The sequence below is a fragment of the Eubalaena glacialis genome, chromosome 7, assembly GCF_028564815.1.
Source record: "Eubalaena glacialis isolate mEubGla1 chromosome 7, mEubGla1.1.hap2.+ XY, whole genome shotgun sequence".
Lineage (NCBI taxonomy): Eukaryota > Metazoa > Chordata > Mammalia > Artiodactyla > Balaenidae > Eubalaena > Eubalaena glacialis.
Genome location: NC_083722.1, coordinates 106639385 through 107792817, shown reverse-complemented (window position 1 = coordinate 107792817; position 1153433 = coordinate 106639385). Strand labels below are relative to the sequence as shown.

Below are 1153433 nucleotides of genomic sequence, written 5' to 3'. Positions count from 1 at the left end.
ATCAGATGGGCTGAAATTGCCCTTAAGGCCCACCTGGTTACAGGAGAGGAAGAAAGGCATGATTGGCATTTGTGTAGCCGCTCTCCGAGGAGTCCTGGCCAAGCGGGTTTGGAGCTTACACTGCTGTTGTCTTTTTGAGACGGTGGAGATATCTTGTGATCCTCTCACATGCCAACCACTGTTAGAAACAGACTTTAGGTGAATGAGTTAATCTAACTCTTAACCTCCTCAGAAAGATAGTATTGTTCTCATCGATGAGAAAACCGAGACACAGAAAAGCTAAGGGACTTATAATCAAAGTCAATTAGCTAACAATTAGCAAAGCAAGCATTTAAACTCAGAACTCCTTCTGCTGCCCAACACTGACTCTTCCATTTCTTCCCAGCCTCTGGGAAATGTTGCCATGAGCTCCGCCCTCCCTGGGGGCCCCTGGAAATGAAAGCCATTCACTTATCTCACCAAGGACACTGTCCCGAAAGGCCTCCCCATCAGACACCTGGGACTAAGCCTCATTTGCTTCGATTACTAACTTCCTTCCTGACCTTGGCAAGCTCCTTAAGTTATCTGGGTTTTCTCATCTGTAAAATGAGAGGATAGAACCAGATGAAACTTCCAGCTGAAAAATTCAGTGACTGAATTCTGTGCGCTCACCCCATTCCCTGCAGCTGGCAGGCCTCCCGATCCTGTGGGCTGCTCACAGCTCCCCACTGGGTGCCACCTTCTCTGACCGCCCAGCTAGAAGGATGCTCCACTCCAACCACATGTACGGCTGCTGTCCACTTTACACTTACTTGGCTTATCTTTTCCATTTTAACTTCCATATCTTATCTGAATTCCTCAAATATTTTTGCTTATTTCTTTAACTCTTATGTAGTACTCCAATGTATGAATAAACCAATTTATGTTTTAATTCCTCCACGAGAGACAGTGATTGTTTCCATTTTTCACTAACAATGCTGTGACTAACATTCTTTTAGTTGCCTCCTTGAGTACTTGTGCAAGAGATTCTCCAGAATGAATGTCTAGAAATGGAATTGCTGAGTCATAGGGTTTGTGTATTAGGTACTGCCAAATTGTCCACTGAAGTGCCAGTACCGACAAACGTTCCCACTTGCAATGTGTACGAGTTCTGTTTCTCACATCCTCACCAATCCTATCAAGCTTCACATCTTTCCAAACTAGCATTTTGACTGCATTTGCCTTATGACACTCAGCACTTTCTACTTTATATCTGTTTATATGCTACCTCCCCTACTGGCTGTAAACTTTGTGAGGGCAGAATCCTTGCTTAATTCATTTTTATATTCGTCCCACAGAATTTATTGAGCTTAGTAAGTACACAGTAAAGAGTTATGAACAGATAAATGATAAGCAAACTGAATTCATTTTGACCCAAGGAGATGGGGATTCCATGATGGCAGGGATAAAGTGTCTATCTCTATTCAGCTGGGGTGAGGATGTGGGTAGGGAATCCCCATCAGCTGCAGTGATGGTTGCACAGTGGTCAGAACTGGCTGACAGACCAAAGGTTTCAAGATCTATAGAGGACCCTCTCCAACCTTTGGAGATCCCGGCTTTAGAAAATTTTTTATCATGGTATTCATCAGCTATTTATTGATTGTTGGGAGTAGCAAATTTCCCAGTCTCTGGGGCCATCTTTTTATATACCAAGAGTGATGTTTCTGAATGGAACTCCCCCATCTCTGGCTCCACCCCATTACTAAGGGTTGGATAGAATCCATGTGTCCTTTGGACTAGGAAGCTGCATGACCTATGGTAAATGCCTCCCCCTTTTGACACCCCAGCAGTTCCAGGCTGACTCATTTTCTAAATAAGCCACTTGTGGCTTTTGGTCTGACATCACATGTGGAAGAATGAGTAATTTTTCAAGAACCAGAGTTATATTCGATCAGAATAAGATACATTGTGTATGTTACTCATGTTTCTAGGACAAGGGGTCAACACTGGTAACAAGTACCCTAACCTTCTCCCACCCCTCCTTTCCCTGGGGCCAAGGGATAGAGAAAAGGCGAAGGAGAGGTGGTATGGATGTGAAGAATTTTTGTGTACATCTCTAATTTTGTGTACATCTCTAATTTTGTTATCACATTATGTATTTATGTATTTTGTTATCACATTATGTACAATTTAAATAAAATTGTCTTGTTGCCTCTGCTAGATTAAAAAAAAGTAATATAGCAAAGTAGGCAAGGCCATGGGGCTCCACTGCTTGGGTTCAAATCCCAGCTCCACCACATACCAGTTGGGTGACCTTGGGCAAGTTATTGACTCTTGATTTGCTTCCATTTCCTCATTTGTAAAATAATAATAAAATAATAATAGTGCCTATAATGTAGGGTTGTTGCGAGGAATAAATGAACTGATATATATGGATCACTTAGGATTGTGCCTGGAACTTAGTATGCACTATGGAAATATTAGTAAATATTTCCTTGAATCCATCACAATGTTTATGCTCATGTTAAATGCTCAATAAATGCTTTTTGATGAAATGAATTCATCTTATTAAAACATATTTGGAACTGGGAGATAGAAGTGACTACAAGTGGTAGACTCTTGGTTGGAAATGGAAGGAACCATAAAGATCAATTCCCTTGAGCACAGGTATTACCTGTCTGCCCCGCTTTTGTTTTGTTAGTTGTTTGTTCCCTAGTTATGTGCACTGTGGTGGGATAAGGGCTGCCCCCACCAGGTGTCACTCAATGGAGGTTCTACTTGCTGTTTTTTAAGTGCAGGAAGAAGGCACAAGTCTACATCCTCAAACCCTGGAAGCATGGGCTGAGTTAGAAAGGAGACCCTGGCACCAGAGAACTTCATTCTCTGACTTCTCAGCACCTACTGCTTGTGAGGAGTTAGCAAGACAGCAGCATTAGGATGGGTGTTATTTTGCTGAGTTGTTAGTAGGATGGGAACACGTGTAGGAAATTATTTAGATAAGATGTTAATATCAATGCAGACGTGGTATGCATTCTCACAGCATTTGTGGTTTTTTTGGAACATACTCCTGAGTACCGAGAGTCACGAAGAAGCCATGGTGAAATCCCTCGAAACCCGCCCTCTATCACAGACTTCTTCAGGATGCCGGGGGAGTGGCGGACCCCATTCGTGAGAGCAGGCCCATCCTGCCTCATTGGCACCTCCGTGTGGGTTTTAGGTGAGGAGACTGATGGGCCAGACAAGTACCTCCAACTGGGCCACTACAGAAGCAAGGATGCTATGCTTATTCGAAAGGCTCCACATTCAGTACAACTGGTAGAACTGCTGAGTTACCAGGGCGGTGTCAGGAAGCGCAGCCTGGGGAGCATCTAAAGGACAGCCGTATTCTCAACCACTTGCAAAGACACACACACCGACACAAACAGCTTCACCCTCCTGGGTTTTTCCCTTCCCTATACTCACACGCACACACACGCGCATGCCTCACGTACACTCTCTCAGTCAAAAGGGTGGCCTAGGGGAGACCTCATGGCTGAATCAAATGCTGGTTAATGCTGCTGCTTTTATTACACCAAAGGTCTTAACATTTATTTGGAGAGGAACACAAAACTTGGCATACTGGCATGCATTCTCTACAGCACAGTTTCCGAGGAGCTCAAGATCACTGCGCCCCACACAGGAGAACGGCGCCGGAGGTGGCAGGGGGACTGTAGGTCCTTGATCTCTCCGGTCAGCAGACTACAGGTGCTTCACTACCACGGCAATCGAGGAATCATGTGTGCTGGGCAGGTGTGTTTTCAACAGCTAAACAGGTGTGACAAGGGATCCAGGTGTGGGTGAGTCCCTAACACTTAGAGCCGAGAGTTATTTTGGGGTAAGTATATTCTCCCCAAACAGGTAGCACTGACTACAGGGGGGCATGCTTAGCACTGCATCTGAGCTCGGTTAAGCAACCACGTGTCCTCAGTAAAGGGAATCCTGGTTTCAAAGAAAGAATAAGACATGATGGCGCTATCACAATAAGGCCACTAAAGTCACAGCGAACGAGGATCTCAGAGGAAGCTCTCACGACTACAGGAAAGCAGCTCTATCCTCTCTGACGTCAGGTGCCCCTCACCGGGTAGGCGGCTGCTCTGAGACCTTCACCTGGTCCTTTCTGAGCTGCACCACAGCACTGAGCACAACAGAGCAGAGGAGGGGGCCACACACGTCAACGTCACGGGACATCACCACCAAGTGTGGCTGACTGTTGTTGGCAAATGTCTTGGATGCCTTTCCCGGTTGGGCCGGGTGCCCCTGTGTGTCTGGAGAGCTAATCTGAAAAGAGGCTGGCAAAGGACTTCCTCAAGCTCCGGATGGTCTCTGCCTTGGCTTCATCCTCATTGGCTGAAGACCGGAAGAAGGAGGACTCAGAGGAGCTGAAGGCATTTGTCAGGGACTGCGACTTGCTTGAAGATAAAAACCAGAGAGAACGTGAGAGGGTGGTGTTCCCAGTGAGGCAGGGAAGGACGGTGACACGAGGATACACGACCGGAACGCCCACTCCCACCCCAGGGAGACCGGGTGACAGAGGAGAAAGCCAGCGTGGGGCATGCTAGCGGCCCCCGGGAGGTCCCTTCACCTGCAGTGCTGCTCAAACAGGAAAGGGTGGAGGCAGCGTGGGAGAGAGGGAGAAGGGGGAAAGAGAGAAGAGAAGGAAGGAGAAGGGAAAGAGGAAGAAGGGGTGGCTCAAGGCTCTTTCTTTTACTTAATGCTAAAGGGCCCACAGGCTAAATTTCAGAGCCCCAACTTGGCGAGAACTAATCCAGGAATCTCACACCCTTCCCCTTGGATGAAATGTAGCAACCAGGGGCCGGTGGACTCTTGTGCTCTCTTTCTCACCAACTGTCCAGTAGTGGAGCCAGCATCGGAAGACCTGGGTCAAAGTCTTGGTCCCGCCTCTCACTCACTCTTGACCTTAGGAAGCCACGTGCCTCTCTGAGACTCGGTTTCTTGTTTGGTTTCTTAATTGTGTTATGTAGCTGTCTGGTAAAATGATCTCTAGGCCTTTTCAGCTCTTTCTTTTTTGCTTTTTTCTCTGATTCCAAAAGAACCTTTTGTCTTGGCACGAACTCTAACAACTCTATTTACCGTCCTTACAATGGGCGTAATCGCCCTGGCAGCCTTCCTCAGAGGAGCCTAATGTGAGGTCTGTGAGTTTCAGGGTGTCCAGGGGCAACAGAGATACACATCAGGCCTACACAAGGTTACTGGGTAGTTTTCTAATGAAAAACCCCAAACTGCACACATTTTAGGGACCAATTTTTCCCTTGAGACACTAGTGAGTCAGAGAGAAAAACCGTGAAGGCAAGAAGGTGGAGGGGAGGCCAGGCCCAACACTGCAGGAGAGGACACGTGGTCTGGCGTCTCCATGGCCGTCTTCTCTCCTTCTTGACTTCTGCTTGTCTCCTTCCTGCTGGTTGCTGGCTCCAGAACTCCTCTCCCGGTATCTCAGCGCTCCCCCCCCTCCCCTGCACTCGGACACAGCCCCAGAAACTCCCTTCTGCAGGGGCATGAGCCTGTCTCTTCTCCCGCAGTGGCTGAACAGGTGCCCTGCCTTTCACTGGGCCTGGGATGAGCCCCAACATGCTGGCCTCTGGGAGCGGGGACTCCTCGGCATGCACAGGCCGAGGGCACAGGTACAAGCCTCCCGCTTGTCATCAGAGGCTGGCTCGATTCAACAGCTTCAGCCCAAAGGCAGTGACAGCCCACAGATCTGTCCTCAGACTGGGGCCAGAGTTGGCTCAAGAGAAGGTAGGCGAGATTAAAAAGTCAGCTGCAGAAAACGACTCGGTTGAGGGGAGGTTGTGAGGCAGGCGAGACATGAAATGTACCCTTGGCCAGAGCTGCGGAGCAAGGCCGGGGGACGGCCCGCCCATCATACAGGACTGGAAGACCCAGAGAAGGTGGTCATCCGGACCACCCGAGCCCTCATCCTGGCTCTGCCGCTAACTAGCAGAAGGGCTTTGACAAAATCAGATCTCTCTCAGCAGTGTTTTCTCATCTGTGCAGTGAATAGAGATGATCTCTGAGTGGCTCATTTGAGCCCCAAACTCCACAGCTCCCTGTTCTCTGTCCCTGAGAGTTTCATCTCTTTACTGAGATGCACTCACGGAACGCTTCCAATCCCCCAGGCTGCGGCTGTCCGTGCTGACAGTCATGACAGAGGTCTGTGGTTGGGGACCTTGAAGAGAGCCGTCTCTGGTTCTGGGGGAGGGTGGAGCTGAGCACCCAGGTGCTGTCCCTACCAAGTGCAGCTATACTGTTTCCTAGGGGCCCTCAGTTCTGTCCTCTGAAGCAGGATAGTGTGACAGGGGTCTCTAGGGTTACTGTTGGGAATGAGGGAACCCAAGAGGATGGAGTTCCTCAGGGTCTCTATATGGGCCTCTCCTCTGATGACCACACCAGAAACCAATCTCCTTCTGACAAAGTTGAAGGTAAAAAGTTGAAATGGATTTAACTACTTCCCCCTTTTCCTTCTGGGCAGCCTTGCTGATTGGCACACCCTAAACTGTGAGTCAGAGGCAGAAAAGAGAATTAAATTTTTTTTTTTTTTTTTTTTTTTAAGAAAGAGAAAGACACATATACACATAGAGAAAAGGAATGGAAAAAAGAGTGGGAGAGAGGATTAAAAAAAAAAAACAACGCAAACCCTAAGCTCATACAAGAATGGGAGGGGGGTAGTAACTGCCTTACTGCCACTCCCCAGGAAGAAAGGGGAGGGTTTGAGCTTCTAGCTAGACCTTAAGACTTTCACTTCCCTCTTTCTTGCCCTCCCCAATCAACCCAACCATGCCCCCCACAAAAAAACCCACCAAAACCCAAACCCCCAAAAAACCCCACAAAAATATCTTTAGGAGGAGGTCTGATTGAAGGTGCTTCCTAGCAGCTCTGGAGCCCAAGGCCTGAGAGGAGGGGCAGGAAGAGGGGAGGGGAAGGCGCTGCTGAGTTGTCTCTTACTTGAGCTGTGGGTGAGGCTGGGGCTTCTGTGGTGGAGCAGCCGGGGGTGGCTGGACCTCTGCCAGGGAGCTGCTGCTGGAGGGTGCATCTCCGTGGGTGGTGGGGCCGCCCGGCCGCTGAGGAGCCGAGAAGGAGGAAGAGGAGGAGGAGGAGGAAGAAGAGGAAGGTGGCAGTGATGGTCCAGGGGGGAGCCGGCGTGGACGCAGCACCTTGCCTGGGGGTTGCATTCCTTGGGGTTGCCCAGGGCCCCCTAGGTTCAGTACAAGAAAAACTTCATAATTTAACCATATCAGAGGGTTTCCTTATTAGAATCTACGTCTCAAAGGGTGTGGTTATTTAATTACCAAAGGATAAGCTCTATGACAAGAAGCCACCCGAGGCTCTGAAGGGCTCCAGAGCGGGTCCCTGGTTACCCTCAGACATTGCCACTACGTGCTCCTCCTCAGACTCACAGCGACTCAGTCACAACAGAGGTCGGAGCACGGGGGAGAAACCATGGGATGAGCGGCCCCCATCAGAGGTGAGCTCTCTTACGGAAGGCCCCCAGACCACAGGGACCACCCCTCTCCCCCCGAGGTTCCTCAGGTACAGGCCAACCTGGCCCACGGTGTACTAGGAGGTCTCAAGTTCCACACGGCAGACACGGTGCAGGGCAGTGGAAAGAGCCCTGGTCTGGGGGTCAGAAAACCCAAGACATAGTCTATCAACAACTCCCTGAGCAAGTCAGCAGACTTCTCTGGACCTCGGTGTTTACAACCATAAAACTGTTAAAAATTAAGACCTAGTCTTAGTTATCTTTCAAGATAGTAGTGTTTCAAAGATGACCATGGACAAGAAAGTTCTTCAAAAAGTATTCTGTGCCTTATGATCATCGATGATCACTGACTTACATTGTTTTTCTGGAGTTGGCCTTAGTCTGTCCCGCTCCACGCCTGCATGTCTGATTGCCGTACCCCCAGCAGGGCTTCCTTTCAGCATTAACTCATGCCCATGACTAGGACCTTTCATGTCCAGTTGCCTCTTAGTACCATCCTCAGGGGCTCCAGTCCCTCCCAGGTGTATGTGGTGAAAGTCTCTAGAAATCCAAGTCCCATTCTCTCCCTGGAGATGTTGTGAGCACCATTTGGCAAAGAAGAGGCCCCCCCCAAAAGGACCAGGATCCCCTTCTCCCAGCATGAGACAGAAAACCATCTGGTGACCTGGAGATCTCATTTCTCAGTCTCAATCCCAGAGTCCACGTTCACGTGCCCACTGGGAGGAGTGGGCTTACAGAAACTCAACGACAGCTAAGAGTTGTACTGTAGCTTAGTTTTCTAGAAACGCCAGGACACCTGTACCCTCTGGAGAGGCAGAACTGTATGTCTATACCATAGTACATCCATGATTGTAAGCCAGTTTCCCCTCTACACGGCATGGACTCCACTTTATCATCAATGACCAATTAATACCAGGGTGAGTTACACATAAATAAGGAAATAAGTAAATTAATGGAATTTTGTATGTTGAAGAAGTTCTAAGTTCAAATCAGATAACTAGTGAAGATGATAGATTAGCAGAGCATTTCATATTAACCAGTTTTTGCCTTTTCCAAAGTTTGACATCATTTGTATCTGCATTTTCTTGTAAAGTACTGCAGGTTGATAGCTCAGCTTCTTGTACCAGAAACCTGAGTGCTTTCCCAACTGTACAGAGATGCTTGAATAGCCAGAAACTTTACAACTTAACACTGAAGACAGATATAACTTTTCTTTTATTGCACATTAAGCTGTACAAGAGTCACAAAAGAGAGGTACTTCAATCACACTTCCAGCATTGGCTGAGGTTCTCCCAGCTGGATTGGTACAAGAAAAGGCGACAACATCAGAAAAGAAATGGGTACAAAACACCTGAACGGCAATCCTATACTGTGACACGGATGCCCCAGGCCACAGAGTTGTTCTTAGCATGCTGCCTGAGGGCACAGGACAGTCAGGGTGTGCTGTCTGCTTGTGTTTGGCACTGGGAGGGAGCCCTAGTCCCCTTCTCCCTCACCTGACAGACCGTGACTGACACCACCCTGGAGCCTGACTAAATTCAAACGGCAACTTCGTATTTGTGGCTCACAAATGTCACATGAAAAGCACCTGAATGTTCACACTGATCACATGCAAAGAAGCAACACCACCGTCAGCTCACCGCTTGGACAAAAATAAATTAAAAAAATAAAATGTATTCCTCCATTCTGGGAAATGTTTCTTTATTCCTTTCTATCATTTCATCAGATTGGGAGGTATTTAAGGACCTGATTCTTATGCAACCCACCTGGAAGTGCTTAACTGCATATATATGTATATATTTACAACAGATCGACTACCATCGGCATCTACATCGTCTAAGGGAGGAATCGCGGACAAGAACATTCACACTCAGTGCATTTCCCTGTAGCTCAGAATTTGCCAGCAATCAAGACAGAAACCAGGGCACGTGCCCCTTGACACAGAAATCATGTAACACACCACCAACACCAGTTATTCCTCAAACCTGGCAATCCACAAAGGTGACAGGTCAGTACAGAAGTGAGAGGGAATGCAAAAGTAGAGCTGGAAGCACTTCTTCTAAGAGGCAAACTGCTGGCGTGAACTCCCACAGCCCATGGTGCTAGAGGAGGCCACTTGGTGCCCGATCCTGGCCTGGCCAGGACATGGCAAGATGAGGCACTGACCCGAGGCCTGGTCTGGTAACTGCCTCATCCCTGCCCAGGAGCTGCATGTCGGAGGAAAGAGGACAAACGGGTGAGGGCTCTTTAAGAGCCACCGCTGTGGAACCACAGCCCCAAACACACAAGCTAAAATCTGAGACAGTCCCTCTCAGGAAAGATAAAGCTCTTCATTCTCTGGACTCTGGAGGGCTTTTGGAACAGCTGACAACTAAAGCAGGTGCCCACCTCAGAGTTCTGGAGGCAGTGTACCCACTCGAGGGAAACGGGACAGTTTCGATTCGCTCCCGTGTCGTGATGCCTCAGGAGAGGCCAAGAGAAGAATGGTTGAATCCTTCCCAGACTTTCAGTAGCTCCCTGCATTCTATGTCCCAAATTGCTAAAGAATCATCTCTGTACACTGTAAGCTTTGAGGAAAACGAAGCAGCCTCAGTTCCACAGAAGCGCACAGATGGCCAATTCAGAAACGGCAAAGTAGAAACAACTTAGAGGGACTAAGATGAACACAGGGAAAGTACTCACAAGTTCACTTTGATATTGCACATCAGCGGCCCCATTTTTTTTTTTTTTTGTCTAATCTCATAGCTAATTAGTTAATAATAAAACGAAGGGTACACTGGAATGTCAAATACAGAACACATTGCTGGAAATAGCTTATTCTTTATATTTCATGTCATCACTAAAAACACAAGAGCTCTACAGGCACGGCCAGCCTATTCACATAAACTCAAATGCACCAAATTTTAGCAAATGGAGAAAAAGATGGATGCCTTCAGATTCAACGGATGAAGCTATGAAAATTAGACCTCGAAAATCTCTTAAACTTCTATCTATTTACCCTACTCATGCAGAAAGGAAGCAAAAAGCACAGTTCATTGAAGATCCCAAGCACACTCATGGAGGTAAGCAGGGGGTGGGGGGCGGTTTATCTGAGTCTGGGGGGAGAAGGAGGGGAGTTGGGTTTTATTTTTGTGGTCTTTGTTTCTCCCCTGTCCACCCCCCCCAGTCCTATTTCACCCCACATTATGTAATTAAAATATACTATCAAACCACCCAGAAGCTAGTCACACTGAACTTGGGAGAGGCACAATTCTTTTGTACACTGTTGACAAACAGCCCTGGAGTCACAAGGTATACAGAGAAACATAAGTGAGCGTTACAAGCACGAACAGGAACAGGTAAACAACCAGACAGAGGCGCTGACACTGCATAGGAAAAACACAGTCCAGTCAGCCTTGAAAAAACGCAGAAATGGCACCAATGGGAGGGTCTGTTGCTCCCCTCCCCGCTTTCCTTTCTTTCCTTGTTTGTTTTTGGCTTAAAATTTCTGCTTTGAAAAATTAACTACCAATCGCTTTAAGAAGCTTGGACTTGTTTTGGCCCTACTGCAATGCCATTACAGTCGAGAATATACTGTAAACAACCTTGGGGGGCTGGCCGCTGAGGTGGGGTCTTGCTCGAGTCCGGATCCTTAAGTGTTCCACTCTGGAAGACAAAAATGCAAAAGAGATAAAAACAAAACTCCAAGCAGATTCCAAAGAGAAACCCTGTGGCTCTGTGGCATGGCTGTAGAGGGATCCGGTGGGATCCAGCAGGATCTGGCCCAGGGGCTTCTGCTGTTCCGGAAACGCCTTAAAGGGATTCTCAGCCTCTGGGTCATTGCCGGGGCCGAAGTGTACGCAGTCTGGGGCTCAGAACCACTCTGACAGGAGTGTCTGACACCTCCTTACCCTCTTTTCATTTCACTCCCTTGTAGACACTCTTTCTAGAAGCTTTGAGACTTCCAACAGCATCTGGTTTCTTCTCTGGGGGCTGCCCGAGGTCCAGCTCCCCTGGTACTCACAGACCCAGCTTCCTGAGGAAGGATCAACACCTAACTCCCAAGAGAGTGGCTGGAGTGCCAGCGGGGGCTGCACTAGGTGACTAGCCTAGACTTGGCTCACTTCTCCTGTGGAGTTAACTCTGGGGTGGGATCAGCTCTGGGGCTGACTCAGGGGTCAGAGCCACTCTTTGCGCTGGGCTGGAACTCCCACAGGGAGGGACTTGAAGGAGGGGGCAGTCTTTTGTTTCCCAGGACCCTCCTTAACCAGAGGGAAGGAGTAAGATGTTAATGTTTGTAAAAGTGCTCAAGGCCAAGCTGTTTTTCCCTCTCAAACAGCATAATTGCATTTTACCCGACAACATGGCTCTACTCCCAGGCTTCCTCTCCTCCCAGCTGTGATTCTGATTATGCCCCGACAGGATCAAAGATGCACGTGACTTCAGTTTGTCTAACATTTGTACCAAAGGCAGTGAGCATTTGGAGCTTGAATTTGGCAAGGGGGAAACGCTCTATGAAGCCTGGGGGCTGCCGAGTGTGCAGATGGTGATGTCAAAGAGGGAGATTCGGAGGCAAGGCTGTGAGAGGCTCAGCGTGTCTTCAGCACACCCCACTTCCTCTTTCACTGCTCCTCTCCCTTGTGACAGGCCCCCCAGCCCTACTCCGACATTAAAACTGTTCCCCATTCCCATGGGCCTCCCATCTGGCCTTCAGGCCCTTTTTCAGCTCCACTACCGGGAGAGCAGAAGTGCTACCCTCTCCAGTATTATGGTCTGTTAATGACAGCACTGCCTAAAATTGTTCTACCAAGAGGATTTCAGATAGGAGGAGGCAGGGGGCCTTTGAAATGTCCTTGGTGCCACTGCATCAGAGGGTGCCCATTCTGCCTACAATCCCGACCTCTCACAGATCACAGCAAGAACACCCACACTTCCTTTCCTTTCTTCCAAGGACTTTCATGGGATCCACGAGGTGGGTCTGAACCCCAGCAATGAAACACTCACACCCAATCAGCCAGCTAGAGCCCACACCATCCAGTAAGCAATCAAGACCCATCAGTTTTTCCTTCTTGGCATCTAAGATTCACGATCTCTTCTTGACCAGCTCTGGTCAGGCCTGTATCATTTCCTGTTTAGACTATTAGAATAGTCTCTCAAATCTTTAGTCTCTTCTCCAATCGATGTTCAGGATACCTATTATCCTCTTAAACCCCTTCTCTAACTGTATCAGTTTACTGCTCTAAATAATTTATAGCTAACACTATATAGTGCTGGGTAACATGATGGACAACTTTATGCAGTATTTCCCTTAAACCTCACAACAGCTCTACGAGGTATCAACATCCCTAATTTTTAGATAAGGAAACTGAGGGCCAACTAAGGCAGGTAATTTGCCCAGGGTCATACAGAGGCAACTGGCATGTGAGCCCAGGCAGTTTGACCTTCTCTTCCCGTTGCCCACAGGATGACGTCCACATTCTTCAGGCTGACACCAGAAACTTGCTTCAGCATGGCTGGACTGGCCCTTCTAGCCTCTCCCCCTCATGTTCTAAACTTACCTGACCCTTTACTGTTTATTCTCTAGTCTAGGCCACTCCAATGTTTATGCTAAGTACCCTCCAGAAATACCTTTTCTCCTTTTCTACCAATCCAACCCAACATATCCTGGAGGTCTAAGTCAAATTCTACCTCATCCATGAAATCTCTCCTCTAATTGCCCCTTTCAATTCTGATCTCCTCTCTGAAATCCTATAATAGCACTTAATAGACTGTCTTGTTATCCTGAAGACTGGGATGATGCTTCTAGGGAGGCTGCCAGATCCTTGAGGGCATGGGCTATGAGTCTTCATCTTCTCATGAATTCCTAACAATTACAGTGCCCATTTTTTTCCAAAGGAAAGTTGGGATATATGGTCTGATATGGTAACTATTTATTAAAAAGGTAAAAATACTTAAAATTGGGAGTATTTTGGAAAAATTTAAGACTATCGCCATTTTACCAATGTCATCAAGCACAGGACTGAGCACATAAGAGGTCCTTAATAAATGCTTATTAGATAAATGACCATGCAACAACAGTGAAGTCCAAAACGGAGTAGAGTATAAATAAGTCTTTTATGAGAAAGACGTTGTTAAACCATAGATGTTAAACCACACTGTATTTGATATCAACTCTGATTAGCAGCTCTGAAAATGCTCAGGTTAGCGAATTAAACATGAGGCCTGCTACATGTGCCTGCATATTAGGTGCAGAAGGGAAAGTCAAAACAAGTCTCGAAGAAGCAGAAATTGTTTCCTTTTCTTACATCAAGCCTGAGTAATCCAGTCACGGTAGGGATACTTTAGTCCCAAGAGTTCTTTCCCATTGTGAGCTCTTCTTTCTCTTGGCCTGGCTGCCAACTGGAAGAGAAGTCTGCAGGATGGTGTTTGGTAATGGGCGCACAGGATACCAGGGCTGCCTTTTTACCCAAGCTGGGTGTCAACCCCACCCAACACACACACACACACACACACACACACACACACACACACACACACTGCTGTTGGGTCTCCAATAGTAAGTCTTTAAGATTGGGCAGCAGAGTGACTGAGGAATTTGGGCTTTGTGGTTAGGAAGACGGTGGGTTAAATCTAAATCTCCCACTTACTAGCTTTGTGACATCGGGCAAGTCATTTTCCCCCCTGCACCTGCCTTTCTTCAAATGGTTTCTATGATATAAAGTGAGGTTGCCTATTTATCTACCTACCTACCTACCTACCTATCTATCGAGACATCTATTGAGATATCTATAAGTACCTGTTCCCGGCAGGTGCTGCAAAAGATACGACAGATGATGGTAATGGTGATGCTGACGGGGCCTTTTCCTCTGAAGCTTTGTTGCTTCTGAGGTCTCACTCTCATAATGGAATACCCCCTTATACAGTTTGTGGAGCCACTAGGGGCACTTGCCAGTCCCCTCCCCCAGGGCCTCACCTTGTACCACTGACAGCTGCCAATGATTCACCTCAGACATGGATCAAGAGCAGCTTAAGATGCTCTTCTCCCAGAGAATTGTTATTTTCAGAGACGGTTATGGAAGACCACAGGGCACAAGGGCAGAAGAAGGGCCAGTGGGCAAAAGCTCCAAAAGGTAGACTTTCACTTACAGGAAGAACTTCCTATAGTAAAAACAGTGGGAGAGGCTGTCTTGGGAGATGGGTATGCTCGTGCAGAGGCTAGAGAATTGCCTGACAAAAATACAGTAGGGAATGTACCTTTATTGAATATGAGATAGATTAGATGAACACTACAGTTTATCTTCCAACTCTGAGAACCTATGAGTCCAGGAAAAACTTTAAAAATCCCACAGATTAAGCGCTGATGGGGAAACTCACAGCATGAGCTGATAGGGGTAGTCATACTATGAAGCCTGGTCCTGGCTCTCCTCAGCCTCAGAAATATACAAACGAGACACCCAAGGATGAACCGAGCCCAAAAGTTCCCTTCCAAAAGCTTCAGGGGAAGAGCTCCCAGAAACTTCCTTTGCACTGGAGCCTGGGAATGTGCCTTGGCCACCCTTGTCTGGCGCCTAGGGAGCTTCTCCTGCTCCCGCCCCCTGGAGCTTGTGGACTGAAGACTTCCCAGGGGTTATGGGAGCCAGGAGAGTCCCCCAGGACTGTCCCTTGCCAGGCTGAGACTCTCTGGCCCTGCCTACAAGCCTTCTGTCTGCTGGGGCTGGGGGCCTATTCCCTATGGGGTTTGGCTACCATGGAATCTGTCTCCAGTCACCAAGAGCTGCCTGGGATGCCGCATTCCACAGAAGTCTGGCCACTCTGGCGTCACTGCCAAAGTCTGGCCTGTAGCCAGCCCACAGCAGGAACTCAGGGCCAGATTGAGCTGCAGCATTTCCCTCAGGAAGCTGAGTTGACTCAAACAGGTAAGAATGTGAGGTCCAATGCTTGTGCCCAGCTGCACACAAAAAAGGAGAATAAATGGCCTTAGAGCAGCATAAGGAAAACCCCCAAACAACCCTGGGCTTAGAGAAAGACGACAGGCTCAGAGGGTGTCAGCTTGTAATGCTGCTGCCAAAAATGTGATGCAGCTGGAGGTGCATCAGTGCCCCAGCGAGGGGAGGTCACAGGTCCGCTGCTCTTGTGGCTGAGAAGCCTCACAAGAGAGCACTGTGATCACCAGTGCTGGGTACCTTTTTTAAGGTGGACACCAGTGGAATAAAACGGGTACATGGAGCAGACAGGATGGTGAGAAGTGTGAAATGGCATCTTTCCTCATGGGACTTTGGGCAAGTTACTTAATCTCTGAGTCTCAGTTTCCCAAATGAGCCAAGTCTAAGGATTAAATGCGGTAACTGGGGAAGCCTCCAGGATTGAATAGATGATCAAAGTTAGTCAAATGTAAATTTGATCACGGTCAAGGGCTGGTGTGGGTAGTAGTGAGCCTCCTGGCATTAGTGTTTAAGCAGGGCCTGGACAAACTGTCAGAGATGCTGTGGATGGGCTCGTGCAGTCGCAGGCAGGCGACTTCTACAGGCTCTTCTGGCTCTGGGCTTCCATTAAGTCCTTCCTACATTTTTCGGTTCTTTAGGTGTCTGAGGTATGAGACAAGCCCTCCTTAGCTGTGGAGTCTGGAGCCCAGCAAGAACCCCCGGAGGTGTCCTGCAGGCACAGGCTTTCAGGAGAGTGTGCTGGGGCTCCCCATCCAAGCCGACCGGGCTCGGGTCCCGCTGTGCTGAGGCCACTGGCCTTAGTGACCAGGGAAGCCAGGGAGAGGAGAGCAGGAGAGAGCTGGTGAAGCACGGGTGCCTCCAGGTTGGGAGGTTCAGCACGGAGCTGTATGAGGAGGAGGGCGAGGGTTCCCCCCCACGCAGCACAAGGGCCAGCTCTCTCCATTCTTACCATCCGTATGCTCTGGTGGAGCATCAAAAGGGCACAGTGCAGGTTGCTGCAGAGCGTTCTTGGAACTGGGGACCAGAAGATCCAGCTCTCCTGCTTATAAGCTGTGTGACCTTGGACAAATCATTGACACTCTCTTTGCTGATATGTAAAACAGAGTCAGAAATACCAGCTCAAACCGTCTCACGTAAAGGTTGTGAGGCTCAAAATAATGGCTGTGCTTTGTAAGTCATGAAGTGCCAGGTAAAGTAATGATATGAGCATCATTACTATTATTGAATAATAATAAATATCAATCCAAAGGAATGACGCTTTAATGGTAGGATTTCATGCATCAGTGGAGAAGATATTGTTGGGTGGTTTCCTGTCACCTGGTGCACAGTAGTTTAGGGTGGGTGGGGTAGGGTGTGGACTCTGGGCTAAGCTATGCCATGCCCTCTGTATATCACTGACTTGTTCCAGCGAGGTCCCTGAAGATGCAGAAAAGTCACTTCAAAAGCAGTAAATGTCAGCTCTTGAGCTGACTGGAAAGGAAATCACGGGTCTGGGCGAGAAACCAAGTCCACGGTTGAGGGTTTGGGGGTTTTGCCAAAGACACCTTTAATTTGCCATCCTGTGGCTTTCAGCAGACAAGCTGGGAGAGAGGAGCTCCTATCTGAGGTCCCAGCAGGCTGGAAAGCTGAGGAAGGAAAGACATTGACTCAACTCTTGAGAGTTGCTGGCCTGAGTCCAGCTGCCCCACCATAGAGGAAAGCCTGTGCTTGCTCAGCATATCTGAGACAGGAAATTGAGAAAGGGTCTCAGGGTCTGGCCCCAGGAAAGAGGCCAGGCCAAGCGCCTCGCCGGACACGCCACAGAGCTATTCTGATCAGCTCCCCAGGCCCCACTCCCCCGGTCCAGGACCCCAGGGGGAATGAGGCAGCGGGAAGGAATGTGGTCGGGAGGCTGTAGGTTCAGCCAGAGCAAAGGGGACAGCATGTTTTCAGGCACCTTGGGACCTTTCTGGGATCACTCCTGCAGTCCCCAGTGCCCGACTGCCTTCTTCTGAAAGGGCATAAAAGGCACCCAAGGATGAGCTCCTCCTCCTTTTGTGAGGGGAATTTGCTGCTCCAAGGGCAGAGCTCATCGGATTGAAGCCCTCCCATAATCAGTGATTTCCTAACGACACAAGAAATGTCCTGTGGGGCAGTCCATGAGACCTGTGGGGACCCAGAGGGCCAGGTCACCCGAGGTCAGAATGTCAGCTACAAGTGATTAAAGATGTCCCTTAAAAGTTATGACAGCCCCAAAATAGTCAGTTTCCCTGAATAGTCTGCTTAAGGGACCTGGTCACTACTGACTTTATCTGAACCTGCCTCAAATCTCACATTTTCAGCTTATACTCACAGGGGAACAAATTCCCTAAAGCAGTCCAGCTGTGGGAAGCAGGAAGGCCTTTCTTTGAAATTTACTTCTTCTAAACTGAATGAAGCCCTCTTATAGTCCCGTGTTTGGGATCTGAGTTGTGTTTCCTCCTTAACTGCGTGGCCCTTTAGACTCCATTGAAACCCCTTCTCAATCTTGGTCTCCTTGTACTCAAGAGACTTCATCTTTATGAGCCCTTTGTAGCTAGAAAGACCTGGCTCGAAAGGTTTCTGAGTATCTCTTTAGACCAGAGAGCCAGTGAAAAAGGACTTGCATAATGCCCCGGCAGAGGCCAGAGGTTATCAGGCCTCAGTCCTTCAATTCGGAACACTCATCACTGCCTTTCCCAGTTCTGTGGCTAGCACACGGCCTGGATCACAGCATCTTAGATCTGGAAGGAGATTTTTAAAAGTTGCCTGTTCCAACAGCCCTAGGCCCCAGCCCAGCCTTTCACAATGTGCCTGACAAGTGGCTTGGAAATCAGCAGTGACGTGGCAGCCACATATCGCTTTCCCGAGCAGCCATTTCCTCTCTCAGCATCAGAGACTTTACTCACGTCTTCCAGTAGGTTTGCCTTTGGCACCAGTTCTGCCCCATGACAGCTGTTGGAGAGCTGAAGATACTGAGTCGTGCGCTCCTTGAGACTACGGCTGCTTCACGGCAGTCCATTGAACTTTTACTCATAGAACAGACCTGCCAAATGCCCCAACCTCTAGGTCTCCCTCCTCCGAGCACCGTCCAGTTAGAGTTCGTCCTTGTTACGCTGTGACCCTCAGACTGGAAGCAACATGGGAGGTGCGCTCTGATCCGCTCAAGATCGGGGAGGAGCCTCATCTTCCTCCTGGACACAGTATGTGTATTAATGTCTCCAAAGGCTGAATCTTAGAATCACTCCTCATGGGTCTAACCCATAGCCAAATAGAAAGCCCATGGTGTCCGAAATCCCTTCATTAGCAATTCAGCCCTTTGGCTCTGGAAGATTTTACAGGAAAATAAAAAGGGAACCATGTAATGGGAAATGAAAACAGACTAGCCACATGAAGAAGAGCCCTAGGACACCACCTCTGCAGGCATGACCTGAAAGCTCTGTCCACCTGCAGTTCTCTCCCTGGTTCCCGGGAGTCTCAGGAGTAGCACCTCTCCAGAGCCCCAGGATGTAAGGCCCAGCTCAGATCCCAGACGACAGAGCGCAGGATCAGTGAGTGTGATGGAGAGGGGAGAGCAGGCCTACAGGGAGGTTCTGTAGGTAAATAGCCTAGAGGCTTTGGCCACCACTGGCCACCAGGTGTCACTGCCACCTTGAGAACAGTATCCTAAGGCACTCCAGAGTAGAGGGTCCTTTGCCGTGGCCAACTCTCAGGGCAGCCCTAAAGCCGGCAGGCCAGCCAGGCTGAGGCCAAGCTGTCATCAGCCAGATAAGGCTTTGCCACTCACCCCCTCCCTGCTCTCAGAGACTTAGCGCCTCTTACACCCTCAGAACTGGGCACAGCAGGTGGCCTGGGCCCAGCCCCATGACTTTGCTCTCTGTTTTCTATAATTAAGCCACTTTGGTCTAGGCGGTTGGCTGACAACAAGGTAAGGGAGGCCCTCTGCTCACCTCCCCTGTCCCTAACCTCCTTTAGGCTCTCTTTTAGAGTCAAAGAAATGAAAGCTTTAATGGGGGAGCTGTAGGCAAGGATAGAGAGGGAGAAAGAGAGAAAGGTAGACAAATGGCTAGTCATAAGTCTGTCCTGGTCTTGACCTAGAATACTGGGCAAGACGCAGCATCTAGGGCTTGTGACTCAGGCCAGAAGCTCTCACAGCCTGAGCTGCCAGAGCCACAGAAGACAGAGGCCAGCAAGAGGGGCCTGACTGTGAGGAGTGGAACGTGAGTTAGTGCCAGCACCTGAGGGCTCAGTTCGCCATTCAAAGTCCTGGCTGGGACCTAGGTACCGGGCTTTGGTTTACATCTCTTCCATTTGCACTCTACTAAAATTGTTCATAGAATCCCGACACCAACTCCAATATGCTGCTAGGGCTGTTAAAGACACTTATTCCAACTGGGAACTCGTCCAACAAATATGTATTGCAATGGCAAATCAAGAGAGGGGTAGGTGGGAGTGGTTTATCACTGTTGTTTATATAGAATTGCTGTCACATGGTGATACTAAAAAGCAGACAGATTAGTTTTGTTATTGTTGTTCGACTTTTCTACCCACGATTGACTGTACCTGGGCAGACCATGCCCCCACCCTTCCTTAGTGTACCCAGGGTACATCCAGTGGCTGCCAGGGGCTGGCTACTCTGCCAGACCTGAGGGACACAGCAGTGAACAAGCCCTACTCTTGAGGCGCCGACATTCTAGTGGAAGAGACAAAGAAACACAGATGAGAATGATCGTGGCTGATAGCAACCGATGTGCAGAAAATTAAAGAAGGGAGGGGTGGTAGCCAGTGACTAGGCGGCAACTTTGGATTGGAGGGTTTAGGAAATATGTTATACAATCATGAAAGAGCCAGCCATGCAAAAATACGGGAAGAGCACTTCAGAGAGAGGACACAGCTAATGCAAAGGCCTTACCAGCATGGCAAGGGCACAGTGAGCTAGGACGGTATGAGGGCACTGCATTTATCACTGTGGCCCTAAGTTTATTAACTAATTTTAAGCACATACTTTGGGGTAGGCCTGTGCTAGTCAGTGAAAACACAGACAAATAAGGCTTGAAAGTATTTGAGAGACATTTGCTAAATTAATTTAATTATGTATGTAGTAAAGAATTTGGCCTTGCCCAAAGAGAGATCTGGCCTTTACTCACAACCCCCTCCCCCCTTGGAAAGTAGCCTCTAAACTCTTGGAATTTCCTGAGTGACAGGAGTGTCTCTGTTATTCAAGGTGGGGGCCCCTCAGCCCACCTGATGGTGCATGATAATGAGGTGACTCATGGTGGGCCCCTCAGGCCCCTTGGTATTAGACTGACCTCCAGGGAGGGGAAAGTTGGAGACTGAGTTCAAGGAGGTGATCAATCAATCAAGCAAGCCTACAAGATGAAACCCCAACAAAAACTCTGAACACCTGAAATTCAGGTGAGCTTCCCTGGTTGGCAACACTCCATGTGCCTTATCACATATGGATGCCAGAGGATAATGCATCCTAAGGACAAAAGAAGCTTTGTGTTTGGAACCCTCCCAGACTCTGCCTTATGCATCCTTCTTTCACTTATTTTTGACCTGTATCCTTTCCCATAATACACCTGTGAGTATAATAGCTTTCAAGAAGTTCTGTGAGTTCTTCCAGAGAATTATTGAACCCGAGGGTGGTTTGGGGAACTATCTGAACTTCCTGCTTCTGTCAGGAGTGAGGGTAGTCTTGTGGAGGACTTAAGGGCCTTTAGGCTTTGCAGCTGGGCTGACTCCAGGTTTCATGTGACCTTAGAATTGAAAGGGATCTAAAGATCATCTAATCCAATTCCATTTTATAGGTGAGGAAACAGGTCTAGAGATGGGAACTGACTTACCCACGGTCACGTGATGTCACGGCAGAGTGGGACTAGCCCCTGAGTGTCTTGACTCCCAGCGTGGTATGCTTTCCATAGTTTTACAGTTTCTGTTGTAACTTCAAATGTGAAGCTCAGCAGAGAAAAACTCACCCTGAAGCCACACTGGCTTTGCTACAAGGAAGTTTTGCAGGTGTGCCTATATTTAGGGAAGCTCATTCCCTACCAGGTTTCCTGCCTTGACTCTGACATATTTCTCTTTAAAATATTTGAGCTGAAATATTTAATGTTCACAAAGTTAGGGGGTTATATGAAAGAAGAATCAATGCTTTCATTGGGTGAAAACACTTTTTTTGGTAAATTCTTTCTTTGTTATTGAACTTCTATCATTTTCATATTATCTAAATTTTATTGTTAGAAGAGATCTTAGAGATTTTTTTTGTTCAACCCTTCATTATACACGCAAAGATGCTGGGGCAGAGAAACAGAAAGAAATCTACCAAGGTGACCTGGTGAGTCAGTGGCAAGGACAGGCTGAACTCAGGTCTCCTGACTCTCAGCGTAGCCTTCATTCAAGTCAGGATGATTTCCCTTTAGGAGGCCAAGACAGTGTTGCACACATTTATAAAAGTACTTAAGCAACCCTCACAGAATCCCAGAGAAGCCCATTTTTGTTTATCTTGCCTGGGCAGCATCAGGCTCTCTTACTCTGTCATAAATTCTTTAAGCAGCTACCAGATATTCTCTGTATTTCTCAGTGGGTAAGGGGGGAAGGGGGCTCTTGTCACTTTTCCTCTAGAGCAGGAAAGAACATCAATCTGCCAATCCCATCACTGAGACAGTGTGGACTAAAAGGCAAGACTAGAACTCAAACACCTTGATTCCATCAGATTTACAAAATCATAAAATCTACTGCGGGCCTCATATTATTTTAACCGGGAAAATCTTTTTATCGCCTCTAGTTAAGTACAATATTTAAATAATGGGCTTGTATCTCTAACAAGCAACTAAGGTGTGTTCTCCTAATTACCCTACCTAATTATCTAGTGACTACATTCCTGAAGCACAGGAACAGATTCTTGCACTTGGTCAGAGGCTCCCAGAGCGTGAGCCACCTACAGAAGGTGTGAAACAAACACAAGAGCTAACCTATGGTAACATCCCGCCACATGGGGCCACTCTCAACTTGGATACCCAAAGACAGCACAGATGTTTCTATGTTTCTATGCTATGATTCTGTGATGTTCAAATGATGAGAAGATAAATGTGGGCTAATTTGCTTCTATACTAAATAATCCAGACTATTTTATCTTGTTTTTTTTTTTTTTTTTTTTTTTGCCTTCTCCCCCTCCTTTTCTTCTTTCTTACTGAAAGATTTCAAGAATCCAATTACTTGGCTTCTGATTGCAGTATAATCCCAGCACTGATCTTTAGAAAAGGGAGTGATGATCTCAAAGCCTAAGGCTGTAGGGAACCCACACCCAGAGGCTGCTTACGTAACAACACAGGTAGCCTTTACTGAGCATTTACCACGTGCTATGCCATGTGTTAGGTTCTTTACTTCATCTGATCCTTGTAACAGCCCTAGAAAATAAGGGCTGTTGTTTAGATCTCTCCTGAGCCACAGATACGGTCATCGTTCAAGGTCACAAAGCCAGTAAATGGAGGGTCCAGGATTCAAATTTGGATAGTTCCTGCTTCAAAGCCCACATTCTGAATCACTATTCTATTCCACCTCCCTAACTGAAGTAGGATCTCGAAAGCAAGATTGCTGAGAGATTTTCATTATAAGGGATAAAACCTGAGCCCTGGAAAGGGTAGTAACTTCCCCCCAGAGTCACACAGCTGTTTAGGGGAAGAGCTAGCCTAGGACTCAGTTCTTGGATTCATTGTCCCAAGTTCTTACTACTCCATTATACGGTGGAGAGAAGAGTTTGGCGACATTTTTGAAAAATGAGCTACCTCCTAGATGACTGTCTTTAGCCCACTATAGTGCCACAGGGCCTGAGGTTTCACAAAAACCTCAGTGTGGATTTCCCACTAGACCTGCAGCTGGAATACTGTCACTGTGAATGTGACTGCCCGGAGTCACCCACCACAGTCAACTGGAGAAAGCTGCCTCGTCTCCCTTAGGAAGGAAAGCAAAACTCGAATATGAGTTTTACCTTGTCACTCCCGCTCAGAATGAGGGACCTGACTCTCCCCTCTCTCCAGACTAGGAGATTTCTCAGAATCACCCTTCTTTCTCTACAAATGCGGCAGACCTCTCAGGCAGTGAACAGCTAATGAGAGATCTGATCCAGCCCTTCCTCAGATACCTCCCAGTTTAAAAGTCCCAGGGGAAACAGGTTCTGGTTCCCTGGAGTCTTCAAGTTCAGAGGGAAGGGATCCAGTACTCCATCTCTGGACAGTTCTATAGCTGATCCTACAGCTTGCTAATGAGAAGGTTTCTATAAGGGGTGGTAGAAGATAATCAGGTGTCCAAAGGGGAGGGAAGGGAAAGACAGGGAGAAGGAAAAGACTACATAGAGCCAATGCAGGCCTGTAGGTATCTGACCTCTGCTCCATCCTAGAGCCACCAGTCTAGAGCAGTGGGCTTGGCAATGGTTCTTGGCTCTCCTCTGTCTCTTCCCTGCTTACCTGTGGCTGTTGAGTGGTTAAGGGTCTCTGAGGAGACAGGATAGGGGTCCTGGACAGCAGCTGGTTCATCTTGCTGATGGCCAGGTCGGTGATGAGCTGCCTGTCCTCCACTTGGTGTTCCCCCATCAGCGGCATACTACAGTCCATGACCTGGTGGAGGAAGTGGCCCAGATTAGGAAAGGGCCTGGAAACATCCAAGGCCTGGTACAGTCTTTCAGAATGAGCAGGACTTAAGCCAGCAGAGAGAGGTTGGGGTGAAGTTGGTGCTTTTGTCTTCGGCTGGAAGCGTGTTCCTTTGCATATATTGGCCTTTATCCCCTTCTCCTGCAAGCCTTTGCCTTGGGCCTCCCCCAGACTTCACCCATGCCAGGGCTCAGTGAGACTTCAGTCTGGTGGCTGAAGGTGGTGGGGAGAAAGAGAGAGCAAGGAGAGAGGATGCCTTCTCTTTTCACCACCAATCCAATTTTTCCCGTACCTCAAGGTCCAGATCAATATTTTCCTCCTTTAGGGAGTGTCTGCTTGCCCAGGATCGTAGACTCTGTAGTCCAACTCTCTCATTCATGGATAAGAAAACTGAGGCCCACCGAGAGGCGGAAGGTATGACCATCCAGAAGTTACATGCCAAGCAGACCATGGAGTAGATGCCGAAGCCCACTTTGGGCTCCTGACATGAATCCTCTGCAAATACCACCAATTCTTGGCAAGGAGCCTCTCCTGCTCCTGGGAAGACTGGACGGGAATGTGTGTGAAAGACCATATGGCCACTGACTCTCCCTTTAATACAGGAAAAGAGTCAGCAAAATTGTGCCAGAGGCTCAGGCTGAGTCAAGTGTCTCCAGGCTCCGAGGAGGGCTAAGGAGAACCTCCTGCACCCGGGAGACCTGCGTTCTAGTCCAGGCTGAGACACCGATTCACTGCGTAGCCTTGGGCACGTGTTCATGGCATTAGGCCTCAGTTGCCTCACTGGCAAAATGAGCAGACTGGACCAAATGATTCCCAAGACCAGCTCCCTGAGACCAAGAATGGCAAAACCACTAAAGTCTTCCCAGAGGAGTGGCAGGCTAGGACCCAGGAACCCAAGTCTGGCATCTCTTACCAATGGTGTGGGCCAGCCTAGCTGGTTAGAAATAACATCTCCCACTGGCAGGTGTGTTTTTGCTATGCATACCCCCTGGCTGTGTCATCTGGAAACCTTCCCAGGGCTCAGGAGACTCTAACATAAATGCAGTCCGTGCTGCCCATGTAGGTCTCAAGCCAAAAGCCTGGCCTCCAGCCTGGGGGGTTGTCTCGTACTGAGATACTGTGTGGGCCAGACTCACCTCAAAAATGTAGTCTTTCCCATCTTTGCCATGTACAGCTTTGACAGCACAGATGTCCAGGCCACCAAACATCTCAGAGCAGGTGTCTACCCACAGCTTGTACCTGGAGGGGAGGGGAAGGTGTCCCGAGGCTGGGGCATTAGTCCCATGCTCTCCTTGCTGTCTCTACCTCTCCCAGCCCCCGCCCCATCCCTCCCGCCCTCCACCACCATCAAATACACTGCCTTGTCTACAGGGCCCTCCTGCTTTGCTTTCCAGATCCTACCTGCCTTCCCAAGCTCAGAGCAGGTCTCACCTACTCCAGGTGGCCTTCCTTGGCCATGCCAGCCCACAGTAACTCCTCCTTTCCTGGACCTTCTATGGCATGTCCAGTCTTTATCTCCACAATTCAGCACACAACCCATTCCTGCCTGATCTTGTTAACTGGGTGCTTGGGCCTTTGTGTTCCATCTGTCCGGCCTGATCAGAGGCTCCCTTTGGGCAGGGCTCATTTCTTACACCTCCTCATCTACGGAGGCCTCCCCTTACTTACCTGTCTGACATGGCGATCTGTTCCAGCATTGCAGAGCCAGTGTTTGTCTTCCAGTTCCCTGAGATCGACGTCCTCCTACAACAAGGTCCCGCCAGGACAGGACAGACAGTGAGCCGGGCCAGCAAGAGGAGGGCTCACCGCCACTTTCCCCACCTGCTTCTCCCGCAAATAGCCGGGGGCCTGTCTGCTGAGCCTAGAGCCTGGCTGCCTCTGCCAACCCCCGCCTGCAATGCTCTCCTCCTTTCTACACGAGTCCCACCCAGACTGCTCTGGCTCCACGGAGCCCTCACTGATCCTTTCAACCAGATGAGCACTTGCTCTCTTTAGAACACCTAGAGGACTTTGCCTGCACCTCACTTAAAATCCTGCGTCTACTTTTTACTTTAGTTATTTGAGCTTAGTCTTCTGTCCACAAGTCTATTAATCACTTGAGGGTATATATTTTGTCTTGTATTCCCAGCAGCCTACCCACTTGGTATCTGGGCTGAGTTGGTATGTACAAACTGAATTCTATTGATCCTGGAAATACCCTCAGGGTTCCTGTGACTATCTCCCCATGGCTTCCTTACTAGCTCACTTATTCATTCAGTAGTTAATTTTGAGGGTCTACAGTATCAGCAGCATGACTCTGGACAAGTCAGTTAACCTCTTCAGGCTTAGGCTGCCTCATCCATCACATGAAGCTGATGGAATCAAGTCCCCAACCCCTTCTCTTCCGTGCCCTCTGCGCCCTCCCTCCAAGAGCATGTGTTAGAGTCAACTAGTCTTGGACTAAATAGGAGGCAGGTAACCTGGTTTCTGGTTCTGGATTTGCTCTTGACTGGCTGGATGACCTTGGGTGAATCACTTCACCTCTCTGCGCCTCCCTTATCCCTATGTAAACACAGGGTTGTCATGAGGACCAACTGATACAGTTTTAAATAAACTGTAAAATACCAAAAATATGGCTTTTAAATTATTAGTCTTCGCTCAGACACAGTCAAGAGGAAGGGGATGGCCTAGGAGACAGAAAAGCCCTGCTCAACTACTGACAGAGCCCTTTACCTGCTGTCCTTATCACTCACTATGACTGAAGACTGGATGATGTGCTTCTCTGCTCAGCAGTTCTCAGGAGTATTCTCTCAGAGATCTGATTTCAGACACTGAGAAGCCGAGACACATGGCTGGTACTTCAGAGCCCGAGCCAGCCCAGTGAGCCGACCAATATGGTAGAAACAACCTCTCACATTTGTATAGTACTGACTACATTCCAAGGTTCTTCCTTCCCAAATCCCTCGCCAGAGCCTCACTGCAACCGCCCTGTTGTGAGTAGGCTGCGATTCTTGCCCCCATTTTACAGACAAGGAGATTAAGACGCAGAAAGGTTAGATGACTTGTCCAGGATTGTATATCTAATAAGTAGATACAAGATAAAAACTCAGGACTCTTGGTTCCTTCATTGTGCTGTGCTTTTCCCTACACCCCACTACCTAGTTCAGAAAAGACAAACAACTGACAGCTGAGTGGCTTGCAAAATATGAATAGAAACACAAAGACAGATCATAGTAAAAATAATGCTGTCTTCCTAACACTGGTGGTTCACAGGTGTGTTCCTGTGGTGAGGCTGGACTCCTCAAGGACAGGGGCAGAGAGTCCCTCACTTCCATGTCCCCAGCACAAGGCCACAGTACATAATAGGGTCTCAGAAACTTTGAGTAATAATAATGTCCCTTATACTTTACACCTTTCTCTAACAACGGGATGCAGGGCACAGATCCACGTGGGAGCAGAGGGGAAACTGAGAAGCCCTTTAGGGAGGCTCACAGGTCATCCGACCTCCACAGAGGGACCCACATTATTGCCTACTGACAGCGGAGCAGGAGCAGCGCATTCTTCCCACTAACCGTGGCTGTCTCTAGGTCTCTAGGTCTCTAGGGTGAGGGCTGGGGGAGAAGGGAAGAATCTCAAACCTTATCTTGACTATTGCCAAAAGTTTGGGGAAGAGGAGCTGAGAGGGCCTAAACATTCCCCCAAATAACTGACGGTCCCTTGCAAATAAAAAAGTAAGTAAATGGTCATCATCAAAAAATCTACAAACAATAAATGCTGGAGAGGGTGTGGAGAAAAGGGAACCCTCTTGCACTGTTGGTGGGAATGTAAATTGATACAGCCACTATGGAGAACAGTATGGAGGTTCTTTAAAAAACTAAAAATAGAACTACCAGACGACCCAGCAATCCCACTACTGGGCATATACCCTGAGAAAACCATCATTCAAAGAGTCATGTACCACAATGTTCATGGCAGCACTATTTACAATAGCCAGGTCATGGAAGCAACCTAAATGTCCATCGACAGATGAATGGATAAAGAAGATGTGGCACATATACATAATGGAATATTACTCAGTCATAAAAAGAAACGAAATTGAGTTATTTGTAGTGAGGTGGATGGACCTACAGTCTGTCATACAGAGTGAAGTAAGTCAGAACGAGAAAAACAAATACTGTACGCTAACATATATATGGAATCTAAAAAAAAAAAAAAAGGTTCTGAAGAACCTAGGGGCAGGACAGGAATAAAGATGCAGACATAGAGAAGGACTTGAGGACACGGGGAGGGGGAAGGGTAAGCTGGGACGAAGTGAGAGAGTGGCATGGACTTATATATACTACCAAATGTAAAATAGATAGCTAGTGGGACGCAGCCACATAGCACAGGGAGATCAGCTCAGTGCTTTGTGACCACCTAGAGAGGTGGGATAGGGAGGTGGGGGAGGGAGATGCAAGAGGGAAGAGATATGGGGATATATGTATATGTATAGCTGATTCACTTTGTTATAAAGCAGAAACTAGCACACCATTGTAAAGCAATTATACTTCAATAAAGATGTTAAAAAAAAAAAGGTAAGTAAATGTTTTCTAAAGCTGCTCCAGTCACCCACCCCTCATCAATGGTTGGGGATTCTTTTTTTTTAAATGTTGATTCTGGCCATTTAAATTTATTTATTTATTTATTTACTTTAAAATTATTTATTTATTTATTTGGCTGCGTCAGGTCTTAGTGCGTCAGGCACGAGGGATCTTTGTTGCAGCATGCGGCATCTTTCTTTGCAGCACGTGGGCTTCTCTCCTGCTGTGGCGTGCGGGCTCAGTAGTTGTGGCGCGTGGGCTTAGTTGCCCCGCGGCATGTGGGATCTTAGTTCCCTGACCAGGGATCAAACCCGTGTCCCCCCCTGCATTGGAAGGCACATTTTTAACCACTGGACCACCAGGGAAGTCCCCTATGTTTTTTGGCTGCGCCTTGCGGCATGCAGGATCTTAGTTCCCTCACCAAGGATTGAGCCTGTGCCCCGTGCAGTGGAAGCACGGAGTCTTAACCACTGGACTGCCAGGGAAGTCCCTGACTCTCTTATCTTATGCTTCATTTAAATTGTTTTCAGAAACCCCAACCTTTAAAAATGTGGTGTCTCTTTTTAAGGATGAAGACGTTCTTGCTCCACTGTCATAACTGTTTTGAGTTTATTTAGGGGATTTTAAAATTAAAGGATAGGATACCTGCTTTCCTAGGTGCCGAAGTCATCAATTTTTCTGCTTCTTTTAGCTAGTTTTTATAATGGTCTTTTAAATTATCCTGTCTTACATTGTGCATAATTTTAAAGCAACCCTAAATTCCTTTCTGAAGCAGAAAGGCTTTAAATAAAAAATTATAACTGTATGCTAACGCATATATATGGAATCTAAAAAAAAAAAAAAAATGGTACTGATGAACCTAGTTGCAGGGCAGGAATAAAGAGGCAGACATAGAGAATGGACTTGAGGACATGGGGTGGGAGGGCGAAGCAAGACATATACACTACCGAATGTAAAATAGTTGGCTGGTGGGAAGCAGCAGCATAGCACAGGGAGATCAGCTCGGTGCTTTGCGATGACCTAGAGGGGTGGGATAGGGAGGGTGGGAGGGAGGCTCAAGAGGAGGAGGATATGGGGAAGTGTATGCATATGACTGATTCGCTTTGTTGTGCAACAGAAACTAACACAGTATTGTGAAGCAATTATACTCCAATAAAGATTTACTAAAAAAAAAAATTATAAACTTAAAAAAAGTAGGAATCGGGTGAATAAAGGTAAAAAAGATTCTGTGCTTCAGTTCTTCACAAGGGCTCTTCCCTGCATACTTATTGGGGGCCTACTACACACTTGCTACTGTACAAGGAAGCAGGGCCACAGAGATGACTCCGGTTCCGCCCAGAGAGCTCAGAGGAGCGTGGTACAAATACCCAACGTGTGAAAAGCGCTCAACTAGAGGTGTGCGAAGGGCTACAAGAAGGGAGTGCAGGGAAGGGACTCCTAACTAACTCCAGGGGTGGGGAGTATACACACTAAAAGGAAAGATGAGGGAAGAAAAATGAAAGTAGATGGTGAGAGAGGGAAGCTGCTCAACCCTGACGTCTGCTCAAGTCCTGAGTGGCAAAGATCAAATTCATATATTGTAATGTTCTCTCTTTGTAAAGAAAAACACTACCTTAACATTTTTTACAGTGTGAAGTTAATATTTCCAAAATTGGACTTGTAAGCCATTTTTATTCTTATGTATTTTATGGAAGATCAAGTAGTCTTGAAATCTTTTCTTTTTCTAAATTCTATTGGAGGAAACCTTTACCTTTCCATTCTGGCAAATGGACACAGTTACATGGAGAAGTCATCTATTCTCATAACCACTAGGCTTTTAATGTTCTGTAGTGTTTGCAGGGCTATATCGTTACGTCAGGCGTTTTTAACTTTTTCTGTGCTCTGGCTGCCGCCTAGTGAAGCCTATGGATTCCTTTCAATGTGTAAAATATGTAAGATGTGTGAATGTAAAATAAACTACACAGGACAACAAAGGAACTCAATTATTTAAAAGAATTTACCAGAAGAGTTATCAAAAATAATAAACAAATCTCAGATTAGTAAAAAATATGTTTCTTCGTAAATAACAAATATATTCACAGGTGTGAATGCAGTGGCAAGTCTAACTACCATGATTCTTAAATACTGATAAAAGTAACTGGTATTTAGAGAGATCTATCACAGGTGTATGTGAAACAAAAACCTCTGTGATGACCATTAGTGACAAATCACACGTGCTACTGCTGATACTCCAGTCTGCTCATAACTGAGGAGAATGTCAGATTCCACTTAGAGGCTAAAATGAAAATAAATACTCATTTTATTTCTCATCTTAGTTCAGGAACCCCTCCTCTGCCTTGAAAGGAAGCCAGGCTAAGACTCCCTTGACATGAATGGCGCCCTCTCTCTGTTCTCTGCCTTGTGGGCCAGAGGAGGCTAAACTGAGAGGTGGCTACTACCTGGAGGCCGAGAGTCTCCCCAGAGCTGAGGAGACAGCGAAGAGCATCTGTGGGGACCCCACCCCAACTCACATGTAAGCCTTGTAGTTGTTGCCTATCTTCTGGACCCGGATGTCATACTTGGCGTCAATGAAAGGCTCTGCTGTGGCGTAAGTCTGGGTGAGGGCCACCACGCTGGCAATGTCCTGGAAATCGTAGTGGTTTTCCACTTTGACCTAATGTTGGAGGAAGGCAGAGAGGGAGAAAGGGACACATACACACACACACACACACACACACACACACACACACACACTGAGAGTCACAAGAGCCCTGAGCCCCCAAACCCATCAAGATGTTTCCATCCAGATGCAGACCTGAGTGCCACATCTCCCTAGGAAGTCCCTACTCTTGAGCTTCCCTTCCCAGGGCTCAGGAGCCACATTTGCTGCAAAGAACACAGGGACCAGTCAGGTGGCCTGCACTCTGCTTGCTGCAAGAGAACCGTTTGGGTAACACTCATGGCTTCAGAGGGGCCAAATGGTCTTCTCCTTGAAAAGAAGTCATCAGCAACAGAGGCAGAAGAACAGTCCACAACCAGGCTCTCTGAAAAGTGCCCTTCTTGGCCTCAACCCCAGAGCGCAGCAGCCCCAGCCTTACCTTGCCCATGCCCGAGTGAGCATGGCCGATCTTCACCACCACAGGGAACGTGGGCAGAGTCAGCTGAAAGCAGAGGAGAAAGGAATGAATTAGTCAGAGTGTACGTGTGGAATCTTACAAATATTTTTCTTGGGAACACCCTTGGAAGGGGTCTTTAAAGAACTAGTGCAACCTACTTGCCTCACAAATTAAAAAACTGAGGCCCATAGGGTGACAGTGACTTGCTTAAGGTCACAGCATATTAGTAGCAGAACTATAAGGACCCTGCTCTCCGACTTGGTACTCTCTACATCTTTAAAACTTATCGCTTCATCCTTCATGTGTCCAGCTTTCCTGTACTGAACCTGGCTTTTCTCCCCTCTTTCACACTCTCTTCCTTGCTCACCAACACCCCAAACTCACCACCAAACACAGCTTAGTATGCGAAGGCCCATTTCTGCCCAGCTTGGGGTTTGGAAGAGAGCTGACATAAGAATTCAACATGTTTATCACTCAAAAGAGATCCTTAAGAGAGTAAACATTACCTTGAGGTAGCCGTATTTTAACAGAAGAACTATGAAAACTTAAAAGAAGAAGAACTACCCTCCAAAGGCAGGATCTCAAGCTGTTACAAAATGGCGATGGAAGAAATAACACGGTGGAGGGGAAAGAGCGCTGGACCAGACGTCAGGAGACTGGCATCCCAGTCTCTCTGCAAGTCCCTTTACCTCCCTGAGCCTCAGCCTTCACGTCTGCCGAGTGAAGAGCCTGGACTGGATGCTTTCGAGATCCTGTGCAATAACACATCAGACTCTATCTTGGTCGGGTGTTGCATGAAGAACCAACCTGGACACCAGATCTCATCCTTCTCAGTAAGGCTCAGCTCTCTTTCAGTTTCCTTCTTTTCAAACATCACCACCACATCAAGATGAAAACATGTCTTTCAAAGGAAATAATGTTGACTCTGAAGAAAAGTCAGATTCCCATGGGAATCCTGAGTGTGACCAGATACTGGGAGTACCTGACCTGAGGATTTCAGTATTCCTGGCTGAGGCCAGTTGAGACTGGGGCAAAATCATGTAGTTCAATCCTACTTTACGGAGAAGGAAGTGAGGCCCAGAGAGGCAAAGGTTGCCAAGCTACCTAGTGACAGAATCAGTACCCAGCCTGCTACCTTCTGGTGGAACACTGTGTGGAAACATCCTACGACAATAATCCCATGGGTTTCTTTCTGTTCGGAGGCTCGGAGCACTATGCCCTCTGTCAAACAGTGGACAGGACTCCAGTCCCTGGCCCCAAGTGCCTTGCTTCTTTGTTTTCTAAGCTGCTCCACCGTCTATAACAAGATGTAGTCTCTCAGCTGAGTAGGGGCCTGAGATAGGAACCAGGGTGGCCTAGGGTCTGGAGAGAGCTTTGAGAACCCAGGTTTGCCCTAAGTGATGGGCTACCCCGTGCTTTGAGCCCCCAGCAAGAGCACGGTCCTCAGCCATCTGCAGAGTCTGAGCTCTGGGCACGGGAAAGCGTTTCTAAAGCACTGGCTGCTTTCTCGGACATCTCTCCCCACCCCCCAGCCGACAGAGCCAAGACACACACACACCCCAACTTTCTCTGTCCTATTCCATTACTGTTTGCTGTTGCTTTGGAGCCTCATAAATAGGGCATTGAAAACACTTCCTGCAGCTGAAAGAAGACGCCCTGAGTAGCTCGTCTCATTCCCAGCGTGCAGCTCAGCAAGAGATCCGTCCTTCTCTGTCACTGTCTCTTTTGCCTGTTGTAATTCCATCTGCCTCTCTCTGACTCCGCCTGTCTCTTCCTGTTTGTGCCTCTCTACACTCTTGTCCTTTCTGCCTGAATCACAGTCGTTTGGTCTCTGTGTCCCGGTGCATTTGTCTTTGTTGCCCTGTCTTTCGGTCCTTACACCATCCCCTTTCCCAGCCCTCCCTCTACTTCCAGAAGGCTCAGGCAAGGAAATAGAGGCTAGGAGACTCTCCTGGCTTCCCTCTTCATCTTGCTGAGCCTGCCACTGAGCCCGCCGGCCAGGAGGGCCGCTGGTCCCGCAGCCGCGGGTGGCCTACAGCCAAAGGAGGGCGGAGCCCATCGGGGCGGGACTGGCCCTAGGTCCACCTCATAAAGCCAGGGGCGAGGGGCGCGACGAGTTCTGGACAAGCCCTGGAAGGGCTGCTTGGTTCGACAGTCCCCAGAGGCTGAGTCAGGGCGCTGCCGTGACATGCCGCGGAGCCCCCGGACCGCGCCGAGCTGGGCGCTGCTGCTGCGGTTGCTGGCGCTGCTTCGGCCGCCGGGGCTGGGCGAGGCGTGCAGCTGCGCCCCCGCGCACCCCCAGCAGCACGTCTGCCACTCGGCGCTAGGTGAGTCCGGGGGAGCCCTCGAGGTCCACGGCAGGGGGTGGCTGTGTGGGGTCGAGGCGGGGCCCAGCGGCAGACCTGGAGTCTGGAGGGAAGGGGAGGAGCTCCAATCCCGCACCAGTTGCCTCCTGCTGGGGCCCCATGGGTCGGGCAGGGCCGGCGCCACAGCCACCTTGCAAGCGCGGCGACCCGCAGACTTGCGAGGGAACAGACTGCGTAAAGGGCCTCCGCAGCGACCCCCTCTCCCCTGCCTACTGCAGTTACGGGGGGGGGGGTGTCACTGAACAACAAGTCTCCGGAACTCTCGGGGGATTATTCTGATCTACTGGATGGGGGGAGGGAAAGCCAGGGGCCAGGGAGTTGCGCTTTCATTATAAACATCCGTGGGTGTCCAAGCTTATAACTGAGGTTGTCACCACGCCCTGACCTCAACACACACCTTTTGCCCTTTCTCTCCCTCTGCCTGGAATGCCCTTCCTTGAAACCCTTAAATTCCTGGCAAACTCCTATTCATACTTCAAGATCTTACTCAGGTGTCTCCTCTTCTCTGAAGGCTTCCTGACTCCTTGGTGCTACCACAGCACCTCTGTGCTCCTACCATGCTGTGCTGTTGGTCTTTCTAAGGGTGTTCTCCACCACACCAAGAGTTCTGCAGGGTGCGGACCCTGTCTGAATCATGTCTGTGGGTCTAGTATCCAGCGTTAGGCCAGGCACAGAGGAGGAACTCATAAACAGGTTTTGATTAATACCCAAGTGGCAAGAGATGAACTACCTCTGTGCAGGGTCAGGACATTTATTAATTCACTAAACATTTACCAATATCAACTCGGTCAGTCTCTCTCTGAGGCCTTGGGCTACAGCAGTAGATGACCACACACCAACTGCCCTCAAGTGGCTCCTCCTTCCTCCTCTACCTGCCGCACACCTCCACCCCACTGCACCCTGGGCTGTGGAGAAGCAGACTCCCCAAACCAGCAGGTAAAGTGCAGGACCCAACAGGCCCGAGGGTTTTGGAACTTCCAGTAACTGCAGAGGAGTTTCCCTCACATGCAGCATTCTCCCCATAACCCACCAAGACCTAAACCCAGAATTCCCTGCAGAATTCTCCAGGGGCGCCACATCATCCAGATCCCAGATGGACTGCTCCCACGTGTTGCTGCAAATTCCCTCTTTTCTCTTCCTATGCAGCGATCCGGGCCAAAATCTCCAGTGAGAAGGTAGTTCCTGCCAGTGCAAACCCTGCTGACACTCAAAAAATGATCCGGTATGAAATCAAACAGATAAAGGTACATGGGGACAGGCCAGGGCGTTTACCCCCTTGGGCTGTTAGGAGGAGTGGGGTCCGTGATCTGGGAGGGGTGGGGCTGGTAGGTGAGGCGGCCTGGCTCAGCGGTGTTGGGGTACAGATGCTCAAGTGCAGGGGATGACATGTAGGCAACAGGCCCACAGGAGCCAAGGGACAGTGCAGGACAGGCCCTCAGCGCTTGTGCATAGGGCTGCTAGAGGCACCTCCCTTCTCACTGGAATCAACCAAGGTTTAGATTGCTTTAGAGACGAAAGACCCAGTTGGGCCATCTGTGTGCAACAAATCCTGAACTAGACTTTTGCTTAATTTTTTTAGATTAAGAAAAAGTTTTTCCTGTTAAGATATAAAGTACACTCACTGACCCAGTACTGCTCTTTTGTAAATGCTTTCAGATATTCAAAGGGTTTGAGAAAGTCAACAATATTCAGTATATCTATACACCTTTTGATTCCTCCCTCTGTGGGGTGAAACTAGAAGCTAACAGCCAGAAGCAGTATCTACTGACTGGTAAGTTAAAGACCAGCAAGCGGCCCTAAGAGTCTCTGCCCTAAGGAAGGCAGTCAAGGAGGAGCCAGGGCTGACCCTGGGTAGTGAGCTGAGCCAGGTGGCATTTTCTTGGGCATAAGACAGAGCTGTGTTACGAAGAGGCAGCCTAGGTCGGGAGGAGCCTTGGTAACGTCCCTTTCAGTGCAAGAGTCCTCGCTGCCACTGCCTCGCTAGTTCACAGGTTGCTCTCCCAGCCTAGGGCAACTGGTTCCATTTCCAAACAGCTTTAATTGGTATAAGATTTTTGCTATCTTGAGCCAAATTCTGCCATTCTGCAACTCTCCCTTATGGGTTCAGCTCTGCCCTCTATTCTATGATGACCCTTCAGAGGGCTGAGGATGACAGATACATGCACTCTAGCTCCAGGTCTACTGGCTGTGGTTCCCAGACCCCTTCCTGCCCTGGCCACCTTCAATGGGATATAGCCTGTTCCTGTCCCTCCCCAGCACAGGACCCCAAACTGGACACCACACTGCAGGGGAGGTCTTAGTTACACAGAGTAAAGGAGGATTGTGTGTTTGCAAACTCCCCCTGCAATACACAGATAATAGTCACTGTAGCCTACAATTGTATTAGCTTTAGACAGCCACGACAGGTCACACTCTTGGCTCGTGGCTGACTCACATCCGAGGCCCTATTCTGGGGGTGCGGTAAAGCACAGGCCCTAACAGGAGTCTTGACTCTAACGTGATTCTGTCTCCGTGAACTTGGGCCCAGGCAGATCCCTCATACTGAACTGGTTGGGATAGAACAGTTAAAGAACCTCACAAGAATATAATCCATAAGTGAATGAATGCAACACTGAATTATTTTGCAGTTCAGGGAAAGGTATTTGTGTGGTTGTAAACAGTTAGGGAAGCTTCATTGTGTAAGAGGGATCTGAATTGGCCCTAAAGGATGAAAAATATTTAGAAAGAAGGCCAGGAAAAGAAAAACATAGCAGGTGGGGAGGACAGGAGGAGGAATTCCACTATCTGTCCATCCCCTTAGCAATGAATGACCACCTACTCACTGCCTGGCCTGGGGCAGGAGAGTGGAGACTCAGTAACAAGTCGCAGTCCTCAAAGAGCTCACAGTTCAAACTTCTGAGAAGTCACAGGCATTGGAGGCCACACTGGTAGGGGCCCCCAGCTCTGAGCATGTGCTGATCGGGACGCCTCTGGATGGGAGAGGGAGAGGCAGAGGCAGGGCATGCCCCTGAGCCCTCCAGGTCCCAGGACTAGCCAACGAGGCCACCTCCTTCCGGAGCACCTGCCCTCTGCCTGCCTAGCCCTCTCTTAGGTACGGTGGTGCATCAGGGGAAGCAGGAAATGTGCTGGCTGCCCTCACAGAGGTCAAGTCTAAACGAAGGTGGGGTTAGGTGACGAAGCACAGGCGCACTGAAAAGTCATCAGTGGCGCCTGCAGGAGAAGGCACAAGCTCTTCTGCCTAATACTGAATGCCCTCTGTGACCTCTCCAGCCTTGCCTCCTGCCATTTCAGTGACCGTTCCCAGCCCCTCGCTTCCCCTAGAGCTGAATGAAACTACTTGTGGTTGCAGTAGGTATACTGCTGAGCTACGCCCCTCTGTCCCAACATCCAGAAGTTCTTCCCCACTTGTCTGGCAGGTAAACTCCTACCCATCCCTTCAAGGCCCAACGCAAGCATCATCTGCTCTTAGACACCCTTCTTGCCCCCAGCCCTTCCACAGACAGAGATAGTTGTTCTTTCCTTTGTTCTTATACTGCATCTTGTATATAATCACACAACAGTGTCATTTTTGCCTACTTATCTGTCTTCCTTACTAGTTTTTAAGCTCCTTGGGGGCAGAGATCCTGTCATATTTATTTCTGTATTCCTGGTACCAGGTCATAGTAGTTGCTCTGTCAGTAAATGACTGAGCGACTGAAGTTCTAAGAGAGGTGTGGGCTAGCGGGGTCAGGGATGGCTTTGCGGACGAGATAGTACTAAAAAGGGTCTTTGGAGATAGGAAAGAGTTTGATAAGTAAAGAAGGGGAAGGGGAAAGACTCACCAAGATAGGTATCACTGGGGCAGGAGACTGGCCTGTGTAGATACTGGGAAGGGTTGGAAAGGGTTGAAAAGGAAGAAAGACCTACTATCTATTGAACATCTTCTGTGGGCCCACAACTGTGCTGGGAACTTCACAGACATTCTCTCATTTAATCCTGCCAATCACCTCATTATTCTCGTCTTTCAGCTGAGAAGTTACGTGACTTTCTTAAGGTCACACACTAGTAAATGATAGAAAAGAAGGGGGTTCCAGCAAGATTCTGACTTAAAGCCCACATCCCTCTGTCTACACCATGCTAACGTAAAGGCCTTCACCCCACAATTCTCCCTCATACAAACATCATCTGGTAACAGCTTTGATATAAAGACAATAGAGGTATTTCTGGTTCCTTCATTGAGCCCCATGTCACCACTGCCACCAAAAGATATTGAAGAGGCTGTGATTTGGGGCTCCTTCAAGAATCCGGGCTCCTGGAGCTCCATGAGCCGATTCCTCATGCTAGGCTCTCCTCCATCTCCCCTTGAAGGTCAGATCCTCAGTGATGGGAAAGTCTTCATCCATCTGTGCAACTACATCGAGCCCTGGGAGAACCTGTCCTTTTTGCAGAGAGAAAGTCTGAATCACCACTACCATCTGAACTGTGGCTGCCAAGTAAGGAATGTCCATTTCCAAGGTCTTTTGGGGGTAGGGGAAGGGTCTTGAGCCGTGCAGCCTCACCTTTCATGTATTCCTTCCTTCATGCATGCATGATCTATTCACTTGCTGTACTATACTTGAGATCTGCGATGGACCAGGCATCGTATGAAGCTGGGGATGGGAAAGCGAGATGGCCCATAGTCCCTGATCTCAGAGTACTTAACATTTTAGCTGGGAAGGCAGCCATCATATTAGGCAGACTGGGATAACACACTACCATTTAAAGAGAGTCTACTCTTTTTGCCAGGACCTGTAATGGTTAATTTATTTAAAATATTTAATTTACTCTTTAAAACAAATTTTTGAAGACTTAAGATTTCCATATTAAGGTGAAGAAATTAATGCTATGGGAAGTGAAGTGACTTGCTTAAGGTCAGTGGTAGAGTAAGGACCTTCAGGTCTTTCTGACTCCAGAGATGCCATTAGGGAGGCAATACTATATATATATATGCAGAGCACAGGGGGAAGGAGAACTAAGGGAGAAATTTGGAGACTAGGAAAGGCTTCATAAGGGAGGGGGCGTTTGAGTTAGGCTGTAGGAGAACATGTAGGAGTCTGAAAGGCAATAATGGAAAAAGGACATCCTACTCACTTTGATGTTGTGTGGCTATGGCTCTAGATCACCACCTGCTATACGGTGCCCTGTACCATCTCGGCTCCCAACGAGTGCCTCTGGACAGACTGGCTATTGGAACGGAAGCTCTATGGGCACCAGGCCCGGCATTATGTCTGCGTGAAGCATGTTGATGGCACCTGCAGCTGGTACCAGGGACGCCTGCCCCTCAGGAAGGAGTTTGTTGATATCATCCAGCCCTAGGAGGGACCACCACATACCTTCAAGAATCCTGAAAACCAAGTCATTTTCCTTCCCTCAGAGCTCTGGCTGTCACCACCTGCCTCATCGCTGCCAGACAATGGGAAATAACAAGTGGATGGTCTGGCCAGCATTAGGGCAGGGATGGGGCATATTACAGCTTGTGTCCAAGACCCCAGTCCAGAACCTGTCAAGGGCTAGGGAAAGTAGCATGACTTTTCTCTCCTGTCCTCAACCCTTCATCCCTGACTCCCAAACCCTTTTAGCTGAGCTGGTATTTGTTATTGATTCTGGCTTAGTTTCTTTTCCAAAGCTAGGACTATTCCTTTTTCTCCCCAGATAAATGTGCTTTCTTTTTGTCTTAACTGATCTGACAGGGGAGAGATGGTGACTATTATACATATGAGATGGTGTGGTGGCCTTGTGATGTACAAGAACAGAAGGTGGGTTGACAGTATCATAAACAGGCTGATTTGGAGAAATGAAAAGAACAACATCCTTTGGCTGTGTATCCTCTACTCCTCCTGTCTCAACTCATTCTGATCCTCTGATACACTCTCATCTGTTTGGGGGAGTGACTTGGGGGGCACGGAATCATCCAGTGTGAAGCCTACAGTGGCCTAACCTCCCTCCATGTGCTGTAATCCCCTCTTATCTTGCTAATTGGGCCAGAGGGCCTGGCCCAATTAGCAAGATAAGAACAGACTTGGGTATTGTCTCTCTAGGTTAACTATACTTAATGCCCTCAACTGACGTCCAAAAGGCTTCTCCTCTGTCTCTTTTAGCAAGTCCTTCTCTACTAGATTACTAATGTTTTCATTCCTACTTCAAAACTTTTTTTTAAGCTAAAAAAAGCCTTTCTCTTATAGAGTTGAAATTCCCACTTAGCTTTTGACACCTCAGAGAGATCTTAGGGGTCCTCTCTTGAAGGCAAATATCAGGATAGAGGACGGGAGAAAAGTAACACAAGGGCCCTTGGAGCAAAAGGATGGTAGATGAGGAATACACTTTGCACATGTTGCAGTTTTTTTCAGTGGTCAGCCTGCTAGATGCTACAGCAGGAAAAAGCCAGCTTTGAGAGCCCCTTCAGTCTTCAGCTCAGTCCCCTCTTGGACTCCCTGAAATTGCCAAGCACGGACCCCTAGGGTTCCTCAGCCTCTAGAAGGCTTCCTGAGTTGTCCTAAAAGGGAAAGCCCTGATGAGGGTCTCAAGGATTTATTAAACACAAGGGCTTAAGGTTCCAGGGCCTCTCCTGGGGAAGCTCTGACAAAAATGAAGAAGGCAGTTCTTTTCGAGGCCCAGGGCTGTTATTCATCTTCCGTGCGTATGCCAGGACCAGCCTCCTCATTCACAGAAATGGTGCAAATGGAGATTCCTTCTGGAGGTCTCTGTCCCAGAGTACCAGACTTGGAAAGCTATGGCAGAGAGAGTCTCCACTGGTGGGTTAAGGAGGACCACCAACTGACCATGCAGGCCTGGGGCAGAGTACGTGGGGCCAGAGAAGAAGAAGGGGGTTAAGCCCCAGGTCACCATGAGGGAAAAACATTAGTAACAGCCTCTGTACCAACCATCCATCCCATTTTTCTGCTCCTTCTGCCACCCTAGGATGGCCTCAGAGAAGGCACAGTGCAACCCTAGTCTTACTGAAACTTGGAGGAAGCCAAGGGAATGGAAGGGTCTGATGAATAATAACAGGAACAACACCTTACATCTGAAGAGCACTTCACACTCTTCACAGACTATTACGTAAAGAATCTCACTTAAATTATGCAAGTACCATATTAAATGCCCTGGCCAGGAATAATTATGCCCACTTGCCTTTCGCATTGGGAGACTGACATGCAGTGAGGGAATGCAACCGTCCCTGACTTGTGGTGGGGCTGGGCTAGGACCCCAAGCAGCTGGATCTTCTGATTGTTGATCCATGGGTTTGTTGCTCGATAAAATGCCCTTGTTTCTGTTCTTTCCTATGCTGTCTCCAGGTTTTGGAGACAAGGGGCTGTCAGCTAAAACCCAGCCACCCTGGCTTCACAAAGCAGGTCTGCAGTTCAACCTCAACAGAGTCTCTGGGGTTGGGAGGCTAAGGCCCTCTTCAGAGCCCCATAGTCACCATGTGGCTAAGCTCAGAGTGCGAACAGCAGAAAGACTGAAGCCCGCACTCAGTCACCTACCATTTCTTTGTGGTTGGGGTAGTATGTCTGCTCAATGAGTGGGAACTTTTCTCCTCCCAGTGTCTTGTAGACGGCCACCAGCTGGGCAAACTGCAAAAGAGAAGCAAAGGTTTCGGTTTACCTAAACAGCTCTGGAACAGACAGACAAAATGTCAATCCAACAAATATTTGTCTGTCAATCAAACATTTATTGAGTATTTGCTCACTGAGGGCTTTGTGCAAAGCGCTCTGAGGATATAAAAGAGGTGTCCCATTCCTATTCTCCAGGAACGTATGCTTTAGTTGGGGAAGGGAGAGAGTGAGCTAACATTCATTCAGTGCCTACTCAATTTTAATGATATTTCATTTAATCCTCATATCAAATTGATGAACTAGGTTCTTTATCATCTTCATTTTACATATGAAGCTCAGGGAGGGTAGGAAACTTGCCTAAAGTCACAGAGCTGCAAAGAGCTTGTAAAGCTGGGATTGAAATTTGGGTCTCTAACTCTAAACACCTTCGTCTCTAGAGATCGCAAGTGATGAAGCTGGATAGCTAACATGGGGCCCAGTCTCGGAAGTTCAAATGCCAAGCAAAGGAATGGTAGCTTTTTCCTGTAGGGAGAATGGAGTCATGGAATGCAGGAGAGACAGACCCAGTCTTCTAGGACTTACTACTCATCTACGAACTGAACTCACTGGACCTTCACCTATGAGAAGCCAGAACAGCTCCATGGGGAAGAGATGAAGTACAGATACTTAAGTGTCAGGGTTTGCCTTTGGCAAACATGTAGCACCCCTTGGTGCCCCCGACCCCCCACACTTTATAAGTGAAGAAACTGAGGCCCAGAGAGGTCACTTGCCCAAGGTCACACAGTAGTTGAGCCAGATTCATAGCCAGGCTCCTTTATTCCTAACCCATAACTCTCCCTACTCCTTGACATAGCAGCCTTTCAGGCTCTAAAGAGATAATGCTCTTCCCACAGGAAGCTTTCCAGTTCCGCCCACTCACACACAAGCTCCCCACATCCACCCCAGTGTGCTGACAGCAGGGGTAATCCAGCTTCTTCTCTCTAGTGCTACTGGGTTCACGCTCTAAGCCACTGATATCTGGAACTGCTAGTAGGAAAAGTTGCCAGATCAAATCTACCTTCTATTTATTAGAGAAAGGAAAGCTAGAACATTTTTCAAAAGCTCGGGTCCTGTTTTTGATCAGGGATGTTAGCGCATGAGTCAGTGCGGGGAGACGATAAAAGCCGGAACTGGGTTGTTAGACAACTACAGTCTTCTGATTCTTCTTGTTCTGCTCGAACTTGCTAGGTGTCCTTAGGCAAGTGATTTCTCCTCTCCAGGCCTCCTTTTCTTCATATATAAAAAGAGAGAACTGAATTTGATCAGTTCCTCAAACTTTTTACCACAAAAGAACATCTTTTTATTACATTTCCTCCCAAACTCCACGATCAAACTGTTGTTTAAGTGATCATCTGCTGTGGTCCTTTTGTGAGTAGAGATAGAATCTGTTATTCTTGAAATGCTGAAAAACATTGGAATTTCTGGGTCACTTCCCTTAGTGACACGCAGTTGGTGACTCTAGATCTCTAAGGCCTCCTCCAGGGCTGCAAGTATGATTGATGGACTCTCAAGGCCCAAAGATTTTATTATTGTCAGAGACTTGAGAGAGTCTCTAGGCCAGACATCTCATTTTACAAATGAGGAGACTGAGGCTACAGAAGCAAAGGAAAGCGCAGGCTCCCACATCATGCCTGGACTTGGGGCTGCACTGGGACAGCGCCCAGATCTCCTCCTGCCCAGTGCATTCTCCACTGTACCCTGCTGTCCTCGCCATTCTCTGGTTCTTCAACCTTCTCTGACTGTCAAGACCATCCCTCAGGCCTTTCCTGCCTTCTCTGATTCTCTCCACCACCTCATCTGACCTTTAAGTCCTGCCTGCCCACCTTGGCCTGGCTGGACTCCTGCTCTGTGTCTGGATACCTGCCTGAGCTCCCAAGGCTCTCCAGCCTCCCCGGAGAGCTGATACCAGCCCTGCCTCACAACCTCTGTCCTGCTGCAGCCCACGCCCTGGCATGGCACCAAGGCATGTGGGGCCCTATCTTCCCAGCACGTGGGATTGTTAAACAGACACCACACCGATGCCAAGAAGGCCCACGGCAGGTTCTCAGAGTCCCAGCACAGCCAAGACTAAAATGGCAGCCAGTTCCCGGGCACTAGCTGGGTCTCTGGGAGCTCATGCTACCCTCCTCCACCTCCTGCAGTCCCTTCTGCTCAAAGTACTGGGCTTGGCATCTAACCCCTGCCTCCTTGGAAACTTAGACTCAGTCACAAGCACACAGTCACCAAGTAAACAAAAGGAATATCTGATAAGGGTTATTTCCACTATGCCTAGACAAAAGAATGGATTTGGGAGCTGGGGGTGGTATTGGCAATGAATAGGAAGATAATGTTCAATATAACCACTTATCCAGTGTATCAGGAAAGACTTCTTGGATGAAATGGGATTTCAAGATCAGTCTGAATTTAATATGTTATCCTTATCCCTCCCGGAAATAAAATGCTTTCATTCAACTCATGTGCATCTGTCTCTAAAAACACCCAGAGTGACAGGATTTTCAGATAAATTTGCAGCAATATGGGATGGTGGCATTCTTGCACTCTCTGGAATGCTACTTTCATTGGTAGGTCTACTTCTGCTTCCAAAATCCCAGCGTGCCTGCCCTGATCAATTTATGAGATAGTGGATATGCTCAGAGACACTGTGATAGAGACAAGGTAGAGCCTTTCCCAATCCAGCTGAGGCCTCTCCTCACACCAAGAGCAGCCACAATAAAGAAATTTAGAAAATACGCACCAAAGTCATCATCTCAGAGGGACCCTTCCCTCACAGTCACCAAATTTGTTCATTCCCATTAACAGACAGAGAACGATATATAAAATGCCATCAGTGTGGCAGCTGCTTAGTGAAAACGAAGGGAGAACTTGGTGTCTTGCCAGGGAGCCCCGCTGTTCTCATGTGATGCCAACGGCAATGTGCTGGATTCTGAACAGGTGAGAATGTGAACCCTTACCAGATCCCAAATCCCAGGAGGGGCAAAGCCCCAGGCACAGGCTTTCTGATCTGCCCCTCTCTGGCCTCTGGCACAGTTTTGGAACATAAAGCAGGGAATTAGTTTCTTTCAGATCCCCAGTACTAGGGGACTGTAACACCAGGCTGGCAAGCTGGTGGAAGGTACTATGATTATTCCTAGTTTACAGACAAAGAAACCAGAGCACAGAGAGGTTTAGTCAGAAGGCTGATTAGTGAGGGTGCCCAGAAAAAAGCTGATAATAGCAGAATCGCCCTGTGTGGCTATGAGGGAGCCAAATTCTAACAGGTATTGAAGGGGTGAGGGCGGAAAGGGCTAGGACATGAATGTAGTAGGAAAGGTCATGTGACTAAGGGGAAACCCGGTGAAGGCCTCATATGTGCTCTTCTGTGATTAGCAACTCATTCAAATCACACAATTCCTGTAGCCTGTTTCTGCACAACTTCAGGACTCCAGATCCTCAGGCCAGACAGAGGGAAAGGCTGAACAAGTGGCAACTACAGCAGCTCCCAGATCTTTCTACTCCTTGCTCATTGGTCTTTCTCTCACACTGTCAGGTCTCCCTAGCTTCCAATGGAACAGGAAAAACTGAGTTCAGGTGTAAAAGTAGAGGTGATGGATACATTTAGTTAAAAAACACCCCCTCCAGCTCCCTGAGTCTGGGAGCTTGGGGTCTGGGAACTTCACAATCAGCCACCAGTGCCATGACCCTTGGCAAGCCAGTATGTGAGACCTGAAATGATTTTTGAAAAACAAGAAGAGGAGGATGTGATTAGGGGCAGGTGTTTCCTTCCAAGAGGACCAGCCTGGAGCAGCAAAGTTATAGGAACTGGATCCCCCAGCTGTCAGAGGGGAGGCCAGAGAAGCCCAGGACCATCACAGGCCACTTTCCCTCCTAGCGTCACTCTTCTCTCTGCTCAAACGTTTCTACTGCCTCCAAGACTTCCAGACTAGCCAAGGAGGAGAACACCAGACCAGCTTCTTCCTCACATGATAACCCAATTTATGCGAGAGAGAGTGTCATCTAGAGAAATCCTTGCCCTGAAACTTTGGTAAGTTACTTAATCCTTTCTGGGTCTCATTTCTCTGTAATAAGTGATAATAATGATAATAACTTCCTTGTAAGGTTATTGTGAGGATTAAATGAAGTTAATGTAGGAAAATCTCAGATGATGGCATCACATAGTAAGTGGTTTTATACTCTTTACCTTCCTTCTTTAATTTTCACATCTCTACGTGAAGGGGTGAGAGCTGATGATCTCTAAGGGCAGTTCCAGCACATATAAGTGTCTGATTGATATATGTGTGGATGAATCTCATTTTAAGGTTGTTCAAACACTTGGTAGGACTCTGACACGAACATCCCTCTGAGATGGACCATCCCCTTGGTCCCCACTGGCCTCAGGCCTTTCCAATGGTTAGACCTTTCACAGACAAGAAACTGGTATTTTTATTGCTGTATCCTATGGCTAAGGGCAGAGCCTGCAGACCTGTAAGGGCGTCTTCACAGAATCTTTGGTGTGACTTCGCTGTGAGGCCAAAGGTCCACTCTGCAGCAAAGGCGGCCCAGCCCGTGATGACAAAGTCCTACTGTGAGAGCCTACCCTACCCTGTGTCCCAGCTGAAGCTCCTCCCACATCTTCTCAGCTGGCAGCTACTGCACCTGGATCACCAGTGGTCCTCCTAGGGACTGGGAGATAAGAGGACCAGGGTCCTACCCTTTTACCTGGCGGAAGGGTAACTCACTCACCACCCACGGCTTGTCACAGAAGTTGTAAATGGATTCCAGGGAGTTGATGCTGGGGAGGCCTGCATACTGCATGCCAATGATCAGGTGGCGGAAGTCCTCATTCTCTGCCATGCCAAACGCATGCTGCCGGATGAGCACAAAGTCTGGTCGAAAGGACCTGGTAAGAACGTAGAAGTCTGCCATCAACCAGAACCTCAGGTCATACATCCTCTTGTCTCCCATCTCCAAAGACCAAGACAGGGAAGGAGTCTTAGGGGTTACCTGAGCCAAGCCCCTCATTTTATCATTACTATTCTTTTATGGACTAGGAAATGAGGTATTATGTTTGGCACTTCTCAAAGGAGATTTGAACAGATTTCTGAAATTCTCTTATTCCTCTGGGTTAAGCATTGTCTTTTTCTAAGGTGCAAAAGCCCTCAGGAGGGAAGAAACACTTTAGACCCTCACACGTTAGGTCAACAAGAATTTTCCTTGTCCCTATGGGGCACGACAAGAGCTGAAGCTCCTGTGGCTCCAGAGTTGGTACCCCAAGGGGGTCCCAGCAGACTCCGAAGACAACACACTTGGCTGACTTCACTGCCCTGCCGTGTAGATCCCTGATCTCAGCGTCCTGCTCTGACTCTTTAAAGCTGCTCCTTAAAATAGGCAGTGCCGGGCTTCCCTGGTGGCGCAGTGGTTGAGAATCTGCCTGCCAATGCAGGGGACACGGGTTCGCGCCCTGGTCTGGGAAGATCCCACATGCCGCGGAGCAACTAGGCCCGTGAGCCACAACTACTGAGCCTGCGCGTCTGGAGCCTGCGCTCCACAACAAGAGAGGCTGTGATAGTGAGAGGCCCGCGCACTGCGATGAAGAGTGGCCCCCGCTTGCCGCAACTGGAGAAAGCCCTCGCACAGAAACGAAGACCCAACACAGCCATAAATAAATTAATTAATTAAAAAAAAAAAAAATAGGCAGTGCCCTCATCAGGTCCCCTGGTGAGCAAGGGTCCAGGCTGGCTGAGGACAGATACCAGACGTCCCCATGTTACTCTTCCAAAGCGGATGCTAGGGAGGGGTGCAAATATTTTTTGCAGAACTGAGGTTGAGCAACTGGCTACAGGAAGCACTGAGAGTACAGAGTGTTCCCATGCATGGGAAGGCTCCTTGCGTTTCACCTCTAGCCAGCAGAGCTGCCAGCCCCAGCTGCTCCACAGGACCAGGGCCCCCATCTTCATGCCCTGATTCCAGAGGAACCCCACCTTCCTGGAGAGTCAGTTCTGTGGCAGCATCTGCTCTCAAGGCTCTAGGCCTTGGCCATTTCACACATGTGTAATGACCTACCCGGTTCTCTTCCCAGGCACCCAACCAATCCCCACCTACAGCTCCAGCCCCACCTGGGCTCAGAGATCAGTCTTTTAAAGTGGGGGTGGAAGGACCTCTCCTCAGTCACTCAGGGGAGCTAGCATCAAGTCAGGTGGCATGTGCTCTGACCTCCTTGTGCCCTAGTTCTGGGAAACTGGCTCCGGCTGTATGCCTGAGACCAAACCTTATATCCCAGTTACACGCACTGAGCTCTAGGCTTGCGGTCAGCTCCTGAGTCCCCACACTGCAACTGGAAGGGCCTGCCTTATTTTTGCCAGATCCCTCCCAGCACCCTGACAATGGGCCTCCCTGTCACCACCCGCTTGTGTCATGCATCCCTGTGATTCATTCCATTTGCAGTTGGAGGAACCCACCATTCTCTCTAGAAGGAGCTTCCTGAGCTCACCCCCACGTGGACAGACGTCTCTTTTTCTGTCCTCCTCAGTCTCCAGGATGGATGAGCTCACATTTCCTGACTTGAGGCTCCAGACACCTGAGCTCTGCCTTCCCTGTCATGGACCCAGGTCCTGTTGGACACTGGTGGCCTCAGTGTCAGGGTAGCGTAGACTGAGTTAGGGAAAAGGGTGAAGTGAACACTCTTCCTGGAGCAATACCCTGATGTCTGAAAACCTGAAGCCACACTGAGCCCCAGGGAAGAAGAACACTGTGGGAACCTTTCTCCCTCATCTGGAATCCTCATCACTTCCCGCACAGAACTGTTGTGTTACAATTGATGATGTCTATAAGTCACCCAGCACCCCACCTGGCATGTAAGTGCTTTGTAATTGCAAATTTTCTTCCACCCACAATGTCCCTTCCCACCCCAGGCTTTCCTATCAGACTTATGAGTTCCCAGGAATTTGGAATACAGAAAGAACACAGGGCTGGGAGTTAAGAGAATTCACATAGAACACAGGGCTCTGCTACCAACTTACTGAGGGAATCTAAGCAAATCAATGTAAAAAAGGAGGCTGAACCAGAGCAGAGGTTTCCAAACTTTTTTTAAAAAGCAATGGAACCCTGTTTTCCAGGGGAAATATATTCAGAGATAAAAGCCCAGAGCTGCACTGGCTGAGGTAGGGCCGGAGTCTTGGAACACCTCTTACAGTTACCGCTCAGAGAGCTCTGAGCCCATAGAGCTTTCTCTACTATTGGACTACGACCTCCCTAAAGGCAGGAGCTGGCTTCCTCTGCCTTCCTCTACCACTGCCGCACAGCACACATCATCAACTTCTGTACACTATACATAGCAATGCTATCCCACTGCAGGCCAGAGATGGTAACTGTGGTGACAGTGACAGTGACCCAGAGGACAGAAAGGACCTTACCGGACAACCTTTGTGCCATTCCGGAGCACCTGCATATCCACAGCATAGGTCCCATCTGCATGGGCCACCAGGTTGAGCTCTGAAAATTCTGCCTGGAAAATAACAGGAGGAGATTAAGAGCGTAGATTTCATGCTATGTGTTTTTTACCATGATAAAAAATGAATAAATAAAAATAACAGTAGGGGAATAAGCCCACAGTCCTGATTCTGCGAGGCCCTCCGCATAGCAGCAACAGCATCCCTTCCACCAAACATTTATTTACCGTTTGCAAAGCATTTTCCCAAACTGATCTCATCTAACTCTCACAGCTACTCTACGAGGCAGGAGGGGCAGAGATAATTATCCTTATTTACCAAAGGAGCAGTTAAGTGACTTTTCTGGACAAACAAAACTTATTGTTGGCAGAGACAGGAGCAAAACTCAGGCTTCAGACTCCCCACCCAGCATCCTTTGTGCTGCCTCTACAGAGCGGGAATGCAAACTGGGGCAAACATGCCCTTTATCAATTTCAACATAAATGCATTAAGTTTTAGTTTAGGCAACTGGGTTTTTAGTTCTGCTCCGGCCCAACTAGCTGCATAAGATGTTCAGGCAAGTTACTTGTTCTCTCTGGGTGGACAGTTTCTCCCATCTATAAAATGGGAATAATTTTTTTATCAACCTTGCCTATCTAATAAGTTATTTTAAGAACTGAATGCAACAATGGATAGGAAAGGTACTCTGTAAATCACAGCACACCATGTAAGGAATGATGAGTAACTTCTATCATTACATAGAAAATACATGCATTGTTTAAACTGGACATCCCCCTATCCACTCGAATAGACCTAATCTCTATTTATCATGAAGCAAAGGGTACAGGAAGATAAAAAATGAGTCTTTCAGGACTTCACTGCATTAAGACCAGGAGGTGTTCTTTTCTAAGTTCTCTTTGAAGTGTAGCCTCAGGCGCAGAGGAGGCACCACTGGAGGCCACACACCTGAATGGCAGATGTGTGCCTACCCAGCAAGACCATGCCACCAGCAATATGTAGGTGTGGCCATGTCCTAGGAAGACATTCCTCTAAAGTGTTCCTCAGCCTGAGAACCCTGCACCCCCAGAGGGCCCCAAGAGCCATGCTGCTTGCCTCTCTACGGACACCAGAGCCATGAAGAGAAGTCAGCGAAGTTGAAAGATGCAGCCTTCAGGACCATGTCTCATAGAGAGAAAAGTCCTGGAAAGGGCTGGGGGAGGAGATGGAGAGCCTAGAAGCTAGTGATGGACACTGATCTCCACTTGGCAGAACTAAATGGTTCATTCTGGAATGTCAAGAGGAGCCAACAATGATGCAGATGCAACCCTGGGCTCCAGGCTGGTTACCTGTTCCACTTTGATATCATAATCTCCAAGGACTTTTTTGCCCCGAAAGCACTTGGCCCTGGAAAAAAGGGGAAAAAAACCCACACAAATTAGTTCTGTACAGGTGTTTGCGGTCAGAAATTCACTCTCACAAAGACGAGGACCATGGCAGACAGAATCCCAAAACGAGAGTCAAGAGACCTGGGTCAGGGTTAGACCCTAAGTCTGCTATTGGATCACCATGAGACAGCCTCAGGCAAACCACGGCCTCCCCTCTATAAAATAAACCGAAAGGCGTTTCACTCTCAGGCATTGTGATTTTTTTTTTTTAAATTGGGGAATGTGCAGCCGTTCCTTTTTTTTTTTTTAAACTTTTTGGGTTTTATTTATTTATTTATTTATTTATGGCTGTGTTGGGTCTTCGTTTCTGTGCGAGGGCTTTCTCTAGTTGCGGCAAGTGGGGGACGCTCTTCTTCGCGGTGCGCGGGCCTCTCATTATCGCGGCCTCTCTTGTTGCGGAGCACCGGCTCCAGACGCGCAGGCTCAGTAATTGTGGCTCACGGGCCTAGTTGCTCCGCGGCATGTGGGATCTTCCCAGACCAGGGCTCGAACCCGTGTCCCCTGCATTGGCAGGCGGATTCTCAACCACTGCGCCACCAGGGAAGCCCAGGCATTGTGATTTTATGATAACATCCTTGGTCTTTCCGCTACAAAAGGAGTCTAGAAGTAGCAATTTCCCTAATGTTACTCCTGGTAAAGACTAGGTCAATTTTATACATCCCTATAGTTTCCTTATCTTCCCCCATCTTGCGTTTCACTCTGATTTTCTAGTTGGTTTCCACCCTTGGAATTTTAGTTTCTACGGAAACTGTTATTATTTTACCTCTTCATACCCATACTTCCAAAAAGGATTTGAGACAATAATTTAAAAAGCAAATATATCCAACAAAACAAGGATTAAAGGACAATCAATGAATGAAGGAGAGTTAATTATACCAGAAAAAAAGCAGGAGGCAGGGGGAGAGGCTGAGGAAAGCTTCTATAATTGAACACAAAACCTATCCTGTGTTTCTGAGCAGTCAAGAGAATGAGTCAAGCCTAGATACACTGTACTTATTATCTTCCCGTTTTGTCAGGGAGCTGGAGGAACCTCACATTACAGCTGCTGGTAAGGGGACTGTTTATGCTTATATTTATAGCCATTGCTACTTTGCTCTTCACCTCCCCTTCCTCTCATAAGAGTTTCTTATCTGCCTTTATAGGCTGCTTCTCTACTTGTAAAAAGGACCTGTCCACATGCTACCTAGGTTGGGCTTGCTTTCCCAGTGCTTGACATTTCAAATTAGTATGTTTCACTGGAGGTTTTCTAAAAGTCCCTCTCCAAAACAAAGGGATAAACTAACATTTATTGGGCATCATGTTCTAGGAACTATGTGCTAGTTGCTTTCAAGAACGTCTCATTTAGTCCTCATAACAACTTATGAGATAGGGAGAAAGGCATTCATTTTCGAGATGAGGAAACCAAGACTCAGGGGATGAAAATGGAACATTCAAGGTCATACGGCAAGTTAGTGACAGAACCAATATTCACACCCAAGTCTGAGTCCAGAGTCTTTGGCGCTGCACAGTACGGTCTCCCTCTGCTCATTCATTCTCGCCATCCTCATTCCCACCATTACAAAAACGGACTTGTCATGTATGCTGCGTTGCATGTGTCTTTTCCCATTTTCTTTCTTCTGTGCAAAAGGGACTTGATGTTGTGAGCACTAGTTCCACTACAAATACTTCCTACACCAGTTCCTGTGAACTACCCAGGACGAGGCCAGGCTATTTCCTTTCTGATCTGGTTCTGGAACAGTCTGTTCTAGGAAGTTGTCATTTGTCCTATCCAAGTCCCTGGCTCCCCTCAAATTGCTCCTCAGAGGCATTCAGCCATCCTGGAGCTGGATCACTGAAGTCCATCCCCCTACCTCTGCCCCAGTTCCTTACTAAGCTTCATCAGCTTGCTTCCAGAGCCCTGTTCAACACACAGCTCAGCAAGCCCCTTGGGCAAGGGGCCTGTAGCACATCCCATCCCTTTTAGGGTTCCATCTTATTCATGGGTTTAAATAATAGTCTATGCATGGCACTATCACTGCTCTGCAGATCTTGAGGACTCCGTAGGTCTTCGTCCACGACTATAAACAGAAGGAACTGGAGTAAATGATCCAAGAGGTTCCTTCCCTGTGTTGGTGAGGTGTGCCTACCTTGTTACCAGCAATGCTTTTCTGATGCTTCCTCCCATCTTCCTGTCTCAAAATAGCTCTCCTTCTGTGAGGTAAGTCTCAGAGGCATTAACAATAACCTCTCATTCTGTATGATGCCTTGCGTTTTCAAAGCACATTCTTACCTTATTTGTTCCTTACAACTCTGTGAAGCAGCCAGGACAGACAGTGCTGTCCATTTAACCAATGGGGAAAGAAACCCAGAGCAGCTAAACAATATGCTCAAATCACAGAGAAGTTCATAGGAGTTAAGCTTAGAACTAAGAGTTTATGTCTAGGTACTTAGATGCTGCCAAGGTTTTTAATTCACTCATTTATTTTGTGGGTTTTGAACACTGATATTGAAGGATAAATATAGATTCTGTCTGCATTTATCTGTCACTTTCTGCACCTGCCCATTGACCAAGTTGGCTAATGATACTGTTTTCAGGCCTTCTGCCCACCCCCAACTCTCTAATTATCTTAATGCCTTTTCCTTAAGGTAATCTGTCCTCTTGGAAATCTTAGTTTGTGTTTCCTGGCTCTGGGTGACGGACCTCTCTTGGCTGAGCCACAGTCTTATAGAAAAGGAGCCAAGATGGCAGGTGATGGAGCACAGAGTCTTCTTCTGGAGAATGAGAACATTCTCCCAGGTATTTTCATGAAAAATTTTGTAACTTACAAGCAAGTGACAGAATTACTTCCTGATCCTAAAAGAGCACTGTTAGGAAGCAGTGTGCTAGAATTCAGAGGGGTTCTGGATCACAGGGCTCTGGAATCACAGTCTGCATGGGAATCCTAGCTGTATACTTTTTTGGTTGTGTGACCGCAGGCAAGTGGCTTAAAAAAAAAAGTATGTCACATGGTTAAACCAATAAATCTAACTATCTTCAAAAGAATAAGATGGATAAGATGAAAAATACATTTTTCCTTTCCCATTTCTCTTTCATCACACACACTCCCCATTATCAGCTGCAAGCATATCCTTCCAGTGTGGGGAAATTGTGTGCATATATCTGCATACATACATGTTTCAAACATACGTATGGCATCATGCTATATAAACTCTTCTTTTTTGAACCTTAATTTTTTATTGCACTTAAAAATATACCAGCCCTTTGGGTAGGGTAGACATTTTAAAATATTAATTCTTCCCAATCCATGAACACGGGATATCTTTCCATTTACTACTTTATAATAACTTTGTATAGAATATAACCTATAAAAATATTGAATTACTATGTTATGTGCATGAAACTAATATTGTAAGTCAGCTCCACTGCAATTAAAAAAATACATCTTAGTGATATGCTTTCAGCACATACTGATAGACCTCTTTCTTTGTAATAGTTGCATGAAATTCCATTTGAAGGTCATACAGTAATTTAACCAATATTTACTGGTGATATGGAGGTTCCTTAAAAAACTAAAAATAGAACTACCATACGACCCAGCAATCCCACTACTGGGCATATACCCTGAGAAAACCATAATTCAAAAAGAGTCATGTACCACAATGTTCACTACAGCTCTATTTACAATAGCCAGGACATGGAAGCAACCTAAGTGTTCATCAACAGATGAATGGATAAAGAAGATGTGGCACATATATACAATGGAATATTACTCAGCCATAAAAAGAAACAAAATTGAGCTATTTGTAGTGAGGTGGATGGACCTAGAGTCTGTCATACAGAGTGAAGTAAGTCAGAAAGAGAAAAAGAAATACCATATGCTAACACATATATATGGACTCTAAAAAACAAACAAAAAAAGGTCATGAAGAACCTAGGGGCAAGACGGGAATAAAGACGCAGACCTACTAGAGAATGGACTTGAGAATACAGGGAGGGGGAAGGGTAAGCTGGGACGAAGTGAGAGAGTAGCAGGACATATATACACTACCAAATGTAAAATAGATAGCTAGTGGGAAGCAGCCGCATAGCACAGGGAGATCAGCTCGGTGCTTTGTGACCACCTAGAGGGGTGGGATAGGGAGGGTGGGAGGGAGGGAGCTGCAAGAGGGAAGAGATATGGGGATATATGTATTTGTATAACTGATTCACTTTGTTCTAAAGCAGAAACTAACACACCATTGTAAAGCAGTTATACTCCAATAAAGATGTTAAAAAACAAACAAACAAAAAAAGGATAGGGACTTCCCCGGTGGTCCAGTGGTAAAGAATCCACCTTCCAATGCAGGGGACACGGGATCGACCCTGGCCGGGGAACTAAGATCCCACATGCCACGGGGCAACTGAGCCCGGGCACCTGAACTAGAGAGCCTGCGTGCCGCAAACTACAGAGCCCACGCCCCCTGGAGCCTGCACGCCATAACTAGAGAGAAGCCCAAGTACCACAATGAAGAGCCCGCACGCTGCAACAAAAGATCCTGCACTCCTCAACAAAGATCGCGTGTGCCGCAGCTAAGACCCGACACAGCCATAAATAAATAATAAATAAATAAATCTTAAAAAAAAAAAATTTACTGGTGAGCGTTTAGATTTCCAGTGTTTGGATTGTTTTTGCTATTACAAACAGAGCTACAATGGCTTACATTTAAGAATATATTCATAAGATAAATTATTTTTTCCAGCTTTATTATGTTATAATTGACAAACAAAATTGTAATATTTTAAGTGTACACCATGATGATTTCATACATGTATACTTTGTGAAATGGGATAAGCACAGATTAATTACCACACCCATCACCTCACATTACTAACTTGTGTGTGTGTGTGTGTGTGTTGTGTGCGTGTGTGTGGCGAGAACACTTCAGATCTACTCTCTTATTAGCAAATTTCAAGTATACAATACAGTATCATCCACTACAGTCACCACATTGTACATTAGAAGGATAAATAATTTATTGCAGAATTGCTGGTGTAAGGAATAGAGTTTTTACTGATATCAGCACACTGCCCCCCCACCCAAGAAAAAGATTATTATATCACTCTCCCCAGTGTTTGAAAGTTTGGGAAAGTTACTTCACCTCCCTTAGTTACCCCCCCACAGTCCCTTGCTTAAGCTGGGCACAGAGAAGGTGCTCAGTAAGGACTTTCCGACTGCCAGTCTTGTCAAATCAATCCAAATTCACCCCCTGGTGCTCAGTCTAAACAGAAACCAAGATGTACATCCTTGAAGCACAGACTAAAAATATCCATGGTGCGTGTGTTGTCAATTTCCCCCTATTGTAACATTTTCTTAACAAGCCTACCAGCTGAGGATCTTTGTGAGTTTAATGGCTTGCCCAGGCAATGAACCACCTCCCCTTACTGCTAAAATGAGTAGAGGCTTCTAGGTTTAACTCTTCTTACTCAAGGCACAGAACACCCTCAGGAATTCCCATCCTCCTGCAAACTAGGGCTCATGAGGCTGAGGAGACATCATCAGAGACTTCTCTGCTAAGGCTGCCTCAAAACTTGGCCCAACCTTGCTAAGCCCAGCTTAAATACTCCCTCTTTATGCATGGGGAAATGGAGAAAGGTCTAGAATTAGGAGCCAGGGGAGCTGAGTTCAGGCCTAGTTCTACCACTTCTCACCTGTGTGACTTTGGGCAAGTAACAGCCTCTCTGAGCCTCAGTTTCGTCATGTATAAAATAGGGCTAATAATGATTTTAATAATAATAGCTAACATTCACTACATACTAACCACTATCTTAAGTATTCTATGTATCTTACCTCATTTAATAATACCTGACTCACAGGTTGCTGTGAAGACTTAATGAAGCCAGATAAGAATAAATGACATGAAAGTGTTTTGGAAACTCTTAAATATTATGCAAATATAAAGTACTATTAGCAAAATGCAACAAACATTCATGTACCAGGTATTATTGCTGTTTTACTATGACCAGAGCCAACATGCCTTCTTCCTCTTCTGAACTTGCATCCCATTTATTGTCTACTAATGATATTTGGCTTATAGCATCATCATCTGATACCACCTTTCAAACTCAGTTGTCTAATAATCTGTGATACCCCTCCCCCATACCAGCCTCAGATCACTGGATTATGTAACAATACTTCAGAGCAAGGAGTATCCATATGAGCCCTGGATTTTCCATCATTTTGGATTTTAAATATTGATTATGTCCTATTGTCATATTACATGCTCTGAGCTAAGGCTTGTACAAATATAATCAACATATCTATAAATTTCCAACTACTTCCCTAAACTGTGTACTTATTCACAATCAGGGCTTGCTTATTGACTGGAGATGTTAGGAGTGATGGTGCTGGCTGGACAGATGTAGAAAACCAGAGGAGGCCACCCTCAAGACTGAGTGGACTGAGTGTGTCTCTGCAGGCCCAGCCGTCTTCTCCTTTCTTCTTGCAGGTGCACGTCCCAGGGTGTCATGTTCTTTCTTTTCTCTTCTTCCCCACATGAAAATCTGTTCTCAATCTCCATCCACACCGGAACTAAAGGACCTCAATCAGCCTAGAGTGTAAATCCTCCCTGGGTGCCTGAGGCTCGCACAGGGATCAAAACCTCAAGCTAGAAGATGAAAGCACTAACAATGCACCTAGTAAACTCCTAGCACTGGTTAGAGAGAAATGTCCAGACAAGGTGCTTAGTTTCTGGGTCTTATTGTCTATAACTCAGGCCCTATTCTTTTGGTCAAGCATCTCAAGGCATCAAGAAATTAGAAAATAAACTAGAAATAGTAGAGGAATCTATTCCCTACCCTACACTCAAAGGGTAAATCAGGCCTGCCGGTCTTGGAGAGAGTTTGTGAGCGCCTGCCGCCACCCCCTGGCAGGATGTGTACTGCAGACACGCCGTAGTCCTAGCTCACTCACCCACTGAGCTGACTCCACTGGCTCAGTGACAGCCCTCCAGGTGCTTATTTGCTGCTCTGACAAACCATGCCTGAAAATTCACTATTTCTCCTAAAAAGTGTGTGTCCACATACCCCAAGCTAGATAGTTGGCTTTTTGCCATCTGTAGAAAGAAAGGATGTGATTTATCAATAAATTCAGCAACAATTTCCTGAACACCCAGTGGTAGGTGCTGGAAATGTAAAAATGCATTAGTAGGTGCCAAGTAGAGAAAGCACAGTCTAGAAAGGGAGACCAATATGCATGTCGGTAATTGCTAAGGACCCTTTCAACTCTTAAGATTTATAGCTAATATTCACATTCCCACCTTTCAATCTTTTCCTTTAAAAAAAGAATTTAATGCACACGACTAAAACAACAGCAACAAAAGTTTCATCTAGCTCAGAAAGATGTACAGTGAAAATTAAGTTTCCTCTACCTTCATGAAACACAGGTTAGTGGTGGGCAGAAGCATAAATAAAAGGTCATAATACAGGGTATAAGCTGTAGCAGGGGTGTGGACAAGGCACTGTGGGAACCCAAAGGAGGGAGTTCTCTGCCTGGAGGAGTCTGGGAAGGCTCCAGGGACGCAGCTGAGTCTTAAAGAATGAGGAGGAATTTGCCACACAAGAAGCAGAGAGCAGAATTGAAAGGCACAGAGGCTGCCTGAGCACAGAGCGCTGCAGCGGCCCAGCTGACTGGGGGAAGGGCACGCAGGCTGAGCAGCAAGAGCCGAGGCTCCTGAGAAAGGGAAGCGATGGACTGTCAACTTCAAACGTCAGGCTGAGTAGTTGGGACGTTATGGCTAGCTTCCAAAAGATTTTTTTAAAACTTTGTATTATGAAAAATTCTATCCTCAGTAATCAACATTTTGCCAGTCTTTTTCATTTATCACCCTCACTGTTGTTGTTAGGACTATTGTTTGATTGTTTTAAAGCAAATCCCAGATATCACGTTATTTCTCGTGTAGAATTTTAAGTAATATCTCTAACTGGTAATGCCTTAAAATTTTTCTTTACTGTGGCAAAATATATAGAACAAAATTTTCCATTTTAACCATTTTCAAGTGTACAATTCAGTGGCATTTAGTGCATTCACAATGTTGTGCAACCAACATCGCTACTTCCAAAACTTTTTCATCATCCAAAACAGAAACTCTGCGGCCATTAGGCAGTAACTGCCCATTCCCCACCACGTCCACCCCCCAGTCCCTGGTAACCTCTAATTTACTTTCTATTTATGGATTTGCCTATCCCAGGGTAATGACTTTTTAATAATAATTATTATTTAATAATTAATAATAATTTAAAACATCTTTACTGAGTCTATCTTCAAGTTTTCCCAACTGTCTCCCAAAACACTGTCAAAGATTTTAAGCAAAGAGGTGACATGATCAGATGTGCCTAAGATCTGATAGGCCACGTTGTCTGGGACACAGAAGAGATGGCAGGGAGCCAACCAGGGCTTGAGATCATTTGGGAAGCTGGTGCAGTAATTAGACTTCAGGACTTGCTGTATTCCTGGTACATGGCAAAGCAATAGCTACTGTACAACACTCATCAGGCAACTCAATTGATCATTTGATTGATTAGGGCTAGGAATTTAGAAGCTAGCTGGGAAACGACAGTGATAGAAAGTGGTATAGGACAGACACCTCATATAGATGTTCTGGAACAAAGCCATAAATGAGACGTAAAATAGGCAGGCCTTACATTGGTAAAGGGGTCCTTAACTCAAATTTGGATTTGTAATCTAATTCATAAACCATAAAACTTTCTTTTAGGGCTTCTCTGGTGGCGCAGTGGTTGAGAGTATGCCTGCCAATGCAGGGGACACGGGTTCGAGCCCTGGTCTGGGAAGATCCCACATGCCGCGGAGCAACTAGGCCCGTGAGCCACAATTACTGAGCCTGCGCATCTGGAGCCTGTGCTCCGCAACAAGAGAGGCCGCGATAGTGAGAGGCCCGCGCACCGCGATGAAGAGCGGCCCCCGCTTGCTGCAACTAGAAAAAGCCCTTGCACAGAAACGAAGACCCAACACAGCCATAAATAAATAAATAAAATTAAAACAAAACAAAAACAAAACTTTCTTTTAGTACATGGAGAAATGCTTGTTATAGATAACTGGTTTAGGAATAAGATACAAATAGGAAGAAGTGAACAGTTTTCTGGATAAAGGCAACGTTCTGTGGCTGGTCCTTGATGTTATTCATTCAGTGATTAAGTAGTTAAATCAACTTCTCTGCTACTTCTTAGATAGAAAGCAAGCTGCATGGCGTCTTAGTTAACATTCATATAAATGATCTGGAAAAGAGTGCATGGGGAAATTGCCAAGTTTGCAGATGGCATTCGGCACTTCCAGGGATTAAAATGCCAAGTTGATTAGATATAAAGTGAAAGAAGATGTGGACGTGGGCAGAAAAGTGGCAGAGGAGTTTTAATGTGACTAAGTGTAAGAAAACATATTCAATGGGAAATGACTTTACCAGGGGATCATGAGTGTTCAACTACAATCCAAAAAAGAACCTGAAATAACAGAAAATTGTTTCCTTGAGACATTAGTCCTGTGAGATGTAACAGAAAAACACAAAAAGACTGGGAGAGTGAAAGGTGAAAAATAATGTTGATTATCATCAGAAAGTTTATTGGAAACTCAACATAAAGGGTTTCTTACACTCTGAACTCATCTTGCACAAGTCATAGTACTTTCATATTTGTGATACAGCATTATCACGTCCACGTGTCTAAACACAAATGACATGATGGAAGTAGAAATGGCCCAGAGAAAAACAGAACAAAATAAAAAGGCTCTGATTTTAGGAGAGGCTGATATAATGAGTCTCCTTCAGTCTGTAAAGGTAAAGATCCAAAGGGGACAGAAGGGTGTAAAGGAGGGAAAGAGAACTTGAGAGACTACATACTACACACATTATTCATCCCAGGTAACCAAATTAATCTCACAATATTTCATGCCTTACAGGAACGTCATTTCAATGTTACTGGTTTTATAGGAAAAGGAAGCTCAGATAAATTAAGTGACTTGCTTAAAAGTAGCAGTGAGTAGGTGGCAGAGCTAGTAAAATTAAATTTCAGCACTTCTGATGATCAAGTTTAGAAATCGTATATTTTAGATGGGAACTGTGCTCTACTCATTTTTGCAGCCTCAATGCCTGTCTTACTCTTCAACACACAGTAGATGCTAAGAAAATGTTTATGGAGTTATTAAAATGAATACAGCTAGACATTTGGAGGTTAATATCAGAGAGAGTAACCATGCTCAATCTGATAGAGTCCTGGGCTTGTAGATCTCTGAGGATACCTACTTGGTCCTCCTCTGGAGTTTATAAAATTCCCTCAAGTGATCTGCAGAAGGGCTTCAACAGACTTAGATGGCAGATGAGACCCCTTAAGAAAAACAGCAATCTCAAAGTTCTGAAAATGACTAATTTCTGAGTAAACACACCAGCTGTGACTTCAGTTGGGAACAGCAAATCACTTTTTCTGAGCAGATTTTCTGAAGATCTCTATTTTGGGGAATAATTAAATGATGCAGTATCACAAGATAACAAGATTATCAAACACAGAAAAAAAAAAAAGAATCCTGTAACTCAGGAGAACACATGATGGGAAGATTAGATGCATTTGTCTGTAATTATAGTGGAGCTACAGAACAGAATGCTTTGGAGTCATGGGACAGATTCACTTTCCATGACTGGCTTATAAAATTAAATCAGGCTGATTTGATATTAGAGTAAAGTAGGTCAGTACTAAAGTTTGCTTTGGAGAAATATCAAGCAAGTATAATTTTTGAAAGATATGGATTTCTTTTATACCAGAAAAACAGGGATCCTAGCATTGACAAATGTCCAGGTTTAATTCCAGTGTCAGGTCACAAATCATACCCATAATCACCACTACCATCAAAGCCATCCATCTCTAGATATACAGAAATGTCCTCTATGATCTGACTCCATCGTTCTATTCTAATCTCTCACTGTTTCCCTCCTGCAAGACTGCTGCAGAGTCTGTGTGAATTAGAAAAAGGCATTCCTCCAGGTGGACACTCCTACACCAGGGTTCCTGGCTTGGCAAGCAGAGTGTGGGTCTGCGTTTCACCCCGACTTGTCTCCTCAGTCAAATGCCCTTGTGCGGTGAACAACCTGAACAAGCATACGCAGGCACCCTGTCCTACTACCATTCAGACACTGAATGGTACTACTAGGTCAAACTGCCATTCAGACACTGTTTCCCAACTATCTCTTGTCAAACTACTGCTTCTGTGTATTGGTCCATTTAGAAATCACCCTTTTCTATGGAAACAACCTAAATGACCATTGACGAACAAATGGATAAAGAAAATGTGATATATACATACGATGGAATATTGTTCAGCCATAAAAAAAAGGGAAATACTGCCATTTGTAGCAACACGGATCAACCTGGAGGACATTATGCTAAGTGAAATAAGTCAGACACAGAATGATAAATACTGCTTGACCTCATATGTGGAATCTAAAATAGTCAAACTCAGAAGCAGAGAATAGAATGGTAGTTGTCAGGGGCTGGAGGAGGGGGAAATGAAGAGATGTTGAGCAAAGAATCCAAAGTTTCAGTCATGCAAGATGAATGAGTTTTGGAGATCTGATGTATATGGCATGATAGTTAACAATACTGTATGGTAAACTTGAAATGTGCTGAGTTCTCACAGAATGAGAAGGAGAAGAAGAAGAGGAAGGAGGGGAGGAGGAGGAAGAAGAGGAAGGGGAAGAGGGAGGGGGAGGGGAAAAGGGAGGGGAAGGGGAAGGGGAAAGAGAAGGGGAAGGAGAAGAAGAAGGAAAAGCAGAAGGAGAAGAATAAGGTAATCTCAAAGGCTTTGTTTTTCTTATTACATTTGCTTGTGTGGTAAATCACACTGATTGATATTCAAATGTTACATGAAACGTGAGTTCCTGGGATGAACTCCACTGGGCCATGATGCATGATCCTTTTTATATATCATGGGATCCAATTTGCTAAAATGCTGTTAAGAACTGTTGCAACTATGTTTATTGGGGATTTTGGTTTGTGGTTTTCTATTCTTATGGTGTCTTTGGTTTGGTGTCAAAAGTAATAATTTTGGCTTCACGGAAGGAGTTGGTAAGTAAGAAATTTTGTGGAACTTGTATTATCTCTACTATAAATGTTTGAGAGAGTTCATCTGTGAAGCGATCATAGGTTTTCTACTTTGGGTCCAGGAATTAATCTTACTTTATCATAAAATGTGCTTTCTAATACTTAATTAGATTCTATTAGTTAATATGTGACAAAGAATGAATGCATCAGATTTTTAAGTGCACTGGGACAGATATTGTTTTCTTATTGCTCTTATCCAAATTAATGTCAAGGTTATTCTAGCCTCAAGAAAATTGGATGGAGAGTCATCCATTTTCTTTTCTGGTACAAATTTTATGAATTATTTTAGCATGTATCCTCAAGCTTATTAAAGTAACATTTAAAAAAGAAATCACCTCTCTCCTCATTTTTAAAGGTCCCAAACAAGTTCTGCCTCCCTTTTGAAATCTTCCCTGTCCTCCCCTCTGTGGTGGTTTCTCCTTCCTCTGAAAGCTTAGTCTGAAATCTATTCACTTGTCATTTTAAATAGACTCAGCTTAGTATCATCTGCTGATTTTCTTTATTTGTGCCTCTTCCTCCCTACCATATCAACCTCTGAGGTTGCACACTGTCTTATACTTCCTTCCGAGTCCCCCACTACTCACCCTCACGCTCACCACTGCCTTATACAGAGCACACCTGGGATAGTTCATTTTATGTGTAAACTTGAGAGGGCCACAGGTGTCCAGATATTTGCCTAAACATTATTCTGGGTGTGTCTGTGAAGGTGTTTCTGGATGAGATTAACATTTGAATCAGGACTGAGTAAAGCAGATTGCCCTCCCCAATGTGAGCGGGCCTCATCCAATCCACCGGAAGGCCTGACTAGAACAAAAAGGTAGAGTAAGGGAGAATTTACTCTCTCTGTCTGTCTTTGAACTGAGACATCAGTCTTCTGCCTTTAGTCTCAGACTGAAAGATATAGCATTCCTGGTCCTCAGGCCTTCAGAATTGGACTGGAACTATACCTTCGGCTCTCTTGGGTCTCCAGTTTGCCAACAGATCTTAGGACTTCTCAGCCTCTATAAATGCGTGAGCCAATTCCTCATGATAAATCTCTTTCTCTCTCTTTCTATATATATCTATAATCTTATCTCTCTCTCTTGCTCTCTCTCTATATATCTATATAAATAGATATATACAGAAAGAATATATATAATCTATTATCTATTATCTACATGTTATCTATGTGTTATCTATATATAGATAATAGATGGATGGATATAGATATAGAGCTCCTCGACTGCTATAACAAAATACCACAGACTGGATGCTTAAACAGCAGACATTTATTTCTAACAGTTCTAGAGGCTGACCAGTCCAGATCAAGGTGCTGGCCTGGTAAGACTCTTCCTGGCTTGCGGACTGCCACCTTCTTGCTGTGTTCTCACATGGTCGAGAGAGAGAAAGAGCTCTGGTCTCTCTTCCTCTTCTTATAAGAACACTAATTCCATCACTCGGTCACTACCCTCATGACCTCATCTAAACCTAATTACCTCCCAAAGGCCCCACCTCCAAATACCATCACACTGGGAGTTAGAGTTTCAACGTATGAATTGGTAGGGGGGCGGGGGATGGAGACACACAAACATTCACCCCATAACAGCACCATTAATAAAGACCTATTGCTTGATTCCTGGCAGTGGACACCCACTCAACCTGGGACTTGAGGGAATGAGGAACCACAATACATAAAAGAGTATCACAAGAATACACAATAGTATATGTTCCGCAAATGCCAAAAACAAATAGCCATTTACCTCCTTTCAGGTGGGATATACACTCCCTGAATCAAAAGGAAGAAAGAGAACCTTCCCCACCATGTCACATAGAAACGAGTCAGTTATTCAAGCCAACTCAGAAACTTTGCATTTTAATCAATTGCTGAGTGGCATGGCACAGTGGAAAGAACATGGATTTTAGGGTCAGACTAACCTGGGTTTAAATCTTAGGTCACCAACTTACTACTTAAACTTGGGCTCTTTACCTCTCTGTATTTTCATCTGTAAGATAAGGATAATACCCATTTCTAAAGTTTGTTAGATTCAAATGATGCTGCCTTTACCATACTCCTCAAACATGCTAAACTCACCATCTCTTCTGGGCTTTTGCACTTGCTGTCAGATACTTCCTTCCCCTGGATCTTTGCATGTCCCGCTCCTTCTCACTAATTGAGTCTCAGCTCAAACATTACTTCCTCAGTTTTTTTCTGACTACCTGAGCTAGGTAGTCCCCACCCCTCCCAATCATTCTCTTTATATAATCTTCATAGATATCATCTTTATTTCAAAATTACCTTGACTATTTATTATTCATTTCCCCAACCAAAATGTAAGTTCTCTGAGAGGAGAGACCTTGCTGTTGTGATAACTGCTGTGTCAATCCCGTGTCCAGCTCTATTATAATGCCTGGTACATATTAGGTGCCCAATAATATTTGTTGAAAGAATTAATGAGTATATAAATGTGTATCTAGCACAGCACCCATTCACACATTTCAGATTCTTTTCTTCCCCCTTTTTATGTAAAAATCACTGGGTTAAACAATGTGCCTGTGTGAGTCCTTTGAAATGGAGAGCACTTCAACAAAATGAATTCACTGAATGCTGATCAGGCATTTATAAATGTAGATGGAAATACGGTCATTTACTTCCATGTGCAATGAGACTATCCTCCGTCTTAATGTTCTATTTTAGGTACAAATCAACATACCAGTTATTGAAGTGTTTATAGATTTTACTCTCATATGAGACGTTAATAACATAATATTCCCTCAGCCTTCTGAGAGAGAAGATTTTGCTTAGAGGTCTTTTATTTATAAGGAAACAGAGGCCCAGAGAGAGGAAACACTTGATAGTTCAAGGTCAAACACCTAGTCAGAGGCAGGTGCATTCTACCATGCTGCCTCCTTACAGCAAGAACTGCAAGTCTTCCAAAAATCGAAGAACAGTGGAATTCAAAGACAGAGATCCCTAAATGATATTATAGGATGTGGAAATTGAGGATTTGATTTCCATTTGGAGTGCTTGTGAGATCAAGTATGATAAAGTAGATAAACAGCTAAGCATTACAGAAGCATAAGAAATTTTTTATTTTTATTACTTGGCTGATGCATTGATTCTGTTTGTGATACTGCATCACCAGGGCACGGTTCATACAGCAAATTGCTGGAAGGAAATAAGAAAAGAGCTCTCCCCTCATTCTGCTCTCATTAGCAAAGGAGACTTGACCGTCTTTTCCCAGTCCAAGTGCAAACTGCCATGACTGGTATCATCAGCCTACTCACCACCATGGCTGGGCAGAAACATCCTTGTACTTCAAGGCAACAACACTCTGGATTTCCAAATCCAAACCCAAGTGGCACATTCCATTCTACAATTTTCCAACTGGCACCAATTCAGAGGGAGATATTATTCACCAGAATAGGCACTAACAACTGAATTTTGGCAGGTTGGGAGACGAACACATGCCACAGGCTCCCAGATACACCCAAGTTTAGCAACATGGTACCAAATGTGTTCCGAATGGGAAAATGGACCTTAGATGCTATACTCTCATTTTTATAGGTGAAAAAACTGAGGCTTAAGGGGAAAAGTGGCCCAAGGTCATGAGGTGGTAACCCTCATCTCTTCTCAACAGTGCTCTTTTCGTTACACCAAGTTGAGCTCACAGTGGATCTGGATTGAAGCTCATGCCTTAGAATCGAAGCACAAAGATATATGGTACTGACCTGGCTCTATTCTCCTCAGTGAATTTGCCTATCCTCTCAACCACCTCTAATGAGCCACTGAGGATACATGGTCCTCACATTCAACAAGCCCAAAGAATAATTTTAAAAACCAACCCAAACTGATTTGCCTGAAAACCTGGTTAATTTTATCCTTAGTGTCTCCATATATTCCTTTGAAATAGAGTTTACTATCCAGTGTTTTTATAACGAAATATATTCTATCAACCTTTAAAAATATTCTCATCATTTATTCACTCAACAAAGATTCATTAGAGTAGGTACCTACTATTTTTCCAGCAGCATGCAAAGCACTGGGTGGAGGGTAGGAGAAGGAAAGACTATAGCCCTCACCCAGCTCTGCCACAAAGAATAAAAACAGTGTTAACAGAAGTACAGGAGATTATTTATCCCAGAGTTCAGGTATCAAAATTGTATCAACTACAGTAAAATTGATAACAGCTAATATTTATTAAGTACTTAGTAAGCACTAGTTACTGTGTTGACTTTAAACACCTTATTCAATTAATCCTCACATCAGTCATACAAGCCAGTTAGCATTATCTCCTAATCTTACAGATAAGATAACTAAGGCACAGAGAGACTAACTAACTTGTTCAAGGTCATACAACTACTGAGTGGTGGATTCAGGATTTGAGACCATGCAAACTGACTCCAGAGCAGATCTTATTCATCACTTCACACTACTTCTGAAATACGGAATTAGTCAAAAAATTTTAAAAGGGGATTCATATTTTAATACTCACACAGGACAGTAAAGACAACCAATACCTTTAGATACAGTTTGGTAGATTTCTCACTAATAATCAACCACTATAAATATTAATCCTCTTCTTTTCTCCCATAGTGGCTTTCAGAAGAAAAATCTTTTCTTCATCAGGCTCCTAAATAACTCTCCAACTTTTGAAATTAAAGTTTTCAGTTTCTTTTTAATTAAGACATACAGACTTTTTAAATTTCTTTATTTCTTTTATCACACCTTACATGATAAAACATCTCTTCACAATTCCTTGTGCTCTGTGGGGATTTGTTGTTTGATGGACATAGAGATTCAGTTTTGCAAGATGAAAAGAGTTCTGGAGATTGGCTGCACAACAATGTGAACGTACTTAACACTACTGAACATTAAAAATGGTTAAGATGGTAAATTTTACGTTATGTGTGTTTTACCACAATTAAAAATTTCTTGTGCTCTTTTAGAGTTAGAACATGTAAACTTCAAAGATACTGTTAACTTAGAACAGATAAGGTCCCAGACATTCTACATATATGATTTTCTGTTTGTGTTACAGTACAGAGAAAGGGGTGATAAATTTTGATTATAGGGTAAATAATAGAAATTTTGTGTAGCTTAGTAATTCATCTGAATTGCATTTTCTTCATATGCAATTGATAAAATTTAACCACATGGTTTCTTTCTTTTTTAAATTGAAGTATAGTTGATTTACAATGTTATATTAGTTTCAGGTGTACAACATAGTGATTCAATATTTTTATAGGTTATACTCTATTTAAAGTTGTAAGATATTGGTTATATTCCCTGTGCTGTACATTACACCTTTGTATCTTATTTATTTTACACCTAGTAGTTTGTACCTTTTAATCCCCTTCCCCTACCTTGCCCCTCCCTTAACCACATGGTTTCTAAAGGCATTTTTGGGTTCTGACAGCCTGGGAGTTAAAGACTTAGTAGGATTTCAATATGTGATGTGGAAAGGACACTTCAGGAAGAAAAGTGGCTTAAACAGAAGTATTGCAGCATGAAAGTATAATTCACAAAGCCCTGCTAAGTGGTGGTGCAGTTATGGTATAACATAGGATATGCATATGGCAGAGGGGGAGTGAGGATAAGGTTGAAAGGTAGGATGGAGCCAGTTCCTTGCTTCCTGGTTTGCCAATAACCAGGAGAGGGGCCTCTGAAGACCTGTGAAGCTAATAATTTGGAATCTTGGGAATGATGAAACAGAAACCTTAACAAGTACTCTCTCGAAGACAGATTTCTACTTGAATGTTGTTTATTTCCCAGGTTCTTGATTTTGTACTTTGGGGATTTTTTTCTAAGATAAAGCTGAAATCCTGAGGCCAAAAGTAGCTTCCCCCTTTGTGTCAACAATTCTGATATGTGGTGATGTTCATTTGAATGGCTTAGAGACTTAATAGTCTGTCTCTCTAACATTCAAGTGTAGGAAACTTAAAACTAGGTCATCAAATCCCAACTCCCATCCCAATGCAAGAATCTACACTATAATGTTCATAACAAGGGGTCATCAGAAAAATTACTATTTTTCAGGTTTTTCTGTTTTTTGTTTTTTTCATTTTCAGACAGCTGATGGGACAAAATTTGTTTGACGGCTTTGTTACACATTTTATTTCTATCCTTGGTGTGGTTACCATTAACTTTTTTTTTTAAACATGCACACTTTACTTACCAAGTATAAATTTAATCAGTAGCTCTACTGTCCTCCCAAGTTTTAGTATGTTTTAAGACTGATCACTCCTCTTTTCTCTTTACTCCCTTGCCATGTCACATATTACTGCCCAGTATCTTAATTTCACCTTGTTTTTATACTCCCTAAATTAATCATTATTTTTGTTGTTATTCTGTAAAGTCAAGTTTTTTCTGTTTTTGTTTGTTTTAGATTTACTCACATGTTTACCAATTTCTCTAGTCTCTATTGCTTTTTTCATGTCACTACTTCCTTTTGGATTCAATTTCCTGCTTCTTGAAGAATATCTGTTTTTAGCAGTCCTTTCAGAAATGATCTCTGAGATGTAAATTTGACGCCTCTATCTGTCTAAAATTGTCTCTATTTGACCCTCACTCTTGAATAAAGGTTTACCTAGGTGGAAGATTCTAGATTGGGTGCGATTTCTTTTTTTCTCTCAGCTTTTGAGGGCATTATTCTTTTGTTTATTTTTCCACTGTTCTTGGTTTAATTGTGATTTCTTGTAGGGTATCTCTTTTATCTTTGGATGCTCTTAAGACCTACTTTTTTTTTTTAATTGTGTAATTTTAATTAATTAATTAATTTATTTATTTATTCATGTAATATCTTTATTGGAGTATAATTGCTTTACAATGTTGTGTTAGTTTCTGCTGTATAACAAAGTGAATCAGCTATATGTATACATATATCCCCATATCCCCCTCTCTTGAGCCTCCCTCCCACCCCTCTAGGTTGTCACAAAGTATCAAGCTGATCTCCCTGTGCTATGCAGCAGCTTCCCACTAGCCATCCATTTTACATTTGGTAGTGTATATATGTTAAGACCTACTTTTAATCTTTGCTGCTATGCAGTTTCACTACAGTATGTCTAGAAGTGGCCTTCTTTTAATTTATCCTTTGGAACTCAGTGTGCTTCCTAATTGAGGTCTTTCATCAATTTTGGAAAAATTTCAACCATTATTACCTCTGAGTATTGTCTTTTTTCCATTCTTTCTATTCTCTCCTTCTAGAACTATTATTAAACATGTATTGAGGATAGTATTCTCATTCTATCCTCCATGTCTCTTAATTTTGCTTTCACAGTTTTCTTTTGTCTCCTTGAGAGGCATCATGGATCATTTCTGCCTTATCTTCCAGTTCACCCGTTTTTCTCTTCAGCAGTGTCTGATCTCCTGTTTAAACAGCCCATTATGTTTTTTCATTTTGATGACTATGTTTTTTTATTTCTGAAAACTCTATTTGTCATATCTACCTTGTGTTATTCATGGTATCCAGTTCTAAACTCATGTTTTTAGCTCTTTATTTGTTCTTAATCATTTAAATATATTAATTTTACAGATTTTAAAAATCATCTCATAGTTTTAGATCTTTTATCATCTTAAGAGGGTTTTGTGGTTTCTTCTGTGAGGCACCTCGGGTGGGTATCACTGGCTGGGTATACTTTTTATGTTAATTAATCAGCTTGCAGGACCTCAGACCACACAGGGAGTAGAAATCTAAACTCCGAACCCACCTGAAGATAGACCTATCATTTTGAATTCTGAGAGAGAGACTTTTTTCTTTCCAGAGACTAGGCTGAGAAAGACAACTTTCTTGTGTCCATGTATTAATAAGAAGATTTTTTTTTCTAACTACCATGTTACTGAAAGTCCCATCTCACTTGTGGGTTTCAGCTTTAATGCCTGTCTTGTGAAGACTCAAGTCTTCATTTTCTCTTCCTGTGTGGGTATTTAAATCCAAGTCCCAAGATTACCAAGACAGATACCCCAAGAGGCCTGGTACAACATCATCTTACAGACTTACTACTCAGTCTGTCTTTATTTCCAGCCTCTGGAGAGTCCCCTACTTTCTTGCAAGTTCAGTTATGCATTAGAATGTTGTTACTTTTTATTCAGAGCTGTTAGGAGTTTAGTGGTGGAAGATTTTTAGGTTATTGAGTCCAAATTACTGCTGGAAAAAGAAGTAAGATTGTTCTCTTTTTCTGAGCTTCAGATAAGAAGCTCAAAAGCATACTTCAATTCAGCAAACATTTACTGGTCACTTATTGTGATGATTAAATTTTTACGTGTCAACTTGGCTAGGCTATGGTGCCCTGCTGTTTGGTTAAACACTACTTTAGGAGTCAGGTACAAATAGATAAAATATAGCATGTAAGTACCCAGATACAGATAGGTGTATTCTATTATGTGACTAGCCTGACTTAGCTTGGAGGCATCAGGGAAGTCATCTTGGAAGAAGTGATGCCTGAGCCCATCCTAAATTTAAATCGGACTTAGCTAGGCAAAGTGAAATAAAAATTAAAGCAGGGATTCTGGGCAACCGGACAGCATTAGCAAAGGTAAGGAAGTGAGAAATAACATGGTGCAAAGTTGCGGTATATAAAATATGAGGCAGGGAATGATGGGAGACGGGGCTAAAAAGTTATAACACTGCAACAGAGGGAGAGAGAATAAGCATGGAAGTTCTTGAAAAAGGCTTCTTGAAGTGGTGTTTAAGCTTAATCTGGAGAAATGAGTAATATTTTAATAGGTGAAGATGAGGAGGAAGGGTAGAAAACATAGTACTCTGGGAGAAAACGCAGGATGCGTGGAGGGGACTCTGGGAAATAAGAATACAGAGGTAGATTATGGCCAGACTACAGAGAGCTTTGAATGACTGATGACTCCCAGAGTAGACGCTTAGATGTGTTCCCTCAAGTAGTGGCTAGAGGCCTGTGAAAAACAGAAGCTGATCAGGAAATTGCGGTTATAAATACCCACCACCTCCAAGGGCTTGGAAGACCCTGAAAGACACACCTGGCCATGGCATTCAGCTGCCTCTGAAAGACACAGCCAGACTAGCCAAGGGACAGGAAACATCTGTGCCACCCTGACCTGTCTGAATCTGCTCTCTCCCCTAACCTTGGCACTATAAAAACTGGGAACAGAACAAAGGCTAAGGCAAGCCCCAGCCTGGGTTCTAGAGAAAAACAATAACAAGAGGAGGGCCAACCTGATTTACTAGCAGAGAAGAAGAGGTGGACCCTGTCAGGTCTCATCAAGGAGAATATAATAAAAGACCCATTGTTACTGTTTTCTCCGCTTGTGAAATGAGTCTCTAAACAGTAAATTGCGGCTGAACGAGCGCTGACCTGGAAAGGAAACCCGGGTGCTAGTCCAGATCCTGTCACTAGCTTGCTGTGTGGATTAGGCAAGTTGTTTTACTTCTCTGGGTCTCTGTTTCTCCATTTGTATTGTGAGGGAGTTGAACCAGACTAGTGGAGTTATGTGGACCCCAGACTGTCTCTGGGAACCCTAACCCCAGTTCAACTAAAGCAGATGCACTTTAACCAGTTTTATATATAATGAGTTCTGCCTAAAGCTTTGTTTGAAAAAGAAAATTCAACTACTTAACAAAATATAAGACCCTTGGATTTGAATCTTTAAGACCCTTTCTGACTTCAGTGGTCTATGAATTTGTGGTTTCATGATAAGCTGTTGTTAGGGAGCTCCCACCTTAACATCAATTGGGGCTGAGGTTGCATAAGAAACTCATGGTGAAGGGAAGGTTCAGACAGAGGGCACAAAGGCAGATAAGAAGGCGAGAAGGAGAGGAAATGAACTGGGGAGCAACACCAGGAATCAAGAAGTAGGCAGTTAAAGGGCCAAGCCTAAGAGATAGCAAAGGCTTTCCTGGCAGGTAAAATCAGGTAACCTGAAAAGTGAATAAAGATAGGGCTTCTGGAAAGAACTGGAATATGGTCTAAAATTTAAAATTTGTTTTCCTGCAAATAATAAAAACCACAAACAACAAGCGTTGCCTATAGGTGCCGCAGCATATGGTTCTGTAACAAAAACTATTGTTAGAGAGAAAACTCACTGTTGAGGTGGAAGAGAAAGCTGGTGAGGTATCCAGGAAAAGCTCATTTATTTGTTCAGTTATTTAAAATTTATCAAATTTCTGCTATGGGCCAGAACTGTGCTAGGTTGCTGGGATTACAGAAATGAATAAATCACTATCTTTTTCCTCAAGGAGTACAAAATTTAAAAGAGACAGACAAACAAGTAAAATGAGATGGGAAGCTTGGTTCAAAATAGCTGAAAGTTCACAGAATAGGAAAGGCACAGTTCAAGGAACACTAGCTGATTTCAAATAATAGCTAGAAGGGAACGTATTTTCTTACCTGAACAAAGAAGGATACCTGGCACTTAGAAAAGAAGCTTGTTTCTTGAGGGACCAAGGAAGGGAAGAATACACAGATCCATTAAAAGGAAATAATGAGGACAGGAATGAAGGTGAGGAAGCCAGAACTGAATGCTGGGAAGAATGGGGATTGTGGAAGTCTGCACTGTCCAATAGAGCAGTTATCAACCACATGCAGCTACTGGGCACCTGAAATGTGGCTAGGGCAAACCGAGATGTGCTGTGAGGAAAAATACACATCCAGGTTTAAAGATTTAATATGAAAAAGAATGTTAATATCTCTTTAATGATTTGTTTTATATTGATCACATGCTGAAATGAGAATATTTTGGTCTTATTGTATTAAATAAAATATATTATTAATTTCAACTGTTTCCTTTTATTTATTTATTTTTTACAGTGGTTGCCAGAAAATTTAAAATTTCACATAAGGCTCACATTTGCAATTTGCATTGTATTTCTACTGTATAGTGCTGTGTTAAACCTTTGCCATGCCCAGCGAGTAAGGTGACAGTGTATCCCTTTGACCAATATCTTTAGGAGAAAATATGGACCCCTAAACTTCCTCACACTCTAACAAAACACACTTTACATGGTGCCAACAGCATACGGGCTACTTAAAAGTCTTGCAGTGGACAAGGTCTATGAAGGAGGGAGAAAAATGAAAAAAATTGTATTTTGTGCTTAAATAATGGAGGGCTGTTTCATAGCAAGCATGTGAGACTTTCAGCAAGGTTTTTCATGTCTACACCTGTCTCCTCTACTGTAAAATTAGATAAGATCACTTTCCACCTGCGTTTGTATTTTAATTTGTGTTTTCCGAAGTTTCTCATACAATATCTCACTTGATCCTTACTACAACCTTGAGATTTAGACAGGGTAAAGTTCATTCTCTCCACTTTATAGATGAGTAAACTAAGGCACAAAAAGGTTCATTTGCTCATGCACATAAAACTGAGCCTTTGAACTTGGGTCTTCTAACTGTAAGGTCACGGCTCCCTCTACTACTTCACGCTACCTCTCACTGCACAAACTTCACTTGTCTGACACTTGCTGCTCTTGCTATCTACTTAGCTCTTCCTGTGTATGTCCCATCTCCTTAACCAGATTAAGTTATTTGAATGCAATATCCATGCCATATTCATCTCTGAAGCTACCATATCATCTAATATGCATCAGCAGTAGGAACTCAGAAATAAGACTAAGTAAAATGTGGCACAAAGGGCCAAGATAGGAAGATCTGCGAACCCCTATTTTCCAACTCACTTCAGGGAGGCTGACTCCTGCCTCTGGGGAAGATGCCACTGACTTCTGGACAGGAAGTTCTATCATTTTACAGAAGGGCAAAAGGCAGAAAACATAGAAAAATAGGAGAGGACTTAAAGCTGGACAACTCTAACTACAACCTCAAGGCAGAACTTTTAGCAAGTTATATTACAGCTTCCGGCACTATCCACTCATACCATCCAGAGTGCTGTTGATTCCAGTTCCTGGTGTTATTTGGGAGGGTGGGCTGGGATACAGTCTCTGTCTTCCAGGGCCTTTATAAACAATGAATGATGAGATCTTATATGAGCCAGCACTGAATGGTACAAAATCCAGAGCAGTATATATTTAGGAATTTCCAGCAATTCTTTGTAGATTTTGAGACCAGATTTAAACAAAATAGGATATTCCTTTTCCTAAAGCTTGTACCTTGGTAAGATATAATTTAGAGACTAAATCCATCTTTCTCAACACTGAATCCAAAGCACCTAGCAAAGTTGTCACTCAAAAAATATATGCTGAATGACTGAGTAGTCATTACTGAAAGAATCTGCTTTGTAGTTTTCTCTACGAATAAAAACTGGGTCCATTGACCCTGTATTTGGAAGCTTGTGAGCAAGGAGAAATCATGGTGATGGTACATTTTAAGTGAGTCCTTTTACACATCCATGAAGGTGGGGAAAGGGGCATGTGGTTGTAACTAACTGCACTGATTTCATTAACTCCCATGTGATACATTTATTCTATAGAAAATTCTTGGGCGACATTGAAACTGCAACGACTTTTGCATCCCCTTGAGGTTAAACTCCAATCAAGAATGCCCTAGACTCTGGAGTTTACAGTAACATTTCTAATCAACAAGAGAGAGCCCTTTCTAAAATGTCAGGAACTCCTCTGAGAATCTTTACTGCAGAGGACAGCTGTTATTTAATGCCTCCTCCCCTCTTTCTCCACAAAAGCTGTAAAGCTCACTCTGGATCATAAGGTCCCACAAGATCTAGAAAAGGGTTAGAAGGATGGTAAGTACTAAAGTCAAACCTAAGGTAGTGGATATCCTGGCTATGAAGAGAACATGGCTCTGTAGCAACAATTCCTTTGCCACCAGATCACCAAACCAATCACCAAACCAGGGTCAGGCCACAGCCACTATTCTTTCAAGTCATCTTTCTCTCCCTCTGCATTCCCAGATACCTTTTCCCTTTTTCCTCTCCCAACTGTGTCCCCACTCTCTTCCCCTCTTCTCCCAACCTTTCTCTGACCACACTCCCCCTTTCCATGCTGGCAATCAGAAACACAGCATCCTCACAAAAATCCCTAGTTTCAAGCCCAGAAATCTGATTAAGGAGGAGTTTTTCATTTACTTTTCCTAGTAGTTCAGGAAGATCCACAATAGTTGCTGTCTGGGGGCTACGGGTTCGTTATTGCTGGTCTCTGATTTACACGGGCCACCTCTCCAAAAAGTGCTGACATGTAGCTCCACAAATCAGCTAATAAGCTCAGTCTATCTTTTCTAGGCTATCATTAACCCTCTGATTCTGACTCAATAATTCATATAGGGTCATTTAGACACTCCTGTCTCAGAAATTTGTAGCTAAAAGGACAGGCAGTCCTCTCAAAGTGAAGTAACAATCTCAATTCAATCAATTCTTTAAAAATATCTATTTTATGCTAGTAGATATTGTACTAGGAGATGGGCATATACAGATGAGCAAGTCCAGACCCTCCCCTGAGGAAGCCAACAATTACTCAATTCATCAAAAGCTCACAGAATTCTTAGTATGTACTATTTACTGTATTATGTGCCAGGGAAAAAAGAGTGGTATCCTGGGGAGCAAAATAATACTCCCCAAACATAATCTCTCACCTTAATGTAAAATTAGGGAGGCAAACATCAAAGACTCTCAAGCCAGAAGCCCTCAGGATTAAAGCTCCCATGTAAACTGGAACTTCAGGTGCTTTTGCACATCTTTCCCCAGGAACTGGTTAAGAAGGATCATAGACCAGTTATTAAAAATGCAGAATTAAAGAGGTCTTTAACACTGGGGATTCCTGAACCCTGGAAGGTTTCATCTGACATATGGCATAAAAATTCATGTTTTTCACAGCTGATTTTCTTGGAGTGCTTTTTGTAGGTAAAGGAGAAAAAGCCTAAGGATATGAAGTTTGAGACTGCTCCTATGCTGCCACTGAGAATTCACTATAGGCTTTCGTCCCTCATAAGTTGGTTTTACTTCCAGGGCTAGGTTCTAAAGGAGGTAGCTGTCCATACAGCAGGATTTAAGGGGTGAGATATGCCCTTGCTTTCTGAAACTTCAACACACATTCCTTTAGGTCCCAAAGAGCAGCAGTACAATAAACTGGAATCAGGCACTCCTGGATGCAAATTCTGGCTCTGCCATATATCAGTTGTTTGACCTTGTACCAGTTATTTACCTGAGTCTAATCTAGAACACAAGTCTTCTGCCTACTAATCGACTGTTCTTTCTGCAAAAAATGACTTTGTTCAGATGAAAATTAGAAATTTCCTTGGAATGGTAAAGCGAGATCTTTTCAGGGCAATTAGACTTTTCTCCAACAGAAATAAATTCAATAATTAGGGATAAAATTGGAGACTGAAGGGCAAGTTTCTTTTTGTTTGTTTATTTGTTTCATAGCTTTACTGTGTAGCTTAAAATTTTTTTAAATAACTGTATTTTATTTTTTTTGAATTTTTGAATTTTATTTTATTCATTTTTTATACAGCAGGTTCTTATTAGTTATCCATTTTATACATATTAGTGTATACACGTCAAGCCCAATCTCCCAATTCATCCCACCCCTCCCCCACCCCCCTCCACTTTCCCCCCTTGGTGTCCATACGTTTGTTCTCTACATCTGTGTCTCTATTTCTGCCCTGCAAACCGGTTCCTCCGTACCATTTTTCTGGTTCCACATATATGCGGTAGTATACGATATTTGTTTTTCTCTTTCTCACTTACTTCACTCTGTATGACAGTCTCTAGATCCATCCACATCTCTACAAATGACCCAATTTCATTCCTTTTTATGGCTGAGTAATATTCCATTGTATATATGTACCACATCTTCTTTGTCCATTCGTCTGTTGATGGGCATTTAGGTTGCTTCCATGACCTGACTATTGTAAATAGTGCTGCAATGAACACTGGGGTGCATGTGTCTTTTTGAATTATGGTTTTCTCTGGGTATATGCCCAGTAGTGGGATTGCTGGGTCATATGGTAATTCTACTTTTAGTTTTTTAAGTAACCTCCATACTGTTCTCCATAGTGGCTGTATCAATTTACATTCCCACCAACAGTGCAAGAGGGTTCCCTTTTCTCCACACCCTCTCCAGCATTTGTTGTTTGTACATTTTCTGATGATGCCCATTCTAACTGGTGTGAGGTAATACCTCATCGTAGTTTTCATTTGCACTTCTCTAATAATTAGTGATGTTGAGCAGCTTTTCATGTGTTTCTTGGCCATCTGTATGTCTTCTTTGGAGAAATGTCTATTTAGGTCTTCTGCCCATTTTTTGATTGGGTTGTTTGTTTTTTTTAATACTGAGCTGTATGAGCTGTTTATATATTTTGGAGATTAATCCTTTGTCTGTTGATTCATTTGCAAATATTTTCTCCCATTCTGAGGGTTGTCTTTCTGTCCTGTTTGTAGTTTCCTTTGCTTTGCAAAAGCTTTTAAGTTTCACTAGCTCCCATTTGTTTATTTTTGTTTTTATTTCCATTACTCTAGGAGATGGATCAAAAAGGATCTTGCTGTTATTTATGTCAAAGAGTGTTCTTCCTATGCTTTCTTCTAAGAGTTTTACAGCGTCCGGTCTTACATTTAGTTCTCGAATCCATTTCGAGTTTATTTTTGTGTATGGTGTTAGGGAGTGTTCTAATTTCATTCTTTTACATGTAGCTGTCCAGTTTGCCCAGCACCACTTACTGAAGAGACTGCCTTTTCTCCATTGTATATCCCTGCCTCCTTTGTCATTGATTAGCTGACCATAGGTTTGTGGGTTTATCTCTGGGCTTTCTATCCTGTTCCATTGATCTATATTTCTATTTTTGTGCCAGTACCATATTGTCATTACTGTAGCTTTGTAGTATAGTCTGAAGTCAGGGAGTCTGATTCCTCCAGCTCCGTTTTTTTCCCTCAAGACTGCTTTGGCTATTCAGGGTCTTTTGTGTCTCCATACAAATTTTAAGATTTTTTGTTTTAGTTCTGTAAAAAATGCCACTGGCAATTTGACTGGGATTGCATTGAATCTGTAGATTGCTTCGGGTAGTATAGTCATTTTCACAATTTGATTCTTCCAATCCAAGAACATGGTATATCTCTCCATCTGTTTACATCATCTTTGATTTCTTTCATCAGTGTCTTATAGTTTTCTGAGTGCAGGTCTTTTACCTCCTTAGGTAGGTTTATTTCTAGGTATTTTATTCTTTTTGTTGCAATGGTGAATGGGATTGTTTCCTTAGTTTCTCTTTCTGATCTTTCGTTGTTAGTGTATAGGAATGCAAGAGATTTCTGTGCATTAATTCTGTATCCTGCAACTTTACCAAATTCATTGATTAGCTCTAGTAGTTTTCTGGTGGCATCTTTAGGATTCTCTATGTGTAGTATCATGTCATCTGCAAACAGTGACAGTTCTACTTCTTCTTTTACAATTTGTATTCTTTTTATTTCTTTTTCTCCTCTGATTGTCATGGCTAGGACTTGCAAAACTATGTTGAATAATAGTGGCGAGAGTGGACATCCTTGTCTTATTCCTGACGTTGGAGGAAATGCTTTCAGTTTTTCACTACTGAGAATGATGTTTGCTGTGGGTTTGTCGTGTATGGCCTTTATTATTTTGAGGTAGGTTCCCTCTATGCCCACTTTCTGGAGAGTTTTTATCATAAATGGGTGTTGAATTATGTCAAAACCATATGATCATCTATTGAGATGATCATATGGTTTTTATTCTTCAATTTGTTAATATGGTGTATCACATAGACTGATTTGTGTATATTGAAGAATCCTTGCATCCCTGGGATATATCCCACTTGATCATGGTGTATGATCCTTTTAATGTGTTGTTGGATTCTGTTTGCTAGTATTTTGTTGAGGATTTTTGCATCTATATTCATCAGTGATATTGGTCTGTAATTTTCTTTTTTTGTAGTATCTTTGTCTGCTTTTGGTATCAGGGTGATAGTGGCCTTGTAGAATGAGTTTGGGAGTGTTCCTTCCTCTGCAATTTGTTGGAAGAGTTTGAGAAGAATGGGTGTTAGCTCTTCCCTAAATGTTTGATAGAATTCACCTGCGAAGCCATCTCGTCCTGGACTTTTGTTTGTTGGAAGATTTTTAATCACAGTTTCATTACTTGTGATTGGTCTGTTCATATTTTCTATTTCTTCCTGGTTCAGTCTTGGAAGGTTGTACTTTTCTAAGAATTTGTCCATTTCTTCCAGGTTGTCCATTTTATTGGCATAGAGTTGCTTGTAGTAGTCTCTTAGGATGCTTTGAATTTCTATGGTGTCTGTTGTAACTTCTCCTTTTTCAGTTCTAATTTTATTGATATGAGTCCTCTCCCTCTTTTTCTTGATGAGTCTGGTTAAAGGTTTATCAATTTTGTTTATCTTCTCAAAGAACCAGCTTTTAGCTTTATTGATCTTTGCTATTGTTTTCTTTGTTTTTATTTCATTTATTTCTGCTCTGATCTTTATGATTTCTTTCCTTCTACTAACTTTGGGTTTTGTTTATTCTTCTTTCTCTAGTTCCTTTAGGTGTAAGGTTAGATGGTTTATTTGAGATTTTTCTTGTTTCTTGAGGTAGGCTTGTATAGCTATAAACTTCCCTCTTAGAACTGCTTTTGCTGCATCCCACAGGTTTTGGATCATCGTGTTTTTCTTGTAATTTGTCCATAGGTATTTTTTGATTTCCTCTTTGATTTCTTCAGTGATCTCTTGGTTATTTAATAGCATATTGTTTAGCCTCCATGTGTTTGTGTTTTTTACATTTTTTTCCCTGTAATTGATTTCTAATCTCATAGAGTTGTAGTCGGAAAAGATGCTTGATATGATTTCAATTTTCTTAAATTTACCAAGGCTTGATTTGTGACCCAAGTTGTGATCTATCCTGGAGAATGTTCTTTCTGTGTGCACTTGAGAAGAAAGTGTAATCTGCTGTTTTTGGATGGAATGTCCTATAAATATCAATTAAAACTATCTGGTCTATTGTGTCATTTAAAGCTTGTGTTTCCTTATTAATTTTCTGTCTGGATGATCTGTCCATTGGTGTAAGTGAGGTGTTAAAGTCCCCCACTATTATTGTGTTACTGTCGATTTCCTCTTTTATAGCTGTTAGCAGTTGCCTTATGTACTGAGGTGCTCCTATGTTGGGTGCATATAATTTATAATTGTTATATCTTCTTCTTGGATTGATCCCTTGATCATTATGTAGTGTCCTTCCTTGTCTCTTGTAACATTCTTTATTTTAAAGTCTATTTTATCTGATATGAGTATTGCTACTCCAGGTTTCTTTTGATTTCCATTTGCATGGAATATTTTCCATCCCCTCACTTTCAGACTGTATGTGTCCCTAGGTCTGAAGCGGGTCTCTTGTAGACAGCATATATATGGGTCTTGTTTTTGTGTCCATTCAGCGAGCCTGTGTCTCTTGGTTGGAGCATTTAATCCATTCATATTTAAGGTAATTATCAATATGTATGTTCCTATTACCATTTTCTTATTTATTTATTTATTTATGGCTGTGTTGGGTCTTCGTTTCTGTGCAAGGGCTTTCTCTAGTTGCGGCAAGTGGGGGCCACTCTTCATCGCGGTGCGCGGGTCTCTCATTATCGCGGCCTCTCTTGTTGCGGAGCACAGGCTCCAGACGCGCAGGCTCTGTAATTGTGGCTCACGGGTCTAGTTGCTCCGCGGCATGTGGGATCTTCCCAGACCAGGGCTTGAACCCGTGTCCCCTGCATTGGCAGGCAGATTCTCAACCACTGCGCCACCAGGGAAGCCCTATTACCATTTTCTTAATTGTTATGGATTTGTTTTTGTAGGTCCTTTTCTTCTCTTGTGTTTCCCACTTAGAGAAGTTCCTTTAGCATTTGTTGTAGAGCTGGTTTGGTGGTGCTGAATTCTCTTAGCTTTTGCTTGTCTGTAAAGCTTTTGATTTCTCCATTGAATCTGAATGAGATCCTTGCCGGGTAGAGTAATCTTGGTTGTAGGTTCTTCCCTTTCATCACTTTAAATATATCGTGCCGCTCCCTTCTGGCTTGTAGAGTTTCTGCTGAGAAATCAGCTGTTAACCTTATGGGAGGGAGTTCCCTTGTATGTTATTTGTCGTTTTTCCCTTGTTGCTTTCAATAATTTTTCTTTGTCTTTAATTTTTGTCAATTTGATTGCTATGTGTCTCGGCACGTTTCTCCTTGGGTTTATCCTGCCTGGGACTCTCTGTGCTTCCTGCACTTGGGTGGCTATTTCCTTTCCCATGTTAGGGAAGTTTTTGACTATAATCTCTTCAAATATTTTCTCAGGTCCTTTCTCTCTCTCTTCTCCTTCTGGGACCCCTATAATGTGAATGTTGTTGTGTTTAATGTTGTCCCAGAGGTCTCTTAGGCTGTCTTCATTTCTTTTCATTCTTTTTTCTTTATTCTGTTCCGCAGCAGTGAATTCCACCATTCTGTCTTCCAGGTCACTTATCCGTTCTTCTGCCTCAGTTATTCTGCTATTGATTCCTTCCACTGTATTTTTCATTTCAGTTATTGTATTGTTCATCTCTGTTTATTTGTTCTTTAATTGTTCTAGGTGCTTGTTCTTTAATTCTTCTAGGTCTTTGTTAATCATTTCTTGCAACTTCTCGATCTTTGCCTCCATCTTTTTCTGAGGTCCTGGATCATCTTCACTATCATTATTCTGAATTCTTTTTCTGGAAGCTTGCCTATCTCCACTTCATTTAGTTGTTTTTCTGGGGTTTTATCTTGTTCCTTCATCTGGTACAAAGTCCTCTGCCTTTTCATTTTGTCTGTCTTTTTGTGAATGTGGTTTTCCTTCCACAGGCTGCAGAATTGTAGTTCTTGCTTCTGCTGTCTGCCCTCTGGAAGGGCAAGTTTCTTGGGGGCATATGTAGAGGAGAGACTCTGGGTGACAACATAGAAGGAGTCACAGGCTGACACAGGAGTTAGGGTTAATAGAAAGTTGTTTTGCTAGCTTGGAGCCTGGTGAGTGAATTCCTGCTACATTCATCTTACCTTTCATTTGCCTTTATCTCATTATGTCCATCTTATGAAGCTGAAGAGAAGGTGGGTAGGAAAGGGGGCTCAAAGAGGAACTAATAGATTTCCAATTTGGTTTCCTTCCTTACCTAAACTTTTTATTGTGAAGAATTTCAAACATACAGCAAAATTGAGAGTTGAAAGAATTTTACAGAGAACATACCACCTAGACTCTACCATTAACATTATACCATACTTGCTTTATGACATATCTGCCTAGCTGTCTATATCTCTGCCTGTCCATTAACCCATCTTATTTTTTTGATCAGTGTCAAAGTAAATTCAAACATCTGTACACTTCCTCCTAAATACTTCAGCATGCATATCATTAACTAAGTTTAATACTTGATTCTTTTCTTTCTTTTGGTATAAAATTTACACACAATGAAATGCCTAAGTATTAAGTGCATTTGCTGAGTTTTTATAAGAACACACGTTTCTGTAACCCAAACCCCTATAAACATATAGAATATTACTGTCACCTCAGAAAACCTCTTCATATCCTCTTCCTGTCAGTTCCCATCCCAACACTCCTGGAGGCTATCAGTGATATGATTTTTTCCATAATAGATTAGTTTGTCTCTTCTAGAACTTCATATAAATGAAATAAGATAGTAAGCCTTCTTTTTACTCAGCATAATCTTTTAAAGATTATTTGTGTTGCTCTATGCATCAATAATGTTTTCCTTTTTGTTGCTGAGTAATATTCCAGTATATGAATATAAGAGTTCGTTTGTTTAGTCTCCTTAAATGGGGTGTTTCCAGTTTGGAGTTTTATGAATAAAGATGCTATGAACATTCTTGTATGAGTCTTTTTTGTGAACATACATTGGTTTCATTTTTTGTTTTACTGCATACTGACCCTAACCACAGAATTGTCAAGGTCATAAGAAAGGCCTCTCAAGTTCATAAGAAAACTACTGTGTCCCAAAAGTTCTAACGACTACAGGAAAAATATGAAGGAATTAGAGTTCAATCAAAAGAGTGTTGGATCTCTAGGGAGAAGACCTCAGCTCTAATTAAGTTTATGTGAGCCTTCAATAAACCATTAAACTTGCTGAGAGCCTCAGTGTCCTTATCTGTAAAATGAGATATTATTTTGAGCCACCTTGTTATTAAAAGAATAATGAACCACCTTGTTATTAAAAGAAAAATGAGCCACTTTGTTACTGAAAGAATAAAATTAGATGTAAAAGCACTTTGCAAATTTCTTTTGTAAAAACAAAAGAAATATGTTACACTGTTTCTCATACAGGGATAATATATACTCCCAGTGAAGTGAAATCATATAATGCAATGGGTAATATTTTTTTAAAAGCAGGGAGGGAAGTAATTCACAGATGATATGATCTTATATTTAAGAAACTTTAAAGAATCCACCAAAAAATTAGACATAATAAATGAATTCAGCAAAGTCAAAGAATATAAGATAAACACACAAGGTCAGTTGTATTTCTATACACTAGCAATGAACAATCTGAAAAGGAAATTAAGGAAAGTCCATTTATAAAACCATCAAGAAAAATAAAATACTTAGGAATGAATTTAACCAAGGAGGTGCATGATTTGTACCTCTTAAAACTACAAAACATTGCTAAAAGAAATTAAAGATGACCTAAATAAATGGAAAGACATAATATTAAGATGGCGATACTCTCCTAAGTGTTCTACAGATTCAACACAATCCCTACTGAAAACCTAACGGCCTTTTGTCAGAAATGCAAAAGCTGATCCAAATAGTCAGATGGAATTTCAAGGTACCGCAAATAGCTAAAACAATATTGCAAAAGAAGAACAAAATTGGAGGACTCACACTCCAACTTACTACAAAGTCACAGTAATCAAGATAGTGTGGTACTGACATAAGGACAGACATACATATCAACGCAGTAAAATGGATAGTCCAGAAATAAACCCAAACATTTATGGCTAATTGATTTTAGACAATGGTGCCAAGACTAGTCAATGGGGGAAAGAATAGCCTTTTCAATAAATGGTGCTGAGACAGCTGGATATCCACATGTAAAAGAGTAAAGTTGGACCTTTACTTCACACTGTATACAAAATTGACCCAAAATGGATCATAGCCTTAAGTGTAAGATATAAAACTATAAAACTGTTAAAAGAAAACATAGGGATAAATATTCATGATGTTGGATTAGGCAATATTTTTTAAGATATGTACCAAAAGCATAAGTAACCAAAGAAAAAATAAATTTGACTTCATGAAGAACTTTTGTGCATCAAAGGACACCATCAAGGAAGTGAAAAGACAACCCATGGAATGAAAGAGAATATTTGCAAACATATACCTGCTAAGGGTCTAGTACCAGATTATATAAAGAACTTTTACAACAAAACAACAGAAAGACAACCCATTCTTTTAAATGGGCAAAGGACTTGAATAGACATTTCTCCAAAGAACACGTATAAATGGCCAACAAGCATATGAAAAGATGTTCGACATCATTAGTCATTAGAGGAATGCAAATCAAAACCACAATGAACTATTTCTTCATACCCACTAGGATGGCTGTAATAAAAAAAGACAGACAATAACAAGTGTTGGCAATCATGTGGAGAAATGGAAACTCTCATATATTGCTGATGGGAAGGTAAAATGGTGCTGCCACTTTGGAAAACAGTTTGGCAGTTCCTCACAAAATTAAACATAGAGTTACCATATGACTCAGTAATTCCACTCCTTGGTATACACCCAAAAGAACTGAAAACAGGTGTTCAAAAAAATCTTTTACATGAATGTTCATAGCAACACTATTTCCCATAGGAAGAAGATGGAAACAGCTCCAAAGTTCATCAACCAATGAATGAATAAACAAAATGTGGTATACCCATACAATGGAATATTATTCAGCCATTAAAAGGAATGAAGTACTGATACATACTACAACACAAATGAACCTTGAAAACATGCTAAGTGAAAGAAATCAGACACAAAAGACCACACTGGAGGATTTCATTTATATTAAATACACAGAATAAGCAAATCCATAGAAACAGAAAGCAGATTAATGGTTGTCAGGGTTAGGAAATGGGGAAATGGAGAGCAAATGCTCAGTGGGTACAGGGTTTCCTTTTGGGGTGGTGAAAATGTTCTGGAGTTAGATGGTGGCAATGATTGCACAACACTGTGAATGTCAAGGATTCTCTGATTCTTCAACAGGGAACAGTACTCAATATCCTCAGCGATGAATGGCTCAACGCAGTGAACTGATGGGTAAAGAGTTCCAGATTTCCCTTCCTTAAAAAAAAAAAGCCCACTAACTAGGACCATTTGGTAGGCTGGTAGAGTGGGCAATATATTGACACCAAAAGCAAATTCAAAGCTTTTGAGTCAGAATTCCCATTTAAGATAAAGAAGAGGAAGATCTAAAAAGGAAGACGGCCTAAAAGATGAAGACCCCTTTCTCTGAGCTATTCTACAGGACTGCTTAGGAATTGCCAGTTCTTTAAAAGTTCATTTAGGGTTGTCTAAGGACCTGAAGGGGATCTGTATGGGACGATGATGATAACAACAATGGCAACTAACACTGACTGAGCATCATAATGTACCAGGTACCATGCTAAGTATATACACACCACGACTTACTAGGTAAGTGTTATAAATATTGCCATTTTAAAAAGGAAAAAACCAGAAGTTTCATCAAATTAACTTGCCTTAGCTTACTCAGCTAGTAAATGATAGGAGCCAGGATTCAAATTCATAACTGAATTTCTCCCAGGCTTGAGTCCTTAATCTATATACTCTGTGGCCTCTTACAGAAAGCCCAGATAGGCAGAGTTCCCTCCTCTCACCTCTCATCCTACATTTACCTCAAACCCTTGAGGGGAGTTATCTGTAGAGTTGGGTCTTATTCTCTTCCCTACAGAGAAAAGAGCTGGTATCAGGGAAAAAAAATCAAGAAGTTTGGCAGTGGGGAAGGAAGGAAAGGAGAGATGAAAAGATAACTAACTGACCACTTAGCAAATGTCAGGTACTTATGTATTTCCTTTTATCAATACATTAAAGCAAAAATATCTTTACTGGTTTTCTGATACCACATAATTATCATAAAAAGTTCAAATAAAAAAGAGAAAGTAAAAAAATTTCTCAATCTCATTTCCCAAAGGCAAACTCGAATTGCTGTGATGAACATAATACAACATAACATAATATAATAAACACTTGTACTTTGATTTACGCAATCTTCATAATCCTGAAGATAGGTAGCATTGTCTTCATTTTAGAGATCAGATAACAAGCCTAGAGAGATTAAATACCTTATCCAAGACGACATAGCTCAAAATCAGGAAGTGTGGTGACTTCAAAGTCCAGGTCCTTTTCACTGCTGTGCCTCTGGTAGCTGTATCTTCTGTGCCTGTTTCCTGCCTTACACTTCTCCAAGTCCCCAGACCTCCAATCGTGTTCCAGTACTGCCTCCACTCTATTCCATTTCCTATAAAATACTCCCTTAATTTCTGATAATGGCACTTTCTGACAAGACAAAGCAAGGACAAAAAATCTTCAGCATGTATAAGAAATAGGTATTTAGGGATGGAATTACAGGCTACAAGCAGGAGCAACCTGCAAACCTCATTGAGTCTTTATGGCTTTTTTCAATTGAACAGCCCAATATTCAGAATAGGTATTTGAGTTTTCTCCATATAAACTCTTCCCCCCCCCCCTTTCCATCTATTTCCTCCCTCTTTCTCTTTTAAGTAGATGGTCAGGAAAAGCTCTGGGAGAATTGGCTCCTAAATGGATTGTATCTTAAAAAACACCCAATCAAACAAACAAAAAACTAAAAAAAAAAAACCCCACTAATGTATGAAGAATGCAAGTCCCCACTTGTGACATGCATTCCTATAGTGCAGACGTTAGAAAAGAACATGGCTGGAGCCTGATAACTTAGTAAGAGTTTTTTTTTTTTTTTTTAATAAATTTATTAATTTATTTATTTTTGGCTGCGTTGGGTCCTCGTTGCTGCGCACGGGCCCCCTCCAGCTGCGGCGAGTGGGGGCCACTCTTCGTTGCGGTGCGCAGGCCTCTCACTGCAGTGGCCTCTACTGCCGTGGAGCATGGGCTCTAGGCACGTGGGCCTCAGTAGTTGTGGCACGCGGGCTCAGTAGTTGTGGTGCATGGGCCCAGCTGCTCTGCGGCATGTGGGATCTTCCCAGACCAGGGCTCGAACCCGTGTCCCCTGCATTGGCAGGCGGACTCCCAACCACCGCACCACCAGGGAAGTCCCATTAGTAAGAGTTTTTACTCCTGAAGGGAGCAGGGAAGATAAGAAGCCTTTACTTAAAACAGGGACTCTGCACACAAAAAGAATGGAACTAGAGTTGAAAAGAGCTATTTCATGACATTCTTTAAAAAAAAAAAAACAAAAAACTCCAGTGTATTCTTTAAGTCAAAGCCCTCTTCTCACTCCTACCCCCAAACTGAAGCCCAGTCAATGTTAAAGTTATGGTCATCTTTAGCAAAAAAGGTCTTATGGCTCACAGTTGCTAGGTGAGCTTATCAGTTTGCTAAGAACTGCATTATAGTAAGAAAAGCACAGAAGTGGGAGACAAGACATCTGAATAGTTTTCATCCAAGCTTTGCCACCAACTCACTATCCTAGGTAAGTCTCTTCAACCCTCCAGAGCCTCAGATTCTCCAGCTGTAATATGGTAGTTCAACCAAATGACGTCTAAAGCTACTTGTAATAAAAGTACTCTATAATGCTCCTTAGAGTTGGTCTTAGTTTCTTAGATTATAAAAAATCAGCCTTTCCCAAACTGTTTTCTATGAAATTTATTGGGTGTTCAGTGGCAGGGCTTCTGTAGTCAAATGATTTTAGGAAATGTTGGGTTAAAATCCATCCTGCACTGAAAAGTCAGAGATGATGAATAAGTCATATTGTTCCTCCTTACATGGTACTCTTTGAAATACAGTATTGTATTCCAGAAGCCTCCACATGAGTCATCTCAAATAGGAATGACCTCTCTGGATGACCATTAGCAACCGAGCTAAGCAGAAAATTACATTACCCAGTCTGATTACAGTGACATCATTACACAGACAAGCTCTCTGATGGGATAAGTATCCACTAATTTATTTTTTGAACAGATTATCAATAAGGGCTGAGCAAATGTCATTAAATTGCAACAATAATACCCATCACTCAAAACTACAGGTTAAAAAGCTACTCAAGCAGGAAGGAAAACATTAACATTAGATAGTCCCAGGGTAATAGACTTTCAATTCCAAAGATAAACTTGTCCTGGAACCTACTGTTGGCATCCATCTGGATGCCAGGAGGAAATGGTTAATCCCCCTGATACCTAACTTCAAGTATTTCTTTCTGCACTTGGAATACTTCTGCTGGGTATCTGGAATCAAAATGTATAAGGCACAGGGCTTCCCTGGTGGCACAGTGGTTAAGAATCCACCTGCCAATGCAGGGGACACGGGTTCGAGCCCTGGTCCAGGAAGATCCCACATGCCATGGAGCAGCTAAGCCGGGGTGCCACAACTACTGAGCCTGCGAGCCACAACTACTGAAGCCCACGTGCCTAGAGCCTGTGCTCTGCAACAAGAGAAGCCACCGCAATGAGAAGCCCGTGCACCGCAACGAAGAGTAGCCCCCACTCACCAAAACTAGAGAAAGCCTGCCTGCAGCAACGAAGACCCAAGGCAGCCAAAATAAATTAATTAATTAAAAAAAAAAGGATAAAGCACAGAGTTATGTGAAATAGTATGTTTGAAAAATATAGAAGATATTTATGTGAAAAAGCAGTTTGCAAAATTTTGCTTTTAAAGCACCAATTAAAAAATAACTAGGAGACTCTATCATTTTATTAAAACTACAAAAAAACTACAAACTGAACTACACATGATTTTAGAAAAATATACCATACTACATAATAATCAGAATAGTGTTCATAGCCCTGAATTATACAATTAGTTATTCATTCTTTCACTAATTCACCTAAATATTTGCTAAAACTATAGTATAAATCATACACTATGTCAGACACTAGGGATTTAAACATGAATAAGATTATGCGTCTCATACACAACCTCTAACATTAATTTTTAGTCACTGATGATGTAAATATCAGCATTTACTAAGTGTTATTATGTGCAAGGACTCCTAAGAGTCTTGAGGACTCTCAGGACCTAGTAAATGAGATAAAATATACATACAAATGCGGTAGGCATAATTCTAAGATGGCCCCATTCCCGCCCTAATCCCAGGATTGTTGAATACGATGGATTTTATTCCCATGAACAGCTGACTTTAACAGAGGGAGTTTATTCAGGTGGGCCTAACCTAATCACACGAGCTCTTTAAAAGCACAGTTTTCTCCAGCTGGTGGCAGTAGAAGAAGTCAGAGGTTTGACGCACAATTAAGATTTGATGTGCCACTGCTGGGTTGAAGATTGAGAAGGCCACATGTTAAGGAATGCAAGTGGACACTAGGAGCTGAGAGTGGCCCGTGGCTGACAGCTAGCAAGGAAACAGGGATCTCTCAGTCCTATAACTGCAAGGAAATGAATTCTGCCAACAAGAGTGAGACTGGAAGCAGATTTCTCTAGACGAGAACTCAGCCCAGCCGACGCCTTGATTTTGACTTTATAATACTCTATGCAGAGAATCTAGCTACCCTGTCAGACTACAGAACTGTGAGCTAATAAATGGATGTTGTTACGCAGCAACAGAAAACTAACACAACAAATTATTACCATAGGAATTGTATGAGTTCAGAGTGTCTGCTAAGGTGGCAAGGTAGGTCTGGAATAATACATAGCTTCCCTTCAAGCTAGGCTAGAAAAGCTTCCCTGTACTATAACAGAGTCCATGTGTTCTCCAAAAATCTTGAGAGAAAATTTTCAAGTGTCGCTATATGAATTCTACAGCTAAAGGACTTTGAGAATATTATGGATTGTTTCATTAGGAGGCTTCTGATGCTTTCCTTCTTCATGGAGCACCAGATTTGCCTTAGAGCAAGGCTGTTTTCTCATAACTCAGGTTTTCTTTCCTCTCCTGGGCTACCTAGGACCAAACCCCCTGGAAAGCATGGATCTTCTTTCTCCCTCTTTCCCTTCTATTTTCTCATTCAAACACTTTTTAGATGACCACTTCATGCCAAACACTGTGCATAGATAAAAGACTGCAGTGACTCAGAGGAGGTGGAGGTTACTTCTGGCTATAAGGGGGTGGGGTATATTGGAAAGGCCAAAAATTACTTTACCAGGCTTTTGCATACGCAAAGAAGTCGAAATTTAGGAGTCAAGAATGCTGAAAGAAGGGTTCTGCCCCAGAATTCCAAAATCTCTATTCCTCTCATTCTAGTGACTGGATGCAAAGCCCTTGCCTAACACTGCAGCTGCTGCATGAGTTGGCATTCTCCTAATTTAAACCTGATGAACAGATGAAATCAGATTGCTCATACAATTCAATTTTGTTGTCAAAGACACAAGCAGTTCCCTCTCAATTCATGGCAGGGCTTGAAAATTTAAAATATAGATGAGTTTCACAGGGATGATCAAGGCTTCAGAAACAGTGATTACATGTATTGTGCTCACTTAGTGCTAGCAATGCTCAAAATAAATCAAAGATTTAGAAGGAAAATCTTTTGAAGCCCATCTTATCTATAATACACCTATCTGTACCACCAATCTCTTCCTTCTTAGTTATTTTAAGTTTTGTTTTGTTTTGAAAACTGTTTCATACGTGCTTAAGAAGGATGTACAGTGACCCTGGAACCATGTGGGGGGTTACGGGCACCAATCCTTCCACTCCCCAGCTCAGCGGAAACTGCGAGTAACAGTCAGCCCTCCTAACCGAATCCGAGGTTCCACATCTGAGGATTCAAACAACCACGGTAGTACTTGTGTAGTACTGTAGTAAGTACTTATCAAAAAAAATCTGTGTGTAAGTGGACCTGCACAGTTCAAACTCGTGTTGTTCAAGGGTCAAATATATATTCTCTAACTGTTGGGTGCAGGATCTGTATATGTGCCTATTAGATCATGCAAATATGTTGTTCAAGTGTTCTATATCTTTACTGCTTTTTTGATGCTTGACCTTCAAATAATTAAGAAAGATGTATTAAAACCTCTTAGCAAATATACTGCATTATACATTTCTCCCTGTGGTCCTATCAATTTTGCTTTATATATTTTGAGGTCATTTTAGTATTATTAAATCTTCTTAGTTGAACCTTTTTGCCTTAAAATATGTTTTATCTGATATTAATATGGATACACTAACATTCTTTTTTTTTTTTTTACTTTCTAAACAGTTTTATTGAGGTACTATTGCTCCCCTAACATTCTTTTGTTTTTGTTTTTGTTTTGATAGTAGCCCTCTAATGGATGTGAGGTGATACCTCATTGCAGTTTTTAACAAAAAATTTTTTTTTAATTTAAAAAAAATTAAAAAAATTTTTTTATTTCCCCTAGCATTCTTATTTTTAGTGTTTGTCTGGTATATCTTTTTGATATTTTTATTTTCGTGACCTTATGTTTTGGGTGTTTCTTGTAAAAAGGATATAGTTGAATTATCTTAAAATCCTATTTGATAAACTCTCTCTTTTAACTGGTTAATTTTGGCCACTGACATTTATTGGAATTACTGTTACGTTTCAACTCAACTGTGTTTTTTATTTGCCTTGTACGTCTTTTTTTCTCTTTTCCTGCCTCCTTCTTTCTTAATTTGTTAATTTTCTGAGTCAAGTTTTCTGAGTCCTGTACTGATTTGGAAGTTATATACATGCTAATTCTTTTTTTAGTGATTATTCTTGAAATTATATTGTTGACTTTAAGTACATTTGAAGTTAATTGATATCATAATCTCCATCCCAACAATTCATGGATGTTGGAAGAGTGCTTCTCAATCTTTAGTGTACATATGAATCATTTGGGGAGTGTTAAAATGCAGATTCCAATTAAGTGTGAGGTAAGCCTTGCATTCTGCATTTCTAAGCTCCCAAGTGATGCAATACCACGGAGAAACACAACCTTAGAATACTTCAATTATCCCCCTTTAGTCTGACATGCTATTGTTGTCTGGGATTTTGTCTTTTTTTTTTTTTAATATTTATTTATTTATTTGTTTGCGCTGGGTCTTGGTTGCGGCAAGTGGGCTCCTTAGTTGTGGCTTGCTGGCTCCTTAGTTGTGGCATGTGAACTCTTAGTTGTGGCATGCATGTGGGATCTAGTTCCCTGAGCAAGGATCAAACCCAGGCCCCCTGCATTGGGAGCGTGGAGTCTTAACCACTGTGCCACCAGGGAAGTCCCTTTAATTGTCTTTTTAAAATTCCATAATTATACATTATTTTTTTACAATGTTCATTTAGACTTACAGAGAAAAGTTTATTCATTTCTTTGCTCACCTCTCTTTCTTACATCTCAGACTTTCCTTCTGGGATTTTTGCTTTCTTTATTCCTGAAGTTCCTTAAACAAAGCTCTGCTAGATGGTTCACTCTCATTCTTGAAAGACAGACTACCTGAGTTTGGATCCCTGTTCTGTTAGTTACTAATTGTAGACTTAAGGAAATTGACCTCACTTTTCTGGTTCTCAGTTTCCTCATCTGTAAAATGAGGATAATAATAGCATTTACTTCAGAGACTTGTCGTGAGGAGTCAATGAATTAATATAAAGCTCTTACAACTGTATTTCACACATTGTAAATTCTAAATAAGTATTAGTCATTATTGGTACATAATTCTAAATTGTCAGTTATATTCTCTCATCACTTTGGTAATACCATTTCAGTTCTTCTGGCTCTTATTATCACTTTTCAGAAGTCTATTATCTGTATCAACTAGGATAGGCTAGGTTTTGCTTCAGTAATAAACAATCCCCCAAGCTCTGTGGCTTAACACAACAAAAGTTTATTTCGTGCTCACACTACGTTTTCTACACAAGTTACAGAAGGTCCTGTCCCTCACAGTCACCCAGGGACTCAGACTTTTAAAGGTTCTGTCTTGGCACATGCTTCTGTAATAGCTTAGACAGGAAAAATGGAAGTGCTGACTCACATACAGGTCCTTCAGGGAGTGACATCATTTTTATTCATATTTCATTCATCAAAGAAAGTCACATGCTACACTTAACTTCAAGGAATAGAGAACTGCAATCCTACTATATGGCCCAAAGAAAGAAATGAAGTATTTGTAAAGACGCTGCTGCCTACAAGTCTAACTGTAGTTCTTTTATCACTTAAATTCTGGTTGTTTCAAAGATATTCTCTTTTTCTTTAGTATTCTACTTTCACTACAATGTGTATAGGTGTAAGATTTTGGGTTTTTTGTTTGTTTGTTTTTTAGTATTTAAAAAAAATCCTGTTTTGTGATTCCTCTGCAGATTTTTTTATCAGCTCAAATTCTTACTATTATCTTTTTGGATAATGCCTCTCTTTTATCTCTTCATGTCTGGGACATCAATTTAGATGTATTTTAGATCTTTAATGCTATTTATTCTCCATATCACATAGCTTCTCTTTCATATTTTCCATCTCCTTGTCTGTGTCCTTTATTTTAGGCAATTTCTTTAGATCAACATTCTAAATCATTAATTTTCTTCACAGCTGTATTTAATCTGCTATTCAATCCAATCCATTTTTTTTTCCACTGACGGTTTGTCTTTTCTGTTTAACTCTCACACTGCATTATTTAACTTTTCAAATCACTATTGCATGTCTCAGTTGAGTTCAGCATGTGATTACTAAGAGTCTACTATGGGCCAGACTGACATCTGCTCTCTCCCTACCACTCTTGTGAAGTATCTAAAACACAAACACAGAACCTTGAAGCCTTATTATTTTGCTTTTTACAAAAATTTTATATTGGAGTATATTTGATTTACAATGTCGTGTTAGTTTCAGGTGTACAGCAAATTGATTTAGTTATACATATACATATATCTATTCTTTTTCAGATTCTTTTCCAATATAGATTATTAGAGTATTGAGTAGAGTTCCCTGTGCTATACAGTAGGTCCTTGTTGATTATCTATTTTATATATAGTAGTGTGTATATGTTAATCGCAACCTCCTTCCCTCCCCTTTGGTAACCCTAAGTTTGTTTTCTAAGTCTGTGAGTCTGTTTCTGTTTTGTAAATAAGTTCACTTGTATCATTTTTTTAGATTCCACATAGGAGTGATATCATATGGTATTTGTCTTTCTCTGTCTGACTTATTTCACTTAGTATGATAATCTCTAGATCCACCCATGTTGCTGCAAATGGCATTATTTCATTCTTTTTTATGGCTGAGTAATATTCCATTCTATGTATGTACCACACCTTCTTTATCCATTCATCTGTCAATGGATCAATCCAATATATTGAGTTTATTTTCAATGATAAGAATTTTTATTTCTAAAAGTTCTATTTGGATTTTTTTCCAAATCTTTCTGGTCATTTCTTATTATACTTCCTTAAACATGTCTTTCATAAAGATTTTACTTTCTTTACTTGAAAGTTCTAATATCTGAAATCCTTGGGAGTCTGAATTGGATGTTTTTTATTTATGATTGTCTCACTCATGGTGCCTTGCTTCCTCGTATGTTTAGTAATCTTTGATTGTGAGCTCATATTTGGTTGAACTTAATCTGTGGAAATCCTGAAAACCTAAATTAAGGATGTTTTCCTCCAAAAGAGGCTTTACATTTATAGCTTTCAGGAGTTGGGGAGGAGGAGGGGAGTGTGTGACCAATCTTACCATTTTAGTTTCCTTTGAGATACTATCTTAATGTGAGTCAGCAGTAAAGTTTCAGGGTCAGCATCCACCTTTCAGAGGACAGAAGGTTTAGTCTGTGCATCCCAGTGTTGATATTAGCATTCTTGCCAAGGGTAATCCAACTTTCAGGTTCATTTATTGCTTGCACTCAAATTTAGCTTGCATTCACTTTTAAAATTTTTCTTTCAATTTTTAAAAATTATTTTTTAATTGACATAACACTGATTTATAACGTTATATGTTTCATGTGTATAGCATTATATTTCTATTTCTGTATACCTACTACATGCTCACCATCAAAAATTTATTTTCCATCTTGTCACCATACAGTTGCTCCTCTTTACCCATTATGCCTTTCCCCCTACCCTTCCACTATGGTAACCACTACTCTGTTCTCTGTATCTATGTGTTTTTGTCGGTTTGTTCATTTGTTTGTTTTATTAGTTTTTTATATTCGATATGTGAGTGAAATCATGCAGTTTTTGTCTTTCTCCATTCAACTTTTTTCACTTAGCATAATACTTTAAGGTCCATCCATGTTGTCACAAATGGCAAGATTTCATCGTTCTTATGGCTGAATAGTATTCAACTGTGTGTGTGTGTGTGTGCATGTGTGTGTGACATCTTTGTCATCTGTCAATGGGCACTTAGATTGTTTTCATATCTTGGATATCATGAATAATGCCACTGATGAACATGTGGGTGCAGATATCTTTTTGGATTAGTGTTTTCATAGTCTTTGCATGAATACCCAGAAGTGGGATAGCTGGATCATATGGTAGTCAGATTCTTAATTTTTTGAGGAATCTCCACATTGTCTTCCATTGTAGCTGCACTGATTTACATTCCCACCAACAGCGTATGAGGGTTCCTTTTTTTCCACATCCTTACCAACACTTGTTATTTATTGCCGTTTTTGATAATAGCCATTCTGACAGGTGGGAGGTGATATCTCATTGTTGTTTTGATTTGCACTTTCCTAATAATTAGTGATATTTTATGTCTTTTCATGTGCCTGTTGGTGATCTGTATATCGTCTTTGGAAAAATGTCTATTCAGCTCTTCTACCCATTTTAAAATTGGTTGTTTTTGTTGTTGAGTTGTAAGAATTCTTTATATTTTTGAGGTATTAATCTCTTATCAGATATATCATCTGCAAATATCTTCTCCAGTTTCATAGGCTATCTTTTTTTTTTTTTTTTTTCATAGGCTATCTTTTATTGATGGTTTTCTTTGCTGTGCAGAAGCTTTTCAGTTTGACATAATCCCATTTGTTTATTTTTGCTTTTGTTTCCCTTGCCTGAGGAGACATATCTAGAAAGATATAGCTAAGACTAATGTCAAAGAGCATACTGCCTATGTTTTCTTTTATGAGTTTTATGGTTTCAGGTCTTATATTCAAGTCTTTGATCCATTTTGAGCTAACTCGTGTATGGTGTGAGACAGTGGTCTTGTTTTTTTGTTTCTTTTTTATTTTTATTTTTTTGCATGTGACTGTCCAGTTTTCCCAATGCCATTTATTGAAGAGCCTATACTTTCTTGATTGTCTGTTCTTTGCTCCTTTGTAGTAAATTATTTGCCCATAGACGCATGAGTTTATTTCTGGGCTCTCAATTCTGTTCCATTGATATGTATCTGTTTCTGCTGGTACCATGCTGTTTTGATTACTATGGCTTTGTAGTATAGTTTGAAATCAGGGAGTATAATACCTCCAGCTTTGTTATTTTTTTTTCTCAGGACTGCTTTGGATATTCAGGGTCTTTGTGGTTCCATATAAATTTTAGAATTTTTTGTTCTATTTCTGTGAAAATGTCTTTGGGATTCTGATAGGGATTGCATTGAATCTGTAGATTGCTTTAGGTAATAAGGACATTTTGACAATGTTAACTCTTTCAATCCATGAGCATGGAATATCTTTACATTTATTGGTGTCTTCTTCAATATTTTTGAACAATGTCTTATAGTTTTCAGTGTAATGGTCTTTCACTTCCTTGATAAATTTATTCCTAGGTATTTCATTCTTTTCATTGCAGTTGTAAGTAGGATTGATTTCTTAATTTTTCTTTCTGCTAGCTCACTGTTAACATATAGGAATGTAACAGATTTCTGTATATTGATTTTGTATCCATCAACATTATTCATTTATTATTTCTAATAGTTTTTTTGGTAGAATCTTGAGGGTTTTCTATATATAAAATCATGTCATCCGCAAATAGTGACAATTTTACCTCTTCCTTTCCAACTTGGATTCCTTTCCTTTCTTTTTGTTGCACAATTACTCTGTCTAGGGCTTCCTATGTTGAACAGGAGTAGTGAGAGTGAACATCCTTGTCTTGTTCCTGATCTTAGAGGGATAGCTTTCAATATTTCACCATTGAGTATGATGTTTGCTGTGGGTTTGTCATACATGGCTTTTATTATGTTGAGGTACATCCCTTCTATACTCACTTTATGAGAGTTTTTATCATAAATGGGTGTTGAATCTTGTCAAATTCTTTTTCTGCATCTACTGACATGATCAATAACAAGATGAAAGTTTTTATCCTTCATCTTGTTAATGTGGGGTATCACGTTGATTGATTTGCAGATGTTGAATCATTCTTTTTTTTTTTTTTAATTAATTTATTTATTTATTGGCTGTGTTGGGTCTTCGTTTCCGTGTGAGGGCTTTCTCTAGTTGCGGCAAGCAGGGGCCACTCTTCATCGCGGTGCGCGGGCCTCTCACTATCGCGGCCTCTCTTGTTGCGGAGCACAGGCTCCAGACGCGCAGGCTCAGTAGTTGTGGCTCACGGGCCCAGTTGCTCCGCGGCATGTGGGATCTTCCCAGACCAGGGCTCGAACCCGTGTCGCCTGCATTGGCAGGCAGGCTCTCAACCACTGCGCCACCAGGGAAGCCCTTGAATCATTCTTGTGTCCATGGAATAAATCCCACTTACCCATGGTGTATGATCTTTTGGATGTTTTGTTGAATTCAGTTTGCTAATATTTTGTTAAGCATTTTTATATCTATGTTCATCAGAGATACTGGCCTGTAATTTTCTTATTTGTGTTGACTTTGTCTGGTTTTGGTATCAGGGTGATGTTTGCCTCATGAAATGAGTTAGGAATTGTTCCATTCTCTTTAATTTTTTGGAATAGTTTGAGAAGGCTAGGTATTAAATATTCTTTGAATGTTTGGTAGAATTCACCTGGGAAGCAGTCTGGTCCTGGACTTTTGTTTTTTGGGGAGTTTTTTTTTTTTTTTTTAATTTATTTTTGGCTGTGTTGGGTCTCTGTTGCTGCACACAGGCTTTCTCTAGTTGCAGCAAGCGGGGGCTACTCTTTGCTGTGGTGCGTGGGTTTCTCATTGTGGTGGCAATTCTCATTGCCGAACAGGGGCTCTAGGCGCACGGGCTTCAGTAGTTGCGGCACACAGGCTCAGTCGTTGTAGCTCACGGGCTTAGTTGTGGCTCGTGAGCTTAGTTGCTCTGCGGCATGTGGAATCTTGCTGGACCAGGGATTGAACCCGTGTCCCCTGCATTGGCAGGCGGATTCTTTTTTTTTTTTTAATTTTTATTTATTTATTTATTTATGGCTGTGTTGGGTCTTCGTTTCTGTGTGAGGGCTTTTTCTCTAGCTGCGGCGAGTGGGGGCCACTCTTCATCGCAGTGCGCGGGCCTCTCACTATCGCGGGCGGCCTCTCTTGTTGCGGAGCACAGGCTCCAGATGCGCAGGCTCAGTAGGTGTGGCTCACGGGCCCAGTTGCTCCGCGGCATGTGGGATCTTCCCGGTCCATGGCTCGAACCCGTGTCCCCTGCATTGGCAGGCAGATTCTCAACCACTGCGCCACCAGGGAAGCCCGGCAGGCAGATTCTTAACCACTGCGCCACCAGGGAAGTCCTTTTGGAAGCTTTTTGATTACTGTTTCAATCTCTGTGCTAGTGATTGGTCTTTTCGGATTTTCTATTCCTTCCTGATTGGGTCTTGGAAGGTTGTATGATTCTAAAAATTTGTTCATTTCTTGTAGGTTGTCCAATTTGTTGGTGTATAGCTGTTCATAATATTCTCCTATAATCCTTTCTATTTCTGTGGTATATGTTGTTATTTCTTCTCTTTCATTTCTGATTTTTCTTTTTTTTCTTAGTGAATAGCCGTTGGTCTTATATTCAGGTCTTTTTTTTTCCTGAATCTTTTTTTTTTTTTTTTTTTTTTTTGGCTGCGTTGGGTCTTCGTTGTTGGGCATGGGCTTTCTCTAGTTGCAGCGAGCAGGAGCTACTCTTTGTTGCAGTGCACAGGCTTCTCACTGTGGTGGCTTCTCTTGTTGCGGAGCACGGGCTCTAGGTGTGTGGGCTTCAGTAGTTGTGGCATGTGGGCTCATTAGTTGTGGCTCGCAGGCTCTAGAGCGCAGGCTCAGTAGTTGTGGCACACAAGCTTAGTTGCTCCATGGCATGTGGGATCTTCCCAGACTAGGGATTGAACCTGTGTCCTCTGCATTGGCAGACGGATTCTTAACCACTGCACCACCAGGGAAGTCCCTTATATTCAGGTCTTATATTCAAGTCTTTTATCCATTTTGAGTTAATTGTTGTGTATGGTGTGAGACAGTGGTCTTGTTTGTTTGATCGTTTCTTTTTTCTTGGCGAATCTTGCCAGTGGTTTGTCAGTTTTGTTGATCTTTTCAAAGAACCAGATTTTAGTTTCATTGATCTTTTCTACTGTCTTCTTAATCTCTATTTCATTTATTTCTGCTCTGATCTTTATTATTTCCTTCCTTCTACAATTTGGTCTTTGTTCTTTCATTTCTAGTCCCTTTAGGTGTAAGATTAGATTTATTTGTTTATTTGAGATTTTTCTAGTTTCTTAAGGTGGATCTGTATTGCTATAAACTGCCCTCTTAGTACCGTTTCTTCTGTATCCCATAGATTTTGCTATGTCATATTTTCATTTGTCTTCAGGTAATTTTTAAACTTCTCCTTTGATTTCTTTGTTGACCCAGGAATTATTCATTGGCATGTTTTTCAGTCTCCACAGATTTGTGATTTTTCCAGTTTTCTTCTTGTGGTTGATTTCTAATTTCATTCCACAGCTCTTTTTCTTTTTCCCAATTCAGTTTGCACTCACTTTATTTTTCCTTTAAAAAAAAAATTCATGGAGGGATATGAAGAAGGGGAGTTTAGAGACTTCCATTATGTTTTTGAGGGCCTAGCAATGATTAAAAATGATATTTTAACTGTAGATTATCAAGGACCTAGTTATATAATGGGAAGAATCTTTAAAATCTCCTGTAACATGCTGGCAGTTATTACAGTAAAAAGTCTTCCACATCCCCCACCACTGTCCCATCTATCTGGGTCCCATCCCCAAAGGCAGCAAATGTTTTCAGCTTCTTTGCCTCTTTCCAGAGATATTCTATGCTTATGTAAGTAATTGAATTTATAATTTTTCCTCTTTTTATGCAAATGGTAACAGACTGTATATACTCTTTGTACTTCATCTCTTTTTAAATTTAAAAAGATATCTTAGAAATTGTTCCATATCAGTACATAAAGAGCTTCTTCATCTTCTTTATGGCTTCATTTTATCCCATTTTATGGGCCACCTAAAATCTCACCTGTTCCCTCAATGCTCTTTACTCCATCAGAACAATGTCCTCATAAGACTTTTCATCTACTTGTTGGTCATGTGTTTATGTGCTTTAGAGAAACGTCTATTCAAATCCTTTGAACATTTTTTTCATTGCGTTGACTTTTCATTTTCGAATTTTAAGAGTTCTTTTCATATTCTATTTATTAGATGCTTATCAGATAAATAATTTGTAAATATTTTCTCCCATTCGGTGGGTTGTCTTTTCACTTTATTGATAGGGTCCTATCAATATAGGACAAACACAAACATGTGTTGTGAAGCACAAACATTTTTAATCTTGATGAAAGTTTATCAAATTTTTTCCTTTATTGCTTGTGCTTTTGGCATTGTATCTTAAAAAACAAAAAAAAGACTGTCTAATCCAAGGTCACAAAGACTAACATGTATAGTTTCTTCTAAGAGTCTTATAGTTTTTAGCTTTTATACTTGAGTCCCTGACCATTTTGAGTTAGTTTTTCATATAGTGTGAGGCAGAGGTCCAATCTAGTTCTTTTGCATGTGGATATTTAGTTGTGCTAGCATCATTTATTGACCATACTCTTCTTTCCCCCATTGAATTGTCTTTGCATCCTTGTTGAAAATCAACTGACCATAGATGTATGGATTTAGTTTCTGGACAGTCAATTCTATTTCATTGATCCATATGTCTGTCTAATGTCAGTTCCACACTGTTTTGATCTCAGTAGCTTTGTAATCAAGCTTTGAAGCAACTTTTGAAATCAGGAATTGTGATACCTCCAACTGTCCTTTTTAAAATTGTTTTGGCTATTCTGGGTCCCTCAAATTTCCATATGATATTAAAATCAGCTTCTTAATTCCTTTAAAAAAGTCAGATGGAATTTGGATATGGATTGCATTGAATCCAAAGACTGATATGAAGAGTAATGCCATCTTAACAATGTCTTCCAATCCATGAGCATGTAATGAATTTCCATTTATTTAGATCTTTAATTTCTTTCAACAGTGTTTTGTAGTTTTCAGTGTTCAAGTCTTGCACTTTTGTTAAATTTATTCCGGAGTATTTTATCACTTTTGATGCTGTTATAAATGAAATCGTTCTCTAAATTTCATTTTCAGATTATTCATTGCTAGCATATAAAAACACAACTGAATTTTTCCTTTCCAACCTGGATGCCTTTTCTTTCTTTTTCTTGCCTAACTGCCCCAGCTAGAAATTCCAGTAAAAAGTTGAGTAGAAAATGGTGAGAGTGGACATCCTTACTGTGTTCCTGATCTTAGGAGGAAAGCTTTCATTCTTTCACCATTAGTATGAGGTTAGCTGCGTTTTTTTTTTTTTTTAATAGATTCCCTTTATCAGGTTGTAGAAATTCCCTTTGATTCCTACATTGTTGAGTGTTTTTATCTTGAAAAGGTGTCGGATTTTGTCAAATGCTTTTTCTGTGTCTACTGAGATAATCATGTGGGGGTTTTTCTTTTATTCTATTAATATGATATATTACATTGGCTGACTTTTTTCAATGTTGAACCAACCTTACATTCCTGGGATATATCCCGTTTGGTCATGATGTATAATCCTTTTTATACAGTGCTAAATTCAATTTGCTATTATTTTGCTGAGGATGTTTGTGTGTATATATACATTCATTAGGAATATTGGTCTGTAGTTTTCTTTTCTTGTAATGTGTTATCTGGGTTTGGTATCAGGGTAATATTGGCCTCCTGAATTGAGTTAGAAAATGTTCCCTTCTCATATTTTTTGAAAGAGTTTGTGAAGAATCAGTGTTAATTCTTTTTTAAATGTCTGCTAGAAATCACCAGTGAAGCTATCTGGTCCTGGCTTTACTTTGTTGGATTTGAAATTATTATTGTTAATTCAATCTCTAATTTTACGGGTCTCTTTAGATATTTTATTTCTTCTTGAGTCAGTTTCAGCACTCTGTCTTTCCCAGAATTTGTCCATTTCTAACTAGGTTATCTATTATATTGGCATATAATTCCCCCATAACCCTTTTTATTTCTCTCAGATCAACAGTAAGGTCCCCTTTTTCATTCTTGATTTTAGTCATGAGTCTTCTATCTTTTGTTTTCCTTGGTCAGTCTAGCTAAAGATTTGTCAATTTTATTGATCTTTCTGAAGAACCAACTTGTGGTTTCAATAATTTTTCTCTATCGTTTTTCTATTCTCTATTTCATTTCTTTCCACTCTAATCTTCATTTTCTTCCTTCTGTTTGCTTTGGATTTAGTTTGCTCTTCTTTTCTAGTTTTTTAAAGTCAGACGTTAGGTTACTGATTTAAAATCATCCTTTTTAAATATAGGTGTGCATAGCCATAAATTTCCCTCTAAGCACTGTTTTAACTACACCCCATAAATTCTGGTACACTGTGTTTTTGTTTTCATTAATCTTAAAGTAATTTCTAATTTCCGTTGTGATTTCTGCTTTAACTCATTGGTTATTTTAAAACGTGTTGTTTAATTTCCACATATTTGTGAATTTCTTAGATTTCCTTCTGTTATTGATTTCTAATTTCATTTCACTGCAGTTGAAGAACATGTTGAAAATCATACATGTCTGATTTAAATCTTTAAAATTTACCGAGACTTGCTTTATGAACTAACTTATGGTCTATCTTCATTAATGGTTAACGTGCATTTGAGAAAAATGGACATTCAGCTATCCTTGGGCAAAGTGTTCTACAGGTTTGTTAGGTCTAGCTGGCTTCTGGAATCATTCAAGTCCTGTGTTTCCTTATTGATCTGTTCAGATGATATATTCATTTTTTTAAACATCTTTATTAGAGTATAATTGCTTTACAATGGTGTGTTAGTTTCTGCTTTATAACGATATATTCATTTTTGAAAGTGAAGTACTGAAGTCCTCAAGTATTACTGTTGACTTGTCAATTTCTCCCTTCAATTCTGTCTGTTTCATTTTTTTTTTCAGGCTCTGTATATGTAGGTGCATATATATTTATAATTACATTTTATTGACAGAAAAACCTTTAATCTATATATAATGTCGTTCTTTGTCTTACTAGAGATCTAGTAACAATTTTTGTCTAAAGTCTATTTCATCTATTAGTATAGCCACTCCAGCTCTCGTTTGGTTACTATTTGCATGGTATGTATTTTTCATGGTTTTAACTTTTAACCTATATGTGACTTTGAATCTAAAGTCTATCTCTTGTAGACCGCGTATAGTTGAATCACGGTTTTTTTTTTAATTCATTCTGAAATTATCTGCCTCTTGATTGGAGTGTTTAATCTATTAATGCTTAATGCAATTACTGTTAAAATAGGATTTGCATCTGCCATTTTCTTACTTGTTTTCTCTATACCTTATGTATTTTTTGTCCCTTTATTCCTTCATTATTATCTTCTTTTATGCAAAATACGTACTGTCTACTGTACCATTTTAACACCCTTGTCATTTCTTTTACTTAAAAAAAAATATTTTCTTAGTCATTGCCCAGGGGTTTACAATTAACATCTTAATTTGTAAATCTTGTTTGGATTAATATCAACTTAATTGCAATAGTATATAGAAACTTTGCTCCTATATAGCTCCATTCTCTTCCCCCAATCCTTTGTGCTATTATCATACAAAGTATATCTTTATACATTATATGCTCATCAACACAAATTTATAAGTATTGCTAGCAATAAATTCTGTCATTTTTGTTTATCTGGGAATACCTTATTTTCTCCATTTTTGAAGAATAATGTTGGATATTGAGTTCTTGATTCACATTCTTTCTTTTAATATTTTGAATGTGTCATCCCACTGCCTTCTGACCTTCATCATTTCTGATGAAAAATAAGCTGTTAATCTTTTTAATGACCCCTTATAAACTGATGAGTCACTTCTCTTTTGCCACTTTCAAGATTGTCTTTGGGTTTGGCTTTCAACAATTGGATTATGATGTGTCAAGGTGTAGATCTCTTTTAAGAGTTCACCCCACTTGGAATTTTTTGAGCTTCTTGAATGTATAAATTCACGTATTTCTTCAAATTTGAGAAGTTTTCTGGCTTTATTTCTTCAAACATTCTTTCTGTTCCTTTTTCTCTCACCTTTAAGAATGCCCATTATGTTTACGTTGGTACACTTGTTGATGCTCCACAAGACTCTGAGGCTCTGTTCATTTTTCTTCTTTCTTTTTTATTTCTGTTCCCCAGACTGTATAACTTCAACTGACCAATCTTCAAGTTCAGTTCCCTAGACTGTATACTTTCAATTGACCAATCTTCAAGTTCACTGATTTATGCTTGCTTAAATCTGCCATTGAACCTCTCTAGTGAATTTTTCATTTCAGTTACTGTACTTTTAAGCTGCAGAATTTCTTTATATGTGTATACACACACACATGGCGTGCACACACATTTTCTATCTTTTTATTATTCCCTATTTGGGGAGACATCATCCTCATATTTTCCTTTAATTCTTTATACATAATTAGCTTTAGTTATTTAACCATATTTAGGGCTTCCCTGATGGCGCAGTGGTTAAGAATCTGCCTGCCAATGCAGGGGACACGGGTTCAAGCCCTGGTCCGGGAAGATCCCACATGCCGTGTGCACCACAACTACTGAGGCTGCGTGCCACAACTACTGAAGCCCGTGCACCTAGAGCCCATGCTCCACAACAAGAGAAGCCACTGCAATGAGAAGCCCGCACCCTGCAATGAAGAGTAGCCCCGACTTGCTGCAACCAGAGAAGAGCCTGTGCGCAGCAATGAAGACCCAACACAGCCAAAAATAAATAGATAAATAAAACAAAAGTTAATTAAAAAAATATTTAAAATAGCTGACTAAAGTGTTTGTCTGTTAAATGTCCCACAACTGGGGTTCTTCAGGGATAGTTTCTATTGAGTGCTTTTTTTCTCCCCCTGTGTATGGCCCATACTTTTCTGCTTATTTGCATGTCTTGCAAGTTTTTTTTGAAAAGCAGACATTTTAAATAATATAATGTGGCAACTCTAGAAATCAGAATCTCTCATGTCTCCAGGGTTAGTTGTTGTTGCTGCTGCTGTTTTTTTCTGTTTGTTTGTTTAGTGATTTTGATGAACAATATCTGTACTCTTTGTTTTGTGTGGCCAGTGAAGTCACTGCTTGGTTAGCTTAGTGGTCTCCTAATGATTGGAGATTTCCTTAAATGCCTGGAACCAATAAGACTCCTAGTCTTTGCTGAGGGTCTGTGTGTTTTGGGGAAGGACTTCAAAACTCAGCCAGTCCGTTTACAACTCTGATCTAGCCTATACATCCTGTTTGTACTAAGCCTCATGTCAGCTAGAGGTGAGAGATTAGGGCCTTCTCAGGTATTTCTGGTACATGCACGCAGCCCTGCATATGTGCATGGCCTTCTAGATTCCCAGAAATGTGTCAGAGCTTTTCAAAGTCCTTTATGGACATCTCATTCCCGAACTTTCCCTTTTAAGTTTGTTTCACCTCAAGCAGCCATGATGTTAAACTGCCACTGATTGCTTTTAACAAATGCCCCCAGGGAGAAGGCTTTTCTCACTGGGCAATTTTCCAATCAGGCAAGCCTTGCAAGTGAAGTCTTACAGGGAACCATAAGACAAGTCAAATAATGACAATTCTCTGGGAATGGGGCTTTGAAGGAACTCCATCCTCATTCTGCCCATCCAGTGGCTGACAGTCTGCTGGTTTTAATGGTGATTGTAGGCTACTGGTTTTTAAGGCTACTGTGGAGCTGGAGAGTGAGGATTGGAATAGGGCAAGTTAGAACACCACAAGCCTTTCTGTTCTTATTGAGATTTAGCCATTTCTTAAATGCTCTCTGGATCGCTGCAAGCCTTTAGTTAATTTCCATAGTTTTGACAAAGTTGATTCTGACAATTTTTGCCACTACTCTCACTGCTTTTATGGAGAGGATTGTCAGAGGTCTTCACTCCATCATTCTCACTGAGGCAACTCTTAACTTCCTTCCTGACTTGGGCACTTCTTCTTAACTTGACCCACTCTTCAACTTTCTTTATTCCTGTTTCGTCAGAGTCTCCATCTTCTGGTGCACAATTTCTCTCCTCTTGGATCTAGAGTCACTGTGCATTTTTATGAGACATTTCCAAGTCATTCTCTGATGTATTCTTACACCTATGGGCATTTTCTCTTCCTAAATACCCTCTTCCTGTTACGGCAAACTCAGATTCATTCTTTATGATCTAGTTCAAATATCAACTCCTCTGTTAGGTCCTCCTCACTCGACTTAGCCATGAACCAAATCATTCATTCCTGCCCCTTCTCCTATAGCCCTCTTTACATGCATCTATTATAGCTAATGTTTAATGTATCCTATCTCCATAACTAGACTGCAAATCTTTTAGAACAGATACTATACCTTATTCATCTTTGTACACTTCAAATCTAATACAGAGAAGGTATGGAGAAAATATTTTTTGAACTGATTCTCAGTAAAGAAGTCATCACTCCACTGGTAGTAAGAACCAACTTCATCAAAGGCACTGAGCCCTCAGACCTAAGCAGAAGCTGATGATCACAACTGAATTTTATAACACAAATCCAATAGCAGAAGTCTTATAATTAACAGAATAAACAGAAAAGCCGTGTACTTTCTTTTTATTTAACTTTGAGAAAATGTCACTTGGAATCAGATTAGTGAGAATGTCCTTCTGGTGCTCTGGACTGGTTCTCTGGACACCTGGTTTCTCTTCCAAGCCACCCCCTGACCTGCTGTAGGATTCTGAAGGAGCCAAAAAGAATCTGCCCTTTAATGTGAAAGTGATTAATTTCATCTTTAACTCGTACATGCTCAATCATATTCATATTTTTAAGGGTTCTCTTTCCCTGCTGTATGGAGAAAGCATTACAAGCAGACAAGTAGGAAGTAGGAAGAGTAGATAGGAGGCTACTTCAAAAGTCTAGTTGAAAACTGATAGTGACCTGGACCAAAGTGAAATGAAGTGACATGAGAAATTCTGGAGACAGAACATATTTGATCTGGTGTTAGATTAGATGTCAAGAATGAGGGAGAAAGAGTCAAAGCTCATACCAAAGTTTTAGCTTGAATGATTAGATGGTGGTATTATTTATTAAGATGGGAAAAAAAGTGTTGAGGAAGAGACAGGTTTCAAGGGGAAAATATTTAAGGGCTCTGTTTTGGACACGAATATAAGACATGTAAGTGGAGATGCCATGCAGATAATTGAAACTCAAAGGACAGGTCTTACCGGAGATAAAAATTTGGAAGTTATAAGATCAAGATAGTATAAAATCTACAGCATTGGTTGAGATAACCTAAGAAAATAATTTACAGAGCCTAAGGAATGCCAACATTTAGGCATCAGGTAGAGTGGGAATAACTAGGAAAGGTACTCCAAGAGAACAGCCACTGGGGTAGGGTAAAGAAAGAGGGAATGGCCAGCTGTGCTGAATGCTGTTGACAGGGCAAGTGCAATGAGGAGAGCGAAATGCCCACTAAATTTGTCCAGTTAGGAGCGCTGGTCCTTATAAAAGAGTCATTTTAGTGCAGTTGAAGGGGATGGTGCAGAAGCCAGACTGTACTGAGTTGAAGAGTAAATGGAAGGTGAGAAAGAGAAGACATCATGTACAGACAAATTGCTTGAAATGTTTTTTCCCCTTGGCTGCAGTGACACTGTACTTTCCTGATTCTCCAACCTATCTGGCTGCCTTTTTTTCAGTCATCTTTGCTGGTTTATCCTCTACTTACCTTTAAATGTTGAAGTTGTTCAGAATTTAGGTCATCTAATTCTGTTCTCTCTCTTCCACCTAAGGGCTTCAGTTATCACATGTATGCTAGTAACTCCCAGATTCTATACTGTATCTTTGTCTAGAACTCTCCTCTGAGCTCCAGAATTGCATATTCAATTGCCTATTCAAGATCTCAAAATTAAACTCAATATTCCCCTTCCACACCCGTTTTTCTTCCAGTGTGCCAGATTCTCTGTAAATTATATCATTATCTTCTCAGTACTTCAAGATAGACACCTGGGAGTCATGCTTCATTTTTTTCTCTCACTGTGTACCACACTAATCCAATAGGAAGTCCTGTTCATTCTACCTCCAAATATGTCTCCTTTATAGACTGTCTACAGGCCAAACATCCAAAGGCTCTTTATTACATTATCTTTCTCCTTAAGGTTCACAAATACCCAGTAGGGTAGGTATCATCCCCATCTTGAAACTGAAGCTCAGAAAGGTTAAGTAACTTACTGTGATAACACAAAAAGTAAATGGCAGAGAAGAGTGATTTAATACTAAATACTCTGACTCCACACTACCTCTGACTCCTACTACTCAACCTCTCTGAGGCCAAGTCTCTTCAGGAGTAAAATGGACCTAATATTTCCAATCTTTAGGCTATTATAAAAATTTTTAAATAAACTATAAGGTACATATACCTAGTACTGGGTATCACTTCAATAAATGTTAAGTTCCTTTATAGTCTTTTACTCCTTCCTCTATACTTTTTTTTCCCCTGGGGCCAATTCAGCAATGTTAGGATTACAGAGATGAACAAAGATTGCTCCTGATTTCAAGAAGCAAATAATTTAAGGAGACAAAATGAACACGAATAAAACAATGAGATAATAATATAAGACAGTAGATAACTAATCATTACATTGCATTGTAGAGGCTTCTTATAAAATTTCAGAGAAAGGAGAAAGGGCAGTTGGGGGAAGGGGACGGGAGTGGGCTTTTGGAAAGGTCTATTAGAACAGTTAGGATATATAGTAAGGATATCAGCAAAGAGGGGCAGGACACTCAGAAAAAAAAGATACTGATGTGGAAATGAGAACAATACGCTCAGGGTCAATGATGAGAGCAAACGGATTTCAGCAAAAGGTACTTATTTTTCCCCACATCGAAGTATTTTTACTACCAAGTTTCCTTGAAATGATTTAAGTTCCCAACGGAACAAAGGAAAATTTGAGCCTATTATTAAGACCAAATGTCCTGGCAGGCAGAGCCATCATTAAACTGTCTACCCGCCTTCCCAGGGAATAGGAACAAGCCCTAGACTCTAACCCACATGAGATAAAAATAACTCACATGCTGGGGTATGCTTTGAGAATAAAATCACACTGTCAAAATGTGTCTAATGAAGTCAATCACCTTTTCCTAGCTTTCATCTCTCAATTGACACCAACAAACATCACCATTCCTATGTCCAAAGTATCCTTGGATAAAAACCCACAGAGACCACCAATACTAATATACCCGCTACATCTGGGGTTTGGATTAAGAAGCTTTAATTCTCCAGAGCCTGTTCAATAAACCAATTTGGCTTCTATGACAATGAAATGTGATACATAATTTGTTCCACCATTCAGCAGAGCTTCTGGACAATGGCATCATAGAACGTTAGAGCTGGAAAGAAACTTAAAGATTACTTTGGTCTTATTTTACTAATGAAGACACAGAGGCTCAAAGGGGATAAGTGATAAGTTCAAGGTCAAAGGGACCCTGAAGGACAGAAGGTCATCAGGATGGCCAACAGACCTTGGAGAAGGAGAGTCACATAGGGCCCCTGGTGAGAATAGTAATGAAAATGGGGGAAAAGTAAAAATGTAGAGCTACTCGCAGAGCTCCAGTGGTTCTTTGGTACTGATGAAGAAACGTAAAAGATTATTCTGAAGTCACCTCAGATTCTGGCCCAACAATCCCTTTCCCTAACTCCCCATAAGCTGCTGCCTTATATTTGATGGTCAAGCCCTCTGTTCCAGTAATCAGCAAGCAGACATGCTGAGTCATGGGCAAAATATAGAGGCTAGACCACTGTTAAATTCCCACTAAATCCTGATGTTTCATTATTCTGACAGAAGTAAATACATAGCATAAATAATACCCATAATCCAATTTAAGTTTTTAAAAAATCCCCCCAAATTAAGTACAAAATAAGAGCCCTGTGACAAATCAAAAGGCATGGCTCCAAGTCCTAGTTCTTCTGCTTACATAGGAAGTGATCTCAGATAAGTCACCTTCCCTGTGTAGGGTCTCACTTATAAAATAAAGATGAGATCAGCTGAGCTGTGAGGATCACAAAACAGACCTTGAATATGAAAGCTCTTTGAAAGGAATAAAGTATTTCCTCAATAAGAAGACAGAAGCAAGGAAAAAAACATTTAAGTATTTAAATGCCAAGCGCTAAGTGCTAAGTGCTATGCTGGGTACTTACACATATCTTACTTAATTTTCACAACAACCTTAAAGGGTGGGTAGGGATCATCTCTGAATAAAGCCATGTAAGTTCACAGAAGTTAGATATCTTGCCAAGGCCTCATAACATATAAATAGAACTCAAGTTTCTTTGCTTTTGGTTTTTGCATAGAGATAGATTATTTTTTTAAATCCAAAACCCAGTCCTTGTCCTGTTACATCATGCTGCCTCTCAAAAATACTGTAACCATCATACCTCCTCTCCATACCCACCCAGTTGAAATAATCAAACTTGCCCATACATATCACAGTAAAAAGTTTGGGAAACATTAACATTAAAAGTTATCACTCAGCCTAAACTGTCAAAATATTTCTGAAAGAAGATTAGGGCAAAGTTGTCATCTCCTTCTCCTAGTCCCATGCTCCTTAAATTGGAATAATGTGTCCAAAGTACATATCTCCACAGAATGTGCATAGAGATTCTTCCCGCAGTACCAATTTTACGCAATGATTTTTGGGCAGAAAGGTGGTTATTTTTTAAAATCCTACTTTGTTTGAGTATATACTGGTAATAAATTCAATATAAAAATATAAACTTAAATGAAAGTCCTCGTCAATGTCTCCTCTGAAGATAAACTACTAAAGACAGTTTAATGTTTATCGTTATTCCAAACTTAACCTTTCTATCTACCAAGATTATGAGGGGAAGAGACAGAGGAAATAAGTTTTTAATTTTCTTTTCCCTAAAAATAATTTAAAACACAATGTTGATATTTAAAAATATATATATATATTATGGAATAGATTTTTAAAATTTTACTTGACCTTGTCTAAATATAACATTTAAAATATATATCTATCACTCAACTTGAAGTAAACTGTTTAGTGCTATACTGTTCCCCTCTCCCACAAAACCTTGAGGTTCATCTTCCTCTGTCATTTGGGATATCGGTGGAGGAAAAGTTAGAAAAGCACTACCTGGCCAGTCGGTCAGGGGTGCAATCAGATACAGCACCTTGACTTCAACTAGGCCAAAGTACAATTGTAAGTAAAGCTCCACTTTCAGGCTCTTGGCCAGGAACATCCTGCTATCCCTGCTGTCACCCCACATGACCTTCTGTCCAGAGGCTTCCAGCTCTAGTCCCTTATTTCTGAGTTGCTAAGTTGCAGTTAATAAAACTTGAAACATAGTCCAACTATCTTATTTTACAGCTGAAGATCCTGAGGCACAGAGAAGTAAACTCAGTAGCTCAAGGACTTATTGATAAGTATGTGGCAGAGCCAGGACTTAAGTCCTCAGACTCTCAATTCAATATTCGTTCTGCCCCATTGTGTCATCTTTCTGAGTCCTCTAACTCACATGAACTCACTGTTTGTATTTAACGCTTCCATGTGACCTTGGGTATGTCCTGTTTCAGTTACGTGGTCATAAAGTCTACCCCAAACCTGGCAAGTGCTGCCTAGCTATTCAGAGACAAGCTAGAGTTTCCTCATGGTCCTTTATAAATAACAACACATTTGCAGTAAAATGGCTTAAGCTTTCTGAAGGCCACAGCCAGAGACTTCCTTTCTTCATCAGTTCTGGGTAAAGATCTCTTAAGGAGCTGTTGATTTTATAACCCATAAGGACCAAGGGGCCCGTCAAAAGGACAAAAAAAAGTTCGGGATTACATTCGCTAGTGTCAAAGATACGTGTCCCCTGGAGGCCAAGTCTAGGCAGAAGTTTTCTTTAAATGCAGTTAGTCTATTTCCTGGTAATCACAGCCTAGAGTGCTTTCAGGCTACCTAGTGCTTATTAAATTCCCTAATCTAACTACCTCACACTATAGATAAGAAAACTAAACACCAGAAGTGACTGCCCAGAATTACAGAACTTGTCAGGAACCAAGGCAAGATCCAGGACTCTTGAATCCAGCCCAGGATTTCCTCCTGTCCCCCACTGATCTTCATGTCACAAGCAACTGCTAGGACACCTTGTCTACCTTTCTACACCCTCTACCACTCTCCAACTATTTCCCCCTAATTCCCCTGGACACCTCATGCCCTTAGGCTCCCTATAGGCTGCAGCTGTGTTGTAACACAATTCACCCAGGATTGCTCTAAAATCTGTGATCCCTTCTAGATTCTCATCTGATTCACTGTCCAGGAGGAAAGAATCTGATTAATTTGCATATGGATTTAATGGATTACACTTCCCAGAGGCATCTGCAGAGTACAAGAGAATAGCAATTAACAAAAAGAGAATAAAACTCTTTAAACTTTTGAAAGGCCCTTCACAAAATAATGGAGTAGTCTGAATGACGTCAACAGACATAATTAAGAAAATTAGAAATGAGAAGATATTATAGGGAAGCAGCATTCACCTTAACATTATAGATAATATTCAAAGTGACCCAGGGGGGAATTCCGTGGCGGCCCAGTGGTTAGGACTCTGCGCTTTCACTACCAAGGCCCCGGGTTCAGTCCCTGGTGGGGGAACTAAGATCCCACAAGACTCGCAGCACGATCAAAAAAACAAAACAAAAACAAATAAACAAAACCCCCAAACAAACAAAAAACCAAGGTGACCCAACGGATTATCTCAAGGGGCAGAAATAAACTCCTGATCAAGGAATAGTTTTAATTAAAACCTGATGATTACCTAGTAGGGATGCCATAAATAGGATTTCTGAATTACATCAGTGAGGAGAGACATCTCTGGACAAAGGACGATCCCAGTGTTCTCCTTTGCCCCACTCCAACCCATGAAAAACATTACACAGCCTCTACGGATTTCTTGCTCCCTAGCTTTGGTCATTTTCTACTTGGTTGAGTATTGGCAACACATGGGGGTAAAATTCAGATGTTGTAGTAATTCTGCTATGTAGATGGAGGGGTTAGGTTTTCCTCACCCCCAATGGGCTCCTGTTTCCAGACAGATTAAAACTAGCAGATGGCTGGGCTCTGCACCATCCTAACCAGAGACCACTGGTGGAACAGATGATGAATGGTCATCTTCACTGGGAGCAGCAGCCCACCTATAGGCTCTTTATGCTCAGGGAGAGTCACGACAGTTCACAGAAACAGAAGTTATAGGGACATAAAGAGTTCCAGAAAAATACAGCACTTCTAGTATTTTCTGAGTGTTTTCCTAAACCTGAAGACTTTCCAAATCTAAGGGGGAATTGTTGGGGGAAAAAAATAAACATTTCTATTGTCCTTAGCTCTCCCCTTGAATTTTCCCATTCTTCAACGCCCCAGTTCCACCAACCTGGGGTAAGATGCTAAACTCAAACTTTAGTCTGCAAGATTTGTTAGCACCAATGGCACAGGTGGTGAGACTCTTAGTCACAAAGATTCTAGGTGAAAAATGGAGATGTGTCCAAAAGACATAATTAAGAACAGGAATGGTTATACGTAAGTAGATATTTAACTCAATATCATCAAGGACTTTGTAACCATCAAAGTAATCCAACAGACTCCCTCAAGGTGGCAGAGATATGAGACCTAGGCAGAACCTTCGAGATCAAAAACTTCAAGCCCTTTCTAAACAGATAAGAAAAATTAGGGAGACAAGTCAAGTGTAAGTCAAGCACTAAGTCAGTCAAAATTCAGGTCTTCTGATTTCTAATCCAGTGCCATTCTCAAGTGTAATAAGGGACTAACACATGGAACGAAGAACCTACAAAATAACATATATTATGGGACTATAAAAGTCCCAGAATTGTAGAGCAGCAATGGATATATCTCCTACAAAATGTCTCATGGAGGTTTCTATCCAATTTATTTGTAAATACCTTTCATTAACAAGTTAATATTTATCTCCTAAGTTAGCTTATTTCACCTTCTGACAGCACTTTTTAAAAGTCTTCCTAATACCATACAGAAAAGAGTTAACATAGCAGGTCTGAGACTGCTATACTGAGAAATGCCTGCTTGCAAGGTTGGCCCTTGGCTGGCATCTAGGAACCTGGATATCAGGAGAATATCAACATTCTCAGAATTCATAAGAATGGATCACTGTGCCTAAACTGTTAGTACAAACAATGTGGTTTACGCTGAACACCTGCTTTCCTTCTAGGGGCCTAGGATTATGTATGTGCTAAGCAGAGGGTGCCCATGTGACCAGGCCCAGTAAAACCTTTGGGCACTGAATCTCTAACGAGCTCTCTTGGAAGACAACATTTCACACTTGGCACAACGTGTGCTGTAGGAATTAAGTATATCCTGGGTGACTCCACCAAGGAGGACTCTGGGAAGCTTGCACATACTTTCCTCCAGTCTTCATCTGTGCACCTTCTCCCTTAGCTGATAACTGCTTTGTATCCTTTTGCTATAATAAATCTTCTCTGTGAGTATGACTATACGCTGAGGCCTGGGAATCTTCCCTCCTAGCAAATCACCATACCTGGGGGTGGTCTTGGGGACACCTGACACATAGATGGAGCGTAATTCTCCCTTCCTTAGTTTCTGCCCATTGGTTCTTCAGTTCTACACCTTAGAACAAATGCTAAAGTTAATGACAAACCAGGAAGCATATAAAGAAAGAAGAGCATGAGCTATAGGAAAGCTCGCTAGAGGAAATAATACTTGTGTCGGGCCTTGAAGAAAGAGTGGCATACAGATAGGTGGAAAATAAATTACAAATCAATCCATTTAGACAGTCAGGCAAGCACTCTGACATAGTATAAGGCTGGGGATTGGTGGGGGAGGGGCATATTTGGTGGCAGAAGGATGGTTGAGATGGCTACTGAAAAAAATACATCTCAGATTCTCACCCTCTAATTTTTGAGCACTGTTAGAAATCATCAATTCAATTGCAGAACATTTCCTAACCCAGAAATGTACAGAACATATTCTTTGGGTCTATTACAAAGGACGGATCACTACTAAATTTTCTTCTCAAGTATTCTTTCAGTACATTTGCGATTTGCATCAGTAACAAAGGTGAATTAAGGGAAGAAGCTAAAAGCTCAAATGTCTAAAATGAACAATTTGATAATGTGCACTAAAATAAGGAATGCTAAAAAAGCAAATCATCTTTCAGTTACATTTTTATTGTAGAAATGCAAAATACCTGGAACAATAGCTCATTCCTTCAGAAACCAACAGAAGGTTATATTACATATTCCATTTTCCTTTCAAGTAGTTCTTTTTGTGATTTGATATTATGGACATACTTATGGCATTGCATTAGAAAAGACAATTGTGTGTGCTTAAATAAAAGGCAGCTTTTCACTTGTTTATTCAATGAGCATTCATCAAGCATTTACATGCCAAGTACTACCAGGCTAACAGTACAGATTAACCTTTGACTAAACTTCATTGTTTGTTGTCTAAAAATGCTCTAAAATCCAGATATGATAAATCCTCTCATCAGTGAAAATACACTAACAGGTGATGCTATTTACTTTCTTCATACTATTTACAATTTAATTCTTTCCTCTACACTATCGGTCTTCAAGTTCTTACAGTTGAACAATTTTCTTCCACCACAGTTAGGACAGCAAAAACCCTAAAACACCTTATTCCAATTTTGTTTGAAATCTGTAGCCAGGTTTGGAGGTTATTCTTTCATGAATTTTCCTGGGAGTGAATTCATCTCTCCCTGGGCTATAAGGATGATGCCAGTTTGTTTCCAGAGCAGTGTAAAGGGAGGTTCGAGGACTTTGTAATGACACAGATATAGGTTCAAAATACAGCTCTACTACTAAGGAACCATGTGATACTAGACAAGTTACTAAACCTTTCTTAGCCTTGGCAGGAAATAATACTTACCCAATAGGATTGTTGTGAGGATTAATCAATACAGGTAAAACACTTGGCAGAGTGCCTGGCACCTAGTAATCACTATTAGCAATATTCCCTTGAAATTATTTTTTTCTTCAGTCTCACTCCTCATGGTGATCATGTTATCAGACTAAAAAATTGGTACACATGGTCTGATTTTAAAAAAATATTATTTCTAGGTTCAAAAAGCAACCTGAGAAATGTATTTTACATGCCCAAACACTGGATTTTGCCTAACATTTTCAGGGCTCATAAGATAAGGAGACTATTTGAAATCAGTACTGAGAAAATTCGAGAGCTATGGTAACACAGGTACTTATCAACTCACACTGGGATTACTTAATTTGCCTCCTTATGAGCCTGTTTTTTCTCACCGTGGAAGGCAGCATAGCATAATGAGAAAAGCATGAACTTCAGAATGTCAGACACGTATTCTAGTCCTGGCTCTACCTAGTTATGTGACTTGAGCTTGTTACTACTTTAGTGGCTGTCTATAGCTGAGAAGGTGAGCGGTGACAGGATGGCTGCTAATGGGTACAGAGTTTCTTTTAGGGGTAATGAAAATATTCTAAAATTGATTATGGTGATGGCTGCACAACTCTGTGGACATACTAGAAGCCACTGAAATGTACAGTTTAAATAGGGAGTTTTTTTAAAGAGAAAAAAAAAATAGTATCACTGAAAAAAAAAAAGGAAGGTTAGAAGAAAAGTTGAGGAAATCTTCCTAAAAATACATTAAAAAAAACCTCAGAGATGGAAACGAGAAGAGAAAAAAATTAAGAAATTAGCTGATTGGTTCAGAAGGTTCAACATCCAAATAACAGTAGTTCCAGAGAGACCAGAAAAATATGGGTTGGAAATGAACAATGAAATAATTCAAGAAAATGTCACAGAATCAAAGGACTTGTTTTCCAGATTGAAAGGGCTCCAGAGAGCCCAGCACAACGAATGAAGATAGATTCTCACATGAAGGTTCAGCATTATACATTTCAGAAGAGCAAGCCGAAGAGAAAATTCTTAAAAACTTTCAGGGAAGAAGGTGGGAACAGATCACATACAAAAGATCAGGAATCAAAGTGACTTTGAACTTTCCAGGAACAATACTGGAATCCAGAAAATAACTGAGCAATGCCTTCAACATTCTAAGGGAAAATGACTTCCAATCTAAAATTCTAAAGCCAGCTAACTATCAATTAAGTACAAGGGTAGTATAAAGATATTTTCAGACATGAAAAGTGGAAATTTAAATGTTTCTATAAAGAGAGAGAGAGAGAGATCAAGTACATGCCAAAAAAGCTTATTACACTTCAGTTCATTCAAACTTTAATTTAAAAAATTTAGGGGAGACCTTCAAGATGGCAGAGGACTAAGACATGGGGATCGCCTTCCTCCCCATAAATACATAAAAAATACATCTACATGTGGAACAACTCCTACAGAACACCTATTGAATGCTGGCAGAAGACCTCAGACTTCCCAAAAGGCAAGAAAATCCCCACGTACCTGGGTAGGGCAAAAGAAAAAAGAAAAAACAGAGACAAAAGAATAGGGACGGGACCCGCACCTCTGGGAGGGAGCTGTGAAGGAGGAAAGGTTTCCACACACTAGGGAGACCCTTCACTGGCAGAGACGGGAGGTGGGTTGGGGGAAGCCTCGGAGCCACAGAGGATAGCGCAGCAACAGGGGTGCAGAGGGCAAAGCAGAGAGATTTCCCCACAGAGGATCAGTGCAGACCAGCACTTACCAACCTGAGAGGCTTGTCTGCTCACCTGCCAGGGCGGGTGGGGGCTGGGAGCTGAGGCTCAGGCTTCAGAGGTCAGACCCCAGGGAGAAGACTGGGGTTGGCTGTGTGAAGACAGCCTGAAGGGGGCTAGTGCGCCACAGCTAGCCGGGAGGGAGTCCAGGAAAAAGTCTGGACCTGCCAGAGAGGCAAGAGACCTTTGTTTCGGGGTGCACGAGGAGAGGGGATTCCTTCCCAGTGTGCCCACAGAAGGCACAGCACTGCCTAAACGAGCTTCAGAGACGGGTGCAAGCCGCAGCTATCAGCTCAGACCCCAGAGACAGGCATGAACCGCTAACTCTGCGGCCACTGCCACCAAGAATCCTGTGTGCAAGCACAGGTCACTATCCACAACCCCAGGGGAGCCTGTGCAGCCCGCCACTGCCAGGGTCCCATGATCCAGGGCCAACTTCCCCGGGAGGACACACGGCGTGCCTCAGGCTGGTGCAACGTCACGCCAGCCTCTGCCACCACAGGTTCCCCCCACGTTCCAATTATGACTACTGTACCCCTCCCTCCCCCCAGCCTGAGTGAGCAACAGAGCTCTAATCAGCTGCTGCTTTAACCCCCTCCTGTCTGGGCGGGTAACAGACTCCTGAGGGTGGCCTACACGCAGAGACGGGGCCAAAACCAAAGCTGAACCCCAGGAGCTGTGCGAACAAAGAAGAGAAAGGGAAATTTCTCTGTGCAGCCTCAGGAGCAGCAGATTAAATCCCCACAATCAACTTGATAAACTCTGCATTCAAAGAATACCTGAATAGACAACGAATATTCCCAAAATTGAGGCAGTGGACTTTGGGAGCAACTACGGACTTGCGGTTTGCTTTCTGTGTCTAATTTTTTTCTGGTTTTATGTTTATCTTAGTTTAGTATTTAGTGTTTATTATCATTGGTGGATTTGTTTATTGGTTTGGTTGCTCTCTTCCGTTTTATTATATATATATATATTTTTCTCCTTTTCTCGTTTTTCTTTTTTTTTTTAATCAGTCATAAATTTTATACACATCAGTGTATACATGTCAATCCCAATCACCCAATTCAGCACACCACCATCCCCACCCCACCGCGGTTTTCCCCCCTTGGTGTCCATACATTTGTTCTCTACATCTGTGTCTCAACTTCTGCCCTGCAAACCGGTTCCTCTGTACCATTTTTCTAGGTTCCACATACATGCGTTAATATATATTTGTTTTTCTCTCTCTGACTTACCTCACTCTGTATGACAGTCTCTAGATCCATCCACGTCTCAACAAATGACTCAATTTCGTTCCTTTTTATGGCTGAGTAATGTTCCATTGTATATATGTACCACAACTTCTTTATCCATTCGTCTGTCGATGGGCATTTAGGTTGCTTCCATGACCTGGCTATTGTAAATAGTGCTGCAATGAACAATGGGGTGCATGTGTCTTTTTTTTTTAAAATTTTTTTTACAGTAATATTTTTATTTATTTATTTTTATATTTATTTTTGGCTGTGTTGGGTCTTTGTTTCTGTGCGAGGGCTTTCTCTAGTTGCGGCAAGCAGGGGCCACTCTTCATCGCGGTGTGCGGGCCTCTTCACTATTGCGGCCTCTCTTGTTGCGGAGCACAGCCTCCAGACGCGCAGGCTCAGTAGTTGTGGCTCACGGGCCTAGCTGCTCCACGGCATGTGGGATCTTCCCAGCCCAGGGCTCGAACCCGTGTCCCCTGCATTAGCAGGCAGATTCTCAACCACTGCACCACCAGGGAAGCCCGCATGTGTCTTTTTGATTATGGTTTTCTCTGGGTATGTGCCCAGTAGTGGGATTGCTGGATCATATGGTAATTCTATTTTTAGTTTTTTAAGGAACCTCCATATTGTTCTACATAGTGGCTGTATCAATTTACATTCTCACCAACAGTGCAAGAGGGTTCCCTTTTCTCCACACCCTCTCCAGCATTTGTTGTTTGTAGATTTTCTGATGATGCCCATTCTAACTGGTGTGAGGTGATACCTCATTGTAGTTTTGATTTGCATTTCTCTAATAATTAGTGATGTTGAGCAGCTTTTCATGTGCTTCTTGGCCGTCTGTATGTCTTCTTTGGAGAAATGTCTATTTAGGTCTTCTGCCCATTTTTGGATTCGGTTGTTTGTTTCTTTAATATTGAGCTGAATGAGTTGTTTATATATTTTGGAGATTAATCCTTTGTCCGTTGATTTGTTTGCAAATATTTTCTCCCATTCTGAGGGTTGTCTTTTTGTCTTGTTTATGGTTTCCTTTGCTGTGCAAAAGCTTTGAAGTTTCATTAGGTCCCATTTGTTTATTTTTGTTTTTATTTCCATTTCTCTAGGAGGTGGGTCAAAAAGGATCTTGCTGTGATGTATGTCATAGAGTGTTCTGCCTATGTTTTCCTCTAAGAGTTCTATAGTGTCCGGTCTTACATTTAGGTCTCGAATCCATTTTGAGTTTCTTTTTGTGTATGGTGTTAGGGAGTGTTCTAATTTCATTCTTTTACATGTAGCTGTCCAGTTTTCCCAGCACCACTTACTGAAGAGACTGTCTTTTCTCCATTGTATATCTTTGCCTCCTTTGTCATAGATTAGTTGACCATAGGTGCGTGGGTTTATCTCTGGGCTTTCTATCTTGTTCCATTGATCTATGTTTCTGTTTTTGTGCCAGTACCATATTGTCTTGATTACTGTAGCTTTGTAGTATAGTCTGAAGTCAGGGAGTCTGATTCCTCCAGCTCCGTTTTTTTCCCCTCAAGACTGCTTTGGCTATTCGGGGTCTTTTGTGTCTCCATACAAATTTTAAGATGATTTGTTCTAGTTCCGAAAAAATGCCACTGGTACTTTGAAAGGGATTGCATTGAATCTGTAGATTGCTTTGGGTAGTATAGTCATTTTCACAATATTGATTCTTCCAATCCAAGAACATGGTATATCTATCCAACTGTTGGTATCATCTTTAATTTCTTTCATCAGTGTCTTATAGTTTTCTGAATACAGGTCTTTTGTCTCCCTAGGTAGGTTTATTCCTAGGTATTTTATTCTTTTTGTTGCAATGGTAAATGGGAGTGTTTCCATAATTTCTCTTTCAGATTTTTCATCATTAGTGTATAGGAATGCAAGAGATTTCTATGCATTAATTTTGTATCCTGCAACTTTACCAAATTCATTGATTAGCTCTAGTAGTCTTCTGGTGGCAATTTTATGATTCTCTATGTATAGTATCATGTCATCTGCAAACAGTGACAGTTTTACTTCTTCTTTTCCAATTTGTATTCTTTTTATTTCTTTTTCTTCTCTGATTGCCGTGGCTAGGTCTTCCAAAACTATGTTGAATAATAGTGGTGAGAGTGGACATCCTTGTCTCGTTCCTGATCTTAGAGGAAATGCTTTCAGTTTTTCACCGTTGAGAATGATGTTTGCTGTGGGTTTGTCGTATATGGCCTTGATTATGTTGAGGTAGGTTCCCCCTATGCCCAATTTCTGGAGAGTTTTCATCATATATGGGTGTTGAATTTTGTTTAAAGCTTTTTCTGCATCTACTGAGATGATCATATGGTTTTTATTCTTCAATTTGTTATTATGGTGTATCACATTGATTGATTTGTGTATATTGAAGAATCCTTGCATCCCTGGGATAAATCCCACTTGATCATGGTGTATGATCCTTTTAATGTGTTGTTGGATTCTGTTTGCTAGTATTTTGTTGAGGATTTTTACATCTATATTCATCAGTGATATTGGTCTGTAATTTTCTTTTTTTGTAGTATCTTTGTCTGGTTTTGGTATCAGGGTGATGGTGGACTCATAGAATGAGTTTGGGAGTGTTCCTTCCTCTGCAATTTTTTGGAAGAGTTTGAGAAGGATGGATGTTAGCTCTTTTCTAAATGTTTGATAGAATTCACCTGCGAAGCCATCTCTTCCTGGACTTTTGTTTGTTGGAAGATTTTTAATCACAGTTTCAATTTCATTACTTGTGATTGGTCTGTTCATATTTTCTGTTTCTTCCTGGGTGAGTCTTGGAAGGTTATACCTTTCTAAGAATTTGTCCATTTCTTCCAGGTTGTCCATTTTATTGGCATAGAGTTGCTTGTAGTAGTCTCTTAGGATGCTTTGTATTTCTGCAGTGTCTGTTGTAACTTCTCCTTTTTCATTTCTACTTTTATTGATTTGAGTCCTCTCCCTCTTTTTCTTGATGAGTCTGGCTAATGGCTTATCAATTTTGTTTATCTTCTCAAAGAACCAGCTTTTAGTTTTATTGATCTTTGCTATTGTTTTCTTTATTTCTATTTCATTTATTTCTGCTCTGATCTTTATGATTTCTTTCCTTCTGCTAACTTTGGGTTTTGCTTGTTCTTCTTTCTCTAGTTCCTTTAGGTGTAAGGTTAGATTGTTTACTTGAGATTTTTCTTGTTTCTTAAGGTAGGCTTGTATAGCTATAAACTTCCCTCTTAGAACTGCTTTTGCTGCATCCCATAGGTTTTGGATCGTCGTGTTTTCATTGTCATTTGTCTCTAGGTATTTTTTGATTTCCTCTTTGATTTCTTCAGTGATCTCTTGGTTATTTAGTAACGTATTGTTTAGTCTCCATGTGTTTGTGCTTTTCACGTTTTTTTCCCTGTAATTCCTTTCTAATCTCATAGCGTTGTGGTCAGAAAAGATGCTTGATATGATTTCAATTTTCTTAAATTTACTGAGGCTTGATTTGTGACCCAAGATGTGATCTATCCTGTTCCGTGTGCACTTGAGAAGAAAGTGTAATCTGCTGTTTTTGGATGGAATGTCCTATAAATATCAATTAAATCTATTTGGTCTATTGTGTCATTTAAAGCTTCTGTTTCCTTATTTATTTTCATTTTGGATGATCTGTCCATTGGTGTAAGTGAGGTGTTAAAGTCCCCCACTATTATTGTGTTACTGTTGATTTCCTCTTTTAGAGCTGTTAGCAGTTGCCTTATGTACTGAGGTGCTCCTATGTTGGGTGCATATATATTTATAATTGTTATATCTTCTTCTTGGATTGATCCCTTGATCATTATGTAGAGTCCTTCCTTGTCTCTTGTAACATTCTTTATTTTAAAGTCTATTTTATCTGATATGCGTATAGCTACTCCAGCTTTCTTTTGATTTCCATTTGCATGGAATATCTTTTTCCATCCCCTCACTTTCAGTCTGTATGTGTCCCTAGGTCTGAAGTGGGTCTCTTGTAGACAGCATATATATGGGTCTTGTTTTTGTATCCATTCAGCAAGCCTGTGTCTTTTGGTTGGAGCACTTAATCCATTCACGTTTAAGGTAATTATTGATATGTATGTTCCTACGACCATTTTCTTAATTGTTTTGGGTTTGTTTTTGTAGGTCCTTTTCTTCTGTTGTGTTTCCCACTTAGAGAAGTTCCTTTAGCATTTGTTGTAGAGGTGGTTTGGTGGTGCTGAATTCTCTTAGCTTTTGCTTGTCTGTAAAGCTTTTGATTTCTCCATCAAATCTAAATGAGATCCTTGCCGGGTAGAGTAATCTTGGTTGTAGGTTCTTCCCTTTCATCACTTTAAGTATATCATGCCACTCCCTTCTGGCTTGTAGAGTTTCTGCTGAGAAATCAGCTGTTAACCTTATGGGAGGGAGTTCCCTTGTATGTTATTTGTCGTTTCTCCCTTATTGCTTTCAATAATTTTTCTTTGTCTTTAATTTTTGTCAATTTGATTGCTATGTGTCTCGGCGCGTTTCTCCTTGGGTTTATCCTGCCTGGGACTCTCTGTGCTTCCTGCACTTGGGTGGCTATTTCCTTTCCCATGTTAGGGAAGTTTTTGACTATAATCTCTTCAAATATTTTCTCAGGTCCTTTCTCTCTCTCTTCTCCTTCTGGGACCCCTATAATGTGAATGTTGTTGTGTTTAATGTTGTCCCAGAGGTCTCTTAGGCTGTCTTCATTTCTTTTCATTCTTTTTCCTTTATTCTGTTCCGCAGCAGTGAATTCCACCATTCTGTCTTCCAGGTCACTTATCCGTTCTTCTGCCTCAGTTATTCTGCTATGGATTCCTTCTAGTGTAGTTTTCATTTCAGTTATTGTATTGTTCATCTCTGTTTGTTTGTTCTTTAATTCTTCTAGGTCTTTGTTAAACATTTCTTGCATCTTCTCGATCTTTGCCTCCATTCTTATTCCGAGGTCCTGGATCATCTTCACTATCATTATTCTGAATTCTTTTTCTGGAAGGTTTCCTATCTCCACTTCATTTAGTTGTTTTTCTGGGGTTTTATCTTGTTCCTTTATCTGGTACATAGCCCTCTGCCTTTTCATCTTGTCTATCTTTCTGTGAATGTGGTTTTTGTTCCACAGGCTGCAGGACTGTAGTTTTTCTTGCTTCTGCTGTCTGCCCTCTGGTGGTTGAGGTTATCTAAGAGGCTTGATGGGAGGCTCTGGTGGTGGGTAGAGCTGACTGTTGCTGTGGTGGTCAGAGCTCAGTAAAACTTTAATCCACTTGACTGTTGATGGGCGGGGCTGGCTGGGTTCCCTCCCTGTTGGTTGTTTTGCCTGAGGCAACCCAACACTGGAGCCTACCTGGGCTCTTTGGTGGGGCTAATGACAGACCCTGGGAGGGCTCACACCAAGGAGTACTTCCCAGAACTTCTGCTGCCAGTGTCCTTGTCCCCACAGTGAAACAGAGTCACCCCCCGCCTCTGCAGGAGACCTTCCAACACTAGCAGGTAGGTCTGGTTCAGTCTCCCCCGGGGTCACTGCTCCTTCCTCTGGGTCCCGATGTGCACACAATTTTGTGTGCGTCCTCCAAGAGTGGGGTCTCTGTTTCCCCCAGTCCTGTCGAAGTCCTGCAATCAATTCCCACTAGGCTTCAAAGTCTGATTCTCTATTAATTCCTCCTCCCGTTGCCGGACCACCAGGTTGGGAAGCCTGACGTAGGGCTCAGAACCTTCACTCCAGTGGGTGGACTTCTGTAGTACAAGTGTTCGCCAGTCTGTGAGTCACCCACCCAGCAGTTATGGGATTTGATTTTACTCTGATTGCGCCCCTCCTACCGTCTCATTGTGGCTTCTCCTTTGTCTTTGGATGTGGGGTATCTTTTTTGGTGAGTTCCAGTGTCTTCCTGTCGATGACTGTCCAGCAGCTAGTTGTGATTCTGGTGTTCTCACAAATGGGAGTGCGAGCACGTCCTTCTACTCCGCCATCTTGGTTCCTCCTCCACTCCTTTTTTCTTTTTGTGAGTGTGTATGTGTATGCTTCTTTGTGTGATTTTGTCTGTATAGGTTTGCTTTTACCATTTGTCCTAGGGTTCTGTCTGTTCATTTTTTTGTTTTTGTTTTTGTTTCTTCTTTCTCCCTTTTCTTCTGAGCCGTGTGGCTGGCAGGGTCTTGGTGCTCCGGCCGGGTGTCAGGTTGAGCCTCCAAGGTGGGAGGGCCGAGTCCAGGACATTGGACCACCAGAAACCTCCTGGCCCTATGTAATATCAATCAGTGAGGGCGCTCCTGGAGATCTTCGTCTCAACACTAAGACCCAGCTCCACCCAATGGCCAGCAAGCTCCAGTGCTGGACGCCCCATGCCAAACAACTAGCAAGACAGGAACACACCACCACCAATTAGCAGAGAGGCTGCCTAAAGTAATACTAACTTCACAGACACTCCAAAACACACCACCGGACGTGGCCCTGCCCACCAGAAGGACAAGATACAGCCCCACCCAGCAGAACATAGGCACCATTCCCCTCCACCAGGAATCCTACACAAGCTACTGAACCAACCTGACCCACTGGGGGAAGACACCAAAAATAACAGGAACTACGAACCTGCAGCCTGAGAAAAGGAGACCGCAAACACAGTAAGTTAAATAAAATGAGAAAACAGGGAAATATGCAGCAGATGAAAGAGCAAGGTAAAAACCCGCCAGACCAAACAAATGAAGAGGAAACAGGCAGTCTACCTGAAAAAGAATTCAGAGTAATGATAGTAAAGATGATCCAAACTCTTGGAAATAGAATGGAGAAAATACAAGAAACATTTAACAAGGACCGAGAAGAACTAAAGAACAAACAAACAGGGCTTCCCTGGTGGCACAGTGGTTGAGAATCTGCCTGCCAATGCAGGGGACACGGGTTCAAGCCCTGGTCTGGGAAGATCCCACATGCCGTGGAGCAACTAGGCCCGTGAGCCACAATTACTGAGCCTGCGCATCTGGAGCCTGTGCTCCACAACAAGAGAGGCCGCGATAGTGAGAGGTCCACGCACCGCGATGAAGAGTGGCCCCTGCTTGCCGCAACTAGAGAAAGCCCTCGCACAGAAACGAAGATCCAACACAAGCCATAAAATAAATAAAAATTTAAAAAAAAGAACAAACAAACAATGATGAACAACACAATAAATGAAATTAAAAATATGCTAGAAGGAATCAATAGCAGAATAACTGAGGCAGAAGAACGGATAAGTGACCTGGAAGATAAAACCGGGGAAATAACTGCCACAGAGCAGAATAAAGAAAAAAGAATGAAAAGAATTGAGGACAGTCTCAGAGACCTCTGGGACAACATTAAATGTACCAACATTCAAATTACAGGGGTCTCAGAAGAAGAAGACAAAAAGAAAGGGTCTGAGAAAATATTTGAAGAGATTATAGTTGAAAACTTCCCTAACATGAGAAAGTAAAGAGTCATCCAAGTCCAGGAAGCCCAGAGAGTCCCATACAGGATAAATCCAAGAAGAAACACACCAAGACAGATATTAATCAAACTATCAAAAATTAAATTCAAAGAAAAAATATTAAAAACAGCAAGGGAGGAGCAACAAATAATATACAAGGGAAACCCCATGAAGTTAACAGCTGAACTTTCAGCAGAAACTCTGCAAGCCAGAAGGGAGTGGCATGATATATTTAAAGTGATGAAAGGGAGAAACCTACAACCAAGATTACTCTACCCAGCAAGGATCTCGTTCAGATTTGATGGAGAAATTAAAACATTTACAGACAAGCAAAAGTTAAGAGATTTCAGCACCACCAAAACCAGCTTTACAACAAATGCTAAAGGAACTTCTCTAGGCAGGAAACACAAGAGAAGGAAAAGACCTACAACAACAAATCCGAAACAATTCAGAAAATGGTAATAGGAACATACATATCAATAATTACCTTAAATGTAAATGGATTAAATGCTCCAACCAAAAGACACAGACGGGCTGAATGGATACAAAAACAAGACCCATATATATGCTGTCTACAAGAGACCCACTTCAGATCTAGGGACACATACAGACTGAAAGTGAGGGGATGGAAAAAGATAGTCCATGCAAATGGAAATAAAAAGAAAGCTGGAGTACCAATTCTCATATCAGACAAAATAGACTTTAAAATAAAGACTATTACAGGAGACAAAGAAGGACACTACATAATGATCAAGGGATCAATCCAAGAAGAAGATGTAACAACTGTAAATATTTGTTCACACAACATAGGAGCACCTCAATACATAAGGCAACTGCTAACAGCCATAAAAGGGGAACTTGACAGTAACACAATAATAGTAGGGGACTTTAACACCCCATTTTCACCAATGGATAGATCATCCAAAATGAAAATAAATAAGGAAACACAAGCTTTAAGAGACACATTAGACCACATAGACTTAATTGATATTTATAGGACACTCCAACCAAAAACAACAGAATACACTTTCTTCTCAGGTGCTCATGGAACATTCTCCAGGACAGATCATATCTTGGTTCACAAATCAAGACTCAGTAAATTCAAGAAAGTTGAAACTGTATCAAGTATCTTTTCCAACCACAACGTTATGAGATTAGATATCAATTACAGGAAAATAACTGTAAAAAATACAAACACGTGGAGGCTAAACAATACACTACTTAATAAGCAAGAGATCAGTGAAGAAATCAAAGAGGAAATCAAAAAATATCTAGAAACAAATGACAATGATAACACGACGACCCAAAACCTATGGGATGCAGCAAAAGCAGTTCTAAGAGGGAAGTTTATAGCAATACAATCTTACCTCAAGAAACAAGAAACATCTCAAATAAACAACCTAACCTTACACCTAAAGCAATTAGAGAAAGAAGAACAAAGAAACTCCAAAATAAGCAGAAGGAAAGAAATCATAAAGATCAGATCAGAAATAAATGAAAAAGAAATGAAGAAACAATAGCAAAGATCAATAAAACTAAAAGCTGGTTGTTTGAGAAGATAAACAAAATTGATAAACCGTTAGCCAGACTCATCACGAAAAAAAGGGAGAAGATTCAAATCAAGAGAATTAGAAATGAAAAAGGAGAAGTAACAACTGACACTGCAGAAATACAAACGATCATGAGAGATGACTACAAGCAACTATATGCCAATAATATGGACAACCTGGAAGAAATGGACAAATTCTTAGAAAAGTACAACCTTCCAAGACTGAACCAGGAAGAAATAGAAAATATGAACAGACCAATCACAAGCACTGAAATGGAAATTGTGATTAAAAAATCTTCCAACAAACAAAAGCCCAGGACCAGATGGCTTCACAAGTGAATTCTATCAAACATTTAGAGAAGAGCTAACACCTTTCCTTCTCAAACTCTTCCAAAATATAGCAGAGGAAGGAACACTCCCAAACTCATTCTATGAGGCCAACCTCATCCTGATACCAAAACCAGACAAAGATGCTACAAAAAAAGAAAATTACAGACCAATATCACTGATGAATATCGATGCAAAAATCCCCAACAAAATACTAGCAAACAGAATCCAACAACACATTAAAAGGATCATACACCATGATCGAATGGGGTTTATCCCAGGAATGCAAGGATTCTTCAATATACGTGAATCAATCAATGTGATACACCATATTAACAATTTGAAGGATAAAAACCGTTTGATAATCTCAAGAGATGCAGAAAAAGCTTTTGACAAAATTCAACACCCATTTATGATAAAAACTCTCCAGAAAGTGGGCATAGAGGGAACCTACCTCAACATAATAAAGGCCATATATGACAAACCCACAGCCAACATTGTTCTCAATGGTGAAAAACCAAAACCATTTCCACTAAGATCAGGAACAAGACAAGGTTGTCCACTCTCATCATTCTTATTCAACATAGTCCTGGAAGTTTTAGTCATAGCAATCAGACGAAAAAGAAATAAAAGGAATCCAAATCGGAAAAGAAGAAGTAAAACTGTCACTGTTGGTAGATGACATGATACTATACATAGAGAATCCTAAAGATGCTACCAGAAGACTACTACAGCTAATCAATGAATTTGGTAAAGTAGCAGGATACAAAAATTAATGCACAGAAATCTCTTGCATTGCTATACACTAATGATGAAAAATCTGAAAGAGAAATTAAGGAAACATTCCCATTTACCACTGCAAGAAAAAGAATAAAATACCTAGGAATAAACCTACCTAGGGAGACAAAAGACCTGTATGCAGAAAACTATAAGACACTGATGAAAGAAATTAAAGATGATACAAACAGATGGAGAGATATACCATGTTCTTGGATTGGTAGACTCAACATTGCGAAAATGACTATACTATCCAAAGCAGTCTACAGATTCAATGCAATCTCTACCATCAAACTACCAATGGCATTTTTCACAGAACTAGAACAAAAAATTTCAAAATTTGTATGGAAACACAAAAGACCCCAAATAGCCAAAGCAATCTTGAGAAAGAAAAACAGAGCCGGAGGAATCAGGCTCCCTGACTTCAGACTATACTACAAATCTACAGTAATCAAGACAGTATGGTACTGGCACAAAAACAGAAATATAGATCAATGGAACACGATAGAAAGCCCAGAGATAAACCCATGCACATATGGTCACCTTATCTTTGATAAAGGAGGCAAGAATATACAATGGAGAAAAGACAGTTTCTTCAGTAAGTGGTGCTGGGAAAGCTGGACAGCTACATGTAAAAGAATGAAATTAGAACACTCCCTAACACCATACACAAAAAGAAACTCAAAATGGATTAAAGACCTAAATGTAAGACCAGACACTATAAAACTCTTAGAGGAAAACATAGGCAGAACACTCTATGACATAAATCACAGCAAGATCCTTTTTGACCCACCTCCTAGAGAAATGGAAATAAAAACAAAAATAAACAAATGGGACCTAATGAAACTTCAAAGCTTTTGCACAGCAAAGGAAACCCTAAACAAGATGAAAAGACAACCCTCAGAATGGGAGAAAATATTTGCAAATGAAGCAACTGACAAAGGATTAATCTCCAAAATATACAAGCAACTCATGCAGCTCAATATCAAAAAAACAAACAACCCAATCCAGAAATGGGCTGAAGGCCTAAACAGACATTTTTCCAAAGAAGATATACAGATTGCCAACAAACACATGAAAGGATGCTCAACATCACTAATCATTAGAGAAATGCAAATCAGAACCACAATGAGGTATCACCTCACACCGGTCAGAATGGCCATCATCAAAAATCTACAAACAATAAATGCTGGAGAGGGTGTGGAGAAAAGGGAACCCACCTGCACTGTTGGTGGGAATGTAAATTAATACAGCCACGATGGAGAACAGTATGGAGGTTCCTTAAAAAACTAAAAATAGAACTACTATATGACCCAGCAATCCCACTAATGGGCATATACCCAGAGAAAACCATAATTCAAAAAGACACATGTACCACAGTGTTCACTGCAGCACTTTTTACTATAGCCAGGACATGGAATCAACCTAAGTGTCCATCGACAGATGAATGGATAAAGAAGATGTGGCATATATGTACAATGGAATATTACTCAGCCATAAAAAGAAACGAAATTGAGTTATTTGTAGTGAGGTGGATGGACCTAGAGTCTGTCATACAGGGTGAAGTAAGTCAGAAAGAGAAAAACAAATACCGTATGCTAACAAATATATACGGAATCTTAAAAAAAGAAAAAAAAAGGTTCTTATGAACGTAGGGGCAGGACATGAATAAAGATGCAGACATAGAGAATGGACTTGGGGACACGGGGAGGGGGAAGGGTAAGCTGGGATGAAGTGAGAGAGTAGCACGGACATATATACACTACCAAATGTAAAACAGATAGCTAGTGGGAGGCAGCTGCATAGCACAGGGAGATCAGCTCAGTGCTTTGTGACCACCTAGAGGGGTGGGATAGGGAGGGTGGGAGGGAGGCGCAAGAGGGAGGGGATACGGGGATATATGTACACATATAGCTGATTCACTTTGTTATACAGCAGAAACTAATACATTATAAAGCAATTATACTCCAATAAAGATGTTAAAAAAATTTCTTTAAATAAAATAAAATCGTGATATTGTTAAATTCTAAAAAAAAATATTTATAGAATGCTTGAAAGGTGAAGACATGAAGAGAGAATAAGTTCAAGGATTTTCTTCTAGGAAAGGAACAAGGAAATTGGGTGGTAGCTATATGGAGTATGGGAGTCAAGGAAGTTTTTGTTTGTTTGTTTGTTTTAAGATAAGTTGAGTCTAGAGCCTTTATATACTGATGGAAATGATTCAGTAGAGAGGAAGAAACTGATGCTACTTGGAATGCCCCTTCCATCAGCTCTATGAGGTCTCTTTTATAGCAGCATAAAGCTTCCAGAGGAGCTAAGTAGATACCCTCTAAATCTTTGACAATCCTCTGAATATATCAGCACCAACTGCAATCAGATCCTTAGGCTGGACCTGTGTGACTTCATATAAACCTTCCTGTGTACAGCTGCAAAGGCCCTGAAGTGAATCTATCTGGGAGGTAATACTGCTCATAGTGCCTAAAGCACTAGAGGCAATCATTACAAATTATCTGGGAGAAAATCTTGATTCTCTCAGTGCTCTGGGCTCAAGCTATGAATGTGACTGTGATTCTTGAAACTTTTATCACCCATCAGGAGCTCCAAGCAAAGCCTATCATCCTCAACCAAATACTTAAGCCATACAAGCCCTGGAATGTTAGCTCTGCAAAGGACTGCAAGAATCATCTTGTCCAACTCCTCAGTGTGAAGATGAAGAATCTAAAGACCTGAGAGGTATAGTGATTTTCCTAAGGTTAAAAAAAAATTCTGTGTAAAATGATTTGGGACCAATAATGTTGGGATTAGATTTAAAAAACAACTTTATTGTTTCAAAAATAAAAATCAGAGGCAGAGCCAGAACCAGAACTTAGAACTCTTAAGTTCGATTCTCTTACATGTCCTCCTATCTGCCTTTCATCAATGATAACACCTTCGTATACTTGCTATCTCCTCCCTAAATGCCTGACAATCCTATATTACTACATCAATGTATACTACAGAGGTTACAGTAACTCAGCTGATAAATGGGCCAAACAGAACATCAATGATATTGGCACAAGTGCAGCCACTTACTTGCCAAGGCCCTACAGAAGGCCCCAGGATATGTGCAAACAGTTTACAATGCCTGCAGCATAGAAAAGTCTGCACTCTTTAGTGTTATGTGAAATAAATGTACCTTCTCATCTTTTACTAAGAATGAGTGTGATATCAACTTGAAAATATAAATAACGATGACTCCACACACAGAAACAGTGCCTGGAAAAATGTTTAATTAAAAAAAAATTATTAATATCCTAACAGGTATTCAGCCCTGTGTAAAATGCTCTGCAAGATATAAGAGACGAAAGACAATTTCTGCCGTCAGAGACTTTCACAAAGTGGGATGAGACTGACATACATGATTATTTTATATCAGGAAATGACCTTAGAAATCGTATAAGACAGTTCTTTCATATTGCAAGTGGGGAAATGGAAGCTAGGAAATGAAAATGACTAGTTAATGTCCCAGATCACATGAGAACCCAAGTCTACTGACTTTCTAATTACTGTTCTTATCATACCAGCTATAACCACACACCCACAAGTAATTTTAATGTTTAAATCCTTTTACAAAGGATTTAAGAGTGCTTCCTAACATACATACAATAGAGAAGAATAAAAAATAAATTATTGATGGTGTTAAGCAAGGAAAATTGCAGCAGCAGAAAATAATGAAGCCAGGAGGAAGAACAGTTCAGATGCATGCCCTAAGATCCTACATACAGTTGCGAGTGATGGACAATAAACTTGGCACTCTGTTTCTGTAAAATAAAGCAATGAGCAAAAACCAATGACTTGTAGCATCATTAAATGAAAACAAATTTGTTAGTTGGGAGTAGCCTAACTAAACCTCACAATAAGAACTAAAAGGAACTTCTCCCACAGATTCTCACAAAAAGGAAACATGTCACATATATGATATGTGATATCCCAAATAATCAATAATTATAATATATATTCTGACAGACTCTTATGTAAGGACCAAAGTAGTGATGTCAATTATAGTTAGAGCAACTCAACAAAGAGACATAATACGGACTAGAGAGAAACAGAGGTTTCATAGAAGACATGGTCTTGGAGGATGGAAAGAATTTCACAAGGAAAGGTAAGATCAGAGTCAAAACAATAAAGGAACAACATTCCCTTTTTTATCAATGAACGCGACTTGAGTTAAATCTTGACATAGGTTTGTTCTGTTTCTCTTCCCTTGCTAAAATTTGCATCCGTCCTTTCTCCCCTGGGGAGACATGAAACAGAATTTCACAAAACTGGTGAAGAGGTTCTGGAACAGAATGTAGTGCTTCTGAACCTAACTACCATGTTACTCTGATGTCAGGGCTCCAGCTTATTTATTTCCGCATCCTACATGCTACAAACATTCTGATATAAGTATACAAATGTTGTTAGGGAGGAGAGAGGGAAATATTTGGGCTGGAAAACTCAGTAGTTACGCAAATAAGATACCCAGTTTGCATAAGAATCAGCCAGATTTTCTACCAATGCCTCCAAGAGTTTTGGTGAACATATTCAATCTATCCTTTGCAGTGTGATTAGATTTTTCTCTCTGAATTTTTTTTTTTTTTCTAAAACAACTGACTCCAACTCTTCCTGTTTTCATAAGTGAGAATTTGTTTTCACTTCTGATGTTGAAACAGCTGCTTTCCTTTTTTAAAACTAACTTTATTTTTTAGGACAATTTTAGATTGAGAGTTCTCACAACCCCCAATCCCAGTTTCCCTATTAACATCTTACATTAGTATGATATACTTGTTATAATTAATAAATCACTTTTATTCATTATTATTAACTAAAGTACAAACTTTATTCAGACTTCTCTAGTTTATTCCTTAGTTTATTGAGATATAATTCACATACCGTAAAATTCCCCCTTTTAAAATGTACAATTCAGAGAGTTCCAGTGTACTCAAAGGTTGTGCAAACATCACCAACTATCTAAGTCTAGACAGTTGGCTGTAATCCAGTTATTATATCAGAGCCCTGTTAATGTGGTGGTAAGATGTGGGGAGAAGGAAGCATTCTATAGTCCTATGACTGTATCTCAGTCTTTTAGTGGGCTTGTGTCTCTGGGCTGTGACCTTCACAAGTATTTCTCAGCTTCTTTCCCCTCTCCTCACTTAGGTGAGACAGTAAGACTCGAGGGGCTGGAGTCAGAGAAATGCCCTGTCCCAGGTGGAATAAGGCTCTGGAAAAGTCTTTTCCCCTGGAGAGCAGAACTTTGTTATGGAGAAGGCTCTAGGTATATTTCATAATGGTTACTCTTCTCCTCTTCTTGCTAGAATCAAGATGGGGTCTTTCTTGGTGCTTCATACTTTAATGTATGCTTTTAAGCGTATTTCTTGGCACTTGGGTTCTCACTGGCGCACAGTGAGAACCTGGTGAGGTTCCTGGATGTAAAACCCATGAAAATGTGGGACAGCTCTAAGACTGTGGCCCCTGAAGTTTCTCACTGTCAAGCTAGCCCACACTCAAGCCTCCAGCAATTACCATCTAAGTGTTCCTACCGGTTCGTGACTCCAGCAGCTCCTGCTCCGAGTAAGTGGATCTCAGCTGTGACTTTCTGGATCCACCTGTCTCTCCATATTTTGGGGCAGCAATTTCAGTTCTCTGATAAGAAAACTTACTTATTACTGACTTCTTACTGTCCAAGAAAAGTTAGCAATTTTTATTTTGCTCAGCTGTTTCTTGTGTAAGGATGGGAATGTTGACTTCTAAGCTCTTTGTATGCGGGAACCAACACCTGCTGCTTGCATTTTCATCCATACGGTTTAATCAATTGCTCTCTTGAGGAATCACCTGGGCAACATGATACTTGAGATGCATGTAACCAGGTAGGTAGATTTATATAATATATACCTCAGCGGTGAGACCCAGCTCTTGGCCAAATACTAAGGCTCCCTCATCCAAATTGACAGTGATGTGGGGCTCAAGTGCTACCATTAGAGGATTGTTTTATAAGATAAGAAAGTACTTGGAACCAGCGTGGAACTGAAACGAGAAGGGCCTCTCAGGACATGGGGGGGTGGGGTGGGGGATGATAAAGGTGAATGCTCTTTTCAGAAGCCATTCTCAGCACCTTATGACACTCCAACAGAACCTTTTAAATAGGTCAGGGAAAGTAAAATTATCAAACAGATTTCCAGCATTCATGCTCCTTTCTGGGTTTTTCTCTGCCCATGCCTCTCTTCCTGTTTCAGCACTGTCCTTGTATTTCCTTCCCCAATACTTTTATCTTCACTTATTCACTGGGTCCACTTTTACAGGCTAGAGCTTAATTGTTATCAGAAGGGCTGATACTAGAATAAGTGGAAATAATAGAGGCAAATTGTCCATCATTGCAAGGAACAGTTTGCTTCAGAAGAGAGTTTCCTGCCACTGGCAGACTTAAACAGAAAGGGAACAACTGCTTGTCAGGAAAAGAAGTAAATTACATTATCTTAAGCCACACAAACATACAAAGGTTAATAATGACTGGAATAACTGACACTCGTTCTGGAAAAAGAAATTCTGAGTCTTGATTCCTTTTTTAGTCTATATATACACACAGCATAACAATATTTTAATTTAATGTCTTTGATAATGCAGCTGGGAATCATTCAGAAATCATATACTATCATTAAAGAGATCATTAATTTGTTGGAAAGAAAATGTATTTATGCTGTCAAGATCTCCAACTTACGTCACAAATCTATTGTTTCAAAAACATGCAAATGGTCTACCAAATCAACCTCCAGATGGTCTATTAATATCTACGTCATTAAAGACATTATGGATAAGAAATAAATGCAGAAACTGAAAAAAGGATGAGGATCAAATTCTAGACATGTGCGCTTGTTTAAAAATGCAGAGATTCTGATTCAGAAGGGCTGGAGTGGGACCTATGGAGTATGCTTTCAAAGTAATAAGCATCCTAGATTTTTTTTTTTTATTTTGGCTGCATTGGGTCTTTGTTGCTGTGCACGGGCTTTCTCTAGTTGCGGCGAGCAGGGGCTACTCTCTGTTGTGGTGCGCGGGCTTCTCATTGCGGTGGCTTCTCTTGTTGTGGAGCACGGGCTCTAGGCACACGGGCTTCAGTAGCTGTGGCACGTGGGCTCAGTAGTTGTGGCACACAGGCTCTAGAGCACAGTTTCAGTAGTTGTGGCGCACAGGCTTAGTTGCTCTGCAGCATGTGGGCTCTTCCCGGACCAGGGCTTGAACCCGTGTCCCCTGCATTGGCAGGTGGATTCTTAACCACTGTGCCACCAGGGAAGCCCACCCTACGTGTTTTTGATGTAGGTAGTCAGACTACCACAGTTTGAGAAACCATGCTCTGAAATGATCAAAACTAACAATATATTTATATAATTATTTTTAGTTTTAAATTTTAACACGCTTTTAAAATTAAAAAACCAACTCAATTTACATGCTTATTTTAAGTATTTTCATAAAATCTTACCTAACTGTCTTATAGTAACAATAAAGGCATGCCAAGGGAATGGAAAAGCAGAACAACAGAGAGAGTAGAAGAGATCAGTTCCCTGTAAACTAAGAGTACAAATAAAGTTATCAACAGATAAAATGCTAAGAGAAATAAATCTAAGTCAAAATTAAATATAAATTAAATATAAAACAAACCTTCTAAAATCAAGCTGCAGCCAGAAAAATAACAGTTTGAATCCTGGTCAATCTACAGGCAAGTCTAATCCAAGTTTATACAGTGTTCAGGGCTAAAATCAACACAAAATATTAAAAATAAAATCTCTCCTGATACATATATTTCTATATGTTTAAGACTGTTCTGGTACTGTTCAGCTACTGGACTAAATTTGAAACTCATTCCAAATTTCAAATATCTTTTTTTTCATGTTTCACTAGAAAATTCCCCTAAAAACAGGAGATTTAAAGGTATCACTGTATGATACTTATGTTATCTTCTTAGAACTATCTTTTTTTTTTTCTGTTAGAATGAATAATATAACTGGTCTTTCTGTATCATAGATCAGTTGGAGAAAGAGAATTTAACATACATGTTTCCATAAAATTTTTCATATACATGAAACACAACTTTTCAGAAGGGTGACTAATTTAAGGATAGATACTGTAGACACTGAATTTAGAGAGAAATCAGTGTACCACCCACACTTCTGCTTGCCAATATCAGTCAATGAGAAAAGTAGAAGTAATATGTACTTTGGAACCAGGTCAAGTTTGGGCTTTAATTTCTACTCTGCTACTCACTACCATGAGTAAGTTATTTAACCTCTATAACACTCGGTAAAACAGGGATAGTCGGTTTTGAATATTAAGATATTATCTGTGAGGACTTCCCTGGTGGCGCAGTGGTTGGGATTCCGTCTGCCAGTGCAGGGGACGCGGGTTCGAGCCCTGGTCCAGGGGGATGCCACATGCCGCGAAGCAACTAGGCCTGTGCGCCACGGCTGCTGAGCCTGCGCTCTGGAGCCCGCGAGCCACAACTACTGAAGCCTGCGTGCCTGGAGCCTGTGCCACGCAGCAAGGAGAGGCCACCGCAGCGAGAGGCCCGCGCGCCGCCACGAAGAGTAGCCCCCCCTCGCCGCAACTGGAGAGAGCCCATGCGCAGCAACGAAGGCCCAACGCAGCCAATAAATAAATAAATAAATAAATTTATTAAAAAAAAAAAAAAGATATTATCTGTGAAACGCCCTAGCACAGAGCTCAGCATAGAGTAGTAAAAAAAAAAAAAAAAAAAAAATTTTTTTATAAAGCTCCCTTCTTTTCTCCTCTGTGCCCACTAATCCTCTTGTTCATTAGCTCAGACCACAGAAAACATTCTTTTCTTTAAACTTCATATTGTAAAATAAAACAAAGGCACAGAAAGTCACACCAAAAAATGTATTGCTTAATGAGTTTAATGAGTTGTTATAAGGTAAACACTCATGTATTCACCATCCAGGTTAAGAAACAGAATTTTGCCTGCTATCCCAGCAGCTCCCGCAGTCCCCTGTCCCAAACTTAGACTCCTCCCTTCCCCTAAAAGTAATCTCTATCCTGACTTTTATAATGATCGCTCCATTATGTTTGCACCCAAGTATACATTCTTAGACACTATAGTTTACAGTTGCCCATTTGAAAAAACAAAAACAAAAACAAAAACTTTGTGTCTTCTAAATCCCTTTTAATCCACAGGTTTCCCCCTTCATCTGTTTTTTTTCCCCCTTATAGCTGCTATGTTGAAGAACTTGGAGCACTGGACATACAGGCAGAATTTTCCGAGAGGAAGATAAACATGTTCCTTGGGCCTCTGTGTTCCCTGCAAATTGGCAGCTGGATCCAGAGGCTTGATCAGACTCATGTTAGGTCCCTTTATGTTCTTTTATCAGGAGCTCATAATGTCTGCAGTCTCTCTTTTTGTGATGTTAACAGCTGTTGGTGGTCAATGCCTAGATACATTAATTCACTAGGAGTTGCAAAATAGAAATATTCTAATTGTCTTTTTTTTTTTTTTGCAAAAACTTACTTGTTTCTAGGTGCCAGCAACCAATAAATAAAAAATGAAATTCAAAGAATAATGCCATTTACAATAGCATCAAAAGAACCACCAAACACCCAGGGATAAAGGCAACGAAATATGTGAAAGGCTTCCACACTGAAAAACCACATAATGAAATTTAGAGAAGTTAGAGAAGCAACAAATAAATGGTGGGATACATCACATTTATGAACTAGAAGATTCATAATTGCAAAGATGTCATTTCTCCCAAAATTGGTCCACAGAGCCAACACAATCACAAAATCCCAGAAGGTCTTTTCTGTGTGTATGGGAATCCATGCTTTTTTCTGTATTTCTTTTTTCCTTTCAGTTTATTCTTTTCATTTTCTAACACATAAAATGGACAGCGCATTCACTTTAACGTTTTCTTACCTAATTTACGTATTTAAGATTTAAATTTTCTTCAAAACTCTACCTTTGCTTTATCCCTCAAATATTGCTATGTAATGTTTTCACTGTCATTCAGTTCTAGGTATTTTAAATTTGTGTTACTTATTTAGCAGTATGCTTTTAAAAAATTTTTTATTTTATATTGGACTATAGTTGATTAACAATGTTGTGTTAGTTTCAGGTGTACAGCAAAGTGACTCAGCTATATGTATACATGTATCTATTCCTTTTCTTTTTAAAATTTTTTAATTATTAAAAAACTTTTTATTTTATATTGGAGTATAGTTGATTAACAACGTTGTGTTAGTTTCAGGTGTACAGCGAAGTGATTCAGCTATAGATATACATCTATCTATTCTTTTTCTTTTTTTAATTTTTAAATTATTTTTAAAATTTTTATTTTATATTGGAGTATAGTTGATTAACAATGTTGTGTTAGTTTCAGGTATACAGCAAAGTGATTCGATTATACATATACATGTATCTATTCTTTTTCAAAGTCTTTTCCCATTTAGGTTATTACAGAATACTGAGCGGAGTACCCTGTGCTCTACAGTAGGCTAACAGTATGCTTTTAAATTTTCAAAATACACGGGGAATTTAAAAAATTTATCTTTTTGTATTAACTTCTAATTTCATTGTACTGTAGTCAAAGATCATTCTTTATAATTTCTATTTTTGAAATCTGTTAATGTGTTCTCTAGGACTTGTTCATATTAATTTTTATAAATGTTCCATGTAAATATATCCTTAATTTGTTTGATATAAAAATCTATATGATCTAAAGTTCAAGCATCAAGCTTTTTATTTTTTAATTCTGCCTTCTTAACCTATCAATATTAAACTTCTCAAAGTAATACAAGATGGCAGAAGACAGAGCAATAATTTTCTAAATTTTGGGGAAAAATTACTATTTTCAATCTAGAATTCTGTATTCTAGTAAACTGTAAACCAAATGTATGAGTAGAATAACATTTTTGAACATGCAATTCTCAGAAGATTCATCTCTTAGGCACTCTTTCTTAAATACCTCCTGGAAGATGTGTTCCTGTAGAATGAGGGAATAAAAGTAAAGCAAAAAAGAAAAAAGTGGGATCCATGAAACAGTAGCTACTCCCCAGGAGAGCAGTTAAAAAAAAAAATCCCAAGATGCAATAGGCCTAGGTAGCAAATAGTACAGATTGAAACAGAATAGAGGGTTCTGGGAGGGAGATCTCCAGACAGGGGATGGGAGAGGAGAGTATCAGTAGATTTTTCAGATACTGTTAGCAACTGATTGTATTAGACACATATCTGAGGCCAACTAGCTACATTCCCTGAGTCTCTGACTCATCCCACAACTTCCAGATTCAGACAAGGTGTCACACTACAGAAGGTAGGATCTTGCTTCCCTCTAAACTGCCAAAGACACATCTGATGATGCAACCAGGAAAGGGGAGGTTATTCGTCATGTGGAAAATTATAACCAATGGGAAACAGAAAACAGAGGGAAGTCAATAGACAAAATCTCTTTCCCTCTTTCTAACAGACTATTCTAACAATTTTCAGTACAGCCCATATGGAAATGTCCTGAGTGGGTGAGTAGGTGAACCTGTCAAATGACCAGCTGTTATCTCTTTACGGCTTGTTGTTAAGCAGTAGCCAGTGCAGTAATGCATCACCTTGCATTTGCTTCCCATTCTTGCTGCCTCATTTCCCCTTACCCTCACTCTTGCTGCCCTGGGATTGCACCTCTCAGTCAGCATTTAATGCTCGCCTCAAGCTCTGTTTACTAGAGAACATGGACCAAGTTACACGTGTAACTTGATGAATTCTGATGAAACAGTACGAAAATTTAAAACTTAGATTTATAAAATTTATTCAAGGAAAAAACATCAGAATACTGTTAACTCTAGAAAAAAAGGTGTACGGGAAGTATTACAATCAGAGTACAATATATCATCTAGCTCTGCAGAAAACAATATTTACGTAATTATAATAATGTAAACACTGATCACTGATATAAGTACAAATTGTGGAATAATTAAATTTGATGGATGAAGAGTAGACGGGGAGTGTGAGAGCTAAGTTTACCTCTACCAGGTAATGAGAAAAAACTATCACTCATCAGAATCCTATTCCCAGCTCTAAGGTACTTTAATGTGTGATCTTGTACAAATTGTCTAATTTACATTGGTCTCGGTCTCTTCATTTATCAAATGGGAATAACATCTGCCAGGCCTTTTGCAGCACAACTATTGTAAAAGTAAAATGAAACAATGTGTATGGAAGATGTTGAGAAACAGAAAGGTCATCTTTCAGAAGAGGCACGGGAACTAGCAGCAAGTTCAAAGCAGCATTTTGGGGTCAAAGGAAGAGAAGAGGGATATGAGTCCAAATTCCATAACCTACCACTTCTTTGAAGGCTAAACTGCAGGGGCAAAGCTAAGAATTCCAAGAATGCTATGATCCTTTGCATTAAAAAAAATTCCCTTAGAAGTAGAAAGACATGACCAGGCCTGGCTCCTATGGGTAATCTAGATTAAAACAATCTCCTAGCTTGTTTTCTGGCCTCTAATCTCTCTTCCCACTAATCTCTCTAGCTAGCTTCACATTCCCAACCTAACTCTTTACCATCTTATCCACGGATCAGGGACCTATAATGGCTCCAGATCCCTCAATTTAGGTTCTATCTTCTCTTCATAAAATTGTATTCGTTTCTTTGGTCCACTCTGATTTTTCTTGCCCTCTTCTAACAGTTCAACTTAATTTTTTTTCTTGAACGTATAACCAACAATTAACTCTTAACACTTGATTAAGTTCTACACTGTCTTTACAAATCTTGACTCCCTCAGACACTCCCACATGAGTTCTGGAGAACAGCAAACATGTCTTTTACTTCTCTTAAGTGCTAAGGACAGTTCTAATCGGTGGTAGGTATAAAAAACCAAAAATGAATGGAATAGAAGTTACTTAATCTCTTTAAGATTCTATTTCTCTTCTCTAAAATGTGGATAACACTTTACAGAGATGTTTAAAAATGATATATGTGAAAGACTAGCACAATGTCTAGCATGTATCTAGCACTCACAAATGTCTGCTAAATCTAAATACTAAAATGTGTATAATATCTATCTTATATGATTGGTGGGAGGATTAAATAAGGATGTGTCAACAATTTTAAAACCGAAACACCTGTCAAAGGCAAAGAATTATCGTCATTAAAAAGAACAACATAAAGAAACAGAATGGAAGAGGAAACTAGCAGAAAGCCAGCCCAGAAGCAGTAACCCACATGGGAAATATATAGTGGATTTAATAAGATTTCTGGCCTCCAAAAACCTTCTCTCTTGGAGAAGCTGAATGAATACCTGAGAAAGTTTTTGCCTGAAGAAGTGAGATCCTAACACATAAGGCCAGATGCTGTTCCAGAGTGTGCTTCAAAGGATGTTCTCTGCAATTGATCCATTTAAGGTAGATTCCCTCTGGTCCAGAGAAGATCTCTGGTAAAGCATTTCCAAGTGGGCTAATGCAAGAACAAGCCTCAATGTACAGTTTCAGAGCTCTGAGACATACTTAATGTTGAAGAATAGCTCAGAACTAAAAGTAATCCATAAAATAAAGGAGGCAGACCAAAGGTAAGACCCTTCAGCTCTGCCATTTGGGTATTTACTTGTACTAAGAAAACTTACTGGGGCTGCAGCAGTGTGAAGAACAGACCACCACCACCCAAAACTAGAAGCCCAGCAGCAGCTCTGGAGAAGAAATTATCAGAGCTTGTGCCTCTTGCAGAGATGTAGAACAATGTAGCAACTCATCTCTCAGCACAATACCCTCTGCTTATGTTCCAATTAAAAAAAAAATTATCCACTAAAAGCCACCAAGAGAATCTAAAGAAACTGACACTATATATCCCTTTGCCTCAGTCCTATGAGGCCATCTTAAATCCCTGTCCATCCAGAAAACTATAATTTTTTGCTAAAAATATTGTGTAGGATTTATTACTTCTTTTATTCTTATAATCTGAACTGCTTTCATTAAGAAGACACTTAAAGACAGGTAGATCCATCATCACACACGAAGCACTGGTCTGTCACTCAAAAGACTTGGATTCTTGTCCAGTCTTTTCTAATGACTTGCTGTGCTCTCTTTGACAAGGCACTCATCCTTTTGCTATTCTCGTTCTGGGTCTCTGTTTTCTCTATATTTAAAATGAAGAAGTTAGATGAGGTGACCCCACAGATCTTTCCAAGTCTACAAACCTACAAAATCAGTCCAAACTGGAGCCATCATTGTCAAGGAATCTACACTAAATGAAGGGAATAACTTCAGGATCTGCTAACATTCTAAGATTCTTGCAGAGAATTATAATCATTGACAGCCTAAGGACTGGTTTGTTGCTTGGATCTCCCGCCCGCTTGGAGCTCTCCAGGGTACTGATTCCATCTCTGGCGGGTATCTGCTCTCCCAATCCTCTGGATACAAGCATGTTTCCAAATCCATCAACCACCCAGGCAGAGGTGTGGCACAAACATATGCGCTGCCCAATGGATATATAAATAAACAAAAGAGAAGAATTTCGTAACAGAAAATATCACAGGACACAAAACAAAATTAGTTCCAAACCATGGTTTTCATTCAACACGTTCTAGCCACTTTACAGGAAGTACTGTACCATTTCCTATACATCACCCAAGCCGTCTATAGCACTCTGGTACTAGACTTGAACCCAGATCTCTCAAGCTTCAATCTAATGTTCTTCTCACAATTCCTCTCTGCTTCTCTTTTGAGCCCCAATGTTAAATTTCCCAAAGTTATGCTAAACCAGTAAGAATTCAGACTGTCTTACATACCATACACCTAGCACAATGTCCTGACATACCCTAAGTCTTCAATAAGTTTTTGTTAAATGAATGATAAAGATGGGGCCATGAACATTTCTAAATTTCAAGTGCCTCCAGTCTCATCTGCATATTCACAAACCCTGACAATACCTTCTTATATAGAACTCAAAAAGATGGACACACAAGCTCCCAGAGCTTAAGTCTGCATGTAATTGCAAAATTAGCAAACCAGCTGACTTAATGACCAAAAGTAGACACTACTATGTTGATTGCTGCAATTCTAGTATAGTGATTATGAACAGGGGTATGGAATTGGACAACCTTGGATTTGAACCCCAGCTATCACTTGGAAGCTGCATGACTTGGGCATATCACTTACCTAAGCCTTACTTATTTGTAAAATAGGGGAAATATAGTTTATACCCTCATAAGACTGCTGAAAGGATTAAATGAAATACTGTATTAAAACACTAAGTAGGCACTTCCTTAGACTGTCCTATTTACTGTGTAACTGGCACAATGCCTGGCACACAATTAATGCTCAATAAATGTTAGCTATCATCATCATCTTTATAATAAATCACCAGATTTATAACTAAAATGAAGACTTTTCATTATATGTGAAAAACAGTCTCAAAACAATGCAAAAAAATTGTAGTTAAAAAATAATGAAAAAAAATAATGAAATCTCATACTATCCTCATGGGAAAGTAAAAACAATGCAAATATTGATTGCCTCATTTTAAAAAGGCACAGAGAGGCTAAATCTTTCACTTGGGATCACAGAAAATGCTCAATCCCCTAGAGGCAAATAATGGGCATTTTGCCTGTAAGTCAGAAGCAAAAGGCTGCAATACACAAAGTGTGTAAACTGTATGTAATCCGGTACCTAGGAAACTAAAGTATTCTTATACCAAGAGTTACTTGCTAATTTATTGAACCTCCTTAAATCTGAATGCCTTACCGCAAAAAGCATGTTAATAGCTCTCTTCAAATTAAAGAGAACATTCACATGCTGCCTCCTTAATACCCTACAACAATCAAATGAGAAAGGCATCAGAACTTACCCTCCTATTTTACAAATGAAAGCAATCTATGTCTTCACAAATCCTCCAAATGATTCTGATGCAGACTAAAGTTTGAGAACCACTACCTCAGTCCATTGCTCCTTTCCTATCTTCTTCTGCCTCTTGATTCCATGACCTAGTATTTCAATAACCTATATTTCCTTTGCCTTTCATCCTTTCTACTTGGTAAAACCTCAAAAACCCCTGATAAGCTCAATTACACACCTTCTCCAAATATGTCCCCAAGTTGCTGAGGAATGCCAAAACACACAACAGTGCAGAAAGGCACCTCAACAAGGCCTTTGACTGTCGATAAATCATGTGTTTGTATGGTCAAAAGACAACGGTGATTTCAAATCTTATTCATTCCCTTCAAGTAGCACCCCTTCCTTCTTCCTTCTCAGTAGATAACCTAGCCTCCTACTTAACAAAGAAAATAGAATCCACCAGATGGATACATCCTCAACTTCCCACCATTCAATCTACACAACTTTCTGTATCTTCCCTCCATCCCTCTGTATATTCTCCTCTATCCCTTCTGTTAAAATAATAAGTCAGGTGGCCCTCCTCTAATCTAAGACCAAAACCACCTGTTAGCTGGACCTCATTTCCCCTTTCTCTTAAAGGAAACTCACATTTATAAATTACTCTTCTCTCCCATCCAAGTACTAACCAGGCCCAACCCTGCTGAGCTTCCAAGATCGGACAAGATCGGGCAGGGCGCCTTCATGGTGGAACTATATTCAATATCTTGTTATAACCTATATTGGAAAATAATCTGAAAAAGAATATATATATGTATAACAATCACTTTGCTGTACACCTAAAACTAACACAACATTGTATATCAACTATACTTCAATTAAAAAAAAAAAAGGTCTGGGCAAAAAAAAAAAATTACTCTTCTCTCTCCATATTATTTACCTTTTCCTTAGGTTAATTATGCCACATAATTGGTACCTTAGTATTTACACATGCAGTCATGAAAAAAAGAATAAGGTAGTTCTTTCTGTCCTCATAGTCACGGAATACAATATGCTTTCCTGAAGTTCAAACCCATATACCTAACTGCCCATAGTCATCCCCTACTTGGACGTCTCATAGGCACTTGAAACACAGTCAAAAATATGTCTAAAATAACACTCATCTTCTCACTCTAAAATCTGTTTCTTCAGGCTCCTCCAGTGTTCCTCATCTCAGTAAATGGCCCCGGATCTACTCAGGTGCCCAATCAAAAACCTATCAGACATACTTTGCTACCTCCCTCTCCTTCATCTCACATCCAATTAATCATCAAGACCTGATAATCTTATCTAGCAAGTATTTCTTATATCATTCCACCTCCTTCCATCTCCACTGCCACTGTCTTTGTCCAAGCCACCATCATCTCTCACCTGGGCTTCTCAAAGCATTTTAGTGGTTTCCCAGCATCCACATTTCCCCTCCTCCAATCCAGTCCCCACTAGATAGCAGCTAGGACAGTCATTTCAAAAGGAACATCTATCATGGCTCTCCTCTGTGAAAACTCTTATAGCATCCCATTTCTATTAGAATCAAGTGCAAAAGCCTTAACAAAGCCTATAAGCCTCTGCATGATCTAGCCTCTGCTTACTCCAGTTTCATTTCACACCACCTTCCCCCTCCCTGCATTCCAGTCACACAGGGATGTGTTTCTTCAAACTAACTAGGCTCTTTCCCTTTCCCAGATGTTTTTTCCCCTCAGAACATTTTCCTCATTATTTCCCTAGCCAACTCCCATTCACCCTTCAAGTCTCAATTTAAATGTAACATCCTCAGTGAAAAATTTTCCAACTCCTCAGATTCAGTCAAGCCAATTTTAATCCCCCTTGTCCCAATTTACCAGATTTATTCATTCAATAAATATTTATTAAGCACCTAAACTGTATCAGTTGCTGTGCTAGGTGTAGAGACTATAATTGTGACGAATACTGATAGTCTCTCTCCTGATTAAATTTGTATACTAGTGGAAAATATAATCATTAAACAAATAATTATTTAATTACAACTGCAATAAATACTACTGAGGAGAAGTACAAGGGTGCTTTGAGAATGAATGTCTGGTAAATAGGGGAAGGAATTCAAATCCAGATCTTTTGAGTCCAAATTCTATGCTTTTTTCCTGCTACGCTATGCTATAAATAGAAGCTTCATTTTTATTTCTAAGCAAACTGATTTTAACTTTTTTCTTAACTCCAACAGATTCAAAGTTTATATCGTTCTGGGAGGCAGCTCTGAGCTCCCCTCCACTCAACATGGCAGTACTAACTCCACAGGGCCCACAAATCAGTTCCCTAGGAACACTGTTCTGGAGACTATAGTTGGGTGGGGAGTAAATAACACACAAAAAATGTTACAATACAGTGCAGGGCTCTGTGCAGAGGACTATGGGAACACAAAGATGGAAAGACTAATGTTGTTTGGGCAATAACATAAGTGAAAGTACTCTGTAAAATGTAAAACATTACTCAAATGATTGTTATTAGTGGTGGTGGTCTCCCTAAGTAATGTAATCCTCCAAGGACAAAAAAAAAAACCCACCCACCCAAATAGAAAAATAGCATAGCCACTTAACCCAGGAAAAAAACGTGAAATATATTTCTCCTCATTCATTCTTAGCATCTCATTTTAAATCACTTAAAATACAAAACTCTTATTTGCAGTAAAGGGAAAATTAATTTATGCATTTTGCTTTTTATTTACTCTCTTTTATTGCATCAGAAAAATCTTAAAATGCTGAAAGTCCTAATTTATTATAATCATATCTCAGTCATTAAGCAGTCACTGAAGTTAAAATTAAAAAGAAAAAACACTAAAATACTAAATGTAGTAAACTCCCTCTAAATTTCATTTTTAGCACAGATTTTGTTACACCACAAGTACCGCCCCCTGGTAGTGGTACAGTGGAATGACACTGGGTGGAAAGGGGACTGTGACTCTAGGTTACGAGGAGCCCAGGCTGGGAGCCCCCAGACCACATAACCTTTAAGGCATACAATTACAGATTTTTAATTATTCTGGCTCTGCCACTTCTTAGCTGCATGACCTGGGGGTACATTTCTTAACCTGTTAATCTTCAATCTCCTCACTCATAAAATAGGAATGATATATACACCTGAAACATTGTAAATCAACTATACTTCAATTTTAAAAAATAGGAATGATAATTGTACCTATTTTATAGGGTAACTGTGAGAATTAGTCACAGATGGTCCCCAAATTATGATGGTTTGACAATTTTCTGATTTTACGATGGTGCAAGAACAATACACATTCAGTAGAAACCATACATCGAATTCTGAATTTTGATCTTTTCCCAGGCTAGCGACAGGTAGGATGCTCTCCCACGATGCTGGGCAGCAGTAATGAGCCACAGCTCCCAAAACCAGCCAGCGACAGGAACACGAGAGTAAACAAATGATGCACTTACAACCATTCTGTATCTACAGACCATTCTGTTTTTCACTTTCAGTACAGTATTCAATTACATGAGATATTCAACACTTTATTATAAAATAGGCTTTGTGTGAGATGATTTTGCTCAACTGTAGGCTAATGTAAGTGTTCTAAGGACATTTATGGCAGGCTAGGCTGTGATGTTTAGTAGGTTAGGTGTATTAAATGCATTTTCAGCTTACAATATTTTCAACTTACCATAAGTTTATCGAGATGTAACCCCATCATAAGTCGAGGAAGATCTTTAATATATGTAAAGAAATTAGCACAGTGGATAGCACACAACTAGTACTCAATAAACATTTGCTCTATTATTCTTACTCTTTCAGCTCTAAAGTCCCATGAATTCCATACTCCTAATGCCATAAAGTACAATAAAATATAGAAAACTTGTTTATAGGTATTGTTCTTATTCCCCAATAGCAGAAATATCTGTAGTTCATGACAAGAACCACAACCAGGTAGACTTATAGTTAAAAGGGATGCCAAATGCTCATCTAGAAACCTCAGTGCCTCCAAATATTTCCGTAAAACTAGATGATCATGACTCAAGATAAAGAGAGTCCTCCTATTTTGAGGGGCTCTAACGTTTCACCAAATGTCTTCATTAGACTCCAAATATCTCATACCAATTCGCCTAGTTCTCTCCTCTGAAAGAATGGAAAACCATTGCTCAGAATTGTTTCGACAGAACAAGATAATTATAGACAGTTACTAAGTTTTCAGTCATATTTCTGGAACACTTTACTTTCCCACAAAGATCTTATTTCAAATCTTTCAGTACCCTAATTATTCATGTAGTGGGAAAGACAGAATGAAATACAATATTCCACCAGGAATGTGAACAAGTTTCACTTACAGAAGAATTCTCATTGTTTTTTGCCTTTGCTCACATCATTCATGTTCATGCCTTACCTCTCTTCTCATCTGAATCCTACCTATCCTCTATAGTCAAAATTATACTTCTCTTCTGACCCTCTGATTTCATTCCACCATTTGACTTTGTGAGTTGAACAAGACAGCTATCAGCATCAGCACCCTAAAAGAGGAAACTAAAACTCAGAGGCTAAAATATGTGGTCAAGTTTACAGACATAAGTGACAATGCTATCATTTTATAAATCCACTGAAATATCAGTAGTCAGATTTAACAACAGGGAAACACAACTTAGTAGCACCAAGAACATCCAGACCACCAACCTGGGTTATTCCAATGGAAAAAAATCTAGTTTATTTCAAACAGGTATCAACATAGAAGTAAATCTACCTCTTAATGAGCCCAGTGTACTCATTTTAAAGATACTAAAATAAAGGCTCAGAAAAGCTTGTTTGTTTTTTAATAAATTTATTTATTTATTTATTTTTGGCTGTGTTGGGTCTTCGTTGCTGCGTGTGGGCTTTCTCTAGTTGCGGCGAGCGGCGGCTACTCTTCGTTGTGGTGTGCGGGCTTCTCACTGCGGTGGCTTCTCCTATTGTGGAGCACAGGCTCTAGGCGCGCGGGCTTCAGTAGTTGTGTCATGTAGGCTTCAGTAGTTGTGGCTCCTGGGCTCTAGAGCACAGGCTCAGTAGTTGCGGCGCACAGGCGTAGTTGCTCCGTGGCATGTGGGATCTTCCCGGACCAGGGCTCGAACCCGTGTCCCTTGCATTGGCAGGCGGATTCTTAACCACTGCACCACCAGGGAAGTCCTGAAAAGCTTGTTTAAAGTCACCTTTTCAGGTGACTTGCAAAAGTAAACTAGGCAAAAATAAAATTACTAATTCACATATATGAAAAGTCCAGGTTTTGAGTTCAACAGATTTTAGGAGTTTAGAGGATCTGGTTGCTTTTCATCTCTGTTTGGCTTCATTCCCAGGCAGAACTTCTCCTGAGGACCCCAGTCTTACATCTTCCCAGGTTCATACCCAATATAAAAAGAATACATACTTTCTCTAAAAAAAATTGATCAAAAGTCAGTCATAGATCCAAATTGAGATTGCTGCTCATTCCTAAATCAATCTCCATGATCAGAAAAATATAATACTCTAATTAGCAAGGCATGAATCACATGTCCATCCTTGAAGCCAGGGATGAAGTGGGCTCTGCCCAAAGCATAAGACCTGAGTTCTAGGGAGAAGATGGCTCTCCAGAGGAAAATCTGGGCATTGGTATTAAAAGAAGGGGAAATGGACACTGGAAGGCAAAAACAATAGAAGTCCACTATAATCATATAACTAATTACACTCATATCTGGGACCAGAACTTGCACTGTGACCCCCACGTCAGTGTTCTTTCTCTCATGCTACGTTACTCCCCTAGAGGAAGAAACTATAAAAGAGGATCTCGGGTTCCCTGGTGGCTCAGTGGTTGAGAATCTGCCTGCTAATGCAGGGGACACGGGTTCGAGCCCTGGTCTGGGAAGATCCCACATGCCACGGAGCAACTAGGCCCGTGAGCCACAACTACTGAGCCTGCGCGTCTGGAGCCTGTGCTCCGCAACAAGAGAGGCCGCGATAGTGAGAGGCCCGCGCACCGCGATGAAGAGTGGCCCCCGCTTGCCACAACTAGAGAAAGCCCTCACACAGAAACGAAGACCCAACACAGCCAAAAATAAATAAATAATTAATTAATTAAAAAAAAAAAAAAGAGGCTCTCAACCACCTCTAAGCCTTGAATTATCTGAAGCTTAAAATGTTGTGCTTTGCTTCTTAAAAGCTATTTTCATGAAAAGACAGCTTCACAAAACTCTCCAGGAAATAAGTCTGCTCCATATGGAGAGTTTCAGCATCAGTTTTCAAGATGATCTTGGCCTTATGATCTACTTCACATCTATACCTGGCAGGACCAGCCATCTAAAATAGAGGGTAACCTATAAGGTTGAATATTAGGGGAATCAAAAGGCTCCCAACCCAGACCTCTACATCAATACTTGTTAATATTTTTAAAAATTCTACCACCAAATTCAACTGGATTTGGAAGGCCTATCAGGCTACCAGTTTTCCTAGAAAAATACAGACATCCTAGGAAGTAAAACACCATTAATTTACTCACTCAACCAACATTTAATGAATGTGAAGCAAAAAACTAGGCATTTTGGGTATTAGAATGGGCAAGAAAAACCCTTCTTTTAGAGAAATTTGTAGTTTGGGAGGCAGGCATCTAACATGATTATAACATTGTGAAAATGTTATGATAGACCTCTTATAAACTTATTTAGAATACAGCATAGCAACACTTCAGAACAGAATTAAATGAGAGTCAGCGGACAACAAGGCCCAAAGAGGGTATGAGGTACACAAGGATAATAACGTCACTGAAAAGGAAGATAGGAAGAAACCAAAGATGAACTTTGCCTTCCAAAAGTTGGCACTGGAACCTGAAAACTGGAGAAGAGGGAGAAGAGGAAAACAGAAATCCAACTAACAATTAATTAGCAGATGTTATGAGTAAGGATTCCCAGTAGGTAATACGGAAGATATAAAAATGAACAAGACAAGATCCTCATCCTCAAGAAGCTGACAATGCACCTGGGAGAGTAAGACATAGGCAGAAATCACATAATAAAATATAGACTATGATAAGCATAGTAAAATTCAGTAGATAAACTGTTATGGAGTTTCAGATGAAAGAGAGAGAGAAAGACAGAGAGAGAGAGACAATTATTAGGTAAAGAGGAATCTAGGAAAGTTTCATGAAGGCTGAGTGAATATGTAGGTAAAGATGTTGGGGGAGAGAGGCTAAAAGTCAGGCCCAGAAAAAAGGTCATATGAGACTTCCAGCCCTCTTTTGACTAATCCACCATTCACATCTTTAACTAATCTAGTAGGGACAGACCATCACAATTCAGTGCCCAGTCACTGTGAGGACCACAAAGTAAGTTCCTCAGGCAACCAACAGAAGAAGAAAGTATTGATATATAGCTGAAAACAGAATGATAGAATACTTTTGAAACATGAGTTTTCTATTTTACCTTTCTGAATCTTATTTTTCTGATCATAAAATATGGATAAATAACCCCTACCTACATAAAGCTGTTGAGAGATAAAGTAAAATAACATATTATAGTACCTAGAACAAGGCTGGTATATAAGAGACTTTTGGTAATCATTTTTTCTTCCCTTCTGTATTAGTTTCCTAAGGCTGCTGTAACAAATCAGCACAAACATCATTGCTTAAAACAGTCAAAATTTATTCTCTCACAGGTTTGGAGGCTAGAAATCTGAAATCAAGGTGTTGGCAGGGCTATGTTCCCTCTGAAAGCTGCAGGGGACCATTGGTTCCTTGCTCCTTCCAGCTTCTAGTGGCTATCAGCAATCCTTGCTGTTCCCTGGCGTGTAGCTACCTAGCTCCAATCTCTGCCTCTAACTTCACAAGGCCTTTACGTCCCTGTTCCTCTCTGTGTCCTCTCTTCTCCTTATAAGGACACCAGTCATTGAATTTAGAGCCCACCCTAAATCTAGGATGATTTCATCTCAAAATCCTTAACTAATCACTTCTGCAAAGACCTTATTTCCAAAAAAGGTCACATTCTGAGGTGATGGATAGATATGAGGGACACTATTCAACCCACTACACCTTCCTTCTTCAGATCCATTTGAGTCTGAAACATTCATAACATCTTTTATAACTGTCTAGTTCACAGGAAGACAGTACTTTTTCATTGCACTCCCAGCATATTTCCATGGTATTGAATAACAATGTCTACAAATCCCTTAAAGAAAACTGGGATTTTAAGAAAACCTGAGGTAAGTCGGCATTTTCAACAGAACTAAAAACTTGGACTCCAGTTCTGTCTACCAGTTAGCAACTGTGAGACCTTGGACAAATTATATCAAGTCTTTTTTTTTTTTTTTTTTTTTTTAGTAGTAAGTTATTTTTATTCCTTTTAGTTCACCTTCTTACCCTCTAAAAGTAATACATAAAGAATTTATGAAAATAAAAAAGCTGAAAATAAATCACCTGTAATCCCTAAACAAAGCTTATTTTAACAGTCTTTTAATGTATTTTTCTTATTTTTTTTCTAAGTATGATTGTATTTTTACCAATGCAATAATACTAAATGTGTGATTTTTTTGTTTGTTTGTTTTTTGTTTTTGTTTTTTCAGAGTATAATTGCTTTACAGTGCTGTGTTAGTTTCTGCTGTACAATGAAGTGAATCAGCTATATGTATACATATCTCCCCTCCCTCCTGGACCTCCCTCCCCACCCCCATCCCACCCATCTAGGTTGTCACAGAGCACCGAGCTGAGCTTCATCTCTTTAAGAGTCAATTTCTTCATCTTTAAATGGGACTATCACAAAATTTCTGGAAGAATTAAGTGAGATAATAAATGTAAAAGCATTTGTAAACCCTAAAATAATATACAAACACTAGTTATTACTTACAAAACTTTCAGTGTTTAATAATTTAACAAAATGTACTGACATGTGCCCAGCGCCACCTTAAATACCATGGGGAAGAGGAGGAAACATGGTCCATAACTTCAAAGGGCTCATAGTCCAACACTAACATACAAATAACCATTATGAAACAATTTATCACTACATTATTTAGAAATTACTATATATGGTTGATAGAGCACAGAAGACGGTGATCGATGCTAGCTTGAAGGAAGAAGAAATAGAGCTAAGACTTACAGGACAGGTAGGTAGGTTTTAGCTAGAGAAGAAGGCCAGATATAACACATTTCAAAGCCAGACAGCATGCCTAGACTTGATGCAGAGCGGCAGCTACTGGAGCTACCTGAATGGAGAGTGCCATGATGAAAGTAGGCTTTCAGGGAAAAAAGCCTGGCAGCATTTGTAGTCTAAATTGGCAGGGGAGAGACTAAAGGCAAGAACACCAACTAAAAGGCTGTGGCCCTAATCCAGCACATGTTCATCTTCACTGGTTGCTAAAATCCTGACTGGCAGCAAGATCTGTCATTTCCGGAAAGCTGTTTACATCTTAGGCAATAATTCTAAGTCTTTCCCAGGGTTTTTTCCTATGCTGACCTCACTAAACCAATCATGGACTATATAGAAGCTTCCAATTCACATTTCTCATCATCTCCAGGCAGAAAAGAAGCTTGGAGAACACACAGGCAATCCAATTCAATGTAAAAATCCTCCCTAAAGCAACATGGATTGAGGGAGTCATCCACCGGGAGTTAACAGCCTCTGCTTAAACACTTCAATCTAAGAAATGTCCATTCCACCAAAGCCACTGTCCCTGCAAACAACAGAGGTCAGATATCAATACTCAGCTCCTTGCCCAAACACTTGGTCTGCCTGAGTCCTGGGCAGCTCTTCGTCCAGGAAGGTTAGAGTTTGCCACTGCTAGAGTCGAAGGAGAAATAACATGATCCTGCAGCTTCTGACAGAGATTCAAGCCATCCCCAGTAGTGGCTGCCTGCAGGGAGGCAGGTCTGAGTCAGTCTGTCAGGCTATGAAATCCTCACTCCATCTGCTCTGAGGGAGCTGTCTGCCAAGTTTGGTGCCTGGACACATGAGCTCCCACTCCCACACCTACCACTTTCTCCCCTGAGAAACAGAAACAAAATCTGTTTCAAAGCTTCATTTTCTTCTCCTCTTCCCAAAGCTTAGCTCTAGGAAATTACCTTTTACTTATAAGTCATGGAAGCGAAGAGAGAAACATATATTCCCCTAATAACTCTAAATGGGCAAGATCACTATAACACGACATATATTAAGCAAAGGCTGCCTGGCATTAGTTCCTTGCTGGGACTTGATTCTCTTCCTTTATTCTTCCACCTGTTTTTCTTTCATCTCCCCCTTTTTTGAAGAAATATTGGATATATTTTGAAATGTGATATACAGAGAAGTTATAAAGCCTACTAATAAAAAGAACACTCATGGATCTACCTCTCATTTTAAGAAATAGAACCTACCAATACCATTAAAGCTCTCTACCATACCCTCCTGCCTCACCTTGGCTTCCATCAGAAGTAATCACTATGCAGAATTTTGTGTTAACCATTTTTCTCTCATATTCATCAGAACTAGATTAATTTGCTAATACGAAGACCTCCTACCGCCAACTTTTCCACTCTAAAGTCTACTTTCACTGCCTTTTCTGTCTGCAACTACACACTTGCCAGGCAATCTCTCATCAAATTCCAATCATCTTTGGAAGCTGAATCCCCATGAAATACTAATTCATGGTAATCCAGCTGTTGAACACCCAGGGAATCTCTGCTCCCCAAACACGGGCACAAATCTCCCAAATCATCAACTGGTGTCCCAAATCGGCATACTTTATACTTAATCATTCCATACTTTATTATTATTAACCAAGTATACAATAAGGATTCCAGGCTCCCCCAACACCAATGCCCACCTGGTAAATGTGGGCATTGCTAGAGGCCCAGAACATCACTGTACAGCTTACATGTCATCCACACTACAACACTAACTAGTTACGGGCAGGAAAACTGTCTTCTTTAACCCTGAGGCTTAAAGATGGTTTTCATTTAAGGGTTAAGGCCTGATCCTATCTGATATCAAAAAAGGGTGGCCATACAACCAAGAAAAACTTGTATTTCTTTCTATGCCCAGCCCTTCACCTTATATAAGATCTCTAGCCTATGATTATACCCACGATGGGTCCAGTTCTGTTATTACATACATAAAACTAGCTTTATAACTTATAACACACCTTCAAAAAACCCGCTGCTTTATCTGGCTATTTGGCTCTGCCTTACTTCTTTTCCTTGCAGTATCAATCCCTATTTAAGAGAAGATAAGTGCTAAACCAAAACAAAAATTTTTTTTGCCTCTTTGTTTTCTCATCTGCAAGACAGGGACACCACTACCTAGAAGTTTAAATAAGAGCGCATACGTAAGGCCTTTAGCATGGTAGCAGCACGCAGCAGTTGGTAAAATGTGAGGCACCTTCTATTTCTCTCTGTATAATGTCAGATCTACTAAAAACACTTTGCAAAAAGCTCCAGCTACAAACAGTATGCTAACAAACCAAATCTAGCAATATATAAAAAGAATTATATATAGCCAATATTTTATAATAATTATAAATGGAATACAGCTTTAAAAATTGTGAATCACTTTGTTGTATATCTGAAATTTACATAATATTGTACATCAACTAGACCTCAATTAAAAAAAAAACACCTCAGGGGGAAAAAAGGATTATATGTGATGACTAAGTGAGATTCATGCCAGCAACGCAAGTTTGGTTCAACACATAAATATCAATATAATACACAATATTAATAAAGGACAAAAACCACATGATCATAGACACAGACAAAGCATTTAACAAAACCCAATACATTTTCATCATAAAAAACTCTCAGCAACCTAGGAATCAAAAGGAAATTCCTCAACTTGATAAAAGGCATCTATGAAAAAAACCACAGTTAACATTATACTAATGGTGAAAGACTGAAAGTTTTCCCCCAAAGACCAGGAATAAGACAAAGATGTCTGCTCTCTCCACTTTTACTTAGCATTGTACTAGAGATTTTAGCCAGGACAATTAGGCAAGAAAAAGAAATAAAATGCTTCCAGACTGGAAAGGAAGAGGTAAAACTACTGCTATCTGTAGATGACATGATCTTGTATATAAAAAATTCTAAGGAATACACATATACACACACATTCTATTAGAGCTAATAAACGAGTTCGGCAAGGTTGCACAATACACAGTCAATATAAAAAATCAGTTGTGTTTCCATATACTAGTAATGACTAATTAAAAAATTAAGAAAACAACTCCATTTATAACAGCATCAAAAAGAATAAAATTATTGGTAACAAATGTTTAAAAGGAAGACTACTGAAAACTACAAAACATTATTGAAAGAAACTAAAGAAGATCAAAACAAATGGAAAGACAGCAGTGTTCATGGACTGGAAGACTTCATAGATGCCAATATTCTTCAAATTAATCTGCAGATTCAATGCAATCCCTATCAAAATCCCCATTGCCTTTTTAAAAGAAATTAACAGGGAATTCCCTGGCGGCGCAGTGGTTAGGACTCAGCGCTTTCACTGCCAGGGCCCAGGTTCAATCCTTGGTCAGGGAACTAAGCTCCCACAAGCCACATGGCACAGCCAAAAAAAATAAAAATAAAAATAAATAAAAGAAATTGACAAACTGACCCTAAAATCCATAAGAAAATTCAATGAACCAAGAATAGCCAAAAATCTTAGAAAAGAACAAAAAGAACAAAGTTGGAGGACTCATGCTTTCCAATTTCAAAGCTTACTACAAAGCTACAGTAATGAAGACTGTGGTAGTGGTATAAGGATAGACAGTAGATCACTGGAATCCATCTCATCAACAGAATAGAACTGAAAATCCAAAAATGAATCCAAAATTCTATAATGAGTTGATTTTTCAACACGGGTGCCAAAACAATTCAATGGGGAGAGAAGAGCCTTTTCAATGAATGTGCCGGGAAATATAGATATCCACATGTATAAGAATGAAGTGGGACTCCTACCTTATATCATAAAATTTATACTTATAAAAATTAATGCAGAATGGATCAAAGACCTAACTGTAAGAGATAAAACTATAAAACTCTTAGAAGAAAACAGGTGACTTTGAATTAGGCAATGATTTCCTAGACATAAACCAAAAGCACAAGCAACAGAAAAAATAGATAAACTGGACTTTATCAAAATTTTAAAATTTTGCTTGTGCTTCAAAAAACACTATCAAAAGTAAAAAGATAACCCACTAAGTGGGAGAAAATATTTGCAAATCATATTCTGGTAAGGTACTTGTAACTAGAACATATAAAGAAAACTCTTACAACTCACCAACAAAAAACTCAAACCAACCCAATTAACCCAATTAAAAATAAGAAAGTATTTCAATAGGCATTTCTCCATATAAGATATACAAATAGTCAATAATCACATGAAAAGATGCTCAGCATCATTAATCATTAGGGAAATGCAAATAAATAACATAATGAGATACCACTTTATACACACTAAGATGGCTAGAATAATAATTTTTTAAAGTACAATAACAATGTTGTCGAGGATGTGGGGAAAAAAAATGGAACCATCACGGGACGTCCCTGGTGGCGCAGTGGTTAAGAATCCGCCTGCCAATGCAGGGGACACGGGTTTGAGCCCTGGTCCAGGAAGACCCCACATGCCGCGGAGCAACTAAATCCGTGCGCCGCAGCTACTGAGCCTGCGCTCTAGAGCCCGCGAGCCACAACTACTGAAGCCCACACGCCTAGAGCCCATGCTGCAACAAGAGAAGCCACGGCAATGAGACGCCAGCGCACTGCAATAAGACACCTGCGCACCACAATGAAGAGTAGCCCCCACCTCACCGCAACTAGAGAAAGCCTGCGTGCAGCAACAAAGACCCAACGCAGCCATAAATAAATAAATAAATAAATAAATTTATTTTTAAGAAAAAAGTGGAACCATCATACATTACTGGTGGGAATGTAAAATGGCACAGCAAAAAATAAATAAATAAATAAAAATAAAAAATAAAATGGCACAGCAGCTTTGGAAAACTGTTTGGCAGTCCCTCAAAAAGTTAAACATAGAGTTACTCCTATTCCACTCCTGGGTATATACATAAGAAAACTGAAGGGGGAAGGGTAAGATGTGACAAAGAGAGAGAGTGGCATGGACATATATACACTACCAAACGTAAAATAGATAGCTAGTGGGAAGCAACTGCATAGCACAGGGAGATCAGCTCTGTGCTTTGTGACCACCTAGAGGTGTGGGATAGGGAGGGCGGGAGGGAGGGAGATGCAAGAGGGAAGAGATATGGGAACATATGTATATGTATAACTGATTCACTCTGTTCTAAAGCAGAAACTAACACACCATTGTAAAGCAATTATACTCCAATAAAGATGTTAAAAAAAAAAAAAGAAAACTGAAAACATGTTCACATAACAACTTGTACACAAATGTTCATAGCAGCATTATTCATAATAGCACAGAAGTGGAAAAAACCCAAATATCCATCAACTGATGAATGGATAAATAAAATACGGTACATCCATACAATGGAATATTACAAAAAGGAATAGAGGAATAAAATTCCATAAAAAAGAACTAAGTACTACTAAGTGCTATTTACTTAGTTCTTTCTTATGTCCATGCTACAATGCGGATAAACCTTGAAAACATTATGTTAAGAGAAAGAAGCTGGACGCAGAAGAAGAAAAAGTCACATGTTATATAATTCCATTTATATTCAATGTCTAGAATAGGCAAATCCATAGAGACAAAAAGTAGATAATCAGTTGCCTGGGGCTGGGGGAAGGGGGTTTGGGGAATGACTGCTAATGGGTATGGGGTTTCTTTTTGGAGTGATGAAGACAGTATGGAATTAGATAGTGGTGACGGTTATGCAATCTCATAAGCATACTAAAACCAATGAATTGTACACTTCAGAAAGGTGAATTTTATGGCATGCAAATTATACCTCAGTGTTTAAAAAAAGCCCCAGCTACGTATCATATCACTCTCTTGCTTCCTACTCTGCCTCACACCTGGATATTATCTAAACTTACCACTGGCCACAGCATAATGTGTTTCATTCCCAAAGTGAGGAAAGTACTAGAATTGCTTTAACTCTTTACACTCTATACTTTATAAGGCTACTCTTCTGATTAGCCTTTAGTGTTGATTCTCCAAAGCCTCTTTTCTGGCTCTAATGCCTAAAGGCCCCCCACCTATAATTTTTCCATCGAGCTACAAAATTGCTATGACTCTATTAGCAGAATTATTCTGCTTTCAGAGTCATGAAATGGACAAAACATGAGTTTTGAATTCAGACAAAGATTCAAATCCTCACTTACCACTTTCCAGCTATATGCAACTTTGGGGAAGTTACTTAACTATCTTTTCATATGTAAAATGGTGATAACAGCTCTTTTAAGGTGTAAGGAGTCAATGAGGTAATGTATGTGAAGTGCCTGCTCATAGTAACTTTTCAGTCAATGTCAGCTCACTCCTTCTCGCTATTTTGTAAAATGGATGAAGCTGACATTGGCCCCAACTGGGCAGACACTGTGCCCCAATCTGAAACCTGTCCTCAACCAGGATAGGACTCATGGGATATAGGGACATCTCAAGGGCACAAACGAGAAAAAGAGAGCAAATGGGTGAGACACCCTTCATACATGTTTAACTGGGAACCTGATTCCTAACCTAATGCAATTCATAGGCTCATTATTATCAGGCTCTGAGGCTCTCTAGGCAGGGAGACGAGTGTTTGACAGGAGAATGAAAAGCCACGCTGCTCCAATTACCACGAATGTAATACATTACAAATAAACATACGTTTCCAGGGACAGAATGAGGAGATCCATTATGGAGAAGAGCTGGGAAGTCGGAGCCACAAGCCTGACTCTAATTTTTCACACAGGAGGTAAAATTACAATCTTCCACTTCCACCCCTGATGATGAGTTTAAATGGAAAGGACACCACTGAGTTTATCACAGTGTGGAAAGTCACTGCCCAGCAGCAGAGCCTCCCCCACCCCCTACCCTTTCGTTTTACACAAGTATTACACATATATATCCAGCACTCTGAGCCAATTAAGAAGAAGAAATTAATGTAGACCCAGGCCACCAAGGTTCCCTCTATTCAAAGTCACTTCTGAGTATGTGAGCATCACCGCTGCCATAGCTCCTATGCAGAAACACTGCTGTGTGGATCAGGGATCCTGAGTCTAAAGGAGCCCCAAATGAATGAAGCAGGGCTAATTCAAATGATACTTACACTTCTTCATTAGCCCTCAAATGTTCAAGTCCCTTTACAAAGAGGCCTTGTCGCCTAGCTTTCCTCCTTCTTTCCCTTTCCATCATATACAATATCTATACCAAGAACACAATATTTCCAAAATAGCAATGTTTTTTCATGTCTTCCTGCCTTATTTCTCTACCTGAAATGCCTTATCTCCCCAATCTCCTAATCCACCTAGTGAAACTCTACTCTTCCTTTAAGTCCAGCTTAGATGCCTCCTCTTTGGTGAATCCTTCCCCAACCTCCTACCCTAGGCAAAATTCATTATACCCCCTCCATTCCCTCACAGTGGTCAGAGGAAAGCATGACCACAGAGGAAAGAGGAAACCTTGTATACATATTTTTAAAAAATGTAAAGGGTGAAAATTTTGCTCGTTTCAGTTTTGTCACTCATAATCTTTCATAAGGTTTTCACAAAGTGATACACTGACCTAGTAGATATCACCTAGTCTACTGTATTTCAAGCATGTACTTGTCCTATAATCTTTCACTTTAAAATCTCAGGAGGAAGCTCAATACATACACAACAAATAAAACCAGAGCTGCTCTGTTTATAATAATATACAGAGGATTCAAAGTATCTTCTGCTTGAGTTTTCCCACAGTAAACCTTAAGGACGGCCCACGTAACCACTAACCCCAGTCCAATGCCCTCTTTCTACAAATTAGAAAACCCGTGGCTTCCCTGGTGGTGCAGTGGTTAAGAATCCACCTGCCAATGCAGGGGACATGGGTTCGAGCCCTGGTCTGGGAAGATCCCACATGTCGAGGAGCAAGTAAGCCCATGCGCCACAACTACTGAGCCTGCGCTCTAGAGCCCACGGGCCACAACTACTGAAGCCCGCGCGCCTAGAGCCCGTGCTCCGCAACAAGAGAAGCCACTTCAATGAGAAGCCCCCACTTGTCGCAACCAGAGAAAGCCCGCACACAGCAACGTAGACCCAACGCAGCCAAAAATATAAAATAAATTTTAAAAATAAATAAATAATAGAGGAAAAAAAACCTTGACAAATTGACAAATTAAAAAAAAAAAAAAAAAAGCAAAAAATACCCCAGGTCAAGAGCAGGTAGATGTGATATTCAAAAGCATACAATTTAGTATTAGGGTCAGGACCTAGGTCTCCTGCCTTCTAGCTCTTTCTATGATATGTCATTCCTGTCTTCCTAGTCTTGAGGGGGAAAAAAGCTACAGGAAGAAAGCTGGTAAGAGAGAGAAATAAGAGGCTTGGCTAGGGTTAAAAATTCCATGGGCGCTTCTTCCGTCATCCTGCCAGCTGGAGCAGAGGGTGCGCCAGTATAATATCTACCTTGAGACAGTCTTAATGATCGGCTTCTAAGTGATTCAGTGGGGAAGCAGAGAGGGCACAAGGCGGGGGAGGTGCCTGGTTGGGAGGCTGCTGTTTACAGGGTCAGCTAAGTACTAAGTCTCAGAAGGGGACTACCTATATGATGGGACTTCAGGGTCCCCAAGAAGAGCCTCCTCTATCCACCAAAAAACCGAAAACACCTCACTGACAAACTGCAGTTTTATGTGATGTCATTGTTTGGATTCAAGCAGATCTAGATTGGATTCTAGACAGCAAATATGAGCTGCCGAACCTGTGAGTCTCAGTTTTCTGGCCTGTAAAATCAATATGATAACACTGATCACACAGTTTACATGAGTATTATCTTGATTAAATGAGACAATGTTAAGTAAAAGCACCTAGGCAGTATCTGGTATGTGTCAGGCCTTCAATAACCAGTACAGTCGGCCCTCTGTATCTGAGATTCTGCATCTGCAGATTCAACCAACGGGGGATCAAAAATATTTTGGAAAAAAATTCCAGAAATTTTCAAAAAGCAAAACTTGAATTTGCCATGCAGCAGCTATTTACATAGCATTTATATTGTGCTAGGTATTATACGTAATCTAGAGATGATTTAAGGTATACAGAAGGATGTGCATAGGTGATATGTAAATACTTCACCTTTTTATACAAGGGAGTTGAGCATCCATGGATTTTGCTGGGGGGGGGCCTGGAACCAATCCCCTGTGGATACAGAGGGAAGAATGTAGTTCCTTTCTTCCTTTATGCTAGATATAGCCCTCTCTGTTCAAGTTTCTTATAACATAAAAGCCTTTGACATTTAAAATACTACAATACTGAGTTATTATGGACTGAATCTTTTTGTCCCTTGCCAAAATCCATATGTTGAAGCCCTAATCCTTAATGTGATGGTATTTGGAGGTGGGGAGTTTGGGAGGTAATCAGATTTAGATAAGCTGTAAGGATGGAGCCCCTATGATGGAATTGGTGCCCTCATAAGGAGTTGAAGAGACCAGAGCTCTTTCTCTCTCTGCCATGTGAGGATAAAGAAAGACGGCATCTACAAGCCAGGGAGAGGACTTTCAACAGAACTTGATCATGCTGGCATCCTGATCTGGGAGTTTTAGCCTCCAGAACTGTTAGAAATAAGTAACTGTTCATTAAGCCACCCAGCCTATGGTATTTATTATAGCAGCCCAACCTAACTAAGACACAAGTATTGGTGAGGAACTCTTAAACTCTGCTAACAGCAGTGAAAGCTGGTAAACTCTGTAAAACTCTATAAAGTATTTGGTAGTATCTACTAAAGCTGAACTTGCATATGCCCTATAACCCAGCAGATTCTACTCCTGGGTAGGAAACAAGAGCTTATATTCACCGGAAGACATGTAAAGGAACTGTTCATAGCAGCATTATTCATAGTTGTTCCCAAACTGGGAACAACTTAAGCATCCATCAACAGCAGAATGCATAAATAAATTGTGATATATTCATACAATGAAATACAAATGAGCACTGAAAAAGAATGAACTAATGCTCCGTACCAGAAAACAGAAAAATCTCATAAACATGATGTCAAACAAAAGAAGCCAGACACAAAAGAGTTTGTACTGCATGATTCTATTTATAGAAAGCTCAAAACCAGGCAAAATTAACATATATTGAAGGAAGCCAAAATAGTGGTTACCTGTTGAGGAAGGAGAAGTAATGACCGAAGGGGGTTATAAGCTTAGCAGGTGCTGGATATGTTGTATATCTTGACTTGGGTCATACTTTATACTTTGTAAAAACTCATTGAACTATTAGTATTTGTGCACTTTTATACTTCAACTTTTAAAAAGTTTACAGGGAAAACAAACCTCTGGGAGATATAACAGACTGAAGGTCATAAGGTCCCAGAGCTCCTCCAGCCTGGGACTATACTCTCTGACATCCTTGTATCCACTCCTTCTTTTCCACGGCCATGGTCCTATTAGAAGCCTCCAGTCTCTCATAGATGGAAAACCAAAACATGCCTCTAAATTGGTCTCCAGCCCTGCACAAGTTCTTCCTCCTCCCCATTTTCTACAGTGTCCCCAGATAAACCTTACCTTACGGCATTGATCAAATCACTCCCCTGTTCCAAAACCTTCACTATTCCCCACTGACTACCTCTGAGTTTTGCATTTAAGGTTGTCCTTATTGGATCCTAATCTACTATTCCAGGATCAGCTCATGATTCCTCCATATCTTAACCCACTGCCTCAATCAAATCACTTACTGCCTCTGAACACGGCCCATGCTTTTGCCATGTTCATGTTGTTTTTACTCTTCTTTTTGCTGTGCTTCATTCTCTAGGAAAAGGACTTGGGCAGAAAGAAACTAATCATTTGGTAAAGTGATAAAAAGCTTAACAAAGTCTATTCAGTCCCTAAAGCTACCCAACCACATCCTCCATCCTTCCTCACTATTTCCTTGGGGGGAAAATAATACTTTAGAAACTTCTATTTCATCTTCAAATGATAAAGATTGACTGCAAAATATGAAGACTAAATCTAGCTCCTGGCAAAAAATAAAAGTAACTTTATCCCTCTGCTCCTTGGTTACCTACATGATGGTGATGATAACAATGATTTTTTTATTCACATAGCACTTTAGAGTTTACAAAGCACTTTTATAACCTACCTTATTTAAATAAAGTCTCACAACAACCCTGGAAAGTATGCATTCTCATCCACATTTACACATAAGGACACCAAAGCTCAGGTGACCACTAAGATTACATTCCTGTTCTCATATTCCTGGGATTCTCTGCAATAGATGAGGTTTATTCTTGGCAACTTCCTACTACTCTTCTGAGCATCTCTCTCACCCCCTCTCCACTCCTCCATCACCAGGTATCTATTTTTTATTCCACCCCTATAGAGTATTGCTCTCGTATTGTGGTTATAATCTCCGATATGTTGCCTGAGACCACCACGGCATTGATGGTATTTATAAATCCTAGAAGTATTTATAAATTCCAGGAGGTATCCTTTACAGGTATTTATAAATTCCTAGAGGCCTCCAAGATTAGAAAGTCATTGAGAACCAAAGAATGAATTTTAAATGGTGAAGATGTGAGAATGATATTTAGAGAAGGAGACTGTCCCAAGAAAGTCATATTCCTTCAACAATTTTTTGAGGCCTATTATTGGCCAGGCTGCTAAATGCTGAGTCAAAGAGTAAAACATGGCCCTTGCCCTGAAGGAACTCACAGCCCAGTACAGACCCCACAGGTGTCAGTCCTACACAGAGTACTGACTCTAGCTCAAAGAATCTGACCCTTGACGCCACAATCACAGAAGTTTTTTGTCAAATTAGAGCAAATCCCCAAGAAGACATTCTACGCACTGTTATCCATTCCTCTTCATTGACAATGAATATCCCATTCAAAATCAAACTGTCAAGTTAGCAAATCAACCAGTAAAATGCCAAAAAACCAGAGCAATCATTTCACATAATATATTTATAAACAAACATTAGGGAAAACATTCAACTCATCTGTACTTGTACAAATACATGGTAAAATAGCCAAATACTGCTTTTATACCTATTATATTAACACTTAAAAAGATAATATTGTATGCTGAAAAGTGAAGTGAATATAGTTGATGGACTGCAAACTGAAAAAACCTTTTATAGGAAGCAATATAGCAGTACCTATCAAAAGCTACATATATCATCATAATTTTTTTTTTAAGCAACCCTCAGAAAGGCATAGCCCCAGTGTCCCAAAGGCATTCGAAGTGTCAGTGATCAATGTGTCCTGCAATTCTAATTAATTCTGGAAACTAACTGCGTTCTTCACTGAGGTTTGAGCCAAGAGATCCAACGCTAAGAGTTGTATTATCATAATCTTTGATCAAATAGTTCATTTCCTGAAAACTGAGAACGCCTATGGTATTACTACGTAATAATGTTGAAAAATTGGAAGTCAACAGTTCTCTAATAGAAACATAATTGAATAAATCATGGTACAACAGTTATTAAAATACCTAATAATTATTAAGACTATATGATAATATGTAAACATTATTTACAAGTAGAAAAAACAAAATATGAAATTATAGCTAGACAACAATCACAATTATGTAAAAATATGCCTGCCTTTGGACAAATATTGGAAGAGAACATAAAAATGTGACAGCAGCTGCTCTACTGCTATGGTGAAATTGAGACAAACATGTTCTATTTAAAACTTCGTTTAATCATGTTGATATAACAATAAATCATCCTTCATTACACAGCTTGTTTAATTGACTATCTTCCCAAATAAACCATAAGCTTTGTGAAGACAGGACAACGTCTCTTGTGTTCAGCATTATAGCACTAGTTCCCATGGAATACTTCATGAAAGAATTAATGAGATAAATGGGAAACCTCAAAATAATCCCCAAGAAGGAGAAAGGAAGTAGACCAGTAAAAACAAACAAAAGGTGGGAATTCCCTGGCAGTCCAGTGGTTAGGACTTTGCGCTTTCACTGCCGAGGGCCCGGGGTTCCATCCCTGGTCGGGGAACTAAGATCCCACATGCGCGAGGCCAAAAAAACCAAAAACAAAACAAAACAAAAGGCTGATCTCTATGCCTGTTTTTAAGCTCTAACTATGGGAAAAACCAAATCAACTCATCGAAGAATCTCTGGGAAGTCTTTCTTCCCTCAAGGCCACCGCCCAGACCTTTGCTCTTGAAGGGTCTGGAGAAAGGCACAGGGTTCTGCTAAGTAGACACAGCAGCAGGGTGCTTCCACGATATTCAGGGAACATGTGGAGTCAGAAGGGACAGGAGCTTCAGATTCTTTCTCTACCCCAAACTCACTGCCCTTTGACTCCCAGAATCTTGCAAATAACTATAGCTAGAATTAACGGGAAGAGGGAGGGGGCTGTAGCGAGAGGGACCGGCTATGTGGGAAAAAAAAAAAGGGCAGAAAAAAATTGATCGGCGGGGAACAGTCTTTTTAGTAGGAACTTAAGTCTGATGCCACCCTGAGCTCTGGCTAAGAAATAAACTTCCAGGTACAAAAGGAAAATAAGAAGCTTTAAAGGAATTGAGCTCTGGAGTGAAAATCCCCTCTCCTGACAACTTAAAATCAGTCTGAAATACACCAGAGGCACCAGAAGGACTCTAAGTCATCAGAGTATTATAAGCATTAACAAAAAACACATAGGGAAAGGAGACAATCTTTAAGTTATTTTTCAACCAACCTACGCAGCACCTGTCACAGACCACACAGGCACTTTCCAGCTTAAGCAATTTCTTATCTGTTCTTGGTGCTTTGAGGCAAAGGGATCATAATTGATTAATGCAGAGCTCAGAAAGTTTAGCTGCACAGAGAAAAGGGGCACTGAGTAAGGAGAAAAGGGTACAGAGAAAGAAGAATCTAGATTTTACATACAGCTCTACCTATTTCATGTTGTAACTCTAAGCAAACCACACTCTCTTTGAGCCTTGGTTTCCTAATCAAAACAGGCAACTATACCAACTTACCTCATAAGGTTAAGGTGACAATTAAATGAGATGACACATGCAAGTCAAAGTATATAATAAATTATAAAGTTTTACTTAAACATGTGACCTAATTACAGAATCACATATGCTACAGTTTCCTTCCAGGATGAAAGTTCAGTTCAGTGCATTTTTCAACCTGATCTGACTGTATAAGTCATCTGGTGGCTACAGGAAAATCAATCTCATCCCTCTTTGCCAAGTTTTTTCTTTTAAAGAGTAGACTTTTCATGTGGGTGCGGGGCAATAAAGAATGATTCTCTTTTTCCCCCAATCTTAACGCTAAAACTGCACTATTCATTACTTAGGGTCAGAGAAGATTTTTTATTTTCCAGCTTCTTCTATGAAAATGCAAAAACTTGTGAAAAGGGATTGCCAACAGCCATTAACAACTCACACTGAGCAAAGATTAACTCAGCCTGCTGAAAACAAAAAGCTAGGAAATAAGGATGCCAACAACAATTTGGCCAATTCCCAGGAACCTCTGGATTTCAAGAAGGTTCCAACCACCAACCACCAAAATTTCCCCCCAATTCCCATATTGCAGCATCTAAAAATCTCTCAGACTATTTCTTACACTGAAAAACAAGACCTCATGTCCCAATTTTGTTTTAGAAAATATGTTCACCTCTGGAATGGGTCCCAGGTCACAGGAGTCCATGGACACAAAGTGAAAGGCATCAGTGCGGGGAGAAGACACAGAAAAGTGAAAAAACAAAATTCACCATTTCCACAGTTCTGACTAGAATCAGCAGCCCTGATACTAGGGAAAAACCTATTTTCTCCCCTAAATTTTTACTCCTAATTAACTAGAAAAACTGCCCATGACAATACTTAAGAGGAAATTAAGTGGGGAATTCTTCCTCATATCTACACTCAGTCCCACCTGTTGCTACAGTTTCAGTCCATATATATTTAAATCTGTTGTGTATGTTACAGTTTGCAATCTGACCTCACAACAATCCTATGAAGAAAGTAGGGCAGCTTTTATTACTCCAATTTTAAGGATGAGGAAACTGAGATTCAGAGAAGAATAGAAGCTTGCTATGGCTGAATTAAACCCAGACCTTCTGACTCCCAATCTCCTATGCTGTCCAAAACACCACGATGTTTCTTGAGGTCTTTTGGCTCCAGTCTTGCCAGAGAAGATAAATACCAGTCCCATCCTTCCTGTGACCACCTTCCATGGCTCTGTTCACTGGCTTTTTGTGTCAAATCTAGCAGTTTCTGCAAGAGAATCCCAAGGTAGCACTAAAGGGAAATCATTAAGCTAAACACCCATGGAAAACAAAGTTTAATAAATGGCTGGAAGAGCTAATATTATTGTTCACTTAATACAAGCTTCCAACTAAATTAGCTCACCATCTAGCTCTATGGCACCTGCAACTCAGTCTAGGAAGCCCATAGGAAAATACAGAAGATCCAAAGGCAGAGACCTGGGTGGGAGTCCTGACTCTGTCACTTCCTGACTATGTGACCTTGGGTAACCTCCCCATCTTAATTCCTTCATATGTAAATGAAAATAACATTAATTACTGCCCCACAAATACTGTCGTATGGAGGATTAAATGAGACAATGGATGTGACACTGCTCAAAGTATAAAGTTTCTATAAACAAGCCATCTCAAAAACATCTTCCCCCAAGACTGTTTCAAAACATTAGTAATCAGTGTTTTCTAAACTATGTGCAACAAACTACTCCAACCAAGATGAAGGAATATTCATTTAGGCTTGTCCTATTTTTCAAAATTACTTTTAGTGTCATAGAAACCTGTCTACAAATGACTTTACTTGACTTGAAGGCTCCTATAAAGACTCATATGGTAAGCTGTTGCCTCAAAGTTGCTATGAAAATCTGCTTGTCATGGTGGAACTTTTATTGAACATTTCCCAGGTCCCAGTCACATTAGGCATTTTGAGAGGTTATGTCAATTGATTCTCATAAGAATGAGAAATACTTTATCTCCTCTTTATAGATGAAGAAACTGAAGTTCACAAAGAACAAGAAATTGCTCGAGGTAAAACAGGTGTCCATGTCACTGAGGAAAAGAAACACCAAGGTGCTTAGTGCCAAGGAGAAATTTGGAACACTGTTACCTAGTGATTATAGAGCATGGTGGATAAGCGCGTGGTCTCGGAGCTGCACTACCTGGATTCAAATCCTGAATTCACTATGCGTTTCCTCATTTGCAAAATTAGGTTAACAACAGTAATCTATTTCATAACTTAGTAAATCAGTTAATACATCTACTTGGAACACCTACCTATCACATTGTATACTCGACACATTAGATATTATTGCCATCATTTCTCCCACCCCGCTTATCCAAACCTCGCTCCCTCTTTTCCCTGCCCTGAAACCTGTGTGCTGACTAGCCTAAAGCTCCCTTACACACATTTTACTCACTGTTGTTTATGATTTTGCTCTTTCTCTTCCTTTTAACTGAAATGCCTCTCTCCTTCCTCACCAATCTAAATCTCCCTCAGCCTTGAAAGCCTAGCTCAGACCTAGCCCCTTCTGTGAAATATTTTCTGACTTCACCACCAGCCCACAGGGATTTCTTCCTTCTCTGAACAACTCTTTATACTGTCAAACTATCTAACCTTTAGAATTTCTAAAGTGGTTTCTAAAGGACTCTGAAGATAAATGATTTAGCTCAAATCCCTAATTTTTGAAATAGAAAAAGAGGCTTAAAGAGTTAAACTGCCTATGGTGACACAAAAAGTTACACGGCAGAGTAGAGGCTTGACCCAGATGTTTTAAATGTTTGCGATGCTCTTTCCACTAGACAATGCTAATTTTGCCTGCCTTGAGATTCCCTACAAGTTCTCAAAAGTGAAAGCATGTATTATATAATTGTCTGATTCCAAGTATTTCACTTACTTTGTAGCCTTCATGGAAACTAACACACTGGAGTTAGTAGCTCTTTGCTAACTGATTAGAGATCAATCTTTCACTGCTGCCCTTTTGCCCCGCAGTTAAAATGTTAGTAAACATAGGACTCTATAGAACTTAAATTCTCATCATCAGCAGTTGCCCCACAGTTAAAATGTTAGTAAACATAGGACTCTATAGAACTTAAATTCTCATCATCAGCTATTCCTCAGGGGGTAATAGGGACTGCAGAGGGAATTATATCCATATGTGTCCCTGAGTCACATCACAGGGTCTGACAAGAACAACAAAAAACTCATTCTATATCACTGAAACCTGGAAGTGTAAAAGAAAACAGTCTTCAGCTGTGCTACTATTAATATTAGGGCCCTCTAAGGATTCAAGTCCACAATAGAGAAAGGGGACTTCAATTTCCCCCCCGCAAAGCCCAAGCCTCTTTTTGTAGGATTAAATCGGGCTAAAGTTACTGCATAAAGTTGTTAGACCCCTTGAGCGGAGAAATAGACGAGAGGTATATATCCTGGAAAGGGATTAAAGCTGTGCTTGGGAGGAATGGAATGGAAGAATGGTCCTAGATAGAAAGAAAAAAGAAAGAACAGACTCTAAAATCTGAGAAAGGCTCCAGTAAACAAAGACATCTTAGTGCCTAGGCTGAGAGAGGGGAAGAAGCAGAGAGCACAATAGCTGTTCTCCAGAAAGGAAGGAAGTGCAAGCGTGGGGTGTTCATGCACATCAGAAAAGGGCAAGCTGGAGAGCTTAATAGCTATTTAATATTTGGAAAGCGACTACTTTTATGAGTCTGTTTTTTCATCATTTGAAGATAAAATGAGACATTGGGTATGAATATGTTGTGCAAACTGTACAACACAGTGCACGTGGCAGGGATCAGGAAATAAATGCTGTTAGCCAACACTTCAACATATGTATACAAAAGTTCTTAGAGCTATCAGGGAGAGAGGAATTCAACCACAAGTCCACAATTCCCATTACTGAGTAGGAAACATACACAGTGGGTATTACAGGATTAGCCCCTTTTTTTCAGGATACCACATGGTAGCAACACTGTAAGAAAGGGGTACTGATTGGAGAGTACTCGAAGATGAGCTTTTCATCCAAGGACATGTTTAGCCATGTACTGACCTATGCCTCCCCTTCCAAAGATTTACAAGCATTACCACATAGAATAAATCATAGAGCTAAAGCTTTTGAAAGAAAATGGCACAAAAACTGTAACATGGAAATAATGTAGTGCTGTAAAGGATCTTAGAGAATGTTTCAATCCTCTCATTTGACAGAGTTTAGAAAATCAAACTCCAAAGAGGCAAAGTGGTTTATCAAAGAATACACAGTGGCACATTTTTAATGGTACAAACATTTCTAAACGCAACATCTTCATTCCTCTCTGCTCCCACAGCATCCTATGCATGCTAATTACCATACTGTACTAAAATCCTATTTAAATGTCTGTCCTCTCCCCTGCTGGACTGGAAGATCCCAGGGGACAAGGCCTATGCCCAACTTAACCTTATATCCCCAGCACCTGGCTTGTGTTTAGATGCTCCACTGCACTGAACATATCCCAGTTAAAACTGTTTTGTAAATTTGAGGGGAAGGTAGGCAATTCTGGAAAACTTGCTAATTAGGCCTCCATTACATTTTGCTTAGCAAGATATTGAAAAGGCTAATATTACCATAGACCTGAACTTGGGTACAGAAAGACAGTAAGCAATCTTAGGCAGACAGGGACACTAAGGTAAAAATGGGTCCCTGAAAGCAAGGTCATCATAGTAGCGCAGTCCTACTAACTTTATTATATATTGTTGGAGTTTGATGACTAGGTCTCTAATTAAGAGTCTCCTTCAACCATTTTACAATGACCTTTGTTGAAACAACAATAACACAAATAAGACAGTGAAACCGCTAGTGGGGATATAGTGCAATATGCTCATGTGGTTCTTTTTTAAGCACTTACAACTCCACAGTGACTCTTTAAAAGCAGCAGACACAAACAGAATTTTTGAGGAGAAAAAAGGTTAAATTTAAAGAATCTACTCATAGAGTAACTTAAGAGTCAGAAGATGCGAATTCTGGTTTCCATTCTCTCACTAACTTCTTATTTGACCTTGGGCAAATCGTTCCATTTCTCTGGGCTTAGAAGAAAGACTGAAGTTCCAGATCCTAGTTCTGAGTAAATCTGAACAAGCCACTTTGCTTCTTCAGAACAAGATTTCCCCCATTTATGGGACTTCCCAGCTGGTGCAGTCGTTAAGAATCCACCTGCCAATGCAGGGGACACGGGTTCGAGCCCTGGTCCTGGAAGATCCCACATGCCACGGAGCAACTAAGCCCCTGCACCACAACTACTGAGCCTGTGTGCCACAACTACTGAAGCCCGCACACCTAGAGCCTGTGCTCCACAACAAGAGAAGCCACCGCAATGAGAAGTCTGCGCACCGAAACGAAGAGTAGCCCCCGCTCGCCGCAACTAGAGAAAGCCTGCACGCAGCAACGAAGAGCCAACGCAGTCAAAAAAATAAATAAATTTATTTTAAAAATTTCCCCCATTTGTAAAGTAACCCGGGTTATCTTCCAGCTCTAATAACCTAGAATTCTAAGCTATAAGCTACTGTTGCTATGAACAATGAAATTCAATGTATAATCAGTATGTTTGTGTTAGAAACAGGACATGTAGATAAAATATTTGGCAGAGAGAAGCCTCAAACCTCACTGGAGCTTTCCCCCCAAGTTTCAATTCAAATATTTTTCTAGAACTACACACAAGCACTGGTCCAGACTTCTGTACTTCCCCAGTGCACTTTCCTTATACCATCCACTGTCTGGACTGAGCCAACCTATCTCTTTTGATTTAAATTCTTCAAGGCTCAGTTCAAATCTCACTACTTCCATGAAGCATTCCCTTCCCATTCTAGCCCACATCCATCTCTCCCTCTTTTAAACGTCTACAGTACAATACACTGTTGTGGTAGGGATTAAATGATATTTGTAAAGAACTCGGTACCACATGTGACATATAGCAGTTGCTCAAAAAGTGATAGTACTTGGTGTTGTTGCCACATCTCTAGCACTAATCACATACCCTTTAGTTCAGTGCATCTTAAATTTAACGTGCTTGTGAATCACCTGGAGATCTTATTCAAATGCAAAGTGTGATTCAGTAGGCGTCAGGTGGGACCCGATAATCTGCAGTTCAAAAAGCTCCTGGTTGATGCCTATTCTGCTGATGCAAGGACCATAGTTCAAATACAAGGGGAAGTTTTTAGTAAACTTTTTTTTTTAATGTATTTATCTTGTCTATCCAGCCAGATGGAAAGATCTTAGAAGAGAGATACTATGTCTCATTTTTCTTAGCATATATACTCTATACAGAGGTGTTCAATAAACATCTGTGGACTTATCAAATCTGCAGTCTCTAGATACTCTAGATAATCTCTAGAATGCCTGTTATACTGATTTTCAAATTCAAACATTGAGACATTCGAGGTTGAAAAAGCCTACTTGGTCACTGGAATTGGAATCACTGGAACAGAGGCAGGGGAGAATCTGAGAGAAAACTTACCTCATAACCAGTGAGAAGGTAAAACACAGAAAAAACAACATATACAAATGGATGCTTGTTCCTTGTTTAAGCACAAAGATCGTTAAAATGCAATCTTAACTGCACTTCTAATTTAGGTACGAACCTTGAAAGAAGACATGCATTTTCAGGCATACATATATATATATATATATTTTAAAACTAGTAATAATTAACTAAAAAGGTATATAATGAGCTTGATATCACGTTTTAGTGGAACAGAAATATTTTTCAGTGATCCGTTAATGTACAATTAACCTAAAGAGCTCAGGCAACCAATGAAAACACATTTCAAGCAAAAGAAAGAGAGAAACACCCTCCGATTTTCCCATCAACCTGGCCAGTGATAAGATCCCCAGATTCCATTGCCCACAGTTACACTACAGAAATTCAAAAGAATCTGCTGTGTATCAAGGCTGCTCTGAGAGGCTGCCTATTTTAAGCCCTCCTTTAAATCTCCAATTATTTAAATAGTTGTTAAAACCCTCCGAATTTTAGCATTCCATAATTCAAATGGGACCAATATTCTTAAATTTTACTGGGAGGCTATACTCTGACTTCCTATTCAAGTACCAGGAAAATAATATCGGGCATGTATGACACCTGCTCACAGAATACTATCTAGGTAGCTTAAACTGTGAGACAAATCTATTAAAATCAGTCTTTAGAGCAAAAAGCACCTTTTAAAGTCACTGAGCTTGTCATAAACAGGCATCTGCGCCTTAATTCATAGAGACCTTTCAATAAAACCACTCACCAATATTTAACTGAGATATTTTTAACAAATACAGACACCTTAAAAGAAGACAGACTCTGCAAAATTCTGAGAACTGCCATTAAGCACAGAAACACAGAAGCACAGAACTGCTGTCAAGCACTAGACTCAAACTGGGTTTATGAGTTTTAATAAATCAATGTTATCACTTTAGAGAAAATCAGAAAACAGTTGGGAGTCAGCCTACAGGAAAGTGGCTTCTATTTCTTCCATCAGAAGTCTAGTCTCCTGGGCAAGGCAAGTTCTGTGGTTCATGCCAGGCAGGCAGTCTTCCTCGAGAATAATACTATCCAAGGAGAGTTTCAAATCCCAAGACACTGAAGCAGTTATAAACACATACCCATACAAATGAGTGTCTCCCTACCTGCGGGTACCTAACTAGTAATTACACCCAAAACAAACGCCTTCAACAGGAAAGGAGATCAGGACCAGGTATAGGAGGGTCAGATTCTTCCATAAAAAATGAAGCACCAATTTCATTCTCATTTTTCCTCTCCTTTTCCTGGTCTTTCTTCAAGACTCATCCTTTGTGAAGCTTTCTCCAATAACTCTGACCCTCACTCTCAATAACTCTAATCACTCCATTTATTGAAAGCCTGAAACACCAGTCTCAACTAATTATTCTAGATTCCTTTTTGTTAACTGTTTCATGTTTTCATTTTGTCTCCCAAATTTGAGTGAGTTCTCTGTAAGGCCTGTACACTGCCTAGCCCCTAGAGGGGGCCAATTATTAATATTGCTAATAATATAATAATAATAATGAGGCAATATAACATAAGAGAGTGGCAAAAGTGGAGTCAAATAGGCCTAAGTTCAAATTCTGGTTCTACCATTTGACTGTGAACACGTTACTTATTTTCTCTAAGCCTCAGTTTGGTGGTGAAAATTCAACAAGATATATATTAGTGCACCTAGTACAGGGTTTGGCATATAACAGATGCTCAATAAAGCTTAGCTACCTTCACTTCCCACTTAATAAGCACTTGTTGATTTGAACTGAGTTAGAGTAATTCTCCTAGGGGACTGCCAATGGCATCATCATATACTCTCTTACTTTCCCCATTACACTCTTGCGTGTGCCTGTGTCATTTCCTTACAAAGGTCCCTTCAGGTTTTCTACTCTGCTGTCCTAAGAAAAAGCCAACTACACAAGTCAGCAGGAGGGCATCTCCACATCCACATCTCACTTTTATCACAGCCACGCCAGCACTCTCTCCGTCCGGGTCTCCCAGTGAGAAAATGATAGAGAGAGAAAACCAGGGAAGCAGCCAGAAGAGGAAATGGAGATAAATAGCTCTGTGGTCCCTCTGTGCCTCCCTCTTGGGAGGAAAGACTTAGGTCTAGTCTCCAACCTTAACTCTTGTGAAGAAAGGAAAAAAAAAAAAATACCCTTGCCATGTTCCAGAACAAAAAGCAACCCCTTTTCCTCACCTCTTCACTTCTTCAAGCCCTTCACCAGTCAATTCCACTATCACCTCCCACCCTAACCATCCCCTGGGTCAACTTCCTCCTCCACAAAACAAAGCCTCTTTTAACTAATTTGTCTTAAATAGACCTCATTCATGCTTTTATCGACTAGAGGTCACATATTCCCTCAGCCTTCACCATTCCAAGTTGGAATATCCCTTAAAAAAAAAAAAGAAGAATTTTTTAAGTTTCCCATCTTCTGCATTAAGGCACATCTCTTTTTATTTGTGTCCCTTTAATGATCCAGAATATTTAATGATGCAGAATACCTCGGTCATCATCCTTCCAGCTGGAAAAAGCCACCATCACTTCCACCCCAAAACACATACTCCCCCCCTAAAAAAATTTTTTTTTAATCCACAAATTGGGGATTTGGGAAAATACAAGAATATTTGGGGCTGCAGAAAATACAAGAATTGTATTATTCTTAAACGAGTTCACCACGCTGCACGGGAACAAGTCCATGTACACCTGGGCTCCCACACCTGTGATCTGATCAACTTTGATGTCAGTACTGACACCAGCCTTAATCGGACCAGGTGAAAAAATACCCCCTCGCCCTCTCCCTTCCCCGCCCCCAAATACCCATTTCCATTCCTGATTCGCCCTGGGGCCCATAAAGCAGAACCTTTCTTATTGGCCTTAATGTCCCTCGGGGGATCTGGGACCCTTTTCACCTCAGCTTTGATGTATCGAGGCAGAAAAGTCTGTTCCCTCCACCCCTCCCTCAAAAAAGAAAAAAAAAAAAGACTATTTCTTAAGACTCTTCCCTGTTGGATAGTAGCTCCAGAATTTATGTGTTGGGGGATTTGAGTCAACTGAGGGGCTATTTTACCGCAGGCTTCACCTTTCCAGGCTGACCAGTGCCTCCCCCCGCCCTCGACACACACACGCTCGCTGGACCCCCTCTCCTCGCGGCGGGACCCCAGACCCTCCTTTTCGTTGCTCTGACACCTCCCTGGGAGCCGGAGCATCCTCGGAGCGGCCCCGAGCCCCGGGCGGCGGCGGCCGGGTACCTACCAGTCGGTGTGCGGCTCGTCGACGACCAGCAGCACCTTGGCCTTCCTGGTGGCGGCGGGCGCGGGCGCGGGCGCGGGCGCGTCCACCAGCCCGGCCGAGGCTGCCGTTTGCTTCACCGCCTGGGAGAGCGAGCTGAAGAAGCTGCTGCCCACCGACGGCGCCGGGGTCGGCTGCGGCGCGGGATGCGGCGCGGGCGCCGGGGCGGGCGGCGGCCTCCGCTCGGGGCCCGGCGAGGCGACCGGGGGCGCAGACGAGGCCGAGGCCGCGCCCGGGCCGGGGGGCGGCGGCTGCTGGGGCTCCGGCCGCTGCAGGTCAGTCATGTAGCCATTGGGCAGGTTGGCGATGAAGCTGCTGTCGGACAGCCGGCGCCGCAGGAAGTTCATCATCTGGCTTGAGGGGCTGAGGGCGCGCGGGGCGGTGGAGCCGGGAGGCGCTGAGGGCGAGACGGAAGCGGCGGCGGGGGCTGAGGCGGCTGAGGCGGCTGAGGCGGCTGAGGCGGCTGAGGCGGCTGAGGCGGCTGAGGCGGCTGAGGCGGCTGAGGCGGCTGAGGCTTGGTGCGCGGCGCGCGAGCCAAGCAGACAGCCGCGGCCAACTGGGCCGGGCGGGCGGGGAGGTGCGAGGCTCAGCGCCAGGGAGAGGGCGGAGCCGGGGGCGGGGCCACGGGTTGTCCCGCCCCGCGCCGCAGAGCCGGCGCCGCCCCAGACTCGCAACCGGTGCCGCCCCAGACTCGCAGCCGGTGCCGCTGGCTGTGAGCAGCGGGCCTGCGGGGGCTGGGGACTCGCGGTATAGGGAGGACCAGGCCTCCTGCGACCTGAGCGTGGCTCTCTGGGGAGGGCGTGGAAGCTAGTCCTGCTCCCCAAGAATAGGGACAAGGGAGCCCAGAGCCCCTACCACCTTTTTGATTGGGGGAGAAAAGAACCGTGTCCCACCCGAGATGGAGGAGAGGGAAACTGTCCCCACTCCCTTTGGAGGAAAGAAAGGTGTCAACCTCCCCACCCTGAGGTGTGAAAGAAGCCATTCCCCTCGCGCGCGCGGACATGCACACACACACACACACACACACACACACCCTATGGTGAGATAAAAAAGAACTATCCCTTCCTCAGTGCTGGGAGAGAAAGACATCCCCCTACCCTAAGGTGGCAAGACAAGACCTAGTGGGGAAGCGAAGGGTCATCTCCTCTACTTTGGGGAGAAAGGGGGTGGGAGACAGACCCTCTCCACCTGCCTTGGAAGGATGTGTGGGATGCACTTTCAGCACCTGCACCTTAGGGATGGCTCACCTCAGAGCACCTACTCCTCTCCCCCATCTCTTGCACAAGAGAGAGGAAACATGTGTAAGTCTGGAGATCCCCCCCTGCAGGACCCCTGAGTGGAATATCTAAGGCTCCCCCACCCCTTCTGCGTCCTTGCTTACAGGCATTGGTGCATCCTACGTAGTATCAAGAAGGTCACGTCTTCAAGATCTTTCTGTTTGTTTTTTCCAGTTCATTCATTGGCCAGATCTGCCTCGACCTCCATGAAGGCTTTCTGATTACCACCTTCCCATGGGCACTCCCTGAATCTTGTATGCCCCCTGAACTTTTGTTTTCACCTCTCAGGAGATATACTTTTAATCCCTATGTTGAATTGGAGCAGGACGCAGCAGATATACTTTACATTCAGACCACTCTGCGTGATATGTGACCTTGGGCAAATCAGCCCTCTGAGCCTCTTTTCCTGAGCTAGTAAAAGGAGATAACACTTTTCAAAGTTGTTACACAGAGTAAGTGAGATCATGTATGTAAAGCACCTGACACACAGTAGGTATTCTAGTAGTGGTGGCAAGATTCTTATTCGTATTGGAACTAGTTCTCAGTAAGTATTTATTGGGCTGAATGGAATCAATGAGCAGCTTGTCACTAATGTTGGCAGGCAGTTCTTGCTGCCTACATCCCAGCTGGCACTCAGCTTGGGAGCTGGAGATATACAGTCCAGCCCTGAGCCAGAGACCCAGTGATGTCCGAGAGGTCTTCGGTCAACTATAGTAATGCAGTGGTCCTCCCAACTCCCATGTCCCAGGCATGGTTAGAGCTGGATAGACTGACATGAATGGAAAGTATCCCCTGTTTGCGAGTTCACCGTCTATGTGGGCTAGAGGGGGAGAGTAGGGAGGACAGACAAAGAAACAATCACCACAATAAGATGGGCGAGGTGTTTTAGGAGCACCAGAGAGCGAGGGATTCATTCTGCCTGTGAGGCTTAGGGATGGCTTCTCAGAAGACGTGATATTTGAGATGGGTCTTGAGGCACCTGAAAGGGTTTACAAGCAGAGAAGAGGGAAAGCACTCAGACAGAGAAGGCCTGCAGGAATGTTCCTTGATGACTCCTCCAGGAAGCCTCCCCTCAATCCTCCAAGGTGGGCTGTTTCAACGCCTGTGCTTGGTTTCATCATAGCCCCTGAAGAAGTGATAATAAAATATTCTGGTGACTAGAATATAAGCTTTTCAAGGATGGGGTTGTGTCTCAGTCATCTTTGGACCCCAACACCAAGCACAGTGCCTGATACATAGCAAGGACTCTGCTGTTTGAGAATCCAGCTCTACTCTTACCCAACTCAGTTCTTGTGTCTATTGGAGAATAAAACTGATGTCACTAATAATTTAAGTAAATAAACTCAGTTTAATGTATTAAACTGAGTATTTTTTAGAAAATGAGAGGAATCTTTTCCAAAGGCATGAATCTCTACTGATGAGATTTCAGACACTGTATCACTTTAAGTTTTTTGAATGAGTGGGTTGTCTTTTTTTATATATATATTTCACTAATTCCCCCTAACCATTAAGCTTGTAGTGCACGTATAATATTTAAAAATCAACCAATTAACAAACATGTTTTGAGTACCTAATACACACAAGGCATCATGCTAGGCACTGGAGGGTAAAGGAGATTCAAGGATGAAGAAAATCCAAGTTCTGCCCATAAGAAGACAACTCAGAAACATGTGAACACATAATTAGCAATAGCAGAGCGTCTGTGTGTGACCAGAAAGTGGAGCAGGCAGTGAGGGTTAAAGGAGCCAGAGGAAGAAGAGATCTCTGGGGTAGGAGGAGATTTCACAGGAGCGGTAGAGCCCAGGCCATGTAAAATGGGTGGAATTCAGATAACCAGGACAGCGTAGGGGAGACAGTCAAGATGGAGGAGATGGTAAGAGCAAAGTCAGGGAAGTTGGACTGGATAAGTCATAAGAATGTATAGATCTACTCCTTGAAGGCAAAGACCTTCCCTGTATTATCACTATACTCCTTAAGCCTTAGAATAGCACCTGGCATGTAGAATGCACTCAAATATTTGTAAGAGGGGCTCCGAGAGGCTGTACTTGTGTGTGTGTTTATTTTGTTGGTGTCTATCCAGCTATATTTTTAGACGGCAAGCACCTCACAGTGAGGAATTCTGTCTGCTGCTTCTCGCAGAATGATCTGCAAAGCCTGATGTAACATTCAACACACAGAAAGTATCCCAGTCTTGGGTGCTAGATCAGAACGTTCCCAGAGAACTGCTTACCTATAGATTCCTTCACTGATACAATGGAGGCCCACAAAACCATTAAAAATATTTATCAAATATTCCACTAATTTATAAGTATTTTCTGGTAGGTTTTAATAAGAATATTACTCTTATGGAAGAACAGAATATTTTCTTATGATTGGGCATGGGTGGTTATTAATCAGTTGAATATAATCAGAAGATTTTCATTAGTTGGCACAAATGTAAATCACATCCGATTAAAACAATATCCTCCGTGTTCCACTGAGTCCTTGCCAATAAGTGTCTTTAGCGTGCAAAGACACTGTATTATAAATGGGCTTGGGTTTTTAATAAGCTGTAATGAAAATCTTTCCCGTATCCTTACCTGTGGATCTAGGTTCCAGATGCAGGGAGAATATAGCCCTCTTCATCTATCTTATATCCTGCCTTTTCTCTGGAATTGAAGCGGGAGCAGGATTGGGAAATGCTATAAAATATAAAATTCTGGTGCAGTTAGGGCCTTTTCTACCTATCTCCCTCTGAGACCAACCAGCCGTTCCCCATCTCCAGGTAGAAGGCGTTTCTCCCAGAACAATCAGTGAAGAAGGGGGGACGGGGGATCTCTCCCATCTTTTTTTTTTTTTTAACATCTTTATTGGAGTATAATTGCTTTACAATGGTGTCTTAGTTTCTGCTGTATAACAAAATGAATCAGCTATACATATACATATATCCCCATATCCCCTCCCTCTCACATCTCCCTCCCACCCTCCCTATCCCACCCCTCTAGGTGGTCGCAAAGCACCGAGCTGATCTCCCTGTGCTAATCATTCAGTGACTGACTAAGCCCTGACTGACTATTCTGATTCTGACTATCAGAATCTTGGAAGTCTCTTCCAGTTCTGGAAGCCTGGGACTCTTTGAGGTCCTTCCTTGTGTAATCTTTATCCTCCCACTGAATTGTAAACACAAGTAAACATCTGGCGACTGCAGATGAAAGAATCCTGCTAAACTCAGGAACCAATTTAAATGCTTTACCGCCCCTCTGATTTCTCTCTTCCCCTTGAGCAACAGTGCGGCAGAGAAAGCTCACAGGGAGCCAGGCTGGGTACAGGTTGGAGGAGCAATTGAAGTGCTTTCTGCAGGCAGAGCTCAAAAACAGAGCTTAAAGGGAAACCTCGGCACACTGTCTTGGTTCCTCCCAAACAAGGAAGTTTGCTGGAACATGCCACCCTTGGCCCTTGCTCATGCCTCAGGATCAGGGACCCCATTCAGACCCAGCTGCCTTAAAAAGAAGTAGAAAGAGTTTGGGATTGAGGAACTGTGGGTTCTCGTCCTGGCTCCATCACTCATTGGCTTTGCAGATTTTCAACAAGTTGCTCGGCTCCCTGGGCCTCTTATGTAAACCGGGAGGATTAGATCTTCCTCGGGCCTCTCATGAGATAATATGAGAACACTTTGAAGGTGACAAAGCTTTACTGGAAGAGGCATCATTATTGCTCCCATACTATCTTGTTACCTGCCGTTTGGAGAACCCAGATGAATTGAGGGTTTGCCATCTCTATTCAGGTGGGCCTTGGTGACCATCAGCCCTGGGGATGCCCTCCTCCTCCACCTCTGCACAGAAGACGGCTACGTCCCGAACTTTGAATTCTCCGAATGTGGCACATCAGCTGGGCCACTTTGCTATACTTACGAATCACACAAATATAAGTTCAACTCCTAAATCTGCCTAGTGGTAACTGCGTCACTCTGAACAAGTCGCACGTTCAGCCTCAGTTTCCTGATCTGTAAAAGAATGGCGATAATTATCATAACGACCTGGAAGGACTATTTCAAGGGCTAAATAAGATCAAGTATATGAGTGTATTTTATCAGCCATAAAGCACTGTGCAAATGTTAGCTATTAATATTTCTGATGCCAGGGGAATCACAGAACTTGCCAGTAGCACAACTAAATAAAAAAAGGACTCTCCTCATACATACGTATCCCCACGTTACACACCCAAGAGAATTCATAGAAGGCACGTGGTCGACCTCTGCCGCTACTCCCAGGCTTAGTCATACCTGCCCAAAATAAATGCAACAACCACTTCAACTATTGGCTTCTACCTTTCTGGATAACCTTGAGAAGGCACTTCACTTCTGTCTCCAGGCTTCCATTTCCTGTCCTGGAAGATGAGGGAGAGGGAGCTAAGCTGGGCGATCCTCAAGGTCTGGTGTTGTGGGATTCTCTGGGTGGGGCCCCTCAGGGAGAAATAAGCACCTGACGTCACCAGGCTGAGCCAGGGAACACAGGGGAAAACACTGAACTCTGGCAGATGGCTTTAGGAAGAGAGAGAAGAGAGAAAACACTGAACTCTGGGCGCCCAGAAGAAACACAGGTGGCATGAATTCTAATTCCAATACCCCTGACTTAAGGGAGTCAGAGATGGTCCCCTTGCCAAGTCTCCATTTCTCTGACACTATTGGGGACATCATAATAACTACAACTGATTAGTTGCTGACCAGATGCCAGAAACTGCCCACGTGTCATCTCATTTAATCTCCCACAAGGGAGGTGTTAAATATCCCCCTTTTACCAATGAAGCAATTAGACTTCAGAGAGGGTACACCAACTAACATGAGATCTTCGAACTAAAAAGTTACAGAGCTAGAAGTCAGGTCTCGTTGTCTGCAAAGCCCATGAAATTCTGCATTAGGGTATACTGACAGCCCCTTTAGAAAGGTGCCATCCATCAGCAGCTTGCCTAATAAACACATTTATTGGAAGCCATGGAAAATATAATATGCCCCCTGGACCCTCCTCAGCTTCCCTGCCATCTCCCTTTGCCCAGATTCCTTCAGACACAGGAGGCTTGGAATCCTGTATAAACATTCCTGCCCCAGCAACAAGCTAGCCTCAAGCAAGAAGAATCTAGCTGATGAGACACTCCTCCCCCCATGCACCCCACTCCTACTCCCACCAAGCTTGGACCACAGCTCCCCACAGAGCAGCTCTGGCCTCTTGTGGGATGCTGGTGTATTGGCTGTTGCCATGGTGATAGAGGAACATTTCTGTCATGCACGCAGGAGCAGCACAGAGTGGGTTTCCCTGCCTGGAAAGCTCAGAGGATTCATCAGAGGTTGCTTTTTAGCAGCATTTGCACACCACTTCCCAGATAAGTAAAAGAGCATCCCTTCCACTTAGCATTTAATCCCACCGCAGGGAAGGAGCTGAGCTTTCTGTACCAAGTCAGTGCAGAAGGCAACCCCTTCCTTCTACCTCTGGTACAGTTCCTCTTCAGGGAGGTGCCTTCCAGGTGGTAGGAAGAGATATTTACAAGATGCCAGTAAATGAGCTGTTTACAGAAACAGTGGGCAGCCCTTGACTCCCCATCCTGCTCGACCACTCCCAGACTGTGGATCAATTAGATCTTTAGTGTCAGACCCATGCAGGTTTATCCTCTGCCTCAGCCACCTATTAGCAAGGCAGCCTCATGCAATTTCTTTAATGAGACTCAGTTTATTTATCTGTAAAGTGGGGTTAATCATTCTTTGCAGAGTCATTGAAGAATATCGAGATCATGTAAAAATACTGCCCAGTACAGTGTCTGGCACATGGTAAGTGCATATTCATGACAGCAGTTATTTTTTAAAAAGAAATGTAATGAAACTTATGTTCTGATTTGGAGACAGACTAATATTTGAATCCCTGGCTCACCACTTAATAGCTCAAGAGCTATGTAATATTCTGCAGTCAATTTTTTTTTGAGTCTCCCATTTCCTGAGGAGGTCAGGATGAGATTCATAGACTCAGACTCTATGTGAAGATTTTATTTAGCAGGTATGGTTATAATATCTCTGCTGAGAACCTGAGGATCTGGGCTAAAAAGAAAAAGACATCTTCTCTTTTGGTGAAATGGCATGAGGCATTGATGGCATTACTCCTTAACGTAAATATCCATACACTGAGAAGAACCTTTCCCACCTCCAACACGTTGTATGAGTTCCTGCATGGCTGTCCCCCAGGGAAAGGTTCCTCGGTGGCAGGGCCAGCTTGGAGCAGATGGCCCCATTTCTTCTTCTTCTCTTGAAAACAGCCAGCTCCAGGGACTGGAGAAAAAGAGAGTCATAGTTCAAGGTCAAACACTTGACTGTCGTTTTAATGAGTGTGATTCAGCCTGAAAGTCCATCAGTACTCTCTCTCCATCCCCTCCCCTTCACGCTGCACATCTGCAGGACTCTGCCAGCACTAGAGGCCCTCTCGAGGGCTGAAGACACCTGGCTGGCTTGCCTGTCTCCTGTTCCTGATCAGGAGTGGGTCAGTATTCCTATTTCTTGGTTGTTATCTTCTCCCTACACTGCCACTGTCAAGAGAATGTCTTTTCTCATCTCCAAAAGACCATCTGGTCCATTTGAAGCAGACTAGCAGTAGGCTCTCTGACAGCACCCTCATTTCTTGGAAGATGGAAGGCATCCCCCATCCAATTATCTAAAAGTCCCCTTGCCTGGTGATTCAGCCAACCCCTCCAACAAGAGCCAGCCCTGGGTGTCCTAAAGTCACCTTGAACAGATTGATTGTAATTCAATGCTTCACACGTTCCTTTGAATTCTTACAGCAACTCTGCAAGGTGGGAATCACATGCTCATTTAAACAAATGAGGAAACAGAGGCTCAGAGAGGGGAAGGGACTTCCCCAAGGTCATACAGCCTGTCACAGAAGAGCTGAGATGCAAACTCTAATTTCCAGCTCTAGGAGGAAGTGTTGAACACTCACTTGCCACTTGCTTTTCTTACAAGCCATAGTGAGTGCTTTGGAAAGTGCTAGAGTTTAGAGAGCGTGGCAGCCGAGGGTTCCAGAAAATCAGCCCCCGTGTCATCCCTAGTGTGCTCCCAAGCCTTTGCTCAAGCTTTTCTCTCTGCTTGGGATACCCTTCCCCATGCCTTGTAGAGTGGCATGGTGGAACAACCACAGGCTTTGCAATAGACAGAGCTCTTTTTGAATCCTGTCTGTACCACTTGCAGCTTTATGATCTCAGACAATTTATCCAATCTCTCTGAGGTTTTCTTCCTCTGTAAAGCAGGGCTGTCTACCTCATAGTATTGTCATGAGGATTCTCGCAGAAAGGGCCTGCCTAGCATGGTACCTGGCAGTTAGCAGGTGCTAGTGACTATAACCAGCCCTTCCCAATGAGCTCAGGCACCACCATCTCTGTGAAGCCCTCCCTGACTGCAACTCCTGTCTCCATGCCCTAACATTCATTCATTTTTTTCTTCTTTCTTCATTCAACAAATATTTGAAATACATAAATAACTCAATCATAGTACTCAGCACACCATACTGTAATTATTGGGTCATCATGCTCTGTTTCCCTCATTAGACTGGGATCTTTCTGAGGGCAAGGATTTCAACTGAGTCATTTCTGAATCCTGAATGCCTAGGCCAGGGCCTGGCAGGAGAAAGGAAGGGGAAAAGAAAGAAAAAGGAAAGAATAAAAGGAAAGACAGAAGGAAAAGGAAACAAGGCACAGGACTGCTTATGACAACCTGCTCCCCCAAAACGCCTCGTCTCTGTATCCAGGCAGACAGGAAAGGCACCTGGTCCCCCCGCAGCCTCCTCTGAGAACGCCTCCCGATTCCTCCATTGACAGGAGCCAACAACTAGATGAGAATATCAAGGACCGCCGGAGTAGGAGGCTTCCAATGAGCCTCGCATTGAGAGTGGAGCCGGTGGGAAGGCGCAGCTGCAGAAAGGAAAATTCCGTCTGTGCCGCCGCTGGGGACAGACTGCCATCCCAGGCCTGGTAACGGCGCGTGCGGGCCCGAGCCCCGCGCCCCGCGCCCCGCGCCACGCCCACCTCCGGCCCCGGCAGCTGCAGCCCTGGCGCCCGCTCAGCCCGGCGGGCGGGGGAGGCATCTACCGTCTCAGCCGGAAGGCTGGAGGCTCGCCCGTGTCGGCTGGCGCGAGTGGAGTGTGCTGAGCCCCAGAGCGGGAGCTGGGAGCCCCAACCCTTGGGCAAAAGCATCAGGGAGGGGAGAGGAGAGGAGCGGAGAGGAAGCTCTTCTTCCTCCCTGCTCCCCAGACAGTCTCCCTGCCCACCACCAGATGGGCAGGGGGGACTTCTAAAAAATTCCATTCTAATCCCACCCCCCTTTCTCCGCAAAGGGTCAAGCCACTTGGTATCCGTGATTCTCCACACCACCTGACTAGCTCATCTCCTGGTCTTCCTTGAATGGCTCTGCAGCCATATTCAACTTCTTTCTGGTCCCCAAACAAGGCATGCTCTGTCATACCTCTGGGCCTTTCTGATGCTGTTTCCTCTTCCAGGAATGCACTCTGCCCATGCTTCGCTGTGTGGGGTCAGTTTCCCAGAGGCAGACCCTGAGACTAGGATTTGAGCACAAATAGTTTGCTTAAGAGGTGACCTAGGAAGCACCATTGGGGACATGGACGAGCGGGACCAGGAAGGGAAGGAAGCCAGGAAAATGTGCATTAGGGAGCAAGTTATCCCTTTGAGCAGCTGGGGCCCAATCCCACGGAGCAACGCTGGTAGATAGTGTAGAACACATCTCAGAGCTGTCCCACTCAATGGGTGAGAAACTAGGGCATTTATCCACCAAATTCCATTCCAGATTGGTTGAGTACTGCTCCTGGGAGCCTTAACTACCACCACCACCCCTCCCCCATGCCCTGGCATCCTGCCCTGTGCAAGAGCCAGGCCCATCCCACCAACAGTGCTAGCTCTCAAGTAGAGCCTTACAGGGCACTAGTACCGTCTGCTACTCTTGCCAAACTAGCTAACTACTCCTTGTCTTTTAAGGCCTAGCTCAAAAGCCAATACCTCTAATCCCAAATAAATTCCACGGCCCCCTCCTCTGCATTCCCATGGCATGTTGAACACAAGTCTATTGAATATTTGTCCTTATTCATTATAGTGATTTTCTGCCTATCTTCCCCACTGGATGGCAGGCTCCTCTAGGGCAGGATTTGTGACTTTATTCATTTCTTTGTCCTCAACTCCCAGCACAAGATGGCACATAGATAATAGGTGCTCATTAAATATTAGTGATGGTCAAGAATGCTAACGAATATTGATGAGTTCCAATACCAGCACAAGATTCAGTTTCTCCGGGAGGACGCCTGACACCCTATCACCTTTTGTGATTTGAGAAAAAAATAGAGTCTCATCTTAAAAAGTATAATAACTGAATGCTGCCTCAGTTTCCTCAAGTTGATCAACTGTCAGGACACCAAAGATAAGTCTATCCAAAGAGTCTCAGACTGAAGCAACATAAGCTTTACTTTGCCATCTTCTGCCCTGGTGTAGACGGACACCTCACAGAGGATAAAAAGGCATTGGATTCATACAGATTTGTAGTTGTTTATGACATGCATAACATCATCAACCTATTTTAGTATACATGGCACCCATCCTAGAGGCACTTAGCTGTATGGATACAGCATTCCTCCTGCCAGAACCCTCAGACTCCATCTTTATCCCAAGGGGCCTGGGTCTTGCCTGCAGGCTGATGGCAGGAACTGGAACCCAAGTCAAGTCAGATGTGAAGTTTCCCAAGACAACTTGAGGCAATACTGCCAGAGTGGAGTACTGTTGTCAGTTATTCCAACAATGTTGGAATATTGTTGGAAGTATTGTTGTTACAATTGTTGCCAAAACAATATCCAGTTAGGAAATATGAGGGAAGGGAAAAAATATTTATAATAGCAATAAAAAAGATACATTATCCATCAGTAAACCTAACAAGATGTATGCAAATTCTATTTGAAAAAAAATTAACATTACTGAGGGACATCAAAGAACACTTAAAAAATGAAATGTATATCTTTTTCTTGGGTAGGAAGACTCAACTCCTAAAGATGTCATTTCTCCCTAAATTAATCTGTAAATCTAATGCAATTCCAATAGAAAAAATACCAACAGATTTTAGGGTGGCAGGGGTGGGGAGGGAACTAGACAAATAGATTCTGAAATTCACATGGAAAAATAAACAATCAGGAATAGCTAGGTGAATTCTGAAAAGGAAGAGCAGAAAGAGAGGGACTGACTCTCCCAGATATTAAAACATGGTATTAAGCTGCAGTAATTTAAACAGTGTGGTACTTGGGCATGGAGAGACAAATAGATCAGTAATATAAAGCTCAGAAATAAACCTAAATATGTCGAGAGATCTAGTATAGAATAAATGTGGCATTTCAAATCAGTGAGGAACAAGATTATTCAATAAATATTGTTGGAATGACTGGTTTGCTATTATGGGAAAAACTTAAATTGGATCCATATCTCACTCATAACAGCAAAAAATTTACAGCAAAAACCTGTAACAGTAATAGAAGAAAAAGTAGGGAACTTTGTTTTATAAACTTGGGGTAATTAATAGCTGTCTAAGAATGACATACCCCACTCATAAAATATAAAAATTGACAAATTCGACTGCCATAATGTTTCTCCATAGAAAAAACCTTTGCATTTTCAAAAGGGAAAAGACAAACTGGGAAAAATATTGGCAATTCATACCACAGGCATAGGACTAATTCCCTTAATATATTAAAAGCTTCTATGTATCAATAAGGAAAAAAAATCCAATAATTCTATAGCAAAATAGATAATAGACATGAAAGAAAGAAAATACAAATGACTTCTAAACTTCATCATAATAAGAGACTGGGTAACAGGGAAATACCTGGATGCTCTTCTGTATCTCTAAATTTTGTACCATTTGGCTATATTACCCAGTTTTGTTTTTTTTTTTAAAGCATCCAAGCTCAAAAAAAAAAAAAAAAAAAGAAAAGAACAAACAAAAATTATTTTAAAATAATAATAAGATTCTGGGTACTAGCTGAAAGGACCACTGTGGACATCAAAGTCATACGTGGGAAAACAAGTAATAAAGTTGATAACTGAGGACTTTAAAATTAGAAGCAAGGGTGGGGGAGTATAGTGGGATGATCAATCACACAAGCTTTGGTGTTCAAGTTCCAGATCTGTTTTGTCCTAGCTGTGTGACTTTGGCAATTAACTTCATTCTATGACCATCAATTTTCTCATCTGTGAAATGGGAACAATCGTAGATTTTCTGAGGTTCAAAGAGGATATGCACAAAATTGCTTAGGGCAATGTCTGATATACAGTAAATGCATGAAGGGCACCTTGCGTGTGCTAGAAGAGAGTGGGTGTCACAGCTTAGTGCCTGAGCGGGATAGGTACAGAGTCCTAGATCTCTGACTCCCTCAACTTGTCCCCTGTCAGGCTATGTCTGTACTCAGCTGACAGTCACAAAGTCACCTCCTTTTATCTCAGAAGATCCATGAGAAACAAATACCCCGTATCCTCTTCTGTAGTTATTTCCTTTATTTCCCAAAGCCTCTGATACCCAAGAATTACAGATTTCTGTTGACATACACAGGGCTCTCCGGCCCTGAGTTCTCCTGGAAAATTCCATTAAGGCTCCAGATGTACTAATCTATAATTGTGGCTCAATTCAGCTCGTGGTAAGATTTCAATGTGTGCATTTTGCACTGTGCCTCAGCCATTCCACCCTGGGACTTTTCAATAAGACCATCCCACGCACTCATCATATTCCTGCCAGACCTTAAAAGCAAGGTATAAATGGTGGCTGGTACGTCAGGCAATCCCACAATGCCAGTCGATCCCTACTGCTATCTGATCCCAACCCTCCCCAATCGATCTGCCTCCCAGATCTGAACCCCTGGCTCCATTTCCGGATTTCGGTCCCTGCCTCTGGCCCCTTCTAGATTTTTGTATCTTGTGCCTCCCCTGGCATTTAGACCTCTGGGCTCCTAAACTGTTTATTATTTGCATAGCCATTATAGTAGTTAAGGACTGTACCTTTGTTCCCCCATTAAGGGGAATCCAGATACAGCTGGCAGAATTGGGAAGAAGATACAAGTTTGCCTCTAATTCCTTCCTACTCCTATTTCAGGGACCTTGGCCCAGACTTAATGATGCTATTCTCTTCTGGGCACTTTCCATAAAGCTTCTCTTTGAGTTGACTCATCAGTACCCTTACGACACCAGCCAATAAGGTTTAAGAATGATTCTTCCCAACCCCTTTTGCCATGGACTTTCCAAAGAGTTCTGAAAACCTGCAATGCCTCCAAGACCCTGTGGAAATTTTTTTTTTTTTTTTTTTTTTATGGTTGTGTTGGGTCTTCGTTTCTGTGCGAGGGCTTTCTCTAGTTGTGGCAAGTGGGGGCCACACTTCATCGCGGTGCGCGGGCCTCTCACTATCGCGGCCTCTCTTGTTGCGGAGCACAGGCTCCAGACGCGCAGGCTCAGTAATTGTGGCTCACGGGCCTAGTTGTTCCGCGGCATGTGAGATCCTCCCAGACCAGGGCTCGAACCCGTGTGCCCTGCATTGGCAGGCAGATTCTCAACCACTGCGCCACCAGGGAAGCCCGAAATTTTTTATTGTATTATCATCTGGCATCCTCTTCCCCAACCTTTTCTTGGGAAATTTCCCCCCATAATCCATCCACATGGCTGCCGTGTTTTCACATGACTCACTCTCTTGACTATAGTTAATTGGTTTACCTGACTCAGGCCAAGCCAATTGGTCTTTCTCTGGGAGATTAAAAAAAATAAATAAACTGGATTAAAGAATAATAACTAGTCTTTATGGTGGTAGAAACTCTAAGGTGAAATGCAAGACTTACCCAAACTCTTTTTATTACTTATGTCAGTTCAAGTCTTCTGAAAAGCATGTACCAAGTGGGAGTCGACATAGAAGAGATTTCTTAGGGAAACACCTGTGAAGGATAAAGGGGAGCAAGCAGGAGTAGGAGAGGGAGAGCCTGGACTGCAATGCAGGTCTGACACCTGCGAAAGGAGAGAGAGAAGGAAAGAGGACTGATTAGGAAAGTCTCAGACTACAGCACAGTTCTAAGAAAGTTTGGGCCAGGCCTATGGGGAGTCACCAAGCCAACATTGCCCAGTAGAGGAACGGACCAGCATTAGACACCCACCTGCTCAGTTACTGCCTGGAAACTGTCTGGGGGAAATGTGGCCTCAGCAAAATGCTATTGTGGGTCCAGAGGTACACAGCAAGGCCTCTCAGTCACCCCTGCTCCCCATGGCAGGCTCTCTTGAAGGCGTCTGTTCCTCCAGTCCTCCGAGGGGCAGACACTAGAATAGGATTAAATGTTCAAGGAGTTTATTAGGCAAGTCATCTCTGAGAGAATAGGGGAAAGGAGCCAGGGAAGGCTGGGAGGATCATCAGACTGCCTTGCAAGTCTGACTCCAGGGGAAGGACAGAGGAAGGTAGCATCCTAGACCGCCATGCAGTCCAGGGAAGATGTGCTAAGCTGTAGGAAAGTCCTCAAGCCCATATCAGTCATCAAAGGATTCTGGTTTTCCAGGAATGGGCCTGCCTTAGTATCCCTAACATACTCTCTCCCTGGCTTGGAGCAGCTCATGAAAAGGTCTGTCACTGCTTCCCAAGCTGAGTCACATCCTAAGGTAACTGTGTTAAGAAGGATTTCACCGTGGGATTAATTGGGGGAAATTCCTAAACATTAACATCTTTTACTAGGTTCCTCAGAGTCACCCTCTTCCCAATCTGTGTCATCGGTGAAAAAGCACTCATTATCTCTGCTTTAAAACCTGAAGTTCTCTTTCAATGTGTTCTTTAAAGTTATGCTCTGATAAGCTCGGATCTATAACTGAAAGCTCTCTGGCTGGAAAAAAAAAATTTGGTAACAACTTCCCAGCTAGCTGTCAGAAAATGTGGTAATTGGAGAAAAAATGAGTTTGAGGCATCGGTGCAATCACACCATTACGTAAACTGTTTCTTTCTCCTTCTGCTTCACCCAGAGGTGAGAAAGGACCCTTCCAGGAAAAGGACCTTGGCAGAGATTTCTGTGGTCAAACAAGAATTTGAAGAAGGAGAACTGAGGCTGCTCCACTAATGATCACAAGCAGGAGAGGGATATGAACCAGAGAAGCCACTGGGGATTGAGAAGTCTCTAGAAGGATGTTTAATGTCAACCTTCTTTGAAGCCCATCCAGCATGGAGAAGCTGTAGGAGGATATAATGCTAGGAGAGATTCAGAGTGTTGCAAAAACACGTCTATGCCACAGCCAAATCAGTTCTCAGTTCTGACCCTTCCTCACTTGCCCCACCTGACAGCAACTCTTAAAAGTAAAGCCGGGTGGGAGTAGGGGTGAGGCAACTTGCTCAGGGTCACAAGAACAAGGAAGCGTCCGATTCCGGCCCTTTGTAGCTAAGCTCCACATCTGCGTTGGATCTGTAAGTGATCTTAGTGAGAGAAATCAGGTCTGCTCAGTGTCATCTTTATCCCCATTCAAAACAAAAATTTCTCATGAACCCCGCGTGTCCCCTTTCATCTAAATCAGTTCTTCAGCAAAGTGCTTAGATTTGTCATCCAGATCCTCAGAGCTGCACCACCCCGACCGCCTTTTTTTCATGTTTTTCCTTATTTCTCTTTCGCTTGCCCCAAGACTCACGGCAGTCTGCTCCTATTCTCTCTCCTGGTTCCTTCTCTCCAATTAAAATCTGCTCTCAGGAAAGGATGCACACATCCACATCGGAATGCTTGAGCAACTGCATTTTAACAAAAATATGAGAATGGCTTAAGTGAGAGGAATTAATACTTCATGGTAGAACCTCAGATACCATCTAATGGGGAGAGGAATCATATCTTGGGGAAAACAAAGTCTTCCCAGGGCTCTTAAAGTCACACCAATAGGGAACCACCTATCCATTATAAACAGATCAATTTCACCAACTTTATAGATTTGGGTCCATTTTATTAAAAGGTAGTTGGTACATTAGAAACCACACTGGACCAGGAATCATCCGAACTTTGCTTTCCTCATATGTAAGCACTGGAGGTTGTATCTTACAACCTCTGCTTGACATGCTAGAATTCAGTGGTGGATTTTTAAGGATCATGGCTCTGTAAATAGTCAGACCTAGATTAGGGTGTCATGTCTGTCACTTACCATCTGGGAGAACTTGGCAAGTCACTAAACCTCGCTAAGCCTTATTTTCCCCATCTATATAATGGGAATTAAAAGTACCTACCTCAGAGTATTGCGAAGAATTCAACAAATCGTGTGATACATGAGAGGGCTCAATAAATATTAGTTATTATAATCATTGCCTCTCCTTAAAGGGTGATCAACTCTTCCTCAGTCAGCAGTCTGTCACTTGATATTGGATATTCTTTCAATAAAGCTTGAGGATGAACTTTCCTTTAGTTTTAGTGAATTCTCTAACCTAACTTCAGAGAGAAATTTATGTCCAAAACAACTGGAAGTCTATGGAGAAGAAGGAAAATAGTTCCTTTCTTAAACAAATGGAGCTCTAATATTCTAATTTTTCACCCTAGCATTTATGTCACTCAAATTAATTGGGTTCAGTATTGAAAGAAGCACATTATCCTCCTTATATTTCCATAATCAGCTGCCTGGAAAGTATTATTAAAGAGAAATCAGTATGTCACACCTGGTCAGCATTATAACATGATTAGTTCTTTAATTAACAAGGGGGCAGGAAAATATCACATTTTATTAAGTCTTCTTGGGAATAAAGTTGGATTCTAGCAGCTCAAACTGCAATAATTCAGCACGGCCCACACCCAAGAAACTATTCAACAGAAAAGTATACATATATTTTATTCATCAAAATTTAAAACATTTAAAATACCTCCTTACTTACCTGAGCTCCTTACACTATCATTGATTTCTTTTCCATCTCTTCCCTTTAAGGCACAAGTAAATGCAGTTTCTTTATAAGAAATAAAGATCAGCAAAAAGAAAAGAAAATCCCCCAATCCAGCCATGCCTGAAGCCAGTGTTATTCCTCGAGCCAATGGATTTCATTTAAGTCAGCTAGAGGCCCATCTCTTATCACTGACTTCCTAGACTGACACAGGCAAGAAGCATAGCTGGGGAATCCAGGAAGTCATTCTCTTTCTCACTTTCTCTTTCTCCAAAGGCCCATTCATCTGTGTTTCTTTCCCTGTGTCTGCCTCATTCTTTTCTGCCTTTGTGTGTATATGACCATTAAGGACCACCCCCTCTCTCCCTAGTTTACATGTCTTCATTTTGAGTGACCAACGGAGACTATCAAGCATCCAAATCCAATCCCCAAATTTCTGGGAGAGAGAATCTGAGTCACCCAGCTGGGATCAGCTGTCCAATCCTGATCCAGACAGCTAAGGCTTAGGGGACTTTGGCAATTTACATAACTTTCTGGGACCTCAGTTTCTTCATCAGTAAAATGAGGATAATAGTAGTACCTCCTTGTAAGTTTACTGGGGGGACTAAATGAGATCACACTTGAAGTTCTAAGCATAGTACCTGGTGTGTAATAAATGTAAGCCATGAAAATGCTGTTTCATCGGTAATGATGCTGCTGCTCTGTCCTTGGTCTCCTTAGATACTGCCTGAAGTCGTGGTGGTGCTGAGGCTGCCGGGGGTGATGGAGATCTCAGCTGTGGATATGAGAAGGATTTGAGGCAGGAAGCCAGACAGGCGATTACAGTGGTACAGCATTCCACCCAGGAGGCAGCCTCTGAGTATGCTGAGTGAGAGAGAATTCTTGAAATTCGGCCAAAACTCTCCTCTCTCCAGCCTAGAGAAGCTCATTGAAATAAGCTCTTCTCCCCAAACTGATGCTGCTGCCTTTTGAGAAATTCTCAATCAGCTCAGCCCTATCACCTGGTTTTCCCTTGGGCTTGTCTACACTAACAAGCAGATTAAAGAATTCACACAGACTCGCAACGGTAGCGTTTGAAGCACTATCTCATTGAATCCTCACAACAACCCCCGAGGTAGGTATCACTGTCATTCCTTTCTCATAAATGAGAACACAGAGGCTCAAAGGGGTTTCGTAGCGTGGCCATACCATAAGTGTACAATTCAGTGGGTTTTAGTATATTCACAAAATCGTGCAACCATCACTACTGTCTAATTCCAGAACATTTTTATCATCTGTAAACCCTTTTCTGATCCTTTCTCTCCAGACAGTAGTTTTGGGTGATGGGTGGGCTTTAGTTCCTCGTTTTGCTTTGCCCCTGTAGCTAGGGTGACCCCCCTCATCCTGATTTGTCTGGGACCTTGCTAGCTTAATACTGAAAGCCCCACATCCCAGGAACCCCCTTAATTCTGGGTGTTCACCTTACCTGTAGGATACATTGTCAATGTCATGCCTGTAACCCTTACCACTGGGTGTGTACCAGCTGCCTTTCCACTGCCAGTTCCTGCATCTCTTTGTCTAATGGCTTTCTCCAAAGCCTTGGAAGTCTGCTCTGCTCACAACAGCAGGACGGAATTAAACCCTGCCGTACAAGAGTGGCCCTGATGGCAACTGGAATATCAGTACCCCAGCTCTGTCACCTCTTGGGTGGCGCACCTCAGAAGGTGAGAGTTTTACACTTGCTCCCATAGTTTCCCCAGCAAGATCAGCTCCGTTCACCCACAACGGTAGCTGGCTGGATAACGTGCCCTTTATTGACTGCCTCCCCTTGTTTGTTTCACTTCTCCATTCTTTTTTTTTTTTTTTTTGATATATTTATTTATGTATTTATTTATTTTATTTTTGGCTGCATTGGGTCTTCGCCGCTGTGCGCGGGCTTTCTCTAGTTGCAGCGAGTGGGGGCTACTCTTCGTTGCGGTGCGCAGGCTTCTCATTGCGGTGGCTTCTCTTGCTGCAGAGCACAGGCTCTAGGCATGTGGGCTTCAGTAGTTGTGGCTCGCAGGCTCAGTAGTTGTGGTGCATGGGCTTAGTTGCTCCACGGCACGTAAGATCCTCCTGGACCAGGGCTCGAACCCGTGTCCCCTGCATTGGCAGGCGGATTCTTAACCACTGCGCCACCAGGGAAGCCCACATTTCTCCATTCTTGAATCTTTATCTCAGGGTCTGCTTGTGGTCAAATCCAAACTAAGACAGCTCCCCTCCCCAAATCTTTGAAATAGACAACTAACGCTTTCTCAAACATACATAAAATGTTATGCCAGTGGAAATTCCAGTCCCTTCTGCTAACCAGATTTGCTGCCCATAAAGCACCCCCCCCCAATATAGGAATTCTGGAACTGCCGCCACTTTGCGGGACAGATCTTGATAACCCCCGCCCTGCAATACACACAATCCCTTACCTGGAGCTCAGCCCACCTTCAGCCTTTAAATTCCTCCTTGGGGACCAGGGAAGGCCTGCTCCAAAGCAGGAAACTTTCTAGTCATTGTTGGCCTGGGCTCCATCCAATGGCACAGAAGCAGATCAACATTTTTTATTCCTATTTGTTTTCAATGTCAGGTCCTCTTGGCAGGCAAGATCATGCCCCTGCCTATCGGTCATGAGGGCTGTCTGAACCTTTTGAGAAAAATGGATCACAAACTAACTGCAGTGTAAGTGCAGAGCAGAGGAAAGCAGAATTACAAATGCAGGAAGCTAGAGCAAAGAGACCCCAGGGATCAATGGGATCTGACAGGAGCCACAAGGAAAGGACCCTCTCCCAAGCCCACCACCCAAGGTCTGTTCCCACAAACCTACCTGACCTGTGTGTGAGATCCCACTGTTAGAAAGTTGTGCCAGATGGTATTTTCCACAGACAGCTACACCAGTACATGTCCATCCCACATGTTCTTCTTATAATGTGACATTGACATTCCTGCATGGAGAAGTGGGTGGACCTTCGGTACTGCCTCAGCCAGTGGGATGAGGCAGAAGTGACACTGCACGAACTCCAAGACTAGATCATAAAAGGCAATGAGTTCTGTCTGACTCTCTTTTGGGTTACGTGCCCCGGGAACTCAGTTACCGTGTTGAGAGGAAGTTCAGGCCACATGGAGAGGCCATGAGAGGGTGTTCCAGCTAACAGCCGGCCCCAGCCACCAGACGTGTGAGTGAATGAGTCTTCCTTCTGCCCTCAGCCTTTGAGTCCTGCAGCAGAGGACCAAGACATCGTGGAACAGTCAAGACTTCACCTTTCTGCCCTGGCTGGGTTCCTGACTCACAGAGCTTATGAGAGATGATAAATGATTATTGTTGCATCAAGCCACCAAGTCTTAGGGTAATTTTTTATATAGCAATAGATTACAAATATAGGAATGAACCCTCAGTTGCAGTAGAGAGCAATCTCTCTAAGTGCAGGCACACCCAGACGGAGAAACATCTGGCCCTAGGCATAGTCATTCACACTTCAGTATGAATCACCCATACTCGGCACCACCATCCCAACGAGAAAAGAGACAGAATTAAAAGTCTTAGGAAATGAGAGAGAGGACCTGGGAAACTGAAGAGGCAGAAATGGATATGGGGTATTTTGTAGAAAGAGATCTGGACTTAAAGCCAGACAGGACTGTGTTCTAGTCCTAATCACGCCCCTTCCTGACAGAATTTCCTCTGAGGTACGGAACAGGCTCTGCCACTTTTTAGCTATGTGACTTGGGCACAGCCTCAGCTTTCTCATTTGTAAATCATTCACAGCAATACCTACCTGTCTCTCAAGATTGCTGGGAAAAGCAACTAAGACAGTTGTTATGGAGACAACTTGTTTATGTAATTGAGAAAGTTGCAGGATGTGGTGGACCAAGCAGGACTCAGCAGATCTGGGCTCTAGTCCAGGCTTTGCCAGTAACCAACCCACTCTGCAAGCCTTGGCAAACTCACTCCCCTCTGCACTGTAGTCCCCACAAAGCTCATGCCAATGTAATACTCACCTGTAGACCCAAGCACCCCTGGTGCAAGAAAGCCTACAGCCATCAGTGCCAGCAGAAGGTTGCAGAGTCTCAGTCACCAGTCCAGGTAACAAGGAAAGGTCAAGGTTAAATCAAGGTCAAAGCAGGGTCAATCTAGCAGAGTGAGAAGCCAGTTACAAATAGGGTTAAAGGGGTCCAAGGTGAGTCCCATTGTCTAAATATACCTTTCCAGCTCTGAGAATGAGATGCAACCAGGGACGAAGCTGATAACTAGTCATAGGACCATCCATTGCCAGTATAAAATATTATTTAGGAGCTTAAACTCTGGAGCCAGCACACCTGAGTTCCAAATTCCAGCTTTACTGTCGATTAACTATAGCGATCGTGGGCATGTTATTAACCATTCTATGCCTCGGTTTCATCCACTGTAAAATGGAGGTGATAATTACTTACAGCACCCTGTTGATGGGGTTATTGAGAAGATTACATGGACACGTGCAGTAAGAGTTCTTTCACACCTGGGAAGCTGGCCCTCAGTGAGGCAATTCTGGCTCATGTTTCCTAAACTGAAGAAAATGGTTATAGGGCTATCTTAGGAGGTAAATTCACAGGTCCTTCAACATAAGATAACACGTCCCCCTCCACTCCCACTAAAATCACTTCTCAGTGCTCTCTTGATCCTTCTGACTATACCAAAGAGAAAGTGTCAGCTCGGTGCTAGTAAATCTTAACACCTCTCTGGCTCCTACTAATTTGCTAATCCCCCTCCAACAAAGTAAAGTGCAGGGCCTGTAGCTCAGAGCCTTCCCAGGCAACAGCGTCTAGCTACAATTTAATAATATTTGCTTCTGTCATATTTATTTTTACAGTTACTTTCTTTTTACTTGAGTGATTCTGGTTTTACACTTATAGTCATGATTTAAAGTTCTCTTTTAAAGTAAACGTATTTTTTAAGTAAGTCTTTTTTGATATTAAACATTATGGTATACATGGTTCTTCGATATGGAAAATAATCATGAAGGTGGGAAACATGATATCAGGCTGCACAGGCAGACATGGCATCTGCAGGGAGCTACATGGATCTACTGACAGCTAAAGTACATGTCCTAGTCCTAAGTTGCGTCCCCAGAGATCCCGGTTTTGTTTCCAGGACCCCAGAGACTCACGCTGCTCTCCAGTCCTTCCAAATGCTGCCAGAATGTAAATTGGTACAAACTCTGGATAATTTGGCAAGTATATCCTCTATACATCAGCAAATCCGTTTCCAGGAATTTAATAAAATAACCAGAGATATGACCAAAGATACATGGTTGCGAATATTTGTGGCCACATTATCTATGACAGGGAAAAATTGGAAATCATCTAAAAGGCCAACAATAGGGGACCGGCTTTGCAAATTACAGTATTTTCACAAAATGGACTGATCTAAAAATAGTAATATGACAAACACTCTGCACAAGGTAGATGTTATTATTATTAACTCCACTTTACAGATGGAAAAACTCAAGCACAGAGAGGTTAATTATCTTGCCCAAGGTCACAGAGCTAGTAAGTGGTAGAGCTGACATTCGAACACAGGCCACCTAGATCCAGAGTCCATGTTCTTAACCGCTAGGTTGTAGTCCTGTCATTGAGGCTGACATTGTAGACGAACATTTATTGCCATGGGAAATTGTTCCCTCAATGTATCGGTAAGTGAAAAACAGGTGGGAAAAAAACAATCTGGAACATACACCATATGTCAAAAGAGGTTATTTCTGGTTGGTGGAATTATTTTATTTTTGTTGTTTGGTTTGTTTGTTTTTTTAATTTATTTATTTTATTTATTTATGTTTGGCTGTGTTGGGTGTTCATTGCTGCATGCGGGCTTTCTCTAGTTGCGGCGAGTGGAGGCTACTCTTCGTTTCGGCGCACGGGCTTATTGCGGTGGCTACTCTTGTTGCAGAGCACGGGCTCTAGGCATGTGGGCTCCAGTAGTTGTGGCTCACGGGCTCTAGAGCGCAGGCTCAGTAGTTGTGGCGCACGGGCTTAGTTGCTCGGCGGCTTGTGGGATCTTCCAGGACCAGGGATTGAACCCGTGTCCCCTGCATTGGCAGGTGGATTCTTAACCACTGCGCCACCAGGGAAGTCTGTTTGGTTTGTTTTTATATGTGTTTTCCAGGTTTTCTGTTCCGAATGCCTATTACCTTCATAATAGAAATGAAACATGAAAATATGACTTTTCTCCTCAGTTCTCCCATTCCTTTCTGCTTCTAAAGACGAGACAATTGGTTCTTCATGATGACAATAAAAATGACAGTGATGATAACAATAGCCAACATTTAACTTTCTTTTAGTATGCTAAAGGAATGACAAGCACAATTTCATTTAACTCATCACTGCCACTTCCTGTGTACGGCCTCCCAGTCTGTGCACTGCACAACTCCAGGGAGTACCACTCATATATCATCTACATTATGGACTGAGCTGTGAATGGTGCTTCTGGGAGCCATGCGACAAGGCCACACTGTCAACAACCCTCAGGGGTAGATACTCTGATAATCTCCATCTGATACAAGAAGAAATTGAGGCACAAAAAAACGCTAATTAACTTGCCCCACATCACCCAGCTAGTGAGTGGAACCGGTATTGAAACTCAGGCAGTCTGGCTTCAGGATCTGGTCTCTTTTTCTTTTTGGCTATGAGGCTTGTGGGATCTTAGTTCCCCGACCAGGGATCGAACCTGGGCCCTAGGCAGTGAAAGCGTGGAGTCCCAACTACTGGACCGCCAGGGAATTCCCTGGTCTCTTATTTTTAATCGCAGAGGGGAGATAGGGCATGACAAAGAAGGTACAGTAAAATCTGGACATCTAGACAAAGATTACAGATCCAACAGGACATTGTGGCAACATGAAGAGAGCACTGGTGTGAGAGGGAGGACATTGACATTCTGTCCCTTGCTCTGTCCCCACCTAGCTAGTGACCTTAGCAACTTAGCAAAGTTCTTTTTTTTTTTTTTTTTTTCTTGCTCTGGGCTCAGCTTCCCCATGTGTAAACTGAAGGAATTAGATCTTTAAGATCTCTTGCAGCTCTGAATGTCTGCAATTACAGATGGCATCCCAATATGGGCCCAGAGCTGTGGCCTCCCACTCAGCACAGCCATTCTCCCACCTGCTCAGGGAAGCATCTCTCAAGCTGACCTACTTTGTGTATGGGGGAGAGAAGGGCAGAGAGGAGGCCTAAGGCAGGGGCGAAAAACCAAAGGTTTGCCCTCCTGAGCAGCCAGGCTCCTCTCCAGCTGCTAATGATTCAGTCAGGGCCCCCTCAGAGGCTTCTGGGGCCTCTCTCCCTGCTCCGCAGAAGGCAGCAGGCTTAAAATATCTGACAGGGTGGCAAAGCTGTTTTAATGCATTGCTTTTAGTTTTTAGTCATGCTGGTGATTCACCAGGGTATTTCTCTGACTTTCCAAACATGCTTTGTTAAAGTCATTCTTGCAGGATCTTTAGAATGTTTTATTAAACAAAAAACCAAGGTGCAGAACAGTGTGTATAAGGTGAGAAGAATTATTTAGATATACAGTTGTGTCTGTTTGTGAAGGGAGAAAGAATGAATAACTCTGGGAGGAAACAAGAGAGATTGGTAACCATTCACCTCCCAGGAGGGAAACCAGGTGGGTTGGGGGAGGGGCGGAGGTAGGAGGGAGACTTTATGCCTTTTGCACGTGCATGTATTATTACCTAGACAATTTCCCATCTCAACAGTGTTTAGTTCTGACTTCTCTTCTTCAAAGATATTCCTGGCTGTATTAGTTTGCTAGGCTGCCATAACAAAGTACAATAGACTGGGTGCCTTAAACAATGGAAATGTATTTTCTGATAATTCTAGAGGCTGGAAGTGCAAGATCAAGGTGTCTGAAGGGTTGGTTTCTCCCGAAGCCTCTCCACTTGGCTTGTAGATGGCTGTCTTCTCCCTTTGTCCTCTCCCTTTGTCCTCACCTGGTCTTCCCTCTGTGTATGTCTGGATCCTAATCTCGTCTTATAAGGACACCAGTCATGTTGGATTAGGGCCCACCCATACAACCTGATTTTAATTTAATTACCTCTTCAAAGATCGTATCTCCAAATACAGTCAGTTTCTGAGGGCTGTGAGTCAGGACTTCAACACATGAATTTTGGAGGCTGCAACTCAGCCCATAACCCTGCCCTACACCAATGAACTCACCCCTTCAGACCAGTGGCCTCTGAGGAACAAGTACAGGTTCTTATATTCATTCAACTTTAATTGAGCATCTCTTGAGAGGGAAGCAATGTTTTAGGGTTGGAGGTGATATCCAATTGAGTTAGATTTGATTCTGGCCAGAAATAAATAGGAAAATGAGAAAGTGCAAGACTAAAAATCAGAAGACCTGATCATCCAATCCCAGCTCCCCCTCTTATGAGCTGAGTTAGTCTGGACACGGCTTTTAGCCACCATTTTTATCATCAAGGGCAGGTTGTAATACATACCTCAAAGGGTTGGGGAGAGGATTAAAGGAGAAAAGACAGGTAAAATACCTTGTCTATAGTACTTGTTCCAGGTACAGTGCTTGTTCACCTCAGCTCCTCCCTGGGTTGGGGCTCAGGGAGCAGGGTCCACACCCTTTCATCCTTATGGCCCTGGAGTGTAGCAGTGAACAGCGGGGCACTGGCTGGGCAGCTTTGCCGGAGCAGTAGCCCAGATGGATATGTGAGGCCACGTGAATATACCCCAGAGGGACTTTCAGAAATATCATAGAGGCTGCCTTTAAAAGCAGTTTTTCAAAATGAAAAAATTTGAGTATTAATGTTAATACGACCTCCTTGGGAATCACAGGCTGATGAAGCCCAGGAAGATTTGAGCTATATTTGGAACTTCTGTCTTTCATGCCACACAGATCTCCCCAGGATAACAGGAAGCACATAAGATTTGTAGTGGACATTTGCTATTTTGATCTGCCAAGCACAGATCCTTCTTCTTCTGGTAACAGAATTCCACTGTTCTTTTGGGGAACCACCCTCCAACATTCCCAGCCCATGTGGTTTAGACCAGCAAACCACATCTCCAGCTCCAGGAATGAGCACATGACTCAGGCCTGCCATTGAGAGTTCTACGCTCTCTGGTTAACCGTGGCTGACTCGGCAACTAACACATGACCCCAACTGGGCAAATCAGCAATTCCTGGGAGTTTGACAGGCTCTGTCAGGAAAGAAGTGCTCTTTTCACCAGGGTTGCTAAACTAAAACTTCTAATGACCATTTTGCCACCACCTGGGGAAAGCCTGCCTGAGATCCTGGCGACATTGTTTGAGCTCCTGGATTTAGCCTTGCCGGAAGCCAGCACAACCCTGGACCTCATGTTGATGTGAGCCAATAAACTTTCCTCATTTCTTAAATCAGTTTGACTCGGGGTTCTGTCACTTATCAACCAAAAAAATGGCACGTACAGGATTAGTTCTTGGTAACTTCTTTCCATGTGTAACTTTGATCCTTTCTTTGCGGGCTTAGAACTATTCATTACTAGAAATCAATTCATCAAACAAACTCCCTCTGGAGTTTACAGACACCTTTCACAAATCCAGGGGTATGTGTGAAAAGAGATATTGGAGATGGGGAGGAGATAAAATGAGAGCTGACTGGTAACTACACCTGCCAGGTGGATCCAGATGCTGACTCTGGCCCAGCCTGCACACTTGGCTACAAGGTGGCTGATTCTGTGCTCTGGGCCAGCTGCGTGCTGAAGCTGGCTTGTACCCGCTAACAAGAGGATTTGTTAAATAACTGGGAATTTTGCAGCTGGTTTTAAACCACTGGTAGTTTGAAATTGGCCATGGTGAGAGTATTTATACCATGGATATCACCAAACACTAAAAATCAAGTTAATTTTTTCTCCTTGGAGAGTTTGTTTATCAGCAAACCACAGGCTTTGGCCTTGATTCAACAGGTCTGAAAATGGCCCATAAGAATGAGGGCTAAACAGCAAAGATAACCAAAATTTATATTCCACTTCACAGCACTTTCTCACCCAAAACCTCATGTTGCCCCTCTAGCAATGCTGTAAAGTAGAAATTATTATTCACATCCTACAAGTAAGGAATCCAAGACCTGGAGAAATGTCTTCCTTGTGGTCAGATGGCAGAGCTAAGAAATAAACTCAGGTCTTTGGACCCCATGCCTAAAGTTGTTTCCCTGACATCCCAGTAGGAGGTGACTGAAGCATCAAAACAGGGTCTAAACAAGTAATTTTGTCACTGGGTATGGAAAGGCTGTTTCCGGAAAAAAAGAGCTTTTTAACAATGTATTTCTGAACAGAGGTGGCCAATTAGCAAGGCAGTTGCCCGGAGATTAGCAATAATACTACATATTCAATCTTCTAAGAAAACACAGCATCACTTCTAATAAATTATATAGCTCACATTTGTACAGAATATTTGGTTGGTTTATAAAACCCTTTCAAGTATGTTGCCTCTGTAGATCAACTCCTTTAAAATATTCAGAAACTTAGGCCCTGCGTGGCATACTGATTAACCTAAAACTAACCATCAACACTCTTCTCCCTTAACTGCCTCCATTAAAACATCTGGAAAAAAGGAATATTTACTTTTTCAGCCTCCCTTAGAGACCTACAGACATGTGATCTAGTTCTGGCTATTGAGACTTAAGCAAAAGTCGGCTTTCCTGATAAAAAGTATTGCCTTTGCCCCTCTTCATCCTGTCTCAAACAAGGACATGATAATGGTACTGCAGCAGCCATTTTGTAACCATGAGGTGACAAGACAAAAAGCCAAGCAGAGCAGAGCAGAAATAGAGCAAAAGTATGGGTCCTTGATGGCATTATTGAGTCCGCACCAGGCTGCTTCCTCTGAATCTTTTATAATGGGAGAAAAACAAACCATTGTCATTTGACTATTCTGTTACCTACAGTGGAAACATTCCTAATATAACTAGAAATTCTACTTCTAGGAATTTATCATAAAGATCATCTATAATAGAGGAAAACTGGAGTCTCAGTGTGCAACAATAGGAAGTTGATGAAATATAACGCAGGGTGGCTATATAATGTATACTATTCAGGTATTGAAAATTATATTGCAGGCAAGAGATTCTTAAACTTGTGTTCTTAAAGAAGTACCCCTAAATACATACAGACATTAAATACATACAGACATTTTGTGTGGATGCATATATGCATTTTTCTAGGTACATAATTATTTTCAGATTCTCAAAGCTTTCAAAAAAAAAGTTTAAGTATCATTATTTCAAATTAATATTTATAGACATGGAAAAATGTTCACAATATATTGGGGGGACAGAAATTGACAAAACAGCATGTTCAATATTCTTCCATATTGGAAAAAATTACATATATATTATAAATGCATGTATGCATGGTGGTGAGCTGAAATTTACAGAATACATACTTGTGAGCCCCCCCCAAAAAAACCCACAAACTTTATTTCTGTAAACTTAGCTTAGCCTACTATCCCACATTCTTGCTGATTACAGAAGACTTAATCTTGCAATTCAAAGTAACTCAGACACTTCCTGATTTAAGATGGTCAGTTCAAGATCCTTCCCATTTCTTCCTCCTCCCCTGCTTCTCTAGTTCTTCCATGGACAGATGCATTGTCCTGGAATCCAGAGGAGTGGCATCTGGTCCTATGTTACCCTCTGTTCTTCCCTTGGCCTCTGCAGTTCATCTTTTCTGGTCCCCATCATGAAGCTCTGGCATCTGCTACTAATGTCTGTGGTCTTGTCCTGACTATTAGTTGAGAAATCTATGCAGTCCTGATCTACCTGGTCCCAATTTATTCTCAGCCCGTTTAGTACCCTTCACAGGGGTCCATGGGGACCGTTCTTAGATGCTTTCCCACATCTGAAATGATGCCCTCAGCCTCACCACCCCCACCCAAGCAATGGCTGCTTTGCCCCTCAAGGTACCAGGTTTGACATGGACTTTAATGGACTTACATCCTGGGAAGAGAGACTCAAGTGCCTCCTGTTTGCCGGTTCTCACTAAACTTATTTAGGATTCCTAAGGCCCACTCCCAGTCTCAGGTGTGGGGCAGAGCTCTGAGCCCCTTCTCAGAACCGAGGTAATGTGTCAGCTCTGATCTCATCCTTCCAATGTTCCCTTTTCTCTCCAGATATTCCAACTCTTATCTCTTTCTTCAGACCTGCATTCTTCTTCACTCTGGGGTTTATCTTCCAAACACGGTGCTCTGAGGCTCCCAGGTTTGCTCTTTTATATACAAAGCCAGGCTATTGCAAATCCGAAGATAAACTTTTTGTTTTCCCTCAAAATCCTGGCTCTTGTGAAGCAAAAGTACTCTCTGGCTTCCAAACTTTTGTCCCTGCTGTAAGTTTTCAAGTCACCCTAGGGGTAGCCAAGAATTGGGCTTTTCGTTTTTGTAACTCTTCATTGTCCCTCATGGGTAGCGCCTGAAAAATGCCCAGATGGTGGGTGTAGAACACAAGGTACAAGGTAGCATGTGTTAGGAGGAAACATCTGAATGTCTCAAATTATTTTCCTGCTGCCTATGCATCGGAAAAGATCTGAAAAGATGCAAACTGAGATATCATCATTTATGATCCCTGGATGATGAGAGTATATTAATGTAATAGTTATGATGGAAGTTACAGAAAACCCAACTAACAGTGGCTTAAAATAACAAGGGTTTATTCTTCTCACAAGATAAGAAGTCTGGAGGTGGGCATCTGCTGGCATTGGCTCGGCAGCCCAACACTGTCAGGGCCAGCATCTGTAGTGTTCCCTCGGCCTTTCTGCATGGTCTCAAGATGGTTGCAACACCACACGTTACATCCCACATTCAAAAGGGAGAAGGGATGGCACGAGCCCCATCTGTTCCTCTGAGCCAGAAAAGCCAAAGCCTTACACTTTCATCTCATTGGCCAGAAATGGGTCACATGGCCACCCCAGCTGCAAGGGAAGCTGGGAAGACCCCAGGGACCGGTTGGCATGGGTTTAGCCAGCTGATGGTGCCTACCACAAGGGATGGCTACAGTCTTTTTTCTTCTTGCTTCTCTGTGTCTCCTAATTTTTCCACTATTGACAAATATTACATTTATAATAAGTGCAATATTTATTTATTTATTATTATTTTTTAAAAGAATGAGAATTTTTTTAATTTTTATTTTATTTTTGGCTGTGCTGGGTCTTCGTTGCTGCACATGGGCTTTCTCTAGTTGCGGCGGATGGGGGCTACTCTTCGCTGCGGTGCGCGGGCTTCTCATTGCGGTGGCTTCTTGTCACAGAGCACGGGCTCTAGGCATGCAGGCTCAGTAGTTGTGGCTTGTGGGCTTAGTTGCTCTGCGGTGTGCGGGATCTTCCTGGACCAGGTATCGAACCGAACCTGTGTCTCCTGCATTGGCAGGTGGATTCTTAACCACTGCGTCACCAGGGAAGTCCCAGTAAGTGCAATATTTAATTAAACAAATAGACAACGCTTAGAAACCAACTACATTGCCTCATTTGATCCTCCCAACACCTTGCCCTGGATAATCTTACCCTTGTTTCAGGAAAAAGTGAAGATCAGAAGTAAAATGACTTCCAAGGTCACACAGCAAATGATTGATAACACTGAAGAGAGAAAGCAGGTATCCAGACTCCAAATCCTCTGATTTTTCTCTACACCAACTTGCTGCTAAAGATCAGGAAGCTTATAAGTGAAACTTCACAGTTACAGTTACGCTGAGAGAGAGGCGAGTAGAGATTAGTGAAGCACAGCACAAAAGGCCTATTCCCCACGTTTCAAGCAATGTCCCGTAAGGCCCCTCCTGACCGTCCGAGCCTCTCCACCTCCTCCTGCCTCCTCTGTCCTCAGCCCTCCCTCCTCACACTCTCCGCCCAGCCTTTCCCACCTGCCACCCCCAGTAGAGTGTCACCCAGTGGAAGTGTGCCAGCTGTGCCTTCAGGTACTCCTGAGTCTGAGTCCCCGTTCCACCAATTAACTACCCAACTTGAGCAAGTTGCTTAACTCTCCGGGTCCCCAATTCTTCATCTGCTAAATGAAATAGTATTACTTGTCTCATAGGACTGATTTGTTAATTTTACGTAACAACATAAGTGAAAGCTTCTTGGGTGGTATCAGATGCTTAGTACATGCTCAATTAATGCCAACATTAGTAATTATTGTCATAATATGGAAGCTCAACAACATTTGAAATCTCAGCCTATAATCCTGCATTATTATGAACTAGGGCAAGCATATGCCAGAGCAGAAGGTCATCAACTGTGCTGTCTGTCAACAGAGCAGTCACTTGTACGTGTCACTTAGGATTAAAGCAAGTGGATTTAGGAGCCGACTTTGAGGACCCACTCAGTTTGCTGAGTGGAGGAATTCTTAGTAGCACATAGTTTTGAGCAGAGATGGTTGAAATCATGGCTCTCACACTTATCAGCTGTGACCTGGGTCAAGTGACCTACAGTCTCTGTGCCACAGTTTGCTCATTTAGAAAGTGGGGATAATAATAGTATTTACCTTTAAGGGTTGTTGTGAGGATTCAAGGAGTTAAAATATGTAAAGCACCTAGAAGAGTGCCTGACATATCAGATCAAATGTGTTACATAACTCTACTATTAATGCTATTATTATATCATATTGAACACCTGCTATGAGCCCAAGGTCATGAGCTAATAATAAGTGAAGACAGGATTTAACCTCAGCACTCTCTGAGCCTAAATCAGCACTTCTAACCCCTAACCAGCCTTCATCCATCATCTCTAATTTCCTCCCCTCCCCCATTGCTTCCCCTTCCCTTCACAATCCAACCCTTCCCTTGTGTTCCTAGGATACACGTCCTTGTCTCCTCTTTATCCATTCTTGCCACCTTTTATCTCTACTTCTCCTTCTCCACCTCTTTCCCCCTGTGACAAGCCTGGAGCTGAGGACAGACTATAACACCAGCTATATCAGAGACCTAACTCCACTGCCTTAAACACATTTTTATTTTCTCTTCTCTTTCTCTTACATAAAAGAAGTCTGGAAATGGGTAGTTCAGGGCAGTTGTGATAGCTCAGTCATCAAGCCGTGTTGCTTATCTAATGGCTTCCATCATCAAAATCACCTCATGGTGACAAGAGTGATGCTGCATTTCTAGCCATCACATCTATACTCCAAGTAGTAGGAAGGGGTAAGATTATAAGAGGTAACCTTGTTGACTCAGCACAGTCAACATCCTGGAAAGAGCTTTCCTTGAAGTCCCACTTAAGTACTGTCATCTGGCCATTCTTATCTTCAGGGGAGACTGAGAAATACAGTTTTTCATGTGGGCACATTGTTACTCCCAACAGAGTCCTGTTATCAAGGAAAAGAAGGAAAATTGTAACTGGGTAAGTAGCTAGCTCTCACTGATATCCTATCTTCAGAAAGAAAAGGAGACTGGATGTTGGGTAGGCAGTTAACCATCTCTACTGCTCCATCCTTAGAATTCCTTCCAAGGAGAGTACTGTGCGTGGTTGGGAAGGATTCTCTGATGAACCACTTAGACACATGATAAGACACCCAAGAAGCATGGTCCAATAATTATGGGTCCCTAACTCATCTTTTAGGAAGGAGGTTCAGATTAATTCTGGCCTTTGTTCTGCTGAATGGAGATGTGAGTTTGAATCAAGAGCTGTTTTGCTTGGACAACAGAGAGACTAAATACTGCCAAGAGGACTCATTTGTTTTCATTCTTAACACACAACAACATTCAGCCTCTTCTCTAAATATCTTTTTAGCAAATATTTGAAGAATAATGGTTTGAAGGGATACCAAATTATTAGCCTGCCTGGGATAGACATTACTTGTGCTCACCAGGTTCTGGTTTTCCTTTTCCTCTTTCTGAGTGCACAGGGAGACTACACTCTTGCAACTATACAGGGCCATGTGGCTAGTTCTGGCCGGCAGGCTTCAGCAGAGGTGACATATGTCACTTCCAGGGCTAAGCACCCAAGACCTGATGTGAGTTCTCTTCGTTTCTCTCGCCCCACACCCTGGTCAATGCAGAGGTCTTGGGTTGAGATGGTGGAGCCACAAAACTGAAGCAGCCTAGGGCACGTGGAGGACGCTGCCCTAGGGGTTGGAGGGGGATCTCAGTGAACTTTGACCAACCAAGAAACAAATTTTTCATAATAGCTGAAAAGTATAACTGTTTCTTTCTGTGTAAGATGTAGACACTCATTCAGAGCGTGCACAAAACAGCTAGTATCGTGTCACATAATAGTTGCCCTCGATGTATGACAATAACAAAAAGAGCTTTATTTTCTCATTTAATCCTGACGATAATCCCTTGAGGATTAGAACTCAGTGTTTCCCTTGAGACTTCCCTGGTGGTCCAGTGGTTAAGAGTCCGCCTTCCAATACAGGGGACGCGGTTCGATCCCTGGTTGGGGAACTAAGATCCCACATGCTGCGGAGCGACTAAGCCCGGGCGCCTCAACTAGAGTGAAGCTCACATGCCATGATGAAGAGCCTGCGTGCCACAATTAAGACCCGACGCAGCCAAAAATAAATTAAAAAAAGAAAAACAACTCAGTGTTTCCCAAACGTGCCTGGCTATAAGAATCACCAGGAGGGAACATGGTATAATTATAGATTCACAAACTCTCTCCCTGGACATTCTGATCCAGTGGGACTGAGGTAAGGCCTAATGATTCTGTATTTTCATCAGGTGTTCCGAGGACTCTTGTGAGCAGGGTAAGTTCGAGAAACACAGTGGGTGTTACTATTACTTTACTGATAAGAAAAACGAGTTTTGGATGAGTGCATCTCCTGAGCATTTTAATGGGCAGGAGAATCACCCGGGGATTCTGATTCAGTAGGCCTGGGTTGGGGCCTGGGGTCCGGGAGTGCTAGCAAGTTCCCAGGGGATGTCCGCACCGCAGCCTGAGGACCACACCGAGCGGAAGGGCGAGCCTGGAGGGTGAGCTCACTGGTCCTCAGGCAGCTGATCTTTGGTGTCAACTAAAAATGCTGATGCCCGAGTCCTGCCCCCACAGATTCTGATGTAATTAGTAGGGGTGTGGCCTGGACATTGGAATTTTTAAAACCTCCCCAGATGATTCTACTCTACAGCAAAGTTTGAGAACCACCGGTTTAGGTAAGTCATATAGTTTGAGTTCACAGAGCTAATAAATGGCCAAGCCATTTTTTTTTCTTTTTTTAAAATTGAAGTATTGTTAATTTACAATGTTGTGTTAATTTCTGCTATACAGCAAAGTGATTCAGTTATACATATATGCATTCTTTTTTATATTCTTTTCCATTATGGTTTATCACAGGATATTGAATATAGTTCCTTGTGCTCTACAGCAGGACCTTGTTGTTTATCCATCCTATATATACTAGTTTGTATCTGCTAATCCCATCCTATATATGCTAGTTTGTATCCCAGTACTTCCGTCCCCCACCCCCCTCCCCCTTGGCAACCACAGGTCTGTTCTCTACGTCTATGAGTCTGTTTCTGTTTCGTAGATAAGTTCGTCTGTGTCCTATTTTAGATTCCGCATATAAGTGATGTCATATGATATCCATCCATGTTGCTGCAAATGCAAGCTAAGTATCTTGTGAGAAGAGTATACAAAATGGTAACTGATATTATTACTAATATTATTATTATGGGGGGGACCCTAGAAATATGGCACAAAAAGGTAGCATAAGGCTGGGGTCAGAATCTGTAATTGGCCAGCACCAAGTGGGCCAGGCCAGCGGTGCGAGCAGCCTACAGTCTAGGCACGAGCTCCCTGCCTTGACTCTCCCAGCTGCAGGCAGACGAACGTGGGCGTGGGCCACCCCCTCTCTTGCTGGCAACCCTCCAAATGGCATGAGCAGCTGCTGAGGCCTGAGCTCACCTCACACCCACACTGACAGCTTTTTGAAGATGGAGACAAAAGCCAGGCTGCCCTGGCCCCGAAATGAGAGGCACGATCCATCAGCCTTGAGAAAAGAGCAGCAGCCCCTAACTCAATTTCTTACCAATTATCCCAGCAAAACGTCTCCAAGGGACAGATGTCCATGGCCTGATTAACTAGAACGCCAGACCACCGGAGACAGACAAATATTCCAACCACAAAATTCATTTGGAAGACTCAAATAGAGAAGGGATGTCAAAAGAGACTGACTGTAATTTCAGAGGCCGTGAGTGGTACCACTTGACATGAATAATAACAGATAAAAGCTACCATTTATTGAGGGCCCGCCATGCGCCAGACTCTAGGCGAGGTACTCTCCACGCATTATCTCATTTAATCCTCACCACCACGCTATCAAATAGGTACTCTTGGACCCTCTGAATAGGCAAGGAGATTCAAGTTCACAAGCCCCAAGTTCACACAGCTAGTAAGTGACAGAGCTGTAGTTTGAAGGTTTAAACCCCACCCTCGCTCTTACCCACTTTATATTTTCCTTCTCACTGTGCAGCTGGGCCTCATAGATCACTGTCTACTTTGGCCTTTAAACAAAGAAAGAAATATTCTTTCTCTGACTCTGCATCGTAATAATTATTCACCTCCACTAAGCCGTGGCTACACGGAGCCCAGCTGTTCCTCGTACCCATATCCATATCCATCTCTCCAGGTGCCTGCTCTCCAGCGAGGAAAGGGACTGGCTCTGCGATTCTGCAGGGCCCCAAAGGAGGGACGAATATACTCGGCTTTGCAGGGGGCCAGTAACAGAGCGAGTGAGGTTGTTCTGATTCCTTGTCTTTAGTTTTTCATCAGAGCTTTCTGCTGTTTTAATTTGCCCCAGGGATCTGGAAAGACAAGCCCTCTGTTCTAAAGGCTTCATGCAGAAACAACTACAGGTGTGGTCATTTAATTTCCTGTCTTTAAAAAAAAAAAAGGATCCAGTGACATTTTGAACCAGCTGGCAGAATTTTGTTCTGAAGAGCAGGATCGTTGCTAGTTCTTATTTTATCCTCTCCACCGCAGGGCATACCATGGTCCTCTGTCCTCTACCAAGGTGATTCCGGGATACAGCGTTATCTACTCCCCTATCTGATCTCTGAAGCCTGAAAACCCTTTCACTGGGGGACAAAAGCTTTTCTTCCATTAGAGACCAGGGTGACAGGCAGATGGCCAGGAGAAAGGCAAGGTAAGGGCTTTCCAGCCTATCTGCAAGCAAAGACCTAGTATCACCAGGAATCAGGCCCTTTGGCAACTCACAACCAGGAATGCCTTGGGAGGGCAACTGTAGGCAAAAAGCTGGGAGCAGTCTTCAATCGTAAGCTTTTAGCTAGCTGACAAATTAGTGAACAAAGAATCTGAATTCTTTTCTTCTTTTTCTTTTTTTTTTTTTTAACTTGCACGCTAATGAGGAAACCTCTTCCTTCAAAGTTCAGAGCTAGCTAACAAGCTAGGGAATAAATGGACTCCATGGTGGATTTCAAGCTCTTTTGTTGGCTCGGATTCAACTTGGTTTGGAAACTATTTAGCTAGCAAGCATGCAAGCAAATAATTTGAGGGACCATCTTGATTTTTTATCATTTTGGCTACAAAACCCAAACACAGATGCTTCACCAGTTCTTTCCCTAGCTATCAGCAGGCTTGGGTTCCACTATCATTATTATTGGAATAAAGTACCCAGTATTGATAGAGGACTTACCATTTGCCAGAGACGGTTTTGAAGGGTTTATAGGTCTTAACTGATTTGCCTCTTTTCATTCCAATTTACACGTGAAGAAACTGAGACACAGACACTGGTATCTTCTCCAAGGACACAGACAATAAAAGGCCAGCCAGTCTGATTTCTGAGCCCACACTCTTTAATATTTTAAATTGTGAACATTTTATAGAAGGATAACAGAGATCAAGAAACAGAATATGATCAGACCCAAGTGACTTCCTGCTCAGTTCCAATCCCTTCCTGCCACCCCAAGGTAACTACTATCCTGATTTAATACCATGAATCACTTTGCCCGTTTTGAACTTTATATAAATCTAAGTATACAATATGTAACTTTTCATGTTTATCTTCTTTTATTCCTCATAGTTGTGAGATTCACAATTGCCTCTCTATCCCATTCTGTCAGTCTGTCTGTCCTCGGGTCAATACCACACTGTCCTAATTACTATAGTTTTTCGGTGCATCTTCACATCTGATAGTAACAAAAAGCTATAATAATTAAGACAGCTTTATTCTTCTTCAAAATTGTTTTGGCTATTCTTAGCTCTTTGCCAAGCTTGTCAATCTCCACCAAAATACTTGTTGGGATTTTTTTTTTTTTTTGTCGTTGGGATTGCATTAAAATTATGAATAAATGTGGTGAGAATTGTCATCTTCACAATAGAGAGTCTTTTGAATGAAATATCCCTTCATTTTTTTTAAGATGTTCTTTTTCTCAGTAATGTTTTGTAGGATTTAAGGTATTATACATCTTTCATTCAATTTATTCCTAGGTATTTGATGTCTTTTATGTCATTATATATAGATTTAAAATTTTTTTCCTTTTTGATTTGTTTGTTGCTAGCATTTAGAAATAAAATGATTTTTGTACATTGAGCTTGTATCCAGTGACCTTGCTAAATTCACTTATTAATTTAATCATTTTGTGTAGATTCTTTAGAATTTTTCACATACACAATTATAATATCTACAAATGATCACATTTTTGCTGCTTCCTTTCCAATAACTATGGCTCTTATTAATCTTTCTTCCTTCAGAGCTCATCACCTAAGTACTATGCTAGAACCCCAATCGCCATGCAGAACAACAGAGCTCTCTGTAGAACCTGCTTTCCTCTCAAGTTAAACATTCCTGGGAACCCACAGCAGGTATTCTTTTCTTGGGTTCACTTATCAAGTTAGGAATGCTTTGTGCCCCAAAGGACAGAAAACCTGACCTTTGTGGCATAAGCAAATAGGAGAGTGTTTTGTTTTCTTTTGTTTTGCCTGAACCATTTCTGGAGAGTCTAAATAAATGGCTGCTGCAGCTCCAGCCATCAAATCACATTCCCGGCAGGAAGTAAAGGGAAAGGGACCAGGGTGCCTCGTGTTTATATCCTGAATACTTTCTCAGAAGTATCCAGAGTGGATTGCCCCTTAGGGTGCATTGACCAGAACTAGGGCACATGGTCATTCCTTAACTTCAAGGGAACCTGGGAAGGTGGGGTATGGACTTATTAGAATCCATCATCTGGGCCAGATTCACTGCCTCTTTGAACAAGATGTTAGTTCAGCTGGCAAAGAGGAAATGGTTTTGGATAGACAACTAGCCACGTCCACTACAACTTGAATAGACTCACCTCCACCGTAACAGGCTTCCACCTGCCCTCTCTCCCTATCTCCCCTCTTCTGCACGGCACCATCTCCTCCCACAACTGAAGCCTCTAGGTGGTCAAGCTGCCCTGTGTGTAGCAGCCAAGTGGAGCGAATGTTTCTCGCCTCCTTTCCCGCTACCCTCTGTTTGAATTGTCACAGAGTAGTGCTGATCATGCTCAAAACGTTATAGAATTGTGAGTAAAACAGATTGCTTACAATCCTCTCCTTTGCAAGGACCTCGACACAGGTGTCTGGGGCTGAGCCAAAGCCAAGTGGGACCCACCATGCATGCACATGGCCCCATGTGAAGATCGGAATTTGCTGGCCAGCCAAGCTCCTTATGCTAGGCACTCTCTCCCCTTAGGATGAGCTCTTTCCCAGGAGGCACTGGCCTTCAAGTGAGCCAGGATTCTGATCTGAATCCCCTCTCAGGCTTGAGCTGGAACCCGGGCTACTCACATAAGTAAGCTAAAAACTAGGAAACCCTTTTGGCTTTGGAGCACTTTTGAGCGTGGATGACAAAGCAGTTTTGCATTTTTTTTAGCAAGCTGGCGAGTCAAAAAACCTGGGTCTGGACCCAATCCTGGTAGTAATTGGCAAATTAGTCTCAGGCAATTGCAAGCCCCTCTCTGGGCCTCGGTGCCCCCCTGAAAACATAAGAGAGCTAGCTGGACCAAACGGCCTCTCACATTCGACCCACCTCAGCTCTTCAAGCCCACCCGATGAGAATGTGCTAGGGCAGCAGTCCCCAGCTGGTCCCTGGTGCCGGTCCCTGGCACCAGGGACCAGTTTCATGGAAGACAATTTTTCCACGGGGTAGGGGGGAAGGTTCAGGTGGTAATACGAGCGATGGGGAGTGATGGGGAGTGATGGGGAGTGGCAGGTGAAGCTTTGCTCACTGGCCCGCCACTCACTTCCTGCTGAGCGGCCAGGTTCCTAAGAAGCCTGCGGGTTAGGGACCCCTGTGCTAGGGGAATGCCCCGTGAGCCCTCAGTATTTGTCCCTCAGTGTTTTTTGGCTTAGACCACGAGTACCCTAAGAGGATTTCAATACCATCCCACATTAAAGATGGGGAAACTGTGCGGCTCAAAGGTGAGGCAAACTGTCAAGATGGCACAGTTAGTAAGCAGTGATCAGGGTTTGAACCCAGATCTATCTGACTCCCTTCCAGGCTCCGGATCACAACAGGTGGCCTCTACGATACTGGTCCCACACCGCCTGAGAATGGAGCCACTGTGCAAAGCCTCGGCTGCAGGGAAGATTCTCTTGCTCCTGGGTGAGTTGAAAGAGCTCCCAGGTGAGGGGCAGGGCTGTCATCTGCCCACCCATCCTTCCTGTGCATCAGCTGCCTTCATGATTACAATTCTCCGCTAAGCCTTCGGCTTTTCTCTGCTTTCCCCTACCATAGGCTTCTTATTTCATGATTTCCATATAAATGATTTCCTGGGAATTGTCATGCCCTACAGTGCTCAGCTGCTACAGAAATCAGATTGCCCAAATCTAGTTAGGTTGAACAGAGGAGGTAAACGTACCCTTAGCTCTAAGGATGCAGAACTGAGCCAGCAGGCAGCCTCCGCACGTGCACCATGTCATTCGCCCTCCATACATGCATCCCTGGACCAGCCACGCAGGTGGGCTGCAAAGACCCTCGCATGTGTGCATGCTCTTCCCAGAGTCTCCACAGCAGCCCGTATGAACTCCAACAATTCCACCTTGAAAAGTTTTTGTGAGAACTTATGTCGTATTTGTTGAGCTGCCTCAGTTTTCCCCCAAGCAATCAACCTTTGGGAGGACAAAAGGCAAAAAAGCAAATGGGAGTATTTGGTTTCTGGATCATTCTCTGAGGCAAAGGCAGCCAAGACTGCAAACTTCTGAACTCTCCACCAGCTGCTTACCACTACAGGTTCCTGAGGGATGGCTGTGGAAATCTCAGCAGTACCCGCTCCTCGTTACCTTCTTGTCTCCTATTCTAATAAGCGTGGAACAGAAAGGACCCCTTTTCCCCCTTTTTGCCTAAAGCTCTCAGCAAGTGCTTCTTTCTCAAAGTCTCCTTGGTGAAGGACCACTTCCTCCAATCTGTCATGGACAGATAATTTTATAAAATACAATAAAAGTGAACTACTAGGAAAAAAGTAAGGAAAAAACATGCAAATAAAAGCCTAAATGTTTTATTATTAGATTCAATAAATTCAATAGATTTGATAAAATTACTGTGCCAAATTGCTACAAATTTTTTTTGAACACTTACTCTCAATTTCAGTTCTTACCTTGTTGCAGACCAGTTTCAGATCAGCCCTGGTCCGGGAACTGTGATTGAATAGCACTCGTCAGACCACTGAGGGGTAAATAGGTGGCACAAGTGCCCTCAGTCTCCTATCCCACAACTACAGCAGACACTGCTAACTGATCACAACATTCATTCTTGAATGCAATCCCAGACTCCTTCTCTTTCACCTACTCCCAAAATCAGACTGAGTGTGCAAAAGGAAAACTATTTGCTATCCCTGGTTCTCTTTTTCCAGCCCCACGTTCTGATCCTGGATCATGTGACTCTGTGCAGAGCTGCTGTCCTGAGTCATCCACTCCACCCCTCTTTGCCACTCTCTCCACCATGGATAGGTCTTCCAAGGGGCCAGAGTTTGCCTGCAGAGGAGACAGCCTAGCACTGGATTCACTGGAAAGGAGAGAGAGAAGTGCAATCCTGAAATTTCAAGGAAAGAAAAATCTAAGGATGTTTTCCCTGCAACCAGTGCTTTTAATGATCTCTTTACACCCCCCCTAACAGTATGTACTAATCACATGCTTTGAATCTAGAGATGCCATCTGTGGAGCACCTGCAATGGATCAGACCTTATTTTAGGTGGTTATTTTTGCTGTCTCAATTCAAAACACCCGTATGAAATAGCCATTATTTTATCCCCATTTTAACAGAGGATGAAACTCAGAGAGAGAGTGACTGCTCAAAGTCACGGAGCTGTGAGTGATAGAGCTTGGAGTCAAAGGAGGTCTGTCTCACTCCAAGGTCTGTGTTTTGATTCACTTTACCTTCTCATCTCCATCCAGACCCAGTTTTGGAGTCGGGGAAGACGAGCTGGAGTTCCCTCTAGAGGTGACACTATGCAATCCACCGTCTTCTCCAGAAGCTACCACCAGGCAGGAGAGGCAGCACTTCCCCTCCCCACCCCTAGGCGGCAGTGGAGGGCAGACCAAGGCGCAGCCCCAAACCCAGCGTTTTATCTTAAAGACCATATATGAACGTGTATTGAGGAACTGCAGTGTCCACTCTCACAGTCCATGGGCGTTGCTAAGGCGGTTAATTGGACATTGTTCATTTGCTTCTCTGGATCCTGGAATCTTGACATTTTAAGGTGGGAGGCTACAGAATGTCCACCCAAAAAAAAACTGATGGAATGAGTCAGTATGTAAAATAGATAGCTAGTGGGAGATCAGCTCGGTGCTTTGTGACCACCTAGAGGGGTGGGATAGGGAGGGTGGGAGGGAGACGCAAGAGGGAGGGGATATGGGGATATATGTATACGTATAGCTGATTCACTTTGTTACACAGCAGAAACTAACACACCATTGTAAAGCAATTATACTCCAATAAATATGTTAAAAAAAAAAAAGCATTGGCTGGAGAATTCACCCATCTGGCCTCCTAGACAACTGCGGAAGTAAATAAAACCAAATAAGAAAATGGGGATAACAACTGCTACTATTTATTGAGCTCCATATGCTGAGCTCCGTGATAAGCGTGTATGTATTCCAAAATACATATATTCCAAAACTTCAAACAACATTCCTTTGCCATTTCTTCATGAAGGGAAAATTTTCATACTTTGGGAGAGTGATTTTTCACCAGACTCTAAAGTCATTTGATATAGATACAGTTGATTTAGGTGGGTGATGGAACCAAATAACGGCTTTTTTTGGATCCAAAATGAAATGATGACTATAGAGTAATATAATCAATTTCCTGTGGGTCTCAGAAACTAGCTCTTAAGACTGCTAGAGACGGGGCTCTGGAAGATTTTGAGTAGTGGCAGCCTTCCAAAAAAATATTTGTAGTCAAGGTGACTTCTTTTTCCCTTTTCAAAAAAAGCAACGTTTATTTGTTTTCTGAATCGCAAAGGCCATTTATCTTTACTGTAGAAAGTAGAAAATAGAAAAGATTAAAAACAAAAACATAAATTATTTGTAATGTCCTGTTATTGTTTTGTTGTTTCCAATTTTGTTGCTATTAAAATTATGATGCAGTAATATTCTCCTATTCATCTACTTTTTGCACATCTCTGATTATTTCCTTCATACAAATTTTTAGACGTAGAATCTCTGGATCAAAGAGTATGTATATTTTTGAAACTTTCAAAATTCATTGCCAAGTTGGTAAGTGAAAATGTTATCTTACTTTAAGATGAATGTTTTAATTATTAATAAGATGGAATTTTTAATAGGTTTATTTGTATTTGTTCTTTTATGTGTTGCCCATTTATAACTTTGGCTTATTTTCATATTGAAGTATTTAGCTTTTTCTTTTTTCTTTTTTGTAAGGAATGCTTATCCGGTGAGGAGCCAACCCTTTGTGTCTCTTGTTGCTTTCCCTAATTTGTCACTTGCTTTTCAATCTTTAATGATTTTTTAGCATCCTGGTTTTTACTTTCATGTAGTCAAATACATATTGATAGATCTTTTTCTATGTGTTATCTGTCTTTGCTAGTATACTTTAAAAGCCTTTTCCTAAATGGAGGTAAATATTCATTAAGGAGATTGCTTTGCAGGGAACAATATGGTTTTGGATGTATAAACACCGGTATATTGTTTTTAAAGTCTTGGTGCTTTATAGTCACACTTCTTAATGTATTCATTCAATCATGTTTTTCAACCAACATCAGATGAATACCTCTATTTTCCAGGCTCTATGCCTATAGTTGGGTCATATATTTTCACAGATCATGAAAATATTTTCACGGATCACCTGACCTCACTCTACTTTGGCTGAAGCCAAACTCGGCAACCCATGAGGCACAGGAAGAAAAAAGCAGGGTCGCTCTCCTCAGTCTCCTGTCCTTGACCTCAGTATGTCCCTTAGACTCAGTGCTTCTTGGAGTTCTAGTCTAGGTCTTCTTTTCCTCTCACTCCTTACAAGGTCCCTGGATGATCACCTCCAATGACTGTGGGGTCACCCTCCTGAACATCAGGATATATGTTACCTTCATCAACACCCGTGGGTCCCACAGGCACCTCAAACTCAACTCATCATCTTACCCACAATCCTCACTCGCCTGTTCAGCTCAGTAATGGCCCCACTGTCTACTCAAAGTTCAAGCCAGCAACCTGGGCTCACCCTTCATTCCTAGCCTCTCTATTGCCTCTGTTTTCTAACCAATCACCAAATCCTGACAATTCTACCTCCTGTCATATTTCATCTCCACCCCCTTCTTTCCAAACCCACTACCATGACCTTACGCTGGGCCCTCTCATCTTGCACCTGCATGATGTCCAAGCCTCCTAACTATACTCCATGCTTCCCGTCTGGTCCCCTTGCAGCCCACCTTCCACATGGCAACCAGAATGATTATTCTAAAGAGCAGCTCCGACCATATCACATCCCTCCTTCAATTGGTTCTCCCTGGCCTCAGGATAAAGTCCATGCTCCTTAGCTGGCCCTACAAAACCCCCTGTGATGTGGCCCCTGCCTGACCTCTCTAAACGCATCTGCCGTATTCCTTGCCCTCCGCCCTTCCTCATTCCGACTACGTAAACTACTCACAGATCCCTGAATGTACCAAACTTTTTGTTGCCTCTAGCGCTCTTCACATGCTGTTCCCTCTGCTTGGACCTTTTCCTCCCGCATCTTCACCTGGCTAACTCCCATTTTTCCACAGGGCTCAGTTTAGATATCACTTTCTCTGAGAAGCCTTATGTGAAATCCACCTCCGTGTCCAATGACTTACATACCCCTCCTCTCTGCTCCCACAGTCTCCCTCTCTACTTACCTTAAATACAGTACCACAGTGGCCTGTTTACTGGTTTGCCTTCCTCTCTAGACTGTGGCATAGCTGCATGGGTTACACATTGCACAACTCACAAGAGACAATGATGTAGGGAGCGGCCCCTGAAGTTATGCAGCATCTGGCAGTCCTACCTGTGACCCCTTGAGGAGGACTCTTTCTGTTCACTCTGGTATAACACATGTGCTCGGAAAATAATTGTTGAATTGATGGATGGAGAGATGGATGATGAATGGGTTGATGGACGGATAGGTAGATACAGAGCTTCCTCCTTGGTCTCCATGTCTGCTGGCCAATGAAAGTCCACATCTTTATCCTTGTCGTCTCCCATCTGCTCTGCTCACCTCTAACCAATTCACCTTCTCACCTAGCTTCCAAGCAAAACCTTCTTTATGGGGTTTAGTCCTTATATTGCTTAAAATCAAGACTCATTGCTCTTTAGTTGCCACCCCAACTCCTGAGTCTCCTGAAGGTTTAATCAGGAGTGACTGATGACCTAGGGTTATGTGGGTTTTTGTCTTTGACATTATGAAAATTAACTAGCCTGTCTGCTGTGTTTCCCAAGGCATAGAAGATTTAAAGAGAAAACAACTCAAATGCCCCTTCCTCCCCCACCCCTTTTCCCACTGTTTAAAGAGAAATTTCCTTTGGAAAATTACAGAGTTGTTTTTTTTTCCTGCATCCTAAGGAAGGAAAAAAAAACTTTATGAGAATCATAACCAAAGGACTGTGCCTAGGAAATATGTGAAGATATACTATGCAGATACGCCAACTGAAATAAGCCAGACTCAAAAGGCCAAATATTATATAATTCCATTTATATGACATTCTTGCGATGGCAAAACTGTAAGTTCAGAAAACAGATTAGTAGATGCCAGGAGTTAAGGGGCTGGGGAATTTGGGGGCGGGGGGGGGATAGAACTGTTCCATATCTTGATTGTGTTGGTGATTATACAACTGTATACATTTGTCAAAACTTGCAGAACTGTACACTAGACAGGATGAACTTTACTGTAAGTAAATTATACTTCAAGTTTTAAAAATGGAAAAGATTGTAACATCCAGAGACCATTAACAACCATGTAAATGTGAAGAATGCAGAAGGCAATGTATGGTAAATTCAGTTCTGTTCATTTCTATTTAGTTTCTACCTCTGGAAATCCACTGAGAACGTCATTTTTTCTCACCCTTTACTCCCCCCCTTTTCTCAAACAAAAACAGACTTAGGTTTGAAACTCACTTTGCTACTTCCCAGTACATGAATCCTGGACAAATCACTCAACCTCACTGAGTCTCGTTTTGGGGTTTCCTTATCTTTAGACCAGGAAAAATCATATCCATCTTTGAGAGGGCTTCTGTGAGTGCAAAAAAAAAGATGATGTAAATTCAGGCAGGTACAGTGTCCTGGGATAACCTGTAGGATAGGTAAAGTGCCATTCCATCCATCCATCCACCCATTCATCCATCCATCCATCCATCCTCTACTGATCACTTAGGGATTAAGGAGAAAAAGGACCAGTGAATTCACTTTGTTAAGGGTCTACTGGTACTGTAGACCAAACACTTTCATTTAAAATTTCTCATTTAATCCTCCCAGTCTCATGATGAAACTCAGATTCAGAATATCAGGCTGCATCCCCAGGAAAAGGAGTCAAAAGGATGCAAATTTTTCTGAGTCCACCCACTCCTTCCCCAGCTGTCAGAAATTCTGTTTTTCAAATGTCATCTCCTTTGCCCCTCACAACAACCCTACAGGGCACCCAATCTCATCCCATCTTATAGCTGTGGAAACTGAGGCGCTATCCCTTGCCCAAGAACACATGAGGCTAGTGAGTGACTTTCTTCTACAGCTCCAGTCCAGCTCTTGTCACTGCTAACTGATCCTGGTCATGTTGCCAAGCATGGCAGCCACCCTCTTTTGCCAGGCGAACACCTGGGCTGTGTGTGATGCAGTGCACGGTCAGGGCACATAGGAGGAGAGGCTATCACTGCCCTGAGGGGTGGGAGACACTTGGGAGTTAAAACCACCCTGACAGGTAAAGAGTCTTCATAGTATGTGGGCTTTTCCATTATTCAGAGTGTGACCCTGTACCTATTACTTCCACCTTTGAATCCCCATGGCCTCCTCTGTTAAATGAGATTATATCATGCATACCTGTCAGAGTGTGACGGGGATTTAATGAGATACGTATGTGAAATCACCTGGCATGGAGATGGTCCATAGTAGATGCTCAATAAAATGTAGCATTTCTCTCCCTTCCTTTTCACAGTCCCTGCCCTCCCAAAGCTCAATCCACCTGTGAGCAAGTAGTGATGGTATTTATGGCTCGTTTATGTGCAATGGTGGAGGGGAACTCAAATCAGCAGCACCTGTTAATATGATTAGACTGGAATGGAATCATCTTAGCTCCTGCCCCCATTCAGGTCACAGGCTTGGAAGCAGAAATCTAAGGAGACAAGTTGATGGGGTTACACATGGATGTTGGGCATTCAGATCAAGGCCTCTACCCTCCATGTGAGAAGGATCAGGAGTGTCCTTCCTTAGATGTGGAAAGGGGAGTAGTTGCCGTAGTTACCATGTGCCCTGGACAACGCAGCTGGATGGGACCCAGCCAAGTCTTGGGGCCCAGGTGGGCATTACTCCTGCAGGACCCTGCTGGGTGCTGTTGAAGGAGGTCTTCACTCCTCACCAGCAAGACAGCAGAGCCCTTAAAACAGAGGCTGGGAAGCCCTAGGGCTCCTGCTGGCAGCTGAGGGCCAGCATTCACGCAGGTAGAAGCTGGATGGTGGGCAGAGCCTGGCTCAGCGCCTCTCCATGGGGTCCTTTCAGGCCCACACCCACAGACTCCCCACCTCCTCATGCCCTGTCTGTCTCTCTCCTCTCTAGCACAGAGAGTCATTCTGTAGTTCTGAGGACAGGAGGCCTTGGTCAAGAGGCCTTAAATTTTTCTCTCAAATGTATTGAATATGCCCTGAGTTGTTTTCATTCTCTTGAAAGTCTAGGCTTTGGGGACTCAAAACCCAGGAGCTCAAAACGCTCTTTCCTCTGCCAACATATCCCCTCCCTGGGATAATCTGTCCCAGAATAATCTAACCCGCCCCTCAAAGTGATTAGCAGTAAATGCATCACCAGGAAATTTGTTGCAGGTACAAGTTCTGGGGCCTCACCCCTGACGTACAAGTGGGAATCTTGGGGGGGGGGAGGGTACCGCTCAGTAATCTGCTGGAGCATCCCTCTAGGCTTTGCTGACACAAGATACAGTTTGAAAAGTATTGCTTAGCTGATGGCTCAGTGCCGAGGTGAAGTGGGTTGGGAAGGGGTCGAGGAGGAAATAAAAATACTAAGAGGAACCAAAGCAGTTATTATTTTAAATATGTTCTCCTCTTATAATAATGGCTAATAATTGTATTTGTAACGACTAAGGCACTTGACTGCTTACCGTGTACCAAGCACTAAAGCAAGCGCCTGACCTGCGTTGCTCACAACATCCTTGTGAGGTAGGCATGCTCGTAATTCCCATTTTCCAGATAAGGAAACTGAGGCTTAGAGAGACGATTAGGAGTTTGCCTTTGGTTATACAGGAAGTAGTGGGGTCAACATTGGGATCTTGTGTGTGTGGGTGAACAAAATGAATGAAGGAGATCGAAAGGTACAAACTTCCAGATATAAGATGAGTAAGTCCTAGAGCTGTAATGTACAGCATGGTGACTAGAGTTCATAATACTGGTGACTAGAGTTCACAATACTGTGTATTATATTTGAAAGCTGCTAAGAGAGTAGATCTTAATGGTCCTCATCACAAGGAACAAAACCGTGTAACTTTGTGTGGTGATGGATGTCAACTAAACTTATTCGGGTAATCATTTTGCAATACATACATATATGAAATGATTATGTCATACACCTAAAACTAATGTAATGTTATATATCAATTAGATTGCAATAAAAAAGATGAGGATCATGTAAATATTCAAGAGCTCCATTTGAGCCCTAACTTAAAAATATCAGATTACAAAACAGTCACTAGTATGGAAAGTAGCATTACAGATGACTTTTATTTTCTTCTTTCTAATTTTCTATATTTTCCACATCTCTCCATGAACATGTGTTGCTTCTTAATCAGAAAAAGCGTTGCTCTTTAAAAACAAAAAAAACCAATTTGTACACTATGGTCCTTTATTGGTAAAAGAAAACCCATAAGACATATAATTATATATAAATGCACATATATATTTACATAAATAGATATACTGATAGTTATTTATTCATAAAAGACTAGAAGGCTCGCATAAAATGTCAGCAGTGATTATCTCTGTGTGGTAGGCATCTAAATGATTGTAATTTTCTTCTATTTGCTGCTCAGTATTCTTGTATAATAAACATAAATTACTTTTGTAATTGGAAAGAAAAATATCTTAAAAAGTCAAAAGGCTTTTTTTCTTTTTTTTTTTTTTGGCGCGTTGGGTCTTCATTGCTGCCCGTGGGCTTTTTCTAGCTGCAGTGAGTGGGGGGCTACTCTTCATTGCTTTGCACGGGCTTCTCATTGCGGTGGCTTCTCTTGCTGTAGAGCACTGGCTCTAGGCGCGTGGGCTTCAGTAGTTGTGGCACGTGGGCTCAGTAGTTGTGGCTCACAGGCTCTAGAGCGCAGGCTCAGTAGTTGTGGCGCACAGGCTTAGTTGCTCCGCGGCATGTGGGATCTTCCCGGACCAGGGCTTGAACCCGTGTCCCCTGCATTAGCAGGCGGATTCTTAACCACAGTGCCACCAGGGAAGCCCTACTCTCTGGTTTTATGACCTTGGCTTTTTTAGATTCCACACACAAGTGATATCATACAGTATTTGTCTTTCTCTGTTTGACTTATCTCACTTAGCGTAATGTCCTCAAAGTCCATCTGTGTCGTTGCAAATGGCAGGATTTTCCTTTTTCCATTGTGTGTAATATATATAAACAGCATCATCTTTATCCATTCATCTGTTGACAGGCACTTGAGCTGTTTTCATATCTTGGCTATTGTGAATAAAGCTGCAATAAACATGGCAGTGCATCTGTATCTTCAATATCCTGTTTTAATTTTCTTTGGTGTATATCCAGAAGTGGAACGGCTGGATCCTTACTAGCAGATCTTGTTTCTGTCCAGGGGATTTACTTCTCCCCCAGGGAACGGGGAAGCTGATACCACCCTCAGCTCTAGGAGACCATGTAGAAGATGAGACAATCCACCTTGCCGGTGATTGGCTCAGGTACCCAGGCTCAAGCCAATCAGTGCATGCTGTTCTCTCATCAACTGTTATTGGTCCAGGGGTGGGCATGTGACCCAGTCAGGCTGAAAGGAATAAGGAGGGTGGAGAGAGTTTTGATCTGTCCCACCAGAGGTGGAGTGAGGAAGCATGCTGGTCCAGTTGATACCAGCAACCATCTTGAAACCAAGAAGCCAAGCTAGAGGAGGCTAGAACCTAGAGAAGAGAAAAATGGAACGAGAGCCCTGTTCTGTACCTGAAGCCTACTTAACCCCTGAATTTATTTTAAGCTACTTTGTATCCAGACCTGTTACGTGTAGAGAAAGAAGCCAGATGGATACACCTCTCAAAGCATAAGGGTGGGAGCAGAAATTGTTTGTTTGCTAATCCTGTGGCCATCCTCTTACCTCAAGGGTTCTACAGATAAAGAAATGGAGTTACACTTAATAAATGCAGTTTGTGATAGAAGTTATTTCAAGTTTCCACAGGGTGTGGCTGTAGTACATTATAAATTTTAATTTTTACATTTTATATTTTGTATTTTATAGTACATTTTAATTCTAATTTTTTTTTTTTTGCTGTTTTAAGACCCAGGGTCCAGCCAGTGCTTGGCACACACACACACTCATAAAATATGTGTTGAATGCATACATCACAAGAAACTCATAAAAATGGGTCCTTAGTGGTGAGAGGGTTGGGAAGTTATTTAACCATTGTAAACACAGAAACATTGTATGCTTTAGGTTAAATAAGACAGTGTACCTAAAATGCCTAGCACAGGATCTGGCACCTAGTAAATAAATGAGAACTGACATTAAGATTATTGGAGTCAACTAAGCCAGTCCATCTTGAAGGTTCCTTTTAAATTTAATTATGTTGTTGTTCTAGGACATATAGTATAGTGACTAAGAATGTAGCCTTCATTCATAATTTTCTAAAACCAGAAACAATCTAATCCAAATTCCATCAGCAGGGGAATGGATAAACAAATTGTGGTATAGCCATATAACAGGATACTACTCAGCAATAAAAAGGAACAAGATACTCATACATACACAACATGAATGAATCTCAAAAGTATTAATGTTAAGTGAAAGAAGCAAGAGACAAAAAACTACATTCCATGTGATTCTGTTTTTTAGCATTATGTAACATTCTCAAAAAGACAAAACTATAGAGACAGAAACCATATCAGTCATTGCCAAGAGCTGGGGATACGAGTAGGAAATTAACTAGAAAGGAGCATGGTGGAGCTTTTTGGAGTGATGGAAATATTCTATATATTATTTGCAGTGGTGGTTAAACAATCATATATTTATCACAACTCACTGAACAGTACACCCAAAAAAAGTGACTTTTACTATAATTGTATCATACCTCAATAAATCTGGCTTTAAAAAAAAGTAACATGCAGACTGTTTGTATAGATTGAATTCACACAGACTTGGTTTCAAATCCTGGCTTCCTCACTTTCTGTGTAACTTCAAAGATGTTTCCTTAATCTCTTGGGGCCTAAGTTCACCACCTAAATAATATCAGAGGAGATTTTGTTCTGGGTAAGATGGAGTAGACACATTCTACCCTCTCTCACCCACTGAATACAGCTGTAAAACTTAGGCATGATGCTTGGCACAGATATTTGAGGTCTCTGAAAAGTAAATACTAGCAGTCAAATTAGGAAAGAAGACTAGAATTCGAAGTACCACTACACTGAAATATAACTTTTTTTTTTAACTCCAATATCTCCCAGCCTGGTCTCAGTATAGCCTCAGCCTGCAAGTGGACATCCACGTGGACAGAGAGAAGTCCTCTAGTTATGGTTCTGGGTGCAGGATAAGGGTGTCCTGGTGTTCAGAGAAAGTGAGGGAAATCTCCTGGGGGTTTTAACTTCCTTTTTTTTTTTTCTTTTTCTCAGCTCCTGTGTATTCATCCCCAAGCAATTGCATGGCAGTGGCAGTGATGTCATTGGCAAAAGGGACTCACAGGTGCCTAAAATTCTGAGAGGGGAAAATTCCTCTCTGATTATAGCAGAAGTGGTCCCAAAGAGGTGGGGCAAACTTGTTTATTTTTCTTTCTTGATCCCAGATATGGGCAGTAGAACAGGATAAATAAATCCCCAGCTTTCTGACTAAGGGCCAGAAAATATTTAAAGTGTTAAAAGAAAGAAACTACAAAAGAAAACTGAATAAACAGAGAGACTGACATAGCATGTTAATGGATCAGAAGCTCCAACATAATAAAGAAGTCAATTCTTCCCATAATGTTCTATGGATTTAACATAATCCCAGTAAAAATCCCACTGGGATTTTTGAAGAAAAAAAAAAAAAGACAAGCTGATTCTAAAATATAGGGAAAGGCAAAGGAACTAGACTACAAACCAATTTTGAAAAAGAAGAATAAAATTGAAGAAAACACACCATCCAATTTTTTAAATTATTATTTAATTTATTTTATTTTATTTTTTTGGCCATGCTGCGCAGCATTCAGGATCTTAGTTCCCCGACCAGGGATCAAACCCATGCCCCCTGAAGTGAAAGCACCTCCAGCGAAGTCCCCAGTTTTAAAATATTGTAAATCTCCATTAATCAAGACAACTTTTTAGTGGTACTAGAGAAGGAACAGACATATAGATCAATGGAACAAAAAAGAGTGTCCAGAAATACACATAAAATATAACCAATTGATTTTTCACAAAAGTGCAAAGGCAACTCAGTGGAGAAATGACAATCTTTTCAACAATCGGTGCTGGGTAAATTATATATCCATCTTTTTCAGATTCTTTTTCATTATAGGTTATTACAAGATATTGAATGTAGCTCCCTGCACTATACAGTAGGTTCTTGTTGTTTATCTATCTTATATATAGCAGTGTGTATCTTTTAATCCCAAATCCCTAATTTATCCCTCCCCCTTTCCCCTTTGGTAACCATTAAGTTTGTTTTCTGTGTCAGTGAGTCTATTTCTGTTTTGTAAATAAGTTCATTTGTATCATTTTTTAAGATTTCACATATAAGCGATATCCTATGGTATTTGTATTTCTCTTTCTGACTTATTTCACTTAGTGTGATAATCTCTAGGTCCATCCATGTTGCTGCACATGGCATTATTTCATTATTTTTTATGGCTGAGTAGTATTCCATTGTGTATATATACCACATCTTCTTTATTCATTCATCTGTCAGTGGACATTTAGGTTGCTTCCATGTCTTGACTACACAGTGCATATTAATATATTAATGCTCTGAGAAATCCCACAGCAAAGAAATCTATTTACCTCTACTTAATCTGATTTCCCAAACTTAGGTGACTATGGAATTTTTTTTCAAATAACTCCAAATAATAATTCAATGAAACCCACTTTGAGACATGCTGCTCTACACCAAATCCAGATTGCAGACTTTGCTGGCTAGAGATAGACTAGGTATATAGTAATGAATTCTTTCTTCTCTAACTGGGTTCTTTGCCAATTCAATTTCTCCCAAAATTCAGGGCCAGTTTTACAAAGAGATAAAGTAGACAGTTGCTGACTTGCTTGAAATTCAGGGACAGTATATGATGATGATGATGATAATAATAATAATGACAAATGCATACATAGTAGTCACTACATGTCAAGTATTTTTCTAAGCACTTTATGTATGTTAACGAGTTTAGTCATTGTGACAACCCAGTGAAGTAAGCACGACTATTATCCCCATTTTATACATGTGAAAACTGAGGCACAGAGCTACTTGCCCAAGGTCACACAGATAATATGTGGCTGAGCTAGGATTCAAACCAGGCAGTCTGGATCCAGGGTCCATACTCTTGACCACTATATTATACTACCTCTCAGATGAGACACCTGTTCTGTCCCCTGAAATTCTACTATTATTCATTCATTTCTTTAGTACTCTAAGAGTGTGATCTTCCAGAACTTCATTGGAAAACACAGTGCCAAGAAGCTTTCCCAGAAACCTTGAAGAGCTGTCTTACCACAGGTATGGTACAGACCATCTCTGTATTTTACTGTAATTGGTTTGTATACATGTCTATGACGTTCTCAATTGCAGAAATTTTGTTTCAGGCACTGTGCTAGGTACTAAAGGATAGAAATATGAATAAGATATGGCCCCTGACCTCGGAGAGTCCCCAAGCCTTTTATAACTCTTCTTGATGGACACATTTCGTATTTAAGACCAGGGCTGGAGAGCTATAAGCAAAGAGTTACGTGTGGGCATGGAGGACAGAACAGTTACTTCTGATTAGAAGGGGGTGATATTTGAACTGAGGGTAAAGGAAGAGGAAGATTTCAATGGGAGAATGAATGAATGAATGAATCCCTTGGGAAAATAAACGGTTTGTGTTATTTTTATGATACAAGAGGAAAAGAATTAGATTTGGCACTGTATTGGGACTTCAAGCAAATGACTTCATTTTTCTACACTTCAATTTATCCACCTGTAAAATTGGACTAGTAACCACTAATTTCCCAGGATTGTTTTAAGAATTAAATAAAACCATGTCTGGAAAAGTTCTTTGTGTGAAATGCTAAGTGCCATAAAGATATTAGGTATACTTATGCTTCTTAATCCCTCTTGTACATTGTCTCTTCAGAATCCAATACGACGGAGAGCATTTTCTGAGAGCTTGCTCTGTGGCAGGCACTTTCTGGATACTATTTCATTGGCTGTCCCAACGATGCTAAAAGGTAGGTATTATTCGTATGCCCATCCTACAAATGAGGAAAAGAAGGCACAGAGATCTTCAGCTGTCTTACTCAAGGTCACACAGCTATTAACTCCTGGGGCCCTGATTCAAACTCAGGTGGTCTCTCAGCGCCCCGATGAGAGACTAAAAATGTATTAAAGATGCTCTCAATCTGGCCCAGTTTTGACACGTCCATCAGCTGAGAATGGACAGATGTGGCAGGTGACCCACCTCTGATGAGACAGATCCAGACCTTTCTCCTTTACGTCCATCAGCAGGTCAACTGAAAATATGGTTAATTGTAAGGATCACAGAACCTGAAGTTTCTTTTCCCAAACACTTTATGCCTTTTACTTAAACACTGATTAGAAGAAAAACTAAGGCATAAAAGTTTTAGAGATTTCACAGGGTTTTTTAGAAAATGGAATAGGTGAACATTCTCCTGGTGAAACCTAGCCTGACAAGGTCATTTTTAAGGAGCACAAAGCCAACAGTGGGATAAATCAGAAAAATGAGATCCAACATGCAGTCAAATCAAGTGGCATTTATCTATATTTTAAAATGGCTCTCTAATGTTTTTATTTCATTGGTATGAGAGTTCCAATAGAACCCTAAAGCGATTATATAGAACACTAGAGCTTTTTAATAGCTTCTAAGTTAGCAAGCCACGGTAATTTAAAAGGAAGTGGATGAGCTGCTAGGAGCAGGGAGAATTCTGATGAAGAATACAAATGTGTTCTTGCTACATTGCTTCTGCCTCTTTCTGGGGAGAGGCGAAATGCACACAAGAACGTGATGGAACTTTCCAGTTGGTGCTTTTGCATTATCAGGAAAGAAAGTGTTTATGAAAATGAAAATTACTGATAACTACGTGTGAAAGCCTGCAAGGGAAAAAAACGGAGAAACGTTGCAGAATCTTTATTTATATCCAGGGCTGAACTCCATTGGTGGGAGTGAAAATTGGTACAGTTTTTTGGAGGGGACTTTAGCAATGTCCTGACACTTTGACCCATCAAGTCCCCTTCTAGGAATCTCCTTTTTAGCAATACTTGCATATATTCCAAAGCTCTATGTAAAAGGATGTTCACTGTAGCATTGTTTGCATGTACAAAGAAATGGCACTAATCTATATCCATCAACATGAAAATGTTTAAACAAATGATGGCATATCCATATTTTAGAAAATTTTGCTAATAAATGGAATGAGATAGATCTATATATTCTGATATGGAAGGGTGTCCCTGATATTTTAAATGAAAAAAAGCAAATTGCAAAAGAGTATCTATCATATGCTTCCATTTTAAAATGTTTTTAATGTTCATATATTCATAGAAAAATATGTGGAGGAATATGTACCAAAGATTACCAGTGGCGATCTCTGGGGGATGGTATCCATATTTTTGTAATGTTTACTTTTTTTTTTTTTTAAAGTTTGCTGTTCTTCTTTTATTTATTTATTTATTTATTTATTTATTTATTTATATTTATGGTTGTGTTGGGTCTTCGTTTCTGTGCGAGGGCTTTCTCTAATTGTGGCTAGTGGGGGCCACTCTTCATCGCGGTGTGCGGGCCTCTCACTATCGCGGCCTTTCTCGTTGCGGAGCACAGGCTCCAGACGCGCAGGCTCAGTAGTTGTGGCTCACGGGCCGAGTTGCTCCGCGGCATGTGGGATCTTCCCAGACCAGGGCTCGAACCCGTGTCCCCTGCATTGGCAGGCAGATTCTCAATCACTGCGCCACCAGGGAAGCCCCGAATGTTTACCTTTTTAGGAGTATGGATTACTTTTGCAAAGAGAGGGGAAAAAAAAAAAAGCTGAATTATTTCCTCAAGGGAAGAAAGAAAAAAAAAGAAAAGAAATATGCCGGCAGAGATTTATTCACTACCTTTAGGTGAAAGGTTTCAGTGTAATTCCACGGTGAGTGCATCTCAGATTCTGGCCATCGGGGCAAGGGTAGTGTTTAGTCAGAATGAACCAAAATGCCTGTGTTCCCAGAGGGAGACTGAGCCGCACTGTGTCTCCCTTCTGCCGTCCTCTTTCTGGCCTTTCTGGCAGCTGCTCCTCAACCTTGGTTGATGGAGTAAAACCAGCTGGTTTCCCATGCCCTTCCCTTGCCTCACAAGCTGCCCACTTTAGAAGGCTCTGAAACAAGGTGGTAAAGAGCTCGGCCTTTGGAGCTCAGGAGCCCTGTGTTCAAACCCTGACTTCGCCACACTCCTAACTGTGGGATTGGGGAAATCTGCTTCTCCTCTTAGGTGGTCTGTTTCCTCTTGTGAAAAATGATAGTCTAAGAGAACCTGCCTCAGGGGTCTTTGGAATGAAAAGAATAGATAAGTATAGAGAATGCTTGGAATAGAAAATAAACAATTGTCACTTATTATTATTGTCCTATCGATCGATCTTTCCTTGGTAGAATCTCCCATCTGTCTTCTGCTTGATAATCTCCTACCCATCCTTTAAGGCCTGGCTCAAATGCCATCACTGCAAAATCTCCTCTGGTCTCTCCCTGCACATCCAGAACTGATTGACGCTCCCTCATCATAGGTCCTGCAGGGCACTGGGTGCCCAGCTTCACCACCGCACGTTATATTCTGGGTTTGCTTGTCTGTCTCCTCCATAGACCCTGAGTGCCTGCGAAGCAGCATTCCTAGTCATCTTGATCCTCAGCACTTACCTCAGAGTTTGAATTCCAATAATCATTTTTCAAATTGAATTAATCCCATCCCTGCCTCTATCACCCCAGGCCAGGCAACTTAATTCACAATGAAACTATGGTAACAGCTTCCTAACTGGTCTCCGTGCCTCTCTTTCCCCACTCTGATCCAGGCTAACATTTGAGCCTGACAGGTCCCTGCTCAAAACCCTTCAAGGACCGAGTGGAATTGTAGGACATGGAGCCAGATTCTTCATTCCAGTTTTGCCACAGGCTGATGTGATCCCAAGTACATTGCTTTCTCTAACGCTTAGCTGCTTCATCTGTAAAATGAAGGCAATCACTTCCTCCCACAAGGCAGTAGAGGGAACTCAATGAAAAATGCATGTGAGTGCATCACTGTTACCCAAATTTATCTATTACTACTTCTGTTATTGTTGACAGGACGTGATCATTAGGGAAGAAGGGAAGAGTATCTGAAAAGTCTCTGTCTGGGGACTCAGACTACATCCTGAATGGCCCTGTGACCTGGAGCAAGTTTCTCTAGTTATACACAAAGAGGTGAGCTCTTCACCTGGGGTCCCGTTTCCACCAGAAACTGCGTTTAAGGTGCCCTTTTGTGAGCCCAGTCCCCCAAACGAAGGGGCAAATACTCCTCCCCATCCTTAAAATTAAATACAAATATCAGAGAACCTTGGTGCAGGCTTTTTGTTATTGTTGTTGTTGTTTTTGTTTTTACCATTTATGGAACACTTTCATACCCATTATCGGATTTGAAAAGGGCTTTAATGGGAAGAAGACACAGCAAACTCTTAACAGTAATAATCTCTGGATGGTGGGATTGGGGGTGATTTTAATCTTATTTGTGTTTTCCTAAACCTTCAAAATCTTCTGCAGTTTTGGAGCTGCACAGAGACATGGTTACACACGTTGCGAATGCAGTAAATGCCACTGAATTGTAAAGCGTACAATTTTAGGTTATATGAATTTCACCTCATCAAAAAGATCGTCTGCAATACTACACGCATGATTTCCTAGTCACTTATTAAAATGGGGTTTGAGGCGAGAACAAAAAAGAATTTTTAAGGTTCAAAAGCAGTTCAATCAGCTGTTACTTTCCCCCACTCATGTCCAGGTCACCGTCCCAGGCTGCCAGCCTGAAGTGCGCTCCTCCGACCACCAGGGGTCTCTGCGAAGGCCTCGCGTCCCCGCTCGCGCGCGAGCGCCTGCTCTTACTCTTGCGCCTTCGGAGCACGTGTGCGTGTAGGAGGCGTGGCCCGGGGTGGGCGCTGGACCAGCCCGACCGACGCCCACCCGGTTCCCTGCCGGGTGCCTACTGGCCTCGTGTCTGACTGGTCTGCAGCCCCGAGTCCTTGCCGGCTCCTCCACTCCCCGCCCCCGGCTCCAGCCTTCTCCCGTCTGGGCCGGTCCCCGGCTTCCATATCCCACCCTGAGCGGGTACTCGTTCCCCGCCTGCTGTCCTCCAAGGGTCCCTGTCTGAGCCCCGGCCCCATGGCTCTGCAGGCTTTGCAGAGCTCGGGGGTGGCCTTTCGCAAGATCCTGTCTCACTTCCCCGAGGAGCTGAGCCTGGCTTTCGCGTACGGCTCGGGGGTGTACCGCCAGGCGGGGCCCAGCTCAGACCAGAAGGTGAGCCCGGGCCGGCCCCACGCCGGGAATGTTCTCACGAGTTCCCTTTGCCTTCGGTTCCTCCAGAGCCCTAGAGCTGCCTGTCTGCTCTGCGCACTCCACGTATCAACTGGCAAAGTACAAACCGTACAAAAGTGCTCCTAGTAGAACGACAGCGTGAGCTGAGTTCTGAAGATACGTAGGAGTCAGCGTAGGTCTAGAGCGGGAGGTGCAATCATGCGGAGGGAAGAGCTGATGCGGGGACAAGATGGAAGAAAGGAAAAGAAATATTTGCCAGGAGCTAGTTCAGTGTTCCCACCCTTGGCTGAACATTGGAGTTTTCTGAGAAGCTTAAAAAAATACTGATATCTGGCTTCCAACTGCGGAGATAGAGATTTAATTGGTCTGAGATGAGTCTGGGCTTCAGGAATTTTTAAAACTTCCCAGGTGATTCTACTACGCAGCCACGCTTGAGAATCACGTCTCTGGCTGTAGGAGAAAATACAGAATGATTCTCCTGACTTCGGGAAGCTGACGGACTGATTGTAGGGTCAGGGCATGTGTAGTGACGTTAACTAACAGCAGAAGTTAGTGATGACCAGTATATTTGCCCCTGCTCAGGACATTTAACAAGTCTGTTTAGGGCTAGGCATTGTTCTCTTCGGAGTTGGCTGAGCACAACAGTAGTGAGGGTACAGTTTTCCTTGTGATTGCAGTTTTTTTTTTTTTTCTTCTGCAAATGGAAAAAAAACTTTGCTTCCAAGGTGGCGACAAGATTCAAGACATAGCAGACAAGTGGCAGGCAGATATTTTTCATTTAAATGAGGCTTTTAATTGACTTTGATACAGCTTTTGAGCTCTTGCTGAATTAATGTAAAAGGAGCAGGAGTCTAGATAGAGATGTTTTCTGTCTGTGCAACTCGTGTTCTGGACTGGGTTTCTTTAATAAATGAAGGAAGTGATAGTGTGCAGTTTGCAGTAGGGCCTCGTGGATTTGGACACCTGGCTGTAATCTGTCTTTCAGTTAACCTTCGTCTGTTCACTTCCTGGTGAGGCCGTCTGTACTGTTGCTTGGATTTCCTGTTTCCCACCTATACTAGTATTTAAGTAATAGTTTTCCTTAAATTGACAGCATATGAGAAATTACAGATCTGGGGCATATAGTTTGGGCAACCTAATTGTAGTTTGCAATAGGCTAGTTATTTTCTTGTAACATACATTAATATAAATTTTTAAAAAACATGTCCACCCCAAACCTTAAGTATCACCACTGATTTGTGGATCACACTGTGGGAAACTCAGAACAGGCCTTGGCCTCCTGATTCTATAGCCGCTTCTTCATTTTCCTGTGTAGATTTTCCTTTGAGCAGGCCTGGAATTCCCTCCAAGAAAAGGTCCTTCTTTTTCCCTCACCCTCATTCCCTACAAGTTAACAAGTAAACTCCAGCACCTAAGTCTCTCCCAGATGAGCCCCTGCCCTCAGTGCCTTAGTGGCAGTTAGCCTCGTGTGGTGTTCCATCTTTTAGTCTCTCCTCCTCCCTTTCTACTGCAAGAACATTTCTTAGCGTGGCAACCAGCCTCCCTCTCTGGTCCCATCTCCTGCCATTCCCCTGCCTGCGTCCCATTCCAGTCCTACCGGCTCTCATCTCCACAAGAGTGTTTTCCTCTAACAGTACTCCCTCCCTTCCTCAGGCCTCCTAGTACTTCACCAAGGCCACTTAACTCTTGCACATTCTTTTAAGACTCAGACTTATCAGAGTCTGGAAGAATATGAACCTGTAGGAAAATTCCTCCTTCTTCTCTGACCCCATTCTGAGTGAAATTAGTGCATTTTGTGTTCTCCTACCAAGTCCTTTTGCTAGCAACCTGTCTATTCTCCCCAGTAGACTTTGAGGTCTTTACCTCTATCCCAGGACCTATCAGAGCTCATCGTAGGTGCTCAGTGAGTGGTTGGCGAATGGGTGAGAGATAAAATAACATTTCCCTTTACATAACGCTTTATAGAGCTTGTCCATATGGTGTTATTTGATCTAGGAGAAAAGTAGAGCACGTTTAACTAGATTTAGATGAAAGACAGTGTAGCATAGTGGTCCAGCACAGAATTTGGAACCAGATTATGTCTGTCACTCATTAGCCATGTGTCCTTGGGCCTTTCCTATGAAAATGGGATAATGACAGTACCTACCTTGTAGGATTGTTTTGAGGCTAAAAAGAGTTACTATATGTATAATATATAAAGTGTTTAAAAGAGGTCTGGAACATCACTTCAATAAGTGTTACTGTTATTATGTGCGTTGACAAAAACGAAGCTCAGATTGGTTCCAGAGACTTGCTTAAGTTTCTGATGACAACCCTGGGTCTGCTGTTAATCACAGCAGCATAGAGTCTTAGAGCTTTCCACTCTGCCTAGGTGCCTTTCTAGGAATTAAAACTAAAATTATTCTCTTTTCTTCCCCTCCCAGAATGCCATGCTGGACTTCGTGTTCACTGTCGATGACCCTGTTGCATGGCATTCAAAAAACCTGAAGAAAAATTGGAACCATTACTCTTTCCTAAAAGTTTTGGGGCCCAGGTTTATCACCACTGTCCAGAATAACTACGGCGCCGGGGTTTACTACAACCCATTGATCATGTGTGATGGGAGGGTAAGTGACTGCGGGCCTTTGTCTTACTTGGGTGGTTATTAACCTTTGTTAATAGAATTCCAGCTAAATAAATGTGTTCTTACAGTTAGGAAATGTTCACACTTTTGCTGGATGAAGGTGGTGAATGTGACTGTTTTTATTTTTTGCCTTTGGCCAAATTTTTTTCTGGTTCTCAAATTTTAGTGTGCATCAAAATCACCTGGAGTGCCTTTAGGACACACAGATGGCTGGGTCCCACCCCCAGAGTTCCTGATTCAGTAGGTCTGGGGGAGGGTTTGAGGATTTGCATTTTTTAAAAACTGAGCGGTAATTGTCATATAACATTGTAGTAGTTTTAGGTGTGCAACATAATGATTTGATGTTTATATATATATAGTGAGATGATCACCACAATAAGTCTGGGTCACATCCATCACCACATGTATTTACAATTGTTTTTTTTCTTCTGGTGATGAGAACTTTTAAGGTTTACTCTCTTAGCAACAAAGATTTGCATTTCTAACAAGCTTTCAAGTGTTGCTGATGCTACTGCCCTGAAACAAACTTTGAGAACCACTGGTTTGGGCAGTGGGAGGAATAGGCAGGCCCACTGTGGATCAGGGTGGAAATTAATCTTATCTACATACAGAGGGGCAGACACTCCCAGAAAGAAGTTGGAAGTGAAGAGGGTATCATAGGAAAGGGTTTCATAGGTAGATGGGAGCATGTGGTGCCTCTTGTTGCCATCGGGTGGGTGGAATTTGATGAGGGGTATTGGAGAGCAGGTGAGAACCCGGATCCCAGCAGAAGGTTGTGTGACAGCAGGAACCCTGCCCAGCCGTCTTTCATATGGAGGGCCCAGGCTCTAAAAGGGCTTCCAGGAACTAGGCAGGACCCCAGTCTGAGAGGACCAATGGGGAACTGAGTCAGACGCCTCCTAGAGGTCAGCTGGGCTGAGGATGACTTGCTGTGCCAGCTTTGCTCCCTGCTGCTGATGGCTTAGAGCAGTCATCCTTTGATGTGCAGACGAGTCACCTGAGGCTCTTTTTGAAATGCAGATTCTGATTCAGTTGGTCTGGACTGGAGCCTGATATTCTGCATCTGGTGATGCTGGTGCTACTGGTCAATGGACCACACTTTGAAGGGCAGGAGGTTGGAGTACTGACTTGAGAAGGGTTTTGAAGACCTATCTGAACGTGGCAGGAATGAGTGCTGTGATTGATTGGTGACATCTTTGGGCCATACATTTACTTTTCTGGTTAAGGTCCCATCCGACACCACCTGTGGTTTGCAGCTGAGGAAACCAAGGTTCAGAGGGAGGAAATGACCTCCCTAAGGTCTTGCAGCTAGTTAGTGACAGGCCCTGTGATGTTCCCATTACCTCTCAGCTGTTACGCGCCTGCAGCAAGAAGGGCTGTCTGCAATACTACGGCCAGAGTGGAGGGAAGAAGGTTATTCAGCCCAACCTTGCACATCCACTGTAGTCCTGCCAGACGCGTAGCTTTGTTCTTTCTCCGTATTAATATTATGCTGAGCCGACCTCTAATTAGTAGTTTCAAATCATATTACAAGCTCCAGTAACCCAATGTTTGGGCATAATTATGTGCCAAAGGGACTGTACTTTTTAATTGAAATTCTTTAGCTACTTTTTAGATATTTGCAGCCTGAGAAGGCTGTTTGGGTACTGAAGTTCAGTGAAGTGAGTCTGAAGATATTTGTTGAAGCAAATGGGATTTCATAACCTGGAACAACTGCATTCAGGGTTTGTGGGAATTACTACTGAAATGAGCTTGACCATAATTCCATGTGTTCAGCACTGATAAAGAGGTTTTATTTTTGAATGTTGCTTTGTGATTATAAAAGTGTTTGAAATAGTCTATAGTGAAAGAGAAATTCACCATGTAAAGGATGTCAGTGAAAACGTTAAAGAAAATTTCTTGTGCTTTGTAATGAAACAAACATTGGAAGCCCAGACTGAAATTCAGGGACCTAGTTTAACTCTGCTATCTGTGGTGCCATCTTGGGCACATCATTTATTCTCTCTGAGCTTCAGGTTTCTTATTTCTCAAATGAGAAACGTGAACTATATTATCACTTCTCGAAGTGTCTGTGGTGAAGGACCAGTTTTTTTATTTCCAGTCCACTGAGGACCAGTACCAGACAGCCTCTAAGAGCCACTCTGACTCTAACGTCACAAGAGCCTGAGTTAAAACAGTGGTCACTTCACCTCGAATACCTGAGGAAACACACAGTCTTGGAAACTAATCCTTTGCAAAAGATTTTGTGGAGATGTGTATTTTTACAAGGTAGGCAGTTTGAGTGGCTTTGGAAATCAAGCTTCTGCTCTGGTCAGAAATTTATTTTATTTCTTTATGTTTTGTACTTGCATAAGGATCAGTGTGGTATTTTGCTATTTTTCATGCCCATTTCTTTTCTTTTCCAGCTTATCAAATATGGCATCATTAGCACTAGTGTTTTGATTGAAGATCTCCTCAACTGGAATAACTTATACATTGCTGGACGACTCCAAAAACCGGTGAGTGAGTGTTTTATTAGGGATGCCTCTCCTCTCTGAACCTCACCTTCCTTTGATCTTTGTGATTGCGATGACATAGAAATGAGTTTCACACTCCTTTCCCTCCCTACAGAATTTGTTGCCAAACAGTATCCAGGTATTACCCACCCTGCTCCCTCCCTCCCTCCCTCTCAAGATTCTCCAGTTGTCTGAATGGATCAGGTTCAGGGTCAGTCTGTTTGGCCGGGGAGGATGGCAGAAGAGGTGTCCAGTGCCTTGGTGGAGCCTCTGTCAGCCTCCCCAGATCGCCGCCTCTTCTGGAATGCAAGGGCCATGGGGCACTGTTTGTCCAGTGATTTGTCCCAACAGTGCCTGGGACGATGCCTGGCATGTAGTACGCATTCAGCAAATATTTGTTGAATAAATGAATGAGACAGGTCATCATTCTGAGGCGAGTGGACTCTGATCCCCTTTATTCTCCACCTCAGGCCCTACCCTCGTTTGGGGCGTTGCTGGAGGAGGCTGTAGGGGCAGGCTGCTCCTCTGGCTTTACTAGAAATGGAAACAAACAGAAAACAGGAAAAAAGTCGAGTGGACTTGAACTTTTGACTCGCATTCGCAAATATCAGGTTTCTTCTTTTTTGCAGTTGTAGAGTCTGTTTTCTGAGAAGGGGTATTTTGTAGTTTAAGAACTATTTGAGGATTTCCCTGGTGGTCCAGTGGTAAAGAATTCGCTTTCCAATGAAGGGGACTCAGGTTCGATCCCTGATCGGGGAACTAAGATCCCACATGCCGCAGGGCAACTAAGCCCGCGTGCCACAACTATTGAGCTCGCGCGCCTCAACAAGAGAGCCCGCGTGCTGCAAACTACAGAGTCCACACGCTCTGGACCCCGCGCTCCCCAACTAGAGAGAGAAAACCCGCATGCCACAACTAGAGAGAAGCCTGCACGCTGCAATGAAAGATCCTGCATGCCGCAGTGAGGATCCCACGTGCCACAACTAAGACCCAGTGCAGCCAAAAAAATTAAAAAAATAAAATTAAAAAAAAAAAACTATTCGCAGTTGTCACAGTTGCTAATCTCCCAGCAAGGAAGAATTTTCTCTGTGCTGTCAGAGGGTCTTAGGTCCCAAAGAGCGTTCAGGAATTATTCCCAAATGCCTCTCATGGGTGACTATGCTGCTCCTTTTTTGTCAGCTGTGGCAAGAAATTAGAGAAAGTTACACAGTCCTAGCTTACTTGGTTGTGTCATAAAATCTATTGATGTATGTGGGAGGTTCAGATTCTCTTGCCTTGTATCTGGGCTTAAAGTTTAACAGTGTAGGTCATTAAGACATACAGAAGCATTTGATCAGGGTGATAGTTACATGGGTACATCCATGTGTAAAAATTTGTCAAGCCGTGCTGATTAGATTTGTTTGCTTTACTGTACAGTATATAATTTTTACTTCAGTAAAAACACGTTTTAAGTCTGGAAACAATAGGCTTACTGATTTAATTTCATATTTATGTAGATGAATTTCTCATTTCTAGACTGGGTAACTAGTAAGCCTCATAATTAAGCAAATAAATGTAATTGGAAATTTGTAAATATTCCTTTTCTTTCCAAGTTTCTTTTTAAATATACAAAATATGTAGTTTGATGGGAAGATTAATGAACGTGGAATTAGAAGCCTTGGGCCTTATTCATTCCTGCTACTTATTAGCTGTTTATGTGATCTTAGGCAAGTTGTTTTACCTTTCTGAACCTCAGGTAGTTTCTCTGTAGAATGGGAGTAGCAATCCTTGCCCTGCCTACTTCACAAAGGTGTTGAAAATTGGAAGCAGAATGATAATGCTGGAAAGGACACAGGTGTTTTAGAATCAGACAGATCTGGGGTTTGGGTCCCAGCTCTGACACTCCCCAGCTGTGTGACCCTGCACCAGTGACTTAATCTCCCTGGGCCTTGTGACACCCTCACCTGGGGACAAGGCCAGTGACACCGACCTCAAAAGGTGTTTGAGAAATGCCTAGATCTAAAATGTCTGGCATCTAGTAGACACTCAGGAAACAATCTTTCTCTTCTCTCTGTCCTCGCCTGCCTCAGAGTTATTTTGAGATAAAATGAGATATTGAATGTGAAAATGTTATATTATTCTCTGTACTATGTTTTGTGCTTGGAATAGTTCAAGTTTTTTTAGAAATAGGCTGTAGAAAACTATAATGCCATGAAATCTCAGAATGTAAGCACTGGAAATGACTTCACATTTCATCTAAATGTCATGTATCCTAAAAAAATAAAAACATCAATTCAAGGCAAGTAGTGACAGCTGCACTCAGATCATACAAAACTGCATTTCTCAGCTAACTTGGAGAAGAAAATGTCTCAGACTTATTAAGAAGCTTCTAGCACAAGAAAATTAAACAATCTTAAAAACCGTTTGAGGTGTTGAACATGACACTATTTTTAAAAATCAAAAATCATAAATGGGTGAATTAACTCTTCCACCCACACCTGCCTCCAGTTTCCCTTTCCCGCAGAAATCACTGTTAACTGGAGAATTCTTAGGATAACTATCTTTAAACTAACTATTTTTACCTCTAGGTGGCAGCAAATATTAATCAAACTCGATGAAACAAATCCGATGAAAAGAAAGGGTTGGTAGCATTTTGGACAAAAATAATGGGTGACTATCTTAAGAAAGAATTGTGAGAATGAGTGCATTTTTTGTTTTTATGTGTTTTAAAACGAGTTACATTAAATTATATTGTCTAAAGCTCTAAAATTATCTTCCATATTGCAAATAGAGTAGAATTTCTCAGTCACTAGCAATTTAAGTCTTTAAAAGGAATATGCAGAGGATATATGGGGACTCTCTGTACTTTCCATTTGGTTTTGCTGTGAACCTTAACCTGCTCTAAAACATAAAGTTTACTATCAAAAAAATATATAAAGGAGTACTTTGATTAAAAAGATGGACATTTCTGGAAAAAGTTGAGTGCAAATTAAATTTCTATCATACTTTACCATTACCTTACCTCATAATTGAGGAGATAACCCATTGTTACTTCTAGTGCAGCTTTAAGTTTGAGTTATTTACCAAGCAGTTTTCCAAGTCAAGAAACATGAAAAGTATTTAATAGAGCCTTGTTGTGGCCAATCTTTTTTTAAGTCAGAAGAAGTCTAAAGTAGTATTTTCACTTCTCTAATTTATTTAATGTAAGTTGGATTTTTGTATTTCATGTTGTTTTGTATTTCATGTATAGATAATATGGCTTGAATTTTTAAAGCATTCACATTGGCAAACAATGGTATTTTGCCACTTTGTTAAGAGGATTTTAATTTATTTTAATGTATTCATTCCAATATATTTTCTCTTTTACTTGCTAGTCATATAGCTTTTTATAACAGGTTTACTGAGATATAATCACATACCATATAATTCAGTGCTTTAAAGTGTACAATTCAGTGGTTGTTAGTATATTCACAGTTTGCAAGCATCACCATATTGTAACTTTGTTGATTTACTTTTTTGTAGATAGTAAAATCCCAGTGGTATAAAAGGTCCCTGAATGGGACTTGGAAAGCCTGGCTTACTAGTCTTGGCTCTGCCCGGCTGAGAGCAAATCTTTGGACTTCTAGCCTTGGAAATGAAAAGATTAAGCCATTCATTTACTTATTCAAAAGACAACTAAGTTTTTTTCTCTGTGCATGCCAAAAGAATTTTTTTAAAAAACCACCACATTGCTAACCTCAAGAGCCCATAGTCCAACAGGTAGATGATAAGGTTTTTTTTAATCCAGCTCAAATGTTCACTGTTTCTTTTTTTGGTCCTCAAGCAAAAATTAGCCTTTCTGTTCATTTGGAATGGAAAACTACTTCGGGAAGTGCCATTTGGTTAATGGTCGAGTATTTGAACACGAGGTAGGACTGTGTTCTTTGTGACTATAACTTCACTCTTTGCAATTCAAGCTCTGTCTCCATGTGACTATTATAGAGGAGACCACATGTGACTTTCTCTTTTTTTCTATCTTGAAAGGTACTCACAAATCTCTCAAGTTGGGCTTTTGAAAGTCCCTTCAAGTGTTGCCCCTTCCTCTCTCCAGTAAAGATTTTCCCCTTGGCAGTAGTGCTAATGCTATATCTGTGGTTCAGTTCGGGGCATTCCCAGTAAGATACAAACAGCTATTCACAAATCTGAGGACTTTCTTTTTTTCCCAGGCCTCTCTGGCAGTGTGCCAAGAGTTCACTGGCTTTTCACTCTGAACAACAAATAACAGTGCTTCTGAGACAAGTTCCTAGTTCACCTTACACTGGAGAACCAGATCAGCACAGTAGCAGAGTCTTCTGAATTGACGTTTTTCCTTTGAGTAAGGATGCTTTTATTTTCACTCTCTTAACCTTAAGCAGCAAACAGACTGCCTTTTTTTTTTTTTTTTTTTTTTAACAACCTTACATAGACACTTTCTTGGAGAACGAGGGTATTTCATTGAAAAGGAATATTTCCCCAAACTTACTCTTTCCTTTGCATCTTTTTTAGTATCTCAAAATAACTTCTATTTTCATTGAGTTTCTGTAAAAAGATCCCCCCCTACACACACACACACACACACACACACACAAAAGAGGGTGAAGAATTATTGAGCAGGACCTGGTGAATGAGGATGAAGAATAGGAATTTGGAAGTAAACAGGCTTCACAGGCTCACTTCACAAATCCTGGGTCCTGGTACGGTGTGCCACTGTTCCTCGTGGGGAGATCTTTTAACCCTCTGGGCCTCAGTTTCCCCGTTAATGAGATGAGGAAGTTGCCCTCCTAGATCCTTGATTCTGTATGGAGTATAAGGCTTGGGAACGTTATTCACGGAATAGACATAGGAATTATTATAGGACCTTAAATTTTGTTTTAATCATCTTTCAAGATTAAAAGTTAACAATAACAGAATGCATGAGGATAACTCAAAATATTTAGAGCTGGATTTGCCAAGTACAAGGGTGTTACCCTGATTTTTGCCATCAACTCATTATGCAACCTTGGGCAGATCATGCTTCTGGACTGCTCCTTGCTTTGACTATCTGCAGATGTTCGCAGTAGTACTGAACTCACCCAAGTGCTGCAAGGCTTAATTCAGGGCCATTAAGTCCTTGTAATTAAGAGGGAGGAGGCGGTAGTATGGAATTAAGTGGCTTACCTATGCCATGAGAGGTTAGTACATTATAAATATTCCCTTAAAAAAAAGTAGGGACAGAAGGTAAAAGACAGATTTTAGGTTCTTAAGCCGGATTTATAAAATGGGTACGTTTTCTAATATTGCTTTTCACAATTAATAAAAAAAATTAGAGAAGAAACTATACTTGGGGATATACATCATTCCTGTCTTTCCTTGCTATCTAATAAAATTTTAGTTTGGAGTTTCTCATACTGTATGTGTCTTTTATGTGCCATCTGAATTTTGTCAGAAATTATCTATATTTGATAAGTAAAAGGCAATTTAAGCCCTACTTTCTAGAACACGAGAAAAATGTGACAGCACTAAATGATTTAGAGATGGTGATTACATTTCAGATACATGGGTGTCCTTATTAGGGATTTCTAGACCCTTTGCTTGTTGAGAAAATCAATCAGAAGCAACATGATAGTTTAAGATTATGTCAGGAGTGCAAATTGGCACAATCGCTACAAAGAGCGATTTGGCAATTCTAGTTCAAAGTAAATATACACCTTAGAGCAGTGGTTCTCAAAATGTGGACCCTGAACCAGCAGCATCAACATTACCTGGGAACCTGTTAGAAATGTACATTTTCAGGCCTCATCCAGGCCTACTGAGTCAGAAACACTGGAGGATGGGCCTAATAATATGTGGTTTTTTTTTTTTTTTTTGGCTGCGTTGGGTCTTTGTTGCTGCGCACGGGCTTTCTCTAGTTGCGGTGCACGGGCCTCTCATTGCGGTGGCTTCTCGTTTTGGAGCACGGGCTCTAGGCGCGCAGGCTTCAGTAGTTGCGGCACGTGGGCTCTGGAGCGCAGGCTCAGTATTTGTGGCACACAGGCTTAGTTGCTCCGTGGCATGTGGGATCTTCCCGGACCAGGGATCAAACCCATGTCCCTTGCATTGGCAGGCAGATTCTTAACTACTGCGCCACCAGGGAAGTCCCATAATATGTGTTTTAACAAGCCCTGCAGGAAATTCTGATGCTTACTAAAGGTGAGAACCCCTGGCTCAGAGAAACACTTGCCTTGTGCACCAAGAAACACACAAGGAATCTCACTTCAGCTGAGGCTTCAGATGAAACATCTCATTTAATCTTCCCAGCAACCTTATAAGCATTCCTTACAAGGAATGATGCCCATAGTCACAGAGCTTGTAAGAGATGGAGCTAGGACTTGAACACATTCTCTTACCTGCAGTGCAGTCTTTAAAACCAATCAGAACACACTGGAGCAATTTGTATCTTGATGGATTGGGAGAAGTCAAAGACAGCAGATTCTACTGTAGCTAATTTTCTTTCCCTTTTCCTTAGTCACATTCAAAATCAGTTCAAAATAGAGCATGACCTGCTTAGGTTATGTATGGTTAAGAACAGAGGTGAGTTCTAAATAAAGAAGTAAAATGCCTTTGTCCACCATAAAATTAAGTGAAGAACAATGAGGTTAAAAAATAAAAAAATACTAAATTTCCCAAAGGTCATTTATTCCATTTTGTGCTGACTTCTTTTTCAAAACTCACGTTGAGTTTCCTCATTTAAGAACAATATTTGTTTTTCTTTCCTATGTCACGAGTTCTCTGATTTGGACTTAAAACAGGAGACTCCAGAATTGCTTATTAGAATAATAATTATTTCATGTCAACTGGCCTAATACTCAAAGATCTTCAGGGCTAAGTGTTTAGGACAGTTTCAGTGTGTGTATAAACACATAGATGGGGCAGTACTCCGCTTCTGGAATTTTTCTTCTGAATGTTCTGCTTTTTCCAGGTGAAAATCGTAGCAATGAATGAGAATGTCACTCTCAGGTCAGCCCTGGATAAAAATCTGAAGAGTGCTGTGACCGCTGCTTTCCTCATGCTCCCCGAAAGCTTTTCTGAGGAAGACCTGTTTATAGAGATTGCAAGACTCTCATATTCAGGTCAGTAGGCTTCATGCCCGTACTTTCTACAGGAAGGAGATTCGCTGTTGGAAGAGTGTGCAGGCCAGACACCCCGCCCCTCGCCCTGCCCTGGAGCTGCAGCAGCCGAGGCTTGAATCCCACCACCTCTTTGAAGGTCGCTGCAGGAGTTCTTTGATTTGCCTCCTTGCCCCCAGGGTCTCTTCCTTTCCACATCTCTACATAGGGTAACCTTTTTGTTGTTGTTATTGTTCAGTTTTATTTTGAAACAATTTCAAAGGTACAGAGAAGTTTCCATAATGATCCAGAAAACTGCCACATGCCCTTTCCCCAGAAATGTTTCGCCACACTTGTTTTATCATTCTGTATCCGTGGTTTTCAGAAGCTAGTGAGCAGCAGAGTCCTCTGGAGGGCTTGTTAGAACAGACAAGACAGCTGATCTGGGAGGTCTGGGATGCGGCCCAAGAATCTGTATTTCTAGCAAGTTCCTGGTGATGCTGATGTCCCTCCAGGGATCCCACTTTGAGAACCACTGCTCCCTCTGTATGTGTAAATACGCCATATTATATATTCTTTTCTGAACTATTAGAGAGTAGGTCACAGATATCACGTCCCCTTTAGGCCAGATACTTCAGTACGTGTTTCCTAAGAACAAGGACATTCTCTTACATAACCACAGTACAGTCACCAAATTCAGGAAATTTAACATCAATACAGTACTTCCGTCAAATTGATGATCCTTATTCCAAAGGTTGTCAGTTGTCCCAATAATGTCCTTTATACTATTTTTTTCCTTCAAGTACATGATCCAGTCAAGGATCATATATTGTACTTAGATGCCATGTCTCTTTTATCTTTTAATTTGTAATGTTTCCTCAGCCTTTCTTTGTCTTGCATGACATTCACATATTTGAAGTCTACAGACCAGTGATGTTGGTGCCCTGACAAGCAGCGTTTTCTCCTTTCTAAGCGAACTCTGGGGAGACATTTGAAGGTGAGGCAAATACGCTGCTTCTTACCAAACTTGCCCTCCTAGTGTGAGTTTCCACTGATGGTCCTTGCTTGAGCCAGTCTTCACTATGATGGGCACAAAGTGGAGACTTGCCCACTCCGTCTTTCCTCACATTAAGGAGAGCTTGTCCTCCTTCCCCATTCATCTCTTTATTTATCTCAATATTAACTTCCTTTCCCCTTAAACCAGTTGTGCTCCTCAGAGATGTCAGGGCGCAGGGGAGGCTGAGAGGGCGGAGCCCGACCCCTCACCGCACCCCACTGATCTTTTTAATGTGTTAAGGGTCCGTGTAAAACTCCATTTACAAAAAAGTAGCCTGCTACTTAAAAAATAGTTTGAAAACCACTATCTTAGATAAATATCCTCTTTCCCAGCTTTTAAGTATGAGTCAAAGAACTGTATACCCAAAAAATTGCAAAGGCAGTTGACTTATTTTCTGAATCCCTGTACAGATAAGATTTCATGGAAACGCAATGCTGAAAGAGACCTGAAAGGTCTTGTTCTTCAGTCTTTTTCCCAAAATGTGTGTGCTGTGACCACAGCTGTCATTGCATCACGGCCGAGAAAGGAGGTGACATAACCTTGGTCTTGGTTGCTTCCGGCTTCTCATGGCAAAGGCAGGGGAGCAAGCGTGGCGTGGCTGCCTCCAGGATGAACATGTGGGGAGGGCCTCTGGTTACCTCCCTCCCCACGCTCCCCTGTGAGACAAGGGGGACCAGAAGCCTTTTGTCGACTTTGTGGGAGAAGATGCAGAGCCGTTCTCTGCTCTGCCCACGTTGTCAAGATCAGCATAGTGTTAGGTGGATTCCAGTTCTCTGTAAATTCAGAACACTGACTAAAGACGTTTGTCGAATCTTGTAACTGCTCCCACCTATTTGCAGACCTTAAGTCAGCATTCAAGCTGCTCTCAGTCTTGAGCTGAGTGTTGCTCTGCCTCCTGGAAGGACTGTGTCTTATGCTCCTGGTTTCTCCTGTTGTTCAGTAAACACTTGCTGATTCATAGCAGTATCATTCTCTGTTTCGCTTCTTCTATAATATTTATTAAGGGCTGCTGTATAGAGACGCTGTTCTAGACACAGATAAGGAGGTCAAAGTAGGTAGCTAGATAGTAGGTAGGTGGATGGATCATTTATTCCTTTATTCCATTACTGAATCCTCGTACTACAGCCCTGTTTGTTCAACAAATGTGTGTTGTGTTGTGTGTCTTCCCTGTGGCACACACTGTGCTAGGCCTGGGTGCACGCTAGCAAGCGTGATGCGAGTGAAACTCCTCGTGGAGTTTCGGGTCTTTTAGGGAGAGGCAGACAGTAAAGAAGCAATAAGGCAGTTTCAGATCGCGCTAAGTGCCATGAAGAGAAGAAAATATATCAGGCTCAGGGTAAGGCTGTCTCACAGTGGGTAGTCCGGGAAGGCACTCTGAGGTGGTGACATGGAGCGTAGGTGGAAATAGTGACAAGGAGCCGGCCCTGGGCTGTTGGGGGAAGAGCTGGCAGAGGAAGCGGGCTGCTCCCCACAGCCGGGTCTCGCGCCTCACTGTGTCTGACTGCAGCCCCTCAGCCTCCGGTCACTTCCATTTCTCATCTCGCCGCCTCCTGTTATTTGTAATTGCTTAACCCAGATTTGGATCTGAGAATTTGGCCGAGTAGCCTACATTACTCATTTCAAAGAGGTTGGCTTCTTTTTCCCGCAAAACTTAGGACACAGTACTTGGCAAATCCTCTCCAGAGGGACTGATTCCAACACTGTGTAGTCCCTACCTTATGAATGAGACGTTTTCCAAAAAGTCTTCTGTAAGCCAGTTGTTTAGACTGGGGATATATTTTCCCATTGAAACAACATTGTATAGGATGGTTGTTCCTAAGCCAGGACACAGTATAATTAATGCTTACCTAGCCCATAATATGATGGAACTATACTAGGAGAGTGCAGATGGGGAAGGATCTAGGCCCTGCAGGCAGGTGTCCTTCATAGGTATGAGAGTTGCCCCAGGTGATGTGTTGAAAGGCAAGCTTTTCTACCTGCCTTTCTTAGGCTTCTGAGAACCCAGTATCCTTGAATTGATCAGATTCTATCCCTTGGGCAAACTACCTAAACCTCCCAAGCCCTCAGAATATTCCAGACTTCAAATTACCCACCAATCTATTTTAATTTCCAACTTAGACATTTATTTTCCACCTGGTTCCAGTTGAGAGAGAGAATATGTTGTCCCTAACCTGTGAAATTCAACATTTCTCCCAGGCGGGGTCGGGAGGGACACAGAGAAAACAGTGTCTCCGTGTTATTGGACACGTTCCTGCCAGTAATTACTGGCAGAGGCAAGATCTGTCAGTATTGCTAGTAGTAATAATAACCCCTATATTTTATGCAGTATTTAAGGATCACTTTAACTGCCCTGGGGTCAGTATTTATGGCATTATTGTTATAAATGATGGTGAGAAAGGAGTAGGTGGATGATGAGAGCCTGCAAAATTGGGGAGGAGAAAGCTTTCTCATCCTTCAGTTATTCTTAGAAGTCAGCATTTAAGTATCAGAAAAGGAAAACCAAATGAACTTTAAAGGGCCACCTTGAATATTCTTATGGAAGTACAAACTATTAAAATGACTAATTTTAGGTAATGATCCTGGTTTAACATTTATCAAGTGAATCAGCGTCCCATAACTTATGAAGAACTAAAGCTACAGTTTCTGCTGTAAAGAACTGCACATTAATAAACATATACAGTCATGGTGAGTCAATGGTAGATTTAAAAAACAGCCCATGTGGAAAAGGCAGGGGAGTGTGAAAAGCATGGCTTGTTTAGGGAAGAAGGAGCAGATTGACGTGACTCAGGTCCATGGCTTATGGCAGGAGAAAGTCTCATTTTTTATTGTGTACCAGGAATGACTCTCAGTACTTTTGATCTAATAACTGGCTTAATCCTCACCACAACCCTTTGACTGGGTGCTCTATTATTGTCGCCATTTAATAGGTGAGAAAACCAAGGCCCAAATCTGTCTCAGGTCAGTTGTCTGGTAGATTAGTAGGTGGTGGAGCTGGAATCTTAGCGCACACTCTTAACCATTTAAATTCACTGCCTCTCTGGTATTTTGGAGAAGAGGTTAGGCCGGGGTTGGGCAGGGCATTGAATACAAAGTGAAGAGGTGGGAATTTGACAAGCAATACACAACTAAGAGCCACAGAAGTTTTCAAGCATTGAAAGTTGGTCCAAGATTTGTTGTTGTGGAAAGATGATTTTGCCAGCAGTGTGCAGGAGGGAAAGAGACTAAAAACAGGAAAGTTTTTTCATTCAGCATATAATTAGGGGAGTCTTCTCTGCCCGGCGCCCTTGTAAGCTCTGGGGATGAAGGAAATAAACAAGGCAGGCACAGTCCCTGCCCTCGTGGGGCTTTCTTTGTAGTTAAAAAAACAGACAGCAAACACGTGGCAGCACAGAATAGGGGAGGAAGGAGAACGTTACTTTAGTGTAACCAGGGAAGGCCTCTCCCAAGGTGACGCTGGAACTGAGCACCAGCCTCTGAGGACCCGTGAGCAGAGCCCGGGTGAGAGCTGACCAGGCAGAGAGGAGTCTGTGGGGAGGATAGTTAGGACCGAGTCTGTGTCGGTTGCCCTGTATCCTTGGCCTCCGGAACTCTGCCGTGGCTCATGGCAGGCATCTGTGCATGTGTGTTGGGTGGATGGACAGAGCCCAGCCAAGTCTGGATGGTGATGAGGGCTCGAACTAGGGCAGTGCCTCAGAGATGTGAACAGTTTCACGTGAAAATAATCAAGGTCAAACCATTAACTGCTTCAATTAAGTATTCTATTGATATTTAGTACTTTGCTTTTTTTTTTTTTTTTCCTAAATCATAATATTACTTCATGGAAGGGAGCCTTAGTAAAGTGTTAAAAACCCAGTCAGACTCCTGGGTTCACATCGTAGCTGTAACCTTAATTAACTTTCTGCCTCCTTGTGACTCAGTTTCTTTAAAAAAAAAAAAAAGAAGTTCTCTCTAAAAAAGTTCTCTCTAAAAAAGGTTTTTATAGGGATTAAATTAAATCATACATGTAAAGTGCTTAGCCCAGTGCCTGGCACATAGTAAATGCTCAGTAAATGTTAGCCCTTATTATTCTGGATACATGTTTGCTTGTATTAACACAGCCACTTAGAAAGGGCAAGACTACAGTCAGACCTGAGTTTGAACACCAGCCTTGTGGAGGTGCTGGAACCTTTCTGAGCCTGTTTTCTTCTTTGTAAAACAGAAATAACTATCTCATAAAAAGGTTTTCAATGAGATAATATTTATAAAAGCCCCCAGCTTCATACCTCATTGATGGTTGGGGCTCAGAAAATGACTGCTATTATTATTTATTACTATTATTGTGTACTATTGCTGGCTATAGAGGTTTTCCTCAGGCTGAGACACCTTTATTTGCTCCATCATTCAGTGATTGGTGGGCGCTCAGCCTGCCTCCGTCCATCATTGTTTTATTAATGACACTGCTGCGAATCACTTTGGCCAAATTACTTTGGTATGGAAGGGGGCAGAGTTGGAAGTTGTCTAACTTCCTTGGACACATTCTCCAAATTGGAATTATGTTGTCAGTTATAATAATCATAAAACTTGTTACATGTTGACAAATAATGCCTGTTTAAGTGAGCAGAGTACTTAAATCAGGTGGATTCACTTGGCCCTTTACAGTCCTTAAGAAACAAAAAACACCTTCAAGCACTGTCAGTAAGAGAGATAATGGGTTTGTTTCGATGCCAGATTGTCTGAACGCAGTCTCAGCTACTTCTAGGAATAAGACAAAGCAGTGAGGAAGTGCCAGTTGAGTGATTCTTGGAGAAAAAAATTAGAAATGGGTGCCCGAACTCTAAAGTGTGAGTAAACATCCCCATTTCTGGATCCTGGTCAAAGCCAGTAAAGAAACATTTTCTCTGGGGTGAGAGTGTTAAGATTTATTCCATGACAGTCACACCATCTGTGACCTTGCAAGCAGTGTCACTGAATGACTTGCATGTTAGGGATTGACTCTTTCAATAATTTGGAAGCATATTTCTCCAGGCTTGGCAAGCTTGAGCTTTTGCTGAAGCCTCACTTGGAACTCTTTTTACTCAGTCACTTGCTAATTTCTGAGCATGCAACACTCCTGAAGGGATATTAATCACCAGTCATATCTAATGTTTCTGGATTACTTACTGTGTGTCAGGTATTGTTGTAAGTGCTTTGTATGTATTAAGTAATTTAATCCTGGAAACTTGGAAACTAACAACTACTGCTGCTTCCATTTTACATTCGAGGACACCGAAACCCAGAGAAGTAAGTAGCTTGTCCTGGGTCATGTAGCTTCTAGTCCTGAGCTTGGATTAGGACACAGGCACTCTGGTTCTAGAACCCTTGCTCTTAGCCCTTCACTGTTCTACAAAGTGTCTGTGAGGCATGTGTCATTCCTGGTTTACACCTGGGACACTCTTCCCCCAGGGCCCCTTGTGTCTCGCTCCCCGTTTCCGGTCAGCTTTTTCAGCTTGTGTTTTCTTCGGTGCGCTTTCCATCATCTGAAGTACTGTTCATTTGTTGGGATTCTTGCCTCTGGTCCTTGTTCTACCACTAGGATGCTGAGGGCAGACGTTCTTGCCTGCTTTGCTCACTGTCCTCCAGGGCTTACAGTGGTACCTGATGTGTACTAGGTGCTCAGTAAACACTTGATGAATGAATGCGTGGATGGTTGTGACATTGGTTCCTTCCTGAACCAGTATCGTAAATCTGATTCCTCCCCGTCCCTCCCTGCACCTCTCCGTTATGTGTTCTCTAAAGGAAGAGAAAATTTTATTTATTGATTGATTGATTGATTGATTGATTGATTTTAAATAAATTTGTTTATTTATTTATTATTGGCTGCGTTGGGTCTTCGTCGTTGGGTCTTCGTTGCTGCGTGCAGGCTTTCTCTAGTTGCGGTGAGCGGGGGCTACTCTTCATTGCGGTGCGCGGGCTTCTCATTGCGGTGGCTTCTCTTGTTGTGGAGCACAGGCTCTAGGTGCGTGGGCTTCACTAGCTGTGGCACGCAGGCTTCAGTAGTTGTGGCTCACAGGCTGTAGAGTGCAGGCTCAATAGTTGTGACGCATGGGCTTAGTTGCTCCGTGGCACGTGGGATCTTCCCGGACCAGGGCTCGAACCCAAGAGAAATGAAAACATATATCCAGACAAAAAGTCATACACAAATGGTCATAGCAGCATTATTCATAAAAAATGGCCAAAAAGTAAAAACAACCCAAATACCCATCAACTGAGAGATGGATAAATAAAATGTGGTACATCCATCCAGTGGAATATTATTTAGTCATAAACAGGAATAAGTACTGATAAGTGCTACAACATGATGAACTTTGAAAACATTATGCTAATCATAAGAGACCATATGTTGTGCAATTCCACTTATATAAAATGTCCAGGATAGGCAAATCTATAGAGACAGAAAGCAGATTAGTCTTTGCCTGGGGCTGGGGGTGGATGGGTGGAGGGAGAGTGACTGTTAATGGTACAGGGTTTCTTTTAGGGAGGCTGAAATGGTCTAAAATTAGATGGTTGCATAGCCCTGTAAATATACTAAAAAGCATGGAATTATGTACTTGACATAGATGAATTGTATGGTATGTAAATTACATCTCAAAAAAAAAAAAAAAACTGTTTAAAGTGAGTATTACGTTGCCATGTCGACTTCCAGTTTGGTCTCCTATTCCTGAACACTTTCACGTTGGGAGTCCTGCGTTGTAACCTGCACTGAAATGCTCTGTTTTCATGTCACTTGCCGCCTGGGCAGAGCCTGTATCTTTGTATCCCCAGAGTCCAGCACGGCTCCTGGCACTTAGAAACCACCCAGATATTTATTGAACTGAGATGACAGCAGTAATGCAGTTAGTCTAAGAGGGGAAAGTTACCCAGTCAGTATCTTAAAAACTCAGGGCTTCCTGCACCCTCTATCCTTGCCCTTCCTGTATACACGTCGTCACAACAATATCTGCTTCACTATTTACAAAGCATTTTCTAATACCTTAATCATTTGAACCTAAAAGCAATTTTGTGAGGTTAGTATGACTATTACAGACATTTTGCAGAGAAGGAAACTGATTCAGAAAGGTTAAGTAACTCAACCGCAGCCACCCTGGGACATGGCCAGACTTGAGAGCCGGGGCCTTTCCACTCACATCCCTACCTTTGTAATACCGTCCCTGACCGCTGCGGACATGCTGGAATCATAGAGCAGGCCAGCTACAGATGGGTTACAAGCCTCTGAGTTTGTCTTATTTCACATCAAGGAGAGGTTACCCTTTTGGTTACCCATTGAATTAGACTGGCAGTTCTCTGGCTTGAGCAGTTAAGAGTTAAACCCACCAGTAGAGGCATAAAATAAAAGTCAGCAGTCAGTTTTTCTCAATCCCTGTATTTTGTTGTAAACATATATCTGCAGGTAAGAAAAATTGATTCTTATGATCAGATGCTGGTTCATGCTGTGCTCACGATTTTATTCATTTTGTTCTGAAGCAGCGGGGAATAAGCCCATTTGCTTGCTGTTCCCCATGACTGAGCCGGTTCTGCTGCACAGCAGTTGGAGAAATTCAATTCAGCAGACATTAATTGATGTGCCTTCATGTGCCAGGCAGCGCGTGAGGAGCTGGGGGTTCAGGGACGAATAAGCTTCAGTCCTCGTTCTCAGAAAGTCCATAGTATTTTCCAGCTCCTTTCATCATGGCATGCAGTTGTTCTTTGGGGAGGATTTGGATTTGTATACCCATACATTTTGGTAACGTACAGTCCCTCTCTCAGAAAGTTACTATCTAAAATATAAGAACTTTTTGTTTGTGGAATGTACAGGGGAGAAGAAATGGCACAAATATTTAGAACTCAACAGTGATGCAATTTGATCTTTCACTTCTGAGCCAGCCTGTGAGATTCAGAGTTTGATGACATTTCATCCCTTCAGAGATTAATAGAAAACATTTATAGGCTCTGAATAAAAGCGTAAGGATTTACACAATTGAAAGTTAACCCAGCTGCCTCTCCATTCACATTTGCTGAGACATCATGTCTGTGCATCTGTGAATTTATTTTAAAATGCTAGAAGTAGTGTGCCAACATTACAGAAGTGAGGGAAATGGAGGGAAATTACAAAGTGAAGTAAAGCTAGTACCTAAGACATCACTGCCCTGATACTAAGAGGTGGCTGGGCCTTGGGCAAGCTGTCTTTGCAACTCCATCTCCTCATCATTGAAATTGAGAATAATAAGTACCTTCTTTTTAAAAAAAATTTATTTATTTATTTATTTTCGGCTGTGTTGGGTCTTCATTGCTGTGCACAGGCTTTCTCTGGTTGCGGCGAGCGGGGGCTACTCTTCATTGCGGTGCACAGATTTCTCATCGCTGTGGCTTCTCTCGTTGCGGAGCACGGGCTCTAGGCGTGTGGGCTTCAGTAGTTGCGGCACGCGGGCTCAGTAGTTGTGGCTCACGGGCTTAGCTGCTCTGAGGCATGTGGGATCTTCCCGGACCAGGGCTTGAATACGTGTCCCCGGCTCTGATAGGCAGATTCTTAACCACTGTGCCACCAGGGAAGTCCCAATCAGTACCTTCTTTACGAGGCTTTGCCAGCCCTGAGCGAGACAGCCAGTGTGAAGCACAGGCCATTAAAAAGCCCACAATAAATGTGTATCTTATTAGAGCAAACATAACCATTTTAAAATAGTCCTTTTGTCTTCTTTTTCCTGTTTTTCTACAGTTGTTTCCTTCTTGTACTTTTGTATCCTGGTTTTTTGGCTGCACATTATTACATGGTCATTTTCCATCTCACAGTGTGTTGTTCCTGTAATTTTTAGTGGTTGCACCCTGCTCCGTGGTAGGTGTGGGTGCACCGTTCCCCTGTCTTGGGGCATTTGGTTGCTGCCAGGATTTCAGTGTTATAAATAGTGCTTCAGTGAACAGTTGTGTGTGTGGAATGTATTCAGTTGCTTCTTGGGAAACCTCAGGCGGGTTCCATCATCCCTGTGTCTCTGTTGCCTTCGTGCTAGATCGGGATAGGGCAGCATCCACCTGAGAGGACAGGTGCGTGGACAAATGAGGTAATATGACAAAGCAGATGCTCAGTGAACTTTGCCTCCTAACCTCTGTTTGGGTTTGTTGCTTGGGGCTTCCTCTCCAGAGATGAGGTTTCATCATTCACCGCTTCCAGAAGTATGTTAGCAGTTTATAAAGTCAAAAGCATTATGTGAAAGAACCAATTTCTCTACACCCTCACTAGCAGTCGTCCCAGGGTTTAACTATGTAACTCTCTTCCCTTTAAAATAATAGTGAAAAAACAGTCTCGTCTGTATTTGAGCAGCTTGTTAGGACAGGACTCACTTGAGCTCACTGCCCTAACCAGTCCCGACCTCATCTCACAAAGGTCGGGTTCCAGAGGCTGTTTGTAAGGCTTTTTCCAAAGCTTATAGTCCTCACATGCATTTACCAAATTGTAGTGTAAGTTGGTCCTTTGAAGCTTAAAAATCCAGTGTATTTTATTCCTTACTGAAGTACATACTTACTATTGGATGTCTTTTTATTTTTCCAAACAGACCAGTAGTTTGCTCCAGAAGATCTGCTGTGGCTGGTCATAATTTTGATGATTCCCTTCCCTGCTCCCAAGAAAAGAAATCGGTGAGGGTAACCACATGTCCTGGTTTGCCCAGTTTATACTTGTCCTGATGACTTTGCATTTCCCACTTCACCCTCAAAAGTGACCTAGTTTGGATGATAAGTTACATTCTCACCCTCCCCCCAGGGGATTCCTCAGCAGCTGAGGTATCTGCCTGCTCTTTCCACCTCACTCCTCCCCCAGACGACTTTCTATCTGCCCAGCAAAGGCTTCCGCCACATGGCTTTCTCCAAGCTTCCCCAGAGCGTCCTCACGTGTGCCCAGCCTCTTCTGAGTTAACATTAGCCCAATAGGCGTTCACACAAGTTTTCCCATTTCCTCACTCTTTTGCCCCCATATCTTGCTGATGGTCGCCAGTGGCATGGGCAGGGTAGGGCACTTTAAGTTTGCTTCAAAAGTTGCTCTTTGTCCTTTGGAATTAGTATTTTGCAGCTCAGTTCATCCCACAGGCAAATGTAAGGTTCCTCATTTCTCACCATTTGCAATTTTTTTTAACTTTAAACTGAGGGTAGTCTTTTTTTTTTTAAACTAAATTTCATACTTTTTTCCCAGATGCTTTGGCATCATATAGAGGCAGCCTTTGGTGCTTTATTTTTTAATTGAAGTATAATTGACTTACAATATTATATTAGTTTCAGTGTACAACACAGTGATTTTATATTTTTATAAATTACAAAATGATCACCATGATAAGTCTAGTTATCATCTGTCACCATACATAGTTATTACAACGTTACTGACTATATTCCCTATGCTGTATATTACATCCCTGTGATATTTCTTTTATAACTGGAAGTTTATACTTCTTAATCTCTCTCACCTATCTCACTCATCTCTCTACCTCCATCCCGTTTGACAACCATACGTTTGTTCTCTGTATCTGTGAGTCTGTTTCAGTTTTGTTGTTTGTTTTGTTTTTTAGTTTCCACATGTAAGTGAAATCATACAGTATTTGTCTTTCTCTGACTTATTTTGCTTAGCATAATACCCTATAGGTCAATCCATGTTGTCGCAAATGGCAAGATTTCATTCTTTTTTTATGGCTAATATTCCATCGTGTGTGTGTGTGTGTATGTGTGTATGTGTATATATATATATATCCCATCTTCTTTATCCATCCATCCATCAGTGGGCACTTAGGTTGCTTCCATATCTTGGCAGTTGTAAATAATTTTGCAGTGAACATAGAAGTGCATATATCTTTTCAAATTAGTGTTTTGTTTTCTTTGGGAAAATACCCAGAAGTGGGATTCCTGGATCATACAGTAGTTCTATTTTAAATTTTTTGAGGAACCTTCATACTGTTTTCTGTAGTGGCTGTACTAATTTACATTCCTGAATGAGGGTTCCCTTTTTTCCACATCCTTGTCAACAGTTGTTACTTGTAGTCTTTTTGATGATAGCCATTCTGACAGGTGTAAGGTGGTATCTCATTGTGGCTTTATTTTGCATTTGCCTAATGATTAGTGATTTGAGCATCTTTTCATGTGTCTATTGGCCATGTGTATAAAACTTCTTTGGAAAAATGTCTATTCAGATCTGCTGCCCATTTTTTAATCAGCTTGTTTGGGTTTTTTTGTTGTTGAGTTGTATAAGTTGCATATATCATTTGCAAGTATCTTCTCCCATTAAGTAGACTGCTATTTTGTTGATAGTTTCCTTCGCTGTGCAAAAGCTTTTTAGTTCGATGTAGTCCCATTTGTTTATTTTTGCTTTTATGTCCCTTGCCTGAGGACACAAAGCCCCCCAAAATATTGCTAAGACTGATATTAAAGCTCATACTGACAGAGTTTTATGGTTTCAGGTCTTACTTTTAAGTCTTTAATCCATTTTGAGTTTATTTTTGTATGTGGTGTGAGAAAGAAGTCCAGTTTCATTCTTTTGCATGTAGCTATCCAGTTTTCCAATACCATTTATTGAAGAGTCTGTCTTTTCCCCATGGAATATTCTTGCCTTCTTTGTCATAGATTAATTGAACGTATAAGTGTGGGTCTATTTCTGCACTCTCTGTTCTGTTCCTTTGAGCTATGTGTCTGTTTTTGTGCCAGTGCCATACTGTTTTAATTTCTGTAGCTTTGTAGTGTAATTGGAAATCAGGGAGCATGATACCTCCAGCTTTGTTCTTCTTTCTCAAGATTGCTTTGGCTTTTTGGGGTCTTTTGTGTTTCCATATAAATTTTAGAATTATTCATTCTAGTTCTGTGAAAAATGCCACTGGTACTTTGATAGGGATTGCACTGAATCTGCAGGTTGCCTTGGGTAGTATGGTCATTTTAACAATATTAACTCTTCCAATTCATGAGCATGGTATATCTTTCCGTTTGTTTGTGTAGTCTTCAGTTTATTTCATCAATGTCTTATAGTTTTCTGAGTACAAGTCCTTTACCTCCTTGGTTAGATTTATTCCTAGGTATTTTATTCTTTTTGATGGAAGTGTAAATGGGATTGTTTTCTTAATTTATCTTTCTGATATTTCATTGTTAGTATATAGAAATGCAACAGATTTCTGTATATTAATTTTGTATCCTTCAACTTTAGTCAATTCATTTGTTCTAATAGTTTTTTTTGGTGGCATCTTTAGGATTTTCTATGTGTAGTATCATGTCATCTGCAAACACTGACCGTTTTACTTCTTCCTTTCCAATTTGGATTCCCTTTACCTCTTTTTCTTGTCTGATTGCTGTGGCTAGGACTTCCAATGCCAGGTTGAATCAAAGTGGCGACTGTGGGCATCCTTGTCTTATTCCTGATCTTAGAGGAAATGCTTTCAGCTTTTCACCATTGAGTATGATGTTGGCTGTATGTTTATCATATATGTCCTTTATTATGTTGAGTGTGTTTCCTCTATACCTACTTTGTTGAGAGTTTTGATCATAAATGGATGTTGAATTTTGTCAAAAACTTTTTCTGCATCAATTGAGATGATCATATGATTTTTATTTTTCAATTTGTTAATCTGGTATATCACATTGATTAATTTGCAGATATTGAACCATTGTTGCATCCCTAGGATAAATCCCACTTGATCATGGTGTGTGATCCTTTTAGTATATTGTTAAATTCGATTTGGTGATATTTTGTTGAGGAGTTTTACATCTAAGTTTATCATTGATATTGGCCTGTGTTTTTCTTTTCTTTTCTTTTCTTTTTTTTTTTGTGGCATGTTTGTCTGGTTTTGGTATCAGGGTGATGCTGCCTGCTTGTTTGGTTTGGCATCAGGGTGATGCTGGATGTTTCCCAATCTTGGAGGAGTGGCCTTATGTAGGAGATGTCCTATGGGTACCAGCAGCACTCTCCCTTCTGGTCACCAGGACTATATAGGGGTGCCCCCTGTATGGGCCACATGGGCCCTTCTCTTGTGGTGGGGCTGACTTCTTTGGGCATGCTCATAGGCAGGGCTGGTCCCTGCCAGTTAGCTGCCAGGCCCTGCCTATGTGGTGGCCACTGGCCTGCTGGTGGTTGGGGCTTGTCCAAGGGTGATTGGATGTAGGGCCTGGGGCTGGTTCTGACCCAGTAGTGAGCAGGCCTGGTGCTAATAGGCTAGAGGGAGGACTCCAAGATGGCACTTGCCAGCACCAGTGTCCTCATGGTAGAATGAGCTCCTCAGAATGGCCGCCATCAGCGTCTGTGTCCCCAGGAGTCCCAGTTGCCTCTTGGCTTCTCTAGAAGATCAGCAAGTTCACCACTTGCAATTTTTTAAATTATATCTGCTTTAAAGTTTATCTTAAATGTAAACCTTGCCCTTATCAAATGTAATAAGGTTATTTATATTCATAAAGCGCCTCAAAAGCCCTCATGCAAACAGCAAGCAGGGCCAAGCTGAGTAAGCAGTACCAAGGACACAGCTATGGTGAGGCACACAACCCCCATCTCTATGATTGGTCACAGGCAGAGTTTTGTTCACAAGATGAAAGTTTATAAATACAGAAGCTTCTGCATTGGAAAAACAAACACATATTAACCTCTCAGTGGTGACTACCTTTTGTACTTAGGTAACTATATTTTAACTGGCTAAAGGGCTTTGTGATTTGAGAGGCTCTCTTTTCCCCCAAACATGTGCCTGCGTTTCTGGGGTACTGTGTTCACGGTTTTAAGGTGGAAAAGCAAGTGTTTTGAATGAGAGATCCTGCCAGGTTGAACTAGTGCAGTGTCAGCTGGGGGACTGTAGTTCACAGGTCAGAATGTGAATTCGCAGTGGAAAATTCGTTTTTCTGTTTGTTTTAACCAGGTGACTTTCGGATGGTGGTCGGAGAGGATAAGGCAAAAGTGTTGAATATTGTGAAGCCCAACATAGCCCACTTTCGTGAGCTCTATGGCAGCATTCTACAGGAGAATCCCCAAGTGGTGTATAAAATCCAGCAAGGCAGCCTGGAGGTAAACTATCTGTGGGAAATCCTGTGGATTTATGTTCTTCCATATATTTGAAATAAGGCTAAAAGGTACACAAATGACTAGTAAGTGACTAGTAATAAGAGGCTGCCTTTGGAGAAGGGGACCAAGGGCTGACATGAGGCAGGGGGTGGGGACTGGTCTTCACCGTGTGTGTCTTTTTTGCCATTTGAAGTTCTTACTATGTATGTTAATTATTAATCAAAAATGAGTGAAAATAAACTCTGAAATTACCTTCTTTCCATCCCCAAGCCCATCTGCCTCCCCAGAGGTAGCCTTATTAACAGTTTGGCATGTTTTCTTCCAGATCTTGTTGCATGTACTTTTGTATGTATTTGTACATATACACATGTGTGAAGCAGTTTGATCTTTTTTGTTTGGTTTTATTTTACATAAATGTATTCATACCGGTTATTCTGAAGCTTGTTTTTTCCCCACTTGTTATATGTATCATGTCTTGGAACTTTTCTTTTGATACATCAAACAAAACTTTCTTTCAAGGCATTCTTCAAAATATTAAATTTTTTGAAAAGAAAAAGAGCCTTTCCTTTGAGAAAAGTAATTTGCATTTAAGATTTTTTAAACTATAGAATTCATAGTTTTTTATCTTTAAGATAAGGGACACTATTTTACTTTTTTAATGCTCTTCCTCTTCCACATAATAGGGGCAATTAATATTATGTTGAATGACAAATTAATGGCATTTCTAGAACTGAAAGGGAACTTTAAAAAAGTAGGAATTATTTTAAATGTAATATTGGAGAATAACATGAATGCCCAGAATACCCACCACTCAGGTTAACAGATTTTGCCATGTTTGCTTTAGATTGAGGTTTTTTGTTTTTAATTTTTACTTTTCTCAAAGTAATGCATGCATATTGTTTAAAAACCAAGTGGCACCCCAAGGTTTGTAACAAAAAGCAGCAGTTCCCCGCTGTACACTTTCCTACTTGTCTGTGCTACTTCCCAGAGCAACTGCTTTCGTCTCCTTCACTGATTCTTACGTTTACCTCCATATTTCTAAGTAATACGATTTGATTGTTATTCTTGATTTTTTTCAATCTGTACTTTATTTTTGTCATCTTTCTATGGAAAATGAGGATTTTTTACTCTCTTATGCACCGCAATCAACACACATACATTCTCTCTCTTTCTCTCTCTCCTCCTCCCCCCCCACCGCTCCACCGCTTATGCTCCATGTATAGTTATTACATAATTTTGGGTTAGGGTAATAGTGGATATTTACTTTATTATGACAACTGACTTTCTTCATTGCTAAGGTATACTACTATGAAATTTCCTTTCCTGTACAACTTTGTTTTTCTTGGAGTTAATCACTGTCTCATTTTTTTCACTTGCTTAGTTTCTACGTACCTGGAACTAATTCACCCTCAAATTCTGCTACAAATCTGTAAAACATCTCCCCCTGTAGACAGACACATTAGGTGTGTTCTCTGTTTCTTGCTTTTCTTGGGGACGTTCTTCCTGGAGCCCTGTGTCCCCTGTTCCTTTCGGGGCTGGTTGCATTCTAGGCTTGATGCACAGCTCTTCTCCTGAAACTTTCTTTCATTAATACCAGAGAATTTCTTCCCCTCTCCTTTGCTAGTTTTTGGTTTTCTGGATCTTTTCCTCTTTCACGGTTTACACTTTAATTTTGATGAAGTATACCTTTTAGTACTTCCTAACATAGGTTGTGAAGGAGGTAAATTTTTTGAGACCATGTACATCTGAAAATTGTACCCTCACACTGATTGATAGTTTGAGCTAGATATCAAATTCTAGGCTGGAAGTAATTTTCCCTCAGAAGTTTTAAGTCATAGCTTCATTTATTCTAGCTTCTAGTGTTGCATTCAAAAGTCCAACACTAGAGACTGTCATACAGAGTGAAGTAAGTCAGAAAGAGAAAACCAAATATCGTATATTAACGCATGTATGTGGAACCTAGAAAAATGGTACAGATGAACCGGTTTGTAGGGCAGAAGTTGAGACACAGATGTAGAGAACAAACGTATGGACACCAAAGGGGGAAAATCGCGGTGGGATGGGGATGGTGGTGTGCTGAATTGGGCGATTGGGATTGACATGTATACACTGATGTGTATAAAATTGATGACTAATAAGGACCTGCAGTATAAAAAAACAAACAAACAAACAAACAACTAATACTAAACTTTCTTTGGGTTATTTGTATGGAAATATGTTAATATAAATGTTTCAGACATTACATGAAATTTCTAAAAATCTTATCTGTTCTGGTATAATGTTATAAGTCATAATTCTACTTATTACTTTAAAATGTATATCTCAGAAATAACTAAATTTCCTTGTCAATTGCATTATTATGAACGTTCATCAGATCTGTAACCGTGGTCATTTTTAAGTCTCTTGTCATTTACAGACAGTTCTGGGTGTACTCTGATGCTTTTGCAAATATGTTCCTATAAAAGGGTTTCATCTTCAAGGAATTCATGGAAAAGACTCTGACAAGTACAGGTTTCTGGTAACTGACTATACTGCTGAACTGAATGAATAAGCATTTTCAGAGCTCTAATGGAAAACTGATGAATTCATAAAAGTGCTAACAAAAGATCAAGATTGAAAAAAGAAGTTAATTACATGGGACTGAGTGAACTGATGAGGATGATTATAATTTTTGTGACTTTCTGTTTGAATTAAAAAAAAAAAAAGCCCAACACTATTCGTATTCCCTATCCTTTGGATGTGACCTTTTTTATCTCTCTGACAGTATTTAGGATCTTTTCCTTTTTTCCAGTATTCTTAAATTTCATGATGATTTGCCTTTGTCTTTGTGTATATGTTTTTCATTTATTTTTTAATTATTATTATTTTTTTGGCTGCACCACACAGCTTATGGGATCTTAGTTCCCCAACCAGGGATCAAACCCTTGCCCCCTGCAGTGGAAGCGTGGAGTCCTAACTGCTGGAATGCCAGGGAATTCACATGTTTTTCATTTATTACTCTGGCATTTCATGAGCCTCTTTTGGAAATTCACGAGCTTCAATTCTAGGAAATTTTCTTTTATCATTTCTGTAATGAAATTTTCTTTTATCATTTCTTCATATCCATTTTCTTAGTTTGTTCTTTCTAGAATTCCTGTTAGTTGGTTGTTGGACCTCCTTGTTCGATTGTTTCTTTCCCTCATTCCTGTTTCTTCGGGTTTTTGTTCTGTTTTCCAGAAGAATTTTTTGAATCGATCTTCTAACACTTCTGTTGAATTTTTAATTTCCTCCGAATGTTCTTTTTTATAGCATCCTGTTCTTGCTGTATGAATGCATTATCTTTCCTCATCTCTTTAATGATCCTTATTATAATTTTTGAAGTTTTTTCTTGCTCTCTATATTGTCTCTGTTTGTCTTAGTTCCTTTTTTTCTATGGATTCACTCTCATCTGGTGTGTTAGAAGCTTTTCTCAAATGTTTGCACATCCTTTGTGGCCTGTTTTTTAAAGAGCAAGGCAGTTTAAAACATGCAGACTGGGAGTTCTTTGTGATGGATAGAGCTTGTCAGCTGGTGAGCTTCACTGTAGGATTTGGGACAAGGATCTGGCTGTTTCATTGGAGGACCCCAACTTTCAGTATCTGTAGAATTTCTCCAGAGAGACATCATCTACTCTCTGGTTAGAGGATAGGGAAAGATAATGTGCCTAGCTGCCAACTTTTAGAAACTGAGCAAGGGAAAAGAGCTGGGAATTTCCTTTAACTGTGAAAATAAACTTCCAAATCCCTCAGTATGGCCTCTGAAAGCCTGGATGATCTAGGTTCTAACTGGCTTCTTATTGTGGGGAAATGCACAAGAATAAGATTAGTGAGCTGAGCTTCAGTTCCCAGATCTGCATCTAATCTTAAAGCTGCCACTGATACCCATCTTCTCCCTCCTCTGCTGCCCATTCCAAATTCCCCTCACCCTTTCTAGCATTTTGGCTGGTCTAGGTGAGGTGGCTCAGACCCTCATCCCTGAGGAGTCTGAGACCCTGGTCACCATGCCCATCTTGGACTGTAGCTACTACACTTTCCATTTACCATCAAAGTTGGGCAAGAGGTAGTAAGAGATGTGTACCAGCAGCCCTACCTCCTGATGGTCAGGTTTAATTATTTCTGCCAGTATGGTGATTCATTTCTTTGTCTTCTGGACTTCTTGTCTGCCTGGGATTCTAAAGTGATTGGACGGCAGTTATAGCTTTAAGTTTTTTATTTTTTTAATTAGTTATCCATTTTATACATATTAGTGTATATATGTCAATCCCAATGTCCCAATTCATCACACCACCATCACCCCCCTGTGACTTTCCCCCCTTGGTATCCATACTTTTGTTCTCTACATCTCTGTCTCTATTTCTGCCCTGCAAACCGGTTCATCTGTGCCATTTTTCTAGGTTCCATATATATGCGTTAATATACGATATTTGTTTTTCTCTTTCTGACTTACTTTACTCTGTATGACAGTCTCTAGGTCCATCTACGTCTCTACAAATGACCCAATTTCGTTCCTTTTTATGGCTGAGTAATATTCCATTGTATATATGTACCACATCTTCTTTATCCATTCGTCTGTTGATGGGCATTTAGGTTGCTTCCATGACCTGGCTATTGTAAATAGTGCTGTAGTGAACGTTGAGGTGCATGTGTCTTTTTGAATTACGGTTTTCTCTGGGTATATGCCCAGTAGTGGGATTGCTGGTTCATATGGTAATTTTATTTTTAGTTTTTTAAGGAACCTCCATACTGTTTTCCGTAGTGGCTGTATCAATTTACATTCCCACCAACAGTACAAGAGGGTTCCCTTTTCTCCACACCCTCTCCAGCATTTGTTGTTTGTAGATTTTCTGATGATGCCCATTCTAACTGGTGTGAGGTGATACCTCATCGTAGTTTTGATTTGCATTTCTCTAATAATTAGTGATGTTGAGCAGCTTTTCATGTGTTTCTTGGCCATCTGTATGTCTTCTTTGGAGAAATGTCTATTTAGGTCTTCTACCCATTTTTTATTGGGTTGTTTGTTTTTTTAATATTGAGCTGCATGAGCTGTTTATGTATTTTGGAGATTAATGCTTTGTCCGTTGATTCGTTTGCAAATATTTTCTCCCATTCTGAGGGTTGTCTTTTTGTCTTGTTTATGTTTTCTTTGCTGTGCAAAAGCTTTGAAGTTTAATTAGGTCCCATTTGTTTATTTTTGGTTTTATTTCCATTACTCTAGGAGGTGGGTCAAAAAAGATCTTGCACTGATTTATGTCAAACAGTGTTCTTCCTATGTTTTCCTCTAAGAGTTTTATAGTGTCCGGTCTTACATTTAGGTCTCGAAACCATTTTGAGTTTATTTTTGTGTATGGTGTTAGGGAGTGTTCTAATTTCATTCTTTTACATGGAGCTGTCCAGTTTTCCCAGCACCACTTATTGAAGAGACTGTCTTTTCTCCATTGTATATCCTTGCCTCCTTTGTCATAGATTAGTTGACCATAGGTGCGTGGGTTTATCTCTGGGCTTTCTATCTTGTTCCATTGATCTATATTTCTGTTTTTGTGCCAGTACCATATTGCCTTGATTACTGTAGCTTTGTCATATATAATCTGAAGTCAGGGAGTCTGATTCCTCCAGCTCCGTTTTTTTCCCTCAAGACTGCTTTGGCTCTTCGGGATCTTCTGTGTCTCCATAGGAATTTTAAGATTTTTTTGTTCTAGTTCTGTAAAAAATGCCATTGGTAATTTGATAGGGATTACATTAAATCTGTAGATTGCTTTGGGTACTATAGTCATTTTCACAATATTGATTCTTCCAATCCAAGAACATGGTATATCTATCCAACTGTTTGTATCATCATTAATTTCTTTCATCAGTGTCTTATAGTTTTCTGCATACAGGTCTTTTGTCTCCCTAGGTAGGTTTATTCCTAGGTATTTTATTCTTTTTGTTGCAATGGTAAATGGGAGTGTTTCCTTAATTTCTCTTTCAGATTGTTCATCATTAGTGTATAGAAATGCAAGAGATTTCTGTGCATTAATTTTGTATCCTGCAACTTTACCAACTTCACTGATTAGCTCTAGTAGTTTCCTGGTGGCATCTTTAGGATTCTCTATGTGTAGTATCATGTCATCTGCAAACAGTGACAGTTTTACTTCTTCTTTTCCAATTTGTATTCCTTTTATTTCTTTTTCTTTTCTGATCGCCGTGGCTAGGACTTCCAAAACTATGGTGAATAAGAGTGGCGAGAGTGGATATCCTTGTCTTGTTCCTGATCTTAGAGCAAATGCTTTCAGTTTTTCACCATTGAGAATGATGTTTGCTGTGGGTTTGTCGTATATGGCCTTTATTATGTTGAGGTAGGTTCCCTCTGTGCCCAGTTTCTGGAGGGTTTTTATCATAAATGAGTGTTGAATTTTCTCAGAAGCTTTTTCTGCATCTATTGAGATGATCATATAGTTTTTATTCTTCAATTTGTTAATATGGTGTATCACATTGATTGATTTGCGTATATTGAAGAATACTTGCATCCCTGGGATAAATCCCACTTGATCATGGTGTATGATCCTTTTAATGTGTTGTTGGATTCTGTTAGCTAGTATTTTGTTGAGGATTTTTGCATCTCTGTTCATCAGTGATATTGGCCTGTAGTTTTCTTTCTTTGTGACATCTTTATCTGGTTTTGGTATCAGGGTGATGGTGGCCTCGTAAAATGAGTTTGGGAGTGTTCCTCCCTCTGCTATATTTTGGAAGAGTTTGAGAAGGATAGGTGTTAGCTCTTCTCTAAATGTTTGATAGAATTCGCCTGTGAAGCCATCTGGTCCTGGGTTTTTTTTGTTGGAAGATTTTTAATCACAGTTTCAATTTCAGTGCTTGTGATTGGTCTGTTCATATTTTCTATTTCTTCCTGGTTCAGTCTCAGCAGGTTGTGCATTTCTAAGGATTTGTCCATTTCTTCCAGGTTGTCCATTTTATTGGCATAGAGTTGCTTGTAGTAATCTCTCATGATCCTTTGTATTTCTGCAGTGTCAGTGGTTACTTCTCCTTTTTCATTTCTAATTCTATTGATTTGAGTCTTCTCTCTTTTTTTCTTGATGAGTCTGGCTAATGGTTTATCAATTTTGTTTATCTTCTCAGAGAACCAGCTTTTAGTTTTATTGATCTTTGCTATCGTTTCCTTCATTTCTTTTTCATTTATTTCTGATCTGATCTTTATGATTTCTTCCCTTCTGCTAACTTTGGGGTTTTTTTGTTCTTCTTTCTCTAATTGCTTTAGGTGCAAGGTTAGGTTGTTTATTTGAGATGTTTCCTGTTTCTTAAGGTAGGATTGTATTGCTATAAACTTCCCTCTTAGAACTGCTTTTGCTGCATCCCATAGGTTTTGGGTTGTCGTGTCTCCATTGTCATTTGTTTCTAGGTATTTTTTGATTTCCTCTTTGATTTCTTCAGTGATCACTTGGTTATTAGGTAGTGTATTGTTTAGCCTCCATGTGTTTGTGTTTTTTACGTTTTTTTCCCTGTAATTGATTTCTAATCTCATAGTGTTGTGATCAGAAAACATGCTTGATATGATTTCAAATTTCTTAAATTTACTGAGGCTTGATTTGTGACCCAAGATGTGATCTATCCTGGAGAATGTTCCATGTGCACTTGAGAAGGAAGTGTAATCTGCTGTTTTTGGATGGAGTGTCCTATAAGTATCAATTAAATCTATCTGGTCTATTGTGTCATTTAAAGCTTGTGTTTCCTTATTAATTTTCTGTTTGGATGATCTGTCCATTGGTGTAAGTGAGGTGTTAAAGTCCCCCACTATTATTGTGTTACTGTCGATTTCCTCTTTTATAGCTGTTAGCAGTTGCCTTATGTTGAGGTGCTCTTATGTTGGGTGCATATATGTTTATAGTTGTTATATTCTCCTCTTGGATTGATCCCTTGATCATTATTTAATGTCCTTCCTTGTGTCTTGTAACAGTCTTTATTTTAACATCTAGTTTATCTGATACAAGTATTGCTACTCCAGCTTTCTTTTGATTTCCATTTGCATGGATGTCTTTTTCCATCCCCTCACTTTCAGTCTGTATGTGTCCCTAGGTCTGAAGTGGGTCTCTTGTAGACAGCATATATATAGGTCTTGTTTTTGTATCCCTTCAGCGAGCCTGTGTCTTTTGGTTGGACCATTTAATCCATTCACGTTTAAGGTAGTTATCGATATGTATGTTCCTGTTACCATTTTCTTAATTGTTTTGGGTTTGTTTTTGTAGGTCCTTTTCTTCTCTTGTGTTTCCACTTAGAGAAGTTCCTTTAGCATTTGTTGTAGAGCTGGTTTGGTGGTGTTGAATTCTCTTAGCTTTTGCTTGTCTGTAAACCTTTTGATTTCTCCGTCGAACCTGAATGAGATCCTTGTTGGGTAGAGTAATCTTGGTTGTAGGTTCTTCCCTTTCATCACTTTAAATATATCATGCCACTCCCTCTGGCTTGTAGAGTTTCTGCTGAGAAATCAGCTGTTAACCTTAGAGTTCCCTTGTATGTTATTTGTCATTTTTCCCTTATTGATTTCAGTAATTTTTCTTTGTCTTTAATTTTTGTCAGTTTGATTACTATGTGTCTTGGTGTGTTTCTCCTTGGGTTTATCCTGCCTGGGACTCTCTGCGCTTCCTGGACTTGGATGGCTATTTCCTTTCCCATGTTAGGGAAGTTTTTGACTATAATCTCTTAAAATATTTTCTCAGGTCTTTTCTCTCTCTCTTCTCCTTCTGGGACCCCTATAATGCAAATGTTGTTGCGTTTAATGTTGTCCCAGAGATCTCTTAGGCTGTCTCCAGTTCTTTTCATTCTTTTCTCTTTATTCTGTTCTGCGGCAGTGAACTCCACCATTCTGTCTTCCAGGTCACTTATCCATTCTTCTGCCTCAGTTATTCTGCTATTGATTCCTTCTATTGTATTTTTCATTTCAATTATTGTATTGTTCATTTCTGTTTGTTTGTTCTTTAATTCTTTTAGGTGTTTGCCCTTTAATTCTTCTAGGTCTTTGTTAAACATTTCTTGCGTCTTCTCGATCTTTGCCTTCATTCTTTTTCTGAGGTCCTGGATCATCTTCACTATCGTTATTCTGAATTCTTTTTCTGGAAGGTTTCCTATCTCCACTTCATTTAGTTGTTTTTCTGGGGTTTTATCTTGTTGCTTCATCTGGTACATAGCCCTCTGCCTTTTCATCTTGTCTATCTTTTTGTGAATGTGGTTTTTGTTCTACAGGCTGCAGGAATGTAGTTCTTGTTGCTTCTGCTGTCTGCCCTCTCATAGCTTTAAGTTTAATAGGATGCTTACTTTGTCCTCTGGGAGAAGCATTTCTTCTTTGGAAACTAGGATCTCTAGACCCACAGTCCTAAAGTTGTGGAGATGGGAAGCACAGATTGCCCAGGTGGTCCCTGGGAATGACAGTAAGCAAGGCTGTTTCTCCTTTTACCCTGTGGTTCCCAGACTCATGTAGTCTAGCAGTTGGGAACATAGTACTCTATAATGGCCATTAATTTAGGGCATATACTGTGCCCCACTGTCACAGGGTATCATCTCTAAGCTATTGCTCAGCTCTTCTTCAAAGCTCTTTCATTGGGTTTTTCAACAGTGACACTATTGACATTTTAGGCTGAATAATTCTTTGCTCTGGGGGCCAAAAAAGTCCCCTTTTTGAGAACTACTGCTCTCCCAGGCTGGCAGCTCTGGCTCACTGTGTGGTAGGAACAGTGGAGCCGTGATCCTGTGCCCATCCTGCACCACTGCACCTCCTTTGCTCTAACGTGGGTCCCATAATTATGTTGCATGGTACAGCCATGCCAGTGAATCATACGTTCTGTGAGCCCTGTACAGTGGTATTGGCTGAGTCCTGTGGGCAGGAAAGGCAAGCCCATGCTCAGAATATGAGTCACTTCCAGGCAAGATGAGTTGCTGCCCGTTCCCGGGTGGAAGGGATCCAGTGTAGTCAACTTATCACCAAGTGGCTGGTTAGTCTCAGGAGATGGTCGTGTTATGAGGATCTCAGTGTTGGCCTCTGTTGCTGTCAGGATAGACTTTCAACCGCAGCAGTGGCTCAGTCAGACTTGGTGAGTAGAAGCCCCTGATGTTGGATCTAGGCAGAGCCTCTATCCCCACCGCCCACTACTCCTGCTACAAGCTGTTATGCCATCACTGAGATGACAGAGCCTGTTGAATCAACTGGCTAAATTGTTCTTTTGGTTGTTGTTGCTTCTTCTGTGTTGGATGCTCTCTGAAGGAAGCATTAACGTACAGTACAAAGATCTTCATACTTTGTGTCCCCTCCCATAGGTCCATCCACATGCCTCTTCCCCCAAATCCTGTCTTCCACCTTCTAATCTTTTTCCTTTTAGGTCCCTAACCAACCAATGAACCATTGTCCACTCTTTGAGTCTTTATATAGTCTTATCTTGGGCCACTTTTTCCATATAAAGTGGGTAACCAGGTGTGCCACCTGCAGCTTACTCATTGGGACGATAGCCCCTCATCAGTGTCTTCCAGGGCTATCCCTGGGTGCGGCTGTAGTGTATCATTCTCACCCCGTACATACTACAAGCCAAATCATCCATGAAGCAAGCTCAGCCTTTATCCTCCTCCAAAAGCCTTCTTGTAGCCATGTGCATGAGCCAGTGGAGAAGTAGAGCATTATGTGCTGGTGCAACAGTGGAAATTATGGGGGTCTGGGTGTCCTGTTTGTGCAGCTGACTTGTGCCCTCTGGCCTTGCTCATGTCCAGTGCTGGTGTATCTCTTACATCCTACAGTGGATTTCTCTTGAGCTTCCTGACCTTATGACTTGGTGAATCTGGCAGATCCCAGTTCATAACCGGCAGTTCTTGATACATGGTCATTTGATGTTCCATGGTTAGAAGCTCCATCTCTGCCAGGGTGTAGCATCTAGGAGCTGATTTCAAATGGTGTGTGGTTCTTCACTACAGATGGCATGGCCTTGCTCCAGAACCCTAGCAGTCTACATTGTGATCTCCTACTGGGAGCCCACCATAACTTCCCACGGCTTCTCTGTACACTGAGGATACCTTTAGTACCATAGTTTACAGGGAGGTATGGCCCACGTGGTGGAGGGCTGCTTACCCTGCTGCCTGTATCTGTTGCAGAGCTCGTTTTTGCTCTGGCCCCTCACAGACCTGGCATCCTTTTATATCACTGGGTAAATGGCTCTGAGCATTATTCCCAAGTGTGGAATATGCTGCCTCTAGAACCTGAAGAGGCCTATCAGGCAGTGTGCTCCTTTCTGAGTGGTGAGAGGTACGAGATGCCTTAAGTTGATCTTTACTTTGGAGAGGATGTCCCAGAGTGCTCCAGACCACTTGACCCCTAAAAACCTCCCTGATGTGGTGGGCTCCTCAAAATTCATGAGGTTTATCTTTTACCCTCTGGGGTGCATGTATCTACCAAGACCTCCAGTGTACTTGCCCTTTAGTGCTCACCAGGTGACAGTAGCAACATGTCATTGATGTAGTGGACCAGTGAGATTATACAGAATATCCAAATAGTCTGGTTTTCTTTGAATATCTTATGACAGAGGGTGGGGGAGTTCACGTAGCCCTGAGGCAGGTCACAAGGTGTACTCTTGTCTGTCCTGTGCGAATGTGAGCTGCTTCTGATCCTGCTTCCTCTATGGATGGCAGAGAGTGCATTCACCAGGCCTGTGGCCCCGTCCAGGTACCTGAGGTTCTCTTGATACGCTTCAGCAGACTTACCACATCTGGCACAGCCGATACAACGGGGCTTCTAGTTGGTTGAGTTTGTGGTGGTCTGCTACAATCTGCCAGAATCCATTTGGATTTTGTGAAGACCAGACTCAATGGAGATATGATGGGACCGTCAGCTCTAGTATTAGTCAGGGTTCTCCAGAGAAACAGGACCAATAGGATATATAGAGAAAGATTTATTTTAGGGAATTAACTCGCAGAGTTGTGAGGGTTGGCAAGTTTGAAATTTGCAGGGCAAGCCAGCAGGCCGGAGACCCAGGGAAGAGCGTGTTGGACTCTTGAGTCCGAGGGCAAGCTGGAGGCAGACTTCCGTCTTCCTCAGGAAACTTTAGTCTTTTTTCACAAGGCCTTCAACTGACTGGATGAGGCCCATCCATATTAACGGGGGTCATCTGCTGCTCAGAGTCTACTGACTTAAAAAGATACCTTTACAGTAACATCTGGACTAAAGTTTAACCAAGCAACTGGGCCCTATAGCCTAGCCAAGTTGACATACAAAATTAAACATCACACCCCTGCATCCTTCAGGTCTGTAGGTGGCATTAATCTCTGCCATTCCTCCTGTGATGTGGTTTTGTTTTTTCATTACTCTTTTGGCCAGGGGGTGAGAATGGCAGCTTCAGAGCCTTCCACTTGGCCTTCTACGCTGTGATAGCTCCAAAATGCTGTCTGAGAATGTGCTTTCTAGTGTAGGATCAGGATTGGGGAGATTAGAAACAAAGACTTCATCTGATCCTGTGATGGCACTGTGGAGCTCGATGGCCCTTCCTAGCTCTCCCCACTTGGGGCAAAGAGGCCAGGCCTTTGTACGCCTGCATTTTCCAGTCTTTGGATACAGGCAGCTCCCTTTGCCTGAGGACAGTTCTGGGAGGGACTCTGAGAGAGGGAGTCAGCCAACTTTCCCAGCAGCTAGCAGAATGAGTACCTTGCCCCCAAAGCCAGGATCTGGTCGGTACAACACAGCATCCACTATCATATGACCATATCTGCTTTTTTAAAACATCAGCCTTATTGAGATATAATTTACATAGCATAAAATTCAGTGGTTTTTAGTCTATTTACAGAGTTGTGCAACCATCACCACAATCTAGTTTTACAACATTTTCATCACTCCAAAAAGAAACCCCACTCCCAGTAGCAGTACCTAGCTTCCCCTCCCGCCAGGCAGCCACTAATCTACTTTCTGACTCCGTGGATTTGCCTATTCTAGACACTTCCTGTAAATGGAATCATAGAACATGTGGTCTTTTCCATGTCTGCTTTTAAAATGCAATTTGACTCATAATTTAACTGAGTGCTTTCACTTTTGTGTTTTAATGAGAATTAAAGAGTAAGGATAATTAGAATTTTGCAATTTATTTGAACATGTCACCTAATATTTTGTCTTTAAACACATGCTTTCAAACAAAAACTCCAGTGCATTCTTTTCCTCAAGAGAAAGCAGTGGCAAATACTGTTTTCTAATTCCTCATATTACTCAGCCATTTTGGCATCTCTAAAATTCCTGGAAGTTTCATAGGTAAAGCCTTGAAATATAAGATCCTAGTGACCTAATCTCAATACTTGGCCCCAAAATATGAGTCTATAAATGTCATTTCTAGCATATTTTACAGAAATATTCACATTTTTTTGTCATTTATCTAGCCAAAGCTAAGTAGAGGTTGAATCCTGTGAATTTCGGACCATCTCAATGATAAATATGAAATATTTAGGTTAAAAAAACCTTCAGCTTATTGGAGCCACTAAATAATAGCATTTTCTTCTTTTTTGCATAGATTTTATAGATAAAACTAGAAAATCTAGACATTGGCATATACTCAGTAAATATTTGTTGAATGAAAAGAATGGTAGAATGAATGAATTCTAATTATTAAGAAAGTTGGTCATATCTGGAAAATCCAAATCTAAAATTTAATACATTCATTTATCTAATTTTTTTTCTTACTGTTCTCTTAAAGTTAAAACCTAAACACTTGTTAAAAGAATACAAGACAGATTCTTACTGGGAGAATAATGTGATGAGCTGCCGAGGGCAGTGGTACTGGTTTTCACCTTGGCAGGCAGTAGATGTTTACATGATTTTGGAAAAATTTAGTTCCATGATGTAAAATATATTAGACTAGGAGTTAGGGAAGCTGGGTGTGGGCTTAGCTCTATGGTTAACTTTTGATTCACAGGTTTCCAAGTAAAGTCTAATGCATAGTTTTATATATGTTTTATTTCTGTATTTTTCTTTAAATTTGATGTATTTTAGAATACACTGGGAACAGAAACCATTGGTATAACTTACTGCTATTTAAGAAATAATGACAACTAAGCTTTATTGGTGCAGTTATTCATCCTCTTATTCAACCGATGTTTTTTGAGTACCTACTATGTGCCAGGGGATTAAAAGTGAATAAAGATTAGTCTCTGTCATCAGTTTATTCCTACAGTTTATGAAATACAGCATGGTACATAAAAGGCCCTACAGACAGGAGACACAAATTTAGATCCCACTCTCTGATTGGCTGCATGTTACTGGCTATGTTACTTTGTGCCCCTGTGTTTAAAATGAGTACTTGGGGAACTTCCCTGGTGGCGCAGAGGTTAAGAATCCGCCTGCCAATGCAGGGGACATGGGTTCAAGCCCCGGTCTGGGAAGATCCCACATGCCGTGGAGCATCTAAGCCCGGGCGCCACAACTACTGAGCCTGTGCTCTAGACCCCGTGAGCCACAACTGCAGAGCCCACATGTCACAACTACTGAAGCCCGGGCGCCTAGAGCCCGTGCTCCACAACAAGAGAAGCCACCGCAATGAGAAGTCCGCACACCACAACAAAGAGTAGCCTCCGCTCGCCACAACTAGAGAGCTCCCGCGCGCAGCAACGAAGACCCAATGCAGCCAAAAATAAATAAATAAATAAGTAAAATTTAAATAAATAAATAAAAGAAAATGAGTACTTGGATGTGCCGTTGTGTCAATGAATTTTAGCTGAAGCTTTACTTTCTTTAACTACTGGATTTAGAACAAATAGAAATTTTAAAACTGAGAGTCAAAAATTGATTATTGAAAGAAATTTCTATTAAGTACAAATAGAATATCATAGGAAAAGAATTAACTTGTTCGAAGGAACTTAGAATCCTTAACACCTAGGCATTCAGTTTCAGAAAGGAGAAAGTCTCCTTAGCACGCTGCCTAGTCTACTAGGTGTGAGTTCACATATGTTTGTGTGGTTTTAAGGAGAAGCCATGTGCTTTGAATATTTATAGAATTCAGAGCACTTTCCATAGACATCATCTTTTTTTTTTCCTTAGATCGATAAAAGCCCAGAAGGACAGTTCACTCAGCTAATGACATTGCCCAAAACCTTACAGCAACAAATAAATCATATTATGGACCCTCCTGGAAAAAACAGAGATGTGGAAGAAACTTTATTACAAGTGGCTCACGACCCCGACTGTGGAGACGTGGTGCGTCTAGGTACGTGCATGAATCTGACGGGGAGGAAGTGTTGGCCGGAGGGGGTCGGGGGGAGCAAACTTTGTGGCTGAGACGAGTTCTCTATTCTTTCTTGCCTAGTGAGATGGAGAGAGAGATTTCCTCTCAGAATAAGAAAGCACTAACAGTCTGGGGGTTTTCCCAGCCTAAATTCTTGTTTGTTTGAAGTAGGGTGCTGAAAAGTACTTCTATTTTCAGATTCCTGGGTCCTAAATCACTGACAGAGAGGGAAACAATGATTCTTTTGGTCCCAAGGGCATAACTTTTAGAAGTTATTTCAAAGACATGTGTTTGTTCTTCATGGTGGTCTGAGGAGGATGGAGACTGGTGACATTTTTAATGCTTTTATAACATCAAGAACACCACTCTCCTCGGCCGACGCCCCCTCCGTGTGGCTCCTGTGCACACAGTAGGTCTGCTCCAACACAGCCCCTGTTCCTCACGTCATCCCCAATGTGGACCAAAAATCTGAGCCTGATCTTCAGAGACTTGCTGCCTTTTGAGGTGTTATAGGTAATTTACAAGGTCAGTCAGTAAGTAAGGAAATCATGAAATTGAAAATGATGCCCTCCCTCAGATGAGCACACCATTTACCGTTGAGTAGGTATTTGCTGAGCTTCCCCAGGGAGCAGCCCGGCCACCTGGCAGGATGCGAGTCACAGTGACGGTGTCGCGTGAAGAGACCTGCCCAGCGGGCAGAGCGGAGCGTGTGCCTAGGGTGCCGGGTACCTCTTCTGAAGATACATGTGGAGGCGTGTCTTTTCTGGTCGTGGTGTGAGTTCTTCTGCCTTTCTGAGGGCCTGAAGGATTGTCCCACTGTCCTCACCGAGGAGTCCTCTGAGTGATTTCAGAATAAGTTTTCCTCCTAGGCAGAAACGTTTGGTGTTTTCTTCCCCAATCTTTTCACATCTTGGAATTGAGAACCAGCAGACTTAAGCGGATTTTAAAGTGAAAAAAATGACCTTCGAGCGTCACCTAACCCACTGGTTGTAAGATGAGGCGTCCCAGGCCCAGAGTGGGGCGGTCATTTGCTTGTGTTCACACAGCTGGTCAGCGACACAGCTGGTCGTTGACACAGCTGGCAGCTCGTCTCCTGGACCTCGATCCTGATACTCTTTTCACTGTCACTCTGACACCAGAGATAGATTTGCTGGTTTTATTGGATAGCTGGAAAGAATATTTAGTTTCAAGTTTTAAAAGTGTTAGGATGACTCACATCTGGCTTTTTTGGCATCGTTATTGTTTTTTTCTCACAGGGCTCTCAGCAATCGTGAGACCTTCCAGTATGAGACAGAGCACCAAAGGCATTTTCACTGCTGGTAAGAATTGTTAAAAATCCACACTTAACATACCTGCTGGATTGAGCAGCCTCAGTGCTCCTGGTTAAAATGTAAAGCTTTATCTGTATCCTGCAAGTACTTGTGAAATGCTGAATTTTGATGGTCATAACCTAGGACACGGCAGTAACGTATAGACAGGCAGACAGTGCTGTAATCTGGAGTCTGAGGTGCTGCTGGGAGGATTTGCTGCCCCTCTGTGTTTTCCCACTTCCTCCTTATGTGCAGGTTTCCCCTTGCGTTTTTATATCTATGGGAGTTACACATGATATTGTTGCAAAAACAGCAGTACCTTGCCCTCCCCCTGCCCAATGTTCCTCTCCAGAGACAACCACTGCTGACTCTCCTGGTGGGTTATTTTTGTTTTCACTGCTGTTTCTCTGGATAATGAGCTTATATTGCTGCTTCTCTCCTTTTAATTTTAGGCATCATCTGTGGACTTCTCACTCTAGTAGATTAGAATTCAACTGCCCCCCCCATCGCACGCGCACACACACACACACACCCGCACCCATCCCTCCGTGTTCCAAATATGGTTGTGCCGTAGCTTTAGCGAAGCCAATCTTGAGTTTCCATTGTCTGACTGTATTACTGTGATTCATAGCTGAGCCACGTGATACACTTTTCCTTGCCTGCACAGCTTTCTTTTCCCACAGAGGCTGTCGTCACCTGTCTCATGTGAGGAACCCTGTTTCCTGTATCTGGTGTCTTTGATTTTTGTGGCGCACAGCCTCATTTTGGTGAAGCACACCATCCAGGAACCTCGTGGGAAAGGGTGCAGGGGAGGCAGATTTGGAGCCCATGTGTGGCCAAGTGTATCTTTAGTCCACCCTCACGCCTGACTGAGACTTAGGCTGGAGATGATTAGAAATAGTTGTCCTTTAGAATTTTGATACCATTGCTCCAATTATCTTCTCACTTCTAGGATTGCTGTCGAAATCCAAAGCCGTTCTGATTCTTTGTGTATGTTCTTTCTGGAAGCCTTTTAGGCCTTCTTTTAACCCCAGGGCTCTGAAGTTTCTCAGTGGTGTGTTTCGATGTGAGTCTGTTTTTATCTGTTACACTGAATTCTCATTGCCCTTCAGTTTGGAAACTTAGAGTATAAGAATATAGGAAAAATGTATTGTATTCGTTCTTCCCATCTGTTTTCTCTCTTCTCTTTCTGGAACTCCTTTTATTCAAACATTGGACCTCCTAGACTGGTCCTTTGGTTTTCTTTCTTTTGTGTCCTTTTTTTGATCTCTTTGTCCTTGTGCTTTGCTTTCTCCACTTTAGTTTCCATTGAGTTGTTTTATTTTTGTTATTTTAATTTCTAGGAGCTCTTTTCCTTTTTCGTTCTCTGAATATTCCTTTTTTTTTTTTTAATTTAAAACATCCTGTTCTTGTGTTATGGGCTTAAACATTTGAACATATCTTTGGATATTGCCAAGTTGCCAAAGTGGTTTATCATTTTATCATCCCACTAGGAGTAAACGAAAGTTCTTGTTTCTCCCCATTCTTTCTAACACTTGGTATTGTCTGATGACGGACTTTTCCAGTTCAGTCTCTCTTTATACAGCTGTCTGCTGAGCATCCCTTATGTGCTCGCCACGCAGGATACAGGATGAACCCTGTACCATCCTGCCTTCAGGGGCTTCATCATCTAGAAGGGGAGACAGACACATAAATAGAAGTTTGCAGCACTAGGGATAAATGGCATAGAGGGAACCTGAAGAAGGGAGTGGTCTTTCAGCCTGGTTCTGATGCCTGGGTTGAGATTGCCAGGGAGCTGCACGATCACACCTCTTAACACCTCGCTCCGGCTGCCTGGGGATACAGCCAAGTGTTGCCCTCCTGAATCTTTGGAAAGATTCAGCCCGTCAACAAAGGTTTAGTAGCACGTGTGCCAAATCTACTCAGCTAAAGATTGTCCTACCACTCAGGGGTGCATAGCTTTGCATTTCCAATTAAGATATTTATTTAATCTGTTTTCTTGCTGATTTATCCTGGCAAGGCTGAAGATGAGGTGCTTTTGTTTGCTTGGGTGGCTCAGGCTATTAATCTGTGTTCTGCATGATTGCAGCTCCCTTACCATAATCCTCCTTGGGTGAGGCTGGATGCTTTGGCTTTTTTAATTTTTGGCTTCCTGCTATAAGCAACTACTAGATTTATTGATTTTTTTTTAGTTGTGATAATGGTGGTGTTATGGGGTTAAAAAATCATTTTCTTGTAGAAATACATACTAAAATATTTACAGATGAAATGACAGGATGTCTAAGAATTGCTTCAAAAGAAAACATGTTGGAGGGAAGTGGATAAGGGGGGGATGACTCAAGATTGGCTGTGAGTTGATACATTCTTGACGCTGGTGAAGATACATGGGAACATATTCTGCTGTTCTTTTATAAGCTTGAATTCATCTCTAATAAAAGGTTTTTAAAAATCCACCCTCATCATCTCTCTTTTTTTTTTTTTTTTTTTTTAATCTATTTTTGGCTGCATTGGGTCTTCGTTGCTGCATGTGGGCTTTCTCTAGTTGCAGCGAGCAGGGGCTACTCTTCATTGCGGTGCACGGGCTTCTCAATGCGGTGGCTTCTCCTGTTGCGGAGCACGGGCTCTAGGTGTGCGGGCTTCAGTAGTTCTGGCACGTGGGCTCAGTAGTTGTGGTGCATGGGCTTAGTTGCTCTGCGGCATGTGGGATCTTCCTGGACCAGGGCTCAAACCCATGTCCCCTGCATTGGCAGGCGGATTCTTAACCACTGCGCCACCAGGGAAGTTCCATCCACCCTCATCATCTCTTGACACGTCAACCTGAAATGGATCTTTGGTCCTCTTTCCTCTTGTTCTTCCTGGTTGCCAGCAGAGGGCAGTGGGTATCATCTCATGGAACCCTCAGCCCAGATTTCCTTGTGGCGGTGGAGTGCCCAGTGCTGCCTCGTCTGAGTGCTCACTGCTTTTCTCCCTTCCCCTCTAAAGATGCCTCATTGGATTGTGGAACCAGAGTGACAGAATGTCTGCAGCCTGCTCTGAGGTTGCAGGAATTGTGGAAGGTGATACGCATTCCTTCAGATTCGCTGGGTTTGCTTACCCTGTGCTCTGGCTTCTCTGGTTTATGGTGGTTGAGGGCTATGATGAAGGTGGCCCAGGCCAAGGGCAGGGGTTTGTGAGCCTCAGAGATTAGGGTTCGAACTCCAGCTTAACTACTGTGACTTGGGTAAGTTACCTAATTTTTCTTAGTTTTAATTTCAGAGGGATAATTATGCCTGCCTCACTGGGTTGTGAAAATTATATCTTAAGACATATAAGAGCACCAGCGCTGTGCCTGGTCTTTCCTCTTTGGTATCATTACCTAAAAGCTTCCTGACGTCTCTTTAGAACATGCCTCCTTGCATTTTCCTATTCAACTAGCAGTAGCCCCGTCACTAGGTCTCCAGCTGGAGTAAACTAGCAACCGTAGGCCCTGAGTGGCTGGTTTACTCTTTCTCTGTCCTCTGACTTCACAGCAAGCTTCAGAACCTCTCTCCTCCTGTGCGCTGCTCCTTAGAAGTCCTCTGGATGTGGTCACAATTGCTGTTGTTGTGCCTGGCTTGTGCTGGGTGCATCTTCCTGAAATCTCCCAAGTTCTGCCTCTGGTCAGGTTTTCAGCCAGCTGATGTATCACCTGCAGGGTGAGAAAACCCCAGGTTATTTGGTTGCACTTTTCCTCCTTTGTAGCCCTTATCATTCCTCCCCTCTGCAACCAGCCACTCGTAGTGGGGGTAAAAAGGAGGGGTCTCCTTAGCTAGTGAATAACTTTTATATTCAAATATTGTTAAATTCAGAGAGAGCGAAGCTAAGATTGTGATAAGAAGGCCTTGGCTGAAGGTCGTAGTTCATGTCTTCGCTCTGTAACCTTGGTATGTTAACAGCCCTTCTTCCTTGAAGTGGAGGGGATACTAATACCCAACTCGTGGCATGTTGTGAGAGTGTCCAGTATGTACCCAGTACCTAGTAGGTGCTTTATAAACTTGAGTGACTCTAGATCTAAGTATCAGTCTCTTCCTGGAAGAGACGGAAGCCAGGCTCTGTGTCAGCCCGAAGGGTTGCCCTTTCTAATGAACTGTGCTGGGTGACACGGCAGGTGTCCTCATGTGGTCTGACGCTCTGTCTGCGTTAGTTCCCCGCAATTCCCCTACCATCAGGTATACCCATGTTCCAAGGTGAGTACAGAACTACTTCCAAAACCAAACACTGTTTTCCCTTTAGCCTGGGAGTTGGTTATTGGGAAGATAATACTGACTGCTTAGACTGTGCTGTTAATGGAGCAGCCCGGTTTTTATCAGGGTCTCGGGGCAGCAGCTGCAGCCAGGCAGCTCGGGAGAGCAGGAGACCATTCAGCCTCCTGGTCCTTGCCTGCGCCGCCCTGCAGGGCAGCCGCACACGGCGTCACGGCTCAGCCCGGCCAAGCAAACATCATGTTCGGATCAGCCACAGCCGTTTATGTGTCTAACCTGAATGAGTAGAGAGGAGTGGAACTATTTGCATCTTTGGGGAACGGCGGGGGGGAGCTTGGGGAGAAATGGGTCAGGGGCTTAGCAGTTAGACTGAGAAGCAAGCAGGAGCCAGACAGGGGAAGGCCTGTAAAAGCCTGAAGGGGAATCCAGAGTTTCACTGAGGGGAGAGGGAAGCCGCTGAAGGATTGTCGCAAGACTGCTGTAGCGAGAGGATAGAGAGCAGCTTGGAGGGAGATGACGCAGTTGCTTGGGAAACTGATCCGCTACGGCTGCAGCCTACCAGGCGAGGAGGCCTGGCCGCCCTGACTCAGGGTTTTGCAGGAGAGGCAGAGGAGAGATGCAGGCAGTACTTGGAAGGCGCATCCCCAGGTCTTGGTGATGGGAGGGATTCGGGCAGTGAAGCAGAGAGGAGCCAGAGAAGCTCCCAGGTTTCTGGCTTGGGGAGCGGAGACGGAGGTGCCCTTCCTGGAGGTGAGGGAACGTGGGGGAGGATGACAAGTTTAATCTTTGAAATCTTGCTTTATTTTTCCCCACCTGACTTTCTGGTCAATCAGAATTAACTTTGGGGTCAAATACCTATTTACCTTTGTAGCTTCAAAAGATTCAACTTTAACAAGACAGGTTTAGTCTTCTTTCTAAAAAGATTCCGGCATGCCTCGGTTGGTCCTTACCAGCCCTTTCTTGAAAGTGATAGAATGGATCATTGATTATCCTCTGCTTCTCATCTCTTATAACTGAAACATTTTATCCCCATTTTTTGGTACCTACATGTTTTAATAAGAAGAACACATGATAATAAAGATTTTTCTGGTGATGTATTTATCATTTAAACCTGAAAGTTTTAAAAGTAAGACTGCCTCAGAAGAGATTTTCTTTGTAGATGTAGCTAACTGTGGTTGGAAATTTATTGGAAGAATGTTTGGGGCTCGCTGATTTTCTCTCCTAAAAATCTGAAATATAGGATTGTGGGAAGGTAGAGACCTCTCACAACCTGGTCTCATCTCTGCCTCACATTGTTTCCTGGAGAATTTTGTCTGTCACTGGACCTATCAGTTTAAGGTCACGCAGGGAATTCATAGTCTTACATATGTAGTGATTTTGCTGTAGGTAACATGAAACATGCTAGAAATCAACAGAAGAAAAACCTTAGGAGCCATATATTAGAGTAGATTTCCATTTGCTTCCAAAACAAAATCCTGACTTTGGATACTAATCAGTGTTCATAACGACCAGCTTTAGGTATATAAGGATCTGCCTAAACAGGGTGTCACTAAGGAGATGTTTGCACCTTTATCCACCGGGGAAGGAGCAAAGTCAACAATGATGGTTCTTAGAGTACAGTTTCTCTCTTAGCAGGCTGTCTTCCTTCAAGACGCATTCTAAATGCAGACTTCCTAAATCACCATCCTCTTCTTTAGAAAGGAAGCAGAAACCGAACAAAAGCTCAGTGTCAGCCAAGTAGAAGTCTGTGGATTATAAACTCTGTGAGGGCAGAGACCAGGACTGTTGTTCATACCGGTGCCCCCAACAACTAGCTCCATGTCCCGTATGTGTTGGTGCCCGAGAAATGCCTGTTCAGTGTATTTCAGTGACTGAATAAATGGAAGATTCTGAATTTTCTGGTAGTAGGGAAAGTCTCCATATATACAGAAAAGTACACAAATCATAAATTTGGTGAATTTTCACAAAGTGAACAGACTCGTGAACCCAGTGCCCAGATGAAGAACTAGAATAGGGCCAGTTCCCCCAGAACCCCACTGTGCCCCGTCCAGTCACTGCTCCTCTGAGAGTACCTACTGTCCTGACCTCTAATGCCATGCTTCTGTTTTGCCCATTTTTGAACTTTATGTAAATACATGCTCTCTCATGTCTTTCACTCCTTGTAACAGCAGTGAGGTTCCTCGTGGTGTTGGGAGTGGTCCATTTATTCTCATTGCAACTCATCCATCGTCTGACTAGAGCACGGTTCATCCATTCTACTGTTGATGATTTCCCGGGTTGTTTCCAGTTTGGGGCTATTTCAAAGAGTCCTGCTGTGCATGTTTTGGTACCTGTCTTCGAGTGAGCGTAGGTATGCATTTCTGTTAGGTTTTTAGTTACGGGTGGAATTACTGTATCATAAAGTGTGTGAATGTCCAGCTGTGGTAGATACTACCTAATAAGTGTCTAGGTTACACTCCAAGCAGCAGAGTTCCTGCTGCAGTACCTCCGTGACCAGTGCTTGATAGTAGGTCTTTTTCTTTTTAGGCTCTCTGGTAGGTGAGTAGACGTATCATATTGGAGTTTTAACTTACACTTTCCTGATGACCAATAAAGTTGAGCATTTGTTCACATGCTTACATGGATATCCTCTTTTGTGAAGTGCCTATTCTACTTTTGCTCATTTTTCTTTTGAATTGTCTGCCTTTTTTTTTTTTTTTTTTTTACACTGAAATCTCTGTATAGTGTGGATACGGGTGCTTCGTTGGACAAGTGGAATGCAGAAGTCCCCCACTCTGGGGCTTGTCGTCTCACTCTCTCAATGGTGTCTTTTGATGAAAAGTTCTTAATCTTACTTAGTCCAGTTTATCAGTTTTGTCCTGTAAGGTTAGCAGCTTTTTGTGTCCTGTTTAGGAAATATTGCCTACTCCAAGTTCGTGAAGTTTAGTCCTCCACCTTTGTTGCAACTAGAATATTAAGGCAGGATCCTTCCTTCTAATCTCTTGGTTCTTAACCTTTTGAAAATCCTGGCGCCCAGTGAGACTCTGACTAATACTCTGGGCCCTCTGCACGGACGTGCACACGTGCGCACACTCAGCAAACCTCCCTGCAGCTTCAGGGAGTTCTCAGACTGAGGCCTGTCTGTGGGCCCCTCGTTGGAGAACCCGTAACCTAGTCCAGCCTGTCAGCTTGCAGATGAGGAAGTCGATGCCCAGAGACGGGGAGTCTCCCTGTCCCCAGTGGGGACTAACATCCCGCTCTCCTGACTCCCATTCCAGTGCCCTTCCCAGATCAGTCCCCTGCTGCAGCCATCCTGAGAATGTGTCTCTGGCAGAGCTGTCGAAGGGAGAGACTTTTTAATTAAGGGAGGTTTCTATCCACTAGCAGCAAAAAATGGCTCCACGATGCCGCTCGTGGACTGTGGTGTATTTACCTTAAATGTTAAGCTCCCCGGAGTCTGTGAGGAAGGTTTGTGAAGCTGAGCTGGGACTCATGATGGTCGATGCCTCTTCCTCTCGCTGTGACTCAGTGCCCTGGGGTTGCCGCGTTGAGCCTTACTGTGTGCAGCTACCTTGGTGTCTTGATCGGTTCTGCCTGGAATTTTAAAAAGCACCTTACGTAATAAGATTCCAGTCCCAGTGCTCGAGTGGGTGAGGTTTACCAGAGTGGTTGCTCCAGGGAGAAAATTAAAAGGGGTGGAGGCAGGAAAAGGAGCTCTGAGTTTCTTGACGAGTCTCGGTTTGCAGGAGTCAGTCAGTGGACAAGCGAGGCCACAGCTTCTAGAAGCATTCACCAATGACTTTATCGGTACCCTGCCTTTTTACCTGCCGCTGCCTGCAGTGGCCTCGTAAAAGGTCCTAAGTGCATGAGGCGGCCTACAGGTAACATGATCAGGTATTTTTGAGAGCGCTACGCGCCAGTGCTCAGAGCCTCCGGAACCGGTCCTGTTATGCCTCGTGAGTGGTGCCCACACTACATGTCACACCTGCAGCGCAGACCACGGTCTGGATCCCAGGGTGAAAAAGACTGTTCAGATCTTTGGGCCACACCCTGAAACACAGACTGAATGATCTCATCCTCAACACAAAGGAGGTCAAGCCCGTAACACCGTCTGCAAATAGGATCCTGTGAGATCTGACAGACAGCAGCACCCCGCTTAGTCCATGCCGTCGGACTTCTTTCCCGTAAACCCCCCGAGAGCCTCTCCTCTGGTTTCATCAGGCACTTGTGACTCAGTAGATGGGGTGCTGGAAGGGCAGGTGTCTGAACAAGGTGCATCTGTTCCGTCACTGCAGGTGTTTACTGAGCACCTGCTGTGTGCCGGGTGCTGCACTAGGTGATGGGGAACCCGGGATGAATAGGACAAGGTCCCTGTCCTCAAGGAGCTCCCGGGGTAGGCGGAGGGACAGGAGAGCACTGTGCAGTGTGGTGAGTGCTGAGCTGGGCATCAGCACAGGCGCCGTGGGACCAGGAGGAGCAGTGTCTGAATCGGCCGGGGAGCCCGGTGCTTCCAGAGGAAAAATCTGAACGGGATCTCGGCGTCTACCAGGCAGGGCGTGATGGGAACGCCCTTCACCGCGGGCAGACCGGCGTCACACGCAGGGACATGGCAGCAGTGCGCTGGGGGTGGTTGGGAGGCATCGGGGGCTAGAAAGGGGGCCAAGGACGCTCACTTACATACGGCGTCTTGTCTTTGCCTTCCTTTCTCCTCCTTTTTCAAAGAGCTGCTAAATTCAAAGGTTGCAGCATGCTCCTATCTGAAAGGACTCCCTTACCGCAGAAGCTTGGGTGCCTTTGGCATCCGTATCACTGCTTCAGCAGATGCGGAAATCAGTCTTTTCCCTCCCGTTGATCACGATGGCCCCCAGGGTCTCCTGGACCCTGTCAGGCCCCCAGGGTCTCCTGGACCCCCAGTCAGCCCATTGCTGTTCTACTCCAAAGATGAGTCTGATCCAAATACCACAGGACCTCCACTGAGCATCCACTCAGTAAGCCTCTGTTCTTACTCTCTCTTCTTTTCTTTTTTAGGCCTGAAGAAATCAGTGATGTATAGTTCTCTAAAACTGCATAAAATGTGGAAAGGATGGCTGAGAAAAACATCCTGATTTTGCTTGCTTTTATCTATGTTATGTGTAGCTGAATAAAATGATCCTTTTTGGCAGAACAGCGTCTGTTACTCTGACCTATTTGGTTGAATTTGAAGACATCTTGGTGTGCATGATACTGTACTGGATTTTGGAAATGTATGCGTCAGACATTTATCCGGGGGGAACCAATACCTTTGAGGACTCAGCATGAGAAGAGTCCTCTTTACACACAGCACCACCTGGGCCCTGCTTTCCTGAGAGCTTCGGCTGTGGTCTGTTTGGCACACGAGGGTCGGAGGTCTAAGAGGTGGTGCGTGCGCTGTGGACCGGCAGCCCCGTGCTACGGCAGGAGGTTTGGCTCTGTCTGCCTCGGCTCCATCCGCTCACTCGGTTTTCTCCAGTCAGCATCTTCCTGGATCTGGGTGCTTAACATTTCTCCTTGTTCTCCATGAGGGTGTGTGGCGGTGACTCAAGTGAGGAACCTGCAACAGACCGGTGCAGAGCTTTCCCATGTAACAGGAGTGTTTGGGGAGCAGGAAATGACAAAGCACTCATTAGCTCAAAGAACTGGGAAGTCAGAGGTTGGTGGGCTTCAGAGTTGGTTTGATCCAGGGGGTTAACAGACCAATTTCCCTCCTTTCTCCATCCTTTGCCACGTTGACATCACACTAAGGCCTGCTCTCCTCTTAACTCTGAGACCCCTGACAACAGCCTCAAGGGCTGTGTGCACCCCCATCTGCATCTGGGGAGACAGAGGGAGTTCCTTTCAGAAGCCCTCTTAGAAAAGCAAGGGAACTCCAGCAGTTCCCAGCAAGCCTCTGTCTGGATTCCTGGGCCCTAATGGGTAACTTGCCCATCCCTGTACCAGGAATGGCCAGGGGAAACCAGGCCAAGGAGCTTGGACCTGAGCCTGCCTCCCCTCCAGCTCATGGGCTGCAGGAGGAGCCAACAGACGGATGGAAATGGGGGGATGGGGGGGAGGCAGCGTCTGTTCCCTTGCCCGGCGCATCATCTCTTCAGTCCAAGCTCAGGTTTTGTCTTTCTTTTCTCAGACTGTCTCCACCTCACCCTGTTTCCATTGCCCAGTGCTCTAGTGCAGACCCTTAGGTTCTTTTGAAAATTTGAACAATAGTTTTCTACCAATTTTTTCTACCTTTGGGTTCAGCTCATTCCAACCCAAAAGAGCTCAGACTTAAGATATGACCAAAGTGGGTTGAATCTTCACTCCACTGCTGACTAGCTGTGTGACTTTGGGCAAGTTACTTAGTGTCTCTGAACAGTTTTACCATCTCTGAAAAGGGAATAACACTACAGACCTCCTTGGGCTGTAGTGAAGGTCCTGCAAGCCAAGTGTCCTATGTACTAGGACACTGCCTGGTAGCATTCAGTAAATGTCACTTCTGTCATTACTTTCTATTATTGTTTTTGTTACTGTTTTCTTCTGCAAGTGTTTTTGTTTTGTTGGGTCAGGTTCTTCCTCAAGAAGCTAAAATGATTCCGCACTGCTTATGGGATAAAATAAGTATTTCTCATCAGCCTTGGTCAGTTCGGGCTGCCATAACAGATACCACACATTGGTTGGCTTATAAACAGCAGAAATTGATATTTCACAGTTCTGGGGCCTGGAAGTCTGAGACCAGGGTTGCTGATATGGCCGGTTTCTGGCGAGAGCTTCTTCCTAGTTGCAGAGGCCTGTTTTCCCAGTGTCTCCTCTCACAGTGGAGCCAGCAGACCAAAAGCAAGGTCTCATGTTTCTTCTTATAAGGATAATAATCCCATTCATGAGGGTTTCACCCTCATGACCATGTTACCTGCCAAAGGCCCCACCTCTGAGCATCATCACATTGGGGGTGGGGGCGGTGAGAGAATTCTGAGGGGACACAAACATTCAATCCATAACAAGGCTATTCAAGACCTATAAGCTGCAAAATTGGTTCAAGATGGTGGAGTAGAAGAACGTGTGCTCACTCCCTCTCGCGAGAGCACCGGAATCACAACTAACTGCTGAACAGTCATCTACAGGAAGACACTGGAACTCACCAAAAAAGATACCCCACATCCAAAGACAAAGGAGAACCGCAGTGAGACGGTAGGAGGGGCGCAATCACAATAAAATCAAATCCCATAACCGCTGGGTGGTGACTCACAAACTGGAGAACACTTAAACCACAGAAGTCCACCCACTGGAGTGAAGGTTCTGAGCCCCACATCAGGCTTCCCAACTTGGGGGTCCGGCAACGGGAGGAGGAATTCCTAGAGAATCAGACTTTGAAGGCTAGCGGGATTTGATTGCAGGACTTCGACAGGACTGGGGGAAACAGAGACTCCCCTCTTGGAGGGCACACACAAAGTAGTGTGTGCATCGGGACCGAGGGGAAGGAGCAGTGACACCATAGGAGTCTGAACCAACCTACCAGCTAGTGTTGGAGGGTCTCCTGCAGAGGCAGGGGGTGGCTGTGTCTCACCGTGGGGACAAGGACACTGGCAGCAGAAGCTCTGGGAAGTACTCCTTGGCATGAGCCCTCCCGGACTCGAGTCTGCCATTAGCCCCACCAAAAAGCCTGTAGCCTCCAGTGCTGAGTCACCTCAGGCCAAACAACCAACAGGGAGGGAATGCAGCCCCACCCATCAGCAGACAAGTGGATTAAAGTTTTACTAAGCTCTGGCCACCACCAGTCCCTCCCATCAGGAAGCTTGCACAAGCCTCTTAGATAGCCTCATCCACCAGAGGGCAGACCACAAAAGCAAGAAGAACTAGAATCCTGCAGCCTGTGAATGAAAACCACATTCACAGAGAGACAGACAAAATGAAAAGGCGGAGGACTATGTACCAGATGAAGGAACAAGATAAAACCCCAGAAAAACAACTAAATGAAGTGGAGAGAGGAAACCTTCCAGAAAAAGAATTCAGAATAATGATAGTGAAGACGATCCAGGACCTCGGAAAAAGAATGGAGGCAAAGATTGAGAAGATGCAAGAAATGTTTAACAAAGACCTGGAAGAATTACAGAACAAACACCTAGAAGAATTAAAGAACAAACAAACAGAGATAAACAATACAATAACTGAAATGAAAAATACACTAGAAGGGATCAATAGCAGAATAACTGAGGCAGAAGAACGGATAAGTGACTTGGAAGACAGAATGGTGGAATTCACTGCCATGGAACAGTATAAAGAAAAAAGAATGAAAAGAAATGAAGACAGCCTAAGAGACCTCGGGGACAGCATTGAACGCACCAACATTCTCGTTATTGGGGTCCCAGAAGGAGAAGAGAGAGAGAAAGGACCTGAGAAAATATTTGAAGAGATTATAGTCGAAAACTTCCCTAACATGGGAAAGGAAATAGCCACCCAAGTCCAGGAAATGCAGAGAGTCCCAGGCAGGATAAACCCAAGGAGAAACACACCAAGACACATAGTAATCAAACTGACAAAGAAAAATTATTAAAAGCAACAAGGGAAAAATGACAGATAACATACATGGGAACTCCCATAAGGTTAACAGCTGATTTCTCAGCAGAAACTCTACAAGCCAGAAGGGAGTGGCATGATATATTTAAAGTGATGAAAGGGAAGAACTTACAACCAAGATTACTCTAGCCGGCAAGGATCTCATTCAGATTTGACGGAAAAATCAAAAGCTTTACAGATAAGCAAAAGCTAAGAGAATTCAGCACCACCAAACCAGCTCTACAACAAATGCTAAAGGAAGCTCTCTAAGTGGGAAACACAAGAGAAGAAAAGGACCTACACAAACAAACTCAAAACAATTAGAAAATGGTAATAAGAACATACATATCAATAATTACCTTAAACGTGAATGGATTAAATGCTCCAACTAAAAGACACAGACTCACCGAATGGATACAAAAACAAGACCCATATATATGCTGTCTACAAGAGACCCACTTCACACCTAGGGACACATACAGACTGAAAGTGAGGGGATGGAAAAAGATATTCCATGCAAATGGAAATCAAAAGAAAGCTGGAGTAGCAATACTCCTGTCAGATAGAATAGATGTTAAAATAAACAATGTTACAAAAGACAAGGAAGGGCACTACATAATTATCAAGGGATCGATCCAAGAAGAAGATATAACAATTATAAATATATATGCACCCAACATAGGAGCACCTCAATACATAAGGCAACTGCTAACAGCTATAAAAGAGGAAATCAACAGTAACACAATAATAGTGGGGGACTTTAACACCTCACTTACACCAATGGACAGGTCATCCAGACAGAAAATAAATAAGGAAACACAAGCTTTAAATGACACAATAGACCAAATAGATTTAATTGATATTTATAGGACATTCCATCCAAAAACAGCAGATTACACTTCTCAAGTGCACACGGAACATTCTCCAGGATAGATCACATCTTGGGTCACAAATTAAGCCTCAGTAAATTTAAGGAAATTGAAATCATATCAGGCATCTTTTCTGACCACAATGCTATGAGATTAGAAATAAATTACAGGGGAAAAAAATGTAAAAAACACAAATACATGGAGGCTAAACAGTACGCTACTAAATAACCAAGAGATCACTGAAGAAATCAAAGAGGAAATCAAAAAATACCTCAAGACAAATGACAACGAAAATATGATGATCCAAAACCTGTGGGATGCAGCAAAAGCAGTCCTAAGAGGGAAGTTTATAGCATTACAGTGCTACCTCAAGAAAAAGAAAAATCTCAAATAAACAATCTAACCTTACACCTAAAGGAACTAGAGAAAGAAGAACAAACAAAACCCGAAGTTAGTAGACGGAAAGAAATCATAAAGATCAGAGCAGAAATAAATGAAATAGAAACGAAGAAAAAAACAGCAAATATCAATAAAACTAAAAGCTGGTTCTTTGAGAAGATATACAAAATTGATAAACCTTTAGCCAGACTCATCAAGAAAAAGAGAGGACTGAAATCAATAAAATTAGAAATGAAAAAGGAGACGTTACAATGGACACCGCAGAAATAGGAAGCATCCTAAGATTCTACTACAAGCAACTCTATGCAAACAAAATGGACAACCTGGAAGAAATGGACAAATTCTTAGAAAGGTATAACCTTGCAAGACTGAACCAGGAAGAAATAGAAAATATGAACAGACCAATCACAAGTAATGAAATTGAAACTGTGATTAAAAATCTTCCAAGAAACAAAAGTCCAGGACCAGATGGCTTCACAGGTGAATTCCATCAAACATTTAGAGAAGGGCTAACTAACACCCATCCTTCTCAAACTCTTCCAACAAATTGCAGAGGAAGGAACACTCCCAAACTCATTCTACAAGGCCACCATCACCCTGATACCAAAACCAGACAAAGATACTACGAAAAAAGAAAATTACAGACCAATATTACTGATGAATATAGATGCAAAAATCCTCAACAAAATACTAGCAAACAGAATCCAACAACACATTAAAAGGGTCATACACCATGATCAAGTGGGATTTATCCCAGGGATGCAAGGATTCTTCAATATACGCAAATCAATAAGTGTGATACACCATATTAACAAACTGAAGAATAAAAACCATATGATCATCCCAATAGATGCGGAAAAAGCTCTTGAGAAAATTCAACACCCATTTATGATAAAAACTCTCCAGAAAGTGAGCACAGAGGGAACCTACCTCAACATAATAAAGGCCATATATGACAAACCCACAGCAAACATCATTCTGAATGGTGAAAAACTGAAAGCATTTCCTCTAAGATCAGGAACAAGAGAAGGATGTCTCTCACCACTCTTATTCAACATAGTTTTGGAAGTCCTAGCCATGGCAATCAGAGAAGAAAAAGAAATAAAAGGAATACAAATTGGAAAAGAAGAAGTAAAACTGTCACTGTTTGCAGATGACATGATACTATACATACAGAATCCTAAAGATGCCACCAGAAAACTAATAGAGCTAATCAGTGAATTTGGTAAAGTTTCAGGGTACAAAATTAATGCACAGAAATGTCTTGCATTCCTAGGGACTTTCCTGGTGGCGCAGTGGTTAAGAATCTGCCTGCCAATGCAGGGGACATGGGTTCGATCCCTGGTCTGTGAAGATCCCACATGCCACGGAGCAACTAAGCCCGTGTGCCACAACTACTGAGCCTGCGCTCTAGAGCCCGCGAGCCACAACTACTGAGCCCACGTGCCTAGAGCCCATGCTCTGCAACAAGAGAAGCCACCGCAATGAGAAGCACGCGCACCACAACAAAGAGTAGCCCCCACTCGCCACGACTAGAGAAAGACCGCGCACAGCAACGAAGACCCAACACAGCCAAAACTAAATAAATAAATGTATTTAAAATAAATAAATAAATAAAATAAATCTCTTGCATTCCTATACACTAACAATGAAAGATCAGAAAGAGAAATTAAGGAAACAATCCCATTCACCATTGCAACAAAAAGAATAAAATATCCAGGAATAAACCTACCTAAGGAGGTAAAAGACCTGTACTCAGAAAACTGTAAGACACTTATGAAAGAAATCAAAGATGGCACAAACAGATGGAGAGATATACCATGTTCTTGGATTGGAAGAATCAATATTGTGAAAATGACTATACTCCCCAAAGCAATCTACAGATTCAGTGCAATCCCTATCAAATTACCAATGGCATTTTTTACAGAACTAGAACAAAAAATCTTAAAATTTGTATGCAGACACAAAAGACCCCGAATAGCCAAAGCAGTCTTGAGGGAAAAAAATGAAGCTGGAGGAATCAGACTCCCTGACTTCAGACTACACTACAAAGCTACGGTAATCAAGACAATATGGTACTGGCACAAAAACAGAAATATAGATCAATGGAACAGGATAGAAAGCCCAGAGATGAACCCACACACCTATGGTCAACTAATCTATGACAAAGGAGGCAAGGATATACAATGGAGAAAAGACAGTCTCTTCAATAAGTGGTGCTGGGAAAACTGGACAGCTACATGTAAAAGAATGAAATTAGAACACTCCCTAACACCATACACAAAAATAAACTCAAAGTGGATTAAAGACCTAAATGTAAGACCGGACACTGTAAAACTCTTAGAGGAAAGCATAGGAAGAGCCCTGTTTGACATAAATCACAGCGAGATCTTTTTTGACCCACCTCCTAGAGTAATGGAAATAAAAACAAAAATAAACAAATGGGACCTAATGAAACTTAAAAGCTTCTGCACAGCAAAGGAAACTATAAACCAGACAAAAAGACAACCCTCAGAATGGGAGAAGATATTTGCAAATGAATCAACAGACAAAGGATTAATCTCCAAAATATATAAACAGCTCATGCAACTCAATATTAAAAAAAAAAACCCCAATTAAAAAATGGTCAGATGACCTAAATAGACATTTCTCCAAAGAAGACATACAGATGGCCAAGAGGCACATGAAAACTGCTCAACATCACTAATTATTAGAGAAATGCAAATCAAAACTACGAGGTATCACCTCACACCAGTTAGGATGGCCGTCATCAGAAAATCTACAAACAACAAATGCTGGAGAGGGTGTGGAGAAAAGGGAACCCTCTTGCACTGTTGGTGGGAATGTAAATTGATATAACCACTATGGAGAACAGTATGGAGCTTCCTTAAAAAACTAAAAATAAAATTACTATATGACCCAGCAATCCCACTACTGGGCATATACCCGGAGAAGACCATAAGTCAAAAAGACACATGCACCCCAATGTTCATTGCAGCACTATTTACAATAGCCAGGTCATGGAAGCAACCTAAATACCCATCAACAGACGAATGGATAAAGAAGATGTGGTACATATATACAGTGGAATATTACCATCCATAAAAAGGAATGAAATTGGATCATTTGTAGAGATGTGGCTGGACCTAGAGACTGTCATACAGAGTGAAGTAAGTCAGAAATAGAAAAACAAATATCGTATATTAACGCATATATGTGGAATCTAGAAAAATGACACAGATGAACTGGTTCACAAGGCAGTAATAGAGGTACAGATGTAGAGAACAAACGTATGGACACTAAGGGGGGAAAGCAGGGGTGGGGGCCTGGGGGGGGGTGGGATGAATTGGGAGCTTGGGATTGACATATATACAGTAATATGTATAAAATAGATAACTAATAAGAACCTCCTGTATTAAAAAATAATAAAATAAAAAAAATTTTTAAAGCCCTATAAGCTGGCTTTATTTTAACTTTAACTTGTTCCCCCTGTATCTAATATAGCCTTTTATGTCCCCAACTAGTTTAGACAGTAAATACTCAGAAGAGCACAGAATATCAGGGTCATTTTCCAGTGTGGGAATACCTGAGGCCCTAAGAGAGAAAATGACAGCTGAGGGTCAGAATGCACATGAGCATCGTGGCTGAGGCTTGACGCAGGCCTGCAGACTCCCTGGTCTGGTGCCTTTTCCTACACACCCCATAGCTTTCATAATTGATGAATGCTTGAGTCTTTGTGTTCCACTTCTCCTAGATGTATTCTTATCTTCCTTATCCTCAATGCATTTTGAAGTATAGATATCTAAGTTGGGAGTCGTCAAACAGGTATATAAGGCTGAGGGCTGAGACTTCCCCTGAGGAAAAAGGAATTCTATGGCAGGAAGTAGCTCTTCTCGAACTCCAGAAGACCCAAAAAAATAAATGTACTTGAGAGTCAGACTTCCTTCCAGCCATGTTCTTGGGCAGGTTATTTAACCTTTCTGCGCTTCAGTTTCTGTGCTGTGAGGTAGGTACACTCATACCTCTCTGGCAGGGCTGGTATTAGAATTAAATGAGGAAACATATGTTCAGCACCTAGCATGGTTCTTGGCACATGATAATAGTTCATGTTTCTACAAGTCACTCTACTATTCAATTCAGATGGTGAGTTTGGATAGCTAGGGATAGCCCGCATATATCCGTCAGGAAAAGAGAAACAGTCCTGGGTATATCAAACAGAGGGGATTTTATCAAGGGAATTAGTTACAAAAGGGAGAAGGAGGAAGGGATGACTACCAAGGATCAGGAAGCGGCTAACATCCCAGGGCTGCAATCTCCAAGCTGACCTGCTTGCTGTGATCCAGAGATGCTGCCTGTGGTGGTTTCAAAATATGTTTGCAAATTCTTTGGCCGTCTTCCCATCAGTAGGTGTACTCTTAATTCTCCTTCCCTGAATATGGGCTGGCCTCAGTGACTCGTTTCTAACAGATAGAATGCAGCGGATGAGATACCCTGACTTACAAGATGAGGTCCTAAAATGTGGCACACTTTCCCCTTGGCTCTCAGGACACTCGCTCTTAGAGCCCAGCCGCCATGTTGTGAGGAAGCCCAAGCCACACGGAGAGGATGTATAACTGCTCTGGCCGACAGCACCAGCCGCCAGACAAGTGAGTGAGTGACCGCGACCAAGCGTGAGACCCCAAGCCGGGACCACCAGTCAAACTCCCAGAACTCTGAGGGGGAATCACAAAATGATTATTGTTAAAAGTTACTAAGTTTGGGGGAGGCTTGTTATGCAGCATTAGATAATTGGCCCAATGCCCCTGCCACTCGGGAGCTGCTAAAGCGGTCCCACCACTGCCCAGAGGCCACAGGGGACCACGAATGTTGGAGGCAAACCCGGGAACTTCGCTCTTCCCTCACCCTCCGACCTCCTGCCACCGTCTCCAACTGGCAAAACCTGATAGAAAGTCACCAGGTAAGAAAGCCTGAGAAAGGTAGTTTACATTCCAGAGTGGAGTGTAAAGAATAGGCGTGTGTCTGGGTCCTACCAGATAAAAACTGCCACGTCCACTCCAGTGACAGGGCATCCGTGCACACCATTTAATCCATATGTGACCTTCCCACGGTAACAGCAGCACCCCCAGCTCCACCGACACCAGGCACTATCCTTGGTACAAAAGAAAATGCTCTTGCTTTCTGGCGGAAAAGAACATTATATCCGTCTCTGGGTGATGCTAATTCCTCTTGCAATCACAGTGTCACCTGACTGTCGTGTAACCTAGAAACTAACCTGTGAAGTTCACCACCGCTTCTTACAGAAAATAATAGAGGAGAATAAAGGGGGTTAAAAATACATACGAGCCGGTCAGTGAGTGAGTGTGTGTACTACACATTATCAAGCAAGGAAGAAAACACACCCACCTCATTTTCCTGAACTGGTCAGGGTGTCACAGCAGACACGTCCAGCATCTTTCATCACCCGTTCCGTGTTTCTACTGTCCTACTGGGGTGACCCAATCTTCCTTCCTGCAGGACCTGCATCCTTAGTGGTCCTGTCTTTATTGGGTCGTTCTAGTCTTTTATTAACTTTCACTGTTGAACATGGTTCCAAGTTTTGTATGTTAAGTAGTGAGAATTTGATAATGCTTACTGTGCTAAGGACTGTTTCTTGCATTAACTCATTTACCCTCACGGCAACCCTATAAGGTCGGTACTATTACTATCCTACAAGTGAGGAAACTGAGGCTCAGAGAGGTTAAATAATTTACCCAAAGTCACACAGCTAGTTAAGCGGTAGAGCCAAGATCCACACACACGTTTGAATAGTCTGAATCCAGTCTCAGTGCCCGTAACCACTGTGCTTATCCACAGCTGGGCACACAGAAGGTACACGGTCAACGGTAGCTGTTATCATTCATGTTGCTTCCATTTGACTAATACTTGACTTTTGGGGAAGCTTTTACTCTCTGCCCTATAAAAATGACTAGTTGACTAAATAAAGCCTAAATAAAGAAATCTCCCTGATATCTGGCTAGAATTTCTTGAAACACTCTTTGAGAATTCACAACTATCTAATGCAAAGCCTGATTCCCAAAGCAGCGTCCCCTGGAATTGAGTCATGGCTTCTGGTCATAACATGTCTCTTTCTCAGCCGGGCAACCTCGGAAAAAGTTTGGGACTTGGTGACCCAAGACTCATGAGCAAATCCCAGGTGAGCTCTGCCCCAGACCAGCCGGGAGACATTGGGCCTACCTGAGGGAGGCGATGGCTGAGCTTGCTCATGTGGTTGCAAGAGGAGCAGTCTTTGGGGGATGGGAGAAAAAATGGCAAGGGCACAAGTACAAGGCAGTGCGGCACTGGAGGGCTGCCTCTGCACACTGCGTGTGCCCACACGATCCCCAGGCGAGCGTCGGGAGAGCCGCATGCTGAGAGGCCTTCTATACTCTGTCACGTGAGCAGAACTCCTTACAGGTAAGAGGTAGTCTGTCGTTCCTAAGGTGTCTCCATGGCCACAGTCCTGGGTTGTGGCTCCAGCTGAATCATGGATTCCTGCTCCACTGAGGTACTGTGTGGCCCTGTGTCTCCCCCCTGAGCCCTGCCCTCCAGGACCCCCGGAGCTGGTGGTCCCCTAACTACCAGAACACCCTCAGTGAACAGAAAGAAGCAGGAGTGTGAATTTGATCAGACTCACTGTATCTGACTAAGAGAAGATGCTCGTCGACCCAGGCACTCTGTCTGGTCCTGACCAAAAAGTTCCCGAGCTCATCTAACCCACAGAAATGCCCACTGCCAACCTGTGCTGAGGAGCAAGTGGGTCCAGTGGCACAGGTACCAGTGAGTGTGCAAGTCCTTTAAATTAATGGAGGATGGAACGGAACAGGGAAATGACCCAACATTTACCAAAGGCCTGTGAACACCAGGGGTCATACATAAACCGCTTCCTTTAATCCTTACCCTGCTTCAACAGTATCCATATGATTCCTGCTTTTTTTTACAACCAAGGAAACTCAGGATTAAAGAGGTTCCATAGCGGGCCCACCACCCCACAGCTAGTACGTGGCAAGGCTGGGGTTTGCATTCGGGTCTGTCTGACTCAGAAGTCCACTTGCTGTTCAGCATCACACCCCACTTTGGGCCTTGCCTGCAAGAGGTGGGTAATTCTCTCCAAGTTCATCCAGATGATCTCTCCTGTGATTATTTTCAGGCATCACTAGCCATGGGACTAAAGTCGTCTGGTTTAGTTTCTCCTACAGTATTTCTATTTCTTCTGAGACCAAGTGGAATGATAAAAACATTCCTTCCTAGAATGAGCTCCTTCTGGAGAGATGATGCATGAAATGTCAGACTCGCTGGGGAGCCTAGAGACCGTTTACCCTCCCTCACTGTCCAGGTGGGATGAGGAGGTCCCAGACAGGTTGCAGCTTCCAAGGCCACATGTATTTGTTGACAGCCTGGACTAAGACCTGCAGCTTTTACATCCCACTTAATCCCCCTTTCACTGCAGCCTGCTCTTCTACCCACCCAGCAGGTAGGTCAATTATAACAGCACCTGGGGTTTCAGTAGCTTTTAGGAGATCAAGAAGAACAAAATCTCTAGGCTCATATTCTTTTCAAAAATTACAGGACACCCCACCTAAATGTAACTCTTCACTCTAACTTGAGTTTCATTATCCTCAACCCGTTCCTATATGACTGACGAACTATAATGTTTGGGCTACAGATAAAAGAAAGTCTTTCCCTGGAATTCCACGTTACCATGGGTTACATGGAAGTATTATACATCAGGGACTGTAGCAGGTGGAAAAGCAGGGAAAGGCTAAAGGCTCTCAAGAGAATTGAATTCAACTGGTAGTAATTCAATGTTGCTTAGCGATGTGGGGCTGGGGGGAGATGGGATCCCGCCCTCCGTAAGATTAGCAAGTAGGGAGGACAGAGTTCATCCTCATATCATAATACAAGATGAGAAGGGATCAATGCCATGAAGAGAAGTTCATGGATTAATTGACTTAGTACTTAACAAATGTTTAATAAATGCTAACATGTCAACCCAACTCTAAGGATCTTACAGTGCAGAAAAGTAGTCAGGTCAGTAAATTGTGAATTATGTTTGTCTGATAAATGCTGAATTATAGGGGTCACTATAGGCTGCTATGAAGATACATAAAAGTAAAGGCAAGTATTGTTTGAGTCCTCCCAGTGTGTCAGGCGCTATTCTCAGCATTCTCTCTGTATTTATTCATTTAATCCTCCCCACAGCCTTATGTAATAGGGACTCTTATTATCCCCTATTTTATGCCTGAGGAAATGGAGGCCCAGGGAAGCTATACCCTGCACACTGTTTCACAGCTCGTAGATGACAGCCAGGATTCAAAAGTGGGGCGTCGGGTTCCAGAGCCCTCCCTTTTAGCCTCTTAGCTAAACCATCTTCCCATCACTTAGTGATCGCCTAGTCTGAAGGAAGGAGCAAGTGATGCCCAGCCTATTACTTTAAGAACAAGTACGATTTACCCAGAAGAGGAGGAACAGTATCGCACACATGGGGATAAAAGCCCTGAGTGAAGTCATCACCGTGCATTTAGGGAACTAAAGTTAGCTCTAGAGCAATAAAATGTCAGGCTGATACCGTACAGAAGTGAGGCTGGAGAGATGACTGAAGCCAGATCATGAAAGGTCTTACAAGGCCTGTTAGTGTATTAATCATTATCCCCAGAGCAATGAAGAGCCAGCAGGGATTTTGAGCTGGAGAGTGGAAAACGATTTTCATTTTATGGAAATGATTATGGCCTCAGCATGGAGAATGGATCTGAAGGGACAGGACTCCGATCGTCCAGTGGAGAGACAATGGTGGTCTAGGGCACAGACACCAAGAACGGACCCAGAGAGACAACTTCAGCTGATGTTTAGGAAGCAGACTCAGTACAGCTTGATGGTTGAATATGGAGAAGGTGGTGTCAAGGTTCTGGCTGGGGCAACCAGGAGAATGGGGTGCTGTTTCCCAAGTCGGGGGTTCAGGAGGAGGAGCAGATTTTGGGGTGGCATGAGGACGGTGATAAATTCAGGTCCTGGCATGCTGAGTTCGGAAGGAATACCAGGAGAACAAGGCATCAAGTCATACAGGGGATAGTGAGGAAGTGTTCAATTGTATTCCTGTTCCCATGAATGATCAGTGTTTCCTCCTTGGAGTGCCTGCCCTGTGGGAGGATTAATTTTCTTCCCCCATAGACATCAGATTTAGCCTTATGACTTGTTTTGGCCAATGAAGTGAGAATGGAAGAGACACATGTCACTTCTGGACAGAAAAGGAGTCAGCCCAGAGTCTATCCTGTCTTGTTTCCCCCTACCATAGGACTGGCAGTGTTCCAGGGAGAGGCAACGCCAACAGTCTGGGTCACAGAGTGAAGACAACGTGGAGCAGAGCCACAGCTGACCCACGATGCACTCTTAGCATGAGTGGAAAACAAACATTTGGGGTTGTAGCCTCTGAGATTTGGGAAATACTTGTTACTGCAATATAACCTAGCCTATCCTGACTGACAAAGTGGGAAAGGTCACATTCAATTGGGAGGGTCAAGAAAGCTGAACCCTTACCTCACACCATACCAAAATTAACTCAAATGGATCAAAGCCTAAGTGTAACAGCTAAAAACATATAACTCTTAGAAGAAAACATGAGTAAATCATAACCTTGAATTAGGCAACGGTTTCTTAGACATAACACCAAAAGCACAAGCAACAAAAGAAAAAAATATACTCGACATCATCAAAATTTTAAACTTTTGTGCTTCAACGGACACCATCAAGAAAGTGAAAAGACAACCCACAGAATGGGAGAAAATATTTGCAAATCATATATTGGAGAAGGTCCTTGTACCTAGGATATATAAAGAACTATTTAATTCAATAATAAGAAGACAACCATATTTTAAAATGGGCAAAGGATCTGAATAGACATTTTTCCAAAGAAGATAAACAGCCAATAAGCACATGAAAAGATGCTCGACATCATTAGTCATCAGGAAAATGCAAATCAAACCACAATGAGCCTCCACTTTACACCCACTAGGGTGGCCCAAATCAAAAAAACAGAAAATGGCAAGCATTGGTGAAGATGTGGAGAATCAGAACCCTCAGCCACTGCTTGTGGGAATTGAGGGTGCAGCTGCTGTGGAAAACCATCTGGCACTTCCTCAAATGGTTAAACAGTTACCACATCATCCAACAACCCCACTTTAAGCTACGCACCCAAGAGAAATGAAAACAGATGCCCAAACAAAAACGTGTATGTAAATACTCACAGCACCGTGATCCACAATAGCCAAGAAGTGGAAACATCCCAGTGTCCATCATGATGAGTGGATAAAGAAAATGTGGTATATCCCTTACAATGGAATATTATTCAGCAATAGGAAAGAATGAAGTGCTGACACATGCTGCAATGTGGATGCACCTTGAGCACATTATGCTCGGGGAAGAAGCCACACACAAAAGACCCCATATTGTATGACTCAGTGTCTATTGAATACCCAGAATAGACAAATGTATAGAGAAAGTAGGTGAGTGGTTACCTGAGGCCGGAGGTGGGTCATCGAGGGGGCTTGGGAATGACAGCTAAGAGATGAGGGGTTTCTTTTTGGGTTATTGAAAATGTTCTAAAACTGATCGTGGTTATGGTTGCACAACTCTGTGAATACACTAAAAACCATTGAATTGTACTTAAGTTCAGTGGTTTAAGTGCATTAAACAGTGAATTGTATGGTATGTGAATTATATCTCAATAAAGCTTTCAAAGATAAACAGAAGAAAGGTCTTATGGAGAAGTCCCTTGAGATGGCCTCAGAGGAATGGTGGGAGTTAAGGAGTTGACAGGAAACAGCAAGTAGGGCTTTAATTTTTTTGCCTGAGAATTTAGAGTTTAGTTTTAGGGTCTCACACCAGGGCTGCCTCTCATCTCTAAGCCAAGCTAGACTTTAGGACGCAGGGACAACCCAGAGGAGGTCCTACTCCGTTTGGCTGCCCTCCAGTGCAATGCCGAGAAATGCCTGGGTACATTGCTTCCAGCCCTCTGCTGGACAGTAGGACTCCTCAGCCTGCCCCAGAGCCGGTGGTGCTCTCAGAAGAGCTGCTGGGACCTTCGACTTGAGTGTCTACACGCCTCACATGTGAGGCAGCAGTGCCGAAACGGGGGGCCCATCGTGACGTCCGATGACATCCAGTCTTACCACAGTCGCATACTGAGTGGCAAGTTTCTCTATGTCTTATAGAAATTGGAGAAGCAAGTACGATTCCTGAGACTGGAGGGACTTCTAAGAGGGAATTTGCAGTGATGACGTATTTTCCTCGTTTGCTGCAGAGATGGAGCTAATCATCCTGCAAGAGGCCCACAGACCTCCATGTCCTTGGGCAACTATGGCAGACAAAAGTCTCAGTCTGTTGATAGAGTCGTTTCCCTCGAGAAGGACGATGTAGCACTGAGGATGTAAGTCCTAGGCGGGTTCCCCGGGAAACAGACTCTGAGAAGGGGATCGGCCTGCAGGAGGTTTATCAGGGAGTGGAGGAGGAACAGCCCCTGGAAGAAAGCGAGGGCAGCGAGGGCAGGCAGAGGGAGAAGCTGGGCTGGGATGCAGCTTCGATAGCGGCCTCCGCTGGTCCTCCAGGGAAGCTCGGGCCGTGTGGCCTTGCGGAGTACTCCCAGATTGGAGCATGGCAGCCGGGTCTGTGTTCCAAGGCAACAACGCTTTTCGGAACAGTTTCTTTCCTTTTCAGTTGTCTGGAACAACTCTCTTCCAGATCTTTTCAGCTATAACACCTCAGAGCCCCTGTAATATAGAACAAACATTCAAATATTGGCTGTTTATATGTTAACACTTTTTTTAGCCGTTTTCTCCAAAGATCTCACAGACCTTTGCAGTCCAGCATGGTGGCCACTAGACACGTGGCCATAGAGCCCTTGACATATGACCGCTCCAAAGTGAGATGTGATGTGAGTGTAGAATTTATGCCAGATTTCGAAGACTTAGCATGAAAAAAAGAATGTAGGATGGCTCATGAATAATTTTTAATATTGATTGTATATTGAGATGATAATATTTTGGATACCTTGGCTAAATATATCATTAATGCTAGTATTAATACTAATTTCACCTGTTCCTTTTTACTTTTTTAAGATTTTTTTTTTTATATGGACCATTTTAAAAGTCTTTATTGAATTTGTTACAATATTGCTTCTGTTTTCTGTTTTGGTTTTTTGGCCATGAGGCATGTGGGATCTTAGCTCCCCGACCAGGGATTGAACCCACACCCCCTACATTGGAAGGTGAAGTCTTAACCACTGGACCGCCAGGGAAGTCCCTACTTTTTTTGTTTTAATGTGCCACTGAACAGTTTAAAATTGTGGCCCCCACGATGTCTCTCCTGGGCAGTGCTCCCCTGGACCTTTTCAGACAGTCTGTACCTTGGTTTCTTTCTGAAGTGCGATGAAGACTGTTCTCTCTTCATGGGATGCCCGGTAAGAACTCTATTCATTTCTTCTAGTCACCCATGCCTTGCCCATGGAAGCTCTCACAAAAGTTTGTTGAGGAAAATGATGAAGCAGGAACATCCCACTTTGTTTGACTTCCCTCTTTTAGATGTTCCTGTGCCATTTTATCAGCTTCATCACGGATGGGAAAGAAGAAAGATTGTGGGTGTGTCGAGGGTGTGTAAAAGAAAGAGTGGCTTATTAGGACATCGTGATGTCATTCACAGAAAGCAGATTATACAAACACAATGGCCACTCTTTGTGCAGAGTCTTAACAGCTATATACATGTCTCTGAATCCTTTTTCACGGGCATTATCTAACTTAAGCCTCATAACAGTGCTGTGAGACATATATTTTTATTATTCTCATTTTGCAGGTGAGGGAACTCATCTCTCCACACTCTGGTTTATATTACCTGCCTGGCCCTGTGGGATCTGAGGTTTTGACACCCTGTTCCTTGGCCAATTACATATTTTTATATTGAAAACTTAATTGAAACCAGATGAGTAAGGTTCCAATGTATGCTTTAGTCCAAAAACCTTGATTGAAAATTTTAATCAAATGCATTTACCTTGTGATTTAAATATTTATTTAGACTTGATTCCATCCCTGGTATAGGAGATTCCATTTCAGTTTTTCTTTTGTAACTATACTCTAGTTGTTTAACATAACCTTATTATGCATCCTTCATAACTCAAAGATAATTTTAAGGTTTCCTTTTTGGGAGGACCAGATGCTGAAAGCAGTTTGTTTTTCAAATTTTGGAGCTCTTCCAGAATCCGATGCTAATCGAAGCACATAACTGTGAATTCACTGGGAGGTGACCTATTTCCAAAGTCAGCAGGTCAGGGAGGGGCTTGGGTAATATTTTCGTTATTTTTATTAAGAGTACAGCCACAGCCACCACAAATGTAGAGCTGTCAGTGGTTTTATTTAACTAGAACAACAAACATATGTTTCCCAGATATCTTTATTCAAGACAAAAGAAGCAGATTTTCTTCCAACAAAAGAATGAAAGTTTTAGAAATGTTTAACTCATTTATAAATGTAAAATACATTTATTTTTAAAATATGCAATAAGCATATTTATGATGTTTCTATCAGAATATTTTTATGCTTTATTTTTATATATATTTTTATGTTTCCATCAGGTTTGCGTGTGAACCTTAAACTACATGATTATTTTACATGATAACGTACGTACATACGATTATGTAGCGAACACTTCTCAGTTTCTCTTTCCTTTTTACTCACAGAACAGAAGAGAAAGCGTTTCTACTTTCCAATTCCCAAATGATATTTCCACATAGTATTAACTTATCTAAAGGAAATACATATTCCTTCTATGCTTATTGCTGTTAGAAGCTTAATTATCGACTCAGAAAGTGCGTGGTTTAACGGGAAAGGTGTGACCTCTGGGGGTCGTTAGACTGGGGTTCAAATCCCAACCCTGCTGCTTGTCAGCTGAGAGGCCCCAGGAGGTCATTCATCCTCTAAGAAGTTGGGTTTCCTCATCTGGAAAATGGGGATAATGCCTACTTTGCAAGGGTTGGCATGAAGCTCAAATTAAATGACTGTGGTAGTATTTTATCCATTGTAAAGCTGATGTATAATATCCTCTCTGATGACCTGCGGTGATGAGGAGGCAGAGTAGTATAATGGACAGAGCTCAGAACCTGAAGATGGAGGGGAAGGAAGGCAACATTGCTGCTGCTCTCCTCCCCTTCACGTAAATTGTATCATTTTCCTACAATAACCCTGCCAGGTGGATGTTAATATTCCCATTTTGCACTCTGTTCTTCTCACTATACCTCTTAGATTTAAGTTCAAGTTTCCATTATACCAATTACTATGTAGCCTTGGGGACAACATTTATTCTAAGTCTCAGGGTTTGTTTTTTTTTAATTAATTGATTGCTTAATTAATTAATTAATTTGGCTGTGTCGGGACTTAGTTGCTGCATGCGGGATATTTAGTTGTGGCATTCGGATTCTTAGTTGCGGCATGCGGACTCTTAGTTGTGGCATGCGGGATCTAGTTCCCCTACCAAGGATCGAACCCGGGCCCCCTGCCTTGGGAGTGCGGAGTCCTACCCACTGGACCACCAGGGAAGTCCCATCAGGGTTTTTTTTTTTAATCTGTAAAACTGTAGTGATATTAATCCTGACATCACATAGTAGCACCGCAACTGCTTTTTTAGAGATGCCCAAACCCTTTTTAGAGCTAGATTAACTATAAATACAAAAGTAAAAGTTCAAATGCTTACCTTTAGGATCCAGTGGGATAATATGCATCATAACACCTCGCTTTCAGTAGGAGTTCAGTAAAAGTCTGGATCTGTACTAAGATTCCTGCACCAGCACACTGGCTTGACTTTATTTTAAGACTTCTCAGCACACACGTCTCTTAAAATTTGTAGCAGTTTACATAGTGGAGATGGGACTGCAGAACGATTAGACCCTGGCCACCTTCCTGAAACAGCAATGCTGTCCTGAGAAACATAGTTGAAGGGTGAGTTGTGCACGTAGGTGTCAGAAATCGCCAGGACAGCAGCAGGGAATGTGACCCTGGGGGGGGCTGGTGAGCAGGGCTCCAAGGCCTGCAGCGAATGTCAGAGGTCAGCAAGAGGAAAAGTGTTCTGGCTCGTGGCCTGAGCCTCAAAGGGAGAGAGGTGAGGTCCGAGGGCAGCTGTGGGAGTCAGGAGATCGCGGGCTTCAGCCCCTGGGCCTGTGGCGTGTGGTCCCTTCATGGCAAGTGCCCCCCTTCTGTCCGTGGTCCCATTAGTCCATCTGTGCTAACCCCGCCAGCTAGTCAACAGCCACCCTGGATCTCAGTGACTGCTCTTGTTGGCAGGGTGGAGGGCCTGCCTGTGTCAGTCTGCTTTGATAGAGAACTTTCCAGGTGCACATTTAAAGGGAAAGGACATCTTCTGACTCCCAGGGAAGAGAAGCAGACACCTCGCAGGGCTGGGTTTTCTAAGGTGCTGAGAGAGCTCTCCCTCACTCTGTTCGTCCAGGAAGTTTTCCTGCCCGTAAATTGCACCTTCATGGAGTCAGAACCAGGGTGTTCAAACCTGTTTTCGGTCGCAGAGCACCTGGAAGTCAGCTTCCTTTGCAGAAGATGATGAAACACCTGCATTTCTATGTCTCATACGAACCATGATTTAGCTGAGAATATGTTGATGTACTTAGCATCTAGTTGGGTCAGAAATGTTCTGCTTGATTAAACTTGCACACTGATGTGCCTCAAGCAGACTGGTTCATGAAGGAGACAAGCTGCTGAGGCTCCAGACGGGTTTCCTCAGGATCCAGTTTCCAAGAGTCTCCAGTATATTCATTTCATTTCCAGTATTCATTTTCCAAGAGGTTTGGGTGTTCTGCTACTATTTGATAATAGTCATCAAAGAAAAATACTGGGAGAAAAACTTAAAATTGACCAAGTACTAGTCATTAGCTTTTTTTTTTTTTTTTTTAGCAAATCAAAAAGGAAAAAAATAATTATATTTGGGGGACTTTGCAGTCAGAAAGACCTGGGTTCAAATTAAGAGTATTAGCTGTGGGACGGTGGACAGGTTAGTCAATCTCTTGGAACCTGCTTCCTCTTCTAAAATGGAGACGATACCTACTTGGCAGGATTATTCTCAAGATTAGCATTAGTGTCTGTAAAGCCCCCGGCACAGCACCTGCCCCATAGTAAGAAGCTTAATAAACACCAGGCATTGTTAATACTATTGGTGTGGGAACACCTCATTTTGCCCCTGGAACACCAGTGTTCCATAAGCCTGAGATGGAAAAGGCCTGGAGATGATTGGATTGTATCCCGCATCCCACAGGGGAGGCAACAGAGACTCAGAGAGGAGCCCAAAAATCACACAGCAAGTTTGCAGCACATCAGGGGTAGAATCCCAACCTCAACGGCTTCCCTGCCACGTTGTGCTGTTCCCTTCTGCAAACCCAGAGCCTTTCTAAAATGCCCCACACACTGTCCCTTGAGGCCACCGGCTGTTTTGCCTGCGTTCTCTTCTCCTCTGGTCGCCACCTGCCAAGGGCAGAGGATGTGCAGTGACTCCCCAGGTGAGCCCGGCCCCAGCCCCTGTTGTGTTAAAGAAAACAGTCCTCTCCCAGCTAGGCTGACACATTCGTGCTTCTCGCCATGTTCATTGCTGCCGCTGTGGCTTTGCTCTGTTGGAGAATTTGTCAAGGAAGCTGCCTGCCCCAGCACCAGGGCACAGCTGGAGATGCTGCAGGCATGGCTGCTGGAGCAGGGAAAGCCCCAGGGGCTCAGCCGGCCTGGGCTGCCCGCCTCGGGGCTGCAGAGAGCAGGTTTGGGCAGGGAGAGGGGGACTGGGAGTGGAGGGGGACCTGTCGGCACTTGCCTGCAAGTCTCCAGGGAGAGAGAGAGTGAGACACCTGGGACGAGGGAGGCAGAAGCAACACAAAGGAACCCAGGTACACCTTAGGGACCATGCAGAGAGATCACTATCTTGAACACTATCTTTATTATTTAAAACAGGAACCCAATGCTTTAAAATGTGTTGGTTGGTGGCTTCCCACCACCACCACCCCCCGCCCCGTTCCTTTTTTAGGTTCACGGCTCAGCAGCCACGCCTGGCCCACCAGTCACCTTCCTGAACTTCTATTATGTCACCAGCAGCCAATCAGAGAGGCTGGTGAGTGTGCGATTCCAGTGTTACTGCCTAGGTTGACTTAATCCCGGCCAAGAGCAAAGAAGCTTGACAGTTTTCATCAGCAGGCCGAGCCTTTTAAACGGATTTTTGAAAAGCCTGCGTATTTTTTTAGGGCCACTTACAAATTTTCTCTGTGTCTCCACCCCAGGCTTATGGATGAGCCCTCCACACACCGAGATAGAAAGCCGGCTTGCAAAGCCTGCAGCAGACACGGAAATAAACAGGCACCTGCTTCCAACTATGCAGCTCCCGGCTCTGGTCCAGGACCACCTGTGCGTCCCACCTCTGGGTTCCAGGGGTGCCCTGAACAAATTCTTCTCTAAATTACCTGGAATCAAGCCTTCCTGTCCCAGACAAAGTTATGCTTCGCCAGGACTTTCTACCTTGTTATCCAGGCTCCTTCTTCCCGGACTGTGGTTCCTTGGCAGGATGGTCCCTGATTTAGGCTCCATATCTCCCATGTGGCTAACACAGGGGCCGGCAGAGAAATCCAGTGGCCTGAAGGAATGGTGTGCTTTGGCAGAGCCTCGGAGTTCTGCCTTGCCTCGTACCAAATGCTGGCTGAGGGTTGGATGGGGCTGGGAGGCAGAGTTCCACTCACCAGCCCAGCCCATGTTGAGAACCTGACTCTAATGGCACTCTGAAGGTAGCATCTGCCTCAACTAAAACTTCCCTTGTGGAAAAACAAAAAATAACATGCAAAGGAATCCCCATAACGTTATCAGCTGATTTTTCAGTGGAAACTCTGCAGGCCAGAAGGGAGTGGCAGGATACACTTAAAGTGATGAAAGACAAAAACCTACAACCAAGATTACTCTACCCAGCAAGGATCTCATTCAGATTCGATGGAGAAGTCAAAAGCTTTTCAGACAAACAAAAGCTGAGAGAATTCAGCACCACCAAACCAGCTTTACAACAAATGCTAAAGAAACTTCTCTAAGTGGGAAACGTGAGAGAAGAAAAAGACCCACAAAAACAACCCCAAAACAATTAAGAAAATGGTAATAGGAACATACATATCGATAATAACCTTGAATGTAAATGGATGAAATGCCCCAACCAAAAGACACAGACTGGCTGAATGGATACAAAAACAAGACCCATATATATGCTGTCTACAAGAGACCCACTTCAGACCTAGGGACACATACAGACTGAAAGTGAAGGGATGGAAAAAGATATTCCATGCAAGTGGAAATCAAAAGAAAGCTGGAGTAGCAATACTCATATCAGGTAAAATAGACTTTAAAATAAAGACTGTTACAAGAGATAAGGAGGGACACTACATAATGATCAAAGGATCAATCCAAGAAGAAGATATAACAATTATAAATAAGCACCCAACATAGGAGCACCTCAATACATAAGGCAAATGCTAACAGCCATGAAAGGAGAAATCGACAGTAACGCAATAATAGTAGGCGACTTTAACACCCCACTTACACCAATGGACAGATCATCCAAACAGAAAATAAGTAAGGAAACACAAGCTTTACATGACACAATAGACCAGGTAGATCTAATTAATATTTATAGAACATCCCACCCAAAAGTGACAGAATACACTTTCTTCTCAAGTGCACATGGAACATTCTCCAGGATAGATCACATCTTGGGTCACAATCAAGCCTTGGAAAATTTAAGAAAATTGAAATCGTATCAAGCATCTTTTCTGACCACAATGCTATGAGATTGGAAATCAATTACAGGAAAAAACTGTAAAAAACACAAATACCTGGAGGCTAAACAGTGCGCTACTAAATAACCAAGAGATCACTGAAGAAATCAACGAAGAAATAAAAGAATACATAGAAACAAATGACAACGAATACACGAAGACCCAAAACCTATGGGATGCAGCAAAAGCAGTTCCAAGAGGGAAGTTTATAGCAATTCAATCTCACCTCAAGAAACAAGAAAAATCTCAATCTAACCCTACACTTAAAACAGGTAGAGAAAGAAGAACAAAGAAAACCCGAAGTCAGTAGAAGGAAAGAAATCAAAGATCAGAGCAGAAATAAATGAAATAGAAATGAAGGAAACAATAGCAAAGATCAATCAAACTAAAAGCTGGTTCTTTGAGAAGATAAACCAAATTGATAAACCCTTAGCCAGACTCATCAAGAAAAAAAGGGAGAGGATGCAAATCAATAAAATTAGAAATGAAGAAGGAGAAATCACATCTGACACTGCAGAAATCCAAAGGATTAGAAGAGACTACTACAAACAACTATATGCCAATAAAATGGACAACCACGAAGAAATGGACAAATTCTTGGAAAGGCACAATTTTCCAAGACCGAACCAGGAAGAATTAGAAAATATAAACAGACCTATCACAGGTAATGAAATTGAAACTGTAACTAAAAATCTTCCAACAAACAAAAGTCCAGGACCAGATGGCTTCACAGGCAAATTCTATCAAACATTTAGAGAAGAGCTAACACCCATCCTTCTCAAACTCTTCCAAAGAATTGCAGAGGGAGAAACACTCCCAAATTCATTCTATGAAGCCACCATCACCCTGATACCAAAACCAGAAAAAGATATCACACACACAAAAAAAATTATAGATCAATATCACTGATGAACATAGATGCAAAAATGCTGAACAAAATACTAGCAAACAGAATCCAACAGCACATTAAAAGGATCGTACACGATGATCAAGTGGGATTTATCCCAGGGATGCAAGGATTCTTCAATATACGCAAATCAATCAATGAGATACACCACATTAACAAATTAAGGAATAAAAACCATATGATCATCTCAATAGATGCAGAAAAACTTTTGACAAAATTCAACACCCATTTATGATAAAAACTCTCCAGAAAATGGGCATAGAGGGAACGTACCTCAACATATAAAGGCCATATATGACAAACCCACAGCAAGCATCATACTCAATGGTGAAAAACTGAAAGCATTTCCACTAGGATCAGGAACAAGACAAGGATGTCCTCTCTCACCACTCTTATTCAACATAGTTTTGGAAGTCTGAGCCACGGCAATCAGAGAAGAAAAAGAAATAAAAGGAATACAAATTGGAAAAGAAGAAGTAAAATTGTCACTGTTTGCCGATGACATGATACTATACAAAGAGGATCCTAAAACTGCCACCAGAAAACTACTAGAACTAATCAATGAATTTGGTAAGATTACAGGATACAAAATTAATGCACAGAAATCTCTGGCATTCCTATACACCAACAACGAAAAATCAGAGAAATGAAGGAAACACTCCCATTTACTATTGCAACAAAAAGAATAAAATACCTAGGAATAAACCTGCCTAAGGAGGCGAAAGACTTGTACTCAGAAAACTATAAAATACTGATGAAAGAAATCAAAGATGACATAAACAGTTGGAGATATATACCATGTTCTTGGATTGGAAGAATCAATATTGTGAAAATGACTATACTACCCAAAGCAATCTACAGATTCACTGCAATTCCTATCAAACTACCAATGGCATTCTTCACAGAATTAGAAAAAAAATCTTACAATTCGTATGGAAACACAAAAGACCCGAATAGCCAAAGCAATCTTGAGAAAGAAAAATGGAGTTGGAGGAATCAGGCTCCCCGACTTCAAACTATACCACAAAGCTACAGTAATCAAGACAGTATGGTACTGGCACAAAAACAGAAATATAGATCAGTGGTACAGGATAGAATGCCCAGAGATAAACCCACGCATCTATGGTCAACTAATTTATGACAAAGGAGGTAAGGATATACAATGGAGAAAAGACAGTCTGTTCAATAAGTGGTGCTGGGAAAACTGGACAGCTACATGTAAAAGAATGAAAGTAGAACACCTAACACCATAACCAAAAATAAACTCCAAATGGATTAAAGACTTAAATGTAAGACCAGACACTATAAAACCTTTAGAGGAAAACATAGGAAGAACACTGTTTGACATAAACCACAGCAAGATCTTTTTTGACCCACCTCCTAGGTAACAGAAATAAAAACAAAAATAAACAAATGGGACTTAATTAAACGTAAAAGCTTTTGCACAGCAAAGGAAACCATCAACGAGACAAAAAGACAACACTCAGAATTGGATAAAATATTTGCAAATGAAACAACAGACAAAGGATTAATCTCCAAAATATACAAACAGCTCATGGAGCTCAATATCAAAAAAAACAAACAATCCTGTTAAAAAATGGGTGGAAGACCTAAATAGACATTTCACCAAGGAAGACATATAGATGGCCAAGAGGAACATGAAAAGATGCTCAACATCAGTAATTATTAGAGAAATTGACATCAAAACTACAGTGAGGTGTCACCTCATGCCAGTCAGAATGGCCATTATCAAAAAAGCTAGAAACAATAAATGCTGGAAAGGGTGTGGTGAAAAGGGAACCCTCCTACACTGTTGGTGGGAATGTAAATTGATACAACCACTATGGAAAACAGTATGGAGGTTCCTTAAAAAACTAAAACTAGAACTACCATATGACCCAGCAATCCCACTACTGGGCATATACCCTGAAAAAAACCATAATTCAAAAAGAGACATGCACCCCAATGTTCATTGCAACAGTATTTACAATAGCCAGAACAAGGAACCAACCTAAATGTCCATCGACAGATGAATGGATAAAGAAGATGTGACACATATATACAATGGAATATTACTCAGCCATAAAAAGAAACGAAATTGAGTTATTTGTAGTGAGGTGGATGGACTTAGAGACTGTCATACCTAGTGAAGTAAGTCATAAAGAGAAAAACAAATACCGTATGCTAATGCATATATATGGAATCTAAAAAAAAAAAAAATGGTACTGATGAACCTAGTTAGAGGGCAGGAATAAAGAGGTAGACGTAGAGAGTGGACTTGAGGATATAGGGTGGGAGAGCAAAGCTGGGGCGAAGTGAGAGTAGCATCGACACATATACACTACCGAATGTAAAATAATTGGCTGGTGGGAAGCAGCAGAATAGTACAGAGAGATCAGCTCTGTGCTTTGCAATGACCTAGAAGGGTGGGATAGGGAGGATGGGAGGGAGGCTCAAGAGGGAGGGGATTTGGGGACATGTGTATGCATATGCTGATTCTCTTTGTTGTGCAACAGAAACTAACACAGTATTGTGAGCAATTATACTCCAATAAAGATCTATTAAAACAAAAACAAAAACTTCCCTAGTTTGGTTTTGATTTTCACCACCAATAAGAGAACTTCTGGATAGTCAGGGGCCTACTTGCTTTCATTCTTCCCTTGGCCTAATCTAGCAGTCAGTAAACCATGCAAATAGACTCTGCCTTGTTTTGTAAATGAGCTGTATTCGGACACAGCCAGGCTTATACATGTAAGTATTGTCTATGGCTGCTTTCACGCTACAATAGTGGAGCTGAGAAGCTGGGATGAAGATCATATTTTGTCAAGGCCAAAAATGTTTACTATTTGACCCTTTAGAGAGTTTGCCAACCTCTTAAATCATCTACCTGGCTGCCCCACACTGATCACTTAAGCCTCAGATTCAATCACACCATTCTTCTGCTTTAAAAAAATCTCCAAATTTACACTGTGTAGACAGAAGCTCCTTTGTGCGGCTCTACACAGCCCGGCCCTCACTCCCTTCCATCTCGACTTTGCACCCTCCGCCTCTGCTCATGATCAGCCCTGATGTCATGCCTTTGTCCAGCCTAGAACACCCTTCCGCTTTCTCCATCTGCCAAGCCTCTAGACATCCTTTAACACCAAATTCAAATGTCATCTCCCCTATGCACCCTTCCTAGATGCTTAGCAGAATTAATTGCTCCCTGCTCTGTGCTCCCATGCCTCTTTGGACAGACGACCGCCATTGTCTTGACCATATGGGATGGCAGTGGTGTCTTTCTGTGCTTGTCTCCCCCACTAGCCAGTGAGCTACTAGAGATCAGGGATCTTGTCTCATTGGCTTTCTGCCCCTGCCAGGGACGAAGATGAATCATCTGGATGATATGTTAAGTCAGAAGCAGACCTTTATAAAAGTGCCAGGAACCTGACTGCAACATCTTATCCATGCCACCTCTCATGATTGACGGTAGGGTTTTTTCTTATCTCTGTACCTCCTGGTAGCTGGAATATCATAGGTGCTCAGAAAATGTCTTAATAGTGAGTGCGTAAATACATATATATTTTTTCTTCTATTCCAACATCAAAATGCAGTAAACACATTGTTACATTCCTTTTATCATCAAGTACCTTCAGGACTTTTAAAAGTAGTCTATCTCCACCCAAAGATATACAAATGGCCAATAAGCACATTAAAAGATGCTCGGTATTATTAATCATTAAGAAAATGCAAATCAAAACTACAATGAGATACTTCACACCCACTAGGATGGCCATAATCAAAAAGACAAATAAGCGTTGGTGAGAATGTGGAGTAATTAGAAGCCTCGTACACTGCTGGTGGGAGTGAAACATGGTACAGATGCTGTAGAAAACAGTCTGGCAGTTCCGTCGAGTTACCAAATGACCCAGTAAATGTGCCTCCACACAAAAACACACACAACAGTATTCACAGCAGCATTATTCATAATAGCAAAGAAGTAGAAATGACATAAATGTCCATCGACTGATAAATGGATAAATAAAATTTGTATCCCATGCAATGAAATATTATTCAGCCTTAAAAAGGAATGAAATTCTAATATGTTCTATGAGATGGATGACCCTTGAAACATTAAGCTAAGTGAAAGAAGCCAATCACAAAAGGCCACATAGCATATGATTGCATTTATATGAAATGTCCAGAATAGGCAAATCCACAGAGACAGAAAGTTGATTAGTGGTAGCCTAGGTTTAGTGGGGATGCAGGTGGGGGAAGAGATGAGCAGTAACTGCTAATGGGCCGGGAATTTCTTTTTGGGTTGATAAAAATGTTCTGGAATCAGATAGTGGTGATAGTTGTACCAGTTTGTGAATATACTAAAATAATTGAACTATACACTTTAAATGGGCTTATTTCATGGCAATGGATTATAACTGCATTGTGAGTTATAATCCATTATATAACTGGATTATATAACGTGTGTGTGTGTGTGTGTTTTAAGTACTCTACATTGAATAGAGCTAAAATTGGTGAATTCTATCAATTCAATATCCAAATTGTACTATAATTTTTTTCATTGTACTATAGTTGATGTACAATATTATATAATTTCAAGTGTACAATACAGTGATTCACAATTTTAAAGGTTATGCTCCATTTATAGTTATTATAAAATATTGGCTGTATTCCCTCTATTGTACAATATATCATTGTAGCTAATTTTATTTTATTTTTATCTTTTGGCCATGCCGCATAACATGTAGGATCGTAGTTCCCCGACCAGGGATCGAACCTGCGCCCCCTGCAGTGGGAGCGTGGAGTCCTAACCAGTGGACCGCCAGGGAAGTCCTTAATTTTATACATAGTAGTTTGTACCTCTGAATCCCCTACACCCATGTTGCCCCTCCCTACTTCCCTCTCCTCACTAGTAACCGCTAATTTGTTCTCTATATCTGTGAGTCTGTTTCTTTTTTATTATATTCATTTGTATTTTTTAGATTAAGGGATATCATACAGTATTTGTCTTTCTCTGTCTGACTTATTTCACTTAGCATAATACCCACCAAGTCCATCCATGCTCTTGCAAGTGGCAAGATTTCATTCTTTCTTATGGCTGAGTAATATTCCATTGCGTGTGTGTGTGTGTGTGTGTGTGTGTGTGTGTGTATGTATCACATCTTCTTTATGCATTCATCTGTTGATGGACACTTAGGTTGCTTCCATATCTTGGCAATTGTAAATAATGCTGCAGTGAACATTGGGGTGCATGTATCCTTTTGAACCAAGTTTTTCTTCGGATATATGCCCAGGAGTGGGATTGCTGGGTCATATGGTAGCTCTATTTTCCGTTTTCAGGTACATGTATCTTTTCCATTTAGCGTTTTTGTTTCCTTCAGATATATACCCAGGAGTGGAATTACTGGGTAGTTCTATTTTTAGTTTTCTGAGTAACGTTCATACCGTCTCCACAGTGACTGCACTGATTTACTGTCCCTCCAATAGTGTATGAGGGTTCCCTTTTCTCCACATCCTGATCAACATTTGTTGTTTGTGTTCTTTTTGATGATAACTATTCTGGCTGATGTGTGGTGATCTCTCACTGTGGTTTGGATTTGCATTTTCCTGGTGATTAGTGATGTTGAGCATCTTTTTATGTGTCTGTTGGCCATGTGCATCTCCTCTTTGGAAAAATGTCTATGCAGATCTTCTGCCCATTTTTTAATCAGGTTGTTTGTTTTTTTGATGTTGAGTTGTATGAGCTGTGTATATGTTTTGGATGTTAACCCCTTATCAGTCATATCATTTGCAAATATTTTCTCCCATTCTGTAGAGTGTCTTTTCATTTTGTGGATGGTTTCCTTTGCTGTACAAAGGCTTTTAAGTTTAATTAGGTACCATTTGCTTATTTTTGCTTTTGTTTCCTTTGCTTTAGGAGACGGATCCAAAAAAAATATTGCTATGATTTATGTCAAAGAGTGTTCTGCCTGTGTTTTCCTTTAGGAGTTTTATGGTTTCTGGTCTTACTTTTCGGTCTTTGATCCATTTTGAGTTTATTTTTGTATATGGTGTTAGAGCATGTTCTAATTTCATTCTTTTATATGTAGCTGTCCAGTTTTTCCAGCATCACTTACTGAAGAGATTGTCTTTTCTCCATTGAATATTCTTGCCTCCTTTGTCATAGATTAATTGATCATATGTGTGTGGGTTTATTTATGGGTTTCTTATCCTGTTCTATTGATCTATATGTCTGTTTCTGTGCCAGTGCCATACTGTTTTGATCACTGTAGCTTTGTAATGTAGTCTGAAGTCAGGGAGCGTGATTCCTCCAGCTATGTTGTTCTTTCTCAAGATTGTTTTGGCTATTCAAGGTCTTTTGAAATCGAGACTCAAAGAAGTTAAGAAACATATCCAAAGCCACAGAGCTACAAGAGGTAAAGACAGGATTCCAAACCAGGTCACCTCTGGGTTTCAGATTCTCATGAAACCCCACATTAAATATTAAGTATGTATGATACACACACACACACACACACACACACACACACATGCACGCACGCACACACACAGAAGTATATGAGCTGAGTTGAGTTACAGCTGACTGTTTGATGTAGGATCATAGTTTGTAGACATGTAAACATTTGTCAATGATTTTGTGGTTTTCTTTTCACCTTTTGGAGTCAATAAACATTTTTGGTGCATCCAACATTTGGTCAGCTCTTGAAAAATTCATAGTGTCAATGAACTGGGCCTGTGGTTTCCAAAAGCAAAAGATGCCACCAAATAGCAACATCATTTAAAGAACAGGGACATGCTGCTCCTGGAAAAATTCTTATTTTGGGAGGAAAGGAACAAGAAAGAGATTGAGTATGTTTTTAAATCATATTTTGTATTTTTAGATCACTGTAAATTCCATGCAGTTGTAATAAATAAAAGCGAGAGATCCATGTGCCTTTTATCCAGTTTCTCCCAGTGGTAACACCTTGCAAAACTATAGTACAAACTAGAACAAATAATTTTAAAATGCAATCATACGCTATGTGGCCTTTTGTGATTGGCTTCTTTCACTTAGCTTAATGATTTCATTATCTGTGTAAAGAAAATTGCAGTATCTGCTCCATAGAGGTGTTGTGAAAGTTAAAATTACATGAATAACTAATTCATGTAAAAGGCTCAGTAGATTACGTGCCCCATAGTAAGGAAGTTAGTATGATGATGATGTTACACAGGACAGTGATTTACTCACTGTTGACCCTGATGGATATTTGTAGGTCACTGGGGCTGATGATAAAAGCCCTGAGCCCAGGAGGTCCTTGGGTCCACTTGACAATGGCTTTGTACTTAAGCAGAGCCAGAGTGACGGCTTCTATTGTCAGCTCTGCTGGAGGAACAGTTGAAGCAGGAGAACAATGACCTGGTTATAGTGGAGGCTCCAGCTAACATTATTTTAAATGAAAGCTACAAAAACAGTGTGGAAAACCCACAGGAGGGGTAGAGCCAGCTAAGGTTTGCATCCTGAGGTCAGCTGGTAGTTGATTGAGTCACAAAGCATTTCATACAAATCATGATCTGACAATGACTGTATTTTCCTTGCTAAAACACAGGATACCTATTTTTTTAAAGTTATTTTTAAAAATCTGTGTGATTTGTGGTGTCTGACCTATGAAAAGGCTTGCATAGAACTTAAATCAAATGTGGTTATACATTTACTCAGTCATCTTTATTAAAAAAGTAAGATTATGTGCCTTGGGACCTCCTTGCCAAGCCTGAGCTTTAAGGTTGTGTCACCTTTGGGATCACTGTCTGGGACAGCTCTGAAAACATGTGTCAGGGGCTGGCACCTCACTGAACACTGAGGATGCAGAACAGCAACTCTGGCACTCACAGTACCATACGTATAAAATGTAAAAGGCAAACAATGATAAAGCAAAACAAAACAATACAAAATACAAAAAGAGATCTTTAACAAATAAAAATCAGTGATTCTGTGAATGTTTTATCCTATTAGTCAAAGATAATGTTGAAACAAAAATGATTATGAAGGTCATATTCATGTTTCTGGCACTTGAAAAGTATTGTTTTAGAAAAACAATAGAACAGTAGAAATGCACTGATATAGTAGGCAATACAAAGATTAGATATGAAAAGATCTGGGTTGTGTTACAGGTTCTGCCACTTACCTACTGTGCAACTTTAGCCAAGTCACTTAACCTCTCTGAGCTTCATTTTCCTCATCGGTAAAAAATGAACAATACCCACCTCACTGGTTTGGTGTGAAACTAAGTAAGAGAAATTGAACCTTATTCAAATATAAGCAACATTATGGGAAGTTATAGCAAATGTTCTCAGTTGTGGGTTGTTCACAGATAACCAGGACCACAGAATTGTATTATTTCTAAATGTGTTTGTTTTTCAGGTTTTAGGCCAAAATTAGAGTGTGAAGTAAAAATTCCAGGGCAATAGAAGGAGACCACTGCATGAAACTAATTTATAAAATTTTCCTGTTTTGTTTTTCAAGAGATTTAGGACCTTCAGTTGATAAAAGAAAAATTTGTGTCTCCTCTGGGAGGCCAAATGCTCATCAACTAATAGTGAGTGTCTGAAGTGCTGGGTAAGGAGGGGTCATGCATCAAGGTCTGGGCAATAAGAGAGAGTCTGACTGATTGTAATGTTTGCTCTGCGCACGGGAAGGGCAGGATAGGTAAGAATTAGGTGTTCACTGACCTTGCATTTCTAAGGAGAGGGATACAGTGTTAGCTTAGGGAAGAAAAAACAAAGGAGGATTATGATAAATCTACAAGATAGCAATGGGAGTCTAACATTAAGTCACTCAACAAACATCAACTGAGCACCTGTTTTGTGCCAGTTGTTTATTCCTCAGTGTTCTAGACAAGAGGACTTGGAGTCAGTAGACTGAAGTTCAAATCCTGGCTCTGCTACTTGACCTATGGCTTTGGGCGAGCTGCGGAGTCAGCCGTGTAAACGCTTTTAATACCAGGTAGCTAGCGGGCTAACAGAAGTGTGTGCAGAGGACCTGGGAGGCTTCTGCTTGAGGTGGTGTCATCAGGTCATGCTTTGAGGCTTTCCGCTGCTCCAAATATATGAAATGACAGAAAAAGTATGAAAAGAGAGAGAAAAAACATAGCCACATTAAAAGACATAATAAATATCTCTGTGGAACATAAATGGAACACAGCGAGTGATAAATGGGCCAGCAGGACTCTGGGTGGGAAAGCGGGCAGAGGTGACCAGGAATCGGCCTTTTGTGTAGTGACAGGAGAGGCAGGGGCACCAAGCAAGGGGAAGGGCCGGGCTCAAGCTCCCTGGGGAAGGGTGTCCTCTTTGTTCATGCACGTGTACACACACACGTGCACACACACATACACCCAGGAAGGGAGGCTAAGAAATCCGCAGCTCTCTGGACGTGTGGCTTGTGACGGTATGCTCCCTGGGAGACGGAGAGGCCAAGACCTGGGCAGCCTTTCCAGTGACTTGTGCTTGGATTGGCATTTCCCCTGTGTGGGTGGAGAGCCCAATATGGACACCCAAGGCACCAACATGACACTTGATTCTGGACTAGGAGCCCGAGGGGCTGGATGGAGGCCACCAGAAACCTGGACAGGGAAGAAGGAAGGAGAAAAGCAGAGAGACCGGGCGGGGGGGGCGGGGGTCAGGAGGGGAAATGCGGCCTTAGAATGAGCATGCAAACCAGAATCCCAAAGTCTATAAGGAAAATCAATGCTAAGACAAAGAGCCAAAGAAAATATATTTCTTTACTTCGGAAAGCTTCCTGGGAGGGCAGCAACTCGCCCATCCAGAATGACTGCAGTTGTGTGTTATGGAAATATTATTAGGTCCATCAACTTGTGGGTTTTCTACTGAGGAATGTTTTCTTAAACCTGATTTATAGAATTTGGTTTTAGTCTAGCTACTTAACCCTGGAGAGAGGAAGAGCTGGGCTGCGGTGGTGGGAGTGAACATTTATTGAGTCACACACTGCCCTTGTTTTCCATACACTTCTCCTTAATCTCCACACCAACTCGGGAAGTTGAGTGTTTTGATCCCCGTGTTACAAACTGAGGCTCCAAAAGGTTAAAGGACTTCAAATTTTCCCTGGAGCCCAGGAGGTGGTGAGGCGGGAATTTGAACCCATGTCTGCCTGTTCCAATGCTCTTTCCACTTCAAAATGCTGTGTCACATTTTTATTTGTATTTCTGGTGCGTAGCACAGTGTTTGGCACATGAAAGATGCCTAATAAGTGTTGGCCCAAAGAATGGAAGCCCCGTTGATCAACCCATAGGTTCCTAAATGGGCAATCAGTCCTTCCCCTGAATAGTACAGACAGGAGCTGATTAATACCAAGCACATGGACTTCCCTGGTGGCTCAGTGGTTAAGAATCCGCCTGCCAATGCAGGGGACACGGGTTTGAGCCCTGGTCCGGGAAGATCCCACATGCTGCAGAGCAACTAAGCCCGTGCACCACAACTACTGAGCCTGCGCTCTAGAGCCCGCAAGCCACAACTACTGAGCCCGTGAGTCACAACTACTGAAGCCCACGCGCCTAGAGCCCGTGCTCTGTGACAAGAGAAGCCACCGCAATGAGAAGCCCGTGCACCGCAACGAAGAGTAGCCCCCGCTCGCCACAACTAGAGAAAGACCGCGCGCAGCAACGAAGACCCAACGCAGCCAAAAATAAAATTAATTAATTAATAAATAATAAAATTTTTTAAAAAATAGATAATACCAAGCACAGGCTGGTGAATCCCTGATGGATATCTTTTATGAGAAAGATGAAAAGTAGTTGCTGTTCCATCATTACACTCTGTAATCTCACCAAATCTTGCTAATCCTCACTCTTAAATCTCTCTCAAACCATTCACTCCTCTCCACGCCCACCACCTCCATCCCAGCCCGAGACACCCCGGTTTCCCGCCTCCACGGTCGCAGTGGCCTCTCACCTGCCTGCCCTCTTCTCCCTTCCATCCATCCCACACTGCCGAGACGGTGGGATGCTTAAAACCCTTGAATGTCTTCATCACCCTTAAAAAATGAAAAGCCCTGAAACTGTTCATGCCTTAACCTGGCCTACGGAGTCCTGTACAATCTGCTGTGACCCGGTGTCCTCTTCGCCTTACAGCGCCCTCCCTCTGGCTCTCTACCCTTCAGGCAACTGAAATTGTCTCCGTTCCTTGGACGTGCTGTCTCCTGCCTTCGTACATGCTGTTCTTCCCTTATTTTACCTGCCTCGCTCCTAGTCTACCCCCAGCCTCAGTTAGACATCGACTCTGCAGGGGAGCATCCTCTGTCCTCCCAAGACTAAGTTGGGACCTGTGTTGTGGACGCCCAGGGCTCTCCGTTCACCTCCTTTAAAAACTCCTAATACAACTCTGTTTCTTAAATGTCCCCCTTCCCACCTTGACTCAGTTCCTAGCCCACGGGGAATGTCCCATCCTTATTCACCATCATCTCCTGAGCACCTTTTCGGTGAATGGGCATGAAACTCTCCATGAATACATGTTTGTCTGCATGGATGATTTTCACACCGCACTGAAGAAGTGGTGACACGCCAAGTGATTGAAGGGAAGTGACACAGAATTGCTGCTAAATCGCAGAATCAGAGCAAAGATTAAACAACCCTGTGATTTACTTCTGAGTGACTTTTAGCTGGGGAGCTACTGATGGTCTGAAGAATAAGTTTAAAAGCATTGTCATTTTGCTCTCTGCAGCTGGCGGTTAATCAAGCCCCAGTGGGGCCCGATTCCCACGAGGGGAATAAACAAGGTGACATCATGGTGACACACTCCCGAGGGACTGTGCAAGTTGTCCGCGCTGTTTGCTGGTTGCAAGAGTCTGTGCTTGCTCTCTTGGGCTGCTCATCATCTTTGTATGGCTTCTGACTCTGTAGGTCTCCAGGGGTGGGTGACAAACTTCATCTCCTGGTTCCTTTGCCCTCCTTGTGACCCTCAGGATCTAGCCCGCCCTTCTGTGGTGGTGGCCTCCACTGCACATGCAGAGTTCCAGGAAAACAGTGCCTCTGTACACAGGCTTTCAAACCCTGAGCACACTCAGTATTGCCCCTCCCCTGAATTTCAGCATAACAGCTAACATCAAGGTGTGTAAATCTTACCCACTTATTCCCTCTCTCATTTGATTGTGAGTCTTATGCTCCTTGAAGAAAAAAGATAAACTGAAGAGTGTGGTGTTCCGCATGTTATATCTACAAATAGATTCTGCTCACGGTCTGGACAAGTCATCTCATCTCCTATGCTTCAGTTCTTCTCTGAAAAACTGGATGCGAATAGTTCATAGGGTGTTTGCAGAAGTTAATTAAATTAATACATGTTCAGAGTTACAACAATTCCCAGGAAGTAGGTAATCACTAAGTGCTATTTCTATTACTATTATTGTTATATTGTAATTTTCATGAGAGGAAATGTGGTCTATTTATAAGGATATGGGCTTTGGAATCCAGAAGACTGGCTTTCTATCTTGACTCTCTCAATTACTGGCTGTGTGACTTCAGGGAAGTTATTTAACTTAGAGCCTCAACTTGGTCAGAGTAGGATAGAGATTAATGCTACTGACCCCCAACAGTCATTGTGAATATTAACTGAGAGACTGTCTAGAAAACACCTGGTGAAGGTCAGACACAGAGTGGACACCTAGTAAGTGATAGCTCCTGCATGTTACTCTGCATGGAAAATACATCATTTCCAATACATAATAAATGAAAATTGCACACATGCTAACCTGTAAAGGGAGGTCAAGGAAGAAGGGAAAGGCAGTGCTCTGAGACACTGCAGGTAGCATCCCACAGACTAGCTGTTCGGTGACTCTAGAATTAGGACCAACATTTACTGAGTGCCCCGAGGGCAAGAAAGAGAGCTAACATTTATTGAGCACCTACTATGTGCCAGGCACTTTAAATAAGTGCATTTGAGCCTCAGAAAGACCCACAAGGAAGGGTTTGTCTAGTTTCCTGGTAATAAGACAGACAAAATGCTTGCTAAGGTCTCACACTGAGTAAACAGTGTAGCTGGAGCTCTAATCCGGGACTGTGTGATGCGCAAACATGGCTTTCCTCCCCCTTACGTAATACTCAGACACGGAATGGCAGTTGTAAGGATGAGCAGAGCGTAGCCAGGAGATGGGCAGGGGTGAAGTCGTTGCAGGTATGAGAACAGCGCACAGGAGAAGCAAGAGCCGCAGAGGCTCACAGGAGGGTCCGAGTCCTTTCCAGGAAGGTAACAGAGGAGGTGGGAGAGGTGTATGGGAGGAGGGCGGCCGCGGAGCATCCTGCGCGGCGGCGACCCCTTCACAGTGAGAGGAGGGCACAGGATCCAGCAGCTGTAGTGCTGGCCAGCGAGGGCACATCGGTCACAGGGCCACGCGAAGTGGTCCTTCTCTTCAGGTTCAAGCTGAATGTTCCCACCTGACGGTACCTAGAGCGCTCAGGGGCCTCCCATGCTCGTCCTGTCCAGATGCCTTTTCCCATCTCCTTGACCCGCCTGTGTCCTCAAAACCTAGATAGCGACCCTCTTTGCATATCTCAAGTCTCTGTGTTGTTATGCTGGGTCTCTCCCTCTACCCTGAATCCCATCCTCAAGGCTTCCTTTTCTTATCCTGGCTTAGGCATCTGCCAAGGTCAAGAAGAACAGGGCTGGGGGGTGGGGGGAGGGAGAAAAAGTAGATCCCACCACCACACTGGGAGGAATTCTGACTTTTCCAGGTTCATCCCCGGCAGACTTACACTTTAGCAAGTGCAGAGTGAAGAGCGTAGTTGAGGGGACAGGACTGGGGGAGGCGGACGATGCGGGGCGACTGCAGCTGCCCAGGGAGAGCTGTGGCCCTCTGGCTTAGGACTGTCATTAGGCAGGATAGTGAGGGAAAGAGAGATCTGAGACATATTTACGAGGTTAGAATAAATCGGTAATTGGCTGTGGAGGTGAGAGAGAGGGAGGAACTCAGGAGGACCCTTTGGTTTCTAGGCGGTTGTCTGGGTAGCACGGAGCGTTGTTACCTGCTGGGGATACGGGGGTGGAGCCGATTGAAGGGGAGGCTACCAAAGACCTTGCACAAGTTTGAGGGGCCTCTGGGCTGGATGGGGGGGTCCAGCTGCATCTGATACATGAGCACGAGACCCAGGAGAGGTCTTGATGGCCAACTGAGAGCAATCAAGATCCCCCCACCTCCCTGGGTAGAATGAGAAAAACAAGGGGCAGGGAGAGAAGCTGGGAGAACAGCAAAGCTTAAGGGGCAGGTGGAGAGAAAGCAGCTCTCAGAAAACCCAGAGATGCACAAGAATACGGGGAGTATATGAGGCTTCCCACTGCTTTGAGAGTAAGTCTGAACTCCTTACTGCTGCCCACAGGGCCCTGCCTCCTTCATCTCCTGCCTCCTGCCCCTCCTGCCTGGATACACACCCGACCTTCCTCTTTCCTCCGGCGCACCAAGCTCATTCCTGTCTTGGGTCTGTCCTTCTGACCTTCCCCACCTTCCAGGGCAGCCATTTATTAAACCACTTTATTGAGGTATGATTGACATGCAAAAAAGCTGTGCGGATTTAATGTACACAACTCAGTGGGTTTGGGGATAAGTATACACCTGTGAAACCATCCCCCATCAAGGCTATAAACATATCCATCACCTCCCCATTATTATCATTGGGTTCCTCCGCCCCCCTTAATTAGTAGTATTTTGTGTGTGTGTGTGTGTGTGTGTGTGTGTGTGGTAAGCACACTGCACATAAGATCTATCCTCTCAGCAAATTTTAGGTATACAATATGATACTGTTAGCTCCAGGCACTATGCTGTATAACAGATCACCGGAAATTATTTATCCTGCCTAACTGCAGTCTGTACCCTTTGATCATCACCTCATTTTCTCCCTCACCACCCCCTGGTAACCACCACTCTACTCTTTCCTTCCATGAGTTTGACTATTTCAGATTCCTCATGTCACTGGAATCCTACATTATTTGTCTTTGTCTGGCTTATTTCACTTAGCATAGTGTCCTCTAGGTTCATGCATCTTGGCACAAAAGGCAGGATTTCCTTCTTTTTTTAAGGCTGAACAGTATTCCATTGTATATATGTGCATGTATCCATTCATCCATCGATGGACCCTTAGTTTGCTTCCATGCCTTGGCCGCTGTGAATCATGCAGGGCAGACACTCTCGACCATCCTGTCTCAGGTAGCTCTTTTTATTCCTACTCACTTCATCCTGAGTTACTTCCTTTCTAGCTCGTAGCACCATTTGAAATCTCTGGAACCGAAGTAATTATTTGTGTCTTTTCCCATCCCGCATTAAGACATAGGCTCCATAAAGACGTGAGCTTGTCTGCCTTGTTCGTCTCCAGATGCTCGGCACCTACCTGAGTGCCTGGCACCTAGTGCACACTCAGTACATACCTGCAGAGAGAATGAATGGACCGGGAGGGGTGAGGTCACAGCAGCCTAGGGCAGTGGTTCTCCATCAGGGCTGCTTGCATCAAAGTCACCCATGAGGTTTTGTAAACGTGCAGATGTCTGTCCCCTGCCCCAACCTCATACCCATGAAATCTGAATCCCCTGGGCATGGGTAATGTAAAATTCTCCACTTTGATGTACTCTGCTGACAGCCAGGTCGGGGAACCTGTGGAGTAGAGAATTTCAAGGATCAACAGTGCCAAATGCAGCAGGGAGTTTCATGGATCTAAGAACTGAACAATGTCCAGACTTGACATGTTTTAGGGTTAAGCCAGTCAGTTCAAAGTATGGAGGAAGCTACTCAGGAGGGAATGTACCCCCATCTTCTCCTACCACCCATGTGGTTTAGAGGGTCTGACCCCCTCCTCCTCCAGAGCAGGCACTTACTGGTCACAGCGATGGGCTTGCCTTCTGCAGTGTACAGCTCAGGGCTGGACACAGCCAAAGACTTCCAAGAGGATGCTTGCTCGGGCTCCTGAGTAAGTCTCTTTTGGAAACTCCTGGAAAAGACTCTTCCTCTTCACACTATGCTAAGGTGTGAAGAGGAAGAGTCTTTTCCAGGAGTTTCCAGGTGTGAGAGTGTGCGACCTGGACCTGCAGTAGCCATTTCACTGCCACAGAAGCACAGAAGCTTGGAGCCTGCAGATAAACTAGGTCCCCCGGGAAGGGAGAGTTGAGGGAGGGAGAAACCGGGCCCTGTCTGGAGCCCATCCCCTCCGAAGCTTCAGTTCCACGACTCAGTACACGAGAGGGAGCCTGACCGAGCCAACCAGGCTGTCAGCCTGCACGTGTGCTGAGTTGACAGTGAACCAGGCCTTTGTTGTTTTTGTTGTTGTTGTTTTATAAATTTATTTATTTTATTTATTTTTGGCTGCGTTGGGTCTTCGTTGCTGCGCGCGGGCTTTTCTCTAGTTGCGGCGAGCGGGGGCTACTCTTTGTTGCGGTGTGCAGGCTTCTTATTGCGGTGGCTTCTCTTGTTGCAGAGCATGGGCTGTAGGCACGTGGGCTTCAGTAGTTGTGGCTCGAGGGCTCTAGAGCACAGGCTCAGTAGTTGTGGCTCAGGGGCTTAGTTGCTCCGCGGCATGTGGGATCTTCCTGGACCAGGGCTCGAACCTGTGTCCCCTGCGTTGGCAGGCGGATTCTTAACCACTTCGCCACCAGGGAAGCCCAACCAGGCCTTTGTTGATGCGCAGACCCTTCAACAGACTTTCCTGAAGCAGGATAGGAATCTAAGCCATGGGCTTCAGTCAGCAGAGTGACATGAGCAATCACAACACCCATCACAATCTGTCCATATTTTTAGAGGGTTAGAACCTGGGTCTAAAGGGTTGGAAGCCTAACATAGCCTGATTCTGGGAGGTAGATCTTTTACATCCGATACAGAGAAAGCTATTTAGAAATAGACACTCTGTGAAGACTTTTATCTTGTGGTCACACAGCAACGCCAAGATGTTCCAAGATCCAGGACAGCCTCAGTAGTCTTCACAACCAAAGTCAAGTCTTGCCATCTTTAGAAACCAACATGGGAACAAGCAGAACCAACAGGTCTCAAGCTACTGTGGGTGTGAATGAACATTCCCTTTTGCTTCATGGCCCGAAAGCTGTACATCTGTTTTGGATTGTACATTGTGTCTGTGCTTTGATCCACAGTAACTTCTCATGTTATGGAATTGATTTGCATTGAACACCACTGTAAGTAAAAAGAAATACGTGTCTGAAAAAGAAAGCAACCGGCCAGCAGACCTGACCAACAGTAGTAACAGTGGACTGTTTGTCCTATGTAGGTTGGAGTTGCACAGAATTCAGGGGCTCTCCTGGGGACCCTCATCATTGTAAAGCAAAGGAAATGGGCTTTGGTGGCAGGACCCACAGCATATGACCATAGGATTCCAGTTTCGGGGTTTGTGGTCAAAAGAGTATGGACTTTGGAGACAGATTTAAGTTCAAGCCCTAGTTCCACCACAAGTAAGTTATTTAACAACCGGAAACATGAGTGCAGTCAAATCTACTTCTTGGGTATTGAGGATCAAATGGTAATAGATATCATTTGAAGGTGCCTTGCAGGCCCCCTCTGGGCTCTCAGACTTTTCATGGTAACAAAATAGTGGCCACAGTTTCAAATGTCAGGCTCTCCACCATACCATCCAGATGACCCCTCTGGATCCTCTTCTCCCCCTTCAAAGAGAAAACTCTGGAAAGTGTCAGTTTTTGCTCCTTTTCTTTCTCTATCGTTTTACTGCTGCATTATAAGAGTACCCAAAACATTTATAACATTAATGTGAGACATTCTAATTACTTTGAGGCTGAAAAGTGAGATCTAATGTTTGAAACATAGATACTGAGTACACTTTCTCATCTGCGTCCTCCTAACATTCTTTCAACTTTATCGACGTATAATTTAGATCTGTTTTAGGTGCACGCCTCAAGGACTTTTGACAAATGTATGCACATATGTAACCACCAATAAAGTATAAATGATTTCTACCACTCCAGAAAGTTCCGTCATGCCTCTTTGCAGTCAATCCCTCCTCAGCCCTATCGCAGGCAACCACTGACTGCATCTCCATCACCATAGATTAGATGTGTCTTTTCTAGAATTTCATAGAGATGAAATCACACATGTAGTCCTTTGTATCTGGTTTCTTTTTTTCACCATAATGTTTTTGAGATTCATCCCTGCTGTTGCATGTATCAGTAGGTTATTCCTTTTATTGCTAAGAAGTAATCCATTGTGTCAATTTATCTCAATTTGTTTATCTTTTTACCTATTGAGGGGCATTTAATTTTTACTATTAAAAAGTTTTAATAGTTTTTTGCAGTTTTTCACTATTATAAGTAAAGCTGCTCTGACGTTTGTGTGCAAGTCTTTTTGTAACATTTCATTTCTCTTGGGTATCTATCTAGCAGTAGAATCGCAGAGTCATGTGATAAGTATATGTTTAAATTTTTAAATGTTTATAAAATGTGCCCAACAGTGTATGAGAGTTCCAGTTGCTTCACAGTCTTTGCCAGCACTTGATACTCTTTTAGCCATTCTAGTGGAAATGAAGTGGTAACATTGTGGTTTGTTACTAACCTTTTAAAAAATTTGTGGAAAAATACATATAGCGTAAAGTTTACCATCTTAACCATTTTTAAGTGTACAGTTCAGTGACATTAAGTACATTCACATTATTGTGCAACTGTCACCACCATCCATCTCTAGAACTCTTTTCGTCTTGCAAAACTGAAACTCTGCCCCCATTAAATACTATCCCCTCATTCCCCCTCCCCCCAGCCCTTGGCAATCACCAGTTTACTTTCTATCTTTATGAATTTGACTAGTACTCTAGGTACCTCGTATAGTGGGATTGTACAGTGTTTGTCCTTTTGTGACTGACTTATTTCACTTCGCATAATGTCCTCAAGGTCTCTCCATGTTGTAGCATGTGTCAGAATTGCCTTCCTTTCAATTCTTTAGGGTAAATATCCAAAAGTGGGATTGCAGGATCATATGATAGTTATATTTTAAAATTTTGAGTAATCACCATACTGTTTTCCATAGAGGCTGCACCATTTTACATTCCCAGTGTCAGTGTACAAGGGTTCCAATTTCTCCACATCGTCACCAACACTTGTTTTCTGTCTTCTGGGTTTTTTTTTCTTCTTCTTCTTTTTTTAAAAAACAGCTATCCTAATGGGTGTGAGGTGTAGCTCGCTGTGATTTTGATTTACATTTCCTCAATGATTAGTAGTGTTGAGCATCTTTTCATGTGCCTATTCACCACTTGTATGTCCTCTTTGGAGAAATATCTATTCAAGTCCTTGACCAATTTTCTTTTTTTATAAATTTATTTATTTTTTTTTATCTTTGGCTGCGTTGGGTCTTCATTGCTGCACGCGGGCTTTCTCTAGTTGCGGTGAGCGGAGGCTACTCTTTGTCACGGTGCGCGGGCTTCTCATTGCGGTGGCTTCTCTTGTTGCGGAGCACGGGCTCTAGGCGTGCAGGCTTCAGTAGTTGTGGCACGCGGGCTCTAGAGCACAGGCTCAGTAGTTGTGGCGCATGGGCTTAGTTGCTCTGCAGCGTGTGTGATCTTCCCGGACTGGGGCTCGAACCCGTGTCCCCTGAATTGGCAGGCGGATTCTTAACCACTGTGCCACCAGGGAAGTTCCCCTTGACTAGTTTTTAAAATTGGGATGTTGGTTTTCTGTTGTGGTCGCCACTGACTTTTCAACTGTCCTTCTCTTAGTGGTGTTATTCCATTTTATAGATGAGGAAACTTTAGTTCAGAGTGGGAAAGTGACCATAATAGTACTAGTCACAGGCATTGTTCTTATCACATCAAAGATAAAGATGAGCAATCATTTGAATAATCATTTGAAGATTGATTGAACATATACTAAGGGCAATAGAAGTGTGACACAGGCTGGAGATACCGGTTTACAGTTCCTGGAGGGAGACAGATAAGTAAACAGGCAATGTTAGTACAGTATGACAAGCGCCGTAATAGGGGAAGTACGTGCCGCTCTGAATATTTGGGAACCTGGAGGGAGTTTAGTAGAGCTGGAGCACTAAGTTTAGGAGTGGCTAGCAGTGAGGCTAGGGAGGGGGATTGGTTACAGCTCTTAATTGCAAATAACAGAATCCACTCAAGCTTATTTAAGCCAAAAATAAATTTGTAAAAGAATATTAGAAATTTGCAAGAGGCCCAGAGGGTGGGGCTTGGAGGCTACAGGACCAGAAACAATGCCCAAACCACCCCACGGGACTTTCAGCAAAGACCCCACTGCCACAGCCCAGCTGGTACAGTCACTGAAGCTCACCAGCTGCAGTGACGTGAACACCCAGCCCCACCAGTGCTGCCCCCAAAGCCGGTTGCCTCTGCTGTCATCCTCGTCTTAACATGATTCCCTGGAGTGCCTGCTTCCTCGCACTGCTCACTTGTGAACAAAACCTTGCATGGCTGTGTCTGGTGGACAGAACTTGCTCCCCAGATGCAAGTTGGGAAAATGAGTTTTTCTGGCTGTGTCTTCAGTGCGCAGGACTCTAAAGGAGGGAATTCCCCAGTCACAGAAAGGGTTCACAAACAGTGGGCAGGTTCACACAAACACTTGTACAGGAACGTTCACAGCAACTTTGTTGTAGCAGCCAATAACTGGAGAGAGTCCAGATGTCCTTCAACATGTGAATGGTTAAACAAACTCTGGTCCGTCCACACCGTGGAGTATTCCTCAGCAGTAAAAGGAATGGGCTGTTAATACACACAGCAGCTTGGATGGCTCTCCAGGGAATCATGCTGAGTGAAAGAAGCCAGTCCCCAAGGGTTGCATGCTGTGTGTGATGGAAGTATGACAAATAGGCTGCAAAGCTGCAAATCCAGCCTTGAGGCAATCAGGGAAGGCTCCACCAAGAAAGAGATCTTTTGAAGAAATGCTCCTAGAGGGAACTGCACTGCAGGTACCAAGGCCTAAAAGGGCCGGTCAAGTTTAAGACAGAGAGGAAAGTCTAATGGTGTTGGAGCATAAGAGTGTTTTAGGAGTGTTAGAAGAAAAGGCTAGAAAAATGGGCTGGGACCAGAACAGGAAGAGCCTTGAATGCCATGCTAAGTCTGGACTTGTTTCTATAAAGCAGCAATTCTCAGACCATAGCATGCTTCAGGATCATCCGGGGGGCTTGTTAAAATGCAGATTGCTGGGCCCCACTGCCAGAGTTTCTGACCGAGTCTGTCTGGGATGGGGCCTGAGAATTTGTGTTTGTCCCTGCTGATGAGGGGACCCCATTTGGAGAACCACAGGTGTAACGAATAGGAGATAGACAGAAGTTTTCAAGCAGGGGAATAATGAGATCAGTTTTTTTAGAAAGGTCTTCAATGGAATTAACCTGGGAACTGAGTGACTTCCTGCAGTGTAAATCCCTCAGATGATCCACACAGATGGTATTAAAAGCAACGGGCTAGGTGTTGAGAAAATTCGGGTTCCAGTTCTGTCTCTGTGACTAGCTGGCTGTCTGAACTGGGGCAAATATGTTAACCAATTTGAATGTCAATTAGGATGCCAATAACAATAATTACTACCATTTATTGAATAGTTATGTAATCATCTTGTGAAATACAGCTGTTCTAAGAGATAGGTATTATTGTTCTGTTTTACAGGTGAGAAAATTAAGACTCAAAGGAGTTAACTTGCCCAGGATTCCAAGACTATTAAAGGGTGGGGTTAGGATTCAAAACTAGGATTTTTTTTAAACTCTCAAAGCTTGTGCTCCTAACTACTTTGTCATGATTTCTGAAACTGAGGTTTACAAATGCAGTCTTAGGAAGTTATGAGTTTTCTATGAGGATTTTTAAACTCTAGTATTTTTTATGTTAATCTTTAAAAATTTGATATAAGCAAATACTGGGTCATCTGGATGACCTCTCTAGCTGGTTTCAGGCCCTGCATTTGCATATGTGTTTACAGTGGCATTTAAGCGGAGTAGAATCATTGTAATTGTCCCAGCCAAAGCCAAAGGAACATCAGTGGTCCTCAGTAGTGAATGATGTGCCCATGCAAAATAAAGAGCCAAGGACCCCAAGACAAGCTGGATGAATGAAGCGTTCATGGTGGTTTGAATGGAGAAAAGGCAGGAGAGTTAAGTCGCCAAGGGGCCCACGGCAGTAAGAAAATACAAACACATGAGCCCAGAGGTGAGTTCCATATTCACGCTGCTAACATATTTAGTTTCACAGAACAACATCATCTGTCGTATTAAGTTAATGCTGTTAATTTCAACATTGCTGATTTAGTGGCATTGCCTATATTTCGCTTGCAAATACGTTTGTGTTTTATAATTGCTTAAAAGCTACAAGCCAGGGAATTCCCTGGCGGTCCAGTCGTTAGGACTTAGCACTTTCACTGCCGAGGGTCCGGGTTCAACCCCTGATCAGGGAACTAAGATCCCACAAGCTGCACAGTGTGGCCAAAAAAAAAACCCAAAAAACTACAAGCCTTTTAAAAAGGTACAAATCCTAAGAGTTCTCATCACAAGGAGGAAGTTTTTTTTTTCCTGTTTCTTTAACGTTGTATCTGTATGAGACGACGGATGTTCAACATGTACTGTGGTCATCATTTCATGATGTATGTCACTCAAATCTGTGCTGTACACCTTGAACTTATACATATAGGTCAATGATATCTCAGTGAGACTGGAAGAAAAAAAAGCTGCAAGCCTCTAAGGGACTTACATTGAGTTTTATGGTGTCCATATTCGAGTGACATGAGAACAAAAACAATATAAGTGAACTCTGGGAGTCCAGGGGAATTTTTATTCATGAATGGGGGTCTGCAGATGACTTAAGACTAGGCCAGGGTTCTGGGTTATAGTCAACAGAAAAGGTCTCTGGTTAATATAAGCAGAAAGAGAGGTTATAAGATGGGTATTGGGTGGCCAAAGAATAGATGGGAGGCTAGAGATTCAGACTCAGAATGTGGTCAGGAGCTCGGGAAGGGAAGAAGCCCTGGCTGTCCCGGCACTGCGTCCACCACTTCAGCCCGGGCACTGGTGTCCCAGGACTCTTGACACGGCTGCCACCACCAAGCCTTCAAATCACTGTCTCAAGAATGAAGAACCCTGGCAGGAACATCCAGTTGGCTGAGCCTCGCTCATTCCCCTACCTCCTGGCTGCCAGGGAGGGACCACGTGGCCCCCTTTGGTTTCTGTAGACCCAGCCAATGGAGAGTTTCCCCCAAATAGGATAAACCTCTAGACGCTGGGGAGCCAAAACCCAGTCCAGTATACACACTCCACTGTGGATCCGAGAAAACGGGCCCAGTTCTAGGGATGTCAGCGTTAAATAAGACAACCTCAGGAGCATCCGCTAGAAAGCCCTGCCCACATGTTTGCAGTTACTGCCGGCAGCGGCAGTGTCCTGCCAGGTCCCACCAAGATCAAGAGCACAGATAAAACGCCCAGCCTCCACCGTGGCTATTTTGGTTTCACGGCCTCACTGCAGTGGGCAGATCAGGAGGGAAACATGCACAGTAATTGAACAGAGAAAACAGAAAATTTTTTTCTTCCTGGAAAAAAATTTTTTTCATTTAAATCAGCTTCTTCTGATGTTTATAAAAACAAGCCAACAAAAGGCCTCTAGCTCAGATTTTGGAGCTGAAATTCAGAAAACATAGTATTTATCATCTCAGCACTTTTCTGTTCCCATCCTTCTGGGCTGATCACACAACTGGTTTTGCTGGGAGCAGGAGCGCTGGGGGGTGTTTGTCCGGGTCTCTGATGGCGCTGGCTTCAAACACTCCCCTGCAGCGCTTCACATGTGGCTGCAATTAACTGTGCAGCAAACCTACTGCAGGAGGAGAGATTGTGTGTCTTATACTTCGCAGTAGGAAACTGTGACCCTTTCTCATTTTGGTCGCAAATCCTCCACTTTGAAGGTGTTTCATTTGGGGAACTGCACAGGAAGTCCTTGATTGTGTGTTACTTTTTTTGCAAAGATTTCTGCACCCGGAAATAGTGTTTTTCTCCCTCCTTCTCCAGTTACATGAAGGTGTTGGGGGGGGGGAAAACCTGTTTTGGCTACTGCATGACCTGCCTCCTGCCCACCTCTCTGACCTCATCGCTACCAGTCTTCCCCTCCCACCCATCTCCAGCTACACTGGCCTCCTGGCTGGTTTCAAAACATGCCAGGCCCTCTTCTGCCTCTGGGTCTTTGCACCTGCTTGGTCTTTGCTTTGGCACATCCTCCCCCCTTAGAGACACACGATTTGCTCCCTCAACTTCCTTCCAGTTTCTACTCATGTATTTCTTACTATAGAAGTCCTCCCGCTTCTAGTATTTTCTTACTCACCCTGCCCTGTTTCTCTTCAGTGTACCTGACGCCCTATACTTACTTCTTTATTTGTTTATTATCTATCTTCTCCTACTAGAATCAATCTTCATGAGGCAGAGGCTATGTCTTCTTCCTTGCTAATCACTAGTGGTCAGCACATAATAGACACTCAATAAAGTGTTGGATGAGTGAATGCATGTAATAGTAAAAGCCAGCATTTCATGCGTAGTGGAATTATAGACATTATCTCTAGGGAGGAGTGAATTTATGCTGATGTAGTTAGTGCATTGAGGATCAAGGGCAATGGGGGACCTGTACCAGGATCAGAAGCCACCGGGAAAAGGGGAAATGCAATATTTAAATCTTCACTCTTGACACCTCCTTTGCAGTCCTGGCTCATATACCCAACTGCCTTTCCAACAGTCCCTTTTGGATATCTCAGAGGCAGCTCACACTACATACGTCCAAAGTGGAAGTCTTAATTCCTCCTGCTCCCAGTATAAATCTCCTCCTTCCCGAAGTTCCCATTTCACTTAATGCCCACCTTTCACCTTGCTCATGCCAAAGCCAAGGAGTCATCTTGGGTACCTTGCTTTCCTCCGACCCCTACGTGCAATCCACCAAAAAGTCTGCCAACTCTGCCATGACAGAAATGGCCAGATGGACGCAAATCTGTGTCCCCTTTCCACAGTGTAGGACCATTGATGGGAAGTAGTTGCCCAAACAGGGACTACATTTCCTAGCTCCTGTCATTTGGGTGAGGTCACGTGACTAGCTCTCATCAAGAGATATAAGTGGAACCATCTGTGCCACAGCAGGCCCACGTGTCCTTCTCCATCTATCCGCTGGATGAAGAGGATCCTCAAAGGATTCTGGGGCCCCAGGGGTTGGCAGAGTCACAAGATGAGAATCCTGGGTCCCCGAGTCACCACTTGGAGGAGAGCCACTTGCTCTTCTAGAACTGCTCACTGTTTGGACTTTATGTCAAAAACCACCAAGTTTTGGGGGTCATTCGGTTCAGGAGCTGGCGTTACCTTAACTAGTACATCTATCTCCAAACTATACCTCAGATCTGTCCACTTGTCTTCATTAGTCTCTTATTTTATTTGGAACCTCCATCCTCTCTCATGAGAAAGATTGCAGAAGTCCCCTAACTTATCTCCTTCCTCTATCCCTGCCGGCTATAGACTGAATGCTTATGCCCTCTCCGCCAGTTCATATGCGGAGACCTACTCCCCAGTGTGATGGCATCTGGAGGTAGGGCCTTAGGGAGGTGATCAGGTCATGAGAGCGGAGCCTTCATTAATGGGATTAGTGCTCTTATATGAGACTCCAGATAGCTCCCCTGCCCCTTCTGCCATGTGAGGGTACACCAAAAAGATGCCCATCTAAGAACAGAGAAGCCAGGCCTCGCCAGACACCAAATATGCCAGTGCCTTGACCTTGGACTTGCCAGGCTCCAGAACTGTGAGAAATAAACGTTTGTCATTTAAGCCACCCGGTCTATGGTATTTGTGTTATAGCAGCCCGGAAGGACTAAGACCACCCCCCCACCCCCGATAGTCTATTCTCTACACAGCCATCAGAGAGACCTTTTAAGAACCCAAATCATGTCACCCCCTCAAATAGCTTCCCTTTGCATGTAGAATAAAGTCTGAACTCCTTCCCATAGCCAGTCCACTGCCCCAGCTTTATCTCAAACCTTTCTTCTCCCCCGTTTATTATGGTCCAGCCACCCTGGCCTTCACTCAGTTCTTCAAACACAGCAGACTTGCTCCTGCCCCAGAGCCTTTGCACTTGCTATTCCTTCTGCTTGGAAATCTTTCCCCCAGATCGTGGCATGACTGGTTCCTTGTCATCATTCAGGTCTCAACTCAAACGCTACCTCCTCATAGGAGTCCTCCTTGATCACACTGTCAGATTGATGCCACTCTGCTGCCACAACGGGTCATTCTCTATTTCATTCCCTGTTTTATTTTCTTCATTGATCTTATCACTATTTTAAATGATCTCTTTTAAGTTAACTTACATGACTTAAACCATGTTTCCTGGCTAATCATGTCTCTCCCACGTCCTCCCCAGCACCCCTCCATTAGAGCATTAGCTCCGCGGGAGCAGGACCTTGTCTGAGCTATTGGCAGTTGAATCTTCAATATCTAGAACAGTAAGACAGAAGGTGCTCTAGATCGAAGGAAGAAACGGAGGGAAGGAGGGAAAAAGCGGGGCGGGGGGGCGTGGAAGGGAGAGAGGAAGAATTGCCCTAATCAGATCAAGGACCCTCACAGCACAACCCCAGAGTCCACACAAAGTTGCTGGAGAGGAGGAGTGAGCTGGGGAGAGGCAGAGGGAAGGCGGCTGGGCAGCCCTTCTGAAGCAGCCTCCAAGGTACAGAAACGGCATCACCTACCACCCCAAGCCATCAGCTTCCTATTCTTTGGGAAGCTCTCTCCCCCTTTGGAAGGAAAAAAAAAACCACATACCTTTGCCCTTCTTTTTTCTCTCTGTACAGAAACCGTATCTATTTTGGACCCAAACCCACTTTCCCCGCTGCCAGTAAGCACTGGAAAGGTTATAGTTCCTCCTTGTCTGTGTGATTCAGAAGGATATGAAGCTGTAACTGTAGTATAAAGAAGACGTGGTTTGTCCAAGGTAACTAGTTATTTATCAATATATCTCAAATTCTTCAAAAAGTTTTGTACATTGTGGTGCCCTAAATACTAACACAGTCTACTTACTGGGTATTCCAGGGCTGCATGCAGTGGGGTCACATTGGACTTTGAAATGGGACCCACTTTTATTGATTATGTGACTGTTCCAATGTATACAAACACTTTTTTAAAAAATACAAGCTAATACAAATTCATCAGTCTAAGCAAGGTTGACCTGGATTTTAAAGCTGTCCTAAGTAATCAACTGTAGGGTCAATCAGACGAATGATGAAGTGGAAGAAAAAGAAGCCATTAAAGAATTTTAATACTTTTTAAAGTACTTAATAATTTTAAAAACCCTGCCTTTTTTGTCACTTAGGGCTTTTGCTTTTTCTTTTTTTTTTCCAGTTTTACTGAGATGTAATTAACATACAGCACTGAATAAGTTTCAGGTGTACAGCAGAAGGACTTGACTTACGTATATTGTGAAACGATTTCCACAAGTTTAGTTAACATCCATCATCTCAAATAGATTTTTAAAAAGGAAAAAAAATGTGTTTTTTTGACTCAGGATGAGAAGTCTTAGGATTTACTCTCCTGACAGCTTTCAAATACACTATACAGCAGTGTTAATTATATGGATCACGCTGTGTGCGTTACATCCCTAGTACTCATGTACCTTATAACTGGAAGTCTGTACCTTTTGACCACCTTCACCCCATTCCCCCTCCCCCCCCACCTCTGGTAACCACACATCTGATCTCTTTTTTATGAGTTTGGTTTCTTTCTTTTCTTTTCTTTTTTTTTTAAGATTCCACATATAAGGGAGATCATACAATATTTGTCTTTCTCTCTCTGTATCTGTCTGTCAGTATTCGTCTTATAAACACCTTTCTAAGTGGGAATCATCCCTGTTATATAGTTGAGAAAATGAAAGTTTGAGCAGGGTCCACGTTTGTGCCCAGTGTCATGCAGCTAGAAAATGGTGGAACCAAGGTTTGAACTCTGGTCTGTCTGATGCTGAAGTCTCAGCCATTCTCATGGGCCAAGGGCTTCTCCATCCTTTGACAAACAATGTCAGAAGTGATGTTAAGACCCTACTAAATTCCATTTCCACATGGTAGCCCACGGGGAATGGGAAACCAGGAGGAGATACTTCCCTTCAGAATTGAAGTGTCGGTCTAGGAGTGTAGATTCAGTGATTTATTTAGGGATTATCAAAGGGGTCTTTTCTGGGTGAACTGAGTGATATTGTTGAAAGATTATCGAATGAGGAGTCAGGGCAGGTGGTTTGAATCCTGGTTTGGCACTGCTCAAGTAGTTGCACTAAGGCACATGTTCTACCTGCTCCGAGCCCCCATTTCCTCATCCGCCGAATGGGGTCATCAGTGCTCCCTCACAGGATCACACTGCATTAAATAAGAATGCACAGCACAGCACAGTGCCTTGCACGTGGTCGGCACCCAATATGCTGATCTCCTTCCTTCCCCTGTTTACTTTCTTCTTGCCTGTGTACAGCTCATGCTTGTAAGAGTTGATGCCAAAGAAGCAATTGGAGCCAAGAGAGACATGGCAATCTTGGTTTGAAGAATTTCTCTCTGAGGTGATGTCCTCTGAGTGCGTCCACCCTCAGAAGAAAAACCCTTGCTTATTTTTGGTGAAGTTCCCCAGCTCAAACCATTGTCCATCTGAGAGGTAGGTAGTTAACTGTGGCCAAACTCTAGCCGGCCTTGAATCCAGCATCTGCAACATTCTTTTCTACGGAAAATGGCTCTTCTTATCTCCCGCCCCAGCCCACCGAAGTCTGTGTCTAAGAAAGACAACAAGAATAGATTGCCAGGCGCAATCATCCTTACAGTATTCGAAGGAAAATTCCTTGTGCGAGGACAAAGCCAATCTTTGGACCAGTGTTAAACATCACTTAGAGATCCGAGGTCTGAGCAATTGTTCTGGCCATAAATCTGGTCTTGCTTAAGGGGACTCATTCAGATCCACGCTGTGAAAAGAGCTGACATTCAGAAAAAAGCTCACCACTGACTCCTTGACGGGTTTCAGATGGTACGTTCCCCTGGAACACAGCCCTCGAGCAAGGCTCTCCATGGAATTCGGCATGGGGCTCGAGGCTCAGGTTACTACCACTCCAGCGGCCCCACCATGGGATTCCATCCAGGTGTGTGGGGGGTAAAATCCCTGTTGGGTCATGGTGGAGGTGAGGCTCACTTCTGCGCTCTGAGACAGAAAAGAAGAAAGGGGACTGAGTGCTTATTGCCTGTCTGGCACTGTTAGAGGCCTTCATATACATCTGCCTAGAAATTTTGCAAATGTTTTAACCATTCACAGCTCTGTTATTTACCACGTTGTGATCCTGTGACCATATCTCTGAAATCTGGGCACTAGAGGACTTGGCAAGCAGCTCTGGCTTTGAATTCTGACTGCCCACCCAGGAATGATAGCTCAATGAGGGCAATGTGTTCACTGCTGTAGCCAGCCTCCTTGCACGTAGGAGGGCCTCCATACTTATTTGTTAAGTTGAATTACCCTGGGCCTGCTTACTTAGCCTCTCTAAAGCTTCTGTTTCCTCAACAATAAAAGTAGGAAAAATAAAACCTAGATCATAGGATTTTAAAATTATGCTTTAAATTGTGAGGTTGTTGTAGATTCATATGCGATTGTCAGAAATAATACAGAGAGATCCCATACATCCTTTACCCCACCAGTAACATCTTGCAAAACGATAGCACTATATCACAACCAGGATGTTGACATTGATCAATCCATTGATCTTGTAGGATTTCCCCTCTAGGACTTTTATGTGGATTAATTGCAATTATGCAGGCATAATGTTTAGCAAAGTGCACGAGTACTGTAAACATTTAACAAAGGCAGCTAATATCCTTCTAGGAGACAATATGATGTAGACCACTGCTGCTCAAAACATAATGTGAATATGAATCATCTGGGGGGCTTGTTGAAGTGCAGATTCTAATTCAGTAGGCCTGAGTGGGCCTGAGAGTATGCATTACTAGCAAGTTCCCAGGGGGTGTCTGCTGTGGCTGACAGGCTAAACACGTGGACTCCAGAATCAGACTGCCAGGGTTCAATTCTAATTGTGCCCTTATTATCTTTAAGACCTCGGACAAGTTATTTAACCTCTCAATGCTTCAGTTTCTTTATTTGCTTCATAGGGGTATTTACAGTCCCTACCTCACAGGGCTGTTGTGAGGCTTAATTGTCTTAAAGCACTTAGTGCCTGGGCCGTAGTAAGTGCTCATTAAGTGTTAGGTATCATTATTATTTTAGATTATTTCTTATTCTGTACTCTCTCACTGAAATAAGACCATTTGGGTTTTTCCACTAGTTACTTTGGCCCCCAGAAAAGTAGAAATTCACCTGTTCTCTATGAGAAAAGAGAGAAGTTATTGCTAGAAGGTATTTGTAGAGCTCTTCTAGATCAAAAATGGCAAACATCTGATTCACCAGTTCCTATTCCCCACGCACAGCAGACATTACTAATCAATCCTGACATTCTTTTTTCATTGAACCTCAACAATAGCTTCAGAGGCCTTCTTAAGGGATGGCTCCAGGCACAGCTGGTGCTCAAGATGAAACCTGTGTGCCGAAAGTGATCTGGTCTAAGCTCCTCCCAGAAGTGGAGGCTTAGCCCCAGGGCTGCAAACGGACGTCCAAGGCTCACACTGTTACCTGGAGACTGAGTGTGAACTAGAACCCACATCTGTGCTCTCTGCGGAACGAGTTGGAGTGAAGAAAGCAAGAAAGGAAGACCAGGAGAGATTCACAAGAGCACGTTAGAAGCAAAGGGATACAGGTAGAGAAAGACTTTCTTCATAGACAGGTTAGTGCATCTAGAAGAACAATAAGAGTCCCTGGGCACTGCGACCATTTCAGATTGGCAGCCATTGGGGTTTCCCTTATGACCCCCATGGAGTATGACATGGGAGGACACCCTGAAAAATGAACTACTTATCGGGAATGTGGTGTGGAAAAGAAAACTGTCTTTACACTACTAACTGGGGGGGGGGGCCTTAAAAAATCGAAAGGAGCAAATGGAAAGGCAAAGACCTTATTCTCACTTAATTGAACTCCTGAGGGCTTTTCCATGTGTGTGAGTTATATCTGTCTTGATGGGGCAGCCGTGCGCTCCACCCTGTAATTCTGACTCTCCCCGCTCTCAGTTTTCATCACTGGACCGCGCTTGACTTCACAGACCATCGTGGACCCAGGACTTCAAGGTAGATCAGATTGTGGCCATTTTTGTGGATTGGTAGAAAGACAAGAATCAGATCTTCTCTTTGAGCAGTTTGAATGATGAAGGTATGAAAGGAGTGAGTTACTGGTGGGGGCAAAAGCCAAAAGGGGGAGTAGGGGCAGTAATAAGGGAGCCAAAGTGATGAGGAGGCTCCTTGGTAGGTAAATGAGGAAGAATTGAACTGCGAGGAGGCACAGGGAAATGGAGAGGGAGTCTGGGTAACGACTTTGTGGCCTGTGGGGGTGGCAGAACCGTGGTTCCCAGAGCAGCCTTTTCCTGCACTTTCTTCTCCTTTTAATTAATATGGAAAATTTCAAATCTATGCAAGATTAGACAGAACAGGGACTTCCCTGGCGGTCCAGGCTTCCACTGCAGGGGGCGCGGGTTCCATCCCCGGTGCGTCGGTCGGGGAACTAGGATCATGCATGCTGCCGGGCTTAAAAAAAAAGAAAAGAGTAGACAGAATAGTATAACCCCCGGCCCCCATACCCATCCCTCCGCTTCAACCATGATCGACTCAGGGCCCATCTTGTTTCTTCTCTATCTCCACTCACTCACCTTCTTGATTATTTTTATTTATTTTAAATAAACTTTTGGTGCACTTATAAAATCCTTGCTTTGAAACACATTCTTATCAGTGGTCCATGCACAGCCTGCCTTATTATTATTATCTTTTTTAGTTACTTACTTAGTTATTTTGCTTGTTTGTTTTTCAATTTAGAAGTTTGCCCAATTTTTTCTTTTACCTCCTTAAATATATTTTTTATTATGGTAAAATATACATAACATAAAATTTACTATTTTAACCATTTTAAGTGTGTAGTTCAGTGGCATTCACACTGTTGTGCAACTATCACTTAAGTAGTTAATTTTAATAGTGAACCCGTGAACCCATCAACCAAAAACTAAGACTTTGACAATGACCTACATCTAACCAATGGCTCCCTCCCATCCATCCCGTGCAGTTCCCCTCCCCAGGTAACCATCATTCTGAATTCTCTCATCATCCTTCCCTTACTTCTTTTTTACATAGTTTTATTGCAGGTGCATGTACTACCACAATTATTTTTCATGCTATTTGTAACATTACAAATAGGATATTATGCTGTGAGTAACCTTTGGGGACTTGCTTTTTTCACTCACTATTGTCAAGATTCCTCTCTATTGCTGCAGGCCTCTGTGTAAGTCACTCGTTTAGGCTGCTGTCTACATTCCCTTGTGTGGACAGTCTGTGTCTGACACATTCCACCTCCAGCGCACTTCTGTCTTGACAGCATACCTTCCTTTTCTTACGGTAGCTTGAGCGTGTCTCTCGTCTGCTTGATCAAGACATTCAGACTGAAACCACCCTGGTTAGATGTGGCCAGGGAGAAGTCATACTAATGCTGATGTAAGGGAAGCAGCGAGATTAATCCTTGGAAAGGTTGAAGACTGGTCACATCCATGAGAAAAGGCCCTCTGTCCCCATGATTTATCTGCAGAGTAAGGCTCACTCTAAGCAGTGATGGAAATTAAAGAGGCAGCTTTAGGACCTCCACCCTGACCCAAAATGGAAATCATTTTGCTGTACACAAATGGCAGAGCTGTCATACAGATCAAATGAGATAATGATATGTGGGGACACTTTGTAAACCCCAGAGCCGTTTTATAAATGTGCAGTTGCATGGTGATTGTTATCATTACTCATTTGCATTATCTGGACAAGTCATTTTCCTGTCCCTCCATGATTACGGTGGCTGTCTGTTTATACGGTGCCCCAGCAAGACTGGGTTTAAGGGAGGTAGAGAGAAGGGGAGAGAGGTGAATGTTCACCAGATATTCTGTCTGGTCTTTAGTCCCTGCAATGGCTCTTCAAGTTAAGAACTGTCTCTGTTTTACAGATGAGAAAACTGGGCTTGATAACATGCCCAAAGTTATAACTTTGGGCATGTTATAACTTCATAACTGACAGAGGTGGGGTTTGATTCAAATTCAGGTTTGTTCAAATCCAAAGCCCTTCCTCTATTGTCACACTTCCCGAAATCTGCCCCAGCAGTCCTCACCCTTTCCTCATTCCACGTCCTAATCTGGCAGGATGAAACCTCCTCTCTATGATCTTTCTCAGGATTTTTTTCCCCTAGTCTGAGACTATTGATGAACTAAAATGGAGTCTAAGTTAAAATCTCTTTGGGAAGACTGGGAGCCTTCCCGAGCTTTAATCTGTGCACTTTAATCTGGGAACCAGGAAAGCAGGCGTGGTTATGCTTGGGTCAACTTGTCACCTGGGTCATCCTATCTCCATTGGCCCTGTGTGGACAGCAGGAGAGTGTATTTCACAGGGGGCCGCAAGACCGTGGCTCGGGTTCAGGCAATGCCTCTCCGCGGTTTAGGTAAACCTAATCTCGCTGTAAAATGGAACTATCTATACCTGTCCTGCTCCCCAACCCGGGGCTAAGATCAAATGATATAACAGGCTGTGACCCGATATAATTGGATGAGGTAATAGATAGGAAAACAGTTTGAAAACTGCAAAGCATTTCCCCCCAGCATTAATGTAAGCCGGTATTTGTTTCTGTTATCCTTCCATCTCAGCAGAGCCATCTCCCAGGGAAAGCCCTATAGCAGGAGCCCCTAATAATGACTGAGGTTTGAGAACAGCCAGAAGGCAAGCAACATGAAGCCATTTCAAGCAAACCAGAGGAAGTCCAGTCCCTGACTATTTATTTTATGAAGTTAGCGGCTGGATACGTTAAGCAAATGTTTTCTTAATTGTGGCAGTATGGGAGAACAATGGGGCAAGGGCTGCCGGGGACCGGGGAGAATCAGGCCTCCACCTCTCCTACCCACACCCCGAAATCTCCAGAGAATGACAGGAAAAAATTAAAGACAGGGCTTTTCTTTTCGTGGTCACATGTCTACGCTGCTGCTGTAATAAGAACCTGCACCGATTAGAAATGTTTCGCCCCCTCCTCTCCGCCCCTTCCCGGGCACGTTCCGGAGCAGACCGGGCTATGGACTCCGGGAGTGTGCCAGACACAGCAAACACCGGTGTGTGAGCGGCTGGAGGGGGCTCTTTCCACCCCGAACTCTCTGCCTTCCTCCTCGGTTCCCTCCCTTCCACACTGACTTCATTTACTAGGACTTCCTCCTCCGGGCGAGGGAGGGGGAGGAAAGACGCTGCCGTGCGCCTGTGGGGTGTGTGTGGAGTACGGGGTGTAAAATGCTGTAATGAGAGGCAGCCGAGCGGCGTCTGAGAGCCCTGGACTGCAGCAGCCGTTCTGATCGCGGTGGCACCTGAGCGCTCACCTCCCCAAGCAAGTGCGACCTGTCCCTTCAGGTGCGTGTGTGGTCGCCGGCCTGTCGGGCAGAGCGGCTGGGGGTGTGCGGGTCACGAGAGGGCGAACCAGTGCCCCAGGTCGGCGGCCCGTGGAGCGTGGAGCCCGGGAAGCGGGAAGCGCTGGCGTGCGCGGCGCTCCGGCAGCTGAGCGGGCGTGGACGCCGACCCCCGGGCGCCTTCCCTGGGTAGCTGGGCGAGCCGGTCTGCGCGATAGGCGGGGACGCGTGCGGGTCTGGAGCCGAGGGCGGCGGAGGTGCCGCAGGTCCGGCGCGAATGCGCCGGCACTTGGCCGGCTGCCTGGCGGTTTAGGGGCAGGGAGGTTAAGGGACAGCGGGTAAGGGATCGGGTCGACTGTGGTCGTCGTGGTCACGTGTGCTGTGTCCACCGGATGCGAGAGCCTACTGTGTGCGTGCGGGGGGGGGGCGGGGAGGCATGCTGGCCCGCAGCTGCGAGCCCCTGGGCGCGCACGAGAGGTTCGTTTATGTTCGTGCGTGTGCACCAAAGCTGTGTTCCCGCTGCCTGGGCCTCTGGGGTCCGGTCCGGTGTCTGTCAGAGGCTGGTACACACCGCGTGCGCCGGGTCCACGCGCTCCCCCGGGTCGAGCGCAGCCCGGGCCCCCTACGGACGTTGGCCGCCCGAACGCGTCTGCATCCGTTGGGTGGGTGCGAGCTGCCGCCAGGCGCGGGGCGGGTGGGGGAGGGGAAATGAGCCTCCCCCGAGCGCGCGAGGCCCCGCCCCCGCCTCCCCGCTGGCTCACCTGGGCCCGGCCCCCACCTGCTGGGCCGGAGGGGCGGGCCAGGGGGCGTGGCCCGGCGGTGCACGGCGGAGCCCGGGAGAGGGCGGGCGGCGCCTCATTCCAGGGATTCCTCGCGCTCCCGCGCTCGCGTCCGCCGCGGAGCCGGCTCGGCGCGCGCCGCCCGTGTGTGCGTGTGGGTGTGCGGAGCGGCGGGGGTCGGTGCGGGCGCGAGGGCGCCTGCGCGTCGGCGCGCCCCCGGAGTGTGCCCGGTCCCGCGCGCCCCGTTGTCCCGCCCCTGTCCCCAGCGGGGCCGGCCGGCCCGAGGCGGGCGCGCCCAGAGCCGCCCGGCGGTGAGTGCGGGAGAAGGGGGCAGGGCGAGGGCTGGCTTGCGGGGAGCTCAGGGGTGGACTGGCTCGGAGCGGGACGGGGGCGTCCTCCTGGAAGGACCGACGAGGCGGCTTGTTCTTGCGGCGCAACTTGAGGCTCCTGGTGGGAACCGAAGCGCCAGGACTCCCGGAGGGAGAGGTCTAGCGTCTGGAGTGGAAGCTGTCCTGGGAGTCGGCGGCGAGGGGCCGGGCGGGGGGGCCCGCGGCCTGTAGCCCCTTGGTCGTGGCCAGCGGCAAAGAACGGCTGTGGTGCGGGACCGCGGGACATGGCAGAGGATGGGCAGCTGGGATCGGCTCTTTCCACTCTGTATACTTCCTGCCCCCTTTCCAAAACAAAACGGCACACTCTTCGTGCAGTGAGTGCAGGCCTCGCCGCAAAGCAAAGGTCTTGTCCTTTTTTGTTTTGCTTAAAGTCTCCTTTAATTCATCGCACTAGACCTTTAAATCTCTTAGGTTAGGATGACAGCACTGTTGGGGCCGCTGGTCTTTATGCGCTTTAGTTGGCATGTGTTCGTCTGTTCAAGCCAGCTGACTTAAAAAAATCGGTTTCACTTTGATCATTGGTGCTGTGTGTTTGCTAGTCGTTATTTCCTTCTCTGCGGTTAATAAGAACCAGCAGCCTGGGGGGCGGGGGTGGAGGCGGCTCTTCTAGTTTTTACCAGCGGTTGGTTGCCCCCTCTATTTGAAAGGTACTGTCTCCTGTAGAGTTTTATCTTTCTTTTACGAACCCAAGCCTACCTTGACGAAAGTGAAGGCTCTCATTTGTTTCCTCTGAACTTTCGAAGACAGAGGCAACACATGTTAATTTTCCTATTAGTATTTGAAGGTCAGTTTTGCGTTCCATTTTAGCATACCAAACTTTTAACTCTTTGCACTAGCCTCCCAGTCCGCAGACTTGCAATGTTCATTGTTTCCTGCTTGCAGCTGATGAAGTCTGCGCATGGGCGTGAGGGGAGTAGCGTGGGTCGTTTAAAGAGCGCTTAGGGGTCAGCGCCTCAAGGCTGTACTGGGGGCGCGATCTTGGAACAAGTTATTTATCATCTATCTCTAAATCTCAGTGCTCTCATTTAAATAATGGGTTTAGGAATACTCAGAAGTTTGTTGTCTTGTACTCAAGACAGTTTTGTGTGTGTGTGTGTGTGTGTGTGTGTGTTTTCTGTGTGTTTCCTGATGCATCTGGCTGAAAAGTCATCTCCGTCCTGTTAGAAATGAGGTAAACCCCTCAATTTGTTGTTTGACTTTGGCAACATTTTAATCCCAGGCTAATTTCCCCCGCCACGGTTTTTTCACACTTCTGGGCAGCCTGCCTTTGCTTTCCATTTGGAAGGGAATGCAAACTAATTTTTATGTTGACCAAAACACAATACAATTAAGAAGATAATTCTGCTATAAATAACCATGAACTACATTCCAAAACTGTGAATGTTGTAGTAAAAACAGCTCTGGCTTATTTCTGGAGACACGAGTTCAAGTCCTATCCCTGTCACCTACTAAGTTTGTGACCAGAAAAAGTTACTTCTAGTTAACATGTGTGCTTTTATTTTCCTCTGTAAGAGGGTGATAAAATCTGTTCTGATACATCACAGAGTTAATTACAGGGAATAGTGTGCTTTGAAAAGTATTTTGTGTTATGTTATTTATAAAAGTCTTTGAAGACTTGAAAGAGCTTCATAAAACACGGTTGTCACCACTTTTCCCACCGATTTAGAACTATGACTTTACCTTAAGATTTTAACACTTCTTACAAAACGATAATTATGAGATGAAAACTTTCCCTTTCAAATGGTCTGTTTGACAAGAGTTCTGCAGTGTGAAATTCCTTTTAACTCCTTAGGGAGTCAGCCTTGTCATCAACCTCTGGTGGTTGCCCAAACAAATCCAAAGGAAGATTTTACTTTGTGTTTCTTCCAGGTGTCTCTCCTGGATAGTTTTGTTGTGCAACTTTTAGTTTGCCTTAATAAAATAATAAGTCATATAACCATACTCCAAGTTGCTTTGCAACTTTGAGTATGACTTAATAAAATAATGAGTTGTCATAAGTTTAGGAGGTAATAGTCAAATACATTGGGAAAATTGTAATATAACTAAAATGATGACACTATGTGGCAATTTTAACATATCAAGTTGTCTCTTCATTGCTTGTGTTAGACAAGCTGTTGCAGTTATGGGAACCTGGTGAAAGGGTTTTTTTTTTTTTTTTTTGGTTAAGAAGTTTCTGTAAGGTATGTTGACTGAGGCTCGTTTGTGATTCTTTTAGGGAGCCTCTCTGAAGTTAATCGAGTTTATATGTGGGAGCTTAAGAGAAGAGAAAAGGGGATAATATCAATCAGTCTCTAGCCATTTAGGATCTGTCCACATTAAAACAACAAACAAAAAACCCAACAACTTAGAAATCAGACTGCCAGATCTTGATAGTATAAACTGCCAAGGTAGGGAAGGAAGGAGTGTATGCATGAAGTGCTGAAATCTGAAAAATTCTTTCAACCTGGGCTACACCGTAGTAGCTTTTTTGCAAAAGAAGAAACCCTTGTAGAATGTGCTTTCAGTATCTCAGGCCTCAGGTCTTATAACCAGATACGTCAATCCTCATTGTTCGTGGATTCCTGTATTTGTGAATTTGTCTCCTCACTAAAATTTATTTGTATCTCCAAATCAGTACTTGGGGCAGTTTCTTCCTAGGCACAGTGGTTCAGTACTCACTAATTTAGAGGTCTCAGAGGCTTTATAGAATATAATGACTGCGAATGATGAGAATTTACCATATTTAATGATGCCGATAATGAAAGAGCTTCCTAGTGATGCAACGTGTCATGGGTTAGAAGACTTTTCTAGGCTACTGATAGGCTGGGAGTTGAGATTTTGGTACAGTGGGGAGCTCGACCTGGGTATTATGGGAAGTTTGCCAACTTGGGCTGTGATGCAGGTCCCTGTCTGTCATTCTTGGGTGTAACAGGTCCCCAAGAGGACCTGGTACCTCAGTACTTCTGAATAGGAGATTCTAAGTATCCAAGTAAAATAAATGGCAAGAACAAGCATATCCAGAGTAAACTAGAAATGCCAGAGAGTTTCTTTTATTTCCTATGAGGTGCTGTAGAAGGCCGAGGTATTGAAAATGAAGAGACAGGTTCACAGTAGCCTAAATATGAGAAAGAAAAGGACAGTTCATTGTTTGTTTGACAACCGTGTTGAAAAATCGTGGCAATTGGTAGTCTGCTCAAAAAGTCCAGATTTGAATTTTATTTTTCCTCTTTGGACAGAGTGGTGGTGTCATTGTGGGCCCACATACAGGCACTTTCCAGGGGGCACTTCAGGGAGATGGATGAACTTCAGCCAGCAGTAAGAATTTTACACCAGCGTTGGGCAGCCTCACATAAAGGACATGAAATACGCTATAACCTGAGTTTGGTTTTGCAGCTTTAAGTCTATACAGGTGACCCTGACAGGCACACGATTGCTTTCATACAGTCCGTGTGTTTGCACAGCTGACACTGATGCCAAACTGTGTTATAGTAATTAAGGATTTTACTTATTGTGTGGTAGCACCGTTGGGCAGCTTCTGTTGCCAGGGTCATCAAGATGACTAAATATCACATCCCTGCAGTCCCCACCTTGGGGAGGGGGTTGCTGAGGAGGCCCATAGAGCCTTGGGCCATTTTAGCCTCAGAAAACCTAAGGTGGTTGAGTTGAGCATTTGTGCAAGGATTTCATCCAGACTGGTACTCGTTTTTCAGCCCAGCTAACTCTGTGTCGATGTGATGGGAGGTGGAGATGAGCAGGAGACAGAGCTAAGTTGATGGCAGGCACCTGAGGTTACCTTGTTCCTGATACCTGATGTGTCCCACCGGTGGGGAAAGAGATGGATGGCTGCCTAGCCTATAGACCTGCCCTATTGAGGTTTCACGGGAGGGGGGAGGGGCGTTAAACCCTTACAGGAAGGGTACACACCTTGTACTAACTTACTGAATTCTTTAGTTTTCTAGGACGGGGCTGGGGGGGTGGGGGAGGAATTGCCAACACAGCTGGCTCTCATCCTGGGACTTATGCTTGAGGTTGACAAGCACCTGAAAGAAGCCTAACAAGGGGTTTTACACAGATATATTTTTAATTCTCTGGAAATAAGCATAGAACATGTAGATGTGTTGTTCAGATTTCAGACATTTGGCCTTCAAATGAATTTTCAGAAATGATTATGTGTAGAAATAAGGAATTGGATATAAGGGGAAGTCAGGCATAGTCCTTCTGACCTTGTACCTGGTAGGATGCTTCAAATTACAGCAAGACAGGTCTATAATTCATGTCTGGCACATGCCTCGATAAGGAAAGCTAGACAAGCAAAGGGTCCAGACCATTGAAGGAGTATTTTGAATAAGGACTGGTTTCTATTTAGGAGTGTGCCATACAATTTAAGGTTGTGAGAAATACAAACAACACGGTGAAAGTTTTCTAATACCATTCATTGAACCTTCGGAGTTATCCCCTGGAGTGTAATAGCAGGTTGTCTTGAACATGACTAAGTAGGAACCATCCTTCCTGAATACTGAACCGGCTCTTGGAGCTTCAAGTCCTCAGGGCTGATGTTAATTCCTGTGTGGCCGGGGCCCCGGGGATCCTATGGCGTTGCTGCCAGTGTTGTCTGCCCCAGTCTCACCAACCGACTTGGTGTGAGAATCTTCTTACCTGCCTTGGTTACTGTTCCTGTGACTCTGTGCCGCGCTCTTTTCAAAGAAAGTGAAACATGTCCTGGTTTTTGTGTTCCTAGGAGAGGAGGGCTTGTCTTCCTTTGCTTTCTTTAGAAATTATCAGATTATTGCTTCATATATATCTCAAGGTATAGGGGAAAGAGCACAGGGCTAGAAGTCTAGCTGGAAGGTATTCTTTATTTTTGGGGTTTTTTTTTAGATAAGCTAAAAAATTGCTTTTCTCCAAAAGGTCTGTATGAAAATCAGCTGAAAAATAGTTAAAATAGCGTTGGATGGTGAGTCAGGCGACTTGGATTCTAGAGTTAGCTTCTTCAGGAAGTCACTTATATTCTTGGCACCTTGCTTTTTCATCTGTAGAAAAATATAATAATCCTATCTGTGAGGATCAGTAAGCTAATGTATGTGAGTGTGTTACTAAAAGTATAGGCCGCGCAGCTGTAAGGTGGCAGAATGTGAATGTATTTCCCACTTGAGTTGATTGGGCATTGTCAGTTACGTTGTATCATTTAATCCACATGCCAAGCTTGTGACCTTGTGAAGTAGGCAACGTTGTTACCATTTTCTTTAGGTGTGAACTTGTGCCCAGAGGGGTTAAATGGGCCCCACAATTGGTGTTAGGCATTTAGAGCAAAGTCTAGAGCATCATCGGCTTTCCGCGATGATTGATTGAATGAGTTCAACGTATTAAATTGGGGCTCAGACTTAGGTTTTCTTTTTTTTTTTTTTTTTTTTTTTTTTAAATTTTACACTTTATTTATTTATTTTTGGCTGTGTTGGGTCTTCGTTTCCGTGCGTGGGCCCTCTCTAGTTGCGGCGAGTGGGGGCCACTCTTCATCGCGGTGCGCGGGCCTCTCACTATCGCGGCCTCTCTTGTTGCGGAGCACAGGCTCCAGATGCGCAGGCTCAGTAGCTGTGGCTCACGGGCCCAGCCGCTCCGCGGCATGTGGGATCCTCCCAGACCAGGGCTCGAACCGGTGTCCCCTGCATTGGCAGGCAGACTCTCAACCACTGCGCCACCAGGGAAGCCCAGACTTAGGTTTTCTGATGCTAAAGTCCCGGCTCTGCTGATTTAACAGATGGTAAAGTGTGAGAAGAAAAAAGGGTTACACCAGTGAGAGAGGTTTTGAGCAAGAAGAACAGAGGGATGACCTGAGAATTGGATGGATGTTAACAGAGACAATCTGTGTGTGTTGCCAGAAGTTAGTGGGGCATCAGTTGGACACGCTATGGAGAAGAAACAGCCAGGAGGTTAATTCACGTCTACTTGATGTGCCTGAAGCTATGCTTGCGCGTGGCCACCAGAATCTGGTGACGATTCGGTATGAAATTTCATTTCAGTTAACCTCATTGAGACTCACAGCTGGCCACATCGACCACAGAGTGATCCGCATTTGGTGTAAGTTGCTCAGGGCAGGGGGTTCATGTTTTCTTTTCTGCAAAGTCTCTATGTAGTGTTTGCCAGACATAGGAGATACCCAGTGAAAGCCTCTGAATTCTTGATGGCCCCAAGGGCCACACACCCCCTGCCATAGTGAGATACTTCATACTGTAGGCTTGTCCTACAGTTATATTTCTTAGCTGAGGCCAAGTTAGATTAGCTCAGGAAGTGGTCCTGATAGAGTGATGGGACAGGGCCAGCAGGAATTAGGGATACTGAAGAGTATGCATCTGGGAGTTGGACGTGCCATCAGGATCCCAGGATAGTGATATCTTCCTATTTCAGGTTTTTGGTCAAGTGACAGTGTGGCAGGGACATCAGGAGGTTTGAATGGGCCTCTCCCAACCTCCACTGGTTTCCACCTCTGGCCAAGACTCGCACTCTTTCCTAAATTACACTGTAGTTGGGCCAGTGTTACTGGAGGAGCTGTGCAGTGAGCCAAGCTTGGTGCTGTAGTTTTCACCTTGGAAATCTCCTTGGAACACTTCTATGACGTATCTTGAAATTCTGTTCCCTTGCCTGAAAAAAACAAAACAAGACTAATACACCCCATAATTCTATTCCCAAGATAGGAGTTCATGTCCTCTTGTTGATCAGGAAAAAAAAAAAAAAAAAAAAGACGGTCCTTTGTGGAAGTCCAGAATAATGGTGTTCAAATTTAGAGCTGAGCTTTTCATTAGCACCGAATATCCCTAAAATATAGTAGCTTTATCACTGATACCTGTTATTCCCTAATTCTCACTCTTAAGCTATTTGGAAGAATGTATTATCGGGGATAAGGGAGCTTCAGGAAAGGAATATGGGCTGGCAGAGAAAATACCGACCATTGCCTGGGGAAAAAAAAAAAACCCAAAAAACAAAATATGTGTTCTCTTCACCATGAGTTATGTTCAGAATTGACAGCAACCACGAAAAAAAGATGAATGGATAGACCAGAAACGGGTTGCAGTGCAGTAGAACCCTTACAGATGAACTTGATGTCTTTTTCCAGAAGCACATTCCTCTCCCTTTTATGGGGTTATTATGTTCCAGGTGTCAGCGTTTTAAGTGATTATGTTTTTGGTGATCACGATATTGTAAAAACTATCACGCTGACGGGAACACATCACTGGCTTGTACTTAGATTGATTTTCCAGATGCCGTGTAATCTTTTGCAAAAGCTCATAGATGATTTATGGTTCATAAAGGATATAAAATAAACCAGACATGTCGCTCCCCTGTTTAAAACCACTCAGACCATTCAAGGACTTTTCACTGACTAAAGAATAAGATCTCAGCTTTGTCACACCCTGCAGAGAACGCGTGATCCGGCCCGTGCCCACTTCCCCGCCTCGCCCAGTCCTCTTGCTGTGGTCATGGGAGCCCCCCCGCGTCCACAGGGCCAGCTTGGTCTCCCTCCTACGTCCCCCTTTACAAGCCCAGTTCCTCTCATCCTTTAGGTCTCTCATCTCAGAGGAATCTTCTCTGTCTCAAGTAGTGGCCAGTGCCCTTTTTCTAGTATGTTTACCAGCATTTGCAATTTATTTAATATGTTTGCCTTTGTTTTGACACATAATTATTATTATTATTATTTTTTATAAATTTATTTGTTTTATTTATTTTTGGCTGTGTCGGGTCTTTGTTGCTGTGCATGGATTTTCTCTAGTTGCGGCGAGCGGGGGCTACTCTTCGTTGCAGTATGCGGGCTTCTCATTGTGGTGGCTTCTCTTGTTGCGGAGCACGGCTCTAGGTGCGCGGGCTTCAGTAGTTGTGGCACGTGGGCTCAGTAGTCGTGGCTCATGGGCTCTAGAGCGCAGGCTCAGTAGTTGTGGCACACAACTATGTTGTGGCTTAGTTGCTCCTCTGCATGTGGGATCTTCCCGGACCAGGGAGCGAACCTGTGTCCCCTGCATTGGCAGGCGGATGCCTAACCACTGCGCCACCAGGGAAGTCCCAGACACATAATTATTTTAATACATATAAAGCCCATTCACTTCTGACACCCTATGAGGGAGGTAATATCAACATCCCCATTTTACACATGAGCAAGCAGACACACAGACAAAGTCAGTTCCCAGGTCACACAGGTAGGAAGTGGCTATGCTCATTCAAGCTCACACGGTTAGTGTCCAGAGACCCCCCCCTCTTAAACCACCGTGATGCTCATTTCCCTCTCAGCAGACTGTGGCCCTCCATCAAATACTATGACTGTAGTTTTTTCCCCGATGTTACTCACACGTCTCACATGTTTTATTGGGTTTCTTGGACTGCGGATATTGTACAAGATGTAAAATTCAGAAGTGTTTTTTTTTTTTTCTTTTTTCTTTTTTACTGTTATCTTCCACCTTTATTTGCTTAGGCCTTTTGTGGCTAAGTAATGCCTGATCCCTGGTCCTCCTCTCCCACCTGTATCACTGTACCCACTCTTGTGGTCCTTATCTCACACCTGGTTCCTACAGAAGCCTCCTAGCTGATCCGCGTGACTCCTGACTTCATCCCTGCAGGTCAAACCATCCTCCCCACACCTGCTAAACTAAAACATCCTTGACATCACCTCCCCAGCCTGCTCCGGGACTCACCACTGCCCGTTGCCTACTACAGTAAGTGGACGCCAGTCCGGCCAGCCTTGCGCTGTCCCCTGAGTTCACCCACATCGTGCTCCCCGCACTTAGCAGCTGCAACGGTCCTCGATCCTGCCTGGGCGGGTCTCAGTCTCCCTCCCGGGCTCTCATACCTGCCGCTGTGCCTTCCCTCAGGCTGTGGACCCAACAGGACTGTACATGTAAGGGTCAGACAGGGTACTTGCACCCAGGAAATATTCAGACCGTGTGATCCAGGTGAGTAGGAGAGGTCAGAGAGTAGAGACTGCCCAGGGGAGAGGAATGGGGAGGAAACCTTTGAAGTGGCTTTTTAAAACACACACACACACACACCAAACTGAGAAAAAATGCATGTTCATGAGGTGAACACTTCAGCTGACACTGATCTCTCTTTTATAGCACACTACTCGTTTCAGTGTTAAATTATATTTTGTCTTTTACTATGCTCTTAGATTTGTCTATTGTTGTCCCATTCCATATACTTTAGGTTCACGAACAAGGTCGTAATTCCTGAAAAGCAGGGATCATGTCTTCTATTCCTCTGTGACCTCTCCCGAATACTTTGCTGAACTCAATAATTGTGTAATAAAAATTGGTCGCATTAATAAGGTTGCAGCAGATGGCAGGTGCCTTATAGATGAACCTTAAACACCTAATCTCTTATCTACCTACTTTGAACCTAAGTTGCTTGGAGTGAGTGAACTTAAATAATCTTCCACATGCTAGAATTCTGGGTCTACTTTTGTGTCATTTGGTATTTTTATGCTTTGATATTTTGCTTCTATGCACATACTTTGCATAAGAGGCACATGTTAACATGTATCTTTTTGGGTTTAGAATTTTGAAAGCATTGTCCTTCAACTTAATGAGGCAATTAATTTAAGGAATTGTGAGTCTAAATACTGCTAAAACAGGCATTTACTTAAAATAAAAGACTTTAAAGTCAGGGACTTCCCTGGTGGCACAGTGGTAAAGAATCCGCCTGCCAATGCAGGGGACACGGGTTCAAGCCCTGGTCTGGGAAGATCCCACATGCCACGGAGCAAGTAAGCCTGTGTGCCACAACTACTGAGCCTGTGTTCGAGAGCCCGCGAGCCGCAACTACTGAGCCCATGTGCCGCAACTAGTGAGCCCATGTGCCGCAACTACTGAAGCCCATGTGCTGTAGGGCCCGCGTGCCGTAACTACTGAAGCTCGCATGCCTAGAGCCCATGCTCCACACAAGAGAAGCCACCGCGATGAGAAGCCCAAGCACCGCATCGAAGAGTAGCCCCGGCTCGCCACAACTAGAGAAAGCCCGTGCGCAGCCAAAAAAAAAGACTTTAAACTCAAATCTTGCCTGAATAGGAAACTGGCTTGTGTGACGAGAATGTAACTGAGTTCTTGTGAGTTCAGCAAACCTTTTCCTGTCAGTCTGTCCCAAACTTTTCTTTTCTTTGCCTTTGAACAAGTTCCCAAATCCTTACTCTCAGGAGGTGATCTTTTCTATCTTACAAGGAAGACAAGGATCGTGAATGTCGTTCATTTTTCTCTCCTATGCCTCTGATTTTACTCACCTCCTCCTTGTCTCTGAAAAAGAAGAAATTTACTGTTTGCTTTACAACCTCACTGTCCTCCCTGTCACTCAGCGTCCTCTTGGACTCTCCTCTGACACCTTGAGACCTCCCAAGCTCCATCACTTCTGTCTGTGTTTTCTCTTATCCCCGCTGCCCCCGACACACGCCCCTCATTACTTCCTGCCTGCTGTATCCCTGTGTCTTTCAGGTTGTCCCCTGCCTTTGGCTTGCTATATCTGTAGGCTGCGACTACAGGGCCCTACCAGGATAACTTCCCTGGAACACATCAATGGCCAAGTTATTGCTCGGCTCAGAGATTTCAGTGGCTCCTTAATGCGGACAAAATCCAGCCCAAATCCCGTTCAGGCCCTCGGTCCTCCCATGCTGTGGCGCCGGTCCAAGTTTCCATCCTTGTCACTTCCTGTCCCCACATTACTTGTCTTCTGGCTGATTTGGGCAGCTTGTTCTTGAATGGATTCTGCTTCTGTTCTTCCCTTCTGTGCTTTTACCTTTATTCTTCAGAGGCTCAGCTCGTCTTCTGTTTTCTCCACAGAGCCTTTCAGAATTCATTGATATTTCTATAGGATTTTGTTTATAGCACTGTTTTGGCACTTAGCACCTTTTGCCTTAATCCATGATTTCCAAGTGTCCCCTAAGAGGTGTTTCAGGTTAAAAGAAAGGCCAGTGAAGTTTGAGAGACTTCAGGTATATAGAGCTGCCCTCCCTACTGCCTCTGCCCCTGCAGAAGGCACAGCAGCCTATCAAAAGCACAGGAAGGAAAAGAAACTGCTTTATTTGGTTTATTCCAGTGTTTTCCCAACTTATTTATCATAGAAAAAATTTTTTCTTACAAAATATTAACATCCAGTGCAACACTTGGGGAAAACACTGCCTTAAACTAGATTTCTTGCAGGCATGTCTACTGTATAAATTGAAAGCTCTTTGAAGGCAACTGTTGGGCTCTGTTTATTTTTCCTGCCTTAGTACATAGTAGATAATGTTTGTTGAATGAAATCACATTGCAAGATCAAGAGCTGATGTTTCTTTGGAGGCCTGAGGTATGAATATTGTAAAGTAAAGCTGGTCTGCTATGTCTTGTAACTGGCACATGCATAGTAGGTACTCAGTAAAGGCTGAAGAATGCTGGGTAAATGCTGAGCATCTCTAAAGGGTGCACTTAAAGTATTTTCTCTCAGTTGTTGAACTAATAGGGTGTGTCTCTTTTCCTAATAACTGTGTGTGCGTGCATGCATGTGTGCGTGTATATATTTAAATAATCCAAAAAAGGAAAACTGGGTAAAAGTAGCCTGATTCTCTAGGTTTTCCACCATCTTTAACTCTTTTTCAGTGTTTGCTTTTATAGGTGTGCTGTAATTTAAGAAAACAGAATTAAAAATAAAAATCCAGGTTTTAAAACAAAAAAAAACGTTGGTGTTAGGTGGTGGTGATAGCTATAAAACATGACATTTAGAAATAAAGATTCCTATTGGACTTAAAATACCATTTAACTCACCAATGGAATTCACACACTTTTCATGAGTACATTGCCTATTTTAAGCTACACAGTTTTGCAGAGTCTCAGCTAAGGAGGCAAAAGAACAGAATGGTTCAATCTTAGTAATTTTTGTTAAAACTAATAAACCAGCAACAACGACGACTACCACCACAATCTCAGACCGGTATAATGCTGTGTTCATAGAGTAGCCTTTGTTCTGAGAACTGTTTTTTACTGGGTATGTCTGGACATGCATGTTGTTACGTACGCACATAAACATTTATAAGCACGAATAACATGGGCATGAATATTCACAGTATCCCTTCTTTTAGTTCTGACTTGAGCTGCTTCCTGGAATTGGCAAGGTTTGGCTGAGTAGACAGAATGGAATTTAACCCCTTTCTCTATCTGTTCCTGAACCACGTCCATTGGATCACATCACAGGCTGGGAAGACTTTCATCTTCAGCATTGTGATTTGCATTTGGTGGAGGCGTCATTCTAATGGTTAACTGCCAGAATTCTAAAAAAGTCTTTGGAATTCCATTTAAATTCATTTTTTCTCTCTTTTTTTCCTTCTGGGCTCCAACCAGGAATGGAGACGCCATTGGATGTCTTGTCAAGGGCAGCATCCCTGGTACATGCTGATGATGAGAAACGTAAGTCAGGAATCCATTTTAAGTGTTTTTTTTCACCTATACCCCCTTGTCTCCTGGAGTATAATAAAATCACGTGTTTTTCCACATGGTTTTGTGGCTATGTGCTGTTAATTTTGGTTGTTTTCTTCAGAGATAACAGCTTGGCATCCTTATTTTTGTTTTCGAGTGCCAGAACATGTAAGTCTTCTGTTATCTTTGGATGCTAGGGCTTGAGCTGTTAACTCAGGAAGTTCTTTTCCTCCGCAGCTTACTCTAGTGGGATCTGGAGTGGAGATACTCCTTACGTGTCTCTGGAAGTTTAGATAAATAGGTGTTTGTTGATAGACTAATTGACCAGCAGAGGACTAGAGATGCGAAGAATCATCCAAGATCATTCATGTCATTGGAAGTGTGCATATAATGGGAAGTAGTCGTGCAAATTCCATTTGCATTGCTAAAAGAGAACAAATACTGGGGGGAGAGCGCGCGCTAATGTGGTGGGGAAGGGGCACAAGAAGAGAGAACACCGACATTGGAAGGTCATTTGCCACTGTGTGAAAGTGATTTTCCTGCTCGTCCTAAGGTGTATTTGTTTTTAAATGTTACTGTTCACAGTTGATATTTGCAAGAATGACTGTTTTCTGTGGAAGCAAGGTTGAGTGTTCTTTTGTAAGCACTAAAATGCTACTGACAGAAGATTTGGTGAGATTGAGCTTTTATACATGGTAAGTTCTTGAAGATGAGCAACTTTCCAGTTTAGTTCTTAATAAATTGGCAGCTGAAGTGCCTGTTCCTTAAGATGTAAGGTCTGCCTTTCTACTAGCTGGTAGGACTTCTATTTGTCTAAGGCTCAGTTTCCTCATTAGTAACCCCGAAATAATAGTTGCTACTTACAAAACATATGTGAAGATTAACTGGACTTTGTGTGTACAGTACTTACCTTAACTGTCAACTGGGGCGACTGCCTTGCCCTGTTCTCTCTAGGCACCTTGTTGGCCCTCTGGTAGGACTTTCTCCAGTCCTTTATGTCATCCCTGTGCCTGCGGCTTCCTCCCTTCCCCCACTACCACCACTCACACAAGATCATCTTTAGACGAGTGACTGAATGAAATAGCCATTGAAGTTTTTTTTTTTTTTTTCCCAACCTCTTTTGCAATTTACATTTATTTAGCTTTTGATTGTTGGGAGGTATAATTATCCTTTCCTAAGGAAACTGAAGCTCAGGGATGTGAAGTGTCATTCCCAGGGACATTGAGCTCGGGAGAGGCAGCTCAGGTTGTAGGCTTTTATTGAAACAACAAGAAACTCCTTTATGCCTCTAAGATTGCAATAAGCGTTACTGACTTGAGTAGCTAGTTACAGATTTCGTTAAACATTAATATAGCTAATTTAGAAGTTTTTTATGTAAGACAGTATTTTGAATTTCTCTGTTTTATAATGCCCACATTTAGTTAGGATCAGTAAAACAAAATCGTGTTTGTATAAATGAAAAATAAGTAATGACCTCAGGGTAGCTTTTTGTGTCCTGAGTGAAGAGAGTAAAAGTTTCTTCTCTTTTTCTGCTGCCTTCTCAGGTTCTCTCCTGGAGCCCAGCTTCAGGATCAGTCTGCTCAGGTTGGAAGCCTGAATAGTTACCAATTCAGTGAGCAGTGATTGAAGGCTTATGGAAAAAGGGGTCTTTCTCGGGGGCAAGTGGCAGTCCTGCCTTCATGGAGCTTATGAACTGATTTATGCATTGACTCTTGTGGCTGTAAAATGTATGTCAGGAGCCTGGGTGTACTTGTGACATAGATGCAGGGCCTCCGTGGAGCCTACAGTTTGAGAGAGCTGCTTTTCATAGAAACAGAACGATACTGCCAAGGGAGAGAGGAATTCTTACTTTCCTCCTGCGTTGAACACAGTATTAGCGTTTTACAGAGGAAGGATATATACATATGTAAGGTCAAAGTGATCACAGGGTAGACTTTATTCTGAACTCCAATTCATTTAGGAATGGGCATGCTTCTGGAATCCCTCTATAATGGTTTCAGCATCTCAGGATCATTTTTTGCATTTAAAGAAAAGTAAAAAAAAAAAAAAAAAGCCCAAAGATGTCTGTAATCATTAACACGGAGGCGACATTTTTGAGAAACTGTTTCACTGTGGTGCTCTGTGTACCACCCAAAGAACAGAACCCAAGAACCAGGGATTCACCATATTTTCTATTACCTAACAATGTAAGAATGTGAAAATTCAGGCAGTTTATAGACAAAGTTGAACATTAAGTTCACAGCCTTTCGGTAGATTTTTCAGACCTACTTGTGCTTGTTCAGCCTGATTCAGCTTTCTCTGCCCTAGATTAATTCTATTTTAGCTTTTGTTGAAAATTGCTCTTATACTTCACGTTCTCCTCAACTTTAAAAAAGTCTTGTGTATGTAATCTGATTCGGGTGTCTTATTACAAACAGAAAAATGTTCTACGACTTGAGATCAGTTTTCCAACTTGTGTTGGTGACCTAAATGGTTCTCTTTCCTTTTGCTCCTGGAGAACCAGTAACTTAGGCATTTTTGAAGATGCTATTGTTTTAGCATTTGGAGGAGAACAGTGTCTGTTAGGAACTGAGTATTTAATACCTGATAGCCTTAAGGCTTCATGATGTCTACCAGCAAAGAATCAAAGAAATATCTCAATAGTACGCCGCAGAGCTGAAGTCAATAGTGAAATGGTGGTTTTGTAGTAACACAATAGCCACTTATCTGGATGGCCTAGAAGGAATACACTTACTTAAAATAATCATTCCACTGCTCATGAGACATTGATTTAATCAGCATCCCAGGTAATCCTGGAAGGTACTTAATGAAAATACAACATGAGATGGCCGATTTTCCATGTGCTTGAGGAATCTCTCCTTTCGGGGATCATTAATACTGGTGCTGGGAAGACCTTAACCTTTGTCCAAGTCTATTTTTTAGGAGTCAAAATTGAACAGAATTTGTGGACAGGACACGTAGGCACCTATGTTTATAACGTCACCTGGGTGTGTCTTTAACGTGATACTGCACTTCATCATGATATGTACAGAATGTTTTCTTTTTGGTAATTTTGTTCTTATATCTTCTAAGTTCTTGTATCTGCTGACTTCCTTACTTAGGCTGAAATAGTCTTAAGAAACACGTAGCTTTGTTTTTGAGGATTTTGGTGGAGGGGGTAGTGCTTTTGATCTGGTCTAACGATTATATGTGTGATCAGAACAAGCTGGGTAAGGTCGGCGTGAGTGACACAGAGCAGCAGGGGGAGAAGGCGGCTTTTGCAGTGTTGCTGTTGCATCTGCTGCTAGAAATTCACGAACTCCTTGTTTGGTGAAGGTCACTGAATGTTGAGTAACTGATGAAGCGTAAATTAACCATCATTCTCCAGGGAAAGCATTCCTAGGAGCATAAGCTCTAGTTAGTATGGGGGCCAGTGCCTCAGATGTGTGGAACATTTTCATGTGTATAGGTTGTGTTCTGTTTTGCCTTAAAAAGGGAAAAAAGAAACCTATACGCTTCATTATAACATAAAGGTGAGTTGCGCTCACATACTGTCTTCTCAGATGGACTTCTGTCCTCCTAGATCACCATCACTTCGTGCCAGCCTCTTCGTCAATCAGGTCACTGTGTGTATAGGTTACGGTGCTTTAGCCGGTGCTTTCCTGTGACCAGGGCTGCTCCTGATTTTTTTTTCCCATTCTCTCCTTCCCTCTTATCCTCTTGCCTTTCCTCTCAGCACCTGACACAGTGGCTTTCAAACATTTTGGCCACGGCCCAGAGTAAAAAAGCATTTACCTTGTGACCCTTGTACTCATATTGACGTAATTGATACAAAAGCTTCATGAAACAATTCCTACCCTGGCTTTGTACAGTGTAGCTTGATTTGCCTGTATTTCTTTGCGTTTTACTTTGTCCAAATAAAGGTTGGGTCATGACTTATTAAGTTGACTTTAGGATCCACAAATGAATTGGGACCTGCAGGTGAAAAAAACATGATTTGGTTTATGTATCTCTTTCATTGGGTAAACTTGCTTCTGGTTCCTGCATGTATGTACTGGGGAGATTTGACTAACCCGTGGGGCATGAAGGTACAGTGAGCCAGGGTATTCAGATGAGCTGGAATCCATCGGTGGCTGGACAGGGGTGACGTCCTCACATTGTTCCCGGGCGAGAGCACTGGAGGACTCGGCGTACCCACTGGGAGCAAACAGGACTGCCCCGTTAGAGGCAGTTCCTCTCTGTCCTAAGCCTGTATTGTTCCTGATTTTTAGAGTCAGTGCTCAAGAAAATGGTCACTCCCCTTTGGTTAAACCTACTTAGGTCCCTCTTGCTTCCAAAAGGGTGTTCCATTGAGACTGCCTAACGGACACTGATGGAGAGCCTACCGATCGGATCCTTTGCAGCCTAATTTGATGGCTCCAATCACTGCATTTATGATTTTTATCCTTTATATCCTAACACCTGTAGAGAGACCATGTATCCAAGACGGGGGCTCACCGTGGCAGTGATTCCCGGAGAGAGGAGGAAGGAGTATTTGTAAGCATTTTGCAAACACCTACCCAGGTGATTCTGATGTTCGGTCCCTTCCCCTAGATGTGAGTTACTGAGTCACTGGTCTAATAATACTCCTTCGGGAGTTCTGGATCTGCATCTTTAAGAAGGAGGGACTAGATCTTCTAGGTATGAGACGCTGAAATTCTTTGGCTATCATAACCCTTTAACCAGGTTGTTTATAGTTTGTTCCATTTCCTTCTCTCTCTCTCTCTCTCTCAATATATATATATATGTATAATATATATGTATGTATGTAGTGTATGTGTATGTATACACATATATGTGGATTATTTTTACTGAAACATTTGAGAGTAAATGGGAGATATCATGCCTCTTTACTCCTAAATACTTAAGTATGTATTTCCTACGAATAAGAACGTTCTGTTGCATAACCACAGTTCGGTTATCTTTATTACAGTGTTACTTAAAAATGTATAAGTAGAACACTGGGCATAAAATGTTTATGCTTACAGTTCTTTTACAGCTGCATAGCCAGGATATGAACTTATCATTTAAATGTAGCCCGTAAAAGTTAGCCATAATCCAATAGATGATGATCTGCTACGGCTGAATTCTGTCCCCTTGGCGTATGGTGCCCCTCCTGCCGCGCTGCGCTTGATTCTTTTAACGCCACCGTGCCTGTACTGCCATGTGTCCTTTGACACAGTTTCCCCACCATTTTTATCTATGCAAACTCTTGTAAAATATTTCATTGCATGCGTTATGGTGACATAAACTGGTTTTCTTTTAGTGCAGATACCTCAATCTCATACTAGGTCTGTTTCTGTATTTTTCTCATTAGACCAGGAAAAAAAAATGCAAACACAGTCACCAAAATCATGTGCCAACACTTGGTTATATTTATAGTAGGTGTCTGATACAGGACATACGTTAGATTTTTTAAAAAAAGATTCTCAGTGGAATAACAGCACAAGTGAAAACTCCTTCCAGATCCCGCAGCATTTGCCTGTGGACCTCAGTTTAAGGGTTACTGTGTTATCTCATTCAGTTCTCACAACGACCCTACTCAGGAGGCACTATAATTAGTCCCATTTTATGACCAAGGAAACAGAGATGTACAGCACTGAAATAATTTGCCTAAGGATGCTTAGCTGGTCATGGCGTTGCTGAGGTTTGAACTCGGCAGCCTGACTCTGAAGCCTAAGCCCTCATTCATCTGCTCTGTGCGTCCTCAGGTGGGAGGCCATTGAAGACATGGTTGCAGATTAAAAACAAGCAAAACTGTATATGCCCCCTCCACTTATAAGTCAGCAAGGAGGTTTTCATTTGGAAAAGTTTCCCAACCAGTGAAGCAGAATTTCCTAGGTATGAAGTAGCTGTCATTAGCCACATGTGGAGGACGGGTGTTAGCACGTATGCAGGGGCTGCCCGGACTGTCCTCACGCATGCCGGTGGCTCAGCTGCCTGCCGCCCCAGAACTTCTCTTTACCCTGAGCTTTCTTTTCCTGTAAGTACCTCAGTGGACACAAGGAGAGGCTCTCGGCTCTGATGACACGGGCTGCTTACAGAGTAACAAGATCCCTCATTGCCAAAGTGCCCAGGCAGAGATGAGATGACAACTGTTCAGAGGCATTGAGGAAGGGAATAGGCATTGGGTGAGTGGCTGGGCTTGAGGACCTAAGGTTCTGTGGGTCGGTGTTAGACCCCAGACCTGTTCACGGCAAGGGTTCTGCACTATTCTGCTTCGTATTCCACACGTGGACCGTTTGGTGCATATGATCAGCCTTTAATCAACATCTGTAGGTAATAAAGTAACTGCTGGAGTGAAAGCCTCATCTCTAAGGAATTAATTTATTGAACGCTAGCAAAAATGACCCACTCTAATTATCACTGTTACTACTAATAACATACAAATTCAAAGGAGTACTGATTCCCTCTTGATAATACTTCATAGTTTGCAAAACATTTTCATTTGATTCTTATAACAAGAACCTTTGCAGTAGGCTGAGTGGGAGGTGTCAGAGAAAAAATGAAGCTTTAAGACTTTGGATGCCTAAGTCAAGATTAAAGTTTAAAAAAAAAACTTGAGGTGCTTCCCCCACCTGCCCCAGTATCTTGATGTGCCATCACGTGCTACGATCATCAGAATAGCAATTAATAACTGAGTGTCAGCTGTTGCTGGGTAGTGCAGAGTCCTCCAGGCGAGGAACTCACAGGTCCTGGGGAGCTGTCTTCTTCTCTGGCTTCATGTTCCCAAGCCTCCTTTTGATTTTCAAAATAAGGAGACTGAATTTACTGCCTTTTCTAAAGGTTGGAGTCACTAATAATTTGTTTTCTGCATTCAGTTATTTACCTTTCATGAACAATGGTATTGAAAAGATCATTGCCCAGTAGTCCATTTTACTTTAAAAAGCTTCAGAAAACATAATGCGGGATAGTATTATGTGCTTATTTAAGACACTCTCTAGGTGTGGTCAGATGCTTTAATCACCGTTTGCTTCCCAGGGTAGGCACCTGGCATCTAATCAGAAGGGCTACCCCCCAGAGACAGCTACTACAAATGTCTCTGCTATTTTTGTAGTTTTATATCAGATCAAATTAGCATATTAAATGTTAGAAATGGATCTCACTGGTGAAAATAATGGCTTGTTAATTAGCATAATGGATGTTGGAACTAGATTCTTCCACTGAATAGCTCTTTAGACACTTGAGGATGGTTTATTATTTCCTTTAAATGAATATTTTTCAGTCTTTAGAAATCCCTGCTTTCCTTTAATACACATAAAAATGTTTTGAACTGTTTTAACGTCATTCGCAATTCAATTAAAAATATCAGAGTCAAAAATCCTTGGCTGATAAATCCACGCACATACGGTCACCTTATTTTTGATAAAGGAGGAAAGAATATACAATGGAGAAAAGACAGCCTTTTCAATAAGTGGTGCTGGGAAAACTGGACAGCTACATGTAAAAGAATGAAATTAGAACACTCCCTAACACCATACACAAAAAGAAACTCAAAATGGATTAAAGATCTAAATGTAAGGCCAGACACTATAAAACTCTTAGAGGAAAACATAGGCAGAACACTCTATGACATACATCACAGCAAGATCCTTTTTGACCCACCTCCTAGAGAAATGGAAATAAAAACAAAAATAAACAAATGGGACCTAATGAAACTTAAAAGCTTTTGCCCAGCAAAGGAAACCATAAACAAGATGAAAAGGCAACCCTCAGAATGGGAGAAAATATTTGCAAATGAAGCAACTGACCAAGGATTAATCTCCAGAATTTACAAGCAGCTCATGCAGCTCAATATCAAAAATAAACAACCCAATCCAAAAATGGGCAGAAGACCTAAATAGACATTTCTCCAAAGAAGATATACAGATTGCCAACAAACACATGAAAGGATGCTCAACATCACGAATCATTAGAGAAATGCAAATCAAAACTACAATGAGGTATCACCTCACACCAGTCAGAATGGCCATCATCAAAAAATCTACAAACAATAAATGCTGGAGAGGGTATAGAGAAAAGGGAACCCTCTTGCTCTGTTGGTGGGAATGTAAATTGATACAGCCACTATGGAGAACAGTATGGAGGTTCCGTAAAAAACTAAAAATACAACTACCGTATGACCCAGCAATCCCACTACTGGGCCTATGCCCTGAGAAAACCATAATTCAAAAAGAGTCATGTACCACAATGTTCATTGCAGCTCTATTTACAGTAGCCAGGACATGGAAGCAACTTAAGTGTCCATCGACTGATGAATGGATAAAGAAGATGTGGCACATATATACAATGGAATATTACTCAGCCATAAAAAGAAACAAAACTGAGTTATTTGTAGTGAGGTGGATGGACCTAGAGTCTGTCCTACAGAGTGAAGTAAGTGAGAAAGAGAAAAACAAATACCGTATGCTAACACATATATATGGAATCTAAAAAAAAAAAAAAAAAGGTTATGAAGAACCTAGGGGCAGGACAAGAATAAAGACGCAGATGTAGAGAATGGACTTGAGGACACGGGGAGGGGGAAGGGTAAGCCGGGACCAAGTGAGAGAGTGGCATGGATATATATACACTACCAAACGTAAAATAGATAGCTAGTGGGAAGCAGCCGCATAGCACAGGGAGATCAGCTCGGTGCTTTGTGACCACCTAGAGGGGTGGGATAGGGAGGGTGGGAGGGAGACGCAAGAGGGAGGGGATATGGGGATATATGTATACGTATAGTTGATTCACTTTGTTATAAAGCAAACTAACACACCACTGTAAAGCAATTATACTCCAATAAAGATGTTAAAAAAAAAAAAGAAAAGAATCTTTGGCTGAAGTACTTACCTTTTTTCATTTGATACATACCTTTCTCCACGTTCCTCCCTCCCCATCCTCTCCTCCCCTCCCTGCGTCTTGAGAAAATCCTTGCCCTCCCTAATCAGTATCTTGTCCAGACACCCCCAGCACAAGGACTGTTCTTTGTTGGATGTCTTCCAAACCATCATTTGAAGTCGCTGTCTTCACCCACCCTGGCTCATCAGTCTCCCTCCTGTAAGATGGAACGTTCACACCTGAACAGTGATTTGTGTGTGTGGTCTGGGTACAGTGAACTGAGGACCACCACCAACCTTGTCTTAGTCATGAGTCCTTGGGGGTGAAGGGACAGAGGGAGCCGGGTGGGTTGGTGACAGGTGCCTGAAGCGGCCAAGTGTGAGACTGCAGGGTGCAGGGACTCCTGGAGAACAGAAACTCTTCCTCCTTTTCAGGGGGCGGCCCCCACCCAGCTCCAGCCACTGCTGTGCCAGAGCTGGCTCACGGGAGCCGCTTGTGCGGGTCTCCTCCCAACCTCGAATCACGTTGGGAGCTTGAAATCAGCCCTGGTGGGAGTATTTACACCAGATCCTGGCTTTTTTGTTTTCCCTCCTTACAGAGCCAGTTGTTACCACTGGCTCCAGCTGACTACTTTTACATGTGAATGTGGAGCTCTGATTGTTCAAGACATGATGAAGGCTGGATTTTTATATAAAATTTCTAGATACTTAAAGTTCCATGTGAGGCCAACAGTAGTTCCTTTGCCAAGATGGAATCTATAAGTATCTATCTAGTATGTGCTTTCTAGTCTAGTCCCAATACTTCTATTAATACAACCTAAAAGAACAGATTTTTAAAAAAATCTCAGAAATAACTAATTTTCTTGTCAACTGCATTATTATGAACTTTCATCAAATCTTTAACCGTGGTCATTTTTAAGTCTTTTGTCATTTACAGACAGTTCTGGGTGTACTCTGATGCTTTTGCAAATATGTTCCTATAAAAGGGTTTCATCTTCCAGAAATTCATGGAAAAGAGTCTGACGAGTATAGGTTTCTGGTAACTGACTGTACTGCTGAACTGAATGAATAAGCATTTTCAGAACACTAATGAAAAACTGACGAACTCATAAAAGTGCTAACAAAAGATCAAGATGAAAAAAAAAAATTAATTACATGGGACTGAGTGAACTGATGAGGATGAGTATAATTCTTGTGACTTTGTTTGAATTAAAAAAAAAAAAATCCCACAAGGACTCAGAGGCAAAGAATATACAAATCAGTTTTCACTGCAAAGTAAAGGAGCTGTTACAGTGGAGGATTACTGGACTGAATGTCAATATTATGACATAGTATGAGTGTGTTTCATGTTTGGTAATTGCAATCATTGTTGCTTTTGTTGTGGTCATCCATGTACAATGCTTGGTGTCAGTCTATTTATCTCTTGTAAAAATAAAATACAGTGTGTGTGTGTGAAAAAAACAAAAAGCAACTTCCATCAGCTTCTCTCCCCTCCCCCTTTGTAGTTGTGAATTCCTATAGCAATTCTTTAAGAGCTGGAAAAGGTGATATTTAATATTGAAACATCGCCAAGTATCTATCATGATCTCAGTGTGGACATGAATCTGGGTATGTGTGTATTTCTCCTTCCATTCAGATTGTTTATTTTTAAAAGACAAAAGGCCACATCTTTTCTTCATCTTCTTTTGTTTTCTTAAAGATTTATGTTACACAGTTATGAAATGCTTGTTGACTTGGCATTGTATGTGGATATAATTTGTAGAAGCAATACGTGTGGGATTTACACTTTTAGAGAAATCAAATTCAGTTTGAAAAATCAAACTGTTACTTTCTCAGTGGCTTTTTGATTTATTGTAACTGCTTTTTATTGGATCAAACTCTTGATTCCTTGTAAATGAAATGAGTACAACTTCTTTCCATTTGAGATCGGGGGAAGTTACCATTTCTTTCTCTAGGACTGCCTTTTTCCTCAGAGTTTACATACATGTGTTTTTTTCTCCCTCTGAAAAATACTGCTTAAAAGTCCCTTCTCTCATGGAACTTACCTCGTTTAACTGGGCTGTAGTCACTTCTTAAATGAACTTAGGCAAGGCAGAAATCCGTTTTGTTCACCGGTAAGCAGGGGTTGAGAAGAATGATTTTTTTCAGTTCCCCAGCAAAGTGCTAGCTTAGGGTGCTTTGAATAAAACACTTTAAATTACAAAGGAATGTTTCATTTAGGAATTCAGGAGGACATACTGGATGTTTGGAGTAAAATGACAGCCTGAACACATGCATCAGGCTCCCCTCTTAACAAAAATCCTTTAAAATAAGAAAGTACACTATACATTAAAAAAAAAAAAAAAAACCTGTAACACTGCGGAAAAGTAGCAAGGGTGCCTACCTTCGTTAGACTAAAAGTTATAAAGAATTCCTGGAAAACTGAAAACAGATGGGATTAGATTGACAAAAGAAAACAAAAACAAAAGTAAAAAATCATAACCCCAAACACAGGTGCAAAGCTGAATTAAAAGCAGAACTTACAGTGGCTAACACCTGCCAATGGGAAGGGGCCCTGGAGCAAAATTCAGGAAATTAAAGTATTCCATTTATAACAGTGATCCCCTGGCTAAGAACTGACTGTGTTCACAAAAAGTCAACATCCTGTTTGGGAGGGTTCCTCAAGTGGGTTTAGGGACCTGAGAGAGAAGCAGAGTAGAGTTTAAGATCACCATGGGCACCCACAGCAAAAAGGGTGCTGGGGAAGGAAGTCTGAGCCTTCTAATAGGCAGTATCTACTAAAATCCTTCACACTAGAGGCAAGACTTTCTTATTTTGGCGGGTCTGTGTACTTGTCTCCCAACCTGCCTGCTGCTTGTTCCTCACTCCTATACCCTAAGGCAAAGCCCATCATCAGGCGCATCCTGTACTCTTTACGTAGAGCCCTACAGTTGCGCCTCCCCAAGGAGAGACCTCGTACTAGAGAGGAAACAGGCATTAGTTGCCCTTGTGGATCAACCCAGTCTTTTATTCTTAAGTATGAATGAATATCAAGGGATCATCAGACATTTGAGGAAAACAAATAGGATGAAAGAAAAGAACCTGAGTCAGAAGACTCTGGGGAATATAGGAGAAGTAAAAACATGATAGATCTTCAGAGAGATTTGACAGTATGAATATATTAAATAAAAGTACCCTGCTATGAAGAAAAAGATCATTTAGAACAACAAAGTTTATGGAGATTAAAGCTATGATTATTGAATTTAAAAGATTAAGGAAGATCAGCTTGAGAATTGAATGGATATGACTGAAGACAAAATTAGGGGTTTGGAAGATAGGCAACAAAATGTTGCAGAATTTTACAGAGATATTAGGATCTTATACATCTGCCAGATTGAAGTTCTGGTGGGATGAGGCCAAAGCAGTACTGAGAAGAGGATGCATTTATTAGGAAAATAGGAAATAAGTGAGTCAAATGGACAACCAAAACAGTAACAAGAACAATAATAATAACAAAAGTAGAAAGAAAAATTTATATCTGCTTTTATCTTTATAAATGAAAATAAACCAGCAAACCCAAACAGTAAAACCCCAAACTGTGTTTTTTTAAGTATAGTTTATTTACAATGTTGTGTCAGTTTCAAAGGTATGTACTGCAAGTGATTCAGTTATATACTGAATATGTTTGTTATTATTAGAAAACTAGCCATCCTTTAAAAGAAACAGCCTTGTAGAGGTTTATGTATTTCAGAAACATTTAGAGAAGTCAAACTAATAAGACCAGTGAACAATAAAATTCAAAAAATGTAAAGAGTCTGTAAGCTCCTGGGCTCTGTGATAAAGAGCCCAACTAAAGAAATTTGATCTAGACGGTTCTAATATAATTCTTCCTCTGGTGAAAGCAGTGAGGGGATTTACAGGATTTCATTCATTCAAAAAATATTATTGAGGGCCAAGTTTGTGTAGAGAACCATGCTAGATTTGAACAGAACACATTAAAATGTGTAAGACTCAACATTTGCTTGAAAGCTAGCAAGGGATAGATGTTAATAAACAATTGTGTTAGTTTTCACTTGCTACTGTGACAATCACTGCAAACTTAGCAGCTCAGAATCCCACCTGTTTATTTTATTGTTCCCTTGATCTTAATTTGGTTTCTCTAAATCTTCCTGAATTAAGCAATTTTTGTTTTGACTGTAGTACTGTAGGTCTACTTTTCCTTATTATTTTCCTTCTCTCTGAGCTTTCAGAAGAATTTCAGAGATAAATCACAAGAAGCTACTTTACCTTTGTGTGAATAGACCATTAAAAAAATCTTTCTGTATTAAATTTTAAACTTTTTTTCCTCTAAAAATGGGTCAGTCTGGTTACCAAGGAGGTGGCCTTTTAGATAATTCAGTGTGAGGGCAGGCCCTGCTTGCCTTTGTCCACATCACTTTTTTGTGTGTTGTGTAAATATACACTTCATGAGCAAAAGGAAAGCCTTGTTAATATTTGTATCATAACTGAGCATATGCTCCATCAGCAGCATTTTAACCAAACAGAGTAAATTATTCCTGAGACTTGTTGAAAACCCAGCTGCACTAATTGTAGAAGACTAGATGTTATTCAAGAGTATTTTTCAAGAGTAATGAATTAAAATATAAAATAATTGTTAATTGTCCTTGAAGTATATGCATAGAGCATATTTAGAGAGTGAGTCAAATTTTGTTTTCTTCTATGGGTTTGGTTATTTTTCATGGTATTGAACCTGAATTTCAGTTGAGATGTATGGAAGTCTCATTATTTGATATTCCCATTTCATGTGTGGCGCAGATAATTTTATAAATTAATGTCCTAGTAATAATAGCATGAAGGAATAGCATGGTGAAAGGTTATCAGTTAGAAGATAACCAATGAGTAAAGGAATTGTTTACATCTTGGAGGAGAGGGAAGGGTTTAAAAACGTTTAGTTTTACATTTAACTTGAATATTACTGGTAAAGTTTGGCTGTCAAACCTCAAAACCATAGTGTCCTAGGTGAGGATTCTCAACCCCCTAAATTTTGCCTGTGGAGATTGGGATGGGATATTTCTATAATAAGAATGAAACTTGGTTTTTCTTTTATTAGATTTGTTTGTAAATATAATGATATTTATGTGCTGTGATGTTTTCAAGCGAGACCAGTGAGCTACTAAATATTTTACAGCACAGTGTTGTGAAGTGCCAGCATTTGGTTTTGGCATTTGACGTATGTTATCCTACTGAAATAATTGATACACAAAAATTTTACGTAATGCTTTGTAATAGATGCCATGCTGCTGGTTGTGTGCCCCCTGGCAGCTCTCAGCCAATGGGAGCCTCCCTCCCAAGGTCATGTAGGCAGTGACCGGTGGGTAAGGGGTGTAAAGGTCCAGCCAGCCCTCTTGCCCTGACTCCGAAGGTCGCTGTGGCCCTTGTGAGTGCATTGAAGGCCAACTTCTCCCTCTCTGACTTCTTCCCTTCCCCCACAGGGATGATCCTGAGAGAACCCCCCAGCAAACTTCCTGCACACTCTCTCCTCTCAGTCTGCTTTCTGGGGAACTCACCTTGCAGCAGACCTCTACTTCCCTTTGAAGACTTCTGTGCAAACAGATGCTAATTTAGGACCATAGGACTTTTCTGTATAGATAGGACTTTGATTATATCCTCTTGTTCTTATATCCTCTAATGCAGAGATACCCTAGCAATGTTCCTGATGTTTGCCTCTCTATCCTCTGCTTGGATGTAAGAGTTTATTACTTCACTGCATTGTCAGTTGTTAAACACTTTGAGGAGCTAGGGCAGTTTTATTATTGAGTGGAAATCTACATTGCTATAACTTTCACTCCTTGGACATATTTCTACTCCCAGCTACTTAGAGCATTTAATCCTTGGAATTGTTCGTTTCCATTCTTGCAATATTTGAAGAAAATTATCACATTCCCTTTTAAGTTTTCTTTCTAATCCTGAGATGCCTCGTTTCTCACTTATTTAGTATATGATGTGCTTCCTTTCTTTTTTCCCCCAGCTTTATGGAGGTGTGATTGACAAAAGTTGTATCGGGACTTCCCTGGCAGTCCAGCGGTTAAGACTCCACACTTCCAATGCAGGGGGCGTGGGTTTGATCCCTGGTCAGGGAACTAAGATCCCACATGCTGCGCGGCCAGAAAAGTTTTTTTTAAAAGTTGTTTATTTACTTGAGGTGTACAGCATCATGGTTTGATATACGTATACATTGTGAAATGATGACCACGATCAAGTTAATTAACACATCCATCACCTCACATTGTTCCAGTTTTGTTTTTTTTTTTTTTTTGGTGGAGTGAACACTCAAGATCTACTGTTAGCAAATTTCAAGTATATAATACAGTATTATTAACTTTAGTCACCATGTTGTGCATTAGATCCTCAGAACTTATTCATCTTTGTAACTGAAATTTGTACCCTTTGACCAACATTTCCCCATTCCCTAACCCCCAACCCCTGGCATCTCCTTTTCTGTTTTTTGTTTCTGTGTGTTCAACTTTTTAATTTTTATTTTCTATTATTTACTTATTTATTTTTCTTCTGGTTTTATTGAGATATAATTGACATGTAGCACTGTGTAAGTTTAAGGTGTACAGCATGAGGATTTGACTCACATACATCACGAAATGATGATCACATAGGTTTCGTAAACATCCATCACCTCATGTAGATACAAAAGGAAAGAAGAAAAATTTTTTTTCCTTGTGATGAGAACTCTTAGGATCTAGTCTTTTAACAACTTGCATACATAACATGCAGCAGTGTTAATTATATTCCTCATGTTGTACATTACATCCCTAGTACTTATTTGTCTTATAATTGGAAGTTTGTACCTTTTGACCAGCTTCATCCAATTCCTCTGACCCCGACCCCACCCCCGCCTCTGGTAATCACAAATCCACTCTCTTTTTCTGTGAGTTTATTTATTTGTTTTTGAAGTATAATTGACCTATAACACCGTGTTAGTTCCTGGTTCACAACATAGTGGTTTGATATTTCTATACATTACAAAATGATCACCACGATAAGTCTAGTTACCATCTGTCACCGTACAAAGATAGCACATTTTTATTGACTCTGCTCCCCTCACTGTACACTTCATACCTGTTTCTCATTCATTTTGTAATTGAAAGTTTGTACCTCTTTTTTTTTGATTGAGATATAGTTGATGTATAATATTATATAAGGTTCAGGTGTACAACATAATGATTCACAATTTTTTAAGGTTATATTCCATTTTTAATTATTATAAAATATTGACTATATTCCCTGCATTGTACAATATATCCTTAAAGCTTATTTATTTTATACATAGTTTGTGCCTCTTAATCTCCCTCACCTATTTCTCTCATTCCCTACCCCACCCTCGCCGGCAATCACCTGTTTGTTCTCTGTATCTATGACTCTGTTTCTCTTTTGTTATGTCTATTCATTTGTTCTGTTTTTCAGATTCCACATGTAAGTGAGATCATATGGTATTTGTCTTTCCCTGTCTGGCTTATTTCAGTTAGCATAAGGTCCTCCAGCTTCATCATGTTGTTGCAAATGGCAGGATTTCCTTCTTTCTTGTGGCTGAATAATATTCATATATATATTTATATAAATATATAATATCTCATTTTCTTACATTAATATATATTCATATATTCTCACTATATTTCTCACAGTAATATCTACAAATATAATGTATACTAATATATAAATGTCCTACATTTTTCACATTGATATCATATATATTATATATATACACATATGTATATCACATTTTCTTTATCCATGCATCTGTTTAGCGACACTGAGGTTGCTTCCGTATCTTGGCTATTGTGGATAATGCTGCATTGAACATGGCAGTGTAGCTATCTCTTTGAGATACTGATTTCATTTCCTTTGGGTATATACCCAGCAGCGGAATTGCTGGATCATATGGTACTTCTATTTTTAATTTTGGGGGGAACTTGCATACTGTTTTCCATAGTAGCTGCACCAATTTACATTCCTATCAACGGTGCGCAAGTGTTCCGTTTTCTCCACACCCTTGCCAACACTTGTTATCTCACCTTTTTGATAATAGTCATCCTAACAGGTGACATCTCTTTGTGGTTTTGATTTGCGTTTCCCTGATGATACAAAGGTGTAGTTGAGCACCTTTTTATATACCTGTTGACCATTCATATGTCTTCTTTGGAAAAATGTCTATTCACCTCCTTTGCCCATTTTAAAATTTTGTTGTTGGTGGTGGTGGTTTTTTTTTTTTTTTGCTGTTGACAGTATTGAGTATCATAATACTAAATATTAACCCCTTTATATAAAGGGAATTATATAATATTAACCCCCGATATTTACTCATAATATTAACCCCTTATCAGATACATAGTTTGACATTTTTTTTCTGTTCCATGGGTTGCCTTTTTATTTTGTTGATTGTTTCCTTTGTTCTGCAGAAGCTTTTTAGTTTGATGTAGACTCAGTTGTTTATTTTTGCTTTTGTTGTGTGTCCTTTCCATGTCATATCCAAAAAAATCATTGCCAAGACCACCGTCAAGGAGCTTATCCTTTATGTTTTCTTCTAGGAATTTTATGGTTTCAGGTCTTAATTTAAGTCTTTAAACCATTTGGAGTTGATTTTTGTATATGGTATAAGGGTCCAGTTTCATTCTTTTGAATGTGGATATCCAGTTTTCCCAGCATTGTTATTGAAGAGACTATCCCTTCCGCATTGTGTATTCTTGGCACTCTTGTAATAGATTAGTTGAACTGTATTTGCATGGGTTTATTTCTGGGTTCTCGATTCTGTTCCACTGGTCCTTGTGTCTGTTTTTATGCCAATACTATACTGTCTTTATTATTCTAGTTTTGTAATATAGTTTGAAATGAGGAAGTGTGATGCCTCCAACTTTGTTCTTCTTTCTCAAGATTGCTTTGGCTCTTCAGGGTTCCATATAAATTTTAGGCTTGTTTGTTTTATTTCTGTGAAAAATGCCAATGGAATTTTAATAGAGATTGCTTTGAATCTATGGATTGCTCTGGATAGTATGGACATTTTAATAATGTTAATTCTTCCAATCTATGAATATGAGACATCTTTCCATTTATTTGTGTTGTCAATTTCTTTTATCCATTTCTTACAGTGTTCAGTGTACAGATCTTTTACCTCCCTGGTTAAATTTCTAAACCCCTTATCATTCTTAATTATATTCCAGCTTGTCTTTATTTTAAAATGTGGTTCAGACCAGGCCTTGTCATGGTATTACATTTTCCATATATACTGTTACCCCATTTGAGAACCTTTGCACAACCTGCTGTCTCTGCTTGAAATACTCTCCTCCCCCATCTGAGTTGCTGACTCCTCCTTCACGGTCAGCCTTCACCTTGAACGTCCCCAGGGCCGCAGTTTGACTTTTATGAGCCTGAGGCACGTTTGCTCTTGTAGGCGCCTGCCTTCATCAAAAATGTTTTAAAAATTATATTTTACAACTGCTTTGGTATAAAGATGAATATATTGATATTATACATTAAAACATACTCTTCAACCTAATGGTTCATTTTTTCCTTCTGATTTTGAAAACAATTAAACCGTTCTCATGGGCGACCCCTGCTCTGCCACATGATGCTACGGTGCATAACGTATTTACCTCTGTAACCTCAGTGTGTAGAGCAGAGCCAAGCTCATGAATGAATGAAGAAAGATACCCTGGGCTCCAAGTAAAGAATTCTCTGACCAGAGTACATGAGAATTGTATATTTTTAAAATGTTTCAACCCGTATTAAGTTTTTATTATCTACCTAATACCTGCTCATCGTGCAAAGTCTGATAAATTCAGAAAAGTAGGAAGAAAAAACTCATAATCCCACCATCCAGAACATCACGTGTCTTCTGCTTTGTTTCTTCTCATCAGTTTTCTGTGCCTCCTTTCTTGTTTCATACAGTCACTGTTAGTTGCTGGGTGCACTCTTTAATATCCCTTTCCACTTAACATAATGTAAGCATTTTTTAACGTGAGGAAATGTTCCCAAATACTTTAACGGCTGTATAATATGCCATCCAGTGCATGGGCCAAAACAGATGCTCCTTTATTGTTGGAGTTTAAAGTTATTTCTAATTTTTCCCTTTTATACATAATACTGCAGTGAATGTCATTTATTCAGGCAGCTTCTTCTTCCCTTTCCCCCCTTTTTAGGGTTATTTCTTGATGGTGAGTTCCCAGACATGAATTACTGGGTCCAAGAATGCATGTATGCTGTTATCGCTACTTCTATCCTGGCTGTCCTGGGGTCTTTTCTTTTTCTTGTTTTCTTTCTTTCTTTCTTTCTTTTTTTTTTTTTTTGACTTTTCCCTGGCTCCTATCTTTATCACATAGAGCTGAATTTTCAGTTAAATGAGTTTTTAATGGGTGGAATTAATACTTTGCTATTTATAGTTTATTGTTTCACACGTTTTAGCTTATTATTTCCAAGTAGGTATATAATTTTGAAGGTAGGATTTTATATTCTCAATTTTTCATTGTGTCCAGCACAGTATAGAATTCATAGTGGGTACTTAGTTTTGGTTGATTGGTTGAGAAAAAGAGAATTTTAGAAGGGGACCTAATGCTGGGGAAAGATGACACAGTTTTATTGCTGTCAGATCAGATTGTCAGTTCTAGACATATGAATTTGTAATTTATTCTAGTAATAATAATAATAGTAATAATCAACTCCATGGGAATGGATCATCTCTGAAGGAGAGAAAACCACAGCAGATGAGAACAAGGCAGGGGACCGAGCCCTGGGGAGGGGAGGAGGGCTGCTGCCCTCTACTGAATACCTGCTGTAATGGTGTGAGCATTTCCACGTTTAATTCCCACCCATCCATCCATTCATCCAACAAATACGTATTGAAAGCTTATGAAGTGTCCGATGTCGTGAAAAGTAGTGAGATGGAGAGTATTGTCTCCGCCTGGCAAAGATTGAGAGAGACGGGGTGAGAAGCCAGACTTGACTGATTCCACAGTGCATATCCTTTCCACTGGGCTGTTTCAGTGTAGGTGGAGATTATTAAATTGACTATTTGGAGTTCACCATGCAAGTTTTATTTAGAATTTTGTTAAGGAGCTTGTACAAGTGCTTCGGATGAGAAAAAAAAAATTGGCTAAATGGTATCCACCAAATCTGTGGCATCTTCCCACTATCCCCCCGCTGCCCTTCTGGGATTAGTCTTAGAATATTACCGGAACCACGTTTTGGTCTAGTCTGCCTTGCATCAGGCTTGTCACCATGTCAGTCTGCCGTCTCCCCAAGGCGTCTTGATCTTTTGTGTCGTACTTTAAGCAAAATAAAATTTTAATTTTAAGTTGAATATTATTTTTCTTAGTAGGTATAAATTTGGTAGTGTTTTGGGATATTTGATTATCATACTGCTGTAGAAAATAGCACATGGTTGTCATAGTAGGGAATACTTAAAAATAAGATGGCATTTCTTAGAAACATCCCTTTGCTGTGATTTTTTTTTTTAATGAATATACTTAAAATTTTTTGTCATGAAAAATTTCCAACATAAACAAGTAGGGAAAGCATGATAATGGACTCTCTTATTCCCTTCGACCCGATCAGGATGCGATGTTGAGGATCAAAGCTAAACAAAAGCCGGTTTAAAAGGAAAGGAGAGTTGCCAGCGGGAACAGAATTCCTGCTGAAAGATAGTTAGTGCTTAGATCAGAATTAATACTATGTATCTTTGGAGTGAAAAATGCCATGATATTAAGGATTTAGCTATGGGTCTGAGCCATTTATTTGATGTGAATCTTTAAGGAGCCTCTATTCTTGAGAACTACCATCTGAGAAGAGTGGCTTTCATTGAAGCAAGCCCATAGAATTGTTGATTTAAATTGTAAACAATATGGCTTCAACGTTAAGCGAAATTTAAAAGAATGACTGCCTGTGTATTCTCTCCTTTGTGTTCACATATATTCTACTCATTATAGCACTAAAAAAATTTGCAGTCTACTTTTTTTTTTTTTGGATTCTCACAAATCATATGCATAGTCACTGATGGGAGTACAGATGAGCAGACTGTTCATACTTATTAATTCAGTAGTTCTGCTTCTAGGAATTTATCCTAAGAAAATAATCGGAGGCTTACACAGTGATGCTTATGGTGGTATCACATGATATAGAAAACAACCTAAATATTTAACAATAAAACTATACATGCGGTATGACACTAATTCTGCCAGAAATGTGTCTCAGGTAGGTAAAAACTTGTGTCAATTTTAGCTGTAGTTCTCTTTTGATCCATAATATTGGAGATGCAGTAAGCCCCTTGTATCTGGAAACTCATTCCTGGGGAAATTTCTTACATAATTTCATTGGTAATTCTTCTTATCTCTGTTTTTTTTTTTTTCTTCTTTTCTCCTTCTGGCAGTTTTATTTTTCAGATGTTGGGCTTCCTGGAGTGGTCTTCTCATTTTTCCACCCCGTTCTCCCTTTTTTCCTTCTTAACTTTTTATTTTACTTTCTGGAAGACGTTTCTCAACTTTATTTTCCAATTCTTCTATTATTTTTAAAACTTCTGCTATCATGTTTTTAGTTGCTAGAGCTCTTTTGAAAAATCACACCCTCTTTCAGGGCTGCTATATCTCTGAGGCAATTGATAGAGTATTTTTAAAAGTTTTCCTTCTTCTTGCATAGTCTTCGTGTCCTTGGGACGCTTTTGGGGTTTGATTTGGCCTCTATCTTCCATGTTAGTGGCTTTCGTAAAATAAATACCTGCATGTCTACTCATGGTTAAGGTCAGAGAAGAAATCACAGAGTTGAATAAAAGGTGAGGGGTGGCGACTTGTACTCTGAGCCCCACTGTAGAGGGACCTCTGGGGGCCACCTGTCTGTTAGGAGAACCTGCAGTCTCAGTATAGTGGGTCTTTCATCTTGGGCTGGTCACGTCTCAGAGCTTCCCAGAGTTTAGAAGTCTGGCTGCTGGCATTCTGGAAGCAGGGGGGGATGTGTAATCAGCCTGCCAAGTGAACTTGGCTAGGTGCTCAGCTAGCACAAAACTGTGTCGTTTTATACCCGACCCCTTGTTCGCTATTCCTTTACTCTGCATTTTTAAAGACAGCTTTATTGAGATACTTAGATTGATGTACCATACAATCGACCAATTTAAAGTGTACAGTTCGATGGTGTTAGAATGTTCCCAGGGTAGTATATTTGTAGCTTTGTGTAAATATGCTTTTTTCTTTTTTTAAGTTGAAACATATTTGACATATAACATTGTGTAAATTTAAACTATACAACACGTTTAATACATTTATATATTGTGATATGATGGCCATTGTAGTGACGGCACCTCTATCACATCACATAAATACCATTTCTTTTTTCGTGATGGGAATAATTAAGATCTAGACTCTTAGCAATATTGTATTATGATACAGTATTGTCTGTATTCACCATACTGTGCATTAGATCTCTAGGACTTACTATCTGCTCGTTGCAGGTTTGCACCCCGAAACACCATCTCTCCTATCCCCCCATCCCAACCCCTGGTAACCACTATTTTACTTTCTGTTTTTATGAGTTTGCCTTTTTTAGATTCCACAAGTAAGCGAATCCTGCATTTCTTTTTAGAGCACTTATTTCTTCCTGATGTTATCTTATGTACTTGTGCACTGTCTGTGTCCCTCACTGGAATGCTAGCTCCTCAAGGGCTGGGACTTTGTTCACTGCCAAGCCCCGGCATCTAGAACAGCACCTGGTCTGTGGAGGCTCTCAACAGTGTATGTTATCGCGTGGAGTTCTGCTTGGAAGGCTTGTATGGGCTTCCTTCCCTTTCCAAACCCCTCTGTACTCTCAGCTTTTGTCAATGATTGCGAGACTGCTTGTTGAAGTAGAAAAACATTGAACTAATGATGGTGTTTTGGACTAAATATGTTTCAGAGACCTGTTTCACTTCTTGCTCTGGCAATAACTGTGTTATTTATTTAATCTTTTTTGTATTCCCTTTTTCTTAATGGGACTAATACCTGCTCTGCCTGCTTCCCATGAGTTGATCTTGTGAAAGTGCTTTAAAAAAGTATACAGTGCTGTTGTAACTCAGGGCATTTAAAAATTAGGAACAAATTTGTTGACTAATTTTCAAGCCCTTAACTTTGGAAAGTTGGCCATTGTTACCATTGTCTATTACCATTGTTAATGGTAATAGAATAGCCTTGAAGGCAATTAGAACAAGTAATGTACAAGCTGAGTTCATGAATAATAGCGGAGTCTCTTTGGGGATTAGGGCAGGTGATGGAGGGAATATTGTGATAATACAATATTAGGAAGGTGATAATACAATATGGGTAGAGAATATGATGTTTATGTTCTGGGTATTAAAAAAAAACTCTTAAGTGGCCAAATTTGTGTAGTTAACTTAGTGACAGCTGGCTAAGGAGACAGTGCCGCGTTGCTCCTGAGAGCCAGCCGCAGTGCTGTTTGTTTTCAACCTGAGGTTAATTCACGTGAACTTGAAAATGTGCACTTTTTTTTTCTTTTTTTAAAATGGGATATAGGTAAATGGGATTCCAAGATTCCTTCTTTCCAAACTAATAATTATTATTTGGAATTGAACTCCCTGTTGAGTGACACTTACTAATACATATTGGTCAGTAAGCAGGAACCGGGAGCCTAAAGGCAGGTGTTGGTCCTCAGCTTGGTTTTTTCAGGCCTGGGAGATGGAGGGGTCGGTTGCTAATGCTTGAAACTGGTCATTCTTCTCCATCCCAACCTTTTCCTGTCCCCGCCCAGGGCTTTTCTCTTTCCCTTGGCTGAACCTCAACTCATGGCTTATTATCTGTCATTGATCCACACAGAGCTCAGCTCTGATTAATCTATTTATCACACTTCATCCTCATTTTCCATCCATTCCCCATAAACAGCCATCCTAGTTTGCTCAGTGTGTGCGTCCATGTGCTGCAACTTTCTTCTCTTTTTTCCCTTTTCTCTTTTGAGTCATTAACTCAACAAATATGTGTTGAGCATCCGTCGTGTGCTTGGCACTCTTTTGGGTACCGGGACCCAGCAGCAAACACCCCCAAACCCTGTCCTCGTGGAGTTACATGGACTGTCTTCCATCTGGGATGCCTCTTTTAATTGCCTCCAGTGTAAAGTAAAAGTATGTAATGAAACAATCCATGAATATCCTGGCTAAAGTTTATTGGTCTTTGTTCATATTTTAAAAAGTTAATTGCATGTGATAAGTTTTTCTGAAAAATTAAGCTTTAATTCTTTGACTTATGAATGATCCTTTGTTGACTTTTTTTGTCCTGCTTGGGTCAATGGTACTCAATAAAGAAGGATTTCTCTACTCTGGGTAAAATGCTATCACACAGCATTGTCAAAACCTCCATCCTGATCAGTCAGCAGAATCAACTTTGAGGCAAGAGCCTCCACCAGCAAAAAATTTATGATTTGCTGAAGGCTCTGATGATGCTTAGTACTTTTAGCAATAAAGTATTTTTAATTGAGGTATGTACACTGATTTTTCAGGCATAATGCTATTACACACTTAGTACACTACAATATAGTGTAAATATAACTTTTATGTGCACTGGGACGCCAAAAAAATTGTGTGACTCACTTTATCGCAACATTCCATTTATTGTGGCGGTCTGTAACCAAACCTTCATTATCTCCAAGGCATGCCTGTACTATTCTTTCTGTGCATTATTTATTTGCATTTATCAATACTATTATTAAGAATCTTCAAGATTGTTGGCATAATTAAGATTGGTCTACAATTTTGTCATTGTTTGCTGTCGTTCACTTAACTATTTTTCAACATTTAGAATTGATATTATGTTTGCCACACAAAATGAATAAGAAACTGTTACTTTTTGTAAATCATTCAGGAATAATAAAACAGTTTTCATGTTAAATAAAGCCTGGTAGAATAGATGAGAGAGTACTTGCTGTTGTAAATTCAGTTCTAGGAGCAGTGGCCTGAGAATTCACCATGATGTTTGCCCTTTCTTTTCCCATTAAGATAAAGCGCTTTGCATTCTCTTTTTATTCCTTTTATAGAATTTTTTATCGGTAACTTCTTAAATAAATGTTTATAAATAGAGAGCTTTTATTTCTCATAATTGGCTGTCTCTGCAGGTCTGTAGATTATTAGAAAGTGCACAAATGAAGATGCTAGGGGACTTGGTTTCCATAGCAGTGTGGCTTTGAACCTGTTTGCTTCTCTGTGGTCTCACCGGTAGAAGGAAGGGGCTGCAGGAGGCTGTTTGCAAGGGTCTTGCTCTGCTAAGAAATTTAGCACAGCCTCAGCAAGGGAGCGATGATAGAGGTCAGGATGCAGATGACACTTCCTTGCAAAAGTTTGACAGGTGATGTTTGTACAAACTTTGACTTGGAAATCCACAGCTGTGCTGGAAAATTCATGGGGAAATATGAAAAATTTGCCAGGATATTGAATGAGAATGAAGATGTTTTTAAAAATAAGAAAATAACAGGACAGTAAAATTTACAACAGGAAGAAAAAAACACTAAGTAGAAGCATATGTTTTCTTCTTGAGCTATTTTATTTTTTTTTTGAAATCCCCCCCCCCTCTCTCTCTCTTTTTTTTTTTTTTGGCTGTGCTGTGTCTTCACTGTTGCACGCGGGCTTTCTCTAGTTGCGGTGAGCGGGGGCTACTCTTCGTTGCGGTGCGCGGGCTTCTCATTGCGGTGGCTTCTCTGCTGCGGAGCATGGGCTCTAGGTGCGCGGGCTTCAGTAGTTGTGGCCTGAGGGCTCAGTAGTTGTGACTCAAGGGCTCTAGAGCGCAGGCTCAGTAGTTGTGGCGCACGGGCTTAGTTGCTCCGCGGCATGTGGGATCTTCCCGGACCAGGGCTCGAACCCGTGTCCCCAGCATTGGCAGGTGGATTCTTAACCACTGCGCCACCAGGGAAGTCCCTTCTTGAGCTATTTTAATGCTGAGAATACAGTTTTAGAAAATCAAGTTACTGCCTGGATGCCTGAAAGATCTTTGCATCCTAAATTCCTTTGAAGTTGACCTTCTAACTTAAATTCTAGTTTTGTAGCATTTTTGCTCAGCAAAGAGGACCTTTCCATGGGGGGGGGGATGACGATTTGAAGCAATTACAAACTTTGAGAATGTACAAAAGTTCTTGTTGGTTTCCTGATTCCATAACTCTGCTGCATGATACTGTGTGCCACTAGGAATCTTAAAGAATTTAGAGCAATAGGGAGAAGTTGGTAAAAAGGTTCCAGCTTTCAGCTATAAGATGAATAAGGTCTGAACATCTGATGTGAAGCGTGGTGACTGTAGTTGATAACTCTGTATTGTGTAATCGAAATTTGCTATGAGAGTAGAACTTAAATGTCCTCATTAAAAAAAAAAAGATATGTGAGGTGATGGATGTGTTAATTAGCTGCATGGGGAGGATCCTTTCACCATGTACATGTATATCAAATCACCACTGTGTACACTTTAAATATCTTACAATTTTATATGTCAGTTATACCTCAGTAAAGTTGAAATAGAAATAAATAAATGAAAGAATTTAGAAAACTTGCCAGGGAAGAAATCTTTCTCTGCTTTGCAGGAGATAAGCAAATGGCAAAAGGGGTTTCATATACGTGGCAAAAAAGAACAGGGATTTGGCAATTTTGCGACACAGTTTAATGCCATGGTAGAGCAGGAAGTGAAAATTGAAAGAAGGATGAAGTTAATAAAAAAAAATAATAGGGACTTCCCTGGTGGTCCAGTGGTTAAGACTCCATGTTCCCAATGCAGGGGGCCCAGGTTCAATCCTTGGTCAGGGAACTAGATCACACATGCATGCTGCAACTAAGACCCGGCGTAGCCAAATAAATAAATAAATATTTTTTAAAAAGTTTAAAAAAAGTAATCGGATTGGTGAGTATCAAGAACTTTGCCAGAATTTTAGGCAAATATCCTATTCTTTTTTAAAAAAATGCTAGGCATTTTGCAAACCTATTTTTAAGAGGCATGTGGCTGGGATCCTGGGCTCTGAGCCAGGGTCTGGCTGCGTAGAATTTTCCCAGTTGAAGTTTAAAAAAAAAAAAAAATGAATTTTTAGATTACATATTTTCAGAATGCATCTGTTTAGGAAGCTTGTTACTGTGTAGAATATATTCTCTATCTCTTTGCACCTCCAGCGTGGTCCGTGGTGTCACCTGGGAGCTTATTAGAAACGCAGCATCACGGCCTTCATAGCAGGGCTACTGATGGAGAGACTGCATCATGACCACTTCCCTGAGTGAGTCCTGTGCACGCTCAAATTTGAGAAGCACAGCTTTACACCAGGGTAAAATGTTCTCTTTACTTCCACATTTTCTTTCTTTTTGGGGGGAGCAGGAGAGGAAACTCAACCGTTTTTTTTTCCCCAGCATGAGGTATAATTGGCCAAAATGTATATATTTAAAGTGTACAGCGTGATGATTTGATATCTGTATACTTTGTGAAATGATGAGCACAATTAAGTTAATTAATACATCCATCACCTCACTTAGTTACCACTTAAATTTTTTTTTTTTTACATATTCTTATTGACCTGGCAAAATGGTATTGCAATGGTTTTCTTAAAAAAAAAAGTTTGATATGTTCATGTGAATGTCTCATTACTTCATAGAAACACTATTTGTGCTTGAGGCCAGATTGTAATCTTAAGGACAGGGGCTCTTGCCACGATTATTATCTCTCCTCCGCACAGAGCAGGGGCTCATTAATATCCATGACGGTCTCTCCGTCAGGGGGCTCCAGGGACAGTAAGTTTTATTTATATTTATTTTTGTCTAAAAAAGAAAGTGAGCTTTACTAATATGAAATATAGATATTGATGACATTACTTATATGTACTTTTTAAATGAATATACATATTTGGGGTATGAATGTTGGACATTTTTAATGATGGGTCACTTGATGAAATCAAATCCAGGTACTAACCATGAGTCTGCATCCTGAAAGGGACCATGGGATTCAGGTAAATTAACATGTTCTCTGTTAACAGAGTTGAGGATATTTGAAAATGATAGCATTTTAAATGGGAAGGAACCCAGGCTTTCCTTATTTTCATATAAAGAAACTGAGACCCAAACAGTAGAAGTACTTTCCTAAGGCTATAATACTGGGGACTAGGACAGAAGTTTCCCAGCCTATACTTCAGTTTTCTTTCCATTGTTCCTTTGGCTCCTGAATGTCTCCGAGGGAACCTAGGGGTTACGTGCCGGTGCCTCAGATGCCAAGTTGTGGACGGAAGGAGGAAGGGCGATAGGAGGGGTGTCAGGTAGCCTTTCGCTAATCTGAACACTTCTACTTTATCTGTTTTAGAAACAGGCTCTCGCTTTTGCACATAGTTCATTCCTGAAAAGTCGTCTTAACAGACTTACCTGCTGGAAGAGGGATTCTGTTTTCCTATTTAGTTTTAAAGATGCATGCCAGAATTGATATATTCAAAAGAATGTTATTCTAAACATTACTCTAGAATAAAAAATATTACAGTGATACTGTCACTGTTTAAGACATTTTTTGAGTTGCCTTGGGAAAGAGTTTATAAAATGCACCAAAATAATCGATTTTATTAATATGTGAGCTCTGTTTTGTAATTGCAATTGTATTACCTGTCTTAGCCACCCCTTTCATTCACACCACTTATATATATGTATAGTTATATTTGATTAAAGAAAATTTTACACCACTTATATTTAAAAGATTAGGTATTTCTTAAAATTGTAATTGTGCCTTCAAAGGACATTTTCCATCAGTTAAATGAATGCCATTAAAAAGGAAAGTCATAGTAAGGATTTCCAAAGCATTTTGAACAAAGAAAATTCTGTCTCTGATTTGCTTTTTAGAAAATATTGAATTAAATGCCTGTTTATTCCAAGCCATGTACTAGGTGCCATGGCTACAAAGATGAATCATATTTGGTCCTGCCCTTGAGGTGCACACTGCCCTGTGAAGGAGAAAGAGATGTTTAAATACAAATCACAATTTAGGGATGACGCCCTTGCTGTGTTGGAGGATAATTGGAAGCCCAGAGAAAGGAGGGATTGTTTCAGCCTGATTGGTATTGAGTCAAGGACAGGGCGTGGGGTTGGTGGAAGCGACTTTTTTAATGACCAAGTGGGGAAGAAATTCTAGGTAGCGGAAACCGCGTGAACCTGGCATGAAGTCGATACAATGCATGGGTGTGTTTGGAGAAGGCTGGGTAAGGTCGTCTGACTAGAACACGCAGGTGATGGGGTTGATGGGAATTGAGTCCTGAGAGCAGATCCCCCCACTGGAAGGTAAGCTGTGTGGGAGCAGGGACCTCGGTTGCCTCCTTGCTACCTGCCAACGTGCCTGGTGTGTAGCAGCGCGTCAACATGTGTCTATTGATTTAATAGGAAGGTTGTTGCAATTAAATTATGAAGATACTTCACTTTTTGCTAAGGTGTTTGGACTTTATCCTGTGGCCATTGAAGGTTTTTTATGAGGCATATGACATGTTGAGGTGTGTTTTCAAAATGTAACTCAGCCAGCGGGATAGATGGGGTAGAATTGTCCTTCTCCAGTGTTTACGTAAAGAGCGGGTCTGGTGCAGCGGGTCTGGGGAGGGCCCATTAATTTGCATTCCTGACAAGTTGCCAGGTGGTGCTGATCCTGCTGGTAGCCTCACTTTTAGTAGCAAGGGGAGAACGGATGGGATCGTTGCAGTAAGGAAGTTTCCAGGAGCCACAGTGAGCACGATCCATTTAGAAATAGTGGTTACTCTAAAAGACTGTCTTTGGGATTTAGAAGAGGAGAGTGCAGCTGTTTTGATGTTTAAAATTCTGTCTGCCTTCAAAATACTACTCTTGAGTTTGGTTTGTTTGTCTGTCTGTCTGTCTATATGTGGAAGAAATGGATTGTTTCCTGTGGCTTAAAGATAGGAAGTTGAGGCTCTCACGAAATGTGTCAGGAAGGTTCCCTAGTTGTAAGGAACCTTTGCTAATTGCAGAATGAAGAAAACACAACCAAAGTGATAACGATATTTAGAGAGTTCTAAAGGAAGTGACTTTAAGAAAGTTTTTTGAGTTGGCTTTGATGTTTGGTCACTTTCCATTGTCTTCCATACATTTGTTTGTGATACAACGAATTAAATATTTGTGGCCCTTCTATGTGCAAAGTCTGTATACCGGTACTAGGCAGAAGTTACAGAAAGTGAATCAGTAGGTCCTGAATGATTGTATAGTGTAGCAGGGAATATAAAGCAATCAGATTAATGAAAAACTGTGTGTGTGTGTGTGTACACGTTATATAGATATATAAATAGATCTGTCACTTTTTACTTTTATGTCAGGTCAAAAGTAACATGAACCATAAAAAGAAGACAGATAACATGTTATGTAAATTCAGAGGAAAGATAAGGAACGATTATCCGGAGACTCACTGATCTCATTTTGCTCCTTGTTAGTCATTGAATGAAGCCCAAGATGTGGTGCCTGTCACTCAAAATCTCACTCCCCTGGCTTTAGCCAAAGAGAACAGTGAGGATTAGATGCCCAGTTTAGGACTTTGTGAATTTGAGAGGCTGCAGGGTACTAAGACATGTCAGGGATGCAGCGTGAAGTAGGAAACTGTGGCCCAAAGAGAGTCAGGCTAGAGATGCACAATTTGTGTGCCCTCCACTTTGAAGGGGTTGTTGCGCGAAGTGATTACAATTGCTGAGTGAAAAGACTGTGGAGACAGGAAGAAACAGACGAGGATAGATCTTTGGAAGAGATCAGCTTCGGGTGTGTCAAGTGAGGAAGTGGGATCAGGGAAGGACTCGGGAAGGCACGGGTACCGCAGGAGAGCATCGCAGAGGCTGCGAGGGGAATTTCATCAAGGAGGGGGTTAGCAGTCTTTACTTCACAGAGAGGTTAAGAAGACAGAATTAAAGAATATGTTGTTAGTGATTTATGAGAATAAACACATTTCTCGTAAGTGTATATGAATCTCTACAAACAATGGAGTGGGAATAAGTAGAAGTATAGTAGCTTAACGTTTTGTAAGTGACTAGTATTGCAGTGAATTTCTTTTGTAGGTTTGGTGTTATGGAGCCTTAGAAACTGTAGGTTTATAGTCCCCTGTTGATGACCTTTTATAGCTTGCGGGGTCTCCTTGGCTCTGGATTCCAAACCTGTTTTCAGTGTGAGTAGTAGTCATACCCAAATATATGTTTTTGAAAATCTTATATGGAAGCCAAAAAGCTTGGAGTCACTCTTGACTCTGTTTCTCTCACAAACTGTCTGCCAGCAAATTCTGTTGGGCCTGCCTTCTGATAAATTCCACATCTGACCTCATTCCACTGCCACTGTTGCTGCCAGCCTAGTCTGCAGACACTCAGATCTTTTTTTTTTAACTGAGCTGTAGTCGATGTACAACATTATGTAAGTTACAGGTGTACAACATAGTGATTCACACTTTTTAAAGGTCATAGTCCATTTGTAGTTATTATAAATATTGGCTGTATTCCCTGTGTTGTACAATATATCCCTGTAGCATATTTTATACCTAATTGTTTGTACCTCTTATTCCCCTACCCCTATTTCACCCCTCCCCCTTCCCACTGGTAACCACTAGTTTATTCTCTGTATCTGTGAGTCTGCTTCTTTTTGGTTATATTCACTAGAGTGTTGTATTTTTTTAGATTGCACATATAAGTGATATTATACAGTATTTGTCTTTCTCTTTCTGGCTTATTTCACTTAGCATTATACCCTCCAGGTCCATCCATGTTGTTGCAAATGGCAACATTTCATTCTTTTTCATGGCCGAGTAGTATTCCTCTGTGTGTGTGTGTGTGTCTCACAGCTTCTTTATCCATTTGTCTATTGATGGATACTTAGGTTGCTTCCATATTCTGGCAATTGTAAATAATGCTGCTGTGAACATTGGGGTACATGTATCTTTTTGAATTAGTTTTTATTTTTTGTTTTTTTTCCAGATAAATACCCAGGAGTGGAATTGCTGGGTCATGTGGTAGTTCTGTGTTTAGTTTTTTGAGAAACACTCATTTCTTTTTTTTTTTTTTTTAAATATTTATTTATTTATTTATTTGGCTGCACTAGGTCTTAGTTGTGGCACAAGGGATCTTTGTTGGTGCATGCGGGATCTTCGTTGTGGCATGAGAACTCTTAGTTGCAGCATGTGGGATCTAGGTCCCTGACCAGGGATTGAACCCAGGCCCCCTGCCTTGGGAGCACGGAGTCTTAGCCACTGGCCCACCAGGGAAGTCCTGAGAGACACTCATTTCTTGCTTGGATTATTGCAGAAACTTCCCAGCTGCTGTCACTACTTCTAACCTTTCTCCCTTTCAGCCTATTCTTAACTAGAATAGTGATCCTTTAAAAATGTAAATCAGACGACATTGGGCTCGTTCAGGGTGGTATGGCCATAGACTAAAAATGTAAATCTGATTATGTCACTCCTCTGTTCAAAAACCTTCCAGTGGCTTTCCATCTCATGCAGAGATAAGAGCTGATGTTCTTATATAACCTCTAAGCTAAGCTGACCTCCTTACGGTTCCTGGAAAGCTTGCCCCCTCTCCTGCCTCAGGGCCTTTGCACCTGCTGGTCCCTCAGATATCCTCCTGGACTGCGTCCTCCCTTCCTTCACTCAGATGCACCTTCTCAGAACAGCCTTTCTTGTCCCCTGCCTCCCCCCGGCCATAATCTGTGACTTGACTGCACTTTTATACTTTATTTATCTTGTTTCTCTCTCACTTCATTACAACGTATGATCCATGAGAGCAGGGATTTTTTTACGAGTTTGAGGAATGTCCTTCATATTTTATTTTTTTAATTATTCTTTTCATTGAAGTATAGTTGATTTACAATATTGCGTTAGTTTCAGGTGTATAGCATAGTGATTCATTTTATTTTGGTTTGTTTTTGCAGGTTATATTCCATTGTAGGTTAGTACAAGACATTGGGTATAGCTCCCTGTGCTATACAGTAACTCCTCGTTGCTTATCTGTTTTGTGTATAGTAGTTTGTATCTGTTAATCCCATACTCCTAATTTGTTCCTCCATCCCTTCCTCTCCCCTTAGGTAACCATAAGTTTGTTTTCTATGTCTGTGAGTCTGTTTCTCTTTTGAATATAGATTCATTTGTATTATTTTTTAGATTTCACATACAAGTGATATCATATAGTGTTTGTCTTTCTCTGTCTGACTTATTTCACTAAGCATAATATTCTCCAGGTACATCCATGTTGCTGCAGATGACATCATTTCATTCTTTTTGGTGGCTAATATTCCATTGTATATATGTACCACATCTTAAGCCAGTCGTCTGTTGATAGGCACTTGAGGTGCTTCCGTGTCCTGGCTGTTGTCAATAGTGAGAGCAGGGATTTCCGTCCTGTTTTGTTCACTGTAGAATCTCCAGTGCCTGGGACAGTGCCTGGCCCGTGGTAGGCAATCAGTGACACGTGCGGACTGCGGGAATGCCATCTCTTCCTCCCCTCACTGCTGGTGCCTGGGTGGGTTGGGTGGGCGGGATGTGCATGGGCAGGACGGGGCTGCTTTCCTGGGGCAGCATCCTCAGTTCCTCCCTCCTCTGCAGCTGCTCAGCCAGCGCTTCCTGCCCGCATAGAAGTTACTCATCCTCCAGGCTGCAGGCTGGCAGCGTGCTGTAAATTGGCTTTGGCAAAGTTATAGGTGCATGACGGCATGTTGGGATTTGAATATGGTGGAATTTTAGAGTAGATGAGGACATTCAGATCTCTTTCATTTTGGTAAGCAGTGTTTGGAACTTTATTTTGGAATTAATCATATGTATTAACAAAGGTAAGGGGAGACATTCAAGAAAACCTCCACTAGTCGCCACAAAGGGCCTGCATCCTGAAAGAAATGCAGGAAGAGGCTGCCCGGCTTTGAGGATAACAGAATGGGAACGTACTTTGGCTAATTGGGGCTGTGACTATTTTGTTGTTTGGGGTCAGTTTTGTCTTCTGAGCGAGAATTCTATGGATTGCGGGGATCTGCGGCTGTATAGATTGAACATAGAAGAAGCACACTTTGGAAAAATCTCAAGGATTGGTGTTTATTCTCTTCCACTTATTTCTGGTGAGACCTGTGTTGTTTTTGAGGAAATTGCTCCTGTCATAACCCTTGACAAACCTGTCTCTATCTCCTAAGTCTAGACCAGTGTCTCTTTTATGTGGGAAGCGTTTGACCTCTGGGCATATCAGAAACCCCTGCAGGAGTTTTTACCAACGACACTGTGTGCATGTGTATATGTGTGTGTGTGTGTGTGTGTGTGTGTGTGTGCGTATACATGTATGTCTTCAGAGATTTTAATACAATACACTTCTGTATCTTCTAGGTAAGAGACAAATGACAGAAAAGAAACCAATATTAGGGATTTAAAAATATGATTACAAGTTTATTGTCATTTGCTTCTTGCTCATTCACTGAAAATTAGAAGATATATAAAAAACAATCACAGAAACCACCTGAAGTCCTCCCTCCTGCTCACAAGATAACTTGCTATTAGTTTTGGTGTGCAGGCTTCAAACATTTTCCCATACAAGTATATAATATATTACAAAAATAGAATAATATCTAATGTAATGATATTTATATGTTGTTAGCTAGATATACAATTATATACACTGTTTATGAAACAAAAATGGAATCATACGTATATAAACAAAACTGGAGTTACACCATAGATATTGCCTGCTTTTTTCACTTATAATTATTGTGAACATTTTTCCATATCACTAAATATAGATCTACATTATCATTTTAAATGACTACATTATATAGATGTATTCATTAGTTTGTAAGTTCAGGTCATTTTCAGTTTTTTTTCAATTATAACAATGCTATTATGAATATTTTTGTGTATAGACATTTCTGTGTTTATTATATATGTGTTTTTTAATGGCAGTTTGCTAGATATCTGATAGGTATAATCGTTTTTCTTTAAATAAAATACTAAGACATGTGGTCACACACTTTTTTTCTCTGATTTGTGAAGATGTTACCTAAGTATTAACAATAAGATAGAGAAATCTAGTTATATTTAGCTGTACTTTAAAAGAATTGTGAATATTGGAAAAAAATACATGAAGTTGGAATTGTCGTAGAAAATTGGGAGAGATGGTTACTAGTTATTAGTATGTGTTGGCTTAAGCCCATTACCTGCTTTATATGCAGCCCTGGGCTAAGGTAATTGATCTTCCTAGTGATGACCTGCTTCAAGCATTCCAGTACGTCAAAGGGAGGCCGAGTTATCTTGTATAGTTATGGTTCTACAGGTGCTTTGATCTGAGTGTTTATTAAAGTATTTGTTCTGTAATTGTCTTACAAGTAATTGAAAATTAATTATTTACACTTGGTAACTTTCAGTTAGCCAGAGCATTTACTTAATACTCTTGTTTCTCCCAAACTTCAAATAAATAGGAGTTTACTGAAATTTCTTCTTATATTAAAACTACACAGTATAGTTAAGTCTGTATATGTCTGTGTTATTGAGTTTAGATGTTTAGGTAATTTAAATTGACAAGAAGTTAAAATGTTTATCTTGATGAGATAACACTAATTTTTAAGGAATCTATTTCTAAACATTACACCATAGATTTACTTGGCAAAATTCCACAAGCAAACAGAATTTCAATTATGAGGTAACTTACTCTCTGGATTCTGATGCATATGAGTTCTCTGTTCAGACAGGTCCTACCAGTTCTGATTTTTCTCAAACACACTTTAAAAACTTACCTAGTAAATAATATCAGTGCCATGTGGGTTTTTTGTTTGTTTTGATTTTGCTTTGTTTTGGTTTATTTCAGTTGCTCCTGGGAGCAAGGGGCAAAGGAATCTAAAGGAGAGAATTAAGAGGATGTAATAAAAAACTAAAGAATCACTAGTAAAGAAGGATCAGATCACAGGAAGCAATAATCCCATTCTACCAGCCAGTTCTCTTCTGAAATATTGTGTTCAGTTGTGCACTATTTTTTTTTCCTTTGCTTTTTTTTTTTTTTAAAAGCTTAGTGGTATTTTTATGGAGGAATTTTTTTTAAAATTAATTAATTTATTTATTTTGGCTGTGTTGGGTCTTCGTTTCTGTGCAAGGGCTTTCTCTAGTTGCGGCGAGTGGGGGCCACTCTTCATCGCCGTGCGCGGGCCTCACTGTCGCGGCCTCTCTTGTTGCGAAGCACAGGCTCCAGACGCGCAGGCTCAGTAGTCGTGGCTCACGGGCCTAGTTGCTCCGTGGCATGTGGGACCTTCCCAGACCAGGGCTCGAACCCGTGTCCCCTGCATTGGCAGGCAGATTCTCACCCACTGCGCCACCAGGGAAGCCCTGTGCACTATTTTTAAAAGAATGTCAGTAACAATCTAAACTCACATGAAGAAGGAAATTAAATGGAATGATGTAGGGTTAAGGCTGTGAAATCCTTTTTCTTCTCCAGAATTGAGAGAAGAGCCAGCTGCTAAATGACAGTTATCCTCATTTTAGGTGAAGGATTAGGCTTATCAGTGTTGCTCCAGTGGACCCCACTAGGATCTGTGGGCAGAAATTCTAGGAGTTGATTTTAGTTCCCTGAAAATAAGAACTGTCTAACATGAAGAGCGGTCCAGCAATGAAATAACAGGCTCCCAGGTGAGAGAGTGAGCCCAGAGCTGGAGCTGAAAGGGACCACCATCCACAGGTCTTCTGTACAGTGATTTTTTTTTTTTTTTAATTCAAACAACCGAGCTGATTTTGATAAGATCAGAAAAGCGATAGCACACTTAATGTTACACGTTGATGGGGAAATTCAGATTCTAAACATATAAAGAGAAATATAATCTCCCTAGACAAACAAATAAGTAGACCATCGTATTTAAAGTAGAATCTCATAAGATTGCTTTGTTCAAGTCAGGCAGTCTCAATTTTATGATGACAGATATCAAATAAGTATAAATCAGTAAACCATCTTCACTTCAGCCTGGCTTACCCTTAGTGTCCTCAAGATAGCTGACTTGTAAATACTCTTCCACTTCTATCCTTTTCTATAAAACAAGATATAATGGCTAGCCAAGTGTTTTGTATAATTTTTTAATCAAAAGGATTTTATTTGATATCGTCAGAGAAGATATAAGGAAAGACATAGTAATATCAAAAGAAAAAGAATGATGAAACCATAATAATTCACATCTGCCTTTTGTACAATGATTTCTTGAACTCTGGTGAGGAGGTGAAATTTAGACAGCCCATAGGTCCCTTCTAATTCTGAAATGTTAGGATTTTATACATTGGCTAGTGAAATGCCCAAACCAAATGCTTAGTCATAAAAGTCTATTTCCTGTCATTTAGTTAAAAAAATTTAAATGCTTTTCTATTGAAACTTCTGATGGCTCTGCAGCTGCTTTCTGCAATGACACAATTACTTACTTGAGCCTGGGTTGTGTCCTAGTGCTATAAACATTCTTCTCCAATCCAAAAATTTCTTTTTTAAAAAAAAATTTTAATACCTTTATTAAGGTACCTGAGGATGTACATTTACAAAAGAGAATATCTCAGTGTAAGAATTCTATCATTGCATTAATTTAAGTAACAATGAAAATTCACAGTTAATTTCTAAGAAGTTGATGATGTAAAGATAGTGCTGACTGAAAAGCTGAATATATAAAGATAATTTCTGTAATTTATTCAAATGGTATATTCACCTAAAGGCATAAAGACGTATTTACTAGGTGATTCATCACAGCAATGTGTATAGAAACAAAAAATATTATAGTGAATAATATTCCTCAATATGTATCAATGGTGCTTTTAAATTTTGGAAAGAACAATTAACATGAAATCTACTCTCTTAGCAGATTTTTAAATGCACGCTATAGTATTATTAACTATAGGTACAGTGTTGAACAGCAGATCTCTAGAACTTGCTCACTTTGGGTAGCTCAGACTTTATACCTTCAGACAGCAACTTCCGATCTCCCCCGGCCCCTGGCAACCACCATTCTACTCTGGGTTTCCATGAGTTTGCCTGTTTTAGAGTCCTCATCTCAGTGGAATTGTGCAGTTTTTGTCCTGTGACTGGCTGACTTCACTGAGCATAATGTCCTCCAGGTTCAGCCGTGGTGTTGCATATGGCAGGATTTCCTGCTTTTAAAAGGCTGAATGGTATTCCATTTGCAGGTATGTACCACATTTTCTTATTGTGCAAAGAAATAGAAGGGAACCGTCTAGGATGAAAACTGGAAACCATTTATGCATTAACATGATGGTATTCTGGGTGAATTTTTACTTTTTGTATATCAAGTTGCTAATTATACAGTGTTTCAAAAGTTATATATATAGTATATAATGTATTTTATAGTTACTCTAGGATTAAGGATTTAAGGATTATTAAGGATTCCCCCCACCCCACCCCACCCCACCAAGGCAAATATGAAGTTGGGTAGTACAGGTTCCTAAGTGTAGGACTTTTGAACTATTCAGGAAGTTTGAAACAGCATGATTAGATTGCTGTGTGCTCGGGTGTCATGGGTAACCTGTTACCAGATAGTCTCAGTTACTCGCTTCCAGGTCTCCAGCTCTGGTCCCAGATTCTCTTAGCTGCCATTGATGCCAGCTCCAAGGTTAAAGTAGACACAGAGCTGTAGACTTAAAAAGGACACTTTTGGTCCAGTTCCTTTATTTAGTCAATGAGAGTGCTGAGCTTCGGAAAGAGGAGGTGACTGCCTAGGAGCGCAGACTTGAGCCTAGAAGCCAGGTCTGCAGACTCCTCACTGAGTGCTCCGTATTACCTCACTGTGCAGAAGTGGTAAATTGGACTCTGGCTGCCTTCCTTCTAGGGGATGGCCTATGTCCAACTACTATTCTTTTTGGAGCTGTTTGGGTGGAATTTACACCTAAAATGAAATGGAAAAAGAAATGGCAAATGTATTCTCTTACATTACAGTTCAGCATTGAGACATTAAATCCATCATTTTGCTGGTCTCAGAAATAATGTGTAAAGAAATAGTGTGTAATATTAGAACTGTCCAAATTCTTTATCATATGCAACAACAGAATTCCTTTTATCAAGTTCTGCTAACTTAATTTTGAAACCTGAGGAGAGAGGTGGGAGAATACAGCTAGAGAGGAGGGCAGGGGCCAGATCAGAAGAGACCATGAAGGCCTTGGAAGAAGTTTGGGTTTTTATTCTAAACACAGTAGGAAGCCACAGGAAGGTCTCAGTCAGAGAAGGAGCACATTTAATTCTTTAAAGATTTCAGCTTCTCACTAAAGGACTCATAAATGGAGGGGGCGGAGTCAAGATGGGGTACTAGGAGGATGCGGAATTCGCGTCTCCTCACAACTAGGGCACCTACCAGGCACCGGCGGGGACCATGGACACCTAAGGGGACGGGAGGAACCCCAGCGACCGGTTGTTTCAATTATAGTTTTATTTTTCCTTATATATTTTTTATCTTTCTAATTTTATTTTGTTTTTTATTCTTTGATATTGTACTGCTCCATTTTTTATTTCTTTCTTCCCCCCCCCTTTTTTTTTTTAAACCGTGCCACGAACCTTGCGGGATCTTGGTTCCCAGGCCGGAGGTCGGGCCTGAGCTCCTGTGGTGGGAGCTCCGAGTCCAAACCACCGGACTAACAGAGAACCTCAGACCCCAGGGAATATCCGTTGGAGTGAGGCCTCCCGGAGGTCCTCATCTTGGCACCAAGACCCAGCTCTACCCAACTGCTTGCAGACTCCAGTGCTGGACGTCTCAGGCCAAACAACCAGTAAAGGCAGGAATACAGCGCCACCCATCAGAAAATAATTTTGAAACCTGAGAATTGAGTTGGATGAATTGGTTGTGATTTTCACTTCATTTTTCTTTTGCTTCTTTCTCTCCCAACTTGTTTTGTATCCTGGACTGATCTTTAAACATTGTTTTTACCGTATTACTCCCTCCCTTTCCTGAAAACGAACCCATGGGACTCTTCACTGCTGTGCGTTACTGCACAAAGTCGAATTTGATTTCTCTCTGATTTATTGCTGGTCCTCAACCTCTGGCTGACTTTATCTTTTCAGTTATATCTTCTATTACTTTCCTCTCCCCCAAGCCCTTTGCTTCAGTAAACTCATGACTCGTGTCATTTTGATTGCCTGAACACCTTTTCTTCTGCTCTTTTGCTTACCCAACCTTTACTTGTCCCCTCTTTAAAACCTCCTAAGTACTCTGAGTGACCCCTAATAACCTTTCCTTCTGTATTTCTTAAAAAAAAAAACTTTACCAGTTTTTGTTATAAAATGTGCTTTTAAAAAGAGATTCAGCAAAGAGAAAAACAAATACTGTATGCTAACACATATATGTGGAATCTAAAAAAAAAAAAAGGTTCTGATGAACCTAGGGGCAGGACAGGAATAAAGACACAGACATAGAGAATGGACTTGAGGACACGGGGAGGGGTAAGGGTAAGCTGGGACGAAGTAAGAGAGTAGCACTGACATATATACACTACCAGATGTAAAATAGATAGCTAGTGGGAAGCAGCTGCATGGCACAGGGAGATCAGCTCAGAGCTTTTCGACCACCTAGAGGGGTGGGATAGGGAGGGTGGGAGGGAGACGCAATAGGGAGTAGATGTGGGGATCTACGTATGCATATAGCTGATTCACTTTGTTATACAGCAGGAACTAACACAACACTGTAAAGCAATTATACTCCAATAAAGATGTTAAAAAAAAAAAAAAGAGATTCAGGCAGTGAAGAAAATCCCTCCTATCTCAAGTTCCTAGTTCTTCTGAGGTAACCACTGTTAAGTTTCCTTTGTAGCCTTCTCATGTTTTTTGCTCATGGTCACAAAATGGCTGCCTTATCTCTAGGCATCACATTTGCATTAAGACAGTAAGTCAGGGAAGGGAGAAAAAAATGGTGTCATGACCCATATCTGAATTTTTTTTTTTTAAAGCAAGAGCTTTCCCAGAAGCCCAAAGCAGACTTCTGTTTATGTCTCACTGGCCAGGTCTGTGTTACATGGCTATTCCTGGCTATAAGAAACTCTGGTATACAGAGTATGTATTTAGTTTTCTCAGTCCCTCCAGTGGAGGTAATAAGGAAGAGAAGGGAGTTGGGAGTGTATTTTGAATGAGCCACCAGATTGTGTCTACCACACATAAAATGTTAATTTTATATTGGATTTTGATAAGTTAATTTTACAACAAGTCATTTTGCTATATTCTCTTATTGTTTTGAATAACTTTTCAGCTGTTTCTCTTTTGTCTTTGTGGTATGTTATTTTAAAAATATGAAAAACTTTCCTTTTTCTATTTTAGTAGTATTAAAAATCTCTTATATGAAGAAGCTTACGATGTAGATAATGGAAAACTCAATCAAAATGAGTTTAAAGACAAAAGGAATTTATTAATTCACATAGCGGGACAGTGTGAAGGTAGGGTGGGCTTCAGGTGCAGTTTGATTCAAAGGATCCTGGTGTTTTCAGGTTCTGGCTTAATTTCTCTGTGATTTTCTTGGTATGTGGCTTTGTCCTTGGCTGACCTCCTTTGTAGTAGCAGAATGGTTGCACCCTGTTCACCAGAGAAGAATGTCTCTTCTGATAGCTCTCCTAGGCTTCTTTCCAGAAAGTCTACAGAAAACATGGACAAGGTGTCTGTTCATCCTTGAACCAATCCCGGTGATTTCCTGAAGCCTGCCTGTCCTTCATAGACTGAATTGAGTTTTCATCAATGTCTCTGTTTCTTTTATTGTTTTTAACGTGGTATCCATTTCTATTGTAGCCTAATTCTTCTTTTCTATTTCTTCCCTGAACTTTGCTAGCTCTCTTCATTTCCCCTTGTTGTGTTACTGTTTCCTCTTTGAGCTCTTACTTCGAAGAGGTTACGCCTTTTTTTTTTAATCTCATAGAGAAATGTTGGTTCATAAAATTCAAATTCTTTGCAGCATGATTTCTCTGGCGTGTTTTCTTTAAGTGGTTGTTATTTGTAACTGTCCTTTCTTTCTTTTATCTTGCACATTACTTGCATCATTCAGTGATGGTTCCTTTCTCGTTATTTCTCAGTTTTAAATGGGATTGTTCTTTCCTTTCTCGTTATTTCTCAGTTTTAAATGAGATTGTTCTTTCCGGGGTAGCAATTTGCTGCATGATGTGTTTGGGAGTGCAGGGGCTACAGGCAGCTGCCTCAGAGTACTTGCTTAGCAGCGCTCCATCCTGAGGGTCCTTCTCTCCAGTATGGCAGGAATTTTGGCTGTGAAATCAGTGTGCTCAGGTCCTTCTCACTTAGTGTCTGAAGAGAAACAAGCAGGGTATATGTGTCCATTTTTGGGAAGACTGTAGTGTGTGATCATCTTGCTGTTTGGTGCCATGGCTGCCCTGAGGAAGTGAAGTGTGCGGTGGTCTGGTCGCCCTTTGGTGTTCTGCGTTTTCCTTGATTTGTGGGAGCAAAGCTGAAATGCAAGTTCAGTTAACATAATGCTTAAAAGTCTTCTCTTACGATCCCACAGTTACTTAAGTTTTAATTCTGAGAACTAAATTCAAATGGTTTTCCACTGGCATTTCATATACCCAAGTCCCCAAAGAAATATATATATATTTTAAACCTGTAACATTAATCAAACAAAAAATCCTAGTGGGATAGAGATGTGCTGACGAGTGCCAGGTAAAACTCAGATTTCGAAATTGGCATATTTCACAACTTGAAGAACAAAGGAAAGTATTTGCATAGTAAATAGAAATTCAGTAGAAGGAGGAGAATTTGGCAATTATGGTGTGTCTGCTAGTATTAGCACTGTGCTGAGTGTTTCAGACTAAGCAGAGGACCCCAGGAAGCTCTCTTGGTCTATAGGGGAGGTAAAGCCATTTGAGACCAGAGCAGGCTGTGTTTAGTGCCCTGCTAAGAGTGCTGGCATCCAAGGAGAGGATCTGCCTTTTGGGGGTGCCACCATCATCCCCATTTTCCGAAGATGGAGAACTAGACCAGAGAGGTTAAGTTATATGCCTCAACTCACAGAGCTAGTTCGTAGCAGAACCAAGATTGGAACCTACTTCTGACTAACTCCTGGCCTCCAGGACTACACATTTCAAATATTTCTATCATTTAAGTTACCTTTGTCCACAGTAATCAAAATTCACTTCATATGCCTCTGGAATAATTGATCAGTTATATCAAATATTTACTTTTGTTTGTGTCTAACGAAGTACTCAACCCCGCTTTGGAATTCTGTTCTTTTAAGGGCCCAGACAAATGCCACTTTCTTCATGAAGCTCACCCCTAAGTCCCTTCAGAAAATAGGGTTTCTCCCTCCTCTGCCTTCTGTTTTTGTTTGTGGTTCCTGTGGTCTGTCGTCAATTATGAGCTCTTCAGGGACAGGGACCGTGTTGGCTTCATCTTTGGACCCCATCCTGTTCTAGGCCAGTGAAGTGGTACCTGGGTTAACATGGCACCCTGTCCGTACTGTTTATTGGGTGTCTTGCAGGCCATATGTCTAGAGTTCTGAAGACAAGTGCATACTTCTTGGAGGCATGAAAATTGTATCTGTGTTGGGTTTAAATTCTAGATTTTTACCTCTCTCCTGACCCTGGACAGGATAAATTTGTATCTGAGGCTTGGCGATAAGAGGTACATATGGGGAGCATCGCTAGATGCCTCTGCCTCTGGGGCTCAGCATCACTCTTTTAGTAGTAGTAATAATAATAAACTCTGGGTGGTACATTTTGTGTAGTGCCTTCTATCAACAGCCAAATAGCAAACTTTCTGGGTCTTCAAAATATTTCCACATTCATGTACTAAGTGTACACTGTAGGCATTTAAACATTTTATAAGTGCCTATGGGGCAAGTTACTCAGATGCTCTTTTCATTCAGTGCGTTTACGAGTGAAAATTGAGGGCATGATTTTTCTCTTTCATGAAGAATAGCGGGCCACGTGCCAGATGAATAAGAGGAAAGGTCCAGAAAGAGTTCATGTATTCTTTTTCCTCTGTGGTCTTCCCAGTTTATTAAAACTGGCAGCCGATTCTTTCATTAATCATGACATTAAGACAGCAAACACACTGCGGTGCTCTGTCAGAAGATTCGCTTCGGTAAGAGGAAGAAGGGGACTTCCCTGGTGGTCCAGTGGTAAAGAATCCACCTTCCAATGCAGGGGACAGGGGTTCGATCCCTGGTTGGGGAACTAGGATCCCACATGCCGCAGGGCAACTGAGCCTGCCCACCACAACTACTGAGCTTGCGCACCTCAACGAGAGAGCCTGTGAGCCACAACTACAGAGCCCACGCACCCTGGAACCCGTGAGCCACAACTAGAGAGAGAAACCCACACGTCACAACTAGAGAGAAGCCCACATGCCGCAACGAAACATCCTGCATGCCGCAACTAAGACCCAGCGCAACCAAAAATAAATAAAATAAACAAATAAATAAAAAATACATCTTAAAAAAAAAAAAAGAAGAAGGAGGCTTCTGTTTTGCGTGTCAGCCCTCCAGAGGAAAACGTGCCAGTTACCTTTCCTTGGTGGTTGCAGGTCAAACTAGAAGTGGTTCACAATGAGGTATCACCTCACACTGGGCAGAATGGGCATCATCAAAAAATCTACAAACGGTAAATGCTGGAGAGCGTGTGGAGAAAAGGGAACCCTCTTGCACTGTTGGTGGGAATGTAAATTGATACAGTCACTACGGAGAACAGTATGGAGGTTCCTTAAAAAATTAAAAATAGAACTACCATACGACCCAGCAATCCCACTACTGGGCATATACCCTGAGAAAACCATAATTCAAAAAGATAGGTACTTCCCTGGTGGTGCAGTGGTTAAGAATCCACCTGCCAATGCTGGGGACACAGGTTTGATCCCTGGTCCGGGAAGATCCCACATGCCGCGGAGCAACTAAGCCCGAGTGCCACAACTACTGAGCCTGCGCTCTATAGCCCGTGCTCTGCAACAAGAGAAGCCACCGCAATGAGAAGCTCACGCACCACAACTAAGAGTAGCCCCTGCTGGCTGCAACTAGAGAATGCCTGCGTGCAGAAATGAAGACCCAATGCAGCCAAAAATAAATAAATAAATAAATAAAAATAAATAATAATTTTTTTTAAAAAAAAAGATTCATGTACCACAATGTTCATTGCAGCACTATTTACAATAGCCAGCACATGGAAGCAACCTAAATGTCCATCAACAGATGAATGGATAAAGAAGATGTGGCACATATATACAGTGGAATATTTCTCAGCCATAAAAAGGAACGAAATTGAGTTATTTGTAGTGAGGTGTATGGACCTAGAGTCTGTCATACAGAGTGAAGTAAGTCAGAAAGAGAAAAACAAATACTGTATGCTAACGCATATATATGGAATCTAACAAAACAGTACTGATGAACCTAGTGACAGGGCAGGAATAAAGACGCAGACGTAGAGAATGGACTTGAGGACCCAGGGGAAGGGGAAGCTGGGATGGAGTGAGAGAGTAGCTCTGACACATATACACTACCAAATGTAAAATGATGGCTAGTGGGAAGCTGCTGCATAGCACAGGGAGATCAGCTCGATGCTTTTTGACGACCTAGAGGGGTGGGATAGGGAGGGTGGGAGGGAGGCTCAAGAGGGAGGGCATATGAAGATATATGTATACGTATAGCTGATTCACTTTGTTGTACAGCAGAAACTAAGACAACATTGTAAAGCAACTATACTCCAATAAAGATGTGAAAAAAACAAAAAAACCCCCCAAAAAACTAGAAGTGGTTCAGCGTGTGCTCCAAGCCGTTTGTACCTTTAGCACGTCTGCAAATAAAGTAAGGCCATTTGGTTGTTGCTTTGGGGAGTAGACACCACTAAGTGTGCAGGTGCAGTGCGGTTCTTTCTCGTGTTTCCCTCTCTCTTTTTAAAACTGGTTTTACTGGGGAAATGGGGAAGAGAGAGCAGGAAGAAGCATTTACTTAGATGCAGTGTAAATTGACATTACTGCAACGAGGGTCATAATTTTCTTCTTGGCAGCTCGTAGCACAGGGCTCTTAGCACAGATATCCTGTCGCGGTGATCCTTGAATAACCAGACTGTCACAGAACACCGATAGGCATTCAGAAGTGATAGGATTATACCTGACACTTGAATGGGTGAAGTGGTTAGGCTCCTTAACCCTCTCGTAACTAGCCTCACCTAGAACTAGAGACAACTGGTAATTTTAGTTTTTCTCATTCTTTTTTTGGAGAGAAAAGCCAGATTTCTTCTAGGTAGCCTCAGTGTTCTCCCCAAAGAAATGTAAAACGGGCACTTGGAGGCCTCTCACAGTTACTGTTGCTGAAAATGACCTAAACAATATTCTTCATGTCTATTGTGATAAAAAATATCTCTCTCTAGTTCTCTCTGTCTCTTTTTTGCCCTGGAGGGACAGCTCTAATTCACTCTTCACATCCCTTCAGTAACAAAAACCAAAGAGAAACTCATTAGCTCATCCAGAAACAACCATCTCTAAATAATAATCACCATCATTTATTATATAAAATATGAAACTATTGAGATTGCAAATGAAAGTGGCAGCCCGCAGTTGGATGGGGGTGAGGGGCGAAAGGGAAGAGAGGAATTGTCCAGAACCTGAGAATTTTAGGGCTGATTCTGATACGATAGAGGAGGAGGAGAGAAGAGTGTGTCTATGAAGTGGGGTGGACGGGAGAGGGGAGGCGAGCCCTGGGGGGGGGGTGTGGTAAACGTGGTGCATCTTGTGTTCCACCAGCAGAGTAACTCGTGTCGAGTACTAGACCCTGTTTTTAATGCCGTCTTCAGGATGTGCTTTTGTTTCATTTAAGTGATGGATGAGTAGTTCATGTGATTTTTGAATATTTGACAGCTTGTAGGGTAAGAATGCTAAATTTAACTGAGCATGCATTATGATCGTATTTTTAAAGTTTAAAAAAAAAAAAAAAAAGGTGTGTGCTGATACCTTCACAGGTCCTCTGCGGGCTTGAATTACTGAAATGCCTCGGGACTGCTGGCCTCTCTTTTCAGAAAGCCACGTACTATGGCCTCATTAAGCTGAAGAAAAGGGCTACTACGACCTTTGTTCCCGCTTCTTTTTTATGGATGTTGTTTCTGTTTGAGGTTCTTGGGGTGGGGCAGGGTGGGGCGGTCTCCTTGTCTGAACAGGCCCCGCTTCTCCTCGTGGGATACAGAGAAAGCCTCATCTTAAGGAAGAATGGTGGCCGTCGTTCCCTACGTTTGTGCGCACTTTATGGTTATGGACCGCTGTGATAGCCGGGTCTGTGCTGGGCAGGGGAGGTTCGATCTACCCCTTTTGCAGATGAGGAAACTGAGGTCGGGAGGTAGATTTCCTTGATCACCATCCCTTGGTCGTGGGTCCGAGCAGGATAGGACCCTGGTGGTTCTGACTCTCGGTCTGGTGCTCTCTTGTGCTGGGAAACCAGCGTGAGGTGCTGAGAGCTCAGGAAATTGGGGTTCCTGACCCCCTCAGCTTCTAGCTTCTTTCTCCTCCTTTGGGGGAGGGGAGCCACTGCTGGCTGCACCTGTAGGTGGCCATGGTCACCTGCAGCCCTTTCCTGCTCGGGTTAGTCCCAGGCCCTCCTCTCTCCTTCCCTAGGGTCTGACTCCCTCCCCAGGGCTGTGGTTCCTGTTACTGGGGCCACAGTTGTTGGTAGTTGGCGCTTCCCTGGGAGGCTGGGATGTCGCCCATCTGCTAAGCCTACTTGGAAACCTTGTTCCGCAGAGCCCCCCAGCTGTCCACGCGCTCTCTGCCCTACTCCCCTAGACTCCATCCAGAACTCGGGGCGTCCCATCCTTCCTGGCTTTCCTCCAGGCCCAGCTTAGGTTCTAGAGTCCTTCCTTCTCATTTTTTCTTTCAACAAATCTTCATTCATCACCTACCAGGTGCCAGGCATTGTGTTAGGTGCTGGGGAAGCAGTGGTACGGGAGCTGGGGGGAGGTGGGCATTAATCAGAGGCGCACATGTGCCACTAAGTCCTCTGATGGGAGGTTCCTGGTGCCGCGAGTCACTAAACACTCACCACCACCAGCCGTTACTAGACACGCGCTGGCGACCCTGCTCTGCTCCTCCAGTGAGCGCTCTGTCTCCTTCCCAGGACCCCTCACACCACGAATCCCTACCCACGTGGGGATAAGCAGGAATCCTGGCGCATACATTTCTGGTGTTAGTACAGTTGAGTATTGATAGTTTATAAAACCCTAGTCCTATTCTGGCTACAGAGCATTGGTAGTTAAAAGAGAGGCTGAGAATGTAAAGCATTCCCTTCCGTGTAAAGCAAGATTGGAGCTGTGCGAATTCGAAGGAGGGGATCACTTCCTCGTGGGGAGGAAGTTGAGCTGTTTCTTAGGTTGGCGTATGTCACCCCCTGGTACTGCCCATGGGTAGCTCACTGGGATGCCCTTGAGCTCTGGAAGGGGTGGAAGGGCTGGAAGGCAGGGGGTACGAAATTCAGTTCAGAATCCCCAGTGCAGTGGTCTGATACTCAGGGGTGGGGAGTGTGTCAGAATTACCTGGGGAGCTGTTTCCAAACTGGTCTGAGTATAGTCATTTCCTGGGTATAAATTCAAAATATGTCTTTCCGGGCCTCCCCGGGCCCCACCCCAGCTTTGCTCAGTCAACTGCCAGGTCTGGGGCCTGGCATCCATGGCCTGGCATCTGTGGCTTTCAAGGCTTCCTGGGTGATTCTAATGCACAGCCAGGGTTGTAAACCTCTCTTCCAATGAATGGATTTCTGGTGAGCCTATGATTGCAATGTCCTCACTAACAGAAGCGTCAGTAAATAACACCCAGAGGATGATGACAAGGCCATGCTGGCAAATCCATCCTTGGAAAAATTGAATTGTTTGTGTTGTGAAAAGAATTTGATGGTATTGACCTTTATTTGATTTAATCGAACATCTTCAACCAAAACATCTAATTCTGTTTTATGTTACTAAAATATAGTTGACTTGGTGAAAAAAATAAAATAAAATCTGAACCATCTGCTTGCTTTTTGAAGACCCTTTCTTCCCTCTTTGGTGTTTTTAGGTCAGTAATTAATCCAGGAAACTTTAAATGTCTACTTCTGTAGGCACTGGGGCATATACAAAGAAAAGTAAGGCACAGATCTAACTTTAAAGAGATCACAGTGTGGTGAAGAATATGAATTTGTTGAAAAAGTTTAGGGTACAGTTCTTACAGGTGCATGTTAACATTGCAAATGATCCCGTTTTCATACCTGGTTTTTATTCAGCTGCTTTTTGCAAATCTAGAGTGAAACTCGCCCCTTGCAAGATAAGTCATTGTAGACTTTAAAAACTCTTCTTATTTTTGGTTAAAAGTAAGACCCTGGGTGGAGTGGAAAATCACAGCTTCAGATCCCAGTTCTACACTGTTTGTGTGAGTTTGGACAAGCTTCTCAGCCTGATATGTTTCCTCATCTATAAAATGGTGAGAGTACCTCCCAGCATTGTTGTGAGGATTTAACAAGAAACAAGATACCTGAGAGAACCTAGCGCTCTGCCATGTGCCACGCCCAGCACGTAGTAAGTATCCTTTGTCTTTCTGTTCCTTCAGCTTGAGGAAATTGAAGACAGTAGGAAATTGATCTCTTGAGCTGTACCAGCCATTGATTACATTGATTACATGACTAAGGGGGATGATTCTAACAAACAGTCCGCTTAGATCATAGTTTCTTGGCAGCAGCATTACTGCCGTTTTGGTCCCGAAAATTCTTCGCTCAGGGAGGCTGTCCTGTGCATTGTAGTGTCTTTGGCAGCATCCCTGGCCTCCATCCACTAGATGCCCGTGGTACTGCCAAGTTGTGACAACCAGACATTGCCAAAGGTCCCCTGGGTTGAGGGAAGCAAAATGGTTCTGTTTGAGAGCCAGTGGATTAGACCCTTACCCCCCTGTTCTGTGTGGTGAATCCTATCCCTCTGCCTCTTATGAGCATTTAAATGTTTTTACTCTCGGTCAGAGAAGTGTGAAGTAAAACCACAGCGAGGCTGCTCTGTACCTACCCATGTAGTAGGAATGAAAAGATGAAAAAGTGCTGGCAAGGGCATGCAGCAACCTAAAATCCCATACACGGCTGGCAGGAGTATAATTGGTACAAATACTTTGGAAAACTATTTGAGTATCTACTCAAGCTGAATGTATGCAGCAGAAATGCAGTCCGTGCTCACCAAAGACAGAGACTAGAATATTTGTAGCAGCACTATTTATAATATCCTCCAGATAGAAACTACCTAAATGTCCATCAACTGTAGAATGAAGTGTGGTCCATTACAGCCATGAAAAGGAATGATTTTCACCTTCACTTAAAAATAAGGATAACATTCATAAACAATGTTGAATGCAAGAATCCAGTCACATAAAGCTACATATCATATGATTCTATTTGTATTAAGTGGTCAAACTAATCTAATGCTCTTAAAAGTTAGGATAGTAGTTACCTCATGAGGGTAGTTACTGGAAGGGGGCACAGGTTGGGAGGAAGCATTAAAATTCTCTCTATTAAAAAACAGGTGTGTTGTCTGTTTTCTAGACTGGATCCTAGTTGGTGGAAAGGGTGATTCTGGAGGTAGAAAAATGGTGCCTAATGAATGAAATACTGTGAAGGCAAATTGAACTGCTAGGTGAAGATTGAATCAGAAATTGGGACTGTCAGTAACATTGACCTTCAGATGTTAAATATTTAGGACTTTTCCTCCATTGGACTTCTCCTGTTTTTACCATGGCAGTAAGTGCTAGCCAACCTGGCAAGAATACGTCTGTGGATAATTATAATTGGTGAGAATGTGAATATCAGAATAATATTTTATTTATGAAGGTTCTTTGAATGGGATTTACTGAATTAAATTGTCTGCAATAATGAAAACCACTAAAATAATCATTTTTGTTAATAAGGAAACATTTGTTTCAAGCATATAAGGGACTAGTTTAAAACTTGTAAGTTACAGTGTTTTGCAAGAGATTTCTCCTTTCTTGGGAATGCAAATTAATTATATTCCCTTCCCCAGTACTGATTTATTCTGATTTATTTAAAACATCAATCCTAGTCTGAACTTTTAAATGCTATTTTTATCTTAAATTCATGTTAGTAAAGCAGATTTCCTATTCACTCATTTGATATCAAGTGAATTGGTTTTGTTAGGATTTTTTTAATTTTTGCAAAGTTTAATGAGAATGGAACTGTTTGTTAAAAGATATTCGCTGTGACTTTTTTTGTTGTTGTTGTTTGTTTATTTATTTATGGCTCTGTTGGGTCTTTGTTTCTGTGCGAGGGCTTTCTCTAGTTGCGGCAAGTGTTGCGGCAAGTGGAGGCCACTCTTCATCGCGGTGCGCGGGCTTCTCATTATCGCGGCTTCTCTCGTCGCGGAGCACAGGCTCCAGACGCGCAGGCTCAGTAATTGTGGCTCACGGGCCTAGTTGCTCCGCGGCATGTGGAATCTTACCAGACCCGGTGTCCCCTGCATTGGCAGGCAGATTCTCAACCACTGCGCCACCAGGGAATTCCCTTCACTGTGACTTTTTAAGTTAAATAAGAGGCTTACTGTGTTTGAACTCAGGTGAGAAATTAGTTTGCTTTCCCGAAGTTGTCTTTGCAATTTAAAATTCACCCTTAGAGGGTGCTGTTGTATTGAAAGTTTAAATCTTTGCTTTGAAGAACCATTTTAAGTTTTTTAAAAAGTACATATATTTGTGTTAAAATCCCATTATATTACAGTACATAATCTAGTCATACTTAATAGAAGTTGAGAGTGTTTTAGCTTAGAAATGTTACTATTTTATAAACAATAAAAGTCAAGATATACAGCTTAATGGCATTTGCTTTTGTGAAAAATTTGACAAACTACTGTCTATTTTTCATCGTCATTTCAGTGTGAGAAACTCCAAGTTAGAGAAATAAGCAATGTTTTGTGATATATTTAGGAATTGTTTCCTTGAGAGAAAATGTAAAAAACACAGAGAACTTAATAGATATTCAGGTTTACATCCTTGATACTTGAGGCATTTGAAAATTGTTTTGTTTTGTTGTCTTCTTTAATTCAACAGCTACACTGTTGAAGACCTACTGTGTGCAAAACAGTTTTTATAATCAGGTAGGGGAGAGATACAGAAATCATCTCGTAGTCTGCCTTGCTTTAGAATTAAGTGCAGTGTAAACCTAAAATACAGTGGACTCGTAAAGAGATTAATCCTAGCTAATGGGGTTCTTGTGAAAGGTGGGATTTTAGCTGAGCTTTTGAAGAGCCACAGAACTTTGCATTCTAAACAATATTTAAAAGAAAAAGTTTCGTTCCTTAAGTCTTCTTTCTTACCACTCAGTGCTAAGTTTGTTTTCACTTAAACCCTCTTCTATGCTTTCCTTCTCTTACAACCTTGTCTTAGTAATTAAGATAATATAAAAAAGTGAGAGTGCCTTGACCAATGAAGTATTTAACAAACATTATCATCACCATTGTTACTGTTGCTGTTCATATTATACTGAAGAATGTGCCCGTAGATTGCAGTGGGGTCTAGAGATACTCTTAAACATGGCACTTTTGCACATCCAACTTTTTGGTTAGTTGATAATGTAGATCAAGTTACAGTCAGACTTAACTTTCTTCCTTTGGTAGGGTTTTTGATTATTAGTCACATATCAGGTTAAAGTGATTTGGAAAAATAAATGTGCGGTAAGGAGAAAAATAAACTTAAAAATGAAAGCATTAGTTAAATATATTGGTTACTTAGCATCCTGGAAAGAAGAGGGCAATTGAATCCATTGCGGGGGGACCAAGTAGCCCTGTAGGGTTATTTACATTTCCTGGTGTCTGTGAAAAAATAATTGTTAGACTTAACATTAAAATATTCCTTGCTTGGCAAGTGTGCTAATGAAAGCATTTTATTTTATTTCTTTATTTAAATTTTATTTATTTATGTATTTATTTGTGGCTGCGTTGGGTCTTTGTTGCCGCATGCGGGCTTTCTCTAGTTGTGGCGAGCAGGGGCTACTCTTCGTTGCGGTGCGTGGGCTTCTCATTGCGGTGGCTTCTCTTGTTGCAGAGCACGGACTCTAGGCGTGTGGGCTTCAGTAGTTGTGGCACAGGGGCTCAGTAGTTGTGGCGCACGGGCTTAGTTGCTCCGCAGCATGTTGGATCTTCCCGGACCAGGGCTCAAACCCGTGTCCCCTGCGTTGGCAGTTGGATTCTTAACCACTGCACCACCAGGGAAGTCCCAGCATTTCATCTTTTAATAAGTGTCTCGAGAGTGATTTTGATCATTTGGCTTTTATGAAGCAGCTCACAGTTTTGCTGATTCTATTCTAAACTGGTAGTCAACTCTCTAGCAAGTAGAACCATTTAACCTAGTAATTAGCCTGGGCTTCCTACTGTCATGATTTTGCCATCATTATTTCACAAAGATGTTGAGACGCTGCCATAATGAACATTTATGGAGCCCTTATTTTATACTGTGGGGAGCTTTATACCAAGAACTGAAGCTTAGTTTTCCTTTTCTCCAAAGCTTATGGTCTAGTTCGGGGTATTGTTACTAATACATGAAATAATTAGTAAATAATAGAAGACAAAAGCATATGCATACATGTCTACATTCTCTGAAAGTTTAAAGTACAGGGAGTTTCTCCTTGTAGACTGTTTTCCTTAGCCCCCAGTTTTACTGAGATATAATTGACATACACCGCCATATTGTAGACTGTTCTTTAGGACAGATACCTCATTATAAACATCTTTAAATCTTACAGAGTTCTAAATAAATTTTTGGAATTTTTAAATCTATAGCTGTTAAATCTAAATGAAAAGGACATATCACGGTGTTCAAAAATTAGATATAAATGATCCATTGCTTATGTCTCACCAGGGCACATTTTCTCGTATGTCCCTGCTTTTTAAAAAGTGAGGACCTTCCTTCACCCTCACATTGATTATATAAGTAATATAGTCTTTGCAGGTAAATTAGAAACACAGGAAAATGTAAAAAATGCCCACCCCTCCAAGATAGGTACTGGTAACATTTTGGTATGCTTTCCAATCATTTATCTATTTTTATTTATTTTTTTCCTTTTTTTTTCTTGTTTTTTTTTTAAAAATTAATTTTTATTGGAGTATAGTTGCTTTACAATGCTGTGCTAGTTTCTGCTGTACAGCAAAGTGAATCAACTATAGCTATACATATATCCCCTCTTTTTTGGATTTCCTTCCCATTTAGGTCACCACAGAGCATTGAGTAGAGTTCCCTGTGCTGTACAGTAGGTTCTCATCAGTAATCTATTTTATATACACAGTGGTGTATATATGTCAATCCCAATCTCCCAATTCATCCCACCCTCCCCTTCCCCCTGGGTATCCATATGTCCGTTCTCTAAGTCTGTGTCTCTATTTCTGCTTTGCAGATAAGTTCATCTGTGTCATTTTTCTAGATTCCACATATAAGAGGTATTACACGATATTTGTTTTTCTCTTTCTGACTTACTTCACTCTGTATGACAGTCTCTAGGTCCATCCACGTCTCTGCAAATTGCACAGTTTCGTTCCTTTTTATGGCTGAGTAATATTCCATTGTATGTATGTACCGCATCTTCTTTATCCATTCTTCTATTGATGGACATTTAGGTTGCTTCCATGTCCTGTCTACTGTAAATGGTGCTGCAGTGAACATTGGGGTGCATGTATCTTTCTGAATTATTGTTTTCTCTAGTACAGTCTTTTAAATACATGTGTGTGTATATTTTTTTCTGCATATGTGTGTATACTTATAAATACATAAGCAAAATTGGTGTTTAGTGTACATACTATTTTTATATTTTTTATTTGCTTGTTTTCATTTAACATATGTAGTTCCATTAGCATATGTTTTGAGTATATCATTTTCTCCTGTCATTGTATTTTTTAGAAGGAATTATAATGGTTGCATACTATTCTGTCATTGATATACCACAGTTTTCATGCATTCCTTATTTTTGGACTTTTAGGTTTTCAAATTTTCATTATTATAAATAGAAGCATGATAAGCATCTTTATGTAATTCTTTGACCAAATCTTATTATTTTCTTAAGACAGAGTTCTAGAACTAGAGTCCAGAGCAAGGAAAGGATGTGAACATTTTCAACACTACAGACAGCTTGATGCATATGTTGACTACTTTGTAGAAAAGCATTGACTGCTTACACTTTTACTAGCAGTGACACAAATTCCAATGGCAGCTCACCTCACCAGCATTAAATAAGATTGAAATGCTTTCTCTTTTTGTTAATTTGGCAGGTAGAGAATCACTTAATTTTTTTTAATTTGTATTTTTTCTATTTTTAATGAGGTTGAATAGGCTTGTTTTTAAGAAAAAAATTTAAAGTGTATTTATTTTATCTTTTATTTGTTTATATTTTTGGCCGTGCTGCGTGGCTTGCGGGATCTTCCCTGCGACCAGGGCTCGAACTTGTGCCCCCTGCAGTGGAAGCGTGGAGTCTTAACCACTGAACTGCCAGGGAAGTCCCTCGAATAGGCTTTTTAAAACTGTATTGGCCATTTGTTTCTCATGTTCTTTGCTCATTTAAAAATAATTTAGATTAAGTTTTTTCTTATTTTCTATTTTTTAATGTTTATATACCAAGAACATTCATCCTTCATCCACCATAGTATATGTCACAAATATATTCTTCCATTTTGTGTTTTGCCTCTCTACTTGGTTTTGGTGTTTTCAGATGTACGAAACTTAAAATTTGTATATTCAGTCAAATTCTACAGTAGTTTCCTCTGTGACTTCTTTCTTTGATTTAATTCTTTTTCAGGCTTAGAAAGTGTTTCCCTATTCCAAATTAGATAGTCTGAACATTTTCTTACAGGTTTTAAAGTTTTTACTATATGACAGTATCTGTTTTCTTATTCTCTTCCAGTTCCACCCCAAAAATGTTCTTTGCTTTATGTTTTATTTATTTATTTTATTTTATTGAAGTAGAGTTGATTTACAATGTTGTGTTAGTTTCAGGTGTACAGCAAAGTGATTCAGTTATATGTGTACATATATATATATGTATATATATGATTCTTCTTCAGGTTCTTTCCCATATAGGTTATTACAAAATATCAAGTATAGTTTCCTATGCTATACAGTAGCTTTATGTTTTAAACATCTGGTAGATCAAATTTCTTCATCCAAAAAAACCCAACTTTCTTCCTGATTTTTTTTTTTTTTTTTTTTTGGTGGATAAAATTTAGAACCATCCTTCCAGTTTCCTTAAGAAGAATCCTGTTGGTAGTTTAATTATGACAATGTTAGTCTGTGAATGAACTTGAGAAGCACTGACATTTTCCAGTGCTTGGATTTTTTCAGTGGACATGTTGACCATAATCTGAAGCCTGATCAGAATCTAGATGAGTTTTCCTCAGATGTGAGGACTTGTGTCCCCAGAAGATGCTGACAGAATCCAGTTGGAGAAACATTGAGTTAGATAATCTGGTATGTGCTGGGAGTAGGGAGGGGGAGATGGAGAGTCTACCTTTGAGGTGTTTTCATCTTAGAGATTTTATTCAACAGGAATTTATTGATGGCCTACCGTTTGCCAGGCTCCTGCCAGACCAACCCTGCAGAGGTACAGAAGGCATAGCCCTTGCTCCTAAAGCCTAGACGTGCCTAGGATGGAAGCATGTCTGTGGGCAAATGATGGCACAGGCCTGGGAGTGAGGACTCAGAAGGACGGGGGTCCCACAGAACAAAGGAGACGTGTGCCAAGTCCTGAGGGAAGAATGGGTGTTTGCTGGGAGAGAGGCTGGAAGAGTCTTGCACAAAGAGGGAACGTGTGCACTGAGACGTGAAATAATTTGGTTTTCGAGAGTAACTGTAGGTAGTTCACTGCTTGAAGCGGAAGGTGGACGGTGTGGGGAGCTGTGATGGGATAGGTCCAGCCGCAGGGACTGGCTGCCCTGTGGAGTCAGCGGGTGTGGCCGCCACCCTTCAGGGCGGGGCTTCTCAGACTGTCTGCCTGGAAGATTTACAGGACCTAAGATGACTCTGTCAAATTGCTATCAAAGTTTCTACCTGTTCACTCTCCTCGTCTGTAGCTCTCTCTAAGTAGGACCGCAGTAGCGTCCAGATCAGTGGGAAACACGCAGTGAGGGCTGGGGATTTTATTTTCCCACAGCTCATTGCAAACACAGGACAAGGTGTACCTGTGGGCCTGTGTCCACATGGATGGTTGCCTCTTGGAGACTGAAAACTACACTGTAAGTGACACTGAGTCATTAAAGGGAAGTTACTAAATATTTTACTCATATCGTTACCACTGGATTGTTTGGATCTGGTTAAATCACTGTACTTTAAAAAGAAAACTTTCCTTCTCAAAATAAGTTGTGTAAAATGAAGTATCTGAAGGCAGGTGATTTTTTTCCCTCTGAGATAAAAGCAGTGGTTCTCAATCTTGGGCGCATGTTAGAATCGCCTGGGACTCTTTAAAATCGATCCCAACACTGGGCCCCACCCCTTCAGATTATTTTGGGGTGCACCCACAGCCTCAGGATCTTTAAAAACTCCACACTGATTCCAAGGTGCAGCCAGCTTTCTCCCGTATGGGGTGTGCTAATGACTCATAACGTTTTCTGATTGAGAACTTACGTCAAAGAATGTAACACAGTAATTGTTCTCCACAACCAACTGGGTGATTGAATTTGAACCAAAACTATCAGTTGAACTTGAATCTGTATCTAAAGATATTAAGATTAAGTACAATAATATATATTAGATGCTGTAAGAGTTTTCTTCTGACCCTCCCCGTCAAGTACCATCAAGTATTTTAATTACAAGTGATGGTGTACATACCTTTCAGTATATCTTATTCAGATTCTAGAATATGTAATCTAGCATTAATAAATAGCCTTGTAAATTAAAGCTTGTGAAATCTCGATTTTTCTGTTGCCTACTTCACCCGCTGCTATGCCAGTTACTACTATTGCAGCAGGGACGGCAGCAGTATTATTGGGTGTTGTATTTATCTCCAAATAAGATTCAATTAGAACAATTTGTCATGAACATGCCTGTTACCCAAAGTGCAACTGCTAATCTTTTAACATATAAGCCCTTGAAATTATTTATCCAGTTCTTATTTTAGAGTATTACAATGTCAGGTCTTGGTCTACAGTATAGCACACCCCTTGGTATTTTCTAAATCTCCAAATAGCATACAATAGTGTTAGTATAGAAACACCTCCTGTGGTGAATTACTAGTCTATTCATGGTGCCAAAAGCTAGCTGCCATCTCCAAAGAGAAAACTATTTTTTCCCCTTTATTTTGCTGGCGTGTTCTTCATGTGCTGAAGATTCTGAACTTTCAGTGATTTACTGATTCAGTAAATAGCTTTTGGGCACCACTTGTGCTGGATATTGGAGATGTGAAGTTTAAGGCCCAAGTCCTTACAATAAAGCATGACGTGGCAGCATGCTACTCTGTTAGCCTCTAATACACAGATGGAACAGCTTTCCTATGTGCAAAATGAAAATAATTTTATCCCTCCCACCCATCGTGTCAGGTAGGCTTTGTGTTTGGGATATGTAGTCTTACTTCCTTAAACTCTCTCTCTTTCTCTTTCTCTCTTCCTGTTTCTCCTTATCTTTCTCTCTCCCTCTTCCCCTCCTTATTTTTTAGAAGGTTATAAGGGAATAAAACACTCTAAAAGTAGTTCTACCAACTATTTTGGGAGCCATATACCATTATTTAATCCCTCTGAGCCCCAGTTTCCGCTGCTGTAAAAAGGTGATACCATCCCTGCCCTGTTTATGTGAGTTGTTATGAGAATTATGAGAGAAGTTATATGTAACATGACATCGAAATTTTAAATATACAGTTAAAGTGTAAATGGACCTTGTAAAACGACTTTTAAAAGAGAAGGAAGGAAAGAAAAGAAAAGAAATATGTGGTATATGTACCACAGTAAAGCACTTTGGGTTTCTGAAACCCAAAAGTGAAGCTACACCAGAGTTAAATTCCATGGAAGTTTGCTTCCATGATGGATTTTTGACTTTGTACTCAGCTCCTGAAAAAGCGACTTCCTGGGTTTTCTCTTCCCTCCTCCGGTTTTGCAGCGGCAGGGCTGCTTCCTGTCAAGAGCCGCTCTGCCCCGGCCCCTCCTGCAGACTCTCCACCTCCTCCTCCTCTTTCTTTCAAACACTTAGTACATTTAGAGCCTGATCTTGTGCAGAAAACATCCCTGACATGTGAAGAGCCCCGGGGATTCAGTGAGCATGCTCCGCGCTCCCTCCCGCTGGGAAGAGGAAGCTCGTCCACATACGAGTCATTCCAGGCATAGTCGGCGTGTCAGCGCAGTGAACTCGCAGCGGGCTGTGAGCGGCGCGAGCGCGGCTTTGTCCTAGGAAATGGGCTTCGGGTTTTCCTTCCTTGCTCCTTTCTTACGTAGAAGAAAGACCCGTAAAGACTTCTGAAACGATTTTTAAATGCTCGATTGAGGATCCAGGACGTATACCGTCTGCCCACGAACCCTTGAAGGGTTTTTTGCAAGTTCGATTTTGTGTGCGTCTTTTTTTTTTTTTTTTTTTTTTTACTTTTACTTTGTTTTGATCCGAGGCCGGGCCTCCGTCTTTGTGAAGTTTAAGAGAAGAGCCAGGAGCTGCTCAGCACTAGTTGATTTTGGAAACGTACTTTTTCGGGGCGAAAGCAAAGAGCTGGTTTTCTGTGCTAGCCCAATAAATGCTATTTATGAAGATGGACCTGTTGAACTACCAGTACTTGGACAAGATGAACAGCAATATCGGGATTCTGTGCTATGAAGGTAGATGTTCCCTTCTAGAAACTGCTACCCTATTGCTTTGGTCAAGGCCACTCCTCCTTTCCGGTTCTGATTGCCTTCTGTGCATTTTGTTCTCTTTCTTGAGACTTTAGGGTGCTTTGAAAGGCAAGCGGTTCTTAGGTACTGTTTTCAGTACAAAGTTTGTTGTTTGTATCTTAGCCTTCAGGGGTTACAGTGGAGAGAGCTGGGGGCGGGGGCAGGGAGGTGGTAAAATATACATTGTTAAAAGTTTGCTTTATGCTTGCAACATACTAACTCCTCACATTTTAAACTCTTAAATTGTATTTCTTTTTTGATTTCTCTTGGTGTTTTCTTTAGAGGAGGAACTTCTGGACCCAAGTAAAAAGTTAAACATGCAGGGTTTTGTCTCGCACTCTTTTTTTTTTTTTTTGCTTTGATACTTATTTTAAACATACACTGTCTACATACAGTATTCCTGTTGTAGTCTAACAGCCAGCAAGAGCTTTGGATTTTCATGTAGAGGGGAACAGAAAGTTACAGTGCGTTTTTGTGTTCAAGAGCGATTGTCCCAAACAAGAATTTTTCTATTCAGTTTGGGGGCCTGGAAGGGCACCCATGTCACAGAGCACAGACTGGCTCTTTGTCTGATTTCCCATTTCCTGTACAGCTCTGGGAGAGTTCTGACATTGAAGGATGTTCCCTCCACACTCCTGTCCCTTGTGGAAGTGATTGCACAACCCACCAACCAGAAAGCTAAATTAAAAAAAAAAAAAAAGAGCTCTGAAATCTTATCATTTATTACCTCCTACTAAACCATGAGGTATTTCCCCACTGCTCTGTAGTATTTCAAGCTGTCTCTGTAGGTAGTAAAAAGAGAAAAGGGAATTTCTTAATCCAACATTATCTACGTGCAATTTGAAAAAGTGGTAATGGTCTGAGTCTGAGTAGCCGGAGACACATCTCGGGGGGAATTCAGCTTGGCAGGGGAAGTGTTTTTTGTTGTAACCACATACAAATCAAGGAGACGTCTCCCTTCTGATTCAGCCGGAGAAGTTTCCATGTCTCTGCCTATAGTGAACTGAACATTGTTCTAGAAAAAGAAAACATGGAAGAAACTTGGGAGGGTGAGCCGATCCACTTGTATTTTTCGTGTAAAAACTTTAGCCCTGTTGCCCAAGCAGTCGAAAACTTACCCTTTCCCTTTCAAGGAAAAAATCTCATTCTTATTGTTTTTTATTTAACTTTGTGGATAAGAATCTCATATTTAAAGTAGTCTTTCTTTTTTTTTTTTTTAAATCCTACTTGTTCCAGGAATGGGAATTTTGGTGAATTGCTTTCTTTGAATCTGCTGCTTTAGGTATCATCCTGCTTCTAAAGTCACTCATTTAAAAGGCAGACTTTTTTTTTTTTTTTTTACATCTTTATTGGAGTATAATTGCTGTACAATGTTGTGTTAGTTTCTGCTGTACAACAAAGTGAACCAGCTATATGTATCCATATACTCCTATATCCCCTGCCTCTCGAGCCTCCCTCCACCCTCCCTATCCCACCCCTCTAAGTGTCATAAAGCACCGAACTGATCTCCCTGTGCTGTGCAGCTGCTTCCCACTAGCTATCTATTTTACATTTGGTAGTGTGTATATGTCCATGCCACTCTCTCACTTCATCCCAGCTTCCCCTTCCCGCCCCCCCTGTGTCCTCAAGTCCGTTTTAGAGTGGTCTAAGCAGCAAGCCACCAGGCGTATTTCCTGTGAAATTAACACTGCAGTTAGTTTAAAAGAATTTTTTTTCAGTGAACAAGAAACTGAAAACTTTTAAGGCACTTTCTGTTGGATTGTCTTTGTCATTGAGTAATAAGATATTTTCAAAATAAAACAAAGCATAATAATCAGCCTGAGAGAGGAATATAGGGATTATTAGGAAATTGATACCACATTAATTTTTTATGTCTGCAGGTGGTGAGGAAAAGCTTACGGAAAGCTTGTCCAGGTTGATCTGTTGTTTAGTAGGTACCATACACGAGAGTGGTCTTCTAGGCTCCCTCCTTAATTGGGAGGAAGAAACTTTGATTCTGAAAGTTGAGTAGATGTGTGGGATGATGTGCTGTAGTCTGTTTGGTTTAAACATCTGCTGCTATTTTCCTTACTATGAAAGTTAACATTATTTTAACACCAAAATAAATACACTGGAAATGAAGAAAAGCACAGCAAAATCTGAGTGGTGTTTATAGTGGGTTGTTTATGTCCTAGTGGTTTTCTCAGTGTAAACATTGCACACATCTGCTCTGAACTCAAAAGGGTGTTTAGAAGATAGGCATAAATCTTAGATGGGATTTTTTTTGGGGGGGGGGTAAGAAAAGTTGGAATAGTTATTGTTCCTTTTAAGTCCAACACTTTGAGAATATTCGTATTAAATCTATCAGCTCACCAGCATTCCAGGGAAGTTATTTGGAAAATGGAATGTACAGTTGGTGGGCAGTGTTTGATTTCACTTATGGCCCAGGCATGTTTCACGTCTCTTAAAAATAAGGGACAAAATAATTGTCTGAATTTTTAGTTTTAAGAAGGTAAGATGTTGACGGTTAATTATTCTCTAGGTTAGTTGTACTGTTTTCCTTATTTGTACTAGAGCTCTACTCCACAAAATAAACCATGTGTCTGCACCATCTTTCCTCAACCTCTCTAGCAACTTATACACAAATAGGTCTTTTTTAGCCAATTATCTCATAGCATACAAGGTCTTCCTAAAACCCCACATTTAAGGTAGACTCCAGATGGCTTAGATATGGACTCTCTGCTTGGTGTCTGCTCCTGACTTTCACCATAGAAATCCACAAGCATAATTGAAAAGAGAATTAAGGGAAAAAATGAACCACAAATAGATTTGGGGTGGGGACCTGTTGGGATAGGAGAAGATGATTGGCAAAGGGCAGGAAGAATCTACATTTGGCTAACTTATGGAAACTAATTACCTTCATTGGTGATAAGCCAATTAGCAGAACTCTGCTTGGGTATTAATGTGTCTTTTCAAAAATCTCTGGTTTATTACTGAAATTCTCAACAGTTAGCCAGTTCATCATTCATCACCCTTCCTACTGTATGTTCAAATTATACCCACTTGAATCCCAGTTTTGCCTCTATCTCCTTGAAAAGGAGCCTTCATTTTTTCCCCTCTGAACTCCTGAGAATGCGCCACTAGTAGACCGAAAGCCTCATGAAGGCGGGGCTTTGTCTTGGTCGCTGTATCCCTGAGTCCTGGCACAGTGCCTGGTGTGGCTCTCAGGAAGTGGTGGACTCAGAAATCAATGAAATCTCTCTGTCGGCAGCTGTGGTCGCTACTGTATAATTTAGCACTTAATTTTATACTGTCTCATGTTCTCTAATTATCTAATTATTGCAGAGCTATCCAGGGCCTTAGATATAGCTAATACATTTGCCTTGTTTTTGCCAAGAAAACTGAGACCTAGAGAGGTAAATTGTCTGTCCAAGTTTATTCAGAAAGTTTGTAACAGAATTGAATTGAGGAACAAAATGGTCTCAATTAGTCTGTGATTCTTCTATACCATACCACCTCTCCAAAATTATTTGATGTCTTGCCTCCTTAATTAATCATCACCTCCTTGATGTTAGGGGCCATGCTGTGTCCCGGGGACCTTCACAGCCCGCAGCACAGGGACAGCATCTTGGATCACGATGCACAGTTGAGTCTGACCTGAATTCTTATTTGCTCTGAAACCAGTTGCTGGTCTAGGTTCCCAAACTGTTGTGATAATCAGGTAAGATGGTAATCAGGGCTCTAGGCGAGGAGCATCGTCGGAATTCGCTTTCCTTGCTCCTCTGGCATGTAGCTTTACTTAACTTTGTTCTGACTGCAGGGGAGGAGGCCCTGTGTAGATGCCAGTCACAGAGAGTTTCCTCAAGGGACCAGGGAGCTGGTTCGACCATGGACTTTTCTCAAGATGGCTGATGGTTCTATTTACATAATTACTTAGTGCTGAAAACTTAGGTCCTAATAAATGTACTCATGGTTGGCTGTGGCTTTAAGCTGCTGTTAGTGATACTTTAATTATGGGTTAAGAGCCATTAAGGTGTAATTTGGTAGAAGAATTCTCCCCTTTTAATTTAATGGTATGATTTATATTGGGAGAAAGGAAGAATAGATTATATCTTCAGATCATCTGAAAGCTTAAGAGAAGAGTGTTATAAGTTCCTGGACTTTTAGAGCTGTTCATTGTTTCAGAACTTAATTATCACTTGTTTCATCACAGGCTACATATAAATTAATTTTCTGGAATTGAAAGGAAAATGTACACAACAAGGGTGGTTGAGTCGAGTGAGACCCTGCTAGGGATGTGAGCAAGGCCCATGCCCGGCTGACGGATTTCTTTTGTTTTCTGCCAGTTTAACCAGCAGCAGTTTAATGGAGTCCTGGTTTCATTGTTCTTTGTCTAATGAGCTCAGAGGCATCAGGAAACTTAGGAGTGTCGGTACTAGTGAGTTGAAAAGGGCACAGAGCAGAGCCGTTTTGTACTGGCTGTATTCTGTCCCCAGCCCCGAGCACCAAGTGACCAGCTCTTCACCCAGGGGTGAGGTAGAATATCTGCAGCTGTTTTGCTGTGGAAATTCATTTTACTGTAGCTTTTAATTTGTAGGAGAGGGTCGGGAGTGAGGGGGGAGGGGGGAAGGAGAGATGGAGAGAGAGGGGGAGGGGGTGAGAGGAGGAGAGGTTGGGAGGAGCTTGGTTAATAAAACAAGCCCAGGTGAACCCAAGAGCTCTCCTGCGAGGACCTGGCCAGTTTGTATTCCTTCTATCTACAGTTTGGGAGGGAAGGTGTGATTATCCCCTCCTTCCTTCCGGCTCCCCTCCCTTGTTTCTCTACCCTTTTCTGGAAGGATTATTTTACTTGGCTGTTTCTTGGAACCTACACCAGCTTTGTTTTGGAAGGCGGATTTCTCTTCCTTCCTTCCTCCTTACTTCCCTATCGTCCGCAGGGCCTTCAATTCCTAGGGTGTTTGGATTCGTCGCTGTGAAGGAAGAGTATTTTAAAAACACACCGTAAGATATGAAGAAATTCCCCCTCTGCATGTGAGAAGATTCAATACCTCTCCTTAATAGTTTGGTTCTGCTTTATTGTGAGGATGTTGCAGAAAACTGGGTTTTGTCGTGAAGAAATTGGATCCAGATTTAGCACTTCTGCATGTACACAAAGGTATAAAATCAGTCTTACCAGGGATTGTTTCTGACTGTATCTGTTTTATCTCTCTGTATCTGCACATTTATTCCGTGACTGTTTATATTTAGTGGTATCTATGTATATACTGGGCTCCTTGGAGCTGAGCTCCAGCCTTGCTCAGCAGTGTCAGTTTGTCTTACAAAATAGCCCCTCTCCCTTTTATTTTTTAATGAACTCATATATCAGCGCCCCCCCCCCCCCGCCCCGCCCCGGGCCCAAAAAAAACTTCAACCACTTTATTTTAAAAGCAGAGTCCGAAATTTTTATTTTCTCTCTTTTGCTTTCTTTCTCTCTGCCTTCCTGAATGTTACATGTTCTACTAAGTTCTAAGGGATTATTGCCAGTTTGCTTTCTTATCTTGCCTTTTCTGCGTTCTCTTTCTTAGAATTCTGTAGATTGTTTTAATTTCATGGTATTGTATACAGGATATGTTTTAATCCTAACAATGTGAATCACTGCTAGTTGAAAGAATGTTTATTTATGCTAAATAAAATAGAAAATCCATTCTGAAAGTTGTCTTTAATTTGTGGCTATTTATATGATCTTTTCTGAACTCTTAACATTTCACCCATCTGTTTGCAAAGAAGTCTGTAAACATAACAAACTGAAAAATATTTAGTAAGTGATTGGAGAAGACTCAGTACTGTGCTTTTGTAACCCAGTATCCATTCTCTTAAACATGTATGGAATGCCTCTGCTCTGCTAAGGAATGTGTTAGGTCTTGGGTTGATCTTTCTCTGTCTGTGTGTGTCTGTCTCTCTCTGTGTGTCTCTTAACATTTTTTATTATGAAACATATCATATAGACATAAAAGTACATAAAACATATGTGTAATTTATAGTTAAAAAATAATCAACCTTGTAATCATCACCAGGTGAGGAAGTATTCAATCGCCTCCTTCAAGTATTCTCTCCCAGTCAGAATTCCTCCCGACCCCAAGAGGGCGTCGCAGTTGTAACTTGCTTTTCTTTATACGTTTACTACCTATGTGTGCCATTCTAGACAACTTAGCTTAATTTTGTCTGGTGGGTTTTTTTTGTATTTTTGTGGGTTTTTTTAGCCCTATATAATTGGAATTATCCTGTAAGTCTTCTCTGTGTCTTGTTTATGAGATCTTTTAAAATAGTGGCCATGTCCTAAGAGGTTGTCTTCTCCATATGAAGCCTTCTTCTCGGGTTGGGGGCGGGGCCAGGGGCGGCTTCACCCTGGAACTTTCGCAGATGTCCCAGCTTCCCTTTTCACTCACTGGCTGCTCCCCTGTTAACAGACGTGGTGTTGCTTTGGTCTGAACTTTTTTTTCAGTCAGTATTTTGGTCACAGTCTTCACCACTGTTAAAGCCCACCAGCATCCATTTGTAATGGAAAATTGTGTGTTAGAAAAATTCTGCCCAGCACAGATGTAGAGAACAAACGTATGGACACCAAGTGGGGAAAGTGGCGGGGGGGTGAGGGGGTGGGATGAATTGGGAGATTGGGATTGACATGTATACACTGATGTGTATAAAATGGATAACTAATAACAACCTGCTGTATAAGAAAATAAATAAAATAAAATTCAAAAACAAAAATTCTGCCCAGTTTCGGAGAGCGCAGAACTGGGGGTGGGTGGGGGGACACTTCTGGAGATACATAGGTTAATTAGGGTCTGAACAGAAACTTTAGTTGTGCATTAATGAGCAATTTGCTTAAAGGCTGAGACTTGTTACAAGTCAACTTCGTCTCAGCGCCAGGTTTCTTTGGAGGGTAATCCAGGGACTTTTAGATATACAGAAAAAGCTTAAGTTGTTTGTTCCAGTACTCAAACAATACTCTACACTGTATAGAGGTGGCTGCTGGAGAGCAACAAAGAGCTGAAACAATAGTCGGCCTTATGCACCATCTAAAATGATGAATGAAGGATCATCCGTATGTATCGCTCTTGGTGTTTATTTTATATCTGTTTTGCATGAAAAGAGTTGCCTGTTGATTCTTCTCGGCTCATGATTAGATTTTAATAGAGTGAATTCCCGAATTTAATGGTGTGATGCAGATGCTTTCTGCCGGGCAGTTTCGCACAGTGTTCACACTCGCTCACCTTCTGCTGGACAGAGCCTGTGCCGTTTCCCTGTTAACAGTGAGGGAGTGATGAGCGCAGATTTCTGCATGTTTTCCCCCCTTTGAAAACGAACACATCTTCCATGATGTGGCAGCCCTATTAAAGTGACAAGGGATTAATTTAAAATTTTATTTCATTGTCGGCAGCTTCCTCCTGTACCCATTTTCTCCCTTTCTTACTGTGCGTGTCCTTTTAAACTATTGTTTTTTTGATGAGCAACTGATAATCTATTGGCTGACCCCACAGAGAACCCGTGTTTTATTTCCTTGCTGAAAAGCTCTGACCTCTTTGCCAGTGCTTAAAATCACCCAGGAGAGTGATTTGGGTAGCTTTTTAAAGAAATGTGTAATAGCAGCTATAGTACCAGGCTTGAAGTTCTATTGAGTGGAGGGTAAAAGGGATGGAAAATAGTAGTCATTCTCGGTGTGAAACCTATGTAAAGTTTTGTAACATGGCCCCACTGAATTCCCAATTGGGAACAATTACCACCAATTTCTGGAGATGATGATGGAGCCCTTTTTCTGTTAGAGGCTTTATTTCAATAAAGAGAGGGAAGCAGTAGAGTGAAGTAGAATTCCAGGACTAACAGCAGACATCAAATATTGCTCTTAGTGTCCAATAATAAATATAACACATAAAAAATATATATAATGTATATATATATATAAATATATTTTTACATATTCTATATATATAAATATATAAAATACACACACATACACACGTGTACACCATACATCGTTTTATATTTTGTTCGACAGAGAGAGAGAATGAGAGAGAGCCTTCTTGTAGAGTTGGAAGGATCCTTATATACCATTTAAGGAGAGAATAGTGGAACCACCACATCTCCGTGGCTTTCCTGCCTGCGGGCTGTTCAGAATCTGACTCCATCCTTCTCTCCTTTCCCCTCGGCTCAGTGAAAGGCTGGTTCTTCCATTTATGCTCACAGGTCCCTACCCTCTGGCCTCAGGGACTTAGCAGTGATTGGTTTCTTTTCTGATTTCCTTTCTTCCTCTTTTGGGTCTTTCTCTTCATCATCTGCTTACTACGCACAAGTCTCTCCCAACTTTAAAACAAAAACGAACCCATCCCTAAACCTTGTGTTCCCTTTTTACCTATTAGATCTCTTTTCCTTGCCATCCAGGTTATCGGAAGAAGGTCAGTGTTCTCTGTTTACCTTCTGTCCATTCGCTCCTCATTCCACTGTGATCTGATTTCTGTTCCCACGACTCCGTTGAAATTGCTTTGGACAAGGTCACTAAATGATACCCTCGTGGCACGTTCAGTGGACACTTTTTAGTCCTTAGTTGAGTCTCTGCCTGTGGTGCTGACTCCTTCCAAATTCTTAAAATTCTTACATCCCTTGGCTCAAAGGCTTATCGGATCCCCACTCCATCGTGAACGAGGTGCTGTGTGCAGCATCAACAGGGGCTTTATGTGCTCCTGGGGGTGGGTAGGAGGGTATATAAGAGGGAGGCAGGCTGATAAACATTTGTTCTTAGCTTGAGAATAGATTGGAAGGAAAGAGGAGAAATAGGAGAGGACATGACTGTGCAGTGCTTTGGGCAAGAGGTGGTGGAAACCCAAGTCACGGCGGTGGTAGTGAAGAAGGAGAAGGGGGTAGATCTTAGAGATGTTTGGAGAGAAGACGGAAGGGCGTGGTTCTGGATGGGAGCAGGGGAAGAGGCGGATGACGGAGAGGGCAGTGAGGCTGCTTCCCCAGCTTCCGGCTTGTCCGCGTGGAGGGACGGTGCTGCCATTTGCAGAGATGGGAAACACGGGGAGAAGACTGGGTTCTGTGGTGAGATTGTGAGTTTCATGAGTTTAGTTTCGGGTATGTTGAGTTTGAAGGATCTTTGAAATTTCAAAGGAGAGATAAGTATTAGAAAGTTGAGTATATGGGTCTGGAGCTCAGAGAAGTGGCCGCTGCCGGAGATAGTAATTTGGGATAGAGAATAAGAATGGTCACCTAGGAACAAAGACTAGAATAAGAAGTTGAAGAGGTCCTAGGAGCTCTTCTCTTAGTCAGGTCTCCATGGGTTTTCTTCATTATCACTAAAATAACCGCATCACTGACCCCACCTCTCATCACGTTCCCTCTGGGCCTTGGTCTGTAACATCACGGGAGTGTCATTCCTCATGTACCCCTCCAGCCTCATCCTCCGCTACTCCATCGCCCACGTCATGTCTCCCATCGCTCCTTCACCCGCACCTGTGGTCCAGACACACCGGACTCCTTCCTTCCAGTGAGCCGTGGCCTCTTCCTGAAATTCCACCTGTTCTTTCTCATGACTCCTGTTAGCCTCTCCCTCACGGGCAGAGGCTTCTTCTGGAAAGTGACCCTCTTCACCCCTACCTTCTTGGCAGGGTTAGGTGTTGTGTTTGTGTTTGCATGGCGTGCCACGTGTGCTTCTATCAGAGCATTTGTACTCACCTGTCTGCCTTGTTGTAAGCTCTGGGAGGGGCAGGCCTTTGTCTTTCGTCTCTTTCTTCTTAGCATCAAGCACCATGGTGTCTGCTTATGGGTGAATCCACTCCACTGTCTTTTCATTAAAGATAAAGAGACATTGGAATTGTGTGATTAGCCCAGGGATGCTCAGTTAGTTGAGAACACAAGGGAGTTTGTTAATTCTTAGAATGTTCTTAGAAGGGGGACAGAGAGCCAGGAAAAGGAGGTGTGTGAAGGTTGGGGGGGGCACTCTTTAAGGCTCAGTGTCTGTAGAGAAACATTTTGAAGTGGGCTGGTTGCTTAGAAATAACTGCCCCTACTCATCTGTTTTTTTTTTTTTTTTTTGAATAGAAGGGGGACAGCCCACTGGGGAGACACATCAATCTCATCATTTTATTTTTATATTTATTTATTTATTTATTTGTTTTTGGCTGTGTTGGGTCTCTGTTGCTGTGCACAGGCTTTCTCTAGTTGCAATGAGCGGGGGCTACTCTTTGTTGCTGTGCGCGGGCTTCTCATTGCTGCGGTGCGCGGGCTTCTCATTGCGGTGGCTTCTCTTGTTGTGGAGCACGGGCTCTAGGTGCGCGGGCTTCAGTAGTTGTGGCGTGTGGGCTCAGTAGTTGTGGCACATGGGCTCAGTAGTTGTGGCGCACGGGCTTAGTTGCTCTGCGGCATGTGGGATCTTCCCGAACCAGGGCTCGAACCCGTGTCCCCTGCATTGGCAGGTGGATTCTTAACCACTGCGCCACCAGGGAAGCCCCTCATCTTGTTTTCTAATCACTTGCCTTTAGTCTATGAAGTGAACTGATCATTTATGGGAAAATATTAAATACCTGTTACATGCCAGGCACTGTTGTATGTGCTGGGGATGTAGATGTCAACAAAATAGACAGCAGGATCCCTGAGTTTTTGGAGCTTAACAGCAAAGATGGGAGGCAAACAATGAAGATGTAAATAAAGAAAGAAGGTAATTACAGATTATGAAAAGTGTTATTATTACAGGTTGCTGTCTCTTAGCTGACTTACTGTTTACAGTAGTTTTATCCATTCTCAGAAAGTGACTGCTTTCATTTCCAAGCTTTGAGTGGATGATTTCCCTTATTGTCTTGTGAAGGACTTAAACGTATGTTGAGGAAACTTGAAAAAAGTTTCCTTTGGAATCTTAGAAGTGTGGAGTCTCCTACCTGGTTTATTCATCATGATCAGAGTCAGACTGCCTTGCTCCATCGTACCTGTCTGTTATATTGGGAACTAGTGTTTATTGCAGTCTTATCAACTTAAAAAAACCCAAGATAGTCAAATGGTTCATTTGGGTCCTAATAGGAATAAAATATATATTTAGAATTTACAAATTCAGTGAATTAAGAAAAAAAAAAAAGCCCAGGAAATCAACGGATTAGTTGTATGTTCTTTTTAAACTACTCTAGTCAGACCTTAAAAGATATTGCCCTGTCTGGGATAGATCCTACAGCAACCCAAAGGAATTTTTTATTGTGAGCTCTTATTTCGTGATAACAGAGTATTTGCTGAGGGCTAGACAAAAAGTCAATCTTGGACTTAATGTGGATAATAGACTGGAGTGTCCCACCTGTTTGGTTTTCTTTGTTCTTTCGTTTGCATTGAGACATAATTAATTACGGTGAAATAATCAGGGCATGGGTTCATGAATTTTCCCCCAGTGTTTTTACGTTTTGTAACCACTACCCAGATCAAGACATAGCACGTTTTCCTCACAGAAAGTTCCTTCATGCCTCCTTGCTAGGCAGTCCCCATCCCCCAGCGGTACTGTGACCACTGATGTGACTCAGTCGTCATAAATCAGCGTTGCTTGCTCTTGGGCTTCATGTCAGTAGAATTATTTGATTCCCACTTCTTGTGCTCGGCATAATATTTCTGAGATTGGTCCACGTTGTTGCCCAGATCAGTAGTTTGTTCTTTTGGATTGCCCTGCTATAGTCCGTCATACGAGTATATCACAGTTTGCTTCTCTGTTCTCAGGTTGATGGACATTTGTCTTGTTTCCAGGTTTTAACCATTATGAATAAAGATGCTCTAAACAGTTGTTTTACTGTGGTAAAAGTATACCATAACATTTGTTATTTTAGCCGTTTTTAGGGTGCAGGTCAGTGGTATTCAGTCTATTCACTTTGTGGTACAGCCTCCGAACATTTTTATGCAAGCCTTTTTGTGGACATATGTGCTCCTTTCTCTTGGATAAATACTCATGGGTGGAATTGCTGGGTCATTGGGTAAGCTGAACTTTTTTTAGAAACTGCTTAACTGTTTTCCAAAGTGGTTGTACCATCTGACACTCCCACCAGCAGCACCTAAGGGCTCCGGGAACTCTGTGTCCTCACCAGTACGTGGTGTCGCCGGTCTTAAATTTTAGCCCTGCTGGGGGTTTATCGTTGGGCAATGTCCAGGTGTTTTTCACTGTTAACTTATAATCCATTACTTATTGGAATACCTACTGTGACACTGCTGATTGGTATGATGTGCCAAAATACATAGTCTCTGCTTTGGATGAGTTGATGGCCTCAGTTAGAGGCTGGAATATGTATGTTTGTTGTCTAATTGCAGGCCAGAGGTAGTGATTTTGGTATTGTTCAAAGGAGGGGTTGTTTTTCCAAGTGGGTAAATCCAAAGCCATGGAAACCAGCAGGCAGCCAGATTGAGAGATGTGAACAAACACCAACGTGGCACAGAGGACTCTTTTTTTGGGAACCCTTTCCTGTAGTATAGTGTTGCTTTGCTTTAGTTTATGTTGGGTAATGATTCATCCACCCACTGGCCTGTTAAAAGAAAGCTCAGGGATTAAGCTCTCTCAGCTCCAGTTTGATTTATCTCCTGGTTTGCCTACCATTCCCTCTTTAGGTTCTTGTAATCTGTGCCCGCCCCCCCCGCCCCCCCCGCCCCCCCCCCCGCCACCTTTAGAATGCCCTCCACGCTCCTTTCCAGCAACATGAATTCTATAGATCCTTCAGCCTCCATTTATAAAACTTTACCTGAAACTTTTTATAGGCAGGAATAGCACTGTAACCTGTTAAATTCTCAATTCCTGGCAAGATGCCTTGTTGTCTTTCAATGTGTGATGATGTTTATATCCTGTTCTTTTGAGCTTCCGTAGAGTTTACAGTCTGTATTATTCATTTAGCAGTTATATCACCTTGTATTTTGTTATCTTTAATGTAAATACAGCGTGACATTGAAAGCAAACAAATGTAACAGCTCCCATCCAAAGAAGTAAGGTGCTGAAGCTTGTCTTCAAAATAGTTACCCTGGAAAATTACACGCTTAACGCTGTGATGATCTCATTCCCAGAACACTGCTGGTGATTTAGAAGTTGCCTTCATGGTCTGAGGTACATTCTTTTGAATATTTTAAACAGTTACCGGTAATTAAATGTATACATTAGTTACTTGTAGAGGACTTACTCTCTGCCAGGCTCAGTTTTGTGTAAGTGTGCCTATGACATGATGAGCTGGGTTTTCCTGTCATTCCAAAGCCAGTTCCACAAGTGGAGTTTGAAAATATATTTTAATCAGTGACAGTTTTCTTTGGAATAAGTAGGTTCAAGTCATTCCAGAATGACTGCCTTGAAAATGACAACACTCATTTGCATGCTTACCAATAATTTTTAAAATTCAGTTTTATTGGTGTGTGTGTGTGTGTGTGTGTGTACACATACGCAAGGCAAGGAGTCTACTATCTTTTGTGTATCCCGCTGCTAGTAAGTAGCACATCTTGTTGTGACGTGGCAGACACTAAGTGAATGCATGGTGATTTGAGATCACAGAGCCCTTATTGTAGAGGGCTGAGATAATTTGGCTGTTACGCGAGGTAGACTGACAATCTCTGGCTTTATCTGTGTACTCTTCAGCTTTGCTCACTCATTTGTATGTTTGTGAAGTTCTCGCAACATGTTCTTCAGCTCACTTTATGGAAGATTTGAATGCTGCCTAGTTTGCCTGTGAGGGATTTTCTGTAGAATGACTCCCCCATTCCCATCGCTGATGGGGGATAATCACAGCTTATAGTGGCCACAATGGTGTCTAGAGTGCAGTTCAGGGAGTAGTTGGTGCACCTTAAAATACTTATTGCTGCCTTTAAAGGTTTTGAAATCTTCAGCTGTGCTAGGTCTTATGTGTCATGAGAAAAAAAAAAAAAAAAAAATCAAGTTCCTGCCCTTCCCAGGGCTTATCTTTTAAGTAACAAGAGGAGAGTGAGAGAAACTCTGGTGACATGAGTGACACTGAGACACATATATGCCCACACAGGGACTCATGTTGTTTTGATTTTGTGGTGTGTATGTGTTTGTATGTGTGTTTTGCACAGTTTATTTCTTTGGGTTTAGAAACTTTCCCTTTTGTGTTTGATTCATCTCACTTTGGTTACATTGCAGCCGTGATGGTTGATGGACTAATTCTACTAATGCACAGGGTTTATCTTGAGAATCTTGGAAAGATAAGGAGCCACCATATTTACTGTCTTCCATGTTGGCTCTGTTTCTGCTATAGCTTTTTAAAGATGATAGGTTTTTTCCTTTAATCTAGTGTTTTTTAACAGCTTTACTGAGATATAATTTGCATATCATAAAATTCTCCCATTTAAAGTGTACAGCCCAGTGGTTTTTTTGTATATTCGCAGAATTGTGCAACCATCACCATGATCTAAGATTAGAACATTTTCATCAGTGTCAAAAGAAATCTTGTTCCCATTGGCAGTCCCTCGCCATTCCTTCTCTTCCTCCCAGGCCCTGGTAACCACTAGTTTACTTTCTGTCTCTATAGAGCTGCATATTCTGGATATTTCATATAAATGGAATCATATAATATATGGTTTTTTGTGACTGGCTTCTTGCACTTAGCATAATGAAAGGCTCACTCATGCTGTAGCAGGTGTCACTACTTCATTCTTTTCTATGGGTGAATAATAGTCCCTTGTATGGATAGATCACATTTTATTTATCCAAAAGTTAATGTTTTTTAAGAAGCAGTAATAGCTCCTGGATAAAGGTTAGGCTGAGCAGTTATACAGACTATGATGTCTTCTTCAGCCCTGAAAAGCAGAAGAAAAATAAACCATTTTGTTTGCTGATCTGCACTTGAACCCCAGCAAAATGTCATGGTCACAATCCTATGGTATAACCCCCTGGAGCAGTAGCATGGTTTATTTTCAGTATCTGAGTGATAATTTCTGCTCACAGGTAGACTGACAGTCTCTGCCTTTGTGTTTATTCAGTTTTGGTCACTCACTTATACATTGCACAGATGGCTCTAGAGGAAGATGGCAGATTCCTTGCTGTCAAGTAATTTGCACTTTAGATGTGATTTATATACACACATCTCAGTGTGTGTGCGTGTGTGTGTGTGTGTGTGTTTATGTATGGCAGTGAAATTGGAGTTTCTATGTTAGACCTCTAATTTTACATGGATGTCTATCGATAGATATGTATGTATATTTAGAACATTTCTATTATATATAAAGTTAAAAAAATATATATCTGTACATATGTACCCAGATAGATAGATAGATAGATAGGTAGGTAGAAGGAAGGTCTTTGGCATTTCAAAGACTTCAGAACCAAAATGTCATTCAGCCTAAACCGTAATGGATTATCAACTAAGTGTTCTGTAGTTTTGTTCTCAGTTATCGTGGGGTTAGATAAGATAGACTGCTGAATGCTAGCAGTCCTACCTAGGAGGCCCACTCATAGGATAAAAGAAATGTGCTACTGACATTCACACGTTAAGTCCTGCGTGCTGTGTTTAATGATGTCACCTGGTTACTCAATTTATTTGTGCTTTTTAATAAACTTCATATATCTAGACATTTGCAGGTTTCTTTAAAAGAAAAACAACCACCTTGTAATCAGATCTCTGCAAGATGACTTCTAGTATAAGTGTTTCCCTCGGTACAGATTCTCTTTGAATTTTTTTTTTTTTTTTTTTTTTTTATTATTTTTATTTATTTATTTTTGGCTGCATTGGGTCTTCGTTGCTGCGCATGGGCTTTCTCTAGTTGCGGTGAGCGGGGGCTACTCTTTGTTGCGGTGCGCGGGCTTCTCATTGCGGTGGCTTCTCTTGTTGCGGAGCACGGGCTCTAGGTGCGCGGGCTTCAGTAGTTGTAGCACGTGGGCTCAGTAGTTGTGGCGCACGGGCTTAGTTGCTCCGTGGCATGTGGGATCTTCCCGGACCAGGGCTCGAACCCATGTCCCCTGCATTGGCAGGCGGATTCTTAACCACTGCGCCACCAGGGAAGTCCCTCTCTTTGAATTTTTGTTAAAAAGCTTTCACATATTTAAAATATCTAAAAAGGTTCTATACTTTGTATCTCTGACATTCACGGAAACATCACCTCTTGTTAAAGCCTTCCATAAATGTTGCAGTCTTTGTGATTATTCCCTTTTAGAGTGTTCTAATATGAGTCCAACTGGTATAAAAAAGATTTCTGAATGCTCAGGATACTGACAGGACTTTCTCACTCATGTGAGCTTTTTGGATGTCTAAATGATGGCTACCCTGACAGATATTTCCTGACATTCATTTTACTTACAGGATTTCTCTCGCGTGGTTTCTATGTTGTACAATGAAGTATGACTTCTGGGAAAAAAAGAAAGAAATGTGTGGCCACAGGTCAGGAGCCGTCCCTCTGTCATGAAGTAGCGTTGGAAAAGCAATCTGGGGCAAAAGAAAGAGCCTCTGGCACTTCTGAATTTTGGGAGACAGAAACCTTTAGAAGTTAGCATGAGATTCTTTGTAAATTATTTTATTTCTTATTTTATGAATATCCCCAGCATGAAATGAGATGTCTTAAAAGGCAGATCTAGCAAAGGGCGTTTTGATCTCCTCCTCTGACGCCACTTACCCCGGGGCTGTTCTTAACTCAGTCCGCAGCTTGCCCGGGAGTGATCACCATGGCCTTGAGTTAATCCTGGGGAGCCAGCTGGGCGCACGCTGGCACTGTCCTGCTCAGCGAGTTGAGACTAGTGTCTGCAGTTAGAGTACAAGTTCCTCTGCTTCCCTGCCCCTCTCAGTTTGTTAGGCTTGGAGAAATTTACAAATCAGTAGCCGTGGACTCCGTCTGCAAAGCTTTTATCGACCATCTCACGGTCCTAATTGAAAGCTTTTGGGGGAATGAGTTGTTTTATTATGTAAAAGACATGTAGGAACTATATGGCAGTAAATGCATTACAGGGAATATAGGGTGGCAGATGGTGAACCCATGTTCCTTATGGGGAAATTGAGGTATTGGTGAGGGTCCCCTCGCTAAGGTTCTGACCTCTAAAGAGTTGAACATTTAAAATAATTAGGTAGAGAAGTATCAATACATCATTGTTTGAAAACAGGGTCTCCTAAATGTGGTTTTTAGGTATTTGACCTGTTACCGTTGGCTGGAGGAACCAGGATGGCCTAAGTCTTGCTCTCTGTACCCCTGGTTCTTCGGGCATTTCCTGATCAGATGCTTGAGCCTTGAGATACTCAGTCATCAGTTCTCCTTTCCACCAACCACATCACTGTACAAACACCCCTTAGGCAGTTGGAAATGTTTGATCAGAAAATTGATCGATGATAGTATTGATCAGTTTTGAAAGTGGAAGAGGCACAAGAGAAGATACCCACTAGTGTGCGTGGGAACATCTGGGGGGCATGCTTAATGACAGATTTTGAGGGTCCCTGGACCCATTGGGACTGGGTTCGGGCCTAGGAATATGCATTTTAAACAAGCATCTCAGGGGATTCTGATATAGGTGGTCCGGGGACCACACTTTGAAAAACATTGTACAAAGTGGTGAGTAGGAGCAGCTGAATGAGAGACAATAAGGAAAATTCCCCCAATTGATGAACGTAAACTGAGAACCACTTTTGCTTTAAGTAGGAGCTTGGTGTAGATCATGATCAGACTTAACCAAAAGTTAATTTACTCCCAAATTTTCAGGAATACATTTGTCACATGAAGTCAGTTTCACCTGATAAATATTCAGCATCAGCATCTTACAGAAAACCCCGAGAGAAACAATGTAATTCCTCCTTAGTATACAACACCTATTTTTATTTTTGGCTGCGTTGGGTCTTCGTTGCTGCGCGCGGGCTTTTCTCTGGTTGCGGTGAGCGGGGGCTACTCTTCGTTGCGGTGCATGGGCTTCTCACTGCGGTGGCTTCTCTTTTTGTGGAGCATGGGCTCTAGGCGCACGGACTTCAGTAGTTGCGGCACGTGGGCTCAGTAGTTGTGGCTCGTGGGCTCTAGAGCGCAGGCTCAGTAGTTGTGGCGCATGGGCTTAGTTGCTCCGCGGCATGTGGGATCTTCCTGGACCACAGATCGAACCCGTGTCCCCTGCATTGGCAGGTGGATTCTTAACCACTGCGCCACCAGGGAAGTCCCTACAACACCTATTTTAAACTTTTTACTAAAATAAGATCGTTTGCTGCTTCTGCTTCATAGATCCTTCCTCTTATTCCTCCCAAGCAAGTCCCCGGTGCCTTGACAGTGTCCCGGTAGACGATCTGTGGTCTCAGTGGGGTACCCTGATAATGTGTGGGTGAATGTGGAAGCAAGGATTTGGATGTGAATGGGTTGGCATCCCTTTCTCCATCTCGGTTTATCACCTCTGGGCTTTCAGCCACCTTTGGGATTCATAATAGGTCTAACGTGAGAATCTTCAGTGAATGTCCATCCGCCTTTGGCAAGAGAGGTTGGAGCATTAGCCATTTAAGTTATTTGCCGAAATACCGAGTGCTTATGTTAATTGGGTCATCAAAGACTGAACATCCCTGAATGAGTATAAGAAAGAAAATGCAAGTCTTTCAGGCCTCAGTTCTCAAGGCAACAGATGGAAACCTCTCAATTACATGAGCTCACATCTGTCCCTCTGATTTGACTGGGTTTGTGCCACAATGTGCTATGGAATTAGTGATTCTGTAATCCCTGGAAAGCACGGTTGAAGTGAGATTGACAAAGAGCTAGACCCTCAAGGTTAATGGCACAGGGAGAACAAGAAGCCTGGAGAACGAATAGCGAAATACAAATGTCAGTGGTTGCAAACTGCTCATCCATGTAATTTGCTGGAAGTTAGTATAGTCTAGTAGACCCCAAATTAAAATGTTTCAGTATTGCTTTGTTTCTTCATTAGTCTAATTCCCATTGACCTTATGTCAAGGCTAAAACAATTTAGAAGCACGCTAGCATGGGAACAGTTTTAATGACTATTGTCAGCATGGTTTTAAAGAAAATAGGTTGGCAAAACACATGTAGGTTCTTAAATCTATTAATAGTGTGAAATTTTATTTCTTTGTTTTGTTAAACCATTAAAATAAGGCTTTGGGAGATGGATTGAATTTCTGAAATGCCAGAATGTCCATGGTGAATATCACTGTTATTTATTATTTAGGAGTTTGCTACCCAGGTGTATGCAGTGGGTATTTAGCAATGGATGGGGCCTCATTCTGCATAGGCCGGCCTATCAAGAAACGGGATGGCAAGATAGTGGCTTTTAGGAGAGCATTTGTAATAAAATTTGCATACCTTATAAAAGAGGTAAGAGTATGGATCAGATTTTTGTTCCTATGCCTGAAGGACATAGATAAGGGGAAAAATAGATTTGAATAAAAAGGCAGAATTGGAGGACATTTTTACAAATCAAATATCTGATAGGGGACTTGTGTGTAGAAGATATTAAAAAAGTCTGACACCTCAACTTTAAGAAGATATACAGATGGCCAATAGGCACGTGAAAAGATGTTCAACGTCATTAGTCATTAGGAAATTGCAAATCAAGACTACAGTGAGATACAACGTCATACGCACTAAAATGGCTAAAATAAAAAAGACAATGACGTGTTGGTGAGGATCTGGAGAAGCTGGACCCCTCCTGTGTTACTGGTAGGAATTTAAAATGGTGCAAGCCCCTTTGGAAAGCAGTTTGGCATTTTTCTCAAAATGTTAAACACAGAGTTGCCATTAGACCCAGCAGTTCCATTCCTAGGTGTATAGCCAAGAGAACTGAAAACATAGCCTCACAAAAATCTGTCCACGAACATCCATAGCAGCATTATTTACAATAGTCAAAAAGTAGAATCAATCCAAATGCCCATCACCTGATAAATGGATAACTAGAATGTGGTATGTCTCATATGATGGAATATTATTTGGCAGTAAAAACGAATGTATTGACATATATCATGGATGAACCTTGAAAACACTATGCTAAGTAAAAGAAGTCTGACACACCAGACTACACGTGTGATTCTGTTTCTATGAAATATGTCCTGAATAGGCAGATCTATAGAGATAGAAAGTAGGTGCATGGTTGCCAGAGAGTAGGGGTCGGGGACAGCGTGGGGAGTGGCTGCTAAGGGGTATGAGTTTCTTTCTGGGGGGATGAAATATTCTGCCCTCAGACTGTGGTGATTGTTGTACGACCCTATGAATACACTAAAACACATTGAATCGGGCACTTTATTTAATTAATTAATTTTTTTAAAAAAAAGATTTATTGATTTATTGATTGATTGATTGCTATGTTGGGTCTTCGTTTCTGTGCGAGGGCTTTCTCTAGTTGCGGCAAGCGGGGGCCACTCTTCATCGCGGTGCGCGGGCCTTTCACTGTTGCGGCCTCTCGTTGCGGAGCACAAGCTCCAGACGCGCAGGCTCAGTAGTTGTGGCTCACGGGCCTAGTTGCTCCGCGGCATGTGGGATCTTCCCAGACCAGGGCTCGAACCCGTGTCCCCTGCATTAGCAGGCAGATTCTCAACCACTGCGCCACCAGGGAAGCCCAATTAATTTATTTTTAAACGTCTTTATTGGAGTATAATTGCTTTACAACGGTGTGTTAGTTTCTGCTTTATAACAAAGTGAATCAGTTATACATATACATATGTCCCCACATCTCTTCCCTCTTGCGTCTCCCTCCCACCCGAATCAGGCACTTTAAATGGGTGAATTTTATGGTATATGAATTGTATTTCAGTAAAGCTCTTGTAAAATTTGGAGATTTGAAGTGGAGAATATTGTTTGTTACTGTTACTCCGTTCATTTGATTCTTAGCAAAGTTCTACATGTGTGCATTTGCTCACATGAAAATATTTTGTGAAGTACCGTTGGCTTGATTATGAGCCTCACTGATGGCACCTGTAGTCCGTGCAGAGCTAGGCTTTGTTTCTGGTGCTAAGGGACCTTCCCTGCCGAACACGATACAGCTCTTCTCAAGGAGCTGACAGTCAAGTATCGTGCTTTCTTTATAATCACTACTAGCTATCTTATAAAGAAACAAATCAGCGCCATGCATGTTGTAAATTAAGATGATAATCTTTACAGAGAATAAATTGTGTGTTTGTCAGGGTCGGGTGTTTGGAGGCTGGGGGTGAGGAGAGGAGGGGATGGAATTCCAGGGGAAGCACTTGACAAGGACAGGTGTGCAGATGGCCACGTGTCCATGTGAGTGTGCTGCTTTCCGGCTCGAGCCTAGCCGTTTGCTCTGCGTGGCCTGCGGGATGAAGTCCACACTCTTTCCTGAGTGTGGCCAGTGAAACTGGCCGCTCCGGAACTTCCATGCAGGGCCGCTTCTGTGGGGGCAGTCTGACTGGAAGCGGGCGGAGGGAGGGCTCACGGACCTGATTGGCGCCCGCCTGCATAGCAAACTAAGTTTTTACTCACAGTCATTGATTTGAGGGGGCCTTGGAGACGCTAAAACCTTTGGATGGCCCAAGCCCAAGCTGTCCCCCCTACACCACTGTCTGTGGGGCTTTCTTTTCTCTGCCTTGTCGTCTCCTGTGCTTTCACCCGGCCCTGTGCGCTCCAGCAGCTCAGGGGTGCCATGCTGTTTCCCACCACCCTGTGCCCACCGGCAAACTCCTACTCATCCTTCAACACCCAGCTGGAGTGCACTCGGATCCACTAAGCCTCTCCAAAGGCCTGTGACGTTGGCCAAGTTGCCAAGCCACTTTTTGCTTCCATTTTCTCTTCTGAAAGATAAGACTAATAATAGTACCTACTCCATAGGTAATTAGGAAGATGAAATGAAATTCGTCCACATAAAGCTGTTGGAATACCTCTTGGCCCCAAGGCAATGCTCCTGAATGTTTACCCATCCTCCTGATTATTCATTTCAGGCAGAGGGGGTGGCAGCCTCCCTCCTCTGCTTCCTGGGCACTAACATGCAAGTCCTTTACTAAAAATAAATTACAGAGGAAAACCTGTAAATTCCCTGAAAAGTCTGCAGTATGGCCACAGCTGTACAGATAAGGCTGTTCCCTGTGTTAAAGGGGTTGGGTGGTGGGGTTCACAGTCACCTGTTTTAATAGTCACTCCAGGGAGTCTGTCTGAGGAAGGAGATTCGATTAAGTGACTTAAGGGCCCCTGAGAATGTAAGACCTTTCCTGCCCACAGGAGTTTCTGTCTGCCCAGGTGCCTGGTGTGGGTAGAGGGAGCGGTTGGGGTGAGCTGAGGGGGACTGTGGTGGAGCCAGAAATGGACCTGGTGTCCCTGCTCTTCCTCCACAGCCCATCGTGGCTCTAGACCAGCTCTGCTCCCACCCGAGGTCCTCGAGCAAGTCTGGGGGGCCCTCTGCCTCAACGCACTAAGGATCCTTCATTAAACTCCTGGGGAAACCAGACTTCCTGCTACGGCCAGGATCTCTCAAAATTAAGATTTATTTCAGGACACATCTCAGGGGCATAAGGAAAAACTGTTTAAATATAATTGTACACGGCTTTAGACGTGCCAACTTCTTCAGCAGTCCTTGAACCTTGTTACATTTAAAACTTTTCATCTTTGCAAGTGCGGACCTGATGTACGTCACTTGATGTTTTGGGGTTACCTACGCCCCTGTACATGCAGGAGGAAAACATTTGAATTTGTGTTCGTTGTTGTGGTTCTCCTGTGCATAACTGATCCCAGGTATCTGGCCCTCGGGAGGCCACCTCGTGTCCCTCGCAGCCGCCTGCCCTCGGGGCCCAGCCTCTCGCTGTTTGCGCACCTGAGCTCAGCTGCCCCTTTGAAGTGGAGGGCAGGCCTTTCATCTGCCTTCATTTTCACTTAACGACAGCCCAGCCTTTGATCCGCTCCATTTTCCTCTTTCTTTTGCTTCTTAATGAGTCACTTGGAGGTGAGGAGAGACCTGAAGTATGGGCCCCCAAAGGCCACAACTTTTTAAGCACAATGGTTGTTTGACCTTCATATCTTAAGCAAATATGCCCCAGGGAGTCAGCCCTCCTTGGCCTCCCATTGATAAAATCCGCTCAGGGGGATAATGTAAACTTAAAAGGAGAGGTCGGGGTGGGGAGGGGAGCGAGAAGTAGAAGGAAAATGTCAACAGCACACGCCCCCAACATTTGAAGTTGTTTCATTTGGGGGACTTCCACGCCTTCACACTGAGCAGCAAGTGGGCGTTTCGGGTTTTGGAAACATTAAATTCTACGTGCCGGTGACATATTTGTTTTCAGATGAACTTTTAGGACTTTTTAGATTAGTATCTAACAGTCTCTTTTCTTGGAACTTGGTGAAGATACAACAAGTTCTCCTTGGTTGGATATAATTTTTATAAGCATCTTATAATATTTCATAAGGAAATCAAAGATTTCCAATTAATACGAAAACCTAGGGGACAGATCTGCAGTAGTCCCTTCGAAAGCAGCTCTCACATTCCCATATTCTTTGGTTGTGCTGCACACCATGGCTATGCATTTTTCTTAATATGAAATAAAAATATGTTTCGACATTAAATAGTCTTTTCTATATATGAAATTAGCTGTGTGCCTCTCCAGTAAATCTCCAGTAAGTGTTTTAGTGCTGTCTCAAGCTGGTCAGTATACTTTTAGACTTCAGTTTCAATGGTCTCTTCGTTTTCAGTTGGGGAATGCGAACATCTTTTAATAATAGCTTATGCAAACTACAACTATTGAAATAAGTTTGTACGTAAAAGGACTCCAAAATATACTGGGTACTGTGAAAAAACCAACGTAACTGTATGTTAGCTTGGCATCAATTTATGAATGATGGCATGTGATAATTTTTTTAGGATTGGTTTATTTTAACGTAGGGTAAGTTTCATATGAGTCTGTTTTAAATTACCATTACAAATTTTTCTTTTATAAATATGCATTATTATTTGAGGTGTTTGATAGTTGTTCTTCACAACTCAGTTGTTACCCAGAAAATATCTATTGAATGAATGTCAGTTAATCATGGGTAATCGGAAGCTGTTAGCACAATCCCTGCCACTAAAACACTGGACGTCAATATTATTTTACTTCAAGAAAATTTGGTATACTGATTTTTTTCCTCCAACAATAAAAATAATCTTATTAGAATATTAAAAGTGTCCACTGACAGTGGATGTAGAAGGTTAATTAAACTTTGTTAGATCAACCTGTGGAACTTAACATATGGAGTTATACTGCTAACTCAATCTTTATTTTCCCTCTTATATGTTGATAAGTCAGAAAAAATGTAGCTCTCTGGCTTTTTCAATTCATTTTAGTTTCTCAGCTTATAAAGAAGCAAAGATCAGCGTGAGTGTAGGGGGAGTGATTAGGAAGAAGATGGGGGTGGCCTGTTTTGAAAGGATCAGGTGAAGGTACAGGCTGAAACACTGTCCAGTTCTCTGATCGTCCCTTAAAATGTCCCTTGGACCGGCCTCTTCTTCCCCCTCATGGGTATGAACATTGGTGCCCTGCCCCACATGCATTGCTGCCCTGTCCCCTGGCTCAGGTGTGTCCATCCGAGCAATTCAGCATCATCAGACCACCCTTCTCTGAAGCTCTTCTTCAGCTGTGTCGGCACTCACAGTAGCTCCGTTCCGTTGTCTGCCATCAGGTCTGAACTCTGCCTGTGCTCAGAGCCCTTTATTATCTGACCCATCGACCTATTTAGCCTTAACTCTTAACCAACAGAAGAAACGAGCCCTTTGTTCCACTTATATTGATCTCACACACACGTGAGGATGCCGTCCCTGCTTTCTGCCTTTATGTGTGTAGCTGTCCCCACCTGGAATGCCCATTCCCACCATTTCCAAGTGTCCAAATCCTACCTGTTTTTCCAATTCCACTCCTGGCTAGATTATTAGAGCTAGAATTGGTATCTTCCTCATCTAAAATGTTCATAGCTTCTGTATTTTTCTTTTTACATGTAATGAGTTTATTTCTATCTTGAAATTAATAGTTGAAAACTTTCTCCATTTTAACTCTTCATATGGTGATTATTGATAGAAATTACGTAAGCAAAAGTTCTTTGTGGTCCTCGGTAATTTTTTTTTGGTAACAGCTTTATTGAGATATGATTCGTATACCATACAGTTCACCCACGTAAAGAGCATCTCTTTTGTTTTGGCATTTACGTTCTTCCTTATGATTATTTGTCACCATGACTTAACACTCCTACTAGAACTGTGGTTCGTGAGGCGAAGACCAGATCTCAGACATTCTTGTGTTCCCCTTAATGCTGGGCATAGTGCTACAAACATACCAGGCACTGAAATGCCTTTGAATGATCCACGTTTCCTCTCTTCTTCTGCCAGTTCTAAATTCCATACCTTCTTTGGGTGGGGACTAGATTCAGCAATTAGCAGCTAGCCTTTAACATAAGGGCTGTTATGTCAATTTCCAGGGCGATTCGGCAGGGATGCTCATTTCACTTAACTATCATTTGGGGATGAGGACTATCTCAAGAAGAGAACTTGGGTGGCAGCTTTCAGAGCAAAGGATAATGCACTAGGGTTTGCCCCTCGAACTTGCCAGGTGATGGGGAGACGGAAGAGTGTTTGCAGCCTGAGTGAACAGCATGAGCGGTGTAGCCTGGGAGGAGTTAGTTTGACGGGAAAGAGGGGGGTGAGGCCAGAGGGATGGGCTGTGGAGGTCTCCACCACCAGGCTGAGAACTGTTAGACTTTATTTCAGCAATCGAATCCATCAGGGACTTTAAACTCTCATGGTGGAAGGCTGGGTGACCATGTTGAAGGACTTTCTGCCAAGGTGTGAGGTGATGTGAGAGGGATAATTGAGAGGATGAAGTTAGTGCCAATAGCTTTTATTTGCCCGAACTGTACAGGCTCCTAACACAGCATTATGTTTATTGAATGCCTAGTGTATTTCAGGAAGTGCATAAGCCAGTCCCTGATCGTGTCAGGTGTTTTCTTATATTTTTCTTTCACTGTCTTTTATGTAAAAATACTGTGTGTCCCATGTCAGACCTGTGCTGATCTGTAATCAGTGGGAGGGGGGGTGCCATGTTTTTTTTATCCAGCTTAACTCTAGTCTCTTGCAGAACAAATAAAAGGTGCTTAATAAATGAGCAAGAGATTGAGAGGGAGTGACAAGATGCTCACCCCCATATTACTATGAAAGGGAAAAGATAACTTTTTTAGGATAGAGAAATTCTGTGGGCGTCACTGTAACCAAGTACTCAAGTTTAGTGGCACCTGCAGTGGGACACAGTGGCATCAGGTGCCTTTGATGTGATGCCACGTGCTGTGCACATCACCTCTCGTATTCTTGCCGAAAATGTTCACCTCGAATCGAATCATGAGGAAATGATCAGATCACCAAAAATTGTAGGGCAGTTAATTGGTCTGGATTATTTAAATACACCAATGTCACGGAAGAGGAAGAAAGATAGAAAAAGTTCCTTTAGGAAATTAAAGAGATGCAGCTATGCAGCTGCTTCCCACTAGCTATCTGTTTTAAATTTGGTAGTGTATATATGTCAGTGCTACTCTCTCACTTTGTCCCAGCTTACCCTTCCCCCTCCCCATGTCCTCAAGTCCATTCTCTACGTCTGCGTCTTTATTCCTGTCCTGCCCCTAGTTTCATCAGAACCATTTTTTAAAAATTCCATATATATATATGTGTTAGCATATGCTGTTTATTTGTCTCTTTCTGACTTACTTCACTCTGTATGACAGACTCTAGGTCCATCCACCTCACTACAAATAACTCAATTTCATTTCTTTTTATGGCTGAGTAATATTCCATTGTATATATCTGCCACATCTTCTTTATCCATTCATCTGTCGATGGACACTTAGGTTGCTTCCATGTACTGGCTATTGTAAATAGAGCTGCAATGAACATTGTGGTACATGTCTCTTTTTGAATTATGGCTTTCTCAGGGTATATGCCCAGTAGTGGGATTGCTGGGTCATACAGTAGCATGCTTTGTGACCACCTAGAGGGATGGGATAGGGAGGGTGGGAGGGAGACGCAAGAGGGAGGGGATATGGTGGTATATGTATACATATAGTTGATTCACTTTGTTATACAGCAGAAACTAACACAACATTGTAAAGCAATTATACTCCAGTAAAGGTGTTTAAAAAAAAAAAAAAAGAAACTGATGAAAGAAATTAAAGACGATACAAACAGATGGGGGATATACCATGTTCTTGGATTGGAAGAATCAACATTGTGAAAATGACTATACTGCCCAAAGCAATCTACAGATTCAATGTAATCCCTATCAAACTACCACTGGCATTTTTCACAGAACTAGAACAAAAAATTTCAGTTTGTGTGGAAACACAAAAGACCCTGAATAGCCGAAGCAATCTTGAAGAAAAAAAACGAACTGGAGGAATCAGGCTCCCTGACTTCAGACTATACTACAAAGCTACAGTAATCAAGACAATATGGTACTGGCACAAAAACAGGAATGTAGATCAATGGAGCAAGATAGAAAACCCAGAGATAGACCCATGCACATATGGTCACCTTATCTTTGATGAAGGAGGCAAGAATATAGAATATACAATGGAGAAAAGACAGCCTCTTCAATAAGTGGTGCTGGGAAAACTGGATAGCTACATGTAAAGGAATGAAATTAGAACACTCACTAACACCATACACAAAAAGAAACTGAAAATGGATTAAAGATCTAAATGTAAGGCCAGACACTATAAAACTCTTAGAGGAAAACATAGGCAGAACACTCTATGACATACATCACAGCAAGATCCTTTTTGACCCACCTCCTAGAGAAATGGAAATAAAAACAGAAATAAACAAATGGGACCTAATGAAACTTAAAAGATTTGCAGAGCAAAGGAAACCATAAACAAGATGAAAAGACAGCCCTCAGAATGGGAGAAAATATTTGCAAACGAAGCAACTGACAAAGGATTAATGTCCAAAATATATAAGCAACTCATGCAACTCAGTACCAAAAAAACAAACAACCCAATCCAAATATGGGCAGAAGACCTAAATAGACATTTCTCCAAAGAAGACACACAGATGGCTAAGAAGCACATGCAAAGCTGCTCAACATCACTAATTATTAGAGAAATGCAAATCAAAACCACAATGAGGTATCACCTCACACCAGTCAGAATGGCCATCATCAAAAAATCTACAAACAATAAATGCTGGAGAGGGTGTGGAGAAATGGGAACCCTCTTGCACTGTTGGTGGGAATGTAAATTGATTCAGCCACTATGGAGAACAGTATGGAGGTTCTGTAAAAAACTAAAAATAGAACTACCATATGACCCAGCAATCCCACTACTGGGCATAAACCCTGAGAAAACCATACTTCAAAAAGAGACATGTACCACAATGTTCATTGCAACACTATTTACAGTAATCAGGACATGGAAGCAACGTAAGTGTCCATCAACAGATGAATGGATAAAGAAGATGTGGCACATATATACAATGGAATATTACTCAGCCATAAAGAGGAACGAAATTGAGTTATTTGTAGTGAGGTGGATGGACCTAGAGTCTGTCATACAGAGTGAAGTAAGTCAGAAAGAGAAAAAGAAATACCGTATGCTAACGCATATATGTGGAATCTAAAAAAAGTTCTGATGGACCTAGGGACAGGACAGGAATAAAGACGCAGACGTAGAGAATGGACTTAAGGTCATGGGGAGGGGGAAGGGTAAGCTGGGATGAAGTGAGATAGTGGCATTGGGATATATACACTACCAAATGTAAAATAGATAGCTAGTGGGAAGCAGCTGCATAGCACAGGGAGGCCAGCTTTGTGCTTTGCGACCACCTAGAGGGGTGGGATAGGGAGGGTGGGAGGGAGACGCAAGAGGGAGGGGATATGGGGATATACGTATGCATATAGCTGATCCACTTTATTATGCAGCAGAAAGTAACACAACATTGTAAAGCAATTACACTCCAATAAAGATGTTTTTAAAAAAATATTCCACAAATGAAAAAAAAATAAAGAGATGCAGTGACTTCATCGACCAGTGTGTGATTCTTGATTGGATCCTGGATTCTCTCCACTACCTCCCCCCAAAAGAGGTAGTTCAGTTGAGGAAATTTGAACTTGGATTGGATGTTAGATAATGATGATATATCAACTTTAACTTTCTTGGGTGTGATGATGGTTCTGTGTCTGTGAAGGAGAGTGCCTTCACTAGTAGAAGACACTTGAAGTATTTGGGGTATGATATGATGCCTGCAAGGTACCTTAAAAATTATAGCAATTATAGTTTAAAAGGTGCATGTGTGTAGACAGACGAAATGAATCAAGGGGAAGGGAATGGGATGTTCACTTATTAAACTTTTTGGTAGCTTTAAAATTATTTTAAGAATTGGAAAAAATAAACTTATGTACTTGGGCACTTGGCTCTTTGAGTGATAAGGCTGACAAAATCCTACTTTAACTGGCTCGTTTTACCAGTCTTCACGGGGATTAGGCCCTTGGATCACGTGTGTGCCTGAGTGCCCAGTGCTGCTTTCACTCTCAGTATTGTGGAGTCTTTGAACTTTGTGTCCTATTTTAATCCTTGGAAAAATCACTCTGGCTTCTGAAACCAGCCCACTGAGCAGCAATAAGTAATACAGTGGGTTCCTGCCTCTCTGTGGGTTGGCAGAATGGCTTTCTGAGATGTCGGACTTAGGATGTTTGTCACGTCCCAGCGACCTGCCGGCTTCCACGCTGGACGGGGTTTGGGGCTGATGTGAGATTCCATGTTTGGGGTAGGCTGGCCCATCTGTGGCCTTCAGGAGTTCATATGCCAGTTTATGTATGAATTCTGAGTTGGTTCCTGGGAGCCTCATCTTATTCCTCCAGGTTTGGACTAGAATATATTGCAGAGAACAAGACTGCCTCTCTGTCTCTTGAGAGACAGCAGCAAACACGATGGTGTGGCTCAAAAATCTGTAGTTTGGGAGCTGGAGCCGGGCAGACTCCAGCCGGTGGTGTCAGAAGAGGTGCTTTTGGGCGACAGGCTGCCTTGAGATTGCATGTTGAAAGTGGAGATGACTGAATTGGTCAGGAGGAATTCTAGTGGGGGGAAAGGTGTCTGGAAACAAGCGAACGAGGGGAGCCTGTGTGTGTGGGGGGAAGGGGAGCTTGTGGGGGGAGGGGCACTAGAGCACCTGGCACTGTGCCAAGTGTCCCGTTTAACCCTTAAGATAGATCTGGGCCTCCATGTGGGTTCATGTGGTCCTTTTCACACACGTGGCAACAGTCACAGGCAGTCAGGTAGCTGCCCCGAGATCTCCCACCGGCTCTTGGTGGAGCAGGTTTGGAAGGTCACTGACCTGTGCTCCCGGCACTGTGTCTGATTTTCGACTAGTTGGTGGAAACTGTGCATGTGCTAACCTCTCGTGAACAGTGGGAGCGACCCTGGAGAAGTTCCTTTGCCCCCATCATTTCATCCTCTGGATGGGAGTCGTATCAAACGATGGAACTGAACAGATGGTATAGTAACAGATGGCCCGTGCAGGGCTGGGAACTTCCTGGAAGTTTTCACTGGTTCTCACAAAAAAAGCTCTCAAGGTAGATGAAGAAATAGAGGCTCAAGAGAGACGAAGAGACTTTGCCAAGATCACACCTTTGATCCCAAAGCCCACCACGTCTCTCTGCACTGGGCCAGCGTGGTCGGGGACACAGAAACGAGTCACTGGGCCACACTCTGACCACATGCAGGTGGGATAAAGAGGAGCGGGACCCAGGCAAGCTCGAGAGTAGCCAGGGTGTGAGAAGTCCATTCTAGAGGGTCAGTGTGATGGGAGGTCAGAGGAAGGAAAGTTTAGTTTTCCGATCTCTCCTTCCACTCCCCAAACTCTCTCTCTTTTTCCTCCTTCAGTGGTCAGTGACTGATTCTTAGGTTCAACCTTCCCAGGGCCCCCGGCCCCAGTCATACCCTCTAGAATTCCCTTAAATTTAAGAATGTTTTGACAGTGCCGATACTAGCCTGTTACCTTAGATGTTTAACCTGTTGCATGCCAAAGGGCTGGAAGAGGGAGTTGCTTAGGGTATTTTTACCCACTTATACAATACATTGAAGAGGTGGTACCTTCCCCAGGTGGCTCTCCTCTTGAAGAGGTTAGGACAGCCTCTTTCTTGCTTCACGTCATTCAGCGATTCCTTCTGTAAGCTCTACTCGAAAGAAAGTCGAGTCCCCAGCAGAGTGCCTGATTCCCATACCACCTGCAGACACTTTGCTTTCATAATTCTCCTCTTTTTTATTAACAGAAACATGTTACAAAAGTAGATTTGCTAGTAAACATAGTGAAGAATTTCTGTCAGGCTTAGAGAGTCTTTTCCATTAAGGAGGGTTCTGTGCACTGGGCATCCAAGGTACTTGAACTGCTCTTATCTCCTTGGGGTTCACAGGTCATATGTCAGTGCTGGGGCCTCAGACAGGGACATGTGAGGGCGTGTGACTCACTGTACTGATGTTCTAATATCCAGACAGACACCATACAGTAAAAGTAGGGCTTGTACTTTGAGGCTCAGCTTCTCTGATTTACTCTGAACCCTCTGCAGCTCCCATCAGAGCCACAGTCTGGGGTTCGAGGACCAAGAACAGAAGCCGGTGTGGTTACTAGGTCTGGCTCAGGAAACCAAGGAAGCGAACGGGTGTTCAATCCTATTAAATCCCAGTTATGATTTATGAAGCCAAAACCCAACCTAACACTGAGATCTGTGGCTCTTCAGCCTGATTATCTCACTGTTAGGTACCTGAAATTTTCTTTAAGCTGAAATGATATATATGTGGTATATATGTTTAGATGATATAGATAGTAAGATTAATTTGAGTTCTCTTTGTGATAATTTCACCCAGGTTAGTATTACATAATCTATGAAGATACAGTTCAGGTATAAAGTGAACTCAGTAGGGTAAATGAGATTGCACGGATTTTTTTTTAAACCCTGAGCACAACACAGTTATTCTAAATGATGTAGAACTTGCTAATTCAATGAATAGCAACATATGGATGCGAATATAACAACTTTTAATTTACTTTAAAATATTTTCAGTTAGTGCTTTTTGATATCAGATTAACCTTTCTGTTCACCTTATTAAAATATCTTAGTGTGTATTTAGAATGGATATTGGGAATTATAGACATCTTACCGTTTCTTTGGGATTATCTTTTTACCCTTTCTCCTCTTGCCCCTGGAGAATTACAGGTGTTTAAAACCATTAGGAACTGTCTACACTGTCCACCCCTGGCGCACCGGCAGCTTCGGCACTGCCTGGGAGCAGCCTGGGTGAGACCCCTGCCTGGTCTCCTGGACCCTCCCCTTCACCTGTGCTTTCCAGAGGGAGCCCTGGTCTCTCCTGTGCGTTTGTTCTCACCGAGACACAGCCTGAGTCTCTCTGCACTTTTCCTGGTACTGAGCCAGGAGTCCCCTTGCTTTCTGTGCCTGCCCATTGGTCTCCTCCCTTCCTGGGCAGGTTCTAATCTGGAAGTGGCCTCCAGGTGTTAAATTGCTTCCATTTCTCCACTTACATGAGGTACCTAGAATAGTCAAACTCATAGAGTCAGAAAGTACATTGGTAGATGCCTGGGGCCGGGGGTTGGGGACGGGGAATGGGGAGTTAGTGTTTAATGGGGACAGAGTTTCAGTTTAGGAAGGTGAAAAATTCAGGAGATGGATGATGGTGAGAGCTGCACAACAATGTGAATGCACTTAGTGCCACTGAACTCTACAGTTAAATAAGGTTAAAATAGTATGTTTTATATTATGTGACTTTTACCACAATAAAAAAGCATAAAAAAAAAATTGCTTCCATCTCGACCAGTCCCACTAGATAAGGTCAGTCAGGATAGACCAAGCGGTGGAAGCTGTTTGGTCCCAAAGTGAAGAGCTTTATCCTTTGTGTCAGACCCAAGTTTCAGCCCTGTCCCTGCCTTCCCTGCTTCCGCCCTTTCTTCCCTCCTTATGTTAGTTAGCTGGGGCTGTGGGATCAAAGTACCCCAGACTGGGGGCTTACACAGCAGGCATCTATTCTCACAGTTTTGGAGGCTGGACTTTGAGATCAAGGTGTCGGCGGGGTTGGTTTCTCCTGAGGCCCCTCCTCTTGGCTCATAGACATCGGTCTTCATGTTTCCATGGTCTTTCCTCTGTGTGTGTACTTGTCTGTGTCCTAATCTCCTCTTATAAGGACACCGGTCCTATTGGATTGGGGCCCACCCATAGGACCCTATCTCTACATACAGTCACATTCTGAGTACTGGGGTTAGGATTGCAACATATGAATTTGGGGGACACAGTTCAGCCCATAAGTCCCCCTTCCCGCCCTCACCCTGCATCCCTCCTCGTCCTCTCCCTTGCCTTCCACTCTCTTTCCTACTTCCTCCCTTCAAGTGTCTTCTTCCCACTACTTTTCCTTAACCTGTAAAGCATCCTGCACAGCTAGAAAGATATGAAAGCTGGGAAATCGAAATGCCAGGTTTCTCCTTCCAGCCCTTCTATTAATCAGTTTTGTGACTTGAGCTATTCACCCATTATTATTATTATTTTTAATATTTATTTATTTTGCTGTGTTGGGTCTTAGTTGTGGCACTCAGGCTCTTTGTTGCCCCACGGCACGTGGGATCTTAGTTCCCCGACCAGGGGTCAAATTGGCATCCTCTGCGTTGCAAGATGGATTCTTACCCACTGGACCACCAGGGAAGTCCCTTCACCCATTCTTGAAACACTAATTTCCTTGGTTGCAGGATGAGAGTTATTCTTCCTCTCTTCCCTTATAGGACTATAGTCAGGAAAACCCAGAAAACCAGCTCGGGTTTTAAATGCTTTTAAAATAAAATATGCTGATATAAGATAGAAGAAAGCTCTGACAAAGTGTAATGTCTACAAGATTATCTGGAGTACTTGAAATTCTAATTAAAACAGTGTGTGTTTCAACTCCACAAGTTTTACTGTGGTGTTGTTATCCTTAATTATATTATTAGCAGTCAGTCATACAGGTTGTGGTTTTGTTTTTTTTTTTTTTCTCTCTCAACAATCTCATTGTTGCTCTAAAGAAAAGGTGAGAGCTGCTCAAACCAAGCTCAGTTCGGGGGTCTGGCATAGCCTCCCCTGAGCCCCTGACCCTGGCTGACTGGACAAGAGTGACCTTTAGTTGAGGTTTGGCCTCCAGATGTACGATCGGGCTGCGGGTTTAGAGCCGTGAGTCTAGGGTGACAGTGGGGAGGGCACTTGGTGGGGCACCCCGAGCGGAGGTGGGAGGGGGCTCCGTCACTGAGTTGTAGAGTCCGTGAAATCCTTGTGCCGCTGGCAGACGCTACGTCACATCTTTTATCTCTGCTGGCTCTCCTGGGTTTCATCGTATTGCCTAACAGCCTTCCTTTTTAGAAAAAAGAAAAAAGTCAAGAATAGCCACAAGTTGGACTGTTTGAAAGAGGTTGACTTCTCTGTCTTCTCCCCAGCTGCTGGTCCGTGAGACAAAGAAGTATTCTTTGAAAGAAAATGAATAGGCCCCGGCTGCCGGGGCTTGTGAGATGGGAGATGGGTGGTGAAATGTAGAGTGCGTTTGTTTTATCAGGTGCTCCCCTGCCAGCAGGGTGATGTCAGTCTGTCGCCGTGGGCTGTGGTCAGACAAGAGATGGATCCCATTGCTGGGCAGCTGGCTTGGGGGACTGAGCCGTGGTTTTACTTATTTGGTTTAGGTTTAGAAACAATAAAAGGGGTGAGGAGGAGAGTAGAACATAAAATCTTGGACACAGCAGAGATTTAAATTGTGGCAGAAAACTCTCCGTTGGGCAAGGCATAGAGATTTTTGTGAAAAATCCTTAGAAGTTATAGCAAGAGACCCCTTAGTATAGCTGTCCCTTCCCCTTTCCCATAAACACAGACATTGTCATTTCAGCCTTGTGCTGTCTAACCTCTATAAAATGACAATAAATGCCCTTATTTTGATTAATTTCCCCCGAGTCGTGCCCACCTCAAGTGCAGCCACAAATCCCTGTCTGGCCTTTGGCCCACAGAGCTGGTGGAGGCGTTGTGACGGGGGTTGAGCCGGGTGCTGACACTGCCCCTGGTTTGTCCCGGGGTCCGTCCGTCCCTCTGAAACCGGATCAGTTGTCTCCTCTCCGTGGTGAAGGTCTTAGTCTCCGCCGTTCAGCTCAGTAAAAGTCAAGTCTGAGCTTTGTGGACCACATTGCATTTATCTCAGGCTTCAGTTGACTAAGGACAACTTTCTCGTAGCATTGGAATAAGTAAATGAAGCCGGGACACTGGGACTGAGAAGGGTGCTTGGTTTTTAACTAAATCTCCTTCAGTTATGAGGGGAACTGTTAGTCAGGAGTTCTTAGTTGAACCAGCTTTTGCTCCCACCATGTCAAGGGTGTCCTGTAAAAGTTCACTATTTCTCTATCAACCACCTTTGGAAGATGTACCTTATGGAGAATGTAGATTTGAGAAGCAAAGGTAGGCCTTCAAGATGAGCTAATGGAACCACTGAATTTACAAATGAAGAAATCAAGGCTGAAGAGACAGGTGCTGTTTTGAAGGCCCTCCAGTCAGGTTCTGTATTGGGTCCAGTCTAAGATGAACCACTGTGTCATGTCCGCCAAAGAAAAACAGTCCTATCAAAATATGCCACTTGATGGTAGACAAACTTCAGTTTTAGCTGTATTATAATGTAGGAAATAAGGAGTCTTAGAAGCTTTTAAATATGGCAAGAATGGGATTCTGAAACGAGGCTGCAGATTCCTGGGTCTCGTCCCTCTGCCTTGGTCTCTCTTCTCCTACTCCACTTCTGACTTTGAAAGCAGGATTTTCCTTCTAATATTTCAGCAGAATCATTATATAGCACATCATAAAGCTAAGTGGTTTTCTTTTTCTCTCTTTTAAACTTTTTAAAATTGAAATTAATATATGCTGATTCTTGTGAAATCTTGGGCCCAGATCCTTGCTCATCTTCAAAATTGGGAGAAACATTTAAGGAATATTTTTGATCCATATACTAGAACAGCTACCATGACTAAAAACAGCAATTAAGTAAATTTTTTGTATCCATTAGGCATTGTTCTTCAGCATCACATACCCGGATAAGATTATCTTCTGTTTAAAAGGCCGAATACATTTTAAAAGTTGAGCTTCTTTAGTTATAATTGTAACTTAAAAAAAAAAAGTTAAATTGACAATTGTAGCTAAGCCAACTCGAGAAACTTAAAATACTGGGTTCCTCAGCTCAAACTCCCTCCTCTTGTTTGTTCTTGACAAAGAAAGATCATTTCTCCTTTTTCAATTACCAAACCATTGTGAGATTTAGAATACACATGAGCACAAAAGAAAGAAGTCTTTTATACACCAAGATAAGTTCCTTTTGGTGTGTATTTTTTTTCCTTCCCTGCTTGTGGTCAAGGTCTGTATAAGTTTCATCATTTGTTTTTCTGACAGCACTTTGCACAGCCTTCGGCATGTAATAGACACTCAAACACAATCTGATTAAAAGCTGAGCTGGAGCTTAATAGGACTCTGATGAATCCAAGTGCCTACATAACCTCAAGCACTTATGCTTTGATTTGTTTTAACTTGATAAATATTTAGAAAATTATCTGACTGACAGAGAGATATAGGTATAATAACAAAAGGTTTATTTTTATTTCAGGGAAAATTAATGGCTGCTTGTTCTTATTTAACAGTTAATTGTGGAAAAACCTGAGAGAGAAAAGGATCTCGTAATAGTGGGATCTTCTTTCATCTACTTATAAATACAGCTTTATTGAAATATAATTCACATTACCGTGCAATTCACCCATTTAAAGTATACAATTCAGTGGATTTTAGTGTATTCATAGAGCTATGCAACCTTCACCACAATAAATTTTAGAGCATTTTCTTATCACCCCCAAGAGAAACCCTACCCCCAGTAGCAGCCATGTCTCACCCCTCACTTCTCCCAGCCCCCAGCAACCACTAATCTACTTTCTGTCTCTATGCATTTGCCTTTCCTGGACGTTCCATAAAATGGAACCCGATGGCATGTGGGCTTTTGTGTTGGCTTCTTTCACTCAGCATACTGTTTTCTAGGTTCATCCATGTCGTAGCATGAACCAGTACTTCATTCCTTCTTGTAGCTGAATAACATTCCATCGTATGGATATACCACATTTTTTATATCTGTTCATTGTTGATGGATATTTGGGTTTGGGGCTATAATGAATAATGCTGCTATGAACATTCATGTATAAGTTTTGTGTGAGTATATGTTTTCATTTCTTTTGGATATATACCTGGGAGAGTAGTTGCTGGGTCTGTGTTTCCTTAAATAGATCTTTAAAAATTCCTTATTCTATGTTATCTTTGATCTTTAACATACCTCAAAACTCTATAACCTGGGCACCCCTTGCCTCATTTACTCATTGTCAGTGTATACTAACCATCTGCTGCATGGAATATATTGTGCTCTGTGTTCTAAGGATAGAAAATGAATAAAATGTCCCTTACTTCAAGGGGCACAGAACAAAGTGGGAAGGGAAGGGCCATAGTGATACATTTCTGTGGGTATTCAGGAAAAGAGATGACTTTCAGATTGAGGAATCAAGGAAGGCAACCTGACGGAGGTAGCATTTTAAGTGGCCTTTGCAGGATGTGTAGGATTCAACACAAGAAGATTAGGGGAAGAACCTGAGTAAAGACCTTTAGTTCTCTGTGGAATGGTGACTAGTCTAGTTTAACTTTTAGGGCTGAAATTTTCAGAGCTTAGAAAGAGGAATACTAGGAACACAGATCGGAAACATAGCTGGGACCAGATGTTGACTTTGAATGCTGAAGCAGTCTGGATAGTGTTTTATCAGTAACTGGCAAGCTCCTGGCTGTTTGGGTAAGGATGGGGTGATGTGCTCACAACGGAGCCTTGGAAGGCTGTGTCTACAGAAGGTGTAGGATGAATTGGGGGTGGGGTGATTGAAGGCAGCACTGCTGTGTTTCTCTCTTGGAAACTGACACATGCATTGAAGACAAGAAGGAACTCCTGGGAAAATTATTTAATCTTGTGGTTTCCAAATTTATTTGGCCATGGATTCACTTTTTTTTTTTTTACATATAAGATCTGAGGTACGTACTTTGGGTTTTGATGTCTTAGTTCAGTATTTCACAAGTAATAATTTCATAGTAAATGTTGGTTGGTTGGTTGGTTACTTAATTGATTACAGGATTGTGGACCATAGAATTGGGTCTGAAGGAATATGAGATATTAGCTAGTCCATCCCCTGGTTGGATAGAGGCCCGGAGGGGGGAAGTGCGTGCCCATATTTGCCTGTTTCTAAATAAAGGGAGGGTATCCCACAGGTGCCTTGACTCCCAGATCAAATGTACTCCTCGGGCTTCTCTGGTGGCGCAGTGGTTAAGAATCTGCCTGCCAATGCAGGGGACACGGGTTCGAGCCCTGGTCCGGGAAGATCCCACATGCCGCAGGGCAACTAAGCCTGTGCGCCACAACTACTGAGCCTGCGCTCTAGAGCCCGTGAGCCACAGCTACTGAAGCCCGCGCGCCTAGAGCCCGTGCTCCGCAACAAGAGAAGCCACCGCAATGAGAAGCCCGCGCACCACAACAAAGAGTAGCCCCCGCTCGCCGCAACTAGAGAAAAGCCCACGTGCAGCAACAAAGACTCAATGCGGCCAAAAATAAATTAAAATAAATAATTTTTAAAAATGTACTCCTCAGTTTTACTAAAATAATTTTAACCTTGTTTTGCTACGTACACACTGACAACAGCAAATCCTGCTCTACGATACCCCAGAGGGCCAGGGCCCTCTCCAGGGGGGCCCAGAGATGAATGAAGGCGTGTAACTGAGCAGACCTGCCTGCCCTTCTAACTGTGGCTCTTTTCCTTGTGCCCCTGGTTCCTTTGTGCTGAGCCATGTGTGGGGCTTGCACAGTGTTTAGGAGGAGGTGTTAGCCTGATAGGCAGAGGGCATGGTTCTTGCTACCGTTAACCTGTTCATGTGTGACCCTGAGTAGGTGACTCCATCTGTCACACCAGGGAATCCAGCACTCACGGCATGCATGTCCCCATCATCTCTAGAGGAGCCCTCCCTCCCCCCCCAGGGGAGGAGGACCACCTGTGGTTCCTTCGTGGGTCCTTTACCCGCCAGGTTACCAATCTCCAGTGTTTTCAAAGGATTCCTGTGGACTTTCTCTGCCAGACACCAGCAATTCAGTCTTAAGATAAGCAATGCCTCCATTTGATGAACTTAAATGCAAACAAGCCCAAGAACTTGTACGAGGATGGAAATTGGGGAGTGAAGCAGGAACGTTATCCTTTCCCCAAGAGGTTTGCTCTTCATGTAACAGTGATTGCTTGTGTAATCAGTGACTCTTCCTTTTTTGGGGTGATTCGACTCCGTTGATGTGGTGGCAATTTTCCATGGCAACTGTCATTGCCACACATCTGGCATCTGATGAAATGGCTCCCAAAGCCCAGGGATCCACACAGAGTTCTCCTCATCCCACTGATCCTGCCAAGGATGTGGAGAAACACTGGGTGGGGGGTGCGCTGGCGCTGTGCCTCGTGGATGAGGCTTGATTTGCAGTTGTTGGGTTTCTCAGGGTATCACCAGGGCTCCTCCAGAAGTTAACCGGCTTACTGATGCTCTGTGGAGAAGGAGAGAATGAGAAGGAGGGGCAGATTTAGAAAGGATATTTTCTAATTTATTAAGGTACAAATATTAGCACTGCTGTTTGTTTGTTTGTTTATTTAAACCAAAAATGACTTAATAGGAAGTAGAGGTCAACCAAAATCCTACTGAGTTTCTGAGTGTAGCAGGCCAGCATAGGGCTTGTTTTTTAGGTGTTTCATTTAAAATGGAAAGTTCCAGTTTGCTTTGGGGCCAGAATCCTTAAAAGAAATCCTGACTGGAGGTGTATTATGGGTGACTGTATATTTGCTAGTTTATATCTTGCTGACTAAATTGGCAAAATTTTTATTTTTCCTGGTAAACATTAAGAAGGCATTTTTCCCTCCTTTCCCTAACAAAATCGTATTTGTCGTAAGTGTGTGAAGCAAACTGCTGTTAAAACTGTCCACGCATTCTGTGACGATATGAAAATTAGTGGTGGCAAACAAAGATTTCCTTTCTTAGGTACCACAGGCCTCAGATGAAGTCGACTTTATCCTAATGTGACTCTCAAATTGTGACCAAGTGGAAACAAAATTGGTCAGGCCTTAGAGGCCAATATGGAAAGCACAACAAACAGGTTATTATTTGTGAAAATTTTAGGTACTCACCCCCCCCATGACTTAGAAAGCTTGATGTTTTTTTCTCTTAAAGTAACTATTACTCTTGCTTATAAATTTTAGAAAGTATATAACCATTCTTGTAATGAAAGGTTATGCTTATTTTAATTCATAACAAGGCACAAAGTTATCTCTTCGCACAAAGCCTTTCTAAAACGGGAATGAAAAACAGCAAGATGTCGAATCAGATCAAAATGTGAACTCTGATGTGTCTGACTTTGAAAATATTTTGAGAACAGCACATGTGCATTAAGCTGGTGACAAATTATCCACAGAAACTTAGTGCTGATAATAATCATATTTTTAACATGCCATTTTTAGTGTATCGTAAGAAAAAAATATGTATTTCCCATTAAACAATGTATTTTTGTTTGTTTTAACGTTGGGGGCAAACATGTGAACTATTAACCCATAAATTTTCCTCATTCTTAAAAAAAATAACATACCAAAGACATAATAAAAGTGTAACACGCAAGAAAAGTGAGTTAAATGGTTTAATGAACCCACGGTTAGGTCATCATACTGTTACAGGTATGCAGTTGAATACCCACAAATCAAAAGACCTCTGTTGTTTTCAGTTAACTTTTGAGATGGTTTATGGTTGATACTCCGTCTGTCCCCAGTTACTTTATTGCAACTTTTTATTTTAAACTCTCCGCTAAAAAGTTATTGAAGAAATGGTATGTGACATGATGGAGGTGTTAGCTCTGGTGGTAACGTTTTGCAATATATAAGTGTATCAAATCAACACGTTGTTTACCTTAAACTGACACAATGATATATGTCAGTGATATCTCAATAACGCTGGGGGAGAAAAGAGCAACTGTGCTGGGAAACCATGTTTATGTAGAAGGGCTCACGCTTGGCAGCTGCCTGGGGCCCGGGCGCGTTTTGAGAATGGCAGCCCGTCCCGTTGCCAGAAACTTTCCCCCGGGAGTCGTTTTGCGAGGGGCCGGGGTGGGGGCGTGTCTCCTGCTTGGTGACACGTGTCTCTCTCTCTCTCTGCTCAGGTGAAGCTGCTCTCAGGGGGGAGCCCCGGCTGCAGACCCTGCCCGTGGCCTCGGCCCTCACTAGTCACCGCACGGGGCCCCCGCCCATCAGTCCCAGCAAGAGGAAGTTCACCGTGGAGCCCGGCGACGACGAGCTGGACTGTGAAAGTGACCATGCTTCCAAGATGAGTCGCATCTTCGCCCCCCACCTGTAAGTGCCCCACCCCCCCCCCCCCGAAGCGGGTCCTGGGCCACGGTCCTCTTGCCACTCTGTGCCGCTGACTCGGAAGGGGAGAGATGCCCGCTACTCCCCCGCCAGGAGCGGGCATTAAACCGGTGTTAATAACGCCAGGAGAGGTGACCTCTCATCTCCTTCCGACGCACGTGTGCGGCCATTCGAGTGTGTTCCCCAGAGGAGCTACCTTTCCCCAGAGCGGCTTGGGGACGTTGTCTGGAAGCCTTGGCTTCTCTCGGCTGGTCACTGCCGGCTGCTTGCGCGGGGGACCGGTCCCCACCGAGTGTCCTTAGGGGCCGGGGCAGTGGCCGAAGGGGCGAGCGCCGGGCCACCGCCGCGAAATGTTGGCACAGGAGCCCCAGTTGTGCACCCTGAGAGGTAGGTGTGCAGCCGCAGCTGTGTGTCCCACGGTGGGGAGGGTGCTTTTCGTGCTGGGGATGCGGGGCTGCTCCGCACGCCTGAGGGAGCTTCGTCCCGCGCGCAGAGGAGCGGTGCCTGGGCGGCGGCCCTGCTCTTCCATCGCCGCCCGCGCCTGCGGCCTCCGCGCGAGTTGCTTCAGCTCCTGCGCCTCAGTGTCCTCCCTTGTTGAGATGAAAGTTCCGTGACCCGATGCGGCATCACCACGTTTGTATTTGGAAACCGGCGCGCTGTATCTGGGCTCCCTCGTTGTGTTTCTCACACGCACGCCTCGCGGAGGGAGCGGATGCTTCTTCGGAGGTTTGGCGGACTCGGAGACCCCCAGGCAGCCGCGCGGGGAGGCTGGCCTGGCGGTTGGCCGGCCGGTGGGTAGTCTGGGCTCTTGGCAGAGGGCGGAGGCCGCTCTGACGGCCGTAAGGAGCAGCGCTGTCTGTCTGGGTAAAAGGCCCTGCTCCTTTCTCCTCCCCACACGTGAGTTACTGTGTAGTGATTACTCAGGATGCTCGGCCATCCCCAGTTCTTCCGACGATGCTGCCGTTTCTGGCAGGAACGTGGAGCTCCTAGTCCAGGCTCCTCGCTGGAGGCGGGGACCTAGGGGGCCGGGCGCGCCAGCAGCCCTCGGCATTGCCGGCATTCCAGCGCGCTGGCCTGTGTGTGTAGTCATAAGACGTACTGACAGCGGTATTTATCTCTCCTCAGTAAATCACTGTAGTGTTAGTCAGAGGCTGAGCCTGCAGTCTGGAGCCCTGGAATTTGCTACGATCAGGAATCCAGCAACAAGGCTCTGCAAAACAATGACCTCTCGCAAAGAGGGAGAGGCTCATAATTTAGATCCTGGGCGTCCAACTGTTTGGAGTTCATTCTTTTGTTACTAGGAATCTCTTCCTCTCTCCAAACCCAAATAAGAGACATTTGGTCCTTTTTTTTTTTTTTCTTTTCTCTCTCTCTCTCTTTTTTTTTTTTAAATGAAGAAAGGGGGAGGTGGCTCTGAGATAGTAGGTTTTGTGATCAAACATGCCTTAGTTTAAATCCCAATTCTGCCACTTACCATCTTTGTGGCCTTGGACAATCACTTAATTTATCTGGGCCCGATATCCTTCTCTGTAAAATGGCAATGCTGACAGTTCATGTATAGAGCTATTGTGAGCAGTAGAGTGGAAATATGCAAGGAGTTGGGCACAGTACAATACTCAGTTGATGATAGTTACTGCTTTTATTGTTAATGAGTCCATTATTCAGATACTGGTATTGATAGGGAATAAGAGCACTGTTACAGTGAATGTAATGTTCGAAAGTCATAATGTCTGTCTTCACATCCCAGCTTCCTTATCTTTCAATGGGAGTAATAGTGGTTCCTTCCTCAAAGGGTGATGGTAAGTGCTTAGTGCAGATAATAAGCAGAGCTTTCGTCATTATTAGTATTATTAGAATGTCAAAGCATTTAGAGAATGATTTTGTAACTCCTTGGGTGGTTACAAATGTGACCTCGTTGCACAGATCTGTGATGACACTGTAAATAATTTAAAGTGTAAGTAATAGAAATAGAATTGCAGAGTTCACGTGCAACTCACAATGGATGTCATCATGCACAGGTTTAGAAAAACAGAAACGGCAGCACCCCCTGGGTCAACTCCCTGGACTCAGAGAGGAAAGGTGGGCAGTGTCATTTGTTCGCCACAGGTTGATTCCTCATCTCAGTAACGTTACTGATGTTTCCACGTGTGTTTTCTGAGTGCTGAATGACCAGTTTCACAGGCAGGTTTAAAAGATGCTGCACCTCTTACTTCTTCATGGGTTAGGGTACTTAAGTGCATTGTTTGATTTGATGAAATGTTTCCTATTTGCACTATAGTGTGTCCCCTCCTTTTTATTTAAGATATCCAAGAAACTTTCTATACTGAATTACAGATACATGTGAAGAGGGTCTCAGAGATGCATGCTTTGGCTGCATTTCACTATAAGCATCATATTGAGGTATTTTCCAGTAGAGAGATAGAGAGATTGAGCCAGGGTAGGAAGAAGCTACAGAGTATGACTAACTTTCATTTGATTTGATTCGGGGAGGAGGGGGAGAGAGAAGAGGTTTGCCTAGTGATTTCTCCAGAACTTGGAAATTGAGGATTCCTGGGTCATTTGAACTCTTTATTTTCTTATTGAAAGGGTGAACCTGAGAAATTTTTTTGTTTTGTTCCCTAAGTGTTAAGAACATGAATGTCTTATTTGGGAGTTGAAAAGTACTCTATCTGCCATAGAAATAAAGTAGATTAAGGTATGAGGCAAGGGGTTGAGTGGGATTCGTCTTGTGGAAATGTCAGTAAGTAATTTTTTCTACGACCTTGGTATTCAAGTGTGATCTGGTGAGGAAGAGCTCTCCCTTCCCCCTGTCTATCATCCATATGGACTCAGGGATTACTGTTTTATTTGGTTAGTTGAGCTGTCCCTGATGTGGCAGATAAGAGCCCCTTCAACTGACTCATGTGTCCTTCTTACATGCCTTCCCCCCCCCCACCCCTTTTTTGAACACTTTCTGATTGTCTGGCAGACCAGATGTTCATCTTGTAACTTACCTGCTTCAGCCATGGAATCGGCCATTTCTCCTGGGGACCCTAATTCCTTTCAGTGGGGAGTAGTATTTAGAAGCCAAGATCTGGGTGCTAAGTGTAACTGTGGTGTCATTGCCTTGAGTTGTCTAATACAGTAGACACAGTTGCATGTGGCAGATCACACTTAACATTAAATAAAGTTTAAAAAATCAGTTCCTGGGCTTCCCTGGTGGTGCAGTGGTTAAGAATCTGCCTGCCAATGCAGGGGACACGGGTTCGAGCCCTGGTCTGGGAAGATCCCACATGCCGCGGAGCAACAAAGCCCGTGAGCCACAACTACTGAGCCTGCGCGTCTGGAGCCTGTGCTCCGCAACGGGAGAGGCCACGACAGTGACAGGCCCGCGCACCGCGATGAAGAGTGGCCCCCGCTCGCCACAGTTGGAGAAAGCCCTCGCACAGAAACGAAGACCCAACACAGCCAAAAATAAATAAATAAATAAATTAATTATTAAAAAAAAAAAAAAAATCAGTTCCTCAGTTGCAGTAGCCACATTTCCAGCTCAGTAGCCACATGTGGCTAGTGGCTAGCACGTTGGACAGAACACACATAGAACCTTTCTACCATCACAGAAAGTTCTGTTGAACAGTATGGTTTCTAGACTCTGTGGAAAGAGCCAGGGAATCATGAGTTCATTTTAATACTCCAGTTGTAATCCAACCCCACGGAGTTCTTCCTCACCCTCCCCTATTCCATATTTGTATCTCTCTGATTCCAACAACTTCAACCCATTTACTTAGTGTTCAGTCCTACAGTACACTTAAAAGAGTTTCAGAATTGCTATGCCTGTACCACTCTGAAAAACAAACCTGCTAAAAAGAGTTCAAGATTTGTTGGTGTTTTTTTTCCCCTGGTGCTGAGGGTATAATAGTAGCCTCTTTTGAAGTACCAACTTCAAAAGTTACCTCCCCTCCCCACTTCAGTGTTGTGTTAATTACAATCTGTAATTAATTTCTGTTGGCACTCAGTCGGAGATTTTTTCCCCATCCTTGTTGATTTCATTTTTTGAATATGTAAACTATTAACATGCTTCTAAAAGTCAAGACTGTGTAATCATATTGCCGTGTAAGTAAGTGAAGTCATTATGCTGTACACCTTAAACTTACACAGTGCTAGCTGTCAATTATTTCTTAATGAGACCGAAAGAAAAGAAAAAAGTCAAAACTATATTTAAAAGTACTAGAGGAGTATCATTCCCTTCCCTGTTTCCTTCACTGCTCTTGTTCCCTACCCCTGAAGGCAATTACCCTTCTTGTGTGTCTTTCTGATAAAGTAAGCAGATACATGAATATTTTCTCATTCCCTTTCTTTCTTACACACAAGGTGCCATACTTTGTATACTCACTTGAGCTCAGGTGTTTTCAGTCAACCATGTATTGTGGAAATCGCTTCATGCCAGTTTCTCATCCTTGTTTGCAACTGCCTAGTACTCCATTGCATGCATGTGCCATGGTGGGTTCAGCTAATCCCCTTTGTTTGGACATTTAGATAATATTTTATAATAATAATGCTGCAATGGATAATCTTGTGCATTTGTAATATCTTGTGTATTTGTAATACAATTTAAAACTCTTGAAGGCTAACAATTGATGCAGTATGACAACATGCTAAATTCATACTGGTTTTGAGACTACTTGGCTGGTAGAACCCGGTGAGAGTTCTGTGCTGAAGAGTACAGTCTACGATGGCTTTCAGTTTTCACCTCTGTGTGTGAGTGATGGATATGTAGCTGAAGTGTTCACTCAGTTACCTGTGCGAGGAAGGGAATGTATATTGAGTGCTTACTCTATACTGGCCCTATGCCAGACACTTTAGGTGTGTTATCTCATTTAACCCTTACAATAAGTGTGTCCCTTTAAGATGGGGTGTGTGTGTGTGTGTGTGTGTGTGTGTATTACAGAAGCAGAAATTGAGAGCATAACGTGTCCAAAGTGATGGAGCTGGATTAACCCTGCTGTGTGTGACACCGAAACCAATCATCACGTGATTATGTCACAGCTGTATCTCACCTGAGACAGGATGACCTGCATCTTAAAGATGGACATCACATATTTAGGGTGACATTTGACCATTCTAGTGTCTGGCACATGGCAGGTGCTAAATAATTTCTGTGTTGAATTGAAAATTAGCCCCACTATCCAGAGAATGTGCTATTCGAGCTCATTTCCCAGTTGGAAGCGGCATCCTCTTTTTGATCAGTGCTATATAAATGTGCAAAATAGCTGCCCCTGGCCTCAGAACAGGGCAAAACCCATAAGCTCACACTGAGATCAAAGCCACGGTCCCTGGCCTTGTGCTGTAACGGCTACGCTCGCCCCAGACAGCGTTAACAGTCCAAGCTGGAAGAGGCAGGGCCTGGCGAAAGAAAACACGACCCCTCTCGCTGGTGCTGCCCCTTTGAAATCCTTTCCTGGTGTGAAATATGTCCCCTGATGTTGTCTTTGCTTCTGTGGCCATGCCTTTGAAGTTTTTCTGATGGAGCCGATTCTGGTGTATCCTTGAGTATGTTCTCCAGGCTCGGGTCCTCTGTTCCCTTTGCTCCTCCCCTTTCTCTTCTTCCTTCTTCTTTCTCCTTTGCTTTCTTCTTCCCTTAACCTCCTATTCTTATTCTTTTTTTTTTCTCCCTTGGTCTCAGTCACTTCCCTCGTGACCCCATAAGAGTGAACAGAAAAAGAGGGAAAAACAGACTCAAAACTAGTAATTCTTGCAGCTTGACAGAAGGTTGGAGGAAGCCTTTGAAATTACGTTCTGGGCGTGTAATAGAAACTCGGTTTAAAAAAAAACAAAACCTTATTGATTACTGACTAAAATGGACATTTTTTTCCCCCAGAGGGATTGATTGTGTAGATGGTACCTCAGGGGTTCAGGAGTATCTAGTGTGTAAGGTATATGCATAATCGTTGGCTACATCATCATGCTCCGTTTGGTGATTCTCCATTTCTTGTATCTCTTTAGTACCTTTAGTAGGGATGTGTATGAACATGCTTTATCAGGGGACTGTTAGTCCACAGACTTCATGAAAGTAGAGGAAGCAATTCCTCATTTCAATTTAAAACCAGACCCAGAGGGAATGTAAATTGGTGCAGCCACTATGGAAAACAGTATGGAGGTTCCTTTAAAAACTAAAGCTAGAGCTAGCATATGATGCAGCAATCCCACTCCTGGGCATATATCCAGAAAAGATGAAATCTCTAATTCGAAAAGACACATGCACCCCTATGTTCATAGCAGCACTATTTACAATAGCCAAGACATGGAAGCAACCTAAGTGTCCATCGACAGATGAATGGATAAAGAAGATGTGCTACATATATACCATTGAATATTACTCAGCCATAAAAAAGAATGAAATATTGCCATTGGCAGCAACATGGATGGACCTAGAGACTATCATACTAAGTGAAGTAAGTCGGACAGAGAAAGACAGATATTATATGATATCACTTACATGTGGAATCTAAAAATAATACAAATGAACTTATTTATAAAACAGAAACAGACTCACAGACATAGAAAACAAACTTATGATTACCAAAGGGGAAAGGTGTGGGGAGAGGGATAAAGTAGGAGTACAGGATTAACAGATACACAGTACTGTATACAAAATAGATAGACAACAAGGATTTACTGTATAGCCCAGGGAACTATATTCAATATCTTGTAATAACCTATAATGGAAAAGAATCTGAAAAAGATTATTTATATATGTGTGTGTATATATATAGTTATATATATATATATATATAAAACCTAGTCGCCTTGTTGTACACCTGAAACTAACACAATATTGTAAATCAGCTATAGTTTAAATAAAAAAAAAACCCAACTAGACCCAGAGGAAATTGAAAAGTTGGGGTTATTTTAGTACCTTGACCTATCAGCAGCTGAGACTTTAAAAAGTAAACAGTAATGTGTTTTTATTAGGTAAACAGTAATACGTATTTATAGGCAGAGCATGTTATTGCTGTGTCCATGTCTACATAAGCCTTAGAGGGGGTCAAAATTTTCCTCACTGAGAATGGTGATAGATCAGGATTCCCAGCATCCAGAGAATCAAGAGAGCCTTTGTATCAGGGCTTATTCATGACCGTGACTGTCTGTTGAGCCTGATTGTATACCAGGCACTGTGCTGAATGTTTCATGGGCGTGATCTCCTTGCGTCTCTCAACCCTGTGATGTGGATGCTATGATTATCCCTCTTTTGCAGGTGGTAAAACTGAGGCTCAGAGAGGTTTGTAACTTGCTCAAGGTCACAGAGCTAGCTAGTTGGTAACGGAGCCAGGAATCAAAACCCAGGCTGGCTGTTCCTGGAGCCAGCGCTGTTAGGAACCATGTTACATTGATATTGAAGAGCGCATGCATCCAGCTGCTGTGAATTGTTTGATACAGGAGCTTAACGCCTTGTGGTTTTGGATGATCTGCTGTGTGACCATTCTCCACACAACGGAATGACGCTTTGGAGATGACGGGTGGAGAGTGGTCGTTGGAGCACGCGGTGACGGGATGCAGGGGCGTTAAGTGTGGAAGGGCTCTGAGAGCGCTAGGCAGGTCCATCCGCCCTGCACGGCGAGGCTTCCCTGCAGGGATGATGGGAGGAAGAGCAGCTGTTGAGCTTCCCCTGAAGAGGCTGAAAGGGCATCTCTGTGCAGGTGAGAGCCCCACGTGAACAGAGGAGGGTTGCCTTCGTGCTTAGGAAAGTGCTTTTGAAATTGTGTTCTGGGGACTTCCCTGGTGGTCCAGTGGTAAAGAATCCGCCTTCCAATGCAGGCGACGCGGGTTCGATCCCTGGTCGGGGAATTAGGTTCCCACATGCCGTGGGGTGGCTAGGCTCGTGCGCCACAACTGTTGAGCTCGCGTGCCTCAGTGAGAGAGCCCGCGTGCCGCAACTACAGAGCCCACGCACCCTGGAGCCTGCGCGCCACAACTAGGGAGAGAAAAAACCTGCATGCCACCACTAGAGAGAAGCCCGCGTGCCGCAACGAAAGATCCCGCATGCCTCAACGAAGATCCCGCGTGCTGCAACTAAGACCCAAGGCAGCCAAAAAAAAAAAAAAAAAAAAAGAAATTGTGTTCTGGTTTAAAATCTCTGACCCAATTTTAAGTTAGTGGCACAGGCCAATAGTAACATTAGTCTAAAGACACAGACTGGGGCATTTTAAAATTTGCTTTAAATATATGAAGGCATCCCCCCCCCCCCTACAGATTTCATAAATCAAGGACTTTTGAAATAGAATCCCTCAGACTATGTGCTTTCTCTCTTTTTCTCCCACATCCTTTTTGGCATCGTCTGAACTTGGGAAGTTTTAGCCCCGAAATTCTCTCCTCTTCTGCGCTTTCACACACAATCGTGTAAGTCTTCCCACAAGCGTTCTGGGATTTAAGAGGATATTTTATAGCCTTAATTTTAGTTATCCTAAATAACTAACTCAGAAACTGAGATATTGTTAATTTTTTTTTTTTAATCCCCCCAACGTACAGCAAGTATGTGTATTTATTTTGAAAAGTAAATGAGAAGGGAGCCTGGGTCTTTAATGAGCGCTTCTGTGGGGACGTAGAGTGTCAGAAGGGCTTCGTGTGAGGCTGACTTTGCCCTGCACTGGAGCTAGGGCTGTGGGTCAGCCCTAACGGGGGTGGAAATGAAGCTGGTTTTTACAGCCACTCCGTGTGACATTAAAGGCGCATCTGTGTGTTGCATGTGAGTGTTTTGCTAATGAAGTGTGGTACCTTTAAATAAAGGTCACGGGCCTGACCTCTGTTGTGTGGGTTTCTTGTTTGTCAGGCTAGAGGCATTTTCTCATTTTCACAGTTCAGCCGAAAACAAAGACCTCCTTATCCGAGCAGGGCGCTATGCTCTTAAGAGCTGACATCAGCCTTTTCCCAGCAGGCATCATTTCTGCCTTAAGAGTCTTTGCAGAGAGCTCGGAAGGCAGAGAACCGTCCTGCTACTGGCGTTGTTCTGGCCAAATGACACACGGGGTGAAGAAATGCCAAGCGTGCCAACAGTCAAGGCAGCAGAATAAAGGACCGTCATCGCGTGTCTGTTCTCATCTGCTCTGGGGACCTCTGGGCTCTTCCGTATCACAGAGCTTATAGAAGTGGGACGAGAACCTTGAAAAAGGGGGACTTCTTTACTAGAGAGGCATTAAAGAACCTTTTGGGATCCATCAGAGAACTTTCATTAGCATTTGTAAAGACACTTTTTAAGACGACACACTAAGATGGAAAAAAAGAAAAAGAGTGTTTTTAGGTTGATGGATTAAGTCAAAGGCATTTGTTCAGAAGTTGAGGAAACAACACAACATAGGGTTTGGCCGGTTCCCCCTCCTGCCCTGATTCTCCAGGTGCCTCAGCCCTTTTTAGAGCGCTGTCTCCATGAAGGTGCATCTGTGCCGGGGACACAAACGGCAGCTATATTTACACACAGAGGATTAGTCTTGTTGCTTTGTGACCACACAGACCTCTTCGTGTTGCAGTATGGAGCCAGCCTGTTCTGAGAGCATATCAGGTGCTGTCACTTTAGTAGATCTGACTGAGGACCAGAAGGAGGACTGCTCAGAAGTGTGCTTCGTGTGAGTGTCAGTGGTTCTTTGATTTTCCTCTCGGGTCTTGCTTGTAAACCCACCGTCTCCTGTGCTACCAGCGGCTGGCACACGGTGAGGTGGCATCCAAGTCCCGCGTGCTATGTTTGGTGTAATTTTTGTTTCATGACTGCCAGTACTTTGGTCCCTTATCTTCTTTGCTAAATCTTTGGGTACACACACACACACACACACACACACACACTCATGCAGCACACATACTCTCTTCCTCTCTCCCTCTCTCTCCCTTTCCCTCTCCCTCCGTCTCTCTCTCTCTCTCTCTCTCTCTTTCTCTCTCTCTCGAAATTTCTCCACAGATTGTCTCCAAAGCATAATTAAAGAGCTCAGTGTTGCAGTAAGGGTTTGGGTCTGGCAGGAGCTAGAAACCTTGGCAAACAAGGGATCTGGATTCTGGATCCGAGCCTCCATGGCCCCAGCAGAGGCCCCGTGCACCGCAGACTAGAGGGGGATGGATTTCGCTACCGTGCTCTCCTCTGATTTCTCTGCCTCCTGCCTTGCTTTCCTTGAAGAGACCTAAGAATACAACTAACAGATCCACAGAGAAACCGGATCAGGGTCAAGTGGAAGCAACAAACCAACTCCTAGTTGGTCAGGTCGCTTTAGAAGCACGTCTGAGGCTGAACCCTCTTTGCTCCCCCAAACCTGTCCCTGTCGTTGAACCCGTCGAGGGAGGGTCGTGGGCTTTTCTAACTCATCGGAAGTCGTTTCCTTGTGACCACCAAGGTGACCCCTCAGGGGTGCAGGGCACTGCTGCCCGTCGAGTGCCTCAGGGCCCTCTTACCTCAAGATGCTCGAAGGACAGAGAGTGTTCCCCGGCCAGAGTTTGGGAAGCACCCAACCCGATCTCCTGAGTCTGCCTGTGTGGTTGGCGCCGGTCAGGCTCTGAGAGTCTGAGGTACAGAGACGTGGTTTAGCTCAGGGTTTCTCAAACGTAACTCGCCAGGGGATCCTCGGTTCCTTTCTCACGAGCCCTGTTAGCAATATTCCGGGGGGCATACTTGCCTAACAAAATGAGCATTTTATTTGGTTTCAAAATTCTATTATGAATGTGCAGACTCCCAAGGCTCTGGTGCCGTACAGCCTAGGTATGTGATGACAGGATTGTGTGATCCCTTGATTTGGGGCTGTAGGGTGCCAGGTTTCATGCTCAGGGCTTTCAGCGAAGTTCAGTGAGGCCAGAGAGGTTGAGGAAGCCCGGGGCCCCATTCTCCCTTGACCGTGTGCCCCTCACCTTCCTTCCTTACCCACCTCCTTCCCTCCGAGCTGTTTCTAGGGAGTGGGTTGTCTCCACTTCCGTATCCATTCCTCAGTCCAGTGCCGTGATCCGGACCATTAGCGTTAATGAAACTTCTCTCCCTCCCTCACTGGTGCCCTGCCGATCGCCAGATGCAGGGGGAACCTGATCCAGGTTATCTTATTTGACTTCCTGTTCCATGGAAGCCTCTTCTCCCTTGGTTTCCTTGGCCCCTTTCTTGCTTTCATTGGTTCCCCTCCTAGTTCTCTGGCTCCTCCATTCAGGATCTCTCAAAGGCTCATCATTAATCCATCCTCCAGGGCTCCGTCCTTCTCACTGCACAGACCCTGGAAAGAAGTCACACGCCAGCTCATGGCTTGAATTACCACTAGAGGTGGAGGGTTCCTAGATCTTTATGTCCGGCTGAGGCCAAACCTCCACACCCACAGAGCCGTCTGCCTTCCGGATAGTGTATGTGCCCCTCAGGCTCAGAGCTGCTCCACTGGACGTGACTTTATAGGCTCTTTCTCCTCCAGCACTTGCCCAGGTCTGTCCCCCATCTTCATGGCAGGGCAGCCGTCCATCTTTCCACTTGCCCTGAAGTCACCTCTCTCTTCTTCGATCTGGTCTCCCATGTGTACTCTATCTCTGCCCCCTGTTAAAACAGTCTGCTGAATCTTTTCCACGAAGCTCCTGGCCTCGGCCATGGCTTAGACCCCCATTCCCATGGCAGTGCCCTCCCTACTGGTCTTGGCACTTTAGTGCAGAAGAAGGTTTCTGAAGTCTTCCTCTCTGCTTGGAATTCTCCCACGGCTCCCAGTCAGCTCCAGGGAACCGTGAGCAGACCCCCACCTGCAGGAGCTTCTGTGCTGCCTGCTGAGGTGCCCCCCACTGCTGTCGGCTTCATCACTTTTCTTGCCTCCTTCTCTTGGCAAAGGGCGGTTCCTTCTGCTTCAAGGCAAACAGTTCTATGCATAGAATGATCACACTTTGCTGTCCCTTATTGTGTCTGTCCCACCGGGGCACCCAGCATAGTGCCCTATGCCTTCTAGGTGCTAAGTAAATGTTTCCATGAAAAATGTGCCACTCTGAGGGCACTGTCAATGCTCTTCCCTTTGGAAAGGATGGTAAGAATTGCTTTCTTTTTTTAAAAAAAAATTTTTATTTATTTATTTATTTATGGCTGTGACGGGGCTTAGTTGCCCCACGGCATGTGGGATCTTAGTTCCCCGACCAGGGATCGAACCCGCGTCTCCTGCATTTGAAGGCGGACTCCTAACCACTGGACCACCAGGGAAATCCCAAGAATTGCTTTCAAATATGCAATAAGCCCTGAGTGGCACCGCTTCCTATACGTCTGTTTTTTCTGTGTAGGCCTGATGTTTCATTCAGGGAACCCCTGGAACAGAGAATCGCACCGCCACCACTTGTCCTGCCTTTCTCCCCGGACCCCTGTTCCCCCCAAACAGAAACAGGCAAATCCCTAGTCCCTGGGCACATGCACGCTTAATAATGTGAATCACTGGCTCTGCCTGAGATGCTGGCTTTGGGTCAAATGCTCTTATCCCAGTGCTGACCCTGAGTAATAAGCCTTCAGAGTTTACTGTATGAATGAATTTTCCCCCGCTCCCCCCTCTGTTTATATTTCTTCCTGTGCGTCTTGCTCTGATCCCAGTGTGAGCATCAGGTAAGGTGTATAGAAATGAGAAATCCAGTTCAGGTGGGTGCACCTCACAGGTCAGAGGGATGGCCAGACACTTGTGGGTGTAAAGAATAGTTCTGTCCACGCTAGAAAAGCCAACAGATCTCTGCTCGGGTGTTTATTACTTCTGGAGTTTTTCAAATCTACCTAAAAAGTTCTCAAAGCCAAAGCGTTTTTCAGCCGTCTCATAATAGAGCTGTGGTGTGTATTTTATTTGTGTGCGACCACTTTGGGTGCTAGCTCTAGGGCAAGTTATGTCAAGTGACCGCAGTGCAGAGGCTCCGTGTTCTAACCGTGTAACACGGGTACATGGTGCTGATGCCCTGTGGCTCTGTGATCGGCATGTATTTCTTGAGAGCCTCCGTGGAGGGCACGGCAACGTTCGCTGATGGGCAATGGCTCTGGCTCATTTTTGACAGTAAGATAAAATCCAGGTTATGTAGGGTGACCTTCAGGCACTTTGGTGACCTGTCCTAAACTCCCTTTCCCAGAATTATTCTCAGTAGATGGCCCTCTTGGACTATCAATTGTCAAAAGCCTCCTTTACCATGATTATGTTAAAAAGAAGTTATCTGAATCCCCGCCATTATACGCCTTTGAGCAAGCTCCACATGGTGTGAGAAGCGATTCTCCCCCAACTTACGGTGGGCAGTCTGGGTCGTTCACCTGCTTTGGAACTTCCATTCTGAGGCTAATATTTGAAACCAGCATTTTCACTGCCCGGGGCATCTTCATGTGTGCGGTGTGGCCCTCGCCATCTCCCAGGTTCCTCTTCACACCCCCTGTGTCAGGGTTCCCAGCCTCCCTGGTTGCCTGTACTTTAAATCTTTCTAAACGTGCCACCAAATTTGGTGAGCGTCTGACCTGCCATCCTCCCCAACATTTCATTTGGGGAAAAGTTCAGATCTACAGAAACATTAAACAACTGGTACCACGAGCACCCACATATCGTTCACTAGCTTCACTAGTTGTGAATATTCTGCCACATTTGCTTTCTCTTTTGTACGTGTCGTAGACAGTGATGCGATCTAACATAGTACCTGTGTTCACATTCGAGAATGCCCTCTATGGATGTTTTCCTTTACATTCAGGGTGCAGTTAGGAGCCACACATTGCATTTTGTTGTTGTGCCTCCCAGTGATCTTTGATCTAGGAGAGCTTTCCCCATGCTGCCGGGTGGATGGTGGTGGCGTTGGGGGACGAGGGAGGCGGGGTCCCAGGCTGGGGCGGCCCTGATGTCACTCCTTGGGAAAGTCGCCCTTTGGAACCAGCCAGACCGACAGCAGGGGCCTGTCCACACTGGGAGGGATGACGTTGTACGTGATAAATAAAGCACGTATTCAGGATGTGCGTGTGGTTGTTACGTGGGGGGAAGGGTGAGTTCAGAAATGGACAAGGCAGAGGGAGAGAAGTCAAGTTGAAGGAGGAGATGAAGCGATTGGAACAGGATGTGGCTGAGCTGTAAGGAACAGATGTAAATGTCCCTGCCTGCTCCGAGATAACTCATCAGCTTTTCATATATTTTTATCGCTGCCCCAAAGGCTCATTTCTGTTTCTAGCCAACAATCCCAGTGGTTTTACTTACAAAAAAAAAAAAAAAAAGCAACAACCCAGCACCTTCCCTCATTCGTGGCAAAGGTGGGGCGTTGCCCTACTCTCCTCCTCCCTAAACCTGCAAAACTCTAATAGACCGCTTTCCTGTGAGACCCCCGGTTTCTTAGATATAATTGATTCGAAGCTCAGGTGAAGTCTCTTAACTGTGAAAACTGGTAGCATTTGGGGGAGTGGAGGGAGGGTTCTTCTAATTTTCAGTAGCGAATTTGATGTCTAATAAAACCGACCTAAGAATTTCTGAGACTCGATGTTAACTCCTTGCGGGTGCCATGATGGAGACCTAGACAGTGGCTGTGGGGTTTCTCACCCGAACTGGGAGCGCCTGGTGGGCTGGGTGGGTGGCAGGGTCTCCCAGGCGGGCATCTTGCCCCGGTGTGGGGCTGGGGGCAGGGGGTGCCTTCCTCCTCCTGTTGCCCAGATCCCGGGACGCCTTATTTTTTACTTTTTGAGCATTGGTTGTTTGACTCTTGTTTCATTTCCAAGAAATGTAGCAGAGTATCCTTCCAGTAAATTCCCCCACTTGGCCTAAGCTAGCAGGCCTTGTTTTATGTTGCTTGTGACCAAAAGAACTTGTTAACAAATACAGATACTGGGGCTGTTTACAATGTTTCACTATTATTTGTGATACTTCTGGGGCTGTCTCTGTACATCCATTCTTGTTCACATCTCGCATTCCCCCTGTTTCTAGAAGTGGAATTTCTGGGTCGGAAGGTGCCCAGTTCTGCTTCTGTGCATCCTGTCAGCTCGTCTCTAGTAGGTTAGCTGACTGACATTCCACTGGCAACTCTATACATGTGCCTGTCACCCACAGCATCACAAAGGTGACTGTTAATGTGTATTTAATTTTTGCAGGTTTCATAGGAGAATCATTGTGGTAACTTGTCTTTTTTTTTTTTTTCTTTCTGCTACTAGGAAACTTGAATGGTCTTTTCATATTTTCATTGACGATTTGGATTTCTTCTTTTGTGACTGTTTCTATCTTCTTTTTAAAAAAATTTAGGGCATTCATCTTCTTTCTATTGCTGTGTTATAACTCTGCTTATTAAGGACCCTCCATCAGATGAGTTAGGAAAATAACCACTTGCCTAATTTGTTATTTGCTTTTCAACTTTACTGTGTTTTTGAAATACAGATTCTTTAAAATTTGGAAGTGGTCGAATCATTAAACCTTTTCTTTAATGGAAAAGGCTTCTAAAGTGTACTAGAAGGGAGCAAAATGTGCTGCCTAGTACCTTGGGACACACGCCTAGGCTGTGTGTGTTGACGGTGGGATAATTGTATGTGCTTAATACATGTTAGTTGTGCAATGAAGAGATGTATATTGTGTGTACGTTGCTTCATTCCTTCACTTACCCAGCACTTCCTGGGTGCCTGCTTCTCTGGTGGCATTCGGTGGGGGGGATGAGGGTGGGCGTGGAGGAGCCCTCCCGGGCCTGAGGAAGTTTTGGGGGCGGCGATGTGCAGGGCAGAGCCCCAGGAACGGGGGCCCTGCCACCCCCCACCCCTGCCAGCGTTTCTGGATTGTCTGCTTATTCTCCCCTCCCCCTTCGAGGACATTTTCCACAGTTGCACTGAGCATCCTGAGTGGGCAGAGGGCTTTTGGTGTTTGTTTTAATGGTCTCTTGTTGGGTACCATCAGCAAGCTCTGAAATCAAACGTTTCAATTCTGGTTTTATTTAACCATTTTACCAGATGTTTCCTGTGGTTTGATAGATGTACCATTTACTTGAAAGTTACACTCCTGAGAGTTTGAATGTTATGGACACCGTTGCTATAGACAATGATTCGGTCAGGGCAGGATCTGGGAGACAACTTTCGCATCATTTTGGGGTTGAAGATGTGTTTTTCCCCAGAACAGTAATGCCATCTTCATCATCAGCTTTTATCTTCTCTGTTACCGTTCTGATCTCTAGTTTATAAGAGACTGTAACCGGTTGCTCGGAATTTATTGCCCTAAACACCACTGTGCCGCCGCGGGTAGTACTTTCTGAAAGCAGCTGGACCCGGGTACATCTAGGTTTTGTCTGTAAAACTCACCTGGGTCGAAAAGAACTCAGGTAGCGGGCAGGCGAAAGTTCGAATTGGCCAGAAATGGGACTGAGGCTGTCTCCTGAGGGCTCCCTGATGCTGGGCGGGGTGAGAAAGCTGCAGACGTGGCATCTTTTGCACCCACCCCAGGCCTGCGGAGACAGACCCGGGACCGCGGTGGCACCTTTACCGTCCCCGGCTCTCTGCGGCCTGAGCCCCCGCAGAGCGGAGCCTCTCAGCCAGGCTTCTGCCGGCGGGAGGAAAGCAGAAGGAAGTCGCTCCCGACCAGGCACGAGGGAACCTGGGGCATTTCGACCCTCCTGCCGTGGGGGGGGTGGGGGAGGGGGACCGTGCGGGGTGGCGCTGCTCCTCGCCCCCCCACCCCCAGCAGCCCGCCGCCGGCCTCTCTGGGTTCTGCTGGGCCTCGATTTAGAGAGTTTTATAAAAGCCTGATGTTCTGGCAGACGGGGAGACAAAGAAAGAGGAAATGGCATGCTGTCCTCCTGACAGCGGATCTCTTTTCTCACGGACTGGGACCGTAACGATGCGTGTCGCCTTCTGGCAGGAAAGCCTCTGTGAACGAACCTCGGCCCGGCCCGGCCCCCGAGCCTGGCCCTCGCGCGCGGGCGGCGGCCCTCACCTTGCCGCCTCCCCCGGCCGGGGACTTTTATTCTGACGAGCCTCCCGCCCAACCAGTTTTGCGCCTGGACCGCCTGCCAAGTTTGGGAGGCCCAAGGCTTTCTTGTGGGAGGACGCTGGGCTGTCTTCATGCTCTTTGGCAATGATTAAAGTGAGGTTAGTACCAAAAACTCTTTCATTTTATTCCCTTATCCTTGCTTTTGCAAACCAGATGGCAACCCTGTATTTTCAGCTGTAATTAATTTAAACTCTGCGGCAGCAAGGCTGGGAGAGGCGGCACTGCCTGTGCTCAGAAGGGCAGCAGTGACTTTCCTGCTCATCTCTCTCCCCTCACCAGGCGGCCCCTTGTCCCAATCAGATCCCCGTCGTATCCGGTTTCTTCTGCGAGGGGCCTGGAGAGAGAGGGCTCTTAAAGGGGCCGCAGCCCCGCCGCTGTGAGCCGAGGGGTTAACGCACATGGGTAATTGTTGCCTTAATGGGGTGGAAGCAGCCAGGTTCCAGGTGACCGCTGACCTGCTGTTGCCGGGCCCGGGCCATCACTTGACCGACTGCAGACAATGATGCATAGTTGGTGAGGCTGCAGCTTCGGGGAGGACAGGGTGCTTTTTCTTCCCACTCAGTTCAGCCGCCAGGATCGCCTCCAGAAGGGGGTACGTTTTATGTTTAACATTTATTCTTAAAGAAAATGACAAGGCAAATAAAAGCACTTGGGCACAATTGAAGTCTGGAGGTTCCGACCTCAGCTGTGTGACCACTGCCCTCCGTGGAGAGGGTGCTGGAGGCCCTCCTCTGTGAGTTGCTTTAAGGCATGGGACCCACTGGAGAGGAGGCCCCTCCACAGGCCTCAGGACATGGGGCTCTTGTCCCGTCTCTCGGGAACTTGCCACGTAACTCGGCAGCAGCGAGCAGCCTCGTCCCTCCTGGCCCTGAAAGGAAGCTGAGGTTCAGATGCAGACCGAGAGGTCGCCGGCCCGGGAGCCGGTGTCCAGGCGCCCTCACCTGTCCGCACGGCAGGCCATTTGAGGGCCACACTTGCGGGGCAGCGAGGAGGGGCTGCAGATTGAGGCAGATCTGTTAACAATGACATGTGTGCGGGACACTCTGTAGAACTGTACGCTGATGTCACACAAATGGTAGCTATTACTGTTCTTAACACTAGCCATCCTTAGATGGCTTGAAGTCATTTTCAGAGGCCCATAGTGAGAAATGAGAACCGCAAATGTGTAGCTTGTGAGTCTCCAAATGCTCCCTGGCGCTGACCACACCCCTGACTGCAGTCCCCGAGTGTGTGCCTGGAGCTGCAGGGTTGGGTGAGCTGGTGATGGATGGGGTTTGTTTATTTACCTTTTTACGTCAAATGCTTACATTATTCTTCAGCATTTCGCTCATGAACCACTTGGACTGTGTTTACAGAGACTTGAGTTTGTGTTGTTGTTGTGAGCCAGACCTATCCTTTCGGAAACCTATCATTTTTCTTGAGTAGAGAGGGACATTTACTACCAATGATTTGTCAAAACGCCTAAGGACTGAGAATTAAACACAGAATTACTATGTGATCCAGCAAGTCCACACGTGGGTGTAGACCCACAAGAAGTGAAGGCAGGGACCTGAAACCGGTATCTGTACACCTGCCCGTGTTCACAGAAGCATGATTCATGGCAGCTGGAAGGTGGGAGCAACCCAGTGCCCGTCAAGGAATTAATAGATCCATACCATGGATTATTATTCAGCCTTAAAAAAGGAACGTGCGGTTCTGGCACCTGCCACCGCATGGATGAACCTTGAAGACATTATGCAGAGTGAAATGTGCCAGTCACAAAAGCACAAAGAGCGTGTGATTCTTCCTGAATGAGTGTCACATTCGTAGAAGCGGTGAAGAGAATGTGGTTGCCAGGTGATGAGGGAGGGAGAACGGGGAGTTCGTATTTAATGGGTACAGGGTTTCACTTCGGAAAGATGAAAAATTTCTCGTTATGATATGGGTGGTGGAGATGGTTGCACAACAGTGTGAATGTGTTTAATGCCACTGAACTGTATATTTTCAAATGACTAAAATGGTAAATTTTATGTGTATTTTGCCACAGTTTTTAAAAAAGATTTAAAAACCTTCCAAAGACTAATGATTAACTTTTGGTTCAATTGAATAAACAATAACGAATCTATTATGTGTTCAGCCTTCGTATTCCGTGCTCGGCTGGGATGAACAGTGTGTCAAGAGGGGGTAAGAACTTGAAGGACAGACGTTCAGCTCTCAGGATGTGACATTTGGGGCCTCATGGTGGGGAGTGGCAATGTGAGGACTCTGGGGCGTGGTCATTTTAATTTAAAGGGTGGTTGGGAGTCACCATTGCCATTTGGTGTGGGAGGTGCTTGTGAAAAGGAAAGGGGTGTGTCACTTGAGGTATTTGGGGATGGCAGTCCTGGATTCTCCAAAGACATTTTTAGAATCATCCACTCAGGAGTTTGCGGGGGAGATGCTATTTCAGTGTTGAACAGTCATGAGGTTCCCCTGGGTTCCTTTTCCAGGTCCCAGGTTTGGGATTAAATATGATTTTAATAGCCAGATGTTAGTGACGTTACAGTAAAACTAAGCAGACACTATAGGGAAAGTCAGTTCTGAATCCTCTGAAGAGTTTGAAAATAAGAATATTTGTCAAGAAATGCATTTTTGTAACTTGGAAAATGAAGTAAGCCATCAGTATTGGTTTTTTTAGCTCCCTTGGGAACTTTGCTTCAAGAATAGAGATTGGTTGGTAATTTGCCTATCAGTTGCCAATACATTAGTAGCCTTTCTAAGCACCGGAGAGTCCTCGAAATAAATTAAAGAAATTCAGATCATGTTCTTATCCTGTAATCTAAGTAAAGAGAAACAATGGCTTAGCTAACCTTTTCCTCTAGTTTTCGAAAAGATGGAGTTCAGCCCAGACCACACGGATGCTGAGGGAGGGAATTAATGCAATACATAATGTGCTCTCAGATGGAAGGTCCTGAAGGCCCTTTAATAATGATAATTTTATTATTAATAATCATAATAACTAATAATTTAATAGTAACAGTAGTAACTATTTTAAAGAATATTTGGTAGATGCCTCAGTATCTTCTATTAAATGAATATTTAATTACTTTATATACTCAATACTTAAATTCTCAAACTTTTTAATATAGTTTTGTAGTAATTTAATTCAGTAAGTAATTTAATTTTGCCTGCAAAGTTTCTGATGTCAGTCAGGGTAGGTGGGTGGTTTTAAAAGAAAAACTTGCTTTCTAATTTTTGTTCAGTGTAGAATGAATATGTTGAATTAGAGCTTATCCTCTATTGTCAAGAAGTCCACGGCTCCAAAATATACAAACAGCTCATGCAGCTCTGTATCAAAAAAAACAAACAACCCAATCAAAAAATGGGCAGAAGATCTAAATAGACATTTCTCCAAAGAAGACATACAGATAGATGGCCAAAAAGCACATGAAAAGATGCTCAACATCACTAATATCAGAGAAATGTAAATCAAAACTACAATGAGGTATCACCTTGCATCATTCAGAATGGCCATCATCAAAAAGTCTAAAACCGAATGCTGGAGAGGGTGTGGAGAAAAGGGAACCCTCCTACACTGTTGGTGGGAATGTAATCTGGTAACAGCCACTGTGGAAAACAATATGGAGATTCCTTAAAAAACTAAAAATAGAACTACCATATGATCCAGCAATCCCACTCCTGGGCATGTATCTGGAGAAAACCATAATTCAAAAAGACACATACACCCCAACGTTGATTGCAGCACTGTTTACAATTGCCAAGATATGGAAGCAACCAAAATATCCTTCGACGGATGAATGGATAAAGGAGATGTGGTACATATATACAATGGAATATTACTCAGCCATAAAAAAAGAACAAAATAATGCCATCTGCAGCAACATGGATGGACCTAGAGATGATCATACTAAGTGAAGTAAGTCAGAGAAAGACAAATACATGATATCACTCATATGTGGAATCTAATTTTTAAAAAATTGGTACCAATTAACTTACTTACAAAACAGAAACAGACTTACAGATATCGAAAACTAACTTATGGTTACCAAAGGGGGAACATGGGTAAGGGGGAGGGATAAATCAGGAGCTTAGGATGAACACAGACACACTAATATATATGAGATAGATAACCAACAAGGACCTACTGTACAGCACAGGGAATGCTACTCAGTATTCTGTGATAACCTATATATATGTTTAACTGAATCACTTTGCTGTATACCTGCAACTAACACAACATTATAAATCAACTATACTGCAATAAAATTAAAATTAAAAAAATAAAGAAGTCCACAGAATAATTTGGAACTGGTTACCGCCACCATTGGGGCTGGACGCTGGGAAGGTACTTGCATTCAGGTGTAGGAACGCGACTATGTGGGTATGTGAAGGGCAGGAGGGAATTGCAGCAAACCAAATAGCACAGGGAGGAAATGTGCTGCTCTGTCTTTGGCAGGCATTCGCATGTGATGCAGACGTGTGCAGTAACTCATTTATCTCTCTCTTTAGCCAATACAGGGTCACAAGTATAGCTGAATTAAATTAAAAAAAAAAAAAAAAAGAGTAGGAGGATTTTAGGAGACTACACATTACTATGGGACCAGGCTGCTGGCAGAACTGTTGTGTCTTGGGTCGTGCTGTTCCGGGTGGAGTCCTAGTTGACTACAGGTCTCAGAATCATCCTGATTTTGATATTCTATTCTGTTGACCTTGTTTCTTATTAGACCTTCTGCACTGACTTTTGGTTTAAAATGTGCTACGTAAATTGAAGAGAGTTATCTTTTCTTGTGCGCTCTGTTCTTTAGATGTCCTCTGGAGTATTATACCTAGTTCTGGGTACCACACTTAAAGATGGATGTTACTTTGGAGAGTGCGTGGAGGTGGGTGACAGGATGGTAAGGTGTTAGGATGATATTAGGGTCATTGGGAGGGATTCTTGTTGGGTGAAGAGAATTCTAGGCATGGCAGGGCTGACACAGAAGCAGTTTTCCAGTAGCTGGAAGAAGAAATAGACTTCGTTGAATTTTTCCAAAGAGTAGACCGTCAATCAAAGAATCGTACTGGAACGTCGATAGTAGGGGAGGGCCTTTCATCGAACCCTTCCAGGAGTTGAGTGAATTGCGTGGAAGGGGAGTAAGCCAGCGCCCTACCCTGGGGGTGTGTGAGAAGCAGCCGCAGGGCGTCATGTGAGGACGCCGATGTTCGCAGCCCCCTCTGGGGTTCACAGACGACCCAGCACGAAGCTCTCTTCCTGTGAGTAGGACAAAGCATCCACTCTCTTCACTAAACAGTGTGTAATGGCTTCCAGCGATTTGTCACAGAATGTGGAGTAAAAGCTAAGAGTGAGCCTTCGGGAGAATTTGAATGGAATCAGAAAGCGGGCCTGGTCCCCACCCAGAAGAAGGGAGCGGAAATGACACTGGAGGTGTTTGCAGACCACTCCTTCCTGGTGGCCTTGCGGGGGCTGGGATTGGTTCTCCAGTGACCCTTGGGCCAGATGCCGCCCTGAAGCTTCATAGGTTCCTGTCTTATTCAGACCAGTTGGTGCTGCTTTTTGGTCGGTTCATTCATGAGTCAGATACTGTGTGTCCGGCACTGTTCTCCACGCTGACTCGTGGGGGCTTCGGAGCAGGGCGCTGGGCAGGAGGTCCGTGGGTCTCAATGCAGGCATGTCTGGAAGGGCCACCGTGTCTCCGCTGTGAGTCCCGGGCTGGTGGATGGCTTGGAAGGCGAGTGCACCTGCCTTTCTCCTGCCTGAGCAGTTGGCTCCACGCTCCACATTTCCAGCATAAGGAAGGCTTTGTCAGGGGATCTTAGATTCGGGCTGAGGGCTGTGTGTGGGTGCGGGGAGCTGCCGCCTTGACCCCAGCAAAGCTGCTGCAGACACCATCCATTTAAAAGCCGCTCTGGGACTTCCCTGGTGGCGCAGTGGTTAAGAATCCGCCTGCCAATGCAGGGGACGTGGGTTTGAGTCCTGGTCCGGGAAGATCCCACATGTCGCGGAGCAGCTAAGCCTGTGCGCCACAACTACTGAGCCTGTGCTCTAGAGCCCGCGAGCCACAACTACTGAGCCTGAGCGCCACAACTACTGAAGCCCGTGCGCCTAGAGCCCGTGCTCCGCAACAAGAGAAGCCACCGCAGTGGGAAGCCCACGCACCACAACGAAGAGTAGCCCCCGCTCGCCGCAACTAGAGAAAGCCCGCGCGCAGCAACGAAGACCCAACGCAGCCCAAAAAAATTAAAATATAAATAAATAAATAAATTTATTTTAAAAAAAAACCCACTCTGGACCGTCTCTGTGGGCAGATCCCTCAGCGGCACCCCTTTCTCCCTCACCCAGCCGTCCCAAGTGGTTGGATAGCCAAGCAGAGCAGTGCTGCAGTGATACCTCTGCTGCTGTGCGGCGGGACAGACGAGCTGCCCCAGGTTTGTGTGCGTTGCAGACACTGTAGCTGTTGTGCAGAAGGAGAGACATGATGTTTCTATCCCTTCTCTGGTGCAAGGACTTCGATGCCAAAAACAGGAGAGTGGTTGTATTTTTTTTTTATATCATTCATCGAGAGGATACATAATGACAAAAATGACTTACACGTTTAGTAGCAGTAGGAATTTTAAATTAATTTGTATTTTATTAGTCTCAGCAACATCTCCATTCATTTGCAATGAGTGAGTGTACACGTGTGGCCCACGTGATCCGTTGAGTCCATAAGCAGAGCTCAGGCTGCACGTGGTCCCGTGCTGCTTCCGCCGCCCGCGGGTGGATGCCCGCCGCTCTCATGGCAGCCGTGGCCCACCCAGGTTGGGGGAGGAGGGGCGGGGGGCTTTCCCCGTCGCCTTCTCAGGGTTGACCTCTTTTCTAAAACTTCGGTTTCTCCTCTTGTCTCAGCTAATGGTGGAAAACATGCACAGACTGTCCTAGTCGAAGAAAACTAGTCCCTTATTTTCATAGAGTTGAGCTGTTGGGAGAGGGGCTCCGGGTGGTGGTCCGACATCACGGGTCTCGCCCTCTCTGGGCAGCAGGTTGGGGAGCCCTGACTCCCCAAGCAAAGCAGGCCCGAGTGCTGGCCCTGTTCTCGGGGCCGGAGCGCAGCATCTGGCTGCCTGGCCTCGGGGCCCACTGCAAGGAGAAGGGAAAGCAGAGGCCGAGCAGATGACCAGGGAGGAAACTGAAACACGAGGGGAAGCGGGCCCAGCACCGGCAGCCGCTGAGCCAGCTGAGGAGCCTCAGCACAGGACAGACGGGCCTGCAGCGGGGCATCACATCCCGAAATAACGTTTATAATAAAGATCCCAAGGCACCAAGAAAGAAAAGAAGTCAATTGTAGGATGTTTCAGACGGGTTTCTAACTACAACAGTTTTAAAATATCTTGTGTCTTAAGGCTTATGTGTCGGTTATTTAGAAGCTTTACGGAAGTGGCCGCCGTGGGCCCAGGTGACGGCTGTCGGGTGTCCTGGGCGCCCTGGGTCCCCACGCGGGTCTGTGCAGTGACTGTGCCCGAGGGGAGAGAGACCCACCGTCTGGGGGACAGAGCAGGGCAGGAGGAGTCACAAAGCGCCCACTGGAGGCCAGGGCGGCCACGGCGTCTCGGGGCCGGACACTGTGGGGCCGTCAGCGGTGCTCTCTCAGTGCCGCTCGGTCCTGAGGGCGGCGATTGGAGACCCTTGACTCAGCTACAGAGACAGGGTCCAGTGAGGACGGCCGAAGCCTTCCTCAGACACGCCTGTCCTCTCCCCTACCCAGAGCTGGTCATCCTCCCTCCAGCACCGAACAGCGGGCAGCAATTGAGGCAGGAGGGGGAGGGCTGGCCTGATGGGAGCCCCCGTCCCGCCCCCGCCAGCCTGTGCCCTGGGCGTGCCTCTTCTCGGCTCTGTCTCCCTCCTCCTGCCCTGGGAGGGTGCAGGCACCCCCGAGGCTGGCGCGGGCATTGGGGAGAGAAGGCGGGCGTCGAACGCAGCTGGCCCGGGCCTTGGGGTTGGTTATCGACGGGCCCATCCGTGCAGGACTGAGGAGAAGGTGTGCTGGTTCGTTCTCTCTCTGTCTGCAGTGGTCCTGAGCTGCACGGCTAGGAGGATGGCGTGGCTGATGAGGGTCTGCGGTCCTGTACATCGGGGCGGGCGGATGCCTTTTCCTGGCTTCCTGAATTGCACTTGGAGGAGCAGTCGGGGGGCAGCTGGCCCTCCAGCTTCTCACCGGCAGGCCTGGCCTCACCCACTTTGTCACCTCTCAGTGCTGATTAAATGTCCTCGTGATGACAGGCATGTGTGACAAGGACACCTCAGGTCCGGTGGATCTTAGGGGCCTCTGAAAATGTCCAGAGCAAGCTTCAAAAAAATTCGGGGGCGGGTGGAGGAAGAGATTAATTACAGATAAAGCAGAAAAAACATGGATGTGGAGAATATCTAAAGAAGTAAAAGCATTGAGGGTAAAAGCCATGGAAACTGTATTAGTTTCTGGGGCTGCCATGACCAAGTGCCACAGACTGGGTGGCTTCAACAAGAGAAATGTATTTCCTCCCGGTTATGGAGGCTGAAGTCTGAGATGGAGCTGAGGGCAGGGTTGCCCCTTCCGAGCGCTGTGAGGACGGCTTGTCCCAGGCCTCTCTCTCAGCTTCCGGTGGCCTCGGGCATTCCTTGGCTTATAGATTGCATTCTCCCTACGTCTTCACATCTCTCGTCATCTTTTCTTGGTGCATGTCTGTCACTTTGTCCAATTTCCCCTTTTTAGAAGGACACCAGTCATTGGCTGAGGGCCCACCTTAATGCCCTCATCTTAACGTGATTCTCTGCGAAGACCTTGTTTCCAAATAAAAGCACAGGTACTGGGGTTGGGTCTTCAGCATCCTTTGGGGGCAGGGGACACAATGCAACCCATAACTGATAAAAGGTAATTGAAAGAAGAAAGTGGAATGGCTAACAAATGTATGAAGAGGCCCTCATTTGCGCTGGTGCGCTGGTGCCAGACGTGACCGAGGACGCAGTGGTGGCAGGAGTGCAGTGGACGCCGGGTCCTAAAGGGCTCCGGCAGCACCTGCTGGCCCTGAAGGCGGGGCGCCCTGCAGCCAGAAGCCTTCCCTCCGAAGATGCACCTGCGCGGCACCCAGGCGCAGGAATGTAAACACCGTGGGATTGTTGATAACTAGGAAAACCCGACACGGCCAAACGCCTGTCGGGCAGCAGTGGATCAACAAATTGGTGGATTCCTGTGAAGGAATCCTGTATGGCAGGTGACGAACATGAATGAACCGGATCTCTAGGCCAGAAACACGTGAGGGGAAAAGGCCCGGCTGTTAAGTACATACAGTGATGGGAATGTAAAATGTGCTGCTCTGATTTACAGATACGTTCACAGGTGGTCAGAGGACAAAGGCTCGGATGGGAAGAATCTCCAAATACAGGCCAGCGGGTGTATCTAGGGATGAAGAAGGGGCAGGGGCCTGGGGGGCGTGAAGGAGGACCATGCTCTGCGGCTTTAATCCTTAAAGAGGGAAGGAAAGATCTGAAGCAAATAGGATGGCGAGGTTTCATCTGTCAGTTCTGGGTGGTGGGTACATGGGTCTTTGTAGTTTTCTTTGCATCCCACTCTCGAGAAGGAAAGGTGAAAAGGAGAGGCTTTGGAGCCAAATATAAATAGAACCCTTGTACTGTGCTAGTTTTGCAACCTTAGACAAGTTACTTAACTGCTCTGAATCTCAGTGTACACATCTATACGATAGAGATGCTGATGCTTACTTTGCAGCATTGTGGTGGATTTAATAAGGTGATAATGATAACTACCGTCAGTAAATGGTAGTTGATGACAATAAAGGTAATCCAAGTAAGCAGTTTACTCGGAGGGATTCGCCAGCTCGTAATGCTCTCTCTTCCTGGGCAGGTCTTTCTGAGGGCAGCGATGCAATGGATGTGCTTCTCCCTGGCACTGCAGGCCACACATATCATGGGGCAGAGCCAGTGAGGAGTGTATTGCTTAGTTCCAGGTAGTGGGTTTTGAAATGTGAACTAGCAGAAAGGGGGGTGCTACCTTTGTGAGAGTTAGTGGGGGGGGGTGGCGTGTCACTCGGGTGGAAAGATGGGGCAGGGATGTAATCAGCCAACTGCATGGCCCTCCATGCTCAGGTCGGGTTCCCTTGAACCTTGGATGTGGTAGGGCTGTGGCTTTTTTCTTGATTATTAAGTGACATTAAGTGGTGGCAGGTGTCATATACGACACAGTCTTCCCCCCAGTCAAAGGCAGAGACAGGTGCCCCCCTGTCACTGCCAAGCAGGACGTGCTGGGCACTGCAGCAGACAGACCCTGGTCCCTCTGTGTCTTCGGGATGCTCTGAATGCCAGTATTTCTCAGCTTTTTCCGGCCCATGACACACAGCTCACCATTTTGTACCAGGAGGGCACCTCTGCCTCGCCTCCCACCCCCTCGCCATGCCAACGCCTTCCCTCCACACCACACACCCTGGCGGCACTGTCTTGCCCCGCCGCTTCCCGTCTGAAATTGGTACCTTGGAGTGACGACACTGAACCAGGATGTCCTGGACACACCCACGCGCCCTCCCGCCTGGTTGGAAAGCAGTGAATTCTCCTGCTCACAAGGAGAAAGAGGGAGTGATGCGTGAGATTTGGATGACCTGGAGGACATTTAGATGCGGGGGGAGGGGAAACAAAAGATGGGGAAGGTAGTGAAAGGGAGAAACTATTTCACAGCTATTTATGGCTGATGTTTAAATGCTCCCTAAATTCTGCATTTTTCAGAAAAAAAGTCTTTCCTGCTGGGAATTTCCTCTGAAATTGCCTTAATTCCCTTTCGTTCACCGCAGATCCTAACTGTACTCACACATGATATGTGTACTTTAATAGCTCACTTAGGGGCTTCCCTGGTGGCACAGTGGTAAAGAATCCGCCTGCCAATGCAGGAGACACGGGTTTGATCCCTAGTCCCAGAAGATCCCACATGCCGCGGAGCAACTAAGCCTGTGCGCCACAACTACTGAGCCTGCGCTGTAGAGCCTGCGTGCCACAACTACTGAGCCCGCCTGCCACAACTACTGAAGCCTGTGCGCCTAGAGCCCATGCTCTGCAACAAGAGAAGCCCGCGCGCCGCAATGAAGAGTAGCCCCCGCTCACCGGAACTAGAGGAAACCCGCGCACAGCGACAAAGACCCAATGCAGCCAAAAATTAAATAAATTAATTAAAAAAAAAATAGTTCACTTAGTGAATGGTGGTTAAAACACCGTGCCTTGCACTGGGGAGCGCGCAGAGCGTGTGGGGTAGGGGGCCTTGCAGGGCTGTCCCCTCACGCACGCGCAGGCCCCCACCATGCCCTCTGGCGCTGCGGTTTGGGGAGTCAGGGAGGGCCTCCTGGAAGCTGGGGATGGAGGGGTGGGTGATGCAGGGGCCTGCGGTGAGGATGGTAAGCGTTTATCGTCCTCACCTCGGGCCTCTTTTCTGTGAGACAGGGACGGGGCCATCTACTTGATCCACGTCACAGACCCCGCAACTCAGCAAGTAATGGCGGGGGAGAGATATTTTCTGGTTTTAATTTTTTTTAATTATTATTATTTTTAATTGTAGTGTATACAGTATACCATTTTAGCCATTTTTAAGTGTACAGTTCAATGGCATTAAGTATCTTCTCTCAGGAAGCTTTCTAAACTTAAAGATGCTTTAACAACTTTATTGTGATTCGTGTTGGGCCGTGAGGGTGAAGGTTTGTTACCATCCTGTAGGTTCCCAGTGGGCGGACGCTTGTGTGAGGGATGCAGAGGAGAGGGAAGGTGGGTGAGTCGGAGTCGGGGCTCGGTCTTTGCCGTGACCCTCATGGGCCCTGCTCCCTCCTTCCTTGAACCTCCATATACACCTCACCCTCGTGCACAGTGGGTGTTGCCACAGACCTTCAGTCCACTCCTGCCGGGGGTGTTCTGCATCCCATTGGCCGGGACACCCTGTCACCTCAGGGATGTTCCTGTATTATGGGAGCCTGGGCCCGCGTAGGGGACACGGGGGCCGGGCTGGGCCGAGGGGCCTACAGCATGGGGACCTCCGGAGCCCCAGAATATTTCCTCCAAAGCACTAAGTAAAATGCCTCATCCCCAGATCCCTCCCCTGTGCTAAGAATTCAGACTCCCTTTGGTTTAGTTAATTGCTGTCAGGAGGTAAGGAATTTAGTTGAGGCCCGAGATTGTCAAGTTGTCAAGTTGAGGCCCGAGGGTTTCCTTCAACTCTGAGCCCTGCTTGGTTGAAGGGCGGGAAAACCTCACGTTGATGAGTGTGCAAGTGGATGCACTTTCCTCAGTTTCAGTGCCTGTAGTTGAGTCTACTTTTGCCCGGACACGGGCGACATTGCTGGCTTCTCGCCTCGGGGCAGAGCGGCAGCACGTGGCACCCATTTCCCGGACACCTTTTTGCTTTTGAGCCCCTTCCCGTTTTCTCTGTGGAAACGCCCTCCCCAGGGTGAGGATGGGTCCTGGGAGGGGCCGTGGACCCCAAGCCTCCTGTCATCGGCTGGTCCTCCGCGTCCGGCCCCCCGCGCGAGCCCTCTGGACTCTTTCCCGAGCAAACGTCGTCTTTAACGAGAACGGAGGCGCCGCGGGGCTCGCAGGCAGGAAGCGTGTGGTTTGGGTCCGGGAGCACATGACGCCCCGGGAAGCAGCGGAGCCCGGGGTATGAGTCACTGGGGGAAGGAAAACAACGTCTGTCTTCAAGCTCCGGGAACCGGGAAAATAAGCTGGAAATCTGAGTAATGTATAATTTTACTAAAATTAACCAGCGAGGTCTTCAGATGGTTTCTGGGTGTTTCATTGTCTTTTCCGGTCCTTGATGCCTGCTGCGTCCTGCCTGCAGGGGCCCATTCTCCTGTTCGCTCCCCGCGGGTTGACCTGGGACAGTCCCCTCCGCTCCTCGGGCCCCCGGCTGCGCTGTGCAGTGTCGCAGCGCTGCGTGGTGCCGGGTGTGAGCACCGGCGCCGCCCGGGCGACTCCCAGCCTTCTGCCCGCTCCCCCGGTGCTGCGGTTGTCACGGGGGAGCTTGTCGCCCCTGCCCGTGGTCGTGAGCCCGTGAGAAGGGCTGAGTCTTCCTCTCTGTTAACCGTCAGAAAATAGGGGCTCAGTTAACATTGGTTGAATATCGTGGGGCCTCAACTGGACGGAGGCACGTTCCGAGTGACGTGTCCAGCCCCTGAGTTTGCAGAGTTCGTGAAGTGACCTCTAGAAACCTCATTTTGGGGGGGAGGTTCCCTGACACAATGACAAACCTCACTGTGTCAGGGAAGCAGTTCACATAGCTCATCAAACACTGAATTTTATTCAAATTTAGATGGAACCCTGATGCTGGAGATGACTGTGTGTGACAACGTAGTCTTTTCAGACACTGGTCACCTGTATATTCAGTAATAAATACCCGTTCAGGGAAAAGCCAGCTCATCTTGGGTTTGAGGGGCCTGAAGCCCGTCGAGCCAGATGTCCCCGCTCTGTGACGTTCTGCAGGGACGGTCGGCGTTTGCGGTCACGACCGCGCAGCCCTTCACCACAAAGGCCTGTAATGTCATCTGAATCATCACAGGAAGATGAAATTACGGACAGGCTGGTTTCAGAATTAAGTGCTTTTTTCCTTTTCTTTTTCTATTTTTGGTATTGTAATTCTCTGAGAATCGCCAGGATCCGTGTGGTGTGTGTGGGACATCTCATCTAGACTGTGACCAGAACATACTTCCGCGATTGTCTTCATGGGCTGGAAGTTTATTCTCTGATTGCTTCTAAGTCATTTTGTATAGTCGACCAGAGAATAGTGCGGGGCCGGGGGGACACACCCACAAATTACATGCTGTGCCTTAATGCGGGTCGTTGCCCTGTAGTTGATGAACTGAGCTTACAGCTGATTTGGTTCCACTAATGTCCATTGATCCCTCCACTGTCACAGAAGTCATTGCCACATTTTTAGTTAAAATACTTGCTCCTTTGTTATGAAAAAAAGACTGCTCTGGCAGCAGAGAGCACTGCGGATTTAAGGGCTGAGACCTGAGGCACAAAGAACCCCTGGGCGGGGGTGAGACCTGGGCCTCGAGTTCCTGGGCTTCTACCGCGAGGCCCACCGCTACCGTGCGGAGTCATTCTCCTCGTTCTCAAGGAGACGCAGCGTGTGACGTTGCCCCTAGACGAGATCCATCAGGTTGCAGGCAGGGCCTGTGCTACCGCCTCATCTGGGTCCCACTCGGCACCTGCCCGTGGTTGGACTTTCCTACGGCAGGGCCCTCCCGCTGGCGCGCCAGGCTCTCCACGCTCCACACCAGCCTGATCACCACACCGTGAGCCAAACACTACGGCTCGCGGGCCAGTAGCCTCGGCCAGTGACGAGACTGCACTGGGTCTCGGTCCCCTCGTCTGGGGCGGGGGTGTTTACAGCCTCCCCTTCTCAGTGCTGTTGGGAAGGCTGAATGAGCTGAGGCCAGTGGAGCCTTAGAATAGGACCCGGCAGGTAGGAGGCATTGGGTTACTTTGGCATCATCACCACCTTCATGCTTCTGAAGGCAGATCCTGGTCAAACCAAGCCAGCCTGGAGCACACAGGTGAGATCTCTGGGTTCCGAGCGAGTGGAGTTTGTTGGAGAAGTGCTCAGCCAGACTGCCGAGCGGGGGGCTGCCGTCTCGTCTGGATGGAGCTATGGAGCTGACTCTGGACCCTGGGAAGGTGCTTCTCCTCAGCACCCACCTGGGTTAGCATCCTGGCCCCTCAGTTACCGGTAGGCTATTTGATCAGAGCCTCAGACGGTGGGGTGATGATTGTGAAATATTTACCCACACCAAAGTGAGGGATGAAATGATCAGTGTGAGTGTCTCAGCACGGTTGCCAGCCCCCTTGCCTCCCAGAAGCTGCCAGGTTTTCCTGTCTGAGAGCTCACTCCTCTTTTTCAGGAACAAGACGGCCAACGGGGACTGCCGGAAAGACCCCCGGGAACGGAGCCGCAGCCCCATTGAGCGAGCCGTGGCCCCCACTATGAGCCTGCACGGCAGCCACCTGTACACGTCCCTCCCCAGCCTCAGCATGGAGCAGCCCCTTGCACTGACCAAGAACAGCCTGGACGCCGGCAGGCCGGCCGGCCTCTCTCCCACCCTGACCCCGGTGGAGCGGCAGCAGGTACGCCCTTGTCCAGCAGGGCTCGGCCGGTGGCCGGCAGTGGGTCCGGGGGCTTGGGGGACGGAGGGCGGCGTGGAAGGAGGGCGGTGAGAGACGTGGGGAGTAACCCCACCCTCGGTTCTATACTGAGGGTGGTTTTAATTCTGACCTGGGCCTGCCTAGGCCTCGCCCCTTGGGACTAATGGCCTCAGACGAGACTTAATGTCTTTGGGGCTTAGTTTCTTTGCACGAGGCGGGGTTGGTCTAGACTAGCTGGTTTCTAGCAGTCTTCCTTGGCAGCCGTGTTTAGGGATCAATGTAATAATCCTAATAGGAATCCTACGTTAACCCGTTACAAGGCCACACGGATGGAGTTCAATGCCAGGTTGCTTTGCTTTGGGCTGGAATCCTATAAAGTCAGTGGTCACAGTGGCTATTAGCTCCTGCTGGTCAGAAACCTGTGATTGGCAGACAAGGATTTTTTTTTTTTTTTTTAAGGAAATTAAGTTGTTACTTAATAAACACAGGTTGCTTGGTAGGAAAAAAGACTTTAAAAAATGGGGTTCCTGGGGGAAGAGCTAATAAAAGGAGGCATTAGCCTTGAGGTTCAGAAACACTGCATGAACCCATGGCTTTCCTCTCTGAACCTTGGGGGCCTGTGACCCAGTAGGTCGTCACTCAGTGTTTGCTTGAGACTCTGGGACGCAGACAGCGAGCAGAGGAGGTGCTGGGGCAGCTGCTGTGTCCCCTGCCCGCTCCTGGTTCTGACCCAGTCTGTGGCCCCTGCTTGGCAGGGGCCCCGGGCGTCGGGTGAGGTTGCGCTGGTGCCTGTGGTTCCCAGTGAGGCTGAGGAGCCGTTGCGCTTCCTACCTTGGAGCCCAAAATCACAACCCTGTCTGTTTCCTTCGTTCTTTTAACAAAACTGCGTGGACACTTGCTTTGTGTAGGGAGTGTGTTAGAAACTGGTCAAGCTGGATGCGGGCGCTCACAGTTTGAGTCTGGAGGAGACAGGGAGTCAAATAACTGAACTCTTAATGTATCAATTGGTGAGAACCAGGGTGAGTTATCACGTAGTGAACACTCCCCAGTGCTGCTGCGCCCCGGCGCTGGGAGGCCCTGGAGCTACAGGAAGGAAGGGAGTTATACTGGGAGGGCCCGGGGCGTCTCCCGGACCCAGGGTCATGGGTACAGCCAGGCTCAGGAAGCAAGGGCCGGCTCTTGCCTGGGCGAGCAGATAGGAGGCAGGACCCTCCTTCCTCCCCTGGCCCCGTGCCTGTCTCTGCATCCTTTTCTCTCTCTGCTTCTGGATCACATGGCCAGCTCGGCGTGGCCGTCCCCCAGCTCCTGAGCTCAACTTGAATCTCCTCCTGAGTCGGCCTCGGTAGTTGAGCCGCAGCCTGAGGCAGATCTCCAGCCTAGCCACGGGGTGAGGTCACTTATGAACATGGCTGCACAGCCCCATCTCGAGGGTGGAGGGCACGTCACTACAAGAGGGCTGGCGGGGAGATCACGGGCTCGGGGGTTGAAATAGACCCTTCAAAAGGTGGGCTGCACACTGCAGGCTGTCCTTCAGGTGCGGCATGACCAGCACCTGCAGGGCGGGACTCCTGGACGTGACCACGGGCCAGGCCCCCACACCCATCTCAGGCGATGCTCCACGCCCCTCAGGTACGAGTCTTCCTGTTTCATACTTAAAGAAATGGAAGCTTAGAGGGCTGAAGGTCCTGCCTGCTGACTAGAGCTGGTTCACCCAGGTCCACCCGGCCTCAAAGCCATGTTCTCTCCTCTCTGCCATTGTCGTCCACACGGGGGGGTGTCACACCGACTCTCTTGGTGGCTCTGTCCCATTGCTCATGTGTGGAATTAATAAAGCCCCAGATTCTTTGTTCACGTGCTGCTGCTAAGCTGCATCTTACCCCATCCTGGATGTGTGGAATTTCTTGTTAGACCCAAGCACATCCCCGCTCACCTGTGTGGGTACGGATCTTCATCACAGACGTGTTCTTATCATTCCTGTTCACTTCCCATCACAGGAAGGTTTGATGTGCAGACTTCACAGTGGCTACTGATCAGACTGTTTACGGGAAAGGCCGGGGGTGGACAAGGCCCGATTCCCTTGTTGACACTGCCTTTGGGGTGACCCTTCAGCCAGCTCCTGCTAGCTGTCTCGTTGTCCGGGTTTTCAGGAGTTAAGTTTCCTGGCTGGAACCTAAGGGAGCTCAGTTGGTTCACAGATGTTTTCTGTCCGGGTCTGGGGATCCAGACACTCGCTGGTCCCTGCTCTGAAGTGTGTGTGGTCGAGGAGACAGGTGCCTCTGGAAGGGCTGGTTTACCGGCTGAATGTGGGGCGGGCAGGGGGCGGGTCATGCTTCACAGAGATGATATTTGAACGGGGTTTTAAAGGACGAGTGGAGTTTGCCAGGCAGACTGTGCGGTGGTTTCGGGGAAGGAGGGCGAGTGTGGGCAGGCGCATGGGGTGAGGGTGCTTTGTGTGTAATTCAGGCACTTGGATAGATTCCTGTGTTTCTGTCTCTATCATGACTTGCATGGTCGTAACAGAAACCGACTTGAGCTGGCTTGGCTTGAGAAAAACCAGGAGTATATTAGAAGGGTCCTGGGATGGCCCAGAGAAGCCGGTGGGGGTGGGGGGCGGATCCGAGGATACGCTCTGAGAAGGGCAGGGCCAGGCGCTCTCAGGACCGTGACGGTAGGAGCCGTGGTCCCTTTACAGCCCTCTGCCATCTACACGCTGGTCTCCCGACTCGGCGATGGTCTCATTTCAGATCCGAGAGTCGGGACAGGCCAGCTCCCAACAGCCGAGCCTCTGTGCCACGTCCCTCACCGATCCACACTGCCACTGCCTCACACTGAGGGTCACTGCTCAGAGAACGGAGAGCTTGGGAGGGGGCCGAGCGCACACCCCCAAGACTCTCGTTCACGGTGGGTTCGGGTCGTTGAGCGGTGTGGCCCGCAACGTGAAGCAGGAGGCGGCGCCTGGGCTTGACTGGATCTGCCGTTGGGCCGGCAGGGCTCCAGGAGGGGCTCCCGCAGAGCGTGGGTACTGGTGAGGCCCCGTGCCGAGGCACCACTCCAACGCCGAGGCCGCTGGCACTTGGTTTTCCAGGCGGGACTGGTGCCCGGCCGGGGGCTGAGGGGCGCCGGGGTGGCCGCCCGGCTGGCCTCGGAGCTGGGCGCAGATATGAGGATGGGGTCGCAGTTGGGGCGGGGGAGCCGAACCGCTGCTGCCGCCTGTGTGCTCGCACTGACGCCAGCCCCCTCCTCCCGCAGAACCGGCCCTCGGTGATCACGTGCGCCTCCGCCAGCGCCCGGAACTGCAACCTCTCCCACTGCCCCATCGCGCACAGCGGCTGCGCGGCCGGCCCGGCCAGCTACCGGAGGGCCCCGAGCTGTAAGTGCCCCGCTCAGACCACTGCAGGGGACTGAGGGCTCCTTCCGTGTCCTCTTGGTCCCAGGAGTGGCTGGCCTCTGGGCCCATTTCTGATAGAGGTCGACACCCCGTTCTTTGAGCCCCGGTGCAGCGGCCTTGTGCTTGGCTTGGGGGGGGGGGGGCGGGGGAGCAGCACGTTGGCCCCGCCCTCCAGGCCCCCCTCTAGCGGGGCCCGCCGGCTGCCGCACGGGGCGTCTGAACGCGTCCACGGCCCGGCGGAGCAGGCGTGCCGCCCCATGGCAGGCTCAGAGAGGTGACCCGCGCGGGGGGCCCCCCGGTGTCCCCGGGTCCCAGCCCTGACCGCTGTCCTCCCCCTGCCCCACAGCCGCCACCACCTGCGACCCCGTGGTGGAGGAGCATTTCCGCAGGAGCCTGGGCAAGAACTACAAGGAGCCCGAGCCGGCGCCCAACTCCGTGTCCATCACGGGCTCCGTGGACGACCACTTCGCCAAAGCCCTGGGCGACACGTGGCTCCAGATCAAGGCGGCTAAGGACGGCGCGTCGAGCAGCCCCGAGTCGGCCTCTCGCAGGGGCCAGCCCGCCAGCCCCTCTGCCCACATGGTCAGCCACAGCCACTCCCCGTCTGTGGCCTCCTGAAGGGAGCACCGCCTTCCAACGCCACGTCCATCTGCATGGTTTGCCTGAGCTTCGAACAGTCAGTGCTTAAAAAAATGGAAAAATGAAAAAAAAAAATCGTGGGGGTGGGGGGAGGGAGGGATGGTTTATTCGCAAAAACATCGTCGGGATTTTTGTTCTGTTTTGTACTTGCTTGGTATCCGTACCCGGGGCCCTCAGACGTGATAGCAGCACCTGCGCGTGGAACCTCTGTCCGCTGTCGCCCCCCAGTCCCTGCCTTGGTTACCAAAGAAGCCTCAATGCAGGTCAGCTGCCAGACAGGGCCTGGACTCCACGGCTTGTGCTTTCTCAGTCACAGGCCAGGCCACTGGTGACCCCAGACACTTTGTGCTTTTTCATTTGCTTCTCGAGACCGGGGCGTGTGCGGCTCAGCTTCCAGCCCACGTGTGTGTGTGCGCTTGTGTGTGTGCGTCTACTTGAAGAGAACAGAACTGTCGTGTCTGATTTGCACTATGGGAGGAGGACTCAAGTTGCCTGCCTGACAACTTTGTGCGAGATGATAGTACTCTGAGGGCAAACTGCTGAAAAACGGAGGGTTTAAGGATGACATTTCTGACCATGGGTGTGTTTTTTTGTTGTTGTATTAATTAATTTAGACAAAACTGCTTTGGAAGGGGAAGTCTCATGCAGGTTTATAGGTCTTTCTCTGTCTAGATTTTCAGGTGCTTGCAACTGGACTGCAGACTCTACCAATCACGGGCATTTTACCTTTTCTAAACACTGCAGTTTGTTAGACTAGAGCTGAAGTTGGAGGATTCTGTAGTGCTTTAAACGTGATGCATGTTTTAATGGATAAAAATAGCTGGTTTCTATTAATTGTACAGACAGTAAACAAAAAGCTTAATACTTACTAGCTTCTTTTCAGAATTCGTTTATTTTTGTCAGTTACAGTCCTAGATATACTTACTGCTGGTACAGTTGTACTCTAAGATTTGTGTTTGATATTCACGTTACTCCCAAGTAGCGTGGGGCCAGTCGGTCCCTGGCAGGCCCTGGACACGGGCGGGCGAGTGGCTGGTCAGCAGCAGAGTCGGATGCTGGAGTTGCGGCTGCAGGCTGACAGCATCAGTTATTTTTTGCATCCCTGTCTGCTTAACTCGCTCCCAGGGGAGTTGGGACTCGTGTCTTCCAACTTCCCTCGATGCAGAAACTGCTCCCTTTGAACTCTTGGCTGAACAGCAGATTCCTGACAATCTGTGAGATGGTGTTTTGTATGCTTCCTCGTACGCTGGGGCCAAGGCAGTATACATTCCTCTGACTTTATACAGTTATTACTGCATTTATTATCGTTTGCTATAGTAATAGCTACTAACTAGAAATTAGGTGAAGAAGCAAGCATGACAGACCCAGCTGTGGATGTTCGACAGCTGCTCTTCTTTCTGGTAAACGTTTCTATGCCCCTGCCCCTCCCCTGTGCTACTACTACCCTCCAGCCTTGCCCACCACAGGGCTTCAGCAGTCACCTAGCCAGGTGACTTGGGCATGACCACCTCACCTGCGAGGCACCGTGGACTCACTGGAGCTCTCGAGGCTGGTTGTCAGTATGAGAAAAGTACAGGTTTGCTGGTTGGCATTGGGTGAACAGGCAGGAGGATGGGCTCTTGTGGCCACAGGGTGGCTGTAGTTATTTGAAAAGGCGGGAGGAAAGCCTCCCCTTTTGGCCCCCGCACACGTTTCCCTCCCACTTAACTGGGCTTCCAGGCTTCTGCATTCAGGCCCCTATATTTTCTGTAGGAAAAATCGTTGAGAACACTTTTTTTATATAGGTAACTTTAAGACCATCATTACGCTGTGCGTAAAGAATGTACAGAGAAATTTGTAGGTATTTTTTGAAGAACAATTAATTTGTTAATGATATGTAGCTATTTAATTTTTCCCTTTCCTATTGTAATCATTCATATTTTTTTGTTGTTTGGAAAAAAAAGTTGATCTTTTTTTTTTGTCGTAGATTTGTCTGTAAAAGTGCAGGAACACAGTTATTCTATGAGAACACTGCATCTGCCTTAATAGCCACTAGTTTGTTATTGCTACAGGCTACTGAGCGTCGCCCCAGGAAAACAACCCCACTGCCGGCGGCTCTGTGCAGACTGGGCTCCTCACACGCCCGCGTCCACCAGCGAGGCCATCGCTTTGGGAGGGACGGTGGCACTGAGGGCCAGGTCCCTGGTGCGCTGACCTATCTGGGATAGGCAGCACCTGGGAGGGGCCTCGGGCAGGAAACCAAACGGTCACCAGGAAGGGACACTCCCAGGCCTCAGGAGGCACAGAGAGGTTCTTCACAGAGCCACGCCAGCTGCAGTGCGTTCTGACCATTCTCTCCATGTTTGTAAATCTGTAATATACCATTCTCTGTGGCCTGTTTTTCCTGGAAGAAGAAGAAAAAAAAAGGTTTGGCAGGCCATCTTTTTTTTGTACTTAAAAGTAGCCTTAAGAACAATAATAAAGTGCTCTTAAACCACAGACTGTATGTGTGATCCTTGGGTCCTGCAGTGACAGAGCCAGGCTGGGCGGGGCCTTTGCTTGAAGCCCCGGAGAGGGTGGGGCAGGCTCAGCAGCCCTGCCCTGATGTACAGTGGCCTCCGATTTAAGCCCCGCACAGGCTGGAAAGCTGTAATTTTAACTCTCTAGGAGAAACATCATTTAAAACCTAACTTACTTACAGAAATCCAACTCTGGTACGACTCAGACTCAATTCTGACTTTGGGCCCAAGACAAAAGATGACACCACAGAAATAAGAGTGTGGAAAGGGCCCCTCTGCTGGGTTCCATGCCCAGCTCTGAGGCTGGCACGGACGTGCTCACCCAGGAGGAGGAGGAAAATCAGCCTGAGGGGCCCACAGCAGAGCCCTCCCACCACCCCGATGGGCACCTGGCCACAGGCTGAGGCAGACACACCACGGGCTCCACCCCACACGGCGTTGGGGCTTCCAGGCCACCACCAGGGAGGAGCCTGGGGCGGGAGGCGCAGCCGCCCCTGCTTGCGGCAGGAGGGCAGGCTCTCACGTGGGGTCTGAAGCCTTCTCTGGGCCTCGGGCGTCCTGTACAGAGGCAGGAGGGGCCCCACGCAGGCAGCTTCGAGGATCTGTCCCTGGGCCCTGCCACCAGCCCGAAGCAGCAGACACTTGTGTCCTCCCCTGAGCCCACGGCTGAGGACAGGCCCGCAGGTGGAGGAGCTGTCTGGGCAACACACTCCGTCCTCAGCGGGGGTCTGGGTTCATTGGGACAAGTGTGGTCCCTTCTGTCCCGCACGTGTCTCAGCTCTCCTGCCTCCCACGCCTGCAGGCCAGGCTGACAGCGCTGACGAGGACCCCAGCCCTCACACGTGCCCAGGGCCGCTCTGGGGGCTTTGTGGCGCTGCCCCCGCGATGGCTGCTGGAAGGAGCTGACTTCTCACTTGCCTACCTGCTCTGTGTTGGGCCAACTCCTCCCTGTCCTCATTCCACCCCATGGGGGTCATGGCCAGGAGAATCCCGGGAGCCTGACTACCAAACACCCGTGACAACAAGAAGAAAGAACTGCTCGTGGAGGGAACCAAGTCCCAGATCACTGGCAAGGCCGAAGCCAAGGTTATTATTTAGCTGAGAACTGGTGGGACCATGAATCATAAGAAACGGAGACGCTCCCGGGCAGTCGAGGGAGGGCCCCAGTCCTTAAGGTATGGAGATGAGGGGACCACAAAGGTTGGAGGGGCCCGGGGCCCAGAATCACCGGTCCTGGGGGTGGCGTCCTGCTCCGGAGACTGAGAGCCCCTCGGCGGGCCGGCAGCCAGGGTGGGGGGCGTGTCAGACGGTCTCGTCGTCGCTCATGTCCCAGATCTGCGTGGAGAACGGGAGACGTTCAGAGCGTTCATTCACCCGGCGCCGCCCATGATGCTGTCTCAAAGCCGTGCAGCTGTGGCAACAGCAAAAGGAACACGGCTGCCACCTGCAGTGCCTCACAGCCCCCTTGTCCCCAAGGGACTGACCCCCCATTTCATGTATAATGAAACCACGTCTCAGAGCCCTGCGGTCACTTGCCCAAGGCCTCCTGGTGAGTGAGCCCCCGGTGGCCGAGCCGGGGGAGCTGGGATGTGGACCGGCCTTGCGGACCCTCCCACTGCCGCAGCGTCCCTGCCCCGCCCAGTCCCCCGCTCACTCCCATTTCTGTGGCGCTGGCCACTGCCGCCCCTCCAGAGTAAGCCCTCTGGCCACCACCGGCCCTGAGGAATGAGAGGAATTGGGGGGGCCCTGCCCGTTGGCCCCCACAGGCCCGGCTTTGTCTCTGCACCCTCGGCGTGAACCCCCGGGAGAAGGCCCAAGGCCAGCATGGAGCCCCCAGGCGCTCCTCGCACCCTGGGCGCCTGGTCCCTGAACTTACGCCTACAGACTTTCAAAATTCCTAGAATTGGTTGCAAAAGGCCACCCTAATGCTGGCAGAGCCGAGGAAAGGAACATCGTGTTTACGTGAGGCTGGCCCAGAGAGATGGGGAGTCCCGGCCAAGGTAAATATCAACACCAGCTTGGCTTTCAGTGTCGGGGATGTGGAAAATAAATACAGAGAAGGAAATTTCCTCTCTCCTGAGGACCAACCGCCTGGGGCCGAGGGCTGGCGGTGGGTGTGCCTCTCACACACACCCTCACTTTTACATGCACCCTGCTGTCCAAGGACAGTGGGATGAGACCACCAAGGTCCAGACGCCCGAAGCAGCGGGGATGGTGTGGAGGGACTGGGGCTGGGGCCCAGCAGCCTGAGGGTGGCCTGGCGGGCCTGTCCCCTCGGGTGGGATGGGGGCTGGTGGTAGAGGAGTGGTTGCCTTTCCGACGAAGGCTGCATCTGACGCTCCTCCAGTTCTAACCATCTGAGTGGGGGAAGGAGCCACCAGAGGGCTCGCTGACACAATTCATTTATTTTTTCACTCTCTCATTCAATAAACACACGCTTATGGAGCCCGTCCCTGTGCCGCGGGCTGTGCCGACCTGGTGCAGATGCTCCCTCCTTCACTCCTCACAACAGCCTGTGAGGAGGTGTAGATGGAAACAGGCTCAGAAAAGGGGAGTCAACTAGCCCAGGATCACACAGCCAGTAAGGTACAGAGCTGGGAACACAGGTGAGAGGGAAAGGGTTATGTGAGTAAAGAGGCTGCCTGGGCTTCAGGGCTGGGGCAGGCTGCTTGGAGGAGGGGGCCAGGCCAAGACGAGGGGGGTAAGCCCGGCGGGCCACGGCCCTCTCCGTCCTCCCGCCCAGCCTCTGGGGAGGGGGGCCGCCAGCCAGGGCCGGGCAGTCAGTGAGCAACGCCCTCCTGCAAGTGGGTAGCCAGGGCTGTTCACAGGACCCTGGGGGGCCAGGCCCTGGGAAGGGCTTTAATGGGAAAGCAGGAGCCTCAGTCCATTCTGTCATCCATCTTACTGGCTCTCAGCTCTGGGGAAGAATCCTCAGCACCCGGCCCTACCTCTGCACACAGCAGGGCGGGCAGAGAGCTGGCTTGAGCGTGGGCAGCGGGGAGGGATCCTGGCTCTTCCCCTTGTTCCTGGCACTGCCCAGGCTGCGTAGGGGATCAAGTAAGGCACCCAAAGGGCTGATTATGACGGGACTCTGCAAAAGGGGGGGTTGGGGGGAGGCAATGGATTTTACAGAACTGCTCAGGGATTTTCCAGAACACGATCTCTGGGCCGGAGATGGGGTTTCTCTGCTAGGGCAGCCAGTCCTTTTGCCATTGGCTGGGCTCAGGAGGGCAGCAGCAGTCTTAATTGTAAACCTCCAGAAACTTCAGCCTCAACAAATACTGTATGATATCACTTAACGTGTAGAATCTAAAAAAGCCAAACTCATAGAACCAGAGAGTAGATGGATGGTTGCCAGGCCCTGGAGGGGATGGGGAGATGGTCACAGGGTACAAGCTTTCAGTTATAAGTAGCATAAATTCTGAGGATCTAGTGTATAGCCTACTGACTACAGTTTATAGTACTGTATACTTTTAAAATTTGCTAAGAGGGTAGATCTTAAGTGTTCTTACCACAAATAAAAAAAGGGTTGTGAGGTGAAGGATGTGTTAATTAACTTGACTGTGGTCATCATTTCAAAAGTATAGGCATATTAAATGATCACACTGTATACCTTTAAAAAATCACAGGTACAACCTAAATATATACAGTTTTCATTTGTTAGCCATTCCTCAATAAAGTTGGGGGCAGGGGAGAAACTTAAGCCTCAGCTCCTCTTAGACTGTGGACTCCCAGGTTAGTCTGTTCCCTGCTAGGCCCTCAGCCTTCCGCCCACCACCTGGGGAAGACGAGGCCATGTCCTCTTAATGAATAAAGGTTGTAATAAACTGGCAAAGATTTTAAAAATGTTAACACTCAGGGCTGGCAAGGGTATGGTGAAACACTTCCAGGAGGAGTATAAATTGGTACCGTATTTTTTTAAAAGAAGAGATTTGGCAATATGTAACCCAAAGCTTTAAAAATGTTCGTACCCTAAGGAAGAGATAAATGATCTTTTTTGCAGATGATATGCAAGTATACCTAGAAAACCCAAGAAAATAAATGCTAAGATGAATACAGACAATAACGAGTATTCAGTAAGATAGCAAGATATGAAATTAATGACACAAAATTATAGCCTTCCTGTATACAAACAACATGCAGTTAGAAAACATAATGAAAGAGAAGAACCCATTGTAAGAGCAATGAAAAAGATAAATTACTAGGGAATAAACCTAACATGAAATGTACAACATCTTTAAGGAGAAAATCCTTCAAAACAGTCCTGTAACAGTCCTCACAAGCATTGTATGAAAAGTAAACTGGGATAAATGGGGATATACCCTGTGTTTTTTGCACGGGACAATTCAACATCAGTAAAGATGTCAACTTTCCCAAGTAAACATATAAATTTAACACAATCTCAGTTTTTAAAAAATCAAGTATCTTTCCTGGAGCTAGACAAGCTGGTTTTAAAGTTTATGTGGAAAAGGAAGTAAGCAAGACTATCTAAGAAAACCTTTGAGTATGAAAAGAGCAGTGAGGCAGTTCCCCTACTCTGTGTTTAAACATGTCATAAAGCCTGTAATTTAGAGGATTGTGTCAGCAGGAGCACAGATGGGCCAGTGGAACCAAATGAGTCCAGAAACAGAACAGAATAGAATGTCCAAATACACATGGAAATTTAGTATTTTAATAATAAAGGTCTGAGGAATGCGATCTCAAATCATTAGAAAAATATGAGCTTTTAAATAAACGACATAGGGACAACTGGAGAGTCATTTTCAAAAAGATAAAATTGATTCCATGCCTCACTGTATATCAGAATCAACGCCAAATGGAGCAGAGATGTAAGTGTAAAAAAATGAAACCATTCAAATACTGGACGCAAACATGGGTGAATTTCTTTATAACTTGGGAGTGGGAAGCCAATGATCCAAAATCTATAAACAATAAAAACAGATACAGTGGATGATGTAAAGACACACGTGAGGAATTTTGCATGGAAAAAACACTGTAAGCAACGTTGAAAGGACAAATGACACACTGGGTGAAAACATCACAACACACCATGAAGGGCTCATCCCCCTAACATATAATAGCTCTTAAAATCAAGAAGAAAAAGACTAATAAACTGATTAAAAAACAAAACAAAACAAAACAGGCCAAAGACACGGGCAGTTTACAGAAAAAGATAAGCAAATAGCTTTTATACATAAGAAAAAGTGTTCAACCTTACTTAAAAGAAAAGAAATGCTAAAATTTCTTAGGACACAAAATTCAAAATTTCTGGTCTCTGAAAGACACCACTATGAAAATGAAAAGGCAAACGACAGACTAGGAGAAAATATCCACACTGTACATAAAGAGGACTCACATCCAGAATATACAAAGAACTCTTCCAGCTCAATAATAGAGACAAATAACCTGATTTTTTTAAAGTGAGCAAAAGGTTTGAACAGATATTTCACAGAAGAGGAAATACAATGCTAATAAGAACCTGAAAAGATGCTCAGCATCCTTAGTCTTCAGGGAAATGCAAATCCAAACCACAAAGAGATGGCCAAAGAGCACATGAAAAGATGCTCAATATCACTATTATAGAAATGCAAATCAAAACTACAATGACATACCACCTCACACTGGTCAGAATGGCCATCATCAAAAAATCTACAAACAGGGCTTCCCTGGTGGCGTGGTGGTTAAGAATCCGCCTGCCAATGCAGGGGAGACGGGTTCAAGCCCTGGCCCGGGAAGATCCCACATGCCGCGGAGCAACTAAGCCCATGCGCCACAACTACTGAGCCTGCGCTCTAGAGCCTGCGCACCACAACTACTGAAGCCCACGAGCTTAGAGTCCATGCTCCACAACGAGAAGCCACCGCAATAAGAAACCCGCGCACCGCAAGGACTAGTAGACCCCGCTCGCCGCAACTAGAGAAAGCCTGCGCACAGCAATGAAGACCCAACACAGCCATAAATAAATAAATAAATAAATAAATAAATAAATAAATAAATAAAATTTAAATCTACAAACAATAAATGCTGGAGAGGGCGTGGAGAAAAGGGAACCCTCCTACACTGTTGGTAGGAATGTAAATTGGTAGCGCCACTAAGGAGAAGAGTACGGAGATTCCTTAGAAAACTAAATATAGAACTACCATATCATCCAGCAATCTCACTCCTGGGCATATATCCGTAGAAAAGCATAATTCGAAAAGATACATGCACCCCAATGTTCATTGCAGCACTGTTTACAGGAGCCAAGACATGGAAGCAACCAACATGTCCATCAACAGAGGAGTGGATAAAGATGTGGTACATATATACAATGGAATATTACTCAGCCATAGAAAAGAACGAAATAATGCCATCTGCAGCAACATGGATGGACCTAGAGATTGTCATACTGAGTGAAATCAGTCAGACAGAGAAAAATAAATATATCACTTATATGTGGAATCTAAAAAAAAGGGTACAAATGAACTTATTTACAAAACAGATGTAGAGTCACGGATGTAGAAAACAAACTTATGGTTACCAGAGGATGGGGGGGAGGGATAAATTGGGAGACTGGGATTGACATATACACACTACTATATATAAAACAGATAACTAATAAGGACCTACTGTATAACACAGGGAACTCTACTCAATACTCTGTAATGACCTATATGGGAAAAGAATCTAAAAAAGATTGGATATATGTATAGCTGATTCACTTTGCTGTATACCTGAAACTAACACAACATTGTAAATCAACTATACTGCAATAAAAATTTTAAATTTTAAAAAATAAACAAACCACAAAGAGACAGCATACCTTACCTTCTAGAATGGCCAAAATGAAAAATTGTGGCTGGCAACACCAAAGGTGTGCGAGAATGTGGAGCAGCAGGAACGCACCGGCTGCTGCTAGTGGGAATGGAAATGGCACAGCCCGAGGAGAAAGGCCTGGCGACTCACAGAGTCCACACACACATCACGTGCGCCCCAGCGACTCCACTCCCATTTACCCCAAGGAATGCAAACACGGGTCTGCAAAAAGACTGTGCAAGAATGCTCATGGCAGCTTTAGTCCTAATAGGCACGGACTAGGCTCAATCCGAATGTCCATCAACAGGCGAACAGTGACACCCATCCAGTGGACACTGCTCCCCATCAAAGGAACCAGCCACCAAGGCACACAGCAGTGTGTACACATCTCAGAATCTCTATGCTGAGTCACGGGAGTCTGACACAAGTCTACATAAATCCATTTATATGAAATTCTGGAAAGGGCAAGACTAACCTATGGTGACAGAAAGTAGATCACTTGCCACACTCACCAAACTATACACTTTACATGCGTGTGTTTTATTATATGTAAATTGTACTTTAATAAAGTTGACATTTTTTAAAAAGCTACACAGAACATTTTTCACCTCTCAGATTGGCAAAACCCCAATACAAGTGCTGTGGGAAATACAAGTGCTTGGGAAAACAGCACTCTCCTGTAACACTGCTAGGACAGAAGTGGTATGACCCACAGATGAAAATGTGGCAATATCCAACAGAACTGTTTAGGTCTCAACTCTTGACCCAACAAGCTCACTCTTCATAAAATCTGCAAAAATAAACAGGAATGATAAGCCAGAAATTAAAGTAAATGGCTACCTATGGAGTGGGTGGAATGGGCGTGAGGCTACTCTGAGCATACCTTTTCACTTTAGAATCAAGTAACTGTTTTGTGTATTTGAAAAACTAAAAAAAAAAAATAACCAAAAGCACAGCAACAAAACCAAAATAGATAAATTGGGATTAATCAAAATAAAAAATTTTTGTGCATCGAAGGACACTATAAAGAAAGGGGAAAGACAACTCAGAGTGAGAGAAACATATCTGATAAGGAACCTGTATCTAGACCATTGACAACTCAATAATAAAAAGACAACCCAGCTTTTTAAAATGGGCAAAGGAGCTGAATAGACATTTCTTAAAAAAGACAGATAACTGGTTGAGAAGCACATAAAAGACACTTGATCATCATTAGGCATCAGGAGAATGCAAATCAAAACCACAAAGAGATAACACTTTGCACCCATTAGGATGGCTTTAATCAAAAAGTCAGATAGTAACAAGTGTTGGTGAAGATTTGGAGAAACTGGAACCCTCATACGTTGCTACTGGAAGTGTAAAATGGTGCAGCCACTTTGGAAAGCAGTCTGGCAGTTCATCAAACAGTTAAACATAGAGTTGCCAAATGGCCCAGAAATTCCACTCCTGGGTGTATACCCAAGAGAAATGAAAACCCACGTCCACATAAAAACTTGTACACGAATGTTCGTAGCACTATTTGTAACAGTCAAAAAGTGGAAACAACCCAATTGCCCACCAAGCCATGAATGGAAAATGTGGTCTCTCCCTACAGTGGAATATTATTTGGCCAAACACCTGCCTACACTCCGTCTTCTCAAGAGCCTGAGGGCGCTGGGGTGACTGTCCCCTTTTACCAAGTAGGCAACTCAAGTGCAGAGGAAGTTATGTAACCTGTCAAGGAGGCCAAGCTAGTAAGGGGTAGAGCAGAGGCTTCTTCCACTTTATCTCACCATTTCCTTACTGTTGAGCATAATTCCTTCCAAAAAACAGTGAAGGGCAGAAGCTGACATTCTGTTAGCCTGGCACCCAGTGAGTGGCCCCATGGCCAACGCACACACAGTACCCACAGCTAACCCAGGGCAGTAAAGGCCAGGGCAGCTGGCGCTGGCTCCCAGGGTCCCTCACCTCTGTCCTCCAACACTGTTCAGAAGGCGGAGCCTAAGCTCCTGCCCCTTGGCTCGGCCTTTGGGCCCCCCGAGGAGAGGACTGGCGGTAGCCTGTGCTGGCTGGGGGGCCTGGGCAGTCTCTGACCCGGGCCCCTCATCCTCTCCCCCAGCCCCTGCCCTGCAGCAGTGACAGGGCACCCAGAGGAGGCGCTGCAGCCCTCAGGCCAGTGTAGGTGTGTAGTTGGCGGGGCTGGGGCCACCACTGTGCATGCGGGGAAGGGGAGCCTTCCAACCGCTGGGGCCCGTCACACGGGGTCAGGGAGCACGAGCGCTGGACCACACACACCCAGAGGGCCTCAAGGTTTCCCTTTCCACTCTCCCAACGAGACGGACGCATTTCAGAGGAGCCATTTGTCTTTCAATTGCGAACTTGTGTCCCATTTCTGGAGCACACTGCCTGGAGCCTGCCATGGACTAAGGTTTTTCTTTTACAAACACTGTAATTATCCCGTAAATGGCACGGTTATATTTGTGTGTGTGTGTTAAAAGTGTTCATTTGTTAAATGTAAACATTTAAAATGTACCACCGTTTTTGAAACCTAATCTTAGCATCTCTTTATTTTTAAGATAAAAATTAAAATATCCAATCTCTCCGGGCCTCTGAGCAGCCCTGCTCCCCGTACCTCCTCAGTGGGACCCTCACAGGTGCGATTCGTTCTACTGGGAAGGACTGAGAACAGAGGGGTCTGGGGGTGGCATATGCTGGGGACCAGGTGAGGACACTGGATTGGGCTTCCCCGGCAGACTTCCCAGCCAGGGCTCCGTCCACTTGGGGGGAAGCATGAAGGTCCTCATGTTTCCAAGTGGGTAACACTATAGCCATCCATTCATTCACTCACGTATGTTCACTCATTCAGAAACATTTACTGGGTAGTGTGGCATTAGGCGAGAGGAGGGGGGGGGTTCCTCCATTCCCTGCCTTTCCAGGGGGTCAGTACTTTCCTTCAACTTATGGGAAACAACGGCGGGCCGGGGTCTGGTGGTCAGTGAGCCCTGACTGAGCACTTCCAGGGGACCGTTGGGACCAGAGGAGGAAGGGGACAGGAGGCACCCAGAAAAAGGCTCCAAACAGGTTCAGCCAGAGAGACACATGCCCACAGGAGGGCTGGGCCAGGCAGGGCTGCTTGGGACAGAGGACCCAATCATGGCCGAGGCCCAGGGAGAGAGCAGGGCTTGCCGGGCTCCCCCGGCCAGTGGACTGTGGGCCTGTGCTTGGTCCCCAACATTCTAGGTCAGAGTCATGGACAAGGAAGGTAGGGGAGGAGGTGACCTGGCAGGAGTAGGGAAGAGTGGGGAGGAATAGAGGGCAGGCTGCAGGCCAGGCTCCAGGTAATACTCCTCCCTGACCCTGGGCATCCCCACAGGCCTCCACTTTGTCCCCCTGGGTGGAGACACTGGGCTGGGATCCCAAGGAGGAAGGCAGGGCTGCTTCCAGGGTCACTCTTCCACCCTAGGTGCCCACCAGAGAACAGGGCCTCCTGTCCACAGGCATCATTGGCCCCTGGGGGCTCTTTCGGGTCTCCACAGACCCTCTGGTGCTGTCTACACAGGAAGAGCGCAATCCGTGCTCGTTTCCGGGCCACTGGGCTCCACACCTCTCCAAGCTCACCTCCCACGACCCTCCCTCCAGCTCACCAGATTCTAGCGGCCCCAGCTCTCGAGCTCTTCCCGTCCTCTGGGCAAGGGAGACCCCTCCCCTCGCTTATGCGCTGCCGGGCTGGCTCCCGCTCCGGGCGTCTTCCCTAATCACTCATCTCAGACAAACAGCCTGTTCGGTTCCTCCCGACTCCTCCCGTCATTCGTCACCGCGTTTTGGTTTGTACATCTGCCCGACTCCCCAGAGGACAGCGAGCCGCCTGAGGGTGGGCCCCCAGCCCTGGTGCAGAGCCTGGCCCGATATGTGGCTTTTGAATGAACAGTGATTCAGAACCATCTGCCCTGGGTGCGATTCCACAGTGGAAAAAAGAAAGGGGAATTCTGGGTGTGAACATAATATCCAAGAATCAAGCAGTAAAGAAGGGGTCCCTCAGTCCACCTGCTTGCTGGGGATCCTGGCAGGTCAAGCCTTTGGCCTCCATGCCCACAGAACGATGGGGCAGGGCTGTGGGCATCTCCTGCCGGGCAGGCGGGCCGTAGAGCCAACTTTCCAGGGAGGCCTTGACTCCAGACCACTGACGCCCTATTCTCCTCCCTGGGCCCCGCCCCACATCGAGCCACACACCAGGCTCCGGGAGTGCAGAGTGGTGGGCAGTTCTTGCTTCTGGACTCCCAGAAGCCTGGGGGCGGGACTGGTGCTGGCTGGTGACTATGCTGTGTGTGCAGCAGCCGTGGGGCTGTCCAATGGCGCCTCTCGGGCTAACCTGTCTGCCCCAGGGCTGTTCGTGTCACATCTGGGGAGGGTAGCAGGAGGGGCCCCTGGGTAAGGGCCCGGGTTCTGAGCCCACTCCCAGATTTCCACCTGGAGCTCTGGTCACACCACGGGAATAACCCTGCCCTTTCACCATAAGTCCAGAATCTAAGAGCACAGAGCACACGCCCCAGCGTCCATGGAGGCACCATGTGATCTGAGAGCTTCAAGACCCTTCTGCCCCTCAGACAAGGGTGACTGAAGGGGACTGCCTAGGCTGCCTGGTGTGAGCAGATGACAGCTGTCAGGGACAAACAAGAGGGAAGAGAGAGGGTACAGCATCTGTGCAAGGAAGCCGGGGCAGATGATGAGGGCTCCCAGGGGACGGCACCCACGCCCGCAGGGGACTTCCAGGGGCCCTTGCTGTCTGTCGCCGGCTGTCACGGCCCCTTGCTCACACTCCAGCCACCTGCCTTTCATACTCCTTAAGTGGAGATGAAGCAATCCCCCCATGTGCCATCCTCAGGGGTCCGCAGGCCCCTCTGATGCACCACCACTTTGGTGCCTCCCTTTTGAAAGACACTCACCTGCCACTCCATCCTTGTGTCCCAAACACTCTCGACCTCCTCTAGCCTGGACTCTGCTGGACGCCAGATCTGGGAGAGGAATTAAGGCCCAGCTCCTCTTCTTGGGGAACCCCAGCCCCAAACTCAGCCTTCCAGATACCAGGCAGTGGAAGGCTAGTGGAGGGGAGGGGGATGGAGACACAGCTAGAACTTGTGTGGCAGCATGGAGCTCTAGAGGCTTCTGGTGGAGAACTCACCAGCCTTTCCCATTCCCCCCGGCGGCCCCCCACCGGCGCTAAATCAGGGGCCCTGCGTGCACTGCCTCACGGTTCCAGGAACAAGGTTAAGGTTTCACTAGAAAGAAACTGTGGTGGCCAAGGGAGCTGACAGGATGCAAATAATGATTTATAGCAAGTACACTGGGCAGCCGATGGGGAGGGAGGAAAGGCGAAAGGCAATGCTTTCTGGGGGCTGCAGCAGTGGCAGGAGTGGGGTCTGTCCCCCTCCGTGTGGCTGCAGCCCCCGCAGCTGATCAGAGGCACACGGAGGGAGCAGGCAGGGCCCGTGCACACAGGCGGCCTGCACGCCACCTTCAGGGCCTCTGCCCCCATCCTCCCTGCTCCTCCCACCCACAGAGATGCTCTGGGCTCCGAGTGACAAGAGGAGATGATTTGAAGAAGATAGCCTCATGCCTCAGAACCTGGATCCAGAGAAAAAGGCCAACACGCCAGGCCGGCACTCAGGAATGCTGGGCGGCGCCTGGCCAGTCCTCACTTCACTGCTCCAGGCACCAAGAACTCAGCTGACATGGGATACAGGGATAGGATGCCCTGGAGGGGGTGCCAGGGGGCCATCACCTTAAAGGAGGCACAGGAGGGAAGCCGAGGAAAAGAGGCTGCTGCGAGCAGCGACCAGACTGGAGATGCAGACCTCAGGTGACACCACTCGGTGACAGTGCACCCAGGCTTGTTTCCACCTTCTGGGGCTCCTTGGGCCTCAAAGCTAGGGCAGAGGGACATGGGCGGCAGGGGGAGAAGGTATAGCCCATGGGGGGCAGGGGGCTCAAGCTGCCCCCTGGGCAAGAGAAACTGGTGGCCTCCCCACACCATGGGGGGAACTGGGTGGGAGAGCGTGGCCAGGCACCGGAGGGAGTACTTAGGCAGGCGTTAAACATGTTTTCAAGCAAGTTTTAATGATGTGAGAAAATGATCAGAAATCTCTGAAAAGAGAAAATAAAACTGTATGCTCAGTCTGACCCCACTGACATACATGCTTGGTGAAAAAAAAGTGCTAGGAGTAAAAAGCAAATCAGAACAATAGCCTCTGAGTGGTGGAGTCATGGGTGTGAGTTTTGTTCTTTATTTTCGAATTTTTTTTATAATGCTCACTTATGACTTCCATGATCAGAAAAAAAGGTTGTGTAAAGAGGGGGTAATCCTGACACTCCCCAGGGAGTGTGGAGGTGAGGGTGTGGCTCTGTGCACAGGGACTCAGTGCCTGTTGGTTTCCTGTGTTTTTCCCTCCCAGGAAGTGCTGAGAAGCAAAATAAGAAACCTCCCGCTAACGGGGGGGGGGGGGCGTGGGGGGAGGTGGGGGGTGGGGGGGTGGGGGGGAGCGGGGGGGGGGAATGCTGCCATTTAACCGTGGACCCCCAGTGAGATTTAAGTGGAAGACCCCAGCCGGAATTCCCAGCCCTCAGTGCAGGCTGCCCCCCACCTCCCCCTGTGATTAGTCTGGAAAACGGGGCTCAGGGCCCTGCTATAATATTTAGCCCCCTCCCTCCAGGCATGTCCTTAAATGAGGACCAACATTTAAGAGCTCTAAGGAGGGTTTACGGCCGGCCGAAAGACGGAGGTGTGACTGAACTCTGCTGTGGGGAGGGCCAAGGACGGGTAGCAGCGGGTTTGGACTCTCAACCCCTCATCTCTAAGGCTCTCAAACAGCAGCAGCAGCAGCGACTGACAACAGGGTGTGGATTCTCCACTCAGACTGGGGAGTAGCGGGATTCACTTTGGAGGCGACATGAGGCGTGAAGGAAGGGGACGTGCGGGAGAAGGGTGGCCAGGCCCCAGGCCTGCTTGCTTTCTTCCTGGCTTCAAAACACATTTTTCAAATTAGGTGGTAAGAATACAGGGCAATTTCTGTGGCACCAACATACTTTCTTTCAAGATATGATTTATACGTTTGGCCCACATTTTAAATGAAATGGTTATTGAGATAAATGGCCGTGCTGGAGGCTGCAAAATGTTTTCCATTATGTAGTTCTTCTTTTCAGTTCCTTAGAAAACTTTCTGATAAGGGCCCCATAAAAAGGCAGACACTTTGGCATTTTTGTTCTCTACCTCAAAGCGCTTTTGGGGTCAATACTGGAGAGGGGGAGATGGAAGGGAGGAAAGCGGGAGAGCTCAGAGCTCCAGCGTGAAGTGAATGCAGCATCTAAACAGACTCAGACCAGACTTGACTTGGTACCAAGAGAGAACTTTGAGACTTTAAATATGCAAATGCAGGTGCCCTGGGCTATCCGTAGAGGGCCAAGATTCAACCCCCGCAGGCTTTCTCCTGAGGGCCCAGCCTCTGGGCCTGACCACCAGAGACCTCGAGATGAGGCAGAAGCTGTCCCCTGGACTTTGTACCAAGCTACAGGAACCCGAGAGTGCAGTACTGACATAAGGGTGGAAAAAATAGAGAGTGAGAAACAGACCCACACATATATGGGTCGAATGACTTTCAACAAAGGTGCCGAGGTAACCTAAGGGGAAAGGAGAGTTGTTTCAGCACACGGTGCTTGAACGATTAGATATCCACATGGAGAAAAATGAACCTTGACCTTTATCTCAAATCATACGTAGAAATTAATTTGAAATGAATCATGGACATATATGTAAAAGCAAAAAGCATAAAACTACTTATAGAGAAGAACATTAAAAAAATTAATGAGACTTAGAGGTAGGCAAAGAATTCTTAGAATACCAAAAGTATGGACCATAAAATAAAAAATTAATAAACTGGATTTCATCAAAATTCAACGCTTTTTGAAAGACAACATTAAGAAAATGAAAAGGCAAGCCAAAGATATTGAGAAAACACATGCAATGCATATATCTGACAAAGGACCTATGTCCAGAAAATATAAAGAACTCTTACAATTCAATAAGAAGATAAATAACCGATTGGGAACATGGGCAAAAGATCTGAAAGAAATGTCACAAAAGAAGATATACGGACAGCAAATAAGTACATGAAAAGATGTTCAACATCCACTATCATTAGAATACTGAAATAAAAACCATATACCCACTCAAATGGCCAAAATTAAAAAGACTGCCAGCTCTAAGTGTTGGCCAAGATGCAGAACAACCAGAACTCTCATACACTGCTGATGGGAAGAGATGGTACAGACACTTTGATAAACAGTTCGACAGCTTCTTAAAAATTGAATATACACTTATATGATAACCCAGCAATTCCAGTCCTAGGTAATCACTCAGAGAAATGGAAACAAATGTCCACATGAAGACTTGTTTAACAAGCACACGTTGGAGCTTTATTTTCAATAGTCCCAAACTGGAAACAAATACTCATCAACAGATGAGTGAATAAACAATTATGATATAAAATGGGATACTATTCAGCAATATGGAAGGACAAACTACTGACCCATGCAACAAAATGGATAAATCTCAAAAATTTACTGAACAAAAGAAGCCAGACAAAAGAGTATTCAATATACGATTCCAAAGAACAATCCTAAAATTTGTATGGAACCACAGAAGGCCCCAAATAGCCAAAGCAATCTTGAGAAAGAAGAACAAAGTTGGAGTCCTCATACTTCCTGATTTCAAACTATAGTACAAACTACAGTAATCAAACCAGTATGGTACTGGCATAAAAACAGACACACAGACCAACGGAACAGAATAGAGAGCTATTATTTGACAAGGGAGCCAAGAACACTCTATGGGAAAAGGAGAGTCTCTTCAATAAATGGTGTTAGGAAAACTGGATAACCACATGCAGAAAAATGAGATTGGATCCCTATCTTAACACTGCTCACAAAAATTAACTCAAAACGGATTAAAAACTTAAACATAAGATCTGATACTAAAAACCTGACATGGAAGAAGCTCCTTGACATTGGTCTTGGCAATGATTCTTTTTATATGACACCAAAAGCGCAAGCAACAAAAGCAAAATTCAACAAGTGGGACTACATCAAACTAAAAAGTTTCTGCCCAGCTAAAAAACCATACAATAAAAAGGCAATCTACAGAATGGAAGAAAATATTTGCAAATCATATATGAGATAAGGGGTTAATATCCAAAATATATAAAGAATTCATACAACTCAGTAACCACCACCACCACAACAAAACCAAACAATAAACCAAACAATCTGATTAAAAAATGGGCAGAGGAACTAAACAGACATTTGTCCAAAGACATCCAGATGGCCAACAGGTACATGAAAAGATGCTTAACATCACTAATCATCAGGAAAATGCAAATCAAAACCACAATGAGATATCACCTCACACCTGTTAGAATGGCTATCATCAAAAAGACAACAAGTAACAAATGTTGGCAAGGATGTGGAAAAAAAGAGAACCCTTGTGCACTGTTGATGGGAATGCAAATTGGTTCAGTCACTATGGAAAACAGTATAGTGGTTCCTCAAAAAATTTAAGAGAACTACTTTATGATCCAGCAATTCCACTCCTGGGTATCTATCCAAAGGAAATGAAAACAGGATATCAAAAAGATACATGCACTCCTGTGTTTACTGCAGCATTATTCACAATAGCCAAGATATGAAAACAACGTGTCTGTCAACTGATGAACATGTAAAGAAGATATACTGTATATATACTATTCAGCCAGGAGAAAGAAGGAAATATTGCCATCTTCAACAACAAGGATGAACCTTGAGGGCATTATGCTAAGTGAGATAAGACACACAGACAAAGACAAATACCGGATGATATCAGATATGTGGAATCTAAAAAAGCCGAACTTGTTAAAACAGAGAATGGAATGATGGTTACCAGAGGCCGAGGGGCTGGAGAATTGGAGAGATGTTGTTTAAGGGTACAAACTTGGAACTAGTAGATAAATAAGTCCTGAAGAGCTAGCTCACAGCATAGTGATTATACAAAATGATACTGTATCATAAACTTCAAAGCTGCTAAGAGAATAGGTCATAATTGGTCTCAACACAAAGAAATGATAATTATGGGACATGATGGGGGGCGGTTAGCTAACACTGACATTGCAAAAATAAACGTATCAAATCAACAGGCTGTATACCTTAAACTTACACAATGTTTTATGTCAATTACATCTCAATAAAAATAAATTTAAAAAATAAAAATAAAACAAAAAATATGTTGCATTTATATGAAACCCTAGAAAATACAGATGGAATCTGTAATGGCAGAAAACAGACCCTTGATTGCCTGGGGCTGGGTGGTGGAGGATCTGAGTGTGAAGGGCCCCAAGGAAATCTTTACCTTTTGGGGTGACAGACATTGTCCATATTTTAATTGTGGCAGTAGTTACACAGGTGTGTAAGTTTGTCAAAAATCATAGAAAGGTACACTTTTACATATATTTTACTGTATGTAAATTACACCTCAATAAATGTGATTTTTAAAAATTCAGCAAAAAAAAAGCTAAAAGGTGTGTGTGTGGGTTCACAGAATATAAATACATATTTATAATAATTGCCAAAATATATAATAAGAGGAATACTGTGACTTTTCCAAAATGGGCAAGAAGGCAGGGGGTGGGCAGTCCCCAAGTGGGGTCCCCTCCCACCCTTTCAGCACGCAGACTGTTTCCCAACCGCTTTACTCCGAGTGTAATTTTCCAACCACTTTGAGCGGAATAGAATCATTACGGTCTAGCATCCTTGCTTCCTCAGCTAGATGGCAGGCCTTCTCTTACCCTGGGTAGGATTTCCCCTTTAGTCACCAATCAACACCCCATGGTTTAGCCGAGGGGTAACAAGCTCTGCCTCTGAAGCCAGACTTCTCGGACTGCATCCCTGCTCTGCCACTTACTAGCTGGGTGACCTTGGGCTATTTACCTGATCTCTCTCTGTTCCTCTGTTTTCTCATCTGAAAAACGAAGACAAAAACAGCATCTCCCTCATAAGGTTGTTGTGACAAAGGATTTAAAGTGCTCAGAATAGTACCCGACATTGGGTACACAGTAGTTGCTGTTATTTGTTTGAAATTATTGAGAACACAACTTAACAATCTGGGAGAAAAAAAAAAAATCCCTGTTGACATCATGAACATTTTTTGGTAAGCTCTTTTAAGTTGTGGGTAACTGATCTCATAGAAGAGCCTAATTAAAGCTTTTCATGCTGAAAATACCACAAACCTGTTTCCTCCTGTCTGTGATGTCATTCCTTCACCTGCTCAGTCACAAGAATTATCCAGGGCCAATTCTGTGTCATATTCAAATATGACCCTCTTTAATCTCTACCACACCATGGTGTCTTTACAGATAAAAAGCTGATGGCTCAGAGGGCAGATGACTCAGCCAGGGTCACACAGCTAGACAACAGCAGAGCCAAGATTCAAACCCAGGTCTCTCTGCTTCCATGCCCCATGCTCTCTCGCCACTGTGGCTTCTGGCAATAAGTCACTGTGAGGCTCCTAGGGAGTATCTTGCCGGCAGAACTATCCTCTGAAGGGTAACTGTATGACAGAGTCTGTGCTCGCCTCAGAAAGGCCTTCTTGGGACTTCCCTGGTGGCACGGTGGTTAAGAATCCGCCTGCCAATGCAGGGGACATGGGTTTGAGCCCTGGTCCGGGAAGATCCCACATGCTGCAGAGCAACTAAGCCCGTGTGCAACAACTACTGAGCCTGTGTTCTAGAGCCCACGAGCCACAACTCCTGAGCCCACGTGCTGCAACTACTGAAGCCCGTGCCTAGAGCCCGTGCTCTGCAACAAGAGAAGCCACCGCAGTGAGAAGCCCACACGCCGCCAACAGAGTTGCCCCTGCTCGCCGCAACTAGAGAAAGCCCGTGCGCAGCAACGAAGACCCAATGCAGCCAAAAATTAAAAAAAAAAAAAAGAAAGAAAGAAAGAAAGAAAAGAAAGGCCTTCCTGAAGTAGCTAACAGGTCACGCAGAGAGGGCAGGATCACTGGGCCTGTCCTCTGGGCTCTCAGCTATCACTCATCCCAACAGAGCCCCCACGCTCTGTATGACACCGGGGCTAGATATGCCACAGACCTTCTGTCAGGTTCCCGTGATGCTCCGCATGGTCAGTCTACCCTGGGCTCCAGGTTCCTCCTAGTGGGGTGGATAATAGAGGCCATCTGAGGTCACACACACCCTTCCCAGGCCGCTGCTCTGCTACGGCTACAGCTCGGCTCGGCGGCGTTGGGTAGGAAGGGAGCGAGGTGCTCCCAAGTTCAGATCTGGGCTCTCCCATTGAACTGCTCTGTGATCTCAGGCGAGGTTACTTAATCTGTCTGAGACTTAGTTTCCACCACCACCCTCACAAAGGTTGTCACGGGTAAATAAAATATGAACGGAAAGCACTCACCCAGAACCTGGCATCAGGCAGGCCCCTAAGAAATGTTAAATGAATCTGAGTCCAACTGCGCTGAGGCCACAGGAACACAAACCCTCTTGGCTACTGGCTGAGGACTTCATAATGGACACTTGTTTTACATAACATCTCCCTCATTGCTACATTCAGACCCTTGAGGGAGAACGGTGCCTGAGACTGAGAGATCAGGAAGAAAAATGATACTCTTTATGGAGTATCCATCCAGCCAGACACTCATCCATTCAACAAACAGGGAACACCCACTGCATCCCAGGCCCGATGCTAGGCTCTGGGTGTGCAGCAGTGATCGGGACAGATACGGCCCCCACTACGCTCAGGAGGCCTCTGATTGTGTGAAGCTCACATTCTAGTGGAGGCGACAAGAGACTAACACACAACCAGAACTAAGAAAATAGCTCCAAAACATCTAAGTGCCATGAAGGAGAGTATACACGGAGTGTGAGATGAAGTAACAGAGGAGCACTTGCTTTAGACAGGGATTTTCTGTAAGGCCTCTTGGAGGCAACATTTAAGCTGAGATCCGAAAATGGGCAGGAGCCAGCCCATCAAAGAGCAGAGGGAGGGTTGCTCTTGGTGGAGGGACCGGCAGGCGCAGAGATCTGAAGGCAGGAACGGGCACGTGTGCTCCAGCGACTGACGGCAGAGGATGTGGCTGGGGTGGGAAAGCTCAGGGCAGAGGGTCTGCGACGAGAGGGTCCATGGTGAGGAGTCCGGGTTTATTCTAAGCCACTGAACTTAAGCAGGAAGCAACACGATCACTGACGGTGCCAGGAGAAACAGAGAGCAGTGTGCATATCTGAAGTCTATCTTGGAGGGAGAACCAGCAGGCTGAGCATAAATAGCTAGAATCAGAATCCTTAAATGTCAGAGCTGGAAATCATCTTACACACGTCAGGTCCCCCTGCCCACTGTTACAGAAGGGGAAACCGAGGCCCAGAGAGGGGACACGGCCTAAGCAAGGTCATAGGCGGAGCTGGGCGTGGAACCCTAGACACCAGGGTGGTCCTCGGCTGCCCTGTCCCGGGTCAGAGCCACAGGCTCGGTCCACGCCCGCGGAAGGAGAGGTGAGAGGGGCCGCTCTCCCCGGAGGCCCCCCACCGGGTGCGCTCACACAAACGTTTACTCTGAAAACAAGGGCAGTGACCTCCGCGGAACACAGACATCCTCCCTAGGTGCGTGTGAAACTCTGCACCTCTCTTGCGAAATGGAGGCTTTGGCTTTCTTCCTCTGCAGTCCTGGTGAAGGTCCTGGGAAGGCACAGACCCATGCTGAAGTGCAGGCTCCGTGGCCAGGACAAAACTCCAAGCGTCAGTGGTGATGGTCACTTTGCTGGAGCAGGGTGCGGGCAGGGTGGGGCCCGCGCCCGGCCCTGCTGTCTGCAGGCCACCGGCTGCACATTTCCCAGAGGGTTTATGAGAAGCTGGCTGTGCTCACTAATGGCAGTCCATCAAGGCATTCCTCTTGCTACCTACCTTGTCTCTAATGAGCTACTTCCCAGCTCACCAGAAGGCCCTCAGTTCCCCTCCAGTCCTGCTCACCTGGGTCCTGGGGACAGTCCTTCCAAACTCCCACTACCCAGGCACCAGCCCTGAGAGGCCCAGAGAAGCCAGGGCCTGGCTGACCTGCTCAGTGGAGGGGGTCTCATTCCCAGCCGGCCAGTCTGGGCGGCAGGCTTGAGGGGGGGTTTGGGGGCTCTGCCCCTCCCACATGGAACCGCTTTTTCTCTGCTGAGGGTGACAAGCTTCGGGCTCATTTTTTGGTGGGATCAGCAGAAATTCTTTACAAGGGACAGGTGCGTTTCACCCTGAGAGCAAGGGTACGAGGCTAGCGGAAGCCCTGGTCCCGGGGGTTCCGAGGTGCTCTGAAGGCCCTGGGAAGGCAGGCTCGAGAACGGCCGCACGGCTCTCCCAGAGACAGAACGAACTGTGCCTCATTCCGGGCTCCCCCACGTCTGTGTCAAGGACCCTGTGAATCTGAAAACTGAGAGGGCCGAGCCCTCCTCACAGGAAGCCTGCGTGCCTCAAATGCCAAATCCACCTGCAGAGCTGGGTCCTCCCGCTGGGCGTACGGCTGCCCCCTCAGTCCGCGGGCCTGAGAGCCCCTATCAGGGCGGCTGTTCCATCACCACCTCCCACAGCCTGTCCAGCTCTGCGAGGGGCCGATGCAGGACAGTCTTAGGGTGACAGAAGTTGGGACTCCACCTTAGGGACCTGGGAGCTGTGCTAGGTGCCTCTGGGGACAGAATGACGACTAAGATGGGAGGGCCCCCTCCCCCTCCCCCTCCCCCTCCCCCTCCCCCTCCCCTCGGCAGTCTTCAGTCTGGCCAGGAGGGTAAGGCACAGCAGGCAGGGTGTCTGACAGACGGCCCAGGGGAGCGGCCTGAGCGGAGGGGGCAAACAGCCGGGCACTCCGCTAAGGCTCTGCACAGGATGGTCTGGATCTAAGCCCTGAAGGATGGAACATTCCAGAAGGAATGCCAGCCTGGCCTCGAGGGAGGCCCCCATGTAAGGAATCCCAGGAAGAAATCAATCGGCCCTTTTACAGAAGCCTTCCTGGAAGAGGTGATTCAGAAGCAAATGGGGGCGTGAACTGGACGCGCAGCCAGGGCGACACCAGGCAGCCAAGGCGCTGGGGCGAGGAGCGCAGGCCAGGAATGAGGCTCCTGCAGGGAGGGCAGGGAGGGCTTCCGGGATGGGGGCTCGAGGCCGGGAGAAGCCTCCGGGCTGCTGGTTGGCTAAGGCCCACTGAGCTGGGCCGCCCTTCTGCAGGTGGGAGGTTCTTAGGTGGTCCCGAGGTGGCCAGGTACGTGACGGCAGGCAGTGACTTGGGCTCTGTCTCCAGGTGGCCAGCAGGCCCGGCAGACGGAGCCGGGAGAGAGCAGCTGCCCGCTGCGGGTTAAAGGACTACTGCTTCAGAGAGGCAGGCGATGGGCCACTGGACACCCCGGGTCATCTGGGGCTCCACCACACGGCCTGCTAACAAACAGTGCGGCAACCTCAGTGTCCAGTCCCTGCCGGGTGGCACGTACCACCAGCATGAAGGACAGCCGTTCAGGAAGGGCGCTGCCACCTTCCCAACTGCTGGGCTCTGGGGAGACGCCTTCTCCTCGGTGAGAATGTCTAACCCTGGGGGCAACACAGGGCCTGGCTGTGAGCAGAAGACGTGGGGACAGGCGGTGTGGGCCTCTGTTCCAAGACAAACAGCGTGCCGAGGCGACACGGACCATGCCTTTCTTTACCTTGGCAACGTCCTGCCCACACCTAAGTATAGACGCCTGTGCAGAACGCATCTGCCTGCTGCCGCAGCATCGGCACGGCCCGACCCAGAGCAGAAAGGCTCAGCGCTAAGACTCTAGAAGCTTTTCACTGTGGGTCGCTGGAATCTCAAGTTCCTTTCTTGTTTGGCTTGACCATCCTCAGAGGCAGGTGAAACTGACAGCCCGCCTGGCCGAGGGGCACAGCCACGCCAATGGGCTGGAGAAGCCCGGAGGCCCACGGCCCCAGCTCGAGGCTTTCCTCTGGTCAGTACTTTTCCAGCCCAGACAACTCAGAAGTGCCGCAATTCTTGACCTCTCCTTTGTGGCTACACATTTCTGATGGTGAGAAATCTGGGCCTCGAGATGCGCTCCAGGTTTTTTCTAATTGGCCATAACTTGAAAGAGTTTAAATGTTTAAGGGTGAAAAAGAAACAACGGTTCATTCTCTTAATAGTTTTTAAAAACCCACTTCATAAACCGTTCAGAGTTTTCCGCTTCAAGCCTCTTTCATTTTTCTCTTTTCTCTCTCTTGGTCTGATGATAAACAGCAGGCACTACGTTCAGAAATTTTGGTTAACAGAGAAGCAAGAACTGTGGCTACAGAAAAATAACATCTTCTAAGAATCAGCTCCATGTATTCCCTCCCATCTCTTCTCTCTTCTCAGAAAGTAGTTTGTAGTGATAGTTTTCAGTCATCTCAGAAAAGTTTCTGCCTCAGTGTGTTTATGTAATGGCTATTTTTTACAGAATGGGGATTTTTCTCAGTGGTCCCAAACCATCAGGAGAAGAAGGTAAATCCAAGTTCATTCTGGGAACAACCTCAAACCCAAGCAGAACAACAACAGAAAGCAAGCTGTGTATGGGCCTAACGTCTTTAAAATCACACTTAAAATCACTTTATCTTGCTTAATAAATTACTGCAAGCTGGACTGGGAAAAAAATCGCTCCAGAGGAGGTTTACAATATAAATAACCGCTAAGAGATCATTTTCTTTGTTTTTCTTGGCAAGGGTCTTGCTGGGTCTAAATGAACACGCAGAGCCATGCTGAGAGGCGCTGGGGATGAGGGCAGGGGGCTAAACAGCTCAGCCCGGGCCAGCCCAGACCAACCTGCCCCGCAGGCGGCACCGCGCGGAGTCTGTGGGGGGGTCGGGGTGGGGGCGATTCCAGGTCCGGGACTCCAGGTGAAAAGCCCACTCTCTGCTCTGCCTCCAGGCTGTGCCTGTCTTGGGCCCCTTCTTCCAGTCCTCCCCCAGCCTGGGGCCTGCTCCCCTCCCCACCCCTCTGGGAAAGCCTCCAGGTGGGCATCCAGGTACCAAGCCAGGTGTGCGAGGCAACGCCGACACCGGGGGCCGGGGGCCAGTGTGCAGGCAAAGCAACGGACTCAGGGCTCCTCCAAAGCCCTTTCACTCCGTTAACAAAGTAGATACATCTTCCTGCCTGCTGACTGCCTGTCAGGCACTGTTGGTAAACATGCCATATGTTATCTAGATGGTTCCTCACCCCATGGGGAGATTATCATTAACCTTGGGAGAGAAGCCTGTTCTTAACTACCAGCTCACATCCCTCCTTGTACCTCCCACTCGTCCTTCCAGACTAGCCCTCTCTTTCGGGGCCCAGCACACCGCACTTCTGGTTTCTTCGTTGCAGATGATGCGCTCCTTTAAGACCAGTGTCTGTGGCGTCTCACACAGCGCTCAGCATCAGCAAATCATAAACCAGGCATAAATCAACAAGCAGGCTCAATAAATGCCTGTTGAATGAGGGAATAAAAGAACAAGCCTATTCTTAGCACCAGATCAGCTATGTGAATTCTCTTACCATTTTGAATCTCAAGCACCTGGAGGGCAGGGACCAGATGCCCCCTGCAGTCTCTGCATCCCTCACAGAGCCTAGCTTAGTGATGGATTGGTCAGTGTGTTGGTATAAAATGCAATCTTTTCGTTTCACTTTTTTTTTTTTTGGCCGCACCGCACAGCTTGTGGGATCTTAGTTCTCTGACCAGGGATTGAACCTGGGCCCTCAGCAGTGGAAGCAGTAAGTTCTAATTACTGCACTGCCAGGGAATTCCCCGTTTCACTAAGTCTTAAGTGATCACTTTCTAAAGTGATGATTCTGGGGAAGATTAAATAAATTTGATGATTAAATTAAATGATGCCAACAAAGTATATGTGTGTTTGGCACACAGTAAGCACTGGATAAATGTAAGCTGCTGTTATTATTATTACTAGACCATTTTTAACCATTTAATAAACTTCAAAATGCTTTGTTGTCAGGGTGGAGCTTACTGAAAGCCAATGCATGGGCTTGAGGACGTTTACAAATGAATGAGCACTCCTGGTGGCATCCAGCAAAGGACCTGGGCGAGGAGGTGGGGAGTCCTGTGAGGAATGGCTTTGCCTCCCCAGGCGGGCTGCACCCAGCTGCTCACCTCAGGCTGAGAGGAATCGCCAAGCGTCAAGCGAGAGTAAGGCCACTCCTGCTGCAAGCTCCCCCGGCCTCTCAGGCTGATGCGACAGGAGTCCCAGCTCCCCGCCCTCACGCTCCTCCTGGCCCCTCACCCTGCTCCACTGGCTGGGCCCCTCGCACAGCCTCCCGCTCCCAGGGGGCCGGGATGACTAGGTTCTCCACGCGCTGCAACCTACTAGCTGAGAGCACTGCCCTGCCCTGCCCTGCGGTGAGGGGGCTCTCACCTGGGACCACGGGAGGAAGGCACTCCTCATTTTCAAGAGTAAAACAAACGTGAAGGGTTACTATTCATTACTCAGAAGAACCAGAGAGACAAAGATCACGGCTAGACGGGGTCACAGATGGAGGTGGTGATCAGGAGGGCGACGATCTATCTCAGGGGTGGGGGGCACATTTCATGAGGAGGTCCAGGTTGGGTGCCAGTGGGAAGAATTTGCATTCTTCTTACATTTCCGTTTACAACTAAAGCAAACCTTTACTTCACAGTTCAGCATCCAAGTTTCTCAGAAAACCATGAAAGGAGGGACGGAAGTGACTCCTGGGCCAAGATGCAGCTCAGGTCATTATGACTCTTTAAATTCAAAAGTTTATCTTAGTGAATGGATAAAAAGATGTGGCACATATATACAATGGAATATTACTCAGCCATAAAAAAGAAACGAAATTGAGTTATTTGTAGTGATGGACCTAGAGTCTGTCATACAGAGTGAAGTAAGTCAGAAAGAGAAAAACAAATAGCATATGGTAACACAAATATATGGAATCTAAAAAAAAAAAAAACGTTCTGATGAACCTAAGGGCAGGACAGGAATAAAGACACAGACGTAGAAAATGGACTTGAGGACACGGGGAGGGGGAAGGGTAAGCCGGGATGAAGTGAGAGAGTGGCATGGACATATATACACTACCAAATGTAGAACAGATAGCTAGTGGGAAGCAGCTGCATAGCACAGGGAGATCAGCTCGGTGCTTTGTGACCACCTAGAGGGGTGGGATAGGGAGGGTGGGAGGGAGACGCAAGAGGGAGGGGATATGGGGATATACGTATGCATATAGCTGATTCACTTTGTTATACAGCAGAAACTAACACAACACTGTAAAGCAATGATACTCCAATAAAGATGTTAAAAAAGAAAAAGTTTATCTTAGGATGTTCAACACATTGACTGGCAACCCGTTCAGCAGAAGGAAGCCTGTGGACGCACAGCCAGGACTTTTCCTGCTGAGAACGTGCCGTTTGCTCACTCGCCCTGTGAGCGGCTCTGACAAATCAATGAATTGTTCACAGCAGACAGAGTGTGTTTCGTCATGTCTGCAGACGTGGGAAGGATATTACAGCACACCTGTGGCAGCTCTTTCCGCGCGGGTCATCCAGGCCTCAGGCCTGCCTCTGCCCCACTCCCTCCAGCCAGGGCCAGAGGGTCCCCCACAGGCCAGCACCTCCCAATGAAAAAGAAGTAAGCATGAGGGAAGTCTGCAGAGGGGGATGGTGAAGGACAGTCACTGCAAGGGAAGAAAATGAGAGAGACCCAGCCTGTGGCTGACTGACCAGCACAGAGCTGCCCCGGCCCCAGCACCCTCCGGTGGAAACACACCCGCACCCAGGCCGGCTCTCCATTCCTTGTCCTTCCTTCCATCCCTCTTCAGGTGCCTTCTTATCCAGCTACACTGGCGGGTCACCACTGTCACCTGGCTGTACCATTCCCTGTTATCAACCGTGCTTGCGATGCAGTATTTCGCTTACCTGAAATGCCCCCCAGGCCCACCTTTGAAATGCCTATCCATTTTGCAGACTCCCTTCCTCCCTACCTCCCTTATCCCCACCAACAGTCTGATGGGTTATGTGGTTGTGAGTCTGACAACATTTTACATATGCCTCCTCTGCTACTGTGTCCTCGAAGTGTGAGTTTATTCTTGTAATGTTGTCTTTAAGTCTCCATGTGTGCTTTGTATTGTCTCCCCTACCGGACTGGATGCTGGGCCATGGTGTCAGAGATGAGCTTTTTTTGCTGTGGTCTCACGGTCTCTGACGGTGGCCGCCACACAGGAAGTGCACATCCGTCCGACTTACTGGATATTAGTGCTAATAAATGGCCGACTGTAAGCTTTCTGAAGGCAGGACAGATGATGGGTGTTTTTTGTAAGGTATGTGCCATTATAACTCGATATACCTGGACATATTAACAGGGCCTGATACTTGCTGACTTAATAACAGCAGCTCAAGAAATATTTGTTGAACGAAGTCAACATTCTCATGGGCTGAAAACAAGAATCAGTACAGAAAACCTTGCCTTGTGAAATGATTACCTTTCAAACTAAAAAGTAAGCAGGACCTTGCTTCACTAATGTGTTTGTTTTCTTTGCCATGCATATTCCCATGGTCCCCCGAATGAGAAGACAACAGAAAGCCCACAGCTGAAGCAGAAATTATTGCGTGGGTGATCTTCAACCAACAGGCAAAGTAGGAAAGATTTCATGATTCAAACCAAAAGGCAGGGAAAGAGGAGTTACCCCAAATCAGTTCACCGATGCATTTCTGTGTAGATAAGGGTGATAAATCCTAAAGCAGGAAGGTAGTATACTGCTTCCTACGCAGGTAAAGTCCTTTGTAGGATAGAAGTTTCTCAAACTTTGATATGTTCGCTTCCTGAGTAAACTCTGTGGGGTGTACATGGTAACAATCATGCTCGTGAACACAAATCCCAGTGTTCCTTCCCACACAATCCTAACACACCCGGCTGAATGTTGTAAGGCACTGGTGTAACATGAAAAGTAGTCCGGTGTCACTAATATCCTGGGAGTTAGTTCTTAGGAATGCAAATTCTTAACTACAGGAAATAGTCACTCTGGGACAAAGGGAAGAGAATATTATCTCAGAAATGCAAAGATGGTTCAACATTTTTTCTAAAAATCTAGTAATTTAATATACCACACTACTACTTTTTACAGAAGGACAAAAAAATAAACATCTCAATAGACGCAGGAAGTGTTTCTAACATTGAGTCATAATTTTAATAAAACTGCAAATCTAAAACCAAAAGGAGCTTCCTTAACCTAATAAAACCTATGGTGAGTATCACGATAAATGGTAAAACTTTAGAAGCATTCTCAGTAAAGTTAGGAACAATTCAAGGAATCTGCTATTAGGGCTTTAATTCAACATTATTTTGGCAGCCTTAGCCAAAGGGGAAAAAAAAACCAAGAAAAAGAAATGAGGTATACAAATTGGAAGAGAAGAGCCCAAACTATTTCTACTTGCAAAAGATACGATGATCTACATAGAAAATCTGAAAGAATTCTCAAACTATTAAAACTAATAAGAAAGGTCAACAATGTTGTTAGATATACAATCAACATACAAAAATCAATTTTGCTGTACACCAATAATAATTAGCAATGTGAAAAAATGTAATAGAAAGAGTCAGGGACGTTATTAACAATCCTATTGTTTATAAGGATTATTATTGTTTAGCAACTTAAAATATAGTCAAAACTCTACCATGGCAGGGGTTCCTGAGTGCAGGTTATGGTCCAAGAATCTCATACTCTGCCCGTGAATCTAGGAAACAGAGCAGCAGTAATCACGTTTGTATCAGCATAGTGCTTTACAGTATACTGAGTGTGATACTGTGATATAACAAGAAATACATTGAGTGAAAGAAGGAAGAGTTGAGTGACCGTTAATAGGTACGGGATTTCTTTTGGGGGTGATAAAAATATTCCAAAATTGATTGTGGTAATGGTTGCACAACTCTGTGAAAATACTAAAAACCACTGCATTGTACACCGTAAGTGGGTAAGTTGTATGGTATGTGAATTATATTTTAATAAAGCTGTTATTAAAAAACAACAAACAACAAAAAATAAAACAAAAAAAAATTTCTCTAGGCAAACACATCTTAGAACTGACAGTAAAATGTCACCTACTTAATACCTTTTTCCTAAAGGTATACAGTCTTTTTTTCTTTTCTGCTTTAACCACACAACAATCTGGAAATATTGTTAGCTCCCTTTGGGCTTTATTTTACAGTTGGAGAAAGTGAAACACACAGCCCAGGTTGGCCTGGAAAAACCCCATGAAGAAAGGGAAACTTGGGTTGACTCTTGCTTGCTCTAGAAAGTGAGGAATCTAAAGAAGGAAATAGTATTGGAGGATAAAAGTTGACAGCTTTATTAAAGAAGGAAAAAAGTGAATGAGATGGTTAGGCTGCAAACTCCCCGAAGGCAAGAATTCTCTTTCATCTGTGGCCACAGTACCTAGTCAGAGTCTAGCCTAAAGAAAGGTTCAGTAAATATTTGTTTAATGCATAAATGAACAAGTGGGTGAATAAACAAACAAATAAGAAATGTATTTTTTGGTCTTTGTCCTTGGCTCCTGGCCAAGCTCTTAAAACCTTCATAATTTCCTAAGTGATACAGGCACTAGGAGCATCTTTTGTTCTAATATTTGGTCCTTGACCCAGGTTCCTGACACAGAGCTCCTAAATCCCTCGGAATTTCCTGGGCGACAGGAGTACCTTTTGTCCTAATGAGGTGACTCTTGGTATTTTCCTGGATGGCTTCAGGATGGGGGCTGGTCCCCAGAAAGACCATGCCAGGATTATAAGCTGGTAACTTTCAGCCTCGCCCCCATCCTCTGGGGAAGGGAGAGGGGCTGGAGATTGAGTTAATAACTGATCATGTCTACAAGATGAAGCCTCCATAAAAGTCCCTAAAGTACGGGGTTTGGAAATCTTTGAGTTGGTGAACACCTGGGAGGTGTTGAGAGGGTGGGAGAGGGCATGAGGCTCCGTGCCCCGTCCCCCATACCTTGCTCTACGCGTCTCTTCCACTTTGTTGTTCTTGAGTTGCATCCTTGTATCCTGAGTTCTGAGAGCCATTCTAGCAAATTATGAACCTGAGGAGGGGGTCGTGGGAACTCTTGATTTGTAGCCAAGTCGGACAGAAGTCGTGGGTCACCTGAGGAGAGAGTCTTGTTGGAGGGGGAGAGTCTTGCAGGCCTGAGCCCTTAACCTGTGGCATCTGATGCTACCTCCAGGTAGATGGTGTCAGAATGGAATTGAATTGTAGGACACCCAGCTGGTGTCTGCAGAGAATTAGAGAATTTCTTGGTGTGGGAAAAAGACCTACACATTTGGAATACCAAAGTTTTCTGTCAGTAGGGAGAAACGGAATTTTTCCTTTCCCTGGGTCTAGTCAGCTATCACAATAGCACTTCTGATCTTTGAAATAGTCTTGTGAGAGAGGCAGAATCTCTATTTTATACACAAAGTACACTACAAAATTTCTCAGTACCTGGTCATCTGATTAAAAAAATGACTATACCTAGAAATTCATACCAGCTGAATAAAAGGTGCCCAATCCATCAACAACCAAGTAAGTATCTATCGAATACAAGGACAGGGAGTAAAAAAACCCACCAGTGATTTACTGTGACCCTCTATGAGTAAGTCAGTCACTCAGGCTGGAGAGGAGAGCAGTCTGTCTCCTCCTCAGGAAATAACTCACGTGAGATTTGAGCAGACAGAGGGATAAATGCCCCTACAAATTCCACCCCAATCCTGAAGCAGCGAGGGGAAACGCAGAATATATGGAGTTTGTTTCTGTGTTGTCGTTTGAAGTATCTGCTCACTGACAGAGAGTCATGTTCTTAATGATCTGCAAAGTACAGACCCTCACCTGGAAGATGACAGGATAATGGGGGGTCTGCTATAGACTCAGAATGCACGGTATTTATTAGGAGCATTAAAAATAGACCGTACATTCTTTATTAGAATTCTTCGGCTTTTCTGAGAGACATGGAGCAGCTGCCACTTTACGCGGTGCTTTTCTACTTTGTAACCCGCCACAGTTGCAGGGAACCCCTGCACCCCCGTTCGCAGCGCTCCGGCTCGGGTTTCCCTGTGGTGACAGCAGCAGAACAGGCTACGCTGCCCATGGCTGGAAGGAAATGCCTTCCTTCATTTTACGTGCTTCAAATTCAGCTTAACTGAGCCACGGTTCACCCAGGGGAGCCAGTTAACTGGGTTAGTCAGTGAACCTGGGGGAGCCTGCCAGGTAGGCAATCAGAGGAGGGGCACACAGGACAGTGGAGAGATTTGGGGTTCCTTTTGATGGAGACATTCACGTGAGAAAAAGAGAGAATGTTTCCAACTGCTTTTGAACTGAGACTTTTAAAAATTGTTTTGTCTGTTTTGGCCTGGGGCTGCAAACTCGAAATGATAAAAGCAGTTCTTTCAACTTGACGTTAAGTCACGGAGTTCCCACAGCCAGTGTCCACACGCGGCGGCTGCCTGGGGCCACACCCGGCAAGTGGAAACACAAGACTGTGTCCCACCACTGCCCGCTCTCTCCGTCCGTGGCCATGGGTTTGGCTGATTTTCCCTCTTCTTTTCTAGTTTTTCCATGTTAGCTGGATTTAGCAACTGTTGTTTTAGCTGTAATCGGAGATCAAGTGTGGTTCAATCATCCTAACATCACAAGGTGCAGTTTTGTTTCCAGAGCTGACGTTTTAAACCCTTTGTTACTTGCTCAGTGCCAATATCACCAGAGCACTTCCTTTAGAGTATGTGAAAGGAAATCAGTACCAGGGTGATGCTGTAAATCAGGTTTCACCGAAACCCCCGCCCTCCCAAAGGCAAATCAACGTTTAGGGCTCCCCGAGGAACAGCGGGGTGGATTTCCCGATGACTCGAAATCAAGCACCGGAGCCCTCACCTCTGCCTAAACGTGGACTGGGAACGGGTCACACATATGGTAAAAATTAAAAAGCATCCTCCCCCTTCCTCTCTCTAGGCCTAGAGATAGGCTAAATGGATATGCCTCATATGAGATGGGTCACCAGGATAGAGGGTAAAATAATCTTCCGGTAAGAATTTTCTGAAGATCATCTTAACAGAAGTGAACACCCACCATCACGCACTCCAAAAATGAGCAGGGAAAGATGCTGATTTTATTTTATAGGTCAAACATGTACAAAACCACCATCACAGGGCTTCCCTCGTGAAACAGTGGTTAAGAATCCACTTGCCAATGCAGGGGACATGGGTTCGAGCCCTGGTCTGGGAAGATCCCACATGCCACGGAGCAACTAAGCCCATGCGCCACAACTACTGAGCCTGCGTTCTAGGGCCCGCGAGCCACAACTACTGAGCCCGTGTGCCACAACTACTGAAGCCCGTGTGCCTAGAGCCCGTGCTCCACAACAAGAGAAGCCACTGCAACGAGAAGCCTGCGCACCGCAACAAAGAGTAGCTCCCGCTCGCCGCAGCTAGAGAAAGCCCGTGCAGCAATGAAGACCCAACGTGGACAAAAATAAATAAAATAAAAAAACAAAACAAACCAAACAAACTACCATCACAACTTTTGGTTGATCCTTACAACTTAGGGATGCTCTCGGGAAGAACTTGAGTTGGGTGTTACAAACACCAAGGAAGCATTTCCTATATGACACAAAATTGCTGGCAACATTTACAAGGTGCTTCACAAAGTGTGGCCACACAATTTCATTAACCCCTCTGAAGAACCCTAAATGTGTGTCCATTTTACAGGTGAGGAAACAAAGCTGAGAGAGGAAAAGCGAGTGGCTAGAGGCCACAGGGCTGGTAGGTGGCTGACTGGGACTGGATCTCTGCTCTATGTGACTGTAGATCCAGAGATGTCTATTAATTTGTGAAAAGGCGCCTTCAAACACCAAATCAAAACAGTGCGGGGATTCACAGCCTGCCTACGTCTCCCAGCAGCCCCGCCACGATGCGGCCACGCTTAAGTGCAGGCACGTCAGGCTTGGTGTGGAGGATACACAGTGGGCGTTCAACAGGCTAGTGTGAATATTGTGCCTTGTTTGAATCCATTGTTCACAGTCACAGGGAACTGCCCAGTAAACACTGTTAAAATTGGCTGCAGCATTTTGATATAAAAGAGCACTAGAGTCTAGTCTCAATTCCATGAAGAATGATGTCTGTCACCTTGGGGCATGACTGCTTCTGTCCCCAGCCATCCCAGCCCCGTGCAGCCACTCAGGAGGCCTTGCCCACCCCCTGCTGACTCCCTTGGCCAGGTGGAGCTGTGGACTCCGCTGTGACGCTCATGGGTTTTTCTGATTGATTAGTAAGTCCCGAGCTTATTCAGGAATTCCCCAGGGTCTCCTAGCACAGAATCATCTTCCACATTTCTGTAAAACCACCTCTAGTTAGGAAAAAGGAGTGAGGGCACAAAAGGGGAAGGTGGGAAGTTCCCAAAAGACATGACTCCTGGCTTCCAGATGTCAGGGCTCCCTGATGCTACACCAAGGACATGTGCTGTCTCCACTGGCTGAACCCTCCACAGGGAAGTTCCCACACAGAGGAGACCCAGATGGAAGCAGGCGAACAGGCTGGGGAGGCACGAAAATCTTCTCCCCCCAAGAACCACCTTATACTGCTGGGTTAAGGGTTTGCATTCTGGGGAGAGACAGATCTAAATGGAACCCTAGCTTGGCCACTTACTAGCTGATGACCCGGGGGCAAGTCAGGCAAGCTCTTTGTCCCTCGGTGTCGCTTTCTATAAAACGAGGATAACGACGGTAGCCCCTTGTGGGTTAGCGGTGACACCAGTGACATAAAGAGTTAGCACAACACCAGGAGGCACTCAGACGGTCACCGACTTTGTCACTGTTGGTACAGCCGCCATCTAGAGCCACTAGATGCCTGGAAAATTGCCCACAAAGCTTCCTGGGACGAGCATCAAAGTTCATCCCATGGCAGGCCCTGGGGGCATTAGAAAGAGACCATTTGGGTGCCAAGTCGGGCATCTGAGGGTCTTGAACGCCCCCCACTCAGCGTGCTCCCTCCCGCTCCCCTGCCACCAGTGTGCCTTCCCCGCCCAGAGCCCAGACTGTCTGCCCGTCCCACCCCAACGCTCGGCTGACGAGTTACCACTCCGCCGCCGCTCCTCTCAGCCAGCCTTTCCCAGGCTGGGCCCAGCCCCCGTGGGATTTCTGTTAGCACTGTCAGCCTGTGGCCTGCACAGCCAGCGCTCTCATGCACCTAGCTGTTTCCTGTGCCGCAGGCCCTCCCGACTCGTTATCAGCAACGGCAACCAAGCTCTGCTGAGTGCTCTACAGATCTCACATGCGCTACGCCTGCCATCCCATGATCGGCTATCCCCCCAACACCTCTGTTAGGCAAGCATTTCTACCATCATCCCCATGTGACAGAAGAGGCCGCCATGCGGCTGTCCACTCGACTCTCCTCCCTCTCCCATCCCCGGTGTGGCCTGGAGCAACAGTTCCCTCCCCTGATGCGAACAAGGCAGCCACAAGTGCTAGAAAATGCTCACCTGCCTGCAGAAGTTGACCCCCGAGGACTCACAACTGTGCCTAATTCTTGGGGGTGGGGTGGGGTGGGGTGGGAGACGCAGGGAAGACGGGAGGCAGAGGAGGGGGAGGGCTCCCACTAAATGCTGTTTAAGGACTTTTTAAACACACTGTTGGTCGCTGACATGCCGAGGCCCAGATCCACAGGGTGATTTCCGTGACTGAGCTTGCCAGGTCCACGTCACCTCTGCTGCGAGGGAAGTGGGCGACGTCAGAGATGCAGAGGCTGCGAGCTGAGGTTCCGCTTCCGCTTGTTATTTGTTTTGGAGCCATTTCCTCCTCTGCTAGCTCCTCCAGGGCAGGGGTAGGACGCGGCCACCTCAGTCTGATTCCCCCAGCCTGTCTGGTCCGGAGCCTGGCACAGAAGCCACTGTTAGTAGCCATAAAGACTACCGCTGAGCAGGCATTTACTGCCCAGATATAAATCAAAACTCTTATAGGGATTACCTCTCTTTAACCCTTAAAATGTCCTCACGAGGGAGGTGGATGCATCATCTCCACTTGTTCGTTCAATGAACGAACGCTAGGAAGACAGTGGCATTTCAGGCATGCTGGTTCTCTACTGGAGCATTGCTGGAGGAGGGATTCTAACCAGGGTCCCCTAATCACGGTAGAGCAGCACGCTGAGTGGTGGGGTCTGCCCAAAGTGGGTTCAAGTCCCAGCTCTGCCCCCTTTCAGCTGTGTGATCCTGGGTAAGTTTACTGAATTTCGCTGAGCCTCAGCTTCCTGATCTCACAGCATTCTTATGAAAATCAGATGAATTTATGTGCAGAAGTCTCAAGCACAGAGCTGCCATTTAGGCATCTGGCAGGCTCCCTCCTTCCCTTACTCACTGCAAGACCAGCACAGCCTCAAGCTGTATGAATGTGGCCCCCAAACTATTTCCCTTTTAAAATGCCCCCCAAAAGTGTCATTATCTGAAAGTGGGGATGGGAAGGAGAAAGTGAAGATAATTGTGTTGAAACAAAAAATGTTTCAGGTAGTAGGAAAACTCCTCTCACCGACTGACTTCAGTGGTGACAACAGACAGTACTGTGAGCATGAGTGTAAGACAGCTCATCCCCAGACCTCCGTCTGCTCTGAGAAAGGGAGCTGGGGGCGACTGCTTCTCAAGTCAATTCCAAGAGTAGCATCAGAACAGAATCTGAGTAAGATTCACTATCCAGACATATTCCGCCAAGGAAGCACAGGGTCTGAAATAATCACCTGCACCTATATATTTCTTCACTAATAAAATGGAGATTATAATTGTATCCGGGTTCCTTATATGACACAAGATAGCTGTTAGCTTTGCATTGTATTAGTATCAGGAAATTCATTGCTGAAAATGTGGAACTTTATTGCCTTCCTCCCTTCCTTCCTCTCTCCTTGCCTTGTAAACTCAGAGCTTCAGAGGCTACAGTATTTTCAAATAATAACACTTTACTGGTCAGGGGATTTATACTCCGGGAAATCTGGCAAGTTGGAGTTTCAAGATTAAAATTTTGGATTAAAAAATGTTTGAAGCTCAGTAAGGGATAGCAATGTACTCTGTGCGCTTATTCACATGAGTCTTTTTTTTTAAATCTTGGTGAAAATTTTTATTAGGCTAGAATTTCAGAGCTGGAAGGGAACTCTTGAGATCAACAGGTCTTCCTTCATTTACCAGATGAGAAAACGGGGGTCAAGAGAGATTAAGATTGTTTCTATTGTTTGCCTTACTGTTTAAATTCAATATTTTAAGAAATAATTGTTAGAATTCAACAAAAGGTATTCTCTTTTAACCACCTGCATTGGCTCTGAGGCTCACGTCAAGTTTCTCTCCACACTTCAGCAAGCCCCCGACTGTCAGTTTGGGTACAGGCCACTTTAGGACTGCAAAGGCTGTCAAATGTTTATTCTGGAATCTAACAATTCCCAGATGTCCATCTATATTCCAGGTTCTGGCTGAAGTCTGATGTGTCAAAGAGAAGAGTGCTAACAACAGAACAGTGATTTGCAGCAAGACTGTGCCTTCCGTGGGTCTTAATACAAATTCTCTGTGCTGGCGTTCAGCTCCGTCACAGCACAGCTCTAACCAACCTCGCTAGCTTTAGTCCCTCACCTTCCTCTCCCAGATGCTCATCCTCCTCTTTGTGCCACCCCCACCAACTATCTGAGCAAGACCCAGAACCCAGGCAGGTCCCACCACCTCACCACCCACCCACCCGGTCCTTGGGGCCTGGAGATTCTACCCTCTCACTTCCTCCACTTCCCTCCGGCCTGCTCTTAGCCAAGCCACTGTCCCTCTTGGGCCAGTGCATCATCTCCAGTCTGTCCTGCACTCCGGGGCCATCGTTCTGAAGCAGCGATCTGATCATGTCGCCCTGCTCAAAACCCTCCAGTCCCCACAGCTCTCCACGTGAAGTCCCCACGTCCTTGTGTAGCCGACCAAGCCCTGCGTGGCTCAGCCGTCCGGCCTCAGCCTCCCCGCCCAGGCTCCTAGCTCTGCTGAGCCATCTGAGTCACATACGGTTTGTCCTCCTTTCTCTCACCTAGTCTAGGCCTTTCCACGTGCAGTTTCTGTGGCGTAGAATGGTCTTCTTGCTTTCTTTCTGTTTGCCGCTCTTTCTAGTCACATCTTAGATGTGTCTCTTCCTCTAGAATTCGCTGGGAGCCCCCAAGGCCAGTCAGTTTCCTCCTTTGACTTCTTCTAGGAACAGAGGAAGAATCCATAGTTCCTCCGCTCCCTCTGCACTGTCTCTGTCTCCCCAGCTGGACAGACGTCCTTAAGGACAGGGATGGAGTCTTTTTTTCCTCCACTGCCCTAAAAATCCTCTGTGCTCTGCCAACTTATTTATCCTCTCTCTCCCCTGGCCCTTGGCAACCAATGAGCTTTTAATGCCTCCATAGTTTTGCCTCTTCCAGAGTGTAATATCATTGGAATCATACAGTGCATAGCCTTTTCAGACTGGCTTCTTTCACTCAGTAACATGCACTTAAGTTTTCCTTCATGGCTTGATAGCTCATTCCTTTCTAACACTGAATAATATTCCATTATCTGGATGTATCACAGTTTGCTTACCCATTCACCTATTGAAGGACATCTTGGTGCCTCCAAGTTCTGGCAATTATGAATAAAGTTGCTATAAATACCTGTGTGCAGGCTTTTGTATGGACATAAGTTTTCAGTTCATGTGGGGAGACACCAAGGAGTGTGATTGCTGGATGGATGGTAAGAGCTTGTTAGTTTTGTAAGAAGCCACCAAACTGTCTTCCAAACTGGCTGCACCGTTTTGCATTCCCACCAGCGATGAATGTTCCTGTTATTCCACATCCTTGCCAACATTTGGTGTTGTCAGTGTTTTGGATTTGGGCCATTCTAATGGGTGTGTGATAGTATCTCATTATTGCTATAAGTTACAATTCTCCGATGACAGATGATGCAGAACATCTTTTCATGTGCTTATCTGCCATCTGTATATCTTACTTGGTGAGGCAACATGAGCTGTCCCAAGACACGCCCCTGCTCCCGTGCCTCTATTCTGACCACTCTCCACTCTAAATCACACTGCACAGGCCACCCAGCCGTCAGGACAGGTGAGGTTTCCCACAGCCAGCAGTGCTCCACACTGGCTTCAACACCCCCCAACATTCTTTTGTTCAACCTCTCTCGTGGCAGAGACCGTACTTAACTACGCAAGACAGTTGACTACCTGATCTCGCGTGAAGCTGTAAGCTCTTTGAGGGGAAGGATCCATCTTTCACACTTTAAAGAAATAATTATTTTTAAAACTTACATATGGTAAAAACCCCGATTTTCTGGTGAATAACTCTATGAGCTTTAACACACACGTGTCTATGTAACCACCGCCACCACAACCTTGCTCACTTTCACTTCCCTCCTACAACTATTCAGTTAAGACACTGAAGAAAATTGCACCGTGTCTCACCTAAGACATGAACACTCTACAAAGTGGCAAGTTTTATCATGTGCCTTTTCTTGAATTAAGATTAAAATGCAAATTCTATCAAGTCCTCTCAGGAACATTGACCAGAGACACTTGACTGTTTCTCTCACTGGGAATATCCTTCTCTCCTCACAATTCTACCCATATACGCCAGCGCCAGATCAAACGCTCTTTCCTGGGGGCTTCCCCAGAGCCTGTATCCATCTCTCCCCTCTCGGAATTCTCCGTTGATGCACCTTGTCCTTACTGCCGAATATACACACACTGATGAGTCACAGGGCCTGTTCCGTCTTTTCTGTAGGATGGGGGCTCTGTGTCTGACTCTCCGTGTGGCTGGCCACGAGCTCTGCCAGGAGCTTGATGAACTCACACCTGCCCCAAGGCTCTTAAAAGCAGAGTGGTTCTAAATGCCCTACTCGGTCCATTGCCCATCCCCCGCCCCGGGCACAGAAATGCAGTGGCACTTTCTGAGCCTTAGTCATTCTGACAGCTCGCGGCTTACACAAGAGCCATCGTTGCGTTGGCTGAGGTACAGTCAGTGCACTGGGAGGTGCAGTGTGGGCAACGAGCGGGCAGCGTCTCCTGGAACAAGCAGCCACGTCTCAAGCCTCCCTCTCCCAGTGGGAAAATCACCGAGTTCCTTCTGCTGAAGGGATTAAGGGCTGAGCACAAGAAACTGCTTGTTGATCTGAAAATGGAAGGTAAAATAGGTATCCCAAGGAAAAGAACTATAAATGCCCACCTTGAAAGTTAATTATGCTTCTCTTACCAATCCTGAAATGGGGAGGGGAAAATTCTACTTAATAGCTGAAAGCATGGGCCGTAAAGTCAATTGGCCAGACTCAAATTTTGATTCTATCACTTTCCCGAGGTATGGGATCCTGACCAATAACTTCATCTTTTCGAACCTCACTTTCCTTTCTATAAAACGGGCATACTGGGAATTCCCTGGTGTCGCAATGGATAAGACTCCACACTACCAATGCAGGGGACCCAGGTTTGATCCCTGGTCAGGGAACTAGATCCCACTTGCTTGCTGTTACTAACAGTTTGCATGCCGCAACTAAGGAGCCCGCCTGCCGCAACTAAGGAGCCCATGTGCTGCAACTAAGGAGCCTGCCTTACTAACACCCAGCACAACCAAATAAAAAAACCAAAACAACAACAAGAAAAACCCGGCATACTAATACTTTTAAAAAATAGTTGTCAAGATTAAATTAAATGAGATGGATCCCGTGAAGCGCTAAACACAGTACTTGGGACACAATAGATACTTACAAAACAGTAGCTACTATATTTATTCTTGCTGTTGTTATGCTCTCTACCTTTCATAAGGCATTTCAAGCATTAATACATTATTTCATTTGATCTTCATAGTTATTCTGAGATGGAACATTAATCCTATGCCAAGGCAGAACCAAAGCTCAGAGCATCATTGGTGACCTGGTTTTGTGGTCCCTCTGGCCAGACCACAGCACCAGACTCTGAGCTTCTGGTGGAACTCAGAAATCGAAAACAGTCTCTCTACTTCCAGCACTTGGCCCAGGAAGGGAGAAGGGGTCCAACACTCAGGGCTGGCTGGCGGGTAGAAGGGTGGGAGAGCTCCAAGAGGCAAGCCAGTTGTAAAGTTAAGAAGACACTCAAGGCCACTGGGTGGGTGAAGCCACAGATGCTGGTAAATTATGCAAGGGAGCTAAGACTCCAAATGGCATTTTGCCAACCAATTTAACATTTACACTTTAAGCTATCAATTCTACCCCCAAGCCTGGAAGTTTGACTGCCAAGAACAGCATGGTCAGAAACACAAGGTGAAAAAGAGAGCAGAATCAATTTTTGTTTCATGTTGAGAATGTGCTGTTTTCAGCATGAAAACCTGGGAAAAGGATACAAAGAACGGCAAGCTTCTCCCAGCTGACAGCGCACTTACTGTGGTGGATGTGGGCAGGGGGGAGGCCCCCATAGGAGGGAAGAGAGCTTTGGAGGCCCAGTGGGGCAAAGATGTCCTCTGGGAAGGCCTGACCAGGCACCACTGCCTCTGCATCACTTGGGGTGGGCATGCAAGGCTGGGCACAGGGAGGCTGAGGTAGGGAAAAAGTAGGGGACCTCAAGGGAGGCAGTTTGGTTCATTAGCAGTAACTCTACTTAGGATCTTTTTAAAAAACTTGGGGCAGGGGCAAACCTGCAAAGACAAACAAGAGGTAATAGTGTAAAATATATGTTCAGATATGAAGTAGGGAATTGTTCTGCTTTAGAGCCGGTGGATATCTATTTCGGACAAGGCATCCAGTCCCAGAGATCCTGTGGCCTGATGGGCGGGGCAGGTGCCATTCTTGGACCGGATAAAAGAAAGATGATCCTGAAAGGGGGTGAAGGTATTCAATTTCAGGCAACTCTGTGTCAGGCACGTACCTTCCTTCTGATTTCTGCACACACCAGCTGGCTGGGGGAGGGGAAAGATAGGCAGGAAGAATGAAGAGAGGATCTCCCCAGCCGTGGAGGAAAACAGGGGAAGCCAGAGGGAGGAAGTCATTCTGGGTTCAAAGAAATCAACTTAGAAAGCTTCCTTTATAAAAATAGCCATTGGCAAATCCTAGTCTATTTATATCACCTGTCCAAGATCACTATCATGATCCTGGGCTGAATCACAAGACCCAGTAAATAATCCTTACAAGTATGGGGTGCTGGCTGCCTGATTTATGGGAAGATATTTGAAACACCACGGGAGCAACTAAGTCAGGGAAAATTTGAGCGCTGGCACCAAAAGGTACACTTGCAAGTGGATCTCACTTTACATAAATAGATAGGTTCCTGAAAAGTTGGCTCTAAAATGAATTCAATTAACGGAGTCATATTTTCCTAGTGAATCACATTTTAAAACCAGAGATGGATTAGGGTAGGGGTGGCCGAACAAACACAACAAAACAATGATGACCCTAAGACTAAATAAAAACCACCCTTCATTCACCAAACTTTAAAATGGCACTTACTTAAAAGGCCATTATAAATACTCATAAAATACGAACGATTTGTCAGCAAACATACGCCTAGCGCCTGTGACACACAAGAGTTTGCACCAGGCTTTGTGAGGGCTCCGAAGGCTCCAGTGCCTGCCTCTTGGGAGCTCACAATCTGGGACTTTAAAAAAAATGACACTAAACAGTCATGTTCCATCAGAAAAACATCCCCCTGGATGGAGACGAGCGGTGTGCAAGGGGTCGGCTGGCCCTTTAAGTGCTATCTGGCCTTGGAACAGCTCTGCCTCCTTCCTGACAGGAGAAGCCAGACCAAGCTGGCCTCGAAATATGCCTTTTCAAACCCTCCGTTTATAAGTTAAAAGCTGCTGGCCATGTGGTACTGCGTCATAGCTGCTATTTATTTAACTAACTTGAAAAAAAAGAAAAGGAAAAAAAACCATATCTGGGCACTTTATAAATAAGAAGTGTTAAGGTACTTAAAGCTCTCTGAGAAGTTAAAGGCCGTACAACCCAAGGGGCTGTTATTTTAAACTTTAAAGGGCATTTGCTCAGGGATCTGTTTGTTTGGAAAAGGCCTGCCTCCTTCTACTTTACGTTCTCTTGCACACAGAATACTGGTCATTGGTGACAGGAACAGACACCTAAATTTGTTATTAGTTCCATAAGTGCAGATCAGGGCATACTGAGTTTAAACAAGGGATGACACAATTCTGGCACTGATAAAAATGGTATCTCTGTGCTGATGACAATGTTGCCAGCAACTACAGGCATGTGCACAGAATTGGGGGACATTAGCTCAAAATGTGCTATATCCCTTAGACACTGCATGCCCCAGGAACTGGTACCACACTGGGGGCCTGTCAACAGCTAGTAAAAGTGAAACTTTTCCTGGCATTTTTGACTTAGCCCTGAACGTGTACGAAATAAGCAGTGCAGTTTTTGAAAAATACTTTCTGTTTCATAATTATGAACAAAGCTATGGCAGAGACTGCTGGTTATCCTAATATCCATTCTTTCCTTCTTCCTTTAACTGACAGAATTCCTCCCAGTTTTTTACTAGCAAGAGACAGGGCTGCCCTGGAGACTACATTTCCCAGCCTGCCTTACACTACTGATGGTCATGTGACTAACTGTCGGCCAATGGGAGGCAAGCAACGTTCAGGTCATGCCCTTTAAAAGGGAAATCATTTGCCCTCAACTTCCTCTCTTTTCCCCTTTCCAGAGTGTGGACTTGGCATTGCCAAGCCAGCTTTGACAACACCCAGCAGGGTTTCTTAATCCTGAAGTCCACAGACTGCAAAGGGGTCCATAAATAGAATTGCTGGCCTATAAACTTGGATGGGGAAAAAAGCTATACAACTTTATTTTCACTAACTTCTATTTGAAATTTAGCATTTCCTTCAGTTATCAGGTAGGAAAAAAAATATAGTATATTAGCAGTATCCAAGACTCTGTCAGCAACAGACATTTACAGATATTCTCATACCACATGATACTTGTTATGGATTATCTTGAAATATTATATGAACTCATCAGTATTTTTAAATTTTTTAAAATAAATTTATTTATTTATTATTGGCTACATTGGGTCTTCGTTGCTGCATACAGGCTTTCTCTAGTTGCGGCGAGCGGGGGCTACTCTTCATTGCAGTGTGCGGGTTTCTCACTGCTGTGGCTTCTCTTCTTGCGGAGCACGGGCTCTAGGCCCGTGGGCTTCAGTAGTTGTGGCTCACGGGCTCAGTAGTTGTGGCTCGCGGGCTCTAGAGTGCAGGCTCAGTAGTTGTGGCGCACGGGCTTAGTTGCTCCACGGCATGTGGGATCTTCCTGGACCAGGGCTGGAACCCGTGTCCCCTGCATTGGCAGGCGGATTCTTAATCACTGCAGCACCAGGGAAGTCCACTCATCAATATTTTGAAATTATAGTAGTCATTATACTTGCCCCTAGATCATTATTTGATGTATTAATAAAGCATATATTACTATATTATGAGCTTGTTTCATTTTTTTATTACTTTGACAACTGTATTTCAACATAATTACTTTCCTTTGTAATTCTATGTATTTTATCTTACACATTTAAAAATATTACTCAAAAAAAAATATTACTCTGTGAAGTGGTCTGTAGGCTTTGTCACACTGCCAAAGGGATCCATCACACACACAAAAAATATTATGAAGCCTTACCTAGGGAGTGGCAGAGCAGTAATATTTAAGGAACTCAGGTCCATGGATGACCTTGTACAGCAGAGCCACCCTTCAAGTTCTGGACCACTCCTCTAGAGCAGGGCTGCCCAACAGAACTTTCTGTGATGACAGAAATGTTCTATATGTGCCTTTCAATACAACGGCCTCAGTCAAGTGGCTACTGAGCATTTGAAATGAGGCCACTACAATGTGCCCTTCGATACCTCAGCTGGTAGAGCGGAGGACTGCAGAGGTGAAATGAGGCCAGTACAACTGAGGAGCTAAATTTTAAATTTTATTTAATTTTAATCCATTTAAATGCAAACAGCCACATGTACCTAGGGGCTACCATGCGGGATAACACAGCTCTAGACTGTTATATGAGAGAGAAGCACATTTCTGTCTGCTTTGAACTGCCATATTTTGGGGTCTCTCTGTTACAGTACTTTAACTTATACCTTAACTAATACAGAAGCTTACTTGGAGTCAATAATAATAAACATACTAGGGATAGAAGGCACATTTGTAGATACAACAGGTAAAGAAACTCATTAACTGAAACCAAGATTTAGAACAGGAAACTTCTATTTACAAAGCATGCCCATGCACATTATTTTACCTGCTACCTCTAATCACCCTGTGCTTATTATTGCACCTGTCTTACTCTCAAAGAGGTTAGGCAACTTTGTTGAAGTTACAAAGATGGTAGAGCCAGAAGTCAACTCCAGATCTTACCACCACACCTTGTGCTTTCTAGCACTTCAAATGCCTCTGGATGGCGGTCGGCAGTCAGCAGTCAGCAGTGACCCAGCAGCTGCAAAAGACCTACAGCCAGCACTTAGCCACCCCACCCCTCTCCTAGATGTCCATTTGCCTCTAGGGCACACACAGCTGCCAAGTCCTTTTTCTGGCCCTGTGGGCTGTGGGATGCTGCAGGCATCTGAATTTCCCAAATTCCTGGCAAAGTGCCCATTTCCCTTGGAGTCTATTGTCTTACAAGGACTTCTGAGTGCTGGGAATGGTGGCTAAAACACTCTTTCTCAAGTCCAGGTAAGGACTTGGAAATGACACGGCCTTTTCAGCAAACCTTAACTGCAAGTCATTTCAATGACAGCTCATTTTCCTCCCTTTGAAATTAGTTCAAAGAACACTATTATTTTAGAACAACAACCAAACATAGTAATACGCTATAATTTTATCAGTTAACAAAAGGGCCATGTCTTAAATTCTGAACAACCTAGACACCAAAAGGAGAAAAGCCAATACTGAGGTGTGACTACACCCCACATCTCAAGCTTCCATGTGGAGGCCAGGCAACAGCCACCCTGCTTGCTGCCAGTCTCGGTTCTATCTGCTAGCACACCCCTCTGTTCCCTAGGCCCATAGAACTCCTACTTATCCTTCAAAAACCCAGTCTGTCCATTCTTGTTATCACTTCTTCCATTTTGTTTTGTTCTTTTAAAAAAGTTTTCATTTGATTCTAAGTTGTATATGAGCAAAGTTTAAAAAGCCAAATAATTCCAAGACTTGTTATGAAAAATAGCAGACCTCCACCTTCTACTCCCCATGGTGAGTTACCTGATGCTATTCAAGTATTTACCTCTACGTTAAAACAATATGTCTATAATATTGTGACATAAGAAATATATATTTGGTCACTCCAATGACTGAAATATATTTCTCATACATATTTGGTCTTCATCCATGGTTCTTGGCTCACAGCTCCCAAAAACCTTGGAATTTCGTCAGTGATAAGAGCAATGGGAGCATCTTTTCTTATAATATTTGGTCTCTTGTCCTCAGTTCCTGAAAACTCTTCAGAACCATAAAGGTGAAATGGGTGTCAAGTCCCTTTCCACCATAACTGGGTTCATGTTTTGTTTTGTTTTAATTTATTTTTTGGCCACGCTGCGCAGCCTGGGAGATCTTAGCTCCCCCACCGGGGATTGGACCCAGGCCACCCAAGGAGGGGGTTGTGGGAACCTCTGATGTAGAGCCAATCAGTCAGAAGTACACGTAACAACCTGGACTTGTGATTGGCATCTGAAGCAGGGGGCAGTCTTACGGGACTGAACCCTTAACCTGTGTAAAAACAGTGTCAGAATTGAGTTGAATTGTAGGACACCCAGCTGGAGATGGAGAATTGCTTAGTGTGGGGAAACCATCACCCCACATTGGAATTGGGTACAAAATCTTTAATGTCTGTATTGTTACTTCTTGACTTCTTGTTGTTGTTTTTTTTTCAGGTTTAAGCATTATATGTCTATTTCTCTTTTTGGAAAAGGAGGATTTAGCTCTCTTCCACTGTTAAGCACACCCTTACCCCTGTGATCACAAATTCTTACCTTCCTATCCTCTCATTCTTACAACATAATTACAATTCCGATTAGATCAATGTCTAATCACTATATCTAGGTGAACTGTGTAATATGCTAGGATTACTTTTTTTCCCCTTCTACAACATTGCTTTCTCTGGAGTTAACAATTGCCTTTTTTTGTTTGTTTTACTTCGTTCCTAAGTACTTTTCCATAATTTAATCCTAAACTTTCTGCAACTATCTATATCTCCTAACTATATGCTCAGACACATTAGGTATTCAAGCAATTTCATTTCCTTAACAAAATCTGTGCTAGAGACTTACGGCCTGATCCAATCTGTTCTAGTTGCCCTTAGTGCTTCAGGCACAGCTGTAATCCTGAGCTTTCCCTTCACCATTATTCTGAGGATTCCTTTGACTCTCTCCTGTGTACCATTCCCCACTTCCTACATTCCATGTCTTCCTCTTCCTTGGTTTACTCTTTCGTTTTTCTGGAGTTCATCCTTCAGTGGTTGCCTCAGAAAGGGTGAACAGAAGGTAAATTTTTTGAGATCTTACGTAGTTGAAAATATCTTTACCTTCACACTCAATTAACAGTTTGGCTGGATATAGAATTGTAGATTAGAAATAATTTTCCTTCATGGTTTTGAAAGCACTGTTCCATTGACCTCTGGTTTCCAATGTAGTTACTGAGAAGGAAAAAACTATTCAGATTTTTAAAATTCTTTATATATGACCTTTTCTTTCTTTAAACTGTAGGTATTTTTTGATCCCACTGTTCGGAAATTTCACTGTGATGGGCCTTGGTGTTAGCCTATTGTTATTCTCTGTTCTGGGCAGTCAGTAGACTCTTCCAATCTAGAAACTGTATTTCTCAATTTTCAGAAATTTTATTTAATTCATTCTTTATTTTTTCTGGTCTGTTTCCTCTTTCTTTCTGGAACCTATATTATTTGGATGTTGGCACTCCTAGCCTGACCCACTAATTTGCTTATCTTTTCTCCCTTATCTTCCATTTCTTTGTCCTTTTGTTTTAATTTCTAGAAGATATTCTGAATTTCATTGTCAAATTCTTCTATTGAATTTTAAACTTATATTTTTAATTTCTGAGAGCTCTTTTTAATTATCTGAATATCCATTTTTATAGCCTTTTACTCTTGTTTCATGAATATAATATCTCTTTTATCTCACTGAGGACCTAAATGATGGTGGAATTTTTAGGAATCCATGAAATTTTCATCTCCTGGCATAATCTATTTCCTTCAAATTTAGTTTAGTCTCTGTCTTTCACCTCAGATGTCAAGTAATACTTGGTTTCTGCTTCTATTCAAGAAGGTACTTGATTTTAAGTCCCCCATGGACCTCACTGTGGGGCCGTCTGGCTGAGCTGTCATGTCAGAGCTCCTGATGTTTTCTCTTTAGTGTTGGTCAGATTCCCAGGAGGAGGATCATCCACTCTCCCATCTGGAAGGTATTTAAGCTGGAGGACCTGTGTAGTGGGAGCCCAAGATGAGAAGAAGGACTGACCTCTCTGTATTTGATATGTAAACATTCATTTAATCCCATGTTTTCAGTGATACATCCTATTTTCAACTTTGGCTGATGTGTCCTAGTCTAGAAACCCTGTTTTACTCTGACCAGAAAGTAAAATTTCAGTTTCTTAACCAAAGTTGTGCAAAGCTAGGGTGGGGATCTAATTGCTTCTTATGACAGACTTTCAACTAACCCTCCTGTTTTAAGTCTCATATTTACTTCCCATCTTCAGATGTATCTACTGTCCCCAATTCCCAAGTCTTCAGGTGGTTCTGAGGAAAATATTGGCTTTCCCTACTGGCTGGCTTAGAATTTAACCTTCTTGTTGTCCATTTGTCTTGGTCAGTTCAGGCTGCCATAGCAAAGATACTATAGATTCGGTGGCTTAACCAACAAACTTTTATTTCTCATAGACCTGGAGGCTGAGAAATCCAAGATCAAGGTACCAGCAGATTTGGTGTCTGGTGATGGCCTACTTCCTAGTTTACTGATGGCCCTCTTCTCACTTTGTCCTCACAAGGTAGAAGGGAGCCCTCTAGGGTCTCTTTTAGAAGGGACTAATCCCATCCATGAAAGCCCCACCCTCATGACCTAATCGCCTCCCAAAGGCCCCACCTCCAAATACTATCACACTGGGGACTGGGTTACAACATATCAATTCTGGGAGGACATTCAGTCTATAGCACCACCTTTCCAGATTCCAAATTTTTTGTTGTTATTTGCTCTCCCATTCTTACTCTCTTTGAAGGTTTTAAAAAATATTCTCTTTACTGTGATTTTAGGACATTATAGGAGAAATAATAAATAAATAAATATGCTTAATCAACTTTTTTTGAGTATTCACATGGTTCAAGTTTCAGAAGGAAAAAAAGCATATATAATTATGTCTCCCTCCCATCCTTAATGACCAGCCACCCAAGATCCCTCTCAGGAAGAAAACAATGTTATTGATTTCTGGTGTCCTTCCAGCCTACCTTTATCATTTTAGATCCTACTCTATATTATCAGCCTATTTGTATCATTTTAGACTTTGCTTTATTACTAAAATACTTTTCACAATGCACTAAGAACTTCTTGAGGAAATAGATAAAAGAAACCTAGCTCCTTGGGGAGGATTAGAACAATTATAAAGTTTATCTTTATAGTTCCTTCCACTTTACGTACCTTTTCCCACATTTTATGGCCCTTTTCACTGCCTCAGACACTAAGAAGTGACCACAAAAGCTTCTCCCCACCTATTATTAAACTAGCTCCGCAAGAAAGGATCTGATAAACTGTTCTCATGTGAACGACTAATACAGCCTACTCTGTCAATCTTCCCCAAAGTGGCTGAACTTTCAGAGGAGATAAAACTTAAGGCCAAAGGAATCAAACTCTAGCAGCTGCCATTTCGAGAGCTGCCCAAGACAACAGGTCAGTTTTGCCAAGACGTGCTGTTACTAGGACTATGCTCACCAGGAAAATTAGGTCAAGCCAGAGTGGACTCTCAACACTAGACAATTTCAAACCAAGCAAACACCAAAGAAGCTATCTCTTAATGTAATGAGCAACAAAGCTGAATAGGCCAATTTAAACCTTCATACATTATAAAAAATAATCATTTTCCATCTAAATGATAATGGGAAACATTACTGAATAACAAAATTACCATGAAGTAAATTTAAATCAAAATAAAAATAATCCACAAATTATGCCTTTTAAAATGAGTATACAGAAATGTACCTGAAACCAAGATAGCAAAATGCTGACTTCCAGCTCTGACTATAATAAAGTAGATGGTATCAGACTTACTTTCTTGCCATAAACAATAATAAAAACAACAAATACATAAAATAACTGTTACCAGGCTCAGAGAGCAACCAATACAGGAACTCAAGCAGAGAGCAATGGTTTTGATAGAGGGACAAGGCAAAAATCAAAGTTTGATGCTGCTGAGGCAGCTGGGATTTGGGGAGCAGGTAGCAGGGATGGGTAAAACTTAGAAAGGGAATCCGGAAACCTACATGGAAATTGCCCTTGGATCCCTGGCTAACTCTTGGGCTGCAGAGTGAAGAGTGAGACTCCTAAAAGTTTGGAAGAAAGCTGGGACGCTGAAGCTGAGACAGAGTGAAAATGCCAGATGTTAAACGTACTGGAGAGATGTTGGATTTTGGCCCGAGTCAGAGTGGAAGACATAGGTGAATACACCAAACATTTATTTAGAACTCAGAAAGACCTCCTCCAACATTATCAACCATACTTAGGATTTAAGGGGAACACTAAAATAGATCTTCCCTAAGAAGCCCAAAGCAGACCTTAGCAGAACCAAAGTGAACTTCTAGTAACTTAGCTGACTGAACAAATTTAAACACCCTAGAATACTATAACATAATGTAGGGCAAATCTATCATTCACAGTGTATGGCGCATAATAAAACATTATTAAATATAGCCCCCTGCAAAAAAATTATAAAAAATGACCCAATTATCAAGAGATAAAATGGTGACTAGAAACAGATCAGAGGTAATCCAGATAATAGATTTAGCAGACAAGGAGTTCAAAATAACATAATTAATATATTAAAAAAAGATAGAAAAGCAGGATGAAAAGACAGAATATTTGAACTTAAAATTTACCCAAAAAAAAATCCAAAAAAACTTTCCAGAACTTCCAAAGACAATAACTGAAATTAAGAACTCATTGGCTGCATTAACAGTGGACTGGATACAGCAGTAGACAGGATTAGTGAGCCAGTAGATAACTCAATATTAAATATCGAAAATAAAGCACAGAGAAAAAGAAAACCAGAATTACAATTACAACTAAAAGAAAAACCTATACTCTGAAAACTATAAGACACTGATGAACGAAACTGAAGATATCACAAATAAATGGAAAGAAACACCATGCTCATGGATTGGAAGAATTAATATTGTAAAAATGACCATACTACCTACAGAAATCTACAGATTCAATGTAGCCCCTATCAAAATACCCATGGCATTCTTCACAGAACTAGCACAAATAATCCAAAAATTTGTATGGAACTACAAAAGACCCCAAATAGCTAAAGCAATCTTGAGAAAGAAGAACAAAGCTGGAAGTTTCACATGCCCTGACTTCAAACTATACTACAAAGCTACAGTAACCAAAACAGTATGGTACTGGCATGAAAACAGACACAAAGATCAATGGAACAGAATAAAGAGCCCAGAAATAAACCCACACACATACAGTCAATTAATCTACAACAAAGGAGGCAAGAATAGACAATGGGGAAAGGAATGTTTCTTCAATAAATGGTGCTGGGAAAACTGAACAGGTACACGAAAAAGAATAAAACTACGCCATTTGCTTATACCACACCAAAAATAAAGTCAAAATGGATTAAAGATTTAAATGTAAAACCTGAAACGATAAAACTCCTAGAAGAAAACAGGCAGTATGCTCTTTGACACTGGTCTTAGCAATATATTTCTGAATCTATCTCCTCAGGCAAGGGAAACAGAATAAAAAATAAAGAAATAGGACCACATAAAATTAAAAAGCTTTTTCACAGCAAAAGAAACCATCAACAAAACAAAAAGGTAACCTACTGAATGGGAGAAAATATTTGCAAATCAGATGTCCGATAAGGGGTTAATAACCAAAATATATAAATAACTCATACAACACAATAAAAAGAACACAAATTACCTGATTAAAAAATGGGAAGAGGACCTGAATAGACCATTTTCCAAAGAAGACATACAGTTGGCCAACAGGCACATGAAAAGATTCTCAGTATCACTAATCATCAGGGAAATGCAAATCAAAACCACAATGAGGTATCATCTCATGCCAGTTAGGATGGCTATCAAAAAGACAAGAAATAACAAGTGTTGGTGAGAAAGTAGAGAAGAGGAAACCCTTGTGCACTGTTACTGGGAATGTAAATTGATAGAGCCACTATGGAAAACCGTATGGAGGTTCCTCAAAAAATTAAAAATAGAACTACCATCCAATCCAGAAATCCCACTTCTGGATATTTATCCAAAGGAAACAAAAACACTAATTTACAAAAATATATGTAATCCCTATGTTCACTGCAGCATTAATTAAAACAGCCAAGATATGGAAGCAACCTAAGTGTCCATCAACAGATGAATGGATAAAGAAGATGTGGTATGTATGTATGTGTTTGTGTATACATACATACACACACACACACACACACACACAATGGAGTATTTCTCAGGGATAAAAAAGAATGAAATCTTGCCATTTGTGACAACATGGATGGACTTAGAGGATATTAGGCTAAGTGAAACAAGTCAGAAAGGATGACAAATACTGTATGTTTTGACTTATATGTGGAATCTGAAAAAAATAAAATAAAACCAAAACAGACTCATAGATATAGAGAACAACCTAGTGGTTGCCAGAAGTGAGGGGGTGGGAAGACAGAAAAAAATAAGTGAAGGGAATTAAGAGGTACAAACTATCAGTTATAAAATAAATAAGTCATGAGGATGTAAAGTACAGCACAGGGAAAATAGTCAATAATATTGTAATAACTTTGTGTGGTGTGCAATCGCTATGTTGTATACCTGAAATTAATATAATATTGTAAGTCAGCTACACTTCAATTAGAAAACTGTTTATATATTTTTGAATTCTATAATATTCATTGTATGTTATAATCTGTTTAAAAGAAAAGAAAAATATCTCTGTCTATTCATTATTGTCTTTCAAGCAAATAGCTACTTATGCTGTAATATGGAATTATACACTCTTCAAAGCCAGAAGAATATGAAACTGATCAAAATGCAACAGTGATAATAAATTCAATTAGTGACATCTACTTTTCATTGGATAACACATGAAATAACAAATTAAGTGATACAAAAAATGAATTATGTTTTGCTAAGAATTTTTCAAATTGACTTGTATTAATACTGTACTGATATAATATCGTAATGGTTTCTGAACATATTATATTTGAATAAGCCACAATAAAATGTCAATGATTAAAAAAAGAAAGTAATACAGATTTGAGACATGGTCAAATGATCTAACATGCATGTAATTAGACTCCTATACAGGAAAAAGAGAGAATGGGAAAGAAACCAAATTTGAAAAAATAATGGCAAATAATATTCCAAGCCTGAGGAAACATATCTACCCCACAGATTCAAGCTCAGTGATTCTCAGGCAAGATAAATATAAAGAGAACCAAACCCAGGTACACTACTTAATGATAAAAAGTAAAGATAAAGTCTTAAAAGTAGCCAATGGAAAAAAAAGACATTGCCTTTTGGGAAACAATAATACAAAAAAATATTGATTTCTTAAGAGAAATGACATAAGGCAAAAGATTTGAAAAGTTCTGAAAGAAAAAAAAGTCAGCCAAAAATTCTATAACCAAGGAGAATAACCTTTAAAAAGGAATGCAAAGTAAAGACGCTCTCAGAAAAACAAAAACTGAGAGTATTCATCATTTCTTGCAGAGAACTGCTCTACAAGTAATACTACAGGATATTTAATATGACGAATGTTATAGGCTGTTTTTCAGGTTCAAAGGCAAGTGATCTGATATGGAAGTATACAGTCATAAAAAGGAATCAACAGCTCTAAAATGGTAAATATATGGATAAATATAAAGATTAATGACTATTAAAAGCAACAATGATAATAAAGTCTTGTGGTGTTTGTTACTTATGTAGAAATAAAGTATATGGCAATTATAGCCAAAAAAATGGTAAAAAGTAAAGAGAATGCACTACTTTAAGTTTCTTGCATTGTTTAAAAAATGGTAAGGTAAGTTGTAAAAGATTAATTTGGAAATTTCTACAGTAACCACTAATAGACTGATATATAAAGGTATAACAAAAATGTTAGTAGAAAAGATAAAATAGAATTAAAAAATTCTTGACTAGTTAAAATACAGCCAGAGAAAAAGGAATAAAGGAAGAAAATACAAAATGAAAAAATGTAAAAGAAACGACAAGAAAATTAAACCTAACTATACCAGTAATTACATTAAATGTAAATGGAATAAACAATCTCATGAAAAGACAAAGGCTGGAGGGCTTGCCTGGTGGCGCAGTGGTTGAGAGTCTACCTGCCAATGCGGGGGACACGGGTTCGAGCCCTGGTCTGGGAGGATCCCACATGCCGCAGAGCAACTAGGCCCGTGAGCCACAATTACTGAGCCTGCGCGTCTGGAGCCTGTGCTCCGCAACAAGAGAGGCTGCGATAATGAGAGGCCCGCGCACTGCGATGAAGAGTGGCCCCCACTTGCCGCAACTAGAGAAAGCCCTCGCACAGAAATGAAGACCCAACACAGCCATAAATAAATAAATAAATAAATAAATAAATAAACAAACAAACCCAAAAGTTAAAAAAAAAAAAAAAAGGACAAAGGCTGGTTGGTTTAAAAAAAACATACAACTGCAACTAAAAAAAAACCCCAGCAGCTGGCAGTTTACAAGAAATACAGCCAAATGTTTTTTACAAGCAATACACTTTAAATACAAAGGTTGAAAGTAAATGATTTATATCATGCAAATAATAACAAAAGTTTTGTCATATTAATATTAGATAAATAGATGTTAAAGTAAGAAATATTATGACAGGTAATGAGACATTTCACAATGATAAAAGGGTCAATGCAACAGAAAGATATCACTACCTGGAACATGTATGCATCAAATAATATAGCTTTAAAAGAAAGAAGACAATGTTGAGAAGAAAAAACAAGGTATAGACAAATCTACAGTCATAGCTGGAGATTTTAACACACCTCTCTAACTGACAGAATAAGAACACAAAAAACTTCTAACAAAAGAAGCTAGAAAAAGAATTATATTTAAAAAAAAATAGAAGGAAGATAATAATAAACATAAGAGCAGAAATCAATGAAAGAGAAAACAGAAATAACAGAAAATCAAGAAAGCCCAAAATAGGTTATTCTAAAAGATTAATAATTCAACAAAGTTGCAGGACACAAAATCAACACTCAAAAACCAGTTGCATTTCTATACACTAACAATGAATAATCCAAAAGAAAATTAAGAAAACAACTTCATGTAAAATATCATCAAATGGCAGAGTAGAAGGATGTGCTCTCACTCCCTCTTGCGAGAGCACTGGAATCAAAACTAAGTGCTGAACAATCATAGACAGGAAGACACTGGAACTCACCAAAAAAGATACCCCACATCCAAAGACAAAGGAGAAGCCACAATGAGACTATAGGAGGGGTGCAATCACAATAAAATCAAATCCCGTAACTGCTGGGTGGGTGACTCACAAACTGGAGAACACTTATACCACAGAAGTCCACTCACTGCAGTGAAGGTTCTGAGCCCCACGTCAGGCTTCCCAACCTGGGGTTCCAGCAATGGGAGGAGGAATTCCTAGAGAATCAGACTTTGAAGGCTAGTGGGATTTGATTGCAGGACTTTGACAGGACTGGGGGAAACAGAGACTCGACTCTTGGAGGGCACACACAAAGTAGTGTGCGCATGGGGACCCAGGGGAAGGAGCAGTGACCCCATAGGAGACTGAACCAGACCTACCTGCTAGTGTTGGAGGGTCTCCTGCAGAGGTGGGGGGTAGCTGTGTCTCACTATGAGGACAAGGACACTGGCAGCAGAAATTCTGGGAAGTACTCCTTGGCATGAGCCCTCCCAGAGTCTGCCATTAGGCCCACCAAAGAGCAGGTAGGCTCCAGTGTTGGGTTGCCTCAGGCCAAACAACCAACAGGGAGGGAACCCAGCCTCACCCATTAGCAGACAAGCGGATTAAAGTTGTACTGAGCTCTGCCCACCAGAACAACACCCAGCTCTACCCCCCACCAGTCCCTCCCATCAGGAAGCTTGCACAAGCATCTTAGACAGCCTCATCCACCAGAAGGCAGACAGCAGAAGCAAGAAGAACTAGAATCCTGCAGCCTATGGAACAAAAACCACATTCACAGAAAGATAGACAAGATGAAAAGGCAGAGGACTTTGTACCAGATGAAGGAGCAAGATAAAACCCCAGAAAAACAACTAAATGAAGTGGAGATAGGCAACCTTCCAGAAAAAGAATTCAGAATAATGATAGTGAAGATGATCCAGGACCTCGGAAAAAGAATGGAGGCAAAGATTGAGAAGATGCAAGAAATGTTTAACAAAGACCTAGAAGAATTGAAGAACAAACAGAGATGAACAATACAATAACTGAAATTAAAAATCCACTAGAAGGAATCAATAGCAGAATCACTGAGGCAGAAAAACGGATAAGTGACCTGGAAGACAGAATGGTGGAATTCACTGCTGTGGAACAGAATAAAGAAAAAAGAATGAAAAGAAATGAAGACAGCCTAAGAGACCTCTGGGACATTAAAGGCAACAACACTCACATTATAGAGGTCCCAGAAGGAGAAGAGAGAGAGAAAGGACCCGAGAAAATATTTGAAGAGATTATAGTTGAAAACTTCCCTAACATGGGAAAGGAAGTAGCCACTCAAGTCCAGGAAGTGCGGAGAGTCCCATACAGGATAAACCCAAGGAGAAACACGCCGAGACACATAGTAATCAAACTGGCAAAAATAAAAGACAAAGAAAAATTATTGAAAGCAGCAAGGGAAAAACGACAAATAACATACAAGGGAACTCCCGTAAGGTTAACAGCTGATTTCTCAGCAGAAATTCTACAAGCCAGAAGGGAGTGGCATGACATATTTAAAGTGATGAAAGGGAAGAACCTGCAACCACGATTACGCTACCCGGCAAGGATCTCATTCAAATTCGATGGAGAAATCAAAAGCTTTACAGACAAGCAAAAGCTAAGAGAACTCAGCACCACCAAACCAGCTCTACAACAAATACTAAAGGAACTTCTCAAAGTGGGAAACACAAGAGAAGAAAAGGACCTACAAAAACAAACCCAAAACGATTAAGAAAATGGTCATAGGAACATACATATCGATAATTACCTTAAACGTGAATGGAATAAATGCTTCAACCAAAAGACACAGGCTCGCTGAATGGATACAAAAACAAGACCCATATATATGCTGTCTACAAGAGACCCACTTCAGACCTAGGGACACATACAGACTGAAAGTGAGGGGATGGAAAAAGATATTCCATGCAAATGGAAATCAAAAGACAGCTGGAGTAGCAATACTCATATCAGACAAAATAGACTTTAAAATAATGAATGTTACAAGAGACAAGGAAGGACACTGCATAATGATGAAGGGATCGATCCAAAAAGAAGATATAACAATTATAAATATATACGCACCCAACACAGGAGCACCTCGATACATAAGGCAACTGCTAACAGCTAAAAAAGAGGAAATCGACAGTAACACAATAATAGTGGGGGACTTTAACACCTCACTTACACCAATGGACAGATCATCCAAACAGAAAATTAATAAGGAAACACAAACTTTAAATGACATAATAGACCAGATAGATTTAATTGATATTTATAGGACATTTCATCCCAAAACGGCAGATTACACTTTCTTCTCAAGTGTGCACGGAACATTCTCCAGGATAGATCACATCTTGGGTCACAAATCAAGCCTCAGTAGATTTAAGAAAACTGAAATCATATCAAGCAACTTTTCTGACCACAACACTATGAGATTAGAAATCAATTACAGGGAAAAAAACATAAAAAACACAAACACATGGAGGCTAAACAATACATTATTAAATAACCAAGAGATCACTGAAGAAATCAAAGAGGAAATCAAAAAATACCTAGAGACAAATGACAATGAAAACACAACGATCCAAAACCTATGGGATGCAGCAAAAGCAGTTCAAAGAGGGAAGTTTATAGCAATAACAACCCTACCCCAAGAAACAAGAAGAATCTCAAATAAATAATCTAACCTTACACCTAAAGGAACTAGAGAAAGAAGAACAAACAAAACCCACAGTTAGCAGAAGGAAAGAAATCATAAGGATCAGAGCAGAAATAAATGAAATAAAAACAAAGAAAATAATAGCAAAGATCAATAAAACTAAAAGCTGGTTCTTTGAAAAGATAAACAAAATTGGTAAGCCTTCAGCCAGACTCATCAAGAAAAAGAGGGAGAGGACTCAAATCGATAAAATTAGCAATGAAAAAGGAGAAGTTACAACAGACACCAAAGAAATACAAAGCATCCTAAGAGACTACTACAAGCAACTTTACGCCAATAAAATGGACAACCTGGAAGAAATGGACAAATTCTGAGAAAGGTATAACCGTCCAAGACTGAACCAGAAAGAAATAGAAAATATGAACAGACCAATCACAAGTTATGAAATTGAAACTGTGATTAAAAATCTTCCAACAAACAAAAGTCCAGGACCAGATGGCTTCACAGGCGAATTCTATCATTTAGAGAAGAGCTAACACCCATCCTTCTCAAACTCTTCCAAAAAATTGCAGAGGAAGGAACACTCCCAAACTCATTCTATGAGGCCACCATCACCCTGATACCAAAACCAGACAAAGACACTACAAAAAAAGAAAATTACAGACCAATATCACTGATGAATATAGATGCAAAAATCCTCAACAAAATACTAGCAAACAGAATCCAACAACACATTAAAAGGATCATACACCATGAGCAAGTAGGATTTATCCCAGGGATGCAAGGATTCTTCAATATGTGCAAATCAATCAATGTGATACACCATATTAACAAACTGAAGAATAAAAACCATATGATCATGTAAATAGATGCGGAAAAAGCTCTTGACAAAATTCAACACCCATTTATGATAAAAACTCTCCAGAAAGTGGGCATAGAGGGAATCTACCTCAACATAATAAAGGCCATATACGACAAACCCACAACAAACATCATTCTCAATGGTGAAAAACTGAAAGCATTTCCTCTAAGATCAGGAACAAGACAAGGATGTCCACTCTCATCACTATTATTCAACGTAGTTTTGGAAGTCTAGCCACGGCAATCAGAGAAGAAAAAGAAATAAAAGGAATACACATTGGAAAAGAAGAAGTAAAACTGTCACTGTTTGCGGATGACATGATACTATACATACAGAGTCCTAAAGATGCCACCAGAAGACTACTAGAGCTAACCTATGAATTTGGTAAAGTTTCAGGATACAAAATTAATGCACAGAAATCTCTTACATTCCTATACACTAATGATGAAAAATCTGAAAGAGAAATTAAGGAAACAGTCCCATTTACCATTGCAACAAAAAGAATAAAATACCTGGGAATAAACCTACCTAGGGAGACAAAAGACCTGTATGCAGAAAACTATAAGACACTGATGAAAGAAATTAAAGATGATACCAACAAATGGAGAGGTATACCATGTTCTTGGATTGGAGGAATCAATATTGTGAAAATGACTATACTACCCAAAGCAATCTACAGATTCAGTGCAACCCCTATCAAATTACCAATGGCATTTTTTTACAGAAGTAGAACAAAAAAACCTTAAAATTTGTACGGAGACAGAAAAGACCCCGAATAGCCAAAGCCATCTTGAGGGAAAAAAACGGAGCTGGAGGAATCAGACTCCCTGACTTCAGTCTATACTACAAAGCTACAGTAATCAAGACAATACGGTACTGGCACAAAAACAGAAATATAGATCAATGAAACAGCATAGAAAGCCCAGAGATAAATCCACGCACCTATGGTCAACTAATCTATGACAAAGGAGGCAAGGATATGCAATGGAGAAAAGACAGTCTCTTCAATAAGTGGTGCTGGGAAAACTGGACAGCTCCATGTAAAAGAATGAAATTAGAACACTCCCTAACACCATACACAAAAATAAACTCAAAATGGATTAGAGACCTAAATGTAAGACCGGACACTATAAAACTCTTAGAGGAAAACATAGGAAGAACACTCTTTGACATCAATCACAGCAAGGTCTTTTTTGATCCACATCCTAGAGTAACTGAAATAAAAACAAAAAGAAACAAATGGGACCTAAGGAAACTTAAAAGCTTTTGCACAGCAAAGGAAACCATAAACAAGACGAAAAGACAACCCTCAGAATGGGAGAAAATATTTGCAAACGAATCAACGGACAAAGGCTTAATCTCCAAAATATATAAACAGCTCATGCAACTCAATATTAAAAAAACAAACAACCCAATCCAAAAATGGGCAGAAGACCTAAATAGACATTTCTCCAAAAAAGACATATAGATGGCCAGGAAGCACATGAAAAGCTGCTCAACATCACTAATTATTAGAGAAATGCAAATGAATACTACAATGAGGTATCACCTCACACCAGCTAGAATGGGCATCATCAGACAATCTACAAACAACAAATGCTGGAGAGGGTGTGGAGAAAAGGGAACCCTCTTGCACTGTTGGTGGGAATGTAAATGGATACAACCACTATGGAGAACAGTATGGAGGTTCCTTAAAAAACTAAAAATAGAATTACCATAGGACCCAGCAATCCCACTACTGGGCATATACCCAGAGGAAACCATAATTCATAAAGACACATGCACCCCAATGTTCAGTGCAGCACTATTTACAATAGCCAGGTCATGGAAGCAACCTAAATGCCCATCGACAGACGAATGGATAAAGAAGATGTGGTACATATACACAGTGGAATATTACCAGCCATAAAAAGGAACGAAATTGGGTCATTTGTAGAGACGTGGATGAATCTAGAGACTGTCACACAGAGTGAAGTAAGTCAGGAAGAGAAAATTTCGTATATTAACGCACATGTGTGGAACCTAGAAAAATGGTACTGATGAACCGGTTTGCAGGGCAGAAATTGAGACGGAGATGTAGAGAACAAACATATGGACACCAAGGGGGAAAAGCAGTGGCGGGGGGTGGTGGTGGTGGTGGGATGAACTGGGAGATTGGGATTGACATATATACACTAATATGTATAAAATGGATAACTAATAAGAACCTGCTGTATAAAAAAATAAAGGCATTTCCATAGGGGGAAAAAAATATCATCAAAAAGAATAAAACACTTAGGAATAAATTTAATCAAGGAAGTGAAAGACTTGTACACTGAAAAGCTACAAAATGTTGTTGAAAGAAATTAAAGACACAAAATTCATCAAACTGTATACTTAAATGAATTTTAGTATATGCAAATTATACCTCAGTAAAGCTATTTCTTAAAAGGTATAAAAACGGGAAAAGTAGTAAATTAGTCTTTATTCACAGATGACAAACTGCATACACTGAAAATCCCCCCAAAATGGACAAATAATTGGAATATATAAGTGAATTTGGCAAAGATCATTGGCTACTAAGTCAACATGCAAAAATTCATTGTACTTCTATATTCTGGCAACAAACAACGGGAAGATGAATTTTTAAAAGTGCTATTTATAAAAGCATCTTTTCTGTTGTAATAGTAGCAGTTCCCATTTAATGAGCATGTATCATCTTGCCAGGTACTGACAAAATCCTTTACATACATGGCTTTCTTTACTGAACCTCCAAACAACTCTGAGAGGTGGGCATTATTAACTTCATTTTACAGATGAGTAGATGGAGCCTTAGAGGTGTGGGACTTGCCCAAGATTACACAGCTCCTAAGCATCAGTCAGGCCTGGGGTTCAGGTTTATATGATTGACAAAGCCCGCACTCCTTCTGCTTACTTGGGTATACACATATGACAAGGGGACAGATGTGAAGATGGGAGACTTACTAAAGGGATTTCTTCAAGGCTACCTTCTCTCTACTTCCCCTGGCCATATCTGTAGTGTAGCACTTACCACAACTTACTGCTTCCCAGACTCTCTCCCCCACTGGATTGAGAAATGCCTGTACCCCAAATAACTGGCACAATACCTGATACATAGTTGGGACTCAATAAAAAGCTGAATAAATGGATTCAGCAACAATCCTTTTTTATTTTTTGACAATCCATGTGTTTAAATTTTTGATATTTTCCTGAGTGGCTGTACCATTTCACAATCTACAAGTAACGCCTGAGGGTTCCAATTACGGTACATCTCACTAGCAATTGCTACTGTCTGTCTTTTAGTTTAGCCATCCTAATGGGTGTGAAGTGGTATCTCACTATAGTTTTGATTTGCATTTCCCTAACCACTAATGACGTTGGGTATCTTTTCAGGTACTTACTGGCCATTTGTGTATCTTCTCTGAAAAAAGTATATTCAAATCCTTACTTATTTTTATTTTTATTTTTTGTTGTTGTTGATAAGTTCTAAGATTTATATATTATGGATTTGGGCCCTTATCAGACAAATAAATGATTTACAAGTATTTTTTCCCATGCTGTGGGTTGTCTTTTCACTTTCTTGATAGTGTCCTTCAAAGAACAAAGGTTTTAATTTTGATAAAGTCCAATTGATCTTTGTCTTTTGTTTCTTGTACTTTGGTGCCATATCTAGAAATCATGGCCTAATACAAGGTCATGAAGATTTACACCTATGTTTTCTTCTAAGAGTTTTATAGTTTTAGCTCTTACATTAGGTTTATGATCCATTTTACATTAATTTTTGTATATGGTATGAAGTAGGGGTCTAACTCTCATTCTTTTGCATGGGGATATCCAATTGTCCAAGTATCATTTGTTGAAAAGACCATTCTTTATCCATTGAATTGTCTTACACTTCTGTCAAAAATCAGTTGATCACAAATGTATGTGTTTATTTCTGGACTCTCAATTCTAATCCATTGATCTACATGTTTATCAGTAGTACCACACTATGTTGGTTACTATTGCTTTGTAATAAGTTTTGAAATGAGGAAGTGTGAGACCTCCAACTTTGTTTTAGTCACTCTGAATCCTTGCATTTCTACATGATTTTTAAAATCAGGTGTCAATTTCTGTAAAAAAGGCAGCTGGGATTCTAATAGGGAATGTATTGAATTTGTAGATCAATTTAGGGTGTATTGCCACCTTACTAATGTTAATTATTCCAATCCATGAACATGAGGTGCCTTCCATTTATTTATGTCTTAAGTTCTTTCAATAATGTTTTGTAGTTTTCAGTACACAAACCTTATACTACTTTTGTTAAATTTATTCATGACAATTCCATTCTTTTTGATGCTATCGCATATGGAATTTCTTTTTAGATTTCATTTTTAGATTGTTCATTGCAAGTGTATAGAAAGAGAATTGATTTTTGTATATTTGCCCTGTATTCTGCAACTTTGCTGAACTTGTTTATTAATTCTAATACTTCTTTTGTGGATTCCTTAGGCTACTGTAAATATAAGATCATGAATAGAGATAGTTTTACTTTTCCTTTCCAATGTGGATACCTTTTGTTTCTTTTTCTTGCCTGACTGCCCTGGGCCTATGTCCTTTGGACATGTCCTGTTAGTTTTAAGAGTTTAATTTACGTATTTTGGCATAGAAAGATATCACTCCAGGGCTTCCCTGGTGGCGCAGTGGTTGGGAATCTGCCTGCCAATGCAGGGGACACGGGTTAGAGCCCTGGTCTGGAAAGATCCCACATGCCGCGGAGCAACTAATCCCGTGAGCCACAACTGCTGAGCCTGCGCGTCTGGAGCCTGTGCTCCGCAACGGGAGAGGCCGCAACAGTGAGAGGCCCGCGCACCACGATGAAGAGTGGTCCCTGCTTGCCGCAACTGGAGAAAGCCCTCACACAGAAACGAAGACCCAACACAGCCAAAAATAAATAAATAAATAAAAATTAAAAATATATATATATATATATCACTCCAGATCTAGAAACAGTCATTTCTCTAGGAGCTCTGCTGTCTAGAGATTCTGAAGATGTATTATCTTCTCTGGCAATTACATCTCTACAATGGAGAGGCAACACTGGCACTTAAGATCATCCAACTTGCTCTGATCCATAATCAGCAAGTTACTTGATTATAACTTGGCTTTCCACGTAGAATGTGCCAACCAAGGGATTCTGATGAAAAGACTATCACAGTTCTGTTTTTCTGTAGTAAGTTCACATGGGTCAGCTCTGGGTACTCTGCAAAAACCAGGTTTCTGGGCCTTCATAATTGAGAGTCAGACCTTGACACATGGAGATGGAACCAAGCTGAGCAGTCAGCTGGCAGCCTGAGAAACCTCTATCTCATCACATCTATAACACAACTGTAGTCTTCAAGGACAGGGCAGCATTCTGAAGCAGGCACACCTAAGGGTGTCTTGTCATGTTCTTTCTGTCCCACTTTCATCGTTAAATGCCAGTTAAAGCATAATCCCTCTTCAGAGTTCACTAGCTTTTTATATTAGCTCCTTAGCCAAAAGATAAGGCCAAGTATACCACCATCTGTTTCGTGAATCCTTTAGAAGCTTTCTTGCTCCTAAACCAATGTGGGTCAGATTGAGAACTGAATCATATGACTCATGGAAGTAGTTTACAGAAATTCGGGAAGCAGTTCCTCTTTTTGGAGAAGTAAAGGTGAGTGGTATCCAGAAAGACATGCCCAAGGGGAGAGGCCTAAAGTGCTGTCAGCAGAGTCTGTAGGACATTAGGTCTGGAAGGGATCCCGGAGCAACAGACAAACCCTGTTTTAAGATGGAAGGGACCGCAGGGTAGAAAGGTCGAGTGGCTTGTACAAGGTCTCACAGTCAATAGGCACAGCACGGACACTAAACGCTGGCTCCCTGGGTCGGAATGCGGAGGACTTCTCTTGTTTCCTGACTTCAGCACGTGCAGAAACCAACACACAAAAAGTTAAGACATACGGGATGGCTGTTTAATATTTTTAATTGACGCTCATTTCTTTCATATGCCTCGAACTCTTGTCCTTATTTAGATGTCTTGGCAACTATTTCCACATTATACTCCATTTTGTTTTCCCTTATTTTCATAGCCTTGAGTACTGATACAAATATTGCTGCTATTTACCTTTCATCTGACCCCAGTTTGACAAAATGAGTAGAAACAGAAAAGGAATAAGTAAGCAAAGCTGCCCTCTGTCTATCAATCTGCATTTTGCTTACCCCTGACAGAGTAGCTGCCTTCAAATTCACCCTTTCCTTTGTTTTTTTTCTATTGCTGTGCCTCTTCCTGTCTCCTGATCAGGCTTCCCGCTCTCCCTTTGCAATTAGTGCCTTTCCCGGCTGCCAAAGGCATTTTTCAACAGTCCCTACCACGCCTCTCATGAGTCCCCCCCATCTTCAGGATAAATTCCATTCAAGATGCTCCTCAGCCTAGCCTCAACCCGCCTACCTTCCTATTTTTCAAGTTCATCTCTCTGCATCATCCCTACATGCACCCTGTGCTCCAGTTACCTGAAAAAGGCAAATCTGTGCCTTTGAACCTGCTGTTCTCATGTTCATCTGCTCTGTTAAAATCCTGCTATGGCCCCTCTTCTGTGAAGTCTTCCCCATCCCCCAAACTAGAATCATTCCCTCTTTGACACTCTATATCTCTCCTTTATATGTGTCCAGTGGTCTTTGTATTATTTCTTGGGTTACAGTTATAAATGTATATATGTGCAGCCTTTAGCACCAAAACACAGTCTCACTGAAGGCAGGCTGTAACCCCTATTTTCAGCATGATACTGGGATAAAGTGACTGCCCTAGTATTTGGGGTCAACGAGGTTAAGCCTTTTCCAACACAGAAGGAAGAAATACAAACATCATCCAACCTGCCATGAATTCAGGCGCCTGGAAGGGATGATAGAGATGGAAGTCAAACGGCAAAACCGGCAGGCCAGGACCGCACCACAGTGGCGTCCACGTTCACAGTGGTTACTCTGCTGAAAGGCCACTTCCTCTCATGGGGTGGGCCCACTTTCTAGAGGGCTATGACCAGAGTCTACTGAGATGTAGTCAGGGACGGACGTGACTTACCTCCTCAGCTGTGCAGAGAATAGCCTGCCTGAGTCCAGCTGGGGTGGTAAATCAATGGACGGCCCCTGTCACTAGGAACTTCTCCAACAGAACCTCTTCTTCCCCCCAAGAAATGTCAAGTTCTCTAGGTCTGAGGTAAAGTCCTGAGTTTATTTTCAAGGAAAAAAGAACAAAAACAAAAACAAACTCCCAGGTGACTTTAACGTACCACTCTCTAAGTTAAAACCCCTGAGGTAAACCAACATGCCACCTCTCAGACAAACTCCCACCTTTATGACTCATGAGTTTCTGGAGTAGAAAGAGACCTAACCCATTCATTCGGGGTGTTGATCAATGAAGGATACAGTGATAGTGAGAAAAGGCTCAAACCCTTTGTCGGGGCATGATTTTTATCCAAAGCTTGGAAACAAACTCGATGTTTTTCAACAGGAGAATGGATGGCTTTTCAAACTAGTATACACGCGGTACAAGTGGCTGAACTGGAGCTACATGCAGCAACATGGAGACGTTTCAAAAAATACACTCTTGAATGAAAAAACGTTCAGTCGTGGAAGGATATGTACAACCTGACACCATCTATCGACATATAAAATTTTAAAATATGGAAAACAAGGTGATACATTGTCTAAGGAGACAGCACACATGCGGTCAGAGTATGAAGCCAGCACAGATGGGCCATGGTGGTGGGGCTTCCACTCAGTATCTCCCTTCACTCTGTGGCTCAGCGGTAGTATGCAGGCTTTCAGGATCTTCCCTAAGTCCTTTTGCACGTCTGAAGTATTCCATAACAAAGACAGTGGTTGAGAAAAAGCTCTCAAGTGTTTTATGTAAAAATCTCCAGCGTTAGGTATTTTAATGCACTGAGGGCAAAGGACAAAATCCCCCACGAATTTATCAGTCTTTTCCTGGTAGGAGGTGAATCGGGTTCCTGGCCAGGCCTTGCATGGGCAAAACTCAGTTTTCATGAACCTTGCCTCCCTTCTCATCCCCCCTCCCTCCCTGCCTCCTCAGCTGTACGCCTCACTCCGCCCTTTTCTTCCGGAAGCAAACAAGCACATCAGCTGCAGCACCAACTGTCCAGGGTCAACCTGTCTAAGGTCTGTAGGAGGTCTCGGAGCCCGGACTCCCTGAGGGCTTCTCAGGCGCTGCAGTATCATGGAAGCACCGGACATGGCTCAGGGGACATGTGGGTACTAGCTGTGTCACTCAGCCAAGTCAGTGGACCTCTCCTGACCTAGGTGTCTTCATCTGTAAAGCAACCGGTTCGGACCCCTCAGGATAGTCCCTTCCAGCTCTGAAATCGCTGGCACCACAAGCCACATCCAAAAGACGTGGTTCTCTCCACAGCGGAACCTCAAGGATCAGTGCCTCTCGCCCTGAATTCTAACTCTGACACTGGGGAGTCTCCTTGGTGTCAGGGTAAACAAGTTATTTATTAAGAGTATTCTGCAGAAACGCTCTCCCACATGCCTGAGTCACAGTGAAAACAGGAAGACCACACCTTTTTCTTCTAAGGACCGTCCCATGTGCCCACCACCTTCCACCAGCTGTAAAAATGCCTTCATGAAAACCCCACAGGGCCAAGGCCAGGGGGCTGCTCCTTGTGGGTAGGGGCGGGAAGCACACAGGCTGCTCAGAGCAGCAGAGCCCTGACTCCAAAGACAAACCATCTGCCTTGAGGGAAGGCATTTCCTAAGTAGTTCTCAGCAGCCCCAGCCCCCAAGCATTCTTCATTTATGGCACAACAGTGAAACTGAGCACAGGACATAGAGTTATATATTTCTTTTAAATGTGTTATTAGCTTTTTTTTTTTTTTAAGACAGAAAATGTAACCACATAGTACAAGGTTCAAAAGCTAAGTCTCCTTCCACTCCTTTTCCCCAGCAGCAACCACTGTTCTCAATTTCTAGTATATCCTTTAGAGACAGTTCATGCATGTACAAGCCTGTGAACACACAACCACACACGTATACATACACGTGATTTTAAAAGCATACTATGTATGTTCTATACCTTGGTTTTTTTGTAATATTTGTTCTTTCGCTTTTGAAAAGTTTCAAACTTAGAGAAAACTTGAGTGATCACCTCTATACTATTTACCTAAATATACTGATTAATATTTTCCCACATTTTTCTCTTAATATATGTTTATTTTTCCCCCCTGAACCTCTGAAAAGTATACAGTACCGCAGGTGTCATGACACTCATCTTCTGAATACATCAGGAGATCACCTCTAAGAATAAGGGCATCCTCCTGTGCACCCACAACAACATGATCACACCTATGAAAATTAACATTAATTCAATAACATCGCCTAACACAGAGTTTGTATTCAAACGGTCCCAACTGTCTCAAAAATGAAACTTGCTTTTTAAAATTAGAACTCGATCCTGGAGATTTTCCCGTACCATTCAAATAGAGACTCCTCAATATTTTTGATAACTAAATAATAATAAAGACTAACATCTATTAAGTGCTTACTGTGTGTCAGGCACTTTTAAAAGATTTTTCTTGTGCCATCCCTGGGTTAATTTTCTTGTTCTTTTTATAACCTTGTAAGTTTAGTGCATAATTTCTTTCTTTGCATAATTTCTTTCTTTACATAATTTCTTTTATTTTCATTCATTTTTGTTATTCATATAAGACCTAATGTTGATGAATTTTCCTAAGCTGTATTAGCTGTATCAAAAAAGTATTTATGTGTAGAATTTTCACATTATTTTCTAGAGAGTCTACAGTTTTGATTTTGGTTTCCTTACTCACCCAAGGGGAGTTTTTAAATTTTCCAGTGATGTTTTGTTTTAAATTTTTTAAATTTGTATTTTTCAGTTATATTACACAGTGATCAGATACGGTTTTTGTGCTATTTCTACTTTTTTGGTATGTACTGTCGTTTTCTCAGTGTCCTACTATATGGTCAATTTCTGTGACAACTGAAAAGAAGAAAGTTTTTCAATTAATCTACCTTATTAATTAAGGGGAACAGCAGTTTTACGTCTCTACCTCTTTCCTCCACACCAAATTCATGTTAAAAGTCAAATATTTTTATATTTTTGGCATGGGGGTTTAGGACATTTCACCCTCACCACTGTCATGCAATTGTGCTCATATTGGTCTTATATGACATGTCACTGTCAATGAATTAAAGAAGCTTAGCAATGAAAGGGAATTTAAAAGGCATCTAAGCTAACCTCCACTCAGGAATTTCCTTCACAGCATCCTCAAAAGATGTTCAAGTGGATTTAACTTGAATTATTACCATGCCAGAGAACTCAGCACATTGCTGAAGTTGTGGTATGTGTGGCCTCTATCAGGCACTCAAGGATTAAGATTGTATTAACTGGCTACCACCATGAGGACTGCATTACCCAACGCACTTTGGGGACACACAAGAGAAGGATGATATTACATGTGTGCTCTAGAGCTGTGGTCCCCAAACTGTGTGCCTTCAGGCACTGCAGTGAATTTCCACCATGAGGTATTTAAGATATTTGAAACATGATATACAACATCTGTCAGGCCCCACACAAACTACTAGATCAAAGTAGTTTACAGCTTCCACATTAGTTTGTGCTACGATCATTCTGATGATCTCATATCTTTGCAAAATTAGGGTTTTGGCAGTCATTTTATAAAAGCAAGTATTATGTGAAAATCAACACAGAACAGCAAAGGAGTTTGGCAGTGTCCCATCTGATTCCAAGGTTTGGGAAGCTGTGCAGTGCCCAACACGAGCAAACATCCTATTAGTAAACAACTGGTTATTTCAGAATAAAATGAAATTTTCTTTCGATTTATGTGCAGTATTTTTTCGAGTAGTTACTCAATTGTTAGGACATAGCTGCTTGTTAAGTTGTTTGGTCCTAACTACTTAATGAATGGAACTGTTATGTTTTTCTTTTGGCCTAGGGATTCCATGAAGTAACTCCTGAGACTCCAAGAGCACCGTGAACCGAGAGAGCTGGAGAACTCTGGCGGCTCACACCTGAGTTTCAGAGACCAGAAGTCACGCCAGTGATGTCATCAGGATGTGAACAGGTAGCCTTACACATTCACTGAAACAGCAGACATTTCAGGAGTTAGATTGGAGGGAGCGCAGCTTAGGACAGAGTCTCACAGGTGGGACTGGCCTGCCTGCTGAGAAGTGGGAATGGCTGAACACAGACAAGAGAAGGGCCTTTACAAGACCAAAGAGGGCTGGGAATGAATATGGCCTGTTCTGGTGACAGTGAAGACACTGGTCTGGCCGGGGGCCTTGGAAGAGCAGCTGAGGACACGGTGGGGTGGCGTTTGGTCACAGGAACGATGCAGTAGAAACCAGTGTTTTAGGAAGATTAATCCTAGTGGGGGTAGTAGATGGACCGGAGGGATGAGAAGGTAGGACATTCTATCACCTGAAACAGCAATTCTCCTGCATAGTCCAAGCCTGATATAATCCAGAGCAGGTGGTGGTCCCTTCCTTCAACGCAGCATGACACAGGGGACCACACTGCAGAGCTCCCCAAACTGTAGTTCTTGACTGCAAGAATTGCATTCCTTGATTGTGTGCTTAGAAAATTGCTGTTTAAGGATTCTCTCTAACTGGGGCACGCTGGAATCAACTGTTTAGAAATTCTGCTTGGAGACCATAGCCTTCCTTTTAGGAAAGCAGGTAAAATGAGGGACTAAATATGGAATAGAGAAAAAAATACTGGATAGAGACTTGGAGTTGAATCTCGATTTGACCACAAAGAGTGGGCCGAGGCCCTGGCTTCTTTATTCTTAAAATGAGGGCTCTATGATTTGAGATGCAAAGAAATACTAAATTGGCAAAGAGGGCTCCGATCCACCTGATGGCTGAGGTTCAATTTCTTTGTGTACTGATAAGGAGAGCCAAAATTGTGGTTTTAATATTTCATTTAGATTTGCATGAAGCATTTATACCAACAAAGGACTCTATATTATTGAAATATCATAACCTGGGCTCCTGTAAACTATTATTACTGTAATAGCAGTGAATCTATACAACAGACAGGAATATTGGCAGAGACTTGTGGGGAACGAGTATCAGCCTCATGTACCAAAGTTGCCCCACGATGATGACTCACAGACATTTAAAATAAAAATTAAGCCACTGATCTGCTTTGTATCTTGAGGGAACAAACATGATCTGTACAACCTACGTTAAGACAGGGTAGGAATGTCCAGCTATGGCGGGGTGAAGACGGTGGAAACTCAGCGGGGGCAGAAAAACTCAGAACTTGAAATAATTATGAACACAAGAAATAAAGGCTGCGTCAGAAAGGACATGAGGAAAGTCCTATGGAGTTCTGTTTCATTCAAGGAGTAACTTTATTTTTCCTTTCTAGCTTCAGGAGGAATGGCACTGTGCCTTAGAGAATTTGCCCATAAAGCACTCCTGATTCTTTACTCAAACTGCATATAAGGTCAAATGAGACGGTATTTGGGACCCCCTACGGTGATAGGATTCTTAAATGTCAGGACTTGGTGATGAGTCACAGAAGCGGCCTCTGGCTTTTTCAATAGCCACCTGAATTCCAGTCTCTTTGATAGCCCTGACGTGACTTTTTAGAGTCACTGGTCTAGTGGCGGCACGAAGCCCCAGCCTCAGCAGCCCCCAGAGAAGACCAGGGTAAACATGGCCACAGTCAGCCTTTGCTGCAGTAGGGAGGCCGTGGTTGCTTTACAGAGGAGGAGGAGGGGGAACAGAAAACATTCTCTCATCCTTGGGAAACTTGCAAAATGACTTCCCTCCAGGAGTTTGTGCAAGGAAACTCTCTACCTCCTGCCCCTGCTCCCAGGTCAGTGAACCCATTCATGGATTAGGAAGTGACCCGCAAGCACCAGTGTGAGGAGAGGGGCGCGGCGGGGGAAACGCTCGGAGAGAATGCTGTATCCTGTTTAACTTGGCCTTGCCAACGCCAAACCCTTTCTCTGTGAATGTTTCTTTAGTTAAAGAGCGATAACATCCTCCTTCCAGTGGCCTCTGCTCTCACAAAACGGGCTATTCTCCATTCTCGTGAAAACACTCACCATCACTCAGCCGCTCCTACAGCCACCGCCAGACAGGGAGGAGGCCCTGACTGACTCGCATCTCAGGGCCGCCTTGTGCAAGTCGCTGGAAGCACACGTGCGATGCACACACACCAGGTCAGACTGACAGGCAGCCTGGGTCCTTACGGTGCAACGTCCACTACATGCACTTTGCATCTCGCTGTTGCCCGTTCAGTGAAGGGGAAATGATGGGTGAATGGGGGAAGTAAAACTAAACTAGATAAAGTGTGCTGGTGGCCTGAACTAAGAAAGAGTTCTCGAGAGCCATGCTTATGAACAAGGGCAAAACTGACACTCGGTACCCGCGGCTGCTGGAAGGACAGCAGAGAGTTTAGAGAGTTAGCGTTAGTAGAAACCCCAGACCCCCCATGTGACTGCAGGTGGAAAAGGACGCCCAGTTCCTCGTGTCCTAAGAAGGCGCCTTTCTCCCAGAGTCTTTAGGAACTTGCCTGCGGTTTGGTCTGGGCACCTTACTCTCTATCGACCAACACAAAAGGGAGCTGACATCACCAAGGCTGTGGGATCACGGTCTCTGCCACCTGTCTCCCTGCATGAGACCACGTGAGAGCACGGGGGGTCCAAGGACTTCAGTGCCTGTCTCCCCACAGGATTATGCACCTTACCTCACCCCCAGTAAAAACCCCGAGCAGCGCACGATGGCCTGCAGCAGCAAACCCGTCTGCATCTCCAGCCTGGGCCTTCTCTGCCGCCCCACCTTATCAATCCGAACTTCTCTCTCATCATCTCCCACCCCTCACCGCACCCCCATGCATGTCTATCTCCGAGCCTTCAATCACCCTGTGCTCCTTAATTCTGTCCACATGTCAAGATACAAGACAATCCCTGCCCCCTTCCAGCCCAGGGCCGGCGTACCAGAGCCTGGCTTGCGCGCTACCGTGGAAGAGCAGGTGTGGATGAGGGCTTGCAGAGCATCTGTTCCACACCTCCACGGAGGGCACGCACTGCCCCCACAGTCCCTCTGGCGAGCGGCTGCCGGTGCTCTACGACTGGCGTGCGGGATGTCCTCCACACCCGCAGGGCCACGAGCCCACCTCCTCCATTCTGCCCGACAACTTCAAGGGCGGGTAACAGAACCACAGAGTCTTCTCTGGGAGCGCCCCCTACTCCCTGCTCGGCCCCTGGGGCACAAGCCGCACTTGCCCCGCAGGTGGGACAGCCATCTGGTATCTGAGGATGGGACAGGGCACCCCTCTGGCTTCCTCTTCCTCCACCTAACTGCTCATTCTTTTATCTGAGGATGTTCCTGGTAACATGGTTCCCGATCCCGGTCCTCCACATCCCTCGCTTCTGCAGGTGTGGTGATCTGAAGTCAACCCGCCAGGTGTGGGTTCTGGCCACTCGGTTCCTAGAGACGGAGCTTCACGGCGCAGAAGCGATCTGTGACGCCCCTTCACACTGCTTCACTCGTACTGTGCTCACGAGTGTTGAAAACCTCTTTTCACTGGTTCTGTTTATTGCATCTCCCCCATCCTATGCTCATGGAAACTTTTTTTAAAAAAAGACGTAAGGACTTACACGTCTGTCTGTTGTACTTCAACTTTTTAGGTTCGGCCTCATGTCTGTCATGATATCTTTAGATCCTGATTTTAGTGTTCTTTCCTGGCTTAGCATCACCCATGAATTTGGTAGATGTACCAATTCTGTCCTAATCTAAATCATGGATAAAAATGCTGAAAAAGACAGTTTTTGAGGACTGAACCTTTTTGGCATATCACCTTCCCTTTAGGTTGTGAACTGTGCTTTGTGCAATACTGTGCATATAATAAATGATTAAATATAACTGCTGAATTACACCAAATTCTACTCCACATCAAAGAATATTATAAGTATAATATATTTTTATGGTAATGATGGAATCAATCTTGATTCTTTCTTGCTGGTTTCATCTTCTCTTTCTCTCTCTAAGCCTCCCTCTCTCTTTAGCCCTCAGAACTCTGGGAACACGATGTAGCCTGCAAAGCCCAAGGAATAAACATTATGTCAATAACATGTTCCTTCAATCCTTTTGTAGAGTCTATCCTGATTGGCTGCAAAGTCAGTCTGTAGAAAACCCACTGCATTAAAGCAGATAACATCTGTGAATCCTCTGATTTCCTGTTTGGCTCCAGTGTCAATATAATAATAGCTTCTTGTAGATATTTTTACTGTAGGATAAACAGACTAAGCTCCACTTTTAAATACAAGGATTTGAGTGTGGCAGTACACGCCGAAATGGGGGCTTCTGCGTGCCTCCTGTAAAATAATCTTCCCATCGTATTCCTCAAGATGGTCAGCAGTAACATGTTAAAAGGGGAGTGTAACGTCGCTAGCGCTCTTCACATGCATTTCCCATCCCCAAGAAAACGCAAAACGTAAGCAGGGGAAAGAAAAACCCTCCTCTGACAGAAAATGGAAAGCAGGCATCTATGCACATTGGGAGCTCAGTGGATACTGGATGATTCTAAGAACCATACCCTTATTTAGCTTAGAAAACACTCTACTGTGAGGTTTGAGCACCAGGAAAACAGGACTAAGGTCCCGGGGGCCTGCTTCTCTTCTCTTCCACATTCTGGGATTAAGCATGACTGACCAGAAAGGAGGAAGATGGGTGCTGGATGGGGGGGGAAGAGGGTGTACTGGAACATGTGGGGGAGGAGAGGGCAGGAGAAGCATTCCTAAAATGATCACTACTTTCTTTTTGGTCACAATAGGCAATGATTAATCTTGAATTCTTAAATGATATTAAGTAGGAAGGTGAGTAGGACTTAGGGGTGGGCATAGGTGGAAAAAAGTTGAGAACCCAAACTAAGGTGATTAGTCAGATTAGTGATCCTTGGGGGACTGAGTGCAGAGGGTTCAAGGGAAGCTCTGGAGTAACTAGAAACGTTCTGAATCTCAACTTGGATGGTATTTACACAAGTGTATAGCTAATAAAAATTCATTGAGGTGTACACCTAAGATTTATACATAATTGAGATTTAATTGTATATAAATTATAGAATCCTCAATAAAAAGGTTAAAAAAAATAATAGAAGGATTGAGAAGCACTGGCTTAGTAGCCTGGCACTAGCTGTCCCCTTTAACTCATGGAAGGGTGTTTACAAGATGGAAAAGGATATTATCAACTTGGGAGGCTGGTAAATTGTACCACCAATCAAAGTCATCTTCCAACAAACTGAATAGTAGCTCTTGGTGAGGCCTGATGCAAGGCCAGACTGTCCCCTGGGGCTGGGAGGAGCAGTGTGGATCCACAAGGAAGGAAGGGTGACAGTCGCCAGACATAGCTTTTCACACCTTGGGGACGAGGGGCCCACTGGGGCCAAGCTACCTGCCACAAAGACAGGTCTGAGCTAACCGTATCTTTCTTTGCTGCTGGCTTTAGACTGAGGGACAAAGAAGTCAAATCAAAGGGTACCAAGGGGAAGAGATTCTAATCCCAGGGAAAGGTGGTGGGTCTGGTGGGAAGCGAGACAGTGAGGCCTTGGGTCCTAAGAGAGCAGGAGGCCCAGACGTCAGACACTGAGCACCACTGTGTTTCCACAGCTGTCGCTGGTGCCGGGCCGGGGGCTGAGGGGTGGGCCGCTTCCCCTCTCACACAGCATCAATATATTCATAGCATGAACTTCCCAGCCCAGTGCAAAGGCAGGCAGTGTGGAAGCACAGTCTAGAGAGTGACCAGAGAGGGGACTTGGTACCAGGAGAGGGAGAAAGGATTTCAGGAGGTGGTCGCGTGTTCCACACGTGCAGGAGGAAGGGCTCTCTGGAGCCTGGCTCAGACATCCATTGAGTTACGGCCCTTGGACTGTCACGAAAGTCTCACAAATGTTTGTATGTTTGGCCTGACAACCCTACAAGGTGGGCATCTTCACTGCCATTTTGTGGATAAAGACATGGCAGTCCACGAAGATGAGATGATTGACCCTGTCATACTACTGGCCGAAGGCAGAAGCAGGAACCAGGGCCTGCAGGCCAGGGTTTTCTCCACTTTAGCAAGCCTCAAAACAGGGTCTGAATCTCTGTTCTCCAGGCTCAACGAAGCTCCAGTCATTTTTGGGCACTGCGGTATGGACATGGAAGTCTGAGGCCTAACTCAGGAGTTCAGTTCATTAGTTGAGACTCTGTTTTTACTTCTGTTGTAGAGGATAATTATTTGTTAATTACGATCTTATAAAGTATTCTGATAATAGGAGATATCAGTGGAATCATGACCTCAGAACTTGCTATGTGAAATACAAGAAATGTGGAATTCTAGGTTTTTGTGGGTGAATCACACACACATATTTTGATATAGAATATATGAGAAGCTTATAACTTATAGCAAATAATTAATCTTGACTAAAAGAAAAATGCAAGAACCCTAATTTTTTTATAATGGTAAACTATATGTAACAAAATCTATCATTTCGGCCATTTTCAAGTGCACAGTTCAGTGGTAAGTATACTCTGACACTGCTGTGCAACCATCACCACTATCCGTCTCCAGAACTTTTTCATCATCCCAAACTGACACTCTGCCCCCTTTAAACGCGAACTCCCGTTGTCTGTTCTCAAGCAGTGGCTTCCACAGCACTTCGCCCGGAGCACGTGCTTAGGGAATGCTTGTTGAAGGAGAGTGAGATTTACAGGCGTACAAGAAGACCAACTATCATATGAATAAAAGAGATTAAAGGGAATATATTTTTCCATAACTAAAGACTAACAGCATCGTAGCCAAGAAGCATTAAGGGTAATTTACAACTTGTTTACACTTCTGGCATCAACTCTAATCATCTACTGTGACCAAGACCTCCTGCTCTCTTTAGATGCACCAGCAGGTGACGGGGACGTCTAATGATGGGGGTGGGAGAGAAGAGACACCTGGCCAGCCGGCACTCGGGGCTAGTTGTTGAACTGTCACCTAGTGGACAGGGACACGGTTCTCTCCTAGGCAAGCCTCCTTTGACAGATTTGTGTGACTTGGCAGTGACCCTGTGATGGAAATTCACCGAGAAGCCTAGATTTCAAGTGCTGGTGAGCAGAGCTTTCAGAGGTCTTCTGTACAGAAGCAGCTAGTGAGGAGGCAAGGCTTCCCAATCCCCTTTGGGTGAAGTTAGAGAAGCAAAGAAACACGGATTGCAAGGCTTCTTACTGACTCTGGCACTGCAGAAGCATGGAAAGCCTGAACACATGGCCCCTTCACTTCCGAATCTCCTAATCTGGTAAAGGCACACGGCCCTAACTGAAAAGGGTTGGAGGTAGACGATTTGTTGGAGGGAGGTTAGCTAGGTTTTCAAAAACTGACCAAGGGACCAGGCAGGCACACATACAGCAAATGGCCACTGTGCCACTGGTTGGCCTCCCTTGACTTTCTTTGGCTGAAGAATAATTAAAGAAACAAATTTTACTGGAAAAAAAATTATCCATTTGGATCTGTGGTGCTCTCTGTGGTCTGTGACTCATCTGACAATTGCTCTTCAACAGCTTTTCCTTTGCTTCCTGGAGAACACGCCTTACCCGATGCTTCATACTCAAAACCCTAGGCTGGGAAGGTGATTCTGAGCTGGCGGACTTGGACTGGTTCAGAGATGCTCTGTTCCAAGAGACGGGACTGATAAATATCTGGGCTTTGGAAGTAACTTTATGATGTTTGGATTTTGTGCTGGCACCAGCCTCTGGGTTTTAAGCACTTTGCTGTCATATGGTGTGCAGCCTTTCCAAGAAAAACTCTATAAAATGAAAATACTTTATTGCCACGGCCTTTGACTTCTTGAGAGTCACACAAATACTGTAATCTCTTGCAACATTTAATTTAATTTAATCTCGGTTCACCTAAATAAAAAAATTAGTTCTGAATCTGCCCATTTCACTTCTTAAAAAGCACCAGTCTTCTCTATGTTTCACTGTTTTGTTTGCTATGTGCCAAACTGTTATTTCACATATGTGAAAAGAAAATTGGCATCAAGTCCACATGAACTAAACTACTGGCAAAGGCGATGCTGGAGCTTGCCATTGAGAAGATTAGATTCCCAAGAAACTCCTCTAGCAGCATCCAATATCCACAAACTGAAAAGTGTGCGTGTAAATACACACATACTCATTCAACTGAAAGAAGCTGCCTCCCCGCCTCCGAGTTCAGGTAGTATCCTATCAGTGGTTTAATTTACCCTGAGCTTCAATATCGCAGTTGTACAAATAAATACATTTAAAAAATGTGCATTGATTAATAAGATAAATAGGAAATAGAGAATTTATTTTTATTCAAGTGTGAGTTTGCCCATTTCAGTCATCTTTCTTATTTGCTTAATTAACAGGATGATTCACACTTTCCCCGTAAATAAGATCAGGTTAGGGTGGGGGGTGAGGGTAGGAGGGACACTTTTCTTTTGAATTTTCAATTAATGTTTTCCTTTACTTTAAAGGCTTTTTTCTCTTTAAGTCTGCTACTTTGCAGACTGCTTTGCCTTTGCACTCACAGATTCAAATATGGAGCTAAACCAGGAGGGAAATGGAAAATTTTATTATCCAGAACTGTGGTAAATAAATGGTTGAATACTTCAAGGTAGTTGAAAACTGTGCTCCCTGGAACCCTGGATCCTGAGTTGCTCGTGGTAATGCAGCCGTGGTGGCCATGCCACCAGAGCAGGCATCTTTTATTTGTGCCTGTCCCATCTCTTCAGCGCCCTGCCCTTAGATCACACTATTAAGGGGTCTCTGGTGCGCAAGAATGACTACAAGTAAGGTTAGGCAATCATTTGAAACTCAGACAGACACTTTTTCAACTCAGTCTCACAAAGGTGGAATATGTCTAAAAGAAACATGGAGATCCACACTTTGGGGAAACATGTAGAGAATGTTGTTTAAGTTTGGATCCTTCAGATTTTCACATTCGTTTTCTTTTTTAAAAAATATTTATTTATTTTTGGCTGCATTAGGTCTTTGTTGCTGTGTGCGGGCTTTCTCTAGTTGCGGCGAGCGGGGGCTGCTCTTTGTTGCAGTGCGCGGGCTTCTCATTGCGGTGGCTTCTCTTGTTGCAGAGCACAGGCTCTTGGCACATGGGCTTCAGTAGTTGTGGCACACGTGCTAAGCAGTTGTGGCTCGCGGGCTCTAGAGTACAGGCTCACTATTTGTGGTGCGTGGGCTTAGTTGCTCTGTGGCATGTGGGATCTTCCCGGACCAGGGCTCAAACCCGTGTCCCCTACATTGGCAGGCAGATTCTTAACCACTGCGCCACCACGGAAGTCCCTCATTTTCTCAAATAATCGTTGGTTTTCTTAGTCATTGGGGTACCACCTATAGGAACATATCAATGTCTCTGACAGGATTGTCAACCACAGGACTTTATCTTCTCTACCTTACACCCAGGGTAACATGTGATCCAAGCTTGGCCCATCACATGGTGCCATTTCCTTGGCAACAGTAATTAGCCCAGGGGGTGGGTGTATGACCCACGTAGAACCAATCAGAGTCCTTCCCTGAGACTTATTTATGAACGATGGAAGACACAGTGTTGCTTTCCACTGGAGTTGTTCAGCTAAGAAGGTGGGAATCTGGGGCGACTAAGGGCCATGGTTCCTGACACGGAGAGAAGCTGGAGGCCCATCCTCAGAATGAGGCCAAGCACAGGCAGGCTCAGCTGAGAAATGGACAGAAAGTCTCAGAGGAACTGAATCCTAGTTCCTAACCCTGAGGCCTGGTTCCTGCAGCTCTTCCTTTAATCCTATAAGCAGTTCCAGTAACATTCCAGCTACATAAGCTGGGAAAGTTCCTCTTTGTTAAGGTTGGTTAGGATTAGGTCTTTGATACTTACAACTAAAAGAGTTCTGAATAATGCAGGGGCCCTTCTTAACCTGGGAATCACACTGTTACTAAGTTCTTCAGTGATTAATGGCTTCCCAGCTGTCTGTTAATGAAAGCCACTTATCTTTTATACCAACTTTTTGTTAGCGGCATCTCATGTCAATGTATATGTCAAGAAAGAAATGCTGAAACTTTAAATTAGAGTGGGAAAAAATGCTTGTGTTAAAAAAAAAAAAGAATTATATTAATATACTTCTGCACATTTAGCATTTCTCAGCACATGGGGAAACATTCATTACTGAGTATATTTACTGATTCAGGAGTTTGTAGCACAAAAATTCTAATCCACATCTTATTTTATCACCATTGTTCATCTACCTTGTGAAACAAAAGAGGCCGAGAACCACACTGGGGAAGAATAAAAGAGAAGCTTCCATTCACAGGAGTGCTTGATTCTTCCTGTCCATATGTTTAGGTTCTGCTTCTTCCCCTCCAGTACTGAACACCATAGAGATGCTGGCAGGTACTAACATGCTCCCTTTTAATTATACCACCAAATTGCTGCAATAACTGATTGCCAGTTAAATAATTATAATCAAGTGGCCATTGTGCATAACAATCATTTAATGACTGCCATCCCAAAACACTATAATAAAGAGAGCTTTAATGAAGAAATCTGGAAAGGGGCCAGGGTTTTATGGCGGATTGCTTAAAGGGAAAGACAGCCATAATCTGTATTTAAGATTAAAAGAAGCCTTTAATCCAGATGCTCGACATTAAACAAGGGAGTGGAGTCATGTTTTGATCAAAAGTTACTGCATGCATAAAAGAAGTAATGTAAATGTTCTTTTAGGAATTAAAAAAAAAAGCCTCCAGTAAATTATATAAAGGAAGTGTTCTTAACCATTTGCTTTGGAAAAAAATGAAAAGGAAGAACATATGATTTTCATTTTGGACAAGAATACTTAGCTAAAATAAAATAAAAGGGAACAGGATTTTATTTGATTTGTATAGTATCACTGAAAACAAGGGAGCTGCCATTCAAGCTACCTTGTACCAGTAATCATTCTCCTACTGACTCTATTTTTTACCCTCACTTTCCTAGGCCAGGCCTGACTCTTTGGGAGGTGTAATTACATTCTCACACAAAGTCCTAACTGAAATGGTTTTGATGATCTCAGCTCTAGCAAACAGTAGTTCTCATCTGAGGGGAAAAAAACAAAACAAAACAAAAATCTCACCACATAAAACTCAGATCAACTGGCAGCTACTGCCACTGCTGATGCATGGAATATTTGGCTAACAAATTAAGACTGCAATTCCTAGAATTGCAGCCATTTTCTACAAACTGCTATGTAGCCTGGCCAATGATAAACACCAGAGCCTCCAGATTTTGCTAGAGTGATTGCTGGGAGAAAACTAAAAGCAACATAAGTCCTCTCAAGGAAGAATAAGAGGGAAAAAGCAAAACCAAACCAAAATAGTTCCTAGAGATATAAATAGATATAGACCAGATTTGGGCTCCAACAGCTTTCCTAATACCCCAGCATAAAGGAACAGGACCTGACCCTAGTTAGGTGCCCACAGAACACCCCAGCCCTTAGGAAATCCTGATGATGGCTTGGGGCTATGTAAAGACCCTGAGAGTCTGAGGGAAACAAACCACACCTGGCATCATTCTTGTCCCAAGGTGAACATTCAGAATGGAAGAAAACGGCTCTGGAGCTCTTGAGGTGCCCCAGCCTGTCCGGGTTCTGGGGATTGTGTGACAGAGACAGATGAACCAGGGTTAGGAAAATGTCCCCACCGGCCTGCCTGTCTGGGGTAGAGGACACAGGTCAGGACAGATTTCCTAAGACCATTTCAGCTTAAAATTGACCTAGAAGAAGGTGTAGGATTTCAATTATGACATCAGAACTTTTCCTGATATTCTAAGTTAAGGGTATTAACAAATTCTCCTTCAAGAAGTCCCCGATTTTGAACCCTCTTACACTGTTGGTGGGAATGTAAGTTGATGCAGCCACTATGGAAAACAGTATGGAGATTCCTCAAAAAACTAAAAATAGAGTTGCCATATGACCCAGCAATCGCATTCCTGGGCACATATCTGGACAAAACTATAATTCAAAAAGACACATGCACCCCAACGTTCACTGCAGCACTATTTATAATAACCAAGACATGGAAACAACCTAAATGTCCATCGACAGATAAATGGATAACGATGATGTGGTACATAGATACAATGGAATACTACTCAGCCATAAAAAAGAACAAAATGATGCCATTTGCAGCAACATGGATGGATCTAGAGATTATCATACTAAGTGAAATAAGTCAGAAAGAGAAAGACAAATACCATATGATATCACGTATACATGGAATCTAAAATATGACACAAATAAACTTATCTATGAAAGAGACTCACAGACAGAGAACAGACTTGTAGTTGCCAAGGGGGAGGGGTGGTGTGGAAGGGATGGAGTGGGAGGATGGGGTGAGCAGATGCAAACTATTATATATAAAATGGATAAACAACAAGGTCCTACTGTATAGCACAGGGAACTATAGTCAATATCCTGTGATAAACCACAATGGAAAAGAATATGAAAAAGAATGTATATATACATATAACTGAATCACTTTGCTGTAGAGCAGAAAGTAACACCACACTGTAAATTAACTATACTTCAATTAAAAAAATAAATAAATAAAATTGAAGAGAAAGAAGTCCCCGATTTTCAGTCTGCGTTAGAGGTGCTCCCTCAGCCGCCCGGCTCCTCCCCCAGATGCTCACAGGTCTGGCCGCCTCCTCTACATTCAGGTCTCAGTTCGGAAGCCGCCTTCTCACAGGGACCGCCACCAACCCACCAGTCTAAGTTGTCTAACTCCTGACCTCTATTCTCTCCACTTCCCTCCCCACCCCAATTCATTCTAACCCAATACCCTGTTTTGTTTTCATCTTTGTGCTCACCACTAGCTGAAGGTTTCTTTTTCCGTTTGTTTGTGGAACTAGGATGTAAGCTCCTGCAAAACATGGAGCCTTGTGTGCCTTGACTACCACTGTATCCCCAGAGCTTGGAAGGGGCCCAGCACTTAAATGAACATGCTGTCTCCTCCACAGCCTTGCACACAGGCTACCACTTCCCAGGCACTCAGCCAGCTGCAGCTGAACTGAACTGCACTGAATTCAACCAAGGGGCAGATAACTAGGGCACAGATAAAAATCTAGCTTTGGCCACTGTCTTGCCGTATCAGATGTATAATGAAGGGCTCATAACTGGGACCTGTGCTTATCAAGGAGTTCACAGGACCGAAAAGGCAGTGGACATGAGGGTGAACATATGTAAAGATATTTAGGGCTCACCAATATTTCTGGGTTCAAAAGAAGTGCGAGGAGACACAAATGTCTAAATTCACAGCACAAAACAGCTGATTAGCACACTGTGAAACCGGGGCCAAGGTTACATTTAAAACAAAGTCTTGATTTAAATTTATATATATACGCCAGTCAGGTTCAGATAGAAGGAGAGTGGGAACTGGAGGCAGAATTCACCATTTTCTGAACTTGAATGGCACCATAAACTACACTGTATCACACAGCACTTAGCAATGATCCTATCTTAAATTTACTCTCATTGTTTCAAATGCGTTAGTCTTATTCCTTCCACTTCAGGTAAGAAATTGGATCTTATATTTTTCCAGTATGTTAGCACTCCTAGCCTAATTTGTGGAGAATTAACTTTGAAGGTTACCAGACTCAGAACTGAATTCCAAGGTCTTCTACCAGTTCTAAGACATTTGGCAAATTATTTATCCTCTCTTAACCTTAATTTCCACATCTTTTAAATAGTGATAATGATACCCATCCCACAAAGGGTTGCTATGAGAAATAAATGGGATTATTTGCAAAAAAGAAGTCCTACTGATGTACTTAACAGAAAGTAGGTACTCAAAAAATTAAAATTTCCATTTGGGTAGATGGTAGGAGCTCAAAATACACTAAATAGGTGGCAACCAAATTGGGGTGGAAAGCATGCCAGGAAACAAGTATATGAAGAGTGGCAGGAAAAAAAACAAGTTATCAATTGGAAGACACAAAACATGGCCCAAACTGCTATGGTGTTTTGTTATTATTCCCCACATAAGCAGGATCTGCAAATATTCGTATTTTATGGCTTGATCACAGTGACATGTGGCAGTCAGAGCTGAGTATCAATCAGAAAGTCACTGAATATGAGAAATCATTGGTTAACGGCCGAAAGAAAGTAATAGGAAAGTATGTTCCTGAGAACAGTATTTACTTTATTTATTTATTTAATTTATTATTATCATTATTATTATTATTTTTGCTGTGCCGCAGCTTGTGGGATCTTAGCTCCCTGACCAGGATTTGAACCCAGGGCCATGGCAGTAAAAGTGCCAAGTCCTCACCACTGGACTGCCAAGGGAACTCCCAAACAGTACTTACTTTAAATCTATATAGTATCAGAGAACTCATGGCAGGATTCCAATTTAAAAAACACTGGGATTCCTTGATCTTATCAAGAAACGCAAGTCATCATGAAAAACTCTTGTGTTCACATCACTCCATTTGGCATTCCAAGGCTCCGACACAAACACTGGAGCTGCTGGACCCATCACAAAGTCTAGGGTGAAAAGTCAGTCAAAGAAAGCAGTAAACTGGCTATTTTTAATAATCCTGGGGGACAGATATTTACAAAAAAAAAGAAGACAAGGCCACCTGCTTGGGGTCCATCATACCATTTAGCTCTTGGAAATAAAAGAAATATTAGCAACAAAAAAAAAAGGAAAAGTAACCGGAGTGGACAGCTATCACTCTGCCTACTCGGACTGCGGCAACTTTATCCCTGTGAAAATCATACCAGTTTTCTAATTTCTTACCGATTTCTCCCTGACCCTCAGGGCATGTGATTTAGGTGGGTCATTCACCCCATGTACCACTGGTGATGGGAACATATCCCAGATCTGACCAGGGAGAGTTACCCCCGGCCCCACCACTGTGACTGAGCCATCAGTGACCAGTAAAGCAGGACATGAGCCAGCGCCACTGGGAACAAGGCTCCCTTTCCATGGGAGTCGCTAAGCCCGGGGCTCCCAGTGCCAACTTGCTCTCATGAGGAGACAGCCTGCCTCAGAACAAAGCAATGCAGGAAACAGCCAGGCAAAGGAAAGAGGGCAGAAAGGTCACTATTGACATTTTTTGAAAACTTGGATCTAGTAGTGCCTAAGGCTAGAACTATCTATGAATTTTTCAGTTACTTGAACAAATAAATCCCCATGTTTGCTTAAATCTCTTTGAATTAGTGTCTAACTTTCAACCAAGAGAGTGTGACTGATACAGGAAGTAATCTTGTAGAGTTTAATCCTAAAGGACTTATCTAAAAAGGCAGCCTGTGAAGCACTTTTCTGAGTACTCTTAAAAAAAAGTTAGAGTAGAACATGTGAGATGCTGGGGAACCACCAGCATTTCTTTCTTTTTTTTTTTTTTTAATTTATTTTTAAAATTTATTTATTTTTGGCTGCGTTGGGTCTTTGTTGCTGCGCGTGGGCTTTCTCTAGTTGCGGCGAGCGGGGGCTACTCTTAGTTAAGGTGCGTGGGCTTCTCATTGCAGTGGCTTCTTGTTGCGGAGCATGGCCTCTAGGTGCGCTGGCTTCAGTAGTTGTGGCTCGCAGGCTCAGTAGCTGTGGCGCACAGGTTTAGCTGCTCCACGGCATGTGGGATCTTCCCGGACCAGGGCTCGAACCCCTGTCCCCTGCATTGGCAGGCGGATTCTTAACCACTACACCACCAGGGAAGTCCCCACCAGCATTTCTTGAGCCAACAATTCCATTTAACCAAATACAAATGGAATATAAATGAGACAAGTGCACTGTGAGGTCACCGTGGACAGAAGGAGAACTTCTATTCACTACGTCCCTGATCCTTCATCTTCACCTCCCATCAAACACATTCACTCATTGTTTCAAAAATGTTCTGAGTAAGCACCAAATATGTGTCAGGTATTATGCTAGGTACTGAGGATAGAGAGATGATTAAGACATAGTTCTCATTCTCAGGAAGCTAATGAATAATTATGATCCAGGGTGACAAATGTGAGAAGGGACCCTTCAGAAAGGATGAGTATGCGTTTGCCGGGTGGGGAAAACAAGAGCAAAGGGGCGGTGGGAAGCATGGGAGGTCCAGGGCGGGAGGTAGGCTGGAGCCGGGCTGTAAGGGCGTCTGCGACTGCCCTGTGAGGGGCTGACCTGATCCTGAAGCCAAACTGAGCCTCTGCAAGTCCCTGAGTAACTGTGTGTGCCACCAAAGGCCTGATAACCTTTGTGGAGGGTGGACTGGAGGGGACAGAGACTGAAGGCAGGTCTTACTGGGGCCCGTGGTCATCAATGGGAAACGGCCATGGCGACTCTGGTGGAGAAAAGCCAGACTGGAGTAGAAGGCAAGAGTCTACAATCCTAACTCACAAAGCACTGAAAACCAATCCCATGCCGATGACTTGAGAAGAACTCTGGTCCAGGGGGTTATCTGCATCTTAAAGGACAAAGACCGAGTCAGAGTAATATGGGGAGAGGGTAATAAATGCCTGTGCCTTCTCAGACTCTGGGTCTCAGCTCCTCCATCCTAAGTTCTCTCCCCACCCTAAATCCCATCCACCCACAGAGCTCCACTTCAGGGAACGCCACTGCTCCATATCTGCTGGTAGCTTGTTGGGTGCCCCCTTGCCACGGATCCTACACTTGTATTTTAGACCTGATCATTCACGACATTTCTCCGAACCACAGCTTCCTCATCTTGAAAATGGGAAGACTGTCATTTATCTCAGGATAAGGATCAAAATAGGAAAAATTCCATAGAGCGCTCTACACAGAACCTGGCATGTGATAAACACCCTGTACACAGAAGCTGCCACACGCCTGCAGAAGATGAAGTCGGCTGCACTACACACTACGAAGACTCAAAGACATCCTCACGCCAAGCCGCGGCTTCTCACTTGCCAGGGATTTCCAGATCATACAGTTAACAGAATGTCGCTCTAAGAACAAGGCAGAAGCCCTTTCGTGGTAGTTAAAGTACGTGGACTAACACAAGTGCACAACCTCTGAAGTCCCCTTAGAACTCCGCTCAGGCTGCTGTGAATGGGGCCGGAGAAGAGGGGTGTCGGTGCTCCTGGAGGTGGAAACGCAGCTCTCAGCCAGCACTTCCATGGGCGAGACGGTCAAATGTATCACGGTTCCTCGTCCAAGAGTGTGGGAACGGCCAAGGAGTGTTTTGTGACTGAAGGGAGAAACTCCAGACTAACAGATAGGCTTGTTGGTGGTGTAGCTCTGTCTTATCCTTGAAGCTGAATCCAGAGATACCTTGTTCATAGAATCTCCTACTACCTTCTTCAACTGGGCCCTCTGCCCACAAGTCAGGACTTGGTTTCCAATGCGCCTGACTTCATCGTTCGTGCAAACAGCCAACTCAGTAAGACATGAGCGAGCCATAATGCAAAAGCCCAACAAGATTGGGCAGCTGTGCACCGCTTCTGCATTTCCATCCTCAACCCACCCACATAGAGCTTTGAGTGCCAGGGGGCAAAGCTGCAGAGTTTGCAAACACTATAAAAATATATTAGGTCCACTTAAGGCAGGGGTTCCAAACCTATTTTAGACCAAAGATATCTCTTGAGAATTTAATGACACAAATCCTTCCCCCATAAAACACACACATGCGACCTTTTGTATACAACCCCTGGGGGTTCAGGAACCATCCCCACCCCACCCCCTAAGCCCATCTTAGCCCAGCAGGAATTTAGAAGAACCAGTTCATAGGTCTTGAAAGAATGAGGTAGGAGAGTCAAGAGTTCCTCTTCTCGGGCCTCAGTTTTCTCCATGACACAGTTCGTTGCCGTGAATGCCACCTCTTCATAGGGAGAGGGCTAATGAATGATGTGACACTCAGAGCCCAAACATTTATCTGTCTGCAGTGCCTACCTCTGAGTGACTGTGGAAAACCTTGGAATCTTAGTGGTTTCCAAGGTGCTGAGTAGATAAATGTCAAACTGGATGCTCTGGGGGGTCTGGGGTGGAGAGCGGGGCAAGTGTGGTCCAGGCCCTGGAGAAAGATGCCAGGTTCCCCAGGAAGCGGCAGGGAAGCCTGTTCTCCCCTCAGCTCCCCTCTGTCCTTCCACTCTCATTCCTCACTTATGCAGAGGCTGCAGATTCCTCGGGTGATCTGTACCAAATCCAGATGGTTAAAAATAATTCGCTAAATACCTTCCTAGATAAATTGAAATCCAAGACCTTTTTGAGTCCTGTCCAGCCATCCCTCAAAGGGCGAGCCGGGCGGAAAGTCATGTTTTTTTCTAGCTGAATCCCTGAGTCAGACTCCTGCCTGTCAATCTTCTGATGTCACAAGTCAAACTGTGCCATCCAAGGCTGAGTAAGCACCTTCAGGAAATAGAAACTTGACTGTAAGAACACAGGTATTTCCAAACAGAAAACAACTCTGCCCGGTTTCTAACTCAGCTACTGTATATAAATTTAGCCATGACACTGGGAGGGGAACTTTTTAAAAACAGAAGTCAAAGGCGAAAAGAATAAATAGCAGTAATGTACCACTCACTATCTTTGGCAAGACATATAAAATGGTAAACAAGACATTATAAAGTCTTTGCCCTTATGGGGACTGTATCTGAGTGAGGGCTGGAGTGGGAGACAGAAAATAAACAGAAATTTCAGATAGTGATAAATGTCATTTAGAAAATAAAACAGCGTAAAGGGATAAAGAATGCTTGAGGAACTATTTTTATATACAAATAAAAATACACAGATGAGGAAATGGGGATAACAGAAGTTAGGTAAATTGTTCAAGGTTTCATAGCTAGTAAGTAGTGAATTTAAACTCAGGTCTTTCTGATTCCTCAGTTGTTCGTAACTACTACCCTATGCTATCTCTGTAGCATCCAGAGAAACCAAAGAATCTGCAGAATAGATAAGGTGAGAGACCACCTTTATTTTTTAAAAGTCCCTCCTTTTGGGACATTAGCAAAATTCTGAGATCTGTGAACTCATATGAGTGTGCTACAGGTACCATTTTGATGATAATGCAACTAACATTTGAGTTTCTATACATGATATTTAACATACTTTAAACCTTAGAGCCACCCTCTGAGATGGGAATTACCATTCCTATATTTCATAAAAGGACACAAAGGCTCAGAGAGTGTAACCTGTTGAAAAATCATAGAGCTTGTAAGTGTGGAAGCTGCAATCCAGGCCTCATGCCTCCGAGTACATTGCTTTTTCCATTACACCATGCTGCCTTCCAGAAGACTCCCCAGGGAGCTACATTTTTCTCCCACTGGGAGACAGGGCAGTAACTATCTTGGCAGTGCAGACAGAAAGGAGTGACTGTTCTGCGTCTCCGCCGAGCAAGTATTCATGCCCTTTGCAATATGACTTGGACACAACACCCAACCGAGCTCTAGGAGCTAAGCATTCTAAAATTTGCTGAAGAATTTTTTCACCTTCTCCGTATGGGGTCCAAAATTAAAAGGGGAAAAGCACATTTATGTCTCATTCAGAATTCAAAAAGTAATAAATCCTTCAAGGCCCTGGCAAGTTTCTCTAATCCACTGTAATCATGTTTCCTTGTATAACAAGTCTTGTGATGTCTGAAGCAGCGTCTCACTATAGTAACGGCAGCCTAAATGTTGGAGTTCTTCTCCTCAGGCCTGGGGGATTATTCCATTTTCCACATTAGGAATAAGCCGCAGACTTTAGGTTCTAAAACGGAGCCAGAAATGCTGACTAGAATCCAGATGCCCTAAATGTAATTAGAACTAAATTTTACTGCCTTCTGTGAAAGACACAAATGAAAAGAATGTAGCAACTTCTAGAATACGGGTCCAGAAAGCAAAGCTATGAATAGAGCCAACACGGGTTCTTATGCACTTAGAGGCTCCTTAAAACTACCTGGAGACTTTCCAAATCTCCCCTGCTTCATATCCTTGGCTTTCTAACTTTTACAAAAGCCAAACATACTAGGGATGGAGGATGTACTACAGACTCATCCTAATAAACCATGTTTTCATGGAGGTAGCCTTTTACTTTTTTTTTTTTTAACTTATTTTTTATTTTTTAAAACTTTTTGTTGGAGTATAGTTGATTTACAATGTTGTGTTAGTTTCTGCTGTACAGCAAAGTGAATCAGAGGTAGGCTTTTACATTAAAAAAATTATTTAGGTTTTCAGAAACTGATTTGATAAAAAATGATTTATCTCTATGGTCAGACAATTACCTCTCTCTGTTATTAAAAGAAATACATTTGGGACTTCCCTGGTGGTCCAGTGGTTGAGAATCCACCTTCCAGTGCAAGGGACGGGGTTCAATCCCTGGTCCCGGAAGATCCCACATGCCACGGAGCAACTAAGCCTGAGTGCCACAACTTCTGAAGCCCGCGCGCCTAGACCCCGTGAGCCACAACAAGAGAAGCCACTGCAACGAGAAGCCCGTGCACCACGACAAAGAGCGGTCCCCGCTCGCCACAACTAGAGAAAGCCCGCGCGCAGCAACAAAGACCCAACGTAGCCATAAATAACTAAATAAATAAGTTAATTAATTAATTTTAAAAAAGAAATACATTTATTAAATTCTTTAACGGAAATGACACCCTCTTATTATACCATTTAACATGAGCAGTGTGAAACAGTATAAATATATATGTCTCACTTCAAATTGCGATTGTTAATTATAATGATGATGATGATGACAGGTGTCCCATTTTTGAGTGCCTACTATGTGCCAGGAACTGTGTTAAGTGCTGTAAATACATCATCTTATTTAATGGTCAGAATTCCCCAACAAAGTTGTTATTATTTCCTTTTTACAGTAAAGGGGCTATGTCTCAGGAAGATTCCACCTCTTGCCCAGGGTTACAAAACTAGTTAGTGGTGAGCTAGAATGTGTATATAGGGGATCAGACTGCAGAACCTATTCTGGAATGAAAGGTAAAAGCCCTTTCCCCACTGCGGAAGAGCCATTGCTTCTAGCTACTGTCATCGAATCTTCCTGAACTAAACTTGATTTTCATAGAAATAACTTTCTTTTTGCATTTTTTCACTTGGGGGATATTTACTTAAATGGTATAATTACAACAGTAAGTCCATCTGGCATTCCCAGGTCTGGCAAGAAACACGAATGACTCTTGGAAAGCGTATGCCTCAACTGGTGGGAGCAGAAATGTGCAGGTGTCCTAGAAACCAGCCTGCTGGCTGGGAGCATCCAGCCTCCCATGGGCACCAGATCCTGCTGTAACAAGGGAGTGCAGAGTTAATCAATCGGGAGGGTCAATGAAGGGAAAGCTGGTTAGGGAAGCTTTATTGAATATGTTTTATTTTTCAAAAGCATATTATGCCTCTTGCTACTCAAATCACTTAATCATCCCTCTCCTGAGGGACTCAGGTTTGCACCAGACACCTTTAGCTCTGTTTGCCCAGCACCTCCTGTCTCCTGGTAACGGCAAATACCTTCTACTAATGGGAACTGCTCCTTCCCCTCATGCCAACCATGTTCCTTTACAGACCCTGCCTCTCTGGCCCAACTTGACTGACCCCAAAATAAGCAAGAGACGCGAGCTGGGCCCTGAGTTTTGAATCTGGGTCGTGGGCCAGTCCACGTCAGGTGAATGAAGCCATGAATTAGGAGGAGCTGCCAGCAGCCATGCTTCCTGCCTTGTGGAAGAAGCCTCTCTCCAGGGGAGAACACCTGTTCCTCCTAAACTGCAGCTTTTCCCAAGGTTTACTTGATCTACCTTTCTTTTAATTGTGTTCAATGCTCCATTATTTCCATTTGCCTCTGATAATTCAAGTTGGGTGTGTGTCACTTGAAACCAACAGCGTTCTGAATAATTTAGAAATGGTACCAGCAATGGAGAGTTGAAGGCGACCAAGTCTAAATGCAGAAAAGGATGAGAAATACTCCACACAGGGTGGAAAAATTTACCCACAATTGCTGTTACAAGGTGGTAAAACAATTGGTTTAACAAGGCTGAAGGTTTAGGGGACTTAGGGAAGCATCCAATTATTGCAGACACTGTCTATTTCTTGCAACATTACAAAAGGGGCAGAAAGAGATGCTTCAGTGCAAGCTGGCCCATCCGGAAGCTGTTATATACCAGCTGAACTGGTATATAACACCTTAAAAGGAGGCCTCTTCTGCTTTTGGTCAACAATCTGAGTCCTTTTGAAGTGCAAAGTCTGAATTTTCTGCTGCAAACTGAAGTCAGTGGTTGTTAGGGAGATGGCAAGAGTCTCATAAATGGGCGGGGGACAGGGAGCCAGGAGGGCCCTTAGCAATGGCAAAGGGAAGGCCCTAGTCTCAGATGCAGACTGAGGGCAGGGGGACCTTCCAGGGCCCCAGCAGATGTCTTAAAGTGAGTTCCCAGAAGGATGAGCAGAGACTCTTACACCGTTCCTGGAGGCATTTCTAGTTAGAAAAGGAAACCATGAGGGCTGAGTAGGTTTAACACCTGGACCCCTCGAGTTATTTGGAGCTGTCCCTTGGATTCAGATTCCACATCTTAGAACATGAGCACCAGATGAGATGATTTCCAAAGTGTCCCCTTGGTAGAAATGTTTTGTTTCTTGGTGATTAAATATAGTATAAAGCTTTATTATTTTCTTAAAACCACTGAGGAGAATTCTCCTCATTCTAAGCATTAAATTGAAGAGCAAATGTGGGGTAAGAGATATTAAATGCTTTCTTGTGAGTCTTTGTTCAATTCACTGTGGGATCTCAGACCACAGGTTTGATTTCCTCACCTGCAGACGGGGATTTTGGATGCCTGTCTTCACAAGGCAGGGAGAAGGGAAAAGTGAAAGCCTTTGACTTCTCTTCAAAAAATATTCTGTGGAAATCCTACACAGGATTAGGGCAAAGCTCTCTCTGAAATCAAAGGTTAGCTCCAAAATGACTTTATTTGGGGTTTTTCGGCCCCAGTGACGCCATTTCTGACCCCAATCACTGCCCCCTGTGGTTCTCACGTGTCTGGAGAGAACGTATTTCCTAACGGACACAGAACAGGCCTTGGTGGAAACACCAGGGCTGGCTCATCTCTGGCATTTCTGACTTTCCCTTTTAGCATCCGACTCCACCTGCCCGGGACTGACTCCCTAGATCCCTGGCTTCATCTTCCCTGAAGACTTTACTTATAGCCAAACTTGAAAAATACTGACTAATCATGATAAATTCCTTTCATCCTCTCTTCCTGGGTGTGTAACTGCATCAAGACCCAAAGAGACAGCTTACTAATGGTGGCGCTGTATGTACTGTGAATATGACAGTTGCCAAAAAAATTGGGGACGCTGGTCATGCCAGGTGGCTATCAAAACATCCTCCCTCACTGGCTCCATACACAGGGACTGAACCAGGGTTTGGACTCACTGGCACCATCTCTGTGATGCCTGTCTGCCCTTATTACAGCACTTTATAAGAATAATTATTACCTCACTGTATGGAAATGATTTGTTAAAATTTATGTTTGTAGCTAGAATAATATTTTTGGAGAGACTTTGACTTATTCATCTTTCTATTGTTTGTCTTATACAAAGAGAGAATTCATTAGATTTTTGTAGAATGAATTAATGAATTATGTGAAGTCATTCAGGGTAGAGGGAAGCCCTGATCTTGAACTAGACCATGGCTGGCAAAGACACGCACTCGTGCTTGCCCATGGCAGATGTTACTGCTAAGCCATGAACCTCTCTCATCACGTCTGAACCAGGCCTGAGACCCCTTCTCAACACGGTTTCCCAGGCAGCAACTTTCCCTGAATGAGCTGGCTGATTAGCACCTGTGATGTATATAAATGAACGATACCCGAGGACAAGAGGGTGGGCGGCTGATGTATGATGCAGCCACACCAACAGTGAGATGTGTGAAAGAATGCTTAGATAGAGCTTACACTGTTCCTTTAAAATTCAGCATGCCACCTTAAAGCAATGCAAAAAGAACTGCTTAACTCAGTGAGCAAACAACTGATCCACTCAGTTTGGTAGCACTGCAGCTGCCTCATTTTTAACTAGTAATTGCTGCTTTAAGTGAGACATTCTGTCCTGCAATGGCTCGGAGCCGGGGAGCTGAGCTGTATAACTGGTGGTAAGTTAAATCTCTGCGTGATTTCAGACATGTGAGAGGGAGCATGGTGCAGTGGTTAAGACCACAAGCCTCAGAGCTCCTAACTCACAGAGCTGTTGTAAGGATTTGATATATTAATGTTGATGAAGTGCTTAGAACAGTGTCTAGCACATAAGCACTAAAAAAGTAAGCATCAGCTACTATTATTATGTGTGGCCTGGTTAAAGTCTACTACACAACTAGTAAAATAGCCATTATTGATTAAATAAGGCTTGGCCTATGTTGTCACTCTTGTTTGCAATTCAATGTTTCATTATTAACTGATGGCTCTTGCCTTGGTAACAGGCTATTAGAACAGGCCTGGCAGGCTGACGAATTTTGCCTGCATTTTCTTTTCTTCCCCCAAAGCCAATCATCCTGGCTGTTACCAGACAACTAAAACTAGGTAGCCCAGAAGCCATGGAGTTACACTTCACATTCAACTTTGGAAGCTTTCCTTAGTTTAAGTTTCCTAAAATAATGACTTTAAAAACACAAAACTGGGCTTCCCTGGTGGCACAGTAGTTAAGAATCCGCCTACCAATGCAGGGGACACGGGTCCGAGCCCTGGTCCAGGAAGATCCCACATGGTGCGGAGGAACTAAGCCCGTGCGCCACAACTACTGAGCCTGCGCTCTAGAGCCCGTGCTCCACAACGAGAAGCCACCGCAATGAGAAGCCTACGTACCGCAATGAAGAGTAGCCCCCGCTCGCCGCACCAAAGACCCAACGCAGCCAAAAATAAAATAAATAGAATAAAATAAATAAATAAATAAAAACAACACAAAACTTCGCCCTTGTCCTTTTAGTCTTATTCTAAAGGTTTTTAGATTTAATTATGTCTATGGTTTTGACTGTAACTATCTTAAATCTTTTTTTGGAATCAGGCAGAATGTACATAAATATTAAAACATAGTTGTCAGATTCTTGATGCTGAATGTCAGCCAAGACATGTGTTTGACGTGATACATTATGTTTTCATACATTACATGTACCACAATCATCTTGGAATATAGGGCAAATCTCATGGAACATTCTGCAGAGATAACAAAAAAGGCTTTCATTATGTTGATTTTCTACTGCTGTGGTCATCATTAAAAATGTCACTCTCCTACCTTATCCCAGGATCACTGCTCCTTGGACAGAAAGTGAATCTCGAATCAGAGAAGCTATCAGCTAGGCTGAAGGCAGATTATATAGTTGAAACCAGTTCCCTTTTTCATCCTCCATCCTGATTCACAGAATCAAAGAGCTCATTGACTTCAACTGTCTCATTTTATAGAGGACGCTGAGACCCAGAGAGGAGAAGTGACTATCTTAAGGTCACACAGTAGGTTAATGGTTGAGCTGTAAGTAAAACCCAAAACTGACTTCCAGGCCTGTGTTCTAAGATGCCAAGATTCTTCTCTAGACCACTGAAATAGAAAATGAAGAAATTTACTTAGAGTAGCCAGTTTAAGTTGAAATTCTTCAAATATATTACCTTGTTGTAGCAAAACAGAGGGCTTTTTTGAAAACATCAAGGCAATAGCTCCAAAAAAATCAAAGTTCTCTGGGAAACACTCTGTTGCAAAAATTCATTTACTGTTATGGCCTTTAGTGTGTGTCATTTACTTAGAATCATGCGCCCATTCTAAAACTAGGAAATCAAGTCACTCATTCAACCAATGTATACTTAATGGTTAATTACTACATACAGGCAATGTGCTGGGTCCTGAGGATATGCTATTAAGACACTGTCATTGTCTTCACAGAGCTCAAGGTCTAGGACAAATATTCAACACAATATGCCATCCTTAGTATCTTAGGCGTCATGACAAGAGACTGTCTTTCCTCGCTTATATGACCATGTTTCTTGCTGACCCTGAAACTGGCCTCAAAAATCCTTCCCAACACAACCCTCTAAGTGGCCGAGAGCAACTGATAAGAGGGGCATGAAATGAAATCTACCCATCACCCCTGAACTAGTATAGTTATTACTCCATGCCTATTAAACGCTACACAATGTGAAGTTCTTATTGTATCTACTAGAATGCTGATTTCCCCACATTCAGAAGAGAAATATGTAAATCCTTTCATTCATTTGGCCTTGATTAAACTGGGAAGAACAATTCTTTTAGGTACTGGGAGAACCCTTGATAACAGCTCATGAAAGACCAATTATACCCCAACAAGAGACCCCAGTTCTCTCTCACTTGAAATTTCCCTTTCATCCTGGGAAGCACAGCCCTCTATCTCCTGTCCGTCATCACCCACAGCTGCCATCTGCTGCTGGAGAATCAAACAGAGGTGCTACACCACTCACTTCAAAGCAGCTGCTTATCATGCCCAGTGATTTACCAACTGAGAAAAGAACCGGTTACTGACAATGCTGCTGAGTACAGTTCTTCCCGCCAGCAAGAGTTTGGAAAAAAAAAATACTTCTGATCTCACCTCAAGGTGGACCCAAAGACAGCTGCAGGGCCTCCATTTTATAAACCTGGCATCATTCCTCTCCTTTGTTTAAGCTGTATTCTTAGGGTCTGATCAAGGGAGAAAAAGCAGGAAGACGTCTTTTCCTCCTAATGGCTTTTACTGTGTCTTTAAACATTTTAATTATTGGTGATGAATGAGCAATGACCCTGTGAAGCCCTGCCGGTAGAGGTCCACTAATGCCCCACAGCTGACCTGTCTCCACAGCACAGAGCACTGCACAGTGTCGTCCGGAAGGAGACACGGTGGAAGCTGACCCTCCTTCGTGCTCCCAAAGTACATCCCCCTCAGGACGCTCAGACCTGCGGGAGCTGTACACTAATTACCTGCATTTGCAGATCGGTCCCCCTCCACTACCTAGGCCTTGGACAGGCCAGACACTTTTAGAAAAGAGAGCAGATGCAGCACAACAGAAAAAGGTGACAAAAATCAGGGTTAAACAAGGAAGAGAACTTTACAAGTCTCTACCTCTTTGCATTACATTTTCACATCCAAATAGTGGTTGTGTTTCTTGTTGAGCAGACGTGGTGGTGGGTACTGGATGGAGTAAAAAGAAAAGTGGGCTTTTTTTTCCTACTCCCAAGGGTTTAGATCTCCTAAGGAAGCCAAGATGTAGTAGTGAAAAACTAAGTACCATGGGATTTAAACATTGGAATATTTGATGTTGCCAAAAGAATGGTACAAAACACAGTTACCATATGACTCAGCAATTCCACTCCTCAGTATATACCCAAAAGAACAGAAAACGTATATTTACACAACTTGTGCACCAATGTTCATAGCATCATTGTTCATAATAGCCAAAAAGCAGAAACCATCCAAATGCCCAATGACTAATGAATGGATCAACAAAATGTGGTATAGCTATACAATGGAATGTTACTTGGCCTTAATAAGGAATGAAGTACTCATTCATGCTACAACATGGATGAACCTTAAAAATACTGTGCTAAGTAGAAGCAGTCAGTCACCAAAGATCACATATTATAGGATTTCATTTATATGAAATGTCCAGAATAGGCGAATCTACAGAGACAGAAAGTAGATTAGTCATTGCTTAGGGCCTGGGGAGAGAGGTAGGGCTTGGAGAATGAGGGCTGAATGTTTCTTTCTGGGGTGATGAAAATGTTCTAAACAGATGATAGTGATGGCTGCTACCCTGTGAATACACTAAAAACAAAAACAAAAACACATTGACTTGTACATTTAAAAAGGGTGAACTGTAGGATATGTGAATTATATCTCAATAAAACTGTTACCAAAAAACGAGTAGCACAGACCATGATGTTAAGGCTTAAAGGAGGCATCAGAATTTCTGGCTTGGATGGTTTGAAAGACCATCATAACAACAGGTATCTGAGCCAAGTTTTGAGGAGAAATTAGTACCTGGAGGCGGGGGAGATGGGTAGGGACTCAGTGTGAGTCAAAGGACAGAGATGCTCTGGGACTGTGAGTAACCAGCGTGCTTAGGATGAGAGCCTTCAGTGGGGAACGGAGGGGACAAGGCTGAAAATGCAGTCTGGCCAGCGTGGGCTAAACCTGAGACGCTGATGATGCCCCTGGCGAGGGCAGAATCTCTCACGCTGACAGCCTCACGGTCAGCTTCTCTCAGGGCTGTTAGGAGAACTAGACGCCCCTGGAGGAGGGCACTGTGGGGAGGCTTTCGTCCTCTCCAGAATGAGCACATCACAGGTCTGAGTATGCTTCAGACACCCTGCAGTGAAGGAGGGGGACAGCAGAGGGCCGGATGTGGGACACAACAGAGCAGAAGAGGAGCGCTAGGATGCCCAGGAGCACCTGCCAGAGACAGATTCCTCTGCTCTCACCGTTTCAGAATCGTCGTCATCATGAGAGAAAAGGAACAAGCTCTCCGAGAAATTTTAGGACTTTACTACTTGAGTGAAGGTCCAATGACTTAAAATTAAACCAATGACTTATTTCTTGAAAAGGCTCCAAAAATCAACACGGCATTCTATTCTACATATCTTCCGTTTCCAGGCCCAGTAAATGCTAGTTCCTCTTGCATGAAAGAACATGTAAGCGAACCACACTTTGTACAATGTGTGGCTCTATGTAGTAACTTTTTTCATTAAACTACTTCGTCAGAATTTATATGTAAATAACTATACATGGGAAAAATAAAGCTGGCCTTTTATAAATGAGTCTTTTCACTAAGTCAGACTACCATTCTGTATGTGATGCTTTCTATGGTTATAATTTGAAAGCAAACAACTGCAAAAAATGTAGCTTCTTGGAGGCATGTTCTGAGTCCTGCACATGTTTGTATTTTCTGCAGTAGCGCTGTCTTCCAGAACTTTCTGCAATGATGGAAATGTTCTATATCTGTATTGTCCAATACGGTGGCCACCAGCCACCTGTGGCTATTGAGCGCTTGAGATGTGGGTGGTGTGACTTAGAAACTGAAGTTTTTTAAAAATTATTTTTCACCAATTTAAATGTACAGTTAAAGAGCCACATGTGGCTAGCGGCTGCCGTATCGGACAGTGCAGCCCTATAAGATCCAGAACAAGACTTTGTTCCTCATAAGTGTTCAATAAATAGCTGTTCAACTGAATGAGAATTTATACAATAAACACATACTGGACTTCCTCTACATGCCAGGCACTCTGCTAGATGCTGGGGCTCAGTGAATGAGTTAGAACTCCTGGTTGCAAGAGGTAGGAAACTCAACTGAGCTTTACTCAAGCCAAAAGGGGACTTGGCTCACAGGTCGAGAAAGACCAGGACAATGGTGCCTTCAGGGTAGCTTGGTTCAGGGCTTAGAGGATAAGGCCATGACTGTCCTCACCCTCTCCCTCCTCAGCTAGACTCAGCTCTCTTCCATGCATAGTGTCCGTGCGCACACTGTCTCTCCACTCATAAGCGCTAGAAGGCCGCGCCAGGCCAGACCTCACAGTGGCAAAGCCCCGAGTCCTATCCCAGCCTCCTAGCCAAAGTCTCATTGGATCCCACTGGCTATGACTGGGTAATCATTATGACCAGGGAAATAAGATGTGTTGAATGTCTTGGGCCGCAATTACATGCTCCAACCCTGAGCCAAGGGTGGAGCCAACTGCACCAGAAAAGCACATGGGATGAGAGCAAGGTCCAGGATGGTCTCTTAGAGTAAAATCAAGGTAATCATTAGGGAAGAGGAAATTTTGCTAGGCAGCAGAAACAACATATATCCATTCTAGTCTCTACTTTAAAGAGCTCAGTGTCTCTCTAGGGAAATTTTAAATAAGAATGCTGGTTGGTCAGATCTGCTGGCCAGATAGTGAAGAAAATACTAAGAAGGAAAAGCTAAATTTGGCAAGATCCAGGCTGAAATGTTAGTAACATTTATTGACCCAGAATTTCCTCTGATGTTGTCTACTTTTTCATAGATAATTCTTATAAAACCTTGTGGCAAAGGTTACATCTATGAAATCTAGAAACCTTTAGGAGGGAGCCGTCAGTGGGAGGGGGCCCACTGTCTGCAGCCTGCCTCAGCTTCAGAGTCTGGACGTCTCCCTTTGTACTCCCCTGTCAGCCGGCAGGCACACTGAGGGGGTGCTCAGACCTTAGAAGCCCTGACATGTGCGGATGCAGGCAGAGCAGACGCAGCACAGCCCACCCAGGGAAGGGACACACAATCGCCAATTCACACAATGCAATGTGAACTGTCTATTTTCATAAGGGCTACTCCAAGAGAGATTATTTGTGGGCAGGATGACTCATGAGAGAGCCAAATGAATTCGCCCCACATAGAAGACAAAGAGCTTGGAACATCGCTGAGATGAGAAAAATTAGCCAAAACAGCTGCAGCACTTTAGGGTCTTTTAAATAGCCTCCTTCTGCCTACTTCTCCACCCATTTCTAGCTGTTCTCTCTCACTCATTAAACAGTGACTGAGGTCTTGCTTTTGTTGGCTCAAAGGGCCAGCAGAGGCTGGGAAATACTCTTTTTAGCAAGCATATCTTTTTATCCCTCTGAGCTTTCTGGTATTATCTTTTGTGAAGATGATTCTGGATTATTCTGAGAATTACTCAGAAACTTCTTGGTTTCTTTCTAGGTGGAAAAAAAGTTAATAAAGGTTGTGGACAGGACTTTCCACACTTCAAGGACATTCAGTGCTCAGGCCACATGGCAAGAAGGCCCACGACTCCGTCCGTTCTCTTCTCCTGGGAATTGAGAGAACCCTCAGCCTGCTCAACATCAAACTGACCACCCCTCCTTTAACTGTACAACGAACCTTCCAATTTGAGTGCGGCTCTCTTTTAGACTATCTACAGAGCTGTAGATAGTCATGCTTGGTAAGAATTGAGAGTTGTAAAACAAAAAAAAAAACAAAAAAGAATGAAGAGTTGTTTGTTTTCAATATCCTTTCTGGGTTTTAAGAGGTTGCTCAGTTCAGCAGTAAGTGGACCTGCCCCCTGCTGGACTGGCACTGGAGCCCAGGGGATCAGACGCTCCTGGCAGACAAGAACTGGTTCTCCCTCGGGTTGGCAACTGGCACACAGGAGATGCTTAGTAAATGCTGGTGAATTGTGGAATATTGTTGGTAACTTGGAGATGTTACTGTGCATAAAAAATACTAAAGAGAATGGGTCTGAACACTAATATCTGCAGTATTTGTGTTCTAGAAAAATGTTCATCTCTTCTACTTGACTCTATAAACCTCAGTCCCCCAGTCCTAACAAATTTTCAACCCTAAGGTGACTCAACTTTTAAAATGGTCCTTATTATGGATCTCAAGCCTATGTAACTAGTTAACTGATTATGTACACATAAGCTAGTTAACTGGTTCTCTATTCCTCAAGGGTTAACACCCCAGGACTCCAGTAGATCAGATTAGCATGAATGAATCTGCTTTTCAAAATGCCCCTTGTCTTATCCCTATCATATCATTTGCTTGATGTCTAGTGGGACTTCTTATGGGTTTCACCTTCTCATTCATTTTATTTATGTCAAAAAAATTATTGCAGCATTGGCGGTAATAACATAACATCAGAAACAATCTAAACATCCATCAATAAATGGAAAAATAACATAAAGTAACATATATACAACAGAATATGATATTACAGTTAAAAAAGATTTTTATAAAAGATAAAAGCATTAAATCTATATTTAGCAACATGGACAGATCTTTAAAGCATCAGGTTGAATGAAAAATGCAAGTTGCAAAATACTGTTATAGTTTATGCAACTTATGTATTGTTTTTAAACACCTGAAAAATAATACAATTTATTCAATATAAAAATATGAAAGCGAGGACATGTACTAGTAATAGTGGTTTCCTCTGGGGAGGGTGAGGGATGTCAAGGGGGGTTTCACCTGTAATATTTTATTTCTTTTACTTAGAAGAAAAAGTTGAAGCAAATAATACAAATGTCAGTACTGCATGGTAGGAACATGAGTGTTTGCCATATTGTTTGTACTTTATTTTTTTTTAATTAATAGACTATTAATTTAGAGAAGTTTTAGATTTACAAAAAATTGAGCAGAAATTAGAGTTCCAATTAGAGAAATTAGTTTTCTCTCCTCGACCCTCAGTTTCCTAAGTAACATCTTGCATTAGGGCAGTATATTTGTTACAACTGATGAAACCATCGTGATACGTTATTATTGTTAACTAAAGTCCATAATTTACATTAGGGTTCACTCTTTGGGTTTTACAGTTCTCTGGGTGTTGACATGTACCCATCGTTACCATGTCACACAGGATATGCCGCAGAAACTTCCTTAGCTCCACCTATTCATCCCTTCCTTCCTCCTCCTGAGCCCCTGGCAACCACTGATCTTTTTACTATTTCTGTAGTTTTGCCTTTTCCAGAATGTCATATAATTGGAATTATACAATATGCAGCCTTCTCAGACTGAATCCTTTCTCTTAGCAGTATGCATTTAAATTTCCTCCCTATCTTTTTGTCATTTGATAGTTCATCTCTTTTTACTGCCGAATAATATCCCATTGTATGAATGCAACACTGCTTTTTTTTTTTTTTTTTTTAAATCCATTCACCTATTGAAGGACACCTTGGTTGCTTCCAGTTTGGAAGATTATATTATACAACTCCCCTAAGCACTCATGTGCAGATTTTTGTGCGGACATTAGTTCCCAGCTCATTTGAGTAAATACCTAGGAACACAATCCTGAATCATATAGTAAGAGTATGACTAGTTTTGTAAGAAAGGTGCCCAACTGTCTTCCAAAATGGTTGTACTATTTTACATTCCCACCAGCAAGAAATTCTCATTCATTTTAAAATTAAATTTACTGAGATATAATTCACATGCTATATAATTCACAGACCATACAGTTCACCCATTTAAAGTGTAAAATTTTGTGGTTTAGGTATATTCACAGAAGTGTGCAACCATCATCACTATCCAATTCCAGGACATTTGCATCATCCTCCAAAGAAACCCATTAGTAGTCACTCCCGATTTTTCCCTAACTCTCCCTCCACCTCTAAGCCCCACCCCACCACCTCCTGGCAACCACTAATCTACTTTATGTCACTATAGATTTGCTTACCGTGGATATTTCATTTAAATGGAATCTCATTCATTAAAAAAAAATAATTATTGTGTTTTCTGTGGCATGCCAGCTCTCATGCCAGATACCGGAATCACAGACTGGAGTAAAATCTAGTGTCTGCCTTCTAGTTGCTCACGGTCCAATAATAAACATTTGCTGAGTACAGACCTCCCAGACTTTTCTCTTGGGCATGAAAGCCACACACACATTAGCTGGCGGAGGCCCTTTGTACCAGTGGGACGCTCAGGCCGAGAGGCCCATCATTTCCCTTTGGTTTCAGCTCTATTGGGTAGATGCTACCCAGTGCTCCATCTCGTGTGCTGATCAGGCCTACAGATGTTTATCTTTAGTCCTACTCATCAAGTACCTGTACTTGACCTGTCCTCTTCAAAAGACACCCTTCTTGGTAATGATTCAGAAGTTTTAGTCTGTTTTTAAATGCACCCAGTTTGTCATCTTCTTTCCATTAAGATCAAAGGAACCATTTGTCCTAGGGTGCTGTCTGCCCGTTTTTTGGGGTTTTTTTTACTTTAAAAAAATTTTTTTTCTTAATAATTATTTTTTATTTTAATAACTTTATTTCATTTTAACTTACTTTATTTTATTTTATTTTATCCTTTCTTTCTTTCTTTCTATTTTTTCTCCCTTTTATTCTGAGCCGTGTGGATGAAAGGCTCTTGATGCTCCAGCCAGGAGTCAGTGCTGTGCCTCTGAGGTGGGAGAGCCAACTCTTCAGGACACTGGTCCACAAGAGACCTCCCAGCTCCACGTAATATCAAACGGCGAAAATCTCTCAGAGATCTGCATCTCAACACCAAGACGCAGCTTCGCTCAATGACCAGCAAGCTACAGTGCTGGACACCCTATGCCAAACAACTAGCAAGACAGGAACACAGCCCCATCCATTAACAGAGAGGCTGCCTAAAATCATAATAAGGCCACAGACACCCCAAAACACACCACCAGACGTGGACCTGCCCACCAAAAAGACAAGATCCAGCCTCATCCACCAGAACACAGGCACTAGTCCCCTCCACCAGGAAGCCTACACAACCCACTGAACCAACCTTAGCCACTGGGGACAGACACCAAAAACAACGGGAACTACGAACCTGCAGCCTGCGAAAAGGAGACCCCAAACACAGTAAGATAAGCAAAATGAGAAGACAGAAAAACACACAGCAGATGAAGGAGCAAGGTAAAAACCCACCAGACCTAACAAATGAAGAGGAAATAGGCAGTCTACCTGAAAAAGAATTCAGAATAATGATAGTAAAGATGATCCAAAATCTTGGAAATAGAATGGAGAAAATGCAAGAAACATTTAACAAGGACCTAGAAGAACTAAAGAGGAAACAAGCAATGATGAACAACAATAAATGAAATTAAAAATACTCTACAAGGGATCAACAGCAGAATAACTGAGGCAGAAGAACGGATAAGTAACCTGGAAGATAAAATAGTGGAAATAACTATTGCAGAGCAGAATAAAGAAAAAAGAATGAAAAGAACTGAGGACAGTCTCAGAGACCTCTGGGACAACATTAAACGCACCAACATTCGAATTATAGGGGTCCCAGAAGAAGAAGAGAAAAAGAAAGGGACTGGGAAAATATTTGAAGAGATTATAGTTGAAAACTTCCCTAATATGGGAAAGGAAATAGTTAATCAAGTCCATGAAGCACAGAGAGTCCCATACAGGATAAATCCAAGGAGAAACACGCCAAGACACATATTAATCAAACTATCAAAAATTAAATACAAAGAAAACATATTAAAAGCAGCAAGGGAAAAACAACAAATAACACACAAGGGAATCCCCATCAGGTTACCAGCTGATCTTTCAGCAGAAACTCTGCAAGCCAGAAGGGAGTGGCAGGATATACTTAAAGTGATGAAGGAGAAAAACCTACAACCAAGGTTACTCTACCCAGCAAGGATCTCATTCAGATTTGATGGAAAAATTAAAACCTTTACAGACAAGCAAAAGCTGAGAGAGTTCAGTACCACCAAACCAGCTTTACAACAAATGCTAAAGGAACTTCTCTAGGCAAGAAACATAAGAGAAGGAAAAGACCTACAATAGGGGCTTCCCTGGTGGCGCAGTGGTTGAGAATCCGCCTGCCAATGCAGGGGACACGGGTTCGAGCCCTGGTCTGGGAAGATCCCATATGCCGCGGAGCAGCTAGGCCCGTGCGCCACAGTTGCTGAGCCTGCGCATCTGGAGCCCGTGCTCCGCAACAAGAGAGGCCGCGATAGTGAGAGGCCCGCGCACCGCGATGAAGAGTGGCCCCTGCTCGCCGCAACTAGAGAAAGCCCTCGCACAGAAACGAAGACCCAGCACAGCCTAAATAAATAAATAAATATTTAAAAAAAAAAAAAAAAAAAAAAAAAAAAAAAAAAAAGACCTACAATAACAAACCCAAAACAATTAAGAAAATGGTAATAGGAACATACATATCGATAATTACCTTAAATGTAAATGGTTTAAATGCTCCCACCAAAAGACACAGACTGGCTGAATGGATACAAAAACAAGACCCATATATATGCTGTCTACAAGAGACCCACTTCAGACCCAGGGACACATACAGACTGAAAGTGAGGGGATGGAAAAAGATATTCCATGCAAATGGAAATCAAAAGAAAGCTGGAGTAGCAATTCTCATATCAGACAAAATAGACTTTAAAACAAAGACTATTACAAGAGACAAAGAAGGACACTACATAATGATCAAGGGATCGATCCAAGAAGAAGATATAACAATTGTAAATATTTATGCACCCAACATAGGAGCACCTCAATACATAAGGCAAATACTAACAGCCATAAAAGGGGAAATCGACAGTAACACAATCATAGTAGGGGACTTTAACACTTCACTTTCACCAATGGACAGATCATCCAAAATGAAAATAAATAAGGAAACACAAGCTTTAAATGATACATTAAACAAGATGGACTTAATTGATATTTATAGGACACTCCATCCAAAAACAGCAGATTACACTTCCTTCTCAAGTGCACATGGAACATTCTCCAGGATAGATCACATCTTGGGTCACAAATCAAGCCTCAGTAAATTTAAGAAATTTGAAATCATATCAAGCATGTTTTCTGACCACAACGCTATGAGATTAGAAATCAATTACAGGGAAAAAAACGTAAAAAACACAAACACATGGAGGCTAAACAATACACTACTTAATAACCAAGTGATCACTGAAGAAATCAAAGAGGAAATCAAAAAATACCTAGAAACAAATGACAATGGAGACACGACAACCCAAAACCTATGGGATGCAGCAAAAGCACTTCTAAGAGGGAAGTTTATAGCAATACAATCCTACCTTAAGAAACAAGAAACATCTCAAATAAACAACCTAACCTTGCACCTAAAGCAATTAGAGAAAGAAGAAAAAAAAACCCCAAAGTTAGCAGAAGGAAAGAAATCATAAAGGTCAGATCAGAAATAAATGAAAAAGAAATGAAGGAAACGATAGCAAAGATCAATAAAACTAAAAGCTGGTTCTCTGAGAAGATAAGCAAAGTTGATAAACCATTAGCCAGACTCATCAAGAAAAAAAGAGAGAAGACTCAAATCAATAGAATTAGAAATGAAAAAGGAGAAGTAACAACTGACACTGCAGAAATACAAACGATCATGAGAGATTACTACAAGCAACTCTATGCCAATAAAATGGACAACCTGGAAGAAATGGACAAATTCTTAGAAATGCACAACCTGCCGAGACTGAACCAGGAAGAAATAGAAAATATGAACAGACCAATCACAAGCACTGAAATTGAAACTGTGATCAAAAATCTTCCAACAAAAAAAACCCAGGACCAGATGGCTTCACAGGCGAGTTCTATCAAACATTTAGAGAAGAGCTAACACCTATCCTTCTCAAACTCTTCCAAAATATAGCAGAGGGAGGAACACTCCCAAACTCATTCTACGAGGCCACCATCACCCTGATACCAAAACCAGATAAAGATGTCACAAAGAAAGAAAACTACAGGCCAATATCACTGATGAACACAGATGCAAAAATCCTCAACAAAATACTAGCTAACAGAATCCAACAGCACATTAAAAGGATCATACACCATGATCAAGTGGGGTTTATTTCAGGAATGCAAGGATTCTTCAATATACGCAAATCAATCAACGTGATACACCATATTAACAAATTGAAGGAGAAAAACCATATGATCATCTCAATAGATGCAGAGAAAGCTTTCGACAAAATTCAACACCCATTTATGATAAAAACCCTGCAGAAAGTAGGCATAGCGGGAACTTTCCTCAACATAATAAAGGCCATATATGACAAACCCACAGCCAACATCGTCCTCAATGGTGAAAAATTGAAACCATTTCCACTAAGCTCAGGAACAAGACAAGGTTGCCCACTCTCACCACTATTATTCAACATAGTTTTGGAAGTTTTAGCCACAGCAATCTGAGAAGAAAAAGAAATAAAAGGAATCCAAATCAGAAAAGAAGTAAATCTGTCACTGTTTGCAGATGACATGATACTCTACATAGAGAACCCTAAAGATGCTACCAGAAAACTACTAGAGCTAATCAATGAATTTGGTAAAGTAGCAGGATACAAAATTAATGCACAGAAATCTCTGGCATTCCTATACACTAATGATGAAAAATCTGAAAGTGAAATTAAGAAAACACTCCCATTTACCACTGCAACAAAAAGAATAAAATATCTAGGAATAAACCTACCTAAGGAGGGAAAAGACCTGTATGCAGAAAATTATGACACTGATGAAAGAAATTAAAGATGACACAAATAGATGGAGAGATATACCATGTTCTTGGATTGGAAGAATCAACATTGTGAAAATGACTCTACTACCCAAAGCAATCTACAGATTCAATGCAATCCCTATCAAACTACCACTGGCATTTTTCACAGAACTAGAACAAAAAATTTCACAATTTGTATGGAAACACAAAAGACCCTGAATAGCCAAAGCAATCTTGAGAACGAAAAATGGAGCTGGAGGAATCAGGCTCCCTGACTTCAGACTATACTACAAAGCTACAGTAATCAAGACAGTATGGTACTGGCACAAAAACAGAAATATAGATCAATGGAACAGGACAGAAAGCCCAGAGATAAACCCATGCACATATGATCACTTTATCTTTGATAAAGGAGGCAAGAATATACAGTGGAGAAAAGACAGCCTCTTCAATAAGTGGTGCTGGCAAAACTGGACAGGTACATGTAAAAGTATGAAATTAGAACACTCCCTAACACCATACACAAAAATAAACTCAAAATGGATTAAAGACCTAAATGTAAGGCCAGACACTATAAAACTCTTAGAGGAAAACATAGGCAGAACACTCTATGACATAAATCACAGCAAGATCCTTTTTGACCCACCTCCTAGAGAAATGGAAATAAAAACACAAATAAACAAATGGGACCTAATGAAACTTAAAAGCTTTTGCACAGCAAAGGAAACCATAAACAAGACCAAACGACAACCCTCAGAATGGGAGAAAATATTTGCAAATGAAGCAACTGACAAAGGATTAATCTCCAAGATTTACAAGCAGCTCATGCAGCTCAATAACAAAAAAACAAACAACCCAATCCAAAAATGGGCAGAAGACCTAAACAGACATTTCTCCAAAGAAGATATACAGATTGCCAACAAACACATGAAAGAATGCTCAACATCATTAATCATTAGAGAAATGCAAATCAAAACTACAATGAGATATCATCTCACACCAGTCAGAACGGCCATCATCAAAAAATCTAGAAACAATAAATGCTGGGGAGGGTGTGGAGAAAAGGGAACACTCTTGCACTGTTGGTGGGAATGTAAATTGATACAGCCACTATGGAGAACAGTATGGAGGTTCCTTAAAAAACTAAAAATAGAACTACCATACGACCCAGCAATCCCACTACTGGGCATATACCCTGAGAAAATCATAATTCAAAAAGAGTCATGTACCACAATGTTCATTGCAGCTCTATTCACAATAGCCAGGACATGGAAGCAACCTAAGTGTCCATCATCGGATGAATGGATAAAGAAGATGTGGCACATATATACAATGGAATATTACTCAGCCATAAAAAGAAACGAAATTGAGTTATTTGTAGTGAGGTGGATGGACCTAGAGTCTGTCATACAGAGTGAAGTCAGTCAGAAAGAGAAAAACAAACAGCATATGCTAACACATATATATGGAATCTAAGAAAAAATAAAGGTCATGAAGAACCTAGGGGTAAGACGGGAATAAAGACACAGACCCACTAGAGAATGGACTTGAGGATATGGGGAGGGGGAAGGTAAGCTGTGACAAAGTGAGAGAGTGGCATGGACATATATACATTACCAAACGTAAAATAGATAGCTAGTGGGAAGCAGCCACATAGCACAGGGAGATCAGCTCGGTGCTTTGTGACCACCTAGAGGGGTGGGATAGGGAGGGTGGGAGGGAGGGAGCCGCAAGAGGGAAGAGACATGGGAACATATGTGTATGTATAACTGATTCACTGTGTTATAAAGCAGAAACTAACACACCATTGTAAAGCAATTATACTCCAAAAAGATGTTAAAGAAAAAAAAAAAAAGATCAAAGGAACGTTTCTCCCGGGTTTCCAACAAGGTATTTGTGATGTTCCCCTGCGATAATGACTATACTTAGCACATATGAGGAGGTATACTGAGGTCTCTCTGAAGATCTTGAAAATAAGGCTAGCTTTAGAGAATGGAATTAGCAGAACTGACACGCACTGAAGGACACTGGCCATGTGTGGAAGTTAGTCATCTGAAGAGACTATAGAAAAGCAGTTGGGGAGATGGGGAATTTCCAAAGTGACAAAGGAGTGATCTCAGAAGACATATTTTAACTAAGAAATCTAAAATCTACATAACTCTAGAAGATTGTTCATAGATGGTATCAGGTTTCACGTGGAGTTTGAAAAGGGAGCCCAGAATTTCTGCAACAATTTGTTAATGTCTCTACCTTTATCCAGAAATTAGCAAGATGATCTCACTGGAAAGCAAATCCCTTCAGTTCTTCAGGTATCACAGTTCCATGAGGTGATCATGAAGCCTTCCAACTACCAACTGTCTCCCCATGTATGTATGGGGAGTGGCAGGCAGAACAAATTTAACAAGCTAGTTTATACATCAATCTCTTATGAGTTTGGCTATTGGGAGTTAGCTCTCATGCTCTGGCAAAATTGAGTTTCTGACCCAAAGGGGTAGGATCCATACACCATGATGGTCTACCGAAGCACAAATCTGGAGAACAGATGTTTGGGGAATGTGAAAACCATGGCCAAACATATAAAGGCCTGCCATGTAGAAGAGGAATTTAACTAACTCTAGGCAGGTCCAACAAACAGAGATACTGCAAGGTAGTAGTTAAAAACACAGGCTCTGGAGCCAAACTACTTGGCTCCAACACTTACTAGCTACATAAACTTGGGCAACTTAGCCTCCAGGCACCTCAATTTCCTCATCTGTGAAATAAAATGGTTGTGAAGACTAAACGAGATAACCCAAATAAATGCTTAGTATGACATCTGGAACACAGAAAGTTCTCAGAAGTTAGCCAACACACCATCATTATCCAAAGGAGGAACAGACCACCCTTTGAGATGGGGAGCCCCCCAGAGCTCAGCTGGGATTTTGTCAGCTGAGGGCCAAATGTTGAATTTACTTCAACTCCAGGACTTCCAATTAGCTCCATGCCCCTACAACACTTACACACAATTCAAAACAAAAAAGTGGTCTCAGTAGTTGATGTGTTTTCATGTAAAACTTTTTTTTTTTTTTTTGCTGTTCAACCAATGTATACTTTTCTGATTACTTATGTGCAAAGCACCTGTTAGTCGATGAGAATGGGAAAGGTGGTCCTTTCCTTCAAGAAGCCGAACATCTAACTGAGAAAAGCAGATTAGAGAACCAGACAGTGATGCAAACGTGTGCTGGATTTAGGCCAACCATCCATTCGGTGCTTGCCTTTTTATTAGAGTGGCATAACCAAGAGAAGGGTCAGGGAAACCTCTATATCTAGAATCACTCTATTCTAAGGAACATGAGAAGCTTGTTAGTAAACTAAACTGAAATCAGTCACATTCCCTCTCCCTCCCTCTCTCAATCTCTCCTTTCCATTCCCGTCAAGGTACAACAAAGTGGCATGATGGCTCTGGGACCTTTCAGTCTCAGATTCTCAGGCCGTGTTGGACACCCCACGGCAGCAGTTGGTGAAGGCAGACAAGCAGCTTCCATGCTGCAAGTCCATGGGACACTAAAGGCTGTCCATTATTTACTTGTAACTACTGCTCTAATGCCCCTCTTCCTCTCATCTGTAAGTTCAATGGGAGAAGGAAAGTGGGCTTTCCTCATGTGGCACAGGAGGCTCTCAAATATTCATTGACTGAAGCAGGTTCATCCTGTGGCTTTTACAGTTAGCACGTGTAGGAAAAACCCCTGATCCTCGTTCTCTTAAAGCAACCTCCCCGCCCCCCACCCCCAGTGACACTTTCTTTTTGTGACATTCGAACCACAGTTCCAGACTTCTTTTAGGTTCCATGGGATCTGGTTGCTGCATTTTAAGTATATTACTCTCCTTTAAAATATCAGCTAGGGGAGAGAGGCCCCTGGGGTCTGCCTTGCACTTTGTGGACAAGCATCCAGGGCCAGGGACACCAGGAAACTACTCACAGTGGGACAGCTGCCAGTTAACTGATTGCTCTGTTGCCTCAAGAAATTCATAGCACCTTCGGGCAAGGGAACGGCAGTGTGGTGTTTATTGAAATCTACATCTGGTAGCAATTTGTCCAACAGCAACCAGCTTTCCCTCCTCCTTCTCTTGAGTCAAATAATCCACAGGGGCCCATAATACTCCACAACTGTTCATCTGTGCAAGACCTGTATTGTGTCGTTTATGTTCCTAATTACAGATCTGGGTTTATCAACAAGTTTCAGCATGGTAAGTAATTTTTTAGACTGCAGTGGAGACTGAAGGCACATGTCCTGAGGCAGTGACACGTACGGACCATCACCATCTGGGCTGAAAGACGAAGTCTCATGCTGGCCTCTGGGCCCACACTTGGTCGGCACAGACGGCCAGAGCACTCCCCATCCCCACCCTATGAGGTATGGCCTCACAACGGTGTGTGGAAGCTTGCAATAGCTGAGCCTTAACCTACAATGAGAGATCTGTACGCTGTAGAGAAAGGGAGAAGCCCTACACTCCATTCTCGGAGAAAATTCTTTCCTCCTTTGGAGCGGGGGGTGGTGGTGAGGGAGACTGAGCAGGGAGTCTGCTAAAGGACTCAATGAGTGAAGAGTTCTTTTATGGAACCTGTGGTTAGGTGAGAAGATGGCATAAATCTAGAAAGCAGAGTAACTCAAGCTTGGGGGGCAAATCTGGTGACTGGAATTTCCATATTTACAATAAAGTCTTCAGAGAAAAGCAGAAGTGTTTAGGAGGGATGAGAACAGACACAGGAATAGAATTAAGACTAGGGTGGACTTAGAATGGACTTTTGTACATACGCCCAACACCCATCCACCCACACCAGCCCCTTCTCTGGGGGGGCGGACTGTGCCCCTCTTACCCTAACGGTGTGGTTCTAATGACCGCCCCTGCCTGTGACCCAAGGTGGCCAATCACGGCAGCCCATGCCTGCCGGCTGCAAGTGGTCCAGAGAAGGCATGTGACTAGGGCTTGGTCAATCACAGTCTGGGTCTGGGGTTTTCCTTTTAGAGCCACTGGGGAAGATGCTCTCAAAGGAAAAATGAGATTTTGGAACTTCCTGAGGCCATGGTTTTTGCTAAATGGGAGGGGAAAAAAAAACAAAACCGGTTTGCAATCAGAGAGAATGAAGCCAACAGAGAACAGAGATGAGCAGTAACTACAACGGTGGTTGCAACACAATAAAGCCCCAATCTAGAATCCTTGGGGCCAGGGTTCCATGGCCTGGTTACAAATTCCTCGTTTATGTTAAAGCCAGTTTGAGCTTTTGGTTTCTGCCACCATAACCAGGGTCTGGATGGCTACAGAAGACTTTTCATTGAAAACGATTGCTATCCCACAGCAATTCACTGTCTTTGTAATGGGGAACTCAATGCTTTTGTTCTGCAACAAGATATAAATATTTCTAGTTTATCACTTACTTTTTAAATCAGATAGCTAAATAAACGTAAGTGGGGGCAAGCTCTTAATTTCCCTTTACAATGTAGGAAAAAAGGCCAGGAAGAAAGAAGTTCTCTCTTACCTGCCCTTTTCCCATTGGTATGTCTGGAGATGGAAACATGAATGAGTATAAACCTCATTCCCACAGAGTTTATTAAAAGCCAGTCTATTCTTAAAAACTGTTCAGAAGTAAGAAATAACAGTGATGCTGGTTTCCTAGGCCCTGGGATGGATGGTACAGTGCAAGAAACCATGCTACCCAAGGACACGGCTGTAAGGAAACAGACAAAAAAGCAAAACTGCTTTCTTAAAACTGCTCAGCGTTGATGTAGTGGTACTCTCTACAAAGCAGAGCACATCCATGTCTCTCCTCATCCACCTCCCTCTCTGCTCCCGGGCTTGTGAGTGTACTGTAAGCCTCAAGATGTAAACACTGAGCATAGCTATGTTTAACTAGTCAAGTTAGCAAATCAATTCACTTCTCTGAGCCTTGACCACCACATCCACAAAATGGGGTCAGAGCCACCTCATAAGATTGTTTCGAGCGTCAAGCCACCTCATAAGATTGTTTTGAGCGTCAAAAGGCTAGGTACCAAAGTGCCATGAAAATGTCGGCTGATGTAATCAATGGCGGTTGCTATGCTTCTTGTGGTACTTTCTGTCAGAGATCCAGGCTGCACCCTGGGTCATGGGCCATTCTGGAATGGCTTCTCTCATTCTCCTTTCCTGCACTCGGAGTCCCATCTGTGAGGCCCAGCTCAAAATCCACCTCTTGCCCAGAGCCCTCTCTCTGTATCTGATGCCCTGAAATCCTGCAGGTCTTGCTGTGCCACGTGCTCAGCTCCTGTGCATGCCTAGCGCCCCGCAGTCATCCTGCACACACACCGCAGGCTACCCACTATCAGTCTCGTGAAGGCCTGGCTTGTACCTCTTTGAATCCCCACCCGACCATGAAATTGGAAAGGGGCCAATAAATATTTGTTGACCAACAGAAGCCATGATTAAATATGAACAATATTTTAAAAAACATACACCTTAGAATATTTCATATTCCCTTCCCTCCCTGCTCTCCCACAGCTAAGTGAGAAGCAAGACGGATCAAAACTAAGATTTCAGAACCAAGAATCAATTTAATTTTACAGTATCAAAACATGGAAATTCCCCAAATTCAACACATAGCAGCTGTTATGTTTGCAAGTGAGAAGGGTCAGCTGTAAAAATACAGCCCCTAGAATCATGGTCACAGGGCAGACTGCAAGAACACCTCCCCAGGACCCTCCACTGCAGACGCATCAGGAAGTCGCGCAGGCGCGCCCTGGGCCAGCAGCTCTCTACTTCCTAATCCCCACTTTCTCTTTCACAGACTGAAAAACCCCTCCTACCCAACAAAATGCACTATTTCATCTTTTTTTTTTTTTTTTTTTAATAATTCAAAGTCACACATAACTGCCAAGCAGAGCTTCGGAATGGGTCAAGCTGTTCAGTATTCTATTCTACTCAGAGATGACAGAATTCAGGGGGCAGGGATGGTGGTGCGGCAACAACTTGATGGTTTAGCTGGTCAATGTAATCTCATGGTTTAAATGTTTTATTTCTGTTTGGCTTTTCCAAACATCAAAAATAAGCTCCACAGTCCCATTCCTACCTCCTCAAAGCCTCAAGCACTGGAGGGTGGATTGGCTATCAGGGCTGCTTCAATCAGACCAGGATGCTCAGGTAATACCTAGAGATAACCTCACCTGGAAGAGGCCTGCCGGGGGCAGCAGGACGGCTGGGGCACCTGCCTAACAGAAGAACTGTGTCTCCTCATGTAGAGATGAGGGCACCAAGAGAGCTTAACAGATGTGCTCAAGTTTATATACCAAGTGACTGATGCTTAATTATTCTTTAAAAACTATTTATGTATAAAGTTACAAACTCAAGGAGAAAGCAAACAGTGGCTTAAAGGGTGCCTTTAAAATCCTGTGGACTATTGGGAAATTTTGAATATGTGCTGGATTTTGGGTGGTGGTATGGAATTATCATTCACTGTTCTGTGACGATAACAGCATTCTACTTACACAGAAGAGTGTCTGTATGACTAGCAGATTCATGATAAAAACTTAGGGGGGAGGTGTCACTGTATATGGAACTTGCTTTCAAATGGTTCAGGAAAAGAGAAATTGTGTGAATATGTATGTGGTGTGTGTGTGGAAAGAGAGCGCAAGAGAGAAACTAGGTGTGGCAAGACGCTAATAGAGGAATCCAAGGGGAAGGTATTGCGGTACTCATTTTACTTTTCTTTAAACTTTTCTGTATGTTTGAGAATTTTCAAAATAAAAAGTCTTGGGAAAAAATAAAATCCTGTGGTAAAGAGGGAAGTTAAAAACATTCAGAGCCAGGTTGGGATGTGGATCTGTCAAACACGTGCTTCAACTCACAACAACAGAGCGCTCTCCCCTTCCTCTCACCCCTCCATGAGGGGCTGACATTTTGACTATCTTCTCCCAGAAAGCCCACAAGGGAGGCACTTGGCCAGTGGGCCCCTTTAGCATCCCACCCCCAACAGAGTATTTACTGGCTATCCGTGTTGCAGGAAAGGGTTAAATGAGGTGCACAGAGACTAAGGCTTTGAAAACTAAGACGCAATAAGAACATGAGAAATCACTGTTGCATCTACACCAAGTTCATTCCTACAAACAGCGAGCACACTGTCACCAAGAGAAAATCACCACTACCACCAGGAGCTGGACAGAGAAAGGAGAGGAGGCAGAAGCCCAGAGAGCCCCAACTATGTGCCTTGGGGCTGTGCGCTTGCTTTCTTTTCTTTTTAAAACATCTTTATGGAGAAGTAATTCACATTACCACACAATTCACCCATTAAAGTGTATAATTCATTGGTTTTAGTACATTCACAGTGTGCAACCATTATCACAACCCAAGATTAGAACACTTCATCACCTCAGAAAGAAACCCTTACCCATAAGTGGTCACTCCTCATTTTCCCCCGAAGTCCCCACGCCCACTCCTCGGCAACCACTAATCTGCTCTCTGACTCTACGGATTTTTAAATTCTGGACGTTTCATATAAATGAAATACTATAATATGTGGCCTTCTGTGACTGGCTTCCTTCACTTAGCATAATTTCAACCTTCATCTGCGTTGTAGCTGTCTTTCCTTTTTATTACCAAATAAAATTCCATTATGATTCCAAATGTAATATCCACATTATATTGATCCATTTACCAGTTGGTGGGCCTCTGGGTTGTCTCTACCTTTTAGTTATTATGATAAATAATGCTGTTATAAACATTTGCATACAAGTTTCTGTGTGAACATATGTTTTCATTTCTCTTGCTTACATACCTAGAAGTGGAAGAGCACAACCATATGGTAACCCTATTTAACTTTGTGAGGAACTGCCAGACTGTCTTCCAAAGTGACTGTGCCGTTTTACATTTCTACTAACAGTGTGTGAGGGTTCCAATTTCTCCACATTTCACCAACACTTATTACTGTCATCTTTTTGATTATAGCCATCTTAGTGGGTGTGCAGTGGTATCTCACAGTGGTTTTGATCTGCATTTCTCTGATGGCTAATGATGCTGAGCATCTTTTCATGGACTTACTGGACATCTGTACATCTTTGAAGAAACAGCTATTTATTTTTTTAAATAATATACATATATTTATTTATTTTGGCTGCGTTGGGTCTTCATTGCTGCACACGGGCTTCCTCTAGTTGCAGCGAGCAGGGGCTGTTCTTCGTTGTGGTGCATGGGCTTCTCATTGCGGTGGCTTCTCTTGTTGCGGAGCAGGGGCTCTAGGCGCATAGGGTTCAGTAGTTGTGGCACGTGGGCTCAAGAGTTGTGGCTCATGGCTCTAGAGCACAGGCTCAGTAGTTGTGGCGCACGGGCTTAGCTGCTCCGCGGCATGTGGGATCTTCCCGGACCAGGGCTCGAACCCGTGTCCCCTGCACTGGCAGGCAGATTCTTAACCACTGTGCCACCAGGCAAGTCCCAAGAAACGGCTATTTAAATCCATTGCCCATTTTTAAATTGAGCTACATGTCTTTTTATTATTGAGTTGTAAGAGTTGCCTATATATTCTGGATACCGGTTCCTCATCAGATAAATGAATTGCAAAAAACTTTTTTCTCTAATTCTGTAGGCTGTCTTCACTTTCTTGATAGCATCCTTTGAAGCACAAAGTTTTAAATTTTGATGGAGCCCAATTAATGTCTTTTTTGTTAGGTGCTTTCTTATTTAATGCTCACAGTAACTGTGAGGAGTAGAAATTACTGATCCCATTCTACAAATAAAGAAAATGAAGCTCAATGAAGTAAATGACCCAAGGTCTCACATAGGGCCGCTGCACATGGTTCTGCCCTGCACAACCCGTAAGGGTGAACAGAGCAGTCCTGGTCATCTGTTGGAGCTGGGCTATGAACTCAGGCCTCTGACCAAGCCAGGGTTCAGGCGCTCATACACTCTATGAATGTTATGGTGTAATATGGCCGATTTTTAGACAAGCTCCTCACATATTATACACTTAACATTCTAAGGATGCTGCCATTACTTAAAACTACAGGATTCTGGAGTCTGTCTTTGGAAGCTGTATGAAAAGGTAGTGAGTGGCATGTTTTATAAACATATTTAATTAAAGTGAGGGGAGACCTGAGTTTATGAAGAAGCCAAAAGTCCTCAGTACCGAAGTCTGGAGAATAAGTTATTTGGCCAGATTGCACCATTTTGGATTTATATACTGCTACACAAACCAACCAATACCAAGTATGAGAAGTGATTAAAAGGTTCAAAGTACAGGTAGATCTAAGTCTCAGAAGAATGCAACCAGAACTGTTTCTAGCAATGACAGCCAGATGAAAGATACTAGAGAATATTTGTATAATGTATAAAAAGGAATCAGTCTGATGCATTTGAAAACATTTTGATATAAAAATTGGCCATCTTTTTACTTCTTGGTCATACCAGGTATACTGAATCAAAATCACTGAATTACTACAGCTAAAAAGGATTTCACATTGGGTTCAATCTTACTTTAATTTGGTAAACTGATGCACAAAATGTTCTCATGACTCAAGTACTCGTGAGAACACTAGCAGAAGAGGGACTAAAATGTAAGGAGGATGCAGTTCCCATGTTCTATTTCTTAATATTAGCTGTTAGAACTCAGCATTTATGGTTCTTCCCCTCTCTCTCCCACAGACCTCCAAGTGGACTGTACCATCCAAGATTCCTCTTCTAAAGGGTGGGGAACTCTGCCCAGGCTTCACTGTCCATCCTCCAACTGGATCTTTCCCTAATACCAACTTATCTAAACATCTCAAATCCATGTAGATAGCTGTGACAGCAAATAGAAGTGACTCATTTTATAAAGTGAGTTCTGAAGGGATACTGCCAAGCCTTATTTCAAAAACCAGGCTCTAGTTTCCAATGTAAGAATTAAATGGCTTTCTGCCTGCTGTTTCTGCCTTTCCCCCCTCACTTAAGGAAAGAAAGCCAAAGCTGTGTCTTGAGGGATTGCTCCATAAGGAAAAATCAAGGCAGGATACAGTCTCAGGATGGGCCAGTGCAGGTTGGAAGTGGGCTAGCGGAAGGCTTGGGAAAAGAGAAGTGGATTCACGAGCAGGCTAGGTCAGTCCCCAGAGTGACTTCTCTCCATTGGAAACAGGTTTAAGTGCTGACATGGGGGTTTCCCACAGCTTCTACTGGCCTCCAAAGGCATATTTGTCATCGGAGGCTCTTGATGAAGCTGTACATAAATATCTGACTGTTGTTAAATACAAAACAAAACAAAACAAAACAAAAATATTCCACGGGAACCAAATCAAAACCAGCTGTAAGGGGGAGAGGCCAAAAACTCAGTGTAAGTGCAAAAGTCCCAGCAGAAACACTTGTTAATTGTGCTATTTACTTTGCTAAATAGTAAATTGTCATGCCAATGAAGTCATATCACATGACTATAATGTTTTTCATATGACTTTCCTGCTATGAGAGAAATGGGCATTTTATTTTCTAGAATTCTGAATTCTGTAGTGGATGAGTCAAAATCTGAGTTTTAATTCAAAAATCAACCCATCGGCCCAGCCCTGTTCATTTCTAGTCTGTTTATGATTTTACATCCTATGTTATAGCTGGTGTGCTAAACTTACTTTACAAATGATCATTCATTAATCCCCAATTCTGCAGAAAGCAAGTTCTGCTTAGCAAAAATGCAATTCTTTTGAAAGAATGCTGTAACTGCAATCCTAAAAACATAACAGTATGATACAGCATCAGTCAAGGGGAGAAAACATAGCCTAAAATTAATCTTGGAATCATGAAACTTGCAAACTTTCAAGAATGAGAATGAAATATTTCAGGAAAGCTGGGTCATGGAATTTTGGAATTTGAGTATCTCAAGGATATACCAATATAGCTTATTTCATTGACTCTTATAATCAGTGTTTTCTCTCTAGTTAGATAGAATTTGAAAATTATTTGGGGTTTCCCACAGCACAATGTTGAACTCACAGTTGGAACTAAATCAGTACATGTGAACTGATACTTGATGAAAAATAACCCTAAGAAGATAAGTCACAGCACATTTTATGAAAAGATGGCTAAGTCATTCACATGTTTGGTTTAGACTAAGCCTTTCTTCAACAAATTCAGCAATTTAAACAGTATTTGGTGAGCACTTCAACAGCTTCGTGACTTGGATATCTTGTGTTTCATCAACTTTAAGGCCATTTCCTTTGGTTCCAACTGGGATAAACAGCCATCTAGGAGCCATATGGACCTGGGGTCAATCTCCAAATATCCAAACCCATTCTCAATAAGGGTCTTGAAAGGAAAGGTCAGAACTCCATGCAAAATTCCCTACTCAGACAGCAACATTTTAAGAGGGTAAAAAGCTGAGTGGGGCCTTTTAATACCTCATGGGCAGATGCACCTACAATTTGGCAGCTAGATGGGCTACAAAGAACACGAATCTCTGTCCAATACCCTTTCCTTATGAAATGTTAGCATTACCAAAAACATTTCTGATGTGGGTATTTAAAATTTTTTAATCTACAGCTCGAGATAAAATTAATATACCACACACAATTCTCATTTAACTATTCTTCTTGCATCCTAGCTCTATAGCTTCTTCTCATTGCGCTAAATGAAACAGAATAATTTTATCTGCAAAATCAATCTACCAGTTCTGTTCTTTTTCTCCAAACTCTATCTCCATCCTATCTCTAATACCATCTAGTCATTTTCACTCATTTATTCCACTACCTCACAATCATCACACCCCAAGACAAACTTACCTTTGTGAGTTTGGCGCCCCCCTCCACCCCACTGCCAGTCCCCACTCTGCACCTTGCTCCTTGACCCCTCCTCCCACAGAAACCAACCTGGCAATTTGTTTGTTAATCTCAACAGCACTATCATTAAACTAGTAACCTGGACTAAAATAATGGCAATCATTTTTGTATACTTGATGATGGAAGGGAGATGGGTGCAAAAAACTGGGTTGCACTGGTCAATCTCACTAAATCTGGATGATTCTGTCTTGAATATCTCTCTCAATCTATTCTCTCTGTGCCCCTTTCTATGAAAATAAAGGGATTTGTAGTCTCTAGCGGGATCACCTTTGTATTCATCCTTCATAAAGGGGATATATTTAGGGAGATAGACCACAGGTGTTAAGGGATAGGAAAAAGTTTAATAGCATCAAAACATTTTTTTTCTTTAAACTGAGAAGAATTACCTTGCTACAATATGGATGAACCTAGAAAACATCATGCTAAGTTACAGACATCAGACACAAAGGCCATGCATTGTTTGGTTTCATTTATGTGACATGTCCAGAATAGGCAAATCCATCGAGACAGAAGGGAGATGAGTGGTTATCAGGATTGGAAGGAGCAGGTAGGAATAAGGAGTGACAGCTCAGTGGGTACAGAGTTCCTTTTTGTGGGCATGAGAATGTACTAAACTTAGGAATAACAGTAGCATAACAACTCTGTGAATGCACTGAAAACCACTGGATTGTATACTCTTAAAGGGTAAATTTCATGGTATGTGAATTATAGGTCAATAAAACTGTTACTAAAAAGTACATTATCTGATTTCAGGTAACTCCAACTAAATGCTCACAACCTGAGTAACACACTAAAGACTCCTGGCCTCTGAGTCCTTTATCCCTAGGATGCCCTGGCCCTCCTCTCCTGTCCGACTCCTTCCGTACACTTTCCCTGCCCAAATCCAACTCTTATTTTTAGAGAGCGCCTACTCATCCTTTAAAACTAAATGGAATATTTGGTCCCTGGGAAGTTTTCCTTGACATCCCTACTCCCCCAGGGAGTAACTTCCCCACAGTAAAGTAACTTCCACTGCTCCCTCAGCACCTAATATATAAATGACTAAAACATTTCTGGTGACACTAGAGTTCACTATTTACGTCTCTGCTTCGCACACTAGACTGTGAGCTCATTTCATTAACTTCTGTATTCAGTCACTAGCATAGTGCCTTGCTACCAAGTTTTCAAAAGATGTTCAGTAAAGGTTTTTTTTTTTTAAGCTAGTATTTGTACAAATACATATTTTGTAAACAATGTATCAAATGATACTGTCACATATCTTTTGCAATTCCAGTGTTGATGGGTGAAAACAGTTAGCCCAAGATGAGAATTAATTGGGCATTCCTGATTGCATTGCTAAAATAAGTTGGGACCTTTCTATATGGGACGCAGAAGTTTGTATTTTTATTACTGAACATCTGTAAATGCACTGGGAATCAACTATGCAAATCAAAACACTACCTTTACACAGTGTATATGTGTATATTTTTTGATATTCATATTTATTTACACACACACATTTTTCACAGTAAAGTAAAATAGGCAAGACAATGATTTTTGTTGCTCTGAGGTCTGCTGGTGAGAATTATCTGTTAAAAACACAGTCCTATTTAGAGCTTTTTAAGAAAAAGAATAATCCTTTCCTAAGACAGGAGTTGCAAATTCCAATACCAATAAGGGTCATCAACTGAAGAACATCTTTTTTTTTTAACATCTTTATTGGAGTGTAATTGCTTTACAATGGTGTGTTAATTTCTGCTTTATAACAAAGTGAATCAGCTATACGTATACATATATCCCCATATCCCCTCCCTCTTGCGTCTGCCTCCCACCCTCCCTATCCCACCCCTCTAGGTGGTCGCAAAGCACAGAGCTGACCTCTCTGTGCTATGCGGCTGCTTCTCACTAGCTATCTATTTTATATTTGGTAGTGTATATATGTCCATGTCACTCCTCACTTTGTCCCAGCTTACCCTTCCCCCTCCCCATATCCTCAAGTCCATTCTCTAGTAGGTCTGCGTCTTTATTCCTGTCCTGCCCCTAGGTTCTTCATAACCTTTTTTTTTAATTCCTTATGTATGTGTTAGCATACGGTATTTCTTTTTCTCTTTCTGACTTACTTCACTCTGTATGACAGACTCTAGGTCCATCCACCTCACTACAAATAACTCAATTTCATTTCTTTTATGGCTGAGTAATATTCCATTGTATATATGTGCCACATCTTCTTTATCCATTCACCTGTTGATGGACACTTAAGTTGCTTCCATGTCCTGGCTATTGTAAATAGAGCTGCAGTGAACACTGAGGTACATGACTCTTTTTGAATTATGGTTTTCTCAGGGTATATGCCCAGTAGTGGGATTGCCGGGTCGTGTGGTAGTTCTATTTTTAGTTTTTTAACGAACCTCCATACTGTGAAGAACATCTTCTAAACAGAGCATCCTCACCTAAAGAATACCTTTGGGCAAGAAACTAACAGCAGTGTTTGTCTCCAGGAAGAGAACTGGGTGTTAAGGGACAGGTGCAGAAGGAAGGTTTCCTTTCCACACAGAATATTTTTATGCCTTTAAAACTTTGTATCAAGTGCATTATTTATCTATAAAATTTTCTTCTTGGCTCCAGCTAACATCACTATTAAGGAATGCAGGCCTGGGGTTGCCAGATCTGATTTTTCAAAGAAGCTGGAAATGGGAACATTCATATTTTTAGGTAAAACGCATAATTTTTAAATGTTGGCTTTATTCAGAATTTAACACATAGGGTAGGCCAAACAAAACACACCTGTAAGCCATATCTGGCTCATAGGCCAACCAGTTTACCATCTCTAATCTAAAATGTGATGTGTAACTTATGATTCCAAAACTATAAATGTAATTTAACAGAGGAGAACTTCAGAAAGAAAGCTAAGGCTTGTGGATGACATCACACCCCCTTCCGCCCTACCACCTAGCTGCTACTGCTCTCAAGCTTCCCCTTCTCCTTCTGGGTCTTCGAAAAGACTACAAATGTTTGACCAACCAAAACGCAAAACAAGCCAGGTTTAATGAAGGAATCTGCCCATTATCCTAGCATCTGCTCTGTTTTTAAAGAGTGAAGCGTGGGATCAATTTCAAGTTGCAATTCTTCTAGGCAGTTAAAGAGAAGTATGTGAATTATTTCTAGCTGGGTGGAAAAATTCTCCCAGCCAACTAGTCAAATGACTGCGTGGTTGAAAAGACCCGTAAGTTATTTTTCCCTTGCCATCAGCGCTGCTCAAAAGAAAAAATGGCAGCCATGATCAACATGATACTCTGAACCGTGTCTGGGAAGCCAATCACAGCTCTGAGGAAAATCTCAACGTCTCTTAAAGTCCTGTAGAGATGCCATTCATCTCCTGAAAATGAAGCTAAGACACCCTATGTGGGTCTAACTATTGGTCATAAGTGGAAGATTGCATCTGCTGAATGCCCAGAGGACACCAAAGCAGGTCAAAGAAGAATCAGTTTCAGCTCTAAGTCTAGCACTACAAGAGCACTATCATGATTCTCTGGGGTGGCTGAAACTCTTACTCCGGTCTGCTGAAAGCTTCACAAGATTTCATTCTGCTATTTCTACATGGTTTTCCTATACTCAGTGCTAGTTCCAGTCTTCCAAACACCAGCCTTTTCACCACCAGCTAGCGCAGTATCGGGCTTGACCATCACTCACTGACCACTGGGGCTTCCCCCAATGTTGAGCATACAAAACCTCAGGCAGAAATCAATGAACTATGTTACTCAACATCTGTTACTCAACAGAGGAACTATGTTACTCTCAACATCAGTTACTATGGGACTGATGGTAACTTTGCAAGTGTTCCATTCCGATAGGATACAGGCACTCAAGGTTTTCCTTATGCAGCTTGCGGAAACGCTATGACACGCCACATTTTTCCTAAGAGCTTCTTTACCTAGGCTACTGGGTGGGGGTGGGGTGGGGTCGGGGGTGGAGGTGGGTAGGGAATGGCGGGGGGAGATGTTGGTTTAATCTCATTCATCCATTTTGAGGAACTGTCTGTTTGGCCAAGTGACCCAACGGTGCCACACATACACAGCATACCTTTTTCTAAGAACAGTGAGCATTTGGAAAAGCAAAATGATAATCTATTTTGTAATCCCAGTCTTAAAAAACACACACACACACACACACACACAAAATGGTAGCAACCCAGGAAATTACGATTTGCAAAATATTCTAAATGACAAGCAAAACAAAACTCTCTTAGGTTGTAATTGAGGAAGCCATTTCGTGGTGAGGTTCAGTGGCCTACAAAGATGGGTTCAGTTGTGAAATCAAAGACATGGCCAGAGTCCAATGTCTTCCCTGACTTGCATTTTGATGTATGGACATCACAGCCAACTCTCCAAGGGCCACAGGCATGCTGTTCTTCAGTAAGGACCAGAGGTGCTTGGAAATCAATAACCTGTACTTCCTTTATCAGCAATTTTGTACATTTGGAACCTACCACACAATAACCTGCACACTGCATCATCCAGCAACTGCAGAAAGTTCATTTTCTGATAACCAGCAGACTTACTTAGCGATTTTGTTCTAAGGAAAAAATTGTAATGAACTGCTTCCTTCCTTTTCCATAAATCCGATTATCAAACAGGTTTGAAACACATCAGTCTTCTGAACAAAATGCTTGTTTTAGTCTTACCTCAGCAGCCTGGGTCTCTTGATGCAGCAACGTAAGACCAGTCAAATCCTCTAAGAAGGAATGTGAAGAATTAAACACCTTCACCAGGAAATTAAATCCTTCTCGTTCATACTGATCAAGAACCTGTAAGATAATTATACATATAGATGTATTTAAGGGGGCTGTAGACTTTAAATGCATATTAAGAGAGTTTCACTTCTAATAATCACTTGTCAAAAATGGAACTAAAGCTAGAATTAAAAATTAAATATGGGAAAAATCAACATGGTAGGCAAAAAACTGTGAGGGCTTAGGATTTATTATTTTCTCTTTCTTAGAAAGAATGACAATATCATCTTCCAATTTAGATGATGGTATTTCTCAAACAAAGTAAGTTACATGCAAATTCACTAAAACTTCTAGAAGAGTTGAGGTTGCTGATTCTAAAGTTCACTTTTTAGGAGAAAAATAATAGTCAAGAGGAGAGTCAAGAAAAAAATTTTTTAAGGATAAAGGGAAAGGGGGGGGGACAAAAGGGTGGGAAATGTGGCCTACCAGCTAGTCAAATGCATTTAAAAAATTTTTTTAAATGTAAAAATGAATTTCACCAGGCATATCACAAAAGAAGTTGCCCAAATAGTCAATAAACATATGAAAAGTTGCTCAACATTACAAGTTATCAGGGAAATGACAACTAAAACCACAATGAACTACTACTTCATACCTACCAGAATGGCTAAAATGAAAAAGACAGAAAATACCAAGTACTGGCAAGGATGTGGAACAACCAGTATTCTCATGGGAAGGCAAAATGAGATAACTGCTTTAGAGGTTTAACATGTATATGCCCTGTGATCATGAAATTCTACTCCTAGATATATACATCCAACAAAAAATATGTACATATGTGCATCAGAAGACCTGAACAAAAGTATCCATGGCAGCACTATTCATGATAGCCTCAAACTAGGAACTACTCAAGTGTCCATCAACAGTAGAATGAATTAACAAACTGTGGTTTATTCATGCAATGGAATAACATACAGAAATAAAAACAAACAGACAACTACATGCAACAATATACATAATTCTCACAAACATAATGTTAAACAATAGAAGGGAGAAGCAGTATGTGCTACAGGATTACAATTACATAAAGTTTTTTTAAAAAAATGAATCTGTGGTGTAAAAGTCAGGAGAGTGGTTATCCATTGAAGGACTGTAATTGGAATGGTGCACAGGAGAGGTCCTGAGATGTTGGTAATATTTGTTCCTTTTATCTGGGTGCTGGTTACAAAGGTATACTTTGTGAAAAACTATCAAGCATGTTTTCATATACATGTTGTCCTTCAACAAAAAGATCAAAAGATAGGAGACCACTAGTCTTCTGAGAACAATGTAAGAACATATGACTACTTAAAAGCAAACCACAAAAAAAAAAAATGACTATCACGTTTAGAAATTCAACGATCATAAGAACTGTGAACTGCAGAAAGCAAACACTGAACCATAATGCCTTGGAAATTCTCTCAAAACTCAGAATAAATAAAGAGATGAAAGTTTCAAAAAGATAGCAGACATTGAAGATAAATCTAAGAAATCAACACATGAACAGAAAGGTTGGAGAAGCAATAACCCACGATATAGAAAAAAGAATTAGAAAATTTTTTTCTCCATTCAGAAATGAAAATGTATAAGCCCTTCAATCCAGCAATTCCACTTCAAAGACTTTTCAAAGACTTTTTGTTGTTGTTGAGGGTTGGGGAATTGTGATTCCCTTTTTTTCAATATTCTTCAATATTCAATTATCTTTTAGTTTACATAGTGAACATTTTAAAGAAAGCCTGATGATGAGAATGTTGACTTTTAAGCAGCATGCCCACACCATTCCTGCTTTTACCCTGCTTGCATGGGCACAAAGACTGATGTGTAAGGACACTCACTGCAACACCGTTTGCAGCAACAAAAGATTAAGAATAACTACCCTTTTAAAGGGGACTGATTAACTAAATTGTGGTATATTTACAATCAAGGACATAATCAGGATCCATTAAAAGAATGAGGCAGTTCTATTTTTAGTTTTTTAAGGAACCTCCATACTATTCTCCATAGTGGTTGTATCAATTTACATTCCCACCAACAGTGTAGGAGGGTTCCCTTTTCACCACACCCTTTCCAGCATTTACTGTTTCTAGATTTTTTGATGATGGCCATTCTGACCGGTGTGAGGTGATACCTCATTGTAGTGCTAACACATACATACAGAATCTAAAAAAAAAAAAAAAATGGTACTGATGAACCTAGTGGCAGGGCAGGAATAAAGACAAAGACGTAGAGAATGGACTTGAGGACACGGTGGCGGTGGCGGGGGGCAGGAAGCTGGGGCGAAGTGACAGCAGCATCAACATATATACACTACCGAATGTAAAATAGTTAGCTAGCGGGAAGCAGCAGCATAGCACAGGCAGATCAGCTAGGTGCTTTGTGACCACAGGTGGGAGGGAGATGCAAGAGGGAGGAGATACGGGGATATATGTATGCATATGGCTGATTCACCTTCTGTACAACAGAAACTAACACAGTATTGTGAAGTAATTATACTCCAATAAAGATTAAAAAAAAAAAAAGAATGAGGTAGTTCTATAGTACTAACATAAACTGATTTCCAAGACAGAGATATATTAAAAAGCAATGTCCAGACCATGTGTCTAGTATTAATATTTTTAAAATAAAGGTGGAGGAGGAGAGAGGAAGAAAGGGCAATGCACATACGCATAGGCTTGTTTTTGCATATAATATCTCTGGAAGAATACACACACACACACACACACACACACACACACACACACACACACACACCACCCTGACATCAAGTAGTTGCCTCTGTACATTCTTCTACACTACTTGAATTTTTAAAACCATGTGCACATATTACTTAGTCAAATAATATTAAAATCTCAATTTAATTTTTATTTTTTCGTCAGTGCTGGAGAAAGTTCTCAGAAGAAGAGGAAGAAGACCTCTAAAGTCCTAATGAAGAAGTTGGAGCTAGAAACGAGGGTGGCTCTGCCCCGGGCACAGAAGTGTGTAGGTAGGGACCAGCAAAGCAGCTGAAGTGTTAAGTTAGGAGAGTAGGGAACTGGGGGCCGAGGAACTCTAGGGTCTGAACAGCAGGCAGCAAGGTCATCTGCTGCCAGAAAAGGGGATGGGGTGGGACATGGAGCTTGAGGGGGGTGATGACAGTCTGGGGCAGCTGGGTGGGGAATGTGAGAAGGGCAGCTGATCAGCAGCGCATGAAGAGTGCTAAACAATCTAAAGCCCCTGCTCAGGACAGAAAATATAAGTTTGGGGAGAAAGGTAGTTAAGGACCGATCTAATAAGCTTGAGGACTGGCCAGAAAGGGTCAAAGAATTTGAGGGGCTAGTGAGTAGCGATGAAGGGACCTGAGGCTGGTGAGGAAAGACCTGCAGGCTGGAGGGACAAAGAGACAGAACCGTGGAGAGCTGGAGGAGCAGGGGATGACTGTTATGCCCCAAGGCATTAACAAAGTACAGTCTTTGGCTGATTAGCCACAGTAAATTAATTTGACAATCCAATGCCTGGATAAAAAGGCACTTAATAATTGAATTCCTCAGTAATTATGGGAGTCCTTACAAACCAGAATGTTATCTCAGGAAAAATGTGCATAGAAAGTAAGTGATCGTTTTTGAAATGCTAAATGCTGTGTGTTTAGTGAACTTACTTTTTTCTTTTTTAAGAGGCATGATATTAATATTGCTGTTTTTATTTTTTATTTTTTTAAATTTATTTTTTAATTGACATATAGTTCATTTACGATGTGTTAGTTTCAGGTATTCAGCAAAGTGATTCAGATACATATATTTATATATATATATATATATTCTTTTTTAGATTCTTTCCCCATACAGGTTATTACAGAATATTGAGTATAATTCCCTGTGCTATAGAGTTGGTCCTTGTTGGTTATCTATTTTATATATAGTAGTACGTATATGTTGATGTCAAACTCCTAATTTATCCCTCCTCTCTTTTCCCCCTTGGTAACTATATGTTAGTTTTCTCTGCCTGTGGGTCTATTTCCATTTTGTAAGTAAGTTCATTTGTATTTTTTTTTAGACCCCACATAAGTGATATCATATGGTATTTGTCTTTCTGTCTTAATTCATTTAGTATGATAATCCTAGGTCAATCCAGTGATCACTTATTCCTGGGTGAACTACTAAACTAATTAAACAGCTACTTTGTGCTAGGTTTCCAGTAAGGTTAAAAAAAGAAGACGACATGGGAGTGAAAAACGGGCAAAAACTTTGAAAAAAAATTTGGAGTAACTCCAGAGATGGCACTTTGTCAGACCTTAATTATTCTCTGAGATTTCAAGCCTACGTTTCCACAGCTAATTTTGTAGAGCTACAAACCTGGACAGTGAAAAAACTAACAGCAAGGGCAGAATGAGTGAAGGCCTCCCCCATAATCAGGATGTACAGCAAGTTTAAGGCTGAAACATTATTAATAGCTCTGGCTTGAAAAATATGTGGAAAAACTTAATCCCCTAGGGGCATATTTAATCATGCAAGAGTTTTCCAGTATTCCCTTTATGCGCAGGGAAGTTAATCTGTGTTACAAGTATAAGCAGCTTATAAAACGTAGGAGTTTTTTTTCCTCTACAAACATCTTAACCTTCTTAAAGGGGAAAAATGTGTTTTAAATTATCAAAAAAAAAAAAAAAAGATACTACCACAATGAATTTGAGCACTGCAACAACCTGTCATAAAACATATAACACCTCTTAAGTAAATTATATAATATGTGGTCTTGTACACATTACATTTTGGAAGGTTGTAAGTATTCTAAAGGTACTTTGCTAAGTAGAGAAATAATAATGACTCTTTCAGTATAAAGATACAGATCCTTTCCTAATGGACACAATTTTCCTTACTTAACTATTCTGTAAGGCTAGGTTCTTTATTCATGATGTACATGAGCACATATCCCTGGACAAAGATGGTAGAATCTCTTCTTAAAACATGATTTTAGGAATATCACTTCTCTTGCTGAGACTCTTCGGTGGCTACTAGATCAAAACTATACTCTCCAGCTAGGCATTTAAGTCCCTCCAGAATCCTCCAATTGTTGGATGGCTCTCTGTAGAATGCCTTTCATAGAGTCTAAGATCTCCTGACTACACCAAGCAATGACTTTCAGTTCATGAGAAGCAGAATAGATTCACAGTTTGCAACTCTTGTCTGTTATTCTTAAACAAGGACATGAGGAACTGTGTGCCCTACCTAAAAAAAAAGCTAATATATTTTCAAAAGGGGATGGGAACACGCAGTGTCTGCAAAACTCTTATTTAAAGTCTTTGTTGTTTAGAAATTGTACTTATTTGCTCTTGATGATTTAAAAATATACATGGGTCATGATTTCTAAAAAAAACAGGAAAAGTTTGCCCAATATCCCAGATAGGGTAATAAAAGAGTATGGCTAGAAGCCACCAGGACCCTTAGTTCCCATCCTATGAGAATCCATGAAAGAAGAGTCAAAACACTCCCTTCCGAGGGACAGTCACCCAGTCGTCTGCAGAGACTTTACTTCAAGCTGAGGGCAAAACTCTGTTTTCCAGTCCTTTTGCTGAGGGAGCCATGCCAGGGTAGAGAAGCCCCCACGTTGGATAATGAGCTGGAAGCACTGCTAGTAACACCAGAAAGCCCCTTGATCAGTTTCTGTCTCTTGGTGCCCTGGGATTTCTCCCATCATCATAAAAAAGAATCAAAGAAGAGGAAAAAAGCCCTGATTTCAGCAGCCCTTACAACACGACTGTTCCACCTTCACTACTCCCAGCTCCTCCCTGGGACCATCACCTTGGGAAAGCTTCAGCTCCCTTCTCATTACCTCTTGGTGCTGGCCTACCTAGAATGATCTCTTGTCTTTCCTATCAGATGAGGTCTTGCACTTCAAAGTTCAGCTCAACTATCAACTGCAAGAAGTCTTCCTTGATTAATTCCACTCCCGATGATCTTTTTTCCCTTTTGTATTCTCTGACCCCACTCTCCATGGCACACTGAGTTGCCAAAGGGATTGAAAGAAATACTCTGCCTCACTGTCCCTGGTAATCAGCAGTTGATGGCATTTTCAAATATCAACCAGATGTTCAGTAACTTTGTTCCTATTTCTATATACGTCAGTGATATAAAGCAGATAATGGATGAGAAAACGGCTTCATATGGAAACATGTAGCTATCATCCTAACTAAACCAGCTGCTATTAACTTACTCTATTTAGACACAGGTAGGATTTATAAGGCCAGATTTTAAAAAAGGAGGGCAGCTCTGAGTTCAAGATATTTAATAGCAGGGGCAATACAGGGGTGAAGTGGGAGGTACAAAGTATTGGGTGTAAGACAGGTTACAAGGATGTATTGTACAACACGGGGAATATAGCCAATATTTTGCAATAACTGTAAATGGAGTGTAACCTTTAAGAATTGTATAAAAATTTTTAAAAAGTGAGTCTGAAAAGATATAAATGAGATTTTTAAGGTTAATTAGTTCTTCTTTCCTATAAATTGATCTAATTTCATAATAAAAATAAAAATAAAAGCAAAGTTAAAGAAACATATAATAGCATGTCAAAAAGTATAGCATTAATCAGGATAATTATTGGCACGTCAAAAATATAAAACAGATAATTCTCTTGTCCTTTCCCTAAAGTCACTGTATAGTGTACATTTTTCTTAGGCATCCAAATGTAAAATGGGCACAATGGTAATTTAAAGGATACAGGAGATTTTAAATCAAAACACTGAATAGCTTTCAAATTGAGATAACTGACAATGGTATGAAAGTTCCAACACTTTAGTATTTTAACTAAACTTCTTATGGTGCAACATACAACTGTACTAAAAGAAGCCAAATAATATTACATCTTAGTACCTTCACGTACCAAAATCACAAATTCACTGAGGTCAACTGAGTAGAAGGAAAGAAACTGAAAACTGGGAGTCAAAATGCAATGGGCAGTAATTTGGCAACACTAGGCAAAACACTTCATCTTTCTGAGTCTGCTCATTTCTACAATGGGGATCCAACTCCATGCCTATCTCCCCACTTAGATTAAAAAAAAGATTATGACTTCAATCACTGACAAAGAATGGTTTACAAAGAGCAACAGAAATGCTATTCATTTATTACCATTTTTTGCATTTATTACTCAGAATACAATTATTATCACTAAATAGGGCTTGACAAGTACAGAAAAGATGACACATAGTGACGTCAGTGAAAATAGTGGAGTAAGGACCTTTGAAAATGCTCTCTTCCATAAAAGAAAAGAGAATACTAACAAAATCTGAGGAGTAATTAAGAAAAGCAGCTGATTCACAGTAAAAACTATAAGGTTTGTGGTATTTTAACTTGCCCCATTTCCATCCCTTTTCCCCTTCTAGCTTGACTGTAGCCTTGAAAACCAACACACTACCACAGTGAAAACCAGCCTGGCAGCCACTGGAGGAGGCAATTTGGAGTTCCGAAGGAGCTCTGACCCCACATTCAGAAAACTGTCACCTGTTTGGAAGGAAGACCCTACTTGCTTGTTGTCTTTATTCGACCAAACTCAGAACTCACCCTGTGTGAAAGCCTTTTTCCTGGGACCAGTTGTTGAAAAGTATCAGGAGCAACTGTTTAACACTGTGATCTCCTGAGATGGTAAATAACAGTTGAAGCAACAATAAGCTGACTAAAAAGCTTAAAAGGAAAATCTGGGGGAATTCCATAATCTTAGGAATCTAGAAGACTATGCACAGGCACAGAGCTGGGAGCATGCTCAAAGTCATGCACATGCTCAAGAAAGATCTGAGAAGGCCTTAAGCTCTCACCTCCAGCTGATCGTGAGGATGTGTGCAAGTAGGACATGAAGGGTAAGGCAGAGTTCTTAACTGCCCATCTGAGCACAAAAGGCATGCCCCAATATGCACACAGAGCCCCCCAGCAAACACTGGGGGACTTACTGGTTCCAGGCATTTAAGAAAATCTCTATCCAATCATTAGATGACCACTAAGCTAACTGAGCAGAAACTTGATGGCCACACAGGACAAAGAATACAAACTTAATGAAATTAGTTTAGAGAAGTCACTAAATCAAAAACAACAGGAGCAGCAAGGAATGACAGTAAACCACAGAGAAGGGGGAGAATCTGATTCCCAGAATTGTGGCATTATATTATTGAAAATGTCCAGTTCTCAATAAAAAATTACAAAGAAACAAGAAAGTATGTCCCTCACAAAACAAAAACAAAATCAGTCTATAAAAACTATCCCCGAGGAACCTACTAGACAAAGACTTTAAAACAGTTATTTTAAGTATGTTCAAAGAACTAAAAAAACCATGTACAAGTAACTAAAAGAAAGTATGAGAAAATACCTCACTAAAATACAGAATACCAATAGAGAAATTATAAAAAAGAACCCAAGAGACATTCTGGAGTTAAAAAGTACAACTGAAAAATTCATGAGAGACACTCAACAGTAGATTTGGGCAAGTTGAAGAAAGAATCATTGAACATGAAGATAGGTCAATTGAGGCTATCCAGTCTGAGGAACAGAAAGAAAAAAGAATGAAAAAAAATGAATACAGCCTCAAATATCCATCCATACCAACATATGCATAATGGGAGTTTCAGAAGACAGGAGAGACAGAAAAGGGCAGAAAGAATACTTGAGGAAATAATGGGAGAAAACGTCCCAAATTTGATGAAAAACATTAATCTATACATCCAAGAAGCTCAACTCCAAGTAGAATAAACTCAACGAGATCCATACCTACATACCACATAACCAAACTGTAAAAAGACAAAGGGAGACTCTTGTAAACACAAGAAAGAGCCTATCATGTAAAAGGAATCATTAACAGCCAATTGCTCATCAGAAACCACAGGGGTCAAAAGTAGTGTAATTAAATACTCAAAGTGCTGAAAGAAAAAGAAACTCTCAACCAAGGATTCCATGTCCAGCAAAACTAACCTTCAAAAATGAAGGAGAAATTAACACATTCCAAGATAAACAGAAAACAAAGAATTCATCACTAGCAAACCTGCCCTGTCAGAAACACTAAAGGAAGTCCTTCAGGCTGAAATGAAAGGATACTAGACAGTAACTCAAATCCACATTTAGAAAAGAACACAGGTAAAGGTAACTGTATAGATAAATATAAAAGACTAAATATATTTCTGTTGTAATTTTTTTTCTCCTATGTGATTTAAAATACAAATGCATAAAGCAATAATTATAAATCTGTGTTGTCAAAAATTTCACAATTTGTATGGAAACACGAAAGACCCCGAATAGCCAAAGCAATCTTGAGAACAAAAACTGGAGCTGGAGGAATCAGGCTCCCTGACTTCAGACTATATTACAAACCTACAGTAATCAAGACAGTTTGGTACCGGCACAAAAAGAGAAATATAGATCAATGGAACAGGACAGAAAGCCCAGAGATAAACCCACGCACATATGGTCACCTTATCTTTGATAAAGGAGGCAAGCATATACAGTGGAGAAAAGACAGCCTCTTCAATAAGTGGTGCTGGGAAAATTAGACAGGTACATGTAAAAGTATGAAATTAGAACACTCCCTAACACCATACACAAAAATAAACTCAAAATAGATTAAAGACCTAAGTGTAAGGCCAGACACTATCAAACTCTTAGAGGAAAACATAGGCAGAACACTCTATGACATAAATCACAGCAAGATCCTTTTTGACCCAGCTCCTAGAGAAATGGAAATAAAAACAAAAATAAACAAATGGGACCTAATGAAACTTAAAAGCTTTTGCACAGCAAAGGAAACCATAAACAAGACCAAAAGACAACCCTCAGAATGGGAGAAAATATTTGCAAATGAAGCAACTGACAAAGGATTAATCTCCAAGATTTACAAGCAGCTCATGCAGCTCAATAACAAAAAAACAAACAATCCAATCCAAAAATGGGGAGAAGACCTAAATAGACATTTCTCCAAAGAAGATATACAGATTGCCAACAGACACATGAAAGAATGCTCAACATCATTAATCATTAGAGAAATGCAAATCAAAACTACAATGAGGTATCATCTCACACCGGTCAGAATGGCCATCATCAAAAAATCTAGAAACAATAAATGCTGGAGAGGGTGTGGAGAAAAGGGAACACTCTTGCACTGTTGGTGGGAATGTAAATTGATACAGCCACTATGGAGAACAGTATGGAGCTTCCTTAAAAAACTACAAATAGAATTACCATATGACCCAGCAATCCCACTACTGGGCATATACCCTGAGAAAACCATAATTCAAAAAGAGTCATGTACCAAAATGTTCATTGCAGCTCTATTTACAATAGCCAGGACATGGAAGCAACCTAAGTGTCCACCATCAGATGAATGGATAAAGAAGATGTGGCACATATATACAATGGAATATTACTCAGCCATAAAAAGAAATGAAATGGAGGTATTTGTAATGAGGTGGATGGAGTTAGAGTCTGTCATACAGAGTGAAGTAAGTCAGAAAGAGAAAAACAAATATAGTATGCTAACACATATATATGGAATCTAAGGAAAAAAAAAAAAAGGTCATGAAGAACCTAGTGGCAAGACGGGAATAAAGACACAGACCTACTAGAGAATGGACTTGAGGATATGGGGAGGGGGAGGGGTGAGATGTGACAGGGTGAGAGAGTGTCATGGACATATATACACTACCAAATGTAAAATAGATAGCTAGTGGGAAGCAGCCGCATAGCACAGGGAGATCAGCTCGGTGCTTTGTGACCACGTAGAGGGGTGGGATAGGGAGGGTGTGAGGGAGGGAGATGCAAGAGGGAAGAGATATGGGAACATATGTATATGTATAACTGATTCACTTTGTTATAAAGCAACACACCATTGTAAAGCAGTTATACTTCAATAAAGATGTTTAAAAAAAAATCTGTGTTGTCATATAATGTATAAAGATGTAATTTGGAAGGAAATTACACAAAGGAAGGAAAGAGAAACAGATGTATACAGCAGCAAAGTTTTTGTACACTAATGAAATTAAGTTGATGTTAAACCAAATTACACTGTTATAAATTAAGATGTTAACTGTGATTCCCAGGGCAGCCACTGAGAAATTAACTAAAAAAATAAAAGAAAATACAAGGGAATTAAAATGGTATATTAGAAAATATCTATTTAACACAAAAGAAGGTGGTAATTGAGAAATACAGAAAGAAAAAAGACATGAGACACATAGAAAACAAATAGCAACATTGCAAATGTAAATTTTACCAGTAATTACATTAAATGTAAATGAATTAGACTCCAACTAAAAGGTAGACACAGCAAAATGCATTAAAAAAGTGTGATCCAACCGTATGCTGTCTACTTGAGATTCATTTTGGATTCAAAGACACAAATAAGTTGAAAGTAAAAGAAGAGAAAAAGATATTCCATGCACTTTCAATTATGCAAGATGAGTAAGCTCTAGAGATCTAATGTATGGCACGGTGATAGACAGTTAACAATACTATATTGTATAATTGAGATGTGTTAATAGGATAGATCTTAAATTAAACTTCTCAACACACACACATACGTAATGGTGACTACTGGTGCTGGAGGTGATGGATATGTTGATTAGCTTGACTGTGGTGATTATTTCACTATATATATACATATATATATCAAAACATTAATTTGTATACCTTAAATATATATAATTTTTATATATCAATGATATCTCAATGAAGTCTTTTTTTCTTTTTTTGGCCGAGCAGCACGGCTTGCAGGATCGTAGTTCCCCAGCCAGGGATGGAACCCAGCCCCAGCAGTGAAAGCACCAAGTCCTAACTACTGGACCGCCAGGGAAGTCCCTAAAGTTGCTTTTTAAAAAAAGATATTCCATGCAAATAGGAGCCAAAAGAGAGCTGGAGAGACTATACTAATATCAGACAAAATACACTTCAACATTGTTAAGAGACAAAGAAGGACATTATCTAATGATAAAAGGGTCAGTCTATCAAAAATGTATAATTATAATCATACATGTACCTATCAGCCTCAAAACACATGAAGCAAAAACTGACAGAACTGAAGGGAAAAATATAAGTAAACAATAATAGTTGGAGACGTCAATACTGCATGTTCAATAACGGATATAACAACAAGACAGAAGATCAGCAAGGAAACAGAAGACTTGAACAAAACTATATATGAACTAGATCTAACAGAAATCTATAGAACACTATATCCAGTGATAGCAGAACACATTTTCTCCTCAAATGCACATGAAGCATTCTTCAGGATACACCACGTGTTAGACCATAAAAAAATGAAGTCATACATTATATGTTCTCTAACTACAATGGAATGAAAATAGATATCAGTAACAGAAAGAAATCTGGGAAACTCACAAATATGTGGATATTAAAAAACACACTCCTAAAAGCAGTGAATCAAAGAAAAAATCAAGGGAAATTAGAAAACACTTTGAGATGAAAAAAATAAACACAACATACCAAAATGTATGAGATGCAATGAACGCACTGCTTAGAGAGCAATTTATAACTATAAATGTCTATAATAAAGAACAATTTTAGGTACTTCCCTCATGGCACAGTGGTTAAGAATCCACCTGCAAATGCAGGGGACACAGGTTTGAGCCCTGGTCCAGCAAGGTCCCACATGCTGCGGAGCAACTAAGCCCACGCGCCACAACTACTGACCCTGCACCCTAGAGGCTGAGAGACACAACTACTGAGCCCATGCGCTAGAGCCCGTGAGCCACAACTACTGAAGCCCGCATGCCTAGAGCCCATACTCCACAACAAGAGAAGCCACAGCAATGAGAAGCCTGAGCACCGCAACGAAGAGTAGCCCCCGCTCACCGCAACTAGGCAGCCAAAAATATATAAATAATTTTTTAAAATCTCTAAAAAAAAAAAAAAAAGAACAATTTTAAATCAACAACTTAACCTTTCACGCTAACAACAAAACAAAGCAAAAAGCAAACTAAATACAAAGCAAGCAGAAGGAAGAAAATATAAAGAATTGAGCATAAATAAAATGCTGGTTTCTTGAAAATATCAACAAAATTGACAAATCTTTATCTAGACTGACCAAAAATAAAAGAAGACTCAAATCACTAATATCAAGAGTGACAGAGGGGACAATACTATCAATCTTAGAGAAATAAAACTGATTATAATACCATAAACGACCATATGCCAATAAACTAGAAAACCCAGATGAAATGGACACACTTCTAGAAAGACACAAAGTATTGAAACTGACTTAAAAAGAAATAGAGGGACTTCCCTGGTGGCACAGTGGTTAAGAATCCACCTGCCAATGCAGGGGACATGGGTTCGAGCCCTGGTTGGGGAAGATCCCACATGCTGCAGAGCAGCTAAGCCCGGGCGCCACAACTACTGAGCCTGTGCTCTAGAGCCCCTGAGCCACAACTACTGAAGCCTGGGCGCCTAGAGCCCATGCTCCGCAACAAGAAAAGCCACCGCAATGAGAAGCCCGCACACCGCAACAAAGAGTAGCCCCTGCTCGCCACAACTAGAGAAAGCCCGTGCGCAGCAACGAAGACCCAAAGCAGCCAAAAATAAATTTAAAAAATTTTTTAAAAATTTTAGAAAAAGGAAAGAAATAGAAAATCTGAATAGACTTATGAAAAGTAAAAAGAGCGAATGAGCAATCATAAAACTTCCCACAAAAAAAAAAAAAAAAAAACAACTAGGATCAAGTGGCTTTGTTGGTGAATTCTACTAGACATTTAAAGAAGAATTAACCAAACTTTCACAAACTCCCAAAAAACAAAAAAGGAGGAAACATGTCTTAACTAACTCTCTGAGGCCAGTAGTATCCTGATACTAGAACCAGAAAAGACATCACAGAGAAATGTCCCTTATGAATATAAATGCAAAAATCTTCAGTACAGTATTAGCAAACTGAATCCAGCAACATATAAAAAGAATTATACACCATGAGAAAGTGGGATTTATCCCTGGAAAGCAAGGTTAGTTCAATATATGAAAATAAATCAATGTAATGCACCATATTAATAGAATAAAGAGGGCTTCCCTGGTGGCGCAGTGGTTGAGAATCTGCCTGCCAATGCAGGGGACACGGGTTCGAGCCCTGGTCTGGGAAGATCCCACATGCCGCGGAGCAACTGGGCCCGTGAGCCACAACTGCTGAGCCTGCGCGTCTGGAGCTTGTGCTCCACAACAAGAGATGCCGCGACGGTGAGAGGCCCGCGCACCGCGATGAAGAGTGGCCCCCGCTCGCCGCAACTAGAGAAAGCCCTCACACAGAAACAAAGACCCAACACAGCCAAAAATAAATTAATTAATTAATTAATTTAAAAAAATTAAAATAAAAAGAATAAAGAACAAAAACCACATGATCGTCTCAAAAGAGACAGAAAAAGCATTCAACAAATTCCAACACCTTTTCATGGCAATAAACACTCAAAAAGCTAGAAACAGAAGAGAATTTCCTCAACCTGTTGAAGAGCATCAATAATCATCAACATTATACTTAATGGTGAAAGACTCAAAGTTTTCCTACTAATATCAGGAACAAGACAAGGATGTCTACTTTCACCACTGCTATTCAACGTTGTATTGGAGGTTTGACTCTGGGTAACAGGCAAGAAAAAGAAATAAAAGGCATCTATCTAGATTGAACCTGGGGAATTCCCTGGCGGTCCAGTGGTTACGACTCAGCACTTTCACTGCCATGACCCATGTTCAATCCCTGGTTGGGGAACTAAGATCTCACAAGCCACACACAGCACAGCCAAAAAAAAACAATCTGGATTCTAAAGGGAGAAGTAAAACTATCTCTATTTGCAGATGACATGATCTTGTATATAGAAAAGCCAAAGGAAACCACACACACAAAACCCCTTAGAACAAAATAAGTACAGCTGGGTTGCAGGATACAAGAGCCATATACAAAAATCAATTGTATTTCTACACACTAGCAATGAACAATTCAAAGAAGAAATTAAGGGCTTCCCTGGTGGCACAGTGGTTGAGAATCTGCCTGCCAATGCAGGGAACACGGGTTCGAGCCCTGGTCTGGGAAGATCCCACATGCTGTAGAGCAACTAGGCCCGTGAGCCACAACTACTGAGCCTGCGCATCTGGAGCCTGTGCTCCACAACAAGAGAGGCCGTGATAGTGAGAGGCCTGCGCACCGCGATGAAGAGTGGCCCCTGCTTGCCGCAACTAGAGAAAGCCCTCGCACAGAAACGAAGACCCAACACAGCCAAAAAAAAAATTAATTAATTAAAAAAAAACTTAAAAAAAAAAAGAAATTAAGAAAACAACTCCACTTTCAATAGCATCAAAAAACAATAAAATATCTAAGAATAACTTTAACAAAATAATTGTAATACATGTACACTTAAAACTACAAAACTCCATTGAAAAAAATTAAAGAACAAAATAAATACAAACACATCCCAAGTTCAATGGATTGCAAAACTTAATACTAGTAAAATGGTAACACTGCCCAAACTGGTCTACTATTCAATGCAATCCCAGCTGCCTTATAGTAGGGATGGTGGATACTGACAAACTGATCCTCAAATTCATATGGAAATGTAAGGGACCTAGAATAGCCAAAATAATCTTGAAAAAGAACAAAGTTGGAGATCTCACACTTCATGATTTCGAAACTTACTAGAAAGATACAATAATCAGAACTACGTGGCATTAGCATAAGGACAGACATACAGATCAATGGAATAGAACTGAGAGTCCAAAAATAAACCCTTACTTTTTTTTTTTTTTTTTAACAAGAGTGACAAGATAATTTAATGCAGGAAAGAATAGTCTCTTTAACAAATAGTGCTGAAACAACTGAGTATCTACATGCAGAAGAATGAGGTTGGACCCATACCATAGACCATTATACAAAAATTAACTGATAATGGATTATAGATCTAAACATAAGAGCTAAAACAATTACACTCTTAAAGAAATCATAGTAAATCTTTAGGACCTTGGGTGGGACAAAGTTTCTTAGCTATGATAACAAAACCATAGACAACCAAAGGAAACAAAAATTAAGACTTCATCAAAATTAAAAACTACTGTGCCTCAAAGGATACGTTAACAAAGTGAAAAGACAAGCTACCTGAGAAAATATTTATAAATTATGTACCTGACAAGAGTTCAGTATCCAGAATAGATCAAAACCCCTTACAACTTATCAATAAAAAGACAAACAACTCAATTTAAAAATAGGCAAAGGAATTTAATAGACACTTCTCAAAAAAAAAAAAAAAGCTATACAAATAGCCAACAAGCACATGAAAAGATGCTCAACATCATTTGTCTTTAGGGAAATGCAAATCAAAACCACTATGAGATACCACTTCATACTCAGTAGGATAGTTATAATAAAAAGGAGACAATAATAAGTGTCGATGAGGAAGAGGAGTATCGAAACCCTCCTACACTGCTGATGGGAATTTAAAATGGTACAGGTTGTGGAAAACAGTTTTGGCAGTTTCACAAAATGTTAAGCATAGAGTTCCCATGTGACCCAATAATTATACTCCTAGGTACATAGCCAGAACAATTGAGAACATGTGTTCACACAAAAACTTGTACACAAATGTTTATAGCAGCATTATCCATAGTAGCCAAAAAATTCATAATAGTCAAATATCCATCAATTGTTGAATGGATAAACATATGGTATATCTGTACAATGGAGTATTATTCACCCATGAAAAGAATGAAGTGCTGACACATGCTACAACATAAACAAACCTTGAAAGCATTATGCTAAGTGAAAGAAGCCATTCACAAAAGACCATGTTATAATTTCCTTTATACGAAATGTCCAGAATAGGAAAATCCATAGAGATAGAATGTCCCTGCCAAGGTCTAGGGGAAGGCTGTGAATGGGGATACAGTTTTGTTTTGGGGGTGAAATTATTCTGGAATTAGATAGCATCATGGCTACACAAACTCGTGAATATACTAAAAAAACCAATGAATTTTACACTTTAAAATGGTGAATTTTATGGTATATGAATTTTACCTTAACTTAAAAAAAGAAAGACATACAATCAGCTGTTAGTATGAGGATTCAACGTAGGGTGTCTATAAAGCAGCCTGAGTAATTAAAAACACTATTTGGATGGCTGCAGGGAGGGAGGGTCAGAGAGATGAACTTAACCCTGCCCCCATCAATCTGTGGACTGCTAGGGAATGCTTACTCAACAATGTGTCATTTCCAATGAGAGTTTTTTGGAGCTAAATAAGCACCAAGTCTAGTTTATCATTTTAAAAGAGTAACAATACTTCTGAATATTCTTGGGAAAATAAAGAAATACATATGGTGATGAGAAAGGGCGAGAAGAAAGAGTAAGTTCTCTTGAGGAGGTTTCATAACCTTCAAGTTTTGGTTAGTAGAAGAGGATCAAAGAACTAGTGGAGATCCTTTGTAGAAAATCTAACCTGCACCCTCCGCCCCCGACAAAAAAAAAAAAAGGAAAAAAAAGAAAATATGCCAAGAGCAACTTTATCCAAATCTATAAAAATAACTCTATTTAATTCTCAAAATAAGATTTTCTCAAATAATCTGACATTACAAAATTGAACTGATTAAAAAATTGAGTTGGTTAATGAACAGGATATTATAATGACCAAAATATTTACAAAAGGATGCTCTGACCAATTAATCTACTCTTCTAAAACTTATTGTAGGTCATAAATTTGAGGAGGGCTTATTTTAAATACTGATAGAAATCGACAAGAAGGCAAATTGGAAAAATGCAAAAGAAGCCACTCCAAGAATAATTACAGCCCAAATCACTCAATACATTTATTCAAATATTTACAAAGAGCCTGCTCTAGGTTACAGCTTTCTTCTGGAAATTCAGTGTTTCTGTATAAGGGGTACCATCTTTTTTTCCCCAGTGTTTATTGGGGTAAAATGTATATAACATAAATTTACCATCTTAACCATTTTTAAGTATACAGTTTAGTATTAAGTACCTTCACACTGTTGTGCAGTCATCACCACCATCCATCTCCAGAACTCTTTTCATCTTGCAAAACTGAAATTCTACACTCATTAAACTCCCATTTCCCCCTACCCCCACTCACCAGGCAACCACCACTCTACTTTATGAGTCGGACTACTACTCTAAGTACCTTATTTAAGTGGAGTCATACAATATTTGTCTTTTTGTGACTGAGTTATTTCACTTAGCCTAATGTCCTCAAGTTTTATCCATGTTGTAGCATGTCAGAATTTCCTTCCTTTTTAAGGCTGAATAATATTGTTGTATGTATAGACCACATTTTGTTTATCCATTCATCTGTTGATGGACACTTGGTTTGCTTCCATGTTTTAGCTATAGTGAGTAATGCTGCTATGAACAGGGGTGTTCAGGGGTGCCATCTCTTGTCAAGGAGATGGCCAAACATCCACTGTAACACACAGTGCAAGCAGAACTATTTCTGCATTTGTGATATTTATTGTTAGGTCTCAGGTTTGCTTATACACTAACGTTTTGTTGGTTTGTTTTTACTTTTTATTTTCTTTGCTATTTCATTAACACTCTCACGAATTTCTAAAATCAAGTCAGGGAAAAGGAACCAGGCTACCTTACATACTTAAGTATTAATTAACAGTAACATATTAAAGGAAGATTTTTTCCCCAATTAAATGCAAGTAACTCACAGGTGGAAAAAAATATTTAAAAATACCTAAGTTAAAAGTTTACATTAGGTACAAGTTGTATTTCCTAAATGACTTCTTTTTATCCTTCATTATCTAAACAGAAGGAATCAGACAAGAAGTATCCCTTCTTAACATTTTCATCTAAACACAAACAAGCTGAAATGCCTACCATTAAAAAAACAAAAACCAAAAAACTCTCTTACTTCCTTCCCCATAATGCCCTTAACAATAAAAAAATACCCTTGAAAAATACCTCTCTACTTAAGCATATGAGTAGCGGACAAGAAAGGCAGAAAGAGGATATAATTGCATCTATTGTCATACAAATCTCACTTTAAAATGGAATTTTTAGGGATGCAACTTTTCTTAGTCATCTTTTTAAATGACTCTAACATCCTGGAGATATTCTTTGAAGGATCATTTGGAGGATTCCAAGACTTAAAAAAAAAAAAAAAATACACTTGAGGGACTTCCCTGGTGGCACAGTGGTTAAGAATCCACCTGCCAATGCAGGGGACATGGGTTTGATCCATGGTCTGGGAAGATCCCACATGCCGCGGAGCGGCTAAGCCCGTGTGCCACAGCTACCGAGCCTGCGCTCTAGAGCCCATGAGCCACAACTACTGAGCCAGCGTGCCACAACTACTGAAGCGCGCATGCCTAGAGCCCATGCTCCGCAACAAGAGAAGCCACCGCAGTGAGAAGCCCGCGCACCGCAACGAAGAGTATCCCCCCGCTCGCCGCAACTAGAGAAAGCCCACGCACAGCAACGAAGACCCAACGCAGCCAAAAATAAATAAATAAAATATAAATAAATTTATAAAAAAAATAAATGGGTGAATTGTATGGTATGTAAATATCCAAAAAAAAAAGCTGTAATAAAAGTTAATTTAAAAAAATACACTTGCAACCTTAATATAACAAAGTAAAACTTTCTAAATTCATTCTTCAAAATAAGTCACAAAGCACAAAAACTACAGAGCAGTGATTCTCAAACTGGAGCACGCATCAGAATCCCCGGGAGAGCTTGTTAAAACAGAGATGGGTTCCACCCCCAGAGTCTGTGATTAATTAGGTCTAGGGTGGGATCTAAGAATTTGCATTGCTAGTGAGTTCTCAGATGACACAGATGCCGTGGGTCCGTTTGAAAACACCTGCTGTATCCAAACAGGAGCACATTCTCTTGAGACTCAACCCATGAAGAAGCATGTACGTTCCCTTTAAATTAACGTTAAAAACTCATTTTTAGCTATTCCTCCTAAAAGAAATTACTTTGTGTGATATTACTGTTTATTTAGCAGTTTTAGTCAATCCCTTTAATAAATTCTTTATGATAAAAAATTTTTAGTACCCCTGCAGAGAGAGCCAGGTCTCATAAAGAAACTTATTACCCCAAGTGAGTCTTGTAATGTGTGAATTTTGGTTCAGCGAATTTCTTTTAATTTGGGGGCTGATAATTATACTAGCACATATTTGGCAAGCAAGCTCCATTGAGAAAAATTAGGTACTTGATTATATTGAATTATTTTATACCTTATTCTCTATCTCTATCTGCATGGCCCTTGAGGTTACTGCCATAAACTAACAGCCACTGGATGGAAATAGCCCAGACACAGACTTGGTTTGATACATGGAATACTTGGGGGAGGGGGAAGTTATGCTTGATCCAACACTTAAAAGTCAGGTGCTTTCACATTAAAATTCAGATTTCCACGTACCCTTAAAATTAAAAAAAAATGAAAATCAGAAAATCTGGCAACGTCATTCCCAATTTTGCACATAAATAATCAGCCAGAGTTGGGCCACAGCTGCCCTTCATAGAGAATTCGCGCTCTAGCTGGCCACAGTCCCCATTCATTTCCTGTTGTCTTCAACCTAGTCCTCGCCACTCTGTTTATCGGCCTAGCCTCTGTAGGCATGTGTATTTGAGTGCTGGGCCTAAGAGGAAACAGTAGTCTCAATTTCAAAAAGTAGATATAAACTGGCTTAAATTCAGTGTGGTGTAGGTAGTTCCTTTGGACACCGTCTCTTATGGCCTAAGGTTGTTGAGTTGTGTGATCTACCAGTAGGCCACCTCTGCTCTCTGGAAATTCTTATATTAGAAACTTTCAGGCGAATGACCATTCTCTGAAAAGCAGTGTTATCAGGTTGAGACCCTTTGTATGTGGCAAAAAGAACAGTGTAAATGATGGCTGTGCCTGCAAAAACCTGCATGCAGAATGCCTATTTATTATTTTAACCTTTTTTCTTGTGAAATAACACAGAAAAATAAAATGGAATACATAGCTTAAAATAGTGTAGAGTACTCTACAGTAAACCTCTACCACCCAGTCAAGAACATCAGCACATCAGAAGTCCCTACAAAGCCACCTCCCAATCACGACACCCTACCTGCCTTTCTGAGGTAAACACTGACTTGTATAATTTTTCCACCTAAACCTGCTTCCCCAACAATATCACTTAATTCTGCCTGTTTCTAAAAGCCAAGTTTATAAATTTTGTCTCTTGTAAATGAATTTAAAATTTCAATTCTGTTTTTAAGAGACATGTTAATGTGCCTTCTTTTTCCTCTCGATCAGCCTCACCAGAGATTTATCAACTTTATAGGTCCTTCCAAAGAGCCAACTCCTAGCTTTGTTGATCTTCTTTCTGCTCTTGTCTTTAGTCTTTACCTTCTTTACCTTCTTGTTGTCTTGTCTTTACCTTCTACTTGTTTTTTATTGTGCTGCTTTTTTGACTTCTTGAGATAATATTTGCTAGTTACTTTGGGGTCTTTTTTCTTTTAAGGCTATATATTTTTCTATTAAGTACTGTTTATCTATATGCTATAAATTTCATATGAAATATTTTTATCATTTATTTAAAATACTTCTTAATTTCCATTGTAACTTCTTTAACTCATTAGTTATTTAGGGTTATATATTTCAGTTTCCAAACATATGGAGATAATATTCTATTTATCTATTACTGATTTCCAGCATAATTACACTGGAATCAGAGTACATATTAGGTATAATATCAATCTTTGAAATTTGTTGAGGATTAACAATCCAGTCTATCATAAATTCTTGTAAGATATTATGTGCCTGCTTAAAAAGAATATGTACTTCAGTTTGGTGTAGTGTGTTCACTAGAATATGTTTATAAATCATGTTGATCAAATTTTCAATAACCTTTACAGATTTTTTTCATATGCTTCTATCATCAGTTATTGAGAAAGATCTGTTAAAATTTTCCACTGTGATTACATATTGTCTATTTCTCCTATAGTTCTGTAAAATTTTGCTTTATATATTTTGCAGCCATGTTATTAGGTACATACAAATATAGAATTCTATCTTCCTGGTGAATTAAAACTGATCATTGAAAAGTAATAGTAATACATAGTGATGCTTTTTGGCTTGAAGTTTATTTTGTCTGCTACTAACATAGCTACACCAGCTTTCTTGTGATTAGCGTTTATATTGTACACATTTTTACATCTTTTTATCTCCAATCATTCTGTATCCATAGATTTAAGATATACTGCTGGTATAATGCATAAAACTGACAAAATCTAGTCTGAAAAATCTCTGTCTTTCAACCACAATAGTTAACCAATTTATGTTTAATGTAATTACTGATGTATGAGTTTAAGTCTATCACCTCTTCTTGTGTTTTACATATTTCACTTGTTCTGTGTTCCTTTTTTCTTCCTTTAAATTGCTTTCTCATTAGGGTGTTCCCTTTGTTAGAAGTTCTAAAATTTTTCTATTTGTTTAATGTTTACTATATTACAACATATATCCTTGATTTATCAAGGTGAAAAGTTAATTGACACCTTTACTCTCCTCCAAAACAATGCACAAATCTTAGAACAGACTAATTCCACTTACCGCCTCCCAACTTTTATGCTATGTTTGCCCTGTATTTTAAATCTCTCTGTATTATAAAAAATCCACCACTGTATTATCTTACACAGTCAATGTTCACTTTGAGTTACCCACATATTTACCACTTTGTTTTCATTTTTTTCTACACTTTTGACCTCCCATTTGGATTACTTTTCTCCTACTTGAAGAATACCCATTAGGGATTCCTTTTGTGCAAACAACTGGTGGTAGACTCTGTTTTGTTTATATAAAATACCTTTAACCTTCACTTTTACCTCTTTCTTTTCATTCTTGAACACTATTTTTTGCTGGGTCTAAAATTTGGGGCTGGCAGTTCTTTCTTTCAGCACACTGAAAACATTATTCCACTGCCCTTTGCTTTATACTCTGTGACAGAAAAGTCAACTGTCAGTCTGACCATCACTCTTCTAAAGTTAACGACATTTCCCCCACTCACTGCTTTAAGGTTTCTCTTTGTATTCTGTTTGCAGAAGTTTCACTGTGATGAGTCTAGGTGTGGATTTCATTTTGTTTATACTGTTTGGGCTTTGTGGGGCTTCTTGGATCTTAAGTTTGAGGTCATTCATCTGTTCCAAAATGTTTAGCAATGATCCTTCCAATATTGCACTCTTTTTCTCCTCCCGTTTCTAAGACTCCAACTACATGATAGGCCTCACTCTATCTTCTCTTACCTTCTCTTTTACATATTTCACTTTTTCCCCCTCTCTCTGTGCTTCACTTTGAATAGTTTCTTCTCACCAATTCTTCAGTTCACTATTTGCTTTTCAGCTGTGTCCAACTGCCTATAAACTTGTTCATTTTGTTCTTACATTTTCAGTTCTGGAATTTGTTTCTTAATCTGCAAAGCCACAATTTAGAGTTTTCAGTCCTTGCTGAAAATAAAATTTGGTTTTTATTTCCTTTAATACTGTAAGCATAGTATTTTATACTGTGCATCTGATAAGTCCAATATCTAGAATCTCTGTGAGTCTATTTCTGTTGTCTGTTGCTTTTGCTGGTTCTCACATATGGTGTCTTCTCTTTTTGTGTGCCTGGTTATCTATAATTGTGGCCAGATGCTGTAACTGGATATTTATTTGTAGAAATCATTTGAGAATAGAATCATTACACCTTTCTCTGAGAATATTTCATTGCTTTTACCTGTTACCTATGGACATTAGCTAAATGGAATCATCTTATTCCAAGTAAGCCTTATGGTTTCTGGGCCACTCAGATAATGTGAAACTCAGCTGCAGCCAATGTGAGAGTTGGTTTACTACTAGTTCACCCTTATTCCTAGACACATCTCTTCAGGGAGTCCCAATCCAAAGTAAGGAATAGTTCAAACCAGGTTTCCCAGGTTTCAAAGACTCAGACTACAATTTTTATCTCCCTAACTTTGAAAGGACACCAAAGGTGAGCTCAGACTTTCAACTTCCTTTTCCTGGTCAGCAGATGACCACAAGACAAAAGTGATGCCAGTGCTAGGCTCACTCCTCTGTGTTTACATTCTCTCCCAAATCTTAACTCATCTCCTCACAATTTATTAGTTCTTAAATGTTTAAGATTAAACAAATTTTTATCTAGCTTCTTTAAGTGACTTCAGTAAGAGAGCTGTTTGAATTACATGACTTACCACTAGCTAAAGTAGAAACCTCCCAGCATTCTGTTATATAACGTTGGTACACGGCCTTAGCTTGACAACACCTACCTCAAGGTGAAAAGTAAAAAGTCCTATGATATTCTTTGAAGAATAGTGACAGTTCTTCTTGGTAGCAACTTACCCCTATAGTGCAGAGCAACTATAAAGGATGAGATTTCAAGTTATAGTTCCCTTCCATCAACAGATGAATGGATAAAGAAGATGTGGTATGTGTCTGTGTATACAATGGAATATTACTCAGCCATAAAAAAAAATGAAATCATGCCATTTTTAGCAACATGGTTGGACCTAGAGATTATCATACTAAGTAAAGTCAGACAAAGAAAGACAAATATCATATGATATCACTTATATGTGGAATCTAAAAAATAGTACAAATGAACTTATTTACAAAACAGACTCACAGATATAGAAAACAAACATCATTACCAAAGGGGAAGCAGGGAGGGATAAATTGGGAGTAGGGGATTAACAGATGCACAGTACCATATGTAAAATAGATAAACAACAAGGATTTACTATATAGCCCAGGGAACTATATTCAATATCTTATAATAACCTATAATAGAAATGGTCCTATAATAGAAATACATACACCTGAACCTAACACAATATTATAAATCAACTATACTTTTAAAAACAAAGTTATAGTTCCTGTAATTTATTCACTCTATGACCCTGGACAAAGATTTGTCTGCAAAATTGGGTAGGGAAATAATACTTCCACACTTACCAGAATATCAAGTGAAGGAACACAAAAGAACTTGAAAAAGCCTATAAAACCAACTAAAATTATAATTCTCTTCCCTCCTTTCTCTGCTCCATGGGTGAACCACTCATCCACGGCTCTGGGTAATTTATCATGGCAGGCTAGTGCTCAACTGGTAACTCAGGTCACTCATCACTGGCTGGCAACATTACACAAGACACAGTATTCCAGGAGCCAATCAAGAGCTACCTATTACTATACTATCTATGTTTTTAAATACTTCAGTATACATAGTGTGCTCACAGATGATGTACACACACACTCTTAACCACTAGGGGTAGGTAGGCAGTATTTCAGGTACCTTAATAAAAAAAAATGCATACTCCAGGTGTGGTTGGTTCACATTTGAAAGACTAGAAGTCCAACCTTCAGAGTCAGGCTATCTTAAGTGTATCAACTACAGCTATCTAAATCTATATTAGAGGGTTCCCTAATGAGAAAAGGAGGGTAGAAATAATTTTTCTGATTAAACTAATAGTGTTCAATATATATATGGGTTTGCTGGAACGATTGTACAGGGGCACTGAACCTTGTGTGTACATGTGGGTTGTAAGAATCTGGCAAAGCAGGCAACCTAACACTCTTTTCAGTGGCCCTCTGGGCCTAGGGCTCTGGTCCTGGGTCTGGACACTTAACAGAGAATTCCATCACCTGATCCAATGGAAAGGTTAGATATATCCTGTAATGAGAATATGTCTGCACCTGTCTCTACTGAACTTCTGATGCGGGCTACACAGCCAAAGCAAAAAGGTTGGGGCTTTTGTCTGTAAGAGCAGGCTGAATGACTAACTTTTGTGCCTGCTTGTTAATAAATATTCATATGTGTGGCAAAATGTGGTCTGAGTCTTGATTTTATTGTTGCAGACCACATGGTAGCGTAACAACCTCTAATTATTGGAAGCTACCGATCTCTACCAAAAAGATTTGGACTGTCGGGAGCAGTGAGACTGGCTCAGTTCAGTTTGCAACAATTGTGGTGCATCCAATTTCCCAGATGAATACTGTTGGGACAGAACCTCACAGCAGGAACATCACGCTGATCGAGCTGATGTACTAACTTGCCAGCCTGGACCCTCTAAGAGAAAGGCTGTTTCTCTTCAGTGGGAAAACCACAGGAAGCCACGAAGACAGCCTCGGGGTGTGGGTTTTGCTGGGAGCCTGCCAAAAATACCATCATTCTGTTTCTTGGCCCCTAGAATGCAATGATACCCAAGCTTTTTCGTTTTCTTTTTTTTTGCCTCCAATGATTTCCCCCAAACCACCTGGACTCAGTACTCTACACAAAATGATGTCACTTAAACAGTATCTGTATTCAAAGGAATATATTAGAGGCAACTATCCTACTTGCTGAAGTAAAGGCAAAACAGAAGCATTTGTACTTTCAAAACAGCACTTGTCTTGGATTCTTAACAGCTGTACGTCCCTACACTCCAAATGTTTTAAAAAATTTAAGCTAAAAATTTACCAAAATGGGAAAGTGAACTATGTTTGCCATAAACAGTTTTTTGAGGAAAACCTTGGAAACTTTCACCATCCACCCTGCATCTGGGCGGTGGGGCACTAGACGTTGCTCTAGCCCACACAATGTTCCTGATGGTACAGTCTGAAGATACAACCCTCGGAAACACATTCCTCTTGGTATCAGGATTCCCCTTTAAAAAGACAAGTCCCCCAAGGGTAGTCAACCAACTGTTTCACCAAGGAGCTTAATCAATCTGTTCTTGAAACTGCTAAAAATGTGAAGTGGCTGAGTAATATTCCATTGTATATATGTGCCACATCTTCTTTATCCATTCATCTGTCGATGGACACTTAGGTTGCTTCCATGTCCTGGCTATTGTAAATAGAGCTGCAATGAACATTGGGGTACATGACTCTTTTTGAATTATGGTTTTCTCAGGGTATACGCCCAGTAGTGGGATTGCTGGGTCATATGGTAGCATGATCTGTGACCACCTAGAGGGGTGGGATAGGGAGGGTGACTCAAGAGGGAGGGGATATGGGGATATATGTATATATATAGCCGATTCACTCTGTTATACAGCAGAAACTAACACAACATTGTAAAGCGATTATACTCCAATAAAGATGTAAAAAATAAAAAAAATAAAAAATCTAAAGTGGGATCTTCCTCCAACCCCAAATGAGCACACTGGAATTCTCTGAGTGTGAATTAATCCCACCACCTCATTGTCCGAGAGGTGTTTAATACGGCAGGTAAGTGAAGTGGGAGTTGGGAATCCTGGACTCTCATGCAATTTCTCTGAATCTAGTGATCTCTCTACCTGACAGACTGGTAAGCCCCCTTGCTAGCGCCTTCACAGGAAGCTTGAAAGAGAGATTGGGAAAACACCCATCAAGTGATGCCAAAGGAAGGCAGAAAGGCCGCAGCCAAGGCAGCTGATCCTCTCTGCTCGTGTTGCACTGGCCCACTCACGGTACAGCTCCAGCAAGAGGCGGCAAGATGAATGAGGCTGGAGACAGGCCTGTGAGCAGCAGTGTGGGGCAGGGACCAGAACAACCACACGAACAGGCAGCAGCCTGGTGCTGTCACAGAAATGCCATCCACACTCTCACGTCCTGGCCTCAAAGAGCACAGAGAAACTCAGAATTCAGAGGGAACACAGGCAAGAAGTCTTTACCCTAGGTTCACGTCAGCTCCTCTCAAGTTATAGGCCCAACACTGGCCACAGATTACCTGCACAGATCTTCAGGAAATAAGAGGATTCACCCCTGCCCAGAGCGCACACTCCTGGGAACATTAAATCTCACTTCATTTTGGTTAATAATTAAACCCCTAGATTAACAGCTTACTTGAAAAGGAAAGAAAAAGACAAAGAATCTAATAGCCTGCACATTTAATATTTGCTGACCTCTTGAGGCCATGCCCCTTTTAAAAGAATTGCTCATCCTTTTTTATTCCCCTCCTTTTTTGTCAACTTCTAAAGATGGCAAGTTTTTTATGGCTGTAAATTACAAAATGAGTGCATTTATAAAGGACACGGGAATGGCACCGGACCTCTGCTCGTACAAAGGAGCGATCGAAAACATTTACAGAGTGCCGCGCCCATGACACTCGGCATACCGGCTCTTGTTTAATCTTCACCGCCACCAAAAAAGAATTTTTAACTATTTTCTACCTGAGGAAACTGAAGCTCAGGAACTTCAAGAAACTTGTCATAGGTCACGTAGTTAGTAGGTGGCATCGTCTCAAAAGCCAGTGCTCATTTCTAGCGTACAAACCATGTCCAAGTGTCCTGTTACCTTTCTGTCAGCTTGTAGTCAAAGGCTGGTATACGTGGAGTTCCCTGGTACTGGGGCTCTCACTTGTTCAGACCTGCAAGCCATTTGAAGCCTCTGCAGTTCTTTAAAAAATTTTTAAACTTTTTCTTGCAAATGGCTCGTTCCCTTTATTCAACACACAGCTTCAAATTACTCTTGGCCTTTTCCAAAAAAATCAAACCCACTCTCAAAGGTCAAGAATTCACCACTGCTGAGGCTACTAAGAGGAAAATATTGTGAGATCTGAAGCAATTTCCCAAGAAGAACTTGTCAACTGTTTTGAGCTACCACAGCAGAACTGAAACAAGTACAATGCCCCGCCAACCACACCCCGCCCCCAGGGGTCACTGAAAGGGCCCATTTCTTGGGACTTGCAGTCCTTTTGCAGAGAGCATGATATTGTGATGCAGGACTCATTTTTCAGGTATTAAGTGCCCACTGGAACATTCTCAATAATAGGAAGCAGTGAGTGATTAGGCAAAGAAAAGCAGATGTTGTGAAATAAAACTCTTACTCCTCCAGTAGGGCCAAGTGCTGCGTATGTGTTTTTGCTTTCTTACTTATGCATGTTATTCTACCAGGAAGTCATTTTGCTCTCAATTATTATTATTATTTTTAAATCCACTTGCATTGTGACTGAAGTCAAGTTTGTCAGGTCAGACTGAACTAACAGAAAATCTAGATATGGGTACAGTAGCAATCCCACGGACGGTTTCTAGTCAGGCTTTCTTCTTTAAGAAAGAGAGACGTGGAGCTCACGTTCCATGCTGGGGATGTGTGACGGGTTTTAATGCAACAGAGAAACATTGCCACTTCCTTCAATCCCACTTTTGTTATCATCTCCCTTTAGGGTACTTCGTGAAAAAGTTGACATAAAAGGAAAGGGAAATGTGAAGTTCAACTGAGAACTGGGAAAAACCCAAGTTTTCTCTCCCGCCTTTACAAACAACACAAAAATATACTTTTGCACAGATTTCTGTTCCAAGTTGGAGTGCTGATAAAGGTCTTAAAAATATCCAAATGCTTCAGTAACTCGAGTCAACTGCCAAGACACCTAGGCTGTCTGGAGTTCTGACTGTGGGCCTTGTGACCATTCAGCACACCCTTCAAAACAGTCCTCGTGGGGATGGGCAATCACCCCAGTGATGCCGCCGTTCCTTACAACTCTGTTAGATGTACACTTGCTTAGTGTCAAGATAGTTCTTCTAATTTACAAGATTTGCTATGCCTGTTCTCCCACTGACTGTTCACCTTTGGCACGCTTGCAGCCCTGTCAGGACCACAGAGCAGCTATTTTCCCAGTTTTAGTCTGATAGTTATAAATTTAAGATATCTATCTTTGGTGTGTGCTTTAGCCAGCCCTTAGATACTCCAGAAAACAGAAATATGTAGTCTTTTCTTCCTTGTTAAGAAAAAAAGTTTAATAAAACTTTTATGCTGGAAGAATTACTTAAAACCAGGGAAGGCCGGATACTTTAGAATTTATCACTATCACCACATAAGATGTTATATAAACAAGTTATAACAACAGTAACTTTGGGAATAGGATGTTCTCAAACAGTTCTTTCAATCTTCTATGGCAAGAAAGGCTGTAGTGATAAGTACTTTTAGAAATACCTGGACAGGATATTGGAAGACCTTTTAGAAAAAATAAAATGGACTTTTAAAAATCCTGCAGGAGAGCAACCAAAACCCTGCAAAAAGCTCACTGCCAGAATGCGTCCTTTCATAAAATGTTAAGTCATCTCTGATGAATCCCAAAGGCTCCTTATTTTAATATACTTTGGAAATGATCTTCCTACACAATAACAAATCATCGAAAGCATCAACTAAAGCAAATGAGATAGTAAAAGCTGGAAAGAAGCTCAGCTGAACAAATATTCAGAGCACTGAAATGTAACATTCAATTATAGCTACCACGTATGGCTTCATGATAAATCATGCCTCTGCACGAGTAGGCAAAGAGCGTCTGCTACCAAGCCTTAGCTTCCTACCCGACTGAGTTCCTGGAGGGCACAGCCTATCTTCCCATTCTTCCTGTTGTGCTGTTCATTTATTCATCTACAAAAACACTCACTAATTTTTCTCACCATTCAAAACATATTTAACCAGTTCCTACCTTTTGCTAGGAACTAATTACCCCTTCTAAGCTTAGGAACATTACTTGGGTCAAGATGTTTAAATAAGTTGATGTGTTTGAGGTATATAATCGTGTAGTATAATTTTCCTATATTGTCCAGAAGGATATCATCAGAAACTTCAGAGAATGTCTTACTGACCTCTGTATCATCCAAAAATATATCATGAAACAGAAGCTCCAATGTTTGTTGAATTGCTATGACAATAGTCATTAAAATAAACAACCAAACATGTATTTACATGAGTTTAAGTACTCAATTTAAACAGTTAAATATATATATATTATATGCAACCTGTGTATGTATAAGCATGTACATCCATAAAATGTTTCCCAATTCAAGCTGATGGCACCCTTATTTCAAAAAACCAGCAGTTACTACCATGTTTTTCCCTCCCTACCTTACAAAGGTACTAAGGGTGGAGGGAGGAGGGAAGAAGACAAATGTATTACATAAATAAGAAGAAAAGAAGGAACATGAACAGATGACAGCTGGGGCTCTTTGCCCATCAGGAGTCAAATCAATGCACCACTAGAGAAAGGACAAATAACCCTTAGAACTCGGAGCAGCTTCGCTGTCTCTCCCCTCCCCCACCTGGATGCTGCTTGGCCTAAAGAAACAAAGTAGCTGATCAAGAGACTACAACAATGTCAGAGTCACCTAACAAAACCCAGTGGTAGATCAGCACAGGCATCTCCCTTTACTACAGTTGAGGAAAATGAGTCCCCAAAGAGAGAGGGCTACTTTCCCAAGCCACACAGAGAGGTCACGGTGGGGCTGTGGCTGGGTGCACCCACATCCCCCAGGGTCTTGTCTGCGAGAGCGTGGGAATGGTACCAAAGAAAAACTCAGAGCAAGGATGCCTTCCTAGGATCCACAGGCATGTTTCAGGGACTTCACGAAGCCAATGAAATTGTCTGCAAAACTGTGTGGCTTCCGTTTTTCAGGGGAGCAGGTTTACTGCTTTTATCAGTCTGAACGAGGTCCATGACTCAAAAAATTTAAGAACCACTATGTCAAGGGTTGGGCTTGGGGGAAAGGCTAAAAGCGAATGAGATTAATTCCAAACTAAAAGGAACTCAGATTTTCAATAACCTGAAGACTATGCTTGGGCCAGGCAGCCAGTGGAACCATCTAAGGAGAACACAGCCCTAAATTTTCTGGTCTGGATGTTAGAGATCCTCTAAGGAAAAAAAAAAAATGTGTTTGGACAGGCGAGGCATGTCTTTGTGACCTCAGGTGACACAGAAAGGAGTAAGCAGCACAAACTTTAACGACCGATTAGGTGGTCTCAGGTTAGAACTAGCAAGATTGGGTTCTCTGGAATCACAGAAAAGGTTTTGGCAGTAATAGTCATCATGAACCATGATGGAAGGTTTCTGCAGCCTTTCAAAGCCAAGGCAGACTTGACTTTCAATCAGGCCTTTCACTGTACCTGCTTGTGAACAGTGACCCCAGAAAGGGTGCCACACACCCCGGAAGACCTAATGCAATCACAGGGGTCTTTGTTTTCCTCTTATTTCTGATGTCAACATCAGTCCCAGGAGTGGGCAAAGGCCTTGGTACTTGGTCACAGGGAACTGGATACACATCAGCCATTGCAATTTCCCTGGGAAACAGAAAATATTTTCCCCACTCTATGGATGAGGAAATTGAAGCAAAGGGAGAAACGTCCAAGGTTTTTCAAGGAGGTGAAGAGCCAAGAGCTCTGAGGTTAGGGCTTGTAGCTAAATACTCCACACTGGCTCTGGCTGGATATTCCATCTCCTTTTGGGAACCAAGCAGTTCTGGATGTTGGTGGAACTCTAGTTGCTAAGGACAAGATGTGAGATACAGTTTACACCACACAACTATCCATATGGAATCCATCGCACATTAAAGCAGGAGACTTGAGGCCTCACTAGGTAAATGAGATAGAAAAAGGGAACCCAGGGGTTACTCATCATTTTCCAAATCGGAGATTTATGTCCCTTTTGGAAAGAAGAAGGAACACCTGGCTGCAGCCCAGTTTTGAATAATATTTGCCACTGAGAAGCTGTATGCAAAAATTCCTGGCACAACTTTGGAGAGCTCTTCCGATGGGGCTCTGGCCAGTCCTTGTAAATGATTGAGATTTAAAACCCTATCAAATCAGAGAAGCAGAGAGTATGCTTGATGCAGCACCATAAATCCCTCTCTCTAAAGCTAATTTCAAACTTACAATAGCAATGTTCAGAGAGAAAAATTATCTGCACATACCCATAAAAGATAGGTTTTTTTTTTTTAAGCCAAGAAGGGTAGACATCAATGCCTAACAATGATCTGCGTGGCTGGAATACAGTCGATTACTTCCTTAAATATATTTTCTGATTTTTCTGCAACGAAAATGCACTGCTTGGGGAATAAAGAATTAAATAAAAGTAAGTAAAGGAAATATAAAAGCTAGCAACTTCAAGTGTCAATAGACAGTCAGAGCTTATCTCATCCGACTGACTCATTTAACAAAAGAAAGGGAGGTGGGCAGAGGGGGGAGCGCCTTGCTGTGGTCCCTCAGCTGGCCAGCAAGGGATGGAGAGCCAGGACCTGGAAATCCCCCGCCTGCCTTCCTGTCCTCTGCGCCCCGCCCCCCGCCCCCCCCCCCCCAACGGGCTGCAGCTGCTGGATTCCTTAGGCTAGGAAACCCCTAAGCCTGATGCGAGGTGAGAAACAGCCTCAAGTGCTAGGCGAAGTACAGCCAGATTCCAACTCAAGAAGAGCTGAAATGAAAATGGCACTCACCAAGACGAGAGGACAATCTGAAGGGAACTAGGTGTCCCAGGCTCTGTCACAACTACACAGAACAACTTCATAAATGTGCCATGTTTTCTTGCCTCTGGCTGTCACACATGTGATCCCCCCACGCCTGGAATACCTTCCTCTTGTCCTCTCTCCCATGTATTTCTACAAATTCCTACTCATTCTTTAACATCAACTTAGAAGTCCCTTGCAAGACCTTCCCTGGTCTTCCCCATTTACAAAGCTAATTGGTACCAGGACACCGTAAGAAGAGGATATACCTTGACTGTAGAGCATATAACAATGTTAGGGAGATCAGCATTGGTTTATAGGTCTCCCTCACTCTCTTGATAGTGTTCTTTGAAGGAGTGGCTATTTTAATCACCTCCATATCTCTGGTACACGGCAGGGACTCAAATGTCAGTTGAATAAACGTATGTCTGCTAACAGACATACAGTAAGAGTTTAACCTCTCCTTCCAAATCTATCATTTGTCTTACTCTCCTCAACGGTGCATCTGCATAACTTTTAGGTAATAGGTTGCTTTGGGATAGAGGTTTTTCTTTAAAGAAAGTTTAAATACTTGAGTTTAATTTTTGGCATTTCATGCTTCTCTTTTCTTAACAAAGAGAAGAGAAATGAGAGAAGAAAGGTAGGATTATATAATATCAAAAGATAAACGGACAGGCTGACTACGACAAAGGCAAAAAGAAAGCACAGTTTACCATATGATGATACCAGCTGACATATATCCTACACCACCCTCTCCCTATCACTCCAAGACACACATACACAGGTGCACATAAAAAGCTAATAACAAGTCACTCTGGGAAGTTTAGTCATAACCTATCAACAGAAGACCCCATCGTATAGTAAACACCAGAATGAGTATATTATTAGGGTTGCTAATGGCTAATTAAAATCTGAAGATCAGGTTTCTGGGCACATCTTGCTACATCTGTGCACTAGGCAGTCCCAGATGGTATGAAAACCAAGTTTGGGGCCTGCTTCTTCATAATAGGCTGTTCCTGCAATATTGTCAAGGTTGTGACAGAATTGTGCAACAAGAGCAACAATCCTCTGCCTGCAGTCTCCTCAGGCACAGCCCTGCTCCTGACTCTGCACATCTGCGAGAAGTTTCCAGTCAACTTCTGGGTCCCAGGAACAAGGCTACTGTTACATAAAACACCAGAAGGGGCCTAGTTTTACTCCTTCTAGGGAAAGAGAACGGTCACAATACTCAACATACTGGTCCCCTCCCCCAAGACTGACTGGGAAGGGGTACGAGGGAACTTTCTGAGGTAATGGAAACATTCTATGTCTTGATTGAAATGTAGGTTACATGGGTGTATGTGTTTGTCAAAATTATAGTATTGTCCTCTTAAGATTCACGCATTTCACTGTATATAAATTTTGCCTAGAAAAAAAAGAACCATGCACAATGATCAAACTCTAGGTAACAGGTTTACTATCTGCAGTAGTGTGGACTAGCAACTTTGGAACTACTTTCTGTGTATTCTAGGCTTGAGCAAGTAAGTGAATATATGCAGGATACTGGGAGCCAGGTTTCTCACTGTTGGGCAAGGTAGTTACAAATATGGAAAGGGGAAAGTTAACATTACCAAAGGGGATAAAATACATCATGTGCCTCCTGACATGAGGCTACATCATCATTTCTTTGGTATTCCTGCCAAAAATTCATAACCTAAATCTAATCATAAGGAAACATTAGACAAATCCAAATCGAGGGAAATTCTACAAAATAACTGGCAAAATGTCAAAGTGGTGAAGTTAAGAAAGACAAAGAAAGGCTAAGGAACTTTTCCGTATTGAGGGAAGCCAAAGAGACATGACAACTAAATGCCCGATCCTGAACTGGATTCTTGTCTGGAGAAAAAACTTATAAAGAACATTCCTGGTACAAATAACAACATCTGAAATATAGACCGTGTATTAGATAACAGTATTACACAAACATTAAACTGCCTGTATTTGATAAGTGCATTGTGCTTAGGTAAGATAAGAACCTTTTTCTTAGGAAACATATGTTGAAGTATTTAGCTATAAACAATCACAATGTCTCCAATTCACTCTCAAAGTTTCAAGAAAAACAGGAGAGGCAGGGAGGGAGAAGAACACATACACACAAATGGGGAAAAATGTAAACACCTGGGGGATCTGGGTAAAGGAGTTCCTTGTACTATTCCTGCAACTTGTAAGTTTAAAATTATAGCAAAATAGAAAGGTACCCCTCCAAATACCCTAACTTCCCCCAAATTACTTAGGTGAAAATCTAAAAACAACAAATTAACTCAATGTATTATAAGAAATTCTTTCAAGAATATCGGTTTCAAATTTATACTTTTCCCTTTGGTAGCAATTCCACAAAACTATTTGGCTCTGAATTCCTTTTTAAAACTAAAAAAGGACTCATATACCTTCAAATAGGGTTTTTTGAAATTCTAGTGACAGATACTATCATTTTGGAAAGTCTTACAAGGCAATAAATAGAAATTGGAATGAAAGCGACTCCTCACCACCCTCCTCCCTCCAGATTCTTCAATATTTTTTCTGGAAGATGGAACAATTCACCTGGCTGTATGCCAAGCTAAAATCAAATAGGATAAGGAACAATTTGCGTGTTGATGATTTAGCCTTCCCTGCCACAGAAGCAGAGAACTGTACTCTTCCCCACCTCAGGCCTTATAAAAGGTCTATATTTTATTTATATAAATAAGGTAATGAAGGCATTTTTACTCAGCATAGTTTATTCTACCTCCCCAATCTTTCTGTACTTGTGCTTAAATCAAGACACAAGTATGGCCTTAGTGCTAGGGGGAAAAAAAAGCAAAAAATACTGAAAACTACCAAAGGAAAAAATTACTTCATGGATGTCAAAGGAGAAATTTTTAAAAGTCATTTTTAGCCTCAAAGAATTTTTTTGAAACAATAACAACTATGATATGACTCAGTATAAAAAATATTATGCTAAGTATGCATTAAGAAAAATTCACATGCACAGAGATGAAAATGTAATTGGATTTGTCATTTCAAAGTATTAATGCTGGGTTTGCAGATAATAGAGAATGACATTCTCCTAAGCGAATAAATAAGTTAGCCAAGTAAGTAAATGCTGTGTTTCTACTGTAAGGAAATACATGCACCAATGAAGCAACCTTTTCAGCACAAAAGAAATTTAATACCCAGACCACATGAAAAGTGATTGCTATGGGAATAGCACAGCTGTTAAAATCCAAGTCAGTTCGTATTAAATCGTCCAGCATGTTTATGTAAAGCAGGACTCTCAGAATGACCACCAAGGGGAAATAATTTTGCTAACAAAAAAGTAATACCTATAATTAATTTAATGCTTACAATAAGTGTGAAAGAAAAATGCAAAGCTATTCTCTTTCAAAGAACATAAGGGACCTCAGCTAGCTGGTATGCTTGTGATCCTTTTGTAAACAGTATCTCAAGGGCTAATTTAATTAGAAATAGAACAAGAAAAAAATGAGTGTTTGCATTTCACTTAGAGAACCCAATTATCGTTATTTCATTGACTAACCAGATTTACATAAAGCCACAGAAAAACCTCTGGCACCGGTGCCAAACAATTTCAACATGAAAATTAATACTGCCAAGTTATTTTGAGACCAATTAGCTTAGCCATTCAAAGAAAAAAAATGTGCTCCACTGAAGAGCACATAATCCTAAAACCTGCATTTCTGAAGACAGAAGTGCACACAGACGTCCTTGAGGCCTTGACTGGAGCAGATATAAGATGCCTTAAAGAACCTACAGAAAAAAGGAGCTCACGGATAACTATTAACAAACAGCTTTAAATCTCAACATAGATACTTGGGATGCATAACGATAGAACAGGAGCTTAGTTTACTTTTGAAGAAAAGAGAGAAAGAAAGAGTTACTCTAAGTTTTTGAGCACTTAAAATTAACCAAATTTATCAACATTGTCTGTCAAATCTGAGTTAACTTTTTTTTTTGGCTGTGCCGCATGGCATGTGGGATCTTAGTTTCCTGACCAGGGATTGAACCCGTGCCCCCTGCATTGGTAACTCGGAGTCTTAACCACTGAACCACCAGGGAAGCCCCCTGAGTTAACTTTTTAGAGAGACTGGTCAGGATTGTGCTTCTCATAAGACAAGACCCAGGTAAAGTTTTCAAAGAAAGCTTGTCATCTCAGAGTGGAGAGACTATCCCTAGAATTCAATCCCTTTCAGAGTGCCAGATGTAGGCTACACAGCAAAGTTCCAAATTATAACTGAGAGGCCAGAGTTTGGGATTAATGACCCCAACGCTATTTTGCATAACACTTGAACATGAAAGTCTTATCAAGAATCATGAGTTTTAAAAGCCCAGGTTAAATCACTGGGCATTAGAAGGCTTAAAGAGGTATCTAAAAGGAAATCAGCTATAACACACAGTGTACATGTAAAAATAACTCAGACTATCTCAAAGCCTATTAAAAAATGAGATGCCATCACTGTAGTTTTGAGATACATCAGCCGTTTCCCATTACAATGGAGGACATACCAGCTCTATTTTTAGAGCCTCTGGAAAGATCAAAGCTGAATGGGCCCTTTTATTGGCTCCCCATCCAGGGCCCTAATCTCTGTTTACTCTTTCTTTGTCATTATGTAGATCTCCGAAAGACACACCACCAGGACCGCCTGCTACCCCTCCTCCTCAGAGTAACACTTAAAAATTGCTCTATGACGGCTGGTACAAGCGAGGAGCCCTCTGGGGAGGAACAAAGACGAGCAAAGTTCAAATTCGAGTCAAAATTACCATCGTGATGCAAGTACTGATACAGAACTACAGTAATCTAATTCAGTCTCTCTCTCTACACTATAAACCACACTTTCGCAGCCTGGTTTCTCTGTGAGAATGAAAACAGATAAATGAAAACACAATCCTTTCTGGTTTGGTTTTTTAGGCCCTCCCCTCCCCCACAGGAAGCCCTCAGTTGGTTTCAGTGCCTCTGGCTAGTAAGGCTGAAGAGCTCATTTTAAACAACAAGTCCCATGAGTGTAGAACGACTTACTTTGGAAGAACAAGCTGTACATTTGTCAAATGCCAGGCTGACAGGAAGGACATTATCAAATCGCGACAGAAATCCTCGTATCTAAAAACAAACACAACAATGCACATCAAGCCCAGAATGACACACCTGTGAAGTACGTGTGTCGCTTCTGACAAGAAGTGGGGAACAACTAATAGGGTGCTCTTGGTACAGATTAACAAAAATGAAGTTCAATGTGGATATTTTCCCTCGTACTATATAATCAGTTTGAGGAAGAACTATATTAGGTCCTTTATTCCGTTAAGAACTGGTCTACAAGCTTTGCACATATTTGAGACCTAAACACAAATTGACTCCAAAATATAAAAAGAAAGCTGTAAAATCTGAAGTATTGTTTTCATAAATGTCTTCAAATATATAACCAGTCAACTAGTTTATTATTGACAATTCTCATGTATGTTACAGTGAATATAGGACAAGTGTGCATTTTTAGGATGTGGTATTGGGTGGGGCCTCACTAGGTAAGAAGGGCTGGGGACTATAGAAGGCAGAAATGGTCCTACATATAGATCCAGTTACTTGCCTGAGTTGGAACAGATAGGGATAAAATGCAGCGCATTACCAAGTTTATGGGGAAACAGCGCCACCTTGAGCACCTCAGTTATAATTTCTGAATTACAACTCATTTCCATTTACGGGGTATCAGTTATAACCAGGTTTTGCAAACTATGATTTAAGTAATTCAGACACTACACTTCCAGAACTACACTGACACCACAAGGGGACTTTAAACTGTTGCATATATCATTTAAACATTATTACTAAAAATATGTATGGTGAAATCTCTAAAGTCTCCATAGGACTCAACATTTATAATAAGCCAAACACCACCAATCTTCTCATGAGTTAATTTATTTGATCTTGACAACTACCCCACTGATGAAACTCCGGCTGGGAAGGGTGAAGCATCTTGGCTCAGGTAAACAGAAAGTGGCAACGTTAAGATTCAGAAGCGGGCCCCTGATGCCAAACCTGGCCAGGCCCTGGCCTGGGCTCCCTCTCTCCTTCCTTTCCCTTCCCTTCCTCTCAGGACAGCACAGCTTTTGTCTTCAATGTGAGGGCTCACCGCACATTTAACAGCCTCACTTGAATACAGCAAAAGAACCAAACCCCCCACCTACTCTCCCCCCAAGTCCTTGTTGCCTTTAGCCACCCTACCAACACTCCCCCAAAACAAAACCAGGGAAACCTGGCAGACTCTTTAAAGAGACAGGCTTCCTTCTGAGTGTGGGTAACTCCACCTTTAAACCCACACTGCAACTAGTCTAGTTACATTGGCATACTTATTGCTGGAAGATCTAACCTTAAAGGAAACGCCTAGAGCAATCTTTTAAATGTCGTTATCTATATGTTATGAGATTTCAATGTAATCCAAGATCAAAAGAGTGTTTGGAAGAAATGATAAGCTAGATAGTTGGGATAAGTTAGCTGGCCTCACGGTGAACCTCTGAAAATGTGACAATATTTAGTTCTCTGTATCTCAGGAAGGTGGTGACCATTTCCTAATACAGTGCTTGAGGCACAAGCAGGGTCCTAAGTTTGCTCTCCAGGTCACCAAAACAAGAGACGGCAAACCAGCAGAAAAGACTATAACGGCAGGTCACAAATGGATATGTTGAGATCCTCATGAGATGTGGAAGTTACAGGCCCAAAGAATTTTCATAGTGAGTCTCCTTCTATCTCAATGGCTTTAATATTAAATTTACCTAGAAAAATATTTATCATATGTAGCATACTTTCCATTAAAATGTTCACTGATATGGCCTACAGGTTAATGTCTCCATATAGGCTTCATGAAAAGGTCTCCTGATTCTCTTTTCTCTCATACAGGTAATAAACTTTCTTTGTGTTGTGCAAAGAAATACTGGTATTTTTCTCTGCTAAACTGTTTCACGATCGGAGGTGCGGAGTTAAAGGCAAAGGGAAGGGAGACAGTAGACCCAGTTAGGAGCAGAAAGGAAGGGAGAAAAAGGAGAGGAAGGAAGGAAGGAAAGAGAAAATATAAACCAAAAACACAGGTGGTGAGCAACAGAAAGGAGCCGAAGTGAATGGGGTGGCCAAGCAGGGGCACCCACACCATTGTTTAGCACCCCAGACAGCTCTTTACCAGGAAACTGACTCATTTTCCCAGGAAATGAAGTAGAATAACATCTGTGTGTGAGGCCTTTCAAATTCCCCAAGTTGGTATCAGAAGGCTCAGAACTCCACCAAACTAATTCCACTTTTAGGAAATTTAAAAGAGGAAGGCCTGTTCTCACACACCAACTGCGACAGACTCCTAACAGGCACCTCCACAGGTGAGCTCTCTCCCTCCCACTGAATCCAACACTCTGCTATGGATTAATTTTCCTAAGACACAGCTCTGAGGTGTGTCACTTTTTATCAGCTTCCTAGAGCTGACCAAAATAGCAGCGAATTCCTCATGCTGGCACTCAAGGTCCCCCCTCATCTGGGCCCATTTTGCCTCTCTGATCTTTTCACAGGCTTCATACAACTACTAAGCTCAAGTACAATGTCCCTCCCAAAGACATCCTTGCGTTACTGACTTTGTCTCATGCCGAATTCTGCGACTCAGAGCTCTTCCTTTTGCAACCAGCTATATAACCAAATCTACATCTTCCATAACAGTCACTCAAGCTCAAACACACCTCTTTCATAAATACTCAATCCACCCACCACTTGACTTAGAGATAACGCCTTCATTATGTGAAATCCTTCTTTTTGGTATTTATCACCAAAATAACTTATGTAATAGTTATTTCTTTAAAAAATAACAGGTTTACTGAGATAAAATTCATGTACCATAAACTTATTTTAGAGTATACAATTCAGTGGCTTTTAGTATATTCATGGAATTTTGTAAACATCACCAATATCTAATTTCAGAACATTTTCATCACCCCCAAAAGAAACTCAGAACCTCTAAGAAATTAGTCCCCATTCTCCACTTTTCCCAGACCCTGGCAACTACTAATCTACTTTCTGTTTCTATTGATTTGCCTTATTTACTATAAATGGAATCATACATGACTGGCTTCACTTACCATATTGTATCATGTGTCTGTATTTCATTCCTTTTTATTGCTAAATACTATTCAATTATATGGATACACCATATTTTGTTTATTCATAAGTTGAATAACTTTTGGGTATATACATAGAGTGGAATTAATGGATCTCATGGTAACTATATGTTTAACATTTTGAGGACCAAAGTAACTGCACCATAATACTTTCCTGCCAGCAACATACAAGGGTTCCAATTTCTCCACCTTCTTGTCTCTTTGAGGTAGCCATCCTAATGAATGTGAAGTGGTAGCTCACTGTGGTTTTGATTTGCATTTCTCTAGTGACTAATAGTGTTGAGCATTTTTTCATGTGCTTCTTGACCATTCATACTATCTCTCTTCAGAGAAATGTAGATTCAAATTCTTGGCCAAATTTTAAATTGGGTTTTCTTTTTATTGTTGAATGTTAAGAGTTCTTTATATATTCTGGATAGGAGTTTCTTTCAGATATGATTTTGCAAATATTTTCTCCCATTCTGTGGGGTGTCTTTTCACTTTCTTGATGGGTGTCCTTTGAAGCACAGAACTTTACCTTCTTGATGTCGTATTTATTTTTCCTTTGGTTGCTTGGCCTTTTGGTATCACAGATAACAAACCAATTCTCACGCAAGGTTAAGAAGAGTTGGTATGTTTTCTTATTTAATAGTTTTAGCTCTTACATTTAGGTCTGCGATCCATTTTGAGGTGATTTTTTTTATATGGTGTGACATAAGGGTCCAAATTCACTGTTTGGTATGTGGAAATCCAGTTGTTCCAATACTTTGTTGAAAAGGCTCTTCTCCCCCCATTTTAATCGGCAAGAAATGACCGTAAATGTCAGGGTTCATTTCTGGACTCTCAATTCTATTCTGTTGATCTATATGTCTACCTTTATGACAGTACTACACTGTCTTGATTATAGTAGCTTTGTAGTAAGTTTGGCAACTGGGAAGTATGAGTCTTCCAACTTTGTTCTTCTTTTTCAAGATTATTTTAACTATTCTGGGTCCTTTGCCTTACCAAATGAGTTTTAGAATCAGCTTGTGTAATATAATTACTTAAAAAATTATTTTTAAATCTCTCTTGCTTTTAGAGGGCAAGATATAGGTTGAACTATTTGCATCTGTCCATAGCACAGTGATTTGCTCATAACAAATACTAATTATTATGAAATGACTGGATGAGAAAAACACAAACATCCCAAAGCCAACTAAATTATTCATACCTGAAGTATTCAGAGAAAACACATCCCAAATAAACCACAAGAAAAACTCCATCTTACCACCATCCACATCTTCCAGGCAATATGAAGCCCTTCCCCATCAACAACTCTTTAAATCCCCTGTATTACAAATGCACTGAGCTTCCACAATATGCTCTGTATTCCCTAAAATCTTACAAGAGATGCATAAAATTTGAAGAGCAGAAGTTGCTACTTAAAATTTCAGCACCTTCCTTAGACATGCATAGAAATCCCAGAGCAAATCTAAAATCCAGGCACCTGATGCAAAATCCTAATAAATATATTCTACCGATTAAGAGAGGCCAGGCACCAATTCACAATCAAAGAAGTTATAAGGATTTGTCCCCTGCTTGGGTGGAGAAAAATTCACCTTCACCTTCCTACTTAGAAGTGTGCGAAGTATATGAAGCAATATGCTCATCTGGTGTTTTTCGAAGCCTGCCTGATCAGAAGAATCCCCTGGAACTTGACTGAAAAGATCTGAAGTAAGGCCAGAGCATCTGCATGTTTAACAAGAGCCCAGGTGATTCAGAGCCTTTGGAAGAAGATGCTTTCAGTTACCAACCTCATTTACCCCTTCCCGTGGTTTAATCTATACACTCAGCATCACCTGTTGGATGTCAGAAAGCAGATGGAAACACTTAGCAAGCCTCTCCCTCCTTTCCACGTTTTTTATGCATAGCACCACCACACCCGGCTAATTTAGCCACATCTAAATTAACATCTAAATGACAAGATTTTATAAAGTGATTTCTCCATCCACTCTAAGGCCTCTTGACACTGCTCAAGGTACAGTCTTCCAACTTTAGGGACTACACACAGCTTACTTTAAACCCTTATTTGATTACTAATATTTGCTGTCAATCCTTCCTTACAGGAGGGTAAGTATTAAACGGCTATTTTTAAAAAATTTAATTCGACGTATTATAAAAATAATAAGCATGACAGAAAACAAAAGAGCAAACAAAAAAATAACCCGTACTCCCACAGCATATTTACTCCTGTTTTCCTATTTTTTAAAATATATTTAAATACTTAACTTCCTTTTAAACAGCCTCCCAAATACTACTGGCTTCTCAATTTCTCCCCTCCCTAGAGGGGGAAAAACTGCCAATTCCACAAACACACGCGCCTCTACTAGAGGGGCCAAACTTTGCCTGCCTCGCTGCATATTTTATTTTCTAAATTACATTGATGAAGTATTTTTTTTCCTCTTAATGCTGAAAAGAATAAAGAAGATATTAAAATGGCCTGCATGAAAATCCAATCAGTGGTTGCCTGGGGCTGAGGGTGGGGATATTACCATAGAAAAGGCAAAGTCAGTTTTGGGGGTGGATGGAAATGCTCTGGACCTCGTTTGCGGTGGTGGTGGTCATATGCAAGTGTACACACTCGTCTAAGCTCATTAAAATGCACGTTTAAACGGGTACATTTGACTGTACATAAGTTATGCCTCAAAAAAGGTGACTAAAAAAAGTTCATAACCTCATTAACATTTTCCAAACAATACAGAAAGGTACAAAATGAAAGTATAAATTCCCTATTGCCCCCAATCCCTCTGCCTCAAAAAAAACAAAAAAACAAAAAAAGCCCCTCCAGCATCAGTTTCCAATGTAGCCTTCCAGGGAAAGAAAAAGTGTTTTATGAATAGACCAGCTCTACAACATGCGTCTCTTTGCTACCCCCTGAATATTTAAAAAACCCCCCTGGGAAGCTGGGAGAAGGACAATTACCTGCGGTTTCCTGGCTCCCTTCCCTCTCTTCACCCCAGGCCCCACAAAGGGCAGAAGGAGCTTGAGTTGAATCCCCGTCTTCAAATACCAGCGAGGCCCCTGGTCGTACTTGCGCTTGGCTAACGAGGCCTCACGCCCGCTCACCGGAAGGAGTAAAGATGAGCGCAGAGATGACGCAAAAAGCCTCAGAGCAGGGCCTATATAGGCTCCCGGCCTCCCCCCTCCCGCGGGGCGGTTCCCAGGCGGACAGTGGGCGGTCCCGGCCGGATTCATTAGGCGCACCTGTGCGCATCTAATTAGCGTCCAAAGGTTGGAAGGCAGGAACACCTGTTTGGGGGGGTGTGCTAGGGGCTAGGAGTCCAGGGCCCTTTTGGAAAGAGAACTAGGGCCGGTGGGAGCACAAAACTCAAAAGCCATGATCAACGAGCAGGATTTGGTCTGTGTTAACTTGACGAGTTATGTACTTTGTCCCATAGGATGCCATCAAGAAACCATCTTTATAGAATGAAGTCGTTGTTCTCAAACACCTAACGTCCCTGGAGGTTGTCATTCAGTGGATCTGGAACAGGGCTGGGAAATGTGCATTCTGGAACGGCTCCCGAGGTGATTCTGATGCACCATCCCTGGATTAGGCTGTCTTCCACTTAAAGGCTCAAGGACTCCAATTCAATGCCCAGATCCTCTGATATCTCCTCCGGTCTATTCTCTGTACAGCAGCCAAACCTGATCACGGCACAGCTCCGCTTACGACTTTTCAACGGCTCTCCGCTGCCCCTGGGTTTAAGATGGCCTGTGAGGTCCTGCCTCTCCTCCTCTTCCACTGTGCTCTCCCAATTCTCTACGTTACAGGGACACTGGTCGCCTTTCAGATTCTCAAACTCACCCATCTTCTCCGCCTCTCCTGTGCCTCCCCTAAAGTGCTTACCCCTCTCCCTTCTCCCTCCATAGAAACAACTGCTCCCTCCTAACCTTGGAAGCTGTGCAGGAGGGCAAGTCCTGGCATCCTGTGGAAATGGTGGCCTAGGGGACTGAGCAGAGGACCAACATCTGCTACGTGCCATCCCTGTGTCTGGCTCTCTGGAGTGTTTTCGCATACTCATCTCATGTTGGCCTCACTACCATCCTGTGACTTTCCCCTGTATTCTAGATAAAGAAATCGAGGCTCAGGGAAGTGGCTTGGCTCGCCCAAGATTCCACAACTACCAAGTGGTAAAGCTAGGCATCTGAGTTCTGTTCCTTCTCTCCAAAGTCTAGGGGAAAAGGCTGAAAATCAAGGAGAAGGTAAAAAGAAAGAAAGGAAGAAAGAAAGAGAAAACCAGAGGAATTAAAAAACAAATAAACACCCCCTCAAAACCAAAAACTCAATATCAAGATGGCTGCCATCAGGGTCTGAGTGGATTAAATTATCTTCAGTCATTTATGCCCAGTCAGCTACAAAATAAATAGATCAGGAATAGAAAGGGGTCTCTTCCATTCTGGGCAGCCCCGCATGGTGTTTACACCTAAGCTGAGTGAAAGCGGCTTGAGCCCCAAGCCCACCTTGAGGCGGGAGATAGATGGGCTCCAGGTTAGACATTTACAACTGGCCTTCTGTTAACATTTCATGGGGCAGGAAAAAATGGGCTTCAGGCCGGACACTTACAACTAGCCTCCTGTTTGCATTTCCTGAGACAGGAGATAGGCGGGCTTCAGGTTAGACATTTAAAATCAGCCTCTTGTTTGCTCTCCGAAATGGAAGCAATGACAGAGACAGGGTAAAAAGCCAAGCTTTGTCTCTTGTGGATGCCTTAAGATAACAGTCATGGCAAAAACGAAGAGGGGCAAAACCTTGTTTGAGTAAAGGATCAAGGGATCTCTGCTTTGCCCCTCCTTGGGGCAAGGGAGACACTACACATGTGTAGAAAGGCTCCTTGGGGGTCAAAAGTCGGGACAACTCCAGGCCACGGTGACTCTTGCTTCTCCCAGATGCCTTCACGTCGGGGTCCATCTTGGCTGTGGGGTGCGTGTGCACCTAAGGGGAGGGTCCGGAGACAAATTAGCCAGGGGGGGACATTGCAAGATGACTGGCCAGAAGGGAGACAAAAACCTGGACAACTGCCCCCTTCTAAAGGATTTAAACTTCCTAAAGGCGCTACTCTCTCTCTGAGTTCTCCCGTGCGTCTTTCCGCACGTACTTTGCTTTTCCAATAAACTTTCTACTTTTCTCTTTACTTTCTGCCTCCTTGCCTGAATTCTTTCTTGACAAGGCAGGCAAGAACTGCGGGTTTAGGCCCTAGCCGCTGGCCTCTGTGGTCTAGCAGTGAGGACTCCGGGTCCGGGGACTAAGATATTGCTTCCAGCTACTGCTCACTGCTGCTTGCTGCAAGTTGCCGCTTACTGCTGCGTGCGTCCAAAATCCACCTCCCCTGGATGGGAAGTGAAGATCCAATGCCCAGAAATAAACAGCCATTCTGAGAAGGCACAGTTGCAGCCACAGCAGAAACCTGCTGCTTTGACTTCACACCGGTTTCCAGCAGGCCTGGCAGTATTTCTAGAGCTTGGAGTTTGCATAAATAAGAGCTAACTCCAAACTCCGCATTGCTCTTGGATGTTGAAGAGAGTCTTAACCAAATTCAACGCCAAAATAAAGTTCAGCAATTGCAAAACCTCAGGCGCACCACAGAGGTCTTTGTTTCAGACAACAGCTTCAGCTACCATCACTGACCCACCTCTCACTGTCAAACAGGGGCCACCAAGGGGCAGAAGAAGCAAGCTGGAAATGAGCCAGCACCATCCTTAGAAAAATAGTGCAGGATGGAACTAATCCTTCCAACCCTTCCCTGCACACTCACTGCTTCCAGAGTTTTACGAGACTCCTTGTAACTTTCTTTTTAGGAAGCTAGATAGGCGCCCACTTTACCATTTTAATTAAAAGTGAAAGAGAAAGATAAAAACAACATTTACAAATGTCCCTTATGTGCCCAGAACTGTGCTAATGTAATTTAATCTATAATGTAATTTAATCTGCACATGAATCCCAGTTGTTTAGTAATTATGCCCGTTTTAGTAATTTAAAATATGAAGTTCAGAAAGGATCAGTAACCTGCCCAAGGTCACAGAGTGACAAGTGGAAAGAACTGCCTTGAACCCTTTTGTCAAATGGATGAAAATGAAATTAAGAGGCAAAGCTGGGATTCTAATCGGATCTGTATGATCACAGAGCCTTCTGGTTCCCTCCCACGCGGGCCTCCCAAACAGGACAGCCCCATCGGGTGAGCAAAACTCGTGGGGCACAAGTGACATCCTTCAACTGATAAAATTATGCCCAAGTCCTCTTGGGCCAAGAGATGCTGCCTGAGATGCTCTGGAACTCTGGCACTGTGTGTAATTTATCCCCCACTTTGTGTGCCACGAGAGGGGAATGCCCCTCTCTTCTTCTAGGGCCTCGCACGCAGGGAAGCCCACACCTTGTCGGATCTTGTACCCAAATCCCTCCTGTATTCAGGGGCCTCCCCATTGGAATGAGACTTCACCACATCTGAGTGGCTTGGGGTACATCCACCACCTTAGAAACTCCAAAGGCAAGTGGAACCAAACGCTCGTGCTGCGTGCCGGCCACCGAACTTCTCTGAACCTAACGGCGCTTTGGCACAGCGTCAGCTTAGTGCTTATCTTCTTAACCTCCTTCCTCAGCAGTCAGTCCGTCCACACCCCTAGAGGCACACTGAGATCAGCATTTCGGAGCACGGTAAAGAGACCTTACTGAAAGCGAATGGCCTGAGGATTTGTGGGGCACAGCCTGTGCAGACAGGCCAAATCAAGAGCAGGCCGAGCCTTGGCTAGAGACCACAGCTCTAGCTCAGCTTTCGTCTCACTGGGAGATTTCCCAGGCTGGTCCCTGCCCAGGTCCTGTCCTAGTTTGGGCTTTGTTCTACTCTTCTGAAAGTAACTAAAACAAAGAACTTGAAAGCCCAAGAGAACTATGGGGTTGGCAAGTCCAAATCCCTAGAAGGGGCGTACCCATCCAGGGTCTTCATTCAGTAGTACTTGAGGACCAAGAGTCCATTTGCCCAAAGACAAAAAACGTGAACTGCCTGGTCCATGGTGGGATCAAAGCAGGACTGCTATATTCATGACCGTGGTTTTCAGACAACTACTGAATTGCCACGATGCTTTCCGTTCTCTGAGGGATGTCCAGTCAAATGATCAGCAGCTACATCGGCTGTTAATTTCTGTCACATTTCTGTCTCACCAGCCTGCACACCAACTTCCTGGAGACATCAGGAGTGGCCTCTACATTTGATAACTCCTGAACTGTGCCTCCCACCACAGAACCAGAAAAAGGGGTCTGGCCTCACCGAACAGTCACCACCCCAGGAGCCAGGAAAAGACAACCCCACCACCTTTTTTTTTTTTTTAAATAAAAGATCCCACTTGCTGGGAAGCAGAGGGAATAATAGTATGCGCTAAGATCTACAGTGAAAAAGTTCTCTCTACCAAAGAAGCCAGACTCCAAAGACCATGTATTATATTATTTCATTTACAGAAAGTTCAAAATTAGACAAAAGTCTCCCAAGGTGTTCGGAGCCAAGAGCTGTGTATCTCTGTGTGGGAAGGAGGCAGTGATAATTGAGGAAGCATGGGGGGATGTCGGAGTACTTGATAACACTTCATTTTGATCTGTGTGCTGGGTACATGAGTGGTGTTCATTTTGTGAGAATCCAAGTTGTATACTTAATGATTTGTGTGATTGTGTATATTTTATATATAGATAAAAATGACAAATTAAAAAACCATTCCCTTTATAGACAGAAAGTGGCTTATACTCATTGCTGCCTGCTTGCAGAATCTCATCCACACAGTGGGCCAGAGACTTTTTAAAAAGAACAAACCCATAAGCCTATTTTCTCACCTTCAAATGGTTTTTTCACGGTTTTCAAATGCAATAAGAGGTTGTTTCAGGCTGAATATCACTGAATTTCAGGGACTAATCAAGCCTTTTTCTGCACTTGGCCAATCTCTGGATAAGCCAAATTCTGCCTGTGGTCCCACGGAGAGATGGACTAAGTAATCCTCAGGCCTCCCAGGTCTGACACCGGGGAGAGCTGAGACGTGGAGAGCATGGGCGAAGTTAAGCAACTTTCCCCAGATTACACAATGAGTTGCTGGTGGGGGGCCTTGTGATTCTCGGTCCAAGGACTATCACTTTTCTACTACATCTCATTCCACAGGGGCCAATTAATAAACACTGTCCTTTGGGGAACAGAGAAAAACCGAGCCCAGGGAACGTCACTGGCTATTCTCTGTATACAAAGCACACAAAGGGGTTTACCGAGTTCCTCTCCAACAGGAAGTCATTTGTCTCAGAGAGCCAGGAAAAGGAGGGGGTAAGTGCTGAGTCTGCATTGCAACACAGCCCAGTGTTTTTGTGGAAACGGTGGTCCCCTAATCAAAACACAGTTGCATAAATGGACTCACTGCACTTCAAAAAGAAAAAAAAAAGAAGAAATTTAAAGCCTTATAAAATAGGAACCACACAACCCTGACTAATTTTAAAGCTCTTTCTCTGCTGTCTTTTTTAGAAAGTAGCTAAAAATAAAGGCTTGAAACTTGAAATAATGTAAGCAAGTAATCACACACACACACGCACACACACACGCACGCACTGGGCTTTTCCCATATATGGCTGCATTATTCTTCAGACTTTGAAAAGGCCAAATGAAGAGATGGCCAACAACCAAAATAATCCTTCAGACATTTGAAAACGAGGAGAAAGAACTAGAAGAGTGGGTGAATGGCAAACAATTGCAAGGCTCCATGGGGGTAAATAACACTGAGAGGGATTAGTTGCCATAGTACTTTAAAAACATGGGCACATGCATTCTGACACCGGACCCCTTCTATAAAGAAACTGTTTTGCCCTCTGGCCTCAGCACTGAGAAAACTACAGCTGCGGTAATTTAACATGAAGGACTTAAAGAAGGAAACCAGTGCAGGGGCATGACTGAAAATTTAATTAAGGCCGTTCTCAGCATGAAATCTGTAAAGGAGATGAGGGCACATCTCAAGGTCAGAAGAAAGGGAAGGAGACATGTGAAAAGGGACGAGGGTGCGGATTCAAATAAGCGCGTCCACAGCAGAGGCTGGCTCTGGAGGACAGCTTCCTCATGATGGGGGCTTACTACAGGGCCTAGTGGGTCCTACTTGAAGTGTTTCTGCAGAAAAGATTAACCCATTCATGTCAAATAAATGCCATCTTGAGTGAGGCAGGCTGGAAAAGTCACATTTGCATGGTGGTGTGTGCTTTACCAAGCCTCGTCATAGACAATTCTGGACACAAGGTAAAGCATCTGCTTTTACTGATACAGAAACTGAGGCCCAGGGAGGTAAGTGACCTAACACAAATCCATGACAGGTGACGTAGTGCAAGTGGCCCAGAGCAGCGATTCAAAGCAAACTCTCCCAAAATGCAGGCCGGGGCTATTTGCACTCACAAAACCTCAGACGCAACCCTGGTCAGAGTGCCGAGTTTAGGTATGGATTTCGGCATATCCACTACCTCTGTGACCGTGGACAAGTAATTTCCCCTCTTCTGATTCAGACCCTCAACCAGAAAATGACAGGGCAGGTGTGCGGAGGCAGAGAGAGAGACGAACGCGACCTGCGTGAGTTACCCTGCTCTCTGCACGCGTCTGTGAGTCTGTCCTCACAAGCCCCCAGATGGGACTGTCGGGTGCTCTCACTGCTCCCCTAACTAGACAGCCTTCCTGCTACAGACTGAGATACGCACACAGAACCCAGAGAAATGATTTCCGAAAAGTAAGACCAGAAAACCTCCAAAAGCATAGTGACAAAAACTGGTGAAGCGGCAACACGAATTTAACATTTTCATTCCACTGCTTTTTTTCTCTCTCACTCTCTATGGGTGGACCTTCCCTATGATGCTTCAGATTCTTTTTCTGAAAAGACACCCCACTGTCTGGTGACACTGTGTACTTCTAATGGCCTTCCCATGCATGCCCAGAAAGGCTTCTATTATTTGGCTTCTATTATTTATTATTTCTTAATTATTATTAAGGAGTCAGTAATAATAAACAACAGCAACCAAACTAGCAGCACCATTTACTGAGGGCTGTGACGTACCAGGCACTGTCGCTGAGCCCTTTCTATATAATATCTCTCATCTCTACTGCTACCAGCTGAGGTCGGTATTCTTGCCTCCATTTTCTAGATAAGAAAACTAAGGCTCAGATAAGTTTAATGACTTGGCCAAGGAAGGCCATCTTAATAACTGCAGGGCTAGGATTTAAGCCACTGTCTGGTTGGTTCCAAAGCCCATTCTCTCTTGTTCTACTCCATCACTAGGCCCCTAGTCAACATGCTAAATGCTAAATCAAGACTCTGGGTAATGCTGCTTGTTCAGGATTTCATCTCGTCACCATCCTGCAGAATGGGATCTCCTCCAGGTGCTCATAAGGAACTCCCACTGAAATTCCAGGGAAGCTGGACGGTAGAGAGGGTGGAGAAGAGGCGGGCTGGGATGACCCCAAATACTTTCCCACTGCACCACTGGGATCGGGTCCAGAATTGTGGTTTCACTCCCAGTCACTAACCTGGTGGGGCACGAGCCCGAGAGAGGTTGGAGGCTCATTCATGCGGTCGTCACTGCTGCTGGCAATGGCGTAGCCCCTGAGAAAAGGAAACCATTAGAGCTGCTCATTTCATAAAAATCTATGTTTAATTCCTGTGAGGACGATCTGGAGGAGGTCCACATAAGATTTATAAGGATAACCGAAACGCCCCTTGCTAGGCAGCATAAGCTGGGGAAAAAAACCCTAATTTCCCTGGGAGGAAGGCAGAAGAATAGTTTAAAAAAAAAAAAAAGCTTGTGTTTTAGAGTCAGAAAGACCAGAGCTTATGAGCACAGGCAAGTTGCTTAATTTCTCTGTGCTTCAGGTCCATCAACTATAAAATAGGAATAAGACAGTTGTGAGAAATGAATTAGGAATAAGTTAGATAAATTGCCAAGTGCAACGTCTGGCTAATGTTAATTCCCTTACTTTGAAACAGTCTTGTAAAACACCGCAGCACATTGTTGAATTGAATTGAAATTTTGAAACAGAAAACATTCCAACCTTAACTTGTTGAGGTGATGTAAATGCTACCACGATGGAGGAAGGAGAAAGAAAAGCGAGGGACTAATTGGGCAGAACGAATACTCCCTCCCGAATAACAGTCTGATGTTTACTTATGTTACAGAAGAGACGTGACACAGACCCTGCTCTTAGCCTATGACCAAGGCAAATGTGGAAGACAGAGTGGTCAGTGTCAAGGACTCAGAGCCAGCTCTGAAAGATTTTAACCCAAATGCTTCCTGTCAGGGCGCCACAATAAACACAGGTGCCAGGGGGATGACAAAGATGAGAGGAAGACAAAAAAAGCTGCTTATTTTCATTTAGCTCTGAAGCATCTATACTGTTACGTATGCTACCAACATTGTACAGAGGCTGTCTTTTCAACTTCAGAGAAGAACTCTGAGTTATACAGTAAATAGAATATTCATGTTGATTTCTGAGAACTGGAAAAACAAATCTTTCAAAAATTCAATTCTTTCCTGCCTGTATTACAAACAGCATAGCAGAGTGATTAAAAACAGAGTTTGGAGCCGAACTGGGCTGTGCTTAATCCCAGCTTTACTACTTATCAGCTACGTGAATTTCAGCAACTTAGTTATCTTTGCTACGCCTCAATTTCCCCATCAAAAATGGGACAGATAAGAGTTCTTTCCTAATCTGTTTGCTATGAGGATTAAATGAATTACTATTTGTAAAGTGCTTAGAATAATGCCTAGCACTATGTAAGGGTTGAAAATAAGATAAATCACAATGTGTTTGTCACACAGTCAGGTGTAAATACCTGTTTGGCTCCACTCTGCCTTCACTATATCACACTCGACAGCACGGTCTCCAGCGGATATTGAGAGAGTCTTAAGTTGTTTATTAAGTTTTCTTTTGCTTCTCTCTTTTCTTCATTTTCTTTCCTTTCCTTTTCTCTTCTTTTCCTTCCTTCTTTCTTTTTCTAAATTACTGACTCTACTTTTTAAAATTAATTTAATTTTTGTCTCACTTTTATTTATTATAAGATGAATTACTTCTGTTGTTTATAAGTCATAAAGTAGGATCTTCTCCTTGCTTGGAGAAGAGAGGGTGTCTAGACCACAATTGTGCTAATTTTTATATCTGTAATATAACATATATACAATGCGTTACACATAGAGACTACCGAAAGGCCCAAGGTCAAGCTGAGACAAAACACACCAGCCTACTCCTTGTCTTCCTCTCACATGCAAGCCTAACCCTATGAGTGCTTAATAAATTAAAAAATATTTTTATAACTGGTGTGGCATTGGTGGACTAAGTGGTCAGGACCAGTCCCCCCATTGAGAACAAACGGGAAAGCTAGACAAAGTATACGAACCTCTGTTTGAAAGCATCAGAGAGCTACCACAGTAGGGGAGAATTACAGAGCTAAGGTTTATAAGAGGAGGGAAGCCCACAGAGGTAAACCAGGCATTTGCAAGGGGAGTTTTCCCCCATAAATGATTGTCAATGTCCAAAAAGCAGTGGCCACAAGATCAGAAGCTGAACAGTGATACCCACTGACTCATGAGGCTGATGGGAAAATCCAGAGTTGAGGTCTGCCAATAAGGAGGAACCATGGAAAATATCCCAGGCTTTGGGTTGGGATCGTACAGGGGTGCATCCTCAGACTAACGGTGAACCGGAAATAGATAAGCCCTAATTGGATAAAATGTTCTAGGATGGTAGTCCCCTTGGCCTAGCAGTTTGCCAGAAAGAAATGTAAATCACATCTCTGTAATTTTTCAAATATAATGTCCAGTACTCAATCAAATATAGCCAAGAAGATACAAGGAATTGAGGAAATTTAAATATTGATTGGATATGTGGTAATATTAGAGAATTGTCTTTTATTTGTATTTATATGTAAAAATAGTAAAGATACATACTAAAAAGATATATTTTTATGAATGAAAAGCTATGTCTTGGATTTGCTTTAAAATAAGTCAGTGGAAGGAGAAAAACTGTGGACAGTACTACAGATAAATGATGACTGGTAATTGTTGAAGCTGGATGGTGCATACAAGGTGGTTTCTACATATATACACAAATTGTGTGTGTGTGTGTGTGAAAGAAGATATCTATATCTATATATCTATATCTATCTATATATATATCTTTTCATATATGTTTGAAATGTCCATAATGAAAAGGTTTTGTTTTTTTAAAAAAAAACCAAAACCAGGTATATGAGGAGACAATACATAACCAAAAGCCAATAAAAACAATAGACAATAGGAACAGGCTCAAAGGAGATCCCATTAGGGATCTGGAACTGATAAGGAACTGATAAGGACTTAAAAGAAAAACATGATCAAATGTGTTCAAAGAATGAAAAAGACCAAAATCACAATTTTAGCAGAGAAGAGGGAATGTATAAAATAAGATCAGATGGAAACTCTAAGAGTGAAACATATAATTATGAAATTTAAAACTCAATGGATGGTTTAAAACATAGACACAGAAGAAGGAAGAATTAGTAAACTGGAAGATAAGCCAAAACCAAATAGCCAGACTGAAGTAAGGAAAGACAAAATTATGGAAAGTACAGAAAAGAGCATAGGCTGATTCTAACATGCAACTGGGGACTCAAAAGGAAAGAATCAAGAAAGGGGCAGAAGCAATGTTTTAGGAGATAATGGCTGAAAATTGTCCACAGTGGGTGAAAAACATCAAGCCGTGGATTCAAGGGGCACTAAAAAGCACAATCAGAATAAATACAGAAATAGGTATACAATAATAAATAACAGAATTAGGTATGTATTCCCAACTTCTGAAAACCAAAAACAATGAGAAAATCTTAAAAGCAACTGAGGGTAGGGGAAGAGGGAGAAAAACAAATTGTATCAAAGGAGTAGCAAGGAGATACACACCTTGCTCCTCAACCAGGATAAGGGCAGCTAGAGACCACAGGAGTAAACTCTCAACTTGCTAAAGGGAAATTACCACCAGTCTGGAATTCTGTATGCAGCAAAAATAGCTTTCAAGCATAAAGATAAAACAAAGACATTTTTGGACAAACAAAAACTGAAATATCTTTGTCACTAGCATTTCTAAAGGCAATAATAAAGGGTATTCTTCAGGCAGAAGGAAAATGCCCTTGGATGGAAGCTCAAGGTCACAGAAAGAAATGAAAAGTAACAAAAAGGAAAGTATTAGCAAAATGAAATGAATACCAACTATATAACAATAATAATATCTTCTAGGGTTTAAAATACATACAGAATTTTTTTAAATGAATGTGCAGACAGTACTGGGCGCCTGCCCAATCTATTCTCCACTTCTATCTCATCACAGTTTCATTGAGAGAGGCAACATGCCCAGCCAAAGGACTACATTTGTCCGTCTTCCTTGCAGTTACGAGTGCAAGGTCATGTGATATAGGAGTTTTAGAATCAATAAGTAAGTCTTCCCGGAGAGCCTTTTAAAAGGGGGCAGGCTCAGCTGAGCACAACTTTCATCCTTTGGTCATTCCTTTCCTCTTAAGTGTAACACAGAAGCAACACTGTTGGCAGAGCAGTCATCTTGTGACTACAGGTGACAAGCATAAGGAAGGGAGCTAAGAGTGGCTGAGTGAATGTTAAGCAAACAGTCCCTGATGGCGTATCGGAGCCTTTGTACCAGCCCTGGAAGCTGCCTCTGAGCTTCTTGCCGCATGAGAAAAATCAAGCTGTACCCTTTTGGCTAAGTCACTTTAGATGGATCTGTTACATACAGCTAAATGCAATTTCTATCATATGTGATTCACGTATTGCCTTACAAATGCTCAGGGCTAAGGAGATCAAAACATATTAAGAGAATAAATGCATGAAGGTCCTAAGGCCACTACCAAAATTTTTATCCTTCCTTATTATCAATTACCAATTAACTCTAGGAGAGTTCAGTTCCAGAAGGATGCAGAGATACAGCTCCAAAGATCACAATGACAAGTTCTCCAGGCCAAAGAATCAGACTGGTTTTTTTAAAATCTTATTTTTTTGAGGATGGAAAGAGCAATAGAATTCTCAGAAAATTCAGACTGAGAAAAGGCCAAGGGAGATACAAAAGCTTTCTTTGTTTAAACACCCATCTCTAAAAGGCAAACTCACCCTTCTGGATGCTGCAAAACGGAAACCATCAATTCCACCGCCAGGGCTCCTGCAATCATGGCCAGTCCTGGACGACTCACAGTGCACTGCTGGTCCAAGGTCCGGTCTCTGGTTGACTACAGAGAAACAGTCACTGACGTGAATGCAAAGTTCTGTTCCGCCCAATGCCAGCTGAGTGAAGCATCAGACTCCTCCACAATAAAGCTCTATCACATACCAGACGCTCACTGTCGGCAAAGATCAGTCAGCCTCACATGATACCATTTCTTGCAAGTACCAAGAAAAACAAAATATACAAGTTAGGTAACTAAATAAGGTAATACGCTAAAAAGGATTAGCAGTTATAAACAAATTAAAGATGGGGGGCCTAGCTGCCTCATACATGGAGTGGCATCATGTACTCTTTTAACTGACTCAACTCTACTGTGCTTGTGAGTTCAGAGCCAGAGGCACAGAGAGGAAGAACATTTGAACAGAGCAAATGGTCCTGCTCTGCCACCGTGACTGCGCTAACCCTTGGAGTGCCCGGGAGACGGGAGCACTGATCTGCTGTCCCCGCCATCCTCTGTTTCCATGTGCCCCTCACAGTGGAGGCATCTTGTCACCCTGAGAGTGATCTCAGGGCTTAAGAACAAGTATTTTTGCTACAATGTGGCTCCAAACACAAGCCTTCGCTAGTTCAACCTAAGAAATTCTAATTTTCCAACTCTGGGCAAATTTAAGGGGTTGTTAGGGATAACTTTGACTCTGAAATTTTTGCCTTATGAACAGATGTAACTTTACTGCAGCTGATCCTTAATCCTACTTGTTGGTAAAAACGAAATAACAGGGTCAGCTGTATATTATAACCCATGATGGAGATAAAGCCACCCTTCTTCACATAAGAGGATATTTTTTTCTTTATACTGGGAAGACACAAAAGAGGTGTAAATTAGTAAGGAACAAGTTTTACTAGAAGGTGAAAATGGAGGGGAGGGTACAGACAACACCTCTGCTTTGTTTTACTAGAAGTGATCGCCTTTTCTGATGAAAAACCATTCCTGCTCACCCTGCTTCCATGGCAGCGTTGTTAAGAACACAGAACCTTACGTTGGAACAGTGTAGTGCTTGCTGCTCAGAGCACTTCCATGTTTGAACCACCGTGCACTGTTAATAGTCAGGGAAAGTATTCGTCCCTCCCCTACTGGGGTTGGCAGATAAAATACAAGATGCCCGGTTAAATTTGAACTTTAAATAAACAACAAATAATCTTTTAGTATAAACAGATCTCGAATATTGCATGGGACATACTTATACTAAAATATTATTCGCGATTTACCTGAAATTCAGAGTTAACTGGAAATCCTGTATTTTGACATGCTGAGTCTGACAACCTTCTGGGCCTCAGTCCCATCCCGCAGAAGCACAGGGAGCCTAACAGACTTATTTGGAATTATCCCGTGAGGCAGTGTCCAAGCCTGGACTGTAGTCTGGGTCTTCAGACTCCTCATTTAACGCCCTCTTCACTAAGATACACACAGGATACAGCGCTAAGCGCTGCCAGGAACCAATCTAGCCTGCAGTTTCCTTGCTGAGCTTTCCATAAAAATGGTTTGTTGCTGCGTTTACATTGGTGAACAGGGAAGAGCTGTACACAGTTGATGATGTCAAACAAGGCTCATAGAGGGATAAGGCCATGCCCCACCCCCCCAAATGGAGAATTTTTCTCTTTGTTAAAAGACAATATCTAAATAGTCGTAAAGGAAAGAATTGGGTCTCTCCACTCTAGTGGGCAAGACGGTTGTAGGAAATATTTGGAATAACAAAGAAATCCACTTACATCTCCCGGGGCCACCACATCATTGCAGAAATAGCAGCCAAGTTTGTAGCCAGGGATGTTGGCAAAAAGTGATGGGCCCAGGAGGTCGGCAGGTGCCACAGGGTGGCTGGGACACAAGTCCCCGGCTCCCTGCTGCTTAGGCTTCTTCAGGCCATGTCTCATGACAACAAATGTGTCAAATCCCAAGGCAGCATTGATGACCAGCTGTGAGTTTCAAGGAATAAAATGCTAGAGTTAAGAGACACATATTTTAAGCCATGGTTAACTTCATATTTGGTCCACTTAAAAAATTTGTTTTACAAGTGTTTGCAATAAATGTTTGCATATGACTATAATTAGATTCTAGAAGCTAATGTTGGTAAAAGTTACCCAAGACTGAGGGCTTATTAAGTGCAAAAGACTTAACAAGTGATTAACATAAATTATCTCATTTGGTTTCATTAAAAATTCCCAGCAAATATTTCCTATTTACAGATGAGGATACTGAAAGTCAGAGAGGTTACTTCTATAACTTGCCCAAGGTCGCTTAGCTGGTAAAAGGTAGGTGTATAAAACTGTCTCGATAGTTCTCAAACCCATTCTTTCCAGCATTATGCTGTCCTCTGTCATTTCTACAGAGATTTTTTTTCATAATAGCTTTATTGAGATATAATTCACATACCATATAATTCACCCTCCACATAGGATTTTTTTTTGAATATTTTCTTTCTTTCTTTTTTTTTATTAATTAATTAATTTATTTATTTTTGGCTGCATTGGGTCCTGGTTGCTGCGTGCAGGTTTTCTCCAGTTGCGGCGAGCGGGGGCCACTCCTTGCTGCGGTGCGCGGGCCTCTCATTGCGGTGGCCTCCCCCGTTGCGGAGCATGGGCTCCAGGCGTGCGGGCTTCAGTAGTTGTGGCTCACGGGCCTAGTTGCTCCGCGGCATGTGGGATCTTCCCGGACCGGGGCACGAACCCGTGTCCCCTGCATTGGCAAGCAGATTTTCAACCGCTGCGCCACCAGGGAAGCCCAAAACTGTCTCGATAGTTCTCAAACCCATTCTTTCCAGCATTATGCTGTCCTCTGTCATTTCTACAGAGATTTTTTTTCATAATAGCTTTATTGAGATATAATTCACATACCATATAATTCACCCTCCACATAGGATTTTTTTTTGAATATTTTCTTTCTTTCTTTTTTTTTATTAATTAATTAATTTATTTATTTTTGGCTGCATTGGGTCCTGGTTGCTGCGTGCAGGTTTTCTCCAGTTGCGGCGAGCGGGGGCCACTCCTTGCTGCGGTGCGCGGGCCTCTCATTGCGGTGGCCTCCCCCGTTGCGGAGCATGGGCTCCAGGCGTGCGGGCTTCAGTAGTTGTGGCTCGTGGGCTCTAGAGCGCAGGCTCAGTAGTTGTGGCACACGGGCTTCGTTGCTCCGTGGCATGTGGGATCCTCCCAGACCAGGGCACGAACCCGTGTCCCCTGCATTGGCAGGCGGATTCCCAACCACTGGGCCACCAGGGAAGCCCTCCACATAGGTGTTTGAGGACAATTTTTTTCATTTATACTGTAAGAACTTCTCTTAGTTGTAATTTAACTTATTCTCCCAAATTTATGGTTAGACAGAAAGCTGGAAAAAATCAAGGAAAACCATACCAGAAAAGAAAACAAAAATCACTCACGATCTCACAGCTCAATTACTATTAATAGTTTGAGGTATTTCCCTGTTATTTTCTCTCTTTCTCTCCCATTCCCTTCCTCCCTTTCTCCCTTCTTCTTGCCATCCTTTGATAAACGTAGATATCTTTACATATATAAACATAGTTGATAAAAAATATATACAATATTGTATCTTGCTTATTTAACATAATGTGGTATTTTCCGTGTTATTAAAATTCTTTGAAGACATAACCGTGAACGGCTGCATACTATTCCGTCACACATATGTACCATGATTTATGGGGTTGACCAAAAGGTTCGTTCCGTTTTTTCCTTAAGATGGCTCTAGGAGCACTTAGTTGTCTTTAACGTCATTCGAAACAATTTTGTTAGATTGTATGTGACAGCTGTCATATCAGCATGCGTTTAAAAATAGACTTATCAAAATTGGTGAATTTTTGTGTAGCCATTTTAATATTGAAGATGGAAGAAAAAAGCAACATTTTCAGCATATTATGCTTTGTCATTTCAAGAAAGGTAAAAACGCAACCGAAACGCAAAAAAAAAGATCTATGCAGGGTATGGAGAAGGTGCTGTGACTGATCAAATGTGTCAAAAGTGGTTTGAGAAGTTTTGTGCTGGAGATTTCTTGCTGGACGATGCTCCACGGTCAGGTAAACCAGTTGAAGTTGATAGCGATCAAATTGAGACATTAATTGAGAACAGTCAATGTTATACCACGTGGGAGATAGCCAACATACTCAAAATATCCAAATCAAGTGTTGAAAGTCATTTGCACCAGCTTGGTTATGTGAATCGCTCTGATGTTTGGGTTCCACGTAAGTTAAGCGAAAAAAACCTTCTTGACCGTATTTCCGCATGTGATTCTCTACTCAAACGTAATGAAAACGTTCCGTTTTTAAAACAAATTGTGACAGGCGATGAAAAGTGGATACTGTACAATAATGTGGAACGGAAGAGATCGTGGGCAAGCAAAATGAACCACCACCAACCACACCAAGGGCCGGTCTTCATCCAAAGAAGGTGATGTTGTGTATATGGTGGGATTGGAAGGGAGTCCTCTATTATGAGCTCCTTCTGGAAAACCAAACAATTAATTCCAACAAGTACTGCTCCCAGTTAGACCAACTGAAAGCAGCACTCAACAAAAAGCATCTGGAATTAGTCAACAGAAAACGCATAATCTTCCATCAGGATAACTCAAGACTGCATGTTTCTTTGATGACCAGGTAAAAACGGTTACAGCTTGGCTGGGAAGTTCTGATTCATCTGCCACATTCACCAGACATTGACCTTCGGATTTCCATTTATTTAGGTCTTTACAAAATTCTCTTAATGGAAAATTTCAATTCCGTGGAAGACTATAAAAGGCACCTGGAACAGTTCTTTGCTCAAAAAGATAAAAAGTTTTGGGAAGATGGAATTATGAAGTTGCCTGAAAAATGGCAAAAGGTAGTGGAACAAAAGGGTGAATACGTTGTTCAATAAAGTTCTTGGTGAAAATGAAAAATGTGTCTTTTATTTTTACTTAAAACTGAAGGCACTTTTTGGCCAACCCAGTGTTTAACCCTTCAGTTCTTTTGGCCCTTGAAGCTGTCACTGACCCAACAGTAGTGAATGAGGCAAAATCTTTGCCCTCTTGGAGCTTACATTCTATTGTAAGTAGAGTGTCCCTTCCAGTAAAGGACCTCACAGGGTGGTTATGAAAATTAAACAGTAAAGGGTAACAATTATGCTGGATGATGGTGCATAAGGCAGAGACAGTCTCTGGAGGAAGCCCTCTTGTACCAGGTCACTAGGCCACACAAAGCACCCTCTGCTCTGGAGGGGGCAGATTGGGTACACTTCCCCCTGGGGAGATGATGCATTAAGTCACCACCAGAGGACCCACACTCTACCTTTCTCTTGCTCGCGGCGATGACGGTGGGCAGCCATCGGCTCTCCCGGGTGTCCATCAGCAGGAACACGACATCATGGCCTTCGACGAGCTGCTCCAGCCGCTCTACGTCCCGGCGGGCCTGGTCCAGGGTGACGTTGGAGAAGTTCACTGGGTGTCCCGGCATGGGGATGCTCATGTTGAACCCTCTGGCGTTCTGGGGACACACCAGAGAGAGGGGGGTCTGAAGCAAAAGGACAGGCGGGATCTCAGAGCCCGCATCTCCCGGTCGCCGCAAGCGTGCACGCACGGTCGCTTACAGCCTGAAGTTTCTCCGTCATGACCACTCTGCCTTAGCCTTCTGCTGCCTGTGCCCCCAACCCTCTTCACCTCTTCAACCTAGACCACCCTTTCCTGTCACCCAGGGTCCCTGAAGCTGGACAGAGCAGCAAACAGAGACACACGGATCCTAGTTCCAAAGTGGGTGGGGGGCACTTCCCATGTGAGAAAAGGTGAACACTGGAGAAAACTGTGTACCTTTGGCTCTTTCCTACAATCTGAGGCCAAGAAACTTCATCAAAATGCCCTCTGCCTGCCTAAGTCCCTCCATCCAGCCAGGCTGTCTCTCCCCACTTGTTCCCAAGCTGCCCTCCCCTCCACTTCCTTCTGGTAGAATACCTCCAAATGGGATGTTAGAACGAAAATAATTTAATAAATTCATTTAAGATTAGAATGACTACTAGTCTTGCCTTAATCTTCTTACGGGTATATGCACTAAAAACAAACAAAACCCTCAAAACCAAAAAACTCTACTTGCTGACTTGAACTAGAAAACTGACTTAGGAGTGTATAGATATTTGTTTGGGGGGTGGGTGACAGCTATGTGTGGTAGTGAAGCTTCATTTCCTGTCCAAAAGCAGAAGCTGCCCAGCAACCTGGGTTCTCTTTGAGTGTGGGGACTCAGGATTTCTCATGGGGGCTTTAGAACAGCTCTATAATTTACCTTTTGTCCCCTGCTGACTCCACAATGTCTTGGCAGATGAATTGTGAGTCACAAAGGAGTGCCAATGGGCTAAAAAGTATCTGCATGCAATAAATTGGGACAAACACTTCTTTCTGAGACCACAGTCTTTCACTACATATTGTTCAGTGTCTGAAGAGTCACTTTATATAGTCTACCCAGGTGCAGAAATTTTAGGTGCATAATGGTAGGAGAGCTAGTCTATCAGTTACTCTTCAGGGTTGGAAGCAGATGTCCAGAGCTGGGTTTTAAAACCCCTAGTGTGGCTCCACAATCCTACATTTTATTGCCTTACCTTTGGGGGAAAAAAATGGTGACTTCAAATAGTTATTTGATTTATTAAAGTCAGGTTTTTTCCTATTCAATTAATTCAACCCCAGGATTAGGCATGGTATTTGTAGCCGAGCAGTTCTTTTCATGTCTTCTTCACTTAGGACTAGCCTTCTGTCCATGGCCTGGTGTAAGGAGGGTGATGAGTAAGTATTTGTTGAATGAAAATATCAACAATATTGATTGTTGAACACTAAGTTGAACATACAAAGAAAATTACATAAGCCTGGCTAACCAATAAGTGAAACAGTTTCACAAGTACTTTTCACGAATTTGATGAACTACACTAGTACTTAGATGCATTCTGTGTTATCTATTATTACTTATAAGGCATGAAGGATAAAAGTATAAGAGACCTGGCTCTCAGTGGTAAGGAATGCATAATCCAATAGGTAAGATGGAGTAACATGATGTAAGTGCTGAGGAAGAGGCTTGATCCTGGTAGGCTGATGTTTTCAGGAAAAGGTGAACTTGATCTCTAAGGCCCAGCATGACCTGGCCTTTGCTGACGCCCTAGCTCTGTGTCTTTCTTGACCTCCATGCTTCAGCTAGCCTGGTTTTCTTTCAGTCCACAAAGGCAGCATGCTGCTTCCTACCTCAGGCCTCTGCACAAACAGCTCTGCCCTGCCTTGGTCTAGCTAACTCCCACCTATGCTTCAGGACTTAGCTTCCTCAAGGAAGCCTGGTTTAGGTCAGGCCTACCTGTTAAACATTCTCACAGCAACTGAGCTCCTGCCTCGTGCACTTATTACAAGTGTAACCGTTTAGGAAATTAGTTTATTGACCATGCCCCCATCTAGACTTGAAGTTCTATGCAAGGGAGGGGGAACTTCGTCTGCCTTGTTCCCCAGTCCCTAGCACACAGTAGGCCTTAAATAAATATGTGACAAGTGAGTAAGTCATAGAATAACTGAACAAATAAATAGAGGGAACTGCATTGGGTCATAGACCATGGCTAGGATTTGGGCAAGCAAAACTTTCAGGCAGAGCTCAGATTCAAAGCCAGGTCTGTCTGGGCCCAGAGGGCAGTTCACGATACTCTCTGGTGATAGAATGAATTATTCTTCCTGACTGTGCACTGCCTCCCTCTAATAGAATTATATGCCCATGCCCTTTGCCATACGACTTTGCAGGACCTCCCACTAGGAAGGCAGGGTATACTGACCAACCCCATTGACTTAGGGCCTGGCCCTGTGACTAGCTCTGGCAATGGAGATGGAGGACACTGCACAGTGCCATTTCTGAGCTGAGACTTTAACAGGTATAGGTATGGTAAGCCTCACCAACTCCTTTACACTTCTACCTTCCACCATAAGAAGCGTAGGACCAGGTGACTGTTGCTCCTGGAGCGTAGATTTTGAAATAATGACATATAGAGCAGATTGGAACCTGACTCGAAGCCTGAGTCCAGCCTAGCCTACAGCTAAGCTATGGCTAACCTGCAGACCCATGAGCATGAAATAATGTTTATGATCGTAAGCCATTTAGACATTGGGAGTATGTGATACGCAATATTGTCACAGCAGAAACCTAACTAAGATGCCTCCTCAATGATGGGGTGTAACTTATTCTTATCTCTTCTGGCATCCAGCACCTCACTGGGTACAGTGGGTGTTCAATCAATACTGTTCAATTAAACCCAATAAATGACATTCCTCTGGTACACTGATGAAATGGGCAAAACAGTCAAAGTTGCTTTTAAAGCAAAGACTGTTAAAATGAATGAATCTAATGCTGAGTGACTAAACAGAGAAATTTTGAGAAAGCAGGTTTTTTATTTTTAGCCAGGGCCAAGAGTCTCTTGTGGCACTTTAAGTACAAACAGATACTTCGGAGACACCTAATCTAACCTCTGTCACATAAATTGATTAAGCATGCAAGATGCAGAATGTCTTTTGCTGGATGACCTCAAAAACATTGGCAAGATTTTGAATCAAATGAGCTGAATGACTTGCCTCATTGTTTTTAAAGTAAACGATGAAAGTCAAAAATAAGAAGCAGCTGGAATAAAAAGCTAAACATTAGCCAGATCTTTCTTCTGCAGACTTACATTCAATTTAATTTCATAAACCTGTACTAACTATCAAGTATTCTGGTGATGAGGAAAATAATACCCTACATCTGAGCCACCATAAATCCCTTTGGAACAAGGCAGTATCTAAAAATATTCGTACCCCAAATTCCTCAACTCAGATAATGCTTTGCAACTTATAAAACATTCTTTTCATGTACTCTTCATTTTATTTTCATAATAATATATGAGAGTTTTGTTTTGTTCTTGTAATCTGCACCTCTGAGATGAGGAAACAGAGGTTCGGCCACATGATGAGGGCCTGGTAGTAAGTGACAGATGTCTGACTCCCTTTCACCAATACCACAGGGCCTCATTCCCCAAGACTTAAACACTGAAAGATCCAGGAGAAAACCTCAGACATTCTCAAACAGCATCAACGTACCACTCCAGGGAATATTTTCTGGAGCCGGTCTGCTGCAGCCAGGGCCTTGGGCTTACCACCCGCCAGGCAATCTTCAAATTCATACAGAGGCTGCCTCACAGGGTTGGAATAGGAGATCTTGGCATTGTCCACAAATGTGATGTGTCTGACGCCCCAACCCTACATGGAAACAGGAGATCATGGTGTGTTTCTGATGAACATTTCACAGGGTGTCTCCCTTGAAATCCCTAAAAGGGGTTTTATTTTGGAGCAGCTTGGGAACCTCGAAATACAGGAAACTCCAGAAATTGAATTGTGCAAATTCAGTTTTTGACAGTGTCAACTTCCTTTAAAAGACAAAATAATTATACACACAGTGCCTGGCTTCCTACAGTAACGGGACTAAGAAATGTCATTGTGGATCTGACTAATAATTCATTATTTTTGACAGTGGCACCAGAGGAAGCTTTGGGGGTGAGTCCCATAAGAACTGTCCCTGTTACTGTCTTAAAAGGATTAGCAAGAGCCACCCAATGTCCTTGTTTCCCTGAATGAATAAGTAAGCATAAGTAACGGCTCATCCTAAAATTCACTTAAAGCCTGAATTAGCTCCTCGTAAAAGTGACTTATAAGTTATTTCCAATTGTATAACATCATAGAAGATTTTGTACTTTTTCTCCAAGAGGCAAAGCCCTTATTAATATTCTGGAATGTAGGGGACAATTCTACATTCTCAGAAATAGTTTTCATGATTTCATACACTTCAACTCCATCTCCTATGAAGTCTTATAGAACCACATGATTTTAAAATTAGATAGGCTCTTTAAAATCTTTAGTTCAATTACTTTATTTTACAGATACAGAAACTGAAGCCCAGAAAAGATAAGCAACTTATCTTAGGTCATAGATCTGGTTAATGGTGGGGAGGAAATGAGATCCCCAGAGTGGCAACCAAATGAAGATGCCTACTTTCTGGGGTGAGATGGGGTATGTGTATTTCGGTAAATCATAAACAAGCACAGTGATGTAAGAGAAGCCCTGCCAGGATTGGCTGCAGAGTTAAGAGTCTGATCTCTGTCTTATTTCAATATCCTTCCATCAGGGACTTTGAAATTCAGTTAGTCTGATGATTCCAGGGGCACAGTCAACAACAACCCAAGATTCACTGTCGGGGTGGAGGATGATGGGCCAGAATCCACTCTTCTGAAAGCATAGTTTAAGTCGGCTGTTTGTTTTGAAGCCCACTGGTAACTTTGGTCTACCCACCCAGTTTTATAAGTGACTTTCACCAGGTAAGCAAACTACCATGGAGGGGGAATAAGGGTATGGAAAATCCAAAAGTCACTGGTGCTTGGCTTGGGGATATTTATTTCGGGAGTATTTTTGCATTCCTTAAAGCAATGCTGAGTGGAGAGCAAGGAAGGCAGTCTGGGAACATGCTTAGCAGTGGGAAGAAAGCTACGTAAATTACAAACATGCCACAGGTTAGTCACATGCATGTGGACTCTCACACTTAACTTTCGGCTTCCTGGAATGCTACACAGTTTAAATGGCTAATCTGTAAAGATTAAAGAAAATTACAATACTCAATGCTGGTGAGGATGGGGTGATGAAAAAACTATTTTACTGATTGAGAATGTAAACTGGTATAATTCTTCTGGAAAGCAATTTGGCAATAGGTTTCTAGAACTTTTTAAATGTTCATATCCTTTGACCTACTTCCAGCAATCTATTTTAGGAAATAATCTGAAATACTGACAAAAATGCAATCACAAAGATGTTCTCTGTAACATAACTTAAAGTTGTAAAAAACTAGAAACAATGTTAATGTCTAACATTAGGGGAATGTCACAGTAAATCATGTTTCATCATACAAGAAGGCATATTCTACAGCCATTAAGAAAGCTTTTTAGGTATCCTTTTTAATGACATGAGAAAGTGTTTACAATGTTAATTGGTAAAAGCAAGGGGCATTTTTATATATCAAATAAGATTTTTAAATATACATTAAACAAACACTGAAAAGAAATAAGTGAAAATGTAGTCGAAAAATGGGTCTTCTTTTCTTGCTTTACAACTCTTATACTCTACAAATTTTCTACAATGGGTCTATAATGACTTTATAATTTTAAAAATGCTAAGAAAACTTAAGTACCTAATTCTGGAAGTTAGGAAAAGAATGAAATAAATTCCACAAAAAAGGAGGAGGAAATGAATAAAGATAAAAGTAGATATTAATGAATCTGGAAGCAAAACAAAACAAAAACAAAAATTATGGAATAAAGAGATCAAGGATTTAGTTCTCTGGAAAGACTGATAAAATAGACAAGCCTCTCTGGCAAGTCTGAAAAATAGAAAAAAAGAGAAAACACAAATATTCAACATTAGGAATAAGGAGAGATAAAAGAGAGGATAAAGAGAAGATTTAAAAGTTGGTAAGAAGGACTTCCCTGGTGGCGCAGTGGTTTAAGAATCCGCCTGCCAATGCAGGGGACACGGGTTCAAGCCCTGGTCCAGGAAGATCCCTCATGCCATGGAGCAACTAAGCCCGTGTGCCACAACTACTGAGCCTGCACTCTAGAGCCCATGAGCCACAACTACTGAAGCCCGCGTGCCTAAAGCCCGTTCTCCACAACAAGGGAAGCCACTGCAATAAGAAGCCCGCGCACCGCAACAAAGAGTAGCCCCTGCTCTCTGCAACTAGAGAAAGCCTGTGCGCAGCAACGAAGACCCAACACAGCCAAAAAAGAAATACAGAAATAAAGAAATTTATTTTAAAAAAATGAAATAAAATAAAAGATGGTAAGAGAATACCACATGTATTTTATATCAATTAATTTTCAAATTTAGATGAAATGGATGATTTGCTAGGAAAACAACATGACTAAACTGACTCAAAAGAGGTATACAATCTAAAAAGGTCAATGACTATAGAAACATCTGTAAAAGTTCCCAAAGATTCCCTGCCCTCACTGCCAACAAAATTCCAAAAGGCACCAGGCCCAGATGGATTTATAACTGAATTTTACCAAACCATCAGGGAACTGATAAGTCATACACTTAAACTGTCCTGGAGCATAGAAAAAGGCAGAAAGTTTTATTTTATAAAAGTAGCATAACTCAGCTCTAAGATATATGACACCACAAAGAAAAGGAAAAAACATTACTATAAACCAACTTGACTTATGAATGTATATGTAAAACCTAGCAATAAAACATTATCAGTTGAATCCCATAGTATATTAGAAGAATAACATACCATGAACAAATAGGGTTTTTTCCAGGAATGCTCAACATTAGAATACTATTATCTTGATAGATGTATTTGATAAAGCTCAACAATCATTTCTGATGTAAACTCATAATAAACTAGAAATAAAAATCTGCCTCCTTAATTTATAAAAGAGCATTAGCAGAAACCAATATCACATATCAAAATTAAAGGAAAAAACAAGTTTCTCATTAAAGTCAGTAACAAAATGAGGATGCCAACTCTCACCACTATTCCTCAGCAAAACCATAGAGTCCTAGCCAATCCTAGAAATAGGTATAAATGTTGGTGAGGAATACTTATCAACCTAGAAAATTCTAAAGAATCAGCCAAAAAACTAATATAACTAAGAATGTTTAGAAAGATGGCCAGATAGAATATCTTTCCTATATATCCCAATAATAGTCAACTGGAAAATTTAGTGGGAGGAACATATCTTTAAAAGAAAAAAACAATTAAACATATGAACATAAACTAAATAAGGCATGTGTGAGACCTAAACAAAGAAAATGCTACAAAGATGATCTAAATAATTTAAGAGATATACAATGCTTCTGGAACTAAGGATCAATATTGTAAAGATGTCAATCCTTCCCAATTTATCGATAAATTCATTGTAATTTGAGTTAAAGCTGTGAGTAATAATGCAGGAACAAACAAATGGAATGATGGAACAAAACAGAATCCAAAAAGAGACTCGGGTACATAAGGAGATTTAGTATTTGACAAAGGTGGAAAAATGATGATTTGTATTACTGAACGAATGCCATTCAATCAAATGACTATCCACTTTGTGGAAAAAAAGTTAGATAATTAACTCTCATCATAAAACAAAAATAAATTCCACATTGATGAAGATCTAAACATAAAAACAAGAGTTCTGTAAACCATAAAGAAAAAGATTGACATATTTAATAACATCAAATTTTTAAAAACCTTTATGTGGCTAAAGATAACTTAAATTGAGAAAAATACTTGCGTTATATTACAGAAAAAAGGTTAATATCCATTAAAAAAAGAACTCCTAGTCAATATATAAGAAACAAAGCCCAAAGGACATGAATAGAAAAAATAAAATTCACAAAAGAAATAAAATTAAATACTAACCCTCCCTAATTAAAGAAATGTAAATTTAAAAGCTCTGTTTTACATTCTCTCTAACACAGTAATTCTACTTCTAGGGCTTTTTTCCTAAAGAAATAATCCCATGGACATGTAAAGATATAAGAATGTTCATTTCAACAGCATCTCTAAAAGAAAAATATGCTGAAATTGATTAAATAAATTGAGGACAAGACATATAATAAAATCCTACATATACATAATATGGAATACATAGAAAGAGAACCACAATTATTGTTATATTAAGTTAAAAATAAAAACGTGCTATAGACAGTATGCTATGATCCAATTTTTGTAAATATAAATAAATAAGTAAGAGCAAAGATGACAAATCTCTCTCGCTGCATTTGCACATGCCTACAAAAACTTCAGGGAAAGACGCTGTGTAATAATCTGTGAAGTCTGCTTAATTCTGGCAAGTGACTTGGGATGGGAGTGGAGGGAGAGTTCCTGTTTCTACCTTATAATAAAAGCATGTATTCCTTTTATACTTAAAGAGATACTGAGAAAAGAAAAAAGGGAGGGAGACAGGGAGGAAAAAGAGAAGGGAGGGAGGGAGAGAGAATAGGGGGAGTCTGGGAGAGAGAAGGCACTCAGGTGTAGTCGTCGCTTGGTATCCATGGAGGACTGGTCCCAGGAGCCCCTGGGGATACCAAAATCCACAGATGCTCAAGTCCCTTACATAAAATACAAGGCCCTCCATATCTTCGGATGCGAAACCCACAGGTATGGAAGGTGGACTGTATAGTGAAATAAGAAGAGAAGCCACAGCTTTAGAGGTAACATCTGACCCCCACAAACTTACCATCAATGTCCTGGCTACATTACAACCCAAGGTGCCAGCTCCGAGCAGCAGACACTTGACAGACACAACCTTGTCTAAGTCCAAAGTAGGGACCAATCTCCAACACATCAATTTGAGATTTAGATCCACTGATGACTCAGCTAACCTAGAAAATGAGAGAGTTACTTATTTGTTTAGTCAGTCACTCATTTATGCCCCAATCTTGTCCTTTTTAGATAGAAAGTAGCTGTATGAGAAAATAAGAAACAAATACTATGGAAATTAGTATCGAAGGAAAAGTAAAACAAAGCTTGAGGGTGAGCGAGGAGGAGAAAGGTGACCACACAGAACGCATGCCACCATTATCCTCTGCAATTGCGCAGTGATGGGCCACCAATCTGATCCTGAGCTCCCAGCAGCCAAGGTGAAATGGGAAGCATGACCAGGTGTAGGAGTTACTGTGTCCAGGAATAAAAACACACCAGCCGCTTCTGAGGAAAGATTTTCCTGATACTGAAAACAGAGAAATTTCCGTCTCCTCAATAAAAGGGGCACTGTATTGAAGACAGTACTGGTTTCAATACAGTACTGGTTTCTGTGAAATATTTCTTATAATGTCCTTCAGTGTAGGCTAATGGACAAAATCAAAGGGCAATTAATAAAGAACTAAAAGGTGGTGTAGGTACACAGGTCTGAGAGTCTGAGCTTGAAGCAAGAACGAAATTTAGAATGTCTAGAGAAACATGAATTGTGTGTCCTTCAGGATATCCATCATTAATATTAATTCTCACAACCAAACTTAAATCAAGAGGCAGCCAAGAGTGGATTAACACTCGTCGTCAGTGTGAAGGCACCCCCTGACTGAACTGGGCAAGGCTCTTGGCCTGACAGAACCTGGTGTGCACCCTGGAGAAAACGGCTTCCAAAGTATACCTTTTAGGGTCCATACATTCGCTGAGGTTCACCATCCTTGGTCCCATGCCTCCTTTCTGGTTCTTTTCCCATCCAACTGCCTTGGGACAATCTTAAGGCAAATAAAACAGTAAGTTTAGGGAAGGAGGGAAAACTAAAAAATAGGTCAAAGCAGCAAGATGGCTCACGCATTGATAAGCTTTTAGTTCACTTCTTTTTCAAGGTTTGCAGGCCAGAATTTGCATCTACTTGCCTCAGTTGCCTCATTTTCCTGAGCCACTAGGAATCTTGTTTAGAGACCCTCAGACCCAAGCACTGTCTTCCCGCAGAAGGGCTTCTGAAATAGCCCTGGTCTCTGGCCCGAGTTGCCTTAACTTCTGTAGTTACTGGAAGTTGCTCCAAAAAAAGAATATATCTGGAGCGGGTCTAAGCCTGTGAAGGGCTTTCTACCTTAGGAAGACAAGCCAGTGTGACTGCAGCACACCTTCTGCTGAGCTCCCACCCGGACCTGTACCTCTCCGTTGAGCGCGCCCCTTCCGCTCCTCATCCTTACGTTACCCTTCCACCCAGCCTCTCAGTTCCATCACTGCGCCTACCTGTCTCCAGACCTCAGTCCAAGGGACTGCTCTTCTGTTAAGCTGCCCTCTCCTTTAAGCACATCCTTATCCATTCAGACTTTCCTCTCCTCTGACTTTTCCCTTTTCCGCGGACCTCTTTCAACCTCTGCAATGGGTGCCTCTGTAACTCCAATTCCAGCTGTTCTCAAAATGTGCTCCATGCAAAGCTCTGAGAGGATAAAGATCCCATGGCTGACGGGCCTGGGAAATGCTTCTGTACACCTACCTGTGTTCTCCACCTGCCCCACCACCACCCAAACCTGGAGCGTCACATCGCACATGAGGGAGATAAAGCTCTGAGAAACCTGCAGTAAAGGAGCCACTTTGTCTGATTTGGCTTTGAGCTTCCCAATCTTACCTGGCTCTCCATTATCTCCCTCAACCAGTAACACCAATTAAAATCTCACAGGACACATTCAGGGTAATGCTGCTCTATTCCACTGTTGCAAAATCCTCTTAAAAATCTCAATTGCTTTGCAGAATACTTCTGCTACCTCCTCACCTTAATGGAAACCTGGCTTCCTTGGTGGAAACCCGGCCTTGTAAATCCTGCTAATGGGGGCCACCCAGTCTTACACTCCCCACACCTTGGGACCTCAGTCGCTCTCCCTTCCTCGCTGAATTCCCAAAATTCACAATAAAGCCTCAACTCCTTAGCAGGGAATTCACTCAGCTACCTACTCTTCCAGCATCACCTCCAATATCTGCTTGAAGGAACAGTCCCTGAAGGAACAGAAGCTCCTTGACTTAAGGTTAAGAGATACAGGACTATGGCAGGAATTTTACATTTGTCTCTAATTGTACACTGGTTTTCTTTGGACATTCTCCTGCTTTTATTTCTATCAACACCTCTATTTTCCTTTCCTTGGGAACTTTTTAGCTTTCAACCTTTGTTTCTTAAAATAATAGTGCTCATTATAATTATGGGACCTAGAGGTATTGATTTGCTTTACACAATTTTTTATTTCTGGGACAGGACGACCAATGGGAAACGAGGGGGTCAGTTATCTTCAAAAGCTACTTGGCTGGGGTTATCTTTCACAGCAAGGAGCCGAAAAACAAATGACCCTTCCTGTTTTAACTCAGGTGCTCTGGTGTGGTCCTTTTTTACATCACAAAAAATTAAAACTGAAATAATAGATTTGAGTTCTTAAAGAGGATAAGAACTCCAAAATCATTTTTCTGGGGAAAAAAAAGAGTTCAAACCAGTTACTAACTCATATTTTGTTGGATTTTCTTACTATTCTCATGTTAAATTTAAAAATGCTTCTCTAACACATGCACAGAAATTCAGAAACACAGTCTAGTACTATAATTAATAACTCCAGCCTCAGCTTTCTCCTGTTACAGATAAGAAATTATAAGACAAACACAAAATGTCATTGCAAATTAAAACATCTCTGTACTCAAGATGTTACAGCCATTTTAAGAAAATTAGATGTACTTTAAACTTACTGATAATTTAAAAAAATACTATAGGTGACCATAATATTTAGTCTATCATATCTGCTTCCGTATAATCTACATCCATTAGACATACCCCAAATTCATGAGAAAATATTTTTTAGGGGAAAGTTAGGCCCTGTCTTCCCCTAGCTGGACAAAGAGAAGGAGTACATCAAGGACAGGAATTGAAAGCAGGGCTCTCAGCAGGGCTCTCAGGTGAGGGCTCACACCTCAGCAGTGTCTGCTGCTTCCCTCAGCCAGCTGCTCCAATACTCTGTAACCGCAAAGGGGAGTGAGCTTGGCTGCACCACCAAGAGCAGAAGAAGACACAGGATATTCAAAATTGCATTTCTTATAACACTGTCATTGCAACTATGGGATGTCTCAGAAATATTAAAAGACACTACCATACGAATACCTTCAGTTCACATTACGATACAGAATAACTTTACAAAGTTTTATTTATTATAAGGTTTTATTTACAGCTAAGAGGGAAAACATTAATTTACATGAAAAAAGAGGAACATCTGCCTTTCTTAAACTAAATAATCTACACTCAGTATCAAGTGTAAAGACTTGACAGCACTACTGCGCTACAGAAAACCTCTTTTTCAAATGGAATTGCACGGTGTTTCCTAGGTTTGCCAGCTTCACCAAGCATCAGTGATATATCACTGGGAGCAGGGAGAAAGAGTAATTCAGTGACTTTATCTTTAAAAATGGAAAGAAAAGTGCCTCCCCCAAAAGGTGGTTGGCAGGATTAAGTGAGTGACAAGTGGAAATAGCTGGTGGCCTGCCAGGTGGAGACCAGGCCGCATTACTGGTTAGTTCACGCTCACCTCATTCCCCTGGAGCTACCTTCCAGTGGAGGCTTAATGAAACATCACATGGAAGCGATTTTAGAATGTGCCAGAAGAGGGTGCTAAATCAAATGTATTAAATATCTAAAGCCGGCAGAGAGGCGACAGATATTTTAAGGCTCTAAACTAACAAGTAAACAGCTTCCTCTTTTGCCCGACAAAGCAGAGATTTTAACACCCCTCACCCCCAAAACACACACTCACATTAAGGCACATGATCCACGGATTAAAGAAAGCAATGTTCCTTGGAACAATGCAGGTGCTGTAAGGAGCAAATTAAACCATGTAGGTATATAAAAGTACTCTGGACAGCACGTAAGACATAGAAATCTGAGGGATCATCTTGGAAAGGGTTCTCGGCTTTGGGTAAGATAGGAAATTACCATAAATTAGCATTTATTAAGCAACTATAATATGCCACCATTGCGTCTGTCTTTTACATAGGAGTCAGATTCCTCATAAGAGGTACTCCATGAGGTGGGTATTATTACCTTTATTTTACTCAAATTTGGGTATGTTATTCTGTCTTTGTGATGTGTACATAAATATAAATATATAAATAAATGCAGGTATCTATATCTATACACACACACACACACACACACACACACACACACATCTATATATATAACATTATCTGTGAGCCCAAGTTTCCTAACTTATGAAACAGGGAGAACAGCTGATGCCTACCACACAGGATCAGATGAAGAATATTAAACGTGGAAGGAGAAATGGCACTTTTGCTGACTGGCTTACTATATGGAGAATAAGATCACACACAACTTTTTGTAACAAATAAATATGTAGGTGCATTAATACTTCATTCTTCCTGTAAGAAGGGTAAGTAATAAAGATTTTATGTTAAGCAAAAACAAAAAATAGAGGGAAAAAAAATTCTCAGGACTGAAAAAACTGCCTGGAGGAAATATCCTGAGGACAATCTCTGCCTTTGTTCCTGTCTGTATAGCAGAGCATGCCCTCTGTTCCAGGGAAGAGTTCCTAGTGGCAAAGAGGTAGGAGCTGTACTTTTCTCTACCTCCATTGCCATTGTGAAGGGATGAAAGAAAAGTTAAACCTAATTTGGTTTCTGGTACATGATAAGTATATGCATTCTCAAAGACCGGCAAGTTACCTGGGCTAAATGCCATTTCTGGAAGCTTCACTTCGAAGATGATGCTGTGGGTGACGTCTCTCACCCCCTGCAGAGTGCGGTCCCGGAAGCAGAGGACTTCAACAGACTGGAAACTGCTACTCCTGATGTCGGGCCCAGATTTTTATTTTTATTTTTTTTAAGGAAGGAAAAGAAAGAGCTCACGTAAGAGCTTCGGCAAACCCAGGTGGAGAGGATTCAATTCATTGTAATTATGCCTCCCTGACACCCTTGGGGGATGACCTTAACCTCTGAGAGATTCTGAACATATCCACGCAGGCTTCCTTTGTCCAAGCGTTTACAGGCTGAGCGCTGAACTGGCTATGATTTCTTTTTAGGTGAGTTTTATATAACAATTTCACACTGCACATGAATACTTCTGACAAATGAATCTTAAATGCAGAAAAAGAAAAAAAAGCTCACAAGATATTAAAAAGAAACTCCAAGACAAGCATGGGTTCCTCTGGTCCCCCTTCTCCCACCTGAACGTACAGTCTACGAGACGGCTGCTCGGGCAGGGGTGAGGAAGCCCACAGCTCTACAGACTCCCCACCAGGACAAGCAAGTATAACACTCTCCCTCTGGGGATGATCTATAATCTAGTTATCTTTAGTGAACATTGTTATTCAAGTAAAGCAGACACAAAGGTAAATACCCAAATCCTAAATATAAAGGAGCTTGTCTCATGCCTCCTCCCAGTCAATAACCAGCCCCTTCGAAAGTAACTCTTACTCCAACTTCTAAGTCCAGACATGGGTTTTGCCTGTTTTGACCTTTACATACATGGAACCAGGGAGCACGTATTATCTCAGGTCCAGCCTCTTTCACTCAACATTATGTTTTTTAAAATTCATCCATGTTGATATGTGTATCAGTAGTTCATTCAGATTCACTACAGCATCGCATTCCATTGCAGTGAATACACCACTATTGATTGTCCATTTCATTGTTCAAGGACATCTGGGTTATTCCCAGTGTTCGGTTATTAAGAATAATGCTGCTATAAACATTCCTGTATATGTTTTGCTTGCATCTGAGTATGCATTTCTGTGCTTTATATACCCGAGAGGGAAACTGCTGAGCTATAGATATTTTTAACTTTGGTGGATACTGACAGTTTTCCAGCAGTGTTTGAGGGTTCCAATTCATCCACATCTTCGACAACACTTGGTATTCTCATCTTTTTAAACTCATTCTGGTGAGTATCTCATTATCTGGTGAGTATGTAGTAGTATTTCATAATGGTATCTTATTATCTTTATTAATGAGTAGTATCTAGTTATACTTTATTTCCTTGATGACTAATGATGTTGAGCATCTTTTCAAATGTATATTACCCTCTGTTTTATTTAGTCTAAGGTTGGGAAAAAGGGCAGATGGTAGCAACAGGAAAATCCTATCTGAACGTGACTCAGATACCTGAAGGGAGGGCTAGAGAATTTCAGGATGGGGACCTCCAGCTGTTGGCCCTGCCCTACTCTAAAATATCTTTAGGGCTGTATGGTCGGAGTCTGAAGCTCCATAACAGACCTGCTTAGAGGCTCACCATTGATGGAAACTGGATCATGACTGATTTATTGATTTATTATCTGGTTTCTATGCCAGCAGTGAAAAAAATCCATTTGGGAAAACAGAAATATAGATATAGTTAGGCACAATGTCAAAAACATATAGACAAAGACAGACACAGACAGACAGACAGACAGACAGACACACACACACACACACACACGTAAATACCATCTGTGGGCTGCTAGGACCAAAAAATTCCTCAAAGGCCATCCAGGGTACTGGGCTAAGTTACAGGGATCATATACACCAATAGTTATCTGTGAACAGAAAAGACTTTCTGAGTGAGGCAAGTATCATGTCAGATTCACAACACAAACACTGCTAATCCCTCCTCTTTCCTATTTATGCTGTTTTGCAAAAGCATCAACAATTACACACTTGTTGAAGGGCTAGAGGGAAGAGAAGAAAGCCAAAGGACCTCACACCAGACAAGAGAACTTCTTGATGGCAGGGGCTGTCAGATTCTTCTCTGCACCCCCCCTGTGCCTCGCATTGGGCCTGGCAGAGAGTAGGAACTAGATACATTCAGAAGGAAGAAAGACTGAAAGGAAAACCGGGAGGGAGGAAGGGCAGTCAACTGTCAGGGCTCACACAGAGAAAATCCTCTCACAAAGAGACATCATCTGTGAAAATTGCTAATTTTCATGTAATGAGAAAATCAAAGAAGTGTCACTACCATTGTAAATCCAGTGAGACCAAATTAAAAAGCCGGATGCCTTTGATATTGCTAACATATATTTCCTCCCATTCCTCCCTCTTCCAGCTCCCCCAACTCTGATCTCCAACTGGAAAACTCAACTGAACTTCAAACACCATGTCTTCAGTGAAGACTGCCCCTGGTGGAGGTTGTCACCCTGTCCTCTCTGCTTCCATAGCCCTCTGTACGTTATACATAACATCTTTCACTTTTTCTGTCTCCTTCCTCTCAAAAGACAATGAGATCTTGATTTCTAAATACCATTCTCCTGCAAAAGGAAATCAGGGCTCCACGGCTACGTGGCTAATTCTAGGGCTGCAGCAAGGAAAATACAAGATGAGCCTGAAGCACCTTCTACACCAGAAAGTAAGGAAGTGCTCAATAAACAGAAGGACGGTGGGCATGTCAAGTGGGCACCCGAGACACCTGAAAGAGCTCTCAATGGCCAAGGCTGGGACAATCTGATCAACAAAATAAATAATGTGGTATTGGATTATAACCTAAAGTATAAAACAAGTATCTATGAGTCCATACTGATATAAATGATGAGATAAATAAATACGAAGGTGAAGGGACAAATCTTCCTTACAGATGATTTCCAAACAACATATGTAGATACCTCCCCCTCCAGGAGTAGAGCTGAATCGTTCTCCTCCTTGAGTGTGGGCTCGACTTAGTGACTCGCTCCAAAGGAAAAAAATAGTAGTTTTGCAGTGGAGAAAGCTGGCAAATTCTACCTTAAACAAGTGATCAAGTTTAAGACCATCAGGGATGCCATGTGAGTATCAGGTAGCTTGGATATAATGATGACAAGGGCACTTCACCTTAGTGGTATTCTTTCCAAAAATAACCCCATCTAATCATAAGTAAACATCAGACGAACCCAAATTAAGAGGCATTCGACCAAAATAACTGAACCAGTACTCTTCAAAACTGTCAAGGTCAAGGTCACTAAAAACAACAAAAGTCTGAGGAACTGCTACAGACCAGAGCTGATGAAGGAGACGTGACAACAGAATGCATCTGGGATTCTCCTGGGTGAGAAGGTGAGAGCATGGTCTAAGAGACAGGTTCCTATGAGAAGCAAGAGAGCCCTGAGAATGAGGCCTCTAGCCTAGCGCTCCCTCTGAATGGAGACACTGTCTCCCTGGAGCTCTTCTGGTCCAGCTGGCCACTGCCACCACGTGGGGCACCTTTTTATTTTGTTCCCCTCTATCGATTGTGACAGAGGGCATCTGCCAGGCATACTACATGATTAAGTAATCACTGCTTCAACTTCACATTTTAAAAAATTCACCAAAGGCATTTACCTCTCTGTTATCCAGCAGAGAAGAGAAGAGAAGAGAATGGCCTGACGCAGTGAAAAAAGCACTGGCTGGGGCGCCAGCGGGCATGCGTTCTAATCCTGCAGCTAATTGATTTTAAGACCTTGGGGAAGGTGTTCCCTCACCTGTAAAACGAAGCAGTAAAATAATTTCATCTCAAAGGATTCCTTCTAGCTCCAGAATTATAGAGCTTTATAGACCATTAAAGAGAAAAAAAATCCTATATAGCTTACAAAACAACACAGTCTCTATTAAGGCTCAATCTTACCAGGTGTCTAAAGGCTCTTCAATTTTTATTTGGGAAGAACCCAGATAGTATCAATCCAGGAAATGCCATTCATATAGAGATGGTGAGTTTCAGTTTTCAAGTATGACTCCATAAACCTAGGCTCTTATCTAATGTCCTGTCACTTACTCTCATTTGACCTTCAGCAATTTACTTCACCTCTCTATGCCTTAATTTTCTCATCTAGAGGGTAACTCTTACCTGCACTTAGCACAGAGACTGGGAGCAAGACAAGCGGCTCAACAAATGGTAACTGTAACAACAATAGAAATAAACTCTATTGTGGTAGATTCACTGACGTCTTTGTTCAGTTCAGTCTATCACCCTTACACAGTTACCTACCTTCAGTTTCAAGGTTATCTTTTCTTAACCAGCAGAGAAAAAGGCTAAGTTCTAGTTTATCAAATATTCTCTGGATCTAGGTTTTACCATCTGCAATTGTAGAGTTGGGACTAAATGATGTTTAAATTATATAAATTAGAACGTTACTTTAGATACCACAAGTGGATGCCTAATTTCAAAGAATGACCATATTTCTGCCACTAAATACAAAGGCAATGAGGCAGGAAGGTAATAAGAAAAAGAAAATCTTTTTCGAGAAGACGAGGAATAAATTTCTTAGAGCAACCTGACCTAAAATGAGCTACAGAGAAGGAATGAACCACTAAAGAGAAATTTATCACTTACTCGTAAAGGGAGGTCGGCTTGAAAATGCCTTAAAGTAACTCTCCTACCCACAGGAGGCATGCTTGGGTACAAAGAGCAAGCACCCGCACTGGAAAATGACAGAATCCATTCGACACTAGGCTGAATACCATTTACTTTTCCTTTGATGATTCAAAAGTGACTCCAAGATCTTCAAGTGCTTTAGGAACCAAATCCGGAACCTCAATCACTGTAGGAATTAGTCCACACAAGGCTGGGTAAGCCAGTTTAACTATATGGGTAAACAGATTTTATAAATGGCAGTCAGAAATAACCATTGGCTTGGAGATCTGGATTCTAGAACTGGCTTTGCCACAAATTCATTGTGTGAACTTGGGCAAATCTCTTCCTTTTACAATACATCAGCAGAAAGAAACAAAATGTCATTGCAAAAAAACCCTTTGTTTAGAAGGTTTATGAAATAAACACTCTTTTCTCCTTGGCTGAGGGCATACAATTCATTGAAGTTGTTCAGTAATGATCTGGCTACAATCCACCCAGCAATTTGCTGAAAAAGTACAAAGTGAGAAAGAAAAGAGGGCAAAATTGTCAACTTGAGTGTGTGGAGAAATTTCCACACTGATGCCAAAAAACATGCTTATCTGACAAATGGCTGTCTATTACCCAAACACTCAATATAACGGGAAATACACGAGGGAGATTATGTGTCTTAAAAGTATAGGGAAAAAGTTCAGATATCTAATGCACGGCGATGTCACAGATGGCTGCCAAGATGCCGAGATCACCAAGAGAAGAAAGAGCCCCGCTAACAGCAGACCAATTACTGCTCCTTTGCTATTTATTGCTCTTGTCCAAAGATTTTACAGCCCTAGAATTAAAGGCTAATGTTGTCAAAATTACAAAGCATTTCCCAAACATTTAATCTTCAATAATTGCTCTGAAGAAAGAAGTAAAACTCAATCAAGCAAGCTTTCCTTAAGGACTGGCAACGGGATAGTGACAGGGGCTGTTTCAGCGTAACCACCAGAACTGCTGCAATAGTGCAGTGGCCCCGTGACCCATAGTGGAGTCATTTCTTTGAGGGAAAGGAGAACTTAAACAAGGCCCATTTTCAGCCAACCGAATCTGTGGCAATGTACAGAACGTTCAATGCGGCAGGAGAAAAAGTCGGCGGCTTGTGGCCACAGTTACTGCAAACAGTGGTGCCGGAGGGGCCCCAAGGCTTGGGAGAGCCGACCGGTCCAATCTCTCCCCAGCTCCGCAGCCTGTGACTTCACACTGGGAGCCCGAAATGGGCCACGGGGGGAGAGCTGAAACCACGGAAGTAAGCAGACACTACAAAATCAGGGTACCCCCATCGCCAAGAGCCCGCTGTCAAACATTTACCAGCACACGACCGATTACAAACCTTAAAATGTTCAAACTCTTAACCCAGTAATTCCACATCTAGAAATTTTTCCTAAGGAAATAAATAATTCAAAATACAAGGGGCTAGTGGGAAGCAGCCGCATAGCACAGGGAGATCAGCTGGGTGCTTTGTGACCACCTAGAGGGGTGGGATAGGGAGGGTGGGAGGGAGGGAGATGCAAGAGGGAAGAGATATGGGAACATATGTATATGTATAACTGATTCACTTTGTTATAAAGCAGAAACTAACACACCATTGTAAAGCAATTATACTTCAATAAAGATGTTTAAAAAAAAAAAAAATACAAGGGGAGGGGAGTATGGGATTTCATGCACAAAGAAGCTCCTAAAAGTGAAGAATTATGAGAAACCTAAATGTCAAAAACTTGGTAAATACATTATCATACAAATTTATTAAAAAGGACGTTAATGTAGAGTTTCATATTATGCTAAAATACTAAAATAAAACAGAATATAGTAGAATCTTAGCCTTTAGAAAAATGCACATAAGATTAGAAGGAAATACACAAAATGTTTACTTAAAAAAAATTTCAAAAACTTAACTGAAGAGCTTTGTGAGATTTTAAAAACAGAAAGATACAGCTGGACATAAAAATAATGAATGGAACCACACCAAGTGCCGCTCATTTATCTGTCAGTATTCTCGAAGTGGGCACACAGCACTGTCCAAACTCTACGCGATGAGCTATTCGTGAGTCCTAAATCACTCACTGGGTCTCAACTAGCATTTTTCAAAAAGATAGAATAGGATAGAAAACAGAGTGCATGGCCCCTAGCAAAGTATTATTTTGTGAAAGTTTTGCTTCAGTTTTCTACGCGTGTGTATATACATCTAAAGACACACATAAATATGATTATTGAATCATAAGGTAACAGGTATTTTTAACTACAAGTAACAGTCAAAGGAGTTTGGCATTAAGCGACCCCCTAGCGATCACCTTTAACAACCATAAGTCATGCAAGAAACGAGAAGAAACCAACCGAAGATGCACTTGCTACTCAGCTTTACTTTAAAGAAAGCATCATTAGTGAACTGGTCAAACCTTCCTGGATGCTCCGGGGCCTTCTGAACCGGTTACCCTGCAAATTTCCGGAAGGGCTTCTCCTGCAGGCAGGCCATGCCTAATTTCTCTGGGTTTCTGTTAAAACCAAAAAGGCAAGAAAGTGTGCCTTTCTTTGGTAAAGGCAAAGTTGGCTGCATGACTCAGGACCTCAAAATTCCATCTATATAGAATAGCGGGAGATGGAGGTCAGTCCACAGAAAATCATTTTCCTTTGAAAATGAAAGCTGACAAATGTATTCTAAGAAAATACAATGAGAACAGTTATAACATGTGAGTAAAACCTAACAAAGCCTGTTTATATCCATCACCTCTTAATTCTCACAACCATCTACGAGGAAGAGGGGGAGGACACTGAGACTCAGAGGTCACAGCCCACGAGGTCGCAGGTGGACCCAACATCTGGCCTTGCTACTCTGTCATGTCGTGCTGTGAGCTACCGATAAAAACGTGGATGCTCTTTTTCCCACTGTGGGAGGCATTCTGACCATAGGAGGTAAGATAATTCACATGTGAAGGGGCCGCCATTCCCCAGCCTCATTTCCATTCTCGTTACCTATAAAATGAGAACGATACTACTCACTCTGCAGGGTGTTGGAAGGATTACTGATACCACGTGCGAGTGACCAGCTCTGTGCTGGACACACAGTCAGAACTCGGAACGTGGTAACCGCAGCCGCTGCTGACTGAGTGGACAGTGCGCCCTCTTCAGGGACAGGCACCCACTCCCTCCCAGCGAGCTGGGGCTCCAGACCTGAATAGGCAGTACCTCCAGATGCAAAGGTCCCAGCTCTGGCTGGGAACAGAGATGGGCCACCCACCTCCAGATCGCAGCAATCCCACAGCCTTCTCTCCCCACCAGGGCAGGCTAACTCCTGTCCTTCCCTTCATGTTCCTCTAAATCAGGGACCCAAAGAGGATCCAGGAATGCGTTTCAGTGTTCTGTGGATCCCCTGACGTTAGATATTAGATGCTTATTTTTTGGTGGGCAAGGATCGATTGCTTCCACCAAATTCTCAGAGGTTATACATTTGACCATCATCCCTTCCTCAAATTAAGAACTACTGCTCTAAACTACCCACAACAGATCACACACCTCTCCCATACTCTGTCTCCTGTCAGACCACCAAGCACGTCTACGACTCATACTACATATTGACTTCAGGTGCACAGACAATTTGGGAAAGCCGTTATAAGCAACATAGCCTTAATCAGAGAGCAAAAGACCATATGAAAGAGAACACTTATAATGAGCCCTACCAGGCGTAACCTACCGCTTGCTGAAGGCCTCCTATGTAAGGGGCACTGACCCAGGTACTTCACATATGTGAGCTCCAATCCTCACAACTCATGCACTCACGCCCTCAGTCCCCCTTTGTATTTACACACCAGACATGATACCACGGGATGTAGATGCAATGGTGAAAAATCAGATAGGATACCTGCCCTCATGGAGCTTACGCTGACATGGGAGAAGAAGATCAAAGGTCACTCAAGAAAATGTACAATACAATTGTGCTAAATATTACAAAGAGGAGCCACACAGCGCTATGAGAACCCGTTATGGGCAGAATAAACCTCTTTACAGAGGTCAGGGAGGGCTTCCCCAAGGAATCATGAGTAAGTTTCAATCTGAAGAAAGAGTGAACACTTCACTGGGCAAAGGGGAGGTGTGGAGGTGGGGAGAGAAGAGGCAGAAGAAGAGAAAGGAGACAGGAGCTCCGGGCAAAAGGCACATGCAAAAGCCCTGCAGCAGGAGGGCACGCAGCACCCCTGAGGGGAGCACAGAAGGACTTGGGGCTGGATCCACACAGGGGCCAGGCCATGCAGAGTCCTGTACGCCATGTGAAGGAATTCGGTGTCTATTCTTAGAGCACGGGAGAGAAGGCATTGCTATGCTTCATTCTGAGAGAGACATGATCAGATTTGCTTCTCAGAGGACTGCCTGGGGTGATATGGGGATGGACTCGGGGGAGGCCTGAGCAGCACAAGGAGCCCCGTTAGGAGGCACTGCAGGAAAGCAGAGGAAAGACCATGAAGCTCAGATTGCGGTGGTGGCAGAAGAAGCGCAAAGGCGGCAGACCAACAGAAGTTTAGGACACGAAATCTATGGGACACGGGCGCGGGAAAGGACGGAGAGGTGTCTAGCAGGCTGCCCAGATTTCTGGCTCTCGTGACTGGATGGATGACGGTGTCATCGAGACAGCGATGCCCAGAAGAGGGCCAGACTTGGGCGAAGATCATGAGTTCAGCTTGGAGATACTGAATTCGAGGAGCTGGAGAAGGCAGCAGGGGGTTGGATAACGCAGTCCGGGGTCCAGAGGAGGTTCAGGCTGGAGAATGTGGTCACTAGGGTCGTGGGCACCAGACTCCCCCAGAAGAGAAAACAAACTGAAAAGAGAGAAACCTGGAGGGATTCCAACAGTTCTCCATCTTATCCGTGAGGACACCAGGGCTCACAGAGGAACAGTGGCTTCCCGGGAGTCAAAGTCCTGGTAAGAGGAGGCAGGAAATAAAATGTGAAGCCAGACCACAACTGCGGGAGCTCACGCTGAAAACAATGCCTATTTCTGGAAGAAGAGGATAAAAAATTTCAAAGAAACTTCATGACTCAAGGAACACGAAAGAGCAACTGGAATTATGTGAAAGCAAGTGAACAAGATCCATGCCATAAAGGCCGGAGTGACCTCAAGTGAAGTGATACGTAGGTTTCACAGAAATCATTCCTTCAGTGCTCTGCTCAAGTCCACAAGTGACTCTGCCTGTCCACAGGAACTCTCTCCTCTCTATATGCACACACCACGTGCCCATTAAGTGTCTGGCATTACGCTAAATGCAGAGGATGCGCTGTGGGGTACAACACGGTCTCTGTGCTAACGCTGCTCACGCGCTGGTCGGTGATACGGGCAAGGCAGACAAGCAGCAAACCAGAATTACACGCGAGCCCAGTCACTGCCAGGAGACAGGCTGCTACCAGGACACAGAAGAGGGATATCAAACAGTACAAGGAATCCGCCAGCACTTCCCAGGGGTGATGAACCGGAAAGGGGGTGGGGTGAGGCATTAGCCAGGTGCAGGAAGGACAACGGACAGGTGTGACTGAAGGTAGGAAGATGGGGGGAAGATGGGGGGATTAGGGGCGTCTGGAGGTCACAGTTGCAGCCACAGCATAGGATGCATCTTGGGGAGCATCAGAAGGTGAGGCTAGAGGGATAGGCAGGCGCCAGGTTTGAGGAGGCGCTGAATGCTAATTATTTCTAACTTTATCTTGAAGTCAACAGGAACCACAGAAGGGTTTTAAGTAGAAGAGTGACACAATGCAATTTCTGTGTTAGAAAATGCGTTTGGGCAGCAGTGTGGGGAATGGATGGGACATTCAGGACCACAGAAGGGAGGTCTGCCAGGAGGCCATGAAACTCCTAAGAGCCCACCAATCTGCACAGCTTCTGGTGATCCTGTCTACAACAAGACTGGGCACAGGTGCACAGATAAACAACCAAAAGTATCATCCATATTATTTTGTTGGCACTTCTCTTCCGTGACTTGAGTTTCTAGTTAACTTTCCACAAGTCAATGTCTCATCTCCCCTAGAAGGCAAGAACAGGTATAATCATATTTCATACTTTCTGGATCACAGGATGTGCTCGGTATATGGGCTGAGCCATGCCAGGCTTTCCTGAGATCGACCTTAACCAAGCGAAGGATCTGTGTCTGACTTGGCCAGTGGCTGGCCTCCAGGTCAGGGCCCTGGCAAACTCGCCAAGACCGCTTCAAAGGAGACTCCAGAGAGTCGTCCGGTCTTTAAAAACTGGCTGCTGCTGAGAAAGAAAGAAAGTGAGCACCTGCTGTATGCTGGGCATTTTATCCACATCATCATGTTTCACCTTCAGCAGCCGTGTAGGAGGCAGGATTAGCACCACAGAACAGGTAGACCCGGGTGAAGAAAGGGTGTGCGAATTCCCCAAGGTCACGGAGCTACGAGGTGGCAATGCTGGGTATCAAAGCCAGACTTATTTGATTCCAAATGTCAAGCAGGGACCGCCTCTCCCCCAGTGACATGAGAATGGGATGGAAGAAAGTGCAAAGGCTTTGGAATGAGACAATTCGGCCGTGTGACTCTGAGTCTCATTTTTGTCAAACAGAAAATGCAGATACTGAGAATACCTATTTCACCAAGTTATTACATGACCCAGTACATGAAAGCCCCTTTTAAACTGTCACGTGCTCTGCAAATTGTTATTTCAGTAGAGCTGCCCTCTGGGGAGGACCACGTGTTCACCACACACAACATGAAATCCAGCTGCTTTGACACCCGGGCCGTTCCGCCCCGCCTGCCGTCACAACACGGCCTCGCCCTCGACTGGGCTTCACATCATCAGTGGCTGGTCTCGTGGCTACTAATTTAGCTACAGTTCCGTGAACATGCCTGGGGTGGTGGTGGCGGGGAGAATTTTAAAAACCATCCAGTCCTCAGTCATCAATTTAAACAGGGCTCCCTCTGAAAAACAAAATGCTAATGTGTTTGAGAAAAAAAGTGTACTTAAAAAAAGGTATCTGAAGTTCAGGCTAAGGAAGAGTCAGGGCACCAGTGAGAGGCCTGTCTCTTCTCAGCTCTGATATATCTACACAGCAACTGAAATTCTCCCACTTAATTTCAAAACTGCATAATACTCATCATCAATTTTTTTATTTTGAACTTTCAGGGTCCGATATGGCTAAGACGGCTTACTATGTATCTCATCACATCTAAACGACACAGTACTCTTTCCCTCATTCAGAAGAATTGTATTCAGGGCCTGGGACAAGGGCTGGCCACTACGATGACACGGAGACGTCAGACATGGTCCCTGCCCTCTGAGAGCTTACAGTCTAACAGCACAAAAGGCAGTGTATGCAAGCAAGTGAGTGGAGCAGGCAAGGGGGGGGTCAGGGGTCAGGGGGCAAGGGCAGTGAGTTCAGAGGGGACAGTCACACCTGCCACACCATGAGAAGGCCTCACCGTGGAGGCGGGGTTTCAACAAGGGGAGAGAGTTTCTTAGAATCCCCACAGGCAGGACCTATTTCAGGAAGATGATACAACACAAGGACAAAGAGAGATGTAGGAGAAGTTCTAGGTGTATTTGCTTAGGGGGACTGTCTGGTGGAAAACAGAGAAGCTTAGCTGGAGCAATGGTTTGTGAGGAAAACAGTGGAAGATGAGGCAGGCAAGGTGGTCTGGAGGCAGAAGGAAGACACCGTGAACTCTTGATCCGTGAGCGACACAGGGAATGTGAGGGGTCTGAGGGAGATCCTTCCCATGGGGAAGCGAGAGACTCTCACTGTCCAGGAGTGAGAGGACCAGGACCTGAACTACCATGGGAGCTCCGGCAATAAATGAAAATATAGATACAAAATGTATCAGGAAGAAAAACTGAAATAACTTTACCACCAAGAGGAAGTGAGGAATCCAAAATTACTCTGAGGTGCCACAGAGCTAAGAAAATCTGGCGGAGGAGCTGATTTGGGAACTGCAGGGGTGGAAGAGGGTAAAGATAAAGAAATGTTCTGAAATGTTCTTTGTAGGGCTTAAGAAACCTAATAAACGAGTACAAATTTTGCAGTGGTCTATCATAACATGAACATCAGATTTTCTTACTGGATAATAAAATGGTACTCAAAGTTTCTCTGACCTTGGTCCTTTGACCTTGGAAGAAATCACTGTAGTGTTTAAGCAAGGAAACCAGCACCATGTTCTCATCATACTTGATTAAGAAGTAAGGCAGTGCTGGGACTCCTTCTGTTTGACAAAGATCATCATATGCTCGTTCAAGGGCTTGAATCTGAAAACAGGAAACACTGAGTTATTCTCTAGACAATTACATACCTAGTTCTGAGCTAAAAATTAACATAAAATAAAAGGTATTACTTTCAAGCCAGAAGACTGTAAATGACTGATCACACTTTTGCAGCAAACAAACGTAAGAGCGCCCCAAATCATACCACCTCACTTTTATATAATGCTTTCCACGTGCATGGTGAAGTGTCTCAGACAGGGGCACAAAGGGACATTGTATGGAACAGCATGATGGCTCCCGGTTCCCTAAGATGTCACCACAAAGGTTTAGAGAGGTAGCCGAATATTATCTCTTCTGTGATAGCCAAGCATGAATCTACCACAGATGAATTTTTTCCTGACCCCTTCTATAATTTTTAACAGCTTTATTGACACATGCTTACTTCACTTACAATACAGTTGACTCATTCACAGTGCACAATTCAATGTTGTTTCTAGCATGTTCACAGGAATTTGCAACCATCACCCCAATAACTTGAGAACATTTTTGTCCCCATTAAAAGAAACCTCAAACCCATCACCAGTCAATCCCCAGGTATACTCTTTTTCTCCCACTTACATTTCTCCTTAGAAAATTAATTCCACAAAACCACAACCTTTGACTTGTCTTAGTAACTGAGCTTATTATTATTTTTAATTAATAAGGGCTGCTCCCTGGCTTCGGAATTCAGGGTTTTAGCGAATGACGTGCTTCATGAATTCAAGTCACCTTGCCACTCAATCTTTGCCTCAACAACAATCAGAATTTGGGGGTTGAGGGTCTGTGTTCTACCAACCTGATTATTTTTATTGCTCTCCTGGGAACCATCTCTAATGACCTTATCATCTTTCTTCAACTGCAAAGACTAGCTCTGCATGTACTGTTCTTAATGTACAAGCTCTGCAACTTGGCACAAAGGAAGGAGGATATCTCCCATTTGGTTTCAAAGACTCTCTCCCCAAAGTATATTGCCTCATGATCCCCACACTGAGAGTGGAGACCACACTTTGGCAAATTCCTGCAGTCTTTCAAAATGTTTCTGTAATTCCTCCCTACTGGCTTTTAGCATTTCAACAAATGTTGCTGAGAACCTGGAGGAGTGCTGCTCACTACTCTTCAAAATGCGCTTACAGACATTGTGCAAGTAAGTCTGCTTCCAGTACCAGCTCTGGAGGATTCCACAGGAACCACCTCTTCATCCAGACAAGTGCCAGTGTGTCTTTAGAATGAGCTAGATAAACTATTCATGCACGTTAAACCCAGTTTTACCTGCGTTTTGTTTTATTTGTTGATACCTGTTGTGGTGAGAACCTTTGATCCAAGCCCACTGGCCCCCGAATGAGGGGTATACTCTCTGGAAGGCAGAGAGCGGGGGAGCAAAACCAATAGTAGAAGTGGTACTTCTTCAGATCCTAGAAGAAGCAATATAACATATCAGAACAGCGCCCATGGTTAAACTGAAATGCACCTATTAATTTAACTTCCCAGTAGCTACGTAAGACAGAAAAATTTAATGCACGCAAGATACAACCAGCTTGTCAGAAATTCTCATCTCCAGCAGAACTCATGATAGGATATGGAAACTCTGTGTTCATCCAAAATATTCCCACACACCACACACTAATATATCATGATAGACATAATATATTTTATCGGCCACTTGCTAACAGGAAGTATTCAGTAAGTAATTGACATTGTCGGCATCATTGTTTAATACACAAAATCACCCTGGGAAGTAACTGTTATCATCCCATTTTATAGACAGGAAACTGAAGCTTAGAGAGGGGTGAAAAAGCCTGAACAAAACAAAGATACTAAGTGGCAGAGAGGAGAGCAGAATTCTCCTTCCAATACTTAGGCTCCCGTCCACGGTTCCACACATACACAGTGTGCCATCTGCGGAGGTACGACCTCCAAACAGTTACCACTCTTTTCACAACTGAATGAACTAAGCATGCTATTAAAGTTATTAAAATGTGCTATTCATAACCTATATATGCCTGAGATAATATAATGCTGTTTTCAGAAATGCCATGTTGGTGAAATTCAAGTCAACGACTAAGCACTTGCTGTGTACAAGGCAAAATGTTAGACACTCTGACAATAAGAAGATGAATAAAACCCAGTCCAGCCCTTGGGCAGCTCAGTCTCTGCAGGGAGCAGAGATAAAGTAAGTACATGATTAGCTGTATGAGTCACAGAAGAGGTTCCACGAGCTAAGGAGCATCGATGATATAAGAGGTCACATATTCAGGGGTGTATGTGGCTGTCCCCTGACCAGGGGAGGCGATGCAGGGGCAGTGACCTGAGGCTGTTCTAGATGCCATTCCCACTCAGGTCAAATGCTCTCGCCTCTGAATTCCTGCACCAGGTGTGGCCTGAGTCACTCACATGGGAGGACCCCGTGGTTATGTGGGTATCTGACAGCTTTCCCGCCAGTCCGTTACCACTGACCACTATGCAGTTTATTTGGCTACTTAATATTTCCTCTCGAATCTTGCTAAGAATAAAGAGGGGATGGCTGGTTGATGACTTTTCATTGAGATATAATTCATGTACCATGAAAGTCGCCATGTTAAAGCGTACGAGTGGTTTTCTACTATAGTGACAAGGTTGTATCACTATCCCCACCAATTTCAGAACATATGCATCACCCCCAAAAGAAACCCCAACAGCAGAAGCTCCCCATTGGTTTATTAGTTAGAAATACCATTCACAGAAACTCTTCATTCACCTCACTCTCGTCCCCTGGAAACTCCTAGTCTGTTTTCTGTCTCTATGGATTTGCCTGTTCTGGGCTTTTCAAGTAAATGGAGTCATACTAGATGACTTTTTAAATATAAACTTACACATAAACGTGTGTCCAGATGAAAAAGTCTAGTAATTATAGTTTCCACAGTCTTTAATTCTGCCCACTAATTGATCAACTAAGAACAAATTCCCTTTGACAACAGCAAAGCAAACTGCAAAACTGAAATTAATAGTGTCTGTACCTTTGAGTCCTAAAAAGAGTAGAAAGGAAGGCAGAAAACACCTCCAGAGATTATTCTCTCTTCTTTGTATTTAAATGATTTGTCATAATTGATCTTTAGTAAAAGGTTAAACAATTCAAGATGAAGGACTTCACAGTTTCTAAGAAGCTTCATCAAGTCATCTTCAAAAGTCAAAAGGCTTGAATTTCTTAGAATTTTTTTGGGATACAAAGGATCTCGATTACATTAAACATAAAGCCCTTTGTGTCTGATGATTTTTTAAGACAGAGACTTTTAATTTTTTTAAAGTCAGACTAAGAATGCTCAGTAGAAAGGTCAACAGGGCCAATGCACATAATGACTCTGGGAAATGCCTTAAAACTTTAAGTGGGAGCTAATACTATTTTCTCAGTTAAATGCAAATTGTCAATTAGATTATACTAACTAGAATTCTTGGTACAGAAAATGTATTGATGTTAAAGTAAAAAAACCAAAAGTCTTTAACTAGCACTGCTTATATTTATCCTAGTAGTGAGCTTACAAAATTACTCAAATTTACAAATTATCAGTGCCAAATTGGGCCTAGTAATCCCCTGAAGAATTTGAACCTTTTTCTATCTCCCCACTATCACACAGAAAGCATTTTAACTTGTTGGAAAATGTGTTCCTTGTAGATGGCCCCCCGGGGTATCGCCTCCAGTTTGGACCCTGTCTCTCTCTCCTTTGCCTTGGGCAGTACATCAGAGAGGCAGCATGAGGAAGAAATGGAGGACTAGTTCGTGGGGGACGAAGAAGGCAAGACCTATAACTTGGCAAACGAAAAAAAAGAAAGAAAATGTAGGGAAGAGGGTTAATATCCGAAGCGGATGAAGCTGGGGTGAAACAGCCAACACACTTAATACGTGTCAACATCAGTATGTTTACATGCCCACCCCAAAGAATGTATTATAAAGAAATAAAGAGGAAAAGAAAATCAGCGTGGCCGACATTGTTCACTGTAACATTTTTTTATAATAGTGAAGACTGAAAACAACCTAGACGTCCCCGAGTCTAAAGAACATACACTTGACAGAATATTATACTGTCAACATAATTATAAAGGATAAATTAGTTTTATATGTAGATATATGGATACACACACGTATGCATATATATGTATATACACACATACACGTGTGTGCACGTGTGCATGTAGCTGGTACTTCTACAATCAGCCCTTACCTTCCTCCCACTTTCCCCATCACCACGACCAGATCCTTTCCCTGCTTCCCTAGGCAGCAGATGTTACCCTAATGTGATTTTTTTTCTCCTCTTCAAGGCTGCCCTTAAGGTTCATTTTAATTAGGTCTCACTTGCATAAAATATTTTTCTTTCTTAAAAAAACAGTTGTGTGGACAAGCTATGTAGGGTGATCCCCTCTCATCTAGAAGCCACCTGGGGATGGCTAAGATCCCCGAGTCGTCACCTGTTCCTCGTGTCGATGGACCCAGCAACTGAGCTCTGCGGCGCTGAACTTAACAAAGACATTAGCAATGATGAACTGTTGCTCTGGAACCCAACTTTGTCACATCCTAAATGATGAGAGTCGGGCAACAACCACCAGTACGATCAGTAAGAATGAATTAATTCTGCATCAGTGGTAAGCGCCAGCACCATCCGCCCACTAACAGAGCATTTCTTTAACAGCCATGACTTGACTAACACAAGGGAAAAGCTTCAGGGAGAAGAGAGCAGACTGCCCCACTGGCGCACTGGGCCTGGCCAGGGCAGTCAGCAGTCTAGATGCCGCCGAGGCCGTGGACTTACCGCAAACGTCAAGAGGAGGAACTTGTTGAGGAGGACAGGGTGGTCGAGAGCAGCCCCCGATCTGATGGATTCCCAGATCTGCCAGAAGAAGGCAAAGCATCACGGCAGGATCCAGGGTCTCCTCCCTCCCAGACACACGTGGAGCTGCCCGGCAGCAAGCCTTCCTGCCCGCAGGCCCAGCCCCACTCATCATGGGCGGTGACGTGCGTCACCACTCACTCTGCCCCCTTCCCACTGCCTCTCCCCCAGCCCCACTCCCTGCAGAGACTGAGGAAAGTCAGAGAACCCAGAAGCCTCCTCTAGTGGGGCTCAGCATCAGAGGAGGCAACCAGCCTGGTTACGCCTTCGTTACTTCCTCCAACAAGTATTTACTTATTCTCAACTACAGAGCAAGCACATCGGGGCTACAGAAATAGGAGACACAGTCCCCACCCTCAAGAAGCTAACAGGCTGTGAGAGAGCCAGGCGTCCATGTCTGTACACCACTAGGCAGCAGGTGCCCTCACAGGAGGGCGGACAGTTCCTGGGAGGAGCCCTGACCTCGGCTAAGGACACGGGAGGGAAAGGAGCCAGGGAGGCACTCCGGAGGCAGTGATCTGAGCTAGGTACAGGGATTTCTTAAAAGTCTTCTTTGGGATTATCTTTCCCTGAAGAAGAAAACAATCAAGTTTATGGACACTCAGCAAGGGCTGTGACTGGAAGCAGAAGCCGGTCCTGGTCAGCGGCTGTGACTGCAAGACGCTTTAGTGGCTAAGATTAGTTGCTAAACTTCGTGGCACTAAGCAAGACAAACAGTTGTGTCAATAAGAGCCACTGCCCACATGTGCGTGGAAGAGGGAAACAGGGGAAGAGAAGTTCCTGCTATTGAAATAATAACCTTGGAGGACCTGGACCGCAGGAGAGCAGGCCCCCCCTTCTGAAAAACCAGGGTGGGGCGGGAAGTGCTGGGGGTGGGGGGAGGCTGAGCCCCGGACAAGGGATGGGGGTAGGATTCCTGTGGGGAGCAACATGCTTTTTTCGATGATGGCCTAAGACCTGACCCACCTCTTTGGAGTCAGCCTTTGACATGTGCAGCCAAAGCAGGAGCCCAGGAGCAGTCGAGCCACAGGCCAAGTTAATCAACCATGGTCACCCATCCCAAGGGACGGGAAGGACTCCCTCCTCAGGCCAAAGGCAGGAGACTTCCCTCTCTGACCACGACCCTCACATAAATCAGACTCTTTTCTAAGACTAGTGTGAAGACCATCGACTAAGTGGGTGTTAGAGGGGCTGGGATAAACTGCCCCTCATTTATTCCTCACACTAACTCAGACGTGAAGAAGTAAAAGAAAGACATTCCAGGCAGAGAGAACATCATGTCCCAAGGAGAGAGGAGAGAACAAAAAGTGGTGAAGGAAGGAATTCTAAGTGATTTGCTATGACTGGGTCAAAGACAGCGAGGGCAAGAGTGACAGGACAGAAAGGCCACAGGGCCACAGAGGCCAGGCCACAGGGAGCCTTGTAAATGAGACGGAGCCATTTAGACTCAGCCCCGAGGATAGTGGAGAGACTACGTGATCAGCTATGACAGCATTGCAGTGCTTAGGACTAGAAAGCCTCTTCAAGGGGCACAAAGAACAGAGAACCCAAATGCATTCAGACACAGGAACAGAACTCTCTCACAGAGAGCGGTCAAGCTGCTGCAGAATGCTAACTGGAGGTCAGCAGCAGAGCTTTCACACCCTGCCCTGCCCTGACCCTCCAGCCTATCCCCAGGCGAGGGCCTGGCTGTCTCCTCCCCGACCTTCCCGTCAACGCAGAAGCCCACAGTTACGCGTGAATACTGGCTATATACCAGCTTCTATGACAGACTCATGCACCTCATGATCAGAGGCATCATGCCTGTGGGACCATGGAAAATACGACAGGTACCTCATGTTTCCCAGCTAACCTCGTTTGCTGCCTGTTCCAGAAGTAGCTTCTTATCTGCAGCCTTGAAAGCCTCGAGTGTGTTGGTGTTATACAGCGTTCCAACCGCGGGGCAGCAGCGGGCTGGTGTGGGAGCATTCCTGGATACGGAGAAACATGGTTAACACGCACAGCTGGGACCAGACTACAGCGGGAGACAAGGACAGCGCTCTGCAGGGCAAAGTGAAGACTGATTCATATTTCTTTGGAAAAAGATGAATATCATTGCTTCAGAGGTAAAAACAGGCACTATACCCCCCCCAAAGCCTCTATATTCCCCTTCCCCTAATCCCTTGGCATGCTCTTCTTCCACTGCCCCCAAATATAAGTTATTTTCCCATTTTAAAAAATTCTTTCCCATCTCTCACCTGAAAGGGAAACATGATTTATGGAGCTTCTACTGTGCCAAGAACTATACAAGGTTTCACTTCTCAGAAGAGTTGTTCTCTGACTTCAGGTTTAAGTAACTTGCTTAAGGTCACATAACAGAACTGCTCTCAAATCAGAACTGGTTGACTCTAAGGTACTGTGTTGCCCACTTCCCACTCAAGCACTCCCAGGCGTCAACGCCCTGCTGCAAACCCTCCTCTTCCAGGAAGCCATCCGTCCTCCCTTTCTCTGGTAACAAGCATAATTTATTTTAGAGTGTTTTCAAGACCAACATTCACACACACACCCTGAGGACCGTAAGCTCCTTGAGGGCAGGGGCACGCCTCCCTCCTCTGCCTGCCCCATGCCCTCTCCTGCCGCAAACAGGCTGTGCATGGAGCTGCTGCTGGGCACGGCCCCGTGGGCGTCGGAGCCAAACAATGCGATGAGACACGCTGCACCCGGGCCACCTGTGTGGCCATGTCTTGCCACATGTGTGTCACATTCTGCACTGTCGCCGAAGGCCTCAGAGTAATCAAGGTCAGGGGAGGAGAAGGATGAGATGATTCTGAACACAAACTCAGATGTGGAAAAACCTGGTCTCATCTCTAAAATGATTAACTTGTGTTTCAGAGGTTACAGATGCTAAATGAAAACAGTGCTCGTTTCATTAGTAGTTGAATACTGTGGTCACAACTACTGCAGAGAGGATGCATTTTTACTGATTACACTGATGGTAGCTGTATGGTTTAAAAGACCCAGCGTTTCTTCCTTTGGAGTCTGAGTAAAATTGGGTTGGGAGGGGGGGAGTGCTGCAAGGAGCTACCTAAACCTAGAACAGGTGTGGAGGTTCCACCAAATGCTAGGTCCTGGGAGAGAAGTAACTTCCAAAGGCCAGAGCCTTCCTTTGGGAGCTGATGAGTCAGCGGATCACAGGCTGTTTGTCACCACTCTACTCCAATAGAAGAATATTCTTCATCCAGGTGAGATAAGGACATCAAGGATAGTCTTGAGGAGAAAAAGAAATCACAAAGGGACAAGATTAAGCCTAGAGGGAAGAAGAAGGAAGCAGAGTAGTTGGTAAACTAGGCCTTCCACATTCGGACGTGGCTTTATGAAATGACTGCTGAAACAGAGGGAAGGATGCTCTGATCGAATCTGGTTCCCTTCCTCTTAGAGTCCAGATGTCCCGGGTGTGCAAATGCCAGGCCAAAGCCTTGCTCTGAGAGCGGAGGAAACTAAAGCAGAAGAATGCAAGCAGCTGCCAGGACGGCGACACTCCTAGGACAACAGCCCTCGTGCGAGTTAATTACTGAGGACAAGCTGAGTTTCAAAGGAGAAGCATTTTTCATGACTAAAGTTCCACCAGGGGAGGTGGCCAAGGGAAAGAATTTAAGAAGTGATAATGGGAGGGAAAGCCATTCTAGCAGTTTCTCCAGGTTCAAGTTCCACTCGTTCTACAAAGAGGTAGTTCAGATAAGGACTGGAAAGAGCCCTAGACTTGGAAACTACAGAATTTAGTCCAAATCCTGATCCTGGATATTTATGAGTTTAGTTTCCTATGATTCCATTTCTATGAAATATCCAGAACAGCCAAATCCATAAAGCCAGAAAGTAGATTCATGGTTGCCTAGTGCTGAGGAAAGGGAGAAGGGAGGAATGGAGAGCGACTGCTAAGGGGTACAGGGCTCCTCTTTGGGGTGATGAAAATGTTCTGGAATTAGACAGTGGTGGTGGCTGCACAACCTCATGAGTATACGAAAAATTGCCGAATTGTACATTTTAAAAGGGTTAATTTTATGGTATGTGAAGTGTATCTCAATAAAGCTATTTTAAAAAACCAGAATTAGAAATCTTCCCCAGCCCTTAAAGCCAACAGTCAACTCTCAAAATGTACACACTAACCAGGTAAAGAATGGATCCTACAAAGGCCTGAAGCCTGGGCCTGCCTGGGGATGTTCCCTCTGGACATTTGGCCTTCATGTCTCTCAGTCTCACAGTGATAACTCAGGAAAGTACCGCGGCTGTTCTGGAATCTCTTGGACAAAGGCAGGCATGCGGCCAGAGCCTCCAGGACAGACAGGCAGTGGGGGCGGCCGGGATGGAATAGATTCCCCCAAAAGAAGCACAGAGGTCGCTTTTCACACCTGGAGAAAGCTTTGCTACGTGTGCACACTTCGCATGTCCGTGGGGAGCTTTGGGAACCTAAGTCACACCCGGCCTGGGGGCACGACTGCATTACTTACTGCTTTCTGTAACAGTGTCTGAGTTTCTGTCCGTCACATCTTGTAACAGAGTCCACTGGTGCCTTTTCACCAACCACACCACATCCCGTTTGGACAGCCAGGGCTTCAGACTGCTTGTGCAACTGACTCTAGCAACTACCTGAGCAACCAGTACACGTCAGACCTGAGTTAGGTGCTAGCGAGACAGTGGAGAATAAGGGAGCCTGTGCCCTGCACAGATGATTTCGCATCTGAGTCTTATTTCCTCAGCTACTGCTTAAGTTCTTTGACGGCAAGCGTTATGCCTTCTATTTCTCTTATTAAGTCCAACTTGAGGCTTAGAAAAGAAAAATCTTTCTTATGACTACATAGATAAATGTTCCTCAAAGGACTTTTTTTTTTTTTACCAGCTTCAAATCTGTATAGAGATTGTCCACCAAAATCTATTTTCCCCTCCTTCAACAGAAATAATTCTCTGATGCTTGTAGCTCAGCACCATCTCTCCCAGTCTTCCCTGCGAGAAAGGTGAGGCCTCGAGCTCTCCCTGATGGAATCTGAGGGGGTGATGCACGGCCCCACCCCGCGAGGGCCTTTAAGAGGGTGGGTGTGTCTCTTCTGATTTTCACTCTGGATCTCCTCCACCTCTATCTATTGCTACCAGAAGGCGACAATTCAGTTTTCAACAGCACACAAAGGCAAGCCCTCCAGGACGATGGAGCCGTAAGAGGGAAGAAGACTGGACCCCCACCCTGGACTATTAAAGGGGTAAGAAACAGACTTCCTCTGTGTTTGGGCCATTACGTGCTGGGGTCTGGTTCATCAGTATGCCCTACCCTAAGACAGCACCCTCCAGTGCAAGACGGTTGGTGCCTGACAAAATACTACTTGACTGACAGTTCACTTAAAACAATGTAGAGAACGGGATCCTGTGTTGCTAACTGCTGGCAGAGATCCATCAGGCTTCCAGGGCCTCAGAGTAAAAGAGATTTATCTGGTCCTGTGCAAAGCTGAGGTATACTTGGCATCTATAAAAGAGTACTAGGACTGTTAGCTCTTCGACTGTATCTTATTCTTCTCTGTATGTCCAGGGCCCATCACAGTCTATTATCAAGACACAGAGGAAGCAATCAATAAGTATTTCTGAAATGACTATTAGCTCTCCACGTTTATTCCAGCACTGCATTCACTGTAATGCCAATACCTGCCTTCTACCTCCATCCAGAGCTCCTCTAGAGTTCCCCATTTCTTAAGGCTTTTTATTCCTAACACCTACACATCCTGCATACAAGAAGCATTCGGTGTTGGATGAATAAGTTCACAAAGATTTTCCCTACAAACCCATGCAGATGTTCAGCAATACAAGCAAAGAAAGAACAATAATAATGAAAATAATTTGGATACAAAGACCTCGTTTCTCCTGAGGAGCCGCAAGTGTCTCTATTAAACTTCCTAACTGTCTTGGTCTGCCTGAGTGGCTGTTAACACGACACCACAGACTGGGTGGCTACTAAACATTAGACACTTATCCCTCACAGTTCTGGAAGCTGAAAGTCCAAGATCAAGGGGTCTGCACAGTCAGGTTCTGGTGAAGATCCTCTTCCTGTTGCAGACTGCCTGCTTCCAGTTATGGCCTTGCAGGGTGGAGGGGGCGAGCTAGCTCTCTGGGGCCTCTGTTAGAAGGACACTAATCCCATTCACGAGAGCCCTGCCCTCATGCCCTCACCACCTCCCAAAGCCCCACTTCCTCAGACGATAACCCTGGGCACTAGCTTTTCAACATATGCATTTTTGAAGAACACAAACATTCGAACCACAGCACCAACCATCCTAAGAAAAGGGGACCCAGGAAATCACAAACTTTTAAAACTGGAAGGAATATTAGAAGCTGGGAGTTACAGATGAGGAAATTGAAGCTGAGAAAATGAAAAGGACTTATTCCAGGTAACACAGTTAATCAGCTGCAGATACCAGGCCTTCAGGCTTCCAATCCAGGGCTCCTATGTCTTATTCTTGCTCATCTCCCCCAGTGCCTACCACGGAGCCTCACACGAGTATTCAAAAGCCAAATCACAAATTATGACCAGGAAAATAGAGCAATCTGTACGAAAGCCATAGCTGCAGGATCACAGATTTTCTTACCGCCTTCAACTAAAATTTCTGGATTGCTAAAGTTTAAGATGCTTGGACTTTGAAACAAGATCAAACCTAACTTCTGTGAACTGCATTTTTCTATAATTAATTGTGCCAAAGAATAAAATTATTGAAACTCAAAAAATAACAACTTTCAGTCTACTATCAGAATAGACGGGAGCGAGGGTAGCTTGCAATAAACGTTGGACTCTCCAGATTAATGTAGCAGACTACACTGCTGCTATTCCCCCTCTACCAGCTCCAGATAATTCAAGCCTGTACAATGAATATATTTTCCTCATTATCTGGTAATTGCTCCAAAAGTAAGTTAGTCTTTGCCAACACAGGAGAGAGATAACTAAGATTTAATTTGTTTTCAGAAGCAATCACAAGGATTTATTATGCAGCAAGAAAGCTCTGAAGGGAACGAGAAACATCAACACATACCTTTTAAAGATATAAAGACTAACATCATTTTCGATTCATGTTGTACAATTCAATTTCACAATTTGATTGTGATAGAGGAATAAAATGTATTGACTTCTGAAGAGATTTTTATTTTCTAATTCTAGGGAGACTTTATTTGAGATGCCCTAACCTTTGACTACCGCCATGTTCAGGCGGTCCTTAGCAAACACCTCTTCCCTTTCCCCAGACCCCCCACCTGACACAGCCGACACACGCAGGAGCAGGAAAAAGCTGCCCTCCCTCCCTGAAGCCTTTAACCCTTCAACTCTCAGTTATCCTAAAGCCTCTCAGCATGGTTTCTGCACAATTTACTTTCTCAAACAACCCAATCAACAATTCCAGCAACCCTAGAACTGAACTCTGATGCTTCTGCTTCTGATGCTGTTGACCTTCTCTTCCCTTCCTGAAAACACCTTCTCTGGTTCTACTTCTCTGACAAGTCCCATCTCTTTGGTGAGTTCTGTGTCCCCTTGCTAACCCTAATCAGGTCCATTCACTATTCCAGCCCTTCGCTCTTCTTACGCTATAGTCTCTTCCCCTCTAACAGCCTCAGGACCTTACGTGGATGACCCTCCCTCCTGGATGCCAGTGCTCCCTGGACATTCCTACTGGACGCTGTCATCTCAAACTCAACATGTTCTAAAACAAACTTACCTCCTGCCCAAACTGTATCTCCCTCCTGGCTTCTCAGTTTCTACAGAAGACAGCAAAACGCCCCCAGCTACTCAGACTGCAACTTCAGAAATACAGTTTATTTCTCTCTTACCCTTGCTTCCTAAATTTAGCCACATGTAACCTTGGGCAAGCCATTTTACCTTTGAACCCATGGTTTCCTCATCTGTAAAAGAGAGAAGAACCACACCTGGAAGGTCTGAAAGGATTATGTATGGAAAATAAGTCAAGAATTAAGTCAATAAATGTCTCTCTTCTCTCTACCAACTCCCCGTGGCTCCCAATTAGTCAAAAAAATCTCTTTGAGGGCATATGTCATGTTTCTTTGTATATCCCTACAATGCCTTGCACAGTGACTTGTATACAAAAGTAGCCTAATAAATATTCATTGATGTACCTAATAGGCTGTGATAAATATCTGCTGAAAAAATGAATCAGATAGTCCTAAGCCTCTAGCACTTGTCTCTGTGCCATGGGAGGTACAAGAGAATCATGAGAAGCTGGCCCTGCTCACTGGAAGCTTCTGTAGTGCCCCACGTGGCCCACCTACGACGAAGGTTAAGAACGCTCATTCCTTGCAAAAAACAGTGTTCTTTATTTTAGATTTTGAGCAAAAAATACTCACATGTCAAAAGCACTGAACTCCAATGTTAAGCGAGCTGGCAGCCCAGCAGAATCACCTGGACAGAAGCATTATCAAATAGTCAATTATGAGTCAGTAATAGTGGCATTTATAACAAAAACGTCTGTGAGTAATTTTGCTCTTTTGGTTGAGCCCAAAGTGCCCCATCCAATACCTGGTCATCCAAACTAAACAGGGACATAGCAGAAGAAGACAGATTTCATGAATTCAAGGAATTTGCCAAGAATACAAAAAAAGACTCATTGGGAAAAATATTTCCAATCCCATCCCCCAGCAATACTAAGTAATCGGTATTAATTCTTTGGATTAATAAATTAGGTTCTCCCTTTCTTTTCCCCATAGGAGAGAAAAAGTGAAAGCGAACTTGGGTCAAAAGTCAGGAAGTAAAACAGAAACCAGTGAATAGTATTAATTATAAAAGTCAAGGACATCCCTTCCTGAAGAAAAGCTGACCCTATACTGGGCAGAGAAGGTAACAGAAGAGGGCAGAAGATGGAGTTCCCCATCGCCTACCATTGTAGTAATAACCCTTAATGTCCTTGGGAGCTTCATCCAACCGATACTCATTCAGCTTCTTCTGGGTCAACTCATGCCAGAATCCAACATCCAAGGCACTGCTGAAGGGGGCAAACTGCAATTTGGAGAGTCCGGGATCCCCCATAACTGCCGCCATTATTTACTGCCTGCTAAAACCAAAACAGAACACAGCAACAATGCACAAAACATGGTGAGAAATGACATTTGTAATCATGGGCTTAATCAAAACAAACAAACAGAAAGTAACGAGAGGTAGATGGGCTGCCTGAAGACACAACTTTGGAAATCAACCTGAGGAATCTGGCTATGTTGCCAAGTTTAGTCTCCTTACGACACAACTGAACTTCCTCGCCTTCACTTTGGTGCATCTCCCTTTCTCATTAAAGTCAGTCTGACTGATGCACTAGTGTTATTCCTTCTTCGACACGGTCATGGTCTCAGAAGTTTCTGCCAACCTGTGTTGTCCTAGGGGACTTTACAAGCGCAAAACCCGAAGTCCAGCCAGTTGGCATCACAGCCATGCAAACTGTCTGGATTCTGAGTGAGGCAGTGTTTGGGCACCCCAGCCGAGGAGGATGAAGAAGTTTCCCCCACCCTAACCACAGTACCAGAATTTCTTCGAAATTTCATGTTTTGTCTTTCAAATGCAGAAAACTTGCATTTTACTCTACCATATATATTTTAATATTTCATTCTCCCCCTCAAATCATCAAGTAAATTTGACTGTCCTGGCAATCAGGCATGTGTACACTGTTAACTCCCTACATGCCCTGCACACTCTCAGGGGTACACAGACCCCAGGGGGAGAAGCACAACACTAGAGGAACTTCACAGTTCCAAAAGCACAAGTTGATGAGGTCACTTTCCATCCTGTCCAACTGCCGCAAGACACATGAATATTTCTGCAGTAGAATGTATGAATAGTCACGACAGACAGATAAATCCAAAAAAAAAAAAAAATAGACAGTTCACATCTACTCAGAGAGGTTTTGTATGAGTTTTGTGCCAAGGTTATTAAACACCTTTCAGTTTTCTAAACTTGTTAGATATTGGAATTAGAGACAAGGAGCTTTGGTCCAATGGTGACTATATGGTAAAATGCAAAGTGAGCACTACATAAACACGCTAAAAATCAAGAAAGAGGAGCCAAGTGTGGGTCAGAGCAGGGCGAAAGCCTCTGTGAAGGGGCTGGGCACATGGCTGTCCTTAAGCCCTCTGCTGCTTCAGTACGGATTTGTGGCATCACGCACCAGACAATGCCCGACTGAGTGTTTTCAAACTCTCACCACCTTGAGGGCTTATTAAAAAATGAAGATGCGGGACTTCCCTGGTGGGGCAGTGGTTAAGAATCCGCCTGCCAACATAGGGGATATGGGTTCAAGCCCTGGTCTGGGAAGATCCCACATGCCGCGGAGCAACTAAGCCCGTGTGCCGCAACTACTGAGCCTGCGCTCTAGGGCCCGCAAGCCACAACTACTGAGCCCCTGTGCCACAACTACTGAAGCCCGTGTGCCTAGAGCCCGTGTTCCGCAACAAGAGAAGCCACCGCCATGAGAAGCCCACGCACCGCAACGAAGAGTAGCCCCCGCTCGCTGCAACTAGAGAAAGCCCATGCGCAACAATGAAGACCCAACACAGCCAAAAATAAATAAATAAAATAAATAAATTTTTTAAAAAAATGATGTCTGGGCTCCACCTGCTGGGGGGCGGGGGAGAAAGGATGGTGAGGGTGGCCGGGACTAGGGCCCCAGGGTGATTATGATTTGAGTTTGACGCTGTCTTGAAGCCTTCAGGCCATTGTCACTCTTACTTTTGGAGTCTCCACCTCTAAATCATTTCAAACATATTTAAATGAACCCTCGTCCCACATTAAATAATTTCTGGCTTTTGTTCGAAAGGATCTTTATAATTTTGCACTCTCAAAATGTTCATCTTTTTGGGTCTCTCCTGGGTTCAGAGGTCCCAGAAAAGTTTGTGAATCCTACGTACTGTGGCTTCAGAGCCCAGTGGAGAAACAGACCCTCATGCAGATGGCCCAGGGCCCACACTTTGAGAAACGCCGGTCTAGAACACCCTAACAGCCTCCTGCTTGGTTTAGTGGGCCTCCATTGCTGCTTTCTCCTCTCTTCCTCCACAACACAGCTAGCATTTTCCTTCTACTGTTGGTTTTTGAAAGTTCCCATGCTCAGCCCTCTCCTTAGTCTATAAACTTTCCCCAAAGCAAAATTATTCTACATCCATTTCCATCTATATGACAATGAATCCCAGGACTGTATTTCTAGTGCTAACCTCCAACCATATATTTAACTGTATTTCTAGTGCTAACCTCCAACCATATATTTAAGTGTCTTCCAAAGCCAGGACGTGAATTTCTCACAGATATCTCGAGTTTGACAAATCCAAAACTGAACGTACCTTTCACTGAAATTCGGCCCATTTTCCTATATGTCCTAGTTTACTAGATAGTACCACCATACAGCCACGAAGAAACCTCAAAGTCATCTTCAATTTTTCTCTCTCTCACATCCAATAAATCACTAAATGCTAGAGGTTCAACTGTAAACAGTCCTGTGGCACTGAGATGAAGGTGGCAGCTATTGAGTATTGGCCAGGAGCAGGCACTGCAGCAGGGGTGTGCGCCTGAATTTTCTCCTCCCCGAAGCCCTAAGAGGAGACAGTTCCAATTTCACAGAAGAAGAAACTGAGGCTCAGAGAGATAAGAATCAACAGAGCAGCAGGCAGTGGTACAAACGGATCTCATCTGAAATCCTCCGTGGGACAGGTCGTCAGGCCCCTACACACTTCAATCATTCACAACTTGGTCTTAAAAGTCAACAGTAACTCATCATCATTTTGATGACCTGCTAAGGTCACCAAGATGGAATTTTACCAGTGCCAGTGACAAAAGAGAAAATTCTATTCCATTTTTCTATTCAGCAGCTAGGAAAAAGTGACTCAGGAGTACCACAGAAGAGAATGGACGGGCATGCCAAGAAAGAAATTTGCATAAGAGGCATATCCTTCATTTTCTGACATATTTGGTCTTCGAGAAATTCTGAACAGAAGCCAAGAGCCTATTTCACAAGAGGATGTGGTTGGTGTCCAGCTGCTAAAGTGTTGCCTGACTGGTTAAGGCAACAGAAAGGTCTTAAGCAACAGCAGCAACAAGTGATTAGGAATCTGCTGGCAACATCTAAATAGGATACTCAATATAAAGGTATCACTTAGGAACCTATACATCTATGTCACATTGCCATCTTCCTCAAATTAGAAGGGAAGACTTAAGAAGTAATGATCAGAAGGGAATTCTGGTGGAAGAGGAAGTGAGTCTCAGGTGCAAAGTCATCCATGTGTAACTAACCTAGATCCAAACATTACCTGTGTCCTGAAAAGTAAGGCTTGCCCATATAACCCTGAACAGTGCAGATGAGACTTGAGGCCTCTGCTTAGCTTAGAAAACTAAAAGATTATTTCTATCACACTTCAACGTTGTATTCAGGATGTGAAACCCAAGTGTTACACAAGACGGGATTGTGTCACTTCTGATGAAAGAGGAGAGGCTCTGAGGATCTGAAATTGTAATGAACAAGAACCGCAGCAGTAGAAGAAACCCAGCAGTAACCAAAATATCCAGTTACGATTTAACTGAAATAGCAGGTGGATGTGAAGCAATACAAACCTTCTGGGGCTGCGTCTACCACCCAAATTTATAAATTTCAGGCTTTTATGGAAATAAAACTAAGTCACGCTCGGCAACTTAAACAAGCAAGAGCTCAAAAAAAAAAACACCACTGTATGTTACTTATCAGAAGTTCCTGTCGAAATGGACCTAACCCTTGCGTTAGTGCTGTTCTTCACCATCAAATCCCTACAGGAAATGTGTAACAGTGGTTGCCTCCCAGGAAAGAAGCTCTGGGGTCAGGAGACCGGGGTGTGGAGAGACTTGTTTTCATTGTATAACCTTTTTGCCTTTTGAATTTTATACTATGTGAAATAATAATACAGAAATAAGTAAAATAATGAGAAAAAAAAAGCCCTAACCCAATGGCAAGAAGAGAGGGAATGACAGATATAAGATGACCAGCTCAACTGCTTTGGTTTCAAAAAATAACACCTGGGAAACCCTGATGCAAGAACCTTGTCTTTTTCATCTGTGTTCAGCACTTAGCGCAGTGCCTAGAATAGATTAGGAGTTCAGTAAATGTTGACATGAAATAGCTTTCTTCTCCCAAAAAGGGCCCAAGAATGGATGCTACAGTGAGACAAGATTTCAGCAGAGTTTAAAAACTACTAATGGCCTGTCCAAATAGGAAGTAGACTGACCAAAGAGATGATGAATTTTCCATTAGTGGAAGTGTTCAAGCATATATTAGGCAATCATTTGCCAAGTAATACTGCAGAGAGGATTACTGTATCAGGCAGTCAGATGAGAACAGTGGTTGGCAAGCTTTTTCTGAAAAGGGCCAACTAGTAAATATTTTAGGCACTGTAGGCCAAAACAGTTTGTCATGTTTTCTTCTTTCTTTCACTCTTAAAAAAAGTAAAAAAGACATTCTTAGCTCATGGGCTGCACAAAAAAAGGCCTTGGGCAGGGCCATATTTGCCGACCTTGGACTAGAACATCTTTGAAGCCTGCTGTTTTTTTGATTCTTGGAAGGTGTCAATAACGTATTTTGGGGGCTTCCCTGGTGGCGCAGTGGTTGAGAGTCTGCCTGCCAATGCAGGGGACACGGGTTCGAGTCCTGGTCTGGGAGGATCCCGCATGCCGCGGAGCGACTAGGCCCGTGAGCCACAACTGCTGAGCCTGCGCGTCTGGAGCCTGTGCTCCGCAACAAGAGAGGCTGCGACGTTGAGAGGCCCGCGCACCGCGATGAAGAGTGGCCCCCACTCGCCGCAACTGGAGAAAGCCCTCGCACAGAAACGAAGACCCAACACAGCCAGAAATAAATGAATAACTAAAGTGTAAAATTAAAAAAAAAAAAAAAAGATTACTGCTAGTCATGAAAAACAGACATCTCGAGTTAATGATTTAAAAAAATAAAATAAAATAACGTATTTTGTTTCTAGGGAGACTGACCTCTTTGGCAGAATCTTTTCAGAGGGCAGTAGAGATCTGCAAGGGCTGCTGAGGGTGAAGCAGATTGTAAGACCAGATTCCGAGGCCACGTCTGCCATCTATGACACAAACCCGTCTTGATGGACTGGCAAATGTGGTCTCCAGAGAACTCTCACACAGATGTGAGCATCACTAAGCCAAGACGAAGCTCATTCGGCATTTCCCGAAGCTCATCACATGTGCGAAAGCTCGCGGCCGCAGCACTCCACCTCCCAGGCAGGCACATGACCGCACCCCTGGCGGTTTCCTTCACACTTTCTCCTGGACCCCTGCTACTGCCTCCCAACTTCTCTAGTGCTGCCCTGGGGGACCTGCCCCTCCTCACCTCTGACCTGATGCCGCAGAAACATCGAGCTGCTTTGTGCTCCGCTAACTCACCTGCTGTCTTGCCTCTGCAGCCCTGTCTGAAAGGCGCCCCCGCCCCCCGTGACTGCCTGGCCCTCTCCAAATCCCAGCACAGAGGTGATCTGCTCTAGAAAGCCTTCCCAGAGCTCCCGCTCACTCTTTACTCCTGTCCTGCGCCTCCCGGCAGCCACAGTTAACCACTTCCACCCCCCGGCCACCTGGACAGTGAGTATCGTTCAACTCTGCGTACCTGCCTGCCTCCATCAACCTGACTGTAAATTCCACAAACACAGACCCTGGTTCACATTCCTCTCGATATATCCTAGTCCCTTTCAGAGTGGCTCTCAAATGTTACTAAGATGAATTCTGGAAACTTTTTATGGGTACCTTCCCCAAGAGAAACAAGAGAAAGAAAGAACCCAGGCTTCATGATTGGGAGGACAAACTCCAGGCTTATTACCATGTAAGATGGAGACTGGAGTAAAAAAGTCATGAAGAACATATGGAGATACGCCATGTGACAGAGAGGGTCTCTAAACCTATGACTTTTTCAGGACTAAGATCTTAGATGACAGGAAATATGGACATACAAATCAATTTTTTAAATTAATTTTTATTGGAGTATGGTTGCTTTACAATGTTGTGTTAGCCTCCACTGCACAACAAAATGAATCAGCCATACACATACAGATATCCCTACCCTTTTGGACTTCCCTCCCATTTAGGTTACCACAGTGCATTAGGTAGAGTTCCCTGTGCTATACAGTATGTTCCCATCAATTGTCTATTTTATACATAGTATCAATAATGTATATATGTCAATCCCAGTCTCCCAATTCCTCCCTCCCCACCCCTTTCCCCCTTGGTATCCATACATTTGTTCTCTACGTCTATGTCTCTATTTCTGCTTTGCAAATAAGATCATCTATATCATTTTTCTAGATTCCGCACAGATGTGTTATTATACGATATTTGCTTTTCTCCTTCTGACTTACTTCACTCTGTATGACACTCTCTAGGTACATCCACATCTCTGCAAATGACCCGATATGATTCCTTTTTATGGCTGAGTAATATTCCATTGTATTATGTACCACATCTTTATCCATTCATCTGTCAATGGACATTTAGGTTGCTTCCAGAACCTGGCTATTGTAAACAGTGCTGCTATGAACATTGGGGTGCATGTGGTTTTTTGAATTATGGTTTTCTCTGGGTATATGCCCAGTAGTAGGATTGTTGGGTCATATGGTAGTTCTATTTTTAGTTTTTCAAGGAACCTCCATACAGCTTTCCATAGTGGCTGTATCAATTTACATTCACACCAACAGTGTAGGAGGGTTCCCTTTTCTCCACACCCTCTCCAGCATTTTTTTTTTAACATCTTTATTGGAGTATAATTGCTTTACAATGGTGTGTTAGTTTCTGCTTTATAACAAAGTGAATCAGTTATACATATACATATGTTCCCATGTCTCTTCCCTCTGGCGTCTCCCTCCCTCCCACCCTCCCTATCCCATCCCTCTAGGTGCTCACAAACCACCGAGCTGATCTCCCTGTGCTATGCAGCTGCTTCCCACTAGCTATCTATTTTAAGTGTGGTAGTGTATATATGCCCATGCCACTCTCTCACTTTGTCACAGCTTACCCTTTCCCCTCCCCATATCCTCAAGTCCATTTTCTAGTAGGTCTGTGTCTTTATTCCCATCTTGCCACTAGGTTCTTCATGACTTTTTTTTTTTTTCCTTAGATTCCATATATATGTGTTAGCATACGGTATTTGTTTTTCTCTTTCTGACTTACTTCACTCTGTATGACAGACTCTAACTCCATCCACCTCACTACAAATAACTCAATTTCGTTTCTTTTTATGGCTGAGTAATATTCCACTGTATATATGTGCCACATCTTCTTTATCCATTCATCTGATGATGGACACTTAGGTTGCTTCCATGTCCTGGCTATTGTGAATAGAGCTGCAATGAACATTTTGGTACATGACTCTTTTTGAATTATGGTTTTCTCAGGGTATATGCCCAGTAGTGGGATTGCTGGGTCGTATGGTAGTTCTATTTGTAGTTTTTTAAGGAACCTCCATACTGTTCTCCATAGTGGCTGTATCAATTTACATTCCCACCAACAGTGCAAGAGGGTTCCCTTTTCTCCACACCCTCACCAGCATTTATTGTTTCTAGATTTTTTGATGATGGCCATTCTGACCGGTGTGAGATGATATCTCATTGTAGTTTTGATTTGCATTTCTCTAATGATTAATGATGTTGAGCATTCTTTCCTGTGTTTGTTGGCAATCTGTATATCTTCTTTGGAGAAATGTCTATTTAGGTCTTCTCCCCATTTTTGGATTGGGTTGTTTGTTTTTTTGTTATTGAGCTGCATGAGCTGCTTGTAAATCTTGGAGATTAATCCTTTGTCAGTTGCTTCATTTGCAAATATTTTCTCCAGTTCTGAGGGTTGTCTTTTGGTCTTGTTTATGGTTTCCTTTGCTGTGCAAAAGCTTTTAAGTTTCATTAGGTCCCATTTGTTTATTTTTGTTTTTATTTCCATTTCTCTAGGAGGTGGGTCAAAAAGGATCTTGCTGTGGTTTATGTCATAGAGTGTTCTGCCTATGTTTTCCTCTAAGAGTTTTATAGTGTCTGGCCTTACATTTAGGTCTTTAATCCATTTTGAGTTTATTTTTGTGTATGGTGTTAGGGAGTGTTCTAATTTCATTCTTTTACATGTAGCTGTCCAGTTTTCCCAGCACCACTTATTAAAGAGGCTGTCTTTTCTCCACTGTATATTTTTGCCTCCTTTGTCATAGATCAGGTGACCATAGGTGCATGGGTTTACCTCTGGGCTTTCTATCCTGTTCCATTGATCTATATTTCTGTTTTTGTGCCAGTACCATACTGTCTTGATTACTGTAGCTTTGTAGTATCATCTGAAGTCAGGGAGTCTGATTCCTCCAGCTCTGTTTTTCCTTCTCAAGATTGCTTTGGCTATTTGGGGTCTTTTGTGTTTCCATACAAATTGTAAATGTTTTTGTTCTAGTTCCATACAAATCAATTTAAATGAAACTTTACTTAACCAAATATAAAAGTAGTAAAGAAGGGAATTCCCTGGCAGTCCAGTGGTTAAGACTCCATGCTTCCACTGCAGGGGGCACGGGTTCAATCCCTGGTTGGGGAACTAAGATCCTGCATGCCGTGCAGTGCGGCCAAAAATAAAAATAAAAATAAATAAAAGTAGTAAAGAATAAGTCTCCCTGAAAGGTTTCCCATGGTTATGTAAGTTAAAAGCTACACTCACAAAGCATCTCTTCACACACACACACACACACACACACACGCACACAAACACACAATTATTAACTACAAAAAAGAAAAAGTGACTCTAAAGTGACAAAATGTGGCAGACACCATCTTAATGAAGGGGGATCAAAGTTAACCAGCAGTGATGGGACCAACAGACACTGTGTTCTATCTGATAGAAGGCAACGAAAAGAACATAGCATCTACGGTATTCGGCTGAAAACAGTGGACCTGGGTCTAGTCAGGAGGAAACACAAGATAAACCCAAACTGAAAAACATTCTACAAAATGACTGGGACTGGCTTATAATCTTCAAAAGTGTCAAGGTCTTAAAAGTCAGGGGAAGACTAAGGAACTGTCCCAGGGATTAGAAAGACTTGACAACTGGGGGCAATTCGCGATCCTGCTTTGACTTTCCGCTATGAAAGATGTTACCAGGATAAAATTGGAATGCAGTCCCTGGGAGAAGGGTATATGGACGGTCTTTGACTTATTCTTGTAAGGTTTCTGTAAGTTTGAAAAGGTAATAAAATAAAATATGAAGATGCGCCTGCACAGACACAGCTTATTCTATATTCAACAGGCAAAACCAGTCAATGTGATAGAAGTTAGAATAGTAATGACAGGGTGGCGTGGGGCTATTGACCGGGAAGGGGCATGAGGAAGCCTCCAGGGGAGCTGGAAATATTCTATATACCTCAAGCTGGGCAGTGGTTACAAACCGTGTGCATATATAAAAATCCATGAGCTATATATATACGATCAGTGTACTTTACTATATGTATGCTATACCTGAACAAAAAAAACCCAGAAGATCCCATATTCAAGCTATACCAATCCCACAAAGAACCTTCCTTTCTCATTCAACAGTTAACAGATGACCTATTTAAATCTAGCTTTGTGGAAAAGAAATTCATTGCTCTAAATAAGGAGTGGAAATGAAATATCATTTCCATAAATTTTCTGGCATTTTGTTATTAAAGATGCTGAAGATGAAGTATTTTTGTTTTGCTGCTTATAAAATTAATTGGAGCATAAGTGCTTCCTAGAGTGAGTCTGCCCAACCGTTTTCCCTCTGCGGGGCACCGATAGGATTGGACACAGCAAATATCAAGCCAGTATAGGACTTCTGGAAAGGAAGAAGTAAAATTGGTAGAAAATAAGCAACAATCATAGAGATTAAAAAACAAACAAACCTGTCTTTAGGGACACTAGACCCTTGGCGGGGAGAAGAGAGAAACAGACCAGCCCGACTATCCAAAACATCTCTCACTATAATTTTTCATGTGTGTGTTCTTGGGGTTTTGTTTGTTTGCTTTGGGAGGGCAGAGGAGCTTTGAACGGTTCAGAGAAAAGATGCTAAAAGCTAAGGTAGTTGGGAGCCTGGTCTTCAGTCAGATAAACCCACCTTTGAGTTCCGACTCCACCTCTCCCTGGCTGAGTAGCCTTGGGCAGGTAACTTCATCCCCTGTGCCTCCATTTCCTCTTCTGTAAGATGAGGATAATCATACCGAACCCACGAGGTTGTTGGGAGGGCTAAATGAGAAAGTGTGTGACACACCTGTGCCGGTGCCTGGCTTACAGTCAGTAGTCAATACATGGCAGCTGCTCTTAGTCTCTGTCACCTCACCCTCCCTCACCCCCCCATCAGCCAACAGTGCCTGAGAATGTGGTCGCCCTTCCCCACGCTCATCACAAAAACTTCCTCTGCCTCAAGCAGGCCTCATATAAGTCTTCCCTCCCTCACAGGAGCACTGCAGACACAGCAGAGGTTTAATTAAAACCTGCAGGATGACCTCCTGCTCTAGGTCATCCAGGGGAAGTCCAGAGGAGCAAGTGCTAAGGGGTTAGGAGCGCTCTGTGTTCAACTTCTCCGAGGCTGCATGGGGCCATTCACTTAGCAGAAGTGCCAGAATAACCACGATTTGGCCCTGAAGTACCATCTTTGGACCAAAACGGAGCACGTAGAGCAGACTTCTGTTCTCATTTTCCCAGCTGCAGGGCTGCGAGCTCTGGCAGTCATTAAGATAAGCACCAAACCACATGACCAAGTCCCACTGACAAAGAGAATATGTTCTTAGCTGCTCATGGGTAAAAAGGCAGTGGACATCGCCAGAAGTGGGAAGAGGGCTCCGCTGGCATGCAGAGCCAGTGCCCGTTTTGTAGGGCAATGATGTTTTTGCAACTTCAGGAGTTTTGGAAATAATTTGCAAGGCTGCTGAAGAAGGAGGTTTAAAAAGCCTTCCCTTCCAAAAGGTGGGGGGAAAAGTTCCAAACATAGAAGAAAAAGTAGGCTTTACCAGAAGATGAAAACCCAGGACTCCTACAGGGGAACCAGCTGGGTACAGAAGCCTCAATTCCTTTTAAAAATTGCACTAGAGTCAAGATGCCCCTGAGCCAAACTGATGCCTCTGCAAGACACCCAAGATGGCTTTTTTGGTGACTGTGCTATTAGGTGGTAACAACTGATATGAGCAGGCAGGATAACTGCTCTTACGGATGGGTTGTCTCCCTCACCCCCGTGGGCCACCTCTGCCCCAACAGGATCCACGTTATTCGCTTCTTCAGGAGGTCAACCAGGGAACTGGCAATCGCCTCCGTAAGCTCAAACTGTAACCTTCATTCTCAACAGTTACTTCTGGGAGTTGTTCTTCTTTTGTTTTATTTTGTTTTCCCTCTGCGATGATAACTTCAACCTTCACATACAATCTGCTGTCTCATTCAGCCTCAGTTTTTGAGCATGGATACCCTGGATACCAGTATTGTGGGGTGTGGCAAGCCTATGAGAGAGTGAGAGTGAAAGCTGAGAAAACATGGGCAGGAGGAGAGCGGAGATCATACAAGGTAGAGGGAGAACACTGTGCCCACTTCTGAGTCCTCTGTGTTACGTTCACCAACCAACAGTGTCACCTTGGTCCATTCTGTACATGAGGGACAGCCACCTGGATTCACCTGAATCACTAAGGAGCCTTTAGGTCAACCAACAACTAAAATCCATGATGCTTTCCTAAAAGCTGGCTGAAGTATGAAAGCTTGCTTCTGATTAACAGCCTTTATGGTTTTCATTTCTGGGGATCTTTAAGGAGTCCTGGAAAACGAGAGGTGCTGAAAAACTGGGCCAAGCAAACACCTGATTTCAGATTTTCAAACTACTTGATTTCCAAAGATGAGAACATAGATGGATTCTGCAGCCCACTGGACAGAGAATCTGCTCCCAGGAAAGGTGTCATATAGTCCATTCTGGTTCACATGGCATCTTTGTACAATAAGAAAATTGCACACCTTCCTCAAGACATTTTACCTCCTCTTCTGAGAAAATTGTTGTTTAATATATTAATTAAGTTAGCTCAAGATATCTTTACCCTTGCCTGCCAGAAAACTGTCACTACAAAACACACCCATGATGCCTATGATCTAAATGGAACCCTCTTAGATCTGGCCTCTTGTGCAGTGTACCACCTGCACAACTGTATGCAGCAACCCTGAGTATTCACAAAAGACCACTATGGTTTCTCCAAGAACAAGTCATGACAGAGTTACTGCATTTCTGCCTTGATTATGGAAGAACCATAGACAAAGGAGATAGACTATGTGGACCTCAGCAAGGTCTCTGACAAGTCTTCTTCAGATAGCCTAGTAGACAAGATGAAGATGTAGGAATTGGACACTGACATAATTAGAAGGATTTAAAACTGGTAAAAATAATCTTATTCAAACGGTGTTGCTGAAGGAATGAACTGATGTTAATAAGAAAGGAGCTAACGGATGTCTTTGGCTCAGTCTCGGGGCCTAGCCAATTTATTTTTATTTTACTTATCTATGTGAATGAATATTCATCAATATTTACCAAGTATTTTATGCATGCTGAACCTTGTTACAGCAGGGAAGCTGACACATAGACAAATACATTCAGTAAGATATTCTTATAACCACATATTACCAGTGACTTGGATAACGATACAGGTTTGCTTATCAACTCTACATATGACATGAAGCAAGAAGGAACAGGCACTATAACAGATAACATAATTCAGAATAAAAGATTCTGACCACCTGGAATGACAGGTCTATTTAACAAGATTAAAATTTTCACAGAGGGAAATCTAGGGTCTTAAATCTCAGTCCAAAAAAACAACTGGACAACAACGTAGTCTGATACGCTGGAGTTGGTATGGTAGACAGAAGGGTGTAGCTTCATGAGCCAGAGAGACCTGGGTTCAAAGCCCACCTCTGCTACTTCAAGCCACACAACCTTGGGCAAGTCATTTTCCTTCTCTGAACCTGTTTCCTCATCTGTAAGATGGGACACCACCTGTGGTCCAGAATTATTGACAGGATTCAACTAGAAAATGCATGTATCTGGCACACAGGAGGCACTCAAAAGGAAAATTAACACCATCAACAAAGCACATGCCAAAAACACTGAGGTTTCCATTTCGTTATTACTTCAGTGAACATTTATATGACCTACTAGTCCCTATGCTGTATCTCAGGACTCAATGGCAAAAAGCCATGGTCTCCGCCTTTAAGGAGCTAACAGTTTTGAGGGTAAGACAGACCAGGAATGACAACAGAGCAAGCTGCGGGTAACACGAGCACAGTAAGTGTGGTGAAAGCGTTTCGGCAGGGTGCTGTGGGAGGAGGAGGAAACCCTCGAGCCCAGATTTCGAAAAGAACTGGCAGTGGATTCTCAACAGGGGCACCACTTGACATGTTGGGTGGGACAATTCTTTTTCATTTGCTGCTAGCCCCACACATTGCAGAATGTCTAGCACCTCTGGTACCCTCTTAAATGCAGTAATGCCCCGCGGTCATGTCACAAAATACAACAGCTCCACACACTTCCAAACGTCCTTCGGATGGCTGGGAGAGGGGAGTGGTCGGCAGCACCAGCCCTAGCCAGTCCCACTGGATGAGGAAGGCTACAGTGGGGAGTAGGGACACTCCAGGCAAAAGGAGGAAGCTCTCTCAGTTCCACGTCTCCAATTCTAGAAACACCCCCATGGCCTCTGCACAAGCTTAGAATGTTCTTGTCCATCCACATGCCCAGCGTCTACTTAATTCCTCTTCTCCCATCAAATCTGAGCTCAACCATCAGTAGAGGGAAGCCTTCCCTGACTCCCTCGTCTCCTGCTTAGGTCAGTTCTCCTGTATCCTACCCACAAAGAGCACCATTACCTCCCGCTTCACAGCACATGCGCAGTTATTTTATATATACTGATGAATGTCAGTCTTCCCTACGAGGAGAAAAGCTCTTTGAGAAAGGAACTGTGTCAGTTTCTCATTGTCCTCCATCCGTCATTGTTTTCCCAGCACCTGACTCAGTCCTAGCACCTCACAGGTGCCCAGAAAATACCTGCTGATGACTGAATCTATGAACAAAGGAAATAGCATGGTATGTTTCAGAAAACACAAAGAGTTCTGTATGGCGAGAAGAAAAGGTTCGTGTGGCAGAGTAGGTGGAAACCACACCAGAAAAGCAGGTGAATGCCAAATCATGAAAGGTCTTCCATGAAAAGCTACTGATTTGTATTTTAGCAAAGGTCTGTATTTTAGAAAGGGCACTTCAGCACCAGTTAGGGCCAGACTGCTGAGGCAGGGCAACCAGCTCAGAGGCTGGGCAGGAATACAGGCAGGAAGTGAGAAGAGCCTGAACTAAGGCAGTGGGAGAGGAAATGGAAGTGAAAACGTGTCAGGAGATATCAAGGAAGGAGAACCTGTAGAACTCCGATGACTGCCCAGGCTGGGAAGGAGGAAGGGAGGGATGGGATGAGAGGGAAAAGTCCAAGATGACTCCCAGGGTTCATAATGTTTACTCACTGGAATGAATAAATGCAGAAAGTGAATGAGCGAGCGTAAAGAATGGAGAGAGAATCACAGGTTTGGAGAGAAGATGATGAGCTTAGTTTCGGACTCGCTGAGTTTTAGGGCTGGCATTCAGGAGAGATGTGGACTCAAGATCCAGAGCAGTGGTCACTGGCACAGAGATGAGAGTTCACACTGTGGCTGAGAAGAGCAATGAGTAGAAGGCAGGGCCTTGAAGAAAACTAGCGTTTAAAGGACAAAAGGAGGAAAAGAGCTCACAATGGAAACTGAGGGGAAATGGCCAGAGAGAGAGTTCAAAGCAGGAGTGGATTTTATAAGTGAAGGAGTATCAGCAATGTCAGACGTGCTGAGAACGCAAAAGATAAGGAAGGAAAAGAGTTCCTTCTGTTGCCAGGGGTTCTGGCAACACCAAGGCCTGATGACTTTGAGGAGAGCAGTTTTGGGGGAGGGGTGATGCAGAAGTAGAATTTCAGTGAATGATGACTTCAGGAAGTAGAGGTGGCACCTTGTCCAAGAAAAGTGGCTGGGAAAAGGAGGTGTGACAGGGTACAGCAGAGGTTAATGGGAGGGTGTTTTGTTTTTTTGAAAATTAGAGTAAACAGAGGATATTTAAATTAGAGGGATAAGTTAAACAGGAAAGAAATGGGACAAATGATGGAACCAGGTCCTGAGGAAAAGCAGGAGACAGGATCTCAGCATACGCAAAGGAAGTAACCTTAGAACAAACACCATTTTTTCACAGAATCAGAATAAAAGGCAAAGCAATACGGTCAGCTGGAGATAAGTTTGTAACGACAGAAGTTGAGGAGCCTTGACTGATGGCTGCAACTCAGTGAAGTCAAAGGCAGGGTAGGAAGCCGGGAGAGGGATGAAGACGTGAGAGACAAGGAGGGACGTGTGGGCAGTGCTGAGAGCCCGGCTGGCTCTCAGGTAGCGTGACAGTGTCAAGAGCGTGAAGCGTCTACAACGAAGCCCAGCAGAGCCGCGTGGGGCCTTAGGTTATGGAAAGAAGGGTACAGTCCTGCTGTGCATGGCCAGACTCCCGGAGAAAAGAGGACTTGCTTTCTATGCCACACACTCACAAAGAGGCCGACACACAGCAACAAGTTCAAAGGACGGTAACCAGAAAGAAGAAGGTGTGAAAATCCCAGAGGTGATCATTCTGTGGCTGGACTGAGACCAGGCGGACAGGCTGTCACCCAGCCTAACGAGACCACGGAGATGCATGCTGTCGGCCTGGCAACAAAGCAGCACCTATTCATTCTCCCTTGAACACACAGTGGGGCTTTACTTACACTGGAGAAAGCCAGGAGGATCTGGAGATAGACAGCAGGAAGGCATTAGTGAATCTTACTTCCATGGGTAAAAGTGGAGGAGGACAGAGGCCATTCCGACTTCCAAATAAAATCTCTGAGGTCAGGGATAACCAATCAGGGACCACTGATCAAAGAACTTATTACTTATTTTCACAAAGAGGATTCATTCCCCACTCCACCCCCAATATCCTGACTCCTGACTGTCGAGGTGTCATCCAATCAGTTACCAGTCCAGCAAATCCCACTTCCTTGGCCTCTCAAATCCACCCACCCCTCTCCCTCCACGTAGCCGCTGCCTTGGTTCTGGCCTCCCTCCTCTGTCACCTGGACCATGGCAAAAGTGCCCTGACTGGTCTCCCTGTGGGTCCTTCCCCACCCAGTGTAATCAGCACATCACTGCCTGGGTAATTTGAAACACATGAGACCATGTCACACCCCAGTGTAAAATTCCACAGGACTCCACTCTTCACAGCCACACTTTCAAATAAAGCTTCTTAACATGGCAATGGTAACTGCTACAGCTTATTGTTTACTATCTACTAGTGCCAAGTGAGTAATACATCATCTCATTTGCTTCTCACAGCAACCCTAGGAGGTAGGTTAATGTTTGCCCTTTTGTTGTTGTTGTTGTTATTTTTTGTTGTTGTTTTGTTTTGGGGTTTTGTTTTGTTTTTTGCAAGACCACACGTCTTGTGGGATCTCAGTTTCCCGACCAGGGATTGAACCCAGGCCACGGCAGTGAAAGCCCATAATCCTAACCACTAGGCCACCAGGGAACTCCCTGACTGTCCTTTTTACAGATGAGGAAACTGAAGCTAAGAAAGGAAGTGACTTGCCCAAGGTCACGAAACTAGCTCAGTGGCAAAGCCAGAAATGGCATACAAGTATCACAGCTTCCAAAGTCTGTGTTCCTCACATGCTATCGCCCACAAGATCCTTCATGACATGGCTTTCCAGAATCACCTCTTTTACAACTGGACACTCCAACTTGAGTGAACTACTTGCAGGTCATTCATTGTACAGGCTTCTGTTTATGCCACTCCCAGTGTCTGCGATATGGTCCCAGCTCCCAGCCCTCTTCACCTGACTAAACCTGCTCAACCTTCAGGACTTGGATAAAGCAACACCTCCTCACAGAAGCCTACTGATGCCTCGGCCTGACTTACAAGCACCCTAAGTCCTCCTCCAGCAAACTTCTACAACAGTTTCATTCTATAGTGCTGCTGTCTATCTCCTTGACTTAAAAAAAAAAAAATTAACTCCTTGAAGACAGGGATGTGTACCTTACTTAATTTGGTATTCCTAGCTTGCAGAGCAGTGCCAGGCATGCAGCAGCTCAATTAGTGTTTACGCTTATTCTCTATTATGAGAAGCTGGCTGGGAACAGAAAAAGGACCCTGTGATTGAATGAGAGCCCTGTATTCAACTCCTTAAAGGGTTTCAAAATCATGTCACATAAGGAGAAGAGAGGAGTTGGCCAGAAAAGACGCGCCAGTCACACAGCAAAACCGGCAAAGCCAGGAGGAGAGCTCAGGCGGCCTGTCTCCCGTGTTCCAACACTGGAGATTCGGAGCACTTGCTGCCAGGGGACAGGCGGGAATGACTTCGTTAATCAGCAGGAGCTTCCTAGTCAGAAGACCCCGCGCTGAACCAGTCTGAGGCGACGTGACCGGAGACAGAAGGCAAGAGCCGGAGTCAGTGACTCCCTCGAGGAGGGAGGACCAGGATCCTCAGACCCGCCGTGACCCTCGCCCTCACCGCCGAGCTCGCCCCTTCTCCCCAGGGCGCCAAAACCGACCGCGCAGGACCCCACTCCTCCCTCACCAACGCGGCTCACTTACCGCCGCCCAACTTCCGGCAACCACGGCGCTGTCCGCCGCGCGCGCCCGGATGACGCAATGTGGCCCCGCCCCCACCAGCCGGGGGGGGGGTGTATGGGTGGGTGTGGGGGAAGTGCGCACATGCGCACCCGGAGCCACGAGCCAGCCGGGTAAAGGAGCCCCTAGCACCCAGCTGAGTGGGAGGAACTTGAGCCTTGGGGAAGGCGGGGCCTCAGGAGGTGGGCCAGGACCCCTGGTGAGAGCTGATGGAGAGACTTTCTCTTATCAGATGTGGGAATGTACGTATGCCCCTCAGGCTGTTAAAAAAGTGCTCCTCCTTCTCTCTAGTGATTTCAGAGGATGACAGGAATTATCATGTCCGTTTTCCAGGAGAGGCAGCATCCAATGTACCACAGGGACCGTTAGGGAGGCGGGTGTGGAGAGACGGGCCTTTTTAATACGTAAAGGCTGGATGAAAGTCAACAGTGACCAACCTGCTCTTTCTAAACCAGGTATTATTTTCAAACCCCACCCCCGCCCGCTATCAGTGGGATAAAGGTATTCATTCTAAATTCTTTACTGAGCCAAGTGCCAAGCATTGGAAAGGTGTGGAAGAGACAATAGTGAGTGTAAACCTAATCTGACATGTAAGGCCGTGACTCTGATGTAACTCTATTGACTACTATTTATTGACTATCATATTTTCATGGTTTCCCATCTTTAGTCGTCACAAAGGTCCTACAAGGTAAAGGTTATATTATCCCCATTTTACACATGAAAGAACAGAGGCTAGGAGAAGTTGTGGCTTGTTGAAGGTTAAAGAGCTTTTAGGCTAGGATTCTAACGGAAGCCTGTTTGCTAAATAAGAAAACAAATCCAGACTTATTAAGGAGAACTTTATTCAGAAGGATAATTGCAAAGGGTGGGGTAGGGGAAGGGGCAAGACTATAGCTGTGGGAAGACCACTCCAAGCGAAAGCTCTGCAGATGTCTCAAGGGTTATGCAAAAAGAGTTCTTCCTTCTCAGGAAGACTGAAGAAAGCTAGAGAGAACTGGATGTGGAAAAGTGGGAAGAAAGGGTGACTTGATCCGATAGTAAATCAGAGAATGTTTTACCTTGAGGCCAGTTATATGCTGGCTCAGGCTGAGGGTGGCTCAAAATTAAGGAGCCTGGGGAAATGAGAGAAGTTTAAACTTTGGTTTATCAGCATTTTGTTCTGACTGATCAGTGGAGACCAGTAGTTCAGCAAATCATTTATAAGGTAAAGAATGGGAATTCAGAAGGACTGTGTCTAGCCTTGCCACAGGTAAACAAGGGAAGCATCTCCAAATCTTACGTAGGTCCTATGGGAATGGATGTCTCTTTGCAGTAAACCATTTCCGGAGCACAAAAGAGTGGGGGGATTTCTTCACCATCACTGTTTCTCAAGAGTGCAGGGCTCAGGTAGAATTCAACTTTGTCAACTCTTTCCATTTTATCAGGCTCCTCTCCTGCCACTGCCCCCTCGGACCGCATGCTCGGGTCATACTAAACTAATTCTGGTGTTTAAAGCACACTCTACTCATTCTGCTCTTTTACGTCTCCATCCCTGCAGTATTCTCACTCTTCCTCTTAGTCTTCAAAACACAGTTTTGAAATGTGGGTGAATCTTCGACAAAATGTTGAAGGAAAAAGAGTCCATACAATATGATTCCACATATGGAAAGTTCTAGAATCAGCAAAACTAATCTATAGTGATAGAAGTCAGATCAGTGGTTGCCTAGGGTATAAAGGGGAGCACTGTCTGCAAAGTGCCATGAGAAACTTTCTGAGGTGATAGAAATGTTCTATATCTTGACTGAGATAGGGATGACATGGGCATTCACATTTCTGAAAACTCATTGAACTGCACATTTAAAATGGGTGCATTTTACTGTATATATTGAATGTAATAAACTTGGTTTAAAAAAAAACAGTGGGGATGTCACCTCCTAGGTGAAGGCATGCCTGACATCCACCTACCCCTGTGTTTCACTTGATTAAGCACCTGTGAGGCTGAGTTGAAGTTAGTTCTTTATAAGGTTTCCTCTGCTGGACTTCGAGATCCTTGTAATGAATACATTTTTTGGAGTTTCCACCCAGCTCACAATGATTCCTGCTTCTCTGGGAACTGTTGGTCCTCCAGCTATGTTTGTACCACATGTGCCAACTGGCCCCCACCTCCCTTTACAGTTGATTGCATCAGAGGTGGATATAAGATGATTCTTCACCCTCAGCTTTGGACTTTTGAACTGATACTCACAGCGAGTAGGAATAGGAATAATTCACATAGGTCAACAGCAGCAGTCTAGCAGGAACTTCCTTGGATTCTGGTTGTTGAGGTTCCTGTGGCTGCCTTGGCTCAAGCCTTTCAGAGGTGAGGTCATCCGAAGTGTTACTGGATTCGGTTAAGAATCCGCCAGTGCAGGGGACGTGGGTTCGAGCCCTGGTCCGGGAAGATCCCACATGCTGCAGAGCAACTAAGCCCGTGTGCCACAACTACTGAGCCTGCGCTCTAGAGCCCGCGAGCCACAGCTACTGAGCCCTTGTGCCACAACTACTGAGCCTGTGCTCCTAGAGCCCGTGCTCCACAACAAGGGAAGCCACCACCATGAGAAACCCGTGCACCACAACGAAGAGTAGCTCCCGCTCACCGCAACTAGAGAAAGCCCGTGCGCAGCAACGAAGACCCAACGCAGCCAAAAATAAATTAATTTAAAAACCAGAAAAGACATACTCACCCAAGTGTGCACTGCACCACCAGTTAAAAAAAAAAAAGTGTTACTGGATTCCACAAAACACCCCAGTAGCCATTCACAAAGCTGGTTTCTGTCGCTTGCAACCCTGCAGTAGGTCCATGAGGTGGAAGCCATGTCTGTATGTCATCCACTGTCTCCTAAGGCCTGGCCCCAAGGACTGGCCCAAGAAGTGCTCAAAAGTGTGTGTTAAATTATTAGATGCGGTCTGGGCATCCAAAGTAGATGGTCACTTAGGTCACAAATGTGGCCTCCATGTTAGCAGGGAATTAGGGTGAGGCTCAGAGCAGAAGATCTGCCCCTGCTGCCCAGCATGGGGGAGACAGACCACTGGGGCACCAAGATGATGGAGCATCAAAAAAGATGCAAGACCAGGAACCATAAAAAGGCAGAGAATGTTCTCAGACACAGTAGGGCAACGAGGCCCATGACACTCATTCAAGACCACAGAGATCCAGGTCAATGTACTTTCATCACTTGTCTTGCAGCTCAGTTGAGGACCCATTCCCCCCCCCCCCCCACCGCAGTGGGAACCACTGCACAACCTAGACTTTGAAAGCCCAAGAAATTGTGGCATGATATGCTGGCAAATTAGGTCTTAACAGCATTGTTTCTTTACAGCACTTAGAATGCGTCACAGCCAGGAGAGCCCTGCATCTTCTTCGCCCTGCTGTTAAGACTTGAATTTACCTTCTAGAAGACCCATCTTCAAAAGAGAGACAAGCGATTTTCTGCCAGCCAAGTAACCAAATGACCAATTTATCAAATGGCTAATCTGCAGACTCATGGATTTTCTAAATGGACATTTTGCTAATGTAAGCAGATAGGGTAGGGGGTCCCCAGAGAAAGAGAACTAGGCCTGGCTTTCCTGACATAAGAGAAGCCATTTTTGGCCTAAGCCATTTTGTGATCTGAGCCTGGCCACAATGCTTTTCTTTGAACAGGCCTCTGTAATTAATGATCTTAAAGGAACAACAACAACAGAAAATGCAGAAACAAATGACTGTTATCAGGCAAGAGAAGCAACAACAGCAAAAATAACATATCATTTGTAAAGACTCCCACTTCTGTTCCAATGGTAGAGACTAGCCCTGAAGCACTTTCTTGAGCTGTTTTGCAGAATTTAATTCGCCCCCACCCTCAGATGCTCAACCACCAGATCAACTGGAACCTAACGGCTGATGATGTGGACCTTTTAGGACCCTTGTGACTTCATTCAACGCCCACGCTCCTTCATGAATATACATGTACCCCTAGCTTAAAACTTCCCCAATTTTGCTGTTGGGGAGGCACTGCTTTGGGAAAGATCCCCAGGGTTCTCCTTACTTGCTGCAAGGAATAAGTACTTCCTTCTCCTGCCCTTGGGCTTGGCTGTGTCTTTCGGATTGATATGCACCAAGAGGCAAACTCAGTTTTTCGCGTAACACTAACTTACCAACGTCTAAAGTTTATGGCGATTTCTACTGGATGGAATGGCTTTGCAAGCTTTTATAGATTTATATGATGTTGTAGTTGATGGTTTTCATGTTGCCTTCAGAGAGGCATTTGAAAGAATTTTCTCTTTACCAAAAATTAAGGATGGCTTTATTCTTCCTTTGACTATATTTAACTTATGAACACATTAATGAAGAATATATTCTTGAATGTAGGTTTTTCTTGAGTGTATTAATATCATGCCACTCAGTTTATGCTCTGTCTCCTGCTTTTCACTTCTCCTTCTGTCTCCTTTCCCATTCCTCAGTTTCTCACTTTGTCTTCCCCTAAATGTCTCCATCTCTCTGCCCCTTAATCTCTCCCCATCTCTGTCCCTCTACACTTCATTCCCCCCTTCCTCCCTCTTCTGTTCCTTGGTGTCCCCCATCTCTTCCCCTAGATCCCTCCTCTCTGACCCCCCCCACCCCGTAACAGGGAAGAACCTTTGTATTCTATTACAAATTAATCACTAAAGGGATGTTGCCTATAGGCTTAAATTATACATAATGGCCCATCTCTGGGAACCCTGCCTCCCAGGTAATGAGCGTTAAGTGAGAATACTTTCGTTTAGCTCACAGGAAGCATCCTGACCAGGCCCACCTGCGAATGGCTGCAAGAAGGAAGAAATGAACACATCCCCTCTGGAGTCTGGCCGGAACTAGGACTTTATCCCCTCTCTTTTTAGTATAAAATAAGCCTGAATTCTAACTCGGGAAGATGGCTCTTTGGGACACTAGTCCACCTTCTTTTTAGTCCGCTGGCTTCCCAGATGAAGTCACCATTCCCAGCTCCCACAGCTGTCTCTTGATTTACTGGCCTGTCATGCAGGAGCAATAGGAGCTTGGGCTCGGTAACACCCCTGCCTCCCCTAGTTTCCTCTTATTTCTACCCCTTGTTTTTCCCTCTGTCACCTGAAGTCTCTTCACCTCTATTTCTCCCCTCTCTGCAACTCGGTCTCTCCCTGCAACAGCAGTGATCTGGGGACAAAGCATATTGAACCTTCTTCAATATGTGGCTGTGAAGAAAAACAAAAATCTGTTACTCTAACTTCACAATTGCAGAAAACGTCTCTTAAAAACCTCACCCAACATGCATTGTTGTAAACCTTGTAAATAGTTAAAAAGAAGCCAACATTTGGTCAATTTGGCAAATTGGTCAGTGGAGGAATTGGCTTTAAGCTCATCAGCTTTAAGTCCATAAAAAGAAACCCGAAGGGGCTTCTGAGTCTGCAAGTTTTAATCTATAATCAAGGTCTCTGACAGCCTTTTCCAAGAAGGTATTCATTTTCATATTTTGGGCAGAGAGCCTGATTTCAACTGGATTTTGTGTAAGCCATCAGCCACTGATTCTTTCCTGAGTTGGCTAGGGCTGAGTTACGTCTGCACCATAGTCCCTTGCCTTTCACGAATTTAAGAATTAATTCAAGCATACAGACAGGCGTAGGAAGAGCAGGCTGATACCGTGGAAAGGAAGCCCATTCCACAATCAGATCTTGGACCTGGTCCTTATTAATCCCTCTGTGCTTTGGTTTGCCTATTTGTAAAAACACAGAAATCTGCCTCACAAGGTGTTGTAGAGATTAGATTAAATAACAGTGGTAAAGCACAAAAGTATACGCTCAGTATATTTTAAAACTACTTGAGTCCCCACTGGGTACCATTCACTCTGCAAGCACCATAAACACTGTACACAATAATCCATGGACCTTGTTTATTATGCTCTGGCAATTTATATTGACCATTTTTTGTTCTTGTCAGATTCAAATCCAAGTCTCGTTGACCCAAAGTCAGGGCTCGTAACCACTCCTCTTCACTAGTTGCCTCAACTGTTCATCAACATCAATAACAGGCACTTAGCCATTTGTCTGCGTGGGGTAGTCCTTAAAAGTGCTCCTTGGTCCTGAGGGGTCCCGGGAAGCAACTCTTCCTGGTTTCTGACCTGGAAACAGACCAGCTGCAGGATAACCTAAACCAGGATAAAAGTCTCCTTAACTCCCCCAGTTTTGAGGGAGAAGAGCTTTGGGAGATGCAAAGTAGAGAGTGACACTTGTTATAAAAAGTAAGTCCTTTCCTAAAGATGTTTACAAATGTGAATGTATATGTCCTTACAAAACCAAAGAGAAACCTTGTATCAGATCTTGTAACATTTGACATTACATTTCAATACATCTTCTCAGTCCAAGAGACTCAGAAAGGTAGTATTAAATCAATCAAACTTGTAACAGTATAGTTTCAAAGATCATATTTTAGGTAGGTAAAAAATCTCTCATTTTAACAGATCATGCAAACATGAACATAAGACATAAAATACCAGCTTGTACAGGCACTCCCACTAGCTACATATATTGCAGTTTAGCATGGAGTTTTAAAATATAAATCACAGCCAGATTGCAACATAAACACCAAGTAAAACTGCATGTTCCCATGCCTTTGCTAGTTTTGACTTAAGAGGTTTGCCTACAAAAGAACATGATGACTTTTCTTGGATAAACAGCAAAACTCACAGATCAAAATGCACACTGTCCCTTCAAAAGTATCACCTCTGTGGCCACAAACATCTATGTCAGCTCTTCCTGCTCTCAATATACGCTTTTTTTAAAAAAATTATTTATTTATTTATTTTTGGCTGTGTTGGGTCCTCATTGCTGCACGCAGGCTTTCTCTAGTTGCGGTGAGCGGGGACTACTCTTCGTTGCGGTGCGCGGACTTCTCATTGCGGTGGCTTCTCTTGTTGTGGAGCACGGGCTCTAGGTACGCGGGCTCAGTAGTTGTGGCTTGCAGGCTCTAGAGTGCAGGCTAGTAGTTGTGGTGCACGGGCTTAGTTGCTCCGCGGCATGTGGGATCTTCCCTGACCAGGGCTCGAACCCATGTCGCCTGTGTTGGCAGGCGGATTCTTAACCACTGCGCCACCAGGTAAGCCCTCAATATACTCCTGAGAATTGCCACCACTCTCAGGAATTTGTGTGTGTGTGTGTGTGTGTGTGTGTGCTGAATAGAACAAATTTTTGCCTTTAGTAGAAAATGTGTTACAATGAGCTGAAACCACAGGATGTTCACTCTAGCTCTCCTATAACTAGCTGTGTGATCTCAGGCACCTTATTTCACCTTGCTGCACTTCAATTTGCTTCTCTTGTAATACCACCCTCCTGTTGTGGGGTGTCATGGGGCTTAAATGACATCAACCTGGCACAGCCCTCAAGAAATATGGCTTTCTTCTCCCCACTCCCCTTTTTGGTTTTTAATGAACAACCATTTAAAAAATATTCTTTTCTCTTTGAGGGCAGCATTTAGCTTTTTTTTTTTAATAGCAAAAAAGGAATTTGGGTTTGAAAATGATGGATATGCAGACTGCATAATTTCCTATCAACTCTAAGATGTGCGTGAGTGAGAAATAATAAGGCAGAATTTCCAAGGTGGTTCAAACACTGGGTCTGGAGAAAGCTGTAAAAGAGGCTCAGAGGAGAGGTGTTCTGAGAAGTGGCAGTCACAGTGGAATAGCTGTCCTGCCTCTCAAGGTGTCCCCTGGCAGGGGACAGCATCTGTCTGTGTGTATCAATATAAGGTCTCTGCACAGTCGTATAGCTCCATTCCAGGAAGGCTCCAGAGTTCTGTATACTTCTCTACTGGAACTCTACCCACGTGTCCCTTCGGTTGCCCATTAATTCGAGTCTGAAAGCTTGAATTACAATGTGAGTCTGAGGCGCCCACATTTCCCGAGGAGCAGGAGAGCTCAACCAGATCCGATTCTCTTGGAAATATTCTGCTCTCAGGGTATAGTCTCTCTGCTGACCACCGCCATCTGCCATTCTTCCAATGGTGCCTATGAACTTTCCGAACTACCCAGCCCCTAAGGCTATTCTTTTGGCTCCAGAAAGCCCAGGTGTCTGGCAATGCACAGGCTTCCTCCTCTATTTCCTTCAGGGACATCATAAGCATCACTTAGTTACATCCCCTTGTAGCCTCCCTTAGGAGCGAATGTGCAGAATTTTCTTGAACGTCTTCTTGAAGTTCTCGTTGCACAAGGGGTAGATGAGGGGGTTCAGCGTGGAGTTGACGTAGCCCAGCCAGATGGTGAACATGTGCACATGTTGGTTATAGCAGCTCTCGCAGAAGGCAATGACCATGAAGAAGATGAAGTAAGGAATCCAGCAAACGATGAAGGCCACCATGATAAAACCCAATTGTTTGGCGGCCTTCCGTTCTCGGTTCATGTGCAACCCAGACACGTACTGTCTTGAATGTGAGCAAAGCCTCTTCCAGGTGAACTTGATATAATCCAGGCCTGTGCTAGACTCACTTTTCGATTTGGCTTTCCCGGGTGCCAACTCTGGGGGGGTGTCTGAGTCTGTCCGGGAGAAGGACTGGCTATCACCTAGGATCTGATCCTCTAATACCTCCTTGGCCCCATGCATGTTCAGGCCCTGCTCGCCCATCTCGAGCTGGCTCTGGCTCTGGTTGATGGCTACGTGTTCCCTGCCACTCCCGTCTGCCTCCATCTGCGTCTGCACAATGTTAAGTGGGGAGCAATGGAATTTGTCCAGTTCTCCATCCTTCTCTTGGCTGAAGACACCTGGAGACTTTATCTCCTTTGGGTCTTGGGATGCTGGCTTCAAGACAGGTCCACCACCGGCATCTTTCGGCTTCCTTTTCAGAACCTCCCAGGGAGACTGCTTCCCTGGTTTCTTAGCACCCACGCTGAGGTCCTCTGGCTTCAGCTTATCTTCAGAGAAGGACGGGAGGGATCCACTGATGAGCTCCCGGTGCTGACAGTGCTGCCGTACAGCCTTGTAGATCCTAGCATAGAACCAGAGCATGAGCAAGGTGGGCAGGTAGAAGTTGATGATGGCAGTCATGACCTTGAACCAGGTGACATTGTAGAAGTCCGTCTCGCACTTGTCCTCCCGGTGCCCTGAGGTCTTCGACATGAAGCGATGCCAGCCCAGAATGGGAATAACCCACAGGAAGGAGAGAAACCAGGCCGCCAAGATGGTGGCCGACGCTCGGGTCTTGGTACGATACCTCAGGTATCTGAGGGGCTGCTGCACAGAGCGGTAGCGATCAACGCACAAGATGAAGACGCTGAAAATGGATGCTGTGCTGGCCACATAGTCCATGGAGAGCCAAAAGAGGCAGAGAGGGCGCCCCAGGGACCACCTGGACATGAGGAGGTAGAGGATGTTCACGGGCATGACGATGGCCCCCACGATCAGATCGGCCACCGAGAGGCTGACGATGTACAGATTCCCCACCGTGTGTAGCTTCCGCTCGCTGCGCACAGCATACAGGACCAGCAGGTTGAGTCCCACTGTGACCAAGGAGATGGCGCTCAGGACCACCACCAGGGGAATCATTTGGGGGTTGGGCGTGGTGGTCTTGTTCCCCTCACACATCTTGTCTTCCAAGACGCTGGAGGAACTGGGAAGGGTCATTGGCACAAGAGTAGCCTCCAGCTATGGCTCACTCCCTGGGAGGAAAGACACAAGGATTCAGGTCAGAGCCCCGGTGATCAGTAGAGTCACTCGGTGCTATCACAGTGATAAAGCTAGGGTTGTATACTGTCGGGGCTGATAGACACTGCTGGTTACCTACAAGCCTATATCCCCTGCTTCTTTAGCCATTCCTTCCTCCCTTCCTTCACTTGATGACTATTTACTGCATTCCTGGGCATTGTTCTAGGTATTGGGAATAGAGCAGTGAACAAAACAAAAACCTCTGTCCTCAAGGAGCTCACATTCTAGTGAGGGGAGGGGTGAGCAAAAACAAGGGGAAGGGCTTCCCTGGTGGCACAGTGGTTGAGAGTCTGCCTGCCAATGCAGGGGACACGGGTTCGAGCCCTGGTCTGGGAAGATCCCACGTGCCGCGGAGCGGCTGGGCCCGTGAGCCACAATTACTGAGCCTGCGCGTCTGGAGCCTGTGCTCCGCAACAAGAGAGGCCGCGATGGTGAGAGGCCCGCGTACCGCGATGAGGAGTGTCCCCGCTTGCCACAACTGGAGAAAGCCCTCGCACAGAAACGAAGACCCAACACAGCCATAAATAAATAAATAAATACTTAAAAAAAAAAAAAAAGTAAAAAAAAAAAACAAGGGGAGGTTTGTACAAGTCCCATGTTGCACATGTCCCGGGAGATGGGCTGCATCATGATTGGTCTCAGTTGCATATGCCCCCTCGTTCCTCTTTGCCAGTGGCTGGTCTAGGAGTGGGTTTGAAACACAACTCCTAGAGGCCAAGGAAGTAGATGGGGAAGTCTCATGGCAGAGATGCGGTTCTGGAAAGTTCTTCCTCTCTGACAAATGAGCAAAACAAGTAAAAGTGTGTTTCCCACTTGCCCTCTTCTTTGTGACAGGAAGTGATGCACGGGGCTATTTCAGTCATCTTGGGGCCATCAGGGAAGCACCACTGAGACGCCAGCCCAGAGACCTGTTATTACTGAGCTGCTGAACTGACCCTGGAATCATCTTCCTCAAGGCTGGTTATTATGGGAAATAATTAAATATCTTTTTTGCTTAAGTCACTGTTGTGGGAGTTTTTACTTGCATCTAAAAGCACTCCTAACCAATACAGAAGAGGTTACCAGGACACACAAAGCATGAAATAAATCTAGAAAATCTCCTTAGATGAATGGTTCTCAAATGGGAAGAGGGTTATGTTATTTGAGAAAGCATATTCATTATTTCACTTTTATATTTGAAATCTTTTTTCATTACATAAAATATGCAAAGTCACATGTAACAAAACCTTTGCTAGTAGGACTATACTGAAAAGAGATTGGATCCTGCTATAGGTGATCCTCAATTGGGGAGGGAGGTCGAAGTAGGTATTAAAACTTCCAGAAGGCATTGTTAGATTTTTATAGAGTGGTATGAGTTTAAAGAAAACTGAGAAATACTAACAGAGTGTAAATGTCTCTTTAGCAAAAACATTATTTTTACATTAATACAAAGCCCGATAAATTCTTGAGTAGAAGGCCAAATTCTTACGATTTTTTAAAGATAAAAAGCAAGACCCCAAATAAGCAAATGGACCTAATTAAACTTAAAAGCTTTCGCACAGCAAAGGGAACCATCAACAAAATGAAAAGACAACCAACTGAATGGGAGAAAATATTTGCAAATGATATGGCTGATAAGGGGTTAATATCCAATATGTATAATTAGCTCATACAACTCAACATCAAAAAAACAAAGAGGGCTTCCCTGGTGGCTCAGTGGTTAAGAATCCACCTGCCAATACAGGGGACACGGGTTCGAGCCCAGGTCCAGGAAGATCCCACATGCCACGGAGCAACTAAGCCTGTGCGCCACAACTACTGAGCCTGCGCTCTAGAGCCCACGCGCCACAACTACTGAGCCCGTGTGCCACAACTACTGAGCCCGCGTGCCTAGAGCCCGTGCTCCGCAACAAGAGAAGCCACCGCAATGAGAAGCCCGCACACCGCAACGAAGAGTAGCCCCCGCTCACCACAACTAGAGAAAGCCCGTGTGCAGCAACGAAGACCCAATGCAGTCAAAAATAAATAAATAAAATAAATAAATTTAAAAAACAAAAACAAAGAATTTGATTAAAAAATGGGTAGAAGACCTGAATAGACATTTTTCCAAAGAGGACATGCAGCTGGCCAACAAGCACATGAAAAGATGCTCAACATCACTAATCATCAGGGAAATGCAAGTCAAAACCACAATGAGATATCACCTCACACCTATCAGAATGGTTACCATCAAAAAAAAAAAACCACACAAATAACAAATGTTGGTGAGGATGTGGAGAAACGGGAACCCTTGTACGCTGTTGGTGGGAATGTAAATTGGTGCAACCATTATGGAGAACAGTATGGAGGTTCCTTAAAAAACTAAAAATAGAACTACCATATGACCCAGCAATTCCACACCTGGGTATATATCTGAAAAAAAACAAAAACACTGATTCAAAAAGATAAGTGTACCCCAATGTTCATAGCAGCATTATTTACAATTGCCAAGATATGGAAGCAACCTAAGTGTCCACCAACAGATGAATGGATAAAGAAGATTGTGGCATATGTATATATATATATAATGGAATATTACTCAGCCATATAAAAGAATGAAATTTTGCCATTTGCAACAACATGGATGGACTTAGAGGGCATTATGCTTAGTGAAGTAAGTCAGACAGAGAAAGACAAATACTGTATGATATCACTTATATGTGGAATCTAGAAAATAAAACAAACTAGTGAATATAATGGAAAAAATGCAGATTCACGGATAGAGAGAACTAGTGGTTACCAGTGAGGAGAGGGAAGGGGGAAGAGACAAAATAGGGGTAGGGGATTAAGAGGTACAAACTACTGTGTATAAAATAAATAAGCTACAAGGATATATTGTACAACACAGGGAATATAGCCAATATTTTATAATAACTATAAATAACCTATAAAAATATTGAATCACTATGTTGTATGCCTGTGACTTTTACCCATAACAAATATAATATACTTCAACTAAAAAAGAAAAAAAGCAAGACCCCAAGGCATTTGATCCTTGTGGAAGGAACCCTTTGAGTTACTTTGTTGGAAAAGCACCACTTGGATAGCACGGATTTTGCTCCAGCTCTATCACTAATTTTCTGAGTGATCTCTCAGCCTGCATCTTCTCCCGTGGCATATGTGAGAGGTGGGGAGGTGATCGCTAAAGACTTTCAGGTCTCCTTTTTAGAGGCTCGCTTTAGGTGTTTTTCCAAGTTCTCCTCCAGCTCTGCACTGCCACAGCCAGGGTAGCCGTCCGACTCCTCCTAGTGTGCCTCCTCTGACTGCTTCAATAGCATCACCTTCTCTTCCTGTGACGCGGTCCTGCCCTCTGCTCCCGTCACTTCCTGCTGTCAGCCTCAGGGGTCTCACCCACTCACCCCACTCCACTCCAGCCATTACCTCTGTCAGGACAACCCCTGAATCTGTAGCTTCAGTCTGTACCTTTCTCCACTCTTAAAGCCAACACCCAATACCTTACAGCTTCCCCGTCAGCCCTGCCCAAGTCCAATTGCTTGGAACTGTCCACAGTCACCTCGGGAAGGAGGAAAGAAGGCTAGGGCCGTATCGTCTCAGGGATTTCTATTTTTTATTTTGGTTGGGAGGAAGCAGGAAGCACTTCCCTAAAACACTCCCAGCTCGGTATTCCCCAGGTAGCTCTCACCTCCCACTTCCACAGGAGTGTCTCATTTCTCTCTTTCCTCATTGCCTTGAGGAAATTCCTCTCTTTTCTTATTTCTCTTTTTTCTCTTTGCCTCATACACACAGAGGAAAACAAATAATTTTTTTCATTGTGCATATATACTATTTATCATTCCACAATTCTATTTGACAGAAAATGATTTGTTTTTATATAAAAATCTATGTATATTTTTCCTTTTTGATTAAAAAACAAAAGTTTTCTTGATTGAACTGAGATCACTGAAATGAAAATTAGTGTGAAATTAATTGTTTAGGGGTGAAGTCTACCGCTGTCTGCAACTTACTTGAAATTAATCAAAAAGTAAGTTGGATGGATGATTGGTTAGAAGAATGGATAAATGAATAGATATATGATAAAGCAAAAAGAGCAAAATGTTAATTTATGACCTGGGTGGTAGATATATGGGTGTTCACTGTACAATGCTTCTAACTTTTCTATTTCATTGATACTTTTCATAATAAAATGTGGGAGAATATATAATAGATAAACAACAAGGTCCTACTGTAGAGCACAGGGAATGATATTCACTATCCTGTAATAAACGATAATGGAAAAGAATATGAAAAAGAATATGTATTTACATGTATAACTGGATCACTTTGCCATAAACTAGAAACTAACACAACATTATAAATCAACTATACTTCAATTTAAAAAAAGGTAAAATGTTGGAGAAAATTAATACAGCATAAGTTTATCTTCCTCACTTAACTATCACTATAAGCTCCCATTCTTTATCACATTTTCTCCTTCATAGCTTCGGCATGTTATTTTGCATAAAGCTAAAAGCAGAAAAAAGATCAAGAAATATTTGTTAAGTGAATAAGTGAGTGAGCGAGAGGCAGAGTGCTCTGAAATATCTCAGCTCAGAACTTATTCATTCAACAGATATTTACTGGTGAAAGGTTCCTTTTCAGCTCAGTGATCTGTTTTAGGAGCAAGAAAACCCACTTTTGTTCTCTGAAACCACACAATTCAGAAGAAAGATTCCTGGAAAGACAAGTGCAGCACCCACGTTGCTAGAGCAGCATGTGGAACTGCTGCTGGGGGCCTGGCGGGTCCCACTGGGAGGGAGGCCAAGAGGGCAGCAGGGGCGGCCACATCTGCATCTCCTGCATGTCCCACTCAGGACCCGCTGCATAATTTGCGGGGCCCAGTGCAAAATGACAAACTAAAAAATTATTAATCATTTCAAGACGGAGGCAGCAGAACATTGAACCAAGCGTGGGGCCGTCCTGAGTGCAGGACCTGTGTGACTGCCATTCTGATCTCTCTTCTCTCACCCAGACACTGAAAAGGCTCCACTCAGTGACACAGCTAATGTAAGGCGCTTTCCTCTCCCTTGGGGATCTGCATTCCTTGTAACGATCCGTGAACAGTTTTCCTTCTCTAAATGCCAGAGGGATGCCAGGCACTCCAGCAGAGGGTGGAAGGTATCTGAGGACACAGATTCTCATTTCACCCCATGCTGCATAGGATGCCACACTCCCCTTGGGCTGCCCAGAGCCCATGGGGCTCTGAGGTGTCCTCTCTGGGGTCAAGGTCAAGCCTACAGAGAGGATGTGCCCCGGGGAGAGAGAACTGAACCTAAGGAGGTACTTGGGACAGGGCATTTTGAGAAGAAAGAACCAGGGCACCAAGGGGTCTTTATACTACCATGTCCCTCAAGGAGCGGGTCCTGGAAGAGAGAGTTCTCAGCCGGCTCTGCCACTCGATGGGTTGTGTGGAGCCTGGGAAAACAGCCAGATCTCCAATTTCCTCACCTGTAAAGTAGGGAAAATAGCATCACCTCCCTCCCGGGGCTGCCGGGAGCCTCAGTTGAGACAGTGGGGTGGGAGAGCTCTGCTAACCCCCCGTGATGACAACTTGGTGACAAGCAGAAATGGATCCTTTCTCTCTAAGAGGCTCACGTACACAAGCAAGCCATCATTTTTGAGTTAAGGCAGTGGTTCCATTGCAAAACCAGGGAACTTCCCTGGTGGTCCAGTGGTTAAGACTCCGAGCTCCCAATACAGGTGGCCCGGGTTCGAGCCCTGGTCAGGGAACTAGATCCCGCATGCCGCAACTAAGAGACCGCAAGCGCCGCAACTAAAGATCCCACATGCTGCAACGAAGATCCTGCATGCCGCAACTAAGACCCGGTGCAGCCGGGGGGGAAAAAAAAAGACCATGCTTATTCAAAAAAAAAAAAAAAAATTAGCTGCAGTGGAATTTTTACTAGAGTGATTACAAGTCTAATCCAATCAGGTCCATGTGCCAGCAAATAAACAAAGGTAGCCAACAGTCCATCCACAGCCTGGAAGCGATGCCTGTGGCAGCTAAGATGGTAAGTCAAGCTCTGGGCTTTTCAGATATCGGTTATCTGAAGCCCATAGGGAGGTCTTCTGATGATCCCAAGGTACAGAGGAGGAAACGGTGAGCTCAGGCTCAGAGGGGTGAAGCAACTTACTCAAGGTCACACAGCTAGAAGTGGTTGGTGAAGCCAAGATTCAAAACTAGGTCTAACTCAGAATTTTTCAACCTTCGTTCTACTGACATTTTGAGCTGGATAATTCTTTGTTGTGAAGGGGTGTCCTGTGCATGGTTGGATGTTTAGCAGCATCCCTGGCTTCTACTCAATAGATGCCAGTAGCACCCTCCCCCCATTCCCAGACATGACAACCAAAAATATCTCTAGACATTTCCAGATATCCACTGGGAAGCAAAATGATCCGTAGTTGAGAATCACTGATCTAACTGAAGAATATGCCAAAGAAAACAGCTTTCAGCTCAAAGTAAGGAAGGAGTTTCTAAAAATAGATGTTATCTAACAGTGCAATGAATTGCCTCGAGAGATACTAAGCGCCCCATCACGGGAGGTATCCAAGAAGAGGTGGCTCTGGCTCCAAATTAGAAATACTCCTGCTCTCTCAGTGGCAATTGTTGGTTTTAGATAAAAGGGGTTGATGGGCAGGAATTTCTGTTGACAGCCAGGAAGGGAAGGCAAGAGGAACTGGAGGATTTGGAGAGATACTACCAGGAAATGAGGCTCCCGGTGGCCTCACCCTCTCCACTTTCCTTCTCATTTCAGCAATGCTGGTCCACAGAAGGCTTGGAGCTCATTTGGGTAGTAGAATAGTGCAGCAGTTAAGAAGCCAGGCTTTGTAAATCAGCAAACCTCTGCTCTCATCCTGCTTCTGCCCTAATTAGCTGGGCAAGATATTTCACTTCAAGAAGCTTCAGTACTCCTTACCTCTAAAATGGGGATAAACACCTAGTACAGAGCCTGCCATATAAGAAGTGCTCATTTAAAAGCGGCTGTTGTGTTTTCTTCCATTTCTTGGTGAGTGACACACCGACCCCACAGCCAGCCCCGTTGAGCTCAGAAGAATCATCCTTGACCTCTCCCTGTTTTTCACTATGGCAGAAACTGCTAATAGTTTCCCAATATCAGTTCTCTTCTATTTAGAAATAGACTTCTGTTATTTAACTGAAAACATGGCTGCCTGGAATAGAGACTACATTTCCCAGGCTCCATTGTGGCTGGGTATGACCATGTGACTAAGTTCCAATGAAATGGAAATGGAAATGGAAACGTAGTTTGCAACTTCCAGAAAGCAACCCTAAAGGGAGGATGTGTTCTTTTCTTTGGCTCTTCATTCTTCCAGCTGGCTGGAATGTTGACAGGATGAATAGAGCTTAAGCAGCCATCTTGGGACCATGAGGAAGAGGCTCAAAATGAGGAAGGTGAAGCAGTAATTCGGAAGGAGTTGAGGTCCCTGATGATCATGGAGCTGCCATACCAGCCAGAACCACATCTGGATTAGCTTGGCTTTTCTATCATGCACACCCAAACCGAATCCTAACTGATACACTGCCCCTGACTTCAAGGAATTTGTCAATTAGGATGAGAATAAAGGCAAAAGATAAACAAACAGCATCAGAAAAATTAAATTAAAAATTCTACAATGCAACTGGGACAAGTGTGATAACTGAGGTAAGATCAAAGCAGGTGGCAGGACAGGGGAGGGAGGAACAACCTCTCCCAAGGTACAGTGGGAATGTCAAGAAGGACATCACAGAATGGGTGATGTGTGACTGGGCTTTGAAGGATGAGTAGAAGTTTGCAGGGAGGAAGAAAGAGGAATTTAAGGATGAGTAAAAGAAAGAATAAATGTACAGAGCTGAGTTCGAGGAGCTGGGAGGGAATTGCTGAAAGTGACTGGAGCACAGAATGAGGAGTCTGGAGACGCAGGTTGGGGCCTAGGTATAAGGATTCACTTTTACCCTCTATGCCTTTGCCTGTGCTGTTTCCCCTGCCTGGAGCACCCTCTTGCCTTGAAGCTCTTAGCTGCTCCTCTTTCTGTGTTCCACAACAGTTCTAACACTCCCCTTTACATCAGCTATCTTATCATTCTTTCTTTACTTGGTTCTCTCCAACTACAAGGGGGTACCTCTAGGACATGGAGTGTGCCCACTGTTTCTGAAGGTCAACACCCAGGGCCATAAAGGGGACACGCCCTCCTTGATGGTAGGGGCCACACCTTTTCCTCGCTGCCATTCTCCTGTGCTGGCACACGATAGATGCTCAAAAGAAGTTTACTGGATGAGCTCTGAAAAAAAGACACACACGGATAAAGCACAGCAGAAGACACAGGAAGTAGGACCTAAATGCAGAAGGTGTGGGCATATTTTTCACAGGGATCTTTAAACCAACAAAAATTTGAGATAAGATTTGTCCTATTGATGAGTATTAATACCTTCCAGCAAACTTTCTTACGTTTTCTGGGAAACCTCTGGAAATTCCTTTCATGTTAATCCAAAACATGAATAAAGATCTATGCACAAAAATGCTTACTGCAACATTATTCATGGTAGGAAATAAAAGGAAATAATCTAACATTTGGGAACTACACATATTATGGGATAGCTACAGTCATCGATAATCACATTTATGGGGCACCAGTAATGATATGGGAAAATGCTTATGATGAAATTAAATTTACAACAGACATTGTTTGTACAATGATGTCAAGTCTATTAACAGGCTTAGAGAGACAGTGAGTCTCTGCTATGTTATGTTAACAGTGGTTTCCTCGGGGTAGTAAATGATGTTTATCATCTTTGGTATTTTCCAAGATTTCAACAACGAAGACATCTTAGTTTTATAATAGGGAGAATAAGAACTAACTGCACTCCTTTTAGAAAACAAAATAAAATAGATTTATTCCACTGGAAAAAAATTTTTTTAATGTCTTCCACATCCTTAGAACATCTTTTATTTTCTTTAGTAAAAAGTGAGAGTTTGGGATTTCTTTCTTTCCCTCCCAGCTCCTCGAACTCTTTCTTTCTACAGTCTAAACTGCCTCACCCATCACTCCCCATTCCAAACTGCTCTGCCCACTGCCCCATTTCCATTGGACGGTTATTGTGGTCAAGTAAGCCAGAACATTAAATTCTTTGCTCTAATTCTAAGAAAGAGATGCCATGCACGAGGGGGCCCCAAGGACTGCATATTCTCATCGAGTCTGTCCCGGATATTATTTCCATAAAACACCCAGGTTTATCAATGCCACTGGCAGTGGTGCAGAGAGCTGAATGCAAATAGCAAAATTCCGTTAGGAGCCCAGTGCTGTGGGAATGTGGCTGACTCGGAATCTAGGGCAATGCTGGGCCCGCAGTTTGCTTCTGGGTAAGACACAAGAGGCAGATGACCTTGTGGGCAGGCAGTGGCCCTGAAGATTTTTCAGGGGTGGGTGGAGGTACATATTCAAATGTCTACAGAGTCAGGCAGGAAAAGTTAGTAAGAACAGAGGACTGTGTGTGGAGCACGACAGAGTGATGGGGACTGGGGCAACCAGGAGAGGATATCCTTTGTCTAAAGAGGACAGCTGCCACTCAGATGCCACCAACTGCAGCAGGCCCAGATCTGCCTAATTTTAAAATGAAGCCTAAAAACTGGATTTTCGCATGAAATCTTTTAGTTTTTAAACGTTGTCAATTAGTCAGTTGTTTCATTTGTTTTCTTGGACACATAAACACAGGTCAAGCAAAAACACATTTGGGGGATCTGACCTGTGAGCCTGAACTGGAAGTGTGAATCTAGTTCACAGGGGATCCAGGGTGCTGAATATAAGATAATGACCCTGAAGAGACACCTTTGGGGTATTTGCCCAGCTCACACCAAGCCTCCTCTCTGAGAACCCCCACCCACGTAGGGATGGGCCCTGGCAGCCAAAGTCACATCATGTAAACTCGACGCCTAGGCACACGTGACTGGACCAAAGGTTGTCTTCTGATCCCAAATGGGCCAATCAGTCCAATTCTTCTTCCAGAAAACTGGAATCAGAGTTGTGCAGTCAAGATAGTCTGTTGGTCTCGTGAAATGAAGTGACAGGGAAGTGAGGGCTGAGGCTGCCGCTGGGGGGCAGTGTTGCTCACCTCCAGGCAGAAGGAGAGGAGGTGACAGAAGGCAGCAGACAAATGCAATAATGCACGTGCTAGAATAGCTGATATCTCCGTGCACAAAGATGAACTTAGACCTTTCCCTCACACCATACACAAAGATTAACCCAATACAGACCAAAGTCCTAAATGTAAGAGCCAAACCTCTTAAAAATTTTAGAAGAAAAGAAAAGAAAATCTTTATGACCTTGAGTTAGCCAAAGATTTCTTAGACACAACACCAAAGGCACAACCAATAAAGGAAAAAAATTGCTAAACTGGACTTCATCACAACTAAAAAAATTCCCTAAGAAACTGCAAAGCTACAGAATGGGAGAAAATGTTTGTATATAATATATTTGATAGATCATATATCTGACATATCCAGAGTATATAAAGAACTCTTATAACTCGATAATAAGAAGACAAATAACCCAATGTAAAAATGGGAAAAGGATTTGAACAGATATTTCACCAAAGAAGATATAGGAATGGCTCACAAGCGCATGAAAAGATGTTCAACATCGTTAGTCATTAGGGAAATGCAAATCGAAACCACGATGAGATACCACAGCACACCCACCAGGATGACTATAATTTTAAAAGACAGACAGTAATAAATACTGATGAGGATGCAGAGAAACTAGAAGCCTCATATACTATTGCTGGGAATGTAAAATGGAACAGCCACTGTGGAAAGTCTGGCAGTTCCTTAACAGTTAAACATGGTTACCAGATGGTTCTGCGATTCCATATCTAGACATATGCCCAAGAGAACTGAAGATACATGTCCATGTATTTGTGTGTGAATATTTCTAGCTCTATTCATAACAGCCAAAAAGTGAAAACAACCCAAATGTCTATCAACTGGTGAGTGGATAATCAAAATATGATATATCCATATATTATTTGTCAAAAAAAGGAACAAAGTACTAATCCATGCTATAATACAGATGAACTGCCAAAACATCATGCTAAATGAAAGAATCCAGACACAAAAGGTCACATATTGTAGGATTCCATTTATATGAAATGTCCAGAATAGGCAAATCCATAGAGATAAAAAGTGGATTAGTGGTTGCCTAGGGTTTTTTATTAGTGGTTGACTAGGGATGGGAACGGAAGGAGTCTTTGGAAGTGCTGACAACGTTCTAAAATTGGATTCTGATGATGACTGTATAACTCTGTACATTTGCTAAAAATAATTGAATTGTACGATTCACTTAGAATGGGTGAACTTCATGGCATGTAAATTATACCTCAATAAAGTTGTTTAAAAAGAAATTCAGTGGTCCAGGAAAGAAGCTGCCTGGGTTTCCAGATCTGTCTGTCTGTTTTAAAAATCTACTTTGGTGCACTAGTGTTGCACCCCAAAATACCTACCACAGGATTTTTTTTTTTTAAGGAAATAAAGACTTGTTAGACAAAGAAGGATGAAACTAAAGGTGGGTCCTAAAGAACCACTATAGTTGGGCCACAGTTTTGACTCTGAGTTTCCCAGGAGCCAGAGCAAAGAGGAAAACGGGATCAATTACAAGATTCTAGTGTCATTTAAATGAAAGCAAACTAGTTGCTTAGCAGAAGGACAACTTTAGCTGGTACTAAGTTTTAGACAAAATGTATCTCATGGTTTCTTATAAAGGAAGCAGAGTGAAATGCTACACATAACTTCTTAGTTCATCATCAGAAGTGGAAGCACGGAAATGGTTTAGCTACATCATCCCTTTCTTCCGTGTACCTCTGTGGTTTTCTCTCCTTGTATAATTTGGTTTAAGAGTTTTGGAAGGTTGGACTTGCTTGATTATTGTCTGCCCCTTCCATCCCCCACCCCTGGTGTGACAGGCTGGGATTTTTTAAATTAGGTACAGGAAAGGGAAGCTGAAGGTTAATCATCACTAAATGGCCAAGAAAAGAAGTATAAAAAGTCCAGCTCCATTATCCCTTATCCTCTGGCCTAGAAAAGCAATGGAGAAACAGAAAAGTAATATTTCAAAGACTTTCTACATACCTGCACTGGGCTGGGAGGTTTTCCTCAGGTAATCCTCACAGTGCTGGTAAACCTCAGAAGAAAGGAATCAGTCTTGCCCCCATTTTAGAGATGTGCAAACAGAGACTTCTGCAGTTTATTGGTTGCCCTGCACTAAGCTCCAAGGGTGACTGAAGAGCAAGTTTCATTTAAAGGCCCAAGTGATACCCACCTGCTAAGACATTTGAATGAGCTGCAGACACCCCCCTCCCCACCCTCACTAACCCTCCTTTTCACTACAGTGAGAAAGAGAGGAAAGCGAATAAATGCTTTAAATAATGATTTCATGGAACTGGAAATATGAACATCCATGCTGACATGAGTCAAGGACGCAGCAAACACAGTACCAGGCCCAGCACATGCACACGTATCATTTCAGGACATGAAAAATGTTTTCTTTCTGTTCCAAATCCCTGGAGATTCAGCTGTGAGAAAGGCTTTTCAAAGATCAAAGTTATCCAGACTGTCCTCTTCTTAAGAAAAAAAATTTACGATACTGAAGTAAATAAAAGAGCTCGCAGAAGAGAAAGGAGAGGCAGACGCGGTGTTTACAAGCGAGAGCTCCCAGGTGATCAGGACTTTCTTTAACGTCTCTTCCTCCTTCAATCAGGTGACCGGGTGCCTGGCTGTGCAGGGGCCACCCCAACCCCACACCAGGGCTCTTCAGCGCCACCAGCTGGTCAAGCCCTCCCACTGGTTCAAGGGCCAGACTTGTCAGTGACAGGTATGTACTGGGGCACAGGTGTGTGTGTGAAACAGTCTGGCTGCTGGTTCCATTCTGCCATTCATTCATTCACTCATCCATCCATCCATCTATCTACCCACCCATTCTCCCTTCCTTCCATCCATCCATCCATCCGTCTGTCCAAAAAGTCTACGTATCAAGGGATCAGGTACAAATGTTATGACAGGTGAAGGATAAACACAATCCCTGTCTTCATGGACCTTACAGCCTATACCAGTGGTTCTCAACCTTGGCCTGGAGAGCTTTTAAAACATACCAAGATCCTGGGAAGCTTTTACAACATACTAAGACATCTGCTTCAAGGAAGACGGGGTACAGGTACTTTCCCCTATTCTTCCGCTAAGTACAATTAGAAAACCCTGGACATCACATTTAAAATAAACATACGATGACTCTGAAAAATGGACAGGCAAAGGCACACTAGTTATTCTTTGGACTTCTTTGGAATCCAGGACCCAAAGAATGACACAGCAATGAGTCCCCTGGGTTTTCATTTGGCCAAATATATCTGAGACTTTGAGCTAAAAAAGTTGGCAACTCAAAACACCAAAGGGCACAGACCAAAAAAAAAGCCACAATAAAAGCCTGCTGTGTCTAGACAGAAACACAGGAAAGGTGCAGGCCAGGAAAATAGAAAACTTCTAGACAATAACTGCTCTACTGCAGCCAAACACCACAGAAAACACTGGAGCCCTGTTCCCATCCTCGCCAGCAAAGGCTGAGTGGGGAGCCAAGATTTCTACCCTTGTCAGGCTATGACAAGGTGACCGCCCCCCCCACTGGGGTGGTGTCCCTACAATCCCTAGTAGGGACTTTCATCCCCATCAGGTGGAGACAAGCCCTGCATCCACCTCCACAGTGCAAGTGGAAGCACATCAACCCCTCCCAGCCAGGGAGTTATCCCTGGGGACCTGGTGGGGAGCCAGAACTCCTCCCCGCCCACCCCACTTATCAGTAATGAAGACCCCCTCCCCCTTCAACTGTCACAGAAGCCAAGTGGGGAACCTGGACTTCTATTCCCACCTGGAAGTAATGAGCCAGTGATGACAGAGACGTTCAGATGCCGAGATGACAGAGACGTTCGGATTATCTGACAAATATTTTAAAGTAATCAACATAAAAATACTCAATGTCCAAATGGGAACATGTTTGAAACAAATGAAAAAGTAACAAGTCCCAGCAAAGAAACAGAAGATAAAAAGAAGAACCACGTGGAAATTTTTTAACTGAAAAGTCTAATAACTGAAAAAAAAACAAACCCTCAATGGAAGGGTTCAACATCAGGATGGAGGAAGCTGAGGAAAGAATCAATGAACTAGAAGACAGAACAATAGAAATTACCCAATCTGAACATCGGAAGAAAAAGAGACTGAAAAAAACCAAAAAACAAAAACCAAAACATAACAAAAAACCCATAGTCCCAGGGACCTGCGGGACAGTAACAAAAGAGCTAACATTCCTGTAATCATAGTCTTGGAAGTTGATGAAAAATAGGGTGGGGATGAAAAGATACTTGAAGACATAATGGCTGAAAACTTCCTAAATTTGACAAGAGACATAAACCTACAGAATCAAGAAGGTAAATGAACCTCAAACAGGATAACCTCCCACCCTCCCCAAAAAAAAACACCCACACCAAAACACATGATAATTAAACCTCTGAAAATTAAAGACAAAGAAAGAAATCTCGAAAGCTGCCAGTGAAAAAACATCTTACCATAATAAGAATGACAGCAGATTTCTCCTCAGAAAATACGGAGATGGGCAGGAAGTGACACAATGCTTCTCAGATGCTGAAAGAAAAGAACTGTCAACCCAGAATCTTACACTCAATGAAAATATCCTTAAGGAATAAAGGAAAGTCAATACATTCTCATATGAAGAACCTGTACAGGAGTTTTATGCTGAAAACTACAAAACGCTAATGAAAGAAATAAAAGATCTAAATAAATGGAGAGATACACATGTCCACAGCTTAGAAGATTCATAGTAAATAAGTAAGCATAGTAAATAAGTCAGTTCTCCTCAAATTGATGTACAGATTTAATGCAATTTCTTTTTTTTTTTCTATTGCAGAAGTCCGACATCTTAAAATGTTGCTCAACAAGTTGCAGAGAAACACGTCTGGAAGCAACATATAATTGAAAAGAAACTACTTGTGTTTTTACCATTTTACATTATTACTGTCTGTAGTATTTTCTCCTTCCCAAATAGAAATTCACATCCTCTATACTGTTGCTCTTGAATCAGCCATTCTGCGCAGTCGCCACTTGCATGTTTCCAAAATCATCTTCTTCTTCATGTGTTCTCTTCAAACTGCCTGTGGTGCCAGAATGAACAGATAACGACCTTTCTGTCTGAAGTGGTGACATCATCTGTATTGTTAATTTCGCTAGGTAGATGGCTTCACATTCCTGAAGCTGATGGACAAATCCAGCATTAAGATTAATACAAAATCTTCTTTCTTGAATGTAAGCAAATGCATCTCTCCTGGAGATCCCTGCATTCCCACGGACAAGAACTTTTCCTCCACTTTGTAAGCTCCCATCAATAAATTCTTTAGTCATGGGGAAAAAACGTATTATATTTTCAACTGGATTATCTGCAAAATCCAAGACTAAATATCTGAATAATTGTTGAAAGTTGGGTTTAATAAAGTTTGCTTCAATATTTTGTCTTATACATATTATATGAGTTATTCCCTGTTTCTGTAGTATAGGTAGCTTGCTTTTCATGGCAGAAGAATATGGGCCTAAAAATAATCCAGGCAAAATTTCCTGCATCTCTCGTCTCATAGGGTAGGTCCACTCCCATATGATCACCACTCAGATGAAGATTTCCATCATCCCAGAAAGTTCCCTCATTCTTCTTCTCAGTCAATATCTCCTGTTTTCAGAGGTGACCACTGACTTCCATCACTACAGATTTTAGTTTTGTCTGTTCTGGAACTTCATGTAAATGGAATCATACAGCAGTACTATTTTATGTCTGGTTTATCTCACTCAGCCCAATGTCCGTGAGATCCATCCATGTTGTTGTGTATGTCAGTAGTTTGTTCCTTTTCACTGCTGTGCAGTACACTATTGTATAAATATTCCACAATTTACTCATTCTCCTTTTGGTGGAGATTTAAATAGCTTCCAGGTTTTGGCAATTATGAATAAAGGTGCAATGAAAACTCTTTGCTATGCTCTTTGGTGGACATATGCATTCATTGCTCTTGGATATATAAGTGGCAATGGAATGACTAAATCACAGAGTAGGCCTATATTTGGCTTTACTAGACACTGTCAAAAGTTTTAGAAGAGCAATTTACACTCCCACCAGGAATGTATGGGAGTTCTAGTTGTTCCACATCCTCATGATGGCCTTAATTTTAAATGGCACGGCACATGAGACAAAGCCTAGGACCTGCTCAAAGTCAGATCATGACCAAAAAGCTGGGACCCCCAAAGGGCAACACCCTCAGTGAAAGATAAAGTGGAGGGAGAGGGGCCTCACTTCATCCCCATAAAAATGAGTACTCTTGCCTCTCCTAGCTTTGGTTCTGAGTAGGTGGTGGTGGTGGTAGTAGTGGGGTGGGGTCTTCCTAACCTACCTGGTCTTCACTCAGGTTTGGCATTACAATGCAATTATCTTTGTGAGGCCAAGTGAAAATTTAATGTCAAGTGGTCCTTGGTAAATAGTGTCCATGGGTTCCTGGGAGAAGCAAATGCATTTTCTCTCTGGAGGAACATACCCTAAACCTCGGCGTCTTCTTTGCACTGTGGGAGCGAGGGGAACTCCAGCTTCACGTCCTCCATGGCCCCGGCCCGCGGGCTTGTGGGTGGGGTGGGAGTGGGAGTGGGAGCTACCCGCCGTCCCGACACTCGGGCTGGCAGAAGCGGTGAAAGGAAGGAGAGAGGGTAGACCTGAGGACTGACGGGGAGGCAGCGGGCTTACAACTAACACACGCAGACTAACGGGTCCCAGCGACTCCGGCGGCGGCGGTGGCGGCGACGACAGCCGGGAAGAGGAGGGCTGGGCGGCTCGTGCCCGGCCGCCAAGCTGCTGCCACCTCCCTCCCCCGCCGAGTCTCCTAATGCAATTTCTATCCAGATCTCAGCAAGATGTCTGACAGAGAAGGACAAGACTATTCTAAAATCTATATGGAAAGGCAAAGGAACTAGAAATAGCTAAAATAATCTTAAACAAGAAAAATAAAATGGAAGAAATCAGTCTATGTGATTTCAAGACTTATTATATAGCTACAGTAATCAAGACTGTGGTATCAGTGGAGAATAATGGAACAGAATAGAAAACCAAGAAAGACTCACACAAATATGCCCAAGAGATTTTTGACAAAGATGCAAAATCAATTTAACTGAGGAAAGGGTATTTTCAACAAATGGTGCTGGAGCAATTGGACATCCATAGGAAAAAACTGAAATCTCATACTTCATTAAAAAAATGCACTCAAAATGGTTCACAGACATAAAGGTAAAACATAAAACCATAAAACTTTTAGAAAAACACATTAGAGAAAATCTTCAGGGTCCAGGCCAAGGCAAAGAGTTCTTAGATCTGACACCAAAAGCATGAACCATAAAAAGAAAAACTGATGAATTTGCTCTCTCCTTCAGTTATTTACCAACCCCCATCATAATCTTCACTGGATCTATGTGTCTCTTATACCATCATTTCCTTTGTATATCTTCTAATGGATCCACCTTTTTTTTTTTAGCTTAAATTCATTTTACTATGAAAAACTAGTCATCTGTTTTTTGTCATCTATAGAAACTTTCCATAAGAATAAATAGAGTGGCAAAAAAACAGTGTGACTGAATTCTGGCCAGACATTTCGAGGAAGGCTCTGCTTTGTTAAAAAAAAAAAAAAAAAAAAAATGAGTAGGTGTAAGACAGGTGTTAAAGACCTACCAGCACCAAATGGAGACTCTCCTGGATGTAATCAGAAGGACTGCAAACCCACGTGAGTCAGTGTTAATTAAGGCCACATCTGAGTACCATTTAGAGTCATAAAGTACCACCTAAAATGCAGTAAATACTGTTTTAAATCTCATCATACAATTGTTTTGCTCCTAAATGCCTCTAAGGAAACGTGCAAACTCTTCAGGCCGCTGGCATGACATTTCCTTTGTGTCTGACCCACTCAACTCCAGTAAAAATGAGTTCACTATCCCCAAACACTCAGGTTCTTTCAGCCTTTGGGCTCTGTGCATGTTACTCCCTCCTCCTGGGAGAGAATGTGCCTTGAGAGTTGGGACCACATCATTGTTTACTATTGTCTCCTTCTGGGCCTACTTCAGAGCCTGCCTGGAACAAAGTAGGTGAGAAGGATGAAAAGGGAGGGGGGGGGGTGTGTGGAAAAGTTGATAAAGAAGATAGGAAGAAAAGAGAAAGGAAGGGAGGAAGGTGGGAACAAAGGGAGGGAAGGATGGAGGGAGGGAGGGACACAGAGAGGGAGGAAGGGAGTTATTGATGAACTTCTATTTATTGTACAAAACCCATCTTAAAAGTTCCTTCCTCTTTGAAGCTTTCCCATATCATTTAGCCACCTCTAAGCATTCCTTCCTCCGGGATCCCACAGTATTGTTTCCTTATCTCTATCAAGGCATTTAAATCTCTGTCTTCTACTGAAGGAATAAATGAATGAATGAATGAAATCAGGTCTCCTTCATTAGACTGATCCTTACAAGGGCAGAGGCAATATGATATTCACTTATAATTCAGCACTTAGCCCAATGGTTTTCAACCTTGGCTACACGTTGGACTCACACGGGGAGCTTTAAAAAAATACTAATGCCTAGGTCCCACCCTTGGACACGATTCTGATTTAATTGGTCTGGCGTGTGGTCTGGGTCTTAGGATTTTCAAAAACTCTCCCGGTGCAGCCAAGATTTCGAACCATTGTCCTAACCCAACGTGGAGTGGTAGGAGGGGCTCAGTAAATGATGAATGAGTAAATGGAGGAATCCTGCCTTTAGCACATAAGAGTCCTGACTCAACACGACCGTTTTCAGGGTTTCATGTGATGCTAATTCATTAATATATTCAGGAACTATTAATTAAGCAATAACGCGGTACCAGGTGTTACGCAAGGCCAAGCTGCTGGAGATGCAAACATGACTAAGGCGCCCACTTCTCCCCCTCGTTCCAAAGTGCTTTAGGGAATGCTGGGCTGGGTCCGAGTCCATCCAAGAACTTTCTGTCTTCCTGATTAACTGGCCAGTCCACAGCCATCACCTCCCTAGTGACTGACGGCAAACCTTACTTCGGGCTGTTTCCTTCGGCAAATGTAAGCACAGACTCTATTCACTCCGAGTGGGAGAGTTCCTGGAGGGTGTGTGTGAGTCAAGAGACCAAAAAAAAAAAAAATGTGTTTCCCTCTAGACTTCTCCAAACCCTGCAGAACACAAAGGCAAGTCTCAAGGGGCAGACCAATGTCCTGTGCTGCTCAAATAAATTTCTTTCTGGGTGTGTATTTACACAAAGACAATCCAGGGCCTTAGGATATGATTAAGATCTTAATTACCCCAAGGTAAAAGGACTTTCCTTCCCAGCTGCTGCCCCCTCACTGCTTTAAGATTTTGCACCACAGATTACTGAAGGGTGGAGGTAATGACCATTAGTACTACCTTCTGTGGTGCAGACTTTGATAACACCCTATCGGGATGGCCAGGCCATCCCGATCCTGGTCTTGGCCCCTTCAGCCCATCCTACACACTAAAGCCAGATAATCTTTCTAAAACCACTAGTTCAACCACTTCTTCCTCCTATTTGAAACTATTTTAGTGACTTGCCACTGCTGTCAGGATGTAACAGGATACATAGGGTAAGCCCCCTAGGTATCATTCACGTGTAACCCAAATAAAACTGGGCTGCCTTGTGTCCAGTCCAACCATGGTATTACATTAAGAAGAAACTAAAGTCCAACATCCAGGAAAAAAAAAAAAGATGGAAAATAACTTCAGCCTTTACTGAAGACTCTCAAAGAGGCAAAAAATTAAAAAAAAAAATCCAAAGAACCTCTTCTCGCATCTGTCATGCCATAGTGCCACTTCCTGTGTCAGATGCTTGCCCTCAAATCTCCCTTCCCCCCAGCAAAAAACCTGAGCTTGCATTGGCTCTGCTCTATTCTTACCCACTCTCCAATCTCTCTGACCTGTTGAAGGGCACCATAAATCCACTTAGCTGTCCCCGTGCCTTCTCTTCTTTATTCATTCCTGCAATAAGCACAACAAAAGCCCAAGAGACAAACATTCAGAAACAGATCCTACTCTGGAAACTGAGGCAGAGGGCCAGGCAGTGACTGGTTACATGTTAAAACCTTTGACCCTATCATACAAGAACCTTTTTCATCTGGACCCAACTTACTGGGTAGCCTCATCTTTTGACACTCCACTTTCCCTGAATAGGCCTGGCTCTTTCATCCCCTATACCTTTGCAAATGCTGTTCTTCCTGCTAGGGATGCCTGACTCTATAGCCACACCTGGTTCTCACCTAGTCAAAAACAAAAGGAGTTAAAAGCAATGCAGAAACAAGGCATGGAGACAAAATAAAGGCATTTAAACTTGAAGGAAGACGTAAAACTGTCTCTATTTGCAGATAACACAATCTTGCACATAGAAAATCCTAAGGAATCTCCAAGACAACTATTAGAGCTAATAAATGACTTCAGGGGGCCCAGGTCCTCAGTTTGGGATCAGAGGGGCCCCTCTGTTGCCTGGATCCACTTTGCCCAGCCATTTCCCACGCACTCCCTTTCCTTTGCTCTCAGCACAAGTGGATGGAGCATCCTGTTCAACACTGCTCGCTCCCCCCTCTCTGCTCTGTGCCTGGGTGGTGCCTTTGTCTGCAGCACTTCTCTCCCGCCATCACCTTATCTCTAAAGCCTAGAAATAAGAGCCACGTTTACTGAGGCTGAGTTGGACATGCATCATCTCATTTAATCCTCACAGCATCCCCCTGAGGGAGGAACTATTATTATCACCCACATTTTTTCAGCTGAGACTCTGTCGCCATCCCTTGCCCAAGCCCACACTATTATATGGCCCTGCTGGGCTGCCTGACTCTGACATCCGAATTCTGAACCTAAAAGTTGGGAAGATAAGACAGGCCCAGCTCCAATGCCACCTCCCCTGGCTACATAGGTCTCTTCTCTCCCCCAGCCAAACACCAAGGCTGCAAAGGTATCAGTGCCTCCTTAGGACGTTTAGTGCTGACTCCGTAATGTGGTCATTTAAGTAGAGCTTTTATCTCTTTAAGCGGGAAGTTACTCGGAAGCAGAGCCGTGTCTGGATCAGCCTGGAGCCTCCCATGCTGGCAAAGCTTGGCACACAGTAGGTACACATAGCACACGAAACAGTACGGGGGGAGGGAAACGACAATACACTAAAGAGAAGGCACGTCTGTTCCCTCTGGCGTGTCCGGGAGAGACGGTGTCACTGCTGTGGGGCGTGAGGGTCGCACGCCGTGGGTGGGGAAGGCTGCTGTGGAGTCACCCTGGACGGAAGAGCCCGCTCTTCATGGCACGGGATGTGTGCGCACACCTTTGTCTACTGTGTATTTGGCCCAAAGCAGGTGCTCGGTGAGTATCTGTTGAATGAATTTGCTGTGAGACTTTGAACCCTTCTCTCAACTTCTCTGCATCTCCTCTGTCAAACAAGGGGTTTGCGCTAGATCAGAGGCTGTCAAACTCCCCCCACACCCCCTTCCTTGGGAGTGCAACTACTGGTTCTCGTAAAAATTTGTCAAACAGATAAAAGCTGACCGCTCTGGTTGGAGTGAAGAAGCAGTGGACCTGCAGCCCCATCTGCCACAGCCTCCCCCTTTCTCTTTGCCCCAAACTCCCCAGAAGCCCCTCAGAGCACAGTTTGATAACCACCAAGCTAGGTGAACCCAGAAAGTCCTTATTGCTTGAAAATTCAGTTTGCTCTTTATGGAGCATCTGCATTTTAAGAGAGTAGCTCCGAAAAGGGAAAATTCTTTCTGACGCATTTGAACAACTATTACTGCTCGAAGGGTGGAAGGCGAGGCACCTTGACTGGGAGAAGGAGAGAGGGTTGTTTCAGGGTGGAGGGTGGATGCTCCCCAGTGCCTAGAAACCGCCCTGGATATAGGGGACCACTTGCTCAGCCTTGACACGCATGTAAGTCGGCCTGCCACACCGCACTTGAGCAGTCGGCAACTTGGACCACTGTTGCTTTCTGCCAGCCTGCTGTCTTTTTCCTAAATGTGCATCTGCTTCAATCCTGCTGTTCTCCACCAATTTTTCCCTCTCCTTGTTTTCTAGAACTCACTAAAACCTCCACAGGTTATAAGCAATTTAAATAGTGCTGTGAACTCGGAGGAAGTTGAACAAAGAGATAAGTGACAGGCAAAGAGCCTTAGATTTTGGTATTTTAGTTAAAATTCCACACGACACCTGGGATTTGTAATCACACGTAAACCACTTAGCTTCTTATGAAAACAATCACGGACACCATGAAATGGAAAATAATCACAGTTTTCATAAATGGCTGTCAAGAGAAACTTCCCAATCCAGGGAAATTCCAGATGGGAATGTACCCCATGCTCTGGTTCCTTTGTCCCTCACCCCAACCTGGCCCCTGCCTCCTGCTACTTTGCTATTTCTCCAGTTCCTAAGCCCAGGGTGTAAGCGTTAAAGAGACGTGTTAGCAAACTGTGAGTACCTATTCGTACCCCATAGAATCACAACAACTACCCAATAACTGGAATAAGGGATTGATGAACAATTTTAAGGAAAAACTTATATACCCATGTTCATAGCAGCATTATTCACAATAGCCAAAGGGTGGAACCGATGCAAGTATCCATCAATGGATAAATGGATAAACAAAACGTGGGTATCCATACAATGGAATATTATTCAGCCTGAAAAAGGAATGGAATTCTGACACCTGCTACGACATGGATGAACTTTGAGGACATTATGCTAAGTGACATAGCCAGTCACAAAAAGACAAACACTATGGTTCTATTCATACGTAGAAGAGTCAAATTCATAGAGACAGAAAAGTAGAATGGTGGTTGCCAGGGGCTGGAGGTGGGGGAATGGGGAGTCAATGTTTAATGGGTACAGAGTTTCAGTTTTGCAAGATGAAAAAATTTCTAGAGATGGATGGTGGTGACAGTTGTACAGCAATGTGAATGTACCTAATGCCACTGAACTGGACACTTTAAAAATGGTGAAAATAGTAAATTTTATGCTATGTATATTTTACCACAATAATTAATAAATAAGTAAATAAATAAATAAGAAACCAGGCAGCTTCTTACAGCATTCGAGATGGAGTGGGGGTGGGAGGGGTTTCCTAACATGAAAGGATTTGCCAGTTGAAAGGGATCTTTAGAGGGAATCTTCCTGGGAATCCAGGGTAGGGTGAGTGGAGGTGTCTAGTAGCTGCCAGTACATGGACTGAACTGTTAGACATAAAATTAAATTTTCTTGCAAACATATTCCTTTGTCCAGATACCTCAGGGAGTGGCGACTCCAGGCTCTCCGTGTGACTTGATTTCCCCTATTAGCTCAGTTAAGCAATCAAGGACTGGCCGTCCCTTTCACGCTACCGGGGAAGCAGGATTCTGTCCAAAGCGGCTCTGATGGGCAGGTAACCCTCCCCCGAGGTTGTTGTCATTGCCCTCCACTCGGCTGTTCTTCATGTTCACCCAGCCTGATAAAGGCAGTAGAGGGCAACCGATGCTTATGGGAGACAGCCCAAGCCTACTAGGGTAAAAACAGCATGATTCTCCCTGCAGAGAACGACAGAAAGCAATTTACTGTCTCGGTCCTGTGTCTAGGGGTGCATTTTCACCTGCTGGTGACATGGGAAGCGTTGACAATTCCACACCTCTCCTCGCCTGCTGCTTCCTGGGATGACCGAGGCTTTGTTGGAGGAAACGCAAGCTTGGGCAGGCTCAGCCTTGAGCTCCACGGGTCCCAGCAAGCAACCTACAATCTTACACACGACGGGGGATTATCAGGGAAAGGAGGCATCCAACCGCAGAGAAGCAACTTTACCAGGATGACGCAGCAGGTCGGAGTGGAGATGAGAATGGCATTTGGGGCTTCTTATTTCCAGGAGCACAACAACTCACATTCACAGCACTTACTCTGGGCCAGGCATGGTGCTAGGGGATTGCATGCATTGTCTTATTAAAAGGCCAGCACAGTGCTAGGAGCTAAGTACTATTATAACTTCTTTTCCAGATGAGGACACTGTGAGGTTAAGTAACTCCCCACAGGTCACGGAGCTGACAGGAGGCAGAACCTGGGTTTTATCCAGATCAGTGACTCTTCTCTCTGTCTGTATCCAAAATCTCCTCCTTTTTTTTTTTTTTTTTTCCTTTTAAAAAACATTTATTTTTGGCTGCGTTGGGTCTTCGTTGCTGCACGCGGGCTTTCTCTAGTTGCAGTGAGCGGGGGCTACTCTTCGTTGCGGTGCGCGGGCTTCTCATTGCGGTGGCTTCTCTTGTTGCGGAGCACGGGCTCTAGGCGTGGGCTTCAGTGTTGTGGCACGCGGGCTCAGTAGTTGTGGTGCACGGGCTTAGTTGCTCCGCGGCATGTGGGATCTTCCCGGACCAGGGCTTGAACCCGTGTCCCCTGCATTGGCAGGCAGATTCTTAACCACTGCGCCACCAGGGAAGCCCCTGTCCTCCCTTCCTTTTAAAAAGGGTTTTTTGGGGTTTTTTTTTTGGTTGTTGTTGTTGTAAAATAAAACATAAACACAGAAAACCACACATCTAGCGTATGAATTAGTGGATTATCATAAGGCAAACACCACTCAGAAAAGAAACAGCACTTTGCCCCCAACCCTGGAAGCCCAGTGCACATGTCCCATCCCACTCACAGCCCGCACGGTAACCACTATCCTGACTTTTAAGGAATCACTTCCTATGTCTTTTTTTGGTTTAAATTGTTTTATTACCCAAATGTGCATCTCTGGACACTACATTCTGGCCCATCTGAAAAATCTGATCTGTCTCTTAGGTCTCTTTTAATTTATGGGTTCCTCATCCATCCTTTTCATTTCCTTTCACGTGTTCACTGGAAGAGCCTGGGAGTTTGCAGCACCTCCCAGTCTGACGTTGCCAAATGCACACCCAGGGTCCAGTTTAATGGCTCCTCTGTCCCTCTGCAAACTGGCAGCTGGTTCCAGAGACTGGATCAGACTCAGGTGCTTCTTTAGGTGGTACACCATGTCTGCTTGCCTCATTTTTGGATAATCTTAGCAGCTGTGGATACTTAATGTCTACATCTACTCACATGTTTCCTTTAAAAAAACTTTTTCTAAATTGTGGTAAAATATACATAACATAGAATTTACCATCTTAACCATTTTTAAGTGTAAAGTTCAGTAGTGTTAAGTATATTCATACTGTTCCACAACCAATCTCCAGAACTCTTTTCATCTTGCAAACTGAAACTCTGTCCCCATTAAATGACAGCTCCCCACCCCCGTTCCCCAGCCTCTGGCAACCACCCTTCTACTTTCTGTCTCTAGGAATTTGACTGTTCTAGGAACCTCAGATAAGTAAAATCTTATGTAGTATTTGTCCTTTGTGACTGGCTTATTTCACTTCACATAATGTCCTCAAGGTTCATCCATGTTATCTCATGTGTCAGAATTTCCCTCCTTTTTAAGGCTGAATAATATTCCACTGTATGTATAGACCACACTTTGTTTATCCATTCATCTGTCACTGGACACTGGGTTGCTTTCACCCTTTTGCCATCGTGAATAATGTTGCTATGAACACAGGTGTACAAGTATGTCTTCAAGACACTGCTTTCAATCCTTTCAGACAAATACCCAGAAGTGGAGTTGCTGGTCATATGGTGATTCTATGTTTAGTTTTTTGAGGAACTGCCATACTGTTTTCCACAGAGGCTGCACCATTCTACATTCCCGTCTTCCATTCCCTTTTCCTGTCTGTCTCTGCTCCTCACCACCCTCACTGTTCACAGCTCTCCACGACCCACTGGAGGAGCTGAAAGGCAACGTTCCCTGTAATAGTCCCAAACTGGAGACTACATAAAGGTCCAACAAAAAGGGATCAATTTAATGGTAGATCCCTATCACTGAATCCCAGGTAGCCATCTCTAATACTGTTGTGAGAGAGTATTTGATGACATAAAAAGATGCCTCTACTCTTTGCTTAAGGGGGAAAAAATGGTTACAAAACAGTATGAAGAGTGAATCCTTTTTTTTTTAAAGACAACTATTTGTTTACAGGAGAAGCTCTCTTCACTAACCTCCACTTAACTGATTCACTGGATTAACCAAAATTCGCCACCCTCCACCCCCAAGTAAACACAGTGACCCAACACCTCTAGTTTTACACCTTCTGTTCCCAACCACTGTGTTGTACAAAAACTAAGAGTTAGCTCTGTTTCCAAATTTGTGTGTTCTGATTGCATTTACTGTATACCAATTAGCAAATTACATATGACACAGGAAGGTGAAATATGAGTACAAAAAGAATGCTTCTATGAGAACAAAGTTTAATGCTTGGGGAAGATGCATTAAGCATCAGTGTCCACTGAGAGGTGGATGAGACAACTGTAAAAGTCTGGGGACACCACCCCTTTGAGGGGACCTACCTTTCTGAGTTACCGTCCTGGGGCACCAATTCCTCCCCCTTTGTTGTCCTGAATGCCCACAGCTCTCCATGGTGAGTTATCAGCCACATCACCCTCAACAACTGTGCAGACTCAAGAAATTATTTTCTTCTGTTGCAAACCCTCAGGTCAGCATATTATAGGTGTATACACATCTCGTTCCTGCAAATGAGTGGTATTTGACCTACTATTCTCCCACTTAGACCCATGGCAGACATTACTAATCAATCACCAGATTCCTTTCTGCCGAGTCCACACTGTTGTCTCAGAAACCCTCTCTGGGTAGCCATAATAAATCAATTGGAGTTGACATTTGAGATGAAACCTGTGCTGCCTCCCCAGCTTCCCTTAAGTTACAGAAACTTCTTTTTCAATCAGGTAGAAAATTAAACATATACAAAGTGTCTGAAGTCTTGGCCACTGGGCCCTTGGCCTGAATATACTGTCTCGTGCATGTAAGTGCTCAGTGTTCATTGAATGAATGAATGAATGAATGAATGAAAAATGCTAGTCCTCCTGTTTTCTTAAGTTAACCATTTAGTCTTTCTGCCTCACACCTTCCTTCTTGGTTTCCCCTTACACCTGTGCTTTGAATTTCTTCCTAGTCTACAAGACAGAAGGATACCACCGTGCCCAGAAATTCCACCATAACCAATAGGTATCTTAGGGATGTGATACTCCATTCAGGGTTATTTGCAGGTGACCTCCAGAGTAGAAATACAAACACCTAATAAATCCTGCCTCCCTGGAGAAGGAATTGTGGGGAGCCAACAAAATGATGCCCAGGGATTGCTTTACTGACTGCAAAGCCCTCTACCCTAAAAAGGAGACGGAAAATCAGACTTTGTCTTAGTTCTATTGTTGCACTCGCTGGTTTCTCTTCTTCCAGGGACAAAAAAAAATGCTTCCACCTCCTTATTCTGCTTCCCCCCACCTTCCCCGTGTTTTGCAGTCCCTGAAGTTCAGGAGGCATGCCTGACCACTCTCCCTTTTGCCTCTTCGCTCACACTGCTCCTTCTTCCTGTACTATCACTTCGCAAACTGAGTATGACCTGCTGAGAGCCTGTCCAACCCAGAGGGCCGGCTCAAATGCCATCCCCGCTGAGAAGCCTTTCTTGATTCCAGCCATCTGGGCGGAACTGCTGCCGCCTCTCAACACAACAGCCCTTCTGCAAATCTCTTTCATTTTCTTTAGCACATTCTGTCTTACTTTGTTGGTCTAAGTAAGAATAGTCTAAGGTCAGTCATCATTTACTGAGGACTTTGAGTGTGCTGGTCTCCATGCTAAGCACTTATGCACTGTCTCATTTACAATGCAAACCCCCATAACCTTGCTCATTTTATAGACTTGGAAACTGAGGCTCAGAGATGCTAAGGAGCTCCAGGTCACACAGCTAGTAAGGAAGAGAGCCAGGCAGTCATTCATTCAATCAATTGATCATTACTTATTAAGGGCTTAAAATGCACTTGACATATTCCAGATGTTGGGAAAACAGCAGTAACCAAGTCAGAGTTCCCATCCACAAGGAGCTATCATTCTGATGGGGAGAGACAGATCATAAAAAAAAAACAAAAACAAGTAAATAAATACTATGTGAGGTATTGATAAATGCTCTGAGGAAAACAGGGGGTTAGTGACATTTGGGGTGAGTGCTATTTTATTTAGGATGGTCAGGGTAATGTGGTGACTTCTAAGCAGAGACCTAAAGGAAGTGAGGGAATGAGTCTTGCAGAGATCTGAGGTAAAGAGCATCACAGGAGGAGGAAACAGCCTGTGCAAAGGTCCTGGGGTGGACACATCCTTGACGTGTTCAATAAACAGCAAGGAAGTTAGTATGGCTAGGGCTGAGTGAGAGGGAGATTAAGTTAGAGAGGTGACAGGGATTAGATCACAGAGGGCCTTGCAGATGTGGGAGGGACTTTAGCTCTGACTTTGAGTGAGATGGAGGATGGCTCCCAGAACCCGTGCTCTAACTACTATGCTACACAACTGATGGATGCATGAATGAATGTCAGAAGGTACTTGGGAATGTTTTCTCATTAAAACCAGCATGATGGCATCCAGACAGTCTGAAAATAAGACAAGAGAGGGCAAGATCTGAGCTAAAAAGGATGGCTGATTATTAAGGGGAGCACGACCATCCCCTCGGTTGTCAGGAGTCTCTGTGGCTCCTCCACAGCACAGGACTGGGTGAGGCTCTCTGATGGCCTCACTGGATCCTCTAACTGGACTTGGTGAAGGGTAAATTTCCCAGTCCTGTCCCTGGGAGGTTTCAGCCTCTCCCTGAAATGTGTCCTTTGTTCATAAGAGGCAGCGAGAAAAAGGCAACTTCTACAATGACTCACCAGAGGGAAATAAAAATTGTGTCCAGGCTGGAAAGGATCCATTTGAAAGTGACACATTTGCCTCCAGAATATATATATCAAGTTCTTTTTTTCTTCTCATTCAAAGTATGGCAGAGCCTTCTCACACACACTGCCTCACAGCATGACAGACACCAACTTCTGAAATTCCTGCCTTTATTCCTGCCGCAGTTCTCTCCGAGGCAAAAACACATAAAATACATACCGTGGGTTGTGGCCAGCCTCCCTCCCCCCGCCCACCCCGCCACCAACCTGGTTGGGAAGTGCCACCTGCCAGCAGGACAGCAAGCACGTGCCCTGGCAGTCCCAGGACAATCCCAATTACAAATATTCTTCTGGTGGGTGCCCTGACCCGTCCACCGTCCCCCAACTTTGCAGTGCATGAGAACCACTGGGGAGCTTGTTAAACGCAGATTCCAGGGACCTGCACTCAGGAGGTCGGGGACAAGGCCTGGAAGCTGCATTTTTAATAAGGAGTCCCAGATAATTCTGTTATCAGTGGTCTAAGAAACACTGTCCCAAACAACAGAGATTGGCCAAGAGCCCAACCTTTCTGCATCTAAGCCTACAGGACAAAGTGGCCCCCAGTCCTTTCTCAGACCATGAGAAGCACACTTAGGCTCCAGGTGGGGTTGTGAACCCTCCCGGGCAAATGAGAACAGAAGAGGATCTTGAAATCCCAGTCTCTGTCAGTGTTCATCTAAATCCTCTGCACGTATCATCCTAGCTTGAGCTGCCCAGGGTTTGCTCTCTGGTTCTACCCGGGAAAGCCCAAGCCCTGCGGTTTGCAGCTGCCCTGGATGTAGCCATAACTGGAGAGGGTGCCAGACCCAGCTGTGATCATGAAAGATAATAAAAAAAGCCTACTTGTGATTATGAAATACTGGTTCATTTCTCAATTTGTCAAATTTACATGTTGACAATAGGTACTCCCATAACAGTTGGAAATAATAGAGCTGGGTATCTACAGTTATAATTCACTGGAGTAGGAGCCCACATATAGCGCCTGGCTGCACCCTTTCCTCATGACTTGACAACGCTGGCTTGAGGGCCCTGTTAGCTGCCTGCTTTGGGCACAAAATTGCTAATTAAAACCTTCCCATGGTGCACTCCACCTCATTCAGATCTCTGCTCAGATGCCACATTCCTTGTCCATTTGGTCTAAATAATTCTCCTCCCTAAGCCCTCTCTCTTGTCATATCTAACCTCTTAGCCTGCTTGATTTTTCTTCATAGCACCCAGCTCTCATGCAGGGGCTCCTGATGCACTCCCCCGACCCCTCACCCTGGCCAGCAAGACGAAGCAGTTTGTGCTGCTTAACAGTTCACTCCGTAGAGACTGTGCTCTGTTTTTGTGCATCTCCTCACAACCACCCTAGGAGAGAGGCCTTTTGATTATTCCTCCTCCATTTTATAGATGAAGAAACCAAGGCTCAGAGAGGTAAAGGGTCTTGTCCAAGGTCACACAGCAGGCAAGTGGAGAAGCTCAGACTCCAGGCCACCACTCCCTACCTCTAGTCAGTTCTGACTTAGCCTGGCCTTTGACGCTCAGCATGACGTGGCCTCTACCCACCCTTCCTGCCTCACCCTCCCACTGCTGCTCCCTGCCCACTGGCGACCCCTGGCCCCTAAACTTCAACGCACCCCAGTACCTCACGCCTCAGTGCCGCTGCGCCTGCCGCGCCTTCCTCCAGTCACGCCCTTTCCACTGCAAACCTCCAGAGACTTCCACTCTTCTTCAACTCTCAGGCCAACTGTTCTCTCCTCTGAGATCCCTTCTTTTCTTGACTCCTCCCTAGGAAGACTAAGGTCCTCTCCAGGCTCCCGCACACACCACTCCCGAGTTCCCTCCACCACCACACTTCCACCCTGCTCTGTCACTGTCTGTCTCCTCCTTCAAGTCTTTGTGCTCCTTGAGGATAAAGACAGCTGTCTCTCCGCCCCGGGCGCAGGGCACAGGGCCTGGCACACAGCAGGCACTTGGGAATTGAAGAGCAGCTTGACTTGAGGGCTTACAAACGAGGTTAGGAGTCAGACAGAAATGGTTTGAGCTCCAGCTCTACCCTGTACCAGCTGTGTGACCTTGGGCAAGTCATTCGCTGAGCCTCAGTTTCTACATCTGTAAATTGTGGAGAGGGTGCAATAACATAATTAAAGGTAAAGAGCTCGATACAGGGAACACTCCAAAAATATCAGCTCTAATAATGACGATGTCAGTTGAATAATTTATTTATAAATAAATACATCTGGCCACAGGTAGAGGGGCCATAGAGGTGGTGGTGGGAGGGAGTGGGGTCGGGTGCCAGAGGTAAGTCCAGGTTAACAGGCCAATTCTGACATCTAAAATGGGAAAACAGCCAACCAACAGGTGGCCATCCATGCAAAAGGGCAGGTATTGGGTGTACCCCGGCTTCACAGCCAGATGGACCACAAGGACGGGGCATCCAGGACCTGAAGAAAGTCTAACTCTAAGACAGTGGGGCCTCTGACAGCAGCAAAAAGAACTCTATTAGCCTAGGGTTTGGGGGTAGAACTACCCATACGGAATCTGCGGAACTGGCAGAGCTAATGAAAACGTCCAACATTCACGGGCCAGGTGCTTGCCAAGTGCTTTCCATGCACTATCTCATTTCATCTTCACAGCAGCCTTATCAGGTGATGCTATCAGTGTCTCATTTCATGGAGGAGGAAACTGAAGCCCAGAGAGGTTAAGAAACTTGCCCAAAGACACACAGCCAATGAGTGGTAGAGCTGGGATTTGAACCCAGGTGGTCTGGTTCCAGAGAACTGCCTCAACCCCTCCTTGCCCACATCAAGAGGCCAGGGCAGGGCAGAGCCTGCAGGTGGGGGTCATGGGGCCCAGAGGGGAGGAAGGTGGCAGGAGCCCGGAACTTTGTGCTCCCTACATCAGGGGTCACATGATCCGAGCAGTTTCTGCACAATGTGTTCTTCCTGAGGTGGGTTATCTTGCTCCAGCAGGAAAAATTTACCCCTGGAGCCCAGCCAGATGCAGCTTGGTGGGTGGTAGCGTATACACTTCCCCTATCCTCAGACCTACCTACCAAGTAGAGAGGCACCGACAAGAGTCCCGTGTCACCGGCGAAATTGCCTCCAAATTGCCTTCTTCATTAACTGTACAAATTTGCATCTTAATTAGGCTTAATGGAATACAATTACCAGACACCAAGTTTCTTTCTCTTATTCCAAGCAAGGATGCCACAGAGACAGACCAGAAGCCAAAAGCCAGGGCCGAGCAGAGCCCGGCTGGGCTCTCCCTGCAGGAAATCTCGCACCTGGAAAAGGAGGGTTGAGGTACTGCGAGGGAGGGCTGGCTGCTGGTGGGTCCAGGCCTGAGCTGGGGAGCTGAGGAGGGCCCAGGCTGTGGATCAGGGAAGGCTGGCTCTACCTCTGACTAGCGGCGTGACCCGCAGTCACCTGCCCTCTCTGAGCCTCAATTCTCCCATGTGGAAATGGGATGGGTGGCTTGGGGGAGCAGACGAGATCACACATATGACAGCCTGGCACACAGTGGGTTCTCTTTCTCTGTGTCCTCTCTATGCACTCAAGGCCCACGAGGTTGTCTGGAGCTGATCCCCGCCTACCTCTTCAATGACTCGCTGAGCGGCACCTTACATCACCCCCTCGCCACACACACCTCTTAGTCCTTGGAAAACTCTAAGCTCCTTCTTGCCTCAAGGGCTCTGTAAGTGCTGTTCCCTCTGCTTGGATCACCTGGCCCATCCCTCTGCCTGGTTAATACCTACTCATGCTTCCAATCTTGGCTCAAACATCACCTCCTTCAGGAAGCTCTCCCTAGCCCAGACTAACTTCTCCTAACACCATTTATCTGTGGGGTGATTTCATCAGGGCCCTCTCTCCCCTCCTAGACAGTAAGCTCCAGGAGTGTACGGAACACTTTTATTCTGTTCTCCGTTGTATCTCCAGCTTCCAGCTCAGGACTCATCATATACCAGGTCCTTAATTCATATTTGTCTAATGGGTGAATGTGCACATCTCACTGAGCCTCAGTGAATGCATCTGTCAAATGGGAATCATGATCCCCCCCCCCATGGTATAGTGAAATAATTAAATGATTTTTGGCACATCGAGGTCAATAGGTCCTCGACAGACCACCTCCCCATCTCCCCATTCCGTTTGATTAAGGAAGAAGCAGAAGCAGGAGTGTAACTAGCTCAAAGACCAGCCTGGCCCTGGATGGAGGTGGGCGGGGAGCCCGGGGTCCAACACCGCAAAGGGTCGGGATGCCAAAAACTGGAAGGAACCTAGAAATGATCTAGTTAATTGGTTGCCAAACAAAGGCTTCTTTTAATCTTTCCTGCATGAAATAATTTCATCCACCACAAAACTAAATGTATTAAGGGAGACTCCACTTTCCCAGCTTTGAATTACTCAAAGGCATCCTGTTCCATCCGCCCGGCACCGACCCAGTGTGAGGGCGCCGTGCGGAGACGCCATGCCGAGGCAATTCCGGCAAAATTGGAGGCCTCGGCAGCAGGTAAATGATTTCCTTTAACTTCCTGAAATGTTAACAACAGCCCCTGGAAGCTCGGTACGGGGGGCCCGCTTTAAGAGCTGCCACGTGACCACACAAAGCGAGAAGGTTTCTGCTTTTATTTTTCCAAGCTGGGCAAGCTACCTGTGGGCAGCTCAGCGGGCTCAGGACAAAGCCTGGATAGGAGAGCTTTCTTCCCCGGGTGGTTCCCTCTCAGGGGGGCAGTTCCCTCTCAACGACCCTTGACCGACAGAGCCCGAGGTTGCGTTGATTTTTCAGTCTGGTTTCTGGAAGCCCGCGTCTGATGTTAGGTCCTTACAAACATCTGTAGAGATTTCCCACCCTGCTTTCCACTCTTGGCACATCCCAAAGCATCCTGTATCCAGCCCCCTCCTCTGGGCTCCTCTCCCATGTGGAATTCCACCCCTTCCCTGCCCTCCACCACCTCCCCTGCCCACCTCTCCAGTCTCCTGTCCCGCTTTGTTCTGGGGCACAATTACTCACATTCCACAATACGCGGTGCCTTCCCCACCTTGGGGTGTGTGCCTTCCTCCCTCTGGGCACCTGTCGAACTCCTACACCAGCAGCAGGGCCTTCCCCTGAATTCCCAGGCAGCTCCAGTCCCTCTCCTGGAGTCACCAGGGCTTGCCTCTGTCAGCACCTCTGGAAGTGGAGACGCTGCCTCCCCTTCTGCCCAGAGGGCCCCTCTGGAAGGCCCCTTCTTCCTTTGTTTCCCCTGTTCCAGCTCAGACAGGGCTGGAGGGCAGGGGTGGGCCTCGGCATGCCTTTTTCTAGTTGAATGGATCCCCTACAACTATCCACAGAATTTTGAGGGCAGGAGCAGTTTTCTGGGAAGAGGCCACCAAAGGGGGTCTGTTCCCCCCTTAAAGGTAAAGAACCTCCACCCTAGACCCTGAGCATCTCGACAGACGAAAATGTGTCTAATTCCCTGTATCGCACAGCCTGGCACATAGCAGTCATTTACTGTATAATGCTATCAAGTCATGGAGTCTCTTTGAGCTGAAGATCTAGTCCAACTTTCCCATTTTACACATGAAGCAGCTGAGCCTCAGAGCCAGGAAACGATTACTCATCTGTCAGCCAGACGGAATGCTTAGGGGAAATATCTTCTCTCTTATGAATTAGGAAGTAGCAATGTTAATATTAATTTACTCATCCTTCCACTTAATGCCCAATGATTTTTCAAGCACCTACTATGTGCAAGGTACAACCATGGGGATACAGAAATGACAAACGCACAAGCCCCGCTCTCGGAGAGCCCATGAGCCGCAGGGAGAGAAGACGCAAGCAAGGTCATGGAGACACACAGACAGATGAACCCAGAGGAGGGAGGACCCACCTCCTGGTGGGCCTCTGGGAAGGCTTTGTGGAGAAGTGGCATCCGAGCTTTGCACAAAGAGGTCCCAGGCCGTCAATGCCAGAGCTGGAGCCCACATCCCTGCTCTGTTCTCCACCAGGTCTCAGACTGTACTATCTCTCCACCACAGTGTAATTGTTAGGATGATTTAGGCTAAAAGGAATAGAAAACCCCAACTCACTTGGCTGTAGTAATAAGGAAATGTATCCTCCCTCTAACGAGAAATCCCAAGTTAGGGCAGCTCCAGGGTTGCTTAATTCAGCTCCTCAAGGACGTCATCAAGGACTCCTTTTCCACCTTTTGGCTCTGCCATCCTCAGTGTCTGTCAGGAATGTCCTTAGAGCAGATCACCTCTTGGTCACAAGATGGCTGCCCAGGCCTGGAGGTCACACCCAGACATGACAACATCCTGCTCTTTGAGTTTCTTCCCTAAGATCAAGGAGATCTTTTCTAGAAACACCCAGATCCCAGCCCCACTAACTTTCCTCACGTCTTAAGTCCACTACTGAGTGAATCACCAGCAATGGGGGTAGATTTCCCAGGATTGGCTGAGCTAAAAACAGGATCACCTTCCCTGAGGGGTAGTTACCCAAACAAAATGAGGGTTCTATTTGCCAGGAAACAGGGGAATGGCTGCCAATTGTGACTATTACACATATCAACCACAGTGACTGTTTCTAAGGTTCCTTATCTGGGGAACATCTGTAATAGAACCAACAGTGGTGGTCAATTGTGTATGTCTTCAGCCAGGCAGCATCTTGGATCCATAACAGCATGTGACAAATATGCCTGGGTCCCTCCCATGTGCCAGGCTCTGTGCTATGCTGGGAGGATTGTGATGGGCCAGACAGACACAGTCCTCTCCCTAGGAGGGGAACAGACAGGTAAACAGGCAATTACAACATGGCATGATGAGTGCTATGGCAGGGGAACAGGGATACCAGGGATGCTGGGGAGGTGGCTCACCCTGCCCAAGATAGGGAGGATGTATGTGGGGAAGGCTTCCTGGAGGAGGCATAGTCCAAACCATGACCTGAAGGAAAAGTGGGAGTTAGCTAGGCAGGGCGGGGGCACTGAAGGCAGAGGGAAAAGCACGTGCAAAGGCCCTGAGGTGAATGAGAATGTGTGTCTCCTGGGGCTGGCAGTATGTTTCATGGATGAACACAAGACCTGAGTCAAAGAGATCTGCACTGGAATCCTGGAGTCACCTCTAACAGGGAACAGGACTATAGGCGAGCTGCTGAAACTTTCAGTGCCTGAACTGTTTCACCTGTAGAATAGGGATAACAGTACATATCTCACAGGGTGGGTGTGAGGCTCAAATAAGACCTTGCCTATAAAGCTCACACCACAGTGTAAATTCTCCAGTATCGTAATTATCTTACTCTGAGGCTTGGACCCTACAATGAAGATCTGACCAGTAGAGGTGGGTGGAGGCTGAACTCCCCCCTGTGGCTCTCCAGGGCAGGCAGCCTGGGCTTGCGCCACAAGCCACATGTGACTGGTGAGTTCTTGAATGTGGTGGGTCTGAACTGAGATCTGCTGTAAGTGTAAAGTACACACTAGAGTCTGAAGAATGAGTCCCTCCAACCACCTCCATGAAAAATATCTCATTCAAAGTTGTTTATGTTGATCACATGCTGAAATGATAATATTTGGGATATACTGAAGATAAAATATATTAGGGAAAAGAATGGCACTTGCTTCTCTTTACTTTTTAAAATGTGGCTACTAGATATTTACAATTACATTTGTGGTTCGCGTATATTTCTGTAAGGTTGTGCTGGCCTAGGCATGTTATCCCACTGCAAATATAAAGAAACAGAAATGCAGACCCATTCAACAGCCTGCCTGGTCTGTGGCTGAGGATGCAGCGGGGACAGGGGCCTGGCACCAACTCCTCGTCCTTCGCTCATTCGCTCGCGCTCCTCTCTGCACAAGCCTCTCCTCCGACTCCTGGAAACCCACTTAGCGTTGCCAATGTCATGCGCTCCCCACCCCAACCCGGCACTCTTGTCTTTCGATCTGCAGATTGTCCTCAAATGGACCTATCTTCTCCCAGGCCCCCAGCTTCCTCTTTGCTAAATGAGCCCCATTTCTTGGAACTGTTGACAAGTGGTGCTCTCGATACAGAAGGAGGGAGAGCAGAGGTGCAGAAACAGCCGAGGCCTATTCTTCGGGAAGGGAACTGAGGGCTGAAGCATGGGCTCTGCAGCCAGCCCAGGGAGGGGAGATGAGTATGCACGGCGGGTCTGACCAGACCATGGACACTCAAGGGCCCTCAACAAGCATGAACAGCCATCCTTCCAGGGCACAGCATCCAGGGCTCCTTGGTGGCTACTACAGTGTCACCACCATCTGCCTGAGGACATCTCGAGCTGGAAGTCTCAGATGCCTGGGACTCAACCCACCTGAGCTGTCTCATCACCTGTCGCAAACCTAGCGGACTCCTTGGTCTCCTCTCAGATAGCTGTGTATTCTGACAGGGGCTCTCCTCCTGAGGACGTTCTCTCCCCACCCCCCGCTGCGCAGCAGGCTGCAAGTGCTGGAGAGTTAACCAGCCCCCCAGGAGTGATGCTCAACCAGCTTCAGGCGTGGCCCACAGCGTCTCAGCAGGTCCCCAGGAGGGCTGAGGCTCCTTTGCCCACAGCAGTAATCTGTGCATTAACACTTTTCATCAGTATCCTCCTTTCCCACTCCCCTCCCTAATAAACTCCTTACATCCAAATCCTTGCTTCGAGGTCTGCTTTGGGGACATTGCAAACTAAGCCATCATCTCTCCCCCAAAACTGCTTCTTATCCCATGGACTGCACTGCCCTCCTCTCAGATGCTGTGGCATCTGGAACACAGGGAGTCAACTTTGATTTTTACCCCCATCTCATCTTCCACATCCCAACCACCTCTAAGTGCTGCCCATTTTACCTCCTAAATGCTTCTCAATTCTATCCACTCTTCCAGATCATTTTGCCACTGCTTCTGGGCCGGGCCACCATCATCTCTCATCTGGACAGCAGCTCTAGCCTTCTGTAACCCTGCCTCAACCCCCAAACCTGCCCAGATCTGCCAAGCCCAGGCCCACATACCCAAACACTTCCTGGACTACGCCTCTTGGAGTGGCACCTTACGCCTGGCATTTCCCAGCCTCCTCCTGGGGCACCTATGACCATACCAGCCACACACCTGTAAAGCAGGAAGTCATCCTCAGTCATCCTCTTTCCTCACCATCCCGCTTCTGCCTTGGAAAGTTCTTACACATTAATCCCCCTTCATTTCATGTCACTGCCTTGGTTCAGGTGGCAGGAATGCTATGACCCCCTCCTAACTGGGCTGCCCTCCTCCAGTCTTGCCCTTTCTGATCCTTTCTCGATGTTGTTATGAGAGGGACTGTCCTAAGATGCCATCAGATCATTCCAGCATCCTGTTTCACTCCTCACTGGCTTGCCATGTCCCACAGGACAAACTCTGTCTTTGACATGAAAGACCCCTTACAATTTGGCTCCACACAACCTCAATTCCCACCCCACGCCCCCAAAACCCATGACTGCAGCCACTCCTAGACCATTTGTACTCTTTCCTGCCTTGGGCTGCACACCCATTAGGGGTGGGCCCAGGGGTGGCATCTCCCTTGAAAGCTCAATCAGCCATCTTGGTAGGAAGCCCCACTTTCCTCTTCTCCACCCCAGAGAACAGCACCGCCAGCCACCTGCACATCCAACCCAGAAGCCAGGCAAAACCAGGTGTCCAGTACAGAGCGGCAACTGTTATTATAATAAGAGATGGGCCTTCAAGTCATTCATATACTTTTGTCATCCAGTTCCTTCATTAAATAAAATTCTGGCAGCAGGACCCTGACAAAATGGGAATTAGATCGGAGAGAGAAATGTCTGGAGCGTGGGGAATCGGAAAGTGAGGGTGGGGAATGGAAGCTGGTTTGGGGCGGACTTTGTGGAGAGAGCAGTGAGCAAGCACTGTGGGCGTGCAAGGTGGAGGGTGTGCAAGGTGGAGGGCGTGCAAGGTGCAGGGTGTGCAAGGTGGAGGGTGTGCAGGAACAGGAGGCGTGAGGGCACAGAGGACCAACTGCAGCTCTTATGACCTACAGCTTTGCTCCCGTGCTTTAGATATAAGAGGCTACAGGTAGTGAAGGAGGGTAGTGACCGAGGGTCCTGGGGGGTAGTGGACGACTGACGCTTCAGCTACACACTGGAATAAATGATGCCGAAAGACAAGTGGACTCAGAGAGCAGCATCCCCATTTTCCAGGCACAGAACGAAGGCTGAATTTGAAAACTCGCCTGCAATCACCAGTTTGTAAAGGCAGAGCAAGGGCTTCCCAGTCACAACCTCCAAACGTGGTCCTCCTTGCTCTGTCCCTAAGAGCTAACGCTGTGGTGTTAGAGACTGTGCAGATAGGAGGGCAGCCTTCAGTGAGCAGTCTTGTTTTTCTAAATTAATTCTGTGGATGCAGGTTGTGACCCCACAGCATAAGCACACACTTCTAAAGATGATCTTCAAAGGGCACGCGTACAGCGATACACAGCAGTTACAGCTGTGAAGTCACACGGAACAGAAATGACAACTAAATCGGGTCGCATTTCTTTACCTATTTTTTATGGCAACCATTGCGTGACCGCTAGAAACATCTAAACTAGCACTGAGGTCATTTTCAGATAATGTGCCTTTCCCAGACAATACTTTTTGTTCAAAACAAAATAATTTATAGAGCATCCTATAATATGAAAGGCCTTGTGTGGACCTTTCCTGGGGGATAATTTTAGGGAAAAATATCTTTGCCTATATACGCCAGACCATGTACCTGGCCCTGAGGTCTTCCAGGGTTCCAGCCTTCAGGAAGCTCACAGTGTACAAGAGAAGCCCAACACTAAAGAAGCAGTGAGAAATGGAAAGAAATCAAGGGAGGTTATAGGAACGTATAAAAGTGTGTCCTAACCCAGTGCTTCTCAAACTTTAATTGCACATGAATCACTACTTGTGAAAACACAGATTCCCAATGAGTAGGGCTGGGGTCGAGCCTGAGATTCTGCATTTTTAACCAGCTCCCCAGTGATGCCGATGCCGCTGGTCCGTGGACCACACTTTGAGTAGCTGAATGGCTACTTGTGATTTGGAATATAATTCCCTATGACAGCATCATATGCAGTTTCCAAAAGGGCAGCATCTCAAACATACTACACGGGTTTGAAGTTCAGATACTCTGAAAGGCTCGGGGAGATGAGGCGATTAGGCTGAAGCATCAGCGCTGCTGTTTCTGAGGTGCACTGCCTGTACACTAGGGGAGTAAACAGACATGTCTCCATCCCGGAGGAGTGAGCAAGCTGAATGGGGGTAGACACGTAAAAATCAAAGACTTATAATACGTGCATCTGTGAAATGTAAACGTGCATCTGTGAAATGTAAACGTGCATCTGTGACAAAGGTCATGAGTGTCTGTAATAGGGAGCATGACCTGGTCGGGGAGGCTGGAGGCAGGGAGAGGAGAGAACAGCACAGCAAAGGCCTGGCTGAGGATCGAGGGGATCCCAGTGAGGCTGGGCAGAGGGAGTGAAGGATGAGGCTGGAGAGTCACGCAGGACTCCATGAAGAGTTTCGCGTTCATCCTAAGAGTGCGAGGGGCCCCTGAAGTGTCTTACTGGGAAGGAAGAATATAATCAGATTTGCATTTTGAAAACATCACTCTGGCTGTAGGGAGGAGGATGGGCTGGAGGGGCCAGAGGGTGTAGTTCCTTCCCTGGGAGTACGGGAGGGATCAGGCCTGACGGAGACAGCATTTCAGTCTCTCTCTGGGTGGCACAAGACTCTAAAGCTACGGATGGTCACTTTCTGCCCCATGGATGCTGGAAGCAGGACAGTCCGTCTGTTCAGACACACAGGAGTGAATCAGACACCCAGGAAGTAACTGGGAGAGAGAGGGCCTGCAGGGAAGGAGAGGGGGCTTCTGCTGCATTTCGGCTCATGGTTCCAGCCCTTCCTGAGGCTCCTCTGCCACCCTGCCCTGATTTCCTTGGGATGCCTCTGTATCCTTATGAGGAGTTCCTTGATTGAGGCGGTTTCTGTTCCTTGCCACCCAGAGAGTCCTAGCGAACTCAGCAGCACACTTGCACTGAGGATTTCAAAAGTGCGAGAGCACCACACACGCTGTAGCAGCGCCCCAGGATTAGTCTCCAGACACCCCATAATTTGAGGCAATGCCATGGTAAAGTCACTAGGTTCTGAAGAATACATGCAGATTCCCGAGCTCTGGCAGAGACACAGGAGGTCATTCCCACCCACTGCACTGAGGTGGACAGGATTTCCAGCCAACCCAGGAGTGGGAGGGTGTGGGGCAGGTTGTCGAGGGACCACATGGCAGATATGCCTAAATATGTCCCCAGCTTCGAAGGTCACCTCCAGGCCTGTCCAGCCAGCTCCGTTCAAAGCTGTTTATGGTTTCCCCTCACACTGGAGGTTTGGGTTTGATTTACAAGGGACGGAGATGAATGTGAATCTTTTCAAAAAGAACAACCACCTTGCAGGAATCTGCAGGGTCCAGGAACCACTCGCTACAGTGTTTTGCTCTTTTTGGTGACAGGCAAGGAGATTCAGGATCTGAAAGATCCCTCTTAAGAAGAAAATGTCTTGAAGAAATGTCAAACTGACCTCTGAAAGCTACCAAGTTGATGTCTGGTTAATCGGGAAATCCATTTCTTTATCTCAAACAGGGGGTACTTCTCTTGACAGGACATCTTGAGGATTAAACATGGACATCTGGGGTGTCCCAAAGTGTGCTGTGCAGATAAATGTTGGAAGGCACAGTGATTCTTTCTTTTTTGTCTCACACAAAGAAAATTATTGTTTTAATGGTTATGCACATATTTTAAGGCATATGAGGAAAAAAAGCACATCAAGCCCATAATTTCATGGCTACTATTGCTCAGGATGAGGCTTAAATTAAAAAGTGAGTTGAGGATGAACAGCAAGCTCTTACTGTTATAGCACCGGGAACTACATTCAATATCCTGTGATACACCATAATGGAAAAGAATATGAAAAAGAATGCATATATGTATAACTGAGTCACTTTGCTGTACAGCAGAAATTAACACAACATTGTAAATCAACTATACTTCAACAAAACTAAAAAATAAATTACTGGAGAATTCCATCATGCAGCTTATGAGTACAAAATGTTTGCCACCTAATTTTCTAAAATAAAAAATGTTATATACTGGCAAAAAAAAGTGAATTGACTTAGAAAGTAAGTAAACAATAGTGCGGTTAGTGTACGAGGAAGGCCAAGGTTGTGAAATTTGCAGAACACTGAGATGAAGAGTAGGCAAGCATCTGGCATACAGCCTGGTACAGACCAGGAGCCACAACGTGACAGCCACCGTTTCACAAGTACCTACGTCATCTCTAATCCTTATAACAAGCAGGTAGGACTTATCATTCCTATTTTAGAGTTGATACATGGAGGCTTGGAGAAATGAGAACACTTGTCCAAATGCATACAACTAGAAAGCGCCAAGGTTGCGATTTGAACATAGGTCTGCTTGCCTTCAGGTTCCAGATTCCCTAACTGCACCACATCACCCTTAACAATACATCATTCTCTCTCTCCTCTAGAAAACACAAGTGTCTTTCAGAAAAGACCCCATAAAGACCCCAGATTTGGGGCCTGGCCCATTTTATCCCAACCCATACGGGTACACTATGTATCTATTTGCATTTGTGCTTGGACAACTCCTACCAGACCAACAAACTTCAAGACTAGCTCTTTCTTCCATGTGGTTGGCCCACTGCCCTGCCCTCAGGAGGCCTGAGGTAACCAGCCTGGGTCAGCTTGGCCTTGGGGCAGCATGTGATGGCCGGGTCTCTTCTCACTATTGGGGTGGGAAGAGTTCAGGTCCAAGTGAGGACCAGGGAAGTGGGCAGAGGCCTTCCAGTCTGGTCCAGTCATGCTCATTTGGGGTCCTGGTGGGTTGCTGGAGCCACCGTTGCAGAATGACCCTCTGCTCAGTGTCCTCTGGGCACTTATATTCCCTCTTGGGACTTGCAGGGCACAAGTGGGTGTTCCTGGGCCCCTGGCTAAATACCACCTGCATGATACCCTTCTACCAACATCCATAAGAGTTTCCCGAAGTCTCCCCATAAGGCATCAGAGAGACTCCTTTCTCCCTACACACATTCTAGAGGCACAGGCTTCCTGCCTGACTCTCATCCAGCTACCTGGATTTGCACCATTCTCACTCCTTTAGTGGCCATTTTTCACAAAGTGGTGTGTGTTTAAATTATCATCATAATACCATTCCATGTGAGTCATTAACTTCTGTCTCAGCAAAACAACAAACTGTTACACATCATGGACCACTAAGGTCCCTGAGAAGTGCCAAACGATCCATCCACCTCTGCCCGGAATCTCATTAGGGTCCTGGCTGATGCTGACCGAGCACTGTGTCCCCAGAACTATTCTAAGACCATCGTACGTATTAGCTTACTTAATTCTTCTTGAGGTACTATTACCTTCCTAATTTTACAGATGAAGAAACTGAGTCACAGAAGGATCAAATGGCTGGGTTATGAATGCAGAGCCATGCCCGTCACCACTGGGCTGGTCTATGACAGGAACTTGTCTCCTGGATTTGGAAGGATCACAGGTTTATCTGAGAGTAAAGAGATCTGGGTGGCAGTTACACAGAGCTGTGTGACCTTGGACAATTCACTCCACCTCGCTGAGACTTCCTCATCGGTACAACGCGGACAAGACCTGCTTCGCTCACTCAGAGGGTTCCTGTGAAGGTCGGAAGAGATAACTGATGTGAGAATACTTAGATTTTGGCAAATGTGTGCATGAAGGGACAGGGACAAGTGGATAAGTCCTATGCCACTCCTGCCTTCAGGAAGCATTAGGATCTTGCAGAGCAGACAAGCATTTTCTTCCGTGGGTTCCTGCCAACGCTCAGTGTTTGAGGCACAGCTGAGAGGGCTGCTGGGAACGCACCGTGTGATCTGAAACGGGAGACTTCCCATCTCTGGGCTTCACCCTCCTCCACCCAAAAAGTGAGGGCCTCTCACAGGAGGTCCCTTCCTGTTCTAATGTTTTTACAACTTTGGCCTTGTTTCTGGGATAAAATACTTGTGAAACAGCAAACAGCTTATATTAGGAATTCTTCCTGCTGGTGGGAGCAAACAGCAGGGAGGTGTCTGACAGATATTAACGGCATCTACACATGCAACACATAAGCAATGTTTAAAATGGCATTTCTGTCTCCAAAACACCAGTGTTCTGATTGGGGATCTTGAACCTCGATGTTCCTCCTCATCGGAAACTAAGGACCTCCCCTTCATCCCACTCCCCTAGCCTCCAACCTTCGCCTGCAGAATACATTTTCTTGTCTAAGGTCTCTTGAACTTGAAACTAGTTTAGGAGGAAACAGCAACCTGGAAGTCAGACAGACCTGAGGTTGAATCCTGATTCTGCAACTTACTAGCTGCATGACACTGGGCAAGACTCTCTGAACTGCTCCTCGTCTGAGAAATGGAGATGATAATAGCTCTCACAGGGCTGCAGTGAGGATTAAATGAAATGAAGCAAGTTAAGTTCTTGGGCATACAGTAGGCATTCAGTAAATGGTAGCTCTTATTACTGAGAGTAGGGACTGTATTAGTCAGCCTAGGCTAGGTTATGCTGCAGAAACAAATTCACACCCAAATCTCAGAGGTATAACAAAGCAAATGGCCAGTCCTGGCCAGCAGGGCATTCTGCTCCACGTGGTGACTCAGGAAGCCAGGATGAAGAGGCTTCATCATCTGAAACATTGCTGATCAACACCACAGGGGAAGTGAGTGCTGGAGGGTCTCCAACAGCCAATTAAGTGCTATGGACTTGACTGGTTTGAACTAGTTACTGGCCCTGATTGGCTGCCAGGGGCTGGGAAATGTTGGAGAGTGCATGGAATATTAGATGATCATTACTCTTTATGTGATATGGAGCCAAATTCTGATCACCTTTGGTTCTCCCACAGTGCTTAGCACAATGCCAGGCTTATTAGAGAAACTAAGGCACAAGTCAAAAAGAAGCCTTCTCTGATGATGTAATAATTTTCTAGCCAAAAGAATTTTCTCTCTTTTTTTTTCCCCTTTAATCAGATGCTTATTCTCATCCTGCAGTTTATCACTGAAACAAGTATTTCAGAAGTTTTATAAATAATGTTCATTTTGAGGAAGTTTGCCAATGCCCTTCGAATTAAGGCAAAACCCCAGGTCATGTCTAGGCCATGAGTTTACACTTGGAAGAGGCAAAAGAGAGAAGCAGATGGGACTGCCAAGGATAAGATGACAAGAAGTTTGCATTTCTTAACAATACTTCCAGCCCTTCTCAGGACCCTTGAGTGACATGGGGGTAGGTGGGTGGTTCATGGCACGGAAATTAGTGCAAGGAGGCAGTATGGCTTGCCCATGAGTCCCAAATGAGTCAAACGTAGACCAGTGTTCCTTCCATACTTCCCCCTTCTTCCCAAACCCTTGCATTCTGCAAAGTCCTCCTTCCTGCCCTACACTCACTGAAACTACTGTGGGTCACGACACATGGATACATCTACCCAAGAGAACTCCTGAGAGTTGCTGCTGATCCCCCCCTTACCCTGGGTGGAGAAAGTGGAGCTCAGGAAAGATCCTTTTCCACAGAAGGAATGGCCTGCCACCACGTTCTCTTCTGGGCTCAGAGATGTACTCTGGTCCTGGCTCTGCCACCACGTCACTGGGTCACCTTGGACAACACACCGCTCTTTTCTGGGCATCCCTTTTCTCACCTGTAAACTCATTTAACAAGCATGCAGTGCAGCCTAAGAGGAGGGCTAGGAACATGCAGGTAACTAAGCCGTGAACCTGACCTCCAAGCAGAGGAGTAGGGCGACCAGGGGTCATGAGGACTTCCTATGCCAGCAGGCTAGGCGTGGACAACAGGGATGGTGGAGGCCAGTGAACGGGGGAGGGCTGTGGACAGCTTGCATGCATGCTGCAATCAAATGGGCCAGCTGCCTCTCAGCTCCGGCCACACTCGCCAAGTGGGAATGTGGGCCCGGTATTGGCAAATCTCTTGATTTTTTTCAAAAGAAGCAGGAAAGACAAAATTATATATGAAATGTGAGCAGACCAACCAAATCAGCTTCATCTGTTGTCTGGCTGAAGCCCATGGCCCTCGCATTTGCAACTCCTAATGGATGTCAATCAGAGGACCTTATGAGATTATAAGATTATACAATCCTATTTGATCTGATAATCTGATTAGTTTTCATACGATCAGGCTTTTAAAAAATATGCATTGTTTCACTCTAAAAGGAAAAGAATTACTACGGAAAATTGAAAAAAGGTATAAAAAGAAAATTAAAATACTCTTAATTATTCCTAATCCCATTCCCCCAGAGTTAACATTTTGATGTATATTTTGGTGTGTTTCCTGCCAGCCTTTTCTCTATGCATAAATTATATAAATAACATTATATGTGTGTATATGTTTATGCGTGTGTGTATATATGTATATATAACGTTACATAAGTAAAATGTATAATAACATGAATCTCTTCTAAAATTAGGAGAACAGTATTTTGACTGTTTGGCTTTGCATCCTCATGACATTGTGTCATTATGGATTCTTCAAAAACATGATTTTTAACAGCTACATAAAAATTCCATAATACAGATTTACCGTAATTTATACCTAAAACTTACACCTAAACATTTGAAGGTGTTTCTAATTTTTTACTATATAAATAGAATTGCAATGCACATTCTTATATATAAATATTTGTGCAGGTATCTAATTATTTCTTTAGGTAAATTTCCACAAGTGGAATTACAGGGTCTAAAGGTATGAACGCTTTTAAGGTTGTTGATATGTATATACTCAATTGCTCTTCATAAACCCTATAGTACTTTATGCTTTCACTATATTCTTACTGACACTGGATACTGTCATTTTCAAAACTGAATGTTAATTTGATGAAATTAAACAAGTGATATTTCATAGGTATCCTAATTTCATCAGTGAAGTTAGATATTTTCCCTCCAAATGTTTTCTGGCCATTTATATCTCTTTTCTGACTTGTCCTAAGGCCCCTTTAAAAAACCCCTTTAAAAAATTTTCTGTATTATATGCAGGAAACCTTTGTATCACATATTTTTGTAATAGGAAAAGTGAGATGAAATCTAAATGTCCAGCAACAGGGAAATATTAAATCAGTAAAGGCACAAGTAGTTGATGGAATATTATGTAGTTATTACAATTTGAGGATACAGAAGCATTGTGGGAAAACACTCATGACATATGTTAAATGAAAAAGGGCAGCTATAAAACTAAATGTGTACCATGTCCCATGTTAACAACCACATAAAAATAACAGTTATGGTAGGAGCTGTATTTAAGGGTTGGGATTTCTGAAGACATTCTTTTTTTCCTTTTATGTTTCAAAATGTTTTGCGATTCTGTTATATAACCTTTGTAGTTAAGAGAAAAAATACTTGAAAGACAAATTTTCAGTTGACTTTCCAAATGCGCCTTCCTAGTTTCTTAGGATTCCCCTGTATCCATTTAAAAACATCTATGTTTGTGTCACAGAAGATTAAAAACTTTTGATTTACTTGAATCTGTTGGCACTTTAATCAGCAGAGAAAAAGATAGCTTTGTTATCAGTAGCAAGCAGGGCTCACAGTAACGACCTTGAGGTTGGGCTATTCCAGGCCTTTGGGTGCCCACCATCCTCACCTTACTCTGAGGTTTGGGAAGAAGGCAGTTCTGAAATTGCATAGACCTGAGGGGCCTCCAGTAAATAGGGGGCGGGGGGAGAGGAGTTGGGCAGCTCCTGTTGAAAACGAGGAAGCCTTCCAGACCTGCAGGGTCAGGAATCACCCACATTAGACCCAGATGGGCCCACTTTACAGATGATAAAACTGAAGCCCATAGAGGAAGAATTTCAGGACAAGCAGACCAAGCCTGCGGGATGCCCAGAAAAACCTTAAACCACAACAACATCATCATTATTACTACTAATGTTCCAGCATCAGACACCTTTCAAACCATGTTCTTTTTTTTTTTTTCTTATTGGAGTATAATTGCTTTACAATGTTGTGTTAGTTTCTGCTGTACAACAAAGTGAATCAGCTATATGTATATATATATATCCCCTCCCTCTTGGACCTCCCTGCCGCATACCCCCCTCCCACCCATCTAGGTCATCACAGAGCATCTAGCTGAGCTCCCTGTGCTATACCTCAGGTTCCCACTAGCTATCTATTTAACACATGGTAGTGTATTTATGTCAAACCTAATCTCCCAATTCAGCCCACCCTCCCCTTCCCCCTCTCTGTCCAAACGTCTGTTCTCTACGTCTGCGTCTCTATTCCTGCCCTGCTAATTATTAGAGAAATGCAAATCAAAACTACAATGAGGTATCACCTCATACCGGTCAGAATGGTCATCATCAAATAATCTACAAACAGTAAATGCTGGAGAGGGTGTGGAGAAAAGGGAACCCTCTTGCACTGTTGATGGGAATGTAAATTGATACAGCCACTATGGAGAACAGTATGGAGGTTCCTTAAAAAACTAAAAATAGAACTACCACTACTGGGCACATACCCTGAGAAAACCATAATTCAAAAAGACACATGCACCCCCACGTTCACTGCAGCACTATTTACAAGAGCCAAGACATGGAAGCAACATAAATGTCCATGGACAAATGAATGAATAAAGAAGATGTGGTGTGTATATATATATATATATATACACACACACACACACACACACACACAATGGAATACTACTCAGCCATAAAAAGGAATGAAATTGGGTCATTTGTAGAGACGTGGATGGACATAGAGTCTGTCATACAGAGTGAGGTAAGTCAGAAAGAGAAAACAAATACCGTGTATTAACACATATATGTGGAAACTAGAAAAATGGTACAGATGAACCATGTTCCCTTTTGATGGTTGCACTTGTTATTCACAACGGCTCAGTGAGGACGGCAGCACTGGGATTCAGCATTCCACTTTAGCAGAAGGGGAAACTCAGGTTCAGTGAGGGGGAGGGGAACAGATATATTAAACACCTCTTATGTGTCAGGTGTTTGTGTGTTGTTTTGTTCTTTTATTTATTTATTTGGACATGTGATAAATAAATTTATGAACAGGGTTAGAAAAAAATGATACTAAAGAAAACAGAGTAAAAACCAAGCCCTGGGGGCTTCCCTGGTGGCGCAGTGGTTGAGAATCCGCCTGCCAATGCAGGGGACACGGGTTCGAGCCCTGGTCTGGGAAGATCCCACACGCCGCGGAGCAACTGGGCCCGTGAGCCACAACTACTGAGCCTGCGCATCTGGAGCCTGTGCTCCGCAACAAGAGAGGCCGCGATAGTGAGAGGCCCGCGCACCGTGATGAACAGTGGCCCCCGCTCGCCACAACTAGAGAAAGCCCTCGCACAGAAACGAAGACCCAGCACAGCCAAAAAATAAATAAATAAATAAATAAATAAATAAAAACCCATTTAGCCATCCATTTCAAAACAAAAAACAAAAAAAAAACCAAGCCCTATCCCCCACCCACTCAGATCTTATTCCCAGAGCATCTGTCACTAGTATCCTGTGTGCCCTTCCAGGGCCAGGCTAAGTGCACACACGCATATGCATCGTATGCTCTTCGCTTCCTCCTTCCTCCCTTTCTTTCTTTTCTCCTCTCTTACTCATGCCTTCCTTTCTTTCTTTTAAACAAATGGTCCTGGGGAAGCATTCTATATCAGTTTATATGGGCTGGCTTCATTCTTTTCCATAGATGCACAGTAAGCCATATATGGATAGATGACCATTTATTTAGCCAGTGCCCTAGAGGTGGCTATTTATGGTTGTTTCCAAGCTTTTGTCACTTCAGACTCTCCTCATACAATCATCGCTTCACACATGTGCAAGTTTGTCTGCAGAATGGACTTTTAGAAGTGGAATTGCTGGGTCAAAGGATTTGTGCATTTAAAAATTTGTAAGATCCAAAGTAATCTCCACAGAGGCTGTAGTATTTGTGCAGCATTTGAAATTTATGAGGGTGTCTGTTTCTGCACAACCTTGACAACAGGATGTCTTGTCTAACTTTAAAATTTCTGCCAATCTGATATGTTATAATTATACCTCATTGTAGTTTAATTTACACTTATAATAAGGGAAGTTGAATATCATTTCACATGCTTAAATGCCATTTGTATTTCCTTTTCTGTTCACTTTCTTTGACCATTTTTTCCTGTGAGGTTAGATCTTTTTTTTTTATTGATTAGTAGGGACTCTTTATATATTAAGAAAATTAGCTCATGTCTGGGATATCTGTTTATCACTATTTTTTCCAAGTAACTCATTTGTCTTTTGACTTTGCTTATAGTATTGTGATGAAGACATTTAAAATATTTAGGTATTAGAATTTACCAAAAATTTGGTATATTTTTGATTATACATTATACTTAGGAAGGTCTTCCCCACTTTGAGATTATTTTCAAAATCTCTTATTTCTTCATATAGTTGTATTTAAGCTTTTAAAAAAATGTACATGTTGATCCATCTGGAGTTAATTCTGGTGAAAGGACTGAGTTGCATCCAGGTGGTTCTCCAATTGTTCCAACACCATTTGTTGAGTAATCTATCTTTTCTCCAGTGATTTTCCATGTCACCTTACTATTTCTGGACTCTCTTCTGTTCTGTGTAACTGTCTGCCTATTTAATCTAGAGCCACTTTTATACATGATCACATTAAACCAAAGCACCCTAGTGGTGTAGGGGAGGCCAGAACCAGGTCTCCCAGCCTGTGCTACTTTACCTCCCATAACTAGGTGGTCTCCTAACTCTAGGGTGGGTTGGGGAAAGTCAGAGAGGTCCCAGATCCTGATCCTCCAAAGCAGGGAGATAAACAAGCATAACACACAGCATTTCCCTCCCCTTCACTCACTCAGAGGCAGTGAGTGGCCTCTGCCAGCTCCGAGCTGGACTCCAGCTTTCTCGAGAGTGAAGTGGCTTGCCCTTGGGTAAGTCAGCTCCTCTCTTAGAGCCTCAGTTTCCCAACTGCAAAACGGTAATAGTAATAGTAACACTTATATCATGTTTCGAGGATGCAATCATCTGATGCTGGACAAAGATGCCCTAGTAAAAAGCCCCAGTTACGATGGCAGAGGACACTGCACCATGGCAGAGCCACTCTCCCTCCTTCTGAGGCAAATAACGTCCATCACTTGGGCTACGATTTAGCAGGGACTGAGCTATGCAGCTTTCTGACAGCCGGTCAATCAGTCTAAAGGTCTGGCTGTCCACACCCCAAGGACACAGGACTTGCAAGGCCAGGTCCTCCAAAGAGAGGAGGGCGAATCAACTCTGACCGCAGAGCCACTGAGGTGTAAAGGGCTCAGTGTAGGGCCCCATCCTGCTTGGCAGGGGCCCAGGAACCCTTGAGGAGCCCTTCAAGGTGGGCAGGAAAGGCAGGGAAGCTGGGCAGGGTAGGAATGCTGGGAAGGTGGTTGGAGGTTGAGTCTTCCACACAACACCCAAGACCCAGCGGTGCTGTTCCCCAGAACCGTCACCTGCTTCTTTTTGGAACTTCCACCCGCCCTCACCAAGTGCTGTGAGCCCAGGGAAAACCAGGCCCAGAGCCCAGAAGTCGTGTGAACAACATCTCTCGGAGCACCCACATTCCAGAACAGGAACAACACAGCCCCCAGGCCACCCGCTCCCACACATACCAGCACCACACCTCGGGTTTAAGCACCATTGCACTGTTTGCCTATATCAGCTGAGCTCCTCTGAGAGGGAGGGATTAATATTATCCCCATTTTCCAGATGAGCAAACTGAGACTCAGATGGAGCACATGAGGGGCCCAAAGTCAAAACGACAGCAAGTGGCAAAGTTAGAAATCAGGTCTTTTCAGCCTGAAAGCCTGACCACGATGCGCTCCAAACAGGGGCTGCAGTGGACTGTTGAGTCATCTGTTTGTTCAACAAACATTCATTGAGCACCAACTTTATATTTGGCAGCAGAATAGATGCTGGGTGTACAGAGGCACATAAGACACAATTCTTGTTCAAAAGGACCAAATACAATAGCTATTCTATGATGTCAAGTCTAATGGGTATACAAAGGGCTGTGGGAGGTCAGGGAATAAGTGATTAGCTACTTTGAATCAGGGCAGGCTTCCCAGAGGAGGCAACCTGTAGGATGGAACTTGAATCATGTTTCCATTGTCAAGGGTGAGCAGGAGTTTTATTCCTCAGTGGCTGAAAATGGAGGTTCCTGGGCTCCAGTGCTATGTTCCAGGCTCCTGTCCTCTCTGGTGGACTTTAGAATTTCCAGGGAAGCTTGTTAGAAATACCCATTTCTAGGCCTCTCCTCAGACCTTCTGAATCCAAATTGCAGCCCTAGCATCCAAGCACTTGCATTTTTTCACAGCTCCCTGGTTTTTTTTTTTTTAATTTAATTAATTTATTTTTTATACAACAGGTTCTTATTAGTTATCTATCTTATACATATTAGTGTATATATGTCAATCCCAATCTCCCAATTCATCCCACCACCACCACTCCCCCGCCCCGCATTCCCCGCTTGGCGTCCATACGTTTGCTCTCTACATCTGTGTCTCTATTTCTGCCTTGCAAACTGGTTCATTTGTATAGCTGATTCACTTTGTTATAAAACAGAAACTAGCACACCATTGTAAAGCAATTATACTCCAATAAAGATGTTAAAAACAAACAAACAAAAAACCTAAAAACAGAATTACCATATGATACAGCAATCCCACTACTGGGCATATACCCAGAAAAAAACATAATTCAAAAAGACACATGCACCCCAATGTTCATTGCAGCACTATTTACAATAGCCAGGTCATGGAAGCAACCTAAATGCCCATCGACAGATGAATGGATAAAGAAGATGTGGTACATACATTCAATGGAATATTACTCAGCCATAAAAAGGAATGAAATTGGGTCATTTGTAGAGATGTGGATAGACCTAGAGCCCCCTAGTTTTTTATTGAAGGATGTGTATTTGGGACCTGCCATCCAATGGGCAGCTATTGGCAGGTATTTTTTTTTTTTCTTTTATGAATGTTGTTCATTTTAAGAAAAACTCTAAACGCAATGGAAAAATAAAGCCAGAAGCCCCAGGGACAAAGCCCGCACCCAGTTAGCCTGTCATAATGAGTCTGATTCTCTCTCTCCCTTGTGCTTAGAAATCATTATCTGAGCACCTTAGGAAAGTGCTTCCTCCCCTCCTACTGTTAATGCCTGACATTGTGAGAGAGGTTCTTTCTCCCATGCCTGCCTGGGAGAAAGGGGGCCTCCTTTCAAGACACGAGGGAGGGAGGGCAGGTTGTGTTTCACTGGCAGTTTTTAAGAAAGGGAGCAAAACATTCAGTGGTAAAGAGCATGGAGCCAGACCGCTTGTGTTCAGATTCTGCCTCTATTACTTCTGAGCTGTGCAATTTCAGACAAGTGACTTAACCAATCTGTTTCAGTTTCTTCATCTGTAAAATGGGGATAACAGTAATATCTATCTTATAGGTTGTGTGGGATAACAGTAATATCTATCTTATAGGTTGTGTGAAGACTGAGTTAATATATGTAAAGGACTTATGAATAGTGCCAATCAGATATAGTCAATTTTATATAACTATTTGCTTTCATTATATTAACATGCCAGTTGGAGGTGGAAAGTCAGGGGCTGACCACAGTTAAGACTTAATCAGCAGAAGGCAACTTCTCTGACCAACTGTTATCATTCACCAAGTGCTGCCTGAGAACCAGCTATGACGGTTTACAGTGCTGGGCACTGGTGATACAGAAGAGAAAGAAACAGAGCACCTGCCCCAAGAGACTCCACCTCCACCCCCAGTGAGGAAGCAGATTTGCCTGACTTCTAGAAGGAGAGGCCCAATGGATCTTTGCCCCCAAACTCAGCACAATCTAGGCTGGGGTTGGCCTTGGAGATGGTTAAACTTCTGGCCTCCCCAGGCCATCACTTTAAAAAGGTGGGACTCAGCTAGGCCTGTACTGCATTTGAAAGTATCAGGTCAGGAGATCTAAGAAGTGATAAAAGCATTTTCTCTTCCCTTAGGTTTCCTCTGTGGTTATTAGAAAGTTTATGATATAACCACAATAAATACCAGAAAAGGAAGAAAAAGGGAAAAGTGCTTCCCAGGAGGCACAGCAGAAGAGAGGACAGGTGTTGGTGTTGGAAAATCCTGGGACTGAATCCTGATGCAGTCACTTCCTAGACATGAGCCCCTGGGCAAGGGACTTCACTTCTCTGAGTATCGGTTTCCACATCTGTAAAATGGGCAGGTGGGAACACCTACGACTTAGTGAAGTTGGGAGGACTGAGCAAGATTACATTTTTCAGACAGCCCTTGCACACATGAGATGCTCAGTGCCGGCTAGCTGTAACCCCCTCCCTCACCTCCATTTTGCAAATGAAACCACTGAGGTGCAAGGAGAGGAGGTGACCTGCCTACATGGTCTGGGCTCCATCCCAGATCTGCTTTAAGCCATTACTGAAGCCAAGAGAAGGAAGTAACCTCTCTCTGGCCTGAGTTGCTTCATCTGTGAAATGGGTAGATGGAAGGGAGGGTCAGATCAGATAATACCTAGAGGCTTATCTGGCCCTGTGAATTAAAAGAATGTTCTAGTAATGATAACAGCTAACAGCTACCCAGGATGTGTCAGGCACCTTACATACTCTGCGCCTAATTTGGGGAACACAGCAAGTCACAAACAAAGGAACTGAGGCCTCATGTAGCTGATGAGGGAAAAATATCCAGAAAATATAAAGAACTCATACAAATCAACAATAAAAATACATTTAACCCAATTATAAAATGAGCAAAGACTCTGAATGGACATTTCTCCAAAAAAGATATATAAATGGCCAATAAGCACATGAAAAGATGCTCAACATCATTAGCTATCAGGGAAATGCAAATTAAAACCACAGTGAGATATCACTTCACACCCACCAAGATGGCGACAATCAAAAAGACAATAACAGGTGCTGTCGAAGATGTGGAGAAATTGGAAACTTCAAACATGCTGATGAGATTGTAAAATGGTGCAGCCTCTTTGGAAAACAGGCAATCCCTCAAAAAGTTAAAAATGCAGTTACCATATAACACAGAAATTCTACTCCTAAATATATACATATATGTCTGAGAGAAATAAAAACGTTTGTCCATACAAAAACCTGTTCACAGCAGCACTATTAACAGTAGCCAAAAAATGGAAACAACCCAAATGTCCATCAACAGATGAATGGATAAACAAAATGTGGTATATCCATACAGTGGAATATTATTCAACCATGAAAAGGAATGAAGTACTGACACATGATACAACATGGATGAACCTTGAAAACATCATGCTGAGTGAAAGAAGCCAGCCATCATCAAAGACCACACATTATATGACCACACTTATATGAAATGTCCAGAATAGGGAAATCTGTAGACACAGAAAGTAGATCAGTAGTTGTCATGGGTTTGGGGTGGGGTGGGAGGAAATGGGGAGTAACTGTAATGGGTAGGGGCTTTCTTTCTGGGGTGATGAAAATGTTCTAAAATTAGATTGTAGTGATGGTAGTACATCTCTGTGAACATACTGGAAACCCCTGAATTGTTTACTTTAAATGGGTGAATTGCACACTGTGTAAATTACATCTTAATAAAGCTGTTGAAAGAAGGAAGGAAGGAAGAGAAAGAAAGAAAAAGAAAGAAAGAGAGAAAGAAAGAAAGAAACTGAGGCTTAGGGAGGCAAAGATATTTACTAAAGGATGATCAGCGATTTTAGAACAAGAGTCAGGCCTCCCATTCCCAGGCCAACGCCCCTCTGGCTGACTTTCTGAAAAGAGGGATCACTAAGAGGAACTGTGCACTCACTACTCGCCCCATGCCAGGCACTTCGCATACTATTTTATCTAATCCTGCCAACAAGCCTAAGAAGTACACACGACTAACCCCAAGTTACAGATGAGAAAACCGAGGCTCCAAAATGTACAGCGACCTGCCCAAGTCACTGTCTTAATTCAGGTTGCCGAGAAGCAGACCCAGAGACAAGAGATGCATGAAGGAAGTGCTCCGAGGAAAAGGCAGAAAAGGGGTGGGTGGGGAGGGAGCGGAGCATGCGGGCATCTCAGGCAGAGTCCTGCCCACCCTACAGTGTGAGTCACCCCCAGGCTTGGCCCCAGCCAGGCAAGGGAGAGGGGCTCTCCGACTCCCGTACTCCACAGCCTTTGGTAATGGGCATCGGGGATGGGGGTGGGAGGCGTAAATTCCTGGGCATGTCTAGACTTCTGCATTTGTGGACAAATGGCTCATAGCCCATCAGCAGCCTCCAGAGGAGGGTTGCAGGTGCAAGCCTTTGGTGGCAAAAGCACAGCTGAGTTGGAGGAGGGTTCCCCAGAAACTGCAAAGGACCCAAGGTGCTGTGGGTGAAGCACCAACACCATCTGCCCAGGCACCTAACTAGGAAATTAGGGATCTGGGATTTGTACCCAGGTCTGCCCCCAAAGCCCATGACCTCCTCACCCTCTTCAAGAGGGATGCGTCCATAGACTGAGCTGGGGAAGTGCATGGCCCACAGGGGTGAGGATGACAAGCAGAGCTAGAGGAAAAGGAGGACGGTGCCCAGTGGCTGGAGAGGGTTATGAGCCTGGATCCCAAGGAAGACAGAAGAGGAAAAAGCAGGCATGAGGTGGGAGTTGGGTGCTATGGGTGACGACAGGGTCAGGTGAGCAGCACCTCCTCCCTCCGTGGCCTGGAGCTAAATGCAGTCCAACCCCCTCTTCTTGGCTGCTGAGAGCTCTGGTTAGGGGGTGGAGGGACCCAGATAACAGAGACAACTGCAGGATGCAGACGTGTTTGAAAGAAACCCCATGGAGGGAAACCATGGGGTCTCCCCATGGAAAGAAACTTCTTCAGAGGGAGGCTGGATTGAGGCAGGGACACGCTGACTCCAGTCTCCATCTGTGCCAGTAGAGAAGCTGCAGTGTTTAAAGAGAGGCCATCAAAAGCTGGTAAATCCCAGGTGACTGTGACCTGTTCCACTTAGTCACCCAGTACGAAGGGTCTGCTCTGAGAGCAGCTCAGCAGGCAAAGTGAGTTGATTCAATCAAACACTCCGTCATTCTGCACTTACTCATGCCTGTGATGCACCCGGCTGGCATTATGTTGGACACTGGGGGTGAAGGGAAGGCGCTGGGGGTCTTAAAAATGAATCAGATAAGGTCTCTACTCTCAAGGAGCTCATCATCAAGTAAGGGAGACAGAGCAGGAATCACAACACAGGGTGCTTAGTGCCATGGTGAGAGTTACGGATGGGAGCTTAGGAGCCCAGAAGAGGCAATACTCCCTCGTCCTGGAGGAGTTGGGGATAACTCACAAACAAGGTGAAGTTTGAGTTGGGTTTTGAGGGATGAATAGGAGTTTACCAGAAAGAATGAGAGAAATGCCATTTCAAAGTTACTTGTCTGATAAAGAGTAGGATTGGGGTTGTGCTTGAATCCAAGTTGTGCTCTGAACACTATACAATACTGTCTATCTTGAGACTCCCATTCCATTAATCCCCCAAGTTACAACCTTAACTTTTTAAAGCATGATAGAAATCATCCCCTTTCGAGTCAGTCCTGTTTGAATCCTGGCTCCACCACTCATTAATCACATGACCTTGGGCCCAGCTGAGAGTAAACAGTGTTCATTAATTCCCCCCCCTTTCTTACCTGGCTACAGGCTTAGCCTGCCCACTCCTTGGCCACTTTCAGGTTCACCAGGAGGTGGCACCTGAAGCTGTGGCCAGAGGGCCTGGAATTCACTGTTTGTTGGAGGGGTGGGAACTGTGGGTGCCACTGTGCCTCTCTAAACCTCAGACCCCCACCTAGCCCCACCATGCAAGCCTAGGAGAGTAGTTTCAAGCGGGGGGGGGGGGGTACCACCTTCTATAGTGCATCTGGAAATAAAGGGGGCGTTCTGAGTCATCACAATGATGTGGAAGACATAACTGGCATTAGTGGGCAGTGGCCAGATGAGTTCCACACAACGGAGCATTGTCCTCTGTCCTGCCACCTTCTAAACGTCCCCTGGAAGACACGTAGGTGGAAAAACCTATTTATAACTATCTAACTCCAACCCCCAATTCATTTACATATGAATACAGAAGCTCACTGCACAGCTTTAATCTGCTCTAAATTGTCTAAGATTGCTCCAATGATGTAAACTGAGGGAAGGTGATGTACTGTTCTGTTTGCAGCTTTCCCATCAGTTGAATCACTTGATGGTGTTTGCCAGTTCAACACATCTGTACCCATCTGCATTGGTAGCTGTGTATTTACCCGATTCTAGATGTGACTACAGGCAATGAGTGCTTCAGAAAATCTTCAAGTGTGGGCGTGCCCAAGCATTTATGTAGTGGAATATATATTATTATTTTATTACAAATGGCTTTCTGGGCTTCCTTGGTGGTGCAGTGGCTAAGAATCCGTCTGCCAATGCAGGGGGACACGGGTTCGAGCCCTGGTCCGGGAGGATCCCACATGCCGCGGAGCAACTAAGCCCGTGCACCACAACTACTGAGCCTGCGCTCTACAGCCCACGAGCCACAACTATTGAAGCCCGCGCACCTAGGGCCCGTGCTCCGCAACAAGAGAAGCCACCACAATGAGAAGCCCGCGCACCGCAAGGAAGAGTAGCCCCCGCTCGCCACAACTAGATAAAGCCCGCGCGCAGCAACGAAGACCCAATGCAGCCAAAAAAACACAAACAAAAAAATGGCTTTCCTTTTATTTCTCCTTTACCATGTGATTAGCGTATTATTATTATTACTATTTTTAGTATTTGTAGATAGATTATATGATCTATGCATGAACTGCATTTCAGGATTGTAAAGAGGGCATCACAAACTATTTGTTATAAAGGTAACATTGAGACTGAAGGATTCAGACCCACTGGCCTGGTCTAGACAACTGGGAATCTATTCAATTTCCCTTGGGATGACAGACAGTACAGCCTAAGGATCAGAGCCAGGGTCTGGGAGCCAGAGAGACTGAAATTTGAAACCCAGCGCTGTTGCTTACTAGCTATATGACCTGGGAGAATATGTATAATCTTGCTAATTCTTAGCATCCTCATCTGCAAAATGGGGATAAAACACCCACCTCAGAGGGTTGTAGTGCGGGTTATATGAGGTCGACTGTAGAAAGACACCAATTAAGTGCTCAGTGATAATAGAAGCTGCTGTCACCCTTATTGTTGCTGTTATTATCATTTCTCCAGGGAATCCTCCCCAGCTGGGACCATGAAGTGTGACCGGGCCCTGGCATCCCCCACCCTCACCGCCCACATCCAGTCTGGCTCAGCACCCTGATCTCCAGACACTGATGGGGGGATGGGTCCTGATCCGCATGAACCATGAAACTAAGCCTCCGCCATCGGGACTCTATTCGACCCAGGCCTGAATCAGGCCTCATCCTCTACTGAACGTTGCCCTGGGTGGTGACGGGGGAGCAGACTACTGCCCAACAGCTCCCTGAGTCTCCACGCTGGCTTCCAGCTCACCTTCCCCGCTTTTCCCACCGCTGCTGGGGCCCTGGCGTGCCCTGCGCTGAGCCCCTTGGCTGTGGGGGCAGCAGGGTCCGCCCCCTGGTTCCAGCTTTGGCCTCTGAGCCTCCGGATCAGCCCCTCTGCACTAGGCCCGGCCCTGGCCTGCAGAGCTGTCTCCTTCCAAGGTTAAGCATCCACAGGGCCCTCACCTAGCTCTCAACAAACCACCAACATGACAGGTCATGGTGTATGAACTCTGGAGTGGGCGCTGGGAGCTGCCCTTTTTAAAAAAAAAAAACATTTATTTATTTATTTAGGCTGCACCGGGTCTTAGTTGCGGCATGAGGGATCTTTTTTCAGTTACAACATGCGGGCTTCTTAGTTGTGGCATGCGGACTCTTAGTTGCAGCATGCATGCGGGATCTAGTTTCCTGACCAGGAATCGAACTCAGGGCGCCTGCATTGGGAGCGCAGAGTCTTACCCACTGCACCACCAGGGAAGTCCCAGGGAGCTCCCTTTTCTTATCATCATTCCTCTGTGGTTCTCTCTGCCCTTCCACAGCAGGAATCCCAGTGTTCATCTCTGCTCCCTGGGCCTCTGCACTCAGGGACCCCAGGAAGGTCTTGAACCGTGCATTTGGCAGTCAGAGGGAACTGATTCTTTCCCCCAAGGCAATGGGAACCAGCAGAGTTCTCAGAGCTGAGATGGCGTTCCCCAGCCTCATAAGACCCAGAGCTACCTCTTCATTCCTCCTGTCTTTGGCGGAGTCGTTAGGAATCCCTAGAAGGTGATGGATGAAATCTGGTCTTGATCTAGTGCTGCCTGAGAGTACTGAGATGACACACACGATGCCCACCCTGAAGAAGTTCACAGTCCAGCTGGGAGAGACAGTCATGTAACAGATAACTGCGGTTTTGACATGGTCCGTGTTGAGTGTGAGGTATGCACTAGAGGCCATTGGCCTTCTTATGTGGGTATGGCCAACTAAGTCTGCCTGGGCAAGGTGGGAAGGCTTCTGAGCAAAGTTAACATTGGAATGGGGTACTGAAGGATGAGCAGGAGTTTTCCAAGGTCTGGGCTACTCTCAAGCCTCACTGCCTATTTCTAAGCCCGACAATCCTGGCATGGTTAGCCCATGCCTTTCTTCCTGAATGACAATCTTGGGGGAAGAGGAGATAGAGGAGAAACTGAGGATGGAACACAACTCTTTACACCCCGAAGGATCCATGTTTGGACTGGATCCTGGTTCAGAGACATTGGCTTCCCCAGACTATTCCCAAAACACAAAAATCAGTTATTTCCCAGAGTCCCAAAGAGCATGAATTCCTTAGGAAAGTCCTATATGTAATGTGAAAAAGGAGACTCCAAGATCAAATACATTTCAGAAACACTGAGTAAGCAAAGCCAAGCAGATTTTACTACAGGACTTCTCAGAGCCTTTAAAGGTAAAATAAGATAATAATTTACATGTTTAAAATAAATTTTGATAACTAATAATTTAATAAATATTAAAAATATAATTTTACAGCTACCTTTTATTTGGTGTTTCCTAATGTGCAAGACATGTGCTGTGCATTATCTCATGAATCCCCATAAAACTTTATGTCATCAGTACTGTCATTATCCCCATTATCCCCATTCAGAGAGGCTGAATCAACCCAAGCAGTGAAGTTCACTGCCCAAGATCACACAGTAAATGGTGGAGCTGAGATTCAGTCAAGTTCTGTCCGACCCAAAGTCTCCACCCTTTCCTGGGTATTGTGAATCCCTAAGAAGGGGATGCGATATACAGCATTTCCAAACGTCTTCAGCCATGGACCCTCCTTATACCTAGGGTTCCACAGAGCAACTTTGGGAAACACTGCTCTAGTTTGTTCCCAGAAGATTCACCAAAAGCAACAAAAGGACTTCTGAGGCTCTGCTTCTCCTCTTCCTCCACGCTCCACAGCTGGGCCCCGGGTCCAAGTCCCTCAACAGGCCCTCTGTGTTCACTCCAGGGGCTGGTGTGAGAATTTGGAGGGGTTCCCAGGAGAGGCTGGGATTCCAGCCGACAGCTCCTAATCTGTCCAGATCTAAACAGCTGACATCATTGGCCACATACGACCCAAATTTTATTCCCAGCCAGTTCTGAGTTGCTGCTTCAAACTTAGCTGCTGCTTGATTGCCAGCAAACTAGATAGGTTATGAACTCAGAATCATTGAGCCACTGCCCACTTAGCAAGAAAAAGGCTGGGCCCTCTGAGGCCTAATGCAGTTGACCAAAGAAGGCCACTGGCTGAACCCAGGCCTTGTCTTTCACACTTGGGCCCCTATGTGGCCTCTGCACTCATGCCTCCAGACCCTTCTCACCACCTCCTCACTGCTGGCAGAGTGATCTTTCAACAGGCAACATTCAACTTGTCACTCCTTAGAACTCTTCTATGGCTCCCTAGCGCCCCCAGCAGAAGTCTAGATCACTGCGCCTGATTTTCAAGGTCTTTGGAAATGGGGGAGACTTTGCAGTCATTTTCCATTTCTCAAGAGAACATGTAGATGAACAAGTGGGGGCCGTCAAGCAAGTGACACCCACAAGGTCTGGGTGCCCTGTCCTTGAAGATAAGCCATCTCGTGGAAGGAGCCAAGTAGCACTTGCCGACTCTCTTGCCCAAATATCTTTTTTTTTTTTTTAATTATTTAATTATTTATTTATTTATTTTATTTATGGCTGTGTCGGGTCTTCGTTTCTGTGCGAGGGCTTTTTCTAGTTGCGGCAAGTGGGGGCCACTTTTCATCGCGGTGCGCGGGCCTCTTCATTATCGCGGAGCCTCTTGTTGCGGAGCACAGGCTCCAGACGCACAGGCTCAGTAACTGTGGCTCACGGGCCTAGTTGCTCCGTGGCATGTGGGATCTTCCCAGACCAGGGCTCGAACCCGTGTCCCCTGCATTGGCAGGCAGATTCTCAACTACTGCGCCACCAGGGAAGCCCTGCCCAAATATCTTTTATCTGGAGACTGTTTTTATCAAGGAGCAGAGAAAAGATTTCCCTTGACTGAATAAGTAAGAAAGTTGTGTTTAGATGTCTCTGGGCAAGAGACCCCAGGGAGGTAATAAAAAGGGTTCAAAATCCTCCCTTTCAGAGCGGTCCCAGAGTTGGGGCAATCCTTCGAGTCCTCCCCTAAGGCCAATGGCACATGCCTATTCAGTGGTCCTGGATGGCTTGAGGAGCAAAAAGCCCACCTTACCAGCGGGCTGGAAGCAGACTGGGCGATGTCCACATGCCTCTTGGCACCACGTGCACCTCAATCTGTAAGGTGCATCCATGTCACCTTGTTAAAATGCAGGTTCTGATTCTGCAGGTCTGAGTGAGGCCTGAGAGTCTGCATTTCCAACAATCTCCCAAGTGATGTCAGCGCTGCTGGTCCTAGGACCACCCCACAAAGAGCAAGGTTCCTCCCACAACCCTTGGTCCCATGGTGACCCTGAAACTATCACTCATTGCCATTAACATATTCCAGGTCTGGGGACTTCCCTGGCGGTCCAGTGGTTAAGACTCCACGCTTCGAGTGAAGGGGGCGTGGGTTCAATCCCTGGTCGGGGAACTAAGGTCCCACATGCTGTGCAGTGCAGGCAAATTAAAAAAATAAATTAAATTAAATTAAAATATTCCAGGTTAGACCAAGACAGGGAGGGAGGTGATCCCTGATGACCCTGCTTACCTCTCTAGGAGGGTCCATTTACCCCCACCCCCTACCCTTAGGCTTTACTTTATGCCCTGGCAAAACCTAATCCCTTACGATTTCCTGCACACATCACACTGTTGTGGATGCTACGTTGCTCGGCTCAGGCTGTACCTTCTGCCTGTAAAGCTCTTCTCACCTTACTTTGCTGAATTAAGACCTACTCACCTTTGAAAACCCTGCTGGCACATCCTCAGGCTGAGATCAGTACCCCACCCCTCCACCCCTACCCCAGTTTCTGCACACACATAACCCTTGTGAACATCTAGACCATAACGCATATCTTACTATATGGAGACTGCCTGAGTCTGGGTCTCCCTCCCCCCACAGGCTTTAAGTTCAAAGGCACGGATCATGCCTTGTCCCCTCTGTCTCCTCGGTGCCTAGCACACAGCTTGGCACACAGCAGGTGCACAATAAATGTTTGCCGAACTGATCCAAAGCTGGCAACATCGCTAAGGGAAGAGTTTAGTAGATTCTCTCCATCTCAAAGAAAAACGATTTAATTTTATAAACAAAATGTGTGTGTGTGTGTGTTTTCTGCTTCCTTCCTTGTTCCTGAGTTTAAAGAAAGGTGTGAAGTGATAATAATAGTAATGCAGTTTGCAGGTGCCTAACCTGGGTTAACCCATCAAATCCTGTGATGGGGGTCCTGCTATCAACCCCCTGGAACAGATAAGAAAACTGAGACTCACAGGGACCAGTGAGCTGTCAATAGCACCTAAGTGGCCGAGCACATGCGGATTCCAACATAGCTCTGTGTGACACCAAGCGAAGGGGCCCTTCTGCTGAGTTCCCAAAGCTGCAAAGCTTGAGGTCTGCATTTGAAATGGGGGAGGTGCAGGCCTGACAATGGTTACACGCTGCAGAGGAGAAGGTGGTGAGAGTAGAAGGACACTGGGATGGGGGACCAGGTCCTCAAACAGAGCTGTTCCTGCCTGCAAGGCAGTGAGCACCTCACTTGGACATCTATTCAGAGAAGCAGCCAGAAGTGCCATGGCTATGACCTGATGGAGACGGGGCGGGGAGGCTGTTTCAAAGGGAAAGACAGTGAATGCATCTCCTCTTGAAGAGGGACGGGCAGAGGGACAGGGATTCTAGAATGAGTCACATCCCACTCCAGCCGGCCCAAGCCTCGGGGGCCTGGGAGGTGGCCGCACGTGGCCCTACAGCTGGGACCCTGTATTCCACACTCTCTACAGGAACCAAGCCTCCAGGGGAGCCCAGCGGCCTCTGTCTCCATCACCGCCTCGATGCCGGTCCGCACTCTGTTCCTCTGAGCCATCACTGCTGTAACGAGGCAGCCGAGGTGGGCCAGAGGGTGAGCGCGGGAAGGACGTCCCCTCCCCCACACCTCCTCTGGGCCTCTCCTATTCCCCCATCCCTTGGTTTCCATGGCAGCGTCTGGCAACGAGGTGTCTACTTCAAAATGCTGGCAGGGATGCCAGGCAGGAGCCACAGAGACACAGGCCTGGGGGTGAGGGGAGGGAGCTCTCAACTGTTGAGTGGCTACTCCGAGTGGGTCCTGTCCAAGACTTCACATCCATCGCCTCCCTTACGCGTCATCCCAGCTAGGCGAGGAACCTACTATTATCTCATTTTACAGATAAGGAGACTGAGGCACAGAAGGGTAAAGGCCATGCCCAGGGTCATACAGCCAGTCAGTGGCAGAGCCAGGATTCAAACTCAGATTTCTGTGGTTCAAGCCCAGGCCTTTAATCACTTCCTGCCTCTTGGCCAGGGCTCAAGCTGTTCAGGCTGGAGCTCTGCCTCGTGCCGCAGGCCCTTGGGTGAATCCCTTCGCCTCTCTGAGACTCTGTAAAATGGGGTGGTGAGTCCCATTGCTCTGAGGGGCTGGGAGGACTGAAGCAAGTTGGGGGAAGCCCTGAGCTCCTGGCTGGGGTTCGGTAAAGGGGTCTGCTCCTCCATCTCCAACTGGAGAGCCTCCCATCCCAGGATTCCTGGACAAGCAGAGCCACAGCAGCCCGGATCCACTGGGAGAAGTCGGCCCAGAAGCCCCCCTGGCATGCCGCCCCCGACCCAGTGCTCCTGACAATAACAGCTCTGGTCCGCTGGACATCCACTTTGTGCCAGGAGCCCCGCTATGGCCCTGCACACTCCCAGTGACCCTGGGAGGGAGACACGCTTACTATCCTCTTGTTATAGATCAGGAAACCCAGTGGTGGCACCCACACGGAGCACCCCAGGAGCAGAAAGGGGGTGGTACTTGCACCGACCTGGGTGACTGGAGGAAAGTGCCTCAGAGAGACACCCGTTATGTTCAGTTCTACCTTCAAAATGGACCTGCAAGCTGATCCCTTCCCTTCATGTCCAAGTTATACCCTGGCCTGGCTACCTCGGCCCCTGCTCAAAGGACAGCAAGCCTCCCTCGGAGTCACTCGGCCACTGTTCCCCTTCCTTTGTGTTTCATCCACACAGAGGGCTGGGCGATGCTTCTCATCACACAGTTGATCCTGTCATCGGAGGTCCCAAACCCTCCGGTGGCTCACAATGTCTTCCGAACAAAAGCCAGGTCCTCACAATGGCCGACAAGGGGACATCCGGCCCGTGACCTCTCTGACCCTATCCCCTACACTCACCCTTGTTCACTCTGCTGCAGCCACTGAGGTTTCGTCACTCTTTCTAGAACATTCCAAACCACCTGCAGCCCAGGACCTTGCTGTTCCCTCTGCCCAGAATGCTTCTCCCTCGACACAAACATGATTCAATTCCTCACGTGATGCAGAGGCCATGCTTCCCATCCTGTGTAAACGATCCCTCCCATTCTCCCACATTGCTCATCATCAACAACTGCTCAACAGTTTACATTCATTTGTCGACGTACTTCTTGCCTGGCTCCCACGAGAGTGAAAGCTCTAGGAAGGCAGGACTGTCCATCTTGTTCATCCCTGTCCCTCACCACCTACAAGAGTCCTTGACCCCCATTCATGGCTTATCTGTGGAGTGGCCTGGGGCAAAATTTTTGGGCAACCAGGTGCTGGCTACTGAACTAGTAAGATTCCCTCTAGAAAGGCTGAGTGTGAAACGCACAAAGCAGCAGCAGTTGCTAGGAATCAGGGGCAGAAATCAAAAGCCATGAGGCTGCAGAAGCCAGGAGCCACAGAAACCACGAGACAGCAGATGTCATGGGCCGGGAGGTAGAAATAGGCTCCACCTGGGCAGGCATCTTTGCCTGCTTTCTTCTGCAGAAAATCCCAAGGGCCTGGAGGAGGGCCTGGTGCACACAGGTGCTCAATAAATGTTTGCTGAATAAATGAAAGGTGGAGTGGAGAAAAGAGAAGAGTTAGTTGGCATAAGCAGGAACAGCCAAAGTGGGGAAAGGAGTGGAGACGCCGTGGACACGGCTGCAGGGAAGACAGGGTAACAGGCTCCAGCGGATCCGGACAAGCCTCCAGTCTCTGTGGGGCTTGGCAGTGTGATGGCGACACCGCTTTCCATCTTTACTACATCCCCCTATATCCAGGCAATAAAGCCCCATTAACTGAGGCTAACTTGGACATGTCTCTAGTCCCTGCAACCCCAAACAACCTGCTAACAGGGAGGCCTCCCTGGAAGAGGCACCACGGAAGGGGGAACTTGGAACAGGCATCCCCAGACCCCTCTTCTTCCTTTCTTTTTTTTAAACAGCTTTACTGAGATACAATTTACATACCATGAGATTTACTTATTTTGCTATGTATATTTTATCACAATTTAAAAAACCTCAGAATAAAACTCTTGGGGACTTAGGGTTTGAGTGGGCAGAGGAGGCAGGAGGGTATGCTGGCAGCAAAGTCACGGTGATGAGGAAGCACGAGGTGTGCCTGGGGAAGGGCGAGGTGTCCCACATGGACGGGCAGATGGAGAGTACGGGGGTGGGGGGTGAAAGGCAGCCAGGGCCAGCCTGCCAAGAGCCTATGTATAAAACTCTGGCTCAGGGTCTGGATCGGCTGTGATGAGCCTCGGAAGGAGAACGGTCTGCCCAAAGCCAGTGGTGGTGCCCGCAGAGGTCAGTAGAGCTGGGTTCTAGAGCCGGCTCTGCTGTTACAGCAGGTGTGGCCCCGGGCAGGTCACCTTCCCTCTCCTGGCCCCTCGCTCCTCCCTCCGGCATCCCTCAAAGTCCGTTGCGGCTCTAATTTCCCCTAAACAAATGTGGTAAGGAGCACGGGGCTGGGAGCCAGACCTGGCTTAGAAGCCCGGGTCCTTCACTTTCTAGCTGCATGACCCTGGGTTCCTCATCCCTAGGACAGGGACAACAGTCCTGACCGCACATGGCTGCTTAGAGGGCCAAATGGGGCAACAAATAGAGAGGGCTTGGCACGAGGCCCTCACATGCTAGCGCCATCAGTACCACCGCCTCGTGTTAGCCGATGCTGATGAGATGCTTGAGGGCAATCCTGTAAACCAGCAAGCACAGAAGCTGAGACCTGCTCCCAGCTGCAGTGTTTTCAAAGTAACACTTAGTGCATGGATAGACACACAGCTTGGTGCCTGGGATGAAAGGGAGTAAAAGGCATTCGTTAGAAAAATGCTTGGTTTCCCTTAGTGACCAAGGACGCAGAGAAAGCCCTGGGTGTTCAGAACTGGCACGGTGTCCTTGCTGTTACGGAGCCCAGCACCAATGGGGCAACCAGGCCCCGCATCAGCCCGAACGAACCTGGGGTGTCCATCCTGTAACTCACTCAAGCTTTCCCTTCAATCCACAGAGCCAAATGCTCACTTGATTTTTCTTCCCTGTTCACCTGTGTGTGTTTTTTCTGCTTGTAACAGAGAGAAAACAACAACATCTCTGGGTATCAGTGAGCATTCAACATTGGAAACCCAAGGCTTAGTTTTGTGACTTATTCCTACTATGTAGCCTGGAACTCAGGAAAAAGGGTACGGACAGGGTCTAGCACCTAGAAACACCCCCTTTTTATATTTATAGGACGGACTGAATGGACAAATGCAACGTAAGCTACCAAGCGAAAAACTGGGTTACCTAAGGCTGAGCAATTTCCAAAAACACTTCAGGCAATTAGCATCTCACCGTGAGGGGCTTCCTAGCACAGAAGAAAGGGATTCGAGTATCTCAGTTCAAACCCCAGCTCAGCTAAGCTAGCTGTGTGACCTTGGGCCAGCCACTTAGCCTCTCTGAGCCTCTGTCAGCACTATGCTTCCCCATCTGAGAACATCACATCCCACTTTGTTGTTATTCTTCCAGCATCTGTCTTCATCACCCTGCAAAGCTGTGTCTGCCTGTCCACTGTAGTGTCACCTGTGCACAGCAGGCGCACGATCCCTACGAACTCTCCAAATACAGCTCTGCCTTCCCACTCCTCTGCTGCTGACCCGGACGTTGCCTCTTTGGGTTTGGCAAAGATTTCGTTCAGCCCCAAGAACTTAAGTGAGGACTTTTTCTTCTGCAGGCCACTGGTCAAAGGCCAATGTCATTGTCTGACCCAGTAATGAACTGCAAGGCTGTTCTTGTTTCTGGCTTGATTTAAGAACTCCATAAAGGAAGCAGAGTCAGGTGAATGGTTCGATTAAGTAGAGAAGCTATAAATCATCATAACACATAACACTATCTATGTCTGTACCCCTACGTGGCAGAGAAGAAGCAGGGGTGGACGAGGAAACAGCCTGTCTTTATGGGCAAGAAGAGTTTTAGAAAAAAGAGGGGGAAAACACCATACATTTCCATCTCTCGAGGAGTTTACAATCTGCTGATGGAAAGAGACAGGTAAAGCAGGTACTTATTTTACATTATGATGAGTGCATGGTGTCACAGAAGCACCTGGCCAGTCTGGGGGAGCAGGCAGAAATGAGAGAAGGGGATGGCGGCCCTATAGATCCCTTCCTTGCCCATGCCCACCCCTATTACATCTGCTTCCCCTACACAGAACATCTCTCCTGCCCCCTGCCCACCTTGCCCACCTTAATTGCTTCCTGTTACCCTCCCTAATCACACGCTATGATGTGGCCTGACCAGGTCACCTGCTGGATGACCACAGGCCTTCCCACCTCTGCCCGGAATATCCTTCCTTCACATCTCTACCCCTCGAAACCTTATGTTTCGAAGCCCTGCTCACGCTCATTCATTATTTCATTCAACAAGTATTTCGGAGGGCTTACCATGTCCCTAACACTGTGATGGGCACTACGGATATAATGAGGAAGCCGCAGCCCATGTCCTCAAGCTACTTAAAGCCGTGGGGAGACAGAGAGTCACAATAAGGAGTAATACGTGTGTGGTAGATGTGAGTCCAGAGAAGGGTCCTAGCCCAGCCTTGGTGGGGTGTGTTCAGGGAAGGCTTCCTGGAACAGACTTCTGAGCCCTGACAAATGAGGTTAAAATGGAGAGAGGTGCCTATTAATGTACGTGAACCTATATAGTTATAATAATAGCTGACATTTATGGATGCTACTAGGAGCCAAGCATTAGGCTAAGCACTGCACACATATTAACTCCTTTTCAGTCCTTACAACCCTATGGGAGTGAGTACTGTTATCATTCCCATTCCCAGATGAGGAATCTGAGGCACAGAGAAGTTAAGAACTTGCTCCTGGTCACACAGCTACTAAGTGGCAGAGCTGGGGTTCAAACTCAGTGCAGCCCAGAGCCCAGGCTTCTGACCACTGCATTCTGTTGTCTCAGGCTGTCAGTGTTATTCTGACATTTCCTCTTTTCATTTAACCATGAACTTATCACAGACATCCTTCTAAATGGTGCAACCCAGGCCCCATTCTACTTAATGGCTGCAGAGATAGGATGTCACTGGAATTTGAGCAGGGAAGTGATTTGATCAGATTCTTCCCTGGGAAACAGGCAGGGGGCCACCTAGGGGCAGGGGAGCTCTCTTGGGGTCCTGGGGAGGGAGGACCTAAGCTTAGGACCTATCCTAAGCTCAGGCTGGGATAGGGAGGACGCTGAGGGGAGCTGGGCTCCGGGAACATGACCGGGCAGCAGGGTGCAGCACTGCACCTCTCAGGGGATTGCGGAAGTGGAAGAAGGGGTCCTGAGACCCCCCCCCCACCCCGCCGCCTTCTGCTTACAAGCCTCTTACAGACCCAGCATCTTTCCCTCTCACCCCACCCTAGCCCGGCGTGTCTGATTCTCCCTGAGCACACCCCAGCTGACACTTCCAATTAAGAGTTATCGACCATCGGGGCTTCCCTGGTGGCGCAGTGGTTGAGAATCCACCTGCCATTGCAGGGGACACAGGTTCGAGCCCTGGTCCGGGAAGATCCCACATGCCATGGAGCAACTAAGCCCATGCACCACAACTACTGAGCCTGCGCTCTAGAGCCCGCGAGCCACAACTACTGAGCCCACGTGCCACAACTACTGAAGCCCGCGCACCAAGAGCCCGTGCTCCACAACAAGAGAAGACACCGCAAGGAGAAGCCCGTGCACCACAATGAAGAGTAGCACCCGCTCACCGCAACTAGAGAAAGCCCGCACGCAGCAATGGAGACCCAAAGCAGCCAAAAATAAATAAATAAAATAAATAAATAAATTTTTTAAAAAAGAGTGAATGATCATCAGTTTCAGTTCAGCTGACATGTGCAGATGTGGTGTCTATGGAATTCTTAATTCATTGAATATTCTTTGCCCAGGAGGGTCACATCTATTCTATCCAAAGTGCAAAAAACAAAACAAAAACACCACAAGTCACCCAGAAGCACTGCTTTAACACCGTCCTCTAGTACCACCCCATCCAGCCCCACCACATTCAGCCACCTGTCAGTCCTACTGCACCTGCCCCAAACAGTCTTAGTCTGTCCACTTCTCTCCAGGGCCACCACCGCTGGTCTGAGTGACCTTCCTCTCTCACCTGGATGACTGCAATAGCCTCATTCTTGGTCTCCCAGCTCCACTCTAGCATAAGTTAGTCCACATCTCTAGCCTCAGTTTTCTTATCTCTAAAATGGGCACACTGACACTTCTCTCACAGGGCTGTGGAGAGGACGGGGTGACATAATGAACCAAAAGCCCTGGCCGGGAGTGCCTTCTCAATAGATGACAGTTCCTTTCCTCCATCAGCTGGCTGGGAGGGATGAGAAAGGTGAGGGACTCTTCTGCTTTCATACTCTGCTGGTGCACATACAAAGCAGGCACCAGTGGCCTCTGCACCTCCCTGCCTCTCTTGACCTCACTCCCCCAGCTACAGGGCTTCTTGCCTGTTTCCTGCCTCTTGTTTCCTTCCATATAGTGAGAGCTCCTCTAGCTTCAGACCCTGGCCTCTCTCCCACTCCTCATTCACACTCCGGGGCCCGTGCACGGTGCCACGTATTTATAATAGAATTTGAGAGATGAAATAGGCAAGTCATACTCAGGCTCTTCTGGGCTGCTCTTAGGAGCCAGCCTGCCTGCTGGGAGCCTGCATCCGACTGGGCTCTCAGTCAGCCAACCGAGCCTAGGAGAAAGACCTAGGCTCTGCAGGGACCCAGCCCTGCCCACCCCTGGGGCAGGTGGGAAACCCATCCGATTCTAGCCTTCAGCATTAGCCGGCCCACATGCTCCAATGTCACTCGGATCAGTAATAACGGTGACATTTTGTTCTCCGGCTACCTTGCTTTCTGTCTTAATACTCAGTTGGTCCAGAACTCAGGCCGGGCAGAGGAGTGCTATTTACTGGCCCCTCCCGCCCCCCAACAGGACTGAGCAGTGGGAGAAGACCCTGTCCTCTATCCCTACCTTGTTAATGGAGATTCTCAGGGCCGCCCTCATCAAGCCCGGTGCTGGGTGCTGTGAGAACCAATCAATAAATGACTGACAAATACTTACTGAGCTCCTGATACAACCGTGAAAATAACTCATCTTTGCTCAGTGTTACTTACTACTTTTGAGATGCCTAAAAAGCATTTTCAGGTACTCGAACGCTACGAAGTGCTGGTATCTTCACCAACTTGGTGGTCTTTACTGCAATTTGCACGATCAGGGCATGCCCTTGTCTTTCAGGATCTAGTTGTGAACTCACTTCCTTCATCCAGTAAGTTTTCATTGCACACCTACTAGGTGCCAGGTGCTATTAACGAAGGCACTGCAGGTATAGCTGTCAACCAGGCAGATGACACCCCTACACTCCTGTACTGGTGATCTGGTAGCAGTGATGAAGAAAATCAACAGACAGGGACTGGATTGGGCAGGGGTCAAAACAGGGTAGTCGGGGAAGGGCTCTCCAAGGAGGGAACATCTGAGTCCTCAGTGATGGGAAGGTGCCAGACATTGCAAGACCTGGGGGAAGAGGCTCTCAATAACGCTGTGAGTGGTGGTACTATTATTAGTATTAATATTAGGATTCCCCTTTTACAGATGTGGAAACTGAGGCCAGGGAGGTTAAAACGCTTCCTCCGAGGCCAAAAAGGTAACTATTTATGGCACCAGGTCAAAACTCTGAAACCCCAACTATTGCCACCAAACCCACTTGCCTGTAGGTTCCAGAACTTTTAAAAAGAATCTTAACCTCGGAGATCTTCAACAAAGTAGCATGCAGCACACCCTCAAGGAGCCTCCAGTTTAATTTGAGAGAACATCTTCACACAAAAACACTCATCACACAAGGTGGGTCACAAATTAATGTATAGGATTAATACAGTTTCAAAAATTTTAAATCCAGTGGGATTTACTTTGAAACCTGACAAAATGACCCCCAATTTCTTGGGGAAAAAGAAATCCATCTAAGATAGTTATTTATTCATCAGTTTGTTTAATAAACACGTATGAGTTGCCAGGCTCTGCTGTCAATGCTTTCCAAATATGAATTCTTTCAAACCTCATGACTCATTTAATACTCATAACAATCCTGTAAGTTAATACAGTCACTAACCCCACTTTCTAATCAAGGGAATCAAGGCAAAGACAGGGTGGATGGCCTGCCTGAGACACACTGCAAAGTGGTGGAGCCAAGATCCAAACCTACGTCGTCTGGCCCTGGAACCTTTGCTCTTTGCCGTAAACTGAATTTACAAGTATCATTTACACAATTGAATTGATATGTACAATTACATTTTGTCTCTTTGTCTCTTTCTACCTGACATGAACTTGCTTTCAGAAGGTCTGACTTAAATGCAGAATTCATGGTTTCCCCCAAATTTGCTGTGGGGAGCCCTTGAGAGGCTCTTGGAAAAGTTAGACCGTCATCCTCCAGGGAGGCGGAAACTAGCTCTATCAGGGGCCCATTAGGCCCCTCAGGGTGGACGTGCCATACGAACAGTTAGACGCTTCGGACAAAGGAAAGAAAACAGGCTTCCACTGGGGGCCAGCGTCAACAGTCACACTGGCAGACACTCGGGATCACATGTGTGCGATGGCAATGGAACTGGGCTTCACTTGCACTGCGGAAGAGGGCCAGCGGGATGGATTTATTTAGTGATGATTCTCTCCAGGAACAGAGAAAAGCCATCTAGTAAATAAATGAAGTTCTCCTAAAAGAATAAACCGAGTGAGAACTGCCTAGGAAGTTTGAAAGAAAGAAAAAAAAGAGAGAAATAGAAGGGGAAAGCAGATGCGTTTGGGAGCTGTTAACATTTATGCTCCGCAGAGAATCCCCCGAGCAGCATGGCACAGACCTTTATTATAATTACTTTATTATAATTACTCTCCTCCACCTGCGTGGCGCCCAGCCAGCGTCTGCCCTGGTCCTGCCATGACCCTGTCTGATGCTCGGCCGCCCGAATCAGCAGAAACTTCAACACCTGAACAGCTTGGAAGGAGACCCGTTGCTGAGGAGTGGGTGTCCAGGTTGCAAACCCTGAAATAGAAAACCACATGAATGGTGCTCCCTGGAGTTGTACGGGGCTGCAGCTCTGCCTCTGAAGATGCAGAGCAATTGAGGATCTGATGCAGGTGGCAGAGGCGAGGAAAGGAAGAGCGAGCCAGTAGATGGGATGGGGACAACTAGAGAAATATGTGAAAAGAGAACTGAGTGAGACCTTCACCTTACACCCAAACCCAGACAGGTTAGACACTGATAATTTACTGTGAAAGATGAAACTATTAGAACAATTCACAACTAGAAACCTTGTCTTCCTAGTCTGAATAATGGGGGTAAGAGTAGCTACCTCATGGCCTTGTTATGGAGATTAAGAGAGATGATCCAAGTTAGCACAGGGCCTTGCGTTTTAGTCAAAGAGGATTGAGGGATGATTCAGCTGAGAAACTTGCCCAAATCTAGTCACCCCGGGGGTCAGCGGGAAATGGCTGGAGGGGTGTGGCCCCAGGTCATAATCTGGGGATTTCAGGCAAACTGATATCACAGCGGGGGAAAGAGGACGTGTGCATGGATGGAGTCAAGTCCCTTCATCGCGGGCACCGGAGAGTAGTAATTCACAGCGTACACTGTCTGCAGACGCAGCAATTTTAGAAGCAGGAGGAGACAGGTACCAGACTTTCACCCTGGGCTGAACTTCCTTCACCTGGGATCCTTGGCTGGAAGAACCCTACCCAGAGCCCAAGGCGGGCTCTCCCCACAGCACTCAGGACAGCTGGGTTCACAGACTCTGCCCACTTCCCCCTGAGGCAGCCCGAGCATCTCCCTGTTGGAAAGTTCTGCCTTGGACTGAGCTGAAACCAGCTGTCCTCCCCACCCTGCACTTAGCTTCCACCCAGTGGGGGTCCTACTGGTCCACTCTACTAAACTCTCAACAAGAACAACACCCAGCTTACATAATCTCTTCTAGAGAACCAAGGAAATGGGAACACAGCTCACCTTGTTTTATGAGGCCAGCACGACTGTGATACCAAAGTCTGACAAGTAAACACCAAAAAGGAAAATGGCCAGTGAATCTCACTGATGAACTCATGATGTTAAAGTCCTCAGCAAAAAGGTGATGAGAAATAGCCCAGCAAAAAAGATGCAACAGGACAACCCAAGTTGGGTTTATTCCAGAAATGCAAAAATCAATGTAGTTCACCATGTTAACAGATTGAAAAAGAAAAATCACGACCATCTGAGCAGAAGCAGGAAAAACATCTACTTCCATTTATGACTAAAAAGAAAAGAAACACTCGGCAAACTGGGAATAGAAAGGAGCTTCTTTAATCTGGTAAAGATTATCTGCCAAGGAAATTCCCTGGCTGTCCAGTGGCTAGGGCTCGGCGCTTTCACTGCCGGGACCTGGATTCAATCCCTGGTCAGGGAACTAAGATCTCACAAGATTATCTGCCAAAACCCTAGATAAACATTATACCTAACTGTCAAATGTAGACAGCTCTTCCATAAGAGAGAGAGAGAGAGAGAGAGAAACCCCAAAGGGAAGAAAGGATTGGAAAGGAAGAAACAAAACTTACTTGCACCTCCTATAATTGTATACACAGTATCTCCAAAATAATCTACAAATACATTTTTTTTGAATTAGAGAGTTTAGCAAGATTTCTGGATACAAAATCAATGTACAAAATGCAAAAACATTTCTCCAAAAAGCAACCAACATAGCATAATTTTTAAAAATATATATGTGTAGATAGATACAGATATACCATTTAAAATAGCATATAAAATATCAAATAACTAGGAATATATCTAACAAAAGATGTGCAAGACCACCAAGGGACATTAGGACACTGGATCTAAACTGTATCCTAAATAATGAAGAGAGATACCATGTTCATGGAAGTCTAAATACTGCACCCTCCACCCCCAAGGGGCAATAGAGAGCTCAGCAGGAACACCTGGCAGATCAGAGTAACCTGGGCTTATATTCTACCTCCTGTTGCTTCTAAAATGTGTGAGTGACTCTGTTGTGTTCGACCAAGCCCTCTGAACCCCAGTTTCCTCACCTGTAAAACATGGATAGCCATTCCTGTCTAGTTGTGAGGAGTCAATAGATAATAAAGTACTTTGTGGGGGGAGGGGAGGGATAAATTTGGAATTTGGGATTAACAGAAACACACTACTATATATAAAATAAATAAAGAACAAGGACCTAATAGGAAACTATATTCAATACCTGTTTTATATATATATATATATGACTGAATCACTATGCTGTACACCTGAAACATTGTAAATCAACTATACTTAAAAAAAAAAAAAGAAAGAAAGCACTTTGCAGAGTGTTGTATAAAAACAGGGATTCTTATGACTAGCATTTTTGCCCCTTGTTGGTCTAAGGGTAGGGAAAAAGCTCTCTCTCCCAGATTAGGCCAGCTGTGTCTTTGCTTTTGCTCATCAACTTATCATCTAAAGGTACTGTTGAGTGCTTATTCTGTATACAACATTTTTTCATTCAGTGCTCACAGCAACCTATAAGGCGGGTGCTATGTTAGCCCCATTTTACAGATGAGAAAGCTGAGGCTCAAACAAGCAACTTGTCATACATATATTCATTCATTCATTAGACATTCATGAGCCCCTTCTATGTACCAAGAGCTGTGAATACCCTGGTGAGTAAGATGGACATGGTCCCTGCTCTTTTAGAACTGATAGTCAAGGTGGGAAGACAGACAAAAATCATACCACAACTAACAAGCTGGCAGAACTAAGATTCAAACTCAGGTCTGCTGGACATGAGAATCCATGCTTTTAACCACTCCCCGAGGTGCCTTCCTCAACTTCCTCTGTTCCATCCTCTCTGTTGTGATGTAATGGTTTCTAACGTCCACTCTGCTGGCAGCAACAAGTTTCAGTGGGTCTTGCCATCCAAGCTGCTGCACAAATTGAGAGCTGTCAGCTTCGATCCTGGCCCATGTGATTCTCATGCATTATCACTGCAGAATTACAGCAGGGAAGATGAACGCATAAAGAGGAGAGGCATCCTGTACCCCCCTCCCCCCAGCATCAGCAGCATTGTTCCCAATGAGTGTGCGCCTGAGTCCTCTGCCACCAATAACGGCAGAAGTGAGTCACTCACAAGTAAGATACAGGAGCTTTATTATAATTACATCCCAAGATTCAGAAATGCTCAGCGTCACTGTGAAAGGGAGGGCAGCAGGTGACTGGGCTTGAATGATCCTCTGCCAGGTACGTCTTGGATCAGGAGCAATTACAGCTAATGCCCAGCCTGAATGCTAATGAGAATTACTTACAATTGCTTGTAATTCTTTGCCATTTATACTACCTGCTTTTTTCCTTTTCTTTTCCACCCTGGCATTAACCCTGAGAAACAGACACCAGAAGATATGATTAATGGCCATTTTGCAGATGAGGAAATTGATGCTCAAGGTCACTCAGCTCAAAGGGCCAGGGCTAGGGTTCTAATCCTGAACGTTTTTTACTACACCATTCTGTCTTTAAGGGGGAAAAAACCCCAGAACTCTGGATATGTCTTCTCCACCAGGAAGGTGCACAAAATATCAATCTGAAAGGCAGCTGGGGTGGCGTGTTCTGCTGACGTGTTTGCCTTGGTGAGGACAGGGCAGACCTTATGAAATGAACTTCACACCTACCTTCTGCCCTCCCACAACCATCAAGAGGCCCACACTTGTCCCTGAGAAATGACCACGAAGAGAGAACCTGGGCAGAAAGATAAGAAGAATCCTTCTCGTGCCCCACAAGCCAGAAAACTGTCCCAAATCCATGCCCCTCAGAAACATGCCAGAGCATCAAGTTCAAGCTGCAGTGTGAAGGAGTGAGGTTTGCCGTAACAGTGGTAATTATGGTAATGCCCAGCATTTGCTGAGTACCTCATAGAGCACCAGAAGTTTTAAATAAGTTTGCACTGGGACTTGAGGTTTTAGGCTATTTAAAGCTTGAGCCTACACTAAGACTTCTTACATTACATCTAACGCTAGACTACTCGCACTTTATAGACGAAAAAGCAAGAGTCTGAAGGAAGGCAGGCAGGCAGCTCGCAGGTGGCAGAGCCAGGTTACCAAGCTGGGCCTGTCTGACCTTAACAGTAACAACAGTGACAACTAACATTTAAATAGCACTTTTATGTACTGCCTCATAAAAGTGTATTGTATCTAGGTGCTTTATGTGCATGAACACAATTAGTTCTCTCACCAACCCAGTGAGGAATGTGCTAGGAATACTCCCATCCTATAAATGGAACAGAGAGGTGTAGCAACCTGCTCAAGGCCACAGAGCCCATAAGTGACAGTGCTGGGATCTGAGCCAGCTCCAGAATCCACACTTTTGATCTCTTTGCCATGCCTCCTCTTTGTTATAGAAAGGCCACACCACTTCCACCAGGCACTCCTGGATTGTAAAAAGGAAAGCACAAACAGGAACATGGAATTCTGAGCGAGTCCGAGGAAAGAAAGATCAGATACAAGTTCTTCCTACCTCGGACAGTCAGCCAAGGGGGGAGCACTCCCAGCCCAGCGCTGTCCAAACTCCTCTGGGCTGCAGGGGCTTGGAGGCAGCTCCCGCCTCCACCCAGCTCTGAAATCCTGTTCAGGCACTGCTGAGCCATCTCCACCATCTATCCTGGAGGGATTCCCTCTGACACATGAAAATGGTATCAGGCTTCCCTACAGACTTTCCCTCCATCAGGGGAAATACCTCTTGAGACAGCAGGGTAGCCTCAGGCAGCCTCAGGCTTCCATGTGAGGGTCCAACCAGCCCTGGGTCAGATTAGGGAATTTACGTGGGGCTGTCAGGGATTCCTGTGAGTGATAACCACTCAGCAGCAGGCCTCCTACACGACACCTATCACAGAGAAAGGAGAGCGGTGCAGGGGCATCAGGGATCCTGTTGCCTGGCATCTCTCTCTTTTCACCTTTGCTACTGCCAGTCACAAGCAGGAGGGACCTAAGGTCCCATCTACAGCCTGAGTGTCACTGACAATCTGGAAGGAGTCAAGGAAGACCTGTGTTCAAATCCCAACTCCTCCACGGACCAGGTGGGCAACCCCAGGCAAGCTATTTAACCTCTCTGAGCCTCAAAAGACAATCTGTTCAATGAGTCTAGTAATAATAGTGCCCACTTTGCAAGGCTGCTGTGAAAACTAAGTGGGATAATGCATAATGATACTCTGACGGGTCCATTCTCTCTCTCTCGCCCAGTCTCTGTTGGTCCCTGCCTGACTCCAAGATTAAAGCTAAGATTGGGGCATTCAAGACCTCCCTATCAGATCCCCAGCTCTGCTCTCTTTCATGCTCTGCAGACACACTCCATCTGTGCTCCTGTCACAGCGACTTAGCCCCCATCATGGAATGAGTGCCCCAAGTACCTTCCGGCCGGGGGACCTGGTTCACATAGTACTTACCCCCAGCACCATTCCTTCATCATCGGGTTCCCGGCCTGAGGTGGGAGCCCCCTGCCGGAGGACAGCGACCCTGCCTGGAGCATCTCTGCATTACCAGCTCCCAGGCGGAGCGGACACCTCAGAGAGATTAAGGGATTGGGGTGGGGTCTCTTTGGGGGGGTAGGGGAGAGTCACCCAGAGAAGGAAAGAGGTTTCCGTGAAGAACTGCTGCGCTCCAGCTCCTGACTTCCTTGGCTCCTTCCAGAAAAATCGAGAGTAACTTCTGAAATTTGGCTCTCACCTGAAAGGGCAGCCCAACGGGCTTCTGCCACCAGAATCCACTCCCTGACAGTAAGGGCCACTCATCTTTCCACAGGATCCTCCGTGAGGCACAATGAGGAGGTGGTGGTCCGCCCTGGGTTTGCAGCCATGCTGTAGGAGAGCGTGGGCAGTGGTCTCCACACTTCCCACACCAGACCCCTGGTGACGCTGAACCTGGGGCTTGCCCGCATGTGATTAAGTGGTTTGGGTCAGGCTGACTCGGGTTCAAAATCCTGGCTCTCTCCTTAACTCGGTGGTGCTCCTGGTCACAACTTTCCCTCTCTGAGCCTCTTTCCTTCTCCGTAAAATGGGTATAATAATGCCGGTTCATCAAGTTAAAGGGAGAACCGAAAGAGATCACGGATACCCAGTGCCTGGCACATTCAACGCACTCAAGAGATGGGCTCGGACTGTGGGGAACATCAAACTCAGAGCCTAGGGCAGCTCTGAGAAAAATGGAGACTCGCCCTCCCCTGTCGGAGCCGGAGGCAGACGCCTGGGGCGCGCACGGTGGCGAACCCAGGCAAAGCCACAAGTGTGTGCGCGTCGGGGCGGGGGCCAGAGCTGGGTATCAGACAGGGTGCCGCGGAGCCAGCCGCGCTCCGGGACCCTACCCGCGCCGCCCACGGTCGCCAAGGCCACGGAGCGCGCCCACCCCACGCCGGCGGCTCCAGGAGCTCTGCGGCTCCGTGGGGATGCCCAGACCCAAGCCCGGCCACGCACAGCCTCGCCCCGCAGCCGCGGCCGCACTCCAGCCCCTGCCCGCGCCCTGCCCGCGCTCCGCTCCGACTCACCGGCGCCGGCTCCCGGGAAAGTTTGGTGGCGAGGCGGCCGCGGCAGCCAGGCTACTCGGTGCTCGGCGACGGCGGCGGGGGCGCCGAGGGAGCGAACCCGGAGGCGGGGCGCGGTAGGAGGAGTCGCGCCGAGGGGCGCCAGCCCGGAAGGCGGGAGGAGGCGGAGACCTGGGCCCCCGGGCCCTCAGTGCCCCCGCCTCCCGCTCTGTGCTCTTAGGCCGCCGCCCTCTCCGCGCACGCTGGAAGGGGAGCGAGGGGGCGCCACGGGCTCGGACCCCTTCTCCCACACCTGCCCCAGGGTCAAAGCTGCTCCCGCAGAGCGCCCCGGCCTCCGGCTCTGCACGGTGCGGAGGTTCCTCGGGTCTGGAGGGAGAGGTTGAAAGCAGGGTCAGAACCCTGGCGAGAACGTCCTCCCCGCCACACACACACACCTGAGGGCAGACAGAAATAGATGAGTCAAACTAAAGCAGAGAGAGAGAGAGTCAGAGATGCGATGAACCACAGCCCGACTGACAAAGACATCTAGTGACACCCCACTTCTCCGTGTCCCTGCCAGAGAGGCCAACCTAGGAAAAGACAGACAAAGCCAGGCAAAGACTGGGATTGACAGATAGGGACCCTCCCCCTAGAGCTTCCACGGGGAACTAGAGAGACCCCCAAGGTCTAGAACCCCACACCCCTCCCCTGTTTCTCCCCAGCCGCTCAAATGAGCTCGTTTCAAAATTCAGTGTGTTCCAATTAGCATCCTGAAGCCTAAGGATGGGGGTGTGGTTCTTCTGCAGGTCTCCTCTGCCCCTGACTCTAGGAGCCTGAGAATTCTTACTGGCTGCCTTCATTTCCAGAGCTGGGGAAGAGAAGTAGATTTTCCCCTCTCTCCTCAGCGCCAGGAAAACTCCACTGGAACCGCTCAACTGTTATCTTATCTCAACACTCCAAAAGAGACACTCAAACTGAGTGGGAGAGGTGGGTGTTTGAGAAGGAGGGAGGGAATTCCCTGGCGGTCCAGCGGTTAGGACTCCCTGCTTTCACTGCAGGGGGCACGGGTTTGATCCCTGGTCTGGGAACTGAGATCCCGCATGGCCCGCCTCGCGTCCAAAAAAAAAAAAAAAAAAAAAAAAAGAAGAAGGAGGGAACTGGGAGGGGTGGCTGTGTGTGGGTTTGGGGATATTTCATTTCATGGGGGTATCTTAGCCTCTTCTGAGTAGAGGGAAATTCCACTCAGTGGTGGTGAAATGGTGTAGAGCCAGTTTGAGGCCCAGCTTCATGAGCTGTGTATGGTACATGAGTGATCTCTCTTTCCCGCCTCAGTGTCCACATCTGTAAAATGAGGGTTAATTAAAACAGCTGCCACTGTGCCATGCACTTTTCTAAATGCTGCAGGTGCTTACTTATTTAATCCTCACAACACCCTGAAAAGGCAGGAACTATTATTATCACTATTTTGCACAGAAGAAAACTGGGGTACAGAGAGGTTAAGTAACTTACTCAAGGTCACACAGGAGAACTGGGAATCCAACCTATGCAGCCCGGCTACAAGATCCAAAGTCGTAATTAGTGTACTGTAATCTTCAACTTGATGGGGCTGCTGGTAAGTTCCATGAGGTCATTTATGTAAAGGACTTAGCAAGTGCTCCATAAATGGTAGCTGACAGACCACTGAGCCTGTCTACAAGGTGGGGATTAAAGGGCTGATGGTAATGCCCAGAAACAGGAGACTTTGGATTCTGGATAACTGACAGACCATGTTACTATCCTGGGCCCCAGCTCTGACTTTCATGAATCTGAGAGGCAAAGGATTCCCCATTTGTTCCTCTGACCAGCCCCCTGTGCATTAGCATAACCCCACAACCAGGACTCACCCTGAATCCACAGTAAGCCCCCTCCCATTCCCTGGTGAGTCTCCAGGGCCCCCATATTTTACACTTTACCAGACTGATACACCCTTTGGAACTGAGTTAGCACTTGTGGTAGCAACTGTTATAAGCTTTTTAAATTTTTTTAAATTTTTAAAATTTTATTTATTTTTTTATACAGCAGGTTATTAGTTATCCATTTTATACATATTAGTGTATATATGTCAATCCCAATCTCCCAATTCATCACACACACACACCCCCTCCCCCCCCGCCGCTTTCCCCCCTTGGTGACCATACGTTTGTTCTCTATATCTATGTCTCAATTTCTGCCCTGCAAACCAGTTCATCTGTACGATTTTTCTAGGTTCCACATATATGCGTTAATATACGATATTTGTTTTTCTCTTTCTGACTTATTTCACTCTGCATGACAGTCTCTAGATTCATCCACGTCTCAACAAATGACCCAATTTCGTTCCTTTTTATGGTTGAGTAATATTCCACTGTATATATGTACCATATCTTCTTTATCCATTCGTCTGTTGATGGGCATTTAGGTTGCTTCCATGACCTGGTTATTGTAAACAGTGCTGCAATGAACATTGGGGTGCATGTGTCTTTTTGAATTACGGTTTTCTCTGGGTATATGCCCAGTAGTGGGATTGCTGAGTCATATGGTAATTCTACTTTTAGTTTTTTAAGGAACCTCCATACTGTTCTCCATAGTGGCTGTATCCATTTACTTTCCCACCAACAGTGCAAGAGGGTTCCCTTTTCTCCACACCCTCTCCAGCATTTGTTGTTTGTAGATTTTATGATGATGCCCATTCTAACTGGTGTGAGGTGATACCGCATTGTAGTTTTGATCTGCATTTCTCTAATAATTAGTGATGTTGAGCAGCTTTTCATGTGTTTCTTGGCCATCTGTATGTCCTCTTTGGAGAAATGTCTGTTTAGGTCTTCTGCCCATTTTTGGATTGGGTTGTTTTTTTTTTTTAATATTGAGTTGCATGAGCTATTTATATATTTTGGAGATTAATCCTTTGTCCGTTGATTCATTTGCAAATATTTTCTCCCATTCTGAGGGTTGTCTTTTCATCTTGTTTATGGTTTCCTTTGCTTTGCAAAAGCTTTTAAGTTTCATTAGGTCCCATTTGTTTATTTTTGTTTTTATTTCCATTACTCAAGGAGGTGGATCAAAAAAGATCTTGCTGTGATTTATGTCAAAGAGTGTTCTTCCTATGTTTTCCTCTAAGAGTTTTACAGTGTCTGATCTTGCATTTAGGTCTCTAATCCATTTTGAGTTTATTTTTGTGTATGGTGTTAGGGAGTGTTCTAAGTTCATTCTTTTACATGGAGCTGTCCAGTTTTCCCAGCACCACTTATTGAAGAGACTGTCTTTTCTCCACTGTATATTTTTGCCTCCTTTGTCATAGATTAGTTGACCATAAGTGTGTGGGTTTATCTCTGGGCTTTCTATCCTGTTCCATTGATCTATATTTCGGTTTTTGTACCAGTGGCATATTGTCTTGATTACTGTAGCTTTGTAGTATAGTCTGAAGTCAGGGAGTCTGATTCCTCCAGCTCCATTTTTTTCCCTGAAGACTGCTTTAGCTATTCGAGGTATTTTGTGTCTCCATACAAATTTTAAGAGTTTTTGTTCTAGTTCTGTAAAAACTGCCATTGGTAATTTGATAGGAATTGCATTGAATCTGTAGATTGCTTTGGGTGGTATAGTCATTTTCACAATATTGATTCTTCCAATCCAAGAACATGGTATGTCTCTACATGTCTGTTCGTATCATCTTTAATTTCTTTCATCAGTGTCATAGTTTTCTGCATACAGGTCTTTTGTTTCCCTAGGTAGGTTTATTCCTAGGTATTTTGTTCTTTTTGTTGCAATGGTAAATGGGAGTGTTTCCTTAATTGCTCTTTCTGATTCTTCATCATTAGTGTATAGGAATGCAAGAGATTTCTGTGCGTTCATTTTGTATCCTGCAACTTTACCAAATTCATTGATTAGCTCTAGTAGTTTTCTGGTGGCATCTTTAGGATTCTCTATGTATAGCATCATGTCATCCGCAAACAGTGTCAGTTTTACTTCTTCTTTTCCAATTTGTATTCCTTTTATTTCTTTTTCTTCTCTGATTGCCGTGGCTAGGACTTCCAAAACTATGTTGAATAACAGTGGGTGAGAGTGGACATCCTTGTCTTGTTCCTGATCTTAGAGGAAATGCTTTCAGTTTTTCACCATTGAGAATGATGTTTGCTGTGGGTTTGTCATATATGGCCTTTATTATGTTGAGGTAGGTTCCCTCTATGCCCACTTTCTGGAGAGTTTTTATCATAAATGGGTGTTGAATTTTGTCAAAAGCTTTTTCTGCATCTATTGAGATGATCATATGGTTTTTCTTCTTCAATTTGTTAATATGGTGTATCACATTGATTGATTTGCACATATTGAAGACTCCTTGCATCCCTGGGATAAATCCCACTTGCTCATGGTGTATGATCCTTTTAATGTGTTGTTGGATTCTGTTTGCTAGTATTTTGTTGAGGATTTTTGCATCGATATTCATCAGTGATATTGGTCTGTAATTTTCTTTTTTTGTAGTATCTTTGTCTGGTTTTGGTATCAGGGTGATGGTGGCTTCATAGAATGAGTTTGGGAGTGTTCCTTCCTCTGCAATTTTTTGGAAGAATTTGAGAAGGATGGGTGTTAGCTCTTCTCTAAATGTTTGATAGAATTTGCCTGTGAAGCCATCTGGTCCTGGACTTTTGTTTGTTGGAAGATTGTTAATCACAGTTTCAATTTCATTACTTGTGATTGGTCTGTTCATATTTTCTATTTATTCCTGGTTCAGTCTTGGAAGGTTATACCTTTCTAAGAATTTGTCCATTTCTTCCAGGTTGTCCATTTTATTGGCATAGAGTTGCTTGTAGTAGTCTCTTAGGATGCTTTGTATTTCTGCGGTGTCTGTCGTAACTTCTCCTTTTTCATTTCTAATTTTATTGATTTGAGTCCTCTCCCTCTTTTTCTTGATGAGTCTAATCGTTTATCAATTTTGTTTATCTTCTCAAAGAACCAGCTTTTAGTTTTATTGATCTTTGCTATTGTTTTCTTTGTTTCTATTTCATTTATTTCTGCTCTGATCTTTATGATTTCTTTCCTTCTACTGTCTTTGGGTTTTGTATCTTCTTCTTTCTCTAGTTCCTTTAGGTGTAAGGTGAGATTGTTTATTTGGGATTTTTCTTGTTTATTGAGGTAGGCTTGTATTGCTACAAACGTCCCTCTTAGAACTGTTCTTGCTGCATCCCATAGGTTTTGGATCATCGTATTTTCACTGTTATTTGTCTCTAGGTATTTTTTGATTTCCTCTTTGATTTCTTCAGCGATCTCTTGGTTATTTAGTAACGTATTGTTTAGCCTCCATGTGTTTGTGTTTTTTACGTTTTTTTCCCTGTAACTGATTTCTAATCTCATAGTGTTGTGGTCAGAAAAGATGCTTGATATGATTTCAATTTTCTTAAATTTACTGAGGCTTGATTTGTGACCCAATATGTGATCTATCCTGGAGAATATTCCGTGCGCACTTGAGAAGAAAGTGTAATCTGCTGTTTTTGGATGGAATGTCCTATAAATATCAATTAAATCTATCTGGTCTATTATGTCATTTAAAGCTTGTGTTTCCTTATTAATTTTCTGTTTGGATGATCTGTCCATTGGTGTAAGTGAGGTGTCAAATTCCCCACTATTATTCTGTTACTGTCGATTTCCTCTTTTATAGCTGTTAGCAGTTGCCTTATGTATTGAGGTGCTCCTATGTTGGGTGCATATATATTTATAATTGTTATATCTTCTTCTTGGATCGATCCCTTGATCATTACATAGTGTCCTTCCTTGTCTCTTGTAACAGTCTTTATTTTAAAGTCTATTTTATCTGATATGAGTATTGCTACTCCAGCTTTCTTTTGATTTCCATTTGCATGGAATATCTTTTTCCATCCCCTCACTTTCAGTCTGTATGTGTCCCTAGGTCTGAAGTGGGTCTCTTGTATGTAGACAGCGTATATATGGGTCTTGTTTTTGTATCCATTCACCGAGCCTGTGTCTTTTGGTTGGAGCATTTAATCCATTCACATTTAAGGTAATTATCAATATGTATGTTCCTATTACCATTTTCTTAATTGTTTCGGGTTTGTTTTTGTACATCCTTTTCTTCTCTTGTGTTTCCCACTTTGAGAAATTCCTTTAGCATTTGTTGTAGAGCTGGTTTGGTGGTGCTGAATTCTCTTAGCTTTTGCTTGTCTGTAATGCTTTTGATTTCTCCATCGAATCTGAATGAGATCCTTGCTGGGTAGAGTAATCTTGGTTGTAGGTTCTTCCCTTTCATCACTTTAAATATGTCATGCCACTCCCTTCTGGCTTGTAGAGTTTCTGCTGAGAAATCAGCTGTTAACCTTATGGGAGTTCTCTTGTATGTTATTTGTCATTTTTCCCTTGCTGCTTTCAAGAATTTTTCTTTGTCTTTAATTTTTGCCAATTTGATTACTATGTGTCTCGGCGTGTTTCTGCTTGGGTTTATCCTGTATGGGACTCTCTGTGCTTCCCGGACTTGAGTGGCTACTTCCTTTCCCATGTTAGGGAAGTTTTCGACTATAATCTCTTCAAATATTTTCTCGGGTCCTTTCTCTCTCTCTTCTCCTTCTGGGACCCCTACAATGCGAATGTTGTTGCATTTAATGTTGTCCCAGAGGTCCCTTAGGCTGTCTTCACTTCTTTTCATTCTTTTTTCTTTATTCCGTTCCACAGCAGTGAATTCCACCATTCTGTCTTCTGGGTCACTTATTCGTTTTTCTGCCTCAGTTATTCTGCTATGGATTCCTTCTAGTGTAGTTTTCATTTCAGTTATTGTATTGTTCATCTCTGTTTGTTTGTTCTTTAGTTCTTCTAGGTCTTTGTTAAACATCTCTTGCATCTTCTTGATCTTTGCCTCCATTCATTTACCGAGGTCCTGGATTGTCTTCACTATCATTATTCTGAATTCTTTTTCTGGAAGGTTGCCTATCTCCACTTCATTTAGTTGCTTTTCTGGGGTTTTATCTTGTTACTTCATCGGGTACATAGCCCTCTGCCTTTTCATCTTGTCTTTCTGTGAATGTGGTTTTTGTTCCACAGGCTGCAGGACTGTATTTCTTCTTGCTTCTGCTGTCTGCCCTCTGGTGGATGAGGCTATCTAAGAGGTTTGTGCAAGTTTCCTGATGGGAGGAACTGGTGGTGGGTAGAGCGGGGTGTTGCTCTGGTGGGCAGAGCTCAGTAAAACTTTAATCCGTTTGTCTGCTGATGGGTGGGGCTGGGTTCCCTCCCTGTTGGTTGTTTGGCCTGAGGCAACCCAACACTGGAGCCTACCCAGGCTCTTTGGTGGGGCTGATGGTGGACTCTGGGAAGGCTCACACCAAGGAGTACTTCCCAGAACTTCTGCTGCCAGTGTCCTTATCCTCACGGTGAGACAAAGCCACCCCCTGCCTCTGCAGGAGACCCTCCAACACTAGCAGGTAGGTCTGGTTCAGTCTCCTGTGGGATCACTGCTCCTTCCCCTGGGTCCTGATGCACACACTCCTTTGTGTGTGCCCTCCAAGAGTGGAATCTCTGTTTCCCCCAGTCCTATCATAAAGTCCTGCAATCAAATCCCGCTAGCCTTCAAAGTCTGATTCTCTAGGAATTCCTCCGCCCGTTGCCGGACCCTCAGGTTGGGAAGCCTGACGTGGGGCTCAGAACCTTCACTCCAGTGGGTGGACTTCTGTGTTATAAGTGTTCTCCAGTTGGTGAGTCACCCACCCAGCAGTTACGGGATTTGATTGTATTGTGATTGCACCCCTCCTACTGTCTCACTGTGGCTTCTCCTTTGTCTTTGGATGTGGGGTATCTTTTTTGGTGAGTTCCAGTGTCTTCCTGTCAATGACTGTTCAGCAGTTAGTTGTGATTCCAGTGCTCTTGCAAGAAGGAGTGAGAGCACATCCTTCTACTCTGCCATCTTGAACCAATCACAACTGTTATATAAACTCTTGAGGAAATGCATTTCTGGTCTCTACATCTGATAGGAGTGAAGGGGGAAAAATACCTCGGAAATGGGTGGGTCTATATCCATCCCCTCTCTCCTTTCTGCAACTCAGCAAAGGCTTGATTATTTCAAATTCCTCTCCAAAGTTTCACTTCCTGGGCTGGTTTTAGGCCCGCTAAGTCCATAGTGATCAGCATTTTTAGAAACATCAGCATTTGAGAAACAGTATGTCAGACATTATTTGAAGCCCCTGGTGACCAGGGTATGTGTTGTTTTCTTGTGCCATTTGAAACTGATGTATCATGAGATAACTCAGGCCATATCCTGGGTGTGTGGGGTGGAGAGGGAGTAGCCAACTTACTAAGAATATACAGACAGCAGAAGAAAAATGGTTAGCCCTTTTGTCAGACTTACTCTGTGTCAGGCTATTCTAAGAGTGTTACATAATCTAATTTATCTGCTCACAACAATCCCATGAGGTAGGTACTATTATCATCCTATTTTGCAGATGAGAAAACTGAGGCACAAAGAGATGAGGAGACTTGTTCAGAGAATACAGCCAGTGAGTCACTTCAAGATCAGACAGGTAGGAAGCAGCTGAACCGGGTCTGGAACCTGGATCAGTCTGGCTCCACAAGCCTATTCCTACTTCTGTGGTTTGTGAAAGAAAACTAAAAAGGGGGAACCACTTGAGCCCCTGCGTAGAGACTAGAGGTATGGATTAAAAAGAAGTAGAGATAAATTACAAGTTTGGGATTAACATATACACACCATTATATATAAAATAGGTAAAAAACAAGGACCTACTGTATAGCACAGGGAACTATACGCAATATCTTGTAATAACTTATAATGGAAAAGAATCTGAAAAAGAATATATGTATAATGAATCACTTTGCTCTACACTTGAAACTAACACAACATTGTAAGTTAATTATACTTTAATTTAAAAAAGAAGTAGATTAAAAATATCTACTCTGCCACTTGTTAGTTCTCTGCTTACTTTGCTTCTCTGAGCCTCAGTTTCCTCACCTGTAAATGAGAATAATAACGCCTATGCCACGTCCAGGATTTTAGTGATGATCTTTTGGTTGCAGGGTACATTAAACCCACTTATAACTAGCTTTAGCCAAAAGGGGCTTTAAACTGAAAACTGCAGGAAGTCATTCTGGATTCAGACACAGTCCATGTCAGAAGCTTAAGGGAAGTTGTCATAAATCTGTCTCCCTCTATCTCTTGACTGTTTGCTTTTGTATCAGTTTTATTAGCAGGCTGGGTCTCTCCACAGGGACGCAGAAATGGCCAGTTAAGCAATCGCAAGCCAAGAGATCACTTCCTTCCCCAAACCTCCAGCAAAAATCCTAGGGTTGACTCCCATTGGCCTGGCTTGGGTCACATGCCCAGCCCTGAAACCATCATGGTTGCTCTGATTGGCCAAACCTGAGTCACATGCTTACAACTGAAGGGGAGGGGTCAGCCCCTCCCAAGTCACAAGGACTAGAAGTGGGTAAGGGATGGTTTTGTAAAAGAAAATCAGGGTGCTATTAGCAAAACAACAGGGCATCGGTGCTGGACAGGCACAGATGTCTACTTCCTCACAGAGCCATTGTGTGTTAAATTCTCTTATGTGTGCAAAGTATTTGGCTCTGGTGGGTGCTCAGGAACTGAGTCCCTCCATTCTTTCCTCTCCTCTAAGAAACAGTATACACATCCCACCAAATCTAGGCCAACTGCTTCCTTGTTCACGTGGGGAAACTAAGACGGTCCAGAGAAGGGAGGGGACTTGCCCAAGGTGACCCAGCAACCAGCCACAGTACCCAGCTGATCAGTCATAGAATCTGTGTCTTTTGACCTGAAACAAATCTCAGTTAAAGTCTTAGCTGAGAACACTGAGAACCCCTACTAACCAAGGGAGCTATCTTCTCATTTGCACAGGGGAGACTGGAAAACTGCAAAGCGCTTAAGGCCCAGAGGAAATGATGCCACTCACATTGGGCTCCAACTGTGCACCACGCTGTGGACTGGCAGATCTGGCAGAGTGCCAGTCCAGCTCCCCACCCATCACGTTAGGAACCTGGCCACTTCCTCAGGAGACTGCACTCTGGAGGCTGAGAGACCCAAGTGGGCATTTTTCATACGCCTGCCCAAAGTAGGCAAGATGGCCCTTCCCTTGTTTACTTTCCTGGTTAGTTTGTGAGAGCAGCTGTGCCTCCTTCAGGGCTAAAGTAGACCAAGTAGCACGCATGTGATTTAGAGTTGTCAAAATTGATCCTTTCAACTTGACCCTTGACTCAGTTCTAGAGTTTCTGGCCTTGGGCAGGTAGTCTAACTTCTCCACTCTAAATTAATTAGACTGGCATGCTGTGAAGCTCTCTGTGTCAAGGAATGTGAGCAAGAATGGCACACATCAAGCTGGAATGACAAGACTGCTCCCTCCATCCCCCCTCAAGTAAAGCACATCGGTTTTGTGTACACACTGCTGCAGGGAGTGTACCTTGCTACAGGCTTCCTGGAGGGTAATTTGGAGCCAGATGTTGAGAGCTTTAAAAATGTTCAGACTATTATTCCATAGTCTAAGCATGTTTCCTGAGAAAATAATCATGGCTATCACCAAGATATGCATAAAGATGTTCATCGCAGGATTGCATATAATAGTAAAAGACTGAAAAGAATCCAGATGTCTAACCATAGGGGATTGGTCAAATAAATTATGGTACATCGATAGAGTGAGCTATTACACAGATAAGATCATATTAGAGAATACAGAATTATGTGAAAACTGATTATAATATGAATGTTAAAGGAGCAAGTTATAAGTGACTAGGTATGCATAAACTCATTTTGTGAAAAAATATACATATTTATGTATTAAAGAGCTTAAAGTGGCGTATCAGGGATAGATGGGAAGGAGAAAAAAATTTGTGGGTGCTTTCGGTTTTCACTTATCTGTATGTTTTCTAACATTTCATTAATAAATTTGTATTACTTTGTTAATTAGGAAAAATGCCCAGTAATTTTTATAAAAGGGTTTGTGTTGGTTTCCTTTTTAAAAAGCACTTTCACTTATTAAAAGATCACAATCAGAAGTGAGGTTAAATTGATATCTCTCTCCCTCTCTCTCTCTCTCTCTGTTTCTCTATCTCTGGCTAGGATGTGTGGAGAGGAATGGGGAACTGAAGGCTGGAAGAGCAGCAACAGCTACAGAGCGATACAGTGCAAGAAGGGGTTGCACCAGGAGGCTGTACCCATTTGCTGTATGACCCTGGGCAAGTCACTCAACATCTCTGGGCCTCAGTTGCTACCTCCACAAAATGAAGTGTTTGGTTACATTATCTCTGGAGTTCTTTCCAATGCGGAAATTCTAGTATGGATAAGTTCTGTGACCTCCAGTGAACGTTCATATATGCTCCAGGGGAACATGTAATGGCCCAGAAATGTGTTCAGCATAAATTATTTTTGTCTCTCCAGCCCTGTGAGACTGTGGAAAACTCTGCTTGGCCTCTCTGTGGCTTAGCATCTGCTTTCTGCTCAGTCTCTCCATCCAGCTACTTTGAAATTGGCAAATTCATGGAAAAGCACCTAGAATATCGGGCTCACCTCCACGTGTTTCTCTTACTCTGGGATCTTGATCCCTCAAGTCCTGGCTTCCTGGATAGCTCTTTGAAGCCTTCTAACAGATTTTATTTTTCTTTTCAACAATTTTATCTAGGTTTTCTAGTTGTTTATTGAGAGGATTGATCTCTACAAGCTAGTATGTCATGGACGGAAGCACAAATCACTTCATATGTTAGTAAGTGAAACAGCTGTTTATAGAATGGTATGTACAGTGGGTTCTATTTATATGCAAAGTATATATATGTGTTTATACAGAAGAATCAGAGAAAGAACAAAAGCTATACACAGTACCTAACTGGCAAGGTTTTCATTTTTTAACATAAATATTTCCAATTTTATATAACGAACACTGAGTATGTCCAAACTGGGATTGACTTTTGAGGTCATTTATACCCATTTTGAAAATGAGGAAACTGAGGACAAGAACATTTAAATTTATTTCATTTTAACAATTACTGGAGGCTTGTTGTGGGCAGAGAACCATACAAGGGGAATCAGGACTTCCAAAAAAATGTAATACCTAGTTACCTATTCCTCCATTAGAAGTGTCTCCAATGTGTGCTAGACTTTGGGATATGAGGATGCAGATGACAAGAATCTGCCCTCAAGAAATTCTAGCTGTGGAGATAGATATTCAAATAAACCATCCCAGATATGATGTGATAAATACTAAACTGATGATATGGCAGAGACTGATTTTCTTCTTAATAGCCATTCTCTCAACATCCAACTAAAAGACTGTATTTCCCAGCCTCCCTTGTAGTGAGTTGTGGTCATGTGACAAAATTTTGGTCCATGAGATGTAAGGGGAAATGTTGTGGGGGTTTCTGGGAAGTCTTTTTAAAGGGAACAGCCAATCTCCTTTTCTTTTCTCTGCTACTTGGAATGTAGATGCAATGGCTGGAGCTTTAGTAACCCTTTTGACCTACACTGTCACCTTGTGAAGGGATCCCAATACTAGGATGATGGAACAGATAAGATAGCCTTAGTCACCAACACAATGGAGCTGCTCTATCAGCCCTGGATTATATATCTTTATGCTTATTTTACATAAGAAAGAAACAAACTTCTTATTTCTTATGCCACTATTATTTAGGATTTTCTCTTACATGCAGATAAACAAAATCCTTACTTATACAAATCCTAAAAATAAAGTGTTATGGGAGCAAAGGAGTGAAGGAGGGAAGAATGAATATTTCCATTCTTGAGCATCAAGTAAGTCAGAGTAGGTGTGGAGGTTGTGAAGAGTTCACCAGTGAGATGGGCAGGGATTAAAGAGGAAGAGTGGCCCATGCAGGGAGCATGGGCACAGGGCTGGGAATGGGCACAGGGGTGTTGGAATCATGCAGCCTGGATTCAAATCCCATCACAATCACGTCAGTGCTCTATGCCTCAGTTTCCCCATCTGTAAAATGGGGGTAATAATAGTGTCAGCCTCATCGGCTTGTAGTGAGGATTACATGAGTTAATATCTGTAAAGTGCCTGGTGCCTGGTGAGTGCTCAGTAAATTCTGGCTGTTAATGCGCTTATCTGCAAAATGGGATAATCATAGTCTGACCTCTTATGGCAGCCAATGTGGATAACATAGCACAGGGCTTTACCCATAGTAGGTGCTCAGCCGTGTAGCCCTCTTTCTTTCCTTGCCCTCAGGGAGCTTACAATCAATATTTAACAAATTTTCACCAAGCCCCTACTCTGGGCTAGGAGGTCGCTGATTCCAGGATGAATCAGACCTTATCCCTGACCTCCAGTTACTCACAGTCTCAAGGAGAGGAAAGGAATATAAAGAGACAAGCATAATACCATGTGGAAAGTGCAACAGTGGTCCAAGTTCAGTCCATGAGCTCAGGTGAGCAAGAAAGTTAACTTTATTTTGGTTAAACGAGCTCAGTCTCTGCTATGATCTCCCATATTGGGTGGGAAACCTTAATCTCAGGAGAGTTGAGATTTTCCTATTTCTCTGGGGGTGGTGTCTCAGTTCTAGGGATCTTGTGGGGAGCATCTGGGGTGCATCGTCACTTATCCACGCTGACATCTGTTGAGACATCTTTATTCCTATCTGAGAAGGGGTCACCCACCCACGCAGGCCACTGCTAAGTTGTCCCTTGTTCTGAAGTCTCATGCCCTCTCTCAGCTGCTTCCAGGGCCCTTCCAAGTCCACAGGAACCATTGCTCAGCTCCCATGGCCCCCAGGGCACAGGGAACTCTGTTAGACATATGAGATTCTTCTGCCCAGCCACACACAGCCATTTTTCTACTAGAGAGTCTGCCTAGGAGAAGAGCACAAGTCCTTTCCACATTTAATTTCCTTGAACTTATCTGGGGATTCTGTGGTCTCTCCAAGTTTAGGGCTGTGCCCCTAGAAGAGGCAGGTTCTACTCTTACTTTCCTCAGGGGTTACACCATCCATATCCCCCTTTGCTGATGCTCCAGCCCTCTCCTCACTCTTCTCTAGAAACTTTTGTCTAGTTTCAGGGCGGCAGAACCTTATCTTAAACCCCCTGCATTTTCCCATATCAATCATGTCATCAATGCACAAAAGCCTTTTCCTGTTGCCCTGAGACCCTAGATTTTTGAAACTCAAAAACCAGGAAAAGATTCTGATTTCTCTTTTTCTGCAGGGCCAGAAAAGGACAGTAGCCTTGAAACAATAGCTTACTATTTTTTTGTTGTAATGGTGGCGGCAGGGGGTTACATGTAAGACTTCTGGGTAACAGAAATTAGCAAGAATGAAAAACAACCCAATGAGCTCCCTCCATTTCCCCCTGCCCCCAGAATAGCTGGAAGTAAGAAGACTGACAACATCAAGTGTTGGCCAGGATGTGGAGCCACTGGAACTCTGGGAATGCAAAATGGTATAGGCACTTTGGAACACCACTTGGCAACTTTAATAAACATAGATCTACCTTATGATCCAGAAATTCCACTCCTAGGTATATCTCCAAGAGAAATGAAAACATATGTCTACAAAAGACAGTGCATAAATCATAACAACTTTATTCATAATAGCCCAAACTAGAAACCACCCAAATGTCCATCAACAGGAGTTTGAAAAACCAAATTTTGGTAAGTTCATACTATGGGATACCACACAACCATAAAAGTAGATGAACTATTGCTGTCCACAAAACACAAAAGTCAAAATCATCATTCTGAATAAAAGAAACCAAACACAAAAGAGTAAATATTATATAATTCTATCAATACTTATATGAAGTCCAGTAACTGGCAGAACTAGTCTATAGTTTTAGAAGTGGTTACCTCTTGGGGAGAAGGAGGGTGACTGTTATTGACCTAGGAGGGGCACTGGAAGTGAGTGCTGGAAAAGTTCTAAACTTTGATCTTTGGGATGATAACACAGGTATATAGATAGGTAAAATTTTTAATATTTGTGCATTTTACCATATGTAAATTATACCTCAGTTTTAAGAAATCAAATTTTCCTTTAAAACACAGAGGCTAACATTTCAAAAATAATATGCTACGCTGGTGCCACAAAGAGGTAAGCCCACAGCACTCTTTGAAAGCCCAGGAGAGGCAGTAACCGCACAAAAAGGAAGAGATGTGTGTGCCTGATGATATTGCTTGGGTTCCTAGATCCAGCCACGCCTGAAGACTAACCTGGACTTTTCATCTATGTGAGCCAATGGATTCTATTCCTACAATAATTGTTTGAGTTGGCTTTTTGCCACTTGTAACTGAAAGAGTTCTAATGAATATAGGCTCCACTAAAAAGCTTTTATATGGATACAGAGCATCTATTTGGGATGATTTAAATTTATGGAAATGGATAGTGGGGATATGAATTGTGAATGTACTTAATGCCAGTGAATTGTACACTTAAAAATGGATAAATGATAAATTTAATGTTATGTATATTTTACCATAATAAAAAATGTTAATAAAAACCTTTAAAAATATGCAAATAGAGAGACAGGCAATGTCATTATGAAAGATATGCATTTTGAGATGGAGCTTGAAAGATAACTGAACAAGATCTGGTTCAGAGAGGCAAAGTATTTCAGGTGAAGGAACAGGGTGAACAAACCCTTGGAGGGAGGAAAGTAAAGAGAGCATTCAGGGATGGTGAGAAGCTGAGATGTCCTGAGCAAGCTGGAGATCATGGGAGATGGGTCTGGAAGGTAGACTGGGGCCCAGATTGGGAGCGCCTTGAATGCCAGGGTGAGGGAGTTTATGTTAACCCAACCAGAGGTCAATTCCCATTGTCTAGAAAAGGCATTGGAAGTTCCAAGGCTGTTTGGGAAAAATTCATGGAGAATTTAAGGAATGGCTTCTGGGGCCCAAGCTCCAGGTTGCCTTTCCTGGCAACCGGCTCCCCTGGAGCCAACTTCCATGTCCCACTAGCCCTGCAAGATAGATGGCTGGTGAGCTCAGGGACTGGTGATACAGGGTGTCCCTGCCTTCCACGTCCCAGTCTGGGTTGTCTGGAGGTCTTGGCCAAAAATAACCCAGACCCTTGCCCTCTGCAACCCACTCCCCACACAACAGGAAGAGGGCCCTTTTGACACACAGCAAGCCGCTCTTATTGAAAACCCTCCAAAGGATTCCCAACTCACTTAGAATTCAGCCCACATACCTCCTACACCCCTCTGTCCTCATCTCTCACCCTTGTGCCTGGACTTACTCCCTCCAACCAACCTGGCATCCCTGTTGTAAGCAAACACAGCAAACTTTTGTCCTGACTTGGGGCCTTTGCCTTCTGTTCCCTCTGCCTGGGATGCTTGTACTCCCATCTCCCCAGAGACACCTCATCATCATTCAGTCTGTGCTCAGTTGTTGCTCTTTGGAGAAGGCTTCCCTGGATAAAGTCATGCTCCACCAATCGCTTCACCCTTCATAGTTCACAGGCTGTCTGTAGTGGTCTTTTTCCTGGTTTGTTTGTTGTCTCTCAGTCTCCATTTGGATGTGAACAGCTGGAAGGTAGGGATTCTGTCACGTTCTAGCTCTGTCTCCAGCACTTAGCACAGTGCCGGGCCCATAGTAGGTACTCAATAAATGATAACTGAATGAATGAACTATTCACACAGTCAAGGTCCTTACAGGCAATTCTGCAAATGGGGAAGTTGAGCCCAGAGAGGAAGAGGGACTTATCAAAGGCATTCTGCAAATCAGTGTCAGAGATAGATCTTGACCCAGGATTTCTGGCTGCAAGTTCAGTTCATTTTCTGTAATTCCCCTCCACCTCCTTTTGCTAAAAGAGTTGCCAAGCTTCAGTGATTTCCCCCTGTGATGCAAGCATCCCAGAACAGAAAAGGTAGTGAACTAGAAGCCAGGATGCTTCGGAGCTAGATCTAGCTCTGCCACCCACACACCTTCCAGACTGTGAGTCTCCTTGAGGGCAAAGGCATCACCAGCATCTAGCACACTCATAGTACAGCAGGTGCTTAGACAAGGGTTGTTGAATGAATAAGTGATTGCTTACATGGAGATCATGGGTGTGAGCACAGGGTAATGGTTAAGATCTTGGAGTCTGAGCTAGACACACTTGAATTCACATCCTGGATGTGCCACTTTCTAGTGGCTGGACACTTGGTCTCCCATGAAGAATATACTGTGGTAGCTAGTCCCAAGATGGGCCTCAATGACCCTCACCTGCTGGTATTTACGTTCATGTATAGCCCACATTAAATTAGGGCTGACCTGTGTGACCAACAGAATACTGCAGAAGTGACAGTGACTTCTGAATCTAGATCATAAAAAGTATTGCAGCTTCCCCCTTGGACTCAGATCGTTCGCTGGGTAAGCCAGAAGCCATGTTGTAAGGACACTCAAACAGCTCCGTGGAGAAGCCCACCTGGAGAGGAACCAAGCCTCCAGCACGAATTTGGGGACATATGAGTGAGCCACGTGGAAATGAATCCTTCCACCAAGTCAAACCTTCAGACTGGACTTCCCTGGTGGCGCAGTGGTTAAGAATCCACCTGCCAATGCCGGGGACTCGGGTTTGAACCCTGGTCTGGGAAGATCCCACATGCCGTGGAGCAATGAAGCCTGTGTGCCACAACTACTAAGCCTGTGCTCTAAAGCCCGCGTACCACAACTACTGAGCCCGCGTGCCACAACTACTGAAGCCTGTGCGCCTAGAGCCCGTGCTGCGCATCAAGAGAAGCCACCACAATGAGAAGCCCACGCACCGCAACGAAGAGTAGCCCCCGCTCACCGCAACTAGAGAAAGCCCGTGCACAGCAACGAAGACCCAATGCAGCCAAAAAATAAATTAATTAATAAATTAATTTTTTTTAAAAAGTGGCTGTACCATTAAAAAAAAAAAAAAAAAAAAAGCCTTCAGATGACTAAAACTCAGCCTCGTGAGAGAACTTGGGATAGAACTGCCCAGCCCAGGTGCTCCTGAATTCTTCACCCATGAAAACCATGAGAGAGAAAAAGTGATTACTGACGTTTTGAGTTACTACACGTCAGAGTGATTTGTTAGGTAGCAAGAGACAACTAATTCATCAACTATATCTTTTTCTTTTTTCATCTTTATCTTCATCACCAACATTTATTGTGAGCTTACCATGTGGTTTTTCATTTAACCCCTCCCCCCAATAATGCTATGAGATAGGTACTCTTATTATCCCCATTTATAGACAAGAAAACTGAGGTTTAGAACTGTGAAGTCTCTCCCTGCAGAACCCCTGACCTTAAGGACTTTATGCTCAGGCCTGAGAGTCAGAAACTCAAATACCTATGATCCAAGGCAAAACACGGCTCTAGGATCCCAGGAGGGAGAGAATTTTGGATTCTGTCTTCTGGTAGTCGAGCCTCATAGGTTGAGAGAACACTCCAAAAGCAGCAGACACATCCCCTGCCCTTGAGCACCAGACTAGTAGACGTCAGATGCTTGCAAAGAGTGTTCGGTATTTCCCTGAAGGGAAACACGTGCATGTCTATACATTAATGATGAAAAATAATAAGCCTTCATAGGGGTCTGGCACTTTGCACTTACAAAGCTTTACACATCCATAATTCCATGGAATCCCATCTGGCAGATAAGCATAGCGTTATGGACTGAATGTTTGTGCCTCCCCCCTCCCAATTTTATATGTCAAAGTCCTAACCCCCAATATGATGGTATATGGATGTGGGGCTTTTGGGAGGTAATTAGGGTTAGATGAGGTCATGAGGGTGGGGCCTCATCATGGGATTAGTGGCCTTATAAGAGACAGCAGAGAGCTTGTTTTCTCTCTCTCCATGCACATACACAGAGAGAAGACCATGTGAGGACACAGTGGGAAGACAGCTATCTGCCACAAGCCAGGAAGAGAGTTCTCACCAGAACCCAACCATGCTGGCACCCTGATCTCAGATTCCAGCCTCCAGAACTGAGAAAAGATAAGTATATGTTGTTTAAGCCACCCAGGCTTTGGTATTTTATGGCAGCACGAGCAGACTAAGACACATGGCAATGTGCATTTTATAGATGAGGACACTGAGACCCAGAGAAGTTATATGATTCTCACAAAGTCACACAGGCTTTAAGTGGCAGAGCCCAGGGTAAAACCCGGCAATTGGGTGTTTTTACAAGTGCAAACGGTTGATGGGAGGTCAGTGGGTTTCCTGTAAGAGAGGTTCCAGGAAGAGGTGAGCAGGCAGCAGGGTTTTAAAATGGGGAGGTGGTTTAGTGGAAAGGGTGGGGGCATGGGAGGGTCTGAAGGGGCAGAGTGAGTCCCCGGGAGGCTCCCAGGGTATGTGAAGTCAAAAAAGGAGCGTAACTGGAGTGACAAGAATGAGCAAGTCTGGGTGTGTGGAAGAGGCTTGGTTAGGGAATTTGTGTTGGTGGAATTTCAGCTGGAGGACTGTGCAGAGAGATCTTGGAGCTGGCGCCAAAGTCAACCATGTGCCTAAAGGGGAAGAAGGGCTTCTTTTGCTCCTTGGGTGGCTTTAGTACATTCACAATTTTGTGCAACCATCTCCACTATCCATTTCCAGAACATTTCCGTAACCCCCCCCAAATAACTCCGTATCTCCCAATTCCCCTCTTCCCCCATTCCTTCACAACCACTAATCTACTTTCTGTCTCTATAGATTTCCCTATTCTGCACTTTCATATAAATGGAATCAACTCCACAATGTTGTCTGATGTGACAATCTTCTTTCATTTAGCATAATGTTTTCGAGGTTTATCTATGTTGCAGCATATATAGGCACCTCATTCCTTTTTATGGCTGTATAATATTCCATTGTGTGGATATCCCACATTTTGTGTATTCATTCATCAGTTGAGGGATACACAAGTTGTTACCTCTTTTTGGCTGTCATGCAAAATGCTGCTATGAACATTCTTGTATGCTTGTATGAGTTTCTATATGAACCTATGTTTTTTATTCTCTTAGATATATACCTGGGAATGGAATTGCTGGATCATATGGTGATTCTAGGCTTAATTTTTTGAGGAATCACCAAACTGCTTTCCAGGGCAGCTGCACCATTCTACATTTCCATCAGCAATGTTCAAGGGTTCCAAAGTCTCCACATCTTTGCCAACTTATCTGTTTTTTGTTTTGTTTTGTTTTGTTTTTCCTTTTACATATCCATCCTAGTGGGTGTGAAGTGATATCTCATTGGTTTTGATTTGCATTTCCCTAATGACTAATGATGCTGAGCATCTTTGCAAGTGCTTATTGGCCATTTGTATATCTTCTTTGGAGAAATGTCTACTCAGATCTTTTGTCCATCTTTTTTTTTAAAGTTGGGTTGTTTGCTTTTTAGCATTAATTTTAAGAATTTTTAACATATTCTAGATACTAGACCCATATCAGACATTTGATTTGCAAATATTTTCTCACATTCTCTGGGGGTCACCTTTTTCTAATTCATACCAGGGTTCCTTTGGGTCTGATGGGGACCTTAAGCCTGGTGCCACAGCCCTGGTCACTCTCCTGCCATGAAAACAGAAACAGTCTCTCCGAGGTCTCACCAAGAGGACATGGAAGCACCTCAGCACCTTTACAGCCGGTCTGCCACGTGCTTGGCACTAGGGGCTTAAATATGGAGATAACATGGTCCCTTTCCTCCGCTTTCCCATCTCCTCAAACAGAATCTACAATCAATCACCCAGGCTCTCAAGCCAGATACTCGGGCGCCCTTGACTTCGCCCCCTCGCGTCACCAGCCAATCAGCTACCGCAGCTGTCACCTCTCCTTCCTCCTCCTCCCCACACCCCAGCCTACGCCGCGGTTACCTGAATGGTCTCAGGCTTCACAGTCGTGTGCAGACCTCAAGGCTGGCTTCTTCCAGTCCATTCCCCCTCCATCGACGCAGGAGCAGAGTGACTTTTCTTAGGTAAAAATCCGTCCTGGGGCTCCCCTGGCCGACAACTTCGCCACGGCTATTGTCAGGACAAAAGACGCACAGGAAGCGACCTTTGGCGGGACTGCTCTCCCCACCCCCCTCTTGAAGTGACTTAGCCAGGTCGAGTCTTCTCCCAGTTTGCCAATTCACCCCACCACCATGCTGTACAGAAACCATCCCCTCTGAAACAGGGGACAGTAAAGAGATGGCAGTGGAGATTTCCAAAAGAAATCACAGGATGGGCAACAACTGGTCAGGGAGGAGCGGGGGTTTGTGTAGGGAAGGGGAAGCGTGCCCGTGAGGGGAGGGAACCTCCCTGAGTGTGTGCAGTGACACCCTTGGACACCCGGCCCGCCGGGGACTCAATCCAGTCACCTGAGAGGCTCCTGGGGGTGTGAGAGCCTAAGTCAGCCCCAAGCATCAGGAGGCAGAGTCCTCTGGCCCACTTGGGTCCTCTTAGACTCCTCAGACCAAGGACTGGAGAAGCCGTCAGGCCACCTCTTCATCCCTTTGCCTCCATAAACCTCCATCTAGCCTCTTGCACTAACTTTGATATCAAATGGGGAAACCGAGGCTCAAAGAGAGGAATAGGCAGTTTCCAACCTTGGCTGTGTCTTAGGATCACCTGGGGAATTTGAGGGAAATAAGCTTCCCTAGATCCTACTACCAGCTTGGGGTAGGGGCCCTGTCATCTGCATTTTTTAACAGGTGATTCTGCTGGGAACGGGGGAGCAGCTGAGTGCTTGGCGGACACACAGAAAAGTGTGGGATCTTGGGGGGGGCCCCATCTCCTGACGGCGTCTGGCTCTCTTCCCAGAACGCCGAGGTGTGCTTCTGGTGAGGGGTCACTACGCCTGGGGTGTGCATGGCTGGACCGAATTTGCTGGGAATGCTTCTTGCCTCTGTGCTCTGGACTTTTGTTACGGATGTTCTGTGGAGAGAAGTCTCCTGGGAGGAAGCCCGGCTCCTCTGAGGAGCTTTCTCCTCGGAAACCTGAGAAGGGGAGATTTGGGAGCCTGAGGGAGAAGTGAGAGAGGAACAGAAGCTCCACCCCAGGGCAAGTAAAACTGAAACGAAATTGAAAAGGAGCCTGTTTGTCACCTGGGGGGGTGCGGACGTGAGAGGAGGTGGTGCAGACAGGTGAGTCAGCTGCCAGCTCCACTCCTGCCCCAGGCTCCCAGCACCCTCCTTGCTCCCTGCCCGCCCTTCCCATCACAACGTGTTCCCTGCGCAGGAGCTGAAACACATCCACACTTCAGTGCAATTGCCTAATAACGCTGATCCAAAACATGACCATATTCCCCTCTTTCTTTTCTTCTCTCTCTTCCCTTCTTCCCTCCCTCCCCCTCCACGCGCTGCTTTCTCATTTTGTCCCTGGTCTTGAGCTTTTAATCTGAGTTGCATTTCCTCAGGTCTTTATTTCTTCATTATTTGTGTTTTCCACACTCACTTGGCAAAACCACAACTCTGGTCACGTGCTCTCTCAGCCACCCCTGCCCCACCCCCGCACAGCTACCGCTGGGTGAGGCTGAAGAAGCGCTCACAACCACCCTGGCTGCACACGCTTTAAATTTGTGACCTCGAGTGTTAAGAGAGCCCTCCATGCTGCCTGGCAATTGGACTCTACCTCCCTATTCATTCACTCTGCAGCTCTGCTCCACGGCTGTTCTCACCCCTCCGCTCCCTGAACCCTCAGGGCCTCCTCCCCCGTCCTCACTCTCGGCTTCCTGTCCACTGAGAAAATCAAAGCAATCAGAACAGAAGACGGAAATAGACATTTCTCCAAAGAAGACATACAGATGGCCAACAAACACGTGAAAAGATGCTCAACATCGCTAATTATTAGAGAAATGCAAATCAAAACTATAATGAGGTATCACCTCACACCTGTCAGAATGGCCATCATCAAAAAATCTACAAACAACAAATGCTGGAGAGGGTGTGGAGAAAAGGAAACCCTCCTGCACTGTTGGTGGGAATGTAAATGGATACAGCCACTATGGAGAGCAGTATGGAGGTTCCTTAAAAAACTAAAAATAGAGCTATCATATGTCCCAGCAATCCCACTACTGGGCATATACCCAGAGAAAACCGTAATTCAACAAGATATATGCACCCCAATGTTCATTGCAGCACTATTTACAATAGCCAGGACGTGGAAGCAACCTAAGTGTCCAACAACAGAGGAATGGATAAAGAAGATGTGGTACATATATACAATGGGATATTACTCAGCCAGAAAAAGGAACGAAATTGTGTCATTTGCAGAGATGTGGATGGACTTAGAGACTGTCATACAGAGTGAAGTAAGTCAGAAAGAGAAAAACAAATACCGTATATTAACGCATATATGTAGAATCTAGAAAAATAGTATAGATGATCTTATTTGCAAAGCAGAAATAGTGACACAGACATAGGGAACAAACATGGATACCAAGGGGGAAGGGGGGGTGGGATGAATTGGGAGATTGGGATTGACATATATACATTACTATGTATAAAATAGCTAACTAATGAGAACTTACTGTATAGCACAGGAAACTCTACTCACTGCTCTGTGGTGACCTAAATGGGAAGGAAATCCAAAAAAGAGGGGGATATGTGTATATGTATAGCTGATTCCCTTTGCTGTACAGCAGAAACTAACACAACACTGTAAAGCAATTATACTCCAATAAAAATTAATTTAAAACAAACAAACAAAAAAACCCAAAGCCATCGGAACATCCACAGACCATACACCGACCCTCCCACCAGCATCTCCACCCACTACTCAGGCTTCCTACCTGTTGCCACGGGTGAGCTGATCACTCTCTTATGCATCTGTTTTGTGCACTGGACCCCATCCCCCTTCCTCTGCTCAAGGACATCTCTCCAGCAACCCTCTCTCTTCTTCCCCAGCATCATTTTTAACCTCCTGTGGATCATTCTCATCAGCATACAAACACACCATTATTTTTCCCATCTTTAAAACAATAACAACAACAACATAACAATCTTCTTGACTCCTCTTTCCCTTCTAGCTACCCCTTTACGTCTCCCTGTTTGGGTTAGTTATTGCTGTGTAATGATCCACCCTAAACTTAATGGCTTTCAAACAATCACCATTTTATTATCTCCTCAGTGCCATGAAACCCTATTGGATCTACCTTCAGAATATATCCAGACTCCAACCACTTCCCATCTCTTTGGCTGCCACCACCCCGGTGTGAGCTCGCATCCCCGCTTAGCTGGATGACTTCTCATTGCTCTTTCTATTTCCACCCTAACCTCCTAAAGCCTGCTGATTTATAACAGAGTGGCCAGAGGGAACCTTTTAAAATCTAAGCCAGATCACAGCCCTCCCCTGCCCTACACCCTACTAGGACTCCCTTGTTACTCAGCAAAAATGCCAAAGTCCTCACCATCACTTACAAGACCCTTTGTGGCCACCCCGTGACCTCTGACCCCCTTCTACTCTCCCCTTCACTCCCTCTGCTCCAGCTGCTTAGCCTCTGATACTATCCTTCAAACTCAGCTGGCACACTGTCACCCAGAGCCTTTGCACAGGCCCTTCCCCCAGCTGGGATGCTCTCCCCCTAGATCTCTGCAGGGCTCCCTCCTTCGCCTCCTTCAAGTCTTTGCTCAGAGGTCACCTCCTCCATGAGGCCTTCCTTGATCTCTCCATTTAGAACTGCATCCCAACCCTGCCTCTCTGGCTTTTCCAGTCTCCCTTTCCCTGTCCTCTTCTCTCACCAATAGCTCTTAGCCTTCTAACATACTCTATAATTTACTCATTTATTATCTTTATTGTTTATTATCTGTCTCATGCTGCTCATATGTAAGGTTCACAAGGGGACACACCTTTGCCTCTTGTTCATGGATGTGTTCTAATGCCTAGAGCAGAGCCAAGTACCGAGAGGGTGCTAAAATTTTATTTTTTAATTTTACTATAAGTATCTCAAGTCCTTTTAAGTATGTCAAATCCTTTGTGACACAAGGCAGGGTGTAGACACATTTATTCTTGCATTCAGTCATCCATCCATCCACCCATCTATCCATCCATCCATCCATCCATCCATCCATCCATCCATCCAACCATTCAATCGACTGCCCATCCATTCATTTGTATCCATTTATCTGCTTATCATCATCCATTTATGTCTGTCTCTCTGTGCATCCATCTATTCATTCATCCTGTCTGGTATATATCTAAACAATCCTTCAACAAACATTTCTGAAGCATCGAATTTTGGCCAGCCCTGTGCTGGGCTCTGCACTCAAATCCATGACAATAACATTCTGACCCCTGAGATGGCTGCTGTAAATAACTGCTCCAGGATGTCTGCATATGTTAAACAAAATGGAACAAAACAGGCCCTCCAGCCTTAATGTAAAGAATGGCACCATAAGTGACAGCTGTGAATTGCCTGGGTGGAGGTGGACTGGGGAAGGGAGAGGAAGTCTGTCTCCTCCTCTGTCTCTCCTCCAGGCTGCCCCTGCCCAGTACCAGACACAGACCTGGGACATCTGGGTTCTACTTTCTCCAGGTCCCTGAGCCCCAGGTTCCTCATTTGCAAAATGAAATAGTATTGCTCATCTGACCAAATTAACCAAAGCATGTGTGAAACTTCTTGTATCACTGGATCTTAACCCTGGCTGCAAATTCTAATCCCACAGGAAGCAGATGCCCAGGCCCCCTTTTCAAACAACGAAATCTAAAAATCTTGGAATGGGGCTTGGGCATCAGCGTTTTAATTGTTCAGCTGTGGGGCCTGGGCACTGCTGTTTTTAGGAAGTTTCCAGGGGATTCTAATGTGCAGCCAGGCTTCTGTACCACCAGAGCTAGAGCTGTTTAATCAATGCCATTTATCTATTTAATTGATCTTGAATATTGCAGCTGGAGAAAAGCAGATTTAATTAGAGGAGGCGCGACATTTGTGAAGATGCTGATGACGATGTCTGGACATTTTCAAGGGCTTCACAAGTTGTATGTTGCTTGTTATTTTACTCTTAGTTGTTTCAGATTTAGGTTACGTCACGGGAAAAACTCATGTTCATAAGGCTAATTTTTGGAGGGAGCAGTTAGAGAAAGAGTTGGAAACTATCAGTGGTTGAGCCCATGGGGAAGAAGATAAAGTGAGAGAAGCAGAGACAGAGACAGAGAGAGAGAGGAGAGAAGTTGAGGAAGAAATTTTCCTGAGCTAATTGGTCAAGAGTAAGTAGAGAAATGGCAAAGAAAAATCTGTGAAAGCACAAGAGAACTGGCCCGAGGTCATGTTCTCCAGCCGCTGACTATGAGCAATGGGAGAGCAGGCTGGGCTGGGGCTCACCTCCTTCCAAGGGAAGGGGTGTGTCTTGGTGGGGACAGAACACTGGACCCTGGTTCCCACCTCACAGTCTTACTGTGATGGAACACCTGTTCAGGTCCTCCAAGAAGCAGACCTCAAGACAAGAGGCATGCAAGGGATTTATTGGGGAGCTCCTCGTGAGGAATAAAGCAGAAAGAGAGCACAAAGTAGACAGGAGAGCCTCAGGTTGCAGTGGTGGTTGGACACCTGTGAAAGGAGAGAGGGAAGAAGAGGCTTGGGGAGAAGGAGCCTCAGGCTGCCGTGTGGCATTGAGAAAATGCTGGCTGGGCCATCGGGGGTGGGGGCCCCGAAGAAAAGACTGGCTGTTAGAGGAGCCCTCACTGGGAGGGGAAGGCCCAGCTCTGGTAGCCGCCCCCCATGCGCAGTCATGGTCTGGGAGCAGCTGGGGCAGCACCTGGAGGCTATCGGCCAAATACACTCTTCCCAGGAGGGAATCTTCAAGGGGCAGCTCCACTGCCACCATAGACAGTTACAGTAATGAAAATATTCATTATCTAACCAATATTTGTTGAGCTCACATTAAACATAAAGCACTGTGCTAGGCATTGTGGATATAACTGCACTTGACAGGCATGTCCCTGCCCTCGGGAGCTTTTACACCACAGCTGGGAGACAGACATTATATGATGTCTTAGTCACAATTAAGAGACGCTCAGAGAATCTGTAATAGGTGGGATGAACATATGGTTTAACTATGAAACCTGGAACCCTTTGAGATGAAAGTGAGTGCTACTAATAACTATGCCTGGACAAATGGCATAAACTGGGACTATCCTGGGCAAACTGGGATATATGGTGATTCCGAAATACAGAAACATGATCTAGTCCAGGAAATCAGGGAAGACTTCCTTGAGAAAGGGATGTTGGAGCTCGGATCTGAAGGGTGTGTAGGAGTTAACTAGTTGCTCAGGTCCCATTATATGTTATCAGAACCTGTTGATCGCTCCTAGATGGCTGTCACCACAGGTGTTCATTGACCATTTGATGGTTAATTTCTCACTGTCTCAGGGACTCCCATATTGGGGATATCACTGTTGTCTGAAAAAGCCGTGCCTGGGATTCTTCTGATGGCACCAAAAAGGAAGTGCAGGCACTGAGAGAGAGTCTGTCCATGGCTTTCCCTCTGCCTTGGATGATGTCATTCTGGACAGAGAATATGGGAACCTGATAACATGGATTATTACCCACTTTTACCTTTTTCGAGACATGGGTGGACCTGCTTCTCCCTAATGTCTTTTACTGTTGTAAAACACATAACATAAAATTTACCACCTTAGTCATTTTTAAGTGTACAGTTAAATGACATCAAATGCATTCACACTGTTGTGCAACCATCACCACCATCCACCTCCAGAACATTTTCATCTTCCCCAACCTGAAACTCGGTACCCATTAAAGACTGAGTCCCCATTATACCCTCTCCCAGCCCCCAGCACCCACCACTCTACTCTCTGTCTCTATGAATTTAACCACGCTAGGGACCTCACATAAGTGGAATCATAGGATATTTGTCCTATTGTGTCTGGCTTATTTCACTTAGCATATTTACCACATTTTATTTATCCATTCACCTGTCTGTGGACATTTGGATCGTTTCCACCCTTTGGTTATTGTGAATAATGCTGCTATGAGCATGGGTTTACAAATACCTCTTCGAGTTCCCACTTTCAGTGCACCTGGATATACGCAGAAGTGGAATTGTTGGATCATACGGTAATGCTGTGTTTAAGTTGTTGAGGAATTGCCTTACTGTTTTTAACAGTGTCTTCACCATTTCACATTCCCACCAACAATGCAACAGGGTTCCGATTTCTCCACATCCTTACCAACACTTATTTTCTCCTCTAATCTTTTACAGGGATTTGAATTTTTTTTAATTTTGAGGTAAGTGTTGATTCACATGCAATTGTAAGAAGTACTGTGGGGAGGTCCCACGTACTCTTCACCCATTTCCCCCCAGTGGTGACATCCTTCATAACTTTAGCATAATATCATGACTAGGATATCAACAGTGACACAACCCACTGACCTTATTCAGATGTCACCACTTTTACATGTACTCGTTTGTGTGCGTGTGTGTGTAGAATCAGTTTTTTGCAAATGTATCCCATGCATGGATTCATGTGACCACTGACACAGTCAAGACACAGAACAGTTCCACCACAAGGATCCACAAAAAGGATTTTAAAAATCTTTTATTTTGGAAAAACTAAAGCTACACCGGAGTAGAGAGTGGAGTGTAACGAACACCCATGTACCATCGCCCAACTCCAGCAGCTCTCAATTTATGGCCGATATCGTGTCCTCTATAGCCTCACCCACTCCCATGTTACTACACAGTAAATCTCAGCCTTCTTATCGTTTCCTTGTAACCAAGCATCTCAGACTGCAACTCTAAGAGACTCATCACTTTTAAGCAGAACCATAACACTATCATTATGCTCTATCCCCTCCCCACAGCCAACAGTAATCCCCAGAGGCTTCACAGAGAATTTGCAGATATCCTAGGTTCTCCTTCCCCAAGTGACCGCCTAGAAAGGGCGCTCGTGGGCTGTAAATAAGTTGCTGAAGGATAATAGACAAGAGTAACAAGTTCTTTTTCTCCCACCTCCCACAGCCAATCCATCAGAAAACTCCATTCCACCACCTGCAAAATAGAATCAGCATCCAATCCTGTGTCACCACCTCTGCTCCCATCACCTCCGTCCCAGCAACCATGTCTCTCACCTGGGCTGCTGCCCAGCCTCCTCCCTGCTCTCCCTGCCTCCACCTCTGCTCCACTCCGCCTGGTCTCTGCACTGAGCCACAGGGATGCTGTCAAAACCTAAGCCAGAGCACGCTCTCCTTTGCTCTGCACCCTCCAGGGCTGCTCATCACATCAAGAGCCTAGACAATCAGTCTCTTCCCAGCACCCCTGCCATCTTGGGATTTCATGCACTCTCTCTCTCTTTGCTGCCGTGTAGACATGCCAACCACTCTCCCACCACAGGTTCTTTGCCCACGCTCTGTCCTCTGCCTGGAATACTCTTCTCCAGATATCCATTTGACCTTGCTTCCTTCAGGTCTCTGCTCAAATGTCACTGTGCGAGTATCTTCTATTTGCACACCTGGATCTACTCAACACCTATTTCTACCCTGCTCTGTCCCCCAGGTGCTGACCATAGGGACTAAACCCACAGACTCCTTTGTCCTCTGGCTCCCATTGGGTTTGGCCCGTGGGGGGGACCGTGAGAAGGATGATGAGGGGAGAATAGAGTGAGGTCGGGTATTTATTCCCCAGGCTCCCTTCCCAGATGACTGTTGCAGGCCGTGTGCACACAGCCTTCCTCCTCTTTGTCCTCCATCCTGTCTCCTCTTCTCCCACCCTCAGGGGGACGGTAGCCCCACGCCACTATCCCCGTGGTTTTCCTCCATCCTGCCCATATTGTTGTAAGCAGTCCCTCTGCTAACTCTCCTCCTGTGACCCCCTTGTCGTGCCAGCTGTTCCCTGCCTGGATGCTGACTGATGTAGTCATTTTCTCAGTGAGCCTGTCCCTGGCTATGCCAGCCTCCAGGACCACACCCTCCCTGTATTCTCTGCCTTGTGTTCCTCGGCATTTCTCACCATCTAACGTGGTGCATACTCTACTCACCTATGTTTATTGCCTGTCTCCCCCCAACTGGGTCAGATGTGTCCTGTTGCACAGGCTGTGCACTGCACGGTTCCTGAGGTCACCATTTACACAGCCTACAGTGTGATAGGGCAACATCACCTCCTGGAGATGCACAACTGGGTGGCCCTGCTACCCACTGGAATATATAAGCTCTGCCTTTTTCTTTTTTCCACTAATGTATCTCAAGTGCTTAGAACAGTGCTTAGCACATAGCAGTTCCCACAACATTGTCTTTAATGACAGTTCATCCTTTTTTACTTCCCATGAGAAGTGTAAGTATCCTTATAGGGTGGTGTCAGGAGGTCTTAGTGAGTTTTGGGAGGGTTTCCCTTGATATTTCCCCACGACTGTAAGGCCCTGACTGTTTTCCTTACCTACTGTATACCTGCTGCAATGTGTGCTCTTACTGCCCTTCTCAGTTCTCCTGAGAGCTGCCCCTGGCCAAGGAGGAGCCCCCTTGCCTTCCACACCTGGGATAGCCCATGGCCAATGACGGACACAGGTACAAAATCCTGCCCGCTTGCCTCAAGGTGAGACCGACTCGGTGGTGCCGCCCTACAGGGCCAGGCATCCTCACTTAGTACCCACCCCACGGGCATAAGCATCCTGACTCGGGCTCCCCTTCCCAGGAACCTGCCCTAAGACACCTGTGCACCCTCCATGCCTGGCATACTGTGCAGTGCACAGCAGGACTGGTAAACATTTCTGAGTGAATGAATAAAGCAGTATGGATTGGCCTTCCAGCTCTATAACCTTCCCGAGTCATTCTTGATCCTGAGCCTCAGTTTCCCAAAAGGTCTGGTGGAGATAATCCTATTCACCGAGATGACCCTACAGAACTGTGAGGGACCAACGCTTGTTGGGAGCATTTAGACACACCAGCAGAGTGCCAAGAAAGTCACATCCCCGAATTTCTCCGACAACTTTGGGAGGCGGGTGCAGCAGACTCCATCACCCTGGCCTGCTCCGCTCTTCCCTCCTCTCTGAATGGTAAATCTCGTCTGGCCAACTTACTTGTTAGCTCCTGGTAGGGTGGCTTTCTGTCTCATGGCCTCTTCCCCCCAGGGGCTAGGGCTCAGAAGCTCTATGTGGATGCTCTTTGCCTGATTGAAAGTGCTTTGGGAACCAGGAGGGACTCGGGGAAAGGCAGCAATTAGAATGTACCATTAGGTATTAATGCCACCTGCCATCAGTGCGCCGGCCAGACTGGCTTCCCTTGAGTCTGCCGGGCTGAGGTTAATTAGTTTTTGGATTTCTTAGCTGTGGGGTGTCTCTTTAATCATCTGCCACCTGGCCCCAGCTCAGCCCCCACGGGAGAGAGGCCTCTAGAAGCATGAGCTGATGGGAGGCCTTTTTTTTTTTTTTTTAAAGGAATTCCTTTATTTTTATTTTTTATTTACTTATTTATTTATTTATTTTTGGCTGTGTTGGGTCTTCGTTTCTGTGCGAGGGCTTTCTCTAGTTGCGGCGAGCGGGGGCCACTCTTCATCGCGGTGCGCGGGCCTCTCACTGTCGTGGCCTCTCCCGTTGCGGAGCACAGGCTCCAGACGCGCAGGCTCAGTAGCTGTGGCTCACGGGCCTAGTTGCTCCGCGGCACGTGGGATCTTCCCAGACCAGGGCTCGAACCCGTGTCCCCTGCATTGGCAGGCAGACTCTCAACCACTGCGCCACCAGGGAAGCCTGGGAGGCCATTCTTGCGGAGGGAGAGCCCCTCAGAGCTGAAGCCATGCTTCGGCGGCCAGACTGCCCACCTGCTCACCCCGCTTGAGGAAATGGAGGCCTCCGGAGGTGGGAGGGACCCTCAGCACACAGCAGAGCCGGATGAGAGCTCAGGCTGCCTGTGTTATGGTCTGGGGTCTTGTGCATTTCTGAATCCCTCCATCCCTTCCCAAAATTCTTCCCCAGCACCTCCGCAGGCTGGGACGCTGGGATTTCATGGCTGACTAAGCCAGAGTAGCCCTCCCGTCCCAGGCTTACACAGTAGTGGAAGCCCCCGCCAATCAACAGGCAAGCAAGCTAATTCACTGATAATGGCAAATGGCGGAAAGGCCATGGAGGAGACAATAGCGCAGTGAAAGAATCTACCGTGGATCGCCTTACACAGGGACATCGGAGAAGACCTCTCTGAGGGGCCGACTATTCACTTAAGAATTTTCATCATAGAATGGCAGTGAATACATAGATGAAACAATAGAACAAGAAAATCATAATTCTGCAAGCCCTATTAGTGGATCCAGGCTTTGGGCACCAGTGGTTGCAAACATCACAAAAAGGGAGGCCAGCAAACACTAAGTGTCTCGTGATGGAAGAACACCACAGGGCCCTGAAATTGCCATAAAATTAAACAGAAATCTGATCAAGTCCCTAGCCCAGCACTATCCAGTGAAATACACACGGAGGCGAATCAACTTATCACATATGTAAATTAAAATTTTCTAGGAAGCCCATTGAACAAAAAGTAAAAAGAAACAGGTGGGGCTTCCCTGGTGGCGCAGTGGTTGAGAATCTGCCTGCCAATGCAGGGGACACGGGTTCGAGCCCTGGTCTGGGAAGATCCCGCATGCCACGGAGCAACTGGGCCCGTGAGCCACAACTACTGAGCCTGCGCGTCTGGAGCCTGTGCTCCGCAACAAGAGAGGCCGCGATAGTGAAGAGGCCCGCGCACCGCGATGAAGAGTGGCCCCCACACCGCGATGAAGAGTGGCCCCTGCTTGCCACAACTAGAGAAAGCCCTCGCACAGAAACGAAGACCCAACACAGCCAAAAATAAATAAATAAATAAATAAATAAATTTATTAAAAAAAAAAAAGAAACAGGTGGACTTAATTTTAATAGTATGCCTTATTTAACCCAATCTATCCAAAATATTATCATTTCAATATATAATCAATATGAAAAATGATCAGTGAAATAGTTTCCATGCTTTTTTCATGGTTAATCTTTGAAATCTGGTGTGTATTTGACACAGCACGTCTCAGTTTGGACGGGCCACATTTCAAGTGCTCAGTAGCCACAAGTGCCTGGTGACAGCTGTCCCAGACAGCACAGCTCTAAGTCAGCTATCAGTTTCCAGGAAATTCAGAGGACAAAGGAATATGTGAAACAACACCATGCTGATGCAATCAGCAAAATCCAGATACTCCGGATTTCTGGAAAACTACAGAAAAAGCAACCCAGCTTTTTTTTTTTTCTTTAAAGAAATGCATTGTAAGTGGGAAAAATAACGGAGAAAGAATCCATAAATTAAGTCTTCAGAGACATACATATCAACCAAACACAATGTGTAACCAATTCCAAACAATACATAAAACATTTTATAGTGTTTATGAAATAATTGGATATCTGAACACTGAATGTTTCATGCTATTAAAGGGTAGTTATTTGTTGTAGGTGTGATAATGATATTGTGGTTATTTATTTTTTTGAGAGAGTCATTGTCTTTTAGAGAGACATACTGAAATATTTATGAAGGCATACTGAAAATAATATGAAGTCTGGAATTTGCTTCAGAATAATACAGGACGAGGGAGAAGAATGGAGGTGGGAGTAAAATGAAACAAGCTTGATAATGGGTGATGCTAGGTGATGGATACATGGATTTTATTATACTATCCTGTCTACTTTTGTATATGTTTAAAATTTTCCATAGTAAAAAAATTTTAAGGAAACTGGGATGATATTGGAAAGGAATAGGGATAGTGGAGGCCACAAAACAACAAATTCCATGAGGGCAGGGATGTCTGCCTTATCCATCAGTGTTTCATAGCATCTCACAAAGAAATGACACATGGTAGATACTTAGCACATTTTTTTTCTTTTTGCAGTTATTTTTGTCCTTAGGGCTCTTTGGGTATATCCCACCAGGGATGTACAAATTACTCTGTTTTTAAGAAATAATTCTTCTCTATGCAGTTATATCACCAACTTTTGCAAAGGTTTATTTGTTACATTTTATTTTTTACTTAGTGATTTTTTTAACTTTAATTTTGTTTCATAATTGCGTGAAATATTTGAATGTTTCCCAAGTCAAATCTACAAAGGAAGGCACAAAGGAGCTCAACTTCAATCCTGACAATTTCCTTTCGAGGATTTATCTCTACTTTTTGGCTACAGCTAATGGGAGTGAAGTCACGGACTCCTAGCTAAAGGGGGTTGACCCATGGCCCATCAACTAGCCCACTGGTCACACCCCTTTGGAATTTGAGACTCTAACAGAGGGACAAAGAGATGAAAGTGGTTGGATTTTACTCATTGGGGATGGCGTACTGACCAGAAAGCCCTTGCTCTGGTCTCACTCCCAAGGTCCCGGCATCCAGCCCTCTGACATTGCTTTGGATCCTGCATGGGTCCCAGGCAGGTCCTCCAGCCTTCACGAAGTTCTGAGCCTCTGATATGAATTCACCAAATTCCCTCTGCCTTACGTTAGCCTGAGTCTGTTTCTGTTGCTTGCACCTTAAGAAACCAAACTCATGCCATTAGCCATTAGCAGACTCTTGTGTTGGGGTCCACGAGAGTCACACCCACCCCTATGCGGAGCTGCCAGATTCTGTTCTTGGAATAGTGCTTCTGAGCACTCACTCCGCCCTGGGTGAGGGACTGCAGTCCTTGGTCCACAAAGCTTACTGTCTGGTTACTCAGGTCTGAGGGCCCGAGGGCTATGGCTTCCTGTGCTTTCGCGCTTTGCCTGGCCTCTGAGTATCTCTGTGCCCCCAGCCCCAGCAGGGAAGCAGCCTACCTGGCCCCCACCAGTCTCAGCCCAAGGAATGGAAGTCGCAGCGGCTGGGCCAGGATGGGGCAGGGAGGGGGTCTTCCCTTGGTCTGCCCCCATTTGCTTCCTGCTGGCTTCCTTTGAGGAGCTTCTTCCTCCCCTGCTTCACTGCCCACTTGGCTGTGAGGACACAAGAAGGCTCATCAGTTGCTATAACAACACCCACCAACTTCCTCTGCCCTTAGCCAGGCTGTTTATTCCCTCTCAGATAATGGATCTGCCTGCAGTGACCAGTCTCCCTTTGGCCTCAGAGCTGGGTTTGAGCAATTATTATTATTACTGTCAGTCGTGTTATTGTTATTGTTGGTTTGGAGCTGCCATTTACTGAGAGCTCACTATGATGACTCAGCATGAGCTCACTATGACGAGCTCAGGATGATAACTAAGCCTTTACAAGCACGAGCTCATTTAATCTGCACAGTGACACTATGAGTCAGGGAATATTGCTCCCAATTTATGGCTAAGGAGAAAGTCGGTATGGTCTAGTTTATAACAGCAGGGGCCCTGTACCTGACTGCCCAGGTTCAAATCCTGACTCTGCTAGATGCTAGCTGTGAGGGCAAATTACATATCTGCTCCCTGCCTCAGTTAACCCATCTGCAAAATAGAGATAATAATGGTGCCTGGAGTAGTGCCTGTCATATAGCAAGGGCTTGTCTTGGTTATCCCAGAAGCATTTCCTGAGACAAGGATACCAGCAGAAGTATAATTTGGGGGAGATCTGAGACCGGGAGTAGGGAAGGAGGCAGGGAAAGGAAAGCAGCCCAGAAAGTGTGCTTTGTTAATTAAGTGACCACTGTGGACAACTGGAGATGAAGCCTGCTGGGAGCAAGCGAAGACACACATGGAGTTACAGCATCTCAAGAGCGATGGACTTGGGGTATTTATCCACCAGCTCCCGTCAGCTATAGGTTGAGGATTGCTCCTGGGTGGGTATGAATTGCCCAGCACTTCTGTCCTTCTCTACGGGCTCTGCAAAGTTACTCTGACAGCTGGAGAAAGCCTCCAACCAGGTGATGCAGGTGGTGGCAGCAGGAAGCTGGGGTGGGCATGTACTGAAGGCACCAATGGTGTCTGCTACAAAGCTAATAAACACTTGTTGAATGAATGAACAAAGGAAAGGAAACTGCCGTCAGTCGGTCGCCAGAATGTACCACCCCAGCCCCATCCAAAGATGTCAATGGTCTAATCCCATCATGAATATGTTATGTTACATGGCATAGGGACTTTGTAGATGTAATTAAATTTACAGATCCTAAAATAGGGAGATTATCCTGGTGGACTCAATCTAATTACATGAACCCTTAAAAGCAGACTTTCCCTGGTTGGAGTAGGAAAGGAACCACAGGAGAAGCTGGAGAGTTTCAAAGCATGAGAAAGACTTGACCTGCATGAGAAGGAATGTGGGTGGCCCCAGGAGCAGAGACTAGCTCCCAGGTGACCACTGGCAAGGAAACAGGGCCTCAGTCCTACAGTCACAGGATCTGGATTCTGCCTACAACCTGACTCTACTTGGAAGCGTGTTCTTTCCCAGAGCCTCCACTTAAGGGCCTGGGCTGGCCGACACCTCTATTTCAGCCTGTGAGACTCTAAGCAGAATAGCCAGCTGAGCCCCTGGACTTCTGACCTACAGACTGCGAGATAACAAATTTATGTTGTTTTAAGCCACCAAGTTTGTGGGAATTCGTTACAGCAGCCCTAGGAAACTAGCACAGAAACTAAGGCTCAAAATGCGCCAGTGACTTGCTCGACGCCACACAGCCAATAAATGACAGAGCTGGGATGTGGACACAGAGTTGCTTATCTTCAGTTCCCAGATTCCTGACCTCTACGTAATGCTGCCCCCTGCTCCTTGAGGGGAAGGAGGGAAGAAGGGATCCCTGAGAAAAGGGAAAGGGGGAGAGTGAGGAGAGCCCAGGTGAACAATGTAGCATCAGCTAAGAGCACAAATTCTGAGCCAGACAGGTTTGTGTTTCAAGTCTGCTCTGTAACTAATTAGCTGGGTCACTTTGGGCAAAATCACGTTGCTTCCCTAAGCCTTTATTTTCCTCATCTATAAAATGGGGATGATACTCCCTGATGGAGTACATTGTGACCGTTAAATGAGATTGTGCTTGTACAGAACTGTGTGTAACGCCTGGCATGCAGGAAGTGCTCAGTAAACTTTACCTATTATTATAGTCATGTGTTCAGCATCTATTTTGTGTCAGGTGCCTTAGAGGTACCCCAATGCACACGACCACTCTCTGAGGTAAGTGCTATTGTGCTCACTTTACAGATGAGGCAACAAGGCTCATGGAGATGAAGGGACTTGTCGAAAGTCACATAAATGGTGTCAGAGCTGGACTCAAACCCAGCTCTGCTTGGGTCCGAGACCCTGTGTCTTTCTCCTGCACTTCCTGGCAGTCCCGACCTCTCTGTTCGGGGCCTGAGCAGTGAGCCTGGGGAACCATCAGAGCCTTCCTCTCTCTGCCCTGAGCGCAGCCATGTCAAGTCCAGAGGTTCACAGAAAGCTTTCACCTCCCAGTTTCATTTTGGTCTGGCTGTCTGATTCATGGTCCTTACCTGGTGCCAGAACAGGGCCTCCTGGCTTCACGAAGCAAACACTCAGAAGGTCCTTGGCTGTGTCACTCCCTGTCCTGGGCACTGGGGGGCACTTAGCTCGGACAGCCCTGGGCACACCCAGCCCTTGAAGAGCACCCAGTCTCATGAAGGAGACAGACATGGGAATAATGACAGCACCACGTGCCCAGGTTATAAACCAGGTCTGAACAGCAGGTGGTGATGACGATGATGGTAATAACACACTGTATTGGGATTGTTTTCAGAGCTGGCTAGTGAGATAACAGAAATTCAAGAGGAATAATGCAATTCCAGGGCATCGCATGTTTGTGAGAGGTGATAGGGATTTAAGAAAAAAAAGGAAGGAAATATGAATGATTTGGAAAGGGTGTTGAAATTTAGACTGTTTCTAGAGGAGGCCTTACAGAGAAGATCCATCTAAATGAAGTCCTGAGGAAGTGATGGAGTGAGCTATGAAGATACCTAGGAAGAGTTCCCCAAGGAGAGGCAAGAGCCAGCTCAAAGCTCCAAGACACATGTTAAACCAGCATGTGAAAAGATGCTCCACGTCATTTGTTGTTAGGTAAATATAAGTTATTCAAAGTGTGGTATTGAAGTCTCTGACATTATTGAGTTTTCTGTTTCTTCCTTCAATTCCGTCAGTTTTTGCTTCATGTATTTTAGGACTCTCTTGTTAGGTATATATATGTTTATAATCGTTACATCTTCTTGATGCGTTGACCCTTTTATTATTATAAAATGTCCTTCTTTGTCTCTACTAACAGGTCTTTTCTTAAAGTCTATTTTTTTCTCATATTAGTATAGCCACTCAAGCTCTGTTTTGATTATGGTTTGCATGATAGAGCCTTTCCCATCTTTTTATTTCCAATATATTTTTTTCTTTGAATCTCAAAAAACAGCATATAGTTGGACGACAGTAGGCCTTAAAACAAGTCTTTAAACACTTTTAAAAGATTGAAAATCATATAAAACATGTACTCTGACCACAGTGGAATAAAATTAGAAATCATCATAGTTGTAAATATCTACCAAAAAGGAGAAAGATCTCAAATCAATAACCTAACTTTACACCTTAAGAAACTAGAAAAAGAAGAGCCAACTGAACCAAAAGCAAGCAGAAGGAAAGAGGAAGGAAGGAAAGAAGGAAGGAATTATTAGAGCTAATAATTAAATTCAGGAAGGTTGCAGGACACAAGATCTGTATCTGAAAATCAACTGTATTTCTATGGACTAGCAATGAATGGTCCAGAAGTGAAATTAAGAAAACAATTCCATTTACAACCAAAAGATTAAAATACTTAGAAATAAATTTAACAAAAGAGGTGAAAGACTTCTTTTACATTGAAAACTACAAAGCACCTTTGAAAGTGACCAAAGACGTAAATAAATGGAAAGACATTTGTGTTCATGGACTGGAAGATTTAATACTCTTATGATGGCAATACTGCCCAAATTTATCTATAGATTCATTGCATTCCCTATCAAAATTATAGTTGCCTTTTTTTTTTTTTTTTTTTTTTGTGCAGAAAATAACAAGCTGATCCTAAAATTCATATGGAAATGCAAGAGACCCAGAAGAGTCAAAACAATTTTGAAAAAGAATAACAAAGTTGGGAAGAATCAAACTTCCTAACTTCAAAACTTAATTCAAACCTATCAAGTAATCAAGACTGTGGTGCTGGCATAAGGGTAGACATACATTTGGAATAGAATTGACAGTCCAAAAATAAACCTCTGTCTTTATGATCAATTGATTTCTGACAGGGTGCCAAGACAATTCAACAGGAAAAGAATAGTCTTTTCAACAAAAGGTACTAGGAGAACTGGATATCCACATGCAAAATGAATCATAGACCCACGTGTAACAGCTAAAACTGGAAAACTCTTAGAGGGAACATAGGTGTTAATTTTAGTGACCTTGGATTAGACAACAGTTTCTTAGATATGATACAAAAAGCACAAGCAAAAAAAGAAAAAAATAAATTGGACTTTATCAAAATTAAACCCTTTTGTGCTTCACAGGACACCATCAAGGAAGTGAAAAGACAATGCACAGAAAGGGACAAAATATTTGCAAATCGTATATCTAATAAAGGGTCTAATGTTCAAAATACATAAAAACTCTTAGAACTCAACAATAAAAGACAAATAATCCAATTTAAAAAAGGACAAAGGGGGGCTTCCCTGGTGGCGCAGTGGTTGAGAATCTGCCTGCCAATGCAGGGCACACGGGTTCGAGCCCTGGTCTGAGAAGATCCCACATGCCGCGGAGCAACTAGGCCCGTGAGCCACAATTACTGAGCCTGCGCGTCTGGAGCCTGTGCTCCGCAACAAGAGAGGCCGCGATAATGAGAGGCCCGCGCACCGCGATGAAGAGTGGCCCCCACTTGCCACACCTAGAGAAAGCCCTCGCACAGAAACGAAGACCCAACACAGCCATAAATAAATAAATAAATAAATAAATAAATAAATAAATAAATAATTAAACTTAAAAAAAAAAAAAATGGACAGGGCTTCCCTGGTGGTGCAGTGGTTGAGAATCTGCCTGCCGATGCAGGGGACACGGGTTCGAGCCCTGGTCTGGGAGGATCCCACATGCCGCGGAGCAGCTGGGCCCGTGAGCCACAATTACTGAGCCTGCGCGTCTGGAGCCTGTGCTCGGCAACAAGAGAGGCCGCGATAGTGAGAGGCCCGCACACCGCGATGAAGAGGGGCCCCCGCTTGCCACAACTAGAGAAAGCCCTCTCACAGAAACGAAGACACAACACAGCCAAAAATAAATAAATAAATAAATAAAAATTAAAAAAAAAAAAAAAAAAGGACAAAGGATTGAATAGACATTTCTCCAAAGAAAATATAAAAACGACCAATAAGCACATGAAACAATGCTCAACATTTGGGAAATGCAAATCAAAACCACAATGAGATACCATTCCACATCAATTATGATGACTATAATAAAAGAGGAAAAACCAACAACAGCAAGTGTTGGCAAGGATGTGGGGAACCTGGAACTCTTATATATTTCTAGCTGGAATGGAAATGGTGCAGCTGCTATAGAAAACAGAGTGGCAATTCCTCCAAAAGTTAAACACAGAATTACCACAAAACCCAAAGATTTCACTCCTAGGTATATGCCCAAGACAACTGAAAACATATGTTCACAAGAAAACCTTTACACAAATGTTCATAACAGCATTATTCAAAAAAACCGAAGAGTAGAAACAACCCAAATGTTCAGCAACTGATGAACTGATAAACAAAATGTGGTATATCCATACAAAAGAATATTATTCAGTCATAAAAAGGAATGAAGTACTTACACATGCTCAACATGTATGAACCTTGAAAATATTATGCCAAGTAAAAGAAGCCAGATAGAAAATGTCACTTATTGTATGATTTTATATATATATATATATATATATATACATACATACATATATATGCCAGAATACGCAAATTCAGATTCCGAAAGTAGATTAATAGTTGCCAGGAGCTGTGGGGAGAGGGGAATTTGGAATGACTGCTAATGGGTACGGGTTTCCTTTTGGAGGATGAAAATGTTCTGGAATTAAATATTGGGGATAGTTGCACAACCTTGTGAATATACTGAAAACATTGATTGTGTACTTTAAATGTTATATAGTTTAATAAAAACAATTAAAAGAATAGCATGCATACCCAGCACTTGTATTAGGACCCTTTTAGCTGCGGATAACAGAAATACAACCTCCACTAATTTAATCAGAAAGTTCACTGGCTCGTGAAGCTTGGAGTCCAGAGGCAGAAGAAGCCTTCCGGATTCACTGATCCCATAACTGCATGTTGGTTTCATGAGTCCTGACTTCTTAAATCTCTCTGCTCGTAGTCCTCAGTGTCAGATTTTCTTCAGGCTGGTAGGAAGATATCTGAAGTTACTCCGGGCAGCACCTCACAAAGCACCATCCAAGGCAAAAAAGAGAGCTCATCTTCTTAAAAGTTTTCTCTTAAGAAAGAGGAAACTTCCCCCAAAGCCCCCAGCAGACAGGCCCTCATGGCTCACAGTCAGAATCGGCTCATGTGCTCATCCTAAGGCAATCACTGCAAACAGGAAGAGGATTACTTTCAGACCACTGAGGTCCAGTCTGGATCTTGGGGTGCAGCAATTGGCTGGGTGGGGAAGGAGTGGATACCAAACATAGTAAGAATTAGAAAGGAAGGGGAAAATGGATGCTTGATAGGAAGCCAAGAGCTTAATTAAGTTATCTCAACAGAATATGATTGATTCAATTTTTATAAACTTGATTAACCTAATATTAATATATTCAATCAATGAGCTAGAAAGAAGTGCATGGACAACGTGGAATCCACTATTCTCTACAGAGATTTAAGATGTAATAGTACCAACCAAGGATGCATCATGACCTCCATCCTCACTGCCAGAGAATCTCCTGAGAGGTTCCATCTCCCAATAGCTGGAAATCCCCTAGCAAGAGACCTTAGCTACAGAATAAAAGGAACCCTTTGGAACTACCTACGTGTGTCTCAACAGCACAAATGAGTTAATTTCTAATCATTGCTCTCTAAGAAAGGGTGATTTGCAGAATATTTCTCTCCTATTTATAAATGGAAAAATAGTTAACAAAAATAAAAATACACACATTTTTAAAAAGTAGGCAAGGGACTTCCCTGGTGGTGCAGTGGTTAAGAATCTGCCTGCCAACGCAGGGGACACAGATTCAAGTCCTGGTCCAGGAAGATGCCACATGCTGCGGAGCAACTAAGCCCATGAGCCACAACTACTGAGCCTGTGCTCTAGAGCCCGTGAGCCACAATTACTGAGCCCACGTGCCACAACTACTGAAGCCCGCGTACCTAGAGCCTATGCTCCGCAACAAGAGAAGCCACCACAATGAGAAGCCTGCACACCGCAACGAAGAGTAGCCCCTGCTCACTGCAACTAGAGAAAGCCCGCGTGCAGCAACGAAGACCCAACGACCCAACACAGCCAAAAATAAATAAATAAATTTATTTTAAAAATAAATAAATAAATAAAAATAGGCAAAAGACTTGAATAGATGCTTCACAGAATAATATATACCAATGGCCAATGAGCATGTGCAGAAGTGCTTGACTTCACACATCAACAGGGAAACGCCATTTCTAAAATTAAAAGCACTGAAAAGCCAAATGTTTGTTAGGCTATAAAGCAGCTCAAAATGTCAAACATTGCTGGTGGGAGTGTAGAATGATATGTCCACTTTAGAGAACAGTTTGTTAGTTTCCTGTAAAGTTAGCAATACCACTTCCATGACCCACCAATTCTTCTCCTAGTTATTAATCCATGGGAAATGAAAACATATGTCCACAGAGTTATTCAAGAATGTTCATAGCAGTCTTATTCTTAATAGCCAAAAAGTAGAAACAACCCAAACGTCCCTCAACAGGACAATGGAGGAATAATTGCAGTGTATTCACACAATGGAATACCACTCAGTAAAAGACAGGAGTCACGACTGCTGCCTGCCCAGCATGGACGAATTTCACAGAAAAGATGTTGAGTGAAAGATGCCAGACCCCCAAAAGTACATACTGTGTGGTTCCATTTATAAGATGTCCAAGAACAGGTACGTCGAATTCATGGTGACAGAAATCAGAACAGTGATTGCCTACAGGGGTTAATCAGAAAGGAACACGAAAAACCTTCTGCAGTGATGGAAATGTTCTATATGCTGAGAAGTGTGTTCATTACACAGGCACACATTTATCCAAATTCACTTACTGGCACACTCACGACTGGTACATTTCAGTGTACGTAAATTTGACTTCAATTAAAAGAATGAAAAAGTTGAGAGCCAGAAGTTGTGACTGGAGGGAGGGTGTCTGGAGCCAAATCGGATGAAGCAGGGATTCAGGGCTCAAGAGTTTGCCTCTGATACGGGAACATATGTATATGTATAACTGATTCACTTTGTTATAAAGCAGAAGCTAACACACCATTGTAAAGCAATTATACTTCAATAAAGATGTTTAAAAAAAAAAAAAAAAAGTTTGCCTCTGATGTTCTGGGCCCTGGGGACATGCAGGGGTGTGTGGCTCAGCCTTTGCTGCATGTTCTGGGGACATTGTCTCCCGTTACCCTGCTGTGCAGCTTTGGTGGCTGAGTCAACCGAGCTCCTGGTATCTGGGCTTTGCCATTTGCCCCATCCTCCCTGAAACACCTTGGATAGTTTGTCTCTGAGGAGAGGCTCAGGTGGAGGCAGAGCAGCCTCTGGGTCTCCCTGCCTCCGATCCTGAAGCAACCAAGTGTGGGGAGGAGCATCCTGCACAGCCCCCGCTTTCCTGAGCAGAGCTGGACAGAGGCTTCTGAGAAATCTCATTTCAAGTGCCTGCTGCCCGCCCAGTCCTGCTCCATGATTTCTCACCGCTGTGCATGGGTGATGACTCAGTGCGGGGGAGGGAAACAGGACCCGCGCTCTGCCCGAGGAAGCCTGGGCTGCAGCTGGGGGAGGAGAAGCTGCCCATCCCTGCCAGGACTTGTGGTTTCCCCTCCTGATCTGTCTGCTGTCCATTCTGTCCAGGCAGGACGAAGGAACAGAAAGGGCTTGAACTTTGGGGACAGACTAAGCTGGGGGGGGGCATCCTATTTAAGCCTCAGTTTCCTGTTCTGTAAAATAGGGTGGGGGTATCTTAGGAAATTGGGCGATTTATTGAGGAAGAGCACTTAGGAAAAACCTTTAAGGGGTGAGGGAAACAGGATAGGGAAGCGGGGAGCCAAGCGGGGAAGTGGCCACAGGTAAGGTCCAGCCTTAGCCTGATCCACTGTGGGCTGTGGGACTGATCATGTCACAAAGTTGTTACCCACTCCAGATGCATCCCCATGTCAGCATTGACTGTGGGGTGCTCTTGAAAGGACACAACCACCTGGTGAGGTTCCTGTCAACAGACGGCAATTCTCTGGAGAAGGGGGGTGGCTGTGAGCTCTTGGCAGCCAACGTGCTGGAGAGTGGGCATGCTGGTCTGGCGATGGAGACCTACTGGTGCTGGGACCCCAACAGCAACTACTCTAGGGGTAAAATACCCGTCGCCCAGGGCTTTTGTGAGTTCACGCAATAGGCAGTGAAGAAACAGTAACTATTTCTTAGCTGCGTGAGAAAGTGTACCTAGTAGCATAAATGTGTATGCTCTGCCTACTGCAGATTCAACATTTTTTAGGGATCAGGGCAGAGTGAGAACCCAGTATCTATGTATCTAAGCATGAGCAATATAAAGAAACACTTAGCAGATGCGAACTATTGTATATAGAATGGATAAACAACAAGGTCATACTGTATAGCACAGGGAACTATATTCAATATCCTCTGATAAACCATAATGGAAAAGAATATGAAAAAGAATGTGTGTGTGTGTGTATATATATATATATATATATATATATATATATATATATATATATATATATATATATATATGAATTACTTTGCTGTACATCAGAAATTAACACAACATTGTAAATCAACTACACTTCAGTACAATAAATTAAAAAAAAAAAAAAAGAAACACAACAGCCAGAAGTTGGCAGAGCAGCTGTGTCCTGAAGACCCCCTTTTATTCCTGGATCACACGAAAGTTTGGGGTTCCCAAGGAAGGTAGCTGGAGCAGTGTGGGGGACCCTTTAGGGACCTGGGGCAGTGGCTGCCTACCATCTGGTCTTACTGCCTTGCCACATAATTCTGCCTTCCTTCCACGTACCTGGAAGATCTTCATGCACACCTACCTGAGCCTCTGGTCATCTGTATCAACTCCTTGCCTTAACATTTCTCTATTTTGTGCTTCTAAGAACTTGAGAATTGACCACTAGGTACCATCACCTGGTCCATCCAACCCAAGACTCTGCTTTTGATGGGGCTTTCCAGAAACAGTGAGTTGGAAATGTTCCTGGGATGTCCACATTTCCTCTAATAATGTACATCATGCGAGGAAAGAACACTGACTTTAGAGTCAGACACACATGGGTTTCAATCCAGCTCTGCCATTTGATGGCTGTGTGCTCTTGATCAAGTTGCTTTACCTCTCTGAGCCTCAGATTCTCCCTCTGTAAAAATGTATAAATTAATGTGCTTGCTCAGAACGGTGATTAGGAAGATTAAGAGCCTCATCACGTGAGGTGCTCAGCACATAGTAAGCCCTTGATAAATATTGACTCTTTGCCCCTTGTCTCCTCTGGAATGATGTTCTGTGTTCGGCCCTGTCACCCCTGGGGGAGCAGCTTTCCTAGGTTAACCACCTGCACTAGGGGGTCTGGCTTGTTTAGCCTAATGAACTTCTTTACCCTCTGGGAAGAGGCCCTCATCCTGTCGGTTTCTGGCCCCAGTTCCAGGAACTGCCCCACAAAGCCTCAATTATTTCCTCTCAGCTGTTTCTTGCATCTCCCAGAAGACTATCCCTTTTACGAGCATCCTCTTTGTTCCCTCATCCGGCCGCCCTCTCCTTGTAAAGGTCGTTTGGCCAAGGTGGTGCCTTTGCCAGTAAGCTGTGTCTTTTGTTTGGAATCCTGGTAAGATGGTATGGAGCCCTAGTGGAATTTACCATCACAGATGAGGACTTGAAAGGGGCCAGTGGTCGGGTTCCTGAGCACCTGTTTCCTCCGTGTATTAGAGGTGCCTCTGCAGGCGAGGGGGGACTTCCAGGTCTAAAATGTCAGGGCACAGACAGCAATATGCCAGCCTGACCTTGGGGTAGCTAACAACTAAAATGTGTCTTTTGACACAGTCTGGGGGTTCAGAGAAAGTGGGAGAGAGGCCCAAGCATGGAGGGGCCCTGCCCTGAGTTCTGGGACTATCACATGCAGGGGGAGGGGATCTGGGTTCAAGTTCTGGCATGGCCACTTACCAGCTATGTGATGTAGGGCATTTTATTGAACCACTTTGTGCCTCAGTTTCTACTCCTATAAAATGGGTATGATAATGACAATGAGCATTTTTCCCCAACACTGGGTTTTTCACTCCTTTACACATGTGCATCGTCACTTCTACAACAGCACCTGCTCTCCCTGGGGAAAAGCCCCTGCACACCCAGGCCCTGTGTTGGGAAAGATTGGCCTTAACCTCCAGGCTTCAAGTTGGGCATGTATTTCAGCCCTAGCCTATGAGCACATTCCACCCTCACACCCTCCTTGATAGTTCAGATATGGATGCTAGACCCCTGGGGGCTCAATGAGACTCCAGGGCTTCTGTTGGAAGTTGAAAAACGGAAGGTCTCTTTCCCCAGGGATTTCAGAGAGATCAGGGTTTCTGCTCGGAGCTGCTCATGGTCATTTTGCCTCCACAAAGGGAGAACATGATTGAGAAAGAAGCCAACACAAAGCCAGGAGATGAAGAGACAAAGGTTCTTCTTTTTTTTAAAGCATTTTTAAAAATTAATTAATTTATTTATTTATTTATTTTTGGCTGTGTTGGGTCTTCATTGCTGCACACGGGCTTTCTCTTGCTGCGGTGAGCAGGGGCTACTCTTCGTTGTGGTGCGTGGGCTTCTCATTGTGGTGCTTCCCTTGTTGCAGAGCACGGGCTTTAGGCACGCGGGCTTCCGTAGTTGTGGTACACGGGCTCAGTAGTTGTGGCTTGCGGGCTCTAGAGCACAGGCTCAGTAGTTGTGGTGCACGGGCTCAGCTGCTCTGTGGCATATGAGATCTTCCCAGACCAGGGCTCGAACCCATGTCCCTTGCACTGGCAGGTGGATTCTTAACCACCGCGCCATCAGGGAAGTCCCAAGACAAAGGTTCTTGGTAACATCCATTGAACGCCTGGATCCAGCTGGGCCTGAAGATCAACCTCAGGGTTTTTAATCACTGTTTTTTGCTAAAGCCAGTTTATGCTGGGTTTTCTGTCCCTTGCAACTGCAGAGTCCTTCAGCCGTATTGTATATACAATAGTATTGTACATCCCTCTCTGGTTGTTTGGAGAATTAAGGGAGACAAGCCATGTGAGGCTCTTAGCACAGGGCCTGGCATGCAGTAGGCACTTAATAAATGCCCCTTTCTCCCAGGGCTTCAGTTTTCTCATCTGTCAGATGGGTGCATTAAACTATATCCTATCACTTGTTAGTGGAGGTGGAGACCCTGAAGGAGAAGTCTGGGCAGTTCTTTTAAAGTAACAATGAAGCACTGTGGTAGGAAGAGCAATGGTCCCACACAATGTCCACATCCTAAACCCTGTACCTGAGAGTAAGTTATGTTATGTGGCAAAAGGGCTTTTGTAGATGTGACTTAATTAAGGATTTTGAGATGAAGAGATTCTTCTAGATTATCTGGGTGGGTCCAACCTAATCACATGAGTTCTTAAAAGAACGTAAGAATTAGGTCAGAGAGATGCAACATTGCTGACCTTGAAGATAGAGGAAAGGGGCCTTGAACCAAGGAATGTGGGCAGCCTCTAGAAGCTGGAAAATGTAAGGGGATGAATTCCCACTATATCCTCCAGGAAAACATGCAGCCCTGCCATCACACTGATTTTAGTCCAGGGAGAATGGCATCAGACTCCTAACCTCCAGAACTGTCAGATAATCCATTTGTGTTGTTTTTAGCCACTGAGTTTATGGTAATTTGTGTTAAAAAAGAGATAACAGGCCCAAAATGGAGTCACTTATACTAAGTTCCATGTCACCAAACTGAGACTTACTACCTAATTTAATTATAATTTCAGAATCTCCCAGGAATAGAATCTTAAACCAGTCAGGAATGACCTGGTCAGCACTACTGAACCTGCCTGATAGAAGCCTGTGCCCCTGCTAAAGGAAGGTGACCTTGCATATCCAATTGTTTTGTGCTAGTATAACTTCCTTGTCCTGCTCCCTTCATAAAAGCCTTTCATTTTGTGCAGCTCCTCAAAGCCCCTTTCTGTCTGCTGGATGGGATACTACCTGGTTCATGAATCACTGAATAAAGGCAATAAGATCTTTAAAGTTTACTCAGGTGAATTTTGTTTTTTAATTTTGTAGCAGCAATGGGATCTGGAGGAAACTCCCAACAACTTTGGGGGCAACAAGAAACACAGGCAGTGGTACCCACAAATGCTTTTAGTTCTCTGCCTTTCTTGCCATTTCCAAGGGTTCTCCTTGGTTCAGAGCTATGTTTCCTTTGCATTGAGCCACTGATGTAATTGGCTTTCTAGCCCAGGGCAGGTCAGCTTGAGTTAGCAGACAGTTCTACTAGAATCCAAGTCCCAAGCTCTTGGCCCAGTCCCTGGTTCCACTTTGGGACATGCTGGTGGTTTAGTCCGCAGTGCCCCATTTGACTGGAATCCCAGTCCACAGTCCCCATTTGTTGGGGATGTGCTGGTTCAGTCCTTTCCCCAGTTCTACACTGGAATTGCTGGTGGTGCACACAAGGCCTTCTGTTGGCCAGTCCACAGTAACAGCTCTTTGGTTACTGCTGGTGTGTTAACATGCACAGGAGGGAACGGCTATTTCTAATGGGAATCTCAGAAGCCAAAAGCTGCAACACTGGTGGACATGGATTGCGTACTTCAAAGCTGTTAGAGCACTCACCACCTAACTCCAAGACTCACCACCTAACTCCAAGACTCACCACCTAACTCCAAGACTCACCACCTAACTCCAAGACTCCTGTGTTAGAATACGTTGATCACAGAATAGGTTAGATTAACACTAGGTCACTCAACATCCTCAAGAAAATTTCCGTGCAGCGAGATACACTGTAAAACACCACACAATCCCCGACCCAGTGGCACATGCTTCTTAGGTATTAATTTGGCTCCAAGAGACCCAAGGCTTAGCTGAAGAAATGGGATCCTGAAATTCCCAAGAACCGAGCACACCTTCTGGCACACCCGCTTGTTTATGTCTAAGAACTGTGGTCCCAGGAGCTGTGGATATCCACAAAAATGGCAGAATCTTACCAAGACAACCTAGAATTATAATGGCCTTTATGAGGAATGTTCCAAGACAAGATCAATTAAGAAATGCACTTTAAAACAAGGGCTCCCAAATCAAACAAGCAGAATAGGTTACCTAATTTAGTTGTCACGCAGAAGCCTCCAGAGGGCTTCAAAACCACAAAATAGTTTCATTAAAAGAGTCATTGCCAAAGGCTAATGAAAAATTAAAGATATAAGATGCACATAAAATAAAAGACTATGACATAACTCATGCCACTCCCCTCCATCCCTCTTTATTTGCCGTCTTCACCAAGCACCCTGGCCAAGGCTGGCGGGCTGGAAGTGGCCAGACGCTTCCCTCTCCTCAGCTTCCTTTCACTTCTGCTGACCGTGGGCCCTGCCCAGGGCTGGAACGACTTAGACAGAATATTGTTGTGGGATGTAAAAGCTCTTACCCTCCACTAGGACCGCTATACCACTTCTCGTGGGTTGGCTCCAATCCCACAGTGAAATGTATTGGAGGCATAGCTGGATGGGATGCTTATACCCCCAAATTCATACAGTGTCAGAACAAAGGGTGGGATGGTTATGATGTACAGTGGGAATGTAAGACTGATTTAGATATCAAGTACAAATTTGGAAAAACTGCCAGGCTGTAAAAGCTATGAATCCTCTGAAGGTATATACTAAGAGGCTCCTATAGCTTGGAGTATAACTTAGATCACATGGAACTTGGCCTGAAGAAATTAAGAGAGTCTAGGGGAAACCATGGCTTTAGCTCTTTCTCTGATTATTATAATAAGTTGTACTCCCCAGATTCATGTGGCATCAGTGGAGTGATTACCATCGTGGTGCTACTTGCTATTGACTTTGGAGTTTATATATTGTTCCTTAGTGATGGTCAAGATTCTCCTCCACCATATTCTGAGTATACTCCACATTCCCATCATTATCAGAGATTCACCAACTCAGCAGGAGCCCCTCCTGTGGGCTTTAAGGCTGAGTTCACAGGTCAACATGGTGCAACCTCTGGTTTTGGCAGTGCTTGCATGGACAGCAAGGAAATGAACACTCAGGACCAGGGTTCTGGACTGGCTTGGGAACTGGAGGAATATTAGAATATTTGGCAGCAATAGAGCAGCAACACCCTTCTCAGACTCATGGTACCACCCATCTCACCCTCCCTCATACTCCAGCACGTGGAAGAGCCCTGCTTACCACTTCTTGGAGGCACAGGTAGCTCTTTGGCATGTTCAAGCTCAGAGACCAGACCCAGAACAGCAGCAGGATATGGTGGTACTATAAGATGATAAAGTAAAAAGTTGAAGTCCAACACTGGTTGCAAAATTTCTGATTTTTCATCACTTTCTTTTTAAAGCAGTGCTACCTGCTAACAACTGGGGAAAGGGAATATACAAAAGTTCTGTGGTGTTTTGTTCTGTATAGATTTTTGTATTATTTGAGGCTAAGAAGTGATATATGACAAAATGCTCATGTAGAGAATTATATGTTTGTGTAACATGCAGATGTATATTATAGTTTTTGAAAGTGATGATTACTGTGGAATGCTAAAAATGTATTGTTTAATTTATAAAACCTGTGATGCCATAAGAAGCATTAAGAATGAAGTCTTTATACTAATAGACACTGAGTACAGAAAATTTCAGACTTAGGTGGTTTTATTTTATGAGTCATTACCTCATAGAAACAATGATAATATACTTGGTATTTATTACTGGGTGTTTCCTGTTCTTCAAATATTTAAACCAAGCTTTGGACTACTAATTATACTTATCTGTGTGTTTTGATCACTTTTGAGCTCAGGAGCTTTGAATTCTTCAGTGGTGGGTGAGGTTCTAGTAAATGAGAATTACCTTTTTTGGAAAAGTAGAAAACAAGTATCTAGAAGGTTGTTGTGAATGTTTGTGTGCTGAAAAAAACACTTGAAACCTCCATTTCATTTTAAAAATGGAAATATTTCAATTTTTACAATATTGATTTAAATATTATATTAGTTCCAGATATACAACATAGTGATTCAATATTTTTATATATTATACTCCATTTCAAGTTATTATAAATTATTGGCTATATTCCCAGTGCTGTACAATATATCCTTTTAGCTTAATTAATTAATTAATTAATTTATGGCCACGCAGCATGGCTTGTGGGATCTTTTTTTTTTTTCCACACACACTGTATTTTATTTTTACAAGAGATAAATAGACTGACACCAAGCATTGTACATGGATGACCACAACAAAAGCAACAATGATTGCAATTACCAAACATGAAACACACTCATACTATGTCATAATATTGACATTCAGTCCAGTAATCCTCCACTGTAACAGCTCCTTTACTTTGCAGTGAAAATTGATTTGTATATTCTTTGCCTCTGAGTCCTTGTGGGATTTTTTCTTTTTTTAAATTCAAACAGAAAGTCACAAAAATTATACTCATCCTCATCAGTTCACTCAGTCCCGTGTAATTAATTTTTTTTTTCATCTTGATCTTTTGTTAGCACTTTTATGAGCTCATCAGTTTTTCATTAGAGTTCTGAAAATGCTTATTCATTCAGTTCAGCAGTACAGTCAGGTACCAGAAACCTGTACTTGTCAGAGTCTTTTCCATGAATTTCCTGAAGATGAAACCCTTTTATAGGAACATATTTACAAAAGCATCAGAGTACACCCAGAACTGTCTGTAAATGACAAAAGACTTAAAAATGACCACAGTTAAAGATTTGATGAAAGTTCATAATAATGCAGTTGACAAGAAAATTAGTTATTTCTGAGATATACATTTTAAAGTAATAACTAGGATTATGACTTATAACATTATACCAGAACATATAAGATTTTTAGAAATTTCATGTAATGTCTGAAACATTTATATTAACATATTTCCATACAAATAACCCAATGAAAGTTTAGTATTAGTTGTTTTGTTTGTTTGTTTATACTGCAGGTTCTTATTAGTCATCCATTTTATACACATCAGTGTATACATGTCAATCCCAATCGCCCAATTCAGCACACCACCATCCCCACCCCACCGCTGTTTTCCCCCCTTGGTGTCCATATGTCCGTTCTCTACATCTGTGTCTCAATTTCTACCCTGCAAACCGGCTCATCTGTACCATTTTTCTAGGTTCCACATACATGCGTTAATATACGATATTTGTTTTTCTCTTTCTGACTTACTTCACTCTGTATGACAGTCTCTAGATCCATCCACGTCTCAACAAATGACTCAATTTCGTTCCTTTTTATGGCTGAGTAATATTCCATTGTATATATGTGCCACAACTTCTTTATCCATTCGTCTGTTGATGGGCATTTAGGTTGCTTCCATGACCTGGCTATTGTAAATAGTGCTGCAATGAACATTGGGGTGCATGTGTCTTTTTGAATTACGGTTTTCTCTGGGTATATGCCCAGTAGTGGGATTGCTGGGTCATATGGTAATTCTATTTTTAGTTTTTTAAGGAACCTCCATATTGTTCTCCATAGTGGCTGTATCAATTTACATTCCCACCAACAGTGCGAGAGGGTTCCCTTTTCTCCACACCCTCTCCAGCATTTGTTGTTTGTAGATCTTCTGATGATACCCATTCTAACCGGTGTGAGGTGATACCTCACTGTGGTTTTGATTTGCATTTCTCTAACAATTAGTGATGTTGAGCAGCTTCTCATGTGCCTCTTGGCCATCTGTATGTCTTCTTTGGAGAAATGTCTATTTAGGTCTTCTGCCCATTTTTGATTGGTTTTTTTTTTTAAATAGATCTTTATTGGAGTATAACTACTTCACAATACTGTGTTAGTTTCTGTTGTTAATTCCCTGATCAGGGACTGAACCCAGGCCCTCGGCAGTGAGAGCACAGAGTCCTAACCACTGGACTGCCAGGGAATTCCCTAGCTTATTTATTTTATAGATAGGATTTTGTGCCTCTTAATCTCCTAACCCTATTTTGTCCCTCCCCCCTTCCCTCTCCCCACTGGTAACCACTAGCTTGTTCTCTATACCTGTGAGTTTGTTTTGTTATATTCATTCATTTGTTTTATTTTTTAGATTCCACATATACGTGGTAACATACAGTATTTGTCTTTCTCTGTCTGACTTATTTCACTAAGTATAATACTCTCTAGGTCCATCCACATTGTTGCAAATGGGAGAATTTCATTCTTTTTTATGGCTACTCTGTTGTAGACATTTTATTTATATATGTGTATATATATATATATATACACACACACACACACACACACACACACACACACATACATACATACACACACACCACATCTTCTTTATTCATTCATCTGTTGTTGATGGACCATATTCATTTTTTTAAAGAGGTAAAGTTCAAATACTTCAACAAATGTCTTCTAATAGCAAAATCATGCAGTTCTCTGTGGAATCTCAAGTGTTGTTGTAGCAGTCTGTTCAATCTTACATTAAAATGACAGAAAAATAAAATAAAATAAGACCACCTGTGGCTGCAGGTGATCCTCTTCACTTCTTGGTCAAGGACCGAACTAAGGATTAAAGAATTTTCTAAACCAAGGGAGGATTCCCCAAAAGTTTTCTGAAAAATTTAGAGCCCTTATTGAGGCCTATGACCCCAGGCTGCCAGGTCTTTATCAGCTTGTGCACATGCTGGTAGGACCTGGTGAAGCCCAAAAATGGATGCGGGAAGCAGAACGGCACGACCCAAGGATGACATTTGAGATCCTCAGTCTTCAACACGGTCTCCTTACGGACCAGGAAAAGCTTGCAAAATAGCAACTGATCTTTTAAAAGCTATTTCTAGAGTCTTCCCTGCCTGCACTGATTGGTCAAACATGCAAACAAAAGGAAGATAAATCTGTAGCGGACTTTAAAGCCCATCTGGAAGATCTCTTCCTATGGCGTTCTGGGTTCCATACAATAAATGATGTCAACCAACCTGCTCTAGCTGCCTTATTTGTAAATGGATTATCTCTTGAGGTTAGTGGTTTGATAAAAGGAAGAAAAAAGGATGGGAGGCCCTTGGCCTGACTGGACTTGTGACTATAGCTGAGCACTTTGAAAGGATTGTAAACAGAAGTCCATCAAGCTGCAATCACCCCAAGGCCAGAAACCTAAAATAATACCCGGGCCTCCTCCATTGTAATCTGCTAGGGGTCCATCATCAAAATGCTGGCCCATGGGTCAATGTCTCATTTGTAAACACCTGGGACAGTGGGAAAATATTTTCCTCAAAGGTTTTATGCAAATCCTTCCACATCACGTTGAATGCCCCCACATACCTACCATTGAAGGAGGACTCCCAAATGGGTCACTCCCAGGGTTGATGGGTCTCTGAAGGATTTTCTGGTAAACTGCTATGCTATTCCCTTAAATAGCCAAGGGAAACTAAAATTAAAATTAATGGAAAACCATGCCAAATTCTGGTAGATACTGGAGCCTGCAGATGGGATCCAGGGAAAACTGGCAGAAGCCAGTGAAGGGTGAGAATTCTTACCAAAAACAGCTCTCCTGAATCTCTGCCTGTAGTGCTTGGTGGAAAGAGGAAAATACAATTTCACACTGTCCCTTTCCAAATCCAGACCCATTGGTTATTGGTCCTTTCTCTCCCAGGGACAGCTGTAACCTTGTTTGTCTTCTTTTGTGTCCTGACAGCTTGGCTTGGTAACTGCCAGGCTGGGGGCCTCAAAATATGGCCAGACAGAAATGTGGGTTGAACATTTGTGGCTAGGGTCCATCGCCAGCCCTCCAGGGAATTGTCTAGGTCCTTCTTTCTTTTGGCTATCTTTGGAAGTGGCTCTAGATCTTGGGAGCGTACTATATTTTGCACCCTCTTTGAGGATGCCTCTTGTATCCATGGGATTGTTCAATACTGCCAGAAATATTTACTGTTTGTCCCAGCTGAAACCTGGCAAGATATTTGAAAAGATTTTTAATGTAGCTCTATCGTCAGAAGTTGGCCAAATTGGAAGCTAATATTCAGAGCCTGATAGGAACTTTTTTTAGGCCTCTTCCCTTAAGCTAAATGTATCTAGAGAGAAAGTAAAACCTTCTGAAGCCCTTATGGAAAAATTTACTAAAACATTCCAAAGACAAACAGCCCTATACCCAGAACATAGAACTCATTTAATTTCCATCTTAGTTCTCCCTGATATAAAGAAGCAAATTGAAGATAATGTAGTTGGAAGGGCAGATCAGCCCCTAGATATCATTTAGGCTACAGCCCATTCTTTGAAGAATTAAAAGTCCTTGGCTTTCAAATTTTTGCAAAACCAGAAACCCAGCTCTAGAAACAATTCAAAGTCCACTTATCCTTACCACCTCCAATTCCCAAGATTGAAAAAAAGAGAGAAAGAGGCTTTTTAAAAATACAAACTGCCAGGGACTTCCCTGGTGGTCCAGTGGTAAAGAATCCGCCTACCAATGCAGGGAACGCAGGTTCGATCCCTGGTCAAGGAACTAACATCCCACGTGCCGCAGGGCAACTAAGCTCACGTGCCACAACTACTGAGCCTGCACACCACAGCTACTGAGTTCGCGCACCTCAACTAGAGCCTGTGGGCTGCAAACTACAGAGCCCACGTGCCCTGGAGTCTGTGCACCACAACTACAGAAGAGAAAACCCACACGCCACAACTAGAGAGAAGCCTGTGCGCCGCAACAAAGAGCCCACGCACCACAACAAAAGATTCCACATGCCTCAATAAAGATCCCGCATGCCACAACTAAAACCCAATGCAGCCAAAAATAAATGAATAAATAAATCTTTTTTAAAAAAAATAAAAATACAAATACAAACTGCCAGAGAAGCTCCCTTGCCCAAAATCTAGTCCACAGCTTCCATAAGATTACTTGCCAAGGATGAATACAAATCTTAAGTGTCTTCTCTAAAAATATTAATAAAAAAAACTTTAGCCATCCTAGCAGGTAAACTTAACTTATTCCAACCGCCCAAAAAAAAAAAAAAGTTTGAATCCAACTGTTCTTTTACAAGCTAGCGAGTTTTGCATTATCATACCCATTTCACAGCTAAAAATGTTAAGTTAAAGCTATAAGATCTCTGCTTGCATTTGTCTAAATGTTTATGTATGTCTATGAATGTATGTTGTAGCTGTGTGATATTTTTCTACCTTTGGGTGGCATTGCTAAGAGCAATTTGTAAAAGAACTTTATTTAATTCACTTAAAGGAAAATAAATGCTTCTAGACTCTCAAAAATATAGAAATTAACCCAAATGTTTTTCAACTTAACATGATTTACGATAAACCTTTAGTAAATAAAAGCTAGTTTAAATTTTTTGGTTTAATTAAAAGAGGCCTGTCTTTAGACTTATCAGCATTAAATATAAAGCTTTTATTCTACTTAAGTTTACTAAAGTCAAATAAGCTCATGTTATCTTTGTTACAGAATTTGTCAGCAAGAAAAATAGCTTGGGATGACAGCAGACTTTGTCCAATGTGCCGAGAAGTTTTCGTGGATAGTTAAAACATAATTGTTAAGAACAACTGATGTAGACAGATATAAATGAGATAAAAGTTTTTAGGTGAACTTTCAGCAATAACTATGTGTAAAAGTATGTCTACTAAAAAATAGTTTGCCAAATAGTTTTATAAACTGAAACTTTAAAGTTTTGATAAGTTAACTTAAATGATGGAAATTCATTGAAAATCTAGATCATTTCCAAATACAGAAACATTCATTACTGAATACAGATTTATCCACTTTTAGCTTTTTATCAGAGGAACTAAAGATATTTGGGTCTACCAGTAAACATGTCTTCTTCCACATTTAAAAAATTGTACTGTGAGAAAGCATATGCTTCTAGAGGTTATTCATGTATTCATCAATTTGCCAATCTAAAGAACGCTAGTGTAAGAGACAATCTACAATTGCTTACTTCTTAGTTTTCACTAGAAATTAAAGGTTCTTAGAGTTAAGAATTGTAATCAATATATGTACTTAAAACTACTTAGAAATAATAAAGATGAAAGGAAACAAGTGTTTATGGTTAGGTAAGAAAGCAAAATTAGGTAAAGAAAGCAAAATGATTGATCCAGGATGAGAAAGAGGAAAAACATAGGACAAAATCTGAAGGGATATTAAAAAAAAACTTGTGGAAGTTTTGCGGAAAAGGAATCTTAGGAATTTTATGCATGGTCAAGCTAAGACTGGAATGAATTAATTTAAAAAGGGAGTTTTTATATCAAAAGTATACTGGTACAAAATCAGAATTTGGTTTTCTCTTTCAAAGTTGTTTTTTTTTTTTTTACTTTTGGTCTGCTTTTGATAAGAATGATATTGTGAAAGGTTTTTCTTCACCTTTTGAGTAATCTGCCTAGAAAGCAAAGATTTTATGTCTTACCAAAATAATTTCCTGTGCTTCATGTTGTCTTAGCTCTTTGAATATTTAAGAAAACTGAGTTTTCTCAATTGTAAAAGAGCTAAGTTTTGCTTACAACTATGTAACCTTTTGTATATGCCTTGGAAATCTTTTACTGTCACTTTGGTTAAATATCTAAGCGCTGTTTCATGACGATCTGTGATCTTTATTTAGTCAAGGGTCAAAAACTTTCTATATTTATTTACAAACTTCGCCAAATTCCAAATGAAGTCTTTTTGACTTAGAAGTAACTTTGGGATTTTTCCAGAGGATCCCTGGAACATCTCAGAATATGTGTTCTCTCTCCTTATATTGATAAAAAAGAAGATGTTGAGCTAATTAGGCTTATTTAATATGTTAAATTATATGGGAAGCATTGTTAAATAAAAAGTAATACCAAGCCTTCTTTATGTTGTATTCATAAAGGTATAAGTTACAAGTGTTCCAGAAATTATATGAAATTCCTGAAATTCTGATGTGTCCTGGAATAATGTTATCAGTCATAATTCTAGTTATTATTTTAAAATATTGTATGTCTCAGAAATAACCAAATTTCTATATCAATTGCATTATAATGAACTCTAATCAGATCTTTAACTATCGCCATTATTAAAATCTTCTGTCATTTACAGGCAGTTATTGCTCTACTCTGATGCTTTTGTAAAAGTGAGATTCATGGAAAGGACCCTACCAAGTATTCTTGACCACTGACACTACAGCCAAATTACAAGGTGTTGAAACTTTGGGACATATTTCACAGCTGAAGAAGACCCCATCTGACATCTGGTCTCGTGTAAATGCCAGAGACCTCAAAATCAAATTGACTAGGAAGAGAAGTAGTCAACACTGAGGCAGACTGCTTCCTCCCAAAACGTCAGATCAAGGGGATCAAGCACGTTTCCTTCCATTTCTCCTTCCCTTTCTGACCATTCTTTTCTTAATTCTTACACCATGAAGCTCTTTATGATTCTTTTGTCCACCTTTTTCCTTGCTCTGGCCTGAAAAGTTTACTGTTCACATATCTCAGGCCACTGTAAATGAGGATAAACTGACTGTTGGATTTGCTTTGATGCTGGTGATCCTGTAGTTCTTTCTGCCTGTCACAAATGTCTTCCTGATTTCCAACACCTCAGTTTCTCAAAAAAAACACAAAAAACAAAAAGCAAAACTCATCCCCGTCTCTATTGTGTCAGACTCTCTGACCTTGGGAGTCCATTTCCTTGTCTCTGGTCAACAACCCCAAACCCAGAGGACCTTGCATCCAGGCTGTGTATAAGGAAAGGAACCCAAGGCAAAGGTAAGTAGAATAAAACCTCCTGTGTAGTCTACCGACTCTTAAATTTTACTGACCTGGCTGTCACTTTCTAGGCCTGAGCCACAGACTCAAACGGGAATTACCAGGAGGCATTCGTGATTCAAAATTAGCTTCCTTTGGTAGATCACACCTCCCCTTGCTCAGAGTAAATGCAAACAAAGCTATGATCAGAAACCTCTCCTTAACTTTTGAAGATTTTGTAGAATCTGCCGCTAAAGCAATAGCTGCCCCACAAAAATTCTTAAATTCTCTGGCCACAGCTGCTCTTGCTAACAGGCTAGCCCTTGATTACCTTCTAGCTGAGCAAGGAGGTGCTTGTGCAATGGCCAACACCACTTGCTGAAACTGGATTAATACTTCTGGAGAAATTGAAACTCAGCTACATAAAATCACTGAACAAGGCACTTGGCTTAAGAAATTGACTCCTTTCTTTGACTTATTTGATTCTGATTGGTTTGGGTCTCGGGGAACACAGCTCTGAAGTGCACTCCAGACATTGAGAATTATCCTGCTTATAATAATCATAGTAGTTCCCCTGGTGTACTGTATTCTCTCAGAAGCTTTAAATTCAGGTTTGCAACTGCCAGTCACCAAGCAAATGATCTCCCTAAGACTAGAATGTCAGAAAAGGAATGAAGAGAATGACCAACCAAAGGAATGAAGAAATGAAGAGAATGACTGAAGTTGTGACCTGTGAATACCACAGAGATCCAGCAAAAAGAGGTCATGACCTGTAAATACCATACAGAGGGTCAGGAAAAACTGTGAGAACTCCAGAGAGGTAGCTGGGAGTAGTGCTAATGGCTTAAATTTTGATAGCATCTCTGTTAGACTGAGAGCTTAACCAAAAGGGGGATATTGTTAAAAAAGAGACAACAGGCCCCAAATGGAGTCACTTATACTAAGCACCTCATAACCAAATTGAGACTTAATACCTAACTTTATTATAGTTTCAGCCTTTCCCAGGAATGGAAACTTAAACCAGTCAAACAGGAATTACCTGGTCAGCACTAGTGAGGTCATCTACTTGACAGACAACTGCCATCCTCTCTAGGAAGATGACGTGGCCATAACCAGTCCACTTTTTGTTAGTATAACTTCCTTGTCCAACCCCTTTCTGCCTATAAAATCTTTCATTTCATACAGCTCCTTGGAGCTCCCTTTTATCTGCTAGATGGGATGCTGCCCAATTCATGAATTATTGAATAAAGCAAGTAAGATCTTTAAAATTTACTCAGTTGAATTTTGCTTTTTAACATTTGTTACAGCAGCAACAGGAACTCATATAAGCATTCACATACATTCTTATTCTTTTCTTTCATTCATTCATTCATTCATCATTCAACAACTATGTGCCAGGCCCTATTAGTAAAACACAATTTCTGCTCATAATCTACGTGGGGACACAGATAATTAATACCCACTCTGAAAATCTCTGTAATGGAAAAATTAAAGCTCAGTTTGATGAGCACTACAACAAAGGGCAGACAGATTTCTATGGCAACACAGAGGAGGCACCTAACACAGCTTGGGAGTGGGGCTGATGGTGGTCGGGGAAGACTTCCTGTAGGAAATGCCATTTAAGCAGAGACCTAAAAGGATGAGCAGAATTAACCAGAATATGAGCAGTGTGGCCTGGGGCATGCTGTATGGTGGTGTATTAGTTATGGTTCTCCAGAGAAACAGAATGTGTACATATGTATATAGAGAGGTTTATTTTAAGGAATTGGCTCACATAATTGTGCAGGCTTGATAATTCTACAATCTGCAAAGTAGGTCTGTGGGCTAGAGGCCCAGGGAAGAACTGCAGTTTGAGTCCAAGGGCCAACTGCTGGCAGAATTCCTTCTTGCTTGGTGGAGGTCAGTCTTTATTTTATGAAGGCCTTCAACTGATTGGATGAGGCCCACCCCCACTATGGAGAGCAATCTGCTTTACCCAGAGTCCACCAATTTAAATGTTGATCTCATCCAAAAAATGCAAACATCCAGAATAATGTTCAACCAAATATCTGTGGTCCAGCCAGACTGACATATAAAACTGACCATCACAGGTAGGCACCAATTTGCTCCACAACATATGGACACACGAAACATCACATTATCTTATTTGTCTCAATTGCGTAAGGGTGTCCCTCTGCCCACACTCATCAGATTGGCAAGCACTCAGTCTCAGGCATGGTTTTGTGGGCTACTCTGTTTTAGGCTCAAATAAGAACCAAGGATGGGGGCTTTCTGTGACAATGGGAAAACAGGGATGGGGCCTGTTCTCCAGCCCACTGAGAGGCTACTGTGGTCACTTATTCTTCTGCTCCCCTTAGCAGCTGTTTAGCCTGCTTCTCTGTGCTCCATTGACCAGCCCCTGTTGACTCCAAAAGTTTCCCTCACCACCAGCCACATACCTGACCGTGGATACCCACCTGCCTCAAGCTCTCTGGGCGGTCTCTCCAGCCTCCCCAGGCATTCTGGAACCACAAAGACACTCCCTGTCTTCCTGCTTTGCAAAACCAACAACGCTGAGAAACCCTCCCTTCCCTTCCAGCCCCTTCCTCCCCAGTCAGATCTCTGCCTCTGCCACCACCTCCCCCCATGGACCCCCTCCCACCCCCACATTTGAAGTCTGGCACAGGTGAGGGCCCTTCCATAGGCCTGGAAAGTTCTGAGGCACTGAAACACAAGAGTTCCTGGAGGTATCAGAATCCACATTGAGAATTATAAAGGGGTTTGGGGGAGAGAGGAGGAATTAATAAAGGCTTCTCATTTTTTGAGCCACGTGCAGGGGTGAGAATCAGTCAGAGATGAGTTCCTCAAGACACATGGGCACATCAGACAAAAGGACTGCTTGTGCAAAGGCCCCAGGGCAGGGGCGGGGCAGCAAGGAGGCGGGAATAGAGAACGAGGGAGAATGGTAAGAGATGAGGAGGGTGCAGGAGGCAGGGCCGGACCACCGTTGGGCCTTGAGCCAGGGTGAGAAATTTGAAATGTATCCTGAGGATTGAGGGGAGACATGGAATACTTCTGAGTGGGAAGCAACACAATCACATTTGTGCTTTGGAAAGCTCCCTTTGGCAATTGGACAGAAAGTGTCCTTGATGAGTGTTATGGGCTGAATCGTGTCCCCTTAAAACCCATATGCTGGGGACTTCCCTGGTGGTGCAGTGGTTAAGACTCCACGCTCCCAATGCAGGGAGCCCGGGTTCAACCCCTGGTCAGGGAACTAGATCTCACACGCATGCCACAACTAAGAGTTCACATGCCACAACTAAGGAGCCTGCATATCGCAACTAAGGAGCTGGCGGGCCACAACTAAGGAGCCCGCCTGCCACAACTAAGGAGATGGCAAGCCACAACTAAGACCCGGTGCAACCAACAAATAAAAAAAACCGTATGCTGAAGTCCTAACCCCGGTACCTCATAATGTGACTGCATTTGGAGATAGGGCTTTTAAAGAGGTGATTCAGTCAAAATCAGCTCACATGGGTGGGCCCTAATCTAAGATTTCTGGTGTCCTTATAAGAAGAGGAAATTTGGACACACACACACACGGAGAAGACAGTCACGTACAAGGAAGGAGAGAGGCCTCAGCACCTTGATCTTGGACTTCCAATCTGCAGAACTGTGAGGAGATACATTTCCGCAGATTAAGCCCTCCCGTCTGTGGCCCTTTGTCACGGCAGCCTGAGCTGATTCATACACTGGGGCAAGAGCAGCCGCCAGGACACCACCGAGGCAGCTGCTGTGGTTTCTCAAATGAGAACTGACTGTGACTCAGGGTGGGGCTCGGCCTGGGGGTGATGAGCAGATGGTCCTTGGAGGTGCTCAGAGGCCTGCAGCTGGGCAGGGCCTGGACCAGTCACGTGGCTTTCCCTTAAAGGATTTGAGAAAGGCGGGGTTTGGTGGTGATTCGGCCACATCTGGAAAACAAGTCTCCCAGCCCCATTCCCACCATGACTTGCTGAGTGGGCTCCCCTGAGCCTTAAGCAGACTTCCTCAAACCTGAAGCTTTCTCTTCTCTCGTCTCTTGGACAAGTGGCATTTCCCAAAGCTTGGTCATACCAAGAATATGACCAAGTTCTTATCAAAAAGGATCAGATCGTTTTTCTTCCTTTTAGAGCATGAGCACACCCAGGGGTATACTTTGTTAATTGTTTTGTGAAAACTTGGCATTTGGACACTTCTAGTGGTTTTTACTGTGGACAGTTCTAGAAGTAATATACACACATGTATGATTATATATATGTATATATACACATACATAATATTTGTGTATTAAGATTTATATAATTATATATTAATAGTGTTTTATTGAGTTGTTATTGAAGTACAGAAAAATGCATAAATCTTAGGTGTACAGCTTGATGAATTTTCACCTGTTTATACTGCTGTAACCCCCACCCAGATCAATGTGTTGAACACCTTCATCCCCCCCAAAAGTTCCCCATGTTCCTTCATAGTCAATAACCACCACCCCTCCACACACACAAAGCAACCCCTCTATTATCACTACAATTAAGTTTTGTCTGTTTTTAACTTTGTATAATGGACTCTTACAATCTGTAGTCTTTTGTGTCTAGCTTCTTTCACTTGATATAATATTTCTGAGGTTCATCTATGATGTTGCATTTACCGGCAGCCATTCTTTTTTATTGCTGAGTAACATTCCATTATATGACTGGGCCTCAATGCATTTACCCAGTCTCCAGCTGATGGACAAGGGCCAACTTATTTTGAACAAAACAGACATAGGTCATGTTGAATTTCAATAAACAAAATATCAGGGCTGAGTAGAGGGAACCTTAGAGATCATCTGTTTCTACTTTCTTATTTTGCACATGAGGCCCAGGGAAGGAAGGTGACTAGCCCAAGGCCCCCACAGCTTTGTCAAGGCACAAATAACATCCAAACCAAGTCTTATTCTCTGGCCAATAGAGGCTCTTTTTTTTATTCAACTCCATATCTCACCGTATCTCTTAAACAAATGTGAAAAAATCAATCTTTTACATCCAAAATGGACACATCTTTTAGGCATGTAATGGCAAAAAAATGGGAATTTGGTCTGGAGTGTGTGAAACACAATTTTCTCCCTATAAAGTTTGACATTTTCCTTGGCAAGAGCTGCAAGCCTTTCAAGCCTCTGGTGCCTGGCCTTGTCTATCTGCTTTGCTCTCCCCAAGGTCCCATCTAGAAAGGGAGGCTGGAAAAAGGGCAAGGTTCCCGTTGTCGGGAGGGCATACGGCTGGGCAAAGACAGCCTTGGTGTACAGCCCTAGCCTGGCACTGAGCCTGGTGAGGGTCAAGCAGCCGGAAAAAAGGAAGAGAAAGGCCCCAAGTAGGTGACAGATATGTTTTGTTTTTTTAATAAATTTATTTATTTTATTTATTTATTTTTGGCTGCGTTGGGTCTTCGTTGCTGCGTGCGGGCTTTCTCTAGTTGCGGCGAGCGGGGGCTACTCTTTGTTGTGGTACGCAGGCTTCTCATCGCGGAGGCTTCTCTTGTTGCGGAGCACGGGGTCTTTAGTAGCTGTGGCACGCGGGCTCAGTAGTTGTGGCGCACGGGCTCAGTTGCTCCGCGGCATGTGGGATCTTCCCAGACCAGGGCTCGAACTCATGTCCCCTGAATTGGCAGGCGGATTCTTAACCACTGTGTCACCAGGGAAGTCCCCAAATTAAATTCAATAAATCTTAGACAGAGATAAGAATATTCCAGAGCCACATTCTGTGACAGTTAGAATCCCCTTCAGGCAACCAGAATCGCCCTGCATCAGTGGCCAGATGCAGATGCAGAGGAAGCAGCCTGGACTGCCATCCCGAGAGCTCATGGAGTCTCACACCCTCTTCATGCCAGGGGAGGGAGTGTCTCTAAAATGTTTTAGCCAAGCTACATACTCTCAATGCCATCAATTTCATCAACAAGTGCCTGTTTCTAGCATTCATTAAGCTGGCTCACAAGCCACTGATTTCACCTCTGAAAACCCATTTATGTTTTTATTTTTATTTTTTGAATTTTACTTATTTTTTATACAGCAGGTTCTTATTAGTTACCTATTTTATACATATTTGTGTATATATGTCAATCCCAATCTCCCAACTCATCCCACCACCCACCCCCTTTCCCCCCTTGGTGTCCATATGGTTGTTCTCTACATCTGTGTCTCTATTTCTGTCTTGCAAACCAGTTCATCTGTACCATTTTTCTACATTCCACATATGTGTGTTAATATACGATATTTTTCTCTTTCTGGCTTCTTTCACTCTGTATGACAGTCTCTAGGTCCATCCACATCTCTACAAATGACCCAATTTCATTCCTTTTTATGGCTGAGTAATATTCCATTGTATATATGTGCCACATCTTCTTTATCCATTCATCTGTCAATGGGCATTTAGGTTGCTTCCATGACCTGGCTATTGTAAATAGTGCCGCAGTGAACATTGGGGTGCATGTGTCTTTTTGAATTATGGTTTTCTCTGGGTATATGCCCAGTAGAGGGATTGCTGGGTCGTATGGTAATTCTATTTTTAGTTTTTTAAGGAACCTCCATACTGTTTTCCATAGTGGCTGTATTAATTTACATTCCCACCAACAGTGCAAGAGGGTTCCCTTTTCTCCACACCCTCTCCAGCATTTGTTGTTTGTAGATCTTCTGATGATACCCATTCTAACCGGTGTGAGGTGATACCTCACTGTGGTTTTGATTTGCATTTCTCTAACAATTAGTGATGTTGAGCAGCTTCTCATGTGCCTCTTGGCCATCTGTATGTCTTCTTTGGAGAAATGTCTATTTAGGTCTTCTGCCCATTTTTTGATTGGTTTTTTTTTTAAATAGATCTTTATTGGAGTATAACTACTTCACAATACTGTGTTAGTTTCTGTTGTACAACAAAGTGAATCAGCCATATGCATACATATATCCCCATATATATACATATATCCCCATAACCCCTCCCTCTTGAGCCTCCCTCCCACCCTCCCTATCCCACCTCTCTAGGTCATCGCAAAGCACCAAGCTGATCACCCTGTGCTATGCTGCTGCTTCCTACTAGTTAACTATTTTACATTCAGTACTGTATATATGTTGATGCTACTCTCACTTCACCCCAGCTTCCCCCTCCCCACCCCGTGTCCTCAAGTCCATTATATATGTCTATGTGTTTATTCCTGCCCTGCCACTAGATTCATCAATACCATTTCTTTTTTTAAGATTCCATATATATGTGTTAGCATATGCTATTTGTTTTTCTCTTTCTGACTTACTTCAATCTGATGACAGACTCTAGGTCCATCCACCTCACTATAAATAACTCAATTTTATTTCTTTTTAAGGCTAATATTCCATTGTATATATGTGCCACATCCATTCATCTGTCGATGGACATTTAGGTTGGTTCCATGTCTTGGCTATTGTAAATAGTGCTGCAGTGAACATTGTGGTACATGTCTCTTTTTGAATTATGGTTTTCTCAGGGTATATGCCCAGTAGTGGGATTGCTGGGTCATATGGTAGTTCTATTTTTAGTTTTTTAAGGAACCTCCACACAATTCTCCATAGTGGTTGTATCAACTTACATTCCCACCAACAGTGCAGGAGGGTTCCCTTTTCACCACACCCTTTCCAGCAATTATTTTTTCTAGATTTTTTGAGAATGGCCATTCTGACCCGTGTGAGGTGATACCTCATTATAGTTGTGATTTGCATTTCTCTAATAATCAGTGATGTTGAGCACCTTTTCATGTGCCTCTTGGCCATCTGTATGTCTTCTTTGGTGAAATGTCTATTTAGGTCTTCTGCCCATTTTTTAATTGAATTGTTCGTTTTTTTTGATATTTAGCTCCATGCACTGTATATTTTGGAGATTAATCCTTTGTCCGTTGTTTCATTTGCAAATATTTTCTCCCATTCTGAGGACTGTCTTTTCGTCTTGTTTATGGTTTCCTTTGCTGTGCAAAAGCTTTGAAGTTTCATTAGGTCCCATTTGTTTATTTTTGTTTTTATTTCCATTACTCTAGGAGGTGGGTCAAAAAAGATCTTTCTGTGGTTTATGTCAGAGTGTTTTTCCTCTAAGAGTTTTATAGTGTCCAGTCTTACATTTAGATCTTTAACATTTGGAGTTTATTTTTATTTTTGTGCATGGTGTTAGGGAGTGTTCTAATGTCATTCTTTTACATGTAGCTGTCCATTTTTCCCAGCACCACTTATTGAAGAGGCTATCTTTTCTCCATTGTATATCCTTGCCTCTTTTGTCATAGATTAGTTGACCATAGGTGCGTGGGTTTATGTCTGTGCTTTCTATCCTGTACCATTGATCTATATTTCTGTTTTTGTGCCAGTACCATATTGTCTTGATTACTGTAGCTTTGTAGTATAGTCTGAAGTCAGGGAGTCTGATTCCTCCAGCTCCATTTTTTTCCCTCAAGATTGCTTTGGCTATTGAGGGTCTTTTGTGTTTCCATACGAATTGTAAAATTTTTTGTTCTAATTCTGTGAAGAATGCCATTGATAGTTTGATAGGGATTGCATTGAATCTGTGGATTGCTTTGGGTAGTACAGTCATTTCACAATATTGATTCTTCCAATCCAAGAACATGGTATATTTCTCCCTCTGTTTATGATCTTTGATTTCTTTCATCAGTGTTTTATAGTTTTCTGACTACAGTTCTTTTCCCTCCTTAGGTAGGTTTATTGCTAGGTATTTTATTCTTTTTGTTGTGATGGTAAATGGGATTGTTTCCTTAATTTCTCTTTCTGATTTTTCGTTGTTGGTGTATAGGAATGCCAGAGATTTCTGTGCATTAATTTTGTATCCTGCAATCTTACCAAATTCATTGATTAGTTCTAGTAGTTTTCTGGTGGCTTCTTTAGGATTTTCTATGTATAGTATCGTGTCATCTGCAAACAGTGATAGTTTTACTTCTTTTCCAATTTGGATTCCTCTTATTTCTTTTTCTTCTCTGATTGCCGTGGCTAGGACTTGCAAAACTATGCAGAATAAGAGTGGTGAGAGTGGACATCCTTGTCTTGTTCCTGATCTTAGAGGAAATGCTTTCAGTTTTTCACCACTGAGTATGATGTTTGCTGTGGGTTTGTCATATATAGCCTTTATTATGTTGAGGTAGGTTCCCTCTATGCCCATTTTCTGGAGAGTTTTTATCATAAATCGGTGTTGAATTTTGTCAAAAGCTTTTCATGCATCTATTGAGATGATCACGTTTTTTCCCCTTAATTTGTTAATGTGGTGTATCACATTGATTAATTTGCGTATACTGAAGAATCCTTGCATCCCTGGGATAAATCCCACTTGATCATGGTGAATGATCCTTTTAATATGTTTGATTCTGTCTGCTAGTATTTTGTTCAGGATTTTTGCATCTATGTTCATCAGTGATATTGGTCTATAATTTTCTTTTCTTGTGATATCTTTTTCTGGTTTTGGTATCAGGGTGATGGTGGCTTCGTAGAATGAATTTGGGAGTGTTACTCCCTCTGCAATTTTTTGGAAAAGTTTGAGAAGGATCAGTGTTAGCTTTTCTCTAAATGTTTGATAGAATTTGCCTGTGAAGCCATCTGGTCCTGGACTTTTGTTTTTTGGAAGATTTTTAATTACAGTTCCAATTTTATTACTTGTGATAGGTCTGTTTATATTTTCTAATTCTTCCTGGTTCAGTCTTGGAAAATTGTACCCTTCCAAGAATTTGTCCATTTCTTCGTGGTTGTCCATTTTATTGGCATATAGTTGTTTGTAGTAGTCTCTTACAATCCTTTGTATTTCTGCAGTGTCAGTTGTGATTTCTCCGTTTTCATTTCTAATTTTATTGATTTGTGTCCTCTCCCTTTTTTTCTTGATGAGTCTGGCTAAGGGTTTATCAATTTTGTTTATCTTCTCAAAGAACCAACTTTTAGTTTTATTGATCTTTGCTATTTTTTTTGTTTCTATTTCATTTTCTTCTGCTCTGATCTTTATGATTTCTTTCCTTCTACTGACTTCGGGTTTTCTTTGTTCTTCTTTCTCTATTGCTTTAGGTGTAGGGTTAGATTGTTTATTTGAGATTTTTCTTGTTTCTTGAGGTGAGATTGAATTGCTAGAAACTTCCCTCTTAGAACTGCTTTTGCTGTGTCCCATAGGTTTTGGATCGTTGTGTTTTCATTGTCATTTGTTTCTATGTATTTTTTTATTTCTTCTTTGATTTCTTCAGTGATCTCTTGGTTATTTAGTAGCACACTGTTTAGCCTCCATGTATTTGTGGTTTTTACAGTTTTTTTCCTGTAATTGATTTCCAATCTCATAATGTTGTGGTCAGAAAAGATGCTTGATATGATTTCAATTTTCTTAAAATTTCCGAGGCTTGATTGTGACCCAAGATGTGATCTATCCTGGAGAATATTCCGTGTGCACTTGAGAAGAAAGTGTATTCTGCCACTTTCAGGTGGAATGTTCTATAAATATCAATTAAATCTATCTGGTCTATTGTGTCATTTAAAGCTTGTGTTTCCTTATTTATTTTCGGTTTGGATGATCTGTCCATTGGTGTAAGTGGGGTGTTAAAGTCCCCTACTATTATTGTGTTACTGTCCATTTCCCCTTTCATGGCTGTTAGCATTTTCCTTATATATTGAGGTGCTCCTATGTTGGGTGCATAAACATTTATAATTGTTACATCTTCTTCTTGGATTGATCCCTTGATCATTATCTAGTGTCCTTCCTTATCTCTTGTAACAGTCTTTATTTTAAAGTCTATTTTATCTGATATGAGTATTGCTACTCCAGCTTTCTTTTGATTTCCATTTGTGTGGAATATCTTTTTCCATCCCTTCACTTTCAGTCTGTATGTGTCCCTAGGTCTGAAGTGGGTCTCTTGTAGACAGCATATATATGGGTTTTGTTTTTGTATCCATTCAGCCAGTCTGTGTCTTTTAGTTGGGGCATGTAACCCATTTACGTTCAAGGTTATTATCAATATGTATGTTCCTATTACCATTTTCTGAATTGTTTTGGGTTTGTTTTTGTGGGTCTTCTTCTTCTCTTGTGTTTCCCGCCTACAGCAGTTTCTTTAGTATTTTTGTAAAGGTGGTGTGGTGGTGCTGAATTCTCTAGCTTTTGCTTGTCTGAAAAGCTTTTGATTTCTCTGTTGAATCTGAATGAGATCCTTATTGGGTAGAGTAATCTTGGTTGTAGGTTTTTCTCTTTCATCACTTTAAGTATATCCTGCCACTCCCTTCTGGCTTGTAGAGTTTCTGCTGAAAAATCAGCTGATAACCTTATGGGGATTCCTCTGTACGTTATTTTTTGTTTTTCCCTTGCTGCTTTTAATATTTTTTCTTTGAATTTAATTTTTGTTAGTTTGATTAATATGTGTCTTGGTGTGTTTCTCCTAGGGTTTATCCTGCATGGGACTCTCTGTGCTTCCTGGATTTGGGTGACTATTTCCTTTCCCACGTTAGGGAAATTTTCCACTATAATCTCTTCAAATATTTTGTTAGACCCTTTCTTTTTCTCCTCTTCTTCTGGGACCCCTATAATTCAAATGTTGGTGTGTTCAGTGTTGTCCCAGAGGTCTCTGAGATTGTCTTCAATTCTCTTCATTCTTTTTTCTTTATTCTGCTCCTCGGCAGTTATTTCCACCATTTTGTCTTCCAGCTCACTTATTCATTCTTCTGCCTCAGTTATTCTGTTATTGATTCCTTCTAGTGTATTTTCCATTTCAGTTATCATGTTGTTCATCTCTGTTTGTTTGTTCTTTAGTTCTTCTACATCTCTGTTAAACATTTCTTGTATTTTCTCAATCCAGCCCTCCATTCTATTTCCGAGATTCTGGTTCATCTTTACTATCATTATTCTGAATTCTTTTTCAGGTAGCTTGCCTATTTCCTCTTCATTTATTTGGTTTTATAGGTTTTTACCTTGCTCCTTCATCTGTGACATATATTTTTGCCATCTCACTTTTTTTCCCCCATTTTTTAATGAGTGGGATTGTGTTCCTGTCTTACTGATTGTTTGGCCTGAGGCTTCCAACAGTGGAGTTCGTAGGCTGTTGGTTAGAGCTGGGTCTTGGTGCTGAGATGAGGACCTCTGGGAGACCTCACTCCGATGAATATTCCTCGGGGTCTGAGGTTCTCTGTTAGTCCAGTTGTTCAGACTCGGAGCTCCCGCCGCAGGGACTCTGGCCCGACCCCTGGTTCGTGAACCAAGATCCTGCAAGCCGCGTGGGGTGGCAAAAGAAAAAAAAAAAAAAAGAATAACAAAGTAAAAAATAAGATTAGACTAGGAAACTAACAGCTATGTTAGAAAAAATATAAAAATAAAAATACAGATGAAACAACAACCGGAAGGTAAAACAGAACCACAATAGTAAAAAAGAGGAGGAAAAAGAAAAAAGAAGGTGGAAAAGGCCTTGGCTGTGGAGGGCAGGGCCTAAGCAGGGGTGCGGTTTGGGCAGTGGGCTTATGCTTAGGACCCACAGGGCTAGAAAAGGCCCGGAGGTGGGTGTGTGTGTGGGGGGGGCTTACACTCAACAGAACAGAAGGGGCCCAGGTGAGCCTCCCGCTTCTGGTCTCAGAGGGCGGGAGACCCCACCTGGGAGCCCAGCAGGCTTCCCGGGCTCAAGTGGGCGGGGCAAACACCTCTGCTCCTTTCCTGCTCCTCTGGTCCTGGAGTGCCCCTCCCGCCTGCCTCTCCTGTTCTCTCCTGGCCTCCCTCCTACACCCCAGGACCAACCCGGCCAGGAGAGGACCTCTGAGGGTGTAGGACCCAGCCCGAGAGCTGGGCAGACTTCCCCAGCCAATTGGGCAGGGTAAACACTGGGCCCACTCCACCCTGAGCTGAGTCCCCAAGGGTCCCTCCAGGAGTGGGAACCCCTCCCCCCTCACAGCCACCCCTCAGGGGTGCTGGTCCTTCCACTTCTCCTCCCCCCTCAGTTCCCCCACATCCTACTGGTTTGCTTGGGGGTTCTTCCCATCTCCCTGGGCATAGGGGTCTCCCGCCAGCATCCGGCAGGCACCCTAGTTGTGGGGAGATGCAAACTCTGTGCCATTTTGACTCTACCCTCCGGGTTGTTTGTTTTTTTAATATTAAGCTGTATGAGCTGTTTATATATTTTGGAGATTAATCCTTTGTCCACTGATTCATTTGCAAATAGTTTCTCCCACTCTGAGGGTTGTCTTTTCATCTTGTTTATGGTCTCCTTTGCTGTGCAAAAGCTTTGAAGTGTCATTAGGTCCCATTTATTTATTTTTGTTTTTATTTCCATTACTCCAGGAGGTGGGTCAAAAAAGATCTTGCTGTGGTTTATGTCAAAGAGTGTTCTTCCTATGTTTCCCTCTAAGAGTTTTATAGTGTCCAGTCTTACATTTAGGTCTTTAATCCATTTTGAATTTATTTTTGTGTATGGTGTTAGGGAGTGTTCTAATTTCATTCTTTTACATGTAGCTGTCCAGTGTTCCCAGCACCACTTATTGAAGAGACTGTCTTTTCTCCATTGTATACCCTTGCCTCCTTTGTCATAGATTAGTTGACCACAGGTGTGTGGGTTTATCTCTGGGCTTTCTATCCTGTTCCATTGATCTATATTTCTGGTTTTGTGCCAGTACCATATTATCTTGATTACTGTAGCTGTGTAGTATAATCTGAAGTCAGGGAGTCTGATTCCTCCAGCTCCATTTTCTTCCCTCAAGATTGCTTTGGCTATTCGGGGTCTTTTGTGTCTGCATACAAATTTTAAGATTTTTTTGTTCTAGTTCTGTAAAAAATGCCATTGGTAATTTGATAGGGATTGCACTGAATCTGTAGATTGCTTTGGGTAGTGTAGTCATTTTCACAATATTGATTCTTCCAATCCAAGAACATGGTATATCTCACCATCTGGAAAACCCATTTATTTTTAACAATCATTATGGTAATCAGCAAAGTCTCTGGTCTTGATCAACACTGAAGGTAAAGCTCTTGTCCGAGTGGTTTCTGGAGCCAGCAAGGCTTTGCTGGAGAGGATGCCAGCTGGACTGTGAATTCCGGAATAAGCAACTGAAAACTCCTCTGGAGCTGTAGCTTGAACACAAACACATGTTCATATCACATTATCTTCTCTGAAGTGTTTTAGACTTGACATCCGACATCATGGTGGTCAACTTCTGACAGTCAGCTCCCCCAGTGGGCCTCAATGTCCCCATCTCTAAGGCAGAGCTTTGGGCAAGGCTGGTTCCAGGCTCCCTGTGGACAAGCCTGGGCATTTTTCAACACCTACCTTTCTTCCTTCTTCCCTTCCTTCCCTCCCTCCCTCCCTTCCTTCCCCTCCCTCCCTTCCTTCCTTCCTTCTTCCCTCCCTCCTTCCCTCTCTTTCTGAGATATCATTGATGTATAACATTTTATTAGTTTCAAGTGTACCACATAATGATTCAATATTTGTATATATTTTGAAATGATCACCACAGTAAGTTTAGTTAACATCCATCACCAGTTACAATTTTTTTTCTCGTGATGAGAACTTTTAACGCTCTCTTAGCAACTTTCAAATATCCAATACAGTATTGTTAACTATAGTCACCATGCTGTACATTACATCCCATGACTTACTTAATTTACAAACTGGAGGTCTGTACCTTTTGATGCCCTTTACTCATTTCTCCCACCTCTCACCTCACCCGCCTCTGGCAACCATCGATTTGTTCTCTGTATCCGTGAGCTTGGTTTTGTTTGTTTAGATTCCACATATAAGTGAGATCATACAGTATTTGTCTTTCTCTGACTTATTTCACTTAGCATAATGACCTTAAGGCCCATCCATGCTGTAGCGAATGGCAAGATTTCCTTCTTTTTTATGGCTGAATAATATTTCATTGTGCGTGTTATATATGTCAATAAATAAAATGTGACATATGCATATATCACATATCAACATCACATGTTCTTTATCCATTCAATCATTGATGGACACTTAGATTGTTTCTAAATCTTGGCTATTGTAAGTAATGCTGTAAGGAACATAGGGGTGCAGATATCTTTTTGAATTAATGTTTTTGTTTCCTTCAGATAGATACCCAAACATGGAATTGCTGGGTCTTTTGGTAGTTCTTTTTTTTTATTTTTTGAGGGCCTCCATACTGTTTTCCATAGATGCTACACCAAATTATATTCCCACCAACAGTGCACGAGGGTTCCCTTTTTTCCACATCCTCACAAACACTTGTAGTTTCTTGTCTTTTGTGTGATAGCCATTCTAACAGGTGTGAGGTGATAGCTCATTGTGGTTTTGATTTGCATTTTCCTGATGATCAATGATGTTAAGCACCTTTTCATGTACCTGTTGGCCATCTGTAGGTCTTCTTTGGGAAACTGTCTATTCAGATCCTCTGCCCATTTTTTTTTTAATTAATTAATTAATTTATTTTTGGCTGCATTGGGTCTTTGTTGCTGTGCACGGGCTTTCTCTAGTTGTGGTGAGTGGGGGCTACTCTTTATTGCGGTGCATGGGTTTCTCATTGCTGTGGCTTCCCTTGTTGTGGAGCACAGGCTCTAGGCGCACGTGCTTCAGTAGTTGTGGCACGTGGGCTCAGTAGTTATGGCTTGCGGGCTGTAGAGCTCAGGCTCAGTAGTTGTGGCACACGGGCTTAGTTGCTCCATGGCACGTGGGATCTTCCCAGACCAGGGCTTGAACCCATGTCCCCTGCATTGGCAGGCGGATTCTTAACCACTGCACCACCAGGGAAGCCCCCTCTGCCCATTTTTAAGTCAGATTCTTTGTTAACACCTTTCGTTTTGGAACAGCAGTCCTGCCAGCCAGTTGGGCCTCCCTTTGTCAGAGGTCATAGTTGGTCATCCAGAGGCTTCCATCCCAGAGTGCTCATCCTTAGGAAAATGTGCCTGATGACTGCTGGAAGAACCAAGCCTTACCTCCAACACTCTTGTTCAACTAATCATTTGTTCATTAATAATTTGGGGGGTTATTTTCCATGTGCCAGTGACTGTGCTGGTGTTAATTTTCTGTCCCCCCTGCTAGACCATATGCTGCACCCTCTGTGCCTAGTACAGTGCCGGCGCTCAGGAAATATCGAACTAGAGCGTGAATGAATGGCAGGATAGGAGAAAGGGCTGTGGATGAGGGGAGCAGAGGTGTGGCTGCAAGCTGCTGCCACCCCTGCCTCTCTACGAGGTCTCCTTGGCCCCTCTGTCTTAATGCTTCTCCCAGGTTTGGTTAAGCCTTGAGAGAGAAGTAGAATTAAGTGTGAAGCTTCCTTCACTGAGTGCCCTGGAAGAGCTATGACAATTAGCTGATGGCCAGAGTGAGAGGCAGTTTTCCTTGTCTGACTCCCCTGGGACTCTGAAAAGCCGAGGCCTGGTGAGGTTTCATGGATAGAGGGAGACAGAGGAAAAGGAAAAGCAAGGGCAGATTGAGAGACAGAGTCAGAGCCAACTAATACCAGCTGAGATCTCACTCCATGTCAGTCATGCTGGGAGGACCTAGAGGTCTGTTGGTAAAAAATAATCAGGCCCTGCCTTAATGGAGCTTGGAGTCTAGAGCAGAGGCTGGCAATCTCCAACCAGTGGTCCAACTCTGGCCCACAGATTGTTCTTATAAATTAAGTTTTATTGGAACACAGCCATGTTCATTCGTGTACTGTTTATGGCTGCTTTCATCCAGTGACAGCACTGAGTATTTGCAGCAGGGACTGTGTGTGGCCCACCAAACCAGAAGACTGACAGTCTGGCCCTCCACAGAAAAAGCCTTCCAGACTCTGGTGTAGAGCCCAAGCAAACACGCAATCATAAAGAGAAGCAGAGAGAAGAGTGAGGGAAGTGAAAGTACACACAGCCAGAAATCTGGAAGAGAACAGGAGACACCTGCCCATGTGACGTGATGCGGGAGGACAGCAGTTCCCCAAATATTCCACTTGCCAGGACAAAACTCCACCATCTGGAGGCTGCTCCTTTGGGATGAGCAATGCTTTCAAATATCCCCCTGGGGAGGGTCGTTCACCCTCACCTTACACCCTGACTGTGCGTTAGCGGACGAGATCTTGCAGGTGGAGACAAGGCTGCCAGAGGTTTCCAGAAGACTGGAAGAAGGGAGAGGGAAAGCCAGCAGCACTGTAAGCAAAAGCAACTCTGTTGATCAGAGATGAGCCAGTGCTGGAGCGTCTCCAAGCCACCCTGGGGTTTCTGAAAGGTGGGACTGCATTTGTGACTTAGGGGTCACTTGCCTCCTAAAAGCAGAGCTGCAATTCCTCCTCCCCTCCCTGACCTTGGAGAGAGCCTGCCTGGGGTGCTTGCAGGCGTGTGGATGCCAAGATCTGCACACATGTGCAGGCACGCATACATCCTGTACACTAGTGTGGGCTAGGGATGTGTCCACATTTTGTTTTTTTTGGGGGGGGGTTAAAGTTTATACAATTTGGGAGACCTTCATTAAGACAAAGATTTCAAAACTGTCAATACAAATTTAGGTACACATGTACATATGTATTTAGAATTTTTAAAGATCACATTTTAAAAAAACTGACAAATACCAGAAACATCACAAAAGCTAGAAAATTCACATATATCTTATTAACTCCCTGATACCATTGGAAATGCATTTTCTACTCTTTTTTTGGGGGGCTGTAAACTCTTTGACAGCCTCTTCATATGTGCAGGATTTTTATATTTTTATATTTTCTATAGAGAGAAAAGAAAGATAAACCAGTCTTTTGTCTGGCATGGTGGTTGCAATTTGCTTTTATTAACAGAATGTAAATTGGTGCAGCCACTATGGAAAATAGTATGGAGGTTCCTCAAAAAACTTAAAACAGAGTTTCCATATGATCCAGCAATCCCACTCCTGGGCATATATCCAGACAAAACCAGAATTCAAAAAGACACATGCACCCCTATGTTCATAACAGCAGCACTATTCACAATAGCCAAGACATGGAAGCAACCTAAATGTCCACTGACAGAGGAATGGGTAAAGAAGATGTGGTACATACATACAATGGAATACTACTCAGCCATAAAAAGAATGAAATCATGCCATTTGCAGCAACATGGATGGACCTACAGATTATCATACTGAGTGAAGTAAGTCAGAAAGAAAAAGACAAATACCATATGATATCACTTATATGTGGAATCTAAAATATGACAGAAATGAACATATCTAATAGACTCACAGACATAGAGAACAGACTTGTGGTTGCCAAGGGGGAGGAGGGGTGGGGGAGGGATGAAGTGGGAGATTGGTGTTAGCAGATGTAAGCTTTTGTAAATAGAATGGATGAACAACAAGGTCCTACTGTATAACACAGGGAACTATATTCAATATCCAGTGATAAACCATTATGGAAAAGAATTTTTTAAAAGAATATATACATATGTATAACTGAATCACTTTGCTGTACAGCAGAAACTAACACAACACTGTAAATCAACTATACTTCAATTAAAAAAATTTTTATAAAGAATTAGGATGCATAAAACAGGACTTCGTTCAGGTATTTGCTGCTTAGCGTGGCTTTTCATTTGGGCCCTATAGACACAGGGATTCTGATCAACTTTATTTTGTATGTTTCCTATCACATACTTGGACGTATACTTGAAGTGATATATGTTGCAGATTTGGGCACATGCTGCATTATCAAACATACACCCAAAAAATTTTTGACTAGGTGTCAATGAGAACTGAATCCAACTATAATACTACATGTCTGATGATTAGAAGAATCTTTCACTTCCATTTCCAAGACTAACTTCTGGCTCTGTACCTTTCCAACCTTGCTTCCTTTACCCACGTATTCCTGGCATGTGAGGCACCAGAGCACATACTGAGATAGCTCAGCCCAACCTCAGGCCTCACTCCTCCATGTCCTGATGCAGTGGGAGTTGGCACCGAGCAGCAGAGCGATGCCTGGAGGCCACTGCTATGCCAGGATGGCTAATGATAAACTGTCTATAGGGTAGACAATGAACCCCACACATACACCACACGGTCCCATGTACCCTCAACTCAGCTTCCCCCAAATGCTGCTGTCATGACGGAAGTATAGCCGAGGGGAAGGCAGAGCAGTCTTAACCAACTGTGGGATGTGTTACTTTTCCCGAATGTTCATCAACTGATGAATGCATAAAGAAAACGTGGTCTATCCATACAACAGGATATTATTCAGTCATAAAAAGAATGAAGTACTGATACATGCTCAACATGGATGAACCTTGAAAACATTATGCTCAGTGAAAGGAGCCCAACACAAAAAACCACATATTGCATAATTCCATTGATAAGAAATGTCCAGAAGAGGCAAACCCGTCGAGTCAGAAGGTAGATTAGTGGTTGCCAGGGGCTGGAAGGAGAGGAATGGAGAGTGACAGCTAATAGGTATGGGGTTTCTTTTGGGGTGATAAAAAAGTTCTGGAGTAAGATAGTAGTGATGGTTGTACAACTCTGAATATGCTAAAAAAAATACTGAATTGTACACTTTAGCTGAGTCTAATGGTATGTGAATTTAATCTCAAGCTGTTATTTAAAAAAGATTACTTTTGCAAATTTTATGAAACCATATCATCAGGTGAACACATTGCTAGGGTGCCCTCCCAGCTCTCTTAAAAGGCCAACGCACATCACCATAAATTCTCCTTTGGTATATATACGTATCCGTTATCTACTGGTACAGTAATGCTGTGTAACAAACAACCGCAAAACCTCAGTGGCACCTAACAATAAATATTTATTTGGCTCATGAGTCGTCTGTGCTCCGCTGGGTGGTTCTTCTGGTTTTATTTAGCTAGTGTCCCACTTGTGATGGTTGGCCACGGGCTGGCTGATCTAGGTTGGATTCAGCTGGGACCACTAGGGTGACCTGGTTCTGCACCATGTGTCTTGTCTTCTAGCATTCTAGGCATGTTTTCACAGTGAAGGCAAAGAGCAAGAGCAAGAAGAACCACACAAGCACTTTTTCAAGGGTCTACTTGAATTGTGTCTGCTGCCATTCCAATGGCTAAAGCAAGCCCCACGGCTGAGCCCAAATTCAATGGGTAGGGAAATAGATCCCCCTCTTAGAGGAGAGGAACTCAGAGCCCCAGGTCAGAAGAAGTGGATACATGGAGGGATGGTAACTCAGGACTATTAAGGCAATCAATTCTATGTGTGCTTCTATGTATATACAGGTATGTGCCTGCTTATGCGTTTGCAGGTATATGTCCATGTGAACCTGCTTCTGTATGTTACATTTTCTTTGACTGTGTATACATGTGCTACATGCATGTATGTACGGACACATTCTGGAAGCTTTTCTGCTTGTTGGTCTGTGCAAGTGTGAACTTTCCTAGATAAGTGCCAGGTATAGTGGCCACAGATAGTGTCAAGTCAATGCATGTGCCCCCCAACCCCAATCCCCATGGGGATTCTGAAGTCTCTGTGTCCTTGCCTGTCAGTTCCCCAAGATGGGCAACTATTAGAGGAACAAGAGCACAGGCTCTGAAACCAAATACCAATCCTGCCACTCACTGACTGGCTTAGCAAGTGACTCCAGCCCCAGTTTTCTGATCTGTAAAATGGGAACACCACTTCCTAGCTTCCTTGTGAGTACCCCGTGAGGTAATGCTTGTGAAAGGGCTTTGTAACAGTCACTGTGCTATGGCTTTGTTAGTTACAAGGATGCTGGGGGAGTGATTTCCCTCCCTCCTCCATGTCCCAAAGGCTTGACCCTTTCCAGATGCTGCAACTGGAGGTGGCTCTGCATCTCTGAATGTGCAGCCATGGCAACCACTGCCTCCTGCTCGTATGTCAACAGTGCAGGACGGGGTTCTGTCGCCCCATCACTGCTGGGCCTGGGCGTGGCAGAGGAGCAGGCTCACGGGAAGGCCTCCCCTCCTTCCCTTCCGAGGTGGTCGGGGAACGGGGAAGGATTCAGGGAGACTCGCATCTATCTTTGTGGTCAGGGAACAGGGAAGGATTCAGGGAGACTCGCGTCTACCTTTGTGGTCGGGGAACAGGGAAGGATTCAGGGAGACTCGCGTCTACCTTTGTGGTCGGGGAACAGGGAAGGATTCAGGGAGACTCGGGTCTACCTTTGTGGTCGGGGAACAGGGAAGGATTCAGGGAGACTCGCGTCTATCTTTGTGGTCGGGGAACAGGGAAGGATTCAGGGAGACTCGCGTCTACTATCTATCTATCTATCTATCTATCTATCATCTATCTATCTATCTATCTATCTATCTATCTATCTATCTATCTATCTATTTATTTATTTATGGCTGTGTTGGGTCTTCGTTTCTGTGCGAGGGCTTTCTCTAGTTGCGGCAAGCGGGGGCCACTCTTCATCGCGGTGCGCGGGCCTCTCACCATCGCGGCCTCTCTTGTTGCAGGGCACAGGCTCCAGACGCGCAGGCTCAGTAGTTGTGGCTCACGGGCCCAGCCGCTCCGCGGCATGTGGGATCTTCCCAGACCAGGGCTCGAACCCATGTCCCCTGCATTGGCAGGCGGATTCTCAACCACTGCGCCACCAGGGAAGCCCTCGCGTCTACCTTTGTCTGCTCTGCTCCTTCTGCTCTGCCCCCTCCAACAACAGCTCGGTTTGGTGCTGGAGCAGTATCTTCAAACTTTAGCACACCTCAAAATCAACTGGGCAGCTTTGAAAAATGCAGACTCCTGTGCCTCACTCCAGAAAGTCTGATTCAACAGGTCTGAGAGGGTACTGGGCACCTGCATTCTTACTATGCTCCCCTGGAGCCATACCTGCAAAAACCCTGCACAGTGGGGCAACCCACTGGCTTATACTGCTCGTCTCCACAACATGGTCAGTCACTGCATTATTCATTCCCTCTTTCATCCACTTATTCACTCATCAGTTTATTTGCTTAATCATTCAATTATTCATTCATCCACTCACATGTAAATAATCATTTCCTCACTTGTTTTCTTACTTATTTAAAGGCATTTATTAATGTCTTAAGCTCTGGGAGATGAGGAGAGAATTAAGGTTGCAATCCCTGCAACCCTGCAGGAGGTTCCAGGCAGTGTTTTTCAGACTGTAGCAAAATGGATTTAATGGATCCACTAGCATATTTTAAAAAGTGAAACAGAATAGGCTATAATACAAAATATTAGTGTGCATAGCAGTTAGCAAGGGAAAATAGTGTTTGGGAAACTTTTGCATCCAGTGTACATGTGGGTGTGGGTACTGGATTTTAATGTGAAATGTATTTTCCGCTGGGGGGGCTGCTGTCATGGAAATAAATGTCAATGCTGCATGCTGGTTGCTATGGGGGGGTGTGCTGGGGGGCAGCACAGCTCAATCCCTCTGCCAGGGTGGCACTGGGAGGCTTCACACAGAAGGTGACATTTGAGCTGGGTCTTGAACCATGAGCAGTTTTTCCACTGAAGAAGGAGGAAGGGGGTTGCAGGTGGAGGTAACAGGATGTGCAAAAGCACAGAGGCATGGAAAAGCAGAGAGAAGAGCCAGGTGACCAGTGGGCCTGCAGTGTGGAAGGTGTAGGTGGAAATGGAACGAGTGGAGGCTGGAGAGTAAGAGAAGACTGGATCCCAAAGGGCCTGAATGCCAGGGAAAGTGCTTGGGTTTTAGTATGATACCATCAGACCCCCTGGGGAGAGAGCCAGAAAGTGACGTGGTCAGAGCGGCCATCTGGAGAGACCATACCAGCAAGGCTGGGGCAGGGAGGCCAGCAGACGACTGAGGCTGTTAGGTGGTGTGAGGTGGTGATAATCAGAGCCAGGCAGTGGTCTGTGCCTGGGGTTGGGAGGTAAGGATACACGTGAGAAGGACATGATGACTGGCCAGGTGGAGAGAGCATTCGGAAGAGTCTGCAGTGATGCCTGGGTTCCTGTTGTGGGAAGCTGGGTGGATGGAGAAACCGCTGATTCTCCTCCTCTTAAGGGTCCCCACGTGATCTCAGCACAGACACTCTCTCCGGGAAATGGAGGTAGTCACTCAGTCCTCCAATCGGGAGAGAAGGTTTTATAGCCTTATAATTAAAAAAATTAAGTTGGCAATAGAGGCTCATTATAGGAATCGTAAGAGCAGTGTGGTGTCCATTGCTAACCCTACTTCCCCTATTCTGAGTATCTGGAGGATTACACTTCCCCTCACCCCTGGGATGGCTAATTTTATATAATTAACTTGACTGGGCCATGGGGTGCCCAGATAATCTGGCCAAACATTATTTCTGGGTATGTTTGTAAGGGTGTTTCCAGAAGAGATTCACATTTGTGTTGGTGGGCTTCACCCAACCTGTGAAGGGCTTGAATAGAACAAAAAGTAAGAGAAAGAGAGTATTTTCTCCCTCTGCCTGATTGCTGGAGCTGGGACCTTGTTCTTCTCCTGCCTTCAGACTGGGGCTCACACCATTGGCTCTCCTGGTTCTTAGGATTTTGGACTCAGACTAGAAATATACCATCAGCTTTCCTGGGGCTCCAGCTTGCAGACAGAAAATTGTGGAACTTCTCAGCTTCCATAATAGCACGAGCCAATTATTATAATAAACCTCTTTAGACAGATAGATAAATAGATATAGAAGCAGATAGATATCTATATATCTCCTATTGGTTCTGTTTCTCTAGAGAACCCTGACCAATGCACCCTTACAGTGGGGCATGGGCCTATGACTCATTCTGATCAATGAATTAGGCAGTGAGAGGCAGTGCTGTGTCATTTCTATCCAGAAGCATCTAGTTGCTACTGCTGCTGCTCAGCTTTGCGCTACTCGCTTCCCCTGGCTCAGTAACCCTGAAGTCCTATGTTGAAACATCAGTGTCATAAATGGTTGGCCCCTCAGTCAGTTGGATCCCTAAGTGAAGGGCCCCCCAACCACCTGGGCCAACCCTTTGCCGGACATGTAGTGTGAGCAAGAAATACATCTTTGTTGCTTTAAGCTGCTGAGATGTGGGGTTATTTGTTACCCAGCATAAAATAGGCTGTCCTGACTGGTATAAAAAGCCACCATTTATTGAGTATCTACTATGTGCCAGGCTCTTTCCTCATCAAATAGTTAGAAGGAACCTGTTACTATTTAAGAGTCCTGGCACTCCATGTTGAAAGCCTTCTTGGCCTCCCATCTCATTCAGAGGGAAAGCCTGATGCTTTCCACCAGGACCTAGAAAGCCCTTCATTGTCTGGTGCCTGCTCTGCCCTCCCCTCCTCCTAGCCCTGCCAGCCTCTTTGCTATTCCTCCAGCACGCCAAGCACGCTCCCACCTCAGGCCTTTGCCTTTGCTATTCCTTCCACCTGGAATGCTGTTCTTTTACATATCCTCACAGTTTGCCATCTCACCTCCTTTGCCCAAACGTCACTTTCTCAGCGAGGTGTTCGCGGGCTAAATGCTTAATCCCCTGACTACACACTTTGCATCTGCTTTCTCTGCTTTATTGTTTTTCCTTATCACCTTCCCCTGATTTAACATGTACCTTATTTCTCTTGTTTACTCTCTCTCCCCCCACTGGAATGGGGTCTCCCTGGGGCAGGGATTTTTGTTGGCTTTGATGCCTGTTGAATCCCCAAGGCCTGGCACATAGGAGGTTCTCAAGAAATTTCATTTGAATGAATGAATGCATGAGCTCCTCACATCTTCCCAACAATCTGTGAGGAAGGGATTTTTAGTTCCATCTTCAGAGGAGGAAGCAGAGACTCGGCATCTGCCCAAGGTCACTCAGCTGTATGACTCACAGGGCTGATGTTCTAAAGCTGGCCGGTCTGTCTCACACAAAAGGTGACAGCAATACTGTGTGAGGATTCTCATCTTTATCTGGAGTGTCTGGAGGGCTGTCACTTCAGACTGGTCCTACTGCCCAGGTCCCCCTTCCCAGCCTGGCAAAGACTGATCTGCGGGGTGGAGAGCTCTGGACTGTCGCTTCTGGGGCTTCTGAGTCAGGCAGCAGTGCCATCTGCTGGACATATGAATCCCTCTGCATCTCTTGCTGCCTGATGGCAGGGAGGGAAGGGGCCAGGCAAGCTCTGGGACTTAGCCCTGAGGCCCTCAAAGATTTGAAGTATGTGCCTACAGGACATGAGCGGAGAGACCCCATCATTCCCACATTTACTCACAGCATGGTTAAGAGCTCCAGAGCTGGGCTCCGACAGACCTGGGTTCAGTTCCTAGCTGGACCGTTTTCTAGCTGTGGAACCCTGAGCGACCCCCGAGTCTCAGGTGCCTCATGTGTAAAACGAGTGTGATCATAACACCTACCTCATGGGTGTGGTGAGGGTCAACCTGGTAATGCCCACATAACACGCCTCAGAAAGGCCTTCCCAGACTATGCCCTCCTGAGGGTTCCATCTCCCTCCAAGCCATTTTTATCCTTTTACTTTGCCTTGTTTTTTTCATTATATATATATAGCACGTACCACCATCTGACATTTTAATATTCCTTGTTCACTATCTTTCCCACAAAATGGCACGTCTGTCATGGTAAAGACTTCATTCACTGCTGTATCCCAAGAGCCTCCTGCAGGGCTGGGTACGTCGTACAGCTAAACAAAAATATTTATGTGTTGAAACACACTTTGTATTTTAACACTAAGTATTCAGTAAACATTACTGTTACTGCGATTATGCATTCATTTATGCATTTATGCATGTATTCGTTTGCTCATCTCTTAGTTGATTCACTCACTCACACATATTTTTTCTTAATCGTGGTAAAACATATGTAACACAAAACTTACCATTTTAACCATTTTTTTCTATTTTTTTTATTGGAGTATAATTGCTTTACATTGTTGTGTTAGTTTCTGCTGTACAATTAAGTGAATCAGCTATATGTATACATATCTCCCCTCCCTCTTGGACCTCCCTCCACGCCCCCATCCTACCCATCTAGGTCATCACAGAGCACAGAGCTGAGCTCCCTGTGCTATACAGCAAGTTCCCACTAGCTATCTATTTTACACATGGTAGTGTATTTATGTCAAACCTAATCTCCCAATTCGTCCCACCTTCCCCTTCCCTGCCCTGTGTCCACATGTCCATTCTCTATGCCTGCGTCTCTATTCCTGCCTGCAAATAGGTTCATCTGTACCATTTTTCTATATTCCACATATATGCATTAATATACGATATTTGTTCTTCTCTTTCTAACTTACTTCAGTCTGTATGACAGACTCTAGGTCCATCCACATCTCTACAAATGACCCAATTTCGTTCCTTTTTATGGCTGAGTAATATTCCATTATATACATGTACCACATCTTCTTTATCCATTCATCTGTCAATGGACATTTAGGTTGTTTCCATGTCCTGGCCATTGTAAATAGTGCTGCAATGAACATTGTGGTACATGACTCTTTTTGAATTATGGTTTTCTCAGGGTATATGCCCAGTAGTGGGATTGCTGGGTCATATGGTAGTTCTATTTTTAGTTTTTAAAGGAACCTCCATACTGTTCTCCACAGTGGATTTATCAATTTACATTCCCACCAACAGTGCAAGAGGGTTCCCTTTTCTCCACACCCTCTCCAGCATTTATTGTTTGTAGAGTTTTTGGTGATGGCCATTCTGACCTGTGAGGTGACACCTCACTGTAGTTGTGATTTGCATTTCTCTAATAATTAGTGATGTTGAACATCTTTTCATGTGCCTCTTGGCCATCTGTATGTCTTCTTTGGAGAAATGTCTATTTAGGTCTTCCGCCCATTTTTTTGATTGGATTTTTTGTTGTTTTGATATTGAACTGCATAAGTTGTTTGTACATTTTGGAGATTAATCCTTTGTCCATTGCTTTATTTGCAAATATTTGGGTGGCCAAAAAGTGCCTTTGGTTTTTAAGTAAAAATAAAAGACACATTTTTAATTTTCACCAAGAAGTTTATTGAATAACGTATTCACCCTTTTGTTCCACTACCTTCTGTCATCTTTCAGGCAACTTCAGAATTCGATCTTCCCAAAATTTTTATCTTTTTGAGCAAAGAACTGTTCCAGGTGCCTTTTATAGTCTTCCAGTGAATTGAAACTTTTTCCATTAAGAGAATTTGGTAAAGACCAAAATAAATGGAAATCTGAAGGTGCAATGTCTGGTGAGTAAGATGGATGAATCAGAACTTCCCAGCCAAACTGTAACAGATTTTGCCTGGTCATCAAAGAAACACACGGTCTTGCATTATCCTGATGGAAGATTATGTGTTTTCTGTTGATTAATTCCGGACACTTTTCGTCGAGTGCTGCTTTCATTTGGTCTAATTGGGAGCAGTACTTGTTGGAATTAATCGTTTGGTTTTCTGGAAGGAGCTCATAATAGAGGACTCCCTTCCAATCCCACCACTTACACAACATCACCTTCTTTGGATGAAGACCAGCATTTGGTGTGGTTGGTGGTGGTTCATTTCACTTGCCCCACGATCTCTTTCGTTCCTCATTATTGTACAGTATCCACTTTTCATCGCCTGTCACAATTTGTCTTAAAAATGAAATGTTTTCATTACGTTTAAATAAAGAATCGCATGTAGAAATAAGGCCAAGAAGGTTTTTTTCGCTTAACCTAAACATCAAAGTGATGAACATAACCAAGATGGTGCAAATGATTTTCAACACTTGATTTGTATATTTTGAGTATGTCGGCTATCTCGCACGTGGTATAACGTTGATTGTTCTCAATGTCTCAATTTGATCGCTATCAACTTCAACTGGTCTACCCAACTGTGGAGCATCATCCAGCGAGAAATCTCCAGCATGAAACTTTGCAAACCACTTTTGACACGTCTGATCAGTCACAGCACCTTCTCCATACACTGCACAAATCTCGGTTGTGTTTTTACCTTTCCCGAAATAATCAAACATAATATGTTGAAAATATTGCTTTTTTTCTTCCATTTTCAATATTAAAATGGCCACACAAAAATTCACCAATTTTGATAAGTCTTTGTTTAAATGCATGCTGATATGACAGCTGTCACAATCTAACAAAATTGTTTCAAATGAAGTTAAAGACAACTAAGTGCTACTAGAGCCATCTTATGGAAAAAAACAAACAAATCTTTTGAGCAACCCAATATTTTCTCCCATTATGATGGTTATCTTTTCGTCTTGTTTATGGTTTCCTTTGATGTGCAAAAGCTTTGAAGTTTAATTAAGTCCCATTTGCTTATTTTTGTTTTTATTTTCATTACTCTAGGAGGTGGGTCAAAAAAGATCTTCATGTGATTTATGTCACAGAGCGTTCTTCCTATGTTTTCCTCTAAGAGTTTCACAGTGGCTGGTCTTACATTTAGGTCTTTAATCCATTTTGAGTTTATTTTTGTCTATGGTGTTAGGGAGTGTTCTAATTTCATTCTTTTACATGGAGCTGTCCAGTCTTCCCAGCACCACTTATTGAAGAGACTGTCTTTTCTCCATTGTATATCCTTGCCTCCTTTGTCATAGATTAGTTGACCACAAGTGTGTGGGTTTATCTCTGGGCTTTCTATCCTGTTCCATTGATCTGTATTTCTGTTGTTTGTGCCAGTACCATACTGTCTTGATTACTATAGCTTTGTAGTATAGTCTGAAGTCGGGGAGCATGACTCCTCCAGCTCCATTTTTTTCCCTCAAGATTGCTTTGGCTATTCAGGGTCTTTTGTGTTTCCATACAAATTGTAAAATTTTTTGTCTAATTCTCTGAAAAATGCCATTGGTAATTTGGTAGGGATTGCATTGAATCTGTAGATTGCTTTGGGTAGTATTGTCATTTTCGCAATATTGATCCTTCTAATCCAAGAACATGGTATATCTCTCTATCTGTTTGTGTCATTTTTGATTTCTTTCATCAGTGTTTTACAGTTTTCTGAGTACAGTTCTTTTGCCTACTTAGGTTTATTCCTAGGTATTTTATTCTTTTTGTTGCAATGGTAAATGGGAGTGTTTCCTTAATTTCTCTTTCTGATCTTTTGTTGTTAGTGTATACGAATGCAAGAGATTTCTGTGCATTAATTTCGTATCCTGCCACTTTACCAAATTCATTGATTAGCTCTAGTAGTTTTCTGGTGGCATCTTCAGGATTTTCTATGTACAGTACCATGCCATCTGCAAACAGTTACAGTTTTACTTCTTCTTTTCCAATTTGGATTCCTTTTATTTCTTTTTCTTCTCTGATTGCCGTGGCTAGGACCTCCAAAACTATGTTGAATAAGAGTGGTGAGAGTGGACATCCTTGTCTTGTTCCTGACCTTAGAGGAAATACGTTCAGTTTTTCACCATTGAGAGTGATGTTTGCTGTGGGTTTGTCATATACGGCCTTTATCATGTTGCGGTAGGTTCCCTCTATGCCTACTTTCTGGAGAGTGGGTGTTGAATTTTGTCAAAAGCTTTTTGTGCATCTGAGATGATCATATGGTTTTTATTCTGTAATTTTTTAAGTGTGCAGTTCAAGTGCATTAAGTACGTTCACACTGTCATGCAGCCAGCACACCATCATCTCCAGAACTTTCTCATCTTCCCAAACTGAAACTCTGTCCCCAATGAACACTAACTCCCCACCGCCCACCCCCAGGCCCTGGAAACCAACATTTTACTTTCTGTCTCTATGATTTTGGATACTCTAGGGACCTCATACAAGAGGAATCACCATTTTATCTTTTTGTCACATGTATTTCTGAGTCCCTACTACATACACAGGAAGTGGTTCTTGTAGTGTTACAGTGAGGGTTGGATGAGATCAGTGCAGGTAAACCACCTGGAACAGGGCCCGTCACAGGAGCTGTGAGGTGCTGCAGCCTGGGCAGAGAATTAATTCTCAGACTCCTGTCTCTATTTTTCTCTGTGGCTGCTATACTCAGCACGGACACCAGGTGGCAGCCTCTCACCATGAAGAGGCCTTTGGTTGCTGCCTTTAGAGGAGCAGAGATGCTGGCAGAAGAGGGGGCCTGTCTGGGTTCCAGGGGCAGCAGGAAGTGGTTAAGAAGAAGATTCCAGGGGGTGGGATACAGGGCCCTATGTCCTTCAGGGTTTGAACCCAATGCAGACAGGTGGCAAGGCCCCAACAAGGAGCAGGCGGAGGAGAAGAGAGGAAGGGGCAGCATGTTGTAGGGGAAAGTGCACGGGCTAGCACGGGACACAAGTGGGCTCAAGCCCAGCTCAGCCACTTTGCTGCTGTGTGGTGTTCGGTGAGTCTCTTCACCTCTCCGAGCCTCCACTTCAGCATCTGTAAAATAGGTCTCCTGATAGACCCTCTGCAGGGTGGTCAGGAAAAGTGAAAACACAGCAAGTGTTACTTGTTTATTGGCATTTATTTGTGTTTACTGATGTGGAGGAGAGAAAGTTTCTCTCTGTGACCATCGCAGAGCCAGGAGGTGAGGGGAATCTTTATAACTCTTCCTGCCGTTCACTAAAGGTCACCCTGGTCCCTACTTACTAAGTTCTCACTGCCCACCAGCCCCTGAGCCCGGTGCTTGGCCACCCTGGGAGGTCAGCAGTTCTCCAAACTACTTTATAGCCTGTGGCTCTGGAGGCTCTCCTGCCTGCTTCTCAGGCAGGAGAGCTGCCTTTTTGTAAAATGGGGATATGACCACTCCTGTAAAATGGGGATATGACCACTCCTGCCTGGTCGCTCTTGCTTGGAAAGAAAAAAGCTCTTTTTCTTTCCAAGCAAGAGCGACCAGGCAGGAGTGGTCATATCCCCATTTTACAGATTCCTTGCTAATCTCAGAAACTAGTTTTTATTGCCCACAAGAAGCCTGATTTAAGAACCAGACACAAAAACTCACATATGGTATGATTCCATTTATATGAAATGTCCAGAGATGGTACATCCATAGAGACAGAAAGTAGGTTAGTGGTTACCAGGGCCTGGGGAAGGGGAGGATGAGGAGAAACTGTTTAGTGGGGTTTTATTTTGGAGTGATGAAATGTTTTGGAACAAGATACAGGTGATTGTATAACGTTGTGAATGGACTAAACAACACTGAATTGTTCTCTATAAAATGGTTGATTTTTTGGTAATTTCACCTCAATTTAAAAAAAAAGAAGTCTGATTTAAGAATATGTTACTGTTATTGTGACTATCAGCGATAAGGCTGGCGGACAGGCGCAGTGGCCTTCCAAACCTTGAAATCCAAGACTAGAGCTTTACTCCCTCTAATAATTGAGGAAGAACCAGCATCCATTCATCTGTCTATGTGTCCACTAGCCTTCCAATCATTCATCTATCCACCCACTCACCTACTCATCCACAATTTACAATTAATCTATCTATACTCTTATTATTCATCCACCAATATATCATTCCCTCTTGCCACTCAGCTACTTGTCTGTTCATCCACCTACCCATCCATCCATCCATCCACGCATCAATCCATCCATCCACCCATTCATCCACTCAGCAACCCATCTACCCACTCATCCACCAACCACCCATTCATCCACTCAGCAACCCATCTACCCACTCATCCACCAACCGCCTATTCATCCATCCATCCATCCATCCACTCATTCGCCCATCCATCAGACCTTAAGCACCTTCTCAGTTCCAGGCACCATTATTTTAATGATAAGCAGCCCCAATTTAGTCCCTATCCTCAAGGAGTTCCCTAGGCCCAATGGATGAGACATATTTTTAAGCAATTACAACAGAGTATGATAAGTGCTCAAGGAGGGAAGCTTAGAAGTTGTGGAAACCCTGAGCAGGAGCAGCTAACTCAGCCTGGAGTTAGGGGAGTGTTAGGGAGGGTTTCCCCAAGTGCAGCAGTTTTCAGGTGGGGTGGGGTGGAGGAGGAGCAGGAAGGGAGCTTCTTGCAGAGGGAACTGCACAGTCAAGTGTGGAGGTGAGACAGCACGGCAAAGAAATGTTCAGTGAGGTCGGAGTTAGTTAACAGTTCACGTGAGGGAGGGCAGTGACCAGAAAGGACGGAAGAGGGACCACAGCCCCAGACCAGGTGGATGCAGGCTTCCCGGGTCAAGGCAAAGAGTCTGGGCTTCATACGGAGGGAGGGAGGGAGGGGGCTGGGGAGCCTTGGAGGGTTTTAGGCAAGAGAGTGACAAGATTAAATCAGATCTCCATCCTAGACAGATCCCTCTGCTGCAGCTGGAGGCTGGGTTGGAGGGAGCGGGACTCGAGGAGGAAGGCGGGGAAGAGCCAGACGAGGGGGTCTTGGGCTGCCTAGTTGTCTGTGGAAGTGACAGGACTGCAGTGGCCAGTGTGGTGGGGTTCTCACTCGCTGCCTCCCAGCCCCAGCTGCCCTCAGCAGGCCCCCCTTCCCTCCTCTAAGCCCAGCTGACTGGGCCCCTGCTGCGATCTCAAGTGATGGGAGCCTCATGCTTCATCACTTTGCATGAAGTGGTGGTTACGGGGTCCAGGGTTTTGCCTCTGGCTGTTCTGTGGACTCGGGACCACTGAGAGGGGCAGAGAGTGGAGGAGGGAGGAGGATCCCCTTCCAGGGGCAGGGGTCCAGGATCCACAGGGGACAGGCCCTTCTTCTGGTGGCCATACCCTCCCCACCCCATGTCACAACCCTGCACAGGGGCTGTTCCTGCAATGCCTCTTACTCTATTGCCTCCTTGAGAAGGGGCAGGGATCCCATTTCACAGACAAGGAAATGGAGGCACAGAGAGGCCAAGTGACTTGCCCAAAGGCACACACCGAGAAAGCAGCCCCATGGAGGCTTGAACACACTTGCCTCACCCCTGAGCCTCTGTCTTTTCAACTCGTATAGCCGCTCCCTTAATATTTGTCATCTTAAAAAAATTGCTACAAAGTACAATCCATACCTACATTTCCACACCCACATGTCCACACTGAGAAGCAGAATACACTGAGGACCAAGCGTGCAGGCCAGGAGCCCTAGGGCCTGGCCCTGAATCCTGCTCCTCTCCTTACTAGAAGAGCTGTGTGACCTTGGGCAGGTTACCTAGCCTCCCTGTGCCTCTGTGTTTTCATTTGCCAAACGGGATAATGAAAGTGACTACCAGGTGAGATACTGAGATGGACCAATGAATTAACTTGTATAAATGTTTTAATAACAGTTAACATTTATTGAGTGCAGGTCATGTACCAGGCACTGTTCTTACAGTTCACACATATTTATTAATTTAATTCTCACAACAGCCTTATGAGACAGGACTCACTATTAACCCTATTTTACAGATGAGGAAACAGAGGCCCAGAGAGGTGGATCACATTGCCCTCGGTCATACAGCTAGGGAGAGCAGAGGCTGAGCTCTTCAGTCCATTCTCTCACTGGTGCACCCTGAGGGACAACCACGTTCAATAATTGTTGGCCACAATGACTGCACCCATCACCACCACCAGCACCATCATCACCTACCATCACCTGAACCTCCAGCCCTGCTGCCAGGCCTCTGGGAAGATGGCTCAAGAGAAGGGACAAACATGAGCAGGGAGGGTCCTTCCTCCCCTTCATCTTGTCTGAGTAGACAACCCGAGAAGCCAGGCTGGCCAGCAAGTGGGGCAAGAGGGAGCAGGAGAAGGAGCAAGGTGGCCTGGAGACCCAGAGCCCCTGTTCGCCGGTGTGGCCCACACCACATTCTCCCGCCTCCCCTACACTACTAACAGCTAGTATTCACAGTAATCTCATCTCTAGGGAGGGGCCCTCTCGGGGGGTCCTGGGTTCTGAGATCAGCCACGCTTCCTCACTGCAATTAGAAGATCCCAGTCCACGGTCTTCCCTGGTGGCGCAGCGGTTGAGAATCTGCCTGCCAATGCAGGGGACACGGGTTCATGCCCCGGTCTGGGAAGATCCCATATGCCGCAGAGCAACTAGGCCCGTGAGCCACAACGACTGAGCCTGCGCGTCTGGAGCCTGTGCTCCACAACAAGAGAGGCCGCGACAGTGAGAGGCCCGCGCACCGCAATGAAGAGTGGCCCCAACTTGCCGCAGCTGGAGAAAGCCCTTGCACAGAAACAAAGACCCAACACAGCGAAAAATAAATAAATAAATAAATAAATAAATATAAAAGTGATTTAAAAAAAAAAAAAAAAAAGAAGATCCCAGTCCTGCAGGGACCTCAGGAGGGAGCTGCAGGGATAAGAGGTGGCTCCCTCCCCACACCCCTGCTCCCTCCGACCTCCACCCCTGCCTGCCCTGCCCTCCCTGGCCAACTTCACCGTTCAGCAGACAGGGGTTTCAGAGCCACCCTGATCCTCACTTTAGTTAAAAGGAAATGTCCTCCCCGGAGCTGCTGGGCTGGTTTTTCTTTTCCTCCTTGGCACACTGGCTCAGCCTCTGAGCCGGAGCCTGGTGCCTGGTTAATTGAAAGTTACAGATGAGCAAGGACACAGCCCTCTTGGGAGGGAAGGAGGAGAGACACAAGCTGGTGTTGGCATTTTTCCTGCAGGGAGGAGCGGCCATAGCCCGGGCTGGGGGGCAGAAGGCGAGCAGTGGGCTGGAGGCACCAACCCCGCCCCCCCTCAGAGCAGGCCCCCTCCAGCTGCTGCAGACCCTGTGGAAGCCCCAGACACCAAACATATCCCAACTCTAAATAATGCCTGTGCTCACTTTCTACAGAGAAAATGACAAAACAAAGCAAGATAAAGAGACCAGAATGCTCTAGTCCTCCCACCAGCTGGAGATAATTGTTGCAAACACCTGGGTATATACAGCCTTCCAAAACTTTCTGGACACTTTGCCTAAACAAATCATTTTATTGCCTTCCCCCTCTTGATTATATAAGTGATAGATGCTCATTGTAAACAGCTTAGAAAATAAGTTTTAAAAGCATACAAAAAGTTTTAACCACCTACCCATAAAGGCACACCAAGAGACTGTGTATAGAGAAGAGTGTAGAAAATGTGGGCTCTGGAGTCGGACAGTCTTGGCCTTGATGAGAAACTTAGTTTCTTGTGCCTCAATGGTCCCATCTGTGGAATAGGAATCATAAAAGTGGCCATCTCAGGGGTTGTTATGAAGAGGAATGAGATCAATGCATATCCTGCCTTGCCCTGCTCAGTAAATTTAGCCAGTATTGCTGCATACAGTGTTAACCTTTGGGGAGATTTCCTTCCAGGCATACAATACAATACAATACACCCCAACCCAACCCAAATGAATACAATGTGAATGACACTATGTATATATAATTTTGTATCCTACTTATTTTTACTCATCATTGAATTTTCGACACTTTCAGAAAAGTGACACTGACTTTTCTTTTACCACATTACTTTTAATGGCTGGGTCATGTTTCATGGGCTGGGAGTGCCATCATTTAACCCACCAACCCTATTGCTGAACTTATGGGTGAATTCCTTTCTTTTTTTGTTGTTATATATAATACTGTAATGAAAAACTTTTAATACAAATTTTGCCCAGCATTTCTGAGTATTTTCTAAGAGATTCCTAGAAGTGGAATTGCTGAATCAAAAAGAATGAATATTCTTACTATATTGCCAAATTATGTTCAGAAACTTTAAAAAAATCAATTTAGGTATCTGTCCTACATCTATAAATGTGTTCATTTCCCTGCCCTTGCTGATACTGCCATTTATGATTTTTTTTTAATTTTGCAGATTTAATGGATGAGGAAGATTCCCTATAGAAGCTTTTTTAGTTACTAGGGGAAAAGATGAGTATCTTGGTATTTGGTGTTGAGTGTTTGGTAGCTAACAGAGCAAGTGTCTCATCTCTCTGCGCTTCTGGTCCCTTAACTGTAAACTGGGGATAATAATAATGTCTATTTCATAGGGTTGTTGTGAAGATAAAATGAGTTAATACATATAAACCTGCTAGAGTTCTTCTTGATAAATGTCAAATAAACCTCAGCAAGTATCATTATCTTTGCTGCTGTTGCTGCCAAATTTCACAGGCATAATTCAGGGCCTGTCTGCTAAAGGAAAGAACACTGTGTGATTTTGTGTAGGTCTCATGTCCTCTCTGGTCCTCAGTTTCTCGATCTGTCAAGTGGGGCTGAGAATGCCTCCCTTGTCCATCTTGGAGGGTTGTTGCAAGAAATCAATGAGGGTTTCCCTCTCAGAGGGCTGGGCACATGTGAGGGTTTACGGCCTCTCTTCTTGCTTTATGGGCCTCATATTCCAAAAAGAGGTGCAGACAGTCCAGGAAGTCTGCCTGGAGGAAGGGCACCAAAGCCAAGACTTGAAAGAGAAGTTGGAGTCAGCCAGCTGGACATAAGGAGGAGGGAGCTCCAGGCAGAGCAAACAGCATGTGCAAAGGTCGAAGGTTAGAACAGCCTCAGGAGTTGGGGGAAGCAGATGGTGAGAGAGAGGATGGGAGCCTGAAAATGCGACTTGTGACTGAACATTTGATCATTTCAGTCTTGGGCTGTTACAAACAGTGCTTCTATGAACATTCTTATACACACCTTTGGGTGAACATGAGCGTGCATTTCTGTTCTACTTAGGATAAAAATGGTTGGGTCATAGAGTATGCATATATTCAGCTTTAGTTGATACTCAGGCTTCATTTTTTAAAACATTTTGCTGTGAAAAATTTCAAACATACAGAAAAGCTGATAGTATAGTGAGCACCTACATACCACCACCTAGATTCTATCATTAACATTTTATTATACTTGTTTTATCATATCTCCATCAATCCATCCATCTTCCATCCATTCATCCAACCTTTTTTTTTTTTTCCAGCATCTATATATTTTCAAGAACCAAAAAACTCCCCTACCCCTCTCACCATCTGGCTCCTCACACCTCATTGGCCATAATTGCCCCCATGCCTATGACTCTACCAATCACTACTCAGGAGAAGAGAATCACATGATTGACATAGACCAATCAAGATTTACCCTCTGGAGCTGGGGAATAGAATCAGGGTTTGGTACTGAGGAAGAAGCGGGGAAATGGCTGTTGGTTCACTGTCTCCAGACACCACCTTTGCAGACAGAAAAATGGGCTGTGTGGAAGCTGAGCATCCCCCAAGGAAGGGAGCATCCCACATGGCTGAGAGCTGGGCGCCTCCAGTTGGCCGCCTTGCCTCATTTCCTCCTAGTTGTGACCCCCTTGGGTCTTGGCAGGCCTTGGGGGCCCTGGAAGCAGGGGATAGATCTGCTTCTTCCATCAGGGTATGGGAGAAGCAGGAATACTGGTCTAGCTGAGTTGGAGCTGAGCTGCCATCAGGGACCTCCCATCCCTAGGTTGTGTTGACTGAAAAAAAAAAAAAAGCACAACCTAAAAGTTGAGGATTCTGTTTCATTTGGGGCATTACTGAGGACTTAAGCCTGAGATAGCCTCTCAGATAGCTCTCGGGGACTGTTCCGAAGAGTTAAGTGAGAAGTCAGGATATATAGAAGTTTAAAAAAAACAAAACAAAAAAACCCAAAAAAACCAGGTAGTTAAACATCAAAAGATTACTGCTAATTAAAGAAAAACCAGACATCTGAAGTTAATGAATTTAGCGCTTTTCTATCTATGGGAAGATGCAAGAATCTGGGCCTATTGAAATTATTCCTTTGATATGAACCTTAACTAGATAGGCCCAGTATCCTGTTTTTCTCCATTCTGAATCCCATCAGGGTGCACCATCGGGGTGGCTGCAGTGGCTGAAGGCTTGATGGCCACAACATCCTTTGTTTACTGAAATGGCAGGTGACATTCTTTGTCCACAGTTACAACCTTGGGGTGCCTGTGTCAACCTGGAAGATGGCAGGTCTGAGTTAAGAGGCCTGCCCCCCAGTTCAGAACCATGCCTGGCACATAGCAAGTACTCAATAAATATGCCATTAAATCAATTTCTAAAAAGATTTGATTCTAGGCTTTGGGCAAATTACCAATCCTCCCCAGGCCTCAGCTTCCTCATCATGAAAATGGGAAAGTAAAGAAAAAGGAGAAAAATTGATAGAGCAATCCCTGTCCCCCCCTTACGTAGCTTCCTGCCCCAGGCCTGCACGCATTACTTGTCACCCCCTCCCATCCTTCTTTCTCTATAAAGGACTGGAGAGAAAGGGCTTCTAGAACCCTGGGCCTCCAAGGGCACCCCAGCCACTAGCACCAGCAGCATCTGGGACCCACCCCAGGCTTCCGGAATCAGGTGATTATCATGCTCATGTTGGAGAAACGCTGATTTCCCAGGTAAAGCGGATGCTGCTGGTCCAGGGACCGCATTCTGACAACCACTCAGCCCTGGCTGCATGTTAGAATCGCCAGGGGCTTTAAAAAGTCTGAAGCCTCAGCCTCCCCACTAGAGATTCTGAGTTAATTGATCCGAGATGGGGCCTGCCAGGATATTTTAAAAGCTCCCCAGGTGATTCCAACATGTAGCCAGGGTTGAGAACCATTGCTTTAAACGATTTGGGGGAATGTTCTGTCACTTATTTACTTATATTTATGTATTCATCTATTTAATCATTCATTTGTGTTTATATTTGTTTATATTTGCTGGTTTGTTTCTGCCAGGAATACTGTTTAATCTCTCTTCCTGTATTCTCACTGGTTCATCCATCCCCCCATTTCAATCACCACATGGTTACTGAACTTTACAACCTGACAGGCATGTGCTTGGTGCTGGGGAAACAGTAGCGGAACAGTTCCTGTCCTCGTGGGACTGACAGTGTATCTGGGGAATGAGAATGGGAGGGGACATATCAATACAGTGCATTTGTGCACAGCCAGGCAGGTCTGGAGGCCCCCAGGGCATGCATGCAAGGGGTCTGGCTCAGAAAAGGGTTCTGGGGGAAGAGGACGCCCCAGAGGGCTCTTGAAGTATAAGCAGGAGTTTACAAAGCAGAGCACAGTAAGGCACAGGACATACCTGGCAAAGGACAGGCACATGCAAGGCCATATGAGTATGCAGAGGACCAGGAGCAGCTGGATGTGGCCAAACGTGGGAGACCAGGTCAGACAGGGCCTTGCGGGGTACAGCCAGGAGCTTGAACTTAATTCTCAGCACAGCAGGAGACTGTTGGAAGGTTTTCAGCAGGTGAGTCTCATGACTTGTGTAAGCTTTAGAAAGAGCTGACAATGTGTGGACAGTGGGTAAGAGAGTCAAGAGTGGAAGCCACAGACCAGTGAGGTGGCCATTGCAGCCACCAGGTGAATCGTGAGATGGGGGAGAGGAGAGGTCTGAGCTGAGCTATATTTGGAGGGGGGAACTCCCAGATCAAGGGCCGGTGGGGGTCTGGGGTGGGAGAGCTGGGTGGGGTGGAGGTTGAGAGCCCGATCCTGCCTGAGGCTCAGAAGATGCAATTTTCAATGTCCCAGTTGGCTCTCAAGCCCCAGATGGGACCAGCTGCGGGCCCCATGTGACCCTATTAGTCTCACTGGGGGTTGGCTCCCTTGCTTCAAGCGAAGTCTAATGAGGCCATCGTTTTATTAAAAGGCTTCAGCTTGAAAATATTCTAAGTGCAAGGGCCAATTTTTCAAATTAATGTTTTAATAGGCCAGGACTTGGCAACAAGCCCTTGGGGGAGTGTTATTCTTGGAGTGGGGGTAGCGGGATGAGGAAAGAGAGTAAATGCTTATCTTCAGGAATCTGGTGTCCCAAGTCCCTTTTCCTACTGGACCATTTCAGAAATCATCTCTGCCGGGAGAATCATAGAATGAGCCCCTCCCAGGTGTGCAGCCAACTCTCATCTTCCTTACATCCCTACCAAGTGGAGCCCTCTGCTTCCATACCTCCAGGGATGGGGAGCTCACTCACTACCAAGGCAGCTTGTTCTATTGTTGGAGAGTCCTGACCAGGGGAATGTGCTTCCTTCAGTTGAACTGGAGTCCGTCACCCACCCACCCCTAATACACACACCTTTGGCCCCTCTGGGGTCACAGAACACTCTGACCTTCTACCTTATTTGCTTATTCATTTATTCAATAAATGTTTTTTTTAAAGCAAATCACTTCATTTTTCTAAGCATTATTTTTTCATCCATCAAATGGGAGTAATCAGGCCTACTGTCACCAGCAAAACCTGTGAACAATTCCTGGGGAATATAAATGGAATCTGGGTAACGAAAAAGTCTAACCTTTTTAAAAAATTTCCTTTGCCCTTAGTTTAGTCTCACTTGCTCATAGGGTGTTGCATGCAGAGATCTTGCACCCAGTTCCTCAGACCAGAGCTCCTAGTGTGACAAGGCTGCACCTGACACTTCTGCACACGACACTGCACTCAAGATGGTGATGTCAGGCCGTGTGCAGAGATGCTACGCCCGGCACCTGGATCTGAAGCCGTGAGCAGCACAACTGCGCCCAACCAGTAAGAACTCCGCCCCCTCTCTGCTGGGGAGAACCCTATAAAGCAGCCCCACAGATGGCCTTTTGGGGAGAGCGTGTGCTCTAGATCCCGAGCTCACACCTCTCCATTCTTTGATCAAAGAATAAAACTTTCCTTTGGTCCTGAACCAAACTCAGTCTCGTTCTATTGACGCAAGTGACTCTGGGCAGGAGGACCCTTGTTGGGGCCTGACTCAGAAGGGCTGGTAATAAGTTTTGGTGACCCAGATGGGCTGGACCATGGCCTTTTGCCTGCACCTATCCACTAGGCTCCGGGCTTGCCCCAACTCCAGCAGAAGGACGGCAGAGGCTTTGGGAGGTTCACATGGGAATGATCGCCTCTGACTTGAGGACACCGATGGCGTAGGATGGCAGTAGCCTTCTGCTGAATACAGAGCAACTCTGCCCAGCAACCCAATACCCAGGTGTGGTGCGCACACAGTATAGCCCCAGCGTCATCTGGACTGTGCCCCCTTGAGGATCACACTGTGGCATCATTGGGATCAGAGTGAAACTCAGGCATGTCTGCCTCCTGCCTCTGGATGGCCTTCCAGTGGTACCAAACGCCCAGGGAAGGTGGGGACCTGTGGATGAGAGGGAGCCACGGCAGCCTTGCCCACTGTCTCACAAATAGTCAACACTGGTGCCACTTACTCGGTTCTGAACACCAGATCAAGGCAAACTCGGTCACAAGAGTTGTAAAATTATTGGGTATCAGAAAAGGCCCAAGAACAGGTGTGCATAGAGCCATTAGAATGTAAAATGGATGAACACACTCTCAACCATTTCTTCCTATATGTCCCCAAATGCCCTATACCCCCTGCTAGGAAGCGGTGTCTTACATAAATTGGGGGCTACTATCCACCTAACAGGAGACAAACTGGAGACTGTTGTCCCCTTAGACAAGGGGCACAAGATGATAATGTTAATGACTGAGGACAAACCATCCCGGACAGAGCAAGTCAACCTCCCTGGAGTAAATCCTGAGGTCTGGGCCCAGGGATGGGTGGGATGAACTGTAGGAGCCAGTCCCATGACAGTCCATCTAAAACCCAGTAGAAAACAGTACCCTCTGTTGGGAGGCCTTGTTGGGCATCGCCCCTGTGATACAGGGCCTAATCGACCAGGGCCTTTTTAGGCCAGGCCAATCAGCCTCTAATACCCTCAATCTCCCCATAAAGAAACCCAGGGTGGAATATCTGATGGTAGAGGACCTCAGGGTAGTCAATGAAACCACTGAGAATACACATCCAGTAGTCCTTAATCCCTACACACTGCTGGTCACCCTACGGTCCACCAGGACCTGATATTCTGTATTAGATTTAAAAGATGCCGCCTTCTGTTACCCATTAGCACCAGAGTCATGAGAAATTTTTGCATGGCAGGACCCAAAAACACAACAAAAACAACAATACTGCTGGACAGTCCTGCCCCAAGCGTTCGAAAACTCCCCCACCATCTTTGGGGAGACTTTAGCTAAAGACCTAAAAGATACACTCCAACAAAAATACTGTAACCACCCTGAACCACCTAGCTGATAAAGGATATAATGTGTCCAAGAAAAAGGCTCAAATGTCACAAACTAGGGTGACCTACCTGGGCTTCATTCTCACAGGTCAGAGGAGCCACCCCAGGAAAGAAAAGAAGCCATTTGCAGCGTCACCCCTCCTAAAACTAGATGACAGCTTACAGGTTTCCTGGGGATGGTTGGGTTTTGCCGCATCTGGATCCCTAACTACGATCTAATAGCTAGGCCTGTATATGAAAAGTTTAAAGGAGAGGATGATGACTCTTTTGAATGGAATTCAGAATGCAAAGGGACCTTTTAAGAATTGAAAAAGCAATTACATCAGGCCCTGGCCCTGGCCCTCCCAGATTTAACTAAACCCTTTGACCTTTACTTTCATGAGAGAAGGGGGAACCCCTTGGAGTGTTAGCTCAAAAACTGGGATCTCTTACTCAGGTGCTTGCTTTTTTTCTCTAAACAATCAGATCAAACCACTAAGGGGTGGCCTCCTTGCCTATGGGCAGTAGCACTTACTACAACCCTGCTAAAGGAGGCTTTAGTTAAAAGTTAATGTTTGGTCAGCCAATCACTATATGGACCACACACCAAGTTCAGGCTTTAGTTAGTTCCAAGAGAACAGAACGGCTATCCCCCAGAAGGCCAGTTCAGATACAGGCTATGCTTTTAGACAACCCAATAGCTACCACAAAAACTTGTCACACGCTAAATCCTGCCACCCTGCTACCCACAGAAACGGAGCCCCTGGAGCATGACTGTATAGAAACCACAGACACGATCTATTCCAGCCACCCCAACCTAGGAAGTGAGCCTCTCCCAAACCCCAAAGAGGAATGATTCACAGATGGGAGAAGCTTTATGAGCAGGGAAAAAGGCTGGTGGGACACGCAGTGACCTCCCAGACCCAAGTCATAGAAGCAAGAAGCTTACCTCCAGGGATTTTGCCCAAAAACTGCGCTGATAGCCCTCACCCGAGCTTTAGAGCTCGGTGATCTTAAATGTTTACACAGATTCCAGGTACGCATATGCCAACCTACATACACACGGGGCTATTTGTAAGGAAAGAGGTATGCTTACTGCAGAGAAGAAACAGTGAAACCTGGCTTAAGCATATTGAAGCTCTTAGCACTAGTACAGCTTCCAAAAATCACGTGGCAGTGATTCACTGCAGGGGTCACCAACAGGGGGATGCAGAATTAATAAAGGGAAACAAGGTGGACGGAACTGCCAAAAGTGTGGCCCTAGAATCAGTAACTTGGCGACCGCTCCTCATACCCCGAAAGCCAGATCCATCCAATTATTCCCCAGGCTACACAAAGGAAGAATTAGACACAGCCCCCAAATGGGACTTCAATAGAGATCTAGGGGTGGCTAGTTAAAAAACATGGGCAATCCTTCTTTCCCCAAACTGCAGCTTGTCAAGCCATCAGGGAGGCTCATCAAGGAACTCACTACGGGAGGAAAGCCCATTATAATTGCTTAGTTGAGGTCATGGTAACTCCTGGCATGAAAGGTAACACCCCCAACACAAGACCCCCAAGAGGCCCCCAGATAAGGCCCATTCAGACCAGAGGAAGATATCCTGGAGAAGACTGGCAGATTGACTGCACCGTCAGGCCGAGGGCACTGGGCAATTTCAGGTATCTCTCGGTGCTAGTAGACACATTTTCTGGGTGGATAGAAGCATTCCCCGTTAGAACTGAAACGGCAGCTGAAGTGGTTAGAGCATTATTAAAAGAAATAATCCCCAGGTCTGGGCTCCCAGGATCCCTACAAAGTGATAATGGTCCAGCGTTTGTGTCTGAAGTGACAAAGGGGATAATGAGTGCCCTGGGCAAAGGATGGACCTTTCATTCAGTCACTGGGGAACGGCGAGAGATCCCATCAGACCCTGAAATGGGCCTTAGCCAAGCTATGTCAGGAAACTCAAGAAAACTGGATTAAGTTGCTTCTGATTGCCCTGCTCCTTGTGCAATCAGCCCCAAGGGATGAGTTAAAGTTAAGTGCATTTGAACTCATGTACGGTAGACCCATTCCCCAGGCCCGAGAGATGGGGCATCTTAACCTCCTTGCAATGGAACAACCCAAGTGTGCCCTCCAGGTAGGAGAAACCAAGAAGCTCTCACGGCATATGGTGACCAGGTGCTGCCCGCACCCACCCACCAGGCCCCCAGCCCATCCGGCCAGGAGACCAAGTGCACCTAAAGCCCTGGAAAACCGGCGGCCCGCCAGCCCAGCTCGCCCCTGAGCAGACAGACCCCACTCGGTGACCCTAACAACCCGTCCCACCGGAAGTCACAGGGATCACTCCATGGGTGCCTCACACTCGAGGGAAGAGACCCCCCAACCTCCACAGAGACGACCTGGAGCAACGGCCCCTCGACTACCTGGGGGACTCTCTGACCTGAAGCTTCTCTTCCGAAAAATGACCAAAGTGTGACCAGGGAGATTCAACCCCAGCAGAGCCTCGACGTCAGGGCACGCTCGCCCACGGGCCGAAGACTGAGAGACCCGCATTTTCAGGAAAAACTTGACATGTGACCATTATTCTCTTGCTAATATTTGGGCCACGGATCTTAAATTGTCTGGTGTCCTTTGTCTCCAAAAGGTTAGACAAATGGGGGTCGCTCAGGGATGCAAACAGTCAGGGCTGAGGCCTGCGGGCAACCAAACGTACCAAGCAGTTCCGCGCCTCCACCGGGGCTATGATGATGCCCCAAACCAGCAGGAAGCAGCCACAGAAGATGAACCAGGGCCCCTCGGCGCCCCTCGACAGTGAGGAGCAGGACACAAGACACAGGAGGGATTTGTCACCAGCAAAGCCCATTAACAATTCCCGGGAAATAAAAATAGAATCTAGGTAATAGAATCAAGTCTAACCGTTTTTCTTTTTTTTTTCCTTTGCGCTTTGTCTAGCTTCACTTGCTCAGAGGGCGCGGCATGCAGACGCTTCGCACCCGGCTCGTCAGAGCAGAGTTACTGGTACAAAATGGCGGCGCCGACACCTCCGCTTGCGGGCCGTGTGCAGAGGCGCTGCGCCCCGCACTGCGACCTGGAGCCGACAGCCCCGCGAGAACTCCGCCTCCTCCCCTCCCCCGCCCAGGAGATCCCTGTGAAGCAGCCCCGCCCACGGTCTGTCGGGAAGAGCACGCGCACTAGAGCGAGCTCGCACCTCGCCACGCTTTGGTCAAAGAAGAAAGCTTTCTTCTGCTTATGAGCTGAACTGGGTCTTGTTCTATTGGCTTGAACAACACCAGGCAGGAGGACCCTTGTTGGGGCCCGACTCGAAAGGGTCGGTACCTTATAGGTTTTGTGGGTATTAATGCGATAGAGGCTAGGCAGGGCTTAGTTAGCTAGTGTGTATTGTGAAATGCTGGATTTCAGGAATCAGCAACCAAAAGCGGATCTCTTTTGAGCACTGGCATGTGATAAACTTCATGCCAGGACTAGGGACCGCAAAGACCCATGAGACACAGCCATTCCCCTCCGGCCCCCAGAGGTTCGTGGGCCGGTGGGGAGACAGTGCGTGAGCAGCGAGGGGAGGACCCTGCCCCGCAGCTCTGACAGAAGCGAGGGGCCCCCCACGCAGCCTAGGAGGTGGTGAGCCTGGTAGGATCCAAGGAGGTGACTTCTGGGCTGAGACCTGAAGGCTTTCCAGAAGAAGAGGGGCAATTACAGCCGTGGGAGTGCATGAGTGAGGAGTGGTCCTGGTCCAAACCAAAGACTGTGTCCATCTCTCCGCCCCCCTCACCCCGGCAGGAAACCCCATCCCCACAGCCCTGTACAGCGCTAATCAAATGAAGGTGACACCCAGGCCCTTCCTAGATTGTTTGTTTGAATAATTTCACACTTAGAAGTTGCAAAACTAGTCTAAAGAGTTTCTGCACAACCTTCACGCAGATTCCTCAGGTGTTATTTCTCCACATTTGCCTGTTTCATCACTCTCCCACTGGACACATACAACACACACATACACATACCACATATGTGTAAGTTATTTTTCCTCAATCATTTGAGAATAAATTGTAGACAAGATATTCCTTCACCCCTGAATATTTCCTAAAAGCAAGGACATTCTCTTACGTATCCACAATGCATTGATCAAAATCAGGAAATTAACACTGATAAAATATTATTATCTAATCTACATATCTTATTCAAATCTCACCTAGTGTCCCACTAATGCCCTTTATAACAAAAGAAAAAAAAATTTTTTTTCCTCTGTCCCAGTGTCTAATTCAGGATCAGGCATTGCATTCAGTTGTCATATCTCCTTCATCTGAAACTCTTCCATTTTGTCTTTTATGACCTTGACATTTTTTAAGAGCATAGGTCGGTTGTTTTGTAAAATGTCCCTCAATTTGGGTTCCTGGATTATTTTAAACAGTGTTTCTTGATGTGATTGGCTACCAACTTTCTCCATCAGAAAGGCTTGGAGTGCTTTTTAGAAGGCAATTCCTGAGCCCCAGCCTGATGGCTCCAGCACCTGCAGGCTTCCTGCATCAGAATGACTTCCTGCATCAGAATGTTTGAGATCGGGCCGGTGCCTTGTGCATTTCTCTGCCCAAGTAGACTGCTGTGGTGTCCAGTCCTGTGACTTAGAGCTGTGTGGCCTTGGGGGAGTTGCTGTCCCTCTCTGAGCCTTAGCATACTCATCTATAAATGGAAATAATAGCCTGCACCTTTTTGCAGGTTGGTGGTGGGGAGTAAACAGCGTTCCAGGAGAAAGTGCTGGGCAGGTAGAAGGCCTTCAGAAATGTAGACATCCTCTCCTTGTCCCTGCACTCCTGGAGAACTGCTGAGGGGAGTGCAGCTGGCTAGCGGTCTCCAGCTGCAGCTATAGCATTTGCACAAGTCCACCTTCCCCTGGCAGCACAGTCAGGACCCAGCATGGTGGAGGTGCTGTGGCCTGGGCAGTTCTCCATGTGGGGCTCCTTTCATGACAGCCGTGGCACTGGGGCTGTCCTTTGGTCTGGCTGACACCATCCCAGCCCGGCCCCATAGCCTGAGGCTCTTCCTACTCAAGCCTCCTTCCTTCTCTCTCTCCTGGCACAGGTGCCCGAGTGTTTCCCTGCTGGCTCCTGCCCTTTCTCCCCTGTACCATTTGAAGACATTTACCTCCCCCCCTCAAATCTCTCGCACTTCTAGCTCTGTCTTTGGTGTCTTCTTCTTTCAGAACTGAGCGGACCCAAACCTCAAGGAAAACACCAACAAATCCCCTTGAAAACATCAGGTGACACCTCCAGCAAACAGGTCTCCGGAGCCCCTGATTTCTCCTTAGTCGGTGTTATGATGTTATTGTCTTCATCGTGGCTGGGCTCCCCCCTCCGTGTCCCCATTAGCATTTTTTTTTAGCACAAGAAGACTTTCCTTCAAGAGCAAAATATTCACAGTCCTTAACTGTATGTGCATCATGATGAGATGTTGTCAGTAAATTGTCCTCCTCCACACTGGCAAGCCCACGTGGCTTTGTGTTTTTTTTTTAAATACCGTTTGTTATGTATTTCCCATTATAAAAGGTAATAGCCACATTTGTGGCACAGACAGGAGGTGGTGGATATTGGAGCCGGTGCACACAAAAAACGGAAACGGGAAGGGAGCCAGAGCAGGGGTGAGGTCAGGGCATGAGCGTGAGAGCGTCGACACGTCATGGGGGTGTCCTGACGGTCAGATGAGAAAATGCTTGGGAGGAGTTGGTGCAGGACCTGCTGCTTAGTGGAACCACAATGGATCTGTTATCATCATCACTGTTGTGACCATCCCCACGGCCAACCGCCCACAGGGCAGCTCCCCCAAGCAGCCCCACAACAGCTCAGTGAGCCTGAGGCGTGTCCCGGGGGAGGGTCTATGAGGATCACGAAAGGGATGGTTTGCCAGGACCGAGAGGGCAGTAATCTGCTGGCGCTATCGTGGGCGCTCACAAAGCCGGTCATCAGAATGGCCCCATCTGAGCATTGATGTGTACCAGGCCCGCTCCTACCTCTTCTGCCCACCTGGTTAGTGACTTTCCTCTGATCTCCCAACTCTGTCTTTCAGACCCTTACTTCTTACCTTCTCCCACAACCGTATAAGGCTTGTTCCTCTAATAAACCCCTTATTCCATAATACCCATAGTGGTTCTGCTTCCCAGACTGAACCTTGACGGACAGACTTAAGGTGGCAACATGTCAAAAACTGGTGAACCTGGGTGATTGTTGAACTTTTCTTACAACTTCTCTGTAGAATTCAAATTTTAAATAAGATTTTAAAATTAAATATTTTGAGGAATGAATCAAGAGGGAGCAAATGTTGTTAACTCAGTGTGCTCCTATTATCCTAGTTTTAGACCTTCATTTAGTTGACCACATTTAAGTTTCTTAGAACAGTGAAAGCACCTCCCTTCTGTGGCTCAGAATCATTTTCTATCCACTCATTCCAAGACTTCTGGGGAAGTCCAGTTCCATGTCCCTGGATTTTTGAGCCCAAATCTCTCTCTGTTGGGGAAAAATGTTTTGTGTGTACCTATTGTTGTTTTGATGAAAGAGGCTATTGTGACCGCCACCCCAAAGAATTGAAGGTCTGACACTGTATATCATAGAACCTTTATTATTTTTCCTCTATATTCTTAGAAACGTACATAACGCCCGTGCTCTAGTTATAACACCATTTATAGACATTTAAAATGCATCTTCATGTATAAATATTTTACATTTGGTCCATAGAACAGATAATTTTACTAAATAATACTGTAATTTTTTTTAAAACAGGCTCTGTATATAGTTTGAATATGTATATATTACATATATTTTTTAATATAGAGATAGATTTACTTGGTGTTCTGAGAATAAATCCTTATTGCAAAAAAAAGCATATATGATAATACAATATCTTTCCCTCCCCAGGGCAAATACTAAAAAAAGTTACACATATTCACAGTTCTCACAGTAACTGTACGACACATAATATTGTGCTATGTAAGTAGGTTTGGATGGAAATCAGTTAAGGGATTTCTTGCCAAACATCTCACTTAGATTTGATTACAAACATTAAATACGCTGCATTTGTCTTCGAAAGACTTGTTCTTAGTTTCAGAATGAAGAACAAAGAGAAAGTTCAAAGTCTTCCTGCCCTTATTCTAAAGGAATTCACACAAAGGATGCGGGGTGGGACCATGAGACACAGTGAAGGGTTCCTTTTGTTCTAAACCCTATAATTTAACAATACATATGCATTTTGATCCTGGATTCACCAGTTGGCATTTGGGATGCCTTAGTAATGAGACTATTTTACAGATGACTTCAGGAAAAGCTTTTAGATTTCCTACACAATATCAAATGAGACCCTATGTACCACGCGTGAGGATGAACGTACATATGTGTGCATTTATATGTGTACGCAGACTTTTTGTTTTTTTCTCTACAAGAATGTGCTTAATATTCTGAGGGTAATACCTTATTGCAAGAACTGGTATGCTGGTCGCGGATGACTTTTGGACGCGGATGACAGATTAAAAAACCCACAGTCACAGTTATTTACCATAGTTATTAAGGATTAGTCGTAAAACACAACTCATGAGTTAACTAGCTAAGGAGTACAGGGCACAACATACGATTTGCTACATGGGAACCCATGTTCCTGGCAAATGAGAAGCGCTGAGTTGCAAGAAACTGTCTTCACCCGATTTGCTGCCACCACTGTGGAGCCCAGTTCTGGAACGGAACAAATACTACTTCCCGACGAAGCAGCTTTAATCTCGGAAGCACTTGGCGGGGCAGGTCTGGATTAACACTAGCTCCTCAGTTACTGGGCTGCTAGATTTTAGTGGCAGTGAGGAGATTCTCACTGGGGAACTTCAGAGAAGGGGAGAGGGCAGCAGCCTTGACTGGGGTTGCAGTGAGGGAGACATTTTAAGAAGGAGACAGAAAGATCACTGGATCCACTTTGCCTCAAGGACAGAGCCTCACTTTGATTTCCTCTGCAACTGTTCTGTGCTCTGCAAAGCCGAGCAGCCTAAGAGAAACTGGGGCTCCTGATTAGGGAATTTCCCCAGCGGGATCTGAGGTCCCCGGAATGGTGATAAAAAAATCGATTGTGCTTGTGGCAGTTTTCCGAGGAGCAGCGCCCATCGGGAATGATCGCTGTTGGGCCAGGCGCAATCAGAATGGCCTGGTGAGGAGCGGGGGGCAGGAAAGCTTATTTCCGCCGGGCGGCAGGGAAACAGGACACGGGGCGGAGTGCTTGAGAAAGCAGTTCTGGGAATACCGAAGGGGCTGGGGGTTGTCAAGCTGCCTCGGGAAGGAGAAAACCAAAAAACGAAAGAGCTCTGCTGGCTCTCTGCTCTTAAGAGTGAGCTCTCCCTGGAAATGTCCATTATACAAAATGCCCTTTTCATGTGCACAGAGCAGTGTTCCGACGGAACCGAACTCCTGCCAAGTCCGAGATAACAGTCATGGGTTTCGGCAGTAAGAGAACAGTCAGGAATACAACTAAAAGCCAGGAGTGTGCGGCCTCTCCGCATCACACTTGCTGGCGGGATAAAAATGATCTATCACAGCGGTCACACAGGCCGACTGCTTGATGCTGATGGGGCCCAGATTAAAAAGGTCACCAGCCCGCAGGTGCTGGAGCCATCGGGCATCTTCTTTGCCCACGGCGGGGCCCACGGGGGTGTGACTGTCCCCACCTCCCTCTCTTTGCATGGTGATGGTGTCTGGACTCGCCACTCGAGGTAGGTTGAGATAGACGGTATCTTCAGACATCAAGTGGTGGTCGTGTGCAGCCAGGGTGGGGGTGAGAGTGTGGGTGGGCGAGCCGCCCTGCACCCCTAGATGTAGGCCTCTTTGCTGGCTGAGCCGCTGGCCTGGGGCTGCTCTGGACCATTCTCGGGGCGGACGATGTCTTCGCTGGGCTGGATCATGACCTGGATGCGCTGTGGACAGCGGGAGGATTCAGGCTGGGATGGAAGGAGGCTGGCCTCTCGTTGGCCCACCCTCTTCTCAAGTCTCCCCTGTTTGTTCTGCCTGCGAGGTGCTCCCAGGTGCCAGCCCCCTCCTGCACACCTTCCAAAGCTCCCCTGGGCCACACCCACTCCCTCTCACTTGGGTCATTGCAGTAACTGCCCCCGGCCCTCCACTTCCATTCTAGCCCCTCATCCCCTTCATTCTATTCTCAACACCCCAGCCAGAGGGGTTATGTGAAAACAGAAGTCAGATCACATCCCTCTGTTCCTCAGGACTCCACAATGGCTCCCATTTCACCAAAGTCCTACAAGGCCCCACAGGATCGGCGCCCATCACCGCAGACCTCAGTGCTCTCCCCTCACCCCCTTGCTCACTACTCTGCAGCCACACTGCCCTCCTCACTGCCCCTCACAAGCACCAAGCAAGCACCTGTCCCAGGGCCTTTGCACTTGCCGTACCCTCCTCCAGGGACATCCCTCCTTCCAGACAGTGACACAGCTCCGTCTCTATCTCCTTAGGTCTTGGCTCAGCGTTATCTCCTCAGCGAGGGCTTGCCCAGCACCCCCTACACCCTCGTTCTCCATATTCCTCATCCCCATCAAATGTGACTTTATTTTGTTAATTGCTGATCTTCCCCTCTCAGAATGTAAGGTCCATGAGGGTGGGACTTTTGCTCATGGCTGTGTCCCCAGCACTGACAATAGTGTCTGGCACATAGCAGGTGTTCAATGCATGTTTGCTGAAGGGGTGCAACCCCCCCCCACCTTCTCTGCACACACCCCCTGCCATCCTGCCCCATCAGCACACTGTCCTCAGACGAGTCTTCCCTTTCCCACCGCTGGGCCTTTGCACAGGCTCTGCTCCCTTCCACAAATGCACCCCTTCTGCCTCTCTGCCACTCTAAGACCTGACTACCTTTTGAGACACAGCAGCGAATCATGGTAAACAAAAGTGTTGGACCTGGAGTTGGAAGAAAGGGCTGTAAGGCCCCAGCTCTGCTAACACCTGACTGCAAGGGATGGGGAAGCAGCTTCCCCAGCCGGCGCCTCACGTGCTTTTTCTGTGAAGGGAGGAGGCTGGCCCAGCAAGTTGGGGGGCTGCGCACAACACACCACCCCTATGATGCAGACCTTACAGACCCTCCTTCTGGCTCTGAGTGTGTCTGGCAGGGACATCTTGGTGGGGAATAAGGCTGAGAGGCACAGATCTAGGTCCTCCCAGCTGTGGCCTTCCACCCCTCCTCAGTGAAATCTCCCCAGGCTACACTTACTTCATCAATGTCTCACCACCTGGACCTCCAGCACTGCCTTGTTTCACTCAAGAATTCAATATAATTTAACAAAGACCTGACGTGGACCTCGCATGTGCCAGTGGGTCCCTGCTGGGGGCAGCGTGCCTTACATGAGGTCTAGAGTTAAGCTCTTAACACATCTGATCCCACCCTTCATCTGCTCTGAAGCCACAACGGCTCCCCATTTGCCATTGGATAAACTCAGGATAAAGTCCAAAGTTCTTGTCCTGATTTTCAAAGCCCTTCATGATCTGGTCCAGCCTTCTTACATTCCCAGCCTCATGTCTTATCACCTCCCCGCACCCCTCCCCACTCTACCCTCCAGCCACACTGATCAGTTTATACCCCTGGGACTTTGCACACGCTTCCCATCCCCTTCCAGGAACATTCTCTCTGCTTCTACTTTTATTATTTATTTATTTATTTTTTAATTGAAGTAGAGTTGATTTTATGTTAGTTTCATGTGTACAGCACAGTGATTCGGTTTTATTTATATATATGTATATATATATATATATATATATATATATATATATATATATATACACATATATATATATACACACATTCTTTTTCAAATTCTTTTCCCGTATAGGTTATTACAAAATATTGGGTATAGTTCCCTGTGTTATAGTATGTCCTTGTTGTTTATCTATTTTATATATAGTAGTGTGTATATGTTAATCTCAACCTCCTAATTTACCTCCCTTTGGTAACCATAAGTTTGTTTTCTATGTCTGTAAGTCTACTTCTGTCTTGTAAATAACTTCATTTGTATCTTTTTTTTTTTCCCCTGCTTCTACTTTTAAGTCTGACTGGTCCTTAGTCCTCTTCTTTGCTGTCCCCTCTTTAGGAAGCCTTCTCTAACCCTCCACAATGCAGGAGGATGTCTCCCTGGTTCACCCCAATCGTGACCTCTCACACTCTACTTTCACTGGCTATCAACCTGTCTGTCTCCCCAAATAGACTGTGCTCCACGAGGGTAGGCGTGGTGCCCAACACAGCGGGGAAGGGGCCCAGCGACAAGAAGGGTGAAGAAGGGACTTACCTGCTTCAGGGAGCCCTTTAAGGTGAGGAACATGTAGGCCATGTACCCGGGGATGAGTACCATGGAAGACAGGGCCATGAGCCAGCCCACACCCTGGCCCCACTTGGGAAAAACGTAGCTTCCCATGGTGAGAGGGGTCATCTGCACAGCACTGAAAATGAACACACCCTGGGGAGGGACAGGAGAGAGGAGGGGGGCAGGCAGTCACCCAGACTGGACTGCCAAGGCCCCTCCCTAGACCCTGCAGCTGATAGGTCCACTGCCCTCCACCCCTGCCCTGGGGCTGACCCTCACAGGGGCCCAGCATCTTGGGAATCCTGCACCCAAGGCCACTGCTAGGACATAAGGTGCCTTTGTGTATAACAGAAGAAGCCACTGTTTCTGGGAGGACCAACAGAAAAAGGTGCCTTCTCTGTGGCAACCAATAGAAAAGGGCATCCCTTCTGGGAGAGCCAATATGAAGAAGGTGCCCTCTCTGGAAGGACCAATAGCAAAAGGTAGCTTCTCCGGGAGAGCCAATAGAAAAAGGCATCCCCTCCTCCAGGTTAACCAGTTTGTCAAGCACAACAAGGGTGGGAGGTCGCCCCCAGTCGGCCATTGGCTGAGTGTCCCTGTGCAGGACACAACATATGCAGTGGCCCAGCCCCACTGCAAGGACCTGGGCAGCCCCTCCCAGGCCTGCTCAAGCCTCGGCTTCCCCTTGCAGGAGGAAATGAGGGATGCTGAGGATAAGAGGCCTCTCCGTGTGACTGGTTTGGCTTCAGAATCAGGTTTGAGCGCAGCACCAGCCCACTGGGTGATGCTGGCTGGTGAGCCCCAGTCCGACAGCAGTAAAGTGGGGCAATAATGCCTATTGTGCTGATGTTTGAGGATGCTGCAGCATGTCTGGTACCATGCAGGGCACAGAGTAGATGCTCAGCACAAATGAGAGAATAGTATTACTAGGGAACAGAGGTCTGTGGGCCTCTTCCACCTGCCTTTGGCTCCAGAAGTTTCTCTCTGGACCTGAGTCACCCCAGGGCCCGGTCTGGCCCTGCCCTTACCGCCACAATGATGGGGGTGAAGAAGGACCAGCAGAGCTTCCACCAGATACAGGGCCTGGAGCCAACCATCTCTTGGATGTTGTCATAGAATCGGTTGACACCTGTGACAATTGGAGCAAGAGCAGGAGGGATGAGCGAGCTGTGGGGGCTGCAGGCTCAAGGCCCCGACCTGCTGTTTTCGCACAGTGTGACCACGGGCAAGTCACCTAACCTCTCTGAGCCTCAGTTTCCTCATCTGTAACATGGGGCTAATGCTCTGGGGTGGGGGTGGGGGTCCTTATTAGCTAAGTATTCAATAACCAAATCCCCCAGCAAACGAGTCGTATGGGAAAGCAAGTCACCTGAATGTGAAAACATCCACCAACAAAAAGATGTACTTACAAAAAGCACCCCCGTCACTCTCAGTGTCCCTCCCACCCAACATCTCTCCCAGCCATTCCTTCAAAGCTTTGCTGGGCAGGGGTGGTTTTCCCTGCTGATCTGATGCATAAGCAACTGGTGATAGATTGCAAATTGCAAAGAAGAACTGCCAGTCTTGCAAAAACAAAAAAACACTGCAGATGTCCTGAAGTTCATGAGAGTGACACTGGGCACTGGGCACTGCTCAGATTATCAGCAAAGTCACTGACAGTGAGGACCTGACAGCACTAGACCAGTTAGAAAGCAAGAAGAAAATGATGAGGAGGGTGAGGTGGCAGGACTACAAACAACATACACAGAATACCAAGGACCCAGAGGGACCCTGGAGAACCCTTCTTCCAAAAACACCATCTTGCTGTGACAACCAAAGTGCCCGGAAGGACAGCCTTTTCACTATCACGCAGTTGGGTCTGGAAACTTAGGCCACAAAATCAACAAATAAAAATCATCATGTCCTACATTCTAAGATAGTGCATACTTTTAATTATAGCCTAGCTTTTAAAAAATATTTAACTTTAGAACTTTTTTATAGTTTCAGTTTCCTTTTTCTAGATAAAATCTCAAACAAGTCTTTTATGGCAAAATTTATGAAGAAATTTTGACTCCCATTTTAAATGAGTTTATTTAACTCTTCTTCTTACGGTATCTTCTAAACACGGGACGTCCTGTGCTAACTTCATCGAACTGCAGTGAGGACCAAATAAATTAATGTATGGAGAGGGCCTGGTGTTCAAGTCGTATTTGCTGAATGATGACTGAAGAAAGGGATGAATGAATGAATGAACAAATGAACGAGGGAGGGAGGGAGGAGGGGTTGGTGCTTACCATAAAACCAGGAAATGGAGACACATTCAAAGAACACGAGGAACAGCAGGCTCATGCCGCTGGCGGAGTAGTAATCAAAGAGTTTGAAGACATAAATGCCCCCCTGCGAAAGCAAAAGAGGTGAGAGAGGGTCCACTTCCCCTGGGGACCAGGGCATTCAGTTCACGGTCAACACAGGCTGTGTAGGTTGGGATTAGGCTACACTGCAGCAAGAAGGCTTGAGGGTAGATTAGAGGAAGCACAGAGGTCTTTGCGACCCTGCAAGGATGCGGGCATGGACTCTGGGGACTGGGAAGAAAATGCCCAGGTGGCGGAGGGAAATGCCCCATTTCTGGGAGGGCTGGAGGGCAGAAAGAGGAGCTGGTCATCTGAGCCATCTGTTCACAATGTTAAACCAGTCATGTCTCTCTCCATAAGCTCTTCCATAGCTTAAATAAGACTGTAATGTAATATATAAAATGTAAAGAGATACAAAGTAAAATAAAATAAAATAAAATCCAAATGCCCGCCCTGGAAGGTCCTGCATGATCTGGTTCTGCATCCACTACCTACTCTCCCACTCCCTCTGTCGCTACCACACTGGCCTGCTTTCTGTCCCTCAAGCTTGCCAAGCCCATTCCCACCCCAGGGCCTTTGCACCTGCTGTGCTTTCCTCCCCTAGCTAGATCTTCCCCTGGCTGGCTCTTCCTCGCCATGTGAGTTTCAGCTCAAATGTCACTTCCTCAGAGGGACTGCCCTGACTACTCTGTCCAAGGCACTGTCCTTCCCACCCCTGCTATTCTCTGTCCCACTATCCTCTGTTCTTCATGGCATTTAATGATCTAATTTGCATGTCAGTCTTGTCCACCAAAATGAAAGGTGGGATGGGACAAGGCTGGGGCACAGAGGGCCTGGGAGTGGCCCCGGGCAGGCAGCAGCAGAGATGTGCCAGGTGCTGACGCGCTCACCTGGGTGATGTTAGACAGGCCGATCAGGTAGGAGACGATGCAGACGGCGGCGATGAAGAGCTCCCTGCGGTTGCGGAGCAGCCTGGGGTACTCGTCCACCAGGGCAGTGATGAAGCCTTCCACTGTGCAGAACTGCGGGGGGTGGAGGTCAGCCACCCCAGGCAGCCCCAGCCCCACCCACCCAAAGCCTCACCCTGTGGGGACGGCAGGGCCAGGGGAAACCTGGGTTCCAGGCCTGACTCTCCCTCTGCCTCCCTCTGTGACCTCAGGAGAATCCCTTCCCCCTGGGCATCCGTTTCCCCATCTGGAAAATGGGGAAGGTAGCTGAGCTGATCCCTGAAGTCTCATGTGGTAGAACATCCTAGGGGTTTGAAACTCTTGGCCAGCTTCTAGGGGGCCTAAGACAATGGGCTCCTCTCCTGCTTGGTCCTGGACCAGTGAGGCTGGGTGGGGGCTCCTCAAGGTGCCAGGGAGGGCATCCTCACCTGGCTGTCAATGCCCAGCATGAGCAGCATGGAGAAGAAGAGGATGGCCCAGAGGGGAGAGATGGGCAGCTGTGTCACCGCCTCCGGATATGCCAGGAACGCCAGCCCAGGGCCTGTGGCAGGAAGGGCAGAAGAGGAAAAAATACAAGGCGCTGAGCACCTGCGGCATCCCCAGCGCACCCACTTCCTAAGCTTTATTTCATCTCATCTTCAGAGTAAACGTTTCGGTGAGTGTTATCAGCCTCCTTTTCCAGACAAGGAAACAGTTGGGGGAGGGGCTGAGGAAGGGGGAAGCAGGAGGCTACAGAGTTGGGTTCAGAGGCAAGGGGACCAGTGAGATAAGAGGGGTTGCAGTGGCCTAGCCAGCGGTGGGGACCGGGGACAGTGCAGGCGCAGACAGGGGGCCGGATGGAGAGATACTCAGAAGGCAGAGTGGGCAGGCCCTGGTTTTGGTTGGTTTGCGAGGGAAGGTGAGGGAAGACGAAGGAAGGGTCCAGGATGATGCTGGGGGTCTGGCCTGGGCACTAGACACTGGAACCCTTTGCTACGATGGGAGAACAGGGTAGGAGAAGGCTTGAGGAGTTTGGGACACTGTGTTTGAGTGTCTGGGGGGCGGGTATTCAGGAGATCAGGGAAAACCTCTCTGGGGTCTGGCTCTGGAAAGGGGGTTGGCTGGGAAGTTCCAGAGAAATGAGATGGTACGCTGCCCGGGCAGGGGAGAGCAAGCCCTTGGAGGGGAATGTTCCTTTCTGCACGACACGCCCAGCTCCCCACAACAGAGAAGGGACAGGTCACATTGCCTCCCTGAGCCTCTGCTGAGCACACAGTGGGTCCCCCGCGTTTGAGCAGGGAAGGAGGTGTGCCTGGGGCTGTCCTTGGACACTGTGGCATGGATGACTGTGTGGAGAGCAGAGTGGGCACAGCCCACTCAGTGAGAAACTTTTTGGAACTGGGACAAAAGCACCGATGGGGGTGCTTTGAGTCACGATGGTGAAGGTGTCTGGGTTGGACCGAAGTTGATATCCCAGGGGGCAAGAGTAGGTCTGCTCCCCCCAGATGTCCAGGATCGTGCTGGAGGTGCCAGTATGGCCTGGCTTTGCAACCAGCCAGGTCTGGGGTCAACTGCAGTCCTACCACCTTTGAGCTCTGTTAATTTGGGTAGGTGACCTTGGTGAGTCTCGGTTTCCTCACCTATGAGATGAGGATAACAAGAGCACTGACCCCATAGTACTGGGAAGATTCAGGGACACTGTCCATGTAAATGCTCAGGGCACTGCTGGCAGGTAGGGACACTCAACGCCAGCGAGCCACGGTGGTGATGATGGTGACAGCGATGAAGATCGCCAAGCCCGCGGGGTTAGCCCCTCCCCCCAGCCCTCCGCGGTGCGATGCTGACCTGAGGCCGCCACATCAGCAATGGACCTCTTGGTGACATGGGCCATGAAGCCCACGATGGAGAAGATAACAAATCCTGCAAACATGCTGGTGCAGGAATTGATGCAGCAGACGATGATGGAGTCCCTGCAGAGAGGGAGGGGTGGGGTCAGGAAGGGTGGGGCTGGCGGGAAGGTGAGCTAGTGGGCTGTGGTTATCAAGGGGCCAGGCGGAGGAGGGTACCTGTGAGCCGAGCTACTGGTGTGCCCCCCCCGCCCCCCCAGGGAAGGGGCGGAACCGGAAGAAGTGGCCAGGTTTTGGCTCAGAGATGGGTGGAGTTGACCGGCCAGGGGAGGGGCGTGGTCTCGGAGGGGCGTGGCCGCGGGGAAGCACCTGTAGACGTTGTTGTGGAAAGAGTTGTAGCTGCCGAGAGCGATCAGGGATCCCAGGCCCAGCCCATAGGAGAAAAAGATCTGGGTAGCCGCATCCAGCCACACCTATAGGCAGAATGATTAAAAAAAAAAAAAAAAAAGTCAAAATCATAATCATAGCCCGGAACGCCCCAGGGCCTTTTACACGTGCTAACCAGCTCTACCAGGCAGCAACCCCAGTTTACATAACGGGGTCCGAGAGGTGCGATAACTTATCCTAAAAGTGGTAAACGATGCCTCAGGACTCAGATGTGCTCTTAACCCAGCGGGGGGCGCTCCAGGACCAGGTCGGGAGGTCGCTCACCTCAGAGTCCGACAGCTTGCGGAAGTTGGGTGTGATGTAGAAGAGGATGCCCTCCTTGGCCCCGGGGAGCGTCACTCCGCGGAAGAACAGGATGATCAGCATGATGTACGGATACGTGGCAGAGAAGTAGACCACCTGGGAGGAAAGGGGGCGAAGGGTTACGCCCCTTCCAGCGCACCCATGCTTTCCTTAACCACTTTTCTGAAGCTGCTCCTTGGTGTCTGAATCAACCAGCTCAGCACCCATTTTTTCCCCTTTCCCTACCCTTCTTATTTTTTAATTTTTATTTAAAGTATTCAAATAATATATGTGGTGACAAGGAAATTTTTAAAGTACACATGAATACACACACAAATTAAAGTTCCTTTCAACAGCCCGTAGAATACAAGTTACATGAGGGACAGGGCTTGTCATGTTCACTTCTCTGTTTTCCCAGTGCCTAGAACAGTCCATGGTATATAGTAGACACTCAGTAACTGCCTGACAAATACATAAGTGAATGGATGTTAATATTTTAATGTTCTCTTTTGAGACTTTCCTTTGCATATATGATTACATTTTCTTACAAATCAGGCGCAAATTATATACTTGCCTTTTCATTTAACATGTTCAAAGTTAAAAAACACAGTACATACAGCTTGTTTCTTGTTTAGTTTACTGAATGCTGTTTTACTGTCTCATAACACTGTGATTTTTAATTATACAAAACAGTCCCTCAGGAGGTCCCACCACCCTTTTTAAAATTTCCCCTACTGTTATCCGTTCAGGTTATTTCCAATTTTATGTGAGTCTCAATATTACTACACCGGACACCCTGTAGATAAAACTTTGTCTACAAAATTATTATACTATTCTCGAGAAAAATTCTTATAAGTGGAATTACTGAGTAAAAAGGAATAAACTTCTCAAGGCTTTTTGATCCACATTGCCTAATTACCTCCCAGAAACTGAACTTCGTCCAGTACTACAGAAAGTGCCTTTCCCACAAAGGGGCCAGCACTGAGGATAATCACCTTACAAATTATTTTAAATTGATAATCAAGAGACTGACGTCACTGTCTGAAATGGCATTTCTTTGCTCACCAGTGTGAAAGAGCAATTTTCAAGTTCAATAACCTGTGTACCTCCAGGTCTGATGTGCCCCTACTTCCCGGTCAGCATGAATTGTTCTCTGGGTTAGTCTCATCTCCCTGACAACTCTGAGACTCTTCAGGCTTAGGAAAGGCAGCCACGATCCAGCAGAAAAACCACTGTACTTGGAATTAGGAAAAGGGGATTTAAAACCATCTGTGTCACCTACAAGCTGTGTGACACTGGGTCAATTTCTTATCCTCTCTGAACCTAGTTTTTTCTTGTCTGGGTACAATCAACCTTTTTGCTCAGAAAGGTTGGGTGTATGAGGACATACAACATGCTTAATCCATGTCATCTATGTCTTGCTCGTCACTGGGTCTTTGGCATGGAGCCAGGTATACAGTAGGAGCTCAGTAAATGCTCATTGATAGACTGGTTGACTCACTCAAAAGATGCAGTGAGAGGGGCTCTACTCTCTGTCCCCAAGAAGTAGTCAGTCTCCTAAGGTAGCAGGAACTTTAGGTACCACCCACAAATAATTATAATAGACATCATGTATTGAGTGCCGACTGTGTGCTAGGCATACGCTCTACATTCTATACAGACTGATTATCTCACTTAGTCTTTGAGACAACCCTGTAAGGCACTATTATTGTGACCATTTAGCAGATGAGGAAACTGAGGCTCGGAAAAGTGAAGTGACTTGCCCAAGTGCACACAGCTAGGGCCCAGGGGACTGACGTTCAAATTCAGCTCTGTCTCCTCCAAAGCCCTTGGGCCCTACATTCTTCTGCTACCTGAAGTTGGGCTGGGAGACACCTGTGCCCTCCTCCTGCTCACCTAGCCTAGGGACAAAGCAGAGATGTTTGACAGCGGCCTTGGTTCTGAGAACCCGCTGGGTCCAAAGGTCCCACCTGACTGCAATTGGGCAGCTTTTCGTTAGCTGTGTCCGTGCCCAAGTGTGTAATTCACTAAGGTTCTGTTTTGCTCGTTTCAGCTTCTTGGGCAGTCTGGACCTCCCTGTCTGAGCCTGATTCAGTTCAATTCCTTTCTTTCCCTTACTTGCTCTAAGACTTCAGGCAACACCCTTGCCTTCTGAGTTTCCTTCCGGTCCAGGCCAGTGAGAGATTTGGCCATCTTCTGTCCCCAGACTCCTGGGGTGGGGCTTGAAGACACAAAGAGGTGGGGGTGAGGCCAGTCCCCACCTCACCCCCGATCTGATTGGCAATTTGATCCCCAGGTGTCCCCAGGCTGGACATCCCAGCTTGGCACGGCTCTGCCTTTGCCAAAAACAAAAACAAAAACAATAACAACTCCTTTTGCTAGCTTCTGATTTCTTTACAAAATCACCAGCTCATTTGATTCACATAACAAACCAATGGATAAGCAGTTATTGGTCCCATTTTACAGAAGAGGAAACTGAGTTTCAGAGAGGCAAAGTGATTTGTTCCAGGTCACACAGCCACATAAATGGCCAAGATGGGTCAGAACTGTTTGAACACAGGGCCTGAGTATTTAACCATTAACCAATTCATCTCTATTACCTCCTCAAAGGCCGGGATGTAACTGTGCTCACCTCTGGATCACCTGCACCTAGAACAAAGCTTGGAACAGAGTAGATCTCAGGGATGGTTTGTCAAATGGTCCAGGAGCCACATTTGCCCTCCGCTTTGCGATGGCTCTGCCCGGCCCAGGGGAATCTCGATCTCAAGGGACTCACCATGAGCCTGGCACTGCACTAAGAGCATGACTTGCAGTATTTCCTTTAATCCTTAAAACTGCCCAGAAGGTAGGTAATGATATTATTCCTATTTTACAGGAAAGGAAACCGAGGCACAGAGAGATGAAGGCACCTGCTTAAGTCAAAGTTGGATGGGGTTCCTGGGAGCTATCGCCTCCTCACCCAGAGCAGAGGTCCCTTTGTAGACCCGTCCCCCTTGGGCCCCCACTGTGCACACCTCTTACCTTTCCAGTCCAGCCAACACCCTTCCAGATACAGAAATACACAAGGATCCACGCGATGGCCAGGGTGATGGCCAGAGGCCAGCGGATCTGACCTGGCTTATCCAGCCCGTCTGTCATCTGATGCATGTTGCGCCTGGTGGAACATCGGAGGGAAGACAAAGTTACGTGGGGCTGGCGGGGGCTGGAGTGACCCGGGGGTGCCCAGGGTGTGATGGTGCTGATAGCTGTGATCACGGGGCTCCAAGAGCTGGGCGGGGACCATGGGCCCGTTACACTAATCGGGAGAAAGTGCTGTTTGCTCAAGAGACCTGCCAGTGACTTAGTTCTGCCACCATGGCTGCTCACCTGGATGTCTGCAGCGGCCTCCCAGCAGGACTCCCCCCCCCTTCACTTCTGCTCTGTCCCCACTCCAGCCCCTTCTAATGTCTGATCATGTCACTTTCCTGCTTAAAATCTTGCAGTGAATAGCTCGCTGTTGTTCTCACTGGCCCTGAGTGATACACCACCGCCCCTGGGGATGGCCCCGCACTCACTCCCAGAACTCCACCACGGCGCTGGTCATGGTGGTGGTGTTGACAATGCTGTAGTTGGAGAAGCAGCGGTCTGTGTTCCAGGGGTTGTCACACTGTTTCCACGGCAGCGTCTGCAAAGACACAGCGGCACAGATAAACCACATAAGCCCCCAAGAGCTGGCAACAGTGGTCCCAGCACATCCCGTGCATCCTCACGGTCCTCTGAGCCTCCTCACAGACATTATCTCACCTCCCATTCCCAACAGCTCCAGATGCAGGTCATGTTGTGATCCCCATTTTAGAGATCAGAGAGGGGCAGCAACTTGCTCAAGATCACACAGCTCCTACGTGTCAGGGCTGAAATTTGAACCTCAGCCTTTTCACTCTGAAAACCAGCTCTCCGAGCTGTACCATAAGGTCTCCTGTGTCCACCCTGGGGCCACTTCCCAGCTACATGACCTTGGCTAAGTGACAGTGCCCGTCTGAGCCCATGCACGATGAAGTTAACAGTGAACACTTACAGTGCTTGTTCTTTGCTGGGTATGGTTCTAAGCACTTTACACATATTACTCCTTAATCCTCACACAACCATATGAGGTGAGGTGAGTTTTACCTTAAGCCCCATCTTATAAATGAGGGCACTGTGGCTCAGAGAGGTTAAGTCTCTTTCCTGAAGCGGCACAGTTGGTATAGACTAGGGTCAGGATTTGAACCCAGGCTGTCTGGGTCCATATAATATGGGGGAATGGTGTTATGGCGAGGACACAAGGGCTGCTGAAGACAAACCACGCCCGCCACCCGGAGGAATGGCCCTGTCGGCAGAACGGTGGTCCCAGTGGAGGGAGGGTGGGGTCTGGGTCTGGCTCCTTCTGGGGGGGCAGGCGGTCCAAGGGGCCACTCACTGTGGTGAAGGAATTGTACAGGTAGTAGATGGCCCAAGAGATGATGACAATGTAGTAGATGTTCAGCCAGAACGACAGCACAGCAGCGGCCAGGCCCACACCTGGGACCAGACACATCATCATGACCTTCATTTAATACAGTAATAATAATAACCATCCCAGCTCCTGTCATTGTTGTCATTTTCCAGGACATCTACAGTGTCATTGGACCTTGGAGAGAAGCAGGGACTTGGCTAAGGTCACACACACATGACAAGTGAGGGAGCCAGGACTTGCGTCTGGGGCCCAGCACAGGCTGGTTGCAGGGCGGGCTGGGGCCTTGGCTTGCCAGGCAAGCACGACCCTCCACGTGTCCACCCGAGTGTCCGACAGGCACTGAGCAAGGAAGCAAAGAAAGTCGCGCCCAGCCCCTGCTGGGGAAATGAGCTCACAGGACAGGGCAGGCTGACGTGCGTGCGGGGCCTCTGGACTGGGTCCTCCTCTGACCAGCATTGCCATGGGTCACCTGGCCCCTGCAAGGGCTCCCCGCTGCTCAGACGGGACCCAACAGCTCCACTCTGCACACTCACCCTTGAACATGGGGGCCAGCTTCCACACCCCCAGGCCCCCGATGGACGTGTACTGGCCCAGGGAGCACTCCAGCAGGAAGAGCGGGACCCCCGCAAAGATGAGCGTCAGGAAGTAGGGGATCAGGAAGGCCCCTGCGGGGTCGAGAAGAGAGATGCTCGTGGCCTTGGGCTTTGAGAAACCCGGTCGGTCAGAGAGAGCATCACAGCGGGGCGTTCTGGGGTCCCTGCCACGATTTCATTATATTCTGCCTGAAAAGCAGCACCCAAAGCCAAAGTGAGGCCCGAGGACGTCCTTTGCTCAAGACCCATGCCCTGCACTTTGCAGAATGAAGACGGGAACTTTTTGGCATCATTAACAGAGGACTACTGCCCTTTGGGAATCCTTTGGAAAAGGACAAGAAGCAGGAGGTGGGGCCTGGCACTCCCATTGGAGTCTTTAGGGGACCCATTTCCCCAAGGTCACCCCAGAAGATGCCTAAGCAGGACACTCTCCGTGTGTGTGTGTCGGGAGGGGGGGTTGCAGACCCAGCAGGAGGTCACCAGGCCAGCACCTACCGCCACCGTTCTTCCCGCAGAGATATGGGAACCTCCAGACGTTGCCCAGCCCGATGGCGTAGCCCACGCAGGACATGAGGAAGTCGAAGCGGCCCTTCCATGTGTCCCGGTCTGGAAGGTCCGCCGTCTTTTTCTGCACCTTGACCACCAGGGTTTTGGGCTTGTCATTGGCCACGGGGACCTCGCTGACCTCCGTGGAGATCTGCCCATCGGCCACCTTGCTGCCATTGGTCGCCATGTCTCGGAGTTTGGACGCAGGGGTCCTGGCAGACGGACGTGCGATGTCAGCCCTGGTCCACGTGGACAGCAGTTTTGCAGCTCAAGGTCACCCTAGGAGAACAGAGGGATAGTGTGACAGGCACTGAAGGTGTTAAGATCCTGGAGTCGCCCCAAAATAACAAAACAAAATAACCCACAAACCAAGGGACAAAGAGGGCTCTCCCTCTTTTTCCTGCCAGCTCCTGCTCCAGGAGGAAGGAAGATGCCTTTTGTTTCCAAGGTCAGCGTGTGAGAATGTGGTCTTGACGTCTCCTGGGCTAGCATCAACGCTGGCCATCTGTGTCACGTGCCCTCCGTTATGTGTCCATGTCAGAGAGTAGCCCCAGGCAACCAAAATTCCAAACAGAAATATTATGTGCACTTCATCTTTGCCTCCCCGGATGCAATTGGGAGATTTTCCATTCCCTGAGGCCATAATAGCCAAGGCAGGGTAAGCAATGCAGGATTTTCCTGTGAGGCTGAATAGGGAGGTGTCCTGGCTGCAGGGGTAGGTGAAGGCGGTATGTGAGCACAGACTCTGATCGTGATCAAAGTCCTCTTTGCCACTTTGGAGCTGTGTGACTTTGAGTAAGCTTCTTAACCTCTCTGGGCCTCACTCTCCCTATCTTTTAATTTGAGGATGATCGTAGTAGACCCCTTATCGGGCTGTTGTTCTTCACTTAGTGAGCACCCAGTGGCTGCAAACAGTGAGGATCTGCTACTATTTCACCAGCAGTCCCCAAGCCTGGTTGTGTTTCCAAGTCATTTAGGAAGCTGTACAAAGACACAGGTCCCCAGGTCCCTCCCCAGATGTGCCACATCAGAATCTCTAGGAGACAGCCTGGATCTATACTTTTAACAAATCCCGATAAAGGAGATTCTTAGGCCGGGAGCCCAGCCCAGCCCTCAGGCAAGGAACGACTACCAGCTTGGATGACCTCTCTGACCCTCGGTCTCCCCCAGATGTTCTACCTACATTCTGCACCCTTCTTACCTCTTTAGTTGCAGAGGCAGCATGGGGTAGAAGACAGCATATGACACTGGATCAGACCTGTCCTGGATTCAAATCTCCAGTCCACCTTTTACCAGCAGAGTGACCCTAAGTACTACTCTTGATTTCTCTGGCCTCAGTTTTTCCACCTATAAAATGGGGGGAATCCTATCTGGCTTGTAGAATTATAGCCAAAATAAACTTTAATGGCTGTGAGGGTGCTTTTCACCCAAATGGTTCAGAAAGGAACTCCATAGATGGTTGTTTTGATTTTGGTTGTTGACGTTACCTGATGGTTTTCTGTGCTGGGTCAGCTCCAGAGCAGCTCCCTCTGCAACCCCTGTGTGACAGCCTGCAAAGCAGAGGACAGGAGGGGCGTTGAACGGACAGACGGGCTGATGGCAGCCCTGGGCAGAGAGCAGCAGGGGTGCAGGAAGCCTGCCAGCATCTGAGCTGTGGATGGGCCCCATGGAGCCACCCAGCAGGGGTGACCACAGCAAGTGCACACAGCAAGGTGCCAGTGCCCGGCGCTGGGAACATGCAGGAGTGGGCTTGCTGCCCTCGGGACAGTAGTGGGGGTGGGCATGAGGGTGACGTGAGGAAGACGTTCCATAATTTTACCAGAAGGAAAAGAGAAATCAAGAGAGGGGCTGCAGCTCCTCAGGGCCCCGTAGGGAGCCAATGAATGCAGCAGATATTTTTCTCCATCCTCCATGCAAACTTGCAGAAGTGTTGTCAAAGACCATGTACGAATATGGGAGAGAGTGAAGAAAGAAGGTTTCAAAACAGTTCATTTAGTGTGACCCCATTTTTGCTCCATTCCCCCAAAACTGTTCATTAAAAAGAAAATCAAAACCTAAAATACCAGAAGGATATACCCTAAGACGTTCACAGTGAATAGTTTCTAAGTGAGTTGTATTTTCTTCTTTGTGCTTTTCTGGATTTCTATAATGTTCCACATTAAAAAAAAAATTAAAATACCAGAATAAACTTATGGAACCCTCAGAACAAACGGAGCACGTGAGCACTGGTCAGTGCGCTCTCAGGTGTAGGAGCTGAGCCAAAGCAACGTGTGGCGTGGGCCTGGCCCTGTCCCAGTGGCCCCTCCCCTCAGCTCTGCCCCACCTGGGGGCACCCTGTTTGCTGTGCACTCATCCCCCCACCACGTGCAGTCCCTGTTACCAAACTCCACTGTCTCTTCCTAGAGTTCACAGAGGACCAGACCACCTTCGAATAATCCAAACTTTACCGCCAACCCTGCTTCTTGTTCTCAAGGATGGTCTCAGATGCCCATCTAGATCCTGGCCTGAGCAGGGGAACATCAGAGGGAACTCCAGACCCGGGTAGGGTGACTGCCTCCTGACATCAGGAATGGCAGGAGGCAGCCGATTCTATGTCCACCAGGGAATCTTGGGGACAGAGCAGCCTCAGGAAAGCGGGGAGAGGCTAAAGCAGACCCTCTTTTGGGGAGGAAGGGTCAACCATTAACTGTTAAGACAATGATGCCCTTAACTGTCTCCACGATTTAAACTTATGGGTACCAGCCTCCATATTTGTTCAAAATGATCCAACCACTTTGCACCAGGGCTGGTCACCTGACCCCGGCAAGTCAATCATGCCTCCTTCCCTGGGAATCTGGCGCGGGGCCGAGAAAGAATGCAGTCTCTCCAGCGACTTGGAAACTCTGAGGCAGCCATCTTTTGCCCACCTTGTCCTCAGAGCAGCAGAGAGAGTTGGTCTGCTGAGGATGTAGGAAATCAGAGATCAAATGACAAAGAGAGGGTCTTCAAGGCATTCTACTCTGTGGTTCCTGGCTTTCTTAAGACTGGCTACGTTCCTGCTCTCGGAGTTTACAAAGCATCCCCATGGTTGTAAAACAAATTCCCCATTTTTGCAGGTTGGGTCCAGGGTTCCTGCTACAATCCTGAATCTCTGCACACATCCCTGTGTTCTGCAGGAACAGCAACTTCTGGCCTTCATTCTGGGTTTACTTGTTGATTCTCAGGGAGACTCAAATCAAACCAAACTCTAAAATCTACTGGGCTTTGGAAACTGGTGTGTGCACTGGGCCACAGGATCATCTGACACCATTCAGAGAGAGAGGTAGAAAGATGGCAGGGCGTGTTGAGCCAGGTGGAACAGGGTGTGTATATCCTTTGAGGGAACCATTCAAGGCTGAGGGAGGAGAGCTCCGGTTCACCAGGAAGTTTATTCCGTCGTCTTCTCCATGAGTATATTGAAGCCCTCCGGAGAGATCAAAGAGGGTAGCTGCTCCAAAGAACTCACCACGAGGAAGACATATGTGCAATTTCCGGAACTAGGGAAAGTATTCAGATTCAGCCAAATGTCTGTAACTTCCCTATGAGGAGCCACACAACCATATGTGGAGTTTTCCAGGATCAAGAATGTAAAGCCAGGAGTTAATATAACTGATGCTTCTTTGAGGAATCAGACTGAGAAGGCCCTTCTTGCAAGGACCAGCCCAGGCCTAAATCAGACAGACCTTCGCTCCCTCCGACACTTATGTTGGGCGAGTTACGTCACCTCTTTGATCCTCATCTGTAAAATGGGGGGAAAATAATGCCTCCCTCTAAGGGTTGTGGGAAGATTAAATGAGACATGCCTGTAAAGCATGGGAAAGAACACCCGGCTCACAGCGAGGGTGCAGGGAATCTCAGCCATTATCATCATTGTGATTGCTGCCATCTGTGTACGGATCGTGGCTCTTAATCTCGTGTTCTCAGTTTCCCAGAAGGCCACAGAGATGATGATGATGTAACAACAATAACTGTAATAAGAATAGCAGCTAACATTTATTGGGGGCTTATTATTCAGGCCCTGGAGCGACTTTCAGCATTTTCAGAAGCCAGATATAAATCAATCTTTTAGTTGTCATGGGGAATACTAGCTAATAAAAATGTCAAGCCCTTTGCTTTGGGCTGTCTTTATATCAGCTCAGAGTGGTCTAGCTGATCACCTTGGGCCAGTCAGAAGCTAGCAGTGGTACCTTTGTGTGTTTGGTTAATAAGAAAAAGTACTATTCTGTAGTAAATAAAATCTGGTAAGAAAAAAACTTCCAAAACATCTCAGCGATGGGAGGAATATGATAAAGGGCCCCCATTAGTGAAAAAGCCTGGGACCCAGTGCTAACCCAGAGTGGCTCCAGGAAGCAGCCTCATTCACGCACTGCTCAGGGAACTTTAATTCCTGACCCGGCTGGTTCACCTGTCGCCCCCTCCCCCATGAAGAACAGCACACAGAAAGCACAGGCACATGCATGTTCATGGCAAGGGAACCCACTGTCTTCCTAGAAAATTAATGATCTCTGAAGCAGAAGCAACCTTTTCCCCGGTGTTATTCTCTCTTTCCTGAAACCGGCACCCGTGCTCTGCAGTGCTGGTGTGGCTCGGGGTCGGAGCATGGCTCTGCAGGTCAGTGGCAGGGAGGCCCCACCTCTCTTTCCTCTTCCTCCTTTATCTGCTGGCAGAGCTGGTGGAAGGAGAGGCCTCACCACCTCATGATTTGAAGCATGTTTCCAAGGACTTCTTCTACAGTCTCCCCATTCTTCCTCGTGAGATGGCAATATTCTGCAGACCAAGAATCCAGTCGTTCACGTGCCACCATTCACTGAACTCCACCAAAGCAACGTTCTAAATGGTACAGTTAATGTGAGACCACAAGCGACAAGTCCTCTGTATTCACTCACCTTCACACCTTCATTCATTCAACAAGCATTTACTGAGCTCGTTCCAAGAGCTGAACTGGCGATGGGACAGTTCCAAGCGTTTTGCATCCTGAACTACACACTGGTCACCAGAGTTTGAACCAGTGATCTAACAGATGCCAGCAGAAAGATTCTATTTTGTAACTACATACTGAGAGCCTAATGTGTGCATGGAGCTGGGCTGGATGGTCAGGTGGCAAGGATTAATAAGACAAGGTTCCTGACCTTGACAAGGTCACAGCCTTTAAAGAGAAGTAGCTCTGCTACAGTTATTCATAATACTCTGTGATAAGTGCTACAAGACTGCATGAACCAGACAGGCCTAGAAGGAATGATTCAATTCAGCCAGAGAAAGTATTCCAGATGAAGGGACATTTGAGCTGGGTTTTGAAGGTTGTATAGGTGTTCATAGGCTCAAAAAGAGGGAAAGGGCATCCCAAGTAGAGGGAAACACATGAACAAAGGTAGGGAGGTTTGAAGCTAGGAAGTTTAGTTTGTGAAGGGACTCAAAAGCCAGGCTAGGGAACTCAGGGACCAACTGCAGGGATGGGACAGGGGTGACAATGTGATTAAGTTCATATTATAGAAGAAGACTCACTCAGGGAGGCTCTGGGGAGGATGGAGTTAGAGAAAGAGATTCGAGACAGGAAGGTGCTAAAGATGTTCCCATGATGCCCCACCCTTCCTCAATGAGCACCATCGATAAAAATGGGGCCAAACCAAGCAGGAAGAATACGTCTGCCAATCCCTGAATGAGGAAATGCTTTGTAAGGAAAAGAAAACATGTGGAGTTTGGAAGCTCTAGATCAGGAGTGGCAAAATGGGTCAAAATTGGCCCTTGGGCTTGTTTTATTTGGCCTGAACAAAATTTTTTTTCAGTTTGAATTAGGAGCCAGAAATGTGATGCTCTAGGATACAGCATTTTAACGAGGGAATAGCAGCAAGTGCAAAGGCCCTGAGACAGGAATAAGTTTGGCATGTTTGAGAGACGGCATGGAGGCCAGGGTCGCGGGAGTCCCAGGGCAGGAGGGGACAGATCTAGTTAGAGGCAGGCAGGGGCTAGATCATGCAAAGTCTCAGAGACCACGGCAAGGAGCTCAGATTTTATTCTAAAGGGGAAGGGAGAAAGTGGAGGGTTTAAGTGGTGGTGGTGGCCTGACTTACATTTATGAGTCTCACCCTGGCTGCCCAGAAGAGGCTGCCCAAGAGCAAGGGTGGGAGCAGGGAGGCTCCTTAAGAGCTGAGAGTCCACGCGAGGGATGATGGTGGCTTGAACGGTGGCAGCTAGGCCAGAGATGGTGAGGAGAGGACGGGGATCTATTTTGGAGGTGGGGCCCCGCAAGCCTTGCTGGAGGATTGGCTGTCAGCAGCCTAGCCCTAGGCCAGATGGCAGGCTGGGGGAGGGGAGCATGTGGCAGCTGCCTTGGACAATCCCCCTCTGTCCTACTGCATCAGAGGGATGGGTGGCTGCATGGGGTAGGGACCTGGGCAGAGGCAGAAAGGCCAAGGCCAGGTCTCAGGCTGTCATTGTCTAGGGCCAGGGCTGGGCCCAGAACCCACTGGGAGCGAGTGGGGCACCGGGAAGAGCCAGAGGCGGGGAGGGGGAGCTGCGGGCCGGGAGGGGGCCGCTCCCTCCTGTGACGCTGTGCACACTCCTGCTTTGTTTGGCTCCCGTTCTGTAATTACAGAAATTACAGAGCCTTGCTTCAGACTGCAATCACTCTACTCCCTTTTATTTCTTTTTGAAACTCTGCGGTTCAAGAAAAAAATTAATATTGGGTTTGGCAGCATGACAAGCGGAAACATAATACAGTTTATTCTCTCCTTTAGGGAGAAACGCTAGGCTCAGTCCATTGGACAAGGCTTTATTGAGCGTCTGTTGTGCACCCAGACCCACGCCAGCTCCTGCCAAGGGAGAAGAGCCAGCATTTATTGAGCGCCTGTTGTGTGCCAGGCACTTCACAGGTGTTACGTCATCCAGTCCTCCTCCCACCTCTAGAAGCCAAGGGCTATTTCACCTATCTGACAGATGAGGAAACTAAGGCTTGCTAGCCTGAGGCTACTGTAAAGGAGTCTCACACAGCTCAGTGATTCAGAGCCTTGCTACTCAAAGTGTGGTTCTCCGTGGGCAGCAACAGCATCACTGGCAGCCTGTTAGAAATGCAGAGTCCTAGGCCCCACTCCAGACCCACAGAATCAGAAGCTGCACTTTAACAAGGTCCCAGGGATTCAGGTGCACACGGCAGCTTCAGAGGCTGTAGGTTATGGGTGACCCTGATTATTTCATGGAGCTTGATTCAAATCCCTGCGTGACCAGGGGCTAGATATTTAGCTTGTTTGAGCCTCAGTTTCCTTGCCTGCAAATATGGACCCTTATACTTCATAGGATTGTTGTGAAACTCTGAAGTGAGATAATGCATGGAATGAGGCCAGGGAAAGCAGAGGGCCTGGCACACAGGAAGCACTCAATAAATAGCAGCTTAGATTGCCATTCAAAGAGATGAATGGCCACGGAAGTGCTTTGTAATCGAAAAACGCCATACAAATGTGAGGACCAATTAATAGCTGATGATCCGGTGCAGAAGGGTAGAGGGAGGGTGGATTGTGCAGGTGGAGGGCAGGTGCTGTGGGCAGCCCTTGCCACGGATTGCCCTGGAGGTCAGCGACGGCTCCCTGGAGAAGGTGCTCTGATGGAGAAGGGGCAGCTGGAGAGGATCTCCAAGGCCTCAGGGCTTAGGCCTCAGAGGCCTGAGCCCAGTCTGGGGGTGAGGAGTCAATCTTTGCCAGGGTGCAAGCTGCAGGCAAAACGGATGGCTGCAGGTCCAGGAGTTAGGCTCTCATCCTTGGACCAGTGGGGCTTGGGGCCAGGACCAAGGCAGCTTCCTTCCTGGTTCAAGTCTGTTCCATGCCACATGGGTACACCTGGCCTATAGCAACAGTCTACAGATGGAAAAAAAGGCCCAGAAAGGGCTGGTGGCTGGTCCAAGGTCACATAGCACATGAGTCATATGACCCTTACAGACCCCCACCACCCCAAATCTCAGCCCCCTGCACACTCTTACTTAAGGTATGAAGGAAAGAAGCTTCACATCTAGGTGCAAACCCCTCCGCTGCTTCAACAAACCTGAGAGGTCATCTGCAGCCCCAGGCGCATTTCCCAGTATTAAGCGTTGAATGCCTCTTCTCTACAACATCCCAGTGTGACTTTCATGTAAGTTACATATTTTCTCAAACTGATTGTTTTAACAGGAAATGTGGCCAATGGTCACCACTTTACACAGGCCCAGGGCTAGATTTAGATTTTCTAGCCCTTGGCCTGGCCCAGCAAGTGCTAAATACAGTGACGCTAAAATGATTATTCGTCCCATTTTGCAGATAATGGTACTGGGGCTCAGAGAGGTCAAATAACCTGCCCAAGGTCACACAGGATTTAGCCCAGGCCCTCTGCTCACCTACCACCTGCCTCCCAGACACTGGCCTGGGTGAAACTCTCTGAAGCGTCTGCCTGCTGGGTTCTGGGGAGGAAGAGAGGTGACAGCATGGAAAGGGGTTTGCCTGGTCCCACAGCCCTCGACAGACGATGAAACCAAGGTGCAAGCCCTTCCCCTCGGCCTGCAGCCTTGGAGAGCCTGGAAGTCTGGTTTTCTACAGTGCCCCCCAAACCAGAATGTACGAGAAGGTTAGAGGGCACCCCACACCAACAACCAGAGTGAGAAAAAAATCAGCTTTATAACAGCTGGAGGCTTCCTAGACTCCTTCAAAGGTGAAATAAGTCATGCTGCTCTTTCCTCTGCGGCTGCACACAGGAAAAAGTGCCCACCTTTTCATTAACAAAAAGGAAAGAGAAAGGAGAGCTCAGAGTACGAGAAAGAAGTCAGCTGAGTGCTTAACTAACAATGCCAGGGCCTGCTCTAAATGCTTTATGGATAGTAAACGGCCATTCTCACCCCTCTCCCACATTTTACTGATGGGTAAACCAAGGCAGAGGGAGGGAAAGGGAATTGCCAAAGGTCTCCCAGCTAGGAACATGGGGGGCCAGGACTGGAACCCAGGCAGCTGGGCTCCTGTGTCCACACTCAACCACTGTCTCTAGTGGGGTGCCTGCAGAACCCCTGAGCCGCACCTTTAGGGCGTGGGAGAATGGTAATTCCCTCCAGGGCAAACCCCCAAGGACAAGGCCTGCTGCTCTTTATAGGAAACCCAAGAGAGGCTGCTGACACTACATCCTCTGAGGTCTGGCTTCGTGAAAGGCTAACTTGTCCCCATGGTCATACTGGGCAAACCCTGCAGGGGTCCTGGGAGCCAACAAGACGTCATGTGGGATCCAGGCTGAGCAGCTCTCACCAGGCCCCTGGGGCTGGGGCCCTAATGAGAGTCCCCCAGGAGATAGCCAGCCCCAGGGGTGGCGATCCCCTCCGGGAGCCCCCAGCTGTCCTCCACCTGCAGACACGGCCTGTGCTTGCAGCAGGAAGAGGGCCTTTCTAGGGCCCAGGAGAGGAGGAAGCACAGTTAGCTTGAGACTCTGGAGTCTGCAGACCCCGGTCTGAATCCTCACTCCACACACTACCAGCTGTGTGATCTTGAGCCAGGCCCTTTCCCTCTCTGTGCCTGGGTTCCCTTCCGTGTGAGAGGAGAGGAGTCAGACTCTGGCTGGCAGCATCCTCCTGACTCCCATCCTCATTCTCATCTCAGCCCCCCTGCCTCGCTCACACAATCAGCGGTTTGCTAACATCTGTCTGGCCCCTAATTGTCCACAATGCCCGACCGAGCACCTCGCTTTGTCAAGGTAATTTTCAATCCAATCCGACCTGCATCAACCTCGCACCTCCAGGGAGCCAGGTCCCACGCTGGGTGCAGAGGGATCGTCTGAGTCTGCCGCCACTGAGCGCTGGGGACAGCTGGGTGATGGGCCGCGTGGATAACCAACATCCATGCGGTAAGTTCTTCCATGGCCCAGATAAAGGGGGTCTGGGTTCAGGCAAGAAACTGGGAGATGATGGCATTTGGGCTGGTGGAAAGGGGACAGAAATGGGGACATTCTTTTTATAATCACAGCTGGAGAAGCAGGACTAGAATCCTTGCTCCTAACCGCAAGCCTAACTGCTTCTGGTCCATCTCAGGCAGAGAGGACGGGGGAAAAGCATAATGATTTTAGAGACGGTGAGGAGCCTGGCTTGATTGGATAGAATCTGGGGTCATTTAGGGAGCATGGCTGGGGAGGTGGCAGTAGCAGCAAAGGGCTCTGAATGCAGGAAAAGGGGGTGCACTGTGTCCTGTAATAAGAACAGTGATCATGCCAAAGGTTTATTCAGTGCTTACTCTGTTCAGTGCATCTCACAGATGCTCGTATTTAATTCTCACAGATACGGAGACTGAGGCTCAGAGGACAGCAACTTGCCCACGGTCCCAGATCTGGAGATAATAGCTCAACTCCGAAGCCGATGCTTTTAATTGCCCCTCCCCACGGTGAGCACTGGGAAGGGGGGAGCTTGGGGACCTTGGAGCCTTTGAAGGTGGAGAGATTTGATCTGATGGTGATTTGGCAAGAACCCGTCAGCTGTGTATGTGGGGGGGACAGGGATGGAAGGACAGTGCCTGAGCTGGGACTGTGGGCGGGGGTGGGGGGGCATGGGGAAGGCCCAGTCCCTCTACACAACTTGGCTCCTATCCTGACGCGTAACTAATTCTTCTGTCCTATCTCCCCAGCTCCCCTGTCTCCTCTGTACCAATGGGACCTGGGTCTTCAACTTGCTCTGCTTCCCCCACGGCAGCTCACACGGTGCCAGACGCACATGTGCTCTCCCGAGTCCCACCCTGGTGGCAGGGGACGTTGTTATTACAAGTCCTCGAGAAATGTCTGCTTCGGAGGAGGTGGCACCTGTCTCCAAAGCAGTGGTGTGCCGGTAAGCTTTAACAAAGGTCTCTCCGGAAAGCAAGCGACAGGCCCGATTAGGGGCGTCTACTGATTCCTGTGGTGTCCATGTTCCCACCACAGCCTGGTCGGGGTCCACCATGAGGTCACAGGGTCAGAAAGAGATGAGCAAACTCAGCAAGCCTCACAGGCTCTTGACTGCTTCCTGTAAGGAAAGCCCTGGACATCAAAAATGAGAGACAGAAGGAGAGAGGGAGACTGGCGGGGAGCAGCAGAGTGATGGCGAGAAGGGGCAGGAGGTAGAGGGGAGGAAAGACAGAAAGGAAGAAAGGAAGAAAAGAAGGAAGGAAGGGAGGGAGGGAGGAAGGAGAGGAGGAAGGAGACACAGGTGTGCTGTTGATTTCCTCTGTGCTGCACTAGGCTCTGCTCTGTGATCTCACAGAACCTGCCCAAGACCCCAAGAACAGAGGGAGCCTATGTCTCAGAAACCCCCGGCAGAGCCCAAGGCCTCCCCTCCCCCCAGCTCCCTCCAGCCTTCCTAACTGGCTGTGCCAGGGCAGGCTCCAGCACCCCTGAGAACCACCCAGGGGCACAAGGGGACCCGCAGTGGAAGAGCCAAGGCTGCCGGCTTCCATGCCCTCGCGATCTGCGAGGGAGTCTCTCTTCCTCTCTTCCTCTGCCTGGTGTGGGGAATTCTGGAGAATTCTGCTCCAGGGGACGCCTCTGAGAAGACCCTGCTCCACCAGCCAGAAAGGATTAATTCAGATCAGGAAATAAGAGTGACAGGATGCCCACCCAGCATTCCTTCACATTGCTCTTTGCCTTTTAAGACACACTTGTAAGAAAATCAGGGGGTTAAATAACCATTCTTTCCTGTTCAAAATGTTCTTCAAGGACTCTGAAGGGCATTAGGATTAAGGCCCTTTAAGAACTCAGATTTGGGAAAAAGAAAAACATAATACTGCAGGGACTGGCTGAACTAAATGGTGATCCGTAACAAGTCATGGGCAGACACGCAGCTGGAATGGAGAGCTGAGTCCGTGTCACGGAACGGTACTTTGGTGACGGTGGCCCTGAGCAGCTCCACAGTCCCTTACCAAGCATCCACACCCGGGACTCCCTTTTCTCCTCTCGACAGCTCCGCAGCCTTTATCAGCCGCATTCTGGAGATGCACACACCGAAGCCCCAAAGACAAACTGTCCGGACTAAGATCACACAAAGTCACAATAAGAACCACCAGGGATGTCAGACTGATGGCCTGCGGGCCGAATGGGTCCCACACGTGTGTTTGGTGGCGTGCTTTGGGGAGGGGGAGTAGGTATGTGTTTTCCAGTGTACTACAAGTCCCACCATGACTGTCACCTTGTTCCTGACCTCTTTACTCATTTCTTTGACCTGCACGGCCCTCCATGGCCTTTGAGTTTGCAATCCTAATATATAGGGAGCAGCCTAGTCACTCCAGAGAGCTCTTTTCTCAAAGTGGTAGAAGAAGGGGTTACTGTTGCCCCTTCCCTAGGAAATATGCAAAATTTGGGGGGGTGGTTAAAAAAGCGAGGTCAGCAATATGAGTTTATATTTGGGAAACAACAAACCCTATTGTTCTTTTAATACAGCTCAGTTAGATTTTAAAAAATGTTGAGAGACATTGCTTCAGAATATTTTGCAAGAATAAGGAGGGTGTGTATTTTCAGAGTCGAATAAGGGTCAGATTCCTGGGTCTCAAACATTTCCTACAAGAGAAAGCTAATTTTGTTTTTAAAAGACTCAAGTGAATGCTCACTTTAGCCAACACATCTGTTCTTGATTCATTCACCAAGCTTTCTAAAGGAATCTTTATAGCATGAATCCCCACTTCTTTGTCAAGCGAAAAATCCCATGTAGTGAGAAGCACCTATCCATTTGGGAAAGTGAGATTTTTATTAAGTAAATGTTCTTAAGTCCCACGAACAATGAAGAAATTCATGAGTAACTTCCACTTGAGAAGTCAAGGGTACTCAGAGGCTTATTTGTCATGAGCCAAGACAGAATAGGGCAGTGGTTAACGGCACTGGCCCTGAGGTCAAGAAAACGTGGTTTTGAGTCTCAGTTCGGATGCTGTGTGACTACAAAACCTCTCTAAGACAGAGGTGATGATATCTACTTTCACGGCCACTGTGAGAATTACAAGGGAGACTGTGTAAAGTGGTTCATACAGAGCCTGGTACATAGTAATTGCTTGTTACCTGGCAGAAATTGTAATAAATCACCTGATTAGGGCTCGTATTATTATTTTTTAAGATAGCTATGGGAAAAAAGTCCTGGGCAGAATGCCACACTTATCTTAACGCACAGGCAACCGATAAAAGGGAACGGTTGAGCCACTGGCAGATGCCAATCACATCAAATTCTCAGAGCAAACTGCTCATTAAACACGGTCCCTGAAGTGGTCATGGGTACCTATCCCTGTAATTAGCACGTTTGCTCAAATCTCGTTAAATGTCAACCGTCTTCATCTGTCCACAGAATGAATCTCCCCGACTCTCTCCCGCCGGCCGACGATGGAGGGGTCAGAATCTGGGGGGCTTGGGCTCACTGCTTTCCATGCACCCTGCCATCCAGCCTCAGGAGCAGCAGCGAACAAACGACGCTCCCTCTCCAGGAATCCAGGAACAGGTTGCTACTCTGGGGGTGGATCTGCTCAGACAGGTTTGTGACGTTCCCTCTCCAGGAATCCAGGAACAGGTTGCTACTCTGGGGGTGGATCTGCTCAGACAGGTTTGTGGTAACAAACAAAATGGTTGCTTGCCTCTAAGTAAGCAGGATCCCAGCTCTCACCACTGCCTTTGAAACAGCCAAACGCCTGAGTCCAGCACCCTCTTTCTGCTTCCAAAATGGAGTGGGGTTGTCTGCCAGCTTGCATCCCATCTTTGCCAGCATGCAAATGATGTACTTTGGGGTTTCTTGGGGTGTTAACCCCATGATCCCCAACCCCCAACTAGGGAAGTGAATATATTGCACCAGCAGTTTGGGATAGAGAAATGAAGAGTGTGGGTGAGAGTATTTATTTTCCACAGGGCTGCAGCGCAGGGTCATTTGGATAGCCGGCATAGAGCAAACACGGTTTCCCCCGATGTGGTTTGCAAATAGGCTTTTAGGGACAGTACATTTAAAGTGAGGTACACCAATCATGCCTTACAAAGACAAAATATTTATTTATATTTTTGGTGATGGGGACTGTTCATTTGTTCTGCTGATATTCACTAGCCTGGAACGAAGATCCCTGTTATTTATTGCTCTTGCACTTGTTTTAGCCAATTTTACTCTTCCAACACCACATCTTACAAGCTGATACCTGGTTGGGAGCAGACCCTTCTCCAAGCCTCTTCTCTTTGGTTAATAACAGTGACTGTTGGTGCTCAGCAGTGGGGCTTGATGCTCTTCCTACCTTACCTTATTTGTTCTCATAACAATCATAAGAAGTAGGTCTGTTATTACCCATTTTACAGATGAGGACACTGAGGCCCAGAGAAGTGAAGTGACTTGCCCTGGGTCACACAGCTAGGATACGGGAGGGCGGGCTTCGACTTTGGACTTACTGTTTCCCATTCCTCTTGGGCTGGAATTGTTGCTCCTGGCCCACCAGAATCTTCATGTTTGAGACTCTTCTCAACAGTCTTTCGAGAGGTCCACGTGCTCCGAGTACACTGTGTCCCCAACCGCCCTCCTCCTCGCTGTGCCCCCTTACGGGCCCTCCGTAGCCTAGACTCCCTGCAGCCATTGGAGGTTTGAACCCCAGCTCTATCTCTTGCCCGGGTATGTGACCTGGGTGAAGTCACTTCCCCCCTCTGCACCTCACTGTGCACCTCTATGAAGTGAAGGAAATTATCCCTTTCTGCGAGGTTGTAGCAAGGATGCTTCCAGACAAAGCAAGTTTCCCCGCAGCTGCCCTCACTACCAGCCTCTTTCTTGGGGAAGCTCCAGCCCTAGACACAGTCCCTTCCACTCACCCGCTAGCTCTAGCAGCTCCTGAATCAGCATTCAACACACATCACTCTGCCTTGTGCAACGCCATTATCTCCTGAGGACACAGGCTCCGTTGCCATGGCAACCAGAGTCCTTCCAACAACTCTATTTAATGATTTCTCAGCAGCAGAGCTGGGCTGGCTTGGGGCAGGGGAAAGAGTACGGGGTTAGGGGTTAGGAGCTCTGGGTCCCAGCACCTGCAGGCCTTAGACCCCCTCCTCTCTAGGCCTCAGTTTACCCATCTGTAACAGAGGTGTCTGAAATTGGTGGCTTTTGTGACTTTCTCTGGCCTAGAAAAACCTGAGAAACAGATTTCGAGGTCCAGGAAGCAGCAGGCAGGGAACCAGAGTTACTGAAGAGGATTGAAGGTTTGAGTGACATTTTAAATCCACAAGAAGAACCAGAAGCTGCCTTTGGTGACCACGCTCTCTCCTGCTGAGTTGCCTCTAAAATGTCACTTTTCAGACATTCCTGCAATCTCTGTGACCTGTCACGATCAGAGCTAGGGTTGGTTCAGAGATGAAGTTTTGACTACAGCCATCACAGCCCTCGCTGCACCCAACTTGCAGATGTGCAAACTGAGGCTCAGGGAGGGCAAAGGGGTCCATGGGCACCAGCAACTAAAAAGTCCAGCTCCCGGAAAGGCGGGAAGGGTGGTGCCTAGGGAAGTGAGACGGTCCCCTGCCTGTCCCTCTGCTCCATTCAGCCCACGGCTGGTTTTGCTCTGGCCCCCACTTGTGTGGCCTCTTAAGGAGGCCACTTCAGGAGCCACGTAGACAATCACAAGCAAGAGCTAAGCGCCTGCTATGCGTCCCCAACTATTCTGGGCACCAGAGACACCAGAAGACACGGCATTCCTGCTCCTGGTTTATCTCCATGACCCACAGTAGGGCCCAGCACACAGTAGGTGCTCAAAGTTTTGTTTGGTCCAGTTGTTGGCCCACATCTGCCTCTGACCCCCCAGAGGCCTCTAAGAAAATCTCCCAGAGCAGCTACCGATGTCCCAGCTCCAAGGAGCCGCTGCGGACCCCATGCTGGGGAGGGGGCCAGTGTGAACGAGGCTTTGTGACTCCTGGCTGGCTCCCGGGTTGGGGAGGGGACGGTTCTGCCTTGGCGCAGGCTGATGGCACCGCTTTTAGGCACAGTCGTGGCCAGCCCAGTGGCACTATTTAACTCCTCCCGGGCTGGCGTTTTCGTTTAATACCCGCGGCATAATTAACAGTGCTGCATCTGCTCTGTCATTAGTGGCATTCACTGCCATTTGGAGAAACGGCTCTTAGTTTCCCAGTCATTAGTCTCAGGGACGCTATTATGGGGAAATGGAGGAGGAAGTGGGGCATGCACCCCCCTTTACCCGCTTGGAGAGCTGGCGCCGGGCGCAGGGAGCAGCCAATCGACGTGTCCAGTCCAAACCCCTTGGCTTTATGGACTGAGAAAGCGACGCCCAGATTAGGGAAGGACCCGGCCCACTGTCCCCCAGGCTAATGGGCAGCCCGCATAGGAGGCAGCTATCCCACCACTTCCTGGGGTCTGCAAGCCCAGGCCTCGGGTCTCCCAGCACCTGTCAGTCAGGGGGGCAACCCAGGCAACCACAAGAGTGCCCTGGGCTCAGTGCCCTACTGAGGATCCTGGGACATGGCTTGTAAAGTGCTGGGCTCAGTGCCTGCATCAAAGTCAGAACTCAAAACTGGGGCTTGTACGCATCTGATGACTTGGTATCACAGTGCTGAAACAACCTGTTAGGAGCGTACATGCAATACAATGAGTGCATTTAAATTCCTTCAGTAATAAATAAATAAATAAATAAATTCCTTCGGTAAGACTGCTTCTTCTCCATCCCCAAGCCCACTTTAAAAAAAAAAAAAAAAATCATAGGTGGGTCCTTGACCTCAAGCTCTGGAAACAGCCAACATGAGTGCTGAGAGGCTCGGGCAGCGGTGAGGGCTGGACGCAGGTTGGAGAGCACACAGCGCATGGGAAGCGGCGGCCTCTGGCTGTGGTCACTTTTGACTACGCTCTCACTCAGGTACTCTCCAGAGGCAGCGGGTGGCGTGGGAAGGCACAGGGGGTTGGCATCAGCAAGTCCTGGGTTTGAACTCTGCTGTGTACCCTGGGGGGAGTGATTCCACCTCCCTCAGCCTCAGAGTCCTCCTCCGGCCTATGGGGACAGCAACACTGATCCCCTAGCACTGTTCTCACCAGCCTCGGGCGGCCCACGACTGATGCCTGGGAGGTGCTCCTGCCCCAGTGGTCAGGGCTGGGCTGGCCACGCAGCCAGGGGACATGTCAGACCCTCAAGTGTCCCTGCCACCCCCAGAAGGAAGCCCCCAGACCTCGTGATATTCCATAGTCTTCAGCATGGGCAGCGGTCCATGGGCAGACGGGAAGGGGGTACGGGCCAGGGTGAGTGGTTTGCATCCCATGCCCCCATCCCTTCCCTTCCCTCTTGGGTGGGCAAGACTCCAAGCCACAAAGCGGGTCCCAAACCACCCGAGGCTCACATACAAACACTTGCCCACACCTTTCCTGATTACCAAGGCCCTTGATCTTTCTAGATGATCTCACAGGACCCCTGGTGTTCATTTTCATCTAAATCCATCTAGATACGCACACGTGTGCGTGTGCCCGAGCATCTGAAAGCAACCATCCTTCCTTTCCCCTGGCGCTGCCACCGCTGGGGTGCCCTGGCCAGGTGAGCACACTTCAGACCCCAAACTGGATGCGACGGAGGACATGTCAGCTGCTGGCCAGAGCTCAGGGGAGGCTAGACTAAGATCAGGGACCCTGTCCTTCAAACCTCACGCTGTGCCTTTCCACACTATCTGGCAGTCTTGACCCCGGTGCTGTGTTCTGCCTCCTACAAATCGAGGTTCCTCTGGGTTCCTTCCAAGGGGCTACCTGGTGAATTCGGATTCGGGCTTAGGAAAGGTGATTCCCCTCAACTGGGAAACCAGAGGTCAGGGGTGAGGGTGTTCAGGGCTTGCAGAGCCCCTGCTTCCCCACCCAAAAGGTGGAGATAATAATAGTAGTAATAATAATAATAATATTGCTTTCACCTGGAGCTCCCAGGGCTAATGCAAACTTCAATGGAAAGCATTTTGTGAAATTCTCCTTAAGCGTTAAGTGTGTGTGTATTTCACGTGTGTGCAAAGAGGCCTCATTTGAGTCAAGGTCATTCTGATTTGGGCTTTTTGAGAAAAGTCACTTACAGAAGATGTCTCTTTTTGTTTGACAGAGGACTCTTCTCCAGGATATCAGGGACCATATTTTCTTCCCCTGGCATACTTCATACAGGAGCAAAAGAAAGAACAGCCACAAGAGCTTTTTTTTTTTTTTTTTTTTGTAAACTGTGTTGTTCTGATGACTGGGAGAATTGTTATCAGCACTAAGTTCCAGAAAACTGCAATACTGATACCAAATGTCATTTCTCACCTTCTTGTGACTGCTGCCTTCTCCCTGCACAGAACCTCCTTACCAAACAATAAGGCCATGAAAGCAACCTGCTGTCAATGTCTTTCGGGGCATCTTTGACCTTGAATGTCCCTCTGGTCAGAACTCAGTTATCTCCAGAGTTGGCATGCGACACCAATCTTGCAGACACTGGGCAGCTGACAGGTGGGCAGAGCTGCAGGTCACTGTCCGAAGCAGCCACTAACTCCTGCATCCTCCAGGCTGACCTGCATGCCAGGATCCCATCCAGCCCCGGAAGCTGGGAGCCCCTTTTGTAGCCAAGAGGGCCCCTGGCACCCTAATGTGGCCCGTTCCACCTAGCTGCACACCCCCTGCTTGCACAGGGCTCCAGCCAATCGCTCCGCAAGGCCTGGCCTCCTTGTAATTTCCAATTTGTGAGAAATGTAAAAATAGAAGGCCATTCGCTGCAGGCAGCTCTCATCAAATCGGATGCCACTTTCGTGTCATGTCAGATCATGGTACACAGAGCTGATGGCTTCCTCGGCTGCTCTCGATGGCTTCCAGAGCAGCAAGAGGGTGGTGACAAACTGGGGGGCACCGAGAGTCAGGGCAAGGTGGCTGGGTGCACAACATCAACACCCGCTTTAAATGAATCTAAAGCATAGGTCATGAATGTGCTGTACAGGGGGGCACCTGAGTGCAAATCCAGCGGAGGGATTAGCAACTGAGGGACACTGGGTACAAATTCATCCCTCTGCCTCAACCTCCCCAGCTAGCAAACAGCAGCTATCACGCTACCGGCCTCCTGAGCTGTGGCAAAGCTCAACTGATGGAACGAACTGGGAAGTGCTTTCTATTGCACAGCTCCTTAAACAGGGCATCGTGGTCCTTGCCAAGTGAGCAAGGCCAGGGCCTTTTCCGTGGCAGGGGTGTCAGCACGATGTGACCGCCTCTGGGCTCCAGGGCCATTTCCTAGGCCAGCGATCTTGCAGCAGGTGCCTAAACCTCTCTCTTTCTCAGTTTCCTCATCTGTACAGGGACAACTCCACTACGTAGCTCACGGGGTTTTGTGAAAATTAAATGCAATACTAGCAGGAAGGCACACAGCACACTCCCTGGCAGATCACCAACTTGCAATAACTCTTAGTTATAACTGTTATTGATGATATTATCATTGGAACAACATTTAGTGGGTTTTTCTTTCCTGTTTATGACTGAATCCAAGTCTGTGCTGAAATATCACAGCTTGCATTCACAGCTACGGTCTATGCCAGGCAACCCTATCTCCGCTATTAGCCAGCTTGCCGCTGACTCTCACCCCCTTCCCCTGCTCTGGAGGCCCTCAGGTGAGCTCGGAGTGAAGATGCTGGACATTCGTAAAGCTCACAGAGGCACATTTTCTGGGAAGCCCTATTTTGGGGTCCACATCGGGCCTCCCAGCCTTTCCCCCTCTCAAGTACCACCCTGTTTCCCACCACCTTCCAGCGACCTGCAGAGAATGGGGTAAAGGTGGCAGAAAGGCCCCTCGGTGCTGGGGCCATTTGGGGAGCTGGTGCCGAGGAATGCCACAGAGCAGTGGATGAACAGCTGATGATCTCCTCGCTGAGGGCGGGTGGGGGCGGGGGGCAGCGGTGGGTTCTGGCTGCAGCTCTTTGCGATTGTTGTCGATTCAAGGTTGTTTTTATCGCGGCAGGTGTGCTCTGCCCACCGTCCAGGCAACTTGGCCCGGTTGAGTGGAAGGGGCGGTTCTGACACAGGCAAAGTCAGGCCGGTTGATACATCTCTGTTTCCATCTGGGGAGCAGGGGGATTAAGAGTCTCTAAGTGGGTTTGGCCTTGAGGTGTGGCTGAGCTGGAGAGGGCTTAGGTGATCAAAGGGAAGGAAGTGCTAGGCACGCCTCAGGCCAGGTGACTCAGGCACCCCACCTGCTCCCAAGGACAAAGGGGATGGACTTTAGGATGCAGGGGCCTGGAGGCGACAGCAAGGCTTAATCAACCGGGGATGATGCTCAGCCTGTGATCCATACCCCACAAGAGAGGGACAAAACGACATCTCCAAATTCCAAGCGGCTTGGGATGTCTCTATCTCAGCTACTGAGCTCACAGCCAAGCGTAGGAACAGCGTCTTTATGTGAAGGCAAGAAGCCGCCTGACACTCTGCTTTATTTAAGGTTGCTCTTAGCATATGCTGGGAAGGCAAGGGAGCAGCCACTGCTCAGACGGCAGTCCGGAGGGGCCTCACTGTCAGTCATCAAATCCTGACCATCGCCCCACCACCTCACTTTATGGAGGTGAAAACCAAGGCCCAGAGACCCATCAAGGGGGCAAAGCGTTGGCCTGGAAGTCAGAAGAGTGGGGTTCAAATCTCAGCCCTGCCTCCTCCTGGCTGTGTGACCTTGGGCAAGTCACTTTCCCTCTCTGTATTGCAGTTTCCTCACCTCTGAAGGGGGGGATTAGAATAGTACCTGCTGCACAAGGTTACTGTAGGAATTATAAGCTGGATACATTGGCAGCTTTCAATACTGCATTCCTACCTTCCCATGCGGATGAGAACTTGCCCAAGGTCACCTGCAGAAAATGGCAGCAGCCCAGCTCCAAGCCAATCCTTCTAGGGCTCATTCCTGGCCGAGGTCTCAGAGGCTGTATTTTGTAGCCTTCCTGCTCAATGACGCAGGGAGGTCCATGCTAGGCTGTCCTCACCTTCCATCTATGTAGGCTTTATTGTAAGACATTTACTGAGTGCCTGCTGGGTGCTGGGCCACGCGCAAACACATTCATAGCACTTGGAGCTCCTGGCTGCCATGCATATGAAATCCAGGGAGAGACAGATCTATTGTGCTTCTTTCAGCTTTGAGGGACTTGCTCTTTCCTTTACCCTCTGAGTTGCCTCCTCCTTGGCCTCTAGACGCCCCTCCCAGCCCCATCCTGAGTTCCTAGGGGACCCAGTTCTCACTGAGCCTCCAGCCTGGACTAAAAGGTAGAAAATCAGCAGAGATGGTTCCCTCTTCTCTCCCACAGCAGCCGCCTCTCTACTGTAATTCTTAGGGATCGCCCCACTCTCTAGATGCTCTGGCAGACAAGCCGGGCTGCGTCCCACTGCCTGGGACTCACTGTTTGTCCTCTGAGGACTGGCCACTGAGCCAGCGCTTGGCTAGAGAGAGAGCGCTTTCTTTGTTTGCCGCCTGCCTGACAATTTCTTTCCGAGGCTCAAGGGAGGCTCAGCCATTTTGCCCCATTGCTGGGGGTGGGGGGTCCCTCTCACTTCTCCAGGGACTTGTATCATCCTCTGTGTGCGGGGAGGAGGGGGAGGGAGGGTCTGAGGCTGCTCTGACCAGGACCAGAGCAGGGGCTGGGTCAACCCTTCCCAGAGAGAGCATTCCAAGGAGAAAGAGAGAGTACAGATGCCTGTTGTTCCCACTGGCCTCCTTTGTTCTAGAATTTGGGAGTTGGGGTACCTTTTCACACTCCCTTATGAATGCATTTCCCCCAAAGTTCCCAAAGAGAGAATCTAAGCAATATCCAGCACCCAACACCCCCTCTCTTGCCAAACACCCACCTTGCCTGTCACAGATAAAGGTTGACCCCAAAGTCCACTCACTTAGTCTGACACAGTCTCTGATTTGGGGGTGTCACCGAAGCTCAGGAGCCATTTTATTCAGAGCCCCCAGTTCTTCATGAAGATGAGGCTGAGCTTCCTGGGAGAGGGAGAGAGAGCTCAAGCCCCACATCGGGAAGACACTAAGCATCATCACTGGGCCTTTAAAAACCCCATCTTCTCCTTGGGGTTCACATCTATTTGGGGAGTAGATTAGCTCAGAGCCTCAGGGCCGGGCTGCCAGGTCTGAGTTCCTTGTCCAAAAAGCAAGCTACGCTAGAACACGGCATCTGTGGGTGCCAGCCGTGGGGACGTGTGGGTACAAAGGGACCACGCATGAAGACCCGCTGATCACTGCCCCCGGGCAACCTCGGGGAGCAGGGTCGTCCTTTCTTCCAATCCTCGGAATGTAAATGCCAGGATGTAAGGCAAGAAGCTGAGAATGGTCCCTGCGGTAGCAAGGAGACACAGTCCTCAAACCCTCTGAGGGACCCCCTTCACCCCACATTCCTCGGGGAAAGGAGTGGGGAGAGCGCGTCGCGAGCTTCAGTGCGAAAGCTCAAGCCCAAGCTGTAGTGTGCTTTCTAGCCAACATTTCTTGACAGCTTAAGCTGCCCTAGGACAGAAAGGAGGTGTCCCATTCTCAAGTCGCCTGGTCCCCAGAGCCCGAAGAGAACAGAAGAGGGGCACAGCTCGACCTCGGCGCAGCTGACCCCAGACGGAGAAGTGGCGCACGACTAGCCAAACGTTATCATTCTTTCCCGGGTCCCCCGCCATCCCCTGGGGATGAACGCGGCGCTTCGACGGCTCCAGCAGAATTCAACACCAGCTGGGGGTCCAAGGGGCCCGCGACCAGGAAAAGGCAGGAGATTCTAGCGACCCTCGTGCGAGTTCCCCCGGTCCCCTACGCGTCCCATGGGGATGGCCAGGGTGCGCCTCGACTGTCGGAGCGGCACCTCACGCTCCTTCCTGTGGCCCGAGGCCGGGCGAGGCGCCGGGGCTGGAAACTCGGCGTGGCCGACCCCATCCCGCCCGGCCCGCGGCGGCGGCTCTGGGCGACCGTCCGCTCTGTCCAGCCGTCCCGGACTCTGCGCCCCGCGTCCCGAAGCCGGCAGCCCCTTCCTACCTGCGGCCGGGGCTGCGCTGCCCGCGGCGGGCGCTGCGCGGGCAGCTCGGCCGCTCCGGTGCGCTCCGGACGCGGGGCCGCTCCCGCCTCGGGCCGCGCTGCGCTCCCCGGCTCCTCGGTGCCTCAGCTCCGCGTTTCTCGCCCGCAATCTCGCCGCTCGCTCAGTCTTCCGAGGGCGGGCGGAGAGACACGGGAAAGAGAGGGGCGGGGAGTGCGGGGGGCGGGGCGCGGCGGGGGGCGGGGCGGAGGGCGCGCGGCGGGGGCGGGGCCGGGGCTCCGGAGCCCGCCCAGCCCGGGGAGGGGGGTTGCCGCGACCCCCCGCCAGCCGCGCGCCCCGTTCCCGCGGCTTCTTCGGCGTCCCTTCACCCCACTCCCTTCCTTCCACTCCTCGTCTTCTCTCCTTGTCTCTCCCGTTTCCCGCTTCCAGTTCTTCGCTCTCCATCTCCCCTCCCTCCCCCCTTTTCTCTCCTTTTCTTCTCTCTCTTCTCTTCCCCGCCCCATCCGCCTCGCCCGCTCCCCTCTCCCCTTTCTCCTCTCACTCTCTCCTTCCTTCGCCTTTCGTCTGGTGGCCTCTTCCCTGCCTTGGCCCGTCTGTCTGGGTCTCTGCGTCTCAGTCCTTTTCAACATGGATTTCCCTCTTGGCTTTTCTCTCTCCAGCCTTGCAGGTCTGCTTCTGTTGGTCTTTTTTGTTTCTCTTTCTCTGTTTCACCCTCTTCTCTCTCTGTAGGTCACAAGGCCCCCTCAGTGTGGGTGGGGTGTGGGCTCCTGCCCCCTCTCTGCTCCCCTGCCTGTTACACAGGGAACAGTTTCTGAGCTGAAGCAACAAGGCTTTTGATCCCAGGCAGGATGTGTGCATATGGCGGGGAGGGGCGGGTTGGTGAGGACTCCCTGTCTGCTGCCAGGGGGTGGTGGTGGAGACACAAGTGGCTATGAGTGTGGATGGACAGATGGATAAACAGATGATTAAAAAGAGAAACACAGCCTGCAACAACCCCCAGGGATGGCAGCAGAACACCCCCTTCCCCTCACCCCCCGCCCCATCCCCCAGGTACCCTCCTCCTTCCCGTTCTTGAGATTTGAGGGATTGTCCCAGAGAAGGCTCTCTCCCAGCCAATGCTCACCCAGTACCAGAGGACTCCCTCCCTATCCCTTGCCAAGTCCTGACCCCTGGCTCCTTTCACAAAGACTCCTGGTAATGGGGCCATGACTGCCCTTCCATCTGGGTTCCCCAAGGACTCACAGAAAGGATCCCTTCTCTCTACCCTTGACCTACTCTTTGCCTCCTCTCTCTGTCCCCAGGGCTGGCATTTGCCGATAGACTTGCCATCCCCCACCCCACATTGCCCGCCCATCATCCATCCTGGGTCCCACAACACACAGTGCTCCCCAAGGTGACCCTGACTGCTCCTGTCTCTTTCCCACACTCTCACCCACAAGCATGGAATCTTGATATCTTCCTTGACCCATCCATTCCTCCCCTCTACTGGTCACCACCTGGAGACACCATGGTGAACAAGACAGGCCACAGACCCCAAGGTGGTCCTGGTCCGGTGTGGGAGACAGGCTTCTGTCAAATAACCACACAGGCCCAGAGTGACAAGCTCTGCCAGGAGCACACATTTCAGGCGATCCAGTCCAGCTTGGGATGGTTGGGAAAGGTTTCCTCAAGGAAGTGCCATTTGAGCTGATGGCCAAAGGATGAATAGATGCTATCTGGATGGAGATGTGGGGCACAGATTTGAGCAAGGGTATGAGGGTAGCAAATATGGAAGCTATTTTTTCTTGCCTGACATTCATTTCAGCTTGTTCAGGCGATAGCACCTCAGTTTTGATTTGGGGAACTTCCCCTTCTCCACTCACATTCATATGGTTGGGTGGAGTTCCCTCCTTTCAGGGGTGGACATGTGACCCAGGCACAGCCAGAGCACATCACCCTGATCTCAATGGAAAGAACGTGTGACATATACTGCGTTGATGAGAACTCTTCCTGGGACTTTTGCTAAAACTACTGTCAAACACAAGTTTGATCTCCACCATGGTTCCTAAGCCTGGAACTGCTGGCAGCCGGCTTTGTCACTCCATGAACAGATCATATCTGAAAATGAAGCCAACACAGAGGAAGGCGGAACTGAGAGACGGAGAATGGACAGAGTCCTGATGAGTATTGTTTGAGTCCCTGGACTCAGCCGTGCCTGAAGGCAGTTTCATTATTTCAATCTCATTAAGTTCCTTTTTTGTCACTTACGCAAGTTTGAGTTCAGTTTAGGTTGATTAAAACCAAAATAGTGCGATGAATCCAGTTTTGGATTGAGAAATAGGAAGCATTACTGATATAAACGAATTATAGTAACCATTTCAACTCCCCTTTCTTCCTTCAAGTCTCCTCGATAATCTCACTTACAATCATCTCTCTTTTTTCTGTATTCCTATTCAGAAGTTAATTCCCCTCTATTTTCATTGCTCTAAATGTGTTTTGCAGGAGCTTCCCTGGTGGCGCAGTGGTTAAGAATCTGCCTGACAACGCAGGGGACACGGGTTCAAGCCCTGGTCTGGGAAGATCCCACATGCTGCGGAGCAACTAAGCCCGGGCGCCGCAACTACTGAGCCTGCGCTCTAGAGCCTGCAAGCCACAACTACTGAAGCCCGTGCGCCTAGAGCCCATGCTCTGCAACAAGAGAGGCCACTGCAATTGGAAGCCCGCGCACGGCAACAAAGAGTAGCCCCCGCTCGCCGCAACCAGAGAAAGCCCGCGTGCAGCAACGAAGACCCAACGCACCTAAAAATAAATTAAATAAATAAATTTTTTAAAAAATGTGTTTTGCCTACATATGAAAGCAAAGTCTGGCTGTCAGGTCAGTTTCATAGACCGACCATCTACTGCTTGAATTATCTCCATAACATCCCCTGCTCCCCGCTCCCCTCCCCACCCGCCCATGACTGTCTAGCATCTGTCTGCACATCTCCAGTGATGGGAAACTCATTATTCCACCACGCGGATGGCTTCAAACAACAAACTCTTATCTCACTGGTGTTCCAAGGACTGTCTCCTGTGAAGTGGGGAACTTCAGATAAGGGACCCTATACTATAAAGTTGAGATGTCTGATGCACCGTCCCCATGCCCTTCCTAAAAGCCCGGTTAAAGTCTTCCAGAGAACTCACATGCATCCCTCGTGGGCTAGAGAGATGGGTTCTGTTAGCAGAGTTCCCAAAATGCGGGCTGGCAACCATTGGTGGTAGCTAGGATAATTTTCAGTGAGGTGGAATAACTTGGTGCACAAAAGCTCTTCCATATTCATCTCCCTGTAACATCCTTGTGATTTCTGCCCATGGGCAAGTCTCAGGTTGGGGTAATTTGTCTTTAACACCTCTCACAGTACTGAGCCATCCCATTTTAACTAAGAGCGATAAGCCCTAGGACTGTAGCCCTGGTAGACACCAATATCTAGTTAGAATTGAACACATTGCTCATCTGTCCTTGTATCTATTTTAGTGGAGACCTATTTCTGGCAAGTGATACTGATCTTCTAGTTACAGTGTGATGTACAGTTTCCTTTTCAGATACATTTATTTAATCTAAAAAAGGAAAATACTTAAGTAAATAAAAATAGACACAATGCACAGATTTTTGCAAAACTCTCGTGGCTGGTTTGCAAGTGACTAAAGTTTGCGTAGCCTAATTTAGAGAAACATTTCACCCATGTGTTCGTTCACTCAACAAATGTTCATTGAGCACCTCTGAGATGAGAATACGGGGGAGGACTCGACAAAGAGACAACACAGCTGATAGGAGATTCCATTAAAGAGGGCAAGGCCTGACCATGGAAGGTTTAATCACCACATGGAAGAACTGGATTTGACCTTGTGGGGCACTGGGGAGCCATTGAATGTGCTGGAGCAGAAACAGTAAGGTAGGATTTAAGATTGTTGAGACTGGCCCGGTATGCAAGGTGGATTGAAGGGGAGAAGATTGGAAGCCGGGAAACCAGTAGGGGGCTGCTGTAATATTGGAGGCGTGACATGAGGGGGACTGGCACCTAACAGTGGGCACTCAATAAATGGTTGAAACTATTATTGTTAATATTATTGCTGTAGTCCCCTCCCTTCCCTTGACTTGGGGTGGTTCAATGAGTCATAGACTTACAGGGCATCAGACTGGAGATGGCCCTGAGATATTACCTAGTCGAGTACCTTTATCTTAGAAGTGCGTAAATTGAGGCCTGGAGAGACACAGTGAGTTGCCTGCAAGCACCTGGCTACCTGGTAGCAGAGCCAGGAAGGTGATGACTGCTAGCTGTATTTTGGAGCACTGCTGCGTGCTAATCACTGACCCATGGGGAAACAGAGAGTCACTGGTCCAAAGTCACACAGTAGAAGAGGAGCAGAGCTGCGATCCCAAATGAAGCCTGGCCACCTCCAAAGGTGGCACCCCGGGCCATGAAGTTCATTAATCTCGCCCCTGCACCCCCAGGCAACCTCTCATCAGGCCACAGGTGATGCTGTGGGAAGAGACCTGATTTTGTGAGGCGGGGGGGGGTTCGGGATGTCCAGATCTGTCATCAGTCCTCTGTGTGTCCTTGGGCAAGTCCCTTTCCCTCTCTGAGGCCCAGTTTCCTCACTTTCAAATTAAAGAGATTTCACTTCCCTTCTGACATCCCCAGTCCTCAGGCTGCTGGGTGAGGGGCTCAGGAGGAAGGCCACACCTGAGTCTGCTCCCCACAACTTGCCCAGGCCTCCTGTCCTGAACCCTTCAGCTGCTCCTAGCAGACTCTGTTTCCACAGACAACACAATTCCATCATCCAGCTTGTCCAAAATTCTAGTAACACGGACAAGCCTCCCTTCGACCTAAGAAAATATCCCCTGTAGGGAAACAGGGCTTCGTGTTTTGTTTTCAGAAGGGATGCTATTACCTTAACCGCACCCCCTCCATACCAGAAATTCCCCCATTAGCAAAAGAGCCACCACATTAATGTGTGTAACCACTTGAAAAACCACAATAAACCTCGCGGGGGATAATAGGACATAATATCATTTTGTTATCCTGTCCATGAGTCACGCTGGGGCAGATCCTTGGCAGCAGCCTTGTTGCTGAATGTTCAAATATTTGTGCATGTCATACCATGCTGGGCTCAATACTGCAACACCCTGACAGACTGCCACTTGCAAAGAGGCAACCCCCCACAAGATGGGGAGCAGGCTGTTCTCAGTGCAGACAGGGCCTGTCCCAAGGAGATGGCCCGATAAACATTTCTCCACAGCGTACAGTTTGTGGGTAATGTGTAGGCTTTGGAGCTAGACAGACCTTAGCCAAGTGACCTCACCTTCCTGGGCCTCAGTTTCCTCATCTATAGGATGGGAATAATAATAATAGTTATAGCTTCTACCTGACAGCATTGCTGGGAGAAAGCCAGCTCATGTTCTGGTGTGTGGTAAATGCTCAAATACTCTTATTATTCAGGGGCCATTTGCAATCTGCTCTACCCCCGAGTCAATAAGATTCTAATTGAGGATTGAAGGCAATCTCAAATGCCACCACCTCCAAGAATCTTGTCTGGCTTTTGCCCAACTGCATATGATTTCTTCATGCCTCCAATTCCCACACAGATCTCGTTCCTGCTTCCCTTTAAAGGTACTCACCACTCTCCCTTCAGTGGGGGCACAGACTGCTGTTCCTTGGAGCCCTGCACACAATAGGGGCTCAATATTCATTGACACTTTGTATCTGCTCCCAGGGCAGAGAGCCCAGGGCTATTGGGTTCCTTCCACACTCATTGCCAACATCCAGATATATGAGACTACTTTCAGTGCTCCTCAAGGGTCCCAACCCCTGGGCCTTTACATATGCTGTTCCCTCTGCCAGGAACACTGTTCCCTTATCCTCTTCTCTAGTGGACTTACCTATACTCTGCAGGTTTTGGCTTGGATGTCAGTGGGATGGCTCCTGCCCTCATGGCCCGGCCCCGTTCCCTGGTTGGATTCATCTGCACGTTTCCCCATCATAGAAATGCACACACTGAGTTGTTTAACTCCTGGTTTCATCCTCTCTCTCTCTGGACTGTAAGCTCTGCGAGGTCAGGAATGGGTACACAGCCCAGTTCTTGGCACACAGGAAGTGCTCACTAAATATCTGTTGAAGAGAGAAATGCACACATGAAAACCATGGGCTCACGTCTCACTCATGTGGCAGGTTCTTGAGGACCTGCCCGTTGGCCCCTCGGATAGACAGGGTGTGAGAAGGGCTCGGAGTTCTGAGAATTCTGACTTTTTCTCCCCTGAGCACTGCCAGGCTCCTGGAAGTGAAAACCCTGCCTGCTGGCAAGCATCACAGTCACTCTCAGGACGGATCTGAATGTCACTGTCACCTGCGGGCATCTGACAACCAACCCAGGCTGGTTCCCATGTGTAGGGCACTGAGGACCTCCAGGAGGAGATGGGGGGAGTGTGGTGACTGTGCTGGAGGGAGACCAGAGGCCTGGAAGAAAGGCACCAAGAGGCAATTGGTGCTGCGAAAAGAACATGGGCCTCAGGGTGGGGAGACTAATTCACATCCCAGGAGCTGCATTACCATGGGCAAGTTCATGCCTTTAAAATTCTAAGTACTGTAACTACGTATTTACTGAGCTTCTACTTAGTGCCAGAGCCCTTCGCACGAATCATTGCAATCACCCTCCCAGTGACCCCACAGGATGGGAGGTGTTATACCAATTTTACAGCTTCAACTAAGATACAGAGGGTGTCTGGATCTTTTCTGGGTTCCCCAGAGGCCAAACTGAGGACAAGGACTTGAGTGCAAGTGGGTTATTTGGGAGGCAGAGCTGACACAGTAGGGAAGTGGGATGTGAGAAGGGCAGGCAGCCGGCATAGGGTGTTTGATCCAGCCAGCTACCAGGTGGGCAGCTGGCACTTAATTCCAGGGACAAAACTCTAGGAAACAGGGTAGCACATGCATCTCAGAGTCACCCTACCTGAGGGGAAAGGGAGCTGGGGTATTGATACACCAATTCTTGCCAGCCTTTGGTTGAAGACTGCTCCAAGGGTGCTAATTTCCTGGCACTTCTGCACTAGGAGGCACTTGGCCGAGCAGCCTTCTGGGGGTGCGGGGAAGCCCCCAGGCACAGCATTACAGGAAAGAGAGTGGGAGGTTGGCCAGAGCCCCTGGGAAAGGTCAGGTCCAGGGTTATGGGTGACATACTGTGTATCCTCCAGTGGGGAAGGGGTGGACACTGCAAAGGTAGCTGATGCCTGATGGGGCTGAGGCATGGAGCACTATCCAGAGTCTGCTCAACCTTATTCACTTTCTGGAATTTTCGCCTTCCAAGAGTGAGGGGCAGCTGGGGTAGACGTGTGAATCCTGATCTTAGACTCAGGAGTTCCTGGCTCGTTCTAGGACCTCATAGCTGAGTGACATCCCTGGGCCACAGTTTCTTCCTCTGTTACACAGGCGCAGCCGTGATTACCTAGGAGAGCTGTTGAGAGGCAGAAGGAGTTCATGGTACTCAAACCCTGGCATGGAGTGGATGCCCCATCAGGGCTTTGGCATCCATACATCTATCTCTATCTTAGGAAATCCAGAAGCAGCAAATGCCTGCTCCACTTTCATTATCTGCCATCCAAATGGTAGCTAATCACAATATTGTTATTTATGAGAGAAATGGATTCAGCACTTTTATTCCAAACAGAAGCTATTGACATTCCTAGAATAGTCCCGGGAGAGGGAAAGCCCATTGCAAAATGCTCCTTCAGAAACAATTTGCAATCAGTGGCCCAGGCATGGGTCCAGAGATGTGGTCCTTGCTGGTTCTCACTGACTGATAAGGGGAATAAAGCACTCCACCGGAGGCCAGGGCTAGGGGCGGGCAGCAGCCAGGAGAGGGCTGACGTCTTAATGGGAGAGAATATGGCAGAGCCCTGGGATTGCAGCTTGCCTGCCCAGGCTGATGTGGGCCAGAGACATCTTGGCAGGTGGGTAAAGTGGGGGCCACAGGGCCTTTCTGCTCTCTTCTGCTTCCCCCCTTGCCCTCCCCCTCCCTCCCTTTCTCTCTGACCCTCTCTTACTTCTCTTTTTACCTTCCTTTTCTCTCCCTCCCTCTCTTCTTTCTTTCCTTATTTTGTTTTCCTTCATTTTTCCTCTTTAAAAAATATTATTAATTAGCCGAGTACTTCTGGTATTTCCACCCTATAAACGATCACTATATTTAAGACAAAAGTTCCCTTTGATCTTCCCATTTAATCCTCATTTACTCCTCCTCCACTTTGCAGATATAATAGGAACAGTTTGCTGCATGTCCTTCCAGACATTTTTTTCTTCCCATTCGGGTACATCTATATATACCTAGTAAACATCTTTTTGTTTGTTTGTGTGTTTATATTATAAAAATAGCATTGTACTCTGGTTGTCATTCTGCCACTTGCTTTAAAACAACAACAACAACAACAAAACCTTTTTTAAAAATGTTTTCAGTTCATGCAAAATTAAGAGGAAGGGACAGACATTTCTCATATACCTCCTGCCCCCGCACATGCACAGCTTCCCCCATGATCAACACCACCCCGCAAATTGGTACATTTGTTACGACCAATGAACTTACATTGACACAACGTTATCACCCTAAGTCCATGGTTTACCTTAGGGTTCACTCTTGCTGTTATTATATATGTTCCGTGGGTTTGGACAAACGTATAATGACATGTACCATTATTATGGTACCCACTGCCCTAAAAATTCTCAGTCCTCCACCTATTCAGCCCTCCCCTAGCCCCACTCTTGGGCAACCAGTAATTTTTTACTGTCTCCATAGTTTTGCCTTTTCCACAATGTCATATAGTCAGAATCATACAATATGTAGCCTTTTCAGATTGTCTTCTTTCACTTAGTAATATGCATTTAATATGTCTTTTAATGGCTTGATAGCTTATTTCTTTTCAGTGCTGAATAATGTTCCATTGTCTGGATGTATCACAATTTATGTTTCCATTCACCTACTGAATGGACATCTTGGTTGCTTCCAAGTTTTGGCAGTTATGAATAAAGCTGCTGTAAATATCTACGTTTGGTTTTTTTTGTGGAGGTAAGTTTTCAACTCCTTTGGATAAATAACAATGAGTGGTATTGCTGCATAGCATTGTAAGAGTATGGTTTTGTAAGAAACCAACAAAATGTCTTCCAAAGTGGCTGCACCATTTTGCAATCCCACCAGCAATGAATGAGAGCTCCCATTGCTCTAAATCCTTACCAGCATTTGAAGTTGTCAGTGTTCCAGATTTTAGCCATTCTAATAGGTGTGTAGTGGTATCACATTGTTGTTTTAATTTGCATTTCCCTGATGACATATGATGTGGGACATCTTTTCATATGCTTAGTTTTGATCTGCATTTCTTCTTCCGTGAGGTGTCTGTTAAGATCTTTTGAGTTTCAAATTGGGTTGTTTGTTTTCTTATTGTTGAGTTTTAAGAGTTCTTTGTGTATTTTGGATATGTCTTTTGCAAATATTTTCTCCCAGTCTGTGGCTTGCCTTCTCATTCTTTTGACATCGTCTTCTGCAGAAGTTTTTAACTTTAATGAAGTCCAGTCTATCAATTATTTCTTTCTTGAATTGTTCCTTTGGTGTTATTTAAAAAGTCATCACCAGGGGCTTCCCTGGTGGCGCAGTGGTTGAGAATCTGCCTGCCAATGCAGGGGACACGGGTTCGAGCCCTGGTCTGGGAGGATCCCGCATGCCGTGGAGCAACTAGGCCCGTGAGCCACAACTACTGAGCCTGCGCGTCTGGAGCCTGTGCCCCGCAACGGGAGAGGCCGCAACAGTGAGAGGCCCGCGCACCGCGATGAAGAGTGACCCCCACTTGCCGCAACTAGAGAGAGCCCTCGCACAGAAACGAAGACCCAACACAGCCAAAAATAAATAAATAAATTAAAAAAAAAAAAAGTCATCACCATACCTAAAGTTATATAGATTTTCTCCTATGTTATCTTCTACGAGTTTTCTCATTCTGCATTTTATATATAGGTATATTTAGGATCTATGATCCATTGTGAGTTAATTTTTGTGAAGGGTATAATGTCTGTGTCTGGATTCATTTTTTCGCCTGTGGACGTATAGTTGTTCCAGCACCATTTGTTGAAAAGACTATCATTGCTCTATTTCATTTCCTTTGCTCCTTTATCAAGGATCAGTTGATTCTATTTATCAGGATCTATTTCTGGGCTCTCCATTTTGTTCCATTGACCTATTTGTCTGTTCTTTCACCAATAGCACACTGTCTTGGTTACTCTAACTTTATAGGAAGCCTTGAAGTCAAGTAGTGTCTGTCCTCCAACTTTGCTCTTCTTCAATACTGAATTGTGTTCAAGGTCATACAGCTAGTGAACAGTGATGGCAACTCAAGTCTTGGACTCCTAGTCCAGCACAGAAGAGTGGAAGAGACAAGGCTGAGAAAAACAACTAAAGTGAGATCATAGGGGGCCTTGAGCACCAGACTGAGGCACGAGGACCTTGTCCTGATGGCAATGGGGAGCCAAGGAAAGTTCTTGAGCAGGGGACTTACTGGGAAGCCTTGGGAAGATTAATCTGGTGATGGTGTGTGGTGTGGGTTGGATGGAGAGAGCGTGTGGGGGGGACCAAGAGGCATTTAGGAGGTGGCTGCAGTTATCCAGGGAGGAAGGATGACACCATGAGGAGAAACCCTAAGGACAATCCCTGCACAAAGAACCCCCAACTGTCCACTGGGAGGGCCACATGGACGTCTCTTGGTGTCCACTCCCAAGGCCACTCCATATACTATGGTGCATGTCATATCGTGGAGCTGGACTTATCTTTGGCTCTAGAGATGCGCACGTGACCCAGGCCTGGCCAATCAGGGTAAATTCATCATCCCCACTTGAGTGATTAGTTCAGGGAGGAGCACATGACCAAAGCTGGCCCAATCAGAATGAATCCCAGACCTCTGTTGATGAAGAGTGCCTGCCTAAAATCAAGGCCAAAATAGAGGCAAATGTAGTCAAGGAGTAGTGAGAGTGAAACTCAGTCATAATGAGTCCTATTGATATCATCTGAGCCCCTGGATCCAGCAACGCCTGAAGCCCCGCTGGGACTTTTTTTTTATATGACCCAATAAGCCCTCTTCCCTAGACAATGTTTAGTGTAAGCCAGTATGCATTGGGATTCTTTTGCTTGCAACCTAAAGTGTCCTGACCAACGCACCAGTAACCTAGATCAGGAGTCAGCAATCTATAGCCCATGGGCCAACATCCGCCTACCACCTGTTTTTATAAATAAAGTTTGTTTGGGAACACAGCCATGCCCATTTACTTACATATTGTCTATGGCTGTTCTTGCACTGCAAGGCAAGTTGAGTAGTTGTGACAGAGACCCTACAGCCCACAAAGCCTCATATGTTTTTTATATGGTCGTTTACAAAAACATACATCGATGCCTGACCTAGATCAATCTCTCTCACCTCCTATTAAGGTGGAAACTGGGGCCCAGAGAAGGGCTGGCCTAACATTGGGGCAGAGCCAGGCCTAGAACCCAGGTTTTCTGACACCCAGGCTAGAGTCCTTGTCCCCAGACACTGCCCCAAAGTGTTCTGTGTCATTCTGGAGGGTGTTTGATTCACTTGACAGTTGAATCCCCCTCATGGGCCCAGACAAAATCCTCCTCTGCAGCCTCCCTATGGTGCTCCTGGGAGCCGCGGGGAGCGCGGGAAACTGAATTCCATAAATAACCGAACCCGACAGCCCAGCCCGCCTCCCCTGGCGACCTGCTCACTGGAGCTGGAGCAGACATGGAGGACAGCTGTCCCGATAGGGACCCCATCCAAATCCCACAGATGCTCTCCTGGCCACGGGACCCAGGACCAGAGGAAGGTCCACTCGTAAAATGCTGGTACATCATCCAAATAAGACGAGGCAGGGGTTTGAGACTCACCCATCGTAAGGGGGCTGAGAGGTGCTTTGGGTCACACGGGGTAGGGCTGGGAGGGCTCAGAGGCACGAGGAATGTGCTGTCAGAGAAGGTTCTCTGGAGTAGGCAGTCTGGAGCATTCAAGGACAAAATTAAAAACGTTCAGGAAACCCTTTGCTACCTCTCTGAACCCTTCCCCTCCCCCAGCTGTCTACACTCCAGCCACATAAGCATAACCCAAACATGCCAAACCCACTCCTGCCTCAGGGCCTTTGTACTTGCTGTTCCCTCAGCCAGGAGATCCCGACTCTCAGACCTTCGCGTTGCGGGTTTCTTCTCATCATTTGGGCCTCGGCATACTTGTCACCACCTCTGAGAAGCCTTCCCTCGCCGCCTATCTTAAAGCTGCCAGCCGAGCCTAGTCGGTCTCCCTCTCATCCTCCTTTCTTGTTTTCTTGTATCTCTGGCCTCTAGAACAGTCCCTGGCCTGGGGCAGGGGGAGATCAATAACATCTGTTAAGTGAGTGACCGGGGAAGCACCATGTGCCCCGGGTACTTACAGTTCAGTGGGGGAGACACAAATCCCCTGTGGTGTGAGAGGCTCCACGAAGGGAAGGGGAGGGGAGGGCAGCTTGGAGACCGGATCTGCCGTGGCCTTGGGGGGCAGGGAAGACTTCCGTGAGGAGGGCAGGGTGGGCAGAAGTGAGCTGGGAAAGTGTGAAGGAGACTGGTGGAGGGAAAGCAAAGCATCAGAGGTGAAGGAGCGTGGGTGAGGAACTCAACGCAAGAGCGGAGGGGAGGTGGGGCTGTGAGGCCGGACAGGGGGGCGAGGCCCAAGACCAGGGCCAGCTGCGGCGTGTTAGGGAGGCTGGACTTCATTCCAAGCCAGGATGGTGGTTGAGCAGGGACATGACAAAAGCAGCCCTGGCTTGAGAGGCTCATTTCAAGGAAGTGTTGGAATCAGAAGGCAGGACCAAGGGGGGAAGGTCTCTCTCCTGGGAAGGGGTAGGGTGGTCACCAGAGAAGAAGATGGGGTGACCTGGACCCTCTGTTCCACCGCCTCCCCCAGCATCCACATCCAGGGCTGCTGTCCTGCCACAGCCCAGGCCTGGCCCCTCCAGGCTGCTAGTTGGGCAGCTTCCTGGAAGAGGTAACCTGGAGCAGCCCTGGGCCCATTCGAACAGGGAGACTTTAGCCCAAGACTTGGTTTTGCTACCAGTGGGCTGTGTGAACGTGTGCACCTCTCTGTGCCTCAGTTTCCTTATCTGTCGATCAGGGAGAAGAGCAGCCCCAACATCTTGGGTCTAAATGAGATAGTGCATGTCAAGCGCTTAGCACAGAGCCTCACACAGGATCAGCACCCGGAGAAGGTGACTATTAGGGGCTGGCTTGTTCTGGCTGGAGGTTCCTGTAGGGGGAGGAGGGGCGAGCTGGGAGTACGGGAGGGTTGCTGGAGGTTTGGGGGTGTCTAAGGCATTTTGGAGACCCCCAAATCCCTTCTGGAAGAGCCTTATCTTTGGGGATCGCTCAGGGCTGGGTCTGTCCCACCTGGGCCCCCACCCCCCAGGGCAGCTCTGAGAGAGTCAGTCCTGGGACTGGAAGGGGACCTCAGTCTCTGGAGCTGGTAGCTGAGGACAGAATCCCTGCCTGCTGTCCTGTCACCATTCCTCTGCAGCCACAGTGCGCAGGCCAGGTGGAGATAGCCCAGCTGCCGTGTGGAGGGTGACAGATGGCCACAAATGAGGGGTGAATGAACATGCTAAATCATCAGCTGGGAAATTGAGCATCTCACCTCCCATCTGTGAGAGCTTCTTCCCTGTGGAAGGGAGTGTACGTTCGGGTGTGAGTGTGGGGGGCGTTTGCTGTACATACAGATGGACTCAGTGCCATGGCTAGGGCGTGTGGCATACACGTGCACACATGTGTACACATGCTTGCACACATGCTTGCACACACACACATGCACACACATAATTTGCACACACATGCTCACACCTCCCTGACTCACATTCTTCCCATCACATGTGCACTCCCATTTGTCCATTCACCTACAGGCTCCTGTGCACACCACTTACACACTTGTTTTACATCCAGAAACACCTACCTACACCTGTCCACACCCAGAGCACAAGGTATCCCAAAAGGCAGATTTGTGCAGCTGCACTTTCTCACACTAACCAAGACCCACTGAGACGCACAGTTTCTCACACTGCTGAATCCGAGTGGGGTATGCTGGCTCCAGTTCAGGGGTGCCTCCTGGCTCTCCCTGAGGGAGGGGCCACTTCCCATGAGGACAGACTCAGTCACATGACCAGCTCCAGCCCCTGAAATTGGAGGGGAAGAGCTGTGTGTCCCTCTGGGTGGGAGCCTCCAGAGCCAGCTTCTAGGTCCTCCAGGCTCTTTTTTCCCTCTGCTGTGGTGACCTGTGGCACTCCGGGTAGAGGCTGCCCATTTACTCTGGGTCCCAGGGTGTTGCTGACAGGGAGCAGAGCCATAGGTGACCCTCGAAGTAATGTAGATGCTGAGAAGTAAATCTACATTGCTGTGAGCTATTGTGCTCTGGGGACCACTTGTTACTGCAGCATGGCACAGCCTTGGCTGAGAGAGACAACACACACACATACATACACACACACTGTGAGACAATATAAAAAAAATATATACTGATCTCTGCCCCCAGTTCCTGGCACAGAGCTCCTGAAACCCTTAGAATTTCCTGAATAATAGGAGTGATTTTTTCTAATGACATGACACTTGGTGGGCTCCTGGATGGCTTCAGGATGGGGGCTGGTCCCCAGAAAGACCCAGCCACGATTAGAAGCTTGGAACTGTCAGCCTCGCCCCTCATCCTCCTGGAAGAGAAGAGGGGCTGGAGATTGAGTTAATGATTGGCTGTGCCTCTATGATGAAGGCTCAAAAAAAACCTCAAAGTATGGGGTTCCTAGAGCTTCTGGGCTGGTGAACATATCCACATGTTGGTGGTGCACTCCAGCTCCACAGAGATAGAAGCTCCTCTACTTGAGACACCTCTGGACCATTCCGTACATACTTCTTCATCTGGCTGTTCACCCGCATCCGTTGTTATACAATAAACTGGTAACCTAAGTAAGTGTTTCCCTGAGTTCTATGAGCCATTCTAGCAAATTATCAAACCCAGCGAGGGGGTTATGGGGACCCTGACTTATATCTGGTTGGTCAGAAGTGCAGGCGATAACTCCGGACATGTGACTGATGTCTGAAGTGGGGGAAATCTTGTGGGACTGAGCCCTTAGCATGTGGAATCTGATGTTAACTCCAGGGAGACAGTGTCAGAACTAAGTTGAATTGTAGGACACCCAGCTGGGGTAACAGAATTGCTTGATGTGTGGAAAACCCACATGTCTGGTGTCAAACGTGTTGTGCGTGTGGTCGTAGTGTGAGAGCAAAGGAGAAACACAAGGGGGAGCATCTTTTCTTATGTACACACACACTCACATTCCTGCAGGGTTCACACACACACACACACACACACACCACACTCCCTGGGCTCACACACTCTCCACAGCACACTCCAGGCTAGTCTGACAAGCAGGGCGTCCAACCCCTGGTCAGGAACAGGGAAAGCAGCGGGAATAGGGTGAGGTTGAAACAGATGTGTGGTTCAGTGATGGAGCTGTGGTTGAATTATTTCCTTAGGGGATTTTCTGTTGTCAAAAGATGCAGAACTCAAGTGAGGCTGAGTGGGCAAGTTTCTGAGGGTCAGGAAGCACTTCCTGGGGAGTCCGGAGTCAGGAAACTTGGCTTTGGGCCTCATGTGGCCATGTGACCTTCTCTGGTCTGCACCTCCCTGGGGACAGGAATTGCTTTGAATCCAGGAAGGGAGGCTGGTTGAATCCGAATAATAATAAACAGCCCAACAGCAGCCTTCCCCCCGCACTGAGCCAGCCTCTTCCTGAGTGTCCACTCGTGGAATCCTCACAGCAGCCCTCTGAGATCTCAAGTTCCATGGATTAAAGTCCCCTTGACAGACATCTGTGGGTGGCTCCCAGCCTGCAAAGCCCAGTGCTGGGTGTGGGTGTGGGTGATGCCATGATGACCCCCTGCCCATAGACACAGCTGATCACAGCCCACGGCAGGAGAGTCAGGCATGATGTTGGGATGGAGTGATGTGGGGTTCCCCAGGGGTGAGTGGCCACATCTTGGGGAGCTCTGGCAGGGCTAATTGAGCAGGGCCTTCAGATGCTGGTGAGAACATGAGTTTTGGTGACAGAAAGACCTGTATTCAAGTCTCAACTCCTTTGCTTCCTGGCCGTGGAACCTTGGGTAAAGGACTTAGCCTGACTGGGCCTCAGTTTCCTCATCTGTGAAGTAGATCATCGCTGCCTGCTGTCATCGCTGGGTTGTTATCGTGAGGATGAAATGAGAAGATGCTCAGAGCAGCCCCAGGCAGGACCAGTCTGTGCCTCTTTGCATAAAGGCCCATTTCTTATGTTCCTTCCTCCAGGAAGCCTTCCTTGATCTCTTTTTCCTCCGAGCTCAAGGAGCAGTTTGTACCTGATTAAAACACCTGTTCCCACTGGACATGAATTAGAGTTCACTGAGTCATGAATTTGTTCCACATTTTATCAAGCACGTCTCCCTGTATCAGGACCAGGGCTGGGGGCTAGGGTGTGGAGTTGAATAAGAGATCGCTGCCCTCCCCAAATGCCCCACCCATGTGCCTGTAGTCAGGCTTAGGGCCGTGGCCCTGCTGTGTCGTTTCCCACTGCTTGTGGGGCTCAGTGACTGGCACACAGGTCTGCATCAGGGGCCGGGAGACAGAAGAGTGGGGTGGGAAGGGCTCAGGCCTGGAGTCAAGTCCAAGCTCTGTTTCTTTCTTGCTCTGTGACCGTGGGCAAGTCCCTGCACCTCCCTGAGGCTTAGTGTCTCCGTCTGTGAAATAGCAGCGACTGGGCCTGATTGTCTCTAAGTGCCCCTGGGCGCTGGCCCTGCAGAGTTACTGAGCATGAGCTTGTCCTCGCATGGGAGTATGGTGGGTGGCCCAGAGCCAACCCCAGGCTCACCCCCTCCAGGCCCCAAGTGCATCCTGCAGGGGAAGCAAGGGAGGGTTAAGGCCGAGCTCTCAGGAGGCCACCCTTTATTTGGAGTGGCTTGAATTAGCATCTGCAGGCCGATCAGAGTCTGGGTATTAATGAGCCATTGAGTCAGAGGCAGTTTTCCAGTGCACCGTGTTGTTGATGAATTAATCACTTCTGACAGCTCTGAACGCCAACTCCGTGCTTACCCCCAGCAAGCCTGGGGTGGCCACTAGCTGAGCCACCCAGGGCCCAGGTTGGCTGAGCTGCCCTTGCCACCCCCTGTCCCCAGCAGCATTTCAATAGTTCAGCTTGGAGTCTTGGCTTCTTAATCTGAATCCAGCCTCTTTCCTTTCCATCCATCACTTTTCCCTGATTCCTAATCCAGTCCCATCCAGGCCAAATCATTCAGCCTCCCCAGCTAGAACAGTGGGTGGCCTCTTCGACTCCTGTCTTCCCACTGCATGAAAAAACACTCTCTCATCTCTTGGGTAACAATGTGCTGAAAATCATATGCTCTCAGAAGCTCATTTTCTCCCTAGGAAGAGAGGTGTTTTATTTGGATGAATACTCGTATACTTTTGGGGGGGTTGGGGGTGAGGTCTCCAACAGGAATGCAAATTGAGGGCAGAGCAGAATTGCTCCAGCAGTAAAGGGGATTTTTAGAGACTATGTGGGGAGAAGAGAAAGGAAGAGATGCAGACACGCTTTGGTTGCTCCTTCTGCCTTGACCTTTTGGCAATTTCCTGGCCACTCCATGACCTTTCATACCCCTCGGCCTTTGCTTGAGCTGTTCCCTCCACTTGGAATGCCCAGGTCTCTCTTCTTGGTTTGACACAACTCCTAATCATGCTTCAAAGCCCTCTCTACCTTCTCCAATCAACCCTTTCTGGGTTTCCACTCAACTCTGAAAAGATTGCCTCACAGGTGAAATTAAGGAAACAATCCCACTTACCATTGCATCAAAAAGAATTAAACACCTAGGAATAAACCTACCTATGGAGGCAAAAGACCTATACTCTGAAAACTACAAAACACTGATGAAAGAAATCGAAGGTGACACAAACAGATGGAAAGACATACCATGTTCTTGGATGAAGAATCAATATTGTCAAGGTGACTATACTACCGAAGGCAATCTACAGATTTAATGCAATCCCTATCAAATTACCAATGGCATTTTTCACAGAACTAGAATGAAAATTTTTAAAATTTGTATGGAAACACAAAAGACACTGAATAGCAAAAGCAATCCTGAGAAAGAAAAACAGAGCTGGAGGAATCAGGCGCCCTGACTTCAGACTATACTACAAAGCTACAGTAATCAAAACAGTATGGTACTGGTGCAAAAACAGAAATATAGATCAATGGAACAGGATAGAAAGCACAGACATAAACCCACGCACCTATGGTCAACTAATCTATGACAAAGGAGGCAAGAATATACAATGGAGAAAAGACAGTCTCTTCAATAAGTGGTGCTGGGAAAACTGGACAGCTACATGTAAAAGTATGAAATTAGAACACTCCCTAACACCATACACAAAAATAAACTCAAAATGGATTCGAGACCTAAATGTAAGACCGGACACTATAAAACTCTTAGAGGAAAACATAGGCAGAACACTCTTTGACATAAATTGTAGCAATATCTTTTTTGATCCACCTCCTAGAGTAATGAAAATAAAAACAAAAATAAACAAATGGAACCTAATTAAACTTAAAAGCATTTTCACAGCAAAGGAAACCATAAACAAGATGAAAAGACAACCCACAGAATGGAAGAAAATATTTGCAAACAAAGCGACCGACAAGGGATTAATCTCCAAAATATACGAATAGCTCACACAGCTCTATGTCAAAAAACCAAACAATCAAATCAAAAAATAGGCAGAATATCTAAATAGGCATGTCTCCAAAGAAGACATACAAATGGCCAAAAAGCACATGAAAAGTTACTTAAAATCACTAATTATCAGAGAAATGCAAGTTAAAACTACAATGAGGTATCACCTCACATGGGTCAGAATGGCCATCATCAAAAAGTCTACAAACAATAAATGCTGGCGAGGGTGTGGAGAAAAGGAAAACTTCCTACACTGTTGGTAAGAATGGAAATTGGTATAACCATTATGGAGAAGAGCATGGAGGTTCCTTAAAAAACTAAAAACAGAACTACCGTATGATTCAGCGATCACACTCCTGGGTATACATCTGGAGAAAACAAAATCCAAAAATATACATGACTCCAATGTTCATTGCAGCACTATTTACAATAGCCAAGACATGGAAGCAACCTAAATGTCCATCGACAGAGGAATGGATAAAGAAGTTGTGGTACATATATACAATGGAATATTACTCAGCCATAAAAAAGAACAAAATAATGCCATTTGCAGCAACATGGTTGGGCCTAGAGATTATCATACTAAGTGAAGTAAGTCAGACAGAGAAAGATAAATACCATATGATATCACTCATATGTGGAATCTAATTAAAAAATGATACAAATGAACTTATTTATAAAACAGAAGCAGACTCACAGATTTCGAAAACAAACTTATGGTTACCAAAGGGGAAAGGTTGAGGGGAGGGATAAATTAGGAGCTTGGAATTAACATACTACCACTACTATATACAAAATAGATAACCAACAAGGACCTACTGTATAGCACAGGGAACTCTACTCAGTATTCCGTAATAATCTATATGGGTAAAGAATCTAAAAAAAGAATGAATATATGTATATGTATAACTGAATCACTTTGCTGTACACCTGAAACTAACACAACTTTGTAAATCAACTATACTCTAATAAAATTTTTTTAAAAAGATTGCCTCAGAGGCATTTATAATCCTGCTCTGGATGTATGTGTGTACCCATCTGCCGCCGCTGGTAGCCTGGCTGAGAGCTCCTTGAGGGCAGGGACCTTGTCTTATTCATCACTGTAGCCCCAGGGGCAGGCATGGAGCCTGTCATAGGGAGGAGCTCAGGCCATGATAGGGAACGGATAGAATTAGTCAAATCCCCATTGATGGAAGAAGGCCCTTTGGGAGGAGTTGAAAGCTTCTACCTTGGTTTTTGGTCGTGTGTGCCCCCTGGATTGGTAGCCCCATGAGGGCAGGGCTGAAGTCTGATTCCTCTCAGAGTCCCCAGAGTGGCCTTGTCCATGGGTGGTGGCCGAGTGGAAAAACAAGGGTGCTTGGAGCTGAATGAGGCCTGGTGGCTGGACCCTACTCCTCTACCCTGCATCCTTCCCTGTCCCTGGCTCCATGACTCACCTGGGCCTGGAGCCCGGGCTCCAGGGATCTCAGGCTGCCCAGTCCCGACCCTACACAAGGACCAGGCACAGAATGGGCCACTCATCAGATTGTCGTACACAGGTAGCATCAGCATTAGGATACAGAACCCCAGCTCTGCCACTTCCCCACTCTGTGTCCTTGGGCAGGTGATATAACCTCTCTGAGCCACATTTGCACCTCTGCAGAATGGGCATATTAATAGAATCTGCTTCATAGGGCTGTTGTGTTGATTAAGTGAAATAGTGACTAGAAAGCCCAGGGTTGATGTTCACACAGGGTCTTCCATTCCTTTTCTTCTTTCCTGTTCTTCCTCTCTGCCTTCCTTCTTGTTCCTCCCCTTTCAGCTCCATCTCTTCCCTCTTCTCTGTCAACTTTCCCAATTTACGGTCCAAAGGTCAAGAGAGAAAGAGAGAGAGAGAGAGAGAACATGAGAGAGAGAGGACACAGTGATGGTTCAAAGGATGGATGCCCTGTGGGGGTCAGGCATCTGTGGCCACACTCTGACCAGCCTCACCTGCAGCTATGGGCCTCCTCCCTTCAGAGCAGGGCTCCCTTCATCACAGTGTTAGTATTTCAGCAACTGTGGACTGTTTCTCCTGTTGGGTAGAAGGGTCACGGCCTCAGCCTGCTGCTTAGGGGGCCAGTAGGCAGCCCAGGGGGCTTGAGGAGGATGAAAAGGGCTGCCCAGATGGCCTGGGGCCTCTCAAAAGCAGTGTTCTGAGGGAAAACAGTTGTCACAAGGCTTCTGATCATCCTCCCTGCGTGGGGCTCCCTTTAATGTCTATGATCACGCCAGTCCCCTGAGGCTCTGCTGGCGGTGGGAACACAGGGATGGTGGGGCAGCCGGACCACAGCAAAGACCATCAGCCTCCTGCCAGGCCCAGCTGCCTGTCTGCTGGGCCTGAATTCCAGACTCTGTGTGCGGTGTGGTCTCCACCAGCTCCTCATCCTCTCCTGCCTCCTGTGTCTCCATAAAGTAAGCGGTTAATCTGTGAAGAGGTACAAGGATGCTCACTCATTCACTCATTCATTCATTCACTCATTACTAAATTCTCTTCTCAACCTGGTAGCCAGAGGCATTCTGTTAAGTGACCAGACCCCTCCTCTGCTCGGAAGCCCCCTCCCTCAGAGTAGAAATCAAAGTCCCTGCAATGGCCTTCGAGGCATGATCTCAAAGGGGTCCCCTTCTCTGGGAAGCCCACCCCTCGTCTCAGCCACACTGGCCTCCTGGCTGCTTCTGTTCACACACTGGCAGGCTCTTGCATCAGCAGTTTATATTTACCATTACCTCTGCCTGGAACGTTGTTCCCTCACACGAATCCTTCCTGCCCTCACTTCCTGTAAGTCCTTAAATGCTGCCGTCTCTGGAATTTTTCTCTGATCATTTTATTTCATTTCATACCCCTCCCCCAGCACGCCCAATCCTCTTTATTCTACATGTATATATATCTCTCTCAAGTTTTCTCCACAGCACTTGTTGCCTTTTAAAGCCCTACACAGTTGCTTGTCTATCTACATCTCTGAGAATTTACGGGGCATCAGGGCAGGAATTCTCATTGATTTTGTTCACTTTCTAGCTGTCCAACCTTACAAAAGCCATGTAATCTCTATGCCTAGGTTTCCTCGTCTGTCAAGTGCAGACGGCTGTTCGCACAACCGCACAGCCTCACAGGGCTGTGTGAGGACTCCGAGACAGGATATGTAAGGGACAGATCCTGGCCCAGATGGTGGCCATGCAAACCCATGGACACAGTCACGACCAGGACCCACATCACAGGAGGCTCCGCCCTCTCGTGGGGGTAACCGAGGGTGCATTTCAGGTGGAGGGGTGTAGGTAATTCCCACTGTGGGCCCTGTCACTCTCCACCCGACTGCTTTCTCTTGGCTGTGCAGGGCAGGCCGTGTGTGCTCCTGGAAGCAGCCCTGGCCAAAGACGGATAAGAATGGGAGGATGGACCCCAGCTTCTTGCCCCTCCAGGGATGGCTCGGGGTGAACACTAAGCCCCAGCTGCCCACAGTGGGAACCTACTCAGCAGTGAGCTGTTTCTTTACTCTCTTCCCTCCCCAGCTTCCTTGACTAGGGCTCCCTGGGGTCACCACCTAATAAGCTGCTTCCATTCAGATCCTTGTCTCAAGGTCTCTTTTTGCGGAGTCCATCCTGAGACAGGTGGATTCTTGGGGAGGTCTTCATGGGGCACCTCCACATCCCTCCTTTGCCAGCCCAGCCAAGCCTTTCCATCCCAACAGTTGTCTCTGTGGTTTTCCTCAGAGTGTCCTTGGGGACTTCCCTGGTGGTCCAGTGGTTAAGACTCCGTGCTCCCAATGCAGGGGGTCTGGGTTTGATCCCTGTTCAGGGAATTAGATCCCTCATGCCACAACTAAGAGCCTGTGTGCTACAGCTAAAGATTCCACATGCCGCAACTAAAAAAAAAAAAAAAAGATCCCGCATGCTGCAACGAAGATCTCGCACGTAGCAATGAAGGTCCCACATGCTGCAACTAAGATCCGGCGCAGACAAATAAAAGAAAAGTGTCCTTGGCGTTTTCCTTTGAAATTCCACCTGCCCCTGCAAAGGGGCTCCTGGTCAGGACCTGGGCTGCATGGGAGAGGAAGAACTAATCAGAGTGGTGGAAGAAGAAATCTTCCCTCCAACTAGTATTGTCACAGGTCAGGGGAGCGTGTATTCAGCTGAGTCTGAAGGTGACTGGGAGGAAGATGCCTTGTATATGTGGGAGATTCTTCCACAACATCCTCAGGCCAAACGTGAAGGGGAGACTTTGTCTGAAATAAATTGGGTCTAAAGTACAGGAAGAGCTCAGCTGGCTCTTGTACTAGCTTATGGACTCAAGTGTTCATTCATCTGTTCACCCATTTATTCACTCAACACACATTTAAGGAGTCACTGCTCCATCTGTCAGGATCCAAGGATGCAGTGGAGAACAAGACAGATATGGCCCTAACCCCAACCCTAACTGAACCCTAACCCAACAAGGCCATCCCAAGTCTGTGATGGCTCCACGGCTTGGGGGGTCTATGCAGTTGGGAACCAAGTGGATTTGGGCCCCAGTGAAGGGAGCGGAACCTGCCCTTTGAGGGTCCCTGCACTTCTGTGCAGTGATCAGTTGGCATCCTCGCTGATGGTGCTGGCTCCATCTTGGCCACACTGGTCTTTTTACACTCCCTGGTCTTCTGTGGTCTCCTGATTACACCTGGGAAGGGGCAGTAGAGCTGTGAGGTGGTTTGCTCACCCAAATAGAGAGGCAAACCAAGCCCTGGCTTCTGTCTTTTGATGTAGAGCCCATGTGTCCCAGAGGAGGATCAAGGCTGCAGACACCCAAGTCCTGGATGGTAGTGAGGACTCCACAGGCCAGCTAGCTGGCTGGATCTTCTTAGAGGGAGGAGGGAAGAGAAAGGGAGAGAGACAGAGACAGACAGAGAGAGAAAGAGAGAGAGAGAGATTCCCAAAATGAGAATTAATGTGCGTTGGTGGTATTGTGGTGAGCATACCTGCCTTCCAAGATGAGAATCAAAGAGCAGCTTAGAGCCCATGAGCTGGAAAGGAGAGGTCCTTGGGAGCAATTTACATGCCAAACTTCACTCCCAAAGCCGGAAACCTCTAGACACAGCTCTCTCTGGTTGTCTACACTCCACCAAATGAACTGCTTTCAGTAGAGTGGCTTGTGCATGTGCGTGTGTGTGTGTGTGTGTTGGGAGGGTTGTGGCTGGGTAGGATAATGGCTAAGAGCTTTAGGCCTTTGGAGCTAGATAATCGATAGTAATAGTGAATTTTCGTTCAGTGTGTACTGTGTGCCTGGGCCACGCTGAATGTGTTACATGTGGGGTTTTTCTTAGCTTTCCCAGTAACTCCATGGGAGAGTGTATCAGGTGGGGTCCTGACAGGAAAGAGAAGGTACATACATAGGGAGAAATTCAGGAGAGTTTAACAAAAGGTTCAGGAAAACCAACAAAGGATGATGATGCATCTGAAGTCAGCAACTAGGGGCCTAAGTGGACCAAGGGAAGGAGATGTTACTGGAACACAGAGAGAGTGGCCATAGCTTCAGGAGCAGGCTGCCTGCCAGGGGATGTGCCTTCGATAGAGGAACGTAGGCAAACTGCAGTGACGCAACAGGGAGGGAGCCAGGAAAAACACCCCACTGAGGGATGGGTAGCATGCCCTTGAACCTGAACACCCATTCTCCTCCTGCCCTCCCATCTCCTGCCAGGGTGTCCCATTGGCTTAACCCAACTGTTCATCAGAGGACAAGGGAGCCTGAGGGTTAGTCCTTATAAGCCAACCTTCTGGGCCATAGGGCAGGGGAAGAAGGCTGGAGAGTAGGCCCAGACTGGAAAACAGAACATGTCCAGTAGAGGGAGGTGCTATGATTATCATTCCCATGCAGGACTAAGGAGCTAAGTGAGTTTCAGGGCTCAGTGCAAAATGAAAATGCCGATCCCCCTGTTAAACAATTATTAAGAATTTCAAGACAGTGACAGAAGAAAATTAAACCACATTACATGACCATGAAACCAACCTTGGTCCCTTGTTACACATGAGGAAACTGAGGCGCAGAGATAAGCACCTTATCTAAGGCAGTTATACCTGGGCTTTGAGTCTGGCTCTGCCCTTCTAGCTACAGCGCTTCAGACAAACCACTTTACTGACCTACAAGAGGGTCTCAAGACATCTAACTACTGTGGCGGTGTTGCTAACAAGGAGGGGGATGAAACCAGGCGAGGCAGGCCAAGCCTTTGGGAGCTGTCCGAGGTGCTGATATGGCATTGTGCTCCCTGGACCCCGCACAGCCCTTGGATGCTTAGGTCAGCAACAACTTTTGAAATAACCCATTTCTACTCTCAATCTGTCTCTGGGCTCCTCTAAGTGTCAGAGCACAGAGATATGAAATGTTATTGTCTGGAGTTTGTGATGTGGTGAGCTGGAAACAGCATAGGAATCGGAGTCAGGAAATGGGGATTTAACAAGGGCAGTGTTGACACCATCTCATTTCATCCTCATGACCACCCCTCAGAATGACCACTGTAGCCACATCACAGGCTTTACTGAACACTTACTATTTGCCAGGCACAACCACTGCACAGTTACTCTGTCATGTAAGTGTTGTTATCATCCTCACTTACAGATCACGAATCTTAGGGCAAGAGAGAGTCACCACTGCAGTAGATTCCATTAGGGCATCACCCATTATGCTTGCCCTGTGCACAGGGTAAGCTGAAAACACTGGGGTTGATGCCCATGGAAACATCTCTCAACCAATGATGGCCAACGGTTGGATGGAGAAATACCCTTGCGTCTTCACCTCAAGGTTGGGATGACACTGAGGCATGTTCTACACTGTCTTCCAGAGTCCCCTGTGGGGTTAAGCTCTAGTTGCCCACAGTGGGATCTGGCTTGATAACACGCCCTCTACTGGCTTCCTTTGCTTCCCTTGTTTCACTTTCTGTCACAGCCAACCTCTAAGATGACCCATATGATCCTCACCTCCTGGTATTCACACCCTTGTAGCCCCTCCCACACTGTATCAGTGTTGGTCTGTGTGACCAATAAAATATGACAAGAGTGATGGAATGTCACTTCTGATATTAGGTTATGAAAGACACTGTGGCTCCTGTCTGGAGATCTCTGTCTCTGTCTCTGTCTCTCTCCCCCATCACTCACTCTGGGGAGAGCCTGCTTCCATGTCATGGGAAGCAGTATGGAGAGGCCCACACTGTGAGGCACTGAGGCCTCCAGCTAGCAGCCAGCAAGGAATCTGGGCTGTCAACAACCATGAGAGGCAGCTCTGGAGTGAATCCTTCAGCCTCAGTCAATCCTTCAAATCGTCAGCCCTGGCTGACAGCTTGACTGAAACCTCATGAGAGACTCTGAGCCTGAACCACTCAGCTGAGCAACTTCCAGATTCCTGACCCTCAGAAACTATTAGATAATAGAAACTTGTTGTTTTATGCAGCTAAGTTTTGGGGTAATTTGTTATGGTGACAGTTAATTAATACACTTTCTTACTCCACTAACAAGGTTTCCTGGGTTCACCTCCCCAGTGAACTATTTAAACTTGAATCTTCATTTCAGGCTCAGCTTCAAGAGGAGCCCAAACTCAGACCTTTACCCAAGGGCATCTGCCTGGTAAGTGGAGGAGCCAGGATTCAAACCCGTAGTATATGAAGCGACTGCTCAAGAGTTCAGTGCTATATGTGTCGGTCACCCTTGGCTGCAGCCTGCAAGCACCTTGGTTATAGAGACCAGGTCTTGGCTCCCTTGGTGGTCTCCATACCCAGCTCAGAGCCTTCCACATACTAAGTGCTCAGTATATGTTACTTCCCTTCTGCTCCCTGCCCTGCCCTTTATTATGGATGTTTGACTTCAGAACACAACTTTCCAGTTTAGACTGATATTTAAGTACCTGAACCCTGGATTTAGGCTCTCTGTGTTCAAATTCTGACTCTGGAACTCACTAGCAGGGTAACTTTGGGCAGGTTATTTAATCATTTTGAGCCTCAGTTTCTTCCTCTATAAAATGGGGTGATAACGGTACCTACCTCACTGATAGGACAGTACATACCTAAATAAATGTGTATATAGTATTGGTCAATGCCAAGCACTTGGGAAGTGTTGTATAAGCGTTTGTGTAACTAGGATCATTTCATGCCTGTCCCCACTCTCTCACCTGAAGGGCATACAACTCAGGCAGCAATTGATTTGGGAAATGACTTTGAGAGACATGAGAGCTGATTTCTTTCAATTCCCAGAGCCCCTTGGGGACCCTTACCAGACATGTATAACTTAGAATGAGCTCTCACCTTACCCTGACAACACAGAGAACAAAGCTCTTTGGGAGTGGGAGGGGAGATGAGGGGCTTGGGGGATGGGGAGCACACCCTGTGAACTTCAAAATTTTTTTTTTTTGCCAAGAATGAATCCTGGCTGCCTTCCCAGCAGGTGCTCAGTAAATACACATGAAAGGATGAATTGGAAAAATGCTAAGATGAACATCACTGCCTTGAAGACAGGGGTGCATTTTACATAAAACAACATCTCCTGGGGACAGTCACACAGCATCTCTCCTAACCACACACTTGCCCTCTTCTCCTCTACCTTCTGAACTGGTGACCCCAACCCCTGGCTGGTTTTGATAACTCTACCAGAGACCCTGAAGGCACCATAATTCATATTCATCTCCCATGTTGGGTTAGGAATATTGGCGATTTATGCCCTGATTATGCTAATTAACTGTTTTTTTTTTAATAAAGGAGACAGTTATTACCTTCAGTTTGACAGCTTCTAACCGCATTAGCAGTCACAGCTGCCAACATCATGGTGCTGATTAGTTACCTTCAATTGCTTGGAGACAGACAATTCTCAACAGGGTGCACCCCCAGCGTCTCCTGCATTATGGGGGCGCCGGGCTCAATGATTTCAACAGTCTAGGGAGATGAGGCCACAGCCGGCATGGTCACCAGCTCTGATCGCGGTTTAGGCAAAGGCAATGAGTTTGGAGCAGGAGGTCACTAGAGTGGCGGTCCAGACAGCTGTGGTGGCTGCTCTAGGATCAGAGGAGCCATGGTGACAGGAGATCCACTTTCCCCTGACAACGTCGCTTTCCATGGTCCTGAAACACTCTGCACTGGGGTTCATGGTTTCTCCTAACTCTTCGCTCCTGATTCTGGAAACTTATGGACTACTATTCCCACAGCTCATATATTTTCTTTTCTTTTTAAAACTCTTTACCACTTGATAAACATTTTTTGTCATTTTTTTATACTGTCACCAATTAGTTAGGCCCGTGACTTATTAATAATTCACGAGAGTGATTTCATATACCTTTGACAGTTCCATAATGCTTCTGACAGTTACACACTTTATTTTTGTCTCTGAGAGGCTGGGAGGGGAGCTCGTGTGACCTTAGCTGCCTTCCCTGAGGTTCTGCTTTTGAGCAGTGGGTGCACCTGGGGGAGGGCGAGGATGAGGCCTCTAGGAACGCTGACTTCCAACTTAGGGAGCCGAGGGCAAAAGTCTGACCAGTGCCACCAAAGGGACAGGAATGAGGGAGAAGGGGGCCTTCAGCAGAAAATAGGAGTCAAATCTGCCAGCATCTTCCAAGCAGTTGTCTGTCAGAATCGTGTCCTCCCACTGGAGTTCCCTGGTGGCCTAGTGGTTAGGATTCTGGACTTTCATTGCTGTGGCCCAGGTTCAATCCCTGGTCGGGGAACTGAGATCCCACAAGCTGCATGGCACGGCCAGAAAAAAAATAAAAGAACCGTGTCTTCCCAGAATTGCCCATTGACTCTGGTCCCCCATGTGTCAAGGGTTGCCTGGGATGGGGTGCTGATTCCCCAGAATCTCTGAGCTGCGTGTGCATGAGGTCCCCGTGAGCTCCATGGGCACCCCCTCATTTAGGCAAAGACTCTGGCATGTCCTTGAGCAAAGTGAAAAGGAGCCTGCACAGACAGCCATGGCTGAGATCGGGGCCAGGGTTGGGGGGGCAGAGAGGGGTGGAGAGTGTGTGAGTCAGAATCATTCCAGGCACCAAAATGCATCTGCCATTTACATTGGCTTCCTTCAGGTAGGTCCTTGATAATTCCCTGTCTGTGCTCCCTTCCCTAGCAGGACTGCTCACTCTGACAATATACCAGATAACACTCACTAAGCTTTGCTATGTGCAAGTCCTGTTCTCATTGCTTTACATCTGTGAGCTCTTTTAAACTTCCCGACCATCCTGCAAGCTCAGTACTATTATTGTTGTTGTTTCCATTTTACAGATGAGAAAACTGAGGTCCAGGTAGTAAGTGGTGTAAGTTGGATATAAATTTGGCCCTGAAATCTGTCTCTAAGTATTCTGCAATGATACCCCAAATTCCAAGTTGCCTGACCCACCAGGAGGATATTTGGGATATTTCTACCTCAGCAGCACGTGGCTATCCGCTGGCTCAGCTCACTTCCTGGGGAGAGCTTTTGGGCAGAGCAAGTTCCCAGCACTGGGGTGCTGGGGAGAATGGGGCTCAAAGCCTGGGGAAGGGTATCTTTTTTAACCCCTGCAGGCCTCCCCTGGGACTGCTTTTGCAGACCTTGCCCAGCCTTTTCCTCTGTCTCTGGCCATTAACCTGGGCCTGGGTCTCAACAGAACCTCATCTCACATCCTGGAGGTGTGGGCACAGAGCTGCCAATAAATAGCCACCCAGATCCAGTGGCCTCCACAGCTTGACACCCAGCAGCTGTGGCAGGACAGTTGCTGGGTCATTGACAGCTGGGAATCTCTCCAAGCCACAAGTGCCTACTGATCGCTTCTGAATGCACCGCTCGAGGCCAGCTCCCCTCTGCCCACCCGAGGAGGGGCCACAGCTTATCAAGGGGAGCAGGGGTGGTGTGGGAGGCAGTGTGGTATCCTGGGTTACCTGGCCCCCCGCCCTGGCTGGCTGACTGACTTGGGGTCCATCATCCTCCCTTGGACCTCTCTGGAGAGAAAAGAGATTGGGCTGCTACAGGTCTCCCCGCTCGGGGTCCCAGAGGATGGAGCAAGGTAATAACTTGCACTGGGATTGTTCATCCACTTGTCAGCAAGCTCTGTCTCTGGACCCAGAGCCAGATGTCTTCTTCCCTCCTAGATCCCAGTGCCATGCACGCAGGTAAGTGCTCCATAAATGTGCAGTGAATAGATTCACATGCAGTTCCTGATTATCATTACTAATAGCTATTGCTGGCTGAGAGTTTACTCTGCACGAGGCTCTGTTACAACATCACTGCATGTGATCCTCACAGATCTGGGAGGGGAGGGTCTCCATTTTACAGATAAAGAAATAGAGGGTGAGAGAAGTTGAAGTCACTTGTCTCAAGTCTCACACTGCTCCAAGGGCCAGAGCCATGAGTCCAGCCTAGGTCTGGTCAGCTCCCAAGCCTGGTCCCCAGCCTCTGTTATACTAGAGGAAGAATCACAGCTGCTGTTTGTGGATCAGGCTTCTCAGCAAGTCCCCAAGTAAGGATGTGTATAGATACCATCTCATTTATCCTTTGCAACAGCCCATTTTATGGATGAGGAAACAGAGGCTCGGAAGAAACAAAGCCAATTGCACAGGAGCACAGAGGGCCTGGAAGTGGGGGAATTGGGTTTAGAGCCCACATCTGGCTGCCCTAAATCCTGTATTATTTTGACTACCATACTGCCCCCCGTAACCCCCACTCCAAATAAAGTTGGGACACGTGGGTGACAAGCCCTTCTAGAATACCCAGCATAAACCATAAGGCCATCCCTGCAACCCCCATGGGCTATGCTCGAGTTGTTCAAACCTGCATCCCCCTCCACTGGCAAGAAGTAGAAAACGGGGTCAAAGTCTCTGGCAGAAGAGGAGCAAATGCAAGATGACAGCCCCGTGGCTGGCGGGCCTGCGGGCAGGAGGGAGTGGAAACGGGTTAGCGTCCAGGGCAGCACTGGCCCACTTTGGGGCTCATTTCCTCTCTCTAAGCCTTGCTCAGGCCCCTCCTCCCCTGCCCATTGGGACTGGGTGAGTGGGCTGGCCCCTACCCACAGGGGAGCCAGGGACATCGGGAAGATCCTTCCCTCTTTGCCTCTGTTGGGGAAATCATGTGCCTGGTACCCTCAGTGCCAAGGAGACCTGCCTGAGAGATTTCAGCACGCCCATCTGAGCAGGAACAAGGGGCTGGCTCGGCGGGCCCTGGGAATCATTCGGGCAGCCATTACAAGCTAGTGGTTTCTCTCTAAACATCCACAAGAAGGACATACCTCAGAGACAACGGCGAAAACTCCTCCCCTTGATTAAGCACCACTATGTGCCGGGAACTTGACATACCTCGTAAAGAAACTGCAGTGGGTGGAGGGAACAGAGTTATATTCAATTTTCCCATTATAGATGAGGAAAGCAAGGCTCAGAGAGGTTCAGCAATGTGCCCAGAATCCCACAAGAGGTCTGCTAGGACGTTTCCCCGGCCTTTCTGCCTCCAGGGCCCCCAGCTTTCCCCCCTGTCCTGAGACTTGCCAGGTCTCTACTCCAGAGCAGTGGTTCCCAGTCACAAAGAAACTTGTTAAAAATACAGGATTCCCTAGAAAATTCTGAACTGGCAAGTCAGGGAATGGGCCCTGGGAAGCTGGATTTTTTAGAAGTTTCTGGTGGGGTTGGGAGCCCCATTTTAAGGAGGCATTGATCTGAATGTGGAAGGTGAGTTCTAGGGTGTGGTCCCAGTAACTGGGGACTGGGTTTCCGGCTGCCTTCACCTTGTTTGATTCAACTGGATTGGGAGTGCAGGGGACCAAATGGCGGAACTCCTGGAACGTGAGGGAATTTGTTGTCTGAGCACCAGACCTCTTAAAAGCTCTTGTTTCAACCCCAGCAGGTGGGCCTCAGAGGAGGTCTCTGCCTGGGGCCTGCATGCCTGGAGCGGCTGAGGGTCAGGTGAAGGCAGCAAGGAGGGGATATTTTTGCAGCTGCTGCCCTGAACAGCTGCCTGGGGCCCCATCGGGCCTGTGGACACAGTCTCCCGGCTGGGGGGCAGCCATGGACCACCCCTGGCCACCACCAACTTGACGAGGCATCTGGGTCTGGGGAACAGTAGACCCTCAACAAAACACGGCAGTGGCGTCCACTTGCCCAAGGCAGAAATCGACTGGTCCCTGATTCCACTTTCTCCCCAGCACCCCTGGCTCCTGGCCACCACACCTGTCCCCTCACCAGGGCTTGCCCACCTGTCCCGCCTACGTCATGCCTCCTCACTCACGCACCACCAGCCTCCTCTCTGTAATTCACACACACCTGGGCATTTTGCTCTTTCCTTTCCCGACCGATCATGCTGTTCTCTCCACTCTGCCTGGCCAGCTCCTTCTCCCGCTGGTGTCTCCTTCAGAGCAGTATTTCCTGACCACCGTCAGGAGCAACCCAACCCCAGCCTTAAGACTCACTGTCTCGGGCCATTGACCCCTTCCTAGCACACATCATTGTCATTGTTTTGTTTACTTACAGATGGATATATTAAGGCATATACTCCACGCAGCAAGAACATGCATCTAGCGTGGTGGTTGGCTCATAGTAGGTGCTCAAGAAGGTTTTATTTAGTGAGTTAATGAATAATTAATGAATGATCTCCAACCCGTGCTTCTAGCTGAATGTCTTCACTCCTGTTCCTGGCTCCCTGTCACTTCTGGATCTTTTGAAAATGGAAGATGAAAGGCACTGACAAAATCATAGTGAAAAGATGACTTAAACAAAATGTAAAGAGAAATCTGGGCAAGGGTGGTGCTGGTGAGAGTCCCCAAGCCCAGCAAAACAGACACACCAAGGCTGTGACAAAGTCCCCTCCCTCTAAATTAGGAGCGATGAGAACCAGTGCAGTTGGAGCAAGAGACTGGGCAGAGAGGCCAGCCAGACCACAGTCAGGGGAGCCCCTCCGTCCCCCAGGAAGCACTTGGGTCCCTCCCTGCAGATGGGCCAAGCTCACCAAGCCCTGGGGCCCAGCAGAGCTGACCACCAGGGGCCCTAGTGCCTGCTCCCCGTGGTCACTCACCTGCTCTCAGCCACCCCGCATCCACAGGACCTGTGCTGCCAGCCTCAGCCCACTGCTGGAGGTCCTGGTGGTTGCTGCCCAATGTGGGAGCCAAGCCCCTGTGTTCCTTGGCCGAGTCAGAATGATCATATTCGAGATGAGACGATCAAGAAGACAATGGAAACATCTCAGGGAGAGAAAAAACCCAAACAGCTCTGCAGGAAAAGTCAGCATGTGTGTGTGCATGATGTGGTATGTGTGTGTGGTGTGGTGTGTGTCTGTGTGTGTGGTTTGGTGTGTGGTTTGTGTGTACACGCTCACGTGCAGGCACATTTCTCCCAGACCTTCTCATTTCAAGTCCCCCCCTCCTGCTTAGAAAATCTTTACAAGAATCTCCTTCCAGCATGATTCTCCTCTGAACACCTCTCTCAACGCTCACCTCCTGGTCCACGGGGCAAACAATGCCACGACGTCCTTCCTCACTCAGGCAGAGGGCCTGTCCCTAGCAAAGGATGGACCAGGTGGACCCACACACCACAGCACTGGGGTGGGGTGACTCTCTCCCTCCCCTTCCCCACAGCAGCTGCTTCCTAATCCAGCTGCACGCAGAGGGCAGGTCTCGGGAGTTATAAATCACGTTCAAGGATGCTCTGAACTGCAGAACGCAAGCATCTATTCTGGATCCTTATTTGACAGATGAGAAACTGGGATCAGGGAGGGGAGGCACTTGCCCAAGGTCATACAGACAGCGACGGGCACACCCAGGGGCAGAACCCAGTCCCCTGACTCTCAGCTTAGTGCCTGAGCCAACACACAGCCCTGCTTTCAGGAAGGTTGCAATCCAGCAGGCACGGAGCTGTGTTCGTTCATTCATCCATGCGTGCGTTCATTCGTGCATCGATTCATTCATTCATGCACGCGTGTGTACATTCAGCGCACACTCACTGAGCACCGCTACGTGCGCTTACTGTGTGCAAAAGCACCGCCTGTGTGCTCTGGGTGCATCGCGCTGGCTAAGCCGAGAGCTGCCTTCAGGGGGCCCTGCCTGGCTGTGGAGACAGGACCAACGTGGGTTTGCTGAGCACCTTCACCTTCCACGCTGAGGGCAGATGGGGGAGGGGCTCGCAGGCGGGTGGGATTGGTGGTGTGCTGGCGCCTAGTGTGTCCTGCATGGATTAGAGGAGCCAAGATGGGGCGGTCCAGTGGAAAGTTCCTGGTTCTGGGGCCAGTGACTCTTCCTGTGTCATAGGGTTGAATAAGCTCATTTGAGATGTATGCACGTGGGGGGTGTGTGTGTGCGTGCGGTATGTGTATATGGTATGTGCGTTGTGTGTGTGTGTGTTGTGGTGTGTGTATATGGTGTGTATATATGCATGTGTGTGTGTATGTGTTGTGTGTGTGTGTGTGTGTGTGTGTGTTTGAAGGGGGAGCCCTTGCTGGTTTCTCCCCCAGCAGCCATGACGAGGCAGAGCAGGGGTGGAGTCTGAGTCTGGGAGACGGAGAGAAAAAGAAGTTGAGGGAGGGAAGTTGCTGACTCCAAACCTGAGCAACCAGCCAGACACTCAAGGGCCCCAGCGGCCAGGCAAACTTCCCCCTCCCCAGCCGATACCTGTCCTCCAGCCCCATCTTTTCTTTCCTCCTCCAGGGACACCAAGACCCAGGCGCTCAGTTCTGGCCCCTCCCTCCCTCCTCACACTTAACCCCACTTGCTGGGCAAACATCTGCCCCAGGAATGGAGCAGTTGGCAGAGCTGGGACTGAGGGACGTGTGTCCTGGGGAAGGGGATGCCTGGGTTTCAGCCTGGCTCCTGCCAAGCCCTGGAGGAGACAAACAAGAAAGGAAAGAAGGGGTCAAAAATTCCTCAAACACCACCTCTGTGCCCAGTGCCTGGGGAGTGCTTGCACCCACTCCCTGGTTTAATTTTCACAGGCGGGGACTTGCTATCATCAAACCCATTCTACAACCGAGAGCCTGAGGTTCAGAGAGGTAAACAGGCTTGCCCACGGTCACACAGCAAGAGAGCACACAGCTTACACCTGAGCTTATCTGACTCCCAGGCCCTATGCATGTTTCATTCTGCCACATTTCTCTGGGCCTCAGTTTATCCACCTGTAAATGAGAGTGTCGGAGCAGGTAAGAGATAATAAATTGGTTTATCTTTCATGCCAACTCTGGTCCACTGTTAGAACTGCCTGACCACTGTTTTGAGAATTCTGAGCTAAGGCTGGGCTCGGTGGGAAGGAGTACGGTCATCCACTAGCAATGTCTGCCCTGGCTCAGGAATTGAGGGTTATAGCAAGCATGTTCTTTAAGAGCCGACTTTCTAAGGGTCCCGTCAGCTCTGACGTTTTGGTGCTAGGATGAGTTAACCCTCATCTCTAGTGGTCTTGGGTAAGTCCCTGCACATCTCTGGGGCTTGGGTTCTCACTGGGTCTGGCCTGGGAACGGCTTCCACCAGCCCCTTTGTGAAGGACAGAGCCAGCTGCTCAGCCTCCCTCTACCCAACCTCTGCTTGTACCCTCAGCCTTGAGCAGCTGTTGCCTAGCAACAGGGGGTGGGAAACTTGGAGGGGTTTGCAGAATCCTGGAATCTGGGCAAACATTCTGCCTATCTCCCACATCCCAGGCATGGGCCTTGGAGACCCCAAAGTAGCCCCGTGATGGTCCCCAGAGCTGGGGTCCAGGACCAGGTAATGGAGGGAGACAGTTCTCCAGGGGCCATGCAGCTGAGCTCAAGCCCTGGCCTTGCTAGACCAACTGTAGATCTGGGGCTTGTGGCCTCACCTTCCTGAGATGGGTTTCTTCATGTATAACACTGGGGTGACTCGTCCCAACCCGGCCGAGGCACAGGGAGGGTTACAAAGATGATGGATGTGAAGGTGCCTTATGATTCGTAACCCTCCAGACCCTTCTCCCTCTGAGGACCTATCTAGAAACTCAGAGAGTGGCTCAGATGTTCATTCCCCTGCCCAGAGGTCAAGCCTGGGACCAAGGTCAGTCTCTAGCCATCTATTACAGTTCCCAAGCACCACTGTGTGTCAGGCGGGTGCTTAGGACATCAGGGGAAGACTTAGGACTCGTGTCTCCCTTCTCAGGTTTGTGACACTGGGGTCCAGCCTGGCCTGGCCTGGCACTTGCAGCACTCCCTAGGACCCTGGGCAGGATGGACAGAGGTCCTTGGTCTCATACACAGATGGGAGCAGGGTCGTGGGAGGGGATCTGCAGAGAGATAACCAGGGATGAGGTCTTCAGACAAAGAGGGGTGTAAAATGATGGGGAGGGGAGAGGAGGCAGCAGGAGAGGCAAAAGCCTATGGGAGAGGGGGAGGGAGCAGAGATACCGAAGAGAAGAAGAAGAAGGGGGTAGGTAAAAGGCTGGGGGATGCTGGAGAGAGAAGGGGCCTCAGGGTAGCAGAGAGGACAGGGGCGAGCTGATCTGCACGCTCCTCGGAAACCTCTCGGGGCTGGAAGGGCTGCCAACCAGGAGTCGGAGTGTTCCACTCCCCAGAGCTGCCCAGGACCCAGTGACCAAGTGGGAAATAGAATGATAATTCCAGTCTCTTTGCCAGAGCTCTGGAGCCCCCGCTGCTGCCAACAGGCCTTCGCTTAGGTTGCCTGGGATTCTGAGGACCAGGGCCAGGTCTCCACTGCCCTCTCGCTCCCCACAGCCCAGGAGGGCAGGGCTCCCTTGTCCTAGAGGCCCACAGGCTCTCCCAGGTAGGGAGAGGGATCTAGGGCTCAGACCCAAAGCAGACATCCCCTCTGTGACCTCCTTCCAAGTGGATACTCAGAATCTTCTTGCACTCCTCCCTGCACGGGGAGTTTACTATCTCCGGGGCAGCCCAGTCTCTCCCAGGATAGTCCCAGGAAGTGAGGCTTAGTTCCATCTAATGAATGGGCAGGAGTTAACTGGAAAAAGAAGGGAGAGGAGGTGCTCTAAGAAGAAGAAACAGCGATGCAAAGGCCCTCTGGTGGACCTTTGACTCACACAGTGGGTCAAAGTCTGAAATCCGAAAGAAGACCCGGGCACTGCAGGGAGGGGCTGGGGGAGGTGGTGTAAAATGAGGCTGGAGAGGGAGCAGGTGCCAGTCCCTGAAGGGACGTGTAGACCAAAGCGTGGGCTTCAGTCTTTGTGCCTGGAGCAATGAGGAGCCATTGATGGTTTAGGCTAGGAGGTGGTGCTTGTGTTTGGATTTGCATTTTAAGAAGATCCTTCAATCTGCAGTGTAGAAGATGGGTGAGAGGGGCCAGAGTGGCAGCAGGGAGTCCAGGGAAGAGGCTGCTGCAGTGCTTTGTGCACATGGTGATGGGAGCTTGGGCTGGGGGCAGGGAGTACTGGGGGCGCAGAGAACCAGATGGATTGGAGGCCCATTTGGGAGAACAGATAGGTCCTGTGAGTGGATGGGGCTGGGGCGGGGGCATGAGGAGTCTGGGGCAGAACTGACCGCTGTCAGACAGAACAACTGACCCACACCTGTAGTGTCTTAAAACACTGCTTCCTGGGCCCATCCAGGCCTATGATTTCAGATCTCTAATGACTGGGTCCAGAATCTACATTTTTAAAAGGTACTTTCAGATTATTCCAAGAATCAGTCCATTCATCATGGGCAATGGCTAGAATTTGGGATGCCCTGAGTTGATTCCCCATTTTAAGGAGGAAGACACAGGCCTCTGAAGGGGAAAAATGCTTTTCCAGGATCACACAGGACTAGTATAGTAGAAACAACTAGCATTAGATGTCTGATCTATTATTCTTCTTCATGGTTTCCCTTAACCCTGGCCAAGAGCCCTGGGCAGGCTCTGGGGTGCTGGGAAGCACAGGCTTCGCCCTCACAACGACCTTGGTTCAAATCCAGATTTCACCATTCCCTGGTTGGGTGGTATGGGCAAGTCACATCACCTCTGGGAGCCTCAGGAACCTCATCTGCACAGGACATGAAACAGGTGCCTCAAAAGATGATTGAGGCGTTTGCACACGAGATAGTGTGCCCGAGGTGCCTAGCACGTGCTCAGTTCAGGGAAGCTCTGGTTATTAAAGTTCATCCCACTGCACCAAGGGCAGCCTCAAGTACAGGTGGGAGTGAGTTTGTGTGTGTGTGTGTGTGTGTGTGTGTGTGTGACAGAAAGAGAGACAGACAGAGACAGAGAGAGAGAGATGGGGTGTTTTGAAGTCTTCCCCTAGCCAAAACTATGTTCCTTTTGCTCATGACAACCACAATCACCATGTCTGAAAGCCCATCGTTAAAGCCACACTTTCCTAGGCACTATTTTTTTCCTTGCCTTCTTGAGCACAGAATTTTGCAGTGGAGGGAATAGAGGCTGGAGAGGGGGGAGGTGACCTCCCCAAGTCCCACAGGCAGTGGAGGCAGGCTGGCTATGCTGCACCCCTCGCGGGTCCAGGGCCCCTGGGTGCCGCGGGGCCACGGTCGGAGCAGGAGTACGGACTCCCCGCGGAGCCTGGGGAGGAGGTTGGGCTATGCGCTCGCCATAATCAAGGCGCAATCAGCGCTAATCAGCGTGTTCTTGAAATAGACCCAACTGGATGGGGGAAGCGAGCAGCCGCCTGGGTTTGTATAGCGGCAATCAGAGGGAGGCAATTTTAGATCTGCGGGAACAACAGCTCTTTGTCCGTGCGCAGGGACTCTGCCGAGCTCTGCGGAGCCCACTGCGGCTTGGGGATAAAAACACTCCAGTGGGGGCTGCAGCTGCCCCCGCCCAGGAAGGTGGGGGGGGGGGCGTTCAGGCAGTGGGTCCAGCTGCCTCCAGGGTGAAGTCCAAACTCTCTAGCACTGTGGCTGGGCACCTACTATGTGCTAGGTGCACGGACAGCTGCTTTTTTGGTGAGAGGTGGGCTCCCTTTTGCAAGAGAGGGGGTGGAGGCTAAGAGAGGTGGTGGCTTCACTGTGGGTCACTGGACTAGTAAGTGGCTGACCTGGGATGGGAATCCAGTCTGTCTGACTCCAGAGCTTGAGCCTATTCCTTTTATGGGGGACCATCAGACCCTAGGAGACCTTATCCTAAGTTAAGCGAACACCCTAATGGAACTCTCAGGTCTTGCAAAAATCACAAAGCCTGGGGATTATTGGTTCCAATTTGCACATGAGGCAAATTGAGGCTCAGAGAGGCAAAGAGACTTGCTTGAGGTCACCAGATGGTGTAAGTGGTGGAGCCAGCATTCAAACCACATCTGTGAGATGCCAGAGCCCCCAGTTGAAATCACTAAGCTCTGGACTTCTTCAAGGGCCCAGTCCCCACCACCGCCTCCAGAAAGCCTTCCCTGCCAGCTCTGGGGCTACCATTCTCTACCCCTCTGAATGACGCTTGGTTATGGAACTGGCCTGGTGGTTAGGTGTGGCTGGGGGATGCACTTTTGGGGCTTTTGGGGACCAAGCATCATTCCCCCCCTCTGTTGGTGCTGGCACTCCCTGATTTCCCTTTGGGATAGTAACTCTCAGGCAGAAGGAAAGCTCCCTGACAGCCGGTGCTGAGTGAGGTGGGAAGTGCTCCAGTCAGTCAGGGGCACTAACAGGTGTGAAGGGCCTGATCACAAGGACGGAATGCACCGGGGAGGGGCGGTGCAGGCCAGGCAGGAAGCCACAGCAGCGGCCCAGGTGATGGCAGATAGTCCAGCAGTGGCTGGAGTGGAGGAGTGAGTGAATTTGAGAGGTACCGAGGAGGAGGAACAGGGAGACTGGCTGACTGGTGGAATGTGGTGAGTGAGGAGGATTCTCAGTTGACCAGCTGGACCCACACGCCGGGCATCCTTGACTCTCCTCACACCCACTTCCAACCCCCCAGGAAATCCTACTTTCAAAATATGGCCACAATCTGACAACATCTGCCCTCTCTCTCCAGTCCAAGCCCCAAGATCTCTTGCCTGGATGACAACAGCTTCCTCACTGGTCTCCCTGCCTCCACCCAAGCCCCCCACAGCAGCCTATTAAAGCAGAAATCAGGTTATGTTCCTCTTCTGCTCAAAACCCTCCTGAAGCTCCTTATCTCACATCTACACCAGCCTCCCAGCTGGTGATCTGCCCACCACCTCTCTCACCTCCCTTCTACACGCTCCCCTTGTTCCCCTTGCTTCAGCCATCCTGGCCTCCTAGCTGCTCTGGGAACAGTGCAGATAAGCCCTCACCCCAGGGCCGTTGCACATGCTGTTTCCTCTGCCTGGAATGCTCTTCCCCAGACAGCCACAGACTCCCCCGCCCTTCTCCCTCCCCCCCTTCCCTGACCATCCTATTTAAAATTCCAACACAACTCCGTACTCCCTGGCCCTCCCTATACCTCTTCCCCACTTTATTTCTAGCCCCATTATTTATCATCTTCTATACTGTATATTTTTACTCTTTAAAATATTCAGTCATCTTGTAATAACCTATAATGGAAAAGAAGCTGAAAAAAATGTATATATGAATCATATATATATGATTCAGTTTTATAAATATATATAAAATTGAATCTCTTTGCTATACACTTGAAGCATTGTAAATCAACCATACTTCAATTAAAAAATATTCATTGTCTTGTCCTCCCACTAGAATGTAAGCTCCATGAGGGCAGAGTCATTGTGGGTCCTCAACCAATATTTGCTGAATGAAGGAAGTGGTTGGATGGTGGTGTCATTTTTTGAGACAGGAGGAACAGACTGGTGGGTGTGGGGTTAGAGGAGATGAATTCAACTGCGAAACTTGAGTTTGAGATGCCCCAGTGGACTCCCAAAAGGAGCTGTTCAGAAAGCAAATATACAAGCACGGACCTTAGTTTCTTCATCTGTAAATTGGGCTAATAATCCCAGCTCCCTCAGTGGGTGTGTGTGGGGAGGGCAGGTCTGCTGAGATAAAAGGGTGGCAGTAATTAGCACACAGTCAGCCCTCAGCAAAGAGTGGCTTCCTTGCTTGTGTGTTTCCTTCTCCCCTCAAACAGCTGTGAGAAGCTCGCTATAGACAAGTTCCCTGTGACAAGCTTGAAGCCGCTGGCATGTCCATAAATGTTTGGAGAATTACGTGGCCCCGAGGAGGGGTCCTGCCCCGTTTGCTTCTCCCTCCTCCTGAGGCTTAGCTCACTGGGCGCCCAGAGGCCTCAGTAGAGGCTGGAGCCGAGGTTGAGGAACGTATGCAGTGGCAACATCCTCCCCTTCCCTCTCTTGTCATTTCTTCCAACCACATGAGAATCATTTTCCATTCCCTGCGGGCCTCCGTTTGTAACCAGCCTCCCAGTGGTGAGGAGAGGATTTTTAAAAATAGCTTTATTGATTTTATTTTTTGGAATATAAAAGCAATAGATGTTCTTTGTTAAAGAAAAAATTAGATGGTATAGAAAAAAAGGAGAAAATTAAAATCAGCCCAAACCGTATCACCCAGAGATAATCATCATCTACATCTCAGTGTCTGGCCTTCTCATCTGTGTGCTATATTTTTGTGTCCAAATGGGTTTGGGGCAGGACACCAGGGCAGATGGAGCAAGGTAGGGACTAGGGGGAGGCCGGGCAGGTACGAAGGCAGGGCCTAGTGACGGGGCCTCTGTAATTGCTAGTACATGGTCAGAGCAAACCCACAGTCTGTCCCACGTCAGGTCCATCCCTGAGAAGCTTCCCTGTGCTACTCATATTTTATCATCATTTGCATATTCACCTATCCACACTCCCCTGGAAATTTTCATATTTTTAACACCTTTCCTGTTTATTGGGAGCTCTATAAAACAAATGCCATATAGCCGCTATCTCATTTAATCCTTAGAATAACCAAAAGAGAACATTCCTGTGATTAGCCCCATTTTACAGATGAGTAAACTGAGGCCCAGGGAGGCAAAATGACTTTGTCCAAGGCACAGAGCAAGTTCAGAACCAGGATGCAGGTCTCCTGACTCCAGCATCCTGAGCAGAGCTACATGTAACAAGAAGCACATTCTCTCCATGTGCCAGACACTTTAGGCACACACCATTGTCTCCTTTAAGCCCCTCGATGTCCCTGACAGAGGGGCTTATTCTCTCCAGTTGCACAGATGAGGAAACTGACATCAGAGAGGTGAAGTCATTTCCCTAAGGCCACACAGCCAGTGAGTGAGGCTGTTGAGAACGGAAGGCAGGGGCATCTGGGTGTTGCGGTAGCACTGCAGACACAGCTCAGGATGAGGCGGGGTGAGAAGGGTGAATCGTGCCCTTCTGTCAAGGGCAGCCTCTTGGTCCCTCATCTGGAGCCTCTGGACCCTCTAGTCTCGAGTTCCAGTCTCTGCTCCAGTTCTGACCTCACTGGTCAGAGCCTGGATCCCAGGGCCGGGGGTTGGGTTTAGCAGCAGCGCCACCTGGTGGCTGATTTGCTGCCACCAGAGCCCGTCTGAGCCCAGGACTCCGGGTAGGAGGGCAGTGATCAGGGGAGGGAGGTCCCCCAGCTCGTTCTCCCTTGTGGGAGCCCCAGGTCACCCAATAGCCGCCTGGTATAGAGAAAAAAACCAAGGACTCTGGGTTTGATAGACTTGGCTTTGAATTCCAGCTCAGTCTGTGTGATGCTGAGCAAGTTCCCCCACTTACTTCTCTTGAGTTTGTTTCCACAACTGTAAAGTCGGAATGAATCGCAGTTGCAGGGTAGTTTTGAGGCTAATGGAAAATACCTGGGGCTTCCCTGGTGGCGCAGTGGTTGAGAATCTGCCTGCCAATGCAGGGCACACGGGTTCGAGCCCTGGTCTGGGAAGATCCCACATGCCGTGGAGCAACTGGGCCCGTGAGCCACAATTACTGAGCCTGCGCGTCTGGAGCCTGTGCCCCGCAACAAGAGAGGCCGCGATAGTGAGAGGCCCGCGCACCGCGATGAAGAGTGGCCCCCACTTGCCGCAACTAGAGAAAGCCCTCACACAGAAACGAAGACCCAACACAGCCATAAATAAATTAAAAAAATTTTTTTTAAATAATGGTGCTTCTTACAACCAATGGCATCTTAAAAAAAAAAAAAAAAAACACCTGACCCTATCCCAGGTTCGTGGGAGGTGCTGAATAAATGATACTCTCAGTGATCAGTAAATGACACTTGCCTTTGCTCTGCTGTCTCCTATGACCCCTCTCCCCACTGCCTGCTCACAGGGACCCACAGATCAGGCCCAGACCCTCTGCTGGGCTTCTCCTAAGTCACCCTTCTTTGGTTGGGCCCAAGCTCCTGTTCAGACCAGGCTATGAGCATCTTCTCACTCTAGAAATGGTTCGCTTTGGGAAGATACTCAAAAGGAAGGCAGAGAAGATTCCTGGGAGAACAAGAAAAGCCAAGTGTTGGCTAGAATTAGTCTGACACACCTAGGTGGGGGGTGGGGGAGTCTCTCTGGAAGAGCAAAGCCTGCGCCACTCTCTCAAGGTCAAGGTCGTGGAGTCCTTAGCCCAGGCCCACCTGGCCCTCCGCCTCCCGTGTTTGCAGTTCAGGCTGGGCCTCCCCATCACTGCCGGGCTGCCCTCTGCCTTCATTCACATTCATGTCAGATTCACTGCCTTCCCCCGCCCCCCGGAAAGCATTTCTGAGCTCCCCTCCTCCCGTTTCCTCAAGGCTGCATCCTGCAGGGTGCTCTCCAGAAACACGCTTACCACAAGGTGACCCCAAGTGGCCCCTAGAACTCTGGATGGCTCCATAGCCCCGCAGTAATGACCAAGGGCCCTGATATTTTTACAACTCTTGATGGCCCTCAGTAACTCTGACATACTCTCTGATGATTCTCCATTTTCCCCAGTGGTCCCCTATATACGGGAGTACGGGTACCATCCAGTACCCTCAACCCCTCCTAACTCCCAAAGGGCTCCATCACTTACTGATGGCTCCACATAATTCTACTGGATTCCTAGTACCCCCTAACTTGTCTTTTAGGTCTCCAGGGGTCCCAATGGTCCCTTCCACTATCAACACCTCACTGGCCCCAAACATTCCCTTGTCCCTCTCAGGGAACCCCAGTGGCAGGATATCATTTCTGGGAAACTATGGAGACTTCTAGAAGTCCCTAGTGTCACCAGAGGTGTTTCAAGGCTCCTGAAGACCCTCAGATCTTTCCCACACGGCCTCCACCACCATCCGGTTCCCCATGGCCTTGAATGATCCATCAGTGCTCATGGTGGCACTCAGTGCCTTCCAAAGGTGGTCTATGGAAAGTGCATGGGCCTTGGAGCTGGGCCCAGGCCTGTTACCATAGCTCTGCAGCTATCCAGTTCTGGGACGTGGGGCAGCCAAATCGACTTCTCTGGGCCCATTTGCTCATTGGTAGAATGTGACCACCATGCCAACCCGCACAGGGAATGAGGGCAAGGTGCTACCTTTGGGGGGGGGGCCAGCATGGTTTCCAGCACCAGGTAGGTCTTCAGTGCCTATTCATTCCCTTTCCCATAGCTCCCCACTCTCAGGCAAGCTGGGTGTTTATTCATCGAAGCCCCTGCCCCAGGAAGCATCTGCTCTGTGCCAGGACCTGCACTGATGTTGGTGTTACCCAAACCCCTTACTCTGAGAAACTGGGGAGGGCTCACCGCAGCCACACAGCAGGTGAAGTTGCATGATGCGTTATGAGTAAACCAGGGCTGGGTAGCGGGGGGACTCTGGTTTTCACCATGTTTCCCCAAAGACATTTTTCTGCCTCTGCCTTTGCTCAGGCTGTTCCCCCATCTCAAATGCGCTTCCCTGCCTGGCAAAGTCTTCCCATTCCTCAAGGTGCAACTCAAGTCTCCAGTCCTTGGTTAAGTGCATTGGTATGTGGGCTCTAGGCAGACCCGGCAAACCTCGGTCCTACTCAGCTCCTCCACTTTCCAGGAGGTGTATCCGGTATCATTTTTTGGCAAATTATTTATGGTCTCTAAACATTAGTTCTTTTATATAAAAAAATGGGATGAATAACACTTACCTGTTCGGTTTGTTGTGAGGCTCTGATGAGGTAATGCAGGCGTGACCCCTGGAACATAGTAGGTGCTCAATAAACTGCTCTGATCCTGCCCTTGGCACTCCCTGAGCACTTGTCCCTGGCACATTCTGCCCTGGAGTTTCTCGTGGGGTGGTTCTGACAGTCCAGCTAGCCTGAAGCTCTGAGGGCAGTGCCTGTGTGGCTCCTCTCAGTATCCTTCGCGAAGCGGACCTTATTCAAAAGTGAGAGACAGAGAAGGCCAAGAGTTGGCAACAAAGACTGACTCTGCTCCCTAGCGGGTCATGAGGTGCCCAGGCCAAGGGCTCATTTGATTTTTCACAGCCTGAGAGGGTGCAGGCGGCTGAGTATGAGACGGGAGGGCAGAGGACTTCTAGGGGTATCTTGAGCCAGCTATATTTCCTCTCTGGGTCACGTTTTCTTCACCATTCTACTAATGGCCAATCCAAGGCCCAGAGAACTGGGCACACTTGCCCGGGGCCACACTGCAGAGCTCAAACTGGCTGGAGAAGACTGGGGAAGACAGAGCAGCTTCTCCCCGTGCACTTGCCCCTGTCCAGAGGAGTGTGGGCACCTCTCCTCTTGACTAGGAAGGGCAGGAACACTCAAGACAAGGGGCTGTTCCACTTTTCTCAATACCCCTAGTCCTGGGTCCAGGCAAGGAACACGGTGCATGCTCAGTAAAACCTACCGAATACACGACCCTGTTTTCCAGAATTTGCAGTTCTCAGCCAAAAGTGCCAGCTATTTGCTGCCTGATCCCCTCCCTCACCCCAGAGAAAAATATCTTAGGCCTCCCCTCTCCTCTGGTTAATTGCAGCACCTAATAGAGCTAGGCTGCAGAGTCACACTTGGCCAGCAGGGGTTGCTAGACACACTGCAGCCTGCAAGGTCTACTGGGTGAATTAATGCCACAAGTTACCAATTCTGTAAGCTCGAGAGTCTGCAAATCAGACTTCCTGGGAATGAGGGAGACCCACATTTCCATGACGCAGCCTCTTTGTGTCTTGCTGCTGATCACTGCCTAACACAATATACTTTCAGACACAAGGAGGGCACGTGGGCAGGGGACAGGTGACTGAACCGATCCCCGTGGCTCTGTGAAGTTATAAGGTACTCAGGGACCCTCTGGGGAGTCACAGGGATTTTCTGAATTCTGGATCTTTGTGGGATGCTTTCCCTGTGAGCAGATGTTACCACCTCACAGATGGCAAGAGGCCAGGACAGGTTCAGGTGGACCTGGATTTTAAGCAAAAGAGCCAACCAGACAGGAATGAGCAGACCCTGTGTGTAGACGACCTTGCTGTGCCATGTGCTAGCAGGACAAAGCACACTCCATGGTCCTGAGCCACTGTTTGGAAATCTCAGACACAGATTTAGAGATTTTTGTCTAAGTTCTGAGCAACAACACACTTTGAGAGCTTAGGCACAATTCTTTCAGGATAATGATAACCAGTGTGAATACAAAGCTTTACCATTCACACCCAGAGTTCATAGGATCTCACAGTCATCCCAAGTTTGAAGCAGGAGGTATTATCCCCATGTTAGAGATGAGAAAACTGAGGCTGCCAAAGGTGGATCCCAGAGCCCAAAGCAGAGCTGCATGCTCCAAATTCTTGTCTCCTTCCACCCCCCGCTGCCTGCCTCAGACACGCAGGATTGCCCCCTAGGACAGGTGCATGAGCTTTGTGGCAACCATTGCTGCCATCACGAGGTGGCTCTCGCCTTCTCTGGGTCTTGCAGCTTGAGGGAGAGTAAGGCGTAGTGATAAGGGAACTGGGCTTTGGGTTCAGACAGAGCTGACTTCTCTTTCTGGTCCAGCTATTTACTAGCTGTGAGGCTCTGGGCAAATGGCTTGACTTCTCTGTGCCTCAATTTCCCCTGTCTGTAAAGTAGGGAAAGTAATAGACAAATAAAGTGGGGTTGTGGTAGGATTAAAGAGAGAAATTTTGTAAAGCACTTAGCACACAGTAGACATTCAGTGCATGGGGATCACATGAAAGGCAGTGTGGGCTCCTGAAACAGCCCTGGGTGTTTCTAACTTGTAATCCCCAGTTGAAACCTCCAAATGCCAACCTCCAAATGCCAAGATGGTTTGGCAGGAATATCACGGAAGTAATAAAACAGGAAGAACCACCCGATGAATACCACTCTGCCAGGAACAGCCACAGAGAGTTCGTTCACTTCTTTAATTTTTAAAAATGAGTAAGCTGACAATCGTGTACCCTTTGAATACCCAATAAAAACGTTCATTATGCAAAACAGTACAACCTTTTTCATCTTTTAATAATACTGTAAATATTTCAGAAAGGATGTATTGTTTCTAATGAATATCAAAAAAGTCACTGCAATGACGTTTCGCCTGCCCCCGCATTTCCCTCCCCGCCCCCCAAAGTTACCCAAATACTAGTAGGAAATTACAAAAAGCAAAGAACAAAAACCCTCCCTCCGCCCTGCACCATGAGTCCCGTGAAGTAAGTGAAGTGCTAAGTGCCACAAGTACAATGCGGCATGTCCCCGGCTAGGCCGTGGGGCTGCGTGCTGGTGACAGTGGCTGGTGGAGAACCGGTAGCAGCGGCAGTGGGGGGACCCCCTCCCCGACCTGTTGGGAGAAGAGCAGACGAGGATGGACACAGGTGGGGGCTCAGCCGGAGCCCCGCTCTTCCTGCATCCATTTCCTGGGTCCACCGGAGCAGACAGCTCATCCGACTTGCCTGGGGGGCGCTTGGCATCCCCCTTAGCAAACGCGGGCTTCAGACGCGGGCTGGCCGGGGCAGAGAAGCTGGGCATTTGGGCCAACCAAACACGCAGGTTTATTACAGGAAACTAAATCCCCTGTTTGGAGAAAACTCGCATTTCCACCGAATAAGATAGGGAACATAAAGGAAAAGGATAAAGAATGCACCTTCCTCCCTGTCCCCAAATAACTCAGGATCCAAGGCAGAGGCTTGACGTCAAATCCAATCAAAGAAGAGAGGGATCAGCCAGGGAGGCCTGCAGCAGCACCAGACACCGCCCCCCCCAGACCCCAGGGCTGTACCGAGGGAGGGGTGGGAGCCCCCATCTCCCCAGCAGTGAGGCTGAGGCTTCTCAGCTCCCTGGCCAGACAGGCAGGTGGGTTGGCTCCTGGGAAAAAGGTAGGGAAGAAGCCTTGTGAGAATTCCAGGGTTCTGCTGGTGACAGGAAGGATGGGGAGGGATTGGAGGTCACAGGATGGCAGGAGAGGGAGGAGGGCAGCGGCGACAGCGAGAGGGAGGAAACGAGGCAGGGGGACAAAGAAGGGGCTGGAGGAGGAAACCAGGCTCCAGGCCCAACCATAGCTCCCTCCCGGGAGGCTGGTGGAAGGTCCTACAATGCAGATCCCGGCGGGGGCAGTGGCAGGACAGACAGCCGCAAGCAGAATAGAGGCTGCTGCCTGGGCCCGAGAACCAGCGCACAGGCAACTCCAGCCAGCCCTGCTGAGGGGGACAGAGAGGCAGAGCCGAGGGTGCGAGCAGACGGCCAGGCAGAGCCCTGCCATAGGGCCGAGGACCTGGCTGGTCTCGAGGATGGGAATGCCCATGGATGAAATCAAACCACATAGTTTCCATGATAAACTTGATTTTAAATAAGGGGGTGAGGGGCAAGGGACTGCCCACCTGCGAGTCTTCAGAAGAACCCAAGATCAACAGCAGGTCTGCAAGCCAAGGAGGCACGCAGAGCATCCCCAAGAGATGTAGCCAGGTGGGCAGAACCTCAGAGGTCACCTGATCCAGCCCTCCTCACTGGGGACACGCAGAAGCTGAGGCCCGAGAGGGGAGGGAAGTGCCCCAGATCACTCGGTGGGGCCAGGGAAGAGGAGGGCCTGCCACCCAGGAGTCCTGAGTCTGCTGGGACTTCTTCTTCTCTGACACAGCCTTGCTGTCTGCAAACCCACCTCTAGGAAGCTGAGGATGGGAAAGGGAGGGGCTGAAGTGGAAGCATGGCAGCGCGGAGGAAGGGCAGCTGCGCGCGCGGTCAGGGTCAAAGGTGGGACATGAACCGGTCGGTTCAAAGGCTGATGGAGGGGGACAGGCATTGCTCCCGCCCACCTGCCCCACAGCCCGAGTATAAAAGTCTGACCCTATGATACAACTTCCTAACCCCTAGAAAATGCTGGTTAAAACCGTCCTAGCACAAGAGGATGATACTAGTCCCTGTACAGGATTATCTCTTCGTATTGTTACTCACATGGCAACTGGGGGGCGAGGAGGGGATGTGACTTGAAACCAGAGTGGGTGCGGCCACCTTAGAATTAACTTGTTAATAAATCCTGTGCAAAACGAGCAAGCCTCTACTATTAGGTGAAGTACGTGGTTCAGATATTCATTTGTACACAGGGCGGGGACGGCGGGCACGGCGGGGACGAGGAGGAAGAGAGGCATCAAGGTGGCAGGGGCGCTCAGAAGTGCGTCTCCTTCTCTGTGATAGCTGCAATGGTCCCATCACCCTTGAGTTTGGCGTCACAGTCATTAACCATCACCGTCCGTGGGCCTGCCCCAAGCTTGCCCCGCATGTTCAGATCGGCGCTGGGGGTCGTCAACTTCCGGAATTTCTACATGGTTGGAGAGGAAAAGAGCTGTCTGAGAGTGGCTGCCAGGGTCCTGGGCCTGCCTTGGCACCTCCCAACGGCACGGTGGACACCTCGGGGCAGTGGAGCCACCAGCCCCAGCCCTGCCACTCAGAGCTCTGTCCTGGACGATGCGTGGACCTCCGGGTCTCAGTTTCCCGCCCCCCACCCCCGGACATGGGGACACCAGGGTACCCACTGCTATCACTGGATGAGGAGTAAGGAGACAGTGAGCGGAAGTGCCCACCCTGTACCTGGCCCGCTGCAGGTGGCCAGGACGTGAGAGCTGTACCCAGGGCTGCTTGCTGCATCCCTCCTCCCGTGGAGACAGGGAAGCTGGGGTGTGAGCCGCTGCTCAGCCTCACTACATGTGGGGCAAGTCACCTAACATCTCTGAGCTGTGTTTTCCCATCTGTGAAATGGGATAGGAGTACCTGCCCGAAGGGCTGCTGTGAGGATGAGCTACGGCACCTCCAGAGCCGTTCATATAATGATCGCTGGATAAACGGGTACGTTTCCCACAAAAGGCTGTCATCACGCTCCCCATCCAGGGGAACAGGCGGCGTGTGTCTGAAGACGGAAACGTTATCCCTAAGGCCACAGCCTCACGCCGCCTGGCAGAGTGGCCGGCTCTGGGCTGGGCGCAGACAGGGTGGCCATCGTCTACTCTACCGATGAGGGAGTGGAGGCCACGGGCAGACCCTGGACACACACTCCTGCCCCCTCGGCCCGGCCTCGGGTCCCACACCTCAGCCTCATGTGCACCTCCAGAAGACATCAGGCCAGGATTTGGGAGGCCTTTCCTGGGCATAAACCTTCTCCCCAGGAAGGCTGGGAAGACTTTGGGGTGGCTGGTTTCTTATGATCAAGGTTCTGTTTTCTCTTTCAGATCCTGCCGTGCCTGAGAGAGGCTGGACCTATCCTGCCCGGGTGGGATTAACAGGCAGATCCCGCACCCCCGCCCACCCCTCGGCAATGCCGAGCACCTCCTGGGTGCCAGGCATGGTGCTAGGCTCCTGACACAGGACAGAAGCTGGGAGCACGGGTTCTGGAACCAGACACCTGGGCTTGACTCCCAGTCCCACCACTTAACTGGGGCAAGAACTTACCCCTCTGTGTCTCGTTCCCTCATCTGTCAAAGGGGTCACAGTGGCACCTGCCTGTAGCGTTGTCATGAGGTGGCCTCAGATTTGTTGACCCATCCACAGCTCTTAGCACAGACTACCCACCCTCACAGCAATTCTCTGACCCCATTTTTCCTTCCAGATCCTTCCCATCAGCGGGCAGAACCTTCTGGAAATGGAGGGAGGTGAACTAACTGGCAGGGGCCCGCCATGGCCAAGGTGTTAGGGCTCCAGGGCTGCTCTCCTCTGGACACGTCTGGTCCCAAACCAGAATTAACAACTGCCCTTGACCTACATTCCCTGCAGGAGCGGAGGACCCTGACTTGCTCTGAGGGCACGAGCAGGCTGGAGAAAGGGACCTTCCCTCTCAGCTTGCCCCTCCTGGCTGGATGTTGGCTTTTCTGGAGCTCAGGCCCAGAAGGGCAGGAGGGCTGCCTGGAGCCGACTCTGAGCTGGCTCTCGTCTGTGGGTGTCTGCACACATGCCCCATGCTTGTGAGACACAGGTCAGCCCCGAGAGCCCTGGGGTGCTGCGTTGGGGCAGGAACGAGGCGGCGGGGGGCGGGGGGCACAGGGTACCTGCTCCATCACTCAGAGGCTGTGTGCCCTTGGGTAACTTGCTTCACTTCTCTGTGCTCAGCTTCCTCACTTGTGACATGGGGACAGGAAGCTCCTCCACCTCACAAGACTGCTGTGAGGATTCAGTGGCCTAGTGCTTGTAGATGGCTTAGAGCAGCATCAGGCACACAGCAGACAGTTTGCAAAATGGGCGAGAGGCTGACTCAGACCTTCTGATCTGCCAGCGGGTGGGAAAGGAGAGTGAAGAGAGAGTGGGTGCGGGGGGTATGACGGGTTGGGGTCCGAATTCACTCTGCTACCAAGAGACCACATACTGCAGGATTCCACTGGCAGGAAACGCCCATAAGAGGCACACACACAGAGACAGATTTGTGTGTGTCTGGGGTTGGGAACAGGGCTTACTGGGAATGAGCACCAGGGATCTTAAAAATAAATAAATTAAATAAATAAATAAATAAAAATATTTGCAAACTGATTTATGGTGATGACTGCACTACACAGAAAGTTACTAAAAAAACCCCCACTGAATTGTATACCTGAAATGGGTGAATTTTATGATATGATATAGAAAACATACCTCAATAAAACTGTTAAAAAATTTTGGTTTGCTAATTTTTGGCTGTGTGATCCTAGGCGAATGACTTAATTTCTCTGAGGACTAGAGGAGATGCAGCACGGAGAGAGCTTGGCACAGTGACGACACAGGACAGATGTTCCGCAAATGTCAGACCCTCTCCCTGTGCCCTGGGAATGGGGTCCTTAATGAACAGAATCAACAGAGCAGTACGAGCTAACACTTGGTCTCTCTCTCTCTCCCAGGTCCTGGTCTAAGTGCTTTCCCTCTGCATACTCACTGAGTCCTCAAACCACCTCTGTAAGTGAGGGACTGCTGTTGACCCATTCTACAGATGAGTAAACTGAGGCTGAGCTCAGGGAAAACGTCTCAACCCCGAGGCCTCAGCACAGCAGTAACGATGAATACCCGCCAGGGAGGAGCTGTCCAGGCTTCCCCGGGAGACACGTAGGGGCACGTTCTCATCACACCCATTGCCCAGATGAGGAAGCGGGGACCCAGATGTGCCCATGGCTGTGCCCACACTCACCAGTCCTCCCAGCACAGCCAGCCCCACCATGGCCATACCCCCCCACCTCTGAGCCACCCTTGCTGACCCCTACTCCCAGGCTGCTCACCTCCGGCAGCGTCCCTTCCGTCTTCCACACCTTGATGAAGACCCAGAGCGGGATGCAGAGCATGGAGGACAGGGCCATGAGCCAGCCAATGCCATAGCCCCAGGCGGGGTAGGTGTAGATGTTGTTGTACTTGAGGGGCTTGTACTTGACCAGGAAGAAGATGAAGATGCCCTGTGAGGAGACGGGGAAAGGTCCCTGGGGCGGCCCTCAGCCTGCGTGTGGGCAGCCAGCAGGGGAGACAGTCAACTCCATGTGGCGGCCTCGGAGAGGTGAGGCCCTGCTGGGTCCACAGCGAGAAACATGGGGAACTGACCCCCACAGATCCCAGGAGACCCTCCCCGACCCCCAGGAGCCTCACCCCCAGCCTCTGCCCAGTCAGGAATTATTATTTTTTCCTAGCTACTTCTCAGGGCTGGTTTCAAAGCTGCCTTTCAGAACTAAGATGGTTTGTGAAGATGCTCTGAGATACTTCCAGTGCCAAGAACAGGTGAAGAGCAGGGGGTTTTGTTTTTTTAATTAAACATCCTCTCACAAAGGCCTCTCCTGGTCTGATGTGAGGGGCAGAGCGTGAGCCCCTCTTTACCCTCACGCTGTTGCTTCACTGTGAACAGCAGAGACAAATGCCTTTCATGGGACCCTCGGCCCCACAGAGGCAGGTCCCAGCCACCTGCTATACATATGCAGGCATAGAACCTGAGGTCCCAAGAAGGGAGGTGATTTGCTCACAATCACACAGCAAGCTGGTTGCAGGGCTGGGGTCCTAGTGAGGTCCCCTGGCCAAGCCCAGAGACTGTCCCCACAATGCCGGCTTTGAAAGGTGTCAGGTGCCTAGGACTTTCTGAGGGCACAGAGGGTCCCCAGGGGGACATCACCTCCTCAGTCTCAGCCTCAGCCAGGTCTGGGCTCTGGGGTGGAGAAGTACGTGGGTGGGTGGGTGGGCTGCAGGCGGCTCCTGGCAGGGCCCTTACCGCACAGATCCCGGGGGTCACGACTTTCCAGCACCATTTGATGAGCGACAACGGCCGGTAGCCAATCATGTCTTCGATGTTATCATAGAAGCGGTTGCTTCCTGTCCAGAATAAAGAAGACGGGCACACACACCCCAGAAGATTTCTGTACAAGACTCAGAGGGAAGGCTATGAGTGTCTGGTTTCCCCAGCCCAAGACAAATTGCGGCAGGAACCCTATTTACCGCTTAAAAACTACCAAGGTGTTACATATGTGAGGTGTCAGGATAAACTGCAGTAGAAGGGACTCTGGTTCAATACTGGGAGGACCCCTTCTGACCTTGGGCAGTGAGGTCCAGGAAACGGGCAGGAGTTTCTGAGGGAAAGGAGGAAGGTGGTCCCTTTGAGGCAGGGCCAGGGGCTGGCTGACCTGCACGGGGGTGGGGGTCAGGGCTCTGAAGGTGAGGGCCGGAGGGGTGGCCTGTGGGGTGTCTATTCCCGAACCACACTTGGGAGTGTGCATCATCATCCAGCCCAGCAACCCTCACGCACTCATCATACGGTTTGGGAAACAGGAGGACCAGAAGGCGCGTGCTGACTGAGGGCCAGGCACTGGGCTGGCTGCTTTGCCTACATTACCTCCTGCTCGGAGACATGGTGACTTTTTATACTACTCCATTTTGCAGATAGGAAAACTGAGCATCAGGGGCAGAAGGACAGAATCAAGGTCATAGTGTCTGAGCCGGGAACCCCTCCCTCTGCTGCAGGGATATAAAAGCAGGAGGGTCTCCCGACAAGTGGGAAAGGACAAGAAGTCCCTGAGGGGAGGACGAAGAGGTTGATGCAGATGGAGACCAGCCACAGGGAGCCCAGGCCCAGCCAGGTCCCAGGTGCCCGTGTGCTGGGCACCATGGTGGCCTCTGGGGTGCGGGAGGGCTCGGCCTCTACTTACCGTACACCCAGCCGATGCAGATGCACTCAAAGATGGCCACAAAGAGAAGGCACATCCCACTGGCGGCGTAGGAGTCAAAGAGCTGGAAGATGTACATGCCGCCCTGGGAAGTGAGAGGACAGAAATATGGACAGAGTGACAGACACACTGGAGAGCAGGGTCAGCCAGCTGGCCTTGGGAAGGGCCCTCTGCCCTGCGCTACCACCAATCGGGACTCACTTCCACCCAGACAGACTGGTCTCCCCAGGGTCCTGGAACACTGTGCCCACCACACCTGGGCGCCCCCTAAGACCACCTTCTGGGGGTTGCTGGGATTGCGATGGTTTGTCTTGTCCCTGGTCCCCAAATGTCAGAGACAACACAGAAGACCAGAGACTGGAGGTTGGGCAGGCTCAGCACCTCTCTCCAGGTGGCTGTGACAGCCTCCCCACTGGCCTCCCTGCCTCCAGCCTCCCTCTCCTACCCTTCCACACACCAGCTTTCACAGGGACCTTTCCAACCTGCAAATCCAATCATGTCACCCTACAGTTTACAATTACCCCTTGGCTTCCTTCAGCCTGCCAGCCAGGGCCGCCCTCCTCACTGGGCCTCAGCTCCCCTTCCCACAGTCCCCCTCAACATGCTCCCTCCTGGACACACCAAGGGACTGTCTCACTTCTGTGCCTTTGCACATGCTATTCCCTTTCACTGGGTAAGTTCCTTCAAAGCTCACCTCAAATGTCACCTCCTCCAAGAAGCCCTCCCTGACAGCCTCGTTCTTTCTTTGGGCCTCCATAGCACATTTTAAGGATTCATAGTTTAAAAAAAAAGTGTTCCGCCATCGGCTACTCTGTTAGCTCTGAGCTCCCGCTGGGAAGGCCCCCCCACTGGTCCTCTGTGTGTCTCCCACCCTCAGCGCAGGGCCCGGCTTGCAGTATGTCCCCGTAAGTGCAAGTTGAATCATATGGAGTGAGTGCCCCATTGGGGAGGGACTCTGAATGGCTTGTCCACAGCTGTGTCCCTGTTTCTGGCCAAAGACTCGGCACATGTTAGGTGCGCAATCTTTGTGGGATGCGGGAACAAAGTGGGCCAGCTCTGTGATATGCAAATCTCTGATGATTAAGTTCAGTGGAAGGCCAGGGAGGTGCAAGCTTGGCTGGCCAGGGTGATCTGGGAGGATCTCTGGGAGGCAGGGGAGGCATCTGGGTGGGCAGAGGAGGGGAGGCCAGATGCAGGTGTGGGAAGGGTTGGGATCCGTAAAGAAAATCCTACAACACGAGAGTCCTTAGCGGGACAATCAAAAGCAGCAGAAATAACAGTACAAAAGGGAGGGAGGGTCGGGTTGGGGGAGGTGTTCCAAATGCCAGGACGGAGGTTAAGAGGCCAGGATGAAGCCTGGACAGCCTCCTTATGTGTCTGCCACAGGGACTTCTTGGGACTAAGCTTCTTCTCTGTGTTCCCAAAGCCCCCGGGCCTCCTTCTGTCATGTGAAAGACCACACACCCTGGGACTATTTGTTTCCTCATTCATCTCTTCAACTAGATCAGGGGCAACATCTCAGTGCTGAGTCCAAGTGGTCCTAGTGTGTGACAGCAGGGAGTGGTGGGGACTGTGGCTAACTGGAGAGCACAGGCCCCACGTGGCCACACAACTCCGGTCGATGGCTGCTGGGGGACGTAGGCCTGGGCAGCCACGTCTACAGATTTTCTGGAAGATGCCAAAAATCCATATTTTCTTGAGAAATCTTTCTCTTTAATTTTGGTAACCTCTTCGTCTTCTTAAAAAATCACAGTGAGGGGGAAACAACATGGATCGCTGGGCCGTATCTGGTCTGGGGCCTCCTGTCTGTGACAGATATGGCAGGTGTTCAAGTCTCTGAGGGTAAGGAGCTTTCTGAGTTAAACCCAGGACTGCCCTCCTAATTGCTCTCCTGAGGGTCTCCTTCCACAAACATCATACATTAAAAAAACCCAGAAGGAAGCCTTAACGCAGTGCTCTCCAACTGCCAGCTCTGTTGTAACTGGTCCCCAGGTCTCAGTTTAGCTGTTCCTGCACAGTGTGACCACAGGGCAGGCGCTACAGTTACCCTCAGTGCTCATGTGGGGGAACCCGAGGCCTGGGCCAGTGAGAATACGCACCACAGGCCACCAGCTGCCCAGTCGTGGGGCTGAGGACTGAGCCCAAGTGTCCGGCTGCAGAGCCCGTGCCCTTCACCACCCACCACACTGCCTCAGTGGAAGATTAGATATTTGCGGACTAGTTTTTCCCTAGGGGAGAGCTTTAAATGTGTTTAAATGAGGGAGAAGATCCTGCCAGCAATTACTGAGGCCGACAGGGCCCATTTGGCAGTGTGAACTTCCCGGTGTGATCACTCAAGGACACGCTGGTCCTGGGCAGACGCAGCGCCGGCTCCCTGATGGGCTGGGGCCCCAGGTGCCCCGGGGCAGACCCGAGGCCTGGAGGAGGGTGGGCTGGAAAGCTCTGTGAGCAGGGCACCCAGGGCCGGTGTCCAGGAGGGCCCTCCACCTGCCTGCTGCAAGCCAGGGACGCCCTCCAATGCCTGCTCTTCTTGTAGCGCCACCAGCCTTTTTAAGGCATCAGGTTAACCCCCCAATTTATGCGTGACAAAAGACTCTACTTTGCATAATTAATAAGCACTTAATGAGGCCCTGCTCACTGCCTCGCTGGTTCTCCGTGTGGGGAGAGCAGAGGAGGAAATGGGAAGTGCTGCACCATTCATTTGCTCAAACGCTGATTATCACTCCCATTAATGTGACAATGACTAGGAGCAGTAATAACACCAGCCGCCACGCCCCAGAGCCCACCCCGTGCCAGGCCCCAAGGGTGCAGAGCAGGTCAAGGCCAGCTCCTGTTCTTGAGGACCTCGGGGCCTGGTAGGGGCAGCAGGTGAACAGACAGGTCATTGTAATGGCCAGAGGGAGGCTGAGCTGAGCTTAGAATGAAGTCCTGAGTGGGAAGGAAAGCAGAGGAGGCTTCCAGGAGGAGGTGGCATTTGAACTGAGAAGTGGAGGATGACGATCAACAGACTGACTTCAGTACCATATCAGCTGCTTTGACAGATTCTGAATTCCCTCATTTCTTTCCATGTTTCTTACAAAACCTCTTTTTGTCTCTAGACAACAGTTTTTAGGCTTTTTGGTGGGGGGTGGTTTGGCTTTTAAAATTAATTAATTTTGTGAGTGTGGATAAAAAGATATCTAATCTCACCTTCCCAAGGTACTTAAGAAAGTATTTATTAGACAGGATGGCTGCAGGAGGGAAGAGAATCATGGCTTTCTGAGACAGTCTTAATTTAGGGTCATGATGAGCCCCTCCTGACCCCAGGCAGAGACAAGAAGAGGGTACACATGAAGGGCTGGGGCGGGAACACACAGCGCCTGAAGGTGCCCAATTCCTCATGCCTATTCTCAGTGATGCCCCAGAAAAGCCTCCTCTGAACTTGAGGTCGATAATAGTAACTAGTTGAGGGTTCCGTAGCTGACACTGTCCCCTTCACCCAGAAGTTACTGAAAGGGGTGGCCCCGGCATCCAGACGTTCACGATGACCAGGTAAACCCAGCCTTTCCCTCTGGGAGTTTTATTCCCTCTGGCGGTAAAGTGGAGACCTTGCGCTGCGCACTTACACATGCAGGACACTGAGCTAAGGGCTTAATGAAAACTTCCATGGAGTCTCACAGCAACCCATTACAAACGTAAGAACACGGAGTCCCCGAGAAGTGCTGGACCTGGAGCCAGGGTCACACAGCTAGTCAGTGTCAGATCTGCTAACCCAAAGCCCAGGCGCTTAACCCTTGTGCTACCCTGTTCACATCACTTACCTGTATCCTTATCACTCACCTCCGTTAACATCACGAGGCCCAGAAAATAGGAGGTGACCGACAGGGCCAGGATGAGCAGCTCCCGCCGATAGCCCCTCCGGAAGACCTTGGGGTACATGTCCACCACAGCGGTCACCAGGCTTTCCACACACACAAACTGGACAGGGTAGAAATGATGGTGTGAAACCCAAGAGAAAGGCCGTTGTTAGTGGCCCTGGCTCCGGGCAAGCACAGCAGCCTTAAACCCTGGGCTTCCTTTCCACTGGGTCTCACCTTCATTCCCACACTTATTCACCCTGATGGAGGACCCAAGAATAAAAACAATAATCCCGGCGTTTACAGAACTCCGGCAGGCCCATTTAACACATGAGGACCCTGAGGCTCAGAGAGGGAAAGTGACCTGCCCAAAGTCTCTCAGCAAGGAAGTGGCAGGGTCAGGACTTGAAATGAGGTCTCCTGACTCTAGAATTCCTTCTCCCCCCATGCTGCCTATCACGTGCCTATGTGCTGGGCCCTGTTCTGGGGTCAACAACTTAAATGAGACCCAGCCTCTGCCTGGGAAGCAAGATGGGGGTCCCTGTAACTGTCCTGAGAGCTGAGGGCTCTGCTGCTGGCAGGCTCTGGTCTGTGGGTGGGACTTGACTTGTTTTGTCCTCCAGGCCTGTGACATTTCCCTTGCCCTTTGCTTCTGGTGGGCAAGTGACCCTCTGCTGGGGGGAGGGCAGTCAGGTGAGCTAACACCCAGCTCTTGTGTTTGGGCTGGGCAGGCTTCAACGGCAGAGCCTGAGCCACTAAGCATCTGTGTCTCGCCATGCTGAGACAGGGCTGGGTATGGGATAAGTTACACTCCTACTCACCCATCAACACCCAGCCCAAATATTCCAGCACATCCCTACCCCCCTGCCTGGGTTCTCCCAGCACTGTGGGCAGACCTCCCACATGAGCCTTTTCCTGACTGCTCCTCCTTTCCTCCTACATGGGCAGAACAGACCTCCCCTCTCTTCCCTGCCTAGTCCATATCCCTCATCTCGTGGGGCCCGTGATTGCCCTTGATCTGTCTCCTAGCAAGAAGGTGAGACCCTGGAGGGCAGAGGCCACATCGTTTTCATCTATTTCCAGTGGCACAGAGGAGATGCTCAGAAAATGTTTAATAAATGAATAATAACAACAATGGCAAACACATGGTGCTTGTCGTGTGCCAGGCTCAGTTCTAAGCAGTTAAAAGATATTAATTTATTTAACCTCTAGGTGTTAGGTCCTATTATTACCCGTTTTGTAAATGAAGACACGGAAGCACAGGGGTGTAAGCAACTTTCCCTGAGATCAGAGGTATAACATATTAGGGCCAGAATTTAACCAGGCAATCTTGTTCCAGAGGCTGGCTGTCACCACTGTGGGGCACTCCCCCCCTTTCCTGGAGCCATTCTTTGGCTCCAAATCCTTTCTGGTTCATGTCCACCTCCTTAGGGTACGGATTTCTATCCTTATTGTGCAAAGGGACTGTAGCACAGAGAGGTGAAGTGACTAGCCCAGAGTCACACAGCTGGCCAGAGTCCTGCAGCTGGGACTCAAACCCAGCCCCGTCTGGCTTCAACACCTGGACTCCTAGCCTCCAGGCTGCCCTGCCTCTGCAGCAAGGCTGGCCGTGCTTGTCCTTTCTCCAGGGTCCCCAGGGAAGGAAGGAGATTCCAGGGAGCCTGTTGATCCAGCACCTAAACTGAAGTGACATCAGAGCAGGTGGGCTAAGAAGCACACAGACCTGGGTGCATGTCCCAGCAAGTCACTCAGCATTTCTGAGCCTCAGTTTCTTCCTCTGCAAAATGAGGATAAGAAAAGGGGACCCCCAGCCCATGTCATTATCATGATTGAGAACTGAGGACACAGCCCAGGCACAAAGCCCATGCCATTTACACCTGGGGGTGAGCAGAGCAGCCATCCAGGCCAGACCTCTGGGCCCCCAGTTCCCCTTTGCAAACCAAGTGTCTCAGTCCTAGTGCTGGCCTGGCTCAGCCCAGGGACTCACAGAGCCAAGGCCCAGACCCCACACCCCCTGCGGAGGCAGGCCTGTCACTGTCACACAAGCTGCCAATCCCTCCTGAGGCCTCTGCCCGCAACAATGGATGGGATGATTATCAGCAAAAACACTCGGTGCTTCCGCAGCTCGGCTTAGCAGTTTCTGAGAAACCATCCAGGGGAAGAAATAGGACTTGGCTGAATAGACAGACACACCAGCCACCAGGCTTGGGTGCTAAGTGACTCGCACAAGGTCACAGGTAGGGGGGTGGGCAGCACCTTGCCAAGAGAGCCCTGTCTGAGAGCAGAGCACCTGGCTTTGGCTGGAAAACCTTCTCTGGGGCTCTTAGGAAACCCAGCCACGATGGAGCAGCAGGGCAAGGGGCAGATTTCTGGGACAGAAGAGAGACTGGAGGTCACAGGTTTCTGGCAGGAAAACCAAGGAGAGGATTGGAGGAGGGTGGGAGGGTGGGAGGGCGGGCTGGGTGGGTTTTACAGTGTGAGAAGGTGTAAGTGCACATGTTCGTGTGGAGAGAAAGGAAAATGTGCACAGATAAATTGCTAGTTCTAACTCTACAGCCTTCACGGAGGAAGGCGGGCTGCCAAGTGGAGGGTGGGTCGGGAGAAGCCCACAGTGAGAAGAGAGGCAGGCAGGTGGAATGTCGGGGCAGCGGTAGCTGGTGGTGGTACCGAGGACCCATGTGGCCGCCAGTGGCATGACACGGGGGCCCCAATCCAGAGATAAAGGAAGGAAGAAGAAGATGCTCTTCCACATCCCCGTGTCCTCCAGGGTCTGGGTGGTTCTGACGACAAGGACCAGGACGTGGTGTGTAGGTCTCAGAGCTGTTCTGGAGAGCAATATACCTGGCTCCCTGCCCTTCCAGCCTGGGCTCCCCTCTTACCTGGCTGTCCAGGCCCAGGAAGATGAGCATCATGAAGAACAAGGTGGCCCACAGTGGGGAGAGGGGAATCATGGTGACGGCCTTGGGGTAAGCGATAAAGGCCAGGCCGGGGCCTGGAGAGGAAGGAGAGAGAAAGGTGCTGAGTGGAGTTCAATGCCGCATTCAATTGTTATTTTAATCCAACATGTATTGAGTGCTTCCTTTGTGCCAGGCGCTGTGACTAATTCTCACTCAAATCACGTAAATCTCCCAGCCACCTCATGCTATTGGTACTATTATGATGCCCATTGTACAGATGAGCAAGCTGAGGCAGAGAGAGGGAAGCAAGGGTCTGGAAGGGTCAGATTCAAGCCCAGGTTGGACTGACACCCAGACCTTCCTCTGCACAGACCTGTCTCTACTCTTCCTACTGGGGTAGGTGGGGGTAGGAGGGGGACATTCTTATTAAAATGCAGGCTCTCAGGCCCATCCCAGGGATTCTAATTCAGTCGGTCTAGGGTGAGGCAAGGACCAGGCACCTGATGATTCCTATGTAAGTAGTTAGAAGTCCAGGCTTGGACAAATGCTGGTCCCCCCAGGCCACCTCTTCCTTTGGGCGTCTCCTCTCATTTCCCAGATCCACACTCACTTCTCTTGGCTGCTCCCAGTGGAGGGCTTGTTAGCACATCCTCAGGATGAGCTTTATTAATGTCAAGGGCGAGATTGTGACGTTCTAGCCCTGTAGCACAGTGGTCAAGGGTTCAGATCCTCATTCTTTACTGTGAGATCTACCTCTGTCTCCTCAGCTAGAAAATGGGAACAATGTAGTCCTACCTAATAGGGTGGTTTGGGGAATTCAGTGGGATGATACAGAATATGGAAAGCACTTAAAAAGGTAAATGTTCAAAAAACATTCATTCTGATTGTTTTCTACCTTAAAAACAGCCTTGTTAAAGTCTAATTTACCTATAATAAGCATTCATTTTAAGTGTACAGTTCAATGAGTTTTGAAAAGTGGATACACCCAGATAACCACCACTGCAATCAAGATATAGAATACTGGGGCTTCCCTGGTGGCGCAGTGGTTGAGAATCTGCCTGCCAATGCAGGGGATACGGGTTCGAGCCCTGGTCTGGGAAGATCCCACATGCCGCGGAGCAACTAGGCCCGTGAGCCACAACTACTGAGCCTGCGCGTCTGGAGCCTGTGCTCCGCAACAAGAGAGGCTGGGACAGTAAGAGGCCCGCGCACCGCAATGAAGAGTGGCCCCCGCTCGCCACAACTAGAGAAAGCCCTCGCACAGAAACGAAGACCCAACACAGCCAAAAATAAAAATAAATAAATTAATTTAAAAAAATGATATAGAATACTTCCATCATCCCCTGGGGCCCCTCTGCAGTCTCTCCACCCTCATTCCCTGTCTTTGCCCTGGTCAACCACTGATCTGATATTTTTTCACCTTAGATTAGCTTTATCCGTCCTACCTGGAGTTACCAGGTCATATGGCAATTATATGTTTAACTTTCTAAGAAATGCCCAACTGACTTCCGAAGTTAACTGTGCCATTTTACATTCCTACCAGCAATGTTTGAGAGTTCCAGTGGCTCCACATCCTTGTCAACACTTGATGTTGTCATTCATTCATTCATTCATTCATTCATTCATTTATTTATTTAGGCTGCGCTGGGTCTTAGTTGTGGCACGCAAGATCTTCATTGCAGCATGCGGGATCTTTTAGTTGCAGCATGCAGACTTCTTAGTTGCAGCATGTGGACTTCTTAGTTGCGGCCTACGGGCTTCTTAGTTGTGGCATGCGAACTCTTAGTTGTGGCATGCACACAGGATCTAGTTCCCCGACCAGGGATCAAACCGGGCCCCCTGCATTGGGAATGCAGAGTCTTACCCACTGGACCACCAGGGAAGTCCCTGATGTTGTCAGTCTTTTAAATTTAAACATAGCAGGCCTGAAGTATTATTTTATCATTCTGTTTTTAATTTCTATTTCCCTGATGACTAACGATGTGGAGTATCTTCACATATCTTTATTGCCCATTCATATATCTCCTTTTGTGAAATGCCTCTTGAGCCTTTGCCAATTTTGCTTGGGTTGTCTCCTTTTTATTGAGTTGTGAGACTTCTTTATAACATATTTGGGATATAAATCCTTTCTAAACATTTTTTTTTGGTATTTATTTATTTAGTCTGCACGGGGTCTTAGTGTGGCATGCGAGATCTTTAGTTGCAGCATGCAGGCTCTTAGTTGTGGCATGCATGCGGGATCTAGTTCCCCGACCAGGAATTGAACCCAGGCCCCCTGCATTGGGAGCTCGGAGTTTTACCCACTGGACCACCAGGGAAGTCCCTGGGATATAAATCCTTTATGAGAGAGAAGTATTATAAATATTTCCTCCAAGTCTGGGGCTTGCCTTTTCAATTTTTTAATTGTGTCTTGTGAAAATCAGAAGTTTAAAATTTTCCAATTGTTTGTTGCTAGCATATACACAATTCAATAGATTTTTGTTTTTTATCTTTTTATCCTGTGACCTTACTAAATTCACTTAGTAATTTTTTTCTGTAGGTTTCTTAGGCCTTCTCTATGTGGTCAATCATGATGTTTATGAATGAAGACAGTTTTTATTCTTCCTTTCCAATCTTAATATTTTTTATTTATTTTTCTTGCCTTATCACACTCTCTAGGAATTCCAGTATTATATGGAATAGAAGTGGAGACAGCATACATCTTTGCTTTGTTTCAGATTTTAGGGTAAAGCATTTAATATTTAATAGCTAGGAAATTAACATTGGTATAATACTATTAATTAAGCTACAGACTTTACTCATATTCCATCAGTTTTCTCCTAATGTCCTTTATTCTGTCCCAGTATCCAATTCAGGATTCCACTTTGCACTTCACGGCTGTCTGTCTTTAGTCTCCTCCATCCTGTGACAGTTCCTCAGCCCTTTCCTGTCTTTCATGACCTTTTGATGAGTACTGGTCATTATTTTGCAGAATGCTCCTCAATGTGAGTTTGTCTGATGTTCTCATTATTAAACTGAGATTATGCATATTTTTGGCAAGAAAACTATAGAAGTGATATTGTGTCTTTCTCAGTTTATCATATAAGGGGACACAGGATGTCAATAAAACTTAGTACAGGAGATGTTTACCTTGATCATTTGGGTACGTTGGTGAATGCCAGTTTTCTCCACTATAAAGTTACCATGTTTCCCTTTGTAATTGGTAACCATCTTGGGGAGGATACTTTGAGATCATGAAAATATCCTCTTTCAAGTCAAACCTTTATCCATTGATTTTATCATCCATTGGTGGATCTTGCCTGCAACAATTATCCCTATGGTGTTTGCCTAATGGGTTTATATTTTCTTCATTCCTTCTATATTTAGTAATTAGAATTTTTCTGTAAGAAAGAGCTGCCCTGTCACATCCGCTTATTTATTCAATTTTTATTAATTTCAGGTATGGACTCCTGGGTACTTAGTTTATTCTAGGGGTCATAATCCAATACTATCATTATTTATTTTGCTATTCAAATTATCCCTGGTTTGGCCATTGGGAACTTCTTCAGATTGATTCTTATGTCTTTCTGACATACCTCCAACATTTTTCTGAGTACTTTCTTATTTTAGGGGCACCATAATATGTTCCAACTTCATCTTGTCCTTCCCCAGCACTCAAATCAATTGCTTCTCCAAGGGGCTCTGGTTCCTTTCTAAATGGCATTTAGAAACCAAGATCTGACCACTAGGTATGCTCATTGCTACTGGAGTATCATTGCTTACAGATCCTCTCAGCACACAAAGCTAGGAAACACGTATATGTATATTTACCCACACAAACATACATGCTTATGTGTCTATATCTACATGTATAAATATTAAAACCATAAGTCCATACTTATACCTCCAATTCTAATACAGTTCATTCTAGCTTCTTTACTTTCCTTATTTGTAACTTCTTTTTCAGGCAGTGAAAAATCTGCCTCGAATTATCTATATTGACTTGTTTGTTCAATCCTAACACACCCATGTAATAGTTTAGAATTGCTAACCCATTTCCTTTTACCAACAAGGGTACAGTAATTTTTTTTAGCCTTACAGTTTTCAGTCAACATACTGCTTCCTGAAATTCACTTATGTTAGCTCTTTTCTTCCCCATTCTCTTAAGTATGGTTGCATTGTTCGTTTGTAATATAGTTAAGTTCGTTTGTTACTATTTGTATTACATTTTGGTTCCACCCACAAAAGGCAACTATTTATTTCGGGTGGTATGTGAAATATTACTGTGACTCTAAGGGTCAGAACTAATAAAGATATATACTCAGAGAAGGGGTGCTTCCTTCTCGTCCTTACTTCTTATTCTTCCCCCTTTTCTATCCCTTTTCTACCCACCCCTTCAAGTAACCATGCTCTTTCTTTTCTAGTTTCTCCTATTTATTTTTAAATAAATAAACAATAAGTTTATTATTAATAATTAATATTTAATAATATTATTTAATAATTATTAATCTTTAATAAGTAATTAAACATCAATAATTAAAATATTTATTAATATTAAAATACCAATAATTAATATTATTAATTAATATTTATTAATTATTAATAAATAATAAACAATTGATTATTAATAACACTTAATAAGTTTTCTCCTTTCTATTTATTTATTTTCTATTTATTTTTACACAAACACGCAGACATATTTTCTTTTATCTCCTTCTTTCTTACATGATGGGTGGACTATAATAGATACTTGCTTTTTAAACTTTGATATGCATACCTATTTAAAAAAATATGCTTCAATTTCTATTTACTTGATTTTTTTAATAGTGAATAAATGTTGAATTTTTCAAAGACTTTTTCAGTATCTATGGAGATAATTTTATGATTTATTTTATTTGGGCTATTAATATAGTGTGTGATATTAATGGCTTTCTTAGTGTTAAATCAACCTTACATTACTCCTATAATAAATCCTACTTGGACATGGTATATTACCTTCTTAATGTGATTTCGGATTCTAATATTTTGGATTTGAATTTGCTAATATTTTATTTAGTATTTCTGCATCAATACGCATGAGTGATATTAATCTGTAGCTTTCTTTCTTTGCATTGTCTATTTGGTTTAGGTATCAATATTATACTTTTCATATAATGAGTTAGGAAAGTTTCCTCCCCTTTCAATGTTCTGGAATAATTTATAGAGCACTGGGCCTAGCTGGTTCCAAAGGTTTTGTAGAATTCTTCTGAGAAACCATCTGGGCCTGTTGTTTTTTTGTGGGGTAGTTCCTCAATAACTTTCTCTATTTTTTCTACGGAAATTGGCCTGTTTAAGCTTTCTAAATCAAATGGGGTCAATTTTAGCAATCTCTATTTCCCTAGGAAAATATTCATTTCATCTAGGTTTTCAAATTTATATGCAAAGAGGATTGCAAAATAATCTCTTATGATTTTTAAAAATGTCTTCTGCTTCAATGGTTATTTCCCCTTTGTCCTTTCTAATTTTGCTATTTTTATGTTCTTCCCCACTTTTTTTCTTGATCATCTGGTGATTTGCCTATTTTTATTTCTAAAAACCTAGAATTTTAATTTATTATTATTATTATTTTAACTTTTATTAGAGCATAGTTGATTTACAATGTTGTGTTAGTTTCAGGTGTACAACAAAGTGAATCAGTTATACATATATTGATACATAAATCCACTCTTTTTTGATTCTTCTCCCAAATAGGCCATTACAGAGTATTGAGTAGAGTTCCCCGTGCTATACAGTAGGTCCTTATTAGGTATCTATTTTATATATTATAGTGTGTATATGTCAATCCCAATATCCCAATTTATCCCTACCCCCTGATCCCCTGGTAACCATAAGTTTGTTTTCTATACCTGTAACTCAATTTCTGTTTTGTAGGCAAGTTCATTTGTACCCTTTTTTCAGATTCCACATATAAGCAATATCATATGATATTTGTCTTTCTCGGTCTGACTTACTTCACTCAGTATGACAATCTCTAGGTCCATCCATGTTGCTGCAAATGGCATTATTTCATTCTTTTTTATGGCTGAGTAATATTCCATTGTATATATGTACCATATCTTCTTTATCCATTCCTGTTGATGGACATTTAGGTTGCTTAATTTATTATTTTTAAAAAACCAGATCTACTATTTTTCTATTTTCTACTTCATTACTTTCTGCTTTTATCTTTATTATTTCCTTCCTTGTGCTTTCTGTTAGTTCATTTTGTTGTTGTTTTTCTTATTTTTCTAAACAGGGGATGTAATTAATTTATTTTCATTCTTTCACTTTTATTGATAAATGTGTTTAGTAAAGTTTTCTCTTCTTGTTAGTTTATTTCTATCTCTGTCTCCTTGCATCTCCTGCAGTTTTTGCTTCATAAAGATTATTGCTGTGTTATTTAGTGCATACATTTTTTTGTGTGTTATATCTTCATTGTGAATTGTGGCTTTTAACATTAAAAAGCATCCTTTGTCATGCTTAATGCATTTGGGCTTGAATGCTACTTTGTCTGATATCAGAATTGTTATCATCATCTATCCCTTTATTTTTAGGCTTTGTGAATCATTTTGTTTTAGATGTGTCTCTTATATACTGCACACACAGGCACACCTCAAGAGATGCTGCAGGCTCAGTTCCAGACCACCACAACAAAGTGAATATCACAATAGAGTGAGTCACATGAATTTTTTTGGTTTCCCAGCAAATATAAAAGTTATGTTTACACTATACTGTAGTCTACTAAGTGTACAATACCATTATGTCTAAAAAAACAATACCTTAATTAAAAAATACGTTATTACTAAAAATGCTAACCATCATCTGAGCCTTCAGTGAGTCATAATTTTTTTGCTGGTGGAGGGTCTTGCCGCAATGTGGATGGCTGCTGACCGATCAGGTGGTTGATGCTGAAGGTTGGGGTCGCTGTGGCAATGTCTTAAAATAAGATGACAGTGAAGTTTGCGGCATCGGTTGACTCTTCTTTTCCAGAGCGATTTCTCTGTAGCATTCCGTGCTATTTGATAGCATTTTATCCGCAGTAAACGGAGTATGCAGGGTTGCCACAAAGCATTAATTTGTAAAAAATGCAGTATCTGTGAAGCACAACAAAGTGAAGCACAATAAAACAAAGTATGCCTGTGCGTAGGTCTTATTTTGTGAGCCAAATTGAAAATCTTTTTCTTTTAATAGTTAAGATCATTCACATTTATTGATATGATTGATATATTTGGTCTTAACTGACAATATATTTTATAATTATGTATATTTTTATATGTATCTCTATGAGTGTGTCTTCTTTGTTCTTTTTTTTATAATTTTATTATTATTATTATTTTGGTATTTAGGAAGGTTTATGTTTTTATTCTAGTAGTTACTTTTATACTTGTACCTTTTTAAAATGCTCTTAGGCCCTTGTTCTCTTATGTAAATCTTTACTATCTGGCTTTCCAGGTTTCACCCCCAGTATCCTTTACTATCACCTATTGCTCATACATCAGTGAGCTTTTTCTATTGATATTTTCTCTTGCCTCCTCTATTTTTTGGTTAATGATTTCTACTTTGTAACAGTATGTAGCATATTTCTACATTAGTCCTCTATCTTTTTCCCCACCTTTGTTTTGGTCTTATATGTATACTTATATATATTTTAAGTGCTTACCATCAGTCCTTTTTCTGAAGTTTTCCCAGTTGTTAATGGGTTGGATGAAGTTCACCCTCTGGCAGATTCTTCCAAAGGGCTGAAGATTGTATAAGTCTCTAAGTTCTTGTATATTGAAAATGTTTTTTCTATAGCTTTAACATTTGAAGACATGGCCAGATATCAGATCTTTGGTTCACACTTCTTTGTGTGAATTTAAAAAAAATGCTGCCCCATAGTTGTCTTGTATGTTAGTTTTGAAAAGTATGATGCCGGTTTAATACTTTTGCTGTTATCAGTTATTTGGTCTTTTTTTGCCTGGAAGGCTTGAGGATTTTATCTTTATCTTTGAAATCTAGTATCTTTACTAAGATGTCTTGGAGTTGATCACTCTGGGTTAATTTTCCCTAGTACCCAAGGAGTCCTTTCAATGTGTATATTCAGCTCTTTTTCTGTTTCTAAAAAGTTTTCTTGGATTATAGTTTTAAATATTACCTCTGTTCCATTGTTTTATTTATTTATTTTTCTTTAGGGGCTCTGATAATATGAATATTTTCTTCTTTGCTGGTCTTCCCTCTACTTTTTTGGAGGGATCATTTTTACTTCTTTATGTCATTCTCATTCACTTGGTTGTTTTCCTTCCTTTTAAAAATGCCTTTTATTGAGACTATTCTCCATTTGATACTTTGCAATTTATTCTTCATTTCTGAGATAACAATATCTTTCCATTTTTCTCATTTTTTCCCTGATTTCAATCAACTCCCTTTTCATTCATTCCTGTTCTCCTCATGCATTTGTTAAAATTTCTGGTTCAAAGAGTTTTTTCACATCCTCAGATGCTTGTTTGAGTATATTTAATTCTGTTTGGAGTGTTGACTTACAATTTTCTTCTATTTCATGGTTGGTTTTCAGAGGCACAGTGTGGTTCTTCATAGATACGTGGGAACTTTTCTACTCCTGATTTTCTATAGTAGTTCTGCAGGGACTTGACTTTTCTCTTGTTCGTGTTCTTGGGTATTTTACAATAGTCCCAGCTTAACAGTGCCCTCTTCTGCCAGTACTGCAAAGTCCAGGCACATTAGCAGCCTTTTGTTCTGGTGATGGGGGAAGGGTGAGCTCCCATTTTCACACCCTGACTTTATGGTTCTCTTTTGTTTTGCAGGTATTTACATTTTATCCCCTTTTCTTGGTTTCCCTTCACCATCTCATTGTAAAAGGGTGTTTTCCATTTCTTTTTGCCTTTTTGCTCCCCAAGAAGCTTTGTATTTCAAATGGTACCTCCTTTAAAATGTGCCTGTCCCTTTAAATGGCCCATGCCCCTTGAAATCACACCTACGTTGAATCCCTTCTCTGTAGTCCCTGCTAAGGGATCTGTCTGGATCCTTTCCAGTACATTCAAGTTTAGAGTAGATTTAATCTTTCTGGTGGTTGCTCCAAATCACTCTTAGGTCCTTTCACTAGCCTCTATCTTCTGTCTGTCCACAGTTCTTCTCGGTTTGCCTTTGCGGTGGAGACTGTGAACTGGGATTGGTGATTTTTCTTTCTGCTACAGTTATCTGCAGCTTCAACATTTTCTGCTTCAGGTTATGCAGGGGGCATAGTTTTCTGTAGAATATACTTTTCCCTTCTTGTTTTTTTCTTTTTTGGGGGAAAAAAATGGGGATATATGTAGCTCTATAGCTGTCGTCCTCAGATACTCTTACTTCCTCTAATTTTTAAAAGAGTTTGTGTAAGGGTGATATTATTTCTTCTTTAAACAGTTGGTAGAACTTGCCAGTGAAACCAGCAGGGCTTGGAGTCTTCTTGGTAGAAAGATTTTTGACAATGAATTCAATTTCTTTTCAAAATATACAGCCATTTAGTTTTTCTATTTCTTCTTGAGTCACTTTAAGTAAATTATGTATTTTTAGGAATCTGTCCATTTAATTTACATTATCAAGTATATTTGCTTGAAGTTGTTCATGATATTTCCTTATTCTCGTTTTTAATGTCTATAGTATCTGTAGCCATATCTCCTCTTTCATTCCTGATATCAGTAATTTGTGTTTTCTCCCGTTTTTTTCCTTGATTAGTCTTGCCAGGGTGTTATAAATTTTGCTATCTTTTCTAATACCAAATTTTGGCTTTGAAAATTTTCTCTATTGTTTGTATGTCTTAACTTTATTATTTATTTATTTTTAAAATATGGAACGCTTCAAGAATTTGCGTGTCATCCTTGCACAGGGACCATGCTTATCTTCTCTGTATTGTTTCAATTTTAGTATATGTGCTGCCGAAGCGAGCACACCTTTATTATCTCTTTGCTTCTACTTACTCTGGGTTTAATTTGTACTTTTTTTTCAGCTTCTTCGATAAAAACTTTAATTTTTTACTTTAAACCCTTCTTTCTAGTGAGAGAGTGGCATTGACATATATACACTACCAAATGTAAAATAGATAGCTAGTGGGAAGCAGCTGCAGAGCACAGGGAGATCAGCTTGGTGCTTTGTGACCACCGAGAGGGGTGGGATAGGGAAGGTGGGAGGGAGACACAAGAGGGAGGGGATATGGGGATATATGTATATGTATAGCTGATTCACTTTGTTATACAGCAGAAACTAACACACCATTGTAAAGCAATTATACTGCAATAAAGATGTTAAAAAAAAACAAACACCTTCCTTCTAATTAGGTATTTAAAGTTGTAAATTTCCCTGTAAGAACCTGCTGAGAAGGGTGACGGGGCTACATACTTGCAACATGCAATTTATCCAAATGGCGGGAACTCCTAAAGGGGATCTTGGTCTGATTCACACCCCTAACCATAGAGCAGGCTTACCTGCTTGGCACCAGGAGTGACACAGGAGGGTGAAGCAGAAGAGGCTAGAGCCAGGCTGTACCACCCATGGGCTGTGTGACCTTAGGGGAACCACTTCATGCTCTGAGTTACAGAGTCCTCGTCTGTAATGGGCAGTATAAAGCCCAGGACTGCTGTCCATGTGAATGACGCCCCCTGGAGTTGTGCAGGGCACATTCTGCACAGCCACAAATGCAGGCCTTGATAAAGCATGCCTTGCAGAGGTGCTGTGAGCACTTCATGAGGTAGTATATGAACAACCACCCCAGGGCCTGACAAGTGAGACACAGTAAATCAATTATGGTACATCCTTTCAGTGGAATACCACACAGCCATTAAAACTCATGATTGAGATCTTTATTTACTGTGGCAGAAAGCTCTCATGCTTTATTGTGAATCGAAAAATGCAACCTAATATGATCTAGTTTTCATTAATATAGATATAGCTATGTATGTATGGAAAATCCTGGCAGGAAAACCCCAAAGTGTAGTGAGATTCAGATCGGAGACTTTCCTTTGTCAATATTTCAGCATCTTTCTACAGTGAATATGCTTTCAATTTGAAATAAGAAAAAAAAACAATAAAATTTATTTTTAGTTGGCTCTTTTGCTTTCTATCCATGACTCTTCTCTGAGCTTCATCTGTAAAACGGAAATAACGATAAAAAGAATAACAATAGTGCTGTAGATATCCTATAGCACTCAACACCTGAGGTGGGAATTAGTTTGCTCATTTTACAGACGAGGACGCAGATTCTCAGAGAGGGCAAAGGTCCCTCAGAGAGGGCAAAAGTCCCATAGAGAAGGTAATGCTGCCTCCTCACAGGGCTGCCCCATGGTTTAATGCGAGGGAGGAACATGAATGTTTCGTGAAGTGCCAGGTGCCTGCCCCCAGTGGGCAACGGGATGGAGTGGTGAGAGCATGGCCTGGATTAAATCTAGCCCTGTTCTTTCCAGTCTGTGTGACCTTGGATAAGTGATGGCACGTCTCTGAGCCTCACCTTTCTCATCTGTAAAATGGGGGTAGCAAAACTGCCACCTCGGAGGGCTGAGTCGAGGATCATATGAGACAGTTCCTGCCCAGAGCAGGCACTCGATGATTGAGAGCTTCGATCATATTAACATCCTCTGGTCCAGCTCTGGCCCCCTGATTTCAGCAGGGACTGTCTGTCCCTCTGACAGACACCATGCAGAGGAAGGTGGAGCCCGAGTGGTCATGAAGCAGAGCTTGGCAACCAGCTTCCTGCTCCAGTGTCCACATCTACCACCCTGCCCAGCTTGGTGGGTCAGAGGGGTGCTTCCCTCTCTGTGCGCGTCAGGCAAAAGCAGCCACACCCCAGACTAGGGTACTCAGTGTAGGGAACGCAGCCCCAGGGGTGCGTCATAACAAATGGAGGGATGACCGGCATTGAGTAGATGGAGGCCAGGGAGGCTGGGCCCCCTGTGACGCTCCTGACTAACTGTCCTACCAGACATTCTTGCAGGTGAAAAACCTATTTAGATGTATTGGAGGTGAGAGGCTAACTCTGTTATGTAAATGCAAACTATTTTTGTACTTTTAACTATACACTGAATTTTCCCAGAATTCAAAAAAATGTAAATCAAGGGGAGAGTTATTCACCATTTTGCACAATTACCTTAGCAGCAATAACCCTACCTGTGGTGTGTTTGATACAAACACATGTCATCTTACACTAGGAATGTCACACTCATGGTGATTCTACATCTAGAACAAGGAAAGGGAAAGAGGTCCTCTAAGCAGAGGGAACAGCATGTGCAAAGGTCCTGGGGTGGCAGGGAGGGAGAGAGCGATGTTGCAGAAGTGAAAGCAGACCACAGTGTGGTGGGGCAGAGTGAGCACAGGGGAGCAAGGTGGAGGGTGAGACCACAGGAGCTGGGCAGTGCAGGGCCTTGGGGGCCACACTGAGAGGTCAGCCCTAGGAGAAGCCAAAACAGGCTCTTCGTCAGGGAAGGACACGTCCAGGTTTGCATTTTGAAAAAAAAAATCACTCTGTAGGGTCAGAGGTGCATGGAACAGAGGGGACAATAGGGGAGGCAGGGATGCCAGTGAAAGCTCCTGTGGTCGACCAGGTGACGGTTCTCTGGGCTGGTGGCTCCCTCCCAGGAGCCTGGTTTGTGGATGGACAGTGGGCCCCCTCCTGAGACCTGAGCCCAGGAGAAGAGCGAGTTGAGGAGGAAGATCATAGTTTCTCTTTGGCAAACTTACCTGACTCTGCTACCTCGGCGATGGGCACCCCTTGCTCATATGCCATGAAGCCCAGGACCGAGAAGATGGCAAACCCAGCCATGAAGCTGGTGCCGCTGTTCAGGCAACAGAGCATGATGCAGTCCCTGTGGGGAAGCAGTGAGAGAAGCTTGGGTCAGGGCGGGTGGAACCGGTGCAGTACTGGAACATTCTGTCTGAGCACCATGGCTGTCCCGCTGCCTGAGGAAGCCCTCGTGGTTCAGAGAGGGTAGGTGGCTGGCCCATGATCACACAGCTTCTCCTGCATTTCTAGAAGGTAAGGTAGGTCACAGACCAGAAGCATTGAGAGGGGGTGGGAAGGAAGGGAAGCTGGCAAGTGGGAAAATGCACAACCGGTGAGGAAAGACTTGGAGACAAACCATCGCTCCTCCAAATTCCTGGTAGGAGAGAAAACCAAGGGAAGCAAGAGAGGATTGATTTTCTAGGAGCTCAAAACATGAGGATATAAGCCTCTGAGAGAAAGGACTGCTTCCCCAACAGTGGAGCAGCCTTGGGAGAGACACCCCTCCTGGCCCAGCTCTTTACCGGAGCGGCATCTCCCAGACCTCACTGCAAGCCTCTGCTCTTCTGCTACGAGGGGCAGCCCCTCCCAGGCCAGACTCCTCATGGGGGCTTCACCAGAGCAGTGACTGTTCCCTGCTCTTGGGAAGGGCTCACAGCAAAGAAGCAGCAGCATAAAGCCGTGACCCAGGAGATGTCAGACTACAAATGACAGGGCTTTGCCAAGATGAAGAAGATGGAACCCTCACATCCCGGTCCCTTCAACCTCGGGCTGTGCATCCTCATGCAGATGGGTCAGGGAATCAGCCTCTCAGGATCTCAGCCGCCACAGAGCGTGCACGTAGGAATCGGGCTTACAACACCTGAGATGCTCCACTTCAAAGGGAGGGGCTCTGGGTGTTCTGTCCAATCTCCTCCCTGAAGCATGACCACCCTGGAACATCCCTGCAATGGTGGCGAGCTGGCCTCTGCTCCCACCCTCGCAAGCAGGACCAGTCACCTTGCTCCGTGGTGCTTTGCTTCCCAGACCACTCTTGCCGCTCACAGTGTAAGAATTTCTTCATGCTGTGCTCGACCCAAATCCACCTCCTCTGGGGAGTTTTAGTTCTACCCTCCCAAACAGCCTAAAGATCTGAAGATATCCCCTTCAGATGCCCTTGAGGTTTTAGCTCGCTCATTTAGACCTCCCAGTTCCCGTATCAGTGTTCCTCATCCTGCTCGTGATCTGAAATTCACTCCAGCTTGTCCAGACCCTCTTCCAATGTCACATCCAGGACTGAGCACTCGACTCAAGAACAGAGCAGGACTCTCACTTCCTCTTCTCCTGACACCATACTTTTTGTAATGCAACCAAAGGTTACACTGATGTTGGTGACTGTGACCCCCAGTTGCATTGCATTGACCCTGGGAATCAAGGGCATGGTGGAAAGAGCATTAGACTGGGGGTCAGGAGCCTTGGGTTCCAATTCCCCTTGCAATACCTTCTCTCTGGGCCTGACCTTACCAGCTATATGACAAGGTGGCTTGGATAAGAGGGTCTCTTGGGCCTTGTGATTGATTAAGTCATTTTTCAACAAGTGGTCACTTCCATACCTTCTTCCTTGGGGTAGAGTATATTTCCCTGCCCCAGTGACTTTGGGCTTAGCCACGTGACTTGTTTTGGCCAATGAGCTATCAGCAGGTGTGACACAAGCGGAGGCTTGAGATGTGCTTGTGCAACTGGTCTTGTCCTTTATCCCTTCTGTGATCTGCCATGAGAAGGACTTTTCCAGGGGAGCTGCTGTCCCTGCAGCCTGGACCCCAGAATGTACACATGGAGCAGGCTTGAGCCTGGCCTGGACCCTGGAGCCAAACCTGCCCAACCCACAGCCTGAAGGAGAGAGTCCCCAACTGACCAGCAGACTGGTGAGCAATAAAAGCGAATGCTTGTGGTGAGCTACTGAGTTCTGGGGCTGCTTGTTACACAGCATTCTTGTGGCAGTGAGTGACTGATACAGGTCCCTTTACAGAACTCTTCAGGCACTGTGGACAGAGGCTGGGCTGGCAGGCCTGGAGACTTTATCTGCAAGACTGATCACCTCCTCTCTAAGGGAAATTCAGCTCAGCCCAGGAGGGCAAAGTTATTCCTAAGGCTGGGGTAAATCTGCCCTGCATGCCTGTTTCTGGCCCCTGACTTATCCAACAGTGCAAAACAAGGCAGCACTGGTGAGCAAAGTGTTTTCTCCATAGCCTCTCCATTCTGGAATTCTCCTGTGTTTTTTGGACCTGCAGTGTTGAACATTGTCACTGAATCTCTAGGCCCAGGGAGGACAGTCACACACTCAAACTCTTTTGTCATCTGCCGGGGAAGCTGGGATGTGAATCTAGTTGTCTCAAACACCAAAGCCCACTCTTTTTCTGGGAGCTACACAGTAACAATGCTCCCTAAGAATTCAGACTTCTAAATCCTGACTTTTTGGAAAACAATCTTTGAGCATCCATGTGGCTGTTGAAAACAAATGTCCCTTATTGCAAGGTTCCCCGCCCCCCACCCCCCCACCCCCTGAGTGACATCCTCACATCACAGAGGGACAGAAGCTCTGAGCAGACCCGAGGTGCTTCCAGTCCTGTGCCCTGCACCCCCTTCCTCGGAGCACCCCAACCTCCAAGCAGAGAGAGCTTAGCGGCCTGTGTTCTCAAGTGAGGATTTTCCCCGCCTGGTTTGCTCCATCTCCATCCCTCTAATTCCTTCCCCACGGGGCACCTTCTAGGTGAAAAGCTACGTAAGAAGCGCTTTGAAGTTGGCAGGAGCTGAGCTGGGCTTTGAAGACCTCCAGAAGCTATTATGCTGTTGGAAGAGAGGGTATTAATTTCCTCCCTCTGAGTTGGGAAGATCTGCTCAGGGAACAATTTGGAAACAGAAATAAAAGGAGCCCTCAGATTTTGCCATGTCACCTAGGGGATTTGCTTTCTGCTACTGACGGGAGGGGAAAAAACCTGCCTGTTGGAGGGGAAAGCGGAAGGGATCTGGAGCAGTCAGCATATTTCACCCACGTGCTTGGCGAGGAAGAAAGTTGCCATTGCCACTGCCCTGAGACACAGCCTGATAACGAGGCATTCTCGGCCAAATTCTTGTTGACTGTAGTAGTTGGGGAAGAACTGGCCAGGCCTGGGAGTGAGGGATAGGGGTGCAGGAGCCAGAAAGGCCCAGGTTCAAAGCCACGTTCCATCGAGCAAGTGGCCTACCCCCGGCCTCAGTTTCCTCATCTGTATAATGGTGTGGCTCCTTCCTTGCTTCCTTACACTTCAGCCAGCGCTCTCCTAGGCTTGAGGAATGGTGGTGAACAAGAGGACCCAGACTGTGTCCTCATGGAGCTGACGGCCGAGCTGGGGGTGATGGACAGTGACCTAGAGATTTCCGCAACGCCCAGCACAGAGGGCCCACACTGGACGCTGGCTGCTGATGTGCTGACAGCTGTATGCAGACAGCATCCCCCTCCAGCATCCGGAGGGTGTCACACTCGACCCGGACCAGAGGTCTGCCCGCTGCCCTCCCTGTGCCTGCGTCCTTCTCTTCTTACCCGTGGTTCTATTTTGTATCGTGGCTGACAGTGTGCTACATCTCATCCCCCAGACCCACCTCCCGTGAATGCCTTGAAGGATGAGAGGCTCTTCTGGACAACCTGGTCTGACCTCCCACCTCTCTAACATCCCTCTGTCCAACAGTACCCAATGACTTCTCTGCCTAACGGCCCAGGGACAGCAGAGCTCGCTGGCTTCCCCTGTGGCCTTTCCTCCAGCATGTTGGATCTGCCCCCTTTCATTGTCTTGGTTTCCCCAAGTGGCAATCTCTATAGACTGGAGCTGTGTGTATCTCCCAAGGTAGCACTTTGGGCATCTCACACTTAGTGACACATACAGCACACGGCTGACTTAACAAATGGGTTGGTAAAGCGATCACAAAGCCAGCTTTCAGGGAGGATGCAGCGGGGTGGTAGGATGGAGATTAGAAGACCGTGGCCAGAGTCCAGGTCTACCACACCTAGCTGGGGGGATGACATCCATGAGCCTCAATTTCCCTCCCTCAAAGATGGGGATAACACAGGAGGGACTTCATCACTGACGAAAGTTCTCTGAAATGATGCTCCCACTAGAGCCACACAACAACCAAGTGATGTAGCTGTCACGTCCAAGTTCCCATCCCACCAACAGACTGTGACATGGCCCCTCTCACTGTACCCTCACCTGCACCAAACAGGGGTCATTTTTAGACCACAGCTCATTTGCTAGTTAAGGAAAATAAGCTCATTATTTTAAGAGTGTGTTGCTTATTTTTCTCTTGGTGTTTTAGGGTTTTTCATACGGGCCTGTTTGTAATCTTTACATATTAGGGGTGCCAACCCTTTGAGTATCATATTATATGTCGTTAGTATGCCCTTTAATTTTGTAGATGATTTTCATGATGTTTTGTTTGGAGATGTAATGCAGAAGGTATATAGATAACACTTATATTAATGTGACTTTTTTAAAATTATAAAAGCAATATGTACTCAAGAGTAAAGACAAGGCAAAACAAAACATTTAAATTGTACAGGAAGGTATAGGTAGAAAAAGCCTGTCTCCCTATCTCTAACTTCTCAGTGTCTCTCTTCAGAGGTGGTTCTTTTTAACAGTTTCCTGTGTATCTTTCCAGAAATTCTGAAGTTCTAGATATTTACGTGAATCAATCTGTCACTTCCTTCCTGATTTAATTATTTTGATGTTTCCATATCTTTCCCATTATGAAAACAATATTTTACTCCTCATTTTAGGATGGTTTTCTTTTAAAAAATATTTAACTGTTGAATCAATCTGACACTTATTATGGTGCATATGTGGGGCAAGGTGAGGATCTATCCTAATTACTTCCACCAAAATACTTATCCTATCTCAGAGTCATTTGCTGAAAAACCCTTCCTTTTCCAATGAGTCTGTGTTCAGGGACGGCTTCATTGCCATTAGTCCACGAGTTTCTACATTAGAATAAGGAGCTCTGGAACTCGGGGGCAGAGATGTGCTGTCCAGCCATCTCTGCGTATTCACCATCTGTGACCAGGCACTGATTCAGGGGTGCAGCGACCTCAGCAAACAGGCCACTGGCCTACAGTTAGAGACTAGGGTGCAAAGTTCACTTCCGCCAGGCACTGCTGGGTGACCTTGGCCAAGTCCCTGGGCCTCTGTGGACTCAGCCTCAGGGTAGAAACCAGGCTGCAGGCATGAGGACCAGGCAGCCAGGGTCACACAGCCTCAGGCTCACCTCGTCATGTGGGCCCCTTCCCCACGCTGGGTGCGGCCAGCTGCAGGAGGCCAGGGAGGGAGGGAGGCCTGTCAAGAGAGGGGCAGCAGGGCACTGGCCATTCCAAGTGGGACTGGACAGGACCCTACAGTCAAGTGAGAAGAAGCAGGAAAGAAATTCCTGAACAGAAGGCAGAAGAACAAGGCCCTTGGTGTCAGAAGACCTGGGTTCAAGTCCCAGCATTGCCACTTACTAGCCGTGTAACCTTGGGCCAATCATTTATCCTGGGATAAAGCTTTGTTGTATAGGGTAGGATGGAGGCCTGAATACCATTCCCGGAGTAGACTCACTTTGCAGCCTGGAACGCACTCTGATCATGTTTGTTATACTCCTAGCTCCTCTGTTGGACCATTCTTTGACCCTGGGGTGGGGAGAGGCTGACAAATAGCCCAGGATCCTCTCCAGTTCCACCTGGAATGGCTGGTGCCCTGCCGCCCCTCTCTTGACAGGCCTCTTTCCCTTACCCAGACCTGCAAGGTGGGAAGATGACCGTGAACTAGCCGGGCAGCATGGAGGGCTCTCGGGTTTGGTGGAGAGCTGGCAGGGCCTGGGGAAATGCTCACCTGTAGCAGTTGTTGTTATAATTGTTATAACTTCCCAGAGCAGTCAGACAACCCAGGCAGATGGCATAGGAGAAAAAGATCTGCGTCCCAGCATCTACCCAGACCTGTAGGAAGGCACAAAGAAGTTGGCAGAAAGAGAAGTCAGATGTGCGGCGAGGGGGTGGGTGGGTGGGATGGCCCTGTTCTCTGAAAGCCCCCACCCACACCCAACCTCCAAAAAGACTCCATAAAGGGACAATCAAATGTCCTCATCTCAGGAATGCGTTTTTTTAGAAGTTCTATTCCTGGGGTGATTAAATATAAACGGCCTTAGTTAAAACCAGAATTTTCTGGACTTTATGGACAGTAGTTCACCAAATAGCAAGAATTTGGGTTTTAGGACTCTGCTCCAGCTGTGTGACCTTGGAAAAGTTACTCAACCTCTCTGAGGCTTAGTCTCCTGAACTGCAAAGTGGGGAATAAACTTCCCTCTCAGGATTGCTGAAGCCAAAACAAGTGATTTTTCTGCTTTGTGATTAAGACCACCACGAGAAAAGCTCTCTCTGGTGTTTTTGAACTCACAGAGCTTATTTACCATGTATACCAGGGGACCATTCACCATGGGGCCCAGTTACAATGAAACCCCATTTTTCCTACAGGTCTGGAGGCTTCTCTCACTCTGCCCCATGCGCTCGGCCAGAGGACAGGGAAGTGAGATGGGGGAAGCCCTCCCACCAAATCTTTACCACCTTTCCAAAGAGGTGCATTTGGACTTCCTATGTGATACATGTGGAAACTACTTTCTTAGTCTCCAAGCTTCCCTCCAACAAAACCTGCCGTGGAAGGCCTGACACGCACAACAGGAATTATGGTGGTTTCTCTAACACTCCCCTGGGCTCTCTTTGAGCCCTGCTCCTAGAAGCTACCAAGGAAAATCCACAGCTAAAACCCAAATGCAGCTGATGAGACTGAAGCTTGAGAAGCGAGTGCCATCTAGAGAACGGGGCAACTTGCTCAAGACCACACAGCTGGGAGTGGCAGATGCAAGTCCAAGGAGACACACCTCTAGAGAAACATGTGTAACCAACCCCAGAATTTCAAAAAACCTCTGGTGTAACCCCCCACCCAACACAGGACTCTCTTCTGAGTACTTTTGACAGAATAGTCTCTGCTTGACTACCACCAGTGATGGGGAGCTCACTACCTTTTGACACAACCCCTTTCTTTTTCTTTAGAGAACTCTGACCATTAGAGCATTTCTTAAAATGAGAGAAAATCTCCCTTCCTGTTTTCCTAGTTCTGGGGCCACCCAGACCACATCTCCCTCTCCCATGTGGCAGCACTTTACAGATTTGAAGAACCCTCTAGAACACAGCCTTTTCCAGGCAAATTATCTTAACTTCCTCTCTCTTGGGGATTTGATTACACAGTACAAGTCACTCTACCCTGGATTTGCTTGCTTGTTAAATCATTCAAGAAATACTTATTAAAAGTGAAGATCACAATGCTGCTTCTCAACCTAAAAAGTGGTACATTGACTTCCTCTAACAAAGAGCCTTCGGGTTTAGTGTCTCAGCGCTAAATGAGGAACGTAGGGAAAGCTCTTTCATGAAGTGTGTGTATGTGTGTGTGTGGAGGGGGTGCCAGCAGATCAGAGCGGGCTGAGACACGGTGAGAAGGAAATGGGAAGAGGGAATATTAAAAAACTTTTTCAAGAAAGGGGAGTTGGGGCTTCCCTAGTGGCGCAGTGGTTGAGACTCTGCCTGCCAATGCAGGGGACACGGGTTCAAGCCCTGGTCTGGGAAGATCCCACATGCCGCGGAGCGGCTGGGCCCGTGAGCCACAACTACTGAGCCTGCGCGTCTGGAGCCTGTGCTCCGCAACGGGAGAGGCCACGACAGTGAGAGGCCCGCGCACCGCGATGAAGAGTGGCCCCCGCTTGCCGCAACTAGAGAAAGCTCTTGCACAGAAACGAAGACCCAACACAGCCAAAAATAAATAAATTAATTAAAAAAAAAAAGAAAGGGGAGTTGGGAGACAGGGTGGTCGTGAGAGAGAAAATAATTTAGGGAGGATTTTTAAAAAATAGCAGAAACTTGAGGATGCTTAAATGTTGACAGGAAGGGCCCAATGCAAAAAAAGAAAATGTTGAAGATTTGGGAGAGAAATGGATGTATTTTAATGTCCTCCTGCTCTGCCTCAGTCTCACCATTTGCCACCTCAGTGCACTCCCTTTTCTCCTCGGTAAGGCCAGTAAACCATATGGAGAAGCAAAACACAGGTCAGCTCCTAACCCGGAAAGCAAAGCCAGATCCCAGGAGCAAGGTGCTGGGATGCTCAGCAGTCGAACACGTGTGGTTTCTAAAGCCTCTGCAAACAGGGTGTCCCTCTCCCCAGAACCTTCACTGAGTGCACAGACCAGAGTGAGAGAAGCCTCCAGACCTGTGGGAAACCTGGGGGCTTCATCACAACTGGGCCCCATGGCGAATAGTTCCACCCTCCCCACATGGTAAATAAACCCTCCGTGAGTTCAAAAACACCCAAGAGAGCTTTCCATCCACACGTCCCAAAGATGGGGCCTCAAACCATGCTTTCCACCTGCAGGGGATTTTTCTTGCAGTTTGCTCATTGCGCCCGGCACTAAAACAGGCATCTGCTGTTTTTGCCCACCCGGCATCCATCTCCCCTTTTCAGGTAACAGCACCCCAATTTTACTTTGAGAAACCACCTCTTCCCCACCCAGGCCAATCAAAGCATTTCTCTTGGCCACAGTGACTGGTTCGGGGATGAGCATATGATGCAAACCAAGCCAATGAAACTCAATCCTGGGACTTTTAGTGGAGCTACGGCAAATGGGACACATTCTTTTCTCTTAGAGATATTAAGCTTGTAACTGCTGGGGGTCATCGCTGACCATGAGTGAAGAGCCTGCCTGAGAATAAAGCCAATGCAGAGGAAAGCAGAGTTTAGAGCAAAGAAAGATTAATATTGGAGATATGACTCAAGTCCCTAGATTCAGCCACGCCTGAAATCAGGCCTACCTGAGAGTATTTCAGTTTCAGAGGCCTATAATTCCTTTTTTTCTTAAGTCAGTTTGAATGGGACTGCTGTCACTTCAAGCAGAAAGAATTCTGACTAATAGCAACATTAAGATCTTAGAAAAACCCAGGGGCTCTAAGTCCAAATTCTTCAATCAATCCTGAATTACCAATGACCCAGCATTTATTGAGTGCCTTCTGTATGCAGAACCTTGTGCCAGGCTCTGAAAGAGGTACTGTACAATTATTTATAGCACTCCATCTCTGTCTGCAGGTGAGATAAAATGAAACATTCAGAGAACAAGATACCCAGTACCTGGGAGTGGCAGAGGAGGGGAAAGATTAACATGTGCTAGGGCAATCAGAGAAGGCTGTCTGGAGGAGGCACACCTTTAAAGACTAGAGAAGTGATGAAAGAGGACACATTGGGTACGGAGGTTCACGTGAGAGAGGAATATGTTTTCAATGATTTTTTTTTTCTTGCTCCCCTACTTCTGTAGGAAAAAGACTGCCATTTTTATTCTGATGATTACCATTAAATCAACACCTTTATACAATACCCTTAGCCCTCCCCCTGCTGGTTCCCCACTATGAGGAATATTTTTTTTTTTTTTTGAGGTTAAAGGCCATGATTTTATTTATTTATTTTATTTATGGCTGCGTTGGGTCTTCGTTTCTGTGCGAGGGCTTTCTCTAGTTGTGGCAAGCAGGGGCCACTCTTCATCGCGGTGTGCGGGCCTCTCACTATCGCGGCCTCTCTTGTTGTGGAGCACAGGCTCCAGACGCGCAGGCTCAGTAATTGTGGCTCACGGGCCCAGCCGCTCCGCGGCATGTGGGATCTTCCCAGACCAGGGCTCGAACCCGTGTCCCCTGTATTGACAGGCGGATTCTCAACCACTGCGCCACCAGGGAAGCCCGAGGAATATTGAAATTAGCCACATCTTCTCTTTCTTTCTTCCCTTTCCTCTAGAATCTAATTTGAAGAAATATTCATTTGTTTCCAATTAATACCTAAAGGCATTATGTGAATTTACTTTACTTTTCATATACACACTCCCTTTTCTCCCAATTTTTAATACTTGTACTGTATCTGTATTATCAGAACATACAACCATTTCATATTATATTGTCCCCCTTTTGCCATTATTTAGGGTGAGTTCTACAGGTGACTATAAATTTAACGCTCACCCCCAGCCATTATGTTAATACCTCTCCAGTCAGTTTTGTTGTAGCTTGTTCTCTAGTAAATTCCTCTGGAAAGGCTTATGGGAAATATATTTCCTGGGTTCCTTCATGTTCCTAACAGTTGATCTGTGGCTTTTGTACCTGAAAGTCGGTTTGGCTGCATATAAAATCCTTGGTTCTCTATTTCTCTTCCTGAGTACTTTGATGTTGCTTAGTTGTCTCCTGGCACAAAGTGATGCTGTAGAAAAGTCTGACGCCACTCTAATTTGTTTCCCCTTATAAAAGCATTTACTCTTTTTGTCTGAATTATCAACAGGTTTGTTGCTTTCTCTTGGAAGTCCAATAATTCTAATATTATTCTAATAAAAACATGTCTTAATGTTGATTATTCAGGGTTATTTTTCCCAGGCTTGTGATATACTTCTTCAAGATACAAATTCAAGTCTCCTCTTTTATTTCAGGGGGAAAAATTTCCTGAATAATTGTTTTTAGCATGTGTTCTCTTCCATTACTTTGGATTTCTCCTTTGGGGACTTGTGTGTATGTTGGATCTTCTTTATTTCTATACCTATCACTTTTTCTTACATTCTTTAAAAACTTTCTTCATTTTTTTTTTTTTTTGCTTTCATAAGCTGTCCTTCCTTTCAGCTCTCCTTTCAAATCTTCTTTTTGCCTAACAATTTCATTTATGCTAGCGCTTCATAGCATCTCTTGTTTCTTCATTTCTTTTAGCTTGTTGTGAAATATTAAGTTGCTGGGTCTTTGTGGAATGCGTTCATTATCTGTAGGAACACTATTCTGCTCCTAATTTTTTTCTTATAATAGCTTTGTATGAGACTTGATCGCAATCCTTTTCTGGTGCTCACGTGTAGGTGACATGCTTTTTTTTTTTTTTTTTTTTTTTGGTACTCTTAGTAGGAGGTTTTCTTGTGTAGAGGATCCAGGGAGATTTTCTGGCCTCACAGGTCTAGGGTTGCCTCTTCCGACAGTACCAAAAAGTCTTTAAAACTACAGCCACGCAGAGAGTACTTTCTGAAATTACTGTTCTCCACTCTTATCCAGAATTTCTTTTTGTTTCCTCTACTGTCTTTGTCCCGCTCAATTTGGATTGTGCTTCCAGTGGTTTCTCCTCAATGTGGGGTTCCTCTCTGACCACAGAGCCTCAGCTGGTCAGTCTGTAGAGTTCCCAGGTCCCAGACCCCTGCCTGAACTTCCCACAGTCCTCTCACACTCACCTGTGACTTGCAGCCTGAATACATCCCTCCTAGTTTCAGCTGACATTCTCAGATGGGTGCACCAACATTCTACTCCCAGAGCCCTCTCCTTCTATGGGTGAATACATGTTAGAGATTTATGGGTTTCCTGTCTCTCAGCCTTCTGTATCCCTTTGCCTTCCTCTTCCTCTTCCTCTTCATCCTCATCTCATCCCATAGAGTGGATACCATGCAGATGTTATTGCTGTTGGTGTTTGACCCTACCTGTTCACCTTTTGTGGTTCATGGAGCCCCCTAGTTACGCTGAAGGTACCATCCCTAGGCTTTTTGGTTTACTATCCTAGTTTCTCTGTTTAGGTGTGGAGATTCTGGAAAATTAAAAAAAATTTTTTTTCTGTTGCCATCTTGTCTCCTTGGTTCTCAAGACATTTTCAGAGGGCAGATTAAAGAAGACTGGTCTTGATTGGAGGTGAGAGACGGATCCCCAGAACTGAGGGATGTGGTGGATGGGGGTGTAACACTAGAGCATGAGCCAGTTTTTTAAAGGGAGGTTCGAGGTACAATGTGGGGGAAATGGGTACGAGTATAGTCTAGACAAGGCACCAAGTGAGCTGTTCAGGAGATAGGCAGTACGTCTAGGGCTAAATATTGCAGTCTGGGCTTGAGACACAGATTTGCAAGTCATCAGGATTTTAGTACTAACTTAACGTCTCCTTGACTCCAGATCCAAAGCTTTCTCCACTGGCCTTTTCTATTTTCCACATTTGATAAACCAGTGTTGATTCAACTTTTCTGCTGAGATACATGCTTATTGGGCCTGCAGAGCCCGAGAACCTTCAGTATTAGATTTCTTGAAAAAGTCTCACAAAGAAGCATGATATGTCTTCACGTGGACTCTACACCATCGGACTCCTTAGCAGACAGGCATACCTGATGCACGTCTACATTCTTAAACACACCTGTGGCTGCGAAAATGCCACAGGGTTCCAACTGTTAGCCTCCCTACAACCTTTGTTTAGAAAGAAACGAATGAACTCACTGGAGGAGCTGTATTTGTTAAGGCTACGCTGAAATAAACAATAACACCCCGAGTCTCAATGGCTTAGCACAACGGAAGTTTATTTCCCGCCTACACAAAGCACATGGCAGATTGTGGAGGGGCTGGCTCTCTTCCACCCAATGACAGCGAGCAAGCCCTCCTACCTTATCGTGATACCCCCAGGTCAGCACAGCCTCTGACGCAGAGGAACAGACTACTGGAGCTTTGCTTGGGAAGGTGTTTTTTTTTGTTTTTGTTTTAATTAATTCATTTATTCTTGGCTGCGTTGGGTCATCGTTGCTGCGCGCGGGCTTTCTCTAGTTGTGGCGAGCGGGGGCTACTCTTCGTTGCGGTGCACGGACTTCTCATTGTGGTGGCTTCTCTTGTTGCAGAGCACAGGCTCTAGGCGGGCGGGCTTCAGTAATTGTGGCACACGCGCTTAGTTGCTCCACGGCATGTGGGATCTTCCCGGACCAGGGCTCGAACCCATGTCCCCTCCATTGGCAGGCGGATTCTTAACCACTGCGCCACCAGGGAAGTCCCATGCTTGGGAAGTTTTTAGAACCAGACTTGGGAATTACTAATACCACTCTGCCCACACACCACTGACCAGAACCAAGTCCCGTGATCCCAACTTAAAGACAAGGAAGTCTGGGAAAGTCTCTTCCCATTTCACTCAGGAAGAGAAAAAATAGATGGTTAGTGAACACAAAGCATTGCCTCTGCTACAGGCATTATCCCAAGTCTTTTTAATCTAAGGCGATTTCTTTCTTCAACTAGGAATTCCACAAACAACCAGAGATCAAACTAGATCATGGTGGCCACTGGAATGATTTGACAGAATGATTTGCAAAGAGAGGCTAATAAAACAGGCCAACAGGACATTCATGAACCTTCCACCAGTTTGGTGATGCCTTAGGAAGTGGGACTCTTGAGTCACCATTTGTTGAAAACCTACTGTGTACGCAAGGCTCTCACAGAACAATCTCATAATTTACATAACCATCTCACTAGGCAGTGTTGTCACCTCCATCTTTAGAGAAGAGGAAATGGATCCATAGATGGTCAAACAGCTAATAAGGGACAGAGTCAGGTCTGAAGCCCAGGAGTTCTGGCTCCACATTTCAAAGAGAAAAGCTGGGGCCTCCTGGTGCACTGAGCAGGCCCAGACTCTCGGCAGGGGTTTAAGCAGCTCTGTGGCTGCGAGGTCAACAGGACAAAGGCAACCCCACCTCCGTGAAAGGAAGACCAGGCAACTGAGCCCCACTGACCAGCATCTCCCAGGACACCACAAAGGGGGCAGCTCAGTGGAGAAAGGGCTTCCTAGTTCTCAACACAATTTGAAGAGAAAATAGTCTCCACAGAACAAACCCTAAGGAAGCTGGGTCAGTAGCTGAGAAACGGATCGCTCCCCATGTTCTGCAGCAATGAATGGGGGGCGTTCTGGCTGCGCGGCAGGGGCGGTCCACATTCAGAGGTTTGGAGGACAGATTTGCATGGGAACCAGGGAGCAGAGCCCCTTTGGAAGAGAAGTCGTCCCGCCCTCCTAGCTCTGGGGCAACTTCACCTCTTTCAGAGCAACTTGTTCCCATGAGCCCTGGTGCATAGTAGGTGCAGAAAGCAATGGATCAGGGTGTAACCCTCCTTCCCAACTGGATCAGTGGGGCCCAGCTGGGAGAAGCAAGGAAGGATGGACGGACAAGGACTCACTCTTCTCCACCAAGCTCAGGAGCTACACTGTCAAGATGGATGCTTAGTACCCGCTGCCCCTGTCCACACGGACAGCACTTTACAGTGTACAAGGCATCGTCCTACATCCTGTGACCTGCCTACTGCCCTGCGGTGGGCGTCATCACGCCCAGGTTAGAGACAGCTGTGGGCGGGGGGGACGTGGAAAACGCCTGCCCTCTCTCCCTCTTCCCACTTTGACCTTATATGTAGAATATCTATCTCCTAGAAGCTTGAGGGCAAAAGCATCATGTCTTTTTCTCACCCCTTGGAGAGAAGAGACTACTCTGACTGGGGAGACCTGGGAGAGGGTCAGTGTGCATAGTGGTGAGCCCCTCCCTCCTTCTCTTGCGCACAGAAGATTAAATAAGATGATGTGTGTGAAACAAATACTCAGCACAGAGCCCAGCTCTTGGAGAGCACTGAGGAAGTGCTCAGAAACCCAGCCGTGAGCTCCAACAGCAGGCACTTAGTCAATGATAATCCCTTCTCAGGATCTACCAGTCTTCACAAATCTGGAGGAGAAGAAAAAAGGCTCTTTTCTCTTTTCTCCCCACAATGCACAAGCACCAAGTGTCCACTATGTGCCAGGTGAAGTTCCAGGAGCTCCTGCCCTCAGGGAGCTTACCTTCTAGCAGGAGAGACAGACCACAAACACGGGCAGATACGCTGGAACACGGCATCTGGTGGAGACGAGCAAGTGGGCAGACGGTGAGAGGCAGGGGTGTGGGGCAGCGGGGCCAGGGCCCTGCTCTGTGAAGGGGCAGCTGCAGATGTGACCTGCTGCAGTGTCTTAAGGCAGCATGGGCTACAGAAAGAAGATCCCCCAGAAATGTGCTTTCATGTCTACAAACAGCCGCCAGTCAGAGCAGAAGGGCAGTACCTCTGCCAGGGATCGAAGCTGGCGCCAGCAAGTGGGCCTGGTCCATCTGTCCCTGTGCCCTGGAGGAGACGGTGTTTGCTGCACTGATGCTCTGAGGTCTCTGACAAACGCAGTGTTAACCCATCCTGCCAGGAAAGCACCAGTGAGAGTAGCCAGTCATCAGAGCACCTGCTCACCTTTGGAAGCACCGATGACACACCAGGGGCTGTTCTACACACTTCACAAGTATTAGACTCACTGTTGAGGGCAGTGCAATTATTATCTCCCTTTTATGGATAAAAAACTAACACCCAGAGAGGGGGAGTTTGTCATCTATTTAGCTTTGGAGAGAGGTACACACTGGCCACTGTGTGAGGAGTCCCCTTGGGCTTAGGGACAAAACCTCCGAAACCTAGCCCGCCTTGGGGAGAAGGCACTGGAGCATCATATGAAGGGGACTAAATCAAACCTGGGCTTTTCCTCGGTGCCTGGTTCCACACCTCACTGGGGCTTAATGGAAAGGGCATGAGCTTCGGGGTCAGGTGGACCCAGGCTGGAGCCCCGCACTGCCATTTACCTGCTGTGCAACTCTGGGCAAGTTACTTCACTTCTCTGAGCCCCAACTTCCTTGTCCACAAAAGAAAGATACAATGAACGTAAAGTACATAATGGGGTACCTGGTACAGCTCCCTTAATCTGCTTCCTTTTGGTGGCTAATGCTTTTCCACTTCTAATGTGGCTAATGCTATACATAGCATGTATAGTAGCTTCTCCACTGTACATGTTAGGAAAACAGGCTCCCAGGTCTTTCCCACCATCCCAGCCCCCTCCCTACCAGGTGAACTAATCAGATTTCTGAGCAGTACCAAATGCTGCCGCCGTCCATCACTAAAGCAGAGTCACCTGCCCTTAGGGCCGTGAGCTAGGGTACGACAGGGAGGGGCGGAAGGAGCCAGCACCCCACTGCTCCCGTGCTCCTTGCCCTGCCAAGAAGATGCTAAAACCTCCAGACCCAACAGCACATGCGGCGTCTGCCTCTCGGATCCAAGTAGCCAGGACAGGGCTTGGTGGCCGTCCTGGGCTCATGACCCGCAGCCTTTTCTTTCTTTAACATTTTCTTTTCAGACAGACAGCCACACAAACACACATACAACACCACTTTTGTAAGCAGAGCCTTCCACTGAGGTGAAAACATAACGTATATGGCCCGGCAGAAAATAGCTGAATTAAGCTCTTTCTTTTGGCCATTTATATTGGCAAATAGTCTCAGAAGATTAAAAGTAGGTTAGGAGAATAATACAACAGCTGTGTTTCCAGTGTGTACCTGACAACGCCTTTTGTAGAAGTGAATAATTACATGAATATCACTTCCTTCCCACCTCTTTCGCAGCCCCCTCCGGGTTGCTAGGCGCCCTCTCTTCTCCGCTCAGCTAATGCCACATACAGACGCTGATGAATACAGTATGGCCATTATGAGGAAGGGAGTCGAGGCAGGAGGATTCAAGTGCTCCCTCCCTGGTGGATTCAGTGAGGGGACAGGGCTTTGGGGGAGATGATTCTGGATATATTTAAATGCTAATGTGCTGGGCAGCCGGGCAGGGCCAGCGGGAACAGTGGTGGGAAGGGGCAGAAGCTCTTGGCCTGGAAGCTCCACTGGAAATATGTTCTGCAGCCTCTGGCTCTGATGCCAGCCCTTCCCCGGGCAGCCAGCCTTGCCCAGAGGCCCTGCCAGCAAAGTGTCAGTGGGCTGAAGGGTTGCACCGTGGGCGGTGAGGGGAGCCTGGGTGTGTCGGCTGACCCTGGTGGCCCCTTTGTGTGGAGCAGGGAGCGGGGTCACTGTGCTGGGCCTTTGCCCGGAGGCTGGACAGCCGTGTCCTGGTCACAGAGTGTGGAGGGAGTGGACGAGCAGTTGCTGGCACTGGGCTGATGGCAATGACCTCCGTGCCTTATGTGGTAGAATCCTGGGGCCATGCACGTCTACCCCTTAAGCCATCGCATGAGACAGTGGAGCCCCATTTTACTAAAGGGCTAAAGAGAGGAGGTTTGGAGCAATGGAGGGCATGAGCAAGGCCCGAAGACAGCATGTTCTTGGTGCTGCGCTGTCCCCGGGACTGTCCACACGGCCTTGGGGGCTACATTTTAGGGCAAGGTCTTCCCCCTAAAGTGTTCCTCTAAGAGGGTGCTCCTGGCCTTCTGGACAGGACATTCATTGTGCAGGACGGTCCTGTTCGTTGTAGGAGGTTTAGCATCACCCAGTCCCACTCTCTAAATGCCAGAGGTGCCCCCATCATAGAGGAAACCAGAATTACTCCCCGACGTGTTACTAAATGACCCCTGGGCAGTGGTCCCACCTCTCCCCCTGGGAGAACCAGTGAGGCAGGGGAGTCTGAGCTGGCATCAGCGGTGGGACTGCAGAACCCAGCTGGCATTTCTGGGAACACAAGGCCAGGGTCTTCTGGGCCAAACCGAGCCCCAAGCAGGTGCGTTCTCCTGTGTCATCCGAGCAAGCACTGAGACGGAAATGAAACCTTGTCATCTCCCGCCTTAACCACTTCTCTCCTAAGAACCATGGAGCTGGTACAGAGGCAGAGAGCCAGGGAAAGAAAGGGCACACAAGGAGGCTCCAGGCCCTGGGAGAGCCAAGCAGTGGTGTATACTCCAGTCTAGAGAAGGGACTTCCTCAAGAGGAAAACAAAACAGCAAGCAGCCGCGGTTGGTGAAGGCAGCCGCCTCTGCGTCTGCCCAGAGACAGAGAAGTCAATACATTTAATGACATCATTATATTTGTTGATTTTTGTTTGTCTCCCCCCAACTAGAACAGAAGTGCCAGGAGAGCAGGAAGTTCTGTTTTTTCACTGATGCATTCCCCAGCACTTTGCACATTGTCAGCACTCAAAAAATATGTATTGAATGCCACAGCTGCTTAGAGTCTCAAGTACATAGGAATGGGGAATTCAAGGCTTATGCAGAATCCTAGCTACCAGGTCAAGTGGAGAGTGTGTTAGACTGAGAGGGTCAGGACACCTGGTTCCAATTCTAGGTTGTCCTGAAAGTTCCTATGTGTTTTCCCTAAAGTTCTTTCTTTCCTCCTGGCCTCAGTTTTCTAATCTTCAAAATAAGGAAACTGGAATGCAGTGAGATGACAAATATATGGCATGCACATCCCATCCTATTCCTGTCCATGGCAGACATTACTGATCAATCCCACCTATCATTCCTGCCCATGGCAGACATTGCTAATCAATCCCACCTATCATTCCTGCCCATGGCAGACATTGCTAATCAATCACACAGTTCTTTTGCTCCCAGCTATGGTGGAAAAAGTCCACCACCAGTCAGAGTCGGCAAGCTAGTTAAAACCTGACAGTGATGTACACCGCAGACCTACATAGCAAGGATATGTTTGGGGGTCAGCTGTGACTCATTTTCCTTGGGGTGTTTCAATGCTACAGTCTTGAAAGCCTAGGAAGACATGGTAACACCACGGAGTTTAAGCTCCTACCCCACATTAGGAACAAACTTCAAGTCAAATGCACAGGGCAGAGAGTCTTTATAAAAGCAAGAAGAAGAACACCATGCTCATGGAGATTCACATTTTCAATGGATTTTTGGTACTTGTCCTGGCCTGGAAGGCTGGAGGTAAGTGGCATAAGCAAAGGCCTGGAGGTAGGGAAAAGAAAGGACTGTCTGGAGTTTCCTAGCGGGAATGCTAAGGACTGAGAGAGGGGATGGAATGCTCCTTCCTGAATCCCATGGATTCATAGAGCTGGTATTTCATTCATCACTTTGTCTTTGGCTGAAGTGGGAAAATGTCTACGGTAGCCACAGGGTGGATGCAGAAGATGCTACTCAATTCTACGTGAAAAGAATTCTGACGGGGCAAGGGAAAGTGCTCAAATTTCTGCCCTGAGCAGCCTCCCAGAGGGGATCCATGGTGGCGGGGGAGGGGGGGGGAGGTCAGTCACAGTCAACAATGGAAGAGCTTCCTCCCTGGCTGAGACCCCCAGCTCTGGGATGAGTTCCCTGTTAGTAGAGGTAACCAAGCAGAGTTGGGGATGCAATTCTTGCATTGCCTTAGAAGTTAGGGCAGAAGATCTCTGAGGTTTTCTGCTGGTAAGAAACTTGATGGTCAGTGGGTCAATTCCCCTCAACAACGTTTTCTGAGCACCATATATATCTGCCAGGCATGGCCAATACGGAGATAATTCAGAACGCCGATCCCCTGCTCAGAGGCTAGCAATCTAGCAAATGTATGTGGGAAAAGGAAGTCAGCCAAGTGCCTTCCCTGGTCACACAGATTCAGGCAGATCTGGCTGAGTGCCAGCTCTGCTGGGCAACTTCAAGGAGGTCACTCCTCGAGCCTCAGTTTCTTTGTGGGCACAATGGGAACAACAACAGCTCCAGGGGGTTCTGGAGACATGAGTCAGCATGTGTAGAGCGCGTGCTGGCACCTGGCTCACAGTAAATGCTCATCCAGTGGGAGGGGCTGAGTGGCCACAGATGGCTCATGACTTCTGGCTTGAGAAGCATCTCTGAAGGGTCTGGGGCCTGAGTAGATCTGTCCCAGGAGGGTAAGCAGAAGAAAAGTCAGCTCTTCTTGGCACAGTCAGGGGCTGGTCCCAGAGCCCCGCCACCTCCCCACCTGGTATGAAAGCTCCACCAGGGGCAGGACCCTGGCCCCCTTGCAGAGGCTCAGAACTGCCCCGACAGCTGCCCAACAAGCCTCCTTCTTAGTCACACCTCCTTCCTCCCCCAGGCCCACAGACAAACCCCAGGGAGCGGGTCTCTGAAGGCCTCAGGGCGCCTCTCTGTCTCCCTGAGGCCATCGCCTCCGGGTGGCATTAGGAGTGAGAACAAAGGGGAAACCCACTGAGGCTGTGTGGGCCTTCATGGCTGCCTGTGTGAGCATCGCCTGGGGATGCAAAGACACACTTTGCTCCTGAAAAAAGAAGGTGGGTGGGTTCTCTTGATCATCTCAGCCACAGAAATCCAGGATCCCAAGCCCTTGCAGACTCCCTCTCTGCTGGGGGCTTACGAAGCTGACTGTTCATCTCATGTGGTCCTCGCCACACCTCAAGTCAGGTGCTGTTATTATCTCCACTTACAGACCAGGAAACAGAGGCCCAGAGAGGCTATAGAAGTGGCCCTGGATCAGCCAGCCAGTAGGGGGAAGACCCAAACCCAGACTTGTTGACCCCAAAGCCCTCCCTTTAATCTCCCCAATAGACTTCCACCATCTCAACCAAGAGGAGAGAGCCCCGGGCGACCAGCCTATCACCCGAGTCTGCTCCTCCCAGGCCCACGTCCCAGTGGATGTGGTGCTTGACATCCGCGGACCTGCCTGTGTCCGCTCACAAATTCTCCCTCCACCGCCCACCCCCACCCCATGTCCTTGCCAGCCTTCACGGTCACATAGCCATCTGCTCCACACCGCCTCTCCTCTGCTCATCTGAACGGAGAGATGACAGCCTTAAACGACACCAGATGCTCGGGAGGCTGACTAACAGAGCAGCAAGCCCAGAGTGCCCAGGAAGAGGGCAGAAGCAGGTCCAGAGACTGTGTGAGTGCACGACCGTCACAATATGGCAGGCTGCCCCCCACCCATAAGCTGCGAGCCCGTCTTCCTGACCACGCAAGTCAAGGTCGTGTAGGGTGAGAAAACGAAGGGATGGCTAACCTCACGTGAGGACTCACAGGAGACAAGACAGGCCGCCACAACACGCCCTCCCAAGCGATGCTACAGGAGGGTGGCCTCAGCTCTGGGCAAAGCCACCTGACAGAGGGACTGTCCTCACTCCTCTCTCAGTGACGTCCCTGGGCATCTGCTTGAGCAACAAAACCAAGAATGACAGAATGACCAGTTTAAAAATAAATCAAGACACGAATGTTGAAGTCTTTGGGGAGTGAAGTGTGCCAATGTCTGCAACTTACTCTGAAATGTATCCAAAGAAATAAAATGGATGGATGGATACAAGTCTTGGGAAGGTCTGTGATGAAGCCAACACAGCAAAATGTCGATGGCAGAATCTAGGTGGCAGGTAATACGTGAGTGTTCCCTGGGCAGGTAGAACCAACAGGATGCCGGAGAGGATGCTCCCATCCAGCAGTGGGAACTGTGGACTCACTGGGGAGATGGGTCCATAACTGCCAAGAGGGAGGGACACGCTTCCCAGGGACATGTCCGGGAGAAGACATGTATTTTGTGGCCAGTACCTCACGAGCACGTCGGTGGGGACTAAACTGAGGAAATCCTAGCTCTGCCCAGGTGACAGTCAGGAGCCAAACCCAGTGTTCAGTCAGCAACCAGAAATCTAGGAGTTTTCTGGGATTCACAAGTCTCCTTGACCTCACCTCAAAGATTAAAAACATATCTAAATTCTTTAAATCGTCCAACTGCGATTTGTGGATTTATCTGAGCAGGGCTTAAACCTCACTGTCAGCCACAGTTCCTTTTAGGCTGAGGTGGAACAACCTTCCAGGGTTCAACAGAGGAGCAGGAGTGGTGACCAAGAAGGCACAAGGGCACACACCCCCACCGTCGCCCTCTGCACGGTTTCACGGATACATCTGATGCTCTGTCTCTGAGGCATTCACTAAGATGCCCACGTCTGTAATGTGTTTTCCTCATCTGTCTCTCTTAGAGAACCTTTACTTTCTTCCTCCCTTTGTGTCTTCTCTACTCTGTCACCTATTTCGAGGTATAAACAATTATCATGGCAGCCCCTTTCCGGGCAGGAGCCTAGCGCTGAGATGATGGCATTCTACAACAGGTGTTTAGTGAGCACGTACTGGGTGCTGGGCAGCATGGAAGCCCCCATGGGGGAGGTATGGTTGAAAGGGATGCTATCTGTGTTCTGGAAGGGTAGTTTTGGGTGGTGAGCCCGTGTAGTTTGGATTAAGCCCCCAAGGATGTTAATCACATATTTGCTTAGAATGGCATTCATCCAACCCTCTTCCCCCACTTACTCACATGGCCTTGAGAATTCTTAATGTACTATCATCTATAACCTTGGAGACATGTGGGTGATTTATAACATAAAAATATTCACATGCTCATAGATAAATCATCTCCAGTCTCTGGGTCTAACTTTCATAGAAGGACATTTTAAAGACTAATTCCTGGGCTCTGGCACCTTTATTAATCATACACATACAACCGCTAATAGGAACTTCCTGTCAGCATGAAATAGCCCAGAATGGGTCATAAGGGGAGAAAGAAAAGTCAAGGGTCATTGATCGTGAAAAGACTGAAAACCAGTGATTTTACTTGATGCCCTCATTATGGCTGAGGGAACTCAGCACAAGGAGGGACAACGACCCTTCAAGGTCAGTGATGGAGCTGGGTCCCCTGATCCTGAGCCTAGGAGTTTCCCACTGGGCAACAGTACCTCCTGCAGGCAGGAGAGGGTGGGAATGGCACAGAGGGAGCAGCTGAGCCAAGTGGGTTGTCTCTCGGCGCTAATCAAGGAGCCAGAGCAGCTTCCACCGTCTTTGTGAATGTCATGCAGGACTCAGTACTGGCCCTGCGGGTCTTTTCAGCTCTTGCTTGCACACGAGAAGTGAGGCAGGCAGAACATGAGATTCACACACCAGTGAGTTTTCAGCATCAAAAGTCCCAATCCCCAGCAAACTCAGATGTATCAAAGCCCTGTCACCTTGCTGCTCACAGACAGAGGAAAGCCTTGCTCTCCTTGCTCCCATTTGTGCTGGGTCAGAAATCATCAGAGTATGTTGTGTTTGCAAAGCATGCGCCTTCCTCACTAAGGAGGTATCTCGGGAGGCAGTCTTAGCATCTTCCAGAAAAGAATGGCGTACACCTCTTGGCAGCCCTGTGTTCCTCAGAGCTCTGTCGTACAGGTCAGCCCCATTGGTACTCTCAGCAGTCACTTGAGGTGGAGAGGGTCGGGCTTATAAAGATAGAAGCCCAGAGAGGTTAAGTGACATGCTCAAGGTTACAAAGCTAGTGAGTCAGGACCTTATTCCATGTCTGCTCTAACCTCCTGATTTCATAGTTGGGGAAACAGGCTCAAAGGGTGGAAAGATAATAGATGTTTCAAACTGGAGGTTCTATGTCCTCGTCCTGTTCTCCCTCAGCTGTGGCCGTGGGTAAGTCATGTCCTCTCTCTGGGACTCAGCAACTTGTCCACAAAAGAAGAAGGTGAATCTAGAAACTGACTCTCAAATTTGTTAAAATTGCATATAAATGGGGCCCATGGGGCTTTTTGTCAAAAACCTTGATGAATATGATTTCACTCCATGTGCTAGAGACAAATTCACTGTCAGAAAACAATCACGGATAGTATGAAATATGAAATCATCACCACAAACATATGACTTTATGAACAAAACTGAACTGTTGAATTAAGCACTCAGGACTACTTCCTTTAACACTAATTTCCTGCTTAAACATTCAGTATGTCATGTTCAAGACCAGCAGATGAAGAAAAGCAAATACCAAGGGTCCAACATATTTTTTTTTTTTTTTTTAATTATTTATTTATTTTTGGCTGTGTTGGGTCTTCGTTTCTGTGCGAGGGCTTTCTCCAGTTGCGGCGAGTGGGGGCCACTCTTCATCGCGGTGCGCGGGCCTCTCACTGTCGCGGCCTCTCCCGTTGCGGAGCACAGGCTCCAGATGCGCAGGCTCAGTAGTTGTGGCTCACGGGGCTTAGTTGCTCCGCGGCATGTGGGATCTTCCCAGATCAGGGCTCGAACCCGTGTCCCCTGCATTGGCAGGCAGATTCTCAACCACTGCGCCACCAGGGAAGCCCCGGGTCCAACATATTTTTATGAGAGATATAGAAAACAAATAATTATGAAATATAATAGATATTGAAAATTCATAACCTGTCTGGAAAGGGAGATAGAAAATTCTTCCAGATGCCAGAAATGAGAGTCAAAGCTACAAGATGAGGACTAGGAATAGACCCAGCAACCCATGGGGATATCCAAGTAGAGAGACACCCGAGGATCTAGAATTTAAATTCCTTCCCAAGGACAGAATTAAAATTTCAGGCCCTGGCAAGAATACACAATGGAGAAAAGACAGTCTCCTGGATAACTTGTGCTGGGAAAACTGGACAGCTACACATAAAAGAATGAAATTAGTATATTCTCTAACACCATGTACAAAAATAAACTCAAAATGGATTAAGGATCTAAATTTAAGACTGGAAACCATAAAATTCCTAGAGGAAAACATAGGTAGATCATTGCTCGACATGAATCACAGCAATATTTTTTTTGGATCTGTCTCCTAAAGTAAAGGAAATAAAAGCAAAAATAAATAAATGGGACCTAATTAAATGTAAAAGCTTTAAAGCAAAGGAAATCATCGACAAAATGAAAAGACAACCTACTGAATGGGAGAAAATATTTGCAAATTATATGACCAAGAAGGGCTTCGTAGTCAACATACACAAACAGCTCATACAACTCAACATCAAAAAAACCAAACAACCCAATTAAAAAATGGGCAGAATAGACATTTTTCCAAAGAGGACATGCAGATGGCCAACATGCACGTGAAAAGATGCTCAACACCACTAATCATCAGGGAAACACAAATCAAAACCACGATGAGATATAACTTCACACCGGTTGGAATGGCTACCACCAAAAGAAACACAAATAACAAATGTTGGCAAGGATGTGGAGAAAAGAGAACCCTTGTACACTGTTGGCAGGAATGTAAATTGATGCAGCCGGTGTGGAAAACGGTACGGAGGTTTCTCAAAAAACTAAAAATAGAACTACCATATGACCCAGCAATTCCACTCCTGAGTATATATCTGAAAAAGACAAAAACACTAATTCGAAGAGATACATGCACCCCAATGTTCATACCAGCATTATTTACAATTGCCAAGATATGGAAGCAACCTGTGTCCATGAACAGATGAATGGATAAAGAGGATGTGGTACGTTTATACAATGGAATACTACTCAGCCATAAAGAGAATGAAATAATGCCATTTGCAGCAACATGGATGGACCTAGAGATGATCATACGAAGTGAAGTAAGTCAGACAGAGAAAGACAATTCCATGATATCACTTATATGTGGAATCTAAAATATGATACAGAGACAAATATTGTATGATAGCACTTATATGTGGAATCTAAAAAATATAACAAACTAATGAATATAGCAAAAAAGAAACAGACTAACAGATATAGAGAACCAACTAGTGGTTACCAGTGGGGAGAGGGAAGGGAGGCAACATAGGGGTAGGAGATTAAGAGGTACAAACTATCATATATAAAATAAACTACAAGGATATATTATACATCACAGGGAATATAACCAGTATTTTATAAGTGGAGTATAAACTTTAAAAATCACTATATTGTGAATCACTATATTGTACACCTGTAACTTACATAATACCGTACATCAACTATACTTCAATAAAACAAATTATTTTAAAAAAAAGATTCCAGGCCCTGGGCATGACCAGAAACTGAGTGGGATTACTGCAAAAACCTAGGAGCCAGAAAGGGATTGTCTTATAGTGAATGAGGTGTCAGAAAACTCTGCCCCTCAGCCCAGGACTCGATATGGAAATATCAGGTATGGGTATAATCACACAGTGCTCCTGCAAAGTGGGCATCCAAGTTTAAACTGACACTTTAAAACTACTGTCCTAGAATTGCATACCCAGCTAAACTCCCATTCCAGGGCGACAGTGAAATAAATACCTTTTCAGATATGAACTAAGAGAGCTCAGTTCCCAAAGGCCTTTGCTGAAAGAACTACTAAAGGATTTACTCCAACAAGAAGAAGTTTAATCTATTAGAAAAGAGTAAAAATAACAGGAAGCAAAGAAATCAGTAAACACATTGTAAAATCCAAAGAAGTATCAACTCTATACAGTAATAAAGCAGAATTTAAAAAGGGGTGGAAAACAATAACAAGGATGGGGAGAGTGTGGAAGCTGGAGGGTTTGTGTCCCACATTTGTGTCCTATGGTATTTCTTGCTCAGAAAGAGGAAGAAGCTAGTTAAGAGCCACTCTGACTAACTGGGCACCCGCGTCTTCTGTCTTCCCACTGCTCTGGGGGGAGACCCTTTCCCCCCATCCTGGGGCCACTGCAAATGCAGCTAGCACAGCCTCCTTGGCATGTCACTGGGTGGAACTCCACCGCAGTCCACTCTGCCCAAGACAGCTGTGGCCACAGTTTTGGTCCTGATTCTTCAATGTGCATTCTTTGAACTCTTCTGGAAATAACCAGGCCCCTAAGGGGCAGAGGAAAGAAACCCACAATGCCAACAGCATGCCTTCAGAGAGCCAGGGCTCACTTGGCACCCGCTGCGATTGGAGTTTGAGTTTCCACAGACTCTTCTGCTTCTTGAGGCTTTATCCATCTAGAGCACAAAAGTACAACAGAATGGTCTGCAATGATAGAAACAGTCTATATCTGCTCTGTCCGATATGGGAGGAACCAACCACATGTGGCTATTGAGCATCTGAAATCTAACTCTTGAACCTGAGGAACGGAACATTGACTTTAATTTCAATGACTTATATTTAAATGGTTAGATATGGCTTGTGGCTCCTGTGCTGGACACTGTAGTTTTAGAGGGTGGGCGATCCCTGAAGGGATCCATTCCATTCTCAAATGATCCTGAGAGAGGTGGGTACAGGAATTCCCAGAGTGATCTCTCCCACCCTATGCCCTGGAACATGAGTGAGAGCAGGTAGGTGGCCCCAACACCCAGGAAAACCTTGCTCACCTTACTTGGCCCCAGGACCTCTTCCTCCCTAACCACAGCCTTCACTGATGTGTCTGATACGTCTCAGCCAGCCCTGAATGCTCTTAGACCAGTGCTCCTCAAACTCCCACATTGTAAAACCAGTGAAGATGCTGCTGAGATGCAGACTCTGATGGGGCAGGTTGGGGATGGGGCCTGAGAATCTGCATTTCTAAAAAACTCCCAAATAAGGCTGATGCTACTGCTGGTCTGGGGACCACACTTGGAGTCACAAGGTTTTAGACAGTTGAATGTCAGACTTCAACTGTCTGATATTGTGACCACACTTGGAGTCATAAGGTTTTAGACTTCTTGAAATGTCAGTTAGCTCTGCCTACGTGTATGATGACAGCTAGCATAATAGCTTACATTAACATCTGTATCTGTTCTCTAAAGGCGTTTAAAAGCATATTCTGTGAGAACAAGATGGGTTAACAAGTTCATACTATGCAGCACCACAAAAATGCCTGAAGTTTTGGTCAAGAAAATAAAATTAAAGGCATATTCATCTCTTAAAGAAAATAACAGCTAACATTTATTGAGCATTTACTATGTGGACACAATGCTATGCACACAATGAATGAGCATTATCTCATTTAATCCTCACAACAACCCTTTTTACAGATGAGGAAATCAAGGCACAGAGAGGCTAAGTAATGTGCCTGCGGTTACACAGCTAGTAAGCAGATGAGCCATGAAATCCAAGCAGTCTGATGGGACCCCACACTGTACCTGCAGCTTTGGTTGAAAGATCAAGAACAGGGATCTCTGTTGGGGGTGAATGGACTCTTTTTAAGAAAAAGATGCTAACGAAATACCTGCCCACAGATATTCATAGCAGCTTTATTCACAATGATCAAACTTGGAAGTACCCAAGATGTCCATCAATAGGTGAAAGGATAAACAAATTGTGCTTCATCCAGACAACAGAATATTATTCAGGGATAAAAAGAAAAGAGCTATCACGACACAAAAAGACATGCAGGAACCTTCAATGAATATTATTAAGTGAAAGAAGCCAATCTGAAAAGGTTACATAATGTATGGCATTCTGGAAAAGGCAAAACTATGGAGACAGTAAAGATCAGTGGTTGGCAGGGGTTTGGTGAGGAAGGAGGAGGGCTGACTAGGTAGAGCAAGTTTAAGGCAGTGAAACTGTCCTTCCTGTATGATACCCTAATGCTGGATACATGACATGATGCATTTGTCAAAACCCACAGCCTGCGCAACACAAAGAGTGCGCCCTAATGTAAACAATGGACTTATTTAGTAAATACTGCAATAATAATGTGTCAATACTGCCTCATCAATTTTAACAAATGTACCACAGAAATACAGGATGTTAATAATAGGGAAAAGTGGGACCAGGGGAGAGGAGATATATGGTAACTCTGTATTTTCTGCTTAATTTTTCTGTAAAGCTAAACCTGCTTTAAAAAAGTTTATTAATTGAAAAAGAACATGCTTAATATACAATATTTTATGTCTAACTTTGGGGAGGGGTGGCCAAAGACCCTCCCCCAATGAAAAAACTCCTGTCCTAGAATATATCGCTCATCCACCCCCTCCACCCCACTCCCACAGAGCCCAGCAAATGTCTGGCAAGAGTGGATACTTTGTACATTTCTGTTGATTCATTTTCAAAGCAAAGACCAGGCGTAATACCTGGCATACAGTATGTGTTCAGTGATACTTGCCGGATGAATAAACATAAGACTGGAATTCTAAAACATTGGCCTAAGAACCCCTGGAGACGGGCTTGCAGCTGTCCCTCTCCTGTGCTGTAGAGCTGAAGTCCTCACTCTCTGTGGCTCTCAGCAGCCCCAGCTGTGGCCACTCCCGGTGACATCTCAAAGGTAAAACCAGTGCCTGATTCATCCCTCATACTTCCACCCCATGGGCAGGACTTGCACACAGTAGGTGCATCCTGAATGTTTGCTGACATCGGTCTCTTTTCTCTATAGTGCCTCTTGGGCTTCTGCAAGTAGCTAGACAAACTCACACAATGGCACTAACTCCAGCCACACCTGCCCATACACCTGTGACATCACAGCTCGAGGGCTGCTTCTCATATCCCCTATGACATGGCAAAGCTTCCCCTCTCCCCCAGATCAAGGTCATCTGGTACGTATCTCTGCTTCTTCCCTCTTCACCTCCAAACATACTCTATTTTCTCGCTCTTTCTATGCACCTGGAGAAGTTCCCCTGTGCTGTTTCATCTAACCTTACCACATCTACGAGGGGGCAGGAGGCAAGTAAAAGATGGGACCCTGCATGCTAGAGGCTTACAGAGAGGAAATTGAGTCTCAGAGAGAGTGAGTCACTTGCTCAAGGTCACACAGTGGGTGAGGGAGAGGCAGGCACTCAAATGCAGCTCCGTTTGACTCTAAAGCTCTCTGATGGCAAGCTCTGCTGAGCCTCTCTTGTCTGCATAATCTTCTGACGTTACAGCTTTGTTCATGCCAGCCAACCTCTTGCCCCGAAATGCTCAACAGCTCCCTACCAACCACTGGATGAAATCTTCAGCTCTCTGGGCTTGACACATGATGTTCCCAAATGGAGGGGTCTCAGTCTACTGTCTCAACCTTATTTCCTGTGATTCCCTGTCACAAAACCTATCCTGTAGCCACACTGAACTACTTACCATTTCCTTCATATATGTAGACTTTCTGGTCTTTGCTTATCTCCAGATAGCCTTCCCTTCCCCATCCTTCAAGGATGAAATGAAAGGCTACCTCTTTCATAAAATCTTCTCTGGGACATATAATTGGAAATAATTTTGTTCTCCTCTGTTAGCAGTCCTTCATCTAAACCACCATATGACATCCACCCACCCACTCACCCATCCACCCACCCACTCATCCAGTATTGACTGGGAGCCTAACATATGCTAGGCTCTGTGCCAGGTGCCAGGGAGTCCACATTCTAATTGAGGGAGGCTAACAGTGGGGCTTCAACAAATGAACACGCGATTGCTTCAGAGAGCCATCAGCCCCGTGAATAAAATAAAACAGGGGCTTGGTTAAAGTCACGGGGTTTAGTGGGGATGTTTGAGCTCAGCTGATCAGAGATGACTTTGGAGCGGAGACCTGTAGGGTGAGAGGGAGCTGGACATGGGAATATCTGATGGGGCAGTGGTCCAGACAGACAGGGTCTGTGGTAGGAAAGAGCCTGGGATGCCCAGGACCACGTGGGACATGGGACCAGGCCACGGAGGGCTCCTCAGCCTCGGCCATGGTGAGAAGTCTGGATTTTAATCCTAGTGCAAGGGGAAGCTGCTAGGGCTTGTAAGCAGGAGAGTCAGACTTCTGATTCTGGTCCCGACTGAGTAACTGGTAAGGAATGGCCCTCCTGCCATAAGCAACTATCAGAGCAGACAAAAATATAACCATTTTCAGGCAGTAGATAACATGTAGGGCAAGACTGCTACCCCTGAGAGATGGGAAGATCCAAGAGGGGTGTGCTGAGCCCTCTGCCTGGGGACAAGAACTAGAGCCAAGCAGAACACACAGTCCCGTCAAGCTGAACAGGCAGGGCCAGAGAAGAGGGCAGCTGAGATAGCTGGAATCTACAGTGTGGGGCACAGGAAAGGGGGAACTGTGCAGAGCGGATGCCCCAGATGTCCATGTGGAGGTTCCCACGAGGCCGTGGCTGATGTAAACACCACCAAGACTTCCCAGATAGCACCGCTTGGGGTTGAAAATGCAACAGAGACACTAGAGGCCATACGCTGCCGGGGAAAGAGCAGCGCCAGGGGATCGGGGCTCCCTCCCTGCCCGAGTAGACAGATCTGGTCAACACCAAGTATTCACCCTTGGTACCTGGCTGAGACACAGAAAGACCTTCCGTTAGGGGGAAGAACCATATCCTAAAGCAGGGTTTCTACACTGTGGCACTATGGACATTTGGGACCCGTAATTCTTTGTTGCAGGGGCTGTCCTGTGCATTGTAGAATGTTTAACAGCCTCCCTGGCCTCTACTCACTAGATGCCAGTAACCCCCCAAGTTGTAACAATCAATACTGTTTGCAGACATTTCCAAGTGTCTCCTGGGAGGCAAAATTTCCCTGGTTGAGAACCATCACTCTAGAGTAATCACTACTCTAGCTCCATCCTAATAAAGCCTAAAGCCAAGCCCTGGCAAGATCTACAGGGGAGACAGAGTTCAGAATCCCATTAAGTCCTATCCAGTCCTATTAAATTAGAGGAGCTTGGGAAACAGCTTGGGATTTCCACAGATCCACACTAAAAAACAAAGTTGAACCTATATAAGTTTAAGGTGATCAGCCAGTAACTGAACTACTTATTAAAATAAAAAAACAACACTCTGCAGAGGAAGATAACAAAATCCAGAGTGTGTACAACATAGTATTCACAATATTCAGTCAAAAACTACCAGACATTCAAAACAACAAAACAAAACAAAAAACCAGAAAAACATGATCTATATCCTAAAAAATGTCAGATTTAGCAAGGACTGTAAAGTAGTTATTATAGATGTATTCAAAGCATTAAAGGAAAATACATTTGAAGAACAACATCAGGAAGTTGCATGATCCAGGATTCCTTTTTCAGAGCTCCCTGGGTCTGCTGTGTGAGGAAGAGAGTGAGTAAGTGAGTAAGAGGCCCACCTTGGAGGATGGGGCCCATCTTGGAGGCTATTCTATTAGCCCAGAGGAGGCTGGCTTGTGCCTCAGTAGTTTAGGCTCCATTTAAATTAGTGTGTTCAACCCTGGTGGATACTCTCAAAGTGGGGGACTGACAACTTAGAGCAGATGAGTCAAGAAAGAATAAGCAAGTGAAAGAATAAATGAATATCTCAACATTGGGACCCAGGTGAGTAGAAAACTGTCCCAAAGTAGAGGTGAGGGGCTTCCATGTCACAGGAGGGGCCAATCAGTGGCTGACCAGGTTACTACAGAGGGGATTCCTGCACTGGGCACCTCGGGTGGGAATCTCACCCAATGCTGAGATTCTAGGATTCCTGCAAAATAGTCACATAGGTCTGGGATGCTCAAAGACCCCAGAACCAGGACTGTCAGGCCAGTGCTGGGCAGAGAGAGAGTGAGCCCAGAAAAATCAGATATGACAGAAAGTTTCAGGATTGACTCCTTTACATGGCCGAGTCAGACTCACCTGGGTTCAAGTGCTAGCTGTGTAAGCAAGACGCTAGTGCTTTAACCTCTTGGAGCCCTGACTCCTCATCTGAAAACCTTTAGGTCATGGGTTTTAAGATTCTCAGGTCCTATAAGATAGGACTTTTCTCTTGGTCACAGAATCTAAGGACTTATTGGTCATCAGAATTTAAGGTACTTATATACAGCACTTAGCTCCTGAGTCTGGAACAGAGTAATTTTCAACACCTGACTATTTGCTGATTGAGTGAATTGGATAAATTAAATGACAAGTTTGTAAAGCACAGTAACTGACATAGAGTCAGCCATCAAGAAATGATAAGCAGTGACCAGTATCACTACTCTTATGGATACCTGAGCAGCTCTTTAACCACCACGACTGCAGATTAATAAGGTGCCGCTAAAACTGCTGAAAACTAAAAAGCACAAACCTTCACCTTGAGCAAACCTGTGGCTGGAAGAATTTAGTGGGTGCCCAGCGATGTACAGAATCTCACTGGCGTGTACAGGAATTCTGATTCTAACAGCAGGCAATTCTTAAGGAATTTCAAGCAGTAAAGAAAGAAACATTCACTGTCTTTAAGTGTACATGATGTTAGATCAATAACACATCTCTAATTCCAGAGGCGTTTACCTGATGACTGGAGGAGCACACCCGTGTCAGGTGAATTCCGACCACTGCACAGCCCTTCACCACTGACTTTATTGTTATTGTGTGTCTTTCCTAAGAGACTGTCATCTCCTTGAAGATAAGAACAACGTGTGATCTGATTCTGCATCCCCCTGCTTGGTACTGAGAGGAAAACAAACCAGCATGGTGGAGCAGTGACCCTAACCCAGAATCAAATGTACCGAAAGGAGACCTTGGGGGATTTTCAGTCCCATGGCGTGAGGTTTGCAACCCCCATGTCAGTGAGGTTTGTAATCTTTTCCAAAACACATCCAATGTCTCTAAGTCGATATCAATTTTGTAAATATTGGTTTGAACGTCCAACAGCCAAGAGGCCCATTTTCCCTTGGGTCCCTGCCTGGAATCAGAGTACACTGCCAACAGGTGGCAGCAATTCCATGGTCCCATCCCTGAGGTTCATCAGGTAGGGTTTTCTTTTTATTTATTTATTTATTTATTTATTTAAACATCTTTATTGGAGTATAATTGCTTTACAATGGTGTGTTAGTTTCTGCTTTATAACATAGTGAATCAGCTATACATTTACATATATCCCCATATCCCCTCCCTCTTGCGTCTTCCTCCCACCCTCCCTATCCCACCCCTCTAGGTGGTCACAAAGCACCAAGCTGATCTCCCTATGCTATGCGGCTGCTTCCCACTAGTTATCTATTTTACATGTGGGAGTATATATAAGTCCATGCCACTCTCTCACTTCGTCCCAGCTGGGTAAGCAGGTAGGGTTTTAAACCGCGGTCTTGTTTTCCCTGATTTGTCCTCCTTTGGGGTGGGGAGGGGGATAGATTTGGTGTTCTACGGGCTCTCACTGTGTGGGCGTCCTTGGACCCCATCCCCAGGATCTGACACCTTAGCTGCAGGCTCCAGTTTCCTCCGGAGAGGAGGCTGACTTGGGGAACTTGTACACGCCCTGGGAAAGCAGACCCCACGACTTGGATCTGTGACAGGCCTTTCTATTCTTGCCCTGAAAACACACACTTGAAACACAATGAAGAGCGAGAGTGGCAGGAATCTGGGGCAGGGAAAATGTGATTTCCTGCAAGAGCCCCTCCGCTCCCCAAAGACTGAAAAGGCAGAAAATAAAAATTTGAGGGAAAAAAAAATGGAGTGGAAGCACTTCACACTTCAGAGAGAACACAGGGCTGACAGAGAAGACAAATAGATGTTTAGAAAGTTATAACAGACCACGGAATGCAAATTGCCAGGGGACAAAGGCGGCGAGTTGCTGTGTAGCTTCAAGGGCTTGATGAGAAACTTAATTTACTGGACCCATGATCAAAGCTCTCGGTTCTGAGTTCAAGGCCTCCCCTTTGGGCTGTGAGGCCTAGGCTTGCCCTGGCCAGCGCCAGTGGCGTGGACACAGAACGAGGAACACTGCCGACTTCCTGGCGCCCTCCTATGTGCCGGGCACCCAAACTGAAAACTAGAAGTGTGTTTGCATTCCCAGGCGCACTGGCTTCACGGCTACTCTATGCAGTAGATATTCATACCTGGACGGACAGGTGAGCGCCTTGAGCCCAGAGAAGTAAAGGGATGGGCTGAAGGCCGCCCAGCAGCTCAAGGGCAGTAGTGTCTCAAATTTCCTTCCCTTGACACCAGATTCCACTGCACTGAAAACCCCTCTCTCTGGAGAGCAGACCCCCAACCACAATGTATGCTATGTCACCGTAATGCAAAGTCACACAGGCTCTGGCGGGAATCGTCCTTCCTTCACTCATTCAAAAACTATTTATCGAGTGCGTACTGTGGGGCAGGCACAGTTCTGGGGGCTGGAGTTCTACAGCGAACGAAACAGATCAGTCACCTGCGCTCGCTCACGGAGCCTACACTGTAGCGTGTGGAGGACAGTGATACACAATGAACGACGTCTGAATGCTGGCGAGTGTCAAGGAGAAACCAAAGCCAGGAAGGTGGGCAGAATGCGTGGAGGGTGGGCAGAATGCGTGGAGGGTGGCAGGGGGCTGCGGTTTTAAACCAGGTGGTCGGGAAGCCCTCATGGACACTACCGCCTTTTAGACCTGGAAACAACTTCCATGGCTCTCTCGACCCCGCGTTTTCCAGTGAGGAAGGTGTTCTCCCAGCTCCCAGGCTCCCACCACTTAGCTCTTTACCTACTTTCGCTTTCTGGAGTTCTCTCTCCTGCTTCACTAGCTGGGAGACAGGAAGAGGCAGCTGTTGTGAACGCTCCCCGACCCAGCCCGACAATCGGTTTTGATGGAGAATCCCTGCCACACGAGCCCAGAGGGGCCAGGACGGTCCCTCAAAGGGAATTTTCCCTTGTCCAAGGCCCCGCGGAGCAGGGGTCCAGAGCTTTGCACCAGTCAGGCCCCCTGTGTCCCTTTGTAAATGTAAATGACACAGCAAATAGGCGTGTCTGAGCCCCTTGTAAGCAGGAGGGAAGGAAAGCTGGGCCCGGACCTGGAATTAATGGAGATGCTGGATCCTGGGGAGGCTGCAGGGCTGCATCTGAGCTCCTCATCATTCTGGTTGGGATGCCGGGAGAAGAGAGTCGTACGGGGCGGGAAGGCACCCCGGGGACCGTCTTTCTCCTGTGGGTCACTGCCTCCCCTCCCCCTGATGACCTGCATGGGCACCACCCCTCCCACCCCAGGCCCCAGACTTCAGGGAACCCCCAACATGTCTGCAGAGAAGTGAAGCTCTGATGGTAATGTGCAGCCCCCCAGTTATCACTGGAGCCCCAGGACAGGGCCGGTGCCTCAGGCTGCAGGAGAGACCAGGAGACTTGGGGGTTGTAATGCGTGCAGCCTCAGCCATCAGCACCCCCCGCCCCTGAGGCCCCCACCAAGTAAGCCTCTGGAAGGCATGAGAGGGAAAGGCATGGCAAGAGTGCAGCCGCTTCCCATCCCCTTGGCTGTACGTATAAAAGGCTGAATCATTTGCTGGCTTTGGCGCAAGGATGGTTATCAGTAACAAGCTGCCACGTTCTTCTCAACTGATTGGAAGGAAGGACGGGAAGCTGTGATCTCGCCCAGTCCCTCTTCCCTCTTCTTACAGGGAGAGGAACTCAGGCGAGGAGGGGTGACTCTGCCCTCTTACGCCAGACTGTGGGCCCCCTGCGGGGAAGGGGGGGTCTTACTCATTCTACACACTGATGTCCGGCACATAGATTCATGCAACGAGCATCTGGAATAACGTAAGGTGCAGCTTTGCCAGGCTCTGGTGACAGATGAGTGGTACACAGGACTATCGGGATGCCTGTCCTCGTGGGGTCTGCAGATCAGGAAGGACTCCCAACCAAGTGCTCACTTCACCCGCTGCTGACCCCTCAGTGCACCTGAGGTCACTGACCACCCCCCACTCCCCAGGAACCGGATGGAGCAGCCCAGGGGACCAATGACCTCCCTGTGGCTCACCTGCCCCCATCACCTCTCCTTCCCAGCTCTCCACCCAGGTGGCTCCAGAATCAACCCTTGAGTCCCTCACAGCCTGAACACTGCAACTTCTAGATCATCCCCAGGAAACAAGTGTGTTCACACTCCGAGAGCAGCCAAACAACTAGACCGAGTGACACTTTCCAGGAACCTTCCTTCTTGGTGCAATTTGAAGTACAAACGGGAAACTAACTTAAGATGATTATTCAGAAAAAAAAATCTGGACTTGCTAAAAGGAGAACACTACCAAGAGACACAAGACCGAGGCTTTTACTGACCTCCTGATAAAATATTTCCAGCCAGCAGCTCTCCGACCAACTTTCTCTAACTGTGAGAGCTGGCCTCTTGTGTTGAGCGGGAGCATGTGGCCACCGAAAGTCCTAACGCTACCCAGATGTCCCTCCAGCCCCGGCTGTGGCCCAAACTTCAGCCAACCATCTTTCACTTGCACTATTTTTGCCATGTCCATGTTTGCCCTAATATTTATTTAATACTGCCTTACTAACACAACACTGTAAAGCAATTATGCTCCAATAAAGATGTTAAAAAAAAAGAATGTTATGACAAGATAATAAACATAATTTGCAAAATAAAAAAATTAACTTTATTTTATCATGCATATATATACACACACACATATATATATTTTTACCACTCATTATTTGATGAATATTTATTTCCAATGTTTCCTATGATAAACTATTTCTTTTTTTTTTTTTTTAGCAAACCTCTATGTGCATGCCTCCTTATGCACATGCATAAGGGATGTTCTGGGTGGCAACCTATGCTCACTTCTGGTTTTCAAAGTTCTTGCCAAATTACCCTTCAGAGTATGTGTGTGAGATTGTGGGGAGGGGTGTCACATATATACATGTGAGTGTGTACACTGTCGGGCCTCTGTATTCACAGGTTCCACATCCTCGGATTCAACCAATTGCAGATGGAAAATACTACATGGTCTGTGGTTGGTTCAATCTGCAGATGCAGAACCTGTGGATATGGAGGGCCAACAGTAAGGGACTTGAGGATTTGTGGATTTTAGTATCTTCAGAAGACTGGCTCCAGGACTTGACACAGAAACCAAAATCTGCAGATGCTCAAGTCCCGTAGTCGGCCCTCTGTATCTGGGGCTCTGCATCCGGGGATTCAACCAACCACACATCGTACTGTAGCATTTACTAAAAAAAAAAAAAAAAAAATCCATGTATAAGTGGACCCACACAGTTCAAACCCGTGTTGTTCAAGGGTCAACTCTGCGTGTGTGTGTGTGTATTTTGATTTGGTTGATATCCCAGATTTTTTTCTAATGCACATTAAAATAAGTACATAACTATAAAAGGAAAAGAATATTCCTCCACGGCTGGGTCATCATCCTAGACCTTCATGGTCACCTGATGGGGCAGGCAAGTACAGCCTGGGATCCTCATTCTAGAGAAGAGGGGACTCACCCAGAGAGGTGAGGAACCTTGCTTGAGGCCACATCTCCAATAACGGGAGAGTAGGAATCAAAACCAGTGGCCTCTGCTTCCTCATGGTCTGGAATACGTACAAATGGGAACAGTTGTAACTGGGTGGTGTGGATCTGTTTTCTTCTTAAGACGTCACCTCCCTTCATTTAGGAGTTGTCCTTCCCAGAACCCAGGAACCCTGGGCTCTAAGTCTTCACTGGGTTGCTAAGCTGCTGTGTGGCCACAGGCAAGTGGCTCAGCCTCTCTGACCTGGATCTCTCTATCTGTCGAGTAGACATTCCAGCTGGGGCACTGCGATTCTACTGACCTGCTCAGATGCTGCCCTCCCTCCCCACAAGGAGACAAGCTTTGCGCGATGCACCAGCCTCCAAAGTTTGAGGAGCCATCAAAACCCTTATGCAGACTCATCATGACTGTACACTCCACTGCCTGCCTTTCAGCCCCCAGAGCAGATCAAGAGCAGATTCAGGGCTGCTCCCACCTCCCTTTCCAGCCATGCTGAGCCCCTCCTGCAACACACCCCAGCTTCCAAAAAACACTAGCTACCTGGAGTTTTGTTTTCCTTTCCCTTTGGGGTCGCTATCCGTATCTCTGTCCCAGACAATCAGCTATGACTATTGCTTTTTGGTGGAGACACACATAAACATATCCATTTTCTGGCCATTACTGAGAGAGAAACAAAAAACATTACAGCTCACAGATCTGGTGAGCTGGAGGTTTTTAGACTTCTTGCTAAAGCAACAAAATCTTTCTTTAAAAACCAAAATAGCTCTGGCTCTTACATTCATTCAGCAGACATTTACTGAGCTATTAGGTACCAGGCACTGAGCTATCCAGGGTCTAGGGACACAGTGGTGGGCAAGGCAGATACAGACCCAGCTTCCAAGCTGTCTTCTTAGAGAGGCCCTTCCTGGCCACCTGTTGGGAATCACAGCCCTTTTCCCCAGCACTCTTTCCCCACATCCATACTTTGTCTCCATGGTTCTTGCCACCATCTAATGGATGGCATCTTTTACTTAATTTTGTTTACTGCCTTCTTCCCCAACCAGCATATAAATTCCATGGGGCGGGGATCATTGTTTGGTCCACTGTCTAATTCCATATGCCTAATACCTATAATAATCTCTGACACAAGAGTAGGCACTCAGTAAATACCTGTTGCAAATAAATGGAAAATAAATAAATCATACAGGTCATACATATATATGACATATATATGTGATTTTTTCACCGCAAACATGATAAGTGCTTTGGAAAGTCAGTCCAGGGGTGCACGGTTGGCAGTTGGGACAGACTTGCCTGACCAAATAATGTTTAAACTGAATCCTAAAGGGTGACTGCGTGTTGTTCAGGCAAGGTGGGGAAGGAGGGTCTCGGGGAGAAAGAGTGTTCCCAGTGGAGAAACAGCATGTGCGAAGGTCCTGGGGCAGAAAGGAGCCCAAAATCTGGAATTCTAAGGTCTGGAATGATAGAGGAGGAGAGTGATGGGGGATGCAGCAAGGAGGCAGCTCACGGAGGACCTTAGAGACCCCTCCACTTGGATCTTATTCCAAAGACCACAGGGACCCTCAGAATGGATCTAAACAAAGAGGTGCCCATCAGATTTATATTTCAAGAAGATCACTCTGCTGCTGGGTGGGGAGTAGCCTAGAGGGGTTAAGAGCCACTTCTGGAAGACCAGTTAGGAGGCTTCTGTAGTTGTCAAATGGGAGATGGTGGTGGCCTGAATGAGGCTGGTGGCAGTAGAGGCAGAGGGCAACAAGGATGGAGTGGGGGGATCAGGTGGGGGTCAGAACCCATCAACCTTCCCCTCACAGGTGTCTGAAGGTTCTTCAACTCTGGGGTCAGCAGACTTTCTCTAGAAAAGGCCAAACAGTAAATATTTAATGTTTTGCAGGTGTGCAGGAAAGAGTTACCATAGCAGGCCTGATGCTGCTCTCCAGGAGGCATGGCTTGCCCTGGTGTCTGGAAGCTCCGCTACGACATTCCCTATGATGCCAAGTGATGCGGTTGTCCGTATGCCTGGGGCACTCGATTCTGCTGAACCAGCCTGCCTGGACTGTCCATACAAGCAATGCCATTTGCAGTGAATGCCTGCTTTCCTGCTGGGGGTCTGGAATCCAGAGGACTGTGATCGATCATGCACTTAATAAAATGCCCCCATTAAAAACCCGGACTCCAAGTCCGGAGCAGTCTCCTCTGGGCAGAAGTGCTGCCACATTTCGATACTGGAAGAAGGAGCACGTTCTGTGCAGCCTCCCCCAGCAGGAAGGGGAGAGACCGCTCTACGCCTGGTGTGGATTCCTCCAGACTCTGCCTGATGTGTCTTTTTCTCCCACTGATGATGGAAGTAAACCGAATCCAAGAGAATAACTTCTTCTACATCTTGCAAGTCCTTCTAATAAATCACCGAATGTGGGGCGGTGATGGGGGGAGGTCTTGGAACCCTTGATACAGGGGGTCATACGGTTTCTGCCTCAACTACCCAGTTCTGCCTTTGAAGAGCCACAGACAATATGTTTAAAAAATAATAATAATACCATGGCCATGTTCCAATAAGACCTTATTTATAAAAATGGGCAGAGGGCTGAGTTTGGCGTGCAGGTCATAGTTTGCCGACTCATGCTCATGGAAAACTCAGGGCTCTCCAAATCTACTTTGAAAACCATTGACTGAATTCACCCTTTCATGTCATCAGCGGGGAACTGAGGCCCAGAAGGAGAAAGAGAGAAGGAACTTGTCGAAGGTCACTCAGGACCAGTGGCAGAACCAGAGGAAGAATCCATGTCCTGACTCCCAGCCCTGTGTGCTTTCCACCACTTCAAGCAGCCGCTCCATAGAACAGCCTTGCAGATATGTCCTGGCCTGGGACCCAGAGGCCTAAAGGAAAGATCCGGTAGGAAACTGGGATGATTAGGGCAGGTGGTCTGAATGGTGAACCACCTGGCCTCACTTCTGTTCTGCGTGTGGAGGTGGGTGTGTCTGTGTGTGCACACGTGTCTATGTGTAGGGCTCCAACGTTGTAGGTATCAGTTGGGTTTTTGCAAACTTTTCTGATCATCAGAATGGCCTCTGAAGCTTCTTAATAATACAGATGCCCAGGTGCCATCTCAGCCCCCTGAGAAAATGCATTTCAGCATGTGCCAAGGTGTTCTAAGGATCAGCCAGATTTGGAAACTCTGGGAGATGCTCGGGACTGGCCAGCCCTGAGGACCAGGAGAAGGAAGCCGGTGGGGAGAGGAGAGAACAGGACGGCCATCCTGGATCAAGGCAGAATTTGTGGACCTAACAAAAATGTACAGACCGGTGGGCTTCCCTGGTGGCGCAGTGGTTGAGAATCTGCCTGCCAATGCAGGGGACACGGGTTCGAGCTCTGGTCTGGGAAGATCCCACATGCCGCAGAGCAACTAGGCCCGTGAGCCACAATTACTGAGCCTGCGCGTCTGGAGCCTGTGCTCTGCAACAAGAGAGGCCGCGATAGTGAGAGGCCCGCGCACCGCGATGAAGAGTGGCCCCCGCTTGCCGCAACTGGAGAAAGCCCTCGCACAGGAACTAAGACCCAACACAGCCATAAATAAATAAATAAATAAATAAAATTAAAAAAAAAAAAATCCACCTTTCAATGCAGGGGACACGGGTTCAAGCCCTGGTCCAGGAAAAAAAAAAAAAAAAAAAGTACAGACCAGTGATTTTGGAAATCTGTTTTCCAAAACTGCTTCTTCAACTGAGCCTTTGGCATCAGAGGTTGGAGTCAGTGAAGCCAACCGTCAGGAGCTAATTTCCTTCTTCCTAGGAATTCTGCTTGCAACTCAGGCTGCTGCTGTTGGGGCCTAAGCCTCGGGGCCCTCACGGCGGGGCAAAATGAGACAGAAATGAGCACACGGGCCCAGCCACTGTCCACTTTAACCCACCGTAATGAGCTACACCTGAGCTGCACAAACCAGCACTCCTCACACCCCCATTCTCCTAATAGGGGGCAGCCGCAAGCCAGAGACGGAAGACTTGACATCTCTTGCAAGCCTCGTGATCAGCTGAATGCAGATTCCACACTCTACTGCACGATCTGTGTTTGTTTTCATAGAAAAACGAGTGCCTCTTCACCCACTAAGATATCTGTTGAGTATGTTATTTCACACATTGGAATTGCCAGGGGGCCTTTAAAAGATACTGAGACCTGAGACCCACCCCTAGAGAGTTTGTTTTAAATGGTTTGGGTTGTGCTCTGGGTGGGAATCAGGATTTTCAAAAGCTCCCCAGGAGTTTCTAACAAGTAGTGGAGGTTGAGAAGACCTGGGCCCCTAAGATGCTGCGTTCATCTCTTGTCTAACACACCCCCCAGACACACCACCCCTACCCACCTGGGGAGGCTTCGGCATAAACAGTTCTACGCAGAACTCAGAACGGCTGACGCCTTTCCGAAGACAACTGACAGCTTAGCCAGGTCACCAGTTATTTTGTTTCTGTGACCTACCCCCGCAAAGAAAATCACCAACAAAGACCCAGTTTCTCTCAGAGAAGCACTCCTGCAGAGATCTGTGTTCTTAGGTGGAGAAAATAGTGTATTTTTATTTTAAATGACCTCTAACTGAAATTTAGCATTTCCTTCAATTACAAAGGCAGGCAACAGACCACAGTACTGTAATCAGTAGAAATCCCAGATATTTTCATATCACGGTACAGAGTTCTCCAAATATCATGTATGCTCACCACTGCTTTGAAATCATGGAAATTATTCACCTCATGCTGGATCCTGCTACATTACCATGTCATAAATCTGTCTTATTTTTCATGTTTTGGTGATTGTATTTCAATGTACTTGATTCCCTGTGTATGTAATTCATGCATTGAAAAGTATTATTCTGAGAAGGGGCCACAGACTTCCCTCAATGGGTCGTTGAGCCTCCGTGTAGAAGGCTTCCCAGAGGTGGAGGGCGGCTGTGCACGGAGCCAGCGACTCTTACCTGTGGGTCGGAGAGCCGGGAGAGGTCGGGGTATAGGTAGAACTTGATGCCTTCGGAGGCCCCGGGCAGCGTGACCCCCCGGATTAGGAGGATCAGAAGCATGACGTAGGGGAACGTCGCGGTGACGTACACCACCTGCCAGGAGAGGAGAGGAGAGAATCAAGAAGGAGTGACGGTGCCAGGCAACGTGGCAGGCCCCTAGCTCCTGGCTGGCAGCAAAGGGCCACCCAGCGCAGCGGTAAGAAGTGAGCCCTGACACAGCCTGTTCTCGCATCCACCCCCTCAAGGCTGGGTCTTGCAGTGAGCATCTACTGAGAGCCCACAGTGGTGCTGTATCAGTGCTTTCCAATCTCTTTTTGACCAGAACGGAAGAAAGAAATACATACGATATCACAACTCATACACACACAGAGCTGAAACAGGAAGTTTCACAAACTCATGCTCATCTCACATGTGTGATGCACTCTAATATTTTCTATCATATTGTGTCATTTTTTAAAAACTGGTCATGACCCTTTAAATTCATGTCACAATTCACTAATGGGTCAAGACCCACATTTTTGAACATCACTGCTCTTAATGAAAATCAAGTTTTCATAGCCAAAGATGGAGGGGAGGAGAGGAGAGGAGAGGAGAGGAGAGGAGAGCAGAGGAGAGCAGAGGAGAGGATAAAACAGAAAAGGGGATGGGAGGGGGAGAGGAGGATGGGGAGCTGTTTAGGGTGGGAAAGACCCAGTGTTTTCCTGGAATCATTTCAGCTTGGTCTGCTTGGAAGAAAGCGATTGGACCCAATGAACCTGAGAGACCCTTGCAGCCCATGGATTCTGTGCAAGAATCAAGGCAGTGAAAGAAACGAAATCTTCCCTAAGCTTCCTTGAACAAGAGCTGCATAGAAGGAAACAGCAACACCTTGACAGACCACAGGAGTTCCTGTTCTACCTGAGGTGCCCTCAGGACTCAGTGTCCCCTCCTGGTCTTATTTTTTCTCCCTCGTCACATCCTCTCCTCCAATCACTTCATTCCTCCATCTATTTAGAGCAGCAACTTGTTAATATTTGGGGGCCAAAGACACTTCTGAGAATCTGGTGATAGTCATGGACCCTCTCCCCCTTTCCCCCAAATGTGCACTTTCACAGATACGTGCACCAGCTTTTGGATGGTCCAGAGGCTGATTCCTCAAGTAAAGAACCTGTGCTCTAGGACCTAAGATCTTAATCCCTTCATCACTCTGGAGCCTCTCACCCCTTTGCAATGCAGGGTTTCTTTCACTGGTGGCTCAGGCCTTCACTCCACTCATTTATTTATTTACTCACTCATTCACTCACACACCCTAAACACTCCTATGTACCGAGCACTGAGCTAGACTCCTGAATGAATGGGAGTCACAGGATGAAAGTTTCTGTTTCAAGAGGCTTCCCCACTGACAGAAAAGACAGGCGTGTATGTAGGTAGATAATTAATGCACTGTGTAATCGGGGGAACGCAAAGGATGGTAGAGCACACAGAAGGGAGTAGCTAATCTCAGGGGTAGTCAGAGAGGGCTTCTCCAAGGAGGTGATCCAGGTGTTGTCCCGTAAAGGATGAATAGGAGTTGTGGACATGGGAAATGGAGACGGAAGGAAGAAGGAACAAATAAAATCCTACTATATGCTGCGCACTTTACACATGACAATAGAAATTGCTATGTTTATTCATCACTTCCACACACCAGGCATTCATTCTTCAGATAGTTATGATTATCGTCTTTTTAGATATGAGGAATGTCAGAGAGGTCACTGCTAACTCACCTAGGATGGCCCAGCTAAGAAATGGCAGATGTGGGATTCACAAGGAGGCCTGTCTGACTTCAAGGTCATGCAATCAACCATGAGGCTGTATATGTGACTCCCACGACAGCAATGCAAATTCAGTGTTATTTTCCTCATTTTTAGAGATGTGACTCTCAGAGAAGTTAAGTCATTTGGTTGGTAAGTGACAAAGCAGGGATTTAAACTCAGTCCTCAAAAATAGGAAATAAGAACCAGCAGGGGGTGGTGTCCATGGGTCCTGCCAACACAACCTGGAAGGCTGGATAATCTCATCCAGACACTGTCCCTCACCTACCATGATGGCACCCACCTCAGGCCACCCACAACTCTGCCCCACAAATTTCGATGTCCATGTTCCCAGATCAACCACTGGCTCAATCGACAAGGCATATAATCAATACAAACAATTTCTTGCTGTCACATATATTGTAATCCAAAGAAGTTGAAAGCAAGTCAAATATATAACGACAGACCAGTAGACAATACTAGTAATAATAATAATAATAAATTAGAGACCAGTAAGCAGTAAATGTTGATGGTTCCTGCCCAGAGAGCTAATTAAGAGTGCTATAAAATCTCCACTTCCCTTAGCTTTGTAGGCACAATCTATCATACATCTTCAGCATTTCACACAAATGCTTGATTCTCCTCCTTCAAAATGAACCCCCCTAATCAACCAGCTTATGTCTATGAAGCTGGGAAGGCTAAAATCTATTGCTTTCATCGTATAATTTCCACTTTTGTCTCTGTTGTACGGCAGAAGATTAATTATCCAAAATGCCCAGGACCTGATTAATGATATTTCTGGAGCTTAACCCCCAATGCTCACAAAATTTAGGGAAAAGGATGTTATCCTGTAAAACATAAGAACAAACGAAAATCACAGACATTTGGCCTTCATCTATGGGACCATCTTGACGTGACTAAACGTGCTGGCTGTGCTCTGCCTGGTCTGTGGTGAGTGGACTGGGCCACCGGTGTGTCATTAGGGGTCATTTATAACCTGGCCACACGCACCCTGCCGTGCCCCTGGCAGTACATAAAGCAGACTGCTCCTCAGTCAGCACATGGGCAGGATTTATTAAGTGGCTGATGATTACTCTGAAGCAACTCCAATGTTCAGAGTTCTAAATGGATGCTCTGCTTCTATCTGACATTTAGGAGAACTCCACTCTCTCCACTGGCACCCACACCCTCCTTTTTACACTCATTTTGTAAAACCCTAAGGGAAATAAAATATTCAGGTAAATTGCCCAGAGACCACAGTGCGGACAATGAGTCAGGCTGCCAAAATGAAACCACTGGCTGTCAGGCGTTAGCTAGAACAATCCCTTTGTAAGCTGATGTTTGAGAGCCTGGAGCCAGGGTACAAAAGATGGTTCAGGAGGATCATTATGTAATGCCCGCAAGTGGACAGCAGTATGAAAATTGAGATGCATTGCTGGCCCAGCTCTCCTAAAAGCCCCTTGCAATCTGTCTCTACCCTCAGCCATCCTAGACACGTGCATATCACCTTTGATTTTTCCCGAGGGCAGCTGTAGACTGTCCAAACAATACAGATCTTGTTATCGAGAACTTGCACGTAAATGGTACACATGCTGCCACATCCCGCCTGTGCCCATGCCAGACATCACTAATTGATCATGATACCCTGCAGCTAAGCCTGGATGTGGCCCCAGAACCCTCCGCATGGGACTCCAGGCAGCCCCATTATTAGCTGGGAAGAACCCGCTATCTGCTCCCCTTGCTCTAGTCCATTTTTCACTCATGCCTTCACCGTCCGCTGCAGGTCCTTAGTCCCAGCCCTCAGAATGGTGAGACCAGGTGTTGTGCTCAAGGAAAGAACTGCTGGACGTGTGCACACGGATGAGGTGCCTAGGGTCATGAACCCACCACAGCAGCGTGAAACCAGGAAAGGAGGCTAGAGAGACAGGTTGGAGGGTCTCCAGGAGGGCTCTGACCTTCTCCTGGCCATGACAGCGGGGTTGGAGCTGGGTCTCCAAGGCTAAGCAGGAACAGGAGAGGTGAGTCAGGCGGGGAAGGTATGGAACCAGCCAAAGATGTGGAAATGAGCACAGATCTGGTCCCCTGGGATGTCTAGGCACCTCCAGGTTGTCCTGCGGGTGCTCAGGCTGCAGTCAGCCTCACCGAGGCAGCCCTCACATCCCAGCAGTAGCGTCAAGTCCTGCCAACTTGATCTCCAACTATATTCTGAAATTACACCCTGCCTTCATCCTCATCGTCAGGGCCCTTCATCACCTTTCTTCTCAGTCATGTGACAGCCCCATTCCGGAGCCCAAGTTTTAAAAATAAGAATCTGGCCTGTGTCTTCCTGCTCCTCTGAGCCCACCTCCCAGTCTCTCACTCAGGGTTGTGGGATACAGAGCGAAGGGCTGGGCTTCACGTCAGGGACCCTGTGCTCCAACCCTGGCGCTGCCCCCACTTGCTGTGCGACTCCATCAGTCTCCACCCCTCCCCCAACCACTCCGCTCTCGGCTGTGCCAGGTTCCTCGCCGCTGGGGCGCATGCCAGGCCTCCTTCAGGCCTCCCTGCCTTTTCATGCCTCCCTTTGTCCGGAACGTCCATCCCCGGTTCCTGGGCCACCCAAGGCGTTAGTCCTGGGTACGCCTGAATCCCCACAGGGCTGAGGACTCCTCGAAGTCAGGGGCCCTAACTTCCAGCTGCGATATCGTCCAATCTACTGTCCACCGTCAGGCAGGGAGGCCCCCGGTGGTGGGTTTGAAGTACCTCAGTCTTACGTCAGGAGCCGACCTCTTCACTATAAACCACTCCTGTCTGCCACGTCCTCCCTGACCCTCACCCCACATCCATCCCCCAGTCACGCCAGCATCTGCCCAGCACTGTAGCTGTTCTCTGTCAGCTCTTTTATTGTCTTGCAAGTTTAAGATTTCTAAAATGTAAGTTCCACAGAAAAAGGGAGTTGGGTCTTTTACATTCCCTGCTGTATCCACAGTGCCCAGACTGGCATAAGGTACATACAATGTGCTCAATAAATATTTGTTAGAGAAACAAATCAGTAGTCTGATATCTGGACCCCGAGGTTAGAATGCAGGTCTTCAGAATAGCTCTTGTGCTTTGTCCATTTGAAATGCTAGAACCACATAAAATGGGGTTCAGAAAATTGCATCAGATTTTAGGGAGTGTTCATAAATAAGGAAACCACAGGAGATGTGGCTTTAAAAGACAGACCAGTCCAATGATGGAGGGCAAGGAAGTTCAGGTGCAAAGTTCAGTTTCAAGATGTTTGAGGCCCTAGGATCTGTCTGGAAGAGAGCCAAGCAGGGCTCAGGCATTATGCTAAATTATGCAGGGTCTGGTTACGGGCATAATAAGGTCACTGACAAGGTACCATCAAGCCTGGCTGTTCCTGGCCACTGCCAGTGGTGGTTTGGACCCAGAGAGGTGGGTGTGGGGGAAGGAGGGTCTCAGCTGTCAGACCCCTCAGGCCTCTGAAAGGAGACTCCTGACCAAAGCACACCCTTTGGTTCAGAAAGAGGTTGTGTTGTTTTTAGTTTTTTTTGTTTTTTTACTATTGTTTAATTTCCTTTTAGCAGGTCAAGTCCTACTGAATATAAAGGTTAGCACAATTGGTGGTAATTATACTGTATCCTGTTTTAATTGACTCTAATTGCTCATTTGCATTCCAATACTGGAATTGTGGGGTGTTTTCTCCCTACTTCCAGGACAAAGCTATTTATTTCATAGGGGGAGGGGACGGTCCGATCACTGAGAATGCCACGAAAGTTGCAGAAGGGCTGCCCCTCCCTAAGTTTTCTAGGATAATGGAGTCAATTGGAAAGCTGAGCATTGTTCAAAAGGCATTGAGCTAGCAGGGTGGTGTTGGGGCAAGAACCCAAGACTGCAGGGTCAGAAGGTACAGTTTGCTGAGCAGTTTGGGCAAGTTCCATACTCTCCCTGGCTGGCATTTTACCATCAACAATGAGGCGGGGTAAACTAATCCGAACTGTAATCACTCTTAGCATCTTCCCAATTTTTTTTTTCCACATACATGTATCATCTTTGCATTATTTACTTAATATTTTCTATAAATCAACATGCTCTTTTACATTAAATAAATATTATGTAATAAGAAAACTGTAAATTGCCACGATAAACTGAAAACCATTATCTCTTACCACAAATAGAAGATAAATGCAAAAATAAATGCAACTAAGATAAAATGTGATTAAATTCTAGCCAAAGGTTCTGAGTCTGAGCTGTGTTCTCTCTTAGTTCAAAAGCAAGATAGCAAGTGTCAGAGAGGTGCTAAAAAATAAGCCAGCTTACTGCACCTTTTGCCTTAAGACACATGAAAAGGGAATACTGTCTCATTATGTGATGGGATGTTCTTTAATCTGGGCTCATATATCACTAAAATCACCCTGTGGACCGCCAGGAGAAAGAACACTTCCCCTATTTGTGAGAAAGACAGGATGGATGAAGCTGAGGTCCATCCCAGCAACTGCAGTGTTTCCTAGAGCAACGGTCCCCAACCTTTTTGGCACCAGGGACCGGTTTCAAGGAAGACAATTTTTTCACAGATGGCCTGGGCGGGGGGGTGTGTGGAGATGGTTCAGGTGGTAATGCGAGCGATGGGGAGCGGCAGATGAAGCTTAGCTCACTCGCTAGCCCACTGCTCACCTCCTGCTGTGCAGACCGGTTCCTAAAAGGCCGCGGACCGGTTGTGGTCCGCGGCCCCGGGTTTGGGGACCCCTGTCTAGAGCACAACCCTTTTCAAAGGTCCAGGACTCCCTGGAGCTCTCCAGGGTCCTGATCCTGACCTCGGCTGAACCTTCCGCGAGCCAGCTACCCGGAGCTTGGAAGACGCTGAGGTTAACTGAGCACCTACTGGGTGCCTGAGATGTGTCACAGAGTATCTCTAACTGATCTTAATACCACTTGAATAAGTTCTATCCCCACTCTGCAGACAAAGAAAAAACTGAGGCTTGAGAGAGAAGTGGCTTGTTCCAGGTCACAGAGCTGTCAGTGATCAGGAGTTTGCCCTCTCCACCACATGTGCTGGGCTCTCTGCTGCAAACCTGGCGACACAATACCTTCCTGTTTTCAACTCCTGTTTGCTCCTCTGTCTGTCCTTAACCTCAGGGGCCCAGCTTGCCTGACTTTTGGCAGCAACTCATCATTGCCTGCTACCCCAGCCATGTTTGCCTCTGTGTCTGGGGTACATCTGCCCATCCCATATGGTTGGAAAGCAGGGTACTGAACATCCAATCTTCAGAGAATCATTGTTTTGAACACCAGCACATTTTTCCCAGCTTTGGATTTTGAGAGAGCGCTACCTGAACTCCCAGGAAAGAACGCTATAGCAGGCACCAAATAGTCTGGCATAACTTCCATTAAGATGTTATGGATCTCTAGGAGCAAGTTGCCAGGAGAATGAGAATCTGAAAAGGGAGGTCACCATGGACACATCTGGCCTCTTCATCATTTTTAGAGGTGTTCTTAGACCACTGTAGCAGAAACAGTAAATGAAAAAAAACATTCTGTCTGTTTCAAGTAACCAAATTCTAAATAGGTGGAGGGAATCATGTTTTCAAGAGAAAATAGTGAAGGTATTCACTATTCAAGGAGGTAACAGTACTTTAGCAATGCAGCAATATTTCCATGAGGAGCTAAAGTTTTAATTTTTGTGCAATGACAGTGGTTTGTCATTAGCACATGTGTGGAGCCTAAAAGAATATGCCAAAACATTGGCTTGCCTTGGGATCCAGGTAACATGGCATCAGCCCTGAGCTGGGCTGAGGAGTAAGTGAGGGAAAGTGACAAGGGACAGGATTAGAACTGAGAGGCAACAAGGTAGGGAGACATACCTGGGTTCTAAGTCCCCATCCCACCACAACGGTAGAGACTCTGAGTTGTCCCCCACCAAAGATCCACTCTCCCTTCTTCAGCAGTAACAAAACCCCTAAGTTTCGACTGGATCCATGGCTGCCTAGAATACAGACATTTCCCAGCCTCTCTTGCAGCTAGGTGTGACCATGTGACTACGTTCTGGCCAATCAGATACAAACAAAGGTGCCACATACCACTTCCAGGTTGTATCCTTAAAGGGAAGGGCTGTACCCTTTCCTTTCCTTCTTGCCCTTCCCACGGGCTGGAATGAAGACCAGGTAATGAGTCATCTTAGACCATGGAAATAGAGACAACACCCACGGGAAGGCAGAGGAACAAAACAGAAGGAGCCTGGGTCCCCACGAGCAGGCAGCTTACGCCTGGACTGTTACAGGAGAGAGAAGTGAACCATCTTCTTCCTGCTATCGCTCTTTGAGGTCTTCATTACAAGGAGTCAAACATGTAACCTAAATATCTAACCCTTGAATCTAACCCCTGACTACCTCTGTGACTGTGGGTAGGGCCTGCTCCCAATCTTAGTCTATGCCATCTTTCCTTAAGTGAAAGCACCCGCCCAGATGATCCACACTATTCCTTTCTACTCAGAATGAAGCGAAGATGCTGAGGACAACCTGAGGATCTGAACGTGGACTCTTGAGAGCAACCATCCTACACCTGGGGTCAACCAGGAATAGGAATAAATAGAGTCAGGAAGCCTGCAGAAAGGTCCAGTCCATCATATTAAAAGAGAAGTTAGAACAGACCTGACAGAGATCACCATTTCTTGGTAATCCACAGTTCCAAACTTCTCTGCCACAGTTTAGACTGACCTGACAGTGTGGACCCCATCACCAAGTACAAAGGTGCGTGCCTGGGTTAGAAGGTCTCTGCAGCCTTCCAGGGCCTCCATCTTCCTCAGTGTAAAATGAGGATAACACCTGTTTCCAAGGTCGATGTGAAGATTAGAGATCACCACGCCAAGCACATGACACAGACACCGACCGCTCAATAACTGAAAGGATTCTGACTGCCTTTGCTGGTATCACTGGGGCAAGACGCAATGCCCTCCAGCCCAGTGGCCTTGGCTGGCAAAGAACAACATATCTGGGGGCTCAAAAATGCAAACAGAGAGGCTGTCTTTAGCTATATGGGGAGGGACAGAGTGGTGTCTCCCGAAAATCCCTATGGGATCCCCTTACTGACAAAGGGAGTGACTGGCAATGTGGTGGCAGTGGAAGGCTGGTGTTAAGAGGTGGTTATTCATTGGCTGGAAAATCTGGGTGAATCGGGTGAACAGGACTCAGAGATTTAAAAAAAAAAAATCATCAGGACAGAGAAAAGTATACACAGCCATCCTGAGGAGTTGTGTAGCAGCCAGATTCTGGGATGAAGGATGGAAGGCAGTGGGAGTGAGCCACAGTGGCCATTATGGACGGAATCCTCTGGAGTCCTAGCTCCAGCAGCAGCTGAGGGGCCAGGGTGCAGAGGGTGCTTAGATGGAATGGAAGACATTCTATCAGGCTGGACCAGTTAAGACAGAATTCCAATTTAAAAGAATAGAAGGGATTCAAAAGCTGAGCTGAAGGGAAGGATGGGTCCCAGATGTGTCATCACAGACATGTTTATGTCAGGGATGAAGTTTGCCCTGCAAAGGGGGAAGCCAGACTTTTGGAGAAGCTGAGGTCAATGAGCATCACCAGCCTCTGTGGGGCTCCAGGAACCCAGCGAGGAAGGGGCTCAGGGGCTCCCCACTGAGGGGTACGTGGTTGCTGGGGGCTCAGGTGCAACTCATGGAGAGGAACTTGCAGAGACTTCTCAGACATTGACCCCCAAATGCCACTCCCAGCCCTGGTAGGTCAGGAGGGAAGGATTCACTCAGCATCTAATCTCATCATCAGGGTTGGGGCATTGTGGGCAAGAAACCCAACATCTTAGGAGGCCAGGGAATGGTGTTACTCTTTCTTCTTGCTGATGGTTGGCACCAAAAAGATCATCCACACCCATGGCCTATTCCAACCTTGAGATCCCATGGCTTTATTATTTAGTAGTCAGGGACATCCTGGTTGAAAGCAGAGGGCTCAAGAGGGAAAGTGCTCAGTTTGGGAGAAATGGAAGATCAGGAGATACTCAGTAATGATATAATGATGGGATTAATATTTATTGCTGGCTCTACATGCTTTACTCTCATGCTATCCAATTCTAGAAGATAGAAACTAGTATTACCATTCCCGTTGCACAGAGGTGGAAATGGAGGCACCCAGAATTAGAGTATTTGGCCCACGGTTGCCCAGCTAGAAAAAGGTAGGATTCAAGCTCAGATCCATCCAACTCCAAAGCCGACACTCAACTACTACCCAGCCCCATGGGGAATTCAAGTGCAGCTTCTCTCACACCACAGCTTCCTGTGTTCCCTGAACAAACCCTGCACTTTCCCACATGCAAGCCTTTGCTTCTGTCATCCCGTTCACCCAGAAGCTCCTTTCCTCCTTCTCTACTTACCACAATCTTGCCAATCTTCAAGACCAGTTCAGTTACTATGTCTTCCAGGTCTCAGCATGAGGCCATCCAGGAAGGACAAAATGCTCCTTCCATAGCCTACAGCACACTGGGCAATATAGCACACAGATACGGGATAGGCCTTGACTCCAGAAAATCCAAGTTCAAAACCCAGCCTCTGGTGCTTTCTATGTATGTGGCTGATTTTTGGCAAGTTGTCTTTCTAGGTCTTGATATTCTTTTCTGTAAAGTGGGGACAATAATGCAGCAGATTGACTCAATCCCCCTGAGGCGTGGGTTTTGTTTTCTTTTTCAATTAATTAATTTCTTTCTTTTTGGCTGCGTTGGGTCTTTGTTGCTACACGCGGGCTTTCTCTAGTTGCGGCGAGCACGGGCTACTCTTCATTGCGGTGCGTGGGCTTATTGCGGTGGCTTCTCTTGTTGCGGAGCACAGGCTCTAGGTGCGCAGGCTTCAATAGTTGTGGCTCGCTGGCTCTAGAGCGCAGGCTCAGTTGTGGTGCACGGGCTTACTTGCTCCGCAGCATGTGGGATCTTCCCAGGCCATGGCTCGAACCCGTGTCCCCTGCATTGGCAGGCGGATTCTTAACCACTGCACCAACAGGGAAGTCCCTGAGCCATGGGTTCTTAAGTCCATGGAATGTGGATAACAGTTCCCACCTCTCACGGCAGGTGTGAATTATACAAGCCAGTGTCCACACAGCACCAGGCACAGCAGCCCTTACTCAACAGCTCTCCTTCCTCCTGAGCCCTTTTTCATTCTACACTCTCGTGCCCCTGCCTCTCCCTTACTAAGGGTAAGGGCCTTATCTTTGCGTGCTCTGCGTGCTTCTCGTTGAGGCCTGTGAAGGCTGTAAACACTTGGTGAATGAGCTCATTCTGACCCCAGTAACCCAGAGAGAATGAATGGGACAAAACAGGACATAAACCCATGTGTCTACAACGGGCTTTTGGTGCAAACAGTCTCTGCTCTCACTCGAGCCTCTCCATCTGAAAGTAAAGGACTTCCTGTCCAATTCAATTCACCAGCCATTTACTAAGCCCACTGGGTGCCAGGTCCTGTGCTGGTCTTAGAGATCATGCTGATGAATGAGCCAGACCCAGACAGTGACAGTCATGACGAAGGACCATTCGGGGGACAGCAGCAGTGGGAGCTCAGGGGCACAGAGGCAGCTCAGGTGGCAATGTGTCGCTAGAGAGGTCCTCCTGGAGCTGGGCTTTGAAGGGGAACAGGCTGTCCTGTTGCTCCAAGGAGTCCTGATCTAGAATGTGCTGTGTGAATAAATTCTTTAGAACAAGAAGGGTTAGCACACAGGGCACTTCAGCCTAGGAACCTCACCTCTAGGAAAGAAACAAGATCTGCATGGTGGCAGGGAAGCTGTGTCCGGAGGGGACAAGAGACTTAAAGAACAACCACATGCACAAAGATTGCTGAGCCCAATTCAAGTCCTGGTCCACAGGATACCTAAAAAAAAAATCACTGGAAGGGGGAGTCTGGTATTTAAGCCTATTTCATGGTGAATTAAGATTAGCGAGAGAGTCAGTGCTATTGATTTTTACACAGCTCCACCATGAAGACCACAAAAATGAAAACGAATCCCCAGAATAGCCCAAGCAACATAAATATTCCATGCAGTGCCCAGCCAAGCTTCCACCAGCATTAGGAGCTATTATTTACTGCCTGGAAAACACACTGGTACCTTGGCTTATAGTGATTTAAACACCATCCATCTCTCTTGGACTAGAAGGCTGCCGTCGCCATGGCAACCAAGGGCACCATGAAAGCACACCTTTAAATCCCGGGCACGGGTTTACTGGTGCAGGGAGGCTGTCGAACAAGAAACACCACTCCATGTCCTCTTACTTTAGTCTTCAACATACTCTTAGTGATGGAGGGGAGAGGAGAGCATCCATGCTCAGGGGCTGTGTCTGCAGCCAGAAAGGGCAAGGTGCTGCCTGGATCCTGTAAGCATCACCTGTTCCCTAAGACAGACTGCCTCCCATCCATCCCACAGGGCAACGACTGGGGGGCTCTCCTGGGCCCTTTCTCAGGCGTCCTGAGCAACACGGGTCCCTCCCAGACCACCTGTGCTGGCTGCAACACGCTCCTTCCAAAACAGCTTCACTGGTTGAAAGAAGAATCCATGCTTGCCTCCTGTTCTTGCCTCAGGTGATGGCCATCTGTCTTGTTTCCCAACTCTCCACTCAAGGGCCACTCCCCAAGGACACCAGGGCACCTCATTAAGGGACACCTTGTCTTTCTCCCAGTTCCCAGCTTAAAAACTTTCCCCCATTAGATGCTTCTGCTTTCCTGCTTCCTTTCCTCATGTTTTTTTTAGTCTTTTACAAGTTCATTTTTTCACACATTCTTTCCATCAATTAATCAACCAGTCAGCCAACTGTGATTAGCATCTGTTATGTGCCAGATACTGCAGTAGGCATAGAGGATGCAAAGGTAGATCAGGAGCGAGCCCTGCCCTCTGGCTGTCATGGTGGCTGCTTGCTGGGTCTGCAGATTTCTAAGCTGTTTCCCGGAAGTCCGGCCTCCTCCCACATCTGTTCTTTCTCTACACACTCCCGTGGCTTTTCTTACCTACTCCTACGGTTCTTGGGGTCACTGATGTGCTGATGATCTTCAATGTCTCTCACCAGCCCAGTGGTATCTCTTGAGTTTAAGACCCATACTTTCAACACCCTTTTGTGTACATCCACCTGGATTTCCTACCTACAACTGCATGCTCAAAACAAAAATGGTTACTTTCTCCCTGAATCTGTTCCTCCGTGTCTCTTTCTTGGATAATAGTGTCACCTACACGACAACCTCACTGTGTCCTCTGAGTTCAACTTCTGAACTCAAATGAATAAAGCCTTTGAAAGGGAGAGACGCACAGTTGGGATCCGCTGCCCTGCAGCCCCAATGCTGCCCTCCCCGGGGCGTGGCCAGCTGCAGGGGGCCCGCCCTCTCCTGCTCTCCTCCAGGTCCCCCCCCCCACCAGCCTTTCTCTACTTCCCAGAGAACTCAGCTTCCTCCACCGCTCCTCTCCCCAAGTCCCATGCCTTTACCCCTCCGTCCTTCTCTTGAATTCTCTCCCTGGGTATCCCACCCGTTCCCAGAGCTTTAATTCCATCAACTCTAAAATGCATGCTTTTAGCACTATTTATCTTGTTATCTCCGAAATCAGGATGCCCCCAGGTAGCATGTAGTTACCACTCTCTGAGTGTAAGGGACCTGGCTCAGAGCTGATCCTTTTATCATCACTTTGGCTGAGTTACGGGCTCTGTTGGTTAAAATATTTTTAAATCAATTTAATTTAAATCAATTGCTGTTTGATGTTTAGAACGTCTTTTTAAAAGATTACACTGTGTTTCACAGACAGAGGGTTAAAGTTGATACTGTAAAGCAAATATAAATCATTAGAGAAATGATCACGATCCTGTATTTTCTTGCAAAGAAACAACCAAGTACTTTATGGATCTGAGAAGATACACACCAGTAGACGAAGCTGGATTATGCTGTTACTGCAGTACATGCAAACTGATCGCTGTCGTACCTCAAACAATACACCTGCAGACAGGAGAACCTGCCGATTCCTTTGGGAGAGATAAATAATCTTCAAAGCAACAAGAGTCCAGTGTGGTTATTTCATGTGTCACAAAGGAATAACCAATGTTAAGGTAATGTAGAGCAGATTAACGAGTAGTATTTCTGCTTCTGATGTACATCCTTCTTAATTGGACGTATTATGTACCTTCTGGTATATAAAATAACAGTGTAACTTAGAACAGGTAAAATATGGCATGTCAGAGGTTTCTCATCTTTTGGGGGACACAGGCCCTTTTGAAAATCAGATGATAGCTATGGCCTCATACCCTAGAAAAATGTACTTATTCACATGATCCCATCATTTCTTTTTAAGATTTCTTTTTTTTTTTTTTTTGATGTGGACCAATTTTAAAGTCTTTATTGAATTTGTTACAATACTGCTTCTGTTTTTTTTATGTTTTGGTTTTCTGGCCGCGAGGCACGTGGGATCTTAGCTCCCCGACCAGGGATCGAACCCGCACCCCCTGCATTGGAAGGCGAGGTCTTAACCACTGGACTGCCAGGGAAGTCCCCTGATCCCATCATTTTTATACAATTCCAAGGGGTTTCAGGGGCCCCCCTGAAGCATCCCTGGGCCCCAGGTAAAGAAACCCTAACACACAAACTGATGACTCTACTCCACATCCCTCTGTCCGAGCTCCAGGCTTCCCGTCCACCACCCGGACATCTCCACTTGCAGTCTCAGAGGCACTGCAAACGTTAACGGGTCCCCAAAGAGAGGCATATCTCCCTCAGTTCCGGCCCAACCTCTCCCTCCCCTGACACCACCCCGTCTCACCCAACAGCTCCACCAAGCACGGGCACTCAAGCCAGGAAGCTGCTTGGACTTCTCTGCCCCCGACACCCTCTGTGTTCAGTCACCGAGGGTGGATTCTCACCCTTGCGTATTTCTCAAACCGTCCTCTTCTCTCCGAAAGCTGCCACCACCTCCTACCGAACGACTATTATGTGGAATGCAGCCTCAGGTCCCATGTACCCATTCCCCATGCCACAAGCACAGTGGCCTTTCTCTAAAGAAAGCCCGGTCACGACACCCCTCTGCTTTAAGCCCTTTGTGGCTCTCCACCACTTTCATCTCACTAGGTGCCTTCCTAAGCCACCACTGCCTGCCACTCCAACCCGTCTCCCTCTGTTCCCTCTCAAGGACTGTGCACTGGCCACCCTGAACTTCTTTCTGTTCCTTTCCTGAGCCATGACCCCCCACTCCACCCTCTCTGTACCAGCCCACACGTTGCACAGGGACCACATCTTAGATATTTGCCTCTGTGTCTCCAGGACTTACCAGGGTGCCTGTAATCCAGTAGGTGTTTAATAAATGCATGTTGAAGTAACCTTAAGGCACATGGTTCCATAAAACACTAATGCAGTACTAAATGCTCTGGTGAGGCAGAAAAACAGAGAGGGTTCTGGTCCCAGCTCTGGGGCCTTGAGCAGGTTACGGCACCTCTCCAAGCCTCAGTGTGCACATCCAGAAAATGGGAATGAAAACATCTACTTCAAAGGGTTGTTGCAAAGGTTAAACAATTTAATATAAGTTGGCAGTTGCTGCAAAAGGACTACTGTCATCTAAAGGGCAACCTGGAGACACATAGGGCTATTTTAGGTGACCACAAAGACTGAGGGTCAGCATTTAATGACTGAGGCCTAGGAAAGCTGGCAATCCTGCATGCACGGGGACAGTCCCGCACAACAATACTGCCCTGTTTTTCATGATTTCTAAACGTGCCACCAGACACTCGTGTGTGTGGGTTGCTTATAATTCTTAAGCCTAGAATCTGATTCTGCTTTACATATAACCTCAAAGTATATTTCACCTCATTTTAATATAAACTGAATTTTCCAGAAATGCAATTACCATATAAATTGAAGGTGGATGGTACTATCTTTTATTCAGTGCTTTACCAAATGTTATGCATCATTTCAGAAAAGCATGTCACTACCGGCGATGCCACCACTGGAACCTGAGTAGCCAGTGCCACTCCCTCCTATCAGTCCATGTTTGTAGCCATGGCATTCATGGAGATTCTATAACAATGTAGGTGCTAGCTCTTATTTCAAGATGTAAAACGTAGAGGAAAAGTACGGACAACATTTGGCTCTCCCATCTCGCAGCCAAATGCAATCACTCCAGGGTGGTGCTGGTACCCGTCGACTCGATTGTTTGTGTCTGAGCCTTTACATGTTGAAACACATGTTGTTTCATTATAAGTTGCTTCCTTTCTGCTTTTCCTTTAAAATACAGCTGGGGTATTATATAGATTTTCTCAGACTTACCTGTGCTGGTAGATTATTTAGGATTTGCATTTCCAGGTGGCAAAGGCAGTGTTACAATCCTCCTCATCAACAGGGGTGCTGGGTCTATAAACGGGGCTCGTAAAGGCTGTGGTGCCAGTGCTGGCACAGAGTCAGCACCGGTTTCCTGGTGTCAATACGGTAACTGTCAGAGCACCGGGCCAGTCATAACTGTGACACAACATACTTGTGATTCAGGACCACAGCAGTGTCTGGCTTCTGCAGAGTGAGTTACCATCTGCTCCAATGTTCTCACTGGGGGGGGGGGGGTCTCATTTATTACCCACAGGGGGCTGTCAAACAGGAAGGAAGGCAGCTGCTGCCCAGCACAGAGTGCAATGTGAGGCCTATCGGGGACCCCTCCACTCTCCTCAAATACACCCTTGCTCAAGAACTCTCGATGGCTCCCCATTGCCCACCTGCCCACGGGACCTAGTCTAGCCCGACCCTGGAGTCTGGCCCAGCCTATCGCTTCCAACCTCCACAGCCACGCTTGATGGTCCCTTTCCTTACCCCTCCTCCTCCACACGGCCATCCTTCAGCGTGAAGCTCACGTCCCACCTCTCCCAGGAGGACTTTCCAGACCGCTCTGGGCCACAGCAACTTCTTTATCCAAACTCGGTACCAGCACTGACCGAGCCATCATTTGACGGTTCATCTATACTACAAAATGCTGTTAATTATCTTCAAGTGAGTGAATCCAATCTTACTGCCCCACTAGACTGAAAACTCTTTTAAGCTGGAGAATGGGTTTATAGAAATTACAAGCCATAAAAACAATAGCGATTTGTGTGTTTATCGTGTGATAAGCAGATAATTTAAAGGCATCACCTCACTTAAGCTTCACAGCAACCCAAAGAGATAGGTGCTCTTACTGCCCCCAGGGAAGGCCGAGGAAACAGCTCAGAGGCAAAGAAAGGCCCACTCCCAGGGTCATGCTGGAGGCAGAGCTGTGATGCAAACCCCTGTCCGCCAGGCTCTGCTCTCTCCCACCCTCCCACCACCGGTGGGCCCGTGGTGAGCACTTGGGCCGGTGGGTGGCTGAAGGTTCCCTTACTGAGGGCTCTGCATTCACCAGTGGGAAGAACAGTGGTTGGGGATCGGGACCCACCTTGGCAGACCTGGGTTCGAATCCTGCCTCTGCTAGCCACGTGACCCATGCCCATCACCTACGCCTCCGGGACTTCATTTATAAAGTGAGCATGCTGACCCTCACCTGACCGTCTGCTGTAAAGTTAAATTAGACAATGAACAGAGAGTGCCGAGCCCAATGTCAGGCATACAATAGGTGCTCTGTAAAAGGCATTTCCTTAGCTTGGGGGAGGACCCGAGCTTGGAACCTGGGCAGCCTGACTCCTTAGCTTCTGTGCCCCCTGCTCATCTCCCTGCACCCTCTCGACCTGCAGTCACCCTCCATTTGCTCCTCATCCCCAGAGAGGGTCGCGCATCTACAGCTGCACACAGATCACACACAATTGCCAGCCACCCTGCCTCATTTTCCACTTCTCTCCCCCGAGAAGGGTTACTCCTCTGCTGTTCCTTTAGCCACAGGGAGGGCGGGGGGGTAAGAGAGCTTGGTTGTGTGACTGCCAGGAAATGCTTTAGAACTTTCACCTCAATCAATCAAACAGGTCCTAGCATGTGACAGGCATCACACACTTGTTGGCTGATTGAATCAACAAGCGATAGTTCCCAGCACCTACCACGTGGGTTACCCTGGGGACAGAGAAATGCACAACGGCCCCCGACAAGCCATGGATGCTCTGTCAACATATACAAAGAGGAAGAAAGAGGGAAGGAAAAAGAGAGGAGGGAGGAAAAAGGATGTAAGCTAGCTTTTTGGCCTTTGTATGTGGTTCCTTTTACCTGGAATCTCCTTTCTCCTCTGCCTTTGGGTAATTAATAACCATCTGTACCTCCCCAGCCAGCGTGGATCCCACTGCTTCCTGGGGCCGCATTTGTCCCCAGCACAGGGATATTTTGTAACTGCCTGTTTACTTGTCTTCTAAACTCTAGCCTCTAAACTTGTTTAGAGTTGATATCTGTGGTCCTGGGCACAGGACATGGTACACAGGACATGTTTAATAAATATTTGCCCTACAGGGTAAGAAATCACTCTGGGCCCACAAGCCCAGCAGTCATGAGACAACGAGAGGCAATCAGGACAGCTGGACGCTGCCAAAGTGAGAGCCATCAGGGGAGTGAAGAGAAGGCCGAGAAGGATGAGGGTGGGAGGGGCCCCTGAAGGCTTCCTGGAGGAAAAGAGACAGCAGGAGGGTGAGGAAGCAAGAGCTGGAAGGGGGCAAATTGCCCCCGGAACCCTGCTCACCTGGCGAGTGAACATGGAGGAGGGAGCGCTGGTGGAAAGTGGGGACAGGGAGGCGGGTCTGAGGGAACGGGTGTTTGGGGTGAAGGAGACTTACCTCTTTCATCCAATCCTAACACTTCCCAAATGCCAGACTTGAGCTGGGCCTTCAACCATGAGCATCTGGGCATGAGGAGAGAGATGGTGGGGGGCCCAGCCTGGCTGGAAGCAGGGGGTGGGAAGGGAAAGTAGACAAAGATTTTTGGGGCAGATAAGACTGGTGATTCTGGCAGAGGTTTCACACCCTGTCACCTTCCTAACAAAATGATCTCCCATAGGGAAGGAAAGCCCCATGAATCAAGCGCTTCCATTAGCATTTTCAATGACTGGAAAAACTGTAAATATCTTGAATCCAATAAGTCATGGAAGAGTTTACGAGGTCATGAAAGATTTATTCAATGGAATTTAAAAATCGTCTTTTGGCAAAATGGGGGCAGCGGGAATGCTTTGTGATGAAAAAGGCAAAACATTCAATTCTATCATGTTATGATTAAATGAGGTACAAACTATGGTTATACGAAACGTGTATAAGGATTGGAGGGCAACAGGGAAGCGATTTTGGGGGGGACCATTTTTCACTTTGAAATAGCTATTGTTACAATATTGTTTGGGCAATTTTTAAGACTCAAGAGTAGGTGCTATAGATGCTGGGAAGCTATGGTAGAGTTCTGAGGGAACAGGTGCACAACGAAAGCCATGGTTAAGAAAGCAGAGTCTGGCAGTGGTCAACACGCGGCCTGGGTCTGGGTGGCCTGCTGTGCCAACATCCAGGGGTGAGGTGGGGGGGCACGTGGATGAACGTGCTGGGAAGGCTCTGCTAGGTGGCTAGGCTACAGTCCCAGTTATTCAAGCAAACACTCATCTGGGTGTTGCTGTGAAGGTGTTTTAATAGATGTGATTAAAGTCCATAATCAGTTGACTTTAAGTAAGGGAGATTATTCTAGATGATCTGGATAGGCTGATTCAGTCGGTTCAAAGGCATTAAGAGCAGAACCAAGGTTCCGCTAATGGAGAACTCCCGCCTGTGGGCAGCGCCATCGTTTCCTGCAGAGAGCTGCAGCCCACCCTCTGGACGCCAGACTTGCCCAGGCAGCCCTCACAACCACCAATTCCTCAACGGAATCTCTGAATACGTATCTCCTGGTTCTGTTGCTCTGGTTGAATGCTGACCGACAAAGATGGCCACAGGGGTGGGGAGCAGGGGGGATCTGCAGACACCCTGGTGGGAGACAAGCGCACTGGAGTGACGGACGCCTGCACAACACGCCAGTCCCCTGCTTAGCCCCCGGCCTGCATTCTGCACAGGCTCACGCCATCCCTCACTGCTCCCCCAGATGCCTCTTTGGGCCTTTGCCTGTCACTGTTCCCACCACATCTGTCAGAACCAGCCCACACGTCACCTGCCCGGAGCCTCCTGGACATGCCGACCCCTCCCACCCCACCCCCGGCATGCTCTGGCTGCCAGGCCCCCAGGACTCAAAGGTTCTCTCCCTAGTGACACCAGCGCAGCCCCCCACCTGTCACCGCACCTGTCATGCTACCCTTGAAAGAAGGGGAAACTGAGGCCCAGGGAAATGGAGTAATGTGAACAGCCAGAGAGGGTGGTGGTGGCCGCACTAACTCACGCAGCTGGCGAGTTGCGGCGCAGGGCTCTGGACACCAAACGTCGGCTCATTCCATTCTTCATCACTAGCTCTGTCTTCAGCTTCTTTGCCCAATTCTGGAGGGCAGGGTACACAGCTAGCAATTCTTTTAAACTCCCCCTTGCAGTGCTCAGCCTGGTGCTAATATTCAGGAGGCACAACATAAATACTTCTGCCCGTTTCTGGTTCAGTCCATGACACCTCGCTTGGTCTCACGTGGAATGCAAAGCCGACTTGACTCCTTGACGCTGCCATGCGGGAGGGCGGCTCGTTTCCCAGGGAGACGGGCGCACGTGGATGGGCTGCGGGCAGGGCCGGGCTCCCAGGGGTGCTCCTGCCTGTGAAGGGTTAACAGCGCCCACTCCCCTTGGGCCCCCCTCTGTGCTCCGATGGTTTTCTCAGGAGGCGGCCAGCCCTGCGGGACCCCTCCCACCCAGAAACCACTCAGACTTTGGGGGGCCTTTGTGCTTTAATAAAGACGGTATTACTGAGTCGCACAGCTTCCCTCCTTTCCAACTCTCCTCGCTGCCAGGGTTCCCGCTAAAGGTGAAGCGCTGTCATTCAAGGCCAAAGAAAGGGCTGAATCAAGACGCTAAACTCTTTTGACTTAATGTTACAATCTACGGCTCTCCCCGGACCAGTTGTGTGAGAAGTGCTCCCAACTTCGCACAAAGGCCCCTCAGCAGTGGCTTGGGGTGTCCTCGGGCTCTGGGGGCGGAGGGCAGGGAATCTCCCTGCGGGGCTCTCTGCATGCATCTCATGAACGCTCTAGTTTCCTCTCTGAATGCAGACAGCAGCTGGGCGCTGGAGGAGCCCCACCACCAACGCCGTCCCCGCTTGCTTCGGGCTGCAACAAAGGCCACTTGAGGGCCGAGAGACAGCACTGCCCAGTTCCTTTCCTGGGCCTGTTCTCTCCCCTTTCACACATCTTTCCCTTTTATTCCCCCCTGCCCCCTTTACTCCTGCTTTATGCCTCATTGAATCCATTAGCCACTTTACAGGGTGCTCCTGAAGAATAAATTTTCTGTGGGGGGCTCCTGATGGTTTCCCTGCTGGCAGCTCCAAACCCCCTTGGTGGTAGTGGGAGGGAGGGAGAAAAAGGCACACACTCGAGGGAGGAGCCACTGATGGCCCCTCCAGGCTGCATCTCCATCTGGCAGGTCTGGGATAAGCTGGCTGGAGAAGGCACCCTCACCTGCCAAGAGGCCCCACCCTGCTCCTCCCTGCTCCCGAAGGGGTGTGATCCCTCATGATCTTAGGGCAAGCAGCTTAAGCCCTGTGAGCCTCTGTCTTCTCATCTGTAAAATGGGGATAGCAATCGTACCTTTCTCATAGGGTTGTTGTAAGGGCTCAGTGGGTTAATGTAGCAAGCGCCTTAGAACAGGGCCTGGATCAAAGTGCCACTAAAACATCTGCTTTACCATTACCATCATGCAGCGGATGCAGGCTGTTTAAGAGCCCTTGCACAAATATAACAGAAACAGACTGTGGTTATCAGTGGGAAGACAGGTGAAGGGGATTAAGAGGTACAAACTACTAGGTATAAAATAAATAAGTTACAAGGATGTAAGTACAGCACAGGGAATATAGCCAATATTTCCCAATAACTTTATATGGAGTATAATCTCTAAAAATATTGAATCACTATGTTGTACACCTGAAACTAATATTGTAAGTCAACTACACTTTAATAAAAGAAAGAGTCCTTGTACTACCTCAAACTCCTCTACTTGCTGGTGAATGAAGGAAGGAAAAGAAAAAAAAATCAATTCAAGGCTATTTGCAGCTGTTTCTGTGTGAGTGTGTCTGTCTGTGTGTGTTTTCTTTTTTCCTGCCTTGGTGTCCTGGAGCTCTGAAAAGAATAAAAACAGTGGCCTAAAGCAGTGAAAAGGCAGGATTCTTCTTAAAATCCCAGCTAATCCTGCAGCTTCCTTTAAAGTGGCACTAGGAGGAGGCAGGGAAGGGGCCAGAACTGTTTTTGTAGCACCCTCCCCTCCCAACCACTGCTCCTGGAGACCAGGAAACGAGGGGGAAAAATCCATAAATCATCCTCTGAGAGGAGGACAGAAGAAGGAACCGGCAGGGGGACAGAGCAAAGAACAGGAGCCAGCTGGGCAGGGAGTGCGGGCGGCATGATGGGGCACCTGACTATCTGGTGGGCAGGGATGGCTGCCTGCAGAGGGCAGAGCATCTAGGCAAGAGCTGGGCAAGTCACCCCATTCAAAACTCAAAAAAGAGAAAGGTCTTAAACTCCTGTGCAGCATCAGGTCCCACAGAAGGAGGATGCCACACCAAAAGGTGTCTCTGATCGGACACTTCTCTCCATCCCGCTGCACCTTCACCCTGGTCACCCGCTACTAGAGCTCCCCAGCCTCTCCGCTCCCACCCGTCCATTGTCAACGAGTAGCCAGAGCCAGCTTTTAAGGATGAAAGTCAGATCATGCTACCCTTGCTTAAAAATTTTCAGTGGCTCTCCACTGCCCTTAGAATAAAATCCCCGACCCTTCACCGTGGCTGTTAGTCTGTCCCCTGCCCCATCACATGCTAACATCGATCCATCTGGCCCCCACCTCTACTTTGCCTCTCAAATTCACCAAGTCCTTCCCACTTGAGAATTTCATCTGTGCTGCTCACCAGGCCAATCCCTTCCCATCCTTCCCATCACAGATGGGGGCCTCTCTCAGGGAGGCTTTCCTGACCCCCCTGAGAAGGTCTCCTGCCCTAATTCTTCCCCCTCAAGGCCCCCGTCCTCCGCCCACAGCGTTTCTATAGCTGCTCGTTCTCCATCTCCCCCACCAACAGTCAGCTTCACAGTCTGACTCGCTCACCACTGAAAAGAGCCCCCAGCCTGGTACCTGGCACACAGTAGGTGAGCAATAAACATTTAATGAATGAATAGAAGAATCAATGAGTAACATCCATAGCAAGTGAGCATTTGGATACAAGAACCAGAACATTTAGGAGCTGGAAAGGCTGGGGTGAGATTTTAAGAATCCTTCAGAAAAGCTCTCAACTGCAAACCATCACTGTAGCTTTTCAGTATCTGAAGTGGTCCACGTTTTGGGTGACAGCAATTTAGGTGTTAGTTTCTTGTTACGTGGCAAACAGTTTGCATTAATTAGTTTAATAGATGAGAGATCCATGAACTTTTTCTGTGAAGGGCCAGATAGTGAATATTTCAGCCTTTGTGGGTCACACAAACTCTGTTGCAACTACTCAGCTCTGCCATTGTAGTAGCACAAAAGCAGCTGAAGGCAACGCAGAAAGATATGGATGTGGCTGTGTTCCAACAAAACTTTATTTACAAAAGCAGGCCATAGGTGAAATCTGGCCAAAGGCCAATGCTGACCGATCCCTGGGTCAGACTAAGGCCTAGCAAAGCCACAAGAGAAGGACACAGAGTAAGGACCGGTTTTTTTCAGTCTTCAACGAATATGCATAGCAGGTACTAGGATATCACCATTCCCTAACATTGCTTCCATGCTGCAGTATGACAACATAGAATAAAGACAGGAGCACCTTGAATTTATTTGAAATTATTGTTTCATAGAATATAAAGGATTTCAGTTGTGTCATTCTGCATGTCAGCAATATGTTTGTGCAAATGGGAAATTCTAAGAGCAATTTTCACTCTGGAGGTCCTGGGAGCTATTGTTGAATGTCTAGGTGGGTGGGTGAGTGGATGGATGGACAATAAAAATGGAGAAGACAGGATGTTTTCTAGGGTGATTACAAAGTAGACTTGGTCAACAACTGGAGAGGTTAGGTGAGAAGTTGTCAAAACAAGTTAGTGGTTTGAGGCCTATGAGAGCAGAGGGAGGACCTGGTGGCGGCCATGCGCAAGATGGATTTGGTGGACAAATTAAAAAAACAAGGAAAAAGCAAAGACAGTCTTTTCAACAAATGGACATCCATATGCAAAAATGAATCGAGACACACACCTTACACCCTTCACAAAAATTAACTCAAAACGGGTCATAGATCTAAACCCACAACTATAAAACTCCTAGAAGATAACATAAGGGAAAACCTAGATGACTTTGGGTATGGCAAAGACTTTTAGATAAAATACAACACCAAAAGCACAATCTATGAAAGAGCTAGTTGATAGGCTGGACTTCATTGAATTAAAAACTTCTGTTCTGCAAAAGACAATGCCAAAAAAATGTGAAAACAAGCCACAGACCAGGAGAAAATATTTTCAAAAGACCCATCTGATAAAGGACTGTTATCCAAAATACACAAAGAGCTCTTAAAACTCAACAATAAGAAAACAAACAACCGATTACAAAATGGGTCAAAGACCTTAACAGACACCTCACCAAAGAGATATACAGACAGTAAATAAGCATATGAAAAGATGCTCCACATCACCTGTCATCAGGGAAATGCAAATTAAAACAATGAAGAGATACCACTACATATCTATTAGGATGGCCCAAATCCAAAACACCAACGATGCCAAATGCTGGCAAGGATGCAGATAACAGGCGTTCTCTCATACTGCTGGTGGGAATGCAAGATGGTACAGCCAGTGTGGAAGATAGTTCAGTGGTTTCATATAAAACTAAACATGCTCTTACCATAAGAACCAGCAGTCATGCTCCTTGGTATTAATACAAAGGAGTTGAAAACATATGCCCATACAAATGCTTGTACGCGAATGTTCATAGCAGCTTTACTCCTAATTGTCAAACTTGGAAGTACCCAAGATGTCCATCCATAGGTGAATGGATCAACAAACTGTGGTACATTCAGACAATGGAACATTACTCAGTGATAAAAAGAAATGAGCGGGGTTTCCCTGGTGGCGCAGTGGTTGAGAATCTGCCTGCCAATGCAGGGAACACGGGTTCGAGCCCTGGCCTGGGAAGATCCCACATGCCGCGGAGCAACTAGGCCCGTGAGCCACAACTACTGAGCCTGCGCGTCTGGAGCCTGTGCTCCGCAACAGGACAGGCCGCGATAGTGAGAGGCCCGCGCACCGCGATGAGGAGTGGCCCCCACTTGCCACAGCTAGAGGAAGCCCTCACACAGAAACGAAGACCCAACACAGCCAAAAATAAATAAATAAATAAATAAATAATAACGAAAGGTGCTAATAATTTAAAAAAAAAAAAAAAGAAGTGAGCTATAAAGCCATGAATAGACATGGAGGAAACGTAAATGCACATTACTAAGTGAAAGAAGTCAACCTAAAAAAGCTACATACAGTATAATTCCAATGATACGGCATTCTGGAAAAGTCAAAACTATGGAGACAGCAAAAGACTGTTTTTTTTTTGTGGTTGCCAGGGATGGGGAAGGGGGGAGATGAACAGGTAGTGCCCAGAGGATTTTTAGGGCAATGGGACTACTCTATATGATACTATAATGGTGGATCCATGTCATTATACATTTGTCCAAACCCACGGAATGTACAACACCAAAAGTGAACCCTAATGTAAATTATGGACTTTGGGAGATTATGATGTGTTTAAGTAGGTTCATCAGTTGTAACAAATGTACCACTCTGGCGGGGGATATTGATTATGGGGGAGGTTATACAGTGTTGGGGGCAGGGAGTACATGAGAAATCCCTGTACTTTCTGCTTCATTTTGCTGTGAACCTAAAACTGCTCTAAAAAATAAAATCTTTAAAAACAAAAAAACAAGGACACAGGAAAATCACAAAGATGTCTCCATGTCTTAGCCACTTGATTTCAATTATCAATTGAAAATGATTATCATCCAGAAGATGACCAGTTATAAATAGCCTGGAAGTTTCCTCCTGAAGAAAGCAAGTGTTTCAGAATCCTATATTTTCTCAGGACTTAATATACAATTGAGAAACGTTCTTATTTATTTTGTTAATCCAGACTTCTGAGAATTTCCAATATTGTCCAGAGAGAGAAGAAAAATAACCTTGTAGAACTAAAACCAGGGCAAGAAAATAAATGGCTTACTAAGCCCCTGCCACGCGCTCAGAAATCGGATCCATGTGTTCTCTTTGAACCTGGACATGAACCCACAGCTGGAGGTATTAGAACAGATGAGGACCAGGCCTAGGGAGGGCAGACAGATCTGGATTTGGATCCCAGCTCCGCTCTTTCCAAGCGGCGTGGTCTTAGGCAAATCTTGTGGCCTCTCTGGGCCTCCACTTCCTTATTTGTATAATAGGGTTTGGACTTAAACCCTCCCAGCTCGGAGAAGCTATATTCTAACATTCCAGAGCCAGTTCTCCGCCATTAGAACCCCCATGTTCACAGGACCTGATTCTCTAACTGTTCCCCAGTGTGTCCCAGCACCTCGCAGGGAGCCCCTGCACAGGCAGGATTCATCCGTTCCTCAACTGTTTACTAAGCAACAGTCATGTGCCACTTGCTATGTACCGAAGCTGGAACCTAGCTACTCTCTCTCCAGCCAGAGCAGCTTCTTCTGAGAGTTCATGTTGCTCGCCCTGACTCTGGGAGACCCTGCATGCGGGCCTCTGTGATGTCAGAAGGATGAAAAGCACTGAGGAAGGCGCAGGAGGAGATGGAGTGAAGGTCACATACAGCGATTGTCCTTGCTGGGAGCAATGATGCCAACACAGCGTCGGGGCCCACACACCGCCCCTCGGGCCACTGGAGAGCACTGCTACACCTTCACCTATCGCCTTGCCACGGCCTCATCTGTGATCTACTTATTTGTGACGTGATCCGAAATCCCCACTCACAGAGCCACCTGCCAAGAGGCTGAGTCTGCAGCGTCTGCATGAACTCCTGAGCAGGGGATGGGCTCTCAATTGAGTTAAGGTTGGGGTTATAGTTTTTGCCTTGGAGACAGGATGGGGCCAGGAACTTTTTCTCAAGTTAATGAAATTTCAGAAACTTCTGGTGAAGCCCAGGTATGGACAGCACGCTGGAACTTGGGATGAAGAGGAAGAGGCAACTCGGGCATGGGCTGGACAATAGCAGGAGGACGGAGTCCTTGCTGCTTCCTTTAACTGACTCTTGAGAGCGGCTCTGGCCAGGGTCCCGCAGGCAGGCAGCAGGGGCAACCCCTGCCCACTCAGGAAGACTCAGATGACCCTGTGTTTATTTTTAGCTGTTTTTGTACAAAATCCGAAAAGCCTTTGGACACTGGGCTCATGTTCAAGGTGAGATGAATGATAAGCAGTAACAAAAGCATCAGACCCTGCCCTAAGGAGCCCACATGCTGATCCGGGCTCTCCTGGTCTCCCCAAACTGTCAGATGTGATCTACAGAACCTTGTCATTTATAAACAGCCAGGGAGCTGGGCCACCAGACCAGGTCCTAACCTGACACTTACTCACTGTGAGACCGTGGACAAGTCCCTTCGGCTCTCTGAGCCTCAGTTTCCTCATGCATAAAATACGGGTGCAGATGGACCAGATAACCTCTAAGGAACCTCGCAGGTGCAGCAAACCACATCTCATCCTGGACGCTTCCCCTGGTCTTGGGCATGAAACATGGGAAGAGCCCATGAAACCCAGTCTGGAGGAAAATACTTAATTGTTCATGTGACTTCAGCATTTCCCTTAATAGCACCATTTAGATCCAGCTGCAACCAACAATCATGGAGCACCTACGATGCTCTAGACAGTCTCATTAACGGCCTCTTCATAACCAATCCGTAAGGAAATTGTCATTGTCCTCAGGTCACAGATGACAGGAATGATGGTACACTCACCCAGAGGCATGGGCTATGTGGTCACCGAGGCTTGGGGTTAATCCCAGCCCTCCCCTCCCTACCTGAGTGTCCTTGAGCAAGTTACGTAACCCCACGAAGCCTCAGTTTCCTCATCTGTAAAATGGAGATAATGCTAGCCCCTGTGTCTCATGGGGTTGTTTCAAGGTCTGAATGGAAGGGGCACGTGAAGCACTCAACAACTGTCATCTTGCCTTCCCTAAATCTTTTCTGAAATCTCTCAGAATGTAGCCTGCCAGTTCTTCCTTGATACCTGGTCCCTGCCTTAGGATTCTCTGACACACAGGCTCGATGTCCCAGCCAATGGCAAGTGGCCCCACTTGGGGACTGAGCTTCCTCCTGAGGGCTGAGTGGAATGAAATTCTGCCGTGGCCCAGGTCCAGGCCTGAGAGCTCAAAGCCGCACGTGCACGTGGACAGCTCATGCGTGTGCACGCACCAAAACCCCATCCCTGCAGCCCTCACTGGTCCAGCGTGGACTCCCGGAAATGTGGTCATCACAGTAATAAGAGCACCACCCATGATACCTCCTCCCATTTTTCTATGGTTCACAAAGCACTTTCACATATGTCACCTGGGTAGGGTAAAGGCTATGTTTTATTCATCTTTACATACCCATTGAATAATGCTAGGTATTAAGCAGATACTCAGAAACTACTTCTTGAATGAATAAGTTTTATAACAAGATGTTTTTAAATCACCATCTACTCAGCACGTAGGATCAGTTCCCCATTCTGCTAAGTGCTGAAACGTGCAGCCTTGCATTTCATTCCTACAACCATCCCTGAGACGAGCTCACTCATCAATCCCTGTTTTGCAGAAGAGGAAACAGGCTCAGAGAAGTTAAATGATGCACCCAAGGTCTCAGCCAGTGAGAGAGAGACCTGAGACGTGGACCCTGGTTCCAGACCCTGGTTCTCACCCCCTCCAGTCTTTCTCCTCTTCTTTAGGCAGAAGAGGCAGCAAGGGGGGCATGGGGGCAGGATGCATGTAGTCTGAAGTACTAGATCGACAATGCAGTGAATTTTATGTTTGGAAAAACAAAAAAATCCTATTGTCTTTAAGATACAAACCAGAGAAAGCAAAGATCAGCAAAATCACCTTGGCTGAGGGGACATGAGAGTCTCTGCTCTACTCTCTGGTCCCTGAGGCACATTTATGATGACTTTCTAGTCCATCCTTGGCCTCCTTATAGCCCACAGCACCGGGCTTGTTGGTATCTCTTCTGTGTTCTCCTAAGCCCCCTCCTGCAGGTCTGCCCACCTCCCACATTCTAGCAGTTTCCTCTTCATCTCACCTACCACTGTGGGAGCCAAGGGGACTATCTTTTGCAAAAGGTCCCGGAGTTATTAAGTTCCTATTTCCTTGGATGTTTTGTCTTCACCCACTGTCCCAGCCAATAACTTAGAATAAAGTTTATGAGCAACTGCCTACCAGAAGCAGGCAGGCGGGGAGCGACACGGTCAGGGTGACGCAGGCATTTAAAAAAAGCCTGATTTTCCTCTTTTCCACAAATGATGAAACTAATGGCATTGACACTCAGCCACAGGACCAGGGGTTATGGAAATGGTGGGGACTGTGGTCAACCTACTATCCCTAGAAGCAGGTGGCTGCTGCCCAACTCAGCCCAGTGCTACCGGGTAGGCGTGCAAGCCCAGCGTGGCCCAATCTTCCAACTCAGCCCAATGCCACCGGGTAGGTAATCAATCCCAGCATGGCCCAATCTTCCAACTTTCCGAGGGACGACAGAGTCCTATTTCTTTTTTCACATATTTCACATGAAACTTCCTGATTTCTGAATGTTGGTAACTAATTCTCCCCCACCTCTTTTTTTACTATGACACATGAGTGGGCTGGACTTGGCCATGAGCTACACATTTATAACCTCTGGTGAGCCTTGTGGCACAGATGGCTGTACTCATCAGACAGCTCTCTGCTCCCCTCACTTCTAAGCCTCCCTGGCGGTTGGTAAGCCTGTGCCTTAGGCTCAGGCCAGTGGCCTGTGAGTGGAAGAGCCGCAGTAACTTCCAGGCCAGGGCAGTTCAGAGCTGGCTGTCTCCCCCCATTTCTCCTCCCCTGTGAGGCACTGGCCCTGGAGGCCACCTGCTGCAGCCGGCACAGCAAGGCTACAAGATGGAGGCGGGTGAGATCTCGGGGTCCGTAGCGGAGGCACCCAGCAACACCTGCCCTAGCGCACGCCTGGAGTGCAGGTCTTCATTACAAAAACCCCATGGTGGTAGTTTAGCATTTCCTGGTTTCCAAAGCACCTTAACTCTACTTTCCTTATATGACTCTCAACCCAGTTGGAAAACAGGACAAGGCTTTATTATTTCACAGGTGAGCAAACTGAGGCTCAGAAGGTAGAACCGAACAGCCCCGAGGTGTGTGGCAAACAGGTGGGGGACTGGGATTCCGGCTCTGGACTCCTTGTCTAGCGCTCCTCCTAGCCCCCAACTCAGGAGCTGGCCTTTGCAACGTGAACCCCCTGGCATTCTCTGCGTCACCTGTGGCTTGTACAAGGACGACTCGCCCCTCCCCTGCCCGCGGCTAGCTAAAGAGCCACCTCTTACTTTTCCTGTGGACTTGGTCCCCTTCCAGATGCAGAAGTAACAGATGGTCCAGGCTGCCAGCAGACACAAGGCCAGCTCCCAGCGAAGGTTCCCGATGTGCTCGATCCCATCTGAGATGGCCAGGACCCGGCGCCTGCAGAAGGGAGGGCAGAGAGTCACGGGGGTTGGAGATGGCCCACACTGACCCCACCACAGGCCAAGCTAGTGCTGCAGAGGGGCAAGGACGGCCCAGGCACTCATTCGCCCACCATTCACCAAGCGTCTTCTCTGAGCCAAACTCAGGGCCGGGTGTGGGAGCCTCAGAAAGGAGCAAGACGCACCCGCAGCCTTCATGGATTCACTGCATGGGGGATAGGATGCGGGTTAGCGGATGGTTTATGGAAACAGTACGGTAAGAGCTGCAGTGGGAAGAAGCACAGGGACTTTGGGAAGACCGAGAAGTACTAGCCCACCTCCGGGGTGCTGGAAGACGGCAGGACGGTCCATAGACATTCCAGGTCTCTCCCTCAGGGGAGAGTACACAACCCTGCTGAACTCAACGGTGGCCAGAGGACTTGCTTTGGCCAGTGGCACGCACTTTCCTTCAGACGGAGGCGTTCAGAGGCAGGCGGTGTGGTCTGCCATGGGCTCTGTGCCCTAGTGCTGCTCTCATAACAGAAGCATGTGTCAAGGTGGACCTCTAGAAGCCCAAGCTCCTAAGTGAGTACATGAGCCCTCCTGCCACCCCACATGAGCGGGGTGGCTTTTTTTAAATGCCTGTGTCACCCTGACCATGTCACTCTCTGCTGCCACCCCACGTGAGAGCTGCTGTGTGAGCAAGAAGCAAACTCTGCTGAAAGACAAATGCTGGATGATATCACTCGTATGTGGAATCTAAAAAATGCAACCAACCAGTGAATAAAACAGAAAAGAAGCCGGCTTACAGATACAGAGAACAAACTAGTGGCTACCAGTGGGGAGAGGGAAGGGGGGATGGGCAAGACAGGGGTAGGGTTTTTTGTTTTTAAAGGGGTTATTATGGGATTATATAAAGTCATGGGTGTGAAAATTTTGAAAACTGTAAAGTACTGTAGAATTTAAATAACCTTTCATTCAAAAAAAAAAAAAAAAGCCACAAAAACAAAAAAAAACCCCAACTCTGTTTCTTCAAGCTACTAAGATCTTTGTTACTGCAGCATAACCCAAACTCTCCTGACTGCCACAGGTGTCAGAGAAAGCTTTCTGGAAGAAATGATATTTGAGCCAGATTTTGAAGGATGATAGAGTTTAGCCAGGAGAAGGAGGGGGTAAAGATTGTTTTAGGCCCAGGGACGAGCATGAGCAAAGGCCAGAAAACGGAGTCTGGGATACTTGGGGACCGAGGAAGCCCAGAGACCAGAAGCGAAAAGCAGGACAGATAAACAGAGGAGGCATCCTCGGGAGCCTCGAATAGTGTGCCAAGGGGCAGGGGTGTCCCAGAGGGCCCAGGCCACAGGAGAGGGGGACCCTGGGTGCGCTGAGCCAACGTGACCAGCCATGGCCCTCCCTCAGGACCCACCAGTCCTTCAGGGCTGACACAGGCCTGGCTCCTACAGCCCAGCCTGCGGTTTGTGTTTCTCTAAAGTCAGACTCGCCACGCTCCATATTGTGCAGAACCATGGCACCAACACAAACCCCCTCCACACTCGTTCCACGAACCCAGTGCCGGCTGCCAAGCCACCCCCACCGGACCACGCCAGTCGCCTGGGCGCTCTGGGAACGTCCTTTGAGAGAGCAGCTCCCATCCCACCAAGCATGAAAGCCTCCCTCAGTGTCTGTCTCCCTGGGAATCCACTTGGGGCCTGATTTTGCATTAATTACTCAATGACACCAATTAGCGCTGGTCTGCAGGCTCCCTCCAGCCCCAGCCCCTGTCGGAGAAATCAGGCAGGCCCCCAAATAAAATTGGGCTGTGTGAAGCCGGGGATTTACTCGAAAGGAAGCCAGCTCTCACACCTATAGGCAGAAGGGGGAACATCTACTAAATATACATTTATTGAGCATGTACTAGGTACCAGGCACTATATTAATACTGAGGATAAAAAGGCACGCGTGGTGTGGTCCTTGCCCTGTACTAGGATAAGTTGGGCAAAAAAAAGTCCAAGCTATCTGAGAAAGAAAGGAGACAGCTGCTTAGCTATAATGGTTACTTCTTATGTCTTAGCGGTCTTCGGCTTTAATTCGTTTTAAAACGACAGGCTGTATTAAATGAAACCTTTAAGAGTATCTATCATTAGAACAGAGCAGCAGGACCCAGAGCATGGTCCTTGTGGGGTGCTTGTCGAAAATACAAAAATTCCTGTGGGCCCATCCTGGACCCACTGAGTCTGAGTCCTTACAAAATGGTTCCCGGGAAGCTGCATTTTCCCGTTTCCCGGAGGATTGCTCATGCACAGCAAGGCTTGAGCAACACCGCAGAAGGAGAATTTCCTGGTGTTGGAGGAATGATGTACAGACTCCAAGGGTTTTGTTTTGTTTGTTTGTTTCTGAGAGGACGTGGAGAGGGAGTTAGGGATCCTCTGAGAGGGTACGGAAGGGATGTACTTTCTCCCCAGAGAAATACCCTGATGCGCCCATTCACTCCCCAAATTCTGCAGGAACTTCAGGATGCTCACCAACTCCCCTGTCTCCAGACTTAGAGCCTCGTAGCCGAGGACGCATAAGTACCACCTTACAAACCGCCCCCCGAAGCTTCCCAAACACCCATCAGGTGGCAAATGGGAAAGGACAACCCGGAGCAGGAAAGAAAGCGGCTACGGCAGATGGAAATGCCCAGGTACTCTCTGTGCCTGCCACTGCAGCCTCGAAATCTCCATTAAAGAAACACTGAGACAGGTCTAGCAGGGCTGCATGCACACCCATGCCCTCTTGCTGATGTTGCTGTTTCCTGAACAGAGAATCCGAAAACTGGAAACAGCACAGGGACAGAGGGAGAAAGAAGAGGGCAGACCCGCCAGGAGAGAGCTGGTGCAGGCCCCCCTCTTCCACATTTTGGATGCTGCAAACTTTTGAGTCATGCAGCTGGCTTCGGTGCCCTCTCGCTTAATTGAACCATCTAATTCCCAAAATGGGAAGCAGATTACTAAAAGCTATGCAGGATGAATTGTTCTTTTGTTCCACCAGACATGATTTGAAAACATCCTCAAACTATTTTCTTTAGGTTTTACCAGCACTGACTCTAACTAGCAAGGGACATAGAGTTTCTAAAGAAAAGAGGCTCGGGGACCAGGTTCTCAGCCTGCAGGACTGCGGGGTTGTTTTCAAATCTACAAGGGCAGCCTTTGAGAGCATGGGGGCTGGGACACTCAACTCTGGAGACTTGGAGAAAGCACAGCTCTTCCTGGGAAAAAAACTTCCTTAATGACCCTCCCCCGTGAAGTGCTGGGACAGAAGAAAGGTCTGAATAAGGAAGAGTTTGCTGCCAACACCCTGGCAAAAAAGGACCCAGGAACAGACCTCCCGACACCGTTCAGGGGGCGGGAAATGTTGAAGACTGGATGGGGCCCTTCGGAGGGATTCATTTACCCGAGTAATATTGTGCACCTACTGTGAGCCAGGCATGAAAGCAGGTTCTTCATGAAGCATTTTTTTCAGGCCATAGGACTGGGTGGAGATTTCCACCCAGCACTTGGAGGTGTAATGCCTCTGCTTCTCCAGCCCTTGGCACACACAGAGATGGCTGGGCTCAAAAGCCAGTTCTGTTCCTGACAAGCTGTGTGACCTTGGGGAAGGGACATCACCTCCTTTCCATAGGTTTTCAAGCAGGAACTCATCTCACCCTCCCAACAATCCTCGAGGTAGATGCAATTGTTATCATCATTTCAAAGATGGGGAAACCGAGGTGCCAGGTGGTTAGGTAACTTGCCCAGAGTCATGCCGAGAGCAAGTGACGGGCGGGATCTGAATCCAGGGATCCTGGCTCCAGGGCCCAGACTTTCAGCTGCAGTGCTAGCTCCTAGACTCCCCCATGACACTAAAAACACCCCTTCCTTCCTTTACAAATTAAAGCCATGGTGAATGCACCCCCCAAAGCTACCTCACGTGACTTTGTGCGCTGGGCAAAAGTAGTACACAGCACACATCCTTCACGCATTTATTAATTTATTCAAGTGATACTTATTAAGGTGTTTTCAGTGTGTCCGGTCCTGTGCTACACTTGGGGTCCTTCAAGAGCTCATGGTCCACGGGGGAAGACAGACAAGTGAACAGAGCAGAGTGTGGAGAGGGTCAGGACAGGGAAAAGCAGGGGACCCTCACTGCAGATCTGGCCAGTATCCCGACGTGGGAGTGGGGCTGTGGAGGCCCTGGAGGGTTAACAAAGAAGAGGGAGGCATTTGGGGCAGGAAGTCCACCAAAGGCAAAAGCCAGGAGGCTGGAACAAGGGCTCGGGAAGGCCAGACAAGGGCTCGATGTGCAGCAGGAAGCGGGGTGAGAAGTGGGGGCAAGGATGAGGCTGCAGTGATGAGCAAGAGCCGGACCCTGAGCCTTGCTGAGGAGCTGGGGCTTCATCCTGAGGGTGATGGAAGCCGAGAAGAATCTTAAAAAAGAGGAAGACTCCATCAGATGCATGTTTCCGAAAGCTCTCTTTGGCTGCACTGGAAAGATTGGACGGTAAGGGTGGAATGGAGCAAGGTGCCCAGTGTGGAGACTTTTGCCTTAATTTGGACAATCAAGAGGGAGGGGCTGGACTAAGGTAGGGAAATGGCCCTGGAGGGGAACAGATGGGCTGGGGAGCAGCAGGGGTGCAAGGTGGCTGCCTGGGGGTGGCAGGTAGCAGGGAAGTTGGAGGTCCAGACTGACGCCAGGTTTGTACCTTCATGGACGGGGGGTCATTAGCTGAGCAGGAGTGAATTGTCAGTTGGGGTAGAGGAGGAGGAGGTGGACAGTCAATCTTTTAGATAAGGTGATTTTGAGATGCTTGTGGAGCACCCAGGTGGCTTGCAAGGCCCAGAGGCAGCTGGGTGTCTGGGTACAAAGCTCACAATAGAGATGCAGGGAGGAGATTCAGACCTGAGCCCTTGGCCATCAAGTGTCCTGGGAGAGCATGAGGCCACCTGGGGAGAGCTGGAGAAACGGGAGGGAGAGGGCTGGCCACAGAGCCCCCGGAACCCCATCATTTACAGGGCAGATGGAGGATGGGAGGAGCCCTTTGAGGAAACAGAGAAGGGTTAGGCATCCCTGAAGAAGGTGGCATCCCCAGAGGCAGAGGGAGAGGGCGTTCCAGCAGGGGAAGCAACCCATCTGCCAAGTGCCTCCAAGCAGCCTGGTGAGAGGGAGAGCGTTGTGGGATTCGGGACCAGAGTGGCAGGTGTAGCAAGGAGAGCTGCTCAGCCCTGGCCGGGCAGACTTCAGACAGCGGCACGCAGGGAACAGAGGGGAGGTGAGACCTGGTGAGGCGGCTCTTTGGGGAAGTTGCTCTGATGAGGATGGGAGCTAGTAGTTCTTGGCCACAGGGCACCAGAGCTGTCTTACCTACATTTGTTTTATTTTCAGGTTGGCATGACTGGGATACTTAATGGGAAAGATCCAGGAGGGAGGGGAAGTTTCAAATGCAGGAGGGAATGGGGGGCGAGGGAGGAAAGAAGCAGGTAGAAGTCTCTGAGACGGGCAGCAGGGAAAGAATCCATGGGTGGAGACGTCATTTCTACAGGAAGAAGAGGGAAAGAATTGGGGAATCCAAGAGGTGAGTTGAAAAGCAAACTATCCTCATTAAGAGACTCTCAGAGTAAGGAACAAGAAGGAGCTGGTAGCAGAAGGGACTGTGGCAGGTGCCACCCAAGAGCCCTCACATCTCACTGCATTCAGTCCTCATACCAATATAACTACCATGAGGGCATTCTTATACCCATTCTACAGGTGGGGAAACTGAGGCCCAGAATGGTGAAGCAACTGGCCCAGATTGGGACCTGAAACCAGGTTCTTCTGATGCCCACACATCCTTCTGTCTCGGCAGAAGCTGACCCCAGAGAGAGGATGCCTCCCGCTCAAGGCTTCTGCTATGTCCTCCGCAGTCTGAGGGAAGTGGCTGGAATCCGATCCTGCAACACCCTCACTGTCTTCTCTGTGTCTCACATACACAGAGGGGCTGAGTCCAAAGGGAAGGAAACAGCCTCATACCTGGCGCTTCCCTTCCAAACACTAGCTTCCAGAGCTGAGAGTGGTTTGACCAGAGAAAGCAGAGATGGAGTAGACCCCTCTCTCCCACCACCGCAGAGGGCCCGGGAGGGGAGGTGTGGGAACAGGTCCCAAGCCGACCGGGGAGGCCTCATCTTAATGTCCAGCATGGAGCCGGCAAATGCATCACCTTTCTTTAACCTGCTGTGGAGGGGAGCACTGCCAGGGATGCAGAGACCGCCCTAAACGCTGGCGCTGAGGGGCTGTGCTATAAATAGCCTTGCTCAGGCCTCCCTTCTGGTCTCCCAAAGCAACAAACAAACAAAAGACAGCCCATCACCCAAACAAATGCGCCTTCCCTGCCCCCTCCATAATCCCTCCACCTTCGGGGTCCTGCTCTCACTTCCCCGGCCCAGTGCAGGCCCCCAACTCTCCCCGTGTATGGGGTCTGCTCCTGCAGAGCCCTCGGCCGAGGCCCTAAACCGAGCTGGGGACTCAGGGCAAGGGCCCTCCTAGGTCTCTGCATCATGCATTCGCTCAGGAGAGTGACTGGATGCCACCTGCGTGTTGCTGAGGGCCCTAAGAGCAGGGCCTGCAGTGATGAGGATGGCAGGTGAGTCCTGCCCTCAGGGAGGAGAAAGGTGATGGCAAGGTCAGTGACAGCTTGCACTTCCTTCATGCTTACTGAGGCCAGTGCAACCACGATTCCTACTTTACTACTGGGAAAACTGTAGCTTAGGGCAGCAACATGCCCAGAAAGGCAGAGGCAGAACCTGAAGCCACATCTATCCAACTTCAGAGACAGTGCTCGGACCCACGGCCCCATCTTGGGGAAGATGGACTAGAAATGTGTCACCCAGGGAAGACAACTAGGCAACGAAGCTGGTCTGTGGGGTCTGGAGCTCCCACGCCAACTTCTTCTATCACTGCAGAAACCCTCCTCCCCGGTCGCGTGGAAGTCCCCTCCAGTCCCCTCCACTTTCCAGGATTCATTCCACGGTTCTCTCTGCCAAGAATGTCCCTCTAAATTCTCACATGCCTTAAAAATTCTGCCTGTCCTTCAAGCACCAGCTCAAATAATACAAAGCCTCACCAAGTGCTTCCTTGGTCCCCACCTGTACCCTGAGGACCGGTCCCTCCTTCCCCCTGAAGGTGCAGTGAGCATCTACATGCACCAGGCACTCCTAGGTCAGGGGTCAACAAACTGTTTTTGTAAAAGGCCAGATAGTACAGATTTAGGTTTCGCAAGGCATATGGTCTCTGTCCCAACTGTTCAACTCTATCCTTGCAGTGTGAAAGCAGCCAGAGACAATATGTAAATGAACACTATGGCTGTCTTCCAATAAAACTTTATTTACAAAAACAGGCAGCAGATGGGATTTAGCCCATAGTTTCCTGACCTCTGTCCTAGGCTAATGCTTCCCAAAGAACACTAATCCTTTAAGACACCCTGAGGTCACACTGGGACCTCACTGAGAAATGGCTGCACATTATAGCCCTCCTTAGAGAGTCCCAATGCTCATTAGACTATTAAAGGCTCTGAGAAGTCCTGCAATAAAGACACCTCTATAGCTCTGTCTAACCCAATGTTTCCCAATCTTATTTAGAACTATTCCCCATTAAAGTGCAAATTAAAACCACAATGAGATACCACTTCACGCCCACTAGGGTGCACCCAAGAGGACGGCTGTAATCAAAAAGACAATAATAAGTGTCCTCAAGAATACAGAGAAATGGAACCCTCACATATTTCTGGTAGGAATATAAAAATGTTCTAGTCACACTGGAAAAGTCTGGCAGTTTGTTAAAAATTTAAACATAAAACTCAGCCATTCCACTCCTAGGTTATTCAAAAATAGCCAAAAACTGAAAACCACCCAAATGTCCATCAACCAATAGACAATTTGTGGTCTATCCAATGGAATATTATTCAGCCACAAAAAGGAATAAAGCAGTGATACATGCTAGAATATGGATGAACCCTGGAAACATTATGCTAAGTTTAATGAGGAAGTGATAAAGACCACACATTGTGTGATTCCACTGAATATGCAATGTCCAGACTACACAAATCCACAGCAACAGACAGAAGGTGAATGGTTGCCTGGCGGTGAGAGTGAGATTAACTACAAATGGCATGAGAGATCTTGCTAGGGCAATGGAAATAGTCCAAACCTATCTTGCGGTGACAATTTCACACTTGGCAAGTTTGCTCGAAAATCACCTACTTGTACACCTAAACAGCGTGCAGCTTATGGCATGTAAATTATACCACAAAGCTATTAAAAAGTTGTTAAGAAGGAAGTGCCCCACCACGTTTCTGCCTTTCCAAAGCAATACCTCCTAACTTCGTGCAGAACACACTTTGGCACAGAGCACTGGGCAGTCTCGCGTATGTTATCTTGTTTTACACCCACTGCCCAGGGCAGACTGAGGCTCCAAGTAGATATGGACCTTGCCATAGATCACAAACTGGAAAGTGGCAGAGCCTGGCCTTGCACACCAGTCTCCTGACCCCAAGTTCAATGCCTGTTCTGGTCCTGCATGGCTGGAGGGTAAGGTCCAGCAGGATAGGAAGGAGTAAGGAGAGGTGTCTATAAGTAGGGATCCCACGCCACAGAAAGGGCCTCACTGCCCCGTGGCTGGAATCCCAGCGCCCTCCGGTTCCTGCCCTTCTCCTCCTTACCAGGACTCAGCACAGCCTTCCCAGACCCCCGGGTTCCCCTGGTACAGCAGCTCTGCGTTAGGAGTGGCCGAAAGCTCAGGGGGGGTCTGACACCTGGCGGGGTCGGCCCCTCCAAGACACTCTGTGTTAAGCCTGGCAGAGAGCCACTGTCTGCTACGGAGGGACTGCGGGCAGGAGAGGCACACATGACATCAGGAAAAGCCCTGGACGAGAGATCCAGAGCAGGAGCGGGCATCTGCCCCCAGGTCCAGGGTATCCCACCAGGAGGCCTCCGGTTTTTGAATGACACCTCATCCACCTGAGCTGTGGGGCGGGGGGTGGGGACAGGTTGAGAAAGGGCAAGATGCAGGGGTGAGAGGAGCCACCATCGACTGGTCACTGCCCCCCTGCTTCCGTCACTTTATGCTGACTGCACGTCGAAGGGTGGTGAGGTGCACCCATTTGCCAGGGAGGAAACTGAGGCTCAGAATCACCTGCCCAGGGCCCCCATTAGTGGGTGGTAGAGTCAGGTCCCAGCTCTGGTGCTTCTTCCTCATCCTAGAGGTCTTCCAGGGAAAGCATGGAGCAGAGTGTGTGTGTGTGTGTGTGTGTGTGTGTGTGTGTGTAAATCTGGAGAGTTTCAAACATGTTCTCCTGGTTTTATTAGAAGTAATAAGGAATCGAGATAACACGCTAAAATTTGGGAACAGCCCCTTCTGAGTTACTCTCTGCCTGAGCCTGAATTCAAGTCATTCATTAACCTCTTGTGCCACCAGCTGCAGGGCCACAACATACTCCAGGAGGCCAGCATCAATTTCCAGCTGTCATCACAGCAGATCAGAGTCTGCTTGCCTCACACTCAACGCCTGGCTCAGCTGGAAACCACAGTATTCTGTTAAAAGCAAGGTTCAAGTCATTTCCTAAAGGTACCTCTTGAAATCCAACAAGACAAAAGCCAACAGGTTTTTTGCGTTTTGTTTGTGCTGGGCACTGGAGACAAGTCATTCCTCATTTGTTCCTCCCTCCCTCCATCAATTATACATCTCCATCTACAGCAAAACTCTCTCTTCAAGAACCTAGGGCCACAGGGCTGCAGAGAGAAGGGACACACCAGTCGGATTCTGCCCCGTGATAAAACAGGGAGCTGATGGTATTTCAGACACGGGCGGGAGGAGCATGTACGGAAGGGTGGAGGGATGCAGGTGGGATCAGAGGGGGCCGGCTCTCAGCCCAGCTCCAGCTCTTGCTAGCCAAGAGGGGCACTTTGGATAAGTCCCTTAACCTCTCCCTGCCGCAGAATCCCCTGAGTGAGATGGTAATCTGTTCAGTGATGCTGTACCATGTATCCCCTGGGTGGGTGGATTAAATGAAGTGACAGGCCTGGAGGGCCATGCTCAGGGCCAGGGTACACAATAGCTGCTTAGCAACTAACTGCAACTTCCCTTCCTTTACTTCATCCATCAGGATGTAAAAGGAACCTCAGTCAGAACTCTTGTGGTTCAGTAAATCACTGCTTCCCATTACTCGGTGTAAGACATCCACTATTTATGAAAACAAATGCCCTCGTAGCTGATTTTATATACAAGTATCTTTACTCTAATGATCAAGATTGGATAATAATAGGAGTTCTATAAAAGGGAGCTGATCTAAGAGATGAATTACGTTTCTGAACCTGGGAACTTACACTCTTCAACAGACAGGGCAAAAGCAAAGTAAGAGGACACAACTCCACGAGGTTAAAAAACATTCATTCATTCATTCATTCAATCTTCCATCCATGTGTTTGAATAAATATTTTTTGGGCACTTAGAATGTGCTGGCAAGACAACAGGGAACAAAACAGGACAGTCCTTGCTGGCATAGGGCTTATAGTCTAATGGAGGGAGAGACAGAATAAACTAGTAAAAGAAACACAAGGATAAGTCCTATGCAGGCAATAAAACAGACAGATGGGGTTGAGAGGGACTGGGGTGCCGATTCAGCTGATAAGTGGAAGCAACAGGATGGGCAGGGAGGGCTTCCCAAATGACACGTGAATTAAGACTCAATGATAAGAAAGAGCCAGACACACAAGGACTTGGTGAGGAAACTTCTAAGCAAAGGGACTCTTCTATACAAAAGCTGGACACTGAGCCTAGGACAAGCCCAGGACATATGAAAGACAGAAAGAAGGCTGGTGCGGAGGAGGGCAGAGGGGAAGACGAAGGAAGCAGGGGCGGCCCAGGGCCCACAGCAAGAATTAGAGTTTCACTTCAGCAACTTGGAGCCCAAATTTTGTGTCCAAATTAAAACCAATTCAAGTGGCCACATGATTTAGAAATAAACAATTTTTTAAAACCTCCTCCAGGAAAGATAAACCAGAAAGACAAGACTACATCCTTCTGAATAAAGATAGAGAACTGAATACCCTTAGAGCTTAATGCAGGCTCAGCACACAATATGCTCTCAACAAATGTGTGCTGAATGGATGCCACGCAAAAGCGATTTCAACTGTATACATGGCAAGCGTGCAGTTGCTTGCAAAACCCTGGACGAGAGGGATGAGAGGACCGAGAAAGGGAAGTGAAAATAGACCAAAGCCCATCTGATGCTACAATGCCGGTTACACTCTTATAGCACTCAATCCCTCCAGAGGACACAGGCTCAAAATGTAGAACCGCAAACATATTGAGATAAACTCACGGGTGCCAGATGCATAATGAGTTACTAAGGGAAACCAGGGTGGCCTGATTTTGAAATCTGACATGAGGAAGACAAGCCGCCCCTGCCCCACAGGCCCCCTGCCTGAGCCAGAACCCAGGACTGACCCAGAGCCTGAGCTGTTCTCACTGGCTAAGCCAGTAACATTCATTATTCCCTGAAAAGGAAAATGAACTTTCAAGATGCCAGATGCCCAAGGTCACGGTAAAGCCATGGGCAGCCCTGCGCAGGGAAACAGCACCTTGTAACTGACTTTATGGGAATCTACAGGCTTGTCTCTCCTCCGCTTCTAGAAGGTTAGAACCGCGTCTTACACTCCCACCACTCCCAATTACGCCACGCGTCCTTCTTATGTGCACCAGGAGCTCAGACGTTTGTTGAATGAATGAACAAGCACACAACTGAGGCAGTCCATTCTGACCAAGCAACGTGGCCCTGAATAAGGTCCCTGGAGTTAGAGGCAGTGAGAACAAGACAAGAAGACCACACTATAGATGGGAACCAGCCACACAAGGAAACAGCAAAGAGAACTAGGAAAGAAACATTTTTAAGGACACTTGATCCAATACTTGAAGGGCTGTCACATGGGAAAGGAATTAGGCACATTCTATCCAAAGCCCCAGAAGCCAAACTATGACTGAATTCAAGGAAGAACTTTCTCCTAGCAGAGCGTGTGCCAGGCTGTGTTTAGTGGAATGCTAGCATTCCGGGGTGGGGGATGGGTGGGGGATGAGGGGAAAGAGTCCAAATGATTGCACAGGAAAATATGTTATTTGAGTTTGAGTTAATCAAAGGTAATGGATATTCTTACTGAAGGGCATGGCTTTCAGCCCTTCTCAAATTTATGTGGCTCCAAATAGCTTTTCATAGGATGCTACAAACATCTCACAGAGTCTCTACATTCCAAGTTCACCTCTGAGGAGAAGATGAATTAGAGCTGTCTGATAAAAACACCTTATGAAGGAAGGAGTGTCACACCAGCATTTGAGTAGTTTTAGGATGCAGAATTCAACATTGCATAGATGATACAAATGCAATCAGAGTAGAAAACTAGAACCATGGGTTCATTCTCACATTGACTTTCATTTTGAATGACCAAGTAGCAGACAAAAAGGCCCAGTTACAAGTGAGGACACAGACTCGCCATCCCCTCCCACCACTTGGCGTCCAAATGAGTGGGTGACATGGATATGACAAAGGGATCCTCAAAGCCATCAGTGCTGTTCTGGGGAGCTTAGGGACAGGAAGAGTTCTTGCCAGAGCTCACTTTGACTCTCCTCATGTAGTATTTTCTAGAAAATATTGCCTGCCACCTTCCTCCCATGTACCTGTACATTCTGTAAATATTCACTGGGGGCCTTCCATTGACCGGCAGTAGTGAGCAAAACCAGAAAAGGTACTGCTTCATGACTGCCTCCTGGGGAATTCAGACAATAAACAAACATATTGCACAAATAATAATTTAATCAAGGTTTTCCATACATGTTACAAAGGAAATGAATGGTACAAAGCAACGTAAGTTACACAGAGAACTTATCCAGTGTAGGATTTGAGGTTGCGTTCCCTAAGGGAGCACAGAGACCATGTTTTGCAGACACTCAAATGTGCAGGTCCTAAACATTCCACTGGAAAACCATAGCCCAGTGAGGCTGGAAAAGGTCACACAGCACCACCTCCCACCCCCCAAGAGCAGCCTCTGCTCTAGCAGAATGTCATATGGATGCTCTATTTGGGACTATGACTCAGTAGGTCTGGAGAGAGCTAGAGAGTTTGCATTCTAACCAGGTGATTCTAATGCTTCTTCTCTGACAACCACATCAGGCAGCACTACTTCATCAGGCATTTTAAAAGACCTAAATAAATGGAGGGCTATACTATGTTCATGGACAGAGAGGCTGAATCACAAAGATGTCAGTTTTCCTCAAATTAACCTATAAGTTCAATATTCTCCCAACCAAAATCCCCCCAGAGTTGTTCTGTTCTTTATTATTGTTTTTTAACTTGACAAGCTGATTCTAAAATTCATTTGGAAGACTAAAACAAGTTTGGAAAAGAGCAAAGTGAGGGACTTGCCTTATGAGGTCAAGGCTTAAAATTAAACTATAGGTATAGTATTGACACACAGTTAGCAAAAGAGATGAGCAGAACAGAGAGCCCCTAAACAGACATGTGCTTGTAGGAAAACTTTATATGGAAGATGGCATTACAAATAAGTAGGGAAGGATGAACAATTCAGCAAATACATATATATATATATATATATATGGCTGGATTCCTACCTTGTACCATATGCAAAAAGAAAATTCCAGGTAGATTATATTCCTGAATGTGAAAAAACAAAACTTTAAAACTCTTAAAAGAACCCCCCCCCCAAAAAAAGGAAGCCCAGAAAATAAATTTTGTTTTAACAACTTTGGGGTAGGGAACTATATCTTAAATAAGACACCAACTGTGCAAACCAAAAAGAAAAATATTGGCAAATTTAAATTCAATACAATTTATGCCATACATAAACAAGAAAGAAAAGCCACACACTAAGAAAAGCTATTTGCAGCATGGGTACTAATACCTACAATGTATCAAGAACTCCTACCTATGAGAAAAGAGAAAAGGATATGAGCAGGAAGCTAATGGATGAGGAAACCCAAATGGAGCAAAAAAAACATGAAAAGATGCTCAACCTCATAAAGTAATTAGAGAAATGCGAATTTAAAACAGTGGGATACAATTTCATATCCATTACACTGGCAGAACCTAAAAACTCTGACCAGAACAAGTGCCTAGGTCTAGAATGGGGAGCAGTAGAAATTCTCGTTCTACTCTTATTTGGAGAGTAAATTAGAACAATTCCTTTAAAAAGCAATTTGACATAATCTGATAAAACTGACAATGCATGGACCCTACCTCCCAGTAATTCCACTCTTAGGTATATGGCCTAGAAAACTTCATTTGTGCAGAGAAGCACAAACAAGACATTCACTCAGCGTGCTTAATCATTGTGGGAAATGGGAGACAGTCTAAATGTCCATCAAGAGGAGCCAGGTAAACACAATGTAGTCTCTTTATATATGGAAATACTATAGAGCAGGAAGAGAATGAATGAACCGAAGCTACATGTATCAATATGGAGACCATCTCAAAACCAATATTGAGCAAAGAAACAAAGCTATAAGAAAAAAGTGAGTAATGGACACCATTAATATAAAATTTTAAAACATGCAAGAAAGACTTAGCTATTATTTGGGAGATATACATAATATGTATATATATGTATATATACACATAATATTTGTGTATGTATAGAGGGAAGTATTTTATTTATATTAATATTTATATAAATGAGTTATATTTATAATTATAAACTCATGTCTTTACATTCATTTTATAGAATGATAAATCTAAATTCAGCATAATGACCTCTAGAGAGGGAAGGAGAAGAATGGTATCTGGGAATAGAATAAAAATCACTCATAAAACCACTGTCCCTCTACACTATCATTAAAGTAGGGGAGGGTCTTCAATGAAGCCAGACCTTTCCAGATTAAAAAGCCTCAGAAAGCCTTTAGCCACCCTTCAACCCACAGAGGAAACTTCTCTTCAATTCCTGGGGCACTGCACAATTCTGCACATTCACAATGTAAATGATGCCCTCTAGGGTTGTGCAGTGAACAACTTATACAACCGTACGTGGCAGCTCTCGTAACTCCAGGGCCACAGACCCCTTTGGAACACTGATGAAAAATGCCCGTCTCTGGGAAAATGCCCACCCACACAACTACTGCCGATAACGTCTGTGGATTCAGGCACCTTCCCAACAACCATCAGCAGCCCTACATTGGTCAAACTCTTCCAGGAACAAGGGCTCACAACCTTCGGAAGTACTTGCAGACAACTCTGTGAGACTAAAGCTCTTCCTAAGTACGTTGAAAACCTGCCTCTTTACAACCTCTACCCGTTAATGTTGATGTACTTCCTTTCGACATGACATTGCTGCTACTGAGAGAAAGCTAACCTGTCCCCCCGGAGACTTCTGCTTTCCAGGCTAAATATATTCTTGACTTAGTTTATTGCAAACACGCCAAATCTTCTCTTTTGTTAAAAATGAATTTTTAAACTGCCCATCATTTTACCAAGCACTTCTTGCCCCAGTAAGTAAATAGGCATGCTGACATGTCGTCAAAGAACAAGAAAGCATTTCTCTCAGCTGCCCCTTTGGGAAACCTCTCAAGATCGCCATTCTGGCCTCCAAAGCAGCCAGATGCCCACAGAAGCCAGGAAGTACAAGGCTGGAGGCAGGGTCAGGCTTTTTCCAAGGGTGGGGGCAACGTTAACTGAGCAGCACCAGGACAGAGCCCCCCCGGGCCAAAGGAGACAAGGTATTTCCACTTACTCCCAAAACTCCATGACGGGAGAGGTGGCATTCTGTAGGGACACGTGGCTGTGGTTGGTTGCGTTCAGTTTCTGGAACTCCACGCAGTTCTCTACAGCAGAAACAAGACAAGAAACACAGGAAAATTACCCTCCGCGACGGCTGGATCTTGGAAAACCTTCAGGGCCGATGGTGCAACCAGGTGGTTTCACCCAGCTGCCCCAGGTAAACATGCCTCAGCGAGCACTGTGGGGAAAATCAATCACTTACAAACAGTTTAAGAGGGAGGCTTGGCTTGATTCAAACAGGAGGAGAAGTTTTGGGGGCAGGGTACCTCCTCTCCCCTATTCCCATGAATACGGCCTTTCCAATTCTTTCCTCTGGCCTTGTTCTTGAATCTTTCACCTTTTCCACTTCCCTGCCTAAGGCCTGTCCATCGCATTTACCTGTTCTGCTCAGTGGCCCTAGCAGGAACAAGGGGGCTAAAGGGGGGCGTCAGCCATGGTGTCCCTGGGCCAGTAATGCAGGTGAGACTCAGTTTTTCTTCATGGAAGAAGAGGCTAATGTCACAGCTGCCTCATAAAGACCTGATGACTGGATGAAATAACATCCAAATGTGTAAAGAATCCCTAATTCCTTCATCATTCCCTCAATCCAGGAAAGGATTTATTGAATATCTCTTCTCATTTCATGAAACTTGATGACCAAGAGAGATTTGAATCTCAAGTTAAAAACATCTGAGTGTTCATCCTTTAAGGCCCAGATCAGCCCATTAACCTCTCCTCCAAGAAGCCTTCCTTGATCTCCGTCTCCTGAATTCTAAGAAAGTTAGAATTTAAAGGTCCTCCAAGGAACCTCCTTCTCCACGCCCTTTATTTTGAAGAGGAGGAATCAGGGTTCAGAAGTAGTCAAGGGACCCCAACCACACCCGTTCCTCCCTCACAAGTCACCAGCCAGTTAGGGGAAGAAAACGGAATCAACTCCAGCCAAGGCTCCACCTCCTTTGCCAAGGTTATCGCCTGGTTCTGTCTGCCACCATGGGATCTGGGTCTCCTTCCTGCACCTCCCTGTTCACAGAGCCACCTCAGTAACCAGACTGTGAGCTCCCAGAAGACAGGGCCTCCTGCACCCATGCGCTTCAAAGCCCGTGCACCCAGCACAGTGGCCAGCACGGAGCCCGTGTTCAGCCTCACTCTGGCCCTTCACTCTTCTCATGTGTGCACGAGCCCTCCAACTCCATCTATAATCTCCAGAACAGGAAGCCTTCCTATATGTGATGTTTCACACAGGTGTTCACACGCCTTCAGAGAAAAGGGAATGCAATCAGTGGAAGAAAGCTTTGCAGCCCACTGGGGAAAAGTTCCCCAAGTGTCTGTGCCCTTCCCACTTCTCTGGGCAAGTGCTAACCATATTAGGAAAGGAGATGGTCTGTGGGGTCCACAGACAGTCCTAAGAGAGGTCTGGGAACCTAATATTATAGGCAAAATGCCTATAACATTGTGCTTTTTTCTGGAGAGGAGCCCTTAGCTTTGATCAGATTCTCTAAAACAGTGTTTCTCAAATTTTTTTTCTAGAGTAAAAAAATGTCTCAGACACCCAAGGTTGACATTGTATTTTTTATTAAGATGACATTTAATCTTTTACAAATAAATAATGAATTATAAAGTCTTTGTGATTATAGTATTCAAACACCTATAAAACCAGAAATTACAAGTTAAATACCAACTATACTATGGAACCAACACAATTCAAATTGATAGCATAAAATGGATGTGTATGATAATGCCATCTTGTGAAATTAAATCGATTTCCCAACAGAAAAACAGAACTGACAGGTAGGAGGCAGGGTCTATGGAATTAAGCTTGCGTATTTTTCCATGCACTATTTGAGATTCAATTCTACCACCATTTTTCTCCGGTCACACATTTGCAAAACCTTTGTTCCTACAGTTTGTTGCATTCTTGGCTGGACTTAGTATCAATGACCATTTATGAATTAAATCTCTCTGCTTTTTTCCCTTGGCCACCATCATCCTGTTCACCAAGAATGCATCTTAAATTGTAAACATGGACAAAGTCAGGCACTGAGATCCCCCAACCGTCCTCATTTATAAGGTGGCTGTGCAGATGATCCAGAACATGCACATATTTTTAGAGTATCCTCAAAATAAATATGCACAATTAAATTATCATGGAGGACTCACAGCCCTCCAAGAATATGTCCTTGAATTTTAGTTTGATAAACAAGACCCCACAAAACGTGGTGGATGGGGGGAAGCAAGGCAAAGTCATGCAGGGATAGAAGCCAGTTCACAGCGTTTTCTTGGTCTAATGCCCACTGTTCCTTCTGCTGGTGACCAACATCCTACCCAGTCCTACTGTGTCTCAGCTTTCAGGATGACTGGCCACTTCCAGGGACAACCTAACCACAGGTTACAACACAGATGGCGAATAGGTTAAAGCATGTGTGTTGATTCCAGTCAAAAGGTGGTGGCTGCCTAGACTTCTGAGCAGAGTTCTGAGGCCAAGACTAGACTCAAAAGGAAAGCGTTCTACAATCGACTAGTGATGTCTGCACTGAGCACAGCATCCAAAGACAGGGGTTGAGAAGTATTTGCCTTCCCTAGATTGTAAGATTCAATCCTGACAGGATGACAAATTGATAAGTAAACAGTATATTAGAATCCAAAGTAATGTAAAAAGTTACCCATTCAAGGCAGGAGGAGGGTGGTGAATTCAAGTATCTACCTGGGTAGGACAGGTAGAGTAAATGAGCAATGTGAGCTGGGTGGGGACTGTGGCCAGCTTGAGGACAGAAGCTTCAAGCAAAGGCAACAGACGGTTCTCAGCTGCAGCCACTGCTGCCAAGTAAGAATGTGGGAATGTGGCTCTGGTTTTGCCAGATCTTTTAAGTTTTTCAAGAGAAGCTGAAAATCTGGATTTTCATGTCAAGCCTTCTGATTTTTCAATTTTGACAACCAAATACATTTTTGAAATTTGCTGGTCACTGATCTAAAGCCTAACTGGCTGACAGACCCCCTGTCTGCAACCCTTGATCTAGTCTAACCCTTTCATTTTACAGAGGAAAATTTGACACTCAGAGGCAGGGCTGGAATTGCAGCCCAAACCCCTGAATCTCAGTTTAGTACTTCTTCCTTGCATCCCTACTCTGTGCAGGAAGGGTTCAGTCTCTGTATTTGGCATAGCAAGGAAAGAGCATCACAATTCTTCTCCCCGTGCCAATCCCTGGGCCAGTGCTCAGCTCAGGTTCAGAGCTGAAGAGTGTACAGACCAGGTACACTTGCAGTGGAATCTGGACTCATGGCAAGAGACATGACATACCACCAATCCCAGGTCCCCCAGCAGGACCATCAGAGAGACCCTCCCTGGAGGCCATACCTGTGTTCCATTCGTGCCCACAGGTGGCCCAGGGGAGCTCGGTGGTGAAGCAGTTGCTCAGGTAGAAAATGGCCCACGCCAGGATGATGATGTAGTACACGTTTAGATGGGCCTCAATCACCTGCGTTGCATAGCCAATGCCTGAAAGAACAAAGGAAAGGCAGTGATTTGTCTCTCTCCGCCTTGTTAAAAGCTGCCCTTCACGACCTGACATCACCCAGGAACCCTTTTACTTTCTTATTAACTTCGCACTTACCTTCAAATAAAGGGCACACTTTCCTCCAACACGTAATGCCACCTTCACTAGTAAATTGTCCCAGAGCTGTTTCCAGGAAAAAAACAGGAATCCCACAGCATATAAAAAACACCACATAGGGAATCAGGAATGCCCCTGCAAGGATGCAAAGTAAGTGAATGAGGTTAAAATTGCCTCTACCACTTCACGTTCAGCCCTTTAATAAGCACCTACTAGAGGCAAGACATCATGTGCTCTGAGCTTGAGTTCAAGTTCCTCCTATGAGGACCAGAGTCAGAAAATGAGAGCCTGGGTTTGTGCTCTCTGCCACCTACTCCCTTGAGTAAGTTTATGTCACATCTCCCAGCTTCAACTTCCTCAACTGTAAAATAGGGCTTTAATACTTAATCTCTGCACCACTTAACTCACAGAATTGTTGTGCAGCTAAGATGATAATGTAAAAGAAATTGTGTTATATGCTTGATTCTTTTATTTATGCATTCTACCCTCCAGCGCAGGTCAAATTCATTCCCTCCCTGAACGCTACATCCTTCTTTTTTATTCTAAAGTAACCTCAACAGGCCAGGGGAGGGGGACCTCTTCTTCTTACTTGGGAAGTGACCTGCAAAAAGTCTTCATAAAGAAAGGCATTCTCAAGGAGATATACAATGAGCAGTAGCAGGCCCTTGTACATGAGCCCCAGGTATGAAGCTGAGTTATGAGCAGTTCGTAGCAAGAATCTGTCCAGAGAGGCTGGCTTTGAGTCAATCTGAGAAAAGACCACCATAAGCTTTAGTGCTCCCATCTTGAAACACAATACCCACTGCCTGGGCCTTTCTGTGAAACAAATTAAATAACTGAGGTGAACATGAGCCATTACAAGAAGAAAGGGATTTTTCCAAATCCCTCATTCTCTCTCTCTCCTCTAATAACAAAGCATGAAAACACACACTATTCCCCACCATCTGAGCTCACAAATGGAGGCTTTCACTCAAATTGCTTTTGGCTAAATGAAGTCCCTTTAACCACAGGATTAATAGCAACGATTTTGATCAATCCTGATAATAGGACAATATTTACCAGGTTTTGAAAAGGTCTTAGTTTTCTATTTTTACAAAGTTTCACATTGGGAAAGAAATACTAAACTATTGTTGCAATTTATGAGTAGAGCTGTGTAGATTTTTTTTAAAAGGTAAACAGTTGATAAGCAGATACCCCAACTATATTAGAAGGCAAAAAGTGTGTAAAAGAAGATAAGAGGGTCTGTTTGCTGAATATAAATCTAAGTGATTAAAACAAGCCACAGAAGTTTCCCGAATATGCTGTAATTTACCTTTGAATCCTCTAGAACCTAACAGATGACACTTTCTGAAAGCCTTGTGGCCTCTCTGTTCACAAAGCTAGTAATCCTTAAGATAACTAGCTCAATTAAACCAGGATATCTGTGCACCCAACGGAGACTCTTGTCTCATTAGAGTAAGAAGAAAATGACTCATTTTTAATCTTGACTCACTACAACCTTTTTTTCATCTGAGGCAGAGTTTGTAATTAATGCAACTTACACTATTTTCTGATTTTAGGAATGCATTTTTTGTTGTTGTTTTGGCATAAGAATTTCCCGTATTTAAAAAAAAAAAAGAAAAAAGATGTTAAAACAGCTCTTGCCTGGGACTATCCTAAAGGGTTTCCACAGGCATCTAAGTGGACATGGCAGCTTACACAGGCTGAATGTGCAAAGAGAGGCGGATTCCCAGCTGAGGGCACAGGGCACGTTCGGGGTCTCTGAGTCGGCTCCCTCTCTCCCCCTTGCCAAGCCACCAACACCGGCGGCCACTTCATTACCAGTGCAGGGCAGGCTTGGAGCAGCCTGTGCCTTCAGGATGAATGTCTCCAAAGAAAGGGCCCTGGCCAAGCAGTACCCTTTTCACTCTCCCTGCAGCTGCCCGCACAGGAAGTCCTGCTCCACGAAGCCTAACAGTGTGGTCCCTGCCAACCTCTGAGCCACCTTCACTGGGGTCTGGGGATCTGCTGGAGGGACACAGCAAAGAGAGGGAGGAATACATAGACACAGGCTTCTCCTTGCAGAAACTGTGCCACTCAAGGTTTCACAAAGTCCTTTGCCATGGAACTGCCAGCTGTCCTGCTGATATGACAGGTTGGGGGCTCCTAAAGTCTGGAGCCCCTTCCTTGGGCTGGGAGATTTGAGGACTCGCTGCTGCATCTCCACCAAACTGACTCAGACACGTTGTCTCTAGAAACGACTCTCTCATCACCTTCCTTTCCCTGACCCCTGCAAGCTTTAAGCATCTTCTAAACATCAAATTATTATTGTTGCTATTTGTCATGAGTGACTCTGAGACCAGTAAAAGAAACTGTTTGGTGCCCATTTTCCCACCAGACAGTCCTGAAAATAGGCCCTAGAAAAGGCCTTACGGGCAAATGAAAGGCAGGGAATCAAACAGCAATGCCTCACCTAAAAGTTCTCCCTGTTGTCATCCAATCCCACTTTAAAACCAGGCCTTTGGTGTCAGAATCCCATCTTTACCCCTTATTAAGTGAGTGACTTCTCTGGCCCTTAGTTTCCTCATCTGCAAAACGGGTATACCACTACCTACAAAGATGACTGTAGGATGAAATGAGATGATGTAAGTAAAGTTTAGTACAGAGGCTGGCATTTCAACAAGCGCTCAAAACCCGAGCCTACTCAGATTGAGTCCCTTTCCTTCATGCAGGTTTCCAGTCAGGAAAGCTGAGGCTCAAAGGCGCTGTCTCCTGCCCCAAACATGAAGGGCTCCTGGTCTCGGTCTGCACCTCGCGCTGGGTCAGAACACACCTGGCGGACAAGTCCCCGCGTGCTAGCAGGTGGTACACGCAGGTGCGAAGCGCGCGTGCGCACTGGGACGGCGCGCCTTACCCAGGGGTAAGCTCGCTCGCCAGGTGGCCCCGGGCCGGCGTTCTCCGCGAGGGTCCCGCTACACGCAGGCGCGGGAGGGGTCTCGCGCTCACCCCGAGCTCCCCGCCCCCACAGGGCCGGCTTCCCCCAACCCATTCTCCTCAGGGCCGCGCGCCGCCTCACCTCCGCCGTTCTTGTAGCACAGGTAAGGGAAGCGCCACACGTTGCCCAGCCCGATGATTTCCCCTGCCACGCTCAGCACGAACTCCACCTTGTTATTCCAGTGGCCGCGCTCGTGGACTGCCTTGTCGCGCTTGTCGCGCGGGTCGCGGGCGGACGCCGCGCCCCCGCTGCCGCCGCCGCCACCCAGCACCTCGGACTCCCGCGCCTCCTCGGCAGCCTTCCCGTTGCCCAGAGGCAGCGCCTTCTCCGCCGTCATGGCCGCGCTGGCTGCCTCGTGCGCCGGGCCGGCTCTGCGCCGCCGCCCCGGGCGGGCTGGCTTTTCAGGACGCGCGAGCAGGCGGGAGGGGGAGGCAGGGGGTGGAGCTGAGGGGCCGGGCCGGGCCAGCGCAGGGACGGGGACGCTGCGCGGCGGCCCGGCGGCCCGGCCCGCCCGGCGCCCGCGTCGCCTCAGCCCGGCTAGGCCCGGCCCGGGAGCCCCGCGAGCACCTTGCGCGCGCCGAGCACCTTGCGCGCGCCGAGCACCTTGCGCGCGCCGAGCACCTTGCGCGCGCCGAGCACCTTGCGCGCGCCGAGCACCTTGCGCGCGCCGAGCACCTTGCGCGCGCCGAGCACCTTGCGCGCGCTACCCCTTCCTCCTCATGTCCTACCCACATGGCCTCTTAAGAGTGGAAGGGTCCATTCAGGCCTAGGCTGGGCTCCAGGCACCAAGCCCTGAAGTTCCACCACTCTGTAACCTCCAACCTCCTGCGCCTCAGTTTCTCATCTCTAATAAGAGAAGTGGCTGTAGAACAGGCTTCTCCGACTTTAACGTGAACACCAAGCACCTGCGGATCTTGTTAAACTGCAGATCCTGATCTAGTGGGTGGGGCTGGGCTGGAGCTTTGGCGTTTGGAACATGTGCCCAGGTGATGCTAATGCTGTTGGCAGGGACCACACCTGGAGGAAGAACGGAGTAAATGAACTCCGGGTTTCTTCCCAGTGCTCAGAATGTGAGCTCCCCTAGGGAAGGGACATCTCCAGATCTTGTCCATCCTGGCGCCCACTGTTCTAAACACAGTGACTCAGGACAGTGTGGCAGTTAAGCGCTCCTGTCCAGACTGGCAAATCTAATTTGAATCTCATGCTCCACCTATCTTAGTCTTCTTAGTCTTGTGAAGAAGTCATCTGACCTCGCTGTGCCTCAGTTTACTGATTTGCAAAAAGGAATACCAACAGTGCTTTTCTTGTGAGTTTGTGTGTGTGTGTGTGTGTGTGAGTTAATAAGAAAATGCTTATGAAGTATTTAGTGTATTCGAAGTGCTCTATACAATGTGTAGTCACTCACAAATATATTTGTGCATATTCTTGTTTAATATCTGTCTTTCCACTCAATTGAAAGGATGATGTACACTGTCTTGTTCATTATAACAGGCACAGAAGCTAGCACAAGACCTAGCACATAGTAGATGCTTACTAAATATTTGTGGAGAGAAGAAGGAAAGGCCAGAGGAAGGAAGGGAGGAAGGAAAAAGAAAAGCAAAAGAAGATTAGGTCTGCAAGGGGCCACAGAGATAATCAGACCCACCTCTCATTTCACAGCCCTGAAGAAGCCCAGCCACATGAACTGTCGCTACCACCACCCACTGAGCTCTCCATCCATCCCTTGGAGCTCCCCCGAAGCTCTGAGGAAGAGCCTCCTTGTCTTGTGGCCTCAGCTTCTCCTTCATTCTAGCTAGCAACTGCTCAAATCTCTCCCCACCTCCATGCCCCCCAGAAAACCCTTCCAGCCACCATCTTCCCC

The 1153433-nt window shown here is 44.5% G+C and overlaps 9 protein-coding genes, 2 non-coding genes and 1 pseudogene across 22 annotated transcripts; 4 read left to right on the top strand and 8 right to left on the bottom strand.

Annotated features, from left to right (window-relative positions):
* Positions 1–3562: 3562 nt before the first annotated feature.
* SYN2 (synapsin II) lies at positions 3563–179063 on the bottom strand. Its single transcript, XM_061197278.1, has 13 exons — positions 178489–179063; positions 50442–50499; positions 49081–49172; positions 46412–46568; positions 41582–41671; positions 31696–31758; positions 31129–31271; positions 25728–25802; positions 25196–25298; positions 23877–24026; positions 11077–11137; positions 6958–7207; positions 3563–4406 (listed from the first exon to the last, which is right to left on the bottom strand). The coding sequence occupies exons 1-13, from the start codon at positions 178872–178874 to the stop codon at positions 4271–4273; spliced, it is 1764 nt and encodes a 587-aa protein (XP_061053261.1). The 5' UTR covers positions 178875–179063; the 3' UTR covers positions 3563–4270.
* TIMP4 (TIMP metallopeptidase inhibitor 4) lies at positions 33725–44138 on the top strand. The gene is made up of 5 exons (XM_061197279.1): positions 33725–34040; positions 35226–35323; positions 35736–35850; positions 38427–38551; positions 39216–44138. Exons 1-5 carry the CDS (start codon positions 33902–33904, stop codon positions 39411–39413), a joined length of 675 nt encoding a protein of 224 aa, XP_061053262.1. The 5' UTR covers positions 33725–33901; the 3' UTR covers positions 39414–44138.
* A 53056-nt stretch (positions 179064–232119) lies between the features above and the next one.
* TAMM41 (TAM41 mitochondrial translocator assembly and maintenance homolog) lies at positions 232120–299937 on the top strand. Of its 4 annotated transcripts, XM_061195594.1 has the most exons (10): positions 232120–232165; positions 232782–232875; positions 235970–236086; positions 239614–239796; positions 242219–242311; positions 249243–249393; positions 264274–264419; positions 279468–279633; positions 280908–280970; positions 287350–287754. In XM_061195594.1, the coding sequence occupies exons 4-10, from the start codon at positions 239620–239622 to the stop codon at positions 287523–287525; spliced, it is 972 nt and encodes a 323-aa protein (XP_061051577.1). In that variant the 5' UTR covers positions 232120–232165; positions 232782–232875; positions 235970–236086; positions 239614–239619; the 3' UTR covers positions 287526–287754. The 4 variants fall into 4 exon arrangements, with proteins under 4 accessions (XP_061051577.1, XP_061051576.1, XP_061051575.1 ...); XM_061195593.1 differs by lacking the exons at positions 232120–232165; positions 232782–232875; positions 235970–236086; positions 287350–287754 and adding exons at positions 236797–237172; positions 299515–299937; XM_061195592.1 differs by lacking the exons at positions 232120–232165; positions 232782–232875; positions 235970–236086; positions 287350–287754 and adding exons at positions 236797–237172; positions 290189–290324.
* Positions 299938–349168: 49231 nt separating this feature from the next.
* On the top strand, positions 349169–502240 carry VGLL4 (vestigial like family member 4). Of its 5 annotated transcripts, none has more exons than XM_061197276.1 (6): positions 349169–349220; positions 362702–362767; positions 463512–463701; positions 495495–495717; positions 498985–499105; positions 499470–502240. In XM_061197276.1, exons 2-6 carry the CDS (start codon positions 362704–362706, stop codon positions 499739–499741), a joined length of 870 nt encoding a protein of 289 aa, XP_061053259.1. In that variant the 5' UTR covers positions 349169–349220; positions 362702–362703; the 3' UTR covers positions 499742–502240. The 5 variants fall into 5 exon arrangements, with proteins under 5 accessions (XP_061053259.1, XP_061053257.1, XP_061053258.1 ...); XM_061197274.1 differs by lacking the exon at positions 349169–349220 and adding an exon at positions 350023–350306; XM_061197275.1 differs by lacking the exon at positions 349169–349220 and adding an exon at positions 350688–350727.
* Positions 502241–503323: 1083 nt separating this feature from the next.
* Positions 503324–836918, bottom strand: ATG7 (autophagy related 7). 5 transcript variants are annotated; one of them, XM_061197268.1, is made up of 19 exons: positions 836870–836918; positions 729016–729188; positions 728485–728539; positions 721979–722096; positions 720049–720126; positions 716566–716682; positions 715127–715276; positions 704163–704251; positions 702405–702526; positions 698371–698461; positions 697459–697603; positions 692282–692440; positions 688497–688691; positions 684940–685143; positions 683121–683236; positions 678508–678583; positions 664854–664934; positions 626576–626698; positions 503324–503595 (listed from the first exon to the last, which is right to left on the bottom strand). In XM_061197268.1, exons 2-19 carry the CDS (start codon positions 729173–729175, stop codon positions 503563–503565), a joined length of 2112 nt encoding a protein of 703 aa, XP_061053251.1. In that variant the 5' UTR covers positions 729176–729188; positions 836870–836918; the 3' UTR covers positions 503324–503562. The 5 variants fall into 5 exon arrangements, with proteins under 5 accessions (XP_061053251.1, XP_061053250.1, XP_061053252.1 ...); XM_061197267.1 differs by lacking the exon at positions 836870–836918 and adding an exon at positions 746795–746843 and having other exon boundaries at positions 729016–729185; XM_061197269.1 differs by lacking the exon at positions 836870–836918 and adding an exon at positions 746795–746813.
* TRNAK-UUU (transfer RNA lysine (anticodon UUU)) lies at positions 585548–585621 on the bottom strand. The gene has a single exon. It is a non-coding gene; the product is annotated as a tRNA-Lys (tRNA).
* HRH1 (histamine receptor H1) lies at positions 754985–756448 on the bottom strand. The gene has a single exon (XM_061195590.1). It carries the CDS (start codon positions 756446–756448, stop codon positions 754985–754987), a length of 1464 nt encoding a protein of 487 aa, XP_061051573.1.
* On the bottom strand, positions 771614–773226 carry LOC133094840 (serine/threonine/tyrosine-interacting protein-like). Its single transcript, XM_061195589.1, has 2 exons — positions 773170–773226; positions 771614–772230 (listed from the first exon to the last, which is right to left on the bottom strand). Exons 1-2 carry the CDS (start codon positions 773224–773226, stop codon positions 771670–771672), a joined length of 618 nt encoding a protein of 205 aa, XP_061051572.1. The 3' UTR covers positions 771614–771669.
* Positions 836531–939510, top strand: LOC133095777 (store-operated calcium entry-associated regulatory factor-like; annotated as a pseudogene).
* A 4769-nt stretch (positions 939511–944279) lies between these two features.
* On the bottom strand, positions 944280–961512 carry SLC6A1 (solute carrier family 6 member 1). The gene is made up of 15 exons (XM_061195588.1): positions 961463–961512; positions 959925–960254; positions 959370–959501; positions 958801–958901; positions 957920–958029; positions 957387–957519; positions 954348–954482; positions 954006–954109; positions 953635–953759; positions 952239–952351; positions 951754–951885; positions 950807–950909; positions 949562–949662; positions 948519–948686; positions 944280–946148 (listed from the first exon to the last, which is right to left on the bottom strand). Exons 2-15 carry the CDS (start codon positions 960160–960162, stop codon positions 946044–946046), a joined length of 1800 nt encoding a protein of 599 aa, XP_061051571.1. The 5' UTR covers positions 960163–960254; positions 961463–961512; the 3' UTR covers positions 944280–946043.
* Positions 961513–1031953: 70441 nt separating this feature from the next.
* SLC6A11 (solute carrier family 6 member 11) lies at positions 1031954–1151924 on the bottom strand. Its single transcript, XM_061195587.1, has 14 exons — positions 1151654–1151924; positions 1148599–1148733; positions 1148343–1148483; positions 1144965–1145055; positions 1129078–1129210; positions 1098720–1098854; positions 1062280–1062383; positions 1056364–1056488; positions 1043647–1043759; positions 1040751–1040888; positions 1036914–1037016; positions 1035983–1036083; positions 1035015–1035185; positions 1031954–1032106 (listed from the first exon to the last, which is right to left on the bottom strand). Exons 1-14 carry the CDS (start codon positions 1151907–1151909, stop codon positions 1031954–1031956), a joined length of 1899 nt encoding a protein of 632 aa, XP_061051570.1. The 5' UTR covers positions 1151910–1151924.
* On the bottom strand, positions 1053479–1053585 carry LOC133095860 (U6 spliceosomal RNA). The gene has a single exon (XR_009701716.1). It is a non-coding gene; the product is annotated as a U6 spliceosomal RNA (small nuclear RNA).
* Positions 1151925–1153433: the final 1509 nt, after the last annotated feature.

Excerpts from the sequence above, each read along its gene's own strand:
- TIMP4 (XM_061197279.1), top strand. The coding sequence starts at position 33,902 with ATGCCGCGGAGCCCCCGGACCGCGCCGAGCTGGGCGCTGCTGCTGCGG. Across the intron at positions 34,041-35,225 it reads CGTCTGCCACTCGGCGCTAG|CGATCCGGGCCAAAATCTCC; the intron begins GTGAGTCCGGGG and ends CTTCCTATGCAG. Across the intron at positions 35,324-35,735 it reads ATGAAATCAAACAGATAAAG|ATATTCAAAGGGTTTGAGAA; the intron begins GTACATGGGGAC and ends AAATGCTTTCAG.
- SLC6A1 (XM_061195588.1), bottom strand. The coding sequence starts at position 960,162 with ATGGCGACCAATGGCAGCAAGGTGGCCGATGGGCAGATCTCCACGGAG. Across the intron at positions 952,352-953,634 it reads TGCTGATGTGGCGGCCTCAG|GCCCTGGGCTGGCGTTCCTG; the intron begins GTCAGCATCGCA and ends TTCCTGCCACAG. Across the intron at positions 946,149-948,518 it reads TAAAGGGCTCCCTGAAGCAG|CGCATCCAGGTCATGATCCA; the intron begins GTAAGTCCCTTC and ends CGCTGTCCACAG.
- ATG7 (XM_061197268.1), bottom strand. The coding sequence starts at position 729,175 with ATGGCGGCAGTTATGGGGGATCCCGGACTCTCCAAATTGCAGTTTGCC. Across the intron at positions 722,097-728,484 it reads GAGTTCAGTGCTTTTGACAT|GAATGCTCCCACACCAGCCC; the intron begins GTGAGTATTTTT and ends CTCCGTATCCAG. Across the intron at positions 720,127-721,978 it reads TGGAACAGGCAGCAAACGAG|ATCTGGGAATCCATCAGATC; the intron begins GTTAGCTGGGAA and ends TTCTTCTGGCAG.
- SYN2 (XM_061197278.1), bottom strand. The coding sequence starts at position 178,874 with ATGATGAACTTCCTGCGGCGCCGGCTGTCCGACAGCAGCTTCATCGCC. Across the intron at positions 50,500-178,488 it reads GACGAGCCGCACACCGACTG|GGCCAAGTGCTTTCGGGGCA; the intron begins GTAGGTACCCGG and ends CCTTTTTTCCAG. Across the intron at positions 41,672-46,411 it reads TCTGTGACAAGCCGTGGGTG|TTTGCCCAGCTGGTGGCCGT; the intron begins GTGAGTGAGTTA and ends TCTCTTTTGCAG.
- VGLL4 (XM_061197273.1), top strand. The coding sequence starts at position 422,222 with ATGCTATTTATGAAGATGGACCTGTTGAACTACCAGTACTTGGACAAG. Across the intron at positions 495,718-498,984 it reads CCCCGGTGGAGCGGCAGCAG|AACCGGCCCTCGGTGATCAC; the intron begins GTACGCCCTTGT and ends CTCCTCCCGCAG. Across the intron at positions 499,106-499,469 it reads CTACCGGAGGGCCCCGAGCT|CCGCCACCACCTGCGACCCC; the intron begins GTAAGTGCCCCG and ends CCTGCCCCACAG.
- HRH1 (XM_061195590.1), bottom strand. The coding sequence starts at position 756,448 with ATGACCCTTCCCAGTTCCTCCAGCGTCTTGGAAGACAAGATGTGTGAG.
- LOC133094840 (XM_061195589.1), bottom strand. The coding sequence starts at position 773,226 with ATGGAGGACGTGAAGCTGGAGTTCCCCTCGCTCCCACAGTGCAAAGAA. Across the intron at positions 772,231-773,169 it reads AGTGCAAAGAAGACGCCGAG|TGGACCTACCCTATGAGACG; the intron begins GTTTAGGGTATG and ends ATCATATGGGAG.
- SLC6A11 (XM_061195587.1), bottom strand. The coding sequence starts at position 1,151,909 with ATGACGGCGGAGAAGGCGCTGCCTCTGGGCAACGGGAAGGCTGCCGAG. Across the intron at positions 1,043,760-1,056,363 it reads CGCCGAGGTAGCAGAGTCAG|GCCCCGGCCTGGCCTTTATC; the intron begins GTAAGTTTGCCA and ends CTTCCTCTCCAG. Across the intron at positions 1,040,889-1,043,646 it reads TCCTGGGCCTGGACAGCCAG|TTTGTGTGTGTGGAAAGCCT; the intron begins GTAAGAGGGGAG and ends TACCCTGTCCAG.
- TAMM41 (XM_061195591.1), top strand. The coding sequence starts at position 237,038 with ATGGCTCTGCAGGCTTTGCAGAGCTCGGGGGTGGCCTTTCGCAAGATC. Across the intron at positions 237,173-239,613 it reads GGCCCAGCTCAGACCAGAAG|AATGCCATGCTGGACTTCGT; the intron begins GTGAGCCCGGGC and ends TTCCCCTCCCAG. Across the intron at positions 242,312-249,242 it reads CTGGACGACTCCAAAAACCG|GTGAAAATCGTAGCAATGAA; the intron begins GTGAGTGAGTGT and ends TGCTTTTTCCAG.